At 42.0% G+C, this 1,153,433-nt stretch overlaps 25 protein-coding genes and 8 long non-coding RNA genes across 94 annotated transcripts; 20 read left to right on the top strand and 13 right to left on the bottom strand.

Annotated features, from left to right (window-relative positions):
* Positions 1–3,811: 3,811 nt before the first annotated feature.
* Positions 3,812–7,841, bottom strand: LOC310687945. The gene is made up of 5 exons (XR_014516666.1): positions 7,281–7,841; positions 5,922–6,000; positions 4,400–4,498; positions 4,112–4,128; positions 3,812–3,848 (listed from the first exon to the last, which is right to left on the bottom strand). It is a non-coding gene; the product is annotated as an uncharacterized lncRNA (long non-coding RNA).
* RAP1B (RAP1B, member of RAS oncogene family) lies at positions 6,891–33,963 on the top strand. Of its 7 annotated transcripts, none has more exons than XM_083463803.1 (8): positions 6,891–6,972; positions 20,503–20,589; positions 22,381–22,449; positions 23,594–23,650; positions 25,858–25,998; positions 27,006–27,149; positions 29,294–29,409; positions 29,978–33,963. In XM_083463803.1, the coding sequence occupies exons 2-7, from the start codon at positions 20,533–20,535 to the stop codon at positions 29,378–29,380; spliced, it is 555 nt and encodes a 184-aa protein (XP_083319929.1). In that variant the 5' UTR covers positions 6,891–6,972; positions 20,503–20,532; the 3' UTR covers positions 29,381–29,409; positions 29,978–33,963. The 7 variants fall into 7 exon arrangements, with proteins under 7 accessions (XP_083319929.1, XP_083319931.1, XP_083319926.1 ...); XM_083463805.1 differs by lacking the exon at positions 6,891–6,972 and adding an exon at positions 7,954–8,125; XM_083463800.1 differs by lacking the exon at positions 6,891–6,972 and adding an exon at positions 7,986–8,264.
* Positions 33,964–34,919: 956 nt separating this feature from the next.
* Positions 34,920–57,819, top strand: NUP107 (nucleoporin 107). 4 transcript variants are annotated; one of them, XM_083463421.1, is made up of 28 exons: positions 34,920–35,043; positions 37,152–37,231; positions 37,789–37,881; positions 38,164–38,279; positions 40,044–40,176; positions 41,086–41,189; positions 41,948–42,075; positions 43,015–43,063; positions 43,406–43,477; positions 44,185–44,273; positions 44,855–44,933; positions 45,989–46,102; positions 46,808–46,898; positions 47,893–47,969; positions 48,650–48,709; positions 49,499–49,644; positions 49,747–49,795; positions 50,546–50,615; positions 50,868–50,986; positions 52,418–52,456; positions 52,803–52,953; positions 53,514–53,620; positions 54,439–54,541; positions 54,636–54,796; positions 55,105–55,230; positions 55,729–55,842; positions 56,502–56,669; positions 57,455–57,819. In XM_083463421.1, exons 1-28 carry the CDS (start codon positions 35,018–35,020, stop codon positions 57,560–57,562), a joined length of 2,772 nt encoding a protein of 923 aa, XP_083319547.1. In that variant the 5' UTR covers positions 34,920–35,017; the 3' UTR covers positions 57,563–57,819. The 4 variants fall into 4 exon arrangements, with proteins under 4 accessions (XP_083319547.1, XP_083319548.1, XP_083319549.1 ...); XM_083463422.1 differs by lacking the exon at positions 34,920–35,043 and adding an exon at positions 35,216–35,476; XM_083463423.1 differs by lacking the exon at positions 34,920–35,043 and adding an exon at positions 36,756–36,883.
* Positions 39,430–43,862, bottom strand: LOC310687987. Its single transcript, XR_014516714.1, has 2 exons — positions 43,724–43,862; positions 39,430–39,859 (listed from the first exon to the last, which is right to left on the bottom strand). It is a non-coding gene; the product is annotated as an uncharacterized lncRNA (long non-coding RNA).
* LOC310687924 lies at positions 51,216–60,656 on the bottom strand. 8 transcript variants are annotated; one of them, XR_014516631.1, is made up of 5 exons: positions 60,547–60,564; positions 55,957–56,001; positions 55,067–55,209; positions 52,858–52,931; positions 51,216–52,658 (listed from the first exon to the last, which is right to left on the bottom strand). It is a non-coding gene; the product is annotated as an uncharacterized lncRNA (long non-coding RNA). The 8 variants fall into 8 exon arrangements; XR_014516633.1 differs by lacking the exon at positions 60,547–60,564 and adding an exon at positions 59,519–59,636; XR_014516635.1 differs by lacking the exon at positions 60,547–60,564 and adding an exon at positions 59,345–59,501 and having other exon boundaries at positions 55,887–56,001.
* On the top strand, positions 59,708–69,178 carry SLC35E3 (solute carrier family 35 member E3). Its single transcript, XM_083463761.1, has 5 exons — positions 59,708–60,639; positions 62,056–62,166; positions 63,780–63,938; positions 65,221–65,303; positions 66,300–69,178. Exons 1-5 carry the CDS (start codon positions 60,250–60,252, stop codon positions 66,484–66,486), a joined length of 930 nt encoding a protein of 309 aa, XP_083319887.1. The 5' UTR covers positions 59,708–60,249; the 3' UTR covers positions 66,487–69,178.
* Positions 69,179–71,432: 2,254 nt separating this feature from the next.
* Positions 71,433–85,976, top strand: MDM2 (MDM2 proto-oncogene). 5 transcript variants are annotated; one of them, XM_083463641.1, is made up of 11 exons: positions 71,433–71,712; positions 73,650–73,740; positions 73,975–74,049; positions 74,375–74,508; positions 76,439–76,488; positions 77,663–77,730; positions 77,851–77,911; positions 79,244–79,404; positions 81,980–82,129; positions 82,884–82,961; positions 84,093–85,976. In XM_083463641.1, the coding sequence occupies exons 1-11, from the start codon at positions 71,708–71,710 to the stop codon at positions 84,642–84,644; spliced, it is 1,425 nt and encodes a 474-aa protein (XP_083319767.1). In that variant the 5' UTR covers positions 71,433–71,707; the 3' UTR covers positions 84,645–85,976. The 5 variants fall into 5 exon arrangements, with proteins under 5 accessions (XP_083319767.1, XP_083319771.1, XP_083319768.1 ...); XM_083463645.1 differs by having other exon boundaries at positions 71,466–71,550; XM_083463642.1 differs by lacking the exon at positions 71,433–71,712 and adding an exon at positions 72,737–73,260.
* Positions 85,977–86,820: 844 nt separating this feature from the next.
* On the bottom strand, positions 86,821–121,652 carry CPM (carboxypeptidase M). Of its 4 annotated transcripts, none has more exons than XM_083463657.1 (9): positions 121,605–121,652; positions 118,090–118,246; positions 106,598–106,695; positions 98,299–98,471; positions 96,097–96,281; positions 94,725–94,895; positions 92,271–92,423; positions 87,694–87,842; positions 86,821–87,165 (listed from the first exon to the last, which is right to left on the bottom strand). In XM_083463657.1, exons 1-9 carry the CDS (start codon positions 121,635–121,637, stop codon positions 86,926–86,928), a joined length of 1,359 nt encoding a protein of 452 aa, XP_083319783.1. In that variant the 5' UTR covers positions 121,638–121,652; the 3' UTR covers positions 86,821–86,925. The 4 variants fall into 4 exon arrangements, with proteins under 4 accessions (XP_083319783.1, XP_083319784.1, XP_083319786.1 ...); XM_083463658.1 differs by lacking the exon at positions 121,605–121,652 and adding an exon at positions 118,407–118,541; XM_083463660.1 differs by lacking the exon at positions 121,605–121,652 and adding an exon at positions 113,145–113,182 and having other exon boundaries at positions 118,090–118,208.
* A 137-nt stretch (positions 121,653–121,789) lies between these two features.
* Positions 121,790–131,892, top strand: LOC310687948. The gene is made up of 3 exons (XR_014516669.1): positions 121,790–122,065; positions 122,777–122,908; positions 131,641–131,892. It is a non-coding gene; the product is annotated as an uncharacterized lncRNA (long non-coding RNA).
* Positions 131,893–132,379: 487 nt separating this feature from the next.
* On the top strand, positions 132,380–159,348 carry CPSF6 (cleavage and polyadenylation specific factor 6). 9 transcript variants are annotated; one of them, XM_083463578.1, is made up of 11 exons: positions 132,380–132,574; positions 135,979–136,188; positions 136,734–136,837; positions 137,325–137,470; positions 137,905–138,078; positions 138,637–139,132; positions 141,072–141,164; positions 142,337–142,452; positions 143,607–143,760; positions 144,526–144,715; positions 154,585–159,348. In XM_083463578.1, the coding sequence occupies exons 1-10, from the start codon at positions 132,515–132,517 to the stop codon at positions 144,710–144,712; spliced, it is 1,740 nt and encodes a 579-aa protein (XP_083319704.1). In that variant the 5' UTR covers positions 132,380–132,514; the 3' UTR covers positions 144,713–144,715; positions 154,585–159,348. The 9 variants fall into 9 exon arrangements, 6 of the variants coding, with proteins under 6 accessions (XP_083319704.1, XP_083319702.1, XP_083319707.1 ...); XM_083463576.1 differs by having other exon boundaries at positions 144,523–144,715; XR_014516600.1 differs by having other exon boundaries at positions 132,416–132,574; positions 144,523–147,500; positions 147,693–159,348.
* Positions 159,349–165,882: 6,534 nt separating this feature from the next.
* Positions 165,883–173,610, top strand: YEATS4 (YEATS domain containing 4). The gene is made up of 7 exons (XM_083462540.1): positions 165,883–166,123; positions 168,411–168,530; positions 169,018–169,084; positions 169,171–169,265; positions 171,582–171,674; positions 171,751–171,838; positions 172,832–173,610. Exons 1-7 carry the CDS (start codon positions 166,073–166,075, stop codon positions 172,999–173,001), a joined length of 684 nt encoding a protein of 227 aa, XP_083318666.1. The 5' UTR covers positions 165,883–166,072; the 3' UTR covers positions 173,002–173,610.
* An 11,340-nt stretch (positions 173,611–184,950) lies between these two features.
* On the top strand, positions 184,951–225,987 carry FRS2 (fibroblast growth factor receptor substrate 2). 2 transcript variants are annotated; one of them, XR_014516602.1, is made up of 8 exons: positions 184,951–185,355; positions 206,891–206,990; positions 208,048–208,139; positions 208,676–208,862; positions 213,402–213,560; positions 213,807–213,970; positions 214,257–222,322; positions 222,691–225,987. XR_014516602.1 is itself a non-coding variant. In XM_083463603.1 (7 exons), exons 3-7 carry the CDS (start codon positions 208,074–208,076, stop codon positions 215,244–215,246), a joined length of 1,566 nt encoding a protein of 521 aa, XP_083319729.1. In that variant the 5' UTR covers positions 199,941–200,075; positions 206,891–206,990; positions 208,048–208,073; the 3' UTR covers positions 215,247–215,914. The 2 variants fall into 2 exon arrangements, 1 of the variants encoding a protein (XP_083319729.1); XM_083463603.1 differs by lacking the exons at positions 184,951–185,355; positions 222,691–225,987 and adding an exon at positions 199,941–200,075 and having other exon boundaries at positions 214,257–215,914.
* Positions 225,988–226,766: 779 nt separating this feature from the next.
* Positions 226,767–237,356, top strand: CCT2 (chaperonin containing TCP1 subunit 2). 2 transcript variants are annotated; one of them, XM_083463597.1, is made up of 16 exons: positions 226,767–226,922; positions 229,070–229,144; positions 229,273–229,338; positions 229,431–229,542; positions 229,913–229,989; positions 230,263–230,375; positions 231,481–231,683; positions 232,608–232,708; positions 232,790–232,917; positions 233,306–233,409; positions 234,021–234,140; positions 234,741–234,869; positions 234,966–235,069; positions 235,777–235,876; positions 236,194–236,335; positions 237,097–237,356. In XM_083463597.1, the coding sequence occupies exons 1-16, from the start codon at positions 226,920–226,922 to the stop codon at positions 237,125–237,127; spliced, it is 1,608 nt and encodes a 535-aa protein (XP_083319723.1). In that variant the 5' UTR covers positions 226,767–226,919; the 3' UTR covers positions 237,128–237,356. The 2 variants fall into 2 exon arrangements, with proteins under 2 accessions (XP_083319723.1, XP_083319724.1); XM_083463598.1 differs by lacking the exon at positions 226,767–226,922 and adding an exon at positions 227,042–227,224.
* Positions 237,357–238,490: 1,134 nt separating this feature from the next.
* Positions 238,491–240,839, bottom strand: LRRC10 (leucine rich repeat containing 10). Its single transcript, XM_083463764.1, has one exon. The coding sequence runs from the start codon at positions 240,739–240,741 to the stop codon at positions 239,911–239,913; it is 831 nt and encodes a 276-aa protein (XP_083319890.1). The 5' UTR covers positions 240,742–240,839; the 3' UTR covers positions 238,491–239,910.
* A 4,793-nt stretch (positions 240,840–245,632) lies between these two features.
* LOC310687884 (cathepsin E-A-like) lies at positions 245,633–256,139 on the top strand. Of its 2 annotated transcripts, XM_083463754.1 has the most exons (8): positions 245,633–245,653; positions 248,933–249,050; positions 250,511–250,629; positions 251,124–251,323; positions 253,516–253,638; positions 254,512–254,656; positions 255,103–255,201; positions 255,833–256,139. In XM_083463754.1, exons 1-8 carry the CDS (start codon positions 245,648–245,650, stop codon positions 255,995–255,997), a joined length of 975 nt encoding a protein of 324 aa, XP_083319880.1. In that variant the 5' UTR covers positions 245,633–245,647; the 3' UTR covers positions 255,998–256,139. The 2 variants fall into 2 exon arrangements, with proteins under 2 accessions (XP_083319880.1, XP_083319881.1); XM_083463755.1 differs by lacking the exons at positions 245,633–245,653; positions 248,933–249,050 and adding an exon at positions 249,995–250,023.
* LOC310687984 lies at positions 248,833–408,407 on the bottom strand. Its single transcript, XR_014516710.1, has 3 exons — positions 407,418–408,407; positions 405,805–407,189; positions 248,833–248,844 (listed from the first exon to the last, which is right to left on the bottom strand). It is a non-coding gene; the product is annotated as an uncharacterized lncRNA (long non-coding RNA).
* RAB3IP (RAB3A interacting protein) lies at positions 259,152–308,661 on the top strand. Of its 3 annotated transcripts, none has more exons than XM_083463632.1 (11): positions 259,152–259,263; positions 296,728–297,003; positions 297,156–297,417; positions 299,648–299,743; positions 300,347–300,424; positions 302,538–302,741; positions 303,483–303,611; positions 304,344–304,456; positions 305,573–305,672; positions 305,781–305,850; positions 308,226–308,661. In XM_083463632.1, exons 1-11 carry the CDS (start codon positions 259,238–259,240, stop codon positions 308,306–308,308), a joined length of 1,437 nt encoding a protein of 478 aa, XP_083319758.1. In that variant the 5' UTR covers positions 259,152–259,237; the 3' UTR covers positions 308,309–308,661. The 3 variants fall into 3 exon arrangements, with proteins under 3 accessions (XP_083319758.1, XP_083319759.1, XP_083319760.1); XM_083463633.1 differs by lacking the exon at positions 259,152–259,263 and adding an exon at positions 284,842–285,069; XM_083463634.1 differs by lacking the exon at positions 259,152–259,263 and adding an exon at positions 295,764–295,855.
* Positions 262,761–280,289, bottom strand: BEST3 (bestrophin 3). Of its 2 annotated transcripts, XM_083463522.1 has the most exons (10): positions 279,826–280,288; positions 277,319–277,488; positions 275,264–275,358; positions 273,976–274,209; positions 272,971–273,125; positions 271,940–272,017; positions 270,796–270,948; positions 265,739–265,819; positions 264,796–264,947; positions 262,761–263,849 (listed from the first exon to the last, which is right to left on the bottom strand). In XM_083463522.1, the coding sequence occupies exons 2-10, from the start codon at positions 277,468–277,470 to the stop codon at positions 262,919–262,921; spliced, it is 2,031 nt and encodes a 676-aa protein (XP_083319648.1). In that variant the 5' UTR covers positions 277,471–277,488; positions 279,826–280,288; the 3' UTR covers positions 262,761–262,918. The 2 variants fall into 2 exon arrangements, with proteins under 2 accessions (XP_083319648.1, XP_083319649.1); XM_083463523.1 differs by lacking the exon at positions 265,739–265,819 and having other exon boundaries at positions 279,826–280,289.
* MYRFL (myelin regulatory factor like) lies at positions 311,713–348,796 on the top strand. 3 transcript variants are annotated; one of them, XM_083463432.1, is made up of 25 exons: positions 311,718–312,084; positions 313,951–314,044; positions 315,336–315,403; positions 315,585–315,774; positions 316,556–316,644; positions 317,838–317,988; positions 321,305–321,500; positions 321,906–321,982; positions 326,846–326,956; positions 328,457–328,547; positions 330,816–331,016; positions 332,259–332,367; positions 333,153–333,262; positions 337,423–337,589; positions 338,730–338,784; positions 340,010–340,098; positions 340,654–340,722; positions 341,022–341,068; positions 342,100–342,261; positions 343,479–343,541; positions 344,987–345,074; positions 346,302–346,376; positions 347,236–347,347; positions 348,358–348,432; positions 348,544–348,796. In XM_083463432.1, exons 1-25 carry the CDS (start codon positions 312,039–312,041, stop codon positions 348,628–348,630), a joined length of 2,622 nt encoding a protein of 873 aa, XP_083319558.1. In that variant the 5' UTR covers positions 311,718–312,038; the 3' UTR covers positions 348,631–348,796. The 3 variants fall into 3 exon arrangements, with proteins under 3 accessions (XP_083319559.1, XP_083319558.1, XP_083319557.1); XM_083463431.1 differs by having other exon boundaries at positions 315,522–315,774; XM_083463433.1 differs by lacking the exons at positions 348,358–348,432; positions 348,544–348,796 and having other exon boundaries at positions 311,713–312,084; positions 315,522–315,774; positions 347,208–347,312.
* CNOT2 (CCR4-NOT transcription complex subunit 2) lies at positions 383,927–440,674 on the top strand. 7 transcript variants are annotated; one of them, XM_083463610.1, is made up of 17 exons: positions 384,402–384,512; positions 413,325–413,394; positions 418,666–418,788; positions 421,575–421,641; positions 425,300–425,447; positions 425,927–426,109; positions 428,907–428,986; positions 429,989–430,114; positions 431,118–431,242; positions 432,345–432,465; positions 432,583–432,739; positions 434,859–434,920; positions 435,027–435,076; positions 435,622–435,722; positions 436,360–436,504; positions 439,527–439,632; positions 440,395–440,674. In XM_083463610.1, exons 3-16 carry the CDS (start codon positions 418,678–418,680, stop codon positions 439,611–439,613), a joined length of 1,563 nt encoding a protein of 520 aa, XP_083319736.1. In that variant the 5' UTR covers positions 384,402–384,512; positions 413,325–413,394; positions 418,666–418,677; the 3' UTR covers positions 439,614–439,632; positions 440,395–440,674. The 7 variants fall into 7 exon arrangements, with proteins under 7 accessions (XP_083319730.1, XP_083319736.1, XP_083319731.1 ...); XM_083463605.1 differs by having other exon boundaries at positions 384,403–384,512; positions 439,527–440,674; XM_083463606.1 differs by having other exon boundaries at positions 384,510–385,089; positions 439,527–440,674.
* A 10,846-nt stretch (positions 440,675–451,520) lies between these two features.
* KCNMB4 (potassium calcium-activated channel subfamily M regulatory beta subunit 4) lies at positions 451,521–478,922 on the top strand. Its single transcript, XM_083463774.1, has 3 exons — positions 451,521–452,863; positions 469,395–469,522; positions 478,274–478,922. Exons 1-3 carry the CDS (start codon positions 452,528–452,530, stop codon positions 478,440–478,442), a joined length of 633 nt encoding a protein of 210 aa, XP_083319900.1. The 5' UTR covers positions 451,521–452,527; the 3' UTR covers positions 478,443–478,922.
* A 1,497-nt stretch (positions 478,923–480,419) lies between these two features.
* Positions 480,420–481,692, bottom strand: LOC310687933. The gene is made up of 3 exons (XR_014516649.1): positions 481,584–481,692; positions 480,964–481,116; positions 480,420–480,776 (listed from the first exon to the last, which is right to left on the bottom strand). It is a non-coding gene; the product is annotated as an uncharacterized lncRNA (long non-coding RNA).
* A 63-nt stretch (positions 481,693–481,755) lies between these two features.
* Positions 481,756–508,778, top strand: LOC310687935. 5 transcript variants are annotated; one of them, XR_014516651.1, is made up of 8 exons: positions 481,756–482,035; positions 482,179–482,441; positions 482,908–483,065; positions 484,543–484,655; positions 496,940–497,000; positions 498,996–499,075; positions 505,659–505,759; positions 508,574–508,778. It is a non-coding gene; the product is annotated as an uncharacterized lncRNA (long non-coding RNA). The 5 variants fall into 5 exon arrangements; XR_014516652.1 differs by having other exon boundaries at positions 484,543–484,674; XR_014516654.1 differs by lacking the exons at positions 496,940–497,000; positions 498,996–499,075; positions 505,659–505,759; positions 508,574–508,778 and adding exons at positions 485,158–485,528; positions 486,534–487,910 and having other exon boundaries at positions 484,543–484,674.
* On the bottom strand, positions 505,923–580,281 carry PTPRB (protein tyrosine phosphatase receptor type B). Of its 5 annotated transcripts, XR_014516566.1 has the most exons (35): positions 580,086–580,223; positions 578,560–578,958; positions 566,902–567,143; positions 561,416–561,692; positions 556,717–556,995; positions 555,676–555,933; positions 553,717–553,980; positions 552,753–553,022; positions 547,808–548,068; positions 547,249–547,515; positions 544,464–544,727; positions 543,134–543,397; positions 542,028–542,291; positions 539,738–540,001; positions 537,699–537,968; positions 536,505–536,768; positions 534,776–535,039; positions 532,891–533,172; positions 531,497–531,775; positions 529,808–529,957; positions 529,303–529,546; positions 526,021–526,127; positions 524,688–524,787; positions 524,104–524,187; positions 523,985–524,002; positions 523,772–523,853; positions 522,347–522,437; positions 518,078–518,154; positions 515,805–515,939; positions 514,980–515,102; positions 514,082–514,245; positions 513,586–513,721; positions 508,794–508,914; positions 506,707–506,839; positions 505,923–506,239 (listed from the first exon to the last, which is right to left on the bottom strand). XR_014516566.1 is itself a non-coding variant. In XM_083463201.1 (34 exons), exons 1-34 carry the CDS (start codon positions 580,159–580,161, stop codon positions 506,217–506,219), a joined length of 6,663 nt encoding a protein of 2,220 aa, XP_083319327.1. In that variant the 5' UTR covers positions 580,162–580,198; the 3' UTR covers positions 505,923–506,216. The 5 variants fall into 5 exon arrangements, 1 of the variants encoding a protein (XP_083319327.1); XR_014516567.1 differs by lacking the exons at positions 578,560–578,958; positions 580,086–580,223 and adding an exon at positions 575,529–575,783; XM_083463201.1 differs by lacking the exon at positions 506,707–506,839 and having other exon boundaries at positions 580,086–580,198.
* A 2,658-nt stretch (positions 580,282–582,939) lies between these two features.
* Positions 582,940–696,909, bottom strand: PTPRR (protein tyrosine phosphatase receptor type R). Of its 2 annotated transcripts, none has more exons than XM_083463532.1 (14): positions 696,734–696,909; positions 676,098–676,390; positions 624,693–624,806; positions 621,935–622,087; positions 619,972–620,082; positions 617,694–617,956; positions 596,943–597,129; positions 595,925–596,009; positions 594,895–594,974; positions 594,077–594,214; positions 588,236–588,346; positions 587,956–588,113; positions 586,397–586,510; positions 582,940–584,374 (listed from the first exon to the last, which is right to left on the bottom strand). In XM_083463532.1, exons 1-14 carry the CDS (start codon positions 696,792–696,794, stop codon positions 584,281–584,283), a joined length of 1,962 nt encoding a protein of 653 aa, XP_083319658.1. In that variant the 5' UTR covers positions 696,795–696,909; the 3' UTR covers positions 582,940–584,280. The 2 variants fall into 2 exon arrangements, with proteins under 2 accessions (XP_083319658.1, XP_083319659.1); XM_083463533.1 differs by lacking the exon at positions 696,734–696,909 and adding an exon at positions 686,760–686,865.
* Positions 696,910–753,367: 56,458 nt separating this feature from the next.
* TSPAN8 (tetraspanin 8) lies at positions 753,368–780,647 on the bottom strand. Its single transcript, XM_083463769.1, has 9 exons — positions 780,300–780,647; positions 769,400–769,615; positions 765,483–765,545; positions 762,658–762,786; positions 760,620–760,694; positions 760,429–760,536; positions 756,916–757,041; positions 755,197–755,280; positions 753,368–753,609 (listed from the first exon to the last, which is right to left on the bottom strand). The coding sequence occupies exons 2-9, from the start codon at positions 769,457–769,459 to the stop codon at positions 753,556–753,558; spliced, it is 699 nt and encodes a 232-aa protein (XP_083319895.1). The 5' UTR covers positions 769,460–769,615; positions 780,300–780,647; the 3' UTR covers positions 753,368–753,555.
* Positions 780,648–824,919: 44,272 nt separating this feature from the next.
* LGR5 (leucine rich repeat containing G protein-coupled receptor 5) lies at positions 824,920–893,460 on the top strand. Its single transcript, XM_083463426.1, has 18 exons — positions 824,920–825,573; positions 847,977–848,048; positions 855,198–855,269; positions 857,391–857,462; positions 869,021–869,236; positions 871,651–871,722; positions 872,458–872,526; positions 878,517–878,588; positions 879,461–879,532; positions 879,635–879,703; positions 880,054–880,125; positions 883,428–883,493; positions 884,329–884,400; positions 885,988–886,059; positions 887,583–887,708; positions 889,083–889,228; positions 890,209–890,292; positions 890,987–893,460. The coding sequence occupies exons 1-18, from the start codon at positions 825,341–825,343 to the stop codon at positions 892,075–892,077; spliced, it is 2,748 nt and encodes a 915-aa protein (XP_083319552.1). The 5' UTR covers positions 824,920–825,340; the 3' UTR covers positions 892,078–893,460.
* An 8,871-nt stretch (positions 893,461–902,331) lies between these two features.
* Positions 902,332–940,927, bottom strand: ZFC3H1 (zinc finger C3H1-type containing; the record flags this gene model as incomplete). 5 transcript variants are annotated; one of them, XM_083463221.1, is made up of 35 exons in its annotated part: positions 902,332–903,260; positions 903,386–903,448; positions 904,816–904,855; positions 905,465–905,566; positions 906,575–906,675; positions 907,282–907,447; positions 907,532–907,636; positions 908,409–908,519; positions 909,875–909,969; positions 910,596–910,794; positions 911,181–911,286; positions 914,071–914,308; positions 914,984–915,175; positions 916,080–916,266; positions 916,944–917,127; positions 917,810–917,929; positions 918,080–918,181; positions 918,587–918,708; positions 920,409–920,540; positions 921,143–921,252; positions 921,352–921,900; positions 923,196–923,327; positions 923,482–923,656; positions 924,826–924,972; positions 925,243–925,361; positions 926,908–927,045; positions 927,300–927,464; positions 927,974–928,177; positions 929,206–929,303; positions 929,861–929,984; positions 931,888–932,114; positions 932,254–932,452; positions 932,753–932,814; positions 933,845–934,264; positions 940,324–940,927. In XM_083463221.1, the coding sequence occupies 35 exons, from the start codon at positions 940,925–940,927 to the stop codon at positions 903,123–903,125; spliced, it is 5,976 nt and encodes a 1,991-aa protein (XP_083319347.1). In that variant the 3' UTR covers positions 902,332–903,122. The 5 variants fall into 5 exon arrangements, 2 of the variants coding, with proteins under 2 accessions (XP_083319347.1, XP_083319348.1); XM_083463222.1 differs by having other exon boundaries at positions 932,753–932,811; XR_014516573.1 differs by having other exon boundaries at positions 903,240–903,260; positions 904,816–905,107.
* Positions 940,928–941,614: 687 nt separating this feature from the next.
* TMEM19 (transmembrane protein 19) lies at positions 941,615–973,752 on the top strand. Of its 4 annotated transcripts, XM_083463729.1 has the most exons (8): positions 941,615–941,753; positions 944,987–945,059; positions 964,795–964,948; positions 965,454–965,567; positions 967,269–967,406; positions 967,722–967,973; positions 970,574–970,783; positions 971,427–973,752. In XM_083463729.1, exons 3-8 carry the CDS (start codon positions 964,816–964,818, stop codon positions 971,588–971,590), a joined length of 1,011 nt encoding a protein of 336 aa, XP_083319855.1. In that variant the 5' UTR covers positions 941,615–941,753; positions 944,987–945,059; positions 964,795–964,815; the 3' UTR covers positions 971,591–973,752. The 4 variants fall into 4 exon arrangements, with proteins under 4 accessions (XP_083319855.1, XP_083319856.1, XP_083319854.1 ...); XM_083463730.1 differs by lacking the exons at positions 941,615–941,753; positions 944,987–945,059 and adding an exon at positions 960,804–961,158; XM_083463728.1 differs by lacking the exons at positions 941,615–941,753; positions 944,987–945,059 and adding an exon at positions 961,007–961,096.
* Positions 959,393–960,908, bottom strand: LOC310688001. Its single transcript, XR_014516728.1, has 2 exons — positions 960,843–960,908; positions 959,393–960,393 (listed from the first exon to the last, which is right to left on the bottom strand). It is a non-coding gene; the product is annotated as an uncharacterized lncRNA (long non-coding RNA).
* Positions 973,753–983,625: 9,873 nt separating the features above from the next.
* Positions 983,626–997,238, top strand: RAB21 (RAB21, member RAS oncogene family). Its single transcript, XM_083463770.1, has 7 exons — positions 983,626–984,059; positions 988,687–988,746; positions 988,893–989,000; positions 989,390–989,453; positions 990,297–990,351; positions 993,510–993,598; positions 995,393–997,238. Exons 1-7 carry the CDS (start codon positions 983,892–983,894, stop codon positions 995,530–995,532), a joined length of 684 nt encoding a protein of 227 aa, XP_083319896.1. The 5' UTR covers positions 983,626–983,891; the 3' UTR covers positions 995,533–997,238.
* A 3,664-nt stretch (positions 997,239–1,000,902) lies between these two features.
* TBC1D15 (TBC1 domain family member 15) lies at positions 1,000,903–1,024,406 on the top strand. The gene is made up of 17 exons (XM_083463527.1): positions 1,000,903–1,001,157; positions 1,006,402–1,006,500; positions 1,006,692–1,006,766; positions 1,008,128–1,008,266; positions 1,009,284–1,009,494; positions 1,011,450–1,011,543; positions 1,011,953–1,012,150; positions 1,012,238–1,012,366; positions 1,014,029–1,014,132; positions 1,014,237–1,014,331; positions 1,016,598–1,016,714; positions 1,017,222–1,017,322; positions 1,017,950–1,018,049; positions 1,019,688–1,019,785; positions 1,021,537–1,021,653; positions 1,022,499–1,022,585; positions 1,023,006–1,024,406. The coding sequence occupies exons 1-17, from the start codon at positions 1,001,134–1,001,136 to the stop codon at positions 1,023,207–1,023,209; spliced, it is 1,992 nt and encodes a 663-aa protein (XP_083319653.1). The 5' UTR covers positions 1,000,903–1,001,133; the 3' UTR covers positions 1,023,210–1,024,406.
* A 2,569-nt stretch (positions 1,024,407–1,026,975) lies between these two features.
* Positions 1,026,976–1,088,781, top strand: TPH2 (tryptophan hydroxylase 2). The gene is made up of 11 exons (XM_083462463.1): positions 1,026,976–1,027,152; positions 1,035,093–1,035,245; positions 1,036,956–1,037,139; positions 1,037,244–1,037,344; positions 1,044,222–1,044,289; positions 1,050,514–1,050,710; positions 1,056,102–1,056,237; positions 1,060,695–1,060,821; positions 1,084,659–1,084,754; positions 1,086,918–1,087,051; positions 1,087,164–1,088,781. The coding sequence occupies exons 1-11, from the start codon at positions 1,027,048–1,027,050 to the stop codon at positions 1,087,336–1,087,338; spliced, it is 1,476 nt and encodes a 491-aa protein (XP_083318589.1). The 5' UTR covers positions 1,026,976–1,027,047; the 3' UTR covers positions 1,087,339–1,088,781.
* The last annotated feature ends 64,652 nt before the right edge of the window (positions 1,088,782–1,153,433 follow it).

The following is a 1,153,433-nucleotide window of genomic DNA, read 5'->3' as shown; positions in this document are numbered from 1 at the left end:
TCTCTCTCACACACACACACACACACACACATCACACACACACACACAGAGAGAGAGAGAGAGAGAGAGAGAGAGAGAGAGAGAGAGAGAGAGATTTACAGACACACTGGGGAGAAACACAGAAAATGGTTTAAAGGGAGGGGGTATAAAAAGTTGTGTGCATGTTATTCATATTAAATGCCCACAACTATTCACTTGGTAAAATGCACCCTTTCACGTACCTTCTAAGATTAGGTATAATGAGAATTGCCTTCCTGTTAATTTTCCTGTTTGATCTTCCTCTTTTTATCTTCTTATATCTTTCCTGATTATAGTTTTGCATCTTCACATCTGCTGTAAGTTTTCAATATGTCATTTAGGCATGCATAGTGGCAGAAGGTTTTTTTTGAGCAGGAACTTGGGTGAACCTTTTAAAGATCAAATACCGGTAATTCTTTTTGTTCTTGTTGTTGGCCGGGTGTTGGGGGGGGAGGGGCAGACCCAGAATGGATATACACCCAATGCCTGAGACAAAAACCCACCTATATCTGTAATCAATAAAGCCGTGGCCATTTTTTAATCCAGGTCATCATCTGCTTGAGTTTATTAATCACATCTTACATTAAGCCACTGCCCAGGGTGGGTGGGTGTGGCACTGCAACTGGGCCCACAATAAACAAACAAACAAACTTCATGGTGAGTTCCCCCATTTTTTCCCCAGAAAGAAAGCACTGCATAGTGGGGACTCCACTGATTATTAAGCCAGGGAAGGGCTACAGTTCTGTGGTAGAACACCTGTTTTGCATGCAGAAGGTCCCTGGTTCAATCCCTGTAATCTATGGGGGGGGGGGCGCTGGGAGAGAAGAACCCTGCCTGAATTCCAGAGCACTGCTGGCAGTCAGTGTAGGCTACACTGAGCTAGATGGCCAATGGTTTGACTCCGCTTCCTATGTTCCTATGTAATTTGAAAATGAGTAGTTTTGAGGCAGGCTGGGCAACATGTTCCGGTTAATTGGGTGTTCTGGAGTGTATTTAGATGGATGAGGCACAAATTGCGGGGTACTGCCTGGGTTCCTGATGCCGCCCTAATCGTAAGTAAAGCCAGGTTGTTGGTGTCCTCCAGCAATTCTTCAAAGAGCTCTTGTTTATTCACAGGCCAGAACAGAACTGAACTGAAGGGTTCAGCCAGCCTGCTTATATAGAGCTCCACTAGAACGCAACAGTAACGATTTTCTGTAAATATCCAATCACTGAACGTCACTTTCGATCCTTTATTTGCATATGTGGACCTGAGTGAAAACTATCTACAGTATCCCCCTGCTGGCCCAGGGTGAGAACTTCAGTACATAACACCCCGTATCAGAAGACAGGAACTATAGTTGCAGGAATGCCGGGTGCAATCTGAAGACTTCTGGGACTCTCGCATTCAGCACTGTTGAAAACCCTCAGATCCACCTGGTAACTCACACAATTCACTTTGGGAAGTGTGACGCCCAGAGGTTGTCTCGTGGCAGCCGCAGCCTTGTCACTAAACCTTCATAAAGAGACAGATTTTGACATTTTGACACCAAAGGTGCTCTTTCCTCCAAACTAGCAACAACTAGTGTGAAATCCCCATCACTCGGGAAAGGTTGGCAGGGAGTGTGCTATTTTGCTGAAATGGATGTGACTGATTTTAATCAGTAGCACCAGCTTATGCCACAAATGAAAAGAACTGTGTGGGGATGATTCAAAGGAGCGAGGGACAAACAGTTCCCAGTTTATTTGCCAAGAGTCAGGTTGTTATACAATGCGGTTTATGACCATCCGCTAATAAAATACTACTTCTGAGCTACGATGTGCAATAATGCAGATGAGCTAATGCTTTGGGTTTGCGAAGTGCCCCTCCATGCAACTGTCTGGAATGAATAGATTGTTCAATATTTTTTGCCTCAAGGTATCGATGTGCATGAAATGTTATCCCAGGTTCTTTGGTCCTATTAAATAAAAAAAAGAGCCAGTTTTGTCTTCATCCAGCCAGGCTGGCACATCAGCTTTGTGTCAGAAATTCATCTACATGATCTGAGAATAATAGACTGGGCTTTGCACAATAAAGCTTGCTGCGGTAGAACTCTTGCCAGTCTCTTTTGTTATATTCTGCTTACCCTAACAGTCCTGGGTAACTTGATACATCTTTTGAGTGGCATTTATAAGATAAAAAAGAAGCTGCTTGGCTTCACTGTTTTTAAAGAAGACTTTTAGATCCCTATCATATTGATTATTTAAAAAAACAACTGGAGTGAGCTTCTTTTCCTAGGATAGCAGCACCACAATCTTGCTATGATTGATATATTAATTTGGCTCCATTGCTGGCAGAAAGCCATCTGGAGGCACTGAGGGGGTGAACCAGAAACAATTAACCCTGGACTCCATATGCAACTTGCTTGGGCCATACAAGGAAGGGGAGCAAACATTTTGAAAAAGGTCCCAGATAAAATCACTTAAGGTTGAGCTGTCTGAAATCCTGGAGTACAGTGGTACCTCAGGTTAAGTACTTAATTCGTTCCGGAGGTCTGTTCTTAACCTGAAACTGTTCTTAACCTGAAGCACCACTTTAGCTAATGGGGCCTCCCGCTGCCGCCGCGCCGCCAGAGCACGATTTCTGTTCTCATCCTGAAGCAAAGTTCTTAACCTGAAGCACTATTTCTGGGTTAGCGGAGTCTGTAACCTGAAGCATATGTAACCTGAACTGTATGTAATCCGAGGTACCACTGTACTGTGGTTAGTATAGACTGGGGGTCTCCAACGTTTAGTGGCAAGGGACCAATTTGGTAACCCAAGACCTTTAAAGGTGACACGGAAACTACAACTAACCCAGAACATTTGTCAGGGACTGACTAGATGAGGAGGAGTGGTGGAAACTGCTCCCATTAGATGAGATCAGGGCAATGAAAGCTCCGTTTTCAAAGTCTCAGCATTGCTGCTTTTTAAAATTGTTGTTCTGTCTGGCTCTCCCTTGCTTGACAGTAAGTTCCCAATAATTCCTCCCAATACCCTTTAAAAAGAATTTTAAAAATTGAAAAAGAATTTACTGCAAAGGTTTGACCGAGTTTTGTTTAAAGTAAAAGGTTCCCACACTGCAAAGGGTTTGAGAACCACTGCCATTGAACCTCTAGTGCAGCCTTTCTCAACCTGTGGGTCCCCAGATGTTGTTGAACTACAACTCCCATCACCCCTAGCTAGCAAGGCCAGAGCTCAGGGATGATGGGAGTTGTTGTCCAACAACATCTGGGGACCCACAGGTTGAGAACCGCTGCCTAGTGGATTGGAAGTAGGAGTCCCAGAATTACAATGGTTCCACTTCTACCTATGGGGCTGGTTCCAGAGAGAAGTGGTATGGGAGTGTGGAGTCCTCTTGGCTTCATGGCGGACGGTTCTGCCCCACATGCTTTTTAATATTTCTATGAAACCACTGAGAGAGGTCCTCAGGGAATTCGGGGTGAGGGGCCACCAGCATGTGAACATCATCCATTTCTCCCTATCATCTCAACCAGGTGAAGCTGGGCAGGCACTCGACCAACGTCTGCAAACAGTCATGAGCTGGATAACAGCCAAAAAATTTAAGCTGAACCCCTACATAGCAGGTGCTATGAATTGGTGAAAGTTTGGATGGGAAAGAAAATGCATGAGAAGGCCCTGCTCTCAGTTTGTCTGGGGAGGACACTGGGCAAAGTGGGGAACCCAGAGAAGGTATTTATGGTAGGCTTTGCTGAAGCAAATTGCCCCCACCAAAGCAGCTGCCCAAGGATGCTGGGTGCTGCTGCTGACCCTACACATGAGAGACAATAATTAACTTCCATTTTCTTTCTCTTTGTTCCACTTTTTGACTTCTGTTTTGTTATGTACTGAAGTTCTCACCCTGGGCCAGCAGGGGAATACCGTAGGTAGTTCAGGTCCACATATGCAAATAAGGAATCGAAAGTGACGTTCAGTGATTGGATGGTTACAGAAAGTTGTTACAGTTACGTTGTACTGGAGCTCTGTATAAGCAGGCTGGCTGAACTCTTCAGTTCAGTTCTATTCTGATCTGTGAATAAACAAGAGCTGTTTGCAGAATCGCTGTGTCGTCTGATATGTTCACCCACAATTTAACATGTTTCAATATATTTTCTAAACCAGTAAAGAAAGAAAGAAAGAAAGAAAGAAAGAAAGAAAGAAAGAAATCTAATATACTGAGGCTCCAAGAAGTGCATACAGAGAATACAATGCTTTACAATACCATGGGGGGAAATATTTTTTAAAACACCCCCAGTTCCCAAACTAAATCTAATTTTTCACTTTTAATTTTCAGAATAGCAGTATTGAGCCATCTAAACAGTGCAATAAATAGACTGTCTTAGGCAAGCGATCTTTAAAAGTACATTTCTACAATCCTACTCACCTTCCTGTTCTGTTTGCAGTTTCTGCCACATCACTTTAATCATGCTTCATCATTACAGTTCTTCTTGATGGGGCAGTTTAATTAAACTTCCTTTCCTCTCTGAATCCAGGAATATACAGCAACTGTTTGTTTTTAAACACCTTCCCAAACTTGATTTTGGGAGCATCTTTTCATTAAACAGCTTCTACTATATCATTATCAGTACCACGGGGAGCTATGGCATGAGCTAACCCACTCTGGGTTATAAATAAATGTCCTCTACAGTCTATGGGTGAACTTCATACAGAGAAGTAATAGGCAATACATCTTGCCTATTAAGCCTTCTGCACATATTGACATTTAACTATTGTGGTTTCATCAAATTGTGTAAATACTTTAGAAAGCCATTGATAGTCACTGTCATTTGTAAGGCGAGGGGAACAAAAGCAGCCATTAGATTAAATTCCTTGAGTGTCCATAAACCACAAATGGTGTCTGAAGCAAATGATGGCACATTCACAAGATAACATAACATGGATACATTTAATCACTACTGCCTATTAACAGCCAAGCATCACCAGACGTCAATATCATAATCTCATGCTATATGCTTAGCCTCCTTTCTTCTGGCAGGAGTCTTGTGCCTTTAAACCAGCAGAGGGGGATCTCTGGTCCACAAACCTAACTAGGCCCGGTAGGGATCCTAATTTGGCCATTGTGCCAATTATCGCATACCATGCCCACCTGCCCCACGCTTGACAACATTATGTGATATCAGGTGTGGACATGTGTCTGCAAAGGAAAAACCGGAAGTTCAAGCACACTCTTGGCAAGCAGGGCACCAATGAGCACCAACACAGAGACCCACTGGGATTGGCCACACTAGGGAGTTCAATATCAAGAACGTCTTAGTGCAACCACTGGGGCTTACAGCACTGATCAGCTCATTGGCTTTAAGTGGGCCCAGCACTGCACCCAAGTGATTTTGAGTATGTGGTAGTTGCTATAATTTTTTTAGTGTAAGGCTACGAACGTATTAGAGGGATGCAGGTGGCGCTGTGGGTTAAACCACAGAGCCTAGGACTTGCCGATCAGAAGGTCACGACAGGGTGAGTTCCCGTTGCTCGCTCCCTGCTCCTGCCAACCTAGCAGTTCGAAAGCACATCAAAGTGCAAGTAGATAAATAGGTACTGCTCCAGCGGGAAGGTAAACGGCGTTTCCGTGCGCTGCTCTGGTTCGCCAGAAGCAGCTTGGTCATTCTGGCCACATGACCCGGAAGCTGTACGCCGGCTCCCTTGGCCAATAAAGCGAGATGAGCGCTGCAACCCCAGAGTCGGCCACAACTGGACCTAATGGTCAGGGGTCCCTTTACCTTACGTACGTATGAATTATCAAATGATTGTCGTTTGTCACTACATAAACAGGAGAAAACAGCTGTTCATCACAGCTGATCAGATCCAAGTATAAGGCCATGATATTAACATATGCTATGAAAAGAGGTCCTGCATTTAAATTATTATTATTAATCTAATATAGTGTTCACCTAGAGAAAGGTGCAGTGTTCCTTAGATAAGCAGCATCTGGAGGCTCAGAAGTGATGTTCCACGCCCCAAAATCATTAGCTGATTAAATGCAAAAAATAAAACAAAATGGTTCATCAACACCCGCCGAAAGTTGAAGTCTTAATTGAAGGGAGTAAATACTGAATTAGGATGTCCATGGAAATCCTTACAGTGACCTACATGACTACTCAGAAGACCCACTAACAGCAATGATATACTCCTGGGAAAGGGTACATAAGAGTGAACCTTTACTGTCCAGTGTTCTCTCAAATCCACAAATTACAATGAGATTTTCTTTTGGTGATAGTACAGTATTGTTTGGGCTACTGAAAGTCCATGGGAAATGCTGAGAATTAAAAGGGAAGTCACATGATGGAAGGAAGGTAGATATAAGTGGAATGAATGAATAAGCGGCCCTGGTATGACACTGTCATGCTGGCCAATAAGAAAAATATGGATGTGGGTAGCATAGAGGAGGAGCAGAGATGTCGTACCTTTATGTCCCTTCAGTTCATGGCCATGTGTGTAGCTTTACGCCAGCCCCAGATCTGGTGCATTTAAATATATATATATTCTGGGTAACTTGGGACCTGTCTCAGTTTCTGAATATGTTGATTATATTAATCTTATGCCACAGAGAAGTTGGTTAAGATAAAACTAGCGACAAATGTCAATCAGTTTGTACAGTATATTTGTAGCCCTATCCTAACCAAGTTTGCAGATAAGTAGATTTCATTGCTTTGCCAACTGATTAAGATCAGGCTGTAAAAATATCATATATAAACAATGAAAGATAAGAGAGCCGCTTTAGGGAAATGCAGCTTTTCTTCTTTTCTGTATTTGATGTCAGCAACTGCCTGCCTTTCCTCCGCCACCACACCCACTCCCTTTCCTGGGAGTGTCACTGTCACTGCAATTTCCTGCCAGTTTTGCACAACAGTGTGTTCCCAATCCCCCTAAAGTGAGTGGTGTGAGGAACATCCCATTCAAACCAGCAGAACAAGGAGACCTCCTGTGCATGTCTACCCAGAAGTAAGTCCAGCTGAAATCTGCAGTGCTCTCTCCCCCCCCCCCTTTAAGTGTGAACAGGATTGAAACCCAAGTCCCTTTTGCTTTCAACGGGACCTTAAGTTGGAATCTTATGCATGCTTTCCCAGGCAGTATGTCCCACTGGACACAGCAGGATTTAGCAACATCCTTAGGGCTGTGCTGTTAAGTCTTCATGACTTATTCTGGATTCGTGGTCCATTTAGGCGTGCCTCCCTACTCGTTTCAATACCTAACTCTGCACAGAACTGCACAGAATTATTTCACAACATAAAGCAGTCCTTTTCCCACACCGGCTTTGAGATGGATGCCTGACCGGGCTATTCTTGCCAGCAGTTCCGTGAAGAGCTGCCCCTTGGGGAGTCTGTAGATGAGGAATGTCATCCCAGAAGGGGAAACTGGGCGGGGACGCGAAAGGAGCATGGCTTTCCTAAGCATGAAAAACTGCCCGGCGTTCTACATCGCGATCATTTAGCAAGAGTCTCGAATGGAGCGGCCACTGAAGATGCAACAATCCGGTGGTCCTAAACATGTCCCTTCGGAACTGATCCCCGCACGGGATTCCATGGGGCTTCCTAATAAGGATGTTTAGAATGCCGGCGTTCTTCTTACAGAACCCCTCTTCGCTGCCCGAGAACGTGGCGCGATCGAACCTGCTCCCCCTTCCGTGCGCTGCAGCCGCACTTCTCCGTTGCACACCAGGTTCTCTCCCCCACCCCTAACTATAGCGCTTGGCAATGGGGCGCTGCTTGCTCGCTTCTTCTCCACGCGTTTGCAGGCGACGACTTCTCTCTCTCTCTCTCTCTCTCTCTCTGGGGGCTGCTTGCTGGAGCTGCGGCAGGATGGGGGCCCTGCGTAAGGTTGCGGGACGGCATGTGTGTGCGTGTGTCGTGGGGCGGAGGGAGAGGAGAGGCGGAGAAGAGAAAGGAAGTAAGGCGGTGCGGGGGGGGGGGGAGGCTGCAGTGTCTTCAGGACTGAGCCGGCCGGCCGCGCGTGCGCGCTGGGTGCGGAGCAGAGAGGTCATTCCCCCCTCCCCTCCCTTCCCTCATCACCACCGGACCGAGCAAAGAAGGGAAGCAGCCAGAGTGAGGCTCAGGCGTGCAGCGTCACGGCGGCGGCGGCTCCAAGCCTCGCCCAGGCAAGAGGCAGCGAGGAGGGAGGGAGTCTCTGCGCGCGCGCGGGTGTGTGTGGTGTGTGTGCGCGCGCACGGGCGGGGAGGACTCCGAGGGCTCGGCCAGGGAGGCGGCGACGGACGCGGGGAGCGGCAGCGCCGTCCGGTAGGTAAGAGGCGGCGGCGGCGGCCACGGGAGTGACGGCTGGTTGGGGAGGACGACGACGAAGACGACGAGGGGGAAGGGGGCCCGGCGCCGAACGCGTGAGGGGACGTTGGCGGTTGGCGGTTAGTGCCTGACACAAGCGGGGTGGGGGTGGGGGGCGGCGGCGAGGGCGAGCCGGGATGTGGGGGGGGGGGAGCGGCGGCGGCTCCGCTCTGCAGGCGGGACAAGGTTCCTCAGAGAGAACATGGCGGAGGCGGAACCGAGCCCGGCCGCTCCCCTCCTCGGTAAGGGGGGTGGGGAAGCCGGGCTCCTCTTGCCTCAGCTCTCTCTTCCCTCCCCCCACCCCGTCGCTTCCTTATGGCCGCCTCCCCAGGAGAAGTTAGAGCGGAAGGGGAAAGTTGGAGCCCCCTTTGGCGAGGCCGCCCGCAGTTGGGACCTGCCGGTAAGGAGGAGAGGGCGGCGGCGGCGGCAGCAGCAGCAGCAGCAACAACCACCCCCCACCCGCCCTGCTTGTAGCCGGGAAGAAACTCCGCCGGACTCCCGTGGCGTCGGCCTCTGCTGGAAGCCGCCGCCCCGCCTAGTCCGGCTGGGTCGAAGCGGCTCACTGTTTCCATTCTCCGCCCCAGCGGGGAAGCAGGGCGGCCGTTTCCCAGGCGGAGATAGGCCTCTTCCGCTTTCCAGCCTCTTGCCAGAATCTGTTCGCATCCCCCTAAAAAAAGAAGAAGAAAAGAACGAGCGGCATTTGAACGCGGGTTCAGACTCCGCATAAGGGAGATTCGGCGTCAAATCGGGCCGAATCTGAATTGAGATCCGGGCCCTGTTCTGCTGAACTCACATTTGCATATATATATATATATTAGGGGGGAGGGGGGACCGCTCGGAAAGAGTTGACGGGGGAGTGCTGCATTGATTGCAGATCTGCCCCCCTTACAGAAAGCCAGACAAATTGGAGAGCGAAATTGAGGGTGGGTGTGGGGATCCACCCTGTACTGTACTACTACCCCCCCTTTGTGGTATTTCTAGCAAGTATGAGATATCTGATGTCTTGGACTTCAATGCAGTGCAACTGCACTAAAGTCAGTGGGTGTTAATTTTCATTAAAATAGGCTTAAGGCATCAGGTTAAGAGGAACTAGAGCAGTTCCAGCTTGGCACAGTGAAGTTAACTTCACAAAATGGAAGTCAGTGCTACCCACCACCTCTTTCTAATAAATCATAGAATTGTAGAGTGAGAAGGCACCCCAAGGGTCATCTAGTCCAACACCTGCAATGTTGGATTCCTACCCATAGCTGTCTCTGAGTGGGCTCCAAGCACTAACCTTTTGGTTAATAACCAGATACACTTGACCCAATATGCCACAGGAGGTGGCCATGTTTCTTAAGTATTCTGGGTTTTAGTGGCATCTCTGCCTAACGCACAGACTCTCTTCACTTTCTTGTGCTGTGCTGAATGGCTGTACAGTTTCTAGTTGATGTGTCCTATATCAGTATCTGAGAGTAACTTCCTGTCTAAGAAACTAAATCCAAATGAGACTAAAATGATTGTCAAACCCCATTATTTCATTGGAGGTGGAGAGTGGCCTTGAGGTGCTCTTGAAACTAGCACCATGTTCAGAAAGGATACAGGTGTGCCTGGAAATGTTTTTCACCAATTTTATCTTCCTCGGACATTAAATCTAATATTTCAGGCTTTGATACTTCTGCAGTTTGAATACTATAGTTGCTTCCTGGCAAAATTATAAATGAAGATTAGATGAAGATTAGTTTAGAATTCTTCAACTTGTTCAGAATGGTGAGGCTTTGGAAATTTATCTCTCAATGGGATGTGTCAGTGGCATAAATCTCATGCACTGGCTTTTTGCACCTTTCTGGGCATACTTCTTTGTGTTACTTTTGTTCTATAAAGCCCTTAATAGTTTTATAATCAAATACTTTCTCATTCCCTTTATCCAAACGAGAGCCTGTTCTATCAAGAGCAGCCCTGCTCTTTGAGTGGCAAAGATATATAGATAATTTTTGACTACTCCAAAAATATGGAAACTTCTTTCCCTTAAGGACTTACCAAACAACACCTGGAAGTTTATCAGAAGCAGTGGAAGACCATTCTGTTTCGGCTTTACTTTTGTTACTTTCAGTTAAGCCAGCGGAGTATTGTTGTAAATGTGAACAGTAATGCTTCCTGAGCCATAAGAATTTGGTAGGACACAACTTTAAATCACAATTTAAGTATAAGAGTGCAATGAACAACTTCACCAACTATAGCAGTTGAAATGCTAATGTGAATTTTATTTTTCCTTGATAACCTCCCCCTCCCCCCAAAAATATATTGATGTGTCATGGGTTTAGAATGGCTAGTATAGTGGCTTGTGAAATATTTTTTCACCAATTTTCTTCAGTTACGTTGATTTGAATACCGATTTTCTATAAATACTTGGGATTCCATAAGTTCCAGTATTCTCCATTTTTCCTTGAGAAAATATTTGAATCCTCATATCCAGCAAATATTCCAATACAGGAAGTTTGTTTTATTCTTCCAAATAAAATAGCAGACTTTGCGCAATACTAGTTAATCTTTAAAATTAATACTTAGTTGTAAACATAGACTTGCATCTTAAGCTCTTACTCTGTTAACAGGAGTTCTATTCATGGAAAGAACGTACAATTACTCTTGGAAGGACTCGTTCTGTGTGCTGAACCTCTGTGAATGGAAGTTCCTTCAAGTCACAGAGAAAAATATTAGAATTGAAGCCATACATCTTGTATGTCATCTAGATGTATGAAGCTTTATTGGTGGACTTCTAGGAGCAGAACATGTACTGCTTTAGTTTAGTGTTGAACTAGGTGTGGGAGTTTGCAGACTAGTTTAGCCAGTTGAAACCCATTGCCATCAGTACACATTCCTTGCTTTGATCAGGTACAGTGGAACCTCTAACTGCAACCGTAATCCATTCCAGAGGTCGAAACGGGTTGCTGAGAAAGCCACTGTTGTGTGCGCATGTGTGAACGGCAATCGCCATTCCTGCGCAGGCGCGAACGGCAGCAAACCCACCAGTTACTTCCGGGTTTGCCACGGACATTGGGCAAAATGGATGCAATTGGAGGCAGACGTAAGAAGAGGTTTGACTGTATTAGTACAGTAAAAGGATTTACCTGCCTCAATATGAAAGTAATTGCTACATGTTTCAGTATCTTGACAATTTTTGTATAGTTGTATTTGGACTTGTGATGTGATATCCGAAGAATGATTAGAAAACAAACAAGAAGAAACAAGCTTAAGAAATGACTTGAACTTGAGTTTTGTAAAACAAGGTGAAGAACATGAAATTACATAAAGGGCCAGTTGTGCAAGACATTGAAATATAACTATCATTTGGGCTTCAGAATCAATTAAATGCAATAGGGCCAAACTGCATGTGAGGGCAGTTGCCTATTTTTATTCACATGTATTCCCTGTTTACATATAAAGTTGGCAGTGGTGGCTAATTTTCGCATTGAAAGAGGCAAGTGGTTAAGGGGAGCTGAATCCTCCTTCCCGTCCATGATTGGTCAGTGTTCTCCCAGCTGAACTTCAATATTGAAAGTGAGTTGGCCTAGAGAAAAGTAAAAAAAAAAAAAAAAAAGGTAGACACTTGAATAAACAAATATGGCCATCCCTATCTAGTTTGTGCCTTAACACCAGTTCATTTTAGCACTTGTTCTCTATGCAGAGAAAGGTCTCCCATACATTTGCCCCCTTTACACATATATGCACATTCATAGAAGTTGTGTTTGGCTGCCTGGTATTGAAGCAGTTTCAAGTTGTATTTTTAATTCTAAAACATGGAAGATAGAAAAAAATACTGTAATCTAAATGGTATCGAATAACTCCTGACAATTGATAAGTTGAAGAGATGGTGTTGGTGCCTATGTTGGAGACAAAGTGATGGATAGTTTATATAATAATGGCTGTGCTTAGCTTGTGGTTCCAAATATTGCTTTCAGGTGGTGAACTCTTGAAAATTCAGCTTAAGAGAAATCAGCTTTCCTAAAAAAAGGCTTTTTGGTGGCAGTAAGGCATCTTTAGTACACTGGTATCTCTGGATACAAACGGGATCCGTTCTGGAGCCCCTTTCTCATCCAGAAACAAACATAACTAGTGGTGGCACGTCTGCACACACACGCGTCACTTTTCGCCACTTCTGCGCATGTGCGTGACATCATTTTGAGTGTCTTCACATGCGTGAGCGGTGAAACCCGGAAGTAACGTGCTCCGTTGCGCTCAACATGAGGCATATTCAACCCAAGGTATGACTGTACTTTGATTAATGTGATAGAAATGGCAGTTAGGTGATTGTTTAGGTAGCATGCATTGAACAAAGTTAGGTAGTAAAAATAATTGTGAAGAAGCGTGTTCATGCTGCCATGAATTGATAATTATTGCTGCCTAAATAAATGTATTTACAGTTTACAAGTGAAAACGTTTATTGAAACCTCCAATAATCTCTGTGTGTGATACAGAATACTTAAAACAGTTCTAATTTATAAAACTAGCGGAAGTTTATTAAGATAGCAGACTTCTAAAGTCTTGGTGAGTCTGCAGTCAGAGAACAGTGGAGTTTTCTTCCTTGTCAGAAATCAGTAAACTGACAGAAGGCTGCATGTAGCTGTTCAAAGGAAGACACATCTAAAAGAAAGGAGGACCTTTCCATACATCATAATCAGAAGGTTTGGGCCTTTTTAAAGTTTTCTTTATTTATTGCTGGACCAATAGAAAAAGTTTTCAAATGACTGGTCAGAATTTTTTTAAAACATTAACTTTATAAGAAGAAAGTAGATACATCTACAAAGATGCTACTTAATACTTTGGTTAATTACAAAAGCAAATTAATTTCATTGTTAACCATAACATTATAATGAATTATAACTATAATATTGAGTAAGAACTCTATAAATGTGAATGATTAATTAAATAGTTCTCTGGTTTTTATTCTTGCAACAACTAAACTGTGCCAGTCTTGGCTAATGGAATATTAATATCAAGAAAAAAGGTGGTCAGCTTACCAAGTCTTAATTATATTTGTCAAATTTTATGTCCTATCATTCCAACGTGGTTTTCAAGCCAACCATGAGTTTACATGGCAGTTTACATTTCCCCCTTATTCATCCTCTTAATGCAGTTTCCCCCATTTCCTCTTTGACATTAATGTGGAGTTCATTGCCTCCACATTTTTGCCATTCTTTGCAAATATTCTAATTCAAAGTAAACCACCCAATCCATTGGGCGGTATGTAAGTTGCTCTTGAGCAGTCTATGTAAATGTATGACCAAGGTGCAGTGCACTGTAAAGATGCTATTGAGTTGTGTGTTCTGTTTAAAGATGTTATTGGTGCCAGCAGTGCAACAAGAATTTAGAGATCTTTCACAGGTCTCAGAATTGATCAAACTGGTTTCCAGAGTCAGAAAATTCAGGGTAAAGGAGAACCTCTTCTAAGATAGATTACTAATAGTAAAACCTAACTTTGACTCCTCTGTGTTATCAGCTGTAAGAAATTTCCTGCAAGACTTTTCTTTGATATTATTTTGGTTTTATTTCCCTTTAACATATTGGCACCATGGGCATAGGTGAAACATTTCTGGAAAAAAATGCATTTGTGCGAGCATGCCATGCAGACTTTAGCATGAAGTACTTAGCAAAACCCATGCAAACATACTAATGATTCTTAGGTGATGGTGAATTGTCTTGTGAACATATGTGGACATGGGCTTGATTGGGGCAGTAGAGAGGGTGAGCACCTTATAAGGTCAACAGTGCATGTGCAGGCTTTCTTATGTTGGTGTTTCTTAAAATTTTTGAACAGCAATTGTAGCGCAGATTTCAAACTCTTTAAGTTTTCAAAGCCTTGCCTCTTTGTTCATCAAAGAACAGACTTCCCAGAGACAAATTCCATAGCTCAAATAAATGTGCAAATTTGCAGGACTTACTCAGCTTTCATAATTAAATATATTTGACCAGTTTGTGAATCAGAATGGTGTGTAAGAAGTGTCTGCCCTCAAAAGTGGTGGTTACTGAGAACACACTTTGGTTCTCACCACTACCTTTATCAGGCTTTTAAAATTAAGAATGGATAACTCACACAGGGTGGAGGCATTTTCTTTTGTCTTAAATGGTTGTTGACTACTGATAGCCTATCCCAAGGAAATGAGAAAAACTTAGTATCCAGCAATAGGAGTTACAGAAAGTCTAATGAAGAGAGCATAACTTGTAGGGGCAATGTGTTGAAGGTAGAAGGACAACACAGGACATAATATTTAAAGAAACTGGAATGTTGGGAGCAGAAAGACTTGATTGAAGGGTGTAGATTAGGTGGGAGGGAGACTAAAATAGTTGAAGGATAGTAGAAATAAACAAGGTAGTTGGGTAGTATTGAGTTCTATGGCAATAATAATATTAATAATTTATACCCCACCCATCTGGCTGCGTTTCCCCAGCCACTCTTGGCAGCTTCCAACAAAATATTCAAAATACATTAAAACATCAGTCATTAAAAACTTCCCTAAACAGGGCTGCCTTCAGATGTTTTCTAACAGATAGTTGTTGATTTCCTTGACATCTGATAGGAGAGCATTCCACAGGGCGGGCACCTGGTTCCCTGTAACTTTCCTTCTTGCAGTGAAGGAACCGCCAGAAGGCCCTTAGCGCTGGACCTCAGAGTCTGGGCTGAACGATGGGGGGGGGGGGAGATGCTCCTTCAAGTATACTGGGCCAAGGCTAGTATGCAGGGCAAGCATGATTATTTCTGTGTGAATTTAAGAGCTGCTGAACTCTATAAATCAATCTACATACTTCATCATATACATGCAGCTTATTTTATATGCAAATATGCATGGAGTGATTTTCCTTTATAAGGAGGGCTTCTCCAGCTGAGGAGTTTAAATGGGTTGCCCTATATGGAACTGCTTTGTGTCATCCTGTTAACTCCTGGTCTTAAATTCACCTGATAACCCAGGGGGGCTACTAGGCAGTGACCTCTTCCTTTCACTGTAATTGGTTTGTCTTTGTTACTGAAGCAACACAATGGGCCGGTACATCCACTGTCACACCTACAGATGTAAAAGAGAAGTAGAGCTGTGTGTAATAATCAGCATATTGCTGACAATTTACTCCAAAACTGAATAACCTCACTCACTGGTTTCATGTAGACGTTAAACAGCATTGGGAATAAAATTGAACCCTGAGGAATGCCACATTGAAGATTCCACAGTTTTGAAGTCAATATAGGACCGAGTGATCGAACAGTTATTGGATGCTCTGAAATTGGTGGAGACAACACCTAGTGTAGATGTTGCAACATGGGTATAAAGTTTTTGAATTTAAAATTCTTGATTTTTAATCATAGATAGTAAAATCCTAGAGTTGGAAGGGACCCTGATGATCATCTAGCCCAGCCCCTTCAATACAGGACTGTGCAGCTGTCCCTTATGGGGGATCAAACCTGTCACCTTGGCATTGCCAGCACCACATTCTAACCAACTGAGTTATCAGATGCTTGCCCTCTTCAGGTGACATATTTTGGTGGAACAATGCACACTTAGGGTCATATTTAATGCATAGCTCTGCTTTAAGGGTTGTACCCAGAGACTGCATGAGTGGATATCAGGTTGTGCAACTGATCTTTCTCTTCACCTTCTCTCGCTGCTGGGGGGTGGGATTGGGAAACAATCTCCAGGAACTTGGGGAGGCCCTAGTGGAAGAGTGCAGGCCCAGAGTCAGTAGCATATTTATCTGTGGTGTAAAGATCTAATCTTCCCTTCCTTCCCCTGAAGCCCCTTGGCCCCCCAAAACTCTGTCCAGAAGGTTTGGATCAGGGAGCCCTGAACAATGGGATGTATATTGTACAGGGCTTTAGGGGGAGAAGGGAATTACTCAAAATAGCGCAAAAGGATTTTACACCAGCAGAACTCCCACAGGGTTATAGTGAGAATAAATTTTGGCTGGCTACATAGTCAGCTAAATTTTGTTGACCCATATAGTTCAACTTCTACTTCTGACTGTGAACATCTATATTAATGATGCTTCTGTTATTGGAAGGTAATTAATTAATACTAATTTTTGAATGACTATATTTGCTTTGACGCTTTTGAAAACCTCATCCAGGAAATGTGCAAGAAACATCACTGATAGTGTTCATAAAAACATGCCAGTTGACTTCTGTATTGCGCTATTTGTCTCAAAAATGGACAATAATTGATATCCCAGAGACTTAAAATGATATATGTGTCCCTCAAAAAATTAAATATGGGTGTCATGCGGTATGATCAGTGGTTTATGTAACTATTTTATAGGGTTGTTTTTGTTGGAAATTAAAATGAATTTCCATGAACACCTTAAAACTTAACTAATATGCTCTGTGTGGTATTGTTATGCAATTGCTGTATGGTTGCTTTCTCTCTAAAGTTGACACAAAGCAAAATGTTATCTGAGTAGAGGTGGCTAAAAATAGTGCACTATGTGATAGTCTACATGCAGTAAACTTTGATGTAGCCCAGTAAATAAACTTATCCATAAGCTAGTTCTGAAACAAAAGTTTTTTGAATGTATGTGCTGTTTACTAAACACAGCAGTGGTTTCTGGGCCTTCTTGTTCAAGGGTTAGTCTAGATAGTTGGCAGACACACACTTACTATTGGACCAATATAAATAATCAAATGAAGAAGAGGGAGCATGTTTTCTGGAAAAGCTCATTAGCTCATGGTTGAAGGGGGGCGTTCCTAGTGCTTGGTAGTAATGTGAAATCTGATTGTTCTGCGTAAAAGAACAAAATACTTCAGTCACAACAGGATAGCATCAGAGTTCCTGAATTGGACAGAGCATCATCTAATGTCAATAAAGGCCATTCACATCAAGGGAATCCAACACAAAGGCTTTTTTGCACAGCAGGGAATCAATATCACAAGCTGGAAGTGGCAATTAAATGATGTAGCTTGCTGCATCTAGGAGCTAGAACTTATTTGTTTCAGCAGATAATACTAAGCCTGCTCACTTTGTCTAGCAAAAAAGACCCATATTAGCAAACGATCCACTTTTTTCAAAAACCAAGGTCTGTGCTGCTTTCAATTTTACTAGGATAAATGCTCAAATTGTTCTGCTAAGGTCGCCGTAAATAATGTGATGTCTTTCACAACTTCGGTGGAACTTGCACAACAGGAAGGCCTAATTATTGCTAATCTGTCACTTTGGTCTAGTTTAGCTTTTCTTAGAAAGGAAGTTGGGTTATAAGTTATTTCCAAAAATGGTTTCATGTATAAAACACATGTTTGACAATGACTTAATGATTTGTTAACTGTCAGATCTTTTTTAACTGTTGTAAACTGCTCCAAAATATTCCTGTTTCTGGGATCACACAAGCAAATTTTAACTATCAGTTAAATTTCACTTTTGTGAGAACCAGTCTGGAACTGTATTATCTTTCAAACCTCATGAATAACTTTTACCCTGTACAGACTCTTCTACGTGAAGCCCAAAGCTAAATTCAGTGTGCTGAGCAAGATTAGCTTGGACTACATTCTCCCTGACAGCTTCACCAGTCTCTCCCCCCCCCACCCCAGTGTTCTATGTAACCTAAGCACATTCCTATTGCTTTGTACTTTTGTAGTGAAGAGATCACAAAGCAAGGAGAGAAAGTATGTTGCCCAGTAGATAATGGATGTGGATGAAAAGGCTACTTAGTGATGAGAGCACTTTTGTTCTCAAGACTGAAGTTTCACTTGATTCAAGAATGTATGGACACAGAATTACGCAACTGTGGCATTCATGTTTTTAGGCACACATGCAAAATATTTTCTTTGACCTATAGGTCAAAGAAACTTTTAGTTCTTGTCAGAACACTTGGCGAAGAATCTAAGTGGTGTAATGAAAACAGAATGTTGATGAGTCCTCTTCTTCTATCTAGTTCATACACTTATGTATTCAAATGAGGCACATGTGCTGTAACCCACATTTTCGAAGCACTAAATTGCTTTGGACAAGGATTTTTAAAGGACCATCTTCCAGATATAACTTCCTGTTTTCAGTGGTTATCACTGGAAGCCCTGCTCAGAGTTCCATCACTGAGAGGCGTGTAGCTGGTGGGTGCACATCACAGGAAGGCATGGAGGCTGTTTCAAAAGCTGCTTTGCAGCATTAATCCAGGAAACTCTGGTATTGGGTTTAAATGAGAGGCATGGAAGACTTGCAAAACCATTGTGGTGCATAATGACATCATATCATTGATAGGTTGGTGCCCACCTATCAACTTTGGAACACAAGGCCAATCCTGATAAGAATCTGGTCCCCAGAGGCAAAAAAGTTTTCCCCTACCTTGCTTTAACTCCATCCAACTTTCCATTCTGTGCCCCTGCTATCAATCAGTTTCCCACACACTCTTCTGTCACATGCTCCTTGGGTGCTTTCAGTTGCATTTGAAGCTAGGGCAGTGTATGTTGTGCAATTCAGTTGGTGGAACTGGTGAACTTATGATACTGTTGACCTAGTCTGAAGCATTAGATATGGATATTTCTCATATGCACACACATCAGTTTTGTTTGCATAACTCTTGTTATATACTTGTATATATACTTGTTTTTGCAAATCTAATAAGGTAGAACGGAACTTCAACTTTGCATTTGGCTATTTTCAGCTCAGTAGGTATATGGGTCCTGATTTAGTAGGGAGTAATGAAGTTTCCCCCCCCCAACCCCCTAATGCCACCCTCAGCTGTTCTGTTGTTGTTGTAGCTCCTGCTGACTTGAGTGTAGCCTTTTGGTAATGAAAAGCCAAGATGTCTGCTGCAGTGTTCGAAGCTAGGCATTAGACATGTTCCACGATAGGGAATGGTCTGTGTGTGAGCAATTTCTGAAGTCCTGTCATGATGTATGTGACTGAGACTTGAACTTAAAATTGCCTCCTGCCTCCCAAGTGAACTGTCACCGCTTGCACCGCAGCATGGGTCAGCTGACTGGCGCTGAGGGTGCGGGAGTAGAAATGACTCCCCGCATGACTCTAGAGTAAAGTCACTGCTGCCTCCTCCATGGGCTGCATCTACCCTTCCTGGCTTGCTGTTGCTGGGCTTCCTCCTCTCCTCTGTCTGCTGCAGTGAGAAAGAGTGAGCAAGCAATCAAGGCGGGCAGGACTTTGGGGAAACTTCTCCCTCAGTATCTATTGAAAAAGGACCTGCATGCTTTCTCTCTCTGCTGGCTTCACAGTTTCTCCACATTGTGATTTTTGCATAGCACAAATACACATCATTGATTCGCAATATATTGCCAGGTCAAAAATTATGAAACCAATATCATGATATGGACTTCAAATTGATTTTGGACAATATATTGACAATATATAGCCCCTTCTTTTCTCGCCTCCCCAACTCCTGTAGGATCCTTCTCATTAGCTTTCAAATTTAGGCCACTACACCTCCACTCCCCCACCCTACCCCTATTATTGTGGTGGCCTATCCCCCCCACCCTTTTTTTGGACTTTTCTGCACCCTAAACCTGGCCAGCTGCTTTAGTGGAGGAAGCCATGTGAAGCATGCCAAATTTCACTCAAACATTCTGAAGAATGGCTAGCTCCTATATGTTAATTGTCTGTACATTAACATCACCTTTAGAGGCCGGTCACTGTGTCCTTGACTTTGGTGTTTTGTCTGGTGGCAACTGGGCGTACGACTTTTTTGGGGGGGGTCAGGGTATCCCATCTTTAGAATTCCCCCCTCAGAAAGATCTGTCTGGCACCATTCCTCTTAACATCTCTTAGCACTGGGTTAAAATGATTTTCTTTACAGATGCTATGTTGCTGCTGTTTTTATGGTGCTGCTTTTATTGATACTTGTTTTTTCCTGGGAAAAATTTCCCGGGTAAAATCAGTATTTGTAACATTTTATTTTAATAGTAAGACATGATCCCAGACATGTAAGGTTACACAAAAAGGGTATATCAACTGACACTGACTTTATAGTTGTATCAGGACACTGTGCTAGATATATTACCTGCAGTGGATAAGTGACTACGATATTTGCTAAACTTCTTCCAACATACTTTTCAGACCACCTATCACATAGAAAAATTGTTACTATTTTCAAACAAGCTATCTGTACTTTTTGTTTGTTTGAAGTTTTAGTGCAATAGTATGAACACTCTGTATTCTGTACTAATAGAAGATAAAAATGATAAGCCAAACTTGTGCCATATGCAGCTCAGTGTAACAGATTCTTTTTTTTCTTATAGGTATTAAGGCGGTGACTCAACACTTGCACCATGCGTGAATATAAACTAGTGGTTCTTGGTTCAGGAGGTGTTGGAAAGTCTGCGTTGGTGAGTGATATTTTTTGGCCTCTTATGACTATGTCTAAGCATATAAAACTTGTATATTTCATCTGAAACTCCCAGTAAGATGTGTCTGGATGTTTCAGGTGACTTCTGTGCACTGTGATGTGCCCGAGTCCAGTTTTGTTATGTGCGAAGCATGTGTTTAGTATTAAGTCATAGGATTCCAGATCCTGGCAAGCAATCCAAGAAAAGCACAATTATCCTGCTGTAAGCATCACTCTCTCTATTAAACATTCTAAGCAACCAATACGTTAATAGGCAGCTGGAAAGCATTTCAGGTGTGTAATATGAACATATGCACATATACCGGTATATATCTGTGTGTGTAGACATATGTTCTATACCAATTTTATTTATCTATTTTTAACCTACCTATAGTTCAGTCAGTACAGTCAATGGAGTGCCCTATTTTTGAGTTTATTGAGGGTTGGAAAGCTGTTCATTTTGCTTTAAGGAAAAAATTAATGCTACAGTAAAAATTGTCAATTTTGGGAAGCTGGAATTGGAAGTAGAAGTGGTTGTTGCAGAAAGAAACAAAGTGTTCATTTATTTTTGAATCTCTGTTGAACAATATTTGAAAAATAGGTCAATGGTCAGCTTCCAATAAATTATACTAATGCTTAAACATGAATTCCAAAAGTTAACAGGTAGAATGTTTTAATAGATGCTCTTCTTATCTATCTGTAGCACCTTATTTGGGCCTAAAATTCGGCTTCATTTTTAAAAACCTTAGTCATTTGAGTTACTTCAATCATTTATAAAAGGTAATACAACTTATTGTCACTTCATCATGACAAGAATTTGTATAACCTTTTTGTTTTCTTATTTTGCTTTAAAAAAGGAAAAAAAGAATCCAAACTACCTCCGTCACCAATAAAGAGATTTTACTAGGGGTGTGAGATCATCTGCCCCAATGCATTCTGAATTTTCACTGTCTAAAATTAGGCTGGAAAAAGCCTCAAAAATCGGGAGACACTGAGGAAGTCACTCAAAATCTGGTGACCCTTTGAATGTGTCTTAGCATGGGGTTTGGATATTCAGAGCAAACACTACTTAATGGTAAATGTCAGTCAGAGAAACCCTATGCTAGTCTTTATTCTATTTTTTGTAGGAAAGCAGAGTGTGGAGGGTGATATCCAAAATTGCATGAGCACATTTCCACTTCTTCCCCTTCCCTTTGCACTCATCCTAAACTCCAGAAGGTCTTCCAACTCTTTAGAGAAGATCTGGGGGACTACAGAGCCAGAGGAGATGAATGGGAAGTCCCATTGCACTTTCAGTATATAAAAGCCTCATGCCATCAGATACATATGCAGAGAGAGTGCAGATGTCACTCAGATGCAATAAGATTAAGCGCAGCTCCCTTGAAGGCTTCCTGTCTTCAATATGTGGTAGTAAAGAAAAAAAGAGACACGGATTTAAGCACCTTATAAGGGGGAAAGAGACAGACACCGTGGCATTGTCTGAATCAATTAATAGTGGCTGATGTAATTTATAGTACAACTGAGTTTAGTAGCACCTTCATTGTTCAAGGCTGAACAGTTTTTCTCTGTTTTCTGAAGCAAAGTTCAAAACTAATGCTGGCTCTTAACCTTTAAATTGACATGACAGTGTTCTGAAGAAACTTAATATAAACATAGGCAGCAAGCTAGAAACAACTTGTGTTTTCTATATGTGTAATGAACTGTTTGCAGTTTAAATGCTCCTTTTAATAGGAATATTTATAAAAATTGCATTAAAAGGGTATGTATATATAAAATGCTGTTTTTGTTGTAGACTGTACAGTTTGTTCAAGGAATATTTGTTGAAAAGTATGATCCTACGATAGAAGACTCCTACCGAAAGGTATGCACATTATTTTAAGTTGTAGTATACATTTAAGTGAATAGCATATTTTGTGTTATTGAAAACAGTAGCCTATCACCCAAATGTACTTGGTTGAGACAAGCTGGGGATGTTGTTTCACAACAGTGAAAGTTACCTGCTTTGTTTTTCGATGTGGCTAAGTTACAACCCAACCCAACTTGAGAAGGCTACAGGCATTTCTAGTCAGATTGGAATAGGTCCTTTTCGAGATGGAAAGAAGCTTGACCTAGCTTCCGGCAGTCAAAAAATAAAAGTAGGGCAGCTTGGTTAGCTTGTGTCATGAAGGCTACTGGGCTCTGTTTTGAGCACTGAGCACTTTTGAACAAAGCAACTGTCCACAACTTACCATACCATAGTGACAAAAAAAACCCTACCAACTTTCCATGAATGATCTGGAAGAACCCAGTGATGTTTAATGAAGCTAAGTGAGGGTGGACCAGTTCACTGCCAGAATGGGAGAGGCCAGGAAGTGCTCTGAGTTTTCCAAAAGGAAAAATGTGGCGGGTTGTAATTAAAACATAAGAATAAGCCATATAGACACAATTATAGCAGTATGAACTAAAATGAGTCACTATGGTCAAGAGGAACATTGTGTTAATAGCAAACAGTAGATGTCTTGAGCTCTAAAAGGCATGCACTTTACCTGCATTGTAGCACATTACTTGAGCATTTTCCAACCTGGTGTCCTCCAACTGTTTTGGAATAAAACTCCCGTAACCCCTAACCATTGGATATTCTGGCTGGGGTTGTTGGGAGTGGTGGACTGGGGTATTTGGTATTAGGAAAAATGGGCTCTTCCCCCCCCCCCCCAATGTCCTTAAATGGTAACAAACACTTTCTCGCTGTCATCTTGTTCTTCTTCTGCTTTCGCCTTCCCCTCTGCTGGAATTTAGTGTGCAGTTCTTGCTACAAAACAAACCCCAACCCAAGCAAAATTAACATATCTATTTTGCTATTTATTATAAACTCTCAAACTCTCTTTCAGCCTGCCAACTGCTTTGACTATGGTAAGGGAAATAATCTTGTGCATTGTGGGTATAACTTGTAAAGGCAAGTTAATGAGTATTTGAAGTCTTGCTGTTTATACTTCAGTACAAAATTGTGTCTTCTTCTTTTTTGACAGCAAGTTGAAGTAGATGCACAACAATGTATGCTTGAAATCTTAGACACAGCAGGAACGGTATGTAAAAATAAGACTAAGTGTAAAACTACTATAGGTCAACTTTTACAAATGAAAGAGCAATAGATTGAGCTACAGAATAAGCCATTCCAGTTAATTTCTGTAAACATTCATAAGACTATTAGTATATGATTGTTTTCATTTTTGTTTATTTGAGAGTGTGTATGTTATCCATGAATTTAAAAAAAATGAGCTACAGAACAAACTAAGTTTTTATCAGTGTTTCTTGACAACAGTCAGCATGTCACTGTCATTCTTTGCTAAGTTACAAATAAATTGTTCTTCTTCCCCAACCTATCAGTGGAGGAGGAGGAGGAAATGAGCATTGAATTCTAAAATGATAGAGGGTTAGTTTTCTGTACATGTTTGAAAGGTATTAAATGCTCACACACAATCACTTCAGCATCTTGATGTTCAGCATCTGTTTAAAAATTGTTTTTCAGCAGGCACACTAAGCTTGTGGTATGGTATGAAGCTTGTACATGTAGAGCAACTGATCTGCATACGTAAACCTGTACTAATTATATCTTGCATATAAGGAGAAACAGTACACCAATCTTTGGATCCATCCTGTGACTCCCTCCCAAAAAACACACACAGAAAAAAACATGTGGCTGCACCATAGTTCTGCAGAAGGTGCAGCTTTATTTTCAGTCCCTTGCCTATGCCTTTTATAGTGCAGCTCTTCGCTGAGTTGGTATTTTTCACTCAGCTTTCCACCACCTTCCCAATATCATTCTTAGATAGTCTGTCAGTTCTGACACCACGTATGAAGCAGTGCTGTGTGTTTCCCAGAAAATTTTCTGCTGTCCTAAATCAATCACAACTAAAGTTAACATATCTATTTGTCTTATATAGACAAATATATATACATAACAATATGTTTCCTGAGGGGTGTAATATATTACATGCTGTGTAAAAATCTCAAAGTGTTTGCGGTAGCCCAAAGTAGTTCAGTGAAAATATTTGACTAAGGGGGGGAAAGCAAGAAGGTGTATTTCGTGTGATTTAATTGTTATGCAAGCAAATACCAATTGGTCGGTCTGGTCTGTGAACTTCTTTTCAGCTGAAGAGCAGGACAGAAATGCTGTAAATAAATTCAAAAATGTACCTGGGGTTTTTAAAATACTAAATAATATCTCCCCCCCTACATTATTTAAAGGGGAGAAATGAAGGCACTGAAACGATAAACCATTGAGGTGGTATCCTGCCAAGAATGGCTAATTTGTCTATTGATTCCAATGGGTCTACACTGAGTATGACTTAGCCATGTACCACCCAATTTAAACATGCCTAAAGAGCAGCGCACATGAATATTTGCTCTCTCGCAACGTTAAATACAACTTTGATTATATATTTGATTTTGTTCTGTATCCATTTTACTACCCAACTTTACTAACGTTGAATGCCTTCATTATACCACTAATTTTTAGGAGGAAAAGGCTGTTCTAAAAACTGAAAATCGGGGTTGACTACCTGTCAGTCACCTGGTGTCAAAAACCATACAGGAAAAGGCTCAGTGCTTTATAAGCCCATATGTGGCACTTGCAAAAAACAGTGCACAGGGGTTTGCCAACTGTCGAACAGCAAAACTCGGTATATTACACAGATATACAAGCCCTGAAGATAAGCTGATCATCAGCGCCTCTGTGCACAGGGCTTTACAAGTGCCACTGATCAGCTGCAAAGCCCCTTTTGGCGCAGCTGAGTGTTTACCTGCCCCAGATCTGATGTCATATATGATGATAGGTGTAGGGCAGGTGGGTGCCTCACAAGCCAAATGGGGAGACCTGGTCCTAATTTGGTCCATGGGATGGAGGTTCCCCACTGCTGGTATAGAACAAGATGCTGCCTGAAAAGAATGGGGAAAGATGGAAAAAATTGTTAACTGACTAAAGATAGCTGGAACTCTGAAGTTTCACTACTAATTTACAGTGTGTTTAATCCATCTGCTTGTTAGACTGGTGCCTTTTCCCCCTGTAAATCTGTAATTCTTGACACAATGCTTCCAGCTTATTTTGAGTAAGTGTCAACTGATTACTTTTCATGTCCAGAAAGCCAGCCAGCTCCTGTTTAGAAAAAACAGGATAGGAAAAGTAAATTCATGCTTAGGGAAAAAAATTGCTGTGTGATCAGTCCTCATAAGTCAGGCTGCATTTGTCAGATAACTGTTCTGAGTTCTCCATTTCTGTCATTGTGTTTTACAGGAACAGTTTACAGCCATGAGAGACCTCTACATGAAAAATGGTCAAGGGTTTGCTTTAGTATATTCCATCACAGCACAGTCCACATTTAATGATTTGCAGGATCTAAGAGAACAGATTCTTCGAGTCAAAGACACTGATGATGTAAGCAGTCTTCCTAAGCATTGTTTGCAAATGGCCAGTGGAGGTTCTCTTTAGAAGCACAGCTTATGGCTCTTCTATAGCCAGTGTTCTACAATAAGGACATGATCTGATGTATGCATAGTAACTTGCCTTGGGTGGAAATGGGATTCCTGTTGTCTCTTTCCTTGATATGTGGCCACTCAACAGAAGATCATCTGCTACTTTTATGACTATTGTATAAAAATGTAATTGAACTAGCACAAATTCACTATCAAAGCTTTAAAGACAGAATAAGCAAGAATCATAAATATAAAAGATATTCTTTAAGTGGGACTTTATTATTTAAAATTGGACTTTGGAAGATAAACTATGCACACAGGCCAAGACTAGCAGGATTCATACTGCGTTTGAAAACGTAAACAATGCTTGGATATTCAGTTCCTTGATTAAGTAGAGACGTGTGTGCAGCTGGCCATTTTAAAACATTACAAAACAATGAGTACTGTCTGTGATGTTAATTTGGAGCCAGAAGGAAGAGCACTGCTGGTTGGATTCAAAAGAAGCTGGTGCTTTGCTTTACTGCATTACTATATTGTGCCATATTGCTCCGTCTCAGATTCCAATTATCTCATTAGAATAAGTTGCTCTTTTAGGTTCAGAAAGTGGTGAATCATACAAAGGCAGTGGATTATTTTACTAGATAATATAACAGCCCTAAATGTTATGTTAAAATGAAATGTAGATTCAAGTACAGAACTGCAGTGCTGTATAACTTGGATTTGAGAACTCCAAATCTAAGCTACTAGTGGCTTCATTCTCAAATGTTGATGTCTTAAAATTACTTTAATGATACGATGCATTTTAAATGCATTACCTTTAGTTTGATTCTGTAAGAATCCAGTTTTCAATTAAGACTTCAGATATAACTTTCAGAGTGTGACTGATTAGTATCGGAAATTATTTAACTTTTCACAGTAGTAGTTATTTAATTTACATTTTAAATCTTTACTTAATGTTTATCATTTTAGGTACCAATGATTCTGGTTGGCAACAAGTGCGATTTGGAAGATGAAAGAGTTGTGGGAAAGGAACAAGGACAGAATTTAGCAAGGCAATGGAATAATTGTGCATTCTTAGAGTCTTCTGCAAAATCAAAAATAAATGTTAATGAGGTAAATAAATAATTTTACACATTTAATTTTACTTTGTTTATCCCAAACCCACACCGCCACTGTTATCAGCTCTTGTGAGTTTTTAATCACCTTCATTATTCTAGTGTAAAATTAGACGTAAATTTGTACCTAATTCCTATTGAAATCAGTGGGATATGTCATTCGTTGCTGACATATCCTGTTTCATTTCAACAAAATGCAGGTGGAGTCTGGCAAACCTGTCTAAGTTGTTATGAATTCTACCTCTGTCTTAATGCTAAGGCAGAATGATGATCTCTGCTTCTGGAAAAGTCCAGCAGAAAGGGGAAGAGATCACTGTTCCAAAAAGGGGAGATACCTTTTTTTGTTCTTGGCATAAAGTAGGGAGAGAATTGTCACCTGTGGAAAGTGATTAACTAATGGCATGAGGTTTCATAGGCAACAGTCCACTTCATGAGAATGAGGGAGACTAGTTGGTCTAAACAGCAAAGGGTATTGTACCTCCTTAAAGACTAACAGATTTGTTGGTCTTCAAGGTGCCACAAGAGGTAGCCTGGGGTAGCCAACGTGATGCCTTCTAGGTGTTGTTGACAACTCCCATCAGCTGTAGCCATTGTGAATAATGGTTGGGAATTTGGAGGGCATCATGTTGGCTACCCAATTTAGCCTATTAGAGCAAAAACAATATGGCTATCCTTCTGGAAATAGACGATCCAATTCACCACGGCATTGTCTTCTGTTAAAGCCAAAACAACTGCTCCTTTGAAGTTTGAATGCTTCTAAATGTTAGAAATTAATAATCCTGTTTTGGAAACTTGTATAAATGATGTGAACAGATTGGGTGACTCTTTATTGGCTTCTCTGATGTAAAGATATGCAGCTGCAGAAGACATGATTAGTGATGGGACTGTTCTAGTTATTTCTAAAACTTAAAATGGCAATCTTGGACTACATTTGGGGACATGCACATTACAACTGACAACACATTTGATCTCCCTCCCCCCCCCCATGGAATTTCTTTCTTTGAAACTGGTCAGAATGCCTTAAACTTCCAACAGCTTTTTTAAAAAAGCATGAGCTCTTTAAGAGCAACTATCATTTACGGGTTATATGCAGTATTTCCCTGTGTTTCCCAAGGAACTCCGGAATTGCGTATAAAAACTATTCAAGCAAAAATTGAGCAGGTCTATGGAAGTAGGGGCAGAAAGAATTTTTGAAAAAAACTTTTGTGTGGGGAAACTAGCTTTTCAGGATGACATTTACTCTAAAACATAGCCAGCTATTGAATGAATAGCTTCATTTTATGTGCACATAGTCTAGAATTTATATGAAACTGTAAGGCTTTAAAACATTTCATCTTACGAAAGACCTATTCACATTATTTGGCCCTTAGAACTGGATCAGGATCTCCTACTTTGTTTCCTTAATGCAATGTTTGTTCACCTGTCAATTACATGATGTCACTATCGCCATTGTGTTTTCTTTTGTCTCTGCAGCTTATCAGAGATGTCAAACTTTACTTCCTTTGCTCGAGTGGTTTGATTTCAAACTATGCAAGCAATGGATGCATTTCTCTGGTGGACTTGGTTTAAGTGGGGCTTTGATCAGCATTGCTTGCCAAAGAACAACTGAGAGCACACTTAAGGCACCTGATTTTCCCTTTGAAACAGTCTTTACCTGCCTCATATGGGCCAGACATTCCCTACTGCTGATGTACAAAACAGGCCCAAAATATTTGCAGGATTCCTTTGCTTAACATAGGAGGAAATTAGTCCCCAAATATTCATGCTGAATTGTATGTAAAGAAAAGCTTCCTTAAAATCCTGGCGTATTGTGTGCATTTCTTGGAAATAAGGGGTCTTCAGTGGTGCTACTCCCTAGAAAGTGTTTAGGATCGCAGTCTCAGTCTTGTCTGTCAACCCCCTTGAAAAGAATCAGGGTCTTATTTGCATGATTTACACTTCTGGAAAAAAAAACTGGGAAAAGTAGCAGTTGTCAATTTTAAGAACTCTGGAGGGCAGAATATAAACGCTACACATCAGAATTTCGTTTGTGGCAGCAGATATCTGCAGTGGTATTTAAATGTAATGTTTAAAAGCTATGAAGCCTGAAAAGGATCCCACTTGAAAAACATTGAATATATGAAGCAAACTTTGTGTTCACAGATCTTCTACGACCTTGTGCGACAAATTAACAGAAAAACTCCAGTACCTGGGAAAGCACGCAAAAAGTCATCTTGTCAGCTACTTTAATATATGTGTGTACTGTAGCACTGAGCCAGGTAAGTGTAAGCAACGTCTTGCCACACTGAAAGCCGCAACAAGTAGTGCTGTATTTTTAAATGATTAATTGATTTCTTTGCTTTCGCCGTGCTGAGATGGTTTTGATTATTTCAATCTGGTTTTAAATTATAACACTATATCTGCATCCATGTGCACTTGAATATGCATGAAGGATTGCCAGGTCTTTATAGGATGGGTCAAAAATTCAAAGTTAATGGCTTGGGATTCAGATATAGCCTTGTGCAAGTAAAAGGTACTTCTGCCAATGTTGTGGGGGATCTGACTTTTTTGCCAGTTGCTTCTTGCTGCAACCTCCTGTGACACTTCTCTCAGACCTCAGGAGCAGTTTTTCAGGGGCTGCAGTAGGAAAGAGGTGGAAAAATCCTGTTCTGAGAGCAGAATTTCATTTGGGGGTAGTTGGAATTGAACCCTCTCTTGAATTGGGAAAGAAATTTTAACACAGCTGAAACATTTAATGTATGAAACATCTTTTTTTCAATACAGTGATTCTCTTTCATTGCTTAAATACCATCTGAGTATTAATCTCTCTTTCTCTTTATGTTCTAGGTCTGAAGAACTGTTGCTGACTACAACAGTGCCAGCATTCCAACTTTATTAAACCTACCAACATCTTAAAATGGACTTTCCTGTGGTGGTACCCCTTGTGAAATGGATGACAGCTACTACATCAGTTTGCACATTCTAATCACTTTCCAGTGTCACGAGAGATTTTTACCTATAAATAATCTAAATGTATGCAACTGGTAAAACCAGAGCCTACATCCAGTATTACTGATAAGAGACATTGTTCATCCACCAATGTTGTACATGTATGAAAACTGTACTGTATACTGCAACAAACCCCATACTTCCTATTGGAGAGTACAATAATGTAAATCCGAAAAGCACCACTATTTTAGCGTAATAAAAGAAAGTCCAAAGAGCTCCTATATAGACTACTCCAGATAACTTTGCTTCATCGGTATTTGTAGCTTATTGTAACTTTTTTAAAAGAAAAATACAGGATCACCATTGTATTGTACAAAAGCGCTTTGATTAACTCAACAGCTATATAGTTTTTTAATTTTAGGATAAAAAAACTGTGGAGACAGTGATCTAGTCTTTAAAATGAGTCCTTTCAGTATAATGTCTGTCTAAAGACATTGCCTTTAATATCTGTTGGGAAGGAAATGTCCAGATTTTTCAACCTTTTATTGTATGTTTCCTTTTCCTTGTTTACATAGGGAACAATGTTTATAGTTGTGTGTACAGTGGGGGTCTACAACAAGAAGTGTATATTTTAAAACAATTTTTTAATGATTTAACAATTTTTTGTAAATCATTTTGGCTTCTGCAGCTGTAGATTCTCACTGTGAATTCCCTTGCTTGCTCATGCATAAGTGTATTTGCAATACCAAATATACAGGTTTAGTACTTTTGCCTGTTAGTGATTGTTTTACATGTGTAACGTTTTGGTTGAGATGTTAAATGGTGGACGAGTACTGTGGATGTGAATGTGGGAAGTAATTTTAATCATGTGTAATTGGTCCCAGGGCCTAAGTTGCAGTAATTACCTTTTTGCAGATTTATTTAACAATGCCTTGTTGCTTTGTATGCATTAACGTTTGGGTGTAAAGATTGCGTGTAAAATCCAACAGGGAGCCACAGTATTTAAATTGACCAACCTAATGTTACAACTGCTTTGAGGTGGCCAAATGTAAACTAAAAGCCTTAATTAAAAGTGGTGCAATTTTGTATGACTTAGCATCAGTAGTTCAATAAATTTGGATTGCCATGCAAGGGCTTGCATTACAACTACCTGTAATTGAATGTTTTGTGTAATGTTTCAGTGAGATCAGTAATGTGTTAAAATGTGTGTTTGGCAATTAGAATTTGAAACCCCAAGGAATCATTGCTTGTCCATGCTATACAAGTCAGACTACTTACACATTCTCCTAAATAATCATGGATGTGCTCTGACCACTAATGTTGCCATAATTTACTGGTTTCAGTGGAAACATTCCAGAGTTAGTTCAGCCTCCGTTGCTGAGTATCTTTGCTAAGAAATGTGATAGAAGGAAAAAGAGAGTGGGATTATTTTTACCAACCTTCTTTGTCCCAAGAGGGTACTGGTATATGCTAAACCTAGAACTATGTTAAGTTTACAAATACTTTGAGGCCTGAAAGACATCACATGCCCAAATGGAGTAGTCTTACAAGCTGCTTGTTTCAAACTATTATTGACTATGCATAAAGAATCCTATGTAGTCTGCTTGTTCTCAAGTAAAAAATACCAGATTGAGCCACAAACTCATGGAAGCGTGAAGTATCTGAAATGTACAGGCAAGGTTCCCCAGATACTTGCTGTAGTTCGCAAAAATATGGACAGCGCAAGTTGACCAACTATGAGTTGGGTATTCGTTTTATCTTGGCTACTGAAGTCCAGTCACAAGAACCTGGTTACTGGGGCAGGAACTGTATTTCAGAATGATGAATCACAGTACAGTATTGGGATTTTTTCTAATCCTAGCTAAAGAAACCAGCTGCATGCAGGTGACTTGGCAAGAAGTTCAGTTTTTTATAAAGCCTTTCATTTTTTGATAAACTGTGAAGCAGATAGCACAGGCAATAGTTGATACTATGGCCTGGGTTACCGCTTGGTTGGTAGTTTCTTGTAACCTTGTCTGCCTTTGAGAACTGAATTTTAACTATACAGAAAAATGCTCATTAACATCCTTTGGTTGGAAAGAAGTCTGTTTCACTGGTAAGTTCTGGCACTCTGTTCGTGGGTGAGTATAACTTGTGTGTGCTGCTGTACTTATTGGTAGTCTGGACAGGCAGGACTACTATACAAAGCAGCCTTGTACATAGCCCTATGTGGGAGAAATCTCTTGCCAGTTCTAGTCCTCCCATGCTCAAAATAGGGCTTTTGCAGAGCTCTGCCAATTTTGAAGCAGCTGGGCTTTTTTCTCACCATCACTGGATTTTAGGTAGAAAAGGAGCCAGCAGAGAAACGTAGCTGGTTAACTGCATTCATAAGAGAAAGGATGACTACACCAAAATACATTAGTCTTGGTTCTGCAGCTACAGCATTTCCTAAGAGATTGTGCATGACTTTTCTGTACAGTATAAAATATAGTGCCAAACAATCGTATATACTATGCTTTTTATCACAGCTTTTGGATAGGATTGTTTTATTCATATCTCATCCTTTATTTCCTCACAGCTATTCATTTGCAGAACACTACAGGCTGTAACATTAAGCAACCCTAAACGTGTATGTGCGTGTACCTTAAAGTTGCAGCAAAGACTCATACAGCTTTCCTGCAGCTTAAGATACAGTATGTATTCCTGGCCCAAAAAAGTTCCTCCTGGGTTTTCAAATGTGAGTCTTTAGTGGGAACCAAACTCATAACTCACCATGGTGGTGGTGTTTTTTTAAAAAAATAAACACCAAACTGCCTGTGTATTTTTAAATAACTGGCTGTGTTTTGATAATTGCAGTTAATCGTAACCCTCCCCTCAAATTCATTGCTCACTTTTTTTAAAGGCTAGTATTTCCAGGTTAATACATACTGTGTAACATCACTTTTCAAACTCCGTATAGTTCTGTATTTCTTCTGCTTATTCTAGTTCACAGGATTAGGTTTTTGGCAAGGTATTACTAGCTACTTGTCTTTCATGATAGTGTACTTTCTGTCTCCCTTGGCACAGCAAATCTGAAGCAAACATCTCCAAGAAGAATGCAATAGGAGAAACTTGTTCTCAAAAGTGCCAGCATAAGAGGTTTTATTACAGCTCAAGGCATTTCGGAATTCATGTTCCTTCAGGAGCAATCTTAAACTTTCACAATACAAATACTTCCTATCTGTCACCATGGTCTTCCTCATAGTGCCAGATAGGTAGCAATATTTGTGCAAGCTGCTTCAGCTGCCTAATGTTCACATTCTGTAGAAAATTGCTTCTTGAGTAAAAGCTGACTTCCAAAGCTAGTAAGTTCATGCTTTGTGGGGAAGAGTTTTTCCTTTTGTATTATTACTGGCTTCTGTGCCTAGTTTGTTTCTAACTTATCCTCGCTCATGGATCTGCAGTTCAACATCTGTGTTAGGATTATCACTGTCAGGATCTCTTAAAGGACATTTGTACTGATGTGGGGTGGGGAGCTCGCATTGGCAGAAGCAGCCCTGTCTCTGGTGGTGTCTCCTTGTCAAGGCAGAAGCTTTCAATGTGAAGCAACCTCTTATCTCCAAGCACTTGCCGGGTTGTCTTTTCTGTCTGGGTTGTGTGTGTTGGATTTGTATTGAAAGAACAGTTCCATGGCTTCATGTATGAATGACCAGCCCTACTGCTACACTAGCAACTGTTAACATGCATTTTAGTGTAAACCCATTAGCTAGCCTGCCCTACTCTCCCTGTGACATGTCTTCCCAGTTCTTGCTCTGTAAGAGAACTGTTTAATCTCTTGCCAATTTAATTGTAATGGGTGGATATTTGGGATGCTTTACCTGTAAACCTAATTTCAATGCTAATAAAGGAAATTGATTTTTCTTTGACACCGCGTTTTTGTTCAGAATAGAGAGGGGGGAGCTTAGCGAAGGTTAGCAGGTCTAAACCAAATGTACTAGAAAAGAGGACTCCTTCCATGCTTTTAGTAACTACACAGAAAGGAGAATACAATTGCAGGGGCCTTTCTTCTAGGCTCATCAACATAGTGAGGAGAAACTACCAGTGAAATATTCAGTTATCTACCCATACAAAGGTAGCTTTCCAGGCTTTTCGAGGGCAGTAGCTTGAGCTATACTTGGCAGCCCTTTCCTCCTAACTAGACCAATGTTTCCCAAACTTTGGTCTCCAGTTGTTGTTTTTTTGGACTACAATTCCCATCATCCCTGACCACTTGTCCAGCTAGCAAGGGATGATGGGAGTTGCAGTCCAAAAACAGCTGGACACCCAAGTTTGGGAAACCCTGCCCTAGACTCCTAAGAGCTATGGATGCTATTATAAAACCAATAAAAACCTCAAGACACCCATTTCCTTTTCTGCTTGAGAGAGCCCAGTCACTTTAAAGCCCGTCACTTCTGTGGTAAAATGTAATGAAAGGATCCGTTCTGCATCCTCGTCCTTTTAATATATCCGAAATTGTAATGCCCAGTTCCGAGGTTTTTGCCGAGTTCTGCAGTCCCAAACTTTACACGGGCATCCGCTCAGCGCCTGCCGTCGGGAAATGGGTTTATATCAGAATGGTCCTCCCAAACGGCAGGCGGCGCCCTTCCTACCCAGGAGCCTGTCTGTGTCGACCGTTACAGGAAGCCGTTGAAGCCGGCATGGCGAGTGAGAAATTTTGAAGAGTCCTTGCATCTCTGTACGAAGAGCTTCAAGCGACGGCCCCTGCAGGCCAGGCTTCCATTGCCCTTTGGCTTCTCTGCCTTGGAAACATGTAGGCCCGTATGAGCCTGAGGCGGCTTCTCGCCTCAAACAGGCGTTGCCACAAATCCCGCCCCCTCCGCTTTCATTGCCTTGACTCTTCCACTTCCTGCTCCGGGTCACGAGCTTCCGGGGAGCGGGAAGCCTCAAGAAGCGGCAACCCGCCTGCCGCGCGCCTCCGAGATGGACAAGTCGGCTCCTTTGACAGAGTACGCGGGGGGAGAGGAGCGGGGGAGGGGAGGCGAGAGGTGTTCTCTCTGCCTGGTGCGGCCGGTGCGCTTGCGCGGGCGCTTCGCGAAACCGGGGGGGGGGGGGAGGGAGCCTGCAGCGAGCGTGGGCTTTGTCCCCGTGCGCGTCCGTTGGCCGTTGGATGTGTGGGAGGGAGGGAAGGAGAGCCGTTAGCTGAGCCTCGCGCGCCAGCTAATAGGCGCTCGGAAGGTTGCCAGGCAACGGAGCGGCCTGCCCAGGCCAGCCCTCCTGTTTCCCACAGGGAACATGAGGGCAATATTGGGCAGCCTCCCTGAACTGCCCTTTGACATAAATACAGCCGTCCCCCTTCTGATAGCCTTGTTCTCCATGAAGCTGCCTAATCCCCTCTTGAGAGCTCTCCAAACTCATGGTCAACCACCACGTCCTGTGGCAGTGAGTCCCACAGTTCCACTTTTCATCCGTTCGCATATGCTCATTTGGTGGTTTTAAGGTGGGGCGCTTAGGAGGAGGGGCTCCCGCAAAGTCAGGTTATTAGAAACCCCACTAAACCTCCGTGGCTTACGACCCACCCCCCAATATCTTTTGGACTACTTCCTCCTGCATCATGGTGCTTGAAATGTTGGAAGCTTTCTCTGGCTGTCCTACTTTCTGAAGTGCTGCAGGTAGATGACCAGGCCATTTCAGTGGTGGCTCCTTGCCCTCCTTAAGGCAGGTTTGCCTGGCGGTCTTGTCGGTATCATTTGGGTGTCTGGCCAAATTATTTGTTTTACTCAACGTCAATTTGAGTTTTACTATCTGATTAGACTGTTGCTTTTAGTTTGTGTTATGTTTATGTTATGATGTTATGTGTTATGTTATGACCTCGTGTCTTTTGTAACCCACCCTGGTACCATACATTTAGGCTGAAGGAACTAAATAACCACATTCTGTCATGACACTTAAGCACACTTTACCCAAAGCAAACTCCCACCACCTATCCTTAACTTCACAGACTAAGTGAAATGGAGCCTCCTGGCCATCTGAGTATAAGATGCTGGAGGTGACTTGCTACCATTCTGTGTTGCAAGCTTCACAGAGACATTTGGCTGGCCATTGCTACGGTGCTGGACTAGAGGGAGAAGAGACACCACAAAATTAGTTGAAGTTAGAGAGGTGGGGTCTAAAACTCAAAAATTATTTTCCCATCCAAAAATTAGCCATTCCTTTGATAGGCAAAGTTTTTCCTTCCTTCAAATTGCTTTTCTTCCTCCCCACAATTTCCCATGTTCGCAGAGAGAAAAGGAAAAACATATTTTTTAATCAGTGTCACAAAACCATGTTGTATTCTTCACAGAACACATAATTAATTAATTACTGCAAGGTGCAGTGAAGCCCACAACCTAAAGATTGCTTTTTTTTTTAAAAAAAAAAGACTTTATCCATGAATTTGTCTATCACCATATTTTAGCCATTAAATGTAATTAGAAAATCCAGGTTTAGTGGATGTATGCCTCTGAATGCAAGATGATTCTGTGGAAAATAACAGTGAAAACCATCATCTTCATGCCCAGCTTGTGAGCCTCCAGAGGCATTCGATTGGCAGCTATTGGGAAAAGAATGCTAGTAAACTGTATAGGAAAAGTACCTTAGGTGAATACTGAGATTGGTGAATACTGATGGACCCCTAGATGTTCAAAGATGGCAGAAATTATCTAATGTGCAAGTAGAGTCTTTTCTTTTCAGCATCTGGTTATTATAATTAGCTGACTGATTATTATAATTGGCTGACTGCTAGAATTTTGCTGTTGAGGATATTTCTTTATTAGATGTAAAGTTTCAGATTTCACACATGCAGATGAGGTATTGTAGAACAATTTCGTTCAATTATTTTTGGAAGTGTCTCTTGTTTCAAATTATAATATGAAATTTTAGGTTCACTTTAAACTTTTATTATTTAGAAGTAATTAAAATAAAATAACGTTGTTGTTGAGTCGATTAGTCGTGTCCGACTCTTCGTGACCCCACGGACCAGAGCACACCAGGCACTCCTGTCTTCCACTGCCTCCCGCAGTTTAGTCAGACTCACGTTGGGAGCTTCAATAACATTAGATGTTTGTATTCTTTTCAGGGATGATTTTCAAAATATGCCTACTCCACAAGAAGCAACTCGTCCAGTTCGGAAGCAGAGTTCTAAAAAAAAAGTTTCTAGTATCCTTTTCCTTTGTTTTACTTAAAAGCATACTCATATGGTTTGTGAGCTAGACATTATCTCTTTAAATGATAATGTCTTTTTTATGTAAAGGGACCCCTGACCATTAGGTCCAGTCGTGACCGACTCTGGGGTTGTGGCGCTCATCTCGCTTTATTGGCCGAGGGAGCCGGCGTACAGCTTCCGGGTCATGTGGCCAGCATGACTAAGTTGCTTCTGACAAACCAGAGCAGCGCACGGAAACGCCGTTTACCTTCCCACCAGAGCGGTACCTATTTATCTACTCGCACTTTGACATGCTTTCGAACTGCTAGGTTGGCAGGAGCAGGGACCGAGCAACGGGAGCTCACCCCGTCGCAGGGATTCGAACCACCGACCTTCTGTTCAGCAAGTCCTAGGCTCGGTGGTTTAACCCACAGCGCTACCTGTGATGGAATTTGAAGGAATAATGACATAGACTGTTTACAAGAACTTATACTTTAAGATGGCCAGGGACACCTGCAAACTGAGGCAGAACTTTGAAGCTTATTTTCTTAGCTTGATTCTATTTTCTTAGTCCTTGCTTCTCTGGATGAAAGTTCAAGTGGCATGACAACAAGAGGACTGACAGTCCCCAGGACTCCAGGACTGGGGCGGATTTCACGCTCCTGTAAGATCTTTTATACCTATTGCCTTATTTGATGTACACTTTAGTACTTAAATTTACTATACTTCTAAGTGTTTACATCCACTATTTCTTTCACTCCTAAATAGTTAAAATTAATTAAAATAGCATTAAATACTAAGCATGATACTGGTTTTCTGTAAGAGGGTGAAGTTTTATTCACTATTTCATCTCTCTGCTGAGTTTCAGCAAGGGGCTACCCCACCCCTCGCCATGTCTTGCTCCTGTTCCTGTTTAAAAAAAAAATTAAAAACAGTTTTTCTCCAGTTACTCCACAGAGTCGGAGTTCCATGAATCAACTGAATATGTCTACCATCATGGGCACAGGAGGAAAATCTCCTTATCTTGTGCATACTCCTGGGCACCTTGGAAATGTGTCTATGGTAAGAACATGCAAAGTACAAATGAGCAGCATTGAGAGTCACCCATCATTGGGTACTTTTGCAACATTTAACAGCCAAATTCCAATTCTGCAGTTCTGAGTCTATGAAATCTTGTGCATGTTTCTTCAGAAGTAAGTCCCACTGTACTGAGTGTTCTCCCAAGTAGTGTACATAAAATTGCAGGTTAATATTTTTCTTTTTTGTCCTTTCTAAAGTGAGGTACCTGTGAAAATGTAACTAGAGTTCTAATCTAGAGAATCAAAAATAATATAGTTTGCTTAGGAGAGAAATGGTTATACTCTCCTAACAAATGTGTACTTGTTAAGGGTTTCAGCCATTCCTGGGAACGGAATTTTCATCCCACAACTTCCATTTTTCTTTCCCAATTGACACACTATATTCTGTGACTACTGAACATGCTCACTCTTCACTGGACTGGCCACCTTAGTTTGGTTTTTTAAGTTGTACTTTATCAAATCTTGGGACTCAGTCTAAACATGCTGTTACCTCCCTTTTATTTCTCAGTGCCCCTGTTTCAGCTCTGATCATCAGCATTCACTCATCTGAGTTTGCTATTAGGAGTGATGAGAAGAGCAGCTAAGATTGGTTATTTTAAGTTCTTAGATATACTTCAATGTGTCCAGAAACTAGAAAGACAGAAAATGTTCCCTGTTGCATCATTGTGACATCACTGGATTGTTGCTTTAGCTACTGTTATTGAGGCTACTGCTCCCTATTATGTGATTATGATATCAGAGGCTTGTAGCACTGGCTACTGCTCTTGGGCTAGTCTTTCACTGTCTCCCCTGCTGTCATATTGAACGCTGCAAAATCTAGTCAGTCTTTTAAGGTAAGAAGTTTTCAGCCCTCATGTAAATGAAAGGTGGGGATAATGATCTACTGCTACTGAAACTGGGTTCTCACCATCTTTCTTGATAATTTGCTGTCAATTTGTATGTCATAAAAACTTGCCTTGACAGCACACTTTTTAAGGATAATATGTAGTGTTTAGATGGGTAGAAGACTGAATGGCTAGAAGGAACTTTTCTCCCTCCTCTTACATCATTAGGAAATCTAGGAATGCATAGGAGAGTCATGTACCAGTAGGGTGCAGTTTTGTAAAACTCCATTGTTGGAGCAAGACACGAGATTACAGGTGATTCCTTTCTTTTAAGGAAAAAACAATCATCACCACCTACATTCAATCATCCCATCCCTATTTCAACCAGAGTACATTTTCATGGACACTGCAATATCTGCAATGGTGATTATTGTCTCTTTTGCTGTTGACTAAGTCTGCAATCGAAACTCTTGGTGTTGGCTGGCAGGGCTTAACAGAGCTGTCCTGGAGCTCTCCACTGGCAAGGAACTTGGCTGGTAGCAATTTCACCCAGTCACACACTTGGCAGGCGGAACAAGGAGCTCTTCAGTGGCAGAGTGATGCTGGCATCACTGCAGGCAAAGGCTGGTAGAGGCTGATGGGGCTGAGCTGAGTGTTGCTTCTACCCTGTCAGCACACGTAGTTCAATGCAAAGGGGGATTGGACTCCACCATAAGTAATAGATGGCTGACACTGAAATCTGAAATTGAAGGGAAATCCATATTAATCAACTTCAACCCCCTGTGTTGCAATAGGCCATCAATTTTGCTAGAACTACTTTCTGAAGAAAAATGTACATAAGCAATCACAATGTCAGACCATTGATACACAATGCAGTGATATTAATAGGCTTTTTATTCTGTGTATCCTATTGTGTGTTTTAGTTAGATGACAGTGACTGGACAACTTCACTCTCCCCTCAACATTCAATCATGTTCACAAATTTAGAGTACAGTGGTACAGAAGATATCACTAAGAGTGCTGTCCTGTTGAAGGAGGATGATCCTGGGGAAGCAGGTGAGAGCTCACTTTTTGCCTTTGCTATCTGTTATGGCATCAATGCCTGTTGTTAAATGCATAAGGTATCCTGTTGTAGGATAAGTAGCTGGTCTAGTTTTTCTTCATCCCATCCAAGGGATAGCTCAGCTGGTAGAACATGAGACTCTTAATCTCAGGGTCATGGGTTCAAGCCTCATGTTGGACAAAAGATTTCTGCATTGCAATGTGTTGGCCTAGAAGATAATCCTAGGGGTCCCTTCCAACTCTACAATTCCATGATTCTAAGTAGATCATAATCTTGGAAGAACCGTAACATGGCCGGGGACAGCCATAATAACTATTACGCTAACTGTCATATATAAAATAGGTACATCTTAGGAAGTTGGTTAAACCACATTGTACATTTCCACAGGCCTGATGTTGTTTTTGTACAATTGTTCTGGGTTTGTTTTTGGCGCATGATTTCAGAGTTGTAGTGCTCAGAATTTATTTAGCTACATTTCTTTTCCTGCGTCTAAATGTTTGACTTTCCCTCCTTTTAGTCAGAGACGGAGAACCTGTGACTCTCCAGGTGCTGCTATACTCCCAGCTCCCATCAGCCTCAACCAGCATAGTCAATGGTCAGGGATGATGGGAACTGAGGTTCCCCACCACTGCTTTAAGGAATGATTTGATTATGTCAGTTTCACCCCATCAGTACTTCCATTTTATTGTTCTAAAGAACATCTGCAAAGGAGAATGTGTTATCAAATGTGCTTTGAAACATTGTGCTTATTGTACAGCTATTTTAAAAATCTTCTTTTATAAATTTTAATATATGTACAAAACATAGGCACTATGAGTGTAAAAATATAATAAAGGTGAACTTGTTACAATCTAGACTTGTTCTAAAGTAGGTTATTCTAATTAACATGTTTCTTCTTCTAGCAACGAGGAGTATGTACTCTGATTTTCTACATTCCCTTTTAAAACACACTTCTACTACCATTTTTGAACTTGTAGATGAGTACGAAGATACTTGCAATAACCAGGTATATTGTTATGTCCCTTTATGTATTCGTTACTTGCTGAACCAAAATCATTTTCCCTCAGTGAATAAGCATAGAGTAGTACAGGCAATGTCACTGCTGTATATATGAAAAGAGGGTTACTGTTGAGAGTGCCTATAGTTCGTACAGAGAGCTCTCAAAAATAGCTTCTGTACAGATGCATTTTGTATAAAGCTACAAATTTACCAGTTTCATGTAATAGTTTGGGATTTGTAGCTGAAGATGAAGATTTGAACATCTTTAGCAATAAGCACATTGTATTAGTCCCTAACTACAACATTTGTTTAACTGCCTTTGATTGCATTAATCCCATTACCAGTGCATCTTCCATTCTTCCTCTCTACTTGTATTCTTCTTACTGTCAGCAGGAAATTACTTTGTTTTTACTTATGCTGTATAAAGCAGGGTCACCTACCCCATACCCGATAGTGTGGGGCAGGTATGGACATACCTACAATGGAACAAAAGGGAGCCTCAAGTGAGCCCCTGGTTGTTCCTTTGCAAGCAGGGCTTCCTGTCAGTGCCAATCAGCTGACAGAGAGTGCTGGGGGCACACCTTCAAAGGAGGTGGCAATCCCCTTTGAACTTTTTAGAGATGTAAGTCACCCATTGATTGGATCCAGTTCCGAACCTCTGTTGTAAAGCACTACACAAATTCCACTATACGAAGAATAAAATATTGTGGGAGAGAAGAAAAGATGGTATAACCCAACTGCTGGTTGTTTTTTTTAAAATACCAGGTAAACATTCTTCAAAAAATAGTGTACCGAGCTACTCCTGGGCAGCAGAAATTTTCAAAAACTGCCAGTGTGTTGTGGCTTCTCAAGCAAGAGATGGTAACTTGGAGACTATTATCCTCAATTTACAGGTAATTCTTCAGAAGGCCTGCTTGTGTTTTTTCCCCTTAATGCTTAAATTTACTTTGCAGTACAATCACACCTAATGTACATTTAACTTGTGTGATTTCAGCCATATGTGGTTGAAGGCTGACTGGCTAAAATTGCAGAAGTTAAATCCAAGCTAGACAGAGCTTAAAATCTCTTTTTGTGCCAAGTCTGCTCTTAGCCTTGCTTGAGGGAAAGAGGCCCACTCAGCATGCCAGGTTTGAGATGATCTCGCAATATCTCACAGGGCCATCCGAGTTCCTGCAAGATTTTGCATGAGTATCCTTAGACTTCCACAGCCGGCGTGCTGATCGAGGGGTTCTAGCTGGTGAACCAGCTGGAACTGAAAAAAGTCAGCCACCTGAGCCTCCAGTGATTAGCTTAGTTAAAGTGTGCTTGGCAGACATTAGCAAATCAATATAGGATGTGGCAGTTGAATGAATGACACAATGTCACTTACTTTGGAATATATCCAAATACAGTGGGTGATATAGTCATACTGGGAGTAGAGTCGTTGAAATCAATGGAGTTAAAGTCCATTGATTTCAGTGTCCCTACTCTGAGTATGGCTAACCTTGGCTATTGTCCAGTATATAAAAAAAAATATCTAACTGAACTATAACAGCATCCTCAATAGGAACTCTTTAAAATCCTCAGTAGAACTTTGAGCACATACAAGTTGTAAGGTACAAGGAGGGAGACCAGGATGGGGATATGGCAGGCGCACACAGACCTTGCAATTTCCTTATCACTGTATCTGTGCCAGTGGGGTGAAGGGGATATAGGGTCCTCAGACCCTCCTGGACATTGTGTATGAATTGTGCCCTATGGGTACTTGTGGATTTCAACGAGATATATGTAGCTAAGAAATAACGCGATGCTAATCCTCAGTATTGTTTTTTCTCTCTTTGCTTTAAATCCAGGGATAGGATACAGTCTGCTCTAGAAGAAGAAACCATGTTTGACCTTGCAGTAAGTTTTGTCACAGTCTTTTTCTACTAAGGAACAACTTACCCACATTGCTTTTTACCCTAGTATCGCATTGTTAAAAATATGTAATAGAGATAAAAACTACAGAACTAATAAAGCATATTGTATTCTTAGTTTCATAAAGCATAGTTGATGTGGATCAGCTTTAACAATATTTGTTCTTGGAGTGGGGGGGATCCTATTAAGCACCTGCACTGTTTAGCGATCAGTTAAGCATATAATTGTCAAATATGGTTAAAGTGTTCAAAGTGTTTCAAATAGAAAATAATTTTTGATCATGAATCATGCTTCAGTCATTTGAAGATAGGTTTTGTTCTTCCCTAGGCTATAAATGCTAGTGAAAAGACTGTTATAAACAGTCTGTTCCAGAGAGATTCATTGGTTCGACAAAGCCAGGTATGACACAAAGTAGGGATGTGGAACATGTTTTCTTACAAGCACTCCATTCCCTTGGGAGTAATCTGTCGGGGGGGGGCACATGCCAGTGGTGGTTAGGGCATCAGAAAAGGGCCCGCCCACTTTTCTCTCCTTCCCTCCTTGTTCAACAAGCCATCAAGGGAGAACACATCCCTCTTGCAAGAGGTCAGAACTGATTGTTTTGTTTTTAAAATATCTATATTTAAGATACATTTACAGTGCTACCTTGGTTCTAGAACATAATCAGTTTCAGAAATCTGTTCGACTTCCGAAAGGTTTGAAAACCAAGGCACAGCTTCCAATTGGCGCAGACACCCTGGAAACAATAGCAGACAGCCACATTGGATATTCAGCTTCCGAAAAACATTCGGGAGCCAAAATGTTCGAGTACCAAGATGTTCAAGTACCAAGATTCCACTGCACTTAGGAGCAAGTCTCCTTAACACCAGTGGGATACTTCCCATATGTGTTGCAAGGAAACTTTTTATTGCTCTTCATAAGGCTTGAAAGGGCAGCATTTGATAGAGGTTGCAATCCTATGACTATATCTTTGGGAGTAAATGCCATAGAATTTAGAGGACCCTTCACAGTGTTGGTCTGATGCATCTTTGTCCACCCCATAATCAAAGTGGAAATTGGGGGAAGGTCTTGTTTTACATTATTGTTAAGTTTAGTTTTATTTTCAGTTGGTGGTAGACTGGCTAGAGAGCATTGCCAAGGATGAAGTTGGAGACTTCTCTGATAATATTGAATTTTATGCAAAGTCTGTATATTGGTAAGTTATTGACCAACTACTGATCACTCTTGATATGTGCATGCTGTTGGTTCTCTATACCATATTCTACATAAACATCTCAAGCAATTGATTCAAGAAATTTATTTGGTTTTGTGTTTTTTTACAATTATTACATGACACAATTCCTGTTCTTTAAGTATGAGAGACATGGAAATACTGCATTTTTTTGCTATATCAGTGTTGTGATGATTCCTAAAAAGCATGTTGAATAAATTTTATGTAAAATTGTTATTTATATTGGGCTTTAATTTATTTTAAATATGGTAGGTATTAACAAATCTATTAAACTCATAAAAGGTTTATAAAAATTACGCTTTACATTATTGCTGTGCATTATTCTTACACCACAGAATTGCTAAAGACAGATCTGCTGAAATACTGCATCAACTTTCACCAGCTGTAATTTAAAAAGTTCAGTTAAGGGTTTTTTTAAAAAAAATCAGGACTAATTAACTAAATATAATTTGTTAAAGAACCTTAATGCATTATAGTGTTGACAATAGAATATTTTACTTTAGTATGTATTGCTGTTGAAGTAATGATATGCCTTGTGTTTTCAGGGAGAATACTCTGCACATCTTGAAGCAGCGACAATTAAACACTTTCTCTGGGAGCTCAAGGCCACTAGTGACTGAATTAGTAAGTGCAGTTTACTAATTCCAGACCTTAAATCAGGGATGGGGAATCTTTTTAGATCCTTGATTATTATCAGGGTCTGCCTTGTTGGCCATATTTGCTTTGCAAGTTCCCCCTGCCCCAGTCCCTGATCTCAGATTTAAAAGGGGAGCAGGATGAGATTCCAAGTCTCCCCACAACTCCCTTTTAAGCTTCCAAGATCAAGGAGAAGCAGAGAGTCTTGTAAAAGACATTGAGAGAGCCCCTGCACTTCTGTTTGAGTCTTTGGCTATCTTCAGGCCTTTCCAAAAACCTATTTGAAGTAGCTTGCGAGTGAGAGCTGCTTCAAATGGTGGTTTTGCACAGGAATCTCCATTCCACTGATAAGCATGGATTAAATCCTGCTCTCTTAGCTGTGCAATGGAGGATCTTGCAGGCAATGCAGGATTAAATCCTGTCCTCCTGCCCATCAGTAATGACAGCAGATGTGCGGTTGGGCTTGGTTTGGAGGAAATGGTCTTGTGGGCCAAAGTAGACCCCCTAGTGGGCCAGGATTGGCCCACATGCCAGAGGTTCCTCTCCCCTACCTTAATTGAACAATTAGCAGTTTTCTCTGTTGATGAAAATTCATCAGTATTCAGGGTAGATATTTTTAAACTGGAGATACACTGCCCTACTTTATCAAACTATGGTCCACCCTATGTCTCCTCATATGAGATTTTACTGTGCAACTATTTTATGCAGAGTTAGGCAATTAATTAATAGAACCAAAACAAGAGTAGATATACTCTGGCTGATAACCCAGAAATGTAACAAGTCAAGGTAGCCTATAATGTTTTAATACAAATCTATGCATCTGATGAAATGTACTAGCTCACGAAAGCTTACGCCATAGTAAATGTAGCGGTCTTTGTTGTTTTTGCTGGCAGAGACTAACACTGTTGTCCCTCTGGAAATGGGAAACAGAACAGCCTCCAACAGGAACCTCCTGTCCTTTTCAATGACTTAGCTTAAAAGCAATATGCAGGGAGAAATGTGCTTTTGCAATTCAAAAGAATCAGTGCAGTTTTTCTATTTAGGACCCAGATGCTCCGATAAGGCAGAAAATGCCACTTGATGATTTGGATCGGGAAGATGATGCACGGTTACTTAAGTTCCTTTTCACTCTCATTAGAGCTGGAATGACGGATGAGGTAAAAGAAATGTATTTCCATTTACTTAAAGGGGTGGGGAACAGGTGTGTGTAAGTCATTGGGTACACATGCATGCACATGCACACATATAGTTTATAAATGCTTGCATGCATCTAGCAGAACCTCTGCAGAATGGGCATATTTGTACATAGATCTTTGGTCCATAAAATGCTATTAGGTACCATAAACTACATAAATGAGAAAATAAGTATGGATTATGTTATTAAGTTTGAGAATAGAATCACAAACAAAAGTTGCAAAAAAGACTTAATTATCTATCTTCACATGCTTGTTTGCTTGAATGCTGAAATTGACTTCACAAAGTTCTACAAACACACCCACATATATGTGTGTGTGTGCACGCTCTTTTATAAGAAAAGCCATAGAACTTGAGTTCCCCACATCACCCTTCATACATGAAGGAAGGAGACTGAAAGTTTCTGGTTTTAACTTCAAGTTGATCTCAGTTTCCTATTGGTGGCTGTGGCAAGGTGTACGATCGGCAGTGGCTGTGGCAAGTGGTTGGGCAGGCAGGTGTGCGATTGGTGGAACTAACCTCCCCCACCCCCCAAAAAAGCTAAACAACTTAATTTTGGGTTAAAACAAAATAGGGGTTTCCTTATACATTGGGGTGTCTTATACATGGGAAAATACGGTAAATGTGTTTCTCTCAAAACTCGCCCACTCCCTTTGCTTACTTTATAGGCCCAACGATTGTGCAAAAGATGTGGACAGGCTTGGAGAGCTGCAACACTTGAAGGGTGGAAGCTGTACCATGATCCTAATGTGAACGGAGGTACTTAAATGAGACACACAAAAACTGGAAAAAAGATGCATGGCCCTGTGTGCACATTTGTTCATTTTACCTGTCTTTTCAAAGATTTATTCTGGAACCATCTGAAGATGCACACCATCAAATTTAGTGAAAATTTGATGAAGTGGTTAGGGTCCATCTAGCAAAAAGAGGATAGGATAAGCTTGTAAAGTCTTAGCTATAATCCCTGCCTAGGTATTTTCTTTGGAATAAGGGTCCAGATTGGATTGAATATGCATAACAGCAGGTAGATCTTGATATCCAGGAACAGGCTACGTTCAGACTTCTAAATCATTGTTTGGAGGAGCTATAACGGGTAGGCAACCTAAGGCCCAGGGGCCAGATCCGGCCCAATCACCTAAATCCGGCCCACAGATGGTCCGAGAATCAGCATGTTTTTACATGAGTAGAATGTGTCCTTTTATTTAAAATGCATCTATGGGTTATTTGTGGGGCATAGAAATTTGTTCATTGTTGTTTTTCAAAATATAGTCTCCAATTGCTTGGGAAAAACTCTGGAGAGGTGGGGACTTTCTGTCTTGGCAACTGATCTATGGGAAGAAGACCTACCGGGGATGAGCTGCTGTGCTTATTAGTCGATACACTGCCAAGTCTGTGCAGATTGTGCTCTTGCTAAGAAACGAGTTAACTCCCAACTTGAACTGCTGGCTTGCTCTTGTCACCAGCTGAAAGGCTTGAGGACCCTGCAGTAAATTGTCTAATAGAGCCCATGCACGATTCATTACCAGCGTTCCTTCTCTATCGGCATTCTCTTTAAATGTACCCTTTGTTCTTACTTGAACGTAGCTGTAGTAAGATAGTGAGACTGCTTTGCTTATCAGATTAGATAGCCTTCAGCATCTTGATTGCTCTTTGAGGAAAGTTTCAGAAAAACTGAAAGTGGATCTTTTGCTGGACAGTACAGTTCTCCTAAGTTGCTGAATTAACCACATATAAAATTATTCTCTACACATAGGAACAGAGCTGGAACCTGTAGAAGGGAATCCATACAGATGTATTTGGAAACTAAGCTGCTGGAGACTGGCAGAAAAGGTAAGAAGCATGTAGTTGTAATAGATTCTGCTTAAGGATTTTTTTTCTGTCATTGACTTTCAGTAGATATTGGATTGTATCCAACAGTGTCTCTCAGCTGAACAGAAAGGAAAGCAATTTTCAGCTATTCCCTCTGCAGTTGCCCACATCTCCCTAAAACTGTTCTGGATGTTACCGCAACCCTCTGCAGCAGATCTGGGCAGTTTTGTGGCAGCTGAAGGATGAATAACTGAAAATTGCTTCCTATTCTATATCATTGGTGGAAGTCTTACTGTTGCTGGATATAATCTATTGCCACTAAATTTCTAACCATATCATTAGCTTGGCTTAAAGAGACCTGAAGGTAAATAGTATTTTATGCAATAGCTAATCAATTGATATTAATAGAAATTGTTAATTTATTAACAAATAAGGAACTGGAGATGGAGTGGTAGTCAATGCTAGTCCTACTCGGAGTAGACCTATTGAAGTTAATGGTTCCTGTATTAGGTGCTGAATTAAGTATACTGGTGGTGGCTTATGTATTTGATTAACTAACTAATGCTATATTACTAACTGTTCTCTGAATCTTTCAGAAGATACTGAGTATCATGATTGAGTTAATTAGTGTTTAGTACATTTCTTAAATAGCTATAAACAAAAGATAATGATCACAAATAAATATTTTTGAACAATTTTAGGAACAGTTTGACAAATACGAGAGAGCAATCTATGCAGCACTCAGTGGAAACCTCAAACAGGTATGATATATATTAATAAAATAACATCTTGTTGTGACAGCTTAGCAGAATAGACGGAGAATGGCCAACACATAGGCTGCTGTGACTGGGAAACTCTAAAAAGTATAGTGTGCTTTTGGGTCTTTCAGGGCTTCACAAATAGGGTAGATTCCTTCCTTTTACACCAGAAGATGGTGCTTGGAATTTACTACAGCTAAGTTTGTGCTTGCTTGCAGTAGCAGGCAAACAAGCTAGTCTAGCCTTTATTTGTACTCAAAAACTCTTAACATTTTAATGGCATTTTGAATACAGTTCTCTTGGATTTCCTATTAATCTTAGCATTATTAATGATTTCATATAGAGATAAATAACATAAGTTGGGACTAGCACACGTGCATTGCGATATGACAAGCTTCTTGGCATGCAGCTGGTTTCTGTCATAATAAGCAGTGGCTTACATTGAAATCTGAATGCATCCAGGCTAGCTCACATCTTTTGTTAATACAGTCATACCTCGGGCTAAATATGCTTCGAGTTGAGTGCGTTCGAGTTGTGCTCCTCGGCAACCCGGACGTAACGGAGCGCGTTATTTGTGGGTTTCGCCGTTTGCACATGTGCAGGCACTCAAAATGACGTCATGCGCAGAAGCAGTGAAAAGCGACGTGCGCAGGCGTGCCATCGCTTAGTTACGTTTACCTCTAGATGCGAACGGGGCTCAGGAACAGATCCCATTGGTATCTAGAGGTACCACTGTATACTTATTCCAGAACTCTTAATTTTGGCTCTCTATTTTCCTTTGCAAACCTAAAGCTTCTTCCAGTTTGTGACACCTGGGAAGATACAGTTTGGGCACATTTCAGGATCATGGTGGACACACTTGTCGAACAGGAAATCCGTTCATCGGTGATGACCACAGAGGAGACAGAAGACCTCCCCAGAGAGTATTTAGAAACAAAGTAAGTTATTATTTGTTACTTAATTAGCCATTATGTAATATTTGATTAATTGCCGCTTCACTTACGTGTTTGAATGTATTTTTTTCCCTTTATATTTTGAAGCTGGACTTTAGAAAAGGTGTTTGAAGAACTTCAAGCAACAGATAAAAAGGTAATGTTGAACATTAATCAGGAGAAAACCTTTTTTCTTTTATTGTTCACTACTACAAGGCAGTCCTGTATATGTTTACTCAGGAGTAAATTCCTCTGTCTTCAGTGGGGCTTTATGGGAGTGCAGTCTTAATCCTAAAACATAAACCTAAATAGTTAGCCCAAAAGTCTGCAGGCAGTTCTGTACTATGAAAGTTACCTAGGTCTCAGGAAAGTGTTTCCCTAGTAATCTTACCTTTTTTGGCTATCGCTTGTTGATCATGCATATTGGATGTACCTGAACCTCAGAATACAGGCAATTCCTTGTTTGCGTGGAGTTTGTGTTCTGGGACATTGCGCTTGTCAGCAGTTGTGCATAAGCCTGTCCCACCCCACTCCAGTGCCAAAACCAGTGCGCACATCACAGTCACTCGTCAATCAGATGTGCACAAAATGGTTGCCTCCTGTATATCCATTCTGGATGAAAATAAGAACTTAATGTTCATATTTTCTAAAAATAGGATGATGGTTATTTCAGCAACTTACCAATAGGTCATCTTCTCCCTGCTTTTCTTTTTTATTCTGTGTTGGTTTGTTTTTTTACTTTTGTTTTGTATTTATTTCTTCTCTATTTTACCTTGTTTTTATTTAAAATGGAGGTGAATAAAATAAAGATTTAACCATGTGTTCTGCAAAGAAGTACTTCCTCTTTTGTTTTCTGAATCTTTATGGATATATGGTGTGTCTTCACAAATTATAAACTGCTTTTCAGAGAGTTTTGGAAGAGCATCAAGAACATTATCATGTGATTCAGAAGTTCATTATCCTGGGAGATGTGGATGGTAAGTTTGCTTTGAGTGTTTTTTCCAGCAATAATTGAACTTTCACTAATTTTGTGTTATGCTGTGCCTCAATGGCAGCTGTTTTATGATTAGTGCCCACATCACTTTCTTGAAATTTAAGATGTGCCTGCAGGTCCAAAAAGGGTGGTGACCCCTGATTTACACTATCCATTTAAAGCAAAGCACAGCAAGCCCCCTCCCCAATATCTGTTTATTAGTGGTAAGGTGAACTGAAACTTGTTATTTTCTCAGGTTTGATGGAAGAATTTAACAAATGGCTCTCCAAAGACAGAAATGTGCTCCCAGGACACCTGCTTCGGTTCATGACACATCTCATTTTATTTTTCCGCACTTTGGGACTACAGACTAAAGTAAGTTCTTGTAATGGTGCCTGGAATATAGGAAAGAACTGGTAGTTCCTCTCCTTTCACTTGTGCAACCTAATCATTCTTTTTCTCCAGCTACCAAGCTAGGTTTAAGAGCTTGATGGGAAGGGAAACAGACCAGAGCAACACAACAAAGAGAAAACTTTTTGCTAGTGATTCTTTAGTGGCTTCTTCCCCTCCCCATTTTGCTAGTAGTAAAAAGAAGCATGCCATATTCGGCATGTAATGCTAGTTTAATTAAAAATAGTAGTCTGAGAACTGTTTCAACAGAAAGCACCTATACATTGCAATTGATATTTGACTATAAAGCACTTATGGGGAACTGTATTGAGCTGGCAGGCTACTTAGACAGGTGAATGAGGTTGCTCATCTGACATTAGGTGAAACATTACGCTTTGCAAAAATTCTTTGCATGGATCAGCTGCACGCATCAGCTCTGATCAGGAGCTCACAATCCCAGCAGGCTAACATTTGGCTCTGGATTTAAAGTCCTGGGTGCAAACCCCTACTTGCAGCAGGGATCAGTTCCACTTAGGAGAGCCAGTCCCAGGGGGGGCTTGCATTTGACACCAAATGCAAGCCCCCACTTGCAGAGGAACAATCAGGAGTGCACTTGAAGGCTCCACATTGTTTCTTTGTAGCCATGGCTTCCCCTGCTCTACATCTGATGATATGTCAAACATAGAGGGGGATGACCTCATGGGCCAAGTTGGCCTTTGGGCAGGAGATTCCCCATGCATGCTATTAAGAATAATTTGCAATATGTATTTTTCCACCATAATTTAATTTGTCAGTTGTTTTTGTCTAGTTAAATGGTTTCCTTTCAAGTAAAGTTTGGGCTAAGCAAGAAACCCATAACGTTTTGTGTAGATATAGAATAATGAAGGAATGGTAAAAAATATGTATTTCTATGTAAGCAAACAATACCTGTACCTCTACAGCGGGAGTAACCTGCTGATTAAGGGAAAATCAGGTCCTGTTGTACAAGTAAATATCCATAAAAGAACTAAAGCCTTTCTTGTCTGTGAGTTAACGTCAGTATCCTCATAGTCTTCATTTTCTGTCTATCCCTGAAACGTGCAAGGTTACTATAACAAAACTCCAGTTGTAATGTAACAAATTTCCAGTTTTCGCTGATGCTGCAAAGCTATTCTCCTTCCCAGAGGTATTAATATGGAATGACTGATAATTAAATATCACACGATAAAAATAGTGTCACCTGTTATGGAATGCCTGACATCTGACAATGCTCAACTGTAACTCATTTGGTTCCAATCTAGACTCAGTCATTTGTCTTAAAGAGACCTGGATGAAACTAGCGATTTTCAGATAGTATAGAAAGGTGTAACAGTGACTTGGAAATTTAATTGACATTCTTAAGTAATGTTATTAAACCTAGTAACTTTTTCCATTAAGGAGGAAGTATCGGTGGACGTTTTGAAAACTTACATTCAGGTAAGTCTTTAGATGCAATATATCATCTACAATAAGCTCTAAAATTACTAGAACAGTTTTCATTTCTTAAAATGGAAACACAAATAGCAAACCATTTGCTGAAATATTTTGGCTATTTTTAACACACCTTCACAAGGATGACCATTGTTTATACAAATAGCTTATGGATTGTCTTCGTTACTGCAGAGTGTCATTAGAATAACTGCTGAAAGAAAAAAAAGCATTATCAGTTTTTAAAAACATGTAGAGATAAATTATTCTGATTTTCTCTCGTGTGCACAAATGAAATATAAATTGGGCAATGCAATAAAACAAATTTCTTTTTAAATTTATTTTTATGCTGCAGTGGTTAATATGTGAGAAGCACACAGATCTTATAGCATTTTATGTCAGCCACTTGCCTCAGGATGTAGCTATTGCTCAGTATGCTGCATTCTTGGAAGATGTCACGGAGACAGAACAACGTCACCATTGCCTAGAGTTAGCAAAGGAGGCAGGTAAGAAATTTTGTGAATGATTTATTTGGGAGTGGTATTCTCTTTTCCTGGGGAACATTTAATTACATCTTCTAAGTGGGCAAGTATTATTAAGCAGCTATGTCCAAGTTGCAGTATTTCAGTCGTCGTATAAACTACCAATTGTATTCAACTAACTTTTAGTCTAGGTACACAAAATGAAATTAATACACCTAAGTTAGTCACGGGTCCACTCTGAGTAATAGTTAGTTGAATACAAAACTATTAATAATTTTAAATTTGTTCAGCATTGGATCTAGTTTTGAAGCACCCATAAACTTGTTTTACTTTTTTAAAGAGAGACTCTGCCCTGCTATGAAATTCTCACCACCATTTTCTACAACCCTTTGTTCTTGAAAAATATCAATCTAACCGAACTGAGCATATTTATCAATATTGCTGATGTATCCTTATTGGTACTCCTGCTCAGTGGATGTGCCCTTCTTTTTTCTTTTCGTGACATTTATTTAAAACCAAAATTTCCTCCTATAAATTCCTCCTCTTTCCTCATATCTAACTCTTGTATATTTTTCTATTTAAAGGTCTGGAAGTAGCAACTATCACTAAAACGGTTGTTGAAAATATTCGCAAGAAAGATGCTGGCGAGTTCACTCATCATGATCTTGCGATAGATACAGGCACAACAGAGGTGAACAGTGGTGCTAACTGTGTTTCTTAACACTTTTTCCCCAAATAGAGAAGACGGGGGGGGGGGGGGAATCAGCAGCTGTGGAAGGGATACTCATAATTCTAAAATAAATTGTATCCCTTGTATTCTGTTGACCGCAGTATGTGCCAAGTACTGCTCATAGTATTAGTATTGACATGGATTCAGACCAAAGCTATGGTAAAAGGGGAGAGTTGGGATTATTTTCTCATGTTGCAATTCTTGAGTGTTTAATTGTAATTTATGCTGTCCACCAAAATACACATTTGTATGGCTTTTCACCAGTACTTAAACATTATTTGTGCCAAGATTACGGATGAATAACTCAAATTTTATGTTCCAAATGAATTGTGGATGAGGCTGGCTAATAGTGAACTGCTAATTTTTCAAATACTTCCACTGTTTGAAAGTAAAGATTTTGATAGGCATCCATGGAAAAGTTACTATGAAAGTAACTTTATATTAGATTTTATATTGTGAAATCTGTGGCTACCACCCAGAGAGGTACTTTGGACATACCATGGAGTGTTTGAAAGTCAAACAAAGCTTTTTCTTGGAACAGTAATACTCATGCCTTAGTCACAAATTGTTCTTCAAACACAGAAGATTTAAATGCATTTTGTCGCAGTGATGGAAATCTGCTGTTAGAGAAGCATAGGTCTAGTGCTCTGCTTGCCATGCTAAGCTAGTCATGTAGTTTTCTAGATTGTGACCACTGTCTTTAATTTGTTTTGTATCCTCAAAAGCTGACTAGTAAATTTGTTTAAAATATATACTGAATAGAGATCTTTTTTTTCTAGGAAGATCAGCTGAAGATTGATGTAATTGACTGGCTGGTATTCAATCCTGCTCAGAGGGCTGAAGCACTTAAACAAAGCAATGCTATAATGAGGAAATTCTTAGGTACTACAATATTAGCCATCAGTTTGAAACTAGAGAAAATATTAAGGAAGTATGATGAATCTGAAAATGACTTACTGATGCTCTTTAAATACAGCATCAAAGAAACATGAAGCAGCCAAGGATGTGTTTTTAAAGATTCCACAAGACTCTATAGCAGAAATATACAATCAATGGGAAGAGCAAGGAATGGATAGTCCACTTCCAGCTGAAGATGACAACGCTATTAGAGAGCATTTATGTATTAGAGCTTACCTGGTAAGACTATGATCTAGGTCCCAAAAAGAGGTACCTAGAAGACCTGCCTTCTAATCAGATATGTTGAGTGTGGGCTAACCTTACTCAGACATGAGAGGAATGCACTCTATTCAAGCATATGGACCCATTTTTTTAAAAAAACAAACTAATATTCTAGAGCCGGGCCCCATCTTCTCTAAATCAGTGGTCTTCAAATGCATATTTAATAGTAGTCTGTCAAGGATCAGCATGTCAACAAACCCACTACTATGTCTACCTGTGTACACTTACCTACATGAAAATGACTAAACATTTCCAACTCAATTTAGGAAGCCCACGAAGCCTTCAATGAATGGTTTAAACACATGAACTCGGTGCCACAGAAGCCTGGTCAGCTTTTACAAGCAAGTTTCACTGAAGAAGTTGCCTATGAACTTAAAGAGAAGAAATATGAGGTAAATAGAAAGGAAAAGTAAAATTCATCCATCCATCTTGCCAATTGGCTAACCCTGTGCTAGTAAGATCACATATGTGATGCCCTCCAGATGTTGGATGACAACTCATATCAACCTTGAATGATCGGCTGTGCCAGCTAGGACTTAGGGTAGTTGTCTAATTGAACTGGATAGACCTAGTTCATAATATCATTAACAAGCGGGTAAGACAAAACTCTGGGTTCCACTTCATTGGCAAGTTTAACTGCAAGTTGACACTTCAGTTAATTAACCAGCAATCTGCTGCTCTTTTGCAGAAGAGAGGCAAACTGTTAAAATTGTGCAGTGTAGTAGAATGTCAGCTGCACCACTTACTCTGTCTGGAACAACCTGTGCTGTAACACTCCCTCTGAGCTTATTCTTAAATTAATGGAAAAGCATGCAATACAGTACATTGTGGTGAAGAAACAATGTGTGTTATGAAGATTTGAAAGATTCACTTGGACTTTTCTTTTTCAGATGGACTATGGTATTTGGAAAGGTCTCCTAGATGCCCTTACAGCTGATGTGAAAGAAAAAATGTACAATGTCTTACTGTTTGTTGATGGAGGATGGATGGTTGATGTCAGAGAGGTAGTACATACATATTTACTTTAAATATGTGAAGCTGACCCTACACAGTAATTGGCTAGCAGTATTGCTTCCCAGGCTAACATGCTGCAGTGCTGTTGCTTAGTTTTCGTTTACCTATGGATTGATTGCTGATTTAGTAATGCTTGTTCCGTGGAAAACCTAGGAATATTTAACATTTATTTAAGAAATAACTGCAAGATGACAACTATGGTTTTAAAAAGCTAATACTTTACTCAAACTGTAAATTTGACTTATTGCAGTATCTTCTAATTTGGCTAGTTTTTGGAGGTCAGCATCCTAAGACTATACGAAGAGCCCTGTTGGGTCAGAGCAAAGGCCTATCTCATCCAATGTTCTTTTATCTCAGTAACCAGTTATCTACCTATGGGAAGCCCACAAGCAGGACATGAGCGCAACAGCACTGTCCTGGTTGTGATTCCCAGCAACTGGTATTCAGAGGCATACTGCCATTGATACTAGAGATAATATAATCTTCATGACTAGTTGCCACTGATAACCTCCCATGACGGTTGTGTTAGTGCAGGATTTAGCATTATGATGTTTCAATTTGGAGTTTCCATATGATTGTTAAACACTAGAGTTTGTTAAAAATGAATGTGACATTTCTGGTTAAGACTATTCCACACTTTCTTACCAAGGGTGCTGAAGATGACCCTGAGCGTACCCATCAGATGATCATGCTGCGAAAACTCTGTTTGCCAATGATGTGCTTCCTCCTTCATACTGTATTGCATAGCACAAGACAGTATCAGGAAGACCTAAGGCTTGCTGACTTGATTTCATCAGATCGACATAAACTCTACATGGTAAGTTCATTTGCTTAAAGTTTTAAATACTCTGCTTGCCTATTTAGCTGAAAGAATCCACACTGTAACAAGCACTTTTGTCTTATTGTCTGTATTTGTCAAATTCCAAATCACACAATAAATTAGTCACACTATCAAATAGTGTTTAAAATTTCTGGGAAGCAATTGGGTGTGGCACACATCCAACACTGCAGCTCTGCTGGCACAAGGTTAGGTGCACATAACAGAACTTCCTCTCCAGACACTTGCATGCCCTCAAAATTAGCTGTGAAGAGTTGGTTGACCATTCGGAGCAAATCTGGAGGGGGTGCAGGGCAACCTAAGTCTTATAGCACTAGTGGAACCCTGCTGGTGCAGTACTGGATACAACACTGTATGTTTATTTTGGGGCTTTCTTTTAGCACTTCCAAGATATATTGGAATAATGCAGGACACTAGTACACTAACAGAATGAAGTAACAGACAGTCCCAGTCAGTATAGCACCCATGAGAGTGAACAGTCCTTATGACTATGTAATTTAATGGGGGGGGGGGTGAGAAAGCAAACTTTCTAGGCAGGGAATGCACAGGGGGGGGTTGTATATTTTTTGGAGAGTATCTTTTTAAAAAGCATTTCTGAACTAAATTAAATTAAAATTCTCAGCCCCATGTTTTAGGATTATTGTAGATAAAAATATCATCACTTTTTCCTGTGCTTAGATTGTTTAACTTTTTTCCTCATATAATAAATGCTTACAGAGGCATCTGTATCTATACCCTTAAGTTATTTTTATCTTCCTCTTCAGGTATTTTCTAAGGATGAACTCCAGAAGCTGCTGCAGAAGCTAAGGGAGTCTTCCCTCATGCTTTTGGATCAAGGTCTTGATCCTCTTGGATATGAAATCCAGTCTTAGTTCCACCATTCTGGGTTATAAAAATAATGTTGAATGGTGGCACAAGTAAACGTAAGGTTGGGCCCAAAGTTCTCATACTCCAGGTGAAAGGGGAAGAAAACCTCTGATTCAACCCACAAAGTTTGGCATAGAAATTTTGTTTTAAAGATGTTGCAGTGCATTGACACTAGCAAAATGACTTTCTATGTATGTAAAATGACAAACTGTTTTGACATTTGTATTTTTTTCCAATAAAATTTGAAATGACTGGTTTACTATGAAATAAGTATCTTTAGCTCATAAATGTGCAAAATGCACTATAAATAAATGCCTCTTGTTTGCTAGCTCACATGGTTGAACCGTCACAGCTGTTCATAAGTACAGCTTACCGTCTTCCAGGTAAAATCCTGTCTCCTGTGCACCTTTTCTCAGAACAGAAGCCCTTCCTACCATATTGAGCCTGACAACCAAAGGCTTTGTGTGACTTTCAAGTGAGAGTGAAGCATTCCAGATATATACATGTATTTATATAAAACACTGCTGCTTAAAACAATGGAGGCTTAGGATACAAGCATCACTGGGATTCCAGCCTTAGTGTTGGGCTACTTACTTGACAGAATTTCTGATTATCAAGAAAAAGTACGCATAATCCATTGCAAGGACAGATTGAAAATTTAGGGTGCAACCCTAGCTCACACCACTTCCCAGTGGGGCTTACTGGAGTTTGGAGCACTACACTGGCAGCCCTGCCGGGCATGCTACCCAGGGGCGCGACTTATAAAAAATATTGGGGGAGCCCGCGAAAGCTCATGAATAATAAATAAGCTCATGAATATGCAGATAAAGTGGCGCCGCCTCCTCATGAGCGAATAGGGGAGAGCGTGCTGCGCCTATTAATCAGCTCCGAAGGAAATTGGGTGGAGCTTTTGCTCGGGAGGGAGGGCAGGAGGCATGCAGCCCGACCCTGTGCATTTTGGGCTGGGGGAGGGGCGGTGGTGGCGCTCTGATGGAGGGGCGCCCGAGATTATTGGGGGGGGCGGAGCCCCCCCAAACGAATTTTTGAGGGGGCTCGGGCCCCCTCAGGCCCCATGGAGTCGGCGCCTATGATGCTACCTGGGAAAGAAGGTGAGCAGGCAGGCACACCAGCTTGGAGCTGGCATAGCACTTTGGCCCAGTGCTGTCAAGATCCTGAAGTGGCTCAGTCCTTAGGCCCTGCCCCTGGAGTGCCTGGGGGGGGGTCTATTTGCTGCTGGTGGGGAAGGGAGGGGGCTGTGAAATTAGTGGTTCCTACAATTTCCATAATTGGTGAGAAATGGTTTAAACTGGCCATCCTGCTTGCTTAACAAAAGGGCGAAAGACTTGATAGTAAACCATTGTTTGAACCTGACCATCTCTGTCCACAATCTCATTGAGTTGAATATCCTGTACTTGACAACTAAATTTGCAAGTGTTAATCCTTAAACCAGATGTGTGTGAACTCAGGATATTCCTGAATGCCTTTCAGCAGGGAGCTGGACTTGGGCTTGTTCCACGGTCACCAAAACTCATCGTGGAAGGTCTCATGTCATATTAGAATTGTCAGCCTTATGCCATGATCTACAGTGATAAACCATATAAATTCAGATTAACACACCTCACACTGTTAATTCATAGACTTATAGAACTGTAAATTGAAAGGCACCCTAAGAGTCATCTAGTCTAACCTACAATGCAGGAATCTCTTTGCCCAGTGTGGGGCCCTTCCAAATCGTTCCTGGCAATTCAGCCCATGGAAATGCTCCAGTACAGTATTTTATTTCTTACCCCATTGCCTGGAGCTGGAAGATTCTGAAATGCCTGAAGCAACCTCTCAGCTTGAGACCCTCCAGCGTCTTTTGGACATCCAACTCCCAATGGTCAGGACGGATGGGAGTCGGGGGGGATCAGGAAGGCCGCTATAAAGTAAATACATCTTAAAGAGTTTCAGCCATGCACCACCTTTGCTGGCTACGTTGTCAAACGGAGACGGAGCCGTTATTTTTCCGTTGCCCCCCCCCCCCAGCCCAACGCTTTTCAGTAGCCCCGTTAACTCATTTGCCCGACAGCCAGCAACTGCGGCACAACAGGGCTGCGTTAAGGCGCCTTCTGCAGCGCGTGGCCGTTAAACAGACGTTAAGGGAGTGGCGTTCGAAACGTCGTTCGAACGCGCGAGCTCACCTCAGGGGCGGCAACGGTCCCGCTCGAATTTTTCGAGGCGGGTTCGCAATTCGGCACAGGCGCATAGCTGTCAACTTTTCCCTTTTCTTGAGAGGAATCCTGTTCGGAACAAGGGAATTTTCCTTAAAAAAAGGGAAACAACTATGCACAGGCGCCCCCTTTCTCCCGAGCTAAAGGGAAAGGTAAGGATTCGTTTCTTTCTGTTCTCACGGAGGCTCTTCTCCGCTAAGCCTGCCAGAGGGGCGGGACTCCTCCCCGCGTGAGTGTCTGAGGGGAAAGAGGGCCGCCGTGAGGCGAGCCGATTCTTTGCCAGGGCGGAGCCGCCGGCCTGTTGGCCCCGGAAGATCCTACGCCGGAGCCACGTGGCCCGGTAGTGGGCGGGCAAGGCGGTGGTAGTGGTGGCGGCGGCGGCCAGTGCTGCTGCCGCCGCCGCCTACCACCCAGCAGCGGTGGCTACTGCGGCTGCCTCGCCGGTTGCGGACGAGGAGCTGGGCCCGGAGGCCGGCGGCAGCATGGGCCCGGCGTTGGAGCGGGGCCGCCTGGCGGCGGGTCTGCTGGTGAACTTGGCGGCGTCCATCTGCATCGTGTTCCTGAACAAGTGGCTGTACGTGCGGATGGGCTTCCCCAACCTGACGCTGACGCTGGTGCACTTCGCCGTCACCTGGCTGGGGCTGTACGTGTGCCAGGCGCTGGGCATCTTCTCCCCGAAGAGCCTGCGGCCCCGCCAGGTGCTGCCCCTGGCGCTCAGCTTCTGCGGCTTCGTGGTCTTCACCAACCTGTCCCTGCAGAACAACACCATCGGCACCTACCAGCTGGCCAAGGCCATGACCACGCCGGTCATCGTCCTCATCCAGAGCGTGGCTTACGGAAAGACTTTCCCCGCCCGCATCAAGCTCACCCTGGTGAGGAGAAGGGCGGGAGCCAGAGAGCCAGGGCGGGAGGGGGCCATTCCGCACCAGCAGAGCGGCCCCCGAAACCCTTCCTCAGGCCCGGGGGGAGGGAAAGGGGAGCCAGCCGCTCTCGCACGTCCAGGCGATCGCTGCCCTCAAACACTTTGAGCCAACTCCTAGGGGCCGAGGGGTCTTCGTCCCCCACCCAATGAAATATTTGAGGGCCCCCCCCCCCATTTAATAGGCATTGCCATTCAAATAGTGATCATGTGATCGACCCATAATTTAATTCAAGTTGGCACCCCTACGCACAAAAAAACCAGAGCTTTGGCTTCTGAAGGGATACCCGGAAGCCTCTCCCGCCTTTTTTCCTGTCCCAGTTTATGAAGGCCGTTAATTCATTCTGCACAGGCTCAGAGGCCCTTTCTTTTTCTTACTGCGTTTGCCCTAGGTAGGCTTGCTGCCGAATAGGAGGGCCTGGCGCAGACGACCCTGCTCGCTGGTCCTGAGTGAAAGAATCGGATTGCCCGTTTCTAATGCAGGGAAGTGATGTTCCGGGAAGGCAAATGCCTTCTTGGTCCAGTCCTGTTAAATAAGGGGTGACCCTTCCCTTTTTCAAAAGCATAGTGCAGTATGCTGGTCTTCTGAAGCTCATGGAGAAGGTGGACAGCTGAGGTTGTGAAGTATAGGAGATAAGAAAGGTTAGGAAGTAGTGAGATGTCTGCATTTTCAATATCAGTGCATTTCAGTTAAGAACTGCTAACCATGCTGTTGTTGTTTTTTTATTTATAAAAGTATATGCCGCTAAAGCACAAAGCATATAGGAGCAGTTTACAACACTGAAAAGATAAAAACCATACAATAGAGGCATGAAAAACTAGAAAAGCATATAAACCTCCCCAATTAGGGCTGTTCCCTGATTTAATAAATCTTAATTGTTTGGGTTGTAGTAAATTAATATGTCGGTTGAATTTGCATAAACTTCCATAAGAGCAAAAAAAAAAAAAGCATTGAAACAAAAATTACACTTGAGTTTTAGATTATGTATGTTTATTTCCTCAGATGTGTCATAGCCAATATATTCGTGAGCTGCATGTGATGCAATTGCTACAGCACTTCTGCAAAATAGTGGTCTTTTAGTCTGTTTCTTGAAGAAAATCTTGTATCTCACCAGAAACCTGCCCAATGTTCTGAGTAGGAGATGCATTTTTAGTGGTAACTGCTTTCATTTCATTTCATGCTTATGTGTGACTTTTATTGGTGGTATTCTTTTTCTTCCATCAAATTATATAATTGATGCAGCATCTCTGGACGTGACAGCTGAAGTTTGGACTTTGAGGCTTATAGATAAGAAAAGTTTTGTTCTGTTGAATTGTATGAGCAGCAAATGCATAGAACATGTAACATTCTTTTTCCTTTCCTTTACAGATTCCTATTACTTTAGGCGTTTTCCTAAATTCCTATTATGATGTGAAATTTAACTTTCTTGGCATGGTATTTGCTTCCCTCGGTGTTTTAGTTACATCTCTTTATCAAGTGGTAAGTAAAAAAAAAAAGACCTTTTATCATATGCAGTTTTTGATTCAAAATAATAACTGTCTTGATGTAACACTCCTAAATCTTCTACCTTTTTTCTGGCTATCTCAGATGGCAGGTCCTCCACTAATATATTGTTGTGCATTTACCACTCTTGACAACTGTAAAATACGAAACTGTGGTCATTGACACCAAACTCTTTGTCTGCAAGCAGTAGGCAAATGTGTATTATGTGGTTACATTCTTTATTTTGGGGTTAAATATGCAATATTTATTCAAAGTGAAATCTGGATTTTAAACAAACCAACGTATTAACATTTTCACTCTTACAGTCTTGTAAAACTCAATCATGGCCATCTCTCAAACACATTGATTTAAAGGCTACTTTTCTATGTAAAAAGAAATATGGGAAATGTCTGAAGTTAGGTCTTATAAGTGATATATGAAGCTTATAGCCCTAAATGTACTTACTAGGGAGGAAGGCCCAAAGAACCCAGTGTGGGTTAACTTCTGAATAAACTGGCTAGGATTAAGAGGCCAAAAGAGGTACCAGACACAATGGGGATGAGAGAGGGGATACTTGAATTTAGGTTGCTTTTTTCTAAAAGGAAGGAGTCTCTGTTCTGATCTTGTACAGGGAACAAGGAATTTAGGCGCATTGAATATAAAACCCTGTACAACTCTGGACGAGGTTACCTGAGACAGACTTCCCCTCCATTGCCTAGTAACAGCTTTAAAATCAACAAATGGAAACTGGTTAATCTTGTCCTGGCCTGGTAGTTTGTGGTGCTGCTGAGGTGGGTTTTTTCACTAGTGGCACCAGTGTTATGGAATGCACTGTATGCTGAAATACAAGAGGTTCCATTTGTGTTAGTGTTCTGTTAGCTTTTGAAAATGCACAGGCATCCCCTTAGTCTCTTGACCCAAGTCACCTGTTTTAATTGCTGTGGAGTTTTAATTGAATTATTTTCTTTTGTATTTAATTGTGGGTGTTTGTATAAATAGTTTTTATACTTTGCAAACTACTTAGAAGCCTATTTTGACACTAAGCAGTATATACATGAATAAATTAAATTCAGAGCCCAGCCATGTTTGCAAGCTTATTTAGAAGTCTTGGCCTCCAAGCACCATCTTGATTCATATCATTGCATATGAAGAGATTCAAACAGATAGTTTTCTGCTCTCTAAGCAGCTACAATTTTGCAGCTTCTGTGTACTGCAAGATTAAGAAAATAAATAAATTATATGAAGTAGTTGCAAACCAATATCTTTTGTTATAACCACCAGTTAAAATTAATGCTTGTTCAGGAAGTAATTTGACTCCGTAGTTAAACATGGCATTTTTTTCTTGATGATCTAAACCTATGCTGAATCTCTCAGAAACCCCAACCCTGTGTCATTTAAGCCTGTGTAAAGAAAAATCCTTTGAAGTTCCAAATGTTTCAGCTTTCCTCCCAAATTTGGATAAATTGGGCTTAGCTGTCCTCTAATGTACGTATAGATTTTTGTTAATGTATATATCTACGTTATCATTTTTGTAGAAGGCGCTAAAAGATTCCTTACAACTTATTACACTTGGATGTCACAGGTTATTAATGTATTTTTCTTGATTTTAGTGGGTAGGAGCGAAGCAACATGAGCTACAGGTAAACTCTATGCAGTTGCTGTACTATCAAGCTCCCATGTCTTGTGGCATGCTGTTGTGTGTCGTTCCCTTCTTTGAACCAGTATTTGGCGATGGCGGAATATTTGGTCCCTGGACACTTTCTGCTGTGGTAAGCCTTTGTTTTGTGTCTGCTTTTTAAAAAAAATATTAAAGTTTGAGCCTGCATTTTTGAGTAGTATCTTCAAAATGATAATCCATAGTAACAGTGGTGCTCCAAGTAGAAACCGCTTAGCCAAATATAATTTATGGAGTATCCACTTCAAATAGAGGGTGAGGGAGTGTCCCAAGTTTTGCAGTTACAGTCTAGCCTAAGTAAGTAAATCTGGACATGCAGTTACTGAAATCATGGGGAATTTTATGAAGAAGGTCCCAGCCACTCACGAACTCTAAAGCCCATAGAGGTCAGTGCAGCTTATACCACCCAAAATACAGGTGTAATTAAATTCACTCTATAGGAGTTGATGGAAGGGCAGTAAAGTAATGTTTACCCTTCCCCAGCCACAGACCTCTTGGGCAGGAGCAGTGTGGCTTGATTTACACAGAAGATATGCCAACATATCTGCCCCTAGTGTATCTGCCCGGTTAGTATTGCTCTGCCTATCTCATATTGTAATCCTGTATGAATTTACTTGGAGGGAACTGTACCAAATATAATGGGAGGTTACTTCTGAGTAAACATAGGATAGAACTGCATTATGCTCTCTAGTAATAAGGCTGCTAAGTTGATGGTTCTATCCTCCTTGGGAATAGGTATGTCAGATGCTTCAAAGAAAAAAATCTTAACAAAAACTTTAAAATAAAATAAAATATTCCATTTGAATTAGATTTATTTATTTATTTATTCATTCTAGGTGGTTCCCAATACATAAGATTCTCTAGGCAGCTTGAAAAATATATATAAGCATACAGTAATACAAAATACAGTATAATGCTGTAATAATAAAAATCAGTATAAAAAAAAAACCTTTCCCAGCAGTGACATAAAACAATTGAAACTCCCAAGGCAGCTAACATCTGTACAATGTATATGCCAACAACATAAGAATCCATTATGTTATTGTGGAATTATTGGGAATGAAAAAATGGCATTGTGGCTTCTGGCCCAGTCAAGGCCCAAAGTTGTCTGCCAGGGTCAAATAGAATTCATGCCTCCTGTAGTAACTGTTCAAACCACTTCCAGGAAGAACACTGTGCTTTGCAAACCAGTATGGGTTTTGTTTGTTTACAATCCATATTTGCTTATTTGATTGTGAATTTGCTATACTGTACTGTATTATGTTGTACAGCTGTTCAAACGTTTTAATGTAGTGATGCCTTGAAACACGTTGCAGTGCTCATGTTTTGTTTGGTTTGGTTTTGTTTGGTTTTGTGTGTCTATTACTTACCCACAGTTTATGGTGCTGCTGTCTGGAATCATAGCCTTTATGGTGAACTTATCTATTTACTGGATCATTGGGAATACTTCACCAGTCACGTATCCTTTTCTCTTTTTTTAGTCCTATTTCTCACTTTCAGTTGAAAAAAATATATCTTCAGTATTCACACTGGTATATTTAATAAAGAAATTAGTGTGCCAGCCAACTAATAACGAACATGTTTTGTTCTGATTACAAGACTGTAAAAATGCAGTGGCTTGTAACCACAGTCCTGCTACTTCAGCTGTGGTGGGGGAATGTAACTGTTACTCTACCCTCTCCTGTCCGCACCCCTCACTGGTCACAAAAGTTGCTATAGAGAATCCTCCAACCCACCAGCCATAAGAAGCCTTTTTATACCAGGTCAGACTATTGGCCCATATAAGTCCAGCATTGTCTGTTCTGACTGGCAGCATCCTCCAGTATTTCAGACTGGTCTCCCCCAGCTCTGCTGCTTGAGATCCTTTTTAACTGGAGGCAGAAGTGGCCAGCATGATGGAACAGTCTGATTTATAGGTAAAAACCAACCCCTTAAATTGTGCCCAGAAAGCAGTTGCATTGGATTCTACTAGCACAACTTTTCAGTGCTCAAGTGCTTGAATATGCATTTATCATTTCATAGTAATTAAATCACAATAATGAGTTTTTAGTTTGTAGATAATGATCTGCTATACATAAAAGCATAAAAGTGTCGATTATAGTAGCTGAGATGTAGCTAAAAACCCAAAATGCAGCTGAGTAAGAACTCAGGCTTGTTTAAGTTGTCTGTTGTTGCTTCAGTGTGCTGTACACCACTTACAGATATTTTTGATCTATTAAGAGGTATAGAAACAAAATAATCAGAAGTTGGGTTAAGCAGGTGATGGGGATACCTAGGTAGCAGGCATGGGCTGCAACCTTGTGCACTTTTAGGCAGCTTTTTAAGCCTATTGACTGCAATAGGATTTAAGCAGCCAAACTTTCCACAGGATTGTATCAACATACAAGTAAGTGGATAAATGAACTTTGCATGTTTTACATTTGACAAGTATATGCTCCTTAACAGATCTGCATAGCTATAATATGTTTGGACACTTCAAATTCTGCATCACCCTCATGGGAGGGTACCTCTTGTTTAAGGATCCTTTATCAATTAATCAAGGCCTTGGAATTACATGCACATTGTTTGGAATTTTAGCTTATACCCACTTCAAACTTAGTGAACAAGAAGGGGGCAAGAGCAAGCTGGTTCAGCGTCCATAGAACAAGTACTGATATGGATGGTGAATGAGTCCTTTTAATATGCACTAGTTTTGAAACAAGCAAAATAAGGAAATAGATGCGCCCAGTTGCTGTTAAGGAAGTGCATTTCTGTTATTTTTATATAAAGGATCAGTTTTTAAAAAACCAAGCACTACAAAAACTCATCTTCTACAATCTTGGCCTATGGTTTTTTTCTATTCTATTAAGTGATTTCTATATTTAAAATATGGTTCATAATTACAGTGGCAATTCTAAGATAAGAGAATTCAACTATTTCATACCAAATGGACTCATCTAGATATGACATTAATTGCCAAAGGAATTCATTCCGCCCTTTTGATTATGTCAGTATTACCATTTCTAGAAAGGAGGCTGTCTGCTGATAATGTGAAGTCAAATGAACATTGTATCTTCTTGATCTGGTAAAGAATGGAAAATCAAATTTTGTTTTTGTTTGTTTTTTCTTGTATTTTGTTTTTGAATGAAATATTGTATAACATAATCATGCATAGATTTATTTTTAACAATCCAATAGAAAGCATTTGTTTCTGAGAATTAGATTTTCTTCATTTACAGTTAAGCAAAATTACGGTATTCTAGTATTATTAAGACACCTAAAATAGTCTGATCCTTTGCAGCGTGATCAGATTTCTAAACTCTTTAAAAATGTAACTGGCTGCAGGGCTGGCTCCTGTAATCTGAAATGCTTTTCTTCATACCCACGTTTAAGGTCCCAGAATTTTTCATAGAAGAGGGCGGATTCCTTAGTCAGCCACCTTGGGCCAGTATGGATATAGTATTTTCTGTTCCTGAACTGAGTTTGTGTACTTCTCCCAAGTTTGTGTAATGCCCCCTATCCATCCTCAAGCTTTAAGCATGATTAAGAATTGCATCTGTACCAGGGTTAACCATGGCTAATGCCAAGCAGCATTTGATAAATAACCATGATTTTTAATCAGTTTCAGTTCTTGGGTTTCAACTGCTGGTTAAGATTAACCCAGAGTAAAGTTGACAATTAAGCAGTAGGAGGCTTTGCTTTGGGGGGGGGGAGCTAGTAGGGTGGCACTTAAGATCCTCAGGTCTCTTAACATAAGGGATTCAGTCTGCTCCAGCCTCTTATAATAGAAATACATGGGGTTGAACAGGAAGATGGGAATGCTTCCAGACATTTGCAGATTATGTCTTAACTAACAAATAAAGATTTCTGCAAAATTTTGAAGTCAGCTGGTAAAGCCTTTCAGGAGGGGGGGAAACTTTATGGAAAGGAAAATAAAGCATCCATAGTAGTTAGTTGCTGTCTAAACCAAACTACATGTATTTTAAAAGAATTTTTTATATAACCATTTAATAAAATGTCTGAGCAGTAAGTTCATATTTTTCAAAATGCCGGCAGAGCTGTTCACTTATGGAACAATAAAATATGATGTAACACTTTTAATAAAAAAAGAAACAGGCTAATTTGTGTCCAAAGGGCCTTGCAATCTATGTGAATAGCCTGGTCATTTGTTACTTCATACAAGGAATAACTCCATAGAAGGAACAAGCCCCAAGGGTTGCTGCATGTCCTTGTTCCACTGTTACGAACAGCTGCTAGTTTTGATAAAAGACTGAAACTGTAAGCCTGAGTTGTAAAACTAGAAGACTGTGATTCCAAAAAGAAATTTGCTTTGAAAGGGTGTGTAGTTTTTGCCTCACAAGCTACAAAGTTCATTTGATAAATACATTAAAATGCTGTTTGTTTGTTTGTAAAAAAAACCCGCCTTGTATGATCAAAAGCAGAACTTTATATACTGCCTGTATTTTATTTCTGTCTGTAGTTTTAGGAATATATGACCAAGAACAAATAACTGAATTCTGCAACTCCTGTAAAATGAACTGTATACTAATTTCTTTTGATAAAGGTGTCTCTTCACAACTATGATGCAAATCTTAGATCCCAAATTCTTTTAGTGATTTGAGCAATACAATGTAGAAACAACCACCTCAGAAAAGGGCCAGTGTTCAATGATTATTCAGTTCTCAAATGTTTTGGTTGTGTTTGTAGCCCAAATCCTTCAGTAGCCTAATATACCCCCCCGGGGGGGGGTCTTGTATTTTGATAGACCATTTCATTTCATGTCTAACAGTTTTAGATACTTTACAAAATTAGTTACTTTCTTAAATATCTGTAATTAGCGTTAAAAATAGGCTGCAGAAAAATATGTTCAGAACATCATGATCTTGAAGTGCGTATTGTTCCAATGTATGCACTGACAAAACAATTTTGTGCTGTGCACAAACTTTTCTGTAAGATAAATACACCACAAGGATCTGTTTAATTAAAACAAAAGACTAATTCAGATCCCTTTATAAAGACACAAAGTAGCCTCTAACAACGTGGATTCAAGAGGTATAATGTTCCTGCAAGTCAATTCTGTGTCTGAAAAGGTAGCATAAAATGGTTAAACTCTCTATCTCATTCAACTGTAACATGGTTTGAAGTTGTAGGATATTACTGTAAATACAGTGTACAATAAGAATGTATAAGGTACAAATGGCGCTGAAAGCTGGAGTTGGTCTTCTCAGTGGCAGAAAATGTAAATGAAATGCACAAACCAAGAACCCAAATGTACGCATCCTGTAGTTAGAATGAAGAGAGGTTTTATTTAAATTCTTGGTTTCGCTGATTGAATAAAAGAGTTCTTAATTATTAGCCTTGCCTAAGGACTTTCTTTGAAACAGTATAATTTGTCTCCCTTTTAAGTTATTTAAGAGCTATGGATATGGTGGTGGTGCTTTCATTTAAGAGAACAGTATTGTTAAAGGTTGCTGCCTCTACAATGCAAAACTAATATTACGTGCACTTCTGCAATTCTATATCTGATGTTCCCCTATATATTTTCATAATCATAGGATGAGAAGTTATGAGTCATATGCTCACTTTGCCATAAACAGATTTCTAACCATTCCACTAGTGCAAAAATTGACATCTTGTCTTCCCAATCTTTATCAAAAACTTGTACATCTCAGCTCTGTTCTGCACTTTGTTTTGGTTGTACATTAACCATAAATAGTAGAGGCACTACGCTTTTCTGTTGAATCAGATCTCTGTCTTAGAGACACACAGGCCTCTTTCATAAGAACAGAAGCAACCTACATTCCTTAATGTCTTACTGCCTGGTGCAAATGTTTAGAATGTATTAGGCAGAAAATACTTAAGGCACATTGCACATTTTTCCTACTGTAATTTACCAAATTCTTCATGGCCACAAACACCGTTAAACTCCCTCTGAGCTGTCCTGAGGTTATGAAGCTTAGACTTCCAAAGACAGAGATTATTGCCTCTCCTGTTGCTATGTCCAGCTAACCTCATTAATCTCTGTTCCTTCACTGCTGGGTTTTGTGGAAGGTGAGTTACTGTGTATTTCCCAGATTAGAGAGTGGATTGGAGGAGTGGTTCAATGAAGTATAAAAACAGTAAGCATGGGGAGCGAGGTGATGAGTTGAGGGGAAATCTCTGGAATTTGCATCAGAAATTAGGGAACTGAATCCCCATCTAACATGGGTCAAAACCCATGATGGGTTGGGGGTTTGGAAATCTAAGTGAATTGAGCCTGATGTTATAAGACACAATAAATATTTGGAATCAGATGTCAGTACAAATGACATGATTTCGCACCCAATTAAATACATGGCACTTTTCCACTAGTTTACCTAATCTACTTGATGCACTTATTAGAACAGAGTGTGCTCCTAATGATGTTTATGTCTTCAGCTTTGTTTGGGAAATTTGTCTAAACTTTCTTCATGGATCCCTTGTGAAACTCAGCTGTTTAATCAACCTTGCCAGAAACTTGTTTCATTAATAATAATAATAATAATAATGAATTTATACCCCGCCCATCTGGCTGGGTTTCCCCAGTCACTCTGGGCGGCTTCCAACAAATAATTATTATTATTATTATTATTATTATTATTATTATTATTATTATTATTATGCATCAGAGTAGGATTATCTGATCTGCAACTCTTGGGTATCCTGATTTACTGGGACGCGGGTGGCGCTGTGGTCTAAACCACAGAGCCTCTTGGGCTTGCCGATCGGAAGGTTGGTTCAAATCCCCACAATGGGGTGAGCTCCTGTTGCTCTGTCCCAGCTCCTGCCAACCTAGCAGTTCAAAAGCACTCCAGTGCAAATAGATAAATAGGTATTGCTGTGGCAGGAAGGTAAATGGTGTTTCCATGCACTCTGGTTTCTGTCACGGTGTTCCGTTGCGCCAGAAGCGGTTTAGTCATGACCCAGAAAGCTGTCTGTGGACAAACACTGGCTTCCTCAGCCTGAAAGTAAGATGAGTGCCACAACCCCATAATCGCCTTTGACTGGACTTTACTGTCCAGGGGTCCTTTACCTTTTACCTCGCAAACAAGACCTTTGCCTCCTATTGCTATCCCTTCACCTGTACAAACAGTTGAAAACTGCACAATCCATTATGCATGACATGGACTCGAGTTTGCATGGCTTATGCTTGGGTACTGTGCGCACTTAGGGTAACACTAAAGCAAGCACACTGTCACCATGGTGGTTCTCCACAGGAGATGCCAAAATGAGGAGTGTTCATTATGTTACAAGCAACTTTAGTACTTTTAGTGGTTGGTGGGTAACTATGCTTAAGTAACTAGCATTTCTCTCTCAATTCACTGACTTTGTTTTCATGTCGTGTTTCTACAAGATGCCAATTTGTTCAGAAAGCTAACTTCCTCATTGACAACATGACTGCTGGGGTTTTTTAAAAAGCAAAAACATCTTAATAATTTCTGAAATGCCGTTTAGCCTGGTGTGTGACTTAGCTGGGACAGCCCTCTCTTTTTTTTTTTAAGACCTTGTGACTTCTTTCACAAGCTATAGCCTTCAGCATTCTGCTCGCAGAAGCAATATAATTTGTTGCCCCACCTTCCAACTTCCTCCTTTAAAATCCTGTTTCAAAAGTAAGCTAGTTTTTCCAACTTGATAAAATCTCAAGGGCTGCTGGAGGAAAGGGCAGAGGTTAGAAGAACACTTGCCCATAATTGAGCCTGGCGCAATGGGTCAGTATGTCACTGTTAACCAGAAGGTTGGTGGTTCAATCCCACCCAGGGATGGCTGTGGGCAGAATTTCTGCATTGCAGGGGGTTGGACTATATGACCATTGGGATCCATACTCTACAATTCAATGTTTCTATGAATGTTGGCTGATAAGGGCTAATGAGGTGAGTCATGAACAGGTTTTAAATGGAAGTAAAAAAGTACAAAAGTATTATTTCTTGTTCTAATTTTGCATTCTCCCTGTTCTATCTGCCCCATCCCCTTTTTATCCATATAACCTAGTTTGTTTTGGATGTAGTGTTTGCACAGTGTCCATATCTAACCTGAACCTGCTAGAAGTGTGGTCGTTGTCTTTGGGGATCAACTCTTGCTAACCATTAGCGGATCTTGACTGTTTGGGGCATACCTACTACCCGCTCCTCTCTTTAGCTGATAATAGCACAGTTACACTGCGGTCTTCTGCACTGTCTACTCAAAAGTAATTCCCACTGAACGCAGTGGGGCTTACTTAAGGAAACTAGGTGCAGGTTTGCAACCTTAATTAAACCAACAGGTAGCAGCCTACATGATCTCAGGCAAGGGGGATTATGGAGGGTGTAGACATTTATTAAACAATTCTATACATTGTTCCATAGAGAAATTAAACTTTTCCTTGTTTTTAATAAGGCTAGAGTGAAAGTAGCTGGCTTAAATGATGAAGAAAGGGTGGGGGACCCATGCCTCAATTAGAACCAGACAAACAGGTAAGGGAGAGCAGGGTGGATTCCTTGGAGAGCATATGTAGTGTGGTGCTTTGGGCGACATAAGGGCGCACTTTATGTGCATCCTGGGGACATGTGGTGGGACGCAGAGCGGCACAAAACAAGATGTATAGAAACCAGAAAGTGGGGGGGGGGCATGCAATGGGCATTTTTCTGGTAACACAAAACAAACGCACAGAATCAGTTTGAGGGTTTGAGCGTGTGTGTATATATGACTGTGGCGCATATGCAGCTGCATGTGTCACTTTAATGGTCTGATCTGGGCTAGAGATGAGAATATAGGTTGGAAGAGGAGTCTCACCTGCGTAGCGGGGTCCCAACCGCAGGAATGTTCAGCGTTGTAAACAACACACATACCCAGGACTTTAAATCTCCACACACACACCGCCACTACAAGTGAAGAGCACAGCCAATTACTGTCTCTGGTATAAGCGCAGCATGGCAGTAAGGAGGCCGCCTTGCAGCAGAGGCACCACGTCGCCACCCTCCCATCCCGCGAGGCGCCAAGGAGGAACCAGCCTGCCCGCCCGTCGGGACAGGCTCCTTGAAAGACAAGGCCGCGGCGGCATTTCACGAACAATGTATTCGACAGTTCCTTCGGAATAGGCCCTCTTCAACACGCACCCTACCGACGGGGGGAAAACGGCCCCCGAAACACTGCAGGAAAGGCCGTGAAGCGCGCCACTGGCGCAAAGAACCGGCTGCCGGGTTGGGCAGGGCCGACGGGGGCGCTCGAGAGACGCCGCCCCGAGAAGCCAGTTGCTCGCGCCGCGGCAAAACCCAGGCAGGGCATGGCCGTGTTGTCGGGCCTGAAATGGCGGCCTTCGGCGTGGAATTCGGCCTCCTCGGCCGTTGAGGTAGACGCGTGCCTTTCCCTGCGTGTGGGTGGGTGAAGCGGAGCCTGCCTGGGAGAACTGAGGCGAGGGCCCTTCCTGAGGGGGACCCGTTGAGGTATGGAGAAGGAGGGAAAGGGCAGTGTGTATGTTTATGTGGGGAGGAGGATCCAATGGCGGCGGCGTGGCTCCCCTCCCGCCTGACTCAGTGTTGATCTTGCGAGTCATGCTCGGGCATGTCGGGCCGCGGCCAGCCAGGGGAGCGAAGCCCGGACTTGCCCCGGCCGAAGTCGTAGGCCGGCCGGTAGGCGACGCTCTTCATACTCGACCCCAGGCGGGGCCTTTCGCTGCGTTTCTTTCTGAAGCGGCGGTCTAACCCGGGTGAGGAGACGGGCGACCGGAGGGCTTTATGCGGCTCCGCTTGTTGGCGGGGACACCTTGGGGGGGACGGACGGACATAAACCCGTAACCGCTGAACCTAACCGAACTTCCTTCTAATCCTCACAGGGAAACGTGCAATACGACTAAGATGGCCTCTACTACCGACCAGCCCATCGAGGGCACATCTGGCAGCAGCCAAACGCGTCCGGAAAAGTTGGTCAGTATTCGGGGGAGCCTTTGCCTCGGGGACTCTTGTGCAAATGTTTGATTTTTAGGTTTGCAGGAAACCTGCTAGGACCACGCAAACCCGTTTCATTTAAAGGATTTGCCTCTTCCTTTGTGGGGTTTTTGTTTCGTTTTGTTACGGTGCTACCGCCTCCCCCCCAAAAAAAAAAAATCTTGAACAGGAACATCACCGATTAAATAGAGCTGCGTCTTTTTATGTTTCCAGGTTAAACCCAAGCCGTTGCTGCTGCAACTTCTGAAGCTTGCTGGTGCAGAAAAGGAGACTTTTACTATGAAGGAGGTAAGTTACGGTTATTGCAGAGAATATTGTGGTGAAACTTAATATATAACCTGTAACAATCAATAAAAAATGATACAAAAATGAAACGGCAATTAAACAAAACTGCTTAAAAGCTAAATAGAAGTTTGTCGCTGTAGTTTCTTCTCAGTTCTGCCTTTTTACCTACATAACTTAACCTTAGGTTCAAATTCTTGATTGTGCTACGGCTTGATGAGAAACAATTTTAGTTAAAATGTGTATAGTAATATTCTTGAGCTCAACTAGGAAGTGTGCTAGTTGATCTTATATTACAAAAAAGTGCATTGTTTTATGTTTACTCTTACAGGTAATGTTCTATATTGGTCAATATATTATGTCTAAACGTTTGTATGATGAAAAGCAGCAACATATTGTCCACTGTGCAAATGATCTTCTGGGTGATATCTTTGGAGTACAGAGTTTTTCTATAAAAGAATGCAGGTAAAAATATTTTTTGCAGCCTGGTGTTAAATGCTGAGCACATGTGTTATCTTACTGGCACATTCTTACATGCCAGATATTCAGTTTTCTACCCTCTATCCCAACACACCAAGTGCTCTCCTTAACCACTATCTATAGCCAAGGTTTGTTCTCAGTTTGGCTTACCATGATGTGTGAACCAGGCCTACATATTGAAAAAGCCCTGTTGTATCTAAGACCTTTGGAGAGTGCTTATTCTACCTTTAGATGCTCCTGTGAGTTGCCTGTTGACTGGGATGTTCAGTTCTGCGCCTTTATTTCTTAGACCTGAATTCCACTTACTGTGTTGTCCCCATACAGTAATTAACTTTTGTGTTTAATTTTGGTTTGGAGAACTACTTATGTTAATGAATTATGACTCTAAACTTCTACTCTCCAACAATCTCAGTAGTCTGAACAAAAGGAGGAAAGCATTGATGTAAAGTAAGCAAAGCCTTTATAATAAGGTTCAATCAGTATCAAATGATCCAGGTTTTGTCCTCATGTCTTCCAATTTTCTTAATATTTTGTACACTTGTTGAATGATCACAACTAAGTTTAAATCTAAAATTTTAATTTTTTATTTCATCCAATGTTTGAGTTATGAGGGTTTTAAATTTCAAAAATTTTACAGTTTTGGCCTTGCCACCAGACTACACAAAAACCTTAAAAACTCAGCCCAGAATTGAGATGTTTCAAAACTAAAAATACCAATCTGGTCAGAACTTCATGGGCTTTAACATAATATGTCACTTGATGGGCTTACTTTAAATTTTAAAGTTAAGTTACAACATTTAAAAATTTAAAAAGTCATTAAAATTAATGATTAAAAATTCCCCAAAATGTATTAATTAATATTTCTAAGAGCTACCTGCAAAATTTCATCTTGGGATCTCAATGGTATCACATTAAGAAAAAAATATTTTGTACATGTCTGCCTGATTGAGTTTTTTTAGGATAAACAGGTGGTCTTAGAGTAAAATATAACAGAATAAACAAGACTTCAAACTATAATATCAGTTACTTCAGGTATTTCTTTAGAAAATTATTCAATTAAAAGGTATCTGAAAAGCTAGTCAGGCTTTTCGTTTAAAAATGTGTTTCAAAGCAGAGTGATAGCTTGCTGTTGCATGATAGAAGTAACACTTTTAAATAATTATTGTTAGTACTTCATTTCATTTAAATTTTAGATTTAAACTTAAGTTTTGATCATTCAACAAGTGTACAACATATTAAGAAAATTGGAAGACATGGGGTAAAAATATTGGGTCACTTGATATAATATGACCCTCTGTATTTTATCTGAGGCTAATATACAAATTTTGCTCCATAAGACGCACCTGACCATAAGAGGTACCTAGTTTTTAGAGGAGGGAAGCCCCATTTTTGGGGTGATCAGCTCACAGTTGTGCAGCTTCTTTTGCAAAGGGGAAAAGCCCCGTTTTTTTGAGGATCAGCTCAAAGTTGTTGGGCTTACTTTGCAAAGGTAAAAAATCCTGTTTTTATGGGGTTCAATTCATAGTTCTGCAGCTTCTTTAGGAAAGGAAAGGGAGCGGTTTCTACAGTTTCCAGACAGATAATCTAATCAGCCAGTCACATGTCACTGGGGAAACAGCCTCCGTCTGCAGAACATTCAACAATGGAGGCCTGGGCCAGGGGGCGGGGCCAGAAAGGGAGCCAGCAATCGACCACACATTCGCTCCTTAAGACGGACAGACATTTCCCCTTATTTTTAGGAGGAAAAAAGTGTGTCTTATGGAGCGAAAAATACGGTAGGTAATTGATAGGGGAAAGTTCACATAATTTGAACTGCTTTTAGGCATGGGGTGGGTCCAGGGTTTTTTTAACCAAGGTGTCAAAAGCATATAAATATCTAGTTCATAAACTTTTAACTTTTTTTTTTTTTTTTAAGGCAACTACGTTTGATGATTTCTAAAAACCTGACAGCAGTCAGTCAGCAAGGTAAGCTAGTTTGCTATAATGATGCTTTTCTTTATCCTGGATGAGGGAAGGACGTGATAATTTTAAGTTGTACAGTAAAGTTGATTTGGGTTGGTTTGACATCACCTTGAGGAAGCCAAGCAGGTCAGTTTCTGGATAGTGCCTGGGTTGGTAACTACCCAAGAACTTCATGTATGCTGCCCTGGGTTCCATGATGGAAAACAAATAAATAGTAAAGGGGATAATCCATGTATCCTGTGGATTACTGTTTCAGCTGTAACTGAAACTATATGGAAAATAATTGCGTACATAAATTCAACAGTGTAAATAGGTTTTGATGGATGTAATAATGGAAAAACAATTGGTATAGTTTTTGTAAAATATGCAGGGATATAAGATATGTAAAATGAACCATGGAAAGAGGAGAAGAGAAGTCACTGATATCTTTAAGTATGTAAAATGTTTATTTGAAATCGTAAAACAGAAAATGTAATAAACATATTTTAAAAAAAGAAAAATTAGAACCAACAATCTATAAAAGGAACAGCTGGGAGTTTGTACTGCCCCACCTAAAATGGATTATTTGGATTGAGATACCTATCTGCTGGGCTTTTCCCAAGAATTATAAATAGGAACAGTTAGGACGGTGATGAATAAGTAGCTCGTAAGAAAGCTGATTTACCCACATGTGGCTTGAAAATAGAACTAGTATTCCACTCATTAAAATACCACAATTAAGGTCCTGAACCGATCCAAATGTCTGGATGAACCCAGTCTTCCAGAATTCACCTGCTTGCCACCATGCAGTTGTTGTCATTTGTGAATCATACGCACAAATCATACAAAATATAAGTGTGATTCCCAGTTGTAAACCTTTTCTATACCCAAATTTCTCAAAATATGTTCTAGTTGGATTCAGTTTTTAAATGATGAACATAGAAAATATCTTGAATTTGAGGATTAATTCATGTAAAGCAATAAATAAGCTTCATTGATTTGTCTTATGTGAACAGCAAAAAAATTGTAATAACCTATGTTTGTGCATTACTCCAATGCATACTGTATTCCTGAATTAGGATTTTGAGCAATTTATATTTATGGAATTGCAGTGTATTAATCCGTTTGTTCTTAAATGTGTATTTGAACCTCCTGCTGTCCCTATTTGGTGACTTCCAATATGCATTTCTTTTTGAAGGCTCTAGTAATTCTAACACATCTGTGAATCAGTCCAGGTGGCAAGTAGAAAATGGAAATACTATAAAGGTAATTTTAATTACACGTTACATTCTTTATTTCCATACTTTGAAGTGTAACATCTGGAACGGTAAAGATTAAAGAGATATCTGAGGGGTTTGGCTTATTTGTTTGTTTTTAATTAAACAGGAATCGGTGCAGGAATCCAGTGAAGCCAGTTCTTCTAGGAGAAGAGCACACAGTGAAACAGGTGAGCACAGCCTTCTGCTTTATCTGTTTCAGTGCTTATAGTAGCTCAGGTATCCAAAACTCAAGTCAGTGATATAACACACAAAGTTAAATGTTTGTGAGAAGAGTGACTTTTTGCTGCTTCAGGCATGAGGGTTGGTTCCCTGGTGTCTTGGTGGAAGCGATTATTTGAAAATCCCAGTACAGCAACCCTTCAAGCCATGGCCTAAGTTCCACACCTTCTGTTTTGCATATCTCACTCCAGTGTGCTGGGTGATAACTTGTCATAGCTTACCATCCTTTATGAGCAGACATATAGCTGCCTACTTATAACTGGATGTCAGTGTGGGCAAAAAACACTTCTGGATTCCTGCTTTTCCCTAGCTTTTGTGGGGACATAATCCTTATTTCAGCTAAGTTTATCACCCAAGAAACTTGTGAAAACTGAAATCTTCTTGTCCACAAGTGCTTCTGACGTTAGCTGTTTGTATTTGAGTTGCTTGTCAGTTTTCTTCAGCCTTTTGAAATTGTTACTTTAATATTCATAACAGTACTTGTGTACATTATAGTTATTTGCATTTGCCATAATAGCATTGTAGAGGAAGTGATTATTTGCATTTCCCAAATGGGACCTGAGACTGAGAAAGTTATTTAAAGCAAGTGTGCTGTACTGAGAATATGGACCTCACTCATAGATTTACATATTATCTCTTCTAACACCTGAAATGTACAATTTCCTATGCATCTTTACAGCTGCAGTCCTATATTCACTTACCTGGGTGTAAGCACCATTGAATTAAATGATTTCTGAGTAGATATGTATCTGATTGTGCTATATAATTGCTGTGCTTGTTACAGTGGAATGCCAGTGGCTTCTGTGCAAGCTTCTAACACTATACAGTAAATGTGGAGTGATGAAAATTATATTATTGCACTCCACTATACAGTAAATGTGGAGTGATGAAAATTATATTATTGCATCAGTACTTTTGGATGCTTTGGGATAACATGGCAGAAAGGAGAGAGAGGGAGAGAGAGACTGAACCAAGAAGTCCCATACCAAAATCAGGAACTGCAAAGCTTGTAGAAGTACAGTGGCACCTCGGGCTAAGAACTTAATTCGTTCCGGAGGTCCGTTCTTAACATGAAACTGTTCTTAACCTGAAGTACCACTTTAGCTAATGGGGCCTCCCGCTGCTGCCGCACCACCGCTGCACAATTTCTGTTCTCTTCCTGAAGCAAAGTTCTTAACCCGAGGTACTACTTCTGGGTTAGCAGAGTCTGTAACCTGAAGCATCTGTAACCTGATGTACCACTGTATTTGCTAAGAGGTTGAGGTTTTTTAATCCTGCAGAAGAAAGTCCTTTAGAAGATAAGAATGATGAAAGACTGAAACGGCATAGATCAGACAGCATTTCCCTTACATTTGATGAAAGTCTTTCATGGTGTGTAGTAAGCGGTTTACCTTGTGATCTTAGCAACATCAGCAGTTCCACAGGCTCTTCATCAAGTCCGGTAAGTAGTACTTTCATGAGGAAACTATTTTCTTTAAGTCTCTCCCGTTTTTTTTAGGTTCTCATTGTGTCTTAAAATTGTATCACCAGATGAAATAGAGGACAGTGCTCCTGCACTTTTCGTAGTTGTGTGGAAGAGTGAAATTCAGAAGTTATAGCTTGTCGTGCAAATTACCTGCTGAAATTGCCTGTTCTGCACAGCTGTTAAACAAGCTGGAACCCTGCCCTCTTTTTCACCTGCCCTTCCAGTGTACTGTAGAATTGTCCCCGTGTATACAGAATGTAGTATGCCAGAGAGAAGTTCTCTAGGCTACCCTTCTCTGCAATTTGCTATTCTTCACCCCCCCCAAAAAAAGCAAAATAAAATAAAATACAGGAAGCATTCAGTCATCTCATGTATTCAGAAACAGTAAGGTCCATTAATGGGTTTTTTATGTGCTAAGCTGTCTAGAATACTTGAACAACTACTGAAAACTATTTGCACCCACGCCCAATATGTTTTGGTCATAGCCTGAATCTTTTCCATTTGGTAATGGTTATGACCATTTTCAACGATGAAACCAAATTCTGCTGAACAGAAATAACAGCATCAGAAAAGAGATAGTTTCTCTGAATTGCTGACTATTAAAGTTTGAACTTTTCCCATATGGATGACCTTCTTCCAATTATGTAGCGAAATTAGTGTTTGAATACTTAGGTGGGAGCTGTTAAAACACAATGAGCTCTAAGTGACATTTTAGGATGACATGTGTTTCACCACTACTATTGTTACTGCTAAGTGTTTTCAGAAATGTATAGTACCCTAGTCAAAGCAAATATAAGGATCTAACTTGAAAGCTTAAAATCACTTTGTACCTGCCTGGGTGAATTGAGACACATAACTCATAATGTCCCACTGTGTCAGCCTGTTCATGTAAACCACTGTTCCAGTTTCATCTCTTCAGTGCAGCGGCCCATACCCCTGCTTGCTCTCTCTTTCTCAAACCCCATTGATAATGTTTTTTTCTGGAGATTGTCATTGCAGCAAAACATTTAACATGGTGGTACATATTTTTGGTTATCAGAATCTGTTCATATTTGGACAGCTACTAATATGCAGTGATATGTAGCCCATCATAGGAAAAGCTTACCATGCTCCCAAAGGAAGGATTGTTACCAGAAAAATGCCCATTGCATATCCCCCTTTTCCCCTCTCTATTAATCGCTGTATGCCCTGCCACGTCTCCAGGATGCACATGAAATAAGTATATCCTTACGTCGACTCAAAGTACCACCCTACACATGCCCTCACCTTTCTTCAACATTTAAGCCAGATACTTTCACTCTAGCCTGCTTAAACAAGGAAAACCTGAATTTCTATATAGAAACTAGGTATAAGATCACTTGTAAATGTATTATTCTTGAGCCTATAGTGTATGTTATATTGCATTGTGAGAATCTTTGGGTCGTCCATAATCCCCGAAGCCTAGGGTCATGTTGGCAGGATGCCCATCAGGGAAGCTCCCAGAATCTGCAACGTGTTAGTCACCCTAGAACAGGGGTCGGCAACCCGCGGCTCCGGATACTAGTGAGGGGAGGAGGCGCATTGTGCGCCCCGACACTCCCCACTGTGGCGGGCACTGTCACGCACCGTTCCAACGTCGCCTGCCCGCTACATTGTAAGGGGCATGTACGCTGGTCACTGTTTTGAAGGGGAGTGAAGAACACACACACAAAAAAGGTAACTTTTTAATTTAACATTTATTTCTATGAGGAGGAGTAATTCTGAGGGGTCAAACAAAGAAATAATAAAAAGTGACAAAAAAGTTATTTTTATAATGACGAGTTTTGCGGCTCCCAGTTTTTTTTTCTTCGGAAACGGGTCCAAGTGGCTCTTTTTGTCTTAAACGTTGCAGACCCTTGCCCTAGAAGGTTGCCCTGTTTGCTGAGGTACTCTACATAAAATCAATCTCCAGATCCTGCCGGATCCTCTTACCATGTTGACTACCCCAAGCTCTATTTTCAGTGTCAATACTTTGTGAAAACTCTGTCTGGAACTTTGTGAAACATGCTGATCTTCAGGCATTTGACACCCCGGTCTGCCTGACTCCACCTAGTATGTGATGTAACCATGACACTTATCCCAGGTGACCCTGACACTTGCAGAAGAGGGTGTCCTCCTCCATGCCAAAAATGCAAACCTTTAAAAAGATGGGTTTTTCCTTGTTCTGGGTCCTTCACCTCCTGACTAGTGGTGGGGGAACGGGAAGAGAAAGACTGTTGCAACAGATAATAAAAGATCAGCTTTGCCTTCACTAGAATTCTGCCTCAGCTCATTCATCTCTGACTGGTAACAAACTAATCAGGTTGGAAAATAAAAACAAGTTACACAGAATTTTGCTGCAATTGATTAGTCTCCCCATACTGACACAGGTTTATTTCTGTTTCTTCAAGCAGCTCTTCCCTTATTTCCATGATTATTTCAACAATGTATTTTACAGAAATAGGTGGCTATCTATGGAATTCAAAGCCATTAATTTCATTACTGTTAGTTCTAGTTACAAACTTGACTAAAAGGACATTATTACCTCTTCCAGGATCATGACAGCTTAAGTGAAACGGCGGACTGGCTGGATGAGGATTCTGTTTCAGATCAATTCAGTGTTGAGTTTGAGGTTGAATCTATCTGTTCAGAAAACTACAGTATCAATGAAGAAGAATCTGAGCTTACAGAAGAGGATGATGAGGTAGGAGAATTAAAGTTAATTGGAATGGTAGTGAAGAAAATCTATGAACACTTGACTCAGACTGGCAGCCACTCGCATCTTAGACCAAAGCCTTTCCAATGACATCCATTTAACTGGAATTGAATCAAAATATGTGCTCTGATTGCCACTGTCCTGTGGACCTTCTCCAAATATGCTTTATGGGTTTTCTTGTAAGCCCCCCCCCCCCACTGTTATAGTTCCTAAAAGTTTCTGGGAAGCACAAATAGTTATCTGACAAATAGTTAAAAAAAGATGATTATAGAGACTGACTTGAAGTCTTTGTTAAGCTTTCTGACAATTTTTCATACCATCCTCTTTCCCCTCTGCAGTTTTTACAGTTACTTGTTTTTGCAAAAAAAAAAAAAAAAAAGTTGCATAATTTCTCAACAGGGTAAATTATGTTGTCCTGTTGATATAGTATTGTTTGGCAGATTGTCCGGCAGTTGTCCTTTTGATATAGTATTGTCTAGCGGATTCCATTTAACACAACCTTCAAGTATGATTGGAATCAAATGAGTACAGTCCCAATACATATTGAAGCCATTCATGAGTCAATTGATTTTAATGGTAGAGAGGACCACAGTGATCTTTTGCAGTGTTGGAACCAGTTGCATCATACCTCAGTAATTCATGGAAGAGAAATACAACGTTTACACCTGTACAATTTGTCTCTTTGGAGTTCAGACACCTTGCATATTTGTGTAATTGGAATCTAAACATTTTCTTCTACCAGATGTATGAGGTAACTATATATCAGACTGAAGACAGTGATGTGGATTCATTTGATGATGATCCTGAAATTTCACCAGGTGTAAGTAACGTCTTCATTTAGAGTAAATTGCAGCTTTTTAAATTAGATGTTTTTGTATATGCTAGAGCAACATTCCCCAACCTGGCGCCCTCTGAATGTTTGACTACAATTCCAATTAGCCACAGACCGCATGACCACGCTGGCTGAGGCTGATAGGAGTTGTGCATTCCAGATGTTTTGGACTGCTAGGTTGGGAAAGGTTGCTTTAGTGGGTAGGCTATGCTGGAAAATGGGTATGTCCAAAGCAAATAACATTAAAATAGCAGATCAAAAGCAGCTAACATTAGGAATACTGGGTATGTTGGACAGTAGGAATAGACTGTTGATCTCTTATAATTTATGGGTGTCATACCAATGAGATAGGTCAGATTTGACCAGGCAATGCACAAGAGCCAACTAGTCATGCAGTTTTTCCCTAGTAGATGCCAGCTAGACAAAGGGTTTTATGCAATGTACTACAGTCAAACCTCTGTTGTCGAATGTAATCTGTTCCAGAAGCCCGTTTGACTTCCGAAATGTTCAACAACCAAGGCGCGGCTTCCGATTGGTTGCAGGAGCTTCCTGCTCTCAAGCGAAAGCCGCGTTGGACGTTTGGCTTCCAAAAAACATTTGAAAACCGGAGCATTTACTTCCATTTTTTTGGCATTCAGGAGCTGAGATTTGACTGTAGCACTAAGTTGCTTGGCAGTACAGTATAGCACTGGTGAAATGGTTTGCACCAATGGAACGTTGTTGCACAAAACTATAAGCAAGTTGCTGGTAACTTTGTTGCACATCTTGCAAAACAATTTTCTGCTAGTGCAACTGTTCCTCTGTTGAGCAACATAAATTGATAGACCTGCTAGCCCACAGTCTGCACAATTAATATTTATATGATGCTGAAGGCTAGTGGGATTGCAGCCCATGCTTCCTATCTTGAGTATCCTTCCTCCTCCCCTTGTGGGTGTAGTAATATCTGCATATGATATCCGGTATTCGTAATACTTGAAATAGAGCCACTGATTTCAGTATGTCTTAATCTGGTGATATCACCAATGTTTTTTGACTGTGCAGAGGAGAAAAATGGTTGATCTTTGCTTTTTTTATTTTGGTAAATGGTAGCTTAACTGTTTCATGTCTAATTGACTACAGGATTATTGGAAGTGCTCCAAGTGCAATAAAATGAACCCGCCTCTTCCACGCCATTGCCCAAAATGCTGGGCTCTTCAGGAAGACTGGCTTCCTGAGAAGAAGACGGAAAAGTCTGTAGAGGGCAAAATTGAAGATGACACACCACTGGATCCCGAGGAGGGCTTTGATGTTCCTGACTGTAAGAAAGGGAAAACACCTGAAGATGAAGCAGAGGATGACTCAGAACAGAGCTCTGACTCTCAGAAAAGTGAGGACTATTCTCAGCCATCTACATCTAGCAGTATGCTTTGTGGAAGCCAAGAAGACTATAAAGAACCTGAGAAGGAAGAGGCTGAAGACAAAGAAGAAAGCACTGATTTCGTTTTACCCCTTTCTGGTGTGGAGCCCTGTGTCATATGCCAAACTCGGCCCAAAAATGGTTGCATAGTTCACGGAAGGACGGGACACCTCCTGTCATGTTTCACATGTGCAAAAAAGCTAAAGAAGCGGAACAAGCCTTGTTTGGTCTGCAGGCAGCCAATTGAGATGATCCTGCTAACTTATTTTTGCTAACTGAGATACAAGCAGAATTGCTTCAAGAAACCCTACAGCCCTAAAATAAAATTTTGTACAAAAAATATTGAAAGTTTACAAAAGTTTTTATACCTTCTTCACAGGATTTTCCTACAAGAGACAACATTGTGCTGAAGCCGATGCGTTTAATTGTAATGTTCACAATCTCCTTTTTAGCCCCAGTAGCAAACAGTTAGCCCAAGCAAAGTGATGTATGGAAGCATGGCAACAAATGAACGGATTTAGTGTTTGTGGTGAGATCTTTTTAGTCTTATTCTTCCAGTCCAAATCTTCTGTGTCTAAAAATTGCATTCTTTATTCAGAAAAGAGATTGAAATTACAGCATTTTTAAAAAAGTGTACTAGCTTCCATTGTTTTCAACCATGCTTGAAGACTAGATACATCTTGCATTTACAGAAAAGTGATTTTAGTCAAAAGGCTGTAGGGCAAACTCTGTGCAGAGACTGATAATCTTTTAACTTTGGTTAAGGGATCAGAAGCAAGCTGTGGGATTGTGGGTATTTCTTTCACCTCCTCTCTGGAATCCATTGCACTGTAACTGGTTATTAGCAGAAACAACATTTTTGTCCCTCAAGCATGGTTTGAATCCAAGGTAGATGGAAGCCTGGTTAGTCTCCCTTTTTTAAATAAATATTTTACTTACGTTTTCAAGAATACAAATTAACCTAGTTTCATTCCCCCTTTTATTTGCTTTATCTTCTTCATACGTGCTACAGCCCACAGTTTTTGTCTCCATTTGTGTATTTGAAGACTTTGCAGTTTGGGGTGGCAGGTTGTGCCAGTGCAGCTTTGTTAGTGTTAATGTCAGTGTTCGCACATACATGGTTCAGGCAGGAGGAATAAATTTGCTCTAGGGCTAGGTAGAGAGCAGCATTTTAAATGAAGAGCTAGCAGATCTCCAGCACTAAATCTCCAGTTACCCTTTCTGGAAGCCTACACACTTTTACCAGGCCTGCAACAAAGACCATTAGGAAGTGTTAATGGGGGAAATCAGTATTCCCTGGATGATGGAAAATAATAGCTAGTCTGCAAAATCCAGTGAAGTGTGTTTAAAGGGGTTATTTGAATCATAGCCACCATATCTGCATTTCTCTGGTAAAGGTTTAAAAGTCTGTTAAACTGAAATTAAATTTTGTTTTCATCCTCAAATGATTTTTAAATGTATATCCTTAGTCTCGTTGGCAAGAGACTTAACATTCCATTTTTGCCATTGTAATGTGTTTAGTTCATTTGAACAAAACGTAAAATATTGAAATTCAGTGCAATAAATGTACAAAATTTGAATTTAACAAATCCCCAGTTTTCAGTAAATCTCACTGGTTTGCTTTCTCTAACTGGCTTGTTACCTTCTGTATTTAAATCATGCGATCAAAACATTTTGTATTTTATGTTAAGGACGTGAGTCCGCTGGATCACACCAAAGGTCCCATCTGGTCAGCATTTTGTTCACATGGCGGCCAAGCAGGACTTGAGCATAGCAGATTGCTTATTTTGGTTCCTTATTTTTATGCACTGTGTCCTCTTGTATAGGGGCAGGAACGGGTCATGATCTCTCCCAACCACCCGTTTCTGTATCAGGAGGGCATCCAAAACACTATTACAAAGGTTTTGCACATGAGATTTCTCCAACTTTGGCTACCATAACAATGGCACTGAATACCAGTGTTGTATCTTTTTAGTAAATCGCTGAAAATTGATACCCTGTTCATACCTGAGTACTGGCTTGAACTGAAGGAAGTTGACACCTGGAGGGGCCACTGGTACCCCCTATGCTGCTTTAGTAACGGCAGAATAAACGTGCATGGAAGTTTGTTGTAATTCTAACCAAACACAGAGTCCACCCAGCTGTACTCAGAAGTTAGTCTTGTAATGTCCAGTAGGGTCCCTCCCCCTTGTGTTTAGGATTGCAACCTCATGGTACTAATTTGGTATCCTCATTAGGAGGCCTTCATGCGTTTTTATGAGGTGCTAATTGGAAAAAGAAGGTAGCTTAGTCCTCTGGTAGAATCAAACATTGAAACCAAGTGGTTCATAAATGTCTTAATAAAAAATTAGCATAATTGCTGGATAGTGAATTGTAATAATCGAATTCCGTTGCATATTTTTGTGCAAGCACAAAGCACATTTAGTTGTTCTCTCTTTAAGAAACGTATACTTTATGTAATACAGTACTTTATTACATTACACTGAAATAACCCATTTTTGATTGTCAAGAGAAGATTGTCCAGTCCATTTGAATGAATATATATGCACATAAGTTTCATCTCAACACTGCATAAAAGATATTAACTAAAACCAAGGAGGTAATAGCAGGCTTCAGTGTGGCAGATTGGTTTTTATCATTCTCTGAAGAATAAAGGGGGTCTGTGGGGCATGAAGCAGGCTCGGGTCTGGTCTGTAAATGGGGGACAACAAAGTCATACGTGAGGGCACTGAACTGTGCTCTGCCGTCTGGTATATGCAGTTCCTGTAGCAATGAGCTAGAGCCAGGTGCTGTTGCCTAAAGACCAATAAAGACAGGAAAAAATGTTTGCAGTTTGTCAATATGTAGACCATTTTAATTACACAGTGGAATCTGAATATATATAAATTTCTTCCCTCCTAATATAAGTGTGGAAAGGACCTCAGTGTAAGCGAGTCACTCCTTTAAACACTAGGGTAAGCTTTTGGAAAAATGGCATTATCTTTTTAATTCATAAATTGACCTTTAGACATGTGTTTGCTGAATCCGTCATGGAGCCTAGAATTCCATGGCCACATTGCAGAGAAGTATGTGATGCCATATCAGCACAGCAGTCCCACTATCTTAAATTGCACATTCTGGGGATCTAAAATGCTGCATAGGAGTTTTCAGTTCCCTTTCTCTCCTAAGGCCCTGGTCCCCATATGAGGTGTAAGGGGACTAGCACCAGAAGGAAAAACTAGCCCACCCTCCACAAGAGCACAGAACCTGCATGCATAAATGTCTAGGGATTCTGGCCATGTTTATTAGAACAGCAGCTTGCAGGTCTAAGACAAGATGACTTACATTAAGTGTGTAGGTGCCAGGCAGGAGGAGAAGATAATATTCTCCATTTTTGTTGGTTCTGTAAGGACATATGTGTCTCCTTCCGACAGCTTCTACTATCACACCTGGAACAGGTTCGTCATTCTCATCCAAAACACGACCTTTTACACCTATGGCAAGAAGTCAAAAGAGGAAGAAGTCATTTCTTTTTGTTTTTGGCATGTAACTAGAAAAGTTTTCTGCCAAGGAAGTACAGCAACAGGAGCAAATGGCACAGCCACTTGCAATCTAGTAACAGCCCTTTGTCACAGAATGCATTCTATAGTAACATGTTTAAACACTTGCTAAGGTATTGTATGCACATTCCCCAAAAGAAGAAATGTTTGGGCTGATGTTTTGATTTTTATTGGGGAAGGAAATTTACCTTTAGTTACTTTAAGGATAATAATGGATATGGTGAATTTGTATAGATAAATGGGACAAACTTGCCCCTCCTCAACATATTCACAGAGAACCAAAACACTTCTCTTGAGGGGTGGAGGCAAAATCACTATTCTTCCTTAGAAGTTTAGAACTAGACTAGCACATGCCTCTACAATTCCACGGAAGTTCTGGACAAAAGCCATGGCAATGCATGTATGGAGCACTGAAGTGGAAGAACTATCTACTGCTTGTACAGTGGTACCTCGGGTTACATACGCTTCAGGTTACATACGCTTCAGGTTACAGACTCCGCTAACCCAGAAATAGTGCTTCAGGTTAAAAACTTTGCTTCAGGATGAGAACAGAAATCGGGCTCCGGCAGCACAGCTGCAGCAGGAGGCCCCATTAGCTAAAGTGGTGCTTCAGGTTAAGAACAGTTTCAGGTTAAGTACAGACCTCCGGAATGAATTAAGTACTTAACCCGAGGTACCACTGTACTGGATAGAATTTGTTTGTTTGTTTGTTTGTTAGGAAAAAAGCTTGACTATCCAATTTATTAAATCTGTAAATTCAAAGTATGGGGGAAATGTACAGACAACAAATACCTTAACATAAGGGCAATTAACCTTTTATGGGCCAAGGGCTGTGTTGATCCACAATCAATCCCCTGCAGAGAGCATATCAATGTGGATCTGGTCTCTTTTTAATGTACAAATGGGAGGGGCACGAAAAACTTTGCATCAAAGTAGGGAACACAGGAACCGTAAAAAAAAGTTATGTAATAACAAAACAAAAAACTTCTTGAAGTAGGATTGGCTTGGCAACAGTATTATCAATTGAAGGAAATCTTCAAATCAGACAAGAAAATGGATTTGAGAAACATATCAAAATTGGAGAAAGTAGTATTAATAAACAATAGGAAAATATCAAAAACAAATTATTATTAGGTTGGCAACTTAAAGATGAAGAAGTGTAGGAGGTTATGCTGAAATGGGCACAAGGCTTTGGCTATCCAATATTAATGGAAAATTGGGAAAGACTATGGAAAACAGACTTAAATTTCATGGTCTGCTATTTAATAAAATAAAATGTTATGAAGATGATATACCGGTGGTATATAACCCCATGCGAATTGGCTAAAATATATAAAAACAACATGGACACATGTTGGAGATGTAAACAAAAAGAAGGAACCTTATTCCACATGTGGTGGACCTGTCCCCAAATTTTAAAAAATTGGAACATAGTCTATAAAGAGGTAAATAAAATGCTCAAACAAAAATTTATTAAAAAGCCAGAGGCCTTCTTACTGGGCATCATGACCATAAATATCTTTTAAAAAACCCCAAAAGAGTGTTTCTGGACGCAACCACAGCGGCTAGAGTTCTAGTTGCCAAATACTGGAAAGGAGAACGGGTGCCAATGAAGGAAGAGTGGCAAATGAAATTATATTAATATGTGGAGCTGGCCAAATTGATAGAGGTGGTAGTAAACCACTCGAATACAAAAATGGGATTGTTTTAAAAATTATCTGTGTAAATATGGTTCTCAAAGCAATATTTGGATGTGTATAGATTTGTTTTTACAAAATGGAATTAGAAAAAATAAGAGGAATATACCCTATTTTTCGTCCCATAGGACGCACCTAGTTTTTTGGGGGGAAATAAAGGGGGGGGAAATTCCCTTTATTTCCCCCCCAAAAGCAGGTCGGGGAAACAGAACCAGGTCGAGGAACAGCGGGATGGCGGCGCTGCGCCTCCCTGCTGTTCCCCGAGCTTGTGGGACTGGCCGATGTCTGCCCCACGCGAGGGGCGCTCTGCATCAGGGCGCCCCCCCCCCCGCGGGGCGGCAGGCTGCTATCCGCAGTGTGGGGAGCCCTGCGGGGAACTCCTGCAAGGCTCCCCACGCTGCGGATGTCTGCCTGGCGCGGGGAGCGCTCTGCTTCAGGGCGCCCCTCGCGCTGGGCAGCAGGCTGCTATCCGCAGCGTGGGGAGCCTTGCGGGGAACTCCTGCAAGGCTCCCCACGCTGCGGATGTCTGCCTGGCACGGGGAGCGCTCTGCTTCAGCCTAGACATCCCTGCCGGACCTCCCGTAGGGCTGCCTAGGCTGCGGATGTGTTCCTGAAGCCTGGAGAGCAAGAGGGGTCGGTGCGCACCGACCCCTCTCGCTCTCCAAGCTTCAGCAAAAGCCTGCATTCGCCCCATAGGATGCACCTCCTTCATTTTTGGAGGGGGAAAAATTGCGTCCTATAGGGCGAAAAATACGGTAATTTATAAGGAAAAGGATGAAAGCATGTTAGAATGCAATACAAAAATAAGGAAATAAAAAGAAACAAAGAAGCTGTAATAGGGGTAGGAGGAAGTCGACTATTAGTGAAATGAGATTAGATAGATGAATGAACAGAATTTGTGTATGTTTTGTACGTTAAAGAAGAAAATATGGTGATCTGTATGTTTATAAATTGCAATAATACTAATAAACTTCCTGAAGTTAGCCACCACTGCCAGAAGAGAAAACCTAGTTTTAAATTAAGGGAACTTGAAGAAACTTGTTTTTGTAGGAGGGGAGAACCTTATTCTGAATATTAGGATTAGCAGAATTAAGCTGATTCCAGACTGTTGCTCTTTTGTGGGTGGGATTCAACCACACAGTGGCAAACCCAAGTTGGACAATTAAACTGGATCTACACTACAAAACAATTCGTAAAAATTAAATAAGGAGAGTGACGGCGAAATGATGTGAGTGCATATGACTGCCTCTGAAAACGAATCAGAACGCAATGCTCAATGAACAGGCCATGTCTGGAAGTGAACTTGATGTATTAGCCTGCTTAAAAGTTTTGCCCCTGGCAATCCATGGGAGGGCAGTGTTGCTTCACTACATAGCACACAAACATGGCTTCCTGCTCATGTAAATAGGGGTCATGCGTGAACATTGCCACTGGAGTGTACTCTTCTGTAACACTAAAGGTATGTACACATAACATGCTTTGAAAAAACAGCTGTGTTTCAATTCGATTTTGCAAATCCTGGTACACATCAGTTTGATCTGTTTTCACTTCAGTCGCTGTCTGTTTCCCATTAGCCCAACTAGCTCAGTACTTGAGCTGTAGCCTAACTATATTCAGAGGGCCACAGGTTCCCCATCTGTCCCCTAGTTGATGGGCAGAGTCACTGACTCCTTCCTCTCTTCCTTGAACACTACCAATCCTCATACTATTTTCACTGGGTAAAATTGCTTTGTTCTCTGAAACAGAACTGAAACCTTTTCGGTCGCTTTCTGGCAACACATTATCAGAAATCCTTTACTTTTAGCCCCCTTCCTAAGCAATTACTATACTAATTAAAACACTAAAGTGCTTGCATGCAGATCTGTAAAAACTATTACAGTAAATAATATTTATCAGAGATGTTTTCTTCTTTGCTCTTTAAGGAACTTATTCCATAACATGTGTAATAAAAATTTTAAGGTCTTATATATATAAAATAAATGTTCATAAATGTACCAAGCAAACTTGTACATAAATATATAAACCACATGTCTGAAGCAGCATAGGAAGACAGTCCTGAAACCATTTTGACTCCCAGACTGACCAAATGTTTCTCTGCAAGGAGGGAGGGGGTGAGGGAACCTTCCCATTGTCCCAGGAATTGGGTGATTACCATCTCAAAGGAATGGCCAGACTACCAGAAAAGGCAATCAGATAAGGTATTATCAGATAACCTGGCAGACAGGAAAAACAAGATTCAAATTTCTGTTGTAGACCGCCGTTTCTGTGATGTAGGTATGATGTTTGTGAGGGGTGGTCTTGGGTTACACCCCTTCTGTGATGTATGTATGATGTATGGAGGGGTGGTCTTGAGCTCCAGGGCAGGGAATTTCAAAATGGCTTTATAAGGGCAAGCACACATAGTTTGTGGTCCTCCTCCTCTCTCCTGGGGGGGGGGGGAGCACCCTGTTGCAACAGTTTAATAAAGATCAGGCTTACTAGCTGCTTTGCTTCTCAATATTCTCTGGTTGGCCTCTGTTATTTTCTCCTATCAATGGAGAACCTACAAAGGACTCTATAAGGGCTCTTGTGTACCCCATAAGGGCGTAAGGGCAGGTTTTGTTTACAACACATGCAAACCAGAATATTAGCTATGACAAAAGAAAACCGAGTAGAGCCATCTTACCTAGATGAACTTGTTTAATGTATTCGATCAAAGCATTTCTATTGTCATTCCAGAAGGATGGAAGCTCATATTTCCGTGGAAATTTACAACACGATACTTCCAGAGTGATGTCAAAGCACTGTCCCCAGACGTAGCTATAATCCTGCATCCCACCTAAAGTATATATTTAAATGCATAGTTTAAATGCCATTAAGAAAAAGTTAGCATTTTAAATACTCTCCTAAACTCCTTTGCCAGGTGCCTCAACTCGTCAGCCTTGGTTCAAATGTCCCCAGGAAGCTGGCTTGGCATGTGAGCAGTAAACAGCTGGTCAGCAGACAAGCCAGCAGTGTTCCAGTTCTCCAGCCGCCGCCACTGTCACTTCAGCTTGTTGATCTGCTACCGCTGCCCACTGCTTCTTCCTCCCTAGACCGTCCTGTAGAATCTGCCAATGGCAAATGACTAGGCATGGACAGTTTTCTCTTAAGTCAGAGGTTTTCAACATTTTTGAGTCCACAGCTCCCTTGACGCAGCTACATTCTTTCTGCGGCACCCCTGTGGGGCTCAGGAGCCCAGTTACGTCACCCCTTGCCTGCAGAGCTGGCGGCCTCTCGCCATTTTTCAAACACCCTCCCTTGTGGAGTGTTCCCTCAGCCTCCTCTCCTCTTTCCTCTCCTTGGGGGTCCTCCATGCAGCCCCAGCTGCCGCCTCTGGTCTCTGAGCTGCCCACCCCCCACCCCAAAGAGAGGTGCCTCCTCATACTCCTCATACTGCCCCACAATTGCCTGGTAAGCACCCCCTGGCCAGCCCCAGAGGCACCATTTGCCTGGGGAGCTCATAGCCAGGGCTGCTGCAACAAACAGTTGTGCAAGCCTTTGGGAGGCAGAAACGTGAGGCGGCATCCGAGGAAGGAGGGAAGGAAAGGGGCGGAGGCCAGTATTGCCTGCAGCATCCCTGAGCATCATTCAAGGCACCTACGGTGCCACGGCACACTGGTTGAAAACCATTGTCTTAAGCCATTATTATTACTGTATTTCAATATTTGGTTGGAAGCCGCCCAGAGTGGCTAGGGAAGCCCAGCCTGATGGGCGGGGTATAAATAATAACATTATTATTATTATTATTATTATTACTACTACTACTACTACACCGGCACTAGGCTGTCCCCACTTTTTCTTGGTCTCCTACTTCCGCAACACAGCTGCATGCAGCTTAAAAGCTCATGCCAATGAAGTAAAGAGGAAAGGAAACACCTTTCTGCTCACTTTTCCAATAAGAAGACTGCAAAAGGTATATAGGTAGGACATTTTTTGTCCTCTGGTTGAGGAGCAACCAACTACAATGTAGGATTATTTTCCTGGGTTATCCAATTTATGCACAATCCTCATAAACTTTATTCTCCACGCCCCCAAGTCACACTCTCTCTCTCTCTCTCTCTCTCTCTCTCACACACACACACACACACACACACACACACACACATACACACACATCAATACAAGCAGAGACTTCCAATGCCTATAAGTGTGTTGGGCACCCACTTTGGAATGCAAATATCACTTGGCACCTCATCTCACTTCACCCACCCACCCATCACTAGCTTAAGACTGAAGAACTTCAAAAGTTCTGAATTTTTGCCAGGAAATTGGTCCCGAAAAAGCAGTGGGGAATCCCCTGCTCATGGGCAAAATAGGGTCTGGCAGAGGGCCTAACCGGAGATTACATGCGGGGCAGGTAAGGAAATGTGTCTTAAATGTGCTCCTGATTCCTCCTTGGCAAGCAAGGCCTTGTACGCACTGACAGCAGGCCCCCACAGGAATCAGCTGCACTACCAAGTTCCCAGTTGGGAACTCCATAGTGTAGCCAATCTCTGCCCAAAACAGGGCTTGCACTAAGCTCCCATTGGTTAAGCAGTGCTTTCAGCAAGCTCTGTTGGACCACCTGACACCATGATAATGACGAGTCAGTCAAAATGGCTGGGAAAGGGGAGTGGAAGAGCTCAGGATTTGGCTTGTCGGTTGGATCCTGTCTCCCCACCATGGCCTACTGATCTTGCAGGTGTTCACTGTGTTTGATTGCAATATATTATGTACTGCTTTGCACTGGGTCACTGCAGTATTTTTGTACAGTGGTACCTCGGGTAAAGTACTTAATTCGCTCCGGAGGTCTGTACTTAACCTGAAACTGTTCTTAACCTGAAGCACCACTTTAGCTAATGGGGCCTCCCGCTGCTGCTGCTGCGCCGCCGGAGCAAAATTTCTGTTCTTATCCTGAAGCAAAGTTCTTAACCTGAAGCACTATTTCTGGGTTAGCGGAGTGTGTAACCTGAAGCGTATGTAACATGAAGTACCACTGTATTGCTTTGTGGATTTTTACTGTTTTAAATTGCTTCTTTTGTTTTTATACCTGTGTACGCAGTGTAGAATATACAAAAAAGGAGGAGAGCACTTAGGGAACAACGGGGGAATTTCTTACCTTGAAGCATGTACCACTGATATCCATTTGTAATGCCGTCTGGGAAGTATTCTACAGAGTTACACGCATTCCCTTTATGCATCGTGGCATGTTTCTCTGAGTATGTTCTCGCCAGGTGCATGAAAACATCATTATCCACAGTTCGGCTCTCATCCAGAAAATTAACAGTAACTGTGGAAAGAAAGTAACCACAGTGGAAATTTGGTTACAGTGTAGATTGTGTTTGCCTGGGTTTCTGCACACACATATCACAACTAATAAGTATAGTTTGTATCATACAAGCATAGGCACATTTCTGGCTACCGCTAGAAATCCTTCCCAGTACAAGGATTGCTAAAAAATGTGGGCTGGCTCACCCATGAGGCAAACTGAGGCAGCTGCCTCAAGTGGGGGAATCCCACAGTGTGCTCTGCCCGCTGCCAGAGAAGTGAGAAGATGCGGTGGTGGTGGTTTCTGGCGAGTTCCACGACTAAGCAGCTTCTGTTAACCAGAGCAGTGCACGGAAACACAGTTTACCTTCCCACCGGAGCAGTACCTATTTATCTACTAGCACTTTGACGTGCTTTCAAACTGCTAGGTTGGCAGGAGCAGGGAGCGAGCAACGGGAGCTCACCCCCATGGGGATTCGAACCGCCAACCTTCTGATCGACAAGTCCTAGGCTCTGTGGTTTAACCCACAGCACCACCCGTGTCCCTTGTCGCATGTATAGCTTGCCACATTTTCAAACTTACATTACTGGCACAATTCCCTCTAGACTAGATCAAAGGCAGTGTAAATCGGCCTTTCTCAACCTGTGTGTCCCCAGATGTTGTTGAACTACAACTCCCATCACCCCTAGTTAGCAAGGCCGGAGCTCAGGGATGATGGGAGTTGTAGCTAATAACATCTGGGGACCCACAGGTTGAGAACCGCTGGAAAGCAAGTACCACTGTAAATGTGCCCTGTTGTGGCTTGGCTGAATGTCTGTGGGAGTGTTGGCCAGTGCTACGATGTACACTCCATGTTATGAATTCCTGTTTTGAATATATAATCAACCCTGCTCAGCATAGTTCATAGCTTCTCTGAGTTATTTGACCAAACTGCGGGAGGCAGTGGAAGACAGGAGTGCCTGGCATGCTCTGGTCCATGGGGACACGAAGAGTCGGACATGACTAAACAACTAAACAACAGCAGCAACAATCAACCCTGACTATTGGCTATGCTGGCTGCGGCTGATGGGAGTTCAAAACAGGTCTATATGATCGAGATCAAATGATTCAAATACTTTGTATTATAGACAGAACTGAAGACCTGCCTTTGCCTGTGTATCGTGAAACATCAGCTATGGGTTGCCAATAGAGTTAGTGACCCTATGCTCAAGCAATAGCTTACCTGAATTGCCATTATCGAAAGGGTAACTTGCGACCAGTGATCCGCCATGCAGATTAGCAGAGAGGACAAATGTTTCATTCTTTAACCAGTTCATTATAGCTTCAGTCTCTGGCTGGATGTCATGAGTATTTAGGATAAAGGCATCCGGGAAGTTCCTGTTCAGATCTTTATTATTAGCATTGAATCTTAAGAGGGATAAAAATATATATATTAGGCTGTCATCTAGAACATACTTTCAAATGAGTGAGTTTAGGATGCAAATGTTTGGTTGCAATCTGTCTGTTTAGGGCCTCTTTTAGTAGGGCCCTAGAATACTGTTGGCTATTCATAGTTTTAAGCTGTCTATGGCAGGGGTTCTCAAACTTTTTGTATCTTTGAATCCTACTAATGCCTTTTGCTTGCCTAAATGGAGGATAGATGTAGACTAGCCTACTGTACAAAGGTAAACATTTCATATGTTGTTCTGCCTGTTTTTGCCTCTGGTCTCTTTCACCAGGATACGTGGCCTTCAGGCTGAAAGATCTCCCCACCCTTGTGTACTGGAAGCCTACTGCAGAAGAATCTTGTATTTCAAGGAGGTAGGTTAATTGTTTGCCCAATTCTTCCTTTTTGTTTATTGGAACACCCTGTCAGAGGTGTTTTTTTTGTGTGTCTGTTTGCTTGCTTTGTTGTCTTGATATACTGTTTGTGCTCCAGGAATAAATATCAGCAGGATGTGGGTCAGCTGAAAGCTGAGTGACCACCAGCAATAGTACAGTTGCAGGATTAATTAATCAATTATTGGCCTCGCTTAACAGGTAGGCTAATGAATGGAATATCCAATGGGTACCTCATAGTCCTCATTATCTTCAAGCATCTGGTCCAGTTGAAAGAATGAATGAACTGCTGATACAGAAACTAAAACAGCTATAAACTCTAGCCATACTTTTCAAGGATTGGGAAAGGTGGTTGAGTAAGCAGAGGCTGAATTAAACAACCACCCCTAGGTGCTACTCAAACACCCCTGCAGCGCATGGCAGCGTCTGTAGCACCCATGACACTAGAGCACCTGAAGATATGAAAATTGCAGCCTAACAACAACAAATTTTATTATTTATACCACACCCATCTGGCTGGGTTGCCTCAGCCACCCTGGGTGGTTTCCAACACAAATAAAAACAACATTCTGCCCAGACACTGAGGTCCAGCACCGGGGGCCTTCTGGCGGTTCCCTCACTGTGAGAAGCCATGTTACAGGGAACCAGGCAGAGGGCCTTCTTGGTAGTGGCGCCCGCCCTGTGGAACGCCCTCCCACCAGATGTCAAAGGGAAAAATAACTACCAAACTTTTAGAAGACATCTAAAGGCAGCCCTGTTTAGGGAAGCTTTTAATGTTTAATAGGTTATTGTATTTTAGAGTTTTGTTGGAAGCTGCCCAGAGTGGCTGGGGGGACCCAGCCAGATGGGCGGGGTATAAATAATAAATTATTATTATAAAAACATAATAAAACATCAAACATTAAAAACTTCCTGATACAAGGCTGCCTGCAGATGTCCTTTAAAAGCTGAATAATGTATGGAAATGTAACTTATTACCATATTGGCCTGAATAGAAGCCTCACTTTTCCCCCAAATTCCGACCGTGAAAAGTTAAGGTGAGGCTTATATTTGCAACCTTGCGGTGTGCAGCCAGGAGCGCAGCAAAGTGGTGCCTGCCCCGCATGTCATTCCCCATCCTCTCCAAGGCTAGGAAGGGAGAGAGCAAGGAAGGGGAAAGGCTGCCGGCAACGTAGCATGCCCCCCCCCAGTACGTAGCCAGGAGTAGTGAGGAATGGGGCAGCTTATATTTGGAGATTTTTTCTCTTTTTTTCTTTCCCCCCTCCAATTTTAAAGGTGCGGCTTATATTCGGGTGCAGCTTATATTCGGGCCAATACGGTATATTTAGTGTACTATATTATATCCTTGTATATGCTATTTTTTCTCTCCTTTCTTTCTCTTTCTCTCATCGTTTTATTTTTTTTAACAGGGAAGAAGGAGGAGGAGGAGAAATAAATAAATGTTTTCTCACCCCCGGCCTAGAAGGACCCAGATTCATGACAACTTGGAGTTTGAGGTCCTGGAACCAGGAACAGAAGCCTTTGGGCGAATTTAATGTGGGGTTCTGAAACATATTGAAAGCAAACCCTAAGGTGCTCCCCATAACAATTTTTGCTCTGTTCTCACCTGCCAAAAAGAGGCTCGCAGCTGGCATTGATTACTGATTCAAATCCATCAGGGTTCATTGAAGGCAGGATGTGTATTCGGGTGCTGTCAAAGAGTTTTGTAATGACTGGATCATGCTGATCACTGGATACCAAAAAGTCTATAAGATGAAGCAGCAACTCCCTCCCGACTGCCTGTTTTAAGAAGCACAGAGTTGTGTGTGTTTTAAATGCAATGGTCAATAAGGTGCAGCACAGATCTTAGTTTGCCCAAGGTACAAAGGTAATACATAATGCAGACCTAATACAAAGCACCATGTTCCTAAAACTAGCAAGCAGAATATGATGGCCAACATGAATTGGGTTAAAATATACTTCCCCCAGAAATCAAACAGATGTGAAAAACACAGCAATACTTTTCTTATGGCTTGAACAAAAACTGTGCCAGTGAATGCTTTTGGGGCCTGGGTGAGGCTTCCCACTGAAAACCAGTTCCAGCCAAAATACCCGTTGCCCAAGCAATGCTATCCATGTGGAAAGTGAACCAGACAGGACGCAGACACAGGCACAGCTAGCGAACAATGAGTTTTCCCTCCCAATCACTGCAGCTGGAGAAAAGCACCAGTGAGTGGAAAAATCCCTGTAGTTGTATTTGTTTACATTTCCCACACAATCATATGCACACATATGGCAACAGACAACCAAAACACATTGAATGGGAACATTTTCACAGTGTGAGCTGGCCCTATCACAGTAAGCAGCAGTTTTCAGCAAGGACCACAAGCCTGAGAATTAGATGTTATAGCCTAGCCTTCCCCAACCTGATGCCCTTCAGAGGTTTTATACCACAGCAACCATCACCCCTGACCATTGGTCATGGTAGCTGGAGCTTACTGGAGTTGTAGCCCAACTAATAATAATAATAATAATAATAATTTTCATTTATACCCCGCCCTCCCCAGCCAAGGCCGGGCTCAGGGCGGCTAACAAGCAACAATAAAAACAAATTGAATGAATACAACTAAAAAAAACAAGATTAAAATACAATATTAAAATATTGAAACATTAAAATATTAAAATGCAGCCTCATCACAGGAGGAGAAGGAAAAAGAAAGAGGGGGAGGGAATCAAAGTGGCTCCAAGCCAAAGGCGGAACAACTCTGTCTTACAGGCCCTGCGGAAAGAAATCAGATCCTGCAGGGCCCTGGTCTCATGAGAGAGCGTTCCACCAGGCCAGAGCCAGTGTTGAAAAGGCCCTGGCTCTGGTTGAAGCTAATCTAACTTCTTTAACTACAGATTTAAGAGCAAATTTAAGAGCATAATTTTTTCCGCTCTTGGGGACTTCACAGATAAATATCATAATATATTGCTATGTACCCTGGACATTCCTTAAACCAGCACATTCTATTCTCTTTTGTCTATACTGCAGACATTGTGTTGTTACAATGAAAACTATCCTGCGTAATAAAGTGTCCAACTCTGAAAGTTTGGAATGCTGTAGACTTCCTACAAGTTCAGCGCTTTAGCTACTGCCAGATGAGATCTGGTTTCTGGAACAGAGAGGCAAGAGGAAGACTATGTATTTTTATTTTTATTTTCTAGTTAACTGAGCTGGAATGGTTTTGTAAAATACATAGCTCTACTTCGTTCAATATTGCTCATGACCAAATCAGAATGACCTTGAATGCAGATCTTTAATGAAATGGGACACATTTCAGAAATTGCTATGCCTAAAAGGAAGGGAAACTTCAGCAGGAAAATAAAACAGAGAATATGGCAAAAGTTTAATAAGCATGTCATAGTCTCTCTGGATTAAATGACTCTCCTGACAGATTCCCTAATGACTGAATCCTACTAAAAGACCAAAGGTAGATTCAGGCAAGAGTTTCCACACTCACCTATGTGTTAACTGGAAACAACTTTATTTACTACCTGGCAGGCTGACAAGACAACCAACTCAGCTACTGAATTATATGTGCACACTTTGAGGAAGCAGCCCCTTAGCAAGGCGTCATCCAAGTTTGTAAGCAAAGCTATGTTAGGCCAAAGGATGGAGACAAAAGCAGAAATGAGAGAAAAGAGGAAAAGGCAAAGGGTCAGAAAGCACTTTGATATCACAAGCTAAAAATGTCCCGTTCTGTCTATTACTATGGAGCAGAACTGGTAAACCTTCCAAATGCTGAATGCCAGTGCTGGGCAGGCCCAAGCAAGCCAGAAAAGTAGGCACTCAGAGACATAATAGGATAATACATAGTTCCATGGATGCTTGCTTCCGTCTCAACATTTTAAATAGGATTAGCAATGACATAACGTTGCATCGTAAAAATAGTTCCTATTGCAAAAACAGAACATCACCACCCTACCCACTTATAAATGTCACCATAGCTCTTCAACATGTATCTAGTCACATTCCACGGTGCACAAAAAAACAAAGGGAGATGTTCTAGGTTTTTTCCTATTGTGGGATCTCTGACACTTTTCCTAGGCCAGGGGTCTGCAACCTTTAAGACAAAAAGAGCCACTTGGACCCGTTTCCGAAGAAAAAAAACTGGGAGCCGCAAAACCATTGTGACATTTAAAACAAATATATCTCCGGAGCCACGATCTGACAGCAGGCAGGAAGGCGACGTCGGGGTGGTGCGTGACTAACGCATGCACCGCCCCCATGCGACATCACAGCCAGTACAGCACCCGCCACAGTGGGGAGTGTCGGGGCGCACAATGTGCCTCCTCCCCTTGCTAGTATCCGCCCTGGAGCCGCGGCAAAGGTGTAAAAGAGCCACATGCGGCTCCGGAGCCACGGGTTGCAGACCCCTGTCCTAGGCGATGATGAGCATATTCTAGTTAGCATTTAATCATGAAAGGCTTTTTTCCAATTACTTTTTTGCAATTCTAATTACTGGTGTCATACAGTTCAGCAGGAGAGTTAAAGCACAGAGGGAAGAGAGGCTCATCTCCTCTGAAAATGCCCGCCATGCGCAGCAATTAGGCTTGAAAACAGGCTCCCCTTGCAGCCAATTTTCCCAAGCCTAATTATAAAGTTTGTTAGATATAAGTCATTTTTTGTCCTGTTGGTACCGTCATGATCTCACTTCAGCTGAGGAACTTTGTAGTATTTGTATTCAGACATGAATGATAAAGTAGGGATCTAATGCCTATTTGCTCCTGAAGCAGTTGTTCTGTGTCAAACTGCAACCTCAAGGAAATCATGTGAGATGCTGTGGGGATCAGCAGCAACAGTTATTTATTAAAGCACCAAACATATACTATGTGCTGTATATGAATAAAATGCACGGGTTGCTGCTTGCAGTGCTCACAAGAACGAGATAGGCAGAATAAAGAAAACTTGGCTAGGCATAACTAAAGGGTTTACAATTAAACCTATACTACAATTAGCTGACAATAAAAATTATTCAAAGGAAGCAGTGCCTCATCAAGAGGGAAATGCAAGAGAAGACATGAGTCCTTAAAGGAGGATGAAAGGAAAGGTTGGCAGGTATCTATTCACAATTACCCTTTAGCATAACCTCGCAGAGCAACACATGCACAGTGAAAAGAGTGAAAGTATGGAATAAACATTCAAAGGTAAAACAACATCAACAGAAACAGCAGCAACTAAACTAGGCCAAGCCATAAAACAGCAATTAAAGTATTCAACATACTAAATCACTGGGGGATGGGGGTGGGGGAGGAATTAATGAAAAGTCAGGCCCCACACATGAGGAAAGTACAGAAGAAGTGAGAATTAGCACAAGGAAATCAATAGGTTAGTATTTTATGAATGGCGAGACTAGGACTGCGGAACCTTTCTGAACTAGAGTGCCTTACCACCACCAACTCCTACAGGCCTCTGTCAATCACCTGGCATCAGGTGAAATCCTTAATCTGAAACTACTGGTTTTGCAGTGCACTTTCTCTTTCCTCAGAATGCAGTGTGGTGTGGATTGCATAGTGTACTCTGTGTGGGAAAGTAGGGTGAATGGTCCTGCCTTGGGCTGGTGAGTGGATCTGATGGCTCCTTGGTCCCTCTTTCCACTCCCTTAATTGTAGCGAGAGAAGAGATCTATTCCCCCCCCCACACACACACAACAGTGAATTCATAGACATGTCTATTGAATTGGGAGGGGTGTCTAATGCGCTATTTGGTTTACCTTCCTTTTCACTTCATTTTTCTCATTTAAACAAGGTTAGCCTACTTCACCCGTGCCACAGACTCATAATATGGTATTGTTCGATTTGCATAGGACTAAATTATAGTTTTACACAAGTTTCATGTTATGGAAATACCGTATATTTTGCACCATAACACTCACTTTTTTCCTCCTGAAAAGTAAGGGGAAATGTCTGTGCATGTTATGGAGGGAATGCCTACGGGTGGCATGCCTACGGATTTTCCTCCTATAAAAACTATGTGCGTGTTATGGTCGGGTGCGTGTTACAGAGCGAAAAATACGGTAATTAAAACCACACACCACCAAGTAATAAAATTAGCCTTTGGTAAGCCCATCAGTAATGCAAACTGAATATTATCATTGCAAAATAAATAAATAAATATCTCACAGGAGATAGGCAGACACTTCCCAAAAGGCTTCTTCCTGTTGTTCCCCCCAAGCCACCCTGATATGGGTCATATGTGGTTTTGTTTGCTTGCTTTAAAAAGGCCATGCTCATATTGGCACTGTCAAGCCCTGCTAAAAATAATGCTTCTTTGTTAGCGCAGTCAGGCCTCTCCCCATCAGCAACAACTTAGAACAATGCTGTTGCTTCGCTGCTGTCAAGAGAGAGATTGTCCTTATTTTTATTTTTTAATCAGACTAGAATTTGTTTTTTTGGGAGCACACAATAATTACACACTGGGTTCTCCTTTCCCTTGGGTCTGGATGAAAGAGAAGTGTGCCTTGGAAGAGAAGGGGCTGCAATCCATATTAAGATAGCATTTTGTTACGGCAGCAGGTTGTTTTCCGTTATTGTGGCACCTACCTGTCTAAATTCACATCCTCAACCTCTTGCCCTGAGCTAGCCAGTCTCTTATCTTCTCCTCTGTAACCTGCAAACTCCTTAAAGGCTATCCCTCAACCTGTGAAGAGTGAATTGCCAGAATTCACTGGAAGCAGGCAACCACGGTAACTGCTCTTTGCCTTCCTGGTATCCTTAGTAAGACACAGTCCCCTTATTATGAAGCTTTCCCTGGCTAGCAGCATATGAAGTTAGTTGTAAAGGTGACATCACATCCATATAATAAACCAGTATTGAGCATTTAGAGAGAGAAAGAGAGAGAGAGAGAGAGAGAGAGAGAGAGAGAGAGAGAGAGAGAGAGAGTTTTTTTAGTCTTTTAGTCCTCACTATTGCAGGAAGAGAATCCAAAACCTTTAGGCACCCAACAGGATTAAGAGCTCTCTGTGCATAAGATGCATGTGTGGAATTCCTGCACACCTGAGGATCTCAGGGGGGGCGTGTTATTGGGTTGTTGTCATTGTTGTCATTTTGATTGTGTATTTTGTGGTTTTATATTTTGATTTTATTTTGTGAACCACCCTGAGACCTGAGGGTATAGGGATGGTATATAAATTCAATCAATCAATAATCTTGATGGACAAAGTCCAGCGTGTGCCATGTGGACTGGTTCGCTCCCAAAATGAATGAAGTGGCCAAATGCCCCAGCTGATAAATCTGTGGGGTTAAGAAGCGACTGCAACCAGACAAGCCACATAAGTACTTGTGCTATACAGATGGTTATGGAAAGTTAAAAAGCAAAACAGAAATGCCAAGGTGTTCCACAGCAGCCACTGGGAAAGCTCTGTCACCACTTGTTTGGATCATGGTGAAAACCTGGTGAAGGCCTAAACACTAGAAAAGGGCTTCCTGGTTATCATTTTAATGGATTTATTAGTGCTGCCAGGTCAGCTCTCGGTCCTTCTTTCCCCGTCCCTTCCACATTCCTTACTTGAGGAACCAACTGCTTGTACAGTATTTCTCTCTTTAAATACAGTATGCAAAATATTCTGCTTTCCCTTCCAGTATTAGCATTGTGCAACTGTTAACGCTTTTTCTACCTGCAAAATGCATCACTTCAGTCAAGCCACTTGAATTGAGACTGAAACTTGAGAATGAACTGAGAACACAGAAAGGAACCATTGTGTAGCCAAAATGCTTAACCTCTCTCTCCTCCACAGTCAACCCCAGACATTCCACAATTATTCCTTACTGCACTGACAAATATATACAAGCTGCACTTCAGAGTGTAGATAAGAATCTGTCAATATTTTCCCCTAACATTTTTAAGAATTTTGTTTAAAAATTTGTCCCAAAATCCATTGTCTTCCATACCCAAATACGTCTGGATTTCCCTGGATATCTGGGAAGCAGCAGTGTCCAGGTGGAAATTGGGCAAATGTCCGGGAAAATCTGGACGTATGGCAACCCATGTTTTTCCATAAAAATAGCTCTTTAAAAACATTTTTAAGAAGCAAATTTGCCCAAAAAGCTCAACAACTTTTGCCAAAACTAAAAAAAACTTCATCAACTTTGCCAAAAAGTCTGGATTTTCATTATTATTGTGATGCTGTGAAAGATATTTCTATTGAATTAAAATAATTATCTTCTACTGTATAGGCATTCCTCTAAGGATTAGATATGTCTTTTATAAATAAATTATTATGCAAATGGATCAAAGCACAGAAAAACTCCAGGATTACTGACAAAATAGAATAATCCACCCCACTTAAATGTTTGACCTTTCTAAAATAAAAATTGCCAACAAAGTCAATGCATGATAGTTCAAACAAACTTTTTAGGAAAGACTGGAGCTGAGTCATGTCAACATTATAATCTACACTTATTTCTTTCCACATTTGTAGAAGAAAGGGGGGTGGGAGTTCAGCGGAAGGGGAGACAGAAAGGTAATCAGCAACATCAAGTGCCATTCAGTTCTACTAAAACACAACAAATTTAATGTAGTTCTTTAAATTACATGTGATCCCATATGGTTGTATGGGCCTTTACTTTCAAATTCCAGCCAGTCCATATGAAATACGTTGGGCATAAAGCCTGCTGACATTATTTGTTCCTGGATGACTTTAAAGTATGGGTAGGTGAACTAAGGTATGGGGGCCGGATCCGGCCCAATCGCCTTCTAAATCCAGCCTGCGGACATTCCGGGAATCAGCATGTTTTTACATGAGTAGAATGTGCCCTTTTATTTAAAATGCACCTCTAGGTTATTTGTGTGGCCTGCCTGCTATTTTTACATGAGTAGAATGTGTGCTTTTATTTAAAATGCATTTCTGGGTTATTTGTGGAGCATAGGAATTCGTTCTTTCCCCCCCAAAATATAGTCTGGTCCCCCCACAAGGTCTGAGGGACAGTGGACCGTCCCCCTGCTGAAAAAGTTTGCTGACCCCTGCTTTAAAGGAAAGAAATACATCTGAAGAGAAAAGGAGTTAAAGTGGAAAAGAATGAGACGAGAAAAGCTCCAGTCCACTCCAGGTTAAAATAGAGGAAACACTGGCTATTACTGTAATCATACTACAGAAGGCCTGCACACATAATATCCAAGTACAATTAGTGCTCTTTTTAAAAAATAATGAGGTGCCAGTACTAATATCTTGATAAATGCTAGCACACAATGGTTCCAATCCATAGGCACCAAAGAGAAAGAGGTGATGGTAATCTGCACTAGTGACTAGCATTACAAAAAAGCTCTGATTACTATTAACACATTATTTTCATAATGTATCATTCTTTTCATGCTGCCATTTGAGACACTGTCTCAACCACATTGATGTTATCAGCATTCAGCTTTGGCAACAAGATAAAACTAGCCTTGGAGAACTTAGCAGGACAATTATTGTTTGGTATGCTCTTTCTAATTATTACTGAAGGTTGCCAAAAATGCACAAGGTAAGTCAGATTACGGCTTTTTCTGTCATTTGTTTGTTTCCTAGGGGTCCTAGGAAATTCACCAGGAAGATCATATGTATCATTCTCTCCATTATTGTTTTCTTCAGCTGTTATCAACTGTGGGAAAGAAAGTCTAAAACCCAGTCTTGAGGAATGATCGAAACAGATGGACCTTCTAAATATTACATGTGACAGGCCCTTTGATAATATTTAGCACATCTCTCTCTCTCTCTCTCTCTTCAATTCCACCACGACACTTCCATCCTTCGATTCTGAATCCCTAAAGAGAGAAATGTTAAATGCATCTCTAGCAATTTGGCAAAAACTTAAGACTTCCATGAGTATATGATCTCAGCTGCTTCCAAGATATCAGGCAAACAATGCTGCAAAGGAAACCACAACAATTGAAGTAGAAGACGTACCTCATCCCCATGCATATTAGCAACATAGTTGAACTCTGGTATGCCAATCCTATGTTGGGTTGGAAACCTTCCCAGAGCAAGAACCCACAGGTCTCTACCTTTAAGTGGAAAAGAAATTTTATATATATATATACCATGGCAAAATAATGCAAAGTAAACAAATGAAGGGCTATATCTCAATTGAATCCCCCCACCAAAAAAAAAAAAAAAACTTCCTAGAATAACAGGCACGGGATCTTCCTGACTTGATAAGCAGTTGGGATGCAATTCACAATGGAATTTTTTGGTGCAATTACTGGGATTCAAGTGTGAGTAACTATGTACAGAATTGCAACCCAAACATTGTTTTTTTAGCTTAAGCCAGAAATAAAACGTAAACAATATTATTAAATAAAAACTGTCAGAAATGTTTCCTTAGTCTTAAAAGCTTAACCCACTTCTACAAACAAAGACTTATTTAATAGAAGACGACTTTAAAAATATATCAACAGGAAATCAGCTGCAAAGGAATAATGGGAAAAAGGAAAGCAAAAAAAGGAGCTTACTAAAAAGCAACAGAATACCATATAAGGCATGAGAATTAACTTTCTTAACATACAAAAGCTGGCATGAATTTTTGGTCAGAAACCAGAAAATTAAATTTAGCTAAACAACTATAGGGTCGGACTATGAGGCGGAGTGAGGCAGTCTGGGCTGCCCAGGACCTCCATACACTCTGTCCAGGCTTGCGCTCCAGGGCGGTCACTTCAGTGCTGCTAATGCAATGGTTTGACTTCACCTCTGGAGGCGCACTCCATTGTCTCTCAAGACTACTGTTCAGAACTCCAAATAATTATATCAGATTGCCCTATATATTTGCTGCCACCCATTAAAAAATTCTAAAATCTTGATGATGCAGGACTTCCCTTTGCAGAAGCCATGCTGTTTCTACCTCGGTAACATTTCTTTCTTTTTTTAAATGTAATTATTGGTTTCATAATGCTTTATAGGTTAGGCTGATTTCCTAGGTTCCCCCAATATAACATTAAAACAAAACAAAAAAAGCTGTTACACCAACCACATTCATACTTCATGATAAATGATAATTAATGCTTTTGTGCAAACATGGAAATCACTCCTGCTTTGCTCTACCCTAAGTACCACAAACCACAAACATAGTTTAATGTCCAAACAAAGGCTCATGGTTTGCTCCACTGGAACAAACCTTGATCAAGAAGCCATGAGTAAACCTTGGCTTCACACAATGGTAATGTGTGAATGCAGCCATTAGCTACCTGCCAATGCTCCAGCAAGGAGATTTAATGGAAAGTAACTTATTTGTTAGAAAATGCTTAATTTCCAGTTTGAGCTTTAGGTCTGGTGTCTCACTGATTTCATTTTGTCAACCAGTCCTGGACTTTATCTTTTGTCACCTGGGTTCTTCAGAGTCTCTCTTCATAGAAAGTGGTTTTGGTGTGGGTACTTATCAAAAATCATACATAGATCAGTAACAAGGATTTCATCTCTGGAACCTACCAATCCTTGTTCCTTAATCGTTTCCCACCTTTTTCATCTATAGTGCAACTGCCTCCTTGTCTTGTTTCTGCTTCTGATGTACAGTGGTACCTTGGTTGTGGAACTTAATCCATTGCGGGAGTCCGTTCTACTCCCGCAACAGTTCGGAAACCAAGGCACGGCTTCTGATTGGCTGCAGGAGCTTCCTGCACTCAAGCGGAAGCCGCGGAAGCCACATCGGACATTCGGCTTCCAAAAAACATTCGCAAACCGGAACAGTCCGGTTTGCAGCATTCAGTTTGGACAACCAAGGTACCACTGTATGGATGTTTTTAGCAACACATCCTCATTTTCTATTTTTAGTTTTATTGGCAACTTACATTAGTTTTGCAAGAGTCTCTCTTCCTCCCCCCTGCCCTCATTTGAGTAAAAGTTCCACTTTCTAAAAAAAGCATTGCATTTCTTAGCTTGACTCTTTGCATGATCAACACTGCTATTCTGTTATCTGTACATCTGCTGAGCATAGCAAATATTTTATTTGAGCTTTAAATATAATACAATATTATATTCTAAATAACCTCTAAGCATCCTGAAGAGATTTGACCTGGGGCAGCCAATGTGCTGCTCTCCACATGTTACTGAACTACAATTCCCAGCACCATAGTAGGACTGATGGGAGTCCACAGCAACATTGGGAGGGTGTCATGTTAGCTATCCCTGGATTTGAATATCCTGACTCTAAATTTCAGCCTATCCCTTTCATATTCTTTTTCAAGTTTCCTCTTTCGAAATCAAATGTGACTGTCTGGGCTTTCTTGGTAATTTCCCACTTAGGAATTGTCACCCAACTGCTGACCAATTCACTTGCCCAGCTGCTTTTGCAGAAAACTGTGCCTTTGGGAGCAACCAACACCTCTGGGGGAAAACAGCAGATGGAAAATAGCAGCAACAAACTAGTAAGGGGCCCAGATCAGGAGCACATTCCCATACAGGGCCATGTGGCTGTCTCCCACCCCCAACCCCCAAAAAGTGACTATTTTGTAAAAAGTGTGAATTAAATAACATGTATTTTGGCTCCTTCTATCTCTCAGAGGCTCCAATCCTACACACGCTTAACTGGGAGTGTGACCCATTGTATACATTGGAGTAAACATGCATTGGATTATGTTACATTTTGCTGACAGAGGAAGCCAAAACACTTAGCTAAATAATATTAAGCTTCACTTGGTTGTATCAGACAGTTAGGCTGCAATTCTGAACTCATATCTGGGAAGGAGTAAACCCAAATGAAACAAATGAGACTTAATTTTGAGGGGACATATGCAGGATTATTACACTGTTTTTTATATTTAAACTTTTGTGATTGCCTTCCGACCGGATCCAGAGCCCATGTGAATGGTGCGTTGTTTAGCAGTTTTCAGTACATAAAGTATTGCTGTTGATTTTTAAAAGTTCACATATAGGCTATGTGAACAAAAACAAACAAACATCTACTTCCTCTGATTTACAGAAGATTCCTGGGCTAAGTCAGAGATTTATGTATGAGTAAACATATCACCAACTTTTTTTTTTTTACTCTGCTAGCTCATTTTGTATCTATTAAGCTAGAAGGAGTGCAACACCTGAAACATGATGTTCTTTCAGACATCAGGACAAACTTTGCTTTCATTCCTCTGGGGAATGAAAGCACTGAAAATAGCAATGTTGATCTAGCATTAAGTTCTATCTATAACTAAAAGGAACTACGGGCCACTGTTTGTGCAGTGAGACTGTTTCATTAGTCATTAGTGTATTTGGTAGAGATGTAACTTTCCTAACCATTCAGCTACTTAGTAGTTTTTATTACCAAACTTTTGCGTCACAATGAAACTGTCTGCATATCAGCTTGAGAGTCTCCAGAATACTTTATGAGGGTCTTCATCCCTTTACATCTACCCTAATCTGATGCATGTTTACTTAATTACTTAAGTTTACTAAGCATGTTTACCTATTTCAATATCTATGTAGTCCTTATCACCAAAAGAGGATTCTGCTGTGCTAAGAAAACAAACCGACACAGGAGTGGTCATAGGGATAAGGTGGTTTTTGTAAGTGAAACTACCATAACATACACAGTGACCTGAAATCTAAGATACTTCCAGAAAGGATACTGAGGAGTGACAGTCATTTATATCAATACTAGAAGCTTGCTGACATAAGAGAAAAAAAGAGAAGACAGATTATAATTGGCTATAAACGCTAAGGTAGATGCCATGCTAAACTTGTAATTAGAAAGAACATTAGGGTGTAAAAAATAATAAGAGCAGGGCATGGTAAGTTTAATCAGAATTGCAGTGTCTGTGTGAGATTAAAGATTTAAACTCCCCACTACCACAATCCCCCTGCCCTAAAAACACATCCTCATCCATGTGGCTATGAGTTTTAGAAAAGTTTTAGAAAAAGGGAGATTCCCCCTGGCAAGCCCTAAGAAGAATGTGGGAGATTTTTGTTGGAATTGCAACTGGGATATGAAAGATTAAACCTCACTGCCCCATGTGCTCTGCTATCAATTCCTTCCTACACCTTAAAAAAGGTTTGTCACTCTGCCTTTGTTTGACTCAATAGGGCAGAAAACCCTTATGCAAAACAGGCAAAAGTCGTCCCTGTCACAAGAGGGGAAACGGAGGGCGGCTGGGGAAATGATGGTGTCAGCGAAGGAACAAGCAGCAAAGAAACAGCTTGCATTCCTGAACCAACTTAACCTCCACAACTGCTATTTGCAGCCAAAGGAAAGCTCCCACTTAGTGTCAATGGGAGTTTTGCTTCCATTACAGATTTATTTAACCATTTGTTCATTTAACAAAATGTATGTACTGCTTGGTCAATAGAAGACCTCAAAGCAGTTACAATGATAAAAGGGGAAGAAGAACCAATCTGCTATGAAAAGGAAAAATGGCATAATGTTCTATAACACACACTCTCTCTCTCTCTCTCTCTCTCTATATATATATACTTTAGCCACTGGAAACTAAACATAGCTCTAGGATGGAGGTGGTAAAGGCTTGCTGTGGGCAGTGAAATAACCCCGATTCCTTACAATTAGGCTACAGTTGTACATAAATCAAAAGTTGTTTTCAAAAACAACATCTGCTTCCTCTGATTTACAGAAGATTCCTTGCATAAGTCAGATATTTATGTATGAGTAAACATATTACCAACTTTTTTTTACTCTGCTGGCTCATTTTGTACCTATTAAGCCAACAGACGTTTTAAAATATCTTGCAGAGAACAGTGAAGATTCTTAAGCGAATGTACTCTGCCTGCTTTCAAAGACAGCAGTAATTACCATATTTTTTGCACCAAAACACTCACTTTTTTCCTCCTAAAAAGTAAGGGGAAATGTCTGTGCGTGTTATGGAGGGAATGCCTACAGGTGGCATGCCTACAGATTATCCTCCTCTAAAAACTACATGCGTGTTATGGTCGGGTGTGTGTTATAGAGCGAAAAATACGGTATATGTATTCATTTTTTTTAAAGAAATAAATTACATACCACTGTATCATAAAAATATATCACAGCAGTTTGCAATATAAAAACAAAACAAAACAATAGCATCATAAAAAGTTAAAAACAAGTTAGAAGCAAAAGGAAATTAAAAACAAACATCAACAGATCATTGTGGGGAATGTACCCTTAATTGCCTGCATAAGCTTCCTGGAATGGAAAAGCTCTTAGCAGGCATTAAAAAGTGTGACATAGAAGGCACCCACTGAAAAGAATAGAGAAAGTTTGACACAGATCTTCAGTCCCAGAGTGTGGATCTGCTTGGGCATTTTCTATGTTAAAACTCTATGCAATTTTCATGATCAGGTTTAGGTTTAAAAAGCTTGCCTAATCTTAGCCCAATTTATAGAACAATTCTATGCATGTCTTCTAAGAAGTAAGTCCCACTGAATTCCATAGGACTTAATTCCCCGGCTAGTGTGGAAGGAATATGGCCAGTTAAGGATGTTCACAATATGTTGGTGCCTGCTAAGCCAAGGACGTAAACCTTCGCTATGTAGTCACGCAAGACCCTCTCTCTGTTTTGCATCCTTCTGGCTCTTGGTAAGAGAGATGGGTTTTCAACATTCATACACAGCACCTATGATCAGCAATTAGAACTTGTCCTGGGAGGAGTTTTTCAGATTTAGCAGAGGCTCAACTGCAAACTTTTGTTGTTCTAACACAATGCCACTATATTATGTACCCCTCCTATTATTTTGCAGATCTGATCCAGCCTGATGAAGGGATCTGAATAACCTGGAAGTTTGCTCACTATTTTGTGATGTTTTGGTAGGTTCTAATAAAGGTATTGCCCCCCCCATTATTGATTTTGGGACACCTTCGCACACACCATGCTTTCAGTACATTGTACTGATAGTAACTTTCACAAGACAATAGTAGTATAGTAAAGATGTATCACCTTGTAACGATGTTCCATGATCAAAACTGAACATATTAAAATTCACCTTCAACATTCAAGTACTAAAATGCACAAACTCTTGTTAATCCAATATTTATATTATTATTTTAGCAGCATTTGGTGGAAAGACAGGGCACAAATGTAACAACCAAAAGCAGCATTTCCCTTTAATGGGAAAAAGGAAGCTAGCCAGGTTATAGGAGGAACCCTTGAAATGTTTTAAATTATGCCTGCTTCTCTGCTTATTCCATACCAAGGGCACGGCAGTAGTAATAAAATGCAATCTTCGTAAATCACGCATATAAATTCAGCAGTAACAAAAAGAAGCTGAAACGACGCTTCATCATGAAACAGTTAATGCGGCCAGACAACACCCTGTACTTAGCAGAGACACAGACAGCACTCTTGAAGAGTTAGTTATCTGGGTCAGATTGTAATGGTTTATTGAGCTGATATGAGGGGTAAAAGTAATGTACTGTTTCTCAAAGCAAATGGGTGTGTAATGAATATTTATAGGCATCAAAACATTAGAGGTGGAATCACACCTAGATTAAATCTTTCCTCTACAGGGTCCAGCTAGGTGTACAAGTTGTTTTAGCAAGGCTCACCTGAGTCGCAGCTCAATTCCAGCCATATCTATTTGGAACTATGACCCATCAGTTTCCATGGTCATTCATTCCAAGTAAATGCAATTAAAATTAAGGTGTAAAAGGTGGGGAGGGGAAAAGAAGGAGAATGTGATCAGCTTTGCAGGAAACTTAACTCACATTTTCTTTATTGAATGAACTACAACTGAGACCTGAAATTATTGTAATGTGGAGTACTCTTTTTGAGTGTTCAAGGCTCCAGCTCGCCATGCATTTTCATAGAACTTCTGTTTAATAGAACCTATTTCTCACTCCCCCCTAGTTTTCCACCCCCACAACAGTTAGTCAGCACACTGTGAACACTAAGCATGTTTAGCCCTCACTGGGGTGTTCTTAGGTCCCATTGCCCTCACTTATTTGCTAAATATATTTTGTATTACTGAAACATTAGGATCTCCACAGCCTGCTAAAAACTTGCCCTTGAGTGGCTGGTGCTGCTTTGCCTCCCAAAGGGCCTGTACATAGAAAATGAGTTTGCTCTTAATATGTGTGCAAAATTCAAGGTTTTGTTTAGGCACACACACATCAAAATACTTCATGACAATGAGCAGAGGAGAAGGAATGGATCCAGGAACTGCAATAGGGATGCAAAGAAGGTGGCAAAGGAAGCTTGAGTGCCCACTGCTAGGGCTCAGGGACCAGGCTGGCCTCCACCATACAACCGACTGGCAAAACAGGAGAAGGTAAAATGCTACACTACAGTGCTTTATTCAGCTGGGAAACAAGGATACCCCACCTCCCGTTCCTGACACTGGTGATCATGTGGACCACTGCCATTCTCTTCTGTGGGGAAAAGGAAAGCAATAGTTTGTATGCCACCTCTAGAGGACAGGTAGGTAGAGGAACTGGAAGCACAGTGTGACCAACATAACAAAGCCAAAGTCTCATGTATGATGGGGGAACCTTTAATGCAGAAGCATTCAAATAAACTGCCTTCATGCACACATTCCATAACTATTCTTCTGCAATTTAAGCAGAAAAGCACATCCCCATATCTCAAGGGCATTCCCTCTTGCAGTAATAAAGAGTTCCCTGCTGGTCACTTGCTCACTGAAAAGATGGACTTGAAATCAGATGGACTAAAAATATGTATTCTGAATATGCCATTTATTTAGAGTTTCACCCATATCTGCACACTACCATTCAGGATGTGCATATTTGCAAAGGGTAAGGGCCTTAGTCATTCCTAATCCCACTTCTCCCTGTGCCCTGCTGTAGCTACACCATCAACTGATATGCATTAATGAGTACATGTGGAAGCTTTTATTTTACAAAATTTGAATGACACTGTTGACCTCCAAAGCATGGTTCGGTTCCTTCTGCCTCTTTGGACCCAGACTGATTTTAAGAAATTCATGCAGACAAATGAATTGGCACAGCCATCTCTGACAAGAAGCCAAATACTGTTGCAAAAACAATTAACACCAAGGAAGTCAATTAAAATGGATATGTGCCTATGTCTTTTTAAGTTGTGCTTTGGTTGAATTATTGACAATAGGTAAGTGTAATACATTATTTGCGGGTTAATTGGTCTTAACCTCTGGAGAGGAATTTTGCATTGTTTATTACCTGTGTATTTTATATGTATATATTACTTGGTACATGCCTGTTATATATGCATTCAAACACCTTTGATTGACAGAACTACAATTGAAAAGATTACAGTCATATTTTCTTAACGCACTGCATGTTGCTCACTTAATGACTATGGCATAATCCTCCAATGAACTCCTTTTTTTGTATCATGATCTCAACAGATATTAATCATGAAGCAGAAGGATTCTGCATTACAATTAACCAACTTTTTTTCAGAATCCCTAGACTATATAACACTAATGTCAGAATTATTAAAAAGCTCTAATAGAAGCACAGGGAAGTCACAACCCTACACATAAAACTTTATGTGCCACTCTGCCATGTTTTTGTTTAGAATCAGCAGCAGAGGGTGAGAATCATCCAGGCCAAGTAATTTTCAAAGCCACTGAAAGATATAAGCACTCAGTGTTTTTCAATAAAGCGATGGCATTTTCTAGTGTAGAAACATACATGTGTATTTAATTGGAATATAAGGTACCAACTTCTGTGACTGGCATGCCTAAATCAGATACACTCTCTCTTCAACCTCGCTTCCCATCACAGAGCTGCCACTTGTTCAGAAATGTAAAGGAACCTGCATCTTACTATAAAATTTGTTCTACTGCAATGTGCTCTACATGGGGCTACCTTTGAAGGTGGCTCAGAAACCACAACTAATCAGAATGTGGCAGCTAGACTGGTGACTGGGAGCGGCTGACAGAACCATATAACACCAGTCCTGAAAAACCTACATTGGCTCTCACTATGTTTCCAAACATAGTTCAAAGTGTTGGTGCTGACCTTTAAAGCCCTGAACTGCCTCAGCCCAGTATACCTGAAGGAGCATCTCAAACTCCCATCGTTCAGCCTGAACACTGAGGTCCAGCTCTGAGGGCCTTCTGGCCGTTCCCTCACTGTGAGAAGCGAGGTTACAGGGAACCAGGCAGAGGGCCTTCTCAGTAGTGGCGCCCGCCCTGTGGAATGCCTTCCCATCAGATGTCAAGGAAATAAACAACGCTCTGACTTTTAGAAGACATATGGAGGCAGCCCTGCTTAGGGAAGTTTTTAATTTTTGATGTTTTATCGTGTTTTTAATATTCTGTTGGGAGCCACCCAGAGTGGCTGGGGAAACTCAGCCAGATGGGCGGGGTATAAGCAATAAAAGAATTATTGTTGCTGTTATTGTTATTCAATTATTCTTCTGAACAGTTACAAAATACGAACTGTGCATATTTCCCTTTAATGTTTTCTACCCAAAATGATAACAAAATCACAGTAGCTGCTTCCTCCTGTTGAGAAGCCTCCGTGCATGCAATTACAGATTATTCCTAGCAAACCCAGATTAAATAGGATTATGTGGACAGATGATGCACTTCTCAAGAATGTAACTTTATGCTGTTTCTCTTAGAATAACTGTCATTTATTAGGCAAGGAAAAACTATTTGGTCTTAATTTTACTATGACACTAGTTGGAGCATAGCATAAATTTGCACAAGTACGAATAACTTGGTCCTAAATCGGTTTTCCTGTGGCGTAACAAACAGACAGAGTACTCTGCCAACCAGAACTCATTGGTTTATGTAGAGGTCAATTTAGATAGTGTGTTTTTAAAAAGTCACCATGTATTAACTGTAGACAGCAGTTTATTTGCTGAGATAAAAGCTACAACTCATTAAATAAAAAGTAATTACCTGTCAGTTAGCAGTTGTTGGCAAACTTCTTATGTATTGTGATGAATAATTATTCAAATTTTGAAATAAACCGGCACTGACACCTGTTCACAATGTCATAATTATGCTGTCCCACCTAAAGCTAATCTACATCTAGAGGACAAACACATTAACACAAGGAAGCCCATGATTTAATATCCTGTCTTTCCACTTCATAATGTGGGGCTACAAATTTGTTCAGAGCAGTAGCCAAGGTTTAATCCTTTCATCTGTTCTGTTTTAGTAAGAGTACGTGCTGGGAATGCAAGTTCCCTGTCTTCCACAGCTGCTTTTCAGGAAAAACAACAACACATACACACAGAGAGAAATATCAGATATGCTTCTCCCAGCATAATGTGTGGTTTGATCTTTATGCATCTGTTTGCTAGGATAGTAAATGTGATTACTCAATTTCTGCCATGTTGATTGAAATGTACGTCTTAACCAAGTATTGAGATGGACTGCTTAAGTGGAGGTAGTCCCCACACAGTTTCTGCCTTCTTTCTCAAAAGTGTATATGAGCTGTACCATACTCAAACAGTACATCTACCTGTAGAAGCAACTGCCTTCAGAACAAGTATACAATATACCTAAACCTAAGCAATTGCTATTTTGAAATTTCATAGAATAGCATGGAGAGAGGTGCCACTTACCAGCTATTGATATCATAGGGCAGGTACTAGTCAGTAATCATACAACGTAATTCCAAATAGTATGTTGAATGATAATAGGAAAGTTTTCTAGTGGGATAAATTATCAATAGCCACTAGCCAAGGAAAATGTAATTTGAGCATTCTGAAAGTGTTGTTTTCCCTCACAGCAAAATGTGCTAGCTGCAGAAAAGATATCTGGATCCCTCTAAACAAATTGGTACCAATTGCATGTTGATTGCATTATAAAGACAAATAATAATGTAGAAGGGTCCTTGGGGTGTGTGTGTTAAAGTGGAACTTGTATCTTTTAAAAATAGCTTCAAGGCCCATGTCTTGCAAAGTGCATTTTAAGTAGTTAATCATTCCAGTGATGGGCTAAATGGCAGAAATACCCCCCAACCCATCCAAAACAGTTTGAATGCCAGACGGTTCATTCAGAGAAATTTAAATATACTGCATTCGAGCGTACAGAAAATGTACACCCCAGCCCTAAACAAATTGGTGACTCTGACTAGAAAAGGTTGGTCTTGGGTAGGTCCTGCCAAAAACCCCACTGCTGAGATTTCATGGGGGTTTGGGCGTGGCTCACTCTGTTGGAAGAAGCCACTGACATGTGGCACACTAAGTCCCATTGGCATTTCAGCCCACAAACCTGTACTTTTAGGGGAGATGACTGGCAGTTAAGACCTCTCTCCCTACCCAGGCCAGTTAAGTTTCCCCTTTGGTCCACGAATGCATTATGGGGGGAGGATAGGAGCCAACTCCTAGGGACCAACGGCCCTTCAATCACCCCCAATGAAATTGGTCCAAGACACACACACACACACCCCGATTTGGTGGGCATTGCTTTTGAAATGGTGTGGGTGTTACTGACTCTGCAAGGTTGGGGATTACCTGCCCCCCCATTTTTTTTTTAATTCAAGTTGGCACCCTTGGGGAGGAGGAGAGCGAGAGAAGCAGGAGCCGTACCTTGCACCGACTTGCCAATGCTATATAAGTGAGCGATGTTGCTGTGGTCCCTCTGCACATCCTTCAGGAAAGCTTCCAGCTCCTTCGTGCGGTGGTAGTTGAAGTCCAGCGCGGCCACCAAAGAGAGCAGGAGCACGAGGCTGAGGGTGCCCATCTCCTGGAAAGAAGCAAGAGGAGCGAGAAAGTCAGGGCAGTGCGAAGAGAGGGAGGTGAAGAGGGTAGATAAGAGAGCCTAAGGCGACACTGGAGCTCCTTGCCTTCTCCTCCTCAGCGCCGGAGGCAAAAGTGGCGCAAGTTCCCCGCAGCGCCTCCTTTACCTCAGAAGCAGCAGCAAAGGCGCTTCCCTCCTTGGAAGTCCGACGGGACTCGTCGCGCGCTTTGCTGCTGCTGCTGCTGCCGCCGCCCACGCTCCCAGCTGCTGCTCGCGCCGCTCCTGAGCGCAATCTGAGCCCGGGCGCTGCTCCAGGCGCTCCTGAAGAGGCGCTGGGCCAACCCCTCGTTGAGTGACGCCGGAGGCAGCCAGTAAGCGTGAGAGGGGACCCGCCCCTCACTCCCACCGTGTCTTTATCAAGCTCCGACCAGCCTGTGCGCCCGGCGGGCGGGCAAGTAGGGAACCTCGGAGCGGAAAGGATCGCGGCTGGCAAGTTGCTACGTGTGCAGGCGCCGGAAAGGCCTCCAGGGAGACCACCCCGGCACACTCCCAAGCGACAGAGTTGAATCACGCCCCGCTGCCGGGGATTGGCGCGCTTCTTCACTAATGTGGATCATAGAATTGGAAGGGGGAACCCTCCGGGTCATCTAGTCCAACCCCCTGCAATGCAGGGATATCATGGCAGTTGTTGCATGCAGGGATCGAACCTGCGACCGCGGACCCTGTTTAGGGAAGCTTTTAATGATTAGCAGACCACTGTATTTTAATACTTTGTTGGAAGCCGCCCAGAGTGGCTGGGGGGGAAACCCAGCCAGATGGGCGGGGTATAAATAATAAATAATTATTATTATGATCTAACCAACTGAGCTGCCCAGCTCCACCACAAGTCACAAACACATTCCACCACCGATTGCGTTAGTTTCTTGACAAAAACCAAACAGGGCCAAATCCGTGTCATTGTCGTCGCCGCCCCTCCCCCCCCCCCCCATTGATACCTTGCTATTAGTTTTCACATGAAAGATGACAGAGCGTAAGAAAGGCCCTCCGGATCAAAATGTCCGTCATCCCCATTTCCCAAAGAAGCTGGTCAGATGCCTACAAGCCGAACATGCATGGGATGGTGTGCTCTCGCAATCGCCTTCCTCAGCAGCAGGCATTCCAAGGCTGTGATGTTGCAGGAGGCACTAACAGAGCCATGCTGTCTAGTTTGCCATAAACAGCAATGAATGAATTTGTTTTATCAAGCTTGGGAAGCTGTCCAGGTTGGAGGCCATCACCGCATCTTGAGGCAGTGAGTTCCTCATTTTAACTATTTGCTGCAAGGGCTTCCTTTTGCCTGTCTTGAATCTCTAACCGTTCAGCTTCATTGGCTGACTGCAGGTTCTTGTATTGAGAGACAGAGAAACTTCCATATTACCACTTTCCCTGCACCACCAACCTCTTATCATTGTCCTCCTTACTCAATCATTTTCTAGGCTAAAACAGCCCCAAACAGCATATCCTTCACAGCCCCTTTTGCTCCAGCACTTTATCGTTTTGTTTGCACCTTTCTGCGCTTTCTCCAGCTCTCCCGTATCCTTTTTGAGGCACAACAAAGACCAGAACTCTGCAAATTATTAAATGAGGTCACACCATTTGTATAAGGGCATTCTGATATCGGTAGTTTAATTTTAAATGATCCCCAACACGTGAAAAAAAATGCAAATTCTAACAGCCTTATAATGGGTTGACATTTTCATTAAGCTATCCACCATGCAATAAAGGTTTCTCTCTTGGAGAAGAATCCTAGGAACTGTAGAGCTGAGGGTCGTCTAGTCTCAACCAAATTATACAAGACAAATGGCCATCCAACCTCTGCTTAAGAACCTTCAAGGAAGAAGAGTCCATCACCTCTCAGGGTGAGTATGTTCCACTGGTGAACAACATTTGCTGTCAGAAAGTTCTTCCTGATGCTTAGTCAGAATGTATTTTCTTGTAACTTGAATTTATTGGTTCAGGTCCTAGCTTCTGGAGCAGGAGAAAAGAAACTTGCTCCATCCTCTGTCCGACAGCTGTTTGCGGGCCAGCATTTGCTATAGGCATCCTAGCAGAAAATAAGGTTCACTGATTGTTTGCTAAGTCAACGAACCATTACTCATACTTGAGAAAGAGGAGTGGAATGAATAATTTATCTGCATGTCACACACATATCAAGGCACTTTTAAAAGGTGCACACTAAATGTTCAGATGTTCATATTCCCCAGTATGAAGTATCTAGTCCACAATGCATTGCGTACGAAACATGAAGGTTAACCCTTACTTCATTTTTTTATACAAGAGTTATCACATGGAGAGTGCCTTTCATTTTTTTCTAAGGTTGTAGATTAGAACACATGTGAGAATTAGGATGCATTTAGAACACTGAGATAAGATTGCATGCTACTGTTGTTAATACCTGCCATGAATACTCTAAGCCCTAAGGCTTGGAAATACGAGGCTAATATCCAACAAAGCAGAGGTTGCCAAGGTATGGATTTAGCAAAATAAGTACTTTTATTATCCAAAGAAATCTCTGTGTTTGAAGTTGAATGTCTGTCCCCATGTGATGAATCAGAAAAAGAGAGTAGCTGCGAGTGAGGGAAGTTGCAGAACATACAGAGCTAACCTAAAGTCTTGCTCTGTGTCAAGGAGCTGTCAAGCGAGCCCAGGTCAGCCACAAGGCAGGGAATCATGGAAGACACAGAATGCAAGTAGCTTTTTATTAGCAGAAAATAACAACACAGTAGAGTCCTCTGGTTCATCTTAACCCAGCTGAGACATTGCTAAAACTGACCACTAGCCCCGCCCTTGCCCCCTCTAGACTCTCACTCTGGACTCCTCCAAAGCAGATGAAGGCTGTGCCAAGGGAGTGGGCTCCTCTTCTGGGCCTGTCTAGCCCGTTGCTCAGCAACGTGCAGGATTCTCCTTGAGTAGAGTATCAGATGGGGAGGAGAGCCAGCAAGACTGAGACTGTTCTGCTGCTGTGTAGCAAGGGTAACCTCTGATTCCTCTCTATCTGAGTCTGCGCTCACACTGTGACACTCAGCCTCTAACCCTGCCCTGGAAGGGCCTCCTTCTCTGGATCCCCCGTGATGGCTCAAACCTCCTGCTTCTAGCACCTCTCAGCTCATCCCTTCTGCAGACTGCTCTCCAGTGTCCCACCACCAGGATCTAAGTCGTCTTCTTCTGTATCCTCCCCGGAGGACTCTTGGCCAGGCAGTTCCCACCACTCTTCCTTATCCAGCCAGTCCCTGGCTGCTATTACACATCTAGATCAGCCTTCTGTTGCATAACATAGACACAATCCTATGCACACCCAACAGCAAAGTAGAAAACAAAACCATACCAGAAGAAATGAGAGGTGCTGTAGCAGCGACATGGGTCATGCTTGCAACGTCCATGGTAATGTCCTGCACCACTTACCACTCATATCACTGTGTACTGATGATGCCTTCATATCATATCACCGAGGCAGAGAACACACTGGTGAACTCATAGCAACCAGAGAATTCCCCCATGTTGTCATAGAACCTAGAACACACACCGAACTCTGCACAATCAGGTAGCCGGGGAGGAAACCACCTTAAATAAGGAAAGACCCACTAGTTCCTAGTTCCCACTTAAATATGTAGGCAGTGCCCCACTAAGAACCAGGCCAACATATACAGCCAGATGCCTGGAGAAGGAATAAGAAAACCCCTTCGCTCAGTTGGTAGAGGGCATGAATGGAGAACCCACAGGTGGAGGCCAGAGGCCAGCTGTGGGAGCAGTGCTCCCACGTTGTCAGCTGTTGGAAAACTCCACATGGTATGTGCTTTGCTTCCCTTCCTTCCCAGCACATCCCATTCGTGCATCAGCTTTCCCAGTGGGTGCCACTGACAGCTAGTACTGCTTCTGGAAAGGAGGAACCTTCTAGGTCTTGGAATGATGATCTAGCAGTCTCTAGGACACACCTAGAGACTGACACCCCATCACCCATCTCCCTTAACTCAGCAGCACCTCTTCAACATGTAGGCATTTAGCAGAGGCAGCCTGCAAACTCTATTTTCCTTTGCACTGGCATTTTTGGGTGATTGTTTATAGTCCAGTACAAGTGTTTTGTTCTTTTAAATAGATTCTATGCTTACAGTGACATTTTAATCTCATTGGGCCTCCTTTATCCTCTGCTCCAAAGCATATGATCCCCTGAGATTGTGAAGATAGAGATGGAGAACTTGTGGCCCTCCAGATGTTGTTGGACATCTGTAATACTAGTCTATGTATTATGTGTTCCAGTTCACCAGAGCCTGGAGCAGTTCTAGTTAAGGTTTTATAAGCCCGGGAGCCCTAGAGACCAGTGCCCTGAGGCCACTGAAGAGAGAGGTTTCTGGTGGGCTTTCCTTATGCCTTATCTGTGCTAAGGGTTTGTTCTGACTGGTCACCATCCTTCATGTAAAGAGCACCTCTTACACCATCACCCATTACCTTTCTTGCTGGGAGTTCCTTCTGACTTTACATAGTCTTCTGCTTTTCTTTCAGAGGTCACTCAGCTCCATTTCATCAGCTTGCCTAAGGAATAGGTTGACCAGGCGGAATTCACAGTCCATGGACTCTGCTTCCCAATGTGCTACTATTGCATGAGGATGGCCAGCTGGAAAACAGCAACAGAAGGTAGGGTGTGTAGACCCAATTTTTCATTTACTCAATAAATGTCCTCGATATACTATGGAAAGCGGCGCCGTTCAGTTTTTTCCATTCATTCCTCTTAAACTGAACTCATAGGAGGGATCAGGCTATCATAAATACCATTGCAGCATATACTTAGGAGAAACGCACACAGATTAGTGCAAGACAATGAGGAGCAAACAGACACAGCATTGCATATTATTGCCCCGATACCACTCAAAATACCAGAAAGGATTATACTGGGAGCCCTCTGATTGATGTAGAACCTCTTCGTTTCAATCCAGCTGCGAAAAAGCAACTTGTATTTTGCACAACCCTTTGCTGCAGCTAGGCTAGCAATTAAAAATGACTTCCTACTAAAAATATCTGGTATTGAAATATTTTTCTAGTGTTTGGAATGATGGATCACTATCATGCCATGCAGGGATGAGTTAAGGCAAGCATACATGCTTGGAGCTGGGTGCGTGACACACAAAGAGAGCCTAACCAATCACACTCTAGCCGAATTACAAGGAATGCATAGAGCAGTCGGACAGATGTGCAGGGTTCCTACATTTTGTTCTAGAAAAACAATGCAGTGCTGCTAAGTCTCAACTAGCAGCTTGAAGCTGGCCATCTGATTAACTAATGTTGTGGTCAGGATGGGGAAGACAAGGTAATCTACCACACCACATGGACACAACTGCATATGATGATTCCAGCACACTCACCTGATAAACAGAAGATGATTGCCAGGTGTCCCCAGAGCAGTGTAAGTTTAGGTGCATGGGCCTGAGTTTAAAAAGTAGGGTATCGTTTTATGTGTGGGCAAAGACAAATGTGTGGGGTGGGCCTATGGAAGACGAGGACATCATCTGGAGGATAGAGGTTGGGAAAGAGATATCTTGGGGCTTCTGATCTTGTCAGACTCTAGTGCTTTCAGCAATTCTGATGAAAAACTAGCACTCCTTTTTGTAGCTGTTGCACATATAAATAACAATTGGACATCTGATATCTCGTCCGCTGGGCAGTGCTACTGGATATGAATACCTGCAGGTCTCATAATCTATCCCAGAGGTGGAGAACCTCAGGCCAGTGGACAAAATTTGGCCTGCCAGGTCTCTTCATTTGACCTGCAAGGACATTTTGGCCAAACCATGTCCACCCACCCTACACCTGACATGATTATGTAATATCAGGTGTGTGGCAGGTAAGGACGGGGCTTCAAAGGAACAACCAGGAGCTTAAAGTGAGCTCCTGGTGGATCCTTTGCAAAGCACACTCCCACCAAGTGTCCCTTGCTCAAGGAGGGGGGAGCACTTTCCATCGAAACAGCTGTTAAAATGGAAAAAGAATATATCCAGTGGAAACTGATTACGTCTCCTACCAGCATGGGCCTTTCAAACACCCCACACGGTACTTTGAAGTCCTCCCATTTTGCCCACAGGCATGTCTTTGGGGGGACACCAGGAGTAAATTATTCCTGCTGAGCGTTGCTCAAGCAATGAGGTCTTTACAGGATCTGGTGTGTTCTGGCTTCCTGGCTTGCCCTTTGTACAGCCTCATTTGTCTTGTGATCCTGACTTCCTCTTCGGACCCAACTACTGGCTGGTCTCGTGGAAGTGTGCAGTGCAAGTTTCACTGCTAAATTTCTGACATCAGGTTTAAAACGGTTTTATTTCAGGCCCTCATGACATGAATGGTGTTCTAAAGTTTTATTCTCCAATGTTTTAATTTATGTTCAGAATTGTGTATATTCTTTGTTTTAAGCCACCAGACGTGGTGAAAAGCTCAGTATACTTCTAAAAATCTATATTTTAAAAAAAGAACTCATCAGTAGCAGCCTTGTGACCTGGCTAATAGCTCAGCAGAAAAGAACAAAGCAAGAGGATACAAGCATTGTGAAAAAGGAAGTTTGGGTACAATCCTATCCCAGCAATGAGCCTACATGAAGGATAGAATCATTCTTTTTTACATTCTATCCATGAGAATGTTCCACTGGTTACACTTGCCAACTAAAACAAAACTAATATGTCCGTATAGCTGATGGGACATGGTGCTCCAATTATAAACAGATTGTGTGACATCTCTGGTGCAAACTTTAGGTAAAGGTAAAGAGACCCCTGACCATTAGGTCCAGTCGTTGCCGACTCTGGGGTTGCAGCGCTCATCTCGCTTTATTGGCCGAGGGAGCCGGCGTATAACTTCCGGGTCATGTGGCCAGCATGACTAAGCTGCTTCTGGTGAACCAGAGCAGTGCACGGAAACGCTGTTTACCTTCCCGCCGGAGCGGTACCTATTTATCTACTTGCACTTTGACGAGCTTTCAAACTGCTAGGTTGGCAGGAGCAGGGACCGAGCAACGGGAGCTCACCCCGTCGCGGGGATTTGAACCACCGACCGTCTGATCAGCAAGTCCTAGGCTCTGTGGTTTAACCCACAGCGCCACCTGCGTCCCTTGGTGCAAACTTTAGTTACCTACAAAATAACTTCTCACTTCTAGTTTCTGTGTGTTGTATCTATACAGGACTTCTTCAAATGGATGGGGAGGAATTCAACATAGCACTATGCAGCTCGCTCAGTCAGCCCAAGCAATTCTGCTTGCCTGACAGAATAATCTGACCCCTCCCAGAGTTAATTTAGGTGGGTGCAGGAATGGGAAAGCCACATTGCACTAGCAGGAAGCCCTTGCATGGGCTTCTGCTGGTGGGGCACATTACCTGAATCCTGCCCATGGTAAATGCACAGGCTGCAATACTAACCCTATTCCATTGCTCCGCTGTAACCAAATAGGAATTACTTCCAAGTAGGCATGGTTAGGACAGTGCTGTAGTGTATTTGCAAATGTCTATCTATCCTATTTATTTAGTTAGCTGCCGTGCCACCTGCTTGTTGAATGGTCTCTTTAAATTTGAAAGTTCATTATTGTTCCACAAGATGTTTATGTCTTTAAGGGCCAGAGCAAATAATATGACCCAGTTTTACAGCTGTGAAGGAGTATAGCAGGTGCTGTTAAGTTGTGTTAATTAAGCTGTGTCAGCAATTGGGTATAGTATATAAAGAGCAGCACCTAGCTGTTTCAGTACCCCGGGGGATGGGTTGGTGGTTGGGTCATGCTTGTTGATATATTTAGTGTAAAAGGAGTTTTTGTTTTTGTTATTAAAACCTTGTTAAAGTTATTTTTGAGTTCCTTGTAATGCGTGGTCTCCCCAGCAAGCTTTCTGCAGCGCAACTAAACTGCAAATAGCCAACACTGCTATGATTAATGCTGATGTTTGATTGCTCCTTATGGCCCAGCACCTTCACAGGCTATTGAAATAATAGTCTACACCAAATAAATGCCTGCACCATATAAAGATACTGGAGTATTATAAAAATAAATGATCATAAAATATAGATGGGCGCTAAATGCCTACAATACCACAAATATTTCATAGTGATATAGTGGGGGGAAACACTATCCTAAAGTCACAGGTCTTTCTTAAGATACAATGCCTTGTTTCTTTTTTTTTTTTTACAAGAACCATTTCTAGCTTAACTTTTTCCATTTCTGCAGCTTGGAGGAAACGGGGCAGAGATGGAATGCTGATTTGGCTAAGGTTCTCTTGGGCTTCAGAGATTCATATTATATGGGGATGGAGTGGGAGAGGAATAAAGGGAAAGGGACCCTGGGAAAGTCCACATAAACAATTAATCTTGCAAATAGGAGACAAATCCCCCTGGGAAAATGATAGTATGGAAATCATGAAAAGTAAGCTGAAAAACATCTACTTCTCGGAACCAATGTGTACAGGAAGAATGACACAGATGGTGTCTATTGACAATGTTTTTTTCTCATGATAGATGTTTGTGTTGTCCTAACAAACCATTAAGACAAAATAATTTACTCACTCAGACCTCTTTTTTAGGGGGCCTAGGTTGTGTGCCCTCTACTGAAACATATAGTTATTTTGCTTAAGAAATGTAACATTTTTCTTGGTTTTTAAAAATTATTACTCAATTTATATCCTGCATTTATTTATTTATTTATGATTTACATTTGCATGCCACTCTTCGTCTGAAGGTCTTAGGGCAGTTCACAGCATAAAAATAAAAAAATGAAAACATAAGAGATGTAATAAAAACAAAAACAAAGCAAAACAATAATGCCCCCTCCCAGAAACACATTTAAAAGGAATATAAAATGTTAATCAGCCAAAGGCCTGGTTAGTGAACATTTTTGCCAGGTGAGCTTCCCTGGGGAGCACAGGTGCCGTGCACGTCGTCACATGCACGACGTGTGTGATGTCATGTGGCCGGCCACAAGTCCTGCCATGGCCACAGGGAGACAGGACAGAGTCTGTCGCAGGTGGAGGGAGGCCCAGCAAGACCCACTGCAGGCCACAGAAAATTGAGGGGGCTGGCCCCCTCCTTGAAAATTTTGCCATTCCATAAACGGGGAGCCACTGCAAAAAAGGCCTGAGGCCCAGGTCTTTCTGGTTAGGACATCCATGAGCTGAATTAACATGATAACTGAACTACTGTACCATTCCCATGACAGCAAGGAGTGATGTTTCTGTCAGTTTAGGCACAGCTTTGCAGCTTTCACCTTGCATATACAGTGGTACCTCGGGTTACATACGTTTCAGGTTACAGACTCCGCTAACCCAGAAATATTACCTCAGGTTAAGAACTTTGCTTCAGGATGAGAACAGAAATTGTGCTCTGGTGGTGCGGCGGCAGCTGGAGGCCCCATTAGCGAAAGTGGTGCTTCAGGTTAAGAACAGTTTCAGGTTAAGAACAGACCTCTGGAACGAATTAAGTACTTAACCTGAGGTACCACTGTATAGGCATCTAAGGAGGGCTGGTTTACATACTTCAGGGCTTCAAAATAAACAGTGGGGCAGCAGATGGATACAGGCAGGTGGATGCAGGTGAAGCACATCAATCTAGCCCTCTTCACCAGCCTCAATCTGCTTCTGTAGTGACAGAGGAAGTGTTTTCTTAGACCCCCCACTGATAGGCGAACTGGGCCACAGAGCAGTCGTAGTCTCTCTTTTTCCAAGCCTTGAGGTTTGGACAGTGTCCCACCAACCTGATGGGGGCCCCAACAACATGTGGGCTTGAGCATGCACAGGGTGCAGAGGCTGTTCCACTAGCGTAGTAGCGGCACATCTCCAGACTGGAGCAATGCAAGTATAGAATTGCTCTGCTAGACTGTACTATGATAACTGTATATTATAATGCTCCATGATTATGCCAACACAGGGTGTCGATATTTCTCATATCTTTTGGGGAAGACTATTCATGGTGGTTTGGAAAGTAGGGTCTGAAATGATACCGTCCCCATCAGACAATGCCCCACTGATTCACTTATAAAAGGCACTCTGTTGTGTTGGGGTGACATACTGCCTACCCTTACATTTCATTAACTGTTTAACCGGACCCTTTTGAACTATTCCTTCCCTCTTCTCGAGGGGAAACTTCCCTTCTGTTTCACAGTTCATGGCTTCTTCATTTTTCTCCTAGCAACCTTGTCAATACACTTTCCAAACAATGCAGGACTAGAGCCAAAACAGTTTTGAGCCATCATATTTGTGAAAATGCCTGTTCTTCTGCAACAGCCTCTCAATTGTTGGCTTAAGAAAGGCTGGCACACTGATGATTTATCCCTACTGGTATACCAAGACTAGCATTTCCTTTCTAGAATTAGTTAGCCAATTGGTTCTGGTTCATGCAGAAGTTCTTCCCTACTGTAGTCTGTGTAAGAATTAAGCTGAGAAATAACTGTGAATCCGGCATAAAGTTTTACATTCTAATCATTTTGTTTTGCTTGCTGGAGAGCAGATTTATAGAATTATATTAAACATTTGGCCCAGTAAAAAAACAACAGAAAGTGAGTTGTGACAGTAGCTGTCAAGCAAAAAGGTTCTCCCAGGTCCCAGCCCTTTTACTTGATATCCCTTCACTAGAGATTCCAGGGATGTGATATAAGGCCTTCTCATTGCACTCTCTCACATTTCCATCTGTCCATGGCAACACTAATTCACAGCTAGTAATTCCTCATATCTGCCAGGCAGAAATAGATTGTAATAATAATATAATAATAATAATTTATGATTTGTATCCCGCCCATCTGGCTGGGTTTCCCCAGCCACTCTGGGCTGCTTCCACAAATACCAAAAATACACTAAAATGTCAGACATTAAAAACTTCCATGAACAGGGCTGCCTTAAGATGTCTTCTGAATGTCAGGTAGTTGTTTATCTCTTTGACTTCTGATGGGAGGGCGTTCCACAGGGCGGGCGCCACTACCGAGAAGGCCCTTTGCCTGGTTCCCTGTAGCTTTGCTTCTCGCAATGAGGGAACCGCCATAAGGCCCTCAGCGCTGGACCTCCTTCAGGTATACTGGGCCGAGGCCGTTTAGGGCTTTAAAGGTCAACACCAACACTTAGAATTGTACTGAGAAACGTACTGGGAGCCAATGTAGGTCTTTCAAGATTGTACATTGTAGATTGTACATTGTCATCTGCATAGCATGCTCCAAGCTGTTCACCCTGAATGCAAAACTATGGCCAAGCTAGGTGTTCTCCATCTTATATTTGTGCAGCTGGCTATTCTTGCCTAAGTGTATTCATGTCTAATATTGATCTGTCTCATTTTTGTAATGTATCTGTAACTTTTTTAAAAGCTATTTTTGTTTTAAATAAATCAGCGTGTGGGACAGTCCAAATTTCCTCCATCCCCCATTAGTGTATGTGTATTATAGTACTGCTATAATACAAGTTACTGGGGGGAAACAAGGAGGGAGAGTGTTGTTGTGCTCAAATCCTCTTTGGGGGTTTCCCAAAGGCATCTAGTTGGCCACTGTGAGGGTAGAATGCTGATTAGATGGACATCTGGTCTAAACTGGCAGAAATGGAGATTTTATACTTTATGATCTGGAGGAAGGAATTGTAATACTGTATTAGTTTTGAAGTTGGTTAATGTTACTTTAGCTTTAGTGACATCTACTGTGGCAACAGTGTATGACCATTTTACAGAGTTTTTCTTTTTTAAAATCATTCCCTTCAATTTCTTTAAACTATGTATGGTCTCTGGATTTTTCTACAATCCACCTGAGACACAGTTATAATTCTTAACAGAGCCTGCTTCTTACTTATGATAGACAAGGCTGTACTTAACACACACACAAATTCAGGTTGTACCAAAAACTATTTGGAAAAAGAAACTACTGATTCTATGGATGAAAAAGTCAACAGCTGGTTGAATCTATCTCTAATAACAAGCAGGTCCTGTGTGCAACAGCACAGTCCTAACCATATCTACTCAGAAGTAATTCATGTTGAATTGAAAGGAATTTACTCCCAAAGAAGTGGGATTAGGATTGCTGCCTCAGGGACAGAGCACAAGTAAAGGTATGCCTTATAGTTCTTATATTAGCAAAGATGGAGATTAATTTTAAGCGGTGCACTGCACAAGGTAAAGTAGCGGTGGGGAGCTGGTGGGCTGGATCCAGAGTCCTCCACTTTGACAGGCAGGTGGGGTGAGACTTATTTTTTACAAGTAAGCCTATAGAGGACTGGGCTACCAGTATGGAATCCTATACACATTTATGTGGGAGTAAGCCCTATCAGAGGGACGCGTGTGGCGCTGTGGGTTAAACCACAGAGCCTAGGACTTGCCGATCAGAAGGTTGGCAGTTAGAATCCCTGCAACGGGGTGAGCTCCCGTTGCTCGGTCCCTGTTCCTGCCAACCTAGCAGTTCGAAAGCACGTCAAAGTGCAAGTAGATAAATAGGTACCACTCCAGCGGGAAGGTAAATAGTGTTTCCGTGTGCTGCTCTGGTTTGCCAGAAGCGGCTTAGTCATGCTGGCCACATAACCCGGAAGCTGTATGCCGGCTCCCTCGGCCAATAAAGCGAGATGAGCGCCGCAACCCCAGAGTCGGCCACAACTGGACTTAATGGTCAGGGGTCCCTTTACCTTTACCTTAAGCCCTATCAGAGAATGGGACCTCTAAGTAAACATGTAATGTCACACTGAGTTGTGCCCAATTAAGTCATCCTTTTAGCGGTGGGATTTCTACTTGTGCAATGGAACTGCCTCTTTCTGCATGCCTCCTGCAATCTGTTCCAGAGTGATGGGGCAACTCCCCAAACAGGGTATGCTGGAAGAGGAAATCTTGTTGCACAAGCTGAAGTACTTTTTTTCTAACAGGATTTTGTTTGCTCCAGCCAGGGTCCCAGCATCATTTCTCTGGGTACAATGCAGACTTACAACACAGGGTCCTTCCACTCCTTCTCCAGAAACAGGAAGATGGATCATTGTCCTTTAGCTTCCTTTATATTTATAAGCAGACATTGAAGTAAATGCAGTACATACACATGCATGTATTGAATTGTAACACAAGGATGGGACAAATGCCCTCTACACAGTCCCTGGGATCTAATGTTTGTTCTACTATATCCTCCGGAGACAAGAGGCTTAATATATCATGAATATGTATTTGTGGGCCTTTGAATCCTATCAGCAGCACTGGCTTCCCTCTGTCAGTGGGATCTCAAATGTCCCCGATCATCATTATGTTTGTCCCTCCCTCTTGCTGCCAGTCCCTGTCGCACACTCCTGGTTCCTCCTGCTGCCTGTGCACGGGACTTGCAGCAGGAGCGAAGGCACTCTGGAGCCGCAGTTCTCGAACAAGAAAGCAAGAGAGTTTTCTGCAAAAGCGCCTCCTCTTTCTCTTCCGTGTGCCAACAGGGAGGTCTGATCCAGCAGCTGACTCCTCCGAACGTTGCATGATCTGCTCTTAACACTGCCTCCGATTTGCTCCAGCAAATCTCCAGCTGGGAAATAAGGGAAGGGCCAACAGCTCGCTGCTAGAGCACATGCTCCGCAAGCAGAAGGTCCCGGGTTCATTCCAGGTAAGGTCTGTGAAACACTCCTGTTTGCAAACGGCAAGCCATTGCAGAGTCTACTGAGCAAGGTGGCCAACGGTCTGACTCGAAGTACTTTTCTAATTTTTAATTTTTATTTATATATAACGGTCTGACTCGAAGTACTTTTCTGTCTGCCTAATTTTATTTATATATATATATATATATATATATATATATATATATATATATATATATATATAAAAAATATATTATATATATATATTATAATATATATATTATAATATATATATTATATATATATATATATATATATATATAATACAGCACCACACACACACACACACACACACACACACACACACATTGGCAACTCCAGCTCCACGACTGGGCACGGTATAGGAGACCCCCCCCCCCGCTTTGTTTTTAAGCAACCTGCCTCCCAACCGCTGACGAATCAGAAGCTGGAGAAATATAGCCCCTCGTTTGCTCTGAAGGGGTTTTCACGACCCAAGCAGGCCCCGCCCCCACAGTGGGCGTGGCAGCGAGGGGGGACGCGCTGCTAGTGCGCAGTTTACCTGCCGGAAGTTTCCGCGGGTTCGCGTCCGGAAGTGACGCCTCACGTCGCTCCCTGCGCTAAGCCCCCTCTGTGGCGGCGGCGGCAGGCTGCGGCAGCTGTAGAGCCGGGCGGGGCTTTCGGCCGCGGCGGGGAGGCGGGGAGGAGGAGGAGGCGGAATATGGCGGACGGCGTGGACCACATAGATATCTACGCCGATGTGGGAGAGGAATTCAACCAGGTAGAGAAGCTCCGGGGGCCGAGGAGGAGGCCGGCGGGGAGGCCTGGCTGGGCTGTGAGGGAGGGAGGGAGAGAGGGAGGCTCTGACTGGCTGCGCTCGCTGCAGGCCTCGGCCCAGCGGAGGGAAGCCGCCGCCATTGTTGTCTGCGGCGCTCGCCGAGAGGCCTCTGCCGCTTTCCCGCCTGGCGCGCGCGGGGGGGGGGGAGCTCGTGTGGAAGAAGAGAAGGGCCGAGGGAGGGGGCGCGGCCTAGCTTTGAGTGCGCCGCCGCCTCCTCTCCCTCCCCTGCGAGGCCTCAGGCGCTGGAAAACAATGAGCCCGGAGACGAAAGTGGTTGTTGCCCACTTTCCCCCCTCGGGAGGAGGAGGAGGGGGACTGGAGCCCAGCGGCTCCGACACAGGCAGCAGCCGCTTCCCCCAGGAGGAGGCTGCGACGGGGAGGCGTGACAAGATGTTTAGCCTCCTTCGGGAAGGCTGCGCCGGAGACGAGGCTCACGAGAAGTCCAGGGCGCCGAGGGAGAGGAGAAGCATTTCCCTCGAAAGGTGCTTCGCAGCACAGCCTCCCTTCGCGCCTCTTTTCCGTTTCCTGATCAACACGCGTGACGAGACGGCAGACGTTGCGTTTTCAACATTTAATAGCTCGGTTTGCACAGGTTGTTGAAGGCTGTATGGGTATGTTTTTTACAAGCTTAGAAAATGGCAGAGGCTTTTATTCCTGTGAAGTCTATATGAGTAATGGGGCAGCAAGACAAAAAAGTCGAGAATTGTTTCTGTCCCGTAACTGTTTTGCCAATCAGTGTAGAGAAGCATCCAGTTCACTGAGTATGCTATTTGATGCTGGAAGGTTTGGTTTAGCTTCTACCGTTCTGCGTTGTCATCTGTTCACACATTTTTGTCCTTATTCTCTTATGTAGTCTCAAAAGAGTATTGTGGAGATTTTGAAAAGACTCACATTGAGCAAGGAAGTGCTCCTAGAATTCATTTCTATGCTATTTTTTTGGGAGTAGTTCTTGTGCCTTCTTTTAAAGGCATATTCTTTGTTTTCTCCCATATTTCAATGGTGTTTCAAACTGTCTTTAGTTTTCGTTTCTGGCGGCGATGGATTTAAAAGGTTAACTGGTGAAACTAATTGTACTAAAGGGGAAAAGTAACTTGAGTATCTGCATTCAAAGGCTGATATTTTCATGTTATTACAGGTGTTGTAGTTGTGTTTAGTAAAGGGAGGGGCACTACATGGATGAATATGCTAGGTCTGCCCCCTATTTGCATTCCAGTTGCTCTGTTCAAAGTGGGGAGCCCCCTGTCCTCCTTGAGGATTCCTGTGTTATTTAGAACCCTGGAAAATCCAGAGTTCTAAAATGTGCAAGAAGCCTCTGTGGGGACAGGAGGCTCCCTGCATCAGTCAATCACCATCCAACTCATGGAGTTGGTGATGGAAACACACAACCCAAGTGGTGGGTCATAGAGCAAGTGCACCTGTTCCTTTCCCCTCCTTCTATATGTACTGAAGACCTGAAGGGAGTGTAGGTGAACTAGTGTTCTGAGCTTGTGGAACTGACATACTCCATTGGATTGGAGTCCTTGGCCTTACTTATGTGTTCAGACTCCTCAGGTAGAAGCAAATGTGAGGAGAAGCAAGAGGACACTGAAAAGTCTGATTCCTCCAGTGTGTCATCAGTACACAGGTTAAAGTCCTTCGTGAATTGGAGGGCAAATGTCTGAATTGGGGAGTTTCTAATACTTGTGAAGGCTTCTGGATCCTCATACCTGACCTTGGCTCTCAAACTCCTGGAGCACTTTAGTAAATGTAAAAATGATGTGCTGGAGGGGACATAGCTTTGCTTCTTCTTAAAATTTATAAATTTATGACACCTGTTTATATGTGAGGAGACGAAACACCCTTTTAGAAGTTCTAGAAGTGTATAGTACTGCAATTCTATTTCTCTGTTTTTAATTTGGTAATACATTCTGTGCTGTCAATCACTTGAAGTTGTACACAATTTAAATCAGAATAACTATTATGCATAAAATATTAATAAAACTGTACAAACTCAGCCAGCTAAAACTTCATTGGCTAACTAAAAGCAATATAGTAGTTGAAAATTAATCTGTTCAGGCACCAAGAAATGCACTTTGAAAAAGCCAGTTTTACTTGGTGGCAGAAGACCATAGCAAGGAGAGACGAGCAAAAAAAAATTGTGTGGAAAGCATTTCATGATGTAGGCGCCATCACATAGAAAGCTCAACTTTGGTCTCACTGTTTTTAATTCTGTAAAGAAAGGGTCACATAGCTTTCTTTATGGACGTATGGTAATGTGGAAGTACATATAAATTGTTCCCCCACCCCCCAAAAAATCTGTGCAGGAGGTGTATGTGTATTTGTTGCTCAGTGAGATGCTATACTGTATTCATGTGTCATCATCAGGTAATCTGGCTGTCTAAATTGAAATGCAAATTGAACATTGTTTTTGAAGTTCACTGCACACATTTGCATCTGTTGTAGCATCTACACCTCTCATTTACACTATTGCAGACATAATAGGTCTCTTTGTTATCTGTCTCATCACACTTGGCAAACTGCAGTTCACCAAAAATTAGAAAGCAGTCATGACAATAATGGAAAGAGGAGGGGGTGGGTGTAGATGGGTGTGTGTGTGTGTGCTGTTTCCTCATATATTTGGGAGAAAAAATGGGTCCACTGTACTTTTCCGCTGAGTTAGCAAGCCATTGGCAGAGGATGACCCCTTCAAGTCTTCTACCAAAGTTTAAAGCTACTTTTGGCTACTTTGTAAAACCCCCGAAAACTTAGGGAAAAATCATCCTGTGTAAGTGGGCTCTTAGATACAAGTTTCTCAGATTGAGCCCTCTGGAGGCCAGATAAAGATTTTTGATGGAATTGGTGTAAGCCACATTGAGCCTGTGAAAAATGAATAAAAGATAACAGTGGTGCTTTAGTAATTAACACCTTTTAATGCAATGGTCTCTTTGACATGTGTAATGAACTATAAACTCTAGAATTCTGTGTAATTTTTTGAGCAATTCTATTAGGCTATCTTGGTTATTGCAATGAGTAGGAGATTCATTGGATTAATAGATTTAATTCTTTTGGTGTAGTACTGTTTTGTTGACTTCAGTTACCTCTAGCTTCAAGGTGCTATGTTTTTTAAACACTGGAAATGAAGTTTTCACTCTTTGTTAATTAATATTTTACTTGTATTATTTCTTAATTGGCATTTTTGATTGTTGAATATTTTACTTTTTAAAAAAATGTAATATATACTACTCTGGAATAAATATTATGAAGGTATGGTATATAAATACCATTAATTAATTAAATAAAGTTCTATTCAAGCCTCTCCAGAAAAAAATGAACTAAAAGTATGACATTCAATGACCTTTGTCTTCTAGGAGGCTGAGTATGGTGGGCATGATCAAATAGATCTGTATGACGACGTCATCTCTCCATCTGCCAATAACGGCGATGCTCCAGAGGATCGTGATTATATGGACTCTCTCCCACCATCTGTTGGAGATGATGTAGGCAAAGGATCAGCACCAAATGTTGTCTACACGTATACAGGAAAGAGAATTGCATTGTACATTGGGAATCTTACTTGGGTAAGTGTTCCGCTAGTTATTGCTGCAATAGGAATTGTAAGAAACTGCATTAACTCAGACCATTGACCTATCTAGTTCACTATTGTCTGGACTAGGTGCAGCCCTCAGGGGCTTCAGACAGACATGTTTCCCAGTCCTACCTGAAAGTTTTGCATGCATATTGTCTACCACTGAGCTGTGACCCTTCCTCTTTTGCTATAGGTAATGACTGTAAAGTGGACTTTTGAGTTTGTAATCATTGCTTCTTAAAGTCTATGTAAATTAGAAAATTCTTTGCTTATTTTAAACATAATTTGCTGAATTATATCACTGAGCATTAGGAATCTTTCCATTAACTTTAGAAAACAAAAAGTCAAACCAACTTAGCTTAAAAGAAGCTTTTATATCGTATGCATCAGATGCAAATAGCGTCTGCTGTATTATCTGTTCCCTTGAATGGTGCAGTGGAAAAGTGATAATGAATGGTTTTTTGGATGTGGCTTTGCTTCTATTTTGTTTTTGCTATTATGTTCAGAAATGAGATTTCAATTACAAATATTTTCCAGTGGACCACAGATGAAGATTTAACTGAAGCAGTTCATTCACTTGGTGTAAATGATATTTTGGAGATAAAATTTTTTGAAAACCGAGCTAATGGCCAATCTAAGGGGTAAGAATTTTGTTTAAATTCAACATCATTCCCATTTCTGTTCTACAGTTTGACAGGCTGCACAGGCGACTGTTTTTTTGCTTGAGAGAATGTAGCTTAAGATGGGACAGGACTAAAACAAGATTTAAGGGAGGAGGAGTGAGTTTAACTGGACAGACCATAAAGGAAGCTGAGACTGTGTTGGTCAAGAAAAGGAACTGGCGAAGCAACTGGTTCTGAGTACGGCATGAAAGCAGGCTTAAGAGACAAAAATGAAAGCTGGTCTGCTAGAAGGTTTGGGGTGTCTTGCTAATAGTAAATTATTAGGAAATGTATGGTAGCCTATTACAGTTTGCTTATATGGGGGTGGGGGAATTAGGTAATTCTTGAATAAAAAACTGACTCTTAAGTCTTCCTTCTAAAATTATTGTAAAACATTTCAGTTGAGTGACACTTTCTCAGGGCCCCATCACCACCATACATAATTCCCCCGTCTATTTCTTTTCAGGTTTGCTCTTGTAGGTGTGGGATCTGAGGCATCTTCCAAAAAACTAATGGATCTGTTGCCTAAACGAGAATTGCATGGTCAAAATCCTGTTGTTACTCCTTGTAATAAGCAGTTTCTGAGTCAATTTGAGCTGCAGTCCAGAAAAAGTAAGTGTTGCTCCCAGCTACTCATAGTGAAGTGAAAGAGCATGTTTTGGACGGAAAAATTACCATTTCGCAATTGTGGATATGTTTGTATTTGGCTATTAAGTGCTGAGAATCTGCTGACTAAGGCCTGGTTTACTGAAATGAAATAACACTGCTCAAACTATAGGTTCTGTAGACTTTTAAAGAATATTGTAGAAAGACATGGATCTTACTTTCTCTAGTACTACTTATTTTTTTGGTGATAACAACATGAATGATGCCAGCTAATTTGAGTTCCTATACATTTGAAACCTCACATTGATAAAGCATCGTGTAACTGGTGAATCCTGGACCTATTCAAACTAGCAAACGAAAGCATAAATATAATAAAATTTAAGAACAGCATAAAATAAGCCAAGTGTTGTATATTGAACACTTTTGTTTTCTTCTTTCAGCTACACAGTCAGGCCAGATGTCTGGTGAAGGCAAAGCTGGTCCTCCTGGAGGCAGTTCACGGGCAACGTTTCCACCAAGTAACAGAGGGAGGGGTCGTTTTCCAGGCGCCCTTCCAGGAGGAGATAGATTTCCTGGACCAGCTGGACCAGGAGGACCCCCACCACCTTTTCCAGGTAAAATGTTTTGCGTTATACATTGCTGCCTTTATGTATAGTTGAAGATACTGAAATCTGACTTGCCAGTTATTGCACTTTGTTTCTGGACAGTAGGATTATTTTATATTGACATACATTCTATACTGAATAAAAAAAAAACAAGTTAAAACACACACAGTATAAAAAACACTATAATAAAACAGAGCCACGAGTGTATAGTGTTGGTTCTGTTGATAATTGTTGCTGCAATATTGGACATTTTCATTAGTCCCTCTCTCCTCTAAGTCTATACTCAAAAGTTATAAGCTTTATTGTAAAACATTAGAAACCTATGGTAGTTTTTAGCATTGGCGTGTTGTGGAATGCAGGTAGCTGGGGTAGATGACACCTCTTATCTTTCCACCATGAGAATTGCCAGATTATTTGTTAACATGTGGATTCTTGTTATATTTAATATTCATATCCATATGTCAGTAAGCTTTCTCAATGCTCCTTACAAATGTTTCTGTAAATTTGGAGAAGGTTTTGCTAGAAGTAGTAGAAGGCATTATTCTTTCTTTCTTCCTTCCCATTTAGCTGGACAGACACCTCCACGTCCACCCCTAGGTCCTCCTGGCCCTCCAGGTCCTCCTCCACCTGGCCAGGTTCTACCTCCTCCACTAACGGGTCCCCCTAATCGTGGTGACCGTCCCCCTCCTCCAGTTCTGTTTCCAGGGCAACCCTTTGGTCAACCTCCACTGGGCCCACTTCCCCCTGGCCCTCCACCTCCAGTTCCAGGCTATGGTCCTCCACCAGGTCCTCCACCCCCACAACAGGGCCCTCCTCCACCTCCAGGTCCTTTCCCCCCTCGTCCACCTGGTCCGCTAGGGCCACCCCTGACATTGGCTCCTCCTCCTCACTTACCTGGGCCTCCACCAGGTGCTCCCCCACCAGCTCCACACGTGAATCCAGCTTTCTTCCCCCCGCCAGCCAACAGTGGCATACCTACATCAGACAGCCGTGGTCCACCACCTTCAGACCCATATGGCCGGCCTCCACCTTATGACAGAGGTGATTATGGTCCACCAGGCAGGTGAGTTGCTTTCCTCATTGATAGCATCTTTATTCCTCTTTAAAGAGTCTTAATAAGGAGGCTTGATTTCCTTCAAGGAAGTAAGGTTACATCAGAAAAGCTTTTCTCAAATGTGGGGATAACATTAAACCAGTGTTTCTTAAACGTTTTGAGCTTGGCTCCCCTCTTATGAATGCATGCTTTCTAGGGTCCCAAAAACCATCAGTTCCACAACAGACCGTATAGAGATGATTGATTGCTGCAGTGTACATAGCTTGCTGCTGTGTGCAGAGATCTGTGAAGTGGAGAACTGATCCAACCCAGGCGTTAGGAAACAAAATAGAACAATATACAGTCGTACCTTGGATCCCAAACGCCTTGGTACTCAGACATTTTGGCTCCCAAACGCCACAAACCCGGAAGTGAGCGTTCCAGTTTGCGAACATTCTTTGGAACCTGAACATCCAACAGGCCTTCTGTGGCTTCCAATTGGCTGCAGGAGCTTCCTGCAGCCAATCAGAAGCTGCACTTTGGTTTCTGAACATTTTGGAAGTCGAACGGATTCTATTCAGCTTCCAAGATACGACTATATGATTGTACATCCTAAAGCTACACCCCAAGAAAGCATCATTGGAACATAGCAGCAGCTTTTGCCAAATCATGCCCGCAAATCCATGGCAGAATGTATCCTTTGCTAAAGGATATTTAACCTACCAATATCTTGACTGACAAAGGAAAGAAGGCTTCAGATCAAATCCTATGTTCTCCCCTTCAGGCGTTTTGTGAACTCCCAAGGGGTGTGGGTGACTGCACAGTTTGAGAACCAGAGTGTTAAAAACAGTACTTAGACCGTCCTCATTTCCATCAGCTATGTACAGTATTTGTTTTATTTTGTTTTCATTGGTGGCTTCTTTTATGTCTTTAAACAAATGCTACATTTGTAAGCTCCCCATACCTGTGTGTGTATGTGTATGTATAATTAACATTTTAATGTTCAGCTACTTAAGTTTTCTTCACCAGCTGAAAGTTGCAATTTAGTTCCTTTAAAGTAAATCACAGTGTAAAGATTAATATAAATGTATGTTCTTTTAAATGAACAAATTTTGGTCTCTAATAAGAAAACACTCTGTGCGTCAGCTTGAGGTGTCCTGCTTTACTTTCTGCTTATCCTACATCTTCCTTGCAACTCCAGTGACCTAGAGTAATCTTTGTATGACTACTCTGATGGATTCAGACAACCATATCAGATGGCAAACAATATGAGGAATCATTGAGTTGTTTTTTAACTGAAAGAGGAACCCCGATTGTTGATCAAGTTTTATTCAGGAGATAGTTAAATTCTGTGTCTTCACTCAACTTGCGAGTTATCATTATGGGTGAAATGCTTAGAAATCCCATGATGACCTTGTCAGCTGCTGTATCAGTTGTCTACATCCACCTTTTCTTTTCCAGACTTACATAATAAACTCCTGTTGGCTTACCCTTTGCTGCTAATTTCCCTTTGCTGCTGTTTGTCTTATGTTCATGTTATACCACGTTTTTAGACGTTTATAGATTGTGATATATAAGAATCTACTTGCATGTTGTGGCATATAACAGAGGCTTTGTTGGGATAAATTTTTTTGTCAAATAACCTTCCTAGTCTTTTACTTGAGAACATTGTTTCTAGCTTTGTTAATTGGTTCATGGAATTACTGTCTAAAATTTAAAATGTTATCATTCAGCTTTTTAGAAATTTAGAGCATTTGGCATAATAACTTGGAAGACTATGCTGAGAACCCATAGTTTATAAAACCAAACTTTTTAATATTTTGTATGTCAAGATAATACTCTAATAAACAAGGGAGGGCTGAGGGGGTTGAAAGCAGAAGTAGAATCTCTGCACATAATGTCCAATATTTTCATGATGATCTCAACTACAGTCCATAACTATATTTAAATTGTCAATTATATATCATAGGCGTTTCACTGGAAATAACATGCCCATAAGAGAACAATTACATATGCCATTGTATTGGAGACAAACGAAAAATAATACTCAAAACGCAGGGAGGTATGAATTTTTAGACATTTCCTCTTATGCTAAATCAGCTATAGGATCTTGATCCACTTCTTGCTCTTAAGAGGATAGCATTGCTTATCATTCTGCATTTTCTTTCTACCAAAAGAACTAACACTCGCAAGAAAACATTTCTTAAAAGCACATAAAGCCATATAATTTTATAGTGCTGGAAGGAATATGGAGAACATAGTCCAGTTGGTGTTCCCCTGCTGATCGGAGGTATCCATCAGCAGAACAGGAAGAGAGGCAACTTTTGGCAATTCCTCCTCACTCCTTAGAGCTGCTGCCTCCCCATCTGCTCCAGAGGGTTGGGGAATTGAAGACTGGCTGATAATTAATTTCCTTCCCATTCATCTGGCAGATGTCTTCCATCAGCAGGTGAACAGCAACTGGTTACCACCAGCAAGGATTAAAATCTCATCCTAAGGCATGACTTCCTTTCTAGCTTCAGTCAAATATATTACATTATCTAGATTAGTGTGTGCCACAAAGAAACTGGAGGAGGAAGTTGGGTGGTACATCCTGAGGCATAGTAGAGGTGCCTGTAGGAGGAGAAAGGCCTTCTCTAGTCTTGTTGCCATTCTCCAGATGTTCTGTTTAAAGCAGAGACTGGCAGATGTTGCAGAGCTCAAGGGGGCATAAGCAGAATAAGTATATTTCTGTCACTAACTTCAGTTAAGTAAATAGTTAACTACTGGCACATTATGCTTATGTTAAAAGCATGAATATCTTTAGAGAACAGAGCATTCTTAATGCTTGGCAACATTTATTCATTATGTTCACTATGACAGATTAGAGTATATGTTGAGGACAGAACTCTTTGAAAGACTCGTTTACTGATTTGAGCAGGCTACAGATCTCTCTGCCTCAGTGATACATATACATGCTTGACAGATTTGTAACTATCTGTTGGAGCTTTCTGAAGATGGAAAGCAGAACATAAGTAGATTATCTGACATTTCACACTAATAACAGAGTTGTTGCTGCTGTGGTAGTGTACTTTTTCTCTCTAGCCTGCAGGTTTTGCATTGCAAATATCTTGGTTTAGAAAAAGCTTCCTCTGATTTGTTGTTTTGCTTAAAATTGCATACTAGAATTGTTAAAACAGTTGTCCTTCCCTAACTCGCTGGAGGTAAATGTTTTGAACTTGTGTGTGTTTGCAGAGAAATAGATGCTGCAAGGACGCCTTTAAGTGAAGCAGAATTTGAAGAAATCATGAATAGAAACAGAGCTATCTCTAGCAGTGCCATTTCAAGAGCTGTATCAGATGCAAGTGCTGGTCCGTATATTTTCTTCATGATTGTCTGATGTGATATCTAGGACTGTCTCTGCATACATACATATGCCTATCCACTAAAATAATCTGATGAGGCCCTTCTGTGTGTTTCAACTTTCTAAAATACAGGTGTTGGAAGCACATGACGGGCCTTTTTCTGTTGTGGCACCCAGAAAGTGAATTCACTGTCATTGGACGTTAATTGCTCTCCCTTATCTTAGTGTTCTGCCATCAGCTAAAAGATTACCCTTTCAGCACACTTTTAGCTATCTGTTGCTTAAAATAATACTTTTCTTAGCTTTATGGGCTATTTTTCTATAGCTGCTTTGTAGCTTTGCTCTCTTTTGCTGATTATTGACATTATTGTAACTTACTTTAATTATGAATGCCACCTGAGCACTTCCTTTTGGGATTGGAAAGGTCTAATATAGAGCATGTGCCTAGATCCTTCAAACAGCAGTAAATGTGTGGTTTATACCACTTCCGACTGAATCTGGGGCCTGCATAATTGAATGCTCCCCTACCCAAAAACGAAGTACACAGAGAAAAGTAGTATATCATGAAAATGCTAGAGCAAGAACACTTTTCCATTCTATTTTTTCTAATGTAGATGGTCACATACTGTATGGAGGACTATTTCATCATATTAGCCTCCTGCTAGCTCACCCATCACATTAAACCATCGTTTGAAACTGGTTTAATATGAACAAGCAGCATGCTGGTACACGCTGCTCAAAAGTTCCTGTGGCATTCCTCTTTTCCACTTTTGCTACTGCACCACCACAGATGAAACAAGCAAGTGTTTGGCTTGTCATGTTGCTTGTGGTTCATTCAGAGAGAAGCAAATCATGAGCCCAAGTTTAGGCAATGTGACAAGTCAAAAGAGTCTAGTTTGTTTTGTCTGTGGCATGGCAGCTGGGGAAGTAGGGGAAGGGTGTCATGGGAACTTTTGAATGGCATGAACTCACACACTACTCGTTCACATTAAGCCGTAGTTCATTTTTAAACTGTGGCTTATTGTAATGTGCGGACCAGGTCAGTATGAAGTTGAACAATCTTATGTTTGAACAGTTGAAGAAGGCTGGACAATGGGAAGGGATATTCTGATGTTAAGGATTAATTAAACAGTTCATTCACATTGTTTTATCAATTTTCAGCGGAGTATGGAAGTGCTATAGAAACCTTGGTGACTGCAATTTCATTAATTAAACAGTCCAAAGTATCTGCTGATGATCGTTGCAAAGTACTTATTAGCTCTCTGCAAGATTGCCTCCATGGAATTGAGTCCAAGTCTTATGGTTCTGGGTCAAGGTAAACCTTTTGTATAAAAATGGGGGGAAGTTTTGAATAAAGTTCCAGATAAGAGTTGTGGGGTTATATTAGGGAACGGACCTATTTGAGTCATGCAATGTACTTAAGTCTATGGATTTTAGTGGATCTATTCAGTGTGTGACTTGGATATCACTTATAATAATTAACTTGATGTAGCTCTAGTTTTTGTAAAGCTTAATTTCATGGTTAGGAAAATGCAGATGTAATTGGAAGGTTAGTGTCTAATGAAACCACGGTTGAACAACTTCACAGTATCTTAAAACCTAATTAAACTGTTGAAAAAACCATTGTAAGTTCTTAAAGTGACTTTTATCAATGAGGGACTCAAATTACAATAGCTGGTAGGAAAGTTAAGAGTAGGAAAAGCATAGAAGTTCCATTATCTTGAACATCAGCTGGACTTGGAATGGAATAAATTTCAATTCTAAACACCTGTACCACACTATCATTAAAGGAATTTCCTGTCCTGCCTTTTGGCTTTGCAAAGGCTCCTAACATAGCTTCGAGATTTAAAAGACAAAAGTAGAATAAAAGTCATGAAATCATATAAACCACATTAGCAGCAGAACTATTACTTGATGATAATATCACAGTGAACCTAATTGCCAAAGTTCATCTAAACAGTTTCTTTGTATCGAGACAGGGTTCTTCATACCAAAGGAAGCAAACAAATTCAGTGTGTTGTGTTTATTGCAGCAAAATGTTGCAATTTGAGAGAATTAATGAAGTAATTCCTTTTAGAAGACGTGAGCGATCAAGAGAGAGAGACCACAGCAGATCAAGAGAGAAGAGCCGGCGCCACAAATCTCGTAGTAGAGATCGTCATGATGATTATTACCGGGAAAGAAGCCGTGAACGTGAGAGACATCGTGATCGCGATAGAGACCGCGACAGAGAGCGCGATAGAGAACGAGAGTATCGTCATCGTTAAGAGGTAGGTATATTCCTCTTTTAATGAGGCTTTTAAAAACTTTTTATAGTTTTATAGAATAAAGGTTTATGGTATGTTATATTGAACACTTTCCTGATGTTGATGTTATATTCAGGTAAGTGTTAATATCTTGTCATTTCTCTTCTCTCTCCCTCCCTTTGCTAACTGAAGAAATACCTTCTGGTGTGTGAAATGTGTTTGTGTGATTTTGCTGTTTTAATGGCAGCCTGGTACTCATTAAATTTAGCAGTTCAAATTTACATGAACTTTCTTTCAGGCTTTGGGGTGTCATTTAGCACAGTGGTCTTGCCTACATATATCTTTGCATGGTAACAACATGCCAAAGGTGGCTACTGGGAAGGCTTTTGATTGCACTAGTGACCGGGGTAAATTGCCGCCACTATTGTGGTGCAACATGTTGTGACATTGCACTGATAGTGGAGTCTAGTATATAATCCTATGAGGTGCTGTATTATTTGAAACAGAATCACATAGTTAGCCCACAAGTCTATTTTAAATTGCTTTAATCCAAGCATTTGGCCTTTCAATATTAACAATATTAATCATAGTAAGAGGAAATAAGATTACACAAATCGTGTAATCTGTACCTAAATTCCTGTATATTTCAACTTTATGGATTATTTAACACATGGCTCATAGCCCATTTTCAGTTGCCCACAATATACATCAAACCCACATTTGATGGGTTTGTGTGTGGCTGTTACGCTAGGTTTTCCTGTTCCTCTTAACTGTAGTTTCCAGAATGCAGGTTATACAGTTGCATATTCAAATTAATAGATATTGAATGAAGTTCTAGCTGTTTTGTATTTTTTTTTATTGGAAAGCCTAGTACCAAGATTCAAAGGAAAATACTAATGCATTTCCAAGGGGGAGTAGCTTTGAATTTCTTTCTTGTTACAGTAGCCTCCTAATGTGATATGGCAAGCCCTTTTTTATGGTATGGGTGGTTTGCTTTTAAAAGAAAAACAAAAATCCCACTGGCCTGCCCATTCCATTAGGCTTCTAAAGTATAGCTTTGGGTCCTGGCCTAGGTGTCACTTGAAAGGAAAACATAATAGTTTTGAATAAGTTTTATAATTGGTCTAAAATATTTTGTGTCCTTTGAGTTTTATAATTAGCATGAAGCTGAAATCACTATTTTATATAAACCTTTCAGTTACACAATTTATAGCACATCCAAGCTTTTCTCATTAACTCTTGATGTTACTGTTAAGACAGGATACATTTTCTTTGGTTATAATCAGTGATGACATTGCCCATATGGTAACAATGGGAATCTTCAATTTGATGATGGGAGTTCTTATCACAGACACTTAAAACCAAAAGAATGTGTTACATGTTTAGAAATCAGTGCCAAAAATATGAAATTAACTTCACAGTCACAGACCAGTATACACCATCATTTCTAAGCATAAAATTTGATGTCCCAATCTTTTAACTCTGGAGGAATTAATTTGCTTGAATACTAGGGTATTGTGAGGGTGATTGAAGAACCATGGAATGTTAAAACCCTAAAGCAGTGTTGGGTTTTGTTTTAGAATAGATACATTTTCATGTTTGTGTACTTGTATGCTACACAGATGGATATAAGTCAAATTGGTCCCATAACAAAATAAGCAGTATTTGATTTTGATTTGAAAAGACATTGGGATGCTAAATGTCTGCTAAAAGGAGATAGGATTTAAATGAAGTGTTGTGTTTTAATCACATCACTGTAAAAAAAAAAAAAATCTGTTCCTTAAAATGGTCTTTTGTTTCTGTAAAGTAAAACCTGTGTTCTCTTGTAGATGTTTATTTTGGGCAAAGCTTTAAATTTCATGTACTTATTGCACTTGTACAATCTGTGCTATATGGTGCAAAATTAATATAAAGAAAGTTGAGGAAACAGTCATATTCTGAGATGACCATAGAACAGTCAGCTTAATTTACTTTTATAGACACACACAAACACACAGTTAAGCTTATAAGGTTTATTTTTCACTACTTATGTGAGAGATACAACTTTCCATTCCAATTTGTATGTTCACCTAAAATTCCATTACACTGTATTAAATATTATACTTTTATAACATTGGAAGGGTAAAGGTGAGAATTTACAAATCATAATTTGATTTTTACCCACATCTATGCCCCTTTTAAACTAGACACTGTTGTGCAAGCTAGTCACTTTATTGCTATAATCTTATGAACTATTGTCTGTGTTCTCTAGTGACTAAAGATTTAAGTAGATATACTGTGCTTCCAGCAGCAGAATGACAGAACTTTTCTCCCTATTATTTGTTGAATTGGTGAATGATGTGAAGGTAGTTTATGAAGGGTTGAATCCAGAGAAATGTCCATGTATCATAGTTGGTGGAAGCTTCCACCCCACCCCTTGTGGGAAGGGGTCAAGGGTCATCACTGAATGGGGTGAGTTCTAGCATGACAAGCTGGGACCAAAGAAGGAATGTCCAAAAAACAGGCAGAGACGACTTTGTAAGTGGGAGCTCTTGCTTATGAAGGTTACTTCTGGCCAGATTACTGGGCTCCCTCTCCTCTCTGCCCCCCACGCCACAACCTATTCCATTGCGTAATATCCCACAACTGGCAGGGGAGCCTGGGGTGGGGGGGGGGTGGCAGAGGGTGGAGAGGTTATCTTCCACCAGCCCCATTATTTACACATTTCTCCAAATCCAACCCGAAGTAGAATTTATTATTGAATATTTGTAGCAATTCACTAAACTTAATCTGTAGTGGAACAGTCAGATATTTTGATCAGTCACATTGGGTTGGATCTGATGCTCTTCCCTGTGCACAGAGAGGGGTTTGTTTAGGAATTGTGAGAAGTGAGCCCAAATCTAGAGAAGCTTCTCCGTTAGTGCAAGCACTCTGAAGAACTCCTAGAGCTCAGTGCTCTCCTGCCTTCTTTCTTTATTACTGTTTCTTATGTTATATCACAATCCCTCATACATGGAGGCAGAGCACTGTGAGAAGTTTTGCACTACTTCTTTTGCAAGAAAGTCCATGGAACAGTGCAAATGCATGTTGTTTTCCCTCACAATATTTTGGATCCAATCCATTGTCACCCGCACTTAGTAAATTCATAGAGATGAGATGAGTCTCTGAAATCAGATGTACCATTCCATCCTTCTTGTTTGGTGGTTATTGAATGGTGCACTGAACGATCCCATAGTGGGGTTTCTCTTCCTTTAATATGCTTATACTTCATGATGTGTGAATTGACAACATATTTCTAGCTATTGGGTTATTTTGAACGTGTTCATGAAACTTATCATTTTTTGTTACGTCTTTTGTATAATGTCAATATAAAAGTACAAGAAAATTGTGAATATTTTCAGATGTACCTATTTTCTTGTACTGATCTGCTAGAAATTTTGGCAACATGTGTGCAAACCACAAGCATGAACATGTTTGTGTTGGGTCATATTTAGAGCAAACGTTAGCAAAGGTTGAATGTGTAGCGATAGAACAGTGACAATCTTAGGACTGCTTCAGACATGAAAACTAAATAATCACATGCGATAAGGTACTTACTGATCTCATGCTTTATCCTAAGCAAGTGCTCTTCTGTAGGGAATTCATAATGATTGATCTTAGGCTCTGATGTGAATAAAATGATGCATCAGCTAAACTGTCAGTTTTTAGAAGTCTAAATGCTACATACTATTTGTTAATTTGTGGTTATTAAGGTTTTTAAAGTCAAAGTAGATTGGTATGGAATTGAAAAAGAATGAAGCACCCTAATGTTGATTGACCTGTATGTTGAGTTTGAGCCCCTTTTTTGACATAACACTTTTCTGTATTCTGTTCTCAAACCACCATAAGCAAAACTCTTCAAATGATAAGAGTTGTTTTAGTGTGCCAACCAAGAGGCCAGTTTGTATAAAAAGTGATTTGTTGTTCTTTTTTAAGTGTGTTCACAAGCTGTCTTTTATATGTGTAGTAAGAATACTGAAAAAAATATTGTTACAAGTCTGTGTTCATGAGAGGTAATTGAGTGAATGCTCCTGTTCACACCCTGTGATGTGTGTTGAAAATATGCAGTGTTTGTGAACATGGTTTACCCTTCCTGAGCCCGCCTTCCATCCACTCATTGGACATTATGCAGGTATGAAATCTAAGCCCATAGGTCAAATCTGTGAGATCCCAGCTTCTCAAAAACAAGCAGTAAAGGTCACACCACTCCAGTTCCACTTTCCACTGTGCATACACTCTGTACACATTAAGGCATTGAAGTAGGGCAATTATATGTTGTGTATCAAATGAATGCAACAATATTATGAGGACGTTAATTACTTTCTGTTCATGAGACTAGTAAGCCCTACTTTTATATAGACGGGCACCTCTGCTGGACTAGTCGATACAGACCTCCAGAACGAATTAAGTTCTTAACCCGAAGTACCACTGTATTACTACCCCTTTTTAAAGAGGCAGTGATTATTCTAAAAAGGTTAGAAAGGTTTATTTGCAAAGTGACAAAACAGCAAGGGCTATGTTTCTCTTTCTCCCTGTTATAATCCAGAATATTTTCCTTGGTTTTAAAAATCTTCATTCCTAAAATACATGTTGCTATTTGTATTTGAAACTCACATTGTTTTTTGAAACTCATTGTAGGAGGCCATATGGTTCAACATCATTTTTGCTGTAACACATTTATTTATAGTATTGATTGCACTGCTGCTATTTGGAGCTCATAGGTTACAAATTGCATTTGCACAGTAAATAATTCATTATGCAGATAAAACCATCTACTATTTCTGACAAATTTTTAGTGTTAATTGTGAAATAAATAATTACTTACTGGTATAGTGCATAATCCCCAACGTGTTAAAATTTGCTGTTAAGTTTGTGTTATGGGCTTCATGAAAATCCAGTTTCCTCATTGTCTGTTTTTCATAATCGTTAGTTAGTACAAATTACTTTGTTCAGTAGATGTACAAGAAGCTGTATTGAAGACCCTCAATCCTTTCTGGTTTGAAGTGGCTTAATTTTTGTGATGGCAGGGTATTGAAGTTGTTGGGAAACCTTATTTGGGAAGTGACCTGGCCTGAAACTCTTGTTTATTGTGGTTTGAGAACAAATTGTGTTGTTTTTTTAAACAAAGAAACTTGTGTATTCACCATTTTACTTGTTGCAGTCTGAGTTATACTAGTCTTTGTCATGCCTCAGTGTGAACATATATATATATAAAGTAGACTATAACTAAATTGTGACATGTGCAAAAGGGAAAATGGCTAATATAGCAAACCCTTAATGAGGGTATTTTTGTGCATTGAACTGGGTTGTCACTACTAAGGGTTTAAATAATGTGCATTTCTGACTAAATGTATTGTAATGCTACAAATCTGCAAAATTCCTGTTACGAGAGTAAGTGGAAGTAGCTTCAGAACTGTGGTCCAAATTTATTAGGCAGATTAGCAGAGTTTTTCACTTGGAACACACTAAATTGATAGTTTTTACTGTGCCTAGTTAATAATTCTTTTGCTGTGTCTAGTTAATAAATTGAGTAATAAGATATGGTTTTATGAAAGCTTAAGCACCTGGGGAATTGGTTGAATGCATTTCCCCACACACCCCTAAAATGCTGTTGAGTGTTAAGGTTAGACTGATACACATATTAAGCACAATAGTTGCAGGGGGAGAGATGCCAAAATATGAAAGACTAGCTATTAGAAAAATAGCTTGTTGTAAACAAAAGTGCAAACCTAAAGAGTCACAGAATATTGACTTGCAATTTCAAGTTGTTGCATCAGTGTATGATTGAAAAATAAGATTTGTGTCCAGTGCTGCAGCTCTGCTGGTGCAATGGACTTCTGTCACACAACAAAGTCTCTCTTTCTAACTTGTCCCCTCCATACCCACCCACCCACAAACTCATATCTGGAGAGTTAGGGGGCCCACAGAGCAGATTGGGGGTTGAGGAGAAGTAGAAGTTCCATTGTGCCAGCAGAACGCTGCTGGTGTAGCATTGGATACAAGCCTAAGTTCTTGAGTTATAATATGAATGTTAGTCTCATTTGTATGGAGTTCGATTTACAGCTATGGACTTTGAACTTAGTGAATAAGGTAAAAGGGAAATTCATTCTCCTGCAGATATAAAAATAAACTAGGTTTAGGGGTTGTGTGTGGGCCATCAGTGTCCTTCACCTTGCATGAATTTTCCCCTGCCTCTTCTCTGTATTTGGCCTACAGGCCTAGATTGTTGCCAGTGCAGAGGACACTCTTCAACTCATTTTTGACAACCTAATTTAATCAGTGTTCTCAGGTGACTTTTGGAGCACAAGGATGATTCATTTACCTAGGTTTGGTGTTACAAATGGTCATTGCTAACGTAGATTACAGTGAGGGGGGGGAATTGATGTAAGACAAGGAATTGGCTGGGAGGGGTGAGGAGATGCATGTGATCTTACTTCCAGTTCCTAAACCAAGCTTATTTTTATATCTTCATTGAGGTGATTTAGTAATAATGATTGCTTGGGTACTCAAAGGAGTAGCTAGGGTTTTATTGCTGTTTAGTGATGTTAATTGCACATTCCTTTGAATAGCAAAAAAGGTTGTTGCTTTTACAGCTTCTATCTGCATATCGCAGCAGAGAAAAAGTTACCCTGTGAACACATTCACCCAATTAAAATGTAAATTAAAATGTTCTATAATTCAAATTTATAATTTGATTTTAGATAAGGGACTATACTTTGTGAAGGAGACTGGTTTCCTACAAAACTCATATTAGAACAACTTCACTGAATAGCAATATTCATGTAAAGCTATTAACTCCTTGCCTAAATCACTGCAAAAAGAATTTATGCTTGTAGCCTATTTTGTATTATACCATTCATTTGGGTGTAGCTATTATAGATTACTGCAATGGAATTCAGTGAGTTTTCACTAACTTATTTATGTTAAAATCCTTTAAAAGAACAGAATGTGTATCAATTCATGATAATCCCTAAGATACTTTCCACATAATGAAACCTAAATTTTCTTGTATTGACAGTCATTTAAAAAATGTATTTACTGTCTCAAATGAAAACTGCTACAGACACATAGCACATTATGGTACAACAATGAAATTCTTTTCTCCTGTTCAGAATTCCTTTAGAAGCAGTAAAGACACTTAATAAACAGAATATAAGAGTGTTGAAAGAGTGGGAAATCCTAATATGCAGTTTTGCAGCTGTCATTTCACTCTTCTGAAAGTGAAGTTCACTAGCAACTTGTTTTTCAGTTGGCTGCTACTAAAGAACAATATTGCCTTACTGTTAAAAGGCAGCTTTAAAAGAACTAAGGATTTGGTGATGTCAAAAAGCAGAATACTTAGTCATTACTGAATACTTGAGAAACTAAAGAAATTATCTTAATCCTGCATATTGATTAGTTATATAGCCTAGACTTTATTAAAAACAATATGTGGGAAGAGGAAAACTTCTGAAGTTCTCATTATTATCATAAACTTGTTTTCTAATCTAAATTGATTTTGTTTTTTTACTAAGGGTGACCTTATGACAGCTGCATACTGCTACGCGTTCTGACTATATTAATATGCCTGAATTTGAAATGACTTATTGATGTGCTTCTTTGCAAATTTGATTTTAAGCTATTTTAAAAGCTTTTGGAAGTAGATGTGAACCACTGAAAAATAACTTACTGCATTGTAGTTATTAAAAGTTTTGCATTATCCTAAACCCATTTCTTTCTGGAAGTATGTTCCATTGGGTTCAGCATGGCTTACTACTGAGGAAGAGTGTGTAGAGTTTAAGGCTGCACTCTTACTTGGGTGTAAGCACCATTGAAATTAGTGGAGCTAGCTTCTAAATAAAGTTGGGAATGGAAAATGTATGTTTAAAGTTATCTGAGTAATGTTTGTGCATATATGAGCTATTATCTATTTACTGTGGTTTTTACATAAGCAGTTCTGATTCTTCAACGTGATGGTTTTTAATACGTAACTGTTTACCCCTCCTCATATCTTTGGCATAATGTTCTTAAGGAAGGATCTGCAGGCATGACTGCTGTAGGTACTACTTGCTTTCCAGTATGTATGTATTAACCTGCATCTAAAGAAACCCTGATGCACAGATATGGGTAATCTGAGATGCAGGTATGTTATCCATAAAGTCATACCTTGGTTTTTGAACAGCTTAGTTCACAAACAACTTGGAACTCAAACATCGCAAACCTGGAAGTAGGTGTTCCAGTTTGTAAACTTTGCCTCGGAAGCCGAATGTCCGGCGTGACTTCTGATTGGCTGCAGGATGCTCCTGCAGCCAATCGGAAGCCACGCCTTGGTTTCCAAACATTTCAGAAGTCGAACGGACTTACGGAACGCATTCTGTTTAAAAACCAAGGCATGACTGTACTTTGTTTCCTAAGAGTAATGGTGGTAGTATATGCAGCAGTAATGTCAATTTTAGAAAGTGTGGAGCTTCCTTTAATCTCATTGGCCAGGATCCAAAGAACTCTGAAAGGTGGCTTTGAACTTGGGTTCCTGCCCCCCACATCACCATCCCTTCACTCTGTTCAGTGGGGCAAGTTTCTTTGGAAACCGGGAGATTTCAAAAATGTTTGTGTTATAGCATGAGGTCTGCAGCTCAAAGTGGGTTTAAAAAAAAAAGTATAAACAAGCCCTTGGGGTTGCCTAAAATAGCTTTTTGGATCCTGGCCATTGATTTTAGTGTAGCTTGCATCCTATGAAAACTTCATCAATGTCTCTTCCAAAGCACAGAAAGACGCTAATAGTTATAGGATGAAATTGTACAGATCTCTTGCTATAAAAGAGTGATAGTATTTGAACTGGTCTAAACATTCCAAAGAATGGCAATCACTAATGTGGCTGTTGGCTATAAACATCCTCAGGGAGATTCTAACCAAGTAAAAGCTGGTCACCCATTACCTCCAGCCATGCACCAAACTGAACCATATCTCCCTCGTTTTTTTCACATTTATATTTGCGTATATGAATCTGTTATTTGCTGCCTCTCTGGCTTCCACTAGTTATTCAATACTGAATGTGGACAAAAGGGTGAGATCAATGTAACAATTTTTGTTTTGTGATAAAGTTCTGGCTTACATTTTTTGTGTGCTATTTAGCTGTTGCATAGCTTCATTTATGATCTTACAAATCAGCTAAAACTAATGTAATACACCAATTTGGCTGCCGCATTATCCTTTGTTTTTTTCTTATTTTTGAGCAGAGGAAATGTTCCTCTTTACTAGTTTTGTAAAATGGAACATTTTCTGTATTTATCAATGGCTGTGCTTGGGTGCCAAACTAAACCACACCAGTGTGATGTGAATAAATCTAGGCAAGCCTCAGGCCCATGCACACTCTCGCCCCCCCCCCAAACCCTACCACACGTTCAGAAGGGGAAATGTAAAGGTTTCCCCTTTTGCTTAGCACACTTTGCCATTCTATCCAAACTGACAAATTATGGTTTTCCATTGGCTTTTTTGAAACAAGCCAGTGTGAAACAGTTGTAGTTAAGTGTGTTAGGGTGAAATGGCAAAACTGGTTAAGTAAAGGTGGAAGTGAACTCTTCTGATCTATTATTCCCAGTGGAGAAATGCATGTCTAAGGCTTCCCTAGACACTTTCATGTCATACTGAACTAATGATTTAGTATGACATCTGAATGCTGCCAATGATTAATTTTTTCTGCATTGCTGTAAATCTTTGGACTGCTTTCTTGAAAGCTGTAGTTTAGATTATTTTCGAGCCAGTAGCAGCGGTCTCATTATTTACATTTCCATTATGCTGAAATTGGTGCACGATTTGTGTATGTATAGTTAAACCAACATTTTTTGTTTGCTGTGGGACGTAGCAAAATCTACATCACAAATTTTGACACATTACAGCTGAAGGAAGAGGAACACCTCACCAGACAAGAAACTTAACTTCACGGAAAGAGGCTTGTCCAGCAGTTTGCTTCTTGTGATCGAACAGAGCCTGTAAAGATTCATGGATAAAATGAACAGGAATAGATCTGAATAAGCAAATCTGCATACATGGTAACCAGTAGCTCTCTTACCTTTTTATGTTGCTTAGCTGTTTTATTTGAAGGAACCTGTGTGATTTAAAACGTATAGCTTTTTGCAACTTTATTACTGGTTATATACATTTGACAATTAAAATGTGCAAGCAATTGAAAAAAGTCTAGTAAATGCTTGTTTTTATAGTAGTTCTTGTTTAAATGTTCAAATGATAATGTCTGTAAAGAGCATCAATCTGATTACAATAGATGTAGTGTTGTAATAAACTGTTTAATGGGGCTGATGTGTAAAGCTGTTCCAAGTTATTTGATGTTTACACCTCAGGGAGCGTCTTGTGTTCAGCAATATTTAATGGTGTTATAACAATGTCTCTAACAAAACATAGCATATTTTTTGCATATGCATCGACTTGTTGTATTTGCTGAATGATTAGCAGTTGTCAAACACTTGATATTGATACTAGAATAGTGGTTACATTTTTTTTAATTTAGCTTTTTTGCATAGATGGCTTGTGAATTTGCTGAAAGGTGCGCAAATCTGTAAAAACTGTAGATTAACATTCTGTAATAATTCAAATAGACTGAACTTTCTTTAAAGAATATGAAGTCTGAAGTTGAATTCTGGTTTACTGAAGCCTGTCTGTTGCAATATGCAACACTCAATACTTTGTTCAAGCATACAATTGGCCACTTTTAAATAATGCTGCAATAATTTACAGTTTTTTGTGCTAATGCTGTGTCCTGCCTCTAGAGCACTAGTCATTATGTACCTAGATATATATGCCAGTTAAGGAACTGAAGAAAATGTTTCTCCTTAAAAATAATAATCAAGATTTCAAACAAGCTTTTTTGAGCAACAAAATTTCCTGTCCATAAAAAGAAAATGCATACATATGCTTTGTATAACTAATAGTGTAATAATTTGCCCTAACAAATAGTTTGTGATCTAATGCACCCCACAAACTAAAGAGAGCACATTTTAATCATAGGTTTAGCACATGTTGCTTGATTGTGGACTGTTTTCTTTTAAAAATACTTCTTTTTCCAAATTTTGCTAGTTCCTGCCTACTTTCTAATTATTTCAGTTATAGTTTTAAAAGTTTGTTGATCAAATATTTGAAGCATTATGACATGTAATACTCAGTAAAATTACTTGTGGTATACGAATACTTGGATATTAAATTAAATGAAGACCACTTTACATGTTTTAATATCAAACTCAAGTTTACCATCAAGCATACCCTTAACAGAACCGTGACCAATCCCAACTTCCTAGCCAGTGCACTTGTGTAATAGATGTGTTTACAAACGTTCGTCACATTCCCACTTTCCTTATTTAGGTGTACATATAAAATATTTTAACTGTATAACAAAGACACAGTGTATCAGTCAGACCTTAGAGACATGTATAAAATCACACTGTTTGTGTCTTACTAAACATGGAAGCACTCAAGTTACCGTCTCAAAGCCTGTATCCCAATACAACTAAAAATTTATATAGTTGAAAGAATCCGCTTGACATTTGCACAGCTCAGGTCAATGCAGCTGATTTACTCTTTCCTGGCCAATATTGTTTGACTTGTGTTTAATAACTGGAGTAGATGGTTATTTTAACTATTAGCCATTTTGTACGCTGAAAGTTTTCTTATGGTCCATTCATGCTTTGTTAATAGATTTCCTAATTTGCCACGTTTCTTATGTGAGATGTTGGGCTTACTTTGAAATATTATTTTGAACCCACAATGCTTTACACAACTGTTTATCTGACAATAACGCCTAAATTCATTTTACTCTTGGGTTTGATTATACACAGAAATCAAAGTGAATTGAAGCAAAATATCAGGGATTTCTCATTTGCATGAATTTTTAGTCCTACAAAACCTGATAATGTATACATTGGGGTTGTTTGCTTTGTGCAGGGATGAATGTGAGTTCTGTCTATGGATAACTCCAGATAATCAGGAAATTGGATGTTGCTGCAGTACCTTGCTATTGTATGTCCATGTTGGGGTGGTTGTTCCAACTTTAAGAAATCCAATGTAGTATTGCTTTTAACTAGCTGGGATGTGGGCAGACAATCTGGATTAAATTGTACTGGAAATGGCTCAAGATGGAGGAAAAACAGGTAAGTTAGGCGTGCAAATGCTATTTGAGTAGTAATTTCAAATATTCAGTAACCAAAATTAAAATAATTTAAAGTCATAATTTAGCTTTCTGTATGAACCCTGGAGATACTGTTGTGTATTCATTGTCTTACATTTTTTCCTATAGCGATTTCCATTGCTGGCAATGGAGCTGCCAAAAATCAAACCATGAAATAACTTTTTGATATGTGTAGGCTGAACATTTAACTTGTGTAAGTAGTAAAGAGTCATAGTAGTTGTCTTGTGAGTAAAACTTGTTTTCTCAAGAACTCTTCTCAGTTTTCTCAGTAATTTTTTTAAAAAGGAGTCCAAAGATGTTTAGACAAAAAAAGTGAAAGCATTTTACTTGTGATAATCTCTAGAAAGAAGTTTGTGCATTTATCTTCAGCCTGATAAACAATGCTCCTGATGAAATAATATTGTAAATAGCTACCAGATAGTAAAATAAAATCTGAGTAGTGTCTTGGTTTCTACTGCAGTGGGCTTTGGTGGCTATATTAAATCTGTTTCTGTTAAGAAAATGTAAATAAACTTTAGGAAGTACTTAATAATCTGTATATAGGTTTTAATAGATAAAAGTGATAGCATTAATGGCTATTTTAAAATAAATTATCTGACTGGTGGCCTCCTCCTGGATAGTTGTGCTGACATCTGCCCACAGTGGTATTGTAATATAAGTCTGCAATGTTGTGCAGTGTTGCAGAAGTTACTGTTTCTGATACTAACTAGAAATTACAACTGGCACTGCAAACCAAAATAACTTTTGACTATTCACTGTCTATTTAGTTGTATATTTGAGTGCTTTCTCCAATAACATGAAAGGCAAGCTTTAAATGTCCTGTATGTTGATTGACTTCAGTTAAAAAATCCATGTAAATATTGGACAAGCTTTCATTTTTCACTCATGTACAGTTTAAGCAAACTTTTCCAAGTTTTATATATAGGATCTTAGTCACACTGTTTACGTGGTAGGTATTTAATGATGCAGAGAACATATAGCCTTAAAATGCAGCTTTAAAAAGTTACAGCGTTAAGCATCCTCTGTAAAATTTACAATTTTCTAATATTTGAAATATTCATAGTTTTTAGTAATCTGAGAAACATGTTAGTAGAATAGACTGGAGTTTTTGAAAATAAGAAAATTATTAAAAACCTGATTTTTAGAATGAAGGAAACAAGCAAGATGCTTTAACATGTTAGGAGTATTTTATATATTGGACTTTAGTGCTCCTTATAATTTTATACACATACAGGAGCAATCACATACATATCCTAGAATCCATGAATCTCATTTCAAGCTGCTCTCTCTCGCTTTGTAGTTGTCAACTTTTAACTTGAAACAAAAATAATGCCACTGCCCATAATAATGTACTGTGTACTATTTAAATAGCTTAGCTTTCAAGCCTTTTTGGCTCAATATCCAGTTGAAAACCAGGTTTCGTCAACTTTTGGTGATCTAGTTTCTGTCAGCTGAGAAACTTTGTGTTGTATCCAGCCAAAGCTCTACTCAAGAGTAGGCCCATTGCAAATTAATGGACCAAAAATCAGTAATGTTCATTGATGTCAATGAATCTTCTCTGAGTATGACTGGTGTTAGAGACATCCCTTTTATCCAAAAGCCTATTCAGCATCCAAATTCTATTTGGCTGTAATGGACACATTTGGCAGTAAAGCACATCTGGGCACATCTGTGATCTCATCTTACACAAGTAGCATTAAATGGGTGAGTTTTCTGACACCACATTAGGGACAGTTTCTCACTTCAGTACTTGAACATACTAACATCATTTTCAAAACCTTCAGCTAAAATACTAACCCAAGTCACCACTGAGAGTAGCATGTTGTACACTCTTCTTTGGGAATGAATTTCACATTAATAGGTTTTTTTCTGATTAACTTTATAAATGTAATACAGTTTATTCATTGCAAGTGTATTGCATTTAAAATTCATTTTTGTCAGTGTTTTATTTTCCAGAGTGCCTGTGGAACAACTATGTTCCCTTAAAGATTTTTACATGATTTTGGTTGGGTTTCACTACGTTAAGTTTTGCCCAAATGTGTACTCGCAAATAAAGAATAATAATACCATTTGCTATAGTTTGTAAACAGTTGCTTACATTACAGGTTTTAGGTTTATTGGTATGCAAGCAAACATTTTTTTTAATGGGCAATGGCTTTCTAATACCTGAAGGCTCAAAGAACATCTTGGTAGTGTTGAGTTTCTGGACACTCGAATGTCTTCAGAAGGTAAGAAGAGGGTGTCCTTTCACATCAGCATATGTGATTTTTTATTTTTAAAAATGCGAACTCCATCATAAACTTTGGCTTGTCAAAATTCTTTTCACTTCCATATATTTTAAATTAAATTACCTTTCCTTCCAGTCTTTAGGCAACTATTAGGAATTTGCTGTCCAACCATTTATTGGTCTTTAAACTGCAAAAGAAGTTACCTTGTATTGAAGAAAAATAAATGCATTTTTATGAAAGCTTAAGTCTGCCTTGTGTATTATGTTTATGCAAAGTATATGGCGTTTTAAACAATTAAGGTGTACAGTATTTAATAAGATTGTGGTTGTGAAATATGAAGCAGTTCTTACTAGGAATGAAAAATGACACCTGTTGAACAAAGTAGCTTGAGAGAGAAAATGGAAACAGTCGCAAGTTATGGTACCTATTAGTGACAGTTTTTAGTCTTCATCAGCTTCTGCTGCTGTATAGAAACAGCCAACTTGACTGCTATTTAACTGCTGGAATGGGAAAGCCTCAGCTGTTGGTAATATATACTAAATCAACAAAGACCTAAGCAACTTACCAAACACTAAGAACAAGTTGATTGTGTAGCCTTATTGGAGTTCACCGATTGGGTCTGCGTTGCTCCGGGACAGGAGGAAGGAAGTCAAATGACATCGAGTTGGTTCAAAGAAAGAGTTTATTCTGCTCTCTGGATAGCAGAAGGCACTTGCGTGATCAAGTCCACAGCAAGTCCAAAGAAATGACAGGTTTCATGCAGTTTATATATCCTCCAGGCACCCTCTCACTCCTCCCCTAGGAGCCCAACCACGTCGGCCTACGTACGCAGGTTGACATCACATATGTTCCTGCTCTGGTAATAATAATAATAATAATAATTTTTATTTATACCCCGCCCTCCCCAGCCAAGGCCGGGCTCAGAGCGGCTTACAAGCAATAATAAAAACAAATTGAATGATTACAACTTAAAAACAAAATACAACATTAAAATATGGAAACATTAAAATATTAAAATGTAGCCTCATCACAGGAGGAGAAGGAAAGGAAAAAAGAAAGGAAGGAAGGGAGGGAATCAAATTGGCTCCAAGCCAAAGGCCAGGCGGAACAACTCTGTCTTACAGGCCCTGTGGAAAGAAATCCGATCCTGCAGGGCCCTGGTCTCATGAGGCAGAGCGTTCCACCAGGCCGGAGCCTGAGTTGAAAAGGCCCTGGCTCTGGTTGAAGCCAATCTAACTTCCTTAGGGCCCGGGACCACTAGGGTGTTGCTATTTATGGACCTTGAGGCTCTCTGTGGGGCATACCGGCAGAGGCGGTCCCGTAGGTCAAAAGCAGCACCTTAAATCTGACCCTGTCGGTGCAGTTTGAAAAGCACTGGGTGAATATGCTCCCGTGGCAGAGACCCTGTGAGGAGCCTCGCTGCAGCATTCTGCACCCTCTGGAGTTTCTGGGTCAGCTTCAAGGGCAGCCCCGCGTAGAGTGAATTACAGTAGTCAAGCCTGGCAATGACCATTGCATGGATCACTGTGACCATTGCATGGATCACTGTGACCATTGCATGGATCACTGTGACCATTGCATGGATCACTGTGACCATTGCATGGATCACTGTGACCATTGCATGGATCACTGTGGCCAGGTCGGGGCGGGAGAGGTAAGGGATCAACTGCTTGATGCGGCGAAGGTGGAAAAATGTCGCCTTGGCTGTTGCTGTAACTTGCATCTCCATGGAAAGGGAGGCGTCATGGATTACACCCAAACTCTTAACGGAAGGCAATGGCACTAATTGGGCCCCCGCAAGAGAAGGGAGTTGGTCCCTCATCCCCATGCCATCCCGACCCAGCCATAGGACCTCTGTCTTCAAAGGATTTAGTTTCAATCGGCTCCCACAAAACCATCCATCCACAGCTTCCAAGCATCTGGTCAGTGTGTTCGGGGCCGAGTCGGTGTGGCCATCCATCAGCAGATAGAGCTGAGTGTCATCAGCATATTGGTGACAGCCCAGCCCAAAGCTCCGGATAATCTGGGCAAGGGGGCGCATAAAGATGTTAAAAAGCATCGGGGAGAGAATTGTGCCCTGTGGCACTCCACACACCAAGGAATGGCGCGACGACATTTCCCTCCCTAGTGTCCCCAACCAGAGATAAAAGAGCACAGCCAGTTACGGGCTATGCTCTGTATCCCCACGTCTGCGAGGCGGTGGTCCAGAAGATCATGATCGACCATGTCAAAGGCTGCTGACAAATCTAAAAGGATCAGCAGTCCTGACCCACCTCGATCCAGTTGTCTACGGAGATCATCTGTGAGGGCAACCAGAGCCATCTCGGTCCCAAAACCAGGACGGAAACCGGACTGAAATGGATCTAAAGCCGATGTTTCCTCCAGAAACCTACCAAGCTGTTCAGCAACCGCTCTCTCAATTACCTTACCCAGATATGGAAGATTTGAAACTGGGCGGTAATTGGGTAGGTCTAAGGGATCTAATGAAGTTTTCTTTAAGAGTGGACACACTACTGCTTCCTTCAGTTCCCCTGGGAATGTCCTCGTGTCAACATCTGGACACTCCCTAATCAGCCAAGATGGGCACGGATCAAGGAGGCAGGTGGTGGGCCTACCAACTTGGAGGAATCTATCCACATCAGGGAGTATCTGATCGAAATGGTCCAGCACTGGACCTGAAGTCAGTCGAGGGGCCTCCAGTTCAGTCACTGTATCTAAATTGGCAGGGAGGTCACGGCAGAGCAACAGAACTTTCGCCGCAAGAAAGCTCGCGAATGCCTCACAGCTGTGGGTCGAATTTGTGCTTAAATTTGGTTGTCCTCCTAAGGATGTTATTGACCTAATTATTCTAAAAAGTTGTGCCGGGCGAGAGCTAGCGGATGCAATGGAAGTAAGATTTCTTAGCAGCTTTCATAGCCATATCATAGACTTTCATAAGCGTTCTATAAGATGTTCTTGAGGCTCCGTCACGAGTCTGTCGCCATACTCGCTCTAGCTGTCTGAGATCCCGCTTCATTTTCCGGAGCTCCTCAGTAAACCAAGGGGCCCGGTTTCGATGGGGTCGCAGAGGGCACTTAGGTGCGATCTCATCAATGGCTGCCAAGAGCCGGTTATTCCAGTCCTCAACAAGGTCATCTAATGAGTCGCCAGGAGGAGCAGGGTCCCGCAAGGCTTGTCGGAATCTATCAGGATCCATCTGTTTTCGCGGACGAGCCCAAGTAGGTTCGCCACCCGAGCAGGGGAGGAGCGGGAAGTCAATCTTTACTTTCAGAGCGTAGTGATCCGACCATGGCACTTCCACAGGGGGAGCATTTTATGGTACTCTCAACCATAAAAGGACCTTCCTTCCTGTACCTCTGACCATAAAAGGATCTTCCTCTTCCTACTCTTATCTGGGACACAGGTCACCATCTCTGGGAACTCGCTTTGGCGTTATTCCCAGACATGGGTCTGCGAGTCTTTGTGGTCAGCACATAAGGCACACACGCGTCATCCCTGCTGTTCTGGAACTTGGCAAGGTCACTCATTGCCGCCACGGACTGATAAGGGAGAGAGCTTTGTTCTTGTTATGGATTTGCTCAATGGCTCAAGTTTATGCATTTTAGCTAAGGAAAAATAGGGATTTTGGTGCAGTTTAAAACTGCCTGCACAGTCAGTTTTTGGGTTTTGGGAAACCCATTCCTTCAATTGAAAATTTATCAAAATAAAAATAAGACATGCATTACATGTTCACCTTTCAGTAGGTGAACAGAGTAGTAAATGTGTTGCATCACTCCTGTAGATTTAACAGGACATTAAAAACAATAGAAAGAGAGGAATATTACATAGGTCTAGATGGCATAACAAAATGACTTTATTTGTACACATGAAAGGGATAGAATTATATTAGTAAAACTACAAATAAGGTTTTTTTTTAGGTAGGCATATAGGCAACAAAGAGCAGATAACAATTTGGTGAAGAATTTCCTCCAAACTACCAGCAATGATAGTGCTAGGAAACAAAAACAGGTGGTTTTTTAAGGTGGTTTTTTTTTGTTAACGTCTTGAGCTATGTGTACCATAGCAAATGTGGGGGTAGGCAGTCTTTGCCGTCTCATTAGGTTTTAAGAGCATTGATATATCTAATAGGGGAAATTTAGATAACCAAAGTGCATTTAGGGAAAATGCATGAGATAAATCCTACTGCTACCATGTGCAGCTATCAAATGCTGTTAGTAGCTGAGCACTCGCAGAATTAGTCATAGAGTCTTCATCTCTGGGTAGCACCAGTTGAACTTTCTGAGGAAGCTGGGTATACACAACTGAGCACCACAATTAGGAAGTTGGGCTAGATGACCCTTGGGATCCCTTACAATTCAACAATTCTTGATTTACATCCCAAAGCAGCAGTATTTTTCTGCTCTATGAAACCTGAATGCAGCACTTATTCCTGACTCCTGTGTATCTCACAGCAGCCAATTGGAAACTGAGGAAGCCCCGTTGGACGTTCAGCTTCCAAAAAGGGTTTGCAAACCGGAACCGTCCCATCCGGGTTTGCGACGTTCATGAGTCAAGCTGTTTGACTTCCAAGGTAGGACTGTAACCTAGAGGTTGCTAGAGTGTATATTACAGTAGTTAGGCTATCCCTGTTCAGATAGGGCCACCAGCAGAAGCTGATGAAAGGAGCTGAGCCTCAAGCAACAGCAAATAATCCAGAAGTACCCTCAAGCTGTGTACCTGCTCCTTTAGAAGGAGTGTAACCCCATAAAGAGCAAGCAATATCCCATCCATACAGTCTAGGGGACCACCCACCGGCAGTGCTTCAGTCTTCTCTGGATTGAGCTTCATTTTGTTGGCTCTTGTCCAGTCCATTACTGTGGCGAGACAACAGTCCAGCACCTCCACTGCCAAGATTTAAATTAAAATACTTTATTGTCACTTGTACAACTTGTATACAGTGAGATTACACAAGCACCCCCCACTCAGCTCTCTTAGTCTTAATTCCCCTTTCTTACTGACGCACACCCACCAAACGCGAAAGTCAGTTGCCCTGTTGTTATCTTTTCATTCAGCAGCCTAACAGCCCACGGACAGAAGCTGTTCTTTACCCTGTTGGTGTGACTAGTCATGCTTCTATATCTTCTGCCTGAGGGCAGGAGATCAAGAAAGTGCTGGCCAGGGTGTGAATCATCCCTGAGAATTTTCCTCACTCTCCTGAGGCAACGTTCTTCTGCTATTTCATCCAGTGGATTCATGGGACAGCCCATAATATCTTGTGCTGTATTCACCACCCTCTGTAGGCACTTCCTATCAGATGATGTCAAACCAGCATACCACACCGTGATGCAGTATGAAAGGACACTTTCTATTGTTGACTGGTAGAAGGAGGTCATCAGATGTTGATTGATATTGTCTTCTGTAAGACTCTGAGGAGATGGAGTCTCTGTTGGGCTTTCTTAACCACCTGGGTTGTATTATTTTCCAAGTAAGGTCTTCACTGAGATAAACTCCCAGGAATTTAAAGGAAGAGACTCTCTCCCCACAGCCCTCCCCGATGTACAGCGGGGCTAGTTCTTCTCTCTTTCTCCGAAAGTCCAACACCATCTCTTTTGTCTTGCTGATAATAAGGTGCAAGTTGTTCCCTAGGCACCATGTAGGTATTTTTTGGACCTCCCCTCTATAAGCTGATTCGTCTCCACCTGTTATTAAACCCATTATGGTGGTGTCATCTGCAAATTTAATAATTGCAGTAGACGGGTCAGATGATACATAATCGTATGTATACAATGAATACAGGTGGGGACTTAGCACACATCCCTGTGGTGTGCCAGTGCTGATCTTTAAGGAATTAGATGTTACATGTCCAATCCTCACTGTTAAGTGTCCGATCTATCAGAAAGTCTTTAATCCAGTAATTTAATTTAGTAGTAAGTCAAGCTGTTTAGCTACCAATTCAGCCAAGTATCAATTGAGCATGCCTCCTGAGGAAAGCGCACGGTATTAATAAGGTAAACCATGTAAGGGAGGATAACCTTGCACTACTACGCAATCTCATGGTTTAGGAAATCGTCTTCACTTGGCATAGCGCTACATCCTGCAGCCGTCGGAAAGTTGCAGGATGCCTCGACGCTAGTTGTGTTTCTGTTTCTGTACTGTACATCCTTCCTCCAGGACGTTCAGGACAATATAAAAGGTTCTCTCGTTCTCCCTATTTTATCACATGCTTCTGAAGGAAGTTAGGCTGAGAGTCATCGAGGCCCAACATCACTGAAAACTGATTTAATTATTAGCATTTGAACCTCTTCTCCCCACCCACGTCTGATACGCACTTAACTCGGCGCAAGCACCGTTATATAGAGCTTTATTGCTGAATGAGCATGCTGAGGACTGGACATCTCTGGCTCCCTAACACAGCGATGCGGGCAGCCCCAGCTCGTCGCAAGTTTCTGGTTTAAAAAAAAAAAGGCAGCCACAAAAGAGTGTCTCCGCATTGTTTTGTGGGAGTAAAAAAAGAAAAGTTTTCCACATCCATTGGGTTGAAGCGCGCTTTGAAGCAAGCCGCCCCAATAAGCACAAGGCTTAGCAATTCATACACATTTTTTTAATTTGCACTTTTGTTCCGGCACGGCCACACACCCAGAAAAACCCAGAAACTTTTGCTGCTGTTTCAGAAAGCAGCGATTTAGTCCCGCCCGCCTACCCGGCGTTTCACCTCCGGGTCACGAGGCCCAGGCAGGAAGGCGCCGCCGCCGCCACCACCACCCGGCCCCCTCTCGAGCTCCTTTCCTCACCCGGAAGTTGTTGTTGAGCGCGGAGCGGCCGCCGAGGGGAGGTGAATGGGCGCCTCGGAGGCGGCTCGAGGGCGCTTCGAGCCGTTGCTCCCCGCGTTCTTCTCTCCGGTGGCGGAGGCCAGACCCTACTAGCTCGGCCTCGCTGCTCGAGAGCGGCGTGAGGAAGCCTTACTCCCCCTCCCCCCGGTGCAATATGTTCAAGAGAATGGCTGAGTTCGGGCCTGACTCCGGGGGCAGAGTGAAGGTAGGAGCCGGGAGCGGGGAGGAGGCTGAGGCGTGGCCAGCTCGGCGCGCTCGGATTCGAAACCGTTGTGCCTCCATAACCGTTACTTTTGAGTGACAGGGAGGTTCCGAAGCCCTGTGGGTGCGTCGGAGTGCGGAGTCGTTGGTGGGCAGAGCGCTTGCTTTGCGTTCGATTCGGTGCCGCCAATTAAAAAGATTTCAGGTGATGCGGAGATTCTCTTCGTGTCCGTCACAATAGACAAGAGGAGGCTGCAGAGGAGAACTGGTCCAAGGCATTGCCGCTTTTCTGTTTCTGTTTTCTACTTTTCTCTTCTTGTTGCGTATTCCCATCCATCCCACTTGCCTGTTACTCTCCACTAGCGTCGTTAAAATAACATTAGAAGTGGCTGCTTTTGGAGATGGATCCCCCATTAAATAGTGGCTTCTAAGGGGAAAATTTATAACGTACCTTAAAGACCATTGCAAACAATTGTTAGTAGGATTAGAATATCATTTGTAGTTTAAGGTTAAATTCTGGAAGAGGTAAAGGACTTGGATTACCATAAAAGATGTGGGAGGACCCACAAAGGGGAGGATGGAAGTCCAGGAGATTCCTTGGAATCTTGTTTTTTATTATTTATGTTTGATAAATCTTTGTAAAATTCTAATTTGAAAAACATATATATATATGGAAAGAGAGAGAGGCTTCTAGATACTGCAGGTAAGGAGTCCTCAAAACCGTTTCAAACATTTCTTTCTTTCCCTCCCTTCCAGACCAATTTCATCAACTAGGACCAATTGATCAAACTGATGTAAATCAGCATGAGTTTAAAACAAATTGATTTGAAGAAATAGTCGCATTTTTAGGCACCTCATGCACATACTGCGTTGTTTGTAAGGGGCTTTTTAAATTTTTGAATATTGGTACTCTACCTACTATCCAACGTTCTTGAGGCGGCTTACAGCATATTCTTAAAATATACTAAAATAGACACTGATGTGATGCTTACAAAAGTGTGTATCTTAAGTTTTCCGCTTAGTTCTCTTAATGTTTCAATAGGTGCCACTGCAGCTCCTGACCTAGAATGGATTATGGAAGCAAACAGTTGTTGGTCCCTCACAGGCCAGGGCTTCCTCACTAGTTCCTTCAGCTGCCTCACAAATTCAGTCTCCAGCAAGTCATAGAATTGTAGATTTGGAAGGGACCCTGAGGGTCATCTAGTTGAACCCCCTGCAATGCAGGAATTGCTGTAAATATGTTAGAAACCTCCTTCCCTGCATTCACACGGTCCAGTTGCCCCTCTTCTGTGGAATCTCTGAGCAATCAAAAACAACCCTGCCCCAACATAGCTGCCTAAATGACTAGACGTGAATTTCTTCATCTTTCTTTTGTCATTAATTGGGTGCAGTTATTTAGTCATTCAGAAGGCTGTAAATCAGTTAATTAGCTAAGTGTGTGTAGGATTGGACCACACACGTTATGTTTTGAGTCTTCATCCATAATACAATTGTTTGTTGGCTTACGTCTATCTTTTCTTTCATCATGATGCTCAAGGCAGTTTTCGTGTGTGTGTGTTCATGTTCCCAGTCAGACTTCCATCCAGGTGTTGAAGGGAGCCAAAGCCAGATCTGCTTAGCAAAAACATGGTGTATATTTTAGGGGAGGGGAGTAATTTTTGCCCCACCACCCAATTGGTTCCTCAATGTTATAGTGAATTTTGGAAATTGTATCTATGAAGTAAGTTTTGAAAGTTACTCTAGTTCAGGGGTCTGCAACCTTTAAGACAAAAAGAGCCACTTGGACCCGTTTCCGAAGAAAAAACAACTGGGAGCCGCAAAACCATTGTGACATTTAAAACAAATATATCTCCGGAGCCACAATCTGACAGCGGGCGGGAAGGTGACGTCGGGACGGTGCATGACTAACGCATGCACCGCCCCCATGCGACGTCACAGCCAGTACAGCGCCCGCCACAGTGAGGAGTGTCGGGGCGCACAATGCACCTCCTCCCCTCGCTAGTATCCGCCCCGGAGCCGCAGCAAAGATGTAAAAGAGCCACATGCGGCTCCGGAGCTGCAGGTTGCAGACCCCTGCTCTAGTTAGAAATTTAAGAGAAAGAAATAGATATTTTATATTTAAAGTTAGGCACATTGAATTTGTCGGAACAAAAACTAGTGACATTATTACTGTCACTCTCGGAGTATATATTTTGGTAGATAATGCAGGAAAGATTAGTTTATCTAGAAAGTAAGTTTTTATGTTAAGCAGATTTCTGAAAAACATTGTCATGCCTCTTTCTCACTTGAAGGGTGTTACTATTGTGAAACCTATTGTTTATGGAAATGTTGCACGCTATTTTGGGAAGAAACGAGAAGAAGATGGACATACACATCAGTGGACAGTTTATGTTAAGCCTTACAGAAATGAGGTAAACAGAATCGTTCTTGGATAACTGTATATAACATGCGTACACCTGTGCAAATTCTAATTGTTTTCTGCCCAATCCTGATCTCTTGAACACTGCTCATGTTTTAGATATCAAACTAGGATAACTATGTATGCAACTTTCAATATAAGGAACTCTACAGTAAAATAATTTTTTTTTTGACTACATAGGAACAAATATAAGGAATACCTTTGGAAAGATTGCAGTCTAAAGAAATAGGGTATTTGACTGCTGTCTGAATTGTGTGTGGAATGTGCTTAACTTTTCAGTAAATAGACTTATGGCATGTTTCAGAAAGCATCTTGGGGGAAATCAGATTAGAGGTCACACAAATGTTACAAGAATCATCAGCTTATATACTATTAATACTCATAAGTATTTCTGTGGTAAGTGGGCTAGAAGAACACAATGGAACATTGTAAAATATATTATTGAATGTGTAAGTAATGGTTGACTGTATTTGTTCCAGGATATGTCTGCATATGTAAAGAAAATCCAGTTTAAGTTACATGAAAGCTATGGTAATCCATTAAGAGGTATGACTTAAAAAATTTAGTTGATACAACATATGAAGTAGTTTTCAGAGAAGAAATGGCTTATGTTACTTTTTTCTCTCTCTTAGTTGTAACTAAGCCACCTTACGAAATCACTGAAACAGGCTGGGGTGAATTTGAAATCATCATCAAGATATTTTTTATTGATCCTAACGAAAGACCTGTGAGTATGCATATTAGCATGAATTGCAAAGACCTATTTTTAATATCTGGTTATTCTGAAGAAGCCAAATTCTGTTTCAGTTTGACTAGGGATTAGCAGTCCATTGGGAAAGATTCATTTGTTTTTTAAAAGTTGCTTATAGTGTATGCAGTTTGACCTATGATGAGAGAAATGAGACCTATGGAAATTTTGTATTTTAAGCCACTGTTAAAGGAAAAAGAGCCCAGTGTGTAAAAATTAGTGGCATCCCTAATTTGTGTGCTAAGCAGTATCTGTATACTTAATTATACACTTAATTGGTTTGTAAAGAACCCTAGTTTTCTAAATACTGTTGTTTTATCTATCCAGTGGCTTAATACCAGGCCAGAGTAAGAGCAGCAAATATTTTGAGAACTGACATAGACAGCATTAAATGTGGGGAAAATACTTTCAAAGTACTGTTGGGTTTTTAAAAAATGAGTTGAATTAATTATATCTTAATCAGTATGGTAAATTCTTACTCTGAATGAATGCTCCTTTTGTGCTGGCCACTATGTTGTTTTTTTAAAGTAATATTTATTAAAGTTTCAAAGGATACAAAAAAGAAAAAAGAAAACACAAAAAAATTCAACCTTTAGAGTCTCATTTTCAATAACTTCTTTCCACGACTTCCCCTCCCCTCCCCTTCTTGTATTCCAAATCCAAATATTTATCCAACAAGTTCTTATCTCTAGTTTCTTAACCTTAATTTGTTATTATGTTTATTTATATTAAATTTTAACCCTTAATTCATTATTATATTTAATTCAATTTGTATATCAACTTTTAATTTATATACCTTAATCGTTTATAAAAAAACTTTTTCTAAGATTGACCCTATTTCCCTTCCACAAATTCCCCGTTCTTGTAGTGATAACAGCATAAAATTTAACACAAAGTAAAAAAGATCAGGCCCCCTTTGGGTTTCCAAACCCCACCCTTCTCCCCCCGGTTTCAATCCCAAACCTTAGTCCATCTGTTTAGCCTGGTGACCTCACGTCCGAGGCTCTTGAATCTCTCTCAGTCCCTTTCTGCCGGCTTATTTGAGGGTCTCTTATGTTTAACATCCAATCTCGAAGGGGCATTCTCTCTGTAATGTCCATGTTCCTTCCAGCCAGGCCTCCTTGTTTAAAGGTGGAGCTCAAGTTCTGTCTCTTAAGTCCAAATACCCCAAAAGCTCCAGCTTCCACCTTGGTCATATTAATAACCATCTTGGCAGGCCTCCGGCTCCCATTTACCTTTTGTGACATTTCGGCCGCTCCTCCTTTCTGCTCCTCCTGTTCAGCAAATATCTCTTCCTTTTCTTCAGTCTCTGGTTTCTTTTCTTGTCCAGCTGCCTGTGTTTTGAACATCAAGTCCTTTTCCAACTCAGTAGATATATTTTCTGTTGACTTCGGTTTTGTAGGACTTGTAGACAAAACATGGCCTTGCTCGTACATCTTTCGCAGCTTTCCCATGAGAAAAACAACCTCATCCAGATCAGCCAGTATTTTCCGACCTATTTCCATTCTTGTAATGTCCGTGAATCCCCTCTAGAGGGATTCTGGTTACTTAATATTCCTTTCACTTCCAGTCCAAAAGTCAAATTAATTTGTATCAATCTTTCTTTATTTCCAATAGCTTGTAACAATATAACCGGCTAAACCAAAACTTTCAGCTTTTCCCGACTTTGACAGCTAATTTGACAGCTGTCAAAATCTCCTGTAACTCCTCAGCAGGCTCCTTTCGCGGGTTACTCCCAGTCTCGGGAAGAGTGGCACTTAATAAAAAAAAAAAAAAAATACACTCTCATCCTCCAGCACAGTAACTTAAACTTTTAAATCCGTGGAATTAATAACTTTTATCCAATCAGGGGGAAAAAACAATTCTTCTCTCAACCTTAGTTGGCAAATCCTTGCTTTAAAATGTTTACAATGGGGGGGAGACGGACTTCCTCTTTGCACCTCCCCCGCTCGTGCCGAATCCACAAAAAATAGAGTCCAATTTCCAGATTACTCACGGGTTGTTGTTCTTGATTTTAAGTCCAAATTTTTAAAGGAAGAAGTCAGCGCTCTCCGACGAATGGCATGCGGCTTCGCTCGGCAGGGGAAGCAGTAGAATCACAGCACCACGCCACTCCCCGTCCCCCGTTCCGTAGCCTTTAAAAAGGCTCCTTTGCGGGTCGGGAGGGCGCTAACGGTGCCCGCCGAGTCACCATGTCCACGGGCATGTGCTGGCCACTATGACCCTGGAATGTAGACAGTTAAAACACTAAATAACAGTTGTACAGGTTATTCTTATTATTTTTGTCTTGCACAGGTAACTCTGTATCACTTGCTGAAGCTGTTTCAGTCTGACACTAATGCAATCCTGGGGAAGAAAACTGTAGTTTCTGAATTTTATGATGAGATGGTAAGAAAATAAAAGTATTGTGGGGAAATTATCCATTGTAGCTGATGTATTAAATTTATTAATATTTTTTCATTAGATATTTCAGGATCCTACTGCTATGATGCAACAGCTGCTGACTACATCTCGTCAGTTAACACTTGGTGCCTATAAGCATGAAACAGAGTGTAAGTGCTAATAGGTGTGAATTTTACCTGAAATTGTGTTTTTGTGAACTGTCGGCTATATCTTTTACATGAAGTATATTTTGAAAGAAATGTTTATCTATTATGATGGATAGTACATACTGACCAGTTCCCTTAGAAAAAGAAATCTGATTCCTACTGTTGCTATCAGTCCAGATATAGAGCAGTAAATGTGAATGGCTTAGCTCTGTATACTAGGAATTTTGAAATGCAATAAAGTAAGCCCTCAAATCAGAATTACAGCACTTAAAAAGCACATGGTTTTTTTCTACCCACAAGTAAAAAAGACTATTGTTAGCAGTATACAAATTCTAGATTCTTTAAATATGAATTATATACAACAGCTGACCTGAATAGTTTTGTAGGAATTCAGAGTGTTGGAAAGGACCTCAAAAGTAATCTAGTCCAACCCCTTGTTACACAAGAATGCCACTCTGCAGCATCACTGATAGGCCACCCAGCCATTGCTTAAAAACCTCTAACGAAGGAGAGTGCCCTATTTTCAAAGGCAGTCCGCTCTATTGGCAAACAGTTCATACTGTCAGGAAGTCTCTCTCTCTCTGTTTTTAAAAAACTTTATTCCAAAACCGAAAAAGAATTACAAACATCAAATTCAAAATCCATATTCGTTTTGTAACATAAGTCTATTACATAGTTGACTAGATTAAAATATACCTAATTGCTATAGACTTCCCTTTTCTATATATAAATGCAACGCAATTAGAAATATTTCTAATATATTTATAATACTGTCAGGAAGTCTCATTGATTCAGGTCCTACTCTCTGGAGCAAATTTTGTCTTGGAAATCAAGCTGGTCAAACACATGCAAAGAAGTTCACACTTGAATGCCCATCTGCCCTGTTTTAAACAATATACAATGGATCAAACAGAGTTTATGTTTTCTAATTATTCAGCTGTGCTTTGGAATTCTCCTGACTTAGCAAAATGCTGCATATGTCTTTCTTGCTCTCAGTTGCCAATGTAGAAGTAAAAACCAGGGAGAAGCTGGAAGCTGCCAAGAAGAAAACCAGTTTTGAGATTGCTGAACTTAAAGAAAGATTAAAAGCAAGCCGTGAAACGATCAACTGCTTGAAAAATGAAATCAGAAAACTTGAGGATGATGATCAGTCTAAAGACATATAGCAAATAGCTACATATTAAAGGACTAAAAGTGAAACCTATTGTTATCATGTAACCAATAATGTATCTTCTAAGATTTTGTAAGGGCAAAATAAGTTACAGGGAGTTTTTGGTTGGGGGGGAGGAAGGGGGAAATTTGGTGTGTTATATTTCACTACTTGAATGTTTAATAATAAAATGTTATTTTCATAGTTTAAATTGCAATTGTCTTTCCATCTTTCTTTAAATAGGGTGGTGTAAAATTTAAGTTTTATTTATCAAGTTACCTTTATGGTACACTATACCCCATTCAAGTGTGTTCATATTGTAGTTTACTGAGCTTTATATGAAAACCTTTCACAATATTGGTGTTTAATGAGAGTAACATTTGATTGCTTGATACACTCCATTGACCTGAATATAAGAGGAAAATCTTAGCTTTGTTGATATATAAAGTCTGCCTCTGCTTCCAGACTAGTCAGAATTATCTGATAAAACTACTGTTGGACAAATAATAATTACTGGTGTGTTTTACATTGACAAACTATAAATCAGATTATTATTGATGGGGTATTGGAGGCAATAACAATGTTTGTTGCTTTGAGTTTCCTGAATAAAAGTACTGTATGGGAAGCATCTTGTATACTTTTTGTTTAGTACTTGAAAATATAATAGGATATGGACAGATAGTTATTTTATCATAAATTATCTGTAAGATTTATCATGCCACCTGACATGAACATGAAATGTTTCAATGTGGGTTTTTTTTTTAATTCACATTTGTATGAATGCAAGTAGACGCCTCTGTGTTGAAAGAGGCACACAAAAAAGCCTGCAGACCTGTGCTCAAACATGGGATTGTCGGGGCTAATGGGCACTGCGGCTAAGACTTGCCTGCATGCGCCTGTTCCATCCCCACATTTTAAAGTGTTCAAGTGTCTTTCTGGACATGGCTATAGTGTCTGCTGACAGCTGGGATTCTTGCAAAGATTGCTGGACTAGGTGGACCTTGTATTGATCCATCAAAACAAGAATTTGTGCTTGGGTTTGCAGTATTTTAAGTCAAACTTCCCTTTCTGCTTTGCATTCTTTCCCAATTCAGACCACAGCATAACATAAAGTATCTAAAATGAGGAATAAGAGAATCGAGTTGGGTTGTAGTGTCCATAGCATGTTAACTTCCCTGATGCTGTCGTCTACCAAGAATGAAAGTTGGCAAGATTATTTTAAGCTCTTTCCTGTAAAACCTATGCCCACAAACTCTGTGGCCACCTAAGAGATTCATAATAATAGTGTATTACCTGAGAGAGTAGCTGGGCCAGGAAAAGTTTGATGACGAAAGCTCCAGCTAACATAAGCCAAATGCTATGGAGTCAGCCATTGCCCCCAGTTCATTAGAACATTTTACCCAAGGGAAAACTTTTTTTAAAAATGCGCTCTACTATATTCAGGGCTGGCCACCCCCCATGCTGAAGCTATGCAGGTTCTGAGTGGTTACGGTAATACCTGGATGGAAGATTACTGGGAACCACATGTATACCTCCTTGGATTTCTTAACATAAAAGGGGGGGGTGTAAGGTACAAAACATCCTTAAATATATTGGTATGTATCTGGGGTTTCTAGAACTGAATATCTGTTCATACCATCTAATAATAATATTTATACCCCGCCCTCCCCAGCCAAGATTGGGCTCAGGGCGGCTAACACCAGGTAAAAACAATTTGATTAAAATACAACTTAAAAACAAGATTAAGTACAACATTAAAATGCAGCCTTGTTTCAGTAGAAACTCAAAAACGTTTTGGAGATGAAAACATCAAATCTTCACCAAGGCCAACTATCCAGGCTGGTCCTACATGGACCAGAAAAAAGCCAGATAAGTCCTCTTTAACCTCTCTTTAATACAATTTAATTTGGTGTCACTATTTACTGGGTTTTCTTAAGGAAGGTAGGTTTTTTGGGGGGGGGGGCGTGTTTTTCATACCTACTATTTTCTAATTGGAAAAGATAAATGGCTTTGTGCCAAAAGGCAAACTTTCAAGTGGGAGAACAGTACTTAAGAAAATCAGTTGTATGAGAACCTATTTATTTAGTGAAGTAGGAGTTTTGAGCCAATCTGGATGATGCCAAATTAGAGTTGAGAAATGAGAAGAAATTCATACAAAGTGCAGATTTGTGATATTTGCCATCAGCTGGGCTCAAAGCTGATGGCTATGCCCCACCCACCACTATTGAATCAGTTTTTAACCGCATTGTTCTACTCTAATACTGTAACTTGTTTTTATGCATCAAATGCCTTCATTAGTTTTGATCAACTGTTCCAACATTGTGCAGTAGGTGGCAGCTGTGCACAAAATCACACTGTTCTGTTTTTAATGGGAACCTTTGGTAAAGGGGCAAAAGTTCTCTCAAGGCCCGTAATAAAATGGCTTCTACAATTCAGATACCTTAGTACCTTAAAAATTTCTTAAAATGATGATATACTGAATTTTGGCCTCTATTTAATGCTGATAAAAGAAAATAAAGAGCTCAAGCAACAAAATTGGGCATTCCAGAGTTCCGTTGTTTAAAAAAAGTTGGCAGAGTTTAAATATTATTGAATGCACAATGCGATTTAATCCTGAGGTTTATAAACCAGGGTTAACTATCAGTTCTGGGGCAAATTTGCCTCCAAATTTGGCAAAAGTACCAAAAATTATATTTAAAATAGGTGTTGTGTTGGGGTGGGTGAAACCCATTGCCCTAATGGGCAGTTGCCTTCTCCCCAATCATCAGACTGAGCATTGAATGAATGGAAAGGGAACAATAATCACCTCTCAGCTGATCAGCATAAGTCAGCTGAGGAGATGCTGTGTGGCACTGTGTGCCTGCCTTGAGTGCTTGTGTCCTGCCTTCATGCCTGAGATTGTGGGACAGTGACATCCACTTTCGGCCACACCCATCCAAAGCAGATAATTGACCAATTATCTGGACACAGGAACCACCCACCCACAGTGTCTCTTGCCAGGATTCAAACTCAGTTTGTTGGCCTTCATCCAACTCACCACTGAGTCTAGGCACCAGTCCAGGGCTTACAAGGCATCTTTCTCATTTGGATGTTATGGAGAAACAGAACTGGGTTTTTATGTAAGTAAAAAAAATCTCCTTTTCCCTTATGGGGTACCCAAGAGCTCATATAGAGTCCTTTTGTAGCTTCTCTATTGGTAGGAGAAAATAACAAGAGACCAACCAGAGAATATTGAGAAGCAAAGCAGCTAGTAAGCCTGATCTTTATTAACTGTTGCAACAGGGTGCTCCCCCCACCCAGGAGAGAGGAGGAGGACCACAAAAAGGTGTGCCAGTCCTTATGTAGAATTTTCAAATTGCCCACCCTCAAACTCCAGACCAACCCCCAGAAACATCATACATACATCACAGAAGGTGTAGCCCAAGACCACCCTCCACAAACATCATACCTGCATCACAGAAAAGGTGGTCTACAACAGAAATTTGAATGTTGTTGTTTTTCCTGTCTGCCAGGTTATCCGATAATGCCTTATCTGATTCCCTTTTCTGGTAGTCTGGCCATTCCTCTGAGATGGTAATTACTTAATTCCTGAGACAATGGGAAGGTTTTTTCATTTCCTCCTTCCTTGCAGAGAAACATTTGGTCAGTTTGGGAGTTAAAATGGTTTCAGGACTGTCTTCCTGTGCTGCTTCAGACATCTGGTTTATATATTTATGTATGTGTTTGCTTGGTACATTTATGAACATTTATTATAAGACCTTAAAATTATTATAACAGTTTCATCAGCGTACTAATGGCACCTCACCCCAAATCTCCTAATGACTGCTCCCAACGGCTTTATATAGATGTTAAACAGCACTGGAGACAAGATGGTACCCTGTGGCACAACTGCCAGAGGACCAAAAAGCAATGAATGCTATTCTCTGAAAATGACCCTGGAGATAGAATCAAATCGCTATGGAAAACACAAAAATATTCCTGTATGCAACATTGGCGGCGAGAATCCTAGTTGCCAAAAATTGGAAAAACGAGTCAGCACCAACAAAAAAAAGAACGGCAAGAAAAATTATTTGATTACCTTGAGTTGGCTAGAATGACAGTTGCAATTAGGGATCAGTCTAATCAAAAATTTCAAAAGGAATGGGGGAAAAAGTAGGAAAAAACAAAATGAGAAGAAAACAGTTTCTTAAATATTAAAGTAGACCTGTGTTGAGGACGAAGGAAGTCAATTAGAAGAAAACAAGAAGTGAAATATGGTTATATGTTTATTATTTGTTTAGTAATTGTATCTATGTTCGTATTTGTATATGTATTTTCTTTTTAAGTTTATTCTTAGTGTTGTGTGCTTGTGTTCAATAAAATTTATATATATAAAAAAGAGAAATAGAGGATTTAATGCACTGTTCATTTCATTTTCCTACAATGGAAAATAAGAGATGCAAATGTCTCCATTCATTATTTAAAGATGGAGAAGCAATGGTCAAACTTAAAAAAAAAAGTTCTTCATTTAAATCACATGGAGGCTTGCCAGGAAATTGGCTAATTTAGCATTACCAAAACAAAAAGAAGACAAAATGTTAATACTTACGTGAATAAATTATTTTAATAGGATCTTAATTTCAATTTTAACACAGAGGCAGAGATAGTTGAGAGTTCTGAGTTGTGAATTTATGCCTGAATTGGGAATAGCCTTGGGGTGAGGGAGAACTGCAGGGTCTGGTGTCCAGGAATTTTATGCAGAATTATCAGTGTGGTGGTCAAAACAAAATAAAATTTAAAAAAAAAATCCTTCCAGTAGCACCTTAGAGACCAACTAAGTGTTCTTTTTAAAAATCTTTATTGTTATTTTCCAGCAATTCAGGACCTACAGTTTTGCTGCTTGATTTTAGGACTCCGGTTGCTTCCAATATTTGTATGTTTATAGCTGAATAAAACAAGAAACAGTTTATAAGTCTCTAGTCAAGTGCACTATTCTCTGAAGAAAACAAACGTAGCATTGCTACCAGACTTTTCACAGGGAAGTAGGGAATGCTCAACACTGGTGAAAAGTGTAGGATTTTTGTTTCCCTGGAGAGAAACTGTGAGCTGGTGAGCGAGCCAAGATGAAGCCAATCATGTGATTTTGAAAACCAAGTATCTCAATAGGAAGTTCAGCAGAAAATGGATGCTTCCCAGCAGCAGTTTAATAAGGACCTTAAAAGCAAGCCTAAAAGAATATGATAAAGCACTGTGAGGGAAAATCTGGGGGCTGCACACAAGGAGGTGAGAGCTTTGGTCTGCTGACAGAACTTCACTACCAGATTTCACAGAGGAGAAAATGTTTGTAGATATTAACTCTGTAAGGAGGTTATTATAGATTCATTGATAGATATCTCCCAGTTGTATTTTCTGTTCCGGTAATACATTGTAATAAAAGCTCTTATCATCCTTTGTAAGTGTAAAAATAGTTGCAGAGAAATATATATTGGCCAAGGAGACATCATGCAATATTGTATACACCATATCGGAATAGTACATGCAGGGATAAAAGTGCAGCATTCTCTCTCATGATAGGAAATATTGCTGCTTCAGCATATATCTATTATATAGAATAACCTCTGTTGGTTTGGTTCCACAGGATTCCTAGATGGCAATCCTAAACAAATTTACTATGGAGTAACTACATTTAATCCCGTGGAATTGAGAAGTAACCATACTTAAGATCACATTGCTGGCTAGTTAGCAACTTTCAGATGAGAGGGACATTGTTTAAAAATATGTGGAAATTCTTTCCCAAGGAACCGATTAACCATTGTGCTCAGTAAGTGATAGTGTAGTACTTTGCCGGGGATGGGGACAGGGACAGGACAGCAGCAGAGTAATAATCATCTATGAGTATTTAATTGCAGAGTTGACTTTCCCTGCTGCCTGAATTGAGAACTTTATCAGAGCTCTGAATGTGGTACCTTTTTAATCATACGGCATAAAAGGAATGGCTCTCTTCCCACCTGCCTGGAAGTATTCTAAAGAACAGAATATTATTATTATTATTATTATTATTATTATTATTATTATTATTATTATTATTATTTCCATTCCCCGCCCATCTGGCTGGGTTTCGCCAGCCACAATGCTTGTAATAGGAGAAAAATTGTAAATTACCGTACATGCCAGATATGGAAGGTTGCCTGCTTTCACAGTAGCTATTTGAGTGTATTTTTGCCATCAAATGTATTTTTGTGTGGGGTCCAAAAAAGATGTAGAGGGTGCTTATACTACTTTAAATGCAGCCCTGTTTTTCATGCGCAGGAGTGCATCTCTCAGATACACACCACAAGGGATTGTGGGAAATCATCTGGTGAGGAATGAGGCACTCCTGCAAACTAAAGGAGAACATGGGAAAGAATAAGGAACAATTTATTTAGCAGATATACGGTATTCCACAGTGTAAAAACAAGTTATGCTGCTTGACTGCTCTTTAGACTGCAGGGCTGGCTACTTTCTAAAACAATATAGGTCACAGGTGAAAATATGTCGTCTATGCCGTCTAATCTCCATCACAAAAGCACCACACAATAGCTGCTCTTTCTTTTAAGAGTGCAAGGACTGGAATAATAGGGGCATGACAGGTCAAGATTGAGATGCCTTGGGAGAAAGAGCAGCAGATGCAGGCCCCAACCACACAGACAATGATATGTGAGCAATTTAAGGCTGCAATGCATAGCATACTTAAAAGTACGGACCAGAACATGGTTACAATCAGGATGCAGAACAAAAGACCTAAGGAGGCTACCCTCTTGCAGGATATTTGGTTGTGGCTTTCTGTATTTTTAAAAAAACTACTAGAAAGTTAACTCTTAAGCAAGATAGAAATAAATGATATACAGATTTTTATTTGTTAACAACAGCTTATTCCTGGTTATCCAACACTGCGCAATGAAATAGAATAATGGTTCCAGTTTTACTAAAAATGATTACGAATCTTGCGGGTAGACTAGATACATTCCTATCAATAAATTCTGAAGTTAATTGTTTCCTAAATATATAATTTTGGTAAATAATAAATTCACATGTCTATTTAATTTTAATAATTTTGGCATAACAAAAATTGTGCTAATATAAAAACTCTGAGCAACATTTATCCGATATGTTGCTTTGTTATGCATGCGTTCCTGGACTCACATGTGCACAGCCAGCGCTCATGTATGTTTGTATACACACTGCTGAGAGGTTTTAGGATCTTTTGCTGGAGTTAGGATGTGTGCTTGTTATGGATGGGTGCTAACCCTTACCCTTATGCCCACAAGAAGCTCATCCACAAAGAAATAAAGAAAGCTTGGTTTATTATAGAAAATAGGAGTGACAGAAAATGCTGCTTTAGACAGCAAAGTTACAGTCTAAGCAGGTAGCAAATTACGATACATACACACCTTAATTAAAGACTAAAAGATTCCCTAACTATTCTAAAGGCCTTCAGGAACATGGGCATGACACCTTTGCCATAATAAACCCACACTAGGAGGAGAACCTTTTAATGAAATTGAAAGAGGAGAGCGCAAAATATGGTCTGAAGCGCAACATTAAAAAAACGAAGATCATGGCCACTGGTCCCATCACCTCCTGGCAAATAGAAGGGGAAGAAATGGAGGCAGTGAGAGATTTTACTTTCTTGGGTTCCATGATCACTGCAGATGGTGACAGCAGTCACGAAATTAAAAGACGCCTGCTTCTTGGGAGAAAAGCAATGACAAACCTAGACAGCATCTTAAAAAGCAGAGACATCACCTTGCCAACAAAGGTCCGTATTGTTAAAGCTATGGTTTTCCCAGTAGTGATGTATGGAAGTGAGAGCTGGACCATAAAGAAGGCTGATCGCCGAAGAATTTATGCTTTTGAATGATGGTGCTGGAGGAGACTCTTGAGAGTCTCATGGACTGCAAGAAGATCAAACCTATCCATTCTTAAGGAAATGAGCCCTGAGTGCTCACTGGAAGGACAGATCCTGAAGCTGAGGCTCCAATACTTTGGCTACCTCATGAGAAGAGAAGACACCCTGGAAAAGATGGAGGGCACAAGGAGAAGGGGATGACAGAGGACGAGATGGTTGGACAGTGTTCCCGAAGCTACCAGCATGAGTTTGACTAAACTGCGGGAGGCAGTGGAAGATAGGAGTGCCTGGCGTGCTCTGGTCCATGGGGTCACGAAGAGTTGGACTCGACTAAAAAACAACAGAAGGAGAAAGCGGGGGGGGGGGGATATACCTGCCCTTAGAGTGAAGCCTAAGTATACTGAGTCCTGGGGAGCACTGAGTAAGTGCTGCCCTTTTGGAGCTATGAGAGCCAACTAGCCTTTGAATCTAGGCTTTTAAATACCATTTTGCCAAGGCATGCCAGAGGAGGGGGAGGTGGTTGTGAATTAAGTGGTTGGACAGTGTTATAGAAGCGACCAACATGAATTTGACGAAACTCCGGTAGACAGTGGAAGGTGCTCTGGTCCACGGGGTCACGAAGAGTCGGACACAACTAATCGACTAAACAACAACAACAATTTCCATAATTCCTTTCAGAATAGTGACAAATGGTTAAAACTGGCCACCCTGTCTGCTTAACAAAAGGGTGAAAGACTTTGATAGGGAGCAATTATTTGAACCTAGGCATCTCTCTCTCTGTCTGTGACCTGCCTTCAAATCACCTTCATTGAGGGGATGGATCTCATTGAGGAGTTTGAGTATCCTCCACTTGACAGCTAAATTTGCATGTGTTGATCCTTAAGTCAGATGTGTGTGAACTCAGGATATTCCTGAATGCCTTTCAGCAGGTGGCTAGAGGCTTGTTTGATGGTATCATGGAGGATATAGTGTCATATTATAGTTATGTCAATCTTATGCCTATGCCATGATCTACAAACCGTATTCTAAGTTCAGATTCACTGAGCTTGTAACTCAAATCTGATATTATTAATACTATTTCCCAGTAGTTTTTATTCATATACTTTATGAAATAGGGTAGGGGAAAACAATGTGGCAGTTGAAAGCATATAGCTACCAAGACAACATTTAATGAACAAAAGCGTGCTAATAGCACAAATTAGCTTTCACACACTAATTGGTTTGACTTTTCTCGGAAGATTCAGGTTATATAAGCACCAGAGATCTAGCAATATGACAAAATTCAGAGAGTGCCAGAGAATTCCATAACCAGATGTGGGACATTTCTTCATCTCCAATATTGCTTTGCTGGAGTCTTTGAAGGCATAGAACAGATAACATAATACAAAATAATAATTACAAGCACAAACCAGCAGCCATATCCAATGCATGTTTACAAAACGGCAAGTCCCACTGAATTCGGGGACTTTCTTCCATTAATGTGTGCATAAAGTAACAGCTGTAGGAATCCTATGTGCACTTGCTTGGGACCAGGCCCCATCAAATTCAGTAGGGCATACTTTGGACCTAGGGTGGGATCCGACAGGCTTTTATCTTTGTCGGGGTAACGGCGGTCCTGTTCCCCTGGTGACTCACCTCCCTGTCTCGCCCGAAGCAAGCACTCCTCCTGCGAGACTCAGGTCTCTCCTTTTCTCAGACCTTAGTCTCTGCACCTCAGGAGATGTTGGTAGGTTACTAGACCCAGAGACCGTCTCAGCCTCTCCTGACCCAACTGGTAGTGGAGCAGCTGTAAGTGATTGCCCAGGTGAAGGCAACGAGGAAATCCCCACATCTGGAGCCAGGGCAGGCTCAGGTCCCTGACTCAGCCCAGCTGGTGCTTGTTGCAGGGGAACCTGTGCAGACTGGGGCTCTTCAGAATCAGGCCCCAGACTCGGTTCAGACACTGCCTGAGGCAAAGGATCCGGTGCGGACTGAGATTCCTCTGGTTCCAAGCCTGAGCCCGAGTCCCAGGCCATCACAAGTGGTAAAACTGGAAATAAATTTGGATAGTAATTCAGATGAAATTCAGTATTAGTTTGAATAATAAGCTAATAATCCATTTTGATGAAATTCAGTATTAACTGTGATTAGTTTTACTCACTGTGCACATTGTGCCAGTATGACTATTTTCAAAACTGTCATTCTGTTTTATTTAAAATATTTATATCCTGCCTTGCTATCAATGAACCTCCAGGTGATTTACCATACGTGACTTTAAATCAGTCCATCAATTAGCATCAAATATAAAACACAGAGTAATAGATCAACCACAACGGATAAAAATTAAGCCCCAAACTATTATTTGAAAGTCATGGAAAGTGAGCAGGGAGCCTCTTTGGGGTGAGCATGTTGCCACCTAGACACTACTATTTCTTCAGAGGAGCAGGTGGCATCAGCAGGGCCTCCGTTGCTTGACATAGTGCCTGAACAGGTTCATATGGAAGCAGTGAAGCAGGAACATAGGAGAGCAATGTCATAGCAGCAGCGATAGCCATCTGCTGACATGGTATTTACCAATGTTGTAAACTTTGGGGGGCTGGGGGGTTGCTCCAGCTTGGCACATGATCCCTTAGGCTAGGCTCAGGCAGTGACTGACCCAAGGTCACCTAGCAAACTTGATGGCTCATCAGAGATGTGAATCCAGGACTTCCTAGCCAAAGTCCAGCCTGCTTACTGCTCTACCAGTCATTGGCAATTCACTACTATATGACTGCCAGTTGATTCTAATAAAATGGGTACTATCCAATGGGTATTATTGATAAAATGGGCATTATCCATGCTCTGTGGTATGATACAATATCATACACACCGTATGTACACATTTGTTCATGAACCAACGTAGTTACCTTTACATCATCTTTGGAGTGTGTAGCTATGGGAACAATGATGATGAGCTCCTACATATCTAAATTTATCTCTAGGTATGGCAGCAGGAAGCCTTTAAGGTATATCAGTCCCATACCATTTAGGGCAGGTATGTCCAAAGTCTGTTTCAGGGGCCTAATCCCGGCCCCTGTGGCAGTTTATTTCCTGGGGTAAAATCCTAAAAAACACCTCAGCAACTTCAGTTCTAAAAAAACCTCAACAACTTTGGTTGGCCCTTTGGTCGGCTCTTCACTTCATCAAATCTGGCCCTCTTTGAAAAAAGTTTGGACACCACTAGGGTGTTAAAGGTAAGACTAGGGTAAACATACTGATAATCTGTGTTAAATCAGCAGGGAGGAAATATGATCAGAATACCTCACGCCATCATTTATCTGGCGTTAAGAGTATATTGCAGCATCTCAAAGGTTAACAGATGTTCCTGCACAATCTTATATTGGAAGCAAGCCCCACTTAGTTGGAGGGAATTTTGCCCCTTGGAAGTTTAAGAATTGCAGTCTTATTGGTGGTTTTCCCCCCTGCCTAGAACCAATTTCATCAGATGCAAAATAATGTCTATTGCTGTGGCTGAAATTATCTCTTGAGTTTCCAGTGTTTTTTGTTTATTATTCTTGTTGTTGTAGTAAAATCTAAAGTAAAAATGCAGCCTCCCATTTCTTCCTAAGCATTGACCCCCATGCCCTTGGAGAGAAGGGATTATGCAAAAATCAACCACAGAAACCAGTACACTTGTATGTAAACTGTTTTATCAATTGTGACCTTAACAGTGTAACCCTATGCATGGCAGCTCAAAAGGAAAAAAAAGAAATCAAGGCTGGTAGTAAGTCTTACAGCAAAACCAACTGAGAGCCGTGTGGAACCTAAGAAGACCAACGCATTTATTATGCCATAAGCTTCCGTGGACTCAAAACCACGATATAATAAAACTCGCTAGCTAGGCTTTTTTTAAGGAGCCGCGCAGGACTCTTGACTGAATTCCCTCAGCAAAGAGAGAATTGCATAGGAATGCAGCCCGAGCGTATTTATTCAGGAGGCGATTCCGTTGACATGCAAATCAGGGGATAACCGTCGCGCTCACAGTGACTCCCCCCGCCCTGAAAAAAACGCTCCCCCCTTTCCTGGTGCTGTGATTTCCAGGAGCTGCAAAACGCCTCCCCCCCCCCATCCCCAAGCAGGCGTTGCATAGCAACGGCGAAAGGTGGCGCCCTCGAAGGCGAGGCCTAGGCGGTCTGTGGGTGGCGGTTGCTGCTGCTGCCGCGGCCAACCTCCTCTCTTCTTCCCCCTTCCCTCTCCCGCTGGGCAGGGCGAGGAGCCTCACACCGAGGGAGACCGGCGCTCTCCCCCCGCCCCTCCGCGCCCCCGCTCGCGCTCTTTCTCCCTTCAGCCCTTCTGTTCCTTTGCTCCGGAAGGAGTTGCCCGCTTGGCCTAGGAAGTTGTCCTGGGCAGAGTCCGGCCCAGAGCGAGGCCTGTGGCTGCCGCTCTCGGGAAACGGCAGCTCTCGGGGTTGGAGACCAGGCAGCGAAGGACTCCTCCGGGCTGCTCCCTTCGGCCACCCGGAGGTGCCTTGGCCTCATGAAGAAGGTAAGCGCCGAAATCGGCGGCGGCGGCAGCTCACCCCCCCCTTGCCCCGGGCCGGGCGCCTCCATTGCGGGGAGCTCCCTCCGCTTTCTCCGCTCGCTTCCTCGGCCTGGCTTGGCGGGCTGAGGGGGCCGCTTTCTTTTTTCGGCTGCAGGGTGGGAAGGCGGGCTCTGTGTGTGTGTGTGTGTGTGTGTCTTTCCTCCCCCCCCCAAAAAACCCCCGCCCATTCCCCCTCAGTTTTTAGGAGGAGAAGCCGAGGGAGAGAAGCGGGAAGGCGGCGGCGGTTCTTGCAGACGCCGGGACAAGGCTCGGGAGAGGGGGCAGAGAGGTGGGAAGGGCGGCGGGTGCCTGAGGGAGGGAATGTGTGTGAGAGTGAGTGAGTGAGAGAAAGTGCTTGGTGTGCAGAACGTGAAGCGCTTCTGGTGGGGTGAGTAAGTGGCGGCGGCGGACTGGTGTAAACAGTCTGCCGCCCTGACTGCGGTTTAAGGCTGGGCACCTCCCGGGGCTCGGATGGTCCTGTAATCACACGGGGTGATTTGCCTTGGAGGCTGCGACCGTCGAGGTGTGTTGACGCCAAGCGTTTCTTTCCCAGGTGTAGGTCTCAGGGGTCGTCTAGCGTCTTTCTCCTCCTGGTTTTTTTGGTTAAGAGGCAGTTTGTCCCTGGATCCTACCTAGTTAGGGGTGGAGAATAACCTCCATAGACCATTCACTCCTTCCCGTTTGTCCGTGCTTAAAGTTGCTTATGTGTGTTTTGGCTGTAGAAATGCAGTGAGTGCATGTATACTGTTTTCACCTGGAAGAAAATCTGAACCTGCCTTTTCATGGCAAAACTTACGCAGAAGTAGAACTGCATTCTTCCAGAATGTTGTTACTTGCATAAAATATAGCAATGCCTTCACATTTTAGCTAGTTACCATTAAAGATTTTGGGTGTGGGTGTTGTCCCCCCCCCCCGCATGAAAAACTTGTGGGACAAAATGAATACCAATTGAATTTGAATTTTCTTTTGAGAATAAAGGCCTTTTTTTCATCTCAGCTAATGTATAGTGTTAGGAAAAGAACATGGATTTAGGGAAGCAGATTTAAGTGCCCATACAAAGACTTCGTTCTGAAAACCAAAAGGAGATGAGGACAAAAAATTATCCCTGGTGTTGGCAGTATTTTGTTCTGCACCAGCAAATAGAAAGTATTATGATAAAAAATGTGTCCCATAGAATTTTTTATAACAACTGATACAGGGAAGCATACTTAAGTGCCTCCCCCCCCCGCACCACACACATGAACATGTTTGGGGACACACTGAGATATATTTGGGGTAGAATTTATTTATTTATTTATTTATTTTTGCTTGGAGGAATGCAGTAACAATTCAGTGGAGCTATGCAATACTGAACATTGGAATGATGGGTACAAGTTAAACTCTTTCTTATATTTGAAATATAAATTTAATCTTTAATCACATCAGTGTTAGTTGAGTCCCCTTTGGGGATGTGATAGGTGTGTCCCATGCCTAGGATGACAGCTTGCCTTCTGTCATGGACAGGGAAGATCTTGGGGAAGACAGGTGTCTCTCTGAGGAAGCTACTTATCTGCAAGTGGGGGGAAGATCCTGGTAGTGGGTGACGATCATTGGGAACATAGATCAGGCATCCCCAACCTGCGGCCCTCCAGATGTTTTGGCCTACAACTCCCATGATCCCTAGCTAACAGGACCAGTGGTCAGGGATGATGGAAGGTTGGGGATGCCTGACATGCTGGGTTTGTGGTGGATGTGCAGACAACAGGTGACTTGCCTGTCTCGAATGAAGGTTGCAGATGATGTCTGTTGCCTAGATAGTCTGATAGATAGGATGGGGGGGTCAGTTGTCACGGTGCATGTTGGCACCAGTGACATGGAGAAATGTGGTTGAGAGTTCCTGGAAATAAAATTTAGATTGCTAGGTAGGGTGTTGAAAGCCAGGACTTTCGAAGTAGATTTTTGTGAAATGCTGCTGATTCCATGTGCAGGGCCAACTAGACAGGCACAAAGATTGACAAGTATTGCGTGATGTCTCCCACCTGTGCTTGGTCACATATGCAGAGTCTGTCATCATATGAAACCTTATTGTAGTGGCCATCTGAGCACCATAAAGGCATTTCTTAAGGCAGCAGGCACAAGTTCAAATGCGGTCAAATAGCATGCTCTTAAACACTAAATACAGTAGTAGCAGGATACCATCTATGGAGGTGGTTCGATCTTTTAATGAGAAAGGATTCAAAGGTGCGCTAAAGGAAGATAAGGATGTTGTGGAGAAGCTGAATGAATTTTATTTGTATCTTGTCTTCACAGCATAAGATAGTTTGGCAGGTCCCTGTAACAGAAAGGGAGTCTGAGGAACAGTGGCAAATAGCAGTGCAATGAGACGAAGTTCTTATCGACAAAAATAAAAACTTCCAAATCACTGGGTCTGGATGGCATCCACCTGTAAGTTCTTAAAGAACTCAAATGTTCTTAACCTTGGGATTGTAGTGGATGACTGGATGCAGATGTATGTGGACTTAATGAGTAGTAGCTGTGGAAAGCGCAAATTCCATGCTAGGGTTCATTAGGAAGGGCATTGAAAATTGATAACATGATGCCATTATACATATCTTTGTGGTCACACTTTGCATACTGTGTACAGATCTGATTGCCTCATCTCGGAAAGCTATAACAGAGCTGGAAAAGGTTCAGAAGAGGGCAGCCAAAATGATCCAGGGGATGGAGCAACTCCCATATGAGGATAGGTTACAATATTTCGGGAATTTTAGTTTAGAAAAAAGATGAGTCAGAGGGGACATGATAGACATTTAATTGCAGGGGGTTAGACAAAATACCCTCAAAGTCTCTTCCAACGCTACAACTCTCTGATTCTATGAAAATCATGCATTGTGTGGAGAAAAGTAGACAGAAAATATTAGAACTCATGGAGATCCAATGAAGATTCAGGTTGGTAGATTCAGGACAGACAAAAGAAAGTACTTCTTCACACAGTGCTTAGTCAAACTATGGAATTTGCTTCCACAAAAGGATACTGATGGCCACCAACTTGGATGGCTTTGAAAGAGGATTAGATTAATACATGGAGGATAAGGCTATCAGTGGCTGTTAGCCATGATGGCTATGTTCTGCCGCCACTGTTATAGGCAATGTGCCTCAGAATGCCAGTTCCTGGGAATTGCTAGTGAAAAAAGTGCTGTTGAGCTTAGGTTCTGCTTGCAGGTGTCCCATGGGCAATTGGTTGGCCAGTCTGAGGACAGGATGCTGGGCTAGGGCCTTTGGTCTGATCCTGTGGGACTCTTGTGTTCTTATGTACAGAAGGTACAGAAAGCACCCATGTTCCTTAACTGTTGAACTCTTATTTCTAAAGTAACTTGATCTTATTTTTAATTAACTGCCTGCATTACTTAAATACACACTTTTTTCTAAAGTTGATTAAAAAAAAATCAGGCTGGTTACAATTTTTTAAAGTAAGTTTTTCAGATGACTTCTGTTTCGAGAATGACAGCGTTATTATTATTATTTTTAAAGGCAAGGCCAGGGGTGTGGCATAATCTAAGTGATAATCACTAAAATCTTGGAATGCTGAATGAACATCTGGCAGTGTACAACTTGTACAACCAGGTCAATGCAAGTTTATGCTGATACACATTACACACCTGTAGAAAGGTTATTTTCCTATGTAGTATGATTAACTAATCAAAGAGGTAAGAGCTTGTAAATTGTTTGTGTTGAAGGCTAATCCAATGTTAATGTAGTCTTCAGTTTCCTAAGTTGGACTCAATTAGCTTTTTAAATATGTAATAGTATTATTTGTTTTTAGTTGTTGTAAAGGTATAAATATACTCATGTGCATTTGGAATTACATGTTTACATTAATAAAAATTAATGAATGATAGCATGGGGGGAAATAATATGATCGATATATATTTGTGTTTTAAATTTTTCTCATCTAAAGCATTTTTACTTCATAGTCAATATAATATTTTATGTACATAATTTTAATTACTCAAAAATGTGTGTTTTGCCTAGCTCTGTTGCTGGGAAAGTCTTTGCCCTGAACTTGACACAACCAATTGGGTTGCATGCAGTGCAGCATTTGGTAAAGGATGCTAGCATAAGGGGAATTCCCCATCTCCTGTCCCTCCTTCAACCCCTTCACCCATCAGAATCTTCTCCTGAGGGTCGGTGGATCTTCAGGTAAGACCTAGGATGTGGCGTAGGGTATCTCCACCATATTGTCCTCGTTCATTCTCCCTGCTTCAGCCCTCTGTGCCATCATCCCAGTCTTTTCTTGAGAATGCCCCAACATTTGATAGGTGCTTTTCAATGGATTGCAGTGAAAGTGCAGTGATGGATTCCCTTTGTGTGAGCTTCCTTGAGTCAGTGTTGCATTGGATACAATCCTGTTTTTCCTGGGTGGAGCTTAAACCCTTATTCCAGGGAGCTATGAGGGTGCTGTGTTGTATTTATTATTCCTTCCCTTTAAGTGTCATAACTTAGTACTTGTGAGAAGGGTAACTCTATTTGAGCTCCTATCTTTTGGGCTGCCTGGGAACTTGCAATAGCAGGATCTATGCTTCCTGTGTGCTGTTGGTGCTATGGCGTCATATTGCGTTTGGTGGTGCAGGGTGTGTATGCCTCATTGTGAGTTCATTGGTTGCCTTTATGGGTGGCATGTTGGTGTTGTCAGCAGAGTCCCTGAGTGGTGGATGCTGTTTACAGGAACTCTGCATCTTTAAGGTTTTTTTTCCTGGTTGCATATTTCCCCCTCTGTTCCTGGGAGGGGGAACAAGTCAGCTGCTCTGCTAGCATAGAGGTTGTCATATCTTTGGTCCCACTCAGTGTAATGTGAAAATAGTATTACTCTGCACATGTGACATTAAGTGCATGAATTATTCTTGTTACTTCTCTTTAACAATGCCTAAAGACTTCAAATGGAATGGATTTCCCCCCCTGTTTCTATGGGGCACCTAATGCCATGGAATATTTGTTGACTTTGAGTCAGTAAAGACAGAGATGTCATTCAGTGATCTCTTGCCTACTTCAGAGTTGGAAGAAGAAATATCAGAGGGTAGAAAAAATTAGGGCAAGAGAAAAATTGGCTCTTCTTTCTAAGAAATGTCAAATTGAGTTTTATGTAAAAAATGTTTAAAGAAAAATTATCTAGTGTTTGCTGCATTACTTTAATGGCCATATCTGCCATTTGCAGCTGTGGCAAGCTGTTTGTTTAGCGGTACAGGAAAGTGAAACAGATTGGATTGCAGAGAATTTATTTTTCATACCTGTCTAATTGCAAACACTCTGAACTGTGTGTTTGCAACTAGCGAACATTTTTTACCATCCATTGAATGCTTTCATTTATTTATTTTAAAAATATGCTGGTGGGTGGGAGAGAAAAAGCTCCTGCATCAGTAGTAGTGATGCCAAATGGGGGGGGGGGGAAGCATGCCTAGGCAGCAGGATGGGTCATTCCTTGAGAAGGTGGTGTGTGAGCCTCTCAAAGCTGCTTAAGGAACATCAGTTTTTATTACTTGTGAAAATGTTAGTCATATAATTGTATTTCATATTATCGGGGCTCCACCATTTTTGGCTGGCTTCGGATGCAAAGTCAAAAAAATGTAAAATCCTTCAATTGCTGTTGTTTGGCCAAATAACCTTTCTACCTCCCTTTCTGTAAGGTCTGGAGCTTGATGTTTTGGCCACTGTGTGACTGAGTTGCTCTGGCTCCAGTTCTTTCACCTAATATTGAAGCTCTGAGCAGGCTGAGATCATTGCCCACCACTACCTCTCCGAGGTTGGGAGAAAGGTGGCCAAATAGCAACATCAGTGGTGATCATAGAAAGTAGAAATATGTGGGTCTGCATTGGAGCTTTTCTTAGTCTGATTCCAGAATGGTAGCCAAGTGTAACCCTAAATTGGCAAGCACACATATAAATGGGGGAAGGTGGATATAGAGGAGTGAATTCAGAGGATGATGGGATATGGGAGAATAGAAAACGGTGACGTCCTCAAAGGAAAACTAGTTACCCTGTCTAGTTAACCAGGCATTACTGGTGAGTTGGTAAGTTTATTAACAAATATAGTGTGATAACAAATCACAATCTCAGTTCAAGCCGGAACTGATGAAATTGAATTGCCTGATTGATGAGTTGCAATTTGGTGGTTTCACATTGCAGTCTTCCTTTTTCTTTTAATTCAATATGGCCACCTTAAGGTCAGTGGGTTGAAATGTTCACTTACTGGTTTTTGGATATTTCCATTTCTGATGTCAGATTGTGTCTGTTTATTTTTCTGCATAAAGAAGGAATGCAGCAGGGCATTGGAAGATACACCAGTGATTAACATAATGTTGTGATTGACATTATCATTGCCTGAGTACATGTGGGGACAAAGTTGGCATCTCAGTTTGTTGCCAAATTTGGTCCGTTTATTTGTGTGTCTCTTATGTGGACTGTTGTTGCTGGTAAGTAGTTTTTTTAGGCTGGCTTGGTGGGCTGGCTGTAATCAAGTACAGGTCTGCCATCCAAACCTTTGAGAGGGATGTGTCATTTTGCAGGATAGGCGGTAGATCATTGACACATTTTAGTGGTTTAGCTGGGAGCAGTAGGTTAGAACAACCGAGGTTCTGTATTTTTTCTTCTTCTATGACTGTGCAGTAGTAGATTATTGATGGGTCCCATCTGGCCTTATAGATCTGCTTTCTCACTTCATTTGATAGGTCTAAACTGTAAGCTATCACAGTCTGCCTCATGAATCTGAGCAGATGGAGTTGTATCATACGTGCAGCTCGGTTGTAGACAATAGATTTTGTGTTAACGTTCTTGATGGAAGATGGAAGCAGAAGAGTATGTGTGGTTGCGAATAAGTTTCAATTGTAATGTATTGCTTATATGTCTGTTATGTAGTTGCAAAGTAACATCCAGAAACCTGTTGCATAGAATGATCTTAGCTCAGGTTTTTTGTGAGGTGAAAGTTTTTGAAGTCATAGTAGATGTTTCAAGGTATATGTTTACAATTTGCCGATACCTACTACCTAAGATTTTCAGATCCTTGTTTTGAGGGACTTCTCCAAGCTAGAGTAGAAATTTGGACTGTACTCACTCTTCTCTTTCCCATTTTTAAATGGGATAATTACAGAGAAGGGCTATTTTCTTAATCAGTTTTCTTAATTATTGACATATATAATATGCTTTAGATTACGGTAACTGATCTGTTAGTTACTAGATCATGCTAATCTGTAACAAGTTAAAAACATGCTACAGTGATTTTTTAAAAATAAAAACAACAACCTTAGTTTAGTGGCAGGTAGCTGCATTTATCTTGCAAAAGTCAAAGCCCATAGTCATGATTACTGCTCACTTTTCTCATGGAATTATAACATTTATTTACTACCCTTTTTCCTGCTGCGACTTCAGCTTAATTGTTTATTTTTAATAACATCTGTAACAGCTTTGTTACAATAAGCCTTTGTTGGCTTATTGTTGTGATTAACCTGAGAATTACTCACCTAGTCACAGCCTGGGTGGTGGCATATTTAGACTGCTGGAATTCAGATGATTAAGACACAAGTTCAAATTCCTGCTTAACCAAGAGACTTAATGAGTGACTGACCTGCCTTACTTTCTCTCGGTTTCGTTACATGTTAGGATAGTAGTGGGAATAAAATGGTGGTGAGAGGACAACTATGGGAAGTCAGGATAAAAATAATCATACCAGTACTCACAAACACACAATAGAGAACATACAAAAAAATCTGAGCTGGGTGCTCTTAGGCAAAAGCAAAGGAAAATGAGCCCGCAATCGACAGCAATCGACTGCAACCTCCCAGGGATCGACCAGTCGATCCCGATTGACCTGTTGGACATCCCTGTTCTATGTAGACATGGGGTTCTCTTCTGAGTAAGCATGTTTTAGGATGGAAGTCCTTGGATTATATAATCTTTTTAAAAAATAAATATTTCACTTTTAACCAACTACTTAAATAAATGTGTGTGATTCATCAGGGTTGTGTTTTGCTTTTCCATCACAAATATGTACAAATGCTAGTCACTGAAAATGTCAAAACTTGGATTTAACCCAAGAGCTGAAAATAGTGTTAGCTTTTATGCACTGAAAAATATCAAGCTTTCCTAGTGGGGAGGGATAAATAAGAGACTGTATTTGAGCAACTAAGCACTAGGTTCATCTGTGCCAAATGTTTTTCCAAAGTAGGTTGTATACTACACCAATTAAAAAGATGTAGCTGCAAGTGGTTTTAGGTTTGTTTGACTTGTTCCTAGGAGGAGAAAAAACTAAACCATGGAAAAACCTAAACAATAAGGTCTGAGTAGGGAACAATAGCCTGTTCTCAGTGTGAATATTATTGGAATAATATGCATGGACTTCATTAATTGCCTGTTTAAATGTCCTTATTTGAGTCAGTTCCAAACATGTTTTGAGGAATCTTAGCTGAGAGTGGGCTGTTCAAGGGACCATACTGTTTGTTTATGTAGTTATTTATTTTGACAAAGTCCATCTGAGGTTACACTGCTAAATACTTCAGAAGTTTTATGTAACAAAATAAAAGCTTTGTTTTTAAAGTTTTTGTTTAAAGTGTTTTTAAGTTTTTATTTATACTCTGCATTTTATTTTCCAAACAGAAACCCAGAGCAACTTGGAACACCTCTTGCAGAGCTATTTTGTTTTTCTGGTATTCTGTGTCAGCTGATGGGTAGTTAATTTTTGATAATGAATTTTGCCATTCTCAAATAATATTTTGAAGGGGGAAAAATACCAACCCATTGAATAAATTTCTGGGGGTGGTGGTGGTGGGGGGAATGGGAGAAGAGAACAATATTGCAAGAGAACAATATTTTTCCAGCTCGGGACTGAAATATTGACAGTCCAGTGATCCTTAGCTAACTTTATTGGCTTTATTGTGTTGTATTTCAATAAGGGTGAGGTTTGCTTAAATTAAATTGTTGTAACTTGCCCTGGCACATCATGGTGAAGGGTGAGTAAAAATCATATAAAGAATAATAGTATTAACTAGTAATAATTAATGTAACCATTTCTAATTTTGACAGCAGTACCATAACAAATAGTCTGGTTGGCACTGAGTGATGATGGCTTTGCCCTCTAAGCTTCTCTACTTAAGTTTCATTTGGTCAAATCTGTTCCATTATTCCTTTTTCCAGCCCATTCTGCAACTCTTAATCATTGGCCCTGAATATATTTCAGGCAGCACAACAAGACCTTTTTATTTTAGCAAGTAGAAGATATGTGAAGTATCCAATGAAATGCTTCCATTAGTGTAGGGACATCTGGCTATGCAGTGGAACTTCCTTTCCCTGTACATCCCCTAAATATGTTATTGGGGTTCTCCCAAACCTCTAGAGCAGATTTGGGGAGAGTGTGGCAGGCACATGGGGAGATGGAGGGGGAAGGAAGTTATTGTGGTAACAGAACTACTTGAATACTGCCCTCTGTCTTTTAAGCCCCCCCACCCCCACCAATTCAAATTTAGCTTGCGGGGGAGAGGGACTGTGTTTTTTAATTCAAAATGAATAATATGTAAAAAGGTAAAGGACCCCTGACAGTTAAGTCCAGTCGCAGACGACTCTGGGGTTGCGGCGCTCATCTCGCTTTACAGGCTGAGGGAGCCAGCATTTGTCCGCAGACAGTTTTTCCAGGTCATGTGGCCAGCATGACTAAGCCGCTTCTGGTGCAACGGAACACCGAAACCAGATCAGCACACGGAAATGCTGTTTACCATCCTACCAGAGCAGTACCTATTTATCTACTTGCATTTTTTTGTGTGCTTTCGAACTGCTAGGTTGGCAGGAGCAGGGACTAAGCAACGGGAGCTCACCCCGTTGCAGGGATTCGAACTGCCGACCTTCTGATCGGCAAGCCTAATATGTAAATGTCTAAGCTAGCTTGAATAGCATGTTCTCAAAAGGGTTTGCAGAGGATGATGATTTTGACTTTGCCATGGTTTCCTACAAAACAGATACTGTACATTACATTAATATGAAAAATCTCAATGAGAGAAGTTTATCAACCTTCACAGTAACTGCACAGCTTTGTCTTCTGCATGTCAATGTATTCACAGTTCTGAGAATCTCATCTTTAAAAAGACTCCTCCTCCTCCTGATTTTAGAGATATCTGAACACTTGCAGATGCTGTTTGTGACAAGCTACGTTGCTCCTAAATGGGCTAGGTGGGTGAGTTTGTGTGCCATGCAAAGTTACTTATTACTGTTTTGCACAGTTGTTTGCACCCTTGCTCTTAACACCATCTCCTTATGAAAGATGTGTAGCACAGACAAAAAAATCCCAAACCGTAAATCTGTAGAAGTAATGCAGAATAGGAGTTTAGCAAATTACACACATGCAGGAGAAGTGTAACATTAAGAGTGAATGCCTAGTTCATTTTTTTCTTGGTGTGGAGATTCTATTTTTTTTAAAGTGCATAGTGCGTAATTGTCTTCACTGTATGTACCCTAAGAGTACTGTTTGTACAAAACAAATTGTTTCTTGCATGTCTGTTACAGAGTTAACCTTTTGCACACCTGGCATGACCAGTGGCTTAAAGAGATAAGCCAAAGAAAGACCCCTGTACTCCATAGAGGTGTGGATGTACCTAATACGCTAGTTGTATAGTTAATGTGACTGAGAAAGCAAGTGAATAAGTAATTAGAAATGATGCAAGGTGAATTTCCATGGAAGATAGTATGTGCTGGGGCCAGAGTTGGAGGTTTTGGGATTTTGCTCCTATTTATTGTTTGCAAACAGCCTAGTATCAGTCTGCGTCAGCTGTGAATGACAAAGGTGGATTTTCCCCCTGTATTTCTCTTTAAGGATAGGTGGAAGCAGGAAATCAGTATATGAAGTGTGTGTTCATGAAATGTAGAAGATCAGAGTGAGAAGAAATTTGGACTGTTGATATGGAAAAGAACTGTGCCTTAGTTGACTGATGGACCGTAGTTGACTCAAAATAAAGTGGTGGAAGTTTAAAAACAAACAAGCTACAAGAGAATAAGTTTTCTAACTTGACATGATGTGACATGATGCCCAGTGGGGCATAGTGACTACATTTACTTCTCAGTTGCATAGGATATTGGAGGTACAAAAGCCCACTGCCCTGCCATGTGTAGAGAATTGCTGTTTAGATATTGCAATGCTTTAAGACAACTCCAACAGCAGACTTTTTCTAATGTTTTTGTGTCACACAATAACATGACGACTGTTTTAGTCCTGTTGCCTGATTCCTCAGCAGGCTATACATACTAGAGTCTAGACTAGTAGTTCTCAAACTTCCCCTCCATGGACCACTTGAAAATTGCTAAGGGTTTTCGTGGATCATTTAATGATATTTCTGCCTGCTGTAGCAATTATGGTGCATTTTGCTAGATGCTGTATGCTTTTTATTGCATTTTCTTGCTTCTTTAATTTCTTCTATTGTATCAAATTATTAACAGAGATGTTGTGGGCCACCTGAATGAAGCCCATGGATCACTGGTGGCCTGCCGACCACAGTTTGGGAACCCCTACACTAGGCTGAGGGTTTAGAAGCATTTCTGGATCAGCAACTTAATGGCCTCTTTCCACCTTTGCCTGCTTGCCTTGAAAGAGTTGAAATTTCAAAGTATCATTCTGCAATATGTGGAACATTACTAGTGGCTGGAAGAAAAAAAGAGTAAGGCTATTCAAAAGCCTAGCTAGCTCTGGGCCAGGAACAGCCTAGTAAGACTCTTAAAGTACATTATACCTTAAAAATGTTAGCTTCAAACGTGTTTACGTGCAGAAATAGTCCTTAATCTGAGGCTCATGTCTAAGAATCTGAAACATTCTTCCAGCTCTGTACAGTGTGGAATTACTAATACTGTAATCTACCTCCCCCAGTATGTGGAAGTTTGTTCCACTAGTTTGAACAGATTGACTTTGTGTCATGTGTTTAGGAATAATGATGCAAAGTTTTCACCTAAAGTAAATTGCAAGGGATCAATCTTAAGTTCTGTTTAAAACCTTGTGTACTCCACTCTGGTTATTTTTCAGACATGAACATATTTTCTTTCTTTCTTTCTTGTGAACTTTTGTATTGCATAAAAATAGATTGTATTTATCTGAAGCATTTATACCCTGCTCATTAGCAGAGAAGACTCCCATAGCAGTATACAAAAATCAGTAGTAAGAAAGAATAAAATGATTGTTTCATGAAACATTCAGAACAACAGCTTCCTTAATACCTGTAAGAGGCAGACTTATCAGCATTTCCATATACAGTATAGCTGATTTGATGTTGAGTTCATGGCATTGCTGCTATTCCCTAAATGAAATTTTTTTTAAAAAGTATAGCAAGTTTATCTTAATATTAAAAGCGATGCCTTTCAGATGAATTATTGGTATATTCTCCACTTTGTTGCACTAGCATTAATAATTTGAAAATTGGCTTCCTAAAGATTCACCAGGTGGCAATCTTGGAAACCACAAGCAAATTGAACCATTATTAAGACAGTTGGGTGAGAACTTGCCTTAGGGGAGTTGCTAGTTAGTTTTCTACCTCTCCAGAACGTATTCCATTCTCAATGTTGGAGCTAAGCACTGCTTGCTGGTGAGTAATTCACTCAGCTGATAGGCAGACTTCATACCTTTTAACTACACACCCCATTCTCCTTGGAGCCTAGATGCTGTTTTTTCTCAGAGATGTGGCAAGTGTTATGGCAAGTGTGAACATCAATTTTCCCACCCTCCCACTTTTCCTGACCATTACAGATTGAGACATTTATGGCAGCAATGGCTGTCTTTGAACCATGGGAGCAAAACCAGGTCTTTGGTAATTATGTACAGTACCTCCTAGTGAATAGGGCTTGGTGCCTTTTTGGTGGCTGTGCCCAAAGCTTGAAAGTCCTTCCCTAGGAAGGCTGCTTAGCCAATTTCAGGTGCCCTTCCACTGTCTTGACAAAGACTTAAAAAAGCAACCTAGACAGGCTGGTTCAGCTGCCTTGACTTCTTAATTTGCAGCTTGCCTTAATAGGTTCTACAGCTCATCTTGTTATGTGTGATGTGGCTTTGATTTGTGTTCTCTACTAACTATAAAATGGACTTACTGTATTTTTATTATTACCATTAGCCACCTTTGGTGCTATATGTAGAAAGGCAGCTATAGAGTGGAAATAATAAAGAAAAGTTGCTTGCTGCAGTCATATCAAGTGTTCCTCCATGTCTACCCATTTCAGCTCAGACTCAGTCGCACTGGACTACAGAGGCACTGAAGGTGCCCTGTCTCTCCCTTCAGGGAGGCATAAAGCTGGTGGCAAACACAAATTTTGTTGATCTCTAATTGGAGTAGGACGCTGGTGGTGCTGTGAGTTAAACCACAGAGCCTAGGACTTGCCGATCAGAAGGTCAGCAGTTTGAATCCCCGCAATGGGGTGAACTCCCGTTGCTTGGTCCCTGCTCCTGCCAACCTAGCAGTTCGAAAGCACGTCAAAGTGCAAGTAGATAAAATAGGTACTGCTCCGGCGGGAAGGTAAAAGGCGTTTCTGTGCACTGCTTTGGTTTGCCAGAAGTGGCTTAGTCATGCTGGCCACATGACCTGGAAGCTGTACGCCGGCTCCCTCGGCCGATACGGCGAGATGAGCGCTGCAACCCCAGAGTCAGCCACAAATGGACCTAATGGTCAGGGGTCCCTTTACCTTTACCTATATAGAGGAAGATGCATTTCAGGGAGTTGGAGTAGATGACCCTTGGGTCCCTTACAACTCTATGATTTTATGACTGTCAGGAGCTGGGTTCATAAGTCTGTGAGTGTACCTTCACAGTGTCCTGTTTAAAGAATTTGAAATTTCACAGATGGGATATTAGAATGGACCTTTTTCTGTAGAACTAGGGATTTCCGGCAGGATTCTGCTTTGTATGTAAACAACAAAGATTGGCATGCTTTTGTGGCTAGACAGGGAAAAGAAAGCTTATTGGAGGTCTACAAGGTATTTGAAGAGTCCCCTTGTCTCTCCCAAGTAGTACTAGGTGCTGGAAAAGCGGTAGGATAGCATGTTGGAGCTACTTTTGCGTCATCACAGTCCAACAGGGTTAACTCACTAGTTTCTGTAGAGGCTGCTTTTGGCCAACAATACTTTCCAGAAAATTTGGGGTTACAAGAAAATATTTATATGGGAACTGACTTGGATTATCTTACTCCTTAATAAGTACTTTTGGCATGCTGTTTCTGTCAAGGAGAGGATTCTGGCACCAGCAGTGAAAATAAAGAACTGCTTCCAATTCTGTGAATCTTACACTGTTGTTAGATGACACACTAGTCCTCCTATCAAGTTCAACCAGAGCCTAAGCTTAAATATCTCTTTGGATTCTAGAAGTATCCAAACAAGAAATATTCCCCTCCCCACCAGACAACTACTTTTATCTTGAGGTGTCAATGTCCTAAGACAACTCTGTATGCAGCACGAAAGCAATTTCAATTGCAAGAGAAATGCAATGGACAGTGAAACATAACGACACGTATTCTGTCCTTGCAATTGCTTTTTCCTGAACAGTTTGTGGATTTAATTTTTTGATACAGAAAAATGTATTGACTGCCAGTAAACTAATAAGAAAAGCAAGTGAGAATGATTTGAATTGGATATGGCATGGTTGCCAGAATGGAAGGAGAGGATCTCCCTGATGTACAGCCAGATTTAGGAACAGGAGACAAGAAAAAACAGGTGACTGGCTTTTGTGTGTACATTATTGTAAATGGCATAAGGCCCAATTTTAAGTCTGCTACTACTACTACTTTCTGAGTACTGCAATAGTAATAAGCCCTGTTTGACTCAGTACTGATGTTTACATGTTTCAGTCACACCCAGTAGAGATTATTGCTTGTTTGCTTTCATTATTGGTTTCTTTGACAGTCAAGATTAGTATGCTAGCATTGTAAAGTATAAGAACTCTCAGCATAAAGATTACCTCTTGATAGGTGTGGGAAGGTTCCCCCCCCCAAATACTCATAAGACATTTCATATTCAAAAAAACATGTAAATAGAAAGCAGAATGCTTTGGCAATGCCTACTTGTAGGTTGTAAAGTTCTTTGCATTTGTATTGTGTGCTTTCCAGGTGGCGCACAAGTGCTTAGTTGATATTAACCTCATAAAATCCTGTTAAAATCTTCTCCAGTGTTTCTACCACTGTTAATGGAGAGATCTTCACAGACTTAAGAAGTTGGCCGTCCTTCTTTTCAGAGCTGTGGAGTGTTAGCCCATGCTATGGCCTTGTCTCATCTCAGCAATAAAATTAAGTGGTTAGCAAAATAAATTATTTTTACCTAATCAAATAAAGCCAAGAGTGCAGTAAAAACTGGGAGGGTGAATGGGCAGAACTGGACATCTTTGAGCACTTGAAATAAAGTTGGCTCATTATTTGTATTTGTCTGGCAGGGACAGTTGGAGGATTTGTAATTTCATTCCTATCTTTATTAAGAAAGGACCTCAGTATCTGGACTGCATTTCCCCCTTCTTTTTACCAGTAAAAGTCAAAGCAGACAAATTGTTTTCTATGAGATAACTTACAAAGTAACTGAAATGTGTTTCTATAATCTTGATTCAGGAAAAATACATTTTTTGGCTATCAGAAATTCATGAAATGGAGTTTGAACTCAGATTTTTTTTGCAGAAGGCTTCCATTCATATATACAACAATCTGTACTATAGGTTTATGCGGAAGACAAAAGAATCTGATTGCTTTCGCTATGTGTACTTCAAAAAATTAAAATGGGTTCCCTTCTCCTTCCCTCTTATATTTGAGCATAAGTTTTTAAAGCTTTGCAGTAAGTTTGTATTTCTAAGAATAAAAAAGTGTATAAATAATCAGAGTAGTTAAAGTTTATATTTTTAAAAAATGTGTCAAAATGAAAACATTTAAATAGGGGTGGCGTTGAAAAGTACAAAGCAGCAACTTCTCTGGAATTGAGAGAAACTATTCCCAACTGGTTGAACAAACATTTTGGTTGCCAGCTAGGGCTGACTTTAAATGGACCAGCTGCCTGTGTCAGCAGCATAGGGTTACCAGGGTAACAGTGACTGTTTAAAGAAGAATGTAGCTGAGAGGGCAAGTTTTTGATCTGTGAGTTAAGGGAAGGAATTTGGTGTGATCATGCATCAGCCCTCCTAATCACACACACTCAAGCACTCAAAGCTATGTGGGCGGTGTGTAGCAATTTACAATTCTGTTGAAGCTTGTGTGAGCCTTCCAATTACTTCATTTTCGTAGGAGCCAAAGCACTTGGAGTGTACTATGAAAAACAGTACATTTGTGATTTTGAGGAATAGTGATGTGACTCACTGCTGTATGCTGTATGTGACACGCAGTTTGTAACTGCAGAGATAATTGATACCTCCAACCTCTGGATTTTGATGACTTTGCTTTCCCAGGGACAAGGAACATTCAAATCCATCTTCGGATAACACTTATCACAAAAGGTTTAGATTTAGTCAAAAGGGTAGATTCAGTCATATGGATTTTTTATATTACTGGCTTTTTTGTTACCTAAATTATTTTATTTCTAAATGGTATATTCAAAAGATAGAGATAAAAAGATAGACTAGGCAGTTATCTATCTATCAACTATCATATTTATAGACCACCCTTCACCTGCAGGTCCAAGGGTGGAAATACACAAAATTAAAAATAAAATCAATCAACTATATTAAAACAAGTCAACATAAATTACATACAAACCAAATGGCAATAGCCGAACCTTCTCTCAAAGCCCCCCTCACCCTGCTGATGTGTGTATTCACCCGATGATAAAATGAGAACAATGTCATGATACGACATGGTTTAGAGGGAATGTCATTGCGGAGGCGTGGGATCACACCCATAAAGCCCACCCATGAGTCCCCACCATAGCGATCTTATTGGGTAGGAGACCCTAACAGGGGTTCTCCTGTAAATATTAGCACTCAAGCTGGACAATATGAAAGGACATGGGGGGGTTGGACTAGATGATCCTTATGGTCCCTTCCAACTCTACAATTCTGTGATTCTAATTCTAAAGTTTGTAACCCATATTAACCAAAGGAATATTTCAAATGATGAAATGGTGCAGGCCTTGTGAAAATGAGTTTAATAACCATTTTAAGAATTACCGTATGTTGTTGCAGCAGAAATGTTAGAATTTGAAGGAGCAAACATGAAGTGAGATTTCTAAAAGTTTCAGACTTATCAATCGTGTAAAAGCTGTTTCACGATTTCAGCTTTTCTCCTTCAGAATGTTGGATTTTCTCCTCAAACTGACAAGTTCAACTAAACTACAGGCATTTTTTAATCAGCTGTTCCAAGGATTAAACTGTGATGTTAAGGTTGGGGGAAAAGGTCTTGCCTCTTCTGAGACCTTTAATATTACTGGTATTTGAGGAATGTGTTCATAAAGTTTGAAACTGAATGTAGTCTCTCTTTCATGTTCTGAAAACAGGCAGCTTTGGCACTTCGGTCTGAATCTTAGTAAATACCTTATTTTGTTGACTTTTCTCAGTTTATTCATTATACAGTACGTTTAAGCATCTTTTATATTCTGGTACAAGAAAATTATAACAGTCACTTATTGTATATTAAAACTTTAGACTGATTAAAGTGGTGTGTGCTTGTTTTTTTGTTTTTGCTAGTTCTTCTAGTTAAAAAAAGGTCTTTAAAAACTGGCAAATCTAATACTATCTTTGTAAGTTTCTTCAATTCCTGCATTCCTTCTTAGCCTTTGAATGAAAAAGTGGCTTGGTTCACATGTTACAGGAAGCCAAACTATGGCTTGCCATGAATGACCAAGGGTGCTGCTGGACAAATCGCTCTTGCCCTGCTCTTCCTTTTCCCAAGGCAGAATGAAATAAGCCAGAATGCTGGCTTGTTTCTCTCAAAATAAGCCACAAGAGGAAGTCTTGGTTGAAGAGCCAGGCCCTCTCTGAGAAACAAAACAATCTTTAAAATCAGTATTCAGTGCATTGGTGGTTAACTGCTTGTCTGCTAGATTTTGATCTAGTGAGATGTAGTTGGCTTAAGACAGCAGGTTTCTTTAAATCAGACACTTCTGTTAGTTTAGGTATCCCTAGTTTCAGTGACTAGAACCAGGAAGTATGCCCATGATTTGTTTCTCCCTTTTTAGCCACTGGATATTTGTTTCCTCCAATAACAATGCAAATTATTTTTGTTCTGAGTGAATAGGACGGCACTCCATATATATTTCTAAAAGAAAAAATAGGCGTTTTGTTTGCAGAACTGCCATTCAGGGTCCAGCATTTTAAAATGGATACCTTCCTATACCAGTATAATGCAACCAAACATTCAGTTGCCAGCTCTCTACCATCATCTGTGCTTAGGTTTATCAAAATAAATAATCACAGCCTTTTCTTCAATTACAGCTAAATATTGTTGCCCCGCATTTGTAGTAGGCAACAATGAATCTAGGAATTAGTCAAAGTTAAGAACTTGATTATCCAAGGATCAGACTAATATATTTGCACCCTATCATAGGATAAACTTCATAGGTATAGTCTTTGAATGGTTGACTCACATTAAGCAACATTTGCTTTTTAAATCCATGGTAACTATTGCCCATATTGTTACTCTATAATTTATGTGTGCTCTGCAACAGATAAAGCTGAACAGTTTGTTTCACCAAACCTTTAAGTAAGGTTTGGCAATGAAAATGGGACCCTCTTGTGAGTCCCTTAAGAAGACTCTGGTGACAAAGAAAGGAGACATAGATATTTTTCTGTTTGTGATGTTTTGAAAGACTGTGCTCTAGAGCAGTGTTTCCCATTTTTTTCTGACCATGGCTCCCTTCCAAATGTTTCCTTCCTGTGCCCCCCCCACTGGTAGAAAGGGGGGAGATGGGGGGGTCGGGTGGCGATGTTTCTATTTTACTTACTATATGTAGGGTTCGGTGTCAGCGTTGCTTGTGCAGGTTCTTTGCTGTCCCCCTTGGCAACATCTGAAGGCCTTGATCTGCTAGGCGCTGGGGTGGATTACACCCAGTGCCTTGCAGAGTCAGGCCCAGGCGGCCACCTGGCCCAGCGCTGGCGGCAGCTACAAGCAGTGGGCAAAATGGGAGCCTCAGCCATCACCCTCTCTTGCTGGAAACAAACCAGGACTGCGCCAAGAAAATGCAGGTGGCAAAAAGAAACGGTAGGCTGCCTCCTGGTGGGATGCTCCCTTACCTGCTTGTGATTGGCCAAGCAGCTAGCCAGCCAATCAGGATTTCTTTTTTTAAAAAATATTTCTATTCTTTTCTTCTCACTTCCCTCTGTGACCTCCTAGCCTCCTGCTGTGCCCCCCCCCATTTACATAATGTTTACCTGTGGCCCCCTTGGATTATTCTGCTCCCCCCCAGGGGGCCATATGGCCCCCAGTTGGGAAACACTGCTCTAGAGTTGTGGATCAGATGTGTGAGCTGTATAAAAAAAGCAATAATAGCTGTGTGTAAACTTAGAGAACACAAATGGAGTCTTCCCAATGCAATATAATTATGCAAGATGAAAGGAATGCCCAGTGGGAATGTTTACTTTAGAAAACAGTAATGCTTTATTTAATACACATAATTAAACAGCTTTTTGAGTGGGGGAAAAAATCTTCTTATAACAGTGGCTGTATAATAAGAGCCAGGTTCTGATCTTGATAATTTGGTCCATCTGTGCTGAATTAATTTATGTTTACTACAGCCTTAGCAGAAGTACTTGATTTTAATTTACGTAACATGAAAAGAACTGACCCAAGTATCTGTTTAAATAGAAACAGACTAGATTGCACAAATGAAGGGTGGGGCTTAGTACTTGACACTGAAGCAGAAACAAAAATGTTGAATGGAGCTTTGGTAAACCACTGTTGGTGACCACAACACATATTTTCATCTCTTTTGGAGGATAGCATCAAAGGAACCTGAGAATCACAGAATTGTAGAGTTGGAAGGGACCCCAAGGGTCATCTGTAGCCCAGTCATTGCAATGGAGGAATAACAGCTAAAGAATATTGGACAGATGGCCATCCAACCTCTGTTTTAAAATATTGAATGAGCAAGAGTCCACCAGTTTCTGAGATAGCCCGTTCTATGCTTGATCAGTTCTTACCGTCAGAAAGTTCTTCCAAATGTTTAGTTGGAATCTCCTTTCTTGAAATTTGAATCCATTGCTTTGGATCCTACACTGGATTTGCACAGTTAACCCATTTTTTTTAGTTATCAAAAGGCTTTCATTTAATGGAATCATATTTTTGCCCCACCCCAAATATGTAATGTTGACAGAATGAATATTTGTAATATTGCAACGGTAGTTAATTTGTAGTCGGTGCATTTGTTCTTTTTAAAGTGTGCGCATTATATTCTGCTTCTGAGAGAAGTAGACCTGTTACATCATTACCACCTTGTGTTGTGTTAATGGGAAAGAATGTACATATTAGGACCTTTTACCGGGGGGGGGGGGTTAAATATTTTTCTTACATTTATGTCTCACATTTCTTCCACCATGCAGCCCAAGATATCATATGGTTTCCTGTCATTTACCAGACCTGATTTGCTTTTGCAGCGTGGTGACTGCAAGTGCTATATGTGAGACTCATCTGAGATGTTCTCTAGTTGCACATTTGAACAAGAACTTCTACATAATACTGCACCAATGTGTAGTATATTCTTTGAAGACGTAGTTCTTCTAAGATAGCAACATACAGAACAAGCATAGTAAGAGGCTGACTTTGAGAAGATAGTGGGAACAAATGCTGGGAGAAAGCAAGAAGCTGAAAGATCTTTGCTTCAGGAAAAGACTAGGCAACAGTCCCCAATTACACTCAGAGAATCTGTATGCGAATCTAGCTCAAAACTGGAAGAGAGGAGTTGATAGATGTTTGGAGCAGTTCTGAAGCTTTATGTGATGTCAAAAGACCTCCCCTTTCCCTTCAATGCAGTGCTAGCTACGTATATAATTTGGCTGCTTCAGTTAGCCACTTGGATGCTTTTCTAGTAGACATTGCAAGCAGTCAGCCAGAAACCTGGTGGAATTGTTGAAAAGTAAATGTAATAATTGATCCACACACCCCTCCAGCAGAAGACATCTTTGGAATATCTTATGCTGTCTTTTATGTTATTTGTGTTTCTCGATTAAGTAGCAATCTTCAGTTAAAGAACAGAATGGTGTTAAAAATTCTGAGTAATACCCCTCCCCACCTTCTCACTATATAGAAGGATCTGGCAACTTCTGTTTCAGTGTATCTGAAGAAGTGTGCTTACACACGAAAGCTCATACCAAGAACTAACTTAGTTGGTCTTTAAGGTGCTACTGGAAGGAATTTTTTTGTTTTTAAAAATACTGTAACAGCAAAAAATATAGTGTTTTTATGAATTACCCCTTTTAGAATGAGTTATGGCCAGCACATGTGTGCACACTTACGGTATTCTCTGCAAATATTACTTATCTAATTTGTTTTGCTTTCGGAACCAACTTTTATTCAAAACAGCTTTCTTGAGCCTCTATAATAGACTGTTTTTAAAACTTTGATTTTTAGGTCGTAACTCATTTATGTGGAAGGGCGACATGATGTTTTGAAGTATGACAGAAGTACTGATGCTGTACCAGAGGCTAGAAATATTAATGGCCAAATCTAGGTGAGTGTACATACCTTTGGCCAGATGTTTCTCTTCACCACCTTCTGAACTTGCCTGAATAGTTAAAAACCATGCTCAAGACGGCTTGCAACATGAAAATAAATACATAATTACAAATGTAGTAAAAAAAAACATCGAAAAGTTCACAACCAAATCAAACAATTCACATAAATCATAATAAGATCTAAAAAGAAATACAAAAAAATAATATCAGTAACAGCAACAAATACTAAACAAATCCCCAGGCCAAAAGTCTGTTCATGAGCCTCAACTTTTGTAGCTGGAGGTCCCAAGCCACAGCAAGGCAAGGAACAGGACTTCCAGGATCTTATTGTGAGTAAGATCCAGTTATGTCCACTCACTTGCATAAAATGAACTAATGCAACAGGACTTTCAGTTTACTCCTGGAGCAGATTTGGGGGGATGGGCCTGGAGGGGGGAAGGAGGACCGGGGAATCCCAATGCCCTAGTGGGCAAGTACTCATTCATGCCATGTTGGCGCTCACCCTATGTACCGTGTTTTTTGCCCTATAGGACCTCCAAAAATGAAGGGGAAATGTGTGTGCGTCCTATGGGGCGAATGCAGGCTTTCACTGAAGCCTGGAGAGCGAGAGGGGTCGGTGCGCACCGACCCCTCTCGCTCTCCAGGCTTCAGGAAGCTATCCACAAGCCGTGGGAGAGGCCTGCACGCTGAGCTCAGTGCCCCCCAGGCTTTGGGCTTCGCACAGCTCTCCCACAGCTTGTGGAGAGCTGCCTGTTCTGGGGGCTGGGGTTGGGGGAAGCTCGGGCTTCCCCAGCCCCATGCCTGGGGGGGGGAATAAAAATGTTTTTATTTATTTCCCCCTCTCAAAAACTAGGTGCGTCCTATGGGCCGGTGCGTCCTATGGCCCGAAAAATACAATACATTCTTATATTCTGTCTGTCTCCATTAATGTACAATTGTCTTTCTTCTGCCAATTTTCTTTAATGCTTTGGGTATATGGTCAATTTATATGCCATTTGCATGTTTGTTATCATTTCTCTTTTTGAAATGCATTCTCTTTTACTTTGGTTTTAGCAATCACATGGTCTTCTAAAGAAGTCATGGGTAGCTGTTGTAGCTGTCCAGATAAAGAAGCAGTCCCTGATAACCATCGAAACAAATTCAAGGTAGGGTTTTGTCACCTTTAATGGGCACAGAATTCAGATTATGTGGTGGCAGGTTAGGGACAGAAAATGTGAAATCAGTAGGGCAATTTGGAAATGTTTGGATTTTTCTTTCTCTCTTGGTGGACTTGCTTTTTAAGCAGATAGGTTGTTCAAAAATAAAGCCATAGTATTTGTATTTCATATAGTATCCGACTCTTGTCTAATTACCACAGAGACAGCCTAGATTTCTGTCTTCACATCTCCTAGCATTATTAGCTAAAGATAGTTAACCACCACTAATAGCCAGTCTTGAATTGCCTAGAGGGAGGGTGGAAATATATGTGGCCTTCAATAGTCATGGCCCCATGTTAAGAGGAAAATAAAATACATTTGAACTGTATTACATCAGGAAGCCAAATTTATTTGTTAGTTTTATAGATTTATAGTTTTAAATATTTGTATCAAATATTTGTTCAGTAGAGTTAGGTAAGGTACATGACAGTGGCTTAATAAATTAATGTTTGCTTTAAATATATAGTATCCATTTTATTTTATAGGTTATTAATGTGGATGATGACGGTAATGAGTTGGGTTCTGGTATAATGGAACTTACAGACACAGAACTAATCTTGTATACCCGTAAACGGGATTCTGTCAAATGGCATTACCTCTGTCTGCGCCGTTATGGCTACGATTCCAATCTCTTCTCATTTGAAAGTGGTCGAAGATGCCAAACTGGACCAGGTATGTATAATAGCTTTTTGCTTGTTCCTATAGAAGACCTAGAAAAGAGAAAGGGAGAGTAGTCACTAAACACCTGTATTTTGAACAACAGTTGGTCTGAATTAAAACAAACAGACAAAAAACCTCCCCTGCATTTTAATGAAATCCAGGTTAGTACTTCCTACCTTTCTGAAATCAGAAAAGGATTTATTCAGATCACCAAGTAGGAACCTTAAAATGATCAATCATCACTTAATACTTCAATATGCTAGTAAGACCTCTGCAGTGACCCATATCTTACCTGTCTATGAGAATATGCTGACTCATATAAAATGGAGCTACTTGGTTCACTCAGGGAAATTGCACTAGCCTGGTAGTTTACTTTGACCTGCTGACCATCTTGCCATACTTCTGAAATACCCCTCACTTTCTAAATCAACTTCCCCTGTAGCACGCAAGCACAGAAACTGGGTTGTTTTTGGGGGGGTACTGGTGCTGGTGGTGGAAGATAATGGATTACAATCATGTATGTCAGAGATCAGTCAATTGCATACTGAATATATTGCAGCGCTTATGCCAAAAACTTGGATAGATTACTTGTTTACTTTAAAATATTAATAGCCTACCTTTGTGCCTCAGGGCCTCCAAAACTACTTACAATAATAGAATATCAACATACAGGAAAGCAGTTGGACAGAAGGTTAACTGAAGGAGTATAACAAGATTGCAGAGAAGCTAATGGATGTTTGATATCATTCTTGGTTATTTAGTACATATCCACACCTGAATCAGGGTTTTTTGGGAAGGGGGATTAAAAGGGAAATAGAGGTGATAAGATATGGAAACTTGACAAAAAATGAACAACCCTCTTAAAGAGGTCAGATGTGATATTACTGATGATCTAAAAATAATATGCAGAGAACTTGTCACTAAAAATGGGCCTCCCTGCTAGAGAAGTGGAAGGAAGCCAATGCCACACATTTTAAAAAGGGAACCAATGGACAGCCAGGAAATTACAGGCTTATTAGCCAAACCTCTATCCCAAGTAAATTGGTTGAAGGCATAATTAAACCTAGACTTATTAAACATGCTAGGTGGAAGCCAGCATTGCACAAGCAGACTTATTTTTGCACAAAAGGACCTCACTTTTATTTCCTCTCTCCTGCGTGCCCCCCAAATCTGCTCCAGAGGGTTGGGGAAGTCTCTGAAGCAAATAGAAGTATGCTGGTGGGAGGAGTGGAAGGTGGAGGCTCGTTTTGTGAACAGAAGTCCATGCATGGGCACCATTGGATGCAATCCATAGAAGAACATATTTGAGGAAGAATCAGTATTGTATGGCTTCTGAAAAAGGAAGTGTTCTCAAAGCTTTGTTGTGCTTTGGCAAATATGTAGATAATCCAGTTGACATGGTATCCTTGGGAATTCCAAAAAGCTCTTTACAATATCCCTCTTCAAAGGTGCTTAACTTTTTATATCTTACATTTATATCCCACCTTTCCTCCAAGATGCTCATGATTCTCTTCCTCCCCATTTATCCTAGCAACAATCATGTACTATAATATTTGGTGATGGCTATTGTTTTGCATTACTTTTAAGAACACTTCATGGATGCTAGATGTGTCATTGGCTATTCTTCTCCACACTGAAAGACGCTCAGTTGTTGGGGAGAAATAGGAAAGGGTTGCTACTTTCATGCCTTGTTTGTGGATTTGATTGATTTTTGGAACTCACATAAATTGCCTTTTGTAAATCATATCTCAGCTCTAACCTCTCACCTAAAACTTTGGTATGGATATAAATTGGAAACATTTGTAAATCCTCAAAAGTGCAGTGCCATTTTTATTGATCATGATGGGTTTGTTTGTTTTTACTAAAATTTATCATAGCAGAAGAATCTTCAACCATTCTATTAGCTCCCAGTTGTATCTCGGTTAATGTTTGAAAGCAAGTACATGTATTTGGAGACAACTGTTTAACAGTGCTTTAGATTCCCCACTTAATCCTCATTAAGTATTACTAAATGTGGCAGAATGAAGTGTGTTTATATGGTTCGTCTTCTGTAACTACCAAAAATTATCCCTTTTCTCTCCAGCCTGTTGTGTAAGCATCAGTGTTCCGACTTGTGTGAGGGACTGTGTTTATTTGTGGTGTCAAGTGTTGCTCGATTTAATAGCAATCATAAGGAAAACAATTTAATTTCCCAACAGTGTACCGTATATTTAAGGTACCCAAACATTATGAGCTACAGCTTCACAGTGTCATCTCTAGCTGGTGGACCATGAAAGCATTTTCAGAGGTCGTATCAGATGAACCATAATTCTTAAAATGCAAAGCAGACCTCCATAAAAAAGAAGATATCTACCAAATAACAGTGGAATGCCACAAATCTTACAATTATATTCTATTAAGAAAATGGTCACAAGTACATAGATTCAACTTTTAGATCAACTTCTCTTGAAGCAGGCATAAAAAATTGCTGTGGGGAATGAGCATCTTCTCAATCAGTTCAGTTATGGCTGTTTTCTTATGTGCCCCCTGATTCCTAATGAGGTTCAGATGACACTACTGGTTGCTACTGGGAAAAGTCACACTCCCCCCCCCCAAAGTAGTATTGTGTTATTGCTATAAAACCTGTGTTTTGGGTGTCCCTCAGTGAGAGCATCAGTAATGGTGGGGTAGGCTTTCTTATACAATAACTTGCCAGTCATTTCCTAAAATGCAGGGACAAAGAGGAATTTGATTTTTAAAAAGTGTTTCTAAATGCAAAAGTCAGTATTCAAAACAATGCTTTGTATCCACTGAAGTTTACCTTTTAGTGCCAGGGCTTCTGCATTTTGCAATGGAGCTCCAGCTCCTTTTCTCATGTGTGCTCCAAATCTGTTTGGGGGTTGCCCCAACCCTCAGGAGCAGATTTGGGAGAGGAAAAGGAAAGAAAGTTGCATTGCCTTATGTTAGTTGGACAACTGGGTTGGATACAACCCACAGTTTCACAGATGTTAAAGGATATAATTAGATGAGTGTACTGTGTACCAGTTATACCACAGAAGAATGTTGGATGAGTTATAGGGCTTGTGTTTAGTTCATGCCTCTGCAGATGTTCAGGGCAAGTGCTTAGGGTTCGTCAGTAGACGTTCAGTTGGGAAAGAATTGTCAGTTGTCTGAAGACAGAAAGTTCATAAGCTGTTGTAATAAAATACAAGAGCTTCCAGTGTTTCATAGAGCAGAACCATTGAAATGGACTTGAGTAATTTTATTGATGTTGGTAGGTCTACTCCAGTGTTTCCCAGACTTGGGTCTCCAGCTGTTTTCTGACTATGTCCCTGACCTAGGTCCTGCTAGCTAGGGATGATGGGAGTTGTAGTCCAAAAACAGCTGGAGACGCACGTTTTGGAAACACTGGTCTACTCTAAGTATGGCTAACATTGACCGTGAACCACTAATTGTACTCAAAGCCCATTAAGAAAAGGATTCCATTTCTGTTGTGGACAAATTTTGGTGTATTCATTATTTTATTTAGCAGCTACTTTGGAAAAATATGGACTTTTTGTAGCACTGTGGATCACAGTCCATTTAGTCTGAAGCATTCTCTGAATAGGTTTTATAGCATAAATGAGTTGTTGAGCGCAAGTGGTAGACAACTGTGGAGATAATGCCAAATTTAGTTGATGACTAAATACATGAATATTTGAGAGTGTGCATGACACAATTAGATACTGTCTAGAACTTTTTTGTTACTATATTTGAAATTTGCTCAAGGTACTCCTGCTCTTAACACACAACCAATTTACTAAAATTTTCAGGTTTTACAATCTGCTACCACACCTAATTGTGTTGGCGGAAACAGAGTAGTGGACAATAGTTTTGATATGTTAGATAAGCTGAAGCTCAGCAGTAGCAAAAACACATACTTGTTAACAAGAATGTCAACTTTAACTTAATGCTTTCAATGGAAGAATAATCCAAAGCTGCCAACTGCACTGGTTCTCTTTGCTGATGATGGTAAGTTGGGCTCCCTCTGCTGTCAAAAGACAAAGTGGAACAATACTAGAGGAAAATCCATGGTATTGTCTACTTTGTTTCTGTGTCTATCCTTGAGACCAATACCAAATTGGCTTTGTCTGTATCACCCAAATCTGTTTTATATTCCTTCTTCCCTTAACCTTCACATAAACTTGTACCCTTTGTCAGATCCTTCTTACCTCTTTGTATAGGAATTTTATATTGATTTTGTTACAAATATCGAGCAGAAAATCTGAAATACAATTTTGCTCAGCAAAACCGTGTTCTTTGAGGGGCTACTGCTTACCAATAAAGTTTTGTTTCCTGAATTTTCTCTCTCTGGTTATTGCTGCTTTATCCACTTTACCTTTTGTTTAAATCTGTGATCATGAGGAATTTAAAACTTTTCAATATATATATATATAAAAGGGGTTTAACATAATTTAGTTTGATAGGTCTTTTTTTATTAACAGGTATGTGCTTAAATGGACTGTACAACACCTGTTATTGGAAGCTTACTCTATTCATTAAAGGTATCTAACAGATTCTGTGTTGTTGTAGGAATATTTGCCTTCAAGTGTGCTCGTGCTGAAGAATTATTTAATATGTTGCAAGAGATCATGCAGAATAATAGTATAAATGTGGTTGAGGAGCCTGTAGTAGAAAGGAATCCACATCAAACAGAGATGGACGTTCCAAGAACACCCCGCACACCTACCAGTAAGTTTATTTTTTCTGCGTGTTGAATATGACACTTGAGCTCATTTACCATGTTCTCATTTGAAGGTCTTAAAATTCATCATAAGATTTAGACCTCATCGATTTCTGATGATGAATATTGCAGGTGAATTCACCCACATCTGCTGTTATTTCCCAAGCATCCATGCATGCTAATTGGTTGTTACAGCAAATAATAAAAGAGTGCCATTCAATACAATAGGGTAACTGGATTTTTTTTTGAATCAGCACCTGGGTTGAGTGGGCAGAGTCTACCCAACGGGTATCCAAGGTATCCTTCCTATGGAGATGCTTCATCACATCCCTCCAGCAGACACCCTTCCGTAGGGAGTGCCCGTCTTCCTTCAGTAGGCGAAGAGTCAACACATCCCTTGCTTGTAGCAGAGGAGCAAGTAAGTGATTTGGGGTCTGACTTCACAGTTGTCATATCCCAGTCTTAATTCTCTTCCGCTTTCTCATGATTGCTGTGATAGTATAAATCTCTATTGAAATCGTTGCCAGTCTTGTTCTCTATGGTAGAATTGCTCTGAAGCAGGTTTCTGGACTGAGTTCATGTTCCCTTGTACCTGCCCCTTTGGGATATGACCGAAAAATGTGGTCATAAGGAAAAATGGAGTTGGACAATGTGTGAAGCAGCCATGTGACCCCACAGCTGACATGCTATTCTGTCTTTTGCAGGTCCACACATATGTGAATACAACAGGTGTACAGGAGGAAAGAAAAAACAGGCCAAGTGTGCGTACACCTCTGGAGCGAAGGGTTTCTAATGCAGAAACAAGCAAGGCAAGGGAAGATGAAACTTGTCCAGATGACAGAGATGCCCAGGTTGTACTGGAACCTGAAGGAGTCAAATTTGTTTTGGGTCCAACGCCTGTCCAGAGGCAGTTAATGGAAAAAGAAAAAACTGAATCCAGTGGGAACAGTACTCAAGGTGGTGGAAACAGTACTGAAACTAGTGCCAACAGTACTCAAGCTAGCGCAAGTAGTAACAATGAATGGGACACTGGGTACGACAGTGATGAACGCAAAGAGGTTTCCTCTGGTAACAAAATAGCGTATGAAAATGTAAATAGGTTGTCTATCCCTGGTGCCCCAGGACTCAGGAGAGGTCGTCTGATATCATCCAGTACCTCTGATACCCAGAATATCAACAATTCCGCTCAGAGGAGAACTGCATTGCTAAATTATGAAAACCTGCCATCTTTGCCTCCAGTTTGGGAAGCCCACAAGCTAAGTAAAGAGGAGGATGACAGTTTAGGACCAAAGACACCGTCTCTGAATGGCTATCACAATAATTTAGACCCCATGCATAATTATGTCAATACAGAGAATGTGACGGTGCCATCAAGTGCTCACAAAGTGGAATATGCAAGACGCCGGGACTGTACCCCAACAGTCTTTAACTTTGATATTAGGCGACCAAGTTCAGAACACAGGCAGCTCAATTATATACAGGTTGATTTGGAAGGTGGCAGTGACTCTGACAACCCTCAGACTCCAAAAACTCCTACCACGCCACTTCCACAGACTCCAACCAGGCGCACAGAGCTGTATGCTGTGATAGACATTGAAAGAACAGCTGCTATGTCAAGCTTGCAGAAAGCACTGCCACGTGACGACGGTACTTCTAGAAAAACTAGACATAATAGTACTGACCTGCCTATGTGAGCCTGGAAAGCATTAGTTAAATCATTTGCACCTTTTTGAAGTTTTTTTTTTAAATGAATGCTCTGTTTTGATTTTTAAATGCTACACCACATGTTATAGATCGATAGATTTTTTCTGAATGCTTCATGTCATGTGCTTATTTAAAGGGAATTTAAGATAGAAAGAGTATTGAATAACACTGTTTCATTTTACAATGGTAGTTAACAGCTTTCAGACAGTGTTGTCATCTTCTTATAGTGCCTATTGCATTGGCTTAAAGTTGGATAACATGCCAGTTCTGGCAGACTTGGCCATGTGCCTAAAGTCACTGAAGGCATTATGACATTTTTTTTAATGCCTCCTGAAACTTCGTATTAACAAGCAGGTCAGTATTTTCTCTCATAGCGTAGGCCCGTAGATTCACATATTCCAGTTGAATTTATGGCATCATGTGGCATCAACGAGAGAGATTCTGGTCAGTTTGGGTTGAGCCATAACAGGGTACAAATTCCTTTTATCTAGCATGTGTGGGCTTAATGATGGTCTGGCACATAAATCAGTGCTTAGTTGATGGGAGAGGATGACAGGCAGCTGTCATCCTCTAAAGCCCTTCCAGTAGGAGTAGCTTGTGACGGTCCTGCACTGTGTAAGTCTATTAATAAAGTCAATTACTAAATTTGAAATTTTAATACTGAGTAGAGTGCCATTACTTACGAGTGGCTGACTTGGGAGGGATGAAATCAGCAGTTTCATAAATATATTAGAGTATCATTTAGCACTTGGTTTCAGTCCTTGAAATAATGACCAGATGCACTTTAAAACCACTGACCATAAATCCAGCAGGTAGTAATTTTTTTAAAATGCTGTTTTGTCACAGATTCATTTGCACTTCAGAAAGACACTGTGTTGCAGTTCAAGGTTTTGTTTTTTGCTTTTTGCTTTGTCAAATCAAAAGTAGCAGTGACTAATCTGAAGAAAGTGTACCATTTAGCATGGAAGTAAGATAAACTCACACTTTTTTGTGTGTAAAGGTGGCATAAGGAATATGGTATGGTACTGTATTGATAAAGAGCTATAAATTGTTTTTGGCCAGGATGCAGTGGATGGCATTCCTGACTTTCCTTACTGCTGGAGCCCTCTTTGTCCCATTATGCCCCCCACCCCACAAAGGGCTGCTCCCAGAAACTTATTGAGAGCAACATCCCATGCAGCTGAAAGAAAAAAAAATCAGCAACCGTTCCATGTAGATGCAGAATCACTATCTGCTGCGGTTGCATAGAGCTCTTTGGATTCCAACTTAGATTTGTTTCTTCAGACCATCCTGAGAAAAGAGCTTCAGGATTGACTTGCCACTGTCGCATGTGAGAGGTTCAGTGTTCCCTTTCACGTTAGTGTTCCCTTTCATCACAGTCTGAAATTGGCCTTGGCTTAGATCCACTACAGACTTCCAAGTGGCAGCTTCAGGTTTTTCCTGTACAGTTGTACAGATATTTGTGAAGTAATTCGCAATTACATTTAATGTATGGTCAGATCTTTCCATTCTGTAAAATGTCTTTGCTCTTTCTTGCTTTTCATTTTGCGTCGCCATCTCTCCTGTACAGCCTTTAAGTTGCATACTGTTAATTCTGTACATAGCTCTTGTTCATTGTATTTTATATGTTTCCTTTTGTTCAATTTCCATGTTGTTATGGGAAAGCTTTTGGGGAGGCCCACGTATAATATTGTCCCTTTTCAGAAAGGCCTTCTTTACTTGCACAAATGGAATGGTGCATTATAGATGTTTGAGTACAAACAGTTCCCTGGCACCTTAGAGAGGGGTGTATAGAGATGTGAGCATGTATTGGCTTCTTCCAGATAACATTTGCAGGTCAATGTAGCAGTCAGAATGCTGGGCTTGACTATATCCTATGCTTTACCAAAGCAAGCCGGTAAAGTGGTTGTACAAGTAATAGTTTGCTTGAGTTGGATAAGGGCCACAGCTCAGTGGTAGAACACATGCTTTGCTTGCAGAAGGTGCCAGGTTCAATCCCTAACATTTCCAGATAGGTCTTGTCTGAAACCCTGCATAGCCGCTCCAGTTCGTGCTGTCAGTGCTGAGCTAGATGGACCAATAATGTGACTTTTGGTATAAGGCAGTTCCTATGTTCTTGTCTGCATCTGGGTTCTGTGAAACGGAGACCCCAGTCCTAAACATCTGCAATGGGGTATCTGCCTAGGATTCTAAGCATGAAATCCTTTCAGTGCTGCCATAATGTGCTTTTTGTGATACGGTTCTGTTATTGACATCAGTGTGTTGCCAGCAGAGCAAGTCTTTGAATGGAGGAGCTACTGAATATGTAGAGAATATCTGGAAGTAATATCTCTGGATATATAAATGTAACCCGTTTTGTTTGCTAGTTTAACTATCACTGAATATTCCCAGTATACCTGGCATCTGCTGATCTTCCCTGGTAAATTTATCCAGTCGTCCCTCGGTTTCACAGTAAAAGAAGCTTGCAAAGCAACATCACAGCAACACAGAGTAGCTGAGCCTGCAATTGCAAAGGAAAAAATAGCTGTTAAAAACTGGTATGAGACCATGGAGAGATCTAACAATTTCAAGACATTTTAAAGGATCCTAGGGGCAGGGGTGGAATTCTGGTGTGTTTTCCTCACCAGAAAAAGAATTCCAGAAATTATGTAAAAAATGGAAATATATATATATATATAAGCATACTATCTTATCAAACATAAACTTTCCTTCTTTAAAAACACAAAATGTAGTATGTTTTAGAACATATTGGTACTGTTTAGTTTATTTATGAAATTTAAAGTTATAAACATCTTTATTTTATTTAAACAATAATTGCAAATCTATCCAGGGTTAGAGTGCAGCAGTTAAAAATTCCATGTCGAAGGTACCTTGCCAATGTTCACTTGGAAAAATAAGGAAAAAATGAAATGAAATACAGTATTGAAGCCATCAATACTGTAGCAAACAAAGGAAAGCATGGGCTTAAAATAGTATTGTAAACTTAAATATTTTCATGCGGAAACAGAATATGCTATATTTTAAGAGAGAAGCTCTGGAAGTACACATTCCTATAATATAATAGCGGTTTTACATTTGGATAGTCTGTTAATAATATATTATAGGGTTATTATACTTAAACAGTTACTATACTTGGAATCCAGACCCATGCAGAGTTACAGACCAGCTCTAACAGCCCTGATCTGTGCTGTAAGAGGGATTATGATATGGTGGAGGTATCCCATCTGCCCAGGCTCCACCAGTGGATGGGCCTAGCTGCTGAAATGGTGATGATTGAGTAGTTAATGCTAGTGGTGTTTCTGCTGGTGATACCAAGGGTAGGACGCCCAAACCAGGATATTGCTAGAGGGAAGGGGGAGGCACAGCTAGCAAAGTAGCTTAAAAATTAAAATCCTGTCTTCCACTCTGGTCAATTCTGTGCCATGCCCTGTTCCTACCTGAGCAGGGTTAAGATTTCTCTGTTAATTGGCTTGAGCGCCACTGAATTCAGTGGAATTTGCTTTTGAGTAAACATACATAGGAACAGCTGGAGCATTCACTGGAACTGCAGAGAAAATTATCTCTCCTGAACAGTTACTTGTTTTATTTATATCCCATATGATCTCAGTAAATATAATTGCAGATAGTAGCATAACTTGTGTTTTTTTGCTCTGAAAGATCCATAGGTTCTGAATCTATAAACTTTCAATTGGAACTTCATGGACTTCAAATAAGGACCAATTTCCTGTGAATTTTGAATTAAGTCTTAGTGTGTTGCTTTTCCGATCATAGCAGCAGTGCTTTTATCACTAACATTTACTACCTTGGTCTGAGAGATTTTCAACACTGTGAACTGACTGCATAGTGATTTTACTTTAAAACTGGTTTTTAAAAAGTATTTTCCTCATTCTGAAAGAAAATGCTGCATATTTTTTTTTCTATGTTTCCCAAAACTTTCTTGTAGATGGGAAACTAACATATCTCAGTACAGGAAAAATACATATAATTCAGGTTTTTTTTTCTTTTGGGCCATCACATCTCTATATACATGCCCTTCAAATTGAACAAAACAGATCAATTTAACAGATCATTTTTTTTAGAAAAAAAGCTAAGTGTCTTCCAAAAAAAGTTGAGTTCCATACACAAACCCTCCAAAAAATCACTTAAACTCTTGTTTTGGCTTGGTATATAAAAAAAGACTCTGGCAAAGCTGCTTTTCTGTTCAGTTATAAAGTTGCCTTCATTTCAATGACATTTTAAGAACTGACATTTTAAGAACTCAGCTGCCTAAAAATACCTTCCTGCTCATATTTATATGAGAATGTAGTGAGATATACAGCTAGAATCCTTCATGATGGAAATGACAGAAGGAATGGGACGTTGTGAATTCTTTTGGAAACAAATCATTTCTTTTTCTCTGTCCATCAATGAATGGTGCTTGGAAGTAAATAACCTGGTACTTGAGAAGTTAGGGGACTATAGATACTCTCTGAAAGCAACTGTACATTGAATGTGTCAGGATAATCTGAAATCCTGTTAAATATATTTCAGCTAACTGGATCCTGATTGGCAGGACTGCATGGTGTTAAGCTCTATAATTTTGCTTGAGGAAAATAGGTATTATGAAATATACAGTAGAATGTAAAAGGAAAGAGGATACGATCATAATTTATTTTTGAGAAAAGCTTAGATTTGATCAATTGTCTTGCATCGTTCCCCTTAATCATCTTTTGTGTCTTATGTACCTGAACACTATCTCCTTGCATGTATGTTTGAAAGAAACTAGGCTAGCTCTTTATCCTTTTCTGACATCCGAAATAGCTGTCATGGTTTTGTCTCTGTCTCTTCAGGGAGACAGTGTGTCTAATTAGCTGCTATCAAATGACAAGATATGCACTTTATTGGAGACTCATCAAAGTTGGGATGCAGTCATCATTAGCAGATTTGAGTCTCTGTTTGTCATCAGTATTAATGTTTGCATTGGATCTGCAATGTGCTTAGTAGGAGAGCACTGAACACATACTTTTTGGAGAAATAACTTGCATGATGTTGACATTTCCTTCACAATATCCTGCAAAAAGTGGCAATAACCTTTCAGTAATACTATTCACATTTTTTTTTGCCTGAAAAGTACACAAGACACCATTTCTGTGCTGTCTTTATGTTATAACATTAGCTGTAAATCATCCAGTCATTTCGATATCACAGAAGGGCACAGCGTAGGTGTGCCTACTGCTTCATTTTGAAGTCTTTACAGTGTAATATTTTTTGTTGTGAAAAGTACAAGATACGATGTTATAGGTTGACATACTTGCAAAAACAAGGTTTTACCAGAGGTGCTAATGAACATGTGCATATTCTGGAAACTCCTCAATTAATTCCTTTAAAATCATAAATCTCACTCTCTGAATTTTCCACCTCAAGGGTTCTTTGTGTGTGTCAGCAAAATCCAAATTCTGTTGTTACACCAGTCAGATGTGCATATGCTGATTTTGCATGCTTTCCTAAGAGAACTGTATTTTGGATTACCGTAACAGAATAGAATGGGAGGGCTAATTGGATGGAGGCTATTTAGGTTTGTAGATGCAGGTGTCGAGAAATAGGAGCAAAGAGCTGTGGCAGGCACTAAAAGGAGGTTCCTAGGTCACAGGAAGTCCTGACTCTCCTTAGATAACATAGATTTCACAAGACTTCAATCACATATTTCCAAGCTTTTTTTCAGCTACCAGATTCTTTGAAAAGAATAAAAGAAGCTGGTATTGATTCCCAGGGTGTCAGATTTCTGTGTCCAATTGTGCTCGTGCAGCAGTCACACAGAGATACTGAACACATATTCAGCCTTAAGCACCTATCCCCTGGACAGGATACTCTGCTGAATTGATCAGTTGATGAGCCCAAGTTGAGTAGCAGTCTAGTAAAATATGATTTAAGAGAATAATATTGCCAACCACCTTTTTAAGTCTACCCATTTTTCAGTAAAGTGCTTTATTTATACTAAAGGCAAAAAATTGCCACGTCTAATGCAGATAAGTGGAGAAAGTATCAGTGTAGGGAAAACTCTTTACAGGCGTTTGCTTAATTGCTGTATTGGGGTTTTTTTGTACAACGTAGTACAGTGGTACCTCGGGTTACAGATGCTTTAGGTTACAGATGTTTCAGGTTACAGACTCCACTAACCCAGAAATAGTACCTCGGGTTAAGAACTTTGCTTCAGGATGAGAACAGAAATCGTGCTCTGGCGGTGCAGCAGCAGCGGGAGGCCCCATTAGCTAAAGTGGTACCTCAGGTTAAGAACAGTTTCAGGTTAAGAACTGACCTCCGGAACAAATTAAGTTCTTAACCCGAGATACCACTGTACCTGATACTCGTGCAAAAGTGGGCACAGTAAACAACGTCCCATGAATTCTATGGTGGTGCTCAATTTTCTTGCACAACATTGTGTGTTAAGGAGGTATCAGCATATTGCTTGGTTGGTGCCGATTGAATCTTGTGTTCTCCTCTCTTTGTGACTGCTGCTTCACCTCTCTCTCATTCTCCATTCACTTTTATTACAATTTTTCAGCAAACTTGCACTGTTGCACCCATTCACTTCTCTGACAAAATCAGCGTCATGGGCCTGTCAGGCAAGCAATGTCCAGAGTGATGAATTAACTCTGTATTGTCAAATGTACACATAAAAGTTAGGAAAAGGCATGCCCATCAGTCCTGCATCTCTCAGCTACTCCTAGTCCTGCACTGGATGAAGCAGTTGTCGCTCCCGACCTGTGTGCAAAGAGGCAATGACTCTGCCTTCATGTAACCTGTTTCTGCTCCTCCTGCTTCAATCCTCTGCTGGTTCTGGGAGACAGTGGAGCAGGAGAGGTGAGGGCAGAAGGAGAAGGTGTGGAAGTCCTTTCCCCTACACCAGCCTGACCTGTCTTCCTCCTGCACCCGTTCTTTCCTCTCCAACCCTGCAGCTTCTCCTGCCTCTGACTCTCGATCTGCCTATTACAGGCTGTCCCAGATCACTTATCTCTTTCCAAGTCAGTCTCCAACCTCCCTTCTGGTGCCCATTCCTCAGTATCCAAGCAGTCCCTGACAATTAAAGGTAAAGGTACCCCTGCCCGTACGGGCCAGTCTTGCCAGACTCTAGGGTTGTGCGCTCATCTCACTCTATAGGCCGGGAGCCAGCGCTGTCCACAGACACTTCCGGGTCACGTGGCCAGTGTGACAAGCTGCATCTGGCAAGACAGCGCAGCACACGGAACGCCGTTTACCTTCCTGCTGGTAAGCGGTCCCTATTTATTTGCTTGCACCCGGGGGTGCTTTCGAACTGCTAGGTTGGCAGGCGCTGGGACCGAGCGACGGGAGCGCACCCCGCCGTGGGGATTCGAACCGCCAACCATGCGATCGGCAAGTTCTAGGTGCTGAGGTTTTACCCACAGCGCCACCCGCGTCCCTTCCCCTGACAATTAGGAAGGCTTATAATAGAAACAGAGCATCTGAGTACTGCGTGATCCTGGCAGAACACCTGAGCACTCTGCACTCCCAGGCACCAGCTATGTACAACCACGTTTCACAGTTGTCTTGTATCCTGTTCTCTCTTTCCTCCTATGTAATGCTTACTGGGGGTTTTCTTCACCCTGGAATTAAGTTAGAAAGTATATGGGTGCAATTGCATGCAATCTGGACGTGGGGAGCACATATGCACAGGATACTTCCTTCCCCAGATTTTATTTGTGGGCCAAGGAAATAAAGTCAATGTGAGAAAGTGTTGGTGCTGACACATGTAGCGTGCATAGATTGTACAAAGTTCATTTATTAAACAGACAAGATAGAAATACTTTGCTTGAAATTTCAGTTGTCAGTGGTACTATTTAACAGCATTTGATGATACACAGATTTATATTGGGCTAGACCTAAGCAGTATTGCATGTGATCTCCCTTTAAAAGGACACATTTGTGAATTTGGTTACGGTGTTGGATTCATAAATCCTTTTTTCCCCATTTCTTGAAGGTTGATCCCTTTTAATTTTACCAAGTAAAGGTTGAAGCAGATACCCACCTCTTAAAATCCAAAAACACAAGGAACCTAAAACCCATCTCTTAAAAAGTAATAATAACACTCACAGTAAAATGATCAGTGACTGTATTTACCTTTTGCTCTCTCTTCACAGTAGCATGACTTGATAAAAACCATAAGAGTTTCCACACCTTTAACAGTCATATAAAATGCTATCCTTCTGTGCAACTGTTCACCTTACTTCACATTCCGTCCCCCAATTAATTTTTTTACAGTTCTTTTAATTTAAAATATCCTAAATGAATGTTTCTGATGCTTGTTTCAAGGTAAAAAAAGAAAGCGTAACTTGAACTTGCATTATTGTCCAGTCTGAAATTACTTCTTTTAGATGATGCATGACTTTGGTTTTCATTTCTTGATCTTCAGGTATGGTCAAGATTTTTCTCAAATGTTTGTCAATAGTTTTGCCGGGCTATTATGACAGTATACTAAACTGGGTACAGAGAACGGTGAGTGGGAAGAAGCTCATGAAACAGGACTTTCCTTCTGCCTCCACCCCCTGAAAAGCCATACTTGAGGACCCTCCTAGGAGAGGTACCTTGTGCAAGTGGTTGCCTTTGTTTATTATGCAGTTTCCCATCTCCCCATCTCCCCCAATAACCACCTGCAGCACTAAGAGAATCACCTTTATGCAGTGCTTTTTTTCTTAAAAAATGTTTAGGAGTACTCTCATTTTCCTACTCATATTGAAATACTGTCCCTCAATGAGGCCAAACTTAGATTCACAAAATATTTAGGGGTATGCGTACACCTACGTCCCCCCAGAAAAAAAGCACTGCCTTTATGACTAAAGGAGATGTGGAACAGGGAAGAGTGTATGGGAATATTCACTTCTGCAAGCTTCCTCCTCACAATTCTCTGGATCCAGCCCAAAGTTTACTCCAGTTTAACATAGACTTTTGTGTGAAATAAGGAAAGTAGAAATTAATATCTGATGAAGTCCCTGAAATGTTAATTAAAAACAAAGCTACTTTTTGAACTGAATTTACAAAGCACAGTTGAAATACTCTCATCATTTTTAAGGCTGGTAACGTATATCTGAAGTACATGTCTTCTGCTATATCTGTTCCGTTGTACTTTTATGTAAAAAAAGTATGACTGTCATTAAGAACGAAATCGTTGGTTCCTGTGGCACAGGGCAGTCTTCCTGTGTGTTCACAAAGGCCCTACCATAGAATGGCTTCTTTCTTCATGAACAGTTCCTTTGAAATCTACCACAGAAGTGTCCGTGAATGGGGCCAGAACCTTGATCTGCGGCTAGGGGCTGGAGCACATCAATATAAATCTGATTAAGGCCATAATATATATGAGACATGAGGCATGTCTGACAACTTTGTGCTTGTTCAAACAAATTAACATAGTATTGTAAAATTAGCCACAAGTTTGCATTGGTAGTCACTTCCCTCTGTTCCAGAATCTCTTTGCAGTGAAAAAAAGGGGGGCAGAGTTAGGAATTAAAGTCTTCTCATGCAGAGCTTTTATGTCCACATTGTCTTAGCTGAGAACATGAGGTATCATCATCAAACAGGATGATGTTGCTTTTTGATATATTCGCAAATGACCTGAAAATGTAACTGAAAAAGTTTTATTCCCGTTTATGGTCAGAACTGAGGTTACTTTCTGAATTTCATGTTCCTTAGTGCTTTGATTTTTTGAGGTATTGTATGTGAAACAAATGATCTTAAAAATGGAGAAGGTCCTTCACTCAGGAATTTCTATACTTTTTGTTTAGCAACGGATGTCAACAACCTGAACTCCCTGTTAATTTCCAATGCAATATATACATATATATAAATATATAATATTATATAAAGATACATATATGGTACTAATTCTATATTTCCCCTGATATTTGCCAAACCTTGAATGCAGGCAGTTGTCTTGTTTGTAAGGCATTGATTGCTACTGAATGTATAGGAAATGCTTCCATTTTGTAAAAGGAAATAGTGTTTGTATGGTATACCATATTATGGCATGTCCCAACCAGCAAGTATGGTGCCTTTCTTTTTTTTAACATAAACATGTCATTTCATTGTAGCATCACCTTCAGCTATGTCTTCTGAAACATTGCTTCTCTAACCCTGCACTGTGGTTCCGAAGTTATGGTACAGCCCAGCTAAAATCTTAGCATGAAAACAGACAATAACAGTCCTGTAATCACCAGTGTGCCACAAATGCATTTATTAAATGCATAAATATACATTTCTATGAAAGCCAAAATTGTATTTGTATGTTACTTTTTTGTCATTACATTGTAAAATACTGTAAATTTGTTGTTGTTATTCGTTCTAATTTTGCATTATAATTTTTTTCCTACATAAAGACATCCTACATAGCGACTTTGTATAAAAGTAGCTTTCTAGAGTTTATTTTATAAAAATAAAAAATTCTAAAGAGTTGCCAAAATCCTTCTGAAAAATTCACAAACTTGTTTCAAACCACCCCTCTCCCACTGTGGTTTGTTTCAAACATTCCATGCTTCCTTTTAAGCAAAAATGACATTTATACTACACATAGTATGTTTTGTTTTTCAAGATTCATATACTACCATTTAATTTTGGCGTGCTTTGTCATTCAGCTTACCAGATGATGTCAGTTTCAAAATGTATTATGTAATATTGAAAACATCCCCTCACCAGTGCCAGCTTCATACGAATTGTAGCATGGCAATAAAATAATGATTTTTACTATGTAAGTGTTCAGTGCTTCTTGGGAGGATGGGAGAAGGGTGTTTTCAGGTGTTTGTATTTTGTACTTTTTCTTACAGTCAAGTCAACTGTAAAGATAATCTGCTTTTAAGTACACATCACATTAATTTGCTATTCAAGAGTCTCTCCTGTTGGATTGAAAGCCACCAAACCTAGTTAGTGCTTGAGCAGAGAAACTTCAAGGCTGGGTTAAAACTATGGTGAACTCCCTTTGTCGTTTCTGTAGAGAGAGTGGTTTTGTGTAGTACTGTTCAAAAATGCAAGTTTTCCTTCTCCACCTTTAAATGGTGGAGTCTGTTAATAGCTTCTGGCTATTATTTTTGCTAATAGTTTAAATTGGGCCAGATCAGAGGGGTGTCTAACCATTATCTCCCATCTTGAAGTCCAGGTCTCTGACATTTGTGGCGACCCAGTACAGTATTTAGAGCCTTCGGTTTTGCCTAATTAAAAATATATATAAATACCACTGTGTGGGACTGCTATACCCAGAACTAACAGCTGCAATTTAAAGTAGGCCTGTGGCTGGAAGAAATCTTTCTGCATACTCCACAAGTTTTTGTACCCAATTCTTCCTTTGCTGGGAATTCTACTTCTTTCCATTTTGGGGCGAGTAACATTCTTGCCGCTGTAGCAGCTAGATCTGAAAACCCATCTCCACCCGTTACATTACAAGCTCGTGCCGATCCCTGGCTAGGCTCCAACCCGCTACGCAGAGGCATAAAGGACCCGCCGGTAGGGGGGAAGAAAACTACACTTCCCGGCATGCAACGAGCCAGCTCTGCCCTTCCTTTCTCCGGCGGCGAGCGTCATTTCCGGTGTTCGTTGAATCCGCTCGAACGCGCAGCTGCGGCTCCGGGCACGAGGCGGCTGGGAAGATTCGAGTAGCGGCCTGGAAGCCCCACCGCGCCGTCAACATGGTGAGCCTCGAGTCTGATAATCCCATCCCCTCCGTCCCTCTTCGCTGAGGGGGAGCTGGAGCCCGGCGTGTCTGAGGGAGGGGGGGGGAAGGGAATCGAAGGTTCCAGAATTATCGGAAAGGGGGAGGGGAGCCGGTGACGCCCTGGCGGCAACGGCCGAGGATGGAGAGGCCCCTGGGCCCCGCTCTCTCCTTGGGCGGCGCCGTTCACGGTGGATAGGATGCTGGGGCCTTCATCCCTTCAGGCTGTCCCCGTCGCCTTTCCTCGGCCCGAGGAGGAAGGGTCGCCTCCCTCTCCCCTCGGTGCGCAGTCAGCCAGCGCCAGAGACAAAGGAAGCCGCAGCGGGGGGGGGGGGACGGGACTCCGGAGAGGCCTCTTGGTTGTAGTTCCATGCACTCACTTCATAGGCTGGAAGGGACCCCGAGGGTCATCTAGCCCAACCCCCTGCAAGGCAGGAATCTCACGTAGAGCTGCCTTTTATGATTCAAAATCTCCCAAGGAAGGAGAGTCCCGTCGCCTCCCGAGTTCATTGGGGATCTGTGTGAAGACTCCTTTCACGGGAGCCTGGCTGCTGCCATGCCTACGGCGTCGCATATCACACACACACACCCCGCCCTTTTTCTTAAATTTCGATGTACAGTGGTACCTCGGGTTGCATGCGCTTCAGGTTACAGACTCCGCTAACCCAGAAATAGTACCTCTGGTTAAAAACTTTGCTTCTGGATGAGAACAGAGATTGTGCTCCGGTGGCGCGTCAGCAGCAGGCGGCCCCATTAGCTAAAGTGGTGCTTCAGGTTAAGAACAGACCTCCGGAACGAATTAAGTACTTAACCTGAGGTACCACTGTAGTGATTTGCACCGCAGTTCACGTTGCATTCTGCAGCAGGGGTGGGGGGCCTGGATCTGGTGGGTGGACCACATCCTTGTTTCCTTCCCCAAGTTTGACAGGTGGGCGAGGCTACCCGTATTTGCCCTTGTTGCTTGAAACCAAGCAGCACAGGCAGAGAGGCACGTAAGGTGCTGAGCATCGTCTGATCATGGAGCCTGTCGACGCCATGTGTGTGGCGTTCTGCAAGAACTAGCATCCATCTGATCGGCGGGTCTTGCAAAGTCCCATGCACAGCACTTTGCAAGACCTGATGATCAGAGCTTGGGAAGCTTTGTGGAAAGTGTGTCTTAAGCTGCCCCACGCTTGACAATAGCAGGTACAAGACAGGCTCGTGCGGCTTGACCAAAATGGCCATGTGGGTGTTATTTGGCCTGCAGTCCAGATATTCCTCACTGCTGTTCTGCAGCTGTAAGCTCTTGTTTGGTTGTTCAATTTGTGTGTACATTTTACACCTGAGGAGGAACAAGCATTCTCAGCTCATTCCCCAACCGTCACCATCCTTGTTGCCCTCCACGAATTGGAGGATGGCTCCACATGGAGGCTCCACATGTGATCTAGAACCCTGTTTCTGTAAGATTTATTATTATTATTATTTACTAAATTTGTATGTTGCCCTTCACCTGACGACCACAGGGCAGTTGATGACATTAAAAAACAAAACAAAATGAGAACACAAAATACACAATAAAACAAAAACAAACCAATTGCTTCTCTCCTGCAAACACATTTAAAAGGCCCTAGAATGTTAAATCAGCCCAAGACCTGGTTACAGAGTATCATTTTTGCTGGGCACCTAAAGATGTGTGATGAAAGTGCCAGGTGGACTCATTGTGAAGAACATTCCACAAATGGGAAGCCACTGCAGAAAAGACCTGATATTGTGCTGCCACCCTCCAGACCTCTTGCGGAGGCACTCAGAGAAGCACCTCAGATGATGATTGCAGGGTCTGGGTTGGTTCATACTTTAAATCACACTGTTAGCCTCCACCCTAACCCCCAAATAGAAAATGCTGTCCACTTCAGACTCATGAAGGGTGATGGCAGTGGTGATCTGGGAGGCAGAACTTAGTGCTCTTGTACCTGTTAGTATGTAGGATTTATAAGTGAACATCATGCCTGAAAGGAGCAATAGTCACAATGTGAGCAATTCAGAAATTACATAACACTCATAGTAAGTGGATGGCAAGGTGTAAAATTGTTATTTGAAAATTAAGTCTTTACTATATGCTAATTGGCATTTTGTTTCCTATTATTTCAGGCATCCTTATCCCTAGCACCTGTGAATATCTTCAAGGCTGGTGCTGATGAAGAGAGAGCAGAGACAGCCCGTTTGGCAAGTCTAATATTCATTGATACTTGATATCTAGAACTGTAGTTGCACCTGTATATGTTTCGCTATAGAAGAAAGCTTGAGCTTATTCTGCTTGGGGCATATTTATAATTTCCCCTTTTTTATTCCAGTCATCTTTTGTTGGTGCTATTGCCATTGGAGATCTAGTTAAAAGCACTTTGGGACCTAAGGGCATGGTAAGTTATTTGTAATTTCTGAAATATATTGTTTTTGTCACTATTACCACTTTTGAGTCAAATATTAAATATCTTCAAATATGGACCTTCAGGACAAGATTCTCCTTAGTACTGGAAGAGAAGGCACAGTGACAGTAACCAATGATGGGGCAACTATCTTAAAAGCTATTGGAGTGGACAACCCTGCAGCCAAGGTTTTGGTTGGTATGTTTGACTAAATATATTATGGGGATATTTTATTTTGCTAAGTTAAGAGATTGTAGATTGTCTGCTTCCTGTGAAAACTACACTGTGTTCCCAGTCTGACATTATTCACCACATCCTGCTGGTTCTTGAACCAAAGCAGTCAAACTTAGACGTAAAGAAAAAGCTGGATGGTGCTGCTTAATCATTGCATAATGCTGCATTTGCTTCTCATGACATAGTGCCCTATCCTGGGCACATACAGCCTTGCCTTTAGTATGACAGTGCAGTTAGAGAGATCCTGTTTTTATCTCTGATTTCTGTATTGCCGTATAGAATTCTAACATGATACTTCAATATTAAAGCTTATGTGGTAACGTTCTCCTCACAGATATGTCCAAGGTTCAAGATGACGAAGTTGGAGATGGAACTACTTCAGTAACTGTTCTGGCAGCTGAATTGCTAAGGGTAATAAATAGTTCCATTTTTTAAAACACTGAAAAGGTATGCCGAAATGCTAAGTTGAAGTTTTTTTGCTGCAACAAACTAATATAGCTAACTTTATAGAATATGTATAAGGTATACTGATAAAAAAAAATTAGGGAGCTTTTATTTGTTGAAGATTCCAGGTAATCTTATTTAAGCCGTTGCATCATTGAGACAACTGAAAAAAAGAACAAGAAAGTGGCACGTTTTACTTGCAACTGCATTAAGATAAACTAAATGCTTTTATTTTTCTAGGAGGCAGAATTATTGATTGCCAGAAAAATCCACCCTCAGACCATTATTGCAGGTTGGAGAGAAGCCACAAAAGCAGCAAGAGAAGCCTTGGTGAAATCTGCTGTGGATCATGGGTTAGTTCTAGTCACAGACAACAGGCATTTGTCTCTCAGATTATTATGGTCCAATAGCATGTAACTAATGACAGGTGTGTGCAGCCAAACAAAAAAGGGAAGTAGCATTAAGAGCTGAATGGTGCTTGCACTTAAAGAAGTGTTTCCTGCTATTTGAAACACACAACTTTGTTGTAATATTCTACCAATAAGCAAAATAGTCTTGAAATTTATCCTGAACATACTACTACTACTAATTTATTTATACCCTGCCCATCCGGCTGGGTTCCCCCAGCCACTCTGGGCGGCTCACAACAGATTAAAAACATTCTGAATTCTGCAATATATTATTTTAGATATTGCTGTATTTATTTGTGAAAAGCATGTTTTAAAGACAATGGTGTCTGATGCAAATGGCTTCTTCCCTCCTTAGTTTTTTATTTTTCCAACTACTTTAAATATTTTACAGTGGCTATTATGGAAAGAATAGCCTCCCTGTTCTAGATTCTTTTGTCCTAGTGAACAAGACTTCTTCACATCTGGATAGGACAGTGTTCTAGGACATTATTCTATATTTTGAATAAAATTGTCTTGTATTAGAAAAAATTGACCTGTGTTGCAAAACTTTTGATTTATACCAGAGTTCAAAAATGTGCTAGATACAGAGGGAAAGGAAGGACTGGGTCTATGGCACATTAATGAGGCAAAACCCTATTGTACTGCTGTTTATTCATGGATGTTAAATGCTGAGAAGGTTCTGCATTTGAAAAAATAAAATCCATGATTCATGGATTAATTTAGTCTCATCAGTATGCAGATGAAACATTGGACATCTTTCTGTGAAAATACAGTTTTACATTCTTCTAAAATACAAATAGTGCAGCACATGCTATTAGGCACCTGCATGGGCTCACAGTATTTTTGTTCTTAACATTTGAAGATAACGTCTTCCAAGTTTGGGTAGCGGCTTGTTAGGTTGGTGTAGGTGGGTGGTTGTTGTTTGAAAGTGGAGTGTCAGAAGACTTGCAATTATGCAGAACTTTGCTGTGTGGTTCTCTGGATCAAGGCCATATATTTTAGTGATGATCCAAGATGTGCTTTTAAGTTTGCTTTTTCTGCTTTTCAGGGGAAATGAAGCTTCATTTCACAAAGACTTAATGAATATTGCAGAAACCACACTCTCTTCAAAATTGCTTACTCATCATAAAGATCACTTTGCAAAACTTGCAGTAGATGCTGTCCTTAGGCTGAAGGGATCTGGTAATCTGGAAGCGATTCATATCATCAAGAAACTAGGAGGAAGTCTAATAGACTCCTACTTGGATGAAGGTATAATTTTGCTTACTGGTAACAATTCAGTAAATTATGTCAGAGCAAGGAGCCTTGTCATTGCTTACTATGAAGATAAAATAGCAGGCTTTCCACTAAGCCAGTTTAAAAAACATTGTTTGCTGTCATGTAAGCCATAACACAGTGTTCACAAATAAAATAGTGTCTGCTTTATTCCTGCAGGCTAGCACTGGGAGAAAACTAGCTCACAATTCTTGTCTTAGTGTTATGCCCAAACCAGGGATCATAGTTTGTTTCACTGTAAATAAACTGATCTGTAACCAGATTTTCTTCTTTGATTACTGCTCATGGTTTGTAGGACAAACACAATCACTGGTTCAGATATAGTGTTGAAAATGGAAGGAACAAGATGGGTTATGGCTTACTGTGATATATTAGTGCAGCCAGTATTTGTATATTTCTATTAGCCTTGGTAAAATTTTGAAGGCAAGTTCCAATGTAATATTTTGCATGCAGAGAAGGGCCTCTGAAAGCTATTTCCATAGATGTGAAACCTAAGTGGATCATGTTTACGTTACTTCCTGAATGGTTTTAAATCACAGGATTACCTATGTAAACTGAATGTTTGCCCATTCTGAGAGAAACCTTTTCATATTTATGCACTTGGGTCACTTCATAATGTATTGTACGAATTAAGCATCTGAAGTAGCCTCAAATTATCTACATTTAAGAAGCTAAGTATCTTCTGATTTTATTACTGTTTCATTTTGGTCTGACTTATGTGTTCCTTGATGCTTCATATGATTTGGGGGGAATACTGCTTTGTTTTATTCAGCTAAGTGTTTGAATCTATTCCCCTTGACTGTTTGAGTGAAAAGAGACCCAGGCAACCTGTTCAGTTTCATAAAACATGCCCGATAATCCTTGCTGCTGTAACAAAAGTCTGATTCTTCTTCATTTTAGGTTTTCTGTTGGATAAAAAAATTGGAGTCAACCAGCCAAAAAGGATTGAAAATGCAAAAATCCTTATCGCAAATACTGGCATGGATACTGATAAAATTAAGGTACGTAATTTTTGTGGTGCAAATCCTAGTGTAGTCAAAGCAGTTGAGTTATTGCTGAATATTGCCATATTTATTTCTTAGATATTTGGCTCCCGTGTAAGAGTGGATTCCACGGCAAAGGTGGCAGAAATTGAACAAGCAGAAAAAGAGAAAATGAAGGAGAAGGTTGAACGTATTCTGAAGCATGGAATAAACTGCTTTATCAACAGGTATGTATTATGCTGAGGGATGTTTGGAACATGCTGATTGACCCTTCAGAGCCTCTGCTGACAAGTCTGTTCACACATCACCTTAAACCACAGCTTAAAACGAACTGTACTTTAGTGTGAACAAACAGCATGCTGGTTCAAGGTGCACAGAATTTCCCACATCACTCCTTCCTCATACCTACTGCTGCTGCCATGCCATACCATGGATGAAAGCTAGAGCCTGGCATGTTGAACCCAAGAACAAAACCTTGGTTACTAGTCATTAACAGTTAAAGTCATACACAATGTTTAAAAATCATTGTACTGTTAAGCACTATGGAAGTTTTTGCTGAGATAAATTAAGTTATGTTTCCTGCCACATTATTATGAGCACCTTATCTTATTACAGGCAATTGATCTATAACTACCCAGAACAGATGTTTGCTGCTGCTGGTGTTATGGCTATTGAACATGCAGATTTTGCTGGAGTTGAACGTCTAGCTCTTGTTACAGGTACAGAATTATTTTTAACCTGCCTTTTGTTACACAAGGGATCCCAGAATGTGGTACAGTAAAAAAAACACCACTGCATAATAAAAGTAAATAAGCAACACCAGATAAAACATGCCACTAATAACCAAGAATCACATAGTAAATACCTTACCTTGACGGCAAAGTACCATCCATTGAACAAAGGATCTGAACTCGTACTCCTACACTTCATTTTTTTTACAACATACTGTAAATCTGATTTCTTTCTTAGCTATTCGGGAAAGTTACACAGAACCCAGCTTCTGTGCTGCTTGTGGGCCAACTATGAGAGCTGAAATTGGCTACCAATACATTTTTCAACATTTTTCGCACAATGGTAGTGAGGATGTCTCCATGATTTAAGGTGAAAAGTGGCATATCAGCATAGTAGTTTCTTTAAAACAAAACACACACACACACACACAGAGAGAGAGAGAGAGAGAGAGACTGACTGATGAACACCTGCTCATACTTCTTTTCATAAAAGCTTCTTTTCAAAGTTCAGGTTTGTATGTCTACTAAGTAAACAGTTACTAAAACTATTTTACACTTGTGGGAGGAAAAGGCTAACACAAAGTTGCATTCATTCTCAGGTGGTGAAATTGCTTCAACTTTTGACCATCCAGAATTGGTAAAGCTAGGAAGCTGCAAGCTGATTGAAGAAGTCATGATTGGGGAAGATAAACTTCTTCATTTCTCTGGAGTTGCCATGGGTAGGTTTTGCTGCTCAGTGTTGGACAGAACAATCATATGCACCAGCTACCGTCCACTGCTGTGTCTGTGGAGCAGCTGCCACCTTGCATTCATGCTTTACCCAAGGAAGGGAGGGGAAGATACCCACCGTCTGAAAATTTTAAAAACAGGCACGTCCCTGGAAACTATCGGGGATGGTGGGTAGTAGCAATGCTCATATGTTACCCACACATGGAAAGAGCAGTGACCCCAGCACCTCTACCACCTCGAGACAGAATAACACCTGTTGCAAGTATGCAAAGGGAAATGCCTGAATATGCAACAAGAACAGCTACAGAGCAACCATCTCTAGTAGCTCAGTTCATCTAGTGGGGGGAGGGGGGGTTATTGGTTTGTTGTTGTTTCTTGTTTTTATGCTTTTATATTGTGTTTTTATGTTGTGAACTGCCCTGGGATCTGCAGATGAAGGGTGGTACACATATTTTAACAATAAATAACAACAACAACAACCAGTCACCACTATGCGGCTTTAGGATAGTCCTTTTATATATTGCTATGTAGGAGACAGGATTTCGTTGGAAATATTTTTTTGCTTTTCCTTACCTTTTTATACCTTTTAGGTGAAGCATGCACCGTAGTGCTGCGTGGTGCAACACAACAGATCATAGATGAAGCGGAAAGATCTCTGCATGATGCACTGTGTGTTCTTGCCCAGACTGTAAAAGATACTAGAACGGTGTATGGTGGAGGTAAATATAGTGTTCTTATTTTAACTCCAGCAATTGAAAATTTAACTTTAATACTTTCTCAGGTTGGTTACAAGGTGTCTGTTTCCTAACTCATAGGCTGCTCAGAGATGTTAATGGCTAATGCTGTCTGGGAGCTTGCAAAGAGAACACCAGGCAAGGAATCCGTAGCAATGGAGTCATTCGCTAAGGCCTTGAGCACGGTAAACTAGTGTTTGGTTCTTTTTACTACCAGTATAACGAAGCACAGTGCTCTGGAAAGCTAGTAATTATGAGGAGGAGGTTGAGCACCCAAACGACATTTACTGGTTGTTGGTCATTGCAAAGTCTTTTGAGATGGTAGTTTTCAGGTTTGTGGCTCATGCAACCAACTTGTGCCCTTGTTAACCAAGGAACAGTAACATTACGTATCTTCCTCTAGGCCCTTTCCCATGTTTCTTTGGCTTGGCTGGCTTTACATAGCGTTATTTCTAAGCGCTTTTAAAACATGGGTTGGTTGGCTTTCTCTCTCTCCAAATCAATTGTATCAGGATTCCCTTGAACCAGGAATGGAGGACTGTGGCCCTCCAGATGTTGTTGGACTCCACCTTCCATCAGCCCCGTCTAGTGTGGCCAGTGGTCAGGGATAATGGTTCCCTAGCCCTGACCTAAGCAGAGATCTGGGATTCTCTTGTAAACTTGTTTCTCTTCAATGAATGGGAGGGATTGCCAAAGATTGTCAGTATTGACAAATTCAGATTCTGCATCAAGGATACACATATTTTGAGTAAGGATAGTGCAATAGTACAATAGTAACTCATAGCGCTTACATGTGTGCTGTGCATTATTGTTATTTATTTTTGCAACTGGCATGTAGTTTGCAGGTTTGTTCTTTGCCAAATGATCTAACAAGACTGCTTGATTTTGTTAGCTCCCAACTATCATCGCTGATAACGCTGGCTATGACAGTGCAGATTTGGTTTCCCAGCTTCGAGCTGCTCATATTGAAGGGAAAACCACGTATGGACTTGGTAAGGATTTTTATATATAGTTTGTATGTTTTATTTTTTAAAAATACACCTTTGTGTTACTAAGACTAATAAACACTTGGCAGTGGGAATAGAAGCTGCTTTGGGGTGCTTTACATTCAACAGCAGCAGTGAAAATTAAAATCAAGTGTAAGACTGAATTTCACTAAATGCAAATTCCACTAGAAAATGTGGAGACCTTTAATTAAAATCAGTATCATTTTAATAGTGCCAAGATAGAAAATGGAAAACAACTATGGAAATGGGATGCTTGCCTTAGTAACTCTGAGAAACCTTTTTTTTTTCTTAATCTCTTGAAGACATGAAGGAGGCTACCATTGCAGACATGGCAACTCTGGGAGTGGTGGAAAGCTTTCAAGTGAAACGGCAAGTTTTGCTGAGTGCTGCTGAAGCTGCAGAGGTGATTCTCCGTGTCGATGATATTATCAAAGCAGCTCCAAGGTAAAACCCAAAGCTTTTCCAGTTCTTGCGAGACAATGCCGTAATCAATCTTTATCAGAAAAACAATTGATTTGAACTATAATTTCCTTATAATAGGTATGCTTCTACGTTTATTAAATTTTGTTTTACATTTGATACTACCGGCTAATACAGGATATACTCCATCAAGGCACCATCAGTGTCCTATCTGGTCTAGTAGGATCTGTTCCAGGTTTTGAGGCCTGAGGATGTGGCCAAGGGAGTTGAAGCAGCAGGACTGAAAACATACCCTCTCGGCACTTGCCTTTTTTGGCAGATTCAAAATAATCAGAAGGGCTTGGCCAGAGGGATCCAACATGTGGGGAGCTCGTACATGAAGATCTGTGGGGAGGTCCTTTTGATGGAACTGCAATTAATTGACTGATAAACAGTTCAGGAGGGAGGGCTTTCTTGGTGTTGGTTGTCTGTCGAATTCCCTCCCCCTCAGATATAGCTGGTGCCAACTCTCTTGTAGGCATCTGTGGTAGTGGGCCGAACAGTGATCTTACCCTCTTGACTTGTAGTTATCTCTGCCTGCTACTGTTACGAACTGAAATATCATTGTAACCTACTCTGGAATTACCTGGGCAATTAAGAGTGGACTGAGAAGGCTATTGCTGATGAACTAAATAACAAACATGTACAAACAGTTTTAGGATCTTACATTCTAGGCTTGCAATGAACTTGGAAACTCTTCTTTCCTCCCAACATTTGCGTGTACTGAATTCTGATTCTTCTTTCAGGAAAAGAGTACCAGATCGTTATCCGTGTTGAGTATTCCGTGGTCTGTAAAAACACGTGGACCAGAAGTTTGCAAAAAACGTTGTGCGCTTCAGACCGATTTGAAGAATAAAGGGATGGAATATTGAGCTTTGGCATGTGATCATTCTTTTGTTGGTTTAACTTATATTGTTTCAAAAAGACCAATTCATTCTTATTGTATAACATCTATACTTCCCCACCATCCTCTTTGTAGTACCCCATAATAAAAGTTTCAAATCTGTTTTGACTTTCCATTTACCGTAAATTTCGCTCCAAAACACGCACTTTTTTGCTCCGAGAAAGTAAGGGAAAATGCCTGTGCGTGTTAAGGAGTGAATGCACGGATCAGAGCCATGGCTGCCCCCAGTCAGGCAAAGCGGGAGCCACTTACACGCTCTACGAGGCTCTCACTTTGCTTTCTTTAAAGCGACCTGGAGCCAGAAAGGAGGGAGGGAAGGAGAGCCATAGCAGCAAAGCCGGCAGCAGCCGCTTACACGGGAGGAGAGACAGACGCTAGCAAAGGTCTGCGCGCTCTCTAAACAGAGCGATGAGGCTGCAGAGAGACGGCAGGAAAGATAAAATTTAAGCAACCAGCAGTAAAATAAAACCAACCTCGAGCTCTGAGCCACGCAGTGAAAACCAGGAAGTAAAAAAAAAGGCTGGGGAGGGAATGAGGGAGAGGGGAAAACTTCGCAAATCCCCGCGTCTCAGCTGATCGGCTGGGATGGAGCAGCTTGTTTTCAGGCAGGATAGATTTGAGCATTGTCTGGGTCCTAGTGCCCCTACCGCTTTTTTGTGCTCCATTCTATTGCTGCTGCTTATCATTCAGGCTGCAAGGAGGAGCACTTTTCCACAGCTAATGGCAAATCCCTTGCAATCCAAGTCCTCCTCACTTGCTCAAATCTATTCCGCCTCAAAACAAGGAGCGGAAGGAAAAGGCTGTAAACTGTTAAATGGAAAAAAAACCCAGGCACAGGGCAAATACCTTAAGTATACCTTTAAAGCAATAGTGCTCTTTCCCTCCCTCCTCCCCGTGGAAAAGCTCCTTGTCCCTTGAGTTCTTTTCCTTCCCTCCCCACTTAAAACGTGGTTATAAAGCACGGATCCACATGGATCCTCAGGATTTTTGCATTGGGCTACCCCAAGCTCACTGTCAGATCACATGTCTGTGGCCACAGCATGAACCATAAAAATCATACATCCACTGTTTCATTTAGAATATTTTTTCCTCGTTTTCCTCCTCTAAAAACTACATGCGTGTTATGGTCAGATGCGTGTTATAGAGCGAAAAATACGGTACCTCGGTATAGTACCGGAGTGTGCGCTTTTTATTGGAAAGACCTTGTGAGCACAATTCAGATAATATGCAAGTGGCTGATCATGAAAGCAAAGTTTATTGCTAGTATTTTAAAATGTCATCCTGTGTGATTCTTTTATTAAACACTGCATGAAGATAATACAGGCCACTAAACCTTAGCTAGTTGTGTGCTTATCACATCTCGGCAAGGAGGAAGTAATCTGAACCCTCACTGTTTTTGCTGGAATTGGAGGTTCAACTACATGACTTCCTCAAGACAATAAAAGTTAATTTCTAGCTGGCATGTTAAAAAAAAAAATCTGGAAGAAGTAACCGTATTGGTGACTGCAGCAAATGATAGAGTGCTGTGGTACTGTAACTGTGAACACATGTCTTGTGGCATGAGCTTTTGTAGGCTATAGTCTACTTTCAGAGTTCTGAAATCGCTTGGAAAGTTGGAGGAGAAATAGTTTGCAATGAAATAATAAAAAGCTTTACTTAGGATTACATCCAACATATTGCATGTCTTTTAATTTAAAAGGTAAAACAACTAACTGCATAGTTCCTCTAACTTGTTAGGCATGTATAATAGGCTAAAGCGGTGGTTCCCAATTGGTCCGTGGTACCATTCACATAGCAAAAAGTACCGCAGAGATATCTACATTTTCAAAAGTAGGGTCATTAGCTTGACTATTGAAAAATGGGGTCTGCAGTACTTCGTTAATTGGATAACACCAGGTTAAATAGTTAAATGGAAACAAACTATTCTAATGGCATATCTATAAATCTTGCATTTCTATCAGTCATGGCTTCCCCAGAGACTGATGGTGCTGAACACTATGCTAGGGGTCCTATCTCTCCTATCTATCTACACGCTACATTTCCCTGAGCAGCGCTCAAGCTGGTATGCAGATAGACTCCATGTAGTTAGATTTGTAACTGGTGAACCCCAACTTAAAAGTTCTCATTTACACACAAAACCAGGATAAATGCAAAGATTTTCCCTGTTTGGCTGTACTAGATACATTTGCAGGATGAAATATCTTCAAAGTGCCTTCAAAATACATACAATTTCTTTAATACCACAGAGCTAGTGCTATAGCATTAGTTTTAATTTTACAGAAGGCAAGGCACCTGCATTTTTATCTTTAAATTGATTACTTTCCCCCTTTCTCAAAGATTTTATTATAATGTGTACTAGGTTTTATTCCATCTGAATTCTGTAGAAGAGCTGCAGGTATCAGAAGGGGTATGTTAGCTGGCTGTCACAGTTCAGAGTTTATCTTGCTAATTCTAGGTATTTAAATTACTCACCAAGCTGGACATGCACACAATACCGTAGAAATCAAGTGAAATCAAGCACATGCAGCTTTACACTGGATTATACAGCCTGTGAAAACAGTCCAGATATTCTCATCTTTATCTGGAGATGGAACACCCTGGCTGAGAAGGCTCCTGTGGCAAACTTACAAGTTCTGCACTCTAGTGGAAATTTTTGTCACTCGGCTAGACTGAGATGGCCTGGAGGAGGGAGAATGGAGTCGATGTCCTCAGATCCTTTGTCCCTATCCATACCAGATCGTTTCCTAGGTTCGGGGCTTTCCTCAGACCACCTCCCAACCCTATGCACCCCCTTGGCTACCTTGGGTGCGTTTCTGCAGGGGTTGTGGTCATAGATCACCAGCTTCAAGCTGCTCAGGTGCACGAGACTGGGGAAGTAAGTGATGACGTTGCGGTCGACGTCGATAATTTCCAGGAATGGCATGTGAAGCAACACGGGGGGGAATTCAGGCAGCAGGTTGCCTGAGAGCCAGATGCTGCGCAGGTCCTTCAGATACCACAGCTGCGCAGGGAGGGAGTGCAGTGCATTGGAGCCGGCGTGCAGCGTCTTGAGTTGCTTCAACTCACACACCACGTTGGGCAGGTGATACAAACAGTTGGACTCGATCCAGAGCGTCTTCAGGTTCTGCAGCTGGCGCAGCTCCACAGGCAGGTCTCCGAGTCTGTTGTTGCCCAGGTAAAGGATACACAGCTGCTTCAAGGTGCACACCACCGGGGGAAGCGTTTGGAAATTGTTGAAATCCAGTGCCAAGATCTGTAGGTTCTGCAGCTGTTCTAGCTCAGAGGGCAGATGATTCAGATTGTTGTCGCTCAGGTACAATTTGACCAGTTCCCTGAAAGAACAAACGTGCAGCGGGAACCTCCTCACCTGCCTGCTGCTCAGATCCAACATTTTATCAATTGGCATCTCTTCAAGGTCTCCCAGGATGTATTTCTGGCAGGCATCTGATGGGAAGAAAGCAATGGCTGTTCGGAAAGCGTTGCCCATCCTAACAACTTTGGAAAGTTACATTGGTTCTTCGCTAGCCAGTGAATCAGGCTTATGGAGCAGGGAAGCTGCCTGGCTTCTATTTTGTGTGCTGTTCCCTCCTCCTTGCTGTAATATATATGGTCCACATAGCAACAATCATGAATCTCAAGAGCCCTGAAATGTTCCTGATAACTGAATGAGTGTCTGCTGATGAGAAATACAGGCACTGCCTTGGAATAGCTCTCGTGCTCAAAAGCAGCAGAAAACACCGAGGTGAAGTTCTGAGATTGCACAGCGGTTAATCAGACATATTTTCCAAAACAGTCCCAATGTTCCCCTTAGCATGCTCTCTACTCTAAAGGCTCTGGTCTAATGGTGCTTTATGCTAGTAACATGAGAGAGAGGCATGTTCAGTACTCATTTATGTAAATGTCATCTACTGTAAGTGTTTATTCATTGCAAGTAACATATTATGCCCTCTGGCACAAGCTGAAGGGCTCAGTCAGGGTTCAACCATCAGCCAAGCAATTCTTGTTGGCCTGAAACTGTGACAGGTTCCCGTTCCGGATAGGTGCTACTGCTTTAGTATACCTGATGTAAACCACCCTACACCTGTACCACAAACCTGAACTGAATTGGACTCCATTGGCTGCTTTTGCTTAAAAAATATGTGGGAGTCAAGCATGGGTTTCAAAGACACCTTTAACATCTAATTTGACCCCAAATGGATGGTTTCAAATTTCATGGCACAATTAGGAAAATCCTACTGCTTAACTTGAACATTGATTTATATGACATTTTGCTATTTCTGGATGCAGAATGCTTATTTACATTTATTTGTTGTTAAGGTACATATTTAGGGCTTACTTAAATATATTATGGGGTAAAAACTCTGGTTCACAGTTTAACTATTAATCTAGCCTTATCAATGCAGATCACAATGACCTTAGATTGCTGCACCTTGTGACTATGTTGGTAAGCCAAAGTCTCCTTGCAGTGGGCTAATGAGATCAAGGCAATGAAAAAATAGCCTAGAGTCTGGACTTTGAGGACCTTAATGAGTGATGGGGGGGGGGTGAAGACCAGTTAATGTAGGATGCTCTGCCTCTCAGAGGTGAAAGTCTTGAGACAGACAGTAGTTGCACCTTTGTCTGCAAGAGAACAAGAACTGATTCACGTAGCCCTCTGCATATGATCAGATGTGAGTGTTGACTGAATCCTGATTCAACTTGGGTTGTGTCCCCAAATGGTCATGTAGTGACTCCATCCACTGGTGCCCATTGGGACTGCTGGAGTGCAAGGCAGGGAGGCCAACAGGAAGTGGAGCCACAGCCAATGACAAACAGAGCCAGCTAAATTCGTTTGGACCCCATCCATGTCCTGCTGAGTTTTACAATGGGAAGAGAGAAACTGGGGAGGAGGAGGGAAGTGATAGGCAATGCTACCCCTTGGGCTATAGTTGTAAGCAAGCAGCCAGCCAGGTTTGGGTTTGGTGGGGCAGTGAGCCACTTTCCCTAAGGGACGAACCTGTATAGTCTCTATTACTCACTGGGCTTGCCCTGAAGTCTTTGCAAATCTGCTTGCGTTAGATGTGCAAGCCAAAGGCCGGAGCCATTGAGCAACAGTTTTTGACACAAGGATTACTCAACTCCATGTTATATATGTCAGGAGTAGGGAAGCTTTTTCAGAGGGCCACATTCCTTTCCATGCAGCCTTCTGGGGGCCACATGCCAATGATGGGGAGGGCCAGAGGTAAGGAAGATGCATTGCCAGAGTTCAAGGACGCACTTGAGCTCCAGGAGGGTGCAAAAGAGGGCTAGTGAGAGGCATGGCATGGGGAGAGGCTGTGTGGCTGAGGAGGAGGAGGAGGTGCAAACTGGAGACAGCCTATCTGGAGGGATGGATGTGGCCCCCAGGAATGAGGTTCCCCATCTCCAATATATTTTGTAGGAATAACTTGAACTGATGAATTGGACTGCAGACACCCTGTACCTTTGAAGCACATTCTTTCTCTCCATGAATTCTGGACCCTGTCGTTTGTTTATGAGGTGCTGGGAATTATAGCTCCGTGAGGGGTAAACTACAGCAACCAGAATCCTTCGAGGGAAAGAATGTGCTTCAAGTGGGGTTTAAAGGTATATAGTGCCTACACAGCCTTAGAGTGCAAGCTTTGCACCTGCTGCCTTGGGGAGAGGTTAAAAGGTAAAGGGACCCCTGACCATTAGGTCCAGTCATGACCAACTCTGGGGTCGCGGTGCTCATCTCGCTTTATTGGCTGAGGGAGCCGGCGTACAGCTTCTGGGTCATGTGGCCAGCATGACTAAGCCGCCTTCTGGTGAACCAGAGCAGCGCACGGAAACGCTGTTTACCTTCCTGCCAGAGCAGTACCTATTTATCTACTTGCACTTTGACCTGCTTTCAAACTGCTAGGTTGGCAGGAGCAGGGACCGAGCAACGGGAGCTCACCCCGTCGTGGGATTCAAACCGCCAACCTTCTGATTGGCAAGTCCTAGGCTCTGTGGTTTAACCAACAGCGCCACCCGAGTCCCTGGGGAGAGGTTAAATGAAACTAATTCAGTAACAGCTAATGAGAAAAATCTGGTGACATAAGGAAAGGTCAAATTGCTTGTTATGGTGCTGAATCTTTCAGATGAGCCCATTTACCATTTTTCTATAGTGCTTTGAATTGCATAGGTTCACCTATGAAGACCTGGGTCATGGTAAGACCTGGCTTATAATTACTTAGTCCACACTGAGAAAGACTCATTATTCTTAAGGCATGTGTGGTGAGACACAGCCAACCTCCTTACAACGGAGTCTACTAGAGGCAGATTTTCAAATTTCAATGGCGCCCTGCGCAACACAACAAAATTTAGCACCTCCATCCACATCTCTCGACTTTCATTATAAGTCATTGTTTCAGTCCCCTGCAGCACCCTCTCACTAGTGTGGGTGAACCAGTCGCGCTTCCCTAAATCCACCTCTGTCACTGCTCCTTATTTGGAGAGCACTGGGGCAGGGCAATAGTGGCAAGGTTGGGGTAGGTTGGTTGCACCAGTGGGAGCATCCCTGCCGGCCCAGCACTCCTGTCAGTGCAACTGCACAGTCTCGCCCTTATTGGCACCTCAGCCCCATTCAGGTAAGCAAGCACACCAACGTCAAGCTCTACCACATGCTCTGCTACTACCTGCCTCCATCACTCCCTTGTTTGAGTGTTCTAATGCAGGGGTGGGGAACGTGTGGTCCCCTAGATGTCCCTGAACTCAAACTCCCAGCATCCCTGGCTATTGGCAATGCTGGCTGGGGTGGATGGGAGTTGGAGTCCAACAGCATCCCGAGGGCCACCAGTTCCCCATCCATGTTGTAACAGATTGCAGTATTTACACAAATTGGTGGGTCCTTGTCCAGCACATTACAAATGTCCTGCCAAGCAACTGACCTGCAGTCGTTGACTGACCCCGCAAACAGCTGGTTGTGATCCAGCAAAGTATATAAAAGAGATAGAGAGAAGAAAAGCCAGCTTTATTTCCACTTCCAGCTGAAGCCATGAGGGTTCTCTTAGCAGCTCTGGTTTATATTCCGTGCATCACAGCTGTAGTAAGGTAAGGAAGTATTTCATATATTTTCAGTGTGTTCTTAGCAGTGGGCCCATGTTTTTGTAAAAAGGAGTCTTGTTAATTACTTTAGAAGCTTTTTTTATATATATAAAAAAGAAACTTTTGGTGTTGGCATGTTATAGAAAGGTATTTGCTACAAGATGGCACTAGACTCAAACCCTGGGCAAAATTCATGGAAACATTTCCCCTGCAGCAAGTCCCAATGATAGGAAGGCATAATACCACATTCACAATTTATGTTCATTTCAGTTCTTAGGACGATGTTTTATACAAATTCAGGCTATTTATCTAGTCCAGTACTACACAGACTAGCAGTGGCTCATGTACCTCAAATAGGAAAGGCGGAGAAACTTGATTCCATTGGCACTTAAAAGTGAGCTAACCAACTTTGTGTTTTCTGAAACAAGATGCGAACCGAATAACAGCTATCCTCCAATATTCTCAGCCAGCTTTTTCAGTGCAGTTCTCCAGTCAAGTAATGTACATAAAAGTGCCTATACAATGGTAAAGGGTGCACATATTAGTGAAAATAACATATAAACATGTGCATATTGGTATGTGCATCTAAAAATGTACACAGGAGAGATTTTCGCTAAAATGTTGGCAAATTTTCATGAGGATTTTTTTTTTTTAAATCGCAAACTGATGCAGAAATGTGGTATTTAAGATTAGAAAACTGAGGGAAACCCAAAATGGACATGTTCGCCCATTCCAGGCCTCAACATCTACCAAGTAATTTTATAACACTCTAAGGGCCGGATTCAACTCAACTGGTGCACTAGCGGAAGCCAGTGCAAGGACTTGCGATAGCTCAGAAGAGCTTTCCCTCCTCTTCTCCCCCTGCACTTCCTCAATTCATTTTGGAGGGTCGGGGAAACCCCAGAACAACACATGTGGGGAGGAGAAGGACGGTTGTTCCATCTGGCGGGCAGAAATGCTTGAAGAATTATCTTATTAGCACTATGTTGATTTCTATCCTAAGCTAGGCAAAGTTAACATGGTACGTACCAGAGCAAAAATATTGGTGAAACCACCCTAGAAAAAACATACTAGTCCTAGTCCTAGTTTTGGTTTTTCTGGGATTTCATTGTCCATTGCATGCCACACCAAACATGCATTCATGTCATCCGCCCAGGATCCCTCTAACGCGATTTGAATCTATCAGAGGAAAACTCCGTAAAAGAGGAGAGCTGCATAAGCTTCTTGAAGACCGCCAACCTGACATTTTTGTTCAGAGGTACCCGCACTGTCTCCCTTCAGATATTAATTTGTCACAGGGACTTGCAACAGAAAGGCTCTATGATTACATGAATGTGAGTATGTCACTGCATAATAATGGGATGAAAGCTCATAGGACAGATGTTGCTCACTGATTGATTTATTTGAAGACTGATAACCTGCTCTTTCATGAAATAACAAGGCTGCTTCATAAAATAACAAGGCAGATTTCAACATATAAAATAGTCTGTAAATGTCTATAAAAGAAGTAACTAAAAAATGTCAGCAAACATCCATTGCTCAAAGTATATGTCCATCTGTCTCTTAGTAAAATCGCTGCACTTGGAACCTATTAAGCCAATATTTATAGAGCTGTTAGTAGCACAGACCATACCAGAAACATTATTGTTGTATTGTAAAGTAAACCTAAATCAGATTCCAAATTTAAACCACCTGTTCACTCCCAGGACAATTAGGAATTAAAGCACATGCCTTAAATAAGCAACAACTGACTCTTTATGTTTTCTTAAAATATAATAGAGGCTCCATATGTAAATTCCCAATTCTAGGAAACATTTATTCCCCATAAACTGCAAAGAGAAGGAAGGTTGGTTTTATCATTTAACGTACCATTGGCAATGTGGTGCCATCCAGATGTTGCTAGACTACTACTTCCATCATCCCTGACTGTTGACCACACTGCCTGGGGCTGGTGGGAGCTGTATTCCTCCAAAATCAGGGGGGGGCACCATGTTGACTCCCTCTGTGCTAACCATTTGAGCAGAATAGCTATCAGGATTCTTGTCTAAGGATTTGTGAGTGGTTCTCGTTTTAATTCTGATCCTGTTTACTTGAGGAGGTGGCTGGACTTAGAGCAGGTCCTTCAAAAGGGACTGTGCAAGAAAATGAGGAGAAAGGGATCGTGAGGTAAATCCACTGGATGAGAGGTGTGGTAAAAGCAACTCTTTCCTCAAACTGCTGTAGAAAAGGAACACGACGAGATGGAAAACAGTTTCCTTTAACAGTTTCCTTGTGAGGCCACAAATGTTTTCATTTTGTTTTAACTATGTTTTGAGGTATCTGTCAACAAAGGCGCTGCCTTGAGCCAAAGATTGGAGGGCCAGCAGTGCCGCGATGCGGTCCATGTGTGACATGCCAGTGAATTTTGCAACCCGTGTTGTGTCATGTGTTGTGTGTGCATCGTCGGGAGGAGGCCTTGCCCAACACCTGCTCCTCTCTCACACTCAGGAGGAGGCTGCCTTTGATGCTGTGCCACACTCGGCTTGGCGGTTTGGCCTCCTCCACCCCCTCAATATTGGGGGCGCTGAGGCCCCTGCTAATAAATATTGAGGGTGCTGATGACACCTCCACCCTTTAGAGTTGGCACACCTGGCCATGAAGGTCTGTTAAAGCAAAAGCAACCAGGAGTCTCGTGGCCCCACTATTATATATACAGGCATATGTGTGTGTATGTACAGTGGTACCTCGGGTTAAGAACTTAATTCATTCTGGAGGTCCGTTCTTAACTTGAAACTGTTCTTAACCTGAAGCACCACTTTAGCTAATGGGGCCTCCCACTGCTGCTGCGCCACTGCTGCACAATTTCTGTTCTCATCCTGAAGGAAAGTTCTTAACCCGAGGTACTATTTCTGGGTTAGCAGAGTCTGTAACCTGAAGTGTCTGTAACCTGAGGTACCACTGTATATGCATATAAAATTGTTAATTGTCAATAGCAATAGAGGGACTTGCTCCCTTGCAGTTGCTGACCCATGTTGCTTCAAATGTGTCAACGAGGGCTGGGGAACCTGTGGCCCTTCAAACATTCCAGAAATAAAAAGGTAAAGGTAAAGGACCCCTGGACGGTTAAGTCCAGTCAAAGGCAACTATGGGGTTGCAGCGCTCATCTCACTTTCAGGCCAAGGGAGCCGGCGTTTGTCCACAGACACCTTTCTGGGTCATGCAGCCAGCATGACTAAACAGCTTCTGGTGCAATGGAAACCAGAGTGCATGGAAACACCGTTTACCTTCCCACCACACCTGTACTTATTTATCTACTTGCACTGGTATGCTTTCGAACTTCTAGTTTGGCAGAAGCTGGGACAGAGCAATGGGAGCTCACCCCATTACAGGGATTCGAACCGCCGACCTTCTGATTGGCAAGTCCAAGAGGCTCAGTGGTTTAGACCACAGCACCACCTGCTTCAGACATTCCTGGACTATAGCTCCCATCATCCCTGCCCATTGGCTGTGCTGGCTGAGGCTGATGGAAATTGGAACCCAACCATGTCTAGGGCATCACAGGTTCCCCAGCCCTGCTGTAAACAAGGCTCTTGGTTTGCTCAGGAAAGAGTGAAATTGCTCCAGGAACAGCACCATGGTAGCTTCTCCTATTTCGTTCTTTAAAATTTGCCGGGTCAAACAAATATGCAAAATATGCATTTCCAATTAAAGCAATAAAAATATAAATTAACAGTTAAAGCCTGTTCTGGGAATACAAGATCACTTCACCTTCTGCAGCAGATGCCAGGAATGGGTTGTTTTTTTTTAAATACTAAAAATAGAACGTGAGACGAGGCTGTGCTGCTGCCAGGGGATGATATGGAAGTGGAAGATTGATAAGCTTGTGGAGTTCATCAGTGGGCTGATCCTGTCTTGGCATCCAGGATTCTTTGCCTGGTCTCTAAATTCACTTGGATGTTTAAGAAAGCAAAGCTTAATCGGGCTTGTTAAGAATTTCTGAATAAACCATTCCCTCCCCCAATTTGAACAACATCCCATGCAAGGTATGGCTCAGAGTTCTGTTCAGTAAGTCATTTAGAAACATAGCTGTGCCTTTAAGTGCAGGGTTTTGTTTTTAAAAGCAAAATTTCCATGGTGGGTTCCCTAATACAAATGGGAATCCTAGCATTTCTCCAATTTGTATAGAGAGAGAAAAAGCTCCTGTTGTTGGTGTGGGGATTGGGACCATGGCAGGAAAACAAGATTAAAGCCCTCTGGCACCACACTAAAATCCCAGTCCAGATTGGGACCCAATGCTGGCAATTCCTTTAAAAGACAAACACCAAATTGGCAGGTTTGTGACTAACGTAACATGTGTAATCCCTCCCAAAAGAGCTGTGCCTGGCACCTTGATTAGATAGCTTCTGGTGAATGCTGAAGACATACCTCTTTACCTTGGCTTTTTGGGTGTATACTTTTCAGACCCACCTCTATTTTCAGTGTTTAGGCTTGGAGGGTTGTTACCTCTGCTTCTAAAATGGAACTACCTACCCAACGTTGTGTTCACCTGATGGGCACCATCACCCACCTGAAGCTCCCCTAACCTTGTCTGTCAGGTGACTGAATATTGGACTGATGGGTTGTTTCCCCCCTAGGCCCAGTACTATGGAGAGGTGAGTGTTGGCACTCCACCTCAGCGATTCACCGTGGTGTTTGACACCGGCTCCAGCGATTTTTGGGTCCCATCCGCTCGTTGCTACAGTAAAGCTTGCAGTAAGAAATATTTTGACATTTAACGGGTTTAAAGCAGCAGCAATCTCAAACATATTCAACCTTGTGTACCACAGAATTCTCCAGACCCAAACGAAAATAATTTAAAGTTTATTTCCGCCCCACACCCCCCAAAAGATGGGTGGGGTACAAATAATATATATAGAGAGAAATAATGGATTGGAGACAGGGAAAGGGAGATTTTAGATGGCTGATTGGGATGGAAGCAGCACAGAATTTTAGTCAGGGAGGGCCATAAAAAGGTATGCAGGGCACTGATGTAATCCATTTCCATCTTTTCTACCCCCTGTGAGTTCCTGAGCTTTCACCAGACATTGCCCACTGTTAAGGAAAATTCCGGGTTGAGAGCCTACTCAACAGCCCAGCTCATTGGGGTATAAGTCCCCCGCGGGTCCATGCGGTCAGTAAAAGAAGTAAATTCCAGCCAAGCAATTTGGAGCAAATCAGCAGTCAATAGACTTAGATCCTTTATTGTTGCGCAACAGGTTCAACAGCAGCAAGTGAACCCAGAGCAGGGGGTGACATTGACTTTCCCACCATATCCCAGAATACAGTTCACACAGCATCATCAATACATCATTGCTACATCACTAACATGTCACAAAAGGGGAGGGTTACACAGGATTAGCATAGACAGATATATCAGGGCAACACCCAAGTATAAGATTAGCATAGGCAAACATATCTTAGATACCCACCACCCAAAAGTACGATACAACTTCCTTTGCACGTCTGGAGCCTGAAGCAAGTCTAGTGATGAGATTTGGCTTCCCTTGGAGAACAATGAGCCCAGCAATTGTCACCTCTGGGAATTTCCCTGGGGTAGGAGGTGTGTAAACATGTCTTCAAGCTTGGGGAGGTGGCAGGGGAAAGAGTCCTTTTTCCATGGGCAAAATGGCGTTGGGATGGAGAAAACTTGGCAAAGGGGTTGATTTTATATGATTCATAAAGCTAGGTATCTTCCCTGAGCTGTCAAGTCAAAAGGATACATTCAGGCATAATATTTGTAACATTTAACAACTTCAAATATATGCCCCCCCCCCGTAATTTCCGTAACACCACACAATGCCAGTAGAAGGAACAGCCAAATTCGGTATCTGAGTGATCTCTTGCAGGCATGGAGGTTCCAATGCATGCAAAGAGCTGCTTCTGTGTTGGTTTCCCCATTTGTTTTAGTCACAATGGAAAGGATGCCTACCTGCATCTTCCCCACTTATCAGAGTGAAAGCGAAGCCTCCAGGTGTATTCACCTATTGCAACTCAAAGGACTCTGGCCCCAGGATGCACGTTTCACATTTCCATGACATAGAAGATCCATACAGAAAATGCAGTGCTTTGCTTTTAATTAATGCAATGCTTTCATTATTTAATCAAAATTAGGCCTAAACCTGGGGGGAAATCATGTTTATTGCTGAGGTTACTAATGGCCTTTGTTTTTACAGGCATGCATAAGAGATTTGAGTCATTTATGTCATACTCCTATGCGCAAGTAGGGGAGCCGTTTTATTTACAATATGGGACTGGGAGTTTGATCGGCGTCACTGCCAAAGACACCGTACAGGTGAGAGAAGCTCTTACTAGGGTTGCCTTCGAGCGTTCTGTATTTCGTTGGGTTCTTGGCAGTACACATGAGGGCATGGATAATTTGGGACATGTCTTTTATAATAATTCAGTTCAAAATGCATTGTTAAGGAAATCCAGTCCATGTTTTATGTGTTCCAGTTCACCAAAGTCTCTTTGAAGATAAGGGAACACAAACCACACAACTATCTTATAAAGTAACTTATATGCAGATGATATAGCATTAATACTATCATTCTTTCTCATCTTTGCTGGAACTGGAAAAAGTTACTGGCATATATGGTTCAATATCAGGTTGTGTGATAAGCTTTTTCCATCAGAAGTAGGGAAACTTAGGCCCAAACTATAGAATTTTGTGACATAAACCAAACCTGAAAAGGTTCAAGAAGGAAATTGCTTTGAACTGAATAACCTGAACTATAATGTGGTTACATGTTTTTCATATTGTTTCTCTTTGGCAAATCAATGAACCAGTTCAGCAACCTTTCCATTGAGGCTCAAGACTTTGGAGAGTCCGTCTATGAGCCTGACCTGACCTTTACCTTTGCACACTTCGATGGGGTGCTGGGCTTGGGATATCCATCGTTGTCAGTGCTGCATGGACTTCCAGTATTCGACAATATGCTGAGGCAACAATTGATAGAGGAACCTGTATTTTCCTTCATCTTGAACAGGTCAGTGTTTGAGAGTGAAAAGATAGGATGGCACAAACCAGCCTTTCCACAAAATGGTTTCTGGTGAAATATTCATGTTGTTGTTGTTGTTGTTGTTGTTGTTGTTGTTGTTGTTGTTGTTGTTGTTGTTGTTGCTGCTGCTGCTGCTGCTGTTGTTGCTGTTGTCATCCATCTGTCTCGAGAGACAATAGAGTGTGCCTTCTGGGGTAAATCAAACCACTGTGATAGCAACACCAAAGTAACTTCCCTGGGGCATAAGCCTGGGCTTTGTGTATGAGAGTCCTGGGCTGCCTAGACAAGACCACCATCCCTCTGGCCTTGCTGATGTGGTCCAAAGGAAAGCAGAGCAACACACTTGGCACCAGCTTGGTTGCAGGAATTGCCAGAAAGAGGAGCACAAGGTGCCATCCAATCATCTTAGGGACTTCAGATTTGTGGAGGGTTTACTTGGTGCTCCCCCCCCCCTAAAATACATGTTGAGGTATTCTTATTTTGACTCAAGAACACCACCATTTTATAGTTCAAATTGGGGAAAATAAATACAGTAAATGGACAAAAGTACAAAGATTCACAAAATGTTTAGGGGTATGTGTACCCTTGCATACCCCCAGAAAAAAAAGCTCTGAGTATATATATTTATTTTTGCAGTTATTGTGAGATTTCTGGTACAATGGTACCTTGGGTTAAGAACTTAATTTGTTCTGGAGGTCTGTTGCTGCGCGATTTCTGTCCTCATCCTGAGGTAAAGTTCTTAACCCGAGGTACTATTTCTGGGTGAGCGGAGTCTGTAACCTGAAGCGTCTGTAACCCGAGCTACCACTGTACTACATGTTTTCCACACAATTCATCAGGAGTGGAATCTGGTTCACAAATTTTATCTACTTGCTGCTTGATTTCAGTGAGCAGAGAAAGGCAGGGACAGCCACAAGTTTTAGAGGGCCCTCAGACAAGGTGCCAATTATCCAGTAAGGAGGCCTACTTATAGTATAATCATAATCATCAAAATTGTGAACGTTAATTTATTAATCACCTTCTACATCATCGTCTCAATGGAAATTTAAAAAATCCAAAAGCAGTTAAAAACACAAAGAACAGCTGATACATTTAAAACAAAACGGAAACAATACAAAATAGACACTCATGACAAAGGTCTGTTTATCCAGCTGGGAAAGCCCGTTGGAACAAAAATGTCTCCAATTGTTTCTAGAAAGTGCAGATAGTGGGCACTTATCATATCTCAGCAGGAATGCAATTCTGCAGAACCAGGGAAACCACACTGAAATTCCTGCTGGGAGTTGCTGCAGAGCTGGCTTCTGAGATCTTTGGAACTTGCATGAGAAACTTTCCTGCAGGCCACACAAATCTTCTGGATATGTAATGGATAAGGCTACCCCTCAAGTAACCTGGTTCTGTATATGTTAGTACTGAAACCTTGAACCTGGCCTAGTAGCAGATTTCTGTTTCATCTTTTTGTTAGAAAATGAACATATTCATATGTGAGCTTTTAAAGGACTTCAGTCAGGGCTGTAATTTTTAATGAACTTCTATTATTATTATTTAATCGATTTTTACACTGCCCTATACCCGGAGGTCTCAGGGCAGTTCACAAACAAAACCACAACATATAAAATCAAACCAAACACAATACCCCCCCCCCAAAAAAACCACCAAGCCACATTCTAAAAGGGTGTTGGATGTCAATAAGATCAACCAAAGCCAATCTTTAAAAAAAATATTATGATATATGAGGCTGCTCGTTGTTTCTGTTGATGTCATTTAACTCCATTTGAGTTGCTTTTCAGATTTGGACTTGATGGTTCTGAAGTATTAAATACTGTTTTTGTATTCGCGCTATTCTCTCGTCATGGTTTGACTATGGCTGCACACATACCATACATTTAAACCATGGCTTTCCCCAGAGAATTATGGGAACGGCAGGTTACCCCTCACAGAGCTACAATCTTCACCACCCTTATCTAATTCCTGTTCCCAGGCTTATTTGAGGAAAGTCATGTGCTTTAAATATGCTTTGAATGTATGGTATGTTAGTAGCCTAGGACACTTGCAGCTTTCAAGACAAACACAAATATCTGAGAAGGCTGAACTGGTTTACACCCTCATTCAACTTCTTGTCAAACCACAACTGTGTTTATGCTTGCCTATCCAATAATAGTTTTTCATTTTTCTTTTAGAGGAGGCAACACTGAGAATGGGGGTGAGTTGATATTTGGAGGCATTGACCATTCTCTCTACAAAGGGTCCATTCACTGGGTTCCAGTCACTGAGCAAAAGTATTGGAAAATTCATATGGACAAGTAAGTTTGAAAAATAAATTAACCAGAAACCTTTGGACTGGGAAAGGAAAGCATCTCTGGATCAAATAACACAAAAGAGTGAGGGTGTGTGTGTTTTGTTGTATTTGGACCAAAGCCCTTGTAGAATGTGATTTATGGAGCAAAAAATGTGCAGACTCCATTTTAAGCAATTGTTTTGGGAGAAAAGCGCTTGCTCTCACCTTTCAGTGTTTTTAACCAATGAGCCAACTCACAGCTTTGATTGTTGGGTACTATAGAGAAATAGTAGAATCATGCATGTCCTAGAGAGGACCTTTAAAACGAACCAGGAAGTTCCTTCTCCAGACAATGGCTGGCAGCTGTTCAGCAGGTTAAGCCTTGGCTATTATGGAAATACAATTATGATGGAAAGTTCACCTGAGGACATTATGCCTGTTGGGCAAACTTATTACTTGTGTGTGGCTCCTGATTATTTTTGTGAGGGTTTCCTCCACCCCCTTGCAAAACAGTCTGAATACAAATATATTTTACTGCTAATTTTATGCAAATATTGTGCCAGTCTTTGCAGGGTGTGGGGATGACCCAACCCACATGCCATATACCTGGCCCAGAAAATCTCTTTGGAGCTCCTGATATTAGGAGCCCAGCAAAATCTAGACACCGCAGTTCCCCCAGCACTGTTTTAAGATATTCAAAATTAGAACTAGTTGAATAATATAGAGGCAAATTTTAATATCTTTCAGAAGATAATTTTGCTGAAATGATTCTAAAAGGTTATGTTTTAACTGATTGCCGACCTTTGCTTGCTTTCCTCATCTCTATGCCCCTGCATGCTTGCAACCTGATTCAATCAAGAGTATTCATCTTTGTTCTTTTCTCCCCATAAAAATACAGCGTGAAAATCCAGGGACAGATAGCAGCATGCAAAGATGGCTGTGCAGCCATTGTAGACTCGGGTACTTCTCTCATTACTGGCCCACCCTCACAAATAATACGACTGCAACAAAAAATCGGAGCCCATCCAGCACCGCATGGCGAGGTAAACAGAATGTTTGGGGCAGCAGAGCCTCAAAGAAAATCCAGAGCTGTTGATATGATGGTGGTCCAGGACATATTGTTTTGAGTTGTGGGGGGAAAAGAATCAAAGGTCAAAATAAGGGGGAAGTTTTGGGCAAGGCTAGCAATATGCTTCGCTGAAATTTGAGAGAAATAGGAAGTTACGTTTGTCTACTCTCATGTTATGGGCAAGGGCAACAAAGATTCTGGTGTTACCTTGTCTCATCCACACCATACATTTAAAGCAGTCTTCTACCACTTTAAGAGTTGTGGCTTCCCCCAAAGAATTCTGAGAACTGTAGTTTGTCAAAGGTCTCCTAGCTGCCAGCTCTCCCCACCAACATACCAACACCAATAGGTCACTTTCGCTGTTTATGTGAATGACAGTAAGAACCCCAGTTCAAGTGGAGGAATTCATTTCTGTTACAGTTTATTGTAGACTGCAGAAGACTCTCCAGCCTGCCTCCGATAACCTTTACCATCGGGCAGAGAGAATACACAATAACTTCAAAGCAGTATATAATCAAGGTATGTATCTGAATTCTCACGGTTGCTGTCTTCTGATGCAAGAGCTGTGTTGCGTGTTTGTGGGCTGAGTGTTGATATGGAATGTGGGTTTCTAGCTGATGGGCGTAAGAAGTCTCTCAAGAGCCTCCCTAGCAGCTGGTATCCAAAGGAGCACTGCCTTTAACAGTGGGTGCCCACTGCCTTCTCGCCACTTTCCCCTGTACAAACATCCCTGTACCCTTTGGCCAAAGGGTGTGGAAAATTGTCAGAGGGAGGGCATGTATTTTGAAGAGGCCAAAAGGCTCATGAAACGAAAGCATGTCAGTTTTGGTTCAATCCAGGGACGGCATGGCTCATTTCACCACTTAAGGTGAAATGGGAAATACCAGCTTTACCCTGCTGATGCTCCCACCGCCACATGTCGTGCTGTATCTGCAGCTGGTGGAGAAGTGGCGCCCCCACCAGCATTGATTTTGGGCAAGATTGCACTGATTTTGGGTGACATATCGCCCCAAATCACGTGAGATCTTGCACTCTCTGCGTGGGTGGCTTCTGCCACCCAAGGCAGCAGCCTCACCCTGCCTAATAGCTCTGGTTCAAACACTAGTGGAAAAGCATCACCCAAACAGAAGTGTTTGTTTTTCTGTGACAGCAAACCAGTGGAGGAGAAGCTTTTTGCCTCAGTGGCTTTCAGGCTCTGGATCTCGGCCCCCGCAGCAAACCGATGTGGATTCTGGGAGACGTATTTATGTCAGCTTTCTATTGCGTCTTTGATCGCGGGAATAACAGAGTTGGATTTGCACACAAAGCAAAATAGCACAAGTAATGGGAAATGCTTTGACAGCGGTTTGCATCCCGCCAGTAAACCTGCCCTAGGTGCAATGAGTCCAACTGATTTGGACAAGGAGGGGAGGGGGGAAGAGGCAGTGTTAAAGAAGACTTGGAAATTCTTTGATCAACTTGGAAGTGAACCAGTGTTTATCTCTATGTGGGCATAGGAAAGCAGTCGTAGGTTGCAACCCTGTAGCCACTTACAGTGGTTCTCAAATGGCTTAGTTGTCAAACAAATCGGCAAATGTTTTTCAAATGCTGAACGTCTGACGCGGCTTCTGCTTGAGTGCAGGAAGCTCCTGCAGCCAATTGGAAGGCGTGCCTTGGTTTTTGAACTGTTTCAGGAGTCGAATGGACTTCCGGAATGGATTAAGTTTGAGAACCCAAGGTACCACTGTACTTGCAAATAAACCCCATTAAACTCAGGGCTAAAAATGCATGGAATTGTAATTTAAATCTCTGGACTAGAATTTTTCTCAAGGAGCTGAAGGCGAAGCAGGAGGTGAAGCTGTCTCAGGGATAGTGTCCCTCCCAGAGCAGCCCCCCTTTTCTAAGAATTGTATGTGCATCATTGTTCTCACCTACCGTGCTCTTCCAATGGCACATTTCTTAGTGGAGGGAATAGGATACCAGACGAATACGAAACGGAAGAACCCAAATTATTCACTGCAAACTGGATTTCCCCTTCTTCTGAGCAGTAGTTATGGAAAGAGGAGTCTTGGCTTCTCAGAGTTTGTGTTGCGTTATAGGTAGGCAGTGATAATAATAAAAAAATTCCTTTGACTGTGCAATCCTATGCATGGTTTACTCAGAAGTAAGGATGGAAGGATCTGTCCTTTTCAGTTCTCCCAGTTTCTCAGTTTTCCAACCTTAAATTAAGTTCTTCCCATTTCTGCGGCAATTTGTGAATCTTTTCTAAAAAATTCTCATGAAAATTCATCCGCATTTTTAGTGCAGGTTTTTCCAAATAAACATGATTTTGTGTGTTCTAACTAATGTACACATTTTTGCAAGCATTTCCCCTAAATATAGGTGTTTTCATACGGTATTTTCGCTATTGTATCCACACTTTTCCATAACACGTTCATTATTGTGTAAACATTATTTGGTTGGAGAACTGCACTGCAAAGTTTGGCCGAGTCTGAATTTTGTTGAATATATGTGTTTTGGTTCTCATATTGCTTTGGCAACGGCAAATGTAGTAGATAAGGCTTTAAATGTGTACTGAATCAAAGTTCTCCTCCGCCCCTAATCAGAAGTCAACAAATTCCATTGGGGCTTATTGCCATGTAAGTTTGCATGGTCCAATGAATGTGATTTACAGGTTAAACTTATGCAGAGCTGTGCTGTAAGTCTGGAATTTGTCACTTGCACAGTGGAAAGGAGAGAACTCCAGGCAATTTGGTTTTTAAATCTCAACTACAGATGCTGAAATCGCTTAAAGCAATTTAAACTTTACTTCTGGCAACTGTGTCAACATGTCACATTTTAGATCCTGCTTTGGCCATCTCTCCTACACAAAAATATTTTACAAAGGCTGAATACTAATCAAATGGTGTTTAAACAGATACTTTAAAAGGCTGCATTTTTCACTAATGCCCACAGGGCTAGATTTGTTAAATCTGGTTTTAGAATCAGATGTATGGATGAATTAAAGTTGATCAAGAAAATGCCCTTTGGGGTTGTCCTGTTTTCACTTTATTTGACCATTTTGTTTTCATTTGCAAATGAATTCACTCTGTTTGTGTCCTCTTGCGGATTTATGCTGTGGGAAAAGGGAATGGAGGACATTAACTCTGTCATACAAAGAAATGTCTCTATTGTTGTGAGGCATAAAAGGGGGAAAATCCAAATGTAATGGAGTGTTTGCTGCCAACTTTGATTTACACCTCTTCCTTTCATTGCATTCTCCTAATTTGACTGGAGATATTTGGTGGAGATAAACAGCATATTTAAATTTGAAGGAATCCTGTTATTACAAACAGGACAGTTCTTACTTCAGCCAGAAGGATAACCACCCTAAATGTAGCTTCACGGATCATGTGAGAACTCCTCTTTTAGTTGATATTCCCATGTGCAGATTCAAACATCATTGTTTCATCTGCCCCACTACCCCCACATGTCATTTGCATTCAGATACAGATGCAGGTGGCGCTGTGGTTTAAACCAATGAGCCTCTTGGGCTTGCTGATCAGAAGGTCGGTGGTTTGAATCCCCGCGACAGGGTGAGCTTCTGTTGCTCTGCCCAGCTCCTGCCAACCTAGCAGTTCGAAAGCACGCCAGTGGAAGTAGATAAATAGGTCCCGCTGCAGCGGGAAGGTAGATGGCGTTTCCGCGCACTCTGGTTTCCATCACGATGTCCCGTGGCTCCAGAAGTGGTTTAGTCATACTGGCCACATGACCCGGAAAGCTAACTGTGGACAAACGCTAGCTCCCTCGGCCTGAAAGTGAGATGAGCGCCACAATCCCATAGTTGCTTTTGACTGGACTTAACTGTCCAAAAGTCCTATACCTTTACTTATATTACAGACAGTGGGAGAAGGACAAAGGAGATTTTAACGGCCCAACTCTCTTTGGGACTGTCTCTTCCACCTCTGTGCCTCCCTGCAGCTTTTTCTTCTGTCTCTGACTGCCCAGCCTCTTCCTCTTCCCCCTGCCTCATGGATGGCACAGAACCCCACAAATCACCGGTCCTTTCTTCTGGATCATCTTCCTGCCTCCTTTGCCTGCACTTTGGACTCTCTAACCTGTTCATGACACCAGGCCTTTCCAAATGTTTCATTCCTGTTAATTTGTACCCTGTTGGTTTATCATCTACACTGGTTATTTTTCACTTCAATTTTATTGTTTGTTAATTTTTCATTTTAAAAAAACCATTATTTTACCCACTCTTGGCACTCAGCCCCTGGAATAGTCACTACAAGGGGATGCAGCCATTGGGCTGGATTCTGCCTTGGGTATCAAAATGTCTTCTCTGGTACCAGTGCAGATAAAGGCTGCTGAACTGCATCCACCATTGTGAGGTCTTGCTGAGGTCACGATGATGTTTCCACAGCTACTGCCATTGGCTGTGGGCTGCCTGTGATGTCACAAAAGCAATAATGCTCCTGGGTGGATATAAAGGAGGTCCATCCCCTTCTTCCTACCAGAACGCAGTTGGCAACTGCTGTGACGTTCAACCCTCAGGTGGTCCACATGGCAGACGGAAGGAGGTAATTGCCCAGCCATGGGATGCTGTGGAGCAGCAAGAAGGCAAGTTCATATGCTGAGTGGAAGTGAGGCTTGAAGGGACTTGATTTCCATGGTTGGTTTTAATAATAATAATAATAATAATAATAATAATAATAATAATAATAATAATAATACCCCCACTCATCTGAATGGGTTGCCCCAGCCACTCTGGGCGACTTCCAACAAAAATACAGAGGGGGGAAAAGAGGGGGGGAGAGAGAAACCTCACTTTAAAGTTTCCCTGTGTCTCTCAACGGCACCAGCCATATTAAGAGTGTTCAGGCTGTTGAGGGGAAAATTAGACTTCTGCTTCAAACAGTGAGACGGGGGGGGGGGCATCAAAGCGAGCTGCAAAATGGGGGAGGAGGGAAGGACACCTGGGGGGCATAAGAGGGGAAGGACAATAGTTGTGACACTATTTGTCAAGCCCTAATTTCTCTGACTGACTGTGTGCCTGAAAAGTCGCTTGATGCACATGCACAGAGATAGTGTGGAAGTGGCCACAGCGGCCATATTCACTTCATACATACAGTTCCCTGTCATGAGGGGTTTTATCATTAACCCATTCTGGGGTATGTAGCTATCTGAGGGGAATACTGAGAGTCTCCTAGCAACTCCCAGCACCCATAACAAACTACAGCTCCCAGAATTCTTTGTGGAAAGCATTTAAAGTGGTATCAGAGGGCTTTAAATATATTATAAAGTGAATGTGGTCTAGAATGGGTGTACATCCTGAGGAGAATGCCGCTTACCTGTTTTCCACAGCCACTGCAGCTAGAGCTGGGAAAAAGAGATAAGGGGAATGCTGGCTGTTTTGCTATCCACGCGACATGCGTGGGGGGGGGCAAGCTACACTGCAAAGCTTAGGCTTAGATTATGATGGAGCAGCTGCTGTTTCCGCTGTTCTTCACACTGTGGACCACCAGCATGGAGCTCTCAGGCCACTGGTGATCCATGAGCCAGTTTGGGAACCTCTTGATATATGCAACTGCGTTGATAGGCAACTTTCTCTATTTGCTCCAAAGTAAGATCATGTAACTCTCGTAGTGCTAATCATTAGGACTATTTTTGGCTCCTAAATTTTCTTTAAAAATAATAATTCTTATTTGATTTTACAAGTATAGAACTATAACAATACAAATTACATATCCATAAATAGAGATATTTCCCAAATCTCTAGACTTCCCACCTTCCCCTCCATGGGTCCTATTGTCCACCTTCTCAACTGCATATTATTTCATAGTCCACATTTTATATCTCTCCATATCAACCTTAGTATTTGCTACATACAAGAGTTATTAGAATCCTGCTAATGTTTTCATCTGCTTACAGTGGTCTCCTAGATCATTCCCCCCCATTCTTTTGGTCTTCTTGGTTCCTGAGCTTTCCAGTCAATTGGCTCCTAAATTTTCTATAATTGTTGAGCTAGCTATTAAAAATCTGAGTACAATTTTACTAACAACAAGAAAGAAAAGTTTTGAAAGGCGTTAGTTATTAAAAGGACAATTGAAGAGAAATGAAGTCATTGTAATGATATCCCACTTCAAGCAAATAATACTCATAATATTTGCACAAGCGAATGCTGTTTTTCGAGGCTTCCTGCGTGTGTTTTCGAACCGGTTTTCTTTTCCGTTGAAGAAGGTCGCTGAAATAGTTCTGTGGCACTTTCTAATTGAAAACATCACCAGAAATGTCACACTAATTAAGAAGGCTGATAGAAACTGATGATCCGACGCTGGTGTCAGAACTGTGAGAGGCTTATTCTGCGAAATGCCAAACCTGCCAGAGTGTTAGCGAACAAAGACAACTCATATTTATTTGTTCACAGTTTGAAGGGGAAAGGATGGCTCTTAAGGCAACAGGGAAAGTAATGGTTGTTTCAAAGCATGCCACATTTTACCTTTTGTGAACAGCGCTGCCTTTGAGTGACTGTAGTGCAATATCCCATCCACACAATATAGTCAGTGTGGAATAAATAAAGCGGGAAGGGGTGGAACTGTAACAATCTCTGCAACTGAGTGAAGGAGTGTGACTGGATCCCATGTTGCAGTAGCAAGAACAATTTATTACGGCAGGGGAAACATCACACAGAAAGAGGAGATTACAGTATCCATTTCCATCGCTGTCACAGGCAAATGGAGATCAAAGGAAAGGCTATGCACACATTCACCAGGCTTCCCCATTGCAGACATTTCTCCAACATGGCATGGAGGTGGAGCTGGCAGTGGTCTCGGTGGTGGGGCAGGGCCAATGGGAAGCAATGCCATGCCCTCTCCATGCAATCTTAACAAGAGCCTGCTAGATCAGGGCGATGGGTCACCCAGCCCAGCGTCCTGTTCTACAGTGGCCAAGCAGATACCCCAATGGGAAACCCACTAGCAGGACCCAAGCGCAAGAGTTCCACCTGCTCCTGCAGTTTCCAGCAGCTGGTATTCAGAAGCAGTACTGGCTCTTAACTGTGGAAGGAGAGTGAGACCATCATGGCTAGTAGCTCTATGTGATTAAGCAACAATTAACCACGGAGGATAAGGCTAGTGTGTCAGGTGTGTGTGCAGGAGCCAGGCCCTGTGACCAATAGGATTTTGCAGGACTGGGGCCTTCCTAAGTTTGTTCTGAAGAGGCAAGGTGTGGCCACACAGGTGAGGCCGATTGGTAACTCACAGCACCTGGTGGCAAGAGCTGGGAAGGGTTATAAGGTCAGCATTTCCCTTCAGCTCTTTGCCATAGCAACATGCTTCCTGCCTTTGGCTTCTAGCTTCCTGATACTTGAACCTCGGCTTCTTGACTCCCTGCTTCTTGATCCTCAGACCCTTGACTTCTTGACTCCTGGCTTGTGGACGCCCGTTCCTGCTCCCACCCCACCATCTTGCCCCCAGTCCTGACGTCCCCTGCCGGGACTTCGATTGCCCATGAACCAGACCATGACATAGTGACTGATGGGAAGTTCTAGGAGCTTATTTCTTTTCTACCTATTAAGTAGCAAAACAGGCTAGAAATGATACGGAATGAAATGCACCAGTAAAATGTCAACCAGTTGCCAGAATGGACAGGACTCAGAGGTGGAATCTTCACCCTTCTCAAGTCACAATGTCTCAGTAATGGGCAGAAATATGCCTGCTGAATGTTGCCACTGCCTTCTTATCTGTGGCTCTTAAAGAAGCTCCAACACCAGTTGAGATACAGGCAGCCCCCTGTTTATGCAAGGGTTACGTTCCAAGGCAACACACGCATCGGTGAAATTGTGTATAACTGAAACTCATTGAAAAAAGCCTGCAAACACTCCACCCCCATTCTGCCCTTTTAGTGACATTTCAATGACATCTTTATGACGTTTCCGGGTCACTTCCGGGTTCGGTGCAATGGTTGTATACACAGTCGCACACATATTGAACGTGCATAAATGGCGCGCTTACCTGTATGGTCATCTTATTGTGTACACCCACACATACACCCCCCACCTGTATCTCATATTTACCTGTTCAGTTTGTGCTAAATTACCCAGAATAATTAAACCAAGATAGGATTAAATATTTTCAAATTGTATTATCAATATTGAGGCTTTTGCGAAGCATAATGTTGTCTGCAAGCTGTTGCCTGTCCTGAGGTGAGCTGTTAAAAAATAGATGCCCTGCGTGGCATGAGTCAGCAGCACAAGATCTTGGCGCTCTCCAATTTGTCAGAGGTGTCCTTTATTTTTCTCATTGCTACACTCAACGATATAAAGGATATCAGTTTCTCTAGCATCCACTTGTTCCGGTAAGTGGCTTATGTCAAATGTATTAGTAGCAGCAGCAGGAGAAGAAGTGGGAGTGCTCTCAGTACTTAAGCTGCCTTCTCCATGCATTGTCCCAGACTCTGTTGAAAGAGATTCAGGATTTGTCCTAGGTGCCGCATGGTGAGTAAAAACATCTGGGTATTGCCACATTTGATCATTTGGCATGGTGCTGGATGTGGTGCTTTGATGGGTGAGAGGTTCCTTTTCCTGTTTTGCACCAGTGGATGAATCCTGTTGCCTGGATCCCATATGAGGTGGTGCAATTTTTGAAGGAGATATGAGCAAATCTGTGGGAGAGCTGTGCAGCGGGGCACAGTGGGTCATCACAGGTTCTTCGGAATCAGTCTCTGACTCACTTTGATTGTCAAAATCTTCTTCTGTCAGGATGTTAATGTCCCTGTTTATTTGTGAATTCAGTCTGCCTTCATTTTCAACAACCATCTTTTCAACGACTGCTGAGTCCATTTTAGCTAGGCTTTCTTCCGCACCGGACTGGTAGCCTGTCTCCAGACCTTCATTCTTGCTGCTTTCTCTAATGACTCCAAGATCCATGCTCCCGTGCCCCCTCTCATGGCTTTTCATGCTGTTTGAGGAGAAATTTCTCCCCCTGGAGTGCATTTCTAGCAACTTGCCAATGTGATGCATTTCTTGAGAGGGGAAGAAAACAGAGTTCTCACTCGACTGCCTTTGGTAGGACCGTCTTGTTGGGGCAGGAGAGCCTTCACGGACACTCAGGAACCGTTTCACTTTTCTCAGCATCGAATGCTGCCTTCTGGGTTTATCGTTATTCCGGGGCCAGTTTTCTCCATGGAGGAACTGGCTATCAGTCAGGCTGCAAGTTGAAACATGAAAGCAGTTATTATCCCTATTTGCTAACAATGAACTCAATTCTTAGCGTGTGGATCCTTATGGGGCCCCATCCACACATGGAGGCATCATCCATGAAGAAAAGGGAGGCAACTTCTGCAACCCCCCCAGGATTTACAGAAGTACAACAAAAGCTTTGGGAGGGTAACTCTATGAGGGAAACATAAAAAAACACAGCCCAACCTCAAGGACTGCCTCTCCCCATATAAACCACCCCAGACTCTATGCTCATCATCTGAGGCCCATCTTGGTGTGCCTCCTCCATGTGAGGTCCTGAGGGTGGCAACACGAGAACAGGGCTTCTCTGTAGTGGCTCCCCATTTGTAGAATGCTCTCCCCTAGGGAGGTTCGCCTGGTGCCTTCATTATACATCTTTAGACATCAGACAAAAACGTTCTTCAACCAGGCCTCGGGCGGGTTAATATTCTGCAGGCTTTTAATATGTGTCTGTGGGAAGGGTGGGTTATTGTTCCGCTGATTTGTTTTAGTTATTTACATGTGTTTTCATCTTGTAATAAACTACAATATCTTGTCGTTTATTCTGACTAGTAGTCACCGATAGCTTCCTCTAACATGAATTTGCCTACTAGTTGTGGTGCTAAAGGTTGCCTACACTGGATAGGAGGCAATGTTCTCCAGAATACCACTTGCTGGAAGCAAGTGAGAGAGTGCTGCTGCCCTCATGTGCTTGCCTGGTGACTGGAAACAAGAGACTGCATGAGATAGCAAGAGCTCTACTGGATCAGACAAAGAGCTATGTTCTTAATAGTCTGGTATCTTCTATCAATAATTAGGTATGTCTAAGCCTGAATTCTTTTAGGACTGGGCTGTTAATGATGAAACAAACTGGGGCCACGAGGAACCATTTTGACCCTGTCTTAACTATGGTAGGAGACCGCAGACTTGCGTACCGCATTTCGATGGTGGATCCAAGGAAAGATGGAATGCAGGAGTCTGCAGCTGCTAATGTGTAGGGCGGGCGGGCAGAGGAATCATCCCAGTAAATGTCTTTTTTCATTCTGGGTAAATTCATGTGCATTTCATCAACAGCCAGAAGTGAAACCTGGAACAATGGCCGTGAATTAGAAAGCTTGCAACACAGTTTTAGGCGCAATAAACTCGGACCACAATCTAGAGAATAGAGAGAACTGCACTATTCATACCCAGAACACCCAACATGACCTTGTCATTAATTTTTCCCAAGCAGCAGTTCCTTGCACCATATGACAAAATTATATTGAAAGGTGGGCATTTCAGAAGCAATATGTGAAGTGGTTGCTGTTTGGAGTAGGGCGGATCTGCTCCCACAGGGCTTTGAACATGCATAAAAGAGCTCCCTTCTGGTAGCTTTAAGCTACAATCTGTCCAGACTAGCCAATGGCCAAAACCAGAGGAAAGTGAGACAACCTCAGAGGAGAAAACGCCACCATTGGCCAGAGTGCTTGCTAGGGTCTAGAGTACCTGCTGTAGGAAAAATGCATGCATATGAACACTAAAGAGCCATGCAGCCTGACATTTCAGATACTGCAGCAAAAAAAATATTTGGAACTCTTGATGATAGCATATTGTAGGGTAATGATGTGTTTCTTCTGTACTTTTGCCAAGAGAACAATCAGCCTCTTAGCTCCGAAATCAGTCACAGCAAAATAAATGAACATGGCAGACAGTGAAGAGCCTTCAGCAATGTGTTGAAGTGGAGTTTGCGAATAAGTGTTCAAAATATGTCTGTAGTCTAATCTGTGAAATGTGGGAGGAGGGCATCAAGCAATCTTATCCATGGCAGAAAATTTAAAAAAATTACATTGCTGCAGAGCTGAAGAAAATAATTGTCAGTGGCAGCAAGAAAAGTCACACCTGCAGATTCCTATCGATGCACCAATTTGTTTCAAAATCGTCGTCGTCTTCACCAAATGGGTTGATAAGCTGCTCAGCAACCTGTTATTAGAATTGCACGTATTTATAAGTATATCACCAAAAACTGAAATATCAAAAGATATTTATGCTACAGATTTGTACTAATGCACAGTCCCCTAGAGGGTAAGGCCAATGCTTTTGATAGGTGATTATGCAATCTCCACATTTTCCCAAGTGGATTTTGCAGCACGTGGCACCTGATCTACTGGACTGAGAAATCTGTTGGAGTAGGGGAGGTAAAGTATACAAAGAGGCTGGGTTTTCTTTGATAAATCTGACAGATTCTGCAAGTTACAAAGAGGAATGGGTAGAAGAATCCAAATCCCTCGTCAGTCGTGCTGGGGCTTAACAGACCCAATAAGTACGTGAGACGTAACCGGCTGTGTTCTTAGATAAATAAGGTATACTGTTCATAGTATCAAATTATAAATTGCAGCAGAAGTAACTTATAAAGTTCAACAAACGAACAAATTAGAAGACCCAGTGGATCAGATCATACTTTAGTCAGTTCATGCATAAGGTCCATCTGTTTAATGGTGTCTATTCCATCTGTCTGTTCGTAAAGTCCAAAAAATCCACATGAAAGGTTGTTACAGTTCCACAAAATCCTTACAGAGAGTCTACACAAGGATTTCCAGAATATTGGCCTTGTTTTGCCATCCTGGGCTTCATCAGTACTTAAAGCTCATATGTGATATTACAGGACAGTGGATCTTATGGCATAATAGTAGCTGCATGACCAATATCACCCTGAAAGCCCAGTTGCTCATGACGGCGAAAGCAGAAGATGGGTGGTTTAGGAAGGAAAGTGTTACTTCATTATGTCACTTCCTGGGCTAACATGATGAAAAGGTCTATATTGGGCCTATCTTACCATCCTGTGATGGCAGAAGTATTGGCTCAAAGGTGCAGTGGTTCCCAGCACGAACCCAGTGGATTCAAGATTAATTACGATTTTACAAACAATTATGTATCTAGATGCTACAGAAGTAGGACAATGAGACTTGCTAGACTACCTAGCTAGGCAGATATCTGTGAACAAGAAATCACATTGCAGGGCATCCTTAAATGAATGTGGAAGATATAAAGGAGAGTGACTACAAGCGGAAACATTGCGTTGGCTCATCTGCCACGGGCAATGTGGCACATGATATCACAGTCTGAAAAGAAATGCAAACCAGGACAATTAAGTGCTATTTTAGGATTCCTGGATATGAGAACTGAACAGATTAGTGACTAATCCAGGACAACAGAAAGTAGGATTAAAAGGGCCTCATGTGAGGGGGACTGTTGTCCTATACATAACAGCAATGACTGGCAGCCAGACAATGATTTCAAATAACCTGTTTTGCAAACTAACTTGTATTCGGTGCCATCAGTAGATGCAAATGTCCCTTTCATCTAAGACTTCATAGAACCTTTATTTTCAGTGAGGATAGAACTCACAGGAGGAGAATGCTTTTATTTTTATGTATCTTTGTTATTTGTAGAGGGAACCTTTGCATAATACCTTTGGAGCTGTGCTGTAACTTCTCCTTCCAGGCTGTAATGCTTTATAGTGTACATTGTTATTTATTTTTGCACTTCTCTTTGGTTAACAAATCAACATAATATTCTTTTGCGTTCTTCACATTGTCGTATCAGGCAGTAACTTGTGTTTTAACATCATTCCCGGGGCCAGCAGCATAACCGCAACAAACCTTTTGATTTAAAATGCAGCAGAGGGTGTATTCCTACTTGCGATTTCACTATGACATGGTCTGCTTTGTAGATATTGTCAGAGAGTGAGGGGAGAGTTTGACCCAGTGAGCACAGTCATACCTTGGACCTGAAACAGCTTAGTTGCTGAACGTTTTGGCTCCTGAACAATCGAAAACCGGCAGTGAGTGTTCTGAAGCCAAACATCCATCACAGCTTTCGATTGGCTGCAGGAAGCTCCTGCAACCAATCAGAAGCTGCACCTTGGTTATCAAACGTTATGGAAGTCAAATGGATTCCGTTTGACTTCCAAGGTATGACCGTACTTGCAAGAAGGACTTGTGATGTAGCTGCTTCGGGACTTTGGGAGATTGGAAGTGCTGCTACTTTTTAGTTGCATTGTGACATTAGGAAGTTCTTATGATGAAATTGGACTGGGCTGTGATTTTTTATTACTTCCCCCACACTGGGGGGAAATATTCCTGCATTGCAGGGGGTTGGACTAGGTGACTCTTGTAGCCCCTTCCAACTCTACAATTCTATGATTCTATGTCTGATTAAAATGTATAACCTGCCCCATATCTAGGATTTAAGATGTGTGAGAATTACAATATAAACATAACATACTAGGGAAACCCAGTGTGTGTGGCTGGGTAAACCCAGCCAGATGGGCGGGGTATAAATAATAAAATTATTATTACTTCATATATGCTTTGATGTTCCTAAATAGTCACCATTAGAGGATCAATTTTCTCTGGAGAAGGATAGTAGCAGAGGGTTACTGTTTTGTTGCAGCAATCAGTTTATTTGCTAATGTACAGGTTAAGCAGATATTATCGAGGCACTGAGGAAAAAGCAAGTATGTTACTCGTCCCCAGGTACGTCTTCACAACTCTGTGGGCAGGCCCATACTAGCTAACAACTCTCACCGGACTCCTGGGAGACAGGCATGCACACGAACTATTTGTTTGCACCAGTGTCTCTGTGTGCAATGGCTTCTGAAAGGGCCGTCACAGCCCTACAGATCACGGAGGCCCTGTGTATGTTCAGCATTGATTGCTCCTATTGCTCCTGGCCAGGAGTCTACTCTGGCAGGGATGCTGAGTCTGAGGCCCTCTAAATGACTCCCATTGCCTTTCATTATTGGCCATGCTGGCTGGAGCTGATGGGAGTTGGAGACTAACATCAGGGAGTTGCGCACATTCCCCACCCCTGTGCAGTGGCAAGGTTTCATCTGATACAGTGGCTGTACCCTTTCGGGGAGTCATGAGCTTTTCCACAGCCATGTATGCTTTTGTCTTTCCAAGGATGGTCTATTGCAATGAGGTGTACTTGGCATTATGGAGCTCTGGTAAGAGTGGGGAGATGCATATACAGCAGTACCTAGGTTCCCAAATGCCTTAGTTCCCAAACACCGAAAACCCAGAAGTAAGTGTTCCGGTTTTTGAACATTTTTTGGAAGCTGAACGTCCAATTTGGCTGTTGGCTATTGCTTCCAGGGCTCCTGCACCAATCAGAAGCCATGCCTTGGTTTCTGAATATTTCGGAAATCGAACGGAATTCTGGAAGGGATTACGTTTGAGAACCAAGGTACCACTGCATTTGGCGCTTTTGTTTTTGCTGTTTATTTTGCGTTTTTGTTTTTGAGGATTTTTTGGTTAAATTGTTTTTGTGACTGTGTGGAACCCAGTTCAGCTACTAATTGATTGATTGTATGACTGCGGAAATGGATAAAAGCCCCCCCATCCAAACAATGGCTATCATCAGTGCAAGTAAGAGATACTTTTTATTTTATTTTTATCATCTACAATACTGTTTTATTTATTTTTTAGTACAGTACATTGATTATTGCTTTCATTTTATGGATCAATGGGCTTGTTAGGTAGTAAAATTCATGTTAAATTGCTGTTTTAGGGGTTGTTTTTAAAAGTCTGGAACGGATTAATCTGTTTTGCATTACTTTCTATGGGAAAGCATGCTTTGGTTTTGGAACGGACTTCCGGAATGGATTAAGTTTGAGAACAAAGTTACCACTGTACATTGTAGGACAATGATTGGAGAGCAACTTCCCTCTTCATCTGTGACATCCACTATGGTAGAAGCAGGAAGCTCTGGCTACTCATATCTCTCTGTCTCTGTCTCTGCCTCTTTCTCTGTCTATGTACTATTTTGTTTTTACCTTGTAAGCACCATTGAGTGGGCTACTGCCCTTAAAAGCAGCCTTAAAGCCCTCCCCCCACCTCATTACTACAGTTGATGAAGTGGTCTGTGAAATCCAAGGCTGGCAGATTCCTCTATACACCACGTACATAGGCTTCTCAGTGGGATTTCAAGAGACAGAATAACACTTGCAGCAATTTATAGTAGGCTATGTATAAAACTGCCAAAACCTGCATTGCTGATAGTGGGGCTGTTTGCATAGTTGAGCTACAAGCTACACATTGGTGTGGGCAGGATGCTGTGCATAATACTTGGAGTTTGCAAGAAGCCTCTAATCCAGAAATGCTGCTCGCAGTGTCATCGTAAATACCAAACCTTCAGCAGTGCGAATGTGTTCAGATCATTATAAGAAACATAGCACATTGGATAGCTATATATTTTTGGTATTACCTAAATCCAGTGCTTCCCCCCCCTAAAAAAGTGTTTAGGGGTACTCTCATTTTCCTACTCATATTGAAATACTGCTCCTCAATGAGGCCCAACTTAGATTCACAAAATGTTTTGGGGTATGTGTACCCCTGCGTCCCCCCCAGAAAAAAGCACTGCCTAAATCACTATGTGATGCTGTATGCTGAATAATTGCTAAGTGTCCCTCTCTATCCCCTTTACTTTGTAATTGCGTCTATTCAGATTGCAAGCCTGAGAAGCATAGCGGTGTGCTTTTAAGCTTTATAGAATATTTTTTAAATAGAAAAAAGCAGTCTGATTATCATTGTTACTTTATCTTAGCCTAGCTTGGACTATGAGACATGGATGTCAGATATGATGCTGTTGGCTGAGCTTCATGAAGCTCACAGTGGGCTGTGTCCAGTGGTGACCTTGTGTGACTACAATGGGCTTCTATCTGAGTGACAGGACAGACTTTCCAGAGCAGATTTTCCAGAGCAGATTTGCAAGGGAATGGGAGAGGGGAATGGGGGAGGGGGAGGGAAAGAGAGGAGCAATAAAAGTATAGATAGCTTTTTAAAGGGGCCCTTTACTTCCATTGACTTGGCTGGAAGAAATCTTACTCACTGAATCTGAACAAAAAAATCACAAGAAAATTCCGAACACGCTGGAAATCTATAGTAGCAATTTACCTTTAGCCATCCTGCATAGAAGAAAAACTGTAACAATGTGAAGATAGGAATGTAAAGATCTAAATCATGACCTGGATAGTTTTGTTCAGGGTCCAAAAACTGACGTCCTATCAGGCACGTGAAGAAGAAGGTGTAGACAGCAAGTGTTACAACCTGAAATGAATTAAGGCCACATTAAGATACTGCTATGGATATAATAAGGTAAAGGTAAAAGGTAAAGGACTCCTGGATGGTTAAGTCCAGTCAAAGGCGACTATGGAGTGCAGCGTTCATCTCGCTTTCAGGCCGAGGGAGCTGGCGTTTGTCCACAGAGAGCTTTCTGGGTCACGTGGCCAGCATGACTAAGCTGCTTCTGGCGCAACAGAACACCATGACGGAAGTTAGAGCGCATAGAAATGCTGTTTACCTTCCTACTGCAGTGGTACCTATTTATCTACTTGCACTGCTTTCGAACTGCTAGGTTGGCAGGAGCTGGAACAGAGCAACAGGAGCTCACCCTGTCGCATGGATTTGAACCGCCAACTTTCAAATCAGCAAGCCCAAGAGGCTCAGTGGTTTAGACCACAGCACCACCTGCGTCCCTATTACGGATATTATTACTGTATAAGAAGTGTGCCATATCTATCTATCTATCTATCTATCTATCTATCTATCTATCTATCTATCTCTATCTCTAGACCTACACAGTGAACGTGCAAAGTTCTGTTGGCCACCTACAGTGCAATACATTCTCATGCAAGATGATACAAATGTGACATGGCAGAGGGAGAGCAGCTCCAAGTTGGGCTGTTAGGTTTGGTCTTTATTGAGTCTCCAATTCCACCTCAGCCCTAAGAAGTGAATAAACCGGGATGGGGAACCTGAGGCCCTTCTGAGGACTCCAACTACCACCATCCTTGGCTATTGGCCAATCTGGCTGGGGCTTCTGGGAGTTGGAGTCCAGCAACGTCTAGAAGGCCACAGGATCCCCATTCATGGAATCAACTATTTGTGAAAGCAGGAGGAGGTGGAGGGAGAAACACAAACCTTTCAGGCTTTGAATATACACTACATTTAAGTTTAAACTTTTCAGCATCCCAAGATCCATCTCTATCCACCATTCAACATTGTTTCTATATATTGACAAAAGGTTTCACTTAGATACCTGTGTGTACACTAGGGGAATTCCAACCCAGTCATAACCAAATAGCAGGCTACACCATGATCGATAACGATTCATCTCCTAAGTGGAAAACAAACAAACACGAACACAAAGTTGATGTGGTCACTGAAGAGAATGTGACTTCATTCTTATTATTATTAGCATGGTGGAGCTTGGTAGTAATAGTGATGTAACAGGCTGCAATTGGTTTAACTGATGTGATGTCACAGCGTAGCAGAGCAGGATTGGTTTAGGCAGTGGATTGCATAGGGGGATGGCAGATCTTAGAGCTAGAACCCTAAGGCTGGAACCTTAAAGCCAAATAGTAACATTTCATGAAATTGACAGTGCAATCTATACATGTCTACTCAGAAGTAAGTCCCCTTGAATTCAATGAGGCTTGCTCCATCCAGGTATCTGTGGATAGGATTGCAGCCTGAACTATGCAATTATATCCTGGATTTTTCAGTTGAACTTTAAATCATATCATTGCTACAGGCAAGAGGAGGTCACTTGTGTATGACAGGAGACAATATAACACTGTATTTTTGGAACACACCTTTCATGTTTCCTGGGACCAGGAACAGCAATTTTAATGTCTTACAAAGTCCTAGAATGACACTACTACGAGGGCATTGTGGGAAATTTAAATGGCGGCTCCCAGACCCAATTGCCTAGTACTGCTGTTAGGTAAGCCAGAGGAGACTTGCCAGCATAGGAGGGGAATCACTAGTGGGCACTTTGTCTGCCCCACACTCAAGCCTGACAGCAGCCCTGCAACAGGCTACAAATGCAATGAAAATAAGGCATTCGAAATGCGAACCAATGGAAGTGTAGGATGTGAAGATGCCTTGCCTGGGGTGTCATCTGATCTAGGGCTGGCCCTAGTGTACTGTAGTGTAGGATGAAACCCAGTCACTATGATATAATGGAATGGAAAGAGACAGGACTATGGTTTATATACGTAAAACAGGCATGTATAAGAAAGAGCACATCTCACCCCCTATGGCGTTAAGCTGTGTTGGCTTACTTACGATCAAAAGGGTCTGCAAGTCTACACTGTCTCTGATCCTTCCGTCCTGTCGCGCTTTCGCTGCCAAATTTCCAAACCAGACAAAGGGGACCCAGTATTTAAGGTGGGGAGATTTAAGTTCATCAAATATTTTCCTTTCCTCTGGTGTCATAAAACCTGTTTATAAAGAAATAGAGTTGGCTTTGGATCTCCTATATATGTTCAGAAAGCGCATCCTCTGAAGCACGTGACCAAACAACCTTACTCATTTCTGCTTGTACTCATCTATTATTAAAAGGATGACCATAAACCCCTTCGTACAATCAAACGTTATGTCTAAAACAAGGGTGACGAATCGGCTCTTGGAGCAGTTTTATATGACGTTCAATGGCCCAACCAAACTGTATCCAAGGTGTACTTAAAAAAACCAAAAACTGTCAGTTTCACCTGAAAGAAAGAGAAGCAACAGCTCATGCTGTGTACTGCATATATATGGTGGTCCCAAGCCACCTTTGGGGTTGGTCTGGAGGCAGCCGTTGCTGCAGAATGTGGAGGATAGCAGAGACATGCGGTGAATTTTTTTGTAGGGGAACAGTTAGAGCCAGAGATATCGGCTTCTGAGGACAATTTTTTTTGGGGGGGGGTTGTTGTGTGTGTGAGCGTCACGCCTTCCCCCCAAAACTGGGCAGAAGCTCCCTTGGCTTTGGGAAGGAGGTGCCTGGGCTTCTACCATTTTGAATCTACCATTTTGAATCTAAGCTCTTAAAACTGCACCTGCTTGTGGAATCCCATTTCCTATAATGCTACATTTAGCATGATTGCCATGGTTCATGCATCACCCTAAGTACTTACTAACTGGAAAGGCAACTCCCAGGATAAGGACGGAAGTGATGCTTCTCTTTCTGATGATGTGGCCCTGTGCCTTGTCTATATATATGCTTTTGATACGTCAAAAGATTCTGCCCCTGCTCAGTTATGACCACATGTGACATGGCTGAGATGGAGAAGAAAAGAAATGGACAAATACCTCCTTCTACCACGTGGTCCATTGTTGGAAATCGCTTATAGACAGCTGTGCTCACTGAACGGAAGATGAGGACGGACGTTAAATTCACGTAACGTATTAGAGTTCTTCTGAGCAAGCGGCCGTGCTCGTCTCTCCCCTGGATAGTACTGGAGATCAATAACATAAGTCTGTCTGGCCACGGCAGATTTACAAACTGGTTCCACCAACGGTTCACCACCAAAGTAACATAGAAGCCTGGAGATTTTGAAAGATCCCGATTCACATTCGTTGCTGCAAATCATCACATAGCTCTGGCTCTTCTAAAAAATGTGCACCTAGGCTTACAACAACTCCGTCATGGAAAGGGCTGGGGCCTATAACTCAGTAGTGGGGAACCTGTGGCTCTCCAGTTGCTTCTGGACTCCCACCCATCCTAGTCAGGAAGCACAATGGTTAGGGCTGATGGGAATTGCAGTCTAGTAACATCTGGAGGCAGGGGTGCCAACTTGAACAAAATATGGGGGGGGGGAAGAAGCCCTGCCATGCATAATTGATCACAAGATGTGGCACACACACACCATTTGAATGGCAATGTCCATCAACTTTAGGGGGGGGCGGGCCCTTCAAATATTTTATTGGGATTGAAAGCACCTCGACCCCTAGGAGTTGGCTCCTATGTGTGGAGGGCCAAAGGAGGTTTTCCACCACTGCTGTAGCTCTTTTGTGAAGTCAGATTTCTTGACTGGGGTATTCAACAGGAAAATATCACGACAGAGCAGCAAGTGCATTCCTACTCCCACGCCACAATTCAAGGTGCACAGCACCCAAGACCAGCCATATTATTTTGGGCACAGAGGCAGAAAATTCCACAAGAACTTCCCCTCCTTCTCCTCCCAAGCAGTAAAAATACAATCCTAATAATTTAAATAACAACTCACTGCCTTTTCATGATACCCTAAAGCAACTGCCTGGAGCGGATGCTACACTCTGCCAGCCCTGGTAAATGGGGAGAAACTAGTGCTAGCATGTCTCCCATCCTCAGACTGGTACTGACATTGTGATCGTACCAGCATCAGAGCAGCTTGTGAACTAAGCTGCCTACTGGCTGTACAACCCTGGTGCATATGATGTGCAGTTAATATTGTTAAACAATTTGGGAGTAAGAAATCTGGGCCAATCTACCATGACTCACCCAGAGATCTATCCAGTAGATCCCAAACGTCTTCCTGCTCATCCCTGCTTCAAGGTTAGTGGTGAAGTCCTAAACGAAGTCATGGTAATTATGGGATATATATATGTATATACTCACCAAGCACAAAAGTAACTGGGATTTGTTCTGCATATTTGTCACAATAAATGGCCAGTTTTTCAAAGTATCGTTTCTGGCTACCAGTAAGAAAAAATCTGCAAGGACAAAAGAAAAGGGGGGGGGGAGAAAGATATTAGTTTTTCAAATTAGTTTTGTATAAAGAGCAGGTTAATTCCCTCTTAAGAATATAATATGGGCAAGCAGGAATACTAGTATTAATAGTAATTTACTGCATAGGAGGTGATAAGGAAGCTCGTCTGTGTGTTTCACAATTATGACAAAAGCCACTGCTCCGAGACTGACAAGTGAATGGAAAAATCTCAGATATGCAGAATGAAATGCATTATACAACTATTATTCCGGGCATATAACTCATTGGGGCATGCTTCTCAGCAGACATGTATAGGCTTGTCCCTGCTTAGCAACGTGGGTGAAAATGAGAAATATTCAGTGCATTATGACAATATTTCTATAACAACACAATTCCGTATAACGGTAATAATACAGCCCATTAAAAATAGAGATCTGATTATATAATCCGTGGTGGGAAAGGGGGAATCATTCAAACAATGGCCATAACAGCTTATGCAGGTTGTGAATCTTGGAGGTTGTGAAAGATGCAAACTCTAAATCCATATCAGCACCCAGATCAAACTATGCAGATTGCATCTAAACGACTCTCATTAATATTCAGGACATTCCCCAAAAGATCTATAACAAGACAAAGTTGGCTAGATTGCACCCCCCTTTTTATAAAACAGTTTTACACCACCTTTCATTCCTAACTAGGGCCCCCTGTAGGAGTGAACAAGAAGACGATAACAAAATTAAAATTCAACAACAAAATTAAAACAGAAAATTACAGATCAAACAAGAGCACAATAAATAAAAAACCATTGCAAGCATGCAGCATTATAAAACATTTTTGCTGCCTGTCTAACTGTCATCAGAGATGGGGCCAGTCTAATGTCCCTGGAGAAGCTGTCATGTGATCCAACTCTGAAGAAACCCAAAGCTCTGGCCAAGGACACCTTAGGAAGCAACCCACACTCAAAGCTCTACTTGCAGAAATTTGATAGGAAAAACCATCGCAAGACATAAATGGGTCTGTTTTTGCTAGAATATATTACTAACTGTGGGGGAGGGGAAACTATAGCTCTCCTATTGACATATTATTATAATTGAGTATTTGTCTTCATAAAGGGATGTAGCTTTGTTTTGCTGTTGAATATCAGAGACTTTTCCATTTCATTGTCAGTCGGTGTAGGAGTGACTCCCAAGATAACTGCAAGGCAATCAGCTTCCTTATTGGAACAGGAGGCATGGGGGCTGCACAAGAGATCCTGGACCATGTATGCTCTTGCTGAAGCCAAGCGGGTCTGAGTCTGGTCAGTGCCTGGATGGGTAGACCCTGGGAAACCTCTTGTGCGCTGTCTCGGGTTCCATGAGAAAAGTAGGATATACATTTAAGAAGATTAAATAGTGATATTGCATAGCTCCTTCAGTAGAGCTTGTGCAGGAGAACATCCTAGTGGATTGTGTCCCACATAGTCATGTTTCTTCAAGTCTTTGAGTACCAATCTTTATGTGGCCTAGATAGCACCATCCTTCTACAAGAAGATACAAGCAGACCTGGGGGAAATTCAGGTTTGGAGAAGTAAATAAATTACTTGTGGAGGAGAACGAACCCATGTATTTGCGGCGGGGGAATAGTTCAGGCCACAGATCACTTGAGTGCTGGTGAGGGGGATGGGAGCCATAAAACTGGGAGGTGTGGCTAATCTTTCACCCTCCAGATGTTGCTTGATGACAACTCCCATCATCCTTCAGCGTGGTTGGCCATGTTGGCTTGAGCTGATAGGACTCCCAACAACATTTGGAGGGCTACACATCCCTGGAACAGAGTATCCTGAGAAAGGGCAGGATTGGCTACAACTGCATCCTGAACAGAAAACAACATACTGAAACGTTTTGTTGCAGATCCCTCCATCATTATCCAAGGAAAGATTGCAATACAAAGTTTTTCACGAGGTGGGGGAAAAAAAACTCCAGTACCTGTATAATAGACTTATTGCCGTGTAGAGAAAAGCAAAGAGCAAAAATTCTCTGTAAAGCAGTTTGTAGATGCTTCCTTTCCACTTGAGAAGCAATCTGTGGAACCCAAAGAAGGTGGCATTTGCTACTTTACTAGAGTATGTGACTGTCATCGCCTCTGCTGGTTGCTCCTGGGAAAATGGAAAGACAAAACACAACAGGTAACCCGTATAATTTTTATTTATTTATTTGCGTATTGATAATCCACACTTTCATTAAAAAATATACACCAAGGCGGTATACTACATATAAGAATGCAATCAGAAAAAACATCCATAAAAATGCTATTATAAGATCGAGAAAGCATCATTGGTTAAAAAAGGGGTCTGAAAGAAGAGAGGAGTGGGTCCCACCAAACCTCTACTGGCAAGGTGTTCCACAGGCCACACTAATGCCTCCTTCCACTCCCTAGTGAAGGACAATTGAAACTCAGGGGTGTGGGGGACTACCACACTTGCCCCATCGGAAGATCTCAGTACATGTGGTAGCGTTGAAGGGATCAGATGATTATTAAAGTAATCTGGGCCTAAGCTGACTAGGGTTTTGTGAATTAACACAAGCACCTTGAACCTGCTTGGGTAGCAAATCAGCGACCAGCGCATCTCTCTCAGCAGAGTTACTGAGCGGAGTAACTTGTTGCCAGTAAGCCACTCCTGTGAACAGTCTGGCAGCTGCATTTTGCCCTAGTTGAAACTTTTAGAAGGGATACAGGGGCAGACCCACGTAAAGTGTGTTACAGTAATGAAGCTTTGAGGTTACCAGTGCCTGGGCCATTGTGGTCAGGCTTCTGTGGTCCATAAATAGTTGCAGCTGGCATACCAGCAGGAACTGGTAAAAAGCACTCCTGGTCATGGAGGTCACTTGGCCTCTGGTGACAGAGGTGGCTAAGGTGTACCCACAGACTGCGTCCCTGCTCCTTCAGAGAAAGTGCAACCCCACCCAGAACAGGAAATCCAGCTGTCTGCTGGATCTGGGAACTACTCATCCACCAGGCCCCTCTTTCCAGGATTTAAGCTCAGGTTTTTTTACGTAGAATATCAACTTGGACATACAGCATCACAGCAGCCACCACAAGGAACAGTGTTACCAGAGTATTCACAGCATGTACAATCCGGATGCCTGCTGTGATTTCCACAGACATAGCCTACATTTTCCCAAGCTACGTAGCTCCAAGGGATAACAATATGCTGTAAATTATGAATTCTGTAAGAGACACCGGATCCTGCAATTGTGTGGCAACCCTGCTAATAGACAAAATATATTCTACGTAACTCAAGCTGTTATAATGCCAATCTAACATGTCATTAGCAATGACGCTGCAACGAGCATAGAAATACCAATAGACCCTCTGGACTTTTACCGGGGTTTCAACATGCTGCTCAGAAGGCAGCTTTCCATCCACCGGGTAGACTCAGCAGTAGGAGATGTGTTTCCCAACTAAGGCAAATGTTCCATTAGTGCAGGGGTGGCCAACTCTCAAGAGACTGCCATCTACACACAGAGTTAAAAACTGGCAGTTTCTTGGGGTTCAGGTCAAAGTTGTTGAGCTTTTTTTAGGGGAGCCACAGTTGTGCAGCTTCTTTGGGGTCATCTACCAGTGGTCTACCACAGACGTCCACGATCTACCTGTTGGACATTCCTGCATTAGTGGAATCTCTAGCTGAAACATTTTCAAAGCACTGATTAAGCCGGTTGGGATCTAAAGTAGCAAAAGGCAGTAGTTGCAATGCTATTGGCAGTATGCATTGGCCGTGTTTAAGAAACCACCTAACAAAGACATGAGCTTCAATCTGGCTTTACTGAAAATGGTGGAATTTAGGCTGTAATCCCCTAAACACTTAACCTGGGAGCAAGCCCCACAAAATTCAAGGGGATTTACTTGCATGCAGACTTGCATGGTTTTATTAGCCACACATAATGGATAATGGGATTGTACATTAGCCTCCAAACCATATTATTTATTCAATTTATAACTCAAACCTTTCAAAAAAATAAAAAAATAATAATAGATTTTTTAAACTCATATTGGAAAGGAGTATTACTTCCACCTCTATTCATCATTTCCCCTTTGAGGCCCTTCCATGACACCCTCCCAAGTAATGAGCTCATATAAATTGATCACGCAAGCTTTTAAAAAAAGTATTAAATAATCACAGACAGACAATAATCTCCCCATCGTGAAAAGCAACCACCGAATGCCTCTACAGTCAGTACTTTTAATGCAACTATAAATAACTGCTGTGGGTTTTGTGTGTGTTGTACAGTAACTGTGTATCCTAGAATTGCAAGTGTAAATAAAACACCGTAAGAACGTCAATCACATGCAGGCACAGAAAGGCTATAGCATGACTGGTCGAGGTAAATGGGGCTTTGCTGCATGTTTAAAAATCCCCCCCCCAAATATTTGTTCAAGTGTTAACTTAGGTTAACTCAAGCACGGAGGGATATCAAAATAAAAATCGACTAACCTGCTCTCCTGATGAGATCACTCAAACACGGAGATGATGATCTGAGGCCTTCTGCGCTCCCCAAGCGTGGGAGCGTTCAGGTCACTTTGTTTCCCTCTCCACCTTAGGCACACAGCCTATCAGGGCTTTAATTGCTCCCTGGAGTCCTCACCATAGCGGACTGACAAGCACAGGGGTTAACGTGTCTTTCCACTTCTGGAAGCCTGTTTTTGCCAAGTTCTCTACTGCTGTCAGCTACAACAGGGAACAAACGCAAGCAGCAGCAGCTGCTGATCTGGCTCTTTTCTAATCTATAATTATCACTCCACTTGTTATCCAAAGGAGGACCCCCTTTGGTCTGAATGCAGAAGCAACCGTGGGCATGATTTGCCATGATGTTTTTTCAGCTTGGATTCCCGCCCCCCCCCCTTTTCTGCCATCTGCCTAGTGCAGAAGAAGTAAAGAACCACTTCAAAAAACAGGAGCCTGCTTCTTTTAAAGTGCTACAGAGCAACCTGTGTCAAAAACAAATGAGACCCCCCCCTTTTTGGGGTTGCAACCCTTAACTGCTCTGCAAAGTTCAAAAACTTGTGCAATTTGGTGAAGGGGAATTGGATCAATAAATAGGTATTGCTTTGCCTGCTTTATTTTTTCTGAAGGCAATCTGTCTGTGCCTGTCTCCAGTGCTTGCTGAGATCAGGAGAAAATACATTACAAAAATAATGTGATTAATCTGAAGACTGTATAATAGGAAGCTGGGTGAGGTCTGGGATTCTGGGCTTTAAAAAAATCCTAAATCCTGTTAACAGAAAATAGCAAAAACAAAAAACCAAAACCCCAAAAAAGTCAATTAGAATAAATTATGCACATTGAACATGTCATTTTTGTGCGTGTTTTCTGTAACCTGACTCATGATGTGAATATGCTTTGTTTTGGTGGCCCAGGGTTCCTGGTGGAAGAATTAGGAATTCTGTGATGCATTTTCTCTCTCCTCCAAAGCCTACAAGATGAGGAAGGTTAGGGGTCTGACTGGTGGGGCAGGAGGCTTGCTCATTCCTTGGAAACGAGTGGAACTAGTGAGAAGTAGTGGCTCAGGGAATTTATTTGGGGCTTGAAGGGACCAATGTCTGGAATGCAGAGTAGAATTAGTTAACATAAATAATATGACATGGTAAATATGCGAGATGAATGAATCAGGACTTAAGTCTGACATGTGATGAAATGGTTGCATTATTGACCGAGTTTTTTAGGCTTTGCTAGTGACATTGTTCTTGACTATTTTTCCAGTACTCAGAGATACCGTAGTTTATTCTGATATATCAATTCAGTAGTTCATTCAGGTTTTCCACTTAATAAACATATAGGCCATCAGCAAGAGCTAGGGATGGATGAATCTGCCAATTTGCCCCGTTTCTTATTTTCCTACTCCTAGATTCAGTTCTCCACATTTTTGCAGTACTATCCAATTAAAAAACCCCAAAACTTAATGAAAATTCACCAGCATTTCAGTGTGTATGTCCCCTGATGAGAAAATTGTTGTATGCACCTAAACACGTTACAGGCAATTTCCTTTAATATATGCATATTTGTATAGTAGTTTCACTAATACATGCATTTCTTTCTCCATATTCACTTTCTCCACGTTCATGCATTTTTGTACACATTGTTGCATGGCAGAACTACATCAAGTGTGAATTTCAAAGGCTAGCTGGGTTTCAGTCTGAGTGTTGGTTCAAGAAATGCGAAACAGGTAGTTTCTCATTGATCATGCAAACAAAACTGAATTTCACCTCTATCCCAAGTAAGAACCTTTGTACAGTCATACCTTGGAAGTCGAACAGAATGTGTTCCGGAAGTTCGTTTGACTTCCAAAACGTTTGGAAACCAAAGCGCAGGAAGCTCCTGCAGCCAATCAGAAGCCGCGGAAGCCCTGTCAGACATTCGGCTTCCAAAAGTAGTTCGCAAACCAGAACACTCATGTGTTTGTGTTTGGGAGCCAAAACGTTCGAGAACAAGGCTGTTCGAAAACCAAGGTACGACTGTACTCTGGCATTTCAGTCTGTGTGAGCGATCTCGTGTGTGTAGATCGGCTGTGTACAAAGGACTGCTATAGAGGGGACAATTGTACCTTGCACTCAGGGGTGGAGAACCTATGGTCCTCCAGTTCTTATTGGACTACAACTCCCATCATCCATGGTCACCGTCTATGCTGACGGGCGTTGAAATCCAGTAGCATTTGGTGTGCAACAAGTTCTCCAAACCTGCCTTGTTTAGTACCTGGAATGAATTTGCAAATCTCCACTCTGCACTGACAGTAGCTGTTAGGAGGGAAGAATAGGGAATCAAGATGCTCCATCTTTGCCAGCCATCAAGAGATCAGCACTTTTACAACTGCTAGCACTGCTGACATTTTAGATGCTAATGGGTATTCAGTGAGTGCAGCAGTAGGTACCCCGATCCTCTGCTGGATTGGGGCCATGGCCTTTTTGCTCAGGGGCACCAGCTGCTTGCTCAGTTCTTGGCAGTGTCTAGGAAAACACTGGCTGCAAGAGCAGGCATTTCCCTTCCCAGACAGAACAAAAGCCTGCCAGAAATGTGTGAGCACATGGGGAGAGGATTTACTTAGATGTATATGTGTTTAGGATCCTATCCAGACATTGTTATCAACCACTTATTCCAGTAGTTCGTTGACACTGCAGTACTTCAGGTATGCTGCGAACATTCAAACTACAATCTTAAAACTGACTTTTAGAGAATCTGCACCATATACCTTAGTAGAGTTTATTATTTCTGAGTAAATATACACAGGATTGAACTGTAAATTTCCAAGAATTATACTACTCTCATACTGATATAAATATAAAAATATAAATAAACACAGCCACAGCAATATTTGAGTTTTAACAAGTCTTGAGAATAAGGGAGTTTTTCTATCTTGGGTTGATTTCTAAGTGAAGTCTTACGTCAAAGGAAGCTCTAGTCTGCAATTCTGAATGCACTAATGTCCTTTCAGTGCCATGTAAATTTCTTTTTATTTTCTAACACCGCTTAAATTTTTATTATGTTGTGATTTAGTTCTCTGATAGGTTTTACTTCTTTGCTCTCTACTTTAATTGTTATGATGCTGTGGTGTTTTATTTGCTTGTTCTAAGTGATCTATTTGACTTTAAAGCTATCTGATTTTAAAGCTGTACTTTTGCGGCATTTAAACTGTCTTTCACAGAACTGTGATTTTTAATTTTTTAAAAAAAAATTATTGGTTTTTACGAATACTTTCTTGCATGACATCATGGCAACCTTTTTACAAAAGTAGAACATCTGGCTCCATGAGCCTGTGATTTCCCTCCTACCCGACTGATGGTTTTCAAATCAAATCTCTATATACTGCATTTTCTTATTCCTGCTAAATCTTATCCTTATATAATTACTTAACTACACTAAGTAATGTGATTAATTTCTCCTTACAAAACTTCCTATAACCCTGCTAGCGATGTTAATTGTTTACAGTTGTCTTTCAAATATAACATAAATTTATTCCAGTCTTTCTGAAAAACCTGATCTTGCTGGTTCCAAATTCTTCCCGTCAGTTTTGTCAATTCTGCATAGTCCATTAATTTCATCTGCCACTCTTCTTTCGTTGGTAAATCTTCTTGCTTCCATCTTTGGGCTAGTAACATTCTTTCCGCAGTTGTTGCATATAAAAACAATGTTTTATCCTACTTGTGTATTTCTCTGCCTACTAGACCTAATGTGATTTTTAAAATTATTGTTTTCCTTTGCAGGCCACCCACAGACCTTCTGTTATATGGTGGCTAATAAATCAGTTGAATGATTAAATAAATGAGTACTCAATCGGGCTTGCTTCTGAATAAGCATGCAAAGGATTTGCTCATTCTGCTAGGCATAGTCTTCAATATACGTTTAAAAAATCTTATGATTCACATTAAAATTTATATCCCACTTTTATAGACAAAATGTCAACTCATTGATGGCTTTATTGTATCTTAATATAAAACAATGACACAAAGCAATACCAAATTCATTAAATCAAGAAGCCAACAATAAAACAATGGAAACAGAAGAGACAGAAACCAGGGGGAAATGATATATTTCATATTGTGTTTTAGTATTTTATCTTTATGAGGATGCAGACGACTGTGTAATTGGGCAGTTGATAGAAATAAGACAAATAAAAATACATTTTTAAAAAAATGAATTTTACATTTCAGAATTAAAAGGTATAGCTTGATCTTCACCCCTTGATTGCACCCCAGCTTCAGCCTTGACAAGGAAAACCATTCACACACAAAAACCCCCCTTTTAATTAAAAGTAGCATTTCCTTCTAAGCAGTTGCTAACATATTTCTTGGCTCTAAGAATTTCTGGGTCTTGGCTGCACTGTTATCTTTCAAGGTTAGCACATACTGCTTTGCAAAACTAACAGTTTTAAGTTCTCAGCATACCCTGGTTAAAACACAGCTTTAATTAACTTTCATAATAAAATACCACAAATTTATTGAATTAAAAAAAAACCAGAACAGAATAGGGGGTTTACTACAGTGATATACATATATTTGAAAGCGTTCTGTGTAATAAAGAGTAAATCTATCATAAACAAATGTAATAAACAAGCATTGATTTACTGGGTTGCCAAACACACAAACTGGTCATGGCGCTTCTGCTGTCAACGAACTACGTCGAAACAATACCGGTGTAATCCTGACACCCCCCCCCCAAGGATTTGTTGCAGTTAGTCAGCGCTTCCCTCCTGATCAGTGCTCAAATTTCAGGGGGCTACGAGGCAGGAGGAGCCCAGACCACTCAGCTTATCCCTTTATAAGTGCTAGAAACCAGACCGCTTAAGCTACAACAATTTGCAAGCTGTCCGGCTGAGTGCAAAGGGAGAGCTTTGCAGAGTTTCTGCGCCTCTCTTCTTCTTCCCCATTATTGGGGCCCGGACAGGCATTGAAGTGACGGGACGCAGCCTCCAGGGGGAGCCCGCGGGGCGCTCTGGCGCCGCCTACCTGGACCTCCTCCTCCTCCTCCTACCCAGCGGGCCGCTGCTTCTTACCTGGCATCTGATTACTGGAGTTCCGCCCGGCCCGAGGGCGCCGCGTCCCCTTGGGCGCATGCGCGGCGGCTCCCCGCCTCTCCGCTTGCCCTCTTGTTATCAGAGACTGGCTGCAGCCGCCGAAGGAAGAAGGAGCAGCGCAGGGAGCCGCCGCCGCCGCCTTTGGCAGGGAAGCGTCTCACTCGGCTTGGCAGGTAAGCCTTTTCTGTCCTTCTCTGCAACTCTGGCTCTCCGGGGCGCCCCAGCCCCACCTGTAGCACCTTCTTGCCTCCCACCCGCCGGGGGCTCCTCCTCTCCCCGGGCAGCGACTCCGCGGAGCACCCGAAACACGCAGCTCCCGAGCAGCCGGGACGCCTGGAGGAGAGGCCCTTCCCTTCCCCGCCGCCGCCTCCGTCCCTGCTGTGTTTTGCTAGGCACCCATGGAGGAGAGGTGCCCTTCTGCACCCCTCTTTCCACCCGGGGTGCGCCTCCAAGATCACTTCCAAGCCCATCGGGGTGGCCGTTCCTCAAACTCGACGGAGTCACCTTGCCCAAATATGCTCAGGAGCGGCTCTTTCTCTCCTCCCCCACCTTAGTGCATTCATCAAGGGGGGTGTCTAACAACCCTATACCGATGGCACCAATTTAGATGCGAGAAGGGGTGAATGAAGATAGTATTTGATGGAGGGGGGGTAACCTGATGCAGCTCCCTAGATAGCACTGTATTTAACGGCGTTTCTTAAGAGAGGGTTGGACACCCAGGATCTATGGTTTTTAAACCCTTGACTCTCTTTTAAGTGACTTTGCATTCATTCTAAACACCCTATGAGGTTCCCAGCACTCAGCGCCTGTGGCCCGGCCATCTGCAGACGGCCACATTTTGCACAGTCAGTCTTTCTGTTGTTTTTCAGAAAGCCAGCCCTTGCAAGTTGGAAAGCCTGCAAACGTGCAGAGTAATGTTTGCAACCCTGTGGCAGCCATAATGATGTCTGGCCAGCCAGTCGTCTGCTGTATTCTCCGAGAGCGTTTGTTGTTTCTATGCCCTGCTTCCCCGGCTCTGCCGGCTACATAATTTAATGCTGTTCCCAGCTGTCTTCCCCTATATTCCATCTTGAAAGCAGAATAAATTATACAAGGGCAATATATGCAAGTTTAATTAGCACAACTTATTCTGAACTTGATCTTGACTGAAGGGGGACTAGAATTTGGGAGGATGTTAAAGAAGGCTTTGCATAAGAAACGAAGTCAAATGAATTTAAGAGGCAAATTTCATGAAGGGAATGGGAAGGTGCTGGTAACTATTTCTTTAAAAATCAACATGGAGAACAGATTGGAATTACTCTGCATGAAGAGTTGACAGTAAAACTTTGATCCTAGAGATAAACATTGTCGGTTTTTCATTAAAACATTGTCTTTAAAGTTTTGATACGAACTTGACAGTTCTGCTGGATGTGAAGCAGAATGTGTCCGTTGTTCTTAAAATTAAAGTGTCCATTGTGTTGTCTAGAACAATTTATCAATAGGAGACCTACTTTCGATAGCATGCTAATACCTTGTAACTGGAGATTACCAATACTGTAAGTACTACAGATTTAAGGTAACAGTATTATGAAATTGAGGTTAAGTTGAAGGAAGGATAAATGGAGTCTCTGTTCCTTCACAGTTAATGTTAAAAGTTCTGGATGGTGGCTTGTGGGGAACAAAACAACTATTTTCTGAAGCAGTGTTTGGTTTGAAAAAGTTGTGAAAGCAACTTTTATTTTGATAGGTCTTGTCTCTCTCTTTGTTCAAGTTCTTCCTTGTCTGCTAGAGCATTAAAAATAAAAAAGAAATAATGTATGGTTCTTTGAAAATTGCTTCTAACATAGATGAAAGGTTGATAATGCATGCATTTGAATGTCATTACTGCATAAGTTTAATCTATTATACATGAAACAAGGGGGATGGTATGCAGAAATTAAAACAAAATTGTGTGTTTTTTATGTTTCTGGCAGTTTATGTTTCCTGTTCTCTGTGCATGGTCACATCACCCTTTATCTGTCCCCTCCCCCCCCTAAGTCCTTTGTCTATTCCACCCCCCAAGGCCATTTAGTAGTGCTAGAGTTCTGTTACGCTAGGTTAACATTACCTTGAGAATAAAGAGGGATAAATAATTTATCCTAGTCATTATGCTTTTAATAAATAACTAATGTCCATGTAACTTGCAGCTGACACTTAATACTCAAATCTCATTTTAGAAGGGCCATATTTAGTGGAGAATATTCAAGTGTACCTTAGAATTGTCATTTTCGTTAGAGCAAAACATATTTTGAGTATCATGACATCTCCTTAGCACCCTGAAAACAAATATATTTTGAAGATTTTTAAAATGACCTAGAAGCAAGTTAATGGATATTCTAATAGTGCACATTGAAAAGTAGCCTTGTACTCTGCACAGATTGCTATGGGCACAGGTACGCAAATTTAATTTGCCCAATGCAAGTAGTAAACAGTATTACCCCTAGCTTGCCTAGGAATCTAGTCCTGATTCATAGCCTCATTGCCATGCGCATTCTCTGTCAACTGCTGTTTCTCACTGGTTGCCATGCTCCTTGGATACATAGGCTACTGTCTCATTTGTTTACCTCCAGCAGCAGTTCTTCACACTGTCTGAGAACTGGTTGGTCTCAGGAGCAGTACCACTAATCAGACTGAGCAGCTGATAATGATTGGGGAGGAAGAGAGATTTAGGGGGCAATGTAATACAGTGAACGCTCAGGTTGCGAGTGTGATCCGTGTGGGAGGCATGTTCGCAACCCACAGCGTTCACAACCTGCAGCGCAGCACCGCGTCTGTGCACACGCGGGTCGCAATTCGGCGCTTTTGCACCGAAACCGGGAAGTAACCCGTTCCACTACTTCCAGGTTCGGTGCAGTGCACAACCCGAAAATGCGCAACCTGAAGTGTCTGTAACCCGAGGTATGACTGTAATCTGGAAAAAAGGGGGAGGGGACATTATAGCTGTCATTTGGAGTTTGGGCCTAATTGACTTAACAGTATTTCTGGCCTTAGGGTTTGAGTTAGTAGGTAACATTATGCAGCCACAAAGCTGTGTTTTTCTTGCCTGACATAAGTCCTGCACTTCCGTTAGCCCTCACTCTGTTTCCAAGATCACCTTGGTTCATTGCACTGCCTGTTTCATGTCATCCAGCAAGTTGTTCTTAGTTAGTGATATAGCCCCGCTGAGCCATTGGCTCAGTGGATTAGGTGCTTATCGAGAAGTGGCTCAGTGACCTAGCAGAGCCGCTCAGCAACTTGATCTGTAACATGCACCAAATACATGTTTGTAGTGTTTACATGTCCATGATACTAGGAAAAGAAACAAGCGAGTCATCCTTCATAATAACCTCACAAACCTACTATTGAATACACAAACTGCCATTTGTAAACAACTGAGCCTCTTGGGCTTGCTGATCAGAAGGTTGGCGGTTCGAATCCCCATGACGGGGTGAGCTCCTGTTGCTCGGTCCCTGCTCCTGCCAACCTAGCAGTTCGAAAGCATACCAGTGCAAGTAGATAAATAGGTACTGCTGTGGCAGGAAGGTATGGCGTTTCCATGCGCTCTGGTTTCCGTCACCTTGTTCCGTTGCGCCAGAAGCAGTTTAGTCATGCTGGCCACATGACCCGGAAAGCTGTCTGTGGACAAATGCCGGCTCCCTCGGCCTGAAAGTGAGATGAGCGCTGCAACCCCAGAGTCGCCTTTGACTGGACTTAACCGTCCAGCGGTCCTTTAACTTTTTTTACTATCTACTCTGACTGATAGCAGCTCTCCAGTGTCTCTGCTAGCCACCTTCTACCAGAGAACTTTTATCAGACTGTCTCATGGACTGAATCCACAACTTTCTGCATGCAAAACATAGCATCTATCACTGAATAATGGCCTCTTCATGTAGGGTTTAATTCTATACAGTCTTGCTGCTTTTTGCCTAATACAGAGGTGCAGGAGATTTATTTTATTATCACACCGATGTCCCTCTTGCCTCAAGAGTGCTGAAGATGTTGTGCATGGCCCAAGATTGTCCAGTTAACTTCACAGCTGGGTATAGATTTTCCAAAGTTCTAGTCCAACATTCTAACTGCTATACCACTTTCTCTTTAAATGTTTGGCTTTAATGGAAACTTTGAGATTTAACACTAAAAGTGTAGAGGATAAGAGTAGCAGAAGAAGTGGAACATTTCCTGCCAAATAAACATTAACTCAAGGGAGTCGCGTTCTTTGGTCAGAGTAAAAAATACCCATAGCTTTGTGTTGTGCAGAGATGGCAAAGATTGAAAGAATTTTGCTAGGACGATTACATTTAAAATATTTAACGAAAGACACATTCTTTGGAATTTAAGATAGGTAAAGCTCTAAGCTTAGGATCTTTAACCAGCTCAACTCCATAGTAAACCAACAGTTAACATTTGTACTTCTATCCAGAAATATTCGGTTCCTCCTCCTGCACCAGGGGCTCACTTTACATTTCTGTTATCTTCCTTACAACAAAGGTGATTGAATTCACACTTTTTTCAAAATATTCAATTACATGTTATTGCTCTTTCTTCCTTTTTTATTATAAAAAAAATTGCATCTGACAGAAATGGGCATTAGGGTTTCAAACAGGATTAGAAACCTCATTCTTTAATGGAAGAACACTGAATTGGGATTAATGCAAATTCACTAGTAATGCATATAAATTTCCACTCAAACAGTTCTCATTTTTTAAAAAATTAAAATGCTCACTTGTATTACACAATGTTTCTTAAAATATGTAGTAACCTGGTGCAAATCTGCAGTTGAAACTAGATTTTTTTTTAAAAAAGAAAAGAATCTCATCGTAAACAGCAAGAGAAGTCACAAAGCAGCTTTCTGTCTTATGTTGTTATTGTTGATGAAGGTAGTCTCTGGTGATTGGTTGCAAAGGTAGTGATGGCAGGAATCTGGGGAAACTTCCAGAATCCTCATCAAAGATGTAACTATTCCCTTGCCTCAGACATTTTTCCTTTTTTTTAAAGTCTACTGATTTGATTATGTCTTGCTTGATTGGGATAAATGAGGTTGTCTTGCAGGCTGTTCATTAAGGGTTTTCATGCAGAGGCCGAATCTAAATGTGGCATTCTGCATTTGTGGGCAGCTACACAGAGTGGGTGTAAGACGTCTGTGAATCTCAAAATGCCAAAAATAGCCCTAAATTGCAAAAGCCTGCTGGCGAGTCACATGTGTTTATCAGTTCATGCTGTGTACTTAGTGGAGAATTAATCCTTCATATATAAATGTGCAATATCTTGAGTTAGCTTTCCCTTCAATGCTGTTGTGTAAGTGAATTGAGGAACCTCTCAGTCTGTTGTCCTACACACACAGGAAAAGCACAAATCCTTGTAAATCTGGTGGTGGGCAGAAAGTTGGAAGATGAGCAGGTTCTGTGGGTTCTCTGGAGAAAGGGCCTTCCTGGTGAATCCTCATCTCTTTTGGCCCTGGCCAACTTTAGCAGCAGTCAGTTGCAGCCCTGGGTGGGCACTATTTAAATTTCCCTTAATGCCCCAGAGTGCCACTTCATTGGGGGAATTGTGGGAAATTGTGTGGCACCTAGAACAGCCAGCCAGTGCCAATCAGAGCACTAAGTGAGGTGGGGGGAAACCTAAAGTGGGGGGCTAGACAGACATTAGCACTGGACCTTGCCAGGGATTTGGGGTCTCGACAGCTGCCCATGGGCACTGAGTGCTGATGTCTTCCCCTGAAGGGAAAACCATTACTGCAAAGAATGGCAAGATTATGTTTTTATTAGAAGTGGAAAAAATATTTTAAAATCTGTTTCCCTTCCTATTTTTGATACACTCATTTCTGATATGTAAGTTAGCATTCTAATGGACTGGAAAACTGAAATGGTCATTATCTACATTAAAATTCCAATGAATATATTATGTAAGGTATGATGTGGTCATGGACTCTTTCTATTATGCATGTTTAAAATGATTTATATTTTAAGAACTTAAAACTTTGTAAGTTTTATGACTTTAGGATGTAGCTGGGAAACTGAACAGAGTTTCTATCTCATACCTTACTGAAGTACAGTGGTACCTCTGGTTACATACACTTCAGGTTACAGACTCCACTAACCCAGAAATAGTGCTTCAGGTTAAGAACTTTGCTTCAGGATGAGAACAGAAATCGGGCTCTGGCGGCGTGACGGCAGCAGGAGGCCCCATTAGCTAAAGTGGTGCTTCAGGTTAAGAACAGTTTCAGGTTAAGTACGGACCTCTGGAACGAATTAAGTACTTAACCTGAGGTACCACTGTACCCTCTTAATTAGCTCTGTGTCACATGTGCTTTCAGAAAATGTGGATTGACCCTGTGCTTGCGTGTTGTGTGGTGTTATCTTTGGAGAACTGTGTCCATGACTCCAATGTCTGGTGCTTACCAAGCTAAAGTCCATAATATAATTTATTAGCCACTTACCCAGAAGTTGTACAGAGGCCAGTCCAAAGCCTTTTGTATTCAAAGTCTCTTTCCTTTAGTTAGCTTGCAACTTTTGACACATGTGACACCGAAACATGTTTTAAGGTCTCCTCAGAGGCTAATGCATTGTGTAAGCAAGCCTTGAGTGCTGATTAAACCATATCACTTTCACCCTGTTTACAGAACTAAAACATAAATAAGCTTTAAATGGTGGTTTGTTTTTTAAAGTGTTTTTACAACTTTCCGTCACTGTTTCACTAGAGATTTAAATACTGGAACTTCCTTGTTTCTTAGATTGTCTTTACACATGAGGCTTAAGCTGGCTTTTCTTTGAGAGCGTAGAACTACTCTGGCAGTAATTTACATAAAATGTCTCATTTGCCATATCATAATGGTGACAAAACATGGCATAACTATCTCTGTAGAAGTTCTAAGGTCCTTTTTACTTCTGAAATTGGCCTTTCCATCACCATGCAATGCTTGGTAAGAACACAAAGTTGTTTTGTCTGTTTTACATCCGAATGAGCACAAAACTGGTTCTTGTATTCATTTCTTTGTTACCTGAAAGTGTAACTCACTCCCTCTAATAGCTGGTTTGGCTGGTGAGTGCTGACAGGATCTTAGCCAAAATGAGGCCACTGAAGCAAGAGAGAATGATTGGCTTGGTTCCCAGAAGTACAGAACATATTTGAGAAGAAATAGCCTAAGAGCTGCCCCCCACCCAAAAAAACCCAGCCTGGCTAAAGCTGAGCATGCCGAGTGGACTTGAAAGGTACAAATAGAAAAGGGGGTGGCATTGAATGGATTGGAGTATCCTGGAAGAGGGCGTTACTTGACTGAGCAGGAGTTTGTTGCTACTCTCATTTGTACTTGACTAATTCATCTTTTCACAATGAAGACAAGGACACTTCCAGACTAGAGCAATGCCGAATGCTAGGATCAAATTGTGTGTAAATTGGCCAGTTGGGAAGTCATGCTCAACCATAGTTGATCATGGCAGGAACAAGACTTGGGGGCTTGCATGCTCCCCTTCCCTTATCTGTCTCTGGCATGACTATGAGGAGGTGATCAAAAGTGTCCATTTTTTGTTACCCATTTTTTGTTGTTGTTTAGTCGTTTAGTCGTGTCCGACTCTTTGTGACCCCATGGACCAGAGCACGCCAGGCACTCCTGTCTTCCACTGCCTCCTGCAGTTTGGTCAAACTCATGCTAGTAACTTCGAGAACACTGTCCAACCATCTCGTCCTCTATCGTCCCCTTCTCCTTGTGCCCTCAATCTTTCCCAGCATCAGGATCTTTTCCAGGGAGTCTTCTCTTCTCATGAGGTGGCCAAAGTATTGGAGTCTCAGCTTCAGGATCTGTCCTTCCAGTGAGCACTCAGGGCTGATTTCCTTCAGAATGGATAGGTTTGATCTTCTTGCAGTCCTTGAGACTCTCAAGAGTCTCCTCCAGCACCATAATTCAAAAGCATCAATTCTTTGGCGATCAGCCTTCTTTATGGTCCAGCTCTCACTTCCATACATCACTACTGGGAAAACCATAGCTTTAACTATACGGACCTTTGTTGGCAAGGTAATGTCTCTGCTTTTTAAGATGCTGTCTAGGTTTGTCATTGCTTTTCTCCCAAGGAGCACTTGGAAGAATTTAGAACCACCCAATAAAGCTGAACGTTAGAAGGTTTGTCTAGGTTTGTCATTGCTCTTAATGATAGCATGCTGCTTTTTTCATTTTTGCTTCTAGAGGTAAAATGAGTATCTTAAGATGCCTGTTCCTGGAATTGAGCTATATCTGCACTACTTGAACCATCCTGCTACAATAGTTTCTGGAGTAATCTCTTTCCTCGCCATTTCTTTTTGCTAACAGTTGAATTCTAAGACAATGATTAGCTGTAAAATACGAATAGAGGTTTTTGTGCATTGTTGTCTCTAGAAACATTAAATTATTTACTGTAATTTGTTTACATCCTCTTCAGTGTCAATTACGTGCATTCCACATCCTTTGTCTGAATGCAGCTGCCTGTATTGCTAAAAACCCTCAAGCTTCAAGATGTGCTTGGTGGGGGAAGGGAGTTCAGGAGTTGCATCAGGTAACAACCAGCTCCCTTGGGGGTTTGGATTACTGACTGTATAAAACAAAGCTTTAGCAATGCAGTGCCTTGGGAAGCTTTGACCCTCATGATTTTTATACAGTTGTTATTTTTAAAGATGTTCATAAGACGATTTTTAGGGATTAAGCCTGGTCAAACACACTGAGTCAAAGGACATCAGATTCTACTGTAAATATTGAGTATTGAAGAAAGGCACGGTATGGTCAAGTTATGTCTTCTGGTTAGCTGTGGACATTCTGAAAATAATTCTGGAAAATCTTCCTATCCAAATTGGGGTGCTTTGCTTTGGAAAATGTTCAGATGCCCTAGAACAGAGCTTTCCGAGCTGTGTGTCGCAACACGTTAGTGTCTCAGCTGCACTGTGTAGGTGTGTGACACAAACACTCCCTGCTCTCCTCCCGGGGCGGAAAGGGATTAGTTTAACCTCTGTGGTTTGCTAAGTAAAACTGAATTACTGTGTCGCGAAGTGATGTACGTCTAAAAAGTGTTTCACCATATTTGTAATTGTCATCCAGTCATTGCTACTAATGCGCTTATGAAATGAATATCTATCTTCTCTCTATCTATGTATTTTTGGGGAAATAAAAGCACTGAAAATTTTTCTGACCCACACTACTGATTTGATTACACCTTCCCACTTCGAATCTCTGGCACCCTATCTGCATAACTAGCAATTCTAAAATATAGACATGCTTTTGCTCTTGCAAGATTGAATATATTGCCCTCAGCTGTACTTGAGGGATGATTCCAACAGATTCCACACGAAAAATGCTTATATCCCTGTGGAGATGGCAGTACCGAATCAGTGGCCATACCCTTCTGGCTTGCACTCTTTATAAAGACTTGAGGAATGAGATTATCATCCTTCTTTTATTGTCCATTCCGGGTCGCCCAACCACTGCCACCGTGTCCTTTCTCTTGGCAGATCAAGATGAGCAGGTGACAGCAAAGTTTGCAAGGTTTTTAGCTGGGGCAATCAGAATAAGATCCACTATTTGACTATTGATTCAAAACCCTAAAATGTATTTTATATAATTGACTTTTTATTTCTTGTTTCTTACTATGGCCGATGGCTGCCGCAAATAAAGATTCAATCATTACAGCAGAGTTACCCAATTTGGCTAGCCAACAACAGATGTTGTTGGTTTATATTTCACCAGCCCCAGCCAGCATTACCAATGGTAGGGGTGATGGGTGTTGGGGCTCTGCCACATCTGGAGGGGGGGGGCTACATTTGCTATCCCTACATTTCAGCAAGCCTCATGCCATTCATGACAGAGGAATGAATTGAAAATTTATTACGAGATGGAGAACTCTTTTGAATATTTCCCTCTAATAATAATAATAATAATAATAATAATAATAATAATAATAATAATAATTTATTATTTGTACCCTGCCCATCTGGCTGGGTTTCCCCAGCCACTCTGGGCGGCTTCCATAGAAACAAAAAAAAACACTAAAATATCATACATTAAAAACTTCCCTGAACAGGGCTGCCTTAAGATGTCTTCTGAACAGGGCTGCCTTAAGATGTCTTCTGCCTTAAGATGTCTTCTAAACAACAACATGCACGGTACTTGCAGAAACCTAGTGATTTCTGAGCTGTTGGGTTTGCAGTAGTTTTGCCTTGCCAACCATACTTTCAGGCTGAGGAATTGTCCTGCAGTTTCCAGCTTATATGAGTTCTGTATATTTGACTTGTGATCCATGGAAATTGGTCTTTTCGGGTAGGCAATATAGAAAACCGCAAGGTTCAGACTTGGTTACAAAAAGTAATTTGTGTGCCTGTGAACATTAAAAGAAGCTTTAATTCTCATTTATGTAGGCTGTAAGAAAAAAGGAGAGCACCGTATCCACGGTAGGCAAGAACTGAAAGTGTAGCTACACTTTTCTCCTTGTGCGCTTAAGTCAGGCATCCCCAACCTGCGGCCCTCCAGATGCTTTGGCCTACAACTCCCATGATCCCTAGCTAACAGGACCATTGGTGAAGGATGATGGGAACTGTAGTCCAAAACATCTGGAGGGCCGAAGGCTAGGGATGCCTGGCTTAAGTTTTATTACTGTCGTATAGAAACTGAGCGTTTAGTTAAGCACAACCGTAGAAGACTGCGTTTTTAAAAGGAGATATTATGCAAGTTTGTGCAAGCTGTATATTCAGGCTTTCTTCTTCCTTACAAAGCAACCATTTGAGATGAGATGAGAGGGAGACTGGACAGAGTGTGTGCCTCTAGAAAACCAGTAGGAATACCAGGAAGTCCCTGTTTACTGCGCAGACTTAGTGGGGGGTTTCTTGGCAGAACACTTTGGCAGTTGGGAGATGAAGCCGCATTCCACAGAAAATTACAGTGTTCCTTTTGTGTGGCTGTTTCTTGGGTTATTTTCTTCGACAGTCAAAAGCTGGAGTACAGTTGTCAGGGTAGCAATTTATCGCACGCCACGTCTGCGCGCAGTATGCAATAGGAGCAAAAATAACATTTTGAATAGAACTAAGCTGCAATATACTTGTGGAAAAAAAAGGATTAAATGACTGAAATAGATATTAAGCTTTTACCTTCATGTTAGTAAGCAGCAGAATCTCCTTCCTCCCACCCACCCACCCCTGGCAAACACATCTTTTCCATAGTTGGAGCTTTCTCCATTTGTCCTGCATAAAATTATCTGAAAGCTCATAGCTATCATTCAGCGGTTCTCCTATTTTTGGTTTAAACCTACCATCATTCCATGGTATCCTATATGTGTTGTTATCCTCTCCTTTTTCTAAGCATCTCAGAGCAGCAGCATAACATCATAGTACCCTTGAAAGGTAGGCACCATTAGACTTTACATCTGAATGGGAATGCGAAGCTGGGTTTCCCATCTGCATTGCTTCAGCCCCTGCCCCATGCTGATTCCCCACACCGATACATTCGGTCTCCAGCTGTTTTTTTGGACCACAACTCCCATCATTCCTAGCTAGCAAGACCATTGGTGAGGGATGATGGGACTTGTAGTCCAAAAACAGCTGGAGACCCAAGTTTGGGAAACATTGCTCTAGAGCAGATTTAGGGGTTGTGCTGGGAGGGGATTCTGTTGCTAAAAGCACTTGCACTAGTGGAATTGTTTAGTTGGGTACCACCCAATGGCTTAAGTGATTTATTTCAATGGAACTACTAAGTATGACTTAGCTGTCATCCAATGTTGCCATATCTGGCCATACTGTTTCCCTCTCCGTTTCCTAAGGGTCATCTCAGGTAAACAAGCAATACAGCTGATGTAGTGTAATAATTCAAAAAATTATTCTCATTTTAGGACTTCGTATGATGAATCTTTTATTATGGCCAACGACACCCTGGAAGGTTTTCATGAAGTGAATCTAGCCTCGCCCACCACTCCAGATCTTCTAGGAGTGTATGAATCTAGTGCTTCTGAACAAACTACCTCACCCACGGTCATCTACCGGCTTCATGCCTCAGCTGTGTGCTCCACGCCAATTCAGCCGACTGCCCTGAACGTCTCTGATCTTCCTACACAACCCGTCTATTCATCTCCTAGGCACCTCAATTGTGCAGAAGCATCAGGTATCAGGTTGGTTGTGAAAATCTTCTCTTGATGATCTAAGCAAGCTTTGTTGTAAGTCGCTTTCTGGTGTATGTGTTCGTCTGTGTATTGTTTTTTAATAATAATCCTTTATGTGCAGCAGTATACATTGCTAAAATATGTATGCCTTTTTCTTTCAGCATCAATGTTACAGAAACCATTCCTTGTTCTACCTCGGGACTCCAAGGTGCTTCGTCCAAATATGATAATTCCAGAAAGACAAGTAGCAATGCCGAGAGAGAATTTTTGCAGGGAGCAACCATAACAGACTCCTCTGAAGGAAGTGATGATGTTTTGGGACTGAGCACAGACAGTCTGTCTCGCCTACGGAGCCCATCAGTTTTGGAAGTCAGAGAAAAGGGCTATGAAAGATTAAAAGAGGAACTTGCTAAAGCTCAGAGGGTAAGATTAATGTATATGGTATGTTTTTTCAGTTCTGTGTAAGTGCAGTTTACTGTTGAGCGCAGAATTCAGCATCCTGAAAATCGTGGAGTTTGTGCAAACTTCCAGACTTCCTTTATTTATTCTCTTAACGTCATTGGTATATTGAAAATTGTTCATGAGGCACTAAATAAAAATAAAACTTGTAAAATCAGTTGGAAGGCACCCCAAGGGTAAAAGATTTAAAATAGAAGCAGACAGATCTTCAAATTTCAGTCTTGATCAAGAGGTTTTGCACTCTTAACATTCCAGAAGAATAAAAATGTGATTGATTGTCTCTGAAAAGGAGGCAAATAACAAGGCCTATATGGAATAGCCTCTCATTGGGTTGATTGCAGAATCTAATCTTGCATCTGAACAAAACATGTGTATATGGTGGGGAGAGTTAGGACTTATAGAAGACTTTCCATGACCTGGACCCGCTTAAGGCTTTATGTTAAAGTACATTTAACAGGGCCTAGAAACAGTCTAGTAAGTAACGGAGATGCTGTAAGATCGGTGTAAGATAGGTGTAATATGACCCCATAAAGTTCATTGCAGTAATTTAGTGTGGAAAGTGCATGGATGACAGTGGCATATCTCTGTGATGATGAAGACTGGCTTCAAGCTGCATGGGCAACGTTTGATGGAATTTCAAAGGTTGTGAGATAAATTGTCAATATGAATTTCAGTCGTTCAAGGGAGAGTGTTTCATTGCCCTGTACCCCCTCCCAATGAATAGTAAAGCAATTTAAACTACAAATATTTGCCAATTCAGTGATTTATACAGGTTCTAACAGTACTATCCTTCAGGTACAGCATACTAAGTGTTAAAATACATAGTTATGAATAGCCAAAAGGGCATTTTGCAAAGCTATCATTACTCTTTTTCTTATTTTCTAACAGGCCTCTAAGAACGTGCTGTTAAAAGTCTCCCCCCCCCCCCAATTTTCTTGCTAATTACATAGGCTTATTTAGCCAAGCTTAATCATTCAATCTCTTTTAAAATGAATATTATTTTCACTTCAGTATCCTGATGGTGAGGATGTTGTTGTTAAGTGTGTATATTGTCCTTCATCCGTACATCTCAGGGCTTCAGTTCTGTATCTATAAAATGAACTTAGGTTGACTGATTTTCGTTGGAAAAGTGATGCAAGTCTTGGGTTTTCCCTTCACTCATATAAATCACATATGGCCATAGCCTGTGGAGATGCTGTACAATGTAGGCATTGATGTCATGAAAGAGAAGGAACGATCCTTCTGCTTGGTTTCTGTTTTCTTGTTTTGGCCAGGTCAGCATTGCTTTAAGCCAAGACTTCTCCCGTCCCAATCTTCAAGCTGCTTAGTCCAGAGTAGCTCTATTCACGTAAACAGGGCTCTTTCTAAGGAACGGGCCTTGAAACTGCCTTTTCAGCTCACCTTGCTTTCAAAATGAAACCCTTTGCTACTTTGCAATTTTGCCGAGTTGCTTGTGAGTGAGCTTTGCAAACCTTTGCAAATCTTATCCATCATCCCGAAAGTATCCTGTTACCCTCCTGGAGATATAACTCTTTGTTTTCTGTTCTGTGTGAGCTTGTCACGAATGTCTTCTAAATATTGGCTGCCCCCTAGTGCTGTATACTTACTAACACTGGCAAATGAAAAGGTGAAGGGATTGTTTCCATTTTGGTTCAGTCTTGATGTCTTTGGGGGGAGAGGCAAGGGTTGTTTTGCTGTGATTCCTACTTTGCCTGCAAGTATATCATCAAGCTGAAACCACTGGTAGCAATTCCCATGAAGAGCTTGTATGGAGCAAGTTTCTGTTCCAGCAAAAGACAAGCAAGGGGCAACAAGGCAACCCATAAGAAGCAGTGGACCCTGTTTCTTTTGAAAATGTAGAGCACAAGAGCAGAAGGACAGCGATAGCTTCTCCTCTCTTTCCTTGCTATGCCCCATTGCTTCAAGCAATTTTGTCTCCAGCACAACTTGCTTCTGGTATGAGACCCACATCAGGAGAAAAGAGCAGAAAGGAACTCAATCTCCCATTCTTGCCTGCATATTCCATTTCATGTAACGCCACTGCCCTTTTACACCTGAACAAAGCAGACACGTGAGTAAAATGCACATGGCTGCTGTATCGTGTCTAGTTTGGTCCAAACATCTCTCTTATACCCAGGGTTGGAAAAGTTGTAAATTATAACTTTCAAGATCAACACCCATTTCTTTTTCTTAGGAGCTGAAACTGAAAGATGAAGAATGCGAGAGGCTTTCCAAAGTGCGCGACCAACTCGGACAGGAATTGGAAGAACTTACTGCCAGCCTCTTTGAGGTTTGTTTGGATACTTTTCTGTGATAACACGCTTCAGATTGAGGTTGCCATTTCAGGATGTGCTTGAATGTCTTCCCCCATCCCACCTTCAAAAATGGGAAGTTTGGGAAGTAGTTTATTCTTGTGAGCTCATCTACTAAAAATGAAGCAAATTTCTTCACCAGTTGGGGTGACTGACAGCAGATTCACCCAGGGTGTGTGTGCTCATGCCTGTAAATGTGGTTGTGTAGTCACAATTGTCCAAGCCATGCTTCTCCAAATAAATGGCGGGTTCCCTGGGTGGAATAGCTATATTGTTGCCTTTTGAATGGCAATCAAACCGCAAAGTAGCTGTCTCTCCTGATTGGACCTCGGACTCAAACATTGTTTCCAGCACTTTCCGTCGCTTATCTTTAAGGTATGGGCGATTTGCCTGTCTGTCACTTGAGACTTTCAAAAGCAATGTGAAAAGCAGCTGTGTGGTTGGGTGACTTCAAAATCTTATCCCTGCTATCTATTCTTTATAAAGACAAAAAGAGCCACATTTAATAGCTTACTGTTTTCATGTGGCAGGAAAACCCATGCAAAAGTGTTTATATACCATGCAAATGTTTGTTCTTGTAGGAAGCACACAAAATGGTGAGGGAAGCAAACATAAAGCAGGCGACAGCTGAAAAACAACTGAAAGAAGCACAAGGAAAAGTGAGTTAATGATATCCCTGTGACCCAGAGGGATTTGTTTTTGTGCGTATGCATTCCTTTCCCCAGCTTTTCACTCACAAAACAGCCTCCTCAAGTTGCCAACTGACCTTTGAAATCTAGGTGTTAAAAAAACCCCACTAGTGGAGTCAAGCGAGGAGGTTAGATGTGTAAAAACAGACTAAGGTGGGTTGGGACCCACAAGTGGGCCTTGGGCTAGTTTCAGGTGGGCCTTGGTACCAGAGCCTGCCTTGTACATCCTTGTTGTGCCTTAGCTTTGTGGTTGGACCCAGTGCCAGTACCAGCAACTTGTGCTGAGTAAAAGTAGGCAGGAGACAGATGTTTTGGATGACACAGGAAGGAAAGTTTCCTTTCTAAAGATAAAGGGCCAGAGGGCATGCTGAAGGCAATTAGAAAGTGAGGTGAAAGGTTAATATTATAAATAAAAATAAAATTGGGAATATAAAGGAAAATTGGTAAGAGCGGAAAGCTGTTGCAGTTAGGAAGAAGTGAACGTGAAAGGACAACAGGAGGAGGAGGAGGCGGAGGGGGAGGGAAACTTGAAGGGAGGAGGAATACAAAGTACAAGCTGAGTGTGAAAGAAGAACAGGGGAAGAAATTACAGGAATTGGGCAAAAAGACTTTCAGAGGCAAATGGGGGTGGGAAGGGGAGAATATGAAAGAAAAGTATTTTCCATATAGAGCCCTCTGGATCAGCAAATTCTGCTCCAAGTGGGAAGGCTGAGTCACTCTAGCTTAAGGAAAGCTTATACAGTGGTACCTCTGGTTACAAACTTAATTCATTCTGGAGGTCCGTTCTTAACCTGAAACCGTTCTTAACATGAGGTGTGCTTTCGCTAATGGGGTTTTCTGCTGCTGGCGCGCCACCGGCACATGACTTCTGCTTGCATCCCGGGCAAAGTCCACAACAAGGAACATCTACTTCCAGGTTAGCGGAGCTCATTACCCAAAGTGTTTGTAAGGAGGATGGTATGTAACCCGAAGTTCCACTGTATATTGAATTCTTTGCCACAAGGGAAATGCTGTGACATTTTGTAATATATTTTTTTTAGTAATTTCCAGAAGGGGATTAGATATCCAGTCGAAAATGACGTTAGTAATTGTGAGCTGGTGCTGTCAAGCTCTGTCTCCATCCGGCACTATTTGGTGATTGTTTGGCCTCAGTGATTCTCATTTATGTAACCTATAGAAATATTTGTACGACAAATTGAACAAATATATGAGCTAGTTCTTGCTAGAGGTCTAATTTACACTACCCACTTGGAGTTGTGTCATTATTTCCCTTTGTAACTATTCTGCAGTATGTTACAGACTTCAGCTGGAACATTCCTTGCCCCATCAGTCACTAGAGTTCTGTTTTTCTAGTTCAACAGTGAGCTGAGGTGATGGACTCCATTTGTAGCGTACTTAGAGATGAATAATTTCCTCCCCAGTGGACTTTCATGTTTAGTCTGTTTCCACTGTATGGCAATGTGAGGGAAATGCAAGAATGACCATGAATGGTAAACTGAAAGATCTGTTGAACAAGAGGATATAAAGTCGATTGCTCTCTTGCTTTTGTGAAAATGACTTTATGTTGTGACTCTGGGGCACACAGGTGTCTTCCTTTCTCCTGGTTTTTAACAAAACAGATCTTTCAAGCAGGTGAAAGGGCAGAGAATGACACTAATAGCTGTGGCCATGCAGCGTTGCTGTTAAAGGCCACTTACCTGGTGACCCCTAACCTCTGTAGCTAGCCCATTGCTGAGATTTCACCTTCAACTCTGCCAGTAAGGCATCGCACAAGTTACTCATATTCAGAAATGCCCCAGAGTGTTCTTGTCGAATTATCCAAAAGCAAACCCCAAACTAATTCAAATATACGAAGTCTGCTAATGCAGAGTTCTGAGTGGATAAGCTTTCTTTTGGCGTCTTACTGGCGAGTGAAATCCTAGGTCTCCAGGGCTAGGTCCCTTGGTTACTTCAGGTCATTTTGGCTACAAAATACTTTATTCCATGAAGGATTTTGTCACAAATGAGTGACTGTAGTAGAAGCGGCTTTTGCTTGCTTTCCAATCAATTATTTGGTCTCTCCTTTTCTTTCATACGTGTTTAGATTGATGTCCTTCAGGCCGAAGTAGCAGCCCTGAAAACATTAGTGCTGTCCACTTCGCCAACGTCGCCCACGAAAGAGCTTCAATCTGGCGGAAAGACACCCTTCAAAAAAGGCCATGCGAGGAACAAGAGTACGAGCAGTGCGATGGGTGTCAGCAACCAGGATGTCGCCATGATGCAGCCAATTGTGAAAGACTGCAAAGAGGTATTTCACGTTTGTATGTATTGTAGGTCTGCATCAAAACACCTGCAATGAACTGGTAGAAAACAATGGCACTTGGAAGCTGCCATAAGGCAGTACCATCCATTGAGGCAATGGAACGAAGCATTTGCATTTCTCTTCCGAAGAACAGTTTGTTAATTCGGCTGCCTAGCTGTGGCCAGATCACTCTGTTTCCCCTCAAAAAGGATGTGTACATTTTGCCTAAAAGATTGCCTTCGAGCACTGTCTTTTGATTCAATTGTTTTTAAATTCAGCTCCCTTACCCCGTTAAACAGGTCTTTAGAATGACCCGCAAAGAGAATATTTCTTATTGTTGTGAACTTCATAAAACTGGCTTATATCAGGTGTTCCATATTTCCTTTGTGCACTCAAAGAAAATAAGGCGTGCAAATTTAAAATACCTGCACCCTTATGTGAGTTAGTCTCAAGAGCATGAGCTGAGGTTAAGAAACAAAGGCAGACGTTGGCAGGTAACCAATGCCCTAGTTAGTGATTGAACAGGGAGGGAAATATAACCTTTGTGCTACTTGACGCCTATAGCTGTGGTATTAGGGTGTAATCTACCCATGTTAGATATATGTAAATCAGTGGGACTTAGGGGTTCTTATCACTGTCTGTATGGTCATGTAGATTCTGTATTCAAGGTGGTGTGGGTGTCATCTGCAATATATGACTTTACTATGAATTTTGGATTCTTTCTTCATTTTGTTTTTTTAATGATAGGCTGACTTAGCTCTGTATAATGAATTCAGATCCTGGAAGGATGATCCCACTATGGACAGGGCATGCCCTTTCCTGGATAAAATCTACCAGGAAGATATCTTTCCGTGTTTGACCTTCTCAAAAAGTGAGGTAACGTTTTGGAACCATATACAGGAACTCGCTTCCTTAGGAGGCGGTGATGGCTACCAGCTTGGATGGCTTTCAGAAGTGGGTTGGACAAATTTGTAGCTATCAATGGCCACTAACAATGATGGCTACTACTTTCCGCCTCTTTGGTCAAAGCAGAATGCTTCTGAATGCCAATGTGGTGTAGTGGTTAAGAGCGGTAGTCACGTAATCTGGGAAACCGGGTTCGCGTCCCCGCTCCTCCACATGCAGCTGCTGGGTGACCTTGGGCCAGTCACACTTCTCTGAAGTCTCTCAGCCCCACTCACCTCACAGAGTGTTGGTTGTGGGGGAGGAAGGGAAAGGAGAATGTTAGCCGCTTTGAGACTCCTGAAGGGGAGTGAAAGATGGGATATCAAATCCAAACTCTTCTTCTTCTTCAATTGCTAGAAACCTGCTTTGCGGGTTTTTCACAGGCATCCGGTTGCTTGCTGTCCCAGAGACTCAGGGTTCAGCTACCTTCGTAAAGAAAAAGTGTTTTATATGGGTTATAACACTGTGGCACCAGATGGCGCTGTAATGTCCCGTCTTTCATCAACGGGATTTCCCATTACGAAGTTTACAGCGTGTTTTCCGAAGCGCGTTTTTGATGTGCCTAGATCCAGCCTAAGTGTGCAGTTGTTTCAGGGTAGCATGCTGTGTATTTAATATCTTAAGGAAATTTCAACAGATCTAAACTCCGTGCTCCATTTTCAGCTGGCATCTGCCGTCTTGGAAGCTGTGGAAAACAATACCTTAAGCATTGAACCAGTTGGCTTGCAACCTGTTCGATTTGTGAAAGCTTCTGCGGTTGAATGTGGAGGACCAAAGTATGTTCAAACTGGTGGAATCGGATCGTGCAAGAGACATTAAGATGCTATTTCAAAACAATATCTGCCTGCCTGCCTATAAATGACTGGCATAGGTTTGCTACAGGCCAGAAATGTCATAGGGTGCTGCAGAAAAGGGCCGTAGGGTTTATTTTACATCTGAGCTGTTTTGTGCCAAAGAATCACAATGTGCATGTGCATTCAGGCACAGTAACATAAATGGCAGCTGCTGTGTGAACAGTGGGGCAGGCCTTATCCTGAGTTCCTTTGGGGAAGGGTGGTGCTTTGTGTCCTGAGTTCTCAGGCTCAGGAGTTGGGGAGGCAGCTGTGCCTGGGTGGGGTTGCTCTCCTTAGGAAGGAGCAAGTCTGTACTTTGGGGGTGCTCCTCACCTGTCTTGGAGGCTCAAGTGGCCTTGGTGGCTAGGAGTCCCTTTTTCCAGCAACAGCTGGTTCGCCAGCTGTGGCCCTTTTTGACAGAAATGACTTCAAATCTGCACTTAAATTTTGGAACTGATCACTCAAACCTGATTCATTTTGGTATAATGTAAACATTGCCATGTCATTGCCATAGAATCATGGAATTGGAAGGGACCTGGGCTTTATTAGTGTTATTCTCGCAACTTGACAGTGTACTATAAAGTTAGCATAACATAGTTTTCTCTCTCTCTGTAAATACTTCAAGTGCTTATTTATATTGCCACATAATAGCTGAAAGTAGTCATAAGCACAGTCCTTTCAGTTGTCTTTAAATATTTGTTGTGTCTTGACTTTGATAGCTAGCAATGTAGTCCACAGTTGAGAGTGGCTTACTGGATATCCTTACCTCGGCTGTCCACCTGAGGCACATTAAGTGACCGAGAATTTATGGTGGATGTTCTCTCAAGGAGATTTTGGGACTCAATGAGCACGATTGAGGAAGAGAGCGTGAAAGCTGCATGACCACTGTGCACAACTATCGTTCACGATGTCAAGTGGTGTCTGTAAATCATGGTGTAAAATCAGATTGCAGATTTCTTGTTTAATTGTATGCAACTATACCAGAACTCAGTTTTCATGTAGTTTAGATAGGTTTCAAAACAACAACAAACAAACTACTTTTCTGTTCCATCCATACAGGAAATGTGCTCTCAGCGGACAAAGTAAAACATGCAAGCATAGAATCAAGTTGGGGGACTCAAGCAACTATTACTATATTTCTCCTTTCTGTAGATATAGGGTAAGTATTGGGGTTCCCTGTGCTTTGACTCTGCTCATGGAGCAGACAGTTGTGTAATGCACACAATTAAGTATATTAAATTATAACTCTTGCGTCTCTCTTGTGCAGATTACATCTGTATGTAACTTCTTCACGTACATTCGGTATATACAACAGGGGCTTGTGAAGCAGCAAGATGGTAAGTAAAGATCTATGTCTAATGCAAATACCAAAAATTACTTACTGGTGAACTTACTGTAGGAAGGCTCTGTGTCTATCTGTAGTTGAGACTTTTCTGACCCTAAAGATTGCCTACTTGTTATTGGAAGTGACTCCGGTTTGAGTCTCCATTAATTGAGCAAAGACTTCTACAGCAGCCTTTCCCAAAACATTGCCTTCTAGATGTTTGGGACTACAACTCCCATCATTCCATCAACATTGACTGAGCTGATGGGAGTTGGAGTCATACAACATCAGAAAGGACCAGAGCTTCCCCATCCCTGCTTTGCAACCTCTAGGGCTATGCATATACCATATGCAGTCGTACCTTGAAGGTCGAACGGAATCTGTTTCGGAAGTCCGTTCGACTTCCAAAACGTTTGAAAACCAAAGCACGGCAGACGTTCGGCTTGCAAAAATAGTTCACAAACCGGAACAGTCACTTCCGGGTTTGTGACGTTTGGGAGCCAAAACGTTCTGAAACTAAGCTGTTCGACTTCCAAAGTACAACTGTACTTTGGGAATATGGACAAGAAGCAATACAGCTAGCGAGGAGAAGTCTTCATAACTAAGCCTGAAATAGTATAAGATTTATATCACCTAACTATTGGTAAGATTTAGGAAGTGTCCCGAAAACCAGATTGCAATCCAAATTATAAATTGCCAGGTTATCACTGGATGCTGTGTAACCAGATAATTTTCTCTCCCTATGCTTTAAAATAACCAGAAAAGAATAATATTTTTTTTGGAGGGGGGATTCTAACAAATGTTGTAAATTCGGGGACTGCGACACACGGGCACACATGATTTATAGTTGGGGTTCAGGGGCCACCAACATGGTATAATGGCATCCTTGCCCACAAAGACTCTGATCCCCTCCCCTCCCCTGCCTCTTGCCCATAAGGTGACATAAGGTACCTTGAAAAGTACATAGCTGAAGGAGGAAGTTGGAAGAGTTGACACCCTTTCCCACTTCCAGCTGTGAATGCTTTCCAAGGCTCAGATGAATTCTGCTGGATCTGATCTTTGCCCAGCTCCCTTCCATCTCTCAGGGGTGCCAGTGGGGGGCGGGGAAAAGTGATTGGAGGTGGGTACTGCTTGTGGCACTTACTGAAAAATCAGATTGCACCAACGGGCCTAAAAAGGCTTGTTGGACCCCTGTTCGAACCAAGTCTGGTAGACTACTTATATTCTCCCCTTCCCCCGTGCCCAACCGCATTAAATTGGTAAGAAAACTGAACCCTCGGCAGTTTGATGAGAGGCTAGTAGTGTTTCTAATGCAAAATGCATTAGCCAAGCTTTGTAGCGATGCTCTCGAGCTGCATTATTTTTAAATACTGAATTTTTAATATCTGAAAACTCAAGACCCTTTCCCTTTTCTTTCTTTCAAAAAAGAAAAGAAAAGAAAAAAGCCCCTGTTCCTGGCGCAGTGGATGATACTTAATGTTAGTTTGTTAATGTTTTGGAATGTCTTTGTCTGACTCATACGACTTCTGCAACCAGTTTGCATTCTGTAAAAGGGACGGAATAACATGAAAGTATACAAAAGTAGATAAGTATGCAAAGCTGGGAGCTTTTAACGAAACGCGTTTCCCCAACATGTCTGTTTTCTTTGTCTTACCTTTTGTTAAAACTTTAAAAGGAAAGCAGCACTAGTAAATCTTACTAAAAGAACGCTAAACATACTACAGTGGTACCTCGGATTAAGTACTTCATTCGTTCCGGAGGTCCGTACTTAACCTGAAACTGTTCTTAACCTGAGGTACCACTTTAGCTAATGGGGCCTCCCGCTTCCACCACGCCGCCACTGCGCGATTTCTGTTCTCATCCTGAAGCAAAGTTCTTAACCTGAGGTAATATTTCTGGGTTAGCGGAGTCTGTAACCTGAAGCGTATGTAACCTGAAACGTATGTAACCCGAGGTACCACTGTAAAGGAAAAACGAAAACAATCACTTCGTGGAAAACCAAGGTAAGTACAAAGCAGAGAGGGAGCCATAAGACAGCAAATGAAAAAAAGAGAATGTTGCTAAGTAGGGTTGGGTGAAAGGGGGCATGATTTGGACCACACAGTCTAACAAAGTCAGATGTCAGAGGTGTTGCCCAATAAAGTCATGCTTCACTGGGATAGGTAGCTTCATATGTTTGTTTATGTGTATGGCAAAAGTCCTCCAAGTGGCAGCAAAGTCCACTGGTTGAGCCTTAAGATAAGGAGTTCATTTTTCTGAGACGCCTAAGAACAAAGCTTTCTTCCACCAACGGTTCACCATAGTAAACACATGCTTCCATTTCCCTTTTTACAACCAGTCTAGCTGCAACTACAATGTCTTGGGTTTTTTTCTTTTTTTCTTGTGCAGTGGATCAGATGTTTTGGGAGGTTATGCAGCTGAGGAAAGAGATGTCGCTGGCAAAACTCGGATATTACAAGGAAGAGCTGTAACTGCTACACTTTTCTGGTGCTTGCATGCACTTCCATATATGTACATATCTTCGGAGTGGTTCAAAATCCTTGTCACAACATTGATATTTATTTTGAAAAGGGTCCAAGGCTTCTCCTCCTGTGCAAATTGCGCCACATACTCTTGGAGTTCAGCAAGATGATTTTATTTAAGGATGGACATTATTGTTTCGTTTGAAATGAAGGCAAGAGGATTTTCAGGTGTACTATAGCGATTGTAACTTTAACAGTTGAGAAACGCAGGTTTGATGCTGTTCAAATATTGTGTTCATTTTTGTGTTCTGGAGAGTTTATAATGTAGGATTTCGACTTAATAAAAGTTAACTCAAACTTGAGTCCTGTGGTGTCGAACTTTAAAAGGAGAAGTGCGCATTCTGCAAATTGTGAGGGGCATGTTTCTGCACAGATATTCCCATTACTATAGGGAACTTGGTGTTAATAGCTTGGGGTAAATATATATGGCAATACCAAACAAAAACTAGGGCTTTGAAATAGTAAAACTACCCAAATTACCCACCTGGTGTCTATGGGGTTGGAAATATCTTTATAGGGGTTTACCTCTGGAGTAAAAAGGTAAAGGTAAAGGACTCCTGGATGGTTAAGTCTAGTCAAAGGCAACAATGGGGTTGCGGCGCTCATCATGCTTTTAGACCGAGGGAGCCGGCGTTGGTCCACAGACAGCTTTCCAGGTCATGTGGCCAGCATGACTAAACCACCTCTGGTTCAACGGACCACTGTGACGGAAGCCAGAGCGCATGGAAACACCATTTACCTTCCTGCTGTAGCAGTACCTATTTATCTACTTGAACTGGTGTGCTTTCAAACTGCTAGGTTGGCAGGAGCTGGGACAGAGCAACGGGAACTCACTCCGTCATGGGGATTTGAACCGCCAACCTTCTGATCGGCAAGCTCAAGAGGCTCAGTGGTTTAAATCACAGCGCCACCCACTGTGGCGCTTTTACCTTTGCCTTTTACCTCTGAGTGGAGTACATGAGAAATCCCTTCTGGACATTTAGTCCAACATCCTGTTCTCACAGTAGCCAATCGGATGCCTATAGGAAGCCTGCAAGCAAGGACTCGGTACAACAGCCCCTCTGTCCACTTGTGGCTCCCAGCAGCTAGCTTCAAGTCATCCTACCCCCCCCCCCCCGGACCTCTTTTTCTGTATTGAATCTTTTACTTTCTTGGTTTATCTTGTATGTTTTCTTATCTTATGCCATTCTGTGTTCCACCCCTTTTCCCATATGAGCTTCCAAGGAGTGCCTTTTTTCGCACCAGTTCTATTTCCTTCCAGAACCTAAATAAAATGCTTGTGCACTTAATGTAAGGTGTACATATCCCAACCATTCAGCGTTTTAAAAAGAAAATAACTCTGACAAATACTAGAGGACCATTTTTCCTTGCCTTCTGTGCCATCTTTTCATGGCATCTGAGCTTTTGGGATATGACTTACCAGGGTATGGCCATAAACGTGTTTAAAATACCCCAGAGGCTTAGTCACATAACCACGCTGCTAGTGGCCAAATGCTGCTTTTCATTCAATTTGGATCGTGTAACTAAACAGGCAATCTGCGTATTTTGCACATCTATTCCATCTTTACTTATGGTACCCTGCAAATATCCTTATGATGGGCAAGCCTTTTTGGTAATGTCCATCATCCAAGTTGATCTACAAAAAAATCACCAAGGCCCTACTCAGAGTAGACTCATTGAAATGGATGATCCTGAGTTACATTTATTAATTTTAATGGGTCTACTCTTGAGTAGGACTAGAATACAACTCCATCCCATGATAGTGTATTAAGCATAACTGTAAGAAGTCGGGGTGTCAAAGATGGACTCCTCCATTGTCTCCCGAGACAGACAGATGCCAGCAACAAGGAGTTTGGGGGCCGCATGCTAATGGTGGGCAGGGCCAGTCACAAAAGCAGGCAGAGAAATGAATGTGAGTCTTACTATCGTATAGTAGGCTAGTTCATATGAACATTTGTACAGTCTTCTCTGTCCTCCAGCTAGGTAAGCAAAAAGTAGGACCAGAGTTTTGGCGGCACATTCCTGCCAGGCCAAAAGGAGAGTAAAAAACAGGGCTGGTATGGAGTGTGGTCTGGGGAGAGTTCCTGGGACCAGCTAGAGAAGCAGCCAGGAGGGCTGCATTTGGCTCCCTGGTTTGCGGTTCCCCACGGTTCCTCTAGGTGTGCTTCATGGCTGTAAGCTGGACTTGATTCCTTGGAGTTCCCTTCCTCAACAGAAAAAGTTTTGCTGTTTTCCTGCCATGAGGGAAAATGGAAAAAGACAATTGCAAAGTTTTGTTTGTTTTTCTTTTTAAAAAAAATTTATTGAAAGTTCAAAAAGTACATAATTATATGTGCACTAAACATGGTGAGACATGTGTAGAAGGGAAAATAAAGGGGGGAGGGGGGAAAACCCCCAAACTATATTTTACAAGGTGGTTATTGTACTTTACCTGACGTTGACCTATTAGTATTCGTAAGAATGGATTCCAAATATCATTGAATTTGTCCATGGTAAATCGCAAAGTTAAAAGTTATGCTCATTTTGCAAAAAAGTGAATTAAAGCTGAAACTTCATTAACTATTTTACCAAATACAGGTTGGTCTGTCACACACATGGCAAATATATTGGAGGTTTCTGGTACTATACATAAAGTACATAAGAAGTGCAACTGTGGGCGGAGAAGAATGAAGTTTGTTCTGCATTTCACTTCCTGGACTTTAAACATGCAGACTGGAATATAATTATCCTTCAGGTTTTACACTTGCTTTGCTATACAGGTGTTGGCTTCGAAAACAACAACAACCCAAATGTCAACTGTATTTTAAGATAAAATATGTCTGGAAATGTATATAGAGATAAAAATGAGCATTTTAAACTTGTATACAGATTTTGTTGTTGTTGTTTAATCAGATTAATGCAGAAATGGGACAAAACAGATTTATGAATGAATGTATTCATACCCCAACTTTTCTCCAAGGATCTCAAGGTGGCTTACATATTTCTCCCCCTCACAATAAACTCTGTTTGTTGGTTAGGTGGAGAGAGAGGGACTGGCCCAAGTTCACCCAGCCAAGTTCATTGCTGAGTGGAGATTTGAACTCGGGTCTCCCAGATCCTAGCTCAGCAGTCTAACCATTATAGCACAGTGGTGTAACAAGAGACAACTGGGACTATGACTGATCATCAAGAAATCGCTGCATCTTCAGACTAGCTTTTTAAAAAGAAAAGAAAAAGCAAAAAATCAGATCATGCCTCCATTTAGAGCATTTACCTTAGCTATACATAAACACATGCAGGGGAAGGACAGGCAAGAGATAAGCAACCTTTGTTGCCTTCTTAATTGCACACATGCTGCATAGCCGAGGGAATTAAAGGGTAAAGGTCCTTAAGGAAGGAAACTCTTACTGGGATCAGCATTACGTAAGGGGAAAATACTGTACACGTTTTGGTCCTAAAGTTGTGGCAGGATCTTTATTTGGTGCTGAAACCCTCAAATCTGACCAGGAGCTCATTTGCAAAAGTCCTGGATTCTCTCTGGCACATGTAGACTGTGTGTTTTGACAAGAATGAAGGAGATCTTTTTTGGACATGTTGGCAGCCCTCTGAAAAATTGCCAGCTCTCCGTAACTAGCTGAGCAAGTCTGAACGCTCGCAAAGTGGTTTGGGGGTGCAAACTGCCTCCTCCCCCTACTTGCCCATGGATGTTGTGGGTGAAAATGAGGCTCTTCAGCAGTTCTTTGAAGGTAGGTGGCCAGCGGCTAAAGTAAAAGAACGTTTTGTCCACGCTAAGGGAGCGTGTTGTATTTTCATTGCCTCTTCTGATAACTCCTTATTCATATACACCAAAAGACGACTTTTTGCTGGGCTATTCTCCCAATTTCATTTCCAAAGAGAGCACATGTATTGAGTGGGTGGGGCCATGTGAATGAGTAGAAAAGAACATATTTTAATATATTTATATCCTGCCTTACCTCCCAGGAACTTGAGATTGATTCATTTATGATATTTATATATTATGCTTCATATTTGGACTACAGAGTATATGAAGCATAAAATCAAATACAGTAAAGTGCTAGCTCGGGTTAATAATTCGTTCTGGAGGTTTGTTCTTAACCTGAAATTGTTCTTAACCTGAGGTACCACTTTAGCTAATGGGGCCTCCCACTGCCACCATGCGATTTCTGTTCTCATCCTGAAGTAAAGTTCTTAACCCAAGGTACTGTTTCTGGGTTAGCGGAGTCTGTAACCTGAAGCGTCTGTAACACGAGGTACCACTGTAACTCAATACAGAGAAAATGTAAACAGACCTCAGAGCAGACATATAGCCATTAAAATGGCTAATATTTTCGTGTTTTCCTGGTGCCTAAAGAATGGTAGTGTGGGTGCCAGGTAGTCTAGGTCTAGTGCCATGCATGACTACAACACAACCCTGTGAGGAAGTTTAGGTTGAAAGATGATCACTGGCATGAGCCCATCCAGTAAACTTCATGGCTGAGTAGAGATTTGAACCTGAGGTTTTAACACACATGAATGTTCACCATACTGTATGCAGCTTCAAGCTGTGATCTTATCCAGCACTGCATGCGTGTGGGGTTTTAATTTTAAAAATCTTAGTACGGACGTACCCTGGAAGTCAAACAGAATCCATTCCGGAAGTCCATTCGACTTCCGAAAAGTTTGGAAACCAAGGTGCGGCTTCCAATTGGTTCCCGATTGCGCAGGTGTGCCAGAAACAATAGCGAAAGCTGCGCCGGACATTCAGCTTCAAAAAAAAATTAGAACACCAGAACACTCACTTCCCGTTTTCAATCGTTTGGGAGTCGGAACGTTCAACTTCCAAGGCGTTCGGGAGCCAAGGTACGACTGTACATTTAGAAATATTTAAATGAACAATGATAAGAGAATGAACTTCGTAGTCATCTTTTTCAGAAAACCCTAAAATCCTCTGGCAGTGACTTTACATGAATATTAATCAAAACATCTTCCTGAAATCTAGCCACGTATTCACACATTCATATTAGCTACATCCCATATTTTCTAAGTTATAAATATATAAAGGATATATGCTGCTTGTGGTTCTGTAGTCCCCCTCCCCCTTTGACATTATGATACTATTGTGCTTGGAATCTTTGAAGTCAGAACAACAACAACAACAACAACAACAACAACAACAACAACAACAACAATAATAATTAATAATAATATAAATTTATTATTTATACCCTGCCCATCTGCTGGGGTTCCCAGCCACTCTGGGCGGCTCCCAACAGAATATTAAAAACAGAATAAAACATCAAACATTTAAAAACTTCTCTAAACAGGGCTGCCTTCAAATGTCTCCTAAAAGTCGGATAGTTGTTTATTTCCTTGACATCTGACGAGAGGGCGTTCCACAGGGCAGGCACCACAACCAAGAAGGCCCTCTAGCTGGTTTCCTGTAACTTCGCTTCTCACAGTGAGGGAACCGCCAGAAGGCCCTCGGCGCTGGACCTCAGTGTCTGGGCTGAACGATGAGGGTGGAGAATTATGTGGCCACTGAAAAAAATGAATATATAACAGCATTTTTCAGCCGAAAACCATAGCCCGAATTCTCCATGTTTAATCTTAAGGGCAAGATGTGCACAGAGCATTGGAGAATGCATTGGTGGATACACGGATGCTGGAAGAATTCATAGACAGTGACTTTGAATCCTTTGGAAGCCTGTAAGTATGAAAAGTACACTGTTTTCCTCATCATTTCCCTCCTCCACCAATTTCTTAAAATTGCACACAAATAATGGCAGGGATGACGTGCCATTCCTGAAGCAGGGTGAAGATCCATACTTTATTCAAAATAGGTTTTTCAAGGACAAATGACAAATGAATGGCTGCTAAACAGCAATGAGATTTATTTTATCCCTGCTCCTGTGTCTTCCACCCCACATTGTTCAAGAGAGCCCCATACCTTCTGAATAGGCTTGGGGCGGGGAGAGGTTGTAAGGGAAAGCAAGGAATGGGAAACTTTCCGCTGTGAACTTAGGACCTGAGCCAATATCTTCAACGGCTCAATTGATACTTGGAAATATCCTGTGGAATGGGAGGGAGAGAACAGCAAATGTGCCCCAAGCTTCTGTTTAATGGAGCCATGCCAATGCCGAGAAGGTGGCAATATTATCAGTTCTGGATTGTGCTGCTTCCTCTTCCATGTGAATGTGTGGTAAGACAAGTGTCAGCGGTCATTAGAATAGCAGACTCACTTTGGAAGGAGAAGGAAAGAGTACAAACGCTGCTATCATAATTTCCCAAGAATCAATTGCAGATCTCAATAACCACAGTTTCTCTCCAGTACAGTGGTACCTCAGGTTAAGTACTTAATTCGTTCTGGAGGTCTGTACTTAACCTGAAACTGTTCTTAACCTGAAGCACCACTTTAGCTAATGGGGCCTCCTGCTGCCGCCACGCCGCCAGAGCACGATTTGTGTTCTCATCCTGAAGCAAAGTTCTTAACCTGAAGCACTATTTCTGGGTTAGCGGAGTCTGTAACCTGAAGCATATGTAACCTGAGGTACCACTGTACTTGTTATAATGCCATCCGTGGGGGTTGGGCTAGCCCACACATTTATTGGGCCTATCAGGAATCCTCACAGAACAAGACTTTAATAGCTCACGTAACATGTAGATCTGCATTAAAAGCTATCCACATGGCCTTGGCATAGCTAACAAATAGGTTTGTGGGGGGTTTTGTAAACACATAGAAACTACATTTTTTATTTATATTTTTTTAATTTATAATTTTATTGTTTATTTAACATAATTGTTACAAAATATTGCAAATAAATATATATTTCAAATAAGCACATATACATGAAAGAAGGAACAAAAGAGAAAAAAAGAAAAGAAAAAAGAAGAAGAAAAATAAAGAGAAAAAAATGAAGAAGAAAAGTTGGAAGATACATTTTTGTTATCTGTATAATGGCTTTTTTCCCCCCCCTGCCCCTCTCGACTCCAATTCTAGGCAAAACACGCTCCCAGACTCCCCCCCAGATTCAGGATCGGAGCCCTGCTCTCCACCACAGACCAAAGGTTGGTTGTGTGAGTCCTGATTGGTTGGCATTCTGGATTGGGTGTTCAGTGTTCATCTGAAGTGGTGGCGCTGGATGATGCAATGCTTCTCTCTCTCTCTCTCTCTCTCTCTCCACAGTCACGTATTATGACATTTCATACCCTACCGGGTTGCGACCTTCAGCATCTCTCCCTTCCATAGGACCCACCAATAAGTTCCCTTGCAACTTTTTTGAGACTTCTTGTAAGACAAATGCTATCGGACAAGCGTGTGGTGCACACCATGACTTCAGTCTGAAGACAGGCAATGCGCCAACTCCCTGGAATAACTCCACGCTATCAAATAATCATGCTTTAAATGGCTCCCCCTTAAGACCCTCTCACAACCCCAGGTAATTTAAAATATATATTACTGTAACTAGTGCTTTTCCCCTCATGGGTTAGCAAGAAAACGTGTGGAGAAAAAAATGACTCTGATTTAAATTTCACCTGCAAAAAGAAAGAAAAAAATTCTGCTGCATCTTTTAGAGGCTCGTCATATTTTAGAGGCATTTCCTTCTGTAAGAAAGAGCTGCTGTCAGCAAATTCATGTTGTTAAGGCACACAAAATAAGATTTCAATCTCTCCACAAGGTGGCAGCATTTAAATGTTGAACAGCTCAGTCTTGTGCAAGTTTTACTCAGAAGTAAGTTACATTGTAAGGGACGGGGGTGGCATTGTGGGTTAAACCACAGAGCCTAGGACTTGCCGATCAGAAGGTCGGCAGTTTGAATCCCCTCAACAGGATGAGCTCCCGTTGTTCAGTCTCTGCTCCTGCCAACCTAGCAGTTCGAAAGCACGTCAAAGTGCAAGTAGATAAATAGGTACCGCTCTGGCGGGAAGGTAAATGGTGTTTCTGTGCGCTGCTCTGGTTCGCCAGAAGTGGCTTAGTCATGCTAGCCACATGACCCGGAAGCTGTCTGCGGACACACACTAGGTCCCTTGGCCACTAAAGCGAGATGAGCGCTGCAACTCCAGAGTTGCGGCTGGACCTAACGGTCAGGGGTCCCTTTACCTTTACCTAAGTTACATTGTGTTCAGTCGAATTTAGGATTGCATTTGTCACATGATCCTTCTTTGAAACATTGCATTAATATTTTAATCAATCGGTATCAACGTTCATGTTCCTTCTAGTCTTTCCTTGGTATCTAAAAAGAGAAAGCACTCTGAGATGTTGGAGGACCCTTTAGAATGTCAAACATGGTCTGGCAATGTTGGACAAAGTAAGTGGAAATGTATATTTTGTGGATAGGGGTGGGGAATCATCCTTCAGCACAGATATGTCCACCTCCATACACCTGAGACTTTAAAGTAATATAATAGTGGGGTTGGAAGATGGAAAGCATGAAACTAAAAACACCCAGCCTTGAGGCAAGATCTGTCTATCTACCTATCAAACTGATCACTGACATTCCTCAGGGACCTGTATGAGGAGGCTTGGACTTAGTTATTTCCTTAATTTTGTTTTTTGGTTTGCTGTGTTCTGTGGGCTGGAGATCAATGCAACTCACATGTCTCATGTGTAATGCCAATGAATTTGCACCAGGAGGGGATCTGTCATTGATCCAATGTGCCATAACAGTCCATCCCCTGCCTCTGCACCACTGCTGTTTGAACGGAAAGACCTGGACACCTTGGATGGTATTCAGTAGTTCTTCTAGTGCAAGCACTTTTGACTGTGCAGCAGAACTTCCCCTCCCTCTCCTCTCACCACAAACCCTGGCACTCCCTAAATCTGCTCTGGAGGGTTGGGAGGAAACCCAGGACATCTTTTAGGAATGTGTGGGGAGTACACAGGGAAAGGAACTTCAGTTGTACAGCCAAAAGTGCTTGTTCTTGCACAATTGTTTAGGGGGGTGCTGCGCTCCGCATGCAATTGCACACACAATGTATCATCTTCTTTGGCCCCAAGATTCTGCAATTCTAATCCTGTAAAACTGCTATCCAAGAACAACAAGCAAGAGATGGTACAAGAGCGTCTCGATGGCTCAAGATGCCATCACCATCATTTATTGTTTATATGCCTCTCATCTGACTGGGTTGCCCCAGCCACTCTGGGCGGCTCGCAGCAAAATATTAAAAACACAATAAAATATGAACCATTAAAAACTTCCCTGAGCAGGGCTGCCTTCAGACGTCTTCTAAAAGTCAAATAGTTTATCTGTTTGACATCTGAAGGGAGCGCATTCCACAGGGCAGGCGCCACTACCAAGAAGGCCCTCTGCCTGGCTCCCTGTAGCTTCACGTCTCGTAGTGAGGGAACTGCCAGAAGGCCCTCAGAGCTGGACAATGGGCTGGACAATGCGGGTGGAGATGCTCCTTTGGGTATACAGGGCCAAGGCATGCTTCTTCTAGCCTGGCAGAATCCCAGAAACAACAATATGACAGATCATCTGATGGTCTGATCTCCTTCCAGTGACTGTAAAGGATTCTTCTCCTGACATGCAAGAGTATGACAGTGGTGTGCAGAACATAACGTCTGTTGAAAAATCCTATCCGTCCCTCGCCTGGCAACCATATCGGATATCTCCCTGGAGCAGTCTGTTCAACCATAATTATGAAAAGCTGTAAGTGCTTATCACATTCCATCCTTTTTTCATTGTGATGCTCAGATTGGAAAGAAATAGACACCACAGGCTTCTCTTGAGGAAGAGACTGAATTGATGTTTGAACTACAAATTTAAATGGGTTTGATGATGATGATGATGATGATGATGATGATAAATTTATTCATACCCCACCCATCTGGCTGGGATTCCGCAGCCACTCTGGGTGGCTCCCAAAAGATTAAAAACAGAATAAAACATCATGACTGGGATGTTAGGTTGTAGGTTGCCTTGTCCCAAGTCAGAACACAGTCCGTCTGGCTCATACGGTTTCTGCTGATTGGCAGAAGCTCTCCTGGGTTTCAGACACTGGAGTTACCCCCAGCCCCACTTAAGAGAGGTGAGAATTATACCTGGGACCTTGCAATGCAGGAGGCACTCTTGGGGAGTGCACACAGCTGGAGAGGGAAGGATTAAGGGGAACTAATGGGTGCTGGGTGTCCATGTCAGACACGCAGATGACATCAGGAAGGCCAAGCCAGTGGCTCACCCTGTTAAACTGTTCAGCTTGACTGTGTGTCCACTTGGTGAGCCACCTTCAAGATGGCATTTCTAATTTCTGCCCTCATGTCCGACATGGACACCCTGCGTCCGTTAGTTCCAGGCATTCAGCATGGAGGCTGCCTCTGAATATTGTTTGTTGGGGAGGAACAGATGAGGAGAGCTATTGCTTTCATGCTTCCTTGTGGACTTCCTAGAAGCATCTGCAGAAAGCAGGATGCTGGACGAAACGAACCTCTGGTATGATCCAGCAACACTGCTCTTCTTATTCTTTGAAAATAAGAGACATTTTTCACCTGAAACCGATTGGTGGCTTGAGCTGCATTTTTAGTATTGTGTAAATCAAGTAGATAAATAGGTACCACTCCAGCGGGAAGGTAAACGGCATTTCCGTACGCTGCTCTGGTTCGCCAGAAAGCGGCTTAGTCATGCTGGCCACATGACCCGGAAGCTGTACGCCAGCTCCCTCGGCCAATAAAGCGAGATGAGCGCCGCAACCCCAGAGTCAGCCACGACTGGACCTAATGGTCAGGGGTACCTACGTTTAAATCAGGGGTAATAAGCACCCGGGGGTTTGCTGGGGTCATAAAAACAAGGCACCATGGCATCTCTCTGACGCTCTTGCATCCTGTTAGAAATCAAGTGACTGTCAATGTAGTTATGGTTAAGTGTTACTGCTTAAAACTTAATATAGTCTTACTTTATGAATACATTATTTTACTTCTTGGAAATGTGCAGTAGTCCAAAGTCATTCATATCTATGAACACCTTATTTTATTTCTTGGAAATGCACAATTGTTAGAACCATTTCTTGCTTTATCATCTTTTTAGAAGTAGTCCCATAATATGAGCAGGGATATAAGACTGGGCTAGGGTGGAGGTGTCCGCAATACAAAAGAGAAGTAGTGAATATCTTCTCAGTCTATATATTTTTTTGTCTTCATTATCCAAAACTGGGCATGTCTATTCTTTCACCAGCAGGGTAATATTGGGACTACCAAATGTTTACTCTCCAATGTAGAAGAAAGATTTAAAAATACAGATAAAGCCTGATTTTCAGACATTTGTATCTTTGAAACTTGATATCCTCTTTATTACATGCTTTACAAATCCAGAAGTGAGTGGACATTATTTATGAGCCGGTTCTCTTCTCTGCCGTAGATTAAAATCTCATGAAGAAAGTGACAGGTCTCAAAAGGGACCATTTGCTCTTTCTTCACCATCCCGAGAGACCATAAAGTTGAAATAAATCTTTTGCAAAAGTCTATACATTCTAACCTCTAATGGCCAAGTGAAAGGAGGAATCCCAAAGAGCCACCTTTCATTTGCTGGGAGGAAAGTGGGTTTCCACAGTACCATGTGACAAGGGATCATTGTTCAGCCTTCCTTTAATGAACAAAGTGACTCTATATAATGGAGACTTTGAGTCTTGGGCTGTAGCTTTCAAGTGATGTATTACAGAGATGCAGACAGAGAGGCACAATTGTCCTAGATAGCTAATTCACTGCTTCTTTCTAGACGGCCTTTGAGACCTTTGCTCCATACACGATAGCAGAAAAGAAGGGTCTCACATTTGGTAGAAACCCACGTTTAAACAGCACATGATAGCAGCCATCCTCATAGTGACTCTGCATAGTGATCACTTCCTAATCCACGTTGCACAGTATATTTATTAGGACCAAAACAAAATGTCACAAAATAGGATGTAGGTTTAATGCTCTCCAGAATTCTTCTCCAGGCTGAGATGTAACACAAAGCCGTGGACTGGGATGGAGGCTGAGGAGGGAAACAAATAAGCAAATGAGGAATAAAAATGGGCTTGATGTTGTTGCTGTCTCAAGATGGGAGATTGTAGACTTGGTTGGATATGTCCCTGCTAGAGCCTGCTGCAAGTCTCAGGTTATGCCTATGATTTTAGGACAAAGAAGCAATTTGGAAACCCCAGGGGCATCAGTTTTCCAGATCTGTTGCTAGCATTAAGTGAAACAGACACGAGGAAGTAGAAAGAAACATACTTATACTTGTATTAACTAAACTGGAGATCAGTTGAAGTGGGTGTTAATCTTCGTGAGACTACAAATGTAGGAATTTTTTTATTACCCAGAAAAATTCTACTGGATGATACTGCAGGAGGCTGAAACAATCTTCCATGTATTTTTTTACTGTCGTTTACATCAGGGGGTTTGATGGCGCACAATATATCCTCAATCTTAAAGAGTATACTTAAAGAGTATCTTCCTTGAGGGTGCTACTACATTTATTAATGAGCAGCTGCGAAACATCAGCATGTCTCTTAGACCTGATGTGGCTGTTAGTTCTTAGCTAGGCATTTTTTAAAATAAATGTGTTTTTTTTGCTGAGGCTGTGCTTTTGCATTTCATATTTGTATTTTGACTTATTGGTTGGTTGACTGTCATAAATATCTGACTGGATGTTTTAAAATGAGGGTTACATGAGAAAAATGAGTAGCCTTTTCGCTCACTGCGTCAGAGAGGCATTGTGAGCAACAGTGCTCCTTTCTGCTTCCTGTCAGCCCTGGAAGGAGCCAATCACTCTCTTAAAAAGGAAGTACTTGAGGTGTTTAAGTATCTCTACCTATTTCCTGTATGGCATTAAAAGCCAATTTAAGAATCCATTATTACTTCAAAGATCCCCCTCCAAAAAGACATGAATAATTTGTTACTGGAGTATCCACATCTATGATATTGTCTGAGTGACGTGACTTGCTGAAATATTATTCCACTTACAGATTCCTCTTGTGTGTGTTTTTTTCCAGCCCAGATGTGGGATATTACATTGTTACAAACAAAGGATTTAATTTTTCAACAGCAGATAGCGCTTTTGTTTGTCAGAAGAAAAACCATTTCCAGATCACAGTCTACATTCGAGTGGTTGGACACCCAAAATTCGTCAAAACCCATTTGGGGCTGAAGCCGGTAGAAACGTTTTACTTGAAAACTTTTGGTATTAAGGCAAGTGTTCTTTCTTTCTTTCTTTCTTTCTTTCTTTCTTTCTTTCTTTCTTTCTTTCTTTCTTTCTTTCTCATTTTCATTATTAATTTATTTCAGATACTTCTATGCTACCTTTTAGGGCAGGTATGGGGAAGCAAATACAGCCCTCCAAACCCTTGGGGCTCTTCCCAGCCTCCCCCCCTCACTTGCCCTGCTTCACACCTTCCTTGAATGTTTTTGTGTGGCTGGAATATGCCCTTGAACTCTGATCCGCACTCTTGCTTGCCTGGATGGAGGTCAGGTATTTTCCCAGATAAGCTTAATGTACAGAAACCTTCTGGTATTAAAGAGAGAGAGAGAGAGAGAGAGAGAGAGAGAGAGAGAGAGAGAGTCTCAAACCTCCTTTGCTTGTTATTCCATATTTAGATGGAAGCTCCCAATCAAGTAATCATCATTGAGCAATCTCAACCTGATCGAAGCAAAAAAGCTTTCCACCCTGTTCAGTAAGTAAAAACAAACATACAAAGCACAAAACACCAAAACCCACATATTATTATTATTATTAGTAGTAGTAGTAGTAGTAGTAGTAGTACCCTGCCCATCGGACTGGGTTGCCCCAGTCACTCTTAGCGGCTTCCTACAAATATAAAAGCATAATAAAACACGGTACTTAACAAGTAAGTATATGTATCCATTCAGTTATTCATTGGGCATATCCCACTCTTCTGTTCAGAAATATCACAGTGGCTCCTTTTGATTTCCAGTCTAGGCACCTTTCCATTCCAGACCCCCACCCACCCAGCCACCCTTGCCTAAAAAGGGCAGGTCAAGTGGGAAACTGCTCAGACCCATGTTTTCTAGGCATGGCACAAGGGGAAGTGTGGACACCCTAACTATTCATTTGCTAAAGCCACTAAACTGTTTAAGCTGTGCACTACTGAGTCAGAAAAACTTTTTTACTAACTCTAAATTTAGTAAAGGTAAGGTAAAGGTGAGGGACGCAGGTGGCGCTGTGGGTAAAAGCCTCAGCACCTAGGGCTTGCCGATCGAAAGGTCGGCGGTTCGAATCCCTGCGGCGGGGTGCGCTCCCGTCGTTCGGTCCCAGCGCCTGCCAACCTAGCAGTTCGAAAGCACCTCCGGGTGCAAGTAGATAAATAGGGACCGCTTACCAGCGGGAAGGTAAACGGCGTTTCCGTGTGCGGCTCTGGTTCGCCAGAGCAGCGATGTCACGCTGGCCACGTGACCCGGAAGTGTCTTCGGACAGCGCTGGCCCACGGCCTCTTGAGTGAGATGGGCGCACAACCCTAGAGTCTGGCAAGACTGGCCCGTACGGGCAGGGGTACCTTTACCTTTACCTTAAGGTAAAGGTAAAGGACCCCTGGATGGTTAAGTCTCTAACCCAGAAATAGTACCTCGGGTTAAGAACTTTGCTTCAGGATGAGAACAGAAATTGTCCTCTGACAGTGCGGCGACAGCAGGTGGCCCCATTAGCTAAAGTGGTGCTTCAGGTTAAGAACAGTTTCAGGTTAAGAACAGACCTCCGGAACGAATTAAGTACTTAACCCGAGGTATCACTGTATTCTTAAATTTAGCATCTTTAGGTGCTGCCTGTCTGCATTTGTCAATAATCCATGGATCGTGGCAGTACTACCTTTAGGATTAGGAAGTGTGAGTATCAATGAGCTCCATCCTTTTACTTTTCCATAGAAAGATACCTTAGGGCAACTTCCTCCCTGTGGGTAGGCTGAGATCCTGCATGCACAGCCTGGGGACCAAATTAGATGTGACATCATTCACCACAATTAGTACAGTGGTGCCTCGCAAGACGAAATTAATTCGTTCCGCAATTCTCTTCGTCTTGCGGTTTTTTCGTCTTGCGATGCACGGTTTCCCATAGGAATGCATTGAAAATCAATTAATGCGTTCCTAGGGAAACCGCCTTCAGACCAGGTCCGGGGACAGTCTGTCCCCGGACCTCTTCTGAAGGCTGGGGGGGGGACAAGGGCTTTTCTTTCCACCCCCAGCATTTTAAAAAACCCCGGGACAGCGGAGGACTTCTCCGCTGTCCGGGCGATCTTAAAATGCTGGCAGGCGGCATTTTAAAATCGCCCCGGGACAGCGGAGGACTCCTCCGCTGTCTGGGGCGATTTAAAAGCCCCTGGGAAGGCAGGCAGGGGGGACAAAGACTTTCGCCCCCCCCCGCCCGCCTTCAGAAGGTGTCCCCCCCCCACCCTGCTTCGGGGCAGCGTTCCGAAGCGGGGTGGCTGGGGCAGGTGTTCCTGCCCCCCCCGCCCGGCTTCGCAGCACCGCTCCGAAGCTCGGCGGTGGGGGCAGGTGTTCCCTCCCCCCCACCCTGCTTCGGGGCAGCGTTCCGAAGCGGGGTGGCTGGGGCAGGTGTTCCTGCCCCCCGCCCGGCTTCGCAGCACCGCTCCGAAGCTCGGCGGTGGGGGCAGGTGTTCCCTCCCCCCCACCCTGCTTCGGGGCAGCGTTCCGAAGCGGGGTGGCTGGGGCAGGTGTTCCTGCCCCCCCGCCCGGCTTCGCAGCACCGCTCCGAAGCTCGGCGGTGGGGGCAGGTGTTCCCTCCCCCCCACCCTGCTTCGGGGCAGCGTTCCGAAGCGGGGTGGCTGGGGCAGGTGTTCCTGCCCCCCGCCCGGCTTCGCAGCACCGCTCCGAAGCTCGGCGGTGGGGGCAGGTGTAACCGGGACCTCTTTTGAAGCAAGCGGCTGCAGGGAGATCGCTTCTCTCCGCAGCCGCTTGCTTCAAAAGAGGTCCCGGACCTGTTTTGAAGCAAGCAGCTGCAAGGAGATCGCTTCTCTCCGCAGCCGCTTGCTTCAAAAGAGGTCCCGGACCTGTTTTGAAGCAAGCGGCTGCAGGGAGATCGCTTCTCTCCGCAGCCGCTTGCTTCAAAAGAGGTCCCGGACCTGTTTTGAAGCAAGCAGCTGCAAGGAGATCGCTTCTCTCCGCAGCCGCTTGCTTCAAAAGAGGTCCGGGACCTCTTTTGAAGCAAGCGGCTGCAGGGAGATCGCTTCTCTCCGCAGCCGCTTGCTTCAAAAGAGGTCCCGGACCTGTTTTGAAGCAAGCAGCTGCAAGGAGATCGCTTCTCTCCGCAGCCGCTTGCTTCAAAAGAGGTCCGGGACCTCTTTTGAAGCAAGCGGCTGCGGGGAGAAGCGCAGCAGCTTGCTTCAAAAGAGGTCAGGGCAGCGGAAAGCGCTTCCCGCTGCCCCCGGTCCTCTTTTGAAGCAAGCAGCTGCGGGGAGAAGCGATCTCCCTGCAGCCGCTTGCTTCAAAAGATGTCCGGGAGATCGCTTCTCCGAAGCGGGGTGGGGGGGCGGGAACACCTGCCCCCACCGCCGAGCTTCGGAGCGGTGCTGCGAAGCCGGGCGGGGGGCAGGAACACCTGCCCCAGCCACCCCGCTTCGGAACGCTGCCCCGAAGCAGGGTGGGGGGGAGGGAACACCTGCCCCCACCGCCGAGCTTCGGAGCGGTGCTGCGAAGCCGGGCGGGGGGCAGGAACACCTGCCCCAGCCACCCCGCTTCGGAACGCTGCCCCGAAGCAGGGTGGGGGGGAGGGAACACCTGCCCCCACCGCCGAGCTTCGGAGCGGTGCTGCGAAGCCGGGCGGGGGGCAGGAACACCTGCCCCAGCCACCCCGCTTCGGAACGCTGCCCCGAAGCAGGGTGGGGGGGAGGGAACACCTGCCCCCACCGCCGAGCTTCGGAGCGGTGCTGCGAAGCCGGGCGGGGGGCAGGAACACCTGCCCCAGCCACCCCGCTTCGGAACGCTGCCCCGAAGCAGGGTGGGGGGGAGGGAACACCTGTCCCCACCGCCGAGCTTCGGAGCGGTGCTGCGAAGCCGGGCGGGGGGCAGGAACACCTGCCCCAGCCACCCCGCTTCGGAACGCTGCCCCGAAGCAGGGTGGGGGGGAGGGAACACCTGCCCCCACCGCCGAGCTTCGGAGCGGTGCTGCGAAGCCGGGCGGGGGACGGGAACACCTGCCCCAGCCACCCCGCTTCTCTCCGCAGCCGCTTGCTTCAAAAGAGGTCCGGGGGCAGCGGGAAGGGGAGGTGGGGAGAAGCGATCTCCCCGCCGCCCCTTGCTTCAAAAGAGAAGACCCGCTGTCCCCGGGGCAAGCTTCGTTTTGCGAAGCAAGCCCATAGGGAACTTCGTCTTGCGAGGCAACTCGAAAACGAAAAAACCTTTCGTTTTGCGAGTTTTTCGTCTCGCGAGGCGTTCGTCTTGCGGGGTACCACTGTAACTGCATGAGTGATTTTTTAAAAGTGGATAGTATGGGTGTTCCTCAGGCCCAATCTGGGTTGGGACTTCAGTAGGCACTGAAGACCCCCTTCCACCATTGCAATCTGCCAGGGTCCAAACTGGACCCACCAGACCCACTGTTTAGTTTAGCAAGCCATTCATGCAATTGCTAATCTTGGGGATGCTGTCATGTTTAGTTGGGCTCTTTTGCAGTTGATGCTGGTTGAGCAGCTCCAGTCCTGTTTCCATGTTCCTCTGCCTACATCATTGTTTTGCTGATGAGAAGGCCAAAGACATATCTTTTTCCTGGGAGGTGTTATGTATTCAGTGGTCTGTGTTTGCCTGAGCTTGAGTCTGGACTAAGGATTCTGAGCTCTTGTGTTCTGATTCAATAAATGATGTCCAATCACACAGAACATTTCAGGATTTGGGCCTCTGCCATTGGCCCTTGAATTCTGAGTCGTGATTCGCAGCTTGGAAGTTTAGACAGCCAATCATGTTGGGAGTGGGAGTGGCCCAGGCTTTCAGGAATGTATATAAGCAGTTGCTTTGCCCCTGTTTCCCAGTTATGTAGTTAAATAAAGGTTCTTGCTGTTATCACTGCGTCTTGCATCATGGGAACCCACCTACACTTCAGGAGTATTTGAGGTGAGGGATATGTCATTTGGGAGATGGAAAGCACCAGGGAAGGAATCCAAAACTGTTGAGATCTGGGAGCATCTGGCTGTAAGAAGATTCAGCAGAGCATTAGCCAAAAATGAGTCTTCACAAGTTGTCTTGCCAATTATCTGTCAATAATCTGGTGATACCACGCAATATACATCTTTTCACAAATGTAAATAGGTGAATACTTGAGAGAGGCAATTAAATTGGGGTGCAGGAAGTGGGGAGCAAAGTCACCTATTATCACTGCCACCTCAAATTAGGGGTTGCTCTCTTTGAAGTGCATGTGTGTTACAAGTTATTTAAAAAAATTCTGTGTACTACATAGATGGCGAGTGCTCACCTCTGTTAAGGACTGAGAGTTTAACTTATTAGGCACCTTGTGGAAAATTTGCTGTGAATTAACAGTTAAACTGATATCTGTGTGCTTTCCCCCTTTTGTGCTATAGAGTTGATCTGCCAGGAGACCAGGTGACCAAAGTAACCTTGGCACGATTGCACTTTAGTGAAACAACAGCCAATAATATGAGGAAGAAAGGAAAACCTAACCCTGACCAAAGGTATTGCATTTGACAGCAAGCAATTCACACATTTCACCATGTGATTATGTTTTAAGGCTCATTACTCTTCAGCTCCTCTGTTATCTCACATTTTTCTGGTCCATGAAAATCTCTCATATAGATTTTTGTGTGTGTGTGTGTGTGTGTGTGTGTGTGTGTGTATACACACTTCTCAGTCGTCCCATTCAATACAGAAGGGTTTATGCCCAGGTAAGCCTTTGCACATGTAGTCCCACTGTTCAGAACAGCGAATATCTATTGTCTAATTAATGTATACGGCATGTGCAACCTTACAGCACAATCCTAAACATGTCTACTTAAAGCAAATTCCATTGAAATAATGGGCCTTGCTCTGAGGTAAGTGGATTTAGGATTGCAACCTTAGTGTATGTATTGTTATAAGTTTGTGGGGTGCCTGGTGTCTCCTTCTAATCCTGGACCCCACTTCTAATTCCGGGGTGCCTGAATTTAGCATGTTAAAATATAAGTCATGTTAAAACATTAGCCAGGCTGGCTTCCTGATGAAGTCATTGCCTGGAGAGATGAACCATTAAAAGAGCACAAGGAAGGCCATTAGCAGAGAGTCTCTGGCCCTGGTGGCAAATGGTGAAAGCACCTCTCTGAGGTGGGAGATAATTAACAGAGACAAAAGGCCAGAGTTTCAGGAAGGTGGGGGACAGAATGCAGTGGAAAAAGAGGTAAGCAAACAGGAAAAGGTGCCAGTTTTGCAAGCTGGACAGGGGAGGAGCATGAGGTAGGCTGTCTGTTTCATGCTGCAGAGAAGGTCAGACACAATGTTTGGGGGTCTCTTGGAATCCGAGGCTACAGCAGTAGAAGGACAGGGCCCTGTTGGGTTCTGAATGCTCTGCACTCTCACTATCTAGGCTCATGTTATTGTTGTTTAGTTTAGTCATTTAGTCGTGTCCGACTCTTTGTGACCCCATGGACCAGAGCACGCCAGGCACTCCTGTCTTCCACTGCCTGGGTTGTACATATGTGTAAATAAACCATATATCATATAGACATTGCAATCTCTGTTGTGCCTCATTGTCCAAACAGAAACACAGACTCTGGTAAGGACACAAGACCTTGGAATCTCACACCACTCAGAGGTTGGGGTGGAGTGTCACAGTATGTTTACTCAAAAGTAAATCCCAGCTTCAGGTGTGGGATCCCCTGGGGGCTGGAGAGAGAGAGAGAGAGAAACTTTGTCAGGCAAGCTCTTAAACATGTCTACTCAGAAGTAAGTGCCATTGACTCAATAGCATTGACTTCCAGATAAGTGGGTTTCGGCTTGCAACCTTACTCAAAGGGAAATCCCAACTTTGGGTGTGGTTTGGACAGCATTAGCATCCTTGTAATGTAAGTCTTGGACAGAGTACAGGAAGCTTCTCTGTTTTTGAGGTGCACACCCCTTTGTTTCCGGAGTTCTTGGCCATGTCTGTGATTTTTTTAATGCTTGAAATGATTTTCTAATTTAAAAAACAACATTCTGTTTAGGTACTTCATGTTAGTTGCTGGGTTGTACGCTGTCAGTCAAGACCAGCCTTATTTGGTGGCTGCTCATGTTTCGGAAAGGATCATTGTCAGGGTAGGTCCAGTGCCGGATACGTCCCTCTGTGTTTTATTACTGCTCTTCACCTCAGCTGCGCAGTATTACTATTGAGATTTATGGGGTGGCTTTGCTGCTGCAGTAATGGTTTCGCACTCTTTGCCCCACCTCTTCCTCCCTTCCCCCACCTTTGTGCTTGCAGTGGGAAGCATGTCTTATCTTCCATTTTATTCCTATGAAAGTTGGGATACTAAAAAGTCCTTGCAATTGCAAGGGGCTGCCAAGTGGATCCAGCGCTTCGAACTGGAATGGTCTCATAGCCTGGGCTAACTAACATGACGTTTGTGAGAATAAAAGCGGGATAACCCATGTTTACTATTTCGATCACCACGAAAGCGTGGGTTGCAAATGTTCATTCAAAAGTTGGCATTTTAAAAATCTATTTGTAAAAAAATATATTATATACCACTGCATTCTAGAAATACATCACATCTGTTTGCAACTATATAAAACCATGCAGTAAAATCATTTTTTAAAAAATGAAAAACAAACTAAAAGCAAAACAATTAAAAACAAGCATCCAAAAATTCCACGACTGCCATGTAAACAAAAGCTCTTTTCAGGCCTTCTTGGTTTGCATCCAAGGAGAGGCCCAAGACCACATATCTCAGCCTGACCCCTTTACCAACCCACCACAACCTTCCTGCGTTGATTGGGATGGTCTGAGAGGGAATTCTAACGGCACACAGCTGATCTTGTTTCCATCCCCCATCTCCAGATTGTGCCACTCAATGTGGGAAGGTCAGGGTAGAGAGGGCTGGGGTGTCATGCAGAGTCCTGCCCCCCCAGATACAAATTAAGAATGCCTGAAGAGGAATAAAATCGTAATAAGATCTCATGCATCTGAAATCTCTGCTTAACTTGGTATGTGCAGCAAAGGCCCGTAAGAGAGAAGCTCTGCTCTGCTTTGCCTGCAATACTGGGAAAACTCAGCCATCTACTCACCGAGTTGTGGTTAACAGGCATATCAGATCATGCTCTAATTGTGAGGTGCTTGGCTCCGCATACTTACAGATGGCAGAGAACGGCTAAAAAGAAAGAAAGCTTCCCCCGGTGCTGTTTTGCTTGGATACAAATGGGAATCCTTGAATTCCCATTTGTCTGTTCTTTTTTAAAATAAACGCTAATAAATCACTAGAATCTCAGCTTCGTCGTATTTTGAACACCTGCCCTAATTTTGCATTCTCATCCCACTTCCCCGAATGGTAAGATGTTCCAGTGAAATGTTATAGTGTTTACAGCACAATCCTAGGCATGTCTACTCAGAATTACGTCCGGCTGAGTTGAGTGAAATTTATTGCCAGGTGACAGAGCAATCCTAATAACAGGAAGCGGGCATAATTTAGGCCAGTGTAATTTATGCTCTTACCCTTGTTCCAAGCTTCCTTCAGGACCCTCTGGCAAGGGATTATTGCTGGCTGAAACTGCATGGAGGGTGGGCCTGAGTTCTGAGGACATGACTGAGCTGAACAGGGTTGGGAATAGGTGCAAGTCTCTTCTCATACCTTCCGGTACACCAAAGACAAAAACCAGGACGCCATCTTCTGGGATGCCATCTTTTTCTTGTGAAAGGATGGCGGCCATTTTAGACGCCATGACCTTGTGCTATTTCACACTGCGATTATCCCCTCTGAAAGTGCTTTTTTGGGCACGGCGCCCAAAGGCGTGCGCTTGGGGGAGCTGCACAATATTGTGGCCCAGTAAAGCTGCTTTTTAAAGGGGAAAATTGCCTGAGATCATGGCACCCAAAATGGCCACCATCCTCTTCAGAGGAAAAAATGGGATGTCCCGGGTTTTTTGGGACACTTGCCCTGTCCTGCTCAGGCCATGCCCCAGAACACCCCTTTGGGGGATTTATGCCATTGCAGATTCTTTTCTTGTTATCTAGCCAGATTTGTCTAATATCAGTTGTGCACTTTTGAAAGTCACTTTGCTTTAGTAGATGCTCCCAATCCCATCCTCCATCCTGCCCCCCTTCCCTCTCTGATAAGATTCAGTGAGGTGATTTTGGACCAGATGTTTGCTTCAGGTCTTCCCTTCCTTGCCCCCTGTTGCATCTTTAAAGTATTTCAACACACACCGACTCCTTTTGGGTGAGGTTGTTTTTACTCAGCTGTTAATTTTGCTGTGTCACAAAGAAGCATGAGGGTGCATTTCTCTGGAAGGATTTTGCATGGTACTAATTCCCCCCCCCCCTTAGAAAACGAGTTCTGTGTTTGTACGCTACTGACCTGAAAATGTTTTCAGGCCTCTAACCCTGGACAGTTTGAGAATGACAGCGATATGCTCTGGCAGCGAGGACATGTTCCTGAAACCGCCGTTTGCCACGGTCGAGTGGGAATTAACACAGACGCACCAGATGAAGCCCTGGTTGTCTGTGGAAACATGAAAGTTATGGGAGCAGTCATGCATCCATCTGACAGGCGAGCCAAACAGAATATCCAGGAGGTGAGTGAGACAGGGAAGTAATTTCCCAACACAGCAGCGCATGTTCGCATGGAGATGGCGACTGAGAGGCAGGCATTGCGTTGCGAAGTAACCAGATGTTTCATAGCTTTTGCCTCATAGCTTAAAAAACTAGCAGGGTGCCAGAAGGGATGTGGAGGAAGGAAAAAAATAAGAAGCTGCCTTATACGGCATAAAAGTATTTTGTCCATCTAGGCCAGTATTGCCAACTCAGGCTGGCAGTAGTTATATGGGGAAGGGGTTGTCCCCATCATTTCCATTAAGTGGGAAGTGAGGAACATAAGAAGCGGCCTTATACGGAGTCAGACTATTGGTCCATCTCACTCAGTATTGTCTACACTGACTGGCAGCGACTCTCCAGGGTTTAAGGCCGGAATCTCCCCCAGCCCACCTGGAGATGCTGGTCATTGAACTATTTTTAAAGGAACCTATCCTGACTACGTTTTGAAGTCTGTACAGTTGCACCTTAGTTCTCAAAGGGAATCCATTCCAGAAGTCCGTTTTACTTCCAAAAACGTTAGAAATCTAAGGCGCGGCTTCCAACTGGCTACAGGAGCTTCCTGCACTCACTCGGAAACTGTGTCGGACGTTCGGCTTCCAAAAAATGTTCGCAAACCAGAACACTCACTTCCGGGTTTGCGGCATTCGGGAGCCAAAACGTTTGAGTCACCAGGCGTTTGAGAACCAAGGTACGACTGTATCTGGGTTGCATCCAGTGGTGGTTTTGCACTAGTGGAAAGCACTTCTGTACTTGTACAAAACAGGGCACTCAATTTTCAACAACCTGCCCTATCAGTTTCAGCCCCCTGTGATCCTCAGAAAGCTACTCCTGAGGGTTGAGGAAGCCTCTGGAATGGTGTGGGATATGGCACAGATTATTTCAGTAGGTAAGCTGAAATTGGCAAAAATGGGGTACCCCACCTTGTGGAAACCCTCTCCCTAGGGCTCCCCCCCCCCCAGGTGGGTGCCATTGCCATTATAAGAGAATGAGGGAGGTGTTTGTGGTGAGTTCCTGCACTTCTTTTTCTAGATAAATAGCACTACCTCTCCCTTTGCCTCAAAATACGAATTGGAATATGGGGGCATTAAAGCTGCTTAATAACAACTAGGCATATTAACTGCAGCCACCTCAGACTTCAAAAGCACGTGCACGTGAAAGCCCTTTGACATGACTTGACTGTGTTAAATATTTGAACACGCTAAGCCTTGTCTTTGGTCAATTAGGTTGATACGCATGAGCAGCTGAGAAGAATAGCACAGATGCGGCTGGTTGAATATGACTACAAGCCCGAGTTTGCATCTGTTATGGGGATTAACCAGATCCATGAAACAGGTATTCCATCAAATCATCTGTTGTTTTCAGGTCTTCAGGCATAATAATCTTGAGTACACCCCAGCATCATCTTCCTTTATAATATTGCAATGTTTGCCTTGGCAGTCAAACGTAACGCAGTAATCCAATTAATGAATGTATCAATTGCATTGTATTGTGTTTTTTAGACTGCCCTTCAATCACATCCCCAGGGCAATGGGCAAAAGAACAAAACACCTAAAATGCAAATGCGAACACAACAGCAAACCTTTACACAAGGCCCCAAGTTCAGAAAAGTGTCTGGAAAGTTGGGGGAAATAAAAAGGGAATTGCCTAGCACAGGAAACACCTCATAGTAGGTACCTGGTCAACCTTTTTAGAGAGGGCGCTCCAAAATTGGGGTGCCTCTGTCTTTCAGTAAATAATAAGGTACAAAATGTGCAGGTGGGCCAAGGGTCTGAACTGGGAGGAATAGTCCCCTGGGTTATACCAGGGACTACATACAGGCATTGCACCTAGACAAGTGGAATCTGCAACAAAATATTGCAGTGTGGAATGCTTCTGTTCGGTATTCAAATCAATAAGCCATGTCCTTTTTTCAGGATACTCCATTCCGTTTGGAGGGAGGTCCTCCCTGTTTTCCATAGCAGTCAGTAATCCATTGTTTATTAATATTTACATTGCTTAAGAATAAAATAAAACTTCTAGCTTCTAGGTAAAGCAACAATGAGTGCTTACAGAAGGAACCCCCTGTGAGAAATGTTCTGCTTTCGATTGCACCCCATCTCTTATTTTTTTGTGAGCAGGAGTAATTGCCCAGGAAGTTCAGGAACTTCTGCCAAGAGCTGTGAGAGACACTGGAGACTTAACATGTGAAAATGGAGAAAAAGTGGATCATTTCCTCATGGTTGATAAGGTAATTCTGTTTTCCTACAGTGCAGTAAACCATCTTGCTTTGAAAAAGAGAAGTTTACTGTAATTAGTGTTCACGATTAGTCACATCGTTTTTGAGAGTCACCTTCTAGAGAAGTAATAGTCTACTCTTTGATGGTTCTGTGTTTTAATACAGCAGTGATTAGGAACAGGTGTCCCATCCAAGCAGGGAAAGGGAGAGGGCAACTTCAGAATGTTGAACTGGGGAGACCCAGGGTCAAATCCCAACTCGGCCTTGTGCACAAGAAGACCTTAGGCCAGCCACACTCTATTGACTTGGCCTACCTCAAAGGATTGTGGTTAAGATAAAATGGGAGTTGGGGGGGGGAGAGATTCGTGTACGCCACTTTGAGCTTCCTTGAGGAAAAGCAGAATATACATTGGAAATAAAAAAGTAGTAATAATGAGCTCTTCCTTCCTTTCATAAGGATCTCCCTTTGGCCAACGTGTTATGGCAATGTTGCCAGCTGAATTAACTTCCAAGACTCTCAGTCCTGTACCATTGGCATGAAATGGGACCAAGGGCAAACATGAATTAAATGTTAGGCCTCATCATTTGGATCTTTCAGATCTTCAGGCTGCTCAAGATAAAGTAGACCTGTATTTTTCTTATCACTGGGTCCTGATGGGAGAAGAGCATTTTCACAAAGGGGAATAGGTTAACCATACTTGCATCCGTTCAGAAAAAATGTGCCGAATTTGATTGTTTCTGAAAATATTAATAGTATATACCTGAGGTTGCCAATGTGGTGCACTATAGATTCTGGACTCCAGCTTCCATCAGCCTCAGTCAGCAAGGCCAATGGTCAGGGATGATGGGAGTTGTAGTCCAACAACAGGGCATTACATTGGGTACCCCATACTAATATTGATGTAAATTATCTGAGTGGCAGTCCTTATGTTGCCAAAAGAGCACTATCCACCTCCACAAAAGAGCAGGCATCAGCAGCCTGGAGGGGTGTACAAAAGAAGAGGAATGGTCCACACTGCAACTTTTTGTTTTAGCAGGCCCCTCCCCTCTTGTGGATTTCACGATGAACTTGCACAGTTTCACTTAAATGGCTGCAAGCTCTGGCACTCTGCGGAAACTTGTGACTTAATAAAACTCCAGTCTGTCTCCCTCTCCTCATACAAATTATACTTTTGTGGAGATCTGGGCATGACCGGTTGGGAAGGCATCAGATTCATATCTCCTGTGCAGGGGGACAAGAGGACCATGTCATCGATGTAATGGCTTCAAGACCATGAGTGTTTTGAAGATACCCTTCAGCGAACCACTTGTGGAATGTCTTGTCTCTGTTGATTGTGTGGGCTTTCCCAACTGTGTAGGTTTTGTTTATGCTACATATCATATGCGGCAGTACAATTTGGGCACCATAAAAAAAAACCAGACCATCTCTGTGCGGCGTTTACAATGGTGTTTTGTATGGCTTAAACGTACTGTGGCAGCTTAATAACATATGGAACAATAACTGCTTTATTCAAAGGCTGAATGGCAGCTTTCAATTTGCACGTTATAGTGTGGGAAAGCAGTTTGCCGAAATACAGCGATATAAATAGTATAGCATCCTGGGGGCCTTGCGTAGACAACTTCCCTCAACCATAGGAGTGGCTGCACCTCTGTACAGAAATGTGTTTGTTTGTGTGATGAGTAAGAAAAATGGGAATGAAAGGGCAGCTTGCCGAGGCATCACAACCCTGTAAACATCTAGGAAGAAAGCCAGAATCCTGAGGAAGCATTCTTATGTCATGTGTGAGCTGCTTTCACACTCCCGTGGTTGCATTTGTGAAGAGGAACGATGTGGCTTGAGCCAATGGTGTGGCTCCTTCTAGGGAAGCTTGAGAAATCCAGTCTTTGTGAATTCTGATATGACCATCAAAGATTGGACCAGGGACCTTCCATGGGCACAGTAAGTGCTAAGTGCTTAGGACTGCGGTGTACATCACACCAGAGAGAGAGACACCTGCTGCTGCTGATCCCAAGTACCTGGTATGCTGCCCCTTAACCCATTTCAGCTGTTGTGGGGTTAGGAGGAACAGGCGCTTTGAACTCGTTCCTCCAGAAATTAGCCTACCTGTGACTACTTTGAGAATGTATACACATAGAAAGTACAGTGGTACCTCAGGTTACATACGCTTCAGGTCACAGACTCCGCTAACCCAGAAATAGTGCTTCAGGTTAAGAACTTTGCTTCAGGATGAGAACAGAAATCGTGCTCCGGCGGCGTGGCAGCAGCAGCAGGGGGCCCCATTAGCTAAAGTGGTGCTTCAGGTTAAGAAGAGTTTCAGGTTAAGTACAGACCTCCGGAACGAATTAAGTACTTAACCCGAGGTACCACTGTACAAGGCTTTAAGGACTGTGAAGATGAGGTGAGCTGTGGAGGAGAACCCCACTCACACCAACCCATACATGATGTCATGGAGGCATCAGTCCAGGCTTTGTACCATGGAAGGCTCACATGCTGGAGAGGACCTCCAGGAGACACACACTGTTTCCAGTTGCAAAGCCGAAGAGGTGCCTATGCTTAGTGACCTTACCCTAGCCAGGCAAATGCATAGATTGGAAGGCCAATGACTCGGTGCACTTCCTAAATATTCCAAGGCAGTTCTCAGCTCAAGAGATGTATTGAAAGATTTCTCAAGTGCTTACTTTCAGAATAACAACTACATCTTTAAATGTGTCTGGAAGAGCCAGCGTGATATAGTAGCGCAGTGTGTTGGGCCACTTATGAAGTTTGCTGTGTGGCCTTTGGCTCCAGTCATGCTCTCACAGCCTCACCTATCTCATAGGGTTGTTGTGGGGATAAAATGGGGAGAATTGTATGCAAACTTGAGCTCCTTGGAAGAGAGATGGGATATAAATGCAATAACATCAATAAGCACATTAAAAAACAACAGATCAACAAGGAAATGGGACAGAATGGCGTTTCAGGTGAATTCATGAGAAAGTGTCATAGAGTAGAAATAGCAGATTTACCAGTCCCTCACTCCCCTCCTTTCTATCTCACTTTGGTGCACTCTGGAACATGTTTGGAACTTGTTCCGCAATGTAGCCGCATGGCCCCTTCTTCATGCATTCAAATTCAAACCGTATTCCCTCAGTTCTTTTTCAGGTTTATATAAATTGACCAGTTCATACATAAGAAACAAGGACACCTCCTAGAAGGCCCACAAAGAGGACCTGGTGTTAGCTGATTCAGTGTCTGTTATCCTGCTTAGCGAAAAAAATAAACAAATACTTCCCAAGCTCCCATTTCAGAAATAGCATAAGGGGACTCTCTTCTTCCATCTGTCTTTCTCTCCCTGGGGAAGTTGTGTTGGAGTTGCAAGATAAATGGTTCAGCTGAGTCTGCTTGCACCATCTGATCTGCACAGAACGTACCGTGTGACAGGGAATTCTGAATCTGTCCATGGGAAACAGTTTGTGGAGGAAAACATTCAGAAACCTCGAATGCCTGTCACGATCCATTTAGTGTTTAGGCACAACACTAATTTAAAACAAATGTTTTAGTGTGGTGCTGCATGATGTCGTCTTGTTAGTCACTGCCTTTCCTGCACAAGTGCTCACCGGCAATTGAGTGCAGATGGCACATAATTTATTATTTTTATTATTTACATACATAACTGAGCCAGCAGTTTGGGGGTTGTGGGGGGATTTTTGTGGTCTTTTTATTTTGAATAAAGGTGTTGGTGTTGCATGCACTTGAACTCTCTTTAGGGTAGAGCTGAGAAATCACATGTCAAGGGTAGTATCCAAAGGATTGTAAAGGTTACCCTTGTGTTTCCTGAACAGCAATCTCGTCTGGTGCATGGTGAAGAGCTTTTGAAATCGACAAGAGTCTTAAAAGCAAATTGTGATTTGGTTAGTGTGGTGCCAAACTCTGCTCTCCAAATTCTCAAAAGTTTTCTTGCCCTGCAAAAGAAGCTTCCGTTTTTCTGTCACATTTTCAGAGGAAAAAAAAAAAAGATTAGGGAAAACTTTGGCACATCATTAGTCACGATATAATGGAAGGGGAGTGAGTTTTGTGGTTTAAAAAAGCAGAAATAATACCTTCAGGGAGCCATCTAGGATGCTCAGCTAAGGTAATTCCTTTCTTCACATCTTATTTATTGATGGGATTCTTTGTCTGTGTTTCATTCAAGGATCAAATTTTCATGGAGAATGTGGGTGCAGTGAAGCAGCTTTGCAAATTAACAAACAATCTTGAAGTCCGGATAGAAGAGTTGGAAGCGTGGAATAAAAAACTAGCCAGACTGAAACAGATAAACAGCTTGAAGTCAACAACATCCAGTGAAAAGAACGCAAGAAGGTATCTGCATTTCTCCTCGGGGGGGCACAGCCAAATTCACCAGCTTCCTTAACATGTCAGACATAACCTGTATATCTAAAGGTAGAGCTGAATTAATAGGACAGCAGTTTCTGGATACTTCAGGAACATTTTTGTGTTTTCTTGTTTAGACTGCAACTTGTTTCAGAGCACTTAAAAAAAAAAAGTAAGGCAGTTGAGGGAGCAACCCCAACTGAGCCTGACACAGGAAATAGACTGGGGCTTTGGTTCCTTATCAGCCTTGCTTGAGCTCAATAAGCCCCATTTTTGAGAGCTACAGTGATTACCCACTGGCAGCTGCAGGCACTCTGCCATATCATCAGTGGTGGAGTCCAGTAGACACCTCTGCAGCATCTTACCCTTTTCCAGCAGTGTGCATCAGGGATTAGTACTCACCCATAGCTATCGCCATGGCCAGATTTGCCCTTTTATACTCATGATTTCTGAAGAGTCCATTGTTTTGGCAAAACTGTTTCTAGTTACATACTATTTTCATGCAAATGGAATGCACTCCAAATGTCCATTGCAGCTTCCATGGAAGAAATAATAATAATAATAATAATAATAATAATAATAATAATAATAATAATAAATAAATTAAATAAATAATTTATTATTTATACCCCGCCCATCTGGCTGGATTTCCCCAACCACTCTGGGTGGCTCCCAACACAAAATTAAAAACAGAATAAAACATCAAATATTAAAAACTTTCCTAAACAGAGCTGCCTTCAGATGTCTTCTAAAAGTCAGATAGTTGTTTGTTTCCTTGACATCTGATGGGAGGGTGATCCACAGGGCGGGTGCCACAACTGAGAAGGCCCTCTGCCTGGTTCCCTGTAACCTCGCTTCTCGCCATGAAGGAACCTCCAGAAGGCCCTCAGAGCTGGACCTCAGTGTCTTGGCAGAATGATGGGGGTGGAGATGCTCCTTCAGGTGTACTGGGGTTTGTCATTCTAACCAATGTTTCAACATGAAAAACAAACTTTGATGTCATTCATCTGAGCAAGCTAACAACAGGATTCTCCTCCTTGCTGATTTTCCCTTCTAATGTTCTTTTTTTTATCACTTCCTGCGATGAATTCACATAGTAAAGCATTTTTTAAAAAATATGTATTCCAGGATTTTTAGCCAAGCTACTTCTCGTTTACCATCAAGAAAATCAGCTCCCATAAAGGTGAGTAAAAGTAGGAACACAGATTGCAAATAACTCTCCGATGTGTAGATAAAAAGACTATCAATTTAAACGGAAAACCTGTTGAATTGGTTATAATCTCTTAAAAAGGAAGGGAAATCACCTTGCTTCCAGGTAGGAACAAGCATGGGAAAGTTGGGGAAAGGCTACATGCTCTGCATGCAAAAGGTCAAATAATAATAATAATAATAATAATAATAATAATAATAATAATAATTAATAATAATTTATTATTTATACCCCGCCCATCTGGCTGGGCCTCCCCAGCCACTCTGGGCAGCTTCCATAGAAACCAAAAATACACTAAACTATCGCACGTTAAAAACTTCCCTGAACAGGGCTGCCTTAAGATGTCTTCTGAATGTCAGGTAGTTGTTTATCGCTTTGACATCTCGTGGGAGGGCGTTCCACAGGGCGGGCGCCACTACCGAGAAGGCCCTCTGCCTGGTTCCCTGTAGCTTTGCTTCTCGCAATGAGGGAACCGCCAGAAGGCCCTCGGCGCTGGACCTCAGCATCCGGGCAGAATGATGGGGGTGGAGACACTCCTTCAGGTATACTGGACTGAGGCCGTTTAGGGCTTTAAAGGTCAGCACCAGCACTTTGAATTGTGCTCGGAAACGTACTGGGAGCCAATCCTGGCTCTTCTAGGTAGGGCAATATAATCTGGGGCTACAGCACTTGAACCTTCAAACTGCAGCTTACTTCTGAACAGATGTATGAAAGAATGCATTGTAGGTTGCTAAAGCAAGTGAGCTAAACTGCACGCTGTGGGGGAAGGACAAATAATTTTTAAAAAGAGCAATTTTTTTGCAGACACCTCAACTCAGCAATTGGTTGTCTCAGGCAGCTGATTTTGGATGTAAGGAAAGGGCAGCATATGGTTTGTTATTCAATCCCCGCCCCCCGCCCCCCTGGCTTGGGTCAAGACTTAGTTCCACTGAAATCCACTGAAATTAGACTTGTGACCCATTGATTTCAGTGGGTTGACTCTTAAGCCTGGGTCCAACCCCTTGAATTTTTATTCCCAGGGAGAAGTGCTTGTGGGATCTTCTGCCTAGAGGTGCCAAAGGAACTTTAACAGGAGTTAAATAGTTTTCAGTGTTGACTCTGAGCTGTACTCGCACAAAAATATTCCGATGATGCACACTGCCTGCTCCACATAGGCATTATGGATTAAGCCCATGCTCCTTCCTTCCTTCTTCCTCAGATGTGTTCTCCAGAGAAAAATCAGTCATGGTCCAGCTCCAGGATCTTCCAGATAACTGTGATTGCCTTGGTTGCAGTTATGGCAGTCTGGTAAAGAAAAGCATATTATTAATGAGATGTTGGGATGTAATTTCAGCATTGCACAAGCAAAGTTCTACTAGTGCAATGGGACTTACTTTTCCTTTCTGGCCCTCTATGTGTCCTGGAGGGTCCCTCAACCCTCTGGACCGGATTTTGAAGGCTGCAAGAAAGAAAGAAGAGGAAGCTCCATTGTGCAAGTGGAAGTCTGTTGTGCAAGCAGAACAGCAGCACTGGATACGACCACTTGGTTGTTTTCTTCATCAGTTCATTCATAAAAGCTTTTTGTAAAAAAATAATAATGAAACATGGTTTCTTGTTGTAGGGAAGAACACACACACACATACATCCACATTTAAGTGGTGGTGATAATCATCAACACCATCAGACTTCATTTCTTTGATTCTAATATTAAGTACTGGTTTAGTGAAATAAATGATAACTGAGGCTCATAAGAGAACTTCAACAATGGGGAGGAGATATTTCGAAGATTTTGCTTCTTCTGTACTCTTTTCTTTGGGTATATGATTATAGATGTCAACCTATGGAATAAATGTCTTGTTACAGTGTTCTGTCGATAGCCACCATTTATGTCCTTAGCATTCCCGACCCAGTCACGGCCAGTTCTACAAGCAGGCAAGTAACTGATTTGTCGCTCATTTGAACTTTCATTGTTTCCTCTTTGTAATGCTCTGGGGTTGGGAAGATAGCAGCCTATTTAAAGTGTATAAGCATTAAATGAAAAGGATGGGCAAGCCTCCATGGAGATGCAATTGCACTCTTTGGGAACAGCCACTTTTATATGCCTATTTCCCACTTGGTGCTAGCAAAGCATACTTGAATATGCTTATATACCCTTGTTGCTGCTGTGTTAGAGTAATATCTGCATGGTGTTTTTTTTAATATGCTAATGTGATTTTATCAACCTTTCCCAGCAATTCAACAAGTCTGATAACACTCCCTCCACCCACCACTTTGACAGGTACTGTGCTTTAAGCTGTTATTTGAGGCTGAAAAAATGTTAATAGAGTAAATCTAAAAACTTTACCCTGCATTGGTGGAATTTGGCAGGTGACACAGAATTCTGCATCCCCAGAACCATAACCTTCATTGTGCTGTTTTTTTAAAAAGCCCATGAGGTAGAGCCAGCATAGCATGAGTGGACATCCACTCATACAACAGGATTTATCCTCCTCTCTTCAGTCCTGAAAAGCCTTCCATTCCTCCTAAATCTGCTCCAGGGGGTTGGAAGATGCCCTCAGAGCAGATGTTTGGGGTGTGTTTGCAGGGATCTTGGGGGCTGAGTAAGAGAAACCGGAAGTGCAAATGGAACTCTACAGTGCGAACAAGCAGGCGTCATTGGACGTTGCTCCATATTTCTAGGCTATAAGGCTGAAGAAGTACACTTAGAAATATATGGGCAGCACTATACATTAGACTCACAACTTATGCTCACTTTACATATGCAACCTTATGCAGTGGGCAGGGAAAAAAGGGAGATTGGGAGAAACGATTCCCTGCTCTCCCTTTATTTATTTTCCATTTATTTATTTTCCACAATCCCAGCAGGTTTTCCTTCCTTACCAGCCTCTGGGAAGGAGGTATGAGGGCTCTGGAAGCATCCCGAGGGTGGTAAGGAAGATGGCACATCACTTACAATATAAAGCCACAAAAATATTGAACATAGTAACAAATGAAACAATAAACCCCCAGGGGCTTCTGGGAGTTCCTGATATTGCATGATATTGTCTTTGAGCATGGATTCCCCCCAGAACTGAACCCTCACATAGGTGGCATGCCTATTTCTGAAGGCAGGTATGTGGGTCAAAATTTCCCGTTGTCGTGGTGTGCATTGCTACTCAATGTGAGAGCAGAAGTAGAATGAATTAACTGTTGAAAAGAAGCAAATCTGTTTGAACTGAAAAATTAGAATGTATTGACACACCCAAATTTCGCTATGTTAAAACTGGTGAAGGTGATATGTGTGTCACTCATGGATTTCTTCTACTGTAGTGACCAGATACAGCACACTGTCTTCAAGCCCCAAACCTACTGGCGCCATTCCTGAAGTGAATTTTTGTGGCATTTTACCTTGTCAGGAAACTTACTGCTGTCCAAGTCATCAAACAGTAAGAAAAGACCTAAATTATCAGAAGGTGAAGGCAAAGGAACATAGTAAGTTAAATCATGAATGGATGTTGCTACTACTTACGAGAAGGCAATTTTTGTGATTGTAGTGATTGTGAAAATGGTTGCTGAGGATAGATCTCTCCATGTAGCTGTGTTCCTACACTTGCCCAATGACGATAATGTGGAGACAAAATTAGCTCTTTGCTGAAATCTGTTCTCAGTTTCTCAGAAGTTTTATTTCTCTGTGGAAGATTATTTTTCAGTTTTTCTGTCTCTTTCTCAGGGAAGATGAGGATTCCTTGAGAATTTCAGGGGGTGGGGGTATGCAGCTTACCTTGCTGTTGCAAGGTGTTCAAAGGTGGATTATGTGTTTTTCTTTCTGCAGCCTCTCTGGCTGGCCCATCTGAAAAACAAAACAAAACAGGCCACAAGCGGAGTTACTCATGTTATCTTTCTCTGGGCTTTCACTGATGTGCTGGTGACCAGAACAGATAATGCTTTCAGACCAGCACCAAGGGCTGGCTGAATATATTTTGCTATCTGAGGCAAATGTGGTGAACCACATCTCATTCTATATCCTGGAAAGTGGCCAGACTGGTAGCTAAAACTTACTTCAAGACTGACAAAGGGACGGTCTGCTCCCCCACTGTAGCTGAGAGCAGCAGGCTAGCTTAGGACAGTATTCTTCAACTATGGATCTCCAGATGTTGTGGGGCTATAACTCCCATGACCCCTGACTATTGGCTAAACTAACGGAGGATGATGGGAGTTGTAGTTCCCACAACACCTGGGGACCCAAGGTTGAAGGACACTGGCCTACGGAGCACACTGCAGGTCACATGACACACACAGCTCTGTTCTCTCCAGCACCTCCCCACCATGTAAGGTCTGAGGCCACCATCTCACTCTACTTAACAGTGGAGCTGATCCTGGCTCATCGTGCTGGGACTTTCTGCTGCACCCCCCAACACCTAATTCGCTTTATACTTTTGTAAATAAAACAGAGTATTACCATGCAAACTGTATACAGTATTCCCTTTGCTTATTCTCTTCTCCAAATGGAATGGTCCTTGAGAAACTGAATATGACCTCTAGAGTGTGAAAAAAGTCCCTTTTCATAAAATGAATTGTCTTCAAAATAGAGCATCTGGAAGCGTCCTTCAAACCTGTGCTTGGGAAACGCATGCAGAAGCTCATTTTGCTGTATTTGTTTTTGTCATATAATTGTTTCAGTTTGTGAAGGCCCACTCTTCTTTCCTCAGGAACGAAAAGGAAAGTACTGCCAGGAAACAACTGGTTTGAGAAGCCTGACCTTGGAAATGACTGTAAAGTATTTTTTTATTTCCTTTGAAAAATAAAGTTCCTCAAAACCCCTTTGGTTACTTTAAAATGTTGATCTAGTTTAGAGAAGTTATACATATACAGTGGTACCTCGGGTTAAGAACTTAATTTGTTCTGGAGGTCCGTTCTTAACCTGAAACTGTTCTTAACCTGAAGCACCACTTTAGCTAATGGGGCCTCCCACTGCCGCCATGTCGCTGCCGCCCGATTTCTGTTCTCATCCTGAAGCAAAGTTCTTAACCCGAGGTACTATTTCTGGGTTAGCAGAGTCTGTAACCTAAAGCGCCTGTAACCACTGTACCACGGTACCACTGTAGATCATTGCCAGGACAGCTGGCACATCTTAGTCTCTGTGGTCCATTACGATTTCCTCCTGTCAATAGTTTTGAGGGAATGTATTAGACCCACTTTGTGAATAATTATTCTGGGGATGTCACCCACAACTTGGCTCAATGGGTCGTGTTCTCCTCCACCTCTTCCTTTTGCCTCCCGTTACCAGCAGGAACGGGGAGAAATTTGAATCTGTTTGCATTTAAAGGTAAACCTACCTAATCTGCACTTTTTGAAACAATCCTTGGGGCTCCTTCATATAGAAGCATAGAATTGTAGGGTTGGAAGGGACCTTGGGGCCCTCTCAAATGCAGGAATCCTGCCCACAGCCATCCCTGGATGGGCTTGAACCACCAACCATCTGGTTAACAGCCAGACACACTGACCCATTGCTCCCCTAAGTCCCATCCTTTGTTTCTGACACGATTTGTACATGTGTTTTCGAAATGGTACCATGTTGTTGTTTTCACATGTGGTGTGATTTGGATGAAACTGTGTGTGTATCAGAGTTACAATTCCAGAGGACTCTTCAAAGTTAATATGTCTTCTGAAAGCTTGACTTTTGCTTCATGCAAAAACCATAAGGTGAAGTCACTACCATTAATAGGTGTTATGTACTAAGCTTGGATCCTAGAACAATAAGGAGGTAGGGTCCTAGGGTCCTGATTGGCATACAGGAGAAGACCAATCAGGTTCTAGGAGGAAGTTAATCAGCTGGTAGGATGCTAGCATGCAACAACTGATTGGCCTGCAGGAGAAGACCAATCAGGCTCCAGGAGGAAAGTAGAATCAGCCAATCAGATGGGACTCAGTGTGTAAATAATGTATATAAAAGCCTGGGGTTTGGGGGGAAATTCAGTAGTTGTTTTACAAGCTGCAATAAAGAGCATGAAATCACTGCAGGACTCCGAGTCATAGGGCCTTTCACCAGGAGTGCCAGGGTGAGGGCAGAGGGCAAAGGCAGCTAATGGAATGGGGAGCCGGTTATAACAAAAAGTTTTCATATAAACTTTTCATTATTATTGTGTGTGCATTTTTTTAAAAAAGGTTCTTCATGCCAAGTGTCTATGCTCATGAAAATAATTCTTCTTCCTTTCAGGGACTGACACATCAATCATCTCTATGCAGATATTAGAGACGCAACAAAAAATAGATCGCCGTTATTGTCGCAAAAACCTGCAGTGTGGGTGGGTAAATTTGTTTCCTTACATCTCTTTGTCTAATGCAGCACAGAGCCTCAATATGTTAAGTTGAGCTAAGGATTTTGCTGCGAAAAATCAGTAGGTATGGAGGGGAAATTTTATTCAGCATGCACTTAAAGCCAAATCCAACAAATTTCTGAAACAATATGCAGACTGAAACACAGCTATCCTTCAGCAATTGCACTTAATCTGAATTTTGCAATGAAGTTCTCGAGGCAGCCAATGTTTGCGGAATTTCATAGATTAGGGGAAATTGCTTGCAAAAATTGGTACATTGATCAAAACTACATATAAAAATGTATTTATTAAGAGAAATTTGCACTAGAATGCAGATGAGTTTTTATGAGGATTTTAAAAAATTGCTAAGTTGCTGTGAAATGTGGAAAACTGAAGTTCAGATTCAAAAAAACGAAACTGAGAAAACGGATCTTTGAATCCCTAGCTGTCAGTTGGTCTTACCCTAACTTATAGTTAACTCAACAGGGATTAGCTATTTGGAGAGGGCAATTCTATACCTGGGAGTAAAGTGCCATTGAATTCAATGAGACTTACTTCTGAGTAGACATATGTAAGGTGATCGTGTCATGCCTCCACAATTAATGGTGCAAATATTTTAATCTAAGAACAAAAAAAGTGATACTGCATGCTCAGGAAACTGATATTGTGAAATCACAGTGTGATCTTTGGATGAAGTATACAAATTTAATAAATAATAATGATAATCATCACCATCTGCACATGGGGATGCAGAATCTTCAGAAAGGCAAGATTTTCTAAAAAATTTTTTTTGCTTTTAGTTCACATCCTAGCTCATTCATACGACTGTCATTTATTTCAGCTGTTCTTAATACTGAATTTTAAAGTGTTGTAACCCACCCCGGGACCTGCTGCTGAAGGTTGGATCATAATTTGCAAGAGGATGGCTGAATTATTTTACCTGTTGCTCACTGCTGTTCTCCATTTTAAAAAAAGGCTACTTTGCTATTCTGTGCAGTGCTGGTGACTGTCTCAAAGTGCCTCCCACTGAAATTGTTGCCCAGCTATGCTATTGCTGTTTCCCATTAGAATAGTTAATATGGTTGCTTAAGGCTGTACTTTGCAGTCTCCAGTTCATATAGCTGATTGGCTCAGCATTTGACTTTTTTCACTTTTATTGATATTTGCCTAGAATTTCAAAATATTGAATGCCATTGTCACTATTTATTATTTTAGGTCTGGAAATTATAGTTACATTGTTCCCATTAACAAACACACACCTGTCATAGTGAAAATCTCTCTGGAAATCAAGTAAGTACACAGACAGATTTTGCTATACATAAACTTTTTTTTTTAACCTTATCTGTTATTATGTATATGGTATGAATGAAGATTGTGCCCAGATCTTAACAGATCTTAATGAAACAGCAAGGATGAGAAAGCCTAAATCGAAATTTACGAATGTCCCTTAATGGTTCACATTCTGCTGGAAACCTCAGTTGGCCTTAATGGAGCTGGGTTGCATCCTTAGAGCCAATTCATGTGTTGTGCTTGGCTGCTGATGTTTACAGTAGAGACCCCCTATGAGTGCAGACGTTGAGTGTACTGGCCGTTGAATCTAACTTCAGCTCATCACTGATGATGGGACAGCATCTTCCACTGAACCTGCGAGCAGCTGACTAATACAGGAGGTCCTCCAACATCTCCCCTCTGCTCCCTATCCTCCAGCAATCCACCAGCCTAGGCAGCTGCTTCACTCTGTCTAATAGTGGAACTGGCCCTGAAAGTCCATCATTCAAACATTCGCAAAATTTGATTTGCACTATTGATATGAGTTACCCCCTGCTATGCTATGGTACTCCTGGAAGTAGATCATTCACTTGATCTGCGAAATGGGAATGCAAGCAGTCATATATGAACTGGCCCATAGAATTTATACTCAACATTTCCAAATTGCTATGATCCCATTTCCATGTCTATACACTCTTTTGAGCAGTTGTATTGTTAGAATTAGCATTGATTTTCAGTGGAATTCTGTCTCCCAGTATGGAGCCACGCATTTGCCTTGGGTGCTTTGCTTGTTAAAGCACCCAAGATCTTATTTCGTATATTTTTTTAAAGCAGTACTATAGAATCTTGCAGCTTTTAATATTATCCTTGTTCCTTGAAGTACAACAGAACCACTCATCATCTTTCAATGCAAAGTCACCTTTGGAAAGTCTTGCTTTCGTCTTCCACAACAAACCCGTCATAAGAGGGAACCCTTTCCAGAAACTACACAGGTACTTAGTTCTGTTGTCTCTTCCATAAAGGTAAAAGTAAAGTGACCCCTGACCATTAGGTCCAGTCATGGCCGACTCTGGGGTTGCGGCGCTCATCTCGCTTTATTGGCCGAGGGAGCTGGCGTACAGCTTCCGGGTTATGTGGCCAGCATGACTAAGCTGCTTCTGGCGAACCAGAGCAGTGCATGGAAACACCATTTACCTTCCCGCCAGAGCGGTACCTATTTATCTACTTGCACTTTGACGTGCTTTCAAACTGCTAGGTTGGCAGGAGCAGAGACTGAACAACGGGAGCTCACCCCGTCGCGGGGATTCGAACCACCAACCTTCTGATCGGCAAGTCCTAGGCTCTGTGGTTTAACCCACAGCACCACCCGCGTCCCTGTCTCTTCCATACAAGAAGTTTTATTTACTTCATCTGTCACTTAAAAAACAACTAGAAGGAAGCACTGCCCACTGCTGTTATATTTTCTGGGACCTAGGGAGGCTCCAGCTCTTGGAAATAATACAACAAAAGCTTGTAAACAAGCTAGATGTATTTCCCTTGAGTTAGGATAAAGTACTAATTCTCATTCTGACCTTGGCAAACCCCAGAATGGCCATAGCTTTAGAAACTCTAGCTTTCGCACATGTGTAATAGGAATGTCAGAGAATTCTGACGAAAATGGGAAAGGAAGCGGAAATTACTGCAGTTTGCGTATTTGTCTGTGATCAATGAAATGAATGCAACTGGTATTCATTCACGTTGCTGTTGTTCTTGATGTGCACAGATGATATGTAATTAATGGCTTTTTTTACGTGGTGGTGATGTTTTCGTTACATTGAAATGAATGTAAGTTATGTAAATTGCTACCTAAGTTATGTGAGCTAACCATAACTTATGTAGCTTACTTCCCTAATGTGCATTTGCAGCAATAGACATACATGCAAGTTTCATTCCCTGTCATCTCTCTCTCTCTCTCTCTCTCTCTCTCTCTCTCTCTCTCTCTCTCTCTTATTTGGTTATATAGGGATTCCATCATATTTGGTATCTCCCTGTAAGCTCGTTCCATGACAGTGCTTACCATTTTCGTGTTGCTGCTCCAGTAAGTCTTATTATTATTATTTTTAAAAAAGAAAGACTAAAAAATAACAAAACATTTAGCTATGATTATTGGATCTGTCTTAATCTTACTTTATTTATTTTATCCCACCAGGATCTTGCAGACTGTTCAACGGATCCTAACTACGCTGGGATATTTTTCACTGATTATTTCTTCTATTTCTATCGGAACTGCATCTGAAAGGATGACTTTAACTCTCCCTGAAAAGAATGGGGATGGGGAAATCTTTAGTGCTGCTGAAAGCTCGTTTGCCACATTAATTCTTCCTGGCAAACACTTAATGAACTTCTGTTTTATGCCCTTGTTTTGGGAATATCAAATGGGAGTAAATAAAACTGAAGCATTTTGTTGTTTTGTGAGGTATTCATAGAAGCTGCTAGTAAAACTGTGTGATTGCTGATGATTCAAAGGCGAGCGCATGAGCCGACTTCACTTTAAGCTGATTTCCCGCAGTAAGACACAATTGGCTTAAATCCAACTATCTGTCTGATCTAGTTTGTGGACTGGGCTGTAATCATTCATTTTAATGGTGCAATAGAGTAACAGAGTAATTGGACGGAAACAATCTTATTTTGCAGAGCCTCTCGGCATGTTTAACTGGCCCCCTAACCAAAGGGAAAAAACAATTGGATTTCTAATGGGATTTGTGCCCCATACACAATATTGTGCTCTTGCAACCCGTGCTAATCAATTGGAGGGCAACAGGGAAACCTACCATGTTAACCAAATGACTTTTTCTTGTGTCACCTATAAATGTGCTTTGTAGGAATGTATCTTGAGCTGGCGCTGTTACAGGCCTCTCCCAATAGTATAGGCACCCCTCCCCTTACATGCGTGACTGCACATGGACATGTGGTGCCGGGAAAGAAAGAAATAATTCAATTCAAACTTGGAAATGGCAGGAGAGAGCTGGTGAGCCCTCATGGCTTGCAAGGAGACCCTCCCTGGAGCCTGAAGAGAATGTCATTGAGGGTGGAGCAACCCCTGAAGAGACTGGAGGCACAGCGGGGCTTTGTTTAGGCTGCTCAGCCTCCCCACCTAACAGCTGATGTGCGGGGCAGCATGGCAGCTGCAGTCATTTCCCCACGCCTCCTCCAACCAGCCCCAGAGCTTCAATTCCACATCTTCAATTGTTGGATACAGTGTTTTTGGTCTAGATTGGAGAGACAACAGCAGAGAGGGTGTTTAGAGGAAGCTCCCCATTTACGTGATTTTCGCCTATGCGCACGGGGACCCAGAGCGTAACTTCCGCGTAAGTGGAGAGGGGGGATGCCTGTCCAATCACGGTAAAGGTAAAGGAACCCCTGCCCATTAGGTCCAGTCATGGCCAACTCTGGGGTTGCAGCGCTCATCTCGCTTTATTGGCCGAGGGAGCCGGCGTACAGCTTCCAGGTCATGTGGCCAGCATGACTAAGCCACTTCTGGCGAACCAGAGCAGCGCACGGAAACGCCGTTTACCTTCCCGTTGGAGCGGTACCTATTTATCTACTTGCACTTTGACGTGCTTTCGAACTGCTAGGTTGGCAGGAGCTGGGACCGAGCAACGGGAGCTCACCCCGTTGCGGGGATTCGAACCGCTGACCTGATCAGCAAGTCCTAGGCTCTGTGGTTTAACCCACAGCGCCACCCGTGTCACAATACTGGTGTTCTAAATATGAATGTTTAGATAGGCCAGAGTAATTTTACATGGACAACCAGGCCATGGGAGCGCAAATGATGCATGTACAGCCCAAGTTAAAAAACAACACCCCATATTTTTTGTGGGTGCTGAAAAGCCTAATCTTATATCTACAAAACAAACATTTGATAGTACAGTATTGGGTAAAAGGGCCCTGTTTTGTGTTGTGTCCTCTGTGGAAACAGAATTGGAGCTCTGCACAGGTTTTGGCAATTTTAGCGGTTTGTGACTATGGGGGTTCTACACACCTTGCTGTCAGGGTCTTAGTGCAGGCCTGCAGCAGGGTTTCTTTCTAGGCCAGGGAAAGATGGATTATGCTTGAGGGGACAGCGTGCAGTTAATTCACTCTGTATGAATAAAACACAATCCTGACCCACTTTATTCCAGTTACTAGAGAATTGACAGAATTGCAGAAATGTGTATTTATATATATGTGTATCCACACTCACAAACGCACACACAAAGTAAATCAATGTGGGGTAAAAATTGCAGCGTTTTATTTCTCTCTGGCTTAAATTCAGAGAGCATGCGCGTCTCCTGACAGTTGGCTATAGTTTCCATTTGCTGAGAAGGAGCAGCAATGAAATTGCATTCACTTTCGCAAGGTCATCTTTGTATTTTACATAGTGAATTCACACCATACATGTAAAGCACATTTAATGCACATTTAAAACATAAGGCCTCCTGCAAAGAATCCTGGGAACTGTAGTTTTTAACGGAGCTGGTAATTATAGCTCTGTGATGTGTGAATTACAGTTCCCAGGATTATTGAGGGAGGGGGTAGCCATGTGCTTTAAATGTGCTTTGCAAAATCCACATACCACTTGTTTGTGACAAAACCTTTGGTGCCCAAACAAGCAAACAGCATTTCTGATCCTGTTGGCAAGGACCCACCGCCAACCTGTCCCTTGTGTGCTCTAGACCACATGAATTCTGTTTCCTGCTCTCTGTTTGCCCCCTGGAAGATGAAAAATTATAAGGGCTCAAGCTGAAAGCATCATTAAATGTTAATCTGCCAGGGCCGGCGAGGTCAGTTTGTGTTGCTGAATGTAGCGACAGATGGAGAGTCCTCTGTGAAATAATGCAGCTTTGCCAAAAGCTGTCAGTACATGAGCTGTCTGTCATCCTGCACATGTTCTCACCATGCGCCCTATAAACAGGGAATGTGAGCTGGATGGGGAAGCTCACAAAGAGATCACCAGCGGATCTAGATGGTCTCATTATGGAGCTTCTAACTATTGAAAAACTTGCTCTTGGTAGTCTGGAGGTGGCGGGGACAGAGATAAAAGAAGACAGATGCAGGAACACATGTTTCCCATTTCTTTCTTTTAAAATCCCCCCCCCCTGTAAGAATAAATATTAAACATGTATTTATCTATATTTAAACTTCAGGGTAGGTTTAAGGTAAAGGTAAAGGGACCCCTGACCATTAGGTCCAGTCATGGCCGACTCTGGGGTTGTGGCGCTCATCTCGCTTTATTGGCCAAGGGAGCCAGCGTACAGCTTCTGGGTCATGTGGCCAGCATGACTAAGCCGCTTCTGGTGAACCAGAGCAGCGCACAGAAACACTGTTTACCTTCCCGCCAGAGCAGTACCTATTTATCTACTTGCACTTTGACGGGCTTTCAAACTGCTAGGTTGGCAGGATCAGGGACCGAGCAATGGGAGCTCACCCAGTTGCAGGGATTTGAACCGCTGACCTTCTGTTCGGCAAACCCTAGGCTCTGTGGTTTAACCCACAGTGCCACCTGTGTCCCTAGGGTAGCGTTTAATTTAGGATAAACTTTCCACATTTGTTCTCAACAAATCTGTGATGCATGTTTAAGTCATATCCTTTTTACAGACAGGCAACTAAGGTTGGGAGCTTTGTCCAGGGTTATTGGTGGAATGAAGGCTTCTCAGAGGACTCCGTTCTAAAATATATGGTACAGGATGGTGATGCAGGTAAGAACATAAGAGCCCTGCAAGCAGCACTCTCTCAGCTTGTGATTGCCAGCAACTGGCGTTCAGATGCAGCCTGCTTTTAGCAGTGGATGTAGAACATAGATATATCCCTGCTGGTAGCCTTTGTGGGCTTTATCTTCCATGGACTGGGTCATCCAAGTTGGTGGATCTACATCTTATATTAGACAATAGTTTGACTATGTGTTGAGTAAAGAAGTGCTTTCCTTTGTCTATCCTGAATCTTTTAACGTTCAGCTTTATTGGGTGGTTCTAAATTCTTCCAAGTGCTTCTTGGGAGAAAAGCAATGACAAACCTAGACAGCATCTTAAAAAGCAGAGACATCACCTTGCCAACAAAGGTCCGTATAGTTAAAGCTATGGTTTTCCTAGTAGTGATGTATGGAAGTGAGAGCTGGACCATAAAGAAGGCTGATCGCCGAAGAATTGATGCTTTGAATTATGGTGCTGGAGGAGACTCTTGAGAGTCTCATGGACTGCAAGAAGATCAAACCTATCCATTCTGAAGGAAATCAGCCCTGAGTGCTCACTGGAAGGACAGATCCTGAAGCTGAGGCTCCAATACTTTGGCCACCTCAGGAGAAGAGAAGACTCTCCGGAAAAGACCCTGATGTTGGGAAAGATTGAGGGCACAAGGAGAAGGGGACGACAGAGGGCGAGATGGTTGGACGGTGTTCTCAAAGCTACCAACATAAGTTTGACCAAGCTGCGGGAGGCAGTGGAAGACAGGAGTGCCTGGCGTGCTCTGGTTCATGGGGTCACGAAGAGTCGGACACGACTAAATGACTAAACAACAACAAGTTCTAATATTATGAGAGCAGGAGAACATCTCCCTATCCACTTTCTCTATACCATGTATACTTTGAGTCACCTCTATCGTACTCTCCCTTACTTGCCTTTTTTTCTAAAAAGAAGAAAGAAAGAAAAAGCCCCATATTACACCCCCATATTTGTGTAGCTGCCTCACAATTTGTCTAAAAGAGACTGAGCTACAAATCAGGACGTGCCTGGCTCAAATCTTGCCTCTGACACGAGTGCAAAAGAGATTGGAATAGCTCAGCTGGTAAAACACGAGACTCTTAATCTCATGTTCATGGGTTCAAGTCCCGTGTTGAGCAAAAGATTCCTGCATGCCCGGGGGTTCGGCTAGATGACCTCTGTGGTTCCTTCCAACTCTGCAATTCTATGACTCCATTCTAATAGGCACATTGAATTTCTTTTGATTATTTTGCCATAAATCTGCCACTGTGCTTCATTACCGGCATTTATTTTTTACTAGGTTGGGTTGGGTGTGCCCGCTGTCCTGTTCCTGAACTAAAACCATTTTTCTCAAGAACCACTTAACCAGACTCCGGGAGCCTCTTTCTTTAAAAAGTGCTTGCATGAGGAGTAGGTCATGCACAGTTAAATGCATAAATATTTCAAGCTGATGGAACCTAAGCAGCAGTCGTGCAGGAGTGAAAGAGCACAGCAATTACAAACGTTAAGTGGCGGCTGTTGTAGTGCCACATTACGTATGACGCAACAGTACCACTGAAGCTTCACAAAGCCTCTGTCGGTTGAATGCTACACACGCAATAGCGAGAAGAGCTTGCAGTCTGGGCATAATATGCATTTTTGTATTCTGTTATTTTCTCTGTTAATTCATGCTCTCCAGTGTTTCACAAATGAGAGTTGTGCTTTCAACACTCCAATGCCAAGGATCACATCAAGAGTTCTACCGCAGGGTTGTCAAATTTCAAGAGGTAAAAATCCAGACACAAAAAGTGCCGCCTGAGCTGCCCACATCAGAGCCTGAACAAGAGCCACCTGGGCACATTTTTTTAAAAAAAAATACCCAAATCCAGGACATTTGATTTAAATGGTAAAATTTCCCATTTTACCATTTTACCTGGAGGGGCATGTAGGACCACCAAAAGAGGACATGTCTGGGAATTCCTGGACATATGGTGCACAATTGGTGCACAACTACCAGACTTTTAGAAGACATCTGAAGGCAGGCCTGTTTAGGGAAGCTTTTAATGCTTAATAGGTTATTGTATTTTAATAATCTGTTGGAAGCCGCCCAGAGTGGCTGGGGGGACCCAGCCAGATGGGTGGGGTATAAATAATAAATTATTATTCTTGTTATTATTATATGGTAACCCTATATCTATCATTTCCATTATTATTGAGATAGGTTGTTGAAGATTTGCCACTGCCTGCTGTATTCATTGGTGGCTCAAATATGGCCCTGCCGGCTACTGATTTAAATGCTCAAACAATTCATTCCTCTTTTGGGTTAAAGTTCAACCATCGAAGATGTGCTCGGTGGGGGGGGGGATTATCATATAGTTACATTATTGACAGTTCAAAATATAGGGCAGCAGCTGCAGTTTTCGAAGTGGCTGGCTGTGCGCCATATGTCGCCGTAGGCTGCAATCCTATTCAGAGGCGTGCCTAGGCTTCCTTGTGCCCTTGGCAAGGAGATATGGGCCACTCTGAGCGTTGGAAGAATGGTCTAGGGACTGCACAGGTGGGTTCCTAGCCACTCTGAGCCAGATTGGAGAGATGTGATTTTTGTGGCCTCTTGGCCAGCCACCTAGGGACACCCCTGATCCTATACCAACTTACCTTGGAGCTATCTGAGACATCTATAGAATTGGACGTGGGTGGTGCTATGGTTTAAACCACTGAGCCTCTTGGGGTTGCTGATCGGAAGGTCAGCGGTTCGAATCCCTGTGACGGGGTGAGCTCCCGTTGCTCTGTCCCAGCTTCTGCCAACCTAGCAGTTCGAAAGCATGCCAGTGCAAGTAGATAAATAAGTACAGGTGTGGCGGGAAGGTAAACGGTGTTTCCATGCACTCTGGTTTCTGTTGCACCAGAAGCGGTTTAGTCATGCTGGCCACATGAACCGGAAAGCTGTCTGTGGACATACACCGGCTCCCTTGGCCTGAAAGCAAGATGAGCGCTGCAACCCCATTGTCGCCTTTGACTGGACATAACCATCCAGGAGTCCTTTACCCTTTACCTTACCTTTTTTTACACATGCATATGCATGCACACTTGGAAGTAAGATCAGCCCTCTCCACCATCTGAGATCTAGCTTCTAGAGACCTGGGGAGGAAGCTAAATCTTAAAGAAGGGGGACTCTAGCAATTTACACTAACTGCCTTCTTGATCATGGGACCTACTATTGGTCTTGTCCTCACAACCCGCCGGAGCCTGTCTTCACATGCAGGGGAAGTTCCTAACTCACTGAGGGTTCGAGATCCATCCCAACTGTACTCCATCAATACATGAGAAAAAAATTGCATTTTAAAGTTATAAAATGGGAGAGAAATTTTCTATTAAATTCTCATAGGTGGGATGTAGGCTTTGTAGAGGATTGAATGGCGGCCAAGAGTCTGAAGCTCAGTCCAGACTACTTAGAGGGGCACATTGTACGAAACAGGCAAAATGACACATTTTACTGGGATTTTATTTTAACAGCTTCAGATGGTGTTAGGAATGTGTAAGCATTTGATTATTATAAAATTCTTACAAAAACACAAGTGACAAAACCAAAGAAACTTCACACACATGCACACACAATTATCGGAAAAACAGAAACATTTGACAAAGCCATTGTCCCAGGAGCCAATAAAATGATTATCTTTAAAATGTATATATCTTAATTCATATTTCTTTGTAATACAAAGCACTAGGAATATGATTGAAGGATGATATAAAAATACCATTAATAAGGAAATGTACATACTGAATTACTGGCCACCAGAGAAGTTTTGATTTCATTCTCAACAAAGCAGTTAAAATTTAATTACATTTTACAGTTTCCCATGTCTTTAATAACCTTTCTTTCTTATGGCATTTCCCTATATTTCCCAAGGCTACACCTGACCTCAATGGGATCGATTACTTGACTATCAAGGTATCTAACTCCAAACTATTCCTGGAATCAGGTATTAGAAGAACGCATCTTTTTTAGCTCATAGATCCAATTTCACAGACATGTACATGTATATTATTGAAGACTCTGTGCTCATTGCTATGCATAGGAATCTCCCCTGTGGACTATATCCAAAATGACAACCTGCTCCTACATGTTGAATTCCATGGGTGACTTGGGGAGACATCAGCAGTAGGCAATTTATTGGCCTAGGAAATGAAAAACACCACCGGCTTTGCATATTTGAAATATCACCACCTTCCTTTCATTGTTCCATGATGATTTGAAATAAACCAAGTATATTATCCTGTTTATTTCTTCTTTGCACCATTTAGATCTAGAGAAGCAGAAAGGTTTGGGCAGAAAGTGATTTCCCCAGTCCTCCTTCCCTCTCTCTGAAAAAGTCCGTCCCAAGGAGGACCATCCTGAACAGGGTGAGCTGTAGTATGATGGGCTGAGGGGAAAAGAGGCTCCCTGAAAATTGGGTGGAGCTAACTCAGAGTGTTGCCGAAGGGAGAAGCAAATTACCTTCTGCCCACCCTCTTCTGGTGGGATTTCTCTAGTAACTCAAGCTTCTAACTGTAGAGTTCTGCCCCACAGAAATGGTAGCCTATCCATTTGAAAACCCCACAATTAAAGAGCCTTAATGCAATTTAAAAATGGTGAGATTAAACTGCTGTTTGATGGGGTGAAGAGTTGGGAAGATTAATCTTTTTAGAGCTGGAGGGGGGATTTAATATGAAGATTCTGCAGTAAGAAGAATTATGTGTCTTTGGTTTTTCAACCGGCATGATCCTCTCAACCTAGGTGATGTGACGGAATTGAAATATAAAGAAATAGAGTTTCTCGGTGTATCCTTCTGCTTGAACTATCACAAAGGTATCTGCTTCCAGTGAAGTAATTGCAAGTCTGGTACTAAGCCCTAATGCTGATTTAGGAGAGTGACCAGCGAGCACAGATGGAAATCATTGATAGAAGGGAAGAACGCTGTTGCCAGGCAGATTTTGCCTCTTACACCCTCACTAGGTGTAATGACTTTCCATGTGTGGTGCATGTGATGAAAGGATTATGTTTGAATGTGAACTCTTCTTTAAAGTAATACTCTCTGCACCGAACCGAGTAATACTCTTTTCCTCGCAACTCTCCATTTATTTTTGTTTGAAGTCCTGAAGGCTATTTGTGAATAAGTACTTATTGCCAAAAAAAGAGGAGGATTTGCTATGCCAGGATTTTTTAGTCAAGGATTAGTTCTGTTTGGAACTGGATTAGGCATGTGCTGATAAAATAAATTCAGCATCTGGATGGCTTCCATAAACAATACAGCGTCTTATTATTCCACCAACTTTTTCAAACACCCCCCCCCCGAATAATTTCACACCAATTTCTTCCCAGGTTATTTTTGCTCTCCAGAAGGAAAAGCTGCATTTCCACTTTTATGTAATCTTTCTTGCTAGACATTCAATTATACGACCCTGTCTTGAAAACGACTTGCACCAATTTACTAGGAATCCTGCTAGGAATAATCTCGCTTTGTTCGTTTTGAAATTAATCCTATATGATCTTTTCAGCTCAGATGACCGACATAGATTTTCCTGCTAGGCATTGCATATATAGAAGCACTTCTGGCTACAATCCAGCCTACGCTATTGTTTCTGCTGCCAAGAGAAGGATATATGGATAAGAGATCAAAGAACAAGGACTACAGAATTGGAGGATTTGGCGATAATAATCCACACACACAAGGGATGCTCTAAAGGACACCTTGAATGAAATGCTGATTTTTCATTTGCCTGCTGGCCTTGGATACTTATGTATATAAACAATTGCCTCGGGCAGCAAAATGTCTTGGTCCGGCCAGTGGTGGTTGTTGCCCATTGGTGCTGGTGGAATGGAAGGCTGGGAGGCCAACAGTAGGGGGAGCCAGAACCATTAGGAGGCAGAGCCAGCTCATTGGAGTTTTGTTCCCAACCTCCTCCCGCTCTGTAAGAGGCAACACTGAGACTAAGGAGGAGGGAGCTTTACAGGCAGTGCCACCTCTTGGAAGTAAGGAGGCAGGTGGGTGGGGGCTGGCTATGGGCAGATAGAGTTTGGTGGAGAAGTATCCCATTTTCTCCCCTGGGTCCAGCCCTACTGGGAATTGAGGTGGCCGCAATGCTGAGGAGGAAATAAAAACGGCAGCAGTGAAGAGATGGAACCGCTGAGGGTGATCTGCCCAAGAATCTCCCCCCCCCCCAAATCTGGAACCAACTCACAAGTTTGTTGTGAGGATTAAAAGAGGAGGGGGAGAACCATTGAGCTTTCTTGAAGGAAAAGGTGGGGTATAGATGCAATAAAACAAACAAACCTCTCAGGGGTTGCCAATATGGTGCATACAGAAGCCTTCCTTGGAGCCCATAGATTCTTCTCTGCCCCACTTCTTTATGAAATTAGGCTTGAAAGAAGCCTTCAGTTGTAGCCAATAGAACAGAGCGTACCAAGTGTTTGGTTGAGGGGTGTGTGCGTGCCCACAACAGTTTGTCCAGTTTGCAGATTTACCACAGACCTCAAAAGATTGGTGACCCCCTGTATGTTACTGCACTGACTACCTACCATATGTCCAAAGAGCCCCACAGTAAATAGGACTCTGTGCTTCACTCTATTTGGTTTTTAAAGTTTTCCCTTTCTTCCTGATTTTTGCAAAGTTTAAATTAGTACACCTGAGCTTTGTCTCATTTTGAAGGTTGCTGTCCTTTATGTTCGAGCGGCAGCAATATTTCATTTTGCTATGCATCATGCACAATTTCTTGTTACAAAGTATAGTTCAGAAGCCCGCCAGTTTCTGGGATTTAATCCAATTGTTTATTTGCTCTTTGGGGATCGCTTAATACGTTGCAAGGGATTTCTCTCTGAAGTCTGTGTTTCTCTTTTGATGTTCACTTTGGAATTGTATCCGTGTCCTTGCAGAAATCCAATGTCCCGACTAATACAGAACAGATATGTGGGAAGTGGTGAAAATGAAAAATAAGCTGTTAATAGTGAAAGATGTAATAATACTTCATTGGCATTGGTGGAACTGTCCTGTTCGCTGCGACTTCTTCTGGGAAGACTATAAACTGATTCTCAAGACAGCTGCATAATATGTTTCAGTGTCTTTTTCGGATTTTATCTGTGCTCACTTTTTTAAAAAAAAGCAAACTTTAAAGATATGGGGACAGTAATTATTGTGTGAGATTTTTCAAGGCATGCGGCTGACAACAATGGGAAGCACCAGACTGCACTATATAGATCTTTAGCCTGATCTGGCACAGTTCAGAGATCTTCGTATGCAACAATGAGCACCCGGGGTAGAGGAAGGGGGGCAGTGGGGGCGGTCCGCCCCAGGTGTCACCACTAAAGAAGGGGTGACAAAATGCCAGGTGGCACTCACTACGGGGCCTGCAGCACACCTGAGCCATGCATCTCTCCTGGGAGTGACACAGTGGCTTGGGCGCCCGCAGGCTCTGTGCCGCCCCAAATAGTCTGCCCACCACCTCACCCTCAGCTGTAGGGCGACTGAGAGGGAGGAGGGTATGGAGTTATCCAAACCCTAAGTCATCTGAAGGCAGCCCTGTATAGGTACCGTATTTTTCGCTCTATAACACGCACCCAACCATAACAGGCACGTAGTTTTTAGAGGAGGAAAATCCGTAGGCATGTCACCCGTAGGCATTCCCTCCATAACACGCACAGACATTTCCCCTTACTTTCTAGGAGGAAAAAAGTGAGTGTTATGGTGCAAAAAATACGGTAAGTCTTTTAATGTTTTGTTATTATTTTTATATGTTGGAAGCTGCCTGGAGTGGCTGGGTCAACCCAAAAAGATGGGCGTGGTATTATTACTACTACTACTACTACTACTACTACTACTATTATAATTATTTTTTCAGATGATCTTTATTAAATTTTTAGTTACATACTGTGCATACACATACATTATATTTCACATTTGTTCTTGCTCTCTCGAGCTGACTTCCCTCCTTCCTTCTTCTGGCTTTTTTATGTCCTCTTTGACTTTTCGCATTGTCTTTGTCCATTTTCAATAAGATTGTTCTTCTTCATTTTTTCCATTAAATGTCTGTAAACAAATAAACCTTTCTATATATACACAAGTTCTTGTTGTCTGTCTATATTCATTTACAAATATTGTTCAATAATAGTCCTAATATACATTTTTAATTCATTTTGATATTATTATCCAGTAAATTTCTTGTATTTTCCCGTTATGAGATATTATTTTAATTCTACTGGTTCCCTATTTCACATCATCTTCTCTCTATATAACGTAATTTCCCCCCATTCTTTTTGATATGTTTCATCCCCATGATGTCGAATTTTTACTGTTAATTTGGCTATTTCTGCAAACTCCATAACCTTGTACTGCCATTCTCCTATTGTAGGCAATTTTTGCTGTTTCCATACCTGAGCCAGCAATAACCTCACTGCCATTGTTGCGTATAAGAACAGTTTCTGGTCATTCTTGTCAATGTCTTCTCCCACCATTCCCAACAGGAAGGACTCTGGTTTTTTCAAAAACGTATACCTAAAAATCTTCTTTAATTCGTTATATATATTTTCCCAATACGTTTTCACTATATCACAAGTCCACCACTACTACTATTAAATACAATGCCCCTATTTTCATCGGAGAAATGTTGGAAGGTATGGAACTGGAAGATGAAATTGCAGTGCAGGGAGAGAGAGAGGTATGATTTTCTACCACTTATACAACAGGTGACAAACTTATTTTGCAGCAAATCCTCTGCATGTCTGCTCAGAACTAAGTCCCGGGAAAGTGAATATTGGATCGCAGCCCAAATTTCTTTATTTATTTCCTCAGCTTTCTTTGAAGTTTCAGAGCTGCTAACAGAGTCACTAAAAACATATTTAGATCATTTTTGCAGGGGCATGGGGGACGGTAAAGTAATACAAAAACATCAGCAGCTGAATACAACCTCATCCATAGGATGTAAAAAGCATAGAATGCTTACAGCATCCTCAATAAATCAACAGCAGGGCTATGTTATAAATGCAGAAGCGTTGGCAAAAGAGATTAAAACAAGTCCGGCAAATATTTCATTGCAAAGCCTTTCTAAGAAGAAAGGTTTTCCCCATACAGTCCATGAGAGAAAGACCAGCCTTCCTTGGGATGATTTCCCCAAGTTTACAGACTCCTCCCCCTTCCACAATTCAGCAAAAAAGCTACTTCTTTAACTCAGTCCTTGAATATATTGTTTTACCTACATCTTTAGCTCACAAACCATTCTTGTGTCCTTAGTGAGCTAATTTATATGTTAATACACAGCCAAAAGCTTCTGCAGCAGTATAAAATTGATCTTCTGATTATTAGGTCTCCCCCTTTTATTGCTCTGTTCTGCCAAATGTTATTTGCAAATAAAATTGGTTAATGCATCCTGCTCCAGACAGATAGATACATTTACCCCACGGCCTGCTAATAAGAGCTGTTTTTAAGCCAGCAACTTAAGGAAACCCATTTATACACACAGGAGAGGCATCGCTGCTTAGGCAAAGGATGTGCCTTCATTAAAATGAAAAATGGTTGGATGCCAGCTTAAAAGATGCTCTATAATGTTCACATTTTCCGTACTGTGACTTCAGACGGCTTCAGTAAGAGCTTTGGTATGACCTTTGATGCAAAATATAAAGTAAACTTAGTGAATTGAATATTTTTTTAAGGTTGCTAATGTGGTGCAGTGTAGTGGTTAGAGAGTTGGGCTAGAACATTGGTGAGGAACCTCCAGTCCGTGGTGCTGACTAGACCCATATATGACAGGTGTAGGGCAGGTAAAGACATGACTGGGACAAAAAGTGGTTTGTAGGAAACTGCAACACCCTGTGCCCTCTGCAAGTCCCTACAATCAGCTAACCACTGGTGCTTGCAGACATCCATGTGTGGCACTATGAAGCCCCAATGATCAGCTGGTTGTTGGGGCTTCAAAGTGCCATGGAGACAAAATGGGTGTCACTGTGATATCAACAGTTTGGCAGCCCCACCCACCTGCCCTACTAGGCCCACGGGGTGGGGGATAAAGATTGAAATCTTCACTCAGTTGCAAAATTCACTTCGTACTTTCCAACATTTCATCCTATTACATACATCATCATATTACTATTTCTAGGGCTGCCGTACGTTCAGATTTTCCTGGACATTACTGGGATTTCAAAGGTGGAACTGACGTCCGGGGGGAATTGCCGAAAGGCAGCACTTTGTCCTTGATGTTAGGCAAGTCAATTGAAAAATCAATGATTTGGGGGTCTTCAGAAAAACCCTCAACAATTTGTATCCCATAATCAAAACTTCCCTATACAGGGCTGCCTTCAGATGACTCAGGGATTGGATAACTGGATGAGTTTCTTGGTCAATCACACTCTCACACAAGTGCGTTGTGAGGATAAAGGGAGTGAGGGTACTACAGCAACAGCCCCCTGGAGCTCCTCAGAGGAAGGGCAGACTGTACAGCAGGGATGGAAACATCTGTGAAGTTCCAGATGTTGCTGGATTTCAGCTTCTGTCACCCCTGACAATTGGCCACGTTGAGCAGATGTTTATAGGATTGCACTGTAAGATAGCAAAATATTAAATGGTGGAGAGATTTCTTCTGGAACTCTGTCAGCTTTGAAACATATATATTCTGCATGGCGCTTCCCCCCATTCCCTGTTTATAGGTTGAGGTTTCAGTAATTTGCAATGACTCTGCTTGGCTGTTTTAATCTCCCATCACAATAGCATCATCAGGGGGCCTTTTATGGGCATGCAAGTTGGGCTATTGCAACCACTGCTATTGTTGTTTCCCCTGTTGTAATGGGTTTTGTCAAAGGGCTTAATTTCTAAATTTAAGCGAACATGCTTATGGCAGAACTAGGCAATCCTTCCAGATTCTGAAATGCTTTGCCATGCTAAAAATTCTCAGGACAATGGTGATATGCATGTATGCATGTATATCTTAACTGTAGATAATTCCTGATTCTTCTCTCGGGTTGCAAAACATATTGGCGGGGTGGCTGTGTCATTTATTATTAGGCTCCCGATGTGCTTAGCATTACCAGGATACACTGGAAACATGTCTTCTCCTTCCAATTTTTTTTTTAATTCCTAATCAAAACAAACCCCAGAGGTTGAATGATAATTTCTAGAGCCCCAAAGCACCCACCCAGCCCTGGTAAGATTCCTTATGGTGCTTTAGGGTTGACATTTAGGGATTTGGCTAAATCATACACTTCTCATTAATTTCTGAAGATATGAACCCAAGCCGCTGCCCCCCTGTTGTTTAACACAACTATAAACATTACATTTTATAGATTTCATATATCTGGAGGTGCTTTTACAGCAGAGTAGATTGCAGTCCTGAGGCAATAAAGGCAAACGGCATTGTGGCAAAATAAGTCACACAAAGCTATTGGCATTGAGGCTAGAAGCACCTTCACTCTCCTTTTGCTGCAGTCTCTTCACACAGCAGGTCAGATCCTGCAACTGCCATTATCCCTGACTAGGGATGGGTGAATGTGTCAATTCTGGTTTCTTTACGCAAGCCCTAGACATCACACTTGACCTGTATCTACGCTTAAACCCACCAAGGCAGGAATCATTTTGGCATTATACCATTATTACAATAACTATTTAAAAGTGAAACCTGTTTTATTGTTTTCTATTGTTGGCTGAAAAGGTGTCTTCTAAAACTGCAAGATGTAGGGATGAAACTACATTTGCAATCAAGGGAAAACTCCAGACATTCTAGATTATTTATTCTGAGCGGGCGTTGCTTTGGCAAATGCCTGATTGTGATGGGACATAATTGGTTGCTTTGTTCCTCAGTGCACAACACAAGGACATGAGAACATTTGATTAAATTAAAGGGCAGTAAATTTTCAAATGCTGCTTTGAGCTTCAGACAGCAACACTCCTGATACTTTCTATGATGAGAGGCTCCTGAGACCTGGCAGTGAAGCTGTGGCTTAAAGAAGTCGAGAATATTATAATAGCAAGACAATGCTGGTTGGCTGAAATGGTGCCTTAAATGGCTCAGGACTGCAATACCCCAAGGACTGCCTCGCCCCTTATGAAACAACCTGGACCCTGTGGTCATCATTGGAGGCCCTGTTTCATGTGCCTCCTCCAGAAGAGGTCCGGAGAGTGGCAATACAAGAACAGTTCTTTGCTGTGGTGGCTTCCCGTGTATGGAAATGCTCTCCCCAGGGAGGCTCGCCTGATGCCTTCATCGTGCACCTTTAGGTGTCAGGCAAAAACATTTCTCTTTAATCAGGCATTTGACTGATTAACAGTCTATGACCTTTTCAATATGTATTGATTTGTTTCTGTTTTTATTATGTACAGTCATACCTTGGATCCCGAACGCTGTGCGAGTCAAAGATTTTGGCTCCCTAACACCGCAAACCTGGAGGTGAGTGTTCCGGTTTGTGAACGTTTTAGGAACCTGAACGTCTGACGTGGATTCTGCAGATTCTGATTGGCTGCAGGAGTTTCCTGCAGCCAATTAGAAGCCACACCTTAGTTTCTGAACGTTTTGGAAGTCGAACAGAGTTCCAGAACGGATTCCATTCGACTTCCGGTGTAGCACTGTATTTTGTGTTCTTATTTTGTATTTTTCTGTTGTGAACAGCTTTGTGATCTTCAGATGAAGGGTGGTAAACCAATTTAATAAATATTAATAATAATTGTGAGGGGGGTGGCCCAGGACGTCCAAGTCCTGTCCCACTCCAGACCCCCGATCTCCTGCCTAGGTGGGTTGAGCTAGTGACGTAGTTTAATTTTTACCCTTCTCTCAAAAACATGTTTTTGTTTTACTTTGGTGGCAGGGTGGCTAGGTGCACTGCCAAGTGCCAAGTGCATTACTGGCGAGATCCCACTCTGGATTTGCTCATCCTATGCATATCAATCAGCACATGCAAATTTGTGGCATAGGCCTGTCCCCCAAGTCCTTTAAGAACTTGGCAACACTTTTGCAGATAGAGCTAGAAGCCAGCTGCCCATGCTCCCTTTTTTCTCCCCAAATCCATAGCACTGCTCTTTATTTATTGTCTCGATGTCCCACGTTCCTTCCAAGGGGCTCAATGGGGCATACCTGGCTCTCCACCCTCCCCATTTTATCCTCAACAATCCTGTGAGGTCGTTTAGGCTGAGAGACAGAGACTGACCCAAGGTCATTCACTAAGTCTGAGTGAGGATTCAAACCCTGGTCTCACAGGTCCTAGTCTGACATTCTAACCTCTACACCACACTGGCTCCCAGATGGGAGTGGTAGCCATTGCCCTATTCATGCCAATGCCATTGTGGCTATTTCTATCTGCTGCTTTTGCAGCCAGGACTTCAAATTTGCCTTAGGATCTCTAAGAATGTATTGGGGTAGGAAGCGCTTGCAGCTGACCTCCTTCATCTGGAACGAGTTCAAGCGTCCAAACCCCCATCAACTCGATACAAATGATTGCAGGAGGTATTGGGAGAAAGACACCCAGCTCCAGTAAAGGTAGGGGGACTCTTAAATGCAAAAGCATTAAATGCTGAGCATATACTTTGATTAATATCTCCCCTTCCCCAGTAATGAATCAGCAACACTTCCTCACTCCAACAGCAGCTGAGTGATGATGACAGCAGCCACTGATTTCATGAACGGACAAAGACTAAACTATTCCACTGCCTTGTTTGAAACCTGACGGTAATTTGAAGATGGAGATAAAACAGGCAATGGGCCAAAATATCCATTTGTGATGCCCCTGTGCACTAGCCTTGCCCAGCTATGGTACCATTTATATCCTTTTTTAAAAAAATTCAAAATATTTAATGTGGCTGCTAAACTATCTTGCATGCACTTAATGAGGAAGCCCTGTGGTGGGCATGAAAGATGATAAAATGAGAAAGGTAACTTAAGGAGGTAATAGCAAGCTTTATTGGCTCTTTATAACTGGCAACGGACCTTAAAAGCTTCTAGGATAAAGAGGGGGAAACACATTTTTCAGAAGGATTCCAGTGTCTTCTCCTAAGATTCCGTTCTATCGATTAATCTGACGGTATGAATGAAGCTGTGATTGCCCCAACAGATGCTGCTATGACTACGAGACCTTAAGGCCTAAAATGTACACTGTCTATTTTGTGCAGAAAGTTTGGCATGTTTACAGCTAAAACTACCTCCAGCTCTGGATCTTTTATTTCTCTCTCTAAAAAAAAGGCATACCCTGCATTTCACCACATTGGTGAGTCAATGCATCTTACAAAATAAAATTACAAGATTGAAAACAGGGCCTCGGATATTAATGAACCAAAGCAACAGAACAGCATTAGTGGCGCAAAGGTCTCCTGAAGTGAAACAGTTTTAACCGGGTGTCTGAAGCTCAGCAGGGGCAGTGCCTGTCTGGTTTTGTTTTGGTTTTAATTATATTTTATTGAAAATTTTCAGTAGAGAGGTAGAGTGAAAAGGGTGGTTTTCACTGCCTGATTGTTAATGGGAGGGAGTGCCATAGTTAGTTGGTTTTTGCAGGGGTCCCCAACCTTTCTAGGCTCGTGGGTACATTTGCAAATGGGAGAAACTGTTGTGGGCACCAAGAACACACTGCGACCACAACACTCACTCTCCCCTTGCCAGCATTTAGGCTTGGAATAAAGCTTTCTGTTGGCTGCAATGGAAGACTTTGTTTAAGTTGAAGCAAGGAAACAGAGGCAATCCAGAGAGCCAGCATGGTGTAGTGGTTAAGAGGGGTGAACTCGTAATCTGGGGAACCGGGTTTGCATCTCCGCTCCTCCACATGCAGCTGCTGGGTGACCTTGGGCCAGTCACACATCTCTGAAGTCTCTCAGCCTCACTCACCTCAGAGTGTTTATTGTGGGGGAGGAAGGGAAAGGAGATGTTAGCCGCTTTGAGACTTCTTAAGGGGAGTGAAAGGCGGGATATCAAGTCCAAACTCCTCCTCCTCCTCTTCTTCTTTCCTAGGGGCATTGGGGAAGGCTTTTGTGGTCGCATCTCTTCCCATGGGTGCCATGTTGCAACCAGCTTGGGGCTGTGCAGTTTCACCAGTGGGACTGTTGAGCTGCTCATCAGGCAGTCCTACAGGTGTTCCTGTGCTCCCCAAACATTGGTGCTGCCTCGTCTAGGGAAGCAGTAGTGTTGTTGGTGTTGGGAAGGTGCTCTGGGGTTCTACTCTAAATGCACCAAACATGCTATTACTGGTATCTATGGTGTGGTAAATTGAAAAGTCTTTGTCAATAAAACAGTTCTGTAGACCAGTGATGCCACTGTGACACCCTTGGGTTTCAGTAGGAGCTAGGAAGATAGGACAATGGTCGTTTGGTGTGTTGACAACTGTGCATAAACCAATATATCTGCAAAGGTATTTGCCTCTCAAGAAGAGATGGCATCATGACCCATCTTGTCACATAATACAATGGATAAATATAGTTGTTTTCAACAGGACATGTTGGAACTATTCATACAAGCTATTGGGTATCTGCAGAAGCTGGCTCCCCAAAGTGCTAATTAGAGCCGCTTGCAATGTCAAACAATTTCTGCAATAAGCCAGAGAGAGACAGGAAGTTGTTGCTCGCTTCACTGATTACGAGTTATAACATCATATATTTTTTTAGAAATTAAAGGACTGGGTTGAGGCAGAACTCCAGATTTTTACAAAAAGTTTTGTTCTGTAAAATGTAGCATAATCATTCCAAAGTAAGAATGAAATGAACACACCTGCTCACCTGTTCTACACAGACATCCAATGATTATTTCAATAAGCCAGAAACAGCCCAATTTTGCATCTTCTTTTTTTTTGCAAATATTTTTTATTACATTTTCTATAAAAACTTCCATCTTTCCATTTTCCACATCATGTATTTTAGTTTGTTGAACCTCCCTCCACTCCTCTGACAGTCATCCATAATAATTCTCCTATTTACACATTTCTTAATATATAGTATCACCTTTAAGTAATTGCTTTATATCCTTATTTACATTTTTGCGATATTCCTCACTTTTCACAAAGCCTCTTTAAAACACACTAGCGTTGTATTCTCCTCACATATAGTTTTCAAATACTCTCTAAATTTTCCCCAATCCTCCAAAAACTTATGGTCTCTTTGCATCTTCAGCCTGGATAGCTCAGCTGGTTAGAGCATGGTGCTGATAATGCCAAGGTTGCAAGTTCAATTCCCATATGGGAAAGCTGCATAGTCCTCTATTGCAGGGGGTTGGACTAGATGATCATCAGGGTCCCTTCCTACTCTACAATTCCATGATTCTAAAGATCCCTCACATATTATGAGCTGAATTAAATTTAATCCCTTGGCCTCAATGATGAGAACTGAAGGTGGACTTTCACCATCCCAAAGCATGAAGCTGAAGGAGCAATCAGGAGCAGCACAATTCCTTACAAGCCTGAATTGCAATGCTTGTGATCTATGGTGGGTCATGCATGGAGTAGGTCAGGGGTGGGGAACTCATGTCCCAGGGGCAAATGCAATCTTCTCTCTCCTGGCTGCATTCTCGCATTTTCCTTGAGTACTTTTGCCTACCTGGAATATGCCTGATAATGGACTCTGATAATGCCCCTTGCTTGCTTGCCTGGATGGAGGAGAGAGACGGGGAGGCGAGAGTGTGTAGAAACTAGTCTACCACACAAAGGGAAAATACACATTTGTAGCTCTGCCTACCGCTGGCATCCCAGAATAATGTGCAGAAGGCAATGCAGCCTTTGAACTGAAAAAGATTCCCTACTCCTTGTGTATATAGTCTAAAAGTTTGTAGCCATGCCTGTCTTATGTGTGAATTCAGAAGGATCATCACAAAAAGGTTGGAAAAGTAATAGAGAAGAATGGAGATGAGTTTTACACTAGAGTTGGAGAGCTTCGGGCTCAAGGACTGACCGCAACCCTCCAGTCCTCTCTTTCTGGTCCATGGGACCCTCTGTAGCCACACCACTTTGTCCAGGCCACACCAGGCCTTCTTCACAGCCTCCTATGATTCCATCAACGATGTCTCTGAAAAATTTGACACAGCACTTGGGAAGACAGGTGAACTAATGTTAGTGTACTGGAAAAAGCAAAGATCACCAGTGTCGAAGCAATGATTCTTCAACATCAACTTTGTTGGACTGGTCATGATGCCTGATTATCGTCTTCCAAAGCAACTACTTATTCCAAACTTAAAACCCTCACCATGATCCATTCTCGCCCAGAAACCTATGTCCCCACTGTGGAAGGACATGTGGATCCAGAATTGGCCTCCACAGTTACTTATAACCGTGTTCATGGAAGACAATCTTACTCGGCTATGAGGGATCGCCAAAGAAAAAGGAGACATAGCCTCCTTGATTTCTTTTGGCCTGGCTGGAATGTATCCTTGAAGTCTGATAATGCCTCTTGCTTGCCTGAATGGGGGACAGAGAGGGTGTAAAAAGGGGGAGGAACTACAACCATTGCTGTGCTCAGTTTTGCCTCAGGCCCCATCCACTACTGGCATATGGTCCCTAAGGGAATGTGGCCCCTGTTTTAAGCAACCCATGGTTCCTTGTGCACTTGGCAAAATCCAGCCCCATTGACATGACTGCGGTTGAGAAAGGATTGTGCCTGCTGCCGTCCTCCAGGACCTCCACACAATAATTGACATGCCTGAGAAAGGCATACGTTATGTCCAAACTGTGCAGTGGGGGAGGGACTCAAGGTTGCGCCCTTCTGATCATTCGCTGAGTGCAAGCATTTCTGCTAGCCAGTTCCCCTTCTCCTCCTCTTGCTCACTGTTCTGGGGGTTCTTCCGACACTCCAGAGTGGATTTAAGGGAAGGGGGACACATGAGAGAAAGCCCAATGGCATTAGCGGGAGCCGTTGCACTGGCTTCCACTAGCACGGTGGGTTAGTTGAAACTGGACCATAATCTGTATCCTGGGGATGCACAGCCTCTGTGTGGACATCAGAGACAGGACCAGGAAGTACCATTTCAAGCCGTCTCTCCCCCACCCCCATCCATTGTACACACCATGTTCTGTGCACATGCTGTGCTTTAAGACACTGAGCAGCTGTTTGGTTTGATAATGACTGTGTAAAATCATGTAGTAATTGCTTTTTTTTGTTCTTTTGACATTGCTGTGGTACAAGATCGCTCATAAGAAACAAAACCTCCTCGCTCAGCTGAGGCTACTGCTGTTTCCCTCCCCCACTCCCTTTAGCGTCCCCATTTAGAGCAGAAGAAAAACAGAGACATCTGCAACTCTTGAAGGATCAAAGGCGAGGAAGAGGATTGAAGGTATATGAGAAGTATAAATTTCACCTTTTTGTTTTATCCTGTGCTAATTAAGGGCTGGGGATCCAAGCCTCGTCTGGTGCCATGAAAGGCTCTTACGTGTGTAACTAGGATACATGCTACTGCGTGATTATACATATATCAAATTGGGGTGGGGAATTTATTCTTTGGTGATTAATGCTGTTATCTGTAGAATGCACAGTCGACAAATCTGGTGCAGACGGCCTATTATTCAAAATATGACTTCGTTCAACTAAGAAGGTGCTGTGAAACATGAAAGAGTTTCCTGCAGTGGTGCCATCAGGTGTAGGATTCTGGTGCACAAGCTGACTAAAATGAGCAGGAAGGCGCCCCCCCCCAATGCATTGGGGTGGCGTACTACATTGTGAAATAAGTGGAAGCTGTAAGAACATGAGGTATAGTCTAAAATTATGTAAAAACGCCCCTGGTTTCAAAGAGCACCATCAAGCAGCTGCCCAAACTATGCTTTGGAAGAAATGAAACTCACACTTCTTCTTACAATAGAGATTATCTCAGAAAGAAAAGGGGGGGATGCATGAAATGACCCGTATTGGCTGTACAGTCGTACCTTGGTTGTTGAACGGAATCCATTCCAGAATCTGTTCAACTTCTGAAAACATTCAGAAACCAAGGCAAGGCTTCCGATTGGCTCCAGGAGCTTCAGGCACTCAATTGGAAGCCACGGAAGCTGTGTCAGACGTTTGGCTTCCAAAGAACATTCACAAACCGGAAACTCAATTCCAGGTTTGTGGCGTTCAGGAGCCAAAACGGATAAGTACCAAGGCGTTTGACAACTAAGGTGTGACTCTACATGTTATTTGACTTATGCTGGTGAAAGTAAAGATCAGGCATGAATGTGATCTGTGTAGAAAGGTATGGCTAAATATGAATCTTTAATTCAGTGGCTTTTTGGTTACACAGTTAGAGTTTTGAGGAGGGAGCGTTAAGTAGTATGCCAGACCCCTCTAATCCCTGGATCCAGCAAGTGTTAACAGCTAATCAAGACTTATAATTCCTGGAATAGCCAAGCTAGTTTACCGGTGAGGTAATGGGGAATTAAGGGGGCTCTGTGTGAGATGAAGAATGGGTGGGGGCCCCTCCCTTAACAGACAAAGTCTGTTTTCTCCAAAGTTGGAGAAAAGAGTTGCAGTGATGTAGGACAGATGTAAAACAGCAAGCTGGGAGAAGGCAGAGAGACAAAGCAATGTCTGATGTCTGTTTGAATCCAAGGCTGCAGCTATGGGAGAAATAAGATGCATTTGGGGTGTTGATGTTTGTGAACCCCTCCATCGTAGGCTCAGGTTTTATATGTGTGTAAATAAGCCATATATCATAAAGACACCACAGTCTCTGCTGTGCCTCATTCCAAAATGGAGCATGAACCCTGGAATCTCATATCACTTGGAAACTGGAGTGGTGTCAGATACTAAAATCCACATGTCCCCCACCCACCTGGTTGGCTACATCAATAAAGCTGCAATTCTATGCACGTTTACCTGGGAGGAAGCCTCATAGAACTCAATAGGAATTACTTCCAAATAGCTTTTCTGCTGCAAATGTGTTTTCTGCATATGAGCACAATGAACACTGTAACTTTTGAAAGGCCCATGTGCATCTATAAATATACTTGTATTAAGATACGAATAGCATACCCTTGAATAGGAAATATACACCTGTAAAACACAGTCCAGTTTCTGATGCAAATTAACGTCTCTCCCCTTTGAATGTTGCCACCATATCTGTGGTTTGGCAAGGACACTGCAAACATATTTGCCATCTAAACTGAGTGTCCATGAAGTGTCTCTAGTATAAAAGGGAAGAGATGGTATAGAAATCTGAGAGAAGATCCCTTGTTCCTCCAGGCTGAGTTGGATTACTGAGATGTCATATGTGGGCCTGCTATCACAGACTGTTAACTAACCTGCACTTAGTTCAAAATATGACTGTCAGGCTGTTGTCAGGATCATATTTCACCTGTGCTGAATCAGCTTTGTTAGCTCCCAGTCTGTTTTCAATTCAAACTACTGTGCTGATCTTACGATGTCTTGGATCCCTGAATGCCTCTGGGATGATTTTCACCTGCATCAGTCTGTTTGTCCAAAGAACATCATGTGAGGCTTTCATCCAGGTGCCTCCACCTTCTAAATTAAGTCTGCTAGTAATCCTAGAGAGAGAGTTTGGGGCTGTGGCACTTCACTTTTGAAATGCTTTTCCCAGGGAGGCCCACCTGGCACTAATGTTGTCATTTGGTACCAGGTAGGCAGAGCCAGAGACGAAAGTGTTCTGAATTAACCAAAGAGGCATAAAGACTACTCTACTGCCATTTTCACCATGGCTTCTGAGATGAGAATTCTCAGAATCCCCACTGGGATTGACAGGGCTGCTCTCAAATAAATACACAGTGGTGGTGGTGTTTTTAAAAAGTGCAACATACCAATACAGACACCATTTTGGAAAGCAAGTGAAAACAATTCCTTTCTGACTCTAGCATGCCAGAGAGAAAGAGAAGTGTAACAATTTGTGCTCCTACAGCTGTAGGAAATGCTTGAACCTCAAACCTAGGAAAATGTTTTTTAAAATACAAACAAACACATCAATTTATTTTAAATCAAATAAAATATTTTCCCTTTCGGTTATTTTGAAACTGCACTGAAGTAGGGAGAAAAACTAAAACAATAATAATGAGGTGGAGAAACAAGCAGGAAGGGACTCTGATAGGATGGGGAAATGGGGCTTCATAAGGAGGCATAAGGAGTGGCATACTACTACTACTACTACTATTAATAATAATATTATAATAATTTTTATTTATACCCCACCCTCCCCAGCCAATGCCAGGCTTAGGGCGGCTAACAAGCAATAATAAAAACAAGTTGAATGAATACAACTTAAAAACAAGATTAAAATACATTAAAATATTGAAACATTAAAATATTAAAATGCAGCCTCATCACAGGAGGAGAAAGGAAAAAGAAAAAAGAAAAGGGGGGGAGGGAATCAAATTGGCTCCACTCCAAGCCAAAAGCCAGGCGGAACAACTCTGTCTTACAGGCCCTGCGGAAAGAAATCAGATCCTGCAGGACCCTGGTCTCATGAGGCAGAACGTTCCACCAGGCCAGTGTTGAAAAGGCCCTGGCTCTGGTTGAAGCTAATCTAACTTCCTTAGGGCCCGGGACCACTAGGGTGTTGCTATTTATGGACCTTGAGGCTCTCCGTGGGGCATACTGGGAGAGGCGGTCCCATAGGTACAAGGGTCCTAGGCCATGAAGGGCTTTAAAGGTCAAAACCAGCACCTTAAATCTGACCCTGTACCAGTGGCGTAGCGTGGGGGGTGCAGGGCGGGCCGGCCGCACCGGGTGCAACATCTGGGGGTTAGGGTTAGGGGGTGCAAATCCACGGGTTAGGGGGTGCAAATTACTTGCCTTGCCCCGGGTGCTGACAACCCACGCTACGCCACTGCCCTGTACTCCAGTGCAGCTGGAAAGGCACTAGGTGAATATGCTCCCATGGCAGAGATCCCGTGAGGAGCCTCGCTGCTGCATTCTGCACCCGCTGGAGTTTCTGGGACAGCTTGTGGGCCCTATGTGGCCTTCAGAACTCAAGTTGCCCACCTATGAAGCAGGTATCACGCTGGAAGGTCCACCAACTGGCTGGCTCAGAAGCACCTTTATATTTTCATGCTTGGTCATATGTCTGCACTACCCCACCCAATTCTCAGTATACAGCCTGCAGCAGGTGTTACAAAATCTTCTGCACAGTGCATGGTGGCAGCAGAAAGGGAAACCCCCTTTCCCTCCCCCTTAGATCTTCCTCCTTACATTGTCTCAACGTGTTTACGGCTCATCTTGAGGACATCTTTTGTACACATGCCCTCCAGCCTGGCCTTTACATTTGCTGGGGTGAAGGACAAGGCCAACACGTGACATGGCACCAAGATGGAGGTCTCCATCTCATGATGTTCCACTCAGCCTTTGTGATGATGTAGGACATAGGTAGGCAAACTAAGGCCCGGGGGCCTGATCCGGTCCAATCGCCTTCTAAATCCGGCCCATGGACAGTCCAGGAATCAGCGTGTTTTTACATGAGTAGTATGTGTGCTTTTACTTAAAATGCATCTCTGGGTTATTTGAGGGGCATAGGAATTGGTTCATTTCCCCTCAAAAAATATAGTCCAGCCCCCCACAAGGTCTGAGGGACAGTGGACCGGCCCCCTGCTGAAAAAGTTTGCTTACCCCTGATGCAGGATTATTGAAGTCACATTGGAGTTTTGAATGCCAGCAGGAAAAAATATCCTTCCACAATTGATCTTTATTTGCAAAAGAAGTTAGTGCTATACAGTATTTCACCTTGAATTTAACCAGTGGTATAAAGTTATTTTTATTTGAAGCAAGCCCAGTGCAGATCAGTGGAGGAGAGATTAAACAGCTGAAATAATCTGATACTCTTTTCAGCATGCAATTGGCAAAGCTCTTTTGCTTTGATTTTAATCTAAGCCTATACAGACCTATATTAAAACACAGGCATTAAATCAGCAAGCAGTTCAGAATTTGTGACTACGGTAAATATATTTACAAAAAAAAGAGTACAGCATTAGACATCACCATTAATAGCGGCAGTGAACATTTTATAGTAGTCATATAGAACCACCATTCTCCTTTCTCAACCTTCACTCTATATTAACTGGACAGCTTACTCAGGCTTTGCTTCTCTGGATGTTTAAGGCATGTGAGCTTTAGCACTCTGTGGACTTGGAACAGCTGTGGTGTGGTTTAAAAGCTGCCCCACAGTTACAAATCCCATTGACCTCAATAAAGTGAAACTTAAAGTCAAAGTTAACCACTAAATGCTATGGATCGAGCTGGTGCCACAAAAGTGTGTTTTTCAATGCATTTCTAGATTCTTAGCCTCAGCCCTTCCTTAAAGTTTCTTGAGTTGCAATCCCTAAGCACATTACTCAGAAGTAACAGAACACAGTGGGGGTCTGAACACACAGAGCACTGCACTGCTAGGCTGTGATTTTAGGCACCTTTTTCTGCGGTAAGATCTGCTGAATGAAGTGAGACTTTACTTCCGAGTAAGCATGCATCATATTGCATTGTTTCTTTTTCTCTGGTTAGCTAAGCCTTATATCTAGGCTCCCTGGTTTCCAACATCCTCAGGTGTGTTGTTGTGTACAGTGTCTTTTCTCTCAGATACTTCTCCACATCTTTTCTAATCGCTCATCAGCTTATCTCTCATCTGAAAAAAAAAATGCAAGCAACTAAATAAACGAATTAGCAGATGCCCTAACAATTTAAACATCTTCCTAGGGTGCCTCTAAACACAACAACTTTTAATTTTTATTGATGGCAATCCTTATGAACCTGTTGATGGTGCCTGATTTCGAATATACAAAAGCCACAGACAGTTGCAGACTTTGTTACCTTAGATTAGAATGACATCGCTGGGTTTAAGATTTGTTTATGGTCTGTGTGTGCATGTGAATACACTGGGGAAGAACGTTTAATCTTTACTGAAAAATATACTGATGAAAACATTCACTCCTGGTCAACGGAAAGAAAGAAAATATTTCAAAGCAAGATCGTTGCCCTCCTCTAATATTGCATGTTTTTATTCTGGGCAAAAAGTATAAGCGATAATTCACCATAGAAGGCAATGGCCGAGGTCTTGTTTATACACTGTAGCTTTGATGTTGCTTTTGTCTGTTTGTAAGGCTTGTGCTGTTGTTAATATCTGCTCAACCCCACTTAAAATTGCAGCCAGTGTATAAGCAAAGCCCCTGCTTACACCGTGGTGGTCCTTGACAGAACAAAAGCAGATCATACCAGACATGCTTAATCTCTGACAAACTAATTGGCTTAGTAAAGATGTTGTCTTCTTGCATTATATCTTGGGTTTTCCACCATGCTCATCCACATTATTATAATGCTTTTGAATCGTTGATTTCAAGAAACTGCTATAAGATTTGTGGCCCATTGGTGGGAAAGGTAAATGGCTTGAAATTAAATTAGAAAGTGTTATCCAATTACATTACACTAGGCCCGTCTGAGTCAGTGCTAGGATTGCTTTTGTTCAGTGGTTTGGTTTTTTTTTAATCAGCGATTTAGATTGCACTTGCCATAAAACTTTGGTATTGCAAAATAAAGAGATGCTTAAAACAGACTGAGATCAGAGCTAAACACTGTTAAATGATTTCAGTAAATGGGTGAGCTGGGCAGCTAGCAGCAAAATGAAATTTCCACGCGAACTCCGACTTGTTGTATACAAAAATAAAAGCATGTATGTTTTAGGTGATGATAACTGCCCGAGAAGCAGCATTTTCAAATTATCAAAAGGAGCAGTGCTCAAGCTATTTTCTTGTCACTAGTAAAATTGGAAAACCTTGTTAAAAGCTATTGACAAGCTGAAAAGAGTTTCTTCTACCCAAATAATCACGTGGCTAAAGGAAAAATCCAATAGGATTTCCAGGCTAAAGGAACTGAATGTGTTTTGCCTAGAGAAAAGAGAATGTGTGCTTTAGTGCTGATGGTGGAATGAGGGGCATGGGCAGAATATGCAGGCCAATATTTCAGGATTTGAAATAATGAATTTTAAAAAAGGATCTCAGGAAGAAGAGGGAGGAAACACTGGTTAATTTAACCTGATCACAAGGAATGAGACAGGGAATGGTTTAAGGCAGGTAAAGGTAAAGGTATCCCTGACCATTAGGTCCAGTCACAGACGACTCTGGGGTTGCAGCACTCATCGCACTTTACTGGCCAAGGGAGCTGGCATACAGCTTCCGGGTCATGTGGCCAGCATGACTAAGCCGCTTCTGGTGAACCAGAGCAGCGCACAGAAACACAGTTTACCTTCCCGCTGGAGCGGTACCTATTTATCTACTTACACTTTGACATGCTTTCAAACTACTAGGTTGGCAGGAGCAGGGACCAAGCAATGGGAGCTCACCCTGTCACAGGGATTCGAACCACCGACCTTCTGATTGGCAAGTCCTAGGCTCTGTGGTTTAACCCACAGCACCACCTGTGTGGCAGGTAGGCTAGTTTAAATTACAGGTAAGAAGACCTTTGGGGACTTTAAGAGCAGTTTAAATTATCATTTAAAATTTAAAAAGAGCAGTGCAGCAATGGAACACACTGTTTAGGAGTGTGATGGGATCTAGTTCCTGATAGGTTTGAGGAAAATACTGAAGGTAGATTCCACTAGTCCTGTGACCTATATAAACAAAAAATTCTGGTACACGTACTCCCATAGATCTCCTGGTTGGGATGAAAGGGACTTCCAAGTAGTTGCACCGATTGTGGAACACATTGCCCTCTGAAGTGCAGCCAGCCATCTCTTGAAAGAATAGTCTAGAGGACTGCATTTGACCCTAGGCCTAAGGTTCATCACTCCTTGTGTGTGGGGAAATCTGGCAGAATTTGGAGCATGGCAAGAGATGAGTGGGGCTCAGTTAAAACGATAGTCTCTTGTGAATTAATCTCAAATGCTACACCCAGTTTAGTAAACAATTTGACCTTACACTGGATCATTGTGCTCTTTTCAACATTTATAAATTACTTCTGGTTCACCTACCCTTTTCCCAGGAGACATCATCATACGGTATGTCATTTCCTCATTCTTCTTTGAGTTTCTATGCATCTCAGTACTTTGTTCTTGCGCATGGAATTAATTATGTGAATCTTTCCATATCTTCTTTACTTGACACCTACCTCAGGTTACACTTCAGAGCAGGAAGCACTTTTGCTTTCAGCAGGAGACTGGCAACACTAATCCTATACATGTTGACTCAAAATAAGGTCTCACTAAGCTGAATGGAGTTTACTTGTGACTTCAGTATAGAGCTCCAGGAACACAAGGGATGAAGGACATTTGATCCAATGTCATAAAGAGACAAGAAAGAAGTAGACCAGTGTGACTAACCAGTAATCTCTAGATCAGTGTTTCCCAATCTTGGATCTCCAGCTGTTTTCAGACTACAATTCTCATCATCCTTGACCACTGGTACTGCTAGCTAGAGATGATGGGAATTGTAGTCCAAAAACATCTGGAGACCCAAGTTTGAAAAATACTGATGTTGCTGGTCTAAGACTCTCATTATCTGTGACTACTGGACATGCTGGTGGGAGCTGGATTCCAACACCATCCAGAGGGCCAATGGTTAGCTACTCCTGAAGTAGACCAAGACCACCCCAGAGGGCAATATATTACAGTGAGCAGCAGCCCACTGCAGCTGGTACCATCTGCCAGTTGTTGTGAAGTTATAATACGTTTTGTAGCTTCTTCCTCTGAACTGTAGTGGGTCAGGACTTGGGAAGCATAACTGTCAATCACATATAGTTGTTTCTGGGCTGAACAGCTGGTGAACTATTCCATGTTTGTCAAGGTTGTTCATACTGTCTGCGTAGTTACAGGAATATGTGCTTCACTGAATTGAGGTAATAGTGTTTCAAATTTAGTCAGTTTCTCTCAATATTTTATATCAAATTTCTACTCATGTCAACAAGCGGAGTACTGATGGCTTGATTTTGAACAGGAACTATTTTATACATTCTGCTACATAGTTACGGCATTGAATAGCAGTTGTTTTGTAAAACTGTATTTATTTTTTGTACTTGTCAAACATACTAGAGATGTTAATGATTTTCTCATTATTCAGTTAATCTCACATTATATTCTGGTCAAATTACTTATTTTGATGGCTGGTGCCATGCTATTTTTATTGTATTTATTTGTATATTTTAAACTGATTTTATATATGTATATAGTTTTAATTTCATCAATATTTAATTGTTTTTAATGATTGTTTTTTCTGTGTTTTTACTAATTCTAGATTTTATCTGGAAGATGCCTTGAGTCCCAACAGAGAAAAAGGTAGGGTATAGATAAGAATATAACAATAATAAATATTACTATGATTATTTAATGTAATAAGGTGATATAAAATAAGCAGAGTTCCAGATGCTTTCTACAAGTGCAAAGATGGTTTAAAAAGAACAGGAAAACTCTAATAACTATTTCCAGAGGGCTAGCTGTGTAAGTTTCTTGCACCAACAACAATCAGAGACTCTTGTGGCACCTTAAAAGACTAGTCTTGATAATTCCTAAATAAATAAATAAATAAATAAATAAATAAATAAATAAATAAATAAATAAATAAATGCAGTAGGTTTCATAATCCCACTGATTACAGTATGACTGATTTCACTTATGAATAGCTTCCTAGGAAATATCCTGAAGTGATTAACAACAAAAAACATATATAAATTCAATCTCAAGTCGATTGCAGTTAAAAACCAGGATAAAAACCTGTACTTATTTAAAAGGCTTGTGGGAAGGTCTTCATCAGGCACTGAAAAGATAATACAGACTGCACCTGTCTGATATGTAACAAGACAGAGTCCCAAAGAGCACACTAAAAGTCCAATTCCAACACAGTGTGGAACAGACCTGTTGATGCCCCTTTCCTAGAAACTTTTGAGCCACAAACATTTGCTCTGCAAAGCACAAACAGAGGTACTACTCTTAGGTCTGCTTCACAAGTAGCCAAATTCTTACACAAAAGGCACGTGTGCCACACACTGGGAAGCCAGGTCTGTGTGCCATATGACAAGTGTGAAAAGGCATCAAACGTGACGATGTGCATTCAAATCCCTGCAGGGACAGTAGAAATTCATCTAGGAATTTCATCACATCTGAGGAGCCCCATAACTTCTGGGGCAGGAACCTACTGGGAACTATTAAGGCCTCGGTCCTTGGGAAAAGAAAGGAGATTCTCCCCAAGTTCTACTGTATGGACTGGCCCAGAAAAGAGGACGAAAGTTGTATAATTCAGGTCAAATTCTTGCACAAGGTTCAGCTACTCTTCACATCTCTGACCAGCTTCTATTCAAGCTAGTCACTGTAAGACTCTAAGACCTGATGCCTCAGTTTGCTTTTACCCTCTTCTCTCCCCATCCCCCTTTTGTATCATGTCTTGTAGAGCAGAGACATCACCTTGCCAACAAAGGCTCGTATAGTCAAAGCTATGGTTTTCCCAGTAGTGATGTATGGAAGTGAGAGCTGGACCATAAAGAAGGCTGATCGCCGAAGAATTGATGCTTTTGAATTATGGTGCTAGAGGAGACTCTTGAGAGTCCCATGGACTGCAAGAAGATCAAACCTCTCCATTCTTAAGGAAATCAGCCCTGAGTGCTCACTGGAAGGACAGATCCTGAAGCTGAGGCTCCAATACTTTGGCCACCTCATGAGAAGAAAAGACTCCCTGGAAAAGACCCTGATGCTGGGAAAGATGGAGGGCACAAGGAGAAGGGGACGACAGAGGACGAGATGGTTGGACAGTGTTCTCGAAGCTACCAGCATGAGTCTGACCAAACTGCGGGAGGCAGTGGAAGACAGGAGTGCCTGGCATGCTCTGGTTCAGGGGGTCACGAAGAGTCGGACTTGACTAAATGACTAAACAACAACAACAGAGTGCAAGCCTACCAACCGTTTTCTTTGTTATTAGTAAAATTGTAAGAATAGCACTACTGCATCTGGCCAGTAGTTCACCTAGTCCAGCATCCTGTTCTTACAGCAGCCAACCAGATGCCTATGCAAGCAGGATCTTAGTGCAACCGCCTTCTCCTCTGTTGTGGTTTCTAGCACCTGATGTTCAGAAGTATGCTGCCTCCAACAGTGGTGGTAGAACATGACCACCATGTCTAGTAGTCATCAATATGAATATCCTTCATAAATTTGTCTATCCCTCTTTTAAAGGCTTCCAGGTTTGTGGTCATCACTGCCACCATTTTGTTATCCTGTGTAAGTCTCTTTTGGGAGCCCATTCAGCTGAAGAGCGATGAAAAACGATTTAAATAAATCCTGCTCTATTCAATGGGAATAAAGTAATATTTTAAAACATTAATAAATCACCTTACCTATTCTACAAAAGTTGGAGATGTCAGAAATTGAACCTAGGACCTTCTCCATGCAAAGCATGCCACTGAACTACAACCTCTCAGTTCTACATGTTTGGAAGGAAGTAAACAAAAATATTTCCAATGGCGTAGGTAAATCCTGCTTAAATGCAGAAAATGTGCTGAGCTAGTTACATTAAGACACTCTGCTATTTCTGGGTTCTTTAAATAGTGAAACTGTTATTGCCAAATTTCCAAATCCTACACAAACCATCCCATTACACCCTACTGAAAAATAAAATCAATTAAGTATTGCCATGGCACCCTTCAACCCGACAGCTCATACTGGGCTACTACAAATTACCATATATGCATAGTGGAAATATTAAATACCATCTGATTATACCAAGGTGTTAAGTCATGAACAGAGAGAAAGTTACTCTTTAATGGCAGCAATTGTGGGTATGCTTGGTAGTGCCTACATCCAGTCTACCTGCTTGATAAATCTCTTTTTTGTTTGTTTAGTCGTTTAGTCGTGTCCGACTCTTTGTGACCCCATGGACCAGAGCACGCCAGGCACTCCTGTCTTCCACTGCCTCCCGCAGTTTGGTCAGACTCATGTTGATAAATCTCTAGATCAGCAGAAAATGTGGCTTTGCTGTATTGTAAAATTAACTCTGCCTATGGACCTAGGAACTCTTGCAAGTCATTAGCTGGAATAACCACACACTGCTATTGTCATGACAAGTTTTACAAAAGTTATATGATGCTGAAGTAGGGACACCACATACACATACATGGTTAAACAGTTTTGGATGGCTGGACAAATCCAGATGGCCTGCAAAATTCTACCTAAATCACACATCTATAGTGCAATAATATTCTACAAAAGTCATGTTAGATTTGTTTCACAATTGTCATTGTAAGAAATGAATATCATTCTCATTTCTGGATGGGAAGGCAACAGTTGGAGAACTTCCCCAAATGTCTAGGGCTGTAGTGGAGTTTCCCTGTATCACTATGCACCAGAGCTACTTCAAAAATCACATATTTCCTACATTGATAGCATTTATTGGCAGATCATGTGTTCCACAGCAAGAGAAGATGAAGCTGCAATTCAGCACCTGGCTGAGGCCTGCAGGGAATTTCCTACATGCAGGTGCTATCTGTATGTGTGACATGGCTTTTAATCAGATACAAAGGTTCTGATGTAAACATAATTATACCACTCAAACTCAAATAAATCACAAATCTAGACACAAACCTAAACACACTTTTTAGAGGGTACATGACCTCACTGAACTCAACAGGACTTCTTTCAAAGTATGTTTAGATCTTCTGCATGAACAGATTTAAGTTTTGTATTTTGCACCTTGTCACCTGTATTAAATTCTTCAGTAGTTAATTTATGCCCTGAAATGTGAAAATTAAATATGGTCCTGTTCTTTCTTTATAAATATGAATTTCACGTAATCGTTTTGTTTTTTAAAAAACAAACCCTTGAGACTATTTTTTATATATTACTCTTTAAAAGTTTATACAGAACAAGAGATGGAAAATACTATAAATGGTAGTTCAGGGCAACAAACTCGGGATTACAAAAGATTACCTCTGCCCCAATCTTTTTCAATGGCTAAGATTTACCTTCATACTGGCTCCAAAGTGCTGCACACATGAACTTTCAGCCAGGTTTGTGGGAAAAGATGATTTGTTAATGTCTCCATTTCAAAATTTTGTTATTGGAACTTTCCTATATATTTTCCCACATAGGAAAATGAGAGAACTTTATCCCCTAAGAGGTGTCATGGTCTGTTACTGGCTACCGTTCTTTGCTCCACCTTTTCTCTGTAAGGGGGAACAAGGGTGTGTGTATGTCAATTTAAACATGTTGGTAGATGACCAAGAACTTACCCATCCGGTGTTACATGTATCTGGTGCCTCATATAACCTGGGGCACCAGGTGCTAGCACACCAGTTCCACAGACCAGGCGGTGCTGCACTCAAATGCTATCACTTTATGCACAGGGGCAAAGGACATAACAATGGCAGGGGAGTACAATGCCTCATAGGCACACTGCTTTTGGTTTTTATAGTATCATGTGGAAATGGGCCATAAACTATTTCGGGGGGGGGGGGGGGCTATGGTAGTTGAAAAATGTTGATTCTAACCCCACTTTGTCCTTACCCCTTCTCCCATGTAGCCACTGCTCACCACTCGCTTTTCTGTGTCACAAGTTATCCTAGGACTTATATCTTAGACCAGGGTTTCCCAAACTTGGGTCTTCAGCTGTTTTCGGACAGCAATTCCCATCATCCCTGACCACTGGTTCTGCTTTTGTACCATGTTTGTGCTAATACTTTAAATTGTAAACTGCCCTGAGATCTATGGATGAATTTTAATAATAATAATAATAAAAATAAATGGGAGTTGTAGTCCAAAAACAGCTGGAGACGCTAATTTGAGAAACCCTGTCTTTAAACCATTAAGAGAAGTGTCTTATCCCTTTCCTGGAATCTTCTGAGGCGTTCCTCAATGAAGAAATGGGTACTACTCTTAGGCCTGCTTCCCAAGTGGTCAAATCCTTACCCAAAAGACACCACACACGGGGAAGCCCTGTCTGCGTGCCACACAGAACACGCGTGACAAGGCCATCCCACGTGACAAGGTACATTCAAATCCCTAGTTTCCTATAGGAATTTCATCTTCTGGGGTGGGTGGGGGGCTGAGCGTAGCTTTTGGAATAGGAATAAACCGGGGACTATCCTGGCCTCAGTGGTGGGGAGGAGAAAAGAGCCTCTTCCTCCCCTCCAGGCTCAGATGAAGGGGCTTTGGCGACCCCCCGCGCCACAACTCGCTCTCCCAAGGACGTGTGTAAAAGGTTCCCTCCCTCCCAGCGTGTAAATAACGGCTCCCCCGCCCGCCCGCCCCGCTTCCCCCGGATGTCTCGGGAGCTCTTCTTCTCCCACAAGCCCGCTCTCTCCACAGCGGGGCCTGGCGTCGCCGCCATCCTCCTCCTCCTCCTCAGGCCCGCAAGCGCCTCCCGCCGACCGGGCTCCGCGAGACTCCTCCGCGCCCGCCCGAAGAAGCCAGGCCGCGTTTCTCCCCCCTCAGAGGCTCTGGCGGACGACAGGCGCCTGCAGGCCGGCACCGAGCGCTGGTCCCGCGGTTACTGCCGGGCGGCGGCGGCGACGGCGAGGTCACGACGGCAGCGGCGGGGTCAGAGGGTAAAGGTCGCTCCCCCAGCATCCTCCGTGCAGGGTGCTCAGCCATCTTGGATCCTCGGGACAAGAAAATTCATGCGGTGAGTTCGGCCCGATTCTCCTTCCCCCCGCCGCCTCTCCCCCCCGCCGCGGCCCAGCTCGGCAGCTCCCGGGGGAGCTGGCGGGCGCCGGGGGAGGCCTTCCCGACGGCTCCGGCCCTCTTCGGGCTGGCCGAGGCCCGCTTCATCCCGCTCGGTTTCCGTTTGCTTTTGTCTCTCTCTCTCTCTCTGAGGGAGAGGAGCAGGGAGGGGGGTGAGAAGAGATGCGTGAGGGGAAGAGGAGGAGGAGGGCGAGCGAGGCGACGCGCAGGCTCTGAGCAGGCAGCCCCGAGGCCCGGCCCGGAGCAAGGAGGGGGTGGGTGGGAAGCCCCGCCGCGGGAGGCGGCACCGCGGAGGCCCGTCAGGGCCGCGTCCTGCTTCTGCCCGGCCGCTCCTCCCCTGGGCCCGCTGCTTCCGTTCCCGCCGCTGGCCGACTCGGGTCCTGCCTGCGCCTCCCGCCCAGCCGCCGCTCGGCCTAGTCGCGGCCGCCTCCGCTCTTCTCCCTCTTTCCCGCGCTGCTGCTGCCCTTTAGGCCACCCGAGTGCGAGCGCCGCGTCCCCCCCGATGCCGGAGGCTCCGGGTAAGGAAGCGACAAAGCAGAGCTCTCTGCCCCTTCCCGCCGCCTCGCGTCTTTCTCGCCTCCCAAGCGGCCTCGGCGGCCTGTTTATTAGGATGGAAGGCCCGGGATGGAGAAGGGGGGGGTCCCTTTGCATTTGCCTGGGGGGTATGGGGGGTGTTTCGCCGCAGCCGTACGACCCAGCGGTTGCGAAGAGCCTCCTTCCGGCCCCCGACGAGGTTTGCAGAACAAACTTGCGAGCGAGCGGTTGCGCTCTCTCTTCCAGGACGAGGTCTTTCTTACGTGGATGGGCTTGTTTTTGTTTTGCTCGCTCGGAAGCGTGCACTGCAGTTCCCCCGCGGTAAACTGATAACGTGTTTGTTTGTGTGTGTGTGTGTGTAAATAGTAACATTGCATTTGGGGAGGTGGGGTGGAAAAGCAGCTCCCTGGAGGAAGTGGCAAGGCTGCCCTTTGTTCGCGTTGAAGCTGTGTGTAATAATGTGGCCGATCCTGTCAACGTTTAGTGAGCAGGAGTGAGGTTTTTGATGAGACTGAGATGGTTTGGGCCATTAAGGAGTTTTGATACCTGGCTGCTTTTTTTCCTTTTAAGTTCGAAGTTGAGGCCTTGTATGTAGCACATCTTTCAGCCCTGGCAAACTGCAACTTGCAAAACTGATCATGTTAGAGCACAGTGGGTGCACTGAAGCTTCTCCTGCCTAGCCCCTGCTTTTTAAGCAAATATCATGGTGATTCTTACAATTGCATGGTGGTTCTTGAAGTAATATATGTTATGTGGCATTCCAGAGTACCATATTGTAGACCTTAACATGCTCTTGTAAAGTTTATAGAGGAGTTGTAAGCATCCCAGGCAGCTGGTTGTTTTGGTCCTGTGTGGCCTGCTGGCATCTAGATTTTAGGTATAGGCTGTAAGATTCAGAAACAGTTTTGTGAGTCTGCTGAGCTTTCTACTTGGAATTTGTGTATTGTTTCAATCCCTAATTTACAGTTTATTTTTCAAAAAAACTTATGGTGGGAGTAATACTGAGCATTAATTACTTGTGAAATATTTGGGGAGGGGAGTGGAAAGTCAGTCTTCTTTTGCTGCTGGTAATTAATTTAACCTTTACACACACACAGAGTAATCAACATTAAAAGACTACATAGAAGCTGTTTTGATATGATACACAAAATAATACATCTGATCATAAAGCACAAATCATTTCTAAAAACAATGTTCACTTCGTTTACTATTTGGTGAAAGACAACAACAAACATTGGTGTTCCTGAAATAGAAACTTTCAGCTTTGATCTTAAAGATGTCATGAATGTGTGCAGGGAAATCTTTTACATACCATTGTTTAAGAAAAATCATTTTTAAGGGAAAGTTAATAAAGAGCAAATGTTACTGATAAGGCTGGATAATGAAAATTGTATAACTAATGCCCACCAATAGATTTCTAATACAGTTTGACGTAAAATGTCAAGCAGGTTATACTTTTTTTAAAAAAAATAAATCAGAAATGGGTATTCAGCTCTTAATGAGATATGCATAGATTCTACCAAAGTCCATGTAGTGTAAGTTCTAAAAGCTACTCTGATAGTTGTTTGTGAGGGTGAACTTCTACTTCAGTGACTTCAGAAAATTGTTACAGATCATGACTTTCTTCTTCCTGTTGATAAAATATTAGTTGTGTGGCTTTTTCAGAAAGAAATTGAATAGAATATTTTTTCTGGAATTTTTATGTGTGCAAATGGGGATAATTTCATCAGTAATTTTTCTGATGTCATAAAGTTTGATCTAATTACAGACTGTTTATTTTACTTGTATTTAGTGAGAAAAGCTAAAAAGTTGCCTAATATTTTTTGCAACTGGGATCCATATATTGTTGCTGATGGACTTCTTAAATGGGAAATTTTCCCCAGAAAAACAAAGCACTGGAAATTTTTTCATCCATCACCATTCGTTATGCCTTAGAGTAAAGGTTTTCAACCTTTTTGAGTCCACAGCTCCTTTGACCCAGCTACATTCTTTCTGTGGGTCTTAGGAGCCCAGTTATGTCATCTTTTGTCTGCAGAGTCAGTAGCCCCAAACCCCTTTTCAAACATGCTCCCTTGTGGAGTGTTCCCTCAGCTTCCTATCCCCTCTCCTTGGGAGTCCTGGGCAGCTGCAGCTGCCACCCCCATTCTCTGAGCTGCCCCCCCACCCCCAAAGAGAGGTGCCTTCTCACACTGCCCTGCAGGACTTGGGAAGCACCCCCTGGCCAGCCCCAGAGGCACCATTCACCTGAGGAGCTTGTAGCCAGGGGTGCTGTAACAAACAGTTGTGTAAGTCTTTTGGAAGCAGAGGCGCAAGAGGGCATCAGAGGAGGGAAGAAAGGAAAGAGGGACAGAGGCCAGTGTTGCCTACAGCACCCCTGACTATCATTCAAGGCACCTCAGGGGAGCCATGGCACACTAGTTGAAAATCACTGCCTTCGAGGTTTCTTCTCATTTTAAGCAAGACATGATGTCTAGATTTATGTACTAAAGTAACTGCAGAAAATGGTTAGTAATTATCAGGAGTAATTCTTAAGCTCAAAAAGTTGTACTTCAATGATGCTCCCTGAAAAGTTGTCAGATACTCATGTAACTGAAGCAGAGGTCTTCTGATGTCTCTGGTGGATATTTCTATACCGTAAAGTTAGGCTTTCCATGGTGATGAAGGAATGGGTGTATGGCTTGTGTATGGATTCACTGCACAAAATTTTGAACTGTTTAAAGACTGTAACCTTGAGTACAAACAACTTACCTGTTAAACTCGAGTAACTAAAAGTTGCATGGAGTAGGTGACATTTTCTGGAATTACTAACATATAACATAATGATTGATTGATATTGTCCATCGTTATGCGTAGAGTTGGATTCAGAGCTGGCCTTTCTATAAATGGAAGGGACTGCAATCCATTGGAGGCGCCTGCTGATGGAACTGGGGAGCAGGCGGGTGGGAGGAGGCTGATTCTCAGTGCAGACTCCCACACCACTTCACCCACTGTTCAGAAGGGTCTCTCAGCCCTCTGGAACAGACTTTCCAGGAGAAGGATAGAATTCACAGAAAGCAAGAGGGCATCCTGTGAGCCCTGTTCCACTCAAGGGAACTCTGGATCCAATTATACATTACTTGGAAATCATAAGTTGTGGCAGTTACTTCATTTGCAGAGCAGTCCTGTGCATGTTTACTCAAAACTAGTTCCACTGTTTCAGTGGTGCTTACTTCCATGTAAGTGTGCCACTTAAAGTGGCACATTACCATGTTCTACAATTTGCCATGGAGATACTTTCCTCTTTGCTTATTAAAACTGCAATTCTGTGTACATGTACCTGGAAGTAAACCTACTTTAATTCAGTTACACTTATTTCTGAGTAAACATGCAGAGATGTGCATTCCATGTTCACTAGAGTATCTGAAATACAAAAATTAATGATATAAAATCAAGTTTCTTTCAAGGATTCAAAATAGATATTCACAAAGTTACCACACTGTGACCATCACTGTTTCTTTATTTCTTAAGTCCTTCATAAAATTGTTTGCAGTAGTTTCAGAGTAATGCAAGTGTGAGTTTCTTTCTCTCTTTTAAAAGGCCATTTAAGGCAACTTAAGATGAACATGTAATGGTTATTTATGATGAAATTAATATATTAGATAATTTGGTCTACTTATGTAATATTTACAGGCAATAAAATTCCATGTACTGATTGACTGCAGTTTCCCAGAACATGTATATATAGTAGATGCTTTCACAATAATCAAATATTATTTATGTACTACTTAAGTAATGTGTTGTTTACATGTTACTTTCACATGGAGTTGCTTTCTGTGTAGACAGTATATAATACTTGAGGCAGTCTTTGTCCTCTGAAACTCTCCTGCACTTCCTGGTTTGTTAAGGTATCTCAGCACACGTTGTGACACACTAGACGTGAAATTTCATGAGGGTGAAGGCGATAACAGTTGTTTGTATAATGAGATGTCTTCATAGAATGAAGAAATAGTATTAGAATGTCAAAGAGGGTAGTGAATAGTCAGGTCAATATATTATGGAGATTCTACCCGTTTCTATATGTATGTTCACCTGAGCATTTTTAATTTATCACTTTAGCTAGTTGCTTGCTTCTGTTTTTAGCAATTATGTGTGAAATACACTATATATGCCTGCTCAGAAATGAACCCCATTGAGTTCAGTGGTGTTACTCCCAGGTGAGTGGATATAGACTTGCAGCCTCGGGTATTGATCATAGTTGATACTGTTATTGAACAGTTTTAGTGATGAAATTGAAATGCTTAACAAGTAGCCTGTGACATCATTAAACTTCTTGGCACATTTGAACTAGCTTTAAAAGTCAAAATTGTACTTTTACAGGTAATAGAAAGATTTGCAACCTAATTCAATATTTTGCATAGGATTTGGCCTCCCTGCAGGTTCCTTGTGATAAAAAGCTTCTCCTATTTATTTCTGAGTAGTGGACAATGCAAAGCTCTGATGTCCACAAGTAGTAGTCTTGTGTGTTGGGACTCAGATATGTCTGCCATTTAAACTTGCCCTTTTAGCATACACATACCGTTAAAAACTTTTTTACATTTGACTGGTAATACTTTTGTATATTAAGTACTTCAAATTAGGTTATTGAAAAGCTAAACTAGTAAATTTATTCATTTAGATTTAAAAACATTACAGAACATCTCGTTTAACTTTATGTATTCAGGGTTGTATCTAACTAAGCCATACTCTGACTAGATCCACTGAAATAAATGAGCTTAAGGTAGCCATAGTTTTGAATGGGTGTGGTTAAGCCACACTTGTTTGGATACCACCCTTGGTTCTAAAATCAACTTTGGGGCTTCCTGTGATTTTATTTATTACAATAATTTATATCCCATCTTTCTATGGAAATTGTGTGCCGTTTGGTTGTTACAAATAACAGGACAGACTTTCTGATCAGAAAATATCTGACTGTGTTCTGCCAGGTGATTATAAGCTACATGCTTCATTCAAACAGTTGTGGGTTGTGAGGAGTTGATTTAAGGGTTGGACCTCTTCTCTGGATAAAATTGTATATTAGAATTCTGTTTTCATTTTAAAAAATAGTCATCCTCAAACTAAATAAATCTGTAGGCCTTGAATGCAACTGAGTTGGAGAGCCTCTGTCCATAGCTCATACAATTTCCTTGTCTTGGCAGAGGGACTGTAATTAATGATTTTAAAAACAGTTATTTGGGTTATGAAGTATACAAATGCTCGGAGGCTCTTTTGAACTAAAGTATGTAAAAACAGAATCTGTTTATAATGCTGCCAGGTAGCCAAATGAACCTCTGCCTGGCCTACTAGTGTGCTTTTGGTATGCAATATGCAGATACACCTTTTCATAGTATAGAGGTAGATGTTGTCACCTGCTCATGCCTGCACATCCAGTTTCTGTTAGAGGTACAGAAAATGGACAGCCCTGTGTTATCACTGTACATTAAAAGGTAATTTTGAAGATGGCAGGTTTTTATATTTCATGTGACCTTGAAATTGGTTGGCATTGTTAAGTTGCACAAGAATAAAAGGAATGGACTCTCTAGGTACCAGGGAGAGAGTAGTGCAGAGTGTGTAAAGTAAAATTTAACAAGAGACATTAGTTTTTAGTATCTTGGAAAGCTTTAAGTCCAGGGTTCAAAATTAGGAGGGCACCAGGTGAATTTTACATCTAAAGACTCTCCCATTTGCGAGAACCTAAAAAAGTCTGGGTGCTATTTTTTGCACCTGGCTGACATTCAAGGATTACTGAAATGCATGTGCTTTAAACCTCAAAGTATATGTTAAGGCTAGACAATATGTCAAAGAGTTTAACAATAAAGAGTAGAGTGTTTGGAAAAAATGAAGTATGGTACCAATATTTTTATGGTAAACACCAAATTAAACATGTATTAATTTCTGCTAAAAACTGATATTAACAATGTGTCACTTATGTGAATTGTGTATTAGTTCATGCTTATCAAAATTAATAGGGTTGCCGACACCCCCCCAATGGTGACTAGACATTCTGTTTTGACTCTCACAAGCTAGGTCCCAAAAGCCATTTGACTCCTAGCTTTTCTATCCCACTTTTTAACACTGTTCAAGCCCATTAGGATTTGAAATATATTTGTTCTTATTTGAAATAAATTAATTAGGAATGTGTATTTGGATTTCATTAATGAAATCAATCTGATATGAAAACACTTTCATCTTCCTAGAATAATAGTATAAATATGATATTGGAACTTAAAATATGAACATTGCCTTCATAGAGCACATTACCGAACATTCAAAAAGGAGAGATAAAGTAATCATGGGATACTTCAGCTACCGTGAAATCTGTTGGAACTCAATCTCAGCCAAGAATGTAAAGTCCAACAAATTCCTCACTTTCTTCGCTGACAATAATTTCATTTCCCAGAAGCTTGAAGAAGCAATAAGGGGATCATGTGTCTTGAACCTAATGGAGGAACTGGTTGACAAAGTGGAAGTACTGGGAACCTTGAGAGGAAGTGATCATGTCCTCTTGGGTTTCATGATAGAGGTAAAGGAAAGCTGAATGTAGTTGGACATGCACCCTGGACTTTAAGAAGGCAGATTTCAAAATGCTTAAGTAACTTCTGGGTGAGATCCAATGGTCAGAAATATTCGAAGAGAAGGGAGTCCAAGAGGAATGGGAGTTACTTAAAGGAGAAATATTGAAGGCCCAAATGCAGACAGTTCCAACAAGAAAGGAAAGTGGGCGGCATCTAAAGAAACTAGTGTGGCTACAGATGAGCTGAGATTTAACAACGACATGTATAAGAAATGGAAGAAAGGGGAAATCACAAAGTAAGAATATACATGAGCAGCCAACAAATGCCGGGAGAAGGTCAAGCAGACCAGAGCTCAGAAATTAGCTCAGGCCTTCAAGAGAGGTTAAAAATAATTTTTAAAGCTTTCCTCAACCATGTTTGAAAAAGCGAAAGAAAGAAAGAAAGAAAGAAAGAAAGAAAGAAAGAAAGAAAGTATGTATTAGGTCTTCTGCATGGAGAAATACTCTTCGGTGGCAGAGAGAAGGTGGAACTACTCAACATGTACTTTACCTTTGTCTTCACTTAAAAGGAAAGCAGTGCCCAACCTGGTGATAACATAATAAATGATGCAAGGAGAGAGCTTCAACCCAATATAGGAAAAGAGGTGGTAAGGGAACACCTAACTACTTTAAATGAATTCAAATCTCCAGGACATGATGAGCTGCATCCAAGGGTACTAAAGGAGCTTGTGGATGTAATCTGTCTATAATCGTTGAGAATTCTTGGAGACAGGTGAGGTCCCTGCAGATTGGAGGCAGGCAAATGTTGTCTGCATCTCCATAAAGGGGGAAAAAGTAGACCTATGTAACTACTGACTGGTCAGTTTGACATCTGCACTAGGCAAGGTCCTAGAACAGATAATTAAATGGTCTATGAGCACTTAGAAAAGTTGTGATTACTAAGACGCAAGCATGGGTTTCTCAGAAACAAGTCATGACAGAGTCCTCCATGATATTCTTGCAGAGAAGCTGGTAAAATGGGGGCTGGACAAAGTTACTGTTAGGTGGATTGGTAGCTGGTTGACTGACCAAACCCAAAGAGTGCTCACTAATGGTTTCGTGTCATCCTGGATAAAAGTGAAAAGTGGGGTACTGCAGGGTTTTGTCCTGGGCCCATTGTTCAACATCTTTATAAATTACTTGGATGAAGGAATTGAGGGGATGCTCAGCAAATTTGCAGAAGACACCATTCTGGGAGGGTGTAGAATACAGTGGTGCCTCGCAAGACGAAATTAATTCGTTCTGCGAGTTTTTTCGTCTTGCGATTTTTTCGTCTTGCGAAGCACAGTGTCGGAAAAGTTTTGGAAAAGCTTCAAAAATCACCAAAAACCTCAAAAAAGGCTACCACGCCGTGTTCTATGAGTTGCTCCTCGAAGTCAAGTCACAACTGTATTAACGGTGTTAAGAAAAAGGAAACAAACTTGCAAGACATTTTCGTCTTGCGAAGCAAGCCCATAGGGAAATTCGTCTTGCGAAGCAGCTCAAAAACCGCAAAACCCTTTCGTCTAGCGAGTTTTTCATCTTGCGAGGCATTCATCTTGCGGGGCACCACTGTACATAATCAAGGATTCAAGATGAGCTTAATAGATTGGAGAACTGGACCAAAACTAACAAAATGAATTTCAGTAGGGATAAATGCATGATTCTACACTTGGCAGGAAGAACCAGCTGTACAAATATAAGATGGGGGAAACTTGGCTTGCCAGTAGTACGTGTGAAAAGGATTGAGGAATTTTAGGTAGACCACAAGGTAAACAAGAGCTAAACGTGAGTGTGATGCAGCAGCAAAAAAAGCTAATGCTAGTCTAGGCTGTACCAACAGAAGTCTAGTGTCCTGCCTGTTCAAGGGAAGTAATGGTCTCGCTGTATTCTGCCTTGGCCAGCCCACATCTGTAGTACTGTGTCCAGTTTTGGCCACCAGAATTTAAGAAGGATGTTGACAAGAAGCTACAAGAGAGGAGATTCAGACTACGCATCAAAAAGAACCTTCTGACAGTAAGAGCTGCTTGGCGGTGGATTGGGAGCCCCTTGGAAGGTGGAAGTTTTAAAGCAGAGCTTGGATGGCCATCTGTGATGGATGCTTTAGATGAGATTCCTGCATTGCAGAGCGTTGGACTAGACTAGATTCATAAATATGTGAAAAGAGTTGAGAAGCTGCTTTCATTTCATTCAGACCTTCCATTTTCTGAAGACCTTGAGGCTTGCCATAAAAATTCAGAATAGGAAGCAATTGGTCTTTCAGACACAAATACTGTTTAGATAAATAGAAGAAGTTATACTGTTGTTTTAAGAAAAAATACATTTACTGGGATTGGAATAGAATTAATTATCATTTACTCAGTTACGTTGATGCTTGCTATGTGAAGTAACACTGGATAGAATTATAAAGTGTATTTGATATTCAAATTTATTGCAACTTCTTAATTACATTGTGGTGGTGTTTATATCTTTGAGCCTTTTCTCCAGAAATTTTTTTTTTATGTTTATGTGTGAAAATGCTTCTAAGCTCAGATAACATAACTTACTTTTTGTTTGTTACAATGTTGATCTTTTCTATTATCTTTTCTTTTTTAGTTTCCTAATTGTCAAATATATATATGTACCAGGGGTTGTAACAACTTACATCTTCATCTTTGGGTAGTTGTTGTTTCAATAAAACAAAGGCAAGTTATATTTTCACAAATTTACCATACTTAACCACTTTTATCAGCTGTTATACGTAATAGGTGATACCAAACTAGAATGCTCAGGAGTTCCACTGAAATCAGTAGGATTGATTTTTGGTGAGTCAGTTCTGAGTATGACTAACAGTGGATATCACCCAATATATTTCATGTTCTTGAAGTACCAGAAGAAACTTAGCTACAACTCTAGTTGGAACAGGCACACTTTAAAGGTGAAGCTGGCCACATTCCCACTGAAATTTTTGGGCGGATTGTGTCAAAGAAGGAAATACCATCTAGTACATATACCTTTGGGAGATGCTAAACTTTTGAGTTTAAATTTTATGAGCAGAGTGTTTACCTAGAAATAAGTTATTAGAGCAGTTTGTACAACAGTTGTTCGTATGCTGTATTGAAAATAGTGCAAAATATAAAAACCACTGTTTTACTCATTACTCCTTACCCCAATAACTTAAAGTGGTTTGGTCTTTGCAATCTACCACATTTCTTAGCTTCTCTTCCCATGTGGTGTGAGAGGGTGCTTTTATAGAATAAAAACTAAAATTTACCTGCTTTTGTACAGTTGTACCATTTTTCAGCCAAGAAAATACATGTGCAGAATAAAGAGGAAAGGAAACAAGCATTGAGAAGTAGTGTATAGATGTACTGGGTTATTTCATTCTTTGTGTCCCTGATCTTTACAATGGACTAAGGGCTGTACTGCTAGGTTATTTGTTCTGCCTGTATAAAATAGTAGCTTACAGGGGTTTTTTTACCATGAAAACTAGTCTGGAAGAGTTTATCAGTGGGCCAGTGGACTGTACAAATGGTGTACTGTACACATTTTCCTTTTGTTTTGTTTCAGACGGCTCAAATCATATGCAGCAAAAATTACTCCTTTGATCAGACAGTTTAGACATGTAGTATTCAGCTGGTGGGTTGGGACTCATTGCTGGACATAGTCTGATCAAAGGTAGGTTACAACAGCAGCACTACTACAAATGATAAAGAAATTAAGAAATGGATCCTCAGATGGATGTCTGGGTAAAGGTGGAGCCTGGGTTTGAAAAAAGTTGAAGACTTTGGCCATAAGGATTCAGATGATCTGAGTTGTTTTGGTGGCAAGCTGATTGTAGAGCCTTACATGACTGTCTACAGTTATCTTCTTTCCAGAGTGGACCATGGGTTGGATGAAAGTTGTGGCATCCCTTTCTGTATCAGGATTCAAGGTTTTGTTATTTCCAAGAGTTGAAAATAGGTCGAGCATATCAATCCTAAGAACTTTCCTGAAGAGAACTTGTTTTGAGGCTCTGTAAAGTAGTGTGTGTTTGCAGTACTTGTTAGAACATGTTTGAGAGAGGCTGGAATTCAAATTTTGTGCATGATCTTCCTTATGCTGATGAACCTGTTGAAGATCTGCTTGAACCAATCTGCCTTTTGACGGTTTAAGTGAGAGCATAGACCATCATTATGAGTGTGTTTGTATCATTTGATTTGATACTGACTGCACCACCAGCAGGAAATGTATGCAACACTACCTGAGCATCTCCCCTCTCATGTTTACAGCTCAAGATCACTTTTATATCTTCCCCTTCAGTTACGTTGAATGCTTTTGGTAGTTGATTGTATATAAGGTAAATGAGGCTGAACTACATGTACACTTATGATCAGCCCAGACTGATCAAGCGAGTCTGCCTTGGAATCCATTCGTCTTCTATTCCTAGTCTTGATAACATTTACAGCTGCTTCCTTTTAAGTCCAGTGCCTTTAAGGGACAGCTTATGGAGTTGCATAGAACAGTCATAGTGTCAGTCTTCTGCTGCAAGGTTTGCTAAACCTTCTGATTCTACTCCAGGTTGAACACACCATTCTAGTTCCATGAGTCCACATTGCTCACGAAGAAGCATTTAACCACATCATAATAATGTGGAAATTACCCACATCAGTAACTTGAATATGGCTTATTTTTCTAGCAATTTGGCTCCTAGCTTTTATATCTCACTTTCTAACACTGGTTCCAAACTGTGAGTGTTGCCACAGGGAAGCCCTACATAGAGTACATTGCAGTAATCTAATGATGAAGTATCAATGCCTGAACTATTGTGGTCAAGGTCTCCCATTCCAGGAATTGCTGTAGCTGTTGCACCATTTGCGTAAAAGGTGCTTACAGCCATCAAGGCTAGCTGGATTTCTTGTGACAAAGCTGGATCCAAAGAACACACAAGCTATGTACTTTCTCCTGCAGGGGAAGAGTAAACCCATCTAGGACTAATTTTCTGGACATAGGAGCCACTCACTCACAGTGCCTCGGTCTTGCCAAGATTCAATTTCAGCTTACTTTCCTTTATCCATCCCACCACTTCACCAGTCGTTGGTCCAGGGCCTGCCTGGCTTTGTTGATTCAGGTGTTATGGAGAAATGGAGCTGAGTGTCATCAGTGTATGATGTCAACCTGCCTCCAAATTATTTTAAAGACTGCTCCCAGTGGCATCAGGTAAATATAAAGTAGCACTGGGAATAGAGTAGTGTCATAGTGTAACTGCTTGAGGCCCCCAAAAGTACTCTTTTAGTTCTGTTCTTTGGACTCTGTCCTGAAGGTTGGACAGGAACAATGACAATTCAGTTCTTCCAGTTCCCATTCCATAGAACCAGTCTGGGAAGATACTATGGTCTATGGTACCAAAATGCTCAGAGAGCTCAAGAAGCAGGAGTAAGGTCACATTCCCCTTGTTCCACTCTCTGGAAAGGTAATCTATCAGGGCGACCAAGACAGACTCAGTTCAGGCTTGGCCTGAACCCAGATTGGAACTGATCTAAAGAATCTGTCATCCAACAATGCCTGCAGCTGTCCCACTACAATCCTGTCTGCCACGTCCCCCAAGAAGAGATATTTAGTACAGTGGTACCTCTAGTTACAAACTTAATTCATTCTGGAGGTCCGTTCTTAACCAGAAACTGTTCTTAACTAGAGGCATGCTTTCGCTAATGGAGCCTCTTGCTGCTGCTGCTCCGCCGGCACACGATTTCCGTTTTCATCCTGGGGCAAAGTTCTCAACTCGAGGTAACTCTTCCAGGTTAGTGGAGTTTGTAACCTGAGGTGTTTGTAACTCAAGGTGCCACTGTAATTATTCCAGTCCAAGGGGTCCAGAGCTGGGGGGTTTTAAGGAGAGGCTGCACCATGGGAAGTGTTAACCGTGCTTTTGAGCTAAGCAGTCAAGCCTTAGATTTAATAAGCCAGTTGGGGACAGGGTTAGGAGGGCATATGGTTGGATGTATTACCGCCAGCACTTTGTCCACATCAGTTGCCTGTATAAACTGAAACCAATCCCACAGCACACCACCAACTCTGGTTTTGGAGACTTCATCTGGAACTACAATAATTGAAGAGTCAAGATCACTCGGAAGTCAAGCAACCCTATCCTCAAATTGTGTAGCCAGTTGGTCACAGCAGATCCTTGAATGCACCAAAGTTCCCACCCCTAGAGTGGGAGTCAGTAACCTCCAGACTGTGAAATAATTTTGCCAGCTTGCTATTAGAAGAAGCAATCCAAGCTGTGATATGAGCCTTCTTTGCAGCCTGTACTGCACCATGGTAGACAAGATTATGCCCACTGACAAGTGTTCAATCTGCTTCAGAGTCAGACTTGCAGCATTTGCGCTTTAGTCTTCATCTAGTTTGCTTCATGGTACGAAGCTCTTCAGAATACCAAAGAGCCACTGGGGCTCCACAACGGCAGTGAGGACACTTAGTAGTGATCATGTCAATCACTCATTTCAGCTCACTATTTCATAGTGAAACTGGGGCATTGACAAGATTATCAGCTTTCTCTTCTGAAAGATCCCCAGTTCAGATTCAGGAACCCCTCACATTCCATCAATCCCTGAGGATAGACCATTCAAAAAGGCCCATGACCTTTCGGGGGAATAGCAGTAATTAGTCTAATCTTCACCAGGTAATGATCCAACTAGAACAAGGAACTGCATTGCGCCCTGTCACAACTTTGTTTCACTGCTCATCACTTGGAGTAAAGACTACATTGAGGGTGTGCACTGCTCATTTTGTTGGACTGATGACTGAGACAGCCCCATGGTTGTCATGAAGACTATAAAGTGCTGAGCAGGCCTAATATCAGTTTCTGCATGGATACTGAAGTCCTCCAACACCATGTGAGATACAATTTTGGCCAGCTTAGTCAGAGGTGCATTTGGGCAACAGGGGGCTTGATAGACCACCAGCACATTCAGTCTGCCCAACACCAGGCTGAGACCCTCTAAGAGAGTACCAACATGAAACTTACTCAGGTTTGTAATTATTCTAATGAAGGAGCTCTCACCTGGTTATTGAACCCCTGTAAAGCATTTCTATTTTATAGTTTAGCAATAGTAGAGCACCAAAGCTACCATCGAAGCAGACAATGCCAAACTCACAAGAATGCTGCTGCTTCTTAGAATGTGTCAATAAAGTAAATTTAGTTTTCCTCCTTGCCCTTTCTTCATCCATTAAAAATTTATTCCTGAGCCACATTCTAGTCTCCAAAGTTGAGGATGCCTAGAGTGGAGTGGAATAGATGGTCTTGTGTCACAACTGTATGTTCAAATCACTCCTGTTGTTATTGTTTTTCAAAACAATGTTGTAAGAAGTCTGCTCCCAACCACACTGCAGGAAGAGAGAGGATGGTCTTACAGAGTTCATGCAACCGACTTCCTGGTCTTTTGTGCCAGATCATTGCTTTTCGGCATGGAAGCTGATTTTCTTCCCTTGCTTCTGTTCAACATCTTTCCACTCTTTGATATATCTATTGCAGCTGTTTGCACTGCTAAAAAGAGGCAGACTGCTTTAAGGTTAAATTTTAAAAGTTGAAATAGATAAGGAGTTTCCATCTTTAGAACAAAGTTTTAAGAAACCTTTGGCTCTTCGGGGATTCTCTCTATATTGCAATTGTCTTAAAAGATAGCTAGAAGTACAACATTGAGTACTGGTACTTGGTCTCTGGGCTATTGTGTAGATCACTGAAATGACACAAACTTTTTAAAATATATATAAAAAATAGAATGTAGAACTACGGTAATGTAGAACTGCTTCATGGAATATCACAAATATAGTTTCTATATTCTTTGGAATCTAAGATGATATCTGTATGTATTCTATCTCGTCTTCTGAAGTCATTCATATTTTCCCCCATTACAGTGATACTGTTCCATTCTCATTCATCTAGGAGGAAGTAAGGAGTTTAGATACTAACAGAATATATCTAACACCTTCTGACAGCAAGAGAAATTCATAAGATATTAATCCTGCTGCACTTGTGTATCAGCACTAATGTTTTTTTTTTAAAAAAAAAGTTTGGTTAGTTTGGAGGTTAAAAGTTGGCTCTCCAGAAAATTGGTTTGGATAAGAATGAGGCGGCACTCGAATGTCCGGGAGATTATAGAAAATGAAACTGGGAGGTAACCACTAAAAACACAGAAGTAGATTTTATACTGGAAGTGCTGATAAATTTAGGTACGTGTATTGAAGTTGGCTTCCTTTTTGAAAGGTCTAGCTTTATTGGAAAGTTATCTTTCTAAAATGTATGCTTATAGTTTTGTTTATAAAAAATACACACAAATTTGTAAAGTGTCCATAACTTGAGATACATATCAAATAAAATGTTGTTTTTAAAAAGTTGTCTTCTGTTTACTATTGGCAAGGGTTTCCCTTATTTCTAAATGTTAAGAGACAAAGATTAATTACTGGTAATTAGCTTCTGCAAAACTCCTGTTGACAGGATGGCTTGGAGAAGAATTTCTCCTAGGTTGAATTTTCTGTATTGCTGTCTTCTATTTACTTTATTAGGAAAGTAAATTACATTTTAATTCTTTGTTGTGTGGACAGTAGGGACATTTCTCTTTTTTCCATTGTCTTGTTCCAGACATCTATTCAAAATGGAATCAGTTAGCCCCATCAGTTTAAAACAGTTGCATGTTTTTGAAACCCCATTTTACTTTAATTGTCATAAGTGCACATATTGTTTAGCTGCAATGTTTCATGATTGTTAAGATTTCTAAGGAAAATACCCCAAACTCTTGAAAACACTTTGAAATATCTGAAGGTAAACTAGTGTTATAATTGTAGGCAGTGACTTAAACTTGAAAACTACAAAATAATTTAATTATAATTAATCTTTCAAAAATACGTATTTTAAAATGGCTTTCAAATAGCACTGCTACACTCATTAAGTTCCACTGATAAGACAAGTTTGAGTTAAGTGTGTGCCAGATTATGACAAATAAGCTCTACTTTTTTATTAACAATTTTTAATTAAATTTTAACAATGAAAAGCAAAGAACAAAATTATTGTTAATTACAACGATAAATAACTCTTAAACCTCTTACCTTAGTGTGGGTTGTTATGAACCCTAGCTGGAGTGTTGTGCACTCCAGCGGCTTTTGGAAATACTTTTGAGCAAACATGAACCATCATATATTCCACGTTCTCTTCACAATTGTGGGACCAATTGTCCTGCGGTGTTTCGCCTCCCACTGCCATTTACAATTTCTTATAATTTACATTAACTTACTAAGCTGCTTTACTGCTTTTGAAACGAATGGGAAAGGGAAGCTCTGAAATGCCAAAGGTAACTGGGGTCTGTTCTATTTCCATCAACTTCTCAAAATAGGATAGAGAAAACAACAGCATTCCAGCTGTATAATAAATTCCCCCCTTTTTTGTAATACCACTTAACGGATACTGGAGGGTTTTGGGGGGGCTGCTGGTGGTGGAGGGAATTAGATCTGTACAGTCCTGTATCAGAAAACAGAGAAACCCCAATACAAAGCATTGCAGGAGTCTGTTGAACTCCAGGATTAAATTTTGCCTAGGGCAGTGGTGTTGAATCTCAGGCCTCCCTGTGCTTGGAACTCTTCCCTAGGAAACACACCCTCACTTCCCATGCACATCTCTCAACAGCCATGCTTCACACACCCCTTGAATGTTTTTGCCTAGTTGGAATGCTTCCTTGAACTCTTGTTACTGCCTGTTGCTTGCCTGGATGGAGGATAGAGAAGTGTATGCGAGCGTATATAGAAACTAACTTACTGTACGGAGGTATATTTTACTTTTATTGCTCTGTCCACTTTTGCCCCTGGCTCCGCCTACCACTTGCATGTGACTCTCAGAAGGTTGTTATGAAGGGAATGTGGCACTTGGGCCGAAAATGTTTCCCCTCTTCTGCCCTTTGGGACTAATCCTACTCCTAGTTGGCCTTTTCTGGATGTAAGCATTAACATTCTCATAATGAAATCAGTTATAACCTTTATTTCTAGCTAGAACTTTAATGGGATCTTTGGACCCCAATATCAGATTGTTACCGTTAAAAAATAAAAGTGTTGAAGGGTTAAAATTGCCTGGCAGCATTATATAGCTTAAAGTGACACCTGGTTGTTTTTTGGTGCAGTTAACACAGATAAGAAGTACTTCCAAGTAACTCACTGCATTTCTGTAAAAAGCGCATATAGGTGATAATTTAGCCATAGCTTAACTTCCGAAATAGAATTGCAAGAGTTATATTGACATTAAAGAACAAAAAAACTTCCAAGAAAGTACCGTATTTCATGATTCCTGCATTGCAGGGTGTGTGTGTGTGTGGGTGTGTGTGTGTAGATGACCCTCATGGTCCTTCCAACTCTACAATTTATAATTCTAGTCTGTCGTTCTGTGTATAGCTGAGGGTATACAAATCCATTTTCTGAAAACTGCTGTGTATCGCACTGTTTGAAAAAGTCATCCAAGCCTCTGGAGCAGATTTAGAGAACAAAGGGCACTGCATAGGGAAGTGAAATCACCTCCTTTCCATCAATGAAAACTTCTACTGGATCAACTATCCTGCTAAAATCTGAGATATTGTTCACAGTAGCATAACTGATGCTGGAATCTGGTCCCACTATCTGGAAGCACGTCCCACTTAACACAGCTAGGCTTACTATTGAGTAATCACTCATCCTTGGGACAGAAGTTAAGGACTTATTATTGCCCATCTTTTCTAAGTGAATAATATTGAAGTTAATATTAAACCCTACAGTTCATTCTTTAGACTGAAGTAACTGTTTACATGAACATAGATAGTGTTATCAGAAAATAGATATATGCTGAAAGCTAAAATGTGTTTCCCATTCAACCGATTTTGCAGTCTGGTAAATGTCTACTCAGAAGTAAAACTTGTGGAGTTCATTTGAGCTTGCTATTAAATAATTAGGTATAGGACTGCAGGCTTTGTGGTACAACTCTCAACTTCTTAGCAGAACAGTGCAAAGTATTTTATCATTGATGAGGACAAATCTGCTTGCAGCAGAGGAAGTGATGGAAAGGAGAGGCACTCCATTAGCTTCTCTCCCTGAACTCCGATTTCAGTTGATCATTAGAAGAACTATGAAAAACTATTTGTACCCAAGTTAGCTTGTTTTTCCTCTTTCCTCCTCATCACTTTTTCCTTTTGTGTCACATGTTTTAGAATGATTGTGAGTCTGCAGGCAGGGGCTACCTTGCTATTTGGTTTGATCTTATGTGGGCCCCTCAAGGAGCCTCTTCAGCAGAAGAGTAAGGTAAACATGCTTTAAAGCAAGAAAAAAGTATCTTAAGATACATAAAAACTATGCCAAGTAAGTAGCTTTATTGTGTATCTTTGGAAAAGCAAACATGTTGAGGGCAATTGCTTATCAGTGAGGTTTACCAAATAGCTCATACAATAGTAAGCAAATGATTTTGGATTATGAGAATAAACTTTGGTAAGCCTCAGCTTCTCTCCGTTCCCATTTCCCTTCCTTTGCATGTGAGCGTAGAGATAAAGAGCTTCCACTTTCTGTTTCAAATAACCTGCAGCTTCCCATTATGTCTGAACTTTGCAAGTGACAATTAATTCTAACTGGTTTGTTCAGGGAAACCAGGATTTAAGTGTGTCTTCAGATGCTGACTTCTTTGAACTTTGGGCAGGGTTCAATGGTAGAGCATCAGGTTTGCATGCAGAATGATACAGATTCAATCCCCAGCTTCTCCAAGTAGGGCTACTAAAGACTCCTGCCTAAAACCAGGCATAGACAATACTGGGCTGGATGGGCCAGTGATCTTATATGGTGTAAGGCAGCTTCCCATGTTTCTATCAGTCTTAGAAACTCAGATGTGTAAGCTAATCGCCAAATGCCAGCTTAAACCTCGGTTACTGTCACCATCATGTAATGTCTAGGCACCATTCCCCCCCTCCCAATAGAATTTATTTTCATTTTTATTTCTATGCCGCTTCATATTTTAAATCTCACAGCAGTTGACAACTTCCAGAATAAAATATATCCAAGCTTCAAGGAAAAGATTTCAGATCCTTCTCTAAGGTACATTTTGTTTTCCCCATATTGATTAACCAATTCAATTTATAGAACTGCCCCATAGCAGAAGGACAGTAGGAAGCCAGGGTGGTTTAGTGGTTGGAGTGTTGGACTAGGACCTGGGAGATCAGGGTTCAAATCCCTACTCAGTCATGAAGCTCACAAGGTGACCTTAGAGTTGATCGCAACCTCTTCACCTGCCTTGCAGGGTCGTCGTAGGCATTAACTGATGAGGGTGTGTGTGAACAATGTCCTTAGAGCAATAGGTAGGAGATAAATGCAGTAAATAAGCTTTTCTGCTGACCTGCTTAAGAAAGCTGAAGATGGAGGTGTCTGTCATCAACCAACATCTGTACTAACCAGATGAACTATTTTCCTGACTGGTTAATACAGTGGTACCTCGGGTTAAGTACTTAATTCATTCCGGAGGTCCGTACTTAACCTGAAACTGTTCTTAACCTGAAGCACCACTTTAGCTAATAATGGGGCCTCCTGCTGCTGCCGCGCCGCCGGAGCACGATTTCTGTTCTCATCCTGAAGCAAAGTTCTTAACCTGAAGCGCTATTTCTGGGTTAGCGGAGTCTGTAACCTGAAGCGTATGTAACCTGAAGCATATGTAACCCGAGGTACCACTGTAATGTGATTTCTGTCCCCTATAACATAGGGTTCCATCGTAGCTCAGAATGCACTGCTTGCTAGCATTCAGTGCTCCCTTTTCATTTTATTTTAGAGAGAATCCTTCCTAGAGCTTGTTTTGCTTTATAACTTTGCAGTCCACTAGCTCAGACTTGTCTTTAATCACTAACTTGGAAGCCATAGGTAACCAGGAATCCATTCAGCTGAGTGAGCAGGCTGGTGGAGGAGGGAAGAAGTGCCTGGTCCCTTCTTCATGCTCAGCTCAGAAAGTAGTGAGCTGGAGAAGTCCCCTCCTCTGTGTCCGGCATTAAAATGGATTAGGCTGCAGGACAGAGTTCTCAGCCTGCTGAGAGCAGGCAGACCTTTTTTTGAAGGCCAGCAACTTTTGTGGCCTTATTAATAGAAATCTCATACTTTTATTAATATATCTCAGTGGAGACAGAGGGGGAAGGAAAGGTGACACTGTTTCATTGAATCTATTGCCACATCTATTTCCTCACATGTCTACTGTACCTTCTGTGACCCATTATGTTGTAGTCAAAAGGAACGGACACAATATAGCTTGTTTAATTGTAATTTGAGAAGCCACTGGTAGAAACGCCAGGTGTTCAGTGAACACATCACTGAGTTAACAGTATTTCTTTTGAATATTAGTACTCTATAGTGAATGTGCCTTTTCGTGGAAATGCCTGGATCCTTTCTGTATATGCATCCTTGCTTTGATCTTATATATAAATGATCTACGTGAGATTAATACAATATATAAAGTGGGGTGAAAATTATTTTAACAGGCCTCTTTAGGGATTGACAAATGGCCAAAGAACAGCAAGCAGAGAGGAAGGAGAAATGGACAATTATCACAATGGAGAGATGTAAAAAGTGATGTCCTCAAGGATTTGTGTTGGGACCCCTTTAACTTGTTGATAAATTACCTGGAGGTGAGCAGGGAGGTAGACAGCTTTGCTGGTGACACCAAGTCATTTGGGGTGATAAAATAAAAGGGATTTCAAGGCATTCCAAAAGGTTCACTCTAAGCTGGGTGAATTGGTATTTAAATGGTAATTGTGGTTCAGTCAAATAAGTGTAAAGTGTAAGTGTTGCGGCTTTCACTCACAGTGAAAGGGATCCTGATCTTGTCATAGATAGCTCAAGGAAACAGTTGGCCCTCTTTTTCAGCATTTGTGAAAAAGACAAAGTCTATGGCTGAGGATCATTAGGAAAGGGGTGGAAAATAAAACTGGCAATATTGCAATTCCTTTATAAAAATATATGGTGCAACCACAGTTGGAATACTGTAAATAGGTCTAGTTGCTGCATCTTGAAAAGAATAATACAGAGCTAGAAAAGGGCCATCAGAATTATTGGGGTGTGTGTGTGTGTGGAGCAACTATCCTCTAAGGAAAGAGCTACAGCATTTGGGTTTGTTTTTTTTAGTTTAGGGAAAAAAGTGAAGGGGGCCATAACTAACATTGTGTACCCTGCCCCAGCCCATATCCTCTGGCATTCACAGATGACTTTGAGGGGAGCTCAGGTTCACTTCTGAACTTGCACTGGGATTTGCAGGTGTTTCTGCCTGCAAAGGTACGGTAAGTGAAGAACTCACTTTGTGCTGTGTTTTGAAGACCCTCAAAGGCAGTGAGAGGCTTCTTTCAAGTGTAGGAGGCTACCAGCTTAAGAGTCTTCTGTAGGTTTCTCTCTTTGGGGAATGTACATATGATAAGACAGTCATGCAAAAAATGAATTTAAAAAGCAGTGTTAGGATGAATCTTTGGCATGTTTAACAAGGAAATAATATCTCTTGTTAATGAACTAGACAAAATTGTTGTTGATGCAGACTATTCTGTTCTTAAGTGGCAGTCCTAAAATTCTATTTTCATCAGAATTTGAATTGACTGTTAGTTGTACTTCATTTCTTTTATTGCTGTAGGGAGCCACGGTAGAAATTGTTTCATAACTTTGCTGCAGCATCAGTTAAAATGTTTATTCTGAAATCTGCTATATTATTTGTATTTAATTTAGTATCAGCACAAATTGATTCATCCAGATTTTGTAGTAATGGGAGAGAAATCCGGAAAGCAGTTTCCCATCCACCCCTTTTTATAATTTAACACATTTTGATGTCCTAATGTTCTATTGGGATTGCTACATTACATTACATTATTAATTGTGTCAGAATAACAATACAATTTTCTCTAGTTTGTCTTCCCATTGGCCCCCTGAGTGGCAAGTTGACAGCGAAGGCAATGGCAAGCCACAAATACTCCTTCTAGGTTGATTATTTTAAGCTTGCTTGCTGATTCTAGCCACATAGGCAGCTTTTCAAATGAGTTTAGCTATTCCAAAAGCTGATCAGAAATCCGTGTTAAAATTCTTTCTCACGGATCACCTATTGTAACCAATGACTTTGCAACATACTTAAGCCACCTTGGGTCATCTCAGGGTGGAAAATTAAAAAATGAAAATATTGAATATTGTTTTTTATATGTGCTGCATGTGAGTTGAGTAACTATTACTCCTTTCTTTATTTCATTTATTTGATTTGGTTCGCATATTCTAACCTGCCCAGGTAGGAGTAAATGCCTTCCTCTGGAATGTAATTGATTTCCTCTTGTTGCTATCCTGGATGTGAAAAGCCAATTCAGAAAAGTTACCTGGGTGTGAAAAGTTCATTTTCAAATAAATGAAATAATTGTCTGATCCTTCCACTTCCACTTGATGCAGCCTAACATAATAAAAAGTTGTCAAAATAACACATTCAAATACCATCTCTAGCATAGAATATTTTGCCATATTGCATTCTGGGTCTAAATCCTTTTTTTTTTTTATAAAGGGGGTTTGTACGTGAACAAGTTGCATAGATTTCTGCAAACATCGTATACAGTGGTACCTCGGGTTACAGCCGCTTCAGGTTACAGACTCCGCTAACCCAGAAATAGTGTTTCAGGTTAAGAACTTTGCTTCAGGATGAGAGCAGAAATCGTTCAGCAGCGGTGTGGCAGCAGCGGGAGGCTCCATTAGCTAAAGTGGTGCTTCAGATTAACAACAGTTTCAGGTTAAGAACGGACCTCCGGAACAAATTAAGTACTTAACCTGAGGTACCACTGTATTTCAGGTTTTTGTCATTGTGCAAGGAAGAGGAGGGGCATGCTGCCAAACTCCATCCCACTCCAGTGCAACACTTTTATTCTTTTCTGCCCTCCATGTGTTGGGTGGTCACATTCTGAAACAAGGAGTGTCCTATAATCTTGGAAGGGGGAAAGTGATGCGCTGGAGGGGGTGGAGCGTGGCAGGGTGCCCCTGCTTTCCTTTGCTCAGTATAAGCCACATAGGGCTGCCATACGTCTGGAATTTCCTGGACATATCTGGGATCCGTCTGTCAAAAACAGCCAGTCTGTCGAAATTCGTCCAGGCAGAATTTCCTATGGCCGATTAAAAACCCAGGTGTATGGCAGTCTATATCGCAAGTGTTGATTTTTTGGGTGATTTTCATTATATAAAAAAAGCTCAAAAGCTTCATTGAGTGGGGGCTCAACAAAACTCAACAACTTTTCTAAAAAAAGCCCGATGTTGTGTACAAAAATTGTATGTGTTCATTCAAGTGTTTAGTTATATGTGAGAGACTTCAGGCATCTTCTTGTGTTGAGCAGTGCTTCATTTCTGTATGTGGCATGTCCATACTAGTTTCAATTCTTTCACCCCTGCCTGCATGGAAGTAGAGAGAGACAAGAGTTGGAGCTGTGTAAGCTCATGGCCCAGGCTTTTCCTAGCTGGCTAAAAATGGTGCCTTATCATCCTATCCCCATCCATTAGTGCATTCTTCTGTGTTAATTGAGAGGACTGTGGTCTTTATGTCCTGCTTGGGAGTTTGCCAAAAGCATCTGCCTGGCAACTGTGGGAAATGGGATGCAGGATGCTGGATCCAGTAGGGAGCAATTTAAAAGACAGTTGGTTCACAAAAACAAATGCTGATGTTAGATCACATAGGTAATTTTGCTGAGAGAAGGCTATGGTCTTGAATATAGAGATTATTTCATTCCTGATGGATGGGGGACACGAGATATCCAGAGTTTAAAGATAGGAAAAGATACTGGAATAAATTTAAAGACTATTTGCAGAAGCATTGTAAAATTAAGGAATGTTAAAATGATGTTGATTGAAAAGAAGTGGTATTGGTAAAAAGATTTTTAAGAAAATGTAAATGGGGATTGATAAAGGATAAATGCTAGAGGGTAAGGATTTGCTGAATTTAATATTTGAACTGGAATACAAAATGGGAGGTGTGAGGAGGTCAAGAAACTAGTGAATGAACTATAAGAGATGAAAATATTAATTTATTCTTTGTTATGTTTTTTGGTTTTTCTTTTCTTTCTTTTCTTTTCCCCCTCCCTTTCTTTTGCTAATGGTTTGTTACTGTGTATTTTTTATATGTTTTGTTCCTGTATGCTTTTATTTTTGAAGTTCTTCATATGTTTAAATTTTGAAATTCTTTATTTTTTGTGAAACTTTAGTAAATATTATTTAAAAAAAATGAAGATAGGAAAAGATGTTGTCATTGAACTCTGAATTGTATTTTTTTAATGATATTTATTAAAAGTTTAACAATTACAAAAAAGCGAAAAAAGAGACAATAAAAAGTTACAATACATCAAAAAAATAAAAAAGAATTAAAAAAGGAATTCAACAATATAAGTCAATAAAAAGTAAAAAAGGGAAAAAACAAAACACACAATACAACAAAACCAAAAACAAAAGCAGACAAAAAATTTAAAAACCAAATCCGATATTCCCAAATCTTTATCTTTCATTAACTTGTTTCATCGACCTCCTCACGCCTCCCTTTTTTGTATTCTAGTTATTAATTATCTCAGCAAATCCTTTCCATCTTTCACTATAGTCTGTCATTAATTTACCTTAATTTATTTTAACCTTATCTTACCATTAAAAGGCCCTAAAGCTTAAAACTTAAAACTTATTTATACATAATTCCTTAAAGCATTTCTACTAAAGCTAAACTCTGAATTGTATTTTCATATTGCTCAGTTTTGTATTTCCAGCGTTGGAAAAATATTTCACTTTCTTATTTGAGCCCTGCACTGGGATTAAAATCTTTCAAATTCCTGGGTTTCAGAATAAAAATTTCCTCGGTAGCCATGCTCGGCAGTGTTTTGCTCAGTGTTCGAAACTCCCATTGTTTTAGGTGCACTTTGTGACAGGGAATTTCATTAGTGCAAGCAGCTTCTGAGCTCTGGGTACAGTACTGCACCTAAGATTTCAGATTAAAACTGCAGAGTGGTAGGAAAGGAGGACATTTTTCTGCCTTCCCACTTCCAGCTGCTACTCTTTGAAGACTGGAGAAGAGATTCTGTTAGGAATATTAGGGGAGTGGGCAGGGGCAGGACTAGACTATGTGGAAAATGAACATAATATTTTAGCTGCAGTTCATTCATTTTCAGCTGTGTATTCTTGTTATAAAAAAGCGAGACTAGACATTACGTTGTTGTGCCCATAACCTCTGTTTAAGGTGCGATTTAGCTCCTAGTTTTCATATCTCAATTTCTAATACTTGTTTTGCTATATTTTAATATCCCCATTTTATAGCATATTCTGTGTTTATAAATGCAAATATATACCATCTATAATTCCTGGGTGTGGGAAAATGATAAGAAATAAGTGATGGAACCGCTGTCTGTTGTGTAGGTGGCTCAGTTTTAATAGTTACCAGAACTCATTAGAGAAAATAAGCAATGATAGAACAGAACTTACGTAACGTTATAGCTTTGCTGTATTTTGTAGTGTGGTTTGTGTACCTTTTGACTTTTTTGAGAGATGTACTATCAAGCTAAAGAGAGGTTTTAAAAATAAACTTGAGTTACTGTAATATTTCTCTATAATCTATTCTTTATCTCAGTATGCGGTCTTAAAAGGCCGTTTACAAACGGTACAACATAAAAACAGTCTTCAATAATAAAAGTTTCTAATTAATTGAAAATGCAGTCATTAAACTGTAATGGAGTCAAGTCTTTTGTTTCCTTATTTCATTAGTTTTTATCTGGCTTGGGCACAATCTGTAGTTTGCAATCCATGGTTTGCTTGTCATTCTTTCTGTAGCTGGCTGCTCTGACTGTCATAGCCCATCATTCCCAGCAGTTACCTCCTGCATGGGTATGGTGGGAAAAAAAAATGATGTGGGGGCAAATCCGTGCGGTGCCAATGTCTCACTCTTTCTCCTTCCCCTTGGAAATGCAGGTGCTGCTAAATTAATGAACGATCCCACTTCTCGTTTCCTGTCCTTAAAACAGTGGGGTTAAGGAAGCCATATAATGAATGGCAGTTTTTGTCTCTGCAGTAGCCATAGAAAGAACAAAGAGTTCTTAAATGTAAGAGATGGTTTGAATTCTCCCCCCGCCCTTTTTTGTATTTCTTATTTTTGTAGTATTGGACTGGGACTATATATGGAACTGCTGCTTTAAGCAAACTCCTGCTGTTACAGCTGAGGGAGCCCCACCTTGCATCATATGTATGTATACAGTGCTACCTCTGGATGCGAACGGGATCTGTTCCAGAGCCCTGCTCGCATCCAGAAGCGAACGTAACCCGCGTCTGCGCGTGCACGGGTCGCGATTCACCGCTTCTGCGTATGCGTGTGACGTCATTTTGACCATCTGCGCATGCGCGAGCAGCAAAACCCAGAAGTAACGCGCTCAATGTTACTTCTGGGTTGCCGCAGCATGCAACCCGAAAATACTTATGCTGAAGCTACTTCAACCCGAGGTATGACTGTATTGCAAGAAGGGGACTGAGGATGGAGCTGCTCTTGGCCTTTAAGGATAGCTACATTGATGAAACTCCTTTAGCACCCTTGACCAGTTCTGCACAAGTGGCTTGAAATGAAAGACTGCAGCTTAACAACTTTTTTAGTTTAAAGCTCATACACTTTAGTGTATAAAGTAACTGCTATTGAGGCCTCAATCCCTATGCGCACTTAACAGAGAATAAGGCCCTTTGAATTTAATGGGGCATCCGTCTAAGTGAAGATGCATGCATAGCATCAAAGCATGCCCTTTTTTCAGTTAGATTTTACACATTGTTTGTGGCTTCTCTCTGTATCCTGTTAAGATCCATATTCCTGGGCTGCCTATGATGTGTTATGCCCTCTGTATGCTGTTAGAGAAGGACAGATTAAAGGAAGTGAATCTGGGTCACTTGCTTATCATAAAGGAAGGCTCAGCCCTTTAGCAACTGTACTGAGTCAGAGTTCTTTTCATGTGCTAGAGAAAGTAGTAATTTCCTTGAATTGTTGCATTAAGAGTACATTTCACCTTAACATTTTATTCTTATGGACTGGCCCTATTGAGGAGAAGCTCATGAGGCAAACAAGCGGTCATGGAACACTCTTCTGTATCCACAGTCTTCAAAATTTAGGGAGGCAAAGGAAAAAACAACCAGTGGGAAACTAAATTATAACTGTAAAATACTGCATAACATTTTAATGTGTTTCAGTAACATTTACATCTATATCAACGTAGTACTTTCCAGTTCACAAAAAGCAACTTGACAGTATCTGCGTGCCTTTTAGTTGATTTATAAACAGAAGTGACTACTGTGGGAATGAGTTCCACTGTTTATTTATGTGCTGTGTGAAGGAGACAAAAGAAAGTACTACTCCACACAGCGCATAGTTAAACTATGCCATGGAATTTGCTTCCATGGGAGGTAGTGATGGTGACCAACTTGGATGGCTTTAAAAGGAGATTAGACATTTGTTGTTGTTGTTGTTGTTGTTGTTGTTGTTGTTGTTGTTGTTGTTGTTGTGTTTCTGATTCATTTCAACAGAAGAAAAAAACCTGAAAGTAAAAAAGAAAAGGAAAAAGAATTACATATTACATAATATATTACATTTAAAAATACAATCATTGATGGACTTCCCTTCCTCTCCTTTCTTGGTTTCTTGTATATTCCACTTCCTCTCACTTTTTCTTCGTTTTCCCAGTCTTTCTCTACTCCTCCCATTAATTCTAGTTCTAACTTACACTTCTGAACATACTAAGATGAGACAAATTCATTGTTCTAGGCGCATTTTGCAACAGGGAATTTCATTAATGCGAGCAGCTTCTGAGCTCTGGGCTCAGTGCTGCGTCTAAGATTTCAGATTTAAACTGCCACTGCTGGAAGGAACCTTTTTCTGCCTCCCCACTGCCAGCCATTCTGAAGATTGAAGAAGGGACCCTCATAAGAATATTAGGGGGGCGGGCAGGGGAAGTATTTTTTTAATATTTTTTTGCAGCCTTCAGATGAGGACTGGACTATGTGATTTTACCAGTTTATGAGGAGCAGGCTGCAGTTAATTCATTTTCGACTTTGTATTCTTGTTATAAAAAAGTGTGCCTAGACAGTCCTTTGTGGCACCTATAACCTAGGTTTAAGGTGCCATTTAGTTCCTAGCTTTCATATCTCAGTTGCTAACACTGATGCCCATATTAACTGGCAATATTTCAGTGGCTGGGTAGTGGTTGTTTTGGTTACCATCTGGCACACTAAAAAACAAAAACAAACCCAGAATACCACCTCCATCCATGCCCATGCTTGAGATTTGTATTGGCACTTGGTTGGATACAGTTGGAGACAGTGTTCTGGACTCGGTGGACCCTTGACCTGGTCAATGTATTTGGTATGCTCCCAGTAAGTAAATAAGGAGCATATAAGTAGAAGACTTGTAGCTAATTTTTGATACCCCTTTTTTAATCCTGTAAAACATTAATTAACATTGGCAATAATACCTTGCCGTTAAATAATTCATATATTGTTTATGTTGTACCACATTTCATAATGGCAAGGTCAATGCTTTTGAAGATCCTTTCAGTTCTGTAAGTAACATATAAATTAGCCTTTGACTTTACAATATGATTTTTCATTTTATAGTGAAATAAAACCTGTTGTGTTTGCTAAAGTTGTTGATTCCCTCAACTTTTCTAATAACTTAATCTACTTCATTTACAGGAAGTGTCCATCAAAGCTTGCTTGCTTCAACAGACACAAAAAAGTTAATGGGCAAAAGTACAGTTTTTAGGTAGGTAGATATTTTCTTAGTGTGTGTTAGGTTTTCTAGGAAAGATTTTCTAGTAATGTTTGTAAACAGATAATAAATAAAGCTTTTCACTGATAAATATTTGATCCAGTCCCGGATGGAAAAGTAACCTGGATGTTTGTAGGCAATTTTGCAATCTTTTATTTTAATTTATTTTTGTTGAACTTTGCATATAATGGCAATTCAGTATTGTGGAGGGTTTGTAAGGTGAATGTTTTTCTTGAGAAAACATTTTGGAATACTTGGGAGGGGGGAAATGTCCAAATGGGAAGTTTGCTTCCAATATTATAGTTCTAATAAGGCAAATTGCTGCTTTTAAACTGAGTTGGTAACACTTTGTTGTGGTTGAATTACCGTTTTACTTAGTCATAACTGAAGTGTACCCTGTGTACATTTTTGTACATTATTTTAGTGGTTTTGTCATTGGCATTTTTAAAGCCACCTTGAGTGCCCATTGGGCCATTTGTTAAAAGGTATGTTTATTCAATGTATTTATTTGAACCTTAATATTAAAGTGTTTATTCAGTTCCTCTCACTGATCCAACATTTGAGACTGCATTCACATAACTCTTCAGGGAAAAGCACTGCTCAGCTGTTTGGAAGTAGGAGTAGGCAATTGTTTTCAGTTCCTTGCTTTTCCATCCTGTTCCAGCCAAGCAGTTGAACAGCTGGATTTTAAGATTTTTGGAAGGGGCTTTCCACACGAAGCTCTGATTGATGCACATGTGTTCCTTCTTTGAGATTGGGATAACTGTCTGGTATTTGTGCTAACATATTGTAATGGAAAACCTGTTCAGCCTTAAGAACCCTCTTGTATTGTTTACACAGGAGTAAATCCCACTGTGCTTGCTTACTTCCTGATAAGCATGCATAGGATTGAAGACTTAGAGCAGGATTCAGTGAAGACTTTTGCTAGGGCAGCAGGGATTTCTCCCTTCCCCGTCCCCTGTGTATTACCCAAATTGGGCTCTGGTGGGGCTGGGAGAACCAGAAGGACAATATGCGAACAGGAGGGGGGGGGGAGATGTTCCATCTGGCAAGTTGAAAAGCTTGTTGTGCTGGAATGATTGCCACAGAGCTGCATTGAATCCCAGCAAGTTCAAAACCTCATGAGTTCTGCATACTTGAGGGAAATCGCTTCCATATGTACCTGCATATCTCCTTTGATCTCTTTCGGAAGTGGTACACCGTATGCCACCACTATTGGAATATTTTAAAGCTATGTCCTAATATCTTTGATTAAAGAGTTATTCAGGAAAATGTCTTCAGAGAGTTGTAGGTGGTAGACCTCCCTTTTATAAGTATAAGAGAGCAAAGTTTTGATGAGAAGACTCTCCCTCGGAGGAAAAATATTTCAAATTCCTAAGAGTCTGCATCATGTACTAAGGACAGTACCCTGAGCAAACTTGAGGGAAAGCAAAAATGCCAAATTGTTTGGTGTCAGAAGCAAATGTTAAGCTGTTTGGAGGAAATGTACAGAATTCCCGCCCGCCCTCCCAGCTCCAATCTATAATTAATCAGACATGATTTGAATTAAATATCTTCAAAGAGGAGTCTTACAGTTCGTAACCTTAAACACTAGATATCTAAAATCTGAATATGATTTTTGCCTTCCCTTAAAGAGCTTGTTATTCTTACAAAATCTGTTCTGCCCTTTTATTACTTCTCAGACAAGATGTAAACTTCTGTTGAACAGATCATATACTAACTACCCCATTATGACAACATCTTTCTCTTAGCTGCTGTTACCACAGCCATGTGGCTATTTGTATGCCTATACTTGGGAATGCAAATCCCTTGTCTTGACTGGGGAAGGGTACTCAAGTTAATGTTTTCCCTTGCCACTTAGAGATGCTTCAGGTTTCACTCTTTCTTCCCTTGTGGGAGTGCACATGGAGGCAATTCTTGTGATGAAAATAAAAATGATGAGAGTGCCTAAACCACACTGGCTTGTGGGACAGACCTAGTTTTTCCAAGAATTCCAGAAGTAGGTTCATATATCTCGTTTATACTTGTGAATAGACTCCAGTATAAGTTATTGCTAATAATACCTATTTCAAAAGCTGTGCTTGTTAAGAAGTAGCCATCGGTAGATGGAGTATGGGTGAGGAATTACCACAATTTCTTAGTTTTGGTGGAATGAGTAAAGATTTATAGTTCTTTGAATTTAAGAAAATCTTACAATTTAAATCCTTTAAAAACAGCCATAGACGAATACAGTATAGGAAAACTAGGAGGCTAGAACTAATTATCACTGGAGGAAGAAAGTACTTTGATCTTTGAGACTGAGACTAGGAAGGTAAAAATCATGCCTAATGGAAGATTCTTCAAAGAGAGCAGGCATTAGCGTAACATGTGTGAAATGACAATGCTATTATTGCTCCACTCCCTGCTCCAAAAAGGAGGAAATTACCGTATTTTTCGCTCTATAACACGCACCCGACCCGACCATAACACGCACGTAGTTTTTAGAGGAGGAAAATCCGTAGGCATGCCGCCCGTAGGCATTTCCTCCATAACACACACAGACATTTCCCCTTACTTTCTAGGAGGAAAAAAGTGAGCGTTATGGTGCAAAAAATACGGTATATTTTCCTTTGGCTAAATATGGCAACTCTGCTCAGGAGATGGGTGGACTATCATTGTCTCTATAGTTGATGTGCAAATGGGGAAACATTCCATGAAAGTTCCTTATGTTTACTAGGCAACCTTGGCATTATCGGATCATAGAGTTGGAAGGGACCCTGAGGATCATCTTAGTCCAACCCCTTGCAATGCAGGACTATGCAGCTGCCCCATATGGGAATCAAACCTGCAGTCTTGGCATTATTAGCACCACACTCTAACCAACTGAGCTATCCAGGCCTGGGTGATGTATCGATACGTTGCCCAGAACCGGTTTGAGGGGCAGAGCATGATGGTGCCTTCACCTGGCAATATATCGCAGGTGAGGCTTGCTTGGGCCTCCTTACTCCCTGCACCAAAGGTACAGCGCAAACTTTTCTGAGGAACAAGATCAAACTTAAATCTGCTATGGGTACTGATTTATGTCTTTCTGCTGGCAGTTTCTGCCCCCCCCTTTTTCTTTAGTGAGGGCAATGCAATGGTAGTAATAGTAGGGTAGGGTAGTGTTATAATGAGAAGGGAGTAAGTTGGCAAATAACATTCTTTCTGGCTTCACAGCGTGCAAGATTACCTTGGTTGACTCTACTCTTCTTCACCCTTGCTAGGAGCAGCAGCTGCCACCAACAATTTCTCAGCTCATCATCACTTTGCTCAGCTAGAGTAAAAGAGGAGATAATCCCCTTAGCCTGTTAAATACTGCATTCCATTTTGTAGGTGATTTGTGAGCCAGTTGTGAAGTGAGAGAGCTACCTAAGTGTATTGGGAAAACCTGGAATTTACTTTTGTGTGAAATAAAAATTAGAGGAGTGAAGGGGGAACTGTGGATTCCATCCTACTCACCCCCAAAAAGGCTTTCTTGTTTGTTTTCAGGGGGGGAAATGGATTATGGAATATTTTCTTTTAGAATGATGGGGGAAAATGTTTAAGCCAAGGTGTTCATATATTTATTCCCCTGAAATGATTTCTAAAAGCTATGTAACACAAAGGCTTTCTGTAAGACTATGTATAGTGTCAGATCATTGCAGCTCCTGTGCACTGAGGACAAACAAGCCCTGAGTTGTAAACAGAGACTACTACTATCAACCTTAAGAGCAAGATGCATTTGTGCCTCTAGGGGCACTGCCATTGTCACAGGAGGAAGGAAGGTTTCAGTGCCTTCTTTGCTTGTGGGCTTCCTCTTGTTGGCATAGTTGGTGCATCTGTTTCTGTCCTTCACTAGGCCTCAAAGGACTGGAGCATAGTACAGGGCAACAAAAAAGAGCTGAAAGTGTACTTAACTTACCTGTACGGTATATTTATTGAGTCTTTGTTGCTTTATGGAAATAAGTGTTTTATGTCTGCTTGACACTGTGAAGTACTGTAGGATACATAATAATTTTTTTTGTTTTACTAATGTTGTTTTGTTTCTTCTGTTTTTATCGGTTTTTGCCTGCTCCTCATAAACTAGCAGAACCAAAGAGGTTCCTTATAGCTCAGGTTCCTTACAGTTCAGCAGTTTGTAGCTCAGTTTGTAACAAACAAAATAAAAAGTAACTTCAATTTCGTATTATTGTCTGACTAAACTGTTCTTTTAATATACCAAACATATTTACCAAGATATAAATAATACAGTCTGGGTTCCTAACGTACGGAAATTGCTTTTAATCTGTAAAGGGTGAGAGAGAGAGAGTGTGCAATAACTTTCACTGAACATTAGTGGCTGGATATAAAAGAAGCTGGCCTAAGGAGGACATCATCATATATGACTTTGTTTTATCACTGTCTGGGCCCTTCATTGCTACAGTACTCCAAACACACATCCCTGTTGGTAAAGAATTAAGAATGTTACGACTAAGCAGAGATTTGTATTGTATGCATTTCTTAGCTTCCACTGCCCATTAACAAAGTAGGTATAATAGTTGCCTACCTCATGGTGTTATTGTGAGGACATACAAGTAGTAAATTAATTTGTGCATTTTTAGGAACACAAGGCAATTGATTATTTAATAGTAGTGTGTACAAATGAGTGGTGTAGACTGCAGTTCTATATCCACTTGGGAGTAACTCCCATTGAACTTCTGAGTAGGCATGTATAGATCAAACTGTTAACCATCAATAGCTAGGGAACTGGTTTGCTGTTTGGCACTGTAGAATTTTGGTTTGAGAGAAGCTATACATTGTGCTGGGTTTAACACGTTTTGTTTTGTGGAGCTGGAGGTGCTACATAAGAATGAGTATGATTAGGTTCAGATATGTAACACTAAACTATGGCTTCTATGCTTCTGCTCCCTTCTTTGTCACAGCCACAAGAAGATTGGAAACTTTCATTTCTGTTTTCAGCTAACTGGTGATCATTTTAGCCAAAACCAGAAATGTGGTTAACTTCAACTGTGGTTTAGGGAAACAAATCCTGGTTTAAGTTCGGTTCATTCCCCAAATGAGAGATTCAAATATAATGAGTAACTTTGGTTTTCAACAAACAAATAGAAGCAAATGCTTCCTGTTGCCTGTGGTAGAGGTGTATTACAGTAAACCATAGTTTAGCAAATTGTTAGAACTGGAGTATGTATGTGTGTTTTTAAGCATCATTAAATTCAGGAATTGCTTTACTTTTGTTCCAGAGATTAATGCCATATTCTTATAATGCAGGTGACAAACAGCATGTTTGGTGCTTCAAGAAAGAAGTTTGTAGAGGGAGTCGACAGTGACTACCACGATGAAAACATGTACTACGGCCAGCCTTCGATGTTCCCACATCGATCAGAAAAAGATGTAAGTTTTTATTAACATTAACTTATTTTTTTCCATTTTTTAAACTGGTTAAAACTACATGATTTTGTAATCAGGGATACCAGAGTTAATTGGCTTGAATTACCATACATGCTGCACAGAATGTGCATAAGTGTTCACACTTGCGATAGATTGGAAAGCTCAAGTCCTCAAGTGTAGATCTAACCATTAACTGGAAAAATTGGCATTCGTGGCTAGCATTTAACATATTTAGTGCTATAATCACATTTCTAGGCACCACCTTATTTATTTATGTAAGCATTTTTGCTCCAACTTTCCAATATGTATGTATTACTCAAGGGAGCTTTTGCAGATTAAAATTCACAATAAAATAGTAATATGAAAGAAAACACAACAAAAGCAGGCACAGTAGGCAAAATCTCTTGAATAAACAACTGGAAAATATTTGATATCATGTTTAGGTGCACACATGGTACTTGAGTGTTTGCAAGCTCCACGTTTGTGCCACACAGATCTGTGGCAATGCATGCCCTTCAGCTAACTAGGAAATATAAAATGGATAGGTTGTTCTTGTGCCAGACCTGAGTGCCTTGTGAAGCTATCACACAGGACATGAAGGAAATAATCTTCTCCAGTTATTCAGAATATGAAGTTTATTGCTCTGCTGCCTGTAAATATGGAGGCCCCATTTTGCCTCCAGTCATTCCTGAAAGCTTTTATAATGCACCTATTCATAGTCCAGTGGCTCTTTTGCACTAAATGCAAACTAGGGATCACTCCAAACATTCCAGTATTCAGTTTTTCAGACAGATAGAAATGCTATTTATGCTCATAGAGCTTTTCATTGGCATATGGCTGTGTGGTTGATCATCCTTGATAATAAGTCCATCCACCCCCCCACCCCCCCGGTTCTTTGTCCTATTCCCTATGCCGCAAATACTTACATTCTTGAGGCATTTCTTATACATTAGTGGCCTGAGAAAGGAAAAATAAAATCACTTTTCCAATTTCCCAAAAGCTTTTCTGCTTAGTTACTTTGTGACGACCTGCCTACTGGTGACAAAGTTCTCAGTAGGCTAGTTTTCAGTGAGGTGGCAAGCCTATTGTTGGGCAGTACCACTTCAGACTACTGGTGGAAGAAAGTTCATATGACTGAATACCCCTCTGTTTTGAAAAAATAAATAAATCTGGAAAGCTAAACTAGAACACCCTGCCTAGAACACCCTGCCATACAGTTACCTATGTAGAGAGATGCTTTATGTACAGGGGCAATTGATGATGTAAACTTCCACCTGCAGTCTGAGCGAAACAGCTCAGACTGAGAACTAGGTCAATGATACTTAGTGAGTCAGATAATCTCTGTTAGGTTTATTGTGCTGATAGCAAGTCAAAATGTGTGCATGCAGAAAGTGTGCATATTACTGCACATATGTCATAGAACCATTTTTCTCTGTGAGTTTTGAATAATAATTTTGGATGTTAGAAATTTATGGTGAATCGAGAGTATTAATAAATCATGGGTAGCCTTGCATTCTGAGTGTCACATTGAGAAATTTCCCCCCTTTCATGTCAAATTGTTTTATTAAATGTGATGAGTTTGAATTAGAGCCTGAATAGTTTATTAGTATTTTTTCCTCTTTTGGTACTATTTCTCATCTAACTGTTCCTATTTCCATCTGTGTTTTTGGAGCTTTCCAACCTCCCCCTTCCTCCTGCAACTCCCGTTGGTGCCTTGGGAGCTTCTCAGTCTTTCTCAACCTCCATCTTTTAGGGCATATTTCGTAGGAGAGGGGCACTTGGGAGCTGCTGTGCAAAAGCACAAGTGCTGCCTTCGCAACCTCAGATACTTCCTGCACGTTCCATTATCTGTTCTGTTAGTGGTGTTCACTAGCTTAGAGAACCTTCCTAATCTCAGTTTACTAAAACTGAGTCCTTGTACGCAGCTCCGTATAGCAAAATGTAACTAACAGTAGTCCTATTTAGGCAAAAGCTTGTGGATATAAAGTGGGGAGGGCACATGCACACAGGGCTGCACTCCCAGTGACTGCTGGTTCTGTTTCCAAACTTATGGTGTTTAATGCAAGATCCAAAGAAGGGCGCTGCTAAGCTGAACATGCTCAGAAGCCTCTTCTTAGCCAAGAACCCTGCGTTATTACTTTTACACATCTTCATATGAGCACGCTTAGAACTCCAGACCTATGCACCCAACACACAAAGAAAGTTCGAAGGGTGCCAGAGTTCACTGGGAGGTTGGGAGCAGGGCCTTCTTTGCACACTGCCTTTAGTAAAGGTAAAGGGACCCCTGACCATTAGGTCCAGTCGTGGCGTACTCTGAGGTTGTGGTGCTCATCTCGCTTTATTGGCCGAGGGAGCCGGCGTACAGCTTCCGGGTTATGTGGCCAGCATGACTAAGCCGCTTCTGGCGAACCAGAGCAGCGCACAAAAACGCGTTTACCTTCCCGCCGGAGTGGTATCTATTTATCTTCTTGCACTTTGACGTGCTTTCGAACTGCTAGATTGGCAGGAGCAGGGACCGGGCAACGGGAGCTCACCCCGTCACAGGGATTCGAACCACCGACCTTCTGATCAGCAAGCCCTAGGCTCTGTGGTTTAACCCACAGCGCCCCCTGCGTCCCACACTGCCTTTAGCTCCCTTTACATGCTTGCCCCAAACACATGAATTGCAGTTAAAACATGCCTGCAGTAGATGATTTCACAACTGCCTTCATTAATTTTCTTAAAGAGTTTAATATTGTTGAAATACTTTATTATCTTATCCTTGACCGACTCTTTGTTTACCATTTTAGATGCTGGCATCACCTTCAACATCAGGTCAGCTGTCTCAGTTTGGGGCAAGTTTATACGGGCATCAAAGTAAGTATTCTAAGTTATATGTGAATGTACAGGCTTGTATAAGTTGTTTTGCAAACATGCTGGCTTAATGTTGCCTTTTCTTTGCCTACCACTGTGATTTCAGTCTATCTTTAGAATCTTGTTTTTTTTAACCTACCCCTGAAAAGTCAACGGAGTGCAAAATACGTTTCTAGTGGCCTACCTTCTGTCTAATAGGGAGGTTTTCCTAGGTTACAAGAGGATGAATATCCTCAATGGGGCAGTGGATTTTTTCTCTCATAGGCCTAGTTCACACACCACATTAAACCATAGTTAAAATAAACTATGGTTTAATGTGAACAAGCATAGTCCTGGTTCATGCTGCTGAAATTGCATCTTTTCCATTCTTGTTGCTGCTGTCTTGCCTGGAAATAGGGCATTTAGCTTGTATTATCTGAATCTGGCCTCGTGGTTTATTTCTCTGTGAACAAACCAGCTTGGCTTACCACTTGTGGTTTGTTGGGAGGAAACAGAAGCATGTGGTTTGTTTCAGAAACATACAGGACCATAGTACAACTTGCTTCCTCGCAGTGTGGCAAGAGTGAGAGAAGAAGGAAGTGCTTGCAATTTCAGCACTGTACAACAAGCATATTGCTCGATCACATTAAACAATAGTCTGTTTTAACTATGGTTTGATGTGAAGTGCAAATCGGGTTATATAGCTATTAAGTACAGCTGATTTCTCATGACTTTTGGGGTGGGCAACCTCTCCTTGACTCTAAAATGAAAAACAGCTGGGCTGAATTTATTAGTTTAGCGGATATCTGGAAATAATTCAGTAGGTCAGGATTATTTCCAAGTCTGGATAAACTGCCAACAGGAATTAAAAGTGAAAGTAGACAAAAGCAACTCCTTTGCCTTACAAGACTGTCTAGGAATTTATCTTCATTTCAGCAGGCAAATGTAAATATCTCTTAACTGCCCACAAGAAATTCTCCCCGTGGTGCAACAATGTGCTAATACTTCTCCGCTTCATATTAGCCAGTTAAGCTATAATATAGACAGAATTGCTCTCATGATTAATAACATCTAATTCCTCACAACTAAAGTGTTTTAGGATTCCACATTTTTTTTAAAAAAAAACAACCAATCATGTTGATAGCCTGATGTTTTGTTTCTCTCCATACCCATATTCATGAGCAAGAAGGCATGGTGGTATTTGTGGCACAAATTTTCCCTGTGAAGAGCAAGCAGGAGTAGCAAACAGTAGGAAGCCTGGCTAGACAATTCAGGTGGTAATGTTGGTTTTGGCACATGAAGCCACAGCTCCCAGTGCAGAACAAAGGCTAATCACAGCCCTAGCTCAAACTGTTGGAGGCCTGAGGAGCCAGACTCACATGGATGAATGGGTCTCTGCTGTCAGGGATATTGGCAATGCTCATTCAGGGAAATGGCTAGGTGCAAACCTTTTAAGATCTTTGCTAGAGCTCCCCGTGGCAAAACAAAAGACACATATGCACTGCTTTTTAATTGACTTTAATATTGTACCAATTAATCAGCATTTTCAACATTAATATAAATAGTGCAGAATTTTGAAAGTAATGACTTAAACATTATTTCTTGGGCATAATGAATGTTCCAGGGTGTGGTTTTCACTTTGATTTTCCACTTATTTTTTAAACTAATAATATAGAAGGTATTGCAATGTAAATATAGTCTACTCTTTAAGAAGCCTATTTCTTTGTTGACTGAAAATGGAAAGTGAAAAGTTGTACCAAGGGCATGCCTTCTCCTTTTCCAAGTGCTTTTTAATATTATGCAGATCTATCTCTGAAACCGTGATTTACAGCAATAGCCCAAAATGAAATCAAACCCAGCAGCAGACCCTAAAAAGAGCCACAGCATGTTGAGATAAACAGTACTTACCATATTCAAAATTCCAAGTTATGCAGACACTTAGGAATCAGTTAAATATATTTTATGACGATGAAGATTAAAACAACTTATAAGCCACTCCAAAATAAATACATACCAACTGATGCATGTAAAAGAACTGTTGATTGCTCTTAGGCAAACCAATATTAACAGCTTCTTTCACAACACATAGAGTGTTGTAAAACTGATGACAGTACATATTTTTTCTATTCTGATCTTCCTTCTTGCTCTTTTTTAATTTGAGTAGTCCCAGTTTGCATACTGCACATGAAAAAATGTTTCTATATTTTCAAACAAATGTGTCACATGCAATGGATCAATGGCAAATCAGTAGGTTTGCCACTTGGATATTTAATACATTATCTTTAACAAGGGCAAATGAGTTTAAAGGTGGGGGCTTGTATATCAACAAAGTTGGGTAAAACAAAAGCCTATATATATCCCTGTTTAACATATAGGTATATAGTCTTTTTTGTTATACCTTTAGGTGGCTTGGTTTTCGGAATATAGAAACTTCTCTGCAGAAGTTTGTGATACTTCAGACAGTCTAGACCTCAAATAAAGCTTCATAACATACTCATTGTGTCCATATTCACAGATGTGTTGCAAAAGAGGAGAATGAACCTTGACTGCAGTTTGTAGTTAGCAAGGAGAGAGCTTATACATGACCTTGGGTTCAAATGACACAATAAGCCAAACCTTGATTTAATTTAGCATAAGGGTTTTTTAAAAGGAAGGAAGAGAGAATGAAAACAACAGGGAGGAGCGAAGACACTTTGAGCTCCTTTCCAGAAGCCTGCACAGTTCTGTGGTTCTATAACTATAATGTGAAAACCAGCCATTGTCTAGTGAGCTGGTGAAGGATTTCAATCATAAGCACTTAGTGACTCTGTTTCGATGCCTAGTTTCCTTTGGCATTCATTCTTCTTGCATAGCTGTGAAGTGGTCAGGTCTCTTTTTGATTAACTGCCACTTGTCACCTGAACCCAGCAAATTCTGGTTAATCTTGCTTTGTTTCAAACAGACTGGGGGTAACTTCAAACAGTAGTTTATGAAGCTGAGTCCCCGCCCCCAATAAATCATAGTTAAGATTAACTGTTTTTTAGGATTCAGATGAAATGATAATCTCCTTAATCTAAATGGGAAGCAACAGCTTCTGATTTCATGGCACTGCAGTGGGAGAGGAAACATACAAGTCTGGGGAGAGACTAGGTTTGTTCCTGTCATAATTAACACAGCCTGAACAAAGCCAGTGGAGCTTAAAATCAGCGTAAGTGACATTACAGTCCACCAAGAAATACTGGAAATGAAGACTTCTGGTATACACTTTTTAAAAATCTGGGAAGAGTTTCTGTTAGTGAAGTTTGTTTGGAGCCAATATTTGCTTAGGAGGCTTATGGTGCCCTTCAAATTAAAAATAAGTTCTAAAACATAGCTGCTGCTTGAAAATCTCACTTTAAAAAAAAGGTTTTGTCAATCAAACACATTAACATTTCAGGCGAAACTTTATATTAATATATATGTAAGTAATTTATCTCCAAAACGAAGTTCCCTTCACCCAACTAAAAAAAAGAGTTTGGAAACTGCACCCACTGAATTTAGAACTGATTTCATAAAAAGATAGCCTATTGTGTGCATTTTTGTTTTTTAAAAAACTACCCAGCACATTTGGCTGTCAAATCAGAATGAATACCCATTTTTGCGAAAACCATACTTGTCTTCCTTAATTTTCTACATTGCCACTCCTCTGACTTTTTTCCAATAGGTGCACTAGGCCTTCCAATGAGGGGAATGAGCAACAATACCCCTCAGTTAAATCGCAGCTTATCGCAAGGCACTCAGTTACCGAGCCACGTAACGCCAACAACAGGGGTACCAACAATGTCACTTCACACGCCTCCATCTCCAAGCAGGTATTTATTGACAGCACTTATTTCTGCAGGGGTTCCTAAAATATGTAGCATATGTTTTTACTTTAAATTATTTTGCAGTGCACATACATTAAAAAGAACAATGTTTTAATTTTCTAGATTACGGCTTGTGTTTTGAGGGTACTGGAGGAAAGCTTGTAATGCAATATTGATCCCAGCCTTTGGAAAATAATACTCACATTCTGCTGTGCAGCTTGTTAAAATAAGACACTATATATATATATATGAAATGTCCTAAACTTGCTCACCCTTTTTAAAAAATCTGAAACTAACCGAGCGAGGGAAAAACTTTGGGAGCCACTGCCAGTCAAGGTAGACAATACAGGCAGCTCTTTATATGCGTATGTTTCTAATAGCCAGTTTGTTTAGATGCAATTCTGAAAAGAATGGTTTGCTTTGACTGCTTCAAAATAACGATATTCTGCTGAACATCATTGTATCTGTTGGATCTTCTTTTCCAGGGGTATATTGCCTATGAATCCTAGGAATATGATGAACCACTCCCAAGTCGGTCAGGGCATCGGAATTCCCAGCAGGACAAACAGCATGAGTAGTTCGGGATTAGGCAGCCCCAATCGAAGCTCACCCAGCATAATCTGTATGCCAAAGCAACAACCCTCTCGACAACCTTTTACTGTGAACAGGTAAGGCAGGTTCAGTATTAGGAACCAATTTGCTGCTATGAGCTAAGCAAATGATCTGAATTTTCAAAGCTGGGTTATGAGTTAAATTAGGTCAATTTTTGTGGGAAAGTGAATGGGTATTATTATTATTATTAATAATATTTTTATACCCCGCCCATCTGGCTGGGTTTCTTTTGAAATGCTTTCACCAGTTTTTGCAGCCCTGCAAACTAAAATCAAAACTTTTTTAAATCAAATGTATCAAAACATAATTATTTAGGATTGTATTGAATGCTACACCAGTGGTGTTCCATTGGCACAGCAGGACTTTCCCCCACCCCAGCCAAGATCTGCTCCAGTGTGTTGCCAACTCCCCACCCTCCAGCTGAGGTTGAGGGTGCATGAGGGACAAGAGAGGATGAGGAAGAGCCATTGTGAGCAGGGGTGTCTTACTGGTCAAGTGGGAACAGCAGCCAAAGCTGACTTGCGATGCATTAGGATTAGTTAGCTCCTATTGCCAAGCTTTGTGTTAAATGTGTCAACTTTCCCAGCTCAAGGAGCGATATGAATACATGAACTTCATGTATGTAATGGAGCTTCTCTTCTTCTGGCATAAACCCATGCCCCACAAGCTGCCCTTCCTTCCATCCAGAACAGCGCCTCTGAAACAGATCAAGCCCTTACATAAATATAACTGGCTTCTCTGGATAAGATAGTGTAGGCATAGGCAAACTGGGCCCTCCAGATGTTTTGGGACTACAACTCCCATCATCCCTAGCTAACAGGACCAGTGGTCAGGGATGATGGGAGCTGTAATCCCAAAACATCTGGAGGGCCGAGTTTGCCTGTGCCTGAGATAGTGCTTATCATCTACTCTTCCCGATCCAAGCTTTTGTAAAAGGACTAGAAAAAGAAAGCAAACTTGAAACGGAACACCTTCTAGTCATGTTAACCTGCTGAGATTCAGTCTTGGATGCTTGTAGACCAAAAATAAAATTTAGTACACTGGTATCATGTATTTATAATTCCACACCGAATAACTCGAAAGTGGTAATAGGAAGTAAAATAATGTTATATATTTAGTATTTAAGTTGCAGTATAGGTAATGTAGATCTTCATATAAGGAAATAAATACAATTGCTAATAAGGGAGGTCATATCAGTACTTTATCAAATTTAGCCAAGGTTTCTTTTAAAACCTCTTAAATTATTAACTGGCTTCAGTTCTCAACAATTTTTGTGCAGTGAAGACTTCTGTGTTTGTGCAGTTGTTTCATAGAGAAATCTTTTCACTCGCTGGGTGTGTTGGTCAATGTAATATCCATTTTTTGAACATTTTTAGCCTGGAAAAGGTGCAATATTGGTATTACTGTGCTTTAAGAATATGAGTGTTAGACATAAATTGTACCAAGGCATAAACTACTAGGGCAATAGCTAACAAAGAACTGTATATGTTCCTGCAGCGAGTTTATTTTAAATAAGAACTGTTAAAACAGAAACCTGTTCGACCATCATTCCAGTTTTCTGACAGTGAACAATACCAATTATGCCAAACAATGCATTTTTAAAAATGGAAGGCAGGTGTGTCAGTTAGAATGCGACTGATAATTCATTAGCAGTTCCATTCTTTTCACTTGAAGAATCTTGAATTTGACCGTCAGATACCCATTTCCAAATAACATACTAAAACAAGCTTATTGTTGCATTAATAAATTACGGAGAACACATTAATAGCCTTCATCTTATACTCATGGCTGTTCTTTCTCTGCACTCACCCCCAAAGTCAGGTGGACCGACCGCTTGAAGTATAAATGAAGAAGTGGCTAAATAGAAAAAACACACCAAACAGCTGGTGAAAGGGAAAAACAGGAAGAGAGACTGAGTATTAAAATAGTTTTATACTTTTATGAATATGTTTCAAATCTGAAACAACTAAGAGCCCTTTTTTTCTTTCTCTTTTTACCATATACTGATTGTTTTCAGTATTATACGTGATCTCTACTTCCTGGGGAGGTTTTGAATTTCCTCTGTTGTTTTGAGAGCTTGCTCGGATGCTTACTTCTGCATTTCCTCAGAGCTGCACTTTACACCTTGTCCTAACATTTTCCATGAAAGGATTTGTTCAAGACAAAGTAACCTTGGAATGCACACCCTGCTTAAGCAAATGTAGGATATGCATAAAGATGCTTCGTTGAACCCCCCGCTAAAATGCTCATTTTTTGACCTCTTTTGGTGCAAGGTTCCACTTACGTTTTTATTAAGTTAAATATTCGTGGAAAAGTGGAAACAATCTCATTCTAACATTTTGATCAGCATTGAATACAATGGTGTGCCATTATATTCTATCGGCGGGTTTAGGTTTTTTGTTCCTCTTCACATGGATTGCCTTTATCAGCATTCCATGGGATCCCAGCTGTACTGAGGATTGCTTCTTTTAAGAGCTCAAAGGGCTGTCAACTTAAAATCCCTGATTCCTTTAAAAAACACCTGTAAGGATCTATTTAGGTTTCCAGCAGGACCCAGTTAGCTCTTTACCTATTTTAGCCAATGTAGTCATCCAGATCTGAAAGACGACCAAAGCATTTTTGAGATTGAAGCAGTATAATAATGATTTTTGTTTTAAATTTTGAGCTTTCTTTTTAAACTCAACATTATATTGTGTTCAAATTAATGTTTTGCAGAGCTGTGTGTGTTGGGGAGTCATATAAGAACACATAAGAACAGTTAGTTAGGTGTTAGTCATGTATCATTTTCTCTCATCCACCAGATGATTTTAAATCTGTTCCATTACTCTACTTTTATTTGTTTGTTTTTTATAGTATGTCTGGATTTGGAATGAACAGGAATCAGGCGTTTGGAATGAATAATTCTTTATCAAGTAACATTTTTAATGGAACAGGTAAGCCCACTTAAAATTGCACACTTGAGAGACTTTGCTGGAAGCACATTTTTTATACAATTTTAGGGTTCCCCCCAAAATTACAACATTTGTGTAGACATTCATGATGTTTTTCAATAAATGTTCAGAGTTCTTAAATTATAAATGACTTAAGTTCTGAGTCATATAAATTAAAAGGCAAACTAAATTATTTTATTTACAAAGACACTTAAATAATGTGTGTTAAATGTCTTGCATGTAATCATAGCCCAGCTCCACCAAATTTCTGTTCTGGGTTTGCAACCTTCTTCCAGCTGAGTCCTGGGGATCTCAGGGGAAGCAGATACCACAATGCTGAAACGACGGCCTTCTCCCCATTCCCAGCCACTGGACTTTCTCACTGCAGTGGGAATGTCATAAATTGTGATGGTAGTATTTGACACACAACTATCCATTGGTTTTCCTGGGACTCAGCTGCTTATGTTGCTGGCTAGACATCAGGCATAATTCCCCTCTTTAAACCCTCTATCATGTAGGATGTTTTGAACTACTGTTGGATCATTAACTGGGTAATTTAACACTAGACAACTACTAGTTAAATTAAAATTATATAGTGATGCCAGAGCTGCATCATCTGTAGTCCCAGTGGTAAACCACTGTTATATTGAACCTGTTCCAGTATGTTGGTAATGTTGTTTTTTCATCTTTTTTGCCAGGTAGCTATAGCCACAACATGGTTTTAGGACTGTTAATTTTGCTTTTAATTGTTTTCTGTGTCCATTCAAGAATTAGCATTTTATTTTTACTAGCTTGAGTTAAGCTCCTGGTCATATTTTCAGTGTGAGACCCTCTCTAACTTGATCTCTCCATTTTGGGATATTTCTTTCCTATTGTTGTAGGGGCAAGAAAGTGATATAAATATCACCCTGGTGCTTGAGAGTTAGTAATTATTCACTCTGCAGTGTCGTTTTTATGGGAGACAATTTTTGAGAAGAATTTTAAGTTGCCTGCATTTACTTTTAGATGGCAGTGAAAATGTGACGGGACTGGACCTTTCAGATTTTCCGGCACTAGCAGACAGAAACAGAAGGGAAGGAAGTGGGAATCCAACTCCACTAATAAACCCTCTAGCTGGAAGGGCACCCTATGGTGAGTGTGTGTCACTTAAAACTGGTACTTTGGCAGCCTAGTTTGCTTTTATCACAAGGCACAATGGATATTTGAAAACAGGTTTGTTGAAATTGATACTTGACACTGTTCTATAGTTAATGTCATTTCTTGGGCAAAAGGAAATTGCAGGATTCCAATAGAAACATAATTAAAACATATTTAGGCTGCAATCCTATACCAACTCACCCAGAAGCCCAGAAGAGGCAGAGTTCCTAAAATCAAGAGAGAACTTTGATTTCCTAATCTGAGAATAATTAAGGGAAGCAAGAGACTTACCAGATCGTTTGTGCTATAAATTTTCTTGTTTTCACTTACTGCCTCCCCATTATACTTTCAACTGCTACTTCGTATTTTTTTATCTATATGTGAGTCAAACAGTTATTTCTGATGTACTTTCCATTGTTGTAGCCAAGAATTCATCTCTTTAGCCCAGTTTCACATTCCCATCTTGAATAGCTTGGCCTATTTTTGTGTGTGTGAATAAGGGTTGAAGGATTGTGTCTAGAGGGTATCTGCAGATCTCCCAGTCTAAGTGCTTGCAGTTTTTCTCCTGCACTTAGTCACCATAAACCACTGCAATGACGTGTTGAGTTACCAATTATCTTAGTATGTTAGAAGATATAAGATGAGGAAATGTGCCCAAGCAATTTAGAACTGTTTTCTTTAATAATACTGTGTTAAATGCTGTTTGTTTTATTTTTTAAAGCACCCTGTTGCCCCCCCTCCCATACCTTGACATTGTTAATTGTAAGAATGTTAACTTAAAAATGACAATCAAATCTTTTATGAAGAATTGGTTCAATAGACCTACATTTATAATAGTTTCTGCAAACTGCTGCATTGAAAGAACATATTTTTCCCTGTTTTTTAATTTCTTCTTTCATTATCTGTTGAGGTAGAAAATTTTGCTGATGGAAGTGAGAAAAATCAATAGCAGCACAGAAATATAATATCTAATTTGGTACACTTATCTTCAACACAGTTGGAATGGTAACAAAACCAGCAAGTGAGCAAACCCAGGACTTCTCAATACACAATGAAGATTTCCCAGCTTTACCAGGCTCTAACTACAAAGATCCAACATCGAGTAATGATGACAGTAAATCCGTAAGTGTCTCCTGGTTTAAAAAAAAAAGAAACAATTATTTTGAACCCATAGATCTAGGAAGAATTAGCCTCATCCAGAACAGGTTGAACTTTGGCAGAACTTCTGTATTGTTAGTGTTGAGCATCGGTTTATGGACCCTCAGAGTCTACTAATTTACTGTGGTACTAATTTTGCATTCCACTACTTTCCTAAATTTTATGTAAAGGATACATAGAGTTGGGTGGTGTGAGCACATTGATGATGCCCTATTCAAATTTCCCAGTTCATGGCACTGAACGGCTTTATACAGATCAGCAGTGGGGAGCCTGCAAGCCAGATTAGGACCAGCACAGCTCTTAATTTGGCCTGCAAAGCCAGCCATTTCCCCCAACTATGCCCACCTGCCCTACACCTTAAATCTTTTATTCTGCTGGGCAGGCAAAGATTCAGCCTTCAAGTACACTCCTGACTGTTCCATGGCAAGCAAAGCTTGCGGTCGGTGCTAATCAGCGGTAACTAGAAAACCTTTTCCATGATAGGTTGCACCGTGGCATTCCCAGTCATGCGACTTCGCAGCCTGCCATGAGTTCAAAGAATCGGGAGCGCACTTAGAACACCAGGTGATTGACATGTTGGCATCCTCACCCAGCCAGCAAAATGGCCAGCAGGGATTGAGGAGCTCCTGCTCGTGTTCTCCGCCCCGATATAGATGCTATAAAACATGGGGAAGGAAAAGGAGACCTGCAAAGACCTCATAGCAAAAAATGACATCTGGTGAAATCAGCTGGACAAATACTTAAAAAAGGAAAAGAATCTGCAGCTTTAATTTAGCCCTATTCCAAAGGCTTGGTCTGTGGACGCCTTGAATATGCACACAGCCAATCTTCTGAGCCCATGGTTTTAAGGCTGTTGTCCTCCCTTACAGTGCTGCACTCAAAGCTCGTGGGAGGTTAAGGATCAACCTCCAACACAAGGAAACAGTTGTCATTGGGAAGAAAAAATGGTACACAAGCACGTATCTCTGTACACCTCTAAAGGGATTCTGTGGGTTACAGTTTATGTATACTCGTCCTTCTATGTCTTTTCTCATGCTAAATTTCTTGCTACATTTTCTCTGAATAGAATTTGAATACATCAGGCAAGACATCTTCTAGTGCAGATGGACCTAAATTTCCTGGAGATAAAAGTTCAACAACGCAAAACAATAACCAGCAGAAAAAAGGGATCCAGGTGTTACCTGATGGTATGCTCAATCTCTTTCTCTCCTGCCCCTGTTTTACATTAAATTTTCTCACAAAAGCTTTTAAATGTTTTTTGGTTCTGGACATTTTGGGATTAATCTCGTGGTGTGTTTGCCTAGGTCGGGTTACCAACATTCCTCAAGGGATGGTAACAGACCAGTTTGGAATGATTGGTTTGTTAACATTCATCAGGGCAGCAGAGACAGACCCCGGCATGGTACATCTCGCATTAGGAAGTGACTTGACAACTCTAGGTCTCAATCTCAACTCTCCTGAGTAAGTTGTTCTCTGTTTCCATACCATTTGTTGTTCAAACTAATGACTTCAGCTAGCCACCTTGAAAAATCAAAACTTTAAATATATTTTGCTAACTGAAAATGTAATACTGGAAAGCAAAAACAAAACAAAAAAACAACAACAACAGTTTGTTTCAAGATGTTGCGTTCAGCTCTGCAAGCTTCCAATAAAGCAAGATCCTCTTTTCATTTCCTTCTGTTTTCAAGAGTGTGAATTGGAAAAATGCTTCATATCAAATCAATTAAAACAAGATATTGATTTGCATTTATGAATAGTGTATGTTCTTGTGCACATTTTTTAGTTTAAAACACTTACATAACACTTATTTGAGAATATCAAAGCAGTATCCAAAAGGAAAAAGCATACAATTTAAGCCATAAAATTTATCTACAGCTTGATCGGAAAAAAACCCTTGATAATAATAATAAAACAGTTACAGATAGGTAGCCGTGTTGGTCTGCCATAGTCAAAATAAAAAATTCCTTCCAGTAGCACCTTAAAGACCAACTAAATTAGTTCTTAGTCTATCTGAAGAAGTGTGCATGCACACGAAAGCTCATACCAAGAACTAACTTAGTTGATCTTTAAGGTGCTACTGGAAGGAATTTTTTATTAATAATAAAACAATAAAGCATAATAATATAATTTCTAATATCTGCAGTAACCAACCAACTGCACCAACCAATATTAATAAGAGAATATAATAGGTCATATTAGGTGTACAGCAACAATCATTACCATTTCTAATACACACACACCCTAGAAAGACTTTGTTTTCACTGACTATGTAATTCCTGCTTTTCTTGAGTTATTTGTTGTCTGAGCGGCAGACAATGTGCCAGACTACTTGCATTACCATAGTTTGCTGCCCTTATTGCTAGGTGAGGAATAGCCATGGATTTTATTTATCAAGCTTTCCATAGAAAAGTGTGCAACTGAGGATGTACATGTGATATTAGTAGAGTAGGCTCATGAGAATGGCTGAAAGTGTTTATTAAATGTATGTTTTATTTTTTTAGAGGGGTGACTGCCCCAGGGAGCATGATAGACATCTCCACCCCACCCCCTGGCACTACATTTTTAGGAACATTTTCCCCCTTTGCAGAGACTTGAGGAGCTCTCTTAACTGACAATCAGCTGGTGGTCAGTTACATGGAGTCTCTGCAAAGTCCCTGCCCCAATCAGCTGAAGGCGCTGAAAGCACATTTTCAAAGGAGGTTGCTGATAGCCAGCTAATCAGTGGCTACAGCACCCTCTTTTGAAAACGTTGTCACCGATGGGTGGGGAATACATCACGGCGTCATGTGATTGACTGGGGTAGGGGTGGGAGAACAGAAAGATCTGGTACCCCGACACAATCTCATCCTATGCCCCTCTTTATTGGACCTGTGCCTCTACTTTGATCAGGACTCTGGTTTTGTGTTGTGTGTTGGGCTTTTGCAAAAAATAAAAAATGTTTGGCAATGGCATGTGAGGGCTCTGCTGCTTCCAGTTCCTTTGCTGTGTGTGAGTGTATGCAAAGTTCCCTAGTGCACTCTTTCTCCACATCCCATGTTCAGAGCAGAAAGGTAATTGAGTAAGCTTGAAGGTAGTTAAATTGTAATGGTTTTAAGGCCGTACGTGGTGAATTTTAGAACCTATTGACAGTTTCAGCTGGAAAATTTCCTTCGTCTGCATTCCCTCCATTCCACCAGAAGACAGGGTAAGCTGTGACCTCAAAAGAAAGATCAGAGCTCTGCTGGTATCTGAACGGTTGTTTCCCACTCTGTGGAGTATGAGAAACCCGAGGAATGGTGTAGTTCCTTCAGCAAGAGAAGAGAAGCAGTGGTATGCTCCTTCTCAGGCCTGAGATGAAGTATTGGTATGGGAAGTACCCAAGAAGATCAAGCAGCCTACATGTTTTGCAATTTCATACATCACCATTGCGCAGTGGAGCCAAGCCATACCAAATCAGGGTTTCAATGGCTACTGTGTTGTCTAGATAATGTATGAATTTTAGCCTGTGTGTGTGCATAAAGTAGTTTTGTGAAAAAATAACACAAATGTTGGGAGAAAGGTGGATCTTGATACCAATTCAGTCACTTTTTTTTCTGTGCAGAAATCTTTATCCCAAATTTGCATCACCTTGGGCTTCTTCACCTTGTCGACCTCAAGATATAGGTAGGGTGGATGTTCGTGGGTGTGTGGTGTGTGTATGGTTAAAATTCCTAAGTGAGAGTCAGTGTCATGGGATCAGAATTAAATCGCTTTTCATTCCTTTATCTAGACTTCCATGTTCCATCTGAATATTTAACGAACATTCACATTAGGGATAAGGTGAGCAATACCGTCTTGTCCCTTTATATAAACAAAAAGTTTGCCTGTTGAAATGCATAATGCAAGTTTCTTTGAGTTGTCTATAATTTCAGCAAAAAAACTTGATTTCTAGACAGATTAAATTCTTTACTTCTCCCAGGATAATACAGTTCAGGAAAACTATTTTAACAGATACTTGTTACGTAAACAAATTAGTAGTAAGGACTATGAATATGTGAAGGACAAGAAAATTATAAGACCAGATATTTTCTACAACATTAGCTCTACAACTGCTAAATAGGTAAATTGAAATAGACGCTAGAGGGGGAAATGGATTGTTTTATTATACATGCTAGAAAAAGTGTTGGCAACATGCTTGGAGATAGGTTCACAATCTAGTTACACTCTTCCTGCTTCGTTGAAGCCAGCTGGAATTCTACCAGAGTAATTTGTCTCATAATAGCACCCTTAACTATAGGTCAATAAAAGTTTGATTGGGTTTAGTGCCTTTATGCAAACTCCTTTCTTTAAAAAGTGTTCATCTTTTTTTTTTTTTTCCTTTACAGTTGGCTGCAATAAAGCTTGGCCGCTATGGGGAAGATCTACTGTTTTATCTCTATTACATGAATGGAGGAGATGTATTACAGCTATTAGCAGCAGTAGAGCTGTATGTTCAGATTTCAGTGAATTTTGTATTAGGATACAAAGGAGACAATTATTCTGGTTATTTAAAAATTTTTAAATTGCTGTTTCAAATGCAAGTTATTTTATATGCCACATGTTAGGGAATTCCGTGCTAGCAAGAATGACACTTGAAAGGAAACAGATTTCTGCTTATATATTTCCCGCACTTGTGCTTGCATGGTGGAGAGCCTATTCTCTAATCTCTGCCAGATGATAGACAGCCATCACTCATTAGAAGGAGAATACTGGGAGTTCTTAGTGTGTGTGGGGGGGGGGATGTGTGTATGCACAGCTTTATCCTCTAGATTGAAGCCATTAACTAAAACCGTAATCTAAGCTCTCATAAATTGTCTTGCAATTTAGTTATCTTGTATTGCCTACTTCACGCTGGGCAAAAATATTTCATTAATACTTCCTAATATTACCATTGCATATAGGACAATATGTTCAATTTTTTGCTTGAGGTACTAACTTTCATAGTGGCTAGATTATTGTAGCATGTTAAAGATGTTGAGCAGCCATGTTGGCATAGAGATATATTTTGAGTTTTAAAGAAGATTAAATCAGTGGAAATTAGCCAAGCTAACAGAATCTCTTCCTTCCTGATTGGATAATATTAGATTCAACCGAGATTGGAGATACCACAAAGAAGAAAGAGTATGGATTACCAGGGCACCAGGCATGGAGCCAACAATGAAAACCAATACATATGAGAGGGGAACATACTACTTCTTTGACTGTCTTAACTGGAGAAAAGTAGCTAAGGTATTTTTCTTCTTCAGAGAAACATTTAAAAGTTGTACGTAAAATGTTTAATTTGTGCACATTCTCACTAGTATTTGTAAAATGGGGGGGGGGGCATTCAAGGCCGTGCACATTTAGGGTGGGTTGTTCTACACCAGAAATTCTGATTATGTGGAAGGAGACTCTGTTGGGACAGAGGCAGTAGCATACCAGCGTTCATTACCTTGGTTCCCTCTCAGTTCGCTGACTGTTGCCCATCTTCGGGATATCAAGATCTCCTAGTTAAGTCGAAACTGTGTTCCTTCTTTTCAACTTGCTTCAGCCTTTGATTGTCCCCTCGTTGCGTAAGTGATTGAAACATATTAAGACTATTGTCATGGGGATAATTACATAAGGATGACATCCATCAACCAGCTTCGTAGAAAGCCTGTGGGGTTTTGATTTCACATTCTAGAAATGGCTCTTAAAGCAATAGTTCATTCACCTTAGGAGGAGGTCTGATTTGTACCTTTCTGTGAATCTTGGTTGAAATGTAAATGGAGTGGTAAAATGCAGTTTATTTTGTCACAAATCTATATATCGGCCGTGGGGAACCACTGCTTAGGCCCAAGCAGGGTATCATCTGCAGCATGCAGAATCTGTTGCTAAGAGGTAACCAGGGACACTCTGGGCACTGTGACTCATATCCTACTTCCCTTTTTCTGTATACCCGGCTTGAAGTTAAGCTTGGGATGCAAAGGAGCATTTTTCTTTCTCAACTGCAGCTATTCAAATTGGGCTGCCAAGGGGGGGGGGGAATTCTTAGGAGGTGCATCTTAAAATCAAGCCATACCTGCGAAAGGAGGAAGGAAATCGCATGTGGATTACCTTACATGTAGTATTTGTTGACTGAGTACAGAATCAGTAATAGATATTTTGTATAAATGAGGACATTTCTCTCCAGACAGCTCACAGTCTAAAGACAGGAGAAGAAACAACTTAAATCTTGGAATAATTGCTTACACAAGATGGGAGAGAGAGGCATGTCCTAGCCAACATAGCAGGAAGCTTGAATGGCTAGGAGTTGGTCTTGCTCCCTGTGGACACGAGAAGGAATTTGAGTGTGACTTTGTATCTTTGAAAAATGTTGTTTTTGTAATTTTGAACTGAACTGAATGTTATCTATCAGTAATTTTGAATTGAACTGAATGTTATCTATCCTGAACGTGTGCTGCGATACAAATTGTAGGTAAATAAACCATTGTTTAAAAGAATTGGATGAGAAAATACTGTATAGCTATTTCAGATCACCAGGAAACATTAGACTTTTTCTTGTTCGCCTTCATCACAGAAAGATGAATGGTGTGTTTGGATGCCATCTTGCCTTTAAAATCTTAAGCTTAATGGGTATTCCTAAACATGCTGGCAAGTGCAAACCTGCATTTGATTGCTACTGTTAGTACACATAACATGCAGATCCGATACTGAGATGGACAGGAAAGCTCTTTCTTTCAGAGAACTCTGATCCAAAGAACTGCCAGAGCTTAAAAATCTACACTGAGTACACACTTCAACATGTGTGTTTTACTTATAAAGCTCTGAACGTGTTGAGGCATAAGTAAAGGCCTTCCTGCTCTCATATTCCCCCCTAGTAAGATCTTCTGCAGAAGTCTTGCTCTTTGTTCCCATCCTTTCATAGGTAAGTTAAGCGGCCATGAAGAACAAAACCTTTTATTTGGCAACCCTCTGACTATGAATAGTACTCCCTTGCTTTATTCCTCATGGGCCTGTGTTATTTATGTTTTAAGCATCCAGATCTTTCTGTACATGGATTTTCCCCCCATCTCTCAGCTGCAGTCCATCACAGCCCCCAGAAAGATGCTCCTGAGGGTCAGTGCATTGCATCACGGGAGAAATGGGAAATTCCTGCATGTGAGCCTTCTGCTCACACATGGGACAATTTGGAGCCAATCCATTTGGAGCCAGTTTGGAGCTCCCACACACGCCACTGCGGTGGAGCTGCAAGGCGATATTGCTGGCAAACATTTTTCTTTCGTTATTTATAATCTGCCCTGAGATCACTGAAGTGGAAAGGGGCAGAATATATAGAGAAATAAAAATAAATAAATAGATGTCTGCCTATCATCTGGAGTCAAAATAAAAAAATTCCTTCCAGTAGCACCTTAAAGACCAACTAAGTTAGTTCTTGGTATGAGCTTTCATGTGCATGCACACTTCTTCAGATACACACATATGAAGTGTGCATGCACACGAAAGCTCATACCAAGAACTAACTTAGTTGGTCTTTAAGGTGCTACTGTAAGGAATTTTTTTATTTTGACTATGGCAGACCAACACGGCTACCTATCTGTATCATCTGGAGGTAGTTCTTACCAGCTACAGGTGACCAGGTGACTGACTGGCTTTACATTCCAGATATATCCTTTAGTAGAATTTAAAACTACAGTACATCATTTTCACTTCACAAGTTGCTGCTTCTTCATCGTCAAGAATGCCTTCCCCTGCCTCCTTATAAAAGAGCTTGTAGGGGAAATGTAATTTATAGTCCCGCACCTCCCAAAATTTAGAATATGTTATGCATTCTGCACATCTGCAGAATGTGGCAAAGAAGAAAAAAAGTAAAATGGGGGGGAATAGTAGATGGACAATTTTGGGAAAACACTTTAAAGTTTGTATGTAGCGTTTTACCATGATCCTCCAGAGCAGATTTTGAGGTTGCAAGGAGTCTTTCTGCATGAGTGGAAGTTCATTGGCATTATGTTGGGTTCTGCCGTAAGTTTTAAAGTAGCTACTGGAGAGTTTTTGTAAAGCCAATTTCAAAAGTGAAGGCTGCTGCTGCTGCAGAATATTTATTTTCCCCTCACCATCGTAATATAAAAGGAGACAAGGCCAAGAGAAGATTAGCTTATTTGGTCAAGAGAAAATCTAGCAGATTTTATTTCCCCCTGAAGCAACATTTTTCTTTGGGTTACACATGACCTTATAGAATTTAGTGGGCCATCTGCTGATAATGAAGTGATTGTCTTTTTTATTTGGTTTCTAGGAGTTTCATCTGGAATATGACAAGCTAGAAGAAAGGCCTCATCTGCCATCCACCTTCAACTACAACCCTGCTCAGCAAGCCTTCTAAAGACTTCCCTTGTCTTGGGGTATGGCTGTCTCAGCACAATACTCAACATAACTGCAAAACTGATGTGGCTCAGGCATCCTGGTTTTAATTCCTTATGAGGATCTGGCAATTGGCTCATGCAAAAGGGTCACCATTTGAAGTCCTGCCTTACTAATTATGTGCTGCCCAACAACTAAATTTATAATTTGTTTTTCTTTAGTTTGAGCAGGGTCGGATTTAAATATTTTTTTTTTTTACTTTTTTTTTGCCAGCAGACAAGCTTGGGTCTGTAAAGACAAGCAAGTACACTGACAAAAGTTTACCACTTAGTTTCCAAATTGTAAAAAAAGGAAAAAAAGAAACAAGAAATAGACAATAAAATTTGCATTGTTCATTGTAGCACTCTTGGTAATAAAAAAAAAATGTTTGTGCATTTTTATGTGAAGATCCTTCTCGTATTTCATTTGGAAAGATGAGCAAGGTCTGCTTCCTTCATTTTACTTCCCCTTCAGTTTTTGAAAAGGCAGTTTTCGCCAACTTAATGCAAGAATATCTGACTGTTTAGAAGAAAGATATTGCCACAACCTTTGGTTCATTTCCAGGGTTGTGTGTTACTGAGCTTCATCTTTCCAGAATGAGCAAAACACTGTCCAGTCTTTGTTACGATTTTGTAATAAATGTGTACATTTTTTTTAAATTTTTGGACATCACATGAATAAAGGTATGTATGTACGAATGTGTATATATTATATATATGACATCTATTTTGGAAAATGTTTGCCCTGCTGTACCTCATTTTTAGGAGGTGTGCATGGATGCAATATATGAAAACGGGACATTCTGGAACTGCTGGTCAGGGGACGTCTTTGTCGCCCTGTGCACTAAAGGGCCAGATTTCAGCAGCCAAGGACATCCATACCCAAGTGAATGTGATGGGACTTAACGAAGTGAACTGAGACAATTCACTCTGGCTGTTTGAACAGCAGCGTTTCATAGGAAGAGAAAAAAAAAAGATCAATCTTGTATTTTCTGACCACATAAAGGCTTCTTCTCTTTGTAATAAAGTAGAAAAGCTCTCCTCACTGCAGTGTTGACTTTGATTTGAGATTGTGATATCACTTCTTCAACGATGAGAAAAATATGGAAAAAAAGTTGAAGTATTAAAACATACTAAGCTATAAAGTGTTTGTGGCACTTAAAAGGAAGAGTCTTTTCGCTGCTGGAGCTTCATTGAATAAGAGTCGCATACGTTTCCACTGTAGGTCTGAATTCGTGATCAAACCTTGTTAATGTCAGAACAGGCTGACGTAATAATAGAACAATGTATTTTTAGCAATGGGGTAAGATGGGCAATCATGGAAGATGGTCCAAAAATTCACATTGAAATAACTTTCTTTTTGTCATGAGTATGTTGTTTAAACTTTTTGAGCAGAGAAGGTACATTTCGTTTAATGGCTATTTTTTCCCCTGGAGGTTCAAATCTAAATAAACCAACATGAAAAGCATTTAATTTGTGAAAGGCACTGTAACTATTCTCTAGGCAAAGGGAAAAAGGGGATAGTGTGTATCCTTTTTTCTTAACACATAATTCAGTCAACTGTGAATTATATTGCAATCGGATATTATAAGTTGTTACAACTTATCTGAAGTTACCAAAGTGGGAAAAGACAGCAAAATAATGTCGAGAGAAATGTTTAGTTTAAAACTTTTTTCTATATAGCGCAAAATAAATTTGTTAGCTCTTTTCTCAAGCGACTTTGGGAAATCAGCTGCTAGTAACATTGCTATGTTTTCTGTATCAGGTGTACAGCAAATATAAATTCTACATTTTTATATGTATTTTGGGTTAATGACAGACATAAAAATATAAAATGACAACTTATCATCTTCTTCTTATTTAAAACAAAGTGCTTCCTCAGCCAGTTAAGGCTGGTAACTTACACCATGACAAATACTGCTTAGTTGCTTGGTTTTGTTTCTCAGTTATTCAATACATTTGTGTTATTTACAAAGACCTTTAAAAGGGATGGGATTGGAAATATTCTCCACATTCTATTAATTTGTGAAACATAGAGCATTACCATAGAAGTCTCCACAACACACACACACACACACACACACACACACATGTAACGTCAGCACTGGCACATTTTGTGGTGTCAAAATGATCTCTCTCATTTTATGCTGGACCCCATGCGTTCAAATGTTCCTGTTGCATTATAGTTTGGGATGATTGCTAGGCATGAACTACTCTCCTGCAATGTGCCCTAATAAATGATGTTGCTGTTTCAAAGGGCCTGTTTTAAAATACTTCTAAGTATAACTTTAGATGCACTTTATGGTGGCCTAATTCACAGTATTGTACATGATCAAAACTTGGAAATGGATAAAGCAAGAACAGGATGTTGATGCTGGATGCTAATATAATAAAGCATTACATGCTGCCAAGAACAGAATTCTACTTTAGACTATCATTGTTACGGAGCTGAGAATAGGTAGTAGTGGTTTATAAAACCATTGTGCCCTTCACATTCACACATTTGATCTATTTAACATTGAATTTAATATTATGAACAAAATGCTTGTGCACGAGAAAAATAGAAGACTGCCACAGGATTAAATATCTGCCTCTTAATTTCTTTTGAAAGAGAGCTGTAATTTAATGCTATTTTAATGATCCTTTATGCCAAATTGAGGAACAACTAGGTATAAGTCAAGTATTCCCTATTAGATAAACCTAAATGGACACATTGCTGTGTTTTTAAATATAGCTCTCATGTCATCGTTCTGGTTACAGAAGGGTGAAACTGGGCATTATCTATTTGCTCCAGAACAGTCCCAGTAATAACAGCAGGACTTGAACTGAAGTCAGCGAGTTGCTGAACTCCTGCCTACATCAAGTTCATATTGACAGATAAACGACAGCAATTCCATAGTGATTTGTGCAGTCCTATAAATACTACTGTTGGCCAGTTTTGATGGTGAAATTTCGCTTGCATTACAATTCACAAGGTAAGTTGAAAAACAACATATCTTTCTCAATGGTGGGAAGGTTTAATTGTTTCCAAATTAGTCCTATATGCACTTACTTTCCTTTCTATATGTAAACCTCACTTATTGGCAGGGTACAGATTTTTTAGATTTTAGAATGCTGCTTTTTACTTAATGACCATCATATCCCTATCCTGCAGAATACATAAATGGGCACTACCAAATTGTGTTTCATTTTTTAAAAAAGAAAAGATGCTGACGCCGCAATAGAGGGAGCAGAGCTAATTAGGTTAAAGAAGGGGCTGGGTACATTTATTTATAGTAAATAAGGAACTTGGAACAACTTGCAAATAGTTCCCAGGCAGTTTCTAATCAAGTGTTAGACCTGCTTAGTTTCAGCAGTACAACTTTTATGATGTGTGCTCATCACCCAAAGAATGGTCTGAAGTGGCCATGAGCGAATTTAGGTTGAATTCACAAATATTCTATTAACAGTTAAAAAATTGCAGAATATAGTTTTGCATGGTATTTAAGTCAGGGGTGACTAACCTGTGGGCTATATGGTCCACCAGGAGGTTTTAAGTGGCCTATGGGGAACCTTCCAACAATTCAGTAGCTTTAAAAAATACTTTTCCGATTTACCCCCTTTTTCTGTTTTACACAGCTGTTTAGTTCCATTGGGTTTGCTCATGTGCCCTTTGTTATATTGGGAGTCACTTCCATTTCTGGGGGGCTTATTTTAAAGTCTGTTGTATGATCTCTGTCTGAGGATGCTTCAGTTTTTGGATGTGACATCAATAGTCCCACTCAAAGAATTGTAGAGTTGGAAGGGGCCGCAGGCATCATCTAGTCCCACCCCCTGCAAAGCAGGATCCTGCCCACAGCCATCCCTGGGTAGGCTTGGACCACCAACCTTCTGGTTAACAGCCAGATCCACTGGCCCATTGTTTTGCTATACCATCGGCAGCTGAAGACTTGACGATCTGCCCTGCCTGCTGCCCAATTCACCACAGCTGGGAAAAAACCGAATAGGCAGTAAGTAGCACCTCTTGAATATATTGGTGAGCAAATGAAAATGAAGTTGGAGGAGGGAAGAAGGAGCAGAAATGGAATTCATGGAAGCAAAAACCAAATCTGGAAGGAATAAGTTAATAACAAAATTGATTTGCAGGAAGTAAGCAGAATGAATGAAAACAAGGGAATGAAATTGAGGGCAAAAAGGAAGAAATGAATAACATCATTTCCCCCTTTTTTTGGGGGGGGGGGAGAGTTCTGCCTCAGCCATGTCTAGTTTTCTATGTGGCCTCGTAAGCTTTGATAATGGGTCAAAGTACTGCATAGAACATTGGATAGCTTGGAGGGGCACCTGATTTTCTGAGTGATTGCTTGTCCTGGTGTTTGACACCATGGCAAGAGCACAAACGGTTCTGCTTAAGTCCCATCAAAAACAAGGGCACTTGTTAGCTTTTACTGATGTCCTTGATTTTGATGGGATAATAATGACTGACTGCCTCTCTCTGGACAAGTTCTGTGCAGTCAGGAAGGCATTTCTGCTTAGGTTGAAAGAATAGTTTAGGGAAGGGGTTGGCTGCTGTGCATTGTGGGACTCTGCTCTCGTCAGTTGAGTGTCTTCCCATAACCCATTTGCTCTGCTTTTGTAACTTGCTGCTTTCTAGATGAACCTGCTGAGTGGATGTTCTTGTGTTATGGAGCAGGCATTGGACTAGATCGGATGTTCCCGATGTGAAGTCTACATTCCTCCACTTCCCTCAGGGCCATAGCTGTCAATTTTCAGATTTGAAAATAAGGGATCAGCAGCCTCACCTGTTCCAGGGACAGTCTACGGAATATCTAACAATCCAGGATAGCAGTGGGGGAAGCAGCAGGAAACTGCGCTGGAATAAGGGAATTTCCTGCAAAAAAAGGGAAGGTTGACAGCTATGCTCAGAGCTGTCTTTGCCAAGTTACCATTTTTGCCTGGAGCACTGTAGAGGGTTGGGAGAGGAAGTTCGAAGAGTGTTGCTCCTCCCTAGTTCCTCTTCCGGTTCTCTGTGGTTCTGAGCTGAGAATGCCACCTGAGAGGAAGGAAGCTTCCTCTATTCCTGATCGCAGCCACCAGAATGGAAGGTGAGATAGCATTTTGGAAGTAGTTGTGTAAGAAAGTAAGGTGGGAAGGAGAAGCCTAACTGGGTACCAAGGATAAGGAAAAGGAACAGAATTTGTGTGTTTTGTTTTTTCCTTTTCCTGAAGGTGAGGGTGTGTGCCCCCCCCAGGGGGGTCTGTTTTTGAATTTTGGGTTTCCACCCTCTCTGGGGAGACGTCTTGCATATTATCGTCCTCCCTCTGGGGGTGTCTGTGTTCAAAGCTGTCCCTGTTCTCTGGGCACCTGTAGGCTTGTTTCCCTCTTCTTGGGGAGCCGTTCCACTTGTTTTTCCTTCCCATTTGGTGTTCTGTAACTCTTGGTTCGCCAACCCTTTGGAATCTTTGGGGGAAGTCTTCCATTTGGCTTCCCCTTCTTCTGGCCGGCCAACCTGTCTCCCAACACCGAAGAAATGCACACGGAGTACAAGCTAGCAAGGGGACACCCCCAACGATCCGTGGCTAGGTGTGCCTCCTCAAGGCCCCGGCAGCCATTTTGTGACTGGCAAAGCCCCTTAAGCCATTTCCCAGTGGGGCTACTAAAACCTTTTGAAAACTTCACATGTACCCACTGGCCCAGATGAATTGGGGACCCATGGATTAGATAAATTGGAAAGTTTGTGCCCATTCTAACGGATTATCCCTATGGCTTCTTGATTTATCTTTATCTCCCATCCACCCCCATAGGAAAAATCTGAGTGAGGAAAAAATCCTTCATTTTTGTGTATTTTAAACATAGTAATGCTTTTAAGAGTGGGTCATATGCATGTGGGACCAGCAGTCGTTTCAAATGTTTATATGCTACTCGTGTGTCCTTTGTGTACAGTGATTTATTCGCAGTATTTTTCGCTTATAGAAGGCACTAACTTTAAATGAAAACGGCTGGTTCTGAAGCAAGCAATTCCATTTATTTTAGTAACTATACTCTTAAATGTTCTGGTTTGGCGACTACATCCTCCTGATCTCAGCAGATAGCTTTCAGCATTTTTAGTATTTTCTTCTTCCTAAAAGTCTGTTTAATTTGCTGAGGTTGGAGCCGATTTCTAAATAAAAAAAATACTAAAAAGATGTAAGCCGAGAACCAGTGTTTAAATTAGCTTTGGTACTGTTCCCATAAGCTGACCTACGTACCGTTTAATGTATATTTACATGGACTAAAATTTAAACGTAAATTTGACTAGCAGCCTTCCTTTATCCATTAATTCTTCAAACTAAATATTACGACGGTGGCTAAAATGAAACATGGGACACGGTGTCCTGGCTTTAAACTTTCATTTCAAGGGGATTTTGTTTTCAAATTATTAAAAGGCCTTAATAATGTAAATTGTGCCTGGATTGCTTTTATGGAAACTGCATACACCAAGTCCCTCTGGAATTAATTTGATGCAAGTCCCTGCGATTTCTCTGGATTGTAAGAAAAAGCAACACTTGTAATTGGTTTGGAAGGAAGAAAGACGCTGTGTGTCAACAGAGTGCTGAGAATCTTCACGTTTGATTTACTTGCTGTGTCCAGGTATAGTAAAACAAGGAACTCTCATACCTATCTGCAAGGTACATTTGGATATTAATGCGAGCTGATGGGAAAAAAGAAAAACAAGGTAATGTTTTCTCCAATTAGCTTCCGTCCCATTACTTCATTTTTACCCACTCCTATAAAGTAGTTGGTGGGTTTTCCTTTTCTTTATCATTGTAGCTATTCTGTGTTAATAGGTGTATATTATATTGTTGTAACCAGCACTGGGGCTGAAAACATATATAAATACATTGTAAAACTTTTAAATGAAGCAAGTGATTAAAATGTAGAAAGTGATTAAAATGTAGTATTAGGAAGAACTCCACTGAGCCACCTATTTGGGAGAGATGCTAAAATCATTTGCCATGAGGCTACATTCCAGATAAGGTTTTTTTACATAACTTACGGCGTTATTTAGTAATCAAAACAATGAGAAGATATACGAAACTGAGGCAAATGCTAGTCAGAACTAGCTCTTTAGCTGCAGACTTCTACATTCCTTTAAACTCATTTATCTTTCTCCGGTTCTCAACATACAAAGATTATCTTTTCCTCCCTGTTGGACATACGCCATCATCTATCACACAGATTTTGGTTTTTCTTCAAGTTCCTTTATAATCGCTATCAGACTGTAATCAGGTCAGCTTTGACAGGCACCATTTATGTATTGTTGCCATCGCCAACTCATTACTTCCCATCTTGTAGTTTATGCAAATTTCTTTATATTGAAATAAAGAAATGTGCATGTGCCATGCATGATATTTAACTGTACTGCATTCCCCACTCTCAGATTTGTTTAGATTGCTTTAAATTATCTGGGGGCATAACAGCATTGCTTCCCTTCCTTCTCTTGATTCCACTCATGATTTACCTCTTCGAACACAGGTGTGTTTTCCAGAGCTTGAAAGCCCTGAATTTTTAGTTAGAGAAACTTTTAGGCATCATCTTAAAAGTTCCCTAAACTAGACATATTCATAAAGCAAATGTTAGCCTATGGGTTTTGTTTTGTGTTATCATTTTAAAAATATTACCTCTTATCACACAGGATTTAACACGGTGCTGATATAATTAGCGCACCGACCCCTCTCACTCTCCAGGCTTCAGCGAAAGCCTGCATTCGCCCCATAGGACACACACACATTTCCCCTTCATTTTTGGAGGGGAAAAAGTGCGTCCTATAGGGCGAAAAATACGGTATGTTACATCATTGAAAAGCTTGAGATGTTCAATGTGAATGCCATCTAGCCAGCTTAAGATTCGTCCTTTCAATAGCAGTTCATTAGTACAGACACAGGTTGGAATCCTAAACATACAGAGAAGCAAACCCCCACTGAACACAGTGTAACTTCTGAGTACACATGCTTAAGAGTTGCTCTACATTTGGAGTAGCTGACATAGTGCCCTCCAGACTTTCATCAGTCACAGCCAGCATGGCCAACAGTCAAAAGAGTTGATGTGAATTGTAGTTCAACATCTGGAGAGCACTATATCTACCCCTGCTTTACATATTTGAAAACATCTGAAGTTAAACACTAGCTGGGTGATGAGGATTCCTTCTAAATCCCCAGTGTTGCTGCCCTTAAAATGTAGGGCCCCAACTATTTTGCCAGTCGTGATTCATCACCAGAATACAGAAGCTCCAGCCATAGCTTAGTGATCCCAGTTTCATCTTCCATTTAAAAGAGGCAGCTGAGAGCCAACCCAGTCAAGAGTTGGCCATACTGAGTTAAGATAGACAAGTAGCAAGGTTCCTATGCCCATCCCAAGGGACATGGCAGCCTTACTCTGCCTCCAAACTCACTCTATTAAAACTTGTGGTTTTTTCAGCTGCCTCTCTTTTCCAATGTTTCCAACGTCTTCAGGATGGGACCGCCATCTGGATTTTCACTCAAGCTGTGGCTTTGCCATTGGAGCACTAGCAAGGAGAAAGCTTGAAAGTCCTTGCAGCTTAATGTCTATCATTATCTCTTCTCCTTGCCCCATTTACTGTTGATGTGATTAGCCTTGCATTGCTATGAGGGAGGTTGGGGGTGATTTATGAAGTGGTGTGCTGGGTAAATAACCAGCAGGTACATGAATGAGTTCATTTGACTGATCCCTCTTTCCCCCCTTCTTGAGCTATTTTCTTCAGTTCTTCTGATGTTACAGAGGAAGCATAGGATGCTAGCTAGCTCCATTGATGTAAAGATCCAAGGTTGATGTGGTGGTCTTTAATATGACCATGGGGCTGCCTTGCCCAGCTTTCTAGGAATGGTTATACAGGAGAGCTGCTCCTTTTGCAAAAGTTTAGCTATGCCAGTTTGTTTTATACTGTACTAAAACAGTTCTTTTGAACAAGAACTGCAAAAATGGCTAAATCTTGCGTTAACCAGATGTTAGTGCAAATCTCTACAGATTCATTCAGAAGGTTTTGAGAGATTGTCTCAATGAGCTTATCTCTGCAAGCTTCCAGTAACTGCATATTGTCATGTTCTGAAGACAATTTTCTGGAATTATGAACCTTCCTCATAATACTATGTACTGTATATGCTTCCTGTACTGCATTGCAGAAGTTGTAGGGGTGCACATATCATGTACAGATAGAAAGATTACTTTTCTCTGGAAACATCGGAGCCTTGTGGCATCTTAAAGGTGAGAAATGTTATTTAATATGGCCATAAGATGAAATCTCAGGCTATAATAAATTTGTTACGCAGTTGCTTGTGTGAATAGCAGGTGAAAGGGAGAATCGTGGGGTCATTTATTGACTTTTTTGGGGTGGCATGAAAAGCAAATCATTAAACAAAACCTAAAAATGGAGCACTGGGGAAAAGAAGGAAACTTCCATGCTGTAGGTTACAATACCTTGACATTTTCTGCCATATATCTTTATATGAAACTTATTAAATGTCTGGGGGATTGCCTCATCACATCTCTTCCCCCACCCTGACAAAGAGCAGATTCAGAGGAGGGGAAGGGTTAAATTCCCTCTACATGGCTGAGCCTCCAGTGTCTGCAATCTGTGTTGCATCTTCAATGCAAAGACATCTCCTTTGGTCCTTAGTTTTGGGTTGCAGGCCTAGTTAGATGCTTTTCTTTGAATACTTCCACACTCCACATCCAGTGCTGAACTGTGGCCTGTAAAAATCCACTTTGAACTCATGCTTCCTTATGACTTGGTCGGTCCACGTTGATTCCTGACACTGTTGACTTTTAGATTTAAAACAAAACCCGCACATGTGTTCTTGAACAAAAGTCCAGGAAGCGAAGTTGCATTCTGAAGGAACTGCAGTAGTCAGCTGAGTTCACAGAAAGGGGGAATCTATAATATAGCGGCCAGCTCAAGTGATAAAGTGGTTATTGACTGCCTGTAGTGTACTGCTGGGCTCTCGTCGTGAGAAATTAAGTGTCATGGCTTCTGTTGTTAAGGATGAAGAATGCTGATGGGCTGCTGAGCGGGAAGCAGCGTTCTGTATCATGCAGCAGTGTGTGTGTGTGTGTGTGTGTGTGTGTGTAAGTTACGTACCAAGGCTGGTCCAGCTCTACCTCTGCTTCTCCATCCATCAGATCTTCTTAAGAGACGCAAGTTGGATTTAGCTCAGGCTTGTGTGCAAATAGGAACATCTACTGGATTAGCAGTGCCCATCCAGATTACGCCTCTGGTCTCCCCGCTCCCACTGCCCAATAAAAGCATGGTGGACTTTTCCAGAGCCCATGATCTCCAGTGTGGAGGAATGGGTTAGAGTGCTAGACTAGGAACTATAGTTTACCCTCCACAGTTGCAATTCCTAGCACCCTTAACTATAAATTTCCATGTTTCTCGGGCGAGGGGCGTGCTTTAAATGTATGGTTTGTATGCAGCCGCCTACAGTTCAAAGCACTGCTTAATTCGATGCCCTCCCACTGCTGCCAGGAAATCTGGATCCCAAATCTGGGGGTGCCACCACAGGGAAGACCCTCTCCCCACTGAGCACTTGGTGGGGAATGTGTTGTGGCTGCTGCTGTTGCAGTTCCCTTATCTTGCCACAGGGAGTTTGCCTGACCCCTCTACTGTTCCCTCTCCTGTTGTAGGCCTGATGAGGCAAATGGCGGTGACTGCCTTGGGTGGCAGACTCTGGACAGTTGGGAAGGCTGGCAGATCCACACCTGAGGGAGATAGATTCAGCTGCTGTAAACCAAGCCCCTTTGCTGGGTCTATCTCCCACAGTAGGGTTGCCATATGCCTGGAATTTCCTGGACATAGCTGGCAATTGGCCTTCAGGAGCAGTGTCCTGGCAGAAATTGCTGAAAAGTCCAGGAAAAGCCATGTCAGCAGTGTCTTTTTTGGCAATTTTCCTTAAAAATAGCTCAAAAACTTCCTCCTTTTTTGAGATTTTGCAAAAAAAGCCCAACAACTTTTCCGTCCAGATTTTCACTTTTTGAAATATGGCAGCCCTATCCCTCAGGGAAGAAAAAGGAAAAAGCAGTCACTAGAGAGGCAGGGGCATGCCTGTGAACCAACCAATGTGTGTCATTTTCTGGTTTGCCTCAGGCAGCAAAACATCTTGGGCTGGCCCTGGCTTGGATTGGAGAAATATTTAACCCAATCAGAGGCAGGAGTTGAGGCGTCCTGTGATGAACTCTCTTCCATTAAACCCAGGCCACCAGTTCCCAGAATCTCTTTTCCCTCTGTTTCATTACTGCTAGTAGCAATTCCTGCCACTGGGTTTTTGTATATTCGGCTTTTTGTTTTTGAGCAGACTCTTGGGATCGTACTGCTGTGTTTATTTGTTGGAGTTGCTTTAGATTCCCTTCATTGTAAGGACATTTTGGTTGTTTTATCCCATGGCTGTTGTTGTTCTGTAGCCCTAAAGCCCAGGGCGTGGATAGGGGGACGTTCTCGAGAGAGATACTATCCATTGCGCAGGGGAGAAAAAACGAGGTTCCCCCGCCGCTGCCCAGGTGGACTGTGTAGTTTGAGCTGATCTTGCCCGGGAACCTGATTTGCCATTTGAACGATCGGAAGAAGAGCGCGGAATATGCACGGTGCCCCGCCCAGCTGCCCTGTAGGCAAACCCTTATTCCAAGAGACGGCGACAGTTTGAAATAATAGTAATACTAAAGTTTTCTTGCCAGGAAATCACCACCATCATATTTTATAACGGGCATGCCTTTATTTCAAATCATTCCAGTGCACATGTAAAGCATCGGCTCCGGTTTGGAAACTTTTACGCGGGGGCAAGAGATCAAGTGGGATGCGCATGTGGCTTCCGTCGCTGCTGCTGCTGCGAGCTTGATGGTTGGCCAGCTGGGCCGGCCGGGCGTGGAGGGCACGAAGGGTGGGTGGGGGAGGAGAACGAGAAATTACTGAATGAGATTTCTCGGTCTCTTCCAAGAGATTAAAGCGGCTAAAACCCCTTCATAAAAAAAGGAGAGAGGAGCAAGCCGGCCTGGAGGGGGCGGCGAGCGCCTGCTGCGAGCCACGTGCTCGCTCCCGTTCCAGCGCGACTCCCGCGCGTCCCTCCCCGCCCTCCACGCTTGGAGGCGCTTGAATGAGCTGCACGTGGCGCTGCCCCCATTCAAGACTTGCCTCCCTGCGGACGCCCTTAATCGGGGCGAGTAATCAAGCTCCACTTCCGGGATTTAAAACAAGAGATAATCCTGGGCCGAGCTGTCCCTGTCCGCTTTCACTGGAGATGAGGGAGCGGGGGGTGGGGCGGGGGAGGGAAAAGGAGGAGGAGGTGGGGCCGCCTGCCTGCCTGGGTCCCTCTCTCCGATTGTCAATGGCGAGCCCCCCTCCCCGCCCTACACTCCCCCTGGAGCGGCTTGGGGGGGGAGGAGGGAGGGAAGAGATTGAGCAAGGGCAGCGCGGCTGCTCCGGCTCCCTCCTCCGCCGTAAGGCGCTTACCTCGTGGCAGATGTCGCCAGGCTCCCAGCCAGCTCGGATCCAGTCGGTGGGAGGCGAGCCGCGAGCCGCCAGACTCCGGGGAAGCCCCCTGTCCTCGGGAGTAGGGAAGCGCAGCGCAGCGCGCCCGGGTCTTTTTCCCGCCTTGCAAGGCCTGTTTGGCGCGCCGCGAGGGGAGCCTCCCTGCCTGCTCGCCGGCCCCAGGCACCTCCCCCTGGGCTGGAGCCCGGCCAGGACTAGTCCCGCAGCTGGGATCGAACGGGCGGCGGCGGGACGGAGCGGGTCTTGCGGGGCTTCCCCGCTTTGGACGCGAAGGAGCCAGAAGCAAAACCCAAACCCCTCGCCGATTCTGCTGCTTTTCCTCTTCCCGCCCCGCTCCTCCTCCGCCCGCCTTTCCGTTTGGTTCGCTCGCCGCCTCCCGCGATCCCGATGGCGAAGATCCGGGTGTCTTACGAGTACACCGAAGCCGAGGACAAGAGCATCCGGCTGGGCTTGTTCCTTATCGCCACGGGCATCGTGTCTCTCTTCATCCTGGGCTTCTGCTGGCTCAACCCGGCCCTGCAGGACCTGCAGGGCAAAGCGGCCAACTGCACGGTGGTGTCGGTGCAGCAGGTCGGCGAGCTCTTCGAGTGCACTTTCACGTGCGGCGCCGACTGCAAGGGCACCGCGCTCTACCCCTGCCTCCAGATCTACGTCAACAACTCCGAGTCCGACGCCCGGGCGCTGCTTCACCAGGACGAGCACGAGCTGCTCGCTAACCCCAAGGTAAGCCCGGCGGAGGCGCAGCCCCGGAACCCTCCTCGGCAAGCGCTCCTCGCCAGCGGGAGCGCCCTCTGGGCACGTGCAGAGGGCAACCCGCTGAAAGCTTGGGACCCAGGGGGAAAGGTTGGGGGGGGGGCGAACGGGAGTGATTTGAACAGGGGCGCGTTGGGGGTTTGAGAAAGGAAGCCCCGTTACTCGCCGGCCCGATCCGCCAGGGGATCCGCAGAAAGGTCCACAGGCGGGATTCGTGCCCTAGTCCTGGAGTTGGGCGAGTGTAAGCAGGCGCAGCCTGTTGCGCCTCCGTGCGTCCCCAGGTGTGTCCACTGGACTCTGCGGGCAACGATCGACTCTCGGAGCAAGAAAGAGGGTCAGGAGGCTCCGGGGATGTTCCGGGACTCGAGACAGCTGGCAACTCTTGAGGATTCGTCAGTGCCGGAGAAGCTTGCCAGGGATCTGTCCAACTGGCCGGGGACCCGAGTCCAGAGCGCAGCCCCGGAGCCCAGAACATCCTGTCCGTTCCATAGAATGAATTCAGGACCTCCTTCCCATTGGGCCGCCCACGCTCTAGAAGTCGCCCGCTCCAGTAGGAAGCCGGAGCTCCGGTTCTTTTCAGAGTAGCCGGAGGCGCAGCGAGCGCAGCTTTGGAAAGTTTGCGCCGTTGCCCTTTTGCGCTGGTGAGGATGTCTTTCCTCACTGCGCCTCCTTCCCGCTTTCCTGATTGTGATCGCTGCAGGAACATGTGGTATAACGGGGTTCCTGAGAGTGTGCAGAGCGCTGTTACTTACAGAGCTGTTCTGCCCTCTCATTACACCTCACGGGTAAGGAAGGTTGCCCAATACTGGCATGTTGTAGTGGTTAGAGTGCCTCAAATCCCTATTGTGTGGCAAAGCTCACCGGGTGACCTTGGGACATCCGTTCTTTCTTACCGCATAGCCTCCCTCACAGGGTTGTTGTTGTGGGGATAAATTTCAAGGGGAGGGTACATTCGCCACCCTGGGCTCCTTAGGGTTTGAACCACAAGTGATGTTAAACAAGTGCATTGGCATTGCTTGTATCTTTTTAAAACTGTAAATAGCTGCAGGGGTGGAGTGTGTGTGTGATCGGACCTGGGACCCATGAGCATGCAGGTTTGAATCCTCCTTGCAGCACCATGGTCCTGATGCAAATTGTCCCCCCCCCCACCTGAAGCTTCTATTTGCCACAGGAGGAATATTACTGTTGTTGTTGTTTAGTCGTGCCCGACTCTTTGTGACCCCATGGACCAGAGCATGCCAGGCACTCCTGCCTTCCACTGCCTCCCGCAGTTTGGTCAAACTCATGCTGGTAGCTTCGAGAACACTGTCCAACCATCTCTTCCTCTGTCGTCCCCTTCTCCTTGTGCCCTCCATCTTTCCCAACATCAGGGTCTTTTCCAGGGAGTCTTCCCTTCTCATGAGGTGGCCAAAGTATTGGAGCCTCAGCTTCAGGATCTGTCCTTCCAGTGAGCACTCAGGGCTGATTTCCTTAAGATTGGAGAGGTTTGATCTTCTTGCAGTCCATGGGACTCTCAAGAGTCTCCTCCAACACCATAATTCAAAAGCATCAATTCTTTGGCGATCAGCCTTCTTTATGGTCCAGCTCTCACTTCCATACATCACTACTGGGAAAACCATAGCTTTAACTATACGGACCTTTGTTGGCAAGGTGATGTCCCTGCTTTTTAAGATTCTGTCTAGGTTTGTCATTGCTTTTCTCCAAAGAAGCAGGCGGAAGTAGGAATATTACTATTGCTACTTAAAACCTTGTGAAGTAAGGTGTTGGTGTTCCTATTTCACAGATCGGAAAACTGAGCTGGGTGAAGTAAATTGCCCACTGTTCTCTTTGTATAGTGTGAATGTTCAAATTTCCCCCCATAAATCATTTCTGTTCTTGTTCTTTCACCTCTTCTTGGCAGTGGATGTGCCTGCTAAGGGTTTGGCATTAAAGTAGGCCTGGATTTGGAGGGGAATCTGGGCAGAACCTGATTTAAAAGGAAAGGAGATTTCTAATTAATTTCAGGGAAGGAGCCAAAAATTGATTGATCGTTGCCTGAGGCACTGGAATCTATTAGAAGTAGTGGAGGCAACCGTGACAGGCTTGGGCCATGTCCACTGAGATGCAGATATCTCACTTAAACGTATTTGTATCCCCCCCCCCGCCCCCAGTTGCAATAAAGGGATTAAGCTGCAAGCAGAAAGTCCCCAGTTCAGATTTCATCTCTGCCCCGAGCTCCCTAGGTAGCCATTGGGGAACCACTTCCCATCTGAAATATGAGAGGTGTTTATACAGATTTACCTTGCAGGGTTTGGCGTGTAGATCACCTGCTTTACTCTCCCCCCACCCCAATTTTTTAATCACACACTACGCAGAGGTAAGCCAAGGTTTGGCTCTTAGTGTGTCATTTGAACCTGGGCTTGCAGTTAAACTCTCTCCTTGCTAACCACGAGCTCTAGCCAAGAACAAATCCTAACTACAATCCCATCCCTGGATGACACACTAAGCCAAACCTTGGCTTGGCTGGTGTGCTGCACTGAGTTAAAAGGACCAGGGAGGAGCAAAATGGGTGTGATCTCCTCACGGGGAGTCCGCGCATTTGCACTGACCTATGGTTTGGCTTTGCTCTATGTGCAAACATGGGCAGCGTACACGAAGCACCTTGAGCACTTGACTATCCAAATGTTGGGTGGTGCCACTATTGCAATTTTTTGTTGTTGCACTTTTATCCACTTGCAGTTCAAGTAGGTAGGTTCACTTGGACTCTTTGAGTCACTGCATCCAGCTGCAAACTCCCAGCTGCTTGAACGTATACCCAAAAGGCAGCTGCAACCTGTAGCCTGTAACAGTGGCCTGACAAAGTTTCCTATATGAGGCATATGTTTCCAAATTTCCACCTCACATTTTCTGGGGGTACACTTACAGTTGTTCTCATCAGGCCTGTAAACCCAGTGTGCAAGTTGGGGGGTTTTATTTTAAAAAAACCACACAGCAATGTGGCTCTGTTTTGTAGGAGAGACGAAGAACATCCTGCAATTTATGTGCGCTAATGAAATCCAGATAATGCCTTGAGATTCTTACTTGCACCATCTTTTTCTTTAGTAGTGGCAATTTAAAAGTGTGACTGGTTTCTTTCTTTTCCTCGGGTGGCGAAAGCTCTCTGTCCATTATTCATTGCAAAAGTTGTAGATGGCAAATGAATTGCTCTTGCTTTTTTTAAAAAAAGTATGGTGGCTAAAGCAATAAAAAGGTGGGTGGCAGAATCATGGCTACTCCTGAGGCAACCTCTAAAATAAATGGATAGCTATCTCCTCCTGTATCCACCTCAAGCATCAGATTAAATGGGCTATTGGTTTTGAAGGTTCATGCTACAGTAAGCGCGTTAGATGGGCAGTGAAGGTGTGTCCACTTTCCTAGTACTTCTGCTCTTATAAGCTAACTCTGGCTATTCGTCTTCACCTCTGATCTGCCTCTAAGAATTCTCAAAATGCAGGATCAGGTCCACCGGTAGGTCTTGGAAACATCCAAGGTAGTTGCTGTGATTTTTAAGAGCAGTGAAGCAGAGGCTGTCACTACTAGGAAAATAAGGACAAGATAGTGCTATCCTTTCATTCCATGCATACAGCCTGACCGGACTGACAGCTGAAACTTCCTATCAACCCTGGCATTGGGACAGTGTCCTCCACTGCAGTTGGGGACAGCTGGCAAATTTAGGGTGTGCAAGGCAGGGCATGCGGCATGCACAGCACCTGTACTGCAACACCATGCTCACTGGTTCCTGCTCAAACAATAGCTATAATGTAGCAATGTAGCACCAGTATGCATCAGCTGAGTGGGCAATCTTTGCACATGTACAATGTCTGCTGGAAGTGCGTGACCTCCTTCCTTGGTCAGGGGCCTTTCCCAACAGTGTTATCTGTGATGCGTTGCGAGAAGGCGACTAGGCAACATGGCCAGCCAACTGTTTTGTTCTGCTCCCCAGGAAGAGATCACTGAACAAGGCAGGTTGAGTTCTTTCAGCACCAAGGAGAGCTCCTAGTGAGCAACTTTCTCCATTGAAGGCTGGAGGTGAATTGAGACCTTCTGAGTGTCTGCTGCCAATTCCACCTCTTCTGTGCACTGCCCTTTTTGTTGAAGAACTGCAGTTCTTGAAAGGCCAACCTTCTGACCCGAAGACTGATGCTTCTCCTTTGCTGCATGGGCTCTCACCTGGTGCACTTTCTGGGAGACAGTCAGTTCCTTGGGCCCAGAGAAGTGCCTACGAGGGTCCTAGCTCTGCTTCTACAGACTCTGGTGCTATGGGATGTGGTTCGGCAGGTGCCTGTCTGCCAGCCTCGTGTTCAGAGCTAGGAACCTGGTCCAGCTCCTCAACTGGTGGCGCTATAGCTTCTGACTCAGTGGCTTGGTCACTGCTGGTCTCTAGGGTCATGACACCAACTCATGCCATCAACAAGCAAACATTGCCACTGCCAAGTCACCAGCTTAGGAAGATAGAAAGGGCCAAGGAAGCTCAAGAGAAATGGCTCCAGGGGCAGGGGCATGCTACTTGTCCCAGTATCTGCTGCCCGAGGTGGCTACCTCACTCTGCTTAAAGGTAGGACCTGATATGATGTAAAATAAGAAACATATTGTTCCTTGTGGTAGTTGAGCTATAAGTAAAAAAAAACCAAAGTCTTGACTGGGTTTGTCATCATCCCTTTTGTTTTCTCTTGTTCTTTAGCTTTGACCTTGCTGCCTGCCTGCATCTACCATCATCCCCTCCCTTTCCTTTCCTCTCCTCCTTCTTGCCCTCGTTCACTTACATCATTGCTGCGTTCCCTTGTGGCACAGACATATTTTAAGCAGGTTCAGAAAATGGAAAAACACCTATTGTGCTTAGGAACATCAGAAGCTGCTTCATTCCAAGTCAAACCATTGTTCCATCTGACTTACTGTCTATACTGATGAGAGCGACCTGCCAGCGTTGGAGAATGAACAGGGAAAGGTGTGGTGTGAGAATCTAGAAGAAAGATGCTAGTCATCTTGTGACTAGTAGCTCATGGCTTCGTCTTATTGTTTGGGTAGCTCTGGAAGAATGGCTTAGAATGGCTGTTCTCCTGCGACAACCATGTTTCACATGCATCCTCAAAGTGATACTAAGAAGATGCCCCATTATCATTTAAAAAGATGCTATGAAGTTTTGGGTGGGTTCTTTTGTCCCTTATATTTGGCTCAAATCTGAAAGTTCCTTATTTAAATGCTGGGAAGAGTGTATTGTGATTGATTGTGGTGTCTTACAGCACCAAGCTGCTCATAAGCGTGATGTCCTGAATGAAAAGAAACTGCTGAGCAGAATCAAGTATGGATATAAATGGCTGTTAGGACTTTTGAGCATAAAAAGTCAAAAACTTTACAGTGGTACCTTGGGTTACATACGCTTCAGGTTACATACGCTTCAGGTTACAGACTCCGCTAACCCAGAAATAGTAGCTCGGGTTAAGAACTTTGCTTCAGGATGGGAACAGAAATTGCACAGCAGCAGCGCAGTGGCAGTGGCAGACCCCATTAGCTAAAGTGGTGCTTCAGGTTAAGAACAGTTTCAGGTTAAGAACGGACCTCCGGAATGAATTAAGTTTTTAACCTGAGGTACCACTGTACAGTGCAGGGCAGAGGAGGAAAGAGAAAACCAGTTGTTCCGTGGTGCAGCAAAGCTTAGCTGTGGTTACAGGGCTGGACATACCATGAGGCAACATGAAGCTGGGCAGAAGTTTCTCAAGAGACTGTCAACTCACTTCCTTCCCCTAGTCGAGGTATCTGATTGCATACTTTGAGAAGCAGCTTGCTGGAGTAGATGGATCTTTAGTTTGACCCAGCACAGCTATTCTTATGTTGCTTGCATGTCTCTTTAAAAAAAGTGAGCTCCACTTTTTAAGCAGGGTTACCATCCTGCCTTTTTAACTTCAGGTGCAAATGGGTCTAAGATCAGCAGCAAGTTGATAGACTGGGCCAAGCTGAGGGGTGCTGGCTGGCTGAGGGCTGGGGAGTTGCTGGACATTGTTCAGCATGTGCTCTTGCCAACACACACCTGAGGGGAAGCCTGGTGAACTGAAATGGACAAAGAGATGAGAAGAAAGGGGAGAAAATGAATTCAATAAATAAACTGCGGAAATAAGAGAGAGCCTGAAAAACAATGGTCATTAACTGGAACTGGAGGCATCTCCAAGTGGAACAGGAAGCACAATCGAGGCTTAGTTTCCTCAATATCTGTTGTTTCTGTAGCTCCCACTTTGATGCTTCAGACTTTATGTTCAAGACTCATGAAACTGGGCAAAGGGGACCTGCAACTAGTTGAGCTTCTCATTGCCCATGAGTTAGTGTTTCTTGTATCGGGAGAGGGTGACTTCAGAGCTAGGGGATTGTAAAACTTTTGTCTACTGGTAAACTCTAGTTAACTACTCTGTGTCCAACTTTCCTCGCCTCACAGAGGCCTCCCATTTACCAGCAGGCTTTGAAGATGTATTTTTCTATTGGCAGAGCTCGGCCTCTGTTTTTACAGCCTGGAACATTTCAGATCATCACACCTTAGAGGAGCATATGTAGGTTTTCAGCCCATGGGCCACAACATGCCAAGGACCACATGCCATTGGTTAAGTGAGGCCGGGGGCAGAAGTTGGTGGAGCAATGCATGTAAATGTTACCTTGCTGCAGTAGGGGAGCTTCTACCCACACACTCACCCGCCCCTCTCTATCCTCTACCTAGGCAAGCAAAAGGCCTTATCAGAGTTCAGAGACACATTCCAGACCAGTGTTCGAAACTAGGCAGGCGCCAGGTGCATTTTGCTACTGGCACAGGTCCAACTGTGACCGCGTGGAGATTTCTGGGTGACAGGTTGGTGACCGCAGTTTGAAGAACCTCTGCCTTAGTCCATAGTTAATACCACTTCCATTTCCCCTATGTGGGTTTCTCCTTCTTGCATACTGGGACAAGTGAGTTGCTGTAAGAACAAGCTACAGTCAAGCAATGTGGTTGAGATCACAGAATCAAACAGCTGCAGCGTTGGAACTGATCCCAAGGGCCATGTAGTCCAACCCTCTGGCTAATAGACAATATGTTGTGGTGACCGTAACCTAGGTTTAAGGTGCCATTTGGTACCTTGCTTATATATCTGAGTTTCTAACACTGTCAGATGGGTAAGAGCACTCAGAGTGGAAAGCTGGAACAGTGAGGGCTGGGGCCTGGGGCAAGGGGCTTGGGGCGGATTCTGATGACCAGATAGAGAGGCTTGGCAGGACATGTTCAGCCCCCAGGCTTGAAGTTCCCACCATGTATGTATTTTCATCAGCCTGCCATGCTTCTGTAGAATTCTCATTCCATTGCTTGCTCGAGGATAGCTGATCTTCATTTTACATGTTGTTATTGTCTGGATTCTAGTAGAGCTGTTTTACTCCTCTGTGCGTTTCTCACTCTGTTCAGGTGCATTGTACCCTTCAAAGCCGTTGCCGCTGTGTTTTTGTTTTGTTTGTTGCTAATGAGGGAGGAGGTAGAGAATAAGAAGCATCTTTCTTGGTTGAGGGGGGAAAACAAAGAAGGCACAATGTGGATGCAACAGAGGTTGCGTCCTTTGGTTGCATGGCAACCAAATTTTGCTTCTTTCCCAACTGGATATGCAAGATGAAGAAGGCAAGTGGGAAACCAAAGGAGAGGGGGAAATGGAGCAGCAAGGCTGGAGGGGCAGAATTGGCAAGAGTGTAGGGTAGGGGAGGGTTTTGAGGTCAAACCACCTCCAAAAGTGGAGGTATAAAATAGCCATCAGAGTTGGTAGTCATTATCATCCATGAACAAGCTTTCCCCCCAATTTTTCCCCTTAAGTTCTCAGTTCATGGGCACTCACTTGCAAAAGCATTGAGTTTCTAACAACAATACAAGATTTGGGAAGCAAGTGACCCATAGATATCCCATCCAGTCCCCCCACCTCATTCTGCTTGGAATACAAAAAAACCAAACAAACATGGACAAGCTATTATTTTAATTAACTGAACATTACTAAAATGTCTATTTGTGCTACAGTGAGAATTAATGCCTTTAAACAAAATTAGAGACACCATAATATTTACTTTGGAAATAGACACCATTTCTTGGTGGACGGTGCCTTCTGAGCATTGCTATTAATTCAAATGTGCGTGCCTTTCTGCCCGCCTGCTGTTTAGAATGGATAAAGCACTAACTCTGATTGCTTTGTGAAGTATTAGGTTTTCAGGATGGCTTCTATGATAGCTCACGGTGATCCAGGAACAGAAAAGAAAGCAATTAAAGTAGATTTTTTCCAATTTACTTGCTTTACTACAGGTGAAAGGAGTCAATGTTGCCTAATCCCACTCTAGTTGCAGGCAGAAGACACACCCACCCTTTTTAAAGGAGGCTCAAATCTGCACCACAATGTTCACATCACCATCCATATTAGCCATGCCTACATCTGTGTATAAATCTCCTTTCCAGGATCAAGAAAAATGTACAACTGACGCTCGGGTTGCGAACGTGATCCGTGCGGGGTGCACGTTCGCAACCTGTGTCTGCGCATGCGCGGGTTGCGATTCGGTGCTTCTGTGCATGTGCAAAGCACAATTTAGTGCTTCTGCGCATGCGCGACCCGTTCCACATAACCCGTTCCGGTGCTTCCGGGTTTCGGCGGTCCATAGCCCGAAAAAACGCAACCTGAAGTGGCTGTAACCCAAGGTACGACTGTATCCAGAATTTAAGGAGCAATTAAGTAAATACTGCCTTATAATTAACAACTTGCCTGGTAGCCATTGGTGATCAGGAATCCCATGCAGGTGAGTGAGCAAGGTGGAGGGAGCAAGATGGATCTTTCCACCCAGTCCACTTGGTTTCCAGGCTAGCCGTGAGGAAGGAAAGTCCCTTTCTTCATGACAAGCATGGAAACTGGACAGGTTGATGGAAGTGGAACAGATTGCTCTGTTTCTCCTCTGCAAGTCTACTTGCTAGAAGACTACTTGGTTTGCATTTCCATGCTGGCTGCAGCAGAGGGAGGCTTTGTCCCCCCCCCACCCCCGCCCCAAGCTAGTAACTTTTGTGGGCTTATTTACAAGGCTGAGTAACTTGTTACCATTGATGGGATCCAGAAGGCTGCATGTGGCATTGCCCTCCTTTGCCCATGTCAACATCCTTCTTAACAATCCTTCTTAAATTGTGGCATGCAGAACTCCAGGTGGGATATCAGAACAGAAAAGGTTTGTTTCCTCCATTGCCACTTGCCTTTTCCCTTCTCTGTTAGCCTCCAGTATCCCCACTCAGCACAAATGGGAAGCCTACAGGTTCCTGGTGTGCAGTAGATGAATTATTTGACATGGGTTGCTCATATTCTCCTTTTGGGCTATTGAAGACATGTGACATAGTATTTTACTTATTTACAAAATAAAAATAAATAAATACATTTGCTTACCTGTCTTCCTTTTTGTGCATTGAACTTGAGCCACAACTCGCCAGGCTTTGTCTCAGAATCTGCTTTTGTTGCTAGGTACATACAGATAAAAGGTAAAGGACTCTTGGACAGTTGAGTCCAGTCAAAGGCGACTCTGGGGTTGCGGCGCTCATCTCGCTTTCAGGCCGAGGGAGCCGGCGTTTGTCTACAGACAGCTTTCCGGGTCATGTGACCAGCATGACTAAACCGCTTCTGGTGCAATGGAACACCGTGACAGAAACCAAAGTGCACGGAAACACTGTTGACTTTCCTGCCGCAACAGTACCTATTTATCTACTTGCACTGGCGTGCTTTCGAACTGCTAGGTTGGTAGGAACTGGGACAGAGCAACGGGAGTTCACTCTGTCACAGGGATTCAAACCGCTGACCTTCTGATTGGCAAGCCCAAGAGGCTCAGTGGTTTAGACCAGAGCGCCACCCACATCTCGCCATAATGTACATATATCGGCCCTTATATAGAGAGTGTTTCCTTCACTACTGGTCCCATCGCACCTGAGGTTGTGGATATGGACTTTGAGGTCTGAGTATATCTGCAGGTTGTTTTTTTTTTTTTTTTTTTAGAAATAAGTGCTACCTAAAACAGCTCCGAAAAGGATTCAGAACAGAATAGGCTAACCTGTGAGGACACAAGAGACCCTTCTTATCGACTGCTGATTCATGTTGTGCTCTGGGGGACTCGTTGGGAGTATACAGCTAAATTTGGGAGTGCACGACTTTGAACATCTTCCCCAGACCTGAAATGGCAATTTTATTAGTGTGCTGTCTTTCAGGCTCTTCCGGTCTGTTCTATGGCCACAGTAGCTTTTAATTAACTCACAGGGGTGTTGTGAGGGTTACTTATTGTTTGTACCGAAACTCCTGAAGAGTTGCTTTTTGGTGCTTAATCATCAAGCAACAAAATGTTAAGCTAAAGGAAGAAATTGAGAATAACTATGCAACCAAGATTAAAACTTTACTGAAGTTATTTATGTGTGTGTCTATTAGCTATGAGAGGCAAGAGGAATTTGGGGTGGAGTTGCGGGGAGAGAGAGAGAGAAGCAGGAGTTCAAAGAAGGAACACAGTAAAATATTGTATAATTGAGGGATATAAAAGGTGGTTGATCACCTGGAAAGAGAAAGCTAGGGACCTTCTTGTCATCCTGGTTTATGAACCCATTTCAACTTTGTTTGTCCCTGGACACAGCTGCATGCTTTTCTGCCGGAGATATTCCAATTTTCCCAATTTCTTTTTCATTCCATTTGGTTTTTTAACTGTCTCATGCCTTTCTATATTATTGTACCCAAGGCAGTTTATAACCCATGGAAATGTCAAAATATACAACCCCAAAATACATTGCCATTCTGTAACAATTCAGAATACGACTGAAAAGGAACAATTAAGGAAATTCAAGGATTTGTTTTGCTTATAATATTACAAAATGATTGTCAACAAAATATCAGTGAATGATAAATAAAAAAAATCACCCCAAATATTACAATAAATGGTAAATTAAATTAAAAGCAGCCATGACAATATCAGCAGAAATATAACATACACAGACTGGCCTTGTCTGTTTTGTTAGCTGAGTGAGGCATTGGGAAGCTCCAAGACCTTCAGTATTAGTTGTAAAATATATATATATCAAAAAAACTGGCCGACCATTAGAGAGGACCTGTCTCTGTTGTGTTTTGTGTGCTGTGCTTTAAAGGGTAAAGGTAAAGGGACCCCTGACCATTAGGTCCAGTCGTGACCGACTCTGGGGTTGCGGCGCTCATCTCACTTTATTGGTCGAGGGAGCCGGTGTGCAGCTTCCGGTTCATGTGGCCGGCATGACTAAGCCGCTACTGGCGAATCAGAGCAGCGCACGGAAACACCGTTTTACCATCCCGTCTGAGTGGTACCTATTTATCTACTTGCACTTGATGTGCTTTTGAACTGCTAGGTTGGCAGGAGCAGGGACCGAGCAACGGGAGCTCACCCCGTCGCGTGGATTCGAACCACCGACCTTCTGATCGGCAAGTCCTAGGCTCTGTGGTTTAACCCACAGCGCCACCCGCGTCCCGTGCTGTGCTTTAGCTAGTTCCAAATCTAATGAAATGAGTACTGAGCAGGGTTGCCTTTCTCAGTAAATCAAGACGACTCTTGATCTCAGTGTCGTGGGTTCAAGCCCCAAGTTGAGCAAAAGATTCCTGCATTGCAGGGGGTTGGACTAGATGACCCTCGTGGTCCCTTCCAACTCTGCAGTTCTGTGATTCTGACATCTTTCATTGCTGTTGTTACTTTTAGTGCAGCTGTCCTATGATTACACACTCACTTCTATACTTAGGGCTGCTCTGGCGTTTCCAGCTTATGAAAACATTGCAGGGTATTAGGGGTTTAAGTCCCTAGCTGCATAGAACAGTTCAAGTATTTTTGTTTTTTTAACAATCCTGAAAACCTTTTGAACCACTGTCCTTTTGATGATCTGTAGAGTTTCATTCTTTTATGCTGCAGGTGTTTAAGCACCTTGAGATAACCTAATTTTTATCTTCTTAGCAATCCCGCCTTGATGTTGCACATCAAAACGAAGGAATGCAAAGGTTCCGAATTATACTAATAAGGACATATGTCAGTGTTAAAAGTTGTAAGAGACAGCCTAAGGGCAGAGGAATCCACTGTCCCGTTAAGCACATTGTTCATAATTAAGTAAAAAATATATAAAAGGCACCCAGTCGCAATTGGGGTCCATGATTCCCATTTAACATGAGCCCTTTTGGGTTAAGGCCCAGATATAGTGCAGGTGTGGTGAAACTTTGGCCCTCCAGATGTTGCTGGCCAATGGCTATGGTTGCTAGGGTTGATGGCAGTTGTTAGTTCAGCAACATCAGTAAAGGCCAGGTCTTCCCATACCAGTGTTAGTAGTTGTGTGAGTTGATCCTGAAATGTACAGAATAGCATCAAAGAGGCTCAGAAATGGACTGCTATAATTTTTTTGTGTTGCTACATGAAGGTTGGTTGTGAATAGCCAAGAGTGAGTATGTCGTATGTATGAACTTGAAAATATCTTTTTAGCATGGACTACTGGATGTTTCTAATACGCTTGGAGAAATGTTCGCCCTTTTGGTTGGCGGTGTTTTTAATTAATTGGATGAGACTAAGTACATAATAGAGGGTATATTTGTTTAGGTAAGTAAATTCTTCGGGCATAATTTTAACTAAACAAACGCTGGAAGAATTGCATAGAGGAGATACATTTTGATTATTTTACGGATCCCTAAAAAAACCACCCAGCCATATCCAAAAGTCCTCATACGTTGCATAATCAATCTCTTTTGAACTGGGTAGTAACATATGTGGGGTGGTATGTCAACAGAGACGTTAAAAGAACGGTTTAGTGGGATAACAATAGTGAGTTCCTATGGGTATTTTTCAAAACTTTAAAAGCATAAAAGGTATCAGGATAAATCCATGCAAATCATGCATTTCCTGAACAAGAGTGTATACCAGCTGGTGGCTGCAAGAATCAAACCATATTGATTTGCAACTAAAAAGACCAATCTTTAGTCGGTTCAGTCCCCCCACTCCACACCTTTTGTATTAGGGTTGAGGTGATTTGGTAAACACTATTTCTTTGGATTTCAAAAAAAAGCTTTTGACATAGTTGTGGCGTTTGCCCTGCTAGGTCTGTGACATCATACTGGGTTCATAAGGAAAGGGTTAACTAATTGTAAAATGACTAACCAATAGGAACCCAAGGGGAGGAGTTAGAGTTGTTAAGAAGTCAGTCTGGAGTTAGAGAAGGAGAGGATAAGTCCGTGGGTTGGGATAGTCTGATGTGAGAGAGTGAGAGAATCTGTTAAGAGGAGTCAGTCAAACAGTTGAGATAATCAGTCAGAAGGTATTAGAAAGGTATAGGCTGGTAAAGAAACTAAAGTTAAGAAACTGACAAGAATATTACCTGAGAAACCATAAACTTGTTAATACTTATAAAATAAACTTGTTTATTTGGTTCAATTTTAACAACTGTCTGGACTCAGTGTGTACCTGAGAGTAACAGGTTGGTGGCAGCGGAGAAGTGAGCACAGTGGTGGCACAGGGATCAATAGACCGTTAAACGTCCAGAGACCCTGTGTGATCGCCACAGAAGTGTCTTGCCAAGTCCCTCACCAATGACTTCTGAGGTTATGCTCACCCCAGATAATGTATGTCAAGTTAAATAGTGCCAGTTCTAATACAGATCCTTGGGCATCTCAGTGCTTACTTCTCTCTGTTGTGAAAACTGACAGTTCAATGTCTCTGCACTTCCTGTTGTTTAACCACTTGTCTGCAAGAGATCTATTTAAATCATTTATATCCTTCTTCTAGTAAAATAAAATCCAGGATGGCTTATAAAAGTGAACAATAAGGATAAGGTGCGCACTTTTGTTTTGCAATGATGTGATTCTGCTCAATCAGTGCTTCTGCCGTATATTCGATATGCCAATTTTGGGCCAGCTTGAGTAGATCTCTCCATTAAAACAAAAATCCAAATCCTGTTGATGTTTTCCAGGGAATTGTTGCAGAACTTGTGTCCTCCAACGTCTACAATTACCAATTACACATAATCAACACACCTCGGCTGGTTTGCGGGTCAGGGCAAAGTGGCTAAGAAAGTTCTGGCTAAGGCAGTTAAGGATTCTCATGAGAATTCATCAGAGGAACCCATGGAAAAATTGATGAAATCTAGATTAGAATACAAGATTCGCCTATCCTGGCTAGCTTATTTACCACTATAAACAACCACCCTCCGGATGGAAAATGGGTATCACTTTCCCGATATATAAGGAAGGTGATCATTCCTATCAGCTAGCTAGCTTGTTAGGCATATATGCACATTATTTGATCATTCACCACTTCATTTGTCATCGTTTGACACTTGACAACTTGCCTCTGATGGAGCAGGCACCATTGAAAAGTGTTTGAGGCTGACACTGGGATTGGGTGATACGAAAGCTCAATCCATGCTCTTAGATCTGTGGCAACACATTTGCACACGGAAATCAAGTGATGTACATGCATCTGTGAATCTGCATCGTGTTTCCCTAGACATGCCTTTGATGATGTATTCTATGTCGTGCAACCAGATGCGTTGTAATTATTCAAAAAAAACCCTACCGTACAATGAATAAGTTAATTGTTGGTGCATCCCCCCACCCATGTTAAAAGATGACTCTTCTGCCCCCCTCCTGTTTTACTTCTCAGTAGGGTTATCTGCCATCTACTAAACCAATAGCTATGGGGAGGGGCAGAATGTGTACTTTAGTCTCATGAGTACTTCCTACACAATAAAACCAAATTAGCTGCCATTTGAAATCTTCCCCAAACACTTCTTGGAGCTGTAAAAATATTTTTTTTCCAGTTTCTATAGTATCACAGTCTGATTTAGATTTATAATACCCAGTAAGTCTATTCCTGCACTAGCAAGTGCCACAAATGCGAAAGAAACATAACTCTCTCCCCCAAGAGTGTGACTGCTGGATCCATAACAGTTGTCATCTTGGAGGAAATCAGAATACCTTGATGCAGCCCTCAACTTGTTTTGGTTCTTAAAGGATTAGGCCAGGTAAGGTGGAGTAAAGCCTAAAATATAACTGTATCTATCTGTAGTTATAACTATATATATATTCTGTTGGCTTAAAACAGCCTCAGCCCATCTGCTTTGTGGATCTTGTTTTGAAGATAAATTAATTAAATTACATCATTGTGGCCTTCTTCTGGTTCCTTATGTAGCAGTCTATATTTTTAATCCATGCCGAAGACTGACAGCTTAAGAGACTTGGGACAAGAGTAACTGTGTTTGAACCTTATGCCTTTCTTGCCACTGATTTCATTAACAAAGACCCAGTTCAGAATTTGTCTGTCTGTCTGTCTGTCTTTGGCAAGCTGCAGGTTGCTTGTTAGAGCCCAGGGGTGAGGGAAGGATGTGGGTGAGGGACGAGGGCCATAGATCACCATCATCAGAGCTTGTGATCTGCATGAAGGAGGTTGCAAGTTCAATTGCCACCACCTGGAGCTAATAAATATATTTGGGTTCTAGCTGGGAAAGACATCTGTCTGAGGCCATGGAATGTCAAACTAGACATGGTAGGCTAGATGGATTTGGTCTAAGGGTCTTCAGGTGAACTTGAGTGCCTGCGGTGGGAATCTGTGCCCATGTTGATGAATATTCATTCCTTTGAAACACTTTGTTGGTACTATATGTATAAAGATGGAGAGCACCAACCACTAGGCCTGGAGAACAGGTGGAGTTCTAACCAGCTGCCTGCTTGGAAAAGAGTATGACATTGAGATTGGTTTATAATGTTTGTGCTCAGAAACTTCAGTCTCACTCTGCCTGGGATCCACCTCTACGTGGACAGATCTCTGAATTCTGTTTTTGAAGTGTAGCCTGTGCTACCCATAATTCACTTAGTTATTATTTCTGGTGCTCTGGAAGAGGCAGCAGCAGCAGCCAAGATATCCTTAATATTTATGGTTAGCAATGAACTAAACACCATCCTCGTGATAAACCGAGCTGGGTGGGAGCTTTAATCTCCTTGCACTTCATTGCACCTTAATCTTCTTTGCTTGTCTCTGAATCGAGTCATACCTCCATGCTTGTTGTGTGCCAGTGGCTGACTTCATCACATTGCTCACTAAATTATAACACTGCATAAGGATTTTGTACACGCATATATCTGTATTTTCTTTTATTTCCAGTTTCAAAGTCATAGATTTTGATTAGAGATAAAACAGCAAGTAATCCTCTGTTTTTTAAACGTGCAGAATGACAGATTTATTCTGTTATGCATGCGTTCCTTTTATGTAACTTATCTAAAATTAGAGGTTAGACCCACCCACTTTGAGTTAGACCATTGAACATTCAGTAACAATTGCTAAACAGCAACAGTATTCAGTTAAACCTCCGGCTTGTCTTTTTGCCCAGTCCTGAAACATATGCTTTCGTTTTAATTATAAAAACTATTGAGGCATGTCCAAAGAGAATTGAAGTCTTTACTTGTTGCAAGCGAAAATGATGCCATCTTAATGCCATTTATTTCAACAGTGTTCGTATATCCCTCCCTGCAAAAGAGAAAACCAGAAGAACACTGAAAATGTAAAGCTCTGGCAGGTTTACTGGGAAGATGAAGTTGGCTCTCAGCCTTTCACGTGCTACTTTAATCAACACCTCAGGTGAGTATCTTGGCTTATCTGCTGTCAGGGTCTAGGGTTGGATCTAGACGCATCAAAGAAGCGTTTCCGTTAAATGCGTTGCAAACTTTGTATGAGAAATCGGGTGAGCGAAAACGGAACTCCACAGCGCCATCTGGTGTCACAAGTGTTAGAATGCATAAACAATGCGTATAAAGCATTTTTTCTTTGCTCATGTAGCAGAGTCCCAGCAGGGCTCTGGCAAGTTTGGGGCGGAGGCAGTGGGGTGGGAGGTTGACCAAGGAGAGGGGTTGTGTGCCACACACGAGGCAGGAGCCAAGGCGAAGGGAATCGGGGTCTGAGCAGTCAGAGATGGAGATCGGGGCTCAGGACCTGTCGGAAGCGGGGGAAGAGGAAGAATTCATATGTGCTGTTTATGCGTTCAGGTGAGGGACAGGCTGGTCAAATACCCTAGAACCCTTCTATGCAGCAGAAGTCTCAGGTTGTGCGCACGAACCCATCAGACGAGGGTACATAAGCTGGGGAAGGGGGAGGTATGGTCCCAGTGTTGCTTCAACTGCTCTGCCAGGCAAGGCACAAACCTGGAAAAGTTAATGCCAGCTACGTAGACTCCAGAAGTCTGTGTATCTGGTGCACCTGAGGAGCTGCTCCAAATGTGTGTGCTTGTCCCACCCCCCAAGAATTTAACTATCAGCCATTTGCTTTCTTTGGCTGTGTTGCGCAAGACACCTGCTAGTTTATATACATCGGGTCTGACTGGAAAAGAAATTCCAGGATTCAAGCTAAGATATAACTGTACAGTGGTACCTCGGGTTACAGACGCTTCACGTTACAGACTCCGCTAACCCAGAAATAGTACCTCAGGTTAAGAACTTTGCTTCAGGATGAGAACAGAAATCGTGCAGTGGCAGCGGGAGGCCCCATTAGCTAAAGTGGTGCCTCAGGTTAAGAACAGTTTCAGGTTAAGAATGGACCTCCAGAACGAATTAAGTTCTTAACCTGAGGTACCACTGTATAGCAAACTTGACACCCTGTTTGGGCATTCAGTTTACTTGTGCGTAAAGACCAGAAGCTGTACGCTGGCTCCCTTGGCCAATAAAGCGAGATGAGCACCGCAACCCCAGAGTCGTCCACGAGTGTAACTAATGGTCAGGGGTCCCTTTACCTTTAAGGAACAGGAGCATGTAATTGTCACCCAGAGTGAATCTACACACGGGGGGGGGGGGACCCCTGTTATTTATAACCAAAGTCCGAAATTAAATCATTATAACAAAAGTTTTTTTAAAAATGCTAAAGAAAAGTTTTGTGGTCTCTGGTGCCATGCTTGTCTCTGGTGTTGCATGTTTATAATGCATTCATTCAAATCGCTGGTTTGTTTGTTTTTTTTACTAATGTAGCTGAGTTCCCTGTTTATAGACTTCTGTAAGTCTGAGGCCAGAGATCTGATGTGGCAGCTTCTTCTGCTCATGGAGTTCCTCCGGCGGTTTAGAAAACCCTGGAAAAATCAGGTTCTTCATGAGGCGGCTCCCCTCTTCCAACCTCTCATACTCAAGGAGGGCTGTAAATGGTGCGAAATGTGATGTGCTGAAGGGCGTGGGGCTTAGCAACAAGTCTCTGCTGCCTTTTGTGTACTCTCTTACACGAGGGTAAACTGAATGCCCAAATAGGGCCACAGTCTTGCTGGTCACTAATGAATAAACGTTTGAAGTTAGAATTATTATTATTATTATTTTGTAGTACAGGCCCTACTATTCAGTTAAAAATTTACAAGCTGGCTTCCAGTATTTTATTTTATTTTTAATTCTTACTTTATTTAAGGTAGTTATAGAACACTTAATTCCAATAGTTCCTAAGCAGCAAACATAAAAATTGTAGAAAGCGTACGCTTTTCAACTGTAAAAGCAGAAATCTTCCTTAAAATGCCTGCTGAAAAAGAAAGATCTTTGACAGGCACTTGAGGTTCAACAGGAAGGGGGACCCATCTAATCATAGCCTGGAGGGAGCTCATGGTATCCATTGCTTCTGGTGGATATAATAATAATAATAATAATAATAATAATAATAATAATAATTGTCATTCCAAGAAGGCTTCCTATAGTCTTTCCTGTCCAGCACAATCCAACAACTGGCATGGATGCGCAATGTCAGTCCAGAACCCAAGGATGCATGCAACTCCTGATTGTCGCCTACAAAGCATTCCCAAGAAATCTTTTTTAAGGAACTGTTATCTAATGTGGCACCGGTTGAGTTCTGCTGGTGCAATGGGACTTCTTCTCTTCTCATGTGCCCCCTAGACACTGTTCTGGAGGGTTCCCCCACCCCCCCCAGAGGTGATTTTGAGAGCATGTGAGGGGACTGGAGGCCCAGGAGAGGAACAATAAGCTTCCTGGTGTGCACAGAAGTCTGTTGCACCAGAGGAGATGCAGTGTTGGATATGGTCCAAACACTATCCTGAGTAAAATGGGTTCTATATATGTAGACTGCAATAAGAAAAGGGAATCTTATGCATGCTGCATAAGAAAAAAAACCGCCTCCTATTTCATCTTGACCCAAAACAAACTGAGATTGTGATATTCTGCAATTGGTGCTTTAATTTGCTTGGGATTTTTTGTCCGTTGGATCTCCTCCAAGTTGGATCCCTCCTATGGGATATAAACAGATAAATATTATAAATTCCATTTTGTGTGGGAGAAGGGCTTTTTGTCCATTTGAATAGCAGCCCATTTTCTGTAGGCTGGATTTGATGGGCTGGCTTTGCAGCCATTCATCCCATCACTAAAAGACAGCCTACATGCAGGTTTCCTGTCCTACGCTCCTTTGCAACATTACATGGTGACCTTGAGGGCTGCTCTTTGTTAATATTGGAGCTGTCTTCCTCTCCTTCTGTTTCTAACTTGGCATTCCCTAGTTAGGAAGCAAGTTAGGTAATCAGTCCAATGAGGCTGAAGTGAGACAGAGGGTTAAAGCTGGTCTCTTTTATATCTCATGAACAGCACCTTGAATTGGCCTGGAAACCAGTGCAGACACTGAAGAACAGCAGTAACTAGCGTGAATTGAATTGAATTTCTTTGGCAGCAGAAGCTTCCAAACCTTCATCAAGCAGCCCCATGCCCACTTCATTACAGTAGTATATTGCCACAATTACATAAATAAATAGGAGCTGAATTTTGAGCATGACTTGAAAAGTTGGGAGTCAGTTTATCAGCAGTTGGTGGAAAGTTATTCTGCTTAGTAACTACAGTCATATCCATTCGGTTCAGCAGCAACAGAAGCCTGTAAACCAGAACTTAATTGGGAAGGCTAAACACCCTTTGTTGTTGTTGTTGTTTAGTCGTTCAGTCATGTCCGACTCTTTGTGACCCCATGGACCAGAGGACGCCAGGCCCTCCTGTCTTCCACTGCCTCCCACAGTTTGGTCAGACTCATGTTGGTAGCTTCAAGAACACCAACCATCTCCTCCTCTGGCGTCCCCTTCTCCTTGTGCCCTCAATCTTTCCCAGCATCAGGGTCTTTTCCAGGGAGTCTTCTCTTCTCATGAGGTGGCCAAAGTATTGGAGCCTCAGCTTCAGGATCTGCCCTTCCAGTGAGCACTCAGGGCTGATTCCCTTCAGAATGGAGAGGTTTGAATAACTCAGAGAAGCTATGAGCTATGCCATGCAGAGCCACCCAAGATCGACAGGTCATAGAGGAGAGTTTTGACTAAACGTGATCCACCTGGAGCAGGAACTGGCAAGCCACTCCAGTATCCCTGCCAAGAAAACTCCATGGACAAAACACCCTTGAAAACCATCATTCCTAGGTCAGAAGAACTGCTGGACACCATGATTTCTGCCTTTGTAATTTAGCTTCAGTTTCATTCTGTTTCCGTTTCGATACCCAGTACAGCACACTGCTTCTTTGGCAGTGTTTATCAGTCCACTTCCCCAAGAGGGTGGCAAAAAAATGAGCATCAAGAGCCCTTTCAGATGTTGCTCATCTCTAAAGACCAGGAGCAGAGAGGGGAACAATGCTGAAAGAGAATGCCAACAATAAGCAGCACCTGTTAGGTTGTGCTGACTCACTGCACCAGCCTTAATTACTTTCACCATCAGCAAAGCTGTAATTGATTGCATGACACTCCAGGTTTGTTTTCTCTCGAAATGTTTGTATTTTATTTTAATGAACTTAAATTTTATTGGCAAATGCATTGGCAAAGCTTGGGCGTTTTAGCATTTTCCCTCCAGCCATGTTTCCCTTTAGTGATCATGCTGGAGCTTGTAAAAAGAAGGGAGAAGGAAGTTCATCACTAAAAATGCATTAGCAGCAGTCCAGTGGACACCCCTACAAAGCCATTCGGTGTAACTGATGTCCTTTCTTGCTAGAGACAGAAACGCGGGTTTGGAAGGTTCGACTTGGAGGCAGGGCCAGGCTAGGCATGCAGTTTAACAGATGGAAAACAACATTGCAAAGATTGATGGGGGAAAGCCTAGTTTATTTCTTGTGTTTTCTATTTTGTTGAGAGCTGAGGACTCTCAGCCTAGGGGCCAAATTATTATTATTATTATTATTATTATTATTATTATTATTATTATTATTATTATTATTATATTTATTTATACATACCCCACCCATCTGGCTGGATTTCCCCAGCCACTCTGGGTGGCTTCCAACAAAAGATTAAAAATACATTAAAACGTCAGTCATTAAAAACTTCCCTAAACAGGGCTGCCTTCAGATGTCTTCTAAATGTCAGATAGTTGTTTATTTCCTTGACATCTGAAGGGAGGGCATTCCACAGGGCGGGCGCCACTACCGAGAAAGCCCTCTGTCTGATTCCCTGTAACCTCACTTCTCGCAGTGAGGGAACCGCCAGAAGGCCCTTGGAGCTGGACCTCAGTGTCTGGATTGAACGATGGGGGTGGAGATGCTCCTTCAGGTATATTCGGCCGAGGCTGTTTAGGGCTTTAAAGGTCAGCACCAACATTTTGAATTATGCTCAGAAATGTACTGGGAGCCAATGTAGGTATTTCAAGACCGGTGTTATGTGATCTTGGCGGCCCCTCCTAGTCACCAGTCTAGTCACCAGTTAAATATCTGTTAAACCAGATATTTAAACCAGATATTATTATTATCCTAACATCCTGTATGTGCAAAACCCGTGTTAGATGTCCCAGCTTGTACTCTCAGCTTTACCATCATTGATAATGTCAGATTGCACAGCAAAATACAATTTTTGGACCACTGTCAAAAGCCGCAGGTGCACAAGCTTTAAGAGATGATGCCTCCTGGAGCAGTAGGACAACTGTGTGGGCTAGCTTAAGATCACAAGAATTAATGCGCTGGATCAAACCCAAGACCTGCCAAGGCCACATCCGCACCATACATTTAAAGCACTGTGACACTACTTTATGCAGTCATGGCTTCTCCTAAAGAATTGTGGGAGCTGTAGTTTATTAAGGGTGCTGAGAGTTGCTAGGAGACCCCTATTCCTGGGGCTTTTTTTCAGCTGGAACTCACCGGATCTCAGTTCTGGCAGCACCTCTCAGGTGGGCGCCATTGCCATTCTAAGAGAAAAAGGAAGGTGTTCATGGTGAGTTCCGGCACCTCTTTCTCTAGAAAAATAGCACTGCCTGTTCCCCTCACAGAATTACAATTCTCAGAGTGGCCTAATAGTCATGAACTCTGAAGCCTTGTAGCTCTGTAAGGAGAACAGGGACCTCTCAGGCCCCTTAATAAACTACAGCTCCCTTAATTCTTTGGGAGAAGCTGTGATTATTCAAAGCTGGTATCATAGCACTTTAAAAGTATGGTGTGAATGCGGCCGCTGTACAGCCACCTGTTCCTAACCGTTGTGTACCAGATACCTACGGGAAGCCCATAAGTAAGACATGAGGAAAGAGTGCTCTCCTCAGCAACTCCTCAGCAGTGGGTGTTAGAGGCTAACAGCGTCTGAGGCTGAAGGTAGTTCACACACAGACATCATGCCTAGTAGCCATTAGTAGACTTAACCACCACAAATTCATCTAATCCTCTTTAAAAGCCACCTGAATTGTTGACCGTAGCTACATCTTGGAGGAAATGTCATCATTTTAACCATGGGCTGTGTGAATAAGTACTTCACTTTGTCCGGAATCTTCCAACAGTCAGCCTTCTTGGATGACCCTACCTTCTAGTATTACAAGAGATGGAGGAGTCTCTCCACGCCACACATGGCTCTCTGATCCCACACTCACCTTTTTTCCTAAACCCAAACAGCCCAAATTGCTGTAACTTTGCTGTGTTACTGCAATTGGCTGGGAACCGGTGTGGGTCTCACTGTACTCCCTACTAAGCATCTCGTTGAAGAGTGAGATTCTGTTTGCTCAAGGAAAGTTGTTTGCCAGGTGTTGACTTTGCCTCTCTCCCCCCCCCCCCACTTTTTAATACTGCAAGCAATTAGCATGGCAGTTTGGGGGCTGTGCATATATCCTCACCTATTGTGCTGAAATAAGTTTATTGTTTATTTTCCATTGTGACTTGGCAGCTGTACCCTTTATCCTGTGCCAGGAGAAAGTGCTATACACAAATATTTGATTAGGATTCAGTAAATGAAAGCATGTAATAGACCGATGACTATCTGAGGATCACTAGTTTGCACCCTGGGGGTCATCCATCTTGGAATAATTACTTGCTGGCGGAGGACTTACTGTTACGAGACTGTTCTGCTTTAGAGCATCTGTTAGGCTTTGCTTTGTCCTCGTAGTTTGATCTCTCCTCTTTGGAGTGGCAACCAAATCCAGATTGAAACCGGGACCCCATGCTGAAAAGATCATGCTGTGCAAGACAATCTGTCTTTGAATGCATTTCATTTATGTAACAGAATTAAGGAAGTGAGTGGAGTCTTACAGGGGTGGGGCAGGCTAAAGAAGAGGGCCAGTGAGCTGCAATCAAGAGAGATCTGCAAAGCTGCATGAGGATGTTGATGACTCGGAAAGGCACTCTGGCCCAGAATTCTAGGAGTGCAAGACTGCCCATGAAGTTCCTCTCAGAGAAGTTTCCCCGTTCACAGGAAACAGCCCCATTGCCTGAATGGTCCAGGTGTTCATGGAACTGTTGCTTTCAGGGAAGTGAATGGATAAACCTTTACAGGTGCGGGTGCTTCACCTGCGCATCAGAGCACCCACACTCCCAAGAAATTATGTGCTAATGTTGTTGTTGATGTTTAGTCGTTTAGTCACGTCCAACTCTTCGCGACCCCATGGACCAGAGCACGCCAGGCACTCCTGTCTTCCCCTGTCTCCCGCAGTTTGGTCAAATTCATGCTGGTAGCTTCGAGAACACTATCTTACATTCCAGGTTCCTATGCAATATTTTTCTTTACAGCATTGGACTTTCCTTTCGCTTCCAGGCATATCCGCAACTGAGCGACCTTTCGGCTTTGGCTCAGCCGCTTCATCAGCTCTGAATCTACTTGTACTTGTCCTCCGCTCTTCCTCAGTAGCATGTTGGATGCATTCTGACCTGAGGGGCTCATCTTCCAGCGTCATAACTTTTATATGCCTGTTGTCTTTGTCCATGGAGTTTTCTTGGCAGGGATCCTGGAGTGGCTTGCCGGTTCCTGCTCCAGGTGGATCACGTTTGGTCAAAACTCTCCACTATGACCTGATCATCTTGGGTGCCCTGCACGGCATAGTTCATAGCTTCTCTGAGTTATTCAAGCCCCTTCGCCACAGCAAGGCAGTGATCCATGAAGGGGATGTGCTAATGTAGATATCTTCAAATGTAGTATATGTCATATAAACCGATTGGTGATGCGGTCTAAATATTACCCCATGGGAGCTCCAACTCACCTGCTTCATTGCATTTATGGGAAAGAGACAAAATACACAGTGTTTTGGGGGATTGGCAGTGCCCCTGGAAGGCTAGTGGGCTCAGTCTGCTGGAGACTTGCAAAACGTTCTGTCTGGAAGCGCCCTAAGTGTTCACAAGAACACAAGTCAGATTCCGTTGTTGTGCTGGAGACTTGCAAAACGTTCTGTCTGGAAGCGCCCTAAGTGTTCACAAGAACACAAGTCAGATTCCGTTGTTGTGCTCTTTTCCAAAGCACTTTTTACAACCTAGGGATACAAATCAATAAGGTGTCCTACCCTAGGGAAACCCATTAACCATCACTATTGGCTGGGCACGAGGAGCTGGCCTCACTGTGGGTTTGTGTTGCCACCTTTGGTTCACGCAGCAAGCTGGTTGCTGGTCTTTTTTCAATTCCCCAGTTTGAGGCAGATGCTTAGACACATAAATCAACTCAGATGGCATAATTCAAGATTTGAGATAATAACTGTTGTCCATGTATCCTGTATCTCACAGTTTTCCCCACTTGCATAGTTAACTATTATTGGCTTAATTTAAAGGAAAGATGTTTGGATATATTTTTGAAAATTAAAATATTTTTGTATATCCCAACACCTATGCACTTATTGAAAATGTTACGCAGTCTGAAGTTGTTGTGTAATGTTTCTCTGAGTCATTTTCAAATGGGGAAAACTCTAGAATTTCTCTTTCCAGTTAATATTTGCCATGCACCATGGTGGTAATTTGTAGAACTTCTTGTAGTTCCTCTTCTTTTTATTGTTTGACTTTATTTACAGGGTGGAATCCCACTAATCGGATGGTCCTGCAGGTTGAAGCACTGGAGATAATGTTTACCAATTTCCACTGCAGGCCTCACCCATTTAAAAATCTACTCTGGGTGTCTTGGTTTTTCTGCCCTGCTTCCCTCGCTTCCTTCCTCCTGTAATTCTGCCTTTCCTATTGCAGACCGGACGACGTACTGTTACGACGCACACACGACGAGTCGGTTCTTTTGCACTGCTTCCTTTGGCCGGTGGTGACGTTCTTGGTTGGGGTCCTCATTGTGGTCCTCACCATATGTGCAAAGAGCTTGGCTGTCAAAGCAGAAGCGATAAAGAAAAGGAAGCACTCCTAAGTGGTTCACTTTCCTTGGACGAAAGCGGAGGGGATTTTGTAGGAGGAGTGTCAGCAGTGCCAAATGCAATTGACAGGCACTCCTGTGGCGCTTCCCAGCGATGCCCGTTCCCAGTGTATTGCCAGCTGCTGGTCTTGCTGATGCCTGAAGATTACTCTTAGGTTGACCACGCTGCGAATTGTTAGCTAGCTGCTTCTGCCACTAAAGAAAGCAAAATGTGTCTATTCCAAAAAAAAATGATCCTAAGCTGCACCAAACTGGCTGTACTGCATTTTATGAAATCTGAACGATGGCTCTTCACTCCAGGTCTTTTGATGGACTGAAGGACAGTTTCTTGGGGGGAGGACACCCCCCCCAAAGTGTGGTTGACTTCATCTTAGCAAAACGATCTTTCTTACCATTATTATTTAGTATTGAATATTTATTATTTCCTTTCTCATAGACTGTATTTCTGAAATATTAAAAAGTGGTTGGTTTTTATTAGTCTGTGTTTTTATTTTTTGAGTGGGTTTACCTTCCAAATCAAAGACAAAAAAAGTGTCACAATGACCTAATTGTCCTCATTTTGGAATTAGAATTTTGAACACATGTATGTGCCAAAATTATCTACTGACTGACAACAGAATTTCAGGGATAATCTCATCATACTCACCCTTCTCATATGCTGCTCTGTACATTGGAGACTCTGCTTATTGCCGATTCCTTTGTGGGCAGCTCCCCTCTCCCAAGGAGCGGGAACACTGGATTGAGTTCATAGCATTAGCTGTCTTGTAGATAAAAACCTATCAACCCAGCGTGGTGTAGTGGTTAAGAGGTGTGGACTCGTAATCTGGTGAACCGGGTTTGCTTCCCCGCTCCTCCACATGCAGCTGCTGGGTGACCTTGGGCTAGTCACACTTCTCTGAAATCTCTCAGCCTCACTCACCTCACAGAGTGTTTGTTGTGGGGGAGGAAGGGAAAGGAGATTGTTAGCCGCTTTGAGATACCTTAAGGGGAGTGAAAGGTGGGGTATCAAGTCCAAAAACTCTTCAGTGGTGTTCCCTTTTTTTGTTGCAAGAGGAATAGCAGTTTTCTGCAGACCAAAGTCAAATACAATGAATTCATTATGAGCACACTTTGCTGAAACTAATTTAATTCCTGTCTGATTATTGTGGCATTTTTAAGCTCTAGAAACAATAAATCCAGGAGGTGTTCTCCAAGTCCAAATCCTATTGAGATCAGTGGAAGCTAAGTATATTATTAAGCACCTAAATCCTTTTGCTCGATTAATTGCTTACCCGTCCCGCTCCCATATTCAAGTTGGCCTCCTTGCGTGCATTTAAAGTTCAGAGCTCTTGAAAGGTAGAATAGGGCTTATATAAGGGGTGAACAAATTTCAGTCTTGTGGAATCTACTTTGTTTTTCCACTAGAACCTTGAGATTCACTAAGGGAGCTAGGTATGAAAATCATGCCCTTAGATTGAAAGGCTTCTGAACCCAGCCATTTGGTTTCGGTTTCAGTTTCAGAGCTGAACTTCCTGCAGAAATACCATTTGGCTCTTCTGCCCTCCACCCCCAAAGAAGAATTGTTGTTGCCGTTTCAGTAGTATGATTTATTTTCTTTTATTTATAGTTTCTATACAGTGGTACCTCGCAAGACAAATGCCTCGCAAGACGGAAAACTCGCAAAACGAAAGGGTTTTTGGTTTTTTGAGTTGCTTCACAAGACGATTTTCCCTATGTCTTGCAAGTTTGTTTCCCTACATCTTGCAAGTTTGTTTCCTTTTTCTTAAAACTGTTAATACAGTTGCGACTTGAGTTCGAGGAGCAACTCATAGCACGCGGTGTGGTAGCCTTTTTTGAGGTTTTTGAAGACTTTGGTGATTTTTGAAGCTTTTCCAAAACTTTTCCGAAACCGTTCTTTGCAAGACGAAAAAAACCGCAAGATGAAAAAACTCGCGGAACGAATTAATTTCGTCTTGCGAGGCACCACTGTATATTGCTTTTCATGCAAGCCTCATAAAGCAGTTTGCATAAGATTACTGCAACAATAGGCATTGTGGGATGGGATGGGGGAGAGAGCTATAACAGCATAGAAAATACAATTGTAATTGTGTACATAATCCCATTTACTCTGCGTCCAATATGTTCCCGGTATGGAAGCGGGATACACACAATGTTAGCTACAATCCATATTGTTCCTTAGGAAACACTTCTTCAGTGTGAGAAAAGTAAAAACCTAGCTGCATTTCAAGCAGTAATGTGTACACAGCTTGCTTCTTCTCTCTTGGCAAGATGATTGTGCAGAAGCCCCCCGTGGTGACAACTGGAGGGCAGAAGGACCACCGCTGGCAGCTGGAGTGAAAAGCCAGAACTGGGATTCAAAATCCTCACCAATCTATTTCTGAGTCACCTAGAGATCAATCAGTAGATCCCAAGCTACCTTCTTCCCAATTTATGGTAACACCAAACATTGGAACAGGAAGGTGTGGGTCAACTGACAATATCCTGCATTATGTTATGACTCAAGCTGTGAACTTACCTGTTTTCATCTTCTCAACTGTGATGGCTAGACACTTGCCATTTCACACTGGTTCTGTTAATTTCCAGCTGTAAGGCCAGATGAGGAGTCTTGTGCCTGCACATAGCTGTGTAATGGGCTGAAATGGAGACCCGATACTGGAGGTTGAGAAATCTGTGCAATTCAGCAAAATCCTCCATATTATTCTTAGAGTGGGTAGTATATTTATTTCATAAAATCTATGCGCTACTTGATGGTAAAACAAAAATACCTCAAAGTGGTTTACAAAGAGAATAAAACAATAAAATTATCAGTAAAAACAGCTAATTAAAACATTTCAAACCCTCAATAAAATCAGCAATAAACTACAAGCAGATTGAAACATACATCAACATTATACATTTCTGGTTAGGATTGTCTAAATGCTTTTAACCAAAAGAGTACAGTGAAGGCGTCTGCCTGATCTCAGGAGGCAGGGTGTATATGTGTCTGCATGTCTCCATGCAGTATGCAATTAAAACAAAACACTCCTTTCTCCCACCTGGAACCAAGAAAATATACTACACTCAGGGAGTGTCTCACTGGAGTGTGTGGAAGTGCAACATGTCATCGATAAAAGGTGCGATTTTTATTTAACATACCTAACCAAAACCAGCATCCCTTGGAAACCACTGTGTGAAGCTGTATCGATCAGCCAAGTACATCTTTTTTTAGCCTGCTACACTAAGTCACTCTTGAGCCCTCTGTTCCGTATGCTGCGGTTCTGTTACCTTGGTAACCAAGGAAAACATTCCAGGGCTTTGCATTGTTAGGTTTGGCAGAACGCAGAAAATTGCCACCTTCTGACCATTTTGCCATTTGACTGAAATTATGGCAAACCTCTTTGTTGCGTCCTGTGAGCGTAACTCAGTGCGGAGGAACACTTTTGAATAAAAGCCCTTTGTTTTGTTCTCTTTTCATTTTTTTGTGGGATTTGGTTATATATTCGTTGAGAGTTTTCCTTCAGCAGTTTGATTTTCTTCAAAGGCTTATTGACCGAAATGCCCCTGTTAGGCCCACTGTGACATGATCGCCCAGTTGACTCTCCGCAAAGGTAAGAGGCAAAGCGAGTTTGGACAGTTTTGTCCTCTCTTATAGACCCATTTGACCTCAGAATCTGATAGGCCCATGCAGCTTACCTGAGCTCAGTGGAAGTAAATCAATTCTAAGAAGGTAAATCATCTCCTTGCCTTTCAGCTTGGAGTGAATGATTGGCAGGAGGAAACGGTGGTGAACTAAGAGGCCTGGCTGAGCAGCAGCAAGCCATTAACATGCCAGACACCAGGAATTTATCTTTAGTGCAGATGCCACAAATCGTACCCCTTCTCCAGTGCCCAAGATGTTTTCAGAAATTATGAATCTGGCACTTGGCTGACTGGATTGTGCATTGCTCTGCGTCATCTTCCTTCTCCATATAGCTTAATAGGGTTTTTCCTAGCACATTCTGTGTAGATCCGAAAGTAAGAGTCTAGAGGTTGTTGGGAAAAGTGTACATTATTGGTACTTCTCTGCAACTTACTTATTTAGCGTAACATTTGGGGTAAGCATGTGTTGCATCCTTTGGAATAAGGTTTTCTCTTCTTTGCCCCCTTATATAAAGGTAAAGGTAAAGGGACCCCTGACCATTAGGTCCAGTCGTGACCGACTCTGAGGTTGCAGCGCTCATCTCGCTTTATTGGCCGAGGGAGCCGGCGTACAGCTTCCGGGTCATGTGGCCAGCATGACTAAGCCGCTTCTGGTGAACCAGAGCAGCGCACGAAAATGCCGTTTACCTTCCCGCTGGAGCGGTACCTATTTATCTACTTGCACTTTGACGTGCTTTCGAACTGCTAGGTTGGCAGGAGCAGGGACTGAGCAACAGGAGCTCAACCCGTCACAGGGATTCGAACTGCCGACCTTCTGATCGGCAAGTCCTAGGCTCTGTAGCTGCACCCAAATTAGGAGAATGGGATAATATGACAAGGAGAACATGCCTCCCCTTTTTGCTTTGTTTTTGGCTGAACTTTATAGAAGCTTTGAAGAAGAAAAGCATGAAATTTGCCACAGCATGTGAGAAATGTCAACATCTCTAAGTGCTACTAAAGGTTTGTTCATTGCCCACTGAGTCAATTCTTCCAGCACAGCTACTTGATCCATTAAGCAAGGTGTGGATATCCTGCAGCCCTCCAGATGTTGTGAGATATTGCCCATCATCTCTGGCAATTGGTCATTCTGCCTGGTGCTGATGGGAGTTGGAGTCCCATCACATCTGGAGGGTCACAATGTTAGCATTTCTTGTTAGACCTGCATTTTTTATTTCTCAGTTCTGTGGAGGTCTCATTTTTTTACATTTGGTTTCATCTGTCTTGAAGGATCCTTTTGGTTGCACATTTTTCAAACATATCCTGCTGGGTGTATGTATCTTTTAAGACAGCCAACTGTCCTGATTTTTCTGTTTTATTCAATATTTATATTGCCATTACTTTGAAAAATTCTGCTTCAGCAAACTCTCCGATGCTCAGCTTTATTAAAAGATGCTAATTCTCTTCCATGTGTTTCAGTTAGGTTTCTTTTTCTCATGATATCTCAATCCGGTTAGCTTTTTATTGCTCAGATCTCTAAATTTGACATAGGAAATAATTTCAATATGACTATACACCTTTTCTGAAATTTAGCTTTGTATGTGTTGCTTTTAGCTATAAGACAAGTGTGAGCCACTGTTTCAGACGGTGGTTTTACTATGCCTTAAAAATGAAGTACACATTTCAGTATGTATATTCAGTCTGAATATAATAAACATATCTTGTTTGGTTGAGGCACCGTCTGAGGAGCTACAACTGTCTTTCCATAATTATTACATCTTAAGAAAAGAGGCATACAGGAGAGTCTCAATTCTCATGTGTAAAGTAAGGTTGTATCCAGAATATGAGGTTTTAGTCCACTTATTCCAGAATAGTTCTGTTCAAGTAATATTAAAGTCAATGAGATCTGGGCATGACTTGCTTGACCATTTTGAGAGGAGTTGAGTCTGCAGAAAGCATATCCACACACAGTTTAGTGTCATTATATAGCTGAGTTAGTAAGTGGCCCGAGACCTAGGTGTACCTGGGTATATTCAGAGGTTTCCTGTTACTGTTCTTGTTGTAACGAGACAATAAAGTTCTTGTCTAGCATTTGCCTGAACAGGTGAATATTTAAACTGTGAATGGGAGCATGGGCACAGACATAAGTCCTGCGTGGTGCATATTGCCCTGATCTTCCTCATGATGTGTGGAGAAGGTCTAAAGAGGGTGCTTACTCATGTTTGCTTGAATAGAAGTAGAACCCTCCACATAATTGGGGACCCTGATAAAGTATGGTCCTTGATCATGCAGAAGTTTCCATACATATTGAAGGAAAAGCTCCCTTCAAACCTTCCCATTCAACACAAGAAATGTGGGGATCTGTTGGGTAAGGCTGTTGAATGTTGGGGGCAGGACTTCTGTGAATAGCCAACACTTCCATCGCTTGAGGAGGTTTCCTGTTAAGGTCTAATACTGACCTCTTCTATGATATCTTGGTTATACCACTGCTTTGTTCCAGGTGTGCTGCATGGGGAACAAGAGGTATCCTAACAACCACCAGAGCGATCAAAACTGAGAAACGAGAGGTTTACACAAGCGCCACAGATGGATGCTAGATCTTTTCACAATTTGGTCAGTTGAACCAAGAAAGGTGGGTAGGGCTGGGTACCTGGGCAGAGTTAATAAAAATCCACCAATTCATGGGCCACATTTTCCAAGCTATCATTTTATCTTTAAAAGCAATGCTTCCCACAATATATGTTACATGAACAGATTTCTAAAAATGCAAATTGAAAGGAAATGGGTGTGATTCGCATCACTTCTGAAAGTAACCTGCAATTTACTGACCAGTTTGATTGGGGAAACAGATTCCTTGATCCACTCCTCCCTACCTGCTTGCATATCTGCCTCCCTGAACTCAACCTCATGGAAACATTTCCATGGATTGTGAGCATCTGAGTCCTGAAAAATTACTTTTCCAGTATAAGAACAAGTATTCATTTGTGTGCTTCTATTCTGAAAGAGTAGACTATTCATGTATATTTAGGCAACATCTACTGGTTGGTCTGAAGCAACTATTCAGCATTTGTTTGTATTGAGAATTTTTTTCACTCTCCACTTCTTTTTATTCTAGTGTATATGCTTGTCTTTAGTCCAATCATCTCCCAAGGAGTGCATATTTTAACCTAAAATGTTAAGAATATGAAAGATTTCTTTAACGGAACAAAAGAGCTGTTTGCTTATACCTTACAAATGAAATAAGATAATACAAGAAAGAAAAAGAAAGAGATCATGCTGTTTTAATGGCAAGTTCCAATAGCAAAATAAAATGGCTGGAGGTTCGTGAAAGCTCCCCTTGAGCAATATTTATAGGGATCAAATGAACATCAAGAAGTACGTCTGTCTCAGCAAGGGATATATTATTCTTCCAAATATCACGAAGTGTAATGGATACATTTGGAAAGATGAAGCATTCATGACTGAAGGAATAACGTAAGATGCTGGGTATGTGTTTTATAGCAGAGGATATATCCTTATAATGAATGTCATCGCCCCCCATAGTGTCCTTTGTATTAGAAGCTGTCAAATGTGCATTTCTTTTCTTGCATAGAACTTCTTGCAGTTCAATGTACTGACCCATAAAGCTCTTTGTCCACCTGGTGGCTTCAAGGACATCTTTTCAGCGCCAGGTAAAGACTTCATTTTTCCTGTAGGCTCTTGATGGACTGAAGTGATGTTGCTGGAATTAGTGTTCTGCCAAAGCTTCCTGTGGCTGTTTTGTGTGTGTGTGCATTTATAATTTTATATGAATGGTAGGTGTTTTGTATGTTTAAGGGTATAGTCAAGACTTTTTTCCAACCAGAACTCACCAGAACTCACTTCCAACACTTCTCAGGTGGCCATCATTGCCATTCTAAGAAAACGAGGGAGCTGTTCATGGTGAGTTCCAGCACTTGTTTTTCTAGGAAAATAGCACTGGGTAACAGACTTCTAACAAGTCTAAATAACTACTACTACAACTACTGCTACTACTACTACAAATCTTATGACAATCCCAGATACTAGATCATAAGAAAATTTTTCATCTCTAGTGCTGTTTTTCTAAGGAGTCAGCAGACAAGAGAACAGGTGAGCCAGGGGAATCAGGTCCTTAGACCCTGACGGATGATTTGGGCCTCCAGTTAAACAGACATTCAGGTTAAGCACCAGCTTAGGTCCTGGATGATTTTCTAGGATTAACCTAGGATGGGCATATATCCTCCTTTGCAGTGGGGCAATCCTCTATTTGAAGGTGTGTCTCATTCAAGTTCAGATTAAAGATAAACAAGGGAGATCAAAGAGGCCTTAAAGTTGCCCATCAACAGGTAGCCCTTAGACAGAGGGCTATGCGAGCACACATCGCGGTCATTGTCTTCTGAGGTAAAAATATAGAAATGTATTTCTAAATATGCATTTATACATATAAATTAGCACTTGCAAATCTGTGCCCTCTTTTGATATTCTCTTTAGGCACTGTGGAGCGGCCATTCTTTGTCCTTCCTTCCAAATGCCAACACGATGGCTGTTTTAAGAATGAGGTTGCACTTCATGTTCACTAGATCCATAGCCCTGACCTCCAGGAATATTTAAAACTCAAGTTTCCTTACTGGGCTTATTGGCCTTCACACTGTGTCAGGTTGTTCAGCAGGGTGAAGCAACCCACTTCAGGGGACACCATGATGGTGGAACAGGAAAGGTGAAAGCAGGAATTGGTGTATAAATGGTGACAGCAAAGCTTGTTTAAAGTGTTGAAGTTAGTGGAGGAGGGAAGTGCCATTTGGGCCCTGTTTAGGCTGACACTGCCGAAGCCATTATTTATTGTGGGGTGTCATGAACTGGCAGGACGACAGGGAGAAGGAAGAGGATCCGAGTGAGGGGTTTAGCTGGGACTAGGACACACTGGGGCAAGCTAAGGATGGAGAACAAGAGGTGTAGAAAATATGGGGCGATGGAGGATAGTGAAGGGATGGTGGTCACTGCACAGGAACCAGAGCGGCAGGACATATCACCAGAGTCAGAGGAGCCCCTGTCTTCCCGAACACGAGACTCTGAGGCATGAGGAACACTCTAGGAGGCCGAGGCAGGCAAAGGGCCCACAGCCCAGCTTCCTAGTTGGCCAGATGGGGCTCGCTAGCTCTGAGAGGTGGTGTGTGATTCCTCAGCTGGAGTAGACTCAGAACAGGTGAGGATCAACTGACTCAGCAAGCCCAGATGCTGCAATCAGCATGCAAAGTGCAAAAGGGAAGCAGAGCTGAAGTGCTGTGCCTGCTTGACTGTCTGTGCTGATGAACCTTGGGTTGGCTTCTCCTTGACCTCTATGGGACTGTGCTTTGGGTTTGACTCTGGGCTGTATTCTTGAGTGCTGGACTTTGGACTTGGCTCCTTGGATCAACCCTAAACTGTGTTTACTGAACTTTGGAGTTTGTTTGTGTGGGTTGACCTGCAGACCTTGAACTTTGGATTGGTGTGCTGATCTGCTGCCAGGTAGGCCAGGGGTTCAGGACATGAAGACACGGTAAAAGCAACAGTTCCCTGTTAAGGTGCTTTACAAATAGGGTTCATATCTTGATAAAAGAGCTGTGGGTCCCAGCACAAAATGGCTGCCAATGGCAACAAAAATAGAAAATAGAAAAAAAGTGATGGTACTTCAGACCAGTGACTACCATCACAAAGAAACCACGGGTATCTTCCAATGTGCTGTAAATGTCTGTGTTGAGTGCATGTTGATTGTCACTTTAAAAAAAAATAATGCAGTGATGCAGCGACAATTTTTAAAACATTGTTTTAACTCATTTCTGCATCTGAAAAGACAGAACCTCTTGCATTAAAGTGTGATTAGAACTGTAAGCATAATTGAAAAATGGTGCATAGCACTGATTTTTAAAAACAGCATTATAACATTTACATACCTATCTTTACACAGCAGTTCAGAACATTGTTAGCCACTTAGTCTGCAAACTAATGCACATTTATCTAGGAGTCGGAGCCATTGATCACAGTGGCACTTACGTCTGAGTAAGCAGCATGAAATGGCACTTTCAGCCTGTTCCACTGTGGCATGGCTATCAATGAGCAGCCAGGAATGACTTCGGTGGCAGATTCCTAAATGCTATCAATTCCTTCAATTTAAGATTATTTTCCTATATACTTGGAATAATTTCCCCTTCATCTGTTTCTTTGTACCTATCTCTTTTGCCTTATGTTTTGGCAGAGTTTACTCTAATTTGTGTTGAGTTTCATAATATTAAAGTTAGCTATTTTGGGCAAATCTTGTCAAGTTTCAAATAAGCAACAGAGACAAATTGATGAGGTGAAATTATGAGCACAATGGAATTAAACAGAGTTTAGGAACACAAGAACCTGCATTTTACTAGGTCAGACTATTTATTTACCTCAGTACTTTAACTGGCAATAACTGTCTTGAATCCCAGAGATTCCTTCCCCCCCCCCTCATGCCAAATGCTTTAAAGCAGGGGTGATGAACCTGTGGCTCTTGCACTTTCATTGGATTCTAGCTCTCATCGTCGCTGCCCATTGGCTATTCTGCCTGGGGCTGATGGGAGTTGGAGCAACAACATCTGGGCGGCCATTTTCTTGAAGGTTGTGCATGGCAACCATGGTGGACACCTCATGTTTGCATTTATGTAATTTCTTTTCCTCACCAGCTTCCTGAAGTGGTTCCAGAATGCTATAAAAATGTTATCAGGCATCAAGTCTTGAAAAAAGAACATAAAGTCGGCTGCCAGCCCTGTAGAAACAGCACTGAATAACATGCTCAGACAATAATAGGAAATGTGGTTTTTATTAGGTCAATGTTTTATGAGATTAAGAAAGAAAACCCACTGTTTTCCTGTGCTCCGTGAAAGTTAATAGTGTCCGCACAGGAAAACAAATTAGCAGGGAAGTAGAAAATCAAGTTATGTTTTACCGAGGGAGCTGAGCATGAAATGCACAGATTTGCATGGTAATATATCCCAAAACTAGAAATGGAATGGATTTAGTGAAAATATTTTGAAAGCTATGGCGGTTTAGGAAAATGAATACAGGCAAAATTAAGCAAAGTACTGTTTGGAAGTTAATTAAAAGTTAAAAACAAATATAAATTGTAGAAAATATAATACTGGCACCAAAGAGCCATCAACAACAAAGGAATAATACAGGACAATGCAGCAACCTGAACCCAGCTTGATGGGGAGTGCTGCAGCTGCTTGGCTGAGAGAAGGAAAAACAAGCTAAACAGTAAATGTAACTGATGTTCAAAGCCATATTAGACTGCAGAATGTTAGGCAATGCCAGCATAATGGACAATGCACTGGGCCCAAGAGAGGGGTTAGCAGTCCAGGCCAGAAATAGAGTACTGCTGAACACCTTGGGTTGGGAGCTTCCAGTTTTTCTGCCCTACAAACAAGGTTGTTGGAGGGACTCTTCCCCTCCCCTCCAGTACAATATCCTTTTGTAGGCATGGACTTGATTCAGGTGACCTTTTCTGTTCGTGAATGTGGATTAGCTGTAACACAACTGTCATCGTGAGATGTGTCTGAGAGCTGCAGGAGCAGAGCAAGGAGGACATCTGAAATGATTTCAGGTTTTACTATTATTATAGAATCATAGACTTGTAGAACTGGAAGAGACCCCAAGAGTCATCTAGTCCAACCCCCTGCAACGCAGGAATTTCAACACACCGTCACTCATCCAATCTGAAACCATATCTGACCCATTTTAGCTTTGCACGTGTGCTTGCAGTTTTATTGCTGCAGCACTAGGATGCCTTACATTTCAAAAATCTTAATAATAGTGTTATATTGATGGGGGCATTCTGTAATTTTCCACTGCTTTGTTATGGCTGTGACTTGCTTTGAGCTCAGCTTTGTTGTTGGCAAACCAATAACCAAACCAAACCAAATTTAGTGGCCGTTTTTGAAATGGTAGCTTTCAGACCTGAAGCCAAGTACTACATAACTTTCAAAAGCACCTGGTGCAATCCAGGAAAAGGTTTAGCACCAAATCAATGGGATTTAAATCACAGCTCAATGCACTTATCAGATGGATGCCAGAGAGATTTAATCATGCCTTACTGTCTCTTACTGAGGCCATTATGCCTGATTTGTAACTTGGTTATTGGTAATTCTCTCCACAGATTCATAAGATGTTACAGGGATGTTACTTATACCCAACTTGCTTTTTCTTCTTGTGGTTGGTTGACTCTGTCACAGAAGTGGAAACTGAGTGTCTGATTCAATTTGGCTCAAGGTTTCAAAGCAAATTAAATAAAGCTGAAGCAAACTAAACAAACCTGAGGTTTGCCCAACATTGTTAGTTAAGTTGGTGTTGTTAAGACCATTTATGTGACAGAAAAGGTCTCCTGTTGCATAAATAAAATATAATTCTGGTTAATGGTTTTGGAAAAATCATGGTGTTCCTTTACCTTAGCTACATCCAGGGCCCCTCAATATGTCCCTTTAATTGTGCATTCATGATGACTTGTGCTGCTTTCAATACTGTTTGTGCCTGCAAACATTTTGGGGTGGTTATGCTGTTCCGTTCCAATCAGTGTATGCCATATAGCTTGCTGCTGAAATCTTACAACTTTTTATAGCGTGAATGTTCAGGTTTAATGCTTTGCTCCACTTTTGTTGCTCTACAGTATGGGTAGGCAAACTAAGGCCCGGGGGCCGGATCCGGCCCAATCGCCCTCTAAATCCGGCCCGCAGACAGTCCGGGAATCAGCATGTTTTTACTTGAGTAGAATATGTCCTTTTATTTAAAATGCATCCCTGGGTTATTTGTGGGGCATAGGAATTCGTTCATCCCCCCCTAAAATTTAGTCTGTCCCCCCACAAGGTCTGAGGGACAGTGGACTGACCCCCTGCTGAAAAAGTTTGCTGACCCCTGCTCTACAGTGCAAGAATGCCCTTCAAGACGGCAACAGTGTGATAACATCTAGCATCACAGAACTCCTCATAGAATGGAATGATGAGGGGGCAGTCCGGTATAAATCCACCATGAATGCATTGTTTTTGCAAAAAATACACCTGCAAAAATCTTCACTGGTCTGGAGGACCCCCAGTCTCATGTCTGCATTAAATGCATCCGTTCCTTCAAAAATAGCACCACCATATCCTCATGGTGACATACACAGAATGGTAGGACGACCAATTCTAGGATCAGTCCCATAAAGTTAGGCTTGGCCTCAACACATGGGTGACATTAAGCCCCACACAGAAAGTTCCAAATAAGCAATTTACTCTGGGGTGTATGTGCCCACAATAGTATAATAATATTCCCCTACTTTAGATGCCATCTTTCACACTGTCTGTTGTCCAAGACACTCAAATGAGTTGCATAATTTAATTACTGAGATAAGGAACACAGCAAAAGTAAATGAAGGATGATGTGTATAGAAGGGAGAAGCATGCAGAAAAGTATGCGATGTGCCTTCTGTAAAAGCTACAAGCTTAATACGCTCACAGCTAAATGAGAACAAATGAGCTTGAAATGCAAAAACAATGTTTCCCCTTGAGATTCCTTCAACATTCTTGGAGTTTTTAAATGCACACTTTCCTGCACCATTTTCCAGGATCTCTAAGGTTGTAAGAGTGATGATTCCTAAGGAGCAAAGCTTTGAGTGAATTTTGTTTCTTCAGTCCTGCAATCAGGCATTGTTCACATACTTTCCTACTGAAGGGTTGTCCCTCCATAATTGAACCCCAAAACATATTCACTACAAAAGGAAAGTCAATTTGTGGGATGTGGAGTTTTTGTGTGGAGAGAACAGAGATAGGCATCTCTCCTTCATGTCGTCCCTCTCAGTGAAATGTGAACATCGAGGAAACTGTATTACATCTATCTTTCTTTTTTACATTTGGGACTCCATCACCTTTTGCCCCAGTGCTCAATCCTTGTCTGCTATCAAAAGATCTCTTTAGATTTCAAAAAGTAAATGTGATGGAGCACCAGGATTTTTTTCCCCAGCCGGAACTCACCAGAACTCAGTTCTGACACCTCTCGGTTGGGCGCCATCGCCATTAGAAGAGAACAAGAGAGATGTTCATGGTGCTGGTACCTCTTTTTCTAGAGAAATAGCACTGTGGAGCAGCTCATCACATACTGGAAGCCACTTCCATACCAGCAAAAACCTGCCTGAGTTCTACCTAAGGTAAAGGTAAAGGGGCCCCTGACCATTAGGTCCAGTTGTGACCGACTCTGGGGCTGTGGCGCTCATCTCGCTTTATTGGCCGAGGGAGCCGGCTTACAGCTTCTGGGTCATGTGGCCAGCATGACTAAGCCGCTTCTGGTGAACCAGAGCAGCGCATGGAAATGCCGTTTACCTTCCCACTGGAGCGGTACCTATTTATCTACTTGGACTTCGATGTGCTTTTGAACTGCTAGGTTGGCAGGAGCAGGGACGGAGCAAGGGGAGCTCACCCCGTCGCGGGGATTCAAACTGCTGACCTTCTGATCGGCAAGTCCTAGGCTCTGTGGTTTAACCCACAGCGCCACCCGCGTCCCTTGAGTTCTACCTAGATTGCCCTTATTTTGTGGCCCAAGAATGCGATTTGACTTGATTTTAGCATCCTTCTAATGCACTCCATATGTTTGTCTGCAGAGCTCATAAACATATTGTTCTGCATCACTGGCTGCCCTCGTTCACAATGTTACAGCAACCCTAATCACACCTACCTGGGAGTAAGCTCCACTGAATTCAAAAGCCAATTACTTTTGAGTAGTTATGATTAGGATTGCTCTATTGGTGGCCTAAAATACCTGTCCCCCCCCAATGTGTTTTTCATATGTTGCTATTTTTAAAATATGTAATATGTAAGCCACCTTGGCAGGATTTATAAATAATTGCAAGAGATAAATAAATATGGTCCATGTCTTCCTGGTTGCTCCCTACAACCTAATGTGTGGGAAGCTTCCATTTGGATGAGGCCATAAGGAGGCATTTCCTTGGTGGAATGATGATGATGAATGTTCTGCCATTTTTTATGAAAGGCTATTTTTAACTGGAGATCAGTTTAAGCAGCCCAGCTGTGATGCATCCCAGATTCTTTTTCATTCCCCTGTTGGACAAAGTTGTTGGCATCCATCTGTCTTGAGAGACAATGGTACTGGATCCAAAAAGGCTCAGGACTGCCAGCTCCTCATTACTTCAACTGTAAGTAAAGTTACCTGCCCAGAAAGGAGATTTCAGCTAAACAATTTACTTGATGAAAGCTACAAGTTACTTTCCCCCGAATGTCTAATTCGGTTTCAAGGAGGTAGCTTATATTTCAAGTAAGAGGAGACAGAGCATGTGAAAAATACATGGCTCATAATCCCTTCAGCACTTGGCCCCTGTGTCAACAATACCTGATTGGGGAAGGCGTTTTCTCAAACAGCATTAAGAAAAAAATGGGGGAAATCATTTCTAAAACAATTCTTTTCTGAAAAAGGTTAGTATTTAATGTACCACAGCTGGAAACATTTCAGAATGTTCATGGCCATCTCCACTATATTTTTTTAAAGATACTGGATTTTCTGCTGTTCCTGTAATTGCTGAGCACATCCATTTTAAAGGTCAGACGAAGCCAATTATCTTGGTGTGACCTCCTGTATAAGGGGTGAGGGTAGCATTCAAATGATCCCTTCTAGCAGAGGCAATAGTAGCTTGCCTTTGGACTGCAGCATACTGAGGGGGAAGATAAAGCTGAAAATCAATTTTATACTTTATGGACACAGTTAATTTACCATTCCACTTAGTAGTTTGCTCCCATTATGAATGATCTCAGTATTACAATACACAGCTCTTATTTCCTGCCTTGGAATTTTTCAATAATTAGAAAAACTTGTTCTGTTAATTATTTTTCTCCTCTGTTTTAAATCTCCAAGGTTCACCACAACGCTGTATAGATTTTCCTTGGTCCAATGGGAGACGATGTCTGGAATTTTCAGAGGTAAAAAGTGGACGGGGGTGAAACACTCCTCCCCTCAAAAAAAGAAAAAAAAGGCATGGAATTGCTCAGGTAAATAGTACTGAAATAGCTGCACGTTTGACTGCAGGTCCCCCATGTCATTGTTATGCTCTGGCTGGAAGCCTCTGGTGAGTGTGAATGTCCATCTGTAGATGCAGAAGCTGGAGTCAATTCGATGCCTCTCCCTGACCCCACCCACCCCTAACTTCATAATGAAGCTCACTCATGCCCCCAGACTTCACACATAACCCAGACTGGGGGAGCAAAGGGAAATCAAAGAATGTGGTTTTCCAAACTTGTAGATGTATGTCTACAGCGAATCAAATTTGGTCCCAAATGACATCACTTAAGCATCCAGATGTGTAAGGATTGACAATGCCCACCATTGTGGACAGTACTTAAGCTAGGGAGACCTCTGTACAAAACAGTTTCATAGGGATTAGGAGCACTTCTTCAATGACCTGTGTGATGCTCTTGCCATTTCCATGTGGTTAATGAGCCAAACTAGATCTGAAGTGGGAGACCTGTGCTGAAGTGGGACATTTGTGACATCATGAAGCTTCTTCTAAACCAGGCATGGCCAAACTTGGCCTTCCAGCTGTTTTGGGACTACAACTCACATCATCCCTAGCTAACAGGACCAGTGGTCAGGGATGATGGGAATTGTAGTCCCAAAACAGCTGGAGGGCCAAGTTTGGCCATGCCTGTTCTAAACCAACCAACCAAAGCAGCCACAGGAAGGAGGGAATAGAGTCAAAGGAGAAGCAAGGCAGACAGAAGGCTTAACCTTTTCCACCGCACGTTTTACTCAGTTTAAATTGTCCCTTCTCCCCACGCACAGATGCGTGGACGTGGGTTGCGTTCACTTCAGGATGTGAACAGGCTCCGGAACGGATCTGGTTCGCATCCTGAGGTACCACTGTAGTGGTAGAACTGGCCTCCAAGGAGCGTGCCACAGCTGTTGCTCTCACTGAGAGCCAGTGTGGTGTAGTGGTTGAGAGCGGTGGACTCGTAATCTGGTGAACCGGGTTCGCTTCCCTGCTCCTCCACATGCAGCTGCTGGGTGACCTTTGGCCAGTCACACTTCTTTGAAGTCTCTCAGCCTCACTTACCTCACAGAGTGTTTGTTGTAGGAGAGGAAGGGAAAGGCGAATGTTAGCTGCTTTGAGACTCCTTCGGGTAGTGATAAAGCGGGATATCAAATCCAAAATCCTCCTCCTCTTCTCACTGCAGCAGTGGCAGCAGCAGCAGCAGCAGCAGCAGCAGCAGCAGCAGCAGCAGCAGCAGCAGCAGCAGCAGGGAATGCATTCCTTGGAGGCTGGATCTGCTGCCCCCGTGAAGCCTGCCGCCCAAGGTGGTTGCCTCACCTTGCCTCATGGGTGGGCCAGCCCTGCTACTGCTAAACTATACACTATGCCTGGGAATCCAGTGTTCTGAAAAGACCAGGCCAAGTGGCAACTCCACTGCCATTGGCATAAGGACACAGCTGCCGTTCTTTTCCATTAAACTGAAGAGAAATCCTTTTATGTGCTCAGTCTGGATGGGAAGCTCTGTCCCTCCAGAAGTTGCTGGACTCCATTTCTCACCATCCCTGGTCACTGGCTATCATAGGAGCCAACTCCTAGGAGCTGTGGCAACTTTGGCCCCTGCAATAAAATATTTGAGAGTGCTGTGCCCCTGCAAAGTTGATGGGCATTGCCATTCAAATAGGGTGTGTGCACCTTGTCATTTGATCCATTATGTGGGGCAGGGCTTACCTTGGGCCCCCACAATATTTTATTCAAGTTGGCACCCTTGCTGGCTTTGCTGGCAGGGGCTGATGGGAGTTGGAATTTGACAACATCTGGAGGGCCACATATATTCCACCCATGGGCCATGGGGTGCTTTTTGAAAGACCAACAATTCTAGTTCCTGGAATTTAGGACAGCATAAATAATAATATACCAAGTAACCAGACAGCCTTTATTCAGAAATAGCCTCACCGTGTTCAGTGGGCTTTACTCCCTGGTAAATGTGCATGGGATTTGTATGGGTTTTATAGTCTAGAGCGGAAAATCTGTGCAAACTTGCTTGGGAGTGAAATATACTCCCAGGTTAAGCATGTTTAGGATGGGGCTATAAATGTACAGTATTCTTTTTGCTTGCTAAAAACACAAAGGCAAACATGCTGGAAGAAAGAATTTAATGATCAGTTGCGACAGGGTTATTTATCTGTGACATACGAGTACAAGGAAATATAAAGGAAGGGCGTTTGATTAATTTTAAGTTCCCTGGAAATGCTTTTCTCCCCAATCAAACTTCCTGATGACCTTTTCTCTGAACAGCTTGACAAGAAAATCCATAATACAAAAAAGCAGCCAGGTAGAATGCAAAGAGCTTGCTTTAAATAAGCAATTGTTTTATTTATGAACTGTTCATAAAAACGTGCGGGACATGCTCAGAGAGTTTGGATTTGTTGATTCCAGTATAAAAATACACTTAAGATACATAACTTACATCAACAATAACTGTATTACCTTTGGTTGGTAAATGGTTTGTTAGGAACACAGATGGATACAATAATGCAGCATATAAAATGTATTATATTCTCCCAGATACTTTTAAAGTCTTCAATGGTCAGAACAGAATTTATGGTCGACATATTTCAGAATAATTCCTGGACTGCTGTAAACAATTACCCTCTATCAAATATATGTTTGGCTGCTTGGCTTTTAGCAACACTATTTTATTTATTTACTTTGCTTTCAAATAACCCATGGAAAATTAATTACTTCTACGTGCAATTGAATCTGATTTATTTATTTATTTATTTATTTATTTTACAATATTTGTTAAATATAATGAGCTTGTCAAAATCACTATTCCACCCCCCACGGACTTTAAAAATAATCCAATGTGTTCTTTTGTTGGTGTGTTCAACAGGCAACAGCTGCAAAGTTATGGTCTTCTGCTTCTGTAGATAGTCTTTGAACATCTGTTGATGGTGAGGTGACCTATAACAAATATTATTGAACCTTAATGGGATTACTCTAGAGTACATGGTTATTTTATACATTGTGTTACCAGACCCTCCAAGTGTCCCTATTTTCTAGGGACAGTCCAGGATTTACAGAAGGCACCCCCATTTCTGATTTGAACCCAGAATGCCCCACTTTTCCTTAGGACATCCCTATTTTCATTGGAGAAATGTTGGATGGTATGGAGTTATGCAACCCCTGAGCCAAGGAGATAAGTAAAAACGTAAAGGACCCCTGGACGGTTATGTCCAGTCAAAGGCAACCATGGGGTTGCGGCGCTCATCTCGCTTTCAGGCCAAGGGAGCTGGTATTTGCCGACAGACAGCTTTCCAGGTCATGTGGCCAGCATAACTAGCCACTTCTGGTGCAACAGAACACCGTGATGGAAACCAGAGCGCATGGAAATGCCGTTTACCTTCGCAGCACTTGCACTGGTGTGCCTTTTAACTGCTAGGTTGGCAGAAGCTGGGACAGAGCAACGGGAGCTCACTCTGTTGTGGGGATTTGAACTGCTGACCTTCTGATCTGCAAGCCCAAGAGGCTCAGTAGTTTACACCACAGCACCACCCGCGTCTCCAACTATTGGCAGCCTTATATAGGGAATGTTTTTTTAAATGTTTGGTGTTTTATTATGTTTTTATATATGTTGGGAGCCACCCAGAGTGGCTGGGGCAACCCAGTCAGATGAGCAGGGTATTATTATTATTATTAACATTATTATTAATAATGGAATAGGACATCCCTATTTTCATCAGAAGGGACGTAGGTGGTGCTGTGGGTTAAACCACAGAGCATAGGACTTGCCGATCAGAAGGTCAGCGGTTCGAATCCCTGCGATGGGGTGAGCTCTCGTTGTTCGGTCCCTGCTCCTGCCAACCTAGCAGTTCAAAAGCATGTCAAAGTGCAAGTAGATAAATAGGTACTGCTCCAGCGGGAAGGTAAACGGCGTTTCCGTGCGCTGCTCTGGTTTGCCAGAAGCGGCTTAGTCATGCTGGCCACATGACCCGGAAGCTGTACGCCGGCTCCCTCGGCCAATAAAGCGAGATGAACGCCGCAACCCCAGAGTTGACCACGACTGGACCTAATGGTCAGGGGTCCCTTTACCTTTATTTTCATCAGAGAAGTGTTGTGATCTACAGACCAATCTGATATACTCTATGTCCTTCCTCCCACCCCCATCCCTGAGTTTTTGAGGGGCACATTCTCTTGGAAGTAATAAATCTATCAGGCCAAAACCTAATCTATGTTGATGGTGGGCTGGACCAATGGACCAAACTCCAAAGTGGGCAGGGCCACCCATTTTTGTCCCTCCTTCTACCACATCCCTCCCTTTCTGACACCTCTCCTTTTTCCCCCACTCAGGAGGCTGTAAGAGGAGGAACAAATCCCTTTGGCCAGAGGCCTGGCTTATGCAGATGGCTTTTGAAATTATGCCAGAGGCTACAGCAAACTAGGCCAAGTTTCTATGTAAATGGAACCTTTCAGCATAGTCATGGCACTCCTACTTCGCAACACTATTCCCATTGAAATCAGACAGGCACCTGCAATTTTGATATTTCGTCTCCCACTGAAAACATTTCTGATTTGCCAAGAGCTTTTAGAGGATAGATTTACTGAGTGCATTTGGGCATTTGGTCTGTATTTTTTATGATTTTATGATATTTTAAACTGTGGGATGGGGGTTATTGTTCTGTTATTGTGTTGTGTGTTTTTATTTTAAACTACCCTGTGACCCTCAGATGGAAGGTGGTATGGAAATTTAATAAATAATTATGATGATGATGTTTTTAGTGGCAGTACCACAATATTTTTTTAAATGAGCTGGCTAGTTAATGCTTTTAAAAATAAAATAAAATGAAAGTGCTACAGGTTGCCTATTCCTGGATTAAAAGTTGATACTGTATTAGATTATTATTTGGCAGAAAACTCAAACCATTTAAACACTCATACCTATTTTTCAGGCATTCTGGGAAACATGGAATGACAGACCCTGAGTAATAACATCTGCAATCAAACCCTTTGCAGGAGTTTTGTGGAGCAAGTGAGTTGCCTCCATATCTATTATTTTTTAATGATAGCAAAACAAATGAGTACAACAAGCTTACCAGACTCATTCACCAGCAGCGTAGTGCAAATTGCCAGGTGTTTGATTAGCCGCCTCCTTTTTGCAATCTGCTTTTGGCCTCCCAGTTTGACATTTTGCTTTTATGCCTGTTGTATGAGCCTTAATGATTTAAATGGAACACAGTTTTAAGCTTTGTAAACTTTTAGTCAGTCGCAGGAATAGTAGTGTTTACACACACACACACACACACACACACACACACACCCTCCCTCATGCACAGAGAGTACAATCCAGCCAACATTAATGATTTTTCAAGTCCCAGTGATGTTGAAGAGTTAATAATAATATGCTGAGTTTTTCTCTGCTGAAATGAAGAAAAATTGGAAGTGCATAACTTTATCTGGATCATAGGATGAACTGAGGTTGTGAGGTCCTCGTTCTCCTGAAATCCATAGAGTTCTGGTTTTATAAACAGAAATGTTGTAGGACTAAGTTCTCAGCATGAAAAATTCATTGCCTTGGCAAAGGAAACAATGGTCTCTGCTGCAATGCTTTATTTTTTAATAAAATAGTATTAACTTTAGACTATCCTCTCATGTTATTTTAATGATGTATTTCATAAAAAGGGAATTTTGCATTGGCTTAAACTCCCTGCATCATGCATGCCTAATCTGCTGTTTTAGGATGCAATCGTATACCGACTTGCTTGTGAATAAGTACCATTTAATTCAATGGGATTTCCTTGCATCGAATTATTACTTTAATCACGTCATTTATTTATTAGATAAATATATCCTTTCTTCCCTCCAAAGAGTCTAAGGTTATTTCTATTTTTATCCACACAAGTACCCTGTGAAGTGGGTTAGGGTGAGAGATAGTGACTGGCCCAAGGTCACCAAGTGAGTGGAGATTTGAACTCATGTCTCCCCAATCCTAGTCTGATACTCAAGCTCAAACTCAATACTGGCATAACATGTGCAGCTTTAGCACAGCTCATCAGAAGTGTTGGATTGCTAAGCAGGGACTGCCAAATTAGTTTCATGTTGCTTAGTTTATATTTGTTTTAGACTGTAAAGGTAAACGTAAAGGGACCCCTGACCATTAGGTCCAGTCGTGGCCGACTCTGGAGTTGCGGTGCTCATATCACATTATTGGCCAAGGGAGACGGTGTACAGCTTCCGGGTCATGTGGCCAGCAGGACTAAGCTGCTTCTGGCGAACCAGAGCAGCGCACGGAAACGCCGTTTACCTTTCCTGCTAGGTTGACAGGAGCTGGGATTGAGCAACAGGAGCTCACCCCATTGCAGGGATTTGAACCGCCAACCTTCTGATCGGCAAGTCCTAGGCTCTGTGGTTTAACCCACAGTGCCACCCGCTTCCCGTTTTAGACTGTACTTACATTTAAAATATAGGGATGCGGGTGGCGCTGTGGGTTAAACCACAGAGCCTAGGACTTGCCGATCAGAAGGTCAGTGGTTTGAATCCCTGCAACGGGGTGAGCTCCCGTTGCTCGGTCCTGGCTCTTGCCAACCTAGCAGTTCGAAAGTACACCAAAGTGCAAGTAGATAAATAGGTACCGCTCCGGTGGGAAGGTAAACGGTGTTTCCGTGCACTGCTCTGGTTCGCCAGAAGCGGCTTAGTCATGGTGGCCACATGACCCGGAAGCTGTACGCCGGCTCCCTCGGCCAATAAAGCGAGATGAGCGCTGCAACCCCAGAGTCGGCCACGACTGGACTTAATGGTCCGGGGTCCCTTTACCTTTACATTTAAAGTAAAATGTATTTACACAACCCAAAGTTCTAAAGGGTTCTGCTTTGCACACAGTAGAACTCTAGTGATGCTCACGGGTAGCCTTGCTCATTTTGATGTCATGCAATGCTCTGTGACAGCAGTGAGGATGCTTGCAGGAATTATTATTATTATTAAATTAGTTTCATTGGTTTTTGTGTTACAGATAAACAGGGGAACAGTACATCTGCTGAATTCAGTGTTTTTCAATTTGTTTACATTTGGTGAGAGACATTTTTGTCATAGACATCTTGGTGAGGGGGTAGAGAAATGGGGATATTGTTCTTTCGTTCTGTTGCCTATTCTTAGTGTTGGGATGGGTTGTGTCAGCATCACATGAGCGGGTTCTTTGAGTATTTAGTTATTTATTTATTATCAATATTGTGATAGGTTAGGGGTTCCTGAGCTTGCTTGGTTGTGTTTAGTTGATTGCGGTGTGGTTTATTTGTGTGAGGGAGGTGGGCTAGGTTGTTGGGTCAGGTGAGCCATATTGATTTGTATGCTGCTGAAGGGGGAATAGGTCATTGTCTTGTTGTGTTGTGTATCTAATAAAGGGGAACCACACTGGGGTGAAGGCATCTTCTGTAGCTTGTCCCCGTGCTAGTTTGAGTTTGTTGGTTAGCTTTCCCAGTAGGGCGGTTTCCCATACGCTTTGGGACCAGTGGCCTATGTTGCTTGCAGCAATTATCAGTTCACAGAATAAATTGTGCAGGATGGTTCCTGAGATCATGGAGCAGGTTTTCATCTGTGTTTAGATCATTTTGAATCAAGAGGGTGGGCTGAACCTTTCAAAACTGCGTTGTTGTTATTGTTGGGTGTGAGGTTGCTAGTAATTACTCTGTTCTTCGGCAGAATTAAAGAACTAAATTATACAGTAAAAAAAAGGGGGGGAGTTCATTTGAGGGCCAATATGTACAAGGAGAGCAGCATTCCAGTTTGGTTTTGCTATAAATAGTGTCCAAAGGCATAGCAAAGAGACAAATAATTTCCAAAATCTATAGCAGATAGTGGTACCAATCTTATACAAAAGCATTGTAATCTGTCAATACTTTTATTCATCTGGTTTCTGGGAACATGCCAGATGTTGATTCTGCAGAGAATATGGTAACAATGGGGAGCAATAGATTCATGAACCAATCACAAGTGTGGCTTCCAGAAGTGGTTGAAATGGCTGTTGGCAGAATGATGTGGTCTTATTTGTATACACAGAGTGTACAAAGGAGAAAAATGAAAACAAAGAGCAGTGGAAATGAGAAAAGGGAGTGTCATTTGTATTCTTTGGCGAATGATGTACAATCCAAAATGCTTGCTCTCACATCATATATTACTGAATAGGATTCATTTCCTCAGCAGAAAGATGACACTTTAATAGATCTCGGAGATAATTTATATAGGGCAGTTGATGTTTCCTCAGAGTTGCTCAACACATTGTAATTGTATTACTGGTAATGAATCTCATTTTTGCCGTGATGCTGAGGAAACAGGATTGCTGATGAACGTCGAATCAATTGCCCTCAAAAGAGACACAAGGTTTTGATCATTTAAATTCACTCCCCTCCTTCCCATTGCATTGTTTTGATAGGTAAACAGGGAAGTAAGAAGCAATGTGAATTTATAATCTCTCTGAACACACTACTTTCCATTTCACTCCCACTGGGGAAACCCAGCCAGATGGGTGGGGTATAAATCATTTATTATTATTATTATTATTATTATTATTATTATTATTATTATTATTTATTGATAGCTATTGAGGAGGAGTCATGGAATGTGCTGATTTGCCAGCACAGGAGCATAGCGGCCATGGCAGGTGAAGGGAGGGCCACACAGGAAGGCCTTCACTGGAATTAGATTCTATGGGATCAGGGAGGGAGATTTCTTCCTCAGCTGTTCCCTGCCATGCGTTTTGTAGCCGAAAAACACCTGGTTTGTAAAGTGCTAAAAACGAAGAAGCATCTGCTCCATTTGTCTCCTTGGTGACAAGAGGGTTGCACACTGGCTCCCAGTTTCTTTTTCCGAGCATAGACAAATGATTCTAAATTTAACTTTGATTTTCTGCTTAGCTGAGCCTGTGTCCAACCAGTTTAAACAGATACCTGCTGTTAACAACGGAGAGCCAAACAGCCAGAAGCCTGCTGAAGTCTTCCTATGAGGAGGGAGGCAATGGACAGAGGGGTAGCAGGCAGCGGCAGAGCAAGCTGATTGGGTGCCCGGGGTGGCACGTGTGCCCTGTGCCCGGGGGTGGGACCGGCCACCCACGGGGGCACCATAGGGCCTCCAAGGAGTCTGCCTGCCTCCTCCCACTCTGCCACCCTACAGCTGAGGGGGAGGCAACGGGCGGACTGTTTGGGGCAGCGCTGAGCCTGCAGGCACCCAAGCCACTGTGTCACTCCCAGGAGAGACGCGTGGCTCGGGTGTGCTGCAGGCGCTGCGGCGAGTGTCGTCCGCCATTTTGTCACTCCCTTCAGTGGGGACACCCGGTGTGGGCTGCACCCCCTTGCTGCGCCCCTGGTGGCAGGTCCCCTCAAAAATAAATTCTGTGCTTCTGTTCAACAACCCCATGTTCTGGGCAAATTCACTGAGGGCTAAAACAGGTTTTATCAAGTTACTACTCTTACTAAATACTAGATGGATTACCAACAACCACATTGCTGTTTGAAAATATAAAAAAGTGTGCAGGGGTCTTCTGGCTGACCTTAACATTCTGTTTGATTAGTTTTTCCACATGTGATTGATCAGAACAGAAAAAAGAATCGCAAGCTTATAACAGCAGTTACTAATGAAAGCTATGAGACGACCACCTCACTGTGCAGCTAGCCAATGTGTGCTTTCAGTTGCCGTAATCTTAGGACCAGTTTGCGGGGGGGGGGGCACGTGAGTCAGTCTTTACCCTCAAATAAAATGTTTGTATGATGTGTGTAAGGGGAATTGTGTCCTATGTAAAACATTCACGTCCCATTAAGGTTACATGGGGTAGGTGCACGTCACTTTTGTTAAGCAATTTTGGCATGGCAAATGGTCAGGGAGTTGTAGTTCAGAAACGTTTGAAAAGTCACATGTTTGAATTAGAGGATGTTGGTCAGGGATGGGGAGCATTTGTTGTTGGACTGCACTTCCCATCAGTCCCAGGAAGCATGGCCAATGGTCAGTGATGATGGGAGTTGTAGTCCAACAAAACTAGGAAGGCCACAGTGTTCCTATCCCTGCTTTTGTATGGACAGAGACCCTGTGAAAGCCTGGCAGGCTACCTCTCTTCTTGCCATCTGTGATTTAGTTGAGTCATTTTGTTTGCTGAGGCTGCAATCCTATACACAACTTACCTGGGAGTAAGTGCCATTGCCCTTAGTGGGTCTTACATCTGAGTTGGCAACATGTAGTATTGTGCCATAAACAAATATCTCTCCTAATTGCTGCTACTTGTATTTATATGTTTTCTGTATCCAGTTGTTGCTTTAAAATTTGATTTTACTGGCATTGCCTCTTGACTGTAAATGCTTTCTTTTGTACATCACCTCGGGCACCTTGTCAGAAAGGGGGCATGCAAATGAAGTAATTAGATGAAGTACAGCAGGGATTCTTTGTGTGGTATGTCCAGAAACACCACAACATTGGCTATAAATATTAATGACCTCCCTCCACCTCTTTTGGAAAGAAAGCAATTTGCAACGAACAGCAAGGTTTGAAGTATTTTAAGAATGTGGCAAAATCTTGGCTATAATTCATTCTCTCTGCATATAGAGCCTTTGTCCTCCACATGTAGAGAGGATTGATGATAGTCTTTATGTCTTTATTGGGCTGAAGACACTTTTCTATCAGATGGTCTCTCATCAAACTCAGGCTCTGTCTTCAAAACTTTTTTAATGTGCTGCACAAATATTCTAGCCTTTGCATCTAAAATACATTTGTGCTGTGTAAGTGTTTATTCACTGCATGCATTTTTCAGATCAGGCTGCATATTCATTTTATAGTGAAAATATGAAGTTAAGCGTCAACAGTGGAAACAGTTCAATCTCAACTTATTGTCCCATTTAGCAACAATGTTCTATTTAACAGAACTCTTTAATGCCCTGCATCTGTTCCTATTGACCTAACATATTGCAACACCTTCATAAAAGTGAGCCAATTAAAGCAGCTGGCTGTTCTTAAAGTTGAGCAACTTTGTTCATTCCAGAGTGTCTCATTGGAAATTAATCTGATGCTGAAAAATAGGCAGCAGGCCTTGGGCAGAGTGTCAGAGTTGGAAGGGACCCTGAGCGTTATCTAATCCAACTCCCGGCAATGAAGGAATCTTTTAAAACAAACCTCCAAGGAAGGTTAGTACCCTTGGGTGCACTTCATCAGGTCCCAGAGATGTGAAATTCATTTAAGGTAGCTAGATGTTCCATTACCACATCTTGGGCTGTAGCTCCCTCTGTGCATCGTTTATTCTGTTCTCAACAGGTTGGGCACTGCTTTTCTTTTGAGTAATGAAAGAGGTAAAGTAGGTGTTCCGCCTTCTGTCACCTAATAGTATTTATCTGTCTTCTCCATACTGTGTTAAGAGCTCATATTTGTCTTGCTTGTTTCCCCTTACTCTGTGCATTAGTACAGAGTCAACCGAAACAATGAGTCATTCTCTCCAGCTGCTTCCCCCTTGTAGTTTCCCAACCTTTAGCAGGTTTTCTGGAGCACCACCTCAGTTTCCTGTGCATCAATGAAGCTATTATCCCTAGTGCCAGGTCTTCCCCTGTCAGCTATAATGACAGTCTCTTTATTGTCTCCCTCCCCCTCAGGATTGCAGTCTTCATTATTATTTAAAACCCTGATGCCTTCAGAAGTCTAAAGAACATGACATGCGCACAGATGAATGGAAGCTGATATCACAGTTCACAAGGTATGAAATATGCATGCTTTTGCAGCTCTTGAATGATCAGTAATTTTTAACCCTTAACAACATAGCTGCAAGGAGGAGCTAGTCTAGGTATGTTGGTTGCCCACCCATGCCTGGAAGTGTTGTGTTACACTGTTTTGTCTCATGCTTAAAAACTTGCTACTTATTCAGCAAAAGATAGTTTATAGGGAAGAATTCATTAAAATAACTTTAGCATGGAAAAATAGTATTATCTGAAGCTTAATATAAACATTATAGATAAAATACATATTTACACAATAGCAAAGTACATTTATATACAACAATATCTATTATATTTAAATTATATACTTTAAAAATGGCACCAGACTAATAAATTATACACAGTATCAAACATGTCTGGCACTTCTGTAGTGCATAAAATATATTTTTTTAAAAAACCAACAGATACAACTGCAACAAGCAGGAATCTGTTGGAGCTTTAGTGCCTTGAATAAACAGCATCTGAAACAAAAAGAAAACAGAAGTTAGGAAGAGCATACAGAATGGTTTTGTTTTCGTATTTCCAGTACCAGCCTGTAAACATGTTCTTATGAAAGTACTAGAATGATATAGATAGCTGGAGACCAGAATTGTGTCTCTATGCAAAATAAGAAAGCGGCAACTGTGCCTTGGAACAACAAGACAGAACAGTCATATATTTTTTTTTCTTGACAGGACTCCTGCCTTTTTAACGCTAATAGGACAATGCCCTATAAATCTTTTAAACAAAAACAAATAACAAAACCAAGCTATATAAAAAGCAGAAATTGAGGAAAGAAAGCTCTTTTTGGCATACAAGTACTGTGATTAGGTGAAGCCTTTCCTGCTGGATTTCTGCTTATCACACAGCTCTTAAAGGACATAAGCTCTGCAATGGAGGGTGGGGAGGTAGCCATATTAGTATTCAGTATCATCTACTACAGACTTACAGTGCAGTTCTAAACTTGTCTACTCAGATGCAAGTGCTGCATAGTTTTGTAGGACTTCCTCCCATCTGGAGTTACAGCTTTGAACTGGTTAAGCCATCATTCCTTACCCCAGGGAACTCTGGGAACTTTAGTTCTGTGAAAGGGGAAAAGGTTCTTTAAAAAAAAAGTATCTTTTTCAGGGCAGCCATCTTGGTACTCCCCAGATGTTATAGACTTCAGTGGTCAGGGATGATAGGAGTGAGAGTCCAACCAGCCTGTTTAGTGGCTTTCACCAGTGCTGTAAATAATCTGTGCTCTGGAGAGTTGGCATACGCTTGTTCTGAAAACAATTCTAGCAGGGAATTAACAGAAATCTTAATAATTCATGCAGTAGGATCAATTTTTTGCTGGGGGGTTGGGTGGGGGAGCTATGGCAGTTAAATTGGCCTAAAACACCCACACATTTGTACCTATGAAACAGCAATAAGATTCAAACTGCAAACCCTCGCAAAGGAACATCCATTAATCTTGTGAAAATAAATAAATCTAAATCAGGTACAGTGGTACCTTGGGTTAAGTACAGTGGTACCTCGGGTTACATACACTTCAGGTTACATACGCTTCAGGTTACGGACTCCACTAACCCAGAAATAGTACCTCAGGTTAAGAAATTTGCTTCAGGATGAGAACAGAAATCGCGCTGTGGCAGGGCGGCAGCAGCAGGAGGCCCCATTAGCTAAAGTGGTGCTTCAGGTTAAGAACAGTTTTAGGTTAAGTACGGACCTCCAGAATGAATTAAGTACTTAACCCGAGGTACCACTGTACTAAATTTGTTCCGGAGGTCCGTACTTAACCTGAAACTGTTCTTAACCTGAAGCACCACTTTAGCGAATGGGGCCTCCCGCTGCCGCTGCGCCGCCGGAGCACAATTTCTGTTCTCATCTTGAAGCAATGTTCTTAACCTCAAGCAATATTTCTGGGTTAGTGGAGTCTGTAACCTGAAGCGTATGTAACCCGAGGTACCACTGTATAGTTATCATGCCTACTCTCTGGAGTTTTGAACTAAACCTTCCTTCAGCCCCAGCCACCATGGCCCAGGGATGAAGAGAGTTGTGGTCTACAATATCTGGAGACATCACATTGGCTATCCTTGAACAAAATAGAGACTTTAAAAAAGTTTACTGGGCATTTAGCTGCAGAATAGTCAGATATTCTGTGAATCTACCACCACAGAACTGATTACTATACAAGACACCACTATCAAAAATTGATAAGGCGGCTTTAGTAAATCCTCTCATTATGACTTCCTATACTGGAGCAAGATGTCAAGCAAAGAAAGTGATGGAAGGGCAAGGCAGGTTATTCTTATCAAGATCGTTTGTTTGGTATAGTAAATATGTCTGGTATTTTATTAGCACAATATATTCTCCCTTCTCCAGAAAGCCTAAAACCTCAAAAGGCAGCAAAAGGGTGCTATTCTATAGCATAAAATATGGCATATGAACATATAGCACATGAAGGGAAACACATTAAGCCTGTAATGGAGCCTTCAAGTACAGCCCATGAAAAGTTGAAAGAACTAGATGGTGTTTAGAGATCCCTTGAATGGCGGAGATTTGTCAAATAATAGAAAGGTCAAGTTGGAGGACAGTAATATACTATATCCATGAGATTTCGTTCAAAGTTCTGGGGTGTAAATTCTCAACTTTTTCAATGGGAGTAGACTGGTTTAAATAAAAATATTTAATCCTCTGTTGTGGTGGACTGCGCAATAACAGCACAAATGTAACAAATATCAGGGAGTTGTAGCTTCAAAGGAACTGCATGAACAACTAAAGAAAAAGAAAATGAGGGTTAATGCTCAGCACCATCTTGCTTCTCTTCTCAGCTCATGATACCTTCTTACCCGTAAGAAGCAGATTATATGATTCACCATCCATTGTCAGCTCTTTTAACAGAAGTCCCAGGTTGTGTGCTGACATTCAAAATTGCAATCTTTATATTTACTGAAAGAGATGGCTGCTTTTGCTATAACTACCAGTTATATTATAATCATGTTGTTATACATCATAAAGTTATATTATTAATCGTAAAAAAAATATCCTTACCTCTGTGATACTCTGGATTCACATTTTCATATATTGGAAACAATGGGTTTTCCTGTTCACTGCGTAGCTTTCTTGCTCTTAAGACATCTCTCACACATTGATGTAAATACGCATACTGACACTACAATGAAGGAAGAGAATGTGTCAAGATGAGGAAAAAATGTTTTTTCAGGTCTTCCTTTCCTAGTGATAGGAGAACATATTTGTTCAGGTCATTTTGGACTTTCTGAACCAATATATGAACTGGAAAACAGCTTTCCCTGGGAAAAACCACACACTCTATTTTATGAATTTTGCATTGTCATTCTCTAACCAAACCATATTAAAGAGAGAGCATGCACTGGGTGCAAATTGCTTGCAAAAAAATCATATAACACATAAATCTGTGTATATTAGCAGGCATGCACACCATATTATGAATTTTCATACGGTTTCTTTGAAAATTGCAAATGTGCACAGAAACTAGATAAACTGAATTTAAGATTGGAAAAATGAGAAACAGAGAGAAATAAAAATTGACAGATCCCTCTCATCTCTTGATACCAATCAACACCTGAATCATTAAGTTGTTTGGGGGGGGGGGTTCCCTGCTTCCTTCACAGCTTAGACAGCCTTTTGCAGCTGGCTTATTAGGATGGGAAATCCTCTTATCCAAGTGTTCTCTTTCCCCCATAATTTAAGGTGTTAAAGGGCCAGAATTCCTAATAACTGAGTGGACTGGAGGCATTGGGTTTGGATGACATACCACCAGACTGGAATGGAATGTTATCTCCCCACCAGGCACCACATTAGATGGTTCAGAATGGTTGCTCCTGCCCTAGGCTTGACTTCTGTAATGCTACTAGATTATAGAGTATGAAGGGCGGGGGGAGATTTTCCCACTGTTTATTTCAACATCCATCTGTAAGTTCTTGCTAGCCCCCCCAAAATGCTATGAAATATTGACCTCTTGATCCAGAAATGTACAAGTAAGGAGGGCGTAATTGGTTTAAATGAGCTGCATTGCATGACTGCACAGTACATTTTAGCCCATAGCCATGCGAGGTAGATCTGAAAGGTCCATTTCCTTGACAGAAGCAGCAAGTCACCAAATCTCAACTCTGGCGGTAAGACTGTGGAGGCCTCTTTGCCTCCTTCCTATTCTGCTTGGATCATAGTAAAGTTCAAAATGTTGAATTTTGAATGTAATGAAAGAACTCAAAACCATTCAATCATCTCCTCACTTTTATACCAGATAACTGGAATATTATTGTAAATCCCATCTAAAAATAAATTAGTTCACTTTTCTAACTAGGAAGGAAGAACATCCCCGTTAGTTAATTAAATTAATAATGCATGTATATTTGATTTTCATCATCTTAATAGTGGTAATATTTTTCCAGAGTGATGCCAGCCTTGTGACTAAGGCGTCTTTTTTTTTTTTTTTTTTGCAATGCAATCATTTTCAGTGCCTACATGGAAAATCTCCCCCACAATTATAACACAGGCTTCTCAGCTTTGCCTGTTAAAAACCTTAAGCTTGAACTTATTAGAGCATCTCATTTATTAGGAAGCACTTGGATTTTTCATTATGATCCAAGCAACAGCACCATAGCATTTTCAAACAGTGCTAAGGACAGTCTAAGTCTCTGTATTGTAAGAGAGACACAGGAATTTGTAGATGACCGTAACCTGACAAATTAAACAGACCCAGATTCTGATACCGCTGGAACAGTCCCTCTCTCATTGTGCCTGGTTGGAGGGGAGGGAGAACCAGGAAGAATTTAAACTAATGAAGGCTTGCAGGATCCCAGACTACAACACTGAACTTTAACAATCCGCTCTCCCAGTTCTGCTACTCTTCCTGTTTAATCCTCCCCTACTCCATATTTCCAGCATAATAATAAGACTTTCCCATCCCATTGGTCCTTCTGTTTGTTTCCTCCCCTGTTCTCTACCAGTGAGGGAGATGTACTGTAATTCTCTATTGTGGCTGATAAGTGCAAACTGTTTAATTATTATTTGCTGAGGTTTAATTTGACTGTTTACTATTAGATCCTGATGGATTGCTGAATGTTGCTTTGCTTGGTATGTTGTTTATTTTAAAGTTATTGTGACTTTTTATATTGGGTCAGATTGTTACTATGAGGCTGGCTCTAGACACATCAAAGAAGTGTTTCAGTTAAATGCGCTGTAAACTTTGTATATGAAAGCGGCTTAGCAAAAATGAAACTCTACACTACCCAGCTGGTGTCACAGTCTTAGAAAGCATAAACAATGCATATAAAGCAATTTTTATTTACCAATGTAGCCAAGTCCTTCATGTTTGGTTAGATTTTTATATGTGTTGGAAGCCGCCCAACACATATATTATTATTTTATTTTACTGGTGCAAGATGCATGTTTTCCTGGACTTCACAGCAGCATGCATAATGCTGTGATGGTTTCAAATAGGGGCTTAATATTGCAAAGATGTCCTTCAGATATTGCAAATGGGAAGCTGGCATCAGGGTGTTTTTTGTTTTTTTTAAACTTGTCTTATTTTACACTGAAAATCCAGATTAAATGAGGAAAAAACATTAAACAAACAAACATGCATGCACGAGGAGCACCTATCCCTATCTGGAAGCACCCTGATTGCAAGCATAGCAAGTGTCCTCACCAACAACAGTAGCACCAACCTCTGGGAACTGGCACTGCAAGTAAAGCCACTAGTATCTCACTTAGCTCACTTTGGGTTAGCCTGTGATTGCAATACCTCTTAAGAGAGCACAGAAATGTACACATTGCTTTTCTTTGTTTTCTAGTAGCTCTGATTAAATAGCATTATGTGACTGACTTCTCTCTCTCTCTCTTTCTGTGTGTTTTAAATTAAAGAATTGTGCTCTCATCTTGTTTTATTACCCACTTGCGAACAACATGTTGGGAAGAGACTGATCTCTTCTTCCCAATACCATAATAATGAATGATGGCAAGACCTGCTTGGTAAATAAATAGAACACACTAAAAGTTGTCTCTCCCTCTGACCTTGCAGCTTCTAAGTAATAAGCTCACAGATAAGTATCTACATCTTCAGTTATATATCCTTCTTTATCTCGGCCTGTTTGTCTGATGGTTTTCTAAGCACTCATACACAGAGCTCCTAAGTATGTCTCATCTTTTGAACCATTGTCTACCCTACTAAGCCTAATGCTCTGAAACACTGACCCTATTTCACCCATGGAGGGGGGAAAAATCCCTAGTTATTTGTTAGAAGCATTTCCAGAGTGCCTGTAAATTACTGTCTATATAAATGGATAGCGAAACAGGCACTTCCCCAGAGCTGGTGAAAATTGCTTTCACTTCCCTCATTGTAAAGGACTACATTTCTTGTGAGGCTGCTGTTAGGGAGCAAGTACATACCCCTCGTATTTTGAAAAGTTAAGTAATTAAGCTGCAGCAGCTACTGATTGTTTTGTAGTACCAGCATTCATCTGTGCAATACAGAAGGTGTACAAAAAGGAGCGAAGAAAGGAGAAGGGGGAAAAAACCTCCTGTTGAAGTGCGGCTAGCTAGCATCATGAGAGATAAAAGGTACTTAAGGTACTGCTGTACAAGCAAAGCTTTGTTATAGGACGGGTGGCTGGATAGCCATAGAAATCCAGACATTACATGAGAGCTCAGCACTTTTAGGAAATGATGCATGAGGTCCAAGAAGACAAAGAGGGATGAGCTAAGGCCTAGACGATACATTGGTTCACTAATCTGTGCCCTTAAGTGCAGGGTGTTTTTTATTTTTTAAAAACCACACATTTTCAGCAAGGGGGTTGAGTGGACGGGGGGGGGGGACTGAATCATGACCTTAGTGTGGGAATCAGTAGGCTTTACCCAACTGCCACCCCCGCCAACACCCCCTGCATCAATATGCATGGCAGGGGGGACGTTCCATTTCCTTAATTGGTGTTCTAATCACAGCAGGGAACAGAGACTCTGGCCCTTGAGGAATGTTACCTGTGCCTAGCTTACCTTTGCTAGCTGACTTCCTCCCATAACTGACAAGCAGTTGCTAGCTGGCCAGCAATTTATTTATTAACTTTGAATACCAGCTTTCATTTGTACACAGCATAAAAAATGCAAGATAAAAACACATAAAAATGAGAACAGCTTATCTATGCTAGCTGACCACCTCCCCTAGCTGATTAGCAGTTTCTAGCTGACCAGGAATTTGAGAGGTGAGGGAGAAGATGTATAATTGAGGAAAGAAGGGCACAGGAGGAAGAGGAGCTGGAGAAACCTCACACATGGTCTAGAGCCATGGTTCCCAATGTGGGGCACACACACCACAGGGGGGCAATTTGATTTTTAAGGGGGGCAATTCGAGAATGAGTTAACAGTTAACGGCCCTTTAAGCTTCCTCCATGTGAATAGGAGTTCACTTTTTGAATAATAAGAATTAATATGTCACGGGGAGGGCATCAGGATTTTAGAGATGCTTAGGTGGGGCATGGCTAAAAAAAGGTTGGGAACCACTGGTCTGGAGACTTATTTCTGTTGAGAGGAAGGGAGAGGGTGGAAACAAGCAGAGTTTGGGGAGGGCTGGTGAGGGAAGGGGCTTGTGGGAAGGTAAAGTTGCAATTGCTGCTGCTGCTGCTGCTGCTGCAGCAGCAGCAGCACCAGAACCTTACCTAAACCCAGAAGAGTGGACCAGGAAGACTGGAGAGTGGAAAAAGTGTGCTGGAATTTCATACACTGGTTTGAACCGAACAATTCAGTTTTTAGCAAGGACTCTCCGGTTATTGTGGTATGATAATAGTGGCATCCTAATAATGCTTACCTCTGTTTGGACCATGTGGACTCTGTGAAGCCTCAGGTCATGCACAGCCCCGTAAATATCCACAGAGTCTTTTGAGTCCAACTGCTGAAGAATTCGATCCAGTGCAATAAAGGTGCCTGTTCTTCCAACTCCAGCACTGAAAAAGAATACAGAAACAGTGTGTCTCCTGATTTGCTGCTCCTCTTCCTCCTCTGGCTAGAAATAGACACTGGAGGCTCAAGCTGAGCTCTCATTTGTATTTCCATCTTTTCAATCCTTTGTGTTTTAACTGAGAGAGAAGCAGGGAAACTTCTCAGTGCTGCCCACCGGCAAAACGGTTGGAAGAATGATCTCTGGGTAGGTACACTTTGCACTTGGGGAAGACATAAACTTCCAATTGGCTATCAGAAGTCCTACCTGTTCAATGAGTCTGGAAAGCAAATAAAGGCCAATACTTTTTGATGCTCTCTTGCCCACCCCCAACCCAGTCTTCAAAGCACTGTTGTCCTGCTAATACCTGCAGTGTACTATGGTTGGTCCTGCACGGGGTGTTCGGTTGATATAATCTCGTACAGTTCTCACAAACTGGATGAGGGACTGGGTGGTTTCCGGTACACCATGGTCTGGCCACACCGTGTAATGGAACTGACGAATGAGTCTAGAGGAATCAAGCTGCTCTTCCTATAAGGTCAATTGAAGGCGGAGGGGAAAATTAGACATAGAAAGCAGACAATATACACCACTGTGTATCTCCGCTGAGTATCAGAGGGCAGGTTCTCACACTGTACAGATAAGGGAGGTGTAGGGAACCTTTGGCCCTCCAGAGGTTGCTGAACCTCAACTCCCAACAGCCCAAGCGATCATGGTCAATGGCCACAGATGAAGGCAGATGTAGTTCAGCAACATCTGGAGGGCCAAAGCTCACACCCCCACCTGACATAAGGGATGACACTTGGCTTTTTATTTCAATTGTAAATAGCTCTCAGTCGGACCAGGAAAAACTGAGAAGGATCTGGCAGATAGGTAGGTATATTAAGTTTATGACACAGCAGCAACCAGGCCATATTTGCCACACACTAGTCAGATCTAACAGTTCAAAGAGTTAGCTGAAAGTTGGGTGCTTCATGCTGTGAAAGTAGAATGATATCTGCATGCCTTTTCAAAACACAAACATAATCTCATGTTTCATTGTAATGTGAGAAACAACTTACACAGAGCAGTTCTTACATGCCTACTCAGAAGTAACTTCCATTTTGTTTAGTGAGACTTACTCCCAGGTAAATAAGTATCGGATTGGGGGACTCCTAGTCTTTAACTTCTGGCCCAAGGAACCAGTTGATTATTTAATACTCAGTCTCTGCTAGTGTAACTTTATTTTTGAGGAAAGCTTGCTAAAATAGTTATATTATACTTACACTGCAAACCTTAAACTCTCTTATTGTCCATTCTGGGAGTACTGACTCAGATAGCATCTGGACTATTAAGTCTCCATAATATAAGGAGTCCTGATCAAAAGGCCAGTAATGGTCACATTTCACCTAAAGAAACAAAGAAGAGTCTGCTTTTACTATCAGAAGAATAGATTTACTTTTATGCCTATATTCCCTTTGGTAATCAATAAACAAAAATGACAAAACATAACATCAGTTGATGTGAATTCTTTATATTTAACTTTAAAAGGCCCAGCAAATTATAGACAATTATATACAGTTACATGGATGGCACAAATTATGATGTATTCTCTTCTAGAAGCAGAGTGCAGATTTTATCAGGATGCAAATTACAACTGTAGAATGCTAGGGTGCTTTCAGACAGAGGGTTTTTAGTGCTGCCCACTCATTATTCTCCCACAGTAAGCCATGCAACTAGCCACGCTTCAACAGGTACACCCTGCTATCTTCTGTCATGTCAATGTTCACTCATTTCTTATGGGGAAAAGAGTAGCAATTTCACATTAAAATGACAGTTGTCCTGTGCATCAATAGCATCGCTGATCCACACCCTGCCTTCCTGCTGGAAGATAATCACATTAGCACACTGATCTGCCACTGGAGGACTAATGGCTCCAAGCCAGAAGGCTACTTGGATTAACTTCTGTAGATCTTTTCATGCATCTGTCGTGAAGCTCTTTACACGATGTGGAATGCAACATGTCCTGACCCTGGTTGGGTTATCTCAAGTGCTAGTGTGAGAAATAGATACATATATGTAATCAAGAAACAGGAAAGCTATTTACTCACCCGACCCTTCTCAACACATTGGGTTACCATGACAACATTGTGAACATTCTGTTCCCATGCCATTTTCCAGAAATCATCCTTTGTGCCGGGCAGAGGTCCTTGAGTTGCGATATATTCCCTGCGAAAATTATTGCCCTGCCAATTTAGAAACCTATGATTAGTTTAGATAGTGTCGTTGTATGCAGAGGCATCTTTCTTGGATAACTGGCTTTAAAGCACAGTGCTGAAGGTTGCTTCGAGGCTTGAGAGCAGTTAGGTGATTGGAGAAGAGAAAGAGAGAATGTGTCAGTGCATTGAATCACCGGGATCAAAAGGCACTGTACTCCAAGCACCATGCCGCAAAACAATACCATCCATTCCTCACCAGCCAATCGTCCTTGCCCTCTCAAGATCAACTCACACAATGCAAAACAGAGAATGATGCAAGAGGAGAGAGCAGGCTTTTATTTAAAAGATGCCTGAAGGACAAATAGCTCTAGGTAAAAAAAAGACTAACGGTTTTAAAATTAAAAAACAACAGCAAGCACTCTGGCCCAGATTATGATCAAAGCCTATCCACTGATTCTTCCCAAGGAAAATGTTAAAAGTAAAGGTAAAGGTACCCCTGACCATTACATCCAGTCGCGGATGACTCTGGGGTTGTGTGTTCATCTCGCTCTATAGGCCGAGGGAGCTGGCGTTTGTCCACAGACAGCTTCCGGGTCATGTGGACATCATGACTAAACCGCTTCTGGCAAACCAGAGCAGTGCATGGAGACGTCGTTTACGTTCCTGATGGAGCGGTACCTATTTATCTACTTGCACTTGATGTGCTTTCGAACTGCTAGGTGGGCAGGAGTTGGGACTGAACAATGGGAGCTCACCCCATTGTGGGGATTCGAACCGCCGACCTTCTGATCGGCAAGCCCTAGGCTCTGTGGTTTAACCCACAGCACCACCTATGTCCCTTCTGATGAAAATAGGGATGTCCTATTCCATTATTAATAATAATGTTAACAATAATAATAATACTCTGCTCATCTGACTGGGACCTAAAAATGGGAGCTCACCCTGTCGCGGGGAGAACCGCCGACCTTCTGATCAGCAAGCCCAAGGGTCTGTGGGTTAGACCACAGTAAATTCAGTTTACCCAACAACTTGGATCTTGTTGGGAGATATTTATTAGCTCCTCTTGTTCATGTTATCTGTATTGTACTAGGCCAGCCTTTACCAACCTGCCCCCCTCTGGCTGTTTTGGATTACATTTCCCATCAACCCCAGGCAGCATCGGCAATGGCAAGGGATGATGGGAATTGTAGTACAAAGCTTCTGGGGAGCACTGGCATGGCCAAAGCTGTTCAAATCCCTCATCAGCCATCAGACTCATTAGGTGAAATTCGGCCACTTGTCCCTATCTTGCCTACCTCATAGGTTCATTATGAGAATAGAATGGGAGAAGGAGAACCATTATGTAAACAGAAGGATGGGCAGGATCAATAACAACGGAAATAATATCCTAAACTGGGATGTCATGGCAACAAAGTCACCCAATCAATTCATCAAGGTCTTCTGGAGTGTTCACAAATATAATTACAATAGATGACAGAGTGAAAATCTTAACATTGAGTGTTCACAACAGTATAGCTCATTGTCCTTCAGCCTTGGGTCTCTGAATCCCCCATGATTGGCTAAGCAGTTTGAGGATGATGGGAGATGCTGTCCAACAATACAGGGGAACCCATGGTTGAAGAACACTGGTTTACCTTATGAGACGAAAGCAAAACGTAAATGTGATTTAGGAAAACACTAATACAGGGATTAGAAACCAGATCACAGGTTGTGGGAGGTAGATAGACCACCACGGATAGGACATTATTTGGTGATCTATGGATCTGGAGGCATTCTGCCATTTATGACAAATGAGAGTGTAATCTTTGCCAGTTGTGCTTTAATGTAAGATATGCATGCTTTCAAGATGAAATACAATTTCGGGCACTGTGTGCCAAACAGTTGTACCTATCTGTAGAGGTTCCACAAAGACAGAGATATTTAAAAAGTTGTTCTTGGCTGATTCTAATGCTGCACACACAAAGCTACAGAAAGTCCAGAAAATGGCCTTAAGTGATTACTGAATTTCAATTCTATGGCAGCCCGCCAGGCACAATTTTCAAATTTGGATTGTAAGTATAACTGGGCTGGGTATGAGGATTAGAGGTTTATGAACTTGAGTAAAGATTGCTGCCAAATACCCAATTTTTAAAAGAGCTGTAAAAAGGAAGAATGGAGTCACTTACTGGGATATAGCTTGCATTGATATAGTCAGAGCATGGGTCATCATCTACATTTGAAAGTTTTACTCTCGTTGTGTCATCTGTGGAAGAGATTCATTGCAAAAACATTTTCACTATTGGTTCCCTTAATTTTAATAAATGCATAACAATGAATATGTACTGACAGTCAAGGTGGGAATCTAAATATCCAATTGTATGTAGCAATGATGGTCCATATTTATTCAGTATGTTTCATCTAGGCATGCTAGAAATGGGGGCCTGGAATTTCTTAACTGGGAGACAAATCATGCTAATGACTCTAAAGGTTAAACAAAAAATGCATTAGATTATTATTATTATTATTATTTTAAAAATCCACAAAGTTTTCACCTCCCCAAAATCACTAGTGGCTGAGGTTCTGGTAAGTAACAAAAATGGTAAAACTCCATACAATATTGCGAGGATGAAAAAGCCTTTTTCTTTGTTTTTTGCTTCCAAGGCTGCTCTAATGGATTTGCCCCATTATCAGAGCCCAGAATGAGGCTGGGTGCAAGCCAGAATTTGCAACATATGACAGCAACATGGAACTATGGAAAGTAATACCCAAGAGTGAAGAAGAAGAAGAAGAAGAAGAAGAAGAAGAAGAAGAAGAAGAAGAGGAGTTTGGATTTGATATCCCGCCTTTCACTCCCTTTAAGGAGTCTCAAAGCGGCTAACATTCTCCTTTCCCTTCCTCCCCCACAACAAACACTCTGTGAGGTGAGTGGGGCTGAGAGACTTCAGAGAAGCGTGACTGGCCCAAGGTCACCCAGCAGCTGCATGTGGAGGAGCGGAGACGCGAACCCGGTTCGCCAGATTACGAGACTACCACTCTTAACTACTACACCACACTGACTCTCAAGTGAAAAGGACAATGGGTTAATTCGACATTATTTTGCATCTGAGCAATTTCCCTTCTGTGTTGACTGCACACCTGTGGTTCCCTATGAGGAATTAGCATAGGAGAGACTTGAGTGCCATTTGACTTGCAGGTGTAGTGAGCAAGCACAACTGGGATTATAAACCCCAGTGGGCAGCAGCAGTTGGTGGGTGGTGTAGGCAGGGAATACAGTGGTACCTTGCAAGACGAATGCCTCGCAAGACGAAAAACGCGCAAGACGAAAGAGTTTTCCGTTTTTTGAGTCGTTCCACAAGACGAATTTTCCTATGGGCTTGCTTCGCAAGACGAAACGTTTTGCGAGTTCTTGCGAGTCTGTTTCCTTTTTCTTAAAGCCGCTAAGCCATTAATAGCCGCTAAGCTGCTAAGCCGTTAATAGCCGCTAAGCCGCTAATAGCCGTGCTTCGCAAGACGAAAAAACCGCAAGACGAAGAGACTCGCGGAACGGATTAATTTTGTCTTGCGAGGCACCACTGTAGCTCTGCATCTGGCTTCTGAATGGAGAGCGCTACTGCCGCTTACCAAGAGGAAGAGGGATGAGGCAGCAGGAGTGTTGAGTTGCCTCCATTGCCACACCCACACTGGGCTCTTCATGCCTTGTCCCTCCCCCTCTTGGTAAGTGGCAATGATACTGTTCATTCAGAAGCCAGTTGAACAATGCTGCCCTGCCCAACTGCTGCTAGCGGCAGATACCTAAACCCCAAATCTGTGCTATCATAGAAGGAATAGGCCCTCATTAGAAAGGATAGCTATTCTGTGCTATACTGCGATGTGTCCTGAAACTATAAGCATCTACGGCAGGCATCCCCAACCTTTGGCCCTCCAGATGTTTTGGACTACAATTCCCATCATCCCTGACTATTGGTCCTGTTAGCTAGGGATCATGGGAGTTGTAGGCCAAAACATCTGGAGGGCCGCAGGTTGGGGATGCCTGATCTACAGCATATTTTCTTCCAGTGTATGCTCACCTCTACCACACAGAACTATCCTCTTCATCAGCGGTGGCCAACTCCCAAGAGACTGAGATCTACTCACAGAATTAAACACTGGCAGTGATCTACCCACTTTTGGGGGGTAAAGGTTGTTGAGCTTTTTTTAGGAAGGAGGAAATTCAAGCCTAAGCTCAAGGGAGAAAGTGGACCAGCCACTCACCAACAGATCGCTGGGCAAACAAACAGCCTCAACTGAGTAAACTCTGTCTTCCATTCTGCAGATTGTGCAACAATGGAGGGCGGGGTGAGGGAGCGGGCTGGATTCTATTTTACCTACACTAAGGAAAGGGTCCCAGCGATCGACTGCAATCTACCAAAAACCTTCCGGGGATCTACCAGTAGATCGTGATCGACCTGTTGGACATCCCTGCTCTTCATGGTTATTTAAGAATAACCATTTAGTATAATGGTCATTTAGGGGGGAAAGGATTCCTGGGCCTTTAATAGTTGTGTAGAAGAAGGAATTTCAACATGAAAGTCACACCTGCAGAATTTCCCCGTTACACAACAATTAAAGGTGGAGTAATCTTGTCCTCATTTTTATCTGGCTGCCCTCTCTTTTGGTGAAATATAGTAGCTGAAAACTTTCAGAAGCACGATGCAGAAATATGGGGTTGGAAATTAATCCTTACAGGCAAATATACTGGGAATTATTCCAACTGGCTGCAAAACCTCTGATTAGCTAAGGCAGGAATTGACAATATAGAAGAAATATACATGTAGATTTTTAGATGTGTCATCAGGCTATTTCTTTTGTATCTTATATAATGGACAATTTTATAACAAAGCCAGAGAACCAGGAATCAGTGTTCCTTGGGTTTGTGCAAGAACATCTCCATGTGTTCTTGTGTTTTCTTTTTCCTGACTGCAGTTCCTCATACTACTGGATGGCTATACTGGATGGCTTTGGAGCAGCTTTCAGGTTCCAGATTTTGAGTTTCTTGGGACACTACTTTAGGTAGCAGAAGGTACAAGAGGGTGCAAGGAGGGGAGAAATGATGATGAGCTGATTCTTCCATGACTCCAAGATCAAGGAAGAGAGATGGCGGACCGGTTAGCATATAGACATGCCCAGCTGTTGAGGTTTCACAGTGCACAAAAGTCTTCTGGAGGCACAGCAGCAAATGAAAAATGTATTTCATTGCAGCCATAAAAATTGGTTGCATTCTTCATTCTCCTCTTATTACCTTTTAGCAAGCAAGTAATATGATAAGCTTGCCCGATTAGGATTTCCCACAAAACCTCTATTCCTGGACAGAGTGGAGTCATATGACCATGTTTTGTGGATTAAAATTAGATCTTCTGTCCCCAGTTCTTTTCTCAAACAAGTCTGCATTTATGGGACAGGACACTTGCTTGTGTGAAGCTGAGATGCGGACTTCACCATGGGGCTAAATTCTGTTACAACACTGTAGCCCAGATTTTTGTCTCCAAAGATTCATTATTGGATACATTGGGTACTACTTTTATTAATAGCTGAAAGAAAAACCCTCCCACATGAAATTATACTAAAAACGGAAATGTTGCTTGAGAAGTTTCTTAGCTTTGGGATATCTTCTCTCTGATCTCTTAAACTGACCCTTCAAAAAGATGTCATGGAAGGTTCGGTTGACGCCTTCACCAGTCAAGATGAGGGAGGCTGTTCCTCTTATCTTGGCTATTTGACTTGGGAGTCCTCACTGTCTCAGTAAATGTTCCCAAAACATGAGAGAGTATACTATGGAGACCCTGTTTTTATTGCTATTCTCTTCTCTACGTGTTGCAGTAGAGTTCTTAGAGTTTGTAGATGAAAAAAACACATGCACTCTTTGAAAACGCATCCTACTTTCACTTGTTCTGTGTTCTAAAGTCATGGTCCATTAATCTTTCTGTGGACTTTAAATTTATTCTGATAGATAAAAGAAAAATCTACTGCCTACCAAATCAGTAATGTTGGTTGAGTGATTTATGGGCGTATTAGAACAGGTTTGGTTTCTGGGTTTTTTGAGCAAATACTAAACTCGGCTGTTTGTCTTTTGGCTGATCACATAAAACCACCCATGCATGCAAAGGTTGCTATTTATTGCTACATCTGCCTACCATCAACAGTGACAATTCAGCAAAATTGCTTTAACGGCTGAAGCCTTTCATAACCAAGATGAACATTATTAGTCACTGCACTTTGGGTGCGAAGTGAGAGAGTTCTCTCGTTATGCGACCTGCAGTATGAATATCAAAGGGTTAAGACCCCTTGATGGGAGTGGTGCTTTTCTGCCAGGTAGAAGTACTGGGATGAAGGATATCCCTATTTCCTGTCTCTCTTATTCTTGCTGAAAAGATGTAGGAAGAGAAAAAGAAAAGGCTTGCATCCAGCAGGAAACTTACAGGGCAATATATTATTGTATCGATTTTTCCCTCTGTTCTCTGGCAAAAGTGCTATGTCACACAATTGGTTTCGACCCACATCCTTTAGATCCTGCAAAATCCAAAAGAAAGAAAAGGGGAGATGAAAATGGTTAAATTATATTAATATATGGTCTCTATAGCACATCAGCTATCCAAGACTAAAGGATGGAAACAGATGTGTGATTGAATTCAAGCAGTTCTGGGTTTGTGCCAAGTACCAAGTGCTTCAAGCCTTTGATCCTCACCTCTCCAAGGCAATTTCTAGTGCTAAGCTACTATACAATAGAGCCACTTCTCATCATGCCAGATGAATCTGTTGCTTAGAAACTTAGGAACTTGCTTAAATAAATGCAAATAATAAAGACTTTGGAGGCTGACATGCAATGTACTCGTATTGTCCATAGAGGATCAACCTGGAAATCACAAGAAAGGAATGTGATGTTCCACTCAGGTCCTGCGCAGGTGTCCTGCCAGCCCCCCACCATAGGCAACTGGTTGGCCTCTGTGAGAACAGGATGCTGCACAAGATGGGCATGATCCAGGATGGCTCTTCTTAATCAGATTGAGAGGGGATGCCTGAGGGCGAAGTACAAAGATGGATGAGCTGCACTGCTCAGAGACCCAATGAATGCCAACCAAGAGTGGAAAAGCACCATATATACATACTGTTGGGTACTGCAAAGGAGAAACAGCAGAGAGGGGACAAACCAGGAGGAACAAATAGTGCACAGTAATATTCAGCAGCCACTTCAGGTCAAAATGCTGATATAAACAGTTTGTGTCACTTGCTGAAAACTGTTGAGCAAGGACCCCAAAATGGCACCTGCATTTTTTAGCCTAGGCCCTAGAGCCCTAATCCACTGATACCTCCTGCTGGCACCTGCTGCTATCTATGTCATGTCCCTTTCCATCTTGATTCCCAGTATACCTGAAGGAGCGTCTCCACCCCCATCATTCTGCCTGGACGCTGAGGTCCAGCGCCAAGGGCCTTCTGGCAGTTCCCTCATTGCGAGAAGGGAGGCTGCAGGGAACCAGGCAGAGGGCCTTCTCGGTAGTGGCGCCCGCCCTGTGGAACACCCTCCCATCAGATGTCAAAGAGAACTACCTGGCATTTAGAAGACATCTGGAGGGAAGTTTTGAATGTGTGACATTTTAATGTATTTTTAATCTTTGTTGGAAGCCGCCCAGAGTGGCTGGGGAAACCCAGACAGATGGGCAGGGTACAAATAAAATAAAATAATAATAATTATTATTATTCCCAAACAATGCAACATTTTCTCCCTGTGTATGTCAACCGCCACTGATTCGGTCTCCTTTAATATGACTGGCCTTGAGTCAATGCATTGTGAATGATAGCCAGATGTACCTAAACAGCCCATTCTTTTCACTCTGTTTGGTCCTTACCTCATATTCCTTTGACAGGAGGTAGTTTGAGTCTGCTTGGAGTTTGGTGAAGTGCATTTCAAACTGACTGACTTTTACTGGGCTAAAACATTCAAAGCAGGGTGTGGGGAGGGGCAAGGAGAGAAAGAAAACACCATATGTTAACGCATTATTAAAACAAAGAGCCAGTATTTTCCAACGCAGTAGAAAGGATGACTTAGCATTGGCTCTTACCTGGACATTTTCCGGCTCCTTCAGGTTATTTGGAAAGAAAGAAAAAGAAAGAAAAGGTCAGGTGGTGATTAGACAGACTGCATTGTTCAAGGATGCCAGGGCAAGCACTTTGACCTTACCCTTTTTGTCCCAAGTTCAGGTGAACAGAGAGCGGTCTGTCCCTGCGAATGCTCATTCTCACCGTTGGTCTTTCATGGCCACTACTGCAACACAAGAAGTTGTCAAGTGTTTGTTACATCTAGTGCCCTAGTGAGGGAGATATGTTGTTTTGCCCTGCCAGGACAGCCACCTCCTGTGGCCGAAAGCAAATCATGTCTGTTACAAGAACAATTAAAGACTGAATCATTGCAACATCACACTCCTCTATTTTTCTGTGTGATGCTGCTGCTTTGCACATGATGTATCTCCTCTTCAAAGCACAGTACAGTGGTACCTTGGGTTACAGACACTTCAGGTTACATACGCTTCAGGTTACAGACTCCGCTAACCCAGAAATAGTACCTTGGGTTAAGAACTTTGCACACACAGAGAGCGCGTGCGCGCTTAGGACCTACTGAGGAATAGCTTCAAAAGGTGCAACTATAAAATCGTAGTTCTCGCATTTAGAGCACCTGTCATAAAGTGAAATTTACATTGCATGATGAATAAGTTTACATTTATTCTTTCTGGCGCCAGAAATAAATAAATGTGAATTTCTACTCACTTTGCTTTTCGTCTGCAGACAAGCAATGCAGTGACAGCCACCAGCATAATTATTAGGAACAGACCAGCGCTCACCCCTTCAACAACTCCAAGTGAGGGCTCTGAAACAATTGTATACACGGATCAGAGTTTTAAAGTTAGAAGAAAGGTCATGATATAATAGTCTATGTCTACCTTTTGCTGTTTTCTGATACAATTCCTAGCAAGGATCTGCACATGCAAACACATGTGCGTGCACACAATGGGAGTTTCGACTGAATTATGTAACTGTTAGAACCACTGCCAGTTTGCTTATACTGTTGTTGTTATTTCAGTTTGCAGTTTCAGCAAACGTAAGAAAAGCCCTGCTGGATCTGCCCCAAAGGCTCATATTGTCAAGCATCCTGCCTTTAGATGGCCAACCAGAAACCTAAGGGAAGTTTGCAAGCAGGACCTGCAGACCACAACACTCTTCCCACCCCTTGGGTCCCAGCAGCAGGCATTCAGAAGCATACTGTCTCCAACTGTGGAGGGAGAACATAGCTATCAGGGTTAGCAATACCTAATTCCTTCATGGGCAAAGGGAAGTATTCTATCAGTTACCAGGACAAACAGCAGAAGAGGGGTTGTTACTTTCATCTCCTGTTTTATCTTCCTACCTGTGATTCCAAGCCAACGGTAATGCAGAGGCACAACATTATTTAAATTTAAATTTATAAACCAACCTGTGACCATTTGGTCAAACCACAATATAGAAACTCCTGAATGAAGAGCAAAAAAAACAACAAAAAAAACACACACACAAAAAAACAAAAAAAACAAGTGTGTGTGTGTGGGGGGGGATAACTGTGTTAAAAATAAACATTCTAGTGCTGAACCCATATTATTTCAGCTTTCAAAAGTACGTACTGTAATTATGAAATGCAGAAAATGCTTAAATAAAGAAGGAGCGAAGAAAAAGAAATCCTTAAAGCAGAACAGTATAAAACTTTACGAGTCCCAGTCAGCACTGGCTGAAATTAAACCATGCTTTTAGACTTGCAAAATCATCTTCTGATGACCAGTCCCTATCAAGAGGCAGGCTTCCACATTCTCCACAACAGCAGACGCTCTCCAGAGATTCATCAAAGGCGGCTTGCTACAGAGTCTCCAACTGAAGACGGCATGAACCATGTTGCTTACAGGTTCTCATTAAACAGCAGGGCTGAATCAGCCTTCTAAATGGATGGATTTGACGAAAGTCACTTTTGGCCAACATAGAGCTCTACAAACCCCTTCCTGCTGTCTTTTGTCTCCATCAAATGCTCAGGTTTTAGATACCTTGAAATGCTTCATAAGTAGGAAGGGAAACTGACCTGACTCGGTAACAATTGGCAAAGAGAAATAGGTATCAGAGAACAGGGGCTCAGGAAGTTCCTTCAGGTCTTCTTTGAAGAGTTGTGTGAAAGCCCGAATGCTGATCCTGGAAAGAAGGGGAATGGTTTTTAAAATTAGATTTCCCTGGGATGTATAATTTACAATGATAGTCCTAAATGGAAGGAAGCATTTGAATTATTAAGGGTTATAGGAATACTGATTATTAAACCAGGGCTGGGGAACTTGTGGCTCTCCAGATCTTGATGGACTACAACACCCATGATCCATGACCAAAAGCCACGTGGCTGGGACTGAGGCCAATGATATCTGGAGGGCCAAAGGACCCCAGTTCTGTATTAAAGGCTGCACAAAGTAATAAGATATACAAAGCCAGGTTTCTGACCTGTCACTACTTGTAATTTACTAGTCATTTCCATCTCCTACTGCTTTAGAGTGATGCAACAGCCAGCCAGAAAGCATCTGTAATGTGCCCATATTGGGCCAAGGCCACAACACTTTGAAGTGTGGGGACGGAGAAGAAGTTTTAACGCTTCCCATCCTCTCCTCTGTGTACTTTCCTTGACTTAAATTACCCCACATTCAAAGCTACTATTAGCTGCAGTGGTAATGTTGGGATACAGGGCCTGTATTGCAGCAAGAGGTCAGCAAAGCTGTTTTGGTTACTCTCAGTTTCTGATATTTCCAAGTCTAAATTAAGTTATCCACATATCTACATCAGTTTGCACACATGCATGCATATGCACACTAAAAGTCCTAATGGAAATTTATCAACATTTCAGTGTGAATTTCTCCTAACGCACACATTTTTGCAAAGAAGAAGAAGAGGAGTTTGGATTTGATATCCCGCCTTTCTCTCCCTTTAAGGAGTCTCAAAGCGGCTAACATTCTCCTTTCCCTTCCTCCCCCACAACAAACACGCTGTGAGGTGAGTGGGGCTGAGAGACTTCAGAGAAGTGTGACTAGCCAAAGGTCACCCAGCAGCTGCATGTGGAGGAGCGGGGACGTGAACCTGGTTCCCCAGATTACGAGTCTATCGCTTTTAACCACTACACCATACTGGCTCTCAAAGCATTTCCTTGAATATAATGCATCTTTGTATGTCATTTCCACAAATATCTGTGTTTTTATGCCCTTTTTACCCTAAGACATTTTACATTTTATTTGACTGGAGAAGTGCGATTTTTGGAAAAATGCTGCATTCTGATTTTCATATTGTTTTGGAAAGTCTAGATTGGGGAAGATCGCCTCTAAATGCAAACTTAATCAGATTTCTCTTCCATTCCCAATTGTACCTGCTTTCCTCTTATTCTACAACCGTTAGCAACTTCAGACTATTTGTGCGTGTGTGATTTAAATAAGGGAAACTGTTAGAAAGAGTTAAGCCTGCTTTTCTAGCACTGTGGGCTTAATCCAATCCCTCTGTGGTTTCTTTTTTTGTAAATAAAAGGGCTTTGAGCAATCCAGTCATGGATCTCCTGAGCTCTCTGCAGTTTCGCTCCTAATAATTTAAGAAAGAAAGGAATGCAAAAACCTAGGATGCTTCTGAGATTTTGCGCTTAACCCCTCCCCCACCTTTTTCTTATGAATTCCTTGCACCTCAATCGTACTGCTTGCTCTCTGTGCTGCATACAGTGCTTCAGATTGTTTGCTAAACCACAATGCAGAATCTGGCCTTTGTCTTTGGATATGTTGATCACAAACTGCACAGGGTATTTCATAATCCACAAATGCTCCCTGCTTGTTTTAGGGGATAGCCCTGCAAGCAAGCTCAAAAAGCCCTTTGAACATAGTCAGAGGAAATGCATGATAACAAAAGTTTTGCAATGACCTGTAAGAGAGTGGGAGACATGCTGGCCCATTTTGCACTGAGACTAATGCACACTTAAGAGATGAAAGAAACCACATATGATTAGTCTCACTACCCAATGTGCAGTGTTGCTTATTTTGCTTTATCATTGTCAATTCTCAGTCAAAGTTGGCTACATAATACATTGGGAAAACTGGGCCCACCTTCTAAAGAACTGGCACTCTGATTCTAAAGTTCTGCATTACGATGATTAATCTTGTTCTGGCAGAGAGTTTGGTACACTTATCCTAAATACGTATTTGTTGGCACAGCAAACCTAAGTTCTGGGCTGTAACAGATTATTCAGCAGCCCCATACTAATAGGTAGACCCTGGTTAGTAACTCCACACTCAATCAGAAAATGAAGAAAGAAAATATTGTACATTTATATCTGTTTTTAAACTGGAACAATGGCAAAGTTATCCAACTGGTAATACTTTCATGAGATCATTTTTCTAGTCTGAGAATTTCAGAGAAAAACGTACCATAGACAGTAGTTTAAATAGGCTAGTAAAAACTCAGACCCTACAAAGTTGGAGTTTCTTCTCGCAAATGAACAGGATTTATGATAAAGGTAAAGGGACCCCTGACCATTAGGTCCATTCGTGGCCGACTCTGGGGTTGCGGCGCTCATCTCGCTTTATTGGCCGAGGGAGCCAGTGTACAGCTTCTGGGTCATGTGGCCAGCATGACTAAGCCGCTTCTGGTGAACCAGAGCAGCGCATGGAAACGCCGTTTACCTTCCCGCCGGAGCGGTACCTATTTATCTACTTGCACTTTGACGTGCTTTCAAACTGCTAGGTTGGCAGGAGCAGGGACTGAGCAACGGGAGCTCACCTCGTCGCAGGGATTCGAACTGCCGACCTTCTGATCAGCAAGCCCTAGGCTCTGTGGTTTAACCCACAGCGCCACCTGTGTCCCTTTTAGGATTTATGATAGGGAGGGAGAAATGGAAAAATAACTTGATCATGATTTTTGGACCATTTGAGTTTGGCAACTGGTCTTACACTGACAAAAGAGTCTAGTATATTTTGCCCACAATTTCAAAAGTATCCATCATGTGTATGCTGGTATTTTAGCTGCACTGAACACGTTTATACTGCAAATGAGGACTAGGGACCATCTTAAGGTTTTCTGCTGAGGGATTAGCACGTTCACTGATCAGTGTGAAAATGACACATTACAGAGTCCTCTATCTAATGCACTGCAGGATAGACAGACATGGGTGAAGGAAGTGTTTAGACATTATCTATGAGACAGAGCAGGGCAAAGCTATTATAAATGGCACAGTAAAGCACAGATAACATCATGCAACAGAGGCTATTAATCTTCGGTAGTTCAAATGCTTCCAGAGAGCACAGTTCCAAATGACAAGCCACATTTTTTGTGGCATGATTACCGCACTAAATCTGACCTATAGGCAGTCCTGGGTTTTAGTGGCCCATCGCAATATTTCTGCTGATTTGGATCACACTTTCCTCCCAGATTTTCCATCTCTGCTCCAAGCTTAATATCAAAGCTCTTTGAAACGCTGTCAGGGCTTTCAGTGCATTTACTTGCAAAATAATCTGTTTGATAGATTTGGATGGAGTTGTTGTGTTTGTATTCCAAGTAAGAAGGCAAAGGGTGATGCTGTTCTGGCTTCCGTTCTTCACTGCCTAGAAAGGGGTGATTGGAAAAGTTAAAAAATGGAAGTTAAATACTGTGTTATTACTGCAGAATAAGGCTTGTGGGGATGAAATTACAGACCTGTAGATTACCAAGGACCCCTGATACTTTTCTGTTACGATTATTGTATACTCTATTGAAATCACCCTTGTGGTCATAATGGGATTTTACAATGATCAACCAGATTGTGGAAGACTATGGCAAAGGCAGTATGTCAATGCAGGCTATCTTGTATAGCCATGGAAACTTACCATCAGCTTCTCTCACAACCACGGTAAAGTATTTCACAGCTCCATTGGTGTCACTGAACCAGCTGCAATTGAAAGCGAAGTGGATGGAAGATTTGGTAATGACTGCATCCTTTTTGTTCACTCGAATATGTGCAGGTGGTGGTGGAGGGCCTAAATGATAGCAGTAGTTGTGTTACAAAAGCTGTATTTCGTCAATACGTACTAGGCACCTAAATGCAAACTTTTACCCAAGTGGAATCAAATATCCACTGAAATGCTCTTCCTAGCCACCAAAACATCTCTTGTTGTTGAAGATTAACAAGTAGAATGCAGCAGTGTGTTAGGTTGCAGTGACCTCCATTGCAGATTTTTGTAGTCTTTCTTCATCTCTTTACATCAGGGGTAGGAAACTGGACTCACCCACTGCAAGCCAAGTTTGTCAGGTGGGCAGGGCTGCTCAGCACTTTGCAAGACCTAACCATCAGCTGCGAATGCCTTTAGAATTCAAATTCTAATGACTCAACAGTGGTTTCAGGCTGCTCATCCCTTCTTTGATAATAGAACACTTAGCATTAAAAGTGCATTTATATTAAGGAAAGCTGCTGGTACATTAGTGAGATATACAAAATGTGTTCATTAGGAAAAAAATCAAACTAAAATGCAAAGGATTTTCGTCATGATTTTTCTTTAAAGAAACCCTTGCAAATTGCTGCAGAGAATGTAGAGAACCAAATTTAAGATGGGGAAAAATGAGAAACAGAGAACCGAAATTGGCAGGTCCTTCCATCCCTAGTGGAAATAAGGTTCACTGTACCTGTGCACATACAACTCCTTCCTCGCTTAATTCCCCCCCCCCCTTGCATATGTTTTAATAAACCAGATTTCTGGTGGGATAGGAGGAGTGGTACAACCCTCAGGCATCACTAGGTCTACACCAATAGGAAGTGACTTAATAAAACACTCTCTGTATACAGATGGTGGCAGCAAGTGCTTGAGAAAGGCATTCTCAGCATGAATTGGATTAAAACCAGAATGTACTTTAGATCAACCAACAATGTGGGACAGCACTGACACAGCGGCAATATGTGTACAGCAACCCTAAATGCAACTGCATCCAGCACTGAATGCACACCATCAGACTGTGTGTGTACATGCCCAGAAACCAATAGTAGTCACCCACCATTATGGAATTTTCTCCATTTTTTCTGAAGGGGAAATGATTGAACTGCTGAGGATTCACAGAAGCTATGCTTTCTTCCCTTAACATCTGGTACAATAAGCAAACGTCAAGAGAAGGGAGAAAGGCTTGTGAGAATCTAGATTTCCTGTTTCATAACTGTAGGAAGGAAGATACACCTAGCTGTTTTGTTTGAAGGATGCAAAAGGGGGGGGGGAGGTGAAAGAAACAGTTTGCAAATGGAAGGCAAACCAATAACTGAGTTTTGCTGGCATGTTAGAATATATAAACTGCCTGTGACTCTTAAAAGTATGAGTCAAGCAAGCAAGTTTAGCAATTAAAAATAACATCCAGTGCTTTGAGAACTAGTGGCCAGCTATTACAACTGCACTGAATGCAGCGGAACAGATGTTCCACATTATGGCCACATGTCATTCATTTCAAAGTATTGCATCATGCATTGGGAGCCGCCCCCCCCCCCCCACTTTTTGCTTTCCATTGCAATGTAGCCATCCATACAATAAAAGGCTTACGGTCTATCATAGTGATGGTATTGTCTTCTACCACCTCACTGGTCATGTCGGCTGACTGTACTTTGATGGAAACCAAGTATCTTGTATGGGGCACGAGGGTCATGATGTTATACACAGATCTCTCCCTCTCTATTCTTCTGGAGAACTCAATCTCCGCAGTGTCCATTTTTTTGCACTCAATACTATATCCATCAAAATCAGAGTCAGGAGGGATCCAGGAGCAAGCAATGGCAGTCGAGTTCTGTGGTCGGCAATGCAAACTTTGTATCTTGTCTGGCCCTTTGAAGCAAAGCAAGAGCAGCAGAATCAATAATGTGCATTGTATATTTCGAGCTTACTTTATAGCACAAAGATGTATCTCACCATACAAAAGCTAAAATTAAATTAGGGAACAGCATGGTAATGTACTAATGCTAATGCTACTGTTAATTAGATGGCAACCACATTATTTAAGTTCCTTTGAACTCAACCTATTACTTTGCAAAATCATATTTATGTCTTATATCTGCTGTTATGAATCATTTATATAGCACTTTTAAAAATTGCTATGTCTTTACAGTGTTTGTCTTACTCAACCTCAAAATAATCCTGTAATAAAATTAGGTCACTGTTTTATTGCTCACTGAGATGAGAGTTAGGAATTTCACTGCTATTTGTGTGTGTGCAATATTTATACCACACCCTCCCTATAAGAACCCGGGGGGGGGTCATAGATATGCCTATCCCATTACAGCCTCAGAACAATCATGTGAGCCAAGTCCAAGGGCAAGGTTTGAAGACATATGGATACAGCAAACTTGCTGAAGCTAAGCAGCTCAGGGTCTTCTCGGTATCTGGATGGGGACAGCACAGGAAACCAACAGGGTTGTCCTAAGACATTTTGCAGAATGGCATCCCCATCATTCCATGTACAATGGAGCCAACTAGACTGGCCATTAGACCTTATTTCAATTCTGGCAATGGGACAGGGTCCTTTACCATAGTGTTTCTCAACCTTTTCCCCACCTAGATTCCTTTCTGTGGCCCCCACTTGTCCTACCAGGACAACCTGGTGCATTTGATCAGTGAGAGCTCTGAGCTCTTCACCACATGAGGATACAACAGAAATGTGAACAGGTAAAGACATCAATCCCCGCACAAGCACTCATGAATCAGCTGGCGGTTGGGGTGGAGTACTGGGTCAAGACTAACATTAAGGTGGATCGCAACAGCAGTACCACAACTATACAAATATATGGCAACATAGTAAGAAGGAGGTCCCCAAATGGATGTTGGGGCTATGGATGTTGTTGACTACTGTGCTAATATAAATTAATATAATATAAATGAGCATTAACTAAAGCACTGGAGGTTAATACCAAACTTTTCATCAGTGTCCCAATATGGTGTCTTACTTGTTCTCACGGTTCCAGAAAGTGATTTACTGTACGTTTTATGAATGATTCCACTAACGCTCCTAACACTGAAGTGATACAGTCGCCCTGGGTGGAGTCCATTTATTTTGCGTCCTTTTGATTTGCTACTACTGTAAGGATTGGAAACTGTGAGGGTCTCCCTTGGGGTCCATTGAAGTTCGAAGTCATCATAATCTGTCCAGTCAGGAGGGCCCAACCACATGATGGACAAGGAAGTGTTGGTGACATCAGCAAATGACACTGTATTCGGAGGGATTGGCACTAAGAGAGAGAAAGCGTAAAATGGGAAAATAAATAATTACCCGGTACATTACTCTTGAATACGTAATACATAATAATTCCAAAAAAATTTAAGAAGGAAACCAACAAATAGATTTCTGTTTTGTTCAGGAGTTATGTATTTGGCCTTGTTCACATTTGGGTTGACTCTCATCCATGTTTCCTCCATTCAGATTTGACCTTATTAGTCCATACCTGTGTTCATTTGCAGCTGAAGATCAAATCCACTAGTTTCCATCCATACCTGTAGACATTCCCTTTTGTCTTTCTCCCTGCATTCAAATTTGCTGATTCAAATGTATTAATTTTGTGCAAACAGGGCAAGCATGCAGGAATCTGCTGAGCAGTGTGTACACCCTTTTTTAAAAAAAGGTATCCACCCAGGAATCGTCAGTAGCACACACCAGGGAATTCCCAATTCCAAATACGTCTGCATGTACACACTTTATGTTCAATCCTAAAATGGCATGCACTTTCCATTCTAAAATAGGAATCTGGTCGTGTGATAGAGCAATATATAGTGAAATCAATGGGGGGGAATGAAGCAGGGAGATCTGGAGAAACCATGGTTTTTTTGTTTTCCAGTATTGCACAAATATGTTTTATTTTTATTTTTAAGCTGCCTAAGGAGTTTGCAAGAAATAGGTACTACCACTGCCAGAACAGAGCTGGTGTTAGGGAAGTGGAAGGTGTGTGGAAGGAGAGTTGCAAAATGGATTCTTGAGCCCCAGCAAAAAAGAGAGAGTCTCAAGTAGAGTTGCATTTTTCAAAATTTATCAAATTATCAATGGATTAGGGAAATTCAAATTTGCATGAGGAAACCAACAGGAAAGGAGATGTTTGAAGGTGACATCATGTGGACAATGCTATTTAAATAGGACTTGAAATACATATTAAAGTCAGGCGTGGACAAGTCCTTTGTTTACTCCTTTCATATTTCCAAAATCATCTAATGACAGCTGTAGGAATGCCCGCCGGGTGTGAAGCACACTTCTGCCCACAGACAAGCCACAGCTGTCTGAACACCATGTTCTATATCTAACCTTCTGCTTTCTCAGTAGTCTGCCGTGCCCTGTCTGTGACCTTTGTCTCCTTCGTTTAAACATTGTTCAAGGGGAAAGTGACGTGGTGGAAACAGGTGCCAAAATAACTTTGTACCACCCCATGATCTCATGTTTGGAAGATGTGTAAAGGGCACAGTCCAAAATGTATCTGACTGGTTCTGCATATTGTGCTAATAAAAAGAGCCTCTGCAAAGCTAGCCGGCAGCTTGCTTATGCACAGCTCACCTGCGTCATCAACTCCTGTCTCGTCTCCTTCACTTCAGACAGCAGGTTCACTGGAGAACTTCCCAAAGTTTTCTACTAGCGGAACATGAAATATTGAGAGTGCTAAAGCCTGGGGGGCAGGGAATGCAAAAGTCAAATCCAAGGTGCACAGGTGAAATTGTTGGATTTAAGGCCAAAGCAGATCAATGATTGGATTTCCCAGTGTCTTTAGTTTGCTACACCTGCTGAATAGAGCATTGAAGCAATCAATGATGGCAGCAACAATATAAACAAGACAAGGAACTGCTGTTCTTTACCTGTTCTGCCTTTAGTATCTGCTGTATTGGTCAGGTCACCACTATAGGTAACTACAACAAGGGTGTATATTCCGCCAGGGACTAAGCCCTGGAAGTGCCATTCTGTCAAGTCTTTTCCGTACTGTGCTTCTTTCTGTGTGCCATTTGGGTTATAGAGATTCAGTTCATAGGAGTCAACGTCTCCTGCTGCTGGGTCCCAGGTAAACCACAGACTCTCTGTCATGTTTTTATTGAACCCTTTCAGATTGGTAACTGAGGCTGGAACTATGAAAAAAAAAAAGAAACAGTGGAGAGTCATTCTGCATCCTAGGGCAGGTGAAGATGACAATTAGTTATGGTATCCATACAAGGGCATAATAAAAATTGGTTAAATAATAATAATCCTAATGTCTCTAATCATTAAACATTTTAATTAAAAACAACCCTATTAAGTTCCTTTTGGTATTTTATACTTTGCGTTCATATTATTCTTTCCGCTTTTTAGCTGCTTTTCTTTACAAAATGTAATCCAAGGTGAAAGATTAAAACTAGCATAATAGCCAAAACAGAATAAAAACATATTCATACATAGAAAAGGCAGGTCTAACACATCCCACCCACTAAACAAGGCCACAAATATCTGAAACTCTCCCAAAGGTCTGGGTAAATAGAATTTTTTTGCCTGGTGCCGAAAATAGTGGTGGCACCAGGCATACCTTCATGGGGAAAGCATTCTGTAAGCAGGGAGCTACCACTGAAAAATGACTGTCCCTGTGTTGTCACCCTCTGTCCCTCCCTTCCAGAAAACACACAGAGAAGGGCCTTGAATACCGAATGCAGGGTCCAGATTGGTTCATGTGGGGAGAGGCAGCCTTTGAGGTACTAGGGTCTTGAGCTGCAGAAGGCTTTATAGGTCAAAACAAGCACTTTTAATTGAAACTAATCAGTAGCCAGTGGAGTTATGCCCACTGTCTTGCCTTGATCAGCAATCTGGCTGCTGAATTCTGTACCAGCTGTAGTTTCTAAACCGTCTTCAAAGGCAGCCTCCCCATGTACTTCCTGAAGGTTACCAGAGCATAGACAACAGAAGTGAGGCTATCCTAGTCCAGAAAGGGGTGCAGCTGGGCCAACAGCTGAAGCTGATGGAAGGCACTCTGCCACTGAGCTCACTAGAGACTCAAGAAACAGTCATGGATCCAGGAGTACCCTCCAAGCTATGTACCTGCTCTTTCAGAGGGAGTGTGACCCATCCAGAGCAGGCCTCATCCCATCCATCTGGTCTAGGGAGCCAGCCACCAATAATGCCTCAGTCTTTTCTGGATTAAGCTTCATTTTACTGGCTCTCATCTAGTCTCATCTACTCTCAAGGCCAGACATCAGTCTAGCACTTCCACTGTCACACCAGCAGATGTAAAGGAGAAGTAGAGCTGTGTGTCATCAGCATATTGCTGACAACAACTGGACTGGTTGCCCAGTTTGTGTACATCAAACACATGCCCAGTTAAGCTTTAGACAAATTGGAGTTTGCCAACACAAATTTGCATCTTTGATCTGTTCCCTTGAAGAAATTCAAACTTCGTTATTTGTTTTAGGATGCTTCTGAGAACCCTTCTATCAAGACATAGGAAAGCAGTCTGTGTTTTCTTTATCGGCAACTCCTCTAGCAATCCCTTCTTACAATTAAAGTAGCCCATTGAGGTTTTAAAAGTGTGTCTCGCCGCTGATGGATCAGCTCATTAGATACTTTTACCTGTTCTCCCAAAGATGGATGATTCATTAGTAAGCTTGCCACTATGGGTAACAATCACCATTTTGTACAACCTTCCTTGTACTAAGTTCTGGAAAGAATACTGCTTGAGATTCTGGTCTCCTGAAGTTCTGTCCTGGAGAGATTGGTCTGGATTATATAGAAAGATTTCATATTTGTCCAGCTCCCCCTGAGAAGTTGTCCAGCTAAACGACAGGCGCCCAGTGGTGGTATTTGTGACCTTCAGATTTGTGGCAGCTGCTGGAGCTGAAATAAGAGAAGATATTGCATCCACTGTTGTAGCTTTTGGCCAGCAGTAAGAAATGGGCAGCAGAAATGTCCTTTGAACCTCAGAAACTATGTTTATACATGTTTCATGCCAATATTTTCCTTCTATGTAGATTAACCCTTTGCTACCATTAAACACGACACATAGTTTAAGGGACATTCTCAGAATCTTGAGTAGATTGTTTTGCATTTATTAATTTATTTATTATCCTGCCTTTATTTGAATCAAAATCAAAGTAGTTAACAAACGCCAAAAAACGTGTAGTTAATACAGTAATTTAATAATTTTTGTGTTTGTGCAAAAATATTTGCTCAGGCCAAAATTAGTGCCAAAGAATTTTCATATGGTACTAAGATTACCCTTTTATCTGGGACAAAGTAAGCAAAATAGCAAGCATAAGAAAATCATTTTCAGGCTGAATATACATTTTAGCCAATGTTGCTTTTACATATTTTTAAGTTGCATATTCTGGGAAAGTAAATGCTGATTTAAGCATCATGTGGCCCAAATCTGTTTTGCTAGATTTATATTTAGTATCGTCACTATCAGTTGCCTCCATCTCCTGCTCAAGCAAAGTTCTCATTAATTTCAGCGGAACCTTCTGACTGAACGAGGACAATCCATTTTACAGGTAGCTGCGGTACTGCAGGCCCGTCTCCAAAAGCTTAAGGGAGGGATGATTTAAGGAGTTATATTATTTGTATATGTGCTGACATATTTAAAACCTATTCTGGTGCCTCAGCTAAAAAGAAAGTAATTAAAAATAACAATATTCATTCATAAAGGTACAGATACAAATATTCACAATACACTTTCCAAGTTATTAAAAACGGAGCAGGTCTTCCGGAATAGTCTACGTTTATAGCTTCAGTTATTTTGCTCTCCCCTAATAAAAATGCTGGAATTACCTGTTCGGCCTTCAGTTTCTGCCCGACGGCTGAAGAGGCCACCGCTGACTGTCAATATTTGTACTTTATACTTCTTCCCTGGTGTTAAATCTTCAAATTTGTGTTGCTTAGCAGTAGCTGGCTCTGATTTGTTGCTCAGAGGGATGCTGTGCTCAGTCAGAAGCAGGATGTCGTAACGTTCAGCCACACCAGCAGCGCTTTGCCAGGTCACAACCAATGAGTAACTGCTGTATGCATTGTCTGCATGTAATTTCTGAACAGGAGCAGGGACTGGGAACAATGGTTTAAAAGGTGAGGCTCATTCATGCGTCTTGAAAATTATTAACTAATTAGTTGTGAACACACACACTAGACCAGTGGCGTAGCGTGGGGGGTGCAGGGGGGCCAGCCGCACCGGGCGCAACATCTGGGGGGGCGCGCTCGCACTCTCAGCTCTCTGCCCCTACCTGGCTCACTCACTCTCTCTCACTGCAGTGCTGGCTGTGCAAATCCGATCCGAGCCGCTGGGTCGCCGCCCACTGTGGAGGGGGGGTGCCAGGCGTGCGGAGAGAGAGCGAGGGACTATCTGGGGGAGGGACAGTGCAGCGGCCGCCTAGCGCAGCACTGAGCGCGGGAGAGAACCAGACCAGACCAGGCAGCAGCAAGAAGCAGCTGGCAGCGGCAGCAGGTTAGGGGTTAGGGGACGCAAATTACTTGCCTTGCCCCGGGTGCTGACAACCCACGCTACGCCGCTGCACTAGACACACACACAATTGTTGTTATCAAATTCAGTCAACCAGATCTCTTGTTCAGGCCAATCTGTGTCATCTTCCCATTTCCTTAGCACACAGAATATTTTGTAGTCTTTTGTATCCATCCTCATTAAAATTATATTTTGCAAGACAGAGAAGAGTGGGGGTGACATACATACCCATTCTGGTTCAACCAGGAGTCATTCATATTTATTCAGACCTGAGTTTAGCTAGATGCAAATAGTGCTCAAAAACTGATGTACCGTTTATTATAAATGTCAGGCCTACTAATCTAGTAAAGTTTTTACTGATTTAATGATTGAGAAATTCAGTATAAACGTATTTACATTTTTTTAACAAAACACACCTCAGTGGGAGGGTGCCTTTTTGAAGATCTTGAAGAAGTGAAATCTTTTCTCTTTGATATTCTGTAAATAATGTTTAGCATTCATTGGCCATATTCAGATAATCATATCAAGGTGTAATGAGCCAAGCTATGAACAAGCCTTTACACAGCATTTATAACTATCATTTCTTTTTCTATTCAAGCTTTGAAACAGATCAGTATATTAACCCACAGTTTGACTTTGGTTTTAATATTGTGACTTGTGCTGGAGCAGGTAACTACAATTTAAACAAAGTTGTTGAGAATTTACCCATCACTGTTCTGAGATCATGAACTTACAGAAATAATGGATGAGATTCACCTAATGAACTGTGTCGGTGGAAGCCCTGCACAGGGGTGTCCACTTGTGCAATGGGGTTTCCCACACCCCAAGAAACAGGCTCTGGAGAACCAAGAAAATCCCCAGATAGCACACTGGGGGAGGGGATCGTTCTACCTGGCAATCTGATATGCTTGTGCAGATAGAATGCTTGTAATTGTGCAACGTTGAATTCTACTCAATGAATTTTAGCCTGTGAACCTAAAATTGCAACTGAGTTGCTCTCACTGAGCCAGTGTGGTGTAGTGGTTAAGAGTGGTAGTCTCGTAATCTGGGGAACAGGGTTCGCGTCTCCGCTCCTCCACATGCAGCTGCTGGGTGACCTTGGGCCAGTCACACTTCTTTGAAGTCTCTCAGCCCCACTCACCTCACAGAGTGTTTGTTGTGGGGGAGGAAGGGAAAGGAGAATGTTAGCCGCTTTGAGACTCCTTAAAGGGAGTGAAAGGCGGGATATCAAATCCAAACTCTTCTTCTTCTTCTTCTTCTTCTTCTTTCCCCTTCCCCATTCCTTTGTGCTGTTCAACAAGAAACTGAATGGTCTTCTTAATTATTTTGCCCTGCTTTGATTCAGGGAGAAACTTACTTGTTCGCCCAAAGGCTGTTGAGTTGTTGTGCAAAGTTCCGCTCCTTGTCTGTACAACAACCCTGTACAGCTCCCCTGCTTCCAGTTTGTTAAATGTGTGATCATTCACATTTTTGGAAACGGTCTGGGTATCAAGGGGGTGGTTCTGATGGAATATTGTGACTGTGTAGGAATCAACATCTCCTCCTGCATGGGTCCAAACCACTTTCAAGCTGTCTGTCATTCCGTTGGGCGAAATATGAATGTTTTTGACAGCGCTTGGAACTAAAGAGGGGGAAATACCAACAAGAACGGCCAAAGAAGTCAATAAGTATTTTCTTACCATGCCAATTTTTTTTGTTAAAAATTGTGGTTAACAAAATTGTGAAAGCTAGATAATGACCAGACCACAAGACATGGAAGGCTTTTACCTTGTGATTTTTGTAACAGAGTATTAAAAGGTTGGCATTAAAGCGGGATGCAGGAATGGCACAGTCAAGTTGGAGAGGAATGGCAGATCTCTGTCCATGAACCCACAGAAAGCACATGGTCATGACAAGTGGCATTTCTAGGATGTGGTGGTAACAGGATGAGGGAAGTTTCCAAATTCCTGCACCTGAAGGCACATATAGCCAGAGTCCTGTGCTGAGATGGCAGTTAACATTCTAGGTGCAGCTGCGCACTGCTGTTCTGTGCTGTTGCTTTCTTACTTTGTCACTGGTGGTTTTATTTTACGATTTCAATGTAAATGCTACTTGTTTTCATTGCGGCACTCGCCATGGGACCATTCAGCAAAGGTTCACTTAATATTATATAGTTACAATACAGAGAATGAGAAAGACAGACAGAAAGACAGAGAGAAAGATACAAAGAGGCTGTTGAGAAGTGACGAGCTAAAAAGGCAAGTGTCATAGGGAGATAAAATAAAGAATTTGAACTTGTTATATAATGGACCGTATTATACATGGCAAAGGGAGACCTGAGTCTTTAAAAAACATGACTGGCCTAATAGCAGGAGGTAGCGGATGAATGTAAAGTGATAAAAGGGACAGGCAGGTGAAGGTTGATGACCATTCCTGTCAGATGGTGGTGGTGGTTGCTCGTGAGTAACCGGGCAGGACTCCGACCTGTCTTTTGCAGGTTTTATTGGTGCAAAACTATTTACAGTGCAGAACCACAGAGTTCATGTCTGTCTTAGTCACTTGCAGAATCCGGGAGTGGCCCCTTCCTGCTTCTCCCCCAACATAAGAACTTCGGCACCCCAAGCCTCCGCCTCCCTTCCTTGTGTTTCCCTCCTGGCCAGCCTGGCAAGGTGAGGTGCTGGGGTTCCCAGCAGCATCCTCTAGCCCTTTCCCCTGGAGGTGTGGCTTTCCCCAGACTCAGACTGACGAGGTCTGGTTTGCGGCTCCCAGCAGCATCCTCTGGCCCTTTCCCTTCTTCTCCACTGGAGGTGTGGCTTTCCCCACCGCAGGAAGAGGAACTACTTCGCAGTATTTTCGAGGGCTCCCTGTATCCCAACGGCCCCTCTGCCTCCCTCTCCTGTTCCGATGGCAGACCCCTGACAATTCCCATCTGCTAATAATTCTTCTACCCAACTTTCTTTCTCCCATGCAGGTTTGTTTCCAACACTAGAGTTTGACTGAAGGAAAAATGACTTTAGGGGTTATAAGTAAAGGTAAAGGACCCCTGACCATTAGGTCCAGTCGTGGCCGACTCTGGGGTTGTGGCGCTCATCTCGCTTTATTGGTCGAGGGAGCCGGCATACAGCTTCCAGGTCATGTGGCCAGCATGACTAAGCCACTTCTGGCGAACCAGAACAGCGCACGGAAACACAGTTTACCTTCCCACCAGAGTGGTACCTATTTATCTACTTGTACTTTGATGTGCTTTCAAACTGCTAGGTTGGCAGGAGCAGGGACTGTGGAACGGGTGCTCACTCCGTCGCGGGGATTCGAACCGCCGACCTTCTGATCAGCAAGTCCTAGGCTCTGTGGTTTAACCCACAGTGCCACCCGTGTCCCATTTAGGGGTTATACAGTGATGGGAAAACAAGATGGCACAAAGTGAGTGAGTCAGTACTCCTTACTTGCATGTGTCCTTTCCACTTTAAATCACCACTCCATCCCCAGTTTTACATCTGATTGAGGCAGAATAATGTTTAAAGACATATGTCTGCCTGTGTCTTGAGTGGTGAGAAATGGCACCTGTATTTCTCAGTCTGACCTACCAGTTTCTGAAAACTTGCAAAAAATCACATTGTAATGTACCAGCACAGACACTCAAAATCTGTTTGATATACATTTTTCCTAACCTGTCAGTCCTTGTATAAAAGTAGCTCGTTCTGCTTTTCCACTAATTGTGATGACAACAATTTTGTAAAGGCGTCCTGGAGTTAGAGACGTGAACCTGAATTCTTCAAAGGTGTTTTCAAGGTGATTGGGTGGGAAAACCTTCATGTCGTTGAACAGAAGCTGTATCTCATACTGATCAACATCACCATCAGCTTTGGACCAAGTAATATACAGCTCTTCAGTGCTTTTACCACTTAGAGTCAATTTCTTTACAGATTCTGGGACTGGGAAAGGAATGACAGGACATTGTCAGGCAGCAATAATGACTATTACTGAAAAAGAAACAAAGTGACAACAAAGGTATATAAAGAGCCAATACATTGCTGAAAGCAATTATGTGTTGAGCATAAAAGTCTAGTTTGTGAAAAACAAAGGCACATATATATTTTGCATATGTATAATTTCTCATAGGCTCTCACAATTTTTGTAAATACATGTGTGCATGGTGACATATATTAATTTATTAATAATACAAACATATGATATAACAATTTGGAGAAAGCAAACCACATCAAACGTTAAAGAATGGTTAATGACACTGATTTCAATAAGACACATTGGTGAAACCTGGGATAAACTACTACAATGTTGTAGGCCATGTTGAATTTTTTTTAACTTTCAAATTCCAAAAATGAGGGGGATTTGCTAAAAATGGGTACATGACTCGGGAATTCAAAAGATATTTCATTTAAATTAATATAATTTAGTTTTGCTTGGTAAATAAGGTATGTGTAAAATTGCATAGAAATCATTAAAAATGATTGCCAAGTACTTGCAGTTATATTAATATATTATACATATTTTACATTACCTGACATTTTCAGAAAGTAAAATTAAAAATTCTTCAGTTTTCTGAAAACAGCTTGTTTCTCAGTCAACATAGACTTACCAAGCTAAATGTTGTCCAATTACAAAAACAATAGCAGATTTGAATTCCCCACCCCGAAAAACATATTTTGAAGACCCCTCACTGAAGAAAACTAGAACGCTGGATAGTTAACAATTAAATTGGACATTTTCAACATTGAGAAAATATTATTATTGTCCACCCGGAGCATTTATTTACCTGTCCTTCCACTGGCCCTTTCACTAGTCTCATATTTTCCACTCTTTGTGCTGACTGTGACACTATAAAGTCTTCCTGGAACCAAGTTAGTGAACACACTTTCGTTTTTATCCTTGGGGACGGTTTTTGTTTGGATGAAGTCATTGTTGTGCTTGATGATCACTTCATAATTATCATAGTCTCCTGTGGCGTGTTGCCAAGACACCTTTAAATAGTCACTTCTTGCAGAATTGCTCACTGTAAGTCCCTGGACGCTTGAAGGCACTGAAAAGATAGAACACACTCCAACGTGTCCTGATTTCAGAAATAATAAACATGCAATGCAGACCGAGGCTAATTTGAGAAAGAAATTGGTGTGTGTGTGTGTGTGTGTGTGTGTGTGTGTGTGTGTGTTGGGAGTGGAGAGAAGACAATGAAGCCCAGCTGTTGTCATGCATAGTTAATGTGACTAGATGGGCCAAAATGTGGATGGAGATGTAAGCTCAGAACCCATCCAGATTTAACTGAAAATAAGATGACAACATTCACATTTTTTGCCTACAATTCCTGAATCCCAATCCAGCAGGTGATATATGGCTGGGTCATGTTACCTGGACCAAGGTAGGCATGTCTTATTTCAGGGGCGGCAAACTTTGGCCCTCCACATGTTACTGAACTACAATGCTCATGATCCCTGACCATTGGGCCATGCTTGCTGCAGCTGACAGGAACTGTGGCTGAGTAACATCTGAAGGACAAAAGGTTCCTAACCCTTGTTTTATTCGGACATGTGAAATCTGAGCAAAGAGACAAACTACCTCTGCCATGGATTCTCTCTCAGTCTCAGGTTTCCTGAGATATAAATGACCTTTAACAAGGGATCTTTTGCAAGTAGATTTCAAGAGAAATAGACACCTGAGACTGCAACTGAGGTGTGACTCAGTGGGGCTTACTTCCAAGTAGACATGCATAGGATTGTACTGTTCCATGTCCTTGTCCTTTACTGCCTTCGTATAAAATGCATTTCGCTGGAAAATGTGCATGCAAATGTTTTTAAGCTTTGAATGTCTATTTATAATTTTTTCCCTTTTGTAAACTTTCCCCAGAATATAATTAAACATTCTTATGAAGAAGTATTTTGAAATCATTCGTCATGTTGCTTTTAAGATTAGGGGGACCAACATCTACAGCAGACATTGTTCCTCTGTTGTCATATCATCATTTCCCTCTTTTCCGATTTACCCCATGCTCCCCGCAGTGGTATGAATAAAAATATATATGCCTAGGAACAGTGACATGGTTTCTCTGTGACTGCGAGTATATCGTATACCTCTTTCCTTCACCTTTTTACCTGTTCTTTCCTGACTGAAGGATTGCTTTTCATATTTTCCACTCTTTGTAGTTATTGTCACATCATAGAGTCGCCCGGGAGTGAGGGTGTTGAAGGAACATTCATTGGCAGATTTTGCAATGGTGACAGTATGAACAGTCTGCCCTTTATGAGAGAGTGTTACCAAATAGCTGTCTACATCTCCAACAGCTGGCAGCCAGGAAATACTGAGGTAATCGCTCCGCCCTGAATTGTTCACGGTTACTCCGCTTACACTGGAAGGAACTGTACAACAAAGCATTAAAACAAACACGTGTTTACAATGTATTTAGAGAAATTCCTCATGCTGTATAATAGGACTTTTTTTTCTTATAGTGGACCGAAACCTAATACAGTGGTACCTTTATTTAAGAACAGCCCTGTTTATGAACGATTTGGTTTACGAACTCCGCAAAACCGGAAATAGTGTCTTGGTTTGCGAACTTTACCTTGGTCTAAGAACGGAAGCCGAATGGTGGAAGGGTACCAGCGGCGGGAGGCCTCATTAGGGAAAGCGCGCCTCGGTTTAAGAATGGTTTCAGTTTAAGAGCGGACTTCTGGAATGGATTAAGTTCGTAAACTGAGGTACCACTGTACATATTTCCTGCAGGTGGCTATGATAAAGGCTAATATAATACACTTATAACTTTTAAAACCACCTCTCATATGTGAGAAAGAAACAGTTTGCATGCACACATGGTATAAGTGCTGTACACTGAGTCAGCAAATTCTTAAGAGCAATATGCAGCTAAGTCACAGAACATAAACGAAACATCAAAGTCCCTGGAATTTTAGTTACAATTTTGAAGAGGGGAAAAAAGACCCAGAAGAATGCCAAACTCAACCAAAGAAATACAGCAAGCACCTGGAGTAACACAACTTACTAATTTCACAAGAGGCTGTTGTACATTAAGACTGGTAAAAGCATCACAGCAGATAATTCTAAGAATTACATAGAAATATTGAGAGTTTCCCGCCCTCTAGTGGAAAGAATTATGAATAATTTTCTAAGAAGTGAAACAAGGTTTATGCAGGTCACCCTTTAGCCACCCTTTCTTGTTAGGACAACAAGCGGATACCAAAACGCGTTAAAGCAAATAAAATAGTTTATGCTATAACAAAGAAATTTAAAAAAAACTAGTGTGGCGTTTGTTTTCTTGAAAATTCAGTTCTAATATTGTATCACAATGACAACAATTTTAAAAAGCCACCTTTAGAAACAGAGTATGTTACAATGCCATCACAGGCAAATATTTAAAGAGTGATGAAAATAATATGCATATCTTTTCCTTGCTGAAGTCAATGAGACCAAGTCCTTAACTTTGTGAAGTATTTGCTGCATAATAGACTTCCTTTCAGAAATTTATAAAAATGCTTGATAAACATGAAATAAACTGGGCTATATAAAGGAACAAACTAAGCAACTGGAAACTAATTGTGGAAAGCATTTGGATTTTTTTAAAAAACTGGTTGCTGGGTGGACTTATTTGACCAGAAACTCTGAAAAGGCCTCATGATGAGTTGCATACATTGGAAAATTTGGAAACTAGGCCTAGATGGCCAGCCAGTTAACTGTATTGGGCACAGCAGAGTTTCTCTTCTTCATTATTTCCCATTAAGCCTCAAGAAAAAGCTTCTTTGATTGCAAGTATAGTGAGTGCTTTAAAAGGATAAAAAAATTTCCAGGTCACTTTAAGCTCTCTCATTATTTCACCCATTATCAATCATCACCCAATGCTGTTCTACGCATCATAATAACTGGAGAAGAAAGAAACTCTTTAATTCTTACAGCAGGCAAACAAACGTGCTTTCTCACTGTCTTTAAACAGCTGAAACTGAAAAACAGAACAAAGGGAAGTCCAAGGGGTGGAGTTCAACTCCAAAGGCCTAACATTTAACACTTCAATGTTCATGTTCTCAGGGTCATTTCTTACAGGGTGACTGTGATCATGAAAAATCCACACTCAGTCAGGGAAAGTCTTCAGTCAGGAGGGGGTGGCGAGGCTCTTCCAGATTAGGCTTTATTGTCCTGTTCTCTGTCGTTCTTTAATTGGAGACTGTCATGTTATAATTAAAAAATAAATAAAAAATCTGGGAGGGCATGAAGCAGCATTTTGCCCCACCTTGGCTGCAGAGCTAAGCTAGATGCGTTTAATTCTCCCAAGAATTACCAGAAGTAATATGTATGTGTATGTATATGTATATGTATATGTATATGTATATATATATATGGCCACATCCCAATGGGACATATTTCCAACATATAAAAAACACTCAACAAATAAACTCCACTCCTAAATGCTTCAGTTCTGCTACTGACAAACCTTTAGTAAAAAAAAAAATGTGTCTGTCATTTTTTAAAAATTCAGTTTTTTATCAGCTATGTTTTAAAGATCATTGTCATATTAACGGTCAGCCATGACACATTCTTGCGATACCTGCATTTTAGTGATGATACAGAAGGTCTTTGAACTATAGTCATTTAGTCATTTACACACACACACACACACAAATGCATATATGGCTGGAACTGAGAAGCTCAAGACTAGAGAACCCATGATGTTGTGCAACTGTGGATAAAGCACAATATACAAAGCACACGGACCCTTTTGCTGACTTGGAACTATGAAATAACAGTGAAACATGGCTGCACATGGAGGAAAGCTGAAGCACTGAGTGATATATTTTCGTGGGATGGAAAATAGAACACTGCCTGTGATTTTCACAGTTTTCTATCTCAACAAAGCTTTCATTTATTCCCCTTTACCTGTTCTCCCTTCTGCGATGGCTTGTCTTGAAGATACTCCTCCACTAACCGTGGTGACAACCACTGAGTAGAGCCCTCCAGGTTTTAGAGACTGGAAGTGGTATTTGTTGGTGTCGCTAGGAACACTTTCGTTTTTTATGACGACGTTTTCATGAATGAGTAAGACTTGGTAAGAATCCACATCTCCGTGTGCCCTTATCCAGCTGGTGAATAGGCTATTGCTTGTTCCTTGGTTTGCCACATTTAAACTTGTCACTTGTGCCGGAACTGCAATTCAAGGCCAGAATCGTGGTCAGTGAACAGATAAAAGATTATTTGTCCTAAACAAACCCAACAACCCTAACAGCTGCAACAATACAGTTATGTATATTGATTAAAACACCACAATGTCGTTCACAATAGTTTTGAGTGTGCACATCCCCTACTTTTAAAAAGACATAGAATCATACCCCAAGGCTCATTCCTCATCTATGCAGGGATCTCAAGTTCCCGGAAAGCAATACATGATGCTTGCTGTTTAAGGAAAGCTCAAAGAAACATTATGCCAACTGTATGGTACCTGTGCGTCCCACAACAGAAGTCCTATTGCTCAGATCCCCGCTTATGCTGGTGACTGTAGCTGTGTACTTCCGTCCAGGTAACAGGTCTGTGTAAGTGAATTCTTTGGCTTCTTTCGCAAGAGCCTTGTTTATGACCGTGAGGCTTCTGTCTCCCAGTGAAACCACATAACCATCCCACTCAGCCAGAGGGGTCACCCACATGATGGTGAGAGAGGATTCGTTGGCGTGCTTTACACGGAGCTGGAGAACTGGCTGTGGAGCTGTGGGAAAGAGAAACGGGGGGGTAAGGGGGTAAGGGGGGTGGGAGAGAGGAATACTTAACACCAGATGAGCCACAGCAAGAGGGGATTTCACAACACTAAACAGTAAGGCTGGAGGGATCCGCCCAACAAAATATTAATACCATTACACATTTCAGCCATCATGCTAATGCTCAATGCTGAACTTGACTGCAAACAATGGGCTGAACCATAGTAGTTACGATTTCTGTTACAAGAAAATAGATACAATGGCTTAAATGTGAATAATTGTTACATATGTCCCAACAAACTGATGGCAGTTGGCAACATTAGTTAGTGAACAGACATTGATTAAAGCAGCTGAGATACTATCTGTAGTCTACTCAGCTTGCTGTGTTTCCTCTACAGGTTACTTTATTATTATTTACATTTCTATTCCGCTTTCTATTTTTTAAATAAAAAAATCTCAAAGCAGTTTACAATGCATGGAAACATCAAATACATAAAAAAAATCCAAAGTAAAACATTACTGAAGAAAGTCAAATATAAAGCGTACATTCGAAGCGACATAATTAACTAGAAGATTATCTTAAAGATTCTGAAACAAATCATTACAAAGGAGGCCAACTACTTTTAGTGCAGCAAAGTTCACAAACAAAAAACACTGAGCATTTCAAAAGAAAACATTGCTAAAGGAAGTCTATTATAAAATGCGCATTCAAAACAGCACAATTAACCAGAGAATAAAATAGCATCTTAAGCACAGGGTTCACGACTCATAATATCAACATGAGATGGGCACCAATTCTCACTGCTTCTGTAGGGTGGTAGCTGCCCCACAGCACCGCCAGACATGCCTAGCAAAAACGTTCAGGAAAGCTGCACAGATGGGCCTCATCCATAAGTCAGAAGAGAAAAAGCAGCCATGCAGAAGCAATTTCAAGCAACCCCCACACCCTAGCCAAATGAATATAGGAAACAGCCACATGTTTATTAAGTAATAGCTATTCTGACAGGTAATAGCTCTCAAAAAGAAGTCTTTTAAATTACTTACAACCTGATCCTTTTCAACAGGGGATGCCAAAAACTGAGGCTGGGAGTAGGATGAGACTTCTGCATGCAATTCCTCATTCTGGCACTGCCAGGGGTTGGACTAGATGATCATTGGGATCCCTTCCAATTCTATGATATGAGCTACCACAGAGTTATGGCCCTTCCCCAGTGAGAAACACCCCATCATAATCAGGCTTCAGCTCACAGTTTTCAAAACCTGTGTAGTTTACTTTTTGCAGATCAGGAAGTTGCTTTTTCAAGGAGATTTCCTTTTCCTTTTAAAGTACAATACCTTTATTAGGTGAACCCAAATATCACCGTGTACAAGCACTTGAGTTCTCCAGAAGGTTAGAAAGCCTGGCTTCATTTATCATCTAGCTTCATGAAGAGTTATGGAGAACTCAAAAGCTTGCATGCTATTTTGTGACTTTTTGGCAGGACTGGTAAAAGTTACTGCCCTAATGCGGATTTTGGAAATTTTCTTATGGGCCAGTGTGGTTACCTTTACTTTTTGTGTTTCTTTTGGTTTTCTGCCTGCAAGTTGCTATTAGAACAGGCTTCATTCTCTTGCTATTAAATGAAAATGTGTGTGTTAAGTATCAAAGATGACAATTAAGCTCCATCTGCTATTTAGCTATGCTATTAGGATTTAACAACGTAGCTCCTAATTTATGAAAGGCTTTATCCAGTGAGTACAATGTGTGTGGGAGGAACTATTCAACAAATGGAGTGTTCACTCATGAAAATTCACAATCTGTATGCAATCAGATTTTAAACTAAACTAAACTGAACAAATCAAAAGGTACGATCCAGTGATTTACAGAAATGTCTGGGAGTTTCTGTGAGATGCAGGATTCTGCATCTGCATCTAATTGGCTTCAGTTTCTTAAAACAGCACAGAACACTTTTTATCAACTGAGACTTGAACTCAAGAGCCTAACCTCATAGCTCTATTTAGTAACACCGTTTTATTCATCTCCTATGTGGAATGACTAAAACAGACACACGACACCATAAGTACTGTCTCTAAACGGGAACGTTATTGTTACCGAATAGCAGTTTCCCTCCACTAAGTTAAAAGGATTTGCTTCAGAATGACATCAAAAGGATGCTTGTTGAACTTTGCAAGATCACAAAATGACTATGAATAGCTCATTCCTACAATCCACAATAATCTGGCATTCTGTGGTTATGAAAAAAATATGGTGTCAAAGAGTCAAAAAGCGTGCAACGTCTAAAGAATCAAAAGGGAGGGTGTAGCAGGAAAAATAATCAACACGAGGTGTAAGATAAGGCACAGTTTCCCACCCTGATTTCTTATACACCCTTCTATCTATTGTTTTCCAGGCTACTCCCTTCCTTTTTGTAAATTTTGAATACTTGGCTTGCTGCACACAGCAATAGCTTATTTCAGGAGGAGGCAAATTCCATTTAATGGGCCAGTTATGGTTAGTCTCCAAGGCTTTTTTATGCAGTGCAGTTTCTTGTCAAAATGATAAGAAAACCAGTTTTCAGTTCAATAATAATAATAATAATAATAATAATAATAATAATAATAATATCTAAACCTTGTGCTTAAATAAGTATCAGTAGCTGACGGGAGACATCACAATGTGATATTCTGTTCCAAAAATCACCCTCCTTTAGATTAATGACTGCACAACAGGCAAGCATAAATGTATATACTATTAATACTTCTTCTGTTTGATTTTTATACAATACCAACAATGTGGCAATTTGGGGGAGGTTCTCACCATTCAGCACCTATTTCTTCTCTCTGTTTCTGTCAAATCAATTCACACGGACTGATGTAGATACATAGGGTCCGCTTGCCACACAGCCCAGCCCAGCCCGCACAACTTCCTCTAATTGTGACCCAAATAATCTGGTCCCTCCCAGTAAACCAGCTGCAGACAGCTTGCTCTGTTCTTGCCTGTGCTGTGCCCATTCTACTTTTCCTTATAGCAATGCTTTTTCTTATAACTGAAGCCTCTCATGCCTGCCACCACGGCCATAGCCAGAGACTGCTGCCATTGGAAAAGTATCCAGCAGGCAGGCATTCCTGCAGTTGTGCAAACAAACCACAGACCATGGACCTACTAGCCATTTCCCCTCTGTCAAGAACAGTGCTTTACAGCAGCAACAGCTGTGTGAGACTTGGGGCACTGCATCTAGGGAGGTGGAAAGACACAGGTTGCCCGTGAGTGGTAGGTAAAATGTAAAGGACCCCTGGATGGTTAAGTCCACTCAAAGGCTACTATGGGGTGCGGCGCTCAACTTGCTTTTCAGGCCAAGGGAGCCGGTGTTTATCCACAGTTTTCCAGGTCATGTGGCCAGCATGACTAAACAGCTACTGGTGCATGGAGGACCGTGACATAAGCCAGAGCACATGGAAACACCATTTACTTTCTTGCTGCAGTGATACCTATTTATCTACTTGCACAGGTGTGCTTTTGAACTACAGTGGACACTTGGGTAATGTAACTTTTGGGTTGCGAAAGCAGCAAACCCGGAAGTGTATACTTCTGGGTTTTGCCACGCGTGCATGTACAGAAGTGCTCTGCGCGCCACGTACGTGCACAGAAGCTCTTTATCGTGCTGCGCGCATGCGAAGAAGTGGTACCTCATGTTGAAGACTTTTCAGGGCACGTAAGGATCCTCGGAATGAATTAAGCTCGTATCCGGAGGGTCCACTGTACTAGGTTGGCAGAAGCTGGGACAGAGCAATGGGAGCTTGCCCTGTTGCGTGGATTCGAACCACCAAACTTCCGATCAACAAGCCCAAGAGCAAGAAACCAAAACCAACTTGACAAAGTTTCTTTCAGTAGTCATACAAATCAAAGATCAACATACCCATAACTAAACAAATAATGCTTCAGTCTCCCTTCCCTGGGGGGTTATCTATATGAGTCTGTATTTTATTCTGTATCTATGTTATGGGTCGTTGGACTGTAATAAAGATTATTATTATTACTTGAAATATGGCCTTTTGTTTATTCTGGCCACATACCGTATATCCAAACATTTTAAGCAGTCTCATACCACTTTAAACAGTTATGGCTTTCCCCAAAGAATCCTGGGAACTGTAGCTTGTTTAGTTGCTGAGAGTTGTAAAGAGACACCCTATTCCCCTGGCAGTGTTGCAATTCCCAGCGTGGTTTAGCGATCAATGCATCTCCCCAGGAAAATTTGGGAATTGTAGCTCAGTGAGGGGAATAAGGGCATTCTAAGAGCTCTTAGCACCCTTAACAAACCATAGTTTCCAGGATTCTTTGAGAGAAGCCATAGCAGTTACATGACATCCACTTAAAAGACGTCACATAACAGGTAATGCAAAAGATTGCAGTCTGAATAAGCAATAGGTTGCTTATTATAAACGTGTAAAACTATACCTGTCACAATAAGGACAGTGAAAATAAAAATAAAATGTTTAAGCCACCTTCTCGTGACTGATCTCTACAGATACACTTAATGCTCGTTGAATCTGCTCATGCAAACACAGCCAGCGTTAGAATAGCATTATAAATCCACACATAAGCATTTCGCGAAGGCAAATGCATCCCATAATAGACAACATCTAATCACACGCAAGCAATCTCTCTGTCAGTTTTCAGAGTTTCTTTCTGACCACGATAAAAAAAAGTTTGCTTACCTGTTCTGCCTTTGCAGCGTGCTGTGTTCTTCAAGTCTCCACTTATGACAGTAACTTCCACCTCATACTGTCTTCCTGGAATAAGCCTTAAACCAGTGATAATATATTCCCTTTGGTCTTTCTCCACTGTAGTATTCAGCAGCACTGTAGCATGGTCAAACAGCACAATACAGTACTTCTCCCAGTCTCCAGTAGGGGGCAACCAGTTCACTTTCAGAGCCCTTAATGAGCCCATGCTGTCGGCTTTCAGCTCTGAAACTTTCTGGGGAACTGAAACATATAATTTCAACAACATGAAACAGAAGACTGTGTTCTATCATGGAAGAGGTCATTGGTTCACAAGTGTACTTCAGTGAACAACCTTCTAGTCAATAGCTTCCCATATTTGTTCTCAAAATCACTAGGCAATACTGGAAGCATGAATTTAACATTGCTTTTCAATGCCCAATGAAAGAACAATATATGGTTCTGTTTCCTGTATCATGCCAGCAATGGAGGACAATTGTAAGGGAGGAATGGCAGGTGGGTGGGAATACTTTTTTTATCCAGCTAGACTCTGAAACTAGAAGTGACCAGGCTGGGATGAAGAATGGCTGATAGGGTATTTGAACAGTGAACTGTTGGGTGTGGGGCACACTTAAGCATTCCTCTTGACAGCAGTTCTGTCCTGCAAGTACCCAACCCCACAGTCCAGACTGTCTCATCAAATGCAGGCCAGAGGACCATGTGTTTTCTGAGATAATATCAAGATCTGGCCTGATCTTCCTTCAGAGGATATAACACGGATTTGCAAAAAGAAGGCTGCTGCAGATAGACCGGTCAGTAGAGAGAACTGCAAGTGGGTACCATGTTTCTGTATTCTACTGGAACCAAAATTTTCTCTTTCCCCATAATATCTCCTGTATGGAAGGTAATAGGTGGAAAACGTGAAAGTGTTTCTGATTAGAAAATTGTAGAAACGTACCTGTCCTGCCATATGCTGTTGCTTCAGTGAACAATTCACCACTGACTGTGTTGACATCAACTTGATAAAGACGTCCCGGTATTAGTTTGTTGAAGTATGTCCCTGTCACATGTGACTCTAAAGATTTCCTTTCTTTAACAGATCCAAGATGAAACAAGGTGACGTTGTAGAAATCAAGGTTTCCTGGAGGCCCCTTCCACGTCACTTTTAGGGTATCCAAGCTGCCGTCATTAGTTACCAGCAAATCTAAAACTTTGGCTGGAACTATTTTTATAAAAAAAAGAGTAAGAAATTTATCGGCTGTGTAGACTTCAGAACTGTATGTAATACTGGAAACTAGGATACCAATGCACAGAACAGTAATAGATACTATGGCTGAGTACAAAAATGTTTCTCAAAATTTGGGAAATTATACCCTTTTAAGTGATTATTCACAAATCATTCATAAAGGGCTGCAATGGTGTTGACCTGGGTGACCTTTAGAGGCAGCAATGCCTTCACTAAATGGGCTTAATTGTTCCCTAGTGAAATCAGCAAATAGCCAAATCTGACAGCCAAATAGACTGTAACATCATCACATCTAGTACACAATCCCTATTTGTCTAGGAACACTTGTGGAAGGACAGAAGTGAGGAAAATAGCAGCAGTGAAGAGGAAAAATAGTGGATGCCATCTAGCAAGCAGCCTTGGAAATTGCACGATTAAATGGGTTTGGCAGGGTTTATCTTCTCTGTGTAACCAGGGAGTGGGAACCAGATTCAGCCAGTGAGTTGGGTCCCAAATTTCCCCACCCCACAGACTATCAACCACCATGCATTGCATGACATTAGGTGATCTGACTTCAACATTCTGTCTTAGAGAAAATCCCCAATTACAGAGAATCCCTAAGGATCATCTAGTCCAAACTCCTGCAACACAGGAATATGTAGCTGTCCCTTATGAGGATCAAACTTGCAACCTTGGCATTATCAGCACCACACTCTAACCAACTGAGCTATCCAGCTTATAATGGCATAAGATTGCTAACTTATACCTCCCTTCATCCGAGAATCAAAGGGTGGTTTACAGTTTAATTAGAATTCTTTGTTGCTCTGACACAGGACATTTTGCGAAATGGCCCTACCACAGTGCTAGAGCATCTGCTTTGAACACAGATGGCCCCAGGTTCAATATGGTGTCACTGAGTCTACAGTAGTGATGGACAACATGTGGTTTGGGGACTCCTGTGGTTTGGGGACTCTAATTCCCATTGGCTAAAACCAGCATGGCCAAGAGTCAGGGTTAATGGGAACTGCAATCCAACACCATTGGGAAAGCCACAGAATTTTGAGCAACCATATTTAACTGCTTTTGAAGCTGGCTTTTTGACTACTATCTAATATTTTCTTTAAGGCAACAGTGCTTACACAAAACATCCAAGTGAAACGGTCAATGCACAGAGAGTCTAAAATATAAATGATGAATACAGTTACCTTAATTCAGAGTCTAAATGAGTAAAGCGAATGTTCAGAAATACCTAACGTGCCAACTGCTGACTTTATTATATTCAGTGGCTCTAATCCAGCAATTGGCTGCTGTGGGTTGGAGCTCTGATGTGTGCTCCTTGGACTCCTCCAAGGGGAATGCCTGGAGCAACTTCCATTACAGATGCAAGACGGACAACCCATATATGCTGGTGACTCATATGCACTCACATTTACACACGAGACTCTGAATTACACAAATCTCCTAAAGATCTCAAGCAGCTTGAGACTGCAGCCCTTCACATTTCCCAAAAAAATCTGCATGCTCTCCTTACAATCTCATGCTCTATAGGGACATTTATTTGAACAAATATTTCAGATGTCGACTGCGATCCTTGCAGGAGGCCAAGTTGTTAGTTTTCTACTGAAAAATGTATTGGTAGTTTTATCCTCACACTCTGCTCTCTTATTCAAGGAAAGATCTGTAAAACCTTACCAGTCCTAATTAGTCTAAAATTGTAGTTCTCCAGCCCTGCAGCTTTGGAAATGACAGTGAGATTATACAGACGTCCTGGTGTTAGTCCTGAAAAATTGTATGCCAAATAGTGTTTCTCTAGATCCATTTGTTGAACTGGACCATCTTTATCCAGCAAAACCAGCCCGTATTGATCCACATTCCCAGCACCTGGCAACCACGAAACATGGATTGTTTCAGCCTTGACTAAAACCTGGATATTTTCTACTGGAGAAGGAGCTGTTAAGAGAGAAGGAGTGGGGAGGGAGAAAAATGGTTTATATACAAACAAAATTGTACTGCTGCTAAAATATTTAGGTTTTGCAACACAAATGTCCTTAAAATATACTGCATATTTTACAAAACAAAGACTGTTATGTTTCACTCAAAATATTTATTTATGCTTTGAAGAGAAATCAAAATGGCTGCAATTAAAACATAAAGCCATCCTAATGCTACTCTGATGCAATACCTGTTTAAATGGCTAGATGGGATTATGGATATCACTTGGCTGATTTTCAGTAACTAACTCGTTGTCATCTTTTTAATGCTTATTTCTTGTTTGATACTATGTTTTCCCCATAGCCTTTTAAGGGATATGAGAAATGCAAGTGGAATAATATTATTGTAAAGGTAAAGGTAAAGGGACCCCTGACCATTAGGTCCAGTCGTGACCGACTCTGGGGTTGCAGCGCTCATCTCGCTTTATTGGCCAAGGGAGCCAGCGAACAGCTTCCAGGTCATGTGGCCAGCAGGACTAAGCCGCTTCTGGCAAACCAGAGCAGCGCACGGAAACACCGTTTACCTTCCTGCCAGAGCAGTACCTATTTATCTACTTGCACTTTGACGTGCTTTCGAACTTCTAGGTGGGCAGGAGCAGGGACTGAGCAACGGGAGCTCACCCTGTCGTGGGGATTCAAACTGCCAACCTTCTGATCAGCAAGTCCTAGGCTCTGTGGTTTAACCCACAGCGCCACCTGCATCCAATATTATTGTAGGATTAGTCAAAGAAAGATATCTTACCAGTAGAACCACTGATGTTAGTTGAAGGGCTCTTTTTATTTCCAGCAGCTGCACTGATCGATATAGTGTATCTACTTCCAGGGGTGAGATTGGCAAATGTCTGTTCATTTCTTGAAAGGCCTCCAGGAACTTGGACCTCATGGACTTGGTTGGTGTCACTCTCAAGTAACTGCAGCTCATACCAGTCTACTTTTCCTAAGGATGGGCTCCACCACACCTGCAAGGTTGTGGTTGTAATTCCTTCTTTTTTAATTTCAAATCTTGCAGGTGGCAAGGGGTCTGTATTCCAGAAAACAAACAAACACGTAATAAACCCTAATGCAATGCACACAAATTCACTTAATCTTTTAACAAGTATGAAAATAAAAGTTCTCCACAGCAGTCACTGGGAGGGTGAGCCGAGGTCAACAAAGACCTGTTTAGAGAAAGGGAGAGGAATGGATTATACCTCAAAGTGGAAAAGGCTAAAGCAAGCACTCTGAGGACGAGGATGGAGGAGGAAGATATTTGACTGAGAGTGATCACATTTTAGAAGGGAGGGGCACAGTGATGATGACAGAGTAGGAATTATTAGTGCACAATGCTGTCTCAGTAGCCTCTGTTGGGAGCAGGGCCAAAGGCAACCCAGGTTGAAGTGGTTCACAACTCTCTTGCATCGATTTTGGTGTGGTAGCACAAATCCCTAAGCCAATCATGCCACGCAGGCAGGTTGCTTCTCACCTGGATGGCACCCGCCAAAAAATGACTGAGTGATCTTCAGAGCATGCTCTCCTTCATACCAGAATAGGTGCCACAGTCAAAAGGAGCACAAGAAAGACTCTCCTCCCTGGAAGAGAGGGGAGTGGTTGTGGGCGGGAGACCGAGCTCCGCCCCTGGTAGGGGGCATTAGCCCCCTCCCCTCCTACCTGGCTGGCGCCCACCGGAGGTGACCAACCAGGTGCCTCCGGGGGGCGTGTGTAGCAGCTTAATGCTGTGGTGCTAGCTCCGCCTCCTCCTCATTCGTCGTCGTCCCTCAGCGAGTCACCCACCCTCCACTCCCATTTAGCTCAGGGTATAGGTTTTTGGCCTTGCTATGGACCTTAGGTTGGTCACCCTGGTTGGCTGGGGGGCCTGGTAGGAATTTTTCCATTTGGCATTAGGCCTTTTGGTTTTTTTGCCTACCTCGTAGCAATCGTCACAACTTTTGTGGTATTGGTGGGTAGGTTAGGCATTGGATTCATGTGTTGTGCTGTGTCAAGGGCTAGGTGTGGCCATCGCCTATGCTATCTACCGTGGGTTATTCCGTTAAAGGAATCTGGCGGTCGTGTATTCCGTCCGATGCCTGCTTGGCGAGAGGCCATGGCACGACCCTCGGTGACATCAGGGGGTGAGCCTATAGTTGGATGAGCATCAACAGGCTCCACCTACTGTTGAATAAACCCACCACCTATAGTCATCCAATGCCTAAGCCAATACCTTTTCACTGCTGTAATCAATAAAGTTGTGGCCTTTTCTTGCCCATTAACCTTATATCACATGTCCTTGTGTATTTATTTCACATAGCGGGGTCGGGCCCTCGATCCACAAACACTTGTGCACCGATTCCAAAAACCACCGTGGAAAGTAATGGGGTGATTATGCAATGGCAATAGGGACACTCTTGAATTTTGCTTTCTCAGAAGTAATATAAGGGTCAGAAGCTGTGTGTTGATCGCTTCCACACTGCTTTTGGCCAGTGGCCTTGAGCACCGGAGAGATTTGTGTATTGCTTCTAATGTAGATGCCCCATTATCCATCTCAGTAGCTCATTGGCTGGGGCTTGCAAGAACAAACCATCTTATCATCTGACAGGTGTGCTGCCTTCACCAATCTAGGCTACCAACTGGCCATTCCTGTATCAAGCCATCTGTAATCCACCTGGTTACACTGCCTTTTCCCTCAGATTTGTACCTAGCAGCCATCTTTTCATAACTTCACAACTAGACTACTGCAATTTACTCTACAAAATACTGCCCTTGATAGCATTTTTTTGGAAGCTGCAGCTGATACTGAACACTGCAGCTGCCTTCTGACAGAGGCTGGTCATTAGAAGCATGTGCCATTGGTGCTCTGATAATGGAAATTCAAGGTTCTGCCTATGTGATTTACAAAGCACTAAAAAATGTTTCTGGATTTTGGATAGTAGAAGAATATGATGGTATAAGGGCTGAGGTTTAACACCTGGTAGGGCTTTATGTTTTTACCAGATTGTTACTGCCCTGAACTGTGGGATGGAGAAGGCTTCAAGTCATCCAGTCCCTTTTAAAGACCTGCAGTGATTTCTGCAGAAGAATTAAGCAAATACAACTTTCTCAGGGTGCTTAAGTCTAGTTGGGGTTGCCCCTTAAATTAAAAATTTACACAAATGAGGAAAGACGTGGAGGTGGGATACAACTTCTAAAGCAAATTTTAAAAGGTTGCGTGCCTAGAAGGCGAAGTTCAGAAATTCAGACTTTATCTAATCTATCTAGCCCAGAACACAAAACACTCAGTCCTCTGTACATCCGTTATAACAAAGGAACAATGAGCTTGGGAAGTGCCTGGCCTGAAAAGCCCTGGCTGGAAACAAACACTTAAAAAACCATTTACATTGTTATAAAGTTCTTGACTGGCAGCTGTCCAATACCGATATATCATAGAAATAAGATATTTCTAAGAAGATATTTTTGTGGGACTCTTATCGAACACCAGCTACACAATTTGACATTAAATAAGAAATCAACTATGCTGAAACTTTGAAAAGTTGTGCTTTTTGTAAAGATTCCAAATAAGAAGCCAATTGCAACCAGTTATTATTATTTCAGTTTCTATCCTGCTTCCTAGCAAAGTATTGCAAGTGGCTTCAATAGGAGGAGTCAGTATTTTACCTTCCACATCAATTTATTGTTGCCAAATCAAATTAATGTATTGACAAAAAGCTAGTGCTCTTACAGAGAATCTGGATGTCTATCTGTCTCAAATTTTGAAAAAATATGAACCTTGTTCTCATAGAAAAATGCTTTTACTTTTATTAAGTTATGTCCTGCAGTACAATAATGTCTTAGAGTATTTCATTTGCAGAGCAATCTTACGCTTGACTACTCAGAAGTAAGTCCTACAGAGTCCAATGGGGGCTTACTCCCAAGTAATGGGTACCTAGGAGTAAACCCCATAGAACACAATGGCACATGTTTCTGAGTACACATGTGCAGGATTGTACTATTACTCTTTTAAACATCCAAGTTGAAAAAGCATTTTAGAGTATTGTGCACAGGAATAGATTATATTTCACAATTGATTATATTGCATCTGAAGGGGATGAAGACTTCTTAGCTATATATATTTAATATGACATGTCTAAGGTTTAATAATTTCATTGGTCTGCTCTGAGGACTGAGAAGAATACAACCCATTGCCTTTCTACAGTACACAATGTCCAAAAAGCATGGATATATGTTGCAAATGATATTTACAAACCAAATACAAAATGTTTTTATTTGCATAACATTTCACTTGCTGTGGAAAATAACGCTCTGTAGTCTGTTTCTACCTTGAGAACTTGCCTATCAGTAATGTGATATTGCAAGATACACCCTAAACATTATAGTGGAAGCTTTGCTGGGCTGTGTGAAATTACATTAATAATGTATCTGTTAGTTTGAGGTGTAAGTAGGTAAGGAAATGTGTCCTGAGACAATAACTAAGAATCATCACTTTGGATTATTCTGCTGCCATCAATTTCAAATACAAACTACAATGCACTTTAAAACTGTGCATCTAGGACTGCATTTGATAACATATTACAGAATATTACACAAATGCTCTGTGATGATTGATGTTAAAAACTAAGAGCATTTGCAGGTCCTTTAAATACCGAGTATGTTTCCTTGGAAAGCTATCATAATCACTTTCTCTTTAACTCTTAAAGCTCCTGCGCTCCACATTTACTAGGGAGTAAGTCCCACTTAACTCAATAGGACTTACTTTTGAGTGGACATACATAGGACTGCACTGTAAGTGAGTATTTGTGACTAATCTCACCTATGTACCTGTAAGAAGAACCATCCATATTTTTTCAGTGTTATTCTAACTGCATCATTTGAGAAAAGAAAGTCACTTAGATAGTTACCATCAAGCATCACTCAACTATCCTGTGTAAAATCTGTATTCAGCCACTAAACAACTAAAGGCAGGAAAGATACCCAGCAGTGCAAAACAGGTTACTTCCAGGTAAGGGAGCATAGGATTGCAGCCTAAATTGGGACAAAATTACTAAAGTGAGCTTACTAAAAAAAATGACTAACAGAAACAGAAACTCAAAATATAAGCCCAGTTGTAAAGTACGATATATATGCTTGAATTTCTTTTTCTTTTTTAGATTTCAAGCCACTTCTTTTAATGAGTTCCAGATCATTGCTCACCTTGAAAGTCAAATCAGTTATTAAGCTTAACTAAGAGAGATTGTTTTTAGGAACTAGAATAAAATTCTAGCAAGTGGGTGGGTGTGGATTAATTATGTACCCACTGATCTACATTTGGAATATATTGAAAAGTGTTTGGAATGACTTGTGCTATCCCTTGATAATCTCCATTTCACAAGTTCAGGTTGAGCACCACAGAGACAACAGGGCAATGACAGATCTTCCCTCTATGCCAAAACTCCCCTCAAAGTGCTCATCGAACCTGCACCTGTCACCCATACCTGTTTGCAATGTGATATTGCTGGTTTCTCCATCAGACAGAGAGACAATCCTGATATGGTACCAAGTCCCTGCTTCCAAGCCGTTGTAGTCACATTCATAGGAATGGTTGACTTTCTGGGTGGGCTGGCAAACCCTGTACAAGGCATTGCGGGAGTTGCAGGTAACGCTGAAGTTACAGGGATATCCCAAACTGTCCCACCTGAGATGGACAGACTGGCTGGAGACCTTCCATTCTGTCTGGTTGATGGTGCATTTTACTGGAGCTCCTAGACCACTCTGGAGAAGGATCAGAAACAGCACACAGTGATTATCTCATCCAAGAGCAAACAATCTCTGTCTCGTCTACGGTCACCTGAGGCAATCGTTCTAAATTTCAGACTGTTGCACTTTAATCTTAAACTTGGAACAAGTCCCTCAGTTTGGATGGAAATGACTTCCTTATATGTGTGCATGTAAAATCTCACACACACACACACACACACACACACACACACACACACACACACCTTGCACTCTGTACATGTTATACCCAAAACCTGTAGACACAAACCCCAGCCGCAGAACACAGCTTCCACTTCACCCCATTCTCCTCTTTGAATAGGTGTGTGCTGGTCACGGGTGTGAAAGGATGTTAATTCATGTGCAAGATGATGAACTCTTTTTGAATACCCAGAACTGCATCAGTAGTGGTTAACTTCTGTGCAGCCAGCTTGGAGAAGTAACATTATGTGTGTAGGAGGGAACGCAGGAGAGAACTTCCATCCTGGATGGGATCCTGTGTGATAAGCTAGCGCTGAAAGCAAAGGTAAGTCAGAGGCTGATCTGACAGGTAGCACTGGAGGAAGCAGGCTGCGTTTGCCAGGAGGGTGAATCATAGAAGGGACCCCAAGGGTCATCTAGTCCAACCCCCTGCAATGCATGAATCTTTTGGATCTCGATATTCAGAAGTCTCCAGCTTCGGCTCCTGCCTTGCAAGTCCCCCCCCCCCGTCCCTCCCCATCCTCTTGCTTTGCGCGTGGCTGCCACCCACCTTGAGAAGGGCCAGCGCGAGAATCCACAAGGAGACTCCCGCTCCGCATCTCAGCCTTGCCATCCGCTTGGATCTGCAAGGCAGCCTGCAGGTGGTGGGGGCGAGGAGGCGCCTTTGGCCCCGCCGGCGGCGGCGGCGCCTTCCTCAGCTCCCTCCCCTGCCCGCCCGCCCGCCCGCCTGCGGGGCCGAGGGTAGCAGCCCGCGGCCGCCCTCTGCTGGCCAGCTCGACTTCGACAGGCAGGCCGGCCCTCACGACGCTCCTCGAGGAAGTTTCCTTCGCGCCGGCCGAGCGCACGGGCCGCTGCCCAAGGCGGGCAGGCGCGGTGTAAAGGCGCGGCGGGAGACGGCTGCCCGCCGCTCTCCCCGCGCGGCCATGGCCAGGCGCTTCGGCGGCCGGTTGCTTCTCTTCCCCTCACAGAGCCAATGTCCGAGGCGGCACACACACACACACACGAGAGAGAGCCCTCTGCCTCAGCCAGTAGCTCTTTGCCTCCTTTCCCTTTGCTCCTCTCCTCACAGCGCCTTGGCGCGCGCGCTCTCCCTCTCCATCATGCCCTCTCTGCGTTTCTCTCTTCCTCCGCCGCACCCTGCCCCTCTTCCTTCCTCCTCCTCCTCCTCCCCTCGCTCGCCTCGGACCTTCTTTTCCCAGGGCTATTTCTGACACTGGAGATGGTTTCCTTCAGGCGTTTCTCCTCCCCCTGGAATGTCCTCTCTAAACCTCCTCAGTTCACACTTGCCCCTCAGTGGTCGCTTGCCTCCTTCTCCTCTCCCCTCCGGGGACCCCCCCCCCCCAGGTCCAGTGCTTGTTTGGACGACAACAAGAGAGGCAGCTACTGCTTTCACTCGCCTCAGCCGCGGGGTCGTGAGGTGGAGTGGGTAGAGCCAAGGCTGAAGCGAAGTTAGACCACAGGAGGCAACTCCTAGGGACCGAGGTCCCTTTGACCCCCATAAAATATTTGAAGGGGTTGCCCCCCAAAAGTTGATAGGCATTGCCATTGTGTTATGGGGCTTATCTGAGGCTCCCCCCATTTTTTTAAATTCAAGTTGGCACCCCTAAGTTATCAGGGTCATGGAAATGAACCCAGGGGTAGTAATATTTCCCTCAACACAGTTGCCATGCCCAGGGAAAATGGCTGCGTGGACACCGTGGCTGATACCTGTGGTGAACATGGCTCATGCAAATTTTCTACAAACACAGAGCCGCCATCTGGCGTTGGGCTCCCTTGAACTCAGAGTGAAGATGGCTCTCCCCACAACAACCACCTCAGCAACTATTCCAAACTCTCTTGACTGTACAAACAAGACCTTAAGTGCCCTTTCAGAGCTGAGATATAATTTTTTCTCTCTGTAGGCAAGCTCTTTTCCTCCCTTTTACCGGAAATGCAAATTTCCTCTGTTCTGTCTTAGCAAGCACAAATCCATAATCAACAGACAACCATTATTTTTCTCTCACACATTCCAGCCAATATTGCTTAAAAATATAGCCTTGCTAACTTGAAAACAACAAGAGTTGTGTCAAGCGCAAAAAGTCCAATGGTATCTCAATTCCATGGCTGTAGGAATATCATTAGTCTGAAAAACTGCCAGTTTATCTCAGTTTTTCTTTTCCTTGGATCAGCATGTGCCCTGGAGTCAACTACCACCCTTGACCCAAATAAATTGCCCTTAAGAAATATATATAACTCAAAGCAAGGAAATTTCCATATTTTCAAGGAATATTTGCCTATCCTTTGGAAAAAGAACAGACAAATGAATTCTGTCATTTCTTTTCCAATAACAATTAGTTAGAACTATTTATCACTAAAGAAACAACCTGTAAACAAACTGTAAAGTTTGCATAGGTAGAGTGCTCTTGCAGCTTTTACTATCTTAAATACTGCACCACTGTGGAGTTGAGTTTGATGTCTACCTCTTACTGCAGATGATACTAAGGTGAGGTCTAAAACGACACCGAAGAACTCACTATTAATTATCTTTTAACAAGATGAAGTACAAACAGGTTCAAGTGTACCATATGAACACTTAGTAGAGCAACATAACCATAATTTGTAATGGGACAACAAATGTAGGTAGTGCCAAATAAATATTACAGCTGATACTGAATAGATGTGCAACAATACTATTTCTGCTGACCCAAGTTTTAAGAAGAGAGAGTAAAAGAAAGAGCTGGAAGTAACTGTGGGGAGTGACTGAACATATCATCAATAGTAGGTTCCAGTCTGCTTTAGATCCTTTCTCAAGGTTTCCTGGCTTTAAAACACACACACACAAATCTCTCTCTCTCTTTTATCAAGAGGAAATGGGCTTTGCATAGCTTTTCTCATAGTTCTGAAAGTGCGAGCTGCTGATTTACTTCCAACCCAAGGTTGGTCTTGTGTAAACAATTTTAAAAACCATCATCACCAAGCAACCACCATCGTGCCTTGAAAAACAGTTGACCTCAGTCAAAGAGCAGCACCCAGCCTTTCATTGTGTAAATGAATAACTGTTATTGTTCTTCACTATAATGTTTAGCATTTTATCACTGTCCACTATGTTTTCAGTGTCTCAGATATATATTGAACATATATGTGCCTCCCAGAACAATTGACGTACATGGATATGGATGGTCAGAAGCAGAACAAAGTAAAGCATAATTAACACTGCAACCCACCATGAATCCATATAAAAAGGAATCTCCTTTCAAAAATATACTCAAGATGTGCTGCACACTGAAACATGCCTCAACACATAAGTGAATCAATATTCCACTGCTATCAATGGAAGAGGAATCTTCCAACATTTCTCTTCCACAAATTCTAGTGGCATGTATACCTTTGTAAACGATCATGTCACCTCTTACTTGCCTTTTCTCTAACCTAAGAAATCCCAAATGCTGTAACTTTTTCTCACGTTGGAGTTACTTCATGCTGTGAGCTCCATGGTGACCCCTGCTCTGTCTATGAAGCTACAGTTTCCTCTTGTGTAATGGTCTTTTGAAAGTGGCCTGGAAGGCAGCATATAAGTATTTAGCCAAAATAAATACTAAATAAATAAATCTCCTACCCCTGTACCCCTAACAAATTAACGATAATTTGCACAAGCCACAGCATCTAACCCTTTAGCCTCATATAACTCAGCCTTCTTATGCAACCCTTCTTAAAGAAGCTTTTGATTCCTGATTGGACAGGAGTGAATTCTTCCCCGGACTCGTTTCCCAATTTGGGGTACATGTTTTTTTCTGAGCTGACAGATGGATAGCAATGCCTGTTGTCGCTGTTGTGTGGCACATAGTTCCCCACTCTGAAGCATGCAACCAAAAACTGGTTGGATAACAAAACTGAAAAATATGTGAAATTGAGTGAAAATGCTGCTTTTTGGTTCCCACTGCCCCTTTAGGGTTTGCAAGCCACTTCCTAGTATATTGTTTATCCTAGTTTATGAATAGTATCCTCCATCCCAAATACAGCAACAAACAGGCCTGGCAAATAAATCATACTTGGACACCTGCAACGAGACAGCATCCTCAGGCCTGTTCCAAGGCATTTTGCCACCTGAGGCAAAGATCAAGATGGTGCCTTCTCCCCATTCCATGGTTCAGAAGCTGTCTAAACCAGCAACTGAACCTGTGCTTCCACACTGTCAATGGGATAATCTCTTCCACTGCACTTGAGGAAGCAGGCTATCTGAAGCGATCCAGCGCAGGCCATGTGGTATACACAGTTGTGCCTTCCAACAGAGGGGGACATTTGCGGGGCTTGGGAGGAACAGCTAGCAGCCATTGCTGTCCCCAATGTCTTTGCTGGTCTTCCAGTAGCAGCAACAGAAGGAAGATTTCTCTCCCTCCCCCCCCCTTAATGCCTGGCACGCTGCCATAGTAGCATACCAAGCATCCTCAGAGAAGGAAGGAGGGGGGCAAGATATCTTCCTCCCTTCCCCTGCTGCTGGAACAGCAATGAAGATAAGTGAAGGGGATATGAGGCAGGAATGGGGTGGGAAAGAACAGGGAGGCAGGGCTTAAAGTTCTTCTGTGACCGTGAGCTAGAGAACTTGTGAGCCTGCAATGTTTGCCTTTCCTGAGCCAGGAAATATGAATTTTGGCTGCACCATTATCTAATACAGTAGCTCAACCAGCCTGTGCCAGAAGCTGCAATACAGATGTGACTCTACTTGCTAAATCATTTGCCAATGGTGAGGACCACCGTCCAATCCCCTAGTGTTTGAGGCATTCTGTTTTGTCATAGGTTGCTGTTTCTTGGCAATTTAAAGCATACAATAGAACCACATATCCACACAAACTCCTCCACACCTTATGATTTATCTCTTAGCATTATGAGGGTGATGATCAAGTTTCTGGCAAATCTCAGTCAGTTTGGTACGCCTTAGATTGGGTACAATTTGTGAAGCTTGAAGGATTCTATCCTCAAAGTAGCTGCAGAAGAACTGCCGCCAATCCAAGCTATGAGCTGAACTTACCTGTTCTTCGGTGGTAGAGAAATGATGGGTAGGTGTGGGAATCCAGGGTGTTTTTGTCACTTCAAGTACATTCTGGGTAGGGTTGACTTTGCCCATGTTTTTATTGTTGATTTCTGTGACATTGCTGATGAAAACCACCATACTGCTAGTGTCAAGAACATTCTGTGGACTGTGTGTTATAGAATTAAATGTAAGGGCTGTGCTTCTAGTAGTTCGAACAAATGTTTCAGCATCTTCAAAATCTAAGATGAATAAAAGACAGTAAATAAAGTCAGTGCTAAGCATAGTTGAAAATACTTTTAGGCATACTAATCACATCTTGTTTATTGTTCTAGCCAAAGGCCATGAGAAACTTGCAGCAGTAATATTAATAAAATAATCCAGAACAAAATACATACATAATAAAAGCCAACCTCCATGATGTATGAGAGAGAAGATACCAGAGTCACCAAGAATCTTAAATTTAGCTTAATTTCAGGTTAAACCTCAGAATCACCAAAACAACTTATAACAATTTTATCTATTTCATTTGTCCTGATTTTATTTTTGCAGCTAGTGCATACCGGATGCTCTCTGTGTTATTGTCAAGAGAAGCCAAACCATTCCTGCTTGCTAGTGAGAACAAAGGTTTCAGAAAGTGATCTCTTGGATCTCTGCCAAAAGGGGCAGGCTAAAAGATAATGATTGATGTCTTCCACCTCAGGTTAACCACAGATACAAAGTGTGTCTGTGTATGGGATCTTGTTATAGTGGCCTTCAAAGACTGTGGTGGGCATCACTTGGAAAAGCAGCTTCATAAAAGCATTTCTTAATGAAACTGGCAAGAGTTTGGTCAGATAACTAGCTCTAAAATGCTGTTATCAGGAGTGGGTACCAAGGGGAAAATTGGATGCTCCTGGCAAATAGAAGGGGAAGAAATGGAGGCAGTGAGAGATTTTACTTTCTTGGGTTCCATGATCACTGCAGATGGTAACAGCAATCACGAAATTAAAAGACGCCTGCTTCTTGGGAGAAAAGCAATGGCAAACCTAGACAGCATCTTAAAAAGCAGAGACATCACCTTTCCGACAAAAATCCATATAGTTAAAGCTATGGTTTTCCCAGTAGTGATGTATGGAAGTGAGTACTGGACCATAAAGAAGGCTGATCGCCAAAGAATTGATGCTTTTGAATTATGGAGCTGGAGGAGACTCTTGAGAGTCCCATGGAGTGCAAGAAGATCAAACCTCTCCATTCTTAAGGAAATCAGCCCTGAGAGCTCACTGGAAGGACAGAATGTGAAGCTGAGGCTCCAATACTTTGGCCACCTCACGAGAAGAGAAGACTCCCTGGAAAAGACCCTGATGTTGGGAAAGATTGAGGGCACAAGGAGAAGGGGACGGCAGAGGATGAGATAGTTGGACAGTGTTCTCGAAGCTATCAACATGAGTCTGACCAAATTGCGGGGGGCAGTAGAAGACAGGAGTGCCTGGCGTGCTCTGGTCCATGGGGTCACGAAGAGTCGGACACGACTAAACGACTAAACAAAAACAACAACAACAATTAGTTGCAGATCGCCTTCTAGATTCTATCCAGAAGAGCCAATCCCTTAGTTGTCACTTGTTCAAGGGCAATACAGAGCTCAGTTCTGGAAAACACCAGCAACATCATCTTGACAAGCTGCTTTGCAGGGTTGGTTATCTCAGGAAAGTGCTTGATTGGCTTAGTAGCAATTCTTTTAATATATTTTAACTGAGTGCAGTTAATATATTTTAACTAGAACTCCAGGTTCTAGCTTGGAAATCCATATATTTAATCCCCAAAGAATAAAATGGAAAAGTCCTCTCAAAAATGGGAGGGGGGAATCCTTTTTGGGTTTTTCTTTAAAAAGGGGGGGGGTCCAATTCCACACCCAATCAAACTTATTTAATCCCCCCACAAAAATAAATCCGATTTAAAGACTGAAGAGCAGGCAGATTAGCAAACAGTTCAATAATAAAAGTGAAGTGCAGATAGATGATAGATAGATAGATAGATAGATAGAGAGATAGATAGATAGATAGATAGATAGATAGATAGATAGATAGATGATAGATAGATAGAGAGACAGACAGACAGACAGACAGAGAGACAGACAGACAGAGATATGGAACCTTTCCAGGTAGCTCTCTAGCTCAGTATGGTCTATGTTGGCAGTGACTCTCCGGGATTTCAGAGAAGTATTTCCCATACTGTATCTGATTATGTGCAGAATTGAGCTTCTCAGTGTAAAACAGATGTACTATTACTGAGCTATGGCAGACAGACAGATAACAGTACGGTTGTAGGTTGCTTTTTTACTATTCTAATTTGACTTATTCATTCATTATGACTGATGAATTCAAAAAGCATGCTTCTCATGTGATAATCAGCAACAACCCTACAATAGCAAGCTTGTTCGAGATCTTCAAAATGGATACAGAAAAATGCATATGCAATAAAAGACAAAATGGAATTCAGTCGGATTATGTGGGCTGGTTATTAGAAACCCCTCTGCCCAAGGTCAAGGAATTCACTTTTAACAGGCACCTGTATATACAAGGTTCACTATGTTTTGTGTGTGTGCATGATACATGCAACTGTGTCCCTGGCAAACCTGTAAACGCTAAGCCCGTTCACACCTGTTCTTGAAGCACTACCTGGCAGTCTGGGGCAAGTTCCTATCCCTCTCCACACCCAGTGCTTTCTTCACTGTTCATCAAGGGAGACATGGGTAACCCTTCAGCTTTGGAGAGTCTGGTCCTGATGTTCCTGTGTGTGCCCTCTCCTCTACCCATTCATGTGCTCTGTACCTGTGTACCTCTTTGTACAAGGCATATGGGAACAACTTGTTTTTGCAGATTTTGGTGGTCTATTACAAAACCAAGAAGTTCTCCAATTCGTTTGTGGACTGCCGTACAGAGCTGATAGGCTGCGTTAAGCCTGGTTGGTCACAAATGGCTCAAGACTGCTGTATAATAACAGATATTCAGAACTCTTCCATGTAAAATCTCATGCCCGCTCTGTTCAGGAAATAACCTGGAGGGCACTGCCCACAAGCTTCTGGTAATGGGCTGTAATTATATGAGCTTTTTAAAGTCACCTATCTTTTAGGGAATGCCAAAATTACAATGGGAGTGCAGGAAGAAACTTTTACACATTTTCCGTTCACATTCCGTACTTCTCCCTATGTGGTAAGAGAATGTTGTCCTTTCTATGTGACTGGGAATTAAGGCTCAATCTGTGGTGTTCTATGACCACTACGGCTACATTTATAGGCCAAAAAGTTTGGGACTGTTCCTTTGCAATGTGAACTTCCCCCTCTCACAGAAAACCAGGTTACCTTTCAATAGCAGGATGTGTTTGCTTGAGGCAAATGACTCCTAGAACCAGAGTTTAACGCATGGCAAAACCTTGTTTTGCTGCCACAACAGTAGGCTGCCTGCCACGTATAAATTTTTTTAGCTCACGGCCCCTCTAAAAAAGTTGTAATTACTAGGTTAGAAGCAGCAGATGTTTCCAAATATGATCACTCAGTGTGTAATTATGAAGTCTTAGAATGTCAACCTATGATTTCTCCCCTGCCAAAAGGACCACTTTGTGAACTTTCATCTTGAAGTGAACAACATCCCTTAAAAACGACAACATTGACATGCATATTTAATGCTACCAGTAAAATAAAACTGTCTATCTTCTGTTGACATGTACAAGATGCATGTTCCTCCGAGGTCCTTTTCAATGTAAAACATGCGTGTTATGTTAGCCTAACATGTATTTTGAACTCCTCAGGAAGGCCCACCCCCGCTAATGAACACACGACTCACTTCTAATGTTTTTTCTATTTTAAACTATAATCTTTGCTCTTCTCCGAAGAGGAAATTGTAGGAGTCTGTTAAATTACACACACAAAAGTCACTGTAAGTGTGAGGCCAGCCCAACATCCAGCACTGGCCCTGTGACAATCCATGCGCAGGAGTCCAATAATACATTTGTGGGTTAAACTCCTTCATATGGGAATCACTACTCTGTGTTATTATAGAGCGATGTAGCATTTGTGACATGATGATTGCTTCAATTAGTGCCTTCAGGAGATTTTGGAACATATGGGCAACACTGTGTCAACAATACGCTAAAAAAAAAAAAGGTGCCAAGTTAATTCAGGGCCAAAGTGGAGGTGATGATAACGGCCATGCAGTTTATAGCAGTATTTTCTTTTGCAAATATCTGGCATGGGGATCCCTAAACCGCATGGCAGAGAGTTGGGCATTAACCCTTTCCCCCATCATGGTCCTGATTTCAGAATTGAAATCGAAATATTCACCCATCTCTACTTACGAATCACTCAAGCATGCTGACAATGATCAGTCCTGATAATGGCACTTCCCTCTCACAGGCCTATGTGGTGGAAGGTCTATACTTGCTTACAAACAGCCGCCACCCCCAGTTTAACACTGCTACTCATCAGCAACAACATTACAGAGATATGGACGCAAAGACCAAACCCTATAACAATTCTATCCTAGTGTCTTCTTTGGCAAAACTCTTACAGGGCCTGATAGTGTCACCTACCATATTGGGTACATTAGTTTTTCTCATCTTTTAATGTGACATATGCATCACAATGCATAAACACAGCATAAACAGGGCTTTGTCTAAACTCTTGAACTCAGAGGGAGACTCCAACGTGGAAACATTGAATTGCAAGTTATCCATAGAATGAGTACCATCACTTCTGGATTGAATCAATCAACACAATGGGTTTTATTACACTAAATGTGTTGTTTTGCTTACCAGTGCTAGGATTGGAACAAATAATAACACTATGCATATTGGAATATTGCATGTGACTGTGGTTTTTTTTTTGGTTTTTAAATCAGAACTACAATAGAAGAAATATGGCGGAGGAGCAACAAGTGAAGCTTAAGGCCCAGGCTGTGTCCACTGGGAAGGACTGTGATATTTGCAAATTTTAGTAATCTCTTTCAGGTTGCATCCTATGAGCATTTGCCTGCAAGCACTATTGAAGTCAATGGGACATACTCTTGAATAGAAAGTATGTTTGTGGCAGAGACAAAGCTGATTTCAAACCTGTGGGTTCAAAAGTAGTTTGTGATGCAGCACAAGGAGTTGCTGTTATGGCTTTACAATCAATGTTATTTTATTGACTAGTTGATTTGTATATTTGTTTTGTTTTTGTATTGACTTTAAGCAGTGTGGCAGATATAGTAGTAGTAGATTAAAGGTAAAGGTAAAGGGACCCCTGACCATTAGGTCCAGTCGCGGATGACTCTGGGGTTGTGGCGCTCATCTTGCTTTATTGGCCGAGGGAGCCAGCATACAGCTTCCGGGTCATGTGGCCAGCATGACTAAGGCGCTTCTGGCGAACCAGAGCAGCACACGGAAACGCCATTTTCCTTCCCGCCGGAGCGGTACCTATTTATCTACTTGCACTTTGACGTGCTTTCGAACTGCCAGGTTGGCAGGAGCAGGGACCAAGCAACAGGGGCTCACCCCATCACGGGGATTCGAACTGCCGACCTTCTGATCGGCAAGCCCTAGGCTCTGTGGTTTAACCCACAGCGCCACCCGCGTCCCAGTAGTAGATTATGATGATGTAATAAAAAGCCAACAATGCTGCTCAGCTCTTAGTAAGGCTTCCATCAACAGAATGGGAAGGGAAGCAATTTTTGCTCCCACAATGTCCTCACACACTAGGGATGAGCCAACCCATCAATGTTGGTTTATCTCAAGTTATCATTCCTGCAGTATCAAGTTCAATACCCCACATTTCCACATCAGTTGCATTTCTTTTTTTAAAAAATGTCCTCATCAAAATTCACCAGCATGTTAGTCAGATTTCCATATATATATATATATATATATATATATATATATATATATATGCAATTTTACCTTTATACACATTTTTACCAAGCAATTTTCTTAATACGATGCATGTTAATGTTATTTTCAATGATACATACATTTTTGTGCATGGTTTACTGCAGTATATGTCTTTTTTGTACACAGTAATTGCCTAAAGAACTGCATTGCAAAATTCAGGGAGGTACGAATTTTAAAGGATAGTTGTGTTTTGGTTCTTCTATAGTATCTGAAAGTGCAAATTTGGGAGGTTCAGCTTAAATACAAACAGAATCAATTTTCTCCCCCATCCCAGCCCACACCCAGCTAAAACTGCTCTGAAAGTTTAGGGATCATCCAGAGCAGATTTAGAAAGGCATGAAGGTACAGGGGAGAAAGGGAATCACAGAAAATTGCTTCCATCTTTATTCTGCTGAACATCGGTCAAAGGATACCACTGGATATGCACATCACCACCATCGTTATAGCAATAGTGAAGTCACAACCCTTATTGTGCACAAACATGCCTTTGTATGTAATGGGGCTCATTGGATCACAACTTTGCTCTCATAATTGGGCTCGTTGACTCATAGCTGGACTATTTAGGAGAAACTGTAAGTGCATTCTTATCACCATGCCTTCCAAATGCACATCAGTCATTTAGCTATTATGCTATATCCTTTTCGCTTATCCTCTGTTTTGTCTACTTAAGACTGCAGACAAAACAAAGGGAGGATATAAAGTACGAGTAAAATGACTCATGTCACACTTGGTGTCTGATAATTTTTTTCCTTAGTCGAAATGAGGATTCTTTTGGGGGATTAAAAAAAAAATATTAGTCTCCTAATCAGAGTACAATTTAGTCAATAAATAATATGTAGAGTTGCTTTTCAAATAAAACAAAAAAATGAAATAAGTTAGCTTTTAAAATAAGATAAGGATTGCATTTGCAACCACTGAACGATTGTTCCTTCTCTATGCTTTGTGAACTATCCACTCCACAAATTTAGCTAGCAAGCTATTTTTTTTAAGGACAAATTGCAAATAATAGTTTAAACAAATAAGTCCTTTCCCAAGTTATATAAATGTGTTGAGTCTCAAAATTTGTGCAATGCTGATAAGATTTACAGCAAAATCATAGCCATGCCAACTCAGAAGGAAGTTCATTGAAACCCCTTATGCACTACATACAGAGTGCTACAATTCTCAGAGTGGCTTAAAGACCATTCCTGTTTTCCCAGAGGATGCTGAGAATTGTAGCATGGTGAGGGGAATAGAGGGTCTCCTAACAACTCTCAGCACCCTGAACAAACTGCAGTTCACAGGATGCTTTGACTGTTTGAAGTGGTATGGCACTGATTTAAAGGTGCAAAGGCTAAAAATCTATATCCATTTACTTGGAACTAATCCCTGTTGAATTCAAAGGGGCTTACCACTGAGCAGTGCCGGCCCACCAACCAAGCTAGCTGAGGCCACCACCTTGGGTGGTGGGATTTCAAATGGGTGCCCCACCCTTGTGGGTGCCCCACCAGCCTCCCCAGCTCTACTGCTTGTGGAGCAGCACCAGTGGCTTCCACAGAGCTCTGCGAGCTCTTAATATCTCATGAGATCTTGCCAGAACTTGCCACCACCCCTTGGCAGGCACTGCTGCACAGCCCAGGTAAGGGGGGCTTCGGCAGAGGGGTGGCAACTTCCCATTTCACCTCAGGCAGCAGAATGGGATGGGCCATGCCTTCTGAGTAGACATGGATAGGATTGCACTGTTAGTGGTACAACTCAATGTCCTGTCTGCTTCCTAACTGAGAATGTTTTCTGGATTTCAGTTTGCCAATATCATTGATGGTACTCCTCACAACTGCTCCCTTAATTTCTCAGGTTTATCCCTAAGGCTCACATAAATATTTACAATGCAATTCAATGAATGTCTGCTTAGAGGTAAAGCTCCTGGAATTTAGTGGGGCTTACTTCCAGGTAAGTAGATATAGGAATGGTGTTTTAAAAATCATAAAATGTTTTTAGCAAGGAGGAAAGTTCAAAGAAACTGAATATTCCTCCACATGCCTTGAATAGTCTTTGAATCTAACCCTGTGGCTATAACTTAAGACTGCATCCAGAAATTGTATGCATGCTCTTATTTAGAAAAGGCTGGGCCCAACTTCCACCCAGTAGCTCTTGATCTTGGACCTCACATCTGTCCTGGGGGAAGCAGAACAGACCACGTGGCAAACACAGTACTGTCCTCTAACACTTTGCTGGCATTTGCTTATTGCTCCACTTGGTGCCTGCTCACTGCCCACCCAAACAAATACTGCAATGTGGCAACAGTGGCACCGGCATGCATACGAGCAGACAAAATATATGCAGATGTGGTGCTTGCTGGAGTCTGTGGCATGGGTTGACAGCCACCTGCCTGCTTTCTGAACCAGGGAACTTTCCCAGTGGTGCAGCCTGTTTTGTGTGAAGAGAAGGTAACATGTTCAGCCAAGCCAGGACAGCAACAAGCAAGCATCACCAATACCAGGGCGCGGACCCAGCAGGTTGTAGTGGCCAGGGAGCTCAGGAGAAATGGACCAAGGGACGGCAACGACCAGCCCCCAATATCTGCTGCCTAAGATGTGTTGAAGTAAGAGTAGCGAAATCACAGCTAAGAAGCTCATATCATAGATATGACTGACACCCTTCTTCGGAAATTAAACCAATGTCCAGATTTTAACATTCAAATATTTAACTTGCAGAAACTTATAGATGAATTAAAAGGTAATATTTACAGTCACATGCTTGTCCAAGCATGGGCTTTCAGTCTCTTCTTCTAACTTCCAAACAGTTGCATTTTTCTCTCTTTCCAGAGCTCAGTACTTAACCTTCTGTATTTCAATTAGGCCATGCCTTGCAGATCCTTTGAGAGATTACCACTTTTACCTTCTCCTGAACCTTTCCTGTCTTTCTTTCAAGCAGAGAAGCACTCTAACACTCTATTCAACTTAGCAGTGTTCGCAGTGGATTCTAAAACACAGTCATCTTGCTTCCCATAAAATGGAGTCTCTCCATCGTTATATACCTCCCATGTGACCCCTGTTAGCCAATCACATGAGAACTACTAGAGAACTCTCTAGAATTCAGTTACCAACTAATCAGATTTAAACACAAAGTAAGGCACACAAGCATTTACCATTTCAGTGAAATATAGTACTATACTTAACTGGGTGGCCACCTCACACTGCTTAAAAGTAGGATGCCCTTGATAGAAGAACAGCAAGTTTTTATCAGAAGCATTTTACACTGTCTCTGATTTAAAGCTAAACTTCCTTGTACTCAGATCTGTGCTGAGGTTGGTGGATGAGACTGCCTCACTTGCTTTCCTATCTCCACCCTCTTCCCCTTTAAGCCCACCTTTGCTCCTATGGGAATGAGAGATTTTGACAGGTGGGCAGTTCTGACAGATGTGACCCATGAGGCAGATTCCCAATATCCCTGGCCACTGGTCTTGCTAGCTAAGGATGATGGGAATTGTAGTCCAAAAAACAGCTGGAGACCCAAGTTTGGGAAACACTGCTCTAGATGACACCAACTAGCTAGGGAGAGCCAATCAGGCTGCACCTGCCTCCTTGGTGCATCTGAAGGGAAGCTGGTAACAAGCTTCAAGAAAGCAGGTGAGGGTCTAGTGGAGAAAATATACATTCTATACTTTTTAAAACCATACTAAGTTTGAAGTTACTGACCATTTAGTAACCTAATTACTAAATATATCAACACATAATTATATTAAAAAGGTAAAGGTACCCCTGCCCATAAGGGGCCAGTCGGGTCCGACTCTGGGGTTGTGCACTCATCTCACTCTAGAGGCCGGGAGCCAGCGCTGTCCGGAGACACTTCCGGGTCACGTGGCCAGCGTGACGAAGCTGCTCTGGCGAGCCGGCACCAGCGCAGCACACGGAAACACCATTTACCTTCCTGCTATAAAGCGGTACCTATTTATCTACTTGCACTTAGGGGTGCTTTTGAACTGCTAGGTGGGCAGGAGCTGGGACCGAAAGACGGGAGCTCACCCCGCCGCGGGGATTCGAACTGCCGGCCATGTGATCGGCAAGTCCTAGGCACTGAGGTTTTACCCACAGCGCCACCCGCATCCCATAATTATATTACATTTCTTGTAAAAGTGCTACCATATGACCAACTCCCCTTGGCTGACTTATCTTTCAGATAAGATAAGTTCCTTGATGGCAGGCACCTGTCTCTGTAAAACTCTGTAAGGTGCCCCACACTGATGATATGGTAGAAATATCGGGCCTAATAATTATGAAATTCTCAGCGAAGGAATTATGACTGTCCTAAAAATAGGTTTAAATGACAGTACATTTATGCTATGTAAGTTGCACATTGTGGTATATTACATTTGTCGCATTGCATGTATAACACATTTCAGGAAACATTCCAGCACCTTTTCTTAAGGCTAAGAACCTTACAGAAGAATTTCAACCAACGCAATTTTTACTGAATTTGTTCTTATCATAAAATTTCTTGTCAATTCACCCAATGGGAAAGCAACGCTATCAAGACGACAAAGGGTCATTGTGTATTTTCTTGGAGAGGTCTTTAACAGAACTTTGGTGGCAGCAGGGGGGAACCAGACGTCCTGAATTTTTTTCCACTCAAGTGTAAAATTTTGAAGAACTGTTGCCAGATAACAAAACTTTGGAAAATTATATTTAAAATGAAATAAAACATGTTAACAATATTGGAAAATGAGAAATGGGTCTGTAGGTCAATTTTTTGTGTGAATTTCCCCTGTATTTCTTCTATTTTATCCTGCTTAGAAAATATAGTACTAAGCAGCATTTAAATTATTAAAATAAATAATACAATTCTACATTACCTGCTTATTATTAGGATTACTAAGTGCTTGTAAATGCTATTTAATATCAGATGAACAAACAACTGAGGAGCTTATGTTTGTGAAGATATACCTGCCTATGCACCACTACTGTTGCTTGATTTTGTTTTGACTTGATTTTTGTTTTGACTTGATTTTTTGTTTTGACTTGATTTTTGGCTCTTCATTTCTGTGATGAAATGTTTTAAGAGGGGATGTTGTGTAATTTGTATACTTCTTTTTTTTGCAGACTGTATCAGGCCTACACACAACAATAAACAAAACAATAAAACCAAGAAAGGCCATTTAAAAGCTATTTCAGAGTGCCAAAGGACCAAATACGAGAATTGTCTTATTATTTATTAAATTTATATCCCGCCTTCTCCTCCAAGATACTCAACGTGGCATACATGGTTCCCCCCTGCTCTCTTAATGCCCACAACAACTCTGTGAGGTAGGTTAGGCTGAGAGGCAGTGATTGGCGCAAAGGCATCTAGTGAACTTCATGGCTGAGTGGGTATTTGAAACCTGGTCTCCCAGCTCCTAGTCTGACACTCATACTATTACCCCATACTGGCTTTCAGCTAAGAAAGCACCCGACAGGCTAAAAATACCTAAACATACGAGGAAGAGACATTGTATTCCTTTCCTTTAAAATGTGGCTTTGAAGCTACCCTTAATGGCTTTTTATTAGTGCAAGTCATGTTATTTAAATGTCAATGTAGACAGGGCCATGAAGTTGACTGGGTGACCTTGGGCCAATCACTGCCTCTCAGCCTAATCTACCTCACAGGGTTGTTGGAGGGAAGGAGGGAGAAGAACCACATACACTACTTTGAAAAAATGATATAAATGCAAAACAAAACAAAAACTTCAGCGCAAGACACACTTTACGGTTCATGGGAAGCATATTTGAAGGAGTGGCTTACCATTCCTTGAGCACAGGTTGTCATGGAGAGTCTCTCCCTTCTTGTTGACGTCAATTCTCTTCCAACTGTGAAGATATTTCCTCCCCATCTTCACTACTACCGTCGAGCCTTGTTTCTTGAGGAACAGAAAGCTGTTTTTCACCTCAAGGAGTCCTTCCCTGCTGTGACAGGTCCAACTGGGTGCCTCAGAGCAGTTGGTGGTGATGGCTTTGCGCGAATGGGCCGCCTTAAACCTGCTGATAGCCAGACATTGGCCAGATCTAACATGGAGGAGCTTTTCATTCTTCATCCATCTCCACTGCTGGTTTATATTGGTCAGGTTGCATGTTCCCACATATACTGTTTTATTGCTCTCATAAATACATTGCTGTTTTAGCTCATGGATAATAAGAAAACCACCTGAGAGGGGAAATGAAGAACCCATACAAATGGGACAGAGTATATGTTAAGGTTCACAGAACAGAAACAATAGCAACCATACAAGCGCCACAAGTGTGATAACCCATTTCCATAACCATTATCATCTCACTATCTTTCTGTTGTGGCACTTGCCTACAAATCATGGTAAAAAGAAAGTTCACAGTGGTGTCAAAAGGAGGTTCGGGATCATGGTGTACAGACTTTCTGCATACTTCTGTGGATTCCCTAAACTTAATTCCACTCAGAGCAGGGGGGGGGGGGGAATCAAACCAAGCCATTAACTGCCCATGTTTTCATTTCACAATGAAGTAATAAGTCGAACCCTTAATAATCCTTTTAAAAACTGGTTTGCAACATGCAAACTATTTGCTTGAAAGTGTTTTCGAATCTGTCTCTGCTTCTTTTGCCCTTGGGCTCCGTTTACTTCATATAAACCTAAGATATGGTGTTATTAATATAAACTCCCTGACATATGCTGCTCATTGCAATGCGGTTTCCATTCACTGCTTTGCAATAATGACTGATTCATACCATGTATACAGCAGTGATTAGACTCTGGAATCACAAAATCACAAGGAATCACTCCCTTGCATCACAAAATAAGTTCTTTCCCATCCCATATTTTACAGCATGGAATAAATACAATTTCAGCTCTTCGGTGATGAGCCCCATCTTCAGCTAAAGAATATGCCTGGCTGCTCTCTTTTTCTGTGTTTCATCTGTAATTAGCTGAGGGATGATTTATATTATGATAAGTTCTAGCAAAAATGCATCTGTAAAAGCTTCTGATTTTATACCTTGCCTGCACAAAACATGGATAAAGTCTCAAAGTCCCTCACAAATGAACATGGACCAAAGAGAGTGTCCAGTGGGGAGGACTTCTCAAAGAATGAAGCAATGATTCAAAAGAAAGTTTATTTCCTTTTTTTGATTGAAACCTAAACAATCTCGGGTTTTACTCGGCCAATGCCTCTCTCCCTTATTGTATAAACTGAAGCACGGAAATCATTCCCTTTCAGCAGCTCAGGGGAAACTCCCAGGAACTCTTGGGAATCACGGCCAGAACAAGCAAGAAACACAAAAATCTGAAGGGGAGCTGTACTTACCAGAGATCCCAAAAGCCAGGCAGGTAGAAATTAGAATGTGAAATAAACTCTCCATTTTTCTTCTAACAACTCCCATTGCTTCTTTCTCTTTCTCTCTCGCTCATTTTTTTTTCTTTTTAGAAAAATGCATACCCTAGATAAGTGAAGCGAAGGCTAGGAAGGAAATGTGCCTTCACAGGAGGAAAATGTCAGTGACGAACACTTCCTTCTATTCAATTGTTTTTTTGGGTTTTTTTATACCACTTTGTCGTTTCATACGATTCTTCAGTATGCACTAGCTATCTGTCCTGGCTTGGCAAAACACAAGCAAAAGAGGGGTACATTTCAAAAACAAATACAGGGCTTAAGCATCTTTGAAAACTCAGCAGAGGAAAAGGGGCTATAATTTCCTTTAATTGCCTGTCTGTAAACCATTCTGTGTCTGCAGGTATTCTTGATTGGCCGATGTAAATATATACTATGTTGTTCTGTAAACACTCAAGCTTGTATAATGATATGTTATGAATCTATCCAGGAGCGCCACGTGATTAGATACCACGTTTGACTCACACCCAGAAGTCTCTCCCATTAGGCTTATTCACACATTATATTGTCCCTATGGGTGTATAAGTGTTTGTGTGAAAGAATGGACACTCACAGATTTGGACAGCTCAGCTGTTCTGAACCCAGGTACACAAACTGAACACTTGTTGAATGTCATGTGTGAACAGTCCTATTGTGAGTTTAATTGATGCCAATGGCTTGGACCTTTTGTATTAGGAAGCCAGCATGCAAGGAAGGCCACGACACTGAATTCTGATTATTCTATCTCTCAGTTGCACAGTGGTACCTTGGTTTTCGAAAGTAATCCATTCCAGAAGACCGTTCGAGTTCCAAAACGTTCGAAAACCGAAAACTCAATAGCCAACAGCTAGGCCTCCAGATCTTGAACTCAGCAGAAGCCGTGTGGCATGTTCGACTTCCAAGGCATGTCCCCCCCAGGTGCGGGGCTGGAAGAACCAGGTCGGGGAACAGCGGGAAGGCGCGCTCTGCCTCCCTGCTGTCCCCCAAGCTTGTGGGGCTGGCTATGGGGAGAAGTGCGCTGATCCCGGGACTGCAGGCAGCTCTGCGTGGCCATCCGGAGTGGGGCGGGACTTCGCGCCCCGCTCCTGGTGGCCGCGCAGAGCTGCGCTTATCCCGGGACTGCAGGCAGCTCTGCACGGCCATCCGGAGCGGGGCAGGATTTCGCGCCCCGCTCCCGGTGGCCGCGCAGAGCTGCGCTGATCCCGGGACTGCAGGCAGCTCTGCGCGGCCATCGGGAGCGGGGCGGGACTTCGCGCCCGGCTCCCGGTGGCCGTGCAGAGCTGCGCTGAGCCGGGGACTGCAGGCAGCTCTGCGCGGCCACTGGGAGGGGGCGGGACTTCGCTCCCGGCTCCCGGTGGCTGCGCAGAGCTGCGCTAAGCTGGGGACTGCAGGCAGCTCTGCGCAGTCATCCGGAGCTGGGCGGGACTTCGCGCCCCGCTCCTGATGGCCGCACAGAGCTGCGCTGATCCCGGGACTGCAGGCAGCTCTGTGCGGCCATCGGGAACGGGGCGGGACTTCGCGCCCGGCTCCTGGTGGCCGTGCAGAGCTGCGCTGATCCCGGGACTGCAGGCAGCTCTGCGCGGCCATCGGAGCTGGTCTCCCGAGGGTTGCACAGAGCTTCCTGAAGCCTGGAGAGCGAGAGCGGTCGGTGCGTACCGACCCCTCTCGCTCTCCAGGCATCAGCGAAAGCCTGCATTCGCCCCATAGGACGCACACACATTTCCCCTTCATTTTTGGAGGGGGAAAAGTGCGTACTATAGGGCAAAAAATACGGTAATCAGTATTTTAGTGTAGATTTATTCTAATATCCACATTTGGGTATACAATTTTGCCTAAAATACACATTTTTGCAAGGTGGTTTCTCTTAATATAATGCATTTGTGTATGTTATTTTCAGTAATGTAATCATTTCTATGTACACTTTCCCCTAATATAGGCATTTTTGACACATTGGCTGGAGAACGGCACCACAAATTTGGAGAAGCGTGACTTTGAAGGACGGCTGTGTTTCAGTTCACATTTTGTTTCAGAAAGTGCAGATTAGGTAGCCTTTAAATGCAAACTGAGTCTCATTTTGCCCCTACCCATGTATAATCCTGAGGTACCTTGCACCCTTGGCTCTGGCTAATTGCCTCATCTTTAGCTAATACTACTTTCACATATCTTTAAAGATGGGTGTGTCAACTTCCGTAGCGCTCACATCCAGAGGGGAGATTTCTGCACTGCAGGTTGAACACTGAAGTACTCAGCTGAAATTGCAGAAAATGTTTCAGGGGAAGGCCCTATGAGCTCACCAATGGCCTTACACCACTTTCTGCCAGCTGAGGAGATGGCCCAGAGCCAGCCCTACCATTAGACAGAGTGGGGAGGGCACCTTTAACAGCTGATGCTGGTTTGGGTACAAGTGGTGAGGTGTTGGAGGACAAAGCTATGTGTGCTGTGATGAGTCCTGTCCTACAGGCCGTCGGAAACTAGTCTGCTGCCCCCGGGTGCACTGGGGGGCACGGTAAGGCTCAGATGCCAATGAGACTACGTTTTGTACATGGAATTAAGGAGGAGGTCAATTTGTCCTTCACCTCAAGCAGAAAAGACATCTTGGATTAGGCCTAGGTAGACCAGAGGAAGGAGCATATTACAGGGTACTGTGGGAAGTAAAATGCCCAGAGTGGGGTATTCCGAGATGAGTATCACTTCAACATAAAGCTAAGAGACAGACCTGAGTTTCATGGGCTTGCTGAGGGAGAAAATTGGCTGGTAATCGGTGAAATAACATGAGGAAAATATAGACATCTTTAAATATTTTGTATCAAGTTTATTGGTTGGATGAAGCAAAGGTAACATAACTGCTTTAGAAACTCATTATCAAATCCTATGCTGAGACTCCTCAGTTCTTGCCAAAGGGGGGTTCCAGCGATACTTTTTTGTCTTTACAAACTGATCACTGCGAAGATAAAAAGAAGAAAACACCAAGATCCTCATGGTCCATTCTAGTTTGTGTTCCCCTGAACACCCATCCATCTCATTACAATAAATGGAACTTCTTGTTTGTTTTTTTAAAAAAAGCTTTCGGTAAAAGACAGGCAAATATTTAAAATTCTTACCATTTAGTATATGTTACAAAGTTTCTCTTTTTTTAAAATTAAAACGACTCACGAGATTTACAAATACACCGGATTCTGTCCTGGAGCAAAAAGCAGCTTCTAAGACAATCGACAGTATCAAATATATACATCAACATTGGAAAAAAGACACTGGGCTCAGTCCACTGGAAATGTCACTTGTGCAAGCCCCAATGAAGCGAAAGAGAAGTCCACAAGGGTACAGCAACCTCGAATGAAACACAGGATTTCTTTTATAACTTTTATTTGTTTCAGTCAGGCTCGCACAGGAAACACTCCCTTTGTGTGGCCGCCATTGTGTTCCACAATGCTTTACAGAATTTACTATACACACTTAAATATCTAAGAGTACTTGGGAGTTGTCGTATAAGACAACTTAGGAGCTGTCATATAAAATACCTAACTGATTTCGAATAGTTTCAAAAACAATGGGCTTTTCTTCTGAATGCTTTTTAAAAAATATTTGTTTCCATTTGAAGCCAATAACTGACCAAGAATCATAACTGGCAAGAATCATAAAAGGCTCGGAATAAAGTTTACCACATAATAGGTAATAGCACTTAACAGGTACAGTAGAACACCTGACAGCCTATTCACAAGACAGACTTTTTGTTGTTGCAAACGTTAAAGCATTTGTACACATTTCTTCAGTGGAATTTCCCAAGTCCATCTATTGCAGAACATACAAACATACGTTACATACATTCTGTGTGGCAGATCCCACTAATACAGAAACAAATCCTCCATAAGATATATATGTGAAATCCAAATGTAACACCAGTACATTAACCTTCATTTAAAAACTGGTTCAGGGAACTCACAATACATTCAAGACAAAGGTCCATCAATCTTGTATGCTTTTGTTTTTGTTTTTAACCATCCACATTCCTTTTACAAGTTGGCTGCAGCGCCACTCCTCTTCACGGCTGTAAACTCCTTGAAGAAGTTGCTGGTAGGTAACGAATCAAATTACCCCAAGAGAGATCAACATATTTGCTTCTTCCTTCTTGGTTTCACTGGACAGCTTCAGCAGATGGCCTGCTTTCGTACAGGTTCAGCGCATGATGCACAAATTCATACTGTTCACTGGTTTGGACCATTCCACCTCTGGGGGGTAAAAAGGGAGAGGTGGAAAAAGATGGCAAGTACGTTTAATGACAGAATAGTTCCCACCACCCCAGAGAGCTTATAGGGGTATCACTGCTAATGGCATAGCCATTCAGATGTTACTGACCTCCAGTTCCCATCAGGTCCAGTCAGCATGGCCAAGAGGGATGCTGGGAGCATCTCCTGGTATGTCCCATAGAGGAACTTACGGTCTTTAAACAAAAACATCCTGAAGGTCCCAGGCCACAGAGAGGTTAGGCTGGCCTCAACTAGAGCCAGGGCTTTTTCGGCTGTGGCTCCAATCTGGTGGAACGCTCTGTCACAAGAGACTAGGGCTCTGCGGGATTTGACATCTTTCCGCAGGGCCTGCAAGACAGAGCTGTTCCACCAGGCCTTTGGTCAGGGCACAGCCTGACTCCCTCCTTTGGCAATCTTCACAGAACTTTAGACTAATGGTTGCCATCAATTTGAGTTGAATTAATTTTATAATGAAATGATTTTAGAATGTTGTACTATTTTATTGTTGTTAGCCGCCCTGAGCCCGGCTTCGGCTGGGGAGGGTGGGATATAAATAAATTTATTATTATTATTATTATTATTATTATTATTATTATTATTATTATTAGTCCAACAAATATTTGGAGGGTCAGAGGTTTCTCATCTCTGGCTTATGGTCTGTAGGTTCACATTACTTTTCATTTCTGTCTAACGAAGTTTCACATGGGGTTCTGTATCGGCCCCAAATACAGTAATGAGCAGAAACTTAATGTTAAAGATGGGTGTTTGCAGAGAATCTGCTGCATCTTATATTTCATGCTATGAAAATCTAAAATTACACTGTCAGATTTTGCTTCCTCTTTTTGCAACGTGCAGCGCCTCAGCCACCAAACTATTTATTCCAAATTAATTTGGACGGAGCAACGTGCGTCTTAAAACATAGCCGCTAATCAAAACCTGGCTCCCAGTGTCAATGCATTTTCATTCTTACACTAAATATGTGACCTATTGTGACCGTAGGGGCACATGTACAAAGTGCAGGTTTTCCTGTCCTTTTTCTAACGCCTCCCAGACTTCCTGCCTTACCAGCTGACACAGGAGAAATTCTACAGCAGTGACTCACCGACTGCGGCATTTGGCCGTGCCATTCTTATTTGGTTTTGACCATAAAAGTATAGTGTGTGGACACCTATGACAAATGTGTTAAAAGTCACTGCAAAAGTACCCTGGAGTTTCTGCACCGCTATCAAACAAGGACCTATACTAAAAGGGAAGGCAGGGGAAGAATTAAGTACCAATCCTACCACCACCACCATTTGTCTGCTGAAAATTGTAGTCTGTTGAAGTTGCTTTTTAATATTTTTCTTCAAAAACTCCAAGCTAGGGATGGGCGAATCTGTCCATTTCACTTTGTCTCCATTTCTACTACTTTTTCCTGCCCTAAGCTCTGTTTGCTGTAGTTATGCATCGGTTTGTGTTAAAAAGCAACAACAGAAAAGACCTCGCAAAAATTATTCAGCATTTTAGTGTGCATTTCTACTAATATACACATCTTCGCAGGCTGTTTTGACTAATAAACACATTTCTGCAAGCAAATTTCCTAATATAATGCATTTTTGTACTTTATATCCATCGGTGCATGCATTTTAAAGCATACTGTCCAAACAAATACCCATTTTTGTACACAAATTTTGGTTCGGGAATTACATCACAAAATATCGGAGATGTGCAAATTTGGAAGGATATCCAAGTTCTGGCTCACATATTATATCCGAAAGTGTGAATTAGGTATTGCAAACCAAACCAAATTTATCTCCATTCCTACTCCAAATGAATTTATTGAGTCTTCATTATACACAAAATTGAGTTTGTTTCTAGCATGATTCCCTAAGGGCCAAACTAGATATGATAATGGCAATGCATGAACGAATCTCCATCTCTTTGGTGTTTTGGCAAATAGTGTTGCATGGGAGAAATGACCAGGACTGGGACTGCAGATGGATTTTGCATGTGGCATCATCTTACCTGTCCAAACGAAGTTGGCAGACAATGCTTAATGCGTCAACAACTCCTTCTTCCTTCAGCTGATGACAACCAATTGCGGTAGCAATGAAACATCCAGTCCTTCCTATTCCAGCACTGAAAGTTTAAAAAAGGGGAAAAAAGCCACACCAAAGATCAAAGGGACAAAAATGTCAGTCATTATCATTTTCCATCATCTGTCAAAGTTCTACCCATGGAGAAGAAGGAATGGTGAGCCCAGGATAATCTTATTGGTTCATATTTCACCCCCCCACACACACCTAGCAGAAAATATTAATGCTTGGTGAATTAGTAGATTGGCATTTTCAGGTTTCTATTCTGTAAAAACACATATGGCCCTGATTATGCTGAGGCAGGGTTTTTCTTTAAAATGGTTCTTTTGTTGGTTTTAATATATCCTTATAAACTCAGTTTGAAATCATCCCCCCCTGCCCTATACTATGAGGGATGATCAGGGCCTGATTTAGGTTTGATGAGGCCCTCCGCTACTGAAGGTAATGGGGCCCTTTATATGTCCAGCTGGCCTTTGTCAACAATAAATTGCCACCGTTTTTTTGTGTTGAATATATGCTATATGGTAATTTGTGGACCTAATAGGTATCTAAAGCCATTTGCATAGGTTGCCATGCAACCAATCCATGAGAATGTAGGCACCCTATATATATAGAAATGAGCAAACCAGTGATATTTTAGGGAGCAGGCTAGCAGGCGGGGCCCATTACTTACATCATTGGAGCCTACACAACACAAAACACTGTTGCTGTATGTAGGTTTTATTTCATTTATTTTTTGTCTTATATTTTGGAAATGTACCTCCAGGTTTTTTTCCCTTTAATTTTTTTGGGGACCCCCAAGAGAATGGGGCCCTAATCTATAGCTTGCTTAGCTTATACGTAAATCTGGCACTGGGATGATCTTGCCTTCTATTCATACAAGACTATAATGTTTGAAATCATAAAAAGAGGAAAATTGTTTTCCAAAAAGAGGAGCAGAATTTAGACACTGTTAACACTGACAAGGAGTGACACATGTGCCATTTCCTCAAAGCATGAAAGGTGTGCTTCAATCTGCCAATTTCCCTCCTAGTTTTCTAGGTTTGCTTATGTTTCAGTTTGCTCCTTTCATAACTGAGCAGCGATCCACAGCACAAAATTGTAATGGTTTCCTGCCCCAGCATGGTGGGAATGTGCAACTGCACATTTCTCTGCTTTGTTAAAAATTAGCATATAGAGATATGCTGAGGGGAAAGTTGAGGCAACACCTTGGCAGAACAGCAGCAGTGTAAAGGTAAACACATTTCTGCGACTGCAATTCTAATTCAGTAGAAATGTTGTTAGCTACATTGGGATGGGAATAACCAGTACAAGCTTTCTATCTTCCTATCAAATGTGAAGATGGCAGCAAACAGTGACTTTACATAGTGATTTGGTTTCTGAATCCCAACCCCCCAGCACCCATATAGAAATTCCACTTCACTGAATTTGCAAGAGAAACAACTTTTTAAAAAAGAAAGAAAGAAAGAAAGAAAGAAAGAAAATTACCTGCAATGCACAATTACAGGTCCTCTACCAACGGATCCCACCCTGTCCTCTTCAACATCCAGCATGAGCTGTATAAGGGGCTGAGCACTATCTGGAGTTTTGTGGTCTGGCCAGGATGTGTACCAGTAATGTTTGACATGTCTTGAAAGGCTTCCTTGCTGAAAATAAATGTGTACACTGGTGATGAACCACGAATAGTGCTTTCTTAATTGTATTACTCGTAAAAAGAAGACACAAGCAGATATGGTAGGAGATGAGAAATGACCAGAACTTTTATTACCTTTAATGTAAGGTTACGGACAGTGTAATTCTCACATTCTTGCACACTGTTAACAAGAACTTCCACTTTTCCATATATCCCTCTCTTCTCTGGCCAATAGAGCACACATTTCTGGAAAATAGAAATTTTAAAATGCTTGATTAAAAACAAACAAACCCTGTTTTGCTTGATAGTGGCGATGGAATAACTCCCTTGTTAGAACTGCGAATATTTCAATATAATTTTTAATATAAATACCAATATTTCCAATATTGTCCTTATTTCCCATGGGCAATTCCATTTTCTGGAACCTGACCCTGTTTTGTCCCCTCTTTGCTTTTTGGGGAGAAGTTGCAGGTGACTCTTTAAAAATGTCATTTGAGTTCAATGGTACTTACCCTAAGGTGTGCGTGTGTGTCTTGTCTCCAGCCCACACCCACATAAATGCATATGCAGACCCACTCCAGCACACCTACAGCACATGCTAGCATTTTACACCTTAGTGAGATTCACTTTTTTGGAAACAGATTTTATGACGATTCATGATCTCCACCATCTACACACCTTTAACTGAGGCTTTCCGATACTTTGGTCTCCAAATGTTGTTGACCTACAACTCCCATCATAGCCAGTGCTGAGAGGTGATGGTGGTTGAGGTCCAACAACATCTGGAGGGCAATCCAGTGATCCAAGTCAATGGTTTATGATGCCAGAAAAAATAGTCAACCATGGCTTTTCCCTGTGAACTTTAGATGCAAACCTTGGATTCAAATTCATAACACATTTTAATTACTTTGCAAATTTATTACAGTTGCCTTTACACGCCTTGTTTTGTGAATAGATAACAGAAGTGGTGGTGGGGGAACCAACATGCAATTTGTAAAAAAGAAATGTTACAGATCAGAAATAGGAGCTCTGTATGTTCAAAATTCATTTAGCTAACACATAGAATATTGCCTGACTTATTTTCCATTGAGTTTTCATAAAAGTCCAGTTTCCCCACACATTCTTCAGCTGTTAGCAGCTTCTTCTTCAACTGCCTACACGTTTTTAAAAGCCCCATTATTATACCAGTGCCTATGAAATTATTTTATTTAAATCTCATGCTGCACATAAATGTCTTGATTAAAAACCAATTGCTATATTAAGGCTGCAATCCTCTCTGGATGGAACTGGAAGTAAGTCCTATTATAAAAAAGAGACTAAGCATGACTCTTTCTAAAAAATAAATTATGTGGCGGGTGGAGCTGTGGGTTAAACCACAGAGCCTAGGGCTTGCCGATCAGAAGGCTGGCGGTTTGAATCCCCGCGACGGGGTGAGCTCCCTTTGCTTGGTCCCTGCTCCTGCCAACCTGGCAGTTCGAAAGCACATCAAAGTGCAAGTAGATAAATAGGTACCGCTCCAGCGGGAAGGTAAACGGCATTTCCGTGTGCTGTTCTGGTTTGCCAGAAGCGGCTTAGTCATGCTGGCCACATGACCCGGAAACTGTACGCCGGCTTCCTCGGCCAATAAAGCGAGATGAGTGCTGCAACCCCAGAGTCAGCCATGACTGGACCTAATGGTCAGGGGTCCCTTTACCTTTACAGTGCAATTCTATACTTGACTATTTAGAAATAAGTCCTACTGAATTCAGTTGAGGTTACTCTTAGGTAAATGTGTATAGGATTGTAGCCTAAAAGACTATTTTTTTTAACCTTGTATTCTTATTACAGGTAGGTAGCCGTGTTGGTCTGCCGCAGTCAAAACAAAACAAAACAAAACAAATCCTTCCAGTAGCACCTTAGAGACCAACTAAGTTTGTTATTGGTATGAGCTTTTGTATCTGAAGAAGTGTGCATGCACACGAAAGCTCATACCAATAACAAACTTAGTTGGTCTCTAAGGTGCTACTGGAAGGAATTTCTTTATTTTGTATTCTTATGTGCATGAAAAGACCTTTTACCCACCGTTGCTGTATGCACCTCTTTTTTAAAACAAACACACACTTAAGTTTTTGGAAAAGCTGAGAAACTTCTCACTCATTTTGTGCCTCCTGAGTGTCCCCTGAAAAGATTGTCATAGGGAACCCCAGTTACCACTTTTCTATTTCTGGAACAGCTTAACAACAAGGAAAAACAACAACAAAGCCAACCAACAGACCAAAACAACAGGTGAAACCTTTCTTGCCCTTATGTCTTTGAGCTAGAAAGCCCTCATACAGCCGTTGAAGGTGTAAAAGCCACACCAGAGAGGGGAAAATTTGCAACATTCCTCTTGTGGATTCATTTTGCAAGTTATTTTGGATTGTAATTGCAGATCATTTCTCCATGAAACCTGCAGGTTTGAGAACTAGACTCTGGGCTAGTTTCATTTCTTGACAATGCTTCTGCATTGTTGTACAACTGCAGTAAAAATGGTTATATTGTTGAACATTTCACTGCTGCCTTTTCCCTTGTCCCCCACACAACAGCACCATGATAAATTTCTCATAACCCAGGTACTTTATTCATGGCACTTATCTCTAACTGCAAACATGCATTTCCCCCCCTTTGGGGAAATGAAAACCACAGATATCTGTACATCCCTATGTAATAATTGGCTTGCTATTGAAAACCAAGGCTGGTCCTTTTTATTGGTTTATCCACTTGTTTCCCTTTCTACCTAGTGTTCAAGGATGATGATGATGATGATGATGATGATGATTATTATTACTACTACTACTACAGCAATACTGGTGCACCTGCTAGCAAATAGATTAATCACCAGTGAAAAGCAGGCCTAAGTTCATTAGTAAAAGGTAAAATTGAAACTGAATATATATACCGAGGAAATTGTCTCAGTGATAGGATCAGCATTTCTCCCCATAAAGGACAAGGGAGTGATTTACAAGATCAAGAAATACATAGAAAGCAGCCAAATGCATTAGATCAAAATTGGCTTGGAAAAAACCTGAGACCGGACTAGAAACAAAAGGCTAAGGGAGGAGTCTTATCTTCAGTCCACAGTAACAAATGTAACCCATCAGGTTCTGGAACTCCAAGATTTGGAAAAGCAGGGGAAAACATTCAGGGAAGCTACCCAAGGAGGGGAAAACCTCCACAAAACAACACAACGAGGAACGAGCATGCTCAATAGGCATGGTATGCTGACTAATGGACAAAGGGAGATTGAAAATGGGGGGGGGGGAGGCGCTGGGTGTGAAATGGAGTGGCTGCCAACTTGAATAGGAGCACCTCACACTGATGGTGATGCTCTTAGGCCTGTTTGGGGTCCACTGCCATTACGGATCTTATGTAAAAACTGCTACTGATAACAACATAATGTTCCTGCTCTTTTGTCTCCCCCAATGTTTCTATTCTCTTTCATATAGATATTGTATGCTTTTCGATTCTGTTGTGTTGCCTGCCCTGAGTTCTTTGAATGAGAGGCAGACTATTAATGGTCTAAATTAATAAAGAATGCTCCAATCAGCTGCTTTAAAGTCTCATTGAAAGCAACTAGAGATGTGGATGGGGTGCCTGCACTCTCTCCTCTGGCGAATATGGATTTAGCAGTAAGCCACTCAAAGTGCTTGGGTTTTGGTTTTTCGTGGGGAGCGTTGGGGTTTGCACATTTTCATCCATGCCAGTACTTTCCAAATAAAAAGAACTCCCCGCTCTTCTTTGAAAGTTGATGAGCAAACAAAGATATGAATCCTCATGACTTGCTAGAGTATTTCATTGAGGCCTGATACCCTCAAGGGAGGGTCAGCTGAAACACTTTAGGCATTATATATTCCTTATTAAAGCTTTTACACAGCTCAGCACCATTTCGATGCTTTGTCTCTTCTCTTTTTTATTCATCAGTCCTTTTCCAGCTGCTCCTTCCTTTCTTCCCCTGCTCTCTGAATATCTGACAGACATTTAGATAGCAAAACAACCGTGTGCCCAAACCTCTGTGCTTCTAGTAGCAAATAAGGTGACAGAATCATTCATCTATCATCGCAACAGTCCTTAATACTCTTGCCAGGGTTTCTCAGCGGAATGTCAGAAGCTCATGTAAACACAGACTTTCTCCATATAGCCTGGGAACTACTTAAGACGTCTCCCCTTCTTTTATTAGGAGGAAATTGCCACTGTCAGTCCATGACAATGTAGATAAACAATATTGTAAGGAGCCTAGGCAATTCAGGTAAACACAGGGCTTCCTGATATGTTGGAAACCACTGGGTGTTCCTTTCAAGTCATTCTTTTCAAGCAGTGTTAGATGTAAGTGTTCAAAAAATTGGCATTTCCTTTGGGAAAATATTTCTACTTTAGGTCATATTATGGGTTTAAGAACATAAGAAGAGCCAGCTGGATCAGGCCAATGCCCCATTTAGTTCAGCATCCTGTTCTCACAGTGGCCAACCAGATGCTGTAGGAAACCCACAAGCAGTACCCAGCACAAGAGTGCTCTGCTTTCCCGTGGCTTCCAGCCAGTGGCGTAGCGTGGGTTGTCAGCACCCGGGACAAGGCAAGTAATTTGTGCCCCCTAACCCGTGGATTTGCGCCCTCTAACCCTAACCCCCAGATGTTGCGCCTGGTGCAGCCGGCCCCCCCTGCACCCCCCACGCTACGCCACTGCTTCCAGCACCTGGTATCTAGAAACATTAGGCAGAACAGAGCCACCATAGCTAGTATCCTTTGATAGCCTTCTCCTCTATTAATCTGTCCAACCATTTTTAAATCAATCCAAGTTGGTGGCCATCACAGGTTTCTATAAGCATTCTTATCAGGTCAGACAAAGATCTGTTTAATTCACGATATCTCACGTGCCCTTAGAATACAATCTTTTAGAACTGTGGCTTGTTTAGTTGCTGAGAGTTGTAAGGAGACACCCTATTCCCCTGGCAGTGTTACAATTCCCAGCGTGGTTTAGCGATCAATGCATCTCCCCAGGAAAATTTGGGAATTGTAGCTCAGTGAGGGGAATAAGGGCATTCTAGGGACGCGGGTGGCGCTGTGGGTCAAACCACAGAGCCTAGGACTTGCCGATCAGAAAGTCAGCGGTTCGAATCTGTGTGCTGCTCTGGTTCGCCAGAAGCGGCTTAGTCATGCTGGCCACATGACCCAGAAGCTGTACGCCGGCTCCCTCGGCCAATAAAGCGAGATGAGCGCCGCAACCCCAGAGTTGGCCATGACTTGACCTAATGGTCAGGGGTCCCTTTACATTTACCTTTAAGTATATTTTGGACAGGGCAATAATTAAATAGATAGGTCTTCAATCTATTGCCTAGACCAGGGTTTCCAAACTTGGGTCTCCTGCTGGACTACAACTAACACCATCCTTAGCTAGCAGGACCAGTAGTCAGGGTGATGGGAGTTGTAGTCCAAAAACAGCTGGAGACAAAAGATTGGGAAACCCTGACATAGACTCTCTTCCTGATCACAGTACCCACTCCACCCACCCTGCATGCTTCAATACAACTATGCTGTCAAGGTAGGACTTGAAGGCAGAAGTCCAGACACAAGGTATGGAGAATGAGCAGTGTGTATCTGGACGGTGTGTATGGAGGTCCTGGGCTGCCCAGATGACAAAAAAACACCAACCCCTCTTGGCCTCGCTGATGTGGTCCAAAGGAAAGCAGAGCAATACATTTGGCACCAGCTTGGCTGCCGGAGTTGCCAGAAGGAGGCATACAAGACACCATCCAACCATCTTAGGGCCTCCACTCTAGATTTGTGTAGGGTTTACACCTTAGCTTTTTCTTCTCCCAAATATGTCCTGCATGGCAATGGGTTCCGGTTGTATATAGCATTCATCATGATGACGTCTTGGTCTTGATCATTTGATCCCAGCACTGGCTGGTTTCCACATTCGCAGGGGTTGTTTTCACAAGTGGCTCATCTGAGAAATCGTACCTCATTTTTCTCCTTCAGCTTTGTGATCATAACAATGACAGGACTGTCCTCTTGCCACACCATCAGCCAGAAATCATTCACTGTATTAATCATCGGGCCTTGGGTTGCGATGAAAGCCTTCTCCTGGCCACCATAACCCTGGTTGAGAAAAAAGATACCTTACATTTGAACGATTAACAGTTAGAGATCTTCATTTGTATAAAAGAATCAGATAGCTAAAAAAGAAGAGAGCTAACACTGAAAGCTTGTACAGCCCTTTAGCTTAAAGCACCAATAATCTAAATGAACCCCCAGACAATATATTATTGTGCTTTCATTGTGATTTGCTTGCATAAAGCTCACACAAAGGTTAGGTGCTATCTGGTCTTTCCTGGGCATTTGCTCTGATTTGTTTGTGTGGAGGCTATCTGTCAATGAGCATTCTTCCTGATTTTATCCTCATTTGCTTGAATGATAGTTATATGCTTGCTGATTAATCAGTCATTTATCCCATCTTTTTTTTTTTTTACTGCATTTCCCAGTCCAATCAGGTCCTACTCAGAGTAGACCCATTGAAATAAATGGGCCTAAGTCAGTCATGCCTGTTCATTCCAATGGGTCTACTTAGAGCAGGACTAGCATTGAATGCAACCCATGGGTTCCTGGGGTAGACAGAGAGCAGAAGTAAAGAGAAACATGGTGGCTTTTAATTCAGCAAAGCTAGGGAACTAATGCTGATAGTCTCCTAGGTAAACAAGAATCAAGTATTCCTAAATTGAAGGCACGAAAATGAACTTTAAGAAAGTAAATCCTCACACAATTCACACTGATTTACTTACCCGAATGTAGTTAGCATTTATGTAGGTGCTCAAAGCATCGCTTGGGTTCTTTGGTTTCAAACAGACTCTGCTTACAGGATCTGGGAGGGGGAAAACAAACTTGGAAATCAAAATGAAAATCCATTTACCTTTAAGAGCTACAGAAGCATACGAAAAGGAATAGGTGGTGAAGTGGCCAGTGGTCAAGAATGATGGGAATAGCAGTCTCTCTTCTTGTGATTCCCAGCATACAATGGAGGTAGAACATAAACATCATGGCTTCTGGCTACCATGTCCATCAACCCCTGGAAGACCACAGGTTTGCCACCCCTGATCAATGAATTTGAGTTTGGCTGCTATCTAGAGTGGGCTGAAAAACTACAGCATCAATTTTAATACAATTAAAGACAGACATTCAAAAGAAATAGTGCTAAATTGATTGAATAAATAATATTAATAACCTGTGTGTGGAGGGATTATTGTTTTCACTTGTTACTATGGTATGCATTTTTGTGTTTTTATATTGTGACCCTTGGTTGAAGGGTGGTATAGAAATTTAATGAATAATAAGAAGAAACCTCAATGAATTTTGAAGAAAATAATGTTGCAATAAGCTATAAATACCGGGGGGGGGGGAATGAAGGGTCCACAACTCAAAAGAACACATGGTCCTTCCCCCCCAAAAAAGGTGTGTGTGTGGGAGGGAGAGAAAATTCTGTCATTTTAAAATTAAGAACCATGCCACATTACGGTTAGGTAACTGACCAGCCCAGGAAAGAAAGATCATAATTCAGAAGTACGGAAAACTTTTAACACAAGTCACTGGCGAACTTCACAGCAATGCACAGGGTGGGGTTGTCAGCCTACAGCCCTTTTCAAAGAAAAGCCATCATTTCACACATCCCTTGTCAGGTGCCCTAGTTCAAAAGGCACACCCAGTGTTGGGAATGGAAAGGCTGACATCAGCAATGGACTGACGATAGGAAAAGGGAGGACTGCACCACTGGATTAAAAGGCAGACGGATAAAAACATCAGTTTAAAAGGACTTACTCGGAAGAATGGTCTTATAGCGGTTTTTAGTTCCGTGACTAGGGATGTCAATTTCTTTAGGATCCACAAAATTCATGGGGATTTCCTAGAGAGGAAGGAAACACATACACCCATAATCAAGTCACATTAGCCTTTATAAAGTGTCACTTACCACTTGCATGAAAGGAACCACAAAGCAGCCTTGAAAGACTATAATTTTGAGTACAGCAGCAATGGGAGGGAGGCAGGGTGCTTAGTCTTTTTCCTGCTGGCCATTTCTCCAGCTCAAAATGGCCTCTCCCAGGGTGATGGATGTTCATAGTGGATGGCACAGTGGAGCTGTGCCACATACTTGTCCTCCCTCTGGCTAAGCAGCTGCTGCAGAAGGGGATGGAAAGTTGCTGGGGAGGTTGGCACGGTGCAAACATGCTGGCAGAGCTAATCTGGTGTTCCTGCCGGTGCATTTGCACCGCACCGACCTTGTTGCCACCTTACTTCTTCCCGTCTCCCTCCCAGTAGGCAGCAATTGGGCCACAAGGAGGTCGGGTAAACAGCACAGCCCCAGTGCGCTGCCCACTACTGGGTGGCAGGTGTGGAAATGTTACTGCATTCAATTTCCCTTGGGATGACTTAGCTCATCAGGACCAGTTGCATCAAGCTGCAAGAGGCTCTGCTGGCTGGACTGCCTTCACAGGTGTCCACCTGGCCATTGTACAGAAGAGCGTTCCTCTGGCAGTAAGCAAGCAGTGGGCCCTGATGCTGGATGGTTTCAACCAGAACAGAGGGGGGAAATGTACTTCTTGTCCTCGCCGCTTTTTTGCTGTTCTGATATTGGTTGTTTGGATTTTTGGTTTTAACAACTGGATACCTCTGAGTATATGGTCTTGCATTATATTTAATATGTAAACCACTTTGGCAATTCATAACAGAAAGCAAAAGCAGCATAGAAACTCTCTAAAATAAATACATAAAAATAAGCTAAGTCGTAGAGGAGGGTCACAGATTTGAGCTAGTTGTGATGACAGGCCAACAGACTTACCATAAATTCGGTCTGGAGCAAATGAGAACTTGTCACTGTGTCTTGCAACTGCTGTCTTGTCAGGATCCGGCTGGCTGACTGCAGGTACTCCATGGCAACCTTTTCTCTTGGCGTCGGCACGGCTACAAAAGGTTCGACGCTGCCCAAGCTGCTCATATCCAAGGTGAGCGATACATTGGATCCTCGCCTGCGTTACAAAACAAGTGATGTGGAATCAGCTCTTGATCTCATGAGGACCTTACCTGATCTAGGTTGAGTGCCCAGTTCTGGGCACCACAGTTCAAGAAGGACACTGACAAACTGGAACGTGTCCACAGGAGGGCAACCAAAATGGTCAAAGGCCTGGAAAAGATGCCTTATGAGGAACAGCTAAGGGAGCTGGGCATGTTTAGCCTGGAGAAGAGGAGGTTAAGGGGTGATATGATAGCCATGTTCAAATATATAAAAGGATGTCACCTAGAGGAGGGAGAAAGGTTGTTTTCTGCTGCTCCAGAGAAGCGGACACGGAGCAATGGATCCAAACTACAAGAAAGAAGATTCCACCTAAACATTAGGAAGAACTTCCTGACAGTAAGAGCTGTTCGACAGTGGAATTTGCTGCCAAGGAGTGTGGTGGAGTCTCCTACTTTGGAGGTCTTTAAGCAGAGGCTTGACAACCATATGTCAGGAGTGCTCTGATGGTTTTTCCTGCTTGGCAGGGGGTTGGACTCGATGGCCCTTGTGGTCTCTTCCAACTCTATGATTCTATGATTCTATGAGTGTTTGCATGTGGAGTTTGGGCTGCAATCCCAAACATACTTCCTGGGCAGTAGGTCCCATTGGAGTAAACATGCACGGGATTGCACAGCACTTTCTAGGTTCCATGTGATTGAAATAGCCATGTGTGTTCTTCTGATCTCTGCCACTCTGTAAGCTCCTCCCTAAAAGCTTCCTAAGAACATCAGAAGACTGTCCATCAGCCCAGGACCTATGAGGTGCTGCTGTTGTCCTGAAGTCATTGGAAATGCAGGCAAACAAACTGGCATGGTTCTGCTCTCAGTTATCACAGCTGGGAGTCATAATCTACAGTGGTACCTCGGGTTACGGACACTTCAGGTTACAGACGCTTCAGGTTACAGACTCCACTAACCCAGAAATAGTACCTCGGGTTAAGAACTTTGCTTCAGGATGAGAACAGAAATTGTGCAGCGGCGGCAGGAGGCCCCATTAGCTAAAGTGGTGCTTCAGGTTAAGAACAGTTTCAGGTTCAGAACGGACCTCCAGAACGAATTAAGTTCTTAACCCGAGGTACCACTGTATTCCTATTATTTCACACTATTCATTTGCTTGCTTTTCTCTGCTATGTGTCAGGCAGATTGAAACCTAATTCACCTTAGAGCACATTGCTCCTTGCACCTAATGGACTTTGACTCTGGACAGTCCTCTGATCTCAGGAGGTTGTGAACTCTTTTTCCTTGGAGGTTTTTAAGCAGAGGTTGGGTGTCCCTCTGTCATGGATGCTTTAGCTAAGATTCCTGCATTGCAGGGGGCTGGACTAGATGACCCTAGGGTCCCTTCCAACTCTACAACTCTATGATCTTCTGGGTCAGGTTTGTGCATGTGCATGTGCAGAGGCAGAGGTAGGAAGAGGTAGTTTCAAGTAAAAATTACCAGGAGGCATTTTTGTCACATCAGTTAAAATCATATGAACATATTGTTGGAATTTGGGATGGACAAATTTGTCAATTTTTGTTTCTCTCAATCTTATCCCCCCCCCCTTCTTAAATTCAATTATTTGCATTTCCACAGAAATTTGCACATTTTTGGTAAAAAAGTCCACAATTTAGTGTGAATTTCTCCTAATATTTCTATGCAGTTTTGACCAATATACACATATTTCTAAGCAATTCCCCCAAATACAATGCATTTCTGTCTATTATTTTTTCTAACACAGTGGTACCTCGGAAGTCGAATAGAATCTGTTCCGGAAGTCCATTTGACTTCAAAACGTTCAGAAACCAAGGCACGGCTTCCAATTGGCTGCAGGAAGCTCTGCAGCCAATCAGAAGCTGTGTTGGATGTCCGGGTTCCAAAGAACAGTTGCAAACCAGAACACTCACTTCCGGGTTTGCGGCATTCGGGAGCCAAAACGTTCGACTCACAAGGCGTTCAGAATCCAAGGTACGACCGTATATGTAATCTTTTGGATGAGACCTAAACAGTAATCAGAGTATGGTGTGGAAAGGCATGGGGCCATCACCTTTCTGAAGCTAAGCAGATCTAGGTTTGTCCAACCCAGCTGAAAGAGTTCTAGAGAACCACATGTTAACCACCTTGGGAACAATGATATGGTAATATAAATGTAAGAAATAAATAAATAACTTCAATAGGTGGATCATGGCCCCACTGCAGGATCACTCCATGTAATATACAATTCTGTCACTGTTAGGTCTGTTAATTCTCATTTTATGGACTTGTCCCCTTGAAAACTATTCTGTTGCTGCCAATGTTGCCCTGATTTTTCAGCTAATTAGCAGCTTCCTGCATTGCAAAACTAACTTAGAAAAGAAACATTTCCCCTTCTTTATATTCTGGAAACACAGCCCTTCATTTTCTCTTATTTGCTGCCAAAGGATCCTTCCAATATACTCAGGTTTGTTTGATTGAATCAGCTCGCTCCTGCCATTTTGCAAGAGTGAAAATGACTTTAATTATTTGGATGTTGCTTGGGAATAATTTATCAAAGAACACTTGCTAAAAATCAATGAGGCCAACTAAAACCCTATTGCTTGCAGGCTTATATCTGTTTTAAATAAGAGCTTTGGAATTATTAATGTATCCACCAAGAAAGAGAGTTGCTGACAGATGTTTGCCTTCCTCTCATAGCCTCCACCCACGGCAGTTTCATAAAGAGCTGGCTGCCTCATTCTGGCACTTTCCCTCGAAGAATCATAGAACTGTAGAGTTGGAAGAGACCAGAAGGATCGTCCAGTCAAACCTCCTGCAAGTCAGGAATCTTTTGCCCACCGTGGGGCTCAAACCCACAGCCTTGAGTTTAAGAGTCTCATGTTCTAACAGCTGAGCTATTACTTGCCTTTCTAAGGGAAACCAGCCACTGATGCTAATCACATGGGACACTCTGCCAATAGAGATTCAGCAGACGCCTTCCGTTTCAACTTTTAAGTGTCTCTTGAAAACTTTCCTAGTCTGTCAGGGTTATAGCTATTCTTACAATAGTCAGTCAATTTCTGATTTTAAAATTTTCATGGTTTTTAAAGCTGGCTTTATGTACAGTATATACTGTTGCCAGTTGTTCTGATATTTTTCATGAATAGAAGCATATAAATATTTTTTATCAATCAGTTGTAGCCTGATGATCTGCCTATATGCAGTGCTTTTTTCTGGGGGTATGAAGGGGTACGCATACCCCTAAACATTTTGTGAATCTAAGTTTGGCCTCATTGAGGGGCAGTATTTCCTATGAGTAGGAAAATGAGAGTACCCCTAAACATTTTTTAAAGAAAAAAAAGTACTGCCTACTGTACAATCACTCAGAATGTAGTGGGAGGGCATCAAAGATAAGAGAATCTTCCTTGATTTTATCCTTGCTTTTAGCAAAGTCCAGAGACAGACATACATACATATATCCCAATAATACTTTACTGAGGAAACTGAACAAAAACAGTATATAACTAAGGAGAAAGAGACAACTAGGTTATATCTTTCTTACTTCAGGCCTTGGACATAGCAGGGAGATATTCAACCACAGGTACAGAGGAAAAGCTCCTTCAGAACTACACGGCCAGTCAGATTACATGCCTCCTCAGTTGGGATCATGCCACTCCGCCTGGTTGGTAAGCAACATCTTCTCCAACACGGGCTTTTGGTTAGCTGACTAACTGAGAGCAGAATTAACCCTTAGGTTACACACTGAATGATCCCCGCTGTTTCATTCCCAGCAGTTTTCATCCTTGCCATCTAGTGGAATACAGCTCCTGCTATTTTACATAGAAAAGGGTCCCCATTTCAATACTCCACTCCCCCAGAGCACTTTGCAAATGGGTGTGAAACTGTTCACAAGGGGGCAAACATCAGGGGGAAGAAGGTGCCAAGGCAACTAGATCAACTGTCCCCTCACATGGTGTGCAATCTTAACTTTCTAAAACGGCCTGCGTTTTCTTTTCCCCAGAAAGCAGAGAAAACCCATTTGTTTTGTTTTGTAACAAAGCACAATTGAAATGTTAATATTTTCTTTGGCTTTTACATTGCTATATCTGTCAGTCGTGGCAAAAGGGCTACTTCCTTTTTAACAACAAAAAAAGAAATGTGGCCAGATCTAATTATAACTTTGAATTTATAGCTTTTTCCAGTTCAAGAGATTGATCAAGAAAACTGTTCAACAGCCCTGCGGGACAGACGTAAAGAAGGCAATTCATTGGAAACAGTTTAAGGAGATGTATGGAAAGAAACACAATAATTATACATATAAATTTGCTATTCAAATGGTTAGGGAATAACAAAGAATTGTTCCAAATGGTATTTAACGTCAGTGTTAGGGATGCAGGTGGCACTGTGGTCTAAACCACTGAGCTTCTTGGGCTTGTTGATCGGAAGGTCAGCAGTTCGAATCTGCGCAATGGGGTGAACTCCTATTGCTCTGTCCCAGCTTCTGCCAACCTAGCATGTGAAAGCATACCAGTGCAAGTAGGTAAATAGGTAACACTGCGGTGGAAGGTAAACGGCGTTTCCGTGCGCTCTGGCACTCATCATGGTCCTCCATGTGCCAGTAGCAGTTTAGTCACACCTTTACCTTTACCTAATGTCAGTGATAAGAAATGCGTCAAGGCCTTCAGCACGTCCTTGCTAAAGCTAAGCAGGTCTAAGACTAGACAGTTCCTTAATCAATGACCACCTGAGTACATCATGCATGCTGTCTTGGGTTACAGGATGAAAGAAGGATGAGATATAAATGTAAGAAGATTATGAGGCAGTTCTTCTTAGGAAGGCTTTTCTGTAGAAACTCACAAATCCTCCTTAAATTTCAGAATATTTCGCATCCTCCCCAACTGATTCACACAGCAGTTTTGAGCGAGTGAGGCAAGGGTGAATGGAAGAGACATTGAACTAGGAAATATTCTACAAGAAACTCCTCTTCTCCTTCTCGGGGGCATCCATGCTGGTGAAAACCACCAAGCCTTTAAAGGGGTTATTTCCTGCGTGTAGTTTACTGTACATTTAAATTGCTTCTCTCGTCATACGTGGCTATTTCATTTGGCACCCTGCTCTCTCAATGTAGTTTAAATTTACTGCTTTCTTCCAATGCAAATTGGACTGCCATGCAAATTTTCCTTTCTTCCTTTTTTATTAATTTAAATTACACACTTATACAAAGAATTTACAATCTCATACTACAAAAAGTAAATTAAAGAAAAAAGAATTAAGAAAAAAGAAAAGAAAATACAGAAAAAAGAAAGAAGAAAAAGCAAATTTGTGTACATAAAAAAACACTTAATCTTCCTAATTAATACTTAATTAAACAAATAAAAAAGACTTCTGACAAAACGAGTCCTCCAATCATTCTCATTGTACTGTTTATACTGTCTTTTTTTGCACTTTACATTTAAATCGCTTCTCTCGTCATACGTGGCTATTTCATTTGGCACCCTGCTCTCTCAATGTAGTTTAAATTTACTGCTTTCTTCCAATGCAAACTGGACTGCCATGCAAATTTTCCTTTCTTCCAATCTGTTCAAGGAATTAAACAAGGCTGACCGATGTCCAAAAGTCTCTGCCTTCTCACTTTGGTATTCCAGACAAAGGGAGGAGCTGCTTCCTTCTGCCCTCCCAGACCTCCAGGACATTTGCCGAGATTCCCCGTTGCTGCTGGGGGCTGTTTGTTAGACAGTGTCAACAGTGCAGGTGGAAGGAAGCCATTCATTAGCTGGCAGGAGGACCGATTACAGAGGAAAGGTGCTTGGCTTTGCATGTTAAGACTGCATCACAACTATGCACATCCTGATCTGGAGATTGCACTGTCGGGAAAAGAGAAAGGATTGCCGAAGAGGCAAGTGTGGTGTAATGGTTAGAACATTGGACTAGGACCTGGGTGAGAGACTTTGGGAATAATATATAGTTTACAGCTTGGGAAAATCTAAGTTTGTTATTGGTATGAGCTTTCATGTGCATGCACACTTCTTCACATACCAATATCTGAAGAAGTATGCATGCACACGAAAGCTCATATCAATAACAAACTTAGTTGGTCTCCAATGTGCTACTGGAAGGATTTTTTTTATTATTTTGTTTCGACTACAGCAGACCAACATGGCTACCTACCTGTAACTAGAGCTTGGGAAAAGTTATGGAATTGGGATTTAAAGTTCACGGCATGTTGTACGTTGAAAGAAAATTATATGAAAATGATGTGCCTATGGTATTTAACTCCTAGTAAATTAGCAAAAGTGTATAAAACATGCTCAAATGTATGCTGGAAATGTAAGGAAAAAGAAGGCACCTTTTATCATATGTGGTGGAATTGTAAGGCAGTAAAAGGACCTTGGGAAATGATATATAATGAGTTGAAAAAAATGTTTCAAATAACCTTTGTTGAAAAGCCTGAAGCCTTCCTTTTAGGAATTCTAGGTGCTGAAATCCCAAAGATGCAGAGAAGACTATTATGTACATGACCATGGCTGCACGGATGCAGAGATGGAAAGAAGAGATGGAAAGAAGATAAAGTTCCTACCAGAGAAGAATGGCAGATGAAGTTAATGGACTATGCTGAAATGGCGAAAATGACAGGGGTACAAGTATTTATTGGACTGGAACCTAGCTGACGAGGAGGTCAAGGTGGTAATGACGCACTGGGCCAGAGATCTAGGTCGTAACATTTACTTAGAAGAGTGGGAAAAACTCTGGAAACAACATCTCAAATTCACAGCTTGTGTGTCACTCAAAGAGAACTTAATGAAAATGTTTTATCGTTGGTACCTAACCCCGGTTAAACTTGCCAAAATGTATGGATCCTGTAACAAATGCTGGAAATGTAAGGAAAGGGAGGGGACTTTCTACCATATGTGGTGGGAATGCCGAAAGGTCACACAGTTTTGGGAGAGCATATATAATGAACTGAAGAAAATGTTAAGATACACCTTTGCCAAAAGACCCGAGGCGTTTCTACTAGGTTTGGTAGGAAAGGAGATAAAGAAGGAAGATTACAAATTGTTCCAATACGCAACAACTGCAGCAAGGGTCTTAATAGCAAAAAACTGGAAACAAGAGAGTGTACCGACAACGGAGGAATGGAGATCTAAACTATTAGATTATGTGGAGATGGACAGGATGACAGGTAAAATCAGATATACCAAAGATCAGAGATTTGTTAAAAATTGGGAAAGTTTTACGAAATATCTGGAAAGCTTAATTGATGAACAGACAACACTAGTAGGTTTCAGAGGTGCTCTGTAAGAGGTAAAGGGTAATGCCAATAAAAAAAAAAAAAAATGGAAGAATGAGAATGACTTAAGGCATTACAAATACGGAAATGCGGTTATATTGTTTACTGTTATTTCGGACGATTCGTGGAATGACTGAAGGAAGTCTTTTATTTTTCTTTTGGTGAATTGATATGAATATTGAAATAGCTTATTTTGTGTTTTGACTTTTGGAAACTAATAAAAATTATGCATTAAAAAAAAAAAAAAGAAATGGCGAAAATGACAGGAAGAGTCAGAAATCAGGAAGACCAAAAGTTTAATAAGGAATGGGGGGAAATTATAACTTATCTGAAAGACCATTGTAAACAGTTAAAATCGTTAGTAGGGTTGGAATATCACTTGTGGTTTAAGGTTGAATTCTGGACATAATGGAAGAGGTAAAGGACTTGGATTACCATAAAAGATGTGGGAAGAAAGGATTAATGATAGGACCCACAAAGGGGAAGATGGAAGACCAGGAGATTCCTTGGAATCTTGTTTTTATGATTTATATTTGATATATCTCTGTAAATTTTTAATTTGAAAAACCAAATAAATAAATTTTCAGAAAAGAAAGAAAGAAAGAAAGAAAGAAAGAAAGAAAGAAAGAAAGAAAGTTGGACTAGGACCTGGGAGGCCAGAGTTCAAATCTCCACTTGGCTATGAAGCACATTGTGAAGGTAGAACACTGTGAGGAAGAGAATTATGTATGCTACCTTGATTTCTTTCGAGGAAAAGCAGGGTAGAAATGTAATAATAAATTTATTATTTTTATTATTAATAAATGCTGCTTGTGCAAGCAAGTTCCAGGTGCACGTCAGACTAAAAAGCATCACAAGATCCTCAAGAATGAATCAAGCTGCCTGGATGTTGACCCTGTAAGTGTGTGTATATCCTGCGAATTCTGCCTTCTGTATATTTGGGGATGAATCCTGAAGGAGGATAGGTTTTTCCACCGTGTTTCCAGGATCCTTGCAATATGCTATAGCCGCTTCCATGCTCATCAGCGGAAAGGTGCTAAATTGTTCTTGTTCTTTTAGTCCAAGTGCAGTACACTGCCCTGTGGGGTTTGCAACCCTATTTTTGGCTCTAGGGCTCTCTGGTTCTCTCTTTCCAAACGGACGTTTAGAGAGCCTGTTTTCTAATATCAGCATCATACAACGAAGCAAAGTAAAATAGTACTTAGATATTTTGTCCTTTGCTTTCAACTGAAAATTTGTAAAATAAAAACCAAACACATTGGAATTAACACCGCAAAGGGGTTGGTGGGAGAGCTAGAGATCAGGCAAATTATCCCATTTGGGTGGGGTGGGGACACACAGAAAAAGCATGCATGCTGCACTTTAGTTTGATAGGAACAGCTCCATAGGGCTTCTTTGTGTGTGACGTTTGTATAGAAGAAAGCACACAGAGCATCATGTGTAGAGTGTGGCATGAACATGCTTTAAAGACCGGGTAGCCAGTCTATGAAGAGTGATCACAGAGAGCAGAACGTGAAAAGCACACTGTGCAAGCACTTGCATGCCTAGGGTGGCATGTGCCAGCTGCTGCTGAGATAGGCCAGGTGGTTGTTTTTAATTAACCACCCCATTAATTCAGATGGCATGAATACACTAAAACGCCAGCTGGTTTAACCCTAGTAATGTCCATGCATACACTATTCTTGGAAGACAGCTGAACACATTTAGGACATCACACAGGCACCTTTAAACACCCCTGACATGTGTAGGACAACTGCGATAAATTCAGTGATATACATGCATATGTGAATCCACCTGGAAGGGAGACCATTTGAGAACCACTTTGGGTTCCATGATGGAAGAAAGGTGGGAAATGGATGGATGGATGGCCTTGCTTGTACTTAAAAATTTATCTTGAAACCGAGTGTTAATTGGGACAGGACGCAGGATTTAGTGCTGACTGCTTAAGCTACTTGTTGCATTTATGGGCAAAAGACTGTGTGAAAATCGACAATTATAGGGCTATTCTAAAATTAAATAAACCACTCTTTATGGGACTTTGTTGACCAGTTAGTTAAATGCGTGAGCAGGGGGACAGGATATTATTCAAGGTATGTGTCCCTGTTAGCCTATGCCAGGGGGCAATCCTTCATACAAACAGCTAACAGTGGCACATCTCCATGGACCCTGCTTCCTGCTGGCAAGCCATGGAATCAGGATAGCATCTAAACAAGCTGTGTGTCTGTTGTCCCCAAGTTTTCTGACACAACTTCTGTCTCCCTTGGTTCTCCTTTCTGCTTATTGTATGTTTGTGTCTACAGCATTCTAAAACCAATTCATTATAAAATCAGTTCAAATCAGATTAATGGTAACCATTGGGCTAGAGTTCTGTGAAGAATTACCAAAGGAGGGGGTCAGGCTGCGCCTTGGCCAAAGGCCTGGTGGAACAGCTCTGTCTTGCAGGCCCGGCGGAAGGATGTCAAGTCCCGCAGGGCCCTAGTCTCTTGTGACAAAGCGTTCCACCAGAACCGGGCCACAGCCGACAAAGCCCTGGCTCTGGTTGAGGCCAGCCTAACCTCTCTGTGGCCTGGGAACTCCAAGGTGTTTTTGTTTGAAGACCGTAAGGTCCTCTGGGGGACATACCAGGAGAGGCGGTCCCATAGGTGCAAGGGTCCTAGGCCGTATAGGGCTTTAAAGGTTAAAAATGTTAAGGGAAGTGGGACCACATTACTTAGGCACCTGTTTTACTTGGGCCACACAGATTGCCTTGGTTTAAAGCTGTGGCTCAATGGTCACCGACCAGGGACGTGGTAGTCGTGGGTTTCTTGCACTGGCAGAGGAGTCAACTGGATGATCTTTGTGGCTCCCTTTCAACCCTGTTGATTCTATGTCTCATGAACTGCCCAGCATCTTCAATGCCCAACTTCACACTCCAAGTCACTCATTCAGACTTTATCATCTCAAAAATAAATAATTAAAAAAAATTAAGGAAATGATTTCGACAAGTACTTCTAGACTTAAGTTTTAAGCAATCAGTATCTGGTTGGGACAGGAATCGCTCAACATCCTGTGCAGGAAAACAGCTGACATGAGAGCAATTTCAGCTTTCCCTCTTTTAATCAGGCTTTCTAAAGTACTGCCAATTCACTCCTGTACTTCCCTCGATAAGGCTGTGCTGCTGAGCAACGGGAACTGACTGTTCAAAACTGAACGCTTAGACAGCCTCCCATCTTTTCCTGTCAATTAGTTCTACCATCAAACTGGAATGTTATCATGTAAACCATACTTTCAGATGAAACATTGGCAGTAAACCCTCCCCCCAAGATTCATGCCTCTCGCTCTGTGTGTGTGTGTGTGTGTGTGTGTGTACACACCCACACATCCACACCCCTATCAACTTCCCAACATTTTGTCCTGCTCTCCTGCTGGTCCATCACTCTCTAGCATAGGGACTGGGACTGTATAGCCCTCCAGATATTTATCCCATCAGCACCAAACCAGTGTGGCCCAATAGTCAGGGATGCTGGGAGTTGGAGGGTTCCCCATCTATTGTGCACAAGAAACACAAATCAGTCTGTGTGGTTAGGAGAGGACTTGATTCTCGACGACTGGAGTCACCACATTAGCAGTGGCCCTGAGTGCATTCTTTTACTTCCCCTTTGTATTAAGTGACTGGTTGCTGTTCATTCCTACATGGAAAGGTAAAGCACCGGAACAGTGCTCTCAGATGCAGCAAGGACAAAAGTATCCTTTGCTGACAGTGATTTCACAAGGAATCATCTTCTGAGGTGCATAGTCAGGCTTGCCCTCCCCATACAGCCTGCCATCAAGGCTGGTGTTAGCCTGGTTGATGAAGAACCAGGGATGCTTCCGTATACCAAGTCAAATCCATGGTCTAGCTAGCTCACCAGTGTCCACATTCTGAGGCTCTCTAGGGTTTCAGACAAGGGACAGTTCCAGTCTTGCCCAGGGCTGTACCTGGGATTTTCTGCATTCAAAAGCTGATGAGACCATTATTTGCACGAGCTGTGGGGAGGGTTAGGGTGGGGCTTCAGAGGAACAATTGGGAGCTTAAAGTGAGCAAGGCAGACCAATATAGACTGAACAATTCTTTAATTTGTACATGCATTTAACTGCATCCACACACCCTGGTTTTCTTAATGCTACAGATTGACACTATCCATCCTCCTTTTTTATTTTTTTTATTTTTATTAATCGACCAATCAAATCAAATCAAATCACATCACATAATTCCGAATTAAAAAGCCGAATTTTAATTTTTTTGTTGGGGGTACCCGTATTTCAAGTTCCAAAGGGGATTCCAATCATCTTCTTGCTGAGCATTAATATCCACAAATCTGTCCAAATAATGTTCATATTTCTATCCAGTCCTCTCTTGCTGTTCCCACGTCTCATCTTATTCATATATTTTTCTTTTTTCTTTATGATCTCTTCTGATAGTCTCCTTAAGCAGACAAACACCAGTTATAATCCTGTGTGAATTTTTCCATTTGTCCAATCACCATATCGAGATGGTTCCATATATCATCGCTTCCATAAATAAAAGCACTCTTTCCATCATTCATCTTTGCAAATCTGTCGCCTTCTTTTAGTCCTCTGAGGAGGCCGCCCGCAATATGAAAATTGATCCATTCCTCCTCCCAGACATAAGTCTTTCGACAGAACTTGCCAAAATGGCGACGCTGGTTTTTTTACTGCGTCATCCCAAGGCTCTTAAACTTTCCACGGTCTCCTTAAAACATGCTTTTGGTTAGAGATTATCTCCACACAGTCTTAAATCATCAGCTTAGGTCATTTAAGCGGCATTTCTGACTTATGGGGGGAAAGTCCCCCCCCATCCAGTCCCGTTGCCGACATACCGAGCCTTGGTGTGTCTTCTCATGATATATTCTTGTTTAGCCGACCCGTCTTCTTTATCAGAGATCTCTTCAATTAGCAGTCTTTTTACTCCCCATTCTTCCTTGAAGTATGTGCATTTGCTTCCACCTAATTGTTTCTTTTGAAGTTGCTGCAGCTAGAGGCGCGAATCAGAGACAGCGTCCAGGAGAGCCAAAGTCCGCACAAGGGCTTTCTGCCTAGTGCCCCCACCCCCTCAAATTTGGGGGTGGTATAGGGCACATCAGGCAAGGGCAGTCCCCCCCACTCCCTTGGGGGGGGCAGGGAGGCTGTTTACTCCCATCACAGCCTCTTAATTACCTCGTGTGGGTCGGAGAGATGTTATTGTCGGCCATCTTCCAATGCGCCCCTAGTGCCCCCCCCCCACGGAGAGAACACTATCCATCCTCCTAAAATGTTGGGGGAACGGAAAATTCTAAACTCTTTGAAAACGATTTTAGTGCTCTCGTGTCAGAAATAAGACTTATTGAGTTCAACGGGGCTTACTCCTAGATAAGTTGCAGTCTAAGCTATTGATCCTTCCCTTCCTCTCACCCCCAGCCACTTATAAATACAAGGAACCTTTTAACAAGCCACTGAGACAAATCACTGACAAGCTACCAAAACTGTCTGCCAGATGTCAGCCAGTGATTAATCTGCCTTAAGTTCAGCCAAAGGGAATAAATGCAATGGGTGGTGCAGCAAAGACAAGCACAATCAACAACTGACTGAAGAAGGTTTCCTGTCACCTTGGGAATGATATTGATTGGCACTGCAGTTTCCTGTGTACAAGCTAAAACCAGTAGCAACGACTGTAACAAGAATCAGGCCATGATAAGAGCTGAGAGCCTGCAATATGCTTACGCTTCTCTTAGGAAAAAAAGCAAAACGAAACACTGGGCTAATTTACATAAAAGGCTTTGTATCAGTGTGGTGGCAACTGCAGATTCATTTCACTCTGGAGATGCTGATGCTGTAAGTAGAATTGTCATAAAAACCGAGTGTCTCTTGGGAGTTGTCTAATCCAAAATATAACCACCACAGTTTATGAGCTCTTTTGAACATTCTTTCTTAGGAAAGGTGGAAGATCTCCTTTGGTATAGGACACAGCATACAACAAAAAAGGCAATGCTCTGTGTTCAGTGGAAAGAGCTTCCGGTTGTAAATATATGAAGTCTCGGTTGTGAATATTTACTGCAGGGGTGGGGCCCTCTAGACAACAACTCCCATCATCCCTGACCATTGACCATGCTGGCTGCAGCTGATGGGAGTTGTAGCCCAAAAAACACCTCCAAAGCCTTACGTTCCCTGTTCCTGATTTACTGTCACAAAGTTGTACTTCGGCCCTGAAGATACTAACCTGATGTTTGTTCTCCATTTCCCCTCAGACTGAAATAGCTGCATTGTGAATCAGTAAGAGAAAATGCCTACTTAAAATTTTAGCTTCTTTTAAATTCACTTCCCTAAATTACAATATTTCTAATTACTTTGTCTTAAGGTCTTTCGTGTGGTGAATATATGTGTGAGGGGCTTGTGGAGTTGTAGTAGTTAGCATGACCCCTGCTGGTGTCATGCATGTCAGTTACATGCACCCACTGGCCTCACATCTGGCTTTTCCATGAGAGGAGGAATCCTAGACCAGTCAGGAGACTCCCCTTGCATGGAGCAGCCCTAGGCATGGACATCTCTTTGCACATGGGGCATTTCATAAGGCCACCAAATGCACAAACTGTAGAGAGTGGGGCCAGTACATGTATTGCCTATTCATGCTTTCAATACTCAAGAAGAATGATCTAAAACTGGGGTTTCCTAAGCTTGGGTCTCCAGCTGTTTTTGGACTACAATTCCCATCCTCCCTGACCACTGCTCCTGCTAGCTAGGGATGATGGGAGTTGTAGTCCAACAACAGCTGGAGACCCAAGATTGGGAAACCCTGATCTACTACTTAAGGACCAGGGCACCTTAAGGACTGCCTGAACCCTTAAATCCCAGTTCAGTCACTATCATCTGCAAAAGCATCGTGGTTTGCCCCCCATCTTGGTGGGGCTCATTTGACATCAACATGAAACCAAGCCTTCTGCGTTACTGACCCACTCCTGTGGAATCCTCTTCCAACAGAGATTCAGCAAATGCGTTCTACAGTAACTCTGGAATGTTTGCTGGAAATGTTTCTTCGCTGCCTGACGTATGCAGACGATGAACCCCCACCCCAATAACAGTTAGCTGGTGATACAGTTTAATTTTTGTTTTTTTTAATGGTATTATAATTGCCGGCACAGGTGCAGAATGGCTATGTCAGGTGAAGGGAGGGCCACAATAATGTCATAGGAGACTGGCACTGGGTTGAATTAAGCCACAACTTTATTGATTACAGGAAAGAATAGGCTTGGCTAAGGCATTGGGCATTAATAGGAACCTGGTGGGGTCGCTTTTGTGCTGCTTTTTATGGTATAGTGGTACCTTGGGTTAAGTACTTAATTCGTTCCATAGATCCGTTCTTAACCTGAAACTGTTCTTAACCTGAAGCACCACTTTAGCTAATGGGGCCTCCCGCTGCCACCGCGCCACCGGAGCACGATTTCTGTTCTCATCCTGAAGCAAAGTTCTTAACCCGAGGTACTATTTCTGGGTTAGCGGAGTCTGTAACCTGAAGCATCTGTAACCCGAGGTACCACTGTATTATAATTGTTGCATACCATGTTGAAATTTTCAAATGAAACTGTGACATACAAACATTTTTATAAATAACTACACCACAACACTCTCCCCTCCACTGTGTCCAATCTTTGAAATACTCTTCTGAAACAACTTTTTTTTTGGGGGGGGGTTATCCCAAGCTTCTGGTTTAAACAATTGTTACTGACATTTCCCTGAAAGCAAATGCCTACGGGTTATATTAAGCACAAAGAAAAGCATATTCATCTCAACACAATGGAGTAAATTTATCCTCCAAATCTATGCAAAGCTGTGTATTTCGGCCAGGAAATTCCAGATCCCTTCCTGTAAATATATATTAGGTTCTCATGCTTGTGAAACCATCCACAAACACTGGCTCGGTTTCATTATTCAAATTGCAGAGAGCTACACAATGCCCGAAAGTCCGTTAACAGAATGCTGAACCATAAAGGCAGGAAATGTTTAATAATAATTAGGTTATAAATAGCACAAGCAGTGATACTTAAGCCAGCAATTCTGCTCAATTAATTAAATATTAGAAAGGAAGGAATTTATCAGTACCTAAAAGGTATGAGAGCGGAAGAGACACTTGAGGCCCTGCTTTTTTCCCACAAAAGTATTTGAAAAAGCAGATAGCTTGTCACAGGTGAATGGTGGCCTTTTCCAGCCTACTCTATACCTGATGAACCGAATGCGCTTAGAGGCTGCACATCCCTGCACATTAATAGGGCTCCCCACCAGGGCTGAATTTAGGCTGGATGAGGCCCTAAGCTACTGAAGATAATGGGGGCCTTTATATGTCCAGCTGTCCTTTGTCAACAACAAATTGTCGCTGTTTTTTGTGTTGAATATATGCTATATGGTAATTTATGGACCTAATGGGTATCTAAAGCCACAACACAACACAAAACACTGTTGCTGTATGTAGGTTTTATTTTATTTGTTTTTTATCTTATATTTTGGAAATGTACATCCAGTTCCCCCCCTTTATTTTTTGGAGGCCCCCCAAAAGAGTGGGGCCCTAAGCTATAGCTTGTTTAGCTTATACGTAAATCCAGCACTGCTCCCCACATTGTAATATATAAAGGTAAAGGTAAAGGTAAAGGGACCCCGGACGGTTAGGTCCAGTACAGATTTCCCCAAATTGCAAAGCAATCCTAATAATGGGTTGCAGTCAACTAAGTTCTACTGAGAGTAGATCAATTGAAATTAACAGACCTAAGTTAGTCATGTCCATTAATTCCAATGGGTCCACTAACCTTGGATACAATCCCACGTCTATTCAAAGTCCTACTGAGCAATGAAGCTTACTCCCAGGTAAGTGGGGTTAGGATTGCAGCCTCAGTCATTAACATCTGTGTTTGAAAAATAAAAACACATGAAACGCGAGAGGATAAACCCATAAATGACACCAGTCTGTGGTATTTAGATAATCTAATTAGAATTACAAGGAAGAGTGGGGCATGTTGCCCTCCTGGGATCAGTAAGCCTAGGCAGGCATTGGGGACGGGGATGACTTGAGGCCTGCAGCATCTCTAGGTACTTTCTCCAGTGGGAACTTGATCCTTGATCCTGAAAAGGTTGACCACCTCTTTAACTGCTGTAGCGTGTGCTCTCTCTCTCTCTCTCCCTACCACAAGATATACAAACAAGGGTAAGCTAGCCGAGGGACACGGGTGGCACTGTGGGTTAAACCACAGAGCCTAGGATTTGCCGATCAGAAGGTCGGCGGTTTGAATCCCCGCGACGGGGTGAGCTCCCGTTGCACGGTCCCAGCTCCTGCCAACCTAGCAGTTCGAAAACACGTCAAAGTGCAAGTAGATAAATAGGTACCGCTCTGGCGGGAAGGTAAATGGCGTTTCCGTGCGCTGCTCTAGTTCGCCAGAAGCGGCTCAGTCATGCTGGCCACATGATCCAGAAGCTGTACGCCGGCTCCCTTGGCCAATAAACAAGATGAGCGCCGCAACCCCAGAGTCGGCCACGACTGGACTTAATGGTCAGGGGTCCCTTTACCTTTACCTTTACTAAGCTAGCCGAGGCCCAGGGGAACAGGTGAAGCAAAGGCAAGTCTAAGAAGGGGGAATGACCCCAGTCAATGCTGTATCTTGCTTTGTGCCAGTGTAATGGGTTGCTTCCTGATCTGTAGCCAATGGAGTCCACAGAGATCAGTTGGTACCACTTAGGAATGGTTGCTGAGGACATGCATCCTATTATCCGCTCTCTTTTTCGCTGTGTAGAGATCAATATTGCCAATGCCAGATTTCCTCTGTGAACACTAGAGAATAAAATTATCACTACCCCCAATCAGCCCTGAGCACTCACTGGAAGGACAGATCGTGAAGCTGAGGCTCCAATACTTTGGCCACCTCATGAGAAGAGAGGACTCCCTGGAAAAGACCCTGATGTTGGGAAAGATGGAGGGCACAAGGAGAAGGGGACGACAGAGGACGAGATGGTTGGCCAGTGTTCTCGAAGCTACCAGCATGAGTTTGACCAAACTGCGGGAGGCAATGGAAGACAGGAGTGCCTGGCGTGCTCTGGTCCATGGAGTCACAAAGAGTCGAACACGACTAAATGACTAAACAACAACAACAACAACAAGACCCCCAAACACATACACATACATGGGGGAAAGAGACCTTCCCCCAGATTGCTACTACCCAGTAACTTCTCTTATGATAGTAATATTAGGCCACACTATAGTGAAAGAGAAATACAAATGGACTACTGAGCTGGTTAAAGCAGAAGGATTGCCACCAGGGGGCACATTCTAATTTCTCGAATGAACTCTTACAAGAATTTGTAACAGATGGAACAGAAGATCCACTGACAATATTATCTTCTTCCGCTAGATGTCACTATCCATCAAGCAACAGCATCATGCCTACACCAGGGAGAACTCTATGGCAAGTTCTCAGCCCACACCATACACACGTAAATAATACTCCAGAGTGAATTTAGTGAACTCACAAAATATTGCTAATAATCTGGACGCTTCTAGAAGAACTAATGCCTGGTAGTATAATGAAAGATGTGGCATAATCCTGATTAATGATGCTTTCGCCACTGTACACCGTGCTTCACGGTGGCATTTTGCACAGCATTGAAGCTGCTCAAAAATAGTTAGGATAATGTGTTGGAACTGTGATTGTCAATCAGATTATATCCACTTGATATTTCCTACTTTCTATTATTCAGACATCAGTATTTGTCTGGTTGTCTCACACACTGTCTGAGAATGTGAATTTCAGGGCAAGATGTTCCTGGTTCAAACTTTGCGTTGGTGACGAATGACAATCCCCATCACACTGACCAGGGAGTCAAACCGATTGATCTCAATGGGGCTTATTTTTGAGTAGACATGTGTAGGACTGCATTGTGAGGAGCCCTAGGCAAGTCGCCATCACCTCAGCCTGCATCTGCAAGGTGTGGGATGCTAAACTGTCCTACCTTGAAGAGGTACTATAAGGATAGCTTACAATAATCTAAAGCCCTGCACCTCATCCATGAGAATTTCACCCCCCCCCCCAAATCTCTCCTTCCCAATGCTATTTATTTTCTTATTCACCAATGGAGAATGGTTGAGAGAGATGTTGGGAGCAAACATAGTACACATTTTTTGGGGGGCAGACATGTCCTTTTTTCTTCACCGCACAGACAATGTCACGTATGAGAAAACTATTTCACACAGACACCTGATTCGCTTAGTTCTCTCTGCTGCTCCCCACCCAATTTAGGTATGAATTGTTCAACAATGCAGTAGAGATCTGTCTGCTCATATCATATATCCCATATTAGCTAGAATTTTGTACACCTGTTTCAGACTTTGTCAGAGTGCTATTTCATATTGAAGTGTGTTGAGGGGAGCAAAATGTTTTGTAAGGATCAAAAGCCCACCCTAAGCTATATTTTAAGACCGATCTGGGGTGGAGAGGCAGGAAGCAGGGCACTTTGAAGAACACTTTATGTTGTTACTTTTTATGAACATGATAATAATAGCAATGTTTTCAACAAATGTCAAAGGGGCCACCTTTATAAGCAAAAGGATTTATGCCTCTAGCATGTATACCTAGGGCATGGGCCTGCTAATAATCCCTCTTCAGCTTGTAAAAATAATGACTTGGCCAGAACTGTAGTTGCTCCAGAGGAAGAAAACCACATGACGTCTGAAAGGGGTGTGGGGAGCTATCATACTCTGTTCTCTTTAAATAAAATTTGTGTCTATCTGCAGCTCAGTAATCCAGAGAGATTGTGATAGACATTGTGATAGACATTTATGTGCAGATTTCAAGATCCCAAAAGAACTTTGGGATCACTAAATACATAATGTTTCTAATCCAACCAAGCAGATCTCCATTTACTTGCTTTTTGGCAGGAAAGGAGAGGCAGTGGTGATGGGGTACCAAAGCCAGCTTCCCATCTTTCTCCTGATTGATTGGGTCTCTCTCCAAAACAGCTGATTGGTGGAAGCTGGCCACAGAGCCTAGGACTTGCCAATCAGAAGGTCAGCAGTTCGAATCCCCGTGACAGGGTGAGCTCCCGTTTTTCGGTCCCTGCTCCTGCCAACCTAGCAGTTCGAAAGCACCTCAAAGTGTAAGTAGATAAATAGGTACCACTCCGGCGGGAAGGTAAACGGCATTTCCGTGCGCTGCTCTGGTTCGCCAGAAGCGGCTTAGTCATGCTGGCCACATGACCCGGAAGCTGTACGCCGGCTCCCTTGGCCAATAAAGCGAGATGAGCGCCGCAACCCCAGTGTCGGCCACGACTGGACCTAATGGTCAGGGGTCCCGTTACCTTTATCTTACACATATATCACTTGCTTACAGTTCCCCATCCAGGTACAGATATCCATGCAACTTGGGCATATCTGTAGAATTTCCATTTCCCTCTTGAGAACCAATGGCCTTTCTTCATTGTTGACTATTTTATTGCACAGAGAAACCAGCAGGACTCCTTTATTTGAACAAAAGGGAAGCCCTTTTAAGTATTCAGAACACATCCTGTACACTGTTGCAATTTCTGACATACCTTTGATGAAAATGCATCTATTGGTGAGATGTTGTTGCTTAAAAGGAATCTGTTCTTCCTTAACAGCAATGCTCTTAAATAACAATATTTTTGAGCACCCACCCACCCTCCCGCCTCGCTTCTGTTGCCTGCATGCTCTTTGCATCTTTCTTTTGTCTGCTAGCTGGGCTTAGGCACTTTAGCCAACAAGAGTCACTGCGCAGCATATTGATGATTTATGAAAAGTGCTTGCACTAGAAGGTATGTTTCTAATTGATGGCTTTCCAGCAGATGTGCTGCAACCGAGGCCAGGACATAAACACCGGAAAGCAAAATGATGAAATTAACCACTCAATCCAAAAAGATCACATTGCGGATTCAAAGCATGTTTGTTTTCCTCTTCGGAAATATTCGGAAGCTTCCAACCTTTACTGATTCCAAACATTATTTCAATACTTGGCAGTTTAAGTGCAAATTATAATCTCTGAAGTACTCAGAAAATAACATCCTTTATAGCAGGGGTGGGCAACCTGTGGCCTTCTGCATCTTGCTGGAGCAAAACTCCCAGAGCATTTGGGTAGATGGGCAGTGTACAAATGGAATGAATGAATAAGCTCTCATCATCTCTGCTCCTGCCTGGCTGGGACTGATGGCAGGAGGAGCACAACAACATCTGCAAGGCCACATCACTTGTCTCACCTGCTTATAACCGCAAAGGGGAACAATGGCGAACTGCATCTGGAGAGGTGTAAGCCTACCTTTCTTGAAGCCCCACTGACTTGATCTTGAAAGGCGATGGGCTGGTTGAAAGGGTGGGCTTGATCTCAGGAGCGCATTGCCCTTGTGGATCTACTATGACATTCACAGCTTTAGGAGCCGGTTCGGGCTGGACCATTCTGTTTGCTGCCTTGTACTCAGACGGAGTTCTCTGCAGTGGGATGGATGAAAGGTGTATTTCCTGTTTCTTGTTCTTATCTTGTCTCACCGAAAATTGTATTTTCTCTTTCAGTCGGTACAGGACCTATGGAAAACAGAGAGAAGAGCTGATTTTATCTTAAATTCGGTGTGGAGGGGGGGAGAGAGACAAACTGGATTAAACGAGGCATCAGTCAACGGCAAAGTATGTCAGTGGCAATGTTTTAAAATGCGCATTTTGTGCTACAGATTCTTTTCAAAAGAGGCCACACCCACATTTAAAGCACATGGTTCCCCCCAAAGTATCATGGGAACCATAGTTTGTTTAAAGTGCTAATAACTGTAGCTCTGGGAAGGGTAAACTGCATTTCCCAGGATCCTTTGGGATGAAGTCACGTGTTTAAAATGTGCATGCAATGTGCTTTAAATGTATGGTAGGGATGAGACCAGAATACTCAGCACTTCCTGTAAATAAACCTCAGTTTGTATTGTCTGCAGCTGAGGGTTCTTTAGGAATCATTTTCATGCCAATATTTATCATTTCAGTTGCTTTTTGAAAAAGATAAATGAGATACAGTGGGAAGTAACTGAGCCAATATTGCTGCAAAGAAAAGAAATGTTGGGACATAATGTATAAAAAGTATAAAAGATTGATCCTTTCCTTCAAACAGCAATCTTGCATAGTGCCCCATACCTCTCAACGGGGCAATATTATTCTTGTGTATTCAATAGTAAGCCCCATTCAGTTCAATGGACCTTACTGCCACACCAGGACCTACAGAATCTATAGATTTATTACAATCTAGGTTCCCATTTAACTCTTAAATACTCCTAGCATACACTTCAAAAAATGTAACCACTCCAATCCATCTAAGGGACATATATACAAAGGATTTTGCACAAATACCCCCCAGCTCTGGAGTCAGCAGATTTCAGCCATGTGGAATCTACATCGCTTTTTTTAGTAGTAGAACCTCAAGATCCATCAGCCAGAACTGGATGCAAAAAAATAGACATTTTCAATTAAATAATTAGTAGCCCGGGTTTTTTTGTTTGGAGTACCAGAACTGCATTATCCTTGCACAGAAAAATCTACTTCTGCTCCCCGCCCCCAACTTCCTTTATTTCATGAGCATAAATGGTGGGGGCATTTTTGGTGTTTAGCAGTTGGGAATAATAAACATTTGACGATATACTTCATTACTATTATTTATTATATATTTATTGTATTTGCTAATTCACTTTAATTGCCCCAAACAACCTGCAACCAAGCATAACAAAGCTCTGATGCTACTTTGAACCAGTAGATTCAATAAATTTAATAATAATAATAATAATAATAATAATAATAATAATAATAATAATAATTTTTTTAAAAATATTTCTTATACCCCGCCCATCTGGTCGGACCTCCCCAGCCACTCTGGGCGGCTTCCAACAGAATATTAAAAACACAGTAAAACATCAAACATCAAAAACTTCCCTTCAAAGGGCTCCTAATCTACTCTCTGCCCTCCCCCCCAGCTGAATGAAGAATGGTCTATGCAAAGAGTGCTGCATAGGGTGGCGTTCAGCACGTCCTAGTCAGAGTAGAGCCTTTGAATCTAATTAACAACTAACTTCAATAGCTCTACTCTGAGTGGGAAAATATCACCCATGGTTTCTCTCCACCAGTCGAGCTGCATAGCCTTCATCTGTGAAGCCCCCTCCAAAAAGCAGTCAGTACACACAAATCAGCTGTTTAGTAGAAGGACCGATGGGCTGGATGTCATCTATTCTACTCTTTCTCCCCACAGAGAAGAACGCTTACTGATTTTTGAGGAGGGCTCCTCATGCTCAGCAACGCCGGCTGTAAGTAAGCACACATGCTTTGAGTTGGGCTCTACCCCTTACAAAATAAATGTGAGGCGTAAGCCGTTTTCGAGTCAGCTGCAGAAAAGCTTTAGTCGTTCCAGATGCAAACACCCAGCTTACATCAAGTCTGGCTGTGCATAATTTTTTATTGCTTTTTGTTAGTGGTTAAAGACTGGACTGCATTATGTAAATACTTCTGGCACAAATCTGCCGGTTGGGCTTTTGAGACAAGCATGAGCTAAAGAAAATGTAAAGAAACAGACTTACCATCAGACATGTCACAATGATAACAAAGATGCTCAGAAATATGATGACAGCATAAAATCCTTCTTTGCTCCAGAGTTTACCCGATTCGTGCTTGCCTTGCAAGACGTTTTTCTTTGATTTTATAAAAACACAAAAGCAAAACAAAATGTAATTACACTGTTCTGGTTGCACACTTGAGAGCCCTTGTCAGGTAGATATGAAGGTTTTTTTAAAAAAAATATTTGCTGTGTTTTTCTATAATATAAAATGCTTGGATGAATCAGTTCCAATCACACTTCTAACAAATCCGATACAAAAACCTCCCTAACCTGTCTAAGAAGGAGACTTTATACCTTCCTTAGTGAGCACTGGAAAAGTCTTTCTACCCATGAATCAAACTGTGTCAAGTTATATAGCCAAGTCTAATTCCTTCTTGGAAATCACCAGGTTCAGCAGGTGAGAAGGTAACTGGAATTGCTTAAACTTTCGATCGACTTGTTTTGTATCTCCGCCCACAACTCCTTCAATAGCTATATATGGCAACCTTAATCTGTGAACCATATAGAGAACTGAAAGCAGGTGCAAATGAAATCTTAGGAGGCAACTGATAAGCAAAGAAAGATAAGTTATAAAAATCCTGACTTAGTCTGCATCTAACCCAACTTTTGTATTATGTTGCTTCCCAAGGCACTCAGTTTTCAGTAGTCAAGGCTCCTCTCTGTTGATATATCCTCAAATGGAGTGGAACTAAATTTTTGCTCAAGCTAAATTGCATTTTTCAATTGCAGTGTATGCATGCGTATTTGGGTAGTCAAAACGATGTACACTTTGTTTCAAATAAGCCAAAATTTTAATCACAAGCCTTGAAAATCTCATGTCAAAACAAAACAGCTAAGCTTTAAGGTGCCACGAAGTTCTGTGTTAATGTTTTGATTACCTTCTGGCTGAGCCTTTGGTCTTTCCCCCATAATATGTACATCAGAAGCCCCATTCATGCATTTGGTGCCTGTGGTTACCAAACACACCAAGAACATGTGTGGGGCTGCTACCACTCCTTAATGCTGCTGTGTGCATCAACCACGCGCCATGACATGCAATTAACATCAGTCTGAAGGAGGCTGGTTAATGCCAGCTATGTGTCAGCTGGGGGAAGTGGCTAATGAGCAGTTTCAAGTAGCAGGGCTCACACCTCACATTCTCACTGATCTTTTCATAGGTGGGGATAGAAAAGAAATTTGATTCAGATTGCATTTAAATGCAAACTTGCCTCATTCTCATTTGCTGAAACAAAATGTAGCCAGCCTTCACAATTTTCTGAATTTTGCAATGCAGTTTGCAAGTCAAGTAAGGTACAGAACAAAATGCATATGATAGGGTAATGTATGCATATAAATGCATATGTTAATGAAAATAACCCACAAAAATGCATTACAGTGGTACCCTGGTTCCTGAATGGCTTAGTTGATGAACAAATCAGCTACCAAACGCAGCAAACCCGAAGTAAGGGTTGGTTTGCGAACTTTCGTTTCTGATGTCAACATTGTTCCTGGGGCCAATCAGCCAATCAGAAGCCGTGCCTTGGTTTTCAAATGTTTGGGAAGTCAAATGGACTTTCAGAACGGATTGAGTTTGAGAACCAAGGTACCACTGCATATTACAAAACTGCTTTGCAAAAATGTGCATGTTGGGAGAAATTTGCAGTGACAAATTTTCACGAGGACTTTTTAAAAAATTGCGAACTGATGTGAAAATGTTAAAAACCAAACTTCAGACTGAAAAAGTTAGAAGCTGAGAACTGAAATTGACATATCTGTCATCACTGCCTAATGGATAGGAAACATCTGACTAAGGCTAGAATCTAGGCATGACATTTATCTACTATGCACTATATCACTACCTTTTGAAATGGTAGTGCTTAATAAGAGCATACTTGAGATGCATGTTGAATAATGAGATGTGGCATGATATACTCATGATTGCTTACCTCTGGAGAGACTTCAGTAATTCCAAACTGGGATAAACTGTGGTGTAGCACATTGATATTAAGAGATCTCAAGACTTCTTCAGACGGCAGTGTCTCAGAAACGCCTTTTCTGTTTACTGGTGATACAAAGAGCTCAACACAGTTCTTCTTGCCCTAGCAGAATTAGAGAACATAAATATGAGCTGGATGCAGACCTCTAAAAAATCTCTACTAATAACAAAACATGGTACGATTCTATGATTTGCTCTTCTTACAAGTGTTCATGAGAGACCAGAGCTGGGTGAATTCCCCTCAGTTCAAATCAGAATTATTGGATTAAGTAGAATATCTACCAAACTGAGTCCAGTTGGTATTTAGAACATCCAAATGGCACTTCAGATGTTTTAAATTTCCTCTTCCTTATGCTGTGCTTAAAAGTCTCCAAATCTGGGTCCATAGTGATGATGTCATTGCTACGCACCAGGGCAGAGGAGCCTCTGGAAAAACCTAGAGTTCTCATGGGGACTTATCTGGGTCTATTTTATAGCAGACAGATTCCTGAGGACCTAGAATTTAAATCCCACATGGATCCAAGAGAATCAAATACCCCAAATCTACTACTAGATTCACATGAATACTGGAATATGGTGCAGAGTGTGTCCATGCAGTGTCTGTGATATTAATCTGGGGTTGCAGCATCTATTAAGTGATGTTACAGTCAGTTATGTGGATGCAAATGTTTAGGAGTGAGTGAGGTGCAAGCCATCAGTGTGAAGATAAAAACCCCAAGGGCTGTATATAGAGGGTTTGAAATTCATGGATTAAATTTGGTGATTCACCTCCTTTCCTGATAATAGCTACTTATTTACAGTTTTCTAATGTGCCATGTTACCCTTAAGCAAATAATCCGAACTTGAATTCACACCATCAGAAAGATGCTACATCATACATTTGGACAACTTCAACTTCATTTAGTTTGCTCCAGCAAATTCAGACTGCCATGAAAACAGACCTTTCATCTCCCTCATAGGGGCACACATGACATGCTGTCAACCAACCACAAGTAAGTCCAGCCAGCTACAGGACCATGAACTCTCAAAGGGCAAAGTAGAACATGGAAAACTGATCTAGACATAATTGTTGTTAAGTTAATAAATCTAAAGGTGAAGCTCTCACTTTTGTGATTCACGTAACATTCCATGTGACATTTCTTCTGAGTCAGAAGTGGGATTGTGTTTTGCCAAATTCAGCCATGGCTGCTCCTCAGGCCATGTATGAGCTGTGCACATTGATCTTGTGTTGTTAAGAGGAGCATGCTGACTGTGTCTTATAATCCACACAACTAAATTTGGTTTTAAAATGAATTGTCCCTGATTGAGGCGATATACAGTGTGTTGTACGTGTGGAACACAATATAATGTCTATCACTGCTAACCTATTTCTGTGTTACAGTGCAAGTAAAATCTCCCCATTGGACCAGTTTCACCAGGTAAGTTCTGCAGAAGCGAACTGGTTAAGAACAGATGCAAAAATAACCAGAACTTTGTATATGCACTTCAAATATGTTGTGTATAACATTATATAGAGCAGGGCAGGAAAACTCCCTTTCAGCCCAAGGGCCACATTTTTAACTCCTGAGGGTCACCTGCCAATGGTGGGTGAAGCCACAGGCAAAGGCAGCCAGAGCAATTAACACTGATTTTTATTTTTGTATGATAGGCTAGTTTCTACACATACTCTCACATCCCTCTCTATCCTTCATTCAGACAAGCAAGAGACGGTATCAGAGTTGCAGGACACATTCCAGCCAGGTGACACTTCTGAGGGCTAGATGGAGAGTTCTGGAGGGCCATATTCAGCCCCTGGACAGAAGGCTCCCCACACCTCATATATAGAGAAAAGAAGCTCAGAAATGACCCTGCATGATCCTCCTTAAATTGGTGGGTAGATGTTCTCTTCTCAAAAATCTGGAGCAAACTTCAATTGCTCATTCATAATTTGATCATTGTTCTGCTAGATGTCTGCCACATGCGTGCTAACTACACAAGGAACCAGGATGGAATCAACTGAAGAGCTGTAGCTCAGTGGTGGATTACATGCCTTTATATAAACAAAGGCCGGGTTCAACCCTTGGCCATATTTAAGAGAAAGTCTCCTCTCTGAAAACATGGAAAGTGTCACCATTCAGCGGTGACAAAAACTGAACTAGGTGGGCCAGTGGTTTCACTAGAATTCGGCAGATTCTTACGAGCATTGGTGGGATACTTTTCCAGACCAAATAGGAATTTGCCCAGGGGGAAGGTGTTGGGTGTGGTACTTCTCAACTCCATCATAGCCTCTCTGGGCACGGTGTCACTGAACCCACCCCTGGAAGATTTGCTACGTCCTACGGTAGACCTTGCACATAACCCGTTCACCATATCCAATGGCAATTCAAGATGCAAATTAAAGCTAGCTGGTTGGCCATGTGGAATGTGATCATGTGACTTGACCTTCTGATTCTACAGTGGTCAGGTTCTGGAGTAATTTTGGTGCTCAGGACAATATTAGAGAAAAAATTGTCTGTTTTCACACTCATGCAACCACAGTGGTATGCATAAACTGGGACTCTCTAGAGAAGAATGAGCTATATGAAAGAGCTTCAGTGGCTATCAGAAGTCACCCTTGCACTCAGCAGTTAGGGGAAATTTTTTCACTGTTTAAAACTGTGCTGGGTTTTTATTCCCAGGACATGAAAGCTAAGAAATGCAAATTGTCACACAAAATGCTCACCACTTACAATGAGTCTGTTGATGTGCACTTGCTGCGGCAGCAGTCCTAAAGCAGCAGCTACTCCTTGGCGGAAAATCCGAAGCAATGTGATATTCAGCTTGTTTACATCCATTTGCAGAGTCTGCAAAACAAACCCCAAACAGACAAATGCTAATCTTGCTCGGAATACTCGGTTCCCTGCTAATGAATGACTTCGGTGAATTGTGCAAACGTTTTTTCCCAGGACAACGACAAAGCTGCACCGGCTCTACCCGGAGGCAGAGGAGTTTAGGAGGGTCATGAAATGGCAGCAAATTGTTTAGTTATTTAATTTGTTATCATGAAGGACGTTGCGGGGGTTTCTGTTCAGGTGACCAAATAACACCCTGCGGTCCATTGTGCCTTGACCAGAGGAGGAGGCACCATTTGCTGTCCTGCCCACAATTAGCAAAACATGGCCCTGAAATCTGTGAAGCCAATGTGTGTTTTAAATCAAGAACAAGGGGGGGGGGGCTGTTGTCATTTTTCAGGGCGGGCAAATTGCAGTGTGTTGAAGGCTGCTAATTTAAAGTGTGTAACATCTCGTCTTCTCCCAACCTTCATTTCAAGGTGAGGTCACGGAACGTTAGAAGGCTTCTTTGGCTTGCAATCTTAAAAGCTTTACTCAGGAGTAACCCCTCCCCTCCCAAGTCAATCAGAGCAAAAGCAGCAGGGTAGTAACCCCTCTAAAAGAAACAGCATTACATAAAATAAGCAAAGGTTTGTTTTTGATTACCATTTCACTTCCGAGGCATAAAGCAATTGAGTACAAAATTTGATGGCTTTGCATGCTTGTTTCCTGAGCTGTGGTCATTATGCTGAACATCCTTTTTACTGCCACTTCCCACATTCCTGATCTGAGCCCTGATATGCCTAGCATGTTCTCTGGCTGATCCTTGACGCCAATGAAGCCTTGCTGACTGCTCATTCACCGGCTTCGACTATTCCCATCAGCTACTAGTCTAAATGGCTCTCTAGAAAGAATAATCTGTTTTCTTAGGACTATAATGCACCCTTCTTGTCATGAAAGAACTCATCCTACTTTGTAAAACGTGCAACAGATTACACCCCCCTAATCCAGCTGATCTTAATCAGGGCACATGCCGTAAGTCACCTGACATACACCATGCCCTTTTTGTCTGGAACAACCAGGCCTTGCCACGTGGAACCAGGCCTTTGCATGGGAAGTCAGAAATGTCTACCCCCTGGTATAGATTCTTGTAACTGAGCTTAAGTTGGTGAGACAGCAGCAGAAGGGAGAGGGCTGCCTGGTTGTCTCTGCTGCATTTTTGCATTTTGAATCTGCTTGTAGTTATTATAGTCCCCATATGTTTCATTTTATAGTTGTGTTCAAGAATATAGCTTATCTAATTATTCTCTGCACTGCTCTAAAACATATAATTTTTAATAACTTTTTTGCAGTTGATTTGTGATATTTTGGGAGCATCGTAAACTGCTTAAGAGTTTTCCTTTGAAATGCAAAGTGGTATATAAATTACCTAAATAAAATAATGACCTAAATAACAACAATGCAAACTGCCCCTTTACATCTAGGGTATTCATGGAATATAAAAGCAGATCACGGGCACAGAGTGCACTCTGATTTATTTATTTTTTTAAGTCTCCAAAGTATTGCAGACACTTTTAATTCAACAGAGGAAGTGTTGAACTGTCCAGAGTCAGCTGACACTAATTAATCATATTATTCCTTGCTGATCTGTACTGTTTATCATTTACAGCACTTGTTCCCTAAGGGGAATGCAGTTTTGAATGTGTGGTACGTGCTGTCAGCCGTGACTTTGTATGCCTAAAGGAGCGGAAGGTAAGTCACCTTGGAGGGAACACGTTCCCAATGCAATCTATTAATCTAGCTACTGCAACTGTTAGCAACAGTTTCCAGGTTGCTGTGCTTCGGGCTATAAATGCAATGGTGTTATACTGTCAAGAGGGGCCTGGAAAGGTGGAGTTAAAAACAAAGAGGACGTCAAGGTAAAAATCAGTGGCATCATGGAATCTGGCTGGAGTTTCTGTAGAAGGGACAGGAGGACAATTAGGTGATCTGAGAAAAGGAGGGAATTCACCATCCAAACTACAAGGCATATCTCTTATATGCAGGGGCATACATAGGGGTTAGGGATGTGGGTGGCGCTGTGGTCTAAACCACTGAGCCTCTTGGGCTTGCCGATCAGAAGGTCAGCGGTTCAAATCCCCCGCGATGGGGTGAGCTCCCGTTGCTCTGTCCCAACTCCTGCCAACCTAGAAGTTTGAAGTGCTCCAAGGCTCTAGGCTCCAAGTGCACACACAGACAGATGGATTGAAGGAATAGGAGGAGGATGAAGAGGAGGAGGAGGAGGAGGAGGAGGAGGAGGAGGAAGAGGAAGAGGAGAGATGTAGCTGAGCAGGCCTGACCCCGGTGGCTGTGGAAGAAGTCACTGGCAGAGCACAAAAGCTGCTCCTTGCCAGGGATGGGAGGAATGCTGATATATCTCCTTGTTAAGGGTACAAGGGAGCCTATCTATGAAAGTTTATGGAAGCAATCTCAGTTGGTCTAGCATAACAGGGGAATCCACCGACCAGGGGAATTAGAAAGAATAGGGAGGTTCCCCACTTCAGATTTGGCCCTCCAACTCAAGCAGGAGGGCAGGGATAGTGGTGAATGTGTGTGTTGTGCTAAGCATGCATGCTTGTCCCTGCTCACGTGTAGGATTTTGAGGTAAAGTGGCCAGACTGTTGTATCATCTCCCAACATTGCTACTCCACAGGGGGATAATTATGGAATGAGGGAGATCTCCCCTCCCCGCTGCCAGGAGCTCTAACACAATTCAAATAAGGAACTGCTCCTTAAAAATGGCGCTTATGGGAAAGTCTCTCAGCCATGCCCTCTGTTCAGCCATGAGAGAAGGACAATGGACAACAACAGCAGGGCAACCATTGGTTTAGCAGAGTCAAGCAGCCAAGGAGGCAGAGGTGCCTGTGGCCTGCCTTCATCCACCACTGCCTCAGAGAATAAGCAGCTCCGCCTAGCTGGCTACTACCACCACTTCCTATGGTGGGTGCCTGGCAGCAAGCAACAGGTGTGTTGCAGGCAAGCAGTGGCAGAAGCACCCTCAGGAACTGCTGCCTGAGGCAACTGCCCCACCCTGCCTCACAGACAGCCCGGCCCTGATGGTTCTCATAGCTGTTGATAAAGAAGAATTCCAATACATAAAGACAGACATTTCCCTTACCTGAATAAAAGCCTTCGCTTCCTTTTTTTTGAAAATGGCCATTTTGACAAGCTAACCCCTTTATCCTTTCAGGCTTTGGCATTCTAGGCTAAGTCACAGAGGAGGGAAGAAAATATCCCAGAGATGTTTTCTTTAGATACAGCTTGATTTCAATACTTATGCCCAACTCTGCCTTGAAAAGTTTGCTCAGATCCCGCCATCGTTTGATTTGTCATTTCCTTCTGGGAGTGCAAACTAATTGAGCACAAAGTGGTGGGAAGCTGCTTGAAAGAACAGTCTGAGATATATTTCAAAGCCTCTTTTAAAAGGTTTCCACTCTTGCCAGGCGATTTTGGTTTCTCTTTTAAGCAACATGGAGTAATTGGCAAGCGTGGTGTCCCATAGAAGCAGATTGCTTATGATAAAGAGAAACGTGAAGGGCATTGAGCCCAGTTGTACGTTTAGGCTGCCATTCTTCACATGCTGCATGTGTAGGTATTAGGAATACTTTACAAACACTGTGAAATCTCGCTTCGACTTCTGAAAGATGCCTGCAGTCCTCGGAATAATGTCATCTTACAAGCGTGTTTAGCGCAGTAGCGTCTATTTAGATTGCTTTAATTCCCCCACCCCCAACAAATTATTTGAGAATTAAAATAGGAGGCCACTATTGCTGCGGCTACATTTATAAGCCTCAGCTCAATAACCCAAGGGATGCAGATGAACTTAATGCACCCATCCAGAGCTCCTGTATTGGTTCTCCTTTTGTGCAAAATGATGAACAAGCCAAGAAGCCAAAGTTTCCCATAGCTCTGAGGGGTGACGAAACCAGGAACTATAGCAAATGGCTTCCAAGCAATTCAGGGTCTGGAATCCAGCTTTAGATCATGCCTTCGTGTTCCAGTTTGTTTGGAAACCATTAACCATAGCTTCCCAGTTTGGGTATCAACAAGGAACTGCGGCTTCCTGGCTTCCTTTGTCACTCATGCGAACAGGGAACTGAAGTAGCTGCACATGGGCATTTAAGAACATATAATCACAGAACTGTAGAGCTGGGAGAGACTCTGAGAGTCATCTAGTCCAGCTGCCTGCTAGCTCAGTTAATATTCTAATGGGAAGCTACCAATTTGCACTTACCAAAACAAAAACAATATAAAAAGTAAGTATGGTGCTTGAGTAACCTCTACTCACGTATATGGGGCACATTCTTGGAGAATAAGGCTATCAATGGCTAATGATGATGATGATGATTAATAATAATAATAATAATAATAATAATAATAATAATAATAAATTTATACCCCACCCATCTAGCTGGGTTTCCCCAGCCACTCTGGGCGGCTCCCAACAGAATATTAAAAACACGATAAAACATCAAACATTAAAAACTTCCCTAAATAGGGCTGCCTCCAGATGTCTTCTAAAAGTCAGATAGTTGTTTATTTCCTTGACATCTGATGGAAAGGTGTTCCATAGGGCGGGCACCACTACCGAGAAGGCCCTCTCTGCCTGGTTCCCTGTAGCTTCACTTCTCACAGTAAGGGAACCGCCAGAAGGCCCTCGGAGCTTTACCTCAGTGTCCAGGCTCAATAATGGGGGTGGAGGCTACTAGCCACAATGGCTATGTTCTACCTCCGCCAACACAGTCAGTGTGCCTCGGAATGCCATTGGCTAGGAATCACAAGTGCTGCTGCACTCGGGTCCTGCTTTGGGGTTTCCTGCATATACCTGGTTGGCCACTCTGAGAGCAGGAGGCTGGACTAAACGGGTCTTTGGCCCAATCCAGCTGGTTCTTCTGACTGCTGTCACGACACATGCAAGAACCCCCACTAAAATGAAAGGAGGCTTTCAGCAACCTCTGCTACCCGGAGATGGTGGGTGGACCCTGATGGCTCACAAACCCCAGGGTTTTATTTGGAACTTGAAATCCGCACTTCAATTTTTCAAGGAATGACCTTGAAAGCATTGTCTTCTGCTCCGCGAAAACAGCAAAGCAACAGTATCCATTTCTGTTTAAAACAGTTCTGAGTAGAAAGCAGATGGGATGCTTCCTTCCATGTAGCGCTAAAGAGCATAAGCAGAGCCAAGGCATTATTCATTCATTATGGTTTGCTGGCGCCAGTAGGCACACTCCCCATGCTAGTCTGGAATCGGGCTGGTCTGCACGCTGACAGAGAAACTTAGATCTTAAGGTGGCTATTGCAGAACCCCCAAAGAAGTGGTGTTCAGTGGCCACCATGTCTTTGGCATAACCTTCGTAGGTCTCAAGGTGAATGAGTTTTTAACCGGCGGCCCAAAACCAACCAAGGTTGGCATCACTTAAACCTAGAGGGCATGGCACAGTTGGCACATTAGTACTGAGAACCTCCTCTTGCATGCTTCCAAACAGCAGATGCTTGGCAGATGTGGGCATCCTGGCTTGATTGGAACATCTGGGCTGGGTATAGGAGCAGGTATTCCACATAGAGCTTGACAGGTCCAAGCAAGTACCTTGGATATGGCTTGGCCACTGCAAACTGGCAGCCACTGCAGCTTGTTCAGAATGAGTGTAATACGTTCTTGGCAAGCTGTCCTGGTGAACTTGCTGCAGTTTCCAAATGAATCCCAAAGGTGGTTCCATATAGAGTGCATTGCAATAACCCAGCTTTGAGGCTATATAGAGCACCTCTTTCCAGGATTGGAAATCCTGCTCTTGCAGGATTTCTGAGCACGGGGAGAGGAGGGATGTTTGCCTATGCATGTATCTTTATGTCTCTAAGGGAGTCCCAGCCTCACTCAAGTTGCCTACACCTTTCAGATAGGACACCCCGACATGATCACACCCAGAAGCTCTACAAGAGTCAGAAGTGTATATTTTGACACAAATTAATGAAATTAAAAATGGCCCTGTAAATCATGGTCTTTCCTTTTAACAACAACAACCCAGTTTGAAAGTTCAATTTCATGCAACACTTTAAAAAACGTCGGGAAAGAAATTCAAATTCAAGACTGCTGTCGCCACCATTTACTTTGGTGAACCTCCTTCCTCTTTCAACATAATCACAGACCGGGCTAAACTTTATATTAGGCTTAGAGGCTGGAAGCCATGTGCAAACATCAGCTAATTAACTTCCTTCTAGTTGGGGTTGTTTACCTTGTACTTTGCCCCTCCGTTTGCCTTGTTTCATGAACTCTACAGATAAGAAAGTGAATGGAAAAGCAGGCACTTCATTTAGCGGAGAGGAAGCGTTGCTTTTGGAGTTGCTGAATGCCTCTATTTTTCTTTCTGGGTACATTTGACAGGTGGCCTTTCTCGGTCTCCCTGGTTATCCTCAAGAAAGGTACCCAAACACCTGCTTTGCTTCAGAGGTAATAGGTTGAACCCAATGCTGTACACGCAGAGTTTCACTCATGCCACAGAACTTCCATTTTCTCTCCTCCCCCTGCGTAACCCCAAAATACTGTATTTTTCTCCCCATAGGGTGCACCGGCCCATAGGGTGCACTAATTTTTTTTGGGGGGTGGAGAAATAAAGAAAATCCCCCCTGAGCTTGCCGGGCTGGGGGCGGGGGAAGCCCGAGCTTCCCCCGACCCCAGCCCCCAGAACGGGTCTGGGAACGATGGTGAGGTTCCACTCAACCTCGCCATAGCTCCCGGAGCTTGCTGCTATCCAAAGCCCGGGGAGTGCGGCGCTGTAGCCCGCTGCACACCCTGGGCTTAGGGCAGCTATCCGCAAGCCTGCAGCGGGTTGCAAGACTTCGGGCTGCAAGCACCTATCCGCAAGCCTGCGGAGCCTGGTGGGAAGTCCCGCCAGGCGCCACAGGCTTGCGGATAGCTGCCCTAAGCCCGGGGTGCACAGTGCCGCGCTCCCCGGGCTTCGGGCTGCAGGCAGCTATCTGCAAGCCTTCGGAGCCCGCAGGAGTTCCCGCCGGGCTCCACAGGCTTGTGGAGAGCTTCCTGAAGCCTGGAGAGCGAGAGGGGTCGGTGCGCACCGACCCCTCTCGCTCTCCAGGCTTCAGCGAAAGCCTACATTCGCCCCATAGGACGCACACACATTTCCCCTTCATTTTTGGAGGGGGAAAAGTGCATCCTATAGGGCGAAAAATATGGTATATGCTCTGGAGGGTCCCCCTCCAACCTTCCAGATCATATTTTGAGGGCGTGCAGAGGGCTGGAGGGGACAGAAGAGAAAATGAAAGCTCCACTGCGTATGCGAAAGTTCTGCACACTGACCAATTGTTCCATTTCCTCTTTTGCAGTCTCTGAAGGAAGATGAGAGACTGCCAATCCATGCTGGCAGTCCTGCTGTGACTGGCACATCACATTTACCACAGATTTGTCAAATAGCAATTCATTACCCAAACTACCACGGATTTTTTTTCTCATCCCTTAAAAAAAACTTCCCACAAATTTTCAATCAGAGCTAGGATTGTGTGGAATTTTCATTAAACTGAAAAGTGCCGTTCCAAGAGATCGAAAGTGGTCTGAGGGGGCAAAGTCTCAAAGGAATTCCAAACAAAAACCCTTGTCTTCTGTTTTATGTGCTGTGGCTTTGGTTTGGAACTATATTTCCACTAACTCATTTCCTGGTTTTTGAACTCCACTTACCTGGTCTTCCAAATTACCTCATGATACATGCATGACAACATAGTGTAGAAAACCTTTAGGGAAGTTTTTAATATTTAGTGCTGTATTGTTTTTAACACTTGATTGTAAGCATCCCAGATTATTATTATTATTAACCTACAGTAACGCAAGTCGGGTGGTGAATAATGGAGATTGTATGTATATGCCATCATGCTATTATTTGGTGACACTACACTGCTTTGATAGCCATGGAAATAAAATGTCTGGTTGGAGTGGGGGGGTGGCTGAAAATAACCCTTCAGGTTATCTGTTTATTGAGATTTCATCCTGATCTGCTTGCACAAAGCATTTGCTGAGGTTAGGCTATGTCTAGTCTTAATTGAGCATTGGTGCTAAATAGGGTGGTTATATGACTATGAGTATTCAAGCCGATTTGCTTGTGGCTATTTAGACATCTTCCCATTAATAATTCGACCATCTCATTCTTTTCAGTGCATTTCCCTACTACTTTTCAAACTGCAAAAAATCCCGCCCCATCTTGTCACCACTCCCAGAGTGGCACCCTGGGAGACCCACCCCCTCCGCCCCCCCTTCCTACGTCTCTGTATACAATGTCAGGATTTCAGCAGGAAGTTATGGGACATGCTCTGATTGGTGACAAAGCAGTATGTCCTCCGCAAAACTTTTGCAGGCCCAAACAGTATTGAAAGCTGCCTTGATAAAATCTTTATGAGTGCACACAAAACACATGTGGAGAGGTGATCTCCCCTTCCTTGCTAATTTATAAACAATAATTTATAATTTATAATTGAAAATACCAAGACAAAGGCATGTAAAGCAACAAGTGTTTTGTTTGTAGACTTTTAAACTACCAATGGTTGGAGTGGTGTTCGAACGTTGGATGGATTTGCCCCTCTGTGAAACAATTTCCAAACAGAATATTAAACCCTACTTCATTTTGTTTGAATACATTAGATTAAGCATTCTACAAAACAAAGTTTCTCAGCACAATACTTTGGAATTCCCCAGATGCTAAGGATATTAGATTATCCCTGAAAATACAGCATGCCATTGCAGAAGATGGTCATTGGAGACAGGATAATGAATTACAGGGAATGGGGAATCATTTTATTTCAGACCATTTTTTAAAATATATATATAAACCATAATATTTAATAGAAGTTTTTGAATGTTTAATTTATATGTCAAATTAGCCTTTCTCAGTAACAATGTTTAATTCTATTGAGGTATGGAAAAAGTAGTTATCTATATTGTAAAGGGTGAATGGGAAACATTCTGTGTCACTCCAATATGCTTAATAGCCTTACTGAAATCCTGGAGCCACATACAATACAAGAAAAATGCTTTAGTTGAGCTACAAATGACAGCATGTGCTTGCTTTACATGTTTTAAAGTTTTTAAAGGTATTTTTATTTTATTTTTTAATTGCATTGTTTTTTATGCTCTTGTTTATTTTTAACTGTATTGTTTGCCACCCTAGCCTTCTTTGATTTATTTGCTAAAACAAATAATACATTTTTGGGGGCGCAAACAGGAGCAGCAGCATAAATTAAATAATTTAAACACATTATGGAACACATGTGCTCAGAGACACAGACTGAAAATTGCATACAAATGCAAAGAAAAATGCAGCATTCAAATGCAGAGCCTGCCTATTTCTGAGAGTTGAAGAAAATGCTTTCCCCACTTTTGAGTGAAACCGTTTTTGAACTATAGGATTTATTTGAATGAAACAATAGCAAGGCTATGAAGGAAACCGTGAACCAATAGCTTCTTGAAAACACCTTGATGAGTCAGGGGTCAGATGAAATGGCTTTGGGGGGGGTGTTACACTGAGCCAAGTAAAGTGAAAGTAAAAATTTCACGCACACACCCCCTCAGAGTAATTTGCTTTCCTGTTATTAACACCATAGCAAACTCTAAACCACAGCTGATTCGAAGAGAACATTAAAGTGGAAAAACAATTATGCTCTTATTAAATTAGACACCTAAGAACTGGAAAACAGCACCTTTTAATCACTTGCGGTCATTTATCATCCTGGTGGCTAAAATGTAGCATTAACCACCACTGTATCAAAAATGCCCGAAGGCTGTATCTAATAAATAAGCATTATTGCAAGTAAATCCACCTGGAAGCCAATAGGGCTGGTTCACATGAAAAGATGGCTTTGATTGAGGTACCAGAAACGGAACACTTTCAAAAGGATGTGGCAAGGAAGTTTAGTTGAATGAAATGGTTAGAAACCGGGAGATATATCTGCACCCAGCTTGCAATATCTTGTTCAGATTATTATTATTATTATTTTAGTTTAATAAACTAATGCAATCAAGCTACATGGTATGCTAAGCTTTTTAAAAACCGGGTTGTGCAAATTTAAAATCCAATACTATATCAAACCAGGTTTGAAGCCACTATAGTTGCAATCCTTTGCACACTTACCAGAGAGCAAGTCTCATTGAAGTAAGTTGTGCTTGCTTCTGAGTAGATATGGATAGGATTGAACTGTAAAACCCATGATATTGCAGACACCGTAATTCTTAGCCTTACTTAATATACAATTTGTTCTATTTTGTGGTTGTTGTTTTTAAGGGGCAGGGAGGTTGGGGGGAAAGGAAAAAATGCAATATTGTACCTTGAATAATTTCCTGGCTTCTCTACTTTTTTCAGATCTGGCTGATGTCGCCACCTCCATGTGCAAGACACTGATTGTCTCATTTTCTCGTCAGGGTGTGATTCACTCTAACCACCCTGGTTTCTAAGCCAACAGAAATACAGAGCAATTCCCATTCAGTCCCTATAAACTCACTGCCTGCATAACTGGTCCCAGAACTGCTGAGACCGGCTCCTTTGGGATGCAGCTCAGGTGCCTGCTCCTGCTCCTGCAGTTTATCGGAACTGAAACACACAGAGACTTTTCACAAGAGGAAGATCTGGGGAAGGCACAGTGTTGAATAGTCTTCATGGTGTCTTTGATGAGATAGAAGCAACAACAGAACTAAAGATTCTGGACGGAGAAAATAAAGCACAGCCCGTCATTAACCTGCGCAAATTACTGCCACAATTTAGATTCTCAGGGCTCATCCAGACTTCCTTTTGCGCCATGTCTCCAGACACAGGTCTGTGTTTTAAAGTGTCATGTCCAAGTGTTTGGGTTTGTTGCTTGCTTTTTGCCCTGGCATTTTCCCCACGAAAAGCTGCTCTTTACCACTGGACCGCAGCAAACGACAGTTCGCAGAAAACCCAAATTGCTGTTCGTTCCAATTCAATGTTAAAGGCAGTGCTTTTTTTCCTGGGGGGATACAGGGGTACAAATACCCTCAACATTTTGTGAATCTCAGTTTGGCCTCATTGAGCAGCAGTATTTCAATATGAGTAGGAAAACGCATACCCCTGAACATATTTTTTTAATAGAAAAAAGCACTGGTTAAGGATAAGTGTGGATGAGCCCTCAGAGTTGCTCAAGTCCATGTGGCAAGGACAATGCCTCTCTGAAGCACATGTTTGCACAATGTTCTTTATTTAACAAGTTTTGGGAGAAAGTGTTGGACTGTGTAACTATGACTGCAGAAAAAGTTAAATCTCGCAGCGGGGAATATCTTATTGAATTTTTAAATAATAATAAATTTTATTCATACCCTGCCCTCCCCGGCTGAGGGCGGCTAACACCGATAAAATCGCAGTAAAAACAAAATAAGGGAAGGGGAAAAAACCCCACAATTTAAAATACAGGTTAAAATGCAATTTAAAATGCAGCCTCATTTTAAAAGTAGCCGATAGATCAAGACCATAAGGGGAGGGCAACATAAGGGTCAGACCAAGTCCAAACCAAAGGCCTGGTGGAACAGCTCTGTCTTGCAGGCCCTGCGGAAAGATGTCAAGTCCCGCAGGGCCCTAGTCTCTTGTGACAGAGCATTCCACCAAGTTGGGGACAGTACTGAATAGGCCCTGGCCCTAGTTGAGACCAATCTAAGCACCTTGCAACCTGGGACCTCCAAAATGTTGTCATTTGTGGAGCTTAAAGTCCTCCGTGGGGCATACCAGGAGAGGCGATCCCTGCAGTATGGAAATTATCAATGGGAGAATGGAAATGGATTTTCCGTGCCCTAATGGTGGCCAAGAGATTGATATTGATGAACTGGAAAAAATAAAAATATGATACCCTTCAGTCAATGGACTGATGATACGACATCACTGGCAACTGAGGAACCGATTGCTTACAGGCACAGACTCTATATGGTTAAATATGGTAACATCTGGAATGAGTTTTTACAAAATGTAGTAGGCTACTAGCACTTACATAAGCACTAGGACAATAACACCATACCAATTTATACAAGAATGTGTGGGAATATCGTATATTGCTCTTTTGTGTGTATGTTTTCATTTTTATATGTATCTTTGTGGTTGTTGTTTTTCTCCCTCTCACTTTTCCTTTTTTCCCCCGTATCACTTTATTTCTTTTAAATGAAATCACCTTAATAAAATATAAATATTTAAAAAAGAGTTACTCAAGTCCATTTATTTCAATAGGTCTGTTCTAAGCATGTCTAAATTTGGACACCACCAAGGATGTCTGTCAAATCTCTAGTGGAAGAATTGTCTACCACATGGGACTAAGTGCTCAATTTCCAGTTTGAGGCAACTTGGTTCTCTGTAGCAGTCCAATCTCTTCATCCTCTGCTTTTGGGCTTCCCAGAAGCAGGCAACTGTTAGATGCAGTGGAGCAAAAAAGCCCCTTTTCTATGCTAGCAGGACTCTTCTTATGAGTGGAGAGAGCCAGGTTCAAATCCCTTTTAACCACTCAGCTCACTGGGTAATGCTGGGCTTGTCACTCTCTCATTTTATTCAGAGTTGCTGTGAAGGTCAGATGGGGAGACCATAACCATGTGTGGTGCTCTGAGCTCTTCAGAAGCCAAGGTGGAATAAAAGTTCATAAATACATAATAATAAATACGATTCATAAGTTAAACTATTCACAAAATATTTTGTTCTTGGTTGTATTTTGCCCTTTTTGCTGGATATATTTAATTTCTCTAAGGCACACAGCTGTGTAACTGTGTAGATTTGTGAAACTTCATTATCATAAATAGGGCTAATTTAAAATGTCCGTTAAGATTTGGAAGAGAATGGCTAAAAACAAATGGCTTGAATGATCAACGAAAGTCAATGCTGGACTGAGGGGGTGGCACGTGAACATTTCATTTTGAATGCCAGCAGAAGATTGGGAATTCGATCAAATGTTAAGGTATTATCGTGTTTCCTCCACTGGGAATTTTTCAGTCCTTTTTTTCTACATTCTGATGCTATTCACCTGTTCTAATTAATGAGGTGATTCCACACCTCAGTTGTTGCTGCTATCGTAAGTTTTTGTCTAATGTTTCTGCCTTTGTGGTGAAATGCCAAAGTAACTATGTCTTTAACAGAAAGGGGGGGGGACTATAGATTAAAAATATTCTTTCCTGAAAAGAGGAAAATAAAATCCATTTTGAAAATTGTTGTAGCCTGAAGACGTGCCTCAGAAGTCAAACAGAATCCGTTTCGGAAGTCTATTCGACTTCCGAAACATTTGACATCCAAAGAGCAGCTTCTGATTGGTTGAAGGAAGCTCCTGCAGCCAATCGGAGGCAGTGGAAGACCCGTCAGACATTCGACTTTCTACATAATGTTCGAAAACTGGAACAGTCACTTCTGGGTTCTGATCGTTCTGGAGCTGGAACGTTCAGCTCCCAAGGCGTTCGGGAGCCGAGATACAACTGTATGGCTTGAATCTAACAGCATGAAAGTCAGTGGGCCGGTGTGTTGTTTTTGTGTGTCTGTGTGTGTGTGTGTGTGTGTGTGTGTGGTGGTCCCAGCTTTCACTCACCACCTTTCTCCTTCAATGTCACAACCACCTCTACATGTTACCTCCCAGGACAATATTTAGGATCTTCTAAAGATTTTCGTGGATGTGGGAGACTGAAGGGAATTCTGTTCTATTCATAGACTTCAAGTTTGGGTCCAAGCCTAGTACTTTTATTCTGAGCACACTGAAGTAAAATTCTACTGAAAATATCCATTTCTGTGTACTGTTCCTTCTTAGTATCAGATGCGTGATTGTGGCTACTTTACCAGGATCACGCTCAACCAACATCATCCAACAGTGATTTGGCTATTATAGTGGATGAAGTGAAAGCTCTGTGTGTCTCGTATGCACAATATACCTCTCTGGAGTTTGTCATTTTAGTTTCTCTAGCAAATTGGGTTAAAAATGCAAAATTTATTGTCGCAAATTGGACATTTATTTACTATTCTCTATCACATACTCGCATATATGCCCATGTAGGCTGCGTCAGCTACAAACAGCAACTCAGAGAGGAGGGGGAAGGGCGATATTCCAGCTGCTTCTAGCTTTGTAAACACATATTGACTTTATTATGGCTAATGAGCTGAATGTTAGCAATTGACACACAGCACCTGAGGAGTAGCTTGCACAGAATGCAATTTGCTCCTGGTTCCTGTAGGTGTTATTTAATTAGCACAACATCAATTTAAACCACTGAATAAACCCCACAAAGAAAACACAGGAAATTACCAACAGTTAGACATTATCTTTCACAATTTCGTATGTTCAGAACAATCCCATATACGTTTACTGTGTTCCACCAGCTAACTCCTGGAAAAAGCGTACAAAAGATTTCAGCCAAATTGTATACTTACGTGGGGAAAAAGTGTATTGAACACAGTGGAGTTTACTTCTGAGTCTACAGAAGATTGCACTGTTAGTGTACCAAAATAAGTTTCTTCACATTAGCCCCATGCCTCATCAAAAACATAGAAAAGCCAGAGAAGTATATCAGATCCAGGTAAAGGTAAAGGGACCCCTGACCATTAGGTCCAGTCGTGACCGCCTCTGGGGTTGCAGTGCTCATCTCGCTATATTGGCCGAGGGAGCCGGCGTACAGCTTCTGGGTCATGTGGCCAGCATGACTAAGCCGCTTCTGGCGAACCAGAGCAGCGCACGGAAATGCCGTTTACCTTCCCGCCAGAGTGGTATCTATTTATCTACTTGCACTTTGATGTGCTTTCCAACTGCTAAGTTGGCAGGAGCTGGGACAGAGCAACAGGAGCTTACCCTGTCGTGGGGATTTGAACCACCAACCTTCTGATCGGCAAGTCCTAGGCTCTGTGGTTTAACCCACAGCGCCACCATCTGTCAAATGCAGCGAACCCCAAATCCCAAGACAAAAAGGAATGCCTTGAAGAGATTTGAGAATTTCCCGAGATGAAGAGGGATTTGTATCAGGCTGTCCCAAGATTTCCCTGAAGTGTTTCCTGGTGCTTCAGGAATGTTAAGAACATAAGAAATGCCTTGCTGGATCATGTCAATAGCCGATCTAGTCCATTCAGTCTAGATTTTTTTTAAAAAATTATGCTTTTATGCATACCCTTATCAATTTTATTATATTTGTGTCCCAATATATGACATTGCGAAAGGATTGGAAATTTGCCACAGGGACACCAATTCCAATTGTGACAGCAATAACTAAAGTGGTTTAAATCATTAAAGGAAAAGGGGGTTAGTTGTACTGTCTGGGTACACTTTCTGACCCTGTTACATCATCCATTTTAGCAGCTGCAGCTGCTCCTAACGCTGCCCTCCTTGCTGAACGTTAGCACAAACAACTCGGCAAAGATGCTTTGAGTGCAGTAGGCACCAGAGTGGTTTCCAACAATCATTGGATACCATGTGAGTTCACATGTACATATTTATCAACCAAAGGAGCATCAGTTGAAGACTTGCATGAGTGAGCACAGCCATCCCCAGTCAAATACCAAGATGACCAAGGGTTTGTATATCTCCCAATAATAGCTCGAACAAAGGGCTTTTTATTTATTCATTCCATTTATATCTCACCATTCCTCCCAAAGGAACCAGGGAAGGTCACATGATGAGCTGTGAGAAATCAAATTATCAGGTGTGAATCAGCCTAAAGCTATAGGCAAATCTAAAGGGACTCAAGTTAAGAATCAGATTCTACGCAAGGGTAACAAGGAGACAGGAATCGTTCAAACGTCAACTCAACAATTAATGAAACTGAAGTGTGCCATCCATTAGTCAACTTTGGCTTCAGCAGAACTCCTGTCTTTTCAGGAAGCCAGCCTAATGTTCCCTTGCTTTTCCCCCTAAGGGCTCATTTGTGAATTTGATGTAGTTTTGGATGCCAGCCTGACTCCCCTGAAATACGATACATGTTATACCCTCTTGGTAGCTATGGATTACTCTTATTCATTCCCTCGCCATCTGCCACCACCCTTCTGCTCATGAAATTCATCCAAATCATTTCACAAGCACAAAAGGAAAAGGTAAAAATAGAACTCTTTAACCACACCCTGAAGAGGAGGTTGCGGAAAAGCCACCCGTGTGAGGAATGTTGGCCATTTCAGGAATCAGGGTTAATGGAAATATTACTGGGATTAGCTCTTGGCACCATTTTAGAATGTGTGAGCTCACACATTTCAGACTATGTAGCTGCCTAGCTATAGCTGTGGTAAGTCCAGCTCAGATATCCCAGTACAATTTCTTGGTGGAATCAGAGTCCTCTTCCTTACACCAGATGCCAAAAGGTTGCTGTTGCCCCAGGTTTTATGGCTCACACTTATTTCCAGAGCCACTGCTCCACAGGCACACCAACTAGTGCTCTTCATTTGGGTGTATGTACACACACACACACACTCTATAACAATCCATCTATTTTCATCTACACTAACTTTTAAACTTTTGTTTTGAGTTACATGTTTTGAGGCTCCTGTCCAAAGGGGAAATATAGAGGCATTTAACAGTTTGCAGAAAAGCACTGAAAATAGATACCGTATTTTCCGGCGTATAAGACGACTGGGTGTATAAGACGACCCCCCCCCAACTTTTCCAGTTAAAATATAGAGTTTGGGATATACTCGCTGTATAAGACTACCCCTCTTCCAATGCACACCAAATAAAATTTTTAAAAACCAGTCTCCAGTCTGGTCGGATATCCGCTCTACTTCCCAGTGGCCGGGGGCTTCTGGGGCCAATTTTCAAGTGTATTTCTGCTTCATCTAGAGAGCTTGGTGTCCTCTGATTTAATTTGCTGTCGTTTTATCCTTTGGTGGGGAGTTGCTGCTGTAGCTGCTGCTGTAGCCGGCATATAAGACGACCCCCGACTTTTGAGAAGATTCTCCTGGGTTAAAAAGTAGTCTTATACGCCAGAAAATACAGTAATTGAGATAAATACAAAGAAATACATTTTAAGAGCCTAAATGTGCTTTCAATTCACTAGAATCCCCCTTTTAAAAAACCCCACTTATGCCTGCTCTTCAATATCATATTTTGTTAACAGAAGAATGCATGCAAGTTTATCCTACTGGCCCAGGGATGAAATGTAAGAATGCTTTTGAATGCAACTGGATTAAGTGTTTGATTCCACATTAATGTAATAACTACACAATTTAAATCACACTCATAACCGTGTGATAAAGCCACTCCCAAACTAAGGAGGGGGGGGTTGCGGGCTCACGCCCCCGCCTACATTCTCGCGGGGCTGGTGCCAGCCCCACAAGACTCAGGGATTCCCATTCTCATTAATAGTCATTACCCACAGCGCCAGCCAATCGGCTGGCGGTAGGGGCGGGGTTACTGAAGGGCATTTAAGGTCGGGGCAGCCCTGGCTCGCCCCTTTTCTTTCCTTACAGCAGCTGCGGTTTCCCACCCACACACCCTCTAGGTTTGCATTCAGACTTTGCTATGGGCTTCGGCTGGTCGCCACAAGGGGCCTGGTAGGAGTTTTTCCATTTGGCTAATTGGCTGTATTTTAGAAGCCACTTGGTTTTTTTGCCTACCTCGTAGCAAAACGTCACAACTCCTTGGTTTTGGCGGTAGGCATTGGCAGGGGTATTGTTATGCAAATGAAGTCGGGGGGGGAACGCCATCACCTCCCCCAAATCTTGAAGGGTAGTTCGTTAAAGGACTCCGGGGGGCATCGCCTCGTCTGAAACCTACAGAGGCTAGGGCCTAAAGCGCGCCCCCGAGCGGTGACCCCTTGGGGAGCGCCTAGGGATGTGCATCTCGGGGGCTCCCCCTGTTGGTGCTTAACCCTTCCCGGTTAGACCGGGTAGTCTGTTAGGGCCAATGCCTAAAGCCAATACCGCTCTTACCTGTAATCAATAAAGTTGTGGCCATTTTTCACCCATTAACCTATGTTCTGGTGTCCGGTGTCTTTATTTCCTCCATCTGGGGAGGGGGCGGGAATCGCCACACAACATTTACAAAGTCCCATCAAAAGAAAACTGCAATATTTGGGGGGATATCTTAGCAAACTGAGTTTGGTTGTTTTTTTGAAAAGTGCCGCGAGTCTCTCTTCTTTTTAATTCTTTCGTTATGAATCAAGAAATAAGAAGTCACACACATTTTCCCTAAGTGGTCACAGAATTAGGGACGTAATGTAATAAATAAAAGCAGGAAAAATACAATATAATTGCAAATCTCACCACTTTAGGAAATCAAAAGCCTAAGCAAATACTGAGCTAACCAGAACATGCTTATGATTCAATCCTATGGCTAGCTGGGCAAAAAATTAAATTAGGTCAGCATCACCGGCAGAGATCTCAGCAATGAGCAGTGCTGGGGTGCTAATACGCTTGCATGCTTGATGATTAGTTACTTCTGCTCTCTGATTACATTCTGTATTCATTATTTCCAAAGAAAGATTGTACACTTTCCTGCTTGTCCGTGAGGTTTTCCTGCTACCTTATATGGGTCACTCCTTAAGGGGAACTGGATTACTGACGGTTGCAATGTTAGGATATAGTTACTGTTGCATAAACCTGTCAAAGCCAATTAGTTTCTGAATTTTCTGAATGAACAGGGTTCTTTTGATGTTCTATTTCGGTTTGCGGTGTCCTCTTTTAAACCAAGTGAAATCACATTTGTATAATAGGACGTTACATATGGACCTGTTATGACAACAACAGCCATTTCTAATAGATGCTTCTCTGGTTAGTTAGTAAAGCAAATAAACATGGACAATGAAATTTTGCTTCTGGACAAGCACCACAGCAGTAATAGGTAATGCATGAAAGCTGAAAACTAGAATTAAAAGCAACATTGGCAAAAAAATATTGTTACACACTAAAAGGTAAAAAGGTAAAAGACCCCTGGACGGTTAAATCCAGTCAAAGGCAACTATGGGGTTGGGGCAATCATTTCGCTTTTATGCCAAGGGAGCTGGCGTTTGTCCACAGACGGCTTTCCAGGTCCTGTGGCCAGCATGACAAAACCGCTTCTGGCACAACGGAACACTGTGACGGAAACAAGAGCACACAGAAATGCCGATTACCTTCCCGCCGCAACAGTACCTATTTATCTCCTTGTACTGGTGTGCTTTCGAACTGCTAGGTTGGCAGGAGCTGGGACGGAGTGACAGGAGCTCACCCCATCACGGGGATTCGAACTGCCAACCTTCTGATCAGCAAGCCCAAGATGCTCAATGGTTTAGACCACAGCACTACCCAAATCTCCAAGCAGTGCAAGATTCCAGGGGCACCACGTGCCTGGATGGTGAGATATGCGGATGGATGTAGAAACCCTTGGATTTCACATAGCTAGAAAATGCAAACACACAGAGATCCGCCCTCTTCTACCTCAGGCTCCGTCCACTTCTAGCATGTGACCTTTGGAAGAAATGTGGTCCTTGCGTGGAAAAAGCTTATTCAGTGTGACAGCACCAATGTTAAGGAATTCCCTCCCCATCCATATTAAACCAGCTCCCTCCAATTTAGCTTTACAATATACGATATCTTTATTGTCATTGTCCCATGCAGAACATTGAAATTGAACATTAGAATGTTCTTGTTCAACCAGTCTTTCAAAGTGTAATGAGTTTGGTTTTGGTTTTTTGTTTTTTGCATTATTACATATCTGATTATTGAATATATTTTTTTAAAAAAAGTAATTACATTGAGAAAACCTAAGGATTTTAGGGCGAGCCATTCTGTGAAATCGTTGCTTCTGCTCAATGAATGAGCAGCATTATTTATTTTTAGTTCAAACCGAGTGCTAGAGGCTGTTTATGAGGCTAATGCCAATTTATGCACCCCAAGGGCTGCTTGCAACAGTATAAAAATATATACTGTATATACTGTAAATGAAATAATGCTGAAGTAAAAGCAAATGCCTAAGGCCACAATCCTGCACACACTTACTTAGGGAGTAAACAGCAAAGTACCTGTGATGTTAAAGGTGTCCTTAGAGACAAGGGCAGCTTCAAAATATAATAATAACATGCGTGGGAGATACATTTTATTGTGATGGCAATGTGATGGGATGGATGGCTAAGTCCTTTCTCCCTAGCCATGCTTCCTCCATGTTGCTATTAGGCTTAGGAGGTGGGATAGGGGTGAGGAACACCCTATTACTGATATATATTGCTATAGGTTTTGGGAGGGGTACCCCCCTAAACCCTAGAAATTAATAAATGGTAGGTTTTTTTATTATTTGGGATGTGAAAGGAGAAATGCAAGCTGCAGAGGAATTCCTAAACTAGCCTATGCAAAATGACCTGGCCAAGCTAGGGCCATTAAGAAACAATACAGGGTCACTGGGAGCCAATGGTGATGCAAGAAGACTGCCCTCCCTCCTTGCCCTGAGGTGTGAACAGGGGATTTTGAAGGTTGCCAGGGTAACTGGGTGTGAGGTGACAGGAAAAGAGAGTTTTTAGCAGGGTGTTCTAGGAAAAAGAAGAGGAAGAGGAAGAGGAAGAGGAAGAGGAAGAGGAAGAGGAAGAGGAAGAAGAAGAAGAAGAAGAAGAAGAAGAAGAAGAAGAAGAAGAAAGACTGAGATCCATCTTGGGCAGGCTGGCTGAAGGCCAGCTGCACTGCTGTGCGGGGACAAGCCTTCTTGAAATGACCATGCTGTAAGATCTAGTCTCCCCCCATGCAGACTGAAGGTGTAAATAGGTGAATAAACCATATTTCTTAAAGCTACAACAGTTTTCGCTATATCTCAATTCACCAAGGGAACATGGACCCTGGGTAAATGCCTGGAACCTTCAGGAATCTTGCAGAGATTGGGGGCAGCACACAACTTTTGTAACAATATATAGATTAGACTTAGGTTTGGACCCTGTCAACTCCTCGAGGAACACATACACACTGCATTGTTCTTAGATACCACAGTATCACTTCCTTACACCCCTTCTGCTGGTTTAGCATGTGACAGCACCTGCTGGCAAAATGGATCCCAGCATGGGAGAATCTCTGCACTTGAGCCATATCTATCTCACTCCCTTCTCCCCCTTGCTTTTAAAACGACACATTCTTGTCCTGTGCCAAAGCGTCATGTAACACGATCCCCTTACCCTTTTAGATGCACTCCTTAGCGACTGCAAAGTTGTGCGAGTCCCATGCGTTCCCTTTCCCCCTCGGATAATCATGTCTCCCTCTGCGATGGGGAGACAAAGGCACTCTGTGGCAATTAGCTTTTAAGACCTTTTAGGTAAGGAAATCAAACCTAATTGAAATGCACTGTGACAGTTCTCTTGCTGCAAGTCATGTCAACATTAAAGAGGATCAGATTTAACTGATTAGTTTTCCAAAGGGCAAAGCACATTACCGAGAGCATAGACAAGGCGTCTTTGAAGTAGCGTCGTGGTGCTGGTGAAGGTCTTCAGTAAGTGGATCCCTAATGCAAATATCAAAGCCGGTTCTTAGAAAACTGGCAAAGCAATTATTCTGCATCAACACTTGGCATCGCATACTTGCATTGAAAGAAAAGAGCATCTGAATGCATGGTGGAGAGCAGGGAAGGGAGGAGAAAATAGGAAGTCTCTGGCTGCGTTTACTCTGGCTCCAGCATGCTCCCACCAGCAAAGTTTGAAGCCATGCACACTTGATGTTAGCCACAATCCATATATATATCCCAATATTGCTGGTTTGTGCATTTTCTCTCAAAGCAGTGTGCAAGCACATGACAGCTTCATGAATAGGAACAGAACGGGTGTGGCATGCATGAGGAAACCAAACAGGTCACACAATTCAGGGGAAGATATCCCTGCCCTCTCTCTGCTGTGCACCAGAACATGAAAATGTACCTTGAAACACAGAGGGGGCGGGACATGACCTCGCTAAATTTTAAGCTACTCCATAGCCTCTTTCTCTGCACCAGTGTGATGGGGTACAATTTCAAAAACATTCTGGCTTGTTCAGAATGTAGCATTAAGTAGCTGTCCCACCAGTGCAAGGATTTCTGTTTGCACAAAGGGATTTCCCCACCTCTGTGCACCCCGGAAATCTGTTCTGGGGGTCTTCCCAACCATCTTGGGGAGAGTATGGGGTGCAAGGGGGGAAGGAGATGTGGAAGTCCCATCACACAAGTGGAAATCCTTGCTCTGATGAGACAGTTACTTAGTACCTTTGCAACGACACAGTGACGATCCTTTGTAGAATCACTACATTTTCACGCAGCAAAAACAGCACCACCCAGATGGACAGAAGTATCGGCAGGCATGGGGGAGTCCCAATTTGCAGTCAGTGCTGGATTTACATATAAGCTAAACAAGATATAGCTTAGGGCCCCACTCTCTTGGGGGTGCGGGAAAAAGGGGAAAAAACCTGGATGCACATTTCCAAAATATAAGATAAAAAACAAAAAAATAAAACCTATATACAGCAACAATGTTTTGTGTTGTGTAGGGTCCTATCATGTAAGTAATGGGCCCCACCTGCTAGCCTGCTCCCTAAAATATCACATATAACGGGCCCCATTACCTTTAGTAGCTTAGGGCCTCATCAAACCTAAATCCTGCCCTGTTTGCAGTAGTACTATTTATTTTATTTTTTTAAAAGTATAGGGAAAATACCAAACCAGGACAAAAAACAACAACAGACAATGAGAACTGAAAATGCTCAGAGGCCAGGTAATGTTAACTGACTATGGGAGACAGAAAACCTGGGGCTGAGAACAGAATGGGAAATGGTGTGGCTATAAATGAGAGCACTCCACAGTATAATTTAGTGTTGCAGGTCTCACTTATTTATCTCTGGCCAGGAAGGACCAAGAAATTGTGGCCAGCTTTGGAGCTGGGCATTAAGGGTTCTCCATTGGCCATTCAATTGCTCTAGATTCTTGCAATGTTTGGCTGACCCTTGTGATTGGGAAGACATTGTGTTCTGGTTCCTCCTTGCTCCTTGTCAACGCACACCTGTCACCCCCCAATTCTCCTTCCATCATTCTTGAGCGAAATAAAACAGACAGGCAACATTTCAAATTCTAGGACAAGTCCCCCTGCCAAATTGTTCTGGCCTAATGAACAATGCCTATTAGGGACCATTGTGTAAATATGATTGATCTATTCCAAGCATACATTTCTTGGCTTTCTTGTTGTCTGCCCACCTCCGTTTTTCAATCACAGAAGCCACTTTGTATTTCAACTTCAGAGGAAGACACTGTTAAGTGTTACTGGGAGACAGTGACCTACATTTCTCAATGAATTGCAAGTTCCTGCCAGCCATTCAGGCTTGCAATGAGCAAAAATGGAATTGATTCACTAACTCAAAAAGCATTAGGATGTGTCGCTGCAGAATTATCTACCAGGCAGAAGGAGAATCCCAGACAGAGGAAACACAAGCCTTCTAAGAGGAGGTGTGATCTTATTCCAATGAAGCATTAGCATGGATTTGCAGTCCATTGTTCAAAGTCAACGGCTAGCTTAAATATTTTCAAGGAAGCTCTTGGTCAGTTTTAGTCTTATTAGTGCCCTGCTTTTCTTCTGTTTTAGCATGCTGGGTTTATCCTGCATAGGACAATAACAGAACCTTTGGGGTGAGTGGGAAAAAGATGAATCCAATATGTGTCTCCAGGACAGAATATGAACTGTTGATGGAGACACAGAGGCAGGTCTTCATGGTTCTCATTGGGTTAGCAAGCTAGAACCTGTACTTTTGTGTGTGTGTGTGTGTGTGTGTGTGTGTGTGTTTTTAAAGCAAGCGAGGGCCAAATTCCCTTCTGTGCAACATTCCAGAGGCCACATGCCAGTGGTGGGAAAGGCCAAGGTGTGACTGGTGAGGGTCTATGGTATGGGTAGAAGACTCACTACACACAATTTATCTATGTTAAAATTGGCTCATCAGTCCCTCCTCTACTGCAGCCTAAGGCATCATTTCCCATTAAAAAGGTAGCTGAAACTCTATGGAATCTCTGTGGTTAAAATGAACTTTGCACTGGGACTGGGAGTGCAAAAATTATAGATACAGTAAGCCCGCGATTTGCTTGGAGGTTATGTTCCACGGATCGTGCCTAAAGTCAAAATCGTGTACAGTCAAAATGCACTGGGTTCAACGGCAGGTGGGATTGCCAATGTCATCGTTCCCAGAACCCTACCCATTTTTTACAAACATTTTGCCACGCGTATAAAGCTGAATGCATACAAGTTAAATGTGCATAAGTTGTGGGCTTACTGCATAGAAAAGATTGGAGCAGGCATAGGCAAACTCGGCCCCCCAGATGTTTTGGGACGACAACTCCCATCATCCCTAGCTAATAGGACCAGTGGTCAGGGATGATGGGAGTTGTCATCTCAAAACATCTGGAGGGTTGAGTTTGCCTATGCCTGGATTAGAGTCATACACCACCACAGGCACTTCCACTTTCAAAATGAAGGGGCTTTCCATTTCTCTTCCACTGCCAAGCATAGAGGGGTTTCATCACAGAGATGCCAAGGGATAGAGTTACACCACTGTGGCCATGTGATCTTATCCTCTTAGCTTCTGAGCAGTCAGCCATGTAAATTTCAACACTAGCGAATGAGCCTTTCCCCTTCTGGATGATTTATGTGTTGTTGCCCCCTGCTGGGGAAGGAAAAAGAGGCAATGAGTGAGTTGCATAATGTGATACTGGGTAATCACTTTGTCCTGTACACCCCAAGTCAATTGCTGAGATCATTGGGGGCAACTGGACAGGGTTCCTGACACTAGATCTGAGGCTAGTGATTAGAAGCCAGCAGAATCTGTGCCGGGACTCTCATGGATGCCTTTCCCCAGGTGCGATTTACCTGAGTTAAGTGCCTTCTATTTCACTGTGCCTGCCCAATTGCACCATGGAAAGAAGGAGCAATGCGATGGGAGGTTACTCTTTTAAGGATTCACCCTCCTCAGGAAAGCGGGTGAAGCTAAGGGTGAATAGGCTGGACCCAGAGACTCTTCGGTTCACCTCTAGCCTTTGTTGGAAGACATTGCTCACTGGGAGCTTTCCATGGTGCTGAAAACACTGCCCTGCCTTGTTTCCTCCTGGTACAAGCTCCAGATGGCTCCTGACAAAAGATTAGATTTCCAGCTTCACTCATGCAACCCTACCCACCCACCCCAATGGAGGAGTGCACTCAATTGAGTTGTTAATGGAGACCTTATTAAGCACTGGGTATACTTTACAAGGAATTAGGTTTGCTAACCTCCAAGCTTTCAGAGTAAAGCCTGATATGTATAAAGGAGGGAGGGACATCAATACAAGATTTATAGAAATGGGTTTTTAGTAGGACCTCCTGCTGACTGTCACTTTGCATTACACTGATCACTCACTTGTGACTAAGTTGGCTTCAATGGACTTTTCCAAGCGATATCACCCTAATGTACTTAACAGTGTCTAGAAAGGTCTAGGTGGGCAGCTTTCATCTTTGTAAAATTGTGCATTACAACAATTCTCCTTTAGAGTCATTGCTCTGCTCTTCCACAAGACAAGACTGTTTAACTATTATTTTTATTGTGATCCAGTTAAGCAACAAATGATTAAAGATGGTAACTATCCTCGAAAGGATCACAGATGTTTACAAGCAGCAATTACTGCCTCAGAAGGAATGATGACTATCTGGAAAATGAATGGCCTTTGGACAGGTGAGGGCAAAAAAACCCCTGGCACATTTATTATGCACAGCAACAGATATACCATTAAGAATGCTGCCTCTGGAATTCCAGAAGCATTCTGGGATTGGAGAAACATGGAGGCAACTGGAGTTCTTGTTCCAGTGGCCATGGATTTAACTGTAAACATGGGAGGAGATGTGGAGGAAGAGGAGAGGAGCCCACTGCCCAACCGCCAGTGGTCTCAATTCAGCAACTTTTTGAATGTTTAAAACAGGGCTTGCAAACCGAGTACAGTGGTACCTTGGGTTACATACGCTTCAGGTTACAGACTCTGCTAACCCAGAAATAATACCTCGGGTTAGGAACTTTGCTTCAGGATGAGAACAGAAATCGTGTTTCGGTGGCGCGGCGGCAGCAGGAGGCTCCATTAACTAAAGTGGTGCTTCAGGTTAAGAACAGTTTCAGGTTAAGAACAGATCTCTGGGATGAATTAAGTACTTAACCTGAGGAACCCTATGTTATGGGGGACAGAAATCACATTACAGTGGTACCTCGGGTTACATATGCTTCAGGTTACATACGCTTCAGGTTACAGATTCCGCTAACCCAGAAATAGTGCTTCAGGTTAAGAACTTTGCTTCAGGATGAGAACAGAAATCGTGCTCGGGTGGCGCAGCAGCAGCAGGAGGCCCCATTAGCTAAAGTGGTGCTTCAGGTTAAGAACAGTTTCAGGTTAAGAACGGACCTCCGGAATGAATTAAGTACCTAACCCGAGGTACCACTGTACCTCTTATGCAGCCTGTGAAAGGTATATATTCCCACAATAATCCACAATGCACAAGAGGCTGCTTGACCTTGCTTCTCAGTCTTTGCACTGCTTTGGGCCTCTCTGACCTGGAATGCTCATGTTTCACTGGTGTATGTGTATTTTTTCATGGTTGGGGAGGGACGGGCATGCCCACACTTCTTGTGGTTTTTGTCTCTTTTTCAGCTCTTTCACATGTGGTAGTCATTCTGTGTTAAGCAACATCACTGTGGTAGCTATTTCATGACTTGCGCCCATTGCGCTTCCTCAAAATGCCAAAATGTGCCCACTGGTGTAACAACAACAAAAGACGTTGGTGACCCACAGTTTCATTATTTTTTTTAAAGAAGCCACTGTTACAGAAGGATTCCTCATCCAAACTGGACAAACTGGTTTGGGGCCTTACCCTTGAAATAGCTGCCCCTATTTCACGGTGATGAAATTGTCTCTTGTTTCAGGGGCAAATTGTGAAACTGGGTAAAAATCTCTCTCCTTCTCTCTCTCTCTCTCCATATATATATATATATATATATATATATATATATATGTATATGTGAAAAAAGATACACTATTGAGCAGCAGCGTGTATAGAGAGCGCTCATCTGAAGATTTGGAGGGGCCAGAATTCACTTTAAAGGGTTGTTAAAACTATTTCCTTTTCACTAATTATCCCCTGGAGGGTCCTGTACATTTACAATTTATTTTATTTTTTTACTGTGGGTTTGCCAATACTAATGTTATTAAAGTATTGATCTTGGCAGCTTGTGTCTTAATCATGAAAATCTAAGGAAACTGAGTTCAAACAGAGAGACCGAGACCTTAAAGTGGCCACCAGTACTTGGAAGAAGAGGCTGACAAAAAGTGGAAGGTGGGAACAAGCGTGAGATCAGCAAAGTCTAACAACAGACATTTCCTGAACTTCACCAAAATCTTCATATCCGCTGGCCTTACTAGCCTAATTTGCAATGGTGCTGGTGGGGAAATCATTTGCTGAATGGATCAGTTACCTCAAGTGATCCACACTGATGTGTGTGTGTGTGTTTGGCCTTGTGCCCATGCCCATTTCCCCCATTCTCACTCACTCTGTGCAATGAGTGGGGAGGGGATAAGTGTAATTTAATATCTCTCCTTGAAATGCCCTTGTACTTTCCATTCCCTCGCCATGTGTTTTGAAAGCATGGAAGAGAACCTAATGGCCTTAGGGGACTATTCTATCTCCTTGATGCCTGTGGCTTTCTCCCGTTAATGTTAATGGGAATTGAAAGTTGCATCCAGGAAAGAATACAGCATTGCTTTTAACATGAAAAAGCAATACAGAAAAACAAGGAGTAAATGTAGTGTGTGCATAGTGTGGATATAAACCACAATAAGCTATGAACACACTTCATATAACACGGACATTGAGATTTTAATCATAGGAAAATGACAAAACTCATGACTAGAAATAATTTCAATGCTCCAATTTCTTGCCAATGATACTTAGGAGACCAGGAAAAAAAGGTTGAGTTATGTACCAGCCAAAATACATGTGAAAAGTGAAAGAAGCTTCCCAGTGAATTAATTTCTGATTTTCATTATCTCTCTTTCTGCATTACTGTATCCGCAAAAGTCAAATATTATGAACTCTAGAGACCAAGCTCATTAGTGATATATTATTTAGCATTTTAATATGCTGGAATTGTGGAAAGCACTCAACATGGCAAAAGAGAAACTCGGCTAAGGAAACGAGACTCCACAGATATTAGTAAAGCCTGTTAAGATACCTGCATATATTTTATAACTGATCATTTGCAGCACATTCCAAAATGATCACGCTATCGTCACATAATGATGTGGATATTCTGCAAGTCACAATGAGTAGAACGCACTAGAATCGACAAAATGCAGCTTTTACAAAAGTTCAGGTGTGATTGATAAAGGCTGGAATGTAAACAACCCATTCTCGAAAAATAACTATGTTTCTAAACAATTGAAAGAAACTTAAATGAAATTTGTGTACAAGGTGTGAACATCAAGCAGCATACCAGGTTTGTTTTATACTTTTCCAAAAGAGAGATGAAATATGCCACCGGGGATGCTTCTAGCTGTGCATCTTCACAATGTGGCTGCATCAATTGCTAATGGAGAGAACGCCAGAAGTCAAGCTTAAAATTGGGCGGGAGGAGGGAATACAATTTGGGGGGTAGAGGAGCTACGAAAATGCAGCTTCCGGTTCGGCGCCAGCGCTAATGGCTGCTCTCTCTCCGAGCTCCGGAGAGAGGACGGCTCTGCGAGTTCGGGTCTGACCTGCTTCGGCAAGCGGGGGACCCCTAAAATCACAGGAACGGATCCTGTGAACAAGGAGATTCGGTGGGCACCCGAAGCGCCCCCTCTTTACCGCAGAAAGAGCCTTTTTAAAGGCTCCGGAACGACAACGAGGGAGCGCGGTGCTGAGAATCGCTACCCAGCCCGCAGAGTGAAGCCGCGTCGCCATTAGTGGAGAGCGCCGATTCCCTTCCTGAATAATCTGGACAAAAAAGACCCGTGAGTAAGACTGTACCTCTATTCGTGCTAAAATTACCTGAAACTAGGCTGAAAACGGGAAAGGCAAAAATTAAGGAAGTCTGCCTTCCCCCGACTGCATGACAATCAAAGCAACGAAAGTTACTAAGCTGCATCCGCGAGGGAAAATTGTTTTTAACTGTTTGAACCCGACATTTGGACTTTGACTATCCCCTCCAGCTTGCAGGGCAGAGGGGAGGAAAAGGTGACTTTATAAGCTGCATGACTAATTTAATGGAAAAGGAAACCTTCTGCAGCCTCCAACCTGGTACGAACTGCACATAAAACAAAGGAACACTGAACTGACTTCAGATTCCTGCGAAAGTAACAAAGTGGAAGCTTCATTGTTTATTTGTTACAAAGTTTTGGGACTTTGCGGATATATTATATCAGGGAAGGCTGGGACTCTATCTACTGGGAAAGTGTTGCAATATATATATAGAAGCCTCCTGATAAATTTGCTTTTTAATACTCTTTATTTCGGTTTGCGGACATTCTGCTTTGCTCCCTCTAGAGGGTAAACTAAAAGTTGCTACGCTTTGGGACAGTGGAATTTTCCTTTAGGAGAAGGCTCTTGTGGGAATTGACCTTGGGATATGAGTGGCCCAGCAGAAGAGATAAGCACGAGAGCCAAGACAAGGCAATATCAACAACAGCTACAGCAACATAAGAAAAGAGGCTCGATCTCAGGAATAACTTCGACAGTGACAACAGGACAAGAAAGAGGTACAGCAGACTCTATGGATGCAGTATCGCAAACCCTTCTTAAGATAAATCAATCCCTGGAGAATTTAACAAAGCAAACGGCAGAGAACACTAAGAAATTGACAGAGAATTCACAGAAATTGACAGACTTGACAGCAAGACTTGATTTGAATACAGAATCTATAAATAAGCTTACGCAAGAAAACTCTGCCACACGTCAAATTGCGGAGGAAGCCAGAACTATTGCTGGAGAGACTCAGGAAAAATTAGAACCGATTGCCAGGAAGGTCTATGACCACGATGCAACTCTGGCATTGTGGGAATTACAAAGAAAAGAAAAGAATCTGAAATTACGATCAATTCCAGAGGATGAAGGAGACAATCTTACGGACTTTTTAATGAAGGAGTTTGCTGATGCCTGGGAAGACTTAGAGGAAGACGAAATCAAAATCATAACGGCATTCAGACTGGGCAGAAGACAGAATAGAAAGGTACCGAGAGACTGCTTGATTACCTTGAGATCAAAGGAGGAAAGAGACAAAATATTAAGACTGCACTTTGAAAAGGCCTTACAAATTGGGAATTCACCGATACAGATCTTTAAAGATATCCCTAAACATATTCTGGACTTGAGAGCTTCCTATAAGGACTTGGTCTACCTGCTTAAGAAGAATAACATTCGTTTTAGGTGGGAATTTCCACAGGGACTGTCTTTTGATTACAGGAGGAAGAAGGTGAAAATAAAGACGACACAGGATAAAGACAGTTTCCTGCATAAAAATCAAGAAGATCTACAGAAAGGAACTGTAGACCCAATTGCTGAACAAAGGAGCGTAATAGACATTTTGAACCTCTCATTTGGACAGAACCTTCCACCACCAACAGAGGAGGAACAACAATTGGGAGCAGTTGGAGGAATACCAGAAAAATAACAAGATGGCCCTGCAATTCCTTAGCTGGAATTGTAATGGGATGAACATGCCTTTGAAGAGACGACAAGTATTCCATATTTTGTACAGAGAACAATTGGACGTGATTTGCTTACAGGAAACTCACATAACCAGAGCCCACAGGAGACTGCTTATGAATAAAAAATTGGGACAAGAATTTATCTCGTCGGACAAAGTGAAAAAAAGAGGAGTTGTGATTTATGTAAAAGAGAAGTGGGCCCCAAAAATGATTTTTAAAGATGGAGAAGGAAGATATTTAGCGGTGGAGATTCAAGCACAAGGAGAAAAATTTTTGATAATTGGGATTTACGCACCAAATGAAGGTAAAGCAGAATTCTTCAAAAAACTTCATGAAACCCTGACGGACTACTTGGAATATAATATGATAATCATGGGAGATATGAATGGTGTAGTTTCTACAAACATGGACAAGACACAAAGACTGATACTTACTAAAGAAGGGAGACTCCCGAAGACTTTTTTTGAAATGACTGAAAACATGGACTTAATAGACATTTGGAGAACAAGGAACCCTCTTGAAAGAGAGGGAACCTTTTTCTCCCAAGCAAAGATGACCTGGACCAGAATTGATCAAATCTGGATTACTAGTGGAATGGCTCCGAAGATTAAGAAGGTAGAAATCTGCCCAAAAACCTGCTCCGACCATAACGCCGTGAAGATGGAAATGAAACTTACAACAACTGGTCAGTTTAGATGGAGAATGAATGACACCCTGTTTCGAGATAGAGAGTTCCACTTGAAGGCCCAAAAAACCTTAAAGGACTATTTTGAAATTAATCTAAGGGGCGATGTGGAAAGAAGAGTGATCTGGGACGCAAGTAAAGCTGTGATGCGAGGGTTTTTGATTCAACAAAATTCAATAAAGAAGAGAAAGCAAAAGGAGAAAAGAGAAAAATTTTTGGAAAAGATAAAAGAAGGAGAGAAAAAACTAAGGTCAAAACCAAAGTCCCAGGAGATTTTGAGGGAGATTAAATTGTATCAAACACAATATATGGAATTGATGAACCAGGAGATAGAGTGGAAAATAAAGCAAATGAGACAAAAGACATTTGAGTCGGCAGACAAATGTGGCAAACTCTTGGCATGGCAACTCAAGAAAAGACAGAAATTAAATACAGTTTCAAGTTTAGAAGTGGATGGAAGGACCATATCTAAACCAAATGAGATAAGAAACTGTTTTGTGAGTTACTTCAAAAAACTTTATTCCCAAGGATTACAAAATGAAGAAGACATAGATAAATTCCTTAATAAATATGGATTACAAAAAATCTCTGCTCAAAGTAAGGTGGATTTAAACCAGAGAATAACAGAACAAGAGATAGAGGGTGCCATTCAGGACATGCAATTGGGCAAATCTCCAGGGCCAGATGGACTGACTTCCAGATACTACAAATCGTTAAAGGAATGGTTGATACAACCGTTAAAGGATGTCTGTAATGAGATCTTAGAGGGAAAAAAGGCACCTGAATCGTGGAAAGAAGCATATATTTCACTCATACCAAAGACAGAGACTGAAAAGACTCAATTGAAGAACTACCGCCCAATCTCGTTACTCAATGTGGATTACAAAATTTTTGCAGACATTTTAGCAAAAAGATTCAAAAGAGTACTGATGGAAAAGATTCATAGAGACCAAGCAGGCTTTCTCCCAAAGAGACACCTCTCAGATAATGTTAGGAATATAATAGACATTTTGGAAAAGTTAGAGGTGAACATAAATACTAAAGCAGTTCTGATATTTGTGGACGCGGAGAAAGCCTTTGACAACATCTCTTGGAGTTTTATGAAAAAGAACCTTCATGGGATGGGGGTAGGCCAAGGATTTGAGAACGGTATGGGTGCGATATATTCTGAACAAAGAGCTCAGCTGATTGTAAATAATGTAATAACTGAGGAACTCAAGATAGAAAAAGGAACACGACAGGGGTGCCCAATGTCCCCATTGCTCTTTATTTCTGTTCTGGAGGTGTTGCTGAATATGATTAGAAATGACCAGCAGGTTAAAGGTGTACAGGTCGGAGCAAAACATTACAAGTTAAGGGCTTTCGCAGATGACTTGGTTTTAACTTTACAAGAGCCATACACTAGCACGAAAAAGGTGTTGGAGATAATTCAACAATTTGGCCAGGTAGCTGGATTTAAATTGAATAAACAAAAAACTAAAGTCTTAGGGAAAAACCTGACAGATATGGAGAAGAATAAGTTTCAAGAAGAGACAGGTTTGATGGTGGTTAAGAAGGTGAAATACCTAGGGGTTAATTTAACATCTAAAAACTTGAATTTGTATAAGGACAATTATGAAAAATGTTGGTCAGAAATTAAAAAAGATCTAGAAATATGGTCAAATTTGAGATTATCAATGTTAGGCCGAATTGCAGTAATTAAGATGAATGTATTGCCTAGAATGTTATTTTTGTTTCAAACTTTGCAGATTATTGACAAGATGGATTGTTTCAAGAGGTGGCAGAAAGATATTGCGAAATTTGTCTGGCAGGGCAAAAAACCCAGAATAAAATATAAAATACTAACAGATGTAAAAGAAAGAGGGGGATTTGCCCTGCCGGACTTAAAATTGTATTATGAGGCAGCAGCATTCTGCTGGCTGAAAGAGTGGATGCTCCTCGAGAATACAGATATCTTGGACTTAGAAGGTTTCAATAACGCATTTGGTTGGCATGCATATTTATGGTATGACAAAATCAAAGTGCATAGTGCCTTTAAAAATCACATTGTAAGGAAAGCGCTGTTCAATGTATGGATGAGATACAAAGACCTGTTGGAAAACAAAACCCCTAGATGGTTGTCACCCTTAGAGGCGAAGGCCCATAAGAAAGTCAATATGGAGGTCGGATGGCCAAAGTATTGTGAGATTTTAGAACAGGATGGAGAGAAACTGAAATTAAAGAGCCATGAAAAACTAAAACCCAAAGTACAAGATTGGCTCCACTATTATCAAATAACGGAGGTTTTTAAACAAGACAGGAAAATTGGCCTCCAGGTGGAAAAATCAAAACTTGAGACAGAATTGCTAGAACCCAATACTAAGAATTTGTCAAGAATGTATAACTTGCTGTTGAAATGGAATACACAAGATGAAATAGTTAAATCAGCTATGATTAAGTGGGCACAGGACATCGGCCACAACATTATGTCTGCTGACTGGGAAAGGTTGTGGAACACCGGAATTAAATTTACGGCATGTAGTGCCTTAAAGGAAAATGTGATGAAAATGGTATATAGGTGGTACATGACCCCAGTCAAGCTAGCAAAAATTTACCACTTGCCTGACAATAAATGTTGGAAATGTAAGGAAATTGAAGGTACTTTTTATCATCTTTGGTGGACATGCCCGAAGATTAAGGTTTTCTGGGAGATGATATATAATGAAATGAAAAAGGTATTTAAATATACCTTTCTTAAGAAACCAGAGGCCTTTCTCTTGGGCATTGTCGGCCAATTGGTGCAAAAAAAGGATAGAACTTTCTTTATGTATGCAACAACAGCAGCAAGAATACTGATCGCAAAGTATTGGAAGACACAAGATCTACCCACCGTGGAAGAATGGCAGATGAAAGTGATTGACTATATGTCATTGGCGGAAATGACGAGCAGAATTCGGGACCAGGGAAAGGAGACTGCGGAAGAAGATTGGAAGAAATTTAAGATCTATCTTAAGGACTACTATAAACTTGAGGAGGTTTAGAATGTCGAGATTCTACAGAGAGAAAGGGTTGCAGTAATATAAGATTAGAATAAGAAAGGACTATGACGAATTAGAGTTGAAAAAAAAAATATTTATAAGTTGCTATAAAATTTGGACACGAGGATGCAGAAAGGGGAGGTATGGGGAAGTCCGAGGAAAGGAGTTTATGAAAAGACATCATGAAACTATACTCGTTTGTTTGTTTGTTTTCTTTTTTGTGTTTGTTTGTTATAAAAATTTTTGTAAAACTAATAAAAAATATTATAAAAAAAAAAAAGAGGAGCTACGAAAATGACTCAAGACTGCAATCGTAGCCCCAGTTATCCAGGAGCGTCACTGAATTGAATAGGACTTCTGAGTAGACATGGCTGGGATTGTGCTGTCCATTTATTCTGAGCCAATTCAGACTCTGCCGCTAACCGATCCACTTGCCTGCATCTCTCCAAGCCCTGTATTTGACTTGCTCACCGAGAGCTGAAAAACAACATTTCCCTACACTCCTTGCAACTGATGACCGCAGCAGTGACCCAGACATCAGAGGCTGGAGTGAAAAGTGAGACCTCCCTTCCTTCTACCAACCTGGATAGGTTTATAAAGGGATTAGATAAATACCTGGAAGATAAGGCTGTCCGTGGTGACTAGCCACAATGGCTATGTTCTCCCTGCACTGTTGGAGACAGCAATCCTCTCTATACCACTCGCTGGAAACTACAAGTGTGGCGAATGCTGTCACCCTCATGGACTTCCCACAGGCATCTGGTTGAGCACTGTAAGAACAGAATGCTGGCCATCAGTCCAGCAGGTCCTTCTTATGTTCTTATTGGACTATATTGGAAGGTTGCTTATTTCCCAGCTGAGGGAGGTGCAGAACTGTCCTTTAGTATCTGACACAGATGCAGAAAAGAACAAGAAGCTTCCCTTTCTGCCCCCTGCACAGTCACACAACCGCACCTGAAGCCACTTCGTTGCTTGCTTTTACCTTATTTGCGGCACGGTTGCCTGAGCCATGGCTTTCTGTGCCTGTTGACTGAAGAAATTAATACCTGCTGCTGGAGCATCTCTCTGGCTCTTTAGTGCACACAGACTTCGGGGAGATTCCTGCCCTCATTTCGAGTCCTATTGACACTCATTTTGAAGTGCATGCAGAAGAGCTCTCCAAAACTCCAGCTCTGCATGCTCAATATCTCTACTGTTTCTCTTTGATCTCATTCTTCCCCAGTGCCAAGAACTCACCACTGATTTTTTAAAAAAGCATATTAACACATGTGTTTGGAAAAGAGGAAACAAGAGGTGGAGGAAAGTCAATTGAACTGGAGACCTAAAGCATCCTTGCAGCCTGTCTCTGGGCTGATGCTTTGGTTAAAGCGTGGCACAGCCTCTTCTTACCTTGCCTCCTTCCTCAGTGGTAACAGACACTACCACACTCAGGAGAAAAAGGAATGCAGAGGCTATAACAATAGGCAAGATCTGGAGCATGTAGCAAACTCCAGCCATTGAGATTTCTCTAGGGATGGGGGAAATATTCTATTTTATTTGCATTTTAACGAGAAGCTATCTAATTTGCACTTCTCAAACCAATGTGCAAATGAAAACACAGCTATCCTCTGAAAACCACACTTCTCCAAATTTTGTGATGCAGTTCTACAACTCAACTGTATGGACAAAATGAGCATATTAGGTGAAAATAACATACAAAAATGCATCAGGGGAGATTGCTGGCAAAGATGTTTGTGTTAGTTAAAACTGCACACAAACTTGTATCTATCAGGAGGAATTTGCGTTAAAATTCTTGTGAATTTCAGGAGGGTTTTTCTGTTTGAATAATCTCAAATTGCTGTGTAAGTCTGAAGAACTGAATTTAAGACTAGAAAAATGAGAAACTTAGGGAAGCAAAACTGGCAGATTCATCCATCCCTCAAAAGGCAAATTAATCGGGATACAGATTTAGACTGCCCAACATGCAATCTCAGTTGTGGATGTCCCTTAAAATCTTTGCAATTTTAAGGTGTTGTCCCCAGGTAGAAGTTTAGCCATACAAGAGAGGGACCCTAAAATAAGAGGGAGGTAATTTTCTATCATCTGAAGATGGTATTGCTTTACTTTGGGGGTGGGGGGACATGCTTTCTGACCACTAAGTAAAGCTACCGAAATTGGCTTCCCTTGACTTCTTATCTAGGCAATCACCTGAAATGATCTTTGCTAATATAATGACCACCACATTTTTCTTTGCTTCTGTTCTGTGCTTCTCGGGGGACTGATATGCTTCAATTAAGGATTAAGAGAGATGCAAGCAAAGTGCTGGATGTTATGGTTTCAAAAAATAGGGGATCTGTCATTTTGATTTCTTAGTCACAACAGCCCTCTGTGCAACTTAAAAGCTCTTTAGTACCAGGCAGAGACTAATCTCAATTAAGCCTGCACAACTCCTCATTAAACCGATTTTAAACTGCAGAAATTCTGGCTTAACACTGTTCTCTCTCTCACACACATAATAGCAGTTGACAGGGCTTACCTGACCTCCTGTCTACCAGTCGCAGCTGGTAGGTGGAATAGCTCTCAAACCTTTTGCTGGGTTCCCCCACCCAAAGCCTGCAACTCCTTCCTTCCTGATGCCCTGCCTCCCTGACAGTCCTGGATTGTCCTGGGCCATTCAACCCCACATATGACCACCTGCACCAGATTCGTCCAATGCCTGAGTCACCCTGAGTATGCCTGATCTGGCTCAGTACTTGGGCCTCAGCCAAATCTGGTGCACAGCCCTAATAGAAAGTTGCATTAAAGAGCGTATTTCACAGAATGCACCACTTCATATAAATAAAGCTTTTTCTGAAGCTTTTTCTGAAGACTATAGTAACAAATATATAATAAACTGGAATTACATATAGAGAAATATCAGAGTTTGTGTTTCTGGTTTTTAAATGTTCAGGAGAAACCTATTTCTGTCTTCTGCAGAATGCTTCCCGTAAGGCTAAAAGGCAAGAACAGTTGTGTCATCTGTGTGATTTGCTGACTGAGCCCAGTAATAGAGTGCCTATTATGGAGGTAAATTTAGTCATTCCTATAATTATGGGCTGCAGCCAGAATTTTACCACTGGGCTTATCTCTCTTGCTCCTTTATTTTCTGTTTCTATTTACTCCAGCAACAGAGCAGCACATCTTTCTGGCCAAGTGAGTGAGGATGAGTTATACCAAAAGGAGCCATATACAAACAGTCCATAATTTAGGGCTGCCATATTTCAAAAACTGAAAATTCAGCTTTTTTTTTTTTAGAGGGCAGAATACCAGCTATACCCGGGAAATTCCAGACATTTGGCAACCCTGCCAAAATTCTGATTGCTTCAGTGACAAGGTTTGGTATAGCATTGTTATCGCAGACAAATATTAATTCCTTAGACTTACAAGACAAAGTTTCCATTGTATCCCTAAATTCTAAACTTGAGCTTGGCAAATCAGATTTAAGTCTATCTCTTTATTAAGGACTAGGAAACTACTTTTTAAAAGGCTGATATTCTAGAAGAGGCTTCCAGTATGAACATAAAGGCTTTATGGCGTCTACGCTAATCTTAATCCATTTTTGTTTACCAGGCCTATATGCAAATTGCTAATGTTTAAAGACAGTCCAATTATTCAAAGCAAATTATTTATCAAAGGCTATTTGACTTGACTTGCAATGAAACCCCTGCTATACTATTTGAAACTCTGGCTAGCTGTATAATTTCAGTGAGTGGGATGCTCAAGTATTTCTTTCCCCCTTTATGATTTATTATTATTGCATCTCCATTTTCTTCATGAGCACACAGGAAAATTGCACATTAAATTCCACAGTTAAATTGCACCTTCTCCCCAATGTGTCTGAGTACTGGATTAGAAACTCTGGTTTTACAGATGTTTAAGATTTATATGGCCCCAACCCTGTGCTAGGCCAAACAAACACCAAAAAGGAATGAAAACCACTCCAGACGTTGTTGTTTTCAAACAGCAACTGGAAAAATGAAGTAAATGAACAAATGTTCACTAGAATCTAATAAAGTCAATCTATATAGGAGATGGGGAAATAAAAGTTATGCTACTGTCTCAGTTCATCTGATAATAATATCCAAAAGCAGAGATGCAAATCACATTAATCAAATCACATAAACAATATTTACCAAAATCTATCAATAGATAAATTTCTAACTACTGATTCCCTTTTAATGTTAATGACACCTTAAATCCCCAGGCTCTTTAATCATCAGTACTTACATAGTCACTCTTCATTTTTTAATGTACTTGTAGCTGGTGCTTGCCAGTATGTTCAAAGCAGTACATTAATTTGAGAGTCTTTCTTAAACTTTCAAGTTGCCTCCATACATGGTACAAAGCATGCAAAGCATCATATGCTATGAGATTATGCCACTACGGATATTCCCGGAAGCCTCAAATAGGATGACAGGATTAAAATATATAGTTAGCTCCCTGTAAATGTAAACGCATCAGCTTCATTTACATCCTATAAACCAAGGGTGACTCATTTTCCGAGGGTAGATCCTTATAGTTAAGATGACACCCTTCACACGCAAAGGGGGTGGAGATCAAGAAGCTGAGGAACCCCAAAGTTTGCCAAACGGTAGTTTACAAATTAAAACAAAGCCCAAGGAGAATAAATAAAATAAAATAAATATCCAAATAGCCAGTAAGGATTGGACATGCTCAATTGCTATGGATTGCTGGCAGTCAAAGTAGGGAATGGAAAACTGGGGAGGCGATAGTGGAAGGGAGTGTCCTGGAAAAGGTGTATGGCACTGAATAGGAGCCCTTTACATTGCCACGTTTTGCTGCTGTTCCCACTTATTTTTGTTCTAGTAGTAGTAAAGTATCTGAAAGCTATTTTATTGCCATCAACGAACTGCCTATAAAAGTGTCTTGTTTTTAAAATTTTGGATTTCAGTCACTCTAAATATGCAATTCTTACAGCTAAGAAAATCACTGCCTTCAGTGGCACACGGATTGCATTTAAAGCCTTTTAAAAAAATGAAAACTGCATCTTCCATTCTTTTTAAAATAAAAGCATTTAAAAGGGGGAAAAACATTTTTGTTATTGTATGAATCAGGAGGCATGGGTAATGTTCTATCACACTCTTCTTTTTGCTCAAGGAAAAGAGTATGCCATTTCCTTTACTCTGAAGTCAAGGTTTCCTTTTATCGCCTCGTGTTGTTGTATTCTCTTTGGTCCAGCTGTCTCTTTGCAGGAAAATGTGAACCGCCGATGATTTCGTGGAAAGCAGAATGGTACAGATCTCCTGCTTATGAACAGAACGTGGTTGTCAGGAGCTGAATTAAAAAGATCCTACACTATTCACCCTCATATATTTCAGGAAAGGTCATTTGCACAAAAGGTAATGACATCTGGGGTCCCTGAATATATATAGATTTTTCATTCTGCAAAATACTTAAGATCCCACGCTTGTTCCAAAGGAACAAACAGACTTCTTACATATCTTTTCATGGTGTGTGCTTTCACAGGGCAGGGCATCATGATGCACTGTGCACTTGAACACAAACACCTATATCTCCCATTTAATTCACCTCAGCTAGATAATCCCTATACTACACTCACAGTACAATCCTGTAATCTCATTCAGCCAGAGCACTTCCTGACATCTTTGCAGGATGGACGGTCAAAGTCATGCATAGGGTCCCTGGCTACTGATGAGAGTTGGGTGATCTCTTGCTCTTTGTGCTTTGTAAATCTACCCTGACTGGCACCCTAAAAGTTCAAATCCAAAAACCCTTCTCTACTACTGATCTGTATAATAATAATAATAATAATAATAATAATAATAATAATAATACGCCAGCTGAGACCCTACCTGCCCTCAGACTGTCTCACCAGAGTGGTGCATGCTCTGGTTATCTCCCGCTTGGACTACTGCAATGCACTCTACGTGGGGCTACCTTTGAAGGTGACTCGGAAACTACAACTAATCCAGAATGCGGCAACAAGACTGGTGACTGGGGGCGGCCGCCGAGACCATATAACACCAGTCCTGAAAGACCTTCATTGGCTCCCAGTTCATTTCCAAGCCCAATTCAAAGTGTTGGTGTTGACCTTTAAAGCCCTAAACGCCTCCGGCCCAGTATGCCTGAAGGAGCGTCTCCACCCCATCATCCAGCTCGGACACTGAGGTCCAGTGCCAAGGGCCTTCTGGCAGTTCCCTCACTGTGGAATGTCCTCCCATCAGATGTCAAGGAAATAAACAACTATGTGACTTTTAGAAGACATCTGAAGGCAGCCCTGTTTAGGGAAGTTTTTAATGTTTGGTGTTTTATCGCGTTTTTAATATACTGTTGGGAGCTGCCCAAAATAATAATGATGATGATGATGATGATGATTTAGAAACATATTACAGAACATTAAAGATTAAGACATAATAAAAGCATACTGACAGCCTAATAATAAAATAGTCATCCTAATAACAGTCTTCTCCCCCACAGGCCATAATTTAATAGCCATAGGCCTGGGTAAAGAGGAATGGTGCCTAAAGACATATAATGATGGTGCCAGGTGAGCTTTAAATGTCGGGTGTGGATCTGCCCAAAGTGGCAGAGCTCAGGGACACATTTCAGCCAGGCAAAGGAGGTTACTAAAGCAAGGGTTGTGAGGTAGCATAAAAGAGTCAACTCCTAGGGGCTGAGTTCCCCTCAGCCCCCATAATAAAATATTTGAGGAGGCTAGACTGCCATTGCCATTCAAATGGGATGTGCACATCATGTCTTGTGATCAATTATATGGCAAAGGGCTTCCCTGGGCCCCCCTAATATTTTATTCAAGTTGGCAACCCTGTGAGTTGGTGCAGTTCAGGAGGGGTGTGGCCTGGGAAGGGCCAGCTGGGGTCACATTTGTCCCTGGGCCTGACGTTCCCTATCCCTAACTCAGGGAATAAATAGCAGCAGTACCTTATTTGAATATTTGTTCTAAATTCAATTTTCAATACAGAGCTCAAGACTTCCAATGCTGAATGCTTTCACACTTGGCAGCACAAAGCATTTATGTCAAACAGTTAGGGGTTGTTGGGGTTGGGTTTTTTGCTTCTCATATTCTTCACATGCCTTTAACTGGGTATTATAATCACCTATGTGTCCCTGCAGTTCTTGTATAAGCCAAGAACCACAATAAAGAGGCAATTTCTTGCTAGTTTGCCTTTGGGTGGATGCTAATGTATTTGATTTAAAATGACTTCAGAGGTAGGCTTTTAAGGGATTGCTTTGAACTAAAGGAACAAACTGCCTGGGAAACTGAGCAAAGCCCCCTCATCACTTGTTGCCTGTCATCCCACGTAGACACGTTGCAACAATCTCCCATGGATATCTTCTGTTAAAAGGACAAAAATAGGGAGCAAATTGACAAGATCAGTGGGGCTGTGTTGGGGGAATGTGGAGGAGTGCAGCTCTGGGACTTTTTTCAGAGCAGGAAACGTACTGCTCTGCTTTCCTTTGGACCACATCAGAGAGGCTATAGGGGTGGTGGTCTTGTTGTCTGGGCAGTCCAGGACCCCCCCCCACACTGCCCAGGCTTGCACACCCTGGAAAGTTGCTTCAGTGCTGCTAGTGCAGTGGCTTGACTTCACCCCTGGAGGCACACTCCATTGTCTCTCGAGACAGCTGGATGCCGCCAAGAACCCTGCTTGAAAGGATTAAGATGTCCATTTGTACATATAGCATTTTTTTTTACGCATTTGATCCTATGCCAGATCGCTGGACAAAAATTGGGTCTCTGCGACTCATTTACACTGACTGAATAAAGAAAGTGATTAAAGTGAAGGACACTAGACAAAGTCTAGTCCTGGTCTGTAAGTATGTTGAATATAATTAGATTTTAGACTGCAATAATTAATTAATACGTTAATGGAAGTTGTCTGGCATGCTGCTAATGAATCTGCTTGCTCTCCTGTGTCGCTGTCTTGGCTTTCCCTTAAGATTCAAAAAATCCATGAGCCTTTGCACTGGACGTACATTAGCTATGATTTCCTATAAGTGTTTAGAATAAAACTGAACAGGCAATCAATAAGGATGGTTCGTAAAAAGACAAGACATATTGGTCACATTAGGACGACACAAATGAGTCCATTACATGCAGGTTTTGCCCTGTATGGAAGAAGTTAGGAATTGCCAGCAAAGCAGGGCTTGTGTTCATTAGCCTGGGTGACTGTTCTGTTATCGGTCAAAGTCATATTATATGCAGCGCAATGTAAATTGTGCCAGCAGCCATTTGCCCAAATAATTCATAATTACAAAAATACTAACAGATCACAGAAAGACCAAAGCAAATAAACAAAAACCACTTGTACCATTCTTGGGCAAAAAGACAGCCTAGCCAATACAATTTCAAAACTGAAATCTCTGTATAATGTTGTTTTCATCTGGCATTCTTTAATTTGGCTGGTTCATACTGTATTGCTCAACTGTGTTATTTGGACCAGTTGGAAAACATTTTGCACCCCCCAAAACAGTATATTAATGTCCAAAATAATAAATAATTATGGGAGAAGGATAATTGGGGAGGGGAGAGAAGGAAAACAACTACCCAAACTGTTACTCTGAATTGAAGTTTAACACAACATAGATGCATTTATGGACTAGATGACTCTGGGGGTCACTTCCAACTCGACAGTTTGATGATTTCCATACCATCGTCTCTCAAGTATATATCACCCAAGACTGTGGAGAATATATTCTCAAAATATTCTCCAAGAACTGATAAAGGACATAAAACTCTATTTCAAACCCACATTGGAACTAAGATTGCATGAGGGTAACACATATATTTATCATATATCTTCCTGACCATACCCAACACTAATGCCTAATTATGATGTTTTATTGCATATATATTCTTAGCTGTAGTTCTTCCCCATAAGGCTTCCACCATGCAGTGAACAGGACATGCATTAACTCAACCTTCGATTTCTGAAAACCTTTCACCCATCTCTTTCTGGAACACAGCCAAATAAGAATTAAGCTCCATTACCAATTGTCAGTCAGGAGTGACCTTGAAGCCAAGGACAACAGAAGGATGATACAACATTTGTTATGGGAACCATAATATAGTACTAATAACGATAATAGAGATCCCAGCTTGGCCCCATTTGCAAAACTTGCTAACAGTCCACTAGTTTTTTTTAAAGGCAAGGTTTCCTCGTGGATTTACAGCCGACAAACTATAGGCCATTAATCATCCACAAAGTCACATCATCAGGAAGAGGGTCCCCATTTTGGTCCAGATGGAACAGAAGGATCAATGTGGGGTCAGGGTCAGGGGGGTCAGGGGGCACAGGATTTTGAGGGAGCGTCTCAGCATAGGGATTCCCATCCCACCCTGCCTGCTGCTGCTGATCTCTGGGTCCCAGAGTCCAGCCTGGCTTTGCTGTAGTGTCACAGTGCCCCTCGCTGAATGGATGCCTGACCAACATTGGGGTGATGCACCCGCCTAGGGCTGCATCAGTTGGCTGGGCTCCCCGCTGCGCAGGCTGGCGGGCAGGTGGCGCAGCACAGCCCTGTAAGCCCTCTGTGCCCTTTGCCCACCCCGCAACAGCAGCGGTGAGGGCTGGGCTGCCACAGTGGGTTTTGTATACATGGTATACACTAGTCCTTGTATACACTAGTCCTTCTCAGAAAAGATCCCTTGAAGTTAATTTACATGATTAACATGTTCATTCATTTCAATGGGTTGGATTCGAGTAGGATTTAGTTGAATGCAGTCCTACGACTGCAATCCTATGCCCACTTAATAGAATAGAATAGAATAGAATAGAATAGAATAGAATCATAGAGTTGGAAGAGACCACAAGGGCCATCGAGTCCAACCCCCTGCCAAGCAGGAAACACCATCAGAGCACTCCTGACATATGGTTGTCAAGCCTCTGCTTAAAGACCTCCAAAGTAGGAGACTCCACCACACTCCTTGGCAGCAAATTCCACTGTTGAACAGCTCTTACTGTCAGGAAGTTCTTCCGAATGTTTAGGTGGAATCTTCTTTCTTGTAGTTTGGATCCATTGCTCCGTGTCCGCTTCTCTGGAGCAGCAGAAAACAACCTTTCTCCCTCCTCTATGTGACATCCTTTTATATATTTGAACATGGCTATCATATCACCCCTTAACCTCCTCTTCTCCAGGCTAAACATGCCCAGCTCCCTTAACCGTTCCTCATAAGGCATCGTTTCCAGGCCTTTGACCATTTTGGTTGCCCTCCTCTGGACACGTTCCAGTTTGTCAGTGTCCTTCTTGAATTGTGGTGCCCAGAACTGGACACAGTACTCCAGGTGAGGTCTGACCAGAGCAGAATACAGTGGCACTATTACTTCCCTTGATCTAGATGCTATACTCCTATTGATGCAGCCCAGAATCGCATTGGCTTTTTTAGCTGCCGCGTCACACTGTTGGCTCATGTCAAGTTTGCGGTCAACCAAGACTCCTAGATCCTTTTCACATGTACTGCTCTCAAGCCAGGTGTCCCCCAACTTACTCAAGAGCAATGCCCATTTAATTCAGTGGTGCTTGCTTCCAAGTATATTTGCATGGGACTGCACTGCACTCCACACATGATAAATTAAGAATATATTGCACTCCTATTTTTCCTCTTCATTTTATATGGAACAAGACAAAAATAAAAATAAAAATAAAAATGCCTTTGGGATGTTCTAGTGTACATTAGACTCTAAACACAATCCTTTTTGCCCTCTCTACAAAGACTGACAGCAAGCACAATGCCAGCATAATAGTTCATCCCACAATTATCCCTGCTGAAGTGCACCGAAGGAAGCAAAAAGGAAATGAGGCCAGCAAACTTCTTTGTGCAAACAAAATACAGAACGACAGAGCTGGAGGCTCCTGGAGGCCCCTTGGTTGCCACTTGGAACACGTGGCGTGCCAGTTAGAATTATTCACAAAATAAAGGGGACGAGGCATCTTTCCCTAAGAAGGAAATCTGGGATCTACATGGCTTGAAGGAATCATGTTGCCATAAAATGGTCCAAACCATAAAAAGAAAATGAAGGTGTTGGGTGTGTGGTTTTTTTTTGGGGGGGGGGGGACAATCATAGGAAGGTGAAGTTAAATGATAAGAGACATGCATGTAATGACCTACTTCCACACTGCAAGCTGCCAGATGATATCCCTTGGTACCAGTGTGCAGGCCCAGCCCTAGCATTAGACAGAGTGAAGCAGCTGCCTCAGGCGGCAGCTGCCAGAGGTCACCGCAGCCCTTTTACTGTTCTCCCTAAATCTATAGTGCTAGCCTGTTCTATGCCCCCCCCTGAACTACCCTGCAACCCTCGGGCACAGTGTTGTTCTGTCACAAGTACTAAAGAAAGATTCAACTGCTAGTCCAGTTGGACTAGGTACAGGATTGGAGGGTGGGTGCTATCATCTTCTTCGCCTCAGGCAGCAAAATGTCTTGGGCCAGCCCTGCTAAGTGGTGTTTCTTAGCGCTGCAGGGCTAGATTAAGACATGCTGAGGCTCTAAGCTTTGCCAAGTTTAGGAGGCCGCATCATGTTAGAAATATACACGTGTTTTTCGGTGACACAAAGTACGATGAAAACAGAAATACTAAACTTTTAAATTTTCATATATGAGGATTCAGCAAAAGCCAATCACCTAACAAACATAAACAACTTGCCATCAGCCTATTTGCATATAAAATACCTTTAAATGAAAACACCTTATGAATGGCATATACAAAACTACATTATAGTTATTTATGCACAGATTTATCAACACTATATGACAAGGAATTGTGTAGGAATTACCATATTTTTTGCTCTATAAGACTCACTTTTTCCCTCCTAAAAAGTAAGGGGAAATGTGTGTGCGTCTTATGCAGTGGCGTAGCGTGGGGGGTGCAGGGGGGCCGGCCGCACCGGGCGCAACATCTGGGAGTTAGGGTAAGGGGGCGCAAATCCACGGGTTAGGGGGCGCAAATCCATGGGTTAGGGGGCGCAAATTACTTGCCTTGCCCCGGGTGCTGACAACCCATGCTACGCCACTGGTCTTATGGAGCGAATGCAGGCTGCGCAGCTATCCCAGAAGCCAGAACAGCAAGGATTGCTGCTTTCGCTGAGCAGCGATCCCTCTTGTTCTGGCTTCTGAGATTCAGAATATTTTTTTTCTTGTTTTCCTCCTCCAAAAACTAGGTGCATCTTATGGTCTGGTGCATCTTATAGAGCGAAAAATACGGTAAGTGCATTTTTTCCCATCTCACCATACCCCACAAGTGCCCTGGAAAAAAGGGACATCCCAATTTCTTGTGTGAACATGGAAACCATTTTTGGTGCTGGGATCTCATGAAATTTTGCATCAAGATCTTGCCCAGAAAAAGGGTTTTTTGGGAGGCCACAGTTCTGGGGCCCCATGCAAGCATGGCCCTGAAAAGAAGTGCATATTTTGGGCTTCGTGATCTTGTGTGGGTCATGTGACTCGAATGGGAGCACAGGTGGGAAGACCCAACATACTGGTTTAGGGTCTCAAGATGTTAGAGGGTATGCCTCAAAACAACATCTGTTTTATAGTCTGTTTATCCTGTTTCCTTTATTAACCAATTATGCAAAACTTTAAATCTAGTTTTTAAAAAATTGAATTTAGAGGCCCCTCATAATCTGAGGCTCTGAGTTGTAGTTTGCTTAGTTTATGCATAAAGCTGGCCCTGCACATGGGCTATCACACAGTTCATTGGCAACAGGTGTTTTTGGCATTTTGATGAAATCGCCATTGTGTGGGAGTTGCAAAAAACGTCCACATTGAGGAGCATCTACTCCACAATAATCACCTGCCTGCAAGAGTCCTAGAGCAAAGGCCAGGCCAGAAGATCACATTTCAAAGTGCAAATAATAACACCTTTTATTTTCACTTTCTAATTTATTTTTCAAATTGCACCAGACAGTTCCCATTCAAACAGGGCAAGTTGTGAAGTTTGATTGGATTCTTCTGTTTTCAGTTCAGCCACTTCTGTGAACATCAAATCTTCTGGGAAACTAGGAAAGCCACATTTGATCTTATATTTTATTTCAAGTGCTTCTTTTTTTAAAAAAAATCAACAACAGAAACTTAAGGCAGTCGACTGTGAACATTTGAAAAAAAAGGCACAGTTAAAGCCCAAACTTAAAGAGGAACAGTCAGTCTGAATCTGTGGGGCCTACTTATGGTGTAATCAAATATTGCTTAGGGCACTTAGAAATTGCATTGCAATTTCCTGTTGCTCCTTAATAGAAAAGGCTAAAAACATCAGATAAGAACAACGTTGTCTTGCAGTAGGAAGCCCCTCAAGGTTATATGAAATTATGCCTGGGAGGGGGGAAAATCCCTCTACCTCCTATTCATACAAATAAAATGATCAGGTTTACACCAAGATGTATCCTCAGATTATTCATTAGCATAGTTCCTTTATTGAGAGATTCACAAAGCAATTTTCTTTTTCTTTTTGCTTAGCTACATCCAGTTCTCAGCATCTGCAATCTGTTTCAAGGAAACGGTAATAGCGTAGCAATACAGCTTTTGGTGTTTTGTTTTTTTGTTCAGATTCTCATTTTCTAATGCAAAATTTTCACTCATAATAAGGAGGATTGATAGCACATTCACCCACCCACCATTCCTGCTTCGACTTTGCAAATACATAAAACTGGATTGCGCTCAGAACCTTCTTGTTCTGCTGCAAGCGCTGGCAGCATTTAAAAGGAAAAAATAAGCTCACTTTCCAGACTTTCCTACGCCATCATAATGCACTCAAAGGATGCAATTGGATTGCAGGAGATATTATGACCTGCAATTGCTCTCATGAGTTCAAGAACCAGGAGCACTAGTAAAGTCAGGATCTAAAGGTCAGGTTTCCTTGGCAAAACCCACTCAAAGAAATGGGATCTGTAAAATAACGATTGCTGATCTGGTGGCGGGAGGGGAGAAGGGATATCTTAGGCAGCCATATTCTTTATAATAACTGGTCCCCATGCTTTGAACTCTTTCCTCCCACCCCGTTTCCCTCACATGCCATGTATTCTTAGAATGTAAACCTGAGAGCAGAGATTCCTGGATTTTTGTAAGCCACCCTAGCAAGATTGAGTAAATGGTTGAAATAAGTATAATTTTATTTAAAACATTGTTCCACCCTTTCCCCAAGGCATCCTTCACTGATCTTACCCCATTTTTCTCTCTCCTGATAATAACCTTATGAGCAGTACTATTTTTCTAGAAAAACAGGTGCCAGTACTCACCATGATCACCTCCCTTATTCTCTTCTCACCTGAGAGGTAACAGAACTGAGCTCCATCGAGCCCTGAGCTCCATCGAGCCCTGCCTATGAGGTACGCTGGCATGAGATAGAGCAGCTGGCCCAGGTCAGGGGCATAGGAAATGGGTTGCAGGGGTTGCGGTCTACCCTGGGTGTCACCCTGACGAGGGGGGTGACAAAATGGCGGGTGGCACTCGTCACGGCGGGGCCTGCAGCACACACAAGCCACGCGTCTCAGTGCCTGCAGGCTCCGCGCTATCCGCCCGCTGCCTCCCCCCCTCCCAGTTGTAGGTCAGCTGAGGCCCCGTTGCACGCCCTGTCCCTATGAGTGCCGCACATCCTGTATGGGAGCCACACGCCCCATCCTTATGGGCACTGTGTGCCCTGTGGCGCCCATAGGGTTGGGGCGCATGACACCCATAGGGGCAGCACGGGGCGGCATGGGACAGCATGGGATGCCGAGCGCCCCGTTCTGTCCCTGTGGGCACTGCACCTCCCGCCCCTATGGGCAGTTCGCCCTGCCCCTGGGCACACTGCCCCAGGTGCCTGAGAGGCTTCCTCCGCCGCTGGCCCAAGTCACCAGCTGCAGATCTGAACCATTATTTGAGTAGGTGTGTTAATATTGTAAACCTGCCTCAGTGGCACTTTGGGTGATCAAATGGTGGTGCAACCGGGGGTTAATAAATGAATAAATATAATGGATTCAGATAAAGACCACCTGAGAGAACACAGGAGAAGCCCTACTATCAAAGCCTTCACTGAGATTTTCAAAAAGCAAAACTGGGTGGGGAAGCTGTGACCACCACAACCCCTGGGAGTTGTTGGATTCCAGCTCCCATCAGCCCCAGCCAGTATGGCCAATGGTCAAGCTTGATGGAAGTTGTAGTCCCAAAAAAACCTCTGAAGGCCGCCAGTTCCTCAACCCTGACATAACCTCATTTTTTTGAAGGTGACTAATGCACAGGGGAGCGTCTTTGCGTATTAGTGTTCCTGAAAAGGTCAGCAAAATGACAAAAAATGTTCTTGAAAGTTCAAAGCAAAAAAAGGGGGGGGAGCAAAAGCAGCAAGAAAACAAAGAGGAAAAGTGCACGGCAATAAATGCAAATCATTCAAAAAATGTTTTGAGAGAGGAATGACTCTCTGCGGGGAAGAACATTCAGATTCTTAAACCCAAATCTCTCCTAACCGCTCGCTGGCCCACAGCTTTCCTGGAACACGGGAGAACCCCAACTGTCAAGGCTTCCCCAAAGACATTCCTGAGGGAAATTTATTTGCGAATGATTATTCAGTTTGGCAGTTGACTCTCCTCTCCATAATTGTGCACTGAAATGCTTCTCTGCCCACCCCAACGAGGCAATACTATAAGTAGAAAGTCCTCAGATATCCTCACAGAAGGGCTTGTACTCTAAATAGAGGCTAACCGGGTGCTTAATTCACACTGTTGTGCTCCAGCCATTGCTGCCCATATGGCTCTCCGTCAGGCCGGCACTCGCAGGAGAGCAGCCTTTGCTCTGCACAAATGCATTAAGTAGAGGAAGTCAGGACTCTCACTAGGCAGCTAATGGAGATTTAATAGGGCAGTTATGTAAGAATGACCAACTGCAAATGTGCTTAATTCAGGCTTCAGGTATTTATGTAAAAAAAAAAAAAGCCCCAAACCCCCACACAGTAGAAGAATTCAGGCCAAATTGAGGGAGCTTTCACATTCTGTTCTACACATGTGGGGTTGCCATATAATTCATGCAAATTGCAACACATTTTCCTTTTAAAAAGCAGCTGCTGCTATGTTTATGGTAGCTGTGTTAAGCGTGCGCCTGCCTCCCACCTGCAAGGCTCAGCTTTATCCATATGTGGGAAAAGAAAGGAAGTTTGGCAATTCTTTTGGTCTTTGCTGATCTGGTGCTTTGGATGCAACTCCCATCAATCTCAGTCAGCATGGATGGCCAAGGCTGATGGGAGTTGTAGTCCAAAACATCTGGAAGACACAAGGTTGGATTTCCCACCTTATTTTCATTGACACTGGTGCTGTATCTCTAACAACTACACAGAAGAGGGGCAGATGTCCTCGTCACTGCATCTCCTCAGCGGCATTTCTTATAGCCTCCATATATTGCTAGGTTTCAACTCCCATAAGCCCACTCAGTGTGCCCGGTGGTCAGGGATGACCACTGTTGCTCCTCTCTTGGAAATGTGATTGTTTGTCCTATATATGCTGTCTCTAGTACACCCAGGGCAACCAATGGCAAAAAAGCTTTGTCTTGAGTTGGTGGTCCTCAACATTTTTTCGTTTTACACTAGGAAAGTTTGTAAATTCAAATTCATTCATCATTTTGCTCTTCATTTCCTAGCAAGCCTTCAGGGCTTCTTATACTTCATCACCTTCTATGTAGAACAGGTTATAGCTAGGTTTGTCTATTTTATAGACAATAAAGCAGATGTTCCCAAGGTATCCTACAGCATCGGAACGGTTTTGGTTTTGTTGAGGAACATTCAATCACACTCCACCCCTAACTTCTAAAACATACATGGTCTCTGCCTTTTGTGCCACCAGCAGCCTAAAAACCAACAACAGGCTATACCAGGAGTAGATAACACATTGCCCCCAAAGTGTGGTGAGCTACAACTCTCATTATCCCCACCAACTGTCTGTGTCAGCTTGGACTGATGGGAGTTGGACTTCAATTACACCTGGATGGACAAAGGTTCCTCACCCCTGGAGTAGATGGTTCTCAGCTATTAGAGTGAGAAAACTTACCACAGTTATCACATTAGCTGCTGGAATAGGCAGATTTTCCACTTCCTGGTCCTCATCACCAGTCATAGCTAATAGGTTGAGGGACGGTTCGTACGCTGGCTTAACTATGACAGCAGGGTGCAGCTTGCTTATTTTTCCATGGGAAGATAAGTGGGAATTGTGCCCATAATCCTTCCGATCACTTGTATCCAAACTTTTCTCGACACTTTGCACATGGTGGTAAATGAATATTGGCTTCCTGCTCATTCTCTGATGAATTGCCAAGAAGTGATCATTGTCTCCTGAAAAGCATCCTGTTAAAAAAAAGAAGAAGAGGAAGATAAGTCATTATTTCCCCTTACTATTTCTTGATTTAGGATGATTTAAAACAAAAACAGAAACAAGACTCTTTCGAAAAGGAAAATAAAGAGAGTTATTTTTTGGTTATGCCCATTTCCTTACCATCTTGAAGTAATGAACCGTATTGGGAAAATGTAGAGAAATACATTTGAATGTGGTATGCTGCGTGCCTGAAATGTTTTGTGGGGCTGTATTTGTTGCCATTGTCATTTAAACGCTCACACTACAGCTCATAAGAAACCTTATTCTTCACTTTTTGCAAATTTGTTACATTTGCCACCATATGCACTATGTGCACACTGCCTAAATCTTTGACTGGATTTGCTAAGCTCTTCCCCATCTATATGACAAGATGCATTTTTTAAAATAAAAAATCCACTTTACATACATGATGCTCTCTTCAAAATATGTTCCCAACAGCTGCGGTTAAGGAAGAGGTTTGCTCCTATCTCTGATGTAATTAAAGTAATTTGTACCTTGTCTGTCGATTAAGGGGGAAACAATTATTGTTGATTAAAAACAGCCCCACACTCTTGTCTCCAGATATCAGATTTCATGGAGAGAACAAAACCAGATGGGGACTGGGAATTTAAAAAGCAAGGCAGGCCTCCCACCTGACAGTATTAGGCTCAGAGAAGGATGGATATATGGTACATCTTGTTGGAAGTGGAGGGGAAGTCAAAGGCATCGAGCTCTTGGGTTTGAGCTTTGTGAGCATCAGAAGATTTTCCAGGTCTGTCTTATTACAAGGAATTTATGCAGAAATGTAATGTAGAAGTCATGTAGCCCTTGGCAAGGAGCTATACTGCCCCCCCATCCCTTGTGCCCTTGGCAAGAAGATGTTGGCTGCCCAGATCAACGGAGCATCCCAGGGAATGTGTAGGCATGTGGGCTCCTAGCCACTCTGAGCCAAAGTGGGGAAGTGCAATTTTTGTGCCCCCCTGCGCCTGCACCCATGCTGGGGGCTAACCTAGCCAACCCCTAGGTATGTCCCTGTAGACACAAGATTGGAAAGGATTTAACCCATCCAATATCATGTATGTGTTTTGCCAGATTTTACATTCAACATCTAAAGGGCATTTTTACATTAGAAATGGCTTTTAATCCAGGAAGTGTCACTGGTAAATACTGTTAAGAAAAATATCTCTGTTCCAGTTTCTTTAGCATTTCACTGAAGGTAGACATTTACTGTATTGGTTTAGAGGCACGGGAAGTGCAAAAAACTTTATTGTATTTTTAATACCAATGATGCTTCAAACAAACCCCATGGACACATTTATTTAGGAGCATAATACTCCCAAAGAGTGGGCTATGAAATCTGGGTGAAACTAATCCAGATTGCCTGTAATAATGGGGAAATCCAAGAATGTTATTAAACACAGTTCCCCAATCGGGTTGGCAATTGATTTGTGGAAGTGGATGCACCAATGGCAAATTTCATTAGGTGTTACATTCCAGATGACACTGGGAGTTATGGAGTACCTCATATCAGTCTGAAAAATCAAGGAAAGAAGGATCTAAGACCATAAACATAAGAAGAGCCCTGCTGGATCAGAACAAAAGCCTATCTAGTCTGGTACCCTGTTCTCAGGGTGGTCAACACAGTACCTATTTTGAAGCCTGTAAACAGGACCTGAGTGCAACTGTACTCCACTTGCGATTCCAAGCAACAGGTATGCAAGATGCATGATGCCTCCAACAGCAGAGACAGAACAGAGCCATCATGAATAGGGACCACCGACGACCAGAGATGATGGAAGTTGTAATCCAACAACATCTGGGTGGCACAAGTTATTTTTAGCTCTTCGTCCGGGTTTCCCACACTTGGCTCTCCAGCTGTTTTTGGACTACAACTCCCATCATCCCTAGCTAGCAGGACCAGTGGCCAGGGAACTGTAGTCCAAAAACAGCTGGAGATCCACGTTTGGGAAACCCTGCTCTACACTGTGAAACAGCCCTGGTCGTACATCCGCATCAGCACATAAGAAGAACCTGTTGAATCGTGCCAATGGGGTTCATCTATCTCAGCATCCTGTTCTCACAGTGGCCACCCTGATGTCTACAGGAAGCCCAAAACCAGGACCTGAGGACAACCTGAGGATTTGCAGCAACTGGCCTTTGGAAACCTACCGCTTCTGACAGTGGAGGCAGAACACAGCCACAGCAGGGGAGACAGAAGGATTGCAAAGGACTGTGAGTAGATTAACACAAAAGGTAGTCAGTGTGGTGCCCTCCTGATGGGGTGCCCTCCCATCACCCAGTGACTATGATTGCTGGGGCTGATAGGGGGTGGAGTTAAGCAACCTCCAAATGGTATCATATTGGTGGCATAACAGGATGGGGTGGATGGTTTTTTTTGGCAATATTTTACTTTGCATATCAGCATAGACCTGTCCTTGAAAAATACATCTCTAAATAGCGATGGGATCTCTAATAACCGTCATGGTATTTATGATATCAGGTGAAGAGTCAGAGAACTAACAGGCTGTCGCAGCTCGGGGGATATAATCTTATGGTCTTTACCATCAGACATCAAATAACCCTGTGAGTTTGCTACATCAAAAAGTAACATGAGACAGAGCAATATGAACTTGCAGAAAGATCCTGCAATCTGTGACTAATTAAAATCAGGATCTTACACCTACGATTTCAGTTTATAACCCCAAAATTGTATCTTCTTGAAAGGAGTGTACGGCCATATCAGTTGCATACTCATTTAAATGTACAGAATCCAAGAACTGCCAAGGAATCCTGGGATACTGAGTCTGGCTCAGGAGCTGAGAATACTTTGTTAGAGAGCCCAACCATTCCTTGCATATCTGCAATTCCCAGAATTCCCTGGGGGGGGGAATGTCTCTGACACCAGCCCATAGTACAGAGATGCTCTGTGTGTGTGTTGAAGAAGGAATTGGCATGTCTGTAGTGCTTGGCTAGTGGCTTGTGCGCATAGTATTTAACCAGTTATATTGGGAGCAGAAGACCTTGGGTTGATGTAATTGTATCAGTACAAGATTTCCCAAGTATATCGTGACGATCCTGAAAAGGTTACAAGATTATCCCGTAAATATTCAATTGTTTCATATCTTCCTGCTTTCAGTAAAAGACAAAAGTCCATACTGTACCGTCAACTTCAGATATGGGACTGAAAGGAAACAAGCAATGTAGCTTACCAGTTATTTTGTCTTTTATTCTGGATAATGAGAGGATAAGGATTTGATTACTCAACATAATTCGGAAACAAACTACACCAGGAGAGCAATTTTTGCAGTCTTTGAAGTTTTTTTTTTTTAATCATTGATCAAAATATGTTTCATAAGCAACTTTTTGAGCCAGCATCCACTCTTTGAAAATATGAGCAACCCCATTGTTGTAAGTGGCCTTTAAGGGCTTGAATCAAAGTCAAATGAAGTCAGTGGGAAGTCTCCCTTTGATATTAGTGGTCTTTGGATCCGGTCGTATCGGTGAGATCAGAATTTGGCCTCAGAACGGCAACCCACACAAAAATCTCCCGCTTCATGAAAGGACTTGACTAATCGCTGAATGTTGCCTACACTTTAAAAAGCACAAAACATGCTCATAACCGTCTGGCTTGCACTGAGGACGCAGAGTGAATGGAAGCTGTTAAGGCTTGCTTAATGTGATTCCTGTTTGTCATTATTAAGTGTGCGTGGAAAAAAAACAAAGCAACAGAGCAGACTTTTGACTCTCAGTGTATCAGTCTATGCTGGTGCGTGACAGAAACACAGCGTCGTGCTCCAATGCCATGAGGGATGGTCCCTCAGGGCAACACAAAACTTCCTGTGGAAAACTAGCACGGAAAAGAGGGAGCCTCAGCTATTCTGTGCATGGGGAGTTTAAGAGGTTTTGTACAGGGCAGAACCAGCTCCAGGAGTTGGTGGACCCATGACCCAAGCAAGTTCACTGTGTGTCCCTTTAACCTAGAAGAGGCACAGCATTCTTTCATTCTCTCTCCAGTCCTCTTTGATGGGCACTGAAGCTAGTTTGTGACCCTTTTGGGCTTGGGAGCCCTAGCAATAGTCTCATCTTGCTACCCTCTTGGGCTGGCTATCTAGGGCGGGCTCCCTCTCCTATCCCTTTACCTTTACTTTAGGGTGGAGTACAAATCTGAGAAGCTAAGAATTCTAAAAGAAAGGAACTCCTGAAATCTTTCCTCTATGTTTGTTACAGGAGACTCTATGTTTGTTACAGGAGTATACAGGGGGAAGGTGCTTCGAAACAAACATAGAGGAAAGATTTCAGGAGTTCCTTTCTTTTAGAATTCTTAGCTTCTCAGATTTGCACTCCACCCTAAAGTAAAGGTAAAGGGACCCCTGACCATTAGGTCCAGTCGTGACCGACTCTGGGGTTGCGACGCTCATCTCGCTTTATTAGCTGAGGGAGCTGGTATACAGCTTCCGGGTCATATGGCCAGCATAACTAAGCCGCTTTTGGCGAACCAGAGCAGCGCACGGAAATGCCATTTACCTTCCCGCCGGAGCGGTACCTATTTATCTACTTGCATTTTGACGTGCTTTCAAACTGCTAGGTGGGCAGGAGCATGGACCGAGCAACAGGAGCTCACCCCGTTGTGGGGATTTGAACCACCGACCTTCTGATCGGCAAGTCCTAGGCTCTGTGGTTTAACCCATAGCGCCACCCACGTCCCGTACTCCACCCTAGCCCGGGCAAAAGTAAAACTAGATATGAAGCTAAATGCATCCCTTGTTGCTGTGTCCTTAAAACAAGAAGAAGCAGAAAGCAGGGGTGGATTTTATTGGGAATATGAATCACATGGAAAAGAGTATAACCAGGGCTTTATTTCCAGCCAGAACTCACCAGAACCGAGTTTTGGCACCTCTCATGTGCCGTTATAAGAAAAGAAGGGAGGTGTTCATGGTGAGTTCCAACACCTCTTTTACTAGAAAAATAGCACCCTCCACTGCAGACTCTATTAGCTCTAGGAAGGAAGCTCTGTTTAGGCAAATTTTGATATTTCCCTATTTTAAGAACACATTATATGGGAAGAGGTCAGAATTATTAGACAATTTCAGACAAGTTTTTACGGTAAAAAACACTTTTGACTTGTCTTAATTTTCGGTTGCTGGGTGGAGGAGGAATCATGTGAATTCAGTAACACAAAAGGACAACTGAACATTATCATTCTCCATGTGTATGAGATCATATGTTAACACTCTCACATGCCCAGACTTCAAGAATATTAAGTCTCCTGCTGTAGACTGAATTGCAGTCTGTCACTTCACTTTGATGGAAAAGGCAAAATAAAACAGAGTTAAATAGCCAGAAAGTAGTTCAGTAACCTAAGAGAGGGGGAAAGGATGGATGGATAGATGGAAGACCACGTGCAGTAGCAGCATCTGAACTTTGGTAAGTGATGGACAAGGCTGAGTATAGCAGAGTTAGTAGTGAGAAAAAAAATCAGTAACCTGAGAGAGGGGGAAAGGATAGATGGATGGATGGCCAGTGCAATTGCAGCATCTGAACTTTAGAACTGTGATGTAAAAATAAAGGAAGTTGAAGTTCCATGGAAGAAGAAAAAAAAAAAACCCCCAAGAACTATACAGAGTTTCTGGATGCTCAAGGAGATTCCAAAACTCAGATCTTGCAAACAGATGCAGTGGGACAGTTATGCAAGTGAGTGCTTTTCTAGTTGTGTTCAGGTGACATTTAATTCTGTGCTTTTGTAGAAAGAGAACCAGACAACAGGTTTGCAACTATGTGAGCAAGCCAGGAAAAACAAAAAAAGAAACCTGTAACGAAACAAAAAAACCAACAAAAAAATCAAGCCAAGAGTGATTGACATTTATATATATTTCAGTAGCCATTAGATATTAGATTCAGGCTTGCAGTCTAGGCACCAAACAGGCAGGTGTTCACATCAAAGAAATCCGAGTTGACACCTGTCAAGATAATTATACATAAGCATAACAATGCACCGACACTACCTCTATAGCAGCGTTAACCTCTGGAAACATACACAGCCCATTTCAGCTGCCTAATATTCCAGGTCCTTGAGCAGCTACAAAAGGCCATCAGTTAATATTTATAGCATAATTTGTTTCCCACAGAAATAATTCTTCCAGAAATGGAATTCTTCTTCCAGACTCCCAACATTCTCTCCCTTTGTTGCAAAAGTGGTCAGTTCTATTTTTAGAACAGTAATCATTTTGAGTCAGTGCCATGAAAACGTAGAGCCAACCAACATTTTTGGATCCCTTTGTTATACTTCCCCGGTATCTTGGAAGGACTGATGTTTTCACCTCCCAGCTCAAGCCTGCCCCAAAGGGGAACAAATATTTAGTGTTGGCGCTAAGGGGCTTTCAGCTTAATTTCCCCCTGTCCCCCCCCCCCCGAAGAAACCATATTGAAGTATCTTGGCAATTCTGCTCATGCCATTTTGTCATTTTAGAGCAGGGCTTCCCAGCTGTTTTTGGACTACAACTCCCATCATCCCTAGCTAGCAGGACCAGCAACCAGGGATGATGGGAACTGTAGTCCAAAAGCAGCTGGAGACCCAAGTTTGGGAAACCCTGTTTTAGAGCAAGCAATGAAAATGGATACTTTGAAAAACAATCTACACCACGACTCTGACATGGTGGGAATGTGGATTGATGAAACTGTGTGTTTTGCTTGTACAGAAGGGGTGGGCAACATTTTTCAGTCTGAACGCCATGTCACTACCCCATCACTTCTGGGCAACCTTTTGAATGCTGCTTGCTGGTGGTGTGGAGGTCAGAGGCAGAAGTGGGTGAAGCAACAAATACGACGTTTAGCTTTGTACACTAGGCTAGTTTTTGCACACATTCAAACACACCGTACCTTCAATCCAGACACACAAGAGGCATTATCAGAGTTAAAATCCTGGAGCTGTAGAATTGGAAGGACCCCCAAGAATCTTGTAGTCCAACCCCCTGTAATGCAGGAATATTTTTGCCCAAAACGAGGCTTGAACCCACAACCCTCAGATTAAGAGTCCCATGCTCTACCAACTGAGCCAGAGCATCAAGGAAGCATTTTAGCCAGGCAAAAGCACTTGGATCAGTGATAGATGTGGCCTAGGGAGAAAGGCCAGACAGAGAGGCCTAAATTGTCACATTCAGCTCCCAGGATGAAGGTTTCCCACCCTTGGGGTAATATGACTGCTTCATCACTCACTATTCAGTGAGCATCCAGGTTTTTCATTCAGCTAACTTTCAGTAGCTTCACAACATTAAATACAGGTTGACTTGGGAATTACAGTCAGGGTGAAGAATCGCACAATCCTTTCATCACACCTCACCCCACATTCCCACTGGGACAATTTGGTCATATGAATTTTGACCTCGCAGGGATGGATTATTCCTCTTAGTGAGAGGCAACGACACATGGTATCTGCCATTCTGTTGGCGTGAATAAAATCCAGTGAATTATAATTAGTCATCTTAATGGCAGGTTATTTCACTTTTATCCTCTGGTAATTATCTTGGGTCTATGGGGATGTTCAGGAATGGAAACCTACTTCACACCCGAGTTTCCCAACCTTGAGGACTTTCTTTTTCAGAACCTACCATGCAGATAGGCTCTGAAAAATAGAAAAAATTCAGAACTTACCCCCTAATATGCTTTGTCTTTCTCTAAAATGAAAAAGAGAAAGAATTTCCTGTTTCCACATAAAATCCTTTTCATACAATCACCTGATCTCAGTGTAGTGATGGAAAAAGTTTGAGAGTATCGGCTCCTTTTGTGATTGGGTGTCATTCTAATTCAAAGTGGGTTTCTTTTGTTTACTGTTGAAAACTGAAAGAGATTTATTTTTCTTAAGGCAGCTTCTGTCCCTTATCACCACTGTCGCTTTCCTGGTTTCTTTTCTCAATCTAGATCTGACCTACCATTCAGACCTGTGTTTCAGGTATTTTTTATGCCCTCATTCCTCAACACACACACACACACACACACACACACACACACACACACACTATAGCTATCAATAAAATCCATTGGCTGCTCTGTATAGGTTTTGAATTGACCCGACATCCCACTTGCCACCTCTTCACAGCAGATGGTGCTTCCTACTGAGAGAACAGGCTGCCTCTTCTATCCTCCTATTCAATGCACTTAACAACGAAGACTACTCCTAATAAATCAGGACTGCGAGTTTTAATCAGATTAATCAACTGGACCATTAATTGACAGTTGGAGGCAAATCTAACGAGTGAGAACTCGTGACAGAGTTGTTAATCTTTCGGTGGCTATTTTTGTCCTAGTGTCCTACTGCAATAAGGAAGAAAAAATAAAAATCTTTACGATGCCATCTCCTCCTAACAAGGAGTACTAACTTTTGTTTCTGAAACTACAGGTTCCCATGCCCTTTTTTCTTCAACAGTGGAAAAAAAGACAACTGGTGGGGCAGCTGAGTGGGGCTACTTTCCTCTCCCACCTTTCAAACACCGTTCAACACCAGGAGGAGGAAGGGGGCTACTTATAGCTCCTTCTATAAGAAAGGAGGTTGGCAGGTGCAGGCATGGCAGTGGAACCATTTCAGTGCTCCTGCAGCTGTGTCCGCACCATGCCAGGCTCACTGCTGCCTTTCCCCTCCCTCCCAAATTGGCCGCAATTTTATAGGAGCATACAGTTTCCATGTTAAACACTTGAAAAGCATGGACCTGTGGCCAACTTCCTTATTGCTGTCTTTATGCAGAGTGTGTTCCAGTGTATATCTTACACGAGGCATGAGGCGAAGCATGTTTACTCAGAAGAAAGTCCAACCGAGTTCAACTGACCATGCCAGTTTGCATAAGATTGCGTCTGTAGTTTCCTACACACACTGCAAGGAATGTCACTGTTGTTACCACTGAACAGCTTTAGAGGACTGATGCTCCAAACTCTCCCAGTCAGGGTTCAAATCCAGATTCCTCATCTTTCAAGCCTTCTCTCACATCCCTAGATCACACTGATTCTCATGAAGACAACCAAACTACTACCATATTTACGTGAATCTAACGCACCATCAAATCTAATGCATACCTCAGTTTTCAAAACCTTGAAACCAAAAAAGTATTTGCTGGCGCCATCAAATCTAATGTGTGCCCTAATTTTTGTGATGTAATTTGGCCAAAAAAAAAAAAAAAGTGTGTTACATTTGAGTAAATACAGTACATCTAACCCCGACTTCTGTTGTACTCAGCCCCACCACATAACTTGTATTCTTAAACTCTACACAGAAAGTGTGCACGCATCCAGCTTTGGACTATTATGGACTTGGGTTTGGAAATTCATAGATTTCAACCGACTTCAAAGAAGAGATTCTGTGCTTCATGGTGATGTTGTTCTCTATATTCCTTAAGCATCCCATGTACCTGTTTAACCATTCCAGCTACCATTTTTAATCTTACAAGTATGAGTCAGCCACGATTGGACCTAATGGTCAGGGGTCCCTTTACCCTTTACCTTTATGTGTGCACTGATGATAATCATTATCACATCACCTGTTCCACATGTGGGGAAGCTTTGGGCCTCTAGATGTTGCTGAACTACTGTTCCCATCATCCCAGGCCATTTTCCATGTTTGTTGGGGGTGGGGGTAATGGGAGTTACAGTTCAGCAATATCTACAGGGCCAAAAGTTCTGTTCACCTGGCCTACTCTTATGGTTTACAACAGGGGCTGGAAACCTGTGACCCTCCACATGTTGCTAGACTGCAACTCCCATAATCCCTGAGCATTTTTACCATGCCTGCTGGGAGCTGGAGTCTATCAGCATTCAGAGAGCCACAGGTCTTCCATCCCTAGTTAAAACGAGACATGGATAGAAGTAGTCATTTATTTACAGTGTTTTGATTCAATCTTAAGAAGATCAGGGAGCCTAACCATTAAAGCAATCAATTAAAACAACGGTCACCAATAGCAAAATATACCGAGTAAATTAAAAGCATTAAAAAAAGAAGTTGTTCTTAAAAACCATAGAAACCCAGAGCCAGGAAGGGTAAAAAAAACAAAACAAAACCTATTATAATAATCGCTATTAATCCTAAATAAATACAAATACATCTTCAGTTGGTGCCAAAAAGATAAGAAACCTGGTGCCACTTGGAGGACTGAATTCCAAAGCCTACTTAGAGTTACGTCTGCTTGCAATATTTTGCTGATAATTGAAGGCAGAGGAAGCAGTGTGAGTATAAAGAGTGTGTTCTCCCCATCTCAAACCCCATAAGTAAACACACATATCTGATTCCATGGACAACTCTACTAAAAACTGCTTAGACAAATAGCTTGCTTTAATTATATCCCCTTTCCCAATTAAACAAACAAAAGCATAGAACATATTTACCCAAAGGATGCTTTCAAATGATGCTCAATGTCCAACTGAGTACAGAGCCATCTGGAGCTAGCATCCCTGGCATCTGTAATATCTGCTTAACAAATCCATCTCAAATGACCAGGAGGTCACATGCCAGTTGCGACAGACTCATTGCCTGCATTTCCCCTCCCCTAAATCCATTGCATCCAGAGCAAAGCTCTTCCTTGATTTTGCATATTTTAACATGCATTTAAAATATACTTTGTGAAATAATAAAATACTGTTCGGTACACTTTTAAGCGAAAATCTGACAGCCTAGAAGTCACTGAGAATAAATCACCCATATGTGTTTAGCTCATGACCAAGGCAGCATTTTAGGGCTCAAAACCAAAAAGGGCTTATTTGAGCTTCTGACCATAGAGATGTATTTCATGATCAACTTTTAGGTGAAGTGGAAATCTGATATTGTGGGCAATTGGATTTCTGTGGTACACTCATGTGAATTAAGAGTTGATGGATTGGTCCCTAATGCATTCACAATCCTGACTCACTCATACACAGAATATTGATTCATTTAATGTTGCGCAAAATTTGGACATTTTCCAGAAGGTGCCTTTTTTTCATCATCCTTGAGAATCCATTGAACTGAATGGATAATCTCACTTTAAAAGGAATGAATTTGGGATTATTTTCATGCATCCAAGGCTGCGTTCATGTGTTAGATATTCCGGAGCGTCTACCTTCTGCATTAACCACACTTGTTTTTGAATATAAATTTATTTTTTGCTTGTTCTTCACATGGCATTAAGTAAAATCAATGAAGCTATCAGAAGTACCTTTTACTCCTATATGTACCATCCCATTAAAGGTAAAGGTAAGGGGACCCCTGACCATTAGGTCCAGTTGTGACCAACTCTGGGGTGGCGGCGCTCATCTCGCTTTATTGGCTGAGGGAGCTGGCATACTGCTTCCAGGTCATGTGGCCAGCATGACTAAGCCGCTTCTGGCAAACCAGAGCAGCACACGGAAATGCCATTTACCTTCCCGCCGGAGCGGTACCTATTTATCTACTTGCACTTTGATGTGCTTTCAAACTGCTAGGTTGGCAGGAGCAGGGACCGAGCAATGGGAGCTCACCCCGTAGTGGGGATTCGAACCACCGACCTTCTGATCGGCAAGTCCTAGGCTTTGTGGTTTAACCCACAGCGTCACCCCCATCCCATTAGCAATGTACAAAGCTGCCTTATACTGAATCAGACCATTGGTCCATCTACTTGAGTGCTGTCCACACTGACTGGGAGCAGCTTTCTCAAGTTTCATGTACAATGGGAAGATATCTCCAAATATATCCCAGTTCATCACTCTTCTCAGTTGACAGATAAAGATCTCCTTAGGATCATACTAAGATCTGCAGGACACGTGGAACCCAGGCCTCCTCAATCTCAGTCTCAAATCTCTGTCTGCTGGATTACAGCGGTGCTGACAGGCTATGGTCTGAAGACACATAAAGCTAGCACCTTGCTGATGCTAATCAGGTCTGGGTTTGGGTCAATGCCCTGATAGGCAACTGCTGAGGAACCGTGATTTTCACAACAGAACAAAGGCAGGATAGAAATGTCAGGAAATCAATCAATATGACTTGCACCATGCAGTGCTCATTTGATTGCTTTACCATGTGCATAAAGGCAGATTTCAACGTGCCACTGCACTGGTTTCCAACAGGGGTATGGTGGCAGCATAATAAAATATAGGTGTGCTTTGAAACAACAACAACAATCATGCAACCACTCCATCACATTTCTAAAGTGAGATTGAGTCCACTCAGCCCATATATTACCACACAAGTCCGGGATTGGTCAGAATCTTCTCTACCGATATTCTTCCATCCTACAGATTTGAAGATATTTTTCAATGTAATAACACATACAGTGGTACCTCGGGTTACATACGCTTCAGGTTACAGACTCTGCTAACCCAGAAATAGTGCTTCAGGTTAAGAACTTTGCTTCAGGATAAGAACAGAAATTGTGCTCCGGCAGCGCGGCGGCAGCAGGAGGCCCCATTAGCTAAAGTGGTGCTTCAGGTTAAGAACAGTTTCAGGTTAAGAACGGACCTCCGGAACGAATTAAGTACTTAACCCGAGGTACCACTGTACACACACACACCCCTCTCAATGCAGAACCACCAAGCTATTTCACATGCACACACCCTAACTAGCTTCTTCTGAAACAAAGCAAAAAATAACTTTGTAATATGTCTGCTGAGCTTTCACATAGAAAAAAAGATAATCGTCTACATCCTCCTAGCATAGATTACGTCCTAATAAAATTTCAGCAGGGAACCTTCTGCAGCAGAACAAATTTAAGGGATAATGGCTGGAAAGTGTTTAAATTAATTAATGCCGTGAAGCAGAATTCTAAACACGTTTCAAAGCAGAGTCGGCTACGCTCATTCTAAATATTCTTTTCATATGCATAGTAGACTTGCAATGTACATAGCAGCGCAAGTCCTCCTTCCCCCTAAAATAATTCTGCACATGGAAATTGCATTCCCGTAGAATGTAGTTGGATCACACTGAGCAGTCCACCTCCATGGTGACAAGCTCTTCTCTCAAGATAATACATTATGTTCCTCTCTGCTTCAGTTTAGGCAGAGCTCCTGGAGCATGGCATGTAGGCAATATGAAGATCAGCCTTCATCAAGCAGGAGCTCTCCAGGCATTGTTGGACTACAACTCCCATCAGGCCCCAGCCAGCATGGCCAACAGTTGAGGATGGTGGGAGCTGGAGTCCTGCAACATCTGGAAGGCACCAGGATGATAAAGACTCAGGGATGGTGAACCTGCGCCTCACAAACACCTTGATGTTTCTGGACTCCTGTCATTTCTGATTATGTTTGCTGGGGTCAAGAGGAATTGGAGTCCAATAACATTTGGAGAACCATAGATTCCCCATCCCTGCTTTAGTTAAACCAGAAAGGGTCAGTAGAGCATATGCCAGGCATAGGCAAACTTGCCCCCCAGATGTTTTGGGACTACAACTCCCATCATCCCTAGCTAATAGGACCAGTGGTCAGGGGGTGATGGGAGTTGTAGTCCCAAAACACCTGGAGGGCTGAGTTTGCCTATGCCTGGCATATGCTCTATTGCGTGGGGACTCCCTGGTCCTGAATGGGGTAACTGTGCCCCTGAAGGACCAGGTGTGCAGCCTGGCAGTCATTTTAGACTCATTGCTGTCCATGGATGCACAGGTCAATTCTGTGTCTACCAGATCCATCTGGTACGCTGAGACCCTACCTGCCCACAGTCAGTCTCTCCAGAGTGGTACATGCTCTAGTTAGCTCCCGCTTGGACTACTGCAATGCGCTCTACATGGGGCTACCTTTGAAGGTGACTCAGAAACTACAACTAATCCAGAATGTGGCAGCTAGACTGGTGACTGGGGGCGGCCGCCGAGACCATATAACACCGGTCTTGAAAGACCTACATTGGCTCCCAGTACGTTTCCGAGCACAATTCAAAGTGTTGGTGCTGACCTTTAAAGCCCTAAACGGCCTCGGTCCAGTATACCTGAAGAAGCGTCTCCACCCCCTGGACACTGAGGTCCTTCTCTGAGGGTCTCCTGGTAGTTCTCTCACTGCGAGAAGTGAAGTTACAGGGAACCACACAGAGGGCCTTCTCAATAGTGGTACCCTCCTTGCAGAACACCCTCTCTTCAGATGTCAAGGAAATAAAGACCTACACAACTTTTAGAAGACATCTGAAGGCAGCCCTGTATCAGGAAGCTTTTAATATTTGACGATTTACCATGTTTTTATACGTACTGTGAGCTGCCCAGAGTGGCTGGGGAAACCCAGGCAGATGAGCAGGGTATAAATAATAAAATTATTATGATTATTAAAAGCTCACAGATTCAATCCATCCATTTCCTGGTAATGCTGGAAAGACTGCTTTCTGAAAGCCAAGATGGTAACTTTCAGACAGTACCAACCACCCTGAGCCAGATGAACCACTGGCTTGAATCCATATAAGGTGGTTTCCTATGTTCCAAACCTATCTGAGCCTACTTGGGTTTTTAGATCTTCAGCAGACACTTTTCTCTGTCCTGTCACCCTCACCACACATTTGGTGAGGATATATGAGAGAGTCTTGTCGAGGGCTGCTCCCAGATTTTGAAACTCCCTTCCATGGGAGTCCAGGCTGGCCCCCTCTCTGGTTTTCTTTCACCAGCAAGCAATGACTTTTTTGTTTAGAAGGGTCTTCGGCCATTAACTGGCTGTTGTGACAAGATCCTTTAATGGTGGGTGTTGTACATTTTCTTCTCCTCTTGTGCTTTTGGATGCTTTTAACTTGTTTTGATTCAGCGTTGGTTTTAATATGCAAAATTTCCTAACTGTTCTATGCATGTTCTTAGCTGCATCTGTTTTTTATTCTTGTTGTGATCTGCCTTGGGTCCTGCACCGATTAAAATATAGGATATAAAATAAAGTAAACCAAAACAAATCGTTGTTGGCTAGTGCTGTGCTGAAACCCGTCCACCCAATTTCTAAAAGTTATCTTCACCTGTGAAAGAGCCTTCTGTTTTTCTACCTCACTTGGAGGTTGGGTGCAGTATTGAGCTTGCTTTATTCATGTGAGGTCAATGTGGGTAGTGTGGGTTTTTTTCCATCCCATGAAACATTTCTTCAGGGCTCTGCAGCCTGTTCTTCCTGTTCTCGGGAGGAAAATAACTCAAGGGAGGAGTTCTCATGATGTATTCCCCTGGGTTTTGATTGAAGCATGGGAAGTAGGGAGGGTGGCTGCTGAGCCCCTAAGATCGGTTCACTCACTGGTTTTGCTTTTAAGGGAAGTGCTTCCTTTATTTATTTCTGTGCTGATTTCTATAAAAGCAAACCGACTAAACAACAACAACAATGCACAGCTGTCAGGCACATGGTGGGCAGGGTCCTTGAACTTATGAAAAACCAATGCTAGGACAACAGAGTTTTCAGGTAGCATGGCCATCCAAGGAAAGGTCATAGCCCAGTCAGTGGCAGACAATCTGCTTCTCATGCAAAAGGACCCAGGTTCAATCCCTGTCTGAAACTCTGAAGAACTGCTGTCAGTCAGTGTCGACAATTCTGAGCCAGATGGACCAACAGCCTGGCTTCAAAGAAGGCAGCTTCCTCTGTTCCAAGTGTGCAGAACACTGGATTTGTAGAATGAAAGGACACTCACAAGCATCCTTTGGCCATGCCAGAGGTACGGTAAGTCCTGAATTCCACTCATGAGACTTTTACAGAAATTTGTGGTAGAATGGCTGAAAAATTCAGGATAATTTGTCAGCATAGCATTCTTGTTGAGAGCTTTAATGTGACCTGATAGATTTGTTTTAGAGGCTTACATAAAGATCTTCTGAATCAATCATCTCCTAGTGGTGGTAACCAAGTTCTGATGCTGAACAAAACTACCCAAAACCTTCCCCAAATGTCCAGGATCCAGTAAAGGACAGGGACAGATCTGCCCTATAGATCTGATTCAATAGCTGCAATCCAGCAGTTACGCAGCTTATGCCAATTCATTTTAATGAGCTGAATTGCACTCATAGCCTTTAAATAAATACTCTAATGTAAATAAATACTCCAAGGTAGGTGTTTAGCACAATACTTTATATATCTACCAGTTTTAGATATCATTACTGCCTTCCTTAAGATGTCTCCTAAAAACTGTTATTCAAACATGCCTTTACAATGTGAATTTCTTTTTACCAACCGGTATTTATTTATATATTTTACTGGTGCTTTTATTGATCTTACTGTATTTTTGTATGCTGTATATCACCTTGCTGCCTTTTACTAAACCAACAAACCTATGTGGCATTCTTTTTATTAACCTGTAGGCCTTGTCAGTGCAAGCCTTTCACTTACATAGGACATCCTCCACACCCAGTCAATGGGATAAGATGTGCTCTAAAGACGCTGTACAGCCTAAATGTTTTTTAAGTCTGCTTAACTTTTTGGTGGGCAGCGCTGTGGCCGGGCCTAGGGCCTTGCAGTGATCCAGCTGGGGGCGGAGATCAATGCAGGGGCGGGGTCCCACCCATCCCACCCATGGGCGGGACCCCACCAGCCAATCAGCACTGGAGGGAGGCGTGGCCAAAGGAGATTTAAACCGCGGCACAGCTGGGGGCCATCCTCACGCGCCCAAAGCACAGTGACTTCGTTTCAATCAGCTTTCTTCTATTGCTGTTGCAATAAACCAAACTATATGGTTCTTGGATCTCTCCCATACAACAACAACAACAACAGGAATCAAACTTCTGGCCAATGGCATCCTGGAGCTCAGCTAATCAAAGCCCACAAACCTATTTTCCTTCCTAGCTTAGTGAATGCTAGAGATTTTTTAAATGTGTTGCTTATTGTTAACACTGAAAATGTCTCCGCTTGCACCACAGAATGGGAGCCATACTGAGAACCAGAGATGTTTCAGCCACATCTCACAGAGGGATATAATGAGAGACTTACAGCCGCACTAAGTGCAATGCAGCTGATGGCTATAGATGGAAACCACCATGTATAATTCATAACTGTAGTCCGTGATTAGATGAATTTCACAATCTTGTTGGCCAGATTCCTCTTTTGCTGTATGCAAGAGATACAGGAATCATAGTTAGGTGTATCACAAGAGCAATATGGGGAAGGCCATCAAAATTTGTGTGCATAATATCAAGCCATGCATCAGGGAGGTACAGTTTTAGGCGGCACGTGAGGGCTCTCCAGAGTGAAAATTACTCCATTAAAAATAATAATCCTCTCACTTAGAAAACCAGAATGTCTTGGAGAAGGCTAAGCTAGAACTCTTCCCTGACACCAAGTATTTTATGTGCAAAGTTGTTGTTGTTGTTGTTGTTGTTTTTAATAGAGAAGCATTATGAAGCAGTGCTGCTTAGACACAGGCTTACTTCCACCATGAGAACTAAAAGACACAGGTTCATAGAACTGGAAGGGACTGCAAGGGTCATGTAGTCTAACCCTCTGCAATGCATGGGGCTTGAACCCATGACCTTGAAATTAAGAGTCTCATGCTCTACCAACTGAGCTATCCTTTGCCTAGTGGGTTGTGATCCTAAACTCATTTACTTGTGGCTTACTCCAGCTAGATGGCTTATAGGGCATGACCTTAAGCACAAGACTACATTCTTAAGAATATTGAGTCATGAAATAAGATTCAAATGAAATAATGGGTTTCCATTGGAATGGGCTGCACATATGCAATCCTAAGCAAATCGAATGGCTCCTCAATTGTTATGCCTACACACTCAAAGTACGTAGATGTGCTTGTCCATGAGGAGGTGCGACTGCCCATTCAGCAGACCACCAAAAAGGGCAACCTATGTTCCTATAAGCAGAACCTATCCACCTGATGTAAAGTTCCTGACGGTGGGGAGAATCTACAGCTGAACACACACAGGCTCTCCTTTCCTATAGTCCAGGCATGTCCAACTCCGAAGAGACTGATCTACTCCCACAAAAAAAAGTGGCAGTGATCTACCTACCCTCTTCTGGATTGAGCTTCAGGGGTCTTAAAATTTTATTTAAAAATAAAGGACAATAGTCAGCTAAGTTTTACTCAGAGTAGACCCACTAAAATTAATAGACTTAGCTTAGTCATATGCTGTCATTTCAATGGGTCTACTCCAAGTAAACTTTAAGTGACTACTATCCAAACACATGCAGACATGCAAGTTTAGACTGTCCCAGCCATGGCAGAAGATCAGTTGAGGGGCATAAAAAGGGCCTTTTTCTGTAGCCACACTTAAACTCTAGAAGTATTTGCCCTGTGAGGCTCAGTTGGCAGCTTCTCTTATGCCATAGGGCAAAATCCATTTCCTTTGGTAGGCTTTAGGTTTATCTGATCCACAATTTGTATTATCTGCTGCACCAGTCTCTGTTTCCACTATATTGTAGCTCTGAAATATTTTGCATTTTATAGTTGGTTTTAGGGTGCAACGTTGCAGTCCCCAAGAGTACATCCCAGGGGCCAGAGGTTATTGTGGAGAGAAAGGTCCACCTGTGAAGATGGAGGTCCACAGGTGGAAGCCCTCCAGGGGCAAACCATCCATACGAATGCAGAGCTACAGAGAGCGCTCAGGGCTTTAAGGGTTCTCACTGAACAGTCTTATAATATATATTCAGATGTAAGTTTCACGGTTGTCCAGTGGAACTTACTCCCAGGTAAGTACGGTAGATACAGGGTTGCAGCCTCATAGCCTCCATCATCCAACACTAACTAGATACAATTAGAGATTATAAAAATGTTGCATTAAACTAGCAGGAGTGAGAGAAGGTACATCATTCCAGTATTAGACAGATGACTCAAAACTGCAATCCTAAAAGAGTTATTCCCATTGAATGCAACAGTATTTGCTTCTGAAAAGGCATGTAAAAGAGTTACATGCTTAAACACCTGAGTTTTATGCAATACCTGAGTTTTATGCAACAAAATGTGACCAGCTGGGGGAGGGATGCTCAACTCCAAATCAGTGTGAGCCTGTGATTAGTGAGGTATTGAGTCCGCAAGATTTTTCTTTCTTCGATTTTTCCAAACAAACCCCTCGGGCAACTAACATCTCCCCACCACACCACCACTACCAAACTGTAGCTATGTAAGACCACTCAGACAAACTGGGAGTGAAGCTCCTTAGCAAACGACATCCATTTTCATTGCAGGAAGAACTTAACAGCAATGTTTGCTGAAATGAGGTGATGATGTGGTTCTATTAACAGAGAGTTATCTTTAAGTAATGGTCCTTCTGTTTAAAATGAGGACATTGCACTTTAAATGACGGGGATCAGTAGCCCAAGACGACTGCGATATTCTTTGAACCATCTTTCTCTTTCTGTGCAGAAATTCAAGCATATAATAACTAGTCTAAAACCGATGGCCAAGATTGAAAAGGGGGCTGTAATGCTTTAATTGCAGCGTTTCCCCGAAGGCGGCAAAGCTTTTGCTAGGTAAGCAGAGAGGGGATTTATTATCCCCGCTGTACGGCTATTGCACAAGAGAGAGCTGTCGCAGCAGGATTTCACCTTTCCTAAAATGCTACTTCCACATCCCAGCACGCATTTAAAGCGCAGCCTCCATCATGCTACAATAATGACTTGTGCGATTTCCCCCTGGAAACAAAAAAGAAAAGAAAAGAAAGAAACGTGCACAGGCATAAACCTCTAGTCCTTCGATCTCTTGTTACCTGGAAGGGCAGCCGCTGAGCGTTTGCAATGCTGTGTTGTTTTGAATTACCGTATTTCTTATTAACAGAGCTCAGAACAGCGGGGACCATATGATTGCAAGATGTAGAATTGTCTGGCCCGGTTCCCCGCTGCTTCGCATTTCTAGGTATTTCGGCTTGTCGCTGACCCTGGTGCTGAAACCCGAAAACATGCACTGTACACAGACGGACAGAGGCGCCCACACCAGACAACACCGACAGAAAACAGCCCCACCCGCTCCCCCCAAACTGCTCCTGTCTGTTCAGAAAGCAGACACTTTTCCCGAACAAAAGAGGGATCTTCAGCTTTCGAGAGAAGCAGCTCCGGGCTGCTGGGGGAGAGCTGGAGGCGAATCTAGCCCAGATTACGGCGGGGCTAAAACACGTCGCCGGAGCTGCAAACCAGATGGTCTGCCTCTACTAAAGCGAACAAGCTATTGCTCCAAATCAACCCTTTGGAACGCGCAAAAGCAAATGACCCACAAAAACGCGCAGATGAACAGCGGGGAGGATCCAACACCTCTTTGTTCGTTTTTCATCCCCAAAAGCCTTCGTGGGACGCCAATAAAGGATGGTGGCCCCGCACCTAAGGAGGGGGACCACCCAACAGGTGGTTTAATGGCCCCGATTCTCCCTCCCTGTCTCCCTCTCAACGTGCCCGGGCGCTCAGAGAGACCCCTTCCAACCCTCCTAGCCCAAGCCTCGGCTGCTCTGCACGCCATCCTAGCACGGCCAGATTGGGTCCTCTTGCGTGTTTACCTGCAGCCTGGAGCTGGAGCAAGAGGCACGCCACGGGCAGGCAGGCTGCTGTCGTCCACATGGTGCGCGCCTGCGGCTGGGAGATCGCCGATCTCCGCCTCGCTCGCTCTGGCCGCGCTCGGGGTTTTGCTTCCCATCAGGTTTTCCTCCTTCCTGGTTAATGAGCACGCTGGGGGAAACGGCGCGTGCGCAGCTGCAGCGAGCCGAGCGACGGCCCCTTGGCCGGCCGAGCCAGCTGCCGGCGGAAGGGGCTGCCCGGAGGGGCGCTTAGATGATGGCAGGCAGGCATCCAAGTGGACAGGCTCGGGGAGCTGGGAGGAGAGGGGGCATCCCTGGGTCTGGATAGGCAGTTGAGGACGGGGAAGAAGGAGCAATATAAGAGCCTAGAGACCAGCTCTCTCAGTCAGCTGCCACAGCTGGTCAGAATTGGAAGGTACCGCGAGGGTCATCCAGCCCAACCCCCTGCAGTGTGAAGGGATCTTATGAGACTCAAACCCACGACCTTGAGATTTAGAGCCTCATGCTTACCCACTGAGCTATTCCTCCACCCCTTATTTTCACCCATCCACCCACTTTGCATACTGTGATACACAGACAGTTGGGTTAACTCTCTACAGTTGCCCAAGTAGTGACCACCATATTTTCCCACTCTGCCTCCAACTCCATAAAAACTGTTCCAGCCAGCTGAGCCAGCCCTACCATGAGGCAAAGTGAGAGGGCCATGTTGCAGCCACCTCAGACAGTTGAATTTGAGTGCCATGAAAGCTCAGCATATTACTACTTTACATGTAATATTATATAAAGGGGGAGAGAGGCATGTGTGGGAATTTTCTGCTTCAGTCTGTCTGTCAGTCAGGTGCATTTGTTAGAAACCGCTGGCTGCTGCAGAAATGAAGTACAGTGGTACCTCGGGTTACATACGCTTCAGGTTACATATACTTCAGGTTACAGACTCCGCTAACCCAGAAATATTACCTCAGGTTAAGAACTTTGCTTCAGGATTAGAACAGAAATCGTGCAGAAGCGGCGCGATGGCAGCGGGAGGCCCATTAGCTAAAGTGGTGCTTCAGGTTAAGAACAGTTTCAGGTTAAGAACGGACCTCCGGAAAGAATTAAGTACTTAACCCGAGGTACCACTGTACGGTACATTTTAGCAGAGGTGGTCATCAGACATGGCTCCCCATGTGGTAAAATTATATTTTGTCTGAGCTGTTGGGCTGCTAAGGCAAACATAGCAACCTTATGTGTCATGCATTTATTCCCATCCATGAACAAATAACAGATTTCCCCATATAATTCAAAAAGGAAATGCTGGAGAATTTCTGACTGAATTTGACTGAGTGTGCCAACATCAGAAGTAGTGGCTAAAGTGTTGTACTAGGACCTGGGAGATCGGGGTTCATAGCCATGTTAAGTCTGGAAGCTCACTGGGTGCATTTTGGGCCAGTTGTTAATATCTCAGCCTAACCTACCTCTCAAGGTTTTTGTGAAGATTAAATTTGGGGGTCGAGGAACATGTATGCCATCAGGAGCTCCTGGGAGGAAAAGTGGCATATAAATGGAGTCATCAGCATCATCAGCATCATTTTCACCTTGACTTGGAGGGAAGGAATGTGTGCTATTTCCACAGTCAATCCATATCAGATGTGTTTTAAGGGTCACATGTGAGTGCACACATACACACAAAGTTGTTAGAGACATTCTCTGATGGCAGGGAAGGGCTACTGCAAGACTTGCCACAGGTCCAGCACCTTTCTAGTTGCAACTGGGTTTTACATCTCACCTGTGTTGCCATCTCTTGTGCCAATTCCCACACCTTCCCCAGCCAAAAAACTACAATAACCACTCTGACTTGGGGAAAGAAGAGGCAATTACAGACAGCAGAGTCAGTCATCGCTTTCAGCAAGCCCCACAATTCCTTTCCTCATCCATAAATGACACGCAGAGCATCATTTCCAAGATTCGAAGACTACTGTGAAAGAAATTGCTTGTTGCTTCAAAGAGAGAGAGAGAGAGAAGAAAAGAGAGAAGAGAAGAAGAACTTTGTTCCTCTTCTTCAAAAAAAGAAATCAGAGCAGCTGACAACATAAAATAAAATCCAATTTGCAACAATAAAACCATAGCTTCAAAGGATAAAAACAAAAACATTTATTTATTTATTTATTTATTTATTTATTTATTTATTTATTTATTTGACACATTTCTACTCTGCACTTTTAACACACGGTGTTAAATCCAGGTAAAATATAAAGCTAAAAAATCTTTTTCATGAAAACAATGGAGCAGCAGATCGGGGGGGGGGGAGGGGAGACGACGATGACGACAATATTAATGCAAAACCAGAAAAGGATACAAACAACAACTGACCTAAAAATGTTGAATGTCGGGGGTAGCTGGGTCAGGAAGTAAGGTACCCCACAGGGTTGGCATCCCAATTGAAAAAGTCCTGCTATGTACCGTATTTTGTCCACAAGATAGCAGCCATCTATAAGGAAATGTGCAACATTTACAGCCAAGAAAAGGCCTTGTGGGGCTTTGTTTGGAAGGGAGTAGTCTGATGATATCTCCTCCTCAAATCCCAAAGTAGAAAGTTGTTGGTTATTATTTATTATTTAGAGACCTTCAAAGTCCTCAGATCAACCACACTGCTCAGTCTATGAATCTTGCGACTACAGAGCCTTTGAGATATGTCTATCCACTTTTTGCTTAAATACCTCTGGTGGAGAAGTTCCTTATAATGCTGGGCCCAAAACCTTGCCATTTCCACCCATTTGTTCTAGATTTGCCCTCTAAAGCAAGTCTAAAGAGAGCAGGTCTGCTTAATCTTCTACGTGACAGCACTTCAGACCCTTGAAGACACGCCTCATGCCTCCCCTTAATTTCTCTCCTCCAAGATAAACATACGCAGGACTTCTCAACCATTCTTCATGAGACTTGGTCCTCATCTGCACTATATATTTAAAGTGGTATCATACCACTTTAAACCATTGTGGCTTCCTGCAAAGAATCCTGGGAAGTGTGGTTGTTAATGGCGCTGAGAGATGTTAGAATACCCCTGTTCACCTCACAGAGCTACAGTTTCCAGGGGGGTTAACAATCATTCCCCCTTCCTAAGGATGGGGAACCTGTGACCTTCTATATGTTGTTGGAATTCATTAGTATGGCTGGTAATCAGGGCTGATGAGAGCCCAACAACAATAGGGGGAGCTACAAGTTGCTTGTCCCATATTTACTCTACCTGGCAACACCCTCCAAGGTCTCAGGGAGAGGTTTTTCCTCACTGCACAAAATTTGATGCTTTTTACTAGCCTTGGATCTTCTGCATTCAAGGCATGAGGTATGACCCCTTACCTATTTAAAATATTAGTAACTGAGAAGGATAATCATCCTTTTTAATGTTAAATATCTGATAAGAGCAGCATCTTAAAGAGCAGGTTTTTATTAATGCTAGTCAATGCACCATATTTTAAAAAAAGAATATTTTCCTCAGTTATGTTCAAATCCTCTTCCTCCACTCCATAATTTGAAACCTATTCGCTTACTGCAGTGGTTTAAAAAAAACAACAAAAAAAAACTTATGTCAAGATAAGCAGAAGCAGACGAGATAATTTCAAACTGGATTTGCAAGCTGTTGTCTGAGAAACACTTTGCAATGGTCTGTGGGAACCTGCCTGGTTAAATTTGTGCCCACTCAGTTCCTTGTTCGCCTCAGTTAAGTAACGTTCAAAGCTGTGTGACATACATTCATTATGACTTTTTCGTATGTTCAACCACAGAGTTAACATTTGGTTGCCCGTGGGAAAGAGAGTGGGCCACATACCAAAGGGCTGTCTACATTGTCGTAAAATGCACTTAATGTATGTATCTACATAATAAAGGACACCTGACATATGGTTTACAAATAAAGGATAGAAGTGCTGAATCTCTCCTGGAATCCACACCACAGACTTAAAACTGGTTTAACAATTCTTTCCCTATAGCAAAGGTAGAGCTAGAGATCTCAGCATATTACAGTTCCCATGATGCTTTGTCAAGAAGCCATGGCGGTCAGAACTGTCTGATGGTTGTGCCCATACAATTGTCTGCCCCCAAAGTAAGGAAGTCACAAGTGATTCGATTTATTAGACTTGTATATTGCTTTATACAAAAAAGTCTCAACACTAGAAGAAGAAGAAGAAGAAGAAGAGGAGGAGGAGGAGGAGGAGGAGGAGGAGGAGGAGGAGGAGCTTGGATTTGATATCCCGCTTTATCACTACCTGAAGGAGTCTCAAAGCGGCTAACATTCTCCTTTCCCTTCCTCCCCCACAACAAACACTCTGGGAGGTGTGTGGGGCTGAGAGACTTCAAAGAAGGTCACCCAGCAGCTGTATGTGGAGGAGCGGAGACGCGAACCCGGTTCCCCAGATTACGAGTCTACCTCTCTTAACCACTACACCACACTGGCTCTATAGAATACAATGGAAAAAATATTAAATGGCACAATGGTGGTACAATAAGAATTGTGGAAAATGCACGCAACATAGTGACCTGGCTCACTCGTCATACTGAGCCAAACCATGGTTTAGTGTAAACCAGGTTCCTGCAGAGGAGCTCACAGCTGCTTTGCTCCCTCCCTCCCTCCTTTTTGCTACCACACTAAGCTAAGCCCAAGTTGGCTCATGGTTAAGCTCTCTCTAGATGTGCATTGAGCTGTCACCAAGGCCTGCTCTTGATTTACCATGTGTGGTTAGTCTGGGAGAGACTTAGATCACGAGCCCAGATTTGGACAACATGCTAAACCAATCCTTGGCTCGACTCAGTGTGGTGCAACAGCACAAAGGGCCTGGGAGCAGCGAGGCTTCTTTCCAAGAGATGCCCACTCATATGTTCACGCTAAACCATGGTTTGATTTCATGTGCCATGCGAACCAAGCCACTGTTGCAACAATATCATGAGAGCTCCCCACATGTGCAGGGGGATAAAAACTGCCACTGAAATGATAGTGAAGTTGGTTCCACACATGCCTTGCTGAGAAGTGTGTTCCAACAAGGGAAGTGGGTGAGATCTCAATCTTGTGAGATTTCAATTAGTAACTGAGAAGGATTGGAAGACTTAAAGAGGAGTTTCTCCTCTCCAGTATTGCTGCTGATCTCCTTGCCTCATGTGCCTATATTGTCCTATTAGCTGTGGTGCTTTATCACCAGGGATATTACTTCCCCACAGTATCAAACCTGAGAAACTCGTGGGTTGGATTATGGTGGGTTAGTGTCTTTACTGCATCGCAGGAGTAAACTCCATATCTGATGTGTCTGGTTTCCCTAGCAACCGAGCATATTAAGTTGTCTTCCCAACTAGAATTTACTTCAGTCTCCTAACTCAATGCAGCAGTTTACCTTTCTCTTGGTAATAGAGATAATCCAAAATTATAGGTCTTCTGTAATTTTCTTTAAACTGTTTGGAGAAAGGGTGGCTGGTCTTGATGAGTGGGTTCTAAGAACCTAGGACAACAAGGAAGACATGTGAAGATACACATTTTTTTCCACCTGCAAGTTGAAAACAGCAACATTTTCTGAGACCCTGAGCAACAGATTGATAGAGATAAGTGCATTTAGGAATCTGCCTGGTGATGATTTTGCCAGTAATGGTGTCATCCTATGCATGTCTGAGAAATAAGCATCACTGAGTTCAATGGGACTCCCTCTTGAAAGTGCATAGTTGATTGCAACCTAAATGTGGTTTTTGGGACTATATTTAACCATGATAGGAAAACAGAACCTGTATTCAGGTGTAGTATACCTCCAAATACCTTATGCTGGAAACAAACTAGTGGGTAGAACTTCTGTCTTCATCTCCTCCTTGTCTGTTTCTCAGAGCATTCTATGGGAAATGTACTGTGTGAACATTATCCACATTGTACAGCCTAGGAACTGGAGTTTACCTCTCATTGAGTTACAGTTCAAATTGTTTCATCATCTTCATCATTACAAACAAAAAACAAAAAACCCACCCTGTCATCTTGGTACATATATATTGACCTTGAATTACCAGTACTCTTGGAAGGCGAACACCTAGGGGTCTGTTTCTTGAAAGCAATTTTCCTGGTTGCAGTGATGCCTGTTTCCAGTAAGTGGCAGTAAAAGATCCATGCTCAAGTCTGTGCCATCATGAAATCCTTCAGAAAGCTGAAGGGGGGAAAAGCAGAAGTATGGCATGGACAAAGTATCTCTGTGTCTATCTGGCGTGTTTTTCCCAGAGTCAAGAACCTGCTTGGAGTCAGTATGACACAAGAAAGGGCATCATAGAAGGCTTAGAGGACACACCAGTTAGGAAGCTTGACAAGCACATCAATTGTCTCTCCCCAACAAGAACGGAACAGTCACAGGAAACTCCAGACTGTTTGAAATACAGATACAAGGCCAGTACCAATCAGCTACTAAACTGTGTACACTGTGTATACAGTGGTACCTCGGGTTACAAACACTTCAGGTTACATATGCTTCAGGTTACAGACTCCACTAGCCCAGAACTATTACCTCAGGTTAAGAACTTTGCTTCAGGATGAGAACAGAAATTGTGCAGCAGCGGCACAGCGGCAGCAGGAGGCCCCATTAGCTAAAGTGGTGCTTCAGGTTAAGAACAGTTTCAGGTTAAGAACAGACCTCCAGAACAAATTAAGTACTTAACCCAAGGTACCACTGTAATGACATTATCCACACAGATGACCAGCCATCTTCAAATCTGATCCTAAAGCGCTTAAAAGAGGTGTGCTAACACTGGTGGTGATGCTGATCCTGTACTCTGATTTTAGAGAACTGTACTCTGAGAACTACCTGTCCAAGGATTTGACCCTAAGTGCAGCTAGTCCAAACCTAGCCCTCTTATTTGCTTCCCCACACTGGCTCTCCAAGTTCTCCAGTTATGGCCAGATCCACACTATACATTTAAAGCATGTGGTGTCCCCTGAAGAACCCTGGAATCTGTAGTTTGTTAAGGGTACTGGGAATTAATGTACAGTTCCCAGAATTCTTTGGGGGAAGTCATGTGTTTTAAATGTGTGTTGGGTGTGCTTTAAACACATGGTGTGGATCTGCCGCATCTTTCACTGAGTATCAGTTTAATTTCATTACGAAAGGCATAAATATCAATCTTATTATTCTTTAAAATAAGCTGGCTGTAAATAGGACAAGGATTAATGTGTATGCCAAGATGGAGTTGCTTGTTGCAATTTAGCTCATTTGATTTTCAGTGGAACTAGTCTTAAGTGCTCCCATTACTGGGATTTTCTTCCATTCCGTCTAAATATGTTGACTACACAATTTCACAAGATTTATTCTTGGAAAGTACAGATTTGGTCAGCAGCGAGGATGACTTGGAATGACAGCGTAGCAGCCAGAGGGTGAGCACTTTCCAACATGTCAACTTCAATGCTATTTTGGGATTTCTGGGATTGTTCATGACAGTTTTTTGATCAAATGGTTGCGTAGGAGAACTACACAGTGTACTTAAATCCTGGAAATATGAATTGGACAAAATAATATGAACACTGCATGCATTAATGGACTGGGGAAAATGGCTGATTTCTACCTTATAAGAGTTGCGTTCTGAAGTTGCTTTGTGGTCACAGAGGTAATTTCTCTGTATAATGACAATTATATCTGTGTGGATAATGTAATTATGCTGCTTATTACATATTTTGTCAAGAACGTATACTCTCAATGAGTTCTTAGTCTTTCTCATTAATGTAGAAAAAACACATGGAAGGTGGATCAATCTAAGACAGTTTTAGTTCTTGCTTTTTTTCATATTGCATTGCTACATCAGAGAAAATGTAATATTGGATTCCAGACATTCATTAACCTTCTTTGTTAATATATGTCTTCTGCGGTGGAAGGCCACCTTACACAGACTCATACATCACTGAAACAGAAAGCGTTGACTATCAACAGAGAGCAGTTTCCCCCTTTGGTGAGTGTTTGGCAAAACATGTTCATTGTTCTCTCCCGAAAGTTGGACATAAGATTCTTTAAGGCAGCGTAGGCCAACTGATGGATATTAACATGATTAATTGGAATCTCCGGATTCTCAGGCAGTTCTCTGAGAGTGCCAACAAGCATTCAGACAAAGGCGATCCAGTCAGCAGAGTGTACTTAGACTTTCAAAACTCCTTCAACAAAGTACCTCACCAAAGACTCCTGAGGTAGCTTAGCAGTCGTGGAGAGGTTCTCTTCTGGGTAAGGAACTGGTTAAATAGCAGGAAGCAGGGAATTTACATTGAATTGTTTTCAACATTTTATTGCCCATTCCCTCAGTTTGGAGAAATCCTTTTTGGAGCTCTTTGTAATCTTTTCGTTTTAATGACCCTGAACAATTTAGTATTATCAGCAAACTTGGCCACCTCACTGCCTACTCCTAACTCAGAGGTAAAGGGACCCTTGACCGTTAGGTCCAGTCGTGACCAACTCTGGGGTTGCGGCGCTCATCTCACTTTACTGGCCGAGGGAGCCGACGTAGAGCTTCCGGGTCATGTGACCAGCATGACTAAGCCGCTTCTGGTGAAACCAGAGCAGTGCACGGAAATGCCATTTACCTTCCTGCTGGAACGGTATCTATTTATCTACTTGCACATTGACGTGGTTTCGAACTGCTAGGTTGGCAGGAGCTGGGACTGAACAACGGGCGTTCACCCCTTCGCGGGGATTCGAACCACCGACCTTCCGATCAGCAAGCCCTAGGTTCTGTGGTTTAGACCACAGTGCCACCCGCTCCTAACTCTAGATCAAGTTTAAAAGCACAGGTTTGAATTCTGACCTTGGGGTGGACTCCACTCTTTTCTCTCCATCTGGAGAACTGTCCATTTATTCCTACTCTTTGCTTGCTTCAACTTAACCAATTTCTGACCTCTCTTCCTATTCTTTGACTACTAAGTTTACTCAGGAGTCTGTGGTGAGGTATTTTGTTGAAAGTCAAAGTACTCTGTGGGCAACCTTCCGGGAGCCACATGGCAGTGGTTGGCGGGACCAGAGGCAAAAGTAGGTGGAGCAATTAATGTACATTTCCCTTTTGTACAGGTGCCTAAGTTTCTACAAATACTCATACATCCTTCTCTGTCCTGCATCCAGGCAATCAAGAAGCATTACCAGAATTCAATGAAGCTTTCCAGTCAGGGGGAAACATTCATGGAGGTTAGGAAGCAGTGCCAGTTGGGGTGTGTGGCAGTGAAGGTGTTATGTAGTGTAGTTTCACCCTGGGCCAACAGGGGGATACTGTATATAGTTTTCACTCAGGTCTGTAGATAGTTTTCACTCAGGTCTGCAGATAGTTTTCACTCAGGTCTGCGGCAGTTATTTTAGGCGGGAACTCTGGGCTGTTGTGGTTACAATGTTGTCTGGTTGCGAAGGGTTGGAACTCTGATGCAAAAGGCCCTTGTGGCCACCCCCTCCACACCCAGTTGAGCACCCGGCTGATGGTGCGATCCTGGGCAGAGGCGGAGGCCACAGTGGCAGCCGATACAGGCGCTGCCGGAAGATCCTAAATCAGAAGGAGCGATGAAGCTGGAGCCGGGTCTTCCACAAATGCTGGAAGAGGGCAACGGCTGAGGGCGTCGGCATGGCCCATCGATTTCCCCGGGCGATGGATGAGCCGGTAGTGGTAGGCAGCCAGGAAAACAGTCCATCGCAGCATGCGTGGTGAGAGGACCGGTGGAGTTGGACGATCACCGGCGAGGAGGCCCAGGAGTGGCTTGTGGTCAGTGATGAGGTCAAAAGTCCTGCCATAGAGGTATTCATGGAACCTCTTCACTCCAGCCACAAGTGCCAATGCCTCCTTGTCGAGCTGGCTGTAATTCCGTTCTGTCGGAGATAGTGTCCTGGAAAAGTAGGCGAGCGGTGCTTCTCTTCCATCTGGAAAACGGTGACTAAGGACAGCACCGATGCCAAAAGGTGAGGCGTCGCAGGCAAGGACCAGCGGCCTGGATTCACTGTACTGTACCAGCACACTGTCTGAAGAAAGGAGGGCCTTGACCGCGTTGAAGGCCGCCGTCTCTCGATGACCCCAGGCCCAAGGCGTCTTAGTGCTAAGGAGTCGGTGAAGAGGCTCAGCCACTGTGGCTTTGTGGGGCAGGAACATGTTATAAAAGTTCAGCAGCCCCAGGAATGCCTGCAACTCCGTTTTGTTCTTTGGTGTGGGGGCCTGCTGGATAGCGCGGATCTTGGATGTGGTTGGATGAAGGCCGGAGGCATCGATAAGATAGCCCAGGAACTCTACATGTGGAACGGCAATCTGGCACTTCTCCCTCTTTACCTTGAGCCCGGCCTCCTGGAACCTGGTCAGCACGGCACGGAGGCGCTCGAACAGCTGCTGGTGTGAGTCTGCAGACACCAAGACGTCATCAAAATATGGTACCACGCCCGGAAGCCCTTGCAGGAGACGCTCCATAAGGCTTTGGAAGATGCCAGGAGCCACACTCACCCCGAACTGCAACCGGCGGCAACGGAATGCCCCCCGGTGGGTGTGGCTCCTGGCAACCACAACAGCCCAGAGTTCCCGCCTAAAATAACTGCCGCGGACCTGAGTGAAAACTATCTACAGACCTGAGTGAAAACTATATACAGTATCCCCCTGTTGGCCCAGGGTGAAACTACACTACATAACACCCCTCCCCACCGAGATAAGGCGTTAGTTACAATCGTAATGGTTTCCTTATATACAGCACTACGCGTAATGGTTCAATTAGGCACAAAAGCATATCGGTTACATTTCCCATACTTAGACCAACAGTGATACCTGTCCAACAACATAGTCCTTTAAATAAGTTGGGCGCTTGGAAACTCTGCCAGACCGCCGGGGACTGGTAGCCAAGTCCGGAGGGCCACACAGTTCTCGCTGAGGCACTGGCGCGCCTGGACCGGGGAGACTGGCATGAGCGGGTCGCCGAATACTTGTTCGTGCAACACATCACCCCTCATGCGGCCACAGGGAGGAGTCCTGCTGAACTGCTTATGGGCCGCCGCCTCAGGTCACCGCTCGACCGGCTACACCCAGACTTTGCCGTGGCTGAACCCCCAGGCTGTGCCAACGCACCACGGTCATTTGTCCCAGGAAACCAGGTCTTTGCCCGGAACTATGTGGGGGACATCCCTTGGGTGCCAGCCACAGTAGTGGGAGTCACTGGACCTCGCTCGTACCAGGTGGCACTCGAAGACGGACGCTTGTGGCGACGGCACATAGACCAGCTTAGGCGCAGGGTTGGGGACTTGGACACTACTGAGGTGCCCCCAACTGCGCTTGCGGCTCCAGAAGAGACACGTACAGATGGCGAGGCCCCACTTACACCTCCCTCGCAAACTGCCAGTGTGGAGCCGGACCAAGCCGTTTCAGAACAGACTCAGACCACTCCACTTGCGGAGGCTCCACCCACAGCAGCGGATCCAGGGGAGTTGGTTCCAACGCCACCTAGGGTCGCACCACAGCCTCAGCGAGAACTGTGTGGCCCTCCGGACTTGGCTACCAGGCCGGCTGACAACATTGTAACCACAACAGCCCAGAGTTCCCGCCTAAAATAACTGCCGCGGACCTGAGTGAAAACTATCTACAGACCTGAGTGAAAACTATATACAGTATCCCCCTGTTGGCCCAGGGTGAAACTACACTACATAACAGAAGGGGTGTTGCCAGGGGGGAGTCCTGAGGCCCAGACAGAGAGGCGTTGAAGATCACATTTGACCCTGCAGGCCTGAGGTTCCCCACCCTGAAACAGACCCTTACCTGGATCCCAGATGGCTCTTATGTTCTCTGCAGCTCTGATTTGCAGGAAAAGCATGACTGACTTTCGTCAGGGAGTGGATACAAAAATATAGACGCTGTACTTTTTATATGGAGAATGAGACATATGTCCACATTTTTATTCTTGGCACAAACAAGCTGACATTTTCTGGCAGGTGTGAAGGCTGCAGCATTCAAGGAAGCAATGCACACATCTTTAAAATGACAGCTTCCAAGCTCTCCAGTTTGCAAAAAAGCTGACAGTTGGCAGATATCTTTGTAACTTGCCAAAATCCAAACAGATCCCCTGTGAAACATTTCATTTTGGGGGGGGGGGGAAGGGGAATGACAGGTCCTGGCCTTAATGCCTCCTGGATTACTGGAGTAAATGCCGTCCAAACTTTATAGCAGCCTTCTTGTTCTTCTTAATGAAAGCCAAGAAGAATCCTGAAATGATTTGTAATGAAGAATGAGGTGTTTAATCCTCAATTTCAGCTCAAGGCAATTGGGAGCTCCTTCTCAAAAACAACAACAAAAAACCCTCTAGCTTTCAAAACTGCAAAGAGCTGTTGTTCCTTGGAGCTAGAGAAGGAAGCACAGAAACTGCTGGCAGTTTAGGTCAGATAAACTGATCCTGGTTACGTATTGATAACAAGTCAACAGTTTATCTTCCTCTGCCACATAGAAAATCTTGAATTGGTCAGCAAATGCTGGTGTGCTGCTTGATGCAGTGTTATATGTTCTTGGGAAGCTCTTTAGTAAAACAAGACTCTTTTACATTGTGTTTACATGGTCTATTTCAGAAGGTCCAATGCAAGAGAAGAAGAGAAGTAGAAGAGTTTGGATTTGATACCCCGCTTTATCACTACCTGAAGGAATCTCAAAGCGGCTAATATTCTCCTTTCCCTTCCTCCCCCACAACAAACACTCTGTGAGGTGAGTGGGGCTGAGAGACTTCAGAGAAGTGTGACTGGCCCAAGCTGCATGTGGAGGAGCAGGGATGCGAACCCGGTTCACCAGATGAGGAGTCCACCACTCTTAACCACTACACCACGCTGGCTGTACCTCTTTAGTCAAGAACAGTGTGATCCTGAAAGTCCTTGAGTCCCATCACGCTTCTTTGTCATCATCCACAGAAATTCACCAACACAGCTGTATTACAGAAGGATGTTTAGCATCATGCACACAGCTCGTGCCTGGTTGTGCACTTGTAGAATACCAATGGGCAATACAGGAGGTTGCATGGTTTCCTAATTTGTAGGTTTTCAAGGAAAGGTTGGAAAGGCTTCTTTTAATCATTCTTGTCCAGTCCATAGGCAGAGGGTTTGGTTTAGGACAGTGCTCAGGGCCAGCCCAAGGCATTTTGGCATCTGAGGTGAACCACAAAATGGCGCCCCCTCCTTTCCAAGGAAGAATGGGTGAGCAAAGTTCTACATCAAAAGCAGGCAGAGGAATAAAGATCTACATTGGGATCTGCTGCCTCTGTGGATCCTGCCACCTGAGGCAGTTGCCTCACCTTGCCTCATTGGTGCGCCGGCTCCTGATAGTGCTGTATGTTATGGCAGGAAGCATTATGCACACATGCCCACCAACACTTCATGCACACATCATTTTATTTCCTCCAGTTGTGCAGTTTTTATCCATCTCTGAGACTGTGAATTCTGTGGGTATGCCTTTCACTTTTTAATTAAGGAATATTTGGTTCCTTATAACATGGAGATTATAATGTGCAGATTCATTACAAGCACATATGTGGAATGTGACGGTGGGCTGTGGCAATGGATTATCCACCAGTAAACTAGAAATAGCAACAAAAGACATGTTTCTTGGCCGATATGCATAATGACCGGGAAATGTGTATAATGCCAAAGAACATACAAAATGCAGTTGAGATGTATACATTCCCCAAGGTTTTTTTGTAGTTTATGCACATTGCCTGGAGGATGTACAAAACCCTGTTAAGTTATGGATACTCCTCAAGGCCTTATCGGAGAGTATGCAGAGTGCCCAGGGAATATCCAAAAAGCAGCCAAGATAAGTAAAACTCCCTTATTCCGAATAGGATTCTTCACAAGAAAAGGGAAAAGTTGAGAGCTAGGAGATATGCACATTCCTCAAAGCGTATACGTATGCCTGGGAATTGTGTACAGTTTCTTCTTCATGGACAGATAACGTGAACATTCTTCATAAGATATAGTAAATGTGCACAATGGCTGGTTTTTATGGACATTAACCACTTAACTCATATTATCTCTAACACATACAGCACTTACAGTTCTAGGGTTTTTTCCTAGAAAAATAGGTGCCGGTACCCTTGAGTACCCCCTGAGGGGGGGAGAATCGGCAGTAATACAAACTTTTATAATACAGACTTTTGCCTAAAAGTCAAATTACACATTCAGAAACGCCACGCATTCTGTGTTATAGGAAGGCTTTACTAAGAAGTCTTTCCAGTGCATAGAAAAACTATGAGTCTGGTTGACAGCTGAGAGGAAATGCATAGCAGAGCATTTTTGCCGTTGATGCAATGGTCTATATGTCATACCTTGGGTTTTGTACGATAGCCCAGAAATTCCTCACAAGGCTATTTGCCTCAAAGCATTTCTAGGCTCCCTATCTAAGGAATAATTTAGTGTCTTAGAAACATGTCACAGTGTTGGCAAGGATTTTAATATGAAGATTAGTGCTTATACTGGCACCTCTCTGACCTCGAGTGAAAGGAAAAAATGGTCCACCGCAACAACAATGATAGCAAAGGCATGTGTGTGAAAGACAAATGGAGTCAAAGCAAGACTGCCTGACTGCCATTATATAAGCCAGGCTGGTAAAAAAAAACCAGAAGCCTTTTTGATAGGTATTTTAGGCCAAGAATTACCAAAAGGGAAATGCAAGTTATTTATGTATGTGACCACTGCGGCAAGAATTTTAATAGCTCAGAACTGGAAATCTGAAGAAATACCAAAAAAAAGAACAATGGCAAGAAAGATTGATGGACTATGCAGAGTTATCAAAGTTAACTGACAAACTACATGAAAAAGATAACAGTGACTTTAGGAACCATTTACAATTTAGCTGCAGAAACAACAAAAAGAAATGGACTCATTGGCAGGATTTGAATAAACTTTCACAACTTTATTGAATACAAAAATAGAGGATGACAATGCAATAACATTTAATAGTATATATACATGCAGAATGGGACGCGGGTGGTGCTGTGGGTTAAACCACAGAGCCTAGGACTTGCCAATCAGAAGGTTGGCGGTTCGAATCCCTGCGACGGGGTGAGCTCCCGTTTCTCGGTCCTGGCTCCTGCCAACCTAGCAGTTTGAAAGCAGGTCAAAGTGCAAGTAGATAAATAGGTACCGCTTCCGCGGGAAGGTAAATGGCGTTTCCGTGCACTGCTCTGGTTCGCCAGAAGCGGCTTAGTCATGCTGGCCACATGACCCGGAAGCTGTACGCCGGCTCCCTTGGCCAATAAAGCGAGATGAGCGCCGCAACCCCAGAGTCGGTCACGACTGGACCTAATGGTCAGGGGTCCCTTTACCTTTTATACATGCAGAATACAAGAAACAATGTAACAAACCAGAAGGGGAAGATGAGGGATGTCAGGGAGGGGATTGTAAATGTAATGGTAAGGTAGGATTGGATAATGACATATGATATTTGCTATTTGCAATTAAAAATTATATAAGCCAGGCTGAATGAGCTACAAGTCACCAGTATACTAATATACTATTACTTGGTTATTCCTCCTAAGCAGCTTTGGATTTCCCACCCCTAATTGCACATTTATTCCAATTTGCAAGGAATCTAATTCCTAGAGAGACAGATGAGCAGATGGTGGTCCGTGAGGAGGAAGGAAACTGGGAGCCAGGCATCCATCTTCAACCAAATGTCAATATGCTGAGCAAGCTTCTTGGATCTGTTACTTAAATGAAGGAATTGTTTTGTCTACATACCCTCAGAACTGAATGCAGATACCATTGTCAAAAGGAGAGGCAGAACTAACTGAAGTGAGAAAATGCAGCTTTAAGACCCAAATATTCTTCTGATGTGTTTAAGGAGTTATTCCCCCACCTCCCTTTCCTATCTTGTATGGAATGGTTTCCCAATGTCTCAAAAGAATGTTAAAGGAAGATCTGGCAAAAAAGGAGAAGAGCTTTAAGCAGAATTTCTCAGTCATATCTGATAAAGTATGTTTTTTGTCCTGACTCAGAGCTCTGCACATGTCTAAGTAGTTCATAAGTGCCTCATCATATTAGACAATTATTATTCTATTAAGGAGTCCAGATTTCCACTCCATTTGATAACATCCAAATCCAAAAGAGGTCAAGGTATCACCTTCTGTTTAATCTGGGGCCAGCATCAGAGCAGCATGGATTGTCTTTGCAAAGCTTACTTTATTTAACTTTCGTCTGCTCAGTTGTCGCTGCATTCCTAAAATCTCTTGATCAAAGGCGTCAAAGATTTCAGCCAGTAGAAACTTTCACAAGTGCCACTTGAAGCATTGCACTTCCCGTCGCTGAAACTCAAATCTAAATTCGACATTGGCTATCTTTGATTTTAAAAAGTCTCCGACTCATTTTCCATCTTAACATTTGTGCATCTGAAATGCATTCCAGTATCATGTGTAAAATGTCCTGAGTCTGACTCTGGGTAGTTTATGCAGTTCCTGTAAGACCTCTGGGTGAACTTCAGAAGATATATGGATGCCACTTACAGGAGAACATAAGCAGTCCCTCCCCCTTCCCCTTGCAAGATCATGTTATGCATAATCATATCTTGGTCTATGCTGTGAAGCAAACATTTATACTGGTCTTCTTACTGCAGCCAAAATCTTGTGCATTAGCTGTATCCTCTGCAACTGGAAGGAAACTAAACCTCATTGATTCCCTCACCCTCACTGCGATACCTCCATATCTTAGGTTCCGCAAAATAAATATTAAGCTTCGTCCTGCTGCCATCTTCGGGAAATCAAATAAATCAAAAGGAATGAATTAATTTGGAATGCCGCAAAAGAAGTCGTGTTCGTGTTCTAAGAATACCACACAAACAATTATAAGCTCAAGTAACACAGGCAAGAGCCTGATCTAACTAATATGATGAGCCTGTCTGGCGCCAGCCGTAGTTTTGGCGAGATGCCAGCCAGTGGCCCAACATTCTAGTCTTGCACTTCGAGTTGAAATGGTCAGAGATAAGCTGCAAAGTATTTCCTTTTGGAATAACCTCCCTGTTGGAAAGGCCAGGATTCACAAGTCACATTTTCCATACCAACCTTGTGGCACTGTCAGTGGCAAACACTGGCAGAGGAAGAGGGGTGTGGGGGAAGCGCATTGCCCCTGGCAGCGAGATCCCAGTGGGATGCCATTGTTGCTCCCCCCCTGCCCCCGCTGGGTACCACGCCCCTGCAGGCAGCGCGTCACGCCCCTGTGGGCAGCGCACCACGCCCCCCGGGATGCACACCAGCCCTTCCCCCGCCTGGTCTCTGCCCCCCGGTGCCGGAGCATGAAGCTCCACCACTGGTGGCAAATGATCCTTACAGGCAGGAATCTTAATCTTCACTCTGTAGTGATGTACTTCAGCATGGTTTTTAAAGAAAAACATGGAAATTTAAGTGTGAGAGGTCTTTTACAAGGTACCCAACAGCCTGGTCTAGTGCTTCCTTGGTTTGCAAGAGATACTTGCTTCTGGCTACTTAGTCACATCTTAGATGGTCCTACTGAACTATCCAGCAGTGACCTTTGTCAATCTCATGCCCTCCCGTCTTGGACGGCAGTTCCCATAGAACCAGACTGGCCAAGGGCACCAGACTGGCAAAGGCTACCCTATTGTCATCCAACTGATATTTGCTAGAAACACAGAGACAAAGCATGGGCATCATCCTGACCCCAAAATCATTTTTAATCCACTGTATTTTTGTTGTTTTCCCATATTTTATTGTATTTGTATTACTCTTGTTAGCAGCTTTTAGTTGCAGTTACATCATATGGATTTGAGGAAGAGATAAATTATACACTGTATTCTCCATTAAAATCAAGTAGTCCATTTTTGTGCCTTATTCAGAGTTCTGGCATTAACCTTGAAATACCTGAACACTTTGAGGCCAGGTTACCTCAAATCCTACCTTCTCCCATATATTCCTGCCCTAGCAGTTAGATCTTCAACAAGGACACTTCTCTGGATTCCTGCACCTAATAAAGTGAGACAGGGGGCTATTATATATATATAAATAATCTTTATTAATTTAAATTACACACATATACAAAGAATTTACAATCTCATAGTACAAAAAGAAAATTAAAGAAAAACAATTAAGAAGAAGAAAATACAGAAAAAAGAAAGAAAAAGCAGATTTACGTGCATAAAAAAACTTAATCTTCCTAATTAATACTTAAATAAACACTTAAATAAAAAAGACTTCTGACAAAACGAGTCTTCCATTCGTTCTCATTGTACTGTTTATACTGTTGTTTTTTCCACACAGTTTAATATTATTTAATATTGTTCCCGTCTACTCCACAAACGGTATTTGTTGTGTTTACAAGTATGCTAAATTATATAGCCAAGCAAAGACCACTACAGTTTTCAGTGGAGGAAAAAGTGGGCACATCTGGCTTGTGGTTTTTTATTATTTGGCCCCACAAGCCTGGCTACTTAGTGAAGCATTCAAGCTAGGAGAGGACCATAGCTCAGTGATAGAGCATTTCCTTTGCATGCAGAAGGTCCCTGGTCAATCCCTGGTGTCTCCAGGCAGGAGACTGAGCAAGATGGATTAGTGGTCTGACTCGGTATAAGGCAGCTTCCTATGTTCCTCTGCACCTTAAGCAATATTCGGTAATGTCAGATTGCTATTGCTTGTCTTCTGTTGCATCAAGCAGTGTTAGTTGATTGCTGCCTTTTCATCTCCAGATCCTGATCTCAGCCCCACATTCTCCACTTAGAAGACACAATGGTGGAGACAGAGGTCTCACAAACATTGAACATATATCCAAGTACTGTTCTTCTTCATTAAGGACTGGTTCTCTCTGTCTCTGTCTCTCTCACTGTGTGCATGCATTTAAAGGCCAATACATTTCCCCTCCAGCTACATAATGAGAGTCTTGAGTTTGCATTGAAGCATAAGAATCTATTATTCCTGGGAAAGGAGAGGTTAAGTTATTCATTTGTGTCTCACAAGTATATTAGCGTCATTCCACTCCCACCTCAAATTGCGTTCTCTCACCTTTTGCGACTTCTCTCCATGGGAGCTGAAAGAGCTCTTTCAGTGGGTGGAAGATGTCTTAAAATGACACTTTCCCTATTCAGTCAGCTGACTCAGCTGTGGGTGTTTGTCAGAGTAGAAGAAGCTACAGCAGAAATTACATTTGTGTGTGTGTGCGTGCGTGTGCGTTGGTCTGGGTATCCAGGAAAGGCCACAGGAAGGTGAATCAACCTGTAGATTTATCTGAATACATGCCCTTTCAAGGGTTCAAATGTGCTCAGGGTCACTCTGTTACCTTTTATGTAGCCTATGCGCAGGTGGTGTAGTTTGAGAGTGGAGAAAGCCTGGCTTTTTATCCTCCTTTCAGAGCATACCCACAGGTGCTGTGTCTGTTTGCATTGATTGCTCTTTGCACCTACCTGCAGGGTTATTTTTAGTTAATTGACAAGAGCGTGTGGGCATGACCTTGGATGTGTCACAATAAATAGTTGCCTAAAAGCTAGATTGTGTTTGCTGGAGGGCATGTTTGTGACATATCGACTCTTGCTCAGGAGGGAAAACATGCTGATCTGGAAGCAAGCATTATTTGCAGCCAGTGGTATGGCACAAATAGGTGCTGGGCACGTCCTTTATCACATGTGAATGCAGGGATTCTTAAAAAAATAAAATAGTATTGCTTACTGATTGATGTACATAATTTATATCCACCTACCTTCAACATCTATTTATAAGGTGGCTAGCCGGTAGTTAAAAAAAACAAAGCAACCAAATTACAATACAAATAATTTGCAATCCAGAATTCCTTGGAGAGATTAGCAAGTGCATAAAACTCAGCTTTTTGAAAATAAAATATCACCAAGTTAACTCACCCGACTTTTTTGCTCCTCCAGAGAACCTTTCTAGTCTTCAAATTTGTCTGCATTTCCATTTGGTGTGTTAGACCAGGAGTGAATCCATTGTGGGCTGGATCTGGCCCACAATGCTACTTCTGGTAGCCCACAATCAGGTGCATTTTTTGTAGTTGAAAAAAAACCCCATTTGATCTTCAATGAGTGAGACTATATCTATATGTGGAATTACCCATTGAGGACCAGTCATGTGAATGCTGGGAGAGGTCAGAGCTGTAACGAGACCACAGTTTATTCCTTGCTTCAGGCTGCCCTTCCAAAAAAAATTCCAGAGTGAGACAAGCTGTGATCTCTCAACGTAGATAACTTTCTGCTCTGGAGTGGCATACAAATACTTGACTATAATGAATTGCAGTATAAACATGACTAGACACTACTATTACTATTACTACTACAAGAAGATCAAACCTATCCATTCTTAAGGAAATCAGCCCTGAGTGCTCACTGGAAGGACAGATCGTGAAGCTGAGGCTCCAATACTTTGGCCACCTCATGAGAAGAGAAGACTCCCTGGAAAAGACCCTGATGCTGGGAAAGATGGAGGGCACAAGGAGAAGGGGACGACAGAGGACGAGATGGTTGGACAGTGTTCTTGAAGCTACCAACATGAGTTTGACCAAACTACGGGAGGCAGTGGAAGACAGGAGTGCCTGGCGTGCTCTGGTCCAGGTGGTCATGAAGAGTTGGACATGACTAAACGACAACAACAACAACTACTACTACTACTACAACTAATAATAATAATAATAATGCCTTGCCCATCTGACTGGGTTGCCCCAGCACTCTGGACAGCTTCCAACATATATAAAAACATAATAAAACATTACACATTAAAAGCTTCCCTACACAGGGCTGCCTTCAGATGTCTTCCAAAGGTTATCCAGTTACTCATCTCCTTGACATCTGATGGGAGGGTGTTCCACAGGGTGGGCGCCACTACTGAGAAGGCCCTCTGCCTGGTTCCCTGTAGCTTCGCTTCTTGCAGTTGGGGAACTGCCAGAAGGCCCTCAGAGCTAGACCTCAGTGTCCAGGCTGAACAATGGGGGTAGAGATGCTCCTTTGGGTAGTTATTGGCTTCAGTCCCCTACTTGTTTATAGGAAGGCACTGATTATCTTATATCCATTTGCACAGCCATCTACCTCAGCGTTAAGGCAAGATGGTCTCTGTTGACAGACCCATGTAAAGGTGGTTTCCCCTCCTTCTAGTTTATGGAACTAGAATTGGCCACTTACAGTTTTGTCATTTTCCACTGATAAATGAATCCTCAACTGTGCCAGCCCAGCATCAAAGTACCTCACCACCAAATGTTGCCCTTCAAGCCTGATGCTACAGAAGGTCCTAGTATGGTGAAGCAGAACAAAACTCAACCGCCATTGCCCCAGTGACTCAGTCAAGCTGTGTCTGTATCTGTATGTAAAAGTGTACATAAAGGAAAGGTTATCAGCAGTTCATTATTTCAACGTTCATTAATGCTGGCTGACTTGTTACATTAGTTGTTAACTTGGATACACAAAGATGGCCGAGGTGTTTTGACTAATTTTAGCCAGCACAAATCAGAGCAACCGACTCTTTGCAAACCTTGTAAAAGCTAGACAAGAGGTTATCTGTCAACACACAGCCTATTCAGTCCTTCACAGTGTTTGCTGTTTACCTACTTTAACTATATATCAAATGAACATAAATCACGGCCTGCGACTCAGATGCCTGGTATAGGATCTCCTTGTAAACGACAGGAAATCATTCGCTGCTCTATAAACATAGGTCTTTTTTCCCATTCCAGTTATTGTAAAAGAAGAAGAAGAAGAAAATATCTGAGCACTGGCATTAAAAACCAAGTAACAGCAAACAATCAGACCTGTGACTCCCAGTCATTTGTTTGTCGGCAAGAGAGTTCAATATTTGACGAATGAAAGTAGCCTTGAAGTTAAGTTGATAAGATGCACTTGAAAGCACTGAATAACCTCATACAGATTTTTTTTTTCCTTTCTTTGAAAGAACTCATCTCATTTCATAAATAATGCATGATATTTCGATTTTGACTAATAGGTCCTGGTAAGACTCAGTTGCACTTTAAGGAATCCATTAGCAACTGTGTGCTGTTGACTATGCTATGCTGATTTTTTTTAATTTGGTGCGTACAAGATACAGATGTGTTCTTTTTAATTTATACACACACACACACACACACATATAGACAGAGGAACTAGACATAAAAATGCAACTCATATGAGTCTGAGACTGTTATCACATGATATCCAGAGGCCGTTGCAACAGATCAATCAATCAATCTTTATTGCGGTCAAAGACCAGACAGCAAAGCTAACAGCAACAACATATGCCACAGATACGTTATAACATAGTGATGTTATTAGGAATGGGTCAGAAATTCAACTCAGCTCACAATGTCCTGCCTGACATCCATCTGCCTCGGGAAACAGCAGAGGAGTGTGCCTTTGGAAGTGAAATCAAGCAGTTGGACAGTTGCAGTGCCTGCTGTAGCTGTAGAGACCGATATAGGAGAGACATGTTTTGTTGCAGCTGGGGCAGATGAAGGCATCCAGTTGTGCTGCTGCAGATTCTGGGATTCGCAGGATACTGGATAAGTCTGCAGGCTTCAACAGGATGATGCAATACTCTGCTGGGTCAGAGTGACTCAGCAGGAGTGTGATTAGTGTAATTGGCTATCACCTGTTTTAAAAAGGAAAGCCTGTTTAACAGTGGGGTGGTGGTTGTGCTGTAGTGTGGTGGTGTTGTGGTGGAGAGTACTCGTTTGTAAGTACTCTGTATGGACTGTTTCTTTTGTATATAGCCTGTGTATAGCTCACATTAAAAAGGACTGCACTGAAAAACCTGGAACTCTTAGTGTTTTGCTGAAAACGCCGCGTGGAATACGCGACAGGGTTATGGGCCCAGCACGCTTCCGCTGCGCAAGAGTACAGGTGGCAGTTATCTAGCCGTGGGTGCTGGAGGTGAGCTGCAGGAATGGAGCAGTCCAGAACTGGCGTGTTGCTGGAGAAGCTGACGGCCACGAACTACAGCACCTGGTCGGTCCGCATGCAACACTTCCTCAAGCGTGAGGGCCTGTGGAAGGTGGTGGAAACTACACCGCAGCCCCCTGAATGGGATGAGGACGATGAAAAGCTGGCACTAGCAGAGGCCCAGCTTGAAAAGGATGAGAAAGCTTTGGCTACGATCATCCTTGGAGTGGACGACAGCCAGCTAGTCTACGTAGCTGATAAGGTGACGGCAAGTGAGGCGTGGAATGCGCTCAAGGCTGTCCATGTGCGAGAGACAGCTGGCTCACTGATAACACTGACCAGGAGACTGTACCGGTGTCGGAAGAAACCGGGGGACTCCCTGGTAAACCACCTAAAATTCCTAACAGGCTGTTTCCAGGAGCTAGCCTTAAGAGGGAGGCCTGTGGGGGAAGAGGACAAAGTCTTTATAGTCCTGAGTTCCCTTGATGACAGCTATGATATGCTGGTCAACTCCCTCGAGTCTGTAGAGACTGATAAGCTGACTCTGGAATACGTGACCGGACGGTTGTATGCAGAGGAGGACAGGCGTGCAGAGCGAAAGATGACCTCAGCCCAGCTGTTGGAGCATCCCAGAGGGAACAACAGCCGGGAAGAGCAGAGGTGTCGGGAGCCGGAGAAACAGCCAGGAGGAGCTGCTGCAGACCAGCCGGTGGTCAACAAAGTAAAAAGGTGTTTTTGCTGCAAGTCCAGTGGGCATCTGCTGCGGGACTGCCCGAGAAAACAACAAAAACACCGGAAGTACAAGTGGCAGCAGAGAGAGTCTACTGCTTGGGTGTCTGCAGATGGTCAAGAAAATGAGGAGCTGTGGGTTCTGGACAGTGGAGCTTCTCAAACCTTTTGTAAAAGAAAAGGATTGCTAACTGATGCTAGGGCTTCAAACAAAAAACATGTAAGTCTTGCTACGGGCCAGAAAGCTAATGTGGTTTGTGAGGGGGAGGTTGTGTTCCCACAGCTGGGACACACATTCAGGAATGTGTTGTGTGTGCCTAGTTTGCAAAACAATCTCCTGAGCATTCCTGATTTGGCAAAAGCAGGCTTTGAAGTAAGTTTTGTGGGAGATCAGTGCCAGATAAAGCAAAATGGGGCAGTGTTGGCAAATGCTAGCCTTAGAAATAATATGTATGTACTGCAATGTGAATCTAAGGTTGCAAATGTGCAAAATGTCCCAACCCATGATATGTGTATTCATCTCCTGCACAGGCGTCTGGCTCATGCTAGCTATAAGGTGCTAAACAAAACATTGGAGTTGTGTGGGGGGATGAAAAACATAAAAAGTTGTGATAATTACTTAGACTGTAATATCTGCAAAGAGGTTAAAAGCAGGGCTTGCCCAGTAGCAAGAGCAAGCCAAAGAGAAACCAAAAAACCACTGGAGTTGATTCATGCTGATGTAACTGGTCCTTTTCCACCTAGTGTCTCCCACAACAAGTATTGTTTAATCCTAGTGGATGATTTTTCTAGATTTGGCTGGGTCTATCCGTTAAAGCAAAAGTCTGACGTTGCCCAAACCTTGAAGTTCTGGGTAAGAAGGGTAGAAAGGCAACTTGGTGAAAAGGTGTCCTCTATTCAATCAGACAGGGGAGGGGAGTTTATGGCAAGCTCCCTACGAAACTGGTTGTGTGCCCAAGGGATTAAACATAGGCTTACCAATGTGGCCACGCCTCAGGAGAATGGAGTAGCAGAGCGTAGAGGAGGTGTCTTGCAGACACAAATGAAAGCATTGTTAGCAGATGCAAATCTTCCAATTAAGTACTGGGCTGAAAGTATTAAGACCGCGAATTATATTGGGAATCGCTTGTGGTCAAGGGTACTAGATGACATACCCTATAAAATTCTCTATAACAAAAGTCCCAGTTTGCAACATTTAAGAATCTTTGGGACAAAGGCATGGGTTGACATACCTGTGAAAAACCGAAGAAAAGGTGGGAAAAGGGCACAGCAGTTGCTATTTCTTGGGTATGAAAGTGGTACGAAAGCCTACAGGTTTGAAGATGATAAAAACCTTTTGAGTTATAGTCGGTCAGCCAGCTTTAATGAGCAAAGAAATTGGCCCAAGATACATGCAAACCTGCTGCCAGAAAAAGTTTTACTGCCGATCATACCTGATAAGGCAGCTGAAACAAAGCTAAAAATTGGCAGCTGTCCCAGAGAAACTGAAAGGGAGGAAGTAAAGGTTGAGCATTTTTCTCCAGCTGCTAGCATGGAGCAGGGGAGAGAAGAAAGTGCAACAGGGACAGGAGGAGGTAAATCTCCAGAGTCAATCCACCCCAAAAGCAGTCCTGAAGGTAGCCCAGGGGGTGAGATTAATGAACCAAGGAGGTCTGCAAGAAGTAATAAAGGTCAACCTCCAGACCGTTATGGGTTCCCAGCCACCATAAACCAGGTTTGTGTAACTGAGCCAGAAAACTTTGAAGAAGTGCAAGAGTTACCTACTCTAGAGAAAGAGGCGTGGTTAAAGGCAATGCAGGCAGAGTATAACTCTCTGCTAAACAACAATGTGTTTGTACCTACAGAATTGCCTGAAGGTAAAAAGCCCATAAGCTGTAAGTGGGTTTTTAAAGTGAAAAAGCTGGCTGATGGAAGTTGTCAGAGGAAAGCCAGGTTGGTTGCACGGGGCTTTACACAGAGGAAAATGATACATTATGATGAAGTGTTTGCCCCAACAGCAAAGGCTGAAACAGTAAAATCAGTTTTAGCAATGGCAAGTCTGAGAGGGTTAAAAGTTAATCATTTTGATGTTGCCTCAGCATATTTAAATGCTCCTATTGACGCCGAGGTATATTTACAGCAAATACCAGGTTATGAGCTAGAAAAAGAGAGCATGGTGTTAAAACTGCAAAGGGCACTATACGGTTTACACCAAAGTACACGTCTATGGCATGAATGCATAGACACAACTTTGAAAAAGATGGGATTCAAACAAAGCCTGGCTGATTCCTGTTTATATTCAGCAATGGTGCAAGGAAGTGTTTGTTATTTACTTTTGTATGTTGATGATATCTGTCTATTAACAACTGCACAAAAGCAAGTGTCTTGGTTTATAAACAGCCTAGGTAACAAATACAAACTGAAGTATTTGGGAGAGATTCAGAATTACTTAGGAGTAGAGGTTCAGAGAAATGAAGAGGGCGTTTACTCTATGAGTCAAAAGGGAAAAATCGAAAAGTTACTGAAGACATATGGAATGGAGAGGGCAAATGAGGTTGACACTCCCATAACTACCCAGTACAAAAATGAACCAGAAGGGCCAAAATGTGAAAATGCAACAGCGTTTCATTCTCTGTTGGGTTCTCTGTTATATTTAAGTTGTTGGACAAGACCCGACATAACATTGGCAGTGCACATGTTAAGCCAAAGAAGTGCAGACCCGGCTCAGAGAGATTGGGTAGCACTTAAAAGAATCCTAAGGTATCTGAAAGGCACAAAAGATTACAAACTGGTGCTGGATACAGGACATGATCAGCAAGTGTATGCATACGCTGATGCCAGCTGGGGGGACAAAGAAAATGGAAAGTCTACCACTGGCTATGCCATATATATTGGAAATGCCCTGGTTCAGTGGAAATCCCAGAAACAAACATTTGTTGCCACAAGTACTTGTGAAGCAGAGTACTCAGCCATAAGCGAATGTGTATCACAAATAGAGTGGTTTGCTTGCCTAACAAAAGAGCTTGGAATACCTTCTGAAATGCCAATCACTGTGCTAAGTGACAACATGGCTGCACAACAACTTGCTAACCAACAGAACTTTAAGAGCAAGAGTAAACATATTGCGAGAAGATACGGAAATGTGAAAAATGCTTTGGAAAGAAATGTGTTAAAGGTACAGCACTGTAACACAAAATGTAATGTGGCAGATTTGTATACAAAATGTTTGGATGCTCCTAAATTTCGAGACTTAAGAGAATTATTGGGTCTCAAGCCTTTGACTTAAGGAGGAGTGTTGGGATTCGCAGGATACTGGATAAGTCTGCAGGCTTCAACAGGATGATGCAATACTCTGCTGGGTCAGAGTGACTCAGCAGGAGTGTGATTAGTGTAATTGGCTATCACCTGTTTTAAAAAGGAAAGCCTGTTTAACAGTGGGGTGGTGGTTGTGCTGTAGTGTGGTGGTGTTGTGGTGGAGAGTATTCGTTTGTAAGTACTCTGTATGGACTGTTTCTTTTGTATATAGCCTGTGTATAGCTCACATTAAAAAGGACTGCACTGAAAAACCTGGAACTCTTAGTGTTTTGCTGAAAACGCCGCGTGGAATACGCGACAGCGCCATGGTGTTTCTTCTCTCTGCGCTCCTCCCAGAGGTCAGTCCTCCTCTGGTCACTACTATGGATGCACAACTTGTCTGTTTATAGGCACTGCGGCCATCTGTAAGGGATTCCTACATGGCGGCGTTGACGTTGCCAGCCTTCATGCCACATTTAAAGGCAAGACTACCTAATTCACACTTTCTCAAGCAATACACAGATCAAAACCTTTCAAAATTCTCTCTTCTCCAAATTTTGCAGTGCAGTTCTCCAGCCAAGCAATGTGTACAAAACGCCCTAAACTAGTTTAAAGTGTGCATTAAACATGTATATACTGGTGAAAATAGCATATAAAGATGTATTATATAAGGGGAAATTGCTTTCAAAAACATATACAAAACTGCATACAAAATGGATATATTAGAAGAAGTCTACACCACACTGCTGAAAAAAATTCATGAGGATTTTTCTTAAAAGAAAAAAACACATGAACGGATGTGGAAATGTGAATAAATGAATTGAAAAAGAAAAAATGAGAAACAGAGAGCAGCAGAAATGGATACATTTGCCCATCCCAGGTTATTTAGACAGCAGTTGTTAGGAATTGTTTCCTGAAGAAAAGTGCATCTTCAAACGTAAAAAAGTCAGGTGGGAACACAATTCTGCCTCGCCTCCTTTGACAAATGTTGATCACAAGGACTGTAACAGCCACACACACCCTCCAAAAAAAAAGAGAAACAACCCAGGGTTTTTTTTTGAAGCATTCAAGTGGTTTGTTTTTAGTACTGGTCCCGAGTTAGCTTGCCAACCCTCACAGATTTTGAGTTGCCACTTTGATAGGCTACCATTTGCTTCTGTTCAACATGTGGTTTTCTCCAGCATATGGAAGTAATATTTCGCTACACTTCATACTCCTTGTTAAACCCCAGTTTCATTGCAGATTAAGCTTCTCGCTCGGTTCTCCTATTCTCTTAAACCCACTCTGACCCTGTTAGGGCACATACCAAGGGCTGCCCGCAGAAAATTCCTCCAGAACCTTGTACCCGGCACAATGGGATTCTGCTTCGCAGGACTGTGCATTGTCTACAGTGTGGCTAGGAGAACATTTGCTGCCTTGAGCTTTTAAAACTAGGTTTGCTTACAAGAGGAACTATATGAATGACTGAGTCGTTTTAGTTAGAAGGGGTAACTTTGGGACATTTGGGGTGGGTGGATGGATGGATGGATAGACAGACAGACAGACAGACAGACAGACAGACAGACAGATACAGTGGTACCTCGGGTTAACTTAATTTGTTCTGGAGCTCCGTTCTTAACCTGAAACTGTTCTTAACCCGAGGTACCACTTTAGCTAATGGGGCCTCCTGCTGCTGCTGCACCGCCGCCGTGCGATTTCTGTTCTCATCCTGAAGCAAAGTTCTTAACCCGAGGTACTATTTCTGGGTTAGCGGAGCCCGTAACCTGAAGCGTCTGTAACATGAGGTACCACTGTAGACAGACAGACAGACAGACAGACAGACAGAAAGATGATAGATAGATGTCTGTCCTTGTACAAGTAGTGATTTGAAATGTCTTTGACCCAGTTCTGAAATAAAGTTTGGGGCTCCATGGGAAAGATTCCAAAAACTGGCCCAAGGATACAAGACAACACTTAGAAGGAAGGTGGGGGAACTAATTCTCTAGATATTGCTGGACAACAACTCCCATCATCCCTAACCAGTGGCCATGCTGGCTGGGGCTGATGGGAACTGGATTTCAACATCTAAGTGGCCTTAGGTTCCTCACTCCTGACTTAGAAGATATCTCCTGACTGAAGCCTGATCAGTTATCATTGGCTTTATACGCACCATACATTTAAAGCACCTTCTTTTCCCCAAGAATCCTCAGAACTATTGTCCCCCTTCACACAGCTTCAATTCCCAGGATTCCTGGGGGCGGGGGGAGAAGTAATGTGCTTTAAACGTATTATTTTTGGTGAATTTGTTGTTGTTTGCTTCACTTATGTGCTTGATTTTATAGTGTTTGCTATGGTTCACTTGTCCAATGCTGTTGGGATTCTTGTGAGTTGCTTGTTGCTGGAAAAGCAAAACACAAATACAGTGGTACCTCGGTTTTCGAACGTAATTCATTCTGGAAGACCGTTCGACTTCCAAAACATTCGAAAACCAAGGTAGCATTGTATCAAAAGAAAGAAAGAAAGAAAGAAAGAAAGAAAGAAAGAAAGAAAGAAAGAAAGAAAGGAAGGAAGGAAGGAAGGAAGGCACAGGTGGTTTTGCAGGTATGTGTGTGCAAATAAATACATTTATTAGGAAGGTCTCAGGATTCATGGAACCAAAAATTTAGGAAGAAAAGCATACAGGCAGGAATTCCCTGATCTCAAATCTCCAGGTTTCAGTTCAGCTTTTCTATACAGATATAGTATACAGGTGCTTGTGCATTAGTTTTTGGCAGTTTCACTTGCCAAGTCCTGCTGGGAACTTAATTCTTGACAGATTGTGGATCCCTTGTATTTTAAAAGGCTGAGTGGAAATGACATACATTGTAACTAGCAAAGGTAAGATTTGTAAAATGTTGACGTTGGCAGTGCTGACCTTAACACTCCTTTATTGCCCTGAAAACACACCTGTGTTTTTATACTTCAGCATCTTGAAACAAGCTGTGCAGAAACTGAACCTGGCAGGTTTAGCACATCAAGGACAGGGCGGCTGTCATGGGTGCCTACTGGCTATTGCCTGTGCCATCACCCACCCACCCACCTCCCTCCCCCACTCCACTGCCAATTCCCATAGTGATTTTGAAACTATTCTTTCATTTTTTCAATATCTGTTTTAGTTGATAAGCAATGAAAATATGTTCAATTGTTTTTACTGAATATTTATTCCCTAGATTTTTAGCTGTTCTTATTTTTTTATCTGTAAGCTGTCTTTAGTCCCTGTCAGGGGGAAAAGGCAGGATATAAATATGTACCCTTTATATGTGTGCTCCCACCACATCTGTTTAGGTTTTCCCTCATGAGTCACTGCAGGCAGCTAGAGGCTGAACATATAGGCAGGCATGTACACACCAAGAGAAAGAGTTGGCTTCACTTTTGTCACCTTGCTCAGTGCATGTTGGGAACTTTGGGCAAGCATAGCTTCTTCCAAGTTTTGATCCCCCAAAGCGATCCTGAAGAAGAGTTCAATAAAAGGGGAAAAGCTTGATGAGCTACTACAGAACTGCAAGGCACACCTGTCAGAATCTATGAGGAGTTGATTGCATAAGCCAGAGAAGAACTAAGATGTCTTAAATGGTCTGTGGTGGCTGGCTATACATAATTGATACCAGCAGAGCCAGTGGGGTTTTGGGTACAGAAACTGCAGTTCCCAAACCTGGCCCTAGAGGTCAGTGACACATAAGCTGTAAACCTTGTGTGGTTTAGAAACATGGTGAGCTTTGAGGGCCATTTTCTGAGGTCCATATCACAAAACCTTTGAGAATTTGTTTGTTGTCTTGCTCTCTCGATTGGCTGGTCCAGGCATAGTGCATGCAGTACAGTCGTACCTCCAGTTATGAATTTAATTTGTTCCAGAGGTCCGTTTGTAACCCAAAACCACTCCTAACATGAGGCACGCTTTCACTAATGGTGCCTTCTGCTGCTGCCGGCGCTCAACTTCTGCTTGCATCCCGGGGCAAAGTTCGCAACAAGGGGCATCTACTTCCGGGTTAGCGGAGCTCGCAACCCACAGCATTCGCAAGGAGGATGGTACGTAACACGAGGTTCCACTGTACAGTGGTACCTCAGGTTAAGTACTTAATTCATTCCAGAGGTCCGTACTTAACCTGAAACTGTTCTTAACCTGAAGCACCACTTTAGCTAATGGGGCCTCCTGCTGCCGCTGCACCACCGGAGCCCGATTTCTGTTCTTATCCTGAAGCAAAGTTCTTAACCTGAAGCACTATTTCTGTGTTAGCGGAGTCTGTAACCTGAAGCATATGTAACCTGAGGTTCCACTGTACATGACTAGTGCTACAGTTGCACATTGGCAAATGGCTTGCGGCAGAAAGCGGCTTGCCTCTTCTGTAAAGAGGAAATGTGTTTCCATCTCTGACTTATGTAGAGATCAAAGATTCGAGATGCCTATACACACCCCCAGTTTGTGACTGACGTAATGAAACCTCTACAGATTTAAAATATCATTGATCAAGAGGTACAAACATTGTCTGGTGGTGAGTTGCAGCGGGTTGCTCTTGCCCTCTGTCTTGGCAAGCCAGCTGATGTCTACTTGATTGATGAGCCTTCTGCATACCTAGACTCAGAACAACGTCTGATGGCAGCTAGAGTTGTCAAACGTTTCATTCTCCATGCTAAAGAAACTGCCTTTGTGGTAGAGCACAACTTCATCATGACTACCTACCTTGCAGATTGTGTTATTGTCTTTGATGACATTCCATCCAGGTGCACAGTGGCAAACAGTCCTCAAACTCTTTTGGCTGGCATGAATAAGTTCTTGTCTCAGCTTGAGATTACTTTCAGAAGAGATCCAAACAATTACAGACCAAGAATAAGCAAACTCAATTCAATCAAGGATGTGGAACAGAGGAAAAGTGGAAACTACTTTTTCTTGGATGATTAAATGAAAAGTTGATCATCAGTTTATAAAAATGAAAACTTTGTTATATGAAAATATGTAGAGATCCTCATCAGCACACTAGACTGGGCGGATGTGGCCCCGAACTAAACGCTCAATCCAATTGCATCCAGTTCCTGAGAAAGGTGGATTTATTTTACTTATTTTTTGCGGGGAGGGGACACCATATTTTTCCTTCATCCATGGCGTATTTCTGTTGCTGTATGGAAGTGCTGCATCCCATGTGCAAACCCCCTGTTTTATCGGAAATTGTTGCATCATTAGGTGAGGACTATCCCATTTTCCTCCAACCATTGGCTGCTCTCTGTGATAAGAGTTCATGTCACTTTAACATCATCATCCAGATTTGTCCGGTCTCTAGGAGAGAGGGAGGCATGGGAAGCAGGATCACTCTGTCGTCTCTGCTCGGAGACCAGTTTCATTCAGCCTTTCCTCCCTCAACTGTTCCCTGACAGCAGCCATTCCACGAGTCTGCGGCAGAAGGCTTTGCTGGAAGACCCATTACATTTGACGCCTGAACTCTTTCCATTCTAGTAGCTTGATGCTGGCAGAATGACAATTTAACTTGACACACTGGAGTTTGCTTTTCCCTCTGCCCTCCTACTCCCTTTTCCCTTTTGTATCATGTCTTTTAGATTGTAAGCCTGTGGGCAGTGACACATCTTATCTTTATTGATTGTATCTAAGCTAAGCTGCTCTTAAGAGCCTTTTTTTATTTTTGCCGAAAAAGTGGTATAAAAAACATGTTTTCAATAAATCGATATCTTATTAGTTGCAGGATATCATCAAGGAGTCCAGTGCAGTGAATAAAGTGGGCAAACACTTTGCTCCTGAATAATTGCACCACAGCATAGGCAGGAGTTCCTGCTCTGCATTTTAGATGTTAGTATGGCCTTAACCTGTACAATAACATTGTCTATTGTCCTTACGAAAAACACCCTTGAATGCCATTCCCTGCAATCCAAAGGGAACAACATACCAAACACATTTCAGTTCCTAGGGACAGCTGTGCACTTATCAATATTCAGTTTAAATACTCTGTTTCTAAAATTTAGATAGGGTGGAGAAAGCTATCTGCACTTTTAGAGAAGCGTTTTGTAAGCAGAGTTGTTTAAGCTGCAAAGAATGCTTTCATCATTATTCATGGCATCACGTTCCCCGGTTCCTTTTGTTTTGGATCTATGATTTTTAGGTGCGGCATTCAAGCGTGAAAACCCATTGACTCATTTCTTTGACTCTCTTCTAAATGCTGTCAGCTTGGCAAAAAGATAGCTCGACGGAGTGATTTCCATTATGTACTTTAGTTTCATAAAGCCAAACATGTCACCAACAACCTCCCCGTTATACATCTTAATATCCCGTTGGATAATTCAGATCACACTCTTCTTCCTTGATCATTTTGATTTCAGATTTCACTGTGCATAAAAATATTATCTTATTTATTTTATAACGCAGGAACGTTATCTGGACACCATCATCCAGGCAACAAGAGATGGATGAAATTACCTTGTGACATTCGGATTCACAGGCAAAGCAACAAAGCAAAAAGAGGGGATATTTTGATTCAACCTGAAAGGAAATGTAAAAAGCTTTTTAACTTGTGTACTATGAGTCATGGATGGGGACCAAGTATGGAAAAGTTTAACACTGGGAACTGAGAGGAAAGGCAATATCAACTATTTTTAAAAAAACACCACCACCCCATATGTAGGGGGCTGACTTGCCAACCTCTAGCATATTCTCTACGTGGCCCTCTAATAAAATGAATTATCAGAGACAGGAGAATGTAGATATGCAGCTTGCTCATGCCTTGTCTCCTCTTGTTATGTACTGAGTTATATTTCACCTCTTGTATGCAGTCTCTTCCCCACGCCCTTGCTTTCAGAGCAATATATTGCTGACGATAGGATGGACCACACTAAGCCATTAAAACAATGATGGAGGACCAAGGTCCCTCCAGATGCCCTTGAGTTTCAACTCCCATCAGCCCCTGCCAGTGTGGCTAATAGTTGGGGACGATGGAAACTGTAGATGAGGAGCAATAGGTCTCCTCCTGTAAGTCATTATAAGTACAATGACGCACCTCTTTGCTCTGGTTTTTGACAGTTGAAGTGTCTATTTTCAGGACCCACCTTATTTATGTGATTCTAAGTTGCTTCAAACTGTTTTTCTTTAATACTGCATTTTAATGTTGTAGTCCATCCTGGGCCCTTAGTAGGAAGAACAAGTAAATCACCACCACCATCACCATCACCAAAAAAGGGTATGAAAGGATTCAGAGCTGAGACATTTATTTCTAGCAGGGTTAGAATCCTCTGCAGTTTTCCAGTTCAAAAATCCCAGATGTGATCGCTGTGCTGAGTCTCCTGACAAAGAACATTTCAAGAGCTGGCTAAATGAACTCAATGAAATAGCCCAAGGAACAGAAACACCAGGATAGGATAGGATAGGATAGGATAGGGTAGGGTAGGGTAGGGTAGGATAGGATAGGATAGGATAGGATAGGATAGGATAGGGTAGGGTAGGGTAGGATAGGGTAGGGTAGGATACACACACACACACACACACACACACACACACACACACACTGTAGAGTTGGAATCACCTGAGGATCATCTGATCCAACCCCTGAAATGCAAGAATCCCAGCTACAGCACCCATGGCAGATGGCCACCCAACCTCTGCTTAAAAACCTCCAAGGAAGAAGACCTCACCACCTCCCGAGAGAGTCCGTTCCACTGTCGAACAGGTCTTACTGCCAGAAAGTTCTGCCATGAATGGCATGTTAAAGCTTGCCATATATGAGCTAAATGAAATATCTAGCAGTTTCTCTCTGTTCTGAAACTGCTATCAGCAGTCTAATATTTGATACTTAGAAGCATATCCCTTTTACTAACAGCAACTCTTTCCTCAATAAAGTGACACTGGTCCTTGGAAAAATCCAACCCAGGAACTCCTTAGCCGTGCAGGACCTACTGGCTTCAATCTTGATGCAAGTTAAAAAATCTTTGTAGTTTGGGTTTACGGGGCAGGCATATTTTACTGCCTTGACCATGTTGTAAATCACTGAAGACGTTTATTAGTTTTGAATGTTCACTCCATACCATCCAGTAAAGCAGTTAATGAAAGCGCTATTGCCTGAGCCAACAGTAGCTGCAGGTGTTGTCACACAGCCAGCAAAACAGCAAGCAGAAGGTGTGCAGCTCACATCTTTACTAATACCTTCAAGAGGCACATGGGAAGAGCAGGCTGCAGCAATTCAAAGCCCACTCAAGGAGGAGTTCAGGAAGGCAGAAATTCAAAATCGATTCAGATCCCTTAACCCACTGTACATTTGCCATAGAATCAAGTCTAGTTCATCAAGTCAAGACATCAGGGAAGTATTTGGACGTCTTCTAAGAGATGCCCCACCTGTATAGATCTAGTTATAGGTAGGTAGCCGTGTTGGTCTGCTAAGGTGCTACTGGAAGGAATTTTTAAATTTTGTTTCACCTGTATAGAGTTCATCTCCTACCGCAGCACCATGGAGTAAATCTGAGCAGCAGCTTCTGGCAAGTGTGAGGCTTGACCTTCTGTATAAAGGTGAACAGTCTGAACACTTGTCTGTGGTTTAGCAGTCAGAAGAGGCTCTATGACTGCCACCTGCTGGACAATGAAGTAATCATAGAGCTTATCACGGCTACTTAGCCTAGTTTTCAAAAAACCAAACCAAACAAAAACCTACAAAATCTATAGCACCATTTCTACCCTTTCTGCAAAATAGCCTCTGGGAGATATCTCCTGAAAACAGCTGAGTCTGAATGGAACACTACCTCCTTCAGCCGTTATTCAATTTATAGAATTCTTTTTCAAAAAGGAAGAATAGGATCCCAGGAACAAAATAGTAACAAAACCCAATTCCTCCCCGCCCTGCGCTCAGTTTCAGTGAGAAGCATTCGTTTCTGCAGCTTCCAGCTTCAACATTTTCAGCACTCTAGAATGGCAGCTAATACAAACACCATTTGGATGGTTTGCACTACACCTGGGCATTCTTCAAGCATCAGAAACTTCCCCGCTGCATGGCCTGTGTAGAGACAATCTGTTTACAGAAAAGCAGGGTCTGTAAACAACATGCATTTTGGACATCCAGTCAGCTGTGGGGTCAGGAGCATTGCATAAATATATCTGCTTGGCTGTTGCTTCACTCTCTTTCAGTCCAACACATTGCACTAATGCCGCCTTTTTAATCTGTCTCATGTTTTTTTTGTTTTTTAAAAAACATGTTTTTAATCTGATACTGCGTGTGCTGTTTGTTACTTTGCTGTTTATTTTTTAAAAAAACTGTTCAATTGTGATTCCACTCTGTCGTTTGGTGAGTCATCTTGGAAAAATGGTATTTTTAAAGGAAGGATAAAAATTTCTTAAGTAACTAAAACAAATAAATGAAACCAAACTGACACACACAGAAACACAGACACTTTCCCTATCTTTCAAATGTGGTCCGTGCCACACATGAAAACCATAAGCACATAGTTTGTAAAGTTGTTAATGAGAAACACACACCCTTATATTCTAGAACAGACAAATGACGAGGCAACATTAGACTGTGTTGGTGTGTGATCTGCCAAAAAAGCTGAAAAACATCTTCATGTATGCGACAACGGCCGCGAGAGTTCTATTTTTTAAAAAAATGATATTTATTAAAAGTTTAGAAATTACAAAAAGAAAAAACAGCAAAAAAATTAACAGGAAATACATTACAATACATAAAAAGAAAAACACAGAAAAACAATACAACAGTACAACAAAAAGAAACAAAGACACTAAAACGCGGATCCAATATTCCCTATCTTTACCTTTCATTTGCTTGTTTCATCGACCTCCTCACACCTCCCTTCTTTGTATTCTAGTTCAATTAATTGTTTCAGCAAATTCTTTCCACCTTACTCAATTTTTGTTCTATAATTTACCTTAACCCAATCTGACCTTATATTTTACACTTTGGCCCATTAACAATCCATTTTTACTTAATTCTTTATAACATTTCTGCTAAAACCATGTAACTTCATTCCAGCATCCTTCTAACATTCATTAATTTTGCTATATTTTTGTAAATATATTTTAATTTTTTTCCAATCTTCTTCCACCGACTCTTCTCCCTGGTCTCAGATTCTGCCAGTCATTTCCGCCAGTTCCATGTAGTCCATCAGCTTCATCTGCCATTCTTCCCGGGTAGGTAGATCTTGTGTCTTCCAGTGCTTTGCAATAAGTATTCTTGCTGCTGTTGTGGCGTACATGAAAAAAGTTCTATCCTTCTTTGGCACCAATTGGCCGACCATGCCCAGGAGAAAGGCCTCTGGTTTCTTCAGAAAGGTATATTTAAATACCTTTTTCATTTCATTATAGATCATCTCCCAGAATGCCTTAATCTTTGGGCATGTCCACCAAAGGTGAAAGAATGTACCTTCAGTTTCATTACATTTCCAACATTTATTATCGGGCAAATGGTAAATTTTTGCAAGCTTGACTGGTGTTATGTACCACCTGTAAATCATTTTCATTAAATTCTCTTTTAAGGCATTACATGCCGTATACTTCATACCAGTGGTCCATAGCTGTTCCCAGTCAGCCATCATAATATTATGTCCAACATCTTGTGCCCATGGCCACAAGTTGAGGCCACAAATTGAGGGACTATGCAGAACTGACAAAACTGACATATAAGCTACGGGACAAGGATAACTGTGACTTTAAAGATGAATGGGAACCCTTTATAAAGTATTTGAAGATGCAACAAAGCAAACTGGACTCCTTGGCTGACTTTGAATAAACATTCACAAACTTTTTATTGATAATAATCAGCTAAACAGTTTGAGGATCTATACAACTTTGTAAGATGCAGAAAACAGCATTCTCAGAGAAATCAAAGACTGGAACTGAGGGAAGCCGGGGGGGGGGGGGTTGTGTGGGAGGGTGGGGGGAGGGAGGAAAAATGATATGTTTCTGGATAATATGTTTTGTTTTAATTTTGAATAAAAACATATTTTTAAAAATAGACTGTGTTGGTGTGTATTCTAAAATTCTACACTGCCATTAAAACACAATGCAGAATATTCAAGATGGCATTTCTTATGAGAAGCACTACCCACAAACACAGAGAAAATTTTCTTCACAAATACTCAATGTCACTGCAATTATAAGGTACATAGGAGCCAACTCCTAGGGGCTGAGGGGTCTTCACCTCCCCCCCCTAAAATATTTGAGAGGTCGCCCCTCCTAAAGTTGATGGGCATTGCCAATCAAATGGTGTGTGTGTGTGTGTGTGTGTGTGTGTGTGTGTGTGTGATCATGTGATCAATTATGCAGGGTGGGGCTTACCTGCCCCCCCCCCAATATTTTATTCAAGTTGGCATCCCTGATGAGGTAGTTTCTCAGATAGTTCACTGATTCACTACTAGAAAGAGGTATTCCAAAATATTTAGGATGATTTTTCAAACAGTATTAGTCTTAGATGAATGGACTAATGATGCAATTCTAAATTATATTATTATTATTATTATTATTATTATTATTATTATTATTATTATTATTATTATTAAACATGTTACAAATGGCCCACTTAGTTCAATGGGGCTTCTTCCCAACTGAGGCTGCAACCCAATGCCCAGCTGGAAAGAGATGGGGCTTGATGGGAAGAAGTGGTGCTTAGTGGAGAGAGGGAGGTCTTAATAGAGCAGCAGAATCACCACTGTATTTGCAGCCCTTTTCCTCACACCTGTCAGGGTGGAAGATGGAGGCAGGAAGGGATGGAACAGGACTGGCAGCTGAGTCTTGCTTCAGCGCAGGACACAAGGCAACACTCTCCACTTCCATGGCCCATTTAGCTCTTTTCTCTACACCTCATGGCTGCTTCTTACTACCCAATATCTGTGGTGGGATCCTCATTATGCCTAATAACAGGGCCGCTGGTACAGCTATAAAACATGAGAGTGCTTCAGGTGAGCATAAGAATAGATCAGAAGCTGAGTTTTCTGTCAAGTCAGCAGAGACTTTTAAAAACCTTGCAGATGGAATGATGCCTATTTCTATATATATACACGATGCACTCTGTACTTCTCTCTGCCCTTTCAGGAAGGGAAATGTGAGGTTGGCAAGTTGCAGTACCAAAAATTCAGTTTCGGGGGATAGTTGGCAAACAGAAAAAAATATATACCGTATTTCAAGTGCACTGTTATGCCAGGTGTCTTAGCTTTGTCTCTGGATCTTTTCTAGTTTTACTGATACAATCTGGCAGGAGAATGAATGCCAGCAAATAATCAGGTTTGAATTCACAAAGAAAAACAACATCTACATGCATTTGTGTGCCCATACAGTCTGAAACAAGCCGAAAAATTATTTACAATTTTCTGTATCCCAGCATCCTTTGCCAGTACTGCTAAGAGAATCTAATGACCAGAATTGCCTTTTCAAATGAGTCAGTTTGATAAATAAAACATCATTTTTACATCTGCCAAAGATTTTGGTCTACGATTAATAATTTGAACATCATGGCTGGTAAACCAATGTGTGTCTGTGATTACAGCAACCTTAAGTATAGTACATTCTGAATAAATATGCCAGAAATGATTATTTAAAAAAACACTTTCTGCAGGCTTAGCAGGGGGGGGGGAAAGAGTTGTCTTTGGGTCAAGTATGAAAACCTCATTATACTTAAATACCACAGGCACTGGGAGGTAAAATACCAGAATACAGGGTGCCACTAACTCAAATATTAGTTGTGAGATTTAGATCAGTTCTTGTTCCAAATCTTGTTCTCGTCCCCCTTCCCATCCCCACTGCATGCAATTCACTTTTGCTGATCTTCTACATATGGTGTTTAAGGCAACCTTTAGGCTGCCAAGTACGCCATTATCAGAAAACTAGAAACCTAAAGCCAAAGAATGGGCTGGTTAATTCAAATAAATATGTGGAAAATTCTAAAATTATATATAAAAAACCATCCATCCATTCCAGAAAAGAGTTAGGCCCACTTACAAATTTTCTCATGGGCCAAAAAGTATAGTAATTGTGAGTTAAGGCACTTATCTTTAACCCCTGCCACATATAAGCAGTAAATATTGTTACAGATCTGGGGTAACAGAGTTTGGAGGTGTAAGGGCACACATAACTGCTCAAGTCAATGAATGTTAGAAATTAATGAATGGTAGAATGTGGATAATATTTGGAGTATTGAAGGGAAAATGCCAGACATTATATTTAAATAAAGGCTGAGGCAATTCTTCTGTTCAGGAGATCGCCGATATAATGCCAACACAAGGAGAACTAAGTTGTCAATGTTGGCATCCATCTGTCTTGAGAAATAATGGAGTGTGCCTCCAGGGGTGAAGTCAAACTGCTGCATGAGTAGCACCAAACTGCCCTCCCCATGGCATAAGGCCGGGCTGCCCAAATGACAATACCCTTGCCCTCGGCTTCACTGATGTCGTCCAAAGGAAAGCAGGGCAATGCACTTGGCAGGAGTTGCCAAACCCACATTAGCAAAATCCAGGTTCTCATCATGTATTACTTGGAAAATAAATACAACCCGGGTGGTTAAGAAAGCCCAACAGAGACTCCATCTCCTCAGAGTATTGCGGAAGAATGATGTCAATCAACATCTGATGATCTCCTTCTACCGGTCAACAATAGAAAGTGCCCTTTCATACTGCATCACAGTGTGGTACGTTGGTTTGACACCATCTGATAGGAAATGCCTACAGAGGGTGGTGAACACAGCACAAGATATTATGGGCTGTCCCGTGAGCCTGCTGGATGAAATAGCGGAAGAACATTGCCTCAGGAGAGTGAGGAAAATTCTCAGGGATGATTCACACCCTGGCCGGCACTTTCTGGATCTCCTGCCCTCAGGCAGAAGATATAGAAGCATGATTAGTCGCACCAACAGGGTAAAGAACAGCTTCTTTCTGTGGGCTATTAGGCTGCTGAATGAAAAGATAACAACAGGGCAATAAATGAGGGGAATTAAGACTAAGAGAGCTGAGTGGGGGGTGCTTGTGTAATCTCACTGTATACAAGTTATATGACAATAAAGTATTTCAATTATTTCAATGTATGAGTTGTAATTCAGACATAATTACTTTCATTACGACAGTTGTGGGAGCAATCATTACACTAAAATGGGTGAAAAACTTTATTACTGACTTCAGTGGTTCCAGACTCTCTTAGTCCCCCCCCCCCCAATGGATAGGATCCAGTGTTTAAATTAAGTAATATTGACATCCAGTGGAGAGTTAGAATCATCGCAGGCACATAAATTGATCATATAAAGATAATCTTTCAGGCAGGATGCATGTATATGAGAGCAAGAGAGAGAGAGAGAGGATTGAAATTTATCTAAATTGCTAAACAACCTTGAATAGCATTTGTGTCCATTTTTAATGGACAAAATACAGCACTTTTTACTGGTGGCAGCAAGGCAGATTATAACAAAGTATTGGAAAACAGAAGAAGGAGGTACTCTGCAGGAGTGGGAGTCTATCAGAGACGCTTAGTTATAAAATCAAAGCAACAAGACATATAGGTTGTCTTTAAAGATGACTCTAACGCTCAGTGCTTTGGCTTTTTGCTATGGGCAAGGGATCAATTTGTCGTCGCCATCTACTGCTCTGGAAAGATCTGCTGGGATACAAGGGAAGTATTATTTTGCTCAAATGACAGGTAGTTATTTATTTACCTGTACCTCAGCTGCAGCTCTGATGTATCATGTATTGTTGATGTTACTGTTAAAAGCTAAATAAAAACACACACATGCGCACGCGCACACACACATATATTTCTGAGGAAATCTGGGAATAAATAGAAATGCAAACTCCCTTCTTCCAAATAATTTATTGCTTTGAACACTTAGATTGTTTTCAAAACCCTGTCGGAGACAAGGACTCTAGAACAATTGCTTTCTTGAGTATTTGCCATCCCTTCTTTTCTATGGGGAATCCTAAAATTATGATAGATAGCTGGTGATGTTCCTAAAACAAGTTCTCTCTTGATATCCTCCCCTCAAAAAAAGATCACGAGGAAAGATGGCCCCATACAAAGAGATCCTGATTTTATTTATGCTAAGGTTTCACGCTGATCGAGGGGCTGATGGGGACCACAAGTCAAAGAATGCAAGCAGTAAAATGTTTAAGTAAACTATCATACCCCTCAATTTTTATTAAATGAAATTTATTTGAATATATGTATCACTAGCAGTCCTTATGTAGTCAAAATGGCACCATCCGTGTAAAAAGAGAGAGGCATGAGCAGGCATTTACTGGTGGATTAACAGCCTTTACTGGTGGAAAGTGGGGAAGATATAGTTGTTTCTGGACTTTCAGGAAATCCATCTAAGGTTGTCAGCATTCCCATATGAATGTTGACGTTCACCAGATTTGGGAGATTCCGTACAACTTGTATATTCCACATGTATCGAGCTTGCTAAATGGGATGCATATTATGATGGAATTATGCACGATACATGATTCATCCATCACTCACATCACCTATCAAATCATAATGATGCTTATATGGGCTGCCTCACACACTCCATATGATATACATCACATCACCACCTTAGAACATCTGCTCTTGCCTGGACTTAAGCGCCTCACCTTCAAAAGATGCTGGCAAGTGACTCATCTTGGGTATGTTTCAAAATGATCAAGTCCCTGCGAGAATGATTGATTATTTCCAATTTCCATCTGTCTCCGGGTGTAATGTTCACGGATTCAAGAAGCTGGCGCAGTCCAGGTATGAAGCAAGTAGCCCACCTGGCTCTGTTTATACGTTTTCTTCTTCTTCTTCTTCTTCTCCCCCCCCCTCTCTCTTTGAATTAAAGGCTGTGTAACCTAAAACCTCTATCTTCTGCTTTTTAACATTTCACACAAGGCCATTTGGGAAATTTATGGTAGTTTTTAAAAGATCAGACTTTTTCATTTGGTGTGTCACACTACAAACACAATACAGTACCTGCTAACCAGATGGTTTGGGAATTACCGGCCAAAAAAAAAAAGAAGAAGAGAGGGGGAAAGTACAATATCTCTTATTTAGAAGTTGCTGCATGCCATACGCATGGCGTTCAGGTGATATTAATGGGGGGGGGGCGGTGTCCTGAAAAAATTGCGAGGCATTATTTTAAACACAAACAGCATTCCGCCTCCCCGTTTTACAAGTGCACACAATCTAAATAAGCTTTGAACTTCCAGATCTGAGCGTTTGCAGGGGTTGGCTTGTAGCAGTTGCTCAGCCAATATGACGGCAACGTTGGAATGGCTCCAGGTATTTTTAATCAGGGAAACTGCACTGTGCTGCATGAAACAGATGGGTCACGTTTGCCTTTTACATGGCTAACATTTTCTTTAACTTAATAGAAAAATCAGTACAAACCATACACTGAGTTCCAGAAGGATTTACAGCTTCCCGGCAGCACATATAGTACTGCCGTCATAACTGCAAGGCCTAATAGGATCTTGTAACGTTTTTATAGAACACAATTTATTTTTAGAGATTGTAAATGATACAATGACTGTGTCAGTATAGGGCCAATCAAACCGGTTTACTATCATATCAAAATTAATTCTGCGTTTTCTTTTCTTCCCCCACCCCCACCCCAAGCTGGCATTAAAGCATACCAGATGTTTCCCATGAGTAGTTTAGTATTGTTAACCACGACAAAGCAGAACGCAAGCTTGCAGGGACAGTCCGAGCTCTCAAATTCTCAGAGAAATGGAGGAAGGTGGTGGATTTTTACATTCACTGCACTGTAAGGATCAGGCCCCATCTGCACTATACTGTACACTGAAAGCAACGTCATACCACTTTAAATAATCATGGCTTGCTTCCCCCAAAGAATCCTGGGAAATGTAGTTTTGTTAAAGAGGCTGAGAGTCGTTAGGAGACCTCTATTTCCCTCACAGAGCTGGCCGAAGAAAAGTCTATTAAAAACACAGAATACTTTGTAGAGAGCAAACTGAAGCATCTTGATGACAGCATCACATTCAATGAGAGATTTTTGGAAGAAGAAGAAGAAGAAGAAGAAGAAGAAGAAGAAGAAGAAGAAGAAGAAGAAGAAGAAGAGTAGTAGTAGTAGTAGTAGTAGTAGTAGTAGTAGTAGTTTGGATTTGATATCCCGCCTTTCACTCCCTTTAAGGAGTCTCAAAGCGGCTAACAATCTCCTTTCCCTTCCTTCCCCCACAACAAACACTCTGTGAGGCGAGTGAGGCTGAGAGACTTCAGAGAAGTGTGACTGGCCCAAGGTCACCCAGCAGCTGCATGTGGAGGAGCGGGGAAGCGAACCTGGTTCACCAGATTATGAGACTACCGCTCTTAACCACTACACCACACTGGCTCTCTAAGAAATATATTTATCGGACAAGATTTAAATACAGCTCAATCCACAAAAACCTCTAAGCAGTTTAATATCCATTGCAAATACCAATAAAATCAAACATTGAAAGCAAATGGGCATAAACATAATCAAAATACAAATAAGAGCAGAAGATTTTAAAACATATCTAGAATAAAATAGCATGCATATATAGAATAATACTGGCATGTCCAGTAGTTTCCAGTACCTATTTTGCCAGGCTTTCAAAGATTACTGAGACGTAGCCTGTCTTATTGTGGTTTTTGGTGCATCTTAACCTGTCTTTATTGTGACGTGTTTTTACTTACTTTGGTTTATTGTATTGCCTTTTAAAGCTGTGTTGTTACTGTTGTAAACCACTTTAGGATTTATATGAAGTATTAACATCAATCAATCAATCAATCAATCAATATGCCAGGACTGCCTTTTAACAAGTCAGATAATTGGTGCGTTTAGCTCAATAATGTCTCCTCTGGCTGGCAGTTCTGCTGCAGAGCTTTCCAACCCTGCCTGGAGGTGCCAAGGATTCAACCTGAACCCTTTGGTGTGGAGAGTGTATGCTCTTCAGAGCTACTAGAGCTCTTCTCCAGGATTCGAAATAAAAATCTACTCCAAGACTCAAATCGGATTGAGAACTAGCTGTTAGTGAAAAAATAACAACTGTAGAATGAATTCAGGTGCTAGGCTATTTTCTTTCTAGGCTAAATATGAGGAAATGGTTCCATAAGCATAACCTTCAGAGATGTTTAATTATTGTTTACAACCTACAGTTAAGGGAGTTACTGACGTATATATTTCTTAAATTTCTATCCTGCCCTTTCTCCCAAAGGAGACCAGAGCAGCAAACAACCAAGCATCAAAACAATACAAATAAAACAAACATTAAAAAACACCTAGAAACTTGTTAAGAACACTGTTGAAACATAAACACTAAAATAAATTTGCATAACTTCCTCAAATTCAGAATAAGATCTTTGTACTTACTTTGTACTTTGGGACGTGGGTGGTGCTGTGGGTTAAACCACAGAGCCTAGGACTTGCCGATCAGAAGGTCGGCAGTTTGAATCCCCGCGACGGGGTGAGCTCCCGTTGCTCGGTCCCTGCTCCTGCCAACCTAGCAGTTCGAAAACACGTCAAAGTGCAAGTAGATAAATAGGTATCCAGCCGGAAGGTAAACGGCATTTCTGTGCGCTGCTCTGGTTCGCCAGAAGCGGCTTAGTCATGCTGGCCACATGACCCAGAAGCTGGACGCCAGCTCCCTCTGCCAATAAAGCGAGATGAGCGCCGCAACCCCAGAGTCAGCCACAACTGGACCTAATGTTCAGGGGTCCCTTTACCTTTACCTTTTTACTTACTTAGTCATTCTTCTGTTACCGGTAATATTTTTCCCACTCATTTCCCCCCATTTTAAAAAAATTAACACTCACCTTCTTCTTCTTCTTCTTCTTCTTCTTCTTCTTCTTCTTCTTCTTCTTCTTCTTCTTCCTCTTCCTCTTCCTCTTCCTCTTCCTCTTCCTCTTCCTCTTCACCTGCCCCTGAGCCATTTCCCTTTTACAGCTGTAGTGTTCTTTGTGTATGTGTTCAATTTTAGAATCAATTCCTAAAATATTCATCAGAAATGTAATTTAATTATGCTAGAAGTGTCATCATCATATCATATTTCTTACCCACCCTTCACTATAAGTTCATGGGATGGCGACTTTAAAATACAACATTAACAACTTTTTAAAATAATTGTATTGCTAATAATTGCTGCTGCATTCTCTCCCAGTAGTTAACATCCAATAGTTGTAGAGGTACAATTACTTGTGTGTTCTTCTGCGCTGTTGTGTGACCTTTCCTCTGTATGCCACCCTAATTCTATAGACATCCCAAACCACAAGACGCAGAGCACTAATAATGTCGCAGGCATTAGCACAGTAGATGGTGATGGGTATGCTCAAACTAGAGGCCAGCTGATGTTGCTCAGAGGACTTACCATTTTGGATCACAAGGTGTCATGGAATGGTAGGGGTGCTGGGGCTGGCAGGATGAGGACAACCCAGAGGAAGGCATCAGGTCAGGAGACCTCAACAGTCTCATGGAACATGAAGGTGTGACAGAGGGGCTGGGGGTCAAGGGGTCAGTGGGAGAGCAGGAAGACAGCATGGAATGCTAGGAACACAGGGAAGAAGAGATCACACAGTCCTCCATCTCAGAGGGAACCAGGACGCTGGGGGAACATGACTCCTTCCAAGAGTCAGGAGGAGGATTAGGAGGTGGGAACAGCTGGAGCGGTGGTAGGAAGGAGCACCAGATTGAAAGCACATGACTCACCCCCTCCTGAAGCCAATTAAGAGTCAGGTCAGCAGCTGGAGCCATTGAAGCCAAGGCACACACACACAATGGTGAGTCTTTCCCCAGCAACTAAGGGCTGTATAAGTAGAGACGTAGCAGGCACTTGGATGTTCACTTGATGTGAGAGTTACATGGGAGGAGGGACATCAGAGACCGACAGAGGCAACAATGATGGAAGCAAGCAGGGAGAGAATCACCTGAATGATGGAGGAGCACATGGGTTGGGCCAGGGAGCTGCTGTGTCGCTGGGTGGCAGGAAAAGGCCAAGGCCATGGGCGCTTTGGGAGAACCATCACTGCCAACATTCAGGAGCCACCCAAGATAGAAGACTGCAGCATAGCTAGCCAATGCATAGGAGCCTCAGTCCTGGTGTTGGGACTGAGAAATACACCTGGGGCCAGTGTGGCACGTGGTCCACTGACCTCGGCACTTAGTAGAAGAAAGTTGTTCATGTTTGAGTTTACTTGAAATGCCTGGAGTCAACTTCTAAGAAAGTCAGCCCTGCTGTAGAACATGTAGCTCCAATGGCTTAGTGTGTGTATAGGGGCAGTTGCTGTTGCCCTGGGCTCAAAATTCTTAGGGGCGCAAAATTTCAACACCTGTTGCTGCCTCAATACATCTGTGTGTTTCTGTCCCTGGGCTCCATTGAAAATGCTTTCTCCATTCGAACCAGGAAGTGACCTCTCCAGACACCAGAAGGACTCTTCTCTTCTTATCTCTGTGGCTGCAATCTCCTGGGTAACTCAGATGCTGTTAGGCAGTTGAATGTGCATGTGAACTCTGTCCATCTCTCCCTCCCACCCCACTTTGTTTAGGGCACTGACAACCCATGCTACGTCTCTGTGTAGCTCCCCCCCCAAAAAAAATCTCTGCCCACGAATAAGTTAGAGAATTTTGAGAGTCCATTTGGACACAGCCCTATGACAAGCCTCTGCAGACTTGGGACTGGCTGCAGGTTTCCCAGTTTGGTATATACCGGCAGTGCAGAAAATCTTCACTGCAATGTCCTTTTTCATGAGGGGTCGTGTGTCCCTAGAGTACTTCTTTCAGCTATCCTCCTGCAGTTATCACCACACCTTACAATTATATGCTCACGATCAAATAAGTAGTGTAGCAAATGAGCCATTTTCTGTAGCACTTGTAAGCTCACATGCTGGCAGCCAGAGCTGCTAGAGAAAGCCATGGAACGCTTTAAAACAAAACGTTTAGAACTATTATTAGCGCCTGTGTTATATGGCTATTGGCTTTTTCCGCAGAGTTCTGTTCCAGAATAATTCTCAGCAATATCCATCCCAGGCTACATAAATAAGCAAACTCAAGAGGATTTGTAACCATAAAAATCTATACCACCTATGGTTTCAAAATAATATGAATGCTTGCCATATAGCAGAACACATGCCAGCTGTCTCCCTCGGAAGATTTAAAATGCATTCTTCCTCATCACTAGGTCCTCTCCACCAGCATGAAATCCATGACAATTGAGGTCCCTCCCCCACAACTTTGTTGCAGTTGTTATAGCTAGAAAAGAAGTTTATTAAAATCAACTTGCAGTTACCTCCATCCAAAAGCTGAGCTCGGCTTTTGGGAACCCTAACAGTGAAGCCAAGTTGCGCTCTGAGAAACTTATTTTTGTACATTTTTAGTTCATGGTCCGTCCCCCCCAAAAAAAAATACCCCCCTCCTGAAGTGAATATTCTCAACCAAAGGCAGAGATTAATGGAACGTTTATGCCTTGTCATACATTTCAAATTTATGAACTCATAATTTAGCAAGATGACTGGAGTGTCAGTCACAATATTTACAATCCTGTAAAATTGCTTACAGTGGGGAAGATTTTGTATCCCTTAAAAGAGAGATTGGTAAGCACTGGCTATGTTGTTGAAAGGGCTGCGGAAGAGTAATTAATTGAAAATTATCCACTTCAGGAAGACACCAGGCAACCTAGATTCACTCTCATGTGGTACATATTTAAGACGCTGCACAACTCCAAAGAGTAATAGTCTTTTTGCTAACATTTTGTGCTAATGAATAACACATATGATCTGTTTCCTACAGAACTCGAAGACTCTGGAATTCATATTTCACTCCTTGACATTGATGTAGGGCAAGTAATGTGTATTAACTATAAACAGAAAGAAGCTGGATGATATTGTTTTCATCTGTAACATGTAAAGTATCCAGTCTGCTCTCCTTACTACTGTCCAACTACCTAGTAGAGATGAGCCCAGTGGGTGTGAAGATGAATTTAGCCCCACTGGGTTATAGTGTATGGTTACCAGATTTTTTTTCAATGAATCCAGGAACACTTTAAAAAATAAATAAATTACATGCTTTATTATCCCTAATTACATCTATACTTCAGCTGCTTTGCTGTCTTGAGAAGTCCAGAGGAGGAGAGAAACTTGGGGGGTGGGGTGGAGTTGGAAGCAGAGTTTGAGAATATGACTGTGGGATGATCACAGAATCACAGATTTGGAAAGGACCTCTGAGGGGCATCTAGGCCAACCCCCTGCAATGGAGGTACCTCAACTCAAGCAGCCTCAACTTAAAAGAGCATAAGGCTTCCCTGCTCCAATTTGACTTCTGCAGTTCTCGGCCATCAGGGACATTCTCTCATTCACGCTCTCTCTCACGCTCAGCTGCCTGGCTCCACGCCAGCTCCGCCGCCACTCCAGTTGGCCGAGGGGATCGAAGTCATCTCACCCCTCCGTGCCTTGCCAAGCAGAGAAACCGCGCACCTTGCGCACCCTCCTGGACATCGGCGCGCCTCCCACCCATGACTCACGAGCCTCCCTGATCTCCTACCCCCTTCCCCCTTCCTTTAGCACAGCGGTTCTCAACTTGTGGGTCCCCAGATGTTGTTGGACTACAACTCCCATCATCCCTGAGCTCTGGCCTTGCTAGCTAGGGGTGATGGGAGTTGTAGTCCAACAACATCTGGGGACCCACAGGTTGAGAAAGGCTGCTTTAGCAGATTGGGGGAGGCTTGGGAGTCATGGGCGGGCAGCTGTTTCCCGTAAGGGGCGCAAGGCGACTCCCGAACCTCACCTGATCTCCTGCCCCTTTCACCCTTCATTTTGAGAGTTTCACAGGGTGCGAAAGAAGAGCTTTGCACCTTGCCCAGCAGAGAAACCATGTGCCTTGCACCACTCCTGGGCAAAGGCCGACCACCCGCGATCTCTCAAAACAAAGGGGGCAGGGGGCAGGAGATCAGGGGTGGCATGCTGTTGCCCAGGAGGGGCACAAGGTGCGCGGTTTCTCTGCCGGGCAAGGTGCAAAGCCGTTCTTTCACACTCTTCAGTCCCCCCCCACCTCTGCCTCTGCCTCTGCCTCTGCCTGTGCAAAAACTATCTTCCCACCCCTCCAGCTGAGCAGGAGAGCAGGGTGTCACATTTCCCGGGGACATTTAATGAAATCCGGGGGCATTCCGGGGACGGAATTTGTCCGGGACAGATTTGCAAATCCGGAGACTGTCCCTGGGAAATGGGGACATCTGGTAACCCTATTATAGTGTCACAATGGTGATTTCTATTTGATTGGTTAGGATTCTGAGGCTTTTTAATGCTCCAAAGCATGTGAAAAAAATGATTCTGATAATCTGAAGTTCTGTTTCTCATTCTGAAATAGGAAAGAATCTTGTAGCATCTTAAAGACTAACAAATCAATTATGGCATAAACTTTTCTGGGATAGACTGTGCTTCCTGATTTGGCTCCACTTGATGCATCTGATGAAATGGAATCTAGTCTGCAGAATTACTTTCAAAGGAAGCTGAGTATCTCTCTGCATGTTCATTCTGAAAGGTTCTTGCTGCTTATCATGGGCTTATCGTGCTTTGAAGAATACGTTCTGTTTGTGCCACATTGAACTGGATTGTGCAAACTGATCTGTGAGGGATTAGACATGTAGATCATTTTGTTTTGCAGCAGCAGTGGTGTGACTTTGTGTTGCACTTGATTTGTCCACATTCAGGTGCCAAATTCAAAGTGTCTATAGGCTAATTTAAATTTAAATTGGGGCTCTGGGACTGTCATTTTCTTATTCATTGCCATCAGAATGATCTAATATAGTATATTATTACAGAAAATATAATAAAGCATCATAGTGATTACCAGGCCTTTTTTGAGCTGGAACCCACTGAAACTCAGTTCTAGCACCTCTCAGGTGAGAGTAATTGCCATCGTAAGAGAACAGGGGAGGTGTTCGTGACGAGTTCCGGCACCTCTTTTTCAAGAAAAACGGCACTGATCATTACTATTAACAGTATCTGCATGCTTCTTTTTTGTCTGAAGCCCCCTCCCTATTGTGAGTAACAGATCAGATTGCAATACAATACAATACAATACAATACAATACAATACAATACAATACAATACAATACAATACAATACACACATTTTCATGGAAGAAACCCCATTGAATGCATTGGGATCTCTTTTCCCTTACTATTTCCCTTACTTTCCCTTATTTTTAAGGGCTAACAATTATTAGGGCCGGCTCTCACAGCTAAATTATAAGCCAGCACATGCAAAATTGCACCAAACATCTTGTATTGAAAAGGATTGTGTTGTAAGATTATGTAGGGTGGTAGGAAATTATTGCTGTTGGTATTAGATCAGGGATGCCTCATTCACACATGCAATCATTACTTGATGTAGTCATCAAGTAGTACACATGCATGCGTGATCTGGTCCCATCAGTGCTTATCATCTGCTATCTTTCTGCTGAGCAGTTCTGACTTTCTTGATGTTTTCCCTCTTCATCTACAAAACTATTCACAATTCTGTGCTTCAATGTAAATTTTTCTGACTCTGCTTTTCCACCTTGGAGTTTACTTTGTTTTGCCTCCAAATAAGAATCCCTTAGAGATCAACCTTTCCTGGTACAATCCTTTTAAGTGATGTTACAAATTGTTCTTTGGAGAGAGTCTGACCTAAGTATAGTGTCATCTTGGTCGGGATTCAATACTGAGACATAAATCAACAGCTTGCAGCAAAAATAAAATAAAATACAAGCATGATTTTAATTTGGGTCTCACCTCTTCTGGCAAAGGGAAATGCAGGTTGTTGGCTTTACTGTTCTTTTCCTTATGGTCTAATATTGTAACGATTTGCATCTATGATTTCTGCTATTGTAAATATCTAATTTCTTGGCCTCACATCTCTTCCATCTGTTTGATTTAACTGGCTTACATGAGAGCTCAACCTAACCTTGGCTATAATCATTGTGGTGTAAAAAAACAGTGCATAGATTTATCATTCCATTGAGGATTTACTGTCAAATTCCATTTTTAGCTGTTCCAGACATTAACATTAAGCAGTGAACGTGGTTGAAGAAATTGGCCTCTTGGCACTTTAAAAATAAGTTAATTGGTAATGCAACTGTTCCCTTTCATATGCATATTGAAAGTTTTATTTTTTTTTAATTTGCTGTGCTACATTTGTTCTAATAACGTGCTGACATCTACGTTTTGATAGACCGGCTTTCTCATATGCAGCATAGCATAATTAATGCCATTCATTGATTCTGCTGCTGTAGGATGATCTCCAAGGATTTGATTTTTTTGTGGCACATGCTGTACTATACCCTTAATCGCAAGAACAGGGAGCTGATATTGCATCAGACCAACTATCCATTTAGCCCAGCATTCTGTCTCCAAGTGTGGTAGTTCTGCAACATTTCTATTTATCAATCCCTCAATTACGAAAGGATCCAGCTTCTTCTTCCCTTTCTCACATTGAGATAGAATGCCCTTTTTGATCATTTCCATAGGGAGTCCATTGCAGCAGAAACTTGTTGTGCCCTAGGGTCTTAAGAAATGCATTGTGTTGTGAGCTTTTGTTGATGAGATTCTGCTTCATACATCTGGTGGAGCTGATTCTGGTCCATGAAAGCAAAGGCTGTGATAAATTGGTCAAGTCTTTAAAGCTGCCACTCTTTGTTCTTCTTTCTTATTATATAAATTTCACTGATTACACTTACAATTCCCATGTCCCATCATCCAGCTGTTGTGTTCCATCCTTCCCACGTTGCAATGAATAATTACATAAAATGAGCAGGCATCACAAGTGATAACTGGACAATATGAAGACACAGAGAGGAGTGGGGTGGGGGGAGGAATAGAAACAAGTTGTCTCTGTAAGCACAGATATCAAATCAAGCTGCAATGGCTTGCCCTTGTGTTGTTTAGTCGTGTCCAACTCTTCGTGACCCCATGGACCAGAGCACGTCAGGCACTCCTGTCTTCCACTGCCTCCCACACTTTGGTCAAACTCATGCTGGTAGCTTCAAGAACACTGTCCAACCATCTCATCCTCTGCCGTCCCCCTCTTCTTGTGCCCTCCATCTTTCCCAGCATCAGGGTCTTTTCCAGGGAGTCTTCTCTTCTCATGAGGTGGCCAAAGTATTGGAGCCTCAGGTTCACGATCTGTCTTTCCAGTGAGCACTCAGGGCTGATTTCCTTCAGAATGGATAGGTTTGATCTTCTTACAGTCTATGGGAGTCTCCTCCAGCACCATAATTCAAAAGCATCAATTCTTCGGCGGTCAGCCTTCTTTATGATCCAGCTCTCACTTCCATACATCACTACTGGGAAAACCAGGCTTGTCCTACCACCCACCAAAAGGGAGCCTTCCCTCTGCTCTCCCACCTCATAGGGAAAGTCTGCTGGATCAGGCCAGTAGCTCATCTAGTCCAGCATCCTGGGCAACCAGATGAGAAACCAGCAAGTGGGACCCAAGCACAAGACCACTCTCCTGTCTCCTGTGGTTTCCAGCAACTGGTGACATTCAGAAGCATACTGGTACTTACTTCAAGCACTGCCTTTCCCCCAGGCTTGGCTCTGCTCCTGTCCTGGAAAACAAGGGTGGGTCAGAACTCTGAGGTACCTGCAGAGGAGAAAGAGGGCAGCAGAAAAGTCAGACCTATTAATGCTGTCTCCTCTTTCCCCACGCTGAAAGGATAGTGTGGCTGTGAGATGCACAGAGCCCTTTAAAAAAAAATAGTGTGTGAAGAACTCAGAGAAGGCTGTGCATCCTTACCTATGAATAAGCCACATTGAAAACTGTTGGGCTTCCTTCCAGGTAAACAGAAAAGAAAACTGTACTCCATGTCTCAAAAACATGGAGTTTGCAGATTCCTCCGTTACCGCTGCCCTACAATAGAGCATTATATAAATGGCCTTGTGCTGTGATTCTGGCTCTTTTCATTGCAGCCAGCTAAGCTGCTTTTGGAGGCAGAATCTGATAATACTTAGCACCCACATCAGCAACTTCTTCTCAATCCGAAGCAATAGTCTCCAATATTTTCTATAGGGAATAGCACAATACCACTGATGTCAGTAAGTATGCAATTGGCAAGCCTCTAAGGGTAACCACAGTCCATTTCTCTGGCAGATGAATAACCAATTGAATCTTTTCTTGGATCCATACCAATTAAATATCATAGCAACATAATCAAAACAGAGCAGCTTGAAGGCTGTGTACTCAACACAGCACAAAGGATATTTTTTGGCAAATAACTACCCTGACTTCAAAACTGGAGATACTTACCTTAGCTCTTCAGACAATTGCAATATTAGTATTGTATTAAAAATGCCAGCCCTGACTCCCTCTGAAGTGCCTTCCATTCAGTTGCTGAGTTTGATAGAAACTGTCCAATGTCTCCAATTCTGATTCTAACAGAGGAATAGGGAACTCTATTAGATCTTGAAGGGCCTGGAAAAAACGTGTCTTCCTCAGAGATGCCACACAAATATGGCTGTTCAGCAGTGGATTCACCCAGAATTTAGGTCTCTTGTCTTGCAAGAGGTGGGAATGGATAATTGTCATAAAAAGACTGTCATTCCTTGACAGAGTATAGTACGAGTGGCAGAGACCCAGTTGACTGTTGCGATTCACAGAGATTGGCTATGAGAAATGGTATAGGAAACTGTAATGTTTAGAAATCCACCCCATGTTCTTCTGATGTTTCTTTCATATCATAATCTGAAGCTCCTCCAGCTCAGGTTTTAGTTAGGGTTCAATCTCTCTCTCTCTCCAACATCAACCTGGTGCACCTTCAAGATGTTTTGAACTACAACTCTCATCAACTCCATGCAGCATGGCTGATGGCAATGGCATTCCTAAACATCTGAAGGGCACTAGGTTGATGAAGGATGCACTGCACAATCTTGATTCAGTCAGGCAGCCATGAAAGACTCTAGTTACATTGGCTTGTTTGATACTGAATTTGTTGCAATAAAACCGAGTTCTCCTTAGACCTTGTTTCTGTTTTCCTGGATCCCTGAATAATCTTACACACTTTCCTGAAACCATTTCTGAAAAGGCAGCAATTGAAATAAATCTGCCCTATGTGTCCCCCTGACACACAGTGGAATTAATAGAATGCTTGACTAGTTAAAATATCAGATAAGAAGTGAAAGTTACCTTGGATCAGGTCTTCAAAAGTGCTTTGAGCTCTCAGCGCCTATAATTTTGAATTGCTTAACCTGAGGCTTTTAAAACTGAGCCAAGTACACACAGAGTTTTAAAAACCAGTTACACAAATGTGTGTTATTCCCTTTTTTGGGTAGTCTAATATCACAGCCAAATGAAAATATCAGATTCTATCTATCTGACATTAACCTAGAAGTAACTGCAAGGGTGGCTGAGTTTTTGTCAATAGTATCTCTTAGAGTGGTGAATAGCACTATTTAGTGGGAAGAAATCCCAATGAAAATCCTCATTATTATATGTTTTACATGGCTGTTTATTTGTATATATTTTAAATTTTTATATATGGATTTTTTGTGGGGTTTTTTTGTTTTACAATGGCCCACACCTGTAACGCCTAACAAAGGTTTGGCAAAGTAAGAAGTAAAAATTAGATTTGGCAAATATTTTATAGCATCATTCCTTCTTTTTCAAAAACCTTTAGAAACAAATTAGTTAGTGAAGAGGAGGAAAAGGGATGGGAGTGCTGGGCTTGATCTTTTTTTGGGGGGGGGAATTTTTGGGAAACTAAACAGGGCTGGTTGAAAATAACAAAAAATCTCATGTAGCCTGTTATGTACTGAGTTGAATAGGATCCAAACTGCAGCAGTCTGATTGGTCCTAGAACAATAGGATCCAAATTGCAGCAGTCTGATTGGTCCTAGAACAATAGGATCCAAATTGCAGCAGTCTGATTGGTCCTAGAACAATAGGATCCAAATTGCAGCAGTCTGATTGGTCCTAGAACAATAGGATCCAAACTGCAGCAGTCTGATTGGTCCTAGAACAATAGGATCCAAATTGCAGCAGTCTGATTGGTCCTAGAACAATAGGATTCAGAATGCAGCAGTCTGATTGGTCCTAGAACAATGCAGCAGTATGATTGGTTGGCAGGAACCACCCAATCCTGCTCCAGATAGAAGTGAATCCACAACCTGATTGGCTTACAGTAGAATCCCGGGATTAGCCAATCATGTGCAGCCCATTGTGTAAATAATGTATATAAAGCAGATACTGTGAGGGGACTTTCATTCATTCCTCCTCACCACTATGAGCTGAATAAAGAGCATGAAATCACTTTGCGACTCTGAGTATATTTCATAGCCCAAAATACACACCCGTCTATTCATTCTAAACGATTCTAGCCTTGCAGCCTTTCAAACTGACCTCTGTTGATAATTTGGCTGCATGGAGTATGACTTTAAAATACAGTCATCCCTATTGGAAAGATACTGAAGAGTGAAATACCCTCACAGAAGATATTTGCTTCAGAAGGTGCACCACACAGGTGGGATGACTCCTCTGGGCTGGGTAATTTTGCTTTCATCGCTGAGTGGACTAACCTAGCATCTCCCAATCTTCCTGTACTACAGCTCCCATTATGTCTCAGCACTGGTCTTGTATTAAGAGTTCAACAACATTCAGAGGTGCACAGCCCGCCCCCTGTCCCTGTTATAAGTAAAGCATTTCCAGTGGTGAAGCTGAAGTGTGTGTGTCCAGTTTTAATTCCGAACAAAAAAGTATTCCTTGCTTATCAGAAGTCCGGAAAACAGTGCGCTGCGACAACACAATATGTGTCAAGTCAATATGCTTCATTTTGTTGACAAGTCATCTTCAAATTAAAAAAAGGTGGCAGAAGTGTACACTTAGGTATGTATTGCATTACAAAGAAACTAGTGACAGATCATTAGTTTCTCTAATTTTAAACAGATTTTATTTCATAAGTCATGAAGAGTATTTATCCATTGGTGCTTCGGCTGTTATCATCACAGCTGCTTCTGGCATTTATTTGTGGGTGCCAAACCAAACATCCATCTCTCAATCTACAAAGGTTTCTCATTTGGCTAGTGGCATATTTCTGACACTTCCATGGTTTCATTTTCTCTGGATTTGGCAGTAAAGGCTCATTGAAAACACCAGACCAAGAACCTGGAAAAGAAAGATGTTTATGGTATGATTTGGCAGCTTCAGAATATCCCCCACATACAGGCAAATGCGCAGCAAGAACATTTTGTTTGCAAATTTCTTGGATTTACATACAGATGAAATGTGCTATGCTGAAGACCATTTCCAAAGTAATTTTTAGAAGTATGACTCGAGAATAGTGGGATTTTAATTAAACCCATATATACCACACTATGGGAAACTTAAATTTATTCTGAAAGATGGATTGCTTTAATGGGTGAAGACATTGCCTTCTATGGAATTTGTACTGCTGTTTTCTGCTGTAACGTGGGGAGGGAATCAAATCTCATAGTAGCTAATAAAGGTTTTTCATACTACTTCTCTCTCAGAGAAAACCGTCCCAGAATGAAGCCCTTCAGTTCATCAGAAATGAATCACAATGTTATTCTAATGACTTGCTTAATAGTGACTTTGCCGTAGAGGAAAGCTCTCACACTGAGGCAGGATGGGGGCACTCAATTTTAGCAGATCACCCCCTTACCTAATGCATCCCTCTTCACCATTCTCTGTACCATTCCAGGGGGTCCCCTTACTTCTTATGAAAGCCATTCAGCAAATACAAATGTACAAAACAGACTTTTTAAAAAATGGAACATACTATTTCCCTTTAAGAAACACACTTTCAGGTTCAGCACGGATATGGATAAAGGGTAATCTCAGGATCAGTTTTAATTAGAAACCTGTAATTCTTTTTCAAACCTAGCTAGTAAGAAAAAGGCTGCGTGTCTGACTCCTCTAGTAGCGAAGCAAAAGGGCAGCCGTGTAATTCCTCACCTCCCAGCCCACATATTTCCCACATCATTAATTACCACACAATTATCACATGATTTGTCATCAGCTCATTTTGTTAAACATTTGTTATTCCTTTTTATTAACAGCCGTTTATTTTATTACATTTCACGGCTCCTTCCAGCTTCAGATGAAATTTAGTAGCAGTGGTTTAAGTGACAATACAGCCGATTTGCAGCAGTGTTGGGATACTGACAAAGGGGGAGATGGCCATGGGCTCACGACATACACAGGACCACATCTGGGCTAAGGGTGGATACTGCTGGGCACCATGTGTTGCATAGTGGCCAGATTAAACCACTCTGTGTGGCTCCATGAGACAGCAAGGTCACTTATCCAAAAGAAGACCATCTGTTGTGGCTGCTGACGCTGGTGGAATTCACAGATCAAGGGCCACCAATTCGCACCAGTCAGGAATGGCAAAAATACAAACTGATGCAGAAATGTGGTAAACTGTGTTTAAGGTGGGCAGGAAATACTAAGTGGGAGAAACTGAAATCAGCAGATTGGTTCATCTCTAGCTGAGACAAAACTGTTCTTTGGCTCCTTCTCTCCCAGACGAGTCTTCTTCAGGTCAAAGGTTGGAAGTGGAGGCAGCATGCACCAGGATGCCTCTCCTCATTTTAAACCCACACACATTTACATAAATGCCATTCTAGGGCTTTTTAGCCAGCCTAAGGTGCTGCACAAAAGTGGGACATTTCCCCAGAGCTCCTTGGAGAAAGAGTGAGACAGAAAGAGCAAGAATAGCTGTAGATCTACCTCAATGAATGCCAGCCCAAATGCTATCCCCATAACGATGACCATGTTATTCTTGAAGAACTCCATTATTACTTCTCTGCAAGGCTGAAAGATAAAAGAGAGAAAAATTAATGCAAGTGAAATGTTCACTAGTAATTCATAGGCTTCTAACATGAACACTTAATGGGAATGAACCGAACTAGTGGAATCTCCCATCTTGTGCCAAATATAAGCCATTTGCGGCTTGGCACCAGAAAGGCAAAACAGTGCACAACAAATGTCTATTGTCTTAAAACATATATGCAAGTTTAATCTTAATTGAATGGTTAATATGCAAAACAAGCTACCCCTGTGCACATTCATCGGGCCTTATGGAGAAAGTGAACATAATCCTTCCAGGAAGAGGGAACTATATATACACAATTTCCAACAGGCCTTGAGGAATATGCATATCTAATGTGAATTTTCTGCATTCTCTGGCTATTATATGTATATAATCTCCAAACAGGTGTTGGGAATGCATATGTGTTGATGGAGGTGACTCAGCTAGGTTCTGCTTTCCTCCTCTAGGAAGCTGGCAGGGCCGGGGGAGACGGGACCCAGAGAGGTCTGATGCACTTCTCTGTGAAACTCATGCTGTCATACCCTCCAATATCCCACTGATCAAAATCAGAACACTTGTTTTTTGGTCCCAAACTCTCATGGGAGCCAGCTGATGTGCAGAAGAGTTTGAGACCACAAAAAAGCATCTTTTGATCCAGCGTTCTGGCATGACCCAGCTGACTCATGTCAGAGCACCGGACCAAAAAATGGGACATTCCAGGATCCAATCAGAAGCCAGGATGGCTTCTGTAACTCTGTGATGTCCCACTCAAATCAGGATGATTGAGGAGTATGGAACCAATATCTGTTCAAGTTAATGCAGTGAAACTTCATACTGAGCCCATACGGACACACGTATACATTCACGTGTGTAAATAGACCATACATCACAGAAATGCCAGAAGTCTTCGGCGACCTTCATTCCAGGGAAAGTACCTGAGTTTATAACTGTGATTTTGCAGTTCTCAACATTCAGAAAAGGAGGTATTGGGAATCCCATCAATGAAGAAATGCAGGATACAAGCAAAATGCAACAAACACATCACATTTGTTGAAAACTGTCCATAGTGACAATGAATGTGAAGGCATGTACAACTTAGAACTTTAAATAGCTTGTGGCATTTTCATTCTCAATTTTTTGCAGACTTTGTTCATCTTCTCAGCCCTCCATTAACGCATCAGGTTCTGGATAGCACGCTGTGTGCTATAGTACAGGGGAGATGCTACAGTACTGTATGTTTAAGCCTTTCCTACTCCCAGGAGGGAAGGGATTGTGAGCGGGAGACGATTCCTGCGTCATGCAGGGGGCGCTCTGCCCCCTGCTTCAACTCCAGGGCTGGCGCCATGCCCCTCCCCAGTTGGGCACCCAACAGGGAAGCTCGGGGGGGCGTGGCTTGCTGCTCAAACGCAGCCGCGCCAGCCTTCCCCACCATTGCACACACATTTTCTTCGAGTCAAGAAAGGCAACAGAAACATGAGTTTTCACATTTCGAGGTAAGAGGTGACAAGTGTTTGAGGCAAGTAATAGAGCAACCCGTTACCAATATGTAATTTGCCATGTCGCCATGAATATTCAAGCCGTCCAAACAACAATAACCCTCAAAGGAAAATTATGAAACACGTTTTCATTCTTCTTACCGTTGTATACTTATCTCCTTTGCAAACTGATGTCCCTATGTCTTTAGTATCACATTGACAGCCATTATATACGGACTGTGCCTTTCCCCAGTCACTCTCTCCCTTAAGCAAACCACAGCATTTGTTCTATAGGAGAGGAGAAAATAAAGAGACAATGAGAATTCCTAACTAGGATGAATGGATGGATGGATGGATAGATAGATAGATAAATAAATAAATAAATTTTTTCCCCAGCCACTCTGGGCAGCTTCCAACAGAGTATTAAAATACAATAGTCTATTAAACATTAAAAGCTTCCCTAAACAGGGATGCCTTCAGGTGTCTTCTAAAAGTCTGGTAGTTGTTTTTCTCTTTGACATCTTGTGGGAGGGCGTTCCACAGGGCGGGTGCCACTACCGATAAATGCCGTGTGTCGAGATCTCAGAGAACTTTTTAAAAAAGCAAACCATGTGACTAAACTTGCATATGGGGGGAAAGGAGAAACAGTAATAATGGTACCACGTTGAATGGCTCTTCTTCTTGCTGTTGCAGTTAAATGATACTCACCAAAAATCAATGGGAAGCAGGGAGGACTAAGTGCAACAAATAAACAGACATTCTCAAGAAAAGCAACTTTCTCAGAATACTAACTATCCTTTTATAAGATATGTGTGATCCAGAGAAATCACATTTTTCTTTCAGTTATCAAAACTAAAGCAGATTTCTTTTAGAATTTTGTTCCCATTTTATCCAAATGTCCACTTTTCACGAGGAGAGAAAGGTTTTGACTTTGAACTTTATTTTAAAAAATCAGCTGGTGCCACTCTTTACAAGAATCAAGGCTCACAGCTGTTGTAGTCAATTTAATGGGGTGTTTATGTAGGGATGGGTGAATCTGCCAATTTAATCTTCTGTCATTTTCTAATTTTTCCAGTCTTTAGCTCAGTTCATGACATGTTCAAACAAACTTTTCTTTTTAAGTCCTCATGAAAATTCACCAGCCTTTCAGTGCAACCCAGCAAAGTTTGCGATAAAAGTTCTCAACTTAGGAAAACCCAAGAGTCCTGCCTTGCTCCCTGAGTTTTCCACCATTTCCAATCATTTGTGTATATCTGTGATGTGTGTAAATAATGCTTTAATCGTGTTTGTTTTAATATGTTTCTGAGACCTGTCTGCTTTTTGTGTTTGTTTGTTGTTTGTTTGTTTGTTTTTGGCTATAACCTGTATTTAGTTGGTCAATAAAATCTAATGCATGCAACTATACACATTTGCAAAACATTTTTTTCCTAACATTATGTGCTTTTGTTTGTTTTCTTCTACTTATATATGAATTTTCATGCACACCTTCCCACAGTATATGTAGCTTGTATACATTTTTTGGCTGTACAACTGTATGACAAAATTTGGAGAACCGTGAATTTTGCAGGAAAGGTGTGCTTTTGTTTGGGTATTGTTTGGGGAAGTGCAAATTAGGCTGAAGCAAATTTCTCTCCCCAACTATATTTTTTATAAACTATGGGTCGTATCTAGCAGAGCCCTCCACCTGTGCAACAGAACTTCCTCCCACTCTTTTCTCTGCATGCACCTCTCCAAAAACTGAACCATAGAATCATATAATTATAAAGTGACCCCGAGGGTAATCTAGTCCAACTCCCTGTAATGCAGGAGTCTCAACTAGATTATACATGACAGGTTGCGATCCATCCTTTGCTTTAAAATCTGGAGGATTAGGGAAACTCCTGGAGTATTTGGGAGGGCACATAGGGAGAGAAGAGGAAAAGGAAATATCATTGTTCAAGCAGAAGTCCTTGTACTAAGGAGATGACTTTCCTAGATGTAGCCCTATTTCTAGGGAATGTCTGAAGGCAGCTCCTTATAATTTCATACACTGGCGACTGATTAAGAAGTAGAGGGCAACTAAGAGGTAATCATTTCTTTTCAACTCCAGTGTAGCTACTGCTTTAGGAACAAAACTCTTATTACTAGATTAGGATGGCTTATTCCCAACATTTCCATATTGGTTTGACATTGGCTTACTATCCTTCCTTGTTTTGAAGCCATTGACCATAGTTTCCTAGTTCAGATGAAAAGGGAAACTAATTAACGGAAGGCTTCCGATTGATTTACTTGTTTGTGCAAAGAGAAGAGAGAAGGGGCTGTGTGCGCACCCTGAAGTATCGCTGATATCTTGGCTTATTAAACCAAAATATTATCATCCAAACGTGGCCATTAGGAAATACCATTATGAAATAATACCATTGCCATTTTCTTTGAAGTAGAAGGGATACCAGCCAGCAGTGGAGGAAACCGTTTAACTAAATGAGGTTAAGAGTCTGCATTCTGTAACTCTACATTCTTCCACTCTAGTCCCCCTTCTTTCATAGTTTTGTTCAGTAGAAAGTTGGTTCCTTCAGCAGAAAGCAAAACTGAGAAGTCTCAGGCACCACATAAACAAGAAGAGGAACAGTCATCCCGGCATAAGCTGAAACAGATGCTTGCCATAAGTTCTTACAAAGACACTGTGATAGTTTCAAAGCCTATGTATTTGCTGCATTCAGTTCTCTAATGTGAGAAACCCATGTCTCTCTTATGATAGGCACCTTGAAGCCACAAGGAGCAATGGGTGTCTCCTGGCCACTTGCCTCTTGAGCCAGTCACTCAGTAGACGCCCCTCTCTTAGCCACCTTCCAGCTTTGAACTGGCCTTGGGTGAGAGTAAGAATGAGTGAGATTTCTAAAGGCCCAAACACACTCAGGTTTACTGAACATTTATCCTAATTCGTTTGCACAAAGTTTGTGAACAGGAGATACAAGGTTGGCTGTTTATCAAGCATTCCTTCTGATTTGTTTGCGGGGAGGTTATACGCACAACAAGTGAGTATTACTCTACTCTATCCATTGCCTTTCCCCCATCACTTTGATTATCACAAAAAGTTTGATTAATTTACTTATTTAGGAAGCAGGCTTCTTGTGCACCAAATCCACTTTAATTTTACAATCTGAATGTGCTGACACATGACTGATTCCCACCTACAAAATAGCCACAGTGTAGAAGTGGTCTGACTTAATGCATGAAACTGGTCCAGGTTTCAGATCCAAGGCTTGTAACTAACATAGATTTACCCATTAAACAGCTTGGTTCCCCAAGAATTAAGGGTCTAGACATATCTTGAGTCCAAGCACCAATGAGTAAGAATTTCAGCTTTTAGCATTTATTTTAAAAAAATGTTAATATCATGTTTGTTTTTATTTTATCTTTAAAGTTTAAATATATAACATCGCAATTAATTAAAAATAGCATATGGCTGCATTTACACTTATCGGGTTAGATTTATCGGGTTGGTTTACTTGTATTCCGAAATAAGTTAATATGACTATTGCCACAACAGACCAACCTTTTTCAATCTATTCACAAAGAGTAGGGGTTGTGTTCTTTTTCCAGTTTCTTGCTATCACTATTCTTGTAACAGTAAAAAAAAAAACAAAAAACCTCCTCATTTGCCTTTATCTCAAATAAATCAGTAATATCATTTACCGCTTGCTCAAATTTGTGAAAACCAGCCTGGAAGTCTTGATTATTGCCTGTAGTATCCTGCAACATTTGAACCTCCTCAGTTAAGGTCTTGTTAACAACTTCTTCCACCTACAAAAAGGAATGCAATATCAATCAGCATATTTGATATATTTTCTTAGAAACAATTAAGCATGACTAAAAAAATGTGGTACCTTAGATTTATACACTCCTCCCAAAATACCAGCTACGATTTGAAGAAGCAGGATTATTAGTAGTCCAATGAAAAACTGTTGAGGGGAGAAACAAAAAAGAGAACAATTAATTATCTAAAAGCAGGGTAAAGGTCAAGGTAAAGGACCCCTGACAGTTAAGTCAAGTCGCGAACGACTCTGGGATTCTGGCACTCATCTCGCTTTACTGACCAAGGGAGCCAACGTTTGTCCGCAGACAGTTTTTCTGGGTCATGTCAGGGTAAAGTAGGTTTCTGTTAATCTGGCCATTGTATGTCATATTTTAAACTGAGATGCAAATGTAATTTTTTTTAAAAAATTATTTGTTAGTTGCTTGTAGGCTCCATTTTACAATTGGCTAAGCTATTCCAAATTTTGTCATTGTTCCTTTTGCAGTTCTCCTTTTCCTTATGTATAGTTTACTGTTGTCAGTCATTTGTGGGGGGGGGGGTGAGCAAGTGAGATACAAGCCTTTAACATAAATAAAATGGCACATAGATCTTGGTCTACCATTTTGAGTGTTATCATGATGCACCCTCCAGAATAAACACCACTGCTGATTCCGTACTTGTCACCAGACTTGTTCATGTGTTCAAATGTGTAGAAATGAAAGCATTAAGAGAAGACTGGTGTTACTTCATGTTGACTCCAGTCATCATTCATTTACACAGCACCTACATGCATAGGCTCCCATATGTGGAATCCATACTCTAGAAAAATGGAGGTATGGCCTGACACTGATTGATTGATTGATTGATTGATTGATTGATTGATGGGTTGAGTTAACTTATATGTTGCTTTCCCCCATAATGAGCTGTGCCCAAAGCAGCTTACAGGAAACATTCAAAAACATCCAAATACAGAACAATGGAAAGACACATGAATGGAACACAGAACATGTCAGTAAATTCAAAAGTGTCAAAAAGCAAAAAAAAGTCAAACAGAATAAATTCAGTATTACAAAACAACAACAACCACCCACCTAGGCTTAAGTACATAAATACTGAAGCAAAACAAAAATTAACCAACCAAGTTTCTGGTACTGGTCTTGCTGCACTCCAAGGATTCTGACAAGAATTCAGTTCAGAAGGGAGGAGTAGATGACATGCAACTGGCTCCCATAGTTTTACTCCAGAGGAGGCTGACAACAGGCTGTGTGTGCTTTCAAGTTGTGTACTGTATGCTCTGGCTGTGTCCAAACTGGGCCCTTGAAAGTGTGATAATCAGGAGTGGTGGAGTCATTGGGTGTGACCCAGATTCATCGCCTCTATGTAAACACTTCTAAACAGGGCTTCAGAAATGTAAAAACTTCCCAGCCTTTTATTGATGCAAGAGGTACTCTTTATACATTATCCCTAATGTAATGGCTTGGGAATTATGCATGCTAAACTATATATTTTTATTGTATTGTGTATATCTGTTGTTTTAGATTGTACGTCTCTTGGGGTATAATTTTGTGTTTTAATTGTATAGAGTCATGTGTGCTGATGGTGCTATATAAAGAAATGATGATAATTAAATTAAATTAATAACAATAATAATCCGAGTCAAATTCCCTTACTGTATCCTTCTGTCTCATGTTTCCTTCATAGTCCACAGATGCAAAGAAGAGAATTCTTGCCTGTTGCTTTGGAACTTTTTAGAAACACTAAATCATTTCATTGAATATACAGTGGTACCTCAGTTTTCAAACATCTCCACTGACGAACGTTTCGGAACTCAAACGCCAAAAACCAGGAAGGAAATGCTTCCGTTTTCGAACATGCCTCAACAGTCGAACGGCTTCTGCTGAGGTACCACTATGTTTTTTCTCAAATTTCTCTGTAAACTTGCAGGCCACCCTTTGCACCTCAGTTTTCGAACATTTCTGAAGTCCAGAACAGATTACGTTCGAAAACCAAAGTTCCACTGTAGAATGCTCCAAATCACAGACAAAGAAAGGAGACAAGAAGTGAGCACATCAATGTAAACATTGGTGTGGAGAGGCTAGTGTTGAAGTTCCCGTTATTGAATCTCTTACCAGGAGGAGCATGCACTGGCTTTCTTTCATGGCACCACAGCAGCCGAGGAAACCCATCACCATGATGATAGCGCCCACAGCAATGAGGAGGTCAATCCCGGCAAACATGCCACTGCCTTTGTTGAATGACTGTGTAGACAGAAGCAAATATGGTAAACAGAGAAAGGACATTCTTCTTCAAAAGCAATGTGAAAGGTAATCAACAACTCTTTCCTCTAGTCTACTGTGGATGGGATCAGTGGGAAAAGGCATTTGCACCAGTGCTATTTCATGAGTTGAGCCACAGCCTATCTCTTACACCCAAATACCCAAAGGGCACTGCAGGAGTGTTGCAATTTAGGGCAATTTAGGGCAGAACAAAAGAGCCTAGGACTTTCCGATCAGAAGGTCGGCGGTTCGATTCCCCACGACGGGGTGAGCTCCGGTCCCAGCTTCTGCCAACCTAGCAGTTCGAAAGCACCTCAAAGTGCAAGTAGATAAATAGGTACCGCTCCAGCGGGAAGGTAAATGGCGTTTCCATGCGCTGCTCTGGTTCGCCAGAAGCAGCTTAGTCATGCTGGCCACATGACCCAGAAGCTGCCTGTGGACAAACGCTGGCTCCCTTGGCCAATAAAGCGAGATAAGAGCCGCAACCCCAGAGTCGGTCATGACTGGACCTAATGGTCAGGGGTCCCTTTACCTTTCTTAACTGCTACAATGCACTGTTTTGCGTTGCTCAGGTATGAGTGGAGAAGGGGCACAAAGCAGCACAGGGGGCGTGGAAGCATTTTGCACAGCCCTATTGGCTTCAAAGGCCCCTTCAAATGGCATATCCCTCGATATGTACACATGGCTAATGGGGAATAGGAAGGTGCTTGCTCATTGCATGCCTGACTTCCATACATTCCGTGGAAGGTTGAACAGAGCCTATGAATGTACATGTGTGTATGTGTGGGGGATTGTAGACTCTGCCTTTGCTGGGTCTCCCACTGCAAGACGTGTGCCTGAATACAAATGCGGGGCTTCTCTCGATCTGGAAGCTGAAGTTAGTGAAGATCCCTGCAGCCCGATTGCTGACAGGAGTGAGAACCTGTCAGCATACGACACCACTGATCAGAGGCCTGCACTGGTTGCCCATTTGCTAGCAGGTCACATTCAAATTATTACTATCAGTTTATAAAATCCTTAACAACTTGGGACCAGTCTACCTGCGAGGCCACCTTGCTCCATATGGGCACTGTTACAGAGACCACATAATACTCATTCTGCTTTTGTAAGAAATTAATTTTTTAGTGCAGCAGAGCCCACACACTGGAACTCCCTGCCCATTGATATCACTGTATTCTTTCTGGCAGCTGCTAAAAACATTTTTGTTTAGACAACATATGCCTACCCAGGTATTTCGATGTGTATTTTAATCTATTTTTAGCTCATCGTTGATTTTAATTATTTATAAAAAGCTGCTTTCAGTGACATTATTATTGTTTTATTATTCTTTTTGGAAACAGCTTTGAGGGGCTTTTTGGGGTTTTTTTTACAATCAAGCAGCGTAGAAATGTTCTGATGTAAATAAATATAGGGACAACTGTGCGGAATTCAGGCACCTCCAAATATCCTTTTTTTATTGCGCAAGGTGATTGGTGCTCATGATGGTATCACTATAGTTGCAACTCTACTTCCAGGATTGCCTCTCCAGTCACTTCAGTTAGTGGAGGCACCCAAAGAAAGGTTTCAGGTGATGGTGTTGGAGGATGGGCAGCTTTTTAGAGGAGAAGATGACTGCATTATCCCTGCTAATGGGACTCCAGCAGCAGGCCAGTCATAGTCCTGTTTAGGGAAGTTTGGAATGATGTTTTATCGTGTTTTTAATATTCTGTTGGGAGCTGCCCTGAGTGGCTGGGGAAACACAGCCAGATAGGTGGGGTATTAATAATAATAATAATAATAATAATAATAATAATAATAATTGGATTGACTGCATTGACTCCAGCAGCAGGCCAGTCATAGCCCTGTTTAGGGAAGTTTTTAATGTTTTATGTTTTATCGTGTTTTTAATATTCTGTTGGGAGCTGCCCAGAGTGGCTGGGGAAACCCAGCCTGATGGGTGGGGTATAAATAATAAATATATTATTATTATTATTATTATTATTATTATTATTATTATTATTATTATTATTATTGGATTTGGCTTAAAATGTATATGTATATTACTTAAAATGTAGCATGTATTCATATACTCATCTGCATTCCTTATATTATGTTTAAAGTGGAAATCAGGTATCTTGTCCCTGATCACATAAATAAAATGTCTTCAGCACACCTCTTTTTTCTCTCTCTCTTCAAAAGAGCATTCAAATTAATACAACTCGAGTGCATCTCTGGATTATTCAAGAGTTTAAACCTGCAATCCTATGCACAGTTGTTTGAGAGTAAATCCCAATGAACATAGTGGTACTACTTACATCCCCATCTCCCACACCCAAAAAATCAATTGAATGATGTTTTTCATTATGTTTCTAAGAATGAAATATATTTTTGAAGCAGTGGGTAGCTGAGATAAGGCCCACACTTTAAATGAAGGATGTTTCTCTTCTTAGGAGCCCATCACATGGAACCAAGCTTTCCTCTTTCTCAAATGTGTCTTGAATCAAAAGAAGGTCAAGGCAAATTATGGATTTCTAAAATTATATTTCTAAAATTTAAAAAATGATTTTTTTATAAAAAAAAACACCCATTATTTCTTGGAAAGCACAAGACTGGATGCCCAGACCATTTTGGGATCAACAAATCATGGAGAAATAATATAGAAAAATAAGGATAAATAATATGGTGAAAAACAAACTTACTTCTTGAGCATCTTTGTTCACACGCATGTAAATAGAGGCTGCCAGAATAGCACATCCACACATCTGTTTATGGAAAGACATTGATCAGCAGTGTAGACAGAATGTAAAACAATCACTTTTCAACAGATGCCTGCTTGCAAGTTCAGTACATACAATCACATGGAGTAGATATAATAATATCATGTGTTCCAGCTCTCCAGTCTCTGTTTGCCAGGAACTGTCCCTGGCTGGTGTTTTGCTCCTAATTTTCCTTTAGAGAGGAAGAGGAAGAAGAAGAAGAAGAAGAAGAAGAAGAAGAAGAAGAAGAAGAAGAAGAAGAAGAAGAAGAAGAAGAAGAGTAGTAGTAGTAGTAGTAGTAGTAGTTTGGATTTGATATCCCGCTTTATCACTACCCGAAGGAGTCTCAAAGTGGCTAACAATCTCCTTTCCCTTCCTCCCCCACAACAAACACTCTGTGAGGTGAGTGGGGCTGAGAAGAAGTGTGACTAGCCCAAGGTCACCCAGCAGCTGCATGTAGAAGAGCAGGGACGCAAACCTGGTTCACCAGATTACAAGCCTACTGCTCTTAACCACTACACCACACTGGCTCCTTAGAGGATGATTTGGTAAAAAATCTGTCCACATGGACCATGAACACACAGAGAGTCAAGTTTCCCAGGTTTCAGCCCTCTCCCAGGTGTCCAGTTAACATCTTCCTCTGGGCTTAGAGCACATGCATAGATGCAACCAGGGTGATGGGGTAGGACTTAATGGCCCCTCTCCCAACAGCAGTGTTACTGTCGCTTACCGTGATGGTCTGGTATGGGGCAGGACAGCAGAGAGGTGCAAAACTAGTGCTCCCAACAGTTTGCCCACAGTCCCAAATTTGCACCATCCCAGTAAGTGGCAGCAACACTGCTGTTGGGAGACCACTGCCACCCGACTGCATGGCTACTCCACTGTGCTGCCCATCAGCACACCGCTTCTCTTCCATCTCACGGTCACTCCCCACCAATAACTATTTATTTACATACAGCAGGTGGAGAAAAACACTCAGCTATGTGTGGCATGGGTTCCAGCACTGATCCTTGGCATCTCTGTTTAGCACTCAGGACTCCCCCTGAGGCCACAGCCCTATCCAGTCCTGTTCCATGTTATCCTCAGGTGCTTTCATCTGGATAGAATATGATTCTGAACTGTCCAGTGCCTCTTGCCTGTCTGGTTAGAGTTTGTGTATATGTGTGGAAACCTCTGGCTTTTGTGTGGCTAGAATGCAGCCTAGAATACACAGGTACAAGCCATAGCTGTTGCTCCACCCACTTTTACAGAGGGGCTGCACAAAATCTTGGCGTGTGCAGATATGGTTTAAAGACTGCAGGGTGTGTGGGTTTGAGTGAGTGAGTGAGTGAGTGAGTGAGAGGTCATATGGTAGATAAATTCTATACTTCTAGAGGTATCCTCATGCTTTGACAACTTACAATATGCAGGCAGCTCAAGGGCAGATTTCCACAAGCAGGACCGGATCATTAACTGTGCTTAAGTGCAGGCCAACCAGAAACCCCAGTCTGTGCAGTTGTTTCAATGGCTGATCAACAGATACCATTCATCGGGTTCTATTAAAATTCTCTGCAGCTGAGAACACAGCGGCTGTTGCCTTATCACATAGTGGAAAGGCTGTGGCTGTCTTTATTTAATATATTGCTAACCTGCCCATGAGCATAACAGAGTTCAAGATGGATTAGAAGTATAAGGTGTGCATGGACCTCCTGCCATCTCTCTCTCTCTCTCTCTCTCTCTCTCTCTCTCTCTCTCTCTCTGTGTGTGTGTGTGTGTGTGTGTGTGTGTGTGTCCTGGCCAAGTGATCTGTAGTAGGCCCCATACCCACCACACAGACAGGGGCCTAAATGCACAACTTGCCTAAGCCTCTGGTTCTTGTGGGTAGCAGAAGCAAGAGGCTAGTGCTGCAGGATGATGGAATGACATGTGTCTAGAAAAAGCGGAAACGACAAAGCTGAAGGGAAAATGCAAGCTACAGTCTTTTGTCCCCCAGTCAAGCTTTTCTTTTATTTACTATTCATATAGGTGCTAGGGCTTGAACCTGGGACCTTCCGCATGCAAAGCTACAGGTCTTCTCCACAACTGTAAGTGGGGAAACAATGAGTGTGAAGAAAATATTAAAGGTAGAAGAAAATAGATATAAGTTTCCGCTGAAAGGCAAGAAGGACGATCAACAAACATTGCATATACTAGAAAGCAGGTCTGTATGACAATCAGTAGGGGGGATGCATCCTGTTTTGCCCTGCCCTGCCGCCACCACATCCCTTACCTAGGTTGTGTGGTGGCAATATGAAGTGGTGGGGCACGTGTGGGGGTGTTGCCTGAGGCGGCTGGTTCACCCTGCCTCATGGGTGGGCCGGCGCTGAGAATCAGTATAGTTAATAGATTTAAAAGGATGAATTTTGGAAATGTTATAGATGGAAAGCGAGTAGGCCATGACTAAAACAGATATAAGCAGGCAGAGAGAGAGAAGGGGGAGAGGGAGGGAGAGAGAGAGAGAAGAAGGATGAAGGATTATGTGCATTGAAAGTGAGGGCTTAGGTCAAAATAAAACAAAACATTATAGTTTCAATCTGAGGAGGAAGTTACATGATAAATGTTTTAGACATAGGAATATCTCTAAATGATTTTTGTGACTGGGTACGTATTGCAATATGTCTTGCTAAGAATTTGGGAATGGGATTTACTCCCAAAAGTTCATACAAGTAACAGCTCTGACCTGAAGGGTTTCAGTTCACAAAGTCATCCGGGGATGTCATGAATAAATGCATTTGCATTCTCTCACTGAAGTAACTTGAAAAGCATGAGGAAGTAATTGATTCTGAGGAAGACATTATGGGTTTTTCCAGTATGCACCAGTCATAGCTGTCAACTTTTCCCTTTTCTTGCGAGGAATCCTATTCGGAATAAGGGAATTTCCCTTTAAAAAGGGGAAACGTTGACAGCTATGGCACCAGTCAATAGACCATGGGCGTTGCCAAGGGGGCAATTGCCCCCCCCCCCATCAATAAAAATACTTAACCACCTGAGGTTCTGCCCTCCCCTAACATAAAGCCTGCCCCCCCCTATATAAATCCTGGCTATGCCCATGCAATAGACATACAAAATACTGAAGTTTCAACTCTGTGCCTTTCCATTCCCAAGCCACTATTACAATTAGTCCTAATTTTGGTCAAGATCTTCAGAAATCTGAGCACTAATCATCTAGAAATATCAGGAGAGACAGAAGTTTCACGCTCCTTTGGGTTGGTGGCAGATGGCTGACTGCATGCAGGTACCCAATGGGTGGTCAGTGTATTATTAGCAGCATTAAAATAATGCCTTTCTTTTCCCAACATCCTTTTAATGTGCTGTCCAACCCATGTGCTTCAGCTATACCAAACTACTGAAATATAAGTCATTTTGGTCACATTAATTTAGGGGGCATTAGAAAGGCCTGGGTTCTGAACTTGCCCTTGGAATTTCACCCTACTCCCCACCCAATGTGGTTTTTTAAAAGTTATGAATTGCCTTTCACGTGTATCTCAAGGTGATTTACAAACATATTTTTTAAAAAAACAACAACACTAAACTAATTAATGAATTGCCTTTCACATGAGTCTCAATGCAATCTACTAACATACAATAGAAACATACAGTAATAGTTTTTAAAGCACTGCCAAAGGATAGATTTAAAAACAATACAAAATGAACACCTTTACATCTCGCTAGAAAAGCATGTTGAAATGAAAGAGTCTCCAACTGTTTCCAGATAGCAAGCACCTGTTAAATATCAGCAATAATGCTGTTCTACAAATACCTACAAATACAAACTGCTGTTTCAGAATCCCTTGAATTCGTGTTGTTTTGCGTGATAATCACTTTGAACAATTCAGACTTACCCAGAACAAAAAGTTGAAGATGAACATAGAGTACTTCATGCAGCTGTTGACACCAGCCATTTTTAAATTTTAAAGAAAAATTCAGCAAGATCAAGGGTGATTATATAAAAGTAGCACTTCTTAGAAGAGTTCCCCCGCGTTGAACTATTTCTGATCCTCGCTCTTTGAGTAATCGGCTAGACCACTTCCTTACTTTTGAAAGCAGAAAAGGAAGTTCTGAGGAGAAAAGAAGTTCAATTAGTCAAGCCGTGCATATCTTGTAGCTAAATATTAACCAGGCAATTTTAAAAAGCACCAGTCAGAGCTATCTCTAATGCCTGTGTGTGTTTTTTCGGTTTACAGCAGCAACATACATCACAGCTACGTATAGTCTTACTAGTCCAACGCCTGAAAAGTAAATGTATTTATTGGAGCTTGGTGAAGGTGGTGGTGGGAAAATCAGAGTGCAGAACTTTAAAGGGCTAGTGTGTTAAGACCAGTTTTGAAAAATAAAAACTTAAAAGAACATGTAACAGTTTTAAGATTTTCCCTTTTACCCTCCTTTTGGCATAGAAGCCATATTTACTATTAGCTCAGTCTTTTAGAAATGGGATACATAAAAAAAATCTATATGTAACAATATTCCAAGGGGAGAACTTGGAGGTGTTTGCAGAATACAGCCCCCATGCTTTTCATTCCCATTTTATGGTTTCAACTCTCTTGAAGACTTTCTTTTTTCACAAGAAGGTAGGAGTTGTTTCTGAATGAATACCAGGTTTTTGCTGCGGCTGTTTATTTCATATACAGTACCTCCAAAATTAACGTCAAATTAAGATGGCCAGGGGTCCTGGAGCAAATCCTTAAACAATGTCCCTTTCTTCCAAAAAGGAACACATGAAATAAGGAACCACAAAATAGGGTATCTTACGTATTAAGGCACAAGATTTGTGGACTACAAAAAATAATCTGAGCATGTGCAGTTTCACATTTTAGGCTCATCACTATTTTCCTTCACATCCTGCCTTGGACCACTCACCAACCCTCAGTCCAACCTTTCTCACTTAGCTGTTGTGAAGATATATAATGAAATATAAAATGGCTACAAAGTTATACTTCATGCTTGTATCATGGGGATCAAATTTTGGTTCCTTTAATCAGAGTGATACATCTTTGTACTATATAGGGCATGTTTTTCTACCCTCCCCCACCTAATTTAGTGCACCTCCAATGCTTCAACCAATCTTAAACTGATCTAATTGTTGCATGTTTTAGATGCCAAAGTCCTGCTTGTGTTCAGCTGAGCTTACTCCCAGGTTAGTGTGCAGAGGGAACCACTTCCTTCAGCCAGTGGTTATTGGGAGTCTGAAGAAAGCAGAAGGAACTGCAGTGGTGCCTCGCAAGACGAAAAGAATTCGTTCCGCGAGTCTTCTCATCTTGCGATGTTTTTCGTCTTGCGAAGCACGGTCCATCGGAACTGTGCCTCTTCAAGCGGCTTTAAGAAAAAAGCGCAAGACGTTTTCGTCTTGCGAAGCAAGCCCATAGGGAAATTCGTCTAGCGAAGTGACGCAAAACTGAAAAACCCTTTCATCTAGTGAGTTTTTCGTCTTGCGAGGCATTCGTTTTGCGGGGCACCACTGTGCTTTCATTTTTAAAAAATGATTTGTTTCTATTTTACTTTTACAGGTAAAATTATACACCCCAGTCCAATTCATTAAATCAAGGGGCACAGAAAAGTAGTGTACGGGCACCCCAATAGGAAATGACACTGCTGAGCATGTTCAGGAGTGTCCAAGCCAGTTTTTACAGGTCTCTCCTGTTTTAAGTGATCCCTTCCTGCTCCCAGTTCCACTCCTGTCCATTCTTCGCAAGGTCAATATTGCTTGAGATGGGAGGACTGGTAGGGAGGGCTGGGGAATGAGTCTGCTTTTGGAAGGAGGGGTGGAAGCAATCTTCCTAGTGCTTGGCTTTTCTCAGCTTTTATGGAGAATGTTGGAAAAGCCTGCTCTCTTTTCTCACTAATTATTATGGGATAACCTGACAGCATTCCAAGGTGAGCCACAGAGGAACTCACCCATTTACAGGTAGGCTACAACTTTGACTCTTTCAGAGAAAACAAAGCCTCTCAGCTAAATGATTAACCTGAACCTGTTCAACTGTCATACAAAAGACACAGTAACCATTATTATAAGGGACAGAGGGTACCACGCCCTTCAACTCCAAAAAAAACTCCAATCCTCTGCTAGTTTCAGTTGAGTTATTTACTTTCACACCCTATTGTAAAGCCCCATTGTTTTTGTTTAAAATAAAGAAAAAAACTCGGCATGCCTTGCTGTCCTCAGGAGCTATTCACAAGACGCTTGCTACATAAAAAGCAAAGGTGTGGGTTTGTAAGGGGGGAAAACGTCAACATCCAGTTAGGCAATTAAAAAAAAAATAGGGCTAACCAAAATTTCACAGAAAATGTGGCAAGCTTTCAAGTTCTCCAGAACTTTTCATCAGGTAAGATGCGTGCAAGGAGAAGAATGAGGAAGAAACAAAGAAAAACAAAAGCAGGCAGAATCTTGTAGCCACAGGGTCAGCCTGTAGACTCGGTTCCAAGAGGGAGACTGCAGGCTGAATAAATTCCTCCCTGGTTGGGGTGGAGGTGCCCTCATCTAATAGTAAGTGATGTGTTGAAGATAAAGTTTCACAGGGCACCTTTCTCGAATGCAGCTGAGAAAACAAAATGGGGTATACTGAATACTCCAAGTGGCTAAAACTAATCAAAGTCATGATCTTGTTTTGTAAGGAAGTTGTGTCTGAATAGAGGTAACGTTCATGTTCAAAGTCTAAGAACTTCCTTGTTCTGGGCTTCCCACCCATATGACTCATATTCCTTTGTCTCTTATAGGTACAGTCAGTCACTAGATAAAGGTGGGAGGCAGCCTGCTAACCTCATAAAGATTTGGTGAGCATTTTCTTTTTGACTTTCCCAAGAAAGGGCTGAGGATGTACTGCCAACCGACTAAAGCTCAATCCAGATAGGACTAAGGCACTGTTAGTGGGTGATTCCCAAGACCAGATGGGTGGGAGGTCGCCTGCTCTTGATGGGGTTACACTTCCCCTGAAGGAGCAGGTTCGTAACTTGGGGGTACTCCTGGATCCCTTGCTGTCGCTCGAGGCTCAGGCGGCCTCAGTGGCCCAGAGTGCCTTCCATCAGCTTTGGCTGGTGGCCCAGCTATGCTCCTATCTGGACAGGGATAGCCTAACTACTGTTGTCTATGCTCTGGTAACCTCAAGGTTAGATTACTGCAATGTGTTATACGTAGGGCTGCCTCTGGAGACAGTTCAAAAACTTCGGCAGGTGCAGAATTCAGTGGCCAGGTTGCTCACCAGAGCAAGATGGTTTGAATATATTACACTGATCCCAGTCCAACTACACTGGCTACCAATTAGTTTCCGGGCTCAATTCAAAGTGCTAGTTTTGACCTATAAAGCTTTAAATGGATCAGGACTGCAATACCTCAAGGACTGCCTCTTTCCATATGAACCTACCCGGATCCTGAGATCATCTTCTGAGGCCCTCCATCATGTACCCCCTCCTTGAGAGATTTGGAGGGTGGCAACACGAGAATGGGCCTTCTCAGCAGTGATGCCTCATGTGTGGAATGCTCTTCCCAGGAAGGTTCACCTGGCGCCTTCATTATACACCTTCAGGCCCCAGGCAAAAATGTTCCTTTTTAACCAGGCCTTTGGTTGATCTGATTTACATCTTATGCCCTTTTAAAATGTGTTTTTTTGGGGGGTGGGGGTTAATTGGGTTGTTGTTTTGGTTTTATTTTATATTTTGTGGTTTTATATCTTGATTTTATTCTGTGAACCGCCCTGAGACCCCCAGATATAGGGCAGCATATAAATAATAATAATACTGAATAGCCTAATTCTGTCCCATTTCAGTCTCCCTGGCACTCAATCATAGGCCTGTTCTGCCCTGTTTTGTGCTGTTCTTTTTAAAGAATACATGAAAAGTCTGTATTTAAATTGTACACATTTTCCATGCTTTTTTCTTTTTAAAACCATTTTAACTACAATTGCCAAAACAGCAGAGCAACTAGAATTAATTTTTATTGAACCTTTTATTGTAAACAAAACCATAAAGGGAACATTTCCTCCCAATTCCTCCCATGGACACATTCCACACACAAACAGTGCCATCAACTCAGCTATTTCTTTCCCCTCACAAACAGTAGCCAGCCAGGCAGATACCAAGACAAAATTCAAGTTTTCATCACAAGTAGTAGAAGTAGGACAGCAATAGGAAATGAGCAAAGGAAATAAAATGTGCTCATCCCTGTTACCCAGAAATATTAAAGCAGCATTAGTCAGTGTGGTGCCCTGGATGTTGCCAGTCTACAGGTCTCATCATCTCTGGCCATTAGCCATTCTGGTTGGGGCTGAAGGAAGTTGTAACTCAACAACACTTAGAGGACACCATGTTGTCTACCCCTGCATTAAAATATAGTGTTGTTAGGGCAGTACGTTTTATGAGAAATGGTTGAAATATATGAGTTTCGCATGAAGAAGAGAAAAATAAGGCATACACGATATCTGTCTTCAAAAATTTGAAGGCCTGTAGCACAGAAGATGGAGCAGATTGTTCTATATTAGTCCTCTAATATTTGCACTGTTAATAGAGATATATAAATAGTCTAATATAGCACAGTGCATGTGAATCAGAAGAGAAGGGGTTTTGTTTAGAATTATGGTGCTGGAGGAGACTCTTGAGAGTCCCATGGACTGCAAGAAGATCAAACCTATCCATTCTTAAGGAAATCAGCCCTGAGTGCTCACTGGAAGGACAGTTCCTGAAGCTGAGGCTCCAATACTTTGGCCACCTCATGAGAAGAGAAGACTCCCTGGAAAAGACCCTGATGTTGGGAAAGATGGAGGGCACAAGGAGAAGGGGACGCAGAGGATGAGATGGTTGGACAGTGTTCTTGAAGCTACCAGCATGAGTTTGACCAAACTGTGGGTGGCAGTGGAAGACAGGAGTGCCTGGCGTGCTCTGGTCCATGGGGTCATGAAGAGTCAAACATGACTAAACAACAACATTGTTTTACTAGTCTGGAGAGCTTGATGAAAGGAAATGCTAGGGGAGGCATAAGGGATATTTAACCACACACAGCCACATCTTAGGAATGTTTGAAAGGAGTGTTAATGAATTTCCTGGGCATAATGAGGACTGTTTCTGGTGCTGCACTTCTGTACATGGAGATTTTGATCAATTGTTGTTTTGCAGAGCCTTTACCAACACTGGTGTTGCATCTTATCTGCAAGCACACCTCAAGAAACTTAATAATGAATGGGTGGCCTTCAGTACTTGGTACAGAACTGATAAGGAAATAAGGTTCACTACTGTGACTATCACAGATTCCCAGGAGAGATGAGAAATTAAGTTTTAGCACTTGGAAAGCCAACACCCTGGATACTTGGCTGGCAGCCATAGCAGTGTGCTAGGTGCAGGAATAGGTAAAGGCAGAGGCACCTTCTCCCTTTCATTGTTGTTTGTGGAAGGAAGTAGGCGAGAGGTTCGGTGGTTTATTGAGGGAGAGATCGGACAGTATTCAGTTGTCAGTTATAATGATCAGGTGTGTAACAACCACAGTTTAAACTATAGCTCAATTTTCAAAGCCAATTTATATTCCTGAAAATAATTCATCTCTTCACTAATAGCCATGGGTGCAGCTTCCTGGTCTGCGTAGAGTGACACTGAGATCCAGTGCTGAGGGCCTTCTGGTGGTTCCCTCACTGCGAGAAGTGAGGTTACAGGGAACCAGACAGAGGGCCTTCTCGGTAGTGGCGCCCACCCTGTGGAACGCCCTCCCTTCAGATGTGAAGGAAATAAGCAGCTATCTAATCTTTAAAAGACATCTGAAGGCAGCCCTGTTTAGGGAAGTTTTTAATATTTAATGCTGTGTTGTTTTTAAGCACTCGATTGAAAGCCGCCCAGAGTGGCTGGGGAAACTCAGCCAGATGGGCGGGGTATAAGTAATAAATTATTATTATTATATTATTCATGGGTACAGAGAAGTCTGCAAAAACTACCGACTGACCCTTGGAGGCTCACACTGGAGGCTCTTTGTAGAGGGCATGCCCACCATGTTCCTTCAGCACTTTGTCCTCCCAAAGGTGCACAATGACATATTGCTGCTGAGATAACAGCAAGAAACAATAACAAGAAAAATCAGCAGATCAGCCTGATTCAGGAAGCAATGAGTCACTGGATTTAAATCTGGAGCTGCTTAGAGTCCCGTCCCCCCTTAAAAATAGCAGTTACTAATAAATAATCTAGGATCTGGCTCACACCTTAGGGAAACTGGCAGTCTTATATGTTACATGAAGAGCTGGTTCTTGCACTATGCACCATATATATGAAGTAGTATGTGATGCGAGGGCAGGCATCACAATAATGGGACATGTGGGTGTACAGGCACACTGCCTGTGCCCCAACTCACAGAATTGTAGAGTAGGACGGGACCCTGAGTATCATCTAGTCCAACTGCCTGCAATGCAGGAATATGCATGCAGGAATATGCAGCTGTCCTTTAAAGGTAAAGGTAAAGGGACTCCTGACCAGTCCAGTCCTGGCCAACTCTGGGTTTACGGTGCTCATCTTGCTTTATTGGCCAAGGGAGCCGGCGTACAGCTTCCGGGTCATGTGGCCAGCATGACTAAGCTGCTTCTGGCGAACCAGAGCAGCGCACGGAAATGCCATTTACCTTCCCACTGGAGCGGTACCTATTTATCTATTTGCACTTTGACGTGCTTTCGAACTGCTAGGTTGGCAGGAGCAGGGACCGAACAACGGGAGCTCACCCCGTAGCGGGGATTTGAACTGCTGACCTTCTGATCGGCAAGTCCTAGGCTCTGTGGTTTAACCCACAGTGCCACCCGCATCCCTTTCACAGCTGTCCTTTACAGTGATCAAATGTCAGCCTTGGCATTATCAGCATCATACTGAGCTATGTATGTACAGTGATGGCTACGTCCATACTTGACCATGCATGTAAAAATGAGTTTCCCAAAGGACTGAACTGGCCCTAAGTCACTACACAGTGAAATTACTCCATCTTAACTCACTTGTGAATTGCAAGCAGCGCGGTCGGGCCTAGGAGCAAAATAGTGGCAAGCACCTTATAAACAGAGGTGGGTGGTGAGTGAAGGAAAAACCTCACAAGTTGCGAATGTTCGAGTAATGGGGAAAGAAATAATTGCCATTCAAAATAAACGTGCATAAATGGCATTCTGTCCAGCCACACACACTTTGTTTAGTCAATGATTGATTATTTAGTTTGTCTGGTCTCCATATTTATGACAGGAAGAGCTTTGCCAACTGGAGCTGTTGATTAGGTATGTGCAACAACAAATAAAAATAATACGAAGTCAGCTGGAAAAATGTGTTTCTCACTTAGCTAAACTATTGTGGCCAGAGTAAAAAGCTGAGGCATTTGATGGAAAACTTTTATCGCTATAAAAAATCTCCCATAGATGCACTGCACACACTGTGCAGCCCACATTCCTTCCTCGGGCCTCCAAAAAGTAAACTAATTGGAATTGGAAAGTGCTAATCTTGGGGAATTAAACAAAGAGTTGGCTCTTGCAAGTGGTGAATAAACCTGTGAGGGAGCAAGAACACAGAAATAAAGAAGAATCATCAATCACCTTGGTGTGAGGCAGAGAGAAGCGTTTCGAAAGGGGCAGGAGAATCTGGAAAATGTTGTGTGGAAAGTGAATGCAAGTAAAAAGAAAGTGCTCAAGAACCAGCACTGGTAATGGCGGAAGGATACAAGCACCCCACGACAAAGTGGGTTCCCTCATGTCGCAACCACACATAGTCATCTGCCTATTCACTTCCCCTGGCTTATCTGGAAGCAGCAGCTGTTACAGGGAAATAGGGATGTGCAAATATGTCCAATTTTGGTTTCTCTCAGTTCCATTCCCCCCCTAATCCCTTCACATTTCCCCATCAGTTTGCTTTTTCTAAAGTCCTCATGAAAATTAATCAACCTTGTGGTTCTAATATCTCCTCATATATATTTATATTTATGTGCCCTTTTGCCAAATACACAAATTTTCACAAGCAGTCTTCCCATATATAATACCTATTATATTATCCTATTATATTATTTTCAGTAATATATGCATTTATCACAAACATATGCATTTTTGTACATCTAACCTGGCTGGAAAACTGTATTGCAAAATTCAGAGACGGTAGAATTTCAAAGAATGACCCTGTTTCAGTTTGCGTTCTGTTTCAGAATTAGATAGGTCTGCCTTTAAACGTGAATTGAATTTCTTTCCCCTCCCTACTGGGAAGGTACCCACCATTTTTATTTCCCATAATTCAGTAGTACACAGGGAGATTTAAAACGGCAGGCAGTTTGGCATTGGTGCCATGCCTGACAAGAGCAGACAAGAAGAGATCAAGAACTGAACTGTTAATTATTATCAAATATCCTCTCCTGGATGAGGGTGGAGCTCTGAAACTTGTTTTGAATATTTGGCATTAGGCCTGCCATGTAAAGTCACAATAATGAAGAAAATGCCTCTGAGCATGTATAGATTAGTAATTTCCCTTCGTGTCAGGCTCCACACAGCTCATCTGAGCTTGGGGGGAAGTAATGTAAGCAAAGGAACCCATGAAGTCTAGAAGTTAACCAATATCAATATGGCACAATTGCAAACATCCTCATGGTGAGAAACATGTGTCAATCATGGACATAGAAAGTTCACAAATGTCACATTTACAATGTATGCAGATACATCAAGCCCTTCAGCCTTTCATAAGCACTTGTCACAATCAATTTCTAAAAGCATCTGTTTTCATAATCATATTGCGAAAGAATGGGAGCTTGGGAGCTTATATGCCAAGGCAGAGTAGGCTTTTTGTCCCTCAGAGAGCTCTGAGGGACGGCAACATTCAGAAGGTGCCTTGCTCCCGTTATCTCACACTATGACAGAAGCCCTTAAGCCTTTCCTCAGCTATCTTAAAGGGACAGAAGCCCTGCCACTCTTAGCATACAGGCTTCTAGGCTCTGCCAGCCACTCCGAAAGGTTTGACTGCAAGGGCTATAATCATGGGTGATGTGACTGGATGGCAGTGGAAGTAAACTTTTTTTTAAGTGTTCCAGTCTTAAAAGCCAGATCACAGTACTACTAAGATGCAGTAGATGGCAGAATAAAACACAAAAAGGGTACTAATGGAACAGGTATTTGGTGACTGCGGAGAAGCACGGTAACGAAAAAAGAGAAGCGGAGGCTACTCCACATCTGGAGCAACATTCAACAACATGGTGTCCTCCAATTTAAGCATGACTCCAGAAACTATAATCTCCTAAATTGTAAAATACATGTAAAAAAGGGGGGGTAAGTCATATATAGTGTTTATATATATAAAGATTATATCTTATGTGGAAGGATGTCTGGATCCAGAATTGGCCTCCACAGTCACTTATGGACTCACTGCTAAGACTATGTTCATGGAAGTCAATCTTACTCAGCTATGAGTGATCGCCAGAGAGGAAGAAGAAGAAGAAGATATATATATATATGTGGCACTTTTTGTTATGATTTGTTACACACCCTTTACCCCAAGGTCCCAGGCTGGGTTGCAACAATTAAAACACAATATTAATCCTTCAACACTATTTGCTACGATGCCCTATATATACTGTATATATATATATATACAATCACCTAATAAAAAATCCCTTGATTACATCCTTCATTCTCTTTCCAGCCGTCCTCCCCTTGATCAAATCTCTATTTTGCTGGCTGGCAATAATGTATCTATTACTGCACTGGTTGCAAAATTTACCTTGGCTGCAAGTAAGTTGAGAGCCAGACACCAAGACAAGTACCAAAATGGGGAGTATAAGTTGTGGGGGTCATGAAGAGTCGGACACGACTAAACGACAACAACAAACTTGCGCAGGTGTGATTTTTGCATTTTTGTGTGTCTGTTCTTCTGTTGTTGCAGTGCAGTTTTAAACCAATGATTTGTATTCTATACATTGTGGCTTGTGTCAATTTGTGATGGCTTATAGCTTTTAGCAATAAATATTATTCATTCATTCATTCAATATTAATACTGAGACACAATATAACATAATATTAATAACAGATTTAAATAACTTACAATTACAAAATTTAAGGTGGGTCCCTATCCTAAAAATATACACTTCAAGTGCCAACAGCCATGTACATCTTCAGCATCCAGCGAAAGTGTATAATAAAGGTGACATGTGTACCTCTGTGTAAATGGGAGTTCTGCAGTTTACAGGCCACCACAGATAATGCTCTATCGGAGGGTGGCAAAACAACCAAGCAGGCCCCTTGGCTGATCCTAGCACCCAAGAGGGCCTGTAGGGAAGGAGGCAGTCTTTCAGATATTTGGGGCCTGGTATATTTAAGGCTTTAAATGCTAACTTGAAATGGGCCCAGAAATGAACTGGTACCTGTTTTAAAACAGCTTACATGTTTACATGGGAACCCCAGCTAGCAATCTGGGTGCTGCATTTTGGACCAACTCAGGTTTTTGAGTCATCTTCAAGTGCATTACAATAATCCAATCTACACTTCAAGAATCCAGAGCATGGAGTTCAGTGGCCAAGTCATCTTTCTCCAATAGGAACCGTAGCTGGTGAACCAACCAGAATTGGGGGGGGGGAGCATTCCTAGCCACTTGAGCCTCCAGTGAAAGGACTGAATCCAGGAGCACCTCCAAACTGTGGACCTGATCCTTCAAAATGAGACCAGTCCCATCCGGAGAAGGCCTTCTCCCTACCTCCTGGACATGAAGACTTGGGACACATAACACCTCTGTCTTTTCCACATACAGCTTCAGTTTATTGCCCAACATTGTGAAGATCATACATACCTTCTGGATTCATGCCTCAGTCTGTGGTTCAGAATTCAAGTCAGCTTGTTTTTCCTCATCTGTCTCACCGCTGCGTTTGAGGACAGGTCCAGGAACTGCATGACCTTTCCCAATTCATATGTTATGGAAAAATAGAGCTGAGTGTCACTGGCAGATTAATGCCGCCTTGCCCCCAAATCCTAAAAACCTATCCCAGCGGCTTGTAAAGACAGCAGGGAAGATCTGTGGCTGAGTCCTGGATTCAGGGCATAAATGGTGTTAGGGAAGGTTGGGGACACATTGTGCCCAACTCATCCCTGACTGAGCAAATAACTTCAGACAGCTCTGTCTTCATACAGACATTAAATAGGATTGAAGACAAGATAGTGCCTCTTCATATAAAACTGGCACAATTTTATATGAATGTAAAATGAGAAACTCTTTTTATAGTTGTGTGATGACGTATGAGTAGCTCATGTTCTGCCAGACAACTATGCTGGATGTTAATTTTACTTTCAGTTGAAGAGCTCTCAACAGCGGCGTTTTAAAAAGTTTGCTCCTTTAATCAGCTAAGGGGTTGTTCATTTTGCTTCCCTTTGAAAGCCTTTCAGGAGAAAGGGTTTGAAAGAATACGAAGGGAAATGAATAAAGGAAAGTATTTTTAACTTTCCAAAGGAGTATTAAATAGTAGAGATTAAAGAACAGAAGATCTGAAACAACTTGATGGTGTCTCTTCAAGTGAACGTGAGTAGGTTTACACATTCACATATGCCCTACAGGTGCACTCGTCCACTGAACGCAAACCAAATTACAAAGTGTGTCGTTTACTATAAAATGAATTGAACAAGTTCAGTCTCTTGTAATCATAGAGGTACCACAAGGGTCATTTAGTCCAACCCTCTTAATAACGTACAGTACTCATAATACTTGCTGCAATTGTTTTGCCACTGGAGGAAACTGAGATGCAAAATACTTTATATTTACCACTGGCAACCATCACCATACCTTACCCAGAACCGTGAAAAATAACTTATAGTTCAATATAAATCCATCTTTTCTTGCTTCTGGGCAGATATTGGCTTGCAGCGCTTGAGAGGATGTTGACCAATGAGGAGATAAATAGTAAGAACGTAAAATCCTAAGGGGGAAATAATTTTGCAGGGAAATGAATGAGTGAACTGTGTTTCTTATGTGTCAAAAGACCAGCGCAACAGGTATTCTGGTGTAATTCCCATGCAACAAAAGGTTAAAACCTAAATAAATGATTTTTACCTCTCATTGTGGATTGTGTGTTTGGACAATTCATTGTTGCCTCAAACTGCAATAGTCTGAATTGATTACTTATTGATGACTGGTGAAATTGGGTGATTTTTGAAGGTTGTGGGGTTATTGAAATGTACCAGTAAATGTCCAAATTTCTTTGGGGCTCTTGCCAACGTTTCCGTTTCCTGCTTGGCAGGGGGTTGGACTCGATGGCCCTTGTGGTCTCTTCCAACTCTATGATTCTATGATTCTATCATTCTAATATCATTGTTGACTTCATAGAAATGAGGATGATGTTTGTACATTAGTTATGCCAAAAATATCTGCTTGGCCTTGACAAATGGAAGATTTTTTTTAAAATATCTCTCTCTCTCTGGCCTAGTAATGACAAGAACTACCAGTAATATCAATATTTGAGTTTCTGACATTTATTGTAACATATAGTCGAGCACGGTTTAAATCACAGCTGAGAACGTCCAAGAACTTATTATGACAAGACATTTAATTTACTGGCCAGTTTTTTTGAGGGAAAGGTGTGTGTGCCAGAGATCCACATTTAAACTTTGGATTGTTTTGCATTTTCAGTTCAGGTCACAAATACCTCCCACTTCTGTCTCCATTTTGTTCTTTTGTGAGGACCTTGTTAACTTTTATAAAGAGAAAGCTCGCCAGATCATCCTGACCTTTCCAAATCTACCTCTCCCTCCTATTCTTTCTCTCTCTTTTATTTTTCTCCCCCACTCCCACTACCTTTCTTAGACCTTTGCCTTGACCCCAGTACACCCAGCTCGTAAATGCTATCAGAGCCTTCTCAAAACTTCTTCAAAGGATGCAAATTTCTTCCTTTTCTCACCATTCATCGGTGCTTTGAAATATATTGAAACCACAAACCACTAACCACAACCGCTCTCATGTTATCTTCTTCTTCTTTATTTGTCAATATAGCTTTCAGAGTTATGAATTTCACATTGCTTAATAAAAACCATATGTTTTCATAACATTTGTACTATGCAGTGCTGCATCTTAGGGCACACGTGAAATGGAAGATCTGGGATTAGGTCTCCCAGTATTTTCTTCTTTACTAGATTTTTAAAAAAAGTTCTGGAGGAAGAGAGGTAGTTTGGACTGAGAACATAAGGTAGGGGAAAGAGGTCCCAAGCCAGTGCAAACTATCCCCTGGTGGCACTATTCACTGCAGAGGGGGAAATATACAGGTTCTGTCTATCCCAGTGTGGTGTAGTGGTTAAGAGCAGAGGACTCGTAATCTGGTGAACCGGGTTCGATTCCCTGCTCCTCCACATGCAGCTGCTGAGTGACCTTGGGCCAGTCACACTTCTGTGAAGTCTCTCAGCCCCACTCACCTCACAGAGTGTTTGTTGTGGGGGAGGAAGGGAAAGGAGAATGTTAGCCGCTTTGAGACTTCTTCGGGTAGTGATAAAGCGGGATATCAAATCCAAGCTCTTCTTCTTCTTCTTCTTCCCACACCACCCTGGCTGCAAGTAGCCACTCAGGAGGCTAATTTGCATCAGATAATGGGAATGGTGGGGGGTGAACTCTCCTCCCTGCCACCACAGCTCCAATGTGATTGAGTCCTACTCAGAAATAATGAGTGTCTGGAAGCACTCTCAGAATCCTGTTATGGACGCAGGGCAAATAACATCTCAGGAAGAATATTCATTTCTATGCTTCACTTTCACTTTAGAGACTATGAACATTTGAAGTCATACTATTGGTACATCTTTCTGACTGACAGTGGGTCTCCAAGGTCTCAGACAGAGGTCTTTCCCAGGTCTGCTCGCTGAGAGGCTGTGATATGGAGTTGCCACTTACTGAACTTAGAACCTGGTGTATGCAAAACATGTATCTTGCTAATGACCCACAGGCCTTTCCCCAAACTGCAGGAGAATTAGAGCCCATGGAGTTAACAACAGCAGAGAAGGCAATAGCAGCTACATTGTCCCCTCAGCAACTCAACTCAAAAGTCAGGTCTGGAGAACCTGTGGCCCTCCAGATTTTGCTGGACTCCAGCTTCTATCAGTCCCAGCCAACTTGGGCAATGGTGTGGGATGATGGGAGCTGTGGTCCATCAACATTTTGTAGGCCACAAGTTCCCCATCGCTGCTGTGGCATAAGTGAAAGCAACTGCAGTGTCCATGAGGTTAGCTTTGCCCTTTGTGGTTAGTCATAAATGAGATCACCATTGACTCATGCAAACCTTACTATTACAGAGAATGGGGTAAGAAAATAGTTCAGGATTTTTACATTGTTTAGTAGGTTTTTATTTATAGCAAAAATGGTGCAGTGGGCTTTGCCATAAAACATAACCATACCATATAGATGGATCAGTTGAATCCATGTGGTAGTAAAGCGGGGAAATACCTTTTAAAAGTTGGACTATTTTTTCGGAAAGATATCTAAATCTATGTCAACCTTTTGGCTCTTGAGATATCTGGAAAACTTGCAAAATTAAGTTCTCCCATGAGAAACATAATCCTTCTTTGATTCAGGGAGGCCAATAAAAATACCACAAAGCAGTCTGTTTTGCTTTCTTCTCCTAACTGAAAGTACAAAATGAATTAAAACTTCCAAAGTGTTTAGCTCTTTCTTTTTTTTCAAATATCCCAAACTCTACCCATATTAACATTTAGAACTCCATGTTCGATCTAGGCAGCTGACATCATGAGAAGATGATTCCCATTAATGTCAAGCACCAGATAATGATATATTCTCACCAACCTCAATATTTACAGTATCAAGCAGGGGGGAAATAGATCACTCTAATCAGAGAGAATATCACCCTAAGCCATTTGCTGGCACCCACACGCCTTTTATCAATATATGAGTATCAGCACTTCGGTTTGGAAAATATGCACGCACACACACACACACACACACACACACACACACACAGCCAGCCAGAACAAATTCTTGCCATTGGCGCTTTTGGCTGTGGAGTTTCCTCCGTTTCCCTGGGCACATTTGATCTTGGCTGTAATACTGGTCGGAGTTCAGAAAAGTCTGTTGTTCAGCTTTCCCTCGCAGCTCCTGCCATTGTGCCATCTGTTTAGTTTTAAAGCAGAGGTAAAAAATCACAAAATGAGATCCTTTGTGCATCATTATAGCCAAGTGGCTTGATATCTTGGCAGGCTGGTTAGCCAGACTTTCATCCCACTGTACCCAGGGATCCAGCAATGTGATAGTCTTCTGAATATAGGATTTCCACTTTCCTGTCAGAGAGAAAAAGACAACAGATTTTAATAAAGGTGGATTGAACCTGATTAAAACCAAAGCTAGGAAGTCAGCGTGTTTCTGTTGAAACTATAATGGATTTTTTTTTTTCAGAATCAAGAATTTTACTGAATTCTGGATCCCCTAAAATTGTAAAAATTTATTATTATTCATACTGATTATTCAGAAGGGAAATTCCTGTCCTGCACAGTGCTGTGACCTGGAACCTTCTGTAAAAAAAATGTGTCATTGTGGCTTGAGAAAAACAGATATAGGTACCAGAAAGCTGGTGTCAAGACCTGTGGAAAGTGATTCACACAGCAGAAATACAGGAACTGTACAGGCAGAGGGAAAGCTGTGGCAGCCTAGATATGACTAACAGAAGTTAGTTAGGTTTCTACCTCTGCTAAAGCCGAGTTTACTAGGACCTATGCAGTGTTGATGATAAGAAAAACTCCGAGGTAAGAGACACAACCTTGCCCTACTGACTCTTCCTATCAGAGAAATCATTAATGTTCCAGGGTTATTTTAAATGCATATTAGCTGCAAAGCAACTGTGCTTTGTTGCTGAATTAGACCCAGGACATGTGATCTCAAGACACCCAAAGGGTGGCAACACGAGAACAGGCCTTCTCTGCAGTGGCTCCCCATCTGTGGAATGCTCTCCCCAGCGAGGTTCGCCTGGTGCCTTCATGATACAACTTTAGGTGCCAGGCAAAAATGTTCCTTTTTAAACAGGCCTAGGGTTGATTTGATTGACATCCTATACCCTTTTTAAAATGTAGTCTGGGGGTTTTTTTTGGGGGGGGAATGGGTTGTTGTTTTTATTTTGATTATATATTTTGTGGTTTTATATTTTGATTTTGTTCTGTGAACTGCCCTGAGACCTCCAGATATAGGGTGGTAAATAAAGTCAGTAAATGATAATAACAATAATAATAATAATCTCAAAGCACTGCTTTGGGACAAAGTGCAGCCCTTGTCAGTGGTACTGAGTGACAAGCTTTCTTTCTTCTTGACTATCCTGCATTAACAAGCTCTCTAAGAAACAGGTGGGGGTTTTTTATTTTCATATGTACAAAACAAAACAAAAGAATAAAACGAAGTCCAGGTGCAAGAAGAAATGTATTTTATTATAATAAACTAAATTTCTAATAGACAACATTTCTAAAACCTGGAGTTCTTCTTCCTCGTTTTTTGACTGTTAGTGATGCTATCCCAGTTTGGTGGTTGTTTTCTGTTATGTGCCCATGGATTGCTTGCTTACTGTTGGGGAAAACATTTCATTGTAGTTATTAAATAGAACAAGAAATTGAAAAGGGAATTTACTGGGGCGGGGTTGGGGGCAGGACAACCTAGCATAGCTGTGTGGATACACCAGCAGAGCCAATCCAGCACCTGCACAATTTCAACCTCAGCCCTGCCCTGCTGTCACCCTGCCCAGGTTAGCATTAGGGTTGCCAGCATCAGGAGAGAGGCTCCTGAGCTCTGCCCTGCTACCCAGGCTGCCTCTGCTTCTGCACAGACATGCCTAAGATGGACACGGGAGGATTAACATTCCGCAACATTCCTCTTGTGTCATTTTCTTTTAAAATTGCCACAGATCTCTGGCAATCTCTAGCATGGATCTCATTCAAACATCTCTTACATCTCTGGTCACAATTACAGTGGTGCCTCGCAAGGCGAAAAGAATCCGTTCTGTGATTCTCTTCGTCTAGCGGTTTTTTCGTCTTGCGAAGCAAGCCCATTGAAGGATTAGCGGATTAGCGCTATTAGCGGCTTTTAGCGGCTTATCAGTTTATCGGATCAGCTGATAAGTGGCTTAACGGCTTAGAAAAAGGGGGAGAAAGGGAAAAAAACCCGCAGGAACTCGCAAGACATTTTCGTCTTGCAAAGCAAGCCCATAGGAGATTCGTTTTGCGAAGCACCTCCAAAACGGAAAACTCTTTCGTCTAGCGAGTTTTCCGTCTTGCGAGGCATTCGTCTTGCGGGGCACCACTGTAGTATTTGTCCTTCTTTTTTTTTTTTTTTTTTTTTGCTTTTTCCTCATGAGTTTAGTAAGGATGCCAGATTTACAAAGTATCTTGTTTTATAGAAAGTACCACCTGGACTTCAAGTGTGGAAATATTACCACAATATGTGTCACGTCTTAAAGGAGGGGGCACCTTCTGAAGGTGCTCTCACCACTGGTGTTTGAAGCCGAGTATGCATGACATTGGCCACAATCTGTATTTATGCTGTTGTTTCATAAAGAATACTGCTAATCAGGGCTTTTCCCCAGCCGGAACTCACCAGAACTCAGTTCTGGCACCTCTCATGTGGGCGCCATTGTGATTATAAGAGAACAAGGAAGGCATTCATGGTGAGTTCCGGCACCTTTATTTTTCTAGAATAAGTGCGCTGTTGCTAGTTGATGAGTTTTGGAAAAAAACAAGACACATTCCCTTTGCAGTTAAGCTGAGGTGTGTATAGGGAAATCAAACAGGCAATGCACACCAGGTAAAACTATCCCTACCCCTCTCTGGCATGAACAGCAATATGCAAACTTTACTTGAAACACAGCAGGGGGAAATAACCTCAGTGCAATTTAAGCTGATAATGGGTGCATAGCCTGAGTCAGAAATTTGTCACCGATATATTTTACCTGTTCAGACAGTCTCATTTGTGTGCCAGGGATTATTGTTGACCGGGGAAGAGGAAAAGATTGACAATTGTGGCAATTTCTTCTTAGCCCAACTCTCATCGCCATTCACCACTGGCCATGCTTGTCCAACCCCAGCTAGAGGACCATCCATGCTTCAGTCCAATAGTTATCTATCATGGATGTAGCACAGGCCTTGAAATCCATCATTTCATCGTCTGGCAAAAGGGTGTGATGTTCTTGACATCCCACACACAGAAAGAGGCTGTTGAAACTGTGCGGCTGCCAGCAAGAATTTTGGAAGGAATCCTGTCCCCACTCAATTGTTTCCACTGACTTCACTGAAGCATGATTTCTTTCATTGTGTTCGCTCCGTGCAACTCTCGCTGAGCCATCCATGGAAGTCTCTGCAAGTCAACCTGGGAAGGGGAGGTGGTCCTGAACAGAAAGAGGCTAGTATGAAGTTATTTGTGCAAATCAGTGATTAGAAAGAAACTTCTCCAGTCTCTGAAGTCCCATATGATTCGTCTCTCGCAGCAGCTTTTCATCACCCTGCAATTTTTATATTGTTTTTAGAGAGGTTTGGCTTTTAAATCGATGGTTCTGCTAACCGGGTGGAAGAAGGCAGGCCAGCAGCCACAGCTTGCACACACGAGAGCTTTTTTCTGTGTTCAAATCCTAAAGGAGGAAAAAATGCTCAAGATGCACATTTTTGCAGGATCTAAACGTTCTGTACAACTCCAGCATGGATCAGAAGGATACATGTCTTCAGCCCCACATTGACTCTCTGGCTTTGACAAAGGTGTGTATAAGGTGGGGTTTCCTTCATCATTCCTTTCCCAAGTCTTTAGGAAGCAACAGTAGTGTAGTGGTACCAGGCAGAGGGCCTTCTCGGTAGTGGCGCCTGCCCTGTGGAACACCCTCCCATCAGATGTCAAGGAAATAAACAACTTCCTGACTTTTAGAAAACATCTGAAGGCAGCCCTATTTAAGGAAGTTTTTAATGTTTGATGTTTTATCATATTTTTAATATTCTGTTGGGAGCCGCCCAAATGGGTGGGGTCTAAATATATTTATTATTGTTATTATTGTTGTTGTTGTTGTTGTTGTTGTTGTTGTTGTTGTTGTTGTTGTTATTATTATTATTATTATTATTATTATCTGCAAGAGCTCATCATGACAGCTCCACAGCGCCATCTCCAAGAACAGTTCAAAAGTGCAGGCAGTTGTGTGTGTGTGTGTGAGTGTGTGTATACAGTGGTACCTCGGGTTAAGTACGTAATTCGTTCCGGAGGTCCGTTCTTAACCTGAAACTGTTCTTAACCTGAAGCACCACTTTAGCTAATGGGGCCTCCTGCTGCTGCCGCACCCCGATTTCTGTTCTTATCCTGAAGCAAAGTTCTTAACCCAAGGTACTATTTCTGGGTTAGTGGAGTGTGTAACCTGAAGCGTATGTAACCCGAGGTACCACTGTATGTATGTATGTGTGTGTGTGTGTGTGTATATATATATATATATATATATATATATATATATATATATATCCAAAAATATTGTTGCCTGCAGTTAAAAGTTACCACTACACCACTGTTGTTTCTTAAAAGATTTATTTGTGCACACTTCCTCTGCATTAATCTGCCACAAACAACAGTAAAACATGAAAGCCTTGTTATCGTCTCACATCACTAACAAGGAGGGATCTTCCGGTACAGTGGTACCTCGGGTTACAGACACTTCAGGTTACAGACGCTTCAGGTTACAGACTCTGCTAGCCCAGAAATAGTACCTTGGGTTAAGAACTTTGCTTCAGGATGAGAGCAGAAATCGCACGGTGGCAGCACAGCGGCAGCAGGAGGCCCCATTAGCTAAAGTGGTACCTCAGGTTAAGAACAGTTTCAGGTTAAGAACAGACCTCCAGATCGAATTAAGTTCTTAACCCGAGGTACCACTGTACCTTGGTGCTCTGACACAGGAAATCATCACTTCTGCTCTGAGAAAAGTTCCCAGTGCTGCACTTTTCCACATTCCCCGTCCACTACTCCACCAACAAACAACTAAAAACCATAATATTGAGAGAGGCCCTCAGCAAACTAGGTTTCCTCACCTAGGCTGAAACTTCAATGAGCTGAGGGTGGTCCTAAACATGCCTGTCTCTACTACTTTGCTGTATAGGATGAAGGTGAGGTGAGGATTTGCTGCCCACAGCCTTTGAATTAGATCAGTAAGGAAACCAGCATTCTGGGACATACCTGAATTTCACTGCAAGCACACCGTGGACACTGGTCCGGTCCTATGAATGCAAATTTGCCACACAGTGGCCCTGTCTGGAATGCAGCAGCTTTTAACACCATAATTTAGGGCTAGCCCTTCGAACGTAACAACCAGACTTATAAGCCCCCAGTGTATCAAGTGCACTCAGATTGTTCTACTTTCAGCCTTTATTGGTTTGGGATTTTCCAAAGCTCTAATCTGCTTGATCAAGACCACATGAGACTGCCGAAGTGTCAAAGGATATCACTGGCAACATCCCAGTAACAAATTTTTCCTCCTTTCTTGCATGGTCCATTTAATTGAACACCCATATCAGTGGCAGATGCATTGCAAAACACATTTTTCACTTTTATGTCTCTCTCTCTCTCTCATGTCCCTTTTATGAAAGTTGTAAAGTTATATGCTTAAGAGACTTTGGCTAAAATGTTTTATTGTGAAAATTGATAACATTTACTTTGCTGGAGCTGGGGCAAAATGTTCATATTGTGGACAGACTCTCACGTTATGACTTTTTTATTATTAATGTTCCTATTGTTTACAAGCTATAGCCAGATGCTGATTTGAAATGCACTCTTGGAAGATGAAAGGCTTTCTACTGACACAGGCATATGCGTTCTGCTCACTTCAGCGCCACATAGCAGGTACCTGTTCAGTACTTGGCAAGGCTATTCCATCTATGAAGTCAGACGCTCCCCCTCCCCCATTTTACACCAAATATGCTGGACTCCAGCATTTTGAAAGGCTTGGTCTGAACCTCCAAAGTTCATTTGGCTATCCTCACTTTCCACAATGTTGGCACCAGTTTGAAAGGACCTCACACTAGGAAAAACACAGGTCTGTGTGTGTACGACAGCAACATTCCCATTGACGTCAATAAGAGTTAGGCGTGGCTATGAACATTTGGGACTTGGCCCTATGTGCTCCTTTTGAAGGAGCCTCTGCTTACAAAACATGGGTGGATTTCATGAGATGGAGAAAGCAAACTAGGAATCTCCATCTTTCTTTGGGCTAAAACGTTCCCCTGCAACTTCTGAATCTTTGTGCAAGAATAAGAGTGAGGCTCAAGGTTGGAAGTAAGACAGAGGCAGAAACACACAATTCCTTTCCATACAATCCACAACAACATATTGTGTTCAGTCGCAGTTTGGATATTTCCTACCCTGCTGTCATTATTTATTCCGCGGCTCGGTAGTGGGAAGTGGGTGTTGTGGTTTGGGGGGCACTGAGGGTAGGAACTCAAACCCCATCACACTCCTAATGATGGGAGCATGCATGGGCCAAACAGAGCTCCCAAGTGCATTTGGAATAAACCAGGCTATTTTCTGCTTGTTTGAGGGAATTGCTTGATTTGTTCAGCCCAATTCTAAACCAAAATAAATCACTAATCTTATACGAGGAAGCTTGCCTCTTGGAATTACCCTGAGGGTTGAGTGTGGGGAATGGTGGAGTCTTCACAGAAACATGGGGAAATATATAAGCAATCTTTTCCATATGGGGCAATAAAGATAAGTCTGTGAGTAAAGCAATCAGAACTCCAACATCGATCTGCAGTCACCCAACTGGACTGCATAGTTTTCAGGTTTATTCTCTCACAATAAATTCCTGGTGTTCTTTTTTTTTAAAAAAAGATAAAAAGCGCATTCATTTCTATGACTTTTTGCAACACAGGAGAAATCTCTTCCTGCCTTCCACTCCGATAGTATTCAGTTATTCTGTGGATAGGGAATGAATGAATGAAACTTTATTTGCGTCAGCCATCGGCCATAGCAACAAAAGAACACTGCAATATACACAGAACAAAATAAAAAGTCGATTATATAAAACACAGTTTAGGGTCCTGAATCAGCAGTCAAATAGTGGATCTTATTCTGATTGCCCCAGCTAGAAACCTTGCAACCTTTGCAGCAATCTGCTCCTCTTGATCTGTCAGGAGAAAAGACACTGTGGCAGTGGTTGGGTGGCCCGGAATGGACAATAAAAGAGGGGTGATAATCTTATTCCTCAGGTCTTTGTAAAGAGTGCACATCAGGAGAACATGTGCCACTGATTCGGTGCTGTCATCTCTGCAAGGACATAGGCGTTTTTTGTGTGGAATCTGTTGGAATCATCCCTCAAGTGCAGCTGAGGGCAATACATTCACAGTTCCCTTAGATAATAAGCACATGGACATGAATGTTTAGGTTAATGGGGTAAAAGCACATCTATATTTTGGTATTGCTAGATTATACAGATAGGGTGCCAGAGAATCAAAGTGGGAGGATGGGAAATGGTCATACCATGGGCAAAATTTCCTTGTTGTGACCAAGTTGTTCTGACGCTCGATATCATTTAGGCGTTGGCAAATTAAACTGTTACTATGACCCACGGTGAGTAGCTGCTGTGGGGATAAACCTCAAGAGTGAAGTTTTTGATGGACAGTTTTAGACCAGGCACTCTTGTGACAGTCTTGTTGCACTAGGGATATTAGACTGGGAGGATTTGAGTTTCGGCAAAGCCAGAAGTTAAGTGTCCTGCGCCAGATCCATAATTCTACCAAGGGGAGATTGACTTCTAGGTGCAATGGTGTGTTTGGGACACAGGGTGGTACAGAAAAAGATTGCCTTAAGAACTTTGATTGGACAGCTTCCATGGAACCATGGTAAGTGCCAGTCCAAATCTGAACCCCATATAATAGCTGCGCTAGGGGTTTAGCTGTGGATAGGGACTTACATGGCAAGGCCCTGGGCCCCACAGTTCCCTTAGATAATAAGCACATGGACATGAATGTTTAGGTTAATGGGATAAAATAGGCCACAACTTTATTGGCCACACACCCCGGCTATCCTGATTGGTCAGCCAGGGGGCGTGATGCAGCTGGGGGTCCCTATGCTGCAGGTGACATCCCTCCACCCACAGCTAGGTCACTAGGAGGTCCTGGATGTCCTCCCGCAATGCCGCCCCCTCGGGGAAGGGGAGTGGACATATTTGTTAATGGGGTGCCCTTTTCAAGGTGGATCCATTGCTGGACAGATAACTGGAGACCCACATCATTTTATTGTCTCACTCATTTGTAACATGCAGCACCCAGGACTAATATACGTATGTTGAGATACGTATCTTGGAAAGAATTTCTTGTACTGTGTGTTAATCCCATCCTCACAGTACACGATGTATCCACAGCCTCCTGCCAAGGAAAATAAAATGCACGACATTCTTAGGCTAAGCTCCATTTCCAAAGCAATTAAACTGGCTGTTGCTAATTAATACAAATGTCCTTAATACATACGAGACCCCTGACATGCATCTTAGCTCAGGAAACAAAGGTGCGGGGGAGGAAAAACCTCATCTCGTGAATGAAGACTCCACAAATACAAAATATTTTCAGCGCATACTGTCCATTTATCTCATCCTCTCTGGGGCGGGGGGGGGGGAGCTTTTAAAACAAACTCTCTTTGTTTCATCTGCTTCTTTTGGCTTTTTTTGGCTTTTGGGGGGAAACCCAGCCAGATGGGCGGGGTATAAATAATAAATTATTATTATTATTATTATTATTATTATTATTATTATTATTATTATTAGTTTTAACCTTTAAAGCTGGGACATGGATTGTTGGCTCTCCCAAACCAGAAATGGTGTGGCATGGAAGATCGCCACATTGATGTTGTACCCGCCATTTATAAAATATCCCCTTGATGGTTCTAAAAACAAGCTTATCTCATGCTGTATTTCTGCCAGAATTATACTGGTCAATCTGTTCAGATGTGAGGGATTCTGGTGGACAGGGAGATATGTAAGGTACAGATCACTGGAGCTCAGAAATGACTATTGTCACTGGACCTCAAACAACCAGGAATGTCTGGTAACTTAGTTCCTAATACTTTGCTAAGGATCCTTGCTACCCACCCCACATAACTGATCACAAGACACTGCACATGCCCATTTGAATGGCAATGCCCATCAGCTTTGAGGGTCCCTGGTCCCCTCAAATATTTTAGGGGAGTCAAAAGGACGTCAGTCCCCAGGATTTGGCTACTACAGTAGATGTGTACCTGAGGCTGAAGAGAAAGGGCATTTGTTTCTAGACCGGCTAAACATATTCTCTGAATAGTAAAGGTAAAGGGACCCCTGACCATTAGGTCCAGTCGTGGCTGACTCTGGAGTTGCGGCGCTCATCTCGCTTTATTGGCCGAGGGAGCCGGCGTTTGTCTGCAGACAGCTTCCTGGTCATGTGGCCAGCATGACCAAGCTGCTTCTGGCGAACCAGAGCAGCGCATGGAAACGCCGTTTACCTTCCCGCTGGAGTGGTACCTACGGTATTTATCTACTTGCACTTTGATGTGCTTTCGAACTGCTAGGTTGGCAGGAGCAGGGACCAAGCAACGGGAGCTCACCCCGTCGCGGGGATTCGAACCGCTGACCTACTGATCGGCAAGTCCTAGGCTCTGTGGTTTAACCCACAACGCCACCCGCATCCCTAGCCACCCGCGTCCCTATTCTCTGAATACCAATTCAGTATTGAAAAGCCTCATAGGGCAGTCAGTGTACCACCATAATTAGACTCTGAACTGACAACACTAATGTTTGCTTTGTACATTGCTCTCTTAAGGAAGAGTAAGTTTAAGCTATGGCATTACTACTCTAGGAACTCACACAATACTGGATTCGTATTTTCCCTGATACAACCCAAGATGTTGTGGATAAAAGAAAGGTTGCTTGTTTTTCTAAAGCCAAAGGTTTTGAGCTGTAGAGAGAAAAGCAGACTTTCTATCAAAAAATAATAATCATGTTGCTTTATGCACTAAATAGATGGGCAGACAGAGCAATTCTCTCTTTTAGCAAGCAGAGGCTTTATGTTTAAACTCTGATTGCTTAAAACTTCTTGGTACCAAAACAGGGGCTCTGACTAGCTTTGGGACACATGTTATTGTTGAACTAACTCTGAGGTTATTCGTTTCCTAAATATTGTTTACATGATCTAGCAGCCTTCATTTTAGACCATGAAATATTTTTGACCATGAAATTGTGCTAGCAACAACAGAGACCACATCAGAAACAGATTTGGAACCTCTGCATCTCAGGCTATTCGTTTTGCTTTCTGTTCCGGTTCCATATATTCAGTGCAGCCAAGCTGTATTAGTTAACTTTTGCTGAATTCTACCAACTCATCACACAGATGAATATGGCACCTTCACTGTACAGCTTTTGCTGAATGCTGAAGAGACACCTCTTCAGCCTGACCTTTGACACTTGAGATGTATATTCTTAGGACCCACCCTATTCTTGTGGTTGTAGTTTGCTTTAAACTGTTTGTTAATGTTGCATTTTAAATTGTTGTGACCTGCCTTGGGACCTTGGGGTGAAGGGCAGGTAATAATATAAAATAATCAGTGTTCCTGTTATTTAAATCTTCAGTGGGATGTTGAAGCTGCCTGACTGCCATTAGCTCTATCTGCCTTTTACCTTAAGGTTACCAGACGTCCCCATTTTCCAGGGAAAGTCTCCGGATTTACAAGTCAGTCCCCTGACAAAATCCATCTATTTAGTAGGAAGTTTAAAAGTGACCCCGGATTCATTGAAAAAAAATCTGGTAACCTTATTTTACCTTCAATCTACAGATTACTTGAAGACCATAAAAAAATCTTATGTTTAAGAATGTTTGACCAATACAACCACAAATTCACTTAAACAGGAATCTGGGACAAGGGATAGTGTTATCATTAGGTCAACTAGGCAGGCACCTAAGGTGCAGACCTCAGAGGGGCACAGTTTTATACAGATTAGCTTTTGTTATATGTTATATATTTTGGATAATATTTTACTTTACTTTTCTTTTTTGAAGAATTTTATCATTTTTGAAGTACTGTAACATTTCCATGTATAAGACTAGGGTTTTCAATTTACTAAAAATAATGTTAAAAAGGGGGAGTAATCTTATACATGGGGGAATGTTATTGAAAATACAGAAATATACAGTAACTCATACATTAGAATGTTTTTTTATGTGTACATGAAATAGACCCAGTTGACTGGAAGTTATGTAAAATACACTTAATTTTAAATCTTATAGTCACATTGTTGTTGTTTAGTCGTGTCCGACTCTTCGTGACCCCATGGACCAGAGCACGCCAGGCACTCCTGTCTTCCACTGCCTCCCGCAGTTTGGTCAGATATAGTCACATCTTAATCTTATTAAGAAATGTATTCATTTTTCTAGTGAGTGATGGCTGATAAAACAACAACAACAACCCTCTGGAGCCCAGTACCACAAACAAAAGGCAGAAAAAGCTAAGGAGCAAGCAAAACTAGAGGGGTTCTTTCTGAAAGACCTTGGTACACCGAAAGTAACTGAAGGCAAGAATATGACTGCACTCTTCTTGAAACTAGCACTGAGGAAGTTGAATGTGGTGCTCCTACTGCAAATGATATAAACTCTAAGATAAAAGATTACTGCAAAGTCAGCAAATAAGATAGTATTGTGTCTGACTTAAATTTCAGTGCCCCTACTAACTGGCCTAACTATGGCAGTGATAATTTGTGACAGATTATAATACAACACGGATAATAGCAGATAGCATCACATGATTTTCCCAAAGATTCAAAACCAGAAGATTTTTGTCCTATACGCTACCATAGGAAACTAGCAAACTGGTTGTTTGTACATCTGGAGACATTTATCTTGCTCTTGTGTTGACTCTTCATGACCCCATGGACCAGAGCATGCCAGGCACTCCTGTCTTCCACTGCCTCCCGCAGTTTGGTCAAACTCATGTTGGTAGCTTCAAGAACACTGCCCAACCATCTCGTCCTCTGTCATCCCCTTCTCCTTGTGCCCTCCATCTTTCCCAGCATCAGGGTCTTTTCCAGGGAGTCTTCTCTTCTCATGAGGTGGCCAAAGTATTGGAGCCTCGGCTTCAGGATCTGTCCTTCCAGTGAGCACTCAGGGCTGATTTCCTTAAGAATGGATAGGTTTGATCTTCTTGCAATCCATGGGACTCTCAAGAGTCTCCTCCAGCACCATAATTCAAAAGCATCAATTCTTCGGCAATCAGTCTTCTTTATGGTCCAGCTCTCACTTCCATACATGACTACTGGGAAAACCATAGCTTTAAGTATACGGACCTTTGTTGGCAAGGTGATGTCTCTGCTTTTTAAGATGCTGTCTAGGTTTGTTATTGCTTTTCTCCCAAGAAGCAGGCGTCTTTTAATTTCGTAACTGCTGTCACCATCTGCAGTTTACATCTGGAGACATTTATCTTGCTCTTGTAGGGAGGTAGTATTATGGGGGTTGGGGTGACAGTCAGCCTGTATCCCTGAGCCCCTCCCAATTCCTGGATCCAACAAAGACTCTCCTCCCTGGAAGAGAGGGGAGTGGTTGTGGGCGGGAGCCCGAGCACCGCCCCAGCAGGGGGCATTAGCCCCCTGCTTCCTCCTCTAACCTGGCTGACGCCCACGCCCCCTCGGCAGGCATCCAACCAGGTGCCTTCGAGGGGGCGTGTTCAGCAGCCTTTTGCGGCAGCGCCAGGCTCTCCTTGGCCTCATTCTTCTCCGTCCTCTCGTCGCAAGTCACCCACCCTCCACTCCCTTCTAGCTCAGGGTCTTTGTTCTTTGGCCTTGCTATGGACCTTAGGTTGGTCGCCCTGGTTGTCTAGGGGGCCTGGTAGGAATTTTTCCATTTGGCATTAGGCTTTTTAGTTTTTTCGCCTACCTCGTAGCAATCGTCACAACTTTTTGTGGTATTGGTGGGTAGGTTAGGCATTGGAATAATGTGTTATGGTGTGTCGAAGGGCTGGGTGTGGCCATCGCCTATGCCTTCAATTTTTGGGTATTCTGTTAAAGGAATCTGGCGGTCGTGTACTCTGTCCAATGCCTGCTTGGCGGGAGGCCATGGCACGACCCCTGGTGACATCAGGGGAGAGCCTATAGTTGGATTAGCATCAACAGGCTCCACCTACTGGTGAATAAACCCCCTTGTTTTAGACATCCAATGCCTAAGCCAATACCTTTTCACTGCTGTAATCAATAAAGTTGTGGCCTTTTCTTGCCCATTAACCTTATATCACGTGTCCTTGTGTATTTATTTCACATTGTGGGGGTCGGGTCCTCGAACCACAAGGAGTCGATTGCTGGACTAGCCAGACATGTTTCTTGATAATGCCTCCACTCCCTCAGTATGGGTCATTAATGTAACAAAGGAAGTGGCTCTGTACCAGCCAAAAGGGTAGGCTTCCCTCCCTAAACCATCAGTTAGTTAGAAAGACAAAGGCCAGAGTCAATGTGTGCATGAAGTTGAAGTGAGAAGCAAGGCTGCAGGTTGGGCAGCTTGGAGACAGAGCCATGCCTAACCTTGGCTTGAATCCAAGGTTGTGGCTATGGTAGAAGCACAACCCTCTTGGGGTGTTAATGCTGTGAGCCCCTCCATCATAGGTTCAGGTTGTATATACAGTGGTACCTCGGGTTAAGTACTTAATTCGTTCCGGAGGTCCGTACTTAACCTGAAACTGTTCTTAACCTGAAGCACCACTTTAGCTAATGGGGCCTCCTGCTGCTGCTGCGCCGCCCGAGCACGATTTCTGTTCTCATCCTGAAGCAAAGTTCTTAACCCGAGGTACTATTTCTGGGTTAGCAGAGCCTGTAACCTGAAGCGTATATAACCTGAAGTGTATGTAACCTGATGTGCAAATAAACCATGTATCATAAAGACACCACAGCCTCTGCTGTGCCTCATTCTGAAGGAAACCAAACCCTGGGTAAATGCCTGGAACCCCTGGAATCTCATATCACTTAGAGATTGGGGTGGCATGCAACAATATATTTCAATTGCTGGCTGCGATTGGAACTTTCACATTAGCAGGATGACCCACTCTCGCTCGTCCTCATAGGCATTCTGCCCCACAATGATGAGGTCAATTTCAGAAGCAGTCTTTCAACTCTAAAGCTGTCTTGTCACTCTACTTTAGAGAGAGAATATTCTTTTTCCCACCTAGTTTTTCCATTACCCCTTTCCAAGCATCATTTTCTTCCCTGCCTTCTTGTCCCTGGCAACTGTTCCCTGGCCCAATGGCGTAGGAAGGGGGTTGCGGTGGGTGTGGGTCGCCCCGGGCGTCATCACTAAGGGGGTGACAAAGTGGCTATAGGCTTTGTGAGTCTGTGGCATTTTTAACTGTCAGGTTAATTCACAGAAGCAATCAGCCCAAAATGAATGCCTAACAGAACAACAAACTATATTGCTGGAATCAGTCAAGAGCAAAGGCATAGCTAGGGGGCGGGTGGGCAGGGGGCACCAGGTGCCACACCACGGGGGGGGCACTTACCATGGGGCCTGCAGCATGCCCAAGCCACATGTCTCTCCTGGGAGTAACGCTGTGGCTCGGGTACCTGCAGGTTCCACGCTGCCCAAAATGGCAGCATGGGGTTTGCATCCGCCTGCCACCTCTCCCTCAGCCACCCTACAGCTGGGGAGGGCGGTAGTGAGGCTTGATGCAGAATTCCCTGCCATAGCTCACCCCGCCCAATGGGTGGCTTGCCCCGCCCCTGGGAGGAGGGGGCACGCGAAGCTCGGATGCCTGAGCGGCTAGCTGCGCCACTGCCTGGCACCTGTTGCCATTTCTCTTTCCCCTTCCCGACTGTTCATTTTCCTGCCTGCTGATGTACCAAAGACTTTATATAGTCTGTGTTACAGATGTGTGTTTCCCCCCGGTTATTCATATGAAAAATTCTTCACAGATGCCTAACTACATTGCAACATATAAACAAACACATGGTTGTGAAAGAATATCACAGGATATTATATCGGCCCTTCTTACACTTCTTACACGTGATGGGTTATTTGATTATATAAATTGCACTTCATCAAATCTCAGTTTTTCATTTTCCTTCCTTTATGAAAATGAGTATAATTTTAGTGCATGCATAAATTTACTGCATTTTATTTTAAAAAAATAATATTTACAACTTTGCGCTTGAGCTAGAGCTGGAGTTCATAAAGTTCATTTGGAAAACAAATTTGTCTAGCTCATAATGCCTGGTTGAATTATAAAATGCCATTTTCTCCAGAAATTCTTCCCCAGCTCAGCATATAATGTTCTGCACATGTGCTGTCAAGCTGGCCACAGTGCTTTGTAGGCAGATGCACAGAACTTCTTTAATGTTAAGCCTTTGCTCTCAAACAGTCATCGGTTGCTGTGAATTACATGACCAGACTAATATTGGATACTATGCGGTGTGTTCTGAGCACTCAGCTAGGCTCCAGGAACTAATTTTCAGTCTTCCCACCCCCATGCTTTCCCAGCTGACTTAGAAAACTCCCAAAGCCAAACCACAGAGGTCCTCAGAGGGTTTTTACTACAAGAGGTCCTCCTTTGGGTTTTATACTTCAGGTTCCAAACATATGTCCTCTGCAATAACCACTCTTCTATTACTAGGGACAGAATATCATTATTATTTGTTTCATTTATGAATTGCTTACCATGAGGCACCCCAAGGCGACTTACAATATAATAGCATATATGTGTGTGCTATATATGCTGTTACGTATATAAAATCAATTTGAACAATTGCATATATAAAACAGAGAGAGAGAGAAAGTTTAAAGCAACAACAGCACATACATAAAATCTATTAAAGTCCAATACAGACACTAACTGGGATAAAGAGCTTCATGTAGAAGGCTTGTTGAAAGAGGAATGTCAGTCGCAGATACAAAACAACAATAGGGAAAGAGCCTCTCTAATATATATAATTGGGGGGAGTTCCAAAAGGTAGGTGCCAAAAGATTCCATTCTGACCATACAGAATGGACTTCTGGTTGGATGGTATTTGCAGGATGCTGTCTCCTGCAGAATGTGTTGCTCAGTTGGGTAAGTAGGGGATAAGATAATATTTTGGGTGTTTTGGTTCCAAGATCTCTGCTTTTGTATACCAGTACATCTTTTTACACCTTGAACCTCTATCCCAGTAGCTAGCTGGCAGTCGGTTCTTTCTATTCTTTCAGCAGCAATAGTCCACCCCAGTGGACTATTTTGCACCACATTTTGCACTAATTGCAGCTTCCAGGTCAGTCTTAAAGGCAGCCCCACATACAGCACATTTGACTAATCTAATGTAATTGTTGTATAAATGCTATACAGTCATACCTCGGAAGTCAAACACCTTGCAAGTCGAACGTTTTGGCTCCCGAATGCTGCAAACCCAAAAGTGAGTGTTCCGGTTTGCGAATGTTCTTTGTAACCCGAATGTCCGTCGTTGCTTCTGTGGCTTCCGATTGGCTGCAGGAGCCTTCCAGCAGCCAATGGGAAGCCACACCTTGGTTCCCAAACGTTTTGGAAGTCGAAAGGACTTCTGGAACAGATTCCATTTGACTTCTGAGGTACAACTGTATCTGTGCACTGTGTGACCAAGAAGTACCAACAGGTCCTATTGCTTAGCACTTTAACATCATTAATGATGAGAAAGAAAGTCTTCTTCCCCATAAGCTGCTCTTTCATTGACCTTTTTTCCTCATAAAAATGTAGGTACTTGATGGCAGTGTGTTATGAGCAACATGTAGTATTATTATTTTTTAATCCTCTGGAAAGTACCTAAAGGGAAAGAGGTCACAAGCTTTCATGATCTTAACACAGAAATTATTTGAATAACAGACACCCATTGTCTTCAAAGTGCTGTAGTTTTAACGCCACACTCATTTTTGTTTGCTCAGTTAAGGTGATTTCATTTGTGGTTTGAAAATATTTGTAATAAGAAGCCTAACCGTACTATGTTGAACAGCACAACTGATAAGGCTGTTGATATCCGTTTCCAAGTTTGATTTAATTATTCTTTCAGATTCTTTGTTTCTGCTGAAACAGGTAAAGAAATTGAGAGAACTGGCAGTCTTGAACCATGACCAATAACATGATCTCCAGAGCGCTGGCATGTAAGGGAATTTTTGCAGATCACAAATCTGCAAGACACATGTTGGTGTTTTCCAAAAATATGTCATTAAATAGCTGGAAGAATCCTTATTTATGTTAAGCATGGTGTACTACAAGGCTGAATTATAAAATGGGCACATTTCAAACAACAGTTTTTTTGTTTAAAGAGAAGTGGTAAGCTTATGAGAATGAGAACCTGCTGTTTGGAGAGGGGGGAGGAAACCTCCTTAAAACAATTAAATTTCAGATAAAACCAGTTGTCATCTTTCTGTCTTTGCTCATCCATTGTCATAGATTGCCATCTCAAATCTTCAGCTGGAAATAGCATCATGAACACTAGCTGCTTTTCCCCAGACATACAATTTTAACTCAATCCCTTGCTATGAATTATCTCATCGTTCTCCACTGTGCATTCCACTTGTGCTTAAATCAGAGCATAATAACATTTGGACATAGCCAAACTTTGCTCACCTAATGCTCTCTGGTGCTTATATGTTAAAGCGAGGGCTGTGCACCTGGTCCGGCTGAAGCCTGAGTCCCAAACTGAATCGAGCCAATTCAGGGGAAGACCAGGAATTGCTAGAGTTTGGTGGAAACTGCCCCAGATCACCACAGGTTGGGTCAGGCAGCCCAAAGTAATCCAGGGGTGTCTGGGAGTGGCACATTGGTCAGAAAGGAGAGGTAGGTGCTGGACAGGAAGAAGGAGAAGCAACAAAAAGCAAAAGAGTAGGAGAAGCTTACCTGACTGGTTGTGTCTTCCAAGGTAGAGATGGGGGGGTGCCTTTGGATGTGGACTGTAAGATGCTCCTTTTCCAGCAGTTTCCCCACCTGGCCTCTCTTTCTCTCCTCATGCCCTACCACCTGAAGCAGCACCCCAAAGGACTGGATCCTCAGCACAACAGCTGGTATGTGGAGGTTTTTGATCTTGAAGGCTTCTGGGGGGACTTCCCTGCAAGGAAAGTGCTTGCAATGGAACAGAACCCTGAAGGATTGAATCCTCCTCTGGGTCAGGAAGGTTGAAAAGAGCCAGAGCATCTTCTTGTCTCTCTTCCTGACCATCTGTTTAACTGGGGTTTTAAAAATTTTTATCACATTTGTTTCCTATCTAATATTGTTCATTGGCATTGTTTCCATTTGTTTTTGTTTCCCGCCGATTTCAGTGGGAGATTCAGCTCATCTTCTGCTTCCTCGTTGTTTCTACCCTCTTGGCACTTATTCCACTACCCTTCCATAGTATCAGACCCACCAAAATTAAGTGTATACATTATATAGGCAAATTTAAACGTTGGCAGATAGTAGTTCACATTTCTACCTTGCAGTTTTGTAGTGAAGGAGATAAACTATTGTTTTTCAGGCCAGTTTTAAAAACACATAACTGATATTCTCCTTGGAGGATTTTTCCCAACTTAAACATACCATGACTTCTCCACCCTTTAAAAAAGTAAAGAAACTAAACTGAAAACTTGTTTTGTTTTTTGTTGAATAGGTCAACAGAGTGCAAGGCTTTCTAAAACTTTGTCATTGCAATGGAAAATATTTGTTAATACTGTAACATTATGGACAGTGGTCAAAATTCAAGATTCTCTTGAATATTTGGAATATTTGGAAAATATTTGTTAATACTGTAACATTATGGACAGTGGTTGAAATTCAAGATTCTCTTGAATATTTGGGGGGAAATGAAAGATGTGCAAAGATTTTTTTTACTAAGGAAAATGCATCCTTTTAGGGTGGAATTGCAATTTACTTTTGCTGATGGCAAAGATGCAATGTCTGAAACTGTAACTGATTAGAAGGCAGCACAACAGAGAGCACAGACATATTTCCTAATAGTTTGGATCACCGGAAAACACTGAAAGCCAATTTAGAGGGGCGGTTTTTAATAAATTAGAGAAAGCATCACTATGATGGCCATTTCTGAGACACGACTTCTGTTATGAAATAAGTACTATACTTACATAAATGTACTTACAGAAATAACTGGGCTTTTACTTCACTGTGAAGTTTTTTCTTACTGGAAATTTTTATTCAGCTGTGGTGAGATCCCCCCCTTTTTTTTTTTAGATCTGTGTTTAGTTTGAATATGTTGACAATTTGGGAAGATCTGAGTCAAAATTATTTGGATGAACTTTGGTTTGGTAAACCAAAAACCAACTAAAAGGTTCACAGACCCAGAGTTGGTTTTTCCTAGATGGTCTCAACAACTAGGCAAATTCATATGTGGTCTGGTCCTAGACCTTTTCAAATATATTAATAAGATATTTGAACTCTGCAAGTGGTCACCCTGGAATCTAATGCCTAGATAAGCAATTGAGTACTACATGGTACTTTAAATGCCATTCAGTTTAAATGAATAAATTAAGCAATTTTAAACATACTTGTGCATATATACTTTTCCACTTTGACTGATTATGTCTGCCCCCAGTGTACCTGTAGCCTCTTGCACCATAACATTTCCGGCAATAGGCCTGTCCTAAACATTTTCAGATGTATTGCAAAATCCCCCCCCCCCAATGTTATTGGCCTGGCTTTTCTTCATTCAAGTTCTTAGGAAATGCAATGTGTCAAGACCTGGTCAAAAAAGCCAAAGATTCTGTATGGTAGCAAAGCCTGAAGTGGCCAGGAAATGTATATTTGGATCATAGTCAATGTCAATACAGGCTGTGGCAGCTATGGAAAGGCTAATTATACTTTAGGGATCATTCGGAAAGGGATTGAAAATAAACCTTCCAATATCATAATGCCATTATACAACCCAATAGTGAAACCACTCAAGCAACTCCTTTCTGGGGAAAGTTTACAACACTTGGGGTGGGGGTTAGTTTGGAAAGAAGTGAATAAGGGGAACATTATAGAAGTGTATAAAATTATATATGGTGTAGAGAAAGTGGGCAAAGAGACTCCCCCCATTATCCCATAATACTAGGACCTGGGGGACATCCAATGAAGTTGTATACTGTTCAAGATAGATAAAAAGAAATACCTTGGTTGCCGAACGCCTTGGAACTCTTACATTTCGGCTCCCGAATGATTGAAAACCGGAAGTGAGTGTTCCAGTTTTCGAACGGTTTTCAGAAGCCAAACGTCCTGTGTGGCTTCTGCAGCTTCCAATTGGCTGCAGGACGCTCCTGCAACTAATTGGAAGCCATGCTTTGGTTTTCAAACGGTTTCGGGAGTCGAATAGACTCCCGGAACGCATTCTGTTCAAGAACCAAGGTATTACTGTACTTCTTCACACAGTGCATAGTTTAAAATACAGTGGTACCTTGGGTTAAGAACTTAATTCGTTCTGGAGGTCCATTCTTAACCTGAAACTGTTCTTAACCTGAGGCACCACTTTAGCTAATGGGGCCTTGTGCCGCCGCCGCGCGATTTCTGTTCTCATCCTGAAGCAAAGTTCTTAACCCGAGGTACTATTTCTGGGTTAGCAGAGTCTGTAACCTGAAGCGTATGTAACCTGAGGTACCACTGTATGGAATTTGGCACCACAGGATGTGGTGATGGTCACCAATTTGGACATCTATGAAAAGGGTTTAGAAAACTTCAGAGAGGCTAAGGCTGTCAATAGTTACTACTCAGTGTGGTGTAGTGGTTAAGAGTGGTAGTCTCGTAATCTGAGGAATCAGGTTCGCGTCTCCACTCCTCCACATGCAGCTGCTGGGTGACCTTGGGCCAGTCACACTTCTCTGAAGTCTCTCAGCTCCACTCACCTCACAGAGTGTTTGTTGTGGGGGAGGAAGGGAAAGGAGAATGTTAGCCGCTTTGAGACTCCTTAAAGGGAGTGAAAGGCGGGATATCAAATCCAAACTCTTCTTCTTCTTCTTCTTCTTCTTCTTCTTCTTCTTCTTCTTCTTCTTCTTCTTCTTCTTCTTTGTGCTACTACAAATAGGGGAGGCAGTATGCCTCTTAATACTAGTTGCGGGAAGTGCAACAGGGAAGAGTGCTGTTGTGTTCATGTCCATCTTGCGGGCTTGCCCTGACATCTATTTGGCCACTGTGAGAACAGGATCATGGATTAGATGGACCTTTTATATGATCCACCAGGGCTTGTCTTATGTTCTTCTGAAATGAGGCTGGGCAAGATGGTCTCTGAAGATCATTAGCAAGCAGAGGCCCTTTAGTGCTCAGACCAAAGGAGGAGATCTTGCCTGGAAGTTCTTGTCTTTATCCAAGTAGCACATGACTTTCAGGGACAAAGTAATTCTGGTAGATGTCGCTAGTTATCTTACAAATCTCAGCTTTGACCAAAGCTCAATGGTTGCACACTGGCTGAATTACTGACTGGCATCTTCAAGGTTCAGGCCCTAGAGCTGACTTCACCCCAGCAACAAAAGACAAACAATAAGACTAGTTTGATAGCTGCCAACATCTTTAAAGAGTTTGGCAGTACATATGGAGTGAAATGACTTTCCTTTTCTTGATGATTTTCACAGCATGCAAGTATTAGCTTCACTAGCACCTTGGCAATAATCCACAATCATATCTGCGTAATTTTTGTAATAGTCAAGAAGTTGAGCAAGCCTGTTCAGAAAAGATGGATCTTATAAAGTTCAGCATCTCTGGATGGTAACTGGGAAGCAGGAATGTGGGAGAAGTTTAGATTCGCATTCAAAGGTGAATCTATCAAATCCACACTTTCTGAAACAAGATGCGAACCAGAACAGTTTTGCACTTATCCAGTTTTGTGCTTTTGTACTCCAACTGACGTTTACAAAAATGCATATATTAGAGAAAGTGGGGGGGGGGGTATACAAGTGCATGGTATATGGGGAAATTTGCCTGAAAAAATGTGTAAATCAGTCAAAACTGCATATAAAATGTGTTTATCGGGAGAAATCTGCACTAAAATCCGGATTAAATTTCATAGGGATTTTTTTAAAAAATAATAAAAAATGCAAATTGCTGCAGATATGTGGAGAACTGAATATAAGATTGGGAAAACGATAGAGAATCAAAATAGACAAATCCTTTCATACCAGCAGCATTCAGTTTAGAAATCCCTTTACTTCACACACATACACTTTATAAAAAATGTGTTTGTGTGGCTAATTAAACAATCTATGGCCTTTTTAAATGGTGAAGATTATTGTTTTTGTTTGTTACTATGGTATGTATTTTTGTGTTTTTATACTGTAAAGCACCCTGTGATCCTCAGATGAATGACGGCATGGAAATTTCAATAATAATAATAATAATAATAATAATAATAATAATAATAATATTTCTAATCCACACCAGAAAATTGCATCATACTCTCGACTGTATTGAAGTCAGCACTGTATATGCACAAACATTATTGCTCATATCTTAAGTGGTTTTTTAAAAATCCACATTACTCAAAGATAATTTACAGTCTTCTAAGGTATACATACACAAAAGAAGTTTGGCTGATATTAATGGAAACCAAGTGACTATGAGCTATGTATTTTACTTTTATTTTAGACATTTTGTGAGTTAGTTCTCATAAAACTATAGATCAAGGAAATAAATTATCAGTGTATTTTGCTTGTGTAACAGCCGCAGTGAGGCTTTTTACAATACATCCTAAATCCAGGACTGAGTCATAAACCACCCATGTAGATTCCATTTTCAGTTCCTACTTTTTCTGAGATGTGTGCAAGTAGGTTATAGATATAGGGAAATGTATGGGCTGTTGTGGCTTTTCCCCAAAAAGAATATTTTCCTAGGCACATACTGTCCCGGATCTCTAAAGCGCATGTGTAAGAAAAAACATCTCCACTGTATATTCAGAACTATCCCTGAAATCACATAATGCATTTGATCATTAGGGAGAAGGCAATTACTTCAGTAGGAAGAGGAAACAAAAGTACAATGAAGACAAGTTATGAAAGTCAAGCTGGGATATTTTACACTCTGGTTTTCTCAGCATACTTTAAATGATTAAACCTGAGGGAAGCATGAAGTCATTTCAATAAAAAAAGAGAGATGTGGAACTGGTTGCTGATGAATAAATTGTGTTTCAGTCAATTGAAAAATATCTCCCTAATAAATATACAGTGTTAACTTATTGTCAGCATGATAAGAGGCTTCTTTTTTTACAAAACACTTGTATTTTACTGTTACTATTTCGTAAGATTTTGATTCTCCAAATTTCACTTGGGCATTGTGTAAAAGCTACATAAATTGTTTTTCCTAAGTCAAGAAGTAGAGAAAACTATTGAATGGATGTCCTTTTTAATTTATTCATTTTTAGAAGATTTTGTACAAAGCAAATGTAAAGCTTCTTTTTACTGCAGGGATGATTAATGGTTGAATTAGAAGCATTGCAGGAATGGCAATAGATTTCAGGGAATTGATTAGGCAGTTTCCTAACCTCATGTTTGTATCTGATAAGTGCTGAAAGCAGCGCTGGCTTACACCAGAGGGGCTCTCCCTGTTTACTGCAGTGACAACTTGTTGCTCAGAATAAAGCCAAATCACACACTAAGTTCCAGGGAATGTACAGAGTTCAAGCTGAACTGAGCTTCGCGGAAACACATCCTAACTCCCAGGACTGGGGAAAGGAGCCAGAGAGCACCATTTTCCATGATCATTACAGAAGGCTTATTTAACCAATTCAGCTGTTCTAAGAAAACTACCAGTTTATGGGTTCAAAGCTGAAAGATTAGCCCTTGTCCTCAATTTCATCTTCATCATTAAAGTACCTTGCACTTTAATAATTAAATACAACCTCACAGTAATCAACTGTACAAAAAGAAAGAAAGAAAGAAAGAAAGAAAGAAAGAAAGAAAGAAAGAAAGAAAGAAAGAAAGACCAGGTTTTCGGTGAGTGAGAACTTACTGTAAGTTGTGATCCAAACAGTGAGACTGAAAATGATGTGTGTGGCTAACAAATGTTAGGATTCCCCACTCATGTAAACAGTGGCTCTTGTTCACCTGCACGCATCCAGAAGTAAAAGTATACAAGCACATCTGGACAGAATTCAGTGACATTATCTTTAATACTATGGCAGAGAAAACAATTGGAATGCAAAAATGCAATGGAAAAATCTAATGGAACATTCCTGTACTACTTTCTCTGCTTTTCCTCCTATCATTAAAAACTATTGTTTCCCATGTATATTATGACAGATATTTCCCTGGCAGGAGGAGGACTTTCATAGCGAGGATGTCTAAACTGAATTGCTCTGACAGTGATAAACTGTTTAATACTTTTCTATTTAACATCAGCAATCATTTCCAGAGTATTTTTGGACAGCAGCTAATAATAAATAAGCCAATTTTTAAGTCAAGTGAATATATTTAATTCCTACAGTACCTGGTGCCAGTCAGCCTATTATTTCTAAGTTACATTTTTTTGCTGTATCTGTTTTTCATTTTAAAAGCAGAGGAAACATTTTCCTGGAAGTGGTTTCTTGGAAAAAGAAAGGGCAAGCATTTGGACCATTAGTTATATTACTGAAAGAGAAAGGCTTACCTAACTTCATGTAGTGAATCTCCACAGTGTTCTGCTCAACAAAACCACAGCTGTCTGAACTTGTTACTTACGAATCATTCTATTTCATATGACTGATCAGAGAGAATACTGAAATGAGATCTGTAGTTATTTATTAAACCACAGATGAATGCAGTCCTTTGAATATACATCTACTTAATAGTTTAAAAAATCTTTCCAGTTGATATCTTTGTTTATGCATACAGAAATGGGTTTTCAGGGAACCAAAAAAAAATCCCAACAACTTTGAACATCTTTGGATCTTGTTACCTTAAGGATTTACCAACTGAATGTTTTGACACATTTTTTTAGGTTCCATAAATGAACCCCTGGAGGATATGAGACAGTACTAAAATACTTAGTTCTTCTCTTGCAGAAAAGGGAACTATCTAGAGTAGGTTCCACATCTCATCTAAGACTGATAAATTGTGGGGGATGGGATTCCAAATCCAGCTGGAAACAGATACTTGATTTACCTTTATTGGCATCATAAGCATGCTACTTACTAAAGCAGGAGTGGCTACCAAACGTTGCTGGTCTAAAACTTCCGTAGGCGATCGTTGTTAGGAATGAATGGAGTTGGAGTTCAAAACATCTGGAGGGTACCACACATGTTGCCGCTGTAGCAAAGTATCCCTGCTTGCCAGCGATACCTCTATTTTAACTCAATGTTTTAAGATGTCTCCACCCCTCTTTTCTGTATGTTCTGAAATTCATAGGTTTGCTAGCAGGTGTAAGTGGCCATTGCACTGTGTCACTTGGCAAGCTAACAGTCAAGAGGTTTTCTTTGTCAATCCTTTGCCCCCAAATTCACCTACCATGCAACTGGCCTCAGTCTCACAACAAGGTAAATTGACACAGTGCTGGATTTACATATAAGCTAAACAAGCTATAGCTTAGGGCCTCACTCTCTTGGAGGCCCCCCCCCCAAAAAAAGGAAAAAAAACTGGATGTACATTTCCAAAATATAAGATAAAAACACAAATAAAATAAAATAAAACCTACATACAGCAACAGTGTTTTGTGTTGTGTAGGCTCCTATGATGTAAGTAATGGCCTGCTAGCCTGCCCCCTAAAATATCACCCGTTTGCTCATTTCTATATCAATTACTTTGGTAAAATACATATTTTGTTATTTGCAAATGGCTTTAGATACCTATTGGGTCCATAAATTACCATATAGCATATATTCAACACAAAAAACAGTGACAATTTGTTGCTGAAAAAGGATAGCTGGACATTAAAGGTCCCCATTACCTTCAGTAGCTTAGGGCCTCATCAAACCTAAATCCAGCCCTGAATTGACCCAGTTCCACTTGATATCTACCTCTGTGTACTTGGGAGACAGAGCCCCTTTTCTGTGACACTGCTGGCTAGGCAAGCAAAGTGTTACAGTGGCCAATGAAGGTGACAGTGTCTTCCTGCATTCCTGGGAGGCATTCTGATTGCACAGTTCCTAGAAGACTTCCAGGGGATTCCCAGAAAACATGAGACTTGGAGCAGGGAATTCTCATGGCAGCTAGCATCCCCCAGCTTTCATGACATTTGGGTCCTAACATAAATGGGGAGGCCTATATAAGGTCTTGTCAATTGTGGCTCCAGCTCCTTTGGGGTGGTAGCCAACCTGTGTAGTGGTAGCCAAGGACATCTAATTGTCTTTTGTATTCATTTATGAAGGGAAGGTGTTCCTTAGCCTCCAAAGAGTAGCCATGATAGTGTGTTGCATCAAATACGAGTCTTGTGGTATCTAAGGGGAAGAAGATACATGAAGTGGGTAGGTACAGTATATATGCACTCTGAGTACAGAGTGGTTTGCTTACAAAATGAATCTGGCATCTCAATCAATGCTAGAGATAAACATGGGTGTGCCATAGTACTATGCTGAGCCCGGACAAGCAGAGAATTCAGTCAAACACCAGATCTGCCTGGTCAGGTGTAAGTCACTCTTGCCTAGAGAGTGCTGATGATTAATGGGCATAGCAAGGATAAAAGTGTAAATAGAGAGACAATTACCTCCTTCAGTGAGTTTGGCAAGTCCTGGGATTTATTGAGACCAACGCCAAGGTGTCAAATTTGCTAATGAATTCCGACTCTGTGGGGATTCATGTTGAAGTCTTTCTCTGGGATCAAACTAGTTATTTAAAATGGCAGTGCTCTGAAAACAATGGGGGAGTGTTTCAGTTTCTCAAGACAATATTATGTAGTAGAGCTTCAAGTCACTATTCACCAAACTCAGTTTTCCAAATACCACTCCTAATGTAGGCGAAATAGCAATATCCAGTGAGGAACAAGCATAGTGCAAGGGCATTGAATGCTAAAGACTGGGGTGGTGGTAATGGAATGGAGTCAGTGTGCGTCAGCTTGGATTACTGACAGAACTAGATAAAATTGAATAAACAAAGAAGTCATCCTTAGTTTGTTATTTAGCTTTCTAATTACTAGCACAAGCTTCATGAGCAAGTGGCGTAATGTGCTTACTACTGTGAAGCCTCTAAACTGCCAATCCATTGCTAATGCACCAAGGCTTTCCACATTTCACTAATGCTAGTTACTGTAAGCTATTTCATTCAAAGCCATAAATCTACAAGAACATCCCTGGATAATTGACAAATAAGATTCATCATTCCTCTGAAATTGTTCTGTTTTCTCTTTGCTTTCCCCTCCTGCCTATAAACAAGTCCAGTGGGATACTCAGCAGAGATAGTTATATTGTTTTTGGTTCATTTGGCAATTTTGCATGTCCTTCAGTCTACTGCAGATGAGAAGTAGCAGAAGAATTAGAGCTGGAGTAATAAAACATTTTATATAGTCAAGCTGGCATAACTAAAGTGTTTGTGTCAAAGTGAATCATTCAACTGGCCAGGCTGAAACAGGGCTGCCCCTTGACCATTTTCATTTTACTTCTAAGGGCATTTTCTTGTTGTATAATGTTACACTATATCACATTATTGTTTTGCATTGCATTTTATTGTTACATTGTTGGTTTCTCCTTAGGTGCATTTGGTCCGGGAAAGTGAGTTATAAACATTAAAAGTATCAGATTGCTAGCACAATCCTATCTATATCTACAGAGACGGAAGCCCCAGTGAGTTCCTACCAGGTAAGTAGGTATTCAATTCACCTTCATGTGAAAATTTATCAAATACTGGTGCCCTTTTACTAAATCAGGGCTGGGACATCTGTGGCCCTTCCGTTGCTGTTGGACTACAGTTCCCATCAGCCCTAGCTAGCATGGCCAATGATGAGGGGAAATGGGTGCCTGACAACTTCTGGAGAGCTGAACATACCAAAATATCTTCTAAACACAATGTGATGCCCTGCTAAATACAATAATCTTTCCTTTGTTTTGGAAATGAGTGAGAAAAGATCAGATCCTGTTACATTTGTGACCTCTAGAGGCCAAGAAGAATTAAATTGATTTTATTTATGCAAAAAAGAATATAAAACTCTCTCTGGAACACCACCATTCTAGATTAGACAAGGCACGCTGAGATACTGCATGCTGCCAAGGTCTTCAGCTATACTAAATGCTGGGGTTGATTAAATTTCCATCTGCTAGCAAGTGGCAAACAGGGATTGACTAGAGAGCAAGTGATTAAATTATGTCTTTTTCTAGTTAACAACAATGGAGTTTAAACTACTGCCAGCATCCTGACACAATTCCCCCCCCCCCATAAGGGTATTCTTAGGCATATTTTTCCCAGCTTGCATTATTCTTTTTATAAAAGACACAGGAGTTGTGGGCATAATACTTTGTAGTCCCTATTGTTATAAAAAGTGAAACTGAGTAGCATACAAAATTTGGCTCTATGTAGGATTACAAAGGATTAAAATTTCCTGCTTTCAAAAACTTGGATCTTTATATCCATTCCCATTTCTTATGTATGGCTGCAAATCCCATTATCTGACATGAAACTTGAAATGCTTTTTTAAAAGAAGAAGTTGGAAAAATTATACCTATGGAGGAAGCTAGGAGAAATTTCTGGTGGTTAAATCTCTTTGAACTTGTAAATAATGAAGTAATTGTATTTCAAACAGCATCTGCTACATCCTTTGACATTTGGACAATCCATTTTGAGAGGTGGAAACAAAACGACTAACAAATCAAGTTGATGTATTTGGTCTTTGAAAACGGAGAAGTAAAGAAAATTTGTCACAATTTAAAGACCAACCAATTTTATTATGGGATAGGCTCTCATGGACTAGAGCCCACTTCAGATGTATGGAGTGTGGTCCTCAGTTGTCAGGCATATATGGATATAAAGAGAAAACATATATGTAAAAGGGGAAAACAGGAACAGTACAATTAAATGGTAATGGAATGTAAAAGAAATGGAAGAAAACAGGGGAGGGAAACCTGTGACTCTCCAGGTCTAGTTGGACTAAAATTCATTTTTTAAAAAACTCAGTTGGTCATGCTGCCTGCTTACTCCATTTGCCCGGGAATAAATCCCATTGAATTCAAAAGGACTTACTTCTGAGTAGACATGGCTAGGATTGCACTGTTAAACCATACAATAAACATATCGCCACAACCCAGTTAAGCATCTTAGCTGACATTATTTCTAGTGAGAGAATTAAGCACAAGCTCTCTCCTGCTGAAATAACTAAGGATTTTTTTTGTGTGTGTGTGTGTTTTTATAAGATATTTATTAGAGTTTAAACATTACAGAGAAAAAAAGAAAAGAGAAACAAAAGAGAAATACAAGCAATAAACAATTACAAAACCTCAGAAACAAAAATAAATACAATAATACAAAACATCAACAATACAAAAAAGGCAAAAAACAAAAAACAAAAACATTTAAGAAACCCGAAAAAGAACAAACAAAAATAAAAAGAACCCCATATTTTCATATCCTTATCTTTCATTTGCTTATTTCCTCGACTTCCTCACACCTCCTTTTTTGTATTCTAGTTCAATTAATTATTCCAGCAAGTTCTTTCCCTCTTTCTCAAATTTAATTCCATAATTTATCTTAACACATTTTAGCCTTAAATTTACCCCTTTACCCAATGTCAGTCTATTCATACTTAATTCTTTATGGTATTTCTACTAAAGTCATGTAACTTCTTTCCAGCATCCTTCTAACGTTCATTAATTTTAGAATATTTCTGTAAATATACTTTAAATTTTTTCCAATCTTCTTCCACCGACTCTTCTCCCTGGTCTCGGATTCTGCCAGTCATTTCTGCCAATTCCATGTAATCCATCAGCTTCATCTGCCATTCTTCCCTGGTAGGTAGATCTTGTGTCTTCCAATGCTTAGCGATGAGTATTCTTGCTGCTGTTGTAGCGTACATGAAAAAACCTCTTTCCTTCTTTGGCACCAATTGGCCCACCATGCCCAGGATGCTAAGGATGTTTTTTTAAACAACAGCGGCGGCAACAGCAGCAGCAGCAGCAACAACAACTTAAATTTGGCTGAATTGTGCCCCAGGACATTTGCAAAATGAAAATAAATAATTGAATTGTGCTTCTCTCCTGCCCCATATCACATGATAAATCCACTTGTTTCCTCTGTTTTCAAAGTTCAGAGGTGAGCATGGATTCTTACAGATCCACATGGCACTGCACAGTAGGGGCATGTCAGCAGACTGGAGGAAATCCTAATTTTTGCAGTGGTTAAAAGGGGGGATGAAATGGGAAAGTACCAGTACATCTTTAAAAACCTGTCCAGAGAGGGCTGATTGTGCGCAGAGGTCACAGAATACTGATTGTAGGGGAGGGTGGGGAAATCATTGGGAGGAGGGATGGAATGGAGTATCACAGAGGAGGCATGGTTGTCTCACAGGAACAGTGAACAAGTTCACTCCACACTGCAACTTTTTGTTGTTTTTCCTGTTTATATATTGATGTGCAAGTGGAAAGCAGGAAGGACAATGGAATGCACTGTACCCAGGGCTGCATCTGAATACAGCAGGAAGAGTGGCTTTTCAGAATGCTCAAGCAAGGTCAAAGCAGTGGTGGACCTTGAGGTCTCAGGTTTCAGTGGTGCCCTGTGTGACACCAAAAGTCTTCACACCCATCTGTCGCTTTCCATTCTATATCATAGTTGTGGCACCTCCTCCAGCGACCCCCAAGCTCCGCGCCTAGTGCAACGAACCAGTTGCTTTCCCCTAAATTGTTGTTGTTGTTGTTTAGTCATTTAGTCGTGTCTGACTCTTCATGACCCCATGGACCAGAGCACGCCAGGCACTCCCGTCTTCCACTGCCTCCCGCAGTTTGGTCAAACTCATGCTGGTAGCTTCGAGAACACTATCCAACCATCTCGTCCTCTCTCGTGCCCTTCTCCTTGTGCCCTCCATCTTTCCCAACATCAGGGTCTTTTCCAGGGAGTCTTCTCTTCTCATGAGGTGGCCAAAATAATGGAGCCGCAGCTTCAGGATCTATCCTTCCAGTGAGCACTCAGGGCTGATTTCCTTAAGAATGGTTAGGTTTGATCTTCTTGCAGTCCATGGGACTCTCAAGAGTCTCCTCCAGCACCATCCCCTAAATTCAAACAACCACCCCCAGAATTTCCAGTCTGTCTGACTTCAGAGGAAATACCTTCCAAACCAACCGTGTACTAATTACCAGACCCCAGAGCATGCATGTAGGAATTAAGAGCCAATCTTCAAGATATATTTTATAGGATGAAGTTGGACATTAGCTTCTATAATCACATTATGGAAAAGAATGGAGGACTGAGGGAAGGCAAGGGGGTGGGAGCAATGAAATTTATTTTTCCAGTGGTAATTCCCATTTGAGAAGATAAAAACCAACTGGTAATGGAACACACTTAATATCTCTAACCCACTTACCAACTACAAGGCACACACACAAGTCTAAGTACATCTGGTGGAAGAATGCTAGACCAACTGCACCTTGGAAAGTGATCAGTAATGCTTTTAGACTTCTATATCCGTTTGATACTTTTATCAGATTTGGCAATGCACCTTCACTTTGTTTGAATTGTCAGTAAGTTTAGGAAATGTTTTCCAAGGACCTTAGTGCAACACATGTGTTGGGCTGTGAATGTTATCAAATGCATTTCTTAATACTAATATACCCTTTGTCCAAAAATGAAAGCCTCACGTCTGAACAGTAATTGTAACGTCCTTTGCTGAACAGGAGCACATTTCGGATAGCACAGATTTTTGTATTTTTACCCTGTGCTCATACTTATGTTCTGCTGCTTCTTTTCCTTATTTCAACACATTTTTTAAAAAATAAACTGTTGCATCTATAAGCAATGTGCAGTATGACTGTAGGAAGAGCACCTCTACTCTTCTGTTTCCCTTTTGTTGTATAAGTACAATATTAATTCACTATCTGGAGGTCTGTTGTGAGAAAGCCATTTCCCACTGAGAAAACCTATTTAACACCTGGCTTTAAGTACTTTCTATCACAGTTCTTTCTAAGTACTTTCTAAGTGAGATGGGTGCACAACCCTAGAGTCAGACATGACTGGCCCATACGGGCAGGGGTACCTTTACCTTTACCTTATCACAGTGCTATGAGCCTTCATCCAGACAGATATAGCAGCTCACAGAATCAAGCTTATGCATCCTAGCATTGGCGGGAGGACATAATATCTTGGGCTAGCCATGAGAACATGTATTTCTGAGGGGGGAAACATGCTTAGAGATGCAATGCTCAGAAATATAATGGCCTAGAATTGAATGAAAGCTCTGAGAGAAGAGAGATTCCAGATTCAATAACTCAATTTGTTCTCTAGGTAATTCTCTCTGAACATTCAAAAGGCAGAGTAAATTAGATCTTACTCTGCCTTTTAAACATTCAGAGTCAGTTGCCTTGGAAAACAAATTGAGTTATTGAATCTGGAATTTCTGTTCCCATTCAGTTTTCATTCAATTCATCATACTCTAGCTCTCTAGCTCAACATTTACCAGTAACTCTCATTTTCCAAGTGTGCATGGATGTGAATAAGACATTAAAACTCATTCCTGAATATTGCATAACAGAAATGTGGCAATCTGTAGTTTTAGCAGTAAAGTCCATCATAGTTTTTCTAATATTTTGAGGCCATAACAATCATTTTTTAAAAAAATATCAATGTCTGCTTTATGCAAAAGGTGATGGCAACATGTTCCACAAGCAGTAGATGATATTTTTAAACTTTGTTTGTAAAAAAATATAACACATTCTAAGCATTTTCTGCAGGCCTTAATATTGCATTACTTAGTAGATGGAGGGTGGGGTGGGGAATTCCTCTAGAAAAAAGAAGTTAAAGCATAAATGTTATGGGCAACATTGTCCAAGTGTGACTAAGTGATGAATCAACCCCATGTATTTTTTTTCTAAGTCTTTTCCATACTGAGCATTTGTTTGAAGATACCATCCCCTGAGGAGGTGTTAGCCCCAGGACAAATCGCACTGTGTGGGTGGCCCCAGTGTCCTCATCTGCCCCCTGCCTCTGCTGCCCCTTCTCCTCTTTGTGGTGCTTCATCGTGGATTACTTCCACAGCAGCAGCACTTTGGGGGCAATGGTGGCCTCTGTCCTCTCTTCCGCTGCCTCCCCAGCTTACTCCCTGCCACTAATTTATCAGTGGCACTGGTTTAGCAGTGGAAACAAGGACCTCTGCCTCCTCCCTCCCTGCCTTGCTTTACAATGCAATAAATGAAATCATCATCTTCCATTGGTTCGACCATGCTCACAGTAAAGGTAAAGGTAAAGAGACTGACCATTAGGTCCAGTCGTGGCAGACTCTGGGGTTGCAGTGCTCATCTCGCTTTATTGGCCGAGGGAGCCGGCGTACAGTTTCCCGGTCATGTGGCCAGCATGACTAAGCCGCTTCTGGCGAACCAGAGCAGCACACAGAAACGTTGTTTACCTTCCCGCTGGAGAGGTACCTATTTATCTACTTGCACTTTGACGTGCTTTCGAACTGCTAGGTTGGCAGGAGCAGGGACTGAGCAACAGGAGCTCACCCCGTCGCAGGGATTCGAACCGCCAACCTTTGATCATCAAGTCCTAGGCTCTGTGGTTTAACCCACAGCGCCACCTGCGTCCAATTTATCCTAAATAGTTAACCAAACCAATCTTTCCTGCCCTGATTAGTCCCAGCCTCCCAATACCCCGACATAAAGAAGCAGGAAGAAGTTGCAAAGGGAGCTAAAAAGCAGCTTGGATGCTTGTCTGCCATCAAGTTGCCCCCATCTCTCACCCAGCTACCTTCTTATGTGAACAGTTTCTGTAGCAAATTGCTGCCCCACTGGTGTGTCACCATGCTTGAAAGACACTGGCTCTATGCCACACTGCATGGAGAAGCTCAAACCACAATGTTGGTGGAACCCACTGTGGTCAACATCCGCACCATATATTTAAAGAACATTTAGCACGTGATTTCTCCCCAAGTTTCCTGGGGGAACTTTAGTTTGCCCTCACAGAACTGCAATTCCCAGTATGCTTAACATGCAGCTGTCTGCCACTGCTGTCCATGACTTTAAGGCAAAGATGATCAAAGCAAGAGCATACACACAGAGAGCGAGAGAGTGCTTGTAAATAGGAACTGCGAAGCAACTTTCTGCCTCTTTGCCTATATGTTTTGCTTGCATCTGCTGAAATGCAGAGGGTTGAGGCGAGAAACATTTCCCATGGCACTTACAAAGTTGCAGCAACATTTTTGGCCTCAGGTACAAACAAGGCACAAAAAGTAATATTATTTCATGTTCAACTCTCTGGGATTATGTCCATATAGAGGTAATAGCTATGACAACATAACACAAAATCATAAAAATATTTTTAGTAGATTTTAGGAGAAAAGGAAAGAAGGCTCAGTTTTCCTCCTCAAAGATTGTGTATGAATCATCTTAAAAGATCCATCTTTTTCATTTTGCTAGAATCATCTCACACTTGGAACAAACTATGAGGTGAGAATATTTTGTCTTCTTTTTTTTATTAAGTGGAGACTTCTGCAAAGTCTTCTTTCCATGTTAGGGATGTAGAAAATGTAGTTTTTGTGTGAAGATATAGGTCTTATTAGGGTTTTGTTTATTTATTTCAGCACTCTTACACAAAAAATAGCATTTCAGATTTTAAATATCCCCACTAGTAATATGAATGTTATATGAATGTTATAGGCCACATTTACAATGACATCAGGAAAAACTGATCAGACTAAACCCATCACCCTCTTTCTCTAAATCATGTTCTTAATTTTGAGGGCCTACTCCAGAGTAGGCTTTGGAGTAGGCTGATTTCATACTACAGTATGTAACTCAGAATTTCTATTTGACCAGCAGAGGGAGCTCATGCTTTCAAATTTTTTTTCCTTTTCCTCACATGCAAATTCAAGAATCCCTTTTTTAAAAAAGCCTTTTAAATTGTTGTTGTTGTTGTTTTAAAAAAATCTGGACACACATACTTCTTGCATATGTGTAGAAGTTAAATATATATAGCCTGTAAGACTGGTAATATATTGGACTTCTCTAGCTCTGAATTAAAAACTAAACAGCTTAAATATTCAAGTTTTCAGGGTGGCATTTACAGCCTCAGTTTTGCTAGTGGACAGAGAGTACAGAAACACCTATACTAACTGCATAGAAATATAGGCTGAGAAGGAAGCAGAAGAGTGTAAAATCAAGTACAGAGTGTGTCCCAAGGAAGCATAATGGAGGTTCCAAATCAAGGTTAGGGTACTTTTCTCTTCCTTCTTTAAAAAATCATCATTATGCAATCTGAACGAAATTTGACAAGCCAGTATTATCATTTTTGAACCTTGGTGTGTTTCCTAAGAAAATAACATGCATTCTAGGTAACTAGGAAGAAGACTTGATATGAAAGGCTCCTTGTTCTGTGAAAAATGACTCCCCAATCTGATTGAACTTTCTTCACTTGAGCTAAGGGGTTCCACTTGAGTACAGCGAGAACTCTCACCTAGCTGTTGCAATTTGGAGCACTGTAGCTTACTTGGAGAAATCATCTGAGAACTGGCTTAGGAGAGGGAGGGGAAACCCCAAGCCCTCGTCACAGTTTTGAAAGTTTATTTGCAAATCAGCACTCTTTCGGTGGTTTCATGTGGATGAGGGAAATGCAACTTTATTGCAGTGGTGGCATACCTCTGAATTTGTTAGAATAATAATGTTCTGGTAGAGTGGGTGATGAGACGTATCCAACTGTAATGTCCACCAGAATGATAGCAAATAACTTGTTGATTTGTGTTTTTTTTATTAATTACATGAAGTTGGAATGAACCCATCCCATTTCCTTTTCCTTCCACTTCTTGTACTGCAAAGGGCAAGCTGTAATTATTTAAATGTAAAACATTTTAAAATTTACATGCCCCTGCCCCACCCCCAGCTTCTTGCTTGAGGAGGAGCTAGTGATATGACCCAGAATGACTCACTGAGTAACCTGATTAAACACACAGTGTTTCAAAGAGCCAGATTCGGAGATCAGACGTGGTAGTCTTATAAAAGTAATGCAAGTATAGGCTCAAATGTATCGGGCTTTTGGATACCAGTGTATCAAATTCTCAAGGCGTGGCATTTATCGCCCACTGGAATTTGCTGATAGGTTTATATTATTCAGCATTTGAAAAGTGAATTGAGCTTAACTATACATGTGTGTGGTCTGGAGGACTGCAGCTGCATTTTATATGGGGCATCTGGTCTTTCAGAGTGGCAGAACTGAAGGGGGCACCAATACAATGGCATTTTATTCACAAGGTGCTTACACCACAGCATCCCCCATCCCATTGCGCATCTGGCCCTAGTCAGTTAAAGCAATAGTTTTGGGGTGCCTGTTATGAGTGTGTAGTCCTTGTTAAGGGCACAGGAGAGACAGGCATGGGCAGAAAGGTTTTCCCATTTTGTTGGAAGCTTCCCATTTTGTTGAAACCAAAGTGCGCTTTTACTGGCATACACATCATTAAAGCTCTCCCTTGCATGCTGTAAGTCATGGGTAGGCAACCTAAGGCCCGGGGGCCAGATTTGGCCCAATAGCTTTCTAAATCTGGTCCGCGGATGGTCCGGGAATCAGTGCATTTTTACATGAGTAGAATGTGTCCTTTTATTTAAAATGCATCTCTGCATTATTTGTGGGGCCTGCCTGGTGTTTTTACATGAGAAGAATGTGTGCTTTTATTTAAAATGCATCTCTGGGTTATTTGTAGGACATAGGAATTCATTTATTTTATTTTTTAAATATAGTCCGGCCCCCCACAAGGTCTGAGGAACAGTGGACCGGCCCCCTGCTGAAAAAGTTTCCTGACCCCTGCTCTAAGTTCTATAGACATGAGAACAGGCGAAGAAAGATCATGCAACAATCCTGGATATATGAGATCAGGATTCCTCGAGTGGGTCATGTATACTCCTGAGACTGGCTGTAACAGAATCCTATTCCCTGTTGTGACTGGAGAAGGGAGGAGAATGCGGAGGAAGGCAATCCATTGACTTCTATAGTAATGTTTTGATACCTGTTTTCGGGCATATGTTACACCACTGGAGTGAGTGGGAACTCTTGCACTCTCCTGAACTTACATTTCTCCCTTACTATGTTCCTGCTGCTGCACCATCATGGTAGTACTCTGCCCATGCCATGATGTAGCTGGTGAAAGAATCCTACCAGTGCAAAGGTATCACTAAGCTGGTGGTTATTTGTTCTGTGGTACTGCACTTCACCATTGTGGGGTAACTCTGCTCAGCTGCCCATCAGGTTTAACTCAGGTTTAACCCCTAACACAAGGTGATGGGAATCATCAGACCAAATGCACTCATGTGAAAGGAAAACCCTCTGTTTGGTAAACAACAACCTCCCTGCTCTGTTCTCATTATATTGTATTTTAGGGAAGGGGTTGTTGTATTATACATTGCATGATTGGTTTTAATTGTTGTTTGTCACCCTGAGTGGTGCACAGGCACCAGAAGGGCAGGGTGTGCATTTTTTATATGAATAACTAAAGTTTAACTTGATATTTTTATTGACCATTTCCCCTGACCGCTGCATTACAAAGAATCACACAGGATGGAAAGCATATCCTCTGGGCATCAATATGTCGATTTTCACAGGAAACGTTATAGGAAATGTTAAAAACAGGAATCAAAATGAACTGCTAACAAAGCAATCATACAGTATTTTCCTGGGCAAGCCAAATTCCTTAGGTTTGTAGAAAGTTCATTGGCTAGAGATACACTTGCATATTACATCCCAGTCATATGATCCATTTGTATATCTAGCCCAACCATATAATAATACTCTTCTGCATTTATTCTTTATTAACTGGCTACCCCTCTTCCCAAAACCAACCAAAAGTGGCTTGAAATTCAAAATAATTTCAACAATAACGATAAATCAGTAAGTAAAAACCCCAACAGTCACAGGAAAAGCAGAGTTAGAATCAACAGATCTAATTGTTCTGGGAAAATGTAAAAGGACTTACCCGGCACCAAAAAGACAACAGACTCAATACCAAGCAAACTTTCTTGGGTAGCAGTCACAAAGCTTCAGCATTACCAAAGGGGAACCTTTATCCCCAGTGTCCTCTCCCCTCACCTCCGATAGTGGTTTCCATGGCTGGCTTGGTTGGAGGGAAGCAAGCTATGTAATGAGTGTTCCATACACATAAAAAGTCTACTCCAGAAAGATTAGTAAATCACACTGCTAGCAACTCCAAGAGAGCGTCCCCAACATATAATGTCTTATATGAGAGTGAAAATAGTGTAATTTCATACATGTGGAATTGTGGAGGGGGGTCTTACATAAATAGAACTTCAAATAATGCATATGGTCTGATTATAGTACAAATATTTGGCATGCAGCACAAAATAAAGAATTCCAATCCAATCACATCCTGCTTCCAATAAGGACCAAAAAAAAAAAAAACCACCCCAACACTAGACTTATTCAAAGGTTAATATTTGTATTAGCAGCAACTAAATAAAGATATGTTAATATTGCACACTGGCCTATTAGATAATCAAACATATGCATAAAAAATAAATAATGTCCAAGCAAAATATCATTTTTCCCCTCCCTCTCAATTATTAATCAAACTGCATTTATCAAAAGGAAGTAGAGATATCAAGCCTAAAGCATTATTTCCTCAGCATGAAAAGAGCAAGGGAAACAATAGACGTTATACTCTTTTGGAACAAATTAAATATGGCTATAACAACCCAGCAAAGAATGCAAATAGTGTTTAATCATATGTTTGAAAAATATTTGCTTATCAGTTGACTAAAGCTATGCAGGTGTGGTATTCTTTGGTAAAGTACATAGATGACTGTTGGAACACACAATGAATGGGGCTGCCATCTTGCCTAAGATGAACTGCAGTTATTCAGGCAACTGCCATTTTAGAAATTAATGATTAATGAAACTGCAAGTGTCCCGTTTACTCCAAGTTACTGAGGATTTTTCAGAAATTCCCCCAGTTTGATGAGAAATGTTTGCATTCTGTACAAGCACAAGTGAATACCTGAAAACTACTTTGCAGTGGTGCATATTCCTTCTGAAGGACATCTGAGTCAGGTTTCCAACCTCAGATGTCACTTGCCATTTCTCTGTGGTTGATAAGTGTGTCTATCTAGGATTGGGGAGACGTGTGTTCAAATCCCCACCAAGTCATGAAACTCCCTGTCGCTTTATCTCAGCCTAAGCTACCTCACAGGGCTGTTGTGAGGATAAAACTGGGGTAGGAGACAGGGGCTGTGCATGCCATCCTGAGGAAAGGGAAGATTCAATATAAATATATAATCCGGTACAAAACAAGAGATCCCTTCTTCTTCTTCTTTCCCTTTTCCCCCCTTTTTCTTTTTTCTTCTTTTCTGCTTGATTACTTCCCCTCGGATTCTTGCATTCCTATCCAAGATCCTATACCGGACCCACAAAAATACACAGCGTTATTATAGTTGGGGAGGAGGTCAAATCCTCCTATTTAACCAAGAAATAGGCTAAAACTTCATCCAGTGCCGAACAATTGAAATGAATCAGGATTTGCAGGCTCAAATCGTCCTCCCTAACAGATTGAAATCGATGCACAACTTGCCCATCAGGGATAGAACTGAACTGTTGTTTGAACGTTATATATATATTTTAAAAACTTGATAATTAGCAAGTAGACTTAGTTCTACTGTGGTTGGTTTCTTCCATCAACTCTTAGGTTTTTAGACTGCGGGGGGGGGGGGGACCTGCCTTACACTTGGGGAAGAGTAGACGTGGGAGACAAAACTATAGTCCTGCTTCTACAGTAAGGACATATTCCGAATAGGATTCCTCGCAAGAAAAGGGAAAAGTTGACAGCTATGCAATGGGATAAATATCTGAAACCGCTCGGTGAGCTTAGTAACCCTACCCACTGCCCCCCTCTGGCTATGACTGCCACCAGACAGATCTTCCTGCGAATGCCTTGAACTTATATTTATATGTCATTAGCAGGCTGCTTAAAGAAAACGCTCTCTTGGGAACGGGGACTGAAGGGACGCTTCACACGTGTCTGACCTCCTGTTTCTTTAACAGCTGCAGGGTGGTCAGAAAAGCTGCACCTGCTGAATCCCCGCCACCATGGAGCGGTTGGAGGTGAAATGTTTGTGGGGCGGCGGGAATGGTGACTTCCGTAAGAACAAAGTTCCCGCTGACATTTGACGTGAGGGGCTTCGGCTGCGCGGGGTTTGTGTACGTCGAGGGGAAAACTACGGCCGTCCCGGGCTTTAGTTGCGTCAAGGACTATCGCCTCGCAGCTCTGAGGCGCTGCCAAGCTGGCCTTTTCCCGCTTGGCACACCAAACAGCAGCAAGAAGAAGGGGCGGGAAGGGAGCGAAGCGCGCCTAAACTCCCACTCGGCGTTCGCATCTACCTCGGCCAACTTCTGTTCCCGCCGGGCTCTGGCAAGAGAGCGCACAAGCCCCACCCCCCTCGCGAGCTTTCTGTCGCTCACGCAACCACGCCCCCCCCCCTCTCTGGCGCTGGCAGGAGTAGGGAGCGCGGCTGCGAGGCGACGTCGGGGCGACGTCAGCGGGCGCGCGCGGTTCAGACTCCAGCTCTTTAAAAACAGCGTGTAAACTGAGATGCTCCTACAAAGAGCGGCTGGGGCTTACGGGTGCAGCAGCAGTCGCCGCCGCAGTCCCTCCAACTGCAGTTTCATGAGCTGCCAGCTATTCTAAGCGTCCCCTCTCTCGCTGAGTTTGAGGCTATCTATTCACAGAAGGGCGAGAGTCGCCTTCCCACCTCAAAAAGCCGAGCGCGCGCCTCCGAGCGTCGCCAAGCCCCCGCGCCGTACAGCTGAGCGGGGAATGTCAGCGGCTCCCTCGGCTTCTCAGGAAAGGAGCTCCGCCGTTTTCGCCGCTCGCCCCCTCAGCGCTGCCTTGGCACCATGGACACCTCCTCTGCCGCCGCCGCCGCCCGCGCGCTGCTCCTTGCCAGCTTGCTGGGGCTCCTCGGCGCGTTGGTGCCGCTTGCCGGCGGAGGGAGCCCGTTCGGAAGGCGCCCGAGGAGCTGCCCGGCCGCTTGCCACTGCGAGGAAGACGGGATGCTGGTGAGAGTGGACTGCTCGGACCTGGGCCTGGCCGGCGTGCCCGCCAACCTCAGCGTCTTCACCTCTTACCTGTAAGTGGCTTTGGCGCGCGGGGCAAGCGCCCTTTTTTTGCAGCTGCGGGAACGAAGAGGAGCGGGGGCAGGGCAATGAGAAAGCCGCTACCTTAGTCGTTGGTGAGGCTAGGTATAGGGGGTGATGCTATGATTACGCCATCGGCGTGCTTTACGAAGAACAGGTAAGACAGGTCCTACCTCGAGGGTTTACAATCTGAGACCCACTGAAACAACGGAGGAAGAGGGGCGGATGAAGACATGCGAGGAGGGCTCTGTGATTCTATTTCAATTGCGCAGACTTTGGCTTAGTTAGAATAAGGTATAAGAACTAGCGGAGGATAAAGGATCTCGTCGATCTCAGTCCTTTGCGCGATGGTCACCCGTGCCAGAGCAAGACCATGTTCTGCTGAGGACGTGATGTCCTGGATTAAGCAGGGGACAGCGGTATCCGAAATAAGCCATGCTGCTTAAAGCGATGGGTATCTAGTAACCTAAGCAAAACCCTGTGGTGTGTCTACTGGTTTAGGTTTGCCCCTCTCAAAGGGAACTTTGTGAAAATGGTGCTTTTTCCCCCTGTGATCCTGTTCCACAATTAAGGTTACTTTTTTTAAAAAAAATGCAGATGAGCTGTTCTGAGAGACAGTTGCGTGAGCGCTAAAAACAATTAAGGACATTGTGGAGTTTGAGTTTGTTCTTTAGGAGCAGGGGAGTTTCCCAAGAAAGAAGGTGTCCGTCTCAATAGGTTTGTTACCCTATGGGTGTTGTGGGATCATCACTCCTCATGTATGCAATTCCTTCACAGCACCCTCAGGATGTCAATGGCATAAAAATGCCAGCCTATGCATTTAACTGGGATTTAACCTTTCCATGGAAAACCCAATAGATTTTACTGTTGCCAACAACAAATTTGAATTTTGTGGAACCCACCCCAACATGACATGGAATCAGAAGGCAGTTCTTTAAAAGTGGGGCTATCAGACAGTCTCGTGTCTGTCCATCACTTTGACTACATCAGATATAACTGAGATGGGCAGCACTGTGTAATTCCCAAGCTTGAGGCACTCCGGTTTTAGACAGATGTGCCTGTTTTCCACCACCAACAAAAATCCAAATGCACGATGGAGCCTGACAGAGTCTTGGGAACCATCCTCAAGAGCTAAAAAATCTGATTCAGCATTGAAACCAGCATCATGAGCTATGATAAAAATATTATTGTAAAAATACTCACATTAGGATTGAGCATGATCCATGTCACTTTCAAATCTGTAGGCTGCAATCATGCATTCTATTACATTCAGCGGGGCTACTGCAAACTAAGTGAGCCATGGTACTTCTTACAGCTCTCCAACACTTGGTACTCTTTGTTTGTATATTCTGAGCTGGAAGGTACCAGGGGATGGAGATGGTAGAGTTCTGAAATATGTTTAAGGCTGTAGTCCTATAGAAACATGCCTGGTAGTATGTATGGTTGAACTCAGTGGGTTACTTCTTAGCAGAGACAGTCAGGATTTACAGTGCCACGTAAGGTAAAGGTAAAGGACCCCTGGATGGTTAAGTCCAGTCAAAGGCAACTATGGGGTGCGGTGCTCATGTTGCTTTTCGGGCTGAGGGAGCCAGCGCTTGTCCACAGACAACTTTCTAGGTCATGTGGCCAACAGGACTAAACTGCTTCTGGTGCAACAGAACACTGTGATGAGTGCCAGGTGCACAGAAATGCTGTTTACCTTCCCGCTGCAGCATTACCTATATATCTACTTTCACTGGTGTGCTTTCAAACTGCTAGGTTGGCAGAAGCTAGGACAGAGCAATGGGAGCTCACCTCGTTGCATAGATTCATATTGCCGACCTTCTGATCGGCAAGCCCCAGAGGCTCAGTGCCGTGTGTGTGTGTAATGTATGTTTATATTAGTATCTTTCTGTGCTGTCAAAGTACATGGCAGATTTTTATTTCTTTTTGTTTGGTACAAAGAGGTAAAATATGTATGTGTTAATTGTGGATTTATGGAGCCTGAGTAGAAAAAAAAGTATGGTTGAGAATACGCTTTCAGATTATCAAAATTTATACATGAAAAGTGCTTTTATATAGGAATTAAGCTACATCCACAGCTTGCATGCTTTGTTTTATTGTTGTACATTCACTGAGAAGTTGCTGTCTAGGCTAGGGCACTGCAATACAGGTGTACTGGATGATCTCACGTCACTCTACTATACCTTGAGGTGGCACAGAGACACCACTTCAAAGGCAAATCCATGCACACTTAGGGGATGTATGTGTTTAGAACCATGCTACAAGGGGCAACCTAGAAAAACAATTTCTTGCCAAAACACCTGTGTAGATGTTGCTTGATAGTGCAATCCTAATGAGTTCAATGGGGCTTACTCTCAGATAAGAGGTTATATAGGATTGCGGCCTTAAACATCTGTTTATTAGAAAATAGGATGTAAGCCATTTAGATACATTTTTTTGTCCATTCAAAATAGGTGCAAGGTACATATACAAGTATCTTGTATTATTTGATGGGCCACTGGCCTGATCCACCAGGCTCAACAACTTTTGGGGTGTCTTAGATGGCAGCCCTGTCTTATGTTCTTTCGGGTACTTATACCAGCCCACTATATAATTATGATGCATTGTTTACAGAGTAGTTAAAAATGAAGCAAGAGCATAAACTTGGTTAGCACTGCTGGATGCTATCTTTACCTTCGCTTCCCAAGGCATGGCTTTGAAGTGCAGTATTTTATTTAATCTTTAACTGATCTCTGCCTAAGACCAGAGCAGGTGCCCAGGAAGGTAGATCAATCTTCGCTTTGGATTTACTACTCAGTCTGGCCAAGGAAATTGTAGTCTCCATATCAGAGATAAGGAAGCTTTGACTTGAGGGGAGGATGTGGCCATTCAGGCATCTCTGTCTGGCTCTTGGGATGCTTTCCAAGCTGTGCCCTGCCCTGCCCAGGCCACACTGCTCTCTGGCTCTGCTCAGATCCTTCTTGAGTGCCTCTGCCTGACTGTAATATATCCTTCAACTGTGGAAGTTGTTCTTGCTTGCTGGGATGGAGAGATGTGTTTGTGTGAAGAAATCTCTGACTTCTGCATGTGGGCAGCAATGTAGCCTTCTGCGTTCAGTGTTCCACCCACTATAGGCATGTGACCTCCATAAGGTTTCCTATGAAAGAATGTGGACCTCAGGCTGGAAAAGGTCCCCCACCCCTGTCTATATGCCACTTATCAAACCTGGTAGCCACACTAGAGTGTTTTTACTTGATCTGACATTGGATACCCACCCCTAATCTTCTCTGGTGTGGCTACTGGGTAGAAGGTCAAAGGCATTTGAACATGATGGATATATTTTCCCCCCCTCAAGACAAACAGATTTGGACACAGTAGAGTATGAGACTTTTATACTAGAGGCCTCCTTGATATGTGAAAACTGTTCTTCCAAACCAGGAGGTGATGCTGCACCACTGTCTTGTGGATTTTAGGTCACATTTATATCCACCCAGTTTAATGCTTGAAAAATGTGCAAGCTCCATTTGTATAGGTTTTGGCATGATGCAATGGGCTAAAGGTTTGTTGCTGCACTTTTAAAATAATTGTATGACTTCGAGAAAAGTGCTACTTTTCATGAAAGTGAATAGACGGAACATCAATTTGTTGCTATTATCATGACACCAAGATTGTTTAATTGGGTGAAACTTTGTGATTACCACCCTTTTTATTTCTCTTTCTCAACTTCAACCATTGTTTGGAACATTGCTTTGCGTTATCGGTCATCATAGTAATTCTTGGTAGTGAATTTTCTCCATTTAAAGCCAGTATCTTTTTACTTTACTATTGAGGTCAACATCATTATTCATAGAGCAAATAATGCTATTTCAAACCATTATGACAAATCTCCTTGCAGCCTTGCCTGAAGCAGGCAAATCTCCTTTGCAGCCCTTTAGGGAAGGGGAGGCTTCAAGAGTCCTAATACATGCTAATGCTAAAGGAGATGGCGGGGCTAAGGTTGGACTATTTAAGCCTCTCCTTCAGCCTCTTCCATTCCTTGGCACCCACCCCTTACGCCTTGTTCAGTATAGGCATTGCTAGTTGTCTTCTGGGACCAAGTAGGATTTTTTTGGCTTTGCTGATTGATTTTTTTGCCTACACTGTACTGATTTGGTGGCTGGTGCTCTTAGCAGGTGGCAGCCATTGAATAGGTTAATTGGCCACATAGGCCAAAATAATTATGGTAAGGTTTGCTGAGCCTCCTTAGGCACCTTTAAGAGTAACAGATGTAGTGCTGAGATTTGTCTTTGAGGCTGTGGGTAGGGAACACCTTTGGGGCCAACCTATGAAGCAGCAAGGCCTCTTGACTCAACTGAAAGATGGGGCATAAGGAAAGGGGTAGATGAAATGCTGCTCCTCATTCTTAGTAGGGCTGGCTTGACCACAGTTTGCCATATGCAGTTAATATCCCCCACCATTTCCCCCCACCGCTGGTCCATTTTAAAGGAATAAACATGGCCTATTTCACACAACCTTGTGTCTCGCCTCCTTATTTTCCACTGTTAGTGCAAATTACTGTTCCTAGCTGAATGTTTTGTTTGTTGTTAACCAAGTAAAGCTATTGACTAATAACTTCATTCTATGTAACAATTCCTCACTGGAAACAAGAGTGGCAAAATATATATGCCAGAATAAATTTGTTAGTTATTAAGTTGCCACAAGACTGATTGTTTTGCTGAAACCAACAAACACAACTACTCCTCTGGAAATGTTTGATGCTGTGCACCACAGGGACAGGCAGAAGGACACACTCAAAATGCGACATAGCAGCCAAGTGGCAAAGGTATCTGCCTTCCTGAAAGTTGAGGATTCAGGTACAGTGGTACCTTGGTTCCTGAACTGCTTAGTCGTTGAACAAACTGGCTCCCAAATGCCACAAACCCAGAAGTAAGTGTTCCAGTTTGTAAACGTTTTCCAGAAGCCAAACATCCGACGCGGCTTCCATGGCTTCTGCAGCTTCCGATTGAGTGCAGGAAGCTCCTGCAGCCAATTGGAAGCCATGCCTTGGTATTCGACAGTTTCGGGAGTCAAATGGACTCCCAGAATGGATTAAGTTCGAGAACCAAGGTACCACTGTATTGCCTCTGACATCTGTCGTCAGCCTATCCAGCCTACAGATGAGACTTGATGGATAATGTATATAAATGTAATGCATATAAAACACTGCTTTCTTTCATGTGCTGTAGAACATGGCAAAACACATTTATTGCAAAGTATTTCATCTGTGCTGTTTGGAATCAAGGGTAGTGAATGTATAAGTTGGAACTATACATATTTAGTCAGAAGTAAATTAAAATAGGATCAACCTATAGCTAGTTTACAATTAATAAATCATGATAGATCAGATTTGTTTATTTGTATCTAGTCATCAGACCACCACACAACGAAAGTTTAATAGTATAAGGTAAGTAAATAAATTCACCATATGTCATAAAAGTTTATGATATTCTTATTAATTAGAATGGCCCTGTATGGTAAGACTATCTAGATCACGGTGGCTAAGCTCAAGGATGCTAGCATTATAGAAATACATTTTAGTCAATTCTGTTTTCCTTGACGCATATAAATTGGCAAACTATGCTGCTTTTAAATACTGGGCCATCTTGTACTAAAATAAAGCACAACTAATGTGTTGCATTCCCTGTTTGCTAAATCTATATGCATTGTCAGGGTTGTGTGACTTTAAGGGGAGAGACTGAAAAAGTCGTTGCATAGCATACACCCGGTATTCCTTTTTTTGTGGTGACTGCTCTGTGGAAATGATATGTAAACTGACAGGGTGGTGTGGTGGGGGAAAGAAACTCCCTTTAAACTAGTAAAATGCAAGGGTCTGGCAGAGTGAAGGCACCTTCAGTTTGGCTTAGTATCTGGAGTGCAGAGGACAATTGGCCTGACAGAGGGAGCCCGACTCCAGCTGTGAACGCGTGCATGAAGCTGACCTTCCCAGTCAACATGCCAGCTGAGATTAGACTTCCTTCAAGTGTTCCCTTGTTAACTTGGCCTTTTTCCCCCAGTGGAGCTTGTCTTTCAAATGCTTACCATTAAAATTGCTTACCCAGATCTGGAGCAACTTGGAAAGCTTTCTTTTTATACTCTCGGCAGCCTCTGCTCGTTATTGTTTAAAGACTGCAATTGTAATCATTTCCACCGAAATCAGTGGGATTTGTATCCAAGTGAATAGGATGGGGGGGAAATGTTAATTGTTTGCAGGCATTTAAAAATGCCATTTATGTTTCCTTGTTGTTATTAATTTAAGGAATAGTATTATTGTGATTGCTGAGGTCTTGAGGCGAGTCCCATTGTTGCCAAACAGAGCAGAATTCTTTGGGTTTGGGATTATGGTAACTGAGAAAGCTTCAGTTTGCACTACTGATCATGAAACAGATAAGGTCTGGGTGATTAACCCCCTTCAGTAACAATGCAGTGAACTTAAGTGGTAGAGGGTCTGGACTACAACTCAGCTGGTCAGTTCAGATCTATGGGGTGCTACGTAAATGTCCCCAATATGTATGTCTGCATACAGAAACTTCTCTTCATCTAGGTAAGCATGAGGCTTTATAATATTTAAAGGATACTTTCAAAGTGGGCGAAAGTACTTTTAGACAGTGCAGAACAGCATCCTGGAAGTATGGATTGTGGAGGGGTACATGGCCTGGGTACGGATCAGAGGGCTGGACAGACAAGCCTGCAGGGTCTCATCCATCCCTGGGCCTGAGATTCCCTCACCCTAATTTATAGCAACCCTGGCTGTTCATGGCATGGTAGTTGAAGTCTGCAGGTATGCCTGCAGTTCACTGGGAATAAGCATTCTGTGTTGACTTAGGGCAGGCCATTTTGTTGATTATACCCAGGGGTGAATAATTGCCGTGTTCCTGTGCTGAAAAGGACAAGACAAAGCTTTATGAGCTCTGTGTAAAACAAAGGAAAAATCAAATATTGTACTTAATTATTCATTCATTTATTGTTTTCAAAGCCCAGCTATTAGCCATCACCATATAAACAGTAATTTGTGTTGCCACAGCAACTGAAACATAAATGCTGTGGTTTTTATGTGTTTGGATCTGTGCAGTTCAGTATATGTGGAACTGCAACTGAAAACGGTCCAGTTAGTTCAGGACACAGGGCATCAAGATTGTTAACCAGGACCAGACAAGTTGAGAGCTTTACCCCTGGTGGTCTTTTTCAAGCTCAGTTCAGAGTTATTTCACAACTTTTTAAAATAGGGTTATAAGACCTATATTTTAAAGACAGACTTTCAAAGCTGATGGAAATTAAAGTGTGAAGATACTGCAGTGAAATTATCTGGTCGTAATGTTTTATAATTGTCTTTATTGTGTTTTATTATCATAAGGTGCCTCAAATGCAGGAGAGACAAGAGAGAATTATTTTAAATAAATAAATATGAATAGTTTGGGGCTCCATTACTTAGAACATACTTTGATTTCTTTTTAGTTATTTAACAACATTTATATGCAGCTTGATTGTAAACATAACCTCTAAGTAGCCTACAAAAATAAAGCAAACATTAAAATCAATAGAAGGCAAAGTTTAAAAATTCATAATATACAGTAAAGCTAAAAACAGGCTATTTGTTATTTATTTATTAAATGTCTATACCCCTCTTAATCTGATGATCGCAGGGTGGCTTACACTATAAAAACACAAAAATAGATAGCATAGTAACAAACAATAGTATCCCACCACACACACATGGTCCATAGATGGTTTAATTAGCCAAAGGCTTGGGAGAAGAATAATGTTTTTGCTTGGTGCCTAAAGATATGTAACAAAGTTGCCACGTGTCAGCTTCTACATGTCTGCATAGGCTTATCTGACTGAAAAGGGAGTTACAAAGTGTAGGTACAGTCGTACCTCCGCTTACATATCCCTCCAGTTGCATAAATGTCAGGATATGTAAGCGGCAAACCCAGAAGTATATTTCCGGGTTTTTGCCACAAGCACATGCGCAGAAGCAGTCTCTCTAGTTGCGAAAACCTCAGGATCTGGCCAGACCTCCAGAACAGATCCTGTCCGCAACTCGAGGTACCACTGTACTTATATGCTAAAATGTTCATATCTTTGGGAACTCAGCTACATTTACTAAAGAAAAAGTGTTTTATATGCATTATAACACTGTGACACCAGGTGTCGCTTTGGAGTTCTGTTTTTCACCAACGTGGTTTCCCACTTTGAGGTTTACAATGCGTTTTCCTGAAATGCTTTTTTTGATGTGTCTAGATCCAGCCTAGGGACACAGGTGCTGCTGTGGGTTAAACCACAGAGCCTAAGACTTGCCGATCAGAAGGTTGGCGGTTTGAATCCCAGCGACGGGGTGAGTTCCCATTACTCAGTCCCTGCTCCTGCCCACCTAGCAGTTCGGAAGCACATCAAAGTGCAAGTAGATAATAGGTACCGCTCCGGCAGGAAGGTAAACGGCGTTTCCGTGCGCTGCTCTGGTTCGCCAGAAGCGGCTTAGTCATGCTGGCCACATGACCCGGAAGCTGTACGCCAGCTCCCTCGGCCAGTAAAGCGAGATGAGCGCCGCAACCCCAGAGTCGGCCACGACTGGACCTAATGGTCAGGGGTCCCTTTACCTTTATAGATCCAGCCTGGGTCCCTTCCAACTCTACAATTCTATTATTCTAAGTGCAGAGCAAATATTATGTGACACCTGGACAGTGCCAGTTCCACAGACTGAAGCAGTCAAATGGGCATATATGGGGTAAGGGGATCTTGTAAGTTCCTGGTCCCAAGCAGTTGAGGACTTTATATACCTTGAACTTGACCTAGTAACAAGTCAGCAACCAGTGCAGGTCTCTGTTCAGAGGTGTTAGATGCTGTACAGAGTCTCACTCCTCTCAGCAACCATGCTGCAGCATTCTGTACAAACCGTAATTTCCAAACCAAGCACAGGGGAAATCCCACACAGAACATATTTCAGTAATCCAACCTTAAAGTCACCAGTGCCTGAACTACTGTGGTCAAGCTCTCCTGGTCTAGGAACAGCCAGAGTTGTTATATCAGCCACAGCTGGTAAAAGGTGGTTCTAGGCACTGAGGTTACCTGGGTCTCCAGTGACAAGGATTCAGCAGCACTCCCAGACTGTGTACCTGCTCCTTCGTGGAGAGTGCAACCCCATCCAGGGCAGGCAGTTGACAAATTTTTCAGGCACATGAACCCTTCGTCCACAGTGCCTCTGTCTTACTAGGATTTAAGCTGAGCTTATTTTCTCTCATCCATCCCACCAACTGCATCCAGGCTGCAGTTCAGAGCCCATACAGCACCCCCTGATTCAGATATTATGGAGAAACATAGCTGAGTTTCATTGGTGCATTTGTAGCACCTTGCTCCCAAATGCCTAAAGACTTCCAGAGGCTTCATATACATAGATATTTTAAAAAGCATTGGGGATAAAATACTATCCTGCAGCACCCCATATCAGAATTGCCAGGAGGAGGGCAGAGGAGGGCAAAAAGCACTCTACCAATGTTATTGTCTGGATTCAGCCCTGTAGGTAGGACTGGAACCATAGGAGACCATTCCCAAGGAAATATTTGAGGGGGGCCCCTCACTTAATAGGCATTGCCATTCAGATGGTGTGTGTGTGGCACATCATGTGATCAATCATGCAGCCAGGGCTTACCTGCCCCCCCCCCATATTTTATTCATGTTGGCACCCCTAGCTGTAACAGAGTGCCTCCAGTTCCCATCCACAGAGTCTGTCCAGGAAGATACTATGGTCTGCGGCATCAAAAGCCACAGGGAGATCCAGAAGAAAGAGCAAGGACACACTCCCCTTGTCCTAATCTCTTTAAAGATCATCCATCAGGTGACCAAGGATGGCACAGTCCCATAGACCAGTCTGAGTCCAGTTTGGAATGAGTCTATATAATCCCTGCCATCAAGAAATGCTTATAGCTGCCTCTCCATAACCCTCTTAACCAACTTCCCCCCCAAAAGGGAGTATTTGCAACTGATTGATAGTTTTTTGCTATTCACAATTGAATCATAGATACACAAAGATTGAGATGCTCAAGACCCAAGTAACACATAGCAGGCTGCTTGCTTGTTTCCTAAAGGGATTCATCACTTGCTGACTAACTATAAGAATCCACCATCACAGATTGTGACTCAGAATAATGACCTCCAGCCTATTTTAGGGTTATGGTGGCACACTGAGGCTAAGATTCTATATCTGCTTACCTGGTCTCATTGAACTCGGTCATGTAACTGTTTAAACATAGTCTCTCTCTTAGGCAAAAAAGTGGCAGACCTAGATTTGGTTTATGACATAGAACTTGTGATACTCTTTTCACAAACATTTCCTTTCTTATTTCCAAAGTGATCTCCCTGCAAAAGTGTGCAGCTGAACAGGAACGCCTATCTGGCTCATAACAATTAGGCAAGTGAAATACAGGAAATGTTAGTTGAAGCAGTTCTCAAGTTTTGTTTGCTTTAGAGAGGAAGTGTTTATGATTTTTTCTTCTTTTCTTTTTAAAGAAATTCAGTTGGTTGAACTACTTGGTTTGAAGCATTTGCACGTGGTCCCTTTGCTAGCAGCAATTCCCAAGATCATGGTACATGAGTAGCTTGGTTTTCTACTCTTAACACATTCAACCAAATATGTCCTTGCTACTTCTTAAACTGATGAAGATTAAAGACTTGGAGCTCCAAAGTTTTCATTGGGTTAGCTCTGAAGTAATTGAATATATTCATTAAAAAATAAGAAGGGGGGGCGGACAGACGGATGACTATATGTATATAGATTAGGGGTGATGAACTACCACAGATCTCACTTTGGGTCATGAAGCCATTTCCCCCCAAACCATGCCACCTACCCCACATCTGACATCTGATGTAAGGAGTGGGTTAAGTATAGAGAAAGCTTCCAATGCACAATCCAGACCCTTAAAGTGCAAAGGATTTATATCACCAGCTATCAGAGGATAGGTGGTGACTTCAAGCCTGCTAGATCAGCTTCACTACCTAAGGTCCTGCAGCCGCCCCTGCAGGAAACAGAGCTTTGAGTCTCACCGTCTACCAGTTTATGGGTGGCAACTTCACGCCCCAGTTTTCCCTCTGTAAAGTATTATATTATTTATCCCATCCATCAATAGCTTTGAAAGGTAGGCAAACTTGTGCTGTGGAGAAACTGAGGCTGAGAGATAGCAACTTGCCCAGGGTCCCCCATGAGCTTGTGGTAGAGTATACAGTTTGAACCCAGTTCTGCCATATGCAAATCCAGTAACTTACCTGGGGGACAACACTGAATTAGGATCTTATCACTCTGCCTTTTGAATCCATGGCAGCTGTGGTTTCTGTCCATGTTTCCTTCTGCTATGTTGACATAGGCTGCACCACCATGGAGTGAGTGTGTTGTTGTTGTTGTTTTGCACGCCAGTCCAAAAACTGAATCCAGCTCTTTCATGATCAGATCAACTTCTGGTTGCACAACTGGAAGATGACATGTCCTTGCTGAACTACATATCTGTCACAGACCAAAAGTGTTTTAAAAGTTGGCCCTTGTTTCTGGACCAGCCTAATGGCTTGCTTCATTTTTCATTTTGTCACATTTTGTCTTCATTTTGTTTACTTTTCCCCATGTCTCTTAGAAGTATCCTTGCTTCTTTGTCATCTCACCTTACTAGATATAGCCACAGGATTTGCAATCAACCTGTTCAAATGATGTACCAGTCAACATGTTTCATAAAAGATTGTCAATTTTTAATTCCCAAAGCTACACTATGAATTTGTTTTTAACATTTCAAATATAAATTAAATTAAATTGCTTTGTTTGCTTTATAGTTTAGACAACTCAGTAGGCTGCCTTGGAAGTCCATTCAATCCATTAACATTAAATCAACAACTTGAGCTTCCTTCTGTCTTCCTCCAGCAGGATTAATGGATTTTGGCATGATTGGGACATCTAACAGTAAAAGCTCTTGCTGGGAGAGCTAGGAAGCTTGACTAATTCCCAGCGGTGCTGACTTCATAAAGTTTTATTTCAAGGTTTTAAGTTTGATGGGAGATTGAAGGTAATGACTTCATGCTGATATCTTTGAGTGTGGAATACATGAACACCATTATCAAATCTGTAGTGCAAAAGCTGCCTTTCTAACTGGAATATGAACAAGGAAGTTTTACATATTACTCTACCGCATAAGACTTTTTGTTTGAAGCGAAACTCTTGTCATCTGTTAAGCAGTATCTTTTCCAAATTTTTGAGTCATACCTGATAGGTAATGCCAGACAGCCTGAGACTTAGTTTCAATACCCAGCAGATAGAGTACTATGCTTTGTTAAAAACACTTCATGTTTTAATAGAAGAACAGAAGAGCTGTTGATAATGTTCTTATAACAAGACCATCAATTTTCACCAGCAAATCAAACTCTTATTAAAGCTTCTTCTCTCCCACCCAGACATTTCAGACTCGAGAATGAGTATTCAGGAAAGACAACAAAAAATTGGAGGGAGGTGGAAAAATATTTTCAGCCTGTCTGACAAGACTGCATAAAAAGCTTGTGATCAAAGCATATTAAGTACATGTTACTGGTGTGACAAACAACATTTTTGTCCCTTTATTAGATTTATTTTTCTCTTCTGAAAACTGCAGTGACCAGTATATAGATTGTGAAAGAAGGCTGGCAGGGTAGTATTCTTTGATTCCTAATTAACACCTTCGGTCTCAAAAGAGAACTAACAGAAATACCATAAAATGTTACAGCTGCATTGTTATTCCGCTTGGTTGGTTTGTTAAAAGTCGGCTGGGCACTGGCAGCTGCAATAAAGGGAAAGCTCAATGGATGTTTTGTATTGTGCCCACTGAAGTGAAAGAAGGCAACCATTTTATTTTCAAATGGGCAGCTGCATAGTGAAGTTTAAATGGATCTAAATACAAGATCTACTGTTAACATATAGTAATTGACAATAAATAAAGGAATAGCACAGCCAATTTCCATCTGTTTTGTCTGTGGCACACAAATTTTAGGAAAACTTTTCACAAAGAAACAAACACATTTGCAGAATTTTGTGAACAGAAAAAAGAGAGAGTGCAACACATTAACAGTGTGGAAATTTAGAGTTACTTTTAGAGTTACATTTAGCAGAACTTTTGAAGCATTTTAGAAAGCCGCTATTTCAAATAACACATTTATGGGATACACAATATCAGGACTCCCGTCACCCACTTTTATTTATTTTTAAATCATTTCCCCTCCTCAAGTGTATAAATTGAGACATCATTATCATTCCAGTCCTTCACATTCTTATTTTGCCATAGCAGTGAAATAAAGAAAACATTTAAACTCTGGTCAGATAAGATGCACACACATTTAGAAAATGCAATTAGGGAAATATGGAAATCTAAATGTTTCATCAAATGCTTGCTAAGGAGTTCTGTTCTTTTGGTGCACAATGACTGAACTAAAGAACTTCAGTCGCTGTGTAAGAACCATTGTTCCAGCCACAGCACTTATTAGAAACAGAGTCCAGACTGGCGTGGGAAATACCTATGTAGTATTTGACATCGCTGCTATTTTGGAGAGAAATGGAGTGGAATAGAAAGTATAAGGAGATTTTACTGTTGCATTCTAATCAGCCATGATCTGTCTAATTTGTTTTGCTTCAGAAGATAAAACTAATATTCTTCTGGATAAAAGTAATTAACAAGCCAAGGGTATCATGTTGAATATGGAATGGAACAGCAGACACTGTAAGTTTTGGGAGCATAGTACTGTACTATATAACTTTTCAGATCATCAGAGAATACTTTATTTCAAACTACAATGCTGACATAGGATAGGTTTTAACTAATGATTCTGTTTCAAATTGGGAAGAATAAGATTATGAAACTAAAGCAAGACTTCAGTCGAGCTATTATCATCTGTATCACTGAATACAGGTTCTGCTATCTGTATTTAAATATTAAAAGTGTCTTGGTTGGAATATAACATTGTATTTTCCTAAGTTCCGTAAATTTATTACCAGTGATTGGAATATGGATAATGTGCTACTAGTCAGCCATAGTTAGTATTTTATTTAACAAATGCATTTGTTAATTTATACCAATTACTTATAGTAATCATATTTACATTTTTTTTATTTATATTATACACACACACACACACACACACACACACACACACGGAAATATGCTTAGTTTTTATTGCCTTATACAAATTGACTCAGTCTTTCTTGATGGTTCTTTCCTTCTTAGGTTGTGTATCAAACTGAATAGTTCTAGGCTGCCAAGTACTTTGGGGACTTAATGACTGGACCCACCTGGATTAGTTGCATGCAGAGGCTTACGTACTGTAGTTTGTTTTATAGTTAGACACCTGACATGGGGGGAAAATGTGAAACTTATAAATATGGAAATGGAATAAGATACTTGCTCTTCTTCAGCCCATTAGCGTCCTCTTCTTTATTTCCCTGCTTCCCCTTTCTCTGTGATTCTGTTAACCTCCATTTACCAAGTCTCGGCTTTCCTCTGCCTCATTTCAACTTTCCCGTTTTGTGTTTCCCCCTATCCTTACCCCCATTTGCTTTGGGGGCCCTGCTCCATTTTCTTCCTGTTGTCTCCTGTGGAATAATAATGAGGCAGGTGCCAAACTTGGGTTTTCTACAACTTTATTAATCCCAATCCTAGAATCACGAAATGTTTTGATAGCTGGTGGGACGGGGATCTCTCTCTTTCTCTGCTCAACTTTATCTGAGGAACTGGGCTGGCTCTCCAGCAGCAGTTGTCCCTCAGGTGTCACGGCTTAAACTGTACAATTGTTAAGGCAGATTAAAAAGACATTATTAAATTTTGAACAGTGCAAAATGTTACTAAAACCAGCATGAACTAGCATGGCCAAGCCAGAAATCTAAACACAAACTCAGTCTAACCTTTAAAAGCAGCAATAAAAAGGTCTTTAAAGTCCACTTAAAGAACTTGAGCAGTGGAACCTTCACATGGAACTGTGGGGCTAACTCTAAGGACGTCTCAAATAGTGCCGCAAATCTTTCAATCTTGAAATATTTTCAGTTTATGTGATTTGGAGAGCAGGAAGAAGGTGCTTCCAGCTATTTAAAAATGTCTTAATCTTTTGCCTCTTGCATCCTTTTTATGAAAGGAACAAAATGAATAAACAATGGAAGTCTATAAAACAAGGGGAAGACAAAACATACTAAAACAATTTTTGCAGAGGTCTTTTTAATTGCATCAAATGCAACATCTAAGATGTTGGAACAATAAAAAAAAGCAAGTCAAACCACCCTATTTGTCCTTTATCAGCATCATTGCTGAATTGTACCTTTCATTTTTAAAATAGCAACATAATTGAACAATTGTCAGTTTAAAGTTCCTGGATTCCAACTGATTATACATAATAAAAATAACAAGCCATGACAAATAGGCAAATAGATTTCGATAATTCACTGAAGAATGTCTCTACCAAGCCTTTGTGGCGTATGTCTTGTTTGCAAGACAAATGCAGAGTTGAAATAACAACCCATGAATACCACTGGTGAAATGGCTATGTACACAAGGTGAATGCTAAAGCTTTTCCTTCTGAATGGACCTTTTAATCTAGGCATTATCTAAACTCTGAAAAAGCCTTCAGTGGCCTTACATACAGATTAATGGGAAAAGCTGAGACCTGGAGTTGGGCTATTTGCAGAAAAAGTTTTAAAGATTTACTGATGGTTGACAAATGCCATTTAAGTTTCAAAGCCATCAATAACCTATTGAAAAAGATTTAAAGGGAAACCCTCCCACTATAGAAAGAGACCTGACTCTGAAATATCTCAGCAGAAGCTCCTTCTCTTCCCCCCACCCAAAGCTTTCCCTACATACCCTCCACTGACTTTCTTTGCTATTTGGAACCCTTGAAACAAGTGACCTTGGAAAAGAGGAGGTAAGGCCCCTTTTAGAGACATTTGTATATAACTGATTGTGCCAAACTGCTATTGTGCAGGCATGAGAATTAAACAGAACTGTTTCCAGAAAAGTCTCTGGGATCATGGACAGCCTTTCAATAGCCTTTCTGCTAATAGTTTTTTAATGTGGGAGATGGGAGTGGCGGAATAAATTTTGTCAAGAATTTTGTCAAATCTGAAACCTTGTCCAAAACCTTTATCTTAACCTGTGTGAAGTTTGAGAAGCTTGTTTTTCTTTCAACTTTCTTAACAGCTAGTCAAACTCCTATTTATATGTATGTGGTACCGTATATGCCTTTGCAGATGCGTTTCTGCAAATATAACCCATACAAACAAGTTGTTAACATTTTGGTGCAGAAAAGAGGAAGAAAAGCACTTACAAGTCATTCATAAATTCATTTTTAAAAAACTAAAAAACTTTTGCTCTTGTGAGTTGTGTGGAGAATAAAAATGTAATTAATTTAATAATACCAGGGGATATTGAGACAAGTATTAATTCATGTTTCTGATTATCTTTATTATAGTATGGCTAGGTTTCAGCATTGAAATAGCCTTGGTTGCTTTTATGGAAGTGTTACGCACAACCCCAGTCTCTAAGCGGTGAGAGGCTTCAGAGGTTCCTATATTGACCCAGGGTACTGTGGTCAAAAGGGACGCGGGTGGCGCTGTGGGTTAAACCACAGAGCCTAGGACTTGCCGATCAGAAGGTCAGCGGTTCGAATCCCTGCGAAGGGGTGAGCTCCCGTTGTTTGGTCCCTGCTCCTGCCAACCTAGCAGTTCGAAAGCACGTCAAAGTACAAGTAGATAAATAGGTACCGCTCCGGCGGGAAGGTAAACGGTGTTTCCGTGCGCAGCTCTGGTTCACCAGAAGCGGCTTAGTCATGCTGGCCACATGACCCAGAAGCTGTACGCCGGCTCCCTCGGCCTGTAAAGCAAGATGAGCGCCGCAACCCCAGAGTCGGTCACAACTGAACCTAATGGTCAGGGGTCCCTTTACCTTTACCTTTACTGTGGTCAAAGATACTGTGATATCTTTAGGATATATAGCTTTACTTGCACACACACACACACACACACACACACACACACACATATATATATAACCTGAGCAAAAGATGAAGGAGCTCACAGTTTTACCACTCCAACAGATCTTATTTCCCCATTCGGTTTCCAGGGGAGCACCAAATCTAGCACATAGCAAGACAAGTCACTGTCTCTCCATCTTCCAGCCAAACTCTCCCAACTTTCAAACACGCCACCCCTCTAGGCCTGTTGTTCTCCATCCTGGATGACATGGCACCAGCCAGGTAGGAAAAGGCCCATCATTTGTTTCTCCTATTCTCATTTTTCCCTTTTCCCTAACTGTCTGCCTCTCCCCCATTCTCGCCTCTTAAGTTCATAGTAGCACCAATGTCCTGATCTCATATTGTTTATTGCTCAGCAGCAGTGGTCAAGCAGTACAGACTACCCTCTCTGTACATGTGTGCAACTGGCTCTTGATACTACCAGACTTTTGCTGAACAGCCTACCCCTGGCAATAGTATCGTGTGCGAGAAGACAGGTAGGGTACCTGGAGGTATTGCAAGGAGCAGTGTAATCAGAAGTTGCTAGTATCTGTGCCTATCCAAACCCTATTGTACTGTCCATTTTGTGGGGACAGGATCACCCCCAGTCTGTAATGTAAATAATATTAGAAACATTAGATTTAATGATAACCAGTCGCTTCATCATCCTTTCCCATTACTATAAGGTAATTGTTTGATATTTATATCTTGCAAACGATTAGCCAAAAATCTGAATGGGGGGGGTTGAAGCTGCCCTGTTAATTTATTGCTCACCACATTGAATTTTCTAGAGTGATGACATTGTGTCAGCATACTTAATATGCTTAGAATACTCCTACCACTGAAAATAAAAAGACAGCTAGTTGCTTGATTGATTCACCATTGTGTATATATATAATCTGACCCTTCAGTTTCACTTTCTTCAGATCTCTGGTTATTTGGTCACTCCTACGCCCTCTCAGTAGAAAATGGAAAAAATATATCCTGAAAAAGATTAGCCATCCATATCTGAGGATGCACTATAGCCACATCAATATTGCTTTAAAATATGCTGCACTAAGCTCCTGGGAGGATGCATGCAATAAACGTAATACATAAATAAAATGTATTATGCAGGAAGGTTCACCTATAAAGCTAAACCATGGTTTAGTGTTATGGACACAAGCATGGGTGCTGCCAGGATTTTTTGGGCTCAGTATGCAGTATGTGGATTAGGCACTCACAAAAGAAGACATGCATTTGCATAAAATTGCATATACTTTGTCATATACAAATGTGCCCTCTTTTGCAGAGGGCCAAAGGCACATTGGGAGCCACATACAAGTAATAATATGTCTAACAGAATGTAAACATATGAAGCATTCCCCATAAGCATTTTTCAGTACTAGAAAGGGTTTACTCTGTTAAATTTCTGCCTGCCCCACAGCTGCTAAAGGCACAAGACCACATTGCATCTGTACTAGTGCAAACCAATTGATAAGAGCATGAGATTCTTAATCTCAGGGTCATGGATTTGAGGCAAAAGATTCCTGCATTGAAGGGGGATTGGACTAGATGTCCCCTAGATCCCTTCCAGCTCTGCAACCCTATAGTTAACATAAATATTTCAGCTATCATTACAACCACAATTAGGGCAGCCTTTGCAGATATAGCACTGTACCATATTCACTGCTGAAAGAAGGAGGGAAGATTTTATGCAGGATAGAAACAAAGAATTCAGAACCCTGAGTCCCTTTCCTTGATTTCTTAAACTATGGCTAAGAGAAGTGTTACACCTGCACCAGGTTAATGTGGGTAAAATGCTATGAGAATAGCAGAAATGAACATGCAATACTAGTCAGGCACCTGCGATGGTGCCCACAGCATCAGGACCCTGGAGAGTACACAATAAACCAGACAAAGTTAAAGCTAGCAAGTGAGGCTAAGAGCGAAACTACATGTTATAACAACAATCCTTTTAAAAAAGAAAGTATACATAAACTATGTTTTATTTTGAAGAAAAAACATGCTTGGAGCCCTGATCTGGAGTATGTTTCCCTGCTGAAAGCTATTTGTCCCCCAAAGGTGTTAACAGCACATTTAGGGCAAATTGGAGTGCAGGGCGGGGAGCCAGACTGGGGACATGTTCTGGACTGACACCCAAAATCTGCTTGTTATTCACAGTAAAAGTAGCCAGTTTAAGTACACTTAGCAAATAAATAAATAAATAAATAAATAATGCTTTGTCATCATGGTAGCTCAGCCCTTGAGTAGCTCCAGAGTGTTGCTGCACTGGTCAGAAGCCTACTGAAATCAGGTGTGAGTACTTGGGACCCAGCTTTCTAATGGAGGTCACCTGCCAGTTGCGGAGGATAGCACTGAGTTTCTGAGGGCTGCGCTACAGCAGTGCTGGAAAGTCTCCTGATCTCGACCACTTCTAGGACTGGTATGTTGGTGAAGGCCGGATGCCAGAAGTTGAGGGAGCTTCCAAAGAAGAAGAATCTTCTCTGAGAATGACAACTGATGATGGGAGAAAGTCTGGTCCTGAGGGGGAAGATGGGGTGGGCTTAAGTAGTTCAGCGTCCAACCACAGCAGGATGCAAATGCATGCATGAGGCCAGATGCCAAGACTTCGCCTTCCCAAATTGGTTCCAAAGGCCACCCACAGCCAACTTGGGGCACAGCAGCAGTGAGATTGTGACAGTTGTTCCCAGGTGTGATTTTTGCAACTGTTTTTTTTTTTTTTTACCTTAGCCCTATCTGATTTTTATATAAAAATCTGCAAACTGGACACTAATTCCTTAGGTACGCATCAATATTTGTCATAGTACAAATTTGTAGGGTCTTTGTTTTTGCAGAAATCGACCCTATTCAGAATATTTCCCTTCAGATGTGTAGTACAGTGCTACCTCAGGTTACATATGCTTCAGGTTACATACGCTTCAGGTTAAAGACTCTGCTAACCCAGAAATAGTGCTTCAGGTTAAGAACTTTGCTTCAGGACGAGAACAGAAATCGGGCTCCGGCGGTGCAGCGGCAGCAGGAGGCCCCATTAGCTAAGTTAGTTAACTGTAAGTTAAGAACAGTTTCAGGTTAAGTACAGACCTCCAGAACAAATTAAGTACTTAACCCGAGGTACCACTGTATTCATTTTAAAAAGCACTGTTGCTGGTATATGTACAAAATACGTCATCACCCGAAGGCTTTATCTTATTGTCCATTAAAATATAATTAATTTGACTGGGATTTCATTTGCTGTACTTTTGTTCCTTTGCCAAAGAAAATCTTTTGTTCCTTTGCCAAAACAAAGGGGGTAGTAGCCAACTACTGAAGAGAAAGAAAGGCATGATTAAATATTACAACAAAAGAGGGAATTTAATAACTACTCTAGTGTTGTTTAATAAATTAGCTTTTGAAGTGACTGCTAAACAACACATTGAGTTGAAAATGGGTAATTGTTAATATTTCTTAACAATAAAACTGTCATTTATTTCCAGGTTTGCCCTGTGTAACTGTATGCTGTCAAATGAATAGCTGTAAACTAGTAAAAATGTATTTCTGCATTAAAATGTTGGCTATAAACAGTATTAGCCTCTGGTGTGAATAATCAGCATGATAAGAACTTAAAATGCACACCCAGAACACCTGCTTAAAATAACATTTCCCACAAAATGAAAGATGTTCTGTACTAAGTATCATTTGCTGCCAGGTCTACAATCTGAGTCAGCTGAAGCAAAATGTTCTAAGTCTGAGGTTGACTTCCTCCAAGACAATCAGTGGCTCAAACTTGTGTTCCCCTGTAGCTGGATTACGGCGCACACTGTTAGTGTATCAGGACAATTGCCACTTTCTTAAAAATTGTGATTAGATCAATTGTTTGTATTTTATATATGCTGATTTTGGTTGTAGCAATACTTATACTACTAGTTAATGATTTTACACTTCTTAATTTGGTCTTTTTTTAAAAAAAATTAGTGTTGGTGTTTGCAATGTTTTTATTCTTTATTGTTCATTTAACCTTTTTTTATTGGTTTTGATCTGTTGCACTCAGTCTTGGTGGTTTGCAGAAAGGTGATATAGAAATATAATAAAATAAGCGAGTTATACAAGTGGGATCTTCAAAACGTAATGCTGAGTAGCGTGCTGCTGTTCAGGGTTCAAGCCAGTCAGCCATGCATTGTTCTACAATACTCCGTTTCATTCTCCCCTTCAATGCAGTATTTTCTGTTCTCTCCCCCTGCCCCCACAACCCCACTTCAAGCAATCAGTCAGCATTCCGCGGCCAGTGAGGACGATCAGTCTTCACTGGACTGCTTGGGGGGGGGGTTCTCCCTTCACTTTCCCCCCCACCCATGAAATCTCTCTCTCTCTCTCTCTCTCTCTCTCTCTCTCTCTCTCTCTCTCTCGTGTGTGTGCGTTGCTGTTGATGTTTCAAATTGCTTCAGGATGCTTTATAGGAAGTGATTCATTTAAAAAAAAAAAAAACATGTGCACAGGTCCATTTGCTTGGCTAGCTCCCATTCCTATGGGGCTTGTGCAGGAAAGCCCCACAGTGGGCACAAACCTTTTTAATGTCTTGTATAGCTCCCATGTATTTTAGTGGAGCCTTCCCAGTGAAGCCACAGTAATTACACTGTACTAGCATGAGGAGGAAACAGGCTTTTTAAAAGTATAATTAAGTGGAATACTGCATAAAAGTGAGGTTGATGTGACTTAGGAAAACCTGTTGGTTTCCTGTGCCAGGAACTACTGTGGAACCCCACCAGGAAGTGTGCTACAAGCAGGATCAGATTGCACCCTTGTTTTGTGGTTCATTTCACTTATTTAATGCAACTTGAGAATCTGCAAAGGGAGCCCATTAAAAAGAAAAATATAGGGGGTGCTTGGTTTTCTGTGAGTCAAAATATTTGCTATTATAGTATTAGGGCAGTAATATAGGGCAAAATTCCTTTGTTTTGCAATCTACAACTAACTAGTGAAATACAGGTTACTACATTGTTTTAAAGTACATTTAAATATTGTTTTATCATGTTGCAGTTTATCTACCATAGGAATAAATTTTCTTGTAAGAAAGCAAGAAGCAACCTGATTGTGCCAAGTATTTTAATTTTTTACTGTGGTGTATTGAAATCGGTAGCTTAATAATAAGAAAAGGCAACCAAAAATATGTGGTAGTAGTTTTAAATGTTGTATTTAATAAACCACATCTGCTGTTCTAAAACCATTTGCTTCAAAGCAATTCCATAGAAATTTGTGGGATCATCTGGAATAAATGGCTTAAATACTTCTGACTTTGAAAGGGACCTATTTTTGTTTGTTGTTTTGTTAATGTGCTACTTTAAAATGTACAAACAGCTGTATACTGCAGTTATGTATCCTGTATTAAGACTCTGTCTCTTTCCTTCCTCAGCGATCTCAGTATGAACAACATCACTAGACTGTCCTCAAACTCACTGCACAATCTCCGCTTCCTGGAAGAGCTGTACGTATCTTTCTATCCTTGACTGACATAGTTGAGAGAACATTCTTAGGCACTTCTCTGGGAACCAGATAACACAGCACAGAAAAAGCTGTGAGCTCTGACACGTTTGACACATGCGGAAACACTTAGCTGAAAGAAAAAAAAACACCAATTGCTTGTGATTCTAGAAATAAACTTACCAAAAAAACCAAAAACCCTAAACGAGTTACCACGAGGCTACAACTTTTCTAAGCAGAGACAGGTCTGTAGAAATTAATTTTTTTAAGGGTTGTTTAAAAGAGCCGGATTGCTATTTGGAAATAGTTAAGCAGCAGGATATTAAAAGTTTGAATACCAGCTCATGTTTATTAAAATACTAAGTGAAGTTATAATCAAAACCAAAACCTGCTGTCTGGTTCTGCCTGTGTCAAGGACACTTGCATTCACATTTCATGGTACTAAGTCGTCTTGTTGTAATCACTTTTAATTACTGTTTCCTTACTCTTTAGCTTTTAGCATCCCTCAAGGCTGGCTATGAAACACAGAACCCTGCATAGCTTAATTTGTTCTATTTGGTGTTTTCTGTGTTTTTTTAAAAAAAGAAAAAACAATATGCTATAAAAACTAGTTAATCAAACACAGAATCACAAGTGGAATGTTGATTAGCAGTGATGATGGCCTGCCAGAAGAGGAAACCACTCTATGCACATAAGACTATATGTAACAAAGTGACCACAAAACTAAGAATTTGAAAATGCTTTGGATTTTCATTCTTCACATCAACGGTAACCCAAGGCACAGGTATCCTGGCGAGGTTCACTAAAAGCAAAGTGTTTGTACCTCTGCTTTTTCCCTCTGATACTCACTTGTGGCATCTAATTAGTGGCAAGCCACAAAAACCCACATATCGTGGACAGCTGCAGTTTTGTTTATGCAAATCAATGTATCACTTCCTCTTCCTGAATACCCAGAGTTTACCCGACTTAGTAGTGTCATGCAATATGAGCTTCTGTCTAGAAACATGGTGGCAAGGGGGATTGTATCTAGGGATCTTGCTCCAAATGTGAGACCTGATCAGTTGATACTGGGATGGCCTCTATTCTCATTATAACACACTTTCTGTCTAGACAAGGGTCCAAACTTGCACTGGGATGCATAGCTTCATGTGAGGACGTCCTGATGGGAATCCTAAGCTTATTGACTGCAGCATCAGTGCTCTGAATGCCCAGTGCATTGTTCTGTTTTACAGTCTCGCCATCCAGTCTCCTGCAACTGCCTATGACTGAGTGAATTACACAAACTATGTAGAACCTGCAGCCACTTGATTGCTTTTACATCTCTAAAGGAGAAAGCCAGAAGGCTGCTGGGGCTAGTTACAGCATCACTGAATAAGACATATCTAGTTTCCTTTCTAAGACTGAAAAATTGGGCTTTGCAAACAAAAGCATTGTGGGCAGAGCTCCAAGCAGTTTTTAGTACACTGCTCAACAACTTTACAGCAGGTGCCCTTAGTAGAATAATGCACAGATAAGTTCACTTGGGTTGTCTGTTTTGTTTCCCCTCTCCCTTTCAACAGAATGATTTGAGAATTAGTTTCGGGTGACAACCATTTTGCCAACCAAGTGACAAAGCTGTCTTAAAAGTTAGCTCTGTCTCAGTCACAGGTACAAACCAACAAACTAAGCCTCGTGCCTTTTTTTAATGACAAATATGTGTGACTCCTGTGTGATTTCAGTTTTGTTAATCTATTGGGGGGGGGGGCATTAGTGAGAACAATCTTTCCAGGGCTATTCGGTAATTCCATAATGAAGTACAAAGCCACAGCAAAAGTGTAAAAGAATGCAATTACAATTTTCAGAACAAAAATGCTAGCTTTTTAACAGTAGAGATCGAACAATTACACTGTGCCTGAAGCAGTAGCGTCAGATGGCATTTGCATCCACTTAGGGAGGGCATTCAGCCTCTTCTGTGCCCAAGCACACTGCACTGCAAAACTCCTGCAGTTTTGCAGTTCCCTTCCACCTTTTATCTAGTATGGATATTAGCTGGTTGTTTTTCAGGGGGCGAGTAGAAATCTTTTGCATGTCAGCTGGTTGGCTTTGCTGGCTGGTTTATTTCACCTGTTCTGTACTGGGTTTCCGGCAGATGTCCTTATCGGATGGGTGATTTTAAATAGGTTAATTGGCAACATTGGCAGGTAGGTTCAGGAAGTTAATAGGCAGTTAAGGTTCAGTGACCACTCTTGGGTACCTTTAAAGGTGAAGGGAGTAGACGCAATACCTTTCAGAACCGTTGGACCTGCTGGCAGGATAAAGATGTCCTTTGAAGCCAACCCGTAAAACTCGCTTGCAGCTGTGGTGCTCTGAGAGGGGGTGAAGCAGTACTTCCTCTATATTCACCTGGAAGGCGGGACTTAAGGAACAAGGTAGATTAAATGCTACCTATTACCCCTAGCAGAATTGGCTCACTCAGTTTGTTACTTGCAGTTGGCACTATTTTTATGGGGGGGGGGGTTTATACAAGTGTGGTGGGTAAGCAATATAAATTGCTATGAGCAGCCAAAAATAAAAAATGTGCCAGTACTCTGTATCAGTGTATACCTATACACTGGAGGAGCCAGTGTAGTGTAGTGTAGTGGTTAAGAGCGGTAGACTCGTAATCTGGTGAACTGGGTTCGCGTCTCCGCTCCTCCACATGCAGCTGCTGGGTGACCTTGGGCTAGTCACACTTCTTTGAAGTCTCTCAGCCCCACTCACCTCACAGAGTGTTTGTTGTGGAGGAGGAAGGGAAAGGATAATGTTAGCTGCTTTGAGACTCCTTCGGGTAGTGATAAAGCGGCATATCAAATCCAAACTCTTCTTCTATATGGTCGCAAAACCTAGCAGAGGAGCATAATTTCTCACAAGTCATATCTGAATGAGGTGAGGCATGTGAAAATGGCTGTTGTGGAGCAGATAAAAAATGTAGCCTTGCCATTGTTCCATGGAGAAGGATCACCGTGCCTGAATAACTGTGTAGTGCAGTGATGTAAATAAACTTTGGAAAATAGGCAACATCACAAAAATTGACTTCTCTGACCACACCCTCCAGAGCAGAATTGGGGCATGTGTAGAGGGTTTCAGGGAGGAGGGGAAAGAAGGGGAAGTCCTGTCTCACCAGCTGAAGTCATTCTGCTGGTGTGCAGATACCACTGGAAGTTGCCCAGTTCATATTATAATCCTGTATAGAAAGGGACATGCAAAGTAAAGATTATAATAGTTGTATTCAAAGTACAGTATAGTAGCTTGTATGATCAGACATGCATGCCTCCAGGTTGGCAAACAGCCAGTGACACATAATAAATTCCACCGTCACAAGACAGGATTGGTATGAAGTAAGAACTCCACAATATTAGTTAAAATAGAAAAGCCCTGCTCAGCAGAACACAGCATTTTAAAATCAATGTACCGTACTTTCTCATATAACTATTTGGGTTAATAGCCAAAAAGTATATATTTTTTTAGTTTCGTGCATGTGCTTTTTCTGACAGAGGGTTATTCTAGCAACAATAACTATTATAAAAGCTAACTATTTTCAAAGCAATAATAAACTGGGTATCCAAATGCATTTGAATTCTCATGCATACGGCTGTTCAGACAGCTGTAAAGTCTGACTCAGCCTCTTCAGTGGCCTGTCCTTTAGTTAATTTAACCAAGGTTCCTGTTTACAGTCCATTTGCTCCTCCGTTGTCTCAGACGAGATGCAGCCAAGCAAATAAAATGCAGGTTATGGTTTAGATTTCTGTCGTGTTGCTTATTTAAAAATGGAAGCATTGCTTCAGTTTGGACATATGTTGAAGCCTTCATAGCAATCGTTTTCCGCTGCTGCTAGTATAGCACTTTGGGGAACAATGTTGCCACTACCCAACCGTTAAAAATCAGTAGAATTTATTATATTTTCAACTTGTAGAAGTTGTGTTAGTCAGAGTGGCTATCTTGATTATACAAAAATTGAGGCAACTTAGGAATTTGCATGGTTTTGAAATTGTGTTTATTGTTTGTGTCATAAAATTTATACACCGATTGATTAAAAAAATTAAGGTGGTTTACAAAAAGATAAAACAATTAAAAAATAAAAAACACAACCCTACTTTTAAACACACAGAAGTTAAAATACTAAAACGTATTAAAATTCCCTCAACCTCCTAAGCATATGGGTAGGCTTGTTGAAAACAAGAATCTTTTTAGCATGTGCAGAAAAGAATTCAGTGAAGGCACCTGCTTGATCTCAATGGACAGTGAGTTCCAAAGTTCAGGTGCTGTCACACTAAACGATTGAGTACTTACAAATGTGGAACTGGTATTATGTGGCACCTATAGTGGTGCCAATTACATTGATCGATGCAGTCAAGTGAGCGCATGTGGGGTAAAGCGATCTCGTAGGTAAACTGGTCCCAAGTTGTTAAGGGCTTTATATGCCAATAGTAACATCTTGAGCTTGGCATGGTAGCAAATCTGTGCAGATCTCTGAGCACAGGTGTTATATGCTTGCAAGGGCTCACTTCCTCCAGCAATTGTTCTGCACCATACATTTATGATGGTTGTATGTGTTTGGGTTGGTTGGTTTTAATTAAATTTGCAAATGGCCCTGTACCCTGAAAGGTACATTAGAAATGGGTTTGTCTACTTATAGAGTAATTCACACTGATATCAGTGTGTTATAAGAAAAAAAACTGCTCCTTTTCCCTTATGGGGTACCCAAGAGCCCATATAAAATCCTTATGTAGGTTCTCTATCGGTAGGAGAAAATAACAGAGGCCAACCAGAGAATATTGAGAAGCAAAGCAACTAAGTAAGTCTGATCTTTATTAAACTGTTGCAACAGGGTGCTCACCCCACCACCACGCAGGAGGGAGGAGGAACCCAGAACAAAGGTGTGCAAGCCCTTATATAGATTTTCGAAATTGCCACCCTATAGCTCAAGGCCACCTCCAATACATCATACCATACATCACAGAAGGGGCGGTCTACAGCAGAATCCTGTCTGGCAGGAAACCTGTGAATGGGTTTACCTGGACAGCCTGGCCATTCTTTTGTGATGATAATTACTTAATTCCTGAGTCCAGGTCACAGGTTCACCCTATTCATACCTAATTGTGCCCATAATGCAGGATTTGTGAGCACAGAGACAATGGCGAGGCTTTTCCCATTTCCATCCAGACTGCAGAGGAATATTTGAGGCCACTGAAGAGTCAAAATGGCTTTAGGACTGTTTACCTGTACTGTTTCAGACACGTGGTTTATGTATTTATATGTGTGTTTGCCTGGTACATTTATGACATTTATTTTATATCTTAGACCTTGTAATTCTCATAGAAGTGGGAACTTGCTTCTGAGTAAATATGCTTTGATTTGATTGAAAATCGATTAAATCATGAGATTCAAAAGCTAAGGCAGTGAGAAGTACGGGCAATCCTAGCTGTTCCAAGGAGAACCTCAACTGCAGCCCGAACCATGAATGAGTTCAATGGCAGCCTTTCATTCATTTCTTCACTATACCAGATGGGTAGCAGCGATTTAAAATATAATAATGACCACATAAAACCAGGCCAACCCATGGTTGAAACTTTTTTTTGTCCCACTGACTCAAATTATACTAAAGTGAATAAAGCATTGAATAACATTGGTGTTAACTTTTCTGGACTGCCGTAGACCAAAATTCTCTGGACATTCACAAAAATCAATAAAACACACAGATGTAGTTTGAGACTTATAAATACAGATGTCATAAAAACACAGAATCTGGAATACAAAGTATCCTACACCCAGTGGCGTAGCGTGGGTTCTCAGCACCCGGGGCAAGGCAAGTAATTTGCGCCCCCTAACCCGTGGATTTTAGCACTCGAGTCTCTTCCGCGCCCCCTCCAGATGTTGCGCCAGGTGCAGCAGGCCCCCCTGCACCCCCCACGCTACGCCACTGCTCTCACCACAAGTCTTCAGGACAGCCATCCGAAGGCTGGCGCGGGGAGAAGGTCTCTCCGCCCCACCGCCAGGCTTTGGAGAAGCCTTCCGAAGGCTGGCGCAGGGAGAAGGTCTCTCCGTCCCACCGCCAGCCTTCGGAGGAGGTCCGAGGACAGTGGGGTTCCTGCTTCCTCGAGGAGGGCCGGCCAAACGCGCCCCCCCAAATGTTGCGCCCGGTGTGGCCGGCACCCCTGGCACCCCCCACGCTACGCCACTGCCTACACCCCTGCCCCAAACCAGATCAGCCTTTGCTATTTATTTGTTTGTTTTTAAGGGAAAGCAATTTGGATGCACATTTAAATGCACCAAAGCAAATAATTCAAATTAAAAGGGATGGCTGAATTAAAAGGTCTTTACCTGGTGGAAAAAAATGGCATAATGTGGGTGCACCACATTGCATCAGCTAGTGGGGGGGTGGGGGCTGATCCTGCTTAGTGCTGAAGGCCTGTCTTCAGGTGCTTAAGGTGCTTTTCAAAACTACTGTTTGAAACAGCCCGTGCTTCTCCTTTAAGAGAGCAGGTGAGAAGTGCCTCTTCCTTGCTAACCCGCTACTGTCAGTGATGTATTTGGAATGAAAGTTGACAGTGCATTTATCAAATTCCTCTGATGCTCTGCTCAGGTTGACATCAGCAGTTAACATTATTTTAAGAAGGACATGTGTAACACAGAAAGGCAAGTAATCATCAGCTCATTTCCACATGTAATTTCTATCCATTCACGACCAGTCGGCTTTTTAAAGCGCAACACTGTGAAGGAACGTGCACCATTTTTGTAACCATGTGCTAATGAAGCTTGGCAATTTATCTGCGTGCTTTCTATGTCTGCTGGGGAAAATTCATGTCTACTGGGGCAAATGTAAAGTTATGAAAATAGTAGCCAATCTGCATTCTGTAATTTTGCATTGTTTGCTACTGAAGCAGAACAGGTTGGACAATTAGGCGTGCACAGTAAGCCAGGTTTATTGAAGCAAAAGCATTTGCACAGCTGACAGTAAATGGACTGTATAGTTACAAAATGTTTCACACGGAATGTTAATGATGACAAAACTGGGATCTTAAACAACTCCTTCTAGCCCTGGTGCTTCCAATATAACTGTCCTGTGTATTTTAACATCCAAATTAATTCCACATAAAATAAAATCTATTTATCTTTTTTCGTTCTAACCCTGCAGACGTCTGGCAGGAAATGGCTTGACACACATCCCCAAAGGAGCATTTTCTGGGCTTTTCAGCCTTAAAGTACTGTAAGTAAACCAACATTTCTGTGTCGTTTGTGGGCCTAATATAAAAGCAACACTTTAAGTGAATTGTTCATTTTGATCAGAGTATGACCAGGAAAAGATGATTAATGCTTTTAGAAAAATAAGGCATTTGCTTCATTGTATTAAACCTTGAAACTTTGAAAGATGGGTGATGTCCCAAAATGAGTTCACTCCTAAAGTTAATGTCTCTGTATAATATCAAATAAAGATCTAATTTTGTAATTGTTTCTTTAACTTCCTACAGAAGGGCAGGTTTTAGCTCTCAAAGTTCAGAGACATTTATAATGAGGATGGAAAAAAGGAGGTCACTTTTATTTCTATTTATATGGGTGGGAAGATGGACAAAATGAGTAGATTAATTACTTCAAACTTCATAGTATTTAAGAAACATTATGCCCATATCTTATGTTATTTCTTGGTAGATGTAGTCAGTTAAGGATAAACCTAACTGTTAACAAACTTTGTTAAACTGTGAAGTACATTCCAAGCAGGTCTTTATGAAACCAAGCAGGTTCCAGCTTTTTGCTGAAAAACATTCCTTTTGAGAAGTGGAGTACCTTATCCATGATTGCACCCATTGTGTGGAATCATCTTCCTTCTGAAGTTAAGCAGCACTGCCTTTGACTATATTCTTACACCTCCTTGAAACATACTTATTTAGCAAGGCCTCTGCAGATGTTTGTGTTCTTATTTTTCTAGGTTGTTTTTTCTAAGATGCATTTTATTCTCTGTGTTGTTATGTTTTTGTTAAATATTTAATATTTATTAGATTTCTATACCGCCCTTCATCCAAGGATCACAGGGCAGTTTACAATATAAAAACACAAAAATACATGCTATAGTAACAAATGAAAACAATAACACTACACACATAACACAGTTCAAAAGGCCATATATTGTTTAGTTAGCCAGAGGCCTGGGAGAAGAGGAGTGTTTTCACCTGGTGCCTAAATATATGTAATGTAGATGGCACAGGGCTTCAGATGATGATCACAGGATTCAGGTAAGTTAATATGGGGAGAGGTGGTCTTTAAGGTATTGTGGTTCTAAGCCATTTAAGGCTTTATAGGTCAAGACCAGCTCTTTGAATTGGGTCCAGAAACTAATTGGCAGCCAGTGCGTTCAAGCCAGGATTGGCATTAAATGCTCAAACCATCTTGCTCTGGTGATGAAAGTGGCCACTGAATTGTGCACCGTCTTCAAGGGCAGCACCATGTATATTGTGTTGCAATGATTTAACCTAGAGATTATCAGAGCATAGACAACAAAAGTTAGGCTATTCCTGTCCAGGTAGGGGTGCTGCTGGGCCACTAGCCAAAGCTGATGGAAGGTACTCTGCACCAGCAAGGCCTCAAGTGACAGCAAAGGATCTAAAAGTAACCCCCAAGCTGCATACCTGCTCCCTTAGAGGGAAGATAACCCCATCAAGAGCCTCAGTCTTATCCGGATTAAGCTTCAGTTTGTTGGCTCTCATCCAGTCCATTGCAGAGACAATACAAGTGTCATCAGCATATTGTTGACAATCTACTCCAAAATTCCAGGTGACCCCGCTCAGTGTTTCATGTAGCATAGGGAATAAAGCTGAACTATGAGGAACCCCACATTGAAGACTCCACAGGGCAGAAGAACACTCCTCAAGCATCACCTTCTGAAAACAACCATCCAAGTGGGACTGGAACCACTCATCCACAATATGGACAGCTCTTTAAATGACGAGAAGAGGCACACGCTTACATTTTATTAATTTATCTCATTAATATCCTACCTTCCTCCATGTATTTCTCTCTCCTACCCATTTTATCCTAACAACAACCCTGTGAGATAGTTTAGGCTAAGAGAGAGTCTTCCAGCTATCCCCTCTATGCTACTCTGGCTCTCAAATTATACAAAGTTTTGGTTTTATCTCTAAACCTTGGTTTCAAAATAATGGTAACTAGCAGGTGGTACACTCTGTTTTGGAGACCAGATCTCACACCCATGTTACTAACCATTTTCCTTCTGGGGGGGTTATACCAGTGTAAGATACTAAACACTGGCCTCTGGTTTGTAGGCTAAAATTGTTTAACTCTCTCTCTGTGTCTCTCTCTCTCTCTCCAAATGCAGAATGCTTCAGAATAATTTGCTAAAGCAAGTTCCTGCTGAAGCACTCCAGAACCTGCACTCTCTCCAGTCTCTGTAAGTATATGCATATATCCTATAATACACTACATGGCTGTTAATGGTGATTATGCCAAAGTATGTCATTGTATAACCTCTGCTCCCATTAATTATAAAAAATAGCATGATCTGAAGTACAAAGTGACACTACATGGCAGAAATAATAGTGTACAAATGAAGCACAAGATCACAACTTTTTTCAAAGTATTATTCTTACTGCTTAAACAAAAAAATAGTTGACTAAGGAATTGCTTCCTTGAGTGTTCTGGTCTCTCTTTCAGATAGAACAGATTCAGATGTACTAATGCCCTCCAATGAGAGTGTCCCCTTTAATATATATTAAAATAATAAATATACAATTAGTATTTTATGCCACAAAGGCATAATCTCTCTTCCTCTTGTGTTTCAAAGGCTGCAGAACAAGGGTTGAGCAATGTATTGCACCTGTGTGTCAACTTAGAATTCTGTCTGATCCAATATTTTACTTTAAATGAAAGTAAGCCTACAGTCCACATGATTGCTGAAATAAATCTGACAAACGAGACCCAGTGAATACTACAGCAGAAATGCATTTCAAAAAGAAACTTTCATTTCAGTTTTAGTGATTTTTAATTCTGTGCATCAGTGTTGCTTCCTCCAACAACCTAAATAGTAAGTGTTTATATATATGATAAACCATATAAACAAAGGGTTCTTTGTGGTGTTGAAAGAGAGTTGAATTTTCAACAGAGTTTCTAAATAAACTATCTCGCTATCTCTCGTTCTTTGTTGCAAATGCCTTTCTAGAAGATAGAAAAGAGGAGGCGAAGGAGAAAGAAGGAGAGAAAACTGAGAGGTTGTGTTGACTGTGTAAGGGTGTTTGGTGACAAAATTAAAATAAAAAGAGAATGAGAGTGGTCAGTAGGAACTTTAAACAGCTGTGGAGCAGACAGCAGATAGGAATGATAAGTACCGTACATGTACTATCAGTTGAAAGAGGATCGTTGGCAAATGTGACCTCTTTGAGGAAAAGAAAACCAGGATTATTTTGTTTCTTCCAAATGAGTCCGTGCCCGTCTGATAAAGGTGTGCATAGATTTAGTTTCTCGTTTCATACAACCTAGTAATTTTCTATCCATAAGGTGATTTGCGTCTTGGTTTCCAATTTACAATGAGGATTCTTTTGAAACTATTCAAAACCGGGAAACCTTTTTTTTTTTTTTAAGGAGTTGAAAGCTTTAAAAGCCAACTAGGAGCTTCTACAAAATGGGAGCTTTCTTTTAAGGTATGACACGATTTAGAAGTTAGTTCATTTGAAGGTGTTTTATTTGAATTCTGATGGCTTTGTCCCATTTTGCTCAGGTACCCATCTTATTGCTTGTCTACAGGTTACCCGCAATTGTACAGCTATGCCTATTCTTCCATGTAGCACAAATAGAGCCATTCCGCCCCTCCCCGAAAATACACATTCTACTCCCAAATGCAGAATTAATTTACTAGATCACCATGGGGCAAACAGGTTTTCTTCCCATCCCCACAAATCCTTTTACCATTGTCTGAGAGGATGATGGGCATTTTGGACTAGGATGAGTAGGATAAGTAGCCTATTCCTTTAAACCACCAGGCATTTATGTCCTAGATAATAATGGGTAGTGCTTATTTAGATCAGGGGTAGGGAACGTTTCCCAGCTGGCGGGTCTCATCCTGCGTTCCCTGCCCCCAGTGGGCCACTTTGACAGGTGGATAATGCCTATAAAACAGAATTTGCATGAAGGTACTGATTTTTTAAATATCTCTCGGGAACATGGGAAGCTACCTTATACCACGTCTGACCATTGGTCCATCTAACTTAGTAGTGTCTGCACAGTCTGGCAGCATCTCCCCAGGGCTTCATGCTAGTTTCCCTTGCAGCCCTCCCTGGGCAGGCGTGGACCTGAACCTGAGAACTTCTGAATACAAAGCAGATGGTCTACCCTATGGACCTTCCCCATAATGAACATAGATCTTAAACAAACCATTTTAATGTTTAATATTACATTTCATTTTGCATACAAATTCAGTCTGTAGCCTCTGCTCCAGCCATGTGCTGCAATGAGATTCTGCATGAGGCAAGGTGGTTCGAGTTGTCAAGCTCTGTTCCTCCTTCACTTGAAAGCCCTCTACTAACTGCATCCTTATTCTGATTTGTATATATCTTCCTCTGCAAGTGCTGAAATGCTGGGACTGCCTGCCCCACAACATTTAGGAACACTGGGTACCCAAATGTGACACTGGCTTCCCATGGTTGCAAGCCCATCTCTTCATTGCCCATCCTGACTTTGCTTGTACCAGCCATGAGAATCTGTTGACCTGTATAGATGGTATATTACACCGGTGAAGCTAGCCAAGCTCTATAAGGTAGATAATAAATGCTGGAAATGTAAGGAAAAAGAAGGTACCTTTTATCATATGTGGTGGGATTGTAAGAAAGTGAAATGCTTCTGGGATATGATATATAATGAAATTAAGAAAATGTTGAAATATACATATACTAAAAAACCGGAAGCTTTTCTGCTGGGAATTGTAGGTACAGACATTAACAGACAAGATACTAAGCTTTTCCTGTATGCAACAACTGCAGCAAGAATTTTATTAGCACAGAAGGGCTAATAAATAGGGCTGGCCTCTTAGTTCATGAGCTGCTTGAAGTTGCATCCTGCTAGAAAAGGAGCACTGTGCATTAGGGATGTTTGATGCCCCATGTGCCAGAGAGGAAACAGCTGGGATCCTGAAATTGTGTCTGGAAGCAGCTGCAGAAGTGGGTTTCTGACCCACAACCAGGGGATAGACCCAGAAGAAATATGAGAGCCCCAGAAAGACTAAACCTGTGAATTAATCGAAATGGACTGGAAACTGTGTAAAAAAAAATCCCAGGGCTCAGAAACTGGGCTGTTTGATTTACTCAAGAGGAAGAATTCTGGGGAAACTTCTAAGCAGTCTGTGGACTCAGCTACACAGCTGCAAATAAAATGTTTTAAGTGTGTTGTAAAGTGCATTATACAAATGTGACACTAGATCGTGATGGTGAGCTATGGCAAATTCAATATATTTTTCAAGAAGCATTTTCAGAACATTTTTTATATATGTCTAGATTCCACCTGTGTCTTTGGAGGCAGACTGGTGTTCATGCTCTTTGGACTGTGGGGTAATTTACAAAAAGACTCTTCCTGCAAGCTCAACAATGATTTTGAAATGAGTTCAATATTTGTGAATTCTGATGCAACATATGCCTATGTATTTAGCTGTCCACATGGAACTCTTCCTCACAGGTAACAACAGTGTTATTCAATCAGGAATGTGAGAGACATCCAGAATTATGTGTACAGTGGTACCTTGGTTCCCGAACTTAATCTGTTATGGGAGTCCATTCAACTCCTGAGACAGTTCAAAAACCAAGGCGTGGCTTCTGATTGGCTGCAGAAGCTTCCTGCAGTCAAGCAGAAGCTGCGTCGGACATTCAGCTTCCGAAAAACGTTCGCAAACTGGAACACTTACTTCCGGGTTTGCAGCATTCAAGAGCTGATTTGTTTGGGAGCCAAGCTGTTCAAGAACCAAGGTACCACTGTATCATGGAAAACACTGCTTTTAGTTCTGCCACTTTATCTACTCTTCTGGTTCTTAGTGTGTGCCTAAACAAAACTATATTCGACTTCATTGAGCAGACTATTGCACATGAAAGTTCAACACCATAAAGCATTTGATTTATCCTCAAACTGCAACAGACTAATAAGGCTATTTCCTGGAGTATTTTCCATGTGATTCATGGTGGAATTTTTTTCTAGCGTCAGATGCACATGTGCAGATTTTGTATAGCATCTCTTTAAAAATTCAGAAATAATATGAAAGGTTTTTTAAAAACCACCTATCAAGGTGATCGTGAGGAAATCCTGCCTATACATCTCTTTGGAATGCCCCAAACTGACATCTAGGCCTTAGATGAAAGCTAAGAATAGCCTCTGAGCATCTTTAGTTCTCATTCATTACTTCCTCCTTCAATGCCCTTTATGGCTTCTCAGATCCTGTATTTGTATTTTCTCTGAGGTGAATGTACTTCATGGCTGTGTCCCAGAAAGTGCACTATAGTAGCATAAGGAATCAGTATTTTATTCCTAGATATAACGAGAATAAATGAGAAAGACTGATTGTCATAACTCTTAAAGTATAATATTTTCTACATAAGCTGCAGAGCATATGGCCAGAGCACGCACAATTTGTTATTAAAAGCGACACTAGGTTGCATTCCTTATGCTTCGTGAATTCTCCTTGAAAGATTTGGACATTTTAAGTGAGTTCATGATCAATTTCATGTTATATTCTTCCTTATATGCTATCTATAGTAGGAAATAATAAAAAAGTATCCCTAAATTGGCCCACTTTTGAGCACAATAGCTGCTTTTAAACTTTCCACATGTTAGCCATATATTTTAAATTATAAATAAGGTACAGTTTATGAGCTAATGGATTTAGCTTTGAAAGTGCCAAAACTTTGATCAGCACAACTAAAACAACTGAATGAAAACGTTAAGGTTTTCATTGCATGTTTTATAGATCAGCATGCATTATTTACATTATGACAGGAAGCACAATCACTAATGAAAAGTTTTATTATCTGTAACTAGAAAAATGGTACTTAGGAATAAAAGAAAAGATTAGATAACAAAGGAACATTTGTGGCGGTAGGTTTTAAGACTGCTTTGTGAACTCTTTAACTGGGTTGCATTTTCTGTAGTGGTACATGCTACAGTAGCTTCTTAGCGTGGCATGTTAAAAATTAACTTTGCTGGATTTGAATGGGAAATTAGTATAGTTAATTCTGTATAGATGTGTAGTGCATGCTTGCCATAAGCTTAGGTATATACCCTGTAACATTTAAAGGTTAAAAGTTAATGCACAGAACTAAACTTTTTTAAAAAAGATGTATGACTCCAAGGGGCAAGCAGAGTGCCCACCCTCCAAAAAAACAGTGGGATGCTCTCTCTAGGGAGACCTGCCTGTTGTCAACATTGATATATTTCCAGTACCAGGTCAAAATGTACTTCCACACCCAGGCATTTAGCTGTTAATTTTTATTTTGTGAGGTTTGATGGCTTTGTTAGTGCCTGTTTAATAGTGCTTATACTAATGTTTGCAGTGGCCGTTGGATGTTTTGTTTGTCTTGAATTTATATAGGATCACTTTTAGTCGGAGATTCTTTTTGATCCTACCTACTTTTATTTTTATTATGTTTTCTGTTCCAATATATAAATCACCTTGGAACTTTATGGTAGAAGTGATTCCTGCAGTGCTATGTTGACCCACAGTCTGGATAACACAGTTGGTTAGTGTGGGGAGCCAATAATGCCAAGGTTGCAGGTTCGATCCCCATATGGGACAGCTGCATATTCCTGCATTGCAGGGGGTGGACTAGATGACCCTCATGGTCCCTTCCAACTCTACTGATTCTGTTATTCACTGTGGGAAATGTAAATGTAAAATGGCTTGTAGCTGCTTACAACCAGTTGCTGTGCTGACCACTGTTGCTCTTACCAGTGGCGTAGCGTGGGTTGTCAGCACCCGGGGCAAGGCAAGTAATTTGCGCCCCCTAACCCGTGGATTTTAGCAGGGGGCAGAGAGCTGCGAGTGCAAGCGCGCCCCCCCAGATGTTGCGCCTGGTGCGGCCGGCCCCCCCTGCACCCCCCACGCTACGCCACTGGCTCTTACTAACGATACCTCCACCACCAATAGAACAATTTAGGGCACAATACAAAGCTGCTGCGGCCAAGACCCTTTGGGGCAGCAGAGAGGCTGCCACATCTGTAGCCCTACTGTTCATGACAGGAGAAAGTGGGGAGAGGGCAATTGGGCCCAGCCCCTGCAACAGCTCTAGGCAGGCACAGCTGTTGGATCAAGATTGGCCCAATGGCATCTCCAATGGCAGAGAGTCCAGCTCAGGCATTTACCCTCACTAGATTCAACATGCTGCCATCTGCCTTATTGCAGGGCAGATTCGAGGGTAAACCATACGCGGAATAAGTCTACCCCTGCGGCTTGATGGAGGTAGAAACTGTCTCTCATGCCTTGTTATGCTGCCGTTTCTACGGGGATATATACTCGGTATTTATTACCCCTGCTATGCAAAAATCTCCAAATGAATCCGAACTTCAATGTCTAAAATCCCTTGTAGAGGACAAGGATCCTGAGATCACGCTAAGGGTAACTAAGTTCTGTGTGATTGCCATAAAACTTAGGAAACAAGCTGTGCTATCATAATGATTAAGGCCTTAAATGATAATTTAAGGTTATATGTTAGTAAGTTTTAATTTATATATATTTTAACTGTTGCTATATCTGTATTGTCCTGTTATACCTAATTGCAAATTCAATTGTACCCCTATTGTGTTTTATGACCTCCTTGACCAGCTCAGGGTCCAGTGAATCTCTGAATAGCTCAGCCGTGCCTCTGCCCCTCCCTCAGAATGTTCCATTTGCGATGGACTCTGCTGGTGCAGATACTGCAGCATGTGGATGGAGGAGGTCAGCACCCATGGAGCATCGCTTGGGTCACTTCCTGTCAAAGGCTAACAGGAACCTGGCTCGGCTGGTAGAGCGTAGCCAAAAGGTGCCGCCACTCAATCCAACACCCACCCACCGCCACTCAATCCAACACCCACCCACCCCCAACAAGAAGGGCTTGGATTGCTCTGTAAGTCATTACTTTGAATATTTCAGTGGAAATGGTTCACAGGTCTGTGCACATTTAGGAGCAGTCCTTGAGGAGGGACTGCCTCACACGCCTGGCCTCCCAGCAGCAGGCTCTGATGCTTACCAGGAGAGAAAGGGGTGCTGTGATGGATGTTGTGTAGGCACATGGATGCACTCACACAGCACTGACCAGCACACCTTCTCCTAGCAAGTGGCAGAGATGTCGCTGCCAGGAGGTCAGGTGTTTGGTGGTGCCTCCTTTCACCCATCACTCCTGTGCACATCAAGTACCATTCCATTCAGCAAGATGACACTGCAGATGACGCTGGAGCTGGCCCTGAAGTAAATTGCTGTAAAATGCAGACAGCCCATCATTTATTGTTTAAGAGGGTGAAATCTTGATTTTATTGGTGCCTTGGTACAGAGTATGCCCGCTGCTCAGGCATATCATGCAGGCTTATGCCTAAAGTCCTACAATCCCAACTAATGTAAGCAGCAGTGCTAGAAGAAAGAGCTATAAGATCTAGGCAGGATGTTAGCCCTGCTGGAGAAAAACACACACGTGTGAATTAATTAAAGAAAAGGTTTTTAAAAAGAAGCTTTAATCAGTGTAACTGTCAAGCTGGTGAACTCTAAAGTCCTTGGCTTAGACTGAAACGTCACACAGACGAGAAATGCCTTTCTGACTAAATGCAAAGAAACTTTGTATTTCCATTCAAAGTATATCTCACTTGGAAACGTAGCACAAAATATTCTTGTTGCCCTTGCAGAGTGGGTATTTCTAAACATTTCCAGCTTTACCCATTTGTTGACAGACCTTGTGAGCTGTTTTGGAAGCTGTGTCCCTACAGCCTGCCATGTCAGTTTTCATATTGAAAATTTAATTGTAAAAGGGCTTTGACACTGAACTTTTATAAATTTGTTCCAACTGACCTTGTCTCAGTTATTTGCCAGCCTGGCATAAAGCCACAGAAATTGTTATTTGTTCTCGTGCAGTAGGTAGAAATGCTGTGAACAAGTAGATAGAAAGGACCTGACATTTTACATGAGCAAAAATGAAGAAGCAGCTTTAAATAAAAAGATTAACAGGCCTGCCATAAAGCCCAGTTTCTTTCAAATGAGCTAGCTTTGCCTCGTACAAGATTACTTGGTCTGCTTGCATTTTCATTTTGTTCAGTGAAAAAAAGAAAACATTTAAGCATATTTTCACTTCATCTTTCTTTTCTTTTCTTTTTGTATAATTTATCTGGACACAACCTATTTAGCCTGCAAAGTACAGTGGTACCTCGGGTTACATACACTTCAGGTTACATACGCTTCAGGTTACATACACTTCAGGTTACAGACTCCGCTAACCCAGAAATATTACCTTGGGTTAAGAACTTTGCTTCAGGATGAGAACAGAAATCATACTCCGGCGGCGCGGCAGCAGCAGGAGGCCTCATTAGCTAAAGTGGTGCTTCAGGTTAAGAACAGTTTCAGGTTAAGAACAGACCTCCGGAACGAATTAAGTACTTAACCCGAGGTACCACTGTATTTCCTAAACAAGGGAGCTGGTTTGGACATCACTGTAAACCATGGTTGAGATGGGAATGACTCAGAATGAGACTTGGGCTTGTGCATCAACAACCTACCTCCGACCAGTATGGCTGCAAGAAGAAGACCAAAAGCTTTTGCTTTCATTATTTTATTAACTGCAGCTTGCCATTTTTTTCTGAAGCAGATGATGTGTGGTTAATCTCGACTAAGCCTTGTTTGACAAAAGGCAACTTCAGGCCATGGGCTTGAACCACAGTGTAAAGTTGGAATGTAACACTAAACTGCTGTTGATCAAAAATGGAAGCAAAACTTGCAGCTGCTACCAGAAATACCCCACTTCCCAGTGCTGCTTTTCCCTCTTTCTCTGTCTAGTTTGTTTATTATTCCTTTACTTTCTAAGGAACTCAAAGTTGCCAACATGTAAAAGTACTGAAACAATATTTCAATTATAATCCCCAAAATAAATCCAATCTCAAAACCACAAAAAAAATCAGTAATAATTCCTACGTAGCCAAGTACCAGATAAAAAAAATAATCAGCTCTGGGTTCCTTCATCCTTGCCCAGGAAGGCTTCAATTTTATGAAGCTCAGAAGGTAACTAACTCACTGTTCTGTGACTCTTTTAGTTGATTCATTGAAGGTATTTCATTCCTATTGGGCTTATCCATTTCTTGTGGTTCATTTCCGAGAACGCTAATCTAAAGAACAAAGCCCCCAATGGTGCAATAGGTCAGTGTGTCCAGCTGTTAGGTGGTTCGAGCCCACCCAGGGATCGCTGTGGGGTCCCTTCTAACGCTACAATTCTATGACTCTATGAAAGAAAACTACTACGTACTTTTAAAAGGAGCAGTTACTTCCAGCTGTAATGTTGCATCAAATATTCTTCCTGGTGCATTTTGGTTTGGGGTCCTTGGGCTGTGCTATAACACCTTTTTCTCTCTCCAAGCAATCTAATCCAATACATCTGTGAATCCAGTAAAATTAATATTGATGCAGATACAGGATAGACTATGGATTTTTTTTTTTAAGTTCTGTATTCCTTTAAAGAGGGATATGACCTCTGACCCTCCAGATGCTGTTGGACTCCCAACTCCCATCAGGCCCAGATAGCATGGCTGATGGGGCTATAGACCAACAACAACTAGAGTGCCACAGGTTCCCTATGCCAGGTTTAAAGAGATTAGCCCTGGATTTGTACCCCTTTTCTTCTTTTTCCATTCCTGCAAGTGCAGGAAAGTGAGAAACTGTTAAAGGTTTGGATACAAAAGCAATGGGACTAGGAGCAAGTGAGGTAACAGGATATGCTGATCCCACTGCGCTGGAACCATTGTTTCAAAACCACCAAAGAATCTATCTTAGCTGCTAAATAGTGCTGGGAAATTACATCTGCTGTGCTGACTGCCTTATGCAGTAACAAATAGACTGTGTGCATTGAGGATTTTTGTGGTTTTGCTATAACCCTGCATTGTTTGTTGAAGGAAACTGGTGGCATCTGCACTGTGGCATTGTGGAATAAACCCTGTTGCTTTTCTTCAGGATTCTACAATTATATTAGTTAAGTGGTCTCAGCCCTGGATTTAGCGGGGGGTGCAGGTGGTTCCCCCACACAGGGCGGCAAGCTGAGGGGGCACAAAACTATGATGTAGTGCACTTAAGAGAATGTGCAAAACAGAAGGCGAGAGGAGGGAAGGTGCCAAAAATGTTTCCTTGCTCAGGGTGGTGGTTTCCTTGCTCAGGGTACCCTGGTGGTCTCCTATTGCTGGCTCTGCAGCAACCAGAGCCAGCAATTAGGAGTTCTTTCGTGCCTTTAGATTCACCTCAGGAAGAACATTGAGTTAAGGTAAAATAAAGAATTTGCTAACTGAAAAGGGACCTTTAATTGCAACTTGGATTTGGAAAACATATGAGGAAGGATGATTCAGTACCCCTCCAGAAACATCCTGTCACACATTTAAGTTTCTATTACAACTGGTAGAGCTGCCCAGTACCACACATGAAGAATGGGCCATCACCTTTATATTTAAAACATCAGTTCAGTGAGGCAATTTATAGTAGTGCTAAGAATGGCAAGTCATTTTTTTTCTCTAGCCCTTTATCGCTTACAAAATGTTTTATGATTCTTAACCCATGTGCTTTCAAGCTAGAAATGGCCCACAAAGCTGAGTCTGGTCCATGAAGTAATTCTCTTCCATATCTGGCCCACAGCAGACCTTAATCAAAGTGTGATAAAATGCTTACAGTTGTTTGCAGCATACAAAAGGGAAAATAAAAGAAAGTAATGAAAAACTGGGATACTGTATTATTATTCTCAAAAGCAGAAACCTGCTACTTGCTCCCTGTTAGATTCATTTACAGTGGTACCCCGCAAGACGAACGCCTCGCAAGACGGAAAACCCGCTAGACGAAAGGGTTTTCCGTTTTGGAGGCGCTTCGCAAAACGAATTTCCCTATGGGCTTGCTTCGCAAGATGAAAGCCCATAGGGAAATCTCCGGGGACCTCTTTTAAATGCTAGCGGTGGGGAGCAAAGCCTTCCCCCCCCCTTCAGAAGAGGTCCAGGAAGGCTGGCGGGGCCGAAAGGCTTTGCTCCCCAGCGCCAGCATTTTAAAAGCAGTCCGGGATAGCAGGGAAGCGCTTCCCGCTATCCCGGACGGCTTTTGAAGGCAGGAGAGGCATGCCGGCAAGTCTCCGCCAGCAGCGGCAGCGCTGCCGCTGCTGGCGGAGCGCTCCGCGAAGCCTGGGCGCGCTAATGTCAGCGCGCGCAGACTTCGGCATGCCGGCAGAGGTCCGCGAAGCCTTGGCCGGACAGCTTTTGAAGGCAGGCGGGGGGAGCAAAGACTTTCGCCCCCCGCCCGCCTTCAGAAGAGGTCCAGGACCTCTTCTGAAGGCTGGCGGGGGGCAAAAGTCTTTGTCCCCCCTGCCTGCCTTCCCAGGGGCTTTTAAATCGCCCCGGACAGCGGAGAAGTCCTCCGCTGTCCCGGGGCGATTTTAAAATGCCGCCCGCCAGCATTTTAAGATCGCCCCGGACAGCGGAGAAGTCCTCCGCTGTCCCAGGGTTTTTTAAAATGCTGGGGGTGGGAAGAAAAGCCCTTGTCCCCCCCCCCCAGCCTTCAGAAGAGGTCGGGGGACAGACTGTCCCCGGACCTGGTCTGAAGTCGGTTTCCCTAGGAACGCATTAATTGATTTTCAATGCATTCCTATGGGAAACCGTGCATCGCAAGACGAAAAACTCGCAAGAAGAAGAAACTTGCGGAACGAATTAATTTCGTCTTGCGAGGCACCACTGTATTAGCAGATTTTGTCCTGCAAAATAATAATAATGTTTCTGCATTTTTTTTAGACGCCTTGATGCTAACCATATCAGCCTCGTGCCCCCCAACTGCTTCAGTGGCTTGGTTTCACTGAGACACCTGTGGTTAGATGACAACTCTCTGACAGAAATTCCGGTGCAAGCTTTCAGAAGTTTGCCAGCACTTCAGGCAATGACACTGGCTCTGAACAAAATATACCACATTCCAGATTACGCTTTTGGAAACCTCTCCAGTTTAGTGGTTCTGTAAGTTTTCATTGCATTTCAAAGTGTAACATTTGAACCTTGTTATTTGCATCTTGAAGTAGTTGGTTTAATATAATATGAATAAGAGAGAAAGAATGTGCTTTCAGTAGATGCGAGCAGCAAAAATGTGACATGACTGATAGAACCAAAAATTGGTTAACAATTGGTTAATGTGGCTAGTTGAATGAAATAGAGGTTGAGATTGTAAATACTTCATTCTTCCCTTTATTCATGAATACTAACACACACATACACCCATCTGAATAATATGGCTTCTTTTGCCCATGTAAAAAGATACAAAATTTGAATTCATTGCCATTTGCAGTACTGAAACAAATTGCTGGCGAATAAGCTTTGATTGCACTTGCTGTTTCAGTAGAGTAGATAGACACTTGGGATCCAGTCTGTGTCACCTGACTGGATCACTTTAAAAACAATTTAATATGGGTTACAACAAGATCTCTCCCATCACCTATAGAAGCACAAAATGGAATGATACAAATTATTATCCATATGTAGATATTTGAGTCTGCATCTGGTGAAAACATTTGGACTGAGCTTTCCGAGTCTGGTCTTCCCTGGTATACCTGTCCCGTCGCCCAATAACTGCATGCAGGCCTCTAAGGAATTGTGACAGTCCATCATGTGTAGGCCCAGATGTGCAATCTTGATACTACAGCGTTATAGTACAGCAAAACATCTAGCCTCAGCCTACATGTGTTGGACTCCATGCACATAGGCTGCTATATCAATGTGGTAATTCAAGATGCAGTCTTGGGGAGAAAAGCAAGCACACCAGGGGGTGATGGGAAAGCATGATTCTGATGCTCTCCTTGTTCAAAGATTCAAGCCCAAGGCATTTGGGCATCTGAGGCAAAACACCCTCTCCCAGTGGCGTAGCGTGGGTTGTCAGCACCCAGGGCAAGGCAAGTAATTTGTGCCCCCTAACCCGTGGATTTGCGCCCCCTAACCCTAACCCCCAGATGTTGCGCCCGGTGCGGCCGGCCCCCCCTGCACCCCCCACGCTACGCCACTGCCTCTGCCCCTCCTGCAATGGAGGGGAGGGGTGTGAGGCTCTGCAAAGTACAAGTTACCCCCCTTTCTCTCTCCAAAATACAGAATGGGCATGGCCAACATGCAAAATTAATGGGCTGTGATTATGCTAATAGTTAATTTTTTTAAAAAATGAACATATTGTTCTTTTTGTGTCATATACCCAAATACTATGCATGTTTTTGATGTATAATTCACATATAGCCCTCCCTCCCTTCCCCTGAAAGAGCTGTTGCTGAATTCCCCCTTGCCCTGTTACTTTGCAGTTTAAGCCTGCCTAATTCAGCAAGTTATGTAAAACTTCAGGTCAATGTGAAATCTGATACCATCTTCAATGGGAGAAAAACTGGGCCTACTGTCAATAAAAATGTAAATGTAATAGTAGCTTTTGGCAATGCTGTTTTGGGGAGAGAATATGTTTAATATGGGAGGCAGGCCTATTTTCCATCAAGGTTGTGGTGGGTGTGGTTTGTTAGGTTTCAGTAGTTTTACTCGGGTTTACATTTTTCTGCAAATTTTGTGCGGTACATCTTCCCATGGAATTTGTAGTAACAAAAAACACAATCACCTATCATAGTTATATAAAAGCAAAATGTGCTCACTTCAGCAGCACATATGCTAAAATGGGAATGATAACAGAGAAGATCTTGAAAAGCAAAACTGCTGCTGCCACCCCACTTTCAGCTGGAGGGAGGCTAGGAGAAGGGGGAAGAACATAAAAAAAACTTGGGTATGGCTGGCTTGGCTCAAGATAGCTTGAGTGTGTAGTTGCAGTTCCAGTTCAACAGCAGGCAGGGGAACCTCCCAGATACAAAGACATTGTAAACCGTGGAACCTAACTTGGCATAAATTAAACTGTTCTAAACTTCACTGTGTACAAACCAATAGCTGATTAATTTATCCAAGCATTCTTGCAGGTCTACATGCACATTCCTTGTGTCATATATGCTTAATTTTCTTAATTTTCTTTATTCCTTCTCTCCCAACCTAAACATTATTTTAGATACGTGTGCTAGAAGTTTGTTTTAAATTACAAACATAACCTGCCTAGTTGCAGTATACATAAACAGACACTTAAATATTGGTTTTGCAACTATTGCAACTATACCAATTGAGTCTGCAATTTTTAAATCAGCTTTTAAAGCCAAAGGCCAAGTGAAAGCTAGTGGAAAGGTAAGAGGTAGAAAGCATTCCTTCTCGTTTCCTATCTTTGTGAGAACAGGACTTCCATATAAATCATGCCAGCCTTTTTTTAAAAACAACAACACTTATTTTAGATTTTTAAGCATCAAAATGTTTTCTTTTATGTCTCCTGCATATAGCTTGTTTTTCTGACTTGTGTTCTTAATGTTCTAATGCAGGCATCTCCATAACAATAGAATCTACTCCCTGGGAAAGAAATGCTTTGATGGTCTCCACAACCTAGAGACTTTGTGAGTTGACCTTTTATTTGTTGTGCTTTGTTTTCAGTGTTTTCACTGACATTATGTAAAAATAAAAAACAAAAGGCAAACATTATTTTGGGATTACTACAGGTTCAGGATGAACATTTGTGATGACACTATAAAAGTAAATTTTGATGTCTAAATTTTTAAATGGTTTTTTTCCTGATTAGTAGGCAATGGAACATAACAGTGACATTGAAACTTACTTATCGATCTTTGCATATTCTTAAATTGTCTATTTTGGCAGATTTTTGCCCGGATTAAACTTTTCACTTGGTTTATATTTGCTATTGCAGATTTAAATACACACAATTCTAATTTGCAACAACTGGCAATGCCTACAAGTGTTCTTGGTTTGGTTTTGCATTTTTTAAAAAGTGTGTTTGTGTGTGTGTGTGTGTGTGTGTGTGTGTGTGTGTAAGAGTAAGTTAGGAAGCTGACATGTTTTATAAAGCTCAGCTGCACTCTGGCATGCTCAGTTGGGGAAGTGGACCTAAGATTATTTCTTGGGAATAGATTAACTAAGCACGATGTAATAAATACTGTGGATGGAGTGTTTACAAATGCTCATAAACATTTCCTACTCATCTCCTACTCTTGAAGTTCTATGAAGTTATAGACCTATAAATACAATGCAGATAAAATATTTCCTTGCAAAAAAACTGTATAATTCATTCATATATCTAATATAGCTATTATGATTTGATTTTTTTTAACATCCAGGGATTTAAATTACAATAATCTGGATGAATTCCCTGTCTCTGTCAGGGCACTCAGAAACCTGAAAGAACTGTAAGTACTGAATGCAAAGTTTCTTAGAATCCCCTTTTCCTCCTGTAGATTGCTTTGTTTCAAATGCTAATTGCTTTGTTAGCATAACTGTATATCCATGTTTGCTAGAAGTGCCAGGACCAGCAACACATCCTTCATACCTAGGAGGGGAAAAATCATTCTGGCTTTCCAGCTTCAAGTGCACCTTTTGTTGCCTGAGCTGGTAGTATTACAGAAGCTCTACAGAAGCTTCTTCTCCTCATGGCCAGGACTCGGAGCCTCACTTGGCTTGACTTGACCACCAGTGAAAGGAAGGTGAAAGATGGAATCCTAAATACTTATGCATTATTACTGGACCCTCCTCTGCATACTTCTGAAGATGAAACTAGGGCAGCTATGTAGCCCAAGGGTCAATATGAACGAACTAGTCTACTCTGGGAGATTGCAAAATGGCCATTCCAAGAGTCATAGCAGCCAAACAGACCTGAACTTTGGTATATTGATTGAGTTGTGTCCAACATTAACTCCACTCAAAGTAGACTCACTGAAATGAATGAATGACCATTAATTGGTCTACTGTTGAGTAGAGCTTGGGGCAAGACTGAATTGATTGTATGTAGAATATAGGCAATATGTAAATAATGAAGACGACATTATTCATACCCACTGGTGCAATTCTACTTTCTAGTATACTTCTAAGGCAATTTCTGACATTATTATTTTTTTGATCCTCATAGTTATGAGAATTTTCTGGAACTAACATGCAGATTTTGTTTCTGTTGTATTTGGGTAGATGAGTGGGGAATATGATTCTTTACATTGTGATGGCATGGCACTACTATTGGTCCCATCAAAACGCAGATACAATAGGCAAGATATGCTTTCAAGGCACTCTGTATTGTGTTGTGGTTTCTGGAGGTGCCAATACACTTCCCAAAAGTTTGTGTAAAATGTACTCAAGCAAATCCAAGAAGAATCTTTTCTTGATATGTTGGCTTTATTGACCATGTCTGGTTTATTCACCTTCTTAATATCAGCTTGGAGTATAGGAAATATAAATGTGGCTTGCTGGTAGTACAACCAATCATAAATGGAGCCAACCTATTAAGAGAGGACAAGTATTTTGGTGGGGGGGAAACCCCACTTACCTCTGTAGTGTTACACACACAGCTTTTTCACTTAAAAGTGAGGGTCATCTTGCCTGCACTTCCAACCTAGGAAGACCTATGTTTCTCAGTTGGGTCCGTGGTCCAGATGCTTTAGGAATTCAGGTAGGGAAACCCTGGGAGTGGTGGTGGTCCTTCTTGCACCTGCTGCAAAAATAGCTACAACCTGAGTAGATTTCTGTGGCGATCAAGTTTATTTTGGTATGGGGTGGGGGGGACTGATCTTCAGCTCTTGCACAGCAGTTTATTATTTTATTTAAAAGGTTGTCAAGTGTTTCAGCCTTATTCAGCCAAGCCGCTATATTAAATAAATTGCATTATTCCGGCGAGGTGTCTGCAGTTTTAGCCTTGAAACATCATCCATCAGACTTATAAATTACCCACAGAATTTCTTCCAGATCTGGAGGTCAATTGGAACCATATCACAAGGCCTATATTGATACTGAAAATATTTTGCTATTTTCACTGGCTATTTAAAAAAAAAGAATTGACCATTTTTGTGGTTTAACGAGGATTCTTGATTCCCTTGTTTATAATGCCATTGAAAGAACTTCAGTGAAAACAGCACTGTAACGTCCTAAATTCTGGGAATTCATAATGTAAGGTGAAAAGGGGCCTGGAATGAGACTGATTCACCTCGTTTCCTTGTGGCAAAATACACAGAACAATTAAATGGCTATAGGGGTATTTTCCAAGTCATCATGTCTAACCTTTTGAACTTGTAGGATAGGTTTTAACGGGTAGGAGAGGATTTATTTATTGCAATTTACCCCTCCAGGCACCCCCGTGTTTGAATTGAACAGGGTTTCAAAATACCATCATGGGCAGCAAAATTAAAAGCATAGGAATTAGGCTATAAAACCTTGTTTTGAGCAAGTCCAGGTATGAAGTAAGCTGGCTTCTCCCTGCTTAAGAATTTAGCACTATTGAAAGAATCAGAATTGAATGGTCACAACTATTTTTAGTTCTGTTAATTTCAGTGGGAAGTAGTCAAGGCTAATTTTTGCCAGTTGTATACATGGTGTTTTGCCATACCATCGCAGCACAATCTTATGCATTTGTTGTTGTTTAGTCATTTAGTCGTGCCCGACTCTTTGTGACCCCATGGACCAGAGCACGCCAGGCACTCCTGTCTTCCACTGCCTCCCGCAATTTGGTCAAACTTATGCTGGTAGCTTCGAGAAGCAATTTCCCCTTATTTAATAGAGTTTACTCCTTACTCCTTACATGTATGTTTCACATTGTTGCCTGAGGCAACGATTCTAACCCCACTTACCTCGTAAACTCTACTGAATTCAATAGGACTTATTTCTAAGTAGACATAATTAGGATTGCACTGTATATTCCTGCATTTGGTTGAAAGCCATATCAAAGCATTCCAGAGTCAGAAGGCAGCCATTGGCATCAAAGCTTTCCTGCAGTTCTTTCCCTGGTTGTTTGACTGCTGCCTTGGCTCCACAAAGGCACATCCCACATGCAGATATCCAGTACTGATTCCCCCACCCCCATTATATGTACCTCCATGAACATTATGAGTGTCATTTAGCATATGGGAACGTTTTTCATATTAAAAATTATTTGGACCAAAATTCATCTGAATTTTGCCCATTACTGCCACAAGAAGTATGTATTTCCAGATGCTACCAGAATGGCCAAAAGTGCATCTTGTAGACATCAAAAAGAAATCATTATAATCAAGATGAATGATATTTTCACTTGTAACAGACCTTATCAATCCCGAGGCCTTTGAACACAAATTGTGATATCATCTGGAAGGGCTGCCAATGAGGTTAGGACCGCTTCACACACACAGCATTTCCCCCTGTTCAGCAAGCGGCTCTCAGATCCCAAAATCCAGGCAACACACACACACAGCTATAATCCAAAAATCCTCAGCAATGACTTCATTTATTTACATGGTGATTCATAAGTAATAGCCAAAGAAAAGAGAGAGCAGGTTCTTTCAAGAGTGGCATGTCTCTAGTATGACAATTTCTAGCAATTGAAAATGTTGCCAAAGCTTTGCAGACAGCATTTGAACTACCACAGTATTTTATATACAGCCCAGAAGTTACTAATCCACAAAAATAAATAAAAAATACTCACCTGGTTGGGAGAGTTCTGGCCTTCCCACAGCACCCAACTATATTTCTGCTCTCTGCCCATCTTCTGTCAGTCCACTCACTTGCCTACATGCAATCCCTTGTAGCCTCTGGCTACCAGGCTAATGCTTAAACCAGGGCTGGGTCACTTGTAATCCTCCAGATGTTGCTGAAGTCCAAATTCTGCAAGACCTGGGCACTGACCATGTTGACTGGAGCTGATGGGAGTTGGAAGCTAACAACATCTGGAGGACCACACATTAGCCACCCCTAGCTTAAACAAAAGGCTAAAGTTTCCTCTACAGATTAAATATAAATCTATAACACAAATTGTACAAGATGATGCCAGAAAGCCTTTTCTTCTCATCCTTCCCTCCATGACATCCCCCAGCCAAGCCTGCTAAACTCATTTTTGCTCTTAGGATACCTTTTGTTTCATTTCTCCTCTTAAGTCCTCTGTGATGCTCTGCCTGAGATTTAAAAACTTCCATCTTTGACTTTTAAAGTTCTCCTTTCATCTTCCCCCTTTGACTAAGAACTCCCAACTGTTCAAGCTGTGTGCAAGGGGACTGTAATATCTGTTTTTAGTAGCATGCTTTTGTGTGCCATACACATTAGGGAGCTGGCTTGAAATCATCATAACCTTTTGCCACTCCTATATCTGGTGTGTTTGTGTGCATGCACTCTCAGGGGAGCAGAACCTCTGTAAATATTAGTTGTTGCTGCCACCACCTCCCATTTTGTACCCCTGCTCATAAGCCAGGAGGTTGTTGAGATCTACAGAGTTTTTTTTTAAGAATAGCGTATCAATGCTTCTCAGACCTGTTGGTCACTGCCAGCCAGACTCACTTTGGATATAGCATAAATTAAATTTGTGGGTAAGGCAGATCCTAGGTCAGTCAATGCCAGGCTTATGGTTGAAAGCATTTTTATTAAAGTCTTTGGATCAGGGAATACATGAAATGGAGGTTGCACTGAAAATAAAAAATAACAGTAATAATGATTCTAAATGGCTGGCGCCTCTAGGATAGAGTCAGTAATTTTCATGTGATCAAGGCAAAACACCATGTTCAAAATGATACATTTTTATGTTCTGTCCCTAAGAGATGGGGAGGCTGACATAGAGGAAGCCAGCATCTAACCAAATAAGAATCTGACTTTCTCAGATTTAGTGTGCTCACAAGATGAGATACTCAGCCACTGCACTGGGAAAAGCACTGTGCTATGAGTTGACTTCCTTTGGGGATTATGGACAACAATAACTTTCCTCACCAAGAGATTTATAAGGGAGTAAGGGGTATGTGCTTTTACTCTATTACAGCATGGAATAGCTGCATCCCTTTTCTTAAGCTATTCCCCCCACCTGCTTAAGGTTGAAATTCGCAATCAGGAGGCTAACTCGATGCTTCTAAGTCTGGTCTGTACCATTCCATCCTGCACATAGGGAAACCAGAAAAATGCTCCATCTGCTAAAAAGGGCCTCTTCTACACAACTTAAATATGCAAGAGGACGCCTGTTCTTTTTTCACCTGGCCATGCAACTGCACATTCAAAATTGTCATGGGAGGCAGAAAGTTAGTGTAAGGTTGTTACTGTATGTTGAAACAACATTAATGAGCAAATAGCTAACTTCTACAGCAGACATGCTCACTGCCTTAATCTTGAAAAACTCTCCTTTACATTCCCCCCTCCCCCAAATGACATGATTTTGCAGATGATAAAGCACTGTAGAAATGTCTGGGTTTTTATATGTAGCTTAGAAATCTTTTTTTAAAAAATAATAATAATTAGTGTTGTGCCCTGCCTCAACTTTAATTGTTCAGGGTTCTGCTCTAGAGATAATTTTCTTGTGCAGCCAGTCTTCTGAGCCAACCTACTAATAGCAGCAGCTGATGGTCTTGCCCAAGCCATGCTTCAGTTTAAATCTGGGAAGCTTTGTTCATACCTGACTGAACAAATGAACATTTCCCACACAAATCATTACTGTTCCTGCTGAACACTTCATTGCTGCCTTTGTTTCTGACAATAGATTATTACTCATGTGAATAAAATGCTGTAATTAATTTGGAGACAATTTGCTTCCTTCTTAAATGGCAGCAATTACATTGTTTAGCTTGTCCTTTTTTGCTGGTTCATCTAAAATACTTTTCATAAAGAAATTGTGAAAGCCTAAAATGTACAGGATGCCCTGGGATTTTATGTATGTTCGCATTCATTAGCACCCTGATCTGAAACACATTTTCTTGGGAGCTGGTCCTGTTTATTTTAGTTAACTTTGTCCAGTAAGATATTTAGAAGAGTGGCATGCTTGCATGAGGACAGGTTCGGTGGGACCTACCTCCAAAATAAACATGTATGCGAGCTCTGGCTGCAAATCTCATTAACAATAAACGTCGCTCAGCATAAACTGTTCATAAACACTACTTTACCAGTGTATCACTGAAACATTTCTTCATGTTGCTACTAGAGGGAATGGGCTAGTTCACTTCCTGAAGCTTTTAGGAATAAAAAGAAAGACTTGAGAAAATTGCTGGTGTTGTTGCAAAATCCCCCCCCCCCACCTGGATTGTCCATCCATCCATCACCGTTTGCTGCCGTAATGTCTAGAAAACAGAAGACCTCCATTATTACACCTGCTAGCATTCTACAGATCTGAATTTTTTTATGCCAAGAGACTGTGCCTTTCACATATTTCTTTCACATATTGTGAGTATGTGTATCATGGTTTCTGTTTCCTTTCCAGGGGGTTTCATAGTAATAATATCAAGTCAATACCTGGACAGGCATTTGTGGGCAATCCATCCCTTATAGCAATGTAAGTAGTATCAGTTCACTTTTAATAGAAAATGTGAAATTAATTACTAAAATTCGTTGTGTATCTTGCTTCTCTGCTTTCTGTGAGCAGGCCATTGCTTCTCAAACTTTATGAAATCTCACCCCCCCTTTTGTACACATTAAAATCAAGGTTGGGAAATCCAAATTTTGAGCTCCAGCTCCCAACAGACACATACATGATACAATGGCATTTGGAAGGTGAAAAAGTGAATAAAATGTCATTTTATAAAGAGTTACTTGTCTAAAAGGCCTTGCATAGTTTCTCTTTATATCCAAACCAGGAAACTGTTTACCAGGTTGACGTTGGTTTCAGATCCTGTTTTTTTCCGTAACCTGATAACCCTAGTTTCCACATTTGGAAAACAGAGCATGCTGGCACAAGTCTTGTGCATATCTCTGCTTAATAAACTGAGATATGTTAGTGCGGAAACAAGATGGGAGAGTTTCGCTAGGCTAGTATGAACACTATCTTCCTATTCATTTCTTACTCTGAATGTGTAAGGTGTGTTCAATTCCATCCCTGCCTTTATTTATTTGTTTATTTGTTTGTTTGTTTGTTTATTAATTTATTTCCTGCCCTTCACTCTGATGTCCCTAAGCCACACATTTTGTCAGTAATGCACACTAAGGTATAATCATACAGTTGGTCTAAATCAAAATAAGCATATAATTGTAATCTGGGGAGCAAATTCAAAAAGCAAGGGAGAAAGGTGTGCCACGTTAAAAGAAGTAACTCCAGAGGAGAAGGGGTAATGAATAGATTGCAAGCTAGCCCCCCACTGGTTTATTGCAAAAAGTATTTAAAGATATAAATCTTGAGGGTTAAATGTGTCCTCCTCTTCTTCCTCACAGCCATTTTTATGACAACCCTATTCAGATTGTGGAAAAGTCTGCTTTTCAGCACTTACCTGAACTCAGAACCTTGTATGTATCCATAAGTTTAAAATCTCTTCACCACTTAAACAACTCCTTTGCTCTTTCTAAAAAAATAAAATCCCACTAATTACATTGTGTTTGTAACTTTAGGACACTAAATGGTGCTTCACAGATAACAGAATTTCCCGATCTGACTGGGACAACAAGTCTGGAAAGCCTGTAAGTATCAGACAGATAGTTCATGTTACTGCTGAAAGCAGATGGCATTAATTATTGCCGATGCTGACTTGCTTTAAAGAAGCTGTCCTTCAACCAATCATGTTCAACCCAGTCTGCAACCGTGATCAATTCAAATTTGGATTTGAGCTAGTTTGATCCCATTGACACTACAATCTGATTCATGCTCTTACTCCTTGCATGGTGGAGAAACAACTGAACTCCATGCTCCATACTCCTTTCAGAAGCCCATTCTCAAATAAGCCCAATTCACAAGATCTTCTCTCAGTCCCTCCTCCCTGGTGGGCATTGGCATGAATCAGTCTAAGGAGATGTGCGTAATTTCTTAACAGGACCCTTACAGGAGCTCGGATCACATACCTTCCTGAAACAATCTGTGATCAGCTACCCAACCTCCAAGTACTGTAAGTATAAAATACATATTTACATTAAATCCTAGGAACTTTCAAGATACAGCGTTCTCAGAAATGTGTTATATCATCACCATGGAAATTCACATATTTAGCCCTCGTAATTCAAGAGCAAAAACAGATGCATAACAAAGAGCCTAGCAACAATATTGCAGCGTCATGTAAAGACTTAGTACTAGCACTAGATTGAGCATGGTGAGTGCTTAGTGTGTTGGTCCAGGGCTGGTGAGACTGAGCTTAAGTCCCCACTGAGCCACAAAGCTCATTAGATGACCCAGAACCTGTTGCTGTCTGTTAGTCAAACCCATCTCTCAAGGCTCTTGGGCAGGTGGGATAAGAACTATATGCCATGTTAAGTTCCTTGCAGAAAGGGCAAGATAAAATAAAATGAATCCAGCACTGATCCAGAGCTAATGGTGTATTAAGCAGAGTAAAGGTAAAGGGTAAAGGGACCCCTGACCATTAGGTCCAGTCGTGGCCGACTCTGGGGTTGCGGCGCTCATCTCGCTTTATTGGCCAAGGGAGCCGGCGTACAGCTTCCAGGTCATGTGGCCAGCATGACTAAGCCGCTTCTGGTGAACCAGAGCAGCGCATGGAAACGCCATTTACCTTCCTGCCGGAGCGGTACCTATTTATCTACTTGCACTTTGATGTGCTTTTGAACTGCTAGGTTGGCAGGAGCAGGGACCGAGCAACAGGTGCTCACCCCATCGCGGGGATTCGAACCGCCGACCTTCTGATCGGCAAGTCCTAGGCTCTGTGGTTTAACCCACAGCGCCACCCGCGTCCCATTAAGCAGAGTACAGAACGTAAATGCTGCATGGCCCCTAGTTGCAGTGCCTACACTCTGTGCTTGATACACAGGATTGTGGTGGAGAGACATTGTCTTTATAATGCTAGAAAAGTAAAACACATGGTGGGACGGCCTGGCAAAATGAGATGAGCAAGCAGTATCATGAGTCAGAGTATGCTCAGTTAACTGATTGCAGTGACCATAAGAGGGAGAAAATTGAGAATGTATAGGATTTATAGAATGTATGGATTTAAGCAAGCTTCCTCCTGCTTTTCAAATAATTTTAAAAAGTCATCCGTGTCCAAAAAGCATACATAAGGGGCCAGGGAAGCCCAGTTTCCATTCTGTTAAAGGTTTTTCTTTTTCTGATAATCACCAAAATGGGGACAGACTCCATCCTCACTTATACCTTAATGTTCCATACCTTTATTTTCTCTCCAAGGCATATTTATTCAATTGGATTTTTGAACACTATACCCAAGATGTATGGGAGACCTGTTTCCTTATAATGATTAACCAATACATTATTGTAGCTTACAAGAATGCTGCAGTGTTAGTTTAATCACTATCAAAAGTAATCATTCTGTCTACTTCTTTGTGAATGGGCCAACTGCACTTTCCTTTAATGATTACATCATGATGAATGTATCTGGCATCAGTTTGCTCAGCCAACGTTCTAATAACACTAGCTAAAAACATACAGTCATAGTGCCAAAGTGGCTCTTGTGGGCACTTCTTAGAAAGTTGGGTACTAATTCTACCACAGCAACATTAAATATTGCTGCTTATGAGCTACCTTTGCTCCTTTGACTTTGGGAGCAAAATGAAGTATCTTTTCCTGCAAAGCATAGGACCAAACTCAGTAAAGGTGTTTCAACTGACAGCATTGTTACCATCACAGATCAATTGTATATGTATAGAATTATCTGATTTAAATTCACATTGGGGGGGTTTAAAAAGGGGGGGAGCATTGACAATTTTATTTTACATGCAGAAAAGGCCTACGTATAAACAAAATCATTCAGAAATGTTGGCTCAACTTACGGAATATTTTTCTTTGTCCAGATTGCAAGTTTCTCATTTGTTTCTATTTCGGCATTCCTCTCATGCAATTAACCATCACGCAAGCGGAGAGAATAGCTGCCTGCCTGCTGGTTCCAGCCCTGGCATTGTGTCCCCTCCACTCCTGCTTCCACTGCCCACCTGTTGTTGTTTTTTTTTTGGGGGGGGGGGGAGAGAAAGCCTCTAAGCGGGAGTTTCCTTGCAGGCTCTCCTTGTAGTGTAGAACCATATCTAAGTAAGGAGGATAATTGTCTACAGGCTTAAAATGTGCAGTGTGGGCCCTGGGCCATATGCTTCCATGAGAATCTTTTCTCAATATCTGAAGCAACCAGTCCTTAAAACCAGTGAACCTGACATGCAAAGATTACCATTCCTAATCCACAGGGTGGCCTGACAGTTCTTTCCTCCAATGTTTCTGCTTTTTGTTTTGGTGTACAGTATTGACCATTTTTACAGTTACTTTACTTTACCCTTAGGATAGAATTTGCACTCTTAACACACACACACACACACACACACACACACACACCTCTGATAGCCAAAATGACCTACTATAACTTTACCATTTTTGTGCCTCTGCAATTTACACCTGATGAGGTTACAAGTGCACCTCTTGTGTTTTACTTCCTGCTAAATGAGCATGCCCTTTAACCTTGGCATTGATACCCTTCTCCCATTGAGTGGAGATGGATCCTACAAGAAGTAAATGCTCTTTAGGCGGGGAGCTTTCCCATCGCACCCATACAAGGAGAACTTTAAAATTAACTTCATAAGTTAATTTTAAAGAATATTAGCCCAGGGACAAAACCTTACCATCTAAGGTTAAAAAACAGAACCAAGGGACATGTCCCTGTGTCCACTCTCATTTCTTTCTTCACAGAGGCAAAAGTCATATTAAGCCTGATGGGAGTTTCCCCTGCACAAAGGAGTACAGGATGCAAATCTATTTCCCTTTTTTCTTTCTTCTTTTTACAATTTCTGCAAATTACCATGGCTTGTTTTTGATTAGCTATATTATACTATAAATGAGTCCAGATGTTTCAGTTATTCTGCAATTTGTTGAGTTTTGGCTCAAATCATTTGAAGGGCTTTCTCTTCCCCCACCCCCACCCCGTAGTGATTGATTTCAAAGTTAGTTCTAGTTCCTCAAACCACTTTCCTCAGTTAAAGATATGGCAGTTCTAAAGGTCAGAGGCAAGATTATTTAATTTAAAGTGTAGTCTGGGAAGCTAATTAAATTTCACTGTGATTGTAGTTCGAAAGATCAGATCCACCTAGAAAAATGGTTTAAAACCAAGTATCTAGTAGATTATTTTAAGCAATTAAAAGAAGAGTTGTGTTTTGAAGGAAAACTGAATCCAGAAAGAAGCAATAACCCTAAATACATTTTTACTATTTAACAGAAATAGCCGCCTTATATTTTTCTGTATTTGTATTTCAGAGACCTCTCGTATAACCAGCTGGGTGACTTGCCTCATTTTACTGCTTGCAAAAATCTTCAGAAAGTGTAAGGTTACAAAAAATACAAAAATAAAAAATAATGTATGTACACATGAGGAAGGTTTTACCATCCCCTCCAATGCAGGGAGTAGACCTGTATATATGAGTCAGAACTTTTGTTTGTATTTTAAATTCATAGTTTTGGGTTAGGGGGAGAAGTATTTGGTGAGGTCTGGTGCATCATGTATCCCATCATATCACACATTTCTTTTGCATGTTTAATGTGGAAGAATAATAAAAAATATAACTATAAGGGGCTTTTGATGGTGGGGAGGATCAATGATTCAATTTTTTAGATGACTCTGTACGTGGAGTTTTCAGTGGAGCGGAGAAGCTCTAAACTTTGATCCAGGATATGATGCTCTTCCCATCTAGCTTGCTTCTTATGATGCCTTCGCAGCTTCTTAAGCCTTGCTCTCTTCCTTTTGGGTAAAGAGACAGGATGAATAGGATACATATTTCTGGAGTGCAAGTTGTTTCTTATGCATGAGAAGACTGGAAATTCTGTTTTTCGTGTAACATATAGCTCTAAAAGAAATCTAAACAATGGCCAGGATTCAAATAAACATACAACTAGTTCTGCACACTCAACCAAAGGGGGCTTTGTACCTATGCTTCCTGATAACCAGCCCCAAGTACCATAAACCAAGCAGCTTTTGCATCTGAGAGATCAGTTTGTGATGTGGTACAGGGACTGGAAGTTCAGGGGCAGGAGAGGTGGTCGAAGTCCCACTAGATGTCCTCAGACTCTTGAGACACCTGAAGTAATTCTGAGAATCCTGGGCAGCATTTGAAGTTCTCTAGAAGTTGTTTTCTCTAAAGCCATTTTTTTGCCATTACAGTGATTTACACCACAATGAAATATATGAAATCAAAGTGGGCACGTTTCAGCAGCTGGTTGCCCTACGTTCGCTGTGAGTATAGCCAGAAAAGAGCTATTTACCTTGGTACTGAGAAACATGGAAGCTCACATTCCTTTCCTCTGCCTGCTCCTACATATTCTGCTTTCCATTTTCCCCCCTTTGATCATTCAGCTTGCCAGGTTAGATTTGCCAAAGCAAAACAAACATTCTGACGTTGAAAATTTCCAGCAATGAATTCACACAGCCGTGAACAACAACAAAAAACCCCAACCCTGAAATAGCTTCCGCTTGCAGACTTCTCTGAAGAAATAGGAAGTTTGATTTAACTCATATAGAAGCCTCTTATGGGTACACTTCAAAATCCACTGCTGAATGGAAAAGCTGAGTGAATTGTATACAGATGGCAATACGAATGAGCAAGGAGCAGTGTGTGTAAATGTACAAAAATTGACGGCCACACTTCATGTAACGGGAGTAATAATTGATCCATTTCTATAATATTCTATTCAGTGTTGTATTATCCTATGTTGGGTTTTCCACAGGCAGCAGACTCTTCTTATATATGTTCTTATTATGATGAAGCATTGGCACACAAAAAAAACATGCATCCTGAAGGAGATATGAAAGGGAAAATGTGGGAGAAAGATTGGAAAGACAGAGAAATTGGCATATGAGAGAAGTAGCAGATGTGAAAGAGGAAGAAGATCTATTGAGAAGCTAGTAGATAATAGAGAAAGGTTCAGTTCAGGTTTAACACTTCCACAAACCATGGTTTGTTAGTGCAGTCTCCCTCCCTTTCTGCCATCTTTTCACATGCCTAGTTTGAGGAGACACTTTCTGATTTATAAAATCAGTTTCCTGCAACATCTGAACTAGATAGCTATGGTTTAAATATAGCCTGTGAACCAGGATTACAAATCAGGGTTTGATGCTTATTGTGAACTTAAAACTGCCTACGCTTCCTGGTTCAGCTGTCATGGTGATTTAGTAGTTGGGTCTCAATCTGAATGTAACTGAGGAGTGAAGGGAGTGAGAGGAGAACCCAACACTCCCCCCCCCCAATAAACCATGGTTTGTTCAAACAGGAGTAGTTTATCTGAACCAGACCAGAGATCATCCCATAATTTGCTTATTAGTTAGCTAGATCCTGGATCAAGAGGAAGAGATGTATGCATTCAAATTTGCAACCAAAAACATTTGTACATTTCAGTAAGCCATAAAATGTGCTCCTGCTGTGCTCCCTTTCTTGAGCCAAGAGCAAAAAGCTATGACACTTGTTAGTGTGATGTGTGAACCAGTGCTTATGGTTTGTTTCTTCCAAACAAACCAGAGTAGGTAAGCCAAGAACAAACCTTGGAGGCAAACAAACTGTGAGCACTGGTTCATACAGCACACTAAGCCTAGACTAGTGGTTTGTTGGACCCAGGTCAACAAAGGGAGAAGCAATCTGGCTGTGTGCAGTAGCATGCTCCTCATTCACAGTAAGCCATGACTTGTGGCTTATCATAATGTCCAAACACGGGTCTAAAATTAGCCTACTGGAAGTGATTTCATGCAGTTAATCGTTGTTTAATTTAAAAGATTCAAAGTAAATCTCCATTCATTTTTAAGCATATATAATTTTCTTCCTTTCTGCAGGGATTTAGCTTGGAACAAAATATCAGTCATTCATGCCAATGCATTCTCCTCTTTATTGTCTCTGATTAAACTGTAAGTATTCTGCTTTTTTAATGTCTGATGCTGTCCTATTATGATCATTCAAATACCCAGTGGCAAAAAAGCTCTATTCAGTGCAGAGTAAAATGGAATGACAATTTAATGAACAACAAAATGCAAAACAAAGTAGCTTTGGCCTTTGTTTGGCCAGCCATAGTGGTCTTGCATTTCTGCATTGTTTCATAGTATCAATTAGTGATGGAGAGAATGCAGAACAGGAGAGCTTGGGCAGCAGATGCACCACATGATTAAATTTGGATCAGACCCAGATCACTCTGGTGCCTGGCTCTAAATCTAATTAGATTCAGTCAGCTCCTGCCTACCACAGTATTGAACTAGAGCCCTCCATGTTGTCCCACATTTCCCCTAGTTTACTAAAGTGGCAAGGAGGACTTACATGGCCTGTGGCATGAGGCCTTCAAGTGACTATAGGCACTGCACAGGTGCTTGAAGCCATAGCATCCCATCAGTAGGTGCCACTGTGTATGTTCTTGGCAGCGTCCATAGATACCAGGAGTAGGGCGGGCTCTACTATGTAGAGTAAGCAGCATGACTCGCAGGATGCAAGTTTTTCTCTCTCCCTTTATGCTCTGGTTTTGACACAACAGTGGCTGGTTTGCACAACACAATGAGGCAAAGCTAAGAGCAAACCTTGGCTACAACTTTCGGTTAGTGAGGAGAGAGTTTAACCACAAGAGTCAGTTTTGATGAGCCCAGGTTCAGCACAGCACAGGGGTAAAAAAATAATTTAAAGAAAGACCAGGGAGAACCAAAGGTTCTGTGAGCTTGTCTCCAGGAGCCTGCGCATTCACATTCTCCTGGTAAGCCATAGTTTGGCCTAGTGTGGCATGCGAACCAGGTCAATGATGATTACATACAAATAACATGCCATGGAAAGGTTTGCCTGCTCTTTAAAAACTGTGGGCTGTATCCAACTATGTTTTACTCAGAGTAAAATTAATGGCCCTAAGTTAGTCGAGTCCCTTAATTCCAATAGATCTACTCTAGGACTAAAAGAGGAGGACTAAAGTTGGACACAACCCTGTGCTAGAAGGCATCAGTATAAGTAACAATGACTGGTTTTTTAATTCTGTGGTTGCTGTTGCTAATATCCCAGATGCTGACCAATTTTGCAGAATCCAAGCAAGACAATCTGGTTAGGTTGCAAGCACACTGACATCCAAGTGCACATAACTTCAGTAAAGGCCCTTTACGCATCAAAGAGTTGCCAACAATAAAAACGGAGGGAAGAATCCAGTAACACATTATTGCAGTCCTATTCCTTTCTATGTGGCTTGTAGAAGAGACCTTCCAAGTGGATTGGGCTCTGAGGTGAATCAGCAGATTTACCAGTGATCCAAGGTGCATCTTTTGTCAGCTGAATCGTCTTTATGTTTTATCGTTTGCAGAATTTAATACTCTGCGACAATAACAAATATCCTCAGGCAAAATAAAAAATAAAAAAATCCCACCCTTCTGGAATAGTAAACTGGTTTCTCTCCCCTTTAATTTTGCAGGGATCTGTCATTCAACCTTTTGTCCTCTTTTCCTGTAACTGGCCTATATGGTTTAACTCATCTAAAATTAACAGGAAATCATGCACTACAAAGTTTGATATCATCTGAAAACTTTCCAGAACTCAAGTGAGTACCTCATTAAAACTAATAAGGCACACTTGTGCTCATGTGCAATGGGAGGGGTGTCACTGTATAATGTGAGTTACTTCCTATTCAGAGGCTTTGAGCCACAGCACTGAAACAAATACATACATGGTAAAATTATAGACTTATTACATCCTTTTTATCTCAAGAAAATATGATTGATTTTGGACACCCTGGTAGCTGCTCACTTTGAAACACATCTGCTTCTCAGCAATATCCACCCCCCCCAAATAAACAGTCCTTGTTAAAATTTATCTAATTTGTGTTTTATAGTGGCTAGCTCCCTTCATTTGACCATTGCTTTATTTTAGCATTTGCGCTGCCAAAGCGAGCACTTGACCATTGCTTCATAAACTACCCCCATTTTGAAAAATGTAGCGAATATATAGCAGCAAACAAAAAGAAAAGGATTGAATCAAGTATGTGGTTTGAGGGTGGCAGTAAAATACTTTGCCATATTGACTTAATGCAAAAATACTGTAACCAGAACATCTGAAGAAGCGCTATTGATGGTCTGTTCTTTTGAGAAGCGGAGCTGGCATGGAAAAAGATACCAGTCAGGCTCAACCAATGCCAAACAGGAACAGCATCACAATTTGATGCAATGCACCAGTATCCTGGACCATCACAGGGTGTTGGTTGCCATCATGGAACTGCAGCCTGGAGGCAACACAAAAAGTCAATATGTCAGCATAAGCCATTCTGAGCTTCTGTATCTACATAAGTCTACAAGATCAAAAGAGTGAGGTTCAAATAAGCAATGTAATTGAGCTAAGGATTATGCAAGGTTTTAAAAAAACCAACAACCTATAGTTTGGCATCACATTTGAAATATCCAAGTTATGTTTCCTGTTCAGGTAATATAAATCATTATTATGTTCATAGCCACTCCATTCCAATCTGACTCCCCACTGGTTTTCTGATTCTCACCCCCTGCAGACATTATTCCATAGTTATTGAATAGTCCTTGTGTGGATATTTTTCAGTTTCCTTTCCGTTTAGAGTTTTTCTGGTTTCTTTAATGTAATTCTGCAAACCTTGGGATTTACACACACATCTGCTGATAATTCCTTCTTGTTCATCAGCACTGTTGTGTAGCTACATAAGCAACAGTGCTCACAGCCTGAACATTGAAAATAGAAGGAATTATGGCATGTGTGCAATGTTCTGAAAGGTACAGGGATGTGGGAAGAATGTGCTTTCCCTTAATTTTTTATATTTGTTTAATGAGTCAGAGCCCTGCCTCTCTGTTGCTTCAGTTTGGTGCTAATGCCATTTGCGTTGACTTTGCAAAGAATGTAGGTTGAGTACACTGAGACGTTTTAATGTTCATAATCTTGTCTGTTAATTCTAAAGGGTGATTGAAATGCCTTATGCTTATCAGTGCTGTGCATTTGGAGCTTGCGATGGCCACTACAAAATCCAAAACCAGTGGAACAAGGATGAGAACAGCAGTGCTGAGGAATTTCAAAGGAAAGATGTTGGCGTTTTCCATACACATGGTAAATAATAAGAATCAGTTTTAAATAGAGGCCACCTTACTCTGACTGGAATGTGGCTACTAATAATCAAATGAATGCCTTTCTGATTTCAGCCTTTAAAATAAAATGCCAGTACAAATGAGCCTCCAATTTTACCCTTGTAAAGTAATGTTTTCAAATGTTACCTCCTCTTGGGTTCATTCTCCCCAGCTTTGTGTGGGCAGACATTGGTAGTGAGGAGCTGCAGGATTCAAGTTTTTTTTTGTGGTGAAGGAGAGGGATCCAGGGCTTGGTGAGCTGGGGATCTAGAATTCCTCTTGATTCCCTCTCCCAGCTCCAGCAAGGCTTCTCCACTCCAAGGGGCAGGGGTGTGGAATGGGGGGACACATCTGCAAGAGAGCAAGGGCAGCAATGCAGACTTTTGCCTTCTGTGACAAAATTTGTAGATCCAGCTCTGCCTTAGAGTCCAACGGTTGCTACTGTCGTTAAAATCAATTTCCTGGATTTAACACAAAATGTCTTACTGATTTTTTAAAAATCTATCATTGCCTCTGTTCTTTACAGACTACAAGAGGACAAATGTCTGCCCAATAAGTGTATTATCTAAACTTCAACCCTGACGAAAGGGAGGGAAGGAGGTGTAAACTGGGATAGAATTTGTTCTTTATTTGAGTTAGGTGTCCTTAGAGTTAGTTGCAGGCTAAGTTACTGTAAGGCATCTTCTGGAAATACTGAATTAATGGATAAGCTGTCACCCTTTCTCTGAATGCTTAAGAGATTAATGATATATGACTTAGGCCCAGGCTATTTGAAGGACAATATGCTTGCTCTGAGATCTTCAGGGAAAGTGCATCTCGGTAGCACCACTCTTAGAGGCATGTTTAGCAGGGACGAGGGAGAGGGCCTTCTCAGTGGCTGCCCCCAGGCTATGGAACCACTTTCCAAGTGAGACAAGACTGGCACCGACCTTGTTCTCATTCCTCGTTCTCATCTTTTTACAGATGACCGTGACTTTGAGGATTTTCTTCTTGACTTTGATGAAGATTTGAAAGCTCATCATTCGGTGCAGTGCTCTCCCTCTCCAGGTATTGATCTAGCTACATCCAATCTATTGGTTGGTTGGTTTCAAAACTCCTTCGCTTCCTCTCTTGGCAGACTCTGCACAATATTCTAGAAAAAGGAGCTATGAAAAAACGCAGTGCTCCATGGTGTGCATGACTGCAACTCAGTGCGTGCTTTGTACGCAAAAGATCCCAGATACAATTCCTGGCTTTTCTAGGTAGGGCTGTGCAAGACTCTTGGCGGAAGCCCTGGAGAGCCACTACCCAACCTTTAGGGGCCTTGGGGCACATTTGTAAATCTAAAAAGCTGTTGTGAGCACCACAAAAAACCCATTACACAGAACAAAAAAGGCAATGCTCAAACCACCATCTCTCTCAAAAAACAGACAAAATGCATGTAACCCAGGGCCATGCTTTATGGAGCCTCTGCCAATGCCCTGCTGCTAGAAATTCCTGTGCTGCGTTCTTCTTTTAGTGGCACCAGCACCACCACAATCCCCTTTCCTTCTTCCCTTAAAATAATAATAATAATACTTTTGCAATAGCAGCAGCAACACTGGCAGTTTCTTCACCACCTCTCCTGGGCTCTGCGAAAGGGCTGGCAGAGGAAAGGGAGTCTTCTTAGGGCTCAGGCACTCTGGGCAAAGTGGCCAAGAGAAGGCTTGTGTTGTTGCCACGGCAGCTAAAAGCACTCATCTTTTCTGTCTCGCCTTTGCAGGACCCTTCAAGCCTTGTGACTACCTCTTCGGGAGCTGGCTAATCCGAATTGGAGTCTGGACCATCGTGGTTTTGGCCTTTGTTTGCAATGCATTGGTGGTTGCAACGATCTTCAGATTCCCGCTCTTCATTTCCTCCATAAAGCTCTTGATTGGACTAATAGCCATTGTGAACACACTCATGGGTGTGTCCAGCAGTGTGCTTGCCAGCATGGATGCATTAACTTTTGGAGTCTTTGCTCAGTACGGCGCTTGGTGGGAAGGTGGACTTGGTTGCCACTTGGTTGGACTTCTCTCCATCTTTGCTTCAGAGGCTTCCGTTTTCTTGCTCACACTAGCAGCTCTTGAGCGCGGCTTCTCCGTGAAACACGCCACAAAGTTTGAGACCAGTGCCACTCTTGCTAGCATGAGGGTAGCCATCTTGTTTTGCTTTGTCTTGGCCTTAATCGTTGCAGTGATTCCAGTACTTGGGGGAAGTGAGTATGGGGTTTCCCCTCTGTGCATACCTTTGCCTTTTGGGAAGCCAACTGCTGTGGGTTACATGGTGGCACTGGTCTTGCTGAACTCTCTCTGTTTTCTTATAATGACAATAGCTTATACAAAACTCTACTGTAGTTTGGATAAGAGAGAATTGGATAATGTCTGGGACTGTTCCATGGTCAAGCATATTGCCTTGCTCCTTTTTACTAACTGCATTCTTTATTGTCCTGTGGCTATCTTATCATTTTCTTCCTTGTTAAATCTTACGTTTATTAGCCCAGAAGTAATTAAACCAATACTTTTAGTAATTGTCCCCCTACCTGCATGTCTAAACCCACTTCTCTATATACTTTTCAACCCACACTTCAAGGAAGACCTGGGAAGTCTTCGAAAGCAGACTTTTTCATGGAAAGCATCCAAGCATGCCAGCCTGGTCTCTGTTAATTCAGAGGATGCAGAAAAACAGTCATGTGATTCAACTCAGGCTCTCGTAACCTTTGCAAGCACCAGAATATCATATGATATTCCCGCCAACAATTCACTAGTGCCATCATCGTATCGAATGAGTGAAAGCTGTAACCTGTCATCAGTAACATTTGTTCCATGTCATTAGCTTCATCTCAGAGTCACCTGTGTTTAAAAATTATCAATCACACCTTTATTAAATGGGTGCATTTCATATGCAGTAATAAGAAAATAATTGTCTACTACTACTGGGTGCCCAAAGGCTTGGTGGCAATGAAAATGGCATCCTAAAGCCTAACAGATACCATCTCAGTCTGGTTTAGAGACAACCACTCTTGAATCAGTTGAGGTTCAGACTCAAGAAAAAATCCAAAAGCCATTGATGTTTACAGCACTGGCTCTGGTGATTCAAAATAGATCAACATTTCTCACTCTCCGTTCATGAATCTTTTAATGGTCACAATGAAACTTCCACTAAGCTGATTTTTATTTTTAATGGGACTTCAAATATTAAGAAAATGAGATTATCTTGGAAGTATTTATGGAAAATGTACCACTCCTAGTTGCACAATACATATTTACACATGAACTGGCCTCAATGTTCTTGTTTAACTAAGCATGAAAGTGAAGAGCCGCTCTTAACTTGTTAAAGAGGTTGAACATAGCACAGCTTATAGGCATTTGAGTTAGAACTTTACATTAAGAAGTCCCATTAGCAATAGCAGACCTGCTTTGGAAGAACCACATTGAATACTGTAGGTTGGGAGACCTGAATTGTTTTCAGATTTATCCAGCATCACTTTTCTGAGCTGACACATGCATCCTTGGGAAAGAAAATGAACAAATGCGGAAAGTATGCACCCGAACGCCGGCTGCACGGTTATCATATTCCTTTGTCTCCTTGGATTTTGAAGCAATGCAGCGTGCAACTGGAGCTCTGTTCTTAAAACTACTTTGGATTAAACAAGAGATCATCTGACCATGGCACAATACATACTACAATGTTTATTTAGCTTTACTTTTACTGCGGTTCGGTTATGGAGTGCTGCTTAATGTCAGTGAAATTGTTCCTCACATGAATATATATTCTTTTGTATACAAGAAGTAAAAGAATAAGTCTGAAGACTGGCTCAATAAAGATTCTTTTATATTAAAAATTGAACTTCAGAACAAAAACAGGCCACTATGCATACTATTTTCATAAACAAGTTTGAAAGCTATAATTGAGATATTTTAATGGGAAAATAATAAAATTCATTTGAGAAGCTTTTTTTTTTAAAAAAAGATTTGTAAATATAGAACTGTATTTATTATTACAGTAAAATCATACTAAAAATGAGAATAAGCCATGTACAGTTTTGTACTGATATATTTCCTAGATTTCTATTTTCTTCTCATATATTTGACTAAATTCACTATCTGTACATAATATATGTAAATGTGTAGTGATTGTAAATAGAGGATGTGCTTTCTTTTCTACTGGTGTTTCAAATATATGGAATTTGTAATAAAACCTGCAGCTAAGCAGAAAGAGTGCCTTGGTATCTTACACTCGCAGAAGATAGGCAGCAGTTCCAAATATTTCCAGAACATTTTTACCACCTCATGATAATAGAACTTGCAAGTAACTCTTTTTCACAGAGGACAAAAACATAAACCTAAAATACTTTCTCTCATAACGTTTGCAATTTACCTAATCTAATGTTTCTCACAGGCAAGAGGTATTGGAATTATAGTCCAGGGATTTTCATGTCACATACCTATAGCTTTTCATGTTGGAAGTTGGTGTCACCCTAACAAAATTCTCATGAGGAATTGCATGAAAGGCTATAATTTTAGAATAAGCCAGTAATGGTGAATTACAGTTGCCAACACAAAGGCTCCCCAAGAGGTAAAGATTAGAGGTAGTGAGGAGGAATGTAATCAGAGAAAGCTTAAGAAAACTTTTCCACACTCACCAACACTTACATTTGTTTGTAGTAGCCTATTATTGGGTATTTGACCTTGGGCAATAAACATCCATTGATGGATGTAGACCAGCAATTTAGCCAACAATAATGCAACTTCCTTTTGAGATATAGACTGATCTAGCATGTAAAGTTTTTAAAAACCTCTGCATTATGTTTGAACAAATCTGACTTCAAATTATGAGAGATTTTGTGCTGCTTTTCATGATACCCCGCTTTAATAGAAAATGCCAATTTATGAAAAAAGTACTAAATATATTTCTTCCCATTTTGGTATACTCATGCGTGGAAACAAGAAGGAATAAACAATTCCATTAATATTTTTCCATCACCAAGATTATCATGCTGTATGTGGAACTGCACTTGAAAAGCATCCAGAAAATCAAATTAGTGCAAAATATTACAACAATTTTTTGTCTGTGGCTGGCTAGAGTTTATTTCTGAGGTGCTATATGAGCCTGTGATTGCATGCTCATTTCTAGACACAATTTAAGTTCCTAGTGTTCATTTGAGGAAAAATAATATATATAGAAAGGAGAATTATTGAACGCCAAGATCCAAGTTTGGGGCAAGTACTCTTTGGTGAGAGAACCCCAACAGATATTTAACATTACAAAACTTGCAGCAAAGTAAAGTATGGAAATATAGGCTGTTAGACTTTTAAAATATTCCCTTTAAGTTCAAAAGTAAGTTTAAAATGCTTTACTTACAAACTCACCAAAGGTCAGAGTCATGTGCTTTTCAATACAGAAGGCACGTTCAACTCCCAAGAGACTGTGATCTACACCCAGTATTAAAAAACTGGCAGTGATCTACCCATTTTCATTGGAAGGAGGAGGAGTGTGTGAAGTTTAACTTTCGGTAAACTTTATTTAATCCTACGATCGATAAGAGGATCAACCAGGGATCTTCCAGTAGATCACGATCTACTGGTTGGACATGCCTGCAATACAGCATCCAGAAAAACTTACACAGGCAGTAAAACTTAGTTACAGAGTGGTGAATGCTCCTAAATTATTGGTATAGGAACTCAAGAGTGGCTTGTGAAAACCATGCAGTCTGAGTTGTAGCAACTAGCTCAAACCTCTTTACATGCTGAGCTGCTCAGGCAGACTGAAGGAGACCAAAGGCTTGACTGCCTTGTTCCTCTCAAGGTGAGGGGGAAGTGGACATAGCTAAGTTAGGTAGGACTGCTTACTCTATGGTATTAACCCCTTCATGGATTAATTAGATTTCAGCATGTTGGCTACATAAGCTGGTTATCCCACAACGAGTTCAGGTGGGAATCTGTAGACCTCCAGGTGTTGCTAGACTATATATCCTCTCATTCCTGATCATTAACTACACTGACTGGGGCTGACAGAGTTGGAGGCCCACAATACTTGAGAGGCCACAGCTTTATCTATCCTTGTGCTAGCTAAAGCCTAAAACATTTTGGAATGCAGGTAAGTACTGTCTTCTCTGTACATACCACACCATGCTTCAATCAACAGCCAAGCTGTTTTCAATATGTCTCATATCTGTCAGGGGAGGAGAGGACAGATCTATAGACATGGGGAATCGGAGGTCACTCAGATTGTGTGAATTTACAAGTGAAGCCTATGGCTTGGGGTAGCTGAGCCATGGGAATGTTGATAGTGTCTGTTTATAATGGAGAAGAAAGGACTGATCTGCATGAGCCTGTAAAGCATTTTGCTTTGTTGGTTTTTTATTGCATGTATATTTCATTGCTTTAAGCTGCTTTGAATTTCTTTGTGAGGTGTAAGGTTTTCAAACAAATAAATGATGGTTTGTGGATTTCTGGAGGAGAGCATTCAGGTTGCAGGAGGTGGATATTATTTATTTATTTATATTTATATTTTTTATTTATACCCTGCCCATCTGGCTGAGTTTCCCCAGCCACTCTGGACAGCTCCCAACAGAATATTAAAAACACAATAAAACATCAAACATTAAAAACTTCCTTAAACAGGGCTGCCTTCATGTGTCTTCGAAAAGTCAGATAATGCAGTTGTTTATTTCCTTGACATCAATGGGAGGGCATTCCACAGGGAGGGCGCCACTACCGAGAAGGCCCTCTGCCTGGTTCCCTGTAAAAAGACTCCCCTCCCTTGCCTCAGTTGTCTGGAGATCAGCAGGAATCAGGCTGAAAAGTTTCCATTCAGACTTTGTGTTGTGTGCAGACAGAAGGAGCAGTGAAATAGCGTGAGAGTTTGGACTGTTGTCCAACCGTGGTGGTCCTTGTGATGAGTGCAAGGGGGGCAATTTCCTTCCCCCAACTAAACATAGCCCCCCGATTCCCAGCTTTCATTGAGAGAGAGAATAGAACATATGAGAGAGGCGAAACATAGAAATGAGACAAAATGGGGACATCATTTTCTTCCCACGAGCCTGCTCCACCCAACTCCCCCTTACTTTGCTGCCTTGGAAAAACTACTGTGGGTGCCCTTGAGTCTAGCAACGTAATTAAAAATTTCAGCAATTTTAGTTGTTTGGAGAACAGCCTCCCACAGTGTTCCTAACTTGGGCTATGTAGGGGTGGGGGTGTCTTTTACCTGAGGCAGGTGTTGGGAGTGCACTGGAGCCAGAGTAAATGGTAATTTCGACATAGCTTTGTTATTTTATCCCAAACCAATCCAGATGTCCACCATCACCGAGATCAGGCTGAGGGCAGCCAAATAATTCTGCCAGCTGAGTTGACCCTAACAGGCAGCTGATGTGAGTTATTGAGTCTCCTGTAAACTGCTCACCTTGCGTCGGTGAAAGATGATCAAAGCTAGATAGGCAGACCGGAGACTCGCTGCTCAGAAGCCATGGCCCACTGAGAAAAATACATGGCACAAACACAATTGATCTCTGGCACCTCACATTTTAGAAATTAAACACTCCATCATTTTTATTTTCCTGGGGGACACACTGAGAATTCTTGATAATGAAAGTCATTAGAGTAATTAGGAAATTATTATCCAGTTCTAGATTGCCCAGTTACATTCCCTGGCAACCCTCTGCTTCCAGTTTTCCATCCAAAATTCCTCTGGCATACGGAAGACATTTAGAAACATTTAACATTTATGATTTTAAACCGTGCACCAGCCAAGGGTGACCTTAACTGGCTAGCAAAAGAATATCAGAGAATGGTTTCTAACAATTAGATCTTCATCATCATACCACCACTACCCCAAAAAATCAATATATTGTTATGCCTGGGTCTAAGGCTTTTCAAGAAGTATGTTACATATTTATTTATTTTTTTAAATCACATCCTCTTTCAGTTATTAAATGCACAAAGGGCATATTTGTCCCCAGGGAACTTGGGTAAGTGTAACATGACTGGAAACAGAATGTGTATGACAGATGATAGAACTCTTGCAATTAGAGTATAATTCCTACTCAATATTTCTTGGAAGTACAGTGGATGTAAATTTTACTGTGGGCCTAACCGAAAAGAGGTGCATAGGGTTAAATTCATGGTCAATCTCCTTCCTAGAAAAATTTCTCTTCCATTCATTATCTCTGTCCTATGCTCAGAGCAGACTTGTATGAATGAACCTAAGCATATCCCTAATTATTCAGGGAACACCTCTTAGTCATTAAAGGCACCATTTGGAAACAATAAAAAGCCCTAACAAACAAGGATGGGAGACTTTGTCCCTCGTGATTTACCTTCCAGGGGCCGCATTGCAAGTGGTAGGTGGGGCCAGAGAGCGAGGGAAGTAGCGGTTTTGAGGCAGAGGAAGAAATGCAGGCTTGCAGCTCTGGAAAATGTCTTTTGGGGGCTGCTTATTTGTAGGAGTTTAGCTGCATAACCTGCATTTTAGAAAATGAACTCAAAATTGGCATAAAATCCTTAAGTCTTTGTTGACGGCTGTTTCCAAAGGAAGCCAAGCTCAGGCAAGCGGTGCCCCTGGCACTTCCACAGCATCTGAACCAAATGTAACAATATATTGAGTTGAATGTGAACAAAACAACCACTGGGGATTATGGAGAAAATTCACTTCTTTTGGAGAATACAAGGAATCTACTTATACCGAGCAAATGAAGTCAAACCGGAAGATGTATTACAGACATTGATCAGTAAATGTGTGTACTTTTCAAGGACAGAGTGTGTATGCAACGTCAGAAATATACTGTTGAATACTACAGAGTTGCCATCACATTGCGGGAAGGATGCAAAGTCCCTTGGGGGTGTGGGTCATTTATACAATTATCCGGTTCCTTCAATGCATATGCATAGGGATCAGGTTTTGTTAACCTTCTCATGTCAGTCCAGCTTATATTAAGTACAATGATATGTGAGCTCATTTAACTAAGGCAAGGAATTTTTGGGTTTCTTTAACGGCAGACAGGATTGTCACCTTGATTGGATGCTGGAAGCTGGAACTTTCAATCACACTGCTAGTTGCAAGATTAAAATAAGGGGCAGAAATATTAGTAAACATCATTTTTCAAATAGGTAAGAGCTCAGAAAGATTCAACACAATTTCGTGGAAAAATCAGGACAATCCTAAAATGAAGTTCGTCAGCAGCTGGATTTCTGTAGAGGTGACCTACACTTTGATCTAAACTGACCTGATAAACCCCAACAAAAAGCTACTTACTGCGAGGCTCCTTGATGATGTCCCTGAACAAGGGATATAAACATGAGTTTCATGTGCCAGTTTGGATTTTATAGTCCTCAACTGACTCGTGTACGCTCTGAATTAAGTTGTTGTTTATATCTTGGAATGTGTCCAAGGGATATTCCGTTTTCTGCAGAATGAGTCCACAAATCTTGACACAGGGATTTTTTATTTTTACAATAGATACGTTCTAAGGCTCCACTATTCCATTCAGATCATAGCAATTATCTCCTTCCAGCAGAAAGTATCAAAAAGAGACCAACAGCTCTGAAGTTGCCACTGTGGCGTAATGGTTAGGGTTTTGGATTAGGACCTGGGAGAGCAGGGTTCGAATCCCCATTCAGCCTTGAAGCTCACTGGGTGACCTTGGTCCAGAAGTAAGGAGGAAGCCAGCCCCATGGATCCAAATATTTTTGGAAAGCATTGAAACGACTCAATTATTTGAGGTTCTCCCCGCAGCGGAAGCCTGCCCCCTATAATGTCTTCTTCCTGGGGTATTCCCCCCCCCCCCCGTGATTTCCCAACTTTGATTTCCTAAGAAAAGCTCAACAACTTTGGCTACCCCCCCCCAAAAAAAATCCTGACTACACCCATATCATGGATACAACATAGGGGAGGGGGTGGGGGGCTTCAGAAGAGCGAGTCACCAGCTCATCTACTTCATCTTCAGATGGAAATACAGCACTCAAAGCACACAAATTGTTAATATAAAAATACTGGAAGCAGCCACCTGTGAACAGCATGGAAGGCTCAAATTCACACACTTCTTAGGAAGGCAGCTAAAAATATAATCATCCTCCTTGCCTTCCTTTGACCTCTTTCTACCTATACAGGAAAGGCCTTAAGCTGCCCTTTCTTCTCGCCCCCGGGACTGTTCTGAACCGACAGGTGCAAGTGTGAAAAAAACTTTTTATGATCCAGGAGTACACTCCTCTTTAACGGAAAAGCAAATAAATCTCAGCATTCCATGCCAGCAATTTCACAAGCTTTGATTTCGGTTGCAGTAAGTCTTTATTGTGCCCGACAGCCAGGCAGGACCGTTAAGATTACTTCTGGCAGAAGTTCTACTGCAAACATATAAACATAGAGGAAAGAGGCTATCAATGCAATTGAACAGCCTCATCTGCAGTCACAACTTCCTTTCTTAGCATCACTGTTGCTTTAGCTGAAATGCCTTCATGAGTTTCACCAATTAATCAAAATACCATCTTTGCTTTCAACTTTTAAGTCTGGAAGAGGTGACTTTTTTTGACACAGGAAATCTGGTTGTGACAATTTAGCATCACCCTGTTTTTGAACTGTGTGTATTCCAGTATAAATACTAGTATCTATTTTTAAAGGGCTTTCTCCAGCACCAAATTAAAAGGAACCATATGCCTGAAAGTAGGGGGAAGCTCATAAACTTTTCACATGCAAAGCATGTATTCCACCATTGAAATACAATTATGCAGAATGTTCTCCCCAGTGAGGTCTGCCCGGTCGATCTCTGCACACCATTTCAGTACCAGGTAGAAACTGAACTTTTTACATGTATGAAATGTTTTTGTTTCATATGACTTCCCCCCCCCCTTATGGTTACCAATGCACTTACATGTATGTTTTTTGAACGCAAGTTGCTCTGCACCCTTTTAGGTGCAAGAGACTAAGAAAAAATAATAATCACAAATTCACACCTCTCTAATCTCTCCACAGAGGAAGGGGTGCCCAGAAATATGTATAGGAGAAATAAAAACTCCCAGTAATAGGTTGCAGCTGAATCAGTGTCACAGGAATGCTCCTGATGTGAAAAGGTTGCATCTGAATAACTTTTTCCAGTCAGGGAGCTACCTGCAAAATGGAAGAAAAATTCCCTTTTTTGGATAGAGAATATGCCACACCTGTGTCTGCTATGTACTCAGTAAAATATATAACTTTGCTTAATATATTTACCCCACCTCAGGACTAAAAAGGCACCTCTTATTTAAGAAAGTAAACACACTCTACTTCTTGTCAGTGGATTCAATGATACTTACCCCACAGAAAGTCTATAAAAGAACTAAGCTATGCTTGTGTTTATCAAAATAAAATGCCCTACTATTGCAGTTGTCTTCACTCCACATACAGCTTGAGTAGCATGGAAAAAGTGATTGGTATTATTGGTGTTTGCCTTGAAACACCAAATAGGATGAAAGGGTTTATTCCCACTTATGAAGAATCGCAGCAGAGAATTGTGCAAGACCAAGTGAGTAACAAGTTTGTAGCAGCCAGATGAACACTGAATGGTTTTTGTCCATAGCTGGTTCTCCTCAATTGCTGGTGGCAGATTGTTTTCTTTCTATTTAGGCATGAAATGAAGATTCATAGAATCATAGAGTTGGAATAGACCACAAGGGCCATCGAGTCCAACCCCCTGCCAAGCAGGAAACACCATCAGAGCACTCCTGACATATGGTTGTCAAGCCTCTGCTTAAAAGACCTCCAAAAGAGACTCCACCACACTCCTTGGCAGCAAATTCCACTGCCGAACAGCTCTTACTGTCAGGAAGTTCTTCCTAATGTTTAGGTGGAATCTTCTTTCTTGTAGTTTGGATCCATTGCTCCGTGTCCGCTTCTCTGGAGCAGCAGAAAACCTTTCTCCCTCCTCTATGTGACATCCTTTTATATATTTGAACATGGCTATCATATCACCCCTTAACCTCCTCTTCTCCAGGCTAAACATGCCCAGCTCTCTGGCATCCACTTGCTTTGTCCTCACTTCATGTGCTATCCCTCGAAGAGAGGTTTGCTGCCAGAGACCCAGCGTTTGACCTCAGGACACACCATTTTCCCTTAGCCTCAGCTTCTCTAATCTCGTTTAAGAGAATCATGGCCTAAATAGGCAGGGCAGGCATGGTGTTGCTAACAAAGAACAGTATTTGGACCAAAGGATAGTTCAATTTCTCTTTAATCTGAAAGTGATGCGACAGGAAAACCAGCGAACTGCATGCACAGTCCAACTGGGGAGTGGGGGTACAGAATAACGTGCACCCCACCTCCTATGGGAAAAGGGTGGCAACATTTGGATCTCTTACCCTGGAGAAAGGGTTAGGGCTAACATGACCTCAGTGTATAAAATCCTGCATGCCACGAAGTGGATAAAGGTTAATCCTCCGTCTCTCGTAACAAGAGAATTCATAGGCATCATGGGCATCCAGTGAAGCTGCATGTTGAAAGACCCGGGGCAGACCCAAAAAAAATTAAACTGTGGAACTTGCTGCCACAGGAAGCAGGGATGGCCACCAGCTTTAAAACAAGAGAAATATGTGGAAGGTAAATGCTATCAATGGCAACTAACCATTCATGGCTATGCTCTGCGTCGGAGGCTGTAGGCTTTTGAATACCTGCTGCCGGAAAGGGCAGGTGGAGTGTGTGTTCTTCTGGCTGGGTCCTGCTTTGGCGCTTCCCAGAGGCATCTGGTTGGCCACTGAGAACAAGATGCTGGACTAGATAGGCCCGTGGCTTGATGAAACATGCTCTGCTATTAACAAAATGTTCTGCCCCTTCCCAATCTGTGACTGTGGCTGAGGATTAGCTCATGTAAGTTGTTTCACTTTGTGGCTCCAGGGTGTGCAGTGGATAAGAGTTAGCTCCGGTTCTCCAGTGTATTTGTTTTTAATTTTAACCATCAATGTTCCTATCAATGGGAGGAAATTCATGGGAAATGTGTCCAGTGGCCTACAGTATTGACAAGCAAAACCAACCGAACCCCACATTTGCACCAGCTTAATTAAAGACAATGGAAACAGGAGATTTTTTTTAAAACTTATATTCAAAATATCTTTGTATAAACAATGGCAATACTACAGAGTAGTATTTTAATACAAATCAGTTCAATATTATTAACTGTTAAACTTTTATTATAAATTAAAATTTCTTTACAAAAAATTGCACATAATAAATTGACCACTCTTAGGTTCTGATGCACTGGCAATTGCAACTGTATCTTTAATCTTCAAGTTTAAGTCTCTGCCACAAGTCCAGAATGCAGAAAGGGCAGGAAACCCCCCTCATTGAGCCTTCAAGTGCAAAAAGCATACTTGTGGCCATGGCAGTTACTTTCCTTAAGAGCGGCTGCTTTTGTTATTATATCCTGCAATGAAAACGAATCTCCAAAACGAAACAAAAAGGGATTGGGAAAGAGGGTGGGGAGGGGGTTGGGAGGAAAACAAAGTGGACCAATTGTTTTTGCTGTAAACTCAGCCCGTATTATTAGCCCCAAACACAGATCTCTCAGGCATCAGTGCGAGCGTCAAGTGAAATCAGGAACCGCACAAAAGAAAATGAAAAATCGAAAATAAAATATAAAAATTAACACATTTAAAGTCTGTCATTGGGATGAACTATACTTACGTACATGATGTTATGAGAGTCTGGCAGGGCCCAGAAGCAGGCCATAGAGGACATTCATTTATCCAAGGAGGCGATCATGTCAATTGTTTCCAGGTTCAAGGAAAGCAGGCCAGAGAGAGACTTGATATGCTCAGCTTTGCGCATCTGCTTTTCAGAGGCCTAAAGCCAGAGATCAGCCTGGAGAATCATTCAAATGATTTTGGCATTTAATAGGACTTAGCACTGACTGCACCCAGTGTTCAGCGATTCGTGCTTTCTGTTCTGTAAGTGTTTAAATTTAAAAGCTCATCTAGGCTGACTCCAACCTCTTGGCACTTGGAAACTAGTTTTCTCAGGTTATCAGTTTTACCTCCTCCTGATGCTTCAAACAGGAGCTGCTGTAAGAGATGGTGAAGCAGACATAAGATTTAGCCAGAGCTGGAATATCACCACATCAATGGACATGGGATATGCAGAAAATTGAAATGAAACCTTAAACGGAAACATAAGGAGAAAACATTACATCTTTCCACAGGGTTGCGCAAAGAGGTAGCTTCTGAAAGGCTCTCTGATATAAGTGATGGACCTGTAAAGAAGAGACAAGAATCAATCTAATGTTATCCCAACAAAACTTATGTTTGTTGCGCAACATGAACTTTTTCTGTCTTATGTGCCTGTAACACAGGTTAGGAATGGTGAAGCTATTGGCAGGGAAACGCTTGAGGGCTACTGCTAGATTTAAGAGCTTTACATTCTTCAAAAAGTGCTTAGTTTTCAGGCTGTAGAGGAGACATGGAAGCCTGGTGATCACATTGTAAATGCTTAGGAACAGACAGGACTCTCCTAACTTTCTTCTATTTCAAATTGACTGAATTGGGTTTACTACATCAACAAGTTTCTGTGTGCCATATATTCAAAAGTTTGTACTGATCAAGTCACTGCAGACTCCTTTGTTGGATTTAAGCTTCTTTTGTTATTTAAAGGCTCTGCAATCCTACATCCACTTACTGAGGAATTAATGGTTCTGATTTCTTATCCACCCCTCACAGTGAGGACCCATGGTGTAACTATTTAAAAATACAGTATTGACATCCGCTAAAAAAAAAAGATTATACTGAAGGGAACATGATAGGTCCCAAATACATATCTTAGGCGTCAAAGGACAGAGTATAGAGGTGTGCCTTTATCAGCATGTGAAAAATTACAGAATGAAGATGTCAGACACACTTCTGTAGCTCAGGGACTGCCAAATAAATTGCCACTCCTTGGACACTTATCTAGTTTGTAGGGAAGGAGACAGCTATTTGGGACCTAAGCCTCATTCAAATAATCAGATTTTGCTTCTGACATGTACAGGATTGCACAGTAAATGAGCATTATGTGACCAAGTGGGATGAATTAAGTATGTTAAATTAACATCCTAAGTCTACTTGTGTTGGCACACTACTGTGTTTGAAAGCTGCAGGAATGCAAAAAGTCTGTGTTTCAACCAAGTCTGGCTCTAGCACATTGAGCCCCTGACAGAATTAACCTAAAAGGAAAAAAGACTTAGCCAGAACCTTCCTTCCTCCTTGCCTTCATTTGATAGCAGACATAATTTCTGAGGAGCAGACAGAGGACCTCTTTTACTCGAAAGCTAGCTTAGCAAGAGCACTGTTCTCAAACTACTTTTTTTTTTCTAAGGTGTAAACTAGTTCATTAAACCCAGGGGTGAGGCACAGAACTTTAGCTTAATGGTTGCCATCAATTTGATTTTAATTAATTTTTATAATGAAATGTTTTTAGAATGTTGCACTATTTTATTGTTGTTAGCCGCCCTGAGCCCGGCTTCGGCTGGGGAGGGCAGGATATAAATAAAAATTATTATTATTATTATTATTATTATTATTATTATTATTATTATTAGTTAAGTATCTTTGCAACTGGCTATTTCAATAAGCTTTTCTTACATACCTCTCTCTGTCCCTTTAGAAAGCACTCAGCAGCAATGGCTCTGAAGGGAAGAAATAAAAATGACTTATTTTTTTGCAGAATACCGAATATCTTTATGGGAAGAACACTGAGTATGGGATGGAACTATAAAAGTCCTGGAAAGTAACAGACTAACTCCCAATGATGATAATCTATAGTGAAGAGACAAAAAAGATCCATTTCATAAACAATCTTACATGAGCAAGACATTTCAGTTGTTCCCATTATGTACAAACACTGCAGACAATGATCAGTTCATCACCACTGGATATTGCTATTATGATATATAAAGGGGAGGGTAGAAAGGAGGAGGGAAACAGAAGTCAATAATTTAATGGTAAACATTCCAAAGCAGCAACAATAAAATTCATCAACACATTTTCCTTACTTAGACACACAAGGCATACTTACTTCTGAAATATTTTTTGTATGGGAAGCAACAGTCCTCATTTTACGACATTAGTGCCAGGAATCTGTCTAAACCAAAGTTTGTGGAAAGACTGCAATAATGAAAAACCTTTCTAGCATAAAACCAAATTTGAAGGCCTACTTCAAATGTAGCTTTATGAAGCAAACCTTATTTTTTTAAAAAAGATTATCTATGTTAACAGGTGTATGACTGTTGAATTACATTTTCCAGATGGCCAGGCATGTTGGGATATTATATGTAAACATCTTGGCTTGTAGTTTCAGAATCTGGACATTGCTCTCTTCCCAGTGTTGTTGAAGCAGCCTGCAGTGACAAAGGAGCAAAGGGAAACATGCAGTGCTGAATAAGAATGTAAAGCAATAATACTAAGCTCTTTTAAAAGTTTGAACAGGGGGTGGGAGAAGAAGTGCAAGTGAGAGTGCAGTTATGGAAAAAAATACACCCTCTGTTGTGGTTGTACACATCAAGACATGATATTGTATCATGGTTTATAAAGCCCAAATGGAGAAGCCATGCGTGAAAAACTAAGTACACCTTATCACTCAATAGCTTGACGAACCACCTTTAGCAGCAATAACTTGAAGTAATGGTTTTCTTTATGACTTTCGCAATAATAGTAGTTGTAATAATAATACTATGGAATAACAGGTGGAGCCTCTCTGTCCAGTGTTCTTACAAACCTACTGTAGAATACTTGGTCTAAGAATGAGTCCCACAACACCCAGACATAATGCCGGGGGGGAGGGGAGAGACTGTTCTATCTGGCAAACCAAAATGCTTGCCCTAATGTAATGATAACCTTAGAGCAAGGCTTTCCAAATTTTTCAGGTTCGTGACACACTTTGTGGCACAGTAATTCAGTTTTACTAGCAAACTAACCCTTTTCCAGCCCCGGAAAGCTTTGCCTTAGAGCAACACTAAATTCCTCTCCTCGCGTTTTTTTTTTTTTTTTGTTAATATGATTTCTCAGCCTTCCTACAAACTGAAATAATACATGTTATGTATTAGTTCTCTTTGCTCTATGCCAGGCCTTCCCAAACCTGGGTCTCCAAGCTGTTTTTGAATTATAACTCCCACCATCCATAGTTAGCAGGACCAGTGGTCAGGGATGATGGGAAGTCCAAAAGCAGCTGGAGTCCCAAGCCCTGCTCTAGACTATTTATTTCCAGATCTAATCTTTGTGAAGATTTTTTTTTCTTCAAAGAAAGCCCAACTCAGCCATCCAGCTTAGAAGATGGCAAGTCAATTTTTTAAAGGGCAGCGGGAAAAACAGGTACTTGCTCCTAAATGCTTCTGCCGATATTCTCTTACCTGAATGCAAGTCCAGGATTAGCAGGCATGGTAGAGCAAAATCTTTCCAATGCTTTGGAATGCTGAGACTTCGGAATACAACTCAGATAAAAGAAAATAACCTGCAAAGGTTAATTTTCAAGAAGTTAGGTCATTCAAGCTGCATGCTTTGTTCACAAATCCAACACTTGATGACGAAGACAGTGGCACTGAGTTAGTAGCAGCATCTACAAGCAGCTCTTCCAGGTACCAGTGGCCCCAAAGATGAACCACAGCAAGAAGAACACAGGGGAAATTGCACTTTTCCAGCAAATGCTGGAGTCCTTCAAAAAGTAGGGAGAGCTGGTGGAAGAGACAACACCAGCTGACACAGCATTTCAGAGGTGTCAGCCAAGGATGATCTCCAAGCAGCCTAAGGAACCTGAAGGAGGTCAGCTCCAAAAGGAAAGTGTGACAGACAACACTTCCCTATACAGCAACACTAGGCTTCTACAGCTCGCCAATCCCCAGCCTACAAAACATTTCAGAGAAGTTGATACAAAATTAGCCACTGTGCAAACACTCTGCAGCAAGAAGCTTTTGTATGTGTGTTTAGTTCTCATTTCCCTTACAGGACTGGTATTTTAGTGCATTGTGTTGAACAAAATACTAAGGAAACCCTACATGTATTTCAGCATAATGTGTTTTATACACAGAGTCCTGTATCTGAATTACCAAAATACTTATACCTTGTTGTGGAATTCATAGTTGGTCCAGTAATCAGCGGTGCTAAATGGAATAGGGTAACGGGTGGGGACTGTAACAAGACATCTGTTCACAAGATCTGTAAAAAGCTTCAATTCTTGAACTTGATTGTTAGATCTGACAACCTTGCCATTGATGAAAACAAGGTAACTGGAAAAGAGGAGAGAAACCCAGGTGTTAACACTTCCAAATGCAGTACTTTTACAGTTATAATGTCTCGTCATTTAAACTTACTCTATCCAAATCTGCTGAACTATTTCCTCTTGCATAACTGCTCCCAGAGCTGCCTCATAAGCATCCACTGCATCTCCAGAACTTCCATGAAGAGACTGGTATAAGCTATTTTTCATTGAAAGAAAACAGCGTTAGCTTTTCTGAAACTGTTACATGCCTTTTGTGAAAGAAAAGGGCAATGGAGAAGCTTGACATTATACACAAGTATAAGCCCCCAAAATGATCAGAGGTACAAAATGTTTCCTAGTTTTAAAAGTGTTTCAACACTTTAACTATTCACAGTGGTTAACAGGCAATAATTAATACTGAAATTAATGTAGTTAATGTAAGTCAGCAAAACAGCTCTTCATCTCTTTTTGACTGAATGTCTGCAAGAAAAATACTGCGGCCAACAACGCAGATGAGAGTATTTTAGTAGAAATTCCTTACACTTTATGAATCTAAGCACTTGAAGAAAGGGATTTTGGCAGCTGCCTATGTACTTCTAAGAAGTTCTCTCTTCCATTTATATATAATTCAAAACTAAAGTGTGGGACACAGGGCTCAAGCAGCACATCTGCCTTCTGAATTTAAACTTAAACACAGCCAACTTCATGGTGTTTTAAGTAAAAAAAAAATCACAACAGATGTTTGTAACACCAAACTGCAAAGCTAAATAGCATAAGAAAGGGCAAGCAAAGCAGTGCATGGTGTATGTTCATGACAGAAATACCAAAATCCTAAAGGATACTGGCAGAAACTAGGACAACCATGGCACTCCTTATATTTGCTCCTATTATATATAACACGAGATTAGCTGCCTCCTCAACAATCTGTAGTTCCCTACTTAGATAGCGTTGCAATATTTAAAAATTTATCAGACTTTGGAAAAACTCACCAGTATATTTGCCACAAGTAAGGAATTTGCTGGTTTAAAAGCTCTTCTGTAAAGCTTCCCTTATACATAGGCGGTGTGAATTCAATTGGCATTGGGAAATTCAAAAAATATCTAGAACAAAGAGTCCTTATTCAGTGTGACAAATGTTCACTACACCCAAACAATCCTAACCTGAAGCAATCTGAGCAAAGAGTGGACACACCACCTATGTCTATCTCTCAGCGAGTAAGAGGCAGACTAGAATTTGGAAGAAGTGTATGGCAGCCACTGAAAACGGTAGCCGCTTGTCAAGTTTTCCCATCTGTAGTGTAGAGCATAGCTGCGTTTCAAAATCATGATTTTCTGCATTCCCTTGTGCCAAGGATTACTGTGGTATCTAGTTCAATTCCAAGTGAAAACAAAACAGTGAAGGAGATACCAAAGAAATGTATTTAAGCTATGCTTAATATGCTTTTAAAGAGATGTCTGAAGAAGGCTTTGTTATAATCCTTTCACAATCTTATGAGAACATACGAATATGTGTGATCCGCCCTGACACCTGCAGGTATACGGCGGTATACCAATTTTAATAATAAAAAATACTGTCTCTTAAGCAAAATATTATCAATATATAAACACCTTCCCTTTATTGACTATATTAAATATATTAAGTACGTTGGGTTTCCCCCCTGTGTTTTCCTTATTTGTTTATTCATGATATTCTGAATTAAAATATTAACATTTAAAATTTAGTCATAACCTGATGTTTTTTTTGAAAATTGTGCAATTATTACGGTATATGCTTATTTGCTTGTTTTCCTTTCAAAACTTATATTTTAAGTGTATGGACATATGCATACCTATATAAACATGGCAAAATAAAGACGCCTTGCATTATGTGCAAGCCACTAACACACTTTTTACCTCAAATGGAGTGTTTTCATTAAGTTACAGAAACTCATAAGGTAACATAGGCTCCCATAACAACCCCAACTTAGGGTGCTGCAAGGCTTATTTCAAAAGCCTGAGGTGTTGCAGAAATCTATCTTCCTGTTTGCAGCATCAGTTTCAGCTACTTAACCTGGCTACCTCATATGTAAATGTGGTTTATGCCAATAATTACAGGGTGCTAAAAGATTCTGGAAGAATAGCTCAAGAAATAATAGCCTCTCTCGACTTCGCTGTGCACCACTTTTCTAAAAATATTTGTCTACTTTTATATCACAAGCACTAGTTGCCTTATGCTCAACACACAAACTGACAAATAATAAAATAACATGTGAATTGCTTTTCACTGTACTGCGAAATCTAAGGACAGCATCGCCATAAAGTTCTGCAAGCAACTATGGTTTGTGCAAAATGGCAATGTGTAACGTAAGTGATTTTACAAGTAACCATACAGAAATTTTATAAACGGAACCAAGCAAGACATTACATAAACCGAGCTCATAGCAGCATGGAATGATTAGTTTACTTGCCACACTTACCGTAACAGATCCACAGGACTGTTGTCTCGAGTCACACACTCAAAGAATGCTGCAACGAAGGCTTGCAACAGTGGAGGAATACTATCTGATCTATTCTGTCATGAGAGAGTAAGTGACATTGGACTAAAGTTACAAAATGTGAAGAGCAAATCAAACTTCTGCGTAATACATTGTAATGGCTCTTTCAAAACCAAGGCTGCTATAGGAGTGATGCAGAGGGTGGGCAGACATTACCCAAAAGCAGAATGCTACCTAAATTTTCTGCAGTGCTTCAAATGGTTAACATTCAAGGATGACCTTTTTGATCCCTCCATAGGTTAGCTGCATCAGCTCACCCTTTTGCACGTTACAAAAGAAGAATAAAGAGTCTCACACAACTGTTGCAACATCTGTGTCACATTCAGCTTGCCCCAACCGGATGTTTTCCTCAACCCAAGCTGGAGCAGATAACAGTTGAGTCCCAATCATCTGAAGAAGGCTGTTCTACATCGTCCAATAAACCACTCCCTTCAGATTCACATTCCAGGGTTTTTTTTTAGCATTTGTGGGCAACAACAACTTTAGGCAAAATAAAAACTCAGCTGCTTAAAGTCTGAAAATCAAACTCCTGGTCAAATCCTTTCACTGTAATGTACTGTGAATGTCACTATTTTGTATTAAATAAACTTAGTTCTCTCTCCAACCTGTTATAAAAAGCTGAATAAAGTCATTGGTGTTTTACCTGCAGAATGAAGAATTTGCACATAAAGTAGAAAACCTGGGCATTTTGAGGGTTTTTCTCAAATGCTGTAAGCCACACGTCACATGCTTTTTCCATCTGGCCAGTCCGCAAGTACAAACCAACTAGTGCTTCTAGCAGCCGACAGTCAATGGGGTTTAGTTTCAAGAGTGATTTACAAAGCTCAATAGCAGCTTCCCACCTTGAATGAAAACAGTGAAAAACAGCAATTACTTATCTTATTTTTAAAAAAGACAGTGACCTAGAAGAAGAACTTCCAAGACAATCTTGTGAACTATTACACTCTTTCCTATTACCTATTCTTTTTTAATCATAATATTGGGCATGAACCTCCTTTCTTAGTGCTGCTAGATTAATCTGTGTTAATACCAGAAAAATGGGAAATTGTCACTCACCATGCATTTTTTGTACAAAGGATTGTATTCAACTAAATTTTACTCAGAAGAGACCCATTTAAATTAATTGCCTTGGCTAACTTGCAGCAATTAATTATAGTGGTTCTACTCTGAGTAAAACCAAGTTGAATATAACCCATAATGCTTAATAGCAATTTTGCAAGTGACTTACCTTTCTAACAGCTGCTGCAAAATGACCATGTTTCTATATAGCGGAAGACAGAGAACTACTCTTTCATCAGCTGCAGAATCCTCACTGGTGCACGACTGGATGGCATCTAAAATCAAGCAAACACCAAGTAAGATTACACATTCACAAATACAAAGCTTTACCGCAAAAAAGCTTATAAGTTAGGGGGGATGGGGAGACAATGTAGTCATGCATTTCATTTCAGTCATTGTGCTTTACTTAGGTATGAAATAATTTCAGAGTTTCTTTAAGAGATGAAGATGTAAATTATCCAAGCAGACAAAATTAAATTTTCAGATCCCTTTACAAAAATACCAACTAATAATAATAATAATAATAATAATAATAATAATAATAATTTTAAAAACCGGAAGAGATAAGATCTGAGTTCTTTCAAACTGTTAAGAAAGCAACAAAGCCAGTCCTCCAATTATCATTGATTATTCTCAAAGCAAAATTATTTTTTATGAACATTTGAAGAATTTCCTTTGTGTACATACATGTGCATTAATGAACATGCAGGATCTGTGTCTCAGTTCAGTTACTTGTTGTAAACAGATTCCTCTTACTATTATTTACTACTGCCTTCTCTGCTTGCTGCGCTCACAAGCCCCTGTTCCCCTTCCCACATTCTTGACCAACCTCCCCTCCCTCTATCCCTTTACACACACCACCCCGGCCTATCCTTCCACAGCTCACCCAAGCCCTCCCCCCCTTTGGAAAGAGGGGGAGGCCTTCACCCAGCTGCTTGCTAAAAAACAAGGTAAAGGGCCCTTTCCTTTAAACCAGTTTCCCAACCTTGGGTCTCCAGCTGTTTTGGGCCTATAACTCCCATCATCCCTAGCTAGCAAGACCAGTGGTCAGGGATTATGGGGATTCTAGTCCGAAAACAGCTGGAGACCCAAGGTTGGGAAATGCTGCTTTAAACCTATCTGCCGGTGCATTTAAGGGAGGGGGAGAAGGAACTTCCCCCAACAGCATGCTAAACTTCAAGATGAAGGGCCTCCCAGCATCCATTCAACAGCTCACCCCAACCAGCCTGCTGTTCTTCACGCTACAGTTTGTATGGCTAACACTGCTGCAAATATTACATTTTTTAAACCTATAGGAAGAAATTCTCAAGCCAGTCTGGCACGATCCACTACAATAAACTGTCTTGCTGCAAAGTACATGGATTCTACTCAGAAGCAAGCTCCATGGGATTGGTCCCAGATGACTTGTAAGGATATAAGTCATGGCTTCTCCTATATATGCTAAACATAAGCAAACTGCCTCTAAATCAATGAAGACCACAAGAGACTACACATTGAAAAGCAAAAGTCCACTGCATATGTAACCGTAGCACAAATATTTTAATAATAATAATAATAATAATAATAATAATAATAATAATAATAATAATAAAATTTTATTTATATCCCGCCCTCCCCAGCCAAAGCTGGGCTCAGGGCGGCTAACAACAATCAAAATAATCCAACATTCTAAAAACATTAATTATAAAATTAATTAAAATCAAATTAATGGCAACCATTAAGCAACATTCTGTGCAGATTGCCAGAGGAGGGGGTCAGGCTGCGCCCTGATCAAAGGCCTGGTGGAAGAGCTCTGTCTTGCAGGCCCTGCGGAAAGATGTCAGGTCCCACAGGGCCCTAGTCTCTTGTGACAGAGCGTTCCACCAGCCGAGAAAGCCCTGGCTCTAGTTGAGGCCAGCCTAACCTCTCTGTGGCCTGGGATCTTCAGGATGTTTTTATTTGCAGACCGTAATTTCTCTGTGGGACATACCAGGAGAGGCGGTCCCGTAGGTACGAGGGTCCTAGGCCGTATAGGGCTTTAAAGGTTAAAACCAGCACCTTAAACCTGATCCTGTACTCCACCGGGAGCCAGTGCAGCTGGTATAGTACTGGATGAATATGATCTCGCAGCGAAGACCCCATAAGGAGTCTCGCCGCGGCATTCTGCACCCGCCGGAGTTTCTGGGTCAGTCTCAAGGGCAGCCCCACGTAGAGCGAGTTACAATAATCCAGTCTGGAGGTGACCGTCGCGTGGATCACAGTGGCTAGGTCAGGGCGAGAGAGATAAGGAGCCAACTGCTTAGCTTGGCGGAGATGAAAAAATGCCGCCTTTGTTATAGCTGTAATCTGCACCTCCATAGAGAGGGAGGTATCGAAGATTACACCCAAACTCTTAACGGACGATGCTGACACTAATTGCACCCCTGCAAGAGATGGGAGTTGCCCCCTCAATCCCATATCGCCCCGTCCCAGCCAGAGGACCTCTGTCTTCGAAGGATTTAACTTCAACCGGCTCCGACGTAACCATCCAGTCACAGCTTCCAGACATCTGGTCAGTGTGTCTGGGGCCGAGTCAGGATGACCATCCATTAACAGATAGAGTTGGGTGTCATCGGCATACTGATGGCAACCCAGCCCAAAACTCCGGACAAGCTGGGCGAGGGGGCGCATAAAGATGTTAAAAAGCATCGGGGAGAGAATCGCACCCTGAGGCACTCCACACACCAAGGAGTGGCGCGATGACAATTCCCCCCCCAAGCGCCACCCTCTGTCCCCGACCAGAGAGAAACGAGCGCAGCCATTGAAGGACTGTGCCCTGGATCCCCACGTCGGCAAGGCGGTGGTCCAGGAGTTCGTGATCGACCATGTCAAAGGCTGCTGACAGGTCTAGAAGAATCAGCAGCCCCGACCCGCCTCAATCCAGCTGCCTGCGGAGATCATCTGTTAGGGCGACCAGAGCCGTCTCGGTCCCATGACCAGCGCGGAAGCCGGACTGGAATGGATCGAGAGCCGATTTTAGATATTCTATCAATATTAATTCAAGAAATAAACCACAGCTGAATTTAAATGGGTAACCTCACCTTCAAACACAGCTAACAAAGTATCAGGATCAGCTTTCACATCTTCAATTGTTTTCCAAGGTATTAAAAAAGGCTCCTTCTTCATTATTTTTGAAGGGTTGCTATTGGCAGGATCATAGAACTTGATGGGGAGATCGCCAAACTCAATCAGATGTATATAGGATAACCAAGCTAAGCAGCGGTCACTTATGGTGAGATGTTGCACCAAAACCGGTTCACTTTCTGACTTCAGTGCATTCTGCGGAGAAGAAAGTTATATGATTAAATCTGACAGCTTAAATAACAGGCAACCTTACTATATTATGCCTAGTCATAGAAATATATTCTAGCAATCGAGCTTGAATGTTTTGTTTCACCAAACAGATCCCATGGTCACAATTGGGGAATTCCAGGTTTTAGAAATTTGCCTGGCCTTATTTGTTCTGTAACCAAGTCTTACATTTTTTTAAAAAAATGCTTTAAGGTTTTACAGTATTACAATTAAGCAGCATATAAATGTTGTGAAATAAATAAATTTGCAGTTAAAACTATTTCTACAAGGACTGAGATGGCAGAAGACACAAATGTTGAAAACTGTATGCAATGGCCATATATTACACTGGTAGGCCATGTGACATAGGATCATTTAATCACAGACAGTAGCATAGACCACTGAAGTCCCTGCTCCCTAGAACACCCAGTAAAAATGGTGGAGATTTTGTAATCTTATATATTTACAAGCGTTTTTTCATAACTGTAGGGAAGCACACTCTGGTCCATATGAAATTGCTCTCATCTGCTACTGAATAGTGCAGCAGGGACATTACCTTCAAACTAGATATATAGGACAAAACAGCAATGGATGCCAAAGCCAAAAATCACTTTGATGAAAATATACCATAACCACCATAACATGATATACATAAGCAAGTACCTGGAATAACGCAACAGCATTTTGATATTTCCCAGTAAAAAGGCTTAGGTGAACTCTATACAGCAACATCTCCAGCAAGTGAAAGGACCGAAGATCCAGATTCTCTTCACATTTTGGACTCTCCATCAGGAACTGTAGCATTCTCCCACACACATAATCCTTTCCATCAAATGAGTTTTCCAGATTTAGAAACTGAATGGCAGTTAAGAAAGATAAAACGTTTGAGGATTCATCTCATTTTGTTTCGGGATCTAAAGAGCTGTGTGCAAGTGTCGAAAGCGCTTCTGTGTATGCACAGAGACATTTCTGAGATTAATTAATTAATTAAGAAGAAGAAGAAGAAGAAGAAGCCACTCTGGGTGGCTTCCAACAGAATATTAAAATACAGTAGTCTATTAAACATTAAAAGCTTCCCTAAACAGGGCTGCCTTCTAAAAGTCTGGTAGTTGTTTTTCTATTTGACATCCACAGGGCGGGTGCCACTACCAAGAAGGCCTTCTGCCTGGTTCCCTGTAACTTGGCTTCTTGCAGTGAGGGAACTGCCAAAAGACCCTTGGCGCTGGACCTCAGTGTCCGGGCAGAATGATGGGGGTGGAGACGCTCCTTCAGGTATACTGGACTGAGGCCGTTTGGGGCTTTAAATGTCAGCACCAACACTTTGAATTGTGCTCGGAAATGTACTGGGAGCCACTGTAGGCCTTTCAAGACTGGTGTTATGTGGTCTCAGCGGCCGCATTCTGGATTAGTTGTAGTTTCCGGGTCACCTTTGGTTTGCTTTCAACTATAGCCAATTGCACTGTATCACATATTATCCTGGAGGCATGATGTTGTGGGGAAAGTTTGGATGCAAGGTAATGTGAACGGAACTCCAAACGGGTATCCCATTTATCTGGTACATTTTATGGGATTCTATATTCCGTGTGGCAGGATAAAGGAAATCCTAAATTTAAAAAGCTTTTGTAAAAGTTCTTTTTGAGCTTTAAAAGCTATTTAGTGGAAGCCTTCAAATTAAACATACATGGAAGTGAGATGTAGTGTGCTAATGTGTACTAACTTCATAATTACTACATATAGTTTTTCCAGTGATCAAACTTACTGTCCACCAAATCTTGTAAGTAGGAGCATATTCCACTGCAGTCTCACACATTTCTTGCACCTCTTCCTTAATTCCTCTTTTTGAAAATAGCTTGAGGTAATGACACCAGACTTCAGAATTTTCTTTGTTATTTTCTAGTGCTCGAGCCAGGACATTTAAAGCAGAATCCAAGCGTTCGGAGGATGATCTTCAATAAGAAAGGAAAGCAATACATTCATTTTCACATTCTCAGTTTCATGGTACAATGCCAAGGCATGCACATGCATTTCCCCTTCAGAAGCTCTCTGCACTTCATACATGGCCTTTTTCTCTTCTGTATTTAAAACAGTTTGAGGGTTTTGAAACGCAACAGTGAGAGGAAGAATAGGGAACTTGCTGAACATGGAACTTGCACGGTAACTCTAAGGCACTTGTGGGTGGTAAAGTACAACTGCAGTTTGTTGCCAATACTCTCAGACACCTGCTGGTTCCTGATGTAAACGTAAAACATCTGAAAATGACTTCTACCATCTTGCTCAAGGAGTTTTCCATTTCATCATCATGGATTAAGAAAACCAACCTTAGAAATCCAATCAATTGTATCCTTCATTTTTCTCAAAATGAAACCTCTTTTTACTATTTTCATGCTGAAATGAAGCACTTTAAAGCATAATAATAATTTATTATGCTTACTCTGGACTGTGCACAACAAAAAAGCAAATCAATTCCACTCCTCATTGCTTTAAAATAATAACCTATTTGTACATTGGCCAAAGAAACAAAAAGTCCTTTGATGCTAGCGACAAAGCTTGCTTCCAACAGCACAGGTGAGAAGCTTGAGACAAAAAGTGCAACTGATTTGTTTGCAAAGAAAGAATTACCCACCCTTCGTTTTGATTCAGATATTTGTAGGCCAATTTGATCCAAAGCTGAACATTATATGGGTTCTCAAGTACACTTGCTTCCAGGTTTGAAATGTCATCGGTCTCATTTGTAAAATACCTAACATCATCAGGAGTCACAACAGCATCCAGAGCAGGAAGATTTATTCTCTTCTGTACTGCAGGAGCTGCAAATAAAAACAATTCTCTTTTTTTAAGGATTGTCACAACTTTCATGATTTGAAATCCAACTTGCCGCAAGTTATTACTTCAGTGTGAATAAAAAGCAATCTACTGAAAGCCAAACACAATGATAAACAGTAGTATGTATGTGTGCGCGCACACAGTAATTGTTATGGCAAAATAAACTGAGTTACTTTTGTCTAATATTCTATTAGAATTTTATTTAAACATTTTGATTTTTTTCTTATTGTTACGGAGTCAGTGCTGAATCATGAGTGACAGCAGTGCAAGACGTTCAGGACACTTTCTTCCAGTTAATGTGACTGACTCAGGCACAGGACTCTTGACCACTAAGCCAAGAAAGTGCCTACAGATACACATATACTTGCAGAGGCCTTTCCTAGCTCCAGCAGGATCCTGTAACAACCCGCCCCCTGCTGAAATTAGGCATCAAAGAAGTCTTCCATTGTAGGCAATAGAGTGATTTTTTCAAACCTAAGTTTCACTGGGTCTGTGTGGAAATGGTGCCACCTACCTGTGACACCAGCTCTACATGCCTATATCAGTTTTATCATTACAGGGCAAATAAAGAGGGGAGATAAGTAAATGTGTTCGAGTACATTTTTTTGCCCTTTTTCAAAATTACTCTTAACATTCCAGATTTAGTTGCATAATAATTAATGCTACCATATTTAATAGGTCCGGAAGACTGTTCTTCTTCACTGCTGATATCACTGTCCAAATGAGTTTTCCCCCAGTGTTTAGGTCTCCATTTCCTTTTGTCTTTCCAAGTTGTAAACGGAGGAGCTATTTGCAAGAGAGATCAAATTGAAGTATACATTAAATTCTTTACATCGTGTTTTATCGTCAAAGCAAATCTTGCTTATCCATCTACAGCAATTTTTTTAAAAAACCCCACTGAATACTGGATCTTGAGATATTAAAAAAGTTACTTACTGTGACCTTTGCTTTCATTGACATTACTAGCAAGAAGAACAGCCATTTGATCCATTGCCATGCGATCTTTGTTCACACCAAACAGTTTTTCAACGTATTTTTCTGAAATAAGATGGTAGCAATATCTAAGACACATATTGTTATCAGTAATTTACAACTATATGCATTCATACTGTATATCCATGACCAAATCCACAGAACTCTGATGAAACTTTTAACACTACAAATTGTTTCAAAATGGTGGCATCAATGTCCATCAATACAACTCCATATACTTTTCATGTTGATGATCTTTTGCTGAAAGCTTACACAGGTGAAAAGTAAAAAGCAACTACAGATTTACACATGACAGCAGAAGGCTGAATCACACTTTGTTTAATATTAATACAGTGCAGAGTGAAAGCATGCATTAGGAAGCAGCTGGCTTCCTTAACTTTTGGCTACGAAACCGGAATACCTAATTGCGGAACTAAATTGCCTTGCTGGCAAGACCGACAAGCAACATACCTGTTGCAGTGCTTATCTCTTCATCAGAGCTTTTTTCTGAACAGCCTATCAGAGCTAAATTGTACGAAAGAACATCCTCAAACAGCTGTCTTCGGTTGAGAGTGCAATCTTTCATGTGTTGCCTGAAATAAAAAAATAATCCCACTTAAAAATCAGCCAAAGACTCTGTGAACATCATACCTAAAGTGAATGTTATTTTCAAACAGCATTTAAAACATTTCCAGAAACTCTAAGAAGTGTGCAGCTGCAAGCCAAGTGTATACAAGACAAGATAGTGTACATATGCACTCTACCTAACACTCAGGTGCCACTATTACTCATAAGGACTGACTTCAGTAATCCCGGTGTATTACAGAACACATCTCAACCTTTTTATTACTCAAAAGCAAAGTGAACTTTGAAGAGCATCTCTGACATAATGCACCTCACATTCAAATGTTAGCTGTCATCTGAGAAGTTTAAATAAGGTCACACAGATATGCCACTATGATACGGCTACTAGCAGCTGAATACAAGTGTTTTGAGGGCAGGGTCCAGCCATTCAGGCAACCAATTTGTAATTCCCAATTCAATCCAGTGAACAGGTATAATAATAATAATAGATTTCCAAGTACCATGCAACATCAAAACTGAAGAATGTGTATAAAATGAGAATTGATGAGGAGACTAAATGGGTTATTCTAACACTTCTAAAGGACTGCAAATTAGGAGTGTTCCATAAAACACACACAAATAGCAATGACTTTCTTTTCCTGTAGGTGTCCCCACCCCACTCTACTTCACTGATTAAGGCTTCTCCAAGAGCCTTGTTTCAAAACCCTAACTATGAGAGAAAGGATCGCTGGGCATTTAACCATGCATATTATTTATTGGCTGGGTGAATGAGAACGTGCTTTGGGGCTTTGGCTGCTGGCAGTTCAAAATACTGGCTATTGCTCTTGGGTATATAAGTTCTTACCATTACAGTGGTACCTCTGGTTATGAACTTAATTCGTTCCGGAGGTCCGTTCGTAAGTTGAAACCGTTCTTATCATGAGGCATGATTTCGCTAATGGGGCCTCCTGCTGTGCACACACCTCCGGCGCACGATTTCTGTTCACATCCTGGGGCAAAGTTCACAACCAGAAGCAGCTACTTCTGGGTTAGCAGAGCTCATAACCTGAAGCGTTCGTAACCAGAGGTGCCACTGTACTGATTTCTTTAAAGGTACTCCAGGTTGGTTCATTTATTTTTACGCACAAACACACTACAGTGGTACTTCTGGTTAAGTACTTACTTCGTTCCGGAGGTCCGTTCTTAACCTGAAACTGTTCTTAACCTGAAGAACAACTTTAGCTAATGGGGCCTCCTGCTGCTGCCACACCGCCGGAGCACAAATTTGGTTCTCATCCTGAAGCCAAGTTCTTAACCTGAAGCACTATTTCTGGGTTAGCGGAGGCTGTAACATGAAGCTTATGTAACCTGAAGCGTATGTAACCTGAGGTACCACTGTACAGCAAAACCACACCTGAACAGGCAGGTTCTGATGCCTTCATATAGAAGCTAAATCCCTTCTGCTCTGGGCAGAAAATGACCTATTTTTCTTGGAACATTTTTTTCCATCTGTGTACCTTTTCCCCTCATTCCCATCCTTTCCAGGATACAAAAATGAAATAGATTATTCGATGAACACTCCTTTTCTTTTAACATAAGCAACTGGTTTGCAGCAGACAAAAATCTTTCTTAATCAAATGACAAATTTGCTTGGAATCCCAAGGCAATAGCTTCTGCAGTAGAGATCATTCAATTAAAGAAGTATGAGGTGAAGGGGAGAATCACTCACCATCGACAATCATCATCATTGCATGTACCCGTTAGATCAAAACGGCAGAAACACTGTTTAGGCTCAATCATATTGCTGTAGGATACTGAACTGAGGTAAAGCTTTTCTTTTGTTCGAAAATAGGGACTAAACCTAAGCAAAGTAACAACATGAGATGTTAATATTTCCAGGCCAATACAATTAGCTCATGGTTAACACACGAACATGTACTAACGATACTAAAATTGAATCCTATATCACTTCACTTTTCAAAGATAATCATAACCATAAGCAGATATGTAGCACCACCTGCTGTTCATCCCAAAAGGGATTTTTCTTTCATCCACAAAAGTATTTAAGACCAAGTCAGCTGGTAGTTTTTAATTCTTACCACCCACCTTTAAGAGATAACTCTGTATTCTATATGTATTTTGTAGCTTTTTTTTTTGTTTACATGTGTATGTGTCCTCTTCATGTAATGCATTTAAATTGTCTACAGTTTGGTGTTTGCTGTTCTAAATGAAAGTCCAATAATTACAAATGCAAGAGCAATTTAGCAATATTTGCTACCAAGCTCTAACATCTGCAGAGTTCCTCCTCTTCAAGGATCATAAATGTAGCTATAGTTCTACAGCTCTATTCTCCATTGCTACTCCAAAGCTCACCATCATATAACGGAATTTACAACAGAAATCCCCAACCATACTCAAAGCCACTATGCAACATAGCATCCTTAATCAACCTAGTAATCATACCTGTAAGATTTAAAAACGAGAAGTGGGCTATGATAAGGTCCAAATGGATATGGCTTCCCTTCTGTTTGTTTACTTGGAGCTGTGAAAGGGTCTACATCCACTTTTATTTCCTAGGGAAAAGATACAATATATAACCATACAGAGACTCAAGCCACAGTAATTCATTAAAAAAACTTGATCTTTTAGTATTAATTAGTACACTTAATTACCTGCCCATGTAAGTTTTCTTCATTAGAAACCGTAAGCATGGTATTTTCTCTCAAGAGATCTTTTAAGCCATCAGCTTTCCCATAAAGTTTTTTCAGTTCATCAATATTCAGACCCAAAAAGAGCTCGGGTTGTTCTAGTGCCTTTTTCGAAAGTTTGCTTGAAGTTTCTTGCTTGGGGGTGTCAACGTGCTTAAGGTTAGGTTTAGTCGAAGAATTTGATTCTCTGAAAGACCTCCTTCGTTCTCTGGTGGCATTGGACAAAATTTCATCATCACAATAATTCTCTTCTGTATCTAATGTCAGTTTGTCTTGTGTTAGATCATGAAGGGAAGGTTGAGGTAGTGCAAATTCGGGTTCCTCTTCTGTAACAGGAATAATATTTGATCGGTCCTTAGTCTGATGTGCATGGGCCTCCTTCAGCTGCTGAATTTTTAGAGCATATTCATACTGTAGTTGCTGTAATCTTTTTTTCTCCAGTGCAATCAGCTCTGCTGAATGTTTCTTGGGGCTCGACGAAGGAGATTTCTCCAATTTCAATATTTTGTTTGGCTGCCAAGAAACACACTCAAAATTCTTAGTACTTCACATTTACAGACAAGATAAATAAATAAAAACACACTTCTGACTAGCTTTGTAGTTTAAATTCTTACCAGACAATTCACACATACAAATGGGAAAAACAGAACATAATTTACCGGTGGTATAACTATTAGGGTTTCAATTAATCTATGTCATTTCAAGTATATTTCCAAGAACCCACAATTTTACTCTCCATGGGAAGAGCTCATTCAGTCCTTAGCAAAGGTGACAAACCCTAGGCTCTCCCTGAGCTTAGACTAGCGAGGAGAGGGGATGGATAATTCAAAGCCCAGCCTGAAATTTGTTTTGACTCTACGCATGTCAGGTGCTTGGAACATGTGCACTTGGCCTACAAATACAGATACAACCTTCAAACTGATCTGTTTGCTTCCTGGCCACTTCAAGTTCCCAGCAATCCTCCATGCAGCTCCAAGCTGGTGGGAGCAGATGGGGTTTGTCTCTGTTCTAATGAGATATTCCGAGCACCTGACAAACTCTAAGCCAAGCCTCCAGCTCTGCCTCCTATTGTCCATCTGAGCTGGCAGAAAGAAGTGTGTGGCCTTGAATACATAATGGCGGCTTTTTCTTTGCACTTCCTAGGCAAGCCTTTACCCTGCTGAGCTCAGTACTACCTAGAGAGCAGGGGCATGTTTTCACATTGTTCAGAATCCCTCACACTGCCTTCCCCAGTTCCAACCTTAGGTCTGAAATGGGCAGAGGGGGATTGTCTCTGACATCATGCTGTATTTCAGAGGCTCAGCATAAAGTGAAGTGTTAACAAGCTTTTAGGTACAGTAGCGTAAGTTTTAATATTCAGATCTGTTGAACATGATCTCTGAAAGCTATTATTTCCCAGAATGGACCCAACAGCTAAGGTGCATTTCATGGGATTTTTGACTTTTTAATAGCAAGGATAATAAATGAGCACCAAGATCCCTGTGCCAGATCACAAACTGAATTTGAAAATCTCACTTTCAAATTCCATGTGGCCAGGATGGGTGCCCTTTGAGAAAGAACTCCAAACCCTCCTTAGCAAGCAGAAAAAGTAGAATGCTACTTGGATTGTGGCCAGTGTTCATAATGCAACAATCCCTTATGCTTTCTCCAAGAACTGAAAACTGGTATTATAAAGCACAGGCGTGTATGGAGGTTCATTTCAGCTCTCAGTTAATATTCTTGTTTTCTGGTCTACAATCTGTAACAATGGAAGTCCATTAAATACAATGATAGCTTCTTTAACACTAAGTTTTCAAGGCTATACTTACTCCAAAATGATCATATTCAAGTTTTCGTTTTCCAAGTTCTTTGCTAGCCAGTGCTTTTGCTCGAGCAAGCTCTTCTCCATATTTTAACGCAAGCGCTTTTTTTGCTGTTACTCGTTGCTGTACTCTGTGGATCTGAAATATTTATGCATTCTTCAGATGTCACATTTGAACCCAAGCATGGATATAAACCAAATAAGCTAACAAATTAGTCTGAAATATGTCTAGTAAAAAGTGACTGTCCGACAAACAAGCATGTTTTATAGTGTTACAGAAAATGACAACTTACTTGTTCCTGAAGCTTCTTCAAGAACACTTTATTAGCATTTAGTATCTTCTCTGCTGCTTGCAGCTGCTCATTAAGTTTTGCAATCTTGCTTTCAGCAAGACGAACAGACTCTTTCTTCTTTGCCTCTTGCTGCAATAGATGTTTCAACACAGATTCATCCTTCATCAAGAGAAGTCTAAAGAAAAGAAAAGTTTCAAATTTCAAATGGAGTTCAGATTTCACCTATATTCATTTCTATATACAAAAGCTGTATGAAATTAGAGCCACCACCTAAACTGTTCAAAGTATCTAGGTACAGTGGTGCCTCGCAAGACGAAATTAATTCGTTCCGCGAGTTTTTCCGTCTAGCGAATTTTTCATCTTGCGAAGCACGGTGTCGGAAGTTTTGGAAAAGCTTGAAAAATCACCAAAAAACTCAAAAAAGGCTACCACACCGCGTTCTATGAGTTGCTCTTCGAAGTCAAGTCGCAACTGTATTACCGGTGTTAAGAAAAAGGAAACAAACTTGCAAAAAACGCAAGACGTTTTCGTCTTGCAAAGCAAGCCCATAGGGAAATTCATCTTGTGAAGCAGCTCAAAAACCGTAAAACCCTTTCGTCTAGCGAGTTTTTCGTCTTGCGAGGCATTCGTCTTGTGGGGCACCACTGTATTATTGAAGAATACAGTTTATATTAAGGTTATTGTTGGGGGATTTTTAATGCTGTGAAGCTGCAGTGAGCATTACGCTGGGGTGGGAAGGCACAGGCAGAAAAACACAGAGAAGCGGAGAGCTGGTGGGGAGAGTTTCCCAGCAGACAAGGAAAGCTGCTTGTGAAGGAGCAGCACCATTCCGGATCCAATCCTTCTGCTTAGCAGGAAGTTCCAATCATGCATGGTGCTGCTCCTTCATGAGCAACTTCTCTGCACACAAGTTAAGGGGAGAATTGGAGACAAGGGTAGAGCGAGGATGGCTGCTGGGGAGAGGCATAGGGAATGAAAACTAAGGAGCCAGGATCAGTGAGCACAGCACCCAAACAGGCTGCCCCCAAACAGCAAAAGGCAAACAAGTAAGAAGAGGACTAAATGAGCTTCTTTAAAGCTGTTTTATTTTCACTGAGATTAAGGAAAGTCATTCTCTCATAGTGTTTTGTTCATAGGCAGGTCCAGCTGTTTTGGTATCTAAATCAGCTTGTATGTGAAGCATAGTACGGGTGCAAAGTTCTCATGTTCAGATAAGCGAATTTTTACATAATGAGTGGGCAGTTAATGGGACCTGCATGTAGTTAAAGTGAAGTGTCCCAAACACACAAACAACACATGCTAACCATTGCTACGGAGGGTTACCATTAAGATGAGGAGACTTACTTGTGTTTTTTGAGTTTTGCCTCTGCATCTGTAACTTGTTTTGTTACTATTGCTATCCTACCAACCCCATCAACTTCAACGTCAGAGTTTGCTGGTGATGAACTTGTCTTCAAGGGTTCAGATATTATCAGGCGTTGTTTCTCCCTGCTAAAATATTCAAGACACATTATTTTCAAAACTTTAGTTTTCAGACAAAAATCTGAAACTTATTTTCCAAAAGAGATCTGTTATCACTTCCACTTTGAATTAGAACAGCTGACAAGATAATTTATAAATAAAACCAAGGCTTTAAATAAACAAAATAGAATAATTAAAAAATATGGATGACTACATCAGGCCACTGATTTTTAAATCAGTCAGTTTTTGGCTAACAACTCAAGTGCTTTTCTTGATTTTCACTGTGTGAAGCCCAAATACCTGGCAATTTCTTCTTTTAGGAGTCTGTATTCAATCTTTTTATCTTCTGGTAAGGCCTCTGGGGTTCTTACAGGATTGTTTTCTTTTTCAGATTTTAAAGGTGCTTTGGGTTTTGATGCCTGTAACAGAAGAATTCAACACTGTTATATATAAGAACCGAAATAAAAAATTGAAATTATTGAAGAAAGGGAAATTGGATTTACCACAAAATTTCTTTCTATCTAGAAGACAGGATTAACTCTACTGATTCAGAAAGCAGGGTTAACCAACTTTGCCTCTTTTAAAAAGAGAGTTCCTCTCCAGTTTTGGAAAGGGAAAAAAACTTGAGTCAGAACAAACTAAGTGTAAGACTTGAGGAAAAAATGAGCCATCCACAAGGGAACCGGAATAGCCAGGGAAATGTAAGGGAAAAGTAAGTAGCAAAAAGATACTTTCGAAAGGATATTATGAGTCCAAGCTATATCTTATTTTAACAGGATACAACTTGTCCCCACCACCAACCAAAAGTCAACTGCTTCTCTAGTGCTGGCAAGATCTTACATGCTCTCCTACCTAGCTATGAAGATTCCTTCTGTAAAGTTATGCCCAACTTCTCTTTTTCATTTAATGGTAGAAGACCAGGCAGAACAAGGATACTCTGAAGCAGTGCCACATTCCGCAGTGGGTTCCAGAGTAAACAGACTATTATGGGCAATTCTCTGGAATACCTGCTGTGGCACACCTACTGAAAGAGGCACACTGCTGCCACACTGCTGGAGCCTAAAGTAAATATGCATTGACTATCTAATATCCCCAATTAAAAATGAGGGCCAGGACCAGAAAGCAGTGCAGTGTTGCCGACTTCTGTGCTCAACTAGCAGTCTTCACCAGCAAGAGTGTGAAACAGGACCTCCCTTCACTGAATGAGAACATGAGAACATGAGAAAGGAGACCTGGAGCTCTGACAGGTGATCTGCTTATTGTATAGCTACCCAAAGGGATCAGTGCAAACAATTACTAAGCTCCTGCTTTCACATCAGGTGCAGGGAGGAAAATAAGACAAAATGTACTTAAAGATAAAAGGCTGGCAATGCCTTTCACTCCTTGTCAGAAGGCGGGCGCAAGGACTGGGACAAACTCTTCTCTAAAAGGAATAATTTGTTTCTCCTAACCTCTGAACCAATTAAGTCTACCCATACCTTCCAACATTTCTCCAATAAAAATAGGGGTGTCCCATTCCATAGCGATAATTTTACTATTTATATCCCACACATCTTACAGGGTTGCCCCAGCCACTCTGGACTGCTTCCAACATATATAAAAACATAATAAAACATTTATTTTTTAAAAAACCCTCCCTATACAGGATTGCCTTCAGACGGCTTGGGGGTCAGATAACGCCATACCCTCCAACATTTCTCCAATGAAAACAGGGGCGTCCTAAGGAAAAGCAGGACATTCCAGGATCAAATCAGAAACCAGGACAGCTTCTCTAAATCAGGGACATCCCTAGAAAATAGGGACACTTGGAGGGTCTGTCCTTCCTGTTCTCCTACCTATAGACAAGGAAGTCTGTTTTACACAGCTGGCCATAGCAGTACACAGCAAATGCATGTTAAGATTTTAAAAAACTACGTTTCATGTGCTCTTTTCAAAGAATGTCATTTCCACATCAATTTTATTTACCTCTACAGTCCTTCGAGCTTCTTTGATCATAGATTCTAGGCCACCAAACACACTAGCAGCAGAGATGGGTTGTTCTGCATCCGATTCACTGTCATCTGAATCATTCAGCGTAACCACGACTGACTTGTGCTTTGGAAGCTAAAGAATTAAAAAGTTAAATAATTTTGAGTGAGCAATACTCTTAAGAATAGTGGCCTTGTTCTTCTTTGAAAGAAACAGTGCACAGGAACCAACCTAACCCACCTCCAAAATGCTACTGTTCCCAGCTGCCAAATCAGCACAAACCAGCTACCTAGGATTTTGCATGTTAGTTTCCTGCCCTACTTTGGCAGTGTTAATCTCAAACATGATGCACCTTCCTATATGAAGCCAAGTAAAAAATATTTCATTACCGTAATCACTGTTCGTGGGAGTCTTGGTACTCTAATAATCTTTGTGTTCTTTACACGAGGTTGAGAAACAGTGTTAATACTGACGGCTGAAAGATTGCTTCTTGGCACGGCATGGGAGTTATTGGGGAAAGGCGGTGAAGGTGGACCACTATTACTTGAGTTCTCCTATAAATAAATAAATAATCAGAAAAGCCAATGTGAAAGGCTTTAAAATATTTAAATACACAAATGCTGCAAAAACGTAACACAAATATAGCCTGCTCAGCCTGTTAGAAGCTGCCATTTTAGAAGGCATAGATTTTTAACGACAACAGAAGCCACTGAGCATGGAAATGGCCACCATCAGCTGCAAGTAAAGTAACCGTTGCTCAGATTTCAACCAAGTGAAATGTCATAATCCTACTAATTATCCAGCTGAAATAGCTGGGACAATACCAAACAAGTGGGAGGCAACCTGTTCAGTTTACAGCAAATATAACCCTAACCAAGAGAACTTTAAACTCCTTTTAAGGTTAAAGAACAGATTACGCTGGTTAAAGAACTGCATGTCACCTTCAAGTTGTCCAGTCACACTTTTGTTTTTCCAAACTAATACAAAAAACTTTTCTGGTGTAATGCAGATCATAATGTACCAGGGCTGACATCTAGTGGCTATATTCAGAAGTGATAAATACCTCCGGTTTGAAAGCTCGTTTGTTTGCTAGAGATTTAAGTAGCTCTTCTCGTAGCAACATTTCTTCCTCCTCCTCTTCATCTGCAAATGGCGGTTTGGGTGGCTGTTCAGGTTCTTCAGGTGGAAGTGGAGGAAGGGGTGGTAGTGGCTCAAGAGAAGCACTTGAAATACCTTCCACATACAACTGGCTACCTGGTGGCAAAGCCTTAAAACGTCGGAAAGGAAAAGAGAAATAGCTTAATTACTACTTGACCTTCACAAATAGTGTGCCAAGCACATTTGGCTCATGTACGCTTCAATACAAAACATCAGCAGCTCCAAAAGCCAAGATACCGCAGTTGAAAATCAAGATTTTCCAAGACAGAAAATAACAGAGAATGACTTGCTTATTCAAAACCATTAGTCGCCAGTACTAGACTGCACTAAGCAGTTGAACTTACTCCCAGGTAAGTGATTTTAATTATCCATTTTAGTTCCTTAAATAACATTTAAGCAACACAGCTCTAAAAACGCACTAGAGTTTAATACCGTATTTTTCGTCCTATAGGGCGCACCAGCCCATAGGACACACCTCTTTTTTTGGGGGGGGGAATGAAAGCTTCCCGTGCTTCGGGCGACAGGCTGCCGCCCCAAGCCTCGTGCGCCCGGTGGGACCTCCTGCCGGGCGCGCAAGGCTGGCGGACACTCGCCGGGGCTGCAGGCTGCTGCCCGCAAGTCTTGTGAGCCCGCGGGAACTCCCGCTGGGCTTGCAAGGCTTGTGGATAGCTTCCTGAAGCCTGGAGAGTGAGAGGGGTCGGTGTGCACCGATGCCTCTCGCTCTCCAGGCTTCAACGAAAGCCTGCATTCGCCCCATAGGACGCACACACATTTCCCCTTCATTTTTGGAGGGGGAAAAGTGCGTCCTATGGGGCGAAAAATATGGTAATAAGTAGCTATATACTGACTGGGGATTTTTTAATTTATATTTCCAGTAGAAGAAATAGGTAGCACAGGATATAGAAGCTCAGTGAGTATTAGTACTAGCATTAATCAGTAATAAGAGTGGGACTAGAAATAATTTTGATCCAGGCCAAGTCCCATTTCAATATATACCAGAAGAAATAACTTCCAAGACAGCCTGAAGGGATGCACACAAAAGAGAAGCGCATCATAATTTAAAGATAGGCTGGTCTAACAATATTTCTGGTTTCAAATGTTTCTACTTCAAAACGACAATCTTGAAAAAGCACTTACTGAAATCTGTGCTGCAAGAGGCAGTGCTATTTGTGGAATGGTAGGAGAAAAGTATCCAGCAGGGCATTCAAAATACGGAGGCTGCACTGGAGATGATGCTACGAAAGGATTATGGAAAGCAAAAAATAAAAGGTTACACTAGGCAAGATTTTATTTATATAACCTTTATATACAGTCATACCTTGGAAGTCAAACGGAATCTGTTCCGGAAGTCTATTCGACTGTCAAAACCAAAGCGTGGCCTCTGATTGGTTGCAGATAGCTCCTGCAGCCAATCAGAAGCCACGGAAGCCCCATTAGATGTTCGGCTTCGAAAAATAGTTTGCAAACCAGAACAGTCACTCCTGGGTTTGTGGCGTTCATGAGCCAAAACGTTCGAGAACTAAGCTGTTAGAAAGCCAAGGTATAACTGTACTTCAATTCATGAAAACCATCAAGATCCAAACAATAGAATAAGCAGTAATTTCTCTCATCACATACTGCTCCTGCTCTTATGCTGGGTCAGCTATTGATTTTTTTATTTTTCATGTAGCAGACATAACATTGGGAAAATGAGTAAATAAAACAGTAGAAAACAAGCTTTAATTATGGCTTCATTAGTAAATTAGCAAAAATAAAATGTTGTAATCCACACATTAGGTAAATTAACACTTACCAGGAGAGTTAGTTTCACTTTCTGTGTCCATGGCAACTTCATCATAATTATCATATTGATAGATTCCTCCTGCACTCTCAGTAGATTGCTTATCTAATGACCGTCTCAAGTCTTTATCTGAAGACTACACACAAAAAAAGTTTTGTTAGCCTCAGATATATTTTATTTCCTTTCCTAAACACATGCAATGCTGCCTGTTTTGCCTCAAACAGCTGCCCACTTGCAGGAAGAAAAGCTATAGGAAAGATAGCAGTGGCAAACTACTGACTCCTATTTGCTGGGTCTTCTCTCATAACAACGGTGATTTCAGTAAGGGACAGCAAGCAGCAGAATAGTTCGTTTTTACAAAACACTGCATTTTTCAAAGCTACCAAGTCATACTCTAATTTTTTTAAAGTGTGTGGGAAGGCAGATCTCCCAACCATTTCCAACCTGCAAAAAAATGAATAATTATGATCCCAAAGGTCATGACAACAGAATGGTACAGTTGGCGTCGGCATATGGCATGGCCTATCACAAGGCTAATGTCAGCCTCTTTTTTAAAAATCACTGAGCGCTGATTGAAGCAGCTACAGCTGCAGCTACCGTAATTATCATTGTCTCCAATTACCCCGGGCTCCTTTCCTTCCCTGGGGTGTACATCAGGTGTGAGACCCAACTAGCAGCATTGCAAGAAAGAAAGAGAGAGTGAGCCACAGACAGAGAAATGCCTTTACAATCCTAGGCAGGTGCCCATCAGTGGAAATAGGCCAGGAAGCCCCGAGTAGGACAGAGTGCAGTGCTTCTCCTCTGTTGCTGGCTGTCCACTGCTGCTTCCCCTCACTCCTAATCCAGGTGACTAACTATGGTATTCTGGGTAGGGAGAGAAGTTCTCAAGGTGGTCAGCCAGTAGTGGCAGGGGAAGCACTGCTATCTGTGTTCCTCCAGGGTCCCCAATCCCTCAAAATTAAATTCTCTTTCCAAACACTCAATGGAGCACCAGGAAATAAAGAAAATTAAAAGGAACAGGCCCCAGAGGAGCCATTCCTTTTCTGCTGGTGCCCACAATAACATAGGTGACAATTCCTCAACCTCAGTCTAGTGTTGCCAGGGGGGGGGGTGGATCTGCAGAGGGCATCTGGCAGAGAGCCCTCTCAAACCTGGAGCTGACCCTGAAAAAACCTAGTTGTAGGACTTGGAACTCCACCGTCATCCATGAATTTGTATTCTGGACTCCAAATGAACTTAAAACTACTTCAGATTCTCCTCTGGGGAAGAATGTGCTACAGCTAGAAAGATAGTTGGAGGGATTCAGGAATTTCTGCAATTTCTCACTGTTACAACACCTTGCACATCCAGTCGCTGCTTTTCCCCCCCAATGAAAACACAAGCGGAAATAATCCCTTGCGCTTTCAGGATGCAATTTTACACAAGTGCTTATAGCACTGCTCACAACAGAAAATTCTCAAATCATGGATATTTACACCACCATTCCTAATCAACTTTAAAACATGACTAACAAAATGAGTTTAATATTTACAGTGCCTCAGCACAGTCGCCACTAATCTTTAAGGCCTCACTATTTACTAGTGAGAATTTTATGCCTAGTTTGGTATTCCTACTCATCTGTATCAATTGCCATTTGTAATTCCTTTGACAACCATCAGGTTGAGAAAAAACACCCAATGTTAACGATTTTCAGTTTTTTAATGTGTATAATATACTTGAATTTAAAAGTTCTCGTTTTCCAGATTGCTCAGCATTTTTTGCTTACATAGCACTATCAAAAGTTTTATAACCCTTATTTCATAAAGCCCAGCAAACCAGAGAAGATGGTCAGTATTTCTGATAGAAAACAGGCTGAAAGACAGCAAGTTGTCCAGGACCAATATGTCTATATCCAAAGAGAGCTAAGACCCTCAAGTCCTAATCTAATCCTATCAGATCATGTGTCACCAAGATGAGCAAACCCCACCCCACCCCCAATAGTAACATTAATTACACAAGTACATCCATGTTAAAGCCATACTCCATGCCTGTCAATTTACCTTGCTTCTTGATCTTGCCTTGCTTCCAACCAGCTTCATAAACCTATTATACTGTTCTTCTTGATTTGAAAGATCACGGATTTTTCTTATTTCCTCTTCCCTTTTCCTTCTCTCCTCCTCCTCTTCTTGTTTCCGTTGTTCCTCTTCCTTCTGACGCCTTTCTTGTTCCTTCTGTTGTTGCATTTTTTTCCACACTTTTGTTTGCTGTTTCCTCAGTGCTTGCTTAGCTTTAAATAAGAGTATTGATTAATTACACTTAGTTTTTCCAAAGAAACACAACAAATCTATGGAGAAAGTAAGCTGTCAAATATTGAACATTACAGATCTCAACTTGGAAAGCCACTGCTCACCAATTTAACCATTTACCTGCAGTGCTGGTTTTTTTGGCTGAATGAGATTTTGTGCTGGTTTTGATCTTTTGTGGTACATTTTTTGCCTTTGTAAGTTTTTCCTTGCTTTCTTTCATCACTTGTTGCTCTTTCTGTTGCCACTTTTTACTGGCAGACTGCAAAGCTAGTAGTCTTAGCTGCAACTCTGACACCTCCTCCTCTTCATCAAGCAATTTCTTTTGTGAAATGAAAAGCACAAACACACTTCAGTTCTTTATTCATCATTAAACTGATATTTTTAAAAGGTTTTGACTAAAAAAATTTCACTCTATGCAAAACACTAGTTACAGTACCCACAGGATGATTTTCAAACCTTACAGACAGAATCCTAAAACATTTTACTCAGGCATCAGCCACATTTAACACTGTAGGACTTGCTTTGAAACAACATACATAGGATTGCACTGTAAGTATACATTAGGCTAAATTTTAAGTGACTGATTTTGCAGCTGGAAAAAACAAGTGGCTTCACTTACCTTCTCTACTGCAGCATCTGGTGGGCTAAGATTTTGTTCTCCTTGCTCTTTTTCATCTACTGCTTAAAAATATAAATGATATATCTAATCAAGCACAATGACAAAGTAAATGAATTTAAGCATGCAAAGGAACAGTCATATTATACATAAATTTCTAACATGTATAGTAAGCAGAATACGCTGCAAAATCTATATGCCAGGTTCTTTTACTCTTTCCATGGTCCCAATTTATACTTGCCCTGTGTGCAAAAGCAAGCACACATTCCCTTAAGTTCCTGTCTTCCTCTCTTATTTTATTATTACATTACACAAGAGGTGTACTTCATACTGGGGAAAACTCATGCTCCCTGGTCACCTTAATACTTCCACTAATTCTGTGACGCAGTCTGAAGGCCTGGAAGCATCAGCATCACAGTGTGAGAGAAACTCAAGCAGAGGGTCCCAGGCACCCCCAAACTCATTATCAAGATCAGCTCAAGACCTCAACTCATAGAGCAATACTGCAGATTCCAAACTATCTACTCTTACAGTCAGGTCCAGGCTTGGTTTGTCCACACTACTATTGTAAAGAATGCTTGCCAAGCCCTCAAATGAAACATGCAGCATTTCCAACAGCAAAAAGGTAGAAAAATAGATAAACATCTCTCCTCCAGTACTAAACAGCACTCTAGATTCAATCTGTTCCAAGTTCCCAGGCAAACAATGGTCAAGGAATGGAAAGATAAAACAGATGTGCATGCCAAAGTTATCAAACAAATGAGGGGAGGGGATGGAATTCCCCCTACACGTTATTTTTACAATGTATTTTTAATAGATGTTAGATTGTTGTTTGATTCTCTTTTTATTCTTGGCTGCGTTTACTTGAGTTATATTCTGTTAGTAAAACAAGATATAAACATTCTTAAGAAATATCGCATTTTCAAAGCACTTCTGTTTACCAGTAATAAAAGTTAAATAAAAACAACAAACTGTAATCTGTGCCAACATTACAATGTCTCTAAAAATGTGAGCTACTCAGTCACAAGCAAAAGCAGTTTTAAAAATTACAGAAAGGATAAAACCATGAGTTTATTACACGTAAAGAACAATTACCTTGACTGGCATCCAGTAATTCAGATTTCTGTGACACTTGTTTTACTCCATCTTTCACTTTTTTCAACTTGCTCCTCTCAGCTAGGGTTGGCAGTTTTTGCCTGAGAGGCTTCAGTTCAAATGCTTGAAAGGTTAACACTTTATTCTTCTCCTCAGGAGACACTTCATTTACAGCATCCTTTGTAATACTGATATTTTCTGTAGATACTTGGTCCTCAGGACTGGCCATTTCATCATTGCCTTGCTGAGCAGTTTCCTCTTTGTTATTCAGAGCCAGTTTCTCATCTTTATTAATATATTCAAGTTCTAGTTGAATCTGCTTATATTTCAACAACAGATCCTCAAAACTCTCTTCAACAGAGTTATCATTCTTAGATGAATAGTTCTGCTTTCTAGATGGAGATTTTCCAAAGCTTTTGACTAATTTATTTATTAAGAAAATGGTCTAGAGTACATTTGTCACTTGCACCATTGTAAGGAAGTGATCAAAAGCATATAGCCACTGAAACCTTTCATTCCAAACAGCAATTCAATAATGTTTCAACATGCAGGAGATAATACATACAACTTCCATGTTTACTCACACAGTACTTCCTTACAAGATTCTGCAGTAAGTGAAGCGGCATTCTCTTGTCCTCTTCCCAAACAGCTGACGCCAGGCATTGCAACCACCCCTTTGAAGAGGTTTCCTGACCTCAATTCCACTGCCACAACCAGTTTGGTTTCTTTCCCTCCTGGGACACGCCAACTCTCATTATACACATCCCAGATGATTTCCTCCCCTAAAGTATTTCTGATCACAATCTTAAATGTTAGCAATACACAACTACTTCTGGCTGGCCTCTTTCATATTTAAATAAGCTGGTGGCAGATCTACTTAAGTATAAGGGGTCAAAAAAACTTAGTTTGGTGAATTTTGATACTTTAGGCAGTATCCAACTAAACAATTCTGCTAGCACAAGGACTTGCAGATGTGCAACAGAGCTTTCGCTACCTCTGCTTGTAACCCATAACAGCTTCTAGTACAGAGTCTGAAGCAGGCAGGGCCTAATCCGGTCCGCTGGTTGGTTTAATCCCACCCGTGTGGCTGTTTATTTCCTGGGGTAAACGTCAATCCTAAAAGAAACTCAACAACTTCAATCCTAAAAAAAGGTCAACAACTGTGGTCGGCCCCCACTGCCCTTCACTTCATCAAATCTGGTCCTCTTTGAAAAAGATCTGGACACCACTGAAACTGCCCTCATTTATGACTCAGATATACCTTAAGGCTGTGTGCACTCTGTGCTAAAAATAATTGAGTCCATTTGTTGTATATGTAAAATTATTTGGATTTGTATATATAGACCTCTTCTTTTTATACTTTATTCTACTACTGCTTTATCTGCAAATGTTCTGGTTTTCCCTAAATATGGGCAACCAGTAGTGCAGGCACAGCTGCTCACCTCTAACTACTAGCAGTATTAAGCTATCACAGGCCTCTGATTTCACTAGACATTGCCTACACTTTCAAATATGTCTTCACAATGATAAGAGACCAGAAAGTTGTTTCTGTTAAATGAAACTCCATATACTCAGGGAGCTAAATTCTGTGGCCAGTATCATTTTATGTGCTTTCTTCATTCCCCTAGAACTAGGGCTTCAGGGTTTTAATTAGCTGCCTACACAGTCCTTCATTACAGTAGTTCTTTTGAACAACTGCCTCTGATTGGAAAGCATCCTAAAATACTTTGGAACAGAATCCAATGGTGTTTCAAAAACAGAAGCTTACTCATGTGTTACGCCAGCTATGCATTGAGGAGCTAATAGGAGTTAGTCCAAAACAGGAGCCCCAGGTTGGGCAATTCTGATCTAACAGAAAACCCAAAGTGGTCAAGGAGGAAAAGCTAGCCAAAACAGACTTCCACACTGAGCCAGTCATAGGCTTGCATTGCAACATGTTGAACTCAGCTTGTAGTGACAGAGTTACATGCAGAGACTGGAAGGCAAAATCCTTTTTCTTTCCTCCAGTGATCACAAGAAGGAATACATTGGGTTGTCCTGTTTTATTCTCACAACCACTTAGCAGGATAAGGCAAAGCTGAAAAGACAGCAACTCACCATCCAGGACGATCTGGACTAAGCAGGGATTCTAAAACAAATGTCAACATTCCAAGTCCACCACTCTATCTACCATACCACAAGCTTAATTTGGCCATTGAAGCAAGCTATCTGCTTCTAAATAGAATGCAACCCAAGAGAAACAAAAGCAACTCCTTGTGTCATCTTTAGAAGAATAAAACTGGGAGGTGAGTAAAAATATACAGTAGCACCAATTGAGAAGCCTCAGCTTTTATCCTATTCTCTATTTACATAATTCCATAAAGACACAGAGATACATATGAGGAAATTACTACATGCAGCTCACACAGAACAAACTAAACAGTTCTTTGTATGCCCCCACAATATGCCTTTTTTTGTATGCCCCCCACAATATTGCATGGAGCCCGGACAGCCCCGTGGTTTTCCACGGATCTGAGGGCAATGAAACAATCGTTGAGACGGCTAGAGCGCCGGTGGCGGAGAACTCATTCTGAATCTGACCGGACACAGGTTAGAGCTCAACGTCGAGCCTACCAAGTGGCGATAGCGACGGCGAAGAAGAATTTCTTCACCGCCTCTATTGCATCTGCAGAAAACAGCAGCAGGAGACTTTTTCAGGTGGTTCACAATTTAGCGGAACCACCTGCAACATCGGGGCCCAGTACGGGCCACATGTTCTCCTGCAATGATTTTGCAAAGTTTTTTGCAGATAAAATCGCTCAGATTCGGGAAGAAGTAGACTCCACCGTGGGAGCAGGGCCGGGGCGGGAGAGTGCAGGAGTTCTGTCTGGTCAAGTTGAGTGGGATCAATTCCAATCTGTTACCTCCGAGGATGTGGACAGGCTGCTTGGACGAGTGAAACCAACCACCTGTCTCCTGGATCCTTGCCCATCCTGGCTAATAAAAGCAAGCCGGGAAGGGCTGGGCGATGGGCTTCGTGGGGTGGTGAATGCTTCCCTCCGTGAGGGAGCCTTCCCAGACCCGCTGAAAGAGGCGGTTATTAAACCGCTTCTTAAAAAACCATCTTTAGATGCGGCCACGATGGCCAACTATCGCCCAGTCTCAAATCTTCCATTCCTGGGCAAGGTGATTGAGCGAGCGGTTGCCGAACAACTCCAGGCACGCCTGGAAGAAGCGGACCATTTGGATCCCTTCCAGTCGGGATTCAGGCCTCATCATGGGACTGAAACTGCCTTGGTCGCACTGGTTGATGATCTCCGGCGGGCTAGGGACAAAGGTGAGAGCTGTTTCCTAGTTCTGCTGGATCTCTCAGCGGCGTTCGATACCATCGACCATAGCATCCTTCTGGACCGTCTTGAGGGGCTGGGAGCTGGGGGCACTGTTATACAGTGGTTCCGCTCCTTCCTCCTGGGCCGTGTTCAGAAAGTGGTGGTGGGGGATGAGTGTTCAGACCCCTGGGCTCTCACTTGTGGGGTGCCTCAGGGTTCTGTCCTCTCCCCCATGCTTTTCAACATCTACATGCGGCCGCTGGGAGAGATCATCAGGAGGTTTGGGCTGGGTGTTCATCAGTATGCGGATGATACCCAGCTCTACCTCTCTTTTAAATCAGAACCAGTGAAGGCGGTGAAGGTCCTGTGTGAGTGTCTGGAGGCGGTTGGAGGATGGATGGCGGCTAACAGATTGAGGTTGAATCCTGACAAGACAGAAGTACTGTTCTTGGGGGACAGAAGGCGGGCAGGTGTGGAGGATTCCCTGGTCCTGAATGGGGTAACTGTGCCCCTGAAGGACCAGGTGCGCAGCCTGGGAGTCATTTTGGACTCACAGCTGTCCATGGAGGCACAGGTTAAATCTGTGTCCAGGGCAGCTGTTTACCAGCTCCATCTGGTACGTAGGCTGAGACCCTATCTGCCTGCGGACTGTCTCGCTAGAGTGGTGCATGCTCTGGTTATCTCCCGCTTGGACTACTGCAATGCACTCTACGTGGGGCTACCTTTGAAGGTGACTCGGAAACTACAACTAATCCAGAATGCGGCAGCTAGACTGGTGACTGGGAGCGGCCGCCGAGACCATATAACACCGGTCTTGAAAGACCTGCATTGGCTCCCAGTACGTTTCCGAGCACAATTCAAAGTGTTGGTGCTGACCTTTAAAGCCCTAAACGGCCTCGGTCCAGTATACCTGAAGGAGCGTCTCCACCCCCATCATTCTGCCCGGACGCTGAGGTCCAGCGCCGAGGGCCTTCTGGCGGTTCCCTCATTGCGAGAAGCAAAGCTACAGGGAACCAGGCAGAGGGCCTTCTCGGTAGTGGCGCCCGCCCTGTGGAACACCCTTCCAGCAGATGTCAAGGCGATAAACAACTACCTGACATTCAGGAGACATCTTAAGGCAGCCCTGTTCAGGGAAGTTTTTAACGTGTGATATTTTATTGTATTTTTGGTTTTTATGGAAGCCGCCCAGAGTGGCTGGGGAGGCCCAGCCAGATGGGCGGGGTATAAATAATAAATTATTATTATTATTATTATTATTCTTTCATTTCATGGGCAAAACTGAAACTAGTAAACCGGACAAGAACCACGCCCTGGACAATGTGTAACTAAAGAATATGACTCTAGTAGAGAACTTAAATTCAGTTTTTAAAAGTTACTTGTTCAAATAATAAAAGATATTAATCACTGTTGGAATTTCTGACAATGATAAGCTACTCAAGCAACAGAGTCCTTGAATATACATTTAAATTTAATGACAAACATAAGCAATCTTCAATTTCTGCTATCTAACTGCAGCTCTGACAAGAGCATACAGTACATTCATTGCTTGTAAGTTCCGCTTGCCTCCATTCGGTCTTGTCTGGAGATACTAAAAGCTTTTATCAACTTACGCTGTTATGTTACCTGCAGCCATACCTAGATGGAAACAGCCTGGGAAAAGTTACACATGCTCTAGTAACCTCCCATTTACATTACTGCAATTGAAAAGGGTCTGGAAACTGAACCTGGTCTAAAATAGGACAGCAAGGCTTTTGACTGGGATATGTTAGCGTGTTAATTATGTTATTGTTTTATCAGCTGTACTGTCTCCCAGTCAGTTTCTGGGATCAAAGTGCTGTTTTTAAATATTAGACCAGACATGGGAAACTTGTGGCCCTCCAGATGTTGGTGGCTTCCATTTCCCAGCAGCCTCAGTTAACAAGGCTAACCAAAAGATCCCTCTCAGAGGTCCTGCTCAAGGTGCCTCCATTTAGACAGGCAGCAACCATGAACTGTAGAACACTCTAGCCAGAGGGGCTCATGCAGGCCTAGCATATTCTTTATTGTCGTTCTGGCACCAGGTAAATAAGTTTCTATTTTCCCCGTGCCTTTACAAACAAAATGTGATTGTACTAATTGTTTTTGTGGGTTTTATTTTATTTTTTGTCATCTGGCTTTAAGATTGTCTCCACCAGAAATTTTAGACAGTATGATGTCCTCTGATAGTATTTAAATTGCCGGACAGCTTGAGAATGTTATTGGGCAGCCTTATTTAAATATCCTTCATTTTCTGTCCTTTCACCCGGCTTTCCCCTGTGGCCGTTTTCACTTATCTTCTCAAAAGCTACAGGACAAGCACCCTGCTACACAACGAACAACATAATCTTTTCGAACATAAGCCCTAGGAGTTCAATGGGACATACTCCTAGGATGGCCACCAGAATGAATGTAATCTTTTGGGCATTATTCATAAGTAAACATGCTTTTAAAACTGGATGAAAATGATAACTTATTTCAATGGTACTTTTTAAAGGTACCATTTTAGTACATAGTACTATATACTGATGCAAGAATAGCATGTTTCTGTTCCTCACCCTCAAAAGAAAGGGGGAACTATCCCCCCTATGCCTTCAACGTTTCAAGGAAATTTACATTTCTCATCCTAAAAACAGAAAGACAAAAATTAAAAACATATTCTCAGTCGAGGACAAACTAAGCTTTCCTTGGTTAGAATATTCCCTGCCATCTTCGGTTACACAACTAAAGGCCAGCTGTGTGGCCAGCAAACTTGCTTAAATGTAAAATCAACACTCATTAAGTGTTTCAAGTATTTCAGGCATCACATTTGAAAGCCAATGAGGCTCCTCCCAAGATACCAGATGACATCTTCTGTCTCGGACCACACACTTCACTTCTGCAGAACCTCCTTAAATCTCTCTCTCTCTCTCTCTCTCACACACACACACACCCTACCTCTGCATTCATTTCCGCTTTGCCCTTTCTGCTGTCGTCACTACGGCCTCCACCCAGACCAGAGAAAACAAAACAGGCCGCCGGTCCAACTCCAGGACCACCCTGGGGCCAAACTACCCCATGTTGTAAGAGACCAGGACAGGCAAGCCCACCCCACCCCACTTCCTGCGAGACGCAGCAGAGAAAGGCCAAGTTGCCTTTTCTTAATGGCAAGGATACATTTCCGAGGAGAGGGTTCCCTCCAGCCCTGGTTCCCGCCGTACCCGCCGCCGCCCCCTCCCCCACCTCCCCCGGGGGGTCTTCCCGGGGGGTTTCCTCCTCGGCTCCTGCCCCATCGGCCCCCGCCCCGAAAAGGCCTTCCTCGAAAGCGGAAGCGGTCCAGGGCGTTGTGGCTGCGCTCCCAGAACGAGAGCCTGGGGCCGGAGTCCTGGTGCGAGCCGGGCGGCAGCCGCGAGCACGAAGACGACGGAGGCGGCGGCTGCTGCGGGTGCGGCCGGAAAGGTTCCTTGAGTCGGTAGCCGCCGCCTCCTCGGCCATGGAGGTGCCCGAGCTCAGGGGGCGGCTGGTGGCGCAAGTGGGAGAAGCGGCGAGACGAGGAGAGGAGGAGGCTGTTCCGCAGGTCGGGAGGCGGCCTACGCCTGGCGTAAGGGCCCTTGGTGGTGGTGGTGCCTCCGCCGCCATCTCTACTGCTGGGCTCCGGAGGCCCGCTGTCGTTGTTGTCGTCGTCGCTGATTTCCCCGTCCTCCAGCTCCCCTTCCTCTCGCGGAGAGAGGTCGCTCGAGGCCGCCGCCACCGCCTTCCCCTCAGGCGCAGGAGCCGCCATAAGGGGGTTTACTCAGCCGCTCACCGACGCGTCAGGGAGCGGCTTCGAACTGACGTGCACGCGAGCGAGCGCACCGTTCACTTTCGGTTCCTTGGCCGTGTGCCGCCGCGGCCCAGTCAGACCCCAAACTTGTACGCGAGACACCACCCTTTCCCCGTTTGCTGGCGCCTGCTCTCGCGAGAGCTCAGCTCCGGCTTCCTTCGCTCGCGCTCTCCCGCTCCCCCTCCCCACCGTCGCGCTTCTCTTTCCCCCGAGAAGGGGCAGCGAAAACATCACAAAGGGGACGTCGAACGGCATGATGGGAGTTGTAGTCCTCCGCTATGTGTCGGCAATGGGCAGCGGTGGGGGTCGCCTTCCTGTTCAGCAGCAAGTTCTACACAGCAGAACGAGAAATAACGGTGCTTTTACAGTAGAAGTTTAAAGAGAAAGGGCTGGTTCTAGAATTGTATCCCCTCAGAGCGGCCGTTTCAGTGGACAGTGAGGCGACTCCTTTGGGGCGCAGCAGGGTCGTCACAAACGCCGCTGGTGACGCTTAGAGTGAATCTAGGCCCCAAGCGACTCCGCTGCCGTAAGATGTGGTATCAGATTCACGGAGGGTGAGGTTATCGATAGGGAACGAGGCAAAGATGGCTCTAGGCTGCCTCCAAGATCAGAGGCCCCTTTCCGTTGACCCGCTTTCGGAGAATACTGAAGACGCGCCTCCTTTCCCTGACCTTTGACACCGTTTTTTTTCGGGATCCACCCTACTGTTACTTAACTGTTTTTTTTTATTTTGAAAAAAATTAAATTGTTGCAGCCTGCCCTGGGAACTGCTGCTGAAGGCCAGGTAATCAAACTTAATCATAATAATTAAATAACAGAAAGAACACTAGGAGACAGCTGTTGTTGCCCTCATCGCTTGATGGTGGGGCATCCCATAAACATCTGGCTCTCCACTGTGGGAAATGGGATTCCAGGCTACTAAGGCTTTGGTGTAATCCAGTAGATTTTTGTGTGTGTTTAGGGTAAAGCAATCTAGAGAAATGGTTGTCGTTCTCCAGTGAGGCGGCTACCAATGACGATGGTGATAATAATACTTTGTTATTTATACCCCACCCATCTGAAAAAGTTCTGAAGTTGTTATTTCCATGAGGTCATCTGGAATAATTAAAAGGCGTCAGCTGTCAAGCTACAAGACCTCTGTGTAGCTCATACTACTTTTGTCATTTTCCAAATACACAAGAGTTTTGTGGCACTTTAGCAAATACTGTATGGGGAAGGATCCTAAGCTTCAGTCACTTGGCTAAGTGGCTTCCATGGCAAAAGCCCTTTGATGCTACTGCTATACGAGGTATGCTGACACAACTGTGCAGATACACCAGTGCAACGCCGCTATGTTGACAAAGCTCCAGTGTAGCAGCCAAACAGTGTGGAGACATTGGCAGGACAGGGAGGAGCAGACCTTGAGTGTCTTGAATGTGCCCTCAACAATGGCAGAATTTACACAGCCCATAATGCTGGTCTAAGGAAAATTTCTTCCATTCACTTTGGTAGAAACAGGAGGGGGATCACTACCTACCCACATTGCCTTGATAGATTATACGCAGGCTGGATTCCTAGATCCAAAGTGTAGGCTAAACACACCCTTCAACAGGAGAGAGCCCTCAGCAGAGTTTAAAACCAAAAAATCACGCAGCGCAGTGAAGCATGAGGAATATAGGCTGTTAGACCTTTTGCTTCTCCTCCCTACCCCTCTCTCAATGAACAGAACACACTGCTAATAAGTTTAAATACTTTACTTAACAACTCCAAAGATCAGATTCATGCGTCATTCCATGCAGCAGCAAGAACACAGGTAGAAAATTATTGCGTTACAAAATACAGAAAAAAATATTTCTGAGCACGCGGTCTGGACTTGAAGCAGTCGAGTTTAAGTTGAGTGTACTAAAGAACAGGAGATGGAAGATGAGGCTGGTTGCGTGTCTCATGCTTCACTGGACAACTTAAAGGTACAGCGTCAACAGGGCTGGCATCAAGGGTCAGCAAGGTCAGGCACCTGCTGAGGATTCACAGCCCAGCAAGGGGCCCTTTAACAAGAGCCCCCTGGATCTGCTACAACAAAGTGGTAGACTCACCAAGGGAGGGGCCCATGGAGAATGTCTTGCTAAAGTGCCCTCTGAAACCTGGAGTTGACAGTGAGCATCAGTCTCTAGTGACTGGATAGCTAGGGCAATGTTTTGGAAACACTGCAATGCTATTCATGCTCCAGAAACAGTACATTCCACTGAACACAGTTTGACTTACCTTTGGGTAAATGTGCACCCTATGAGCTTGTAATTTAATTTAATTTTCTAAGCATTGTCCTTTTTATCCTGGGATATGCAAATAAAAAAATAATTTTTAGAACTGAAACATGCAGCAGAATCTTTTTACTGTTCTCCTAAAATGTACAATTGGTATCCTTTTGGTATATCATTCTAGATGCTGATTGGTATGTGGGAACCTGATTAACGATTTACTTTATTTTGCAAAACATGAGGAACAAGTTTCTCCTTGTTTTGGAGAATGCTTATGAGACAAAGAAGAACTTTTTAACTAGAGCAATTCTATGTCTGAAAGAATGTCATACCACATACTGGACACTCTGCAGCAGAGATGTCTAAAATGTACCCAAATCTTATGTTAGCTCTCTTTTCCTTTGTTATCAGTTAGTATCAGTTTCTGCTTTATAGCATTATCTAATAGAGAAAAGGAAAGTGTTTGCTCAGAGGAAATATTTGAAGTATAGTAACAATTAAGTAGCAAGCTACTGTGTGCTTCCTGAATTTTGATGTGTTTAGATACAGTGGCAAAGACCATTTTAAACTTCAGAAAATCACATACAGTACAGTATATAGTTCTAACCTGCTTAGTACATTCCACTGAACTCACTGGGCCTTACATCTGGAAAACCCTTCTTAGTTTAATGCTGCATATCTGTACTTAGAAGAGAGCTAAGTCCCATTAAACCAGGCTGATTTAATGTTTGAGGCAAAACAGAAACCTATGGCAAATGTATACCCCCCAACATTTCTCCAATGAAAATAGGGACATCCTATTCAATAGTAATAATAGTAATAATAATAACTGTTTTTATTTATACCCTGCCCATCTGACTGGGTTGCCCCAGCCTCTCTGGGCAGCTTCCAACATATATATTTTTTTTATTTTTTTTATTCCCTATAGAGGGCTGCCTTCAGATATCTTCTAAAGGTTGTATAGTTACTTATTTCCTTGGCTCAGGGGTCGCATGGCTCCATACCTGCCAACATTTCTCCGATGAAAATAGGGACATCCTAAGGAAAAGCGGGACATTCTGGGATCAAATCAGGAACTGGGAGGGCTTCTATAAATCTAGGACTGTCCTTGGGAAATCAGGACCCTTGGAGGGTTTGGAACAAGGCAACCCAGGAAAGCTCCAGCATGCAGGGGATAAAAAAGGAAGCTGGAGGGGAGCAGGCCGTGGCGGGGGGGGGGGTGAATGGAGGAAGAGGAGGCTGTGGTGGGGCACAGGAGGCAGTGAACGGCATGCTCCTCAAGGCCTGGATCTGCTGCCCCTCCCAGCTGACCCCAGCCTGTTGCCTGAGATGGTGACTGCCTCATCTAGCCTCATGATGGGTTGGCCCTGCATTAAACACAGTGGTGCTTACTTCTGAATAAGCATGTGTAGAATCTGTCTTATAAATATTAAGTGAACTGTGATATTGGTTGGGACCTTCCTGTATTTCAGTGCTGATAAAAGACACTGGGTGGGTGGATCTCTGAGGTTGAAGGAGGAGAATACCTGCACAGACAGGGCTTTGCTGTGAAGCCTGAGGCTTAAGCACACCCTGACTTCTTGCATTTCTCAGTGCTGTTCCGTCCCCCAACAAAATGAGTCGTGAGAAAATTTAAGTTCTGCAGCACATAGTAGCTGAAACAAGGCGAGTGGAACTAATTTTCTGTGGGTGAAAGGAATGAGCAGGAAAACCTATCCCACCACTCCATCAAGATGCTGCTGGTGGCTGCTTAGCTAATATGCTACTTTTGATATTTTCTCAGGATTTCAACCTGTGGTTTTGAGTTACTTATTTTACCTTCATCTTCTACTCCCTGAATTCATTCTCAGGAACAGGTAAGGAATACTGATTAATTCCCACGCTTTCAGTGTAGTGGCTTATTAATTTCTTGCTACATATTTTGTTTTTAAGTATAATATTTTAATGCATTCTTTGGAATCCTTTGAAAACATTCCTTTTAATACAAGCTGTGTACACACTATACAGTACATTCACATTCTTTCCCTTAGTGAATTCTGGGCACTGCAGTTCCCCTCATAGAGTTACAATTCCTAGCAGCCCTTTGTAAACTACAGTGCCCAGAAACCTTTGCAAAGTCCAGCAGTAGTAATGAAAAACAACACAATGTTGCTGCTAGCCTTCTGGGGGAAGCAATTACCAGATTAACTTTCTTGATGTTCTTTTAATCCTCATCTGTGCCTGTTGCTTGCAGACCAACGGTAGCCTGGTAGGTTGCTCAGACTACTGTATTTTTCGCTCTATAGGACGCACTTTTTCCCCTTCAAAAATGAAGGGGAAATGTGTGTGCGTCCTATGGAGCAAAGACGCCATAGCCCCGCGACACTCTCCCGGCTGGAGAGGTGACGCGCGGCTATGGCAGGAGCCTCTACAGCCCCGCGTCACCTCTCCAGCCGGGAGAGCGCGCGCAGGGCTAAAGCAGCCATAGCCCCGCGACCCTCTCCCGGCTGGAGAGGTGACGCGTGGCTATGGCAGGAGCCTCTACAGCCCCGCGTCACCTCTCCAGCCGGGAGAGCGCGCGCGGGGCTAAAGCAGCCCCCCGTGACCCTCTCCCGGCTGGAGAGGTGACGCACGGCTATGGCAGGAGCCTCTCCGCTGCGCCTTTCCGCTGCTCCCTGACCTGCTCTTTGGGGCTGGTGGTGGGCTTCCCCCCGCCAGCCCCAAAGAGCAGGTCGAAAGGAACCTGAAGCCTGGAGAGCGAGAGGGGTCAGTGCACACCGACCCCTCTCGCTCTCCAGGCTTCCAAGGTAGCCGCCTGAACGCACCTTAAACGGCACCTTGTTTTAGAGCGGGAAAGTTCTCCCCCTCTCTGTGCAGTGCCTCCTGCCGCTTCACTGAAGGGGCGCTGGGCAGAGAGGGGGAGATTTTTTTTTTCTTGTTCTCCCCCCTCTAAAACAAAATGTGTCCTGTTGTCCGGTGCGTCCTATGGTGCGAAAAATACGGTATTTAGGAAGCTTCCTAGAAACACTGGTGGGTTTGGGATCAGATGTTCATGTATTTTGGGAGAAAGTCTCTAGGCTAGCACTGCTTGTCAGACTTGCTTTTGTTGTTGCTGTTGGGAAGCCACTTGGATTACCTCAGCCTTTGCCAATCTAGTGCCCTTCAGAAATTCTGGACTGCAGCTCTCATCAGCACCAGTCAGTATGGTCCAGGATGATGGAAGTTGTAGTCCAGAGCTTCTGGAGGACATCTGGTAGGCAAAGGCTGGTCTGCCTGGTTAATCAGCCTTAGAATGTTGGAAACATTCTTGCATAGAGTTTTGCTCCAGGTTTGACTGTCCATTGAAGTCCCTGGTAGTGCTGCACTGTCCCAAGGTATTTTGCTGCCTAAAGCAGAGCTCAGATGTCTCCACCAGCATTTTCCCTAGAGCTAATCCATTTAAATGTGTTGCTGAATTTTTTAAACACCAGTTTCTACTTTTCTCTGTGCGCCCCATCTAAACCAGATCACTTCACCTTGCTAATCAGCAGGACTGGCATTGGTTCCTAGAGTATCCTATCCTATAATGTAGATTTTAGGAAACTTTGAACCTCTACATGTTGCCAAACTACAACTCCCATCATCCCTGGCCATTGGCCATGCCGGCCGGTTGATTAGAGTTGTAGTTCAGCAACATCTAGTGCAAAAAAGGTTCCCCACACCTGCTATAAAGCATTAGTGAACAATCAGCTGAGGAGCTGCATGTGGCCCCTAACCTCATTTTATACACCCACTAATGCTTCTCAAAGGTGCCCCATTATTCCATCATTGGATCAGTTACTGTTTGTTTCCTCCTTGTTTTTTCTTGGTTTTGAAAGTGTTTTTTCCTCTCCTCTTTTTGTATAGTTTCAGAAGAACTGGAATGCGCTGTATTGTGTTTGATCAAAATTAATTTATTCCTTTTTTAAAAAATTGCTGATTGTATGGGTTAGGAAAAGTAAGCTGAAAACAAACGAAGGCTTTTGACATGTGTGTTCTCATAGCTAGGGGTGTGGGAGAAGTTCAGTTCACTTCATATTTTAAGGTGTGCATATCAAATTTGCACTTTCCAGAACAATATATAAACCAAACCACAGCCATCCTTTGAAACTTGTAATGCAGTTGTCCAGCCACCGTAATGTGTTACAAAAATGAATATATTTCTGTGAGGGTACATAAAAAGGCATATTTCCGTGAAAATAACGTGCAAAATGCATTCTCTCATATTAGGGAGAATGTTTTGTAAAAATATGTTTATTAGGCAAAATTGCATTGAAAATATATCGAGAAATTCACAGTAGTAACATGTTGATGAATTTTCATGTGAATTTCATGAGAAATTGTTGCAGAAATGTGGACAACTGAATTTTAAGGTTGGAAAAAGGAGAGAACCAAAATGGCAGAGCCATCCATCTTTGCCTGTAGCACAATCAATTCAGAAAGGGATTAGTTCAGAAAAGGTAAAGCCTACCACATTTCAGAATGGTAGCAGCCGGGTTCTCCTACAAAGGTAGATTTTACCATTTTGTGGTTGATACAATAGGCATGTGGGGCAGTGCAGAAGAAAAGAACATGGATTCCCACGAAAGGCTGAGGTGGGAGAAAGATCACCCCCAACAATTACCCTGTCACCTCAAGAGCTGTAGATGGGTGTGGACTTATATTCCCCACTATCAATTTTTGGGGAAACAGCTTTTCCCTACGAGAGAAGTTTCTCCATTGACATCCATAACGAAATAGATCCTTGTGAAAGGCACACATGGTTTTTAATCCCTCCCCCAAATCACTGGAATTGGAGTGACATGCGAAAATAATTCACTATGGTTAGAAGCTAACCCTAACTCTAAACCAGGCAGCCCCAAACTCGGACCTCCAGATGTTTTGGGACTACAACTCCCATCATCCCTGACCACTGGTCCTGTTAGCTAGGGATGATGGGAGTTGTAGTCACAAAACATCTGGAGGGCCGAGTTCGGGGATGCCTGCTCTAAACCTTAGGCAAAAGGGAAAGGAGGCAGATTGGGAGCCAACTCCTAGGAACTCCCTTTACCTCCCCCATAAAAGCTGATCGGTATTGCCATTCAAGTGGTGTGTGTATCCACCAAGTATTCTGATTAATTATGCGGGGCAGGATTTACCTGCCCTGCCCATTTTTTTATTCAAGTTGGCACCCCTACTTAAAGCTGCTTACTTAAAGCAGTTGTTATCAATAAAATGTGCACTTATGTGCTCAGGACAGCAAATCATTTCCTTGTGCAATTTAGGGAGATGTCTCTCTGGATAATAATGCCATTGGATCATATTCAGAGCCAATTTAAAAGAGTGTTGCATTATGCATCACAATTAGCATCCTCAAATCTGCTTCAAAGGAAGATCAGAGCTAATCTACTAAAAGCTTATCCCTGGTAAGGGTTTCAAAAGCAATGCTAGGATGCCTTTTGCTGTGGAATGCTTATTGGAAGAGATACTCCATTTCAAATATAATATGCTTCTAGTGACTTGAATTCAGTCAATGGAAATTTTCCATTTGATTTACCTACATGGGAGGATATTAACTTCATTTATTTAAATGATCATGAATGTATAGGTCAGGATGGCCCACTTTTCATACCAAGTGGGGCTGCAATAGTACTTTGACATGGAACCCATGGGCTGCACACTGCTTTGTATCGCAGGGCGGGCAAGGCTAAAATTTGACACACACACCAGCCCTTGCAAAGCCTACTGCACCAGGCTTTGAGAAGGAGACATGAGACTCTGGCAGGTCCAAGAGCCCTCCTTCCTCCTTCCCAAAGCTGGGGAAATGCTAACTAGGCTTTGGGAAGGAGGCAGAAGGACTCTAGGACCCTGTCAGAGCCCTCATGCCTCCTTCCTAAAGCCTGGCATCTCATTTTACCTGGCAACAAATATTTCCAAAAAAGGCGCAGCCCTCCGGCCATATGGAGGTTTTCTTGCACCAATTTGTTTTAATGATTATACAATAAGCCTGATTCATCTTATGCCTAGAACACTTGCACTGCCCACAAATTTATGCCAGACAGCACCTTCAAACATACCTTAGTTAAGCAGATGAAAGAAAAACTGTGTACAGTATATACCAGAGTGGCTAACCTATGAATTGGATTACAACTCCCATGATTGCTGATTACTGGTTATGGTGGTTGGAACTGATGGGAAGTGGATCCCAACAACTGTTCTCTACCACTGCCGCACAGTGTTGTTGCAGATGAAGTAATACAAGCAGCATGCTTGCTTTCTGTGGTGTAGGGAGCCTGTGATATTACCGGACTCCAGCTCCCATCATCATCAGCCAGAAGTGGTCAGGAATTATGGGAGTTATGTCCAAGGAATATCTGAATGCCCACAGGTCTCTCACCCCCTCCAGTGCCTTAAAAGAGCTATTATTTCAAATATTGCAAAATAAGACTGCTGAGAATGTGGCTAGACACTTTCATTTCAAAAGTACAACTTACACACAAACACGATGACGTTTGGCAAATGAACCATTGACATATACTCCACTCTCAGATCACCATCCACTTGCCTGAGGGCAAATAAAGAAAACATTCCAGTCAAAGTGTGTACCTTGCCACATTTGAGGTGCTTAAAACTCACTGGGACAGCCACATGGCACTTAGGAAGGCCATGAAGCCCTGAGCCAAAGGTGCCATGGGAAGCTGCAGCCAGATGGACAGTGTACCAATACAATCCCCATTTTGTCCTGTATGCTTACAAGCACCAGTAACAAAGGCTTTGTCCAAAGCAAAACCTGCAGAGCAGGGGCAGGGCACCATGTTCAGCTCAAGCAGCACCTTCTGAGAGACAACTTTCCAGTCACAGGCGCAGCCAAAGGCCCCAAAGTGCAGACCAACAACAGACTTTTACCTTGATGCATTAGGTTTCTTCCCACTGAGGCTGTGTACACACCATGCCTTTAAATGCACCCCGAATAATATTGAGAACTATGGTTGCCCTCAGTGCCACAATTCCCAGCACCCTTAACAAACTAAAGTTCCCATGAGTCTTGGTGGGCATATGCTTTGAATATGCTTTAAAGGTATGGTGTGTAGACAGCCAGGAGTGTAGCTAGGGGGGTGCAGCCGGAGTGATTGCCCCAGACGCATTTTGGGCGGGGGACATGCTTCTCATGCCACCTTCCCCAAGCCAGCCTTGGGTTTTTTTGTGAGGGTGGATCTGATCAGATCCCAGTCTCGCAAAGCTGCTTGGGGAGGGTGGCAAGAGAAGGACCCCAGCCTTGCCAAGGCTGGGATCGAAGGGTGTGTGTCTGTTGTGTAATTCTCACTCACCCTCCCCGAGTGGCTTTGTGAGGAATGTTTACATGGTGGGGCACAGAGGGCAAATGGAGCCCACTGCGCCAGGCCAGCTCTCACCACTGAAGCGAGCTGCAGCTCCGTTTGCCATCTGTACCATGCACCTTTCGATACTGGGATTGAAGGGTGCATAGCTGTTGCACATTTCTCATTCTGCCCTTCCCCAAGCTCTCTGGCTGGTCAGGCTCCTTCGCCCTCCTTCACCTGTCCCAGGCACCATGGGAACATACTCTGCCGCTGTTCACAGCCTGACACGACTTCCCTATCCTCCATCCTGGAAAGCAAGAAGCAGTATCAGAGTACTGTAATTAGTGACAGCCTAGCCGCCCACAGTGATGTATGATGTTAAACCACCAGAAGAAGCAACCACTATAAAACCTAGAGCAAAACAGAATAAAGTGATGTTCAAAAAACTAGAACAATCTGAACAGTGTAATCTTATGCATATCTACTTGGAAACAAGTCCAAACTGAATTCAATTAAACTTACTCCAATGCAAATGTGTACACGTCAGGACTTGAGTCAGGTGTAGATCAGCAGCATAAACAAAGCATCCGAGGCCAGTGAAGTTAATTTTCCTTGGTCTGGCCCCAGTGAAGCTGTTGTGAAGACTGAAGGTCCCCGCCTTCCCACTGCTCTCTAAGGCTCCTCCCCTCCAGAGTTTTCCCCACACATTGTCAAACTGTGCTCACAACTGTTTTCTGTTCTTTTCATTTCTCTGTGCATTCTTGGAACCCAGGGGACGGAGACTCCCTGGATTCTTCAGCAGCCTCTTGACCCGCCTCCCCCAGCCTCTGCTTCAGCCTCAAAGTCTGAGCTGCACTCTGCCACAGCTTCTTCATGTTCACTTCATGTTCACACTGGAGAGCCAGTGTGGTGTAGTGGTTAAGAGCGGTAGTCTCGTAATCTGGGGAACCGGGTTCGTGTCTCCGCTCCTCCACATGCAGCTGCTGGGTGACCTTGGGCTAGTCACACTTCTCTGAAGTCTCTCAGCCCCACTCACCTCACAGAGTGTTTGTTGTGGGGGAGGAAGGGAAAGGAGAATGTTAGCCGCTTTGAGACTCCTGAAGGGGGAGTGAAAGGCGAGATATCAAATCCAAACTCCTCCTCCTCTTCTTCTTCTTCTTCTAAACCCTGTCACCTCTCCTGCGGCTGACACCTCCTTCCACCAATCCCCAGGCTCTGAGCCTTCCTCCCCTTGGTGTTCCCTAAGGTGTTTCCCGGCTGCTGCCTCCCACCACTCCTCTGCATCCACCCACTCCATGACAGTACAGAATTGCATTCTAAACCAGCAATGCATCTCTTCTTAATATATTCTTAAATGGACCTTCACTCTCTCCCATCCGTTCAAATCTTAGTCACTTGATGGTCAGTCATGTGTTTCTATCTTGCTGACTTTGGGGGGAAAGCAGTGAGTCACCATTTGTACTTAGTTGTTCATTAGTATGCACGGCATATCTCTGCCCTGTAATGTGGCAAATTGTTCGATGTAGTTTATATTAAATGTTTTAAAAGTGCAAAAAGTGCAAAAATGGCTGCTATTAAATATCTAAGCTCTAGGCCCACACTTTTATAGAGAATGAATGGTACATGAGTAGAATCACATCTACCCAGTGTTTGCTCTTTCGTGAAAGTAAGTCTGAGTTAAATATTTTAGGGCCTACTTCTAAGTAAACCTGGTTAGAATCAGATAACAATATGGAAGCATGATCAGAAGCAGATAGTCTGTGGGAGCTCACTAAAAGACTTCAAAATGCAATAATGAAAACACATTATGTTAGATGATGATCAGGATCTTTCACTTTTTATTACTCAATAACAGCCATGGGTGGGAGGGAGCTTGAGGATTCCATCCTTTCCCTTTGTGGAGCAAATAACAACTGGATGGGACGGGTCTCATTTAGTCTGACCAAGTACATAATTTTTTAAGGCATTGTTCCCTTAAATATTAGAACTGCCATCAATATTACTAGTCTATGGAATTCATACAATACCCAACTGATATAAATGCACCCTCCCCCAATTAATTTTAATGGTTCAGTACACGCATGATGTGCTGTAAGGATTAATCAGCTTTACAAGAGCAGGACAGTTTTATGAATAAGTGAGCTCTTTTATTAAACAGAAGTTTATATGCACAATAAATCCCTTTAACAGAGGATGCCTACAAAGCAATCCAGATTTCCCTTATCTCACTCAGGTTAATTTGGAGCAATCCTTGTCAGCTTTGTAGCTCTGTTCTTAAACCCATTCTTCCATATAATATTTCTCGCTCTTCTCCTTAAATAAACATAGTGACTGATTTATATTAAAGACACTCAGAAATAGGCCGGTGGTTAAGATACTGACAGTCACTGACTTCCCAGTCTTGAAAAGACAATGAAGTAATAAAATCCAAAGATGTTATTTCAGAAATGGTAATTCTACAAGTATAGAAGTAATTCTGCCGGGGGGCGCGGGGATTGAACCATAACATTCTAACATCAAGAAACATATGAAAGGTAGGCATGAAAGCCAAATTGTTTTGAAAATAAAAAAGCTTCCTGGCCGAAGTAAGATATTTTGTATCCAGTTACAGCATTTTAACCCAATACAGTGGTACCTTGGTTTATGAACTTAATCCGTTCCGGAGGTCCGTTCTTAAACCAAAACCGTTCTTAAACTGAGGCGCGCTTTCCCTAATGAGGCTTCCTGTTGCCGGTGCCCTTCAACCTTTCGGCTTCCATTATTAGACTGAGGTAAAGTTCACAAACCGGGACACAACTTCCGGTTTTGTGGAGTTCATAAACCGAATAGGTCGTAAACAGGGCTGTTCTTAAACCGAGGTACCACTGTATTCCTGAAGTATTTTAAAGTAGCTAGACTCTTTTTTCCCTATTTGCATCTGCGTTTTTAAATGAAACTGGAAGCGGTTGCAATCTCATGTACAGTTAGGAGCAAGTTCCACTGAATTCCGTGTGCCTTTTTCCAGAGTACTGTATGTGCATAGAATCGGACTGTAAATGTCTTTTGCATGGCAGACAAAAAATAATGTGGGAAAATATTAATTGTGAGTATTATGCATAGGTACATAGGATACTTCGAAGTAAGCTTTATAATAATAATATAATAATAATTTATTATTTATACCCCGCCCATCTGGCTGGGTTTCCCCAGCCACTCTGGGCGGCTTCCAAAATAATATTAAAATACTGTGATACATCAAACTTTAACTGGCTTCCTTTCATCAGCATATTTTAACAGAGCATAGGTTCTTTGAAGCTTGCTCTCTGTTTTATGGAGCTGTGTTAACTCAGGATATTTCAGGTCAACATTCCGATCTTTGGGAAGGGCCTATAATCACATGTGTTCTGAACAACACCTATCTTTTTAAGGGATTCATCAAGAAAATATTTTAAAATACTACACTTTCCATTCTGAATGTGTTTCCTGTAAGTCTCACTGATTTGAGGATTTTGGGTCCCCCCCTTTTTTTTGAGGGAACGTGCTTAAGATCACAAATGTGATAAAGCAGTAAATACTAGCATGTAATGCAAACAATCAGGTTGTGGAATTACCTCCCCTCTGAGATGCATCTTATATGCTTTTCAATGATTGGTCTATATGTGTTTCCTTATCCAGGCCTTTTGCTGAATTGAAGTATTCCCTTCTCCTGCTGTCCTGTTATTTTGTCACTGGTTTTGCTATTTTATCTTTTTAATGTAAATTACATTTGTTTTAATTGTGACATTTTTGTAACCTATCCTGGGACCATTGGGTGAAATGCAGGCTGAGAGTACAGTATAATTAAAAAACCCCAAAATTTTGCTTATATAATAAAAATAATTTATTCAGCTCAAAAACATTTCCATCCTTAATACAAAGGTCAAATGCAGTGGTACCTCGGGTTAAGTACTTAATTTGTTCCGGAGGTCCATTCTTAACCTGAAACTGTTCTTAACCTGAAGCACCACTTTAGCTAATGGGGCCTCCTGCTGCTGCCGCGCCGCTGGAGCACGATTTCTGTTCTCATCCTGAAGCAAAGTTCTTAACCTGAAGCACTATTTCTGCGTTAGCGGAGTCTGTAACCTGAAGCGTATGTAACCCGAGGTACCACTGTAGTAGGGCTAAAGAGTAATAGGACAATTTTCAATAGCCTGATAGTGAAGCCTCTCTATTTTCCTATACTTGGAAACACTTGTTTCTTTTTCCTACATTAGAATAGGAAAAACTGTGGTAAGGATGTCATACAAAGACCAAGAGAACTAAAGTTCACATTCCTCCCTTCCATCTAAACTTTCTCTCAGTTTAACTAACCTTCACAACAATCCTGGGAGGCTGAATCCTGGGAGTGCAGAGGACCATGCACACCCCACACCCTGAACTCCCCGAAAGAAGGGCAGCATAAAAATGTAATAAATAAATAGTGGACATTTCAAAAATATCCCTACATGATCTCCCGGTACTGAAGGCACTGAGAGTCAAGAGCTGATGGGGCTTTGCAGGTTTTTATTAAACTTGAAAACAGAGTGCAATGGTCTTCATTTGAGTGTAAGGACTAGCATGAGAAGCAGGGTGCATTCTCCCTTGTTATCCAATTGGGAATGTGAGCAAGGAGTGGAGAACAGAATGGGAGAGTATTATAACAAGAAGTGTGCTTTCTTAAGGGTTCTGATCATAGTGCTTAATCTGCTCCATTGCATGCCTTTTGAAAGGCTGAAGCTCCATTGGGCATTGCTATTTATTTAGATAGAAGTCTTGCAGACTTCAGTGGGGCTTCCGGTCTGGCAAATGTGCATAAGAACGCACTCCTACACCTGTGTTCAAAGTACCGTATTTTTCGCCCCATAAGACGCACCGGCCCATAAGACGCACCTAGATTTTGGGGGGGGAAATAAAGGAAAAAAAAATTATTTCCCCCCCAGGTGCGCTGCGCTACACCAGGAGCTTGGGGCGTGTGGAGCTCAGCGCGCCCCAAGCTTCTGCGTGCAGGCAAGGTCTCCGCTAGCGTGGGAGAGCCCGGCGCCTCTCCCAGGGCTAGCGTACTCCTGCGCTAATCCAGAAGCTTGGGGCAAGCTGAGGTCAGCGCGCCCCAAGCTTCTGCGTGCCGGCAAGCAGTCCGCTAGCCCTGGGAGAGCCGCGGGGCTCTCCCAGGGCTAGCGGATCGCTGCGCTATACCAGGAGCTTGGGGCGTGCTGAGCTCAGTGCGCCCCAAGCTTCTAGGTGCGCGCAAGCAGTCCGCTGCCGCCCCAAGCCTGGCGCACCCGGTGGGACCTCCTGCCGGGTGCGCCAGGCTTGGGGCGGCAGCGGACTGCTAGCTTCTAGGTGCGCGCAAGCAGTCCGCTGCCGCCCCAAGCCTCGCGCACCCCCTGCCGGGTGCGCCAGGCTTGGGGCGGCAGCGGACTGCTTGCGCGCACCTAGAAGCTAGCAGTCCGCTGCCGCCCCAAGCCTGGCGCACCCGGTGGGACCTCCTGCGGGTGCGCCAGGCTTGGGGCGGCAGCGGACTGCTAGCTTCTAGGTGCGCGCAAGCAGTCCGCTGCCGCCCCAAGCCTGGCGCACCCCCTGCCGGGTGCGCCAGGCTTGGGGCGGCATCGGACTGCTTGCGCGCACCTAGAAGCTAGCAGTCCGCTGCCGCCCCAAGCCTGGCGCACCCGGTGGGACCTCCTGCCGGGTGCGCCAGGCTTGGGGCGGCAGCGGACTGCTAGCTTCTAGGTGCGCGCAAGCAGTCCGCTGCCGCCCCAAGCCTGGCGCACCCGGTGGGACCTCCTGCCGGGTGCACGAGGCTTGCAGACACTCGCCCGAAGCAGGGGGAGCCCTCCCGAGGGCTCCCCGTGCTTCGGGCAACAGGCTGCCGCCCCAAGCCTCGCGCACCCGGTGGGACCTCCTGCCGAGGGCGCGAGGCTTGCAGGCATTCGCCCCATAAGACGCACCCCCGATTTCCTCTTCATTTTTGGAGAGGAAAAAGTGCGTCTTATGGGGCGAAAAATACGGTAATGTGAAGGCATTTCATGAGAGTAGATACCGCACCACTAAGTCACAGTCAGTTTGAGTTACATCCAATGTTAGACATACTTAATTCCACTGATTTCAGTGGGTCTATTTTGGGTATGTGACTTAGCCCCATTAGTACTATGTACACTATGTTAGTGTACTATTCCCCTCGGAAGAAGGATTGGTAGTTAAACCATTCTGAAAATTGTAGCTCTATGATGGGCACAGCAGTCTCTTGACAACTCTTAGCACGCTTAACAAACTACAGCCCCCAGGATTCTTTGGGGGAAAACAAGTGCCTTGGTTGATTATCACTTATTATTTGCATTAAATTTAGTTTGCTGTGATTTCTGAGGATTTCATCAAGGTTATGGATCTTAACCACATCTTCTGAAAGCTCATTCAATATCAATGGGAGTTCCAGGATATACGTTGAAAAATAGGAGAGTAATATTTATAGATATTAATTTCTGAATGCCTTAAAAAGTTAGAAGATATTGAGAACACATGAGATGACATGCTTACTATTTAATACTTTCTTTTGCTTAAGGTTTTAATCCCACATTTCCAGCACAATGACTTTCAGGTTGGCTTGCAAATTCTCTCGTCTAAACTATTAACTTTAAAACGGTTCAAGTAAACAGCTTAAGAACTGGTAAATGACACACAAAATAAGCCAGTAGATTAATTGTTATTTAAAAGGACAAACAAATAAAAACAGCAAAAGCAAAAACAATAGTACTGTATTAATTAAAAATGGTTCTGAAGACTTAAGCTGCAGTCTTGAGAGCTAAGCTTACCTGTATATTTTGTAAGCGGTGTGTCAAGGATGCAGGGTTACCTGGAAATTATAAAAATGCTTTGGAAAAGCAGAACCTCGTCTCCTACCCCATCTTGAAGTCTTTAAACCACACCTCATCCTGATGATTAAAATACACTCCCTAGTAATTTTCTTGTCTGCAATTCATGTATACCTTTCTGAAATACACTTTTTATTGGCTGTTTTGCTGACACTGTGATATACTATTTTGTCATATTCTTGCTGAGGTTGACAAACTGGCGTGATCTGCCATCATATGGAGCCTCTGCTCTTGGTGCTAAACCATGTTCTCCATTCCCAGAAAGAATATTTGGAGATATCAGCCCCACACTTGTGGTTTTCTTTACTTTCAGTTTTCTGCTGAAGCCGTGATTCCTTCCTACATATAATACAGCTTTTTCTGAGGCTCAGCATAAATTAAATGATAAGTGGGGTTTATTTCTAGCATTTGTCACGTCAGTCAGTTTACTTATTTCTATCCTGCTTTTTTGCAATACAGTCGCACTCAGTGTTGCTGCATTTTACAGCAAGTGAAAGCACATCATAGCTAAAGTAAAAACTGCATCCTATCTAAAGCAGTGGCACACATGTGACACTATACTTAGGACTTGCCTGGAAGACCAGTTTGTTAAAAATACCTTGAGTAGAGTGCTTAGGAGGACAAACAACCCAAGCACATAACTCCCATACTTAAAAACTTGTAGCGGCTACCAATATGCAACTTCAAGGTTTGTGTATTAATTTATGTATTACTGATTTTGGCCCAAGATCCCTTAAGGACCACCTTATGCTTCTATCCCTGTCCCATCATTGAGGTATTATGGGGAGTTTACGTTAGTGGTTCCCCAGGGCTCAGTCACATGGCTTGAATCCACCAGGACCTGTGCATACAGTATTGTGGGCCCAATTCTGTGAAACTTGCTCCTGACTGAGATCAGACAGGGAACTTCTCTACTGAACTTCTGGTGCTTGGTGAAGCCTTTAAACATTTCAGCCAACATTTTAAGTAAGGTTTGTGACTTCTTGTTAATTGTAATAGAGGGATGTGGGGTTTTTTGTAGCTTCGTTGCATATTGCTTAGAGACTATGGTATCAGGCACTATATAAATAGTTGAAATATTGCTCTAAAGTAGTATTTCAAACAAATCCAGTAACTATTTCATAGCAACCACTCAATTGCTCAATATTGCTCTAAAGTAGTATTTCAAACAAATCCAGTAATTATTTCATAGCAACCACTCAACATCCATCAATACAATAATTCAAATATAAATGTAAATATAAACTCAATAATTAGTAATACTACCAATACAAATAGTGCATAATATAACTGCAACGTTTCAAAGCCATTCATTTCATAACTGCAATATAATTCAGTTCAATAACAACTATCATGGCAAAAATAAATAAAAACCTTATAGGTTTTCTTATCAAGTAAGCAATATGCAAATGTTGTTAAATAAATAAAACATTGCTTCTACAATAATTTCCACAGAGCACAATAAAATATAGAGTGCACAATAGCAGAGTGCAGTACAAATAAATATTCAACACTCCAAATCATGGGGAGTCCAGGGGAGATAACTTTGACAGCTGTATAAACTTAGCTTTAAGCAGCAATTCATAAAAGGAATAAATTCACATTCAAAATGCCTTCCTCTTATCCTCCGCTATTATAATTGGAAGTCTTATATTCTGTACCAAGAGGGAAAAATCACAGTACAAGTGAAAGCCTTGCCTCTCATCTGCAGTACCATACCATTTATCCCTCATTCACACCTTGACCCTTCTCCTTTTCTTATTTTCTTTCACCAGAGGGGCTCAAGAGAAAATCCCCTCCCAGGGGGACTAATTCCAGGTGTCATCTGCAGGTCCTTCCATGTCTTTTTTCAGTGTGCTTTCATGATTATTTGTGCTCATGATGTTATGGGGCAGTTATATGCAATCCTGCTTTCAATTACTTGTAGCACCTGCAGATTTTGGGGCGGACATACTGCTTTGTTCTCAATCAGTGTAAGTCCCCTAACCTCCTGCAGAAATCTTGCAACTTTTTATACTACAAATGTTCCAGTTTGTTTTTTTGTCCTGCTACTGTTGTTTTGTAGTGCAAGAGTGGCCCTCAAGATAGCAACAATTTAGTGGTACTGGGGAAGCATCACAGAACAACTAATAAAACTGATGTCTCAGGGCCTTTTCTGCAGTTGTGTTCTGCAACATGTTTCTGGATGCTTCCAGACTACAGTCACACATTGGTTGTCGAACGCCTTGGTACCCATACGTTTCGGCTCCCGAACAATCGAAAACAGGAAGTGAGTTTTCCAGTTTTTGAACTTTTTTTGGAAGCCGAATGCCTGATGTGGCTTCTGCTATTGTTTCTGGTGCGCCTGCGCAATCGGAAGCTGCGCCTTGGTTTCCAAATGTTTCGGAAGTTGAACGGACTTCCTGTTCGAAAACCAAGGTACGACTGTATTGGCATTTTGAGGTGTGAATCAATCATATTATGGCAAATTCAGCATGCACGATTAAAGCTAACTTTGAGCTCTTGCACAGCAACCATGCTTCCCCTCAAAACTGTCCCTTTCTGGATAAGGAAAGTGATGAGAAAATGCTTGTGTTGACAGCCTCTTCACGAAAAGCTCCAACAGCCAACGTTGTCTACGCTCCCCTTGTGAAGAAATCGGGTTGAACGCTCAATAAGCGTTTCTGCAAACGTCCATTGGTGAATTGTCCACATGGCTGATGTGGGCCAAGAAGTAGCTGTTAGCATTGCAGGAGTTCAAAGCACGGGGGGGGGGGGCGGGTCGTTGGCGGGTGTAATTACTCGTGCCTGTAGCAAGGGCAGGAAAAAGCAAAGCTCAGCCGCCCACGCAGAAGCTTCTCGCGGTTGCCTCCACGCCCCTGGTCACGGGGCAGCAAAAGAGAGGTTCGCCTTCAACCCTCCAGCAGTTGTACATGCGCGCTAGAAGACAACTAATCGCTCTAGAGGCCTGAGACTGATAGAGACGAGCGAGCTAAAGGATACAGAGATAAGAAGAACACGTGGCGAGCTCGAGGACAAAGAGATAGAAAAAGCTTAGAGTGACAATAGGGTTTTTTTTGTCTAGAGATAGAACTTCCTGGTTCACTTCGATGCCCCCCCCCCGCTTCCCTCCTCCTGGGGCAAAACTGCCGTTCGTATGTGAACTATGCTGATGGGGCAAAGTGAAGAGGGTTAGTGCCTTACGACCAGCCTGGAATTTAATCCACCGGCAATATTTCTGGTTAAAAGCAGGACCGAGGCTAGTTTGAATTTCCGACTGCGGACACAGCAAAGACATGTCCGCTTAATCCTTCCCAGCTCAAATCGGAGTTTTATTTGTATGCAGAGGCCTCGAGCTTCCGCTAGCACGTCGGATTCCCCTCCCCCCCCCAACAATGCATTAATCCTAGGCGGATCCACTCGGAAGGAAGTCCCACTGACTTAAAGGGTCAGTAAGTGGGTGCAAAGTAAGTGGGTGCAGGATTGGTTTCTGTAAGGATACAGCTAAGCACAAAGCTAAGCTCGCTCCTGGATTTGCCCACTGCTTTCTGCGAGCGGCGGGTAGAGAATGCCAGTCCAGTGCCAACCCGCAACCTTGACAACGTATGAGTCTATCCGCTATCAGTCTATGGTCACTGGTTTCAAGCTCCAAAGCGTCCTTTGCGCGGGGCGGGGGGGCGCTGTTCTGAGGCGGCCATGGGACTTTCAAGCGCCGCGGCCGCCGCAGCTGCTGTTCTGCGTCTTGGCAGCGCGCGGGTGAGAAAGATGCGGCGGTTCCCAGACCCCCAGAAGGCAGGCGAGGCCCCGGCGGTGCTGAGGTGCGTAGAAAGGCCCGGAGGAGCACCCCTGTGCGGGCCCCTGTCCGGGCTTAGAAGCTCCCGCGGCTCCTTTCCGACGTGCCCGGTTTTCGCGCAAGGTTGAGGTCCTCGCCCCTTCCTTGTTTGTAATGCGTGTAGACGGGCTGAAAGCGCTTGCCCTGCACGGCCTCAAAGTCTTAGGGGTTTGCTGAGTCCTGGCCGGTGGTCTGAAAACACGAAACGTGACAATTGTGTTGGAGGGGAGACCACCAGGGAGCCTGCCATGTAAACAGCCTTGGGTTCCAGGATGGAGAAAGGCGGGGTATAAAAGCATTAAATACATAGCCACGCCACCTTTTTAGTTGTCACACAAGAGTAGGTGGGCGATTGTTTGTTTCGCTACCTTTCTATCCCAACTTTTCCTCCAAGGGTTGGACTAGATTGCCTTTGGACGTCTCCTCCAACTCTACGGTTCTGTGATTGCCACCTTTTTCTCACAGGAGCTCAAGATGGCCTACATACTTTTCCTCAGTGCTGTTTTTCTAGAAAAAGAGTTCCAGAGTTCACCGTGAATTTCTCCCTTGTTCTCTTAGAATGGCAATGGTGCCCACCTGAGAGGTGCTGGAGTTGAGCTCCAGCTGGAAAAAAGCTCTGCTTGTCCTCACAACAACACTGTGAGGCAGGTTTGGTTGAGTATGAGTGACTGGCCCCATGTCACCCTGTGAGCTTTGGAGATTTGAGCTGTGGACTCCCAGGACTTATTCTTGCACTCTAACCACTACACCACACTGCCTTTCACTACACCACACTGGCCCCAGAGCCAGAAAAGGAGGACAAGAGAGACAGGTAAAGAAGGTCATCTCAGGCTCCTCCAGGCAGATTCTCCTCCACCCCCACGCCTGTATAGGGCTAGGAACCACATACTGTCTCACGGGAGCAGTATTTCTGAATTGTTAGGTGTTGGATACTTCCTTATTGTGATTTTATATAATGCATTTTCATTTTACTTGTGAGATCCCTTGGAAGGATTTGTACCCCAAAAGGTGGGGTGCAAATCAATGCAATAAATCAACACAAAGTGTGGAGTATACTCCATGTTTATGCCACAATAATCTGATTAAAGTGACACTAGATTTGTGGTTTGAAACTGCTAGCTGTTATGGTTCTCAGCATACAAAGAGACAGTGGCAGTGATGGGGCACCGTTGGCCCAACAGGGGTTCTAATCTGGCCCATAATGTTGTTTCCCTAAGCCATGCAACACCTACCATCATACAAGACATCATGAAGCAAGACACAGTTGTTGAGGAACAATCAGAGCTTTAAAATATGCTCCTGATTATTCCTTGGCAGGCGGGGCTTGTATTTAATGCCTTTCAAATGTAAGCCCCACTAGGATTGGTTCCCCAGCTGCCAGTTGTAGTTCCTGAGGGGAGCCAATCCCTGCTGAAAGTAGAGCTCAAATTCAACATCGATCAGCTGATTGGTAGTGACTTCAAGCCATGCTAGCATCAGCTGGGCTCTTCCTTTGCAATGTGTTTTGCAGTCAAGGTGAGCTGCAAAGGGGAAACGGGTCACCTGATGTCATGGTGACACCAGGTGATGGACAGGTGGTTGGCTGGCAGTGGGGGAATTAAGGTTCTAGCCTTCCATTCTGAAAAGGTTCTTCTGCTCTGGATTATGGGAATAAGGCTATATTCTACCTTTGCTACTAGAGGCAATATGCCTCTGAATACCAGATGCTGGGAATCACAAGTGGAGAGAGTGCTTGTAGCCTTCATTCCCAAGGACACTTGGTTTACTACCATGAGAACATGATGCTGGACTAGATGGGCCTTTGGCCTCGTGTACATTCTAGCCATGTGATAGAGAATAGTCCGTCCAGGTAAGAAAGAGGCATGAACACAATTCAGGGGCACATTCTAAGCAATTAATTGATTAGGCATTCCAGTCCTAGTTACATGGGTCTGTAGTATGTTATAAAGGTACTAACCTTCTGATCCTGTTCCTTTTAATGTCTGTGGACGTTATATACGGAACAGTGTCTCCTTCAGCTTGTTCTTTGAAAAGGCAGTCCAGCAACCCTCCTTGAATAAGTGCTCTAGCCCTCCATTCCCTTGTACAGTGATACCTCGGGTTACAGACGCTTCAGGTTACAGACTCTGCTAACCCAGAAATAGTACCTCGGGTTAAGAACTTTGCTTCAGGATGAGAAAAGAAATTGTGCGGTGGTGGCGCGGCGGCAGCAGGAGGCCCCATTAGCTAAAGTGGTACATCGGGTTAAGAACAATTTCAGGTTAAGAACGGACCTCCAGAACGAATTAAGTTCTTATCCCGAGGTACCACTGTACTGTTGCTTGGATGTCTGTAGTGCGCAAAGAGGAACAGAGCAAATAAGCCAATCAAATGTAGTGATACTCTGATCCCAAAATATTTGGATGTTTGGGATGTGCTACTAGAGCATGAGAGGATAGGTTGCTAGACTACCAACCTAAGAAGAATGCAGCAGAAAGGGCTAAACTCTGTATGAGGGCTGGAGAGTGAATTAACTTATATGCCCCACTTTATCCATTTTTAGTGCCAATGCATGAGTGTGTTCACTCTATACAACTTCTCTTCCAAGTATGCTCTGTTCCAATGATACTGTGTTTTTTGAACAATGGATGTCATATGCTTTGCATTTTCCAAGAATGGAACATCCTCCAGATAAGGAAAGTGCAGGCATTGTGATTCCCGTGTCGACTGGTGTGTACAAGCTCCAGTCACTTGTTTGGATATTTTATGTGAGAGTATTCGCAAAATAGTGTTGTTCTCATGCCTACCATGTCAATCTTGCAAACTTTTCATTAATACTTTTTCATCTACTGTGTAACACTGTTGTGCATTCAGTGAAGAAGCACTGGTTTGGTTTTGTTTTTTAAATAGAAGAGAAGCAGGTCATTGCCTTTCCTTTATTTTAAAGCTCTACCTCATCTCCTAATCCATTATCTGGGTACAAAATAGCATGTTATTGGCATTTGATTGCATTTCTAGTAGCTTTGCACTGAAGAGGAAAATGGAGTTTAAGTTGTTGGGTATACTGTTGCCTGATCATGCTGCAACTCTCTCTCTCCATACGCTTATTGAGTAGCTGTTGGAGCCTATGCTATGGAAAAAATATAATATCTCCCTCTGGCTCCTTACATTGACTCTTTTTCAAAATTCTGCTGCTTGCAGCAGAAGTTGCCTTGTTAACTAAGGGCATGTGAATTGTTCATTAGTTAGGCCTGTAGGATTCTGTGCAGCAGGCCTTCACATGCAGATTTATTTGTATTTATTGGATTTATTTGTATGTATTGGATGAGTCTCCATGAGCTCAAACAAAATGTTAGGCATGCATGCTCTTTCCTTTGTTCTACCCCTGCGTAACTGGGAAGCTTTGCGTTTCAAAGAATTTTGGCTTACCATTGAATTTGAAATGGGAACCCAGGTATATAACCAACAATGGGTACTTGACAAAGAAGCCAGCTTCAAACTGGCTTATGAAGCTGGCTGATTTAACTATAGCTTCTTCTGCCTTTATTGAATGTGGAAGCTACCTTTCCCCACATTGTTTAATTTGCACACTTTTAAAAAAAACAATTATCTGAAAGCTTGTTCTTGTTTCTTCTATACACAGGTGATCAGCCTTGGACTTTCCATGATATTGTTTTCTTGGGACGACTCCAACAAAGATTATTTCAAAATGATGACAAATATTATCATACTGAGTGTACTTATTTGCATTTCTTTATCTTTTTGGATTGTGTCTATGACTGCAAGCACGTATTATGGTAAAGTCTAGATTACTACTAATGCATGCTACATTTTAGTTTACAACACTCATACACAGTCTTTTATTAAACGTGGCTTCTAATCCTAATATTTTCTTATTGTTTCATTTTCAAAGAATACAAGCAAATTCAGTTGTTGCCTAACACATATTTACATAACTAAAAATAACTTCATGTGACTGTTAGATAAGAAATGCATATTTACATGTAAAATTAAGAGTGTAAAAGTTCCTTCCAATTGATGCTTCACAGGGTGTTGCTCTGAAGGGCTCCCCAATGTTGGCAAGGAATTCTGTGGGAGAGGAGCATAAAAACTCACAGCTACTTATTCAGCCTTCATCCTAACCCATATTTGTGTAGAAAGAAAAGCCTATAGAAAACTCAGTCCAGTCGTGTACATAAGGAAACAAGAGACGATAATAACACGTGTAGTAAAAGAATGCTAAAGAATGTAGAAAGACATATTGCTATTCTGACATAGTGCTGTTTTTAAACTACTCTATAGGTACTTTGCGGCCTATTTCTCCATGGCGTTGGCTTGTTTCAATCTTAATTCCCCTGATAATAGCTTCACGAGGATTTAAGAAAAAAAGTCTTGATCATAGTGGAGCAATAGGAGGTATGTTCTTCTGCCTTAAGTTTGGTTGTGCTTACATATAGTTTTAGAAATTTCCCGATTCCCTCCTCCCTCCACCTTTCAGTGGAATGTTCCGTATTGCCATTCATAATTTTGGCTTTAATATTCTTGTGCTACTTCATCTTACTTTTTTATATGAGCTATTTTGCAAATGATGTAGTGTCTCTACCACATTCTGAAGTTATTTCCATTGCAGGGAAGATTCATTCACAAAACAATATAAATGCCGTCCAATTGACTTAAAGCAACCATAACCTTGCTAATGTAAACGGTATATTTATTGCCCATAATGGACTAGGTGTGGTGTATAACATTGATGAGGTGTGGTTGCACAAGGAGAATACTTGCCGATTATATCAGCTGGAAAAGATGGTGATGGGGAGAGGCTTATGAGCCCGGCCTTGGCTGGGGAGGGCGGGGTATAAATAAAAAAATATTATTATTATTATTATTATTATTATTATTATTATTATTATTATTATTATTATTTTCATTGATTCACTCCCAATCGGGAATCAGCACCTGTAGTCCTGTGCTTATTTATAATAATTTCATCTAGCAGAAGCTAAAACTGTCTATTTTATTATCCTCCAAGATTTCTGAAGGGAGTAGGTATGAATGGGATCTAATTTATTGACCTGTTGTGCCAATTCAGCATTTATTATGCAAGTGGAAAAATGAAAATTGCAATACTGAGGCAAGAAAAAATACATTTGATAGATATGACATGCATGAAGACTTGTGAAGATCAAAACTGAAAGGAAATTTAATGCAGGTGTTGGTTTGGCAGAGGGAGGCTCATGTGACCAGTATGTTCAGTGCCAGAAAGGGAAGGGAAATGAGGATAAAGAATGGAAATGAACAGTTGGAAGAAAGGCCATGAACAGAACTTTACTATTTTAAAAAATGCAAAAAGTGCTATATTTGGGGAAATTCCTACTGCTGCCCAAAGATGATGAAGTAGTTATGGACTTATGTACTAAAAGTGAGCTCAGGTTTATTATCTGTGTAACCTAAACAAGGCTATTGAAAAACAAGAGGAAGATACCGAATTTTTTGCTCTATAAGACTCACCTTTTCCCTCCTAAAAAGTTAGGGGAAATGTGTGTGCGTCTTATGGAGCGAATGCAGGCTGCGCAGCTATCCCAGAAGCCAGAACAGCAAGAGGGATTGCTGCTTTCACTGCGCAGCGATCCCTCTTGCTGTTCTGGCTTCTGAGATTCAGAATATTTTTTTTCTTGTTTTCCTCCTCCAAAAACTAGGTGCGTCTTGTGGTCTGGTGCGTCTTATAGAGCAAAAAATACGGTACTTCAGAGAGTTGCAGAAATAGAAAGCAAAGGGGCAATTCCTCACCCCACTCCTAAAGCAAGTTCAGTGGCAGCAGGAGGGGAAATGGAATGGAGTAATCTATCATGACTGGCTAGAATACGGGAAATGCACGGGCCACATTGCAACAGTTTGTTGCAATCTTCACTTGTATGTTAGGAATTTTATTTTATAGCACATTTTCTTATCTCACCAATTGCATAGGTAAACAGAAGATGCAATATCGTTGGGATTTTCTGCTGCTTTAATCTTTAGACCGAACAATATTATCTTTACATTGTCATCATATTCTAGGCTGGTTTTGAACTACTTTTCCCAGAGTACATAACTTGTGACACCATCTCTTCCCTCTTTTAGGTTTAGTAGTTGGATTTATCCTCACTGTGGCAAATTACAGCTTTTTCGCTGCCATGTTCATGTTTTTTATTACTTCCTCCAAACTCACGAGGTGGAAAGGAGAAATAAAGAAGCAAATAGATTCTGAATACAAAGAAGGTGAGAATTAAACATCAATTTTAAAGCCAATTGATTACAAAAAATGCATTTTGACTTTTAATTAAGGTGATAAACGGACTATGCACTGTAATTTATTTTTCGCCTCCCTCTTCTTTCTTGTGGGTGACTTGCAAGTACCTGAACGAAGTACTTTGCACTAGTAATGATCTTTACTTCTAGTTACAAAGGAAAACCACAATGATTGAAATGTAAAACACTTTACAGTCTAGCTTTTATTCTTTTTCTGTGTGCTTTCAAGGATATTGCGTATTAAAATTCCTCTTAAGAACTTGTGTCTTCCCTTTCTGTACATAGGTGGGCAGAGAACTTGGGTACAAGTATTCTGCAATGGTGGTGTACCTGCAGAATTGGCTCTGCTATACATGATTGAAAGTGGTCCAGGCGAAATTCCTATAGACTTTTCCAAACAATATACAGCATCCTGGATGTGCCTGTCACTACTGGGTGCTTTAGCTTGCTGTGCTGGAGACACGTGGGCTTCAGAGATTGGCACTGTCATGAGTAGTGAACCCCGATTGATAACAACCTGGGAAAAAGTTCCAGTAGGTAAGGAAATTTCTGCTTTTGTTTTTTTAAAATAGTACCATAGTTTAAGGATGAATGGTTTGTGTGCAGCCTGCTAAATTCATTTTTGTGGCCTGGGAAACCTTGGAGGTGTACTTTTAATATAGCTTACGTAGCCTTAAATTAGGCCTGAAAAGGCAGCTTTGTGCTAGCTCATTTGTTATCATATTCTTCTACATTTGATTCAGTGACAACTGAGTGTAACTGGTCAAACTGTCCAAAAATGATAAGAGTTATGGCATCTTGTGAGTCATTCTGTCCCATTTGGGCATGATTTTCTGCAACCTGTTGCAGAAAAACCCATTAATCTTTTATCAGAACCTTACTAGAAATACAACTGTATTCAAAATTCATCTCTGTCTTCTAGGACTGGGAAATATTTTGAATTTTGATAGAAAAGCACAGAAGCTTATGTCATATTCCAAAAGTGAATAATGTCCTTCCTTAAGCTTGACTGGAACTTACTGTGTATGCATATATTATATATTCTAGAGTGGTTTGATTTGAAAAATTCTGCTTTTGAAAATGCCAGTAGCCAGTTAGTTGAGATTACAGTTGAGGGAGGTGCTGGTCCAGTAGTTCAGTCACACAGACAGTAATGTTGACATCAGTATTGATTTCTTCCTCTCTAATGAAAGTTGCTTAACTTTTTCATTCAAAAAGGGCCATGCTTTGAATGGAGAGAGCCCTGTTGTCTACTCCATCTAGCCTGATATTTCCTTTGTGTTCAAAATTGTAATAGATCTGCCCTAAATTTTGGTAGTTATATTTTAGTTACCCTTATTTCTTCAGACAAATTGTCCATGTTTGGATTCTTTAAGGTAACAATACTTAACGTCAAAATAAAAAAATCCTTCCAGTAGCACCTTTAAGACCAACTAAGTTAGTTCTTGGTATGAGCTTTCGTGTGCAAGCACACTTCTTCAGATACACTGAAACAGATACACTCTGGGTATACCCAGAGAGAACTTGCTGCAAGACAGACCCAAAAAAGAAAATAACAGAACACCTCTAGTCATCACATACAGCTCCCAAGTTAAAACAGTACAACGCATCATCAGAGATCTACAACCTCTCCTGGACAATGACAGTTCTCTTTCTCAAGCTCTGGGAGGAAGACATTTCATTGCCTACAGACAGCCACCCAATCTTAAACAACTCCTAACCCACAATAATACTACAACCAGACTTAACACGGACACTGGCACCAGAGCCTGCAATAAACCCAGATGCCAACTTTGCTGCCACATACACCCGGACAACACCATTACTGGCCCCAACAACATCACACATACCATCTCGGGACTATTCAATTGCTCATCATCTAACATTGTGTATGGCATCAAATGCCAACAGTGTCCTTCAGCTCTCTATATTGGACAAACAGGCCAAACCTTACGCCAAAGAATAAACGGACATAAATCTGACATCAAGAATCACAAAACAGAGAAACCAGTAGGAGAACACTTCAATCTCCCAGGACATTCTATACAAGATCTCAATGTAGCTGTTTTACTACAAAGGAATTTCAGAAATAGACTGGAAAGAGAAGCTGCTGAATTGCAACTCATTACCAAACTTAAAACCATGGAGAGACCTGGTTTGAACAAAGACATTGGATTCTTATCCCATTATACATGAATAAGCCATTTCTCACCTTCTCACCCCTTGCCTTTTCCTGTAAGACCTATTACAGTCATTAAGAGTCATCAACAGGCTCATCTCAGCTATCTGCCAATCTCCCATTCCCATCACCCTTCTGAGTAATACCCCTCCCCACCTTCTCACTATATAGAAGGATCTGGCAACTTCTGTTTCAGTGTATCTGAAGAAGTGTGCTTGCACACGAAAGCTCATACCAAGAACTAACTTAGTTGGTCTTAAAGGTGCTACTGGAAGGATTTTTTTATTTTGACTATGGCAGACCAACACGGCTACCTATCTGTAAATACTTAACGTGTCATCAGAATAAATGCTGGGACAAACATGACATTCTAGGTTTCATAATGATAGCAAGAGATCAGGAGCAGGTTTGCATGCTTCCTCCTCCCCTCATGTGAATTCCATCCTTCCTTTTGCAGTGATGACCAGGGTTGGCGTTTAACCAGAGTTAGGAAGCTGACCCTGACCACGGTTAGTGTCAACATTGGTGGAGATGTAATGCCACATTCAAGTTAATGCTAACAAGAAAAAGCAGAGAAGAATTTATGGGGAGAGATATTGCAAGCCTGTGACCAGTTCCCAGTCTCTTAATGCTCTCAACTAAAAAAAAATCCCAATGGTTGTGTTTGCACTCAATACAGTTTGTTTGCTGACGACTTTAAGAAGTGTAATTTAAACAGATTGTAGAACATTGTGGTTCCCCTTGTTTCTATAACACTGGGAACACTGCTGCAAAAAGAGTATAAGATAAATTGTATCTAATTCAGTTTTATTTATTTATTTTAAGCATAAGGGGAGATTTCTCCTCATAGTCCAAAAGTGTGTAACAAATCTACCATTAGTTTTTGTAGTCTTCATTAAATGTATGTTCTAACAAGTTTAGAATGCCAGTTACGTTGGGTTTTTAATTTTGTTTTTAGGTACCAATGGTGGCATTACTTTAGTGGGCCTAATCTCAAGTTTGCTTGGTGGCACATCAGTAGGTGTAGCTTACTTCATTTCCCAATTGATGTTTGTGAATGACCTGGATATATCTGCTCCACAATGGCCCATTATTGTGTTTGGTGGAATGGCTGGTTTACTGGGATCCATTACTGATTCTTATTTAGGAGCAACGATGCAATACAGTGGTAAGGTCCCCCCTGCCCAAAAAAAATAAATTGTTTTGAGATTTGTATGAAAGTGATGTAATCTCCCTTTTGGGTGGGTATGGCTCTTGGCTTACTTCAAAGCATGTCATCATTTGCATTGACTTCAACTATTTCTTATTACTTGGCATACTTTGAGAATCTTGTTCTGTGTGCGTTTATTTTGTCTCATCCCTGCAGCTTCGAGTTGAATTTAGATCATGTAACGATAGTACTGGAAAAATTGCCGTTCCACAAATAAGCAGTGGAAATATTAAATATTGTGGAGAATTGTATTCTGTAAACCTTTGTTGACTTGGCAGAGGGGAATGGAAATGTTAACAACCAAACTGCATAGCCAGAAGGAACATGTTCCACTCACTCCAAGACATGATGCTTGAATCCTAAAAAGAGTAACATCTTGTTTGTTTGAAGCAGAATGTCCTAAGAACCAATTTGTGCCATTGAGATAAATAGGGACAAGAAATTGCGTGTAGGGTTGCAGTCTTAAGTTGTGTATAAATGTTCACAAATAGTTCTAATCTATGGGTGTTGGTAGATGTTCATTTGATGACACCCATGCTAGTTGTTGGGTGAAAAGGACTTCTCCATCCAATTGTTTTCTATATTGTATTTCATTCTTCAGGTTTAGACACAAGTACTGGAATGGTTGTCAATCATCAGACAAAAGATGCAAAACACATATCTGGAAAACCTATACTAGATAACAATGCGGTGAATCTCTTCTCCTCCGTAGTCATTGCTTTGTTGTTGCCGGGAGCAGCGTGGGGATTTTGGCCAAGAGGCTGAAGTGAAAGCATTGACTCCCATATATTTTATAAAAACAAGCTATGACCTAAAGCAGTCTATACAATACACTCTGGACTGGAATCTGTTTTCCTACAGCTGCTACACAGGCCACGAGGAATCATCAGGCTATTGAAGCTACACTTCTGTAGCAGCTGCTGTTACTGTAGGAAAAGTAGACTGCAAAGAGGCAGTATTGATTTGACATCGCTTTGGTAATGGAATACAGTTCTGCCTGAAGTTTCTTCACCTGCTGCTTACAAGGTTGTATGCTTGATCTCAATTCATTCTCTACCATCTAGTAATTTATTGAAGGAAATGGGAAACTAAGGTGTTAACCTGTCACTGAGTACAGCTGTGTTCACAATCAAAGCAATGGACTTAAACATTATACATCTCCTAACTTCTTATTATGATGTAGGATGTGGAAAACACTTTGGAGGTGGTTTTCTCTGTGTACCATCAAAAGGTGTTGAGGCAGTTAGGACATAAATGTTAGAATGACTTCATAAGATCAAAACCTTTTTCTTTCTTTCTTTTAGAAAAAACAACAAAAACCAGCCTTTGAAAGAAGCTGTGCTGTTTCTCTTAGAACTAAAAGGTGATTGTTCTAATAACAATAATTGGTGTCTAAAGTTTAAAAATTGGCAGAATAATTGATTTGGCCCATATCTTTAGCTATTCTTATTAGCTATGGTTTTACCAGAGCATATTGAACAAACAGCATTCTTTACATTCATTTCATTTACTTCTGTGTTTCATGTTGTATGTTTTGCTTTTTAAACCTGAAGAAGGTGGCAGCCTGCAGATTCACTTTAGTCATCAATAAATGCAGGTTTCTTTTCTTGACCATGCAAGTTGCACAATACGGAACTGGATTTCTGAGCTTTCAGAAACCTCATCTTTACACAGAAAGAGTAAACGAACTGTGGTAAAAGTTGTACTTCTGTATAACTAAATGCAACTCTTCTCAGGATGTGAAATTTCTCTTGTGCTAATGAAAACCTTTCAGGTAGTATGATTGTAAAATAGGCTCCAATATACTTTTGATTTATCTAGTTTGTTTGCAAACAGATGTGTTTTCTGTACTCTTATATTTGTTGTTTTACAGCAGTTTTATATTGGTCAGAGATGCTAACACTTTCAATCTGGCATATAATACTTAAGAAAATCTGTAGGATGTTATTGTTATGACTCACAAACTACTTTTAAGACTGTATCCATTCAGAGTTGTCAATATTTTCAAGTTGGTAGTTACAAATTTAACTTGTCAATGGGATCATGATCTTGTAAGGTAAAATAGGGGTCATGGCCTTACAAGGCAGATCACAAGAATATTTCAAAAGTTGGACAGCAAAATACTGGATGCCTTGAACTTCACTCGTTCACACAGTAATCAGACATTTGACTTTGTGAACATTCATTGTAGAAAGATTTTTATAGTGTAGGTAGGATTACACTGGGCACAATAAAGTGAATATAACACCTCAAAGCAGCATGTAAATTGCACTAATGTTACAGAACCATTGTGAAAAGTTTGTGCTTTATGAGAACATGGAAAAGGTATAAAAAGAGGAGACAGCAAAGGGAGGCAAAAAGTGGTACCTTAGATGAAAACATTTATTGTATTTTATAGTAGAATGCATCAACAAAAGTCCACTTTAGAAAATATCTGTGCTGTTTTTGTTATTGCCACGAGATAGTTCTAATACTACAACATAATTGATGTCTAAAGTTTGTGGGAAGATGGCAAAGATATAAAAAGGGGGGTTTAAAAGTTGGAACTTAGAATAAGGCAAGAAGAAATTGATGGAACTGGAAAAAGAGCTGGCAGAGAAAAGCTCTCTCTGATGATGAACACATTCTAGCCATCGTCAGAAGAGTGAGAACACAGGAAAGTGTGAGCAAGTTGTAAAGGAAAGGGGTGTGGAGAGAGAGAGAGAGGATAAGTGGGCTGAGATTTAACACTTTGAATTATTTTCTTTTTTTCTTTTTTTTTACGTAAGAGGGAACATACATTTTAATATTATTTGCCTCAGGGCTCTTCTTTTGAGATCTATAGGGCTATTTGTATTGAAAGTGCATATAGCAGTAATTTCTTTTCCAGATGAGAGCTTGTTTTATTAAATTATACCCATTTGAATAAATCTGACTTAAAAATGAAATCCGTTTTTTGTTTTTATTGTTTAGCCATTACAACAACTTTAGAAAAATAATTAAAACCAAACTGAAGACAAATTGCTTTGAGAACACTCAGACATTATTATATAACAGCGTCAGTTACTTTTATCCTAATAAATGTTTCTGCCTTAGCTAGCACCAGGTGTTTTTTTTAAAGGCAGCTCTTCATTATCCTGAAATTATTATTGGAAAGCAAAGCAAATCTATCTTCTGAAGGATGGATAATTGTGATACACATTTTAAAGTCTGTAAAATATTTTTCTCTTGCACTCTGCATCTGTGTACAGTCAAAATAAATAGTGGGAAATATCTATACAAAAATCAGTCCAGGTTTGTACATGTCATATATAGTGAGCTTTAAGCTGTTCTGTCACGTGCATTTTGAATTCAGTATTATAACATTTTTTGTATGCATGTCTTCATGGAAAGAATACCACAACGTTACACTGGAATGCACCTCAGTCTGGGTAAAGACATGCGGAGGACACAACAGTTCTGTTAGTTTGCTGCAGAAGATGGCTGCCCCCAGTACTGATTGGCAAGTAGCTTGTGAGGTCACCAAGAAGCCAGTAAGTTAAAGAATTGATAAATGGGCATCTGGGTTTTTTAAAATAAACAGGCAGCCTTTCAGAAGCCAGGCAGGGGGAACAGGCTTCGCAAATGAATCAGATTTTGACTCTTAATACATGCACCTGTCATTTGAAAAAGTGCTGAGTCGGGAAGAAGCTGGGATCATCTTGCACTGAAGATTTACTTCACCCTTGTGTTCATTTTGTGAACATGCTCTTTGTAATAATAAACTTACGTGTAACGTTAGGTTAAATCCAGACTTCATTGTCCGCTAGTGGAAGCACTATTGCTTGTGGGAGAATTTTGGTCCCACCAATGGAAAGGACACTTGCTGGTGTCATGTTCCACACTATTCTGGAGGAACTGTCTGGACCAAAGTTTTGGCAGGTGGTGGGGGCCTTGGGAGCAAGGGGAATCTGCAGAAGTCACTTCCCCTTGCCACTTCTCACGTGAACTCCCATGAACTCCCATGTGAATGCTGAACAGTGATGAAATGTTTCCAGCATGCCATTTAAGAGAGGTCACTGTATGAAGTCAGCTTATGATACAGATTTGGGTTTTTTGTGCTTTTATAGGCCTATGCCCTATGTGGCATCCATTGAGTTTTGAAAACCTGCTTCAATATAACCATATATATGATGAATGAGAGAATGTGGTTCAGGGGTATGCATGTTGACCAATTGATCTTTTACCCTATGTTAAAGACTCCCTGCCCAAGAGAACCTAGGATGTTCTTGGCTTGTGGATGAATAATAGCTTTTGAAATCCTTTAAACTTGCACTTTAGACGCATTACTTATGGAGATCACACGTTCCCCCTCAGTAATATTCTCTTGTTAAACTGGCTTTACAGGTTTTTGTTGCACTTCAGCAAATATCAGGAGGGCAAGTTGAAAATGCCTTCCAGCAGCAGGAATAGGATTGCTGCAACAGACACAAGCATTTTCTTGCACCCATTGTGGGAACCAGTTAGTATCCACAATGCAGAGTTTCTTCTCTTCTGTCTCCTCCCGTTCCCAGTATTATTTTGGAAGACTGCACATTTTTCACTTTAACTATGGGAAATAGCTTGTATGTGGCAAGCCAAAATCCTTGGCTAGTGGTCTGTGCCTAGTTACTGAATCCCGGGTTGTGCATGCCTGTCTCGACATGCCTCTTTATGATTGCTCTGCTCTCACTGCACACCTGCTGCATGTTCTACCTAAGGGAAAACAACACCCACACAAACCAGACAGAGATGAAAGAACAACAGAGAAAATATGCATAAGAAGGAAAGAAGAGGCAATATTTTGGAGGCAAATGATTCCAAGGAAAGAACGCCAGCTGTTCTCTTATTCTGGGGCACCACCCTCTTCCTTATTATTTCACTTGTTCTAGAGACCACATTCCTTCAATGAAAACAGGATCCAAGGAAACCAGTACCACTTCCATTATTTTATTTGCTGGTATAAAAACAGCGTTAAAATCAGCAATATTGATAACTGCTGATTTTCCTGTATGCCCTGGCCTGCTTTAAGTCCTTTTTTGAAGTGTTGAATGCTTTTGTTTAAAAACTGTGAAAAGACGTTAATACTGTATTAAATGATTCAGAGTGGGGAGTGCCACCTACTGGTTTTCTCATGTATTTTCTGGCAGGCCTGGAGCTGGAAACCAGGTGTGAAATCTAATTTGATCAAAGAAACCTTATACTGTACTTAACATTATTTCTCACAACAAATGTAACTGATTTGTAAGAAAGACTACAACCTGAAAAAACAGACAAGGAGTGTACTTTTGTAAACCAAGAAAATCTTTAATAAAAATAAATTTAAAAAGAAAAAAGTAAAGACACGAGGCTTTAAAAAATATGTTTGCTTTGCATTGTACAATGGCCCTGCTGTTCAGGAGATCAGCATGAGAGTGCAGATAGCATGCTGGTAGTGTGGGGCTTTTTACATTTATGTGTGTGTGTGTGTGTGTGTGTGTGTGTATATTTACATAGTACTTTTTGTCTGTATAATTCTAAGCACCATATAATGGGTTCCCTGGTGGTCTCCCATCTGGGCACCTCAGGAGACCTGCCAAGTGTCCCTATTTTCCAGGGACAAGCCCCATATTTACAGAAGCCATTGTGACACCTCCCTCTGCTGGCTCACTGGTCACCAGAGTGCTAAAAGGCCTGGTGAGCTATGGTTGGATCATTTCGCGTTTGTTACAGGAAGAAGATAGACATGTAAGTAGGATTTCTCTCAGCATCTGCATTCTGTGATGATATTGAATTCCTCTTGAGCTTAGAGGCATTAGAGAGTACTAACTGTGAGCCCCATTTCCTTTTCTTTTCTAGGCTTTTAAGGCTGAGAAAAGTCTTCCCATCTGGGAAGAAAAAATAAAATTTCCCCTCTCCCTAGACCTTCCCCTCGCCCACACTCCCCCGCTCCGCTTGTGGATCCCTCTTTGAGAGGACACAAAAGATAAGACCCTTCAGCATATACATATTACTTCCAAAGTAATTTTAGTCCCTGAGGTTTCTTAGGAAAGGTCTCTCTGTAACTATTTCAAGGTTCAGAAAATAAACATATCCCATGTGGCTCTTTGTTTCCCCGTAGGCTCTGCAGACCTCCTGCCATCCTGATCTGGAGAAAGATGGCAGGAGGAAGAAAGAACAAAGAAAACATGAAGGTAATGTCTATTTCCAAGGATATGTTCAGGGTATATAAGAAAGTCCCTAAAACAGTTATAATTGCTAGCCTTCTCTTCTTTGCCATTTAGATGACATAATATTTGAAGACCTGGAGGGAGAGCAGGGGCAGGACAGCTTTTATACTGACACCATGAACCAAATAATAATAATAATAATAATAATAATAATATATTTATACCCCACCCATCTGGCTGAGTTTCCCCAGCCACTCTGGGCAGCTCCCAATCGAGTGTTAAAAACAATACAGCATTAAATATTAAAAACTTCCCTAAACGGCTGCCTTCAGATGTCTTTTAAAAATAGGACAGCTGCTTATTTCCTTGACATCTGATGGGAAGGCATTCCACAGGGTGGGTGCCACTACCGAGAAGGCCCTCTATCTGGTTCCCTGTAACCTCACTTCTCGCAATGAGGGAACTGCCAGAAGCCCCTCGGCGCTGGATCTCCGTGTCCAGGCTGAATGATGGGGGTGAAGATGCTCCTTCAGGTATACAGAACCTGAGCATGGAGTTTGCCATCGCTCTCTACCAACGCTGGGCAGACGTCCACCATGGAACGAACCTCGCCATTTCCCCAGGGAGTGTGTCTCTTTCTTTGGGGCTCAAGGGAGCACATTTGCCCAACTGCAGCATGCTCTGGGATACAGTACTCCTGGTAAAGCAAGCTTCTGAGAAACAGCTTTTCGGTGAGCAGTGCATGCTGTCGTGAACTTCACCTTACAGCTTGGACTGTCCTTCCTCCCAGACGCCGAGGAAGCACCAGGGCTGCCTGGGTCACGGCGGGCTCTGGAGAGCCAGACTCCACCTGGCCCAGCAGGAGCGGGGACGAGGGAAGAAGCGCCAGGGCTGCCATGGGAGCTGAGTCAGATTCCTCGCGCCACCAGGAGCTGGCCCGGCCCAACTACACATCATTTTTATATTTTATGTCAGAAGCATATACTTTAAAAAAAGAATTTTATGCTGATGCCCTGCGTGCATTTGCCTGGGAGTAAGCCCATTGAAAAACAATGGTGCTTATGTAGGTGCATATGTAGGACTGCATTATTAACAGCACTTAAGTGAAAATCTTCAAAATAACATAATTAGCCTCTTGGAGAGAGAGGTACAGACATATTTTCTGGGTTTGTAGATTAATTTCTCAGTCAAAAGCTGTGGAGATTAGACATTCTTGAGCACATCTTGTTTCTGATGGGGAGCTTTTCCTTTTCATCTTAGCGACTTTGGATCTATACTTCAGATGGTGAGCTGGGAAGCAGTTATTTTTGGATAGAATTTGGAAATTGCTTTTGATTAAGAGTTGGAGTTTTTCAAATGAATGATTCCCCCCCTCCCCAAATGTGTTCTTACTGGGAGTTGCTTCTTGTTCTGCTATGTGTTATATTTGTAGATAGCAACCGTGATACAGTTTATCTGAAATTACCAACTATTTTCACCTTCAGAACATTTCCCCCCTATCTGCAGAGACTCCCATTCCCATAAAGATGAACAATAGTGCTGAGGAGATAGATACGCAACTAGCTAAGTAAAATTCTCCATAGATATCTTAAACTGAAACCCCTAGGATTCTAAGGCAATATATGGCATTGTGTGTCATTGGCAGCCTACTTCTTGCAGATCTTTGGTCCTTTGTTGTGTTCTTGGATAAAGCTGACTGGCAGGAGAATAAAAGCAGGTATGCTTCTGCTTCTCATTACTAGAGATGCAGGTGGCACTGTGGGTTAAACCAGAGCCTAGGACTTGCTGATCAGGTTGGCAGTTCGAATCCCCGCGATGGGGTGAGCTCCCATTGCTTGGTCCCTGCTCCTGCCCACCTAGCAGTTCGAAAGCACCTCAAAGTGCAAGAAGATAAATAGATACCACTCCAGCGGGAAGGTAAACGGTGTTTCCATGTGCTGCTCTGGCTTGCCAGAAGAGGCTTAGTCATGCTGGCCACATGACCCAGAAGCTGTACACTGGCTCCCTCGGCCAATAAAGCAAGATGAGTGCCTCAACCCCAGAGTTGGCCACGACTGGACCTAATGGTCAGGGGTCCCTTTACCTTTACCGATCTGTCAGTTTGAGTTTCTCTCATCTTCTCATTCCCCCCAATCTTAAATTCAGTTCCCTACATCAGTTTGCAATTTTTTTAAAAAAGTTATCATGAAGATTAATCAGTATTTAAATACTAATTTTTCCTAATATATGTTTGTATGCAAATTTCCCTAATATGCACATTTTCACCAAGCAATTTCCCCTATACTAATGTGTTTTTGTTATTTTCACTAATACATGCACTTTACCCCACTATATGTGCACTTTTGTACACATTACTTGGCTGGAGAAATGCATTGCAAAATTCGACGAAGCGTTTATTTGCAAAGATGGCTACGTTTCAGTTTTCATACTGTTTTGGAAAGTACAAATTAGGTCGGCTCACCTTTAAATGCAGATTGAATTGAAACCCCCCCCCCCAATATTCCGAAGCAGAAATTGATACATCTCAGGTTCTCAACCAATAAATAAAAGTTATTTGACCCATATAGGCAGAGCAAAATGTGATCAGATTTATTTTAAAGCCCTATTTGTCAGAATCTAGTAGTGTACCACACTTCGTTCTCTGCTTCAGGATGGCAAACTGATATATGGTGTGATTCCGACATATTTGTGGATAGTCACAAATGCATAGGGAGCTTACATACACATAGAAGATTTATAGAATCTGGCCTACATGTGGATGGGAGAGGCAGGGAGCATCTGAGGTATGGCAAGCTGCCATATAGTGATCTCTGATGATCCACCAGACTGCCACAAGGGCACACAGCATTGCTTTGCTATCCCTGATACACAGGATGAGCTGAAACACATGTTAAAGATTCTGGCAAAGAGGGTTCTTAGAAAACCAGCTACTATGTTTTCCGATGCCCGGGCCAAAGAGACAGCATTCAAGGCTCAAATTCCAGCCATGTAGCCATTTCATCTGGAACAGATCCTGGTACCATTTCATGTACCTGGAACAGAACCTGCCTCTCGAATTGCAGACCTAAGAAACTGTGAACACTGCGCCCCCTAAGCTGAACAGCCCTAGGACGTTCTCCTTGTATATGATTCCCCCCTCTGTCAGGGACTGGCAGGGTACTGAGGAGAGGGTGGAAGAGGCTGTGAGGACAGAGACTGACTCATGGGAAGGCAGTGATTTGTGGCGTTTTGTTTCTCCTGCGAGGCAGGAACCAGAGCTGGGTGGGAGGCGAAGAGTCTGAGCAGGAGGAGATGGAGGATGAGGGGCAGCAGCCAGGGCAAGAAGAAGGCAGAATGCCCAGGAGCAGAGGAAGAGGTGGTGCCTGAGGGGAGGCTAGGCAGAATCTCTGTCTCCCAGGACTGGGAGGGGAAGCTTGAAGTGACAGGCACAGCGGCAATTTCCCTGTAGATGTTGCAGGTTGCTTATACTTGCCCTGTCAGACAAGGGTACTTAGGTTTGGGTGGAGGCATGGTTCTGCTGTTGCTCCAACAATCCAGCTCGGATGCCAGCTACTTAGGCATCAGAAGTGTGTGTATGTTCTGTGCATCTTAGGAGCTACTGTTAAATGTGTGCTTTGTCCATAAAGAATTAAACTAACACCCATTTGTCCTTAGTCTGGGTGTGCTGAGGACACATTTCCCCACTTCATAGCCATTTAGTCTTTACAGACCCAGTACCCCACCCCCCAAAGAGATGTAGAGCAGTGGTGGGGAACCTGTGGCCCTCCAGATATTGTCATCTGAGTTTGTTTATTTCCTCCTCCTTATCAACCGCTTTTCCTTTTGTGTCCCGTCTTTTAGATTATGTATCTGAGAGCAGGGACTATCTTACTACACATAGTTGCAAACTGCTCTGGTCGCCTGTGTTTGACTAAAGAGCAGATAAAAATGCTTTAAATAAAATAATTGGCTTTTTAAAGATCTACAAAGGCATTTGAGCACTTTCCTTGTTTGTTAATGCATTTTTTAAATTAGAGATTTAATTATAAAATGCAGTGTCTCTTTCAGTAGCAATTTGTCCACATGTAGCAAAGGGAACATTTTAGATTGCTTCTCAAAACGCATTAGCAACAATGCAGCGCAAAGGCAACAATATAAATCAATTTGCTTCCCCAGCTGACAGAGCACCTGGATGTTCTATCTAACCATATTATTTAAAGGTCATTCCTAAAAATGGATTCTTCGCAATCTGTTTCTGGTCCTTAAGCTTTGAAAATGGTTCTGTGATGAATGACTTTCATTTAAAATAGATGGGTCTGATATAACTGTTTCCTTTGTTTCTATAAGCGCGAGTATAGATATATTGCTCTAGAAAGATGAGTCGCTGTGAGCAAACAGATGCAACTGCTTAAAAGCTGGGTGTTAAAGCTGTGCAAAGTTGGGGTCTGATAAACCTGAACATTAGTACGTAATCCAAGGGCCAGGTCTTAGCTCAGAAGAGACTCATACTGGAATTTATAGCAGAAGGTACAAAGTAGTCTAAAAATGGTTGGAAGAAATGTACTAGAGAGGCAGGCAATTCTAGTTCTACAAGCAAATTCAGTCCCACCTCTTCTCCCAGTAAAAGCAGCTTTGTACGAGCCAGATTCAAATCTCCTATGTCGCCTTTCATGTCTACCAATTTAACTCATCTTAAGGGTGAGCAAGCAAGCACTGCCTCCAACCTCCCGCTTAAGACACAGCCAGGTTAACATGGGTGAAGGCACTCCTTGAAAAAGCTGTCCCTAAACTACTTAGGGCAGGGCAGGTCCCAGTCTCCTGCCTCAAGCTGTGTGCATGCATGGTCCTCCTTCAGGGGGAGTATAATTCCATCCAATATATGTTGTATCCTTTGATCCAGATCACTGCCTCCCTGGGACTTTTAGATGCAAATGAGAGATCAAGATGCATGTCATCAGTACTGTTTTCCCCAGCAATTTCAAGCAGACATTAAATAGCACCGGGTCCGAACCAGAGCCCTACAACAGCCCAAAAACCATGGAGCAAAGCAAAAGTCTCCTCCTCTAGGACCATACTTTTAAAGACAAGAGCCACTGCAATACCATGCTACTTACCGTATTTTCTATGTATAACACGCCCCCGTGTAAAACATGCCCCCTATTTTGAGGGACTCAAAATTAAGAAAATGGAGGGAGATTGCCCCCGTGTATAAGACTACCCCCCTTTTTAAACATTATTTTCAGTAAAAAAAAAAAAACCCTAGTCTTATACACAGAAAAGTACGGTAAACTCAGTCCAGCTACATGATCCAGGAGGGCAGTGCTGCTGAGAGGTCCAGGAGAATTAATAAGAGTTGCACTCCACCCCCACCCCAATCCACTCCCCAGCATATAATATTAAGGCAGTTTTACATCACATGTGTTTCTGCAGGGCAGGGGTGCCAACTTGAATAAAATATGGGGGGGAGGTAAGCCCCGCCCCACATAATTGATCCCATGTATGCACACTATTTGAATGGCAATGCCCATCATCTTTGGGGAGGCCTGGCCCTCTCAAATATTTTATTGGTGGGACCCCTTCTAAGAGTTGGCTCCTATGCAAGAGGGTTTCTACAAAACTTATCAAAGGATTGCGCCATTTATCACAAAGGTGGGTGGCAACAGGTGGATTCTGGATCAAATTCGGCTTGAAGTCCACCCCTTGCCAAGTGCAGAGATCTTGGGGAGTGCATGAAATAGCAGCAGATGGGAGCAGTACAAGCGAACGATTTTGCTTGCGCCTTCGAACGCAAGTCCTAGGCAAATCTAACTGCCTACACTTAGTAATCAGGTTCCAGCAGCAGCATCTCCTTTTGAAGGGGGTGGGGTCTGTCCTCAGGATCGAAATCCCAAAAGCCGCTTCTGAAGCTATAACTAAGAACCACGACAGCTTTCCCTCCAATCCCCTTGTCGCCGAGTCGACTTCAAATTAGTGCTGGATACAACGTCCGCATCGGGACGGGACTCCTTGCTTCATCTACTAACTTCATTTATTATCAGGACACCTTTCTCAATAGTTGATGCGCGTTTTAACCTGTTAAGTATTTGTTAATTTTTCTTTATTTTATTCTTCCTTCCGTAAACCGCTTGGAGGTTCTCTTTACAGTCAAGCGGTGCAATATTTTTTTTTAAAAAATGAAATAAATCTTCAACGGCCTCAATCCTGCGCACCCGTACTTACAACTCCGCCTCGTTACAATCAGCGGGACTTACACGGAGCAAGCGTGTAGCACGGACCAGGTTTCAGAAATGCAATACACGCGCCCACACACCCCTCTTCCCCGCCATTTTCCCAAGGCCAGACGCCCAGCGACGTTTACAATGCAGTTCAGAGGCTTGACGATCTGCACAGCGCATAGCGAAACATCAGTCTCCTCCTCTTTCCCAGCAGCTGCTGCTGCCGGTGGCACTTATTATTATTATTATTATTATTATTATTATTATTTATTTAGTGCATTTATAGATTACCATTATTATTATAAATCAACGTGATTGAAAAGCAGCTCTGCCAGGACGATGGGGCAATGTACCTCCTCCACCCACCCCCATGGAAGTCCCCGTCCGCGGATCCTGCCAGAACCCCAAGAAGCTCTTCTCCGGCCCCGCCCCCGGCTGCTTCGCCCCACCCACAATGGGCGGGGCTTCTTAGGGCCGCGGCATCAACGGCGAGCGTCGCGTGACCGCACGTCGCGTGACGTAGGAGGAAGAAGGCGACGCCATTAGAGGGAGTCAGGCTGAGGCGCCCCCCCCTCCGGTAACAGGGAAGTGGGTGTCTCTTTCCTCCGGTGTCCCCGTCTCCTTCTGCGCGGGGCCTGCCTTCCCTTCGCCTCCTCCCCCACCCTGCTAGGAGAGGAGCGGGGCTGCGGATGTGAGGCCGCGGCGTCGGCGGCCACTTCGCTGCGGATGGCGGCGTCGGCGGCGACCTCTGGCGCGGGAGGCGGCGCTGCCGGCGGCGGGAGAAGCTTTTCCTTCAAGGTGGTCCTGCTGGGCGAAGGCTGCGTGGGGAAAACCTCGCTGGTCCTCCGCTACTGCGAGAACAAGTTCAATGACAAGCACATCACCACCTTACAGGTAGGTAGCCCGGCGGCAGCAGCAGCAGGAGGAGGGGCGGCGGCGAGAGGCCGCTTTGGGGGCTTGACCCCGACACGCTCGTCTGAATGCGGTGACGCTGCTGGTCCACTTTTCCAGGCAGAGTTCTCGCAGGCTGCCGGGTCGAGGTTGCGTTTGATGAGTCCTAAGGGTGTGCCCGCCTCGGCGGGGCTGTCATTTCTCGGTTATACGGGACTTCAATCTCTTTTCTTCCGAAGTGAGGAGTGGTGCTTTTAGGGCGTGAAAGTGTCGCAGAACAAGCCGCGAGCCTTTTCCTACCACATCTAGCTCAAAGCCAAATAGTACCAAATACCTAGTAAACAATTTATGGTGGTGTTGATTCACAGAGTGGCCCTCTCTCCTCTGAAGGGTATTTTGCGTTATCTTTTGTGATGCTGAAATATGAGTGTGAACACATGGAAGCATAAAAGTTTTCTTTTATTGTGTTTGTGGACCTTTGATGCTTGACAGATTTATGGGCACTTGTGGAATCCTCTTTCTTTTCAGGTAACAGAAGTATATTTGATAAGTGGATTCTGCTTCACAAAAGCTTATGCGTCCCTTAGTCTCTAAGGTGCCCCACAAGAGTATGTGTTTCTGTGGTGCAAACAACTGGCATGGAATATGAACACATTGCATGCTCTGTATATACTAACTATATATAGAGCAGTGTGTTGTGAAATCTAGGAGCATTGTATGCATAGTTGAACCTATTTAAATCTAGTCTTCATATAGGTTACACTGGATTTTTAAAGAATATACGTAGCCAAAGGACACTGAACAAGGCTGCTTACTTGGTGGCTGAGTACCCCATACACTTCCAGAATCACTTATAGAAATGATTTCACATGTCACATGAACTGCGTCTGTAAATCATAAGTGCACCAAACATGTGAAATGTGTTTTCCATGGTTCATAATGTGCTGTTCCAGTTTCTTTGAACAAAAGTAACTTTTGTGGAACCCCCCCCCCCAAAAAAAAACCAAAAATAACAACAACCCAAAGATTTAGTAACTGTTCCTGCATACTATCTTACAAGTATTTGGAGCAAATGAGAGCAGAAAATGAAATAGTTAAAAGGAAGTCAATGAAATTGTTGTTCTGAAATGAACACATCCGTTTCAGAAGGTTTAAATCTGATTAGAAGTTTATTGATTCTTTTAAAAACACTCATTTTAAGGGGCAGGGAAACTTGCTGAATCATAGTCCCAAGTGTAGTGTTCACCAGAATTCTGTGTTCCTTTGAATTTAAACATTTTTGCGTCTTGTACATTGACTCATTAGTTTGTGGTTACTTAGTTACAGTACAATTAATGCAAGATCAAATCTGTCACTTAAATTACTGTGAAGTCATGAGTTATCACAAGATCCACCATACTGACAGCGGTGGTTTTTGAAGTTCACTTCTTAGAACTAACTTGTGCCCTCCTTCTTTTAAAAGCAACATCTGAAGGTAGTACTGTAACTTTGTAGTGTGCTGCTTGTGGTGATTAGCAGGGAAACAAAACTATTTATATTTGCTTAAATGCTCCTTCCAACACAGTCCTGCAGGTATGTACCTTCTGTGTTTCCTGTTGTTAAGACTGGGAGGGAGGGAATAGGGACAGGCAGCTGTGTCATGATTCAGTGCTATTTCCCAAGCAAGGGAACATCCATCAATCCAGTATTATGTGACCACGTAGTCTCATATTACTCTGTGATTAATACTAGGAGCTGGGGGAGAGATGAGTGCCCAGGATAGCTTGGTTTCTCTGGTTAGGGAAATACCGCATTTTTCGCTCTATAACATGCACCAGACCATAACATGCACATAGTTTTTAGAGGAGGAAAACAAGAAAAAAAATATTCTAAACGAAATAGTGGATATATGATTTTTGTGGTTCATGCTGTGGCCACAGACATGTGATCTGACAGTGAGTTTGGAGTAGCCCAATGCAAAAATCCTGAGGATCCATGTGGATCCATGCTTTGTAACCATGGAGGAGGGAAGGAAGGGGAACCATGGATCCTCTGCTCACGACTGCAGCAGATCCCCCCCCCCGCCACCCGCAGGCATTCGCTCCATAACACGCACAGACATTTCCCCTTACTTTCTAGGAGGAAAAAAGTGAGTGTTATGGTGCAAAAAATACGGTACATCTTTTGCACTCTCCTTTGACCTAATATGATTTAATTTGGAATCATACATTAATTATTACAGTTCAACAGCTGTGTTTGCTAGTGAAGACCTAGGTAGAGAGAACATAGAAAACTGAAAGAGACACGCTATTTATTTTCTTACTGTTTTTACTTCATCAATTTAAGAATCTAAAATGGCTTATGCATAATTTGGCCTATAAAGCTGCACTGTGTGCTATAGTTACTAAATGTAAATGTCATGGTTTTAGTGAAACATTAACTGTAAATATGCCTGGTGTTGGAGTATTTAATCATCTGTTGGCCCATGTTGTAAGCTGAGCAAGAAAGACCCTGCTGTTGGTTTTACCATAAGTGGCTGTGGGCTGTTCTGTGGTGATGCAGTTATGGTACCTAAGTTGTTCCAACTTTCTTTTACTAAAGGCACAACAATCTTTTGTTGACCTCCTTCTGATGCCTGTAAAAACATACCTGTTGCTTCTGACATTTCAGGATAAATGAGCTTAGGGCAGGTTTGCCCACTGCAGTTCTGTTGTAATTTTTAGTAATGATTTAGTGTTGATTGATAGGTTGTATTTTTATTGGAATGTTTGTACACTGCCCTGATAACCTTCAATTTAAAAATACAATACAGTCGTACCTTGGATCTCAAACACCTTGGCTCCTGAACAAATCAGCTCCCGAATGATTGAAACCCAGAAGTGAGTGTTCTGGTTTTCGAACGAATTTCGGAAGCCTAATGTCCAGTGCGGCTTCCGATTGGCTGCAGGACATTCTTGCAGCCAATTGGAAGCTGCACCTTGGTTTTTGAACAGTTCCGGGAGTCGATCAGACTCCTGGAATGCATTCTGTTCAAGAACCAAGGTACAACTGTACCAAGGATGAAATGGCAAGTTATTTCAAGGCAGGCCTGGCCTGGGCAGAGGGGTGGGGGAACAGGGTACAATTGCCCTGGGCCTTGAAGGGCTAAGCTGGCCAGAGGGCCCTGCCAAACATAGGCTGTCACGCCAAGAACACTCTGTGTCTCCCAGTCGACCGGGAACTCCTGCCCCAGCCTCAGATAAATTCTGCACAGACCTGCCTCAACATACTGCTGTTGGGTTTTTCCATTTGAAGAAAAGGAGTGATGGTGTGGTCAACAAAAGGAAACTTATATTTGGGCTTAAGTAATATTATCTCTAGAAGCAGCATGATCCACAGTAATACCTTCCGCAGCACTTTACACACCAAACAATAACTTTTATACAGTTAAGGCCCAGGGTATAGTCTGACTAAATATAAGACCACCCAAAAAAGCAGGATATAAATATATAAAGCAAAAGTACCATCAGTCTACAATAGAGAGGAACTGTAATTAACTTTTTTTAAAAAATACAAACTGCTGCAAGCTGTATAAAAATTATTATATCACTCACCAATTTCTTTCTGGAAAAATGGAAGAAAATAGTTTTTGGGAGATGGGGAGGAGGTAGAGAATGAGATGGGGAAACATTTTTTTCCATCACAGCTCCAGCAGCATACCTCAGTGGCAAACAGAAACTAACACATACATGTGTTGAGGCCCCAAGTTAGGAAAGGCCCGTGGAGTCAATTGTGAACTGTGGGCATCTATCAAGTACATTTTGTTCAGTCTTTGGAGTTGCTTCTAAGTATATCGTGGAGAAAAAAATCTTTTAAGTGCATGTATAGCTCTTAAAATTGATGCTCCTGATTGCATTTTGTTCTTGGATAGCTGTACTCTGATACAAAATGTTAAAAGAAGTTTTACCATTTGAGCTGCTTTTCTGTGCTGTTACTGTTACCTGTCTTCATGGTATGACAGTTTCATAATTGACTATTTGTAAGGAAACTGTATACTTATTTAAACACTTATATTGGCTTCCATAAAAGTACAGTGGTACCTCTGGTTACGTATTTAATTCATTCCGGAGGTCTGTTCTTAACCTGAAACTGTTCTTAACCTGAAGCACCACTTTAGCTAATGGGGCCTCCCACTGCTGCCGTGTCGCCGCCGCGCAATTTCTGTTCTCATCCTGAAGCAAAGTTCTTAACCCGAGGTACTATTTCTGGGTTAGCAGAGTCTGTAACCTGAAGCGTATGTAACCTGAAGCATATGTAACCCGAGGTACCACTGTATATTATCGTTGTTAACAATGAAACATAAAAAATAAACAAACAGAGCAGCAACCAGGTTAGGACAAACTTGGCATGCTGGTATTAAATATAAGCAAAGGCCTGAAAGAAAAAGTAAGTTTTTAGCAACACCAAAAACTGGTATCGTTTGCCTTGCCTTAAACATATGCCTCTTGTTCACTATATTCTATTTTTGCAGTAGATAGATATCTTTATCTCATTGTAGATAATGCATTGAGTGCACTTTTATGACTGTAATTCTGCTGAATTTCTTCAACACATCATGAATCAGTTTTACTTTGGCATAAGATATTTAATGTTCATATGTTCTTTATTGTAGGCATCTTTTCTAACAAAGAAGCTAAATATTGGAGGAAAAAGAGTAAACCTTGCAATATGGGTATGTCTTTATTGATTACATTTCTTGTGTGTCTAAAGATAGAACTCTGTTTATCATACCAAAATATCAAGGCGTATCAAAATAGCACTGACTTTAATTTTACTAGCTTAAAAAAGAACTAACATAAATGTATTTGCTTCATGCAGGATACAGCAGGGCAAGAAAGATTTCATGCACTGGGTCCTATTTACTACAGAGACTCTAATGGAGCTATTTTAGTGTATGATATAACAGATGAAGACTCTTTCCAGAAGGTAACTATACCCTTTCCATTGAAGAAGTAAACTCAAAAGCTTCCATGTTGACCAGATTTTCTTGAAACTAATACTGTAATCATTTTTTATTTTATTTTTTGCTATGGAAATGAGTACAATGTAGGACTTGAAGAACTTTCAAAGCAACTTGGTTTCATGTAATGGTTGTGCAACTTACCTAAAATCTCTTTGAGCTGCAGTCCTATACACTTACATACCTGCTGAGTAGACAGGGATAGGATTGCTTTCAATGTAGGAAACCAGGCGAGATGGGAATTTCTACCTGCTTGTATTTTCATGTTAGATAGATTTATGCTATATTCTTTTCTGTCCTAGTGCTTACTATAATCCTGAAGTGAAATAATAGAAATCTCTTTGCATTCTTGCAGGTAAAAAACTGGGTCAAAGAATTAAGAAAAATGTTGGGAAATGAAATTTGTCTATGCATAGTTGGTAAGCTTTTGGTTTTCCACACCTTACTTTATGACTAGGGAATCTTGTTCAATTTAAGGGCTAATTGTCTTTTAAATTATTGTGCAACACTTATCAAACTGCTTCTCTACAGCTTCATAAGGGTACACAGTTGTGTTTACTATTGCACAGTAAAAAGAAACTATATTTGTGCACCTTAAAAGTGAAGTGATAGTAAAGCAGAAGGTTAAATGGTGGTAGCAATAATGTGAAAAGCTTCCTTGAGCAAAAGATGACACATTTCTAAACATTTTGTAATCCTGATAGGGAATTGTTTCCTAGATACCCGTGTCCAAGAAAACAATGCAAAACCTCTTTGGGAACATGATACAATTTACTTAGTATTGCAAATGTTTAGATTGGTGAAGGATTTCCAAAAGTAGGATTATACTACAGGTGATACTGACATTTCATGTAAAAAACTTCAGTATCTCCTTAAAACTGCCAACTGCTTTTGCATTAACCACAGTTTCCTGTGGAATTGCAAAAGTGAGTGCATCTTGAAAAGTTCTTGCCTCTACAAACTGTTCAGAATGGAGGAATGTGCTTTTTGCTTTTTTTAGCTGCAGTGTAAGGGGCTGCAGAAAGGTCTTGAAATCTTTCTGTCCACTCCCACTGCATAGCAATCTCATAAACAATTTTGGGTGGTGTGAGGTTGTTGAGCTAAAGGTTGTTAACTGGCTAACAATTGGGTGGATGTAGCAGCAAAGAAGCTAATGTCTCATGGGCTTGGAAATGGAAAAAAAGAGGCTAGAAATATTGAAAATATTGAGCAGATATGATTTCTCATTTTTTGGACACTAAGAAACTTTGAATTCCTGACAGGTAACAAAATAGATTTGGACAAGGAAAGACATGTCTCTATTCAAGAAGCAGAAACGTAAGTTGAAGTCTCAGTTTTAATAGCACTTTGAAGATATTATCATTCTTTTCCCAGCTGCACTACATTTGGTTAACAATAGTTCTGCCTGAACTTTGCAGTGTATTCTTCATGGTAGTGTGACTCCTATTTTTCTCGGATTTAAATTTCTGGATTCCATGATATATTTTTAAAGTTATGTTGCTGGTTGTGGTGCATCATCAATTTTTTTAACAGATTGCTGCAATCCAAATTGCAAGTACCTGAGAATGAACCCCATTGAATTAAATAGTAGTAGTAGTAGTAGTAGTAGTAGTAGTAGTAATAATAATAATAATAATAATAATAATAATAATAATAATAATAATAATAATTTATTTGTACCCCAGCCGGAGCTGGGCTCAGAGCAGCTAACATCATATAAATAATACAATATGCATAAAAACAAACAATCAATTAAAATGCATCCCAAAATTAATTCAAATAAATTAAAATTAAAGTTAAAACCGGACAAATGACCATCCTCAGGTTAAAATTGAAAGTGGTTAATACTCGCCAGGACCAATAGGGCTGACTTCTCAGTAGAAATGGTTAATAGAAATGGTTAGGATTGCCCTGTAAATTATTTTGGGCTTGGCTTTGGTGAATGTTTAACAGTAATGCAACAGCCTATTGGTTTTCTGTGCCCAGGCATGGGAGAGAAGTGCTGGCTTATATTCCTTTATAGAAACATGGGATGAAGTGCTCTAAAGGTAAAGGTAAAGGGACCCCTGACCATTAGGTCCAGTCGTGGCCGACTCTGGGTTTGCGGCGCTCATCTCGCTTTATTGGCCGAGGGAGCCGGCGTACAGCTTCCGGATCATGTGGCCAGCATGACTAAGCTGCTTCTGGCGAATCAGAGCAGCACATGGAAACACCGTTTACCTTCCTGCTGGAGTGGTACCTATTTATCTACTTGCACTTTGATGTGCTTTCGAACTGCTAGGTTGGAGCAAGGACCGAGCAACGGAACTCACCTCGTCACGGGGATTCAAACCGCTGACCTTTTGATCAGCAAGCCCTAGGCTCTGTGGTTTAACCCACAGTGCCACCCGCGTCCCTTATGAAGTGCTCTAGTTCTTTTTAATTTTTAAATAAGGTTCTTATTTACTTTTCATGGTACAGAAGATACAGTTTGAGTAACAATAGTTACAATAGCAAACAACAAGCAACTTGTCCCAATAAAATTACAAACTTTGTCATGCTATGTAATAAAGCATGACAAAGCATGGATTACTTTAAAAGATCACACCATATTTTCCCGTGAGTGTTGGGTGGATTCTTGCCACAGTATGGACAATTTATGTATTTAGTAAACATTTGCCATATGTTATAAAAACAAACAGGAATTGTTTTGCCCTTTGCCTCTCTGACCTGACATGTTAATTTCTCAGCAAATGATACTGATCATAAGGATTCCTAGTTCTTGAGACTACTCTCTCCCTTCATAATACATAAGGGCGCCCTTTCTCTTTATAATTGCTTCTTGCACCCTTTTTCTTTGCTAAGCTTCTGGCAGGTCAGCCCTTGCCCATGTGTGGCTGCTTCAGGTTCTGGATTTCCTTGCCAACAGAGGTCTATCTAGCCCCTTTTCTGACTATCTGCCAAAAGGCAAAACCATTTTTTAGAGTGGTCATGGGCCTCCGTAAGCTGACTTGTGTAGCCACATGCTATGATTTGTTCAACTGCTTTTACGTAGTTCTTAATCGGTTTTATTGATGTGTTTTTACCTGATTTTTGCATTTTGCTATATGTATTTTTCTTTAGGCTGAAGCTAGTGGTGACTACACAATGGAATGGGGCTTTGGCTCATGCAGTGGGACTTCCCCTTACTTTATTCTGCCTGCAGTGTCCTGCATACCTTCCAAAATCTGCTTTATATGATTGGGGGTGGGTCTAAAACTGATCGGGGAGGAGGCTTGAAAGGGAAGTCCCTTTGCATGGGCTGGTTGGGTTCCATCCTTTGTAGCTTACTGTTAAGTCACTTTGAGAACTATCTGGTGGAAAGACAGTTTAACAAATAGCCTCCATATTAATTAATTAACTGCAATTTCAAACATAGCACCTACTTACTTAGTGCATTTATATCCCACAATTCTTCCAAGGTGGTGTACTTGGTGTACACCAAGGTGGTGTACAAGGAGAGAGCTAGTGTGGTGTAGTGGTTAAGAGCGGTAGACTTGTAATCTGGGGAACTGGGTTCGCGTCTCCGCTCCTCCACATGCAGCTGCTGGGTGACCTTGGGCTACTCACACTTCTCTGAAGTCTCTCAGCCTCACTCATCTCACAGAGTGTTTGTTGTGGGGGAGGAAGGAAAGGAGATTGTTAGCCGCTTTGAGACTCCTTCAGGTAGTGATAAAGCGGGATATCAAATCCAAACTCCTCCTCCTCTTCTTCACCCTCTCCTCATTTTATCCTCAACAGCAGCCTGTTGAGGTAGGTTAGGCTGAGGGACAGTGACTGGCCCAAAGTCCACCCAGTTAGTTTTATGGCTTAGGTGGGATTAGAACTGCAACCTTCCAGCTGTTAGTCCATCAGTCTGAGCATTACATCACATTGGCTCCCAACTTACTACCATGTTGGCATTTTCTGTCTCGAGAGACAATGGGCTGCGTCTCTGGGGGTGAGGCCAAGCTGCCAGAGAATCACAGCACCCGCTGTGGTTGCAGAGACCAGTAACTTGTAACTGCTGCCTCCCATGTTGTTTTTGCTGCAATAGCAGCTCTGAAGGGACACCTCTGGAGCGCAAGCCTGGGCAGTATGTATGGAGGTCCTAGGGTGCCCAGATGACAAGACACTCTGCCCCCCTCTTGCTGATGTGGTCCAAAGGAAAGCCAAGCAATATATTTGGCACCAACTTGGCTGCAGGAGTTACTGGAATGAGGCATACAAGATGATATCCAACCGTCTTAAGGGACTCCACGTTGGATTTGTGTAGGGTTTACTCTTTCGTCTTTTCTTCTCCTGAATATGTCCTGCAAGGCTACTAATGTACATATATTCCATCTGTTTCCTCTATGCTGGATGCTGAAGGAAATCTAAGTTTTATACTTAAGTACAACACTCCCTTAAAATGTAGAATAATGTTTGAAGATTGCTATTGTTTTTAGTTGAGAGCTAAAGGCTTTCCTTATTTCCAGGTATGCAGAATCGGTGGGAGCAAAACACTACCACACATCAGCCAAACAGAACAAAGGCATAGAAGAACTCTTTCTTGACCTGTGTAAAAGTAGGTTATTTTGTGTTGAGTTGCTAGCTATGTTACTGCTGTGAAATTGGGAAGTTTTAATTGCAGCCCAAGTGCAACCAGTATTAAAAAGGGCTACCTGGTATAACTTGTGTTTCATAAACATTTAATCTATTTAGATGCAGCTGGCACAGCATTTCTGTCCAGATGGATGTTTTTGCTCTTCATTAGGGGTGCGGAGCCTCCAGCACACAGGCTAAGCTTGGCCCACCACTGGGTCAAACCTGCCTATCTGCCAATAAGCTATTACTCTGAGGGGAGGGGAGGTAGGCTGATGGGCAGAGCAGGGCAGGGTTTGATTTTGCATTGACTGTGCATGTTTGCTCCCCTACTGGGAACTGGTGTACACAGCAAAAATAGTAGGATTTAATCTCTGCTCATCAACTGACAAGTGGAGATTAAATCCTGCTCATTTTTGCTGTGTGTGCCTGTTCTTCTGCTGATGTCAGATGTTCCGTTTTGAAGTCCTGACTGTTGGGACTGCAGAGTGCAGTGCAAGGCTATTTAAAAGCCCTTTTGCAAACAGCCATACATTGCTGTTTAAATCTCTCACTTTTGGAAATCTATAGAGGACCATGGGGCTTTTTGAAAAAGGGCTTTCAAAGAATCCCATGTTGCACATTAAAGTCCTGACAGTCAGGGCTTCCAAGTACAGCAGCATCTGATGCCACTGTGACATTGGGTGTTTAATAGGTGGATGACCTTGCCCACTTGTCAAATTTTGCCTCCAGGAATGTGGAAATAAGGATCTGGCCAGAAAAGATTCCCTACCCTTGCACTACATGAATGTTAGTCACTATGCAGTTTTGAATACTTATGCACATTGTAGGATTTTATTGCATGTTAAACTCTTACTACATTGAATTGGCTATCTTTCTCTTAAATAACATCTGCTTAATCTATACATCTAAGTTCCGTAAAGGTAAAGGACCCTACTTAGCTGGATTCTTGTATTTCAATGAAAACTACATCTATGTTAAAATGTTGAGACTTAAGTTGTGATGTCACCTCTTGGCCCAGGATTTTTTTTAAAATTGTGCTGTATAGTCAAGTTTTTCAAAAGTGGAGGTTGGCAACTTCTTGGGTAAAATTGCCCTGGGCTACAACACTTTACATTCTACGTCATAGAACATCCATATTTGAGTTACTGTGTCCCAGTTGGATGGTGAAATTTTCCTCTGGTATGGTGTTGTAAGTAATGGCCAATGGACACCCAAGTCAAAGCCTGAGGATTTTTTGTACAACCAACAATACTGAAAAGTTGGTGCTATACTCACTGACAGGTGGGACTGCTGGTGTTGAATTATCTATGGCTAGTGATCTCCAGTAAAATAGTAATCTACCAGTCCCATTTACTATCTCAGGGTAACAAAATACATTTTTAATTGAATAAATTTGTAGGTAAACTTGTGAGCTATTACTGCATCTGAACTTGTACAACCTCCAGCAGCCTAGCTGCTGAACCTTATGGATTTAGAATTTGTTATGCTTTTGGAGTAGATAGTCATGATTAAGTTGTCCCATTCATTTCAGTGGACCTTCTCTAAGCAGGAGTTAATCTGAAGCCAACCCTTTATCTTGGCCTAAGAACGTACTGGGCATTTAACATTAGCCTTCCATTTTTAAATATTAGGATGGCTAGCTTGCAAATCTGTCAGGAGTCTCTTGCTGCTGCTTCTTTTGTAAAACATTATGAATATGCTAAACTGAACCAGTGTGACTTAAATTGCTTTTATGAGTGAGTGACTAACCTAATGCAATATCCTTCAATTCTAGGAATGATAGAAACAGCGCAAGTCGATGAGAGAGCACGAGGCAATGGTTCCAGTCAGTCAGGAACTGCAAGGCGGGGAGTACAGATAATTGATGATGAACCAGCAGCTCAGACCAGTGGAGGCTGCTGCTCATCTGGATAATTGTATAAGACTGTGTATCTTGCCCCTTAGTGAAGACTGCCGTATTCAAAGTCTCATTCTTTATCAGTGGAGAATCGGAATTAACAGTATTCAAAATCATTTCTAACAATTCAGTACCATTAAGTGCTAAACTAGTGAAGTATGTGACCAGAGAATTGGCATTTTCTACAATGGTTAACAAAGCAAACCAATGGCCTTTTTACATAGTTCTTCAATAATGAATAATATTGCATGTGGGAAAGACTTATGGCTTCATTTATATTTTAAATGAGATCATTATTTAATAACTTATATACACTATTGGAATGAGACATTTTTTGCAGCCCTTTGTATTTTGTGGTAGATTGAACTGTTATCACTTCAAAATTGCAAATTGATTTCTTTTTAATTAGCAGATACTGAATACTATTTTTGCAGGGTTGGTGTCAACCTATAACTGTCTGACTACTTTGATATATTCATTCTGTACTCCATGCTGGTAAAAATAAATTGTAAATTACATATTAAATATTTTATCTGCTTTTACAAGTGCAGGTGCAAAAATATGTACATTAGTCTTGTCAGTGATTGTGAAGTGAGTAACAGTTGATGAAAAAGAAACAAACTTCATTATTGACTGCTCACTTTTATCCTTGCTAGATTATGTCCATTCTTTTTGCTTGCTCTGAAGTTCACATATTTTGGGAGAAACTTTCTGGCAAGTATAGGTCTCTAAACACATAAGGTCTAAACATCTAGTTGGAATGTTGTGATTTGCTTCTACACTTGTTTCTTCTAATAGAAGTTTGACATGCCTAAAATATTGAACTGCTTTATAGCTGCTTTTGTCACACAAGAATTGAATCTTACAAACTTGGCTGCTTCCATCTGATAATCACTAAGCAAGACCTGATCACGAAACTTCTGTTCTTTTATCCTTGCTTCTTCTTGTCAAGCTTTTCTTCCAGTTAAAGAAATGAAAATAAGTGAAAAATAACTTGGCTGCAACAGTTTTCTTTGGGGGTTTTTTTAATAGGCCATTCAAATTGGAAAGAACTCAATGTGTTTTGTATCAGCTTTGTTGAAATCCACTTGGTTTTTGAATAGGAGGGATTACAAATAAGAATATAGAAAGTATCTTCTGAAGGGACAGAGATTTGGGAAATAACCTGGAACTGTTCTTGTATTGGAACTAGAAGAGTAAAGCTAAAGTAGAATGCTGAAGAAAATTTCACTGAAGGTATTATTTGGTAAATGGGTATATGTTGGTGTGGAAAATGGAGTACTTGGTTTAGCCTTAGAAAACTGGCTTGTGTGATCCTCATACTAATGTCACGTGGTGCTTTGAATTTTCAGTAGTGCAGTGATTGATATTCACATTCAAACCTAAAAATAAAGGTGCACTGAGAAACTTGATACCAACCTTATTAACTTCACTCTCCAAAACCTGGCATATAAGCTTTAAGGATTAGTCTTCTAAAACATTGCATGGATTTATTATCTTTCACAAGTTGTATGAAAATCAGGTGAGGCTTACAAGAAGAAACTAGCTGCCACACATGGCTATAATCTATTTAATATGTACATTGTACTCTGTACCATTGACCTTAATTGTAAGTTAGATGATCTGTTAAAGTGCATCTGTTTAGTTTGGTTACTGTGACTTAAACCATGTGCTGCTGTAAGCTACTCTATCTTCATTAAATATTCATATTTAGTACCTTTTACTTACAACTACTTTTCTCTAGTGGATACTGTGTAGCATGGTAGTAACAAAATGGACATAGGCTCAAACAGAGAGGGATCTGAAGTTGATTGAGAAGGTAAGGCTTTCCGCCAGTTCTTTATTTGCATTAAAGTTAATGACTCTAACAATTAGTCTTTGGCCCTTGTAACTATCTTAAATCAAACTGCAAAGTAGGACAAGAAATTAGTGTATCAGTCTGAAAATCCTATGGTGGAAAAATAATTCCAGATGATTCAAGCAGCCCTTCCTGCTTCACCAGTCACTTAATTCAGACTGGGGTTTGGGTAGTCTTTATAATCCTGAAGGTAGTTAGATCCTTAACAGAAGCAGAACCCACCTTCAGAAATCTATTTTAGGTACAATTCTGAGCCACCTAATATAACTGCACCTTGATCCTAGTTACTGCATTCTTGCTCTCCTTCAGCTGGTTGGTGGTGTGAGTTTCATTCAGAAGCATTTGTCAAAGCTTATCACGCTTGTCCACAGGAGTGTTGCATGAGTTTAGAAACCACCATTCCCTTTATGTTTTGACAAGTGCCAGACCTTCCAAACTCAAACACAGATGAACATTGGGTAAGACACAGTTGTGGGTTCATTTAATGGTTAGATTGATTAGATTTTTTTCATTTTACATACTTGTAGGGCTTCCATGTAGGAATACGCAGTAACACTTTATTCCATTAATAATAATAGTAATGTTAAAAAATTATCGTTATGCTTCCCATCTGACTGCCCCCCCCCCCCGCTTCATTACCACTACTGAGAAAGTCTGTTCTCGTGTTGGCAAAGGTGATTAAAAAAGCTTTTTTTGCCTGGTGTCAAAAAAATAATGATGGCGCCAAGAGTGTGCCTCTTTGGGGAGAGCATTCCATAAATGGGGAGCCACCATTGAGAAGGCACATACTTGTGTCACCAACCTTTGCACAGAAAAGGGCCTCAGATGACAAATGCAGGGTCCAGGTTGGTTGTCCCTTGGATTAATAATTATTTTTCCTAGAACTTCTATTTGTTTTTTTAAATGTCAGTATATACCAAATGGGGGCTGTGCAAAGGGAACCAACACTAGTTCAGATTAATTTACTTACTGCCAGTTCAATTGTTTACTCCATGTTAACTTTTCATTTTGTATTTTTTGTTTCGTTCTCTTGTAGTTGTGCATAGCAGTCAGGGGGTTGTGGTGGCATTTGTCACTGCAAAAATAGTTCACGTGTGCAGATTCTTAACATATTACAGTTGGAAGGAAAAATAGAAGGCATAAAGAGGTCTGTCATGCATGCTTGTGTGAAGTAAAGACATACAGAGGGGTAATTGAGTAGAGGATAGTGTATTAGAGTCCTAGTGGCAGGGCTGAAGTGAAATGAGTCACCTGTTTTTCCCACCTCAATACACTGTTGCAGAATAATTCTGAAACGAATGATGGCTCTTAATACGGCTAAGACCAAGGAATTGGTGGTGGATTACAGGAAAAAAAAGGCGGACATTCAGCCCTTGTATATCAACGGGGAACGGGTGGAGAGGGTGGCGGAATTCAGGTTTTTGGGAGTAGCTATCGATCAGGGCATGACTTGGAGCGCACATACCACTGCTCTGGTGAAGAAGGCCCAGCAGAGAATTTATTTCCTCAGACTTTTAAAGAAGAACAATCTGAGTGAGAGACTGCTGGTGTCCTTCTACCGAGGCTCCATAGAGAGCATTCTTACATACTGTATTTGTGCTTGGTTCTCCAGTTGTACAGCTAGGGAGAGGAAGGTGCTCCAGAAGGTCATAACCACAGCCCAAAAGATTATTGGTCATCCTCTCCCATCTTTGGAAGAACTATACGGTTCCCGTTGTCTTAGGAAAGCAAATAACATCCTGCAGGATTCATCTCACCCGGGACACTGTCTGTTTGCACTACTGCCTTCTGGCAGGAGATATAGAAACATCAAGTCAAAGACAAATAGACTGAAAAACAGTTTCTATCCAAGAGCTGTGGCCTTTTTGAATGCTGTAACTCGATAGTGTGACCTGGGAGTTTGATGGGTGTGGTGTTGGTGTGGCTGGAATGTGGTTTGTTTGGTTGTTGTTGTTGTTTTGCTTTTGTTGTTTTAAGGGATGGCATCCAATTTCGTTGCACTTTGTGCAATGTTGCACTTGTGTAATGACAATAAAGAATCTATTCTATTCTATTCTATTAAGCGCTGCCTTGTAAATTAGGGCAGGTCCTAATAGAAGTGGTTATGTTCCTACTTGATTTTGTCAATTGCTGTCTGTTCCGAAATGAATTTGAGTCCCTTCCTCACTGCACACTCCAGTGTGAAAGTGCATGAACTAGAAGTCCATCAGACATGCTAATATGGACCCATGAAAGTTGAAACCATATTCTAGAAGAGATCTCTCCCCTTTAGGAAATAGAGATAAATGCCATGGCCACAGTCATTGACCTCATCAGCCAGAGTGCTTGGCTGATTGAACTCTGGACATTCATACTATAGTTGTGTTAAAAAAAAAAAGTTTACCCGAATGGCTGCTATAAATGACAGGATAATTACTTCAAGTTATTATCAGCTAAGAGCTGTAATTATTTTCTAGTTGAAAAATAACACAGTTTAGCAGTGTCAGATTCACTAATACTCCATGCAAGATTCTGCAAGACCCCTGCACTCCTAGCACTTGTGATTAATAAAGGGGTTGTTTAGATGTACATTTTCCAAGGTGGTATGGATTTTCCCACTGGTGTGCAACTTCAGTGTGCACTTACAATGCACACATACAATAGGTGCTCTGTATGCAGGCCTGGATCTTTAGATGCTGATCTTTAGTGATGTTAATACGTGTTCATTGATTTACTGGTAGGTACAGTGCTTTTGCGTCTCACCAGGACTACTGAATGGCCAAACTGAGGGGTGTGTGGTTGTGGTAGCTGTGTGCAGCAGGAAGAAAGTGCAGAGTAAGCCTTATAAGAAGAGATTAAGAGATAATGAGGGTCTCACACTGAAAAGGATAGTAGCATGCGACATGGTTTGCGTTGTCATACTGGCTCAGGCTCTTGCCTGGTACAGTCCCCACATTGAGCAAATCTTTAGGAGACAAGGTACCTAAGGTGAATTCTTAGGCAGAGCGCTAGTTAACAGCTTATGCTGCTAATATTTAGCGCAAGGCAGAGAGAAAGTGAGCTGAAAATACTTGTTGTTCTGGGCGCCCTGGATGCATAGTTTGTAGGTTTTCTTGCCCTCTTTTCTCTCTCCCTTTCCATCTTTGCTACATAGCCACCTGTTCCTGGCACCTGCCAACTGTAGTTCCAGTGGCAATGTGGAGGCCAGGAAGCAAAACCTCCGAAACTTATCTTCAGGTTCATATGGATGATGCAGGTGGCCTTTGAAGGCAGCATGGACCCAGGCCATTAATCAATTTAAAGAGGAAAATCATTACTTTTAAATGGAGTCTGGTAACAAAGAGGCAACCCGAGTAATCAGAATAAAATCCCAGTAATAGGCAGGGATCACCTCACTGATACTGGAGAATGTGTGTGGCTCGATGTCTCATAAAAAGCAAGGAATTACTTCCAAAGCGCGCGTGATAAGATCGCCGCCTTAACAGGAGCCACACTTTAGACCCGCCTTAAGAGGGAACGCCCACACTCGACGTCATCCAATCGAAGCCTCCCTCCGCCGCCCGGATTCATGGTTTTCGCCCGTTCGGCAACTTCCGTCAGTTTCCGCCGGTACCTACTGCGCAGAACCCTTTTCTCCTTTGCTTCCCGCCGCTTCCCCCGCCTTCCCTTCCCGCCGCGGTGCGCATGCGTCCCTCCTAGGCGGGGCCGGGCGGGGAGTTGTTGTGGAGCTGCTAGGGAGCACGTGAAGAGAGCAACGTCATCATAAACACTCGTAGCCAACATGGCGGCTCCTGGGAGCGGAAAGGTAAGAGGAAGGGAGGATGAAGGGAGCTTTTGACCCGCTGTGGGGAGGCGGTGGCGGCTGGGAGGGTTCCCTGAGGGGCTCCGGGGGTGGGAGATGTTGCTTCTCCCTTCGCTGACCCCCAGATACTGCATAGTTGACGGGGGCGGTGGGGAGAGAGGATGGGAATGACTCGGTGCTCCTGCCTGGCGGTGCGGGGAAAGGCCTTTGGCTTGGCTGGCGGTGGGCCGTTAGGGAAGGGGGGGGTTCTTTGGCGGGAGGCGGGCTGTTTCTTAACCTGATTGGCTGAGAGAGGTAAGATTCTTACACGTGGAATTGGTAAGGCCAGGGGGTTGTGCTACTGCGCTGAGGCTGCGTGAAGCCCTCCAGGCTGGAGGTGGCAGGCAAGGCGGGTTTCCTCCGAAGAAAACATCTCTTAAGGCTGAATAATTTACACCGCCTTCTCTGCCATTCCTCCTTTTACACTTTTCAATTATTAATCCAGTTTTACAAGATAGCTGCTTCACACCAGCATTCCTGGAGAGGGAACCTGTCCAAACCTTTTGCTGCTTTCTCACTTCTTGTACTCTGTGTCCAAAAGAGGGTTTTTTGTTTGTTTTGTTTTTTAAAGCCTGTTAGGAAGCCAAACTAAATCGGTCTTGTGTCACTAAAGGCTCTTGAACTACTGTTATCAGGAACCAGCTGTTGCGTTGTTAAAATTTACTGTGGTTGACATTTACTGTCAGAGTGTCATTATTATTTTCTGGTAAGATGATTCATGAGGTTAACTGGCTGTCTTGTAAAGTGAAATGTTCTTAAGAGGCAGGGCAGCTGAGAAATATGGCAGGTTGATGACCTGGTGGTGATTTTAATGTCAGGATGTGAAACACTGAAGGAGCAGGGGCATTTTTATAGAAGGTAATCTTTCACTACAGTGGTGTAATTTTCACAATGATTGCTTTAACAGTGTGATTTGGAGAAGTGACTTAGACACATTTGGTGTTGCATTTCCAAGACAGCATTGAGATTTCAGCATAGTGGCTTCCATATGCTAATTACATGTTATATGGAAAGGTACTTTCTTTTATTTACCATAAATCTACTCTAATTCACTTCATTGTATTACTTGTAAGTTCTGGTATTATAAAAGTGAGATAAATATAGCTCCACTTCCTCCATACCCTGCATTATTTTATAAACTTTTATAATGTTCCCCATTATTCACATTTCTCCCAAAACTTAAAAAGCCCCAAATTCTTTAGCCTTTTGATGGGAAACTGCTTCAGGCTCTTGAATATTTTGGCTGCCATGTTCTTCACTTTTTCAATTATTATTGTGTGCAATTGTCATCTCAAAAAAGGATATAGTATTCTAAATGTGGCTGTGCTGTAGGTCTATATAAGGTATTGAGATATGGCTGTCTTATTTTCACTTCCTTTCTTATTTGTAGCTCAAAAAAAAACCCTACTGCTGCACAATGAGTTGTCATTTTTGTTGAGCTATCCACCACTAACCCTGGGACTCTTTCTTGATCAGTCACTCAAAATTCAGACCCTCTCTGTTGATGTGAAGTTAGGATTTTTGTAGCTGTAGATTGATAAAGCTGTGTATTTCTGTACTTAACCCAGGGGTGGCTGGTGCCCATGGTATTGATGGGGTGGAAAGCAGGGAGATTGACAGTAGGTGGAGCCAGAGCCAATGCCCAGCAGAGCAAATTCTAGTTTTGCTCTATCCTTCCTGTTGAATTATCTAAAGCAGTGGTTCCCAATTAGCTAATTACTGAGGATTCCCTATTTTTCAAAAGCCAAGCCACAGACCCGCTACTTTTGAAAATTTCGATAACTCTATGGTAGTTACCTGTGCAAAGCATTTTTTTTTTTTGAAGAAAATGTGGGATGGCCCCTAATAAGCAAAGAATTTTAGGTAAAAAAAGAAAAAAGACCATAAAATTTGCAGTTAGAAGTTCTTTTCCGTTAAAACGTAGAGAGCAAGGGGAAGGCATCCCTTGCATTTTTAAAATGATAAGCATGTGAACCTGCCCTGTGGAGCAAGCCATTTGCGCTCTCTCACTCTCTCTCCCCTCTAATTGCAAGAGCCCAAAGAAACTGTGTCAGAGGTAATCCCAGCTCACTTGCCATCCAGCAACTCTTTCACAAGGCACTGGTTGCTAGCAGAGGCTGGGTGATCCATGGATCACCATTGTGGCTTTCACTGTGCAATTAACAAGATAAGTGAGTCCCTGGCAGGGGATGGTGCTGTGGACCCCTAACTGGGAACCACTGCTCTAAGGGCAAAACTGAGGCAAGATGATAACCAATGCCAATGAATAAGCTGGACCAGTCGCAAGTAACAAGGTAGGCAGGTAGGGCTGGCTAAGAACAGGCTGAGTTTGGTGGGGCAGTGCCCCTGTTGCCTTAAGGAACCAGCCATGAGTGACCTAACTCTTTAAGACACACAGAGGATAGAAAGGATTGTACATGTTTCCTAGTGAAAAACCTTTATCCAGGATGTTATATCGGACCATTGCCATACCTAATTTAGCATGAGGGAAATTATAACAGAAAAGTTCATTTTCCTCAGGGCAGCAAGACTGAAAAACATGGGGAAGGTACAGGTCTATGTATAATTTAGTTTGCTGCCCCAAGGCCAATTTTGTATTGGACTTTAATTTTACATTACCTTTCCTAGTAGCTCTTTGTATGTACACCTTTTCTCCTTCTAAATTCCTTGAGGCATGCATGCTTCCACTCTCAATTATCTTGCAATCTGTGCCTGAAATCTTGTGTATATTAGCTGATTTGTGCCTTGTGCTAGAGAATGAAATTAAAAAGTAGTCTCCTACATTTTCTTTGTTCGCCCCACTATCCTAATAACGGCAAGTTTAAGCGAAACTTAATTCCTGTTTATTGCATGAATAGTTTAATTAGCTGATATATTTGTTCATATGCACCCACCTACAAGTGCTTTGACAGTGTACCTACCTGAGCAGAGGTGCAAGTGAATTTAATAAGAACACTAAATTAATAATTTGTCTATTTTGAGAAGGCAGCAGAACCTGGCTTTTCCTTCTATCACTGTTACATTGAAACTGCCATTCTGGATTGTTGCAGTGATTCATTTTGTTCTGTTTTGTTACACAAAGTATCAGTGTAATGCTTTCGAAGGAGAATAAAGATACTTTTGAAAACAGTTGTGACAAATAATACAGTTGTGGTAATGGTGAAAGCCGAGGCTGCCTGCTTCAAAATTTGTAGAATTTGTGTTTTTAATTTGCTCTGTTTGTTATTTTTTGATTTGTTACATTTTTATCCTTTTCCTGAAAGGAGCTTGGAGTGGCATATGTGGTCTTTCACTCCCAAATGTATTTTACTCCGAGTTGGGCTCAGAGATAGTGATTGGTCAAAGTGACCTTCATAGTTGAGCATGCATTTGAGCCTTCCTGTACATTCAAAGTTAACAGTATGTATGTTAATAACTTTATAGGACCAACTGCCAAGTCACATGCAGGCAATAAGCAAGTTTCTGAGTTATGCAGATTTCTTCCTAGGCTGAACATTTTGTGTGCGTGTGTGTATTTGTAGTAGGCAGAAAGCTGGGGCTTTTTGCAATGGCCCAACAGGCTCGCTTTGGGATGCTTTTCTACATAGGATAGAGGTAGCTCCTTAGGAAGAAAAAGAGTGGGATACAAGTTTAATAATATAAATAACAGTGGTACCTCGGGTTACATACGCTTCGTGTTACATACGGTTCAGGTTACAGACTCTGCTAACCCAGAAATAGTACCTCAGGTTAAGAACTTTGCTTCATGATGAGAACAGAAATCGTGCTGTGGCGGGGCGGTGGCAGCTGGAGGCCCCATTAGCTAAAGTGGTGCTTCAGGTTAAGAACAGTTTCAGGTTAAGAATGGACCTCAAGAACGAATTAAGTACTTAACCCGAGGTACCACTGTACATTGTATTCTTGATTTTTTTGCATTTGTTTATTTAGGAAGAGTTGCATTAATTTTTGTTACAGGCTTCTGTTCAGTTTGCTTCAGCAAAATTATTTCTTTTATGTCTTAGTCACTCACACACTCAGTAGTCACTCACCTGCCTTCCTTCATTATCCCCCCACCACATCATCTTTAGTTGTTGGTTTCCTGGTTCAGATATAAGCAACGGTCCAGTGTTGTATGCACAAGCAATAGTGACCCTTCAACTCAAACACTTCTCTACGCTGTCTCCTCCAGTGTGGTCATGAGGAGATCAGAACACCTGCTTATTATTTTAATCTATTCAGAGCTTGTGGAACATTTTTGTATGAAGACTAGTTGACCAGGAGGACTATAGCCAATACAGGGTAGAGCCAGAGACAAAAGTGAGTGGAATTTGGAAGATTGTACAGTTTCTCTGCCACCCCATCTTTGCAGTCTGCATGAAGTTAGTTTGAGAGTTGCATATTTTCTCATAGCCCCAGGTTTACATTACGGGTGTTTTAACAAGCCAGGAGAATAAAATGTGGTTTGATCCTGGGTTGTTTGAACAAATGATAGCTTATACCTAATTAGAGTTCCCTGCAGTTTGAACATAATGAAAAATGATGATTGAAGTAGAAGTGGATGCTTCTGATGTCATTGATTGACTGAGCTAGAGGAAGAGAGGAATTTGAAAGAGGAGTTTGAGTCCAAGGCTTGTTGCTGCTTCTATATATAACACTAAATCTATAACACTAAATCTATAGTTTGTCTGAAAAGCGACCAATTCACCCACATTTTGCCTGCCATTTATCCAGTATTGGTTTCTCCCTTTGTGAATGAAGGTAATTGAAGCTGATGTAGTTATTGATGCATTAATATTTTGATATTTATTTCTCTGTTTCTGATTTCTAATGCAGTATTCATTGCAAACATGTAATTCTGTTTAATTTCCTGTCTGGATCAGCATATGAGGAGGCATGACCATAGCCTCTTGTAACAGAAATCTTACCCAGTTTCTTGCATGATTGTGTCACATATTGAGAAGAACAGGTCTTGTCACCCTAATTCAGAAGTGGGGAACCTGTGGCACTTTAGATGCTGTTGGACCAAAACTTCCATCACCCCGACTATCGTCAGTACTGGCTGTAGCTGTAGTAGGAGTCCAACAACATATAGAGGACCACAGGTTCCCCACCTCTGCCCTATTGGAAGTCCTCAGGTTGGGTTGGACCCTCCCCACAGAACCAGTTCAGGATATCAAATTGTCAAAAAATGCTTTTAAGAAACAACTTTGCTTAACTTTTTTTTTTTAGGTTGTATATGAACAGGAAGGAGTTTTCATTCACTCCTCCAGTGGAAACAGTGATGATCAGGATTGTTTGTTATCTGGGATACTGAGAGTCATAGAAAAGGTATTAAATCAATATTTTGTGTGTTATGTTTCTTGTGACTTTACCTTATGCCTTTCTATCCTGCAAAGATATTGTCTTACTGACCGAAATACATAGTGTGCAAAGTAAATGGAGGCTATTTTTGTAAATAGAAAAAAGTAAAACCTTAATGGCATTGAGTCACTTGAATAATTGCATAATTTGTGTTGTAGGATACTGAGGTGATAGTAGATTGGAGATCACTGGATGATTCATTAGATTCGTCTAATATACTATATGCTAGAAAGGTATGTTGATTACTTGCAGCAATCTTTTTTGAAAGGTTTGGAAAATTGATTTTTAAAAAAGTAAAACAAAATCTTCCTTTGATTCTCAGAAACCATAGCTGTTACATGGTAAAGTAACATAAAGGCCTAATTGTACTTTCTGATTGTGGGGTACAGGATCCATAGATCTTTGATCTGTTTATGTGATGGATGCTTTTAAAAAAATGCTATTATTAATATTGGTACATAAAACTGAGTGTATTGGTTGAGATCCATCTATTGCAAATAGAAAATATACATAACTAAGAAATGGAGATGGGGACCATCAGTAAGAATGGAAGGTAGGTTATGACCTGTACAGTACTTTTATACATTTTCTAGTATAAAACTATTTGAGTAATATGTTGTATGTTCTCTAGATAGTGATCAGTGAAAGATAATCAATCCAAATCTGTTGCTTTAAATTACAAACTCATGTTCCTTGACTCCACCAGAAATACTGCTATTTTGTCCCAATCTTCCCCTCCTAATAAGGATAAATATGATGGTCGTTCTTGTTTTTAAATTTAATTTAATAGAACTGTCAAGGCAAGGAGTATGCCGTTTTTAAGTTCTTTAATTATATTATACTATGACTTCCCCCTTCTAACTTAAGAATCTGTATACATGACATTTATCATGTTTTCTCTTGCTGATCTTACCTCTAAACTAAAAAATCCCAATCTTTCCCAGAAGGGTAGTTGCTCCGTTCTCTCAATCACTTTGGTTCCCCCTTTTGGAATCTTTCCCCAACTCTATAATGCTTTTTGAGGTGAGGAGATAAAAACTGTACACAGTATTCCAGGTGTGGTTGTTATACCATAGATGTGTATAACAATATTGACAGTTTTACCTAATGATCCCTAGCATGTAATTTGCCTTTCTCACATCTGCTGGACTGTGGCTTATCATCTTCATTGAGCTGTCCCCCATGACCACAAGGTCTCATTCCTGGTTAGTTGCTACCAGTTAAGACCCTATGAGCATATATGTGAAACATAGATTGTCTGCCCCACTGTGCATTACTTTACACATGCTTACATAGAATTGCATTTGCCTTTCCCCCCACCATTCACCCAGTTTGGAGAGATCCTTTTGGAGCTCTTCATAATTCCTTTTTAACCACCCTGAACAAGTTGCTATCATCGGCAAGCTTGGCTAATGCACTACTCACCCTTAATACTAGAACATTTATGAACAAATTTAAAAGCAAAGGTACCTATACTGATCTTTATAATTTTTTTTATAAAAGCAACAACAACAGGAATATTGAGGGGTGTCTTTTTTTATTAATCACTAGCTGCAAGTGAAACTATTTTTGATTGTTTCGATATCTTATTTAGGATTCCAGTTCTGTTGTTGAGTGGGCACAGACTCCTAAAGAGAAGACTCCGCGAGGAACAGAACATCCGAACAGTTACGAGGCAGAATGGGATATGGTCAACACAGTCTCTTTTAAAAAGAAACCACAGTCAAATGGAGGTAAATGAAGAATACTGTGTATAAAAACATCTAAGCTATTCCAGTGGATGATCCCAGACACTGAGGTTTCTAGATGTGGAAGAAACCACTGGGTTGGCCTCCTTTCCTTGCGCAGCTGAAAGCTGCAAACCTTTTGCTGTGCTTGTGAAGCTCCTCTCATCTGATAGTCCTGATCATCTGTCTGTGGTGGAAAAGGGGGCTTTAACACTCCGAAGCGGGGTGAATTTGTGTAAAATAATGCACTCTGAAAATATTCCATCTGTAGCAGGTAATGACCACTCCCACATCAAATGGGGGGCACCTTTTGTGTGGCCGCATGCAGCTCCCCTGGACCTACGCTGCACCTGGCAGTACAGCCTGGCTTCACCTCCCCCCCAGCCGGACACCCGGCTGGGGGGCATTGCCAGGAGATTTGGCCAGGTAAGGGGAGGACTGCCCTGATCACACAATAGAGGATGGAACTTACCTGGGAATTCTCAGTCGCCTCCAGAGCCAGCTGTGCATGTAGCATACTTCTTTTTTGTCTTTTGGGTGTTAGTGTTATAATACGAGCTAAATTATTGGCGGTGCTTTTCTAATGACAGTCTTACCGTATGTCTTTGATAGGGTATATGCTATTGGTTTGGCTAGAAGAGTTGAATGAATAAATACTTCAGAATTTGAAAATCCTAGTCAAGTTGCATAGGAATACATCAACTGCGTTTTACTGTCAGACCATTGCTCCATCCCTGTCCATTGAGATAGACAGTAATGGACATGATTCCCCAAGATCTTAGGCAGGGGATTTTCTCAGCCTTCCCACTTCAAATTCTTTTAACCAGAGAATAAGCCTGGTGCTTTCTGAAAGCATACCACCACTAATAGTGGTGGAGCTAGCCACACAGAAGGATTGGATGAAATGTGTGCTACCAAGATGTTAAGTGCACTTATTCTTGGAAGTAGTTTTAATATATTCCAGGGCTATGCATTGCATATTGGCTTTAGATCAAGAAAATAACATACTCTTTTCCCCATTAGATGCTGCTGTTCACACAAATGGAGAGAACAAGTGGTCCTTCCTGTTCAGTTTAGCAGATCTAAAGTCCATTAAGCAAAACAAAGAAGGAATGGGATGGTCCTATTTGGTATTCTGCTTAAAGGATGATGTTGTCCTCCCAGCTCTTCACTTCCATCATGGAGACAGCGCCTTATTGATTCATTCCCTTAGAAAATATGTGGTGCTTTGTGAGTAAGTATTCATTGTGAGGAGTCTATTTGGTCAGTTATTCTAGCTTTACTATTTGCATAACCATCTGAATTGATCAACTTTTTTTTTTAAAGCCGCCAGTGAATAAATAATGCTTCTAGTCATAGTTTTTAAACAACATCAATAGGCTCAAGTTGTGATTTTAAAAAGAAATACTAAATTGTAATTATCAAGCACAACTCTGCGAAGAACCTGTAATGTTACTACAGGATAAATTTATTTATTTATTAACTGCCCATCACGTTACAATATAAAAAATATACACCTCAAGTGTCAAAAGCTAGGGTAAAAAGGTGCATTTTTAGTTGACATTTTGCACAGAAACTCATACATAGATTATTTTAAGATGACAGCCCAAGCTATAGCAAGCAGGTAACACTACATATGGGAGAAAGGAGTGGCAGGTACAGAATCTCCTGAAATACTGAATTCTCCTTCCCCTGCTGGCTGTCTACAGTAGGGGGAAGGTGAGATGCAAAATACAACACCCCAGCATTCTTTCTCCCTCTGCCCAGTGGCTGTAGCTAGCAGAAAAGCTGCAAGAAAATCCAAATCCAGCACTTCTTAGTTTTCCAAGAATGGCAGCTTAGTTCAGAGACACTTCTTCAGATGCTGGTGGCCAGGCTTCTGTAAACAAAACATCCTTATTGTAAAAATATCCGATAGAGAAGTCACTGCAGCCCTGCAGCTGCGCTAGGCTTGAATTTGCAATTGACCAGGCCCCTAAAGTCTTCCCTCTCTTACCACTTGCATCTCCTAGATCTGACCCTTCCTGCTTTCAGGACTAATCTCTTCAATGATTTTTCTCTGTTGGCTCTGCTGGATCAAAATAAGTGATCCAGGTAATAGGAAATAAATTCTTTTGGAGACTAGCAATAAACAATTCACGTACGATAAGCTCTCCAGTAGTATATAAACTAAGATCACAGTACCAACTAGTCAGAGGTCTGAGAGGAAGAGGGAATTTCTGTGATGCCCTGAACAAATACAAACCTAGGCCATTGGTTACTAACAATAAATATCTGACTGACTGAGATTGTTGCCCACATCTTGTATTTAGTCCCAGACCATGACTGGACATCTTCTAACTTCTCTTAAAAATATACTCTAAATGAGTAGGCATTTTCTAGTTGGCACTCAAATCTGACAGAAGCTGTTTTAATTTCAAGCAAATAATGCCTAATTAGAGAATTTTAGTATACAAGAGAGTAAGTAGGATTTCAAAGTTTCTTTTGAAAGACTCTAAATTCAGTTTAATATTACTTGAAAAATCCATATTTCCTTGGTCCAATATCATAAATAACTGCTCAGAGCAAATAAAGTGATGCTAATTTATTGTGAATATTACTCAGGATGAGTTTAATTAAAATGGAAGTATCTTTAAGAGGTTTTTTTTTATTCTGATGGGTTAGCTAAGTATGACGCATCACAACCTTTGCTTTCTGGGCTGTATTAGCAAACCTCAGTTCTGGTTTATTAACAGCCGTGTCATCAAGACTGATTATATCACCTCTTCTGACTTTAAGATGCAATCTGTTGTTGAATTTCATATCCTCTGGCACAAATGCTGCATCCTTCCATGCCAGCACTGGGAAGCGATAGCATTTATTAAAAGTCTTATCTTTAATAACAGAATAGGTGGTAGGTGTTCCAGGTAACAATGAATAAATGTAATGGTGTTTTGTTTCAGAAGCTAGTAATAGTGAATCCAACCAGCTAATTTCCTGAATAAGCCTGAGGTGGCAATCAAACACTTTCAGCTTTTTTAATAGTGATGTCTTCTTTCTGTATATTTCTGTGTGCACATGCACACACATAATCCTCTTAAAATATTGCACAATGAATTCACTTTTCTCAAATGTGATGGCTATATTGTTGAATTTCCCAAAAGAAAGACTTTGATTCTAGAAGGGGAAATGGTTTGTTTTTGTTCACAGATCTCCACAGGACAAGAGAATTCTTGTGAACTGCCAGAGTATTTCACAGTCCTTTGAAAATCTCCTCGATGAACCAGCATATGGTTTATTAGAGGTTTGTGTGATTTCCTAATATTCAGTTTAATATTCAAGATTTTAAAATGCCCAATTCTTGAAGGGAAACCAAATTTCAACCCTGGGAATTTTCATGCTGGCAGATCCTTATTTTTCTTTGCTATGTTTTCTGTACAAAATGAAGTATGTATTTGATTTCTTTTTAAAATGTCCTTATCAGTATCCTGCCCTTCTTCCCAGTGGGAACACTGAACTGGTGAAAGAGGCTGTAATGCGTTATTTTGGAGATGCATTTTTTCAGCTTCCTGTAGCCTTTTGGACACAACCTGTATCAGTTATTACTCTTTGGGCAGCTTGCTTTTGAGAATGAATGTCGTACTATCAGAATCCCCCCCCCCCCAATTTGTGTGAGCCATTTCAGAATTTGTTTACCCCTGTGCCGTTCTCAGAAACTGAAGACTGATCCTTACACAGCAACAATGGGAAGATTTTCGAAAGTGACCAACTATATATTTGATAGTTTACGAGGAAGTGACCCCGCAACTCAGCAGCGGCCTCCCTCAGAAATGGCAGACTTCTTTAGCGATGCCATACCAGGCTTGAAAATAAATCAACAGGAAGAACCAGGATTTGAAGTCATTACACGAGTAAGCATTCTTGATAGCGAGGGTGGTTTTAAGATACAAATTAGTGCATTGGTAATAATTTAACAGCTTTTCTGGTGCATATTTTAGATTGATTTAGGAAAGCGACCCGAAGTGAACAGAAGACAACCAGTGTCGGTTGAAGAATGGACTAAGAATATGGATTCTGAAGGGAGAATCTTAAATGCTGACTCCATGAAACAAATGATATTCAGAGGGGTAATATCTTAGAATATCTCTTTAAAAATTGTACCGTATTCGTCCAAATATAAGCTGCACCTTTAAAATTCAAGAGGGAAAAGGAAAAAAAAGACAATACCCAAAAATAAGCCGCTCTCTTAAAATTCCACAGGCACTCACACCTGTTCTGTTTTACCATATGTCTGTTTCAGCAGCGATATCCTAAAAGCCAATTTTTGTAAGGTCACGAATTTCAGCCGCACTTTAACTTTTCACAGGCGGAATTTGGGGGGGAAAAGTGTGGCTTATATTCTGGCCAATACGGTATTTGATTCCTTATTGCTAGGACAGTAGCTAGCAGGTACATGTATTTGGTTATTCCTCCAGAAAAGGTTAACTGAAATTATGAATCATTCAAATAGCAATACTCCGAAGCGGCTGACCATCAAATCAGGGGTAGCTAACCTGTGTTCCTCTGGAAGTTGTTGGATCCCAACCCTCACCCACCCCATCCAGCATGGGCCATAACCATGGATGATAGGAGTTTTAGTCCAACCACACATCTAGCCATGCTTGCTATATAAACCCTTTAAGTTCTGTTTTGAAAGCAGTGATTTCGCGCCGTGGATTTCTAATGCCATGTTTGGAGAAGCTCACTACTTTTCATGTGTGTTGATACTGCTAATTGCAGGACTGGTCCCTTAGTGGCTAATACTGAATAAGGCAGAGTTATGTGAAAATACGTTGGCGTGAACAATGCATAAATAAGAATTTAGCAAATAAAGTATGCAAATCTTTTAGGACAGAAATGAGGATGTGCTAGCCTTAGTTTTAAGGTTTAAATGAAGTCCACTATGGCCTTAGCTTTTTACTCCATAGCCGTTGATAGAACATGGGCGTCTTGAAGGAGTTTGCCCTAAGGCTGAGATGGGCAACTCATGAGCCTCCCGGTGCTGTAGGAGTACAGCTCTCCTCTTTCTTGACCATGCTGCCTGGGGCTGATGGGAGTTGGAGTCCAGCAACACCTAGACATTGCATCCTTGTGCACAGTGCCACTTGCCTAAATCTTTTCTAGATGGCTCTAGGTAAAGCCAAATAGAACTACCTTTAGATCTTGTTGGAAATTATTTGTAATGTTCTAAGATTTGCCTTCCCACAGTGACTTCAGTTTAACCTGAACAGTGTGTTATAGATATTTTGGAGTAATAGCTTTAAAAGACAAATGGTTTCAGTATTTACACTTAAAGCTTTCAGATAAATTTAGAAAATGTAAGTTTCTGCCCAAAGACCTATGAATCTGCATGTTGATAAGATGTGACATGAGAGGGAAGGAGGCAGGGAGCTTAGAAAGGGGGGTGTTGCGGAAAACATGTAATTTAATTAACCTCCAGGTTGATAACTTCATTTTTTTCAATGATACGTTTATAAACATAATGCAGAAAAATATTAAGGTAGGGAAGCAAACATAAAAGGTTAGGTCTTAATGAGCATCCTGAAAAGAAGTTGAAGAAACTAGGTGATCTAACAGCTAGAAAGAACCCCACCCTCCAAAAAAAAAAAATGACCAGAGGAAATCAAACGTAGGAAACAGTGGCAATAAAATTAGGTAATGTTAGCTCCTGCACAACTACAGGATTTGAATAAAGTTGTTCTTATAAAGCGCCTGATGTTGCCATTGCTATTTTATTATGTTCCACTTAGGGCCTTTGTCATGCTTTGAGAAAGGAGGTCTGGAAGTTTCTTTTGGGTTATTACCCTTGGCACAGTAGTAGGGAAGAAAGAACAAATATACAGAAAAGGAAAATGTAAGTACGGCTCCCTTAAAACAATGTCATAATGTGGAGTAAACTTTGCATACTTGCAAGACAACTGCTTACGAATATCATTACTACTATCATTTTTTCTTCAGAGATGAGTATTTCAGGATGAAGCTTCAGTGGAAATCTGTCAGTGAAGAACAAGAAAAAAGAAACTATAGATTGAGGGACTACAGAAGTCTTATAGGTAATATTAAGAAACATAGAAGGCAAAGAGATATGTTAGTGATAAACTTTTACTCCTTTTTTAAAAAATTGAGGCGACCTCAATTATCCACGATGTTTGTTAGACATTGTTTCTGTAACAAAATGATGACCTGTTAGGTTCAGTGTGTTAGGATTCATGGCTTCTTTCTCTTTCATGTCCTGTGAACAGAAGACAAATATCATAATAAAAGGATTAATAATGAATAGAAATGAGCCAGACAAACAAACTCACCATTCTTTCAACGAGTGATCTCAGGGCTGCCATGAAACAGTGTATTTTAGTCACCAAATGCCTGGATAAACAGGAATGTTTTTAATTTCCTCTTGAAGTCAGCATGCGTGCTGTGCAGCCATTTCTTTTCTGATCCTTGTAGTTGATGCAATTTTATTTTGCTGCTGACTGAAATAAAGGAAAGCTGAGTGTGTGCTGAACTTGATTTCACTTTAAATAAATTTCTACAGGTTGCTGACCATATGCTTTAGTAGCCTGTTATAAACTAAAGCTAACATCAAACTTTATTATGATCTGCTCTTACAAGCAATGACAAACATTTAAAATGCTTTATAACATTAGCAATAACTCTTACAGGCAAGAGGGAAAGTTTGAGACCAGAAAGCTAAGTTGTATGTTTAATGTGCATCACAGCAGGCATGCAGTCACACCAGTGTAAGAAGCAGAGTAATATTTTTAGTTTAAAAGCAGCAAAAAGGGAGGAGCATCTAACCTTTTTCCTTCTTGCTGCTTTTCCAAATTTCTTTCCTTTAGCCACTTTTCTCCTACTGACAAGCATGTATTTTGCTACTGAAAGCAGACACACATTCAGAATACTGAAATTGAACTTGGAGATATACTTTTGAGGGGAGAAATAGTTAATGTTCTTGCTTTTGGCATTTGAAGGCTTTTTTATTTTTTGCCTTTTAATACAACACAAAACGTATTAGAAGTGTCAGAGTTGAATGTAGACAAGAAGCTTTATTCTCTCATAGCTTTACTATAATGATCTTATAGTTTGCACAGTAGGGTAATTTGCTCCTGTCCAGTCCTTTTTGCTCCGGTGCTGAGCTAAACCAGGGTTAGGCTTAGCATGTAGTCTAAGGCAGGACTCATGGTTGAGTACATTCACTTACCACAAACTTTAAAGTCCTGGCTTAGCTCAGCACAATGCAGCAGTACAAAAGGCAAGAGAGGAGCAAAACGGCTTCAAGATCCTCTCTGTGTCGTCACATGCTTCTGCAGTTTGGTAAAGCATAGCTAGATTTGATTCGCACAGGAAGCTTAGTCAGTGGATTTAAATCAGATTCTAATAGTTTGTGGAATGTTACAGTAGCGTAAAACTATACAGTATACGCTCAGAGACTAAGCAGATAAACCTGGGGTTGGCAACCCAAGGCCCATGGGCCACAAGCGGCCCATGGGGGTCGTTTAACTAGCCCAACGACCCCCGTCACCCGCTTGGGGACCCCCACCACCCACTCGCTCGGCTCCCGTGCGATGCGCTAAACCGGTGCAGAGCATAGTGGGGCCTGCCTTCCGTGACTCTGGCCAGCTTCCCATTGGCTACAGGAAGCTCCTGCAGCCAGTGGGAAGCTGCACATGCCTCCTCCGCGCCAGAAGGAGTGCTGGAAATAGTGTTCGCACATATGTGTGTGCGCGCACACACTGGCCCACCGTGGTGTCTGCAGGACCGTGAAGCGGCCCAAGCCACAAAAACTTTGCCGACCCCTGAGATAAACTAACTTCAGTAACAATTAAAGAAACATGGGGAAATGGAGTGTCCTAATAAAACATTCTCATGCTAAACCAAGCAATTAAACCTTAAAGGCTTGATTACATATCAACTCCTCACCATTAAATTTAATGTAACACCACATATCTAGTACATTTGAGTGACGTTTTACATTTAACATATCTCAAACAGACTCTGCCGTGTGTTAATTCAATGAAAATGTTTTACATTTTAATCAGGAGGTTTCTATAAAAAGTATACCGTTTTCTAAGTGTTTGGAAATCTGCTTATAAGAAATCATCTTATTTGAGACAGGAAGAATTTGTCTTAAATACTCTTAAAAGCTGCTTTAATGCATTTTAAATGACACCCTCTGAATTTAGTTGTCTTTACTAGGCACTTCAAAGCTCAGCACAGTGTTTGAGAAATTGGAAATTTGAAGAGCATCCTGCATTTTTTAGATATAGGCTTAGCAGAAGCTGTTTTGAAAATGTATTAAATCTGTGTGCTGTTTTTCAGAAAAAGATGTAAACAGAACAGACCGAACAAACAAGTTTTATGAAGGTCAAGATAATCCTGGGTTGATATTGCTTCATGACATTTTGATGACCTATTGTATGTATGACTTTGATTTGGGTAAGTAGGATTCTACTTATGTATGTGTACTACTGTATCTGATCTAGTGGAACTTATTGTAATTACCCTTCAGAGAAAACTTGATGTACATTCTGTCTTAGACGCCCAAATTAATTACGTGTTTTACCATTGGTTGCAACAAGTGGGGCCTGCAAAAAACTTGTTTAGTTTTGGTACTTGTGTACTCCTGATTTTGGAAATCAAATAAATGTATCAAAAAGTTTCCATTGCTCATATGCTTATTTGAACAAATACCGTATTTTTCCATGCATAAGACACCCCCTATTTTGGGGGACTCCAAATTAAGAAAACACCCCTCAGCACTACCCGTGTATATGACGAGCCCCAAGTTTAAACCTATTTTTGGTTAAAAAAAACCTTAGTCTTATACACGGAAAAATACAGTAGTTTAGGAAGAGAATGGGAGAAACTAAGTAGTTACTTTTCAATCTTTTGGGTACAGTTTGCCACATATCACCAGTTTTCTCTCTCTCTCTCTAATACAAGGCTATGTTCAGGGAATGAGTGACCTGCTTTCTCCGATTTTATATGTGATGGAGAATGAAGTTGATGCCTTTTGGTGCTTTGCATTGTACATGGATCAAATGGTAAGTCTTTTCATCTTCATTCCTGTTGTTAAATTCAGTTACTGTTTCAAGTGTAACTTATTACTGTAACTTCTGTTTATCATTAAACTTTTGTTAGCAATTTATGTAGCGTTTATCTTGCAGCGTAGCAACAGATATATAAGCAAGAAATGTATGTTCCATAATTATAAAGATAATGCTGTGTTTCAATGTTGTAACCTGTGCTGGGACCTTAGGGTGAAGGGTAGGTAAATAATAATTATTCTTGGCATCTATCTGTCTCGAGAGACAATGGAAGAGTGTGCCTTCGGGGGTAAAGTCAAATTGCTGAAGAATTACAGTGCCTGCTGTGACTGTAGAGACCAATATGAGAGAGACCTATTTTATTGCAGGTGGGGCAGATGAAAGTGTCCAGTCTCATTGGACTCCAGATTATTCTAATTGGCTTATTTCAATCAATTAAAATTATCAAACCCATATCTGATCTTGAAAGTGAGCTGCATGGGATGCTGTTAGCATCCCAACAGGACCAACATCACATTAATGTTTAGTTTTGTTATTATATATTTGTTTTGATTTAATACTCATCTTGGCCCTCATGTAGAATAAAAATATTCTAGATGCTGTTTCAATTTGTTTCCCACTAAGCACCAGAATTTTGAAGAGCAAATGCAGGGTATGAAGACACAGCTAATTCATCTGAGTACTTTACTTCGCTTGCTAGATAGTGGATTTTGCAGTTACTTGGGTATGTATGACAGCTCAGAACAACTTACCACTGATTATTATTATATTTTTCATTTACACCTTTCCCCATTCTTATACAGTAGTTCTTTTTGACTTCCCACTCAGCATTCCATGACAGTTCTTTTTATATCTTGTTTGGCTGCATATACATTATTTTTTCCACCTTATTTTCCACGCTCTCGTGTCTTTAATCTTGTCAGCTGTTGGTCACAAAGTTACCTGGAATTTATATTTTAAGTCGTATTTCAGTAAATATTCCCTCAAGTACCCCCACTCACTTCTCGTCTGTTTATCATATTGATTTCTTATTTTAGTTGTCACACTGGCTTCTGGTTTTGCCACACGAAGGGAAAGCTGCAGATTGTTGCTCTCCTTCCAAGGGAAATCAGGCTGTCGCGGAAGTGTGGGCTCCACGTCTCCTCAAAAACTCCAGAGCTGAACTGGAGTTCCTAAAGAGCTCCTGCAGCACCAGAGGGTCTCCCCCCCCCCAACAACCTCTCATCAGGAGAAAACTTACCACTGTTCTTATCTAGAATCTAGACAGTGGCCGTGTTGGCATGTCCTGTTAAGTCAGACTTTCTGGCTTGTTGTGGTTTACTGAGAATGAGCAGCATGTGCATGCTGCCCAGTTGCTCCCACTTCATGCCTCTGGCCTGACCATAATAAACAAATCAGGAAGCATTGGTTTCACATTACAGTGGCACCTCGGGTTACAGACGCTTCAGGTTACAGACTCCGCTAACCCAGAAATAGTACCTCGAGTTAAGAACTTTGCTTCAGGATGAGAACAGAAATCGTGTGGCGGCAGCGGGAGGCCCCATTAGCTAAAGTGGTACCTCAGGTTAAGAACAGTTTCAGGTTAAGAATGGACCTCCAGAACAAATTAAGTTCTTAGCCCAAGTTACCACTGTATATCCGAACCAGGGATCCATGATCAGCAAGCCAACAACAAACAATTTCTTCAGATTTGCTCATGATCACGGTTCAGATGTATTGGCTTCCTGGTTTGTTCATCACACTTAAGTCAAAAGAGGAATGGGAGCAAACAGGCAGTGTGCATTTCCAGTAAACCAGAATTTCCTGTTCCTGTTAAACACAGTAAGCCAGAAAGTCTGACTTGGGACATTCAAACACAGCCAGTTGCTCAAAATACTTCTCCTACACCTACTTTCTCAATTGGTGTAAAGAGAGTTCTGTGCTATTTAGATACTGTTTCAGTCTTGCCTGTCCTCAGTTTTTTAACCCTTACTTTCAGAGTCCTTTAGGTAGCAATGATTAGACTCCCACTAACAATTGATGTTCAAAGAGAGACTTGACCAGGGCCTCAATCTCTCAGCCTAACCTACCTCACAGTGTTGTTGTAGGGATTCAGTGAGGAGGGAGGGAACCATGTATGCCACTTTGAGCTCTTTGGAGAAGAAGGAGGGATATAAATGAAGCAAACAAATCAAGTTACGGTCCATATTTTGCCTAAGTTTTCCACCCCAATAAATTCTAGAACAAACTAACTTTTTGTAAGCAATTGTAGCCAGCAAAGCTGTTAGGTGTATTAATATATTAAACATACTTTAAGCGATTCATAACCAGCATTTCTGTCAAAGATTTATTTGTTCATTTTCTTTTTTAAAAACTCTTTTAGAATCTCAAGATTCAGGATACCTTTATTTTTGTTTCCGGTGGCTTCTAATAAGATTTAAAAGAGAATTCAGTTTTCAAGATATTCTTCGCTTATGGGAGGTAAGAAATAGCTTTTTCTTTTAGCACCTCCCGCCTAAAAGTTCATAGCTGACTAAGAGGGGAGACTTATCCTCTCTGGTTTGCTCTTAAGTACTGGAGGAGCATTTGTAGATGAACTAGTCTAATCCCCTGCTTGGTGGAGAAACTCCCAAGTTTAATTTAAATTAAAGTTTAATTTAAAAATTAAAAGGCCATCTGACAGATGGTTGCCCTATCTCTGCTTGAGGACTTCCAGAGAAGGGAGAGCAGTTTGAAGTTAGCAGCACCTTATTCCTCACAACTGTTATGTTTTTATTCCTATTCAGGATTTTCTCCTGCATGCACACTATCTTATAAGGTGCTATTGAATAATAGTTCCCAAGTTCTCATTACTATCAACACCATGTAAACTTGTGAAAATGCACAAAGCATACCAGGGTGAAAGGAAATATCTCTGCTTACAACAGGGTGGCTAATCCACGGGCCATATGTGCACTCCCCATGGCATCTCAAGAATTCCTTCCACCACTTGTTACCTTTAAAATATAATAATGTGTTATGGTGTTTTAATTGACCACTCCAATGGGTCCTACATAATGATGCCAAAAGGCTTTCTGTAGGTCCCTCACAGCCCCCTCAAATGTTTCCATTTAAAAAAAAAATTAATTACGAGTAATGTTTTAAATTATATGTCCCTGCTATGATACTGTTATGCCAAAAGGTTTTTGGCTGTTCCCCAAATTTGTCCACTAAATTTCTAAAAGATATTTATTGCTGCCACTCTTGTGGGTTGGTTATGGATCAGTGCAGCCCTTAGCCCAAAGAAGACAACCACACCTGGCTTATAGCTCTGAATAACAATCTTAGGACCCACTTAATTGCTCCAATACTCTCTGATCTGCTACTGCATGGGCCTGTCACTTTTGCTACCACTAAGAAGGTGACTTGCCCAGAATATCAACTGGTAGCATCAGACCCAGTTTCCTGGCAAATACAACCTAGTCACTGTAGGCAGAGTTTGTATTTCCTTTTTTCTGAAGTATAGAGTGTATTTCCATATTCCAGTTTTAAGAGTCCTGAAAACTTACTTATTCCTGAATAATTCTGTTAAGTCAATCAACCCATTTATTCCACTGCACTTTGAATACTACAGTCGTACCTTGGATCCCAAAAGTCCTGGAACCTGGATGTTTTGGCTCCCAAACGTTGCAAACCTGGAAGTGATTGTTCTGGTTTGCGAACGTTCTTTTGGAACCCAAACGTCCGATGGGGCTTCTGCGGCTTCTGATTGGCTGCAAGAGCTTCCTGCAGCCAATCAGAAGCTGTGATTTAGTTTCTGAACATTTTGGAAGTTGAATAAACTTCTGGAACTGATTCTGTTTGACTTCCAAGGTATGACTGTACTGGTTTTCTGATCCTGATTTTCAGTGAGGCATGAAGATCCCAAAATATCTGAAATTCATTGAGGGTGACAGATGCTATCAGGACATAGCTCTACCGTTTGCCCTTGTCAAGATCTTCAGAATGTAGCATGAAATTAATTATAGATAGTTATTAAGCAAGCTATTATGTTCTTCTGTCTAGATAATAGTTTAATTAGCTGGCAATTCTACTGAAATATATAAGAAGTTAGAAAACTATCCCCCCCCGATGTAATGGTAAGTTGCCAGAAAAATAAGTGTTTGGGGAGACTGTTAAAACCTTTTAGTACCTTACCCTTGTGGCATCATGTTCAAGTTCTTGATTCATCAGCAACTTCAATATTCTGCTAGGTAATGTGGACAGACTTGCCTTGTCAGAACTTCCACCTTCTCATCTGTTGCGCTATCCTTGAATCCGAAAAGAAGCAAATTATGGAGAAGCATTATGGCTTCAATGAAATACTGAAGGTATCTGTTGCATGTTACTCTAGATCCAAATTATGTTCTATCCTTTGTTTCCTGTATTTGAATACTATTAGCATTTCATTATGCAATCTTATGTGAGATGGAACAAATGTTAATTTTCGGCCACATTTCTACTGTGATAAAAGATGCTCAGTGTAGCTTAGTTAGTAGATCTTAGTAATTTATTAACTCATCAAGTTGAGAGAAAGTAATATGAAGCAGAGTTTTCATACAGCATATAGACTGGTTGTTTGATTTTCAGAGCTAAGAGGACTTACTGTTTATACTGAGGCTGTTTTAAGTGCTTAATCGGTGAGCTACCCTAGGTCAGAGGATTCCAGTAGAAACAGGAAGCTCCAGTTGGACCAAGGGATTTGGCTTCAGGTTATGGTGTGAGGAGAGGCCACACAGAAACACAAAACAACCCACAATTCAAGACGAAACTATCCTAGACTACTGAGGATTGTGTAGGAAGATAGCAGTCCCTTCCAGACTTTTTCTACTCTTCTCAGCATCGCTGCATAGAGATGGTGGTTTTGTTGGGTGGTTGCCCCTGAGCCTGGGGAGGTGCAGTGCTGAGGAACTACAAATCCAAGTAGCAGACATAATTTACATATTGCAATCTTAACCAGATGCTTTACATATTGCAATCTTAACCAGATGCTTTACATATTGCAATCTTAACCAGATGCTAATTATGCGTGTGTATTAATCAAGTTAGCATTTCTTTACTTAAGGTTATGCTAACACTAGGAGCCAAGGTTCCGTGGCTCAGAAAGCTATGCATTTAGCGTGACACTCGCCCCCATCTTTGGTTGCACTTCGTCATTCTTTTTGTTCCTTTTTAGCATATCAATGAACTGTCTATGAAAATGGATGTTGAAGATGTACTTTGCAAAGCAGAAGCCGTTTCTATGCAGATGATAAATTGCAAGGTAAAAGTCAAGCATATTTCATGAGCTTTGCATAAACAAATGAGATTTAACCAGGTTGATAATTATTGAAACAAACCCTTTGCGGTGTGTGTCGCCAATGATGCCTTCGAATGAAGGGTGGTATACAAAGTTAAGAAGCAAAAAATGATGTCATAAACTGCTGCAATACTCAAAATGGTACTGTGCCCAGAGATAAAGTGAAATCTACCTATACCAATTTTAAAAGATATGGATTTTCTAGTCATCCTAGAACTGCTTATTGAACATATTTTCCTTCTGGAATTAAAAAAAGGCATATTTTAGCTGAAACCTACATGCATTTAAGGATATGCTTCTTGTGTGTACTTAGCATGTTAACTTTAAAGAACAGCAGCAACAACTTAAAAGAGCAACCTGTGCCACATTTTTTTTTCTTCATAGGAATTGCCTCAAGCAGTCTGTGAGATCTTGGGATTAGAGAACAGTGCTGCAACAACACCAGATTCAGACACTGGGGAAGATGAAACGGCTGGTGGAATAAGTCACTCTGCACCAGCCTATCCAAATATCTCCAAGCCTGTTGCTGCTGCCAATGGAACAAGTGAAAGTATCGAGCAAGTGACCCCCACCGTGCTGACAGATTGAATCTTGCACAATTATTTGTCTGCATTTTTGAAGAGACACTTTATTATACCTGTTTTGTTTCTTTCAAGCACTTGAGGTGGATATTTAAGTTTTTGTTTTGATTAAGCTTTAAAGATTTGGAAAACAGATCATGTACTGTAATACTCTTACATCAAAGCTTTACAACATGACCTAATTATTTTTGTAGTTTCTTCTACCAAAGTAGCCTTCCCCCCCTCCCCCAGATAACATTCCTTAATACTTTTGTAGCCAAGTGCATTTTTTTCCTTTTTGGTAAAATGGAAATCAGATGAATGTGAATGGCATGGAAATAAATGCTTCTGTATCACTTTGACTTTGAGAAGTCTTGAGCATGGATGGTTCTTGGATATTGTAAGATTCAAAAGTCTTCTATACTATTTCCTATGTGAAAAGATGCTAACTTCATAAACAGTGCTTTGTAAATGAAAGGATTATGTCCTTTTTCAAATGTTTACAAAAACACTTGTTAAGTATTTGTGGTTGTTGAATGTAGATTTGCAAGTAAGATTTACATTTGTGCAGTTCCCTGATCTTGAATTTTGTAATCCAGGGGGTTGGCTGAACAGTACATTTTTACATTTTAACACCTCTACACTTATACATATGTATGTATAAATTAGTTACATATTCAAACTTGTGAGTATTAAAGGATAAATCTATTTTTGACTAAGTAAACTTGGCTTTTCATTCAGGCAATTTTGACCAAATTTTAATACATAACTATAAACCTGCCTATTTTTGAAAAATCTTTTTTTCTTAAGGCTATATTCAGGTTCTGAATTACTTTTACAATGGCTTTCTCGCTTACTTAACGAATAACGTTTCTTTGCTGAATAGTATAGTAACTGATTAAAAAAAATCGGCTTCTACTGCCTTTATGCTAGACTACTTGATTAAATAAAAGCAGTTAAAAATAAATGCAAAATACTAATTATGTTGGGTGTGTTTCCCTCATGTAGTTCTGCATAAGCTCCCATGGAGGGCACAGATAGAACGGAAGATTCTTATGGTGGATTGTGCCCATTGTCCTTAATAAATGACTTACATATGAGAAAACTCTACGCTTATATGATACCATTCTTTCCATTTTTATAGTAATGTGGGATCTGACATAGATTCAGTTGTATTTGTTCCTGAGAACCATTGTACATATTATGAAATAAAATGCAAAAATTACTTAATGTTTTTCATTTAAAACAATTAAGAGAATCTTGTGTGGGGAAAAGCCTTCCTAGATTTCAGTGATTTGCACACAGATTTAAAGTATACAGTGAAGAGCTATCTAACTTTCCTCTGGCAGAACACTTTGCAGTTGACAGGTGGCAAAAATGAGGAGAGAGTTGAATCGTCTTGTCCCTTTGAAATCATTGGAACTGTGTATGCAACCAAGCACTTCAGTTTCAGTGATTTCAATAGAATTGCATTGTGTTTGGCAATGTGGGTTCCTGCTGAAAGTCATCTTTATAAGGCAGCCGCCTAATCTGAGTATTAACTTGAGCGTTCCTGGAGAGATCACAGCCCTGGTGCAGACAACATACAAGCCAAACCATGACTGGACTCTAGGAATTCCTCTGTGCTTGCCAAGTCATGTTTTGGCTTCGTTTGGCCTGTAAATTGGGCTAATCAGGGTTGCTGCAGGAGGGGTGGAAGGAAATTATTAAGTTAAGGGGTGACAATTCTCCCCAAGAGGTGAATTCATCAGCATGTGGGGGAGGGATGTGATTTTTTTATTCTTATTTTTTTGCAATTCTTTCCTCTCATCTACAGCACCCCACAACTCTTCAAAATTAGGTTCAAAGGGTGTGGGGGCCCTGGAACAGATTTAGGGGTGTTCATGTTTCTGTGGGGAATTGCCAGAAATTCCTTCCTAGTTTTTGTGATGGATTGTTTTTCTCAGATGTCTCTTTCTGGGGTGAAAACCAAAATCCAAAATGAGTTAAAAGCAAATGTTGTATATATGGACTTGGTCACCTTAGAAGAGAGAGGTGAGTTGTTGCTGCATGAACATGAAAGAACTGGCGCAACTTTCAGTTATGAGCACATAAATCAGAAGGTGAAATCTCTTCAGTCCTTGGCTTTAATATCACCGGCGTGCTTATCTTTTATCAGTTAATAACTAAAGAGCCCATTCTGCAAATGCCAACAATTCAAGGCCCAGCAGCTGTAGGCTTTCATTTCCTGCTTACAGGAAATAATTTTTGAACCACTTGCCCTTGTTCCCTCATAGAGCTTTGGCATTTGCATTATGTTGTACACAGAGCATAGAATAAAATACCATTTTATGATACTGAGAACTTCACACAATTTAATAAATATCTACATGTGTTGCTGCTGGAAATGGGGAGAGCATTACATGGTGTGGCTTCCATGTGTAAGCATGTATGTATACATCTTTAGATCTTAGTTGTGATTTTTTTAAAAAAGGTTTTTTTAAGTTTCAGTAGAACTGGTGTAAGTTACTTTCACAGAAATGTGCTAGACACTAAGTGTGGCAGCAGGTTTGGGAGCTTCTAAAGGCATCAGCAAGCATTTTTATGCGCACAGTAGAGTTTATTTTAATTTTATATTATTATTTATTGAAATTTATAGTCTATCCTATTAAAACAGTGTGCAGGATGGTTTTCCTCATTAAAAAAGATCATATTCAACAAGATAAACTTAACAGTCATAAAAGGTAAGACATCTGTTGCCAGTAATGTGAGAGGCAGTTTTGACAATTTCTCCCTCCTGTAACCTTCCACACCTCTCACGTTTTTCTGGGATCCCCAAGGCCTCCAGAGCAGCCTTTTAGAGAGCTGCCAGAGGGGTGGGGAATGAGTAAAAATAACCTTTCCTCACCCCCAATCCCTTCCAGACTGTGTTACATTTATGTCGATAATGGAAGGTAATTTTGCACGGGCATGCTTGCATTATAACTGATAACAATTTACATTTCAGGTAGCCTAATCCTAGAGTAGTAAAAGTCTGCCATTGGTCTAATAATGACTGATGGCAAACCTCTATATCCCCCTCCCTTTTTTAAAAATGTCAATTTTCTCATTGACATAATGAAGCTATCATTTGTCGCCAGATCATGGCAAATCAAGCTGGAGAGGTGGTGGAGAAGCAGCCTTGTTTGTACAACTTCATCATTAATCTTCACAGATTAATTGAATTGACCAGATCAATTGGTTCCTCAGAGCATTTGGAGGAGCGGACTATAGCTATCGAGAGTGCCACTGTGAAAAGCTGCAGACAAACATAATGCAAATTGATTTCCCCTTTCATTCCTTTTGTAAAATATCAGCAATCTTTACTCTGGGATGGAGTGATCTGGGTGATACGTTGCTTGTTCGTGGCAGCATCAGATATAGGCGCCCCAGCTTGCTTTAAATAGCAAACTCCAGTACCAACGTTTTATCCAAGTTTGTTGCACTGTCCTCCTTCGGCAAAGAAACCCATTGCCAACTCTGCAATGAGTTATTAAAAACATTGCAGCTAACGTTCAAAGCTTATCAACTTCTGACAAAAGGAGCATCTGGAAGAAGCAGCCAGCAGCCTGGGATTGCTAGTTAATATCCTGCATTTGGAAGAGAGCACGGTCAGTGTGTGGAAAAGAATATTTCCCTGCCGCTGTGGGGCTTTAAAGGTGCCAGCTCTAGCGAGGCTCTCCTAATCAGCCTTCCATCAGTACTTGCCTAGGCGTATAAAAACCTTCACCAGGGGGGAAATCTGAGATTGCTCCTTGTTCAGCACCAGGAACTGGGGACAGCTCTCTGCAGGCAAACCTGAAGCCAGTTTCCCCCTGCTGTGGAGAGAGAAAATTGCACAGGCCACTATGCAGCCAGCAATGATGATGTTCTCCAGTAAATACTGGGCAAGAAGGGGCCTGTCTCTGGATTCCGCTGTGCCCTTGGAACACCCACTACATGGCAACGTAACTGTAAGTATCATGGGCTGCGTCAATCTAGGATGAATAAATCCGATGTTGAAGACAGCTTCGGGATTTCCCAGTAACTTCTTGGAAGACATGCAGGATTCTTCTTTAAACAGATTTGCTTGCTCAGGCTACATCTCTGTTGGATTGGTTGTCAGTTTTCTTCCCCCTGTCCGCCAATCCCATAGCTAGCTCAACCTATTTACGCACGAGTAATCAAGAAAGGATTTTATGGGAAACAAGCCTTTGCAGGGAGGAGATGTCTCTCACATACATCCTTTGAGTGACTTCAGTTCTGTGCTTAGATACAGAATTTAATCCGCTTTTGTACTGAAAGCTCACTTGCCTCACCTTGGGATTTGCAATATCTGCTTGGTGATTTTTTAAAAAATAATTTTTACTTCTGAAGTCTAATTTTTTTCTCTTGTGACAGCCTAAGGCTATGATCCTAAGCACATGTGCTTGGAAGAAATCACATTTGAATTAATGAGTTTCCTCCAAGTAGAGCTGATGGAACTAAGGTGTTAGATTTATTTCTGAAACCAGTAATACCTACAGAAATTCAAAGGGTGTGAGAGAGCTGTCCTGGTTCAAATGCATTGATATGTCATGCATGATAACTGTTGGCCATCACTGGTGATGTCATTTAAAACCAAAGTAAATTTCTGAATGATTTAGGGCTATGTGGACATAGCTTTAATTCTTTTATTTAATAAAAGGATCTGATGAAATTAATAAATGTCCCTTAGCTGACAGTAAGGCTTCTGACAAAGGAATGAGAAGGGAAACTATTTTCCGCTATCTCCCCTCTTCATGGAAGTCTCAGCACAGCCTTAATCTGCTTGACAGGGTTGGGGCTCCTCTAGCCAAGCAAGACCATTAGGAACAACCCAGCGTCTCTGCCATAGCTGTGCATTCGAAGGGTAATCAATCTTTTCCTGCAATGAACCTTTCTTTGGGATTTCTTTTTTTTAAAAGACTGGTGAATATTTAATGGCGACAGCAAAGCAGTCTCCTGCAACAATGAACATGCCAATAAATGTAGCTAAAATACACAAAATGAAGAACAAGCTGTTAAATGTCTTAATCTAAGTGAATTCTGCACATACATACCTGTTATTAGAAAGCAATTGAATATAAGAAAGTCAGTCCTTTCTGGTATCAAGTGTTTTTTGTTTGTTTGTTTTTGGAGATACTCACATTTTGTGATTCAGATCTTGGAAAGGCATAACTTTTTGATTGTGTCAGTGATTTGTTAGTAGATGTATATCTTTTGTAAATGGTCCTGCAAACATATAATCTAGTTTGACCTTACATTTGTAGCTTCTGCAGCAGTGGTAACCAGTGTCTGGAAACATCCTAAGTGAATGCTTAGATGTGTTTCCTGCCAAAGCAGGAATAATTTATTCCTTTGTCAGTTTTGTTTGGTGGCAATATCACTGGGTACACTTAAAGAGAGAGGTGTACAGTAGGTCAAATTCCATCATTTCATTCTGTCAGGGATTCTTCAAATGTGATGAATTTCTATCTTCCACACAGAACACTTGTGTGCATGAAATAATGCAAATCATTCTGGTTTAGCTGCATATGCTGCTGGTCCCCCTGAGGAGCCACAATTTGACACAGCATCTCAACATGCCTACATTATGTGCACATGTAGCAAAATAGGAAAATCTCTTACTAGTGAAAATGTATTGTCGTCCTTAAGCCAATTAAAGTAGCCACAGGTTCTTTTAGATCCCAGTTGAATGGAGATGAAATTACACAATGCCCGGTCAAGAGTTTGTGAACGGATTGTTCTATTTTAGCACATTAGCATAACACAGGGAGCAGAAAACAGATATTAAAATCACCTAGAGAGCAAATGATCTATATTTTAAGTAGATCGTGCGCCATCCCTCTGGGTTAGACAGGGGACAAGTCTTTCTCCCACTGCACCAGAAAATGAAGCTAGACACCCAACATTGTTTCTGCTGTTTGGTTTTGCAATGATGGAGAGCAGGGAAATAAATGCCCGGTGCTCATGCTCCCCCCCTCTTTAATGAGAGTTCCTCTCTCTGCTTTTATGCCTCCCTGATTCTCTCACCTGATTTCAGTCCTGGCTGGTTCTTATAGGCTAAACATCATTTACAGTCCAATATATACAAATGTCAACAGCAATTTCTCCTAGCAGCAGCTTTCACATGTGGCTTTGAGCAAGGTGTCTTGGTAGGTTTAGGCATCCTGGTTGCCCCAGACATGACCTTCATCACACCTCTTGCATTTTCTATATGTCACACCACACATAGTCATTGTCTGTGTAGAAGCTAAATCATCTAAGTTGTGGCAGGTTCCCTAATTCCCAAGGTGTTTCCTGTGGTGGGGTTCCAAGAGAGTGGGCATTGACCAACTTCACAGCATGTAGAATATCTAACTATGTATAGACAGAAAATTTCCACCCCCAGAGTCTCTCTGATATGGCCGTTTCTGCTTAGATCCATGTTCTCAGATTCTAGGGACTTGTTTCAGTCTGAGGGTTTGGGAACTCTAGCATTGTTACACTGTCATATGTAAAAGCATTTCTCCACACAGTATCTTACAATAAATCTCAACCTGGTTAGGAAATTTGTTATGGTTGATGTGGCCCTAAGAACCCTTTGATTAAGTGTTTTATCTTGTTTGCTTTCGTTCTTTGATTATACTTGCAATTTTCTAACAATTAGCAATTGTAAAGAGTGGCTTTCAGTGTATTAAGGCTTTTTATCTACTTCACTTATTAGTTGTCTCATACATTAATGTGCATTCATTGACTTTAATAGAAACAACCTACTGAGTGCCCTCAAGTTAAATGATGCTGAGTATCCCTATCATCTTGCACTAAAGAGTGCTAATTCAACATATCCTCTCTTCACAATGTGAGAATAAATACACAGTGGAAAATAAATAGGCACAAAGTAGGGGTGTGTACTAAGCACAATATTCAGCTGGAACACAGATTTGGTGCTTTGGAAAATGCCCCTGTCCAAAGCACTTTGGAGACTACCTGTTTTGTCTCAGGGTCAAAAGCTGTATCTGTTTCAGGAAAATGAAGCTTTATTCCCACCCCACTTATTATTACGGGAAAAGATATTTTAAAAGTTGTAACTTTTTCCATTTTGGCAGAATTAGCTGAAATCTGCAGGCCCTTTCAGAGGGACTAAAGCCTGCTGAGATAGATAAATACCGTATTTTTCGCCCTATTGGACGCTCCGGCCCATAGGACGCACCTAGATTTGGGGGGGGGGAATAAAGGGGAAAAAATTATTCCCCCCCACAGGCGCGGGGCTTCCCCCACCCCCAGCCCCCAGAATGGGTCCCAGAGTGGTGCCGGAGCCACGCCGGGCTCCGGAGGGTTGTGCGGAGCTGCGCCGAGCCCGGGAGCGCAGGCAGCTCTGCGCAACCCTTGGGAGCCCGGGCTCCTGAGGGTTGCGCAGAGCTTCCTGAAGCCTGTATTCACCCCATAGGACGTACACACATTTCCCCTTCATTTTTGGAGGGGGAAAAGTGTATCCTATAGGGCGAAAAATACAGTAGGTCCAGGGGTATTTGTGTTGGTCATCTTTAAAATTTGATATATATTTTTAAAAAGCCCTTTAACTTTTCCATATTGGACAGAATTGGATGAAATTTGCCATAGGACAGGGCAGGAGGAGATCAGAAGGGGATTTATCAAAAACATGGAGTTGATCATGGTATGTGTGACTGTTCTCGGTGAAGTCACACTGCCCACAAAATAACAGGTTTGCAGCCTGTATCTGCATCCGCTCTTTGGAAGCCATGATCAGTGCTTTGTATCAATTTACCTGATATGTCAGAAGTGATGCCTCCAGCAATAACCACAGTTATACAGGCCCTCATAACCTCTTAACTAGTAGTGTAATGCAATAGGTGGGATTGTCCTTAAAAGCAGACCGGAAACTACAGTTTGTCCAGAATGCAGTAACCAGAGTAGTGGAGCATGTTACACTATTGTTGTAAGAGCACCTAGATTAAAGCCTAGTATTTAAAAGCTTTAAAAATTTCATATAGTTTAGACCTGGGCTATGTGTGAGGGAACTTTTAGAAGACATCTGAAGGCAGCCCTGTCTAAGGAAGCTTTTAATGTTTAATAGACTATTGTATTTTAATATTCTGTTGAAAGCTGCCCAGAGTGGCTGGGGAAACCCAGCCAGATGGGCGGGGTATAAATAATAAATTATTATTATTTATTATTATAACATCTCCCATATGTGCCTCTTCGCTCCTTGAATGAATCTAGCATCATAATCTTGCAATCTGGTGGGCAGTGGCTGTGCTTTTAATTTGTAGGAACGCGGGTGGTGCTGTGGTCTAAACCACTGAGCCTCTTGGGCTTGCCAATCAGAAGGTTGGCGGTTTGAATCCCTGCGACGTAGTGAGCTCCAGTTGCTCAGTCTCTGCTCCTGCCAACCTAGCAGTCGAAAGCACGCCTGTGCAAATAGATAAATAGGTGCCGCTGTGGCGGGAAGGTAAATGGCATTTCCGTGTGCTCTGGTTTTTGTCACGGTGTCCTGTTGCGCCAGAAGTGGTTTAGTCATGCTGGCCACATGACCCAGAAAGCTGTCTGTGGACAAACGCCGGCTCCCTCGGCCTGAAAGTGAGATGAGCACCACAACCCCATAGTCGCCTTTGACTGGACTCAACCATCCAGGGGTCCTCCCCCTTTTGCCTTTAGTTTATAGTACAGTGGTACCTCAGGTTAAGAACTTAATTCATTCTGGATGTCCGTTATTAACCTGAAACTGTTCTTAACCTGAGGTACCACTTTAGCTAATGGGGCCTCCCGCTGCTGCCATGCCACTGCTACACGATTTCTGTTCTCATTCTGAAGCAAAGTTCTTAACCTGAGGTACTGTTTCTGGGTTAGCGGAGTCTGTAACCTGAAGCATCTGTAACCCGAGGTACCACTATATAGTGACTAATAGCTATGTTATGCATTAAAAAGAGCAGCAAGCTCTTGTTGTGAGTGGCAATTCCATCAAAGGTGAAGCTGAATTCTCTTGATGAGTGTTCCCCTCATTTCTAAAATTTCCTTCCAACAAATCTTTGACTGAGCAGAATATTTCAGCCATGTAGGCATGCCATGAAGCTTTGTTAGGCAGGCTTTGAATAATTGTATCACCATGAATTTCACCATTTCAGTCTTTATTGTGTCTCTCTGACTAATTAAGAAAGGCCCTGACCTGCCCTGCCATTGCTTCCATATTTAACCTGAAGAGTGCCTTCCAGCTTCCAGCTATAGGCTGCTAACTCTGAAAACACATTTAGCAAGTCATCCATATGATTAAACAATCACTTCATTAAACGTTTAGCGTTAATTGTGTTTTAATCAATGCAGGTCCCTCAGGAAGAGTACTCAGTGCTGAGGACTTGACTGTCAACAATTTGACATCAGTGAGGAAATGATCCCCCCCCCCCAAACAGCTATATGTTTCTATGTGGAATCTCATTTTCAAGCAAAACTGTTCATATATCTTCCAAGTGTTACTTTTATGGAAACATGTCCCAATCAAACAAGGGAAATCTGTGAATAGGTTCAGGTTCCTTTGCTGGGTTAGGTCCTGCACGGAAAAAGGGATGCTTCAAAATCCACACAAAGATTATTAAATGGTTGGTGAAATATACTCAGAGTCGCAAAGTGATTTCATGCTCTTTATTCAGCTCATAGTGGTGAGGAGGAATGAATGAATGTCCCCTCAAAGTATCTGCTTTATATACATTATTTACACAATGGGCTGCACATGATTGGCTAATTCTGGAATTCTACTGTAAGCCAATCAGGTTGTGGATTCACTTATATCTGGAGCAGGATTGGGTGGTTCCTGCCAACCAATCATACTGCTGCATTGTTCTAGGACCAATCAGACTGCTGCATTCTGAATCCTATTGTTCTAGGACCAATCAGACTGCTTCAGTTTGGATCCTATTCAACTCAGTACATAACAGTTGGCAAAGAGAAGCAAGCACGAGAACATTAAGAAAGAGTCTGCAAGATTAGGCAAATGGCCCACCTAGTCCAGTATCTTGTCCTTGCAGTGGCCAACCAAATGCTATGAGAAACCCGAAAACAGGACCTGAGCACAATAGCACTCTCCCCACTTGTGAGGATAAGGTTGTCAATGGCTACTAACTCTGATGATTATGTTCTGTCTCCACTATCTGGGTGTCAGGAATGAGCCAGCTCCAAGCAAAGGTTTTCAGCCAATGCAGAAAGCAGCCAGGAACAGGGAGGCTTTGATGTTAGCCAGACAAGGGAGAGCCGGCAGCTGCATAATTTGGCTCTTCCTGACCTTGACGGGCGAGCTGATAAGACAGTAGCTGAGAGCAGGCTAGAACACAGCCAAAGCTCGCTAGAAGCTCAAATGGGCGTGAATACCCAAGGAGACAGTTCGTCGGAAAAGGAAGAGGTTGGCACTAATCCAATCTCTCTGAGGAGTTGGCGAATAGGAGGGCTTCTAGACAGAAAGCAAAGCAAAAGACACAAGGGGCGTTGGTTCAATATATTCTGTAGACACAGGAAGGAATCTTCAGAAGGGTCATCTTGAGTAATGGTGCTGGAGACTTTGTTAGAGCCGTCCAGAGCTATCTGTTTGTTTTTGCAATAAATCCTCCTTTTTAATTATCTACGGTAACTGTGTTATCAAGCTGGGAACCTGGACTCCTGACACCGAGGCAGTATGCTTCTGAATGCCGGTTGCTGGGAGGGGAGAATGTTGTTCTGTTCAGGTCCAGTCCTGCTTGCGGGGCTTCCCAAAGGCTTCTGGTTGGCCATCATGAAAACAGAATGCTGGACTAAATGGGCCACTGGTCTGATCCAGCAAGCTCTTCTTATGTTTGTACTTGATTCCAGCAACTTGTATTCAGAGACACGCAGTGGAGGTAGGACATTGTCGCTACTAGCATTTATAGCCTTAGTCTCCATAAGGCTACATTTCTATTGAATCTCTGCAAGGACGGCAAAAGATATATTGAGTATCTATGGAATAATTTTTTATTGTTTAACCATTTTCACCTGCCATCTCCTCTCCACTTAGGATCATTAGTATTTAAATAAAAACAAAACTATCATAAATATGCAAGGCAGGATTGTTCCAGAGCGATACTTCTAAGATGAAGGCAAAATGCAGATAGCAGGCATCTCTCAGGGTTCACCATCCACTGCAAAAGGCCACCTTGCCTCACAAATCTCGTTAGACCATTTACCAATTTTCCATGTTCTAAAGAGGAAGTTTTTTCCAAACTCCAAAGCCATTACTAAAGCACAACTATTTTTTATATTTAAAAAATCATAGCTAGTCTTTCATTTGGCTTATCCAAAATGGTGCCGCTTTCCTTTTTGACAAAAAGGGCTGTAAAGTAACCTCTAACCTTCACCCAAAGCCCCCCCAACCCCCCCCCACAGATGTGGAAATGCTTCAATGGGAGAACAAGATATAAAAGTGCAATTGTCATTTCCATCCAATAATAGGTAATCAAGCAAAGGTGCAATCATGAAATTTTGTAATGTTCTATGTGTGACTCACATTTGAGTTTATAATGCAGAACTCAAGAACCATAGTTGTTCTGCAAAGCTTGTGAAGTTTGATTTCTCATTGGCAGAAGATCCAAGCCAGAGTTTTATTAAAGAATTATAATAACCAAAGTTGTAGCAGTAGGATAACATGCTCCATGATGCTATTTCTTTGATCTGTTCTGAAAGAGTAATCATTCATGTCTGCAATTCTTCTCCTGAGCACACCTTTCAAAAGGGAAAAAAAACCTCTCTTGTAGGAGATATCTTAATACTAAAATCAAGTATCAAGATATCTTAATACTAAAATCAAGCAAGAATAGTCTGCTTGAAAGGAAAGCTTAATGTTTTCTGAGGAGTGCACAGAAACCCTTCTGTTTTGCAATGTATTTTCTTTCAGCTAAACAGAACCAGTTCTGGTAAAAACGATGATAAAAAGGACAATAAAGGTGCAAGCAAGAACGAATCAACATCAGAAGGAGGAAAGACCGCGGTGGTGTTTTCTTTGAAAAATGAAGTTGGTGGCTTGGTGAAAGCTCTCAGACTTTTCCAGGTAAAAAAACAAACCCATCTTTTTAAAACAGGTGACTGGAAAAATCTATTGTGTGGATCTATTATGTGTTTACTTCAGGCCCGGCCTTCCCATGAGGCAAGGTGAGCTACCGCCTTGGGTGGCAGGATCCACAGTGGTAGCAGACCCAGCCTCCAAGGAATGCATTGTTGGTGCTGCCGCTGTGGTGGCATCGATGGCTGTGGCACACTCCTTGGAGGCCGAGTGTGCTGCCTCCATGGCAAGCCCCCTCATGCCACCTCTATTCACCTATTGGTGAATTTGGTCAGCAGGTACAAGGGTGGGTGGACTCTGTAGATTATCTCAGGTGTCAATATCCTCCTGGTGTCAATACACCTAGCTCCATCATTGCCCTGAACCCCCAGCCTATCTAGCAGCAGGTCAGTATGTCAAGTCCAAAGTCTGGGGGTCAAGCCACAGAAGCAAAGTCCAAAGGTCAGGAAACACAGTCCAGGGTCAATCCAAGTAGCCAAGTCTGAAGTCCAGCGGTCAGGATACAGTCCAGAGTCAAAGACCATAGCTGTCAACGTTTCCCTTTTTTAAAGGGAAATTCCCTTATTCCAAATAGGATTCCTCGCAAGAAAAGGGAAAAGTTGACAGCTATGACCCAGACACAGTCCCAAGCCAAAGTCCATCAAGATGGGCAGTAGAGCAGACACAGCACCTTAGCTCTGCTGCCCTTTCATACTTTGCATGCTGATTGCAGCACCTGGGCTTGATGAGACATGTGACCCTCACCTGTTCCAAGCCTACTCCAGCTGAGGAACCAGGCACCTACTCCCAGAGCTAGCAAGCTCCACCTGGCCAGCTAGGGAGCTGGGCTGTGGGCTCTTGCTTAGCTCAGCTTTCAATAGCACCCCTCTTGCTACTTCCTATGCCTCAGAACCCACCTTGTTTGTGGGGTAGGGAGTCCTCTGCCTCTGGTGATGGGTCCTGCTGCTCTGGTTCCTGTGCATTGAACTGCATTCCTTCACCATCCTCCATCGGCCTGTGAGTACTTCCTTCGCCACCCCCTGCTTGCCATGGTGTGTCCCAGTCCTGGCTACACCCCATGCCAGGATCCTCTTCCTCCTCCCCGTTGCCCTGCCAGTTCATGACAATCATTAGTTACTTTTTCACATGGCACTTGAAGTGAATATGTGAAAAAGCAACTACTTTGTTGCAGAACAGAATATTGTTTCTATGCTCTTGATGTGGCTGTTTCTTTGTAATATGTTTATGAATGCTATTTGGCATGTTATCTTGATTATTGCTGATAGCAAAGTGGGGTAACAGTGTTCAGTTAGGCTAAAGTAGATTGCAATAAATACTTTTCTTGTATCTTCACACTATTTCATTTCTTGCCCATTAATTTAACTTGTCTATAAATTGGGCATTGAATAGTATAATTTTTTTTACAGTGAACACCTGTTTTATAAGAAATGGCCATGGTAAATCACCTTTAATCATCCTACAATAGTTACAGTTTTCAGATATCTAATAAAATGGAGCAATTAATACAGGCGTAATTTTACAGCACACTTATTGAACTAAAAATAACAAATAAGTAATTTAATACAGATGAAGGATTTTCTTAACTCAAATGCCTTTATATGCACATTAAACTACATCCTGTTCAGAACACCCATTAAACCACTTCTCTTCTAAATGAATTCAGTGAGTCAATGAACCAATCTTTCGTTCTGTCTACAGGAGAAGCATGTGAGTATGGTTCATATTGAATCAAGAAAATCCAAGAGAAGGAGTTCAGAGGTAGAAATTTTTGTGGACTGTGACTGTAGCAAGAAAGAATTCAATGAGCTCATTCAGTTGTTAAAGTATGAAACGAACATTGTAACTCTGAATCCACCGGAAAACATCTGGACCGATGAGGAAGGCAAGGCTATTGTTTTCTCTTTCAAAATTTGTCTTGAAATTAGCAAAGCTTTGTGAAGAAGCAGTGAGAATCTGATGCCTCCAATCACTCTGTATTTCCTCCAGAGCTTGACTGTGTTCCTTGGTTCCCCAGGAAGATTGCTGAATTAGACAAATGTTCCCAAAGAGTTCTAATGTACGGCTCTGAACTGGATGCAGATCACCCTGTAAGTGTTCAGTAAATGCAGCCAAGGTTGGTCAAGTAAACATTTGTGACAATTTGATGATAAAGAATTGAACTTTCTTCTTCTTCAAGTAATTAGAACTATAGCTATAATTAACAAATTATTATTAAATATTATTATTCAAAATAACTTAAGTAGCTTAATTTATATCCTTTCTTTGCACCAAATGGCACCCAAGGCTGTTCCATAACTAAAATTGGAAGAAAATACAAAATAACAATGGAACAAAACATTACAGAGTTGTTATACAGTGCATTATGCAGCCCATGTTGTTTTTTACTTACTCCTGTTGTAGAAATGATAAATTGCTTAGGATGAGATACAATGTCTTGTTGGCAAAGCCAAGCCATGAGATGTACAATATAATAGGCAGTGGTATTTTCCTAGAACTGGATGCATTTTTTTATTAAGTATGCTTGATCCCTTCAGCTCATTTCATAACCATGATGCTAATTGCAATAGCCTTCACTGAATGCAAGAGGGAGGTGGGTTTCTTTAGAAATCCAGGGATCTTTTGTGAAAACATTTGATACGGAAGATATTTCAGGAGTTTCCTTGAACCTGCCCCTTTGCAATGACAGTTTGTTGCATGGGCCAATGTCGTAGAATTTGTTGTAGGCTATCTAATTCAATTCCCTGCTTGATACTGGAAATCCAGCGCTGTCAAGCTTCTGCTTGGAGATCTCCAGCAATAAGAAGTCCACCAGCATCCTAGAAAAATGGTACTGTTGTTGAACTGCTTTTAGAAGGAACACAGGGAATGATCTTTTACTGCAGGGATGGAGAATCTATCACCTTCCAGATGCTGTTGTACTGAAACTCCAATCAGCCCCCCATCAGCATGGCCAATAGCCAGGGATAATGGGAGCTGCATTCCAGCAACATCTGGAGAACTACATGCTCCTCATCTATGGTCTATGCCGACTGACAGTGGCTCTCTAGAGAGGGATTTAGACCGGAGTCATTCCCAAATCTACCTGGAGATGCCAGAAATTGATGCTGGGCATTTGCTCTACCATTCTTTCCCTGTTTATATTCCTACAAAGTTGCTTCTAATGTTCAGCTGCAATCTACCATCCTCTACCTCAAGTTCCTCAGATCTAGCAGGAAACAAGCCATTTCCCTTTTCTGCTTTCTGAGGACTGATTCACCACTCTGATTTGCCCTGCCTCCTGACAAGCTTTGATATGACAGACTGATCCCAAAAATATTCAGCTAATGCATTTCAGATTAAGGTGCAAATCCACTCAGGCCGTTTTCATGGTCTACAACTTCTGCTTAAAAGAGATGCTTAGAAGACTTGGGATAGATTTCTTCTGCCTGCTCCCCACCCCTGCCAGCTATTATGCTGTATTTTCAGTATGACAGAGCTACACAAGGTATCACAAAATAAATAAATAAAAATGACAAACTATCCCATTGCTTTCTTCCCCCTTTTTACCTTTTAGATTACTTTCCCCCCTTTTTAAATGGTGCATATAAGTGTTGCTCTCCAAAATCACCCGAGTACTTAAAGTCATGCCCACTGCTATTTCACTTAAAGAATATAGATATTAAATGAGCATTCCTAGTGGTGTGGGAGGGGAAAGAAGAAGGCAATTGAAAAGCTGCTCACACTCTGGGAGATAATTATGAGGTAGAAATCATAGCATCCTTTAGGCTCAGCAGGAATGCAGCCTCCATGCAGGTTCCTTGTGTTTCATCCCTGTTTTTAATACGGCAGCACAGTTTCAGCTCATATTTCACACACACTGCAAGGCCCACGTACTGCCAAAAGCCACGACTCCAAAGCCAGGGGAAATTAACCTCTTGCCTTGCCTTTTTTCTCTCTCTCTTCAGGAAGGGAAGTCTGCTCCACTTAACTGTGGGGAGGAGTTGCGGTGGGCCACATGGCCACCTACTCTCCTCCGGGGGCAGGGGACAAAGTCCCGCGTTGCCTGGAGGATCCTGGGCTTGTCATCAACCAGCCAGCCAATTCACTGGCTGGCTGGGGGTGTGTGGCTGGGACCATTTAAGCGGAGGCGCGAGCCGGGGTGCCCTTTCTGCTCTCAGCTGGCAAGGCTATCTGCCAGACTTCAATCACCACATCATAGGGTGCGCCTCCCAAAATCAGTAAAAGGAGATCTCCAGGTTTGGCTTCTGTTCCACAGATTTTCAGGTGCAATCAGATGCTGCAGGATCCTTGGGCTTTGGTGTATTCTTCAGGGGGCGCTGGTGCGCACAGCAATGGCCTGCTAGCTGGTGCGGTAAGGCCATTACCTGTGATTTGACCTTCTTGGATTTCCCCCCAATATTAGTAGCTGTTCACCTTTGGACTGAGGAATTCTGGGATCACTGCGTCTGCTTTTGGACCGACAACCAGCCTGTGGTCAATGTGCTCGCCAGGCAATCATCACGCTCAGAAAGGGTGTCCGCTCTGCTTCAATCGTTTGTCTGGCGGTGCCTCCAATTTAACATTATATTTTCAGCAAAATTCATTCCTGGAATTAATAATGACGTTGCGGATGCGCTATCTCGATTTCAGATGGACCACTTCCGGTTGTTAGCCCCAGAGGCACAGCAGTTCCAGAACCATTCCTGGAGCATCTCTGGAGCCTTGGAAACAAGACGTGATGCAGGGAGTATTGACTTCAGTTGTATCTTCTACACTTAGGCCCTATACAAGAGCTTGGTCCAATTTCTTAGCCTATCGTGCACAGTCATCGGGTATTAGGCATCACACGCCCCCCCAACAATTGACCATGTGCTGCAATACTTGGTTCATCTGCACAACCTTGGTTGTGCAGCAAAAACCTTAAGAATCCAGGCAGCTGCCATCTCCTTTTTCACAAAATCCATTTACTTCACAGACCCATGTGTTGAGTTTGTGGTGCGCAGGGCGCTTGAAGGTTGGCGTAGATTGCAACCATGAAGCGGGGATGGGCGTAGGCTCATTACATTTGATCCCCTTAGTAGAATATGCAATAAATTCAATTCAATTTGCTGGTCCAAATATGAGTCCCGATTGTTTTCAGCTGCCTATTCCATTGCATTTTTTTGGCGCCCTAAGAGTGGGGGAAGTGGTCCATGAAGGTGAGCCAGGTCCTTCACCGTGAGGCTTGCAGCTCAACGATATCCAGCTTTCTGACACTGAGTTGGTAGTTTGTATTCGTCGCTCGAAAACAGAGCCAGAAAGGAAAAGGTGCACTGGTCCGGCCGCCAGTGACCATGCAAAGGGGTCCTTGCCCAGTGAAGGATACTAAAAGGTTTCTCTATCTTAGGCCCCCTGGTCCAGGTCCTTTCATTGTACATGAGGATGGGACCTGTCTAGCTAGACAGCAGTTTACTTGTGTAATACAGAGGGCTATCGAAGCGTGTGGTCTTCCGGCTAGGGAATACGCCACTCACTCATTTAGGATTGGGGCCGCTACAATGGCTGCCCACTGGGGTTTCCAGCGGACAGGATAAAAGACATGGGGTGGTGGCGATCCAATGCATACAAAGGTTATACCTGTGGCAGTGGCAGCTCCTTATTTTAAGCAGGCCTATGGCTTACACTGCTCTGTTACTTTGTTTCAAGGGCAAAGTGTGTTGAGATCTGGATCGTGGGACACAGTATCATCCATTGGGCCTGTGCATAGGCGGTTGCCAGTGGCCTGGGGTGCCAGCTGAGTTTTCCTGGGCACATCCGTATTTCTTGGATATTGAGGCGTGGGATGCAATGGAAGGAGATGCTGCCAATTGTCAGGACCAAGGCTGATGCGCAGAGCTCTCCCAATGCTTTGGTTTTGCAGTTGGGAGAAAACAATTTGCTGAGTCGGAAAGGCGTGGACCTGCTCTCAAATATCAAAAAGGACTTGGACTATATGGCTCTGAACTTCCCCAAAATGACTCTTATTTGGTCGTAGCTTCTGGAGCGATGCATCTGGCATGGCAGTGATTGCCCAGCTGCAACAGATCATATCCGAAAATGCTTGAATTGTTCATTGACACAGAAAGTGCACATGCTGGGTGGCCGGGTGATTGCGCACCCCACCATTGTTTACAGCAAGATGGCCCTATTTTGAGATGATGGTGTACACCTTTGCAATTGAGGAAATGATATCTGGTTGGCTGATAATGCAGAGGGCGTGAAGGATTGCTTGTAGGTGTGAGGGTATTTGGTGGCGAGTCTTTGGGCTCTTGTGGTGGTTAGGCATTGGGTGACCTTATGATGGGGAGGGGAGGTGTAGCTATCACCTGCCCTTCCAAGTTTAAGGGTATTCCATTAAAGGAATCTGGGGTTGTAGATCTTGTCCAAAGCCCAGGGCAGGGCTAGGGCCATGCCATGACCCCTGTGGGAACCCTGGGGGAGCTTGAGTTGGTTTGTATCAATGGGGCTCCCCCTTCCGGTGGTTTACCCTTACCGGACTCCCTGAGCAACGGGCAGGAGTCAGATATAGTCAGGTCTATTCAATGCCTAAGCCAATACTACTCACATTCTGTAACCAATAAAGTTGTGGCCAATATTTGCCCAATAACATTAACCAAATATTCTGTGTCCTGGTGTTTTATTCATCTTTGAGGGGGTGGTTACGGGGTCCTGACACGCAACTTGGGAAAACTGAAGCCGTTCTGGCAATTCAATGTTTATTGAATTAAAAGAAAGAAAGAAAATGCCATAGATTTTGTTCTGTGACTGGCAAAGGTATCCCAACTCTTCATGATTTAGAGCATCATTACCAAAATCAGCATCAGGCTTAATGGAAGCTTGGGGCACTCAGAAATTGACTTGCTTTTTACAAGCCTAGTGCAAACTCCTTCCACTTTGATTTTTTGTAGCCCTCCAGATGCTGTTGCACTATGACTCCCATCAGCCACAACCAGCACTGCCAATAGTTAGGAATGGTGGGAGTTAAAGTCCAACAACATCTGAGGGGCTCGCCATCCCTGCACTAGCAGATCAGTTACTCTTGTGTGGTGGCGAGATGCTGGAAGGTTGGAGTTAGGTGGACCGTATGGCCTGCCCTGCCCTTCAAAGCCAGCTTCCTGCCTTCAAGTACAGTGGGGGGGGGGTACTGTGCCGATAATAATGTTGAAGCAATATTTAACTACTAGTACAGTTGTACATTGATAGCTGAATGCCTTGGCTCCCAAACAAATCGGCTCCCAAACGATCAAAACCCGGAAGTGAGTATTCTGGTTTTCAAACAATTTTCGGAAGCTGACCGTCCGGCACGACTTCTGTGGCTTTTGATTGGAGCTTCCTGCAGCCAATTGGAAGCCACACTTTGGTTTTCAAATGGTTCCGGGAGTCGAACAGCCTCACGAAATGCATTCCGTTCAAGAACCAAAGTACAACTGTACAGGCAGATTCTGTCGTAGAGGGTTCAGGTGTAAATGAGGATTGCGGAGGCCCGTGCAGAGAGGAAAGGCAGCCGGGTACACTTGCTTGGGCCTCGGAGGGCTAAGCCAGCCAGAGGCCTCCCCCACCATGTACTGACCGCTTCCTCCTCCTCCTCCTCCTCCTTTGTCATTGTCTTCTACTTTATAACTTTATTCTAACAAGACTTCCCACCTCAGACAAGCTTTGCACGGGCCTGGAAATGGGGTCCTCCACCTTTGGTGCAAGAGGTATCTTAACAGATTATAGCTAAGGGCCCCCTTTCACCTTTTGCATGTGACCATCCTATTTTGTATGTGGAGGGTGGGGACTACATTGTCCTTCACCTCAAGCTTCAACTTGCCTTGGGCTGGCCCTGAGCAGGAAATCCCGGCGGTTCCACCAAGCCAGTTTGGGCCCTGATACACCAATTTAGATTCGAGTCAATCTTGAACTGCCCTGAGCCCTGGATCTGGATTGTGATCCGGTAAAAGCAAATCTGCAGAAATTCTACTGACTTGCATTGGGAAGCTATAGCTTCTCCTTCTTCTCTTGTATTTTTACAAAGGTGCATGAAATTTGGACACATGTTAGCCCCTTAAGAGGGGATTACCAAAGAGCCACAGGTTTTCATGTAGCCACCTCTAAAACTTGCTTTTTAAAAAAGCAATTAAATACTGTACTACATGGGTATGTGGAATGTTACATTGTATGTGTGCTGCTTGTGCACTGACCATGAACAATACACTCATAAGGCTCTCTGTCTCGCACTTGCGCTCTCTCTCTCTCTCTCTCTCTCTCTCTCTCACACACACACACACACACACACAGCAAAGTACTAATAAAGGCAGACACATAATCCATACCTATCCTGTTGTTGAGTAGGAAATACAGTATAGTACTGCATTTTGATGTGTTCCCTGCTCCAAACCAGCTTTGATCTGAAATAAGAAAAAGAACAATATAACTGCATTTTAAGCTGGTGATGTGTGCATAGTCTTAGTCAAGTTTTGTTGCAGTAAAGGGCTATTCTTGTACATCTTGTTATGAGTTTGTGGATGCAAGACATCAATAATTCCTGCATTTACTGTTAGAAGTTAATCAGTGCTTGGAGTATCAAGATGGGCTGCCAGACACTGAATTTAGTAGTGTCAAAATACAGGCCAAACCAGTTTTTTCCATGCTCAGGAAATCACCTGATGAAGAGCCATCATGGAGAGCAAAAGAAAGGTGATTAACAAAGCAAGTTTTATATATGTGTACATAAACCATATATCATAAAGACACCACAGTCTCTGCTGTGCCTCATTTCCAAAGGAAACGTGAACCCCTGGAATCTCTTGCCGCTTAGAGATTGGAGTGGCATGTAACAATGTCATTATGTTTGCTAACTGTTCCACAAATGGCATGAATTACAATATTAATAAGCATTATTTTAGCATCCACTTTGATTATTGATTTTTTCCTTCTGTTGTTAATTCTCTTTGGTACGCATTCATTTTCTTTTATCTGCTTTAGGGATTTAAGGACAATGTGTATCGGCAGAGAAGGAAATATTTTGTCGACGTTGCCATGAATTATAAATAGTGAGTACAGAACTTTGTTTGTTGTTGTGGAATTGCTATTGATTCAGAAAAAAAGGACACCATCTGCTTGGGTGATAATCAAGCAGCAGCCATGAGGAGTGGCCCATTTACACAACTAAATTGGGAGGGTGAGCATCTAAACTGGGCTTATTTGGAACTGAGCTGTGGAACGTAGGAATTTGACTTTTACCAAATCAAGCCATTGTCCACCTGAATGCAAAGGCTGCGCTCTACCACTGAACGTCTTGACACTTCTGGTCATCACTTTATTGATTTGTTCATATCAGAAATGGAGAACCTCTCTGTCTGGCTCTCTCTACTTGCTATACTCCTCCTAAGCCACACTCCTGCTTTGAACCTTCCTTGAGAATTTTCGCCTAGCTGGCAGGTGTCCTTGAACTCTCATAATGCTTCTAGCTTACCTGGTTGAGAGAGGTGTGTGAGGGCCAGGGGAAGGGGAAGAACAGTGACCTTCCTGCTCACCCCCCTTCATGCAGTGTGTGTGTCAACTCACATAATGGGCTATGTAGAGGTCAAATTAACAGAAAGTTAACACCAGGAATTAAATGACTGGCATTTTTGTTTCTTTGTTTCATAAGGAAAAAATATGTTACGGATCCTAGTGTGAACAAGGGGATACCAAAAATTGTAAAACAAGCAAAATACTTTACAGTATGACTAAGAAGTTAAAAACTAGTATGCAGCTTGCCTTCTCAAAAAATCAATTTAAATCTTGTAACCTGACAGCACCAATTCAAAAATGCAGGTTTAGAAACAGTGCAAGAGCACCTTGCAATGCAACTGTAGACAAGCATTTGGGAGAGAGTGATTTGGAGAGAGCGATGCTGAGAACAATAGGCATAAGCTTCTTGTTGGAGCCAATGAGATTAAGTCCTTAAGTGGATAAAATATTTACTGCATAGTTGACTTTCTTTTGCAAATGTACGAAATTGCTTGATAAATACACAAGAAAGCTTTCTGAATGGTGGGTTCGCAGGGCAACTTTTCAGAGAGAGAGAGCAAATGTATAGCACCTGGAAATCATACTTTAGAACAGGACAGCCTTCCCCCCCTGCCCCCCAGGATTAAACTAATGTAAAAAAATGCATCAAACATAAGGGTAGCTGTCATGAAAAACCCACCCTGAATGTGGGAAAGTACTGAGTGAGCAGGCCTTATTCGCTGAAATTTTCAGAGGCTTCTATTCCTAAATTGCTCCTGTTCTCAAACAAGATGTCATTCTTTAAATGGTCACTATCATTGTCTGCCATGTCACAAATTAAATGGACAATCAAAAGAAATAAATTCAGAGGGCTAGGAGGGCAAAACACAGCTGGGAGGGCACCATTTGCCCCACCCTCACTGTGGGGCTCTCTGAAGAGCTGCTACCATGCCTTGTCACCTCAGCTGCTAGCTCAACACACCAACCACATTAAATGGTTTATGGCATGGGTAGGCAAACTAAGGCCTGGGGGCCGGATCCGACCCAATCGCCTTCTAAATCAGGCCCACGGACAGCCCAGGAATCAGCATGTTTTTACATGAGTAGAATGTGTCCTTTTATTTAAAATGCATCTCTGGGTTATTTGTGGGGCATAGGAATTCATTCATCCCTCCCCTTCAAAATACAGTCTGGCCCCCCAACAAGGTCTGAGGAACAGTGGACCGGCCCCCTGCTGAAAACGTTTGCTGACCCCTGGATGGCTTCCACCACCACATGAAAGGTCATGTACTTCCCTTCCCAAGAGCAAGCCTGTTCCTCTCTCCTTCTCCCCCCTCCCCCAGTCAGGCTAACTCAGTTCACAGAATTGTCTGTGTGTGGGATTCCACACAAGGATTTTTTCCAGCTGGAACTCACCAGAACTGAGTTCCAGCACCTCTCAGGTGCGTGCCATTGCCATTATAAAAGAACAAGGGAGGTGTTCATGGTGAGTTCCAGCATTTCTTTTTGTAGAAGAAGAGCATTGGTTTCACGTTTTGGATTATATCTTGGCTTCCATTTAAGATCCTATCTGCTCTAGAACCTAACCAAAATCCTAAAGAGCTTGAGCTAGAGCAAATTTACCACAGGATTGCACTTTTACACGAGTGGCTTACCCTGTAACGAATAATACCACCTCCAAACGCTACACCTGCATTTTTCTTTTTTTTAAAAAGTCTTTGCAGATCAAGCCTACATTTTGAATTCATTACGATCCCCAGGAGTTAGTAAATTTTCAGCGCTACTTACAAATACCTGCTGCTTTTTGCAATTTTCTTGTCACGCGAGCTTCCAAGTCAAGCTAATTCCAATCACATTCTCATTTTACTCATAATGGGCCAAACTCTTCACATTCCCGAGAAGGCACATGCTAATTTGATGTACTTTTCTGTTCCATGCTTTCTTTTTTTAAAGTTCTCATTTCCCCCTCCCTCCCCTGTTTGTGGTTTCTGCCTACTACTTTGAGTTCTCTAAGCGCACAAGGAGGGGGGGGGAGATGAAAACATTTATTTTCCCCTCAGCAAACAGTAAAACTTGGCAGGAAAAGAGCATGCTTAAAAGCCCATAAACACACACACACACACACACACACACACACACACACTTCAGAGTAAGGAGAGGGAGGGCATTTGTGTCTTGTGAGCAGAGGCAGCAGTTTTCCTCTCTGGATAGATCACTGCTGTTCTATTAGCATTTTATATGGATATGGATCTCCTAAATGTTCCTTTTTGCAAGTACCTTTTGCATATCTCTGCTCAGCTTCAGCTGTACTTGACTAGTTTCAAACCAGCCCGAACCATTCCCCTCCCCCCCCCCACTTCTACCCTGCTGTGCTGGTGTAAGAAAACGGGGAAATGTTTAAATGTGTACGCAATTCAGCTTAATTAATGCATGCAAATGAGCCATGACTCCCCCTGTTTCTGAGTAGGGGACGCCTATTGTTGGCAGCTATTGTTATTTACCCAGGCTGTATTTCTGAGGTTGCTTTGGCCATGAAATTTTGCTTGCTCCATAAGATGCAATCAGCATCAGTGACTGGTCATTTCTAGAGTACAGTATGCCTTCTGTGACTGTCCTTAATGGTTTCTTGGATGAGTTTATACTGATAGCAAGAACCTGTGCATTGAATCTTTGATTTGTACCCCATCTTTCTTTCAACATGAGACCCAAGGTAGCATGTATGAGGGCTTTCATTCAGGGACTGGCCATAAAAAGACCTGGTTAGGTTCAGCAAGGTGGTAACTTCATGTGGCTTCAGACCATACACTGATTTGTTGGTGGGAAGGCTGGGCAATGTTTGCATCACCACGTTCTCTCACACTTTCCAGTGCATTTTCCCTCTCAGTTTCTTTATTGCAAAAAGCCCAGTGTTTGGGGAAAATGGGCTTGTTGCTTATAGCTTCGCAATCAGCTTTAATTGAGTGACCTGAATTTTACGGGATGTAATTGAATCCCACCCAGAAATAGTGGCAGCATGGAAGTAGTCAACTCCTAGGAGGTACGATGGAAAGGCTCAGGTATGTTTATCCTGGAGAAGAGAAGATAAAGGTGGGGGGAAGAGACATGAGAGATGCCTTCAAACCTCTGAATTCCATGCTTCAGCCATGCTGAAGAAGGCTTGGTCTCTGTTGCTCTTCCAGAGGATACTATAATCTATGGGTGGGAGATTACCAGAGAGCAGATTCTAGTTAACATGAGGAGAGCTTTCCTAATGGTAAGGATTGCTCAGCCATGGAACAGACAATTGGTGGGTTCCCCTTTGCTGGAGGCATTGCAGCAGCTGCTGAGCAGCCATCTTCCAAAGATGCTGTGATTACAAGCGCACTGAGTGAGAAGTTTAGGCTCTGTGACCCCCAACTCTGATTCATTTCAGCCTTCTGTGTACTATCCATTCAGTTCCACCACGGCTTGCTAACAACATCCGCCTCCCCACCCAGCTAAGCAAAACCCTTGTTGTAATTGTTTGTTAGTGAAAGAAAGAAGTGAAGGTGGGAAGAAAAGAAAGGAAGACGATTGTGCTTAATGAGAATTTCCAGGCTGAATAGGCAGCCTCGAAGCACATTAATTCCAGATGATTCTTTCTCCACAGAGGATACTTATTATTGGAGCAGCTTCTATAGTGAGGATTGGTATCTGTTCCTGCATCTAAGAAACATACTGAATAAATCCTGCTTTACTGGAGTTGAGAGAAGTCTTGAAAGGAGGAGATAGTAGAGGGTTCGTCTAGGAAGCAACGGGCCTTTCAGTATTCAAAGTGCTTTATGATTGTTATCACATTCACAATAGCCTTCTGAGAAATGTCATTTTCTAGGTAGGAGACTAAGGTCACAACCACACGATGCATCTAAAACCATGCTTATACCACTTTAAGTTACAGCTTCCCCAAAAAATCTGGAGAACTGTATAGTGTACCCCCTCAAGAGCTACAGTTCCCAGCACCCTGAACAGTTCCCAGGATTCTTTGAGGAAACAATATAGTTTTTATTGGTTTGTTTAGATGCATAGCAAAATATAGGTAGCCAACTAAACCAAATCATAACCATAGCTGTCAACGTTTCCCCTTTTTTAAAGGGAAATTCCCTTATTCTGAATAGGATTCCTTGCAAGAAAAGGGAAACGTTGACAGCTATGATCATAACACTTCTCCCTCCCTCCCTCCCTGAATCTTGCCAGCTACCTGGTAGTATTCATGTCCTTGTAATATTCATTGCCCTTTTAGTTTTCTACAGGGTTCTCCTATATTACTCCATCTGGGTTGTATGGAAGCATCCATCATAGCTATCAACTTTTCCCTTTTCTTGCAAGGAATCCTATTCAGAATAAGGGAATTTCCCTTTTTAAAAAAAGGGAAACGTTGACAGCCATGGCATCCATCCACAGGACGGTCATCTCCAGCTGGAAGTATCAAGAAGTCAGTGTTTTAGAATTCTTTTTTCTCCTCCGATCCTGCCCTTGTGTTTAATACAGCGAATGACCATTTACAGGCACAAGGATAGCATTAGAATAGCCTTTCAGAGCAAGCCAAAGAAGAATGTTAATCTATTGCCCCCTAAGAAGACATTCTATTAAAATGCATTGCTCCAGATGTATTATATTATTTTGAAACTATTTCCTGCATCTATTTGGGTCTTTCTCTCTCTGTAATAATACTGATCTGCCTTACAAACTGTACATATCATTGAGATTACTGAAATTAATGTGTATGGCATACTCCAAATATGTAGGGAAACCACTGTTTCAGCCTTCCCCAACCTCTTGCCCTCTATATGCTTTGGACTACAACCCCATCATCTTTGACCATTGCCCATGCCAGCTAGGACTGACGGCAGTTCAAATTAACTAGAGAGACCAGCTTGGGGGTAAATGTTCTATATTGTAACTTTTTAAAAACCCCTTTGGATTGTGCACAGTTGATCTCAGATCCTGAGGGCATAGATGATTCGGGCAGCAAAATGTCATGGGCAGGTCCTTATCTCCACCTTCTCTCCGTGTGATGTCTGGCTTGTACAGAAAACCTAGCTGTTTCTAAGAAGTGCGCTTGAAGTGTGAACCTGTTACACGAAGACTATGTGAAGAACTAGGAGTGGAAGGGGAAAGATTCTTCTTAAATAGGCCTGGCGAACCTTTTCAGCACAAGGGCCACATTGCTTCCTGAACAGTGTTACGGGGGCCACATACCAGGGGCAGGTGAGGGAAGATGCAGAAGTAGGTGGTGCAATGGATATAACACTTGACTTTCGTACAGCAGGCTGCATTCCTCCATTCATCCAAGCAAGAAAGCAAAACTTATTATTAGCATAATTCAAGGAAGGCACATTCCACTCCGGTAAAAGCATCTGGGAAGGCTGTGACACAGGGCAGTGAGTTGTGTGGCCTGTGGAGAGAGCAAGATAAAGAGATCTGGAGGGCTGCATTCTGCCCCTTTGGTTCCTTACTCTTGTTCTGCATCTGACCCACTGCTCTAGCTGAAGAGAGCATGACTTTAAGATCTGTTTTGGGACTAACACCAGGACACACCTGGGGGATGAGACAACAGCCACAGCAGACTTTTGCTGGAGATGATAGCAGGCATTGGATGCAACTTGCGAATGGGCTATCTGAAAAATAGTTATTCCTTCTTTTGAGGTATCAGTGCCTGTCTATGTTAGGGGGGTTTGGAAGGGGCTTATGATGGGTTGGTGGGAGCATATAACTGAGAGGTAATTGTTTTCAAAACCTTTGTCTTTTGTATTTTCTTTCTTAGTGGCCAGCCAATCCCTAGAGTGGACTATACACCTGAAGAAATCAAAACTTGGGGAGTGGTGTTCAGGGAACTGACCAAACTGTATCCTACTCACGCCTGTCGAGAGTATTTGAAGAACTTCCCTTTGTTGACCAAGCATTGTGGCTACCGAGAGGATAATGTCCCTCAGCTGGAGGATGTTTCTATGTTTCTTAAAGGTAAGGGTCAGATCTGGCTTCTAGCAGAAAAAGGGTGCTGTAAAAGTAATTGCGTTGCATTTCAAGTGTTACACAATTGGCCAAGTAATGAGAGCTGTTTATACCTTTATTCTTCGCACGACAATTCTGTACGTTGAATAAGCAGTTATGGAACAAATCCGTATGCAGGGAGGGGGAAAAACCCCATCAGGAATCTCTACCGTCTCTCCTTTGGGGAATTGTTACAGCTGAGAAAATTCTCGCTGTGTTGAGGGAGTTTTGCACAAAAGTCCTGGCTGACCCCCAATCCCATGAGAACGTCTCTATTATGGCATGTGTCTTTTTGACTATACATGCCTAAACCCATCTGAATACAAAGCAAAGTAGTCAGCTCTGTGTTTGGAACAAACCAGTGCACTGACAATCTTATATGGAGTATGAACAATGCCTCCTTATTCACTACATTTTGTATTTTCAAGATGGGGACTCCATATGTCCTGGGTAGTAAGGTTTGTATGGTTGAATGTTTGTAAAGCAGCTGGAGGTGGTGGGGTCAAGCTTCTCCTCCAAAATGGGCCTGTCACCAGATGTTCCCAGCTGCCTTTCCTGAAGTCATAACTGATCTGGAAGTTTGCACACTTCCAGCGACAACACTGAACTTGGCTGGAAGGTGCACCAGTTGGTGTGCTCCAAGCCTCCTCCTCAGATGGTAATGTTGATCATCTGCCAGTTGCGTTACTCATGACTCATCTTCTGTAATCCTCCCTTTCTAATCCTCCCAAAGGCATTGCTTCTTTGCAGTGCTTTTTAAAAAAAGAAAAAGAGGTGCTGGTACTCACCAGGAAGTTGTTACAGTATGTGCCACACTTTTAACATTTGGGGGGAAGGTGTCGGTACTGCGTACCCATGAGTACCGCCAGGAGAAGAAGAAAAACCACTGACTCTGCCAGACTTCCCTTCCTTTCAGTTCAGGTCAAGACTGGAGCAGGCTGAGAGACAGTCTAATTATAGCTGCATTCTGTGTATCCTCATCAACTCCTCTAGTATGGAGATGACATTTGTCCTGTAGCTCTACAGAGTAATAACAGAATGCCTCTCCTCTCCTCCTCATCCTCCTCTTTTGGAGACCTCTGTTTTGGAGTCTCATTTATTTGTTTACTTCACTTTAACCCTATTCTCTCTCCAAGTTGCCCAGAGTGACAAACTAGTCTCTTGCTTCCTTGTATTCTACAAAAAAAACCACACACAAAACCCACAACCCTGTGAGGAAAATTAGGCTGAGAAGAATTGATCCGAAGCCACCTGGTGAACTTCATGGAAAAGTGGGAATTTGAACCAAGGTTTCTGCAGTTCTAGTCTGACACTCTCAGCAGGAGGTAGCCAATATGGTTGTAGTTGGGAGTTGTGGTCCAACAACTTCTGGAGGGCACCGTTTTGGTTGCCCCCTCATCCAGCCCACTGCATAACAAATTGATTGTGGTTGTGTATACATTATCTGGTTTGAAACACTGCCAGGTCATTGTAAAGCATTTTGCTTATGCTGGGCTGCTTTTCTCATTACGTACTGCAAACTATGTAAGATAGGCCAGGGAAAACCAATCTGCCCTGTATAATAATAATAATAATAATAATAATAATAATAATAATAATAATTTATTATTTATACCCCGCCCATCTGGCTGAGTTTCCCCAGCCACTCTGGCCGGCTCCCAATCAGTGTTAAAAACAGTACAGCGTCACATATTAAAAACTTCCCTGAACAGGGCTGCCTTAAGATGTCTTCTGAATGTCAGGTAATTATTTATCTCTTTGACATCTGATGGGAGGGCGTTCCACAGGGCGGGCGCCACTACCGAGAAGGCCCTCTGTCTGGTTCCCTGTAGCCTCACTTCTCGCAATGAGGGAACTGCCAGAAGGCCCTCGGCGCTGGATCTCAGTGTCCAGGCTGAACGATGGGGGTGGAGACGCTCCTTCAGGTATACAGGACAGAGGCCGTATAGGGCTTTAAAGGTCAGCACCAACACTTTGAATTGTGCTCGGAAACGTACTGGGAGCCAATGTACTGTAGCACTGCCCGAATCTCTGTAGTCTCCCAATCCTGAACTAAGGGAAGCTCAGGTTGTTTCTGGATGTTATTGGGATTCACAAAGAGTCCAAACAGTCCACTCACTGTCTTTTGAGCTCCAAGCACACAACTTAGGTCTCTTCTAGGCACAGGTGTGGGTTTTTCAGGTGTGTGTCTTTTTTTTGTTTTGTTCTGGTGCTTTTCTTCCTGGAAAGATTCAGAAAACCTGATTGCTGTTTGTGCTGATTCAGCAGTAAAATGTGGGTTTTCCCAGGGAAAGTACTGGGGGGAAAACACACCAAGATGACACTCAGACACAACCTGGAAAGCCCAGACCTGTGCTTAGAAATGAAGCAAAAAGGGAAGTGTGAATGAGTCTTTACTCAGTAGCATATGGCCAAGCACAGAATACAAACCCTTTACCAATAAAAGACGGCTAAGAAAGGCTAATAGTGTAAAGCAAACCTTTGGGAATGTGAGTACAGACCAAAACAACAAAGCTAGCTTGCCTAAATTATGGAACCCACCTGCAAGCTTCATCCAGACACAAGCTTATTGCAGTGCATTATCCTTCATCTGAATGAAGCCTTCGATGCAGGTCAGAGATCAGTTTTTGTACTAAAAGGCCTGGATACAGAAGTGTAGATTTTCCTTCATCCAATCAGGGCCTTGGGGTATATTTCCTCACCCCAAGGACAGTGTACATGCGGGATTTCTCGGTGGATTTCTGCACAGCCATTGTGACCTTGATGCAATCCTGCATGAGGCACACTAATTAACTAATTAAACGGACCCATTTTTTCCCCTCAGGAAGACTGCACCCAGAACCCTACGTAAAAAGCCATTTTAAAAGAGTCAAAGGGGGATTTATTTGCAGCTGTTCTTTCTCTCCGTTTGGACTGAAACTGGCTTGGGTAATCACACATCACCACACACAGTATTTAATAGGAAACCAAAGGACAGACATGGCTTTTGGCTAATATCACATGTACACTGCTTCCCAGACTACTGGTGGGAGCATACCAGGTGTAGAGTAAATGGTGTGTGTGTGTGTGTGTGTGTGTGTGTGTGTGTGTGTGTGTGTGTGTGTGTATGTAGACACAGCCTGTGTCGAATGATCCCACCAAGGCCATAATCTTTCCTTATCCTTCTGGAGATGCAATGTGGGCACATTAGTTTTAGCCAGGGCAAACATCACTGAGGTCGCATCTGCTGCAGTCTGCAGGAATTGCTGTGGGAAGTCTCTGATGCTGACACAGTTTTTGTCAAAGAAGATGAGGCAGATGTCAGACTTATTTGCCCCTTTTCTCTGGGTTCAATTTGACCTGGTCGCTTGCGTCCGCTCATTGTTCCAGGCCCTGGAAGATCTCTCTTGAGTTTCAGGGAGTTATTATTAGGGCTGCCTTTTCCGGTGTTTTGGAGTGCCAATATTTCTTACAAACACTAAATGTTTAAACTGGGAGCAGGGGAAAGACCCCCCCACCAAAACAAGTTCCCACTATGACCGCAGAAAAGTCACAGCAAAATATAGTCCTAAGAACCTGAGAAAGATTTTTCCGATCAAAAATAAAATATTGTGTATGGCTTGAAAAGCTAACCTGCCCCAGCTCCCATTCCTTCCTTTATTCTGACTTTATGGCTACTAGCACTTAACATTAATTGGCTGGCTGCTCTTTCAGCTGGGTTGCATCTTTCAAAGGTGCACCCTGTACTGTTCTCTGGATCCCTGAGGAAGGGCACTGAAACACAGTTCCTTTTTTTTTTCTTTGCTTGAAGGTAGAAAAGGACTCCAAGGTTCAAATGTGTGATCTCAGCCAAAGACAACAGTCACAATTTTTTTCCCCTCTGAAGAGGACTAAGCTTAGCTCATTTAATTCTAAACAGTAACTAATGAGATGAGAATAAAGAATAAACGGACATAAATCTGACATCAAGAATCACAAAACAGAGAAACCAGTAGGAGAACACTTCAATCTCCCAGGACATTCTATACAAGATCTCAAAGTAGCTGTTTTACTACAAAGGAATTTCAGAAATAGACTGGAAAGAGAAGCTGCTGAATTGCAACTCATTACCAAACTTAAAACCATGGAGAGACCTGGTCTGAACAAAGACATTGGATTCTTATCTCATTATACATGACTAAGCCATTTTTCACCTTCTCACCCCTTGCCTTTTCCTGTAAGACCTATTGCAGTCGTTAAGAGTCGTCAACAGGCTCATCTCAGCTATCTGCCAATCACCCATTCCCACCACCTTTCTGAGTAATACCCCTCCCCACCTTCTCACTATATAGAAGGATCTGGCAACTTCTGTTTCAGTGTATCTGAAGAAGTGTGCATGCACACGAAAGCTCATACCAAGAACTAACTTAGTTGGTCTTTAAGGTGCTACTGGAAGGATTTTTTTTATTTTGATAATGAGATGAGAAAGAGCTTGAGAAAGAACCAGCCTGTTCATAAGTGAACATAAGTTTTGGAGTGGTGTCAGATGAAGACATTCCTTTTTTTCAACAAGCCTTTTGAGTGGAGATTTTTTTAATTCCAACCTGTATTGGATCTGGGGTTGTATGAAATTTGTTTTAATGGTTAAATTGTTTTGAGAGAATTTTATAGGAAGCACTTCATAAATGGAATGAAATGATAGACAGATAACAAGGTAACTTCCCCCATCTGACCTTTTCGGCATTTCCTTTCTTTTCGACCTCAGTGTTTACAATCAACCCCACATCATCACTCAAGATAACACTTTGTGCCTTTGGTCCATAAAAGCTTATGCCATAATAACATCGTCAGCCTTTAAGATGCCACAGGGTTCTTTGCTGTTACAGAAATGTTTGCCGATGATTTCCAAATGAATAATGTGCCATCAGATTTCATGAAAGATCTGGGGCTATTACACATAGAGGGAAATCAGTGTTTGCACCAAGTATTCACCCAGCACCAAATTGCTTGCCGTTCAGATAATTTTTGTATATACTACCTGTATGATACACACAGCTGGCAGCATGTATTTGCTCCCCCTTAATGTTGACAATTTTATGAGGATACTAAAGATAAAATGCTTTGTTCAAACCTGTATAATGTATAAAGTGGCCCTGAATCCCTTCCCCTTTTAATCTGCTGCTGTAGATAAAACAGGAAGGTGATTAGTGATATTGGCACATTGTAACCTTGGTGTTTCCCCCTCAGCTAAATGATCTGCATCAATTCATCCATTTTATTTTCTTAAGGAATGTCTGGCTGGTACAAACAACGTTTGATTCTCTAGGAAAAATATGGAATAGTTTGTGTTTTCTGTTGATTAACACATATACTCAGATAATTTTGGTTTTTCTACCACTTCAGAAAGGTCTGGATTCACAGTCAGACCAGTTGCTGGATATTTGTCGCCTCGTGATTTCTTAGCTGGCCTTGCCTATCGAGTTTTCCACTGTACTCAGTACATACGCCATGGCTCTGATCCTCTCTACACTCCAGAACCGTGAGTATAATTTCTCATAACTTAGCATTTATTACATTTATTTTTTCCATGTTTCCTCCAAGCAGGTGATGATGAGGCGCATGGTTCTTTTCTCTACCTCCCCTCAACTTTTTCTTCTCAAAACAGCCCTGTGAGGTAGGTTAGGCTGGGAGAAAGTGACTGTCCCAAGGTTACCCACTGAGTTTCATGGCCATGAAGACCACAGGGTGACTTTGGGCAAGTTCCTGTCTCTCAGCTTAACCTGCCTCACAGGGTTGGGATGAGAATAAAATGGGGAGGAGAGGAAAACCACTTAAGCAGCCCCGATCCCCTTGGAGGAAAGGAAAGGCGACATGAAAAAAAATGTAACAACACTATTTGGCTTCTTCAGTTAGAGATGATGCACAGTTCCACAAATCCCATTTAATTTCAAGCCTGTGGTTCTGCCTCTTTGAACTGTTTCATGCTTCTGGACCAGCTACAGCACACCCTGCCAAAATCATGTACGTTTGCACAATACCTGCCTCTTTTCTCCAGGGCAAGGCCCAGCTGCTTCTGCATCCGCCACTGTTAATGGTGTGTGTAATGACAGAGAAGCAACTTCCATGAAACCCATCTGACATTCCAAGGACTCTCGTATAGGAGGGGAGAGATAATATCCTCATTGTCCTGGGGAAGGAAAAGGTTCAACTGGCAGACCCCTGTCCTTGACACCATGGTGTCTTTCCTGTATCGAACTGAAAGGAGGGAAGGTGCAAAGCAGCAAACGGTGTGCTCAGGCTCCAGGGATGCAGGACATTCACAGAGCGTAAAGGGTTTTTGAAAGCGCTCAGCTTCCTCTTTCTCTGTAGCAAATGCTCAGGACTGCTGTGAAGGCCAATCAGTTATTAAACAAGATGATCCCCTGTTGCTTGAGTTTGTTGTCATCTGGCTTTTATCTGTGTAACAGCAAGCACCTCAAAAGCGTCACTCTGTGTGCATTAATTCTAACCCCACTGCTGGAGGGACCTTCTCTGAACAGAAACCCATCTAGAGACTTACATGAACCCCAGTCTCACATTTGCAGACAATATTCTAATTCCAACCTCTTCCGAGGGATGTCTAGATCAATTAATCTCTGCCAAGTCTTTCCTGAAACAAAATCCTGGTATTTAAGACTGGCAGTGATGAACATTCAGATGGCTTCACCCCTCCCCCCACTCCACCCAGTCCTGGGAACTGCATTTTGTTGAGGGGCAAACTAGAGTTCCCAGGATTCTTTGGGGCGTGGTATAAACACGCTTCAAATATATAGTGTGGATGTGACCAAAGGGGTTCTGTTGTAGTGCCTTCTATTAGCAAACTCAGATAGTGAGAGCCAACAGGTATGGAGTGAGACGGGAGACCCTGAGACTTAAGACGGCAGTAGCAGCATGCTCAAGGGAACTCTAAAGTCTGCAGCAGAAGAAAGAAAAAAAAACTTTTTAAAAAGGCCTAAATGGGGCAAATAAGCAAGCAAGCAAGCAAGCAAGCAAACAAACAAACAAACCCTCAGGTCAATGAGGACTGAGCATGCTCAATAGTCACAGAATAATGAGTGTCAGTTGGAAAAGAAAACCAGAAAAATAGGGCCCCACATCTGGTGGCCCCCACATCATCCCTAGCTAACAGGACCAGTGGTCAGGGATGATGGGAATTGTAGTCCCAAACATCTGGAGGGGCGGAGTTTGCCTATGCCTGCTCTACATGTTCATTGTTTTCTTGCTGGAGTTTCAATATTCTTTTCTTCTATTTTCCCATCTTTTTTTAAATAGAGAAAAGAAGCCCAAAGGGAATTCTATTAATATTGATGGCTCTTTGTTGAAATATCTGCTGTTTTTGGCACTGAATTATTTTATTTATTTTTTATTGTAATGTCTTTTGACATGCACCAATAAACACTGGCATTGGTGTTATTTCTGTGATATCACATTTGGTATGATCCCCAAAGCCATGATAGTTTTAGAGCAGCCATCGGTAAGTGCCCTAAACAGTATGATATTGTGAAATAATCCATATCCTAATAGACACATGAGCAATCCCAGAGCACAGAGATGATGTCAAAGACCACCAAGTGTCCATGGACAAGGACTTCACAGGTAATCAGCACACCGAACCACCTGTCCATGGGTGTCATCTCCTGCATCCGGGATTATTTATGTGTATATTAGGATATGGATTATTTCAAAGTCTCATACCGCTTTGCTCCAGGATATTTTCATGCTAGCAACAAATGGTAGCTTGACATTTGTTTTTGTTTTTTGCTAACCTAGAAACTACTCAATATTGATCCAAAGCAGAACTCTGATGTATAGTTAGCAGAGTAAAAACTTAAATACGTTGCAGGATTCCCACAATATAGTTCAGAGGCAATTATATTTCATCCAGCAGAGCTTTACTGCTACTATAGGCAAATGAGCATAATGCTCACAAATCCAATACATTCAGGATTGGCACTGTCCATAAGAAATCCAGTTGAGGAGACTTAACTTAGACTTACAATAACTTATAATAAGTCTAAACCTTAACACTAAATACAGAACACCACACCAGATGGAAAGAGAGACAGAAAAAGAGAGTGAAACCCAGGTGCCTTCTGACCTATTATAGCCGGCATGACCTTGACTGAGACAGTGCTTTTTTTCCCTAAAAAAATGTTTAGGGAGACTTTTCCTACTCATATTGAAATACTGCCCCTCAATGAGGCCAAACTTAGATTCACAAAATGTTTAGGGGTATGCGTACCCCTGCGCCCCCCTGGACAAAAAAAAAACACTGGAAAGAGATAACAAAACCAGTTTAAACCAGCTGTACTCAGCTTCTCTGAAGGAATAACCCAAACATCATGAACCTTCTGCTTGTTTCTTTCACACAGAGAAGCTTCCAGAACCATTTTAAATTAAGTAGAATAGGAAAGATCTCTAAACATCAGATCAATAATTTCTGCACTATGAAATGCAAACTGTCATGACTTTCAGAGTTCACATTTAGCAAAAAAGCACTGGGACCTGCAACAAAATGTTTCCGTGTGACTGTTTCTGTTCAATGTTCCAGTCAGCCAGCCAGCCACTCCTTTAAGGGCACTCCATTCCACACTTACCTGCCCCAAACAAACACTCAGTGTTTTGTGGCTACTGAGCATGCTCAGTACTTGCTAAATTGTTTTGGGGGTGTTTCCCAAGAGGTTCTCATTTGTATTTCTGCCAATGAAAGACCAGCCCAAGTCATGCAGATTTTAGAGGGTCTCATTTAGAAAGGTCTCTTTCAGCCTCACTGGCTGAAAACCCTTTCCTGGCAATGCCCGACACTGAACTTGCAGCAAAGCATGGTTGCTAATCCAGTGTTGGTCATGCTCAGAGTAGATCTATTGAAGTCAATGGGCTTCTATCTATTAATTTCAGTAGGTCTACTTTATGACTTACTTGGATGTTCGTTCCATAAAAAAATGTAGTAATAAATAAATAAATTGTTCTGCCATTGAGACTGCTGCACCTGTAAAGAAAGGTTACGGCAGGAAGTCAAGTTCCGAAATCAATTGAGGTGCTCATGTTCCACTCAAGAGTGTTCTCACATATTCTTTAGAGAAATGCTTGGCACTGGGTGAAAAGGGGGCATTGTAATGTGAAACTTGACACATGAACTTGTCGCCTGCAGGAGAATTTGGATTATTGTTCACCTGGTAACAAAGTGGCCCTATTCCCAACAGACGAGCCTTTCACAGGAAGTGCAAGGCGACAGCTCTGAATTGAAAATGAATGCTGAGTCTTTAAGACTTCGGCTCCATTCACAATCCCCATGATGTCTGTTTCCATATTGTCCAAGACATATGAATACGAAAAACAGACAAACTGGGAAACTCCTGCTTGCTTCCTATTGTCCTGCTCATGCATAGCATATTCCTGGTGTGCATGTCTGTGATTTAGTGAACAATAGTGGATGGGCTGGCATGAATAACTCAGGCACATACTGGGCTCTTTTGATGGGCAGTATCAGGAATATAATGGGGGGACAGAGCATAGCATTAAAAAATAGGAATACATATTCCAAGTATTGTTTTGCCTGAAAACAGAGGCAGTGGGCTCTCTTTATTTGTACAAAAAATGCAAACTTGCTTTTTCCCTCCTGAAGAGGTTGCTCAAAGCAACTAACAACATGCAAAACACAAAAATAAAAACACATTGAGTGTTTTTTTAGTGCTGCTTTACAGTGTCAAATTTGGACCAAAAATACTTTAATGTGAGTCTGCATGGAAAGTTTAAAAACCCCCACAGTATTCTCCAGTTACCGTCAAAGATTTATTTTTGTAAACAAACCTTTTAATACTTATGACAGCCAGATTCATATTTTTTTACGCCCACTGAACTGCTTCAGGTTTGGCTAAGAGGTTTGCATGCATCAGTTCTCTGAGTCCAGTGATGCTTTTATACTCCGACTAACTTTGCATTTTAATTCCCTTGCAGGGATACATGCCATGAACTTCTGGGGCACGTGCCTTTGCTCGCTGACCCTAAATTTGCCCAGTTTTCTCAAGAGATTGGACTGGCCTCCCTGGGATCTTCTGATGAGGATGTCCAAAAACTTGCAACTGTGAGTCACTAAGTTTTAAAAGTGTGAGTTTTGCTTGATTCTTCAGAATCTGTCAAGTTTACTAAAATGAAGTGTTTCTCAGTGTGATGACAAAACATGTCACTCACTTTCTTTGGCAACACCTCCTCTGACTGGTTTGCGGCTGACATATGCATGCTACCCTCAGTGGCCCAGAAAGAACTGACAGCTGTGTGTGGTTGTGTGACTGAAGGTAGTGGTGCAATGAGAGAACATTGATTTTAACACTTTTTCCTCTTTCTTTTTTTCTTTTGCCTAATATCTCTGAAATACAGGAATGGTTTGTACCTGTAGAATATAAAGATTTGGGACTCATTACACTGTGTTATTTGTCTCAGTGTGCTTTTAGAAAAGGTAAAGGTAAAGGGACCCCTGACAGTTAAGTCCAGTCGTGAACGACTTTGGGGTTGCAGCGCTCATCTGGCTTTACAGGCCGAGGGAGCCAGCGTTTGTCCACTTCCCCAGACAGTTTTTCTGGGTCATGTGGCCAGCATGACTAAGCCGCTTCTGGCACAATGGAACACCGAAACCAGAGCAGCGCACAGAAATGCCATTTACCTTCCTGCCAGAGTGGTACCTATTTATCTATTTGCATTTTGACGTGCTTTCGAACTGCTAGGTTGGCAGGAGCTGGAACCTAACAACGGGAGTTCACCCTGTCGCGGGGCCTTGAACCGCCGACCTTCCGATCGGGAAGTCCAAGTGGCACAGTGGTTTAAACCACAGCACCACCCGTGTCCCCTTTAGAAAATATCACCGTAAAGGATTATTATTATTATCATCAATACCACATGGGGGAGATGGGTGAAAAGCAAGCTAATTGTGAAACACGGCTTCTTCATTTATTGCATTTCATGGGCAGTACCGTGAATGTCAAGGAGATGAACTCAGGGCAGTTTCATCTGACACTGTCCAGAATGAGGAAGGCCTCAGGCGCAGTGATCCAAGGTCACAGGGGACGGGGTATGATGGGTGGAATGAGAACAGGATAGCATCTTGGGATCGAAACAGCCACAGCTTTGTTTATAACAGATTTTAGTAGGCTTTGGCATAGGCATTGGGTATGGATCCTGAATAGAGAAGGGAAGGCCTGGAAAAACCCAGGAAAAATCCTGAATCAACCTGACCATTTGCTGGTTGATTTAAGGATCACTCTACAATGAGAGTCGATTCTGGGCAATCCTTCCAGGACACCACTGTAAAGTTCTGTGGCCCATTAAACCTCATCTGGGCCTTCAGACAGAAACCTTCTCCTGGACCCTTTTACTGGGGTACCCTGACACTTTGACTGGAGTGATGCGGGGTCTCTTACACATACCCTTTTTCTGGACTAAGGATCCAACCCAATACCTTTTTTTTTTTGCCAACAAGTTGTAACAGTTGCTACTAGGTAAGCAAAACCTCCAGATAGGCCCAGTTTTGTGTGCCAGAGAATTCCTCTCTGGCCCCAAATAGCCCCATAGCAAGGTCTTAAGCACATCCTGCCTGCCCACCCCAGGTAAAGCCAAAATTATAGGGAGGAGGGGAGAGACCCTATGCTGACAGCGCTGACCAAGCCACACATTGCTGATTTAAAAGAGATTCGGCAGACCTGGTTGAAGCCAGTCAGCTCACCAGCCAACCAGAACCACCCCACAATCCCCACCACCACAACCAGCACACAATTGGTTTGACAGGGCTTTGAATCTCACAGGCAGTTCCCAGCCTCCTGTGCAGATATCCAGTGCAATGATGACATCAGGTGGCTTCGCAGGAGAGGAACAATTTGTACCCCCAGGTTGCCTGTGCCCATGTTGGGCCCCAATCAGATAGTAAGTGATCTTTGAATGCATGAGGAATGAGGAAAGGCCTTGCATGTGTGGAGCTCCATGTCTAATCAGAGCTCTATACAAGGAACATCTGAACCAGGAAAGAAGCAGCTCCCTCCTTCAAAACTGGGTTATTGTTGTTTTTTGCAGAGATTCACATAAAGACAAAAGCTCTAGTATTCCTTTAAGTGCTGAATTTATGGCACTGGCTGCTAGAAAATGTTATTTATAAATGGAGGGTTTGGGAAGACTATAAATATTAAAAGAAAACCCCAGTGCTACTTCCCAGGTAGTTTTAGAAAAGGGATTTAAAAACCATGGGAGGAGGAATCAGAAATATTCCTGAAAGTGTGTAACAATGCAGGAAACAAGTGGCTAATGTGCAAGCACTGTGTGTCTATCCCAAGCAAAAAACTAGATATTTGGATGTGTGAACTTTCTGTTTACACCATGACAAAAATTAGCAGCTTGGATGAACATGCACAACTCCACTCATGCAGATGTTTCATAGTGTTTCTTCAGTGAACTGAGAAATAACTGGTGTTTTCTTGCAATGAAGAATCTATATATGTGCCTGGATATGCTCCCCAGAGTCATGAGGCGTCAGAAACACCCAGTTACAGTTATACCTTGGTTCTCAAATGGAATCTGTTCCAGAAGTCTGTCTGATTTCCGAAAACATTCAGAAACCAAGGCATGGCTTCTGATTGGCTGCAAGAGCTTCCTGCACACAATCGGAAGCTGCGGAAGCAGCGTCAGACGTTCAGGTTCTCAAGAAATGTTTGACTCGCAAGGCGTTTGACAACCAAGGCACTATTGTATTTATAATTTTGGGGAAATGAGTGTCTGCTGTGTACTGCCACAGTTCACAAGATGGTTGTTTAGTGATTGGTATATTCTCTCTTTATCCTTTTTTGGTTGGTGTACACTATTTGGGTAAATGTATGAGTGCCCATTACTCTGGAAATGAAGATGTTAGTACTTGGTATACAAGCCTTCTGTGGCTTTTTCTGTTACAAAACTATCTGAATATCTGTCCAATTAAGGAATTGCTGTCAGGAACTAATTGGTTTCATTAAAGTCTTTCAAGTCCCCCCCCCCCATCTTTAAAGTAGCTTTTCAACCTCTGTCTTTAATGTGCTAAAAACTACAGTCTTCTCTTCTCCTTCTTGGTAACATTTATTGTGATATTTTAATCTACTGCTGAGGAATGAAAACCAAACAACTTTTGCTCTTTTGCCACTGCACTGTGTACAGAAATCTGAAGAAATTAATTGCTCCTGAAGCTGGGAGTAATTGAGGGTTTAAAAAAATGCTTATAAAGTTCATATTTATTAATATGAATGATATTGAATGTCATATATCTATATATAGCCAACCTCAAAAGGAGGTTTACAAAAGGAATGGAATCATCAGTGAAAAGCAACTTAATTATTTAAGAATTATTAAAACTAGCAATAAACTAAAAAACAGATTAAAACACTTGTCAATATTTCACATGCCTGGCTAGGTTTGCCTGAGCAAAAATGTTCTTAGAAGGACCCAAAAAAGAGTACAGGTAAGACAAGACACCTGCAGAGAGCTCTAAAGTCCAGGTGCTGCTACACTTAAAGATCAATTTCTCACCTTTGGAGAACAAGTATTATGTGGCACCTGCAATAGTGCTAGTTCCACGCCAGTTTACAGTGTAAATCAGTCTTGGTCCCTAGTTGTTAAGGGCTTCGTAAACTAATAACAACACCTTGAAGTTTGCCTGGTAGCAAACAGTCGATCTGTTTTTAAAGAACCCACTATTTGCAAGCCAGTTGCAATTTGGGTAGCATAATTGGTATTTGTTGAACAGCCAAGACTGGCAAACCTCCCTATTCTGTAGCAACACAATTTCCTCTGCTATGTAGCCATAGTCTTGATGTCAAAATACCATCCTCTCAGTAATGACTGCAGTATTTGAATTGGTAGGAGTCCACCATGCACATGGAAACTAGACATCATTTGTAAAGTCTGTGTGAAGTCCTGGAACTCAGAGCCGGGCAGGCGTGATGTATTCATTATGATGAGCATGTCTCAATTTATATTCTTCAGAGTTCCAGGTAGATGAGAGCAGAAAGCAACATCTAGGGCACTGCAACATTTCTCAGATCACAAGTGACTGCAGATGCCAGGTCAAGTGAATCAGAATTCTGTAGACTTACTTAGCATTTATATAGCACTTTGTATGCTTAAAATACTTCACATAACTTTATCTCAGTAACCTTGACACCAACCATGTAAGTCTGCCAGTACTGATACCCAGCTATTGAATAATAGTTTTTTTTAAAAGCAGTGCTGGGGAATTTGTGGTCTTCCAGATGTTGCTGGAATCTAGCTTCCCTCATCTTATCACAGCCAAGGTTTGGGAATTACCGTTATGCAAAAGGAACAGTTTGATCATTTAGTTGTTAAAAGCTCTGGGTGATATTATTTATAGTTTAAAACCACACTTGCACTAATAGAAAGCAGCTTTCACCAATCACGAAACTGGAGAGATGTGCAGGGGGGGAAGACACCAAAGCTACCCAGAAATTTAGCAGTATTCAGCACGCATTTTCTTGATGTTTTATGGCGATGTTTTCTGAGGGCCCCCTATAATGAGCATTAGCCTGCATGTCAACTTTCAGGCACAAAAACGCAATAGATCTTGATATTCGAGTTAATAAGAGAATAATGTGAGCCTGACAAAGCATTTGCATGCTCATTATGTCTGCTGTTTTCAGGGGGAAGCATCATCATCATTAAGAAATTGCCGAATCGGCAATCACAGCCCTCGGTTGAAGTTCAATCGCTCATGCTGTGAATCTGTGATCTGTCGGAGTGCGGCTGCGAGAGGAGGGGAGGAAAGAAAAAGAAAAGCTCTTAAAATGAGCTTGATGAGTTCTTCAGTCGTCAGGAGTAACTGAAGTAATTAGTTAAGTAACTAAGGTCATACCCCTAGCATTCAGCTCTTGTAGGAACATATTATAGATTTTGCCTTGTTTTCATTTGCTTGTTTTCTATTGTTACATATGGAGTAGATATCAAACTAGCAAGGAAATACGTGTGAGTGAAAGAGTGACCTCCATTAACACAATCAAGCTCTTTAAAAAAGAAAAAGACCAGATGAAAGATTAACTACTGTTCTGCATTAAACTACCAAAAATGTATTGGTTCATAGCCATTCTGAGTTTATAATTACCATGGACGGTATCCAACAAAGTACTTCTGCTAGCACAAGGACTTTTGGCTGTGCAAGATAACTTCTTCTTCCTTTCCTCTTCCCCAAGTCCTCAAATCTGCTCTGGAAGGTTGGAGAAAACCCCAGAACAGATTAGCTTAAATAGTTAGCCAAAAAGAAACCAGGATAAATTCTTTGAACCAAAGTGGGGCTGGCTATTTGTACATGAATATGCAGCATTTCCTACCTGTTTTAAAGGTATAAAATGGATGGCCGTACTTAAAAAGGAAGAGGAAACAACAACTGCAAAGAGGTGTAACTGGAAGCTGCCCACTCTTGCTTTGAAGGTTGGCTTGTGTTTGTTCTCCAGGATTTAAAAACCTGCCCCTTTTTGGAATTCTCCAGATTGACTCTGCTGAGCGACTATGTTAGGGCTAGACTTCAGAGCATGGGACACAGTCGCCTGAACCTTCCCACTACCCAAAAAATAAATGCCAGAGGAGACCACAATAGTGGACCCAGAGGGGGATTGTCATGAAACAGATATATCAAGGCAGACACCAGTTACTGCACTATCCCTTTTCTTTAAAATTAAGCCAGGCATGTGCCCTGCATAGCACAATACCTGCTGCTAAGACTGCAGACATGTCTGCCATCTTAATTTTCCCACAGTGCCCAGAACCTGACCCTGAAGGACTCTGTAGAAATTACAATGGTATGCACACCTGGAGCCTCAGCACCAGACATTTTTATGGTGCAGGGTACCCACCTGACTCTATCTACCTACCTACCTATTTAAAAGGGACCTCTTCTAGCTTTTCTTTGCCAGCTTGGGGGTGTGGAGGAGAGGGGTAAGAGTGGAAGGACCAGGAAGTGAGGAAGGAGCATCTAGGATGCCCAGTGTGATGGGGTGAGGAGAGAAGGTAGCAGTGGTGAAGCGGCCAGGGTGATGAACAGCAAAGAAAGGATACCCACGGTGGGGAAACAAAGTCCCCTTGCCCATAGATCTCTTAATCTGACAGGGTCACTGACTGTTGCTTCTCAAGTAAGACAGGAGGTTTGCATTGTGTGGAGAAAGTGATGAGAGAGCTTGTCTGCACTTCCACTTGCCCCGCTGCTTCCCTCTGGGAAAACTCACTGTTGACCACTGAATCGGAACAAGCACCAATGGGTTTTTCTGCAGATAACCACATTTGTTCCCATTCAGCAGCAAAGAACAGGTTTTCCTGGGGAAAGTGAAAAATTGCCTGGAACCATTCCTATAAAGCACGGGACAAGCGGAAAATGTATTGGAACTGGGTTTTCTAGGCACAGGAGAAGCAGAAGTGTGGATGAGCCCGAGAGAGATGTTTCCTTCTTTAGTCGAAATACTAGAACTCATGATTATCTAGTGGTCATGAAAGACAAAATGAAGTGCTTTTTTCACATAGCACATAGGTAAGCTATACCTTTCTCTCCCAGGTATGGTGAGGGCCACCAGCTTGTTGTGGTTTGAAAAAGGATTTGAACATTCCTGGAGGATTTGAAACTATCAGTGCTTAATGCCTCCAGTACCAGAGGCAGCACACCTCTGAATACCAGTTGATAGAGGGAGGAGGGAGGGAGGGAGGGAGAGAGAGAGAGAGAGAGAGAGAGAGAGAGAGAGAGAGAGAGAGAGAGAGAGCCCTGCTGTGGTTGGATCCTGCTTGAACGTTTCCCAAAGGCATTTGGCTGGCTACTGTAAAGGCAGGATGCTGTCTTTGGACTAATCCAGCAAGTAACTTTTTATGCCCCTTTGTTCTTAGAGACAGAAGGCTAAGACAAGCGCGTGGCTGCTTTTAGTCAGTGGGTGGTCTCGTCTGAGTTAATAATGTGAATGTTTGAAAACCTATAAAATTGAAACAAGAGGTCAGACCAAAGAAATAAAATTTCATAATTCCTGTATAGCAGTATGGCTTCAAACATTCGGGTCTGCAAAGAAAGATTCAAGCCGTTATGGTTCTTTTCAGCCATGTGAATCAAAGCTATTTTTCTTTTCGGTGGAAAATTGACTCCTCTTAGTATTCAGTGTTGCTGTATATTATAGGAAATTGTATTAATCACTTTCCACTGTGAACAACCAAATCAAATTTGTGCAACCTGATTCTTTCTCTCTGCTTGATGCTGGGTAGGGTGCTTTTGTTTCTCTGGGTAGCTGAACAAATGAATGAAAATTGGACATAATAACCAGAAAAAAGCTAACTATTTGTCTAGGGTATGGCTTAATTAATTATTTGATGATGCAGCTTAGAAGGATTGGCATCTTAGCATTAAAGGGCACCAGGGATGGATAATGGAATATAATCTTAAAAAATTTTAATGGAGGTGTGATATGATCTCTTTGTAAGAACGGCTTAATGAAATTTTTATAAACCCAGCTGTCCCTGCCTAGAACCAAAGAGGAATTTTGCCATTGTCTTGAGTTCCCTTTGGAGCAAATATTATCTTCATTTACATTTAGTAGATGCATAATAGTAAACTATACATATATAAATGAATGCAGAACACAACCCTGCATTCTTTATTGTGCTATTCTCAGAACTTCATGTATATATTTTTAGAGCTGAAAGAAAGCTGCTTTATCATCTTACTCAGCACCACAACATCCTTATTTATGGCAAAGAATACCTTACTAAAGCTATAATGTTTGGTATTTGCAGCACTCAAATGATCTGGAGCAGGTACCTTAAATTCTAACTTCTTCCTGTTGTTGTTTAGTCATTTAGTCGTGTCCGACTCTTCGTGACCCCATGGACCAGAGCATGCCAGGCACTCCTGTGTTCCACTGCCTCCTGCAGTTTGGTCAAACTCATGTTGGTAGCTTCGAGAACACTATTCAACCATCTCGTCCTCTGTCGTCCCCTTCTCCTTGTGCCCTCCATCTTTCCCAACATCAGGGTCTTTTCCAGGGATTCTTCTCTTCTCATGAGGTGGCCAAAGTATTGGAGCCTCAGCTTCAGGATCTATCCTTCCAGTGAGCACTCAGGGCTGATTTCCTTAAGAATGGTTAGGTTTGATCTTCTTGCCGTCCATGGGACTCTCAAGAGTCTCCTCTAGCACCATAATTCAAAGGCATCAATTCTTTGGTGACCAGCCTTCACTTCTTACAAACATGCAAAGAGAGATACAATGTCATTGGAAAACAGCTGAGAGAGAATGTCACTCTAGGGGTAGGTGGGAAAAACCTGGCTATTTTTTTTTAAGGTTCTGATATACAACTACTGAAAACTAATGGATAATCATGGCATAGAATTAGAGAATCCTAGAGTTGGAAGGAACCCCAAGAGTCATCTAGTCCAATCCCCTGCAATGTAAGAATCACAGATAAAGAATCCCTGACAAATGGTCCCCCACCTCTGTTTAAAAACCTCCGATGAAGGAGATGTAGATCCCTGCACTGTCAAACAGCTCTTACGATCAGAAAGTTCTTCTTTATGTTTGAGCTGGAATCTCCTTTCCTGTAATTTGAATCCATTGGTTCAGGTTCTACCTTCTAGAGCAGCAGAAAACAAGCTTGCCACCATTCATGCAACAGCCCTTCACACATTTGAAGATAGCTATCATATCACCTCTCAGTCTTATCTTTTCCATTTTAATGTGCATTTATTTCCTAATGCTATGTTAATTAATCAGGCTTAGTTAAACAGATCTGTGGAAATATTTCTACTAGAAGAGAAGGATAATATCTATATCTAGCTCCAAAAATTATGACAGCCATTCCTAAATTCAACCATGCTTTGACAAATCGAAGACTTGTTCTCCTGAACCTTGGAAGGGTTTTGGTCATGGATATATTAAACAAGCAGTGTGTATTGTCTGTTTCTGAGCCCAAACATTTGCAGTTTCACCAGATTTAAGCCTTTCATGGCAAACCAAAACACACAGACCCAAGAATGGTTATCTGTGTATCATTGTGTTTCTATAAAATCAATGATGTAGGACAAATGTGTGAACATCAAGCACCATGAGTGAAAGCAATCAATTGACAACACTGAGGGCATTTACACATGATCCCTAGCTGGCTGAAATGTGAATCACTGGAAGGTTTTCGTCAAAACTAGGGAGATGGAGCTCATAGAAGTAGACTTTGATGTGTAAGTATAGGACTCTTTAGCCTGTCCCTTCCCCAGCCAGTGGGACGCGGGTGGCGCTGTGGGTTAAACCACAGAGCCTAGGACTTGCCAATCAGAAGGTTGGTGGTTCGAATCCCTGCGACGAGGTGAGCTCCCATCGCTCGGTCCCTGCTCCTGCAAACCTAGCAGTTCGAAAGCACGTCAAAGTGCAAGTAGATAAATAGGTACCGCTCCAGCAGGAAGGTAAACGGCGTAATGTATGAAACTCAATTGCAGTTTCTGACCAATGAATGATTTGTTTTCTAAATGAATGTACCCCTCTGTTTCCCCATGATATTGATTCTACCAAGATACTGAATAGATCCTTTTGTCCACAAGATTTATTTGTTTGTTTCTGAGAGTTTACAGTACTCCATTAACTTGCCCGACACGGTACATACAAACACTCCTCATCCTACTTTCAACGTTGCCTCAACAGGACTTCTTGACACTCAAATGTTGGACTTTGCATTGTCACTAATGAAAATACTGGTCAAATTAATGATCTCCTCTTAACCTCAAAAAACATTTCTGATTGTCTGCTTTTCATAATTGAGATGACCACTGATGATAGACCAGGTGCAAACTTTGTCATGAAAATCTTACCTTTGCTTTTGCTTTTTATTTTGTTTGTTCAGCTCCTTTATAATATGTTTACAGATTCTGACAGGTAACTCAATGGTGAGTCACCACTCAAATCTGTATTCATGGCACATTATTTCAGGCATACATTTGCTGCTGACAAACATCCCAGCAGATTTTAAATTCTCTTTGAAAAAATGTTTTGTATTAGAGGTGTCAGTTTGGCGAATTTTCTTAATAGCATAATTAGAAGGTGCATTTAAAAAGATCCATCCTCTTTTCTCCTCACAACCCACGAGTTACTCTGTTGATGTATTCATAGAATCATAGAGTTGGAATAGACCACAAGGGCCATTGAGTCCAACCCCCTGCCAAGCAGGAAACACCATCAGAGCACTCCTGACATATGGTTGTCAAGCCTCTGCTTAAAGACCTCCAAAGGAGGAGACTCCACCACACTCCTTGGCAGCAAATTCCACTGCCGAACAGCTCTTACTGTCAGGAAGTTCTTCCTAATGTTTAGGTGGAATCTTCTTTCTTGTAGTTTGGATCCATTGCTCCGTGTCCGCTTCTCTGGAGCAGCAGAAAACAACCTTTCTCCCTCCTCTATGTGACATCCTTTTATATATTTGAACATGGCTATCATATCACCCCTTAACCTCCTCTTCTCCAGGCTAAACATGCCCAGCTCCCTTAGCCGTTCCTCATAAGGCATCGTTTCCAGGCCTTTGACCATTTTGGTTGCCCTCCTCTGGACACGTTCCAGTTTGTCAGTGTCCTTGAATTGTGGTGCCCACAATTGTATTGTTCAGGTTCAAATGAGGAAACTTATATCTTGATCCAGAAGCCTCCCAGTTTTTACAGCCAATCACAAACAGACCCTTCCCCAGCAAAAAATCTCTTACCCGACTGAGAAAAGCTGTCCACTGGCAATCGTGCAAGCCCCCAAACAGCAGCCACCAATCGTGGCAGCGACAGCCAATCAACAGCAGTGTTTGCTGCAGAAGCCAATCACCAACCCAATTAGAGAAGCAGCGGCCAATCCAAAGCAGCCCTTCTAGCAGCCAACAATCGTGGCTGACAAGCTCCTGCTTGCAGCTGCAGCCAGTCACCCGTCCACCCCATTCACTATCCTTGTATAAGACGAGGCACGTTTTTGAACATAATTTTAGAGTAAAAAAACATAGTCTTATACATGGAAAAGTACGGTATATGGTTTACCATCTTTCAGAGCAAAGCCCTCCCCAGGCTGCGTAAAACATATAGCAGGAGCATGCATATAACAGGAACAGCATACTTCCAGATGATTTACAATGCAGTAGAATTCACTTGCAGTGCTTCCAATCCAGATAAAATATCTTCCATTTATCCATCCATTCCGCTGCGTCTATCCACAAAGTTGTTGCCAGCACTTACCCTTCGTCTACTCAGGGCTCACCTCCCTCCTTGAATTGTCAGATGCCTTACTTTGTCCATGAAATTTTGTTTGAACAATGAAAAAAAAATTGTTCCAGAAGAATAATGTCTCGACCATGATACAATATATATTAGAAACGTAATTGTTTAAACAAAGTGAAACCATTTTAATTAACCTGCAATTAATTAAAACAGGGTTAGATTAATGTTACCATTATAAACACATATCCTGATACTTGTAACTTTGTTGGACAGTGTCCTAGAACTTATCATTAAAATGTATACCTTACCAATTTAATTAAAATGAGCAATTGCTATATTGTTTTTGTCAGCGGCATCATGTTTTTTTATATATGTGCGTGTATTTGTAGAAACAGGGCCACAAGATGCAGCTCAAACAACTGACAAGGTGGTTTTTCCTTGTTAGCAGCTAAATTAGGTCTCATGAGATCACCCAAATGAACTCACTATTCATGACCCGGTGTCAGGTGACACATTCAGCAGATTCTGAAATCCTCTTGACATTGTTCCCCTGGGCGTAACTTCCTAAGCAGCAACATGAACATGGCTATTATGTTTTGTGTATACTATCACAATGGCTGTGAAGGCAAGATTCCACACATTAACGCCTTGTTTTTCTTTTGGGTTTTATATGCAAAGCTCTAGTTACGTCTGAGCACATCTGCTTCCTAACTGTGAAACTTAAACTTCTAGATGGTACCAACTTTACTGTAGAATCTGAATGCCCATGAAAATTTACATTTTTTATTTCTTGTATGTGCCTTCCTTCATTTTATAACCTGCCCACATGCCTATTGCATGGGGGCATATTGATACCTGTATTAGTCCAGAAGGGATTAACAAAGTAGAGTTAATGTTAATGGAGTTGCCCTATTGACAAAATTAAAAAACTTGATCCTAACATGGAGTTGCATCTTGATAATGCTCACATGTTGCATGAGAAGGGCTGCAGCATCTAGCTTTGCCCTTGTAGCAAGAAACTAAAACAGTGACCCGCCCCCCGAATATTCTCACACTTTGGTCCTTGTCAATGGTAGTTGCTGAGTAGGGCAGGGATACATATAACACTTGATGACAATGTGTCCCATGGTGACATCTTATATGTTATATTTCCATATTGATGCCAGCTAGAGTGGGTAATAGGTAAAGGTAAAGGTACCCCTGACCATTAGGTACAGCCGCGGATGACTTTGGGGTTGCAGCACTCATCTTGCTCTATAGGCCGAGGGAGCCGGCGTACAGCTTCTGGGTCATGTGGCCAGCATGACTGAGCCGCTTCTGGCGAACCAGAGCAGTGCACGGAAACGTCGTTTACTTTCCCGCCAGAGTGGTACCTATTTATCTACTTGGACTTTGACGTGCTTTCAACTGCTAGGTTGGCAGGAGCAGGGACCGAGCAACGGGAGCTCACCCCCTCGCAGGGATTTGAACCGCCGACCTTCTGATCTGCAAGTCCTAGGTTCTGTGGTTTATATATGTAATGCAAATTGAAGAACGGGGGTGGGGGTGGGCATTCATGAGGCACAATTCTGGCTCCTAATGTATTCATTTCAGTTTACTTTGCATGGGGTATTGTTGTTGTCCTCGGAAAGTAACGATGGCAGCTTGTATTTTTTACAACCGAGAGAGCGTAACAAAGCTCTCCAAAGTCAGTTGAATGATTCTTACCCCTGCCCTGCAAAAGGGAAGTGATGCTTCAATAATTTTATGGAAAGCAGAATCCCCCAGTGAAGGGTGTGGGAGGACAAGGATGATGCATGTTCACCCTGCTTTTATTTTGTAGCTTGGCATTCAGAGGATCCCTTCTTTAGGAGCCCCGGAAAGAATGTCAAAAGGCTGATTCTGCTTCCCTTGAGATAAGTGTGAACTATTTTCGACAGCCAAAACTAGAGCAACAGCTTGAAGAAGCAACGACTTAAGCTACTCAAGAGAACTTTGAATATAAATGAATGTGACACACTTTTTAATGTCAATTGGAAGGGGAGTTGTTTTCGCAGCATATTGTTCTTGCTTTGGAATGCCAGGATAAATTAATGACATTAAATTCCAAATCTTTGAACCTGACAGAGATAAAGAAACAAATGGTTAGGGAATGAAAACAGGACTTACAAAAGCTTTCAAATATCTGCACTGGGGTGGTCTGGCCCAGGAAAGCCAGATACATCGTTTTGCGACTGGTTTCCCCTCCCACCACTCATCAAATGCGAAGCTGCATTGTTGAGTGGCTTGAGTGAGGAGGAAATGTGTGTGTAACTCATTTTCTTGCCAGGTATTATCTACTCAAAAGCACCTGCTATTCTCTCTAGGTTGTTTTTTTTAATGTTTCCTCCTGCACCAGTGGTGGGGCACTTTTGAGCTGACATGGAAATGGTGAAACATGCCCCCTTCTTCTCAGCAGTCACTTCCACTACAGGTTTTCTGCTAAACCCCAAACTACTTATAGTTGTTTTGCTTTAAAAAAGCAAAGCATTGGAGAAATAATAAAAATAAAAATATCACACAGCAGTTGCTAGATGTAATGTGCTGGCCCTCAGAAGTGGCTATTACCAGATTATCCTGAGAAAAGTATACTTGTGCTTCAGACCTTATACAGTCGTACCTCATGTTACATTTGCTTCATGTTACATTCTTTCAGGTTACGTCCCGCGGAGACCCGGAAGTACTGGAAAGGGTTACTTCCGCACGCATGCTTAGAAGCGCAAAATGACACCACGCACATGTGCAGAAGCAGTGAATTGCAACCCGTGCATGCGCAGACGCGCTGCTGCAGGTTGCACTCTTTTCATGTTGCGAACGGGCCTCCTGAACGGATCCCGTTCGCAACCAGAGGTACCACCGTACATATTTAAAGCGTGTGGGGCAGAGCAAGCTTAAATAGCCTGTCACCACTTCTCCCCATTGGGCGAAATCATCCTCAGGTCATCACGTTCTCCTCTAAGGAGATACCATCTCTCCTCTTCCTGCAGGGGTGGAGGGGTATGGCAACTTTGTCCCTCCAAAATGGTGAGAATGGCATTATACTGAGTCAGAGAGCAGGTTCAGCTAGCTCCTGGGTTTCAGACAAGGGACATTCTCACCTGGAGATGCCAGGGGTTGAACCTGGGGACTCTGGCATACAAAACAGATGCTCTACCGCTGAGCTACAGCCCTTCCCTTTTTGTTAAAAAGCCCAAGTCACCGGGCTGGTTTAAACAGCATGCTCAAAGTCATTGAGGTTGAGGGAAATGACTGTTTGGCCATGTTGAATGGAGAGTTGTATCCACTGCGTTGCGATTTTGCATCCTTTCATAGGCTGAGTGATCTTGATCTTGTAATAAGGAACATTATTGACTTTACACAGTGTTTGTTTGTTTGTTTGTTTGTTTGTTTGTTAAAAGAAGGTTGTACCAAGGGGCAGGCAGAAGATTGATCCGGGCTTTACTGGGAGATCTCTGGCAGGCTTGCAGTACATCCATGAGGGTTTCTGACACTGAATTGTATAAGAATGACAACAACAAAATGGCTTTCCCCCACCTAAATTAAGTTGCTGAAAGTAAGAAAGCTAGCAAAGTGTGGACTTCTGTGTGAAGGAACTGTGCACTCAGTTCAGTTCTGGTACTGGAAACAAATTCATAATGTGCTCAGAGGCACCCTGTTGTTTAATTTTAAGTATAGTTTGTGGTTAGTTTCTTTAAGAGACATGTCTCTAGTATGTAATAGAAACTCCTCTCTCCTCTCTGGCTGTTGCTCCCTCTGTAGCTGAGTGGGAATTCATTGGAACTTTAGTCTTACCTATGTAGCAAGTCCTAACTGCTATGCTGTTCTGTTGTCCATAAAGAACTGCTGCTGAACTTCTCCAGCTTCCTAGCATTAGGGCAGACTCATTGCAAGGTTTCTTCACATGGTGAGTACCCTATGCCAGTATATAAGTTTTAGCTACCTGGAGGAAATTCTGCTGAAGAAGCATAATGGAAACTCCCTTTCCCTTTCTTTTCCCTTTCCTATTATTTTACCAAGTCTTGCTATAAAAATAACATTTAAAAAAAGATCAAAATAAGTTTGAATGATTACCCTCACCCACTTCTGCTACAATACAAAAAGCAAAACAAAAACAACTCACTCCATTTCTACCAAATACAAAGTCCATTGACAGTGTCTGTCTATCCCAGTTATTCATTTTTAAATATGGTTCATCTCATACCAGAGTCTGCGACACTGCTTTTCTGAAGTTAGTTGGAAGCACAATTAAAGCAGAGGTTCCACAGGAAACTTTTAATTAATGGAGGCTGGGATCCAACAGCCATGCTTGAGGGTGAGGCTGGGATCAAAGGTTGCCTGGCCTCTTTCTTATGCTTTCCTCACTGAGCTGCCTTCCAAGGCTGGGCTCAGTCTAGCCTTGCAAAGCGGCTCAGGATTGGTGTTGCGCTGGTGGCATTGGCGGTGAGGGCTGGGCTGGCACATGGCAGACTCCGTTTGCCCTCCACAGCCCGTGCCCTGCCTCCCCGGTGCACAAGCGCCCAAGACAGCATGAGAACACACAACACCACTGCCAAACACTTCATGAGAATGTGGCCTGTGAGTTGATCGTGTGTCCTAGTTGCGTCAACAGAATTTTATGGGCAATTTTTATTCTGCTCAGGTTACAGTTTCCAGTGTGTTTATCTTTTCTTTTTTTTCTTCCTTATAATTTCCTTTCAAGAATTTTAATTACTTTTGCATGAGAGTTTGGAAAGTTCTGCTGAGAGTTACACATGACTCTAAAACAGATTATAGATAAAAAAGAGGTATGTACATAGAAAAATCCACATGCTTCAATGTCAGTGTGAAAAGTAATCATTCTGGCTTTGTTTATATAAGAATGTAAGAAGACATACCTCCCGACATTTCTCCGAAGAAAATAATGATAATTTTACTATTTATACCTCACACATCTTACTGTGCAACCTTGGCCATTCTGGGCACCTTCCAACATACATAAAAACATAATTAAACATTAAAAAACTTCCCTATACAGGATTGCCTTTGGATGGCCCAGGGGTCAGATAACTCCATACCCTCCGACATTTCTCCAGTGAAAATAGGGGAAAGTGGGACATTCTGGGATCAAATAAAAACCAGGATGACTTCTCTAAATCAGGGACATCCCTAGAAAATAGGGACACTTGGAGGGTCTGAGAAGAAGCTGCTGGAGCAGGCCTATGGCCTATTTAGTCCAGCATCCTGTTCTCACAGTAGCCAACTGAACGCCTGTATTATAAAATACAAGAAAGCAGCGCCACACTTGCTCAGTGTTCTGTTTTTTGGTTGCTGTTTTTTGTTTTTTTTTTAACAAATGAACTCTTCCAAAGTGTGTGTTAGCAAAAGCCCTGTGCAAAGTTGAGGGAGAATGGAGAGAAATGCAGTGCTGTTACGAAATGAGTTGTGTTTGGGGAATCACAAAAGAAGCCTAAACACCTTTTACGGTAGTAATTTGCAGAAAATGGTTGAACGGAAGAATGTTATGAAAACATGCTCTATTTCATTTGTTTTATTTAGAAACCAAGTTTGTGTTTTAAGTGATTTTATTTACAAGTGAATATTGTCAAGTTCTGGTTACAGTGGTACCTTGGTTTATGAATTTAATCCATTCTGGAAGTCCGTTCTTAAACCAAAGCATTCTTAAACCAAGGCATGCTTTCCCATAGCAGTGGGGGACTCAATTTACAAATTGAATACACTCAACAGGAAGCGAAACATGTTCCCATTCCAAGGCAAAGTTCATCCGGCATGCAGCGTTCTTAATCCAAGTTGTTCATAAACTAAGCTGTTCTTAAACCAAGGTACCACTGTAATTCACTCTGTTAATGAATGACTATTATTCAGGATTACTCCTGGATGTATATGAGATACAGAGTGAGTGAGTGAGTAAGAGACAGACAGACAAAGAGAGAGAGAGACTGGGCACATTTTTCAGATTTAAATATTTCACAACCTATGGCATATTGATTAGTTTCCTCCACAATATGATATTATGGAAATTTTCTCTTCATGATTATGCAAACCACCAAAATACCCATAATTAATTTAACACTTCCAGATTTTTACTGCAATCCACATGCCTTTCAATATGCAAATACTACAGGCATTTAAGATTCTAATGTGAAAAGCAATGATTAAACCACTGCCACATGCATTCCTGCTAGCCATGTTAGGTAAAATTGAAGACTGCCTCTAATGTTATGTTGAAAATACACGGTTGTACTCTTGGGAGAGGCAGTCATATTTATGACAATGTAATGTCTGACTGATAATAGAATAGATTGTAGATAATAGTAGAGTAGATTGCAGAGTAACTCTGGAGGTCTTGTGTGTCCTCTCCAAAAGAAGTGTGCATTATTGTTCAAGCATGACATTGCCACAGACGTTTAGGAATATGAGACACTTGAGAATAATCTTTTGTAAGTAATGTTTAAAGGCACTGGTAAATGTATTGGAAGAAAGTAAACATTAGAAAACTACTGTGGCTGATTTTCAAAAAGTAGCAGTAGCATACACCTCAAGAGAGTTTTTTAGCACTCCTACACATTTTCAGCTTTAGTTTGTCAATGTAGAAGGCCACTTAAGCTCAAACAGTGTGTGCTTCATGAACTATTTCATCCATGGCTCTGTAAAATGTCATGAGATTCTGGACAACTTATATCCATTTTGCTACTATATTCATTTAGGGAAAGGTTTTCTTTATGTTAAGATGGTAATTCCAGCCACAAAGATTTGCGTATTATAATATTTTGTAAGCAATTAATTAGTTATTGCAGCCAACAGATCTTTGGACCATGTCTTGGCACTATTAATACCATAGGTATCAACATTATATTTATTGTAATTTGGAACTGATGTAGAATATATTCTATAGAAGAGATAAGCAAAGTTTCTACTCATTTGAAGGGAATGTTGCTTGCAGGGAACAGCATATCCGTTTGGCTATTAAGCTGCAGTCACATTGGGACTGGCCTAAACAACACCTCCACTCAATGATAACGGAATTAACTTATGAGTTACAAACTGAATGATCCTTCCTGTTGCAGTTCCCACAGTATCCAGTTGCTGATGGGAGACTCTTTGATCCAATGGAGTGATCTGTCAGTGGAACAGGGTTCAAGAAGGCCTTTAGTGAGTGAGTCTCCCTCCTACACTATGCCCACCTGCTCTGGAGGTGATGGGGGAAGGAGTTGCTAAAGGTTCCCCACTCCTTCTTTCACTAACAGAAGGCTCTGCTGCATCAAAGAGCTTTCCATCAGAGGGTGGGACACCAATTGGATAACCCAGCAAATCTTAACTACATCTGAATGTATATGTTTCTGTTTGCTTTATTGCATACTATTGAATTTATTTTTTATTGTGCCACAAATTTTTATTTGCTTACACATGTATTTTACATGCTTTCTCTTATGACCTATGGTCAAGACAGTGAAACTTCTTTTCTCTCAGTAGTACCAGTTATTTTTAGCCTCAGCTACAACTTTGACCCCCCCCCCAAAAAAAACCTCCTGTGGAGACCAGGTGGAGAATTGCTGTTATTGACGCACCATGGCTGCTCTACTGGCGCCAACCCATTTCCCTTACTTCAGCAATGAATGTAGCATGAATAGTGTTTCTAGCCATCTCTTGTGCTGTGTGCTTCTAGTTCAGAAGTGACACAGACAGGACTCCCTATGAGAAGAGAGGGTGATGCTGTGGAGATATAAAAGTGGAAGAGGCCAAGGATACATGAAAGGTCAAGGTAAGCTTCCCTCTTCTGTTTAGGATGGGAGGGGACACAATTCTGCTAGAGCTAGGGATCTGGCAATGCCAGCAATTGAATTGCTACTGTTTCTTAGTGCTTTAAAATTACAGGTATTTTGTATCTTTAGATGAGTGGCCACAGTTAGCTTTGTATTAGACATAAGGGGTTGTAAATTGTGTCCAGCTCTTGTCCTCTTCCACCCAAAGTTACACTATTGATATCAGTGGGTCGACTTATTTCTAGAATATATGCTTAGCATAGATACTAAATCAGTAAATGATCTGGGAAGCTCCTATGCTGTTATGAAGGTGTGTGGATTTCTGTCACACACACTCATCTTTGAAATAATCATCTTCATATATACAGTGGTACCTCGGAAGTCCGTTTGACTTCCAAAATGTTCAGAAACCAAGGTGTGGCTTCTGATTGGCTGCAGGGAGCTCCTGCAGCCAATTGGAAGCTGTGTCGGACATTCAGGTTCCAAAGAACATTCACAAACTGGAACACTCACTTTTGGGTTTGTGGCGTTCGGGAGCCAAAACATTTGACTAGCAAGCCATTTGGGATCCAAGGTACAACGGTATATATATTTTTAATAATGATCTGTAGCCCCAAAATGCTGCTTCAAGTAAATGCCTTCCAGCCTCTATCAAATAAATGCATAGTAGAGTAAGAAACTTTGTTTCCTTTTATCAGGTGAACTTCTCCTGGCCCAGCATGTTGCATTGATCATTTCCACAGGAGGCCCCAATTTAATGGCTCGACAGAATAAACTCCCTGCCAATTGTGCATTTCTAGGGCTTCCTCTGGTTCCTACTGACATTAATGGGGCAATTTCCACTGGCCCATATTCAAGAGACATTTGAAGGTGTAAAGATGCCTTCATGCATGAGGAAGCATCACTTATGCTCCTGTTTAGGTGAATTTGGGCAAAGGCCCTTGACTTCAGTTAAAGGAACAAGAATGAGCATTTGTAAAAGCATTTTCTGATGGGATATGATAGGTGCATCTGCTGTTATCTCAGTTACTGAAACTATTAAGTTTAATAGGAACGCTACGAGCTGCACACCTGATGTGATTGTGCACTTTTGATGGATAGGGAGCCAGTATTTCAGAATACCTTTGTATGTTGAAAGGCATCTAAATTGAGAATCACTATTTATTTCTCTACTACATTGTTTTAGTAGCTGTGGAAGGAAGCAATAAATATAACCAAAGAAAGGAGAATCTCAGATAATTGAATTGGTTTGAGGAATGCTTTTAATTACCCCCTTTTAATTTAAGAATACTTAAAAAAAAAACTTTAAAAGGCTTAGCAGAAAATAACTCAGTATATGTTAAAGAAATTAAAGAAAACAGAGTGAAGCCTGATGGGAGCCTATTCTTATTTAAAATGTGAATCCTCTATTTTTAGTTTATCTTTTCTTAATTAGAATGGATTTATTGCCAGAATAGTTCTCCAAAGCAGTGAAATCAACAGAATATTCTTCAAAGGTTAAAATAATTGTATTAAGGACTAATGATCTGAAGATGGCAGCATTGGGCGAGATACTTCATTCTCTATCCTAACAAAAGCTTTGTGAATCAGAATCTACCATAGATGCTGCATACAGGAAATAAATTACATTTGCAGTAGCTTTTTCTTATTATTCATATGAAGAGTTGTTCTAAATATACGGTATTGATAAAAATTAGAACTTGGCAGATACAAATTACATTTTACCATCTGGACATTTTATCTTTAGTTTATCTATATATATATTCTCAAAACTCAGGCTTTTCAAAGACTGTTATCCCTTATAAAATGAAAATGAGTTATTTTGGCATGTATATACGGTGATGGAATACATCCCTTTTAAAACACTAATTCCACTAGTTCTCTGTTATCGGCAACCTTACGCATAAGCATAAGTGAATTAAATTCTAGAGCATCTTTGGCAGACAGGTAAATAATACCCCATTTCTACAAATGAATAGATGTGACAAGAAGATTGCAAACTATTCCACACAATGGCTTGGATCTTAACTAGGCATCCACAAAGAGAAGGGCTTCTACTGTTCACAAAGAGAACTGGGATCACTAGGATCCTGCTAACAGAACTGGGGGAGGTATTTGCCAATTCTCTTTTCTCTTGGCTCCTGCACGGCCTCTTGTGTTGTTCCAGAGGGTCCCCTAACTCTCCAGAGAAGATTTTCAAAGGGCAGAAGAGGTGAAAGGGGAAATTGATGGAAGTTGCTTCCATTGCTGGGAGCATACTAATGCTAGATGAAGCCTAGGTAGGACCCATGCCCATGTTATTTCTAGATCCTTTATAATCTATAAAATGAGGTAGGGGGCTAGTCAAAATGAAAGGAGGAGAAAATGCTGTCACCTACCTTAGTTACCTTGGCTGCTGGCATTAAACCTGAGATGGCTTAGATCAGGAGTAGTCAACATTTTGCATTCCAGATGTTCTTGAACCGCAGTTCCCATTATTCTTGGCCATTGGTTTTGCTGTTGTGTATTGTCATTGTACAACATCTAGAGGGCTCAACACTGGCTATTCCTGGCTTAGATTGCATTCTCTCTGCAACAGAAATAGTGACATCAGATAGAACAGGAATTAACACCATGACTATACAACCATGTATCCCTCTCCAGAAATATGCCATTATTCATTAGCCTGTGCTAATTTGTTTGTCTCCCTGTGTTTATAGATGACTTAATCACACAGAGTAAAAACACATGCTCCCTGTACCTCCAGATGCTTAGATGAGTGCAATGGCCATTGTCCCCAATGACAACCACTCCCTTTCATTTTTAAATTTATTTTTGGCCAAGCACATACAAGCTGAATTTGCACCAGTTAAAGGAGTGTAAATTGTGAGTCAACTGTATTCAGAGTAATATGAGTAATTCATATATCTTGAAAACCACAGGGGATAAAGGCCATGATCTATGGAGAATGTGGAACTAGCTCTGTGGGCCTGAGGGACTTTTTAGATTTGTTTTCCTCAAACAGCAGCTCCCGATGCCTCGTGGCAAACTGATAGAAGCATTCTAAAAAGCACTTTCTGATAAGCAATGGAAGTCAGCTGCTCCATGAAAAGTCCATTATTCCACTTGGCTAGTGCAAGTCCTGTACGTGTGCTTTAAATGGCTTTTGGGATCCCTGCCAACAGTGGATCACATGGAGAAGGTGGTTAAAATCAACAGCAAAACAGCCTTGCAACCTTGTGTTTCTTCCTAATGTACTGCAGAAACACCACCTGGTGGTAATCATACTATACTATCAGGCTAACTTTCAGATTATGTGCAGCTCGACCATTCTGTTAAATAAACTGGTGCTAATTCAGGCTTTCGGGTTTTCAAGAATACCTACACATTCATCTTGACTAAGATTACAAATTCAAACCTGCAGGTTCTTTCACAACTCTCCTACAGAAGGTCTTTTTGCATCTCATTTTTCACACAGGTAAACAACAACAACAACAACAACAGCAATTTATTATTTATACCGCACCCATGTGCCTGGGTTTCCCCAGCCACTCTGGGTGTCTTCCAACAAAAGATTAAAAGTACATTGAAACATCAGTCATTAAAAGTACATTAAAACTTCCCTAAACAGGTCTGCCTTCAGATGCCTTCTAAAAGTCAGATAGTTGTTTATTTCCTTGACATCTGATGGGAGGGCATTCCACAGGGCAGGTGCCACTACTGAGAAGGCCCTCTGTCTGGTTCCCTGTAACCTTGCTTCTCACAGTGAGCGAACGGCCAGAAGGCCCTCGACGCTGGACCTCAGTGTTCAGGCTGAACGATGGGAGTTTGAGACGCTCCTTCAGGTATACAGGACTGATGCTGTTTAGGGCTTTAAAGGTCAGCACTAACACTTTGAATTGTGCTTGGAAACGTACTGGGAGCCAATGTAGGTCTTTCAATACTTGATTATTTCCATGGCTGCAGGGCTTATTTCAGGCGGAACTCACCGGAACTGTGTTTCCTTTCGCTGCTCTGGTTTCACCAGAAGCGGCTTAGTCATGCTGGGCACATGACCTGGAAAAACTGTCTGTGGAGCGGACAAACGCCAGCTCCCTCGGCCTGTAAAGTGAGATGAGCTCCACAACCCCACAGTTGTTCGTGACTGGACTTAACTGTCAGGGGTCCCTTTTCCTTTTCCTTTAAATATGCTCCATAAGGTGGCTATGCAGTAAGAAGGTAGCACAACTGAGTTCAATGGAGCTTACTCCCATTGCAGCCATGCCACTTGACTGATCAAGGATGTGAACCTGGGACTCCCTACCTAAACTTCAGCATTCTAGCCAGCCACTACTTGACCATTTGCAGCTTCCTAATATATGACTGTCAGTTAATTCTAATAACTGGGTTATTACACCATGCACTGCAGTTGTTTTGGATGTGTGTGTGCATTAATATTATATATATATGGATCGATACAGCTGCCTGCATTTTGGATTCTTTCTTTGTAGCATTTCATGATATGCCTGCATTTCAAAACTGTATATAAGTGTATGTATATGTATATATAACCTGTGCCTTTTTTGTTGATTTTGTGTGTATGTGGGCAAAGATGGTTTGGAATAATTTAACATATTCAAGCAAACACTTCATACTTACTGGCTGCTACAAAGGTGCACGTGTGCTGCCTCAACCATAGGTGCTTCCTTCCATGAATCATGCTGATTCTAATGGCAACACTTCTTAAACAGATTTAGGACGGAGCCGGAGGAAATAAATCAGAGCGTCCCTGATTTTGCCCTTTGTGGGAAAATTACATTTAAAGTACTGAAATGTGTATGTCCTTGATTGAACTTATTTAAAAAACATGAAAGTCTGAAGTAGTGGTGTACGCAAGCGAAAGCCCTGATGACATGCTTCCTTTGAACTTGTGCACACATCCGGACTCAGGGGCATCTATTTCTCTTTCTTACAGTGCTATTTTTTCACTATTGAATTTGGCCTTTGTAAGCAAGACGGGCAACTCCGGGCTTACGGAGCAGGGCTTCTATCTTCCATTGGAGAACTCAAGGTAGGAATGTAAACAATAAATATACATAAGCCTGCATTATTTATGGCTAGTAACCAGCTCTCTGCTGCATAAAGATACATATTTCTTGTATAATTCGAGGCTGGTTGTATTTACCTCTTTCTAAACGGCCCTGGTAAACGTTAGTACATGTGTTTTGGAGTGCTTGAAAAACACATTTCAAAAAGGTGCCCGATTCCAAATAAAGCATTCATTCCTTTTCCACAAGTGCATGGATTTGAAAGAAACAGAGTGGCAAAATGGGCAGTGCAGACCTAACCTCCAAGCAAAGCCATTGGAGAGTGTTTGAATGAAGCAGAAATACCTCTCTTCCAGGCTCTACCAGGAGCAGGGCTCTGCCAACGTGTGCGCTTTTGCCAAAAGCACATTGAAATGATACTGGTAAAAGACATAAACTTGAGGCCGGGGATATATTTTGGGGGTTCTTGATCTTTAAAAACTCCTTCCATTTGTGTAAACAATCTATAACATTACATCGGTCTAAATTTTATTTAAAAATAATTCTATTGATGTTGTAAAACATTTCTGGCAATCTGAAAACACGCCATCCGAAAATGCCTGTTGCCATAGGCAACCTTCCAATATTTAAGTGTGTCTTTTCCAGAAGTTTTATTTTCTCAAGCAGAATTAAAAAAAACCTCCACAATTAAGAAACCTACAGTGTACTGAGGCTAGCAACTTGCAGCGTGGTTTAACAATCAATCTCTCTTCACATGTAACTCTGAGAGTTGTAGCTCTGTGAGGGGAATTGGGAATACCCTCTAAGCGCCCCGATTTTTCAGGGACAGTCCTGGAATTACAACAACCGTCCCAGTTTCGGATTTGATCCTGGAATGTTTCTCTTCCTTGTGCCAGTGCTGCTAATATAAGCATTTTTATAAACATTATTGGTTGGAGAACTGCATTGCAAAAACTGGGTATGTGTGAATTGCAAACGGATAACTGTGTTGTTTGCATATTGTTTTAGAAAGTGTGAATTTAATAGATTCACCTTTAAATTAGAGCTGAGTTGAATTTCTATCCCATCTGCATCTCCACATGTTTTGAACAACATGTCTGGAGAGGAACAAGTGTGGGAATGTCTGATTTAAAGTGTGCCTGCCTTTGATATTGAACACTTAAAAACATATATATACAGACAACCCCTGATCTTCACAGGGGTTGTGTTCTAGGTCATTTCGCATGACGGCAGAGAATGTATAAGCCTGTTATGCCCCGCTTTTGGCTAGCTTACAGTTTATCGTATTGTCTGAACCAATGAAAGTTATTGCGCTTTGTTTCAAACAAGACAATTTCAAACTATAGTTTCCAAATCTGGCCTCTTTAAAGTCATCATAGTTAAATGTCAAGCACTGTTCTGGCCCTGCTGACTGTGGTGAAGCCATGCAGAGGAGCATCTGGGATCAGACTGTGGGGACCCTAAAAGAGGCTAGGCCTGTTCATGCTCTGCTAAACTGTAGTTTAATATGGTGTCCAAACACAGCAAATTCATTTCTCTTTCTTATCACAAGGATGCTGTTCAGTTGCACTTTTGGAAATACATGCATGTCCTCCTTATCTCTATAATCTATCTGTTTGCATAGTCCTTCCCTAGCAGTATTTGCGTGAAAGGGTAACAATGTCTTCTATCAACATACAATTTTTTTAAAAAAATTATCAACTGTTCACCATATATCTATTTCACTTGTAGACCGAAATGCATTTTCAAGATACGATATTGACTGTCACACAAACGGCATAAGTTGTGTGAATAATATCGTAAGATTAAATTTTACTTGTAAAATGGGCAAACGTTTATTGCCTGGAGGAGCTGGTAATTTGCGCTACCCCAGTAATTCTGCTTGGAATATTTATTGATAACTGTCTCTTCAAGGTTGATGATTTAAGCCGCTTATGCATATGGGGCAGAGATAGCTCTTAGTTGTTTTCGATTATGTCATCATTTGGGGGAAAGGCTCTTACAGCAACTAACAATTTTTTGAATAAAAATTGATTCATCCTATTGATGATTAAGGACCACTCTACATAAAATGGGTGAGACTAGCAACTGTGTTTGAGAGCATACTATGCTATAAAAGCTGGGTGTACAGAAACACTTGAGCATTCTGTAATATAATTTAACAGATGCTGTCGTGTGTTTTGCAGCACGCTCTGTCTGATAAAGCCAGTGTGAAAACATTTGATCCAAAGACAACCTGCTTGCAAGAATGCCTTATCACGACTTTCCAGGAAGCTTACTTTGTCTCTGAAAGTTTTGAAGAAGCCAAAGAAAAAATGAGGCAAGTTCTTTCGCTTGACCCTTAAAAACAACCCCCAAATCTAATTTTCTCTTATCTGAAGGCACAGAAATAGGAGTTAATTTTCTTTCTTTTCTTTTTTTTTAACTTCCAGGGACTTTGCAAAATCAATCAACCGTCCCTTTTCAGTATATTTCAACCCATACACCCAAAGCATTGAAATTCTGAAAGACACCAGAAGTATTGAAAATGTTGTCCAGGATCTTCGGAGTGACCTGAACACAGTGTGTGACGCTTTAAGCAAAATGAACAGATACTTGGGCATATGAGTTATCCAGTGTTGTGGGATTTGGAGTGTAGCTACCTTAACACCATTATGCGATGCGATGTCTGTTCCTTCTCTGTTGCATGACCGTTACACTTCCTTAGTGTGTGATATTATCCGACTGTAGCTTCAGATACGCCAGTGCTAACACGCAGATCCGCAAGGAAGTGGAACATGTATCCTTTGCTTATTTGTTTCAATGTTTAGCTTGCCACGCAGCTTTTAAAAAGCTCCCAGGGCAGCTTACAAGCACATAAAATGAATACACTTCAATAAAAAGCAAATACGTCAATAAAAATGCACATATTAAAGACAAAGAAAGCATCCATCATCATCATCAAGCAATAGCAGCTGTAAACAAAATTACAATAAGAACTGCATTTTTAAAAAAGTTTATGTTCTCTGATACTAAATGGTTCTCACTACCCTAGCAGACAGATCTGATGACTTCAGTTGAGGGGATTGTACCATAAACATGACACCACAACAAAAAAGGCACTGTCCCTTGTACCAGCCACCTTGATCTCAGGCAATGCTGGTCCAAGCATGCCCCAAAATGGCACTTCGCTTCCCACCAGCGAGGAAGGGATGAGTGAAGATCAGGAACAGGGGGTGAGGGAGAGAAAGATTGACACTGGGATCTGCTGCCTTTGTGGATCTGCCGCCTGAGATGATCACCTCCCCTAGCCTCACGGGTGGGCCGGCCCTGTACTTAAAGCAGGGCCAGAACTGTTTATCCTAACACATGGGGAAGTTCATGCAAAGAGTACCTGGGAATCAACCTATTTAAAGATCTAAAAGTTTAGGCCAACACTTTAAATTGTGTCCTGAAACAAACTGGGAGTTAGTGTGATTCTTTCCACATAGGCATAATGTGCCACCGAGCGATCCAAAACCTTGACAAGGAGAAGCACGGTGGGGAACATTGGCAGATGCACTACAGCACCCAGCGCTCTGTCACCTTCTGAACCAGTTGATGTTTCTGGAAAGTTCTTAAAGGTAGCGCCATGCACAGTACATTACAACAGTTCCAGTTTTGAGGTTATCAAGGAATCCATGGCCATGTCACTCCTCTAGAACTGGTTGCACAGATGAAGCTGCTGAAAGGAACTTGGGTCTCTGGGAGCACAATAAGGTCCAGGAGACTGTCTAAGAATATACTTCCTTGATATAAGCCTGCAAAGCCCTGATATAGCCAGAAGTTCAGACGTGTTTATGAGCTGGTTTACACACGTTCGCTCATTCATCACTTTGCTACCTCAACTTTGAGTGTTGATTTGCATGTCTGACCCAAATGAACACCTCATCATGAGCTCAACCACAATGCTTTACAGTGCAGCCCTCACTTTCAGCCATGGGTCATTGAGTGTTGAGTAATAAAGTGGTGTACAGAGATATGCGAGGCCACCCTTAACACCATGCATAAATGTGGTATTGAAAAACCTGACTTGGAATTGATTTTGTTTTCTTTATGACGTGGTGGTTGTTTTTTGTTTTAAAGGAAAATGTAACAAATGTCTCCTCTTTTTTGTTAGCAATGCACATTCCCCTCTTCCCTCACATTTTCACAACCACTGGGTTCCCACCAGAACTTGAGCGGCAAAAAACTGCAATGTTTTTTGTTTTCCTTGTTCAGTGGAGACATATTTCTTGCTTGGCTGGTGATGACTGTTTCTGTCCCTGCGCCTTTAGATTCAACTGTGGTTTATGCAACGTGGTGAAGAACATAATATGTCTCTGTTAAATGGCCTTTGGGGTATAATATACATAACAGACAGTTATTTCCAAACATTGAAGCACCTTTTCATTTTGTGTGTGTAGCCCTGTTCCACTTGCATATCATACAGAAATCCCTAATTTATAGATCGCACCAAATAGTAAAAAGATGCACAACATCATTCTTGATATATTTTTCTTAAAAGATGGCACATCAGAAATTAAAGGCTGCAATCTTTTGAACTCAGCAAGCTTGCTTCAGAGTAAATATGCACTTAGTCAGTTATCTCTGTAATTCTTAACTAATTGTTATATGAAAAGAATTATTACAATTCATCAATCGATAGTAGTAACGCCTTAGTAGGATGTTTAATCAGGCACAATTTTTCTCAACTAAATAGGAGATATCTAGTTGCTTGTTTGAAAATTCTTCTTAAATCATAGCCTAAATCAAGAGATATAATTTATGATAACTCTGTTTGTCCATGTGTATGATTAGCTATAAAGAAAGTGTCTGTCTTTCACAGGGGGGCAGCTATGACTACAAACAGCTTTTTTTTAAAAAAATAGGGGAAATCTTAATTTGTAATTGAATGTGACAAATTAATCACAAAATGCACTTGGCTCTAGAGAAATTGTAGATTCTAAATTAGCTGTGGAAATCCTGACATGATTTCCCCTTGCTTGCAAATGATCTGTGGCCATCATATACAGTGGTACCTCAGGTTAAGTACTTAATTCGTTCCGGAGGTCTGTACTTAACCTGAAACTGTTCTTAACCTGAAGCACCACTTTAGCTAATGGGGCCTCCCGCTGCTGCCGTGCCACCGGAGCATGATTTCTGTTCTCATCTTGAAGCAAAGTTCTTAACCTGAAGCACTATTTCTGGGTTAGCGGAGTCTGTAACCTGAAGCGTATGTAACCTGAAGCATATGTAACCTGAGGTACCACTGTACTCCTTGCTGCATTATCCAGAATATTCCAATGGATTTTTCTAGATGTGTGTAAGTGGTGTTTATTTAGTGGGCCACTTTCACATGCACAAAAGAGGACTGTTAAAGCTGAGGAAATTCCGATTCCTTACAAGTAAACGGATGAGGATGGAAGTCATATTTTTGTAACATCAATTGCGGTCTAATTTCTGAAATAAAAGCAGTCTGGGCAGCCTAGGTTAGTAGGAACAGTAGCACTTCTGGGATGGATCAATGATCTTTTTTGAAATTGCTTGTTCAGATTAGAATAAGTGCTCATGCACTAAAACAAACATCAAAGTAATCTTAGTACCATACAGCTAACTTTTGGGAAGACTGACAAGACCCTAATGAACAAGCATTATGCTCTGTCTCTCTGGCTTTCCAGCTTGCTGCTTTACTTCTAGGTCACATTATTGCTAATTCTCACCTCTCTACTCTAAACTCTGGCTTTACCTGTTGAGGGAGGGCCTCCTCACCCATTTGCCATCGCCTGCTGAGCCTTCTTGATCCCTTTGTTCTCTTAATGGCCATTCACCCAGGTGCTCACAGGAAACTAGACTGGCTTAATTAGATTTTAACACTTGCTGAATCCACAGATTAGAGAGGTCTGGCAACTAGTTTAACACCCCAAGTCTTGGTTAAATTCTAACACTTTCTAGATTCAGGGATTATAGGAAACTGGCACCCACAAACTCATGATAGATCTTAAAGTCCATCCCTGGCATCTGCAGGGAGGGCTGGAAACACTCTAGTCCGAAACCTCAGAGACCTATGGCCAATCAATGTAGGCCATACTGGTGCCCTCCAAATGTTCTGGGCTACAGTCATTCCGTGACATGAACTGGCAGGACAATGGGGAGGTGGGAGAGGAGGAGGAGAATCCCAGCGCCAGGTGTAGCCAGGACTGGGGCAACTAGGGCAAGCAGAGGAATGGGGAAGGAAGTACTCGTTGGGTGACGGAGGATGGCGAGGAGATGGGTGTCGGTGCACAGGAACCAGAGCAGCAGGACCCAGAGCCAGAGGGGCCCCTGTCTCCACAAACACCATGGGCTCTGAGGCAGAGGGAGCAGCGAGAGGGACACTCTAGGAGGCTGAGGCAGGCAAGGGTCCACAGCCCAGCTTCCTAGCTGGCCAGGTGGAGATTGCTAGCTCTGGGAGGAGGTGTGTGATTCCTCAGCTGAAGTAGGCTGAAGACAGGTGAGGCTCACATGTCTCATCAAGCACAGATGCTGCAATCAGCATGCAAAATACAAAAGGGAAGCAGAGCTGAGGTGCTGTGTCTGCTCAACTGCCAGTGCTGGTGGACCTTGGTTTGGCTGCTTCTGGACCTTTATGGGACTGTGCTTTGGGTTTGACTCTGGACTGTATCCTGACTGCTGGACTTCATATTTGGCCTACTTGGATTGACCCTGTACTGTGTTTCCTGACCTTTGGACCTTGGGCTTTGCTTGTGTGGATTGATCCTCAGACTTTGAACTTCGGATTTGATATACTGACTTGCTGCCAGGTAAGTAAGGGGTTTGAGACATTCAGGGATGATGGGAATTGTACTCAAAAGCATCTGGAGGGCAGCATGGCTGACATAGGCAATACTGAGCTAGATGGAACAGTTGCCTGACTCAGTGTAAGTCTGGAATAGCCAAACTACTGTAGCTTCCTGGTGAGGTGATGGGGAATTAAGGGGCTTGGTGTGAGGTGGCGAATGGGTGGACAAACAAAGCTAGAATCTGGAGTAGAGAGTTGCAGTGATGTAGGCCAGATGCGAACCAATAAGCTGGAAGAACGCAGAGAGACAGAACAACGATGTCTGTTTGAATCCAAGGCTGTGACTATGGGAAAAATAAGATGCTTTGGGAGTGATGATGTTGGGAACCCCTCCACCGTAGGCTCAGGTTTTATATATGTGTAAGTAAGCCATATATCATAAAGACACCACTGTCTCTGCTGTGCCTCATTCCAAAAGGAAACATGGCCTGGAACCCCTGGAACCTCATATCGTTTGGAGATTGTGGTGGCAGGCAGCACTGTTTTAGTCCTCACACCAGCCACTGAAAAGGAGCAAGCGAGCCTCAGCCAGAGGTTTTGCGAAATTTGTTCTGTGCCACGCTTTAAGAGCACCTAACAACTCTCTTGTAGCTCTTCACCAGGAAATTGCAGGTTATCGAGATTTACTTCAGTGGCTCTCAAAACCTCTATGACAGAAATAATAGGATTTACTTGACTTCATCAGGTAATCAAACACAAAAGAATAATGACTGTGAAGCAACCTACCTCCACTGTGAAAACAACTAGGGTCAAGCTGTCCTTGATGCTTTCCCCTCTTTTTAAAAGTAGTTGTGAGGAAGAAGCTGGCAGGCTGGCTGCTTGCTCATGAGTAGCCTGAGCACTAATTATCATAGATGGGCTCCGGTGAAGTAGGGTAGAGGTTGATGAGATAATAAGCCTTCAGACTCCTCCCTGAAAGGTTATACAGTGGTACCTCGGGTTACATACGCTTCAGGTTACAGACTCTGCTAACTCAGAAATAGTGCTTCAGGTTAAGAACTTTGCTTCAGGATGAGAAAAATCGTGCTCTGGCGGTGCAGTGGCAGCAGGAGGCCCCATTAGCTAAAGTGGTGCTTCAGGTTAAGAACAGTTTCAGGTTAAGAACGGACCTCTGGAATGAATTAAGTACTTAACCCGAGGTACCACTGTAAGCCTCAGAGGGAGTCCTAAAAGGAAGGAAGGTTGCTTCCAGAGAGCCAGGGTTGAATGCTAACACAAGAGCACTCTTGCTCATCTCTGCCCCAAATATGCTTGGGTGGGACAGCATGCAGAGAGAGGAAAACTGTTCCATCTGGAAAGTGGAAATGCTTGCACTGATGCAACTATCCTCTTAACACAGTGGTGAATTCCGCCCTCAGTATTTTGCAGCAGGGATTCAATTGCCCAGGTCTGCGCCATTAAAGATAAATGAAAGTGCTCTGTTGTGGTGGTGCAACAAATCCGCTTACAAAAATCAACACCCCCCTGGAGGGTTTTGCAGTTAGGAAACTAATGGGGAGATGCATGGAGAAGTGTGGGATGAATGAATGATTAATGGGAAGATGTATGACTACCACACAAGCGGATTAGGATGAATTCAGGGTAAATGTTCATTGTCATATAATCCTCTCACAAGCAAATCAGAAAAAAATATCTCAGTGAAGACAGGACGTAGTATAACCTCTGTGTATGCCGTGTGCAAGCAAATACCCCTTCCTCTTGGTTTATGTGAGAACCAATGACACTGCAAGCAATAGCCTCCAGAAGATCAAAAGAGACTACGAGGCTCTGGGCAGGAAATTGAAGCAATTAAATGCACAAATTGTCACCCCATCTGTCCTCCCAGTTGAACGACGTGGCCCAGGGAGAGAGGGAAAAATAGTGGAAGTGAACAGCTGGCTTCGCAAATGGTGTAAACAGGAACGGTTTGGATTCTTGGATCACGGACTGCAGTTTCTTGAAGATGGACTTCTGGCAAGCGATGGGCTGCACCTCACAACGGTTGGGAGGAATGTTTTTGCCAAAAATCTCAGAAACCTCATCAGGAAGGCTTTAAACTGACCAATATGGGGGAGGGAGACAGTGCTCCTGAAGGTAGGGGTCTATCAATTGATGAAGATGATAATCCAAATGTCATAGACCAAATGGAGCAAACAGCACGCAGACCTAGTGGTGGGAGGAAAAAATCCTTAAATAAGAGACACGGGGGAATGATTAATGGACTTCAATGTCTGTACACTAATGCGCAAAGCATGGGAAATAAACAAGATGAGCTTGAGCTCTTGGTACAGCAAACTAAATATGACATAATAGGCATCACTGAAACCTGGTGGGATAAGTCCCACGATTGGAATGTAATAATGGAGGGATACAATCTATTTCAGAGAAACAGACCAGACAAGAAAGGAGGAGGAGTGGCGTTATATGTCAGGGATGTGTATACCTGTGAAGAGATCCAAGATTTAGAACCTCAAAGCCAAAGTGAGAGCATTTGGGTCAAAATTAAGGGAGAGAAGAATAACAGAGACCTCATTGTGGGAGTTTACTATAGATCCCCAAGCCAAACGGAGGACATAGATGATGCCTTCCTGGAACAGATGGCCAAGCATGCAAAAGGAAGGGAGATAGTAGTAATGGGGGACTTCAATTACCCGGATATTTGTTGGATGTCAAACTCAGCCAAGAGCATAAGGTCAAACAGATTCCTCACTGGCCTTGCAGACAACTTCATTGTCTAGAAAGTGGGAGAAGCAACAAGAGGAAAAGCCATTTTAGATCTGGTCCTAACCAATGTTGATGACCTGGTTAGTGGGGTAGAAGTGGAAGGATCATTAGGCGCGAGTGATCATGCTCTTCTGAAGTTTACTATACAGCGGAAAGGAGCAGCCAAGCATACTAGGACTCAATTTCTTGACTTTAAGAAAGCCGACTTCATAAAACTTAGGGAAGTGCTGGGTGAGATCCCATGGACAGTAATACTAAAAGGAAAGGGAGTTCATGATGGCTGGGAGTTTGTTAAGAGGGAGATAGTAAAAGCACAACTTCAGGCAATACCAATGAGACGGAAACATGGAAGGTGCCTAAAGAAGCCAGGGTGGCTACCTAAAGAACTTTTAACTGAGTTAAGATTTAAAAAGGATGTGTACAAAAAATGGAAAAGGGGGGAAACCACGAAAGAGGAATTCAAACAAATAGCCAGAACATGTAGACACAAAGTCAGAAAAGCTAAAGCACAGAATGAACTCAGGCTTGCTAGAGAGGTTAAAAGCAACAAAAAAGGCTTTTATGGGTATGTCCGTAGCGAAAGGAAGAACAAAGAAACAGTGGGGTCACTCAGAGGAGAAGTTGGTGAAATGCAAACAGGGGACACAGAAAGGGCTGAACTCCTCAATGCCTTCTTTGCCTCAGTCTTCTCCGATAAAGAAAACAAAGCCCGACCTGAAGAATTTGGAGCAAATGATTCAGCAGAGGAAACACAGCCCAGAATAACTAAGGAGATAGTACAAGAATACTTGGCTAGTTTAGATGTATTCAAGTCTCCAGGGCCAGATGAACTGCATCCAGGAGTATTAAAAGAACTGGCAGATGTGATTTCAGAACCACTGGCAGTCATCTTTGAGAATTCCTGGAGAACAGGCGAAGTCCTGGCAGACTGGAGGAGGGCAAATGTTGTCCCTATTTTCAAAAAGGGGAAAAGAGAGGACCCAAATAATTATCGCCCAGTCAGTCTGACATCAATACCAGGGAAGATTCTGGAGCAGATCATTAAGCAAACAGTCTGTGAGCACCTAGAAAGGAATGCTGTGATCACCAATAGTCAGCATGGATTTCTGAAAAATAAGTCATGTCAGACTAACCTGATCTCGTTTTTTGACAGAATTATAAGCCTGGTAGATGAAGGGAACGCAGTGGATGTAGCCTACCTTGATTTCAGCAAGGCATTCGACAAGGTGCCCCATGATATTCTTGTAAAGAAGCTGGTAAAATGCGGTCTTGACTATGCTACCACTCAGTGGATTTGTAACTGGCTGACTGACCAAACCCAAAGGGTGCTCATCAATGGTTCCGCTTTATCCTGGAGAAGAGTGACTAGTGGGGTGCCACAGGGTTCTGTCTTGGGCCCGGTCTTATTCAACATCTTTATCAACGACTTGGATGATGGACTCAAGGGCATCCTGATCAAATTTGCAGATGACACCAAACTGGGAGGGGTGGCTAACACCCCAGAGGACAGGATCACACTTCAAAACGACCTTGACAGATTAGAGAACTGGGCCAAAACAAACAAGATTAACTTTAACAGGGAGAAATGTAAAGTATTGCACTTGGGCAAAAAAAAAATGAGAGGCACAAATACAAGATGGGTGACACCTGGCTTGAGAACAGTACATGTGAAAAGGATCTAGGAGTCTTGGTTGACCACAAACTTGACATGAACCAACAGTGTGACGCGGCAGCTAAAAAGCCAATGCAATTCTGGGCTGCATCAATAGGAGTATAGCATCAAGATCAAGGGGAGTAATAGTGCCACTGTATTCTGCTCTGGTCAGACTTCACCTGGAGTACTGTGTCCAGTTCTGGGCACCACAGTTCAAGAAGGACACTGACAAACTGGAACGTGTCCAGAGGAGGGCAACCAAAATGGTCAAAGGTCTGGAAACGATGCCTTATGAGGAACGGCTAAGGGAGCTGGGCATGTTTAGCCTGGAGAAGAGGAGGTTAAGGGGTGATATGATAGCCATGTTCAAATATATAAAAGGATGTCATATAGAGGAGGGAGAAAGGTTGTTTTCTGCTGCTCCAGACAAGCGGACACGGAGCAATGGATCCAAACTACAAGAAAGTGTCGCGTATTCCACGCGGCGTTTTCAGCAAAACACTAAGAGTTCCAGGTTTTTCAGTGCAGTCCTTTTTAATGTGAGCTATACACAGGCTATATACAAAAGAAACAGTCCATACAGAGTACTTACAAATGAATACTCTCCACCACAGCACCACCACACTACAGCACAACCACCACACCCCTGTTAAACAGGCTTTCCTTTTAAAACAGGTGATAGCCAATTACACTAATCACACTCCTGCTGAGTCACTCTGACCCAGCAGAGTATTGCATCATCCTGTTGAAGCCTGCAGACTTATCCAGTATCCTGCGAATCCCAACACTCCTCCTTAAGTCAAAGGCTTGAGACCCAATAATTCTCTTAAGTCTCGAAATTTAGGAGCATCCAAACATTTTGTATACAAATCTGCCACATTACATTTTGTGTTACAGTGCTGTACCTTTAACACATTTCTTTCCAAAGCATTTTTCACATTTCCGTATCTTATCGCAATATGTTTACTCTTGCTCTTAAAGTTCTGTTGGTTAGCAAGCTGTTGTGCAGCCATGTTGTCACTTAGCACAGTGATTGGCATTTCAGAAGGTATTCCAAGCTCTTTTGTTAGGCAAGCAAACCACTCTATTTGTGATACACATTCGCTTATTGCTGAGTACTCTGCTTCACAAGTACTTGTGGCAACAAATGTTTGTTTCTGGGATTTCCACTGAACCAGGGCATTTCCAATATATATGGCATAGCCAGTGGTAGACTTTCCATTTTCTCTGTCTCCCCAGCTGGCATCAGCGTATGCATACACTTGCTGATCATATCCTGTATCCAGCACCAGTTTGTAATCTTTTGTGCCTTTCAGATACCTTAGGATTCTTTTAAGTGCTACCCAATCTCTCTGAGCCGGGTCTGCACTTCTTTGGCTTAACATGTGCACTGCCAATGTTATGTCGGGTCTTGTCCAACAACTTAAATATAACAGAGAACCCAACAGAGAATGAAACGCTGTTGCATTCTCACATTTTTGCCCTTCTGGTTCATTTTTGTACTGGGTAGTTATGGGAGTGTCAACCTCATTTGCCCTCTCCATTCCATATGTCTTCAGTAACTTTTTGATTTTTTCCTTCTGACTCAGAGAGTAAACACCCTCTTCATTTCTCTGAACCTCTACTCCTAAGTAATTCTTAATCTCTCCCAAATACTTCAGTTTGTATTTGTTACCTAGGCTGTTTATAAACCAAGACACTTGCTTTTGTGCAGTTGTTATTAGACAGATATCATCAACATACAAAAGTAAATAACAAACACTTCCTTGCACCATTGCTGAATATAAACAGGAATCAGCCAGGCTTTGTTTGAATCCCATCTTTTTCAAAGTTGTGTCTATGCATTCATGCCATAGACGTGCACTTTGGTGTAAACCGTATAGTGCCCTTTGCAGTTTTAACACCATACTGTCTTTTTCTAGCTCATAACCTGGTATTTGCTGTATATATACCTCAGCGTCAATAGGAGCATTTAAATATGCTGAGGCAACATCAAAATGATTAACTTTTAACCCTCTCAGACTTGCCATTGCTAAAACTGATTTTACTGTTTCAGCCTTTGCTGTTGGGGCAAACACTTCATCATAATGTATCATTTTCCTCTGCGTAAAGCCCCGTGCAACCAACCTGGCTTTCCTCTGACAACTACCATCAGCCAGCTTTTTCACTTTAAAAACCCACTTACAGCTTATGGGCTTTTTACCTTTAGGCAATTCTGTAGGTACAAACACATTGTTGTTTAGCAGAGAGTTATACTCTGCCTGCATTGCCTTTAACCACGCCTCTTTCTCTAGAGTAGGTAACTCTTGCACTTCTTCAAAGTTTTCTGGCTCAGTTACACAAACCTGGTTTATGGTGGCTGGGAACCCATAACGGTCTGGAAGTTGACCTTTATTACTTCTTGCAGACCTCCTTGGTTCATTAATCTCACCCCCTGGGCTACCTTCAGGACTGCTTTTGGGGTGGATTGACTCTGGAGATCTACCTCCTCCTGTCCCTGTTGCACTTTCTTCTCTCCCCTGCTCCATGCTAGCAGCTGGAGAAAAATGCTCAACCTTTACCTCCCTTTCAGTTTCTTTGGGAGAGCTGCCAATTCTTAGCTTTGTTTCAACTGCCTTATCAGGTATGCTCGGCAGTAAAACTTTTTCTGGCAGCAGGTTTGCATGTATCTTGGGCCAATTTCTTTGCTCATTAAAGCTGGCTGATCGACTAAAACTCAAAAGGTTTTTATCATCTTCAAACCTGTAGGCTTTCGTACCACTTTCATACCCAAGAAATAGCAACTGCTGTGTCCTTTTCCCACCTTTTCTTCAGTTTTTCACAGGTATGTCAACCCATGCCTTTGTCCCAAAGATTCTTAAATGTTGCAAACTGGGACTTTTGTTATAGAGAATTTTATAGGGTATGTCATCTAGTACCCTTGACCACAAGCGATTCCCAATATAATTCGCGGTCTTAATACTTTCAGCCCAGTACTTAATTGGAAGATTTGCATCTGCTAGCAATGCTTTCATTTGTGTCTGCAAGACACCTCCCCTACGCTCTGCTACTCCGTTCTCCTGAGGCGTGGCCACATTGGTAAGCCTATGTTTAATCCCTTGGGCACGCAACCAGTTTCTTAGGGAGCTTGCCATAAACTCCCCTCCCCTGTCTGATTGAATAGAGGACACCTTTTCACCAAGTTGCCTTTCTACCCTTCTTACCCAGAACTTCAAAGTTTGGGCAACGTCAGACTTTTGCTTTAATGGATAGACCCAGCCAAATCTAGAAAAATCATCCACTAGGATTAAACAGTATTTGTTGTGGGAGACACTAGGTGGAAAAAGGACCAGTTACATCAGCATGAATCAACTCCAGTGGTTTTTTGGTTTCTCTTTGGCTTGCTCTTGCTACTGGGCAAGCCCTGCTTTTAACCTCCTTGCAGATATTGCAGTCTAAGTAATTATCACAACTTTTAATGTTTTTCACCCCCCCACACAACTCCAATGTTTTGTTTAGCACCTTATAGCTAGCATGAGCCAGACGCCTGTGCAGGAGATGAATACACATATCATGGGTTGGGACATTTTGCACATTCGCAACCTTAGATTCACACTGCAGTACATACATATTAGTTCTAAGGCTAGCATTTGCCAACACTGCCCCATTTTGCTTTATCTGACACTGATCTCCCACAAAATTTACTTCAAAGCCTGCTTTTGCCAAATCAGGAATGCTCAGGAGATTGTTTTGCAAACTAGGCACACACAACACATTCCTGAATGTGTGTCCCAGCTGTGGGAACACAACCTCCCCCTCACAAACCACATTAGCTTTCTGGCCTGTAGCAAGACTTACATGCTTTTTGTTTGAAGCCCTAGCATCAGTTAGCAATCCTTTTCTTTTACAAAAGGTTTGAGAAGCTCCACTGTCCAGAACCCACAGTTCTTCATTTTCTTGACCATCTGCAGACACCCAAGCAGTAGACTTTCTCTGCTGCCTCCTGTGCTTCTGCTGTTTTTGTTGTTTCCTCGGGCAGTCCCGAAGCAGATGTCCACTGGACTTGCAGCAAAAACACCTTTTTACTTTGTTGACCACCGGCTGGTCTGCAGCAGCTCCTCCTGGCTGTTTCTCTGGCTCCCGACACCTCTGCTCTTCCCGGCTGTTGTTCCCTCTGGGATGCTCCAACAGCTGGGCTGAGGTCATCTTTCGCTCTGCACGCCTGTCCTCCTCTGCATACAACCGTCCGGTCACGTATTCCAGAGTCAGCTTATCAGTCTCTACAGACTCGAGGGAGTTGACCAGCATATCATAGCTGTCGTCAAGGGAACTCAGGACTATAAAGACTTTGTCCTCTTCCCCCACAGGCCTCCCTCTTAAGGCTAGCTCCTGGAAACAGCCTGTTAGGAATTTTAGGTGGTTTACCAGGGAGTCCCCCGGTTTCTTCCGACACCGGTACAGTCTCCTGGTCAGTGTTATCAGTGAGCCAGCTGTCTCTCGCACATGGACAGCCTTGAGCGCATTCCACGCCTCACTTGCCGTCACCTTATCAGCTACGTAGACTAGCTGGCTGTCGTCCACTCCAAGGATGATCGTAGCCAAAGCTTTCTCATCCTTTTCAAGCTGGGCCTCTGCTAGTGCCAGCTTTTCATCGTTGTCCTCATCCTCCTCAGGGAGCTGCGGTGGCTCTTCCACCACTTTCCACAGGCCCTCACGCTTGAGGAAGTGTTGCATGCGGACCGACCAGGTGCTGTAGTTCGTGGCCGTCAGCTTCTCCAGCAACACGCCAGTTCTGGACTGCTCCATCCCTGCAGCTCACCTCCAGCACCCACGGCTAGATAACTGCCACCTGTACTCTTGCGCAGCGGAAGCGTGCTGGGCCCATAACCCTGTCGCGTATTCCACACGGCGTTTTCAGCAAAACACTAAGAGTTCCAGGTTTTTCAGTGCAGTCCTTTTTAATGTGAGCTATACACAGGCTATATACGAAAGAAACAGTCCATACAGAGTACTTACAAACGAATACTCTCCACCACAGCACCACCACACTACAGCACAACCACCACACCCCTGTTAAACAGGCTTTCCTTTTAAAACAGGTGATAGCCAATTACACTAATCACAGTCCTGCTGAGTCACTCTGACCCAGCAGAGTATTGCATCATCCTGTTGAAGCCTGCAGACTTATCCAGTATCCTGCGAATCCCAACAGAAAGAAGATTCCACCTAACCATTAGGAAGAACTTCCTGACAGTAAGAGCTGTTCGACAGTGGAATTTGCTGCCAAGGAGTGTGGTGGAGTCTCCTCCTTTGGAGGTCTTTAAGCAGAGGCTTGACAACCATATGTCAGGAGTGCTCTGATGGTGTTTCCTGCTTGGCAGGGGGTTGGACTCGATGGCCCTTGTGGTCTCTTCCAACTCTATGATTCTATGAAATTGGGATGGATGCACAAGAAACAGGTTGTCTGGAGGAATCCAGAAGCTGCTGCTTGAGGGATGATAAAGGAACTGATGGGGTGTGAAAGGCTGGAATATCTACTCCACACACTCACTGGTGACTGAGGGGAGGGCAGCCTGTCCTTGTACTGCTGTCCTCAGTTCTGAGACCCTGGGACTGTGACATTGGCATTATGCAAAGAAAAGCCCGAACTAATAATTATATCGCCAGGATTCGTTCTAAGCTATTCTGAAAGTGTCCACAGCCTTCTGCTTTTCTCTAAAGAAGTAGCACATCTTAATTGCAAATAGTTAAGAAGTAAATCTTAGTATGGATTAGAGACCAGCAATTGAAATCCCACAGACAGTTTAGGACAGATGAAGTCAACAAAGCTGTCTTCTGTGAGGATGTAGTGTTGTCACTGAAAATGGACCATTGTGGAAGCATAAAGGATTCCTGCTCCTAAAAAAAGAATACTTAATGCAATGGTTTGATTTAATTAGAACGCAATTAATGAAATGTTATGGGATGCTGTGAGATGATTGCTTACTCTTTTCCATATTCAAATGCTTAGGGATGATATGTGTAGGATGCGTCCAGATGGAAGACTGCCATCTTTTTTTGGCCAAACTAGATGTTGTCTTGGCAAATGTATGGTGCCAATCTATGTTTAATGATATAACAGGAGAGGGAGAGAGAGAGATGGGAGGGAGAAATTGATGATCCTCAGGGTCCCTTCCAATTGTACACTTCTATGAATCTATGATGCAGGAGAAAAATGGGGGCAGAAGTGGTGTTTAACTCCTCCCACATCTTCTATCTCCCCGCCCCCTGCAATTGTGGTCATTTATCTCTTTGCTGTGATCACTTCCAATGGGAGTTCAGCAGGGGATAAACAACGACCCTGCTTTGTGGAGTGGTATTGCACAGAAAAAAGGCAGGCAAGTGCGGGGTTAACCCTGCGGAGTCATCCATGCAAATGTTACCAACCAAGCGTTAGTCATGTCATGGGTTCCTTTGATAATGTGTGTGCTGCTGTTACCCTCTTTATGTCTCCATCTTGTGGACTGGAGGGAGAGCAGCAAAAGTCATTCCACCCCACCCAAAAGAGAGGGTAAGGATCAAGAAGACTGAAATAGGGCATCTCACCATGGTCCAAATTTCAAATTTGTAGTTCAAGCCACAGGCCTACCACAACGCCATCTTTAATGTACAGCCTTGTGAGTTGTAAACAGAAAGAAAAGTTTCTATTTTAATTCTGAATTTACGTTTCCTACATTTCTGAAAGGACACCATGCTGGCTCCCTTGGGGACTTTTGTGCCAAACACCCTCCTCTTTTTGCTCTGATTGTGATGCACCTGCCCTGAGGAAGAGTCATATGAAGCTTGCCGGTTATTTTGCAACATTTTGGTTGATCCTAATTAAGGAAAGATTCCGCTGAAATTTTAATTTTTAAAAAATTGTCATCCTATTGAAGCACTGCAACTGTACAAAGAGACCAATTCTTCCCCAAGCATCATTTTTCTGGCCTATTTCATTGTGACATCAGGAATTATCTTCATCAAAGGCAAATTCATATTTGATAGACAAATTCCCTAAGGATGCAATTCTAACCCTACTTACCCGGGAGTAAGCCCCACTGAATTCACTAGGACTTACCGTACTTCTGAGTAAACATGGTTCTGATTGTACTGTAAACCATTTTTTCACCATACAGTCAAATGTTTATAGTTTCTGATGTGTGCAAGCTTCTGGAAATGTTTTCCAGCTTCTGCCATAGTCAGTGTGCTAAAAATCAGTAGGGCAATGAAGGCTAGTTTCAGTTGCTTTTGTGTGTTTGTGTAAATCTCATTCAATAAACTAAATGGAGCAGTTTACTCTTTTCCAGATGTAGACTTGGAAGATCCCCCCCCCAAATATGGAACATTCTCAAAATGATCTGTAGGACATTTGTGGACATATAGAGGGTTCTATTATTTGTATTTCTAGGCAGGTATAGCAGGAGTTTGTGCTCATGTGTACATGTGAACTATGTTGTACTCTACCCTGGTTGGTCCTGGTAAAAGATAGGCCACAAATAAGCAAGCAAGCAAATGCTAGACATTAATCACATATAATTGGGGCTTGTATACAGGATCTGTGACTCCCACTGCCCCAGGGATCAAGGTCCCTGATTATTATGGCACGTTGTCCCTCCCATTAGCTGTCTATTCTTCTTGACCAGGCACAAATAACTCTGATTCTGGTAGCTACTGAGCTACCATGTCAAATAGAGAAGCAGAAATTTATCTGTCTTTCACAGTACAAGTCCTAGTTTTACTATTCAAGCACACTCTGTTCTAGAAAATGCCTGGGCCACCAGCTCACTGTTCAGAATATTGCTTGTTCTCCATTGACTCCAACAAATCTCATAATATCTGGAACAACAGGAACATAGATAACACAAACTTTCTGGAACATAGTCTACAATTGTCTCGTCTCCCTCCAGCCCCCATTATAGTAAATGAGATTGCAGTCTGGGCCAGGACTCTCTGATCTGATCTCTGAACTCCAGTGAAGTGTACCCTTCCACCTGCATGCTGTCTCAAAATGTTAAGTCATATCCATGTGCTCTTAGAGAAAAACTAACCGTTCTAAAGGTGGCAAGTATGCTTTTTTAAAAAGTGTGCTGTGCCTTTATGACTCAGATAGTTTTATCTTAGTTACAATATCTTCTCAGACTTTTTATTAACAAATTAAGATCAACCATCAGTAGTCGTCTTGGTTGACAAACTCATTTGGCATAATGAGGGAATTATCGACAGTTATCAAATTGCACTCTCATTCCTTTGGAAATAGGTTACATTTATCTAAGGTGTTTCACTTAGCTTTAGTGATCTGGACTCTGGAAATTGGGTTTCTGGCTCAGACTCATTTATTTACTGCGTAACTCAGAATGGATGCTTTGCGGGTATGAGATATAGGCAGGCACTTGCTTTGCTCGCACATAGCAAATGGTCCTGGGCTTAATGAATGTAAAGGATTGCAACGTTTACAGCCGTACAATGTCTAAAATGAACACCGGCGTATTATCAAAGGGATGCACACCAAATTGCATTTGCAAACAAAGAGATGGTGTGCCACATTTTAGTTTCTTTTGTTGGAAAAAGTCATTAGCAGGCAATGCTCCTTAGCTCCTCTCCGTCTGAGTGCCTGTGAAATGAACTATGGGGGAAATGGTCGGGAGACCTTAATGAAATCCACAAGATCCATTTAGGATGGCTACTCACACATTGCCAAGGTGGAAATGTATCAGGAGAAAAGAGGACCAGAGAGGATACAGATTTACAAATGCTAACTTTATATGTACAGTGGTACCTCGGGTTAAGTACTTAATTCATTCCAGAGTTCTGTTCATAACCTGAAACTGTTCTTAACCTGAGGTACCACTTTAGCTAATGGGGCCTCCTGTTGCCGCAGCACCACCGGAGCCCGATTTCTGTTCTTATCCTGAAGCAAAGTTCTTAACCTGAAGTACTATTTCTGGGTTAGTGGAATCTGTAACCTGAAGCGTATGTAACCCGAGGTACCACTGTATAGGTGTGTATTTAGAAATAATCACTAAGGAAGATACAGGTCACCACAGTGGAGAAGACTATGAGCAGATGACATGTGTACCTGCTCAGTCTGCTATCCAGGAACTAACAGCTGATGAACAACTTCAAGGCCCCTGCTCTTCCTCCTTATGTTTTTTAATTTATAACTTGGACCTGGACAGGACACCCCTCCAGAAAAGGCATGTTGTCTGTGAAGCAGAACCCCTGGCTCCCCTAGCTCCATATCCCGAGTTATTCTCAATTTTATCCAAATAACGTTTCCCAGGAATTTCAAACAACAGTACCTAAAGGGACCATCGCAAAAAACTAAAGGGCTGCGCTGGATCCTTTCTGGTCTCCTGTAATTCATGCTCTCATTATTTGAAGCCAGATCAAAAGCCAAGTAAAGTCAGTAGGAGTAAACTTTCCATTACTTGCCAATGTGACTCCATTATTATGTCTCTGTTTACTTCGTTATGAAATGAAATAGCAAAAGAAAAGCTACATGGATACCAGCAAAACAAGCAAGCGAACAAAAAACCCTCCTTCCTTTCACAGGGTGGCTTTGAAAGGATCTTCTGGAAGATTTGGTAATTCCAATCATGTCTGCTGATTTCAGGAGCAGAAATCTATTTCCTTCAGTGCCAGAGAAAAGTCTGAAGTTGAAGCCCGGTAGCTAGGTTCTAGCCTCGGGTCAATTAGATTTCTTTGTTCAAATCCCACATTCCCCAATAAAAGACTCTCAGATTTCTTACAGACCAAAACATGGCAGCCAGTCACTTGTTATATTGATGAGTCAAGTGTCCATTTTTCTAGGAGAAGGAAGATCTAAAACACTGAGCTGCACAGCATCAAGAACACGGCATCAAGGAAAACCCTGCAGGAGAATCAGACTGAAAGCCTGTTCTGCTTTCTTCAGCATCCCGTTCTGCACAGGGGTCAACCAGATGCCCCTGAGCAGCCCACAAGCAGGCCATGAAGACAAGAGGCTCTCCAGTTGTTGCTCCTCGGCAGAAAAACAGCTTCTGAATCTGGAGGTTGCATCTACACATCATGATTGGTAGTCACTGATAGACACATCCTCCATGAATTGAAAGCCGTCTAAGCTATCCATTGCCAATCGCCCACATATTGTGGAAACAAATACCATCAATTAATTAAGGGCTGTGAGAAGAAGGTACAAATCCCTTTGTCTATCCTGAATCTCCTACTAATTTGTTTCAGCGGAGGACCTTGAGTTTATCAATATCAAGGCAAGGCACATGAAAAGTCTGGCATCTTGCTTAGTCGGTGTGCTATGAGTGTGTCTACAGCTTGGTAGAGATTTGTATATGGTAAAAAGGTAAGGGTCCAGTCCAGTCGTGGCCGACTCTGGGGTTGCGGCGCTCATCTCGCTTTATTGACCAAGGGAGCCGGCATACAGCTTCCGGGTCATGTGGCCAGCATGACTAAGCCGCTTCTGGCGAACCGGAGCAGCGCATGGAAATGCCGTTTACCTTCCCACCGGAGTGGTACCTATTTATCTACTTACACTTTGACGTGCTTTCGAACTGCCAGGTTGGCAGGAGCACGGACCGAGCAACGGGAGCTCACCCCGTCACGGGGATTCGAACCGCCGACCTTCTAATTGGCAAGTCCTAGGTTCTGTGGTTTAACCCACAGCGCCACCCACATCCCTCTTGTATATAGTAGTCATAAATAAACCCCTGCAATTGTACTTTGGACTCTTGTGTGTTTTCTGGAGAGCACAACTGAACTGCAGACAGGAAGCCCACCATCTTCCCATCCATACTAAGCATGCCTAAGAGCCATTACACACGTTACCAAGTATGAGGACATCCTCACACTTATTACTTATGAAAAATCAAAAGGATGCAAAAGAGCCACACTGAATCGGACCATTTAGTCCAGTGTTATGTCCTCACATTGGCCAACCAGATGCCCAACAGAAGCCCACAAGCAAGACATGAGCACTACAGCCCTGTCTCCATTTCTGATTCCCAGGAATTGCATTTCAGAGGCATTCTGCCTCCAGCACTGATACATAGCCACCATGCTAGTAGCCATCAATAACATTGGGCTGCATTTCTGAATCTCACTGATTTGGGAGTAAGCCCCACTGACTTTTATAGGATTTACTTCTGAGTAGACATGTTTAGGATTGCAGTGCCAATCAGTCACCTTTTTTCTGTGGCTACTTTCTGTGTTAATGCTTTAGTACTGGAGTACTGAACCCCAAGCTTAACAGGTCCTGTGCAAATGAAATGTATATGTAATAAATTTGTGGATTAAGTGCCCTTTTTTATCCCGCCTTCCCTACTCTCCTTTATATTTACCTCTCTCCAGCTGTTTTACTCCTCACCATTTATCAGTCTGTCATCTTGCTATGTTGCCCCTTTTTCTATGTTCTTTCCACAGTATAGTGGGCATGGCATATTGTCCAGGTGGAGAAGGGACAATTATGAGCTTGCCATTTTTTCAATCAACCTCCCTCCCCACCCCCCATCATTTCCCCCATCAATTATTTAATCTGCTCACGTCATTTTTAACTGAGGCGTTGTTTTGAATTTAATTTAATTTTTCAAGGGTAGGCTAAAAAGTGTTTTAGCACCAATTAAAACATCTTCAAATGTAATGGTGCTAAAATAGCATTGCTTGTAAAGACAGCATGTTTTTAAAACCATTTTTTTATTAAAAAAATGGTGTTAAAATGCCTTTTCTGGCCAACTTGGAGATCAGTGGGCGATATTATATTATAAACTGTTTTATTGTAATGTGTTTTTAAAAGGTGTTATCGTTGCTGTGTTGGCCTGCAAAAAAATCAGTAAAGAAAAGAAAAACCTAACTAAAAAAAATCAGTAAACAAACAGAGCATATAATATGGAGTCACTCTCTGTTGAAGGATTTAATGGCTTGGGTCCTAACTAGGTTTCTGCTAGCAGATACCTCCCCTGAGCAGCACTGCATTCATGGGACACATTCAACAACTCCTCCTCCTTCCCACAATCCTTTGTGCCCCTCAGAGGTTGTGGCAGACCAGCAGCGTGGTGTGTGTATGTATGTGTGTACAGGGAGCTGCAGGGGAAGGAGGAGTTAATAGATTTTTCCTCCTCCCTCCCCCTCCCTTTCTGCCAATGGAATTCTCTGCTGGATCTCCATCTCACATGTGAATGGGAAGAGCCACTCCATGCACAGTTTCTTTTCCTTTTATTTGAAATCATTTTTATTTGATTTTACAATACAAAATTATATTTAAAAAATTCAAATGCATATCCATATATACGGAGATTCCTCTGATTCTAAGGACTCCCCACCTTCCGGAGTCCCATTTTAAACATTAAAACTGCATCTTCTTCCATACTCCATGCTTCCATATAATAGTTAAATTATATCAATCCAAGTTTCCCATGGCAATTGTTACACTACAAGTAAAATCAAAATCCCGCCCATGTTTCCATCTGCTTACAGTAGTCCTTTAAATAATTTATAAATGTTTCCCATTCTTTTGTCGTCTTGGTTCCCGAATTTTCCAGTCAACTTCGGCATAGTCCATCAGTTTGGTTTGCCATTCTTCTTTCGTAGGGACTTCATCTTCTTTCCATCTCTGGGCGAGTAGCATCCAAGCGGCTATTGTTCCATACAGAAAAAGTCTTTTCTGCTCCTCTGGGATATTGGTAAGGTAAAGGTAAAGGGACCCCTGACCATTAGGTCCAGTCGTGGCCGACTCTGGGGTTGCGACGCTCATTTCGCTTTATTGGCCGAGGGAGCCAGCGTACAGCTTCCGGGTCATGTGGCCAGCATTACTAAGCCTCTTCTGGCAAACCAGAGCAGCGCATGGAAATGCTGTTTACCTTCTCGCCAGAGTGGTACCTATTTATCTACTTGCACTTTGACATGCTTTTGAACTGCCAGGTTGGCAGGAGCAGGGACCGAGCAATGGGAGCTCACCCCATTGCAGGGATTCGAACCGTCGACCTTCTGATCGGCAAGTCCTAGGCTCTGTGGTTTAACCCACAGCACCACCCGCGTCGGTATCGGTAATTCCTCATAAAAAAGCTTCTGGTTTTTAAACAAGAGTTATTTTAAACATTCCCCCCCTTTCATTATATATCATCTCCCAGAAAGCTTTTACCACCTTACAAGTCCACCACATATGACAAAAGGTACCTTCTTTTCCTTTACATTTCCAGCAGATATTTGAACTTGCCCTATACATTTTTGCCACATGCACAGTTTCTTAGTTAGGGTCCATGTTATCATTGAACAGTCTTGTCTGGACAAATTACATAGCATGGTTCAGATTAATTAGCTCTTTCTTTTTTATAAAAGTGGAATTTATTTATTTGTGTGTAGGTGCATCCCTTGTCCCTACATTGCCTGGGGACATTTATGCTTCTCCTGCATGTGTGGAAATGCTTGTCCCTCATTTCCCTGAAGGCACGCTTGTGGTCACTTTATTCTATTAACTCCTGCTAATTAGCAGAGACCCGGAACCCTGCTGAGTCAGTGGCATTATCCATCCTTAGAATTTGCAAACTAATGAAAGCTTTTTGTATATGTTTCCTGATTCCAATGAATAGCTAATGAGGCCAATTATTGGTAAATGTGTCTAAGTCTACGAACACATTGGATATGCCGGCACAGCAGAAAGCACTCCTGAGAATCAATTTGGATGAATTCCCTTCTGATAATTATATCTGATTGATCATTATCTATGGAACTATGAGAGCACAAGCTTCTCAAAATCAGACATGTGCTTAGGATGAAAATCTCAGCCTTGCAAGGGCAGCACATATTCCGCAATGCATTTTATTTTGAAGGCTGATCAATTAAATTAAAATTTGCTTGAAATAGCTGTTTTAGATTCGGCCATTGCATTCTGGTTTTGGTTCGAGAGATGGATTTTAATCTGAGCTGTAATTTATCTGCCAAACCAAATTTATTCCGATCTCCTGGGACATTAAAATAATAAAAAAAATGTTCTTCCTCTAAAGAAGCAAGGATGGAGGAAATGGATTCTAAAGAGCCACACAGTATGCTTTTCCTGCAGGCTCTGGCCAGAGTTGTTAGGTCCCCAAAGATATCAGTAAATATCAGTAAATAATTCAAAACAACAAAAATCAACCATTGAGCAAACACAGAACAAATTCAATCTTGCAAAAAGAGTCCATACAATCTAGGCTTAAGTACATAAATACAAAGCAAAAACAAAAGTTAACCAACAATAACGTTTCTGGTACTGGTCTTGCCGCACTCCAGGGACCGTGGCTTAAATACAGTTCAGACGTGGCGGGTAGTCAATGACCTGCAGCTGGCTACCATATCCTTGCTCCAGAGGAGGCTGACAGCAGCAAAGGGCAAATGTTGGGGACTACCATGGTCACCAGATCCTTCCCTAGCCTCCTGGAAGTATCAGTGGTTCTATCAAATGATAGAACCACCCTATCCATGTCTAATCAGAAGTATGTTCTGTCGAGAGCCAGTGTGGTGTCATGGTTAGAGCTTTGGACTAAGCACCGGGAGTGAAGTGTAGGTGAGTTTCCATGAGGCAAGACACAGTGATAACAGCAAGAACCTTTATTGAACTAACAGAACAGGGGCAAAGCAACTGCTTATATACATTTCTGAAAGCCTGGGTCACTCCTACTCCCAGCGTGATTGGCTGTCTAAACTTCCAATCTGCGAATAATAACTCAGAGTTTATGGGCCAATGGCAGAGGCCCAAATCCTGAAATGTTCTGTGATTGGATATCATGTATCGAATCAGAACACGGGGGCTCAGAATCCTTAGTCCAGACTCAAGCTCAGGCAAACACAGACTACTGAATACATAACAAGGAATTCCAGTCCCCACTCAGCCATGTAGCTCACTGGGTGACCTTGGGCCAGTCACTGTCTCCCAGCCTAATCTACCTCACTCTCCTCTGTGCAACCTTTATGTGACATTGCAAACTGTTTTTCTCTTTTTCTCTTTATCTCATGGGGGGAACAATGACAAATTAATTATTATATAGAGGAGATCATATATTGGAATTCCTTTGAGTTTGTCTAACTGAAATAAATGGGCCAAGTTCATTTCACTTTTCACTCATTTTAAAAGTAAATGCAACTAGTATTAAGAAATGCACATGCATGAGTGAATTAGTTCAAAGACTATAGCTCTGTGGCAGACACACACTTGGCATGCAGAAAATCCCATTTTCACTTCCTGGCATCTTCGGCTGAGGATGGGAAAGCCACTGTCTGAAATCTTAGAGAGTCACTGTCTGTCCACATAGCAGCTGACTTGGTATAAGTTGCTTCCCATGTCCCTATAGAGAAGTGGGGCATGATGGCAAAGGGATATTCATCCTCTGTTGTTAGGATGTGAACAAATAAGTATGTGACAGTTAATTGATAAACTGGCAGAAAACAATACAGCCTTGCATTTTCACGACATGCCCGGTAGGCCTCTTTGAAAAATCTGCTTCCATATCCAGGGCATTCTCCAGCATATTTGCCAAGCAAGTAATTTTATAATACTCACTTAAAATTAAATATAGCATTACAAAATGGGTTTATTCAGCAGACTTACAATTGAAAGCACTAAAAAAACCAACAGCCCTCATAAACACAAAGTGTATAACAAACAGTCTCATCATGGCTGGCAGACTGGATGGCTTTTAAACTATTGGCTGACATTTTAATCCATTTATGTGCTAAGGTCAGTGTGTTTTCATTTTTCACATGTCATTCCTTTAAAGCCCAGGAGAATCTGAATGGGTGACATTTGTAGCCATTCTAGTATATGAAATATCATACTAGGCTATGTCTTTCCTCTTGCCTCTCCTCAGTTACCAAAAAAGGGAGGTGGTAGCACGTGAGACTGGGGGGGGGGGAGGGTGGAAATTGGTATTCACAATATTATGAAAAGGCTGTTGTACTCATAATGCTCCATTTCACAAAGCAACTTCAGTCTCTCCCTCCCCACCCACTTCCCGTTAAAAATGAAAACCTGGTCCAAAAGGAGTGCATTAAGTCTGTAATGTAAATGTCCCTGTGTTTGCAGAAAGGGAAATGCTAAATGAATATTGGGAGATGCTAAGTGTTGGGAGAGCAATTCTTTCTAGCTGTGGAGCTAATGGACTGAAGAAGGGAAAAAGTGAACAATTTGTTTCATATGATGATTCACTAGCACTCCAACTGACAAGGTTTCAATTTCTGTGCCCTGTTTCACATTCAGCGCCTTGTTTTACAGTGCAATAGTACAATTACCTGCCTATCTGTTGGGTGTTATAAACAGGGATGGATTGGACACGGAATAAGAAAAACAAAGATAAATCCTTGCTGTTAGAGGCAAAATTATGTTTGTGTAGCCAAGGGAATCCACGCCTGTTAAGCACCTCTGTAACTGAAATTTGAACAGCTTTAATTTACCTTTAAACTTATTTTTCAAAATTACAATATATTATAACTTAGGCGGCAGCCCACCGTAAAACCTTATCAGATAATATTGAAGTCAGAACAGCAATACTGGCGCATCAACAAAGGCAAAGGACCTGCCTTGACCCCAAGCAATATCAATCCAGAGGGGAAGTGTAGGTATGTATGGGGACTTGTTTTTCCATTTCTGTTCAGCATTGAAATGCCTCCCTCCCTCCTCTGCCTAGTTTGTCAATGAGAATCACAAAGTGCTTTGTGTTTGAGGTCACTTGGCCAGCTGCCAGGGGTGTACGTGGGGCCCTATTACAGAAGCGAACTGACAATGCAAAGCTTTTAGGGGAACTGAACGGTGATCCCAAGGGGCACTGATACAGCGCGGCTGCCTTAGAAAGCCACCTCTGTGACTTGCGCTGTATTGCCAGCTTTCCTGACAATTGGAAGCCACTCAGGCTAATCCACATTTCAGATTTCAATGTGTAAATGTTTTCAGACCTATGCATTATGTGCTGAAGCAGGAATACACTCCAGATACAAGCCATGCAAATTGGTATATCTAGGTGGTTGCCCCATTTGTGGCATCCCTAAAATACACCTCACCTGCTGCAATCAGGCTCAAAAGGACTCTTTTACCGCAGCCAAGGGAAGGCTTCTCTTAATCCCAGTTGAGGCAACGGGGGACATTTTTGGCAGCTACTAAGGGAGAATGACTGGTTTCAGGGCTTTCCCAGAACATTCAGCTTATGTAATGACCCTAGAGCGATCTTTGGTTTCAGACTGCAAACATAATCAACTCCATCTCTCGGAGCATTTCACCAACACATGCAGTCTTTTCTCGAAAGCCCTGTTCTGGTGATCTCCAGGCACCAAGCCCATGACCAGAGAAAGGTTGAGTCATATCACAAAGCTGACCTCGCCCTGGTCATTCTACATGATGTTGGCCTTGTCTCCTTAATAGCCAGTGATCAGATATCCAGGAAGCAGGGCCAGCATTAGGCAGGTTATCGGTGTCAAGCCAGCAAAGTGGTCCCACAGCCCACTTTTCCAAGCAGAAGCTCAATAAGTAGAGAATGCCTGGACAGGGGCTGCTGCCACTGCTTTTCACAGCCACTTTTCTCCCTTCCTTGCCCTGGGGAAGGACAACTCTCCCCTCCCCCCCAAGTCACAGTCAAGAGACAAAGACTGCTGGGAAATAAAGTCCTTAGACTCATTGGTCACATTATGATCAAACATTTGGAACCAAGAACCTTCTTTGGTGTAAGTTATCTTAATTACCTACCAATGTGAAGCCAAGGCTAGAATTCTGTATCTAAACCACTTGGTATGTCTCAGTCTAACTTACCACAGGGCAGATGCTTCTGATGGGTTGGACTCTATTCCACAAAACTTTGTCATAATAAAATTGGTTAGTCTTTAAGGTGCCACAAAACCCTTGGTTGATTATACTTCATGGAGTGCTGTGTTGCTAAAATGTTACCTTGATTATCTTGAAGGAAAATTGGGATGCACATAAATACATGTATGTTGATGAGCTAGTTTGCCTACTAGGTCAGAGTATGAGCTATGAACTGCTATGAATGGAGCTATGTATGGAGTACACTGACACATTTAGCACTTGGTTGTTTGGCCCTCAGACTTCATTCCAAGTGCATATATAATATGGGGATTAAAAAGGTGGCCTGCTTTATAGGGTTATTATAAGAACCACTGAGATGTTTGGGAAGTGCTTTGGACATTTAGAAGAAGCACTGTATAAATACTAAATATCCACAGACCAGTGTTTTGTCTGTTTATCACAGTCTAACACGACCAAGAAATAGAACCCACAAAGCTGCAGCATGCTAGATTATTAGTGTCTCCCATTCAGTTCTGTGAAAGAAGGTAAATAGGACAGAGTTCAGGGCAAAACCAAGCCAAGCCTTGTCATCTGCTTCCATCACTGCTGCTAAGGTCTCCCTAGAGCATCCAGGCCTTGCCTCCTCGCCCACTCCCTATCTGTCATAGTGGCAGGCCTTTCATTAGTTATTAAACTCACCTTGGGGCTCTTAAATATGGCAAGGCTATTGAGATTTAACTAAGAGATATTTAATTGAACAAGGCTAGCTTGATTTTCAAATCTCCTTGCGGTAATTGCAGCCCAAGGTTCTGTAAAAATTGCTCATGGGATTATCAAGCAGAAAGCAGAGTTGACATTATTTAACTAACCCGTATTGACTACCATATGCCTAGAAGTGTAGCAGACTTGTGGTAGCTAGCTATGAGCAGGAACTGTTTCACCACTTTTTGACATTTTCCCTCCGATATGTTGTGTTGTGTCCTTGCTGCACATCAAGGCATCCTGCTCCACACTCATAGGGACAGATGGACAATGGGTTTTTTGTGGCATCTTTACATCCAACACATCCTATCATTTCGCTCATCATATAACAGAAGGATGGCAACCAATTAGAAAGAGCTAACAGCTCTAGACAAATGCTTATTAGATCTCTGCACAATATAGGTTTTTTTTTAACCTCAGCCAAACTTTTCACATTCTTGCTGAATGAGCAGTTTGTTTGTTTCATAGTACTGTAGTGATAGCAATCATTACATCGTCTAATTTCCTCCACCCACCCTACCACTTACCGTATTTTTTGCACCATAACACTCACTTTTTTCCTCCTAGAAAGTAAGGGGAACTGTCTGTACGTGTTATGGAGGGAATGCCTACGGGTGGCATGCCTACGGATTTTCCTCCTCTAAAAACTACGTGTGTGTTATGGTCGGGTGCGTGTTATAGAGCGAAAAATACGGTAATTCGTGTGCTCTACAGTTAGTACTCTCAAGCCTACAAAAATGGATCACTTACATTTTATGGGGATTCAAGGTCCAAGACCAGTAGGTCTCTGTGGCAGCATCAGGAACAGAATCCAATGACAGCTACACCAGCGTAGTAGCACAGAAACATGATTGTGACCAGGAGCTTTGCTATCAACCCTGTGTGAGCCAACAAGAGCTATTTGGGCCGCTTAACTGGATAGACTGATGCAACAGCAGTGGTAACTTATTCTGCAAAAATGTGTTGTGCTATATTGTGTTGTTGCACAAAAATGGATGGAGAAAAGTTCATTTACTATATTTATAACCCACCCTTCTCCAAGGGGCCCAAGGAAGTGTCCATTGCTCTTACCTCCCATCTCATTCTCACTGCAGCCCTGTGATGTGTGTTAGGCTGAATAGCCCAAAGACGCCCAGCTTCATGGCTGGGTGGAGATTTGAACCTGGGTCTCCCAGTTCAACACTCTTGCCGCTCTATCGCACTGGTCCTTAATATGGAAGAAACAACAGAAAGAATGCGTTCCGTTCCATGTGTTCAAAAGGGCATTTGCTCACTGCCAGGCAATTCAGACTGAATCAGCTACCCTTCTTTTCCTTCTGAAATGTTCAACTATTTAGATGGATACCAGGAAATGAGGAATAACAACTGTTCAGTCTATGGGCAGCAGGGCAAGTTTAAACATAGATTTAGAGTTGAGAAGGGGATATAGCTCACTGGTGGAGCACGTGCTATTTCTGATGTCTTAGTTATAATAAGTATGGGACCTTGCAACTTCTCCAGATAGAACTATCTCAAATAGCAAGGCTGGGTATTTGAAAACAGCAGCTCTGGGCTAGGTGGGCCAATGGCAGCTTCATATGAATCTTTTATTTGTGGGGGGTGGTCAACCATTTACATAGGCCAAAAGGTATAAAATAGCCAATTAACAAATTCTCAGTTCACCCAGTATAGTGCAATAGGCACCCAAATAGGATGAGCTACTTGTAGACCCAGATGGGCCCTCCAGCTCCCCAAGGGTGCCCCTTGCCAGGTGGCTTTCAACACACCATGTCAATCAGGCAACGCATGAAGTGAGCCATGGCATTTCAGCATCATCCATCCCGATTCCTATTCTTCAAGTATGTCAATGGCTGATGGTTGAAGACAAAGAAAACTATTTAATCTTAGGGATGGTGGGGGGAACATCCTCCCACACAATAACTCCTATTGGCATAATCCTCAATTCTGGCAAAGCTGTTGAGCATGAGGGGCCATTTATATACCTTGTGCTATTTGTCTGTTGTGCCAGAGCAGCATGCATTCCTTGTATCAATTATTGGTTTTCTGGTCCTCATATCACAGATTGATGTAACAATCTCTCAGAGGCTCTAGTAATGCATATAAGTTCATTACGTTATTCCTCTGCTAGACAGTTCCTTAACTGACATAATCCATATTTGTGAGAAAAACAAAGAAAACAGTGGGGGAGGTTTATGTACACATGATGCACCAAAATCTGCATGGGTGGTGGTGGTTATGTTTGATGCTCTCCACCATGAATACAAGGCATGTCCCCTAAGACTCTTGGGATCTGTACATACTCCCATTTACACTTCATCCAGTGCATTCCTGCTGGTTGTTTGTGAAGCTGTGTACGCAGGACATTAATCACAATGCACATTTGCCCCGCAGTTTCTTGAGAAAAACTGCATTTTGATGTGTTTTCCCCAAACTAGTTCAACCAGATTTGAAAATATCAGCCATATGAAGACATACACACCCCTTCTCTGCACACTGGTTTAGACAGACAATGGGAGATGTGTGCAATGATGTACCCACAGCCTCTGGATAAAACTAAAGTAAAACAGAATTACCTTTGAGTAATTGCTAGAGTTAGATCTTATTGGGGAAATTCTGGCTTTTAATCATATCCTAGATTAGTTTGGTTTTTCTTAATTAATGAATCTTGCAAACAATGTTTTTTTCATGCTCCAAAAGGGATTATTTCTTAAGATCTAAAAGACACAGCAATAATTCCCGACTCCATGTCTAGTACAGAAGAGATTCTAAAATAGTCCATAAATACATGACTTTCTTTACACATAAATTCATGGGTATAGTTGTAAGCCTTTGGTATCTTTGGCATAGTTCAGGAGTGGGGAACCTTTTCTCCATCTAGGGCCATTGACCAGTAGAGGGGAAAAAATAATTCAGGGGCCACACAATTAATTAATTTATTGTATTATTATGCACATCTCGCTTTCCAAGCAGTGAGAGGCTTAAGGGGTGCCAGCATAGACCTCAGATTCTGTTTGCTTAAAATGAGGCTCACTGAAGATTATGGTGTTTTAGGCAAATATATTTTAAGAGGCATGTGGGTTCAGTAGGTAATGTGCATAACAACCAGCCATTCTGCATATTCACCAATCCTCATGGGGAATGTGCACATAATAATCCCACAAAGAGGGAATTCTGCACACTTCCTGGTCCCACAGAGCTAGGTGCATAGATGGACTGAATTTTGTACATTCTCTGGCCATTATGCATAATCTCAAATAAACTGTAATAGCCTGGATATCACAGGAGGTGGAGCATCAGTGCTTGAGGCCAGTGGCAATCATCATTGGTGGCACCATGTGGGAGGGAATGGGAAGCTTGTGCCACTACCTGCAGCTATCTTTGCTGGTTTTGCAGACTGGGTCCTGTTCTCTCACCACCACAAGACCTGCAGTTTCACACCCTTGTCCCCCTCTGCATCTACCCTTTCCCCATTTTGCTGTCCTTGTTGGTGTGCCAAGCCTGGTGCAGAGCTGCCTTCCTCAGCCAGGTAACATTTCACTTCCTCTTAAGAGGAGCTTTCCCTTTTATGCTGGTCTTGGCCCTGAACCATCACTTTACCTGCCATCTCAGTGATGAAGAGTCTCTAGAATTGTCAGAGAGCTGGCATGAAGGCGAGACCAAGGGTCAGAAGTTCCCCCATCTTTGTCCAAGGTGGTGAATTCCCATCCCACGCAAGACAACTCATAATCATGTCCCATTAACATGTAACTACTTACTCCCAGATAAGTATTTATAATATTCCAGTCTCTTTCTAGGTTGAAACATTACAGCCTTCAGATGGGGCCTTCCCATGTTTTTCTGTACAATCTTTCTCCCCACAGACCCGCCAAGTACTCCTATTTTCCAGGGTCTGTCCCAAATTTACAGAAGCCGTCCTGGTTTCTGATTTGATCCCTATTTTCATGTTGGAGCACATGGAGTTATGCGACCCACGAGCCAAGCAGATAATTCATCTTTAGAAGATCCCTGAAGACAGCCTTGTGTAGGGAAGGAATGTTTACTATTTTATTGTGTTTTTATATATGCCGGAAGCCACCCAGATTGGGTGGGACAACCCAGCCAGAACATCATCATCATCATCAATTAATTAATAATTTTATTTGAATAGGATGTCCCTATTTTCATCACAGAAATATTGTAGGGTATGTCCCCACCCAGGAGCAAGGCTTGGCTGCAACAGTTTCCCCAAATATGTATTTTCTGTGTGTGGAAAATTGTTGTACAACCCAGGTACCGGCATATCACCTCAGTGAGAACTAGGCCTCTGTTAAAATTTTATATTGTTTACTAGGTAGAAAATTTTTCTCATTTTTTTCAGGCCCTGTATCGGAGGGCATATCTGACTAAGAAATAAAAGTGAAAGGCCATCATAAATCTTTGTGATTAATTTCCCCTTTCTCTAGGAATATGCCTGCAACTTCTAAAGAACAATAAAATAAGAAGGGCATAAGACCCACTATCCTAAACTACTCTGCTGAAACCATCCCACAGTTTCATCCTTACAAGATCAAGGCAATAACCCTTCACCATGCATTTGATATTCCAGTGAGATAAAGCCTCTGTTGCGAGTTACAGAAATAGCATTTTAATTTTCTTTGCAAAGGGAAAAAAAATCACTTAAAAATAACTCCTTGTACTTTTAAACTCTGCATCAGGCAGCCGAATAGCTGTAATGAACTCTGAAGGGCTTTTAATTGAACAAAATAAAGATGTTAACGAAAAGCAAATAAGAGTCATGTGGTGCAAAGAAAAAGGAAATGAGATAAAGCCGTGCTTTTTAAAAAAGCCCTTGGTGATTTGTGGGTTTGTTCTGTACTTTGTGAGAAGGCTTAAGATTTATCTAGGCTCTAAATATTTTATAAGCAAATTATCACAAGCAAGGCTGGCTAAAAGGATATGGGGATGATGCAAAACTACCAGCTAGGGACCTGAACATCTTTGACCCATATTTCTAGGTGTTCTAGGAGAACAACCCATTCTTTTCTGTTGGTATCCACATAGGGAGCATGGGCCTTTAAGATGTTTAAAGGGCTCCAAGTAACATCACCTCCAGCTAGCATAGCCTGTGGATGGGGGTGATGGGAGTTGTAGTCCAACAGCATTTGGAGGGCTACAACGTTCCCACTCCTGCCACACAAACAACTTGCAGACCACACAGTGGGAAACAAGGGTGTCTATAACAAGGGTTTCTCTGGACCTTAAATTGAGGGTCATACAACAAAAAATATCTAGAATATACCAGACCCCATTAGGTTTGTTTAAAAAAGAGCTATCTAAGGTATCTAACTGTTGAAGATGCAATAGGGATAATGTTTCTCTAAAACATGTTTTTTCATTGTCCTATATTGAAAGATTTTTGGCAGAAGGTAACTGAAACTATCAACAGAACTGTATGGAACAACCTTACATTTACAGAACAAAATATGCTTTTGAATTATATATCCAGCACATGGAACCTTACAAAAGGATAATATGAGTGGACTTTCCATGCCCTGACCACAGCAAAAAGACTGATACTGATGAATTGGAAAAAATAAATATGCGGCTCCCTTTTATGACTGGATTGAAGACTTATACGTACTCTCAACTTATGAACAGTTTGCATATAAAGGCAGACTTGCCATGGAGGAATTCATTGATATTTGGAATTCATTCTTACAAATACTGTAATAGGTTAAGAGCTGGTGAAGTACAATAACAACTTTGTAAAGTATTTTTTTAAAAAACCAAACAACTTGCAGAGGCAAAATACAAAAACTGCATGGACCCACAAAGACAGACACCCTTTCACACTGGAATCCCTTCCTACACCCAAGGCCTGTAAATTTGCCCACTGATCCTCTATATCATATGCATCCCCTTCAGCTGAAGAACAGTGAAACTGCCTTCAGCTAGAGACAGTTAAAAGGACACAGAGGATGGGGAATGGTGGCAACTCTCTACTGTAGGCACACTGTAGAAAGTTCATTGAACAATTATTCAAAAGTTCTCATGAGGAAAGAAGAACGGTCCATGAGAGCAGTTGCAGAAGATGGAGGCTAGACAATGTGCTGAGAAAGACTTAATTAACTTTGCTTTCCACTTGTCTTATTCAGCAAAGGAGGAAGCAAGAAACAGAGTAAGCAACAGCTACCTTCCTGGCCCCAGAAGGGGTGTTAGATTTTTTTTGCATGTAGAGAAATTGGCACAACAAGTGGTGCTTTTTCACGCCAGCAGATTTTTCACATGCATCCCCACTCAAGGCCTGTGGGTGAGTTAAATTTATGCTCTCTATCGCATAGAAAGAAGCAATTAACAGAAGGACTTTGCTGAAGAGTCTGTAATTCTTGTACGAACCAGAGAGCACATTTAAGAGTTTCTTTTGTGGCTGTATGAACTAGTCAAGGAGAAAGTGGCAGAGATTCAAAGGAAAGAATAAGGCTCAGAAAATAATTTGGGTCAAATAAACAGCAGCTGTTAAAGAGTGGTGAGGAATTAGGGAAATATTGAAAAGGGAAGCTGTTCGTAGTTGCAATTTCAGGGCAAGAGAGCTCTAAGTGGCTTTCCCTGGCTCCTTCTGTCCTGTGTCTAGTTATTGCTTGCTCATGAAAGAAGCGATCAACAGTAGTTTATGATGCTAGGACATTTCTATGCCCTGTTCTCTGTTAAAAACAACAACACATTGATGTTTCTGCTTTCCCTGGATTTAGCAATTTGCGGTTGAAAGACTTGCCCTTCCAGACTTTATATTTTACTAACTCTAGTGGTGAAGTTTTTAAATATATATGTGCTGCACACCCCTTCAAGGAAAGGAGGAGAAAATGACCCGCCATCCCACTGGACTATTAATTATAGCTGCAAAAAGCACTCCATGTCTAGCAGAAGAGAAACTGAGCTTGCTCTTCTGACTGCAGGGGTCTCTGGCAGACTCCACAGCAAACGTGGAGCCATGTTCATCAGGATGCACCAAGCAAGCCTGTCATTATTTTAACGACTCTTGTTGGAAGGTATGATTACCGGTCACTGCAAAATTCTCTGTGAGAACGGCCAAATAATAGTTCAGGTGGCTTGCTTGGGGGGATGTGATGCCTACACAGAGCTCATCTTTTGAAAAGGAGGAAAGAAGGAAGAGAATCACACTTGGTGATGGGGTGGAGAGATAAGGAAAAGAGGGATAAGATGGACTGACTGGGGAAAGGTATGCAGGAGAAAGGGGGTGCAGTTATGACGACTCAAAGGTATTTTGATGAAAAAAGTATCCAATTCAAGGCTCAGGAAATTAGAACAGTTTTCATCTCAAATTCCTAAAGCAAGGGGATTGGAGCACATTTGGAAATCTAAGGAATTGTCATGGGCACGACAATAACAACAACCCATTTCACAGAAGACAAACTGGTGATGCTTAATGTGTTTAATGTGGTTTTGAAGCGGCTTGCATTTCAAGGTACCGGTATTTATGTCCCCATGATGTCATCCTCAGCCAAGTGACAGCCACCCCTGAACAAATTTCGATTTCCCTGATCTGTGGCTAATCCAATAAGGAGGGCAGGAATCCAATATAAAATTGTATGTTACCCAGCTGTGAAGTGTTATTGTGTGGGTGGTTTTCTGGGGTTTTTCTTTCTTACCTGTTTGGTCATGGTGACGTTTTGCTAGGTACTGTCTAACAGCACACACACCCAGTTCCATTTGCTTCTTGCCTGAGAGCAACCTGGTCGTTTTGTTTCCATCAGGAAGCAAAGGAAATGACGCTGGTTGCTCCCGAAGTTACATTTACGGTACATTTTTAGAATTGTTGCTGTTTTGCACAAAACTGACCTTATGCAGAATGAAGATTTTGATTGGTTTTTTATTTTTAATTTGGTATAAATCATTACAGTGACCATAAAAATTTTTTTAGCTACTTATGTGGCCTCCCAGTACTGCAATGCACTGTTTCAAACCCAGAGTATTGTACATATTTCTTAAACCATCATGCGCTCTGTATTTTCATAGATCTTTTACAGAGGAGAAATGAAACAGTGGCAAGGCACACTCATCTTTTCCCTTCAACAGTAGGCTGACGTGCTTGAATATCCCTATATCAGACTGTATTTTAATGGCCTGTCTACATACAGTCCTGGATGTTTTTGCAAACAGCACCAAAGCCCAGACCCAGAATAACAGACCTATTGAAATCCTGTCTACGTTGATGTCCTGCGTACTTTTTGTCAGGCTATTGTAGTCAACAAATTCCATTAAGCCATGCAGATTCTGTGGACGTTACAGGTAAAACACCAGCAAAGGTGTGCCTGCAGCTTACAAGAATTTCTGGGCTGTCACCTGGGGAGCCAAGTCTGGTCTGAGCTGTAATAATGATACACACAGAGAATTACTTGCCCAGCTGCTTGTCAGATATGTAGCACTGGCAGGTGATAGAACTACAAGCAAGTGATTTTTGATTTGCTACTGGTAGAAGTTAAGTGATTCCTTGCTGCTCTGAAAAGGAATATATATACATATATATATAGAGAGAGAGAGAGAGAGAGAGAGATATGTAGATATATAGATACATACATATCGCCACAGTGTAGGAATTGTCTAAATATGCGACAATTTAGAATATCCAGCCATACATCGTTGCCTTTTCTGTTCCTATAATCTTTAGATGTCATTGACGCCTTGCGGAGTCTGATGCTTCCTTTTATTTTAGAAGATCTGCTAATGTCAATGAGGATAAGCCAAAATCCAGTTTTAAAGCATTAAGGGAAGTGGTGGCTCCCCACTGCCCTGCCTGCTATGTTTAAGCAGATGGTCCTTCTGATGGAGAATAAAGCTAGACTGTTCTTCAGGGTAAAATCCCAGACAATCTTGTAGAGTGCAAAGGAAAATTTTGCCTCCTTAATTACATTTTAATGATTATTTAAAGACTAATTCTGTGGCTGGCACTCGGGAGGGAGATGGGAACACTTCTAAAGATATGTTGCTTTATTTTAGCTGTTGATTTCTCAGAGCTCTTTTGTGGTTCTCTGCTGGAGGAAAAACCCAGGAGATTTATACTGTATATCATGTAATAACATTACAAATAGTTATGATACCATAGTGGTTTAATGGTGGTGAAATATATACATTATCTCAAGATTTCTACAAAATGCTAGAACTATAGGATTCCTGTCCACTAACATGGAATTTTTTGCCGCATGAGTTACTCGTTGTGGTTTACAGTAAAATAGAATATTCTTTGCTGAAACCACTTGCTCTGTCAGCTCAAGTTTAGTATTTCAACAGGAATACTTTAGAGTAAATGATGGCAATGTTGTGCCCTTCAGATGATGGACTACAGTTCCCATCATCCCTGAACGTTGGCCATGCTGCCTGAAGCTGAACATCAGGGTTGTCTGTAGGCTACTACTGGTATTACAATCTTTCTTTCTTTTTAAGCGAAATGTAAATAATTTTTATCTCCATATGCACCACATGAGTTATCTGAGCAACTTCCAGAGACAATATATGGATGAAATTCAATGTGTCATTGCATGTAACATGCAGGTTTTTAAAAATGCAAATGGCATTAGCTGGATGTGTTTATTGATAAGTAATAGGCCCAGAAACAGGTACTGAAAGAGGAATTTAGCTCTTCATTCCTTGGCTGAAAAATCCTTCTGAAGCTGGTATTTGGGGGGCTGGGGAATCCACTAGAAGTCGAAGCCCCATAGGGAGGGCAGCGGATGGGCCAACTGCAACAACTGTAGGAAAGATGTGCAAGCCATGTGTGATGTTTAGGTGGGGGCTATGAACGCTGGGGGAAACCTCTGTGATATAACATTTCCGGCAATTGGGCCAAAACTGTCCCTCATCCAGCCATGGAGCCCACCCTTCAAACTATGGTTTCACCTTCTACTGCACTAAGAAAAATGCCCCCAGATTGTTGTATGTCCTCCTCCTTCCCATGGACCAAACCTAAAACCTATTGTGACTCAACAGGAATCAGCAGACTCAACCACCCAGACACTGCTCTTCATGGAAGAGAGGAAACCACGCAAAGCTCAAAGCAGGCCATAAAATCATTCCAATCCAGCATACCTCTTCCCCTCTGGGGAGCATAACTTCACTTGCATTTATTGCCTAATGACTGATCTGGGTAGTAACCTAGGATAGCCATATGTCCTCCTTTACAGAGGACATGCATTCTTCTGTTTGAAGGGCTGTCCAGTCCAAGTCTAGAGGAAGGGTCCTGATGTTGCAACAATTACTAGCTGGATAGCATGTGCACAAGTCCCAGTCTTCCTCACTATGCTGAGACACATGGTATTCCACTCCAAGTTGCAGTAATCATTTCTAAATGTGCATCTTTACATATAAATTAGTTATGCAAATATTATGCAAAGCCAAGTCCTCTTTTGCCCTCTTTCTTTGTGGTGTGTGAGTGCCCCCCACTTACAGGAAGCAGTCGTTTGATACAAGTCTTTCTTCAGCCCTGCAAGACCCTGGACTAAGGATCTCCTATACAATGCCTCCTCCTCTTCCTTCCTCCCTTCCCATTCTCCCTCCCCCACATGCTAGGTGTTCTCTTTAAACTTGGCAGTGAGAAGCAGCTCCTGATCCAAATGAAGCAGCAGTTGACAGAAAACAGCTGGTTCCTTCTTTGTTGCCTCTACCTCTTTTCACCTGCTAACTATTTTCAACGTGTTTTACCTTTCTCTCCTCAGTGGGGATACATTGCATAATTGGACCGAGTTTTTCCTCCACTTGAACACCCACCTGCACGGGCTGCAGAGAGTGACTTGGCACTGCTGATTCTAGTGAAAACAGTGGCATATGTTTTGGAATTGCAAATGATGAGATGTCTTGGTCTGTAGGTTTTAGGGAAAATAGTTCCCGATGGCTAAGAACCGGATTAGGGCTTCAGTTTGTTTTAAATACATGCAGAGGCAGGCAATGCTGTGTGTCTGTCAGTCATTCACCCATTTTGAATGTCATGATCCCATTTTGAAAATGGAAAAAGTAGTTCTAAACTCATAGGGTCTATTCATGGAGAGCCCAGCCGCATTATCATCCCAGTCCTCTTTTATGGTATACCAGAAATTATAATACTGTTACATGCCACCCCAATCTGCCAGTGGTGAAAAACTCCAGGAGTTCCAAATGCTTAACCAGGTTTAGTTTCCTTATCACGAAGCTCAGTGTAGACTGTGATGTCTTTAGGATATATATTATTTACACAAATATACAACTTGAGCATAAGATGGAGGAGCTCCATTAACACCTGAAAGGATTTTGCTTCTCCATTAGTCACAGCTTTGGATCCAGCACAGAGCAAACATGTATCTGTGTATCCAGCTTCCATTCTGCTTTCGACTCACACACACCCTGCCCAGAACTAACAAACCCAGCTGGACAGTGGAGGTGAGCATCAAAGGAATAGCCACACTTTTCCTTACTACATTAATTGAAAACAGGCAAGTATTTATCATCTCCATTTTACAGATGGGATCGGGAGAATAAAGTCTTACTTAGAGAGTTTGTGGCTGAAGCGAGAAGTGAACTGGTCACACACCTAGGGCCAAAACAGAAGATGCAGTTAATTTGGACTTAAAAGTAGCTGTGTATAACCCCGAATTGGATAGGAACAGTCACACAGTTTCCCCCCTCTTTACAAATGTCATCTCTTAATCTAATCCCCACCTTGCTTTAACACACACACACACACACACATTTCACAGTAGAAAATATACTGTTGTTAACTTCACAAGTCTCCTGTTGTAATCAATCCTATATGTTTGGAGTGTGGGTGTGGATGGGTATATATACTTTCTACTTATGATTTTTCTCCTTGGTGTTTCCCTTTCCCCCCTCGATGTTTCTTTGGAATGTTTTGATTGTTTTATATATGTTTGTTATTAGAAAAGGGGAAGGAAATATACTGGATCATAGTTGTAGATAGGATACGGTAGGATTGGGGAGACATTTTTTTACATTTTCTGATTGAACCACATTCCTTATCCCTTAACTGAAATGAACCACAGCAGTCATATGACCCAATGAAATTATTTGCTTCTTTTTTATTTTTATTCTTTTGGGTTCTGAGGGGAGGGTTCTGAACTCAAAATTGTTTTACTCAGAACAAAACCTTTAAGGCAGTTAAATACACACACACACACACACACACACACAATAATAATAATAAAAATTAAAATGTGCACCCCACCCCTGAGACCATTTCAGCTATCCAACCTCCTAAAATTTCAACACCCCTTGCGATGGTTTGACCCCTTTCTATTTTCTCCTCAAAATCATTTCTCCTGCATATTCCCCATCTTACTTTAATGGCACCTGTTTATCATTAATAGCTATATCCCACACCTCTTTATACCGTTCTTCCATTTATTATTTACTTCTGTCCATTTTTGTTACACTTCTTGTGTAAAATGCATTCAAAGCCACATATCTAAATATCAAAGGAAACACCTATTCTGATGAAAGGGCATTTCTGGCAAATTTTTTTTACCAAGAATGAACCTTGGGAATAGCACTTGTGAAGTAGAGGAAATGATGGAGCAAGGAATGGAATAAGAGAATGGAAGTGGAGGTACACCAGAGGTGTCCCGGTTGGAAGGAAGGTAGAGAAGGAAGCAGAGGGATAAACAGTACCTTGGAGCAATCCCCCAGCAAGTGGAAGAATACTCCAACTGCAACCAACCTATATTCAGGTTGAGATAATCTAAAAGGAGCAGTTCCTATGGAAGGAAGTGCTGGTACAGAGAAAGTTGCTTCTATAATGAGCAGGATCAGTGAACATCCACACCACACCCATTCCAGCAGGGCATTCTGTATGCACCATTAGTTTTTAGATCCAAGTTAATAATCCTGTTTACAAGCATTTTCAGAGTTCTATTGCCTGAGATGAAGTTGACCCCAATTTTCTTTGACTTCATAGCATGATTCATGTCACACAAGCCCTTCCTCACATCCTTTGCATGCTTTTGAAAATGTACACTGAAAAGCGTGGGGATCTTTATTGGGCTATTATATTAGTGACTATTAAGGAAGCACCATTTACCATCAGTTAGTAGGCTTTACGTAAGCCTAGGAAGAATGAGCTCTCTTCTCCTCTAGTGTTACCAGAGAGCATTATCTTGGCAACACAGGATGAAAGTTGGCAATTTAGCAAGGGAAGTTGTGTTTCTTTCCTCCTGAGTAAAACAAAATAATGCAATATTTAGAAAGACAAAGAACACAGGTCCAAACAGAGTTGTATATTGCAGTACATGTACCATCGCACGATTGCTAATAAAAGATCTAGCCACTAAGCGGAAGCTGGGGAAAACAGATACGGGCTTCTTGGGACACAGTGAATAAATATGCAGTCTGCTTATCGAAAATCTGTTCTTGGTGCAGGCTGTCTTACAGAACAAAATATTGTGTTTGTGTGCGCGCATGCTTTTAAAAGAGGAGAAAAGAATATAACTATCCATGGGGATACTGCATAATCCAAGGCAAATGCCACTTGAGGAAAGTTCCGAAAACATCTAAATACCAACCTTTGTAAACAGGAGAGCCTGCAAATTGCCAATTTGTTTAGAGGCCAGCTTCCTGTCCTCCAGCTCCCCCAAGTTCTACATACTGTATAGCTTCCATGTGTATTTTGAATTCTAACATAACAAATTCAGAATAAAAATAAAAATGAGAAACTGAATAGACCAAATTAACTCCTGGAAAGGGCTCAGTGTTTGCCCCTTCTAATTCCCAAAGTTGCCCAGGATACTTTAATAGCATAAACAATCACCAAAAGTTTTAAAAGCTTAGCCAATTTTCTGTCCTTGGGGTATTCACAGACTCCTCAGTACTGATAGGTCCAAGCAAATGTAGCTATGACATTTCAAGGTACCTGTTTAATTTCTCTATGTGTTTTCCAACATACTTGACAGGCTCAGCGTTCCTGCCCACCCCCCATCCCAACAGGTAATGAAATGCTGTGTGGGACTTTAGTACTGGATTCAATAAAGTGGGGCCTACATTTTTACCTCAGCACCAGGTTTGAGCAATCTTCTTGACCCAAAAGCTGTCTGAGATGGTGGGTGGTGGGCTCCCATTGCACCTTCCCCTCTTTTAGCCACAGAGAGAAATAAGACACCTCATCTTTGCACAGCCACATGCATCGTTCTCTCCCACTGAACTTTCACTCCATCTCAGCATGCAAGGATAGGAAAGTTTATCCCCCTCTCTCAGCACATTGAGATTCCATCATGCATCTCCTCTCCCCGCTGTCCAGCTGGAAATAACTGTGGTGGGTGCACAACCCAGCTCTTCTGAATGCAACGCAGTTGGACTATGGGGAGCTAGTGATGAGATCTTCTTGTGCCTGCCCCCACCCTGGCTGATCGTTGTTGCAAAAATCTGAGGAGCGCCCGGATCAATGCGGTATTTGGCTCTTTCTAGCACCAAACTGCTGGGAATCTCATGTGCTTCCCCCCAGTCCATAGCTTATTGGCACTGACAGTCACGTCATTCAGTCAAACAGCTGAGGGGAGTGCAGTTGTGATGATGAGAAAGGTACATGAGAGCCGTCCTAGTCACTCCTCCTTCCCCATGTAAATTGCTCTCCCTGCATCCTGCCACACAGCCCTTTGGAAGGCTGAGCAGGATGTAGTTGCCACTGCAGTATGGGGTGAATTCAGCTGCAGGGGCAACCATGGGAAACTACAACTGGCCACATGTGGCCCACTTGCTCTGAGTGGCCCACCTGTGCTGCACACACTCAGCCAGCCTAGCTGACATAATGCATTTCAAATGTTTTAAGTACCTATATGAATGCTAAGCATACGTACTGCTGCTGTGATTGCTTTGTATTTCCCTACCAGATACAGTTTGGTGGTGTGTGTGTTTTAATTCAAGGAATTGTGCAATGCAGTTCTTATCTCAAAAAATGTACCATAGAAATGTATGACAAAGTATGTATATACATACAGATTTCGGCAAAGATTTTTCATTAATGCAGAAATGGCATGGAACACACATGTATAAAACTGACACGGCCTGGAAATAGACTGGACCATCCATTCCTAGTGTGAGAAACCCAGGTAGAAGCCAACTGAAGGACTTTGGTTTAGTTTTCGATACACAGACTGTTATCTATTCCAGTACATGCCACATTTCTTTCTACAACCCGAAGGAGTTTAGGTCTGGCTTTCACTGCCATCTCAATTCTGCTTTAATTATGGAGTTGCTATGGTGTCAACAAACTCAAGTGGTGTTTATTTCTTTGTGAGTAATTAGGGAACCGATCATAGTCCTTATGCTTTTTAGCAGTATAACTAATGATCTCTTTCCTTATCGATGCCTTCGATGCCTTCTGGACTGTGCCGGATGGGAAAACACTTGTTTCATTTAATTCAGAAAATTCAATGATGGCTTTGCACAAAATTGATCTTCGTGTTGAAGAATTAAACCCTTGCCAACTGCATGGTACACATTTAAAGCTGTAAAAGCAAGCATAAAGTGAAAGCATTATGTACTACAGAAACAGAAACAAATGTATATTTTGAAAAGCAATGTGGGTTTCTTGAATTAAAAAAACCAACCCACATTGCTGTTCAAAATATAAATCTACTGGTTTTCTGCTCAAATATACTCCCCATTTTGCTTCTTTAAATGATGCTAGAATAGAAGCATAGAAATCTAGAATGGCTGCTATTCAGACTTGCTCATGTGAACCTTTAATTCAATGCACATTTAAATCTGTCCTTTGACTTCAATGAAAGCAAGGGGCCTGAGCTGTGTGCTTAAGTTCACTGCTGAATAGATGCCATGGGGCAAATGCCACCAATGAGTTCCATTTCTGTTTCTGAGATGTATCTCTTTGCCTGAGGAACTGGTGCAATCATGTCCATTTAATCTTTGTTTTCTATGTTCCAACTGCCAATTGATGCCCACTGTGATAATGATAAACAGCTGGCTGCACAAAAGCTGAATGGAGATGATCACTTTGGGTAGCTTCATGCAGTGATGATAATGTCTTGGGCAAGATTTGAACTAATTACCTAGAAATAAAAGGCCATATTAAAAAAAAAAAAGCAACTAAGGCAGGGGTTCTCCAATTTGGTAATGCCAGGCCTCTCTAAATCAAGAAAAGAAAAAAGGACACAAGAGTGTCCTTTTTATTCCAGTGAAGCATGCAGAAACACCATCTTATCAACAGAATGATTGGACACTTCATACCCTTGTCCGCCTGGTTGATCCATAAGCATGCAAATTAGCTGATCATTGATTGCCAGTCAGACTGAGGATATTTACAGTCTTTGATGCAATGCACATTTCTGGGTAGTAATTCCTGTTGAACTCAATAAGATAAATTCCAGGCAAATATGATTAGGATTTGTGTCCCTTGATTATTTGCAAATTTCTCTTTTCTCTGATCTCATTAAAATTGCTGCATTGCAACTTTGCAAAAATCTCAGTGCAAATATCTGGTTTCTCTGAAAAGTAAGGTTTGATCTGAGTTTGTGCTCCCCCTGCCCAGGGCATTTGTGTGCTGCTTTATCAATTGGCATCCCTTGTACTGCACAGGGAGAACCATGAATGGTGTAGTCTCCAGGGGAAGCATCTAGGAAGGCCCATTTGGGTTCACACATTTTTTAAAAAAGATATCGTTTCCCCATTGTCCAGCACATAGAGTCAATGCAAGACCTAAAAGAAGGTAACACTTTATGTAACCAGCACATCTCTGAAGCAAAACAAACTACCCCTGAGAACGAGTCTAGAAATATATTTGCTTCTTTCTGTTGGGTGACCTCATTCATCACATAATTTGATGTTTGGGTCACAAAAATATGGAGTAAGCTTTTATATTTACCAATGATGTAATTGTCATTAGATTGTGTGCATTCTGGGCATAAATTTAGGCCCAACCAGATGCATTCTGGACCAATTCAGAAATGCTGATGGCCATGTTAAATAATGGACATGATGACTTTCCATTTTCATTGTGAAATGGTCAACTGACCTTACTTCAAATCTTATCTAGCTTGTCTCTTTTCTTTATTTCTATAGAGCTAGTTCTTTTCCTAGTATACGCATCAGCTTAATTTCAGAAAAATCAGTGGAGCTATGCTGATATACAACAGCTGAAAGTATGGTTCTTTTGTCTTTTATTACTCAGATGAAGATTGAGTCTGAAAGGGGGATCAGATGCTGAAAGCTATGAAGGCTTCTATGGATGGGAGGGAGGAAGAGAACTGATTAAAGTTCTATTTGCTGATGTCCCCCACTAATTTATGTCCAAGTGTTAGTTTGCTAATTAATGACTGCTCAGGAAATGCTATGTGTCAGCAATGAATCACTTACTTTTGTTGCACCTCAGTAGTGTATGGCTAATGAACTAGGACAAGTTGTATAATTAAAAACAAAAATAGCCTCATTGTAAGATTCAGTTATACCTATATTCTATAGGTAGCATAGATGAAACAACTTTCCTTCTCAATAATTTAATTTAAAGTAGGGTAGAATAGTTAGACTAATGAAAAATAAAAATCAGCTCCTTTTATATGAGGGAAAAGAGTTAAACAGAAGTTATACTCCATTATAAAAGAGACTTCACAGAGTGCTGCCAGGTTGTATTCTACAACAGGAGATTAGGAGGGAGGTAAAATTTTCCTCTCTGATTCTCCATTGCCAATGCAACTCCTTTTTCTTCATGGTAAAAAAGATACATGTATCTGTTGCCCTTGCCCCATGGTGCTAAAAGCAGCTTCTGTGTGTGTGTGTGCTTGTGCTGATTTGGAGGTGGAAAGTTAGTAGAGAGGTATTGGAGTCAAAGAGTGTCACATTCTGGTCCAATGCTGGATCTCACAGAGGAGAAGAGAAGGCAGAAGTTGCAGGAGCAGGGACAGCTCTGCGAGAGCTACCTGCTCCCACAAAACTCTGAAAGCAAACTGAGCCCTTTAAAGCTCAAAAACACGTAGCTCAGCACGAAATGGAATAATAGAATTGTAGAACTGGAAGGGACCCCAAACACTATCTAGTCCAGCCTCCTCCAATACAGGAGGGAAAACCCTGGAATGCAAACAATCCTGGAAACATTTCTAGCCCACAAACACACTTGTAGTCCACCTGCCTGTGCAGCACATGGATAGCCCGGGAAGGAAGGAAGATGCCATTTGCTTTCAGTTTACAAAGTGGCTCTGCCTAATCACCAGGGGCCATGCTTAGCTACCACGGACAACTAGGTTAATGGCTGTTTACTAGGCTGGAAGGAAGTGTGCTCATTTGGCAATTTTAGATGGAATTGATACATATTTCATAAATGTCATCAATGTGCCTAAACTTGAGGAAATGATCTTATTCTTCTCAGAGCATAATTTGTGGCTTTTGAGCACAAGGTATGAGGAACTCAGGAATGAAGTGTACAGTGAACACTGGGGAGGTTCTGGCGAGTAGTGAACACACTTCTACACACTTCTTTCCGACATGCCCACTCTGCGTTGTTGAGGAAAGGACTTCATGCTTCTTTGGAGTAGAAGTTGAGTGTGAGCTATCAGGAAACCCCTCCTGGCTGGGTGAAAGCCACTGGATAGATCCAGCTCAGGTTTAAACCAAGTGAAGTCTGTGTCTCTCCAGCTGTGCTGCAGGCTTTGTCGAAAAGCTCTCCCATCAAATGTGGAGTGCCACTTATTCAAGAATCTGTCTGTCTTAGACAATGGCAATGGCACTTTCCACCTGCTCTCCCTGTGAAATTAAGCTGCCAAAGCAGATGTGCTGACTGCAACTTATCCTTTTTACAATCCTTCTGTGATCTCTAATGACATCATGAGACCGGACAGTTCAGTAATGACAAACCAGGGAATAATTTCTCTTGCAGACATCTGCTCTTCTGTGTTCCATCGCTTTGTTTTGCTTTGCAGCAGCTATGCTATTAGTTCACATCGGCAGGGCTATGGATGCCCATCTCTCATCTGAGCTATGAGACGGCAACACCTTGAATTCAATTAATTTCTGTTTTTCACTCAATCAGAATCTCTTTTGGCTGGAAATACATCCAGGTTTAATGGAATGTAAGAAGCGTGAAGTAAGCTTAAAAGATGGAGAGAGCAAAGACAGCAGCAAGCACCCGGGCCTGATGTTTGAAAATACATACAGTGTTGTGGATCAGAAGTAGGATTTGTGTCATTAAAATGAATGGGAAGAGATTCTAAAGCTCCAATTCTCTGGAGAAACACAGAAATGAAAATATAAAGAAGAGAAAGTTAAAACGACAATAGCTCCCCCTCCCTCAAAAAACCTCCAATATTCTTGTGATGATCTTGTAAGTTTGCAAGAAGTTTTTGAGGTGAATTATTGGAACTATTGCAAAAATGGATAAAGGGGAGGATGGTTAGTTAAGATAATTAAAGGCAATATGAATTTAAGAAATGCATAAGAAGTGGTTAAAACAGTGGATCATCAGAGGTGCTGATGGAAGTCCAAAAATAGATTGTATAAGTGGTGAAGTTTTGTGGTATGTATTATAATTTATATGTTAAAATTAATAAAAATTATTAAAAAAACACAACCTCCAATATTCAATAAACAAGGAAGAAAGTCTGGAATGAACTGTGAGGACACATATTGTGATCACTCCAATCTCTAAGGTTGAAGCTGAAGTTCCCATTATATCTGGAATTCATATTTAGTCAGGTTTTGATTTTTGCCTTCCTTCTCCACAGTCAAGGATCTTGATGCAAATCAAGGAGACCAGTGTGCATTGGAAACATATGAGCAGGGTTCAAAATTAGCAGGGCACCAGGCTCATTTTGTGCTGAATGATTCTCCATTTGTGAGCACCTCAAAACGTCTGGGTGCCATTTTTGCACCTGGCTGACGCTCAGGTATTACTGAAATGTATGTGCCTTGAAGCCTCAAAGTATATGTTAAAGGCAGATAATATGTTAAGGAGTTTAACAATAAAGAGTAGAGTGTTTGGAAAACTGAAGTATGATGTAAATACCAATTTAAACATGTATTAACAATTTCAGATAAAAATGTGTTATTACCCATGTGTCTCTTAGGTGAATTGCATATTGGTTCATGTTTATCAAAATAATAAATAAATAGTGTTGCCAACTGCCAGAAAATGGCAACTAGAGATTCTATTTTGGCGCCCACAACCAAGGAGCCATTTGGCTCCTAGCTTTTCTATGCCAGTTTCTAACACTGCATATGAGGGGAGTGGAACAACGTTTCTAGTTCCTTTGATCCTGTGTCTCCCACCACCTGTAACTACTTTAGCAGGACCATAACATTAAAAGGTTTAAGGCAGTATTTTTCAGCCAGTGGCACTTGTACCCCCTAACACTAATCAAAACACTCAAGGCGGCATACATGATTCTCCCCCTCCTCATTTAATCCTCACAACAACCCTGTGAAGTGGGTTTGGCTGAGAGGCAATGATTGGCCAACGGCCACCCAGTGTGCTCCATGGCTGAGTATAGATTTGAACCCTGGTCTCCCAGGTCCTAGCCTGACACCCTAACCACTACACCACACTGGTGTGGAAGGTCAAAAAGATCTGCCAGAAGCACATTCTAACTGTTTTGAAAAAGAACTAAGGGAGGTTGCTTGAGTCAGTTCTCCAAACAGTGGTAGAAATATGTTAGTGAAGTACGGAAAGTTTTAAGAATGACTTCATGACATAGAATATGAGATGGGTCACTGAGAGTTCTCCTTTATGAACTAGCACAAACCGGGAGCCTATAGGAACTTGTTCTGGAAGGGATGTACCTCAATACACCTTTGTTTTCCTATATGAGCCTCTGTCACATGTTCTCGTTTCCTGCCTTCCAGCAATCCATGTGAGTTTAGCAGCAGCTGGCATCTTAGATTCTTAGATTCTTAGATTTAGCCCAATTCTTTGCATCACTTGCTCTCCTAGATGCAGTGCATTTTCTTTATTTTTGGAAATGACCTTAATTTATTCTTTGACTAAAATTACTACTTGAGTCAAATGGCTTTGCTCTGATCCTGGGATTTCCTGCATTCTTAAGGTCTGATCCTCTAAGAAATGCATGCTTAGCACTGCAGCAAGCAGAACATTGTGTAACCCACTGATCAGATTACTGAAAATACTATTTAAGGAATATAAATAAATCTTTTAAAGGCTGAGATTTCTTCATTCTGAATCATGTCTCACTCAAAAACAGTCCAGAGAAGGGATGCCAAAAGGGTTTCCTGGGCTTGGTACACTGTATGTAATGGGAACCCCCACACCTCTCTCTCAGCCCCACCAGCTCACCACCTGCAGCTCTCTGTTGGCAAGTACTGCTGCTTATGTATATATTAACTCAGCCTAGCCTCCCTCACTGGGCTGTTGCAAATAGAAAAGCGGGAGAGGAAAACATACACAATCTTGAGCTCCAGGGTGGGAAAGAAAGACATAAATGTATCAATTATTTTGACTGATTATTTAATTTCTCTACTGCTTAATATACTAAAAATATAAGTAGTATAATAACCCCCTGAAACAACAGACAAACAAAATATTACAAAAATATGTGTTGTTGTTGTTTAGTCGTTTAGTCATGCCTGACTCTTCGTGACCCCATGGACCAGAGCATGCCAGGCACTCCTGCCTTCCACTGCCTCCCAGAGTTTGGTCAAACTCATGCTGGTAGTTTCGAGAACACAGTCCAACCATCTCATCCTCTGTCGTCCCCTTCTCCTTCTGCCCTCCATCTTTCCCAACATCAGGGTCTTTTCCAGGGAGTCTTCTGTTCTCATGAGATGGCCAAAGTATTGGAGTCTCAGCTTCAGGATCTGTCCTTTCAGTGAGCACTCAGGGCTGATTTCCTTAAGAGTGGATAGGTTTGATCTTCTTGCAGTCCATGAGACTCTCAAGAGTTACATATAAAAATATAGTTACATATAAAAATGTTACATTAATACAAAATTATCTGTATCTGTATCTGTATCTGTATCTGTATCTGTATCTGTATCTGTATCTGTATCTGTATCTATATCTATCTATCTATCTATCTATCTATCTATCTATCTATCTATATCTAGCTATCTCAATTCATTTTCTTTCTGACACACCCTCCCTCTTAGCCTCTAGGTTCTCATGCAGGGTTCAGACAAATTTTCAGCTGACCCACAAAAGTCTCACAACGAGAAGAGTTCTTGGAAACAGTGGATAGATAAGAAAACACAGGTCTGTGTGGTTTCCTAACTTTGGGTGTTTGAACTGCCAGCTCTCAACCTAGCCTACTTCAGAGGGTTATGGTGTAGATCAACTTACAATTTTTTATAAAAAAAATTAAACCCCTGAACTTTGGTGCCTGGAATAAAGGGCATTACAGGACTTGTGACTGTCCTGCCAATCTTGACTTGATTAGATATGCCCAGTTGTTACATTTTGATGTTTCTATTGTCGTGGCATTTCTTAAAACCTGTGGTAATGTTGGCACACACTTAATTGGAATGGAAAACATGTGCCATCAGAATTAAAGTACAAGAGAGTAAAGGAAAGTTCCTAGTCACTGGTAGAAAATTGATGTGAAATGCCATCTGACATGGCTTCAGCAACATCTAATTAGTTAATCAATTTAATAACAGAACATTTAAATCAGCACCAAAAGGGAGTCAGTAGGCATAACCAATGAAGTTTATAAACCAGGCATCTTGGTCTTCTATTTTCATACTTTAATTACATTCTGTGAACCAATTGACAGCACTTGATGAAAATTGAAGGTGTAGACAGAATATAGCAGGTAGAGTGGCCTGCTTTCCTAAGCTAATTGTTAGTATCTCCCCACAACACGCAGAGACACAAGCCAACGCAGACGTAGAACCTACGTCTGAGAAAATGATTAATTGTGATTGTAGCTAATCTCTTATGAGACATGTTTGGCACTTCATGACACCCAGTGGCAAACCACTTCTCTGTGCATAGTTTTATCACATTTTGTGTTTTATCCTTCTGGAATCATTTTTGAAAGTTTTTCTTTTCTTATCCATTTTCCCCCTGCGATACTGGTGAACAAATAATCACATTGTGCACAGGTCTTCATGTTGCATGTGTCAGCTTTCTAAATCATAAAAAACTGATGATGATCTCTGAATTGCATATAATGTATGTCAAAATGATTTATGGTGACTCTCATGAGATACACTGAAATGATTTCGGAAAGGAAGAACAAGAAGAAAGCTTAAAAAAAAATTCCTGTCAGAACCCAACTTGCTGTTTTCATGAGGGTTGTTTTTGTATTTGTTTTTACTTTTACTTTCTGTTCACCTTTTGAGGTGACTTGAGTTGGTTCAAAAACATTCTATCTCCCTATCTTTTGAAAGCCTCCTAAATAATATTCAGTTGTATTGTGGATACTTCTTCTGGTTTGAGGGAACTTAGTTTGAAATTCTTGGAGCAGACATTTAAAATCTGGCAGATCTTGGCCCCTAAAAGAGGCTGGGAGAGGTCAGTCAAGGAAAAAGAATCTTCTTCCAAAATGAAAAGGCATTTGTTTAAAGCTCTCTAGGTGACAGCAGTTGAAATCATCCTAAGAAACTTCTTGTTCACCTAGAAGAGAACCAACAGCACCCTCACCTGGGAGTTGACGTTTCTTAATTTAGGTGAATGGGATCTTAGAGATAGAAGGCTGTTGAGAGCCCTCACATTTTGAAGAATGCTGTCTACAGGAACATGGTTACTCAAAATGCCCTAAAGGTAGATACTGCAGCTGCCGTGTGCCCTTATCTCTCAGGAATTCAATGTGATGCTGGATTGCAGAGTAGCTGTGCAGCATGTTACCAGTTAAGAAGAGTAAAGTGGGAAAGGGGCTGGCTCTATTCCTGTGTTTCACTCTGGCCTCATAGACCCAACCATGCTCTGATAGTAGCCATACCATTATTGCATTATTAAGCTATGTATTTATTCAGCGAGAAACCATATGTGTAATGCATTACAAAATGCACGTTGGAAACGGACGTGTTACGTGCTTCTATATTTGCATGCCCCAAATCAAGCTATAGTAATGGTCATGCCTACTAGGGGATTGGCCCAAATTCAAAATCTGGCCGGCGGCAAAAACCCACCAACCAAAGCGGCTGGCCAGGTGAATCCCTCAACAGCTGGTCCCCTCTGCCTACCATTGCTCCCCTGGATCGGGGCCTAACATACCGTGCCGAAACCACCACACACCCCAGGACTGGGTAAGCAGCCATTGTTGTCAGAGTCAGATACAGTTTGCCAGCCCTCTACCTTGCTGCCCAGGGTTCCTTCCATCTCTTGTTTCCCTCAGTCTGGGCCTGTGGTGTGTGAATAGAGTTTGCTGTAGTAAAAGGAGACTTTGTGTGCCTCCATAACTTTAATGCAGCAGTGGAAGAAACAGATATTAGAAGAAATAGTTCAATGCTGTGTTAGTCATGATTTGGATTTATGCAAAAAAACACATTAAGTAATACCTTGGAAAAAGATGGTAGAAGCATTAAAATGCTGGATAAATACTGATAATAAAATTGTTTTTCAATGGTAAAAGTATCAGAGAGACCTAATAGATCTTGGTGACAAGTGAAAGGTGATAACTGTAAAAGATATTCTGGGAATGGGTAACTCCACAATTCAAGTGACTGGCTTTTCTCCAAGTCTTTTATTTCTGAGTCTTAAAAATGATGTGTGTCTAAACCTCGCTACTGCTTCTTTTTATTTTAAAGTGGAAATTGCTGTAACTAAGAACAGATATGATTGGAATTTGGAAGGGGACATTTATCATTTTTAAAATGGGTAGCTTGTATTTACGGTTCTTCAAGATGTATCAAACATGGAACGACTCAGCCTACAACAAATCTGCAATATTGTTCATTAGTTGAGAAAATATGGGTGAGAAACCCCTTTGAGACATACTTTCATTCTCTCTTGTAAATATACTCTGGCAATTTTATGTAGTGTATGGAAACAGAGACCCATAAGCATCTATACACCTCAGTTCAGTATCTTCTGTAATATTCCGCATCAGAACATATCATATGTTTTTTAAAAAAACAAAAACCTTTCAGGTCTCTTATATTGGTATATCACATCATGAAATTTCAATTATAACACTGTAATAAATAAATATATACATGCTTTAATGTATACTGCAAATTGTCCACAATCATAGGGGGAAAATAACTAAATACTTGGAGCATATTCTTTTTGCACAGATTAATTTAGGCTCTTGTGGTCTGCTTGCTTTGAAAGCAAGATTATTTTCTTTTAATAAAAAGGGATGTTTTAAGATTTACATTTGCAGGAGACAGCAGGAGGCTATTGTGTCTGGTGAGAAAGATAGAAGTTATATAATCTGCTGCCTTCTAAATCAATATATTCATATCAGCCTGTAATTTCACTCTGACCAAATGAAGAAAAGGAAAAAAGTCGAACTGGAAAATGATGTTCTTTATACTGTTTACTGAGCCCGCCCTGGTTCTTATTATGTCAAAATAAGCTTCGTAGATATGAACTCAGCCGCACGGCGGAAAATAAAAGCTATATAACCTTCTTTTGTGAAGGGGAAAATAAAGAAGGCTTGGGGAGATAAGTCTGAGGGCTATAATTACACAACTATATAAATGAAATCTTGGGTAGTTCTTTTGAAGACGATTTCTAATATGTGTTTGTGAAATCGAGCAATTCATATGCTGCCAAGTGCCATTAATTGAAACCTCTGCGTCTTCGCTTTGATAAGTTTGCTTTAGCCACTCTGCACTTGAACTTTTTCATTCAATGGGCTCTGTATATTCTAGGAGCTGGGGAAGGCAAAGAAGTAAATGCCTTTTCTGTGGCTTGTATTTTTGTGATGCAAGAGCAAGAAAACCCTGTCAATGCATGCTTCTGCGCAAGATAGAGGTAGTGGTGGCATAAGACCACTACTTTGAGTAGTACTTGCATTAGTAATTACATTAGTCCAGCTGTTGGTTTGAGTGCGTCCTTGGCAAAGTGTCAAATTGGTATCCTCCAAGTATCTTTATTTTCCAGGGACAGCCCCAGATTTATAGATTTGATCCTGGATTGTCCGGTTTTTCCTTAAAGGTAAAGGGACCAACTTTGGGGTTGCGGCACTCATCTCGCTTTATTGGCCAAGGGAGACGGTGTACAGCTTCCGGGTCATGTGGCCAGCAGGACTAAGCCGCTTCTGGCGAACCAGAGCAGCACATGGAAATGCTGTTTACCTTCCCGCTGGAGCGGTACCTATTTATCTACTTGCACTTTGACATGCTTTCGAACTGCTAGGTTGGCAGGAGCAGGGACCAAGCAATGGGAGCTCACCCCGTCACGGGGATTCGAACCTCCGACCTTCTGATCGGTGAGTCCTAGGCCCTGTGGTTTAACCCACAGCGCCATCCACGTCCCACTGCTTTTCCTTAGGATGCTCCTATTTTCATTGAAGAAATGGAATAGGACATCCCCAGGGTGGTTTCCCCCCAGCCGGAGCTCAGTTCTGGCACCTTTCAGGTGGAAACCATTGCCATTATAAAACAACAAGGGAGGCGTTTGTGGTGAGTTCTGGCCCCTCTTTTTCTAGAAAAATAGCACTGGACATCCCTATTTTCATCAGTGAAATGTTGGAGGGTATGTTAGGATACTAGGTCCTGGTTGGGGGGAGCAAGCATAGTGATCAGAGCTGGGCAACTATGGCTGAGCTGCAGTTTAAATTTCTCACAATGCCTGGAGCAATGCTATACCTGAGGCATTGTGGGAAATGAAGATGTCAGCTTGCACATGGCCACCCACTTTGGGGAACCCGTGGTAGGCGTTAACATAGCAATGGGCCCTGCTAAGGCTGCCCAGGGATACCTCATACTGATGCCAGGCTTGCTTGGCTCAGTGAAACTGGATGCAACAATTATTGTGAATGCAATGAATGTGTGCAGGGTTTTGTTTTGTTTTTAATTACCCAAATAGCAGCTGAGGACAAGGCTCAGCAGCCTTGAGACCTCCCTGAAGCTGCTATTTGCATCTCAAGGGATGTTCCCATTGGCAACTATCTACTGGTTCCAGATCAAATCCCTTTTCAAAGGTGGCACCAGATGGGTGGGAGGACATTAGATCATTAGCTCACCCCAGTTGTTGGACCCCTGTGGTTACTTTGAAAGAAGCACATCTTTCATGCACAAATTATAACTCCACCGCAAATGGGAAACAGGAAGGAGACTGCAATCCTGTGCTTGCTTGCTTACTTGAAAGTTTATATAACAAAATCAATAGCTAGCTAATTTATCAAAAATATATTTTGGGTAGAAGAATGATTGTGAAACATGCCATTATTTTTGTTTTCAAATTTTAGCATATGGAACAAAACCTGCACCCTCCCTCAGTAATGAACTCTGCTTCCTTTACGCCCCCTCCCACAGTATTTTTTCCTGATGCCACAACTGTCCCTTTTCAGCATTGAAACTCATTGGGTTGCTTTGTGTAAGCCACAGTCTCCCAGTCTAACACAGACTATTTTAAGAATGATTTGAGAAATTCTTCACACTGAAAAATGCTAAAGAAATATCAAAAACAGTAATAACTTGGTAAATCTTGTTTCCATAGCTGCTTCTTTCATAGTGGTCTTGGAGGGGTCCACAGACACATTTCCCTCCTCTTTTTGATTATTTCTCTCTTCCACTGAAGCATTGGAATTGGTTGGATCAATGGATATTGCTAAGAATCACTGGGATTTTTTTAATGGTCATTGTGCTTTACAATCTCGGTCTCATTCATACACATTCAGCAAAACTGTCAACCTTCTTACTGTTTACTCTTATCTGCATTCTACAATTGGCAAATGGAGGCTTCCTAGAACATCTGAACTGGATAAATTGGTTGAAAGCATTATTAAAGATCAAAATATTAGGCATGTAGAAAAACCAGTCTTGCTGAAGAAGAATAATCATAGCTTCTACAAAGGGAAGTCCTGTCACACTAACTTCTTAGAGTTCTTTGAAGTGTCAGAAGCATGTGGATGAGAGTAATCCAGTAGACACAGTATACTTGGACTAAAAAAAAAAAACTTTTTAAAAAAAGACTCCCGTCAAAGGTTTCTGAGTAAACCTAGCAGTCATTGAATAGCAGGATGGATTCTTTAGTAATCAGTACTTGGGGAAAAGTTCAGGAAGCAGAGAGCTGAAATAAATGGATGGTTCTCACAATGGAAGGATGTAAGAAGCAGGGGCTGGAGGGTTTTTTTAACTTCTTCATCGATGTGGGAGAGCAGTGAGGTGGTGTCGTGGGCCAGCAGTCAGCTTTGCCTGCTGAACAGCAGCCTGAAGGGGGAGAAGGCTGAGTGATTCCTCTTGCAGCTGATCAGCCTCCAAGGACACAGAGGAGAAGGCGCTGATGAGAACCAGCTGGCTTCAGCTTTCTTGAGCAGAGCTTCCAACAGCAGTCAGATGCTGATAACAACACTTGTAGTTCCTGGCCCTACCTTGCTGCTTCCTGCTTGTCTTGACCCTTGACCCTAGGATCATCGGATTCTGGACCTGACTTTGGATGCTAACTCTGCCTCCAGGCAAGTACACCTCAGAGACTCTTCTGGGTGGCCTCCCACTCCTCTGAGCTCTGCATGTTGTTGCTCAGCAACAAGAATATGCCAGGTGGCCATGTTTGCTGGTGACGTCAAATTATACAGCATGGTAAAGAGAAAAAGCAATTGTGAAGAGCTCCAAACTGAGGAAATGGGCAATAAAATGGCAAATGCTGTTCAGTGTAAGGATCAACCTAATTTTCCCCAGAGTGAGTGAGTGAGTGGCAGACAGAGGGAGAATTAGAATGGGAATGGGGCTAGATTAAGACTAGGGAATTAAGAAGGGATCATTTCCCATTCTGTCCTGTATTAATTACATGCAGCCCCGTTTCCAGTCCATTGCAGTTCACCTTCTGCCAAAAGTTATGTAATTCCTCTTACTGGCCACTGTGGTGAAATTTTCATTGGACTTCTCCAGCATCCCTGACTGGGACCATTGTGTGGTGAGAAGGGGCTTTAACTCTTTGCCGCCATTGTGGTCCTGATCAGAATACCCACTATGCCTGCTGTTCATAATAGGAGGACAGCTCCCAATGGCACCAACTGTTTAGACTCAGGTATGGCAAACACCATGTAACAGACACCATGTCTAGTAACAGACACCATGTCTAGTAACAGACACCATGTCTAGTAACAGACACCATGTCTAGTCCTATGTGTGAAGTAACACAGAAAGGAGCTTCATGTGTACACTAAGCTTGATGATGACTGACCAGGAAAGGGTTCATTGGAAATGAAACTAGTCTGATTCAGCAGAAGTCTTCTTATATTCTTAATATTGCATATGTGAAGTCTTTCGGGTCCAAGTCCAATGCTATTCATTGAAATACACTGAGAACGTCTCATGCATGCATGTGTGACTCACAGATGAATGAGCAATTTGCCTTTGCTGAAAAATATTTTCTTTTGAGAGGGTATGAAAGTGTCTGTATCGTGTTTGATCTGTGATAAATGTTTCAAAGGGGCAGGTCATCGTGTGGTTTTGTGGTTGTGGATGTAGTAGGAATGTTGATATCCCAACATCCAGCCATGCATGTTGATATTTGTGTAATCAATAACGAACATTGTGTGTGAAATCCAGCAACCCCTGGATGGCACCATGCTGACCATCCCTGATCTAGGTAATGCATAAGAAGCACTTTGAATTATGCAAATGTTAATGGTGGTTACTTAACTAAGCTAATTTCCTACCCTCCCTTAAGCACTGGCATAGTGAGTCTGGCTTGCTTTTTTCTCTGTGCTTGTGCCAATTCACAAAGAGCAGCTCGGAACAATTCTGATTCCAGCTTTCCCCCAATATATATCAGTAGCAACTTGTGCAGAGCATGGGCAGGAATGATACATGATGCATATGTAGAGGGAAAGCCTATGCATGTCAGCAACATGCGTTCCCGTTTGGAGATGTAACTGGCACTGCATGTGCGCACACAGGAAATTCAAGTACTCACACAGCCGCTCTACTAATGTCCAAATCATTTTGCTCTCTTTGAATAAAGGGGCATCCATCCTCCAGAAACCTAGGCAATAAATGACCTCCACATGCTGTAAGTGTTTTGACCATGGCAAGAAGGTTTCGCTGAGAAGAGCAGCAGCTTTGAGTTAGCATTTCAGTCTTATTCTAACACACCTATGATTTGGGTGATGCAAGGTTTTGATCCTTTGCTAGCAGGAGTGCCACAGCTCCAAGTAGTTATTTGGAGAGCTATTTTCTAGATCGGGACAGAGTGGTGCTATTAAGTCAAGAACGTACAGGGCAGTGTGTGAAACGTCAGCATGCGGTGAGACAATGAACTGGAATTACCATTTGGTGGAGTGCATTAGCACAATTACTCTTGACACATTATGCTTTCTAGATATTGATAACATAATTATAGTTATTATTATTAAGTGGTCTCATATTTGAAAGCACAGCTTGATCAATAATTTGATGTTTCTGTCTTCTCCTGTTCTGAAGTCATTTTAAGCACTTAGGTATTATGACACAACGCATGATAGCGCAATTATCTCATTCTGAAACTTGGCTTTCACTTTTTCCTTAATCAGAGTAGGCTTACTTTTTGTACAGGCTTCTAGTTCTGTAATGGCAAATTCTGTGAAAGCTTCTGAATTCTATAGTAACTTCAAAGGCTTCCACAGAATTTACTATGTTTTTACTGGCTATGTTTGCTACAGTTTCTTATTTATTTACCATAGTCTAGGAAAAGATCAGCAGCACTTAAAAAATGGGATTCCTCAACCACATTTATTCACAAGCAAGTGTCAGTGTTCAGAAGAAACCTTTTTTATGGTTTGAGGTCATTATATAATTCTATTTTGCTCTATTGCAGATGGGGTGGGGGAGAGGAAGGCAGAAAAACAGGAGAAAGGGGTGGGGGCTCTAGATGCTCAGAAGTACATTTGTTCTGACCAATGCATGTTATATATGAATCCTCCTTCAGATCTCAGCCACAGCCACTCTGAGTCTTTAGATCTCTGTTGTATAAGAGTCGAAAAGAGAAGTGACATGTAGGGTTATTGTACAGGCAGTTGCCGTAATCAAGATATAGTAAACTGGTGCCTACAGATAAGTAATACTGTTAATATTCGATAAAGGTTATAGGAGAGTTGTGTTTTTCTGAATGCATGCATGATCTTAAAAAGAGTACAGTGAAGGCGCCTGCTTGTTCTTCAAACATTCAATACAGTAATGCTTCTTTTATGCTAGCAGTAGTTTTATTTCTCTCTATAATTTGGTTGGCATCCGTCTGTCTTGGGAGACAATAGAAGAGTGAGCCTTCGGGGGTGAAGCCAAACATTGGAAGAGTTACAGTGCCTGCTGTGGCTGTAGAGACTTGGTAGGGGAGAGAGATGTTTTGTTTTAGCTGGGGCAGATGAAGGTGTCTGGTTGTGCTGATGCAAGAGTACCATGGCTTTTCTTCTTTCTGCACTCGTCTTTGCCTTTCTCACTGCAGCTAGCATCTTTATGCAGGGCACACACTTGTAGTTCACAAGAGCCTCACACTTTGCAGCGATAATAGGCTCCATGTCCTTAATGCTGGGTTCAAGTGAGTCAGGGATCTTCTGTGCTCTTTTGCCAAAGGAGGACATAGCTGCGTTGTGGGTTTTCTCTTGGTGTGGTTCCACCTTGCTTCAACACTGTCTCTGGGAAAGTTGATCAAAGCTTGTTCAAAGGAGACAGAGAAGCATCCACAAAGTTCAGGTATGGATCTTCTGGCACTATTGATTCTGCACTTTCTGCTCTGGGCTATGGGTCCTCTTTGGCTAGAGAAAGAACTTGCTCACTACCAGGGAGTAATCTGTGTCACAGACGGCACTGTGGTCACTCCATGTGACACAGGCACAGGTCAGTCAGGTCAGTGCTGAGTGCCTGGTGGCAATCAAGTCCAGTTGGTGACAGTGGCCTGACCTTGGATGTCTCCAGGACACTTGCCTTGGTAGAGAAGAACGTTTGTGATGCAGAAGCTGTGATACGAGCACAGTTCAAACAACCTTTGTCCATTCTCATTCATGCTGCCAATACCAAAGTGGCCTATGCAGTTGTCCCATGTGTGATGACCATCTTCAACTATGGCACTGAAATCTGCCAGCAGGCTGGGACCTTTCTGACAGCCTGGTCTAGTTCCTCGTAGAACTGATCCTTGGTCTGTATGTCAAAGCACATAGTTTGGAGTGTAGGTGCTCAAGATGTTAACCTGACCAGAGATGGTTGAGAGGTGGAGGGAGAACAAGCATTTTGAGCTCTCATTTGGTGGCTCTATCAGAGACAGAAGAGAGTTCGTCACTGTAAAACCTATACTATGAATATGTGGTTCTTCTGGCTGCCCTCCTTGCTATAAAGCAGTATAGTTCTTCTCTGAGAGGCTGATATTAGAAGCAAGTCTGGTCAGCAAAGCAGTGGAGGTTTAGGATCAGAGTATTCCTTCTGCTAGATGGACCAACTTGCCAGATTGATGAACCCTATTTGCCCTTCATTTCCCTCAATTGCCTTCTTAACCATTGAACTTGCTATTGGTGTCATCTGCTCAATTTTTCAAAGCTTATCTTCACATGCAGGGGATAGACAATTCCCTAAGTCACCTGATTTATCAAGTGTTTAAGACCCATTGGCTGCCCTCACCTGGTTTAGCCAGTCAGTCGAAGCCATTTCCTGGGGTGTGGCCACTGTTTCATGCTGATAGCTTCTAGGAGCTACAAGGGAGAGCTGAATGCAGGGTGGAGCCCAAAGTGGATGAACTATCCCAGAAGAAGCATGACATGTCTCCCCCCAGAGATCATCAAATCCCCCAAAAGGTATATAAGACACAGGCCTGGAAATGGCCTGAATTTAAAGCCGTTTCTGCACTATCAGTTATGCTTGCCAGCTGCATTTGTAAGTGTGGATTAAGCTATACTGTGGTGCAGACAGAAGATTTTGCTGATCCGCAGGCTGCAAGAGAGTGTGCTTTTTCAAGCAGGACCCAGCACTAGGGCTTTTCTTCTTCTCTTTTTTTGTATTAAACTGGTGTATTCTTCCATTTCTATCAAGAAAATGCACTACAGACAGTGCCTGTGCTATAATCCCAATCAATACCTACTGCTCAGTGCCTGGAGCCTGAAATTGCTTTCCATGAACTAAAATATATTAGGGCAATTCAGGTTATTTCATGGAATCAAATTCAGAAAGGGAAAACAGAAGGCTGACTATCAGCAGAAGTATCCCTTCTGTGAGATGCATTAAATGGCTGCTCAGCCTCTCACACACCCTCACAGAATCCCTTTTCCTGGGTATAAGAATGCAAAATGAACAATATCTAAAGAACATCTGCAGAATGTTACAAGGGCTGGAAGACAGTGAGACTTATTCAAAGCAACCTATGCCAATTTATTTACTTGGAGACAAGGTCTGCCAATTCCAAGGTTTAGCCTCAATTATAATTAAACAATAATACAGGCCATTCTAGAGAAGAACCAAAGTTGGTTACAAAAATTTTCTCCCCTCCCCCATGTTGACCCTGTGAATGTGGGCTCTGCAAATGTTGCGTATTTGATATCTAATTATATTGTATATTTGACTGTATTTTATAGTTGATGTACAATGCTATTTGGCATTTTACTGTATTTTGACAATTGACATACAGTACTGTTCAGTATTTGACAGAAGATAATAAAAATGGTATTTAATTGTGTTGCAAAGCTGGTTGGCAATAGAATTTAGTTTCTCTGCTACATAATAACTGACGTGCAATGGATTTAATACTTTAATGTTAGTCGACAAGTTATAGAATTTGCGAAAAGCAAACGCTGAAGAATTTGTTGGCAAATCCATAACATTCACATTTTACTTTGAAATGTTGATAGTTTTTATTCATGCCACTCGCATTATCCAGAGACCAGGATAACCTAAAAGAAATCATTGAAATTTGTACGAAACTATGCTCATCTCGATTCTGTGCTCGGTTGTGTTCCTGTGTGGAAGAGCGCATCAGTATGAAGTCACTTCCATTCTTTCTGGGATGTTGTAGTTCCAAAAGGAAAATAGTAATTTGTTTTGTGCTGATATTTGCTTGACAAATACTACTCATGGTTACACTCCCTGAAGCTTTCATTATGTACACATTATTATGAATGCAGATAGTTTTCTTTCTCTTGATGCCATAATAAATAAATACTGTAATTAGTCAAAAGTGCATTTTTGGAATCCGAAACATAGCCAGAGAAAGATATTTATAGCTGTTGTGACTGGCATATTTTAGTAGATAAAACTGAATTGATTTAAGTACTTTTTGTGTGCATCTCACAATTGATGTTGATTGATTTTGAGTAGCCTGTGAGTTATGGGAATTGTAGATATCTTCCCCATTATGACCGCTTTGAGGTTTCCTATTAATCTATGTAACCATTGAATAACTTGCTGTTTATTTCACCACAGATAGCTACATTTCTTTTTATTGTAAAAATGTGCGTTAATATGAATGGAATGCTTGGTCTTTGCTCTTTCAAAATGTGTTGGAAACCACCACAGACCGCTCTGTGTAAGCATTTCTGTGCTCGGGATCATAAGGATTTGAAGTGAGGTCAGTTTCCAAATTAAAAAGTATCTGGTAACACCTAGATTTTTCAGCTAACCTGTGCTTCCCTTTTTGTTGAATCCACAAAGTGAAAATACAGTGCTAAACATCAGGAGGAAACAATCTATTGCATTCCGGCCTTTTAGTCGAAGCAATAAGATACATTGCCCCCTAAGACGTTCCCCATGCATATGTGCTCTTAGACACCTCCCATTCATTTCAATGGGACTTGGGGCACCAGCATATCAGCCATAGGCACCCATGTTCCTGTCAAGACCTCTAATAGCACCTGTGAAAGGTCTCAGTAGACATCCGCTCAAAAAACCAAAGTGCACTAGCAACTGTTTGCTCTTCCCGCTCAGCTCCTATTTCCACAGGCTTGGGCTCTCATGCGATGAGCATTTAAATACACCCAAATTGCAGTGGATGCCAGGTTTAGACACCCATCCTCCCAAACACATCTCAGGTACAAAGAGCTTCTTTGAAAGCAAGTGTGGCAGTGGCTAATGTAGATTCCTTTCCCCCATTGATGGAGCAGGGACTCGGAGGGCAGACGAAGGGCATATCCGCATCATTTTCAGGTCCCTTATCTTTCCCTGGTCTTTCAGATGCAGCAGGCAGACATCTTATTTATTTATTGAATTTATTTCCTCTGAGGAGATCAAGGGGGTGTACAAAGATCCCCCATCTCCTCACAACAACTCTGTGAGGTAGATTAGGCTAACAGAAGGCAACTGGACCAAGATCACCTGGTGAGCTTCGTGGATGAATCTCAAAGGGCGTTCCAGAATCTGGCGCAACAGCAATAAAAAACCCTTGCTCCTTGATTGCTGCTCATTTCCCATAAGTGTTTGGAACAGGCCACTCCCACTGCATGTAGGGAGAATGAGTCCTAAAGGATTTGAGTCACGAGTCATGAAGGGGTTTAAATTTAAGCCCCTTGAATTCCATGCAGAAGCAAACTGGCACTCAGCACAGTTCTTTCAGCGTTTGCCAAATACCTTCCCATCTCCTGCTACCCAATCAGGACGAGGAATGGCATTTTGCCCCAGCTGCAGCTTCCAACTTGTCTTCAAGGGCACTTGCCCTGACACTTCCAGGTGGACTGTACAGTACTCTATTGTGGAACGAGCAGCAGGGAAGGGAGAACAAATACATGTGTGTATTGTAAAACCTTCAAAGAATCGGTAGAGAGGAAATGTTCCATGTGATATATGAACTCTTGTCTGATACTACACAGCAGCAGAGCACTCTTTGATTGTTTCATTTACTGTTTGCAACTTGCCATAAAGAATAAAAAAGACTATATAGAGCTCTTGGCTCAGGGATTCTTAAACCTTGCCTAAGATACAGCGAGGGGCAGGCAGTGGGGAAGAACGAGACAAAGCAGAGAGAGAGAGGGAAGAGAGAGGGAAGCAGAGAGAGCTTGTGCCTCTTGCACCCATTGAGACTGCATCGAAAAGCTGATCAAAGAAAGGAGGGAAGGGCCAGGCATTCAGGTCCAGTGCTCACTAGCTTCTGAGGGAGGAAGCACAGGAAAACAAAGAAGCCTACGAATGCTCGAATGCTGCCTCCTTGTCTCCAGTATTATGGAGAGACAAATTGCTTGCATAGCTACCCATATAATGTTAGGCTTATTCACATGTTACACTGAACATGTCCATGCCCTCTCTATCCATGTTCAAGTGTTTGTGTGAACACTTGTTCAGGCATAGGCAAACTCGGCCCTCCGGATGTTTGGGGACTACAACTCCCATGATCCCTAGCTAACAGGACCACTGGCCAGGGATGATGGGAATTGTAGTCCCAAAACATCTGGAGGGCCGAGTTTGCCTATTCCTGCACTTGTTGATTTGTACAGCTCAGCTGCTGTGTTTCACAGGTGCACCTCACTTGTGAAACATACGTGAATAGCTGCACAAGTTTGCAGCACAACTATTTGCGTGCACAAGTTTGCAGATTGCACGCTCCTTGACTGTAACATGTGAGTAGCCGTGTGATTCTTATAAGATGGGAGAAGTGTGGCATTGTGCCTTCTGGCCCCGAGAACTTGCTAACAGATTACTGTAGGACTTCTTGTTGGAAAGTTTTGTCCACTTCTCTTGCATAGGACTTAAAAAACACACAACCCAGTTCCCAAGATGATTTTAAAGAATAGAGAGGTCAAATGCCATTGGCTGCATTGATTGACAATGCAATGTCCATAAGAGCCTTTTGGTCTGTAGTTCATGTCATTGGAAAACTGCCTTCACCGTGTGTTATTCACACCCTTTTCACATTTTGCCAGTTGCAGAGAAAAAAATGCCTTGGAAGTTACATGCCTTCATTATGGGTGAACAGGCAGATGAAGCATGGGCAAGTTGTGCCCACTTATGGTGCCCTTCTCTAGAGTTCAAGGACACCCATTCTGTGAGGCAATGTGAAACCGTTGCACCAGGAAGCAGTTTCCATGGGGATCATTTATCTCTGTTTCCAGTTTCCATCTCTCTTCTTAAAAAGAAAAAAGAAAATTAAAAATATGTGTGCATGATTCTAAGCCCTATTCATGCACCAATAGTATTGTGTTTGACAACTCATGTAGGGAAGTACAGGGGTGTGCTTCAGTCATCACCTTCCATCTCTAGAATATCATGGCCCAATTCAGAAAAAACAATAATTGCGTAGGTGACTAAAAACTATGTTCTATTCCTGCTTCCACATGCAAGAGGAGGAGAGTAAAGGCTTTCATATGCCTTTTAGAGCAAACCACAGTTCTGAACTTGGGGACCAGTGTTTGCATGTTTTTTTAAACCAAAGCTGGTTAACAAACCAGGCTCTGAAACCACAGTTTGATTCTGATTTCTTTAATCTCACCTTCATTAGAAAACACACACATACTTTTCTGAGTTTATATATGATGAGGGGCTGTGGTTTGTTCTACAGCAAAACAGAAACTTCCGCTCTACTCCTCTTGCACTCAAATGAGGAGGTTAGGAGGGAGATGATGAGTGAGCTTGAGACTCATGGCAACTCATTCCTGATCATCTACAATAATTTAGGTGATTATCTGAACTGGGACTGTGCTTGCCTGATGGCTACTCTTTCAGTAGGTGGTTGTGGCTGGAGGTCCTCTTGTAATGCTCAGCAAATCAAACTTTCTTTGGACACTCTTGATGATGATGATGATGATGATGTGACTTGTATGTTCTTAAGAGTTCCTATAGACAATCCTGTTCTTTATCTTATGTGTGTTTTCAGGAGAGTGGCATTCATATCAAAATCCAGATTGATAGCTACATTTCAAGTAAATTACAATCATAGGAACCATAAAAATATTTTCTTGGCACATTATTTACTTGCAAATATTCAGTGGTCTGTGGCATTTAAATGTATATGTCAAACTCTTGTCAGTACACAGCATGCTCTCTTGACACCTTCAGTGATAAGGAGCTAAGGCATGTAAATCATTAAATGAGGGAAAGAAATAGTTTCCAAATCATTTCACTTGAATGGGTGGTTCTTCCGTTAAAGTAACAATATTTCTCAACTTAAGGTGGCCAGAGACCTTTGCATCCCACACACTATGTAAGGGTTTTCAGTGCCCTACTAAAAGCATTCTAAAGTCTGACTTAGACTAAAGGTTTGTAAACTCACAGCATCTCTAACATTTCTGCCTAAATATAAACCTCCAAGCGACAGCCATCAACATAAATTTATCAGAGGAATGAATGGGAAACACTTGGGGGGTAAGCTATTACCCTCTGGCAAAAATGTGTCATATGTGAACATTCTGAAATGTCTGCTGGGCTGTATGATCAAGTTGAGATTTAAAGGGAAATCTAAGCTATGCTTTTCGTTTTGGTTTTCGGAAGAAGGATCTGTCATGGAATGCTTAGAGGACTCCTTCCAGATATAGCTAAGCAGACCCATGCAGAGCTTTTCTGAGGCCCGGGGTGGGGGAATGAAGTTGTTATAAACTCAAACAAAAAAGCAGTCGGTCCCTGGCAGGAGCCTCTGAGCATCTTAGCCCTCCAAGACTCGAGGCAAGTATACTCAGCTTCTTCCTGCCCTGCAATGGGCCAGCAGCTAAAGATAAGTGCCTCATAGTGGCTAAGCTATACAATTATTAAATTACCCTTTATTTAAAATAGGAAAAAATATTTTTAAACAATGAAGGTTATTTAAACAAACTTCCGTTAAACAAATCAGCACTGTTAAATGTTTGGTAATTAATCATACCCTCCAACATCTCTCTGATGAAAATAGGGACATCCTATTCGACAACAACTACAGCAATTTTATCATTTATAGCCCACCCATTAAAAAAACTTCCCTATATAGTGCAGTCTTTAGATGTCTTCTAAAGGTTGTATAGTTACTTATCTCCTTGGCTTAGGGGTCACATAACTCCATACCTTTCAACATTTATCCAATGAAAATGGGAACATCCTAAGGAAAAGTG

The sequence above is a fragment of the Podarcis liolepis genome (assembly GCF_965112155.1).
Source record: "Podarcis liolepis genome assembly, chromosome: 10".
Lineage (NCBI taxonomy): Eukaryota > Metazoa > Chordata > Lepidosauria > Squamata > Lacertidae > Podarcis > Podarcis liolepis.
Note: the sequence above shows the minus strand (reverse complement) of the source record. Positions and strands in the feature narration are given on the sequence as shown.

Coding starts and splice junctions, on each gene's coding strand:
- TSPAN8 (XM_083463769.1), bottom strand. CDS start 769,459: ATGGCTGGTGTCAACAGCTGCATGAAGTACTCTATGTTCATCTTCAAC. Junction 755,281..756,915: donor AAGGAGATAAGTATACAACG/GTAAGAAGAATG, acceptor TTTATCTTTCAG/CCTTGCAGAGAAGTAATAAT. Junction 753,610..755,196: donor TTGGGCTGGCATTCATTGAG/GTAGATCTACAG, acceptor TTTCTTTTCCAG/GTTCTTGGTCTGGTGTTTTC.
- TBC1D15 (XM_083463527.1), top strand. CDS start 1,001,134: ATGGCGGCTCCTGGGAGCGGAAAG. Junction 1,006,767..1,008,127: donor ATATACTATATGCTAGAAAG/GTATGTTGATTA, acceptor TATCTTATTTAG/GATTCCAGTTCTGTTGTTGA. Junction 1,016,715..1,017,221: donor TATGTATGACTTTGATTTGG/GTAAGTAGGATT, acceptor CTCTAATACAAG/GCTATGTTCAGGGAATGAGT.
- LRRC10 (XM_083463764.1), bottom strand. CDS start 240,741: ATGGGCAACGCTTTCCGAACAGCCATTGCTTTCTTCCCATCAGATGCC.
- CCT2 (XM_083463597.1), top strand. Junction 229,990..230,262: donor TGGCAGCTGAATTGCTAAGG/GTAATAAATAGT, acceptor TTATTTTTCTAG/GAGGCAGAATTATTGATTGC. Junction 232,709..232,789: donor TGGATACTGATAAAATTAAG/GTACGTAATTTT, acceptor TTTATTTCTTAG/ATATTTGGCTCCCGTGTAAG.
- PTPRR (XM_083463532.1), bottom strand. CDS start 696,794: ATGTGGACGACAGCAGCCTGCCTGCCCGTGGCGTGCCTCTTGCTCCAG. Junction 624,807..676,097: donor CAGCTAATGTGATAACTGTG/GTAAGTTTTCTC, acceptor TTTGTTTTGCAG/ACTCTGCAAATGGATGTAAA. Junction 622,088..624,692: donor TGCACATCAACAGACTCATT/GTAAGTGGTGAG, acceptor TAATTCTGCTAG/GGCAAGAAGAACTGTGTTGA.
- LOC310687884 (XM_083463754.1), top strand. Junction 251,324..253,515: donor TTTTCCTTCATCTTGAACAG/GTCAGTGTTTGA, acceptor TTTTTCTTTTAG/AGGAGGCAACACTGAGAATG. Junction 255,202..255,832: donor CAAAGCAGTATATAATCAAG/GTATGTATCTGA, acceptor TTTCTGTGACAG/CAAACCAGTGGAGGAGAAGC.
- CPSF6 (XM_083463576.1), top strand. CDS start 132,515: ATGGCGGACGGCGTGGACCACATAGATATCTACGCCGATGTGGGAGAG. Junction 137,471..137,904: donor TGAGCTGCAGTCCAGAAAAA/GTAAGTGTTGCT, acceptor TTCTTCTTTCAG/CTACACAGTCAGGCCAGATG. Junction 141,165..142,336: donor AATACTCAAAACGCAGGGAG/GTATGAATTTTT, acceptor GTGTGTTTGCAG/AGAAATAGATGCTGCAAGGA.
- YEATS4 (XM_083462540.1), top strand. CDS start 166,073: ATGTTCAAGAGAATGGCTGAGTTCGGGCCTGACTCCGGGGGCAGAGTG. Junction 169,085..169,170: donor CTATGGTAATCCATTAAGAG/GTATGACTTAAA, acceptor TCTCTCTCTTAG/TTGTAACTAAGCCACCTTAC. Junction 169,266..171,581: donor TTGATCCTAACGAAAGACCT/GTGAGTATGCAT, acceptor TGTCTTGCACAG/GTAACTCTGTATCACTTGCT.
- KCNMB4 (XM_083463774.1), top strand. CDS start 452,528: ATGGCGAAGATCCGGGTGTCTTACGAGTACACCGAAGCCGAGGACAAG. Junction 452,864..469,394: donor AGCTGCTCGCTAACCCCAAG/GTAAGCCCGGCG, acceptor TTATTTCAACAG/TGTTCGTATATCCCTCCCTG. Junction 469,523..478,273: donor TACTTTAATCAACACCTCAG/GTGAGTATCTTG, acceptor TTCCTATTGCAG/ACCGGACGACGTACTGTTAC.
- PTPRB (XM_083463201.1), bottom strand. CDS start 580,161: ATGGGAGTTGTTAGAAGAAAAATGGAGAGTTTATTTCACATTCTAATT. Junction 542,292..543,133: donor AAGGGCCAGTGGAAGGACAG/GTAAATAAATGC, acceptor TTCCTTTCCCAG/TCCCAGAATCTGTAAAGAAA. Junction 537,969..539,737: donor AACAGCCTTTGGGCGAACAA/GTAAGTTTCTCC, acceptor CATTGTTCCCAG/TCCCTGCTCCTGTTCAGAAA.
- RAB21 (XM_083463770.1), top strand. CDS start 983,892: ATGGCGGCGTCGGCGGCGACCTCTGGCGCGGGAGGCGGCGCTGCCGGC. Junction 984,060..988,686: donor AGCACATCACCACCTTACAG/GTAGGTAGCCCG, acceptor TCTTTATTGTAG/GCATCTTTTCTAACAAAGAA. Junction 988,747..988,892: donor GAGTAAACCTTGCAATATGG/GTATGTCTTTAT, acceptor TGCTTCATGCAG/GATACAGCAGGGCAAGAAAG.
- MDM2 (XM_083463641.1), top strand. Junction 79,405..81,979: donor CAGGCTCTTCATCAAGTCCG/GTAAGTAGTACT, acceptor TACCTCTTCCAG/GATCATGACAGCTTAAGTGA. Junction 82,962..84,092: donor ATCCTGAAATTTCACCAGGT/GTAAGTAACGTC, acceptor AATTGACTACAG/GATTATTGGAAGTGCTCCAA.
- MYRFL (XM_083463431.1), top strand. CDS start 312,039: ATGGATGTTGTGGGTGAAAATGAGGCTCTTCAGCAGTTCTTTGAAG. Junction 340,723..341,021: donor ACGGCCAGTTCTACAAGCAG/GCAAGTAACTGA, acceptor AACCTTTCCCAG/CAATTCAACAAGTCTGATAA. Junction 341,069..342,099: donor TCCACCCACCACTTTGACAG/GTACTGTGCTTT, acceptor CTTCTACTGTAG/TGACCAGATACAGCACACTG.
- CNOT2 (XM_083463604.1), top strand. CDS start 418,678: ATGTTTGGTGCTTCAAGAAAGAAGTTTGTAGAGGGAGTCGACAGTGAC. Junction 426,110..428,906: donor CAACCTTTTACTGTGAACAG/GTAAGGCAGGTT, acceptor TGTTTTTTATAG/TATGTCTGGATTTGGAATGA. Junction 434,921..435,026: donor TTGTCGACCTCAAGATATAG/GTAGGGTGGATG, acceptor TCCTTTATCTAG/ACTTCCATGTTCCATCTGAA.
- RAP1B (XM_083463803.1), top strand. CDS start 20,533: ATGCGTGAATATAAACTAGTGGTTCTTGGTTCAGGAGGTGTTGGAAAG. Junction 20,590..22,380: donor GTGTTGGAAAGTCTGCGTTG/GTGAGTGATATT, acceptor TTTTTGTTGTAG/ACTGTACAGTTTGTTCAAGG. Junction 27,150..29,293: donor CAAAAATAAATGTTAATGAG/GTAAATAAATAA, acceptor TTGTGTTCACAG/ATCTTCTACGACCTTGTGCG.
- FRS2 (XM_083463603.1), top strand. CDS start 208,074: ATGGGTAGCTGTTGTAGCTGTCCAGATAAAGAAGCAGTCCCTGATAAC. Junction 208,140..208,675: donor ACCATCGAAACAAATTCAAG/GTAGGGTTTTGT, acceptor TTTATTTTATAG/GTTATTAATGTGGATGATGA. Junction 213,561..213,806: donor AACACCCCGCACACCTACCA/GTAAGTTTATTT, acceptor TTTTTGAATCAG/CACCTGGGTTGAGTGGGCAG.
- BEST3 (XM_083463522.1), bottom strand. CDS start 277,470: ATGACAGTCACATACTCTAGTAAAGTAGCAAATGCCACCTTCTTTGGG. Junction 275,359..277,318: donor GCAATAAGTCTATTATACAG/GTACTGGAGTTT, acceptor TTGTCCTTGCAG/ATTTTTTCTTACTGGTAGCC. Junction 263,850..264,795: donor GGATCCACCATCGAAATGCG/GTACGCAAGTCT, acceptor TTCAACTTGCAG/CCTGACTGATAGCCAGTTCC.
- NUP107 (XM_083463421.1), top strand. CDS start 35,018: ATGGACAAGTCGGCTCCTTTGACAGA. Junction 44,274..44,854: donor TATGCAAAGTCTGTATATTG/GTAAGTTATTGA, acceptor TTGTGTTTTCAG/GGAGAATACTCTGCACATCT. Junction 46,899..47,892: donor TGATCCTAATGTGAACGGAG/GTACTTAAATGA, acceptor CTCTACACATAG/GAACAGAGCTGGAACCTGTA.
- SLC35E3 (XM_083463761.1), top strand. CDS start 60,250: ATGGGCCCGGCGTTGGAGCGGGGCCGCCTGGCGGCGGGTCTGCTGGTG. Junction 60,640..62,055: donor CCCGCATCAAGCTCACCCTG/GTGAGGAGAAGG, acceptor TTTCCTTTACAG/ATTCCTATTACTTTAGGCGT. Junction 65,304..66,299: donor GGGAATACTTCACCAGTCAC/GTATCCTTTTCT, acceptor AGATCTGCATAG/CTATAATATGTTTGGACACT.
- TMEM19 (XM_083463727.1), top strand. CDS start 961,849: ATGTCACCCTGTGAGCTTTGGAGATTTGAGCTGTGGACTCCCAGGACT. Junction 965,568..967,268: donor TCATAGTGGAGCAATAGGAG/GTATGTTCTTCT, acceptor TCCCTCTTTTAG/GTTTAGTAGTTGGATTTATC. Junction 970,784..971,426: donor AGCAACGATGCAATACAGTG/GTAAGGTCCCCC, acceptor TTCATTCTTCAG/GTTTAGACACAAGTACTGGA.
- LGR5 (XM_083463426.1), top strand. CDS start 825,341: ATGGACACCTCCTCTGCCGCCGCCGCCGCCCGCGCGCTGCTCCTTGCC. Junction 857,463..869,020: donor CTGCACTCTCTCCAGTCTCT/GTAAGTATATGC, acceptor CATTTTTTTTAG/ACGCCTTGATGCTAACCATA. Junction 883,494..884,328: donor TGCAAAAATCTTCAGAAAGT/GTAAGGTTACAA, acceptor TTGCCATTACAG/TGATTTACACCACAATGAAA.
- CPM (XM_083463657.1), bottom strand. CDS start 121,637: ATGTCGCTGCTACAGCACCTCTCATTTCTTCTG. Junction 118,247..121,604: donor AGCACCTCTCATTTCTTCTG/GTATGGTTTTGT, acceptor GCTTCTTTCCAG/GAGATGGGCACCCTCAGCCT. Junction 94,896..96,096: donor TTTCGATAATGGCAATTCAG/GTAAGCTATTGC, acceptor TTCTTTCCACAG/TTACTGTTAATTTTCTGGAT.
- TPH2 (XM_083462463.1), top strand. CDS start 1,027,048: ATGCAGCCAGCAATGATGATGTTCTCCAGTAAATACTGGGCAAGAAGG. Junction 1,044,290..1,050,513: donor GTTGCCATGAATTATAAATA/GTGAGTACAGAA, acceptor TTTCTTTCTTAG/TGGCCAGCCAATCCCTAGAG. Junction 1,084,755..1,086,917: donor CTTCCATTGGAGAACTCAAG/GTAGGAATGTAA, acceptor TGTGTTTTGCAG/CACGCTCTGTCTGATAAAGC.
- RAB3IP (XM_083463632.1), top strand. CDS start 259,238: ATGGGATGCTGTGGAGCAGCAAGAAG. Junction 259,264..296,727: donor TGCTGTGGAGCAGCAAGAAG/GCAAGTTCATAT, acceptor TTCTCATTTTAG/GACTTCGTATGATGAATCTT. Junction 299,744..300,346: donor TTACTGCCAGCCTCTTTGAG/GTTTGTTTGGAT, acceptor TTGTTCTTGTAG/GAAGCACACAAAATGGTGAG.